General features: G+C 36.4%; 4 protein-coding genes, 1 non-coding gene and 1 pseudogene across 25 annotated transcripts; 4 read left to right on the plus strand and 2 right to left on the minus strand.

Annotated features, from left to right (window-relative positions):
- Positions 1-130,942: 130,942 nt before the first annotated feature.
- GRIA4 (glutamate ionotropic receptor AMPA type subunit 4) lies at positions 130,943-656,209 on the plus strand. Of its 17 annotated transcripts, none has more exons than XM_060303986.1 (17): positions 130,943-131,344; positions 131,798-131,971; positions 133,161-133,319; positions 299,803-300,042; positions 469,439-469,623; positions 514,418-514,471; positions 565,609-565,767; positions 570,191-570,358; positions 578,907-579,011; positions 584,368-584,478; positions 592,303-592,509; positions 597,768-598,138; positions 604,102-604,300; positions 610,046-610,293; positions 646,889-647,003; positions 649,198-649,467; positions 653,715-653,783. In XM_060303986.1, exons 2-16 carry the CDS (start codon positions 131,884-131,886, stop codon positions 649,441-649,443), a joined length of 2,655 nt encoding a protein of 884 aa, XP_060159969.1. In that variant the 5' UTR covers positions 130,943-131,344; positions 131,798-131,883; the 3' UTR covers positions 649,444-649,467; positions 653,715-653,783. The 17 variants fall into 17 exon arrangements, 14 of the variants coding, with proteins under 14 accessions (XP_060159969.1, XP_069902289.1, XP_060159971.1 ...); XR_009564951.1 differs by lacking the exon at positions 653,715-653,783 and adding an exon at positions 640,492-640,606 and having other exon boundaries at positions 130,944-131,344; positions 649,198-649,332; XM_070046188.1 differs by lacking the exon at positions 646,889-647,003 and adding an exon at positions 640,492-640,606 and having other exon boundaries at positions 130,944-131,344; positions 649,198-649,445; positions 653,715-653,852.
- Positions 191,439-191,510, plus strand: TRNAE-UUC (transfer RNA glutamic acid (anticodon UUC)). Its single transcript has one exon. It is a non-coding gene; the product is annotated as a tRNA-Glu (tRNA).
- LOC132597770 (60 kDa heat shock protein, mitochondrial pseudogene) lies at positions 242,645-244,064 on the plus strand (annotated as a pseudogene).
- Positions 656,210-671,231: 15,022 nt separating the features above from the next.
- MSANTD4 (Myb/SANT DNA binding domain containing 4 with coiled-coils) lies at positions 671,232-711,229 on the minus strand. Of its 4 annotated transcripts, XM_060303995.1 has the most exons (6): positions 711,086-711,229; positions 700,189-700,806; positions 698,062-699,834; positions 697,294-697,348; positions 696,228-696,374; positions 671,232-672,361 (listed from the first exon to the last, which is right to left on the minus strand). In XM_060303995.1, the coding sequence occupies exons 2-3, from the start codon at positions 700,648-700,650 to the stop codon at positions 699,259-699,261; spliced, it is 1,038 nt and encodes a 345-aa protein (XP_060159978.1). In that variant the 5' UTR covers positions 700,651-700,806; positions 711,086-711,229; the 3' UTR covers positions 671,232-672,361; positions 696,228-696,374; positions 697,294-697,348; positions 698,062-699,258. The 4 variants fall into 4 exon arrangements, with proteins under 4 accessions (XP_060159978.1, XP_030691797.1, XP_030691791.1 ...); XM_030835937.2 differs by having other exon boundaries at positions 697,294-699,834; XM_030835931.2 differs by lacking the exon at positions 711,086-711,229 and adding an exon at positions 710,677-711,079 and having other exon boundaries at positions 697,294-699,834.
- A 70,565-nt stretch (positions 711,230-781,794) lies between these two features.
- KBTBD3 (kelch repeat and BTB domain containing 3) lies at positions 781,795-840,738 on the minus strand. Of its 2 annotated transcripts, XM_030835959.3 has the most exons (4): positions 840,484-840,738; positions 797,332-797,476; positions 793,687-793,931; positions 781,795-789,541 (listed from the first exon to the last, which is right to left on the minus strand). In XM_030835959.3, exons 3-4 carry the CDS (start codon positions 793,917-793,919, stop codon positions 787,939-787,941), a joined length of 1,836 nt encoding a protein of 611 aa, XP_030691819.1. In that variant the 5' UTR covers positions 793,920-793,931; positions 797,332-797,476; positions 840,484-840,738; the 3' UTR covers positions 781,795-787,938. The 2 variants fall into 2 exon arrangements, with proteins under 2 accessions (XP_030691819.1, XP_030691824.1); XM_030835964.3 differs by lacking the exon at positions 797,332-797,476 and having other exon boundaries at positions 840,484-840,736.
- Positions 840,739-840,771: 33 nt separating this feature from the next.
- AASDHPPT (aminoadipate-semialdehyde dehydrogenase-phosphopantetheinyl transferase) lies at positions 840,772-872,197 on the plus strand. The gene is made up of 6 exons (XM_030835981.3): positions 840,772-841,058; positions 843,042-843,267; positions 854,504-854,625; positions 855,246-855,407; positions 868,262-868,333; positions 870,174-872,197. The coding sequence occupies exons 1-6, from the start codon at positions 840,876-840,878 to the stop codon at positions 870,336-870,338; spliced, it is 930 nt and encodes a 309-aa protein (XP_030691841.1). The 5' UTR covers positions 840,772-840,875; the 3' UTR covers positions 870,339-872,197.
- The last annotated feature ends 83,187 nt before the right edge of the window (positions 872,198-955,384 follow it).

The following is a 955,384-nucleotide window of genomic DNA, read 5'->3' on the forward strand; positions in this document are numbered from 1 at the left end:
TTAGTTTTTTAAGGAACTTCCATATTGTTCTCCATAGTGGCTGTATCAATTTACATTCCCACCAACAGTGCAAGAGTGTTCCCTTTCTTCCACACCCTCTCCAGCATTTATTGTTTCTAGATTTTTTGATAATGGCCATTTGGACCAGTGTGAGATGATATCTCATTGTAGTTTTGATTTGCATTTCTCTAATGATTAATGATGTTGAGCATTCTTTCATGTGTTTGTTGGCAGTCTGTATATCTTCTTTGGAGAAATGTCTATTTAGGGCTTCTTCCCATTTTTGGATTGGGTTGTTTGTTTTTTTGTTATTGAGCTGCATGAGCTGCTTATAAATTTTGGAGATTAATCCTTTGACAGTTGCTTCATTTGCAAATATTTTCTCCCATTCTGAGGGTTGTCTTTTTGTCTTGTTTAGGGTTTCCTTTGCTGTGCAAAAGCTTTGAAGTTTCATTAGGTCCCATTTGTTTATTTTGTTTTTTATTCCATTTCTCTAGAAGGTGGTCCAAAAGGTTCTTGCTGTGATTTATGTCATAGAGTGTTCTACCTATATTTTCCTCTAAGAGTTTGATAGTGTCTGGCCTTACATTAAGGTCTTTAATCCATTTTGAGCTTATTTTTGTGTATGGTGTTAGGGAGTGATCTAATTTCATACTTTTACATGTACATGTCCAGTTTTCCCATAACCACTTATTGAAGAGGCTGTCTTTTCTCCACTGTGTATTCTTGATTCCTTTATCAAAGATAAGGTGAACATATGTGCGTGGGTTTACCTCTGGGCTTTCTATCCTGTTCCATTGATCTATGTTTTTGTGCCACTATCATACTGTCTTGAATACTGTAGCTTTGTAGTATAGTCTGAAGTCAGGGAGCTTGATTCCTCCAGCTCCATTTTTCATTCTCAGATTGCTTTGGCTATTTGGGATTTTTGTGTTTCCATACACATTGTGAATTTTTTTGTTCTAGTTCTGTGAAAAATGCCAGTGGTAGTTTGATAGGGATTGCATTGAATCTGTAGATTGCTTTGGGTATTAGAGTCATTTTCACAATGTTGAGTCTTCTAATCCAAAAACATGGTATATCTCTCCGTCTATTTGTATCATCATTAATTTTTTTCATCAGTGTCTTATAATTTTCTGCATAGAAGTCTTTTGCTTCCTTAGGTAGGTTTATTCCTAGATACTTTATTCTTCTTGTTGCAATGGTAAATGGGAGTGTTTTTTAATTTCACTTTCAGATTTTTCTTCACTAGTCTATAAGAATGCCAGAGATTTCAGTGCATTAATTTTGTATCCTGCTACTTTACCAAATTCATTGATTAGCTCTAGTAGTTTTCTGGTAGCATCTTTAGGATTCTTTCTGTATAGTATCATGTCATCTGCAAACAGTGACAGCTTTACTTCTTCTTTTCTGATTTGGATTCCTTTTATTTCTTTTTCTTCTCTGATTGCTGTGGATACAACTTCCAAAACTATGTTGAATAATAGTGGTGAGAGTGGGCAACCTTGTCTTGTTCCTGATCATAGTGGGAATGGTTTCAGTTTTCACAATTGAGGACGATGTTGGCTGTGGATTTGTCATATATGGCCTATATTATATTGAGGCAAGTTTCCTCTATGCCTACATTCTGCAGGGTTTTTATCATAAATGGGTATTGAATTTTGTCAAAAGCTTTCTCTGCATCTATTGAGATGATCATATGGTTTTTCTCCTTCAATTTGTTAATATGGTGTATCACATTGATTGATTTGCATACATTGAGGAATCCTTGCATTCCTGGAATAAAACCCACTTGATCATGGTGTATGATCCTTTTAATGTGCTGTTGGATTCTGTTTGCTAGTATTTTGTTGAGGATTTTTGCATTTATGTTCATCAGTGATATTGCCCTGTAGTTTTCTTTCATTGTGACACCTTGTCTGGTTTTGGCATCAGGGTGATGGTGGCCTCATAGAATGTCTTTGGGACTGTTCCTCCCTCTGCAAAAATTTGGAAGAGTTTCAGAAGTATAGGTGTTAGCTCTTCCCTAAATGTTTGATAGAATTCGCCTTTGATGGCATCCGGTCCTGGGCTCTTGTTTGTTGGAAGATTTTTAATCACAGTTTCAATTTCAGTGCTTGTGATTGATCTGTTCATGTTTTCTATTTCTTCCTGATTCAGTCTTGGCAGCTTGTGCGTTTCTAAGAATTTGACCATTTCTTCCAGGTTGTCCATTTTATTGGCATAGAGTTGCTTGTAGTAATCTCTCATGATCTTTTGTATTTCTGCAATTTCAGTTGTTACTTCTCCTTTTTCATTTCTAATTCTATTGATTTGAATCTTCTCCCTTTTTTTCTTGATGAGTCTGGCTAATGGTTTATCAATTTTGTTTATCTTCTCAAAGAACCAGATCTTAGTTATATTGATCTTTGCTATTGTTTCCTTCATTTCTTTTTCATTTATTTCTGTTCTGATCTTTTAAATTTCTTTCCTTGTGGTAACTTTGGGATTTTTTTGTTCTTCTTTCTCTAATTGTTTTAGGTGCAAGGTTAGGTAGTTTATTTGAGACATTTCCTCTTTCTTAAGGTAGAATTTTATTGCTATAAATTTCCCACTTAGAACTGCTTTTGCTGCATTCCATAGGTTTTGGGTCGTCGTGTCTGCATTGTCATTTGTTTCTAGGTACTCTTTGATTTCCTCTTTGATTTCTTCAGTGATCACTTCATTACTAAGTAGTGTATTTTTTAGCCTACATGTGTTTGTATTTTTTACAAGTCTTTTCCTGAAATTGATATCTAATCTCATAGCACTGTAGTTGGAAATTATACTTGATCTGATTTCAATTTTCTTAAATTTACCAAGGCTAGATTTGTGACCCAAGATATGATCTATCCTGGAGACTGTTCCTTGAGCACTTGAGAAAAATGTGTATTCTTTTGTTTTTGGATGGAATGTGCTATAAATATCAATTAAGTCCATCTTTTTTAATGTATCATTTAAATCTTGTGTTTCCTTTTTTTTTCATTTTGGATGATCTGTCCATGGGTGAAAGTGGGGTGTTTAAGTCCCCTACTATGAATGTGTTACTGTCGATTTCCCCTTTAATGACTGTTAGTATTTGCCTTATGTATTGAGGTGCTCCTATGTTGGGTACATAATTATTTACAATTGTTATATCATCTTCTTGGATCGATCCTTTGATCCTCATGTAGTGTCCTTCTTTGTCTCTTGTAATAATCTGTATTTTAAAGTCTATTTTGTCTGATATGAGAATTGCTACTCCAGCTTTCTTCTGATTTCCATTTGCATGGACTATCTTTTTCCATCCCCTAACTTTCAGTCTGTATGTGTCCTTAGGTCTGAAGTGTGTGTCTTGTAAACAGCATATATATGGGTCTTGTTTTTGTATCCATTCAACCAGTCTGTGTCTTATGGTGGGAGCATTTAATCCATTTACTTTTAAGCTAATTATCAATTGTATGTTCCTATTCCCATTTTTAATTGTTTGGGGTTCGTTATTGTAGGTCTTTTCCTTCTCTTGTGTTTCTTGCCTAGAGAAGTTCCTTTAGTATTTGTTGTAAAGCTGGTTTGGTGGTGCTGAACTCTCTCAGCTTTTGCTTGTCTGTAAAGGTTTTAATTTCTCCATCAAATCTGAATGAGATCCTTGCTGCGTAGAGTAATCTTGGTTGTAGCTTTTTCTGCTTCATGACTTTAAAATGTGCTGCCAGTCCCTTCTGGCTTGCAGAGTTTCTGCTGAAAAATCACCTGTTAATCTTATGGGGATTCCCTTGTGTGTTATTTGTTGTTTTTCCCTTGCTGCTTTAATATGTTTTCTTTGCATTCAATTTTTGATAGTTTGATTAATATGTGTCTTGGCATTTTCTCCTTGGATTTATCCTGTATGGGACTCTCTGTGCTTCCTGGATTTGGTTAACTATTTCCTTTCACATATTAAGGAAGTTTTCAACTATAATCTCTTCAAATTTTTCTCAGTCTGTTTCTTTTATTCTTCGTCTTCTGGGACCCATATAATTCGAATGTTGGTGTGTTTAATGTTGTCCCAGAGGTCTCTGAGACTGTCCTCAGTTCTTTTCATTCTTTTTTCTTTATTCTGCTCTGCAGTACTTATTTCCCCAATTTTATCTTCCAGGTCACTTATCCATTCTTCTGCCTCAGTAATTCTGCTATTGATCCCTTCTAGAGAATTTTTAATTTCATTTCTTGTGTTGTTCATTATTTCTTGTTTCCTCTTTAGTTCTTCTAGGTCCTTGTTAAATGTTGCATTTTCTCTATTCTATTTCCAAGATTTTGGATCATCTTTACTATCATTATTCTGAATTATTTTTCAGGTAGTCTGCCTATTTCCTTATTTGTTATGTCTGTTGTGTTTGTACTTTGCTCCTTCATCTGCTGTGTGTTTTTCTGTCTTTTCATTTTGCTTAGATTACTGTGTTTGGGGTCTCCTTTTCACAGGCTACAGGTTCATTATTCCCATTGTTTATGGTACTGTCCCCTGTGGCTAAGGTTGGTCAGTGGGTTGTGTAGGTTATCTGGTGGAGAGGGCTAGTGCCTGTGTTCTGTTGGATGAGGCTGGATCTTGTCTTTATCATGGGCAAGTCCACATCTAAGGGTGTGTTTCAGGGTGTGTGTTGCCTTATTATGATTTTAGTCAGTCTCTCTGCTAATGGGTGGGGCTGTGTTCCTCTCTTGCTAGTTGTTTGGCATAGGGTGTCCAGCACTGTAGCTTGGTGGTCGTTGAGTGAAACTGTGTTTTTGTGTTGAGATGGAGATCTATGGGATATTTTTGTCATTTGATATTATGTGGAGCTGGGAGGTCTCTTGTGGACCAGTGTCCTGAAGTTGGCTCTCCTACCTCAGTGGCACAGCCCTGACGCCTGGCTGGAGCACCAAGAGACTGTCCTCCAAACAGCTCAGAATAAAGGGGAGAAAAAATACAGAGAAAGAAAGAGGAAAAAAATAAAATAAAGTAAGATAAAATAAAGTTATTACAGTAAAAAATAATTATTAAGAAAAATTTTTTTAAAGTAAAAAACAAACAAGCAAACAAAAAAACACAGACAGACAGAATCCTAGGACAAATGGTGAAAGCAAATCTATACAGACGAAATGTCACACAAAAGCATACACATACACACTCACAAAAAGAGGAAAAGGTGAAAAAATAATCTATCTTGCTCCCAAAGTCCACCACCTCAATTTGGGATGATTTGTTGTCTATTCAGGTATTCCACAGATGTAGGGTACATTAAGTTCATTGTGGAGCTTTAATGCACTGCTTCTGAGGCTGCTGGGAGAAATTTCCCTTTCTCTTCTTTGTTCCCACAGCTACCGGAGTTCTGCTTTGGATTTGGTCCCGCCTCTGTGTGTAAGTCGCCTTAGGGTGTCTCTTCTTCTGTCAGACAGGATGGGGTTAAAGGAGCCACTGATTCAGAGGCTCTGGCTCACTCAGGCCAGGGGGAGGAAGGGGTACAGAGTGCGGGGCAAGTCTGTGGCATCAGAGGCCAGCGTAATGTTGCACCAGCCTGAGGCATGCCATGCATTCTCCTGGGGAAGTTGTCCCTGGTTCACGGGACCCTGGCAGTGGCAGGCTGCACAGGCTCCAGGGAAGAGAGGTGGGGATAGTGAACTGTGCTCGCACACAGGCTTCTTGGTGCCTGCAGCTGCAGCCTTAGCATCTCATGCCCGTCTCTGGGGTCTACGCTGATAGTCGCAGCTCACACTCAACTCTGGAGCTCTTTTAAGCAACACTCTTAATCCCCTCCCCTCATGCTCCAGGCAGCAAGGAGCAAGAAAAAATCTCTTGTCTCTTCGGCAGCTCCAGACTTTTCCCGGACTCCCTCCCGGCTAGCCGTGTTGCACTAACCCCTTCAGGCTCTGTTCATGCCACCAATGCCAGTCTTCTCCCTGGGATCTACACTCCGAAGCCCGAGGCTCACCTCCCAGCCCCCACCCGTTCTTGTCGGTGTGCAGACAAGCCTCTCAGGCTGGTGAGTTCTGGTCGGCACTGTTTCTCTGTGCAGGAATCTCTCCACTTTGTGCTCTGAACCCCTGTTACTGTGCTCTCTTCTATGGCTCTGAAGCTTTCCCCCATCCGCCACCCACAGTCTCCTCCCACGAAGGGGCTTCTACTGTGTGGAAACCTTTCATCCTTCACAGCTCTCTACCACTGGTGAAGGTCCCATCCCTATTCTTTTGTCTCTGATTTTTCTTTTGCCCTACCCATGTATGTGGGGAGTTTCTTGCCTTTTGGGAGGTCTGAGGTCTTCTGCCAGCATTACGTGTGTGTTCTATATGAGCAGTTTCACGTGTAGATGTATTTCTCATATATCTGTGGAGAAGAAGGTGATCTCCGCACCCTATTCTTCTGCCATCTTCTCCTGTCTCCTATTTTTCTTTCTTTCTTTTTCTCCCTTTTCTTCTAAGCTGTGTCGATGACAGGGACTTGTTGCTCCAGCTGGGTGTCAGGCTTGAGCCTCTGAGTTGGAGAGCTGAGTTCAGGACTTTGGTCCACCAGAGGCCTCCCAGGTCCACATAATATCCAATGGTGAAAGTTCTCCCAGAGATCTCCACCTCAACGCTAAGACCCAGCTCCACTCAAACACCAGCAAGCTACACTGCTGGACACCGTATGCAAAACAACTAGCAATACAGGAACACAATGCCACCCATTAGAAGAAAGTCTGCCTAAAATCATAATAAGGTCACAGACACATCAAAACATACCACTGGACACAGTCCGGCCCACCAGAAAGACAAGACCCTGCTACATCCACCAGAAAACAGGCACCAGTACCTTCCACCAGAAAGCCTATACAACCCACTGAGCCAACCTTACCCACTGGGGGCAGACACCAAAAACAACAGGAACTATGAACCTGCAGCCAGCAAAAGGAGGCCCCAAACACAGTAAATTAAGCAAAATGAGAAGACAGAAAAACACACAGCAGATGAAGGAGCAAGGTAAAAATGCACCAGATGAAACAAATGAAGAGGAAACAGGTAGTCTACTTGAAAATCAATTCATAGTAATGATAGTAAAGATGATCCAAAACCTTGGAAATAGAATGGAGAAAATACAATAAATTTTTAACAAGGACCTAGAAGAACTAAAGAACAAGCAAACAAAGAAGAACAACACAATATTAAAAATTCTCTAGAAGGATTCAATAGCAGAATAACTCAGGCAGAAGGACGGATAAGTGACCTGGAAGATAAAATAGTGGGAATGACTACCACAGAGAAGAATAAAGAAAAAAGAATGAAAAGAATTGAGGACAGTCTCAGAGACCTCTGGGAAAACATTAAATGTGCCAACATTCAAATTATAGTGGTTACAGAAGAAAAAGAGAAAAAGAAATGGACTGAGAAAATATTTGAAGAGATTATAGTTGAAAACTCCCCTAATATGGGAAAGGAAATAGTCAGTAAAGTCCTGGAAGTCCAGAGAGTCCCATACAGGATAAATCCAAGGAGAAACATGGCAAGACACATAATAATCACACTATCAGAAATAAAAAACAAAGAAACAAATATTAAAAGCAGCAAGAGAAATGTACCAAATAACATACAATGGAATCTCCAAAAGGTTAACAGCTGATCTTTCAGCATAAACTCTGCAAGCCAGATGGGAGTGGCAGGACATATTTAAAGTGATGAAAGAGAAAAACCTACAACCAAGATTACTCTACCTAGCAAGGATCTCATTCAGATTCGACAGAGAACTTAAAACATTTACAGACAAGAAAAGCTAAGAGGAATCAGCACCACCAAACCAGCATTACAACAAATGCTAAAGGAATTTCTCTAGGCAGGAAACACAAGAAAAGGAAAAGACCTACAATAACAAACCCAAAACAATTAAGAAAATTGGAATAGGAACATATGTATTGACAACTATCATAAATGTAAATGGATTAAATGCTCCAACAAAAAGATGTGGACTGTGAATGGATACAAAAACAAGACCCATATATATGCTATCTACAAATGATGCACTTCAGACCTAGGGACACATACAGACAGAAAGTGAGGGGACAGCAAAAGTTATTCCATGCACATGGAAATCAAAAGAAAGCTGGATAAGCAATTCTCCTATCAGACAAAATAGACATTAAAATAAAGACTATTATAATAGACAAAGAAGGACACTACATAATGATCAAGGGATCAATCCAAGAAGAGGATATAAAAATTGTAAATAGTTTTTCACACAATATAGCAGGACCTCAATACATAAGGCAAATATTAATTGCCGTAAAAGGGGAAACTGACAGTAACACAATCATAGTAAGGGACTTTAACACCCCACTTATACCAAAGGACAGATCACTCAAAATGAAAATAAATAAATAAACAGAATCTTTAAATGGCACATTAAACAATGTGGACTTAAATGATATTTATAGGACATTCCTTCCAAAAACAACAGAATACGCTTCTCAAGTGCTCATGGAATATTCTCCAAGATAGATCATATCGTGGGTCACAAATCAAGCCTTGGTAAATTTTTAAAAAATTAAAATTGTATCAAGTAGCTTTTCTGACCAGAACGCTATGAGACTAGTTATAAATTACAGGAAATAAATTGCAAAAATGCAAACACTTGGAGGCTAAAAAATACACCACTAAAAAGCCAAGAGATCACTGAAGAAATCAAAGAGGAAATAAAAAAAATATATAGAAACAAATGACAATGAAAACACAACAAAACAAAACCTATGGGATGCAGTAAAAGCAATTCTAAGAGGGAAGTTTGTAGCAATACAATCCTACCTCAAGAAACATCTCAAATAAACAACCTAACTGTAGACCTAAAGCAATTAAAGAAAGAAGAACAAAAATAAACCTAAATTTAGGAAGGAAATAAACCATAAAGATCAAATCAGAAATAAATGAAAAATAAATGAAGGAAATGATAGCAAAGAACAATAAAGTTAAAAGCTGGTTCATTGAGAAGATAAACAAAATTGATAAACCATTAGACAGACAAGTGAAGGAAAAAAGGGAGAAGACTCAAATCAATAGAATTAGAAATGAAAAAGGAGAAGTAACAGCTGACACTGCAGGAATGAAAAGGATCATGAGAGATTACTACAAACAATTACATGCCAACAAAATGGACAACCTGGAAGAAATGGGCAAACTCTCAGAAAAGCACAACCTTCAGAGACTGAACCAGGAAGAAATAGAAAATATAAACAGCCCAATCACAAGCACTGAAATTAAAACTGTGATTAAAAAATCTTCCAACAAGCAAAAGCCCAGGACCAGGTGGTTTCACAGGTGAATTCTATTAAACATTTAAAGAAGAGCTAACAGCTATCCTCAAAGTCTTCCAAACTACAACAGAGGGGAACACTCCCAAACACATTCTATGAGGCTACCATCACCTTGAGACCAAAACCAAACAATGATGTCACACAAAAAAAGAAAACTACAGGCCAATATGACTGATGAACATAGATGCAAAAATCCTCAACAAAATACTAACAAACAGAATCCAACAGCACATTAGAAGGATCATATATCATGATCAAGTGGGGTTTATCCCAGGAATGCAAGGATTCTTCAATATATGCAAAACAATCAATGTGATAAACTATATACCAAATTGAAAGAGAACAACCATATGATCATCTCAATAGATACAGAAAAAGCTTTCGACAAAATTCAAAACCCATTTATGATAAAAAACCCTCCAGATAGAAGGCAGAGAGGGAATTTACCTCTACATAATAGAGGCCATATATGACAACTCATGGTCAACATCATTCTCAATGGTGAATAACTGAAAACATTTCCACTAAAATCCGGAACACGACAATGTTGCCCACTTCTACCACTATTATTCAACATAGTTTTGGTAGGTTTAGACACTGGAATCAGAAAATGAAAATAAATAAAAGGAATACAAATCAGAAAAGAAGAAGTAAAGCTGTCACTGTTTGCAGATGCCATGATACTATACATAAAGAATCCTAAGGATACTACTCGAAAGCTACTAAAGCTAATCAAAGAATTTGGTAAAGTAGCAGAATACAAAATTAATGCACAGAAGTCTCTTGCATTCCTATACAATAAAGATGAAAAGTCTGAAAGGGAAATTAAGGAAACTCTCCCATTTACCACTGCAACATAAAGAATAAAATACCTAGGAATAAACCAACCTAAGGAGACAAAAGACCTGTATGCAGAAAACTATAAGACTCTGATGAAAGAAATTAAATATGAAACAAACAGATGGAGAGATATACCATGTTGTTGGATAGGAAAAATCAACATTGTGAAAATGACTTTACTACCAAAAACCATCTACATATTCAATGCAATCCCTATCAAACTACCAATGGCATTTTTCACCACACTAGAATAAAAAGTTTCACAGTTTGTATTGAAACAAAAAAGACCCTGAATAACCAAAGCAATCTTGAGAAAGAAAAATGGAGCTGGAGTAATCAGGATCCCTGACTTCAGACTATACTACAAAGCTTCAGTATTGAAGACAGTATGGTACTGGCACAAAAACCGAAATGTAGATCAATGGAACAGGATAGAAAGCCCAGAGGTAAACCCACGCACATATGTTCACCTTATCTTTGATAAAGTAGACAGGGATATACAATGGAGAAAAGACAGCCTCTTCAATAAGTGGTGCTGGGAAAACTGCACAGCTACATGTAAAAGAATGAAATTAGAACACTCCCTAACACCATACACTAAAATAAACTCAAAATGTATTAAAGACCTAAATGTAAGGCCATACACTGTAAAACTCTTAGAGGAAAACCTAGGCAGAACACTCTATGACATAAATCACAGCAGGAATCTTTCTGACCCCCCTCATAGAGAAATGTAAATAAAAACAGAAATAAACAAATGGGAACTAATGAAACTTAAAATCTTTTTCACAGCAAAGGAAACCATAAACAAGACAAAAAGGCAACCCTCAGAATGGGAGAAAATATTTGCAAATGAAGCAACTGTCAAAGGATTAATCTCCAAACTTTACAAAGAGCTCATGCAGCTCAATGTCAATAAAAAACAAGCAACCTAGTCCAAAAATTGGCAGAAGATCTAAATAGGCATTTCTCCAAAGAAGATATACATATTGCCAACAAACACATGAAAGGATGCTCAACATCACTAATCATTAGAGAAATGCAAATCAAAACTACAACGAGGTATCACCTCACACTGGTCAGAATGGCCATCATCAAAAAATCTACAAGCAATAATTGCTGGAGAGGGTGTTGAGAAAAGGGAACCCTCTTGCACTGTTGGTGGGAATGTAATTTGATACAGTCATCTGGAGAACATTATGGATGTTCCTTAAAAAACTAAAAGTAAAAATACCATATGACTCAGCAATCCCACTACTGGACATGTACTCTGAGAAAACAATAGCTGAAAAACTGTCATGTACCACAATGTTCATTGCAGCTCTATTTATGATAGCCAGGACATGGAAATAACCTGTGCCCATCGATAGGTGAATGGATAAAGAAGATGTGGCCATATATACAATGGAATATTACTCTGATATAAAAAGAAACAAAATTCAGTTATTTGTAGTGAGGTGGATGGACCTAGAGACTGTCATAGAGTGAAGTAAGTCAGAAAGAGTAAAACATATACTGTATGCTAACACATATATAAGGAATCTAAAAAAAAACAAAAACAAAACATGGTTTTGAAGAAGCTAGGGGCAGGACAGGAATAAAGACACAGATGTAAAGAATGCAATATAGACACGGGGAGGGGAAAGGGTAAACTGGGATGAAGTGAGAGAGTGGCATGGACATATGCACATTAGCAAATGTAAAATAGATAGCTATTAGGAAGCAGCCACATAGCACAGGGAGAACAGCTCAGTGCTCTGTGTCCACCTAGCAGGGTGGGATAAGGAGGGTGAGAGAGAAACACAAGAGGGAGGGGATATGGGGAAATATGTATATATATAGCTGCTTCACTTTGTTTTAATGCAGAAACTAACACGCTATTGTAAAGCAATTATACTCCAGTAAAGTTGTTAAAAGAAAAAAAACCAGCATTCTCAAGATACAGGAAGAGTCAATATTTCAGTTCAAGTCTGAAGGCAGGAAAAAAAAAAAAAAAGCAAAAACAAAACCAATGTTCCAGCTCAAAGCAGCCAGGCAAAGTGAAATTTCCCTTTACTCACAGGAGGGTCAGCCTTTTTGTTCTATTTACACCTTTAGCTGATTGGGTGAGGCTCACCTACACTGGGAAGTGTAACCTACTTTGCTCAGTCAACCATTCCAAATGTTACTCTTATCCAGAAGCACCCCAAGACACACCTAGAAAAATAGTTGACTAAATATCTGGGCACCTATGGCCCAATCAAGTTGATACGTAAAATTAACCATCACAGGTTCATTTTTCATTTATTTAGGTTTGTGTTTTCTAATCATAGTTATGCAAGCCACCTTAATAGATCAAAGTAATTTTTTCCCTCTTCAACCTTATTTTATTTGTTTCTAATTTTCTTTATCAGCTCCTCTGCTTCTGCTTGTGGTGTAAATCAGTGTTCTTCCTGGACATTCTTTCCCAGGTAAACTCATTTTTCACATGGCTTCAACTTCTGTTCACTGATGTTTTAGTCATAACAAAATACAATAGATTTGGAAGAGTTCAACAATAGAAATGCATTTTCTCACAGTCAGTCTTGGAGACTGGAAGTGTGAGATCAATGGACAAACAAGGTCAGTTCCTGGAGAGACCTCTCTTCCTGGCTTGCTGATGACTGTATTCTTGCTGTGTCCTCACTTGGCAAAGAGAGCAAGTGAGCAGCCCATTTGGTGTGTCTTCTTATATGAGCATTAATTCTTGAGGAACACGTCTTGATGATCTTATCTAAACCTAATTACCTTCCAAAGGCCCCACCTCCAAATACCGTCGACTGGGAAGTAGGATTTCATTATACGAATTTTGGGTAGGATGCGTTCAGCCCATAGCAATTGGTAGCATCCAAGTCTATATTTTGGCCAGAATGACTATTATGATCTGAATTGTATTCCCCCCTTTAATTCGTATTTTGAAGTACTAACTTGCATTTGGAGATAGGGCCTTTAAAGTGGTTAAGATTTTAAGCTAAATTTAAAATAAGGCTGTTAGGGTGGGTACTAATGTAATCTAAACAGAAGAATTTCTTTGAAGGAGAGGTTATTTGGACACACGAAGAAATACCAAGGGCTCATGTTCACAGAGGGACATTTATGTGAGGACACAGCAAAAAGGTGACCATTGGCAAGACAAAGAAAGAGGACTCAGAAGAAGAAAGCCTGCTGGCATCTTGATCTTGGATTTCCAACTTCCAGAACTGTGAGAAAATGAATTTATGTTGTTTCAGCCACCCAGTCTGTGGTGTTTTGTTATGGCAGTACTGGAAACATGGTACATTGGTTTTCTAAAAACTTGTACCTGTATTTTAACTGACTATGGAATGTTATTGCTTAGATATTCTACCAGCAATTTTAAGTAAACCTGTCTCAAAATGAACTCATATTACTTCTTGTCTGCATCCAACTTTCAGCACACCACCTTCCCAGTAGACAGGGTATAAGGAAGCATGCCTTGGGCCTTGTGCTTTAAAGTTCTCCTCTCTTGTTACTCTCCAGCTGAACGGTTCTACTCAGGTTAAGAGATTGGCAGGACTAATGATGTACCCGCTTGTGGCTTGATCCTTACTTCTGCACCACACTTCTTGTTCCAGGACCTCTCAATTCCCTCTCTTGAGCCTGCATGGATTTCTTCCCAGGGGTTGTTCCCTTGAAAGCAGACCTCACCTACAGGTATACTGACCCTTGCACCTGAGGGGTGGGTGTTCAATGGATGTCTGTTTCCAAGGGATTTGGACATGCAGGCTGGGGTTTTCACATAAAGAACATAGGGTCATGGGTGGGAAGAGAGGGGAGGTGGGGACCAGCTATCTCTCTGTCACCATGTCCTAGTACAAAACTTTGGGAAGTTCAAGAGTTCTAAACCTAAAACTGGCCTTCCAGGTTATGTACGTGAGGGAGTAGAATACCTTTACTAAAGCATTTGTTGCTTGCTTCAGAACTTTCATATATGCAGACATATGTAAGAAGGGTTTATTTACACTTTTGTACTGGGTCCCACCCATGTTAAGGACAGGACAGCTCTTCACACATGGCTACCAAATCTTTTTCCTCTTATGTTCTATTCTCAGTGAATGCGACTAGCAGACACCTGCTTTAAGCTTATCATCATTTTTTTGGTGGGGGGGTATGTGGGCCTCTCACTGTTGTGACCTCTCTCATTGTGGAGCACAGGCTCCGGACACGTAGGCTCAGTGGCCATGGCTCACGGGCCTAGCCGCTCGGCGGCACGTGGGATCTTCCCGGACCGGAGCACGAACCCGTGTCCCCTGCATCAGCAGGCGGACTCTCAACCACTGTGCCACCAGGGAAGCCCTAAGCTTATCATCTTTGATTCCTTCTTTCTCCCATTCCTTATACTACATGAATCAGCTGCCTTGTCAATTATACCTTCCAGATACCCCTTACAACTTTCCACTTCTCTTTATCTTTACAAATACCACTGTAGTCCCAACGTACTCTCTTGCCTAGATCCCTATATTCAATCTTGTATCAATCTATTCATTTTCCCATATTGACGCTAAAGCAACATCACTAATTATTAGAGAAATGTAAATCAAAACTATAATGAGGTATTACCTCACACCGGTCAGAATGGCCATTATCAAAAAATCTAGAAACAAGAAATTCTGGAAAGGGTGTGGTGAAAAAGGAACCCTCCTGCACTATTGGTGGGAATGTAAACTGATAAAACCACTATGGAGAACAGTACAGAGGTTCCTTAAAAAACTAAAAATAGAACTACCATATGACCCAGCAATCTCACTACTTGGCATATACCCTGAGAAAACCATAATTCAAAAGGACACATGTACCACAATGTTCATTGCAGCTCTATTTACAATAGCCAGGACATGGAAGCAACATAAGTGTCCATCGACAGATGAATGGATAAAGAAGATGTAGCACATATATACAATGTAATATTACTCAGCCATAAAAAGTAACAAAATTGAGTTATTTGTAGTGAGGTGGATGGGCCTAGAGTCTGTCATACAGAGTGAAGTAAGCCAGAAAGAGAAAAACAAATACCGTATGCTAACACATATATATGGAATCTAAAAAAAAAAAAAAAAAAAAAAGGTACTGATGAACCTAATGGCACAGCAGGAATAAATATGTAGACATAGAAAATGGACTTGAGGACAGAGTGGTGGAGGGAGAAGCTGGGGTGAAGTGAGAGTAGCATTGACGTATATACACTACCGAATGTAAAATAGTTAGCTAGTGGGAAGGAGCAGCATGGCACAGGGAGATCAGCTTGGTGCTTTGCAATGACCTAGAGACTTGGGATGGGGAGGGTGGGAGGGATACACAAGAGGGAGGGGATATGAGGATATATGTATGCATATGGCTGATTCACTTTGTTGTACAACAGAAACTAACACAGTATTGTGAAGCAATTATATTCCAGTAAAGATCTATTAGAAAAAGAACAGAAGCTAAAGCAAACTTTAAAAACAAACAAATGAGCAAACAAATCTAATCTGATCTTGTATATGTCTATTAAAACTGTTCAATGGTTTGTTATTTTTTTCAGGCTCAAGTCTACACTGTTATCTTGTTACACAAGGACCCTCATGGTCCAAGCTTACTTTTCTGGGTTTAGCTCTGACACTCATATACTTACCCAAATTATATAGAATCATGAGTTTCTTTTAGTTCCTGGAATTTGTCTTATTCTCTCTAACTTTATAGTTTTCACAGGTTCCATTTGTCTGGCTAATTTCTATTTTTCTGCAGATCCCAACTTAAAATCACATCTCCAGGAAGATTTCCCTAAACTGTCAAACTTGCATCCATTGCCTCATAGGGACCTACATCTTATAATGTTTATTTTACACTAATTATCTATTTACCCCCAAGGCTGTTGAGGTTGTGACTGTCTTGTTCAATTTTATATCCACAGTGATTAACAGAGTGCACATAGCAGAAGCAATAGAAATAACAATTTATGAGACTGAAAACAGAATTTATATACATTTTGACATTGCTAAAGCTATGAAACATTGACATCATATAAAATTCACATGTATTCTATGTTTAAAATATACTTGAAATACTATTTTGACATTTCCGTTTTCTGTTCATAGGCAGTATAAATAATGTATAGTATTGAAGTGTTTATTGAAAAAGGTGTGCTTGTTTCCTTTGTGGAAAGCAGTATTGTCCTTAAAAATCCTGGCAGGAGAGGCCCCCACCAGTGGACCTCAACCCATGGCTAGGAGTTTACAGGGTCAACAGGTGGAAGCATATGGATTCTGAATTTCCCTTTGGCACAACATTCTGGGTAATTGGAATGCTTGTTTGAATGGCCCTAAGCTCCATCTTGAATCTGTTTGGAACACTTCCTGGTTTGTCTTCCTAAGAGTAGACTGCATAGCCACTGTACCCAAGCCTAAACTTACAGGAGGAGGGGACCAAGTGGTGACTCTTTAAGGAAACTGGTGGAACTGATTCATCTGTGCACACATGTGGATTTAAGACCTCTTGTAGTGAAAGATAAAGTCAGGGATAGGAAAAGAATTGAGGGGGTAGCAGAATCAGGGCCCTGGGAGCTGATTGAGCTAGTTCTCCCTGAATCAACATGTTGAAGATCATAACAAATTTATGTTTGTCAGGGCAGGAGTTTAAAGCATACTTTATATAATTAATTTTTTAAGATATTTTAGCAATTTGAAAAATTAATTTATAAATTTTAAATATTTTGACATATGGTTTGTGGACTCCATTTGTATTACTGTGACAGTCTCTGTACTCATTAGAGGTGATTCTAACAGAAAGTGACCAGACTTGTATGCATGCATATGTATGGTTTAGCATAATTTTTCTCTAATATCTGATGAGATCTCCAGGAAAGATCTCTAGAGCTAAGTTAATTTCATACATTTACTTCATTTACCTGAATGTAACTATTTACTCTCTTCCAAAGTTATACTATTCTTTAAAATGCATTTCACACTTCTTTGGGGCTTATGCTACTTTTACAGTTTTAGAATGTCAGAGGTATTTGTACATTTAGCCTTAGTATCATCTTAGTTATAAATTTATTTTATCATCTCAAGATCACTTTCTTTAATTAACAGAAGATAAAATGTCCCTCTCAAGAAAGAAGATTTACTCCTTTGAAATACATTTTTCTTGAGCTTGGCAAGCCAGAACTATTGCTCTATATTCTATATCTTAAATGATATCTTCAGCTATGTAAGCCTGTGTGTTGAAGAAAAAATGTAATAGATTAAACTTTCTGATAACAACAGCTAACACTAAAGCAAAATCTTGCAGTTATTCATGTCTTAGTTACACACACTAAAAAAATATCTCTCAGAAAAGTTAATATATGTAATGACTTATGTTTATAAAATATATAATAAGATTCTTCTCCATGCACAAAGCTGCCAAGAATTTACCAACATACTCTGTAGAATCAATTTTTCAAATATTTTACCTCATAATTTAAAGACAAAATATAGTAAGAATAAGAGTTCATGTAAATATATATGCTTAGGTTCAACATACATCTTTAATATTCATGAAAGCCATCTCTTTTAAATTAACCTAAACAGTAAAATATTTAAAGGAAAGAGGTACCCTGAAATGGTAAAGTCCTTTTGCAGAGCCCAAATGTAGATGAAACACAGTAATTTGAGTACTTGCTTTGTCTTTACATTTTTCACATTTTTTCAAAATGCACATGTCCTATGAAGAGCACTTCTTCTCTATTGTCACCTCAATGTAAAACTTCATTCATTTCACTACTTTACTCCGTTAATAAATATAGGAGTTTGAATAATTTTTAATAGCTTAGAAATAAAGGGATTGAAGATGAAATAATATGTTACTAAACAAGCAATGGATCACTGAAGAAGTCAAAGAGGAAATTAAAATGTACCTAGAGACAAATACTAATGAAAACATGATGATCCAAAACCTGTGGGATGCAACAAAAGCAGTTCTAAGAAGGGAGTTTATACCAATACAATCTTACCACATGAAAGAAGAAAAAATTCAAATAAACAACCAAACCTTACATTTAAAGCAACTAGAAAAGAAGAACAAACAAAACCTAAAGTAAAGAAATCATAAAGATCAGGGCAGAAATAAAAGAAATAGAGACAAAGAAAACAATAGCAAAGATCAATGAAACTAAAAGCTGGTTCTTTTCAAATATAAACAAAATTGATAAAACTTTAGCCAGACACATCAAGGAAAAAAGGGAGAAGAATTAAATCAATAAAATTGGAAATGGAAAAGGAGAAGTTACAACTGACACCACAGAAATACAAAGGATCATAAGAGACTACTACAAGCAACTTATATGCCAATAAAATGGACAACCTGGAAGAAATGGACAAATTCTTAGAAATGCACAAGCTGCCGAGACTGAATCAGGAAGAAATAGAAAACAGAAGTAGAAAATATGAACAGAACAATCATAAATACTGAAATTGAAACTGTGAAAAAAAAACTTCCAACAAACAAAAGTTGAGGACTGGATGGGGAATTCTACTGGGGAATTCTACTAAATGCAAAGAATTTATACCAATCCTTCTCAAACTCTTCCAAAAGATTAAAGAGGAAGGAAAACTCACAAATGCATTCTACGAAGCCACCATCAACCTGATACCAAAACCAAAGATACCACAAAAGAAAGAAAATCACAGGCCAATATCACTGATGAGTATAGACACAAAATACTCAAAAAAATGCTAGCAAACTGAAGTCCAACAACACATTAAAAGCATCACACACCATGATCAAGTGGGATTTATGCCAGGGATGAAAGGATTCTTACACACAAATCAATCAATGGGATACACCACATTATTAACCTGATGAATTAAAACCATATGATCATCTCAATAGATGCAGGAAAATTTTCTGACAAAATTCAACATCCATTTATGATAAAAACTCTCCAGAAAGTGAGCATAGAGTGAACCGACCTAGACATAAAAATGGCCATATACAACAAACCCACAGCAAACATCATTCTCAATGGTGAAAACCTGAAAGCATTTTCTCTAAGATCAGGAACATGACAAGGATGTCCACTCTCACTAATTTTATTCAACATAGTTTTGGAAGTCCTAGCCACAACAATCAGAGAACAAAAAGAAATAAAATTAACCCAAATTGGAAAAGAAGTAAATCTGTCACTCTGCAGATGACATGATAATATACATAGAAAATTCTAAGGATGCTACCAGAAAACTCCTAGAGCTCATCAATGAATTTGGTAAAGTTGCAGGATACAAAATTAATATGCAGAAATCTCTTGCACTTCCTATACACTAACAATGAAAGATCAGAAAGAGAAATTAAGGAACAATACCATTTACCATTTCATTGAAAAGAATAAAATATCTAGGAATAATCCTATTTAAGAGACAAAAGACCAGTACTCAGAAAACTATAAGATACTAATAAAAGAAATCAAAGATGACACAAACAGATGGAGAGTTACACTGTGTTCTTGGATTGGAAAAATCAGTATTGGCAAATGACTATAATATCCAAAGTAATCTACAGGTTCAATGCAATCCCTAACTAAATACATTTTTGACTGAATTAGAAGAAAACATTTTACAATTCGTATGGGAACACAAAAGACCCTGAATAGCCAAAGCAATTTGAGAAAGAAAAATGGAGCTGGAGGAATCAGGTTCCCTGACTTCAGACTATACTACAAAACTACAGTAACCAAAAGAGTATGGTACTGGCACAAAAACAGAAATATAGATCAATGTAACAGGATAGAAAGTCCAGAGATAAATACAAGCACATATGGTTACCTAATCTATGACAATGGAGGCAAGAATACACAATGGAGAAAAGACAGTCTCTTCATTAAGTGGTGCTGGGAAAACTGGACAGCTACATGTAAAAGAATGAAACTAGAACACTACCTAACATGATACACAAAAATACAGTCAAAATGGATTAAATATCTAAATATAAGGCTGGATACTATTAAAGTTTTAGAGAAAACCATAAGTAGAACCCTCTATGACATAAGCAGAACCCTCTATGACATAAATTGCAGCAAGATTTTTTTGATCAACATCCTAGAGTAATGAAAATAAAAACAAAAATTTAAAAATGGGGTAAACTTAAAAGCTCTTGAACAGCAGAGGAAACCACAAACAAAACAAAAAACAGCCCACAGAAAGGGAGAAAATATTTGCAAATTAAGTGACTGACAAGGGATTAAGTGACTGACAAGGGATTAATCTCCAAAATATACAAACAGCACATACAGCTCAATATCAAAAAAACAAACAAACAATGCAATCAAAAAATGGGCAGAAGATCTAAATAGACATTTCTCCAAAGAACACATACAGATGAACAAAAAGCACATGAAAAGATGTTAAACATCACTAATTATTAGAGAAATACAAGCCAAAACTACAATGACTATCAACTCACAAAAGTCATAATGGCCATCATCAAAAAATCTACAAACAATAAATGCTGGAGACGGTGTGGAGAAAAGGGAACTATTCTCACAGTGTTGTGGGAATGTAAATTGGTACAGCCACTATGGAGAACAGTATGGAAGTTCCTTAAAAAATGAAAAATAATGTTGTCATATGACCGAGAAATTCTACTCCTAGACATATGTCCAGACAAAAACACGGTTCAAAATGATACAGGCACCTCAATGTTCATTGCAGCACTGTTTACAGTAGCCAAGACATGGAAGCAATCTAAATGTTCACCAGCAGAGGAATGGATAAGGAAAATGTGGTACATATATATAATGGACTATTATTCTACCTTAAAAAGAATGAAATAATGCCATTTACAGCAACATGGATGGACCTAGAGTTTGTCATACAGAGTGAAGTTAAGTCAGACAAAGAAAGATAAATATCACATGACATCACTTATAGGTGGAATCTAAAAAAAATGGCACAGAGGGGAGACCTTCAAGATGACAGAAGAGTAAGACTTGGAGATCACCTTCCTCTCCACAAATACATCAACAACACATCGGCACAGGGAACAACTCCTACAGAACACCTACTGAATGCTGGCAGAAGACCTGACTTCACAAAAGGCAAGAAATTCCCCATGTGCCTGGGTAGGGCAAAAGAAAAAACAGAGACAAAAGAACAAGGATGGGACCGGCACCTCTGGGAGGGAGCTGTGAAGGAGGAAATGTTTCCACACACTAGGAAGCCCTTTACTAGCAGAGTTGGGTGGGAGGGATGGTGGTGGAGGGGAAGCTTTGGAGCCATGGAGGAGAGCACAGCAATAGGAGTGCTGAGAGCAATGTGGAGAGACTCCCACACAGAGGATTGGTGACAACCAGCACTCACAAGCCCAAGAGGCTTGTCTGCTCACCCTCCACCTGGGACGGGTGGGGCCTTGAAGGTGAGTCTCTGGATTCGCAGTACAGACCCAGGAAAAGGGATGGGGTTGGCTGCATGAACACAACCTGAAGAGGGCTAGTGTCACAGCTAGCCAGGAAGGAGTCCAGGAAAAAGTCTGAAACTGCCTAAGATGCAAGAGAACAATGTTTCAGGGTGTGCAAGGAGAAGGGATGCAGAGCACCACCTAAAAGAGCTACTGAGATGGGCATCAGCCATGGCTACCAGCGTGGACCACAGAGATGGGCATGAAAAGCTAAGGCTGCTGCTGCAGCCATCAAGAAGCCTATGTGCAAGTACAGGTCACTATCCACATATCACCTCCTGGGAGCCAGTGCAGCCCACCACAGCCAGGGTCCCATGATCCAGGGATAATTTCTCCAGGAGAACACATGTCATGCCTCAGGCTGTTGCAACATCATGCTGGCCTCTGCCACCACAGGCATTCCATACCCCTCCCTCCCCACAGCCTGAGTGAGCCAGAGCCCCCTAATCAGCTGCTACTTTAATCCCCTTCTGTCTGAGCAAAGAAAAGACATCCTCAGGCGACCTACACACAGAGGCAGGGCCAAATCCAAAGCTGAACCACAGGAGTTGTGCAAACAAAGAAGAGAAAGGGAAATATCATCCAGCAGCCACAGGAGCAGTGGATTAAATCTCCAGAGTCAACTTGCTGTACGCTGCATCTGTGGAATACCTGAATAGACAATGAATGGAGGAGGTGGACTTTGGGATCAATTATATATATATATATTTTTTCCCTTTTTCTCTTTTTGTGAGTGTGTAGTATATGCTTCTGTGTGTGCTTTTGTCTGTATATCTTTGCTTTTACCATTTGTCCTAGGGTTCTGTCTTTCCTTTTCTTTTTTTTTTTCTTAATTATAGATTTTAGCATGTTATCATTGGTGGATTGGATTTTTGGTTTGTTTGTTCTCTTCTTTTTTCTTTCCTTTTTTTAATTTTTAAATTATTTTTTAATATTTTTTTTTATTTTAATAATTTTATTTTACCTTTCTTTCTTTCTTTTCTTCTCCCTTTTATTCTGAGACATGTGGTTGACAGACTATTGGTGTTCCAGCCAGGCCCCAAGGCTCTGCTTCAGAGGTGGGAGAGCCAAGTTCAGGGTACTGGTACACCACAGACCTCCCAGCTCCACATAATATCACATGGCAAAAATCTCCCAGAGATATCCATTGCAATGTCAAGACCCAGCTCCATTCAACGACCAGAAAGCTACAGTGCTGGACACCCTATGTCAAACAACTAGCAAGACAGGGAGATAACTCCACCCATTAGCAGAGAGGCTGCCTAAAATCTTAATAAGGTACAAGATGCCCCAAAACACACCACCAGATGTGGACCTGACCACCAGAAAGACAAGATCCAGTCTCAGCCACCAGAACAGAGGCAGTAATCCCCTCCACCAGGAAGCCTACACAACCCACTGAAACAACTGTAGCCAGTGGGGGCAGAAACAAAAAACAACAGGAACTACAAACCTGAAGCCTGCAAAAAGGAGACCCCAAACCCAGTAAAATAAGCAAAATGAAAAGACAGAAAAACACACAAATGATGAAGGAACAAAGTAAAAACCCAGCAGACTTAACAAATGAAGAGGAAATAGGCAGTCTACCTGAAAAAGAATTCAGAATAATGATACTAAAGATGATAAAAAATATTGGAAATAGAATGGAGAAAATACAAGAAACAAGGACCTAAACAATGTTTAACAAGGACCTAGAAGAACTAAAGAGCAAACAAACAAACAGTGATGAACAACACAATAAATGAATTAAAAAATTCTCTAGAAGGGATCAAGAGCAGAATAACTGAGGCAGAAGAACAGATAAGTGACCAGGAAGATAAAATAGTGGAAATAACTACTGCAGAGCAGAATAAAGTAAAAAGAATGAAAAGATTTAAAGACAGTCTCAGAGACCACTGGAACAACATTACATGCAACAACATTAGAATTATAGGGCTGCAGAAGAAGAAGAGGAAAAGAAAAGGACTGAGAGAATATTTGAAGAGATTATTGTTGAAAACTTCCCTAATATGGGAAAGGAAATAGTTAATCAATTCGAGGAAGCACAGAGAGCCCCATACAGGATTAATCCAAGGAGAAACACACAAAGGCACACGTTAATCAAACTATCAAATATTAAATACAAAGAAAAAATATTAAAAGCAGCAAGGGAAAAACAACAAACAACACACATGGGAATCTCCATAATGTTGACAGCTGATCTTTCAGCAGAAACTCTGCAAGCCAGAAGGGAGTGGCAGGACATATTTAAGGTGTTGAAGGAGAAAAGCCTACAACCAAGATTACTCTAACCAGCAAGGATCTCATTCAGATTTGATGAAGAAATTAAAACTTTTACAGACAAGGAAAAGCTAAGAGAATTCACCACCACCAAACCAGCTTTATAACACATGCTAAAGGAACTTCTCTAGGCAAGAAACACAAGAGAAGGAAAAGACCTACAAAAACAAACCCAAAACAATTAAGAAAATGGTAATAGGAACATACATATCGATAATTACCTTAAATGTACATGGATTAAATGTTCCAACCAAAAGACGTAGACTGGCTGAATGGTTACAAAAACAAGACCCATATATATGCTGTCTACAAGAGACCCACTTCAGGCCTAGGGACACATACAGACTGAAAGTGAGGGGATGGAAAAAGATATAACATGTAAATGGAAATCAAAAGAAAGCTGGAGCAGCAATTCTCATATCAGACAAAATAGACTTTAAAACAAAGACTATTACAAGAGAAACAGAAAGGCACAACATAATGATCAACAGACCAATCCAAGAAGAAGATATAACAGTTGTAAATATTTATGCACCCAACATAGGAGCACCTCAATACATAAGGCAAATACTAACAGTCAAAAAGGGAAATTGACAGTAACACATTCTTAGTAGGGGACTTTATCACCCCAATTTCATGAATGGACAGATCATCCAAAATGAAAATAAATAAGGAAACACAAGCTTTAAATGATACATTAAACAAGATGGACTTAATTGATATTTATAAAACATTCCATCCATAAACAACAGAATACACTTCTAAAATGTGCATGAACATTCTCCAAGATAGATCATATCTTGGGTCACAAATCAAGCCTTGATAAATTTAAGAAAATTGAAATCTTATCAAATATCTTTATTGAACACAATGCTATGACACTAGATATCAATTTCAGGAAAAAATCTGGAAAAATACAAACACATACAAGCTAAACAATACACTACTTAATACCAAGAGATCACTGAATAAATCAAAGAGGAAATAAAAAAATACCTAGAAACAAATGACAATGAAAACCTATAGGATGCAGCAAAAGCCGTTCTAACAGGGAAGTTTATAGGAATACAATCCTACCTTAAGAAAGAAGAAACATCTCAAATAAACAACCTAACCTTACACCTTAAATAATTATAGAAGGAAGAACAAAAAACGCCCAAAATTAGCAAAAGGAAAGAAATCATAAAGATCAGATCAGAAATAAATGAAAAAGAAATGAAGGAAACAATAGCAAAGATCAATAAAACTAAAAGCTGGTTCTTTGAGAAGATAAACAAAATTGATAAACCATTAGCCACATTTATCAGAAAAAAAGGGACAGGACTCAAATCAATAGAATTAGAAATGAAAAAGAAGAAGTAACAATAGACACTGCAGAAGTACAAAGGATCATGAGAGATTACTCCAAGCAACTCTATGCCAATAAAAAGGACAACCTGGAAGAAATGGACAAATTCTAAGAAATGCACAACCTTCCTAGACTGAACCAGGGAGAAATAGAAAATATGAACAGACCAATCATAAGCAATGAAATTGAAACTGTGATTAAAAATCTTCCAAAAAACAGAAGCCCAGGACCAGATGGCTTCACAGGCGAATTCTATCAGACATTTAGAGAAGAGCTAACACCTATCTTTCTCAAACTCTTCCAAAATATAACAGAGGGAGGAACACTCCCAAACTCATTCTACGAGGCCACCATCACCGTGATACCAAAAGCAAAGATGTCACAAAGAAAGAAAACTACAAGCCAATATCACTGATTAATATAGATGCAAAAATCCTCAACAAAATACTAGCAAACAGAATCCAACAGCACATGAAAAGGATCATACACCATGATCAAGTGGGGTTTATCTCAGGAATGCAAGGATTCTTCAATATATGCAAATCAATCAATGTGATACACCATATTAACAAATTGAAGGAGGAAAAGCATATGATCATCTCAATAGATGCAGAGAAAGTTTTTGACAAATTTCAACATCCATTTTTGATGAAAACCCTCCAGAAAGTAGGCATAGAGGGAACTTACCTCAACATAATAAAGGCCATATATGACAAACCCACAGCCAACATAATAAAGGTCATATATGACAAACCCACAGCCAACATCATCCTCAATGGAGAAAAACATTAACCATTTCCACTAAAATCAGGAACAAGACAAGGTTGCCCACTCTCACCACTATTATTTACATAGTCTTTGAAGGTTCAGACATAGCAATCAGAAAAGAGAAATAAATAAAAGGAATACAAATCAGAAAAGAAGAAGTAAAGCTGTCATTGTTTGCAGATGACATGATACCATACATAGAAAATCCTAAAGATGCTACCAGAAAGCTTCTAGAGCTAATTAATGAATGTGGTAAAGTAGCAGGATACAAAATTAATGCACAGAAATCTCTTGCATTCCTATACACTAATGATGAAAAATCTGAAAGAGAAATTAAGGAAACACTCCCATTTACCATTGCAACAAAAAGAATAAAATGCCTAGGAATAAAACTACCTAAGGAGAAAAAAGACCTGTATGCAGAAAATTATAAGACACTGATGAAAGAAATTAAAGTGGATCCAAAGAGATGGAGAAATATACCATGTGGGTGGATTGGAAGAATCAACATTGTAAAAATGACTATGCTACCCAAAGTAATCTACAAATTCAATGCAATCCTTATGAAACTACCAATGGCATTTTTCTGAGAACTAGAACAAAACATTTCACAATTTGTATGGAAACACAAAAGACCCCGAATAGCCAAAGCTATGTTGAGAAAGAAAAACGGAGCTGGAGGAATCAGGCTCCCAGACTTCAGACTATACTAGAAATCTGCAGTAATCAAGATAGTATGGTACTGGCATAAAAACAGAAATATAGATCAATGGAAGAGGACAGAAAACCCAGAGATAAACCCACGCACATATGGTCACCTTATCTTTGATAAAGGAGACAAGAATATACAATGGAGAAAAGACAGCCTCTTCTATAAGTGGTGCCTGGAAAACTGGACAGCTACGTGTAAAAGAATTAAATTAGAACATTCTCTATCACCATACACAAAAATAAACTCAAATTGTATTAAAGACCTAAGTGTAAGTCCAGACACTAGAAAACTCTTACAGGAAAACTTAGGCAGAACACTCTATGACATATATCACAGGAAGATCCTTTTTGACCCACCTCCTACAGAAATGGAAATAAAACCAAAAATAAACAAATGGGACCTAATGAAACTTAAAAGCTTTTGCACAGCTAAGGAAACCATAAACAAGACCAAAAGACAACCTCAGAATGGGAGAAAATATTTGCCAACGAAGCAACTGACAAAGGATTAATCTCCAAAATTTACTAGAAGCTCAATATCAAAGAAACAAACAACCCAATCCAAAAATGAGCAGAAGACCTAAATAGACATTTCTTCAAAGAAGATATACAGATTGCCAGCAAATACATGAATGAATGCTCAACATCATTAATCATTAGAGAAATGCAAATCAAAACTACAGAGATATCTTTCAGTGGTCAGAATGGCCATCATCAAAAAATCTACAAACATTAAATTCTGGAGGGGGTGTGGAGAAAAGGGAACCCTCCTGCACTGTTGGTGGGAATGTAAATTGATACAGTCCCTATGGAGAACAGTATGGAGGTTTCTTAAAATACTAAAAATAACACTACCATATGACCCAGCAATCTCACTTCTGTACATATACACTGAGAAATCCATTATTCAAAAGGAGTCATGTACCACAGTGTTCACTGCAGCTCTATTTACAAGAGCCAGGACATGGAAGCAAGCTAAGTGTCCATCAGAGATGAATGGATAAAGAAGATGTGAGATATATATATATATATACAATGGAATATTACTCAGCCATAAAAAGAATGGAATATATATATATATATATATATATATATATATATATACAATGGAATATTACTCAGCCATAAGAAGAAATGAAATGAGTTATTTGTAGTGAGGTGGATGGACCAATTTTCTGTCATACAGAGTGAAGTAAGTCAGAAAGAGAAAAACAAATATAGTATGCTAACACATATATATGGAATCTAAAAAAAAAAAATCATGGAGAACCTAGGGGCAAGAGGGAATAAAGTCACAGACATACTAGAGAATTGACTTGAGGATATGGGGTGGGCAAAGGGTAAGCTGTGACAAAGTGAGAGAGTGGCATGGACATATATATACACTACCAAACTTAAAATGGATAGCTAGTGGGAAGCAGCCGCATAGCCCAGAGAGATCAGCTCTGTGCTTTGTGACCACCTAGAGGGGTGGGATAGGGAGAGTGGGAGCGAGGGAGATGCAAGAGGGAAGAAATATGGGGCCATATGTATAACTGATTCACTATCTTATAAAGCAGAAACTAACACACCATGGTAAAGCAATTATACTCCAATAAAGATGTTAAAAAAAAAGATAAGATTTTGATCTCTTATCCAACTTTGTATGTGTCTGTTATCTAAACATTTTCATTATCTTCAAATAAACAATATTTATAACTTAATAAACCTAATATACATTAGTTCTTCTCGGCCTAATAGCAAAATCCAGATAACTCAGAAATAGAAGCTTTTTTAAGTTGTAGAATTCTATAAGCTTTACAGGTAAAGTTCTATATAACGAACAGTATGAAACGAACCACCACAGAACTTCTGAGAAATAGAAGTAATACTATTCCTTCTAAATAATTGTAAGAATTATTGTAATCTAAGAAAGTTAAATTACTTTTCCATTTCTGGGAAACAAAACTGTCAGATAATATGCAAAACATTTTTTCCAGGAAATGTGATAACACACTTAAAGGTAATTTATTAACATAATTAAAGAATCCATTTCCAAAAGATATTCTAGGCAGGGTGAGTGGCAGTAGCAAAATCACTGAAATAGAAAAGTTTGGGCTTCAGAAATACTTGATCACTATCTTAGAGAACCTGTATGAAAGTAGTGGGTTTGGGGCTGATAGAAAATTAAAAGACCTTGATCTGGGGTAATGTATTGTTATCACTCATTAGATAATGAGTACCAATGAAGTTCTCAAACAAGAGAGTTCTTGAAAAAAATAATTTGGCAAAGAACTGTTGGGAAAAATTGAAGTTAGAAAAAAAAAAAGTGTGGGAATGCCATCAAGAAATATGCTAAGTGAAATCAGCCAAACACAAAAAGAAAAAAAAAAGAAACTGTATGATATATCTTATATTTTGTATCTAAAAAGTTGAATACCTAGAAGCAGAGAGTAGACTGGTGGTTACCAGGGGTGGGGAGGTGGGAAAAATTCGGTGATGTTTGTCAAAGTGTGTAAAGTTGAAGTTATGTAAGACGAATAAGTCTATAGGTTCAATGTACAGCATGATAACTCTAGTTAAAAATATTGCATAGCATACTGGAAATTAGCTAAGAGGGTAGATTTCATATGCTTTTATCACACATACAAAAAATGTTAACTATGTGAGGGCATGATATTTTAGCTTGAGTATGGTATTCATTTCACTATGTATGTGTATCATCATGTTCACCTTACATATAATTTTTATTATCAAAAGGAAGTATACATCTAGTTATGTAATTTTGTTAATTAAAACTTTACACTGCCTTTCCATTGCTCTTACGTACAAAATTTATTCATCTATCCATCTGTCCATCCATCCATTTATCTATACACTCAATTATTCAACAAGTATTTTAAAAGCAGAAGAAAGATGGATAGAAAGACAATACAATAAAAAGTATGTGGTCAGAGACATAAAGAGACCAGAGATTGGGTACAATAAAATCCTGGAGCAGAGAGAGTCTGGCTGAGGTTCTAATGAAAATTATTGCAGAGAGTTAGAGGAAATTGAGATAAAGAATGGAGCTTCCAATTTGGAGATTTTAAAGTCACATGAAGGCAGCCTTCAAATGATCACTGTTGTGAGAATGTAAGTGTAAAGTATAAAGCCAGAAGAAAAGTGAGTAAAGTATCAGTAGGTGGTAAGAAAATGGAAAAAGTGAGTATACAGTACTATTTTAAGAAATGAACTTTTAAATGGTTATAACACAGCTATGATCACTTTTATTGATCTTATACAGGTTCCTCAATGTTCTCCATCCCACTTCATAATCAATTATTGATTTATTTGCTTTAAAAATTTCCAGCTTTATTGAGGTATATTTGACATATAGATTTATATATGTTTAAGGTGTACAGCGTTATGTTTTGATTTATGTACATATTGTGAATTGATTACCACTATAATGTTAGTTAACACATCTGTTACCTCACATAGTTAACATTTGCGTGTGTGTGTGTGAACACTTAACAACTTTCAAGTATATCATACAGTATTTTTTACTATAGTCACCATGCTGTACATTAGCTCCCCAGAATTTATTCATCTTGTAACTAGAAATGTGTACCCTCTGATCAGCATCTGCTCATTTCCTCTACTTCATAGCCCTTGGCAAGCACCATTCTACACTCTGTTTTTATGAGTTAGATTTTTTTTTAAGATTCCACATATGATGAGATCATGCAGTATTTTTCTTTCTCTATCTGATTTATTTCACTTAGCATATTACCCCCAAGGTCCATTCATGTTGTTACAATAGCAGGATTTTATTTTTATGGCTAGATGGTATTCCACTGTAAATGTATACCACATTTTAAAAATGCATTCATCCTTCAGTGGATTCTTAGGCTGTTTCTACGTCTGGCTATTGTGAATATTACAGTAAACATGGGGGTGCACTAACTTTGAGATAGTTATTTTAATTCCTTCAGTTATATCCATAGAAGTTGGATTACTAGACCATATGGTAGTTCTATTTCTTTATGTTTTGAGGAACCTCCATACTCTTTTCCATAGTGACTGTACCAATCACAATCAACTCTTTGAAAGAGTGGGTCTAAAACAAGACTAATGCACAAGGTTTGCATGGAAGCCTTATGATCAGAAGCATTGTTATAGATTTGTTCTGTTCCTTGACAATGAATATGTTGAGGTACCTCCCAGTACCTCAGATTGTGGCCTTATTGGAACTAGAGTTACTGCAGTAGATTAGTTAAGATGAGGTCATACTGAAGTGGGCTAGACCCATAATCCAATAGGACTGGAGTCTTTATAAAAAGGTGAAATTTGGAAACAGATACACAGAAGAACTCCATGTAAACATGAATCACAAATTGTTACATCTACAGTTCAAGTAGTGCCAAAGACTGCTAAGAGAAAGGCATGGAACTGATTCTCTCTTACAACTTTCAGAAGGAACCAACTCTGCCAGCACCTTACCTTGATCTCAAACTTCTAGCCTCCAGAAATGTGAGACAATAAATTTCTATTGTTTAAGCCACTCAATTTTGTGATACTTTGTTATGGTAGTCTTAGCAAACTGCTATAGCAATCAAGGACTAAATCTATGGAAGCTGGATTCTATTTTCAAATATGACACCAAAATTGAATCAAAGTTAGACGATCTAGAGACCATGAAGTCAGTGAAACACATTGAGAAAAGGAGTACAGATATTAAAATTGAATATTTCATTGATTTCTGAAAAAATGGAGCTGTAGGTCACATGTGTGCCTGTGTGCCTGTTGGCTGTTTAAAGAAAGAGCTTGGCTAGACAGTTTCTTTGGGATTTCTGACTTTTCCTTTACCTATAACTATTTCCCATAGTTATTTATGAGTCATGGGCTCCTGTGCTTGACAAAATATATTAAAATAATCAAAGCAAAGATAATCTAGACCTAGAGTCAGTCACACTTGGGATTTTAGTTTGCTAAAATTTTACATCTACAGGCATCTTCCTGCCTTGACCATTTCTGCCTTCTCTTGCTATATTCCTACTTTTTGTGTTTTCAGCTTTCTCCAATTTAGTCAGAACTGAAATTGTGTAAGCTTCATTTCAAGAACTTGAGGTCCAGATCTCTGGCTGTTTATGACTTGCAGAAGTCCTTAACCCTTAGCCGGTTCATCTCAGCCTGAGCTACTGCCCAGTTTGACTGCTGACCAGCTTTATTCATCTGCTCTTCAAGTCTAGAATATAAAAGTGAGATTGGATTTTTATGCTTACATCAAACAATAGAAAAGTCTCCTGCTACTTCTGAATTCAGGTGAAGAATTTTTGAAGTCATTTCTTCTTGTAGTGCACAACTTGATATGTAGCACAGCTGGAGTAGCATAGATTTTGTTTATTGTCTGATGGCTGAGTCTACAAAGGTAAGTATGTTTTATAGTCAGTAAGCAAATTTATTTTTTACATAAAGTGTATGCAAAGGAGCATAAATTTTCACGATTCCTTAAAATCATATTTTGTAAGAAATGTGTAGGTGATGAGATGTTATTTTAAAGTAGGTTAAATTTTTTCTTGATATTTTAAGATTGTTCTGAGTTTTTAAATGATTTATTATCATTTGAAATCTTTGCTAATAAAATGTTACAAAGCTACAAGTTTTCTATGTCTAATGCTTTATACTATTTGAAGATACTCTGTATTAAAAATGAAGAACTACATTTATGAAATATCCCATTATAGCTAAGCATAAAAAATCCTCATTACCCTTGACCATACATTTTTTATATTCCTGGCTGTAACACCAAGACAGGTGTTTAGGGACAAGATCTTTCTCTCAGTGTTTACTCAGCATTTGTTTGCCCAGTAACCTCTCTGTGGCTCTTCATATACTTCTGCCCTCCATGACAATTCAGTTCATGTTAACATTTAATGAAACCTCTCTGCTTTCACTAAACTATAGGTGATTTTGCTTTCTTCCAATTTTGTTTTGATTGAGACATTTGTGTTGGGGATTTCCCATTCTTTCAAGTACCCTAAGTATTTCTGTACAGAGCAGATTTATTTTTGAATAGTTATTTAATAATACCATTTATATTGTAAAACTAAGAAGACATGAAATGAAAAAGATGGGAAAGAAAACTAAGAAAAGAGTAAAGGAGCAAAAAAGGAAGAATTAATCTGTAACAATATATAGCTATCTATTAGGACAGAAAACCAGTGTGGGAGACCAAAAAATAATGGTGTTGGAGAGTGATGCTTAGTTCCAACCCCTCGGCCTCTCATGAGGAAGGACTCTCTAGTGTAATCCTGACCTGTCTCCCTATGCCTTTTTGTCTCTACTCCCTGGGATAGAGGTATATTTAGGTGACTGATGAATTTGAGAAAATGAATTGTTTATTCTTGCCCATTGCCAACTGCATTTGCTTTGCGTTTACATGACATTAGTTTTAGAGGCACAGCTCTTTTGGAGAAACTCTGGAGTATTTCAGCATGGTTAATGACTAGATGGATAAACTTAATTCTGGAGTACAGCATTAAGAAGCCACTGTTGCCATAGAACTAAGCCAAGCTCTTCAAACAGTCTTACCTGTTATGAAGCTGGCATTTTGATTTCCATTTGTGTGATTCCTGCTTCTCTCTCTCCATTATTTCTATATTTGCCAAGAAAATAGGGAAGTTACTTATTGATTATAGAACTCCAAAAGTAAACAGTGGAGTGTATTATGGGGAGTTTTTGACTTCCATCTAAACTTTCTTAGTTGGATGGTAGAGCCTGTCAATGGGAACTGCCCAGTCCCACCGCTCCCCCCACCCCCAACAAACACCCTGTAAGTGAACTGTTCCATTCGGCCTTGTTGGAGAGACAGTGATTCCTATGCCATGTTTTGTATCACATTGTATAACCCCTTGACAACACACAACTAGACTGGTTTGGCTTTAATCTTGAAGCCAGGTTTGGGAATCTGCCCTGACATAGGCAATAGTCAACTATGAGAGGATATCTTTAAGAAGTTCTCTACTTTATAATAAACTAATATAGAACTAAAATAAAGTTCTAAATCCCAATTTTCATATTTATTATTTGCTCATTACACAACAGGTTTTACAAAATATATAATCCTCTAGAAATTACAAAGTTTATATAGGTTAAAAACACTGGCCTTCAAGATTTATAGAAATTCTTATAAGTTATATTAACAACTAATAAATATTGTTAATATTAGGCACTCATGATGTTTTATGAAAGAAACATTGCTCTTTAAAATATTGTTTTCTTTGTTTTTTTAAAGAGATGATGTTATGAATTTATACTTTTGTCCTCTTTGATCCAATCACACCATATGCCACAGTTTCATTTTATAAGCTCCTAGAATTTTGGATGTATTTCCAATAGAAAAATGGAATTTGGGATTAACTTCTGTTGTTACTGAGCACTGCTAATCTATCTAGAGTAAAGATGTTCAATTTTCATATGTAATAAAACAGATTGAAACTGTAGGAAAAAGAATGTTAGGAGACACAATTCATAATTTTAAGAATGAAGCATTAATGTAAAAGAAAAATAGCTATTGATTGACCCATTCACCAAATATTTATAAAGCAACTTTTACATGACAGTGTTAAGCCATCTGCTAGGCATAGAGCCATGAACATGATAGAAAAGGATGCTCTTCCTATTCCACTTTAGTGGCAAGATATAAAAGATGGATAAATACCTAACAATATTTTTTTAAAAATACCATCCAATAATATATACATATGGACACTCAGGTATGGAAATTAACTTGGTGACTACAGAGTCTTAAGGATAATTAATTCAAGAGAATACTTATTTGGCCTTAAAGTTTCAACTATTTGTCTTTAAAGCTGAAACCCAATGTTTAGATAGAAACCCTGAGACAGAGTTATGTCTATTAGAAGAATCAAGTACCATCTGGCTTTCTTTTAGGAGGGCCTCATCTTCTGCTACCCCATTTACCTTTCTGGTTATTGATTTAGTCATTCAGCCTATACTTTGCCATCTTACCCATTGGACTTTCTGTCCTTTCTGTAATATCTGCTGTTTAACTCTGGTTTTGACCCTGGACTCTGCCGTGGCCATGTCTGTATTTATTTGCTGCTGACTCAGTGCTGGTCTCCTGTGCCCTTGACTTCTGCCTTTCTGTGTTCACCTTCGAGCTTTTAAGTAATAATTACTATGGATAAGTTTTGGATATAACCACTATACCATCTTAATTTCAGCTCACTTCACCTGTGTCTTATCCCTTTAACAATAAATAAAGAAACTGTCACTTGTTTAGAACAAGACCTGAAAGCTATTAAATTGTTTAATGTTAGCTTATTGATATTGTAATTATGTGTAAATTTTAGGGAAATAATCTTTTGTGTTTGAGCTGCAATAGACTTTTGTTAACACAAAGCTCTCTTGACAACTTGAAGTTAAGAGTTTAAAGCAATGGATATTTGAGTTTGTTTGTTTGTTTTTTGAAAAATGACTTAAGTGAGATCAAAAGCCAGCTTCACTAAATACCCATAGATTATACCATATATATTTTAGAATATTTGGTTTGAGAAGTAGATGTTGAAATTGAATGATTTGCTGACTTAGCCCTACCTGCACTCCCGTTTGGATCATTTAGGATTTTCAGGGGTTTTTGTTTTGTTTTTTGTTGTTAGTTTTTTCAATTAAATTCCACAGCTATTCTTTCCAAAAAGAAATGTTGTAAATGTAAGGACTAAAGGAAAAAGAATATATTTTTTTCCAAGAAGATGGTTTTCACAAAACTTGACATCCTGAAAAACAGACTTTTATGTGTTGTTTATAAGATGTTGTTCTTTGGGCCAAAAAGTCAGATGCTAATAAATGAGCCAGATTGTCCCCAGTGCCCGAGTCACTCTGAAAACTCAGCATAGCCAGCTGGGTTCAGCCAGCCTTGATGAACACAGGAGGAGTCCCCTGTGGTGAAAGGGAGCAGGGAATTGAGAACAAAGAAGTGAAAGGTTGTTTTTCAGTCTTATGAGTCAAATCTCCTTGATACACTGGTGTCACTGAAGAGAAAAAATATGAATGAATAGTATAATTGCTCTTAACCAGTTATACTAATATCAGGACCACAGTAAACAAACAAAAAAGTGGATGCCTAAATTAGACAAGCAAATACAGTTTAAACAGAATTTAGAATTTGAAAGGAGGAAAAGAAAATGACAATAAAAAACTAAAACAAAGGGTAAAATGAAAGCTTTCCAACCTTCATATTTAATTCTTAAGGCAAGAGTTAACAAATCTAAATTGAACCAAGAAACATAAATATATTAACACCATGTCAAAACTAGGACTATTCTAACCTTTTATTTTTCTACAAGAATGCAAATGGGAGATAAGTTTAATCTTCCTTATTTTGGTAAACAAATCTGGGGAGAAAATAGATTAACTGAGAAAGTAAATGTTTGTGAACTCATGCGTCCATTAAAGTATATATAATGGGTAATTAGCACCCCTGAAGTGTTCTAAATGCCACTTATTTAGTGACTATTCTCTGACAAGATGAAATTCACACGGAAATGCTTTCTTCCTGTTGGAAAATAAAAAATGTAATCCATGCTCTTAACGGCCAGGCTAGGAATGGGGGGAGTGCTGAGTAGCAGAACCAGATTGAAAAACCTTGGATATTTCAAAGTAAAGCTAATGAAACACAATTCTGAGCTAAGCACACCTACAGGCTTGAATTTATAGCTTTGCACAAAAAGTGAATCTTTGTGAAGAAGCTAGCAACAATAAACTTACTTGCATTTTTTTCTCATGTTGGTCACAAAGTGATGACTGTAGCTGTTTGTTTGACAAGACTAATTAGTGCCTTTGATTCCACAGTTTGCCTGAAGTTTTGCTCCTAGTAGCTTTCCCTTTCATTTGATCCTGCTGTGATGGTAACATAGCAACTGTTAATTTTAAATATATTGCTCTCTATCAATGGATAGCACACTACATTTTCTTAAGTCTATTTCCGGCCTGACCATCCCCCTTACCTGCACACCACAGGCCACATCAGGGAAGTTCTGCAAAATTAAATTTCATACACAGAACTACATAGATGTAGCATAAATAAAATACTTAATAGAAAATAAAGTGATCAAATATCTAACAGACAGTGTTTTTATATGTTCTTTCCTGGTTTAAATCAGCAATTTTTATTATGTATCCACTGATGTAGAGGACTTTATGGGTTAGAGATCTCTTTAGAGATGAGAACTTTGTAATAAAGTAAAAGACATTTTACACCCTCAGAGAGTTTATTTTCTAACATGGCAATAGAATAATGATATTAACAGGAACTACAGAACATTTTCTCCTTGTGGGTATTTGGTATCTAAGTCCTTTCCCAGCCAACAGATTAATTGCTCTTCTTCAAGAAGGGAAAAAATGAGAATGATTAAATGTACAAGTAAATATGAGGGGCCGCATTAATGAAATGTTTCAGAGTAACTGCAGCCGAGTTGCTAATTTTCCCTTATCTTGGAAATAATGTGACAGCAAAATGACATTGATGACTACTGAAAAAAAGTCAGCTTAATATCAATATTATAGTTGTTCCATTATTGCAACAGCAAAGTCATGAGCTTTTTTCTCTATATCTCTGAACTTATAAAAATAATACCCTGGGGCTTCCTTGGTGGTGCAGTGGTTGAGGGTCCGCCTGCCGATGCAGGGGACACGGGTTTGTGCCCTGGTCCGGAAAGATCCCACATGCCGCGGAGAGGCTGGACCCATGAGCCATGGCGCTGAGCCTGCTCATCCAGAGCCTGTGCTCTGCAATGAGAGAGGCCACAACAATGAGAGGCCCACATAACACAAAAAATAAATAAATAATAATACCTTTTCAGAGGAGCTAAGATGGCAGAAGAGTAAGGCACAGAGATCACCTTCCTCCCCACAAATACATCAGAAATACATCTACATGTGGAATAACTCCTACAGAAAAACCTACTGAATGCTGGCAGAAGACCTCAGACCTCCCAAAAGGCAAGAAACTCCCCACATAGGGCAAATAATAATAATAATAATAATAAACAGAGACAAAAGAATAGGGATGGGAACTGCACCAGTGGGAGGGAGCCATGAAGCAGGAAAGGTTTCCACACACTAGGAAGCCCCTTCACGGGCAGAGACTGTGGGTGGCGGAGGGGGGGCGGGAAGCTTTGGTGCCACGGAGGAGAGCACAGCAACAGGGGTGTGGAGGGCAAAGCGGAGAGATTCCTGCACAGAGGACCAGTGCCGACCAGCACTCACCAGCCCTAGAGGCTTGGCTGCTCACCTGCCTGGGCGGGCAGGGCAGGGAGCTGAGGCTCAGGCTTCAGTCAGATCGCAGGAAGAGGACTGGGGTTGGCTATGTGAACACAGCCTGAAGGGGGCTAGTGTGCCACAGCTGGCCAAGAGGGAGTCCAGGAAAGTCTGGAGCTGCTGAAGAGACAAGAGACTTTTTCTTGGCTCTTTGTTTCCTGGTGCACGAGGAGAGGGGATTCAGAGTGCCGCTTAAAGGAGCTCCAGAGATGGGCGAAAGCCACAGCTATCAGCGCGGAACACAGAGATGGGCATGAGATGCTAAGGCTACTGCTGCCGCCACCAATAAACCTGTGTGCCAGCACAGGTCACTCTCCACACATCCCACCACTGCCAGGGTCCCATGATCCAGGGAACACTACCACGGGAGAATGCACGGTGCACCTCAGGCTGGTGCAACGTCACGCTGGCCTCTGCCACCGCAGGCTATCTCTGCATCCGTACCCCCCTTCCACCCAGCCTGAGTGAGCCAGAGCCCCCAAATCAGTTGCTCCTTTAACCCTGTCCTGTCTGAGCAATGAACAGATGCCCTCAGGCGACCTACACGCAGAGGCAGAGCCAAATGCAAAGCTGAAGCCTGGGAGCTCTGTGAACAAAGAGAAAGGGAACTTTCTCCCAGTAGCCTCAGGATCAGAGGATTAAATCATCACAATCAACTTGATATACGCTGCACCTGTGGAATACTTGAATAGACAAAAAATCATCCCAAATTGTAGAGGTGGACTTTGGGAGTAACGATATATATATATATATATATATATATATATTTTTCCCCCTTTTTCTCTTTCTGTTAGTGTGTATGTGTATGCTTCTGTGTGTGATATTGTCTGTATAGCTTTGCTTTTACCATTTGTCCTAGGGTTCATTTTGTCCACTTTTTTTTTTTTACTAAAATATTATTTTTCTTAATAATTATTTTTTATCTTAATAACTTTATTTTATTTTATCTTCTTCTTCCTTTCTTTCTTTTTTCTCCCTTTTATTCTGAGCTGCATGGAGGACAGGCTCTTGGTGCTACAGCCAGGCATCAGGGCTGTGCCACTGAGGAGGGAGAGCCAAGCTCAGGACACTGGTCCACAAGAGGCCTCCCAGCCCCATGTAATATCAAATGGAGAAAATCTCCCAGAGAACTCTTTCTCAACGCCTAGACCCAACTCAACTCAATGACCAGCAAGCTCGAGTGCTGGACACCCTATGCCAGACAGCTAGCAAAACAGGAACACAACCCCATCCACTAGCACAGAGGCTGCCTAAAATCATAATAAGGCCACAGACACCACAAAACACACCATCAGACTTGGACTTGCCCAAAGAAAGGCAAGTTCCATGCTCATCCACCAGAACACAGGCACTAGACCCCTCCACCAGGAAGCTTACACAACCCACTGAGCCAAACTTAGCTACTGGGGACAAACGCCAAAAACAATGGAACCTATGAACATGCAGCCTGAAAAAAGGAAACCAAAACACAGTAAGTTAAAAAAAATGCAAAGACAAACAAACACACAAAAGATTAAGGAGCAAGGTAAAAACCCACCAGACCTAACAAATGAAGAGGAAATAGGCACTCTATCTGAAAAAGAATTCAGAATAATGATACTAAAGATGATAAAAAATATTGGAAATAGAATGGAGAAAATACAAGAAACAAGGACTTAAACAATGTTTAACAAGGACCTAGAAGAACTAAAGAGCAAACAAACAAACAGTGATGAACAACACAATAAATGAATTAAAAAATTCTCTAGAAGGGATCAAGAGCAGAATAACTGAGGCAGAAGAACGGATAAGTGACCTGGAAGATAAAACAGTGGAAATAACTACTGCAGAGCAGAATAAAGAGAAAGGAAAGAAAAGAATTGAGGACAGTCTCAGAGACCACTGGGACAACATTATTCACATTATAGGGGTCCCAGAAGAAGAAGAGAAAAAGAATGAGACTGAGAAAATATTTGAAGAGATTATAGTTGAAAACGTCCCTAATACGGGAAAGGAAATAGTTAACCAATTCCAGGCAGCACAGAGAGTCCCATACAGGATAAATCCAAGGAGAAACACACCAAGACACATATTAATCAAGCTATCAAAAATTAAATACAAATAACTAATATTAAAAGCAGCAAGGGAAAACAACAAATAACACATAAGGGAATACCCATAAGATTAACAACTGATCTTTCAGCAGAAACTCTGCAAGCCAGAAGGGAGTGGCAGAACATATTTAAGGTAATGAAGGAGAAAAACCAACAACCAAGATTACTCTACTCAACAAGGATCTCATTCAGATTTGATGGAGAAATTAAAAGTTTACAGGCAAGCAAAAGCTAAGAGAATTCAGCACCACCAAACCAGCCTTACAACACATGCTAAAGGAACTTCTCTAGGCAAGAAACACAAGAGAAGGAAAAGACCTACAATAGTGAACCCAAAACAATTAAGAAAATGGTAAAAGGAGCATACATATCGATAATTACCTTAAATGTAAATGAATTAAATGCTCCAACCAAAAGACATAGATTGGCTGAATGGATACAAAAACCAGACCCATATATATGCTGTCTACAAGAGACCCAATTCAGACCTAGGGACACATACAGACTGAAAGTGAAAAGATGGAAAAAGATGTCCCATGCAAATGAAAATCACAAGAAAGCTGGAGTAGCAATTCTCATATCAGACAAAATAGAGTTTAAAACAAAGACAGTTACAAGAGACAAAGAGAGACACTACATAATGATCAAGGGAAAAATCCAAGAAGAAGATATAACAATTGTAAATATTTATGCACCAAACATAGGAGGACCTCAATACATAAGGAAAATACTAACAGCCATAAAAAAGGAAATCAACAGTAACACAATCATAGTAGGGGACTTTAACACTTCACTTCCACCAATGGACAGTTCATCCAAAATGAAAATAAATAAGGAAACACAAACTTTAAATGATACATTAAACATGATGGGCTTAATTGATATTTATAGGACATTCCATCCAAAACAACAGAATACACATTCTTCTCAAGTGGTCATGGAACCTTCTCCAGGATAGATCATATCTTGGGTCACAAATCAAGTCTTGATAAATTTAAGAAAATTGAAATTGTATCAAGTATCTTTTCTGACAACAATGCTATGAGACTAGACATCAATTACAGGAAAAAACCTGTAACAAATACAAACACATGGAGGCTAAACAACACATTACTTAATAACCAAGAGATCACTGAAGAAATCAAAAAGGAGTTCAAAAAATACCTAGAAACAAATGACAATGAAAACACAACAACACAAACACTATGGGATGTAACAAAAGCAGTTCTAAGAGGGAAGTACATAGCATTACAATCCTACCTTAAGAAACAAGGAACATCTCAAATAAACAACCAAACCTTACACCTTAAGCAATTAGAGAAAGAAGAACAAAAGAACCCCAAATTTAGCAAAGGAAAGAAATAATAAAGATCAGATCAGAAATAAATGAAAAAGAAATGAAGGAAACGATAGCAAAGATCAATAAAACTAAAAGCTAGTTCTTTGAGAAGATAAACAAAATTAATAAACCATTAGCCAGACTCATCAAGAAAAAAAGAGAGAAGACTCAAATCAATAGAATTAGAAATGAAAAAGGAGAAGTAACAACTGACACTGCAGAAATACAAAGGCTCATGAGAGATTACTACAAGCAACTCTATGCCAATAAAATGGACAACCTGGTAGAAATGGACAAATTCTTAGAAATGCACAATGTTCTGAGACTGAACCAGGCAGAAATAGAAAATATGAAAAGATCAGTAACAAGCACTGAAATTGAAACTGTGATTAAAAATCTTCCAACAAAAAAAAGTCCAGGACCAGATGGCTTCACAGGCAAATTCTATCAAGCATTTAGGAAAGAGCTAACACCTATCCTTCTCAAACTCTTCCAAAATTAGTAGAGGGAGGAACACTCCCAAACTCATTCTACAAGGCTGCCATCACTCTGATACCAAAACCAGACAAACACACCACAAAGAAAGAAAACTACAGGCCAATATCACTGATGAACATAGAAGCATAAATCCTCAAGAAAATACTAGCAAACAGAAACCAACAGCACATTAAAAGGATCACACACTATGATCAAGTGGGGTTTATCCCAGGAATGAAAGGATTCTTCAATATACACAAATTAATCAATGTGATACACCATATTAACCAACTGAAGGAGAAAAACCTTATGATCATCTCAATAGATGCAGAGAAAGCTTTTGACAAAATTCAACACCCATTTATGATAAAAACCCTCCAGAAGGTAGGCATAGAGGGAACTTTCCTCAACATAAAAAAGGCTATATATGACAAACCCTCAGCCAACATCATCCTCAATGGTGAAAAACTGAAACTATTTCCACTAAGATCAGGAACAAGACAAGGTTGCCCACTCTCACCACTCTTATTCAACATAGTTTTGGAAGTTTTACCCACAGCAGTTAGACAAGAAAAAGAAATAAAAGTAATCCAAATAGGAAAAAGAGAAGTAAAGCTGTCACTGTTTGCAAATGAGATGATGCTATACATAGAGAATCCTAAAGATGCTACCAGAAAACTACTAGAGATAATCAATGAATCTGGTAAAGTAAGAGGACACAAAATTAATGCACAGAAATCTCTTGCATTCCTATACAGTATTGATGAAAAATCTGAAAGTGAAATTAAGGAAACACTCCCACTTACCATTGCAACAAAAAGAATAAAATATCTAGGAATAAACCTACCTAAGGAGGCAAAAGACATGTATGCAGAAAATTATAAGACACTGGTGAAATAAATTAAAGATTAAACAAATAGATGGAGAGATATACCATATTATTGGATTAAAAGACTCAACATTTTGAAAATGACTATACTACCCAAAGCAATCTACAAATTCAATGCAATCCCTATGAAACTACCAATGGCAGTTTTCTGAGAACTAAAACAAAATATTTCACAATTTGTGTGGCAACACAAAAGACCCCGAATAGCCAAAGCAATCTTGAGAAAGAAAAATGGAGCTGGAGGAATCAGGCTCCATGACTTCAGACTATACTAAAAAGCTACAGTAATCAAGACAGTATGGTACTGGCACAAAAACAGAAAGATAGATCAATTGGACAGGATAGAAAGCCCAGAGACAAACCCACACAGAGATGGTCACTTTATCTTTGATAAAGGATGTCAGAATAAACAATGGAGAAAAGACAGTCTCTTCAATAAGTGTTGCTGGGAAAACTGGACAGCTACATGTAAAAGAATGAAATTAGGGTCTTCCCTGGTGGCGCAGTGGTTGAGAGTTTGCCTGCTGATGCAGGGGACATGGGTTCATGCCCAGTCCGGGAAGATCCCACATGCCATGGAGTTCCTGCGCCCATGAGCCATGACCGCTGAGCCTGTGTGTCTGGAGCCTGTGCTCCACAACGGGAGAGGCCACAACAGTGAGAGGCCAGCATACTGCAAAAAAAAAAAAAAAAAATGAAATTAGGATGCTCTCTAACACCATACACAAAAATAAACTCAAAATGGATTAAAGATCTAAATGTAAGGTCAGACACCATCAAACTCTTAGAGGAAAACATAGTCAGAACACTCTATGTCATAAATTCCAGCAAGTTTCTTTTTGAACCACCTCTTAGAGAAATGGAAATAAAAACAAAAATAAACAAATGATACCTAATGAAACATAAAAGTGTTTGCACATCAAAGGAATCATAAAGAAGATGAAAAGATACCCTCAGAATAGGAGAAAATATTTGCAGATGAAGCTACTGACAAAGGATTAATCTCCCAAACTACAAGCAACTCATGCAGCTCAATATCAAAAAAACAAAAACCCAATCCAAAAATGGTCAGAAAACCTAAATAGACATTTATCCAAAGAAGATATACAGATTGCCAACAAACACATGAAAGAATGCTCAACATCATTAATCATTAGAGAAATGCAAATCTAAACTACAATGAGATATCATCTCACTCTGGTCAGAATGGCCATCATCAAAAAATCTAGAAACAATAAATGCTGGAGAGGGTGTGGAGAAAAGGGAACACTCTTGCACTGTTAGTGGGGATGTAGATACAGCCACTAAGGAGAACAATATGGAGGTTCCTTAAAAAACTAAAAATAGAACTACCATACGACCCAGCAATCCCACTTCTGGGCATATACCCTCAGAAAACCATAATTCAACAAGAGTCATGTACCAAAATGTTCATTGCAGCTCTATTTACAGTAGCCAGTACATGGAATCAACCTAAGTGTCCATTAACAAATGAATGGATAAAGAAGATGTGGCACATATATATATAGTGGAATATTACCCAGCCATAAACAGGAACGAAACTGAGTTATTTGTAGTGAGGTGTATGGACCTAGAGACTGTCATACAGAGTGAAGTAAGTCAGAAGGAGAAAAACAAATACAGTATGCCAACACATATATATGGAATCTAAAAAACAGATAAAAAATGGTCAGAAAAACCTAGGGGCAAGACAGGAATAAAGATGTAGACCTACTAGAGAATGGACTTGAGGATACGGGGAGGGGGAAGGGTAACCTGGGACAAAGTGAGAGTGGCATGGACATATATACACGTTTAAACGTAAAATAGATAGCTGGTGGGAAGTAGTGCATAGCAGCGGAAGATCAGCTCGGTGCTTTTTGACCATGTAGAGGGGTGGGAGGGAGGGAGATGCAAGAAGGAAGAGATATGGAGACATATGTATATGTATAACTGATTCACTTTGTTATAAAGCAGAAACTCACACACCATTGTAAAGCAATTATACTCTAATAAAGATGTAAAAAATAATAATACCCTTTCCTTCAATTAAATTTTAAAGTATCCTTTCAATCCATGGTGATTATAAACAATGAACATGTAATATTATTTTTGAAGATAACTCTGGCACATAGTAATTACTAGAACATTTATTTTTTAAAATAGAATTCACATTTAAAATATTACACAGGTAGGGACCTTGAAGATGGCGGAAGAGTAAGATGCGGAGATCATCTCCCTCCCCACAGATACACCAGAAATACATCTACACGTGGAACAACTCCTACAGAACACCTACAGAAGGCTGGCAGAAGACCTCAGACCTCCCAAAAGGCAAGAAACTCCCCACGTACCTGGGTAGGGCAAAAGAAAAAAAAAAAGAAAAAACAGAGACAAAAGAATAGGGACGGCACCTGCACCAGTGGGAGGGAGCTGTGAAGGAGGAAAAGTTTCCACACACTAGGAAGCCCCTTCACGGGCGGAGACTGCGGGAGGCGGAGGGGGGAGCTTCGAAGCCGCGGAGGAGTGCACAGCAACGGGTGCGGAGAGCAAAGCGGGGAGATTCCCGCACAGAGGATTGGTGCCGACTGGCACTCACCAGCCCAAGAGGCTTGTCTGCTCACCCACCGGGGCGGGCGGGGCTGTGAGCTGAGGCTCTGAGGCTTGGGTTTCGGTTTCGGACGGAGCGCAGGGAGAGGACTGGGGTTGGCGGCTTGAACATAGCCTGAAGGGGTTAGTGCACCACGGCTAGCTGGGAGGGAGTCCGGGGAGAAGTCTGCACCTGCCGAAGAGGCAAGAGACTTTTTCTTCCCTCTTTGTTTCCTGGTGCGTGAGGAGAGGGGTTTAAGAACGCTGCTTAAAGGAACTCCAGAGACGGGCACGAGCCGCGGCTAAAAGCGCGGACCCTAGAGACGGGCAGGAGACGTTAAGGCTGCTGCTGCCGCCACCAAGGGGCCTGTGGGCGAGCACAGGTGACTCTCCACACCCCTCTTCCGCGGAGCCTGTGCAGCCCGCCACTGCCAGGTTCCCGGGATCCAGGGACAACTTCCGAGGGAGAACGCACAGCGGGCCTCAGGCTGGAGCAACGTCACGCCGGCCCTTGCCGCCGCAGGCCCGCCCCGCACGTCCCTCTCTCCCCCCACCCCCCGGCCTGAGTGCGCCAGAGCCCCCAATCAGCGGCTCCTTTAACCCCGTCCTGTGTGAGCAAAAAACAGACGCCCTCCAGCGACCTACACGCAGAGGCAGGGCCAAATCCAAAGCTGAGCCCCTGTGAGCTGTGAGAACAAAGAAGAGAAAGGGAAATCTCTCCCAGCAGCCTCAGAAGCAGCGGATTAAAGCTCCACAATCAACTTGATATACCCTGCATCTGTGGAATACCTGAATAGACAACCAATCATCCCAAATTAAGGAAGTGGACTTTGGGAGCAAGATCTATGAATTTTTTCCCTTTTCCTCTTTTTGTGAGTGTGTATATGTATGCTTCTGTGTGAGATCTTGTCTGTATAGTCTTGCTTCCACCATTTGTCCTAGGGTTCTATCCGTCCATGGTTTTCTTTTTTAAATTTTTTTCTTAATAATCAATTTTAATAACGTTATTATACTTTACCTTCGTTCTTTCTTTCTTTCTTTCCTTCCTTCCTTCCCTCCTTTAGACAACGAATCATCCCAAATTGAGGAGGTGGTCTCTGACAGCAAGACTTATGATTTTTCCCCCTTTACCTCTTTTAGTGAGGGTGTATGTGTATGCTTCTGTGTAAGATTTTGTCTGTATAGCTTTGCTTCCAACATTTGTCCTAAGGTTCTATCCGTCCCTTTTATTTTTCTAAATAAAAATTTTTTAATTCAATAACTTTATTATACTTTATGTTATTTTTACTGTATATTCTTTCTTTCTGTTTTTTTTCCTTCTTTCCCTCCTTCCTTCCTCCCTCCCTCCCTCATTTCTTTCCTTCTTGCCTTCTTTCCTTCTTTGCTTCTTTCTTTCTTTCTTTCTTCCATCCTTCCTTCCTTCCTTCCCTCCTTTCCTTCTTTCTTTCCTCATACTTCTACTAATTCCCTCTACTTTTTCTCCCTTTTATTCTGAGCCGTGTGGATGAAAGACTCTTGGTGCTCCAGCCAGGAGTCAGGGCTCTGCCTTTGACGTAGGAGAGCCAACTTCAGGACACTGGTCCACAAGAGACCTCCCAGCTACACATAATATCAAATGGCGAAAATCTCCCAGAGACCTCCATCTTAACACCAGCACCCAGCTTCACTCAACGACCAGCAAGCCACAGTGCTGGACAACCTATGCCAAACACCTAGCAAAAAAGGAACACAACCCCACCCATTAGCAGAGAGGCTGCCTAAAATCATAATAAGGCCACAGACACCCCAAAACACACCACCAGACGTGAACCTGCCCACTAGAGAGACAAGATCCAGCCTCATCCACCACAACACAGACACTAGTCCCCTCCACCAGGAAGCCTACACAACCCACTGAACCAACCTTAGCCACTGGAGACAGACATCAAAAACAGCGGGAACTACGAACCTGCAGTCTGCAAAAAGGAGACCCCAAACACAGTAAGATAAGCAAAATGAGAAGACAGAAAAACACACAGCAGATAAAGGAGCAAGATAAAAATGCACCAGACCTAACAAATGAAGAGGAAATAGGCAGTCTACGTGAAAAAGAATTCAGAATAATGATAGTAAGGATGATCCGAAATCTTGGAAACAGAATGGACAAAATGCAAGAAACAGTTAACAAGGACCGAGAAGAAATAAAGATGAAACAAGCAACGATGAACAACACAATAAATGAAATTAAAAGTACTCTAGATGGGATCAATAGCAGAATAACTGAGACAGAAGAACGGATAAGTGACCTGGAAGATAAAATAGTGGAAATAACTACTGCAGAGCAGAATAAAGAAAAAAGAATGAAAAGAACTGAGGACAGTCTCAGAGACCTCTGGGACAACATTAAACACACCAACATTCGAATTATAGGGGTTCCAGAAGAAGAAGAGAAAAAGAAAGGGACTGAGGAAATATTTGAAGAGATTATAGTTGAAAACTTCCCTAATATGGGAAAGGAAATAGTTAATCAAGTCCAGGAAGCACAGAGAGTCCCATACAGGATAAATCCAAGGAGAAATATGCCAAGACACATATTAACTAAACTGTTAATAATTAAATACAAACAAAGCTAATTAGAAAGCAGTAAGGGAAAACAAAACAAATAACACACAAGGGAATCCCCATAAGGTTAATAGCTGATCTCTCAGCAGAAACCCTACAAGCCAGAAGGGAGTGGCAGGACATACTGAAAGTGATGAAGGAGAAAAACCTGCAACCAAGACTACTCTACCCAGCAAGGATCTCATTCAGATTTGATGGAGAAATTAAAACCTTTACAGACAAGCAAAAGCTGAGAGAGTTCAGCACCACCAAACCAGCTTTACAACAAATGCTAAAGGATCTTCTCTAGGCAAGAAACACAAGAGAAGGAAAACACCTATAATAACGAACCCAAAGCAATTTAGAAAATGGGAATAGGAAAATACATATTGATAATCACCTAAATGTAAAAGATTAAATGCTCCCACCAAAAGACACAGATGAGCTGAATGGATACAAAAACAATACCCTTATATATGCTGTCTACAAGAGACCCACTTCAGACCTAGAGACACATACAGACTGAAAGTAAGGGGATGGAAAAAGATATTCCATGCAAATGGAAACCAAAAGAAAGCTGGAGTAGCAATTCTCATATCAGAAAAAATAAACTTTAAAATAAGGACTATTAAAAGAGACAAAGAAGGACACTACATAATGATCAAGGGATCGAACCAAGAAGAAGATATAACAATTGTTAATATTTATGCACCCAACATAGGAGCACCTCAATACATAAGGCAAATACTAACAGCCATAAAAGGGGAAATCGACAGTAACACATTCATAGTAGGGGACTTAAACACCCCACTTTCACCCATGGACAGATTATCCAAAATGAAAATAAATAAGGAAACACAAGCTTTAAATGATACATTAAACAAGATGGACTTAATTGATATTTATAGGACACTCCATCCAAAAACAACAGAATACACATTTTTCTCTAGTGCTTATGGAACCTTCTCCAGGATAGATGATATCTTGGGTCACAAATCAAGCCTTGGTCAATTTAAGAAAATTGAAATTGTATCAAGTATCTTTTCTGACCACAACGCCATGAGACTAGATATCAATTACAGGAAAAGATCTGTAAAAAATACAAACACATGGAGGCTAAACAATACACTACTTAATAATGAAGTGATCACTGAAGAAATCAAAGAGGAAATCAAAAGTACCTAGAAACAAATGATAATGGAGACACAACGACCCAAAACCTATGGGATGCAGCAAAAGCAGTTTTAAGGGGGAAGTTTATAGCAATACAAGCCCACCTTAAGAAGCAGGAAACATCTCGAATAAACAACCTAACCTTGCACCTCAAGCAATTAGAGAAAGAAGAACAAAAAAACACCAGAGCTAGCAGAAGGAAAGAAATCATAAAAATCAGATCAGAAATAAATGAAAAAGAAATGAAGGAAACAATAGCAAAGATCAATAAAACTAAAAGCTGGTTCTTTGAGAAGATAAACAAAATAGATGAACCACTAGCCAGACTCATCAAGAAAAAAAGGGAGAAGACTCAAATCAATAGAATTAGAAATGAAAAAGGAGAGGTAACAACTGACACTGCAGAAATAAAAAAGATCATGAGAGATTACTACAAGCAACTCTATGCCAATAAAATGGACAACCTGGAAGAAATGGACAAATTCTTAGAAATGCACAACCTGCCAAGACTGATCAGGAAGAAATAGAAAATATGAACAGACCAATCACAAGCACTGAAATTGAAACTGTGATTAAAAATCTTCCAACAAACAAGAGCCCAGGACCGGATGGCATCAAAGGCGAATTCTATCAAACATTTAGAGAAGAGTTAACACCTATCCTTCTCAACCTCTTCCAAAATATAGCAGAGGGAGGAACACTCCCAAACTCCTTCTACGAGGCCACCATCACCTTGATACCAAAACCAGACAAGGATGTCACAAAGAAAGAACTCTACAGGCCAATATCACTGATGAACATAGATGCAAAAATCCTCAACAAAATACTAGCAAACAGAATCCGACAGCACATTAAAAGGATCATACACCATGATCAAGTGGGGTTTATTCCAGGAATGCAAGGATTCTTCAATATACGCAAATCTATCAATGTGATAAACCATATTAACAAATTGAAGGAGAAAAACCATATGATCATCTCAATAGATGCAGAGAAAGCCTTTGACAATATTCAACACCCATTTATGATAAAAACCCTGCAGAAAGTAGGCGTAGAGGGAACTTTCCTCAACATAATAAAGGCCATATATGACAAGCTCACAGCAAACATCATCCTCAATGGTGAAAAACTGAAAGCATTTCCACTAAGATCAGGAACAAGACAAGGTTGCCCACTCTCACCACTCTTATTCAACAGAGTTTTGGAAGTTTTAGCCACAGCAATCAGAGAAGAAAAGGAAATAAAAGGAATCCAAATCGGAAAAGAAGAAGTAAAGCTGTCACTGTTTGCAGATGACATGATACTATACATAGAGAATCCTAAAGATGCTACCAGAAAACTACTAGAGCTAATCAATGAATTTGGTAAAGTGGCAGGATACAAAATTAATGCACAGAAATCTCTGGCATTCCTATATACTAATGATGAAAAATCTGAAAGTGAAATCAAGAAAACACTCCCATTTACCATTGCAACAAAAAGAATAAAATATCTAGGAATAAACCTACCTAAGGAGACAAAAGACCTGTATGCAGAAAATTATAAGACACTGATGAAAGAAATTAAAGATGATACAAATAGATGGAGAGATATACCATGTTCTTGGATTGGAAGAATCAACATTGTGAAAATGACTCTTCTACCCAAAGCAATCTATAGATTCAATGCAATCCCTATCAAACTACCACTGGCATTTTTCACAGAACTAGAACAAAAAATTTTGCAATTTGTATGGAAACACAGAAGACCCTGAATAGCCAAAGCAATCTTGAGAACGAAAAAAAGGAACTGGAGGAATCAGGCTCCCTGACTTCAGACTATACTACAAAGCTACAGTTATCAAGACGGTATGGTACTGGCACAAAAACAGAAAGATAGATCAATGGAACAGGAGAGAAAGCCCAGAGATAAACCCACGCACATATGGACACCTTATCTTTGATAAAGGTAGCAGGAATGTACAGTGGAGAAAGGATAGCCTCTTCAATAAGTGGTGCTTGGAAAACTGGACAGGTACATGTAAAATTATGAGATTGGATCACTCCCTAACACCATACACAAAAATAAGCTCAAAATGGATTAAAGACCTAAATGTAAGGCCAGAAACTATCAAACTCTTAGAGGAAAACATAGGCAGAACACTCTATGACATAAATCACAGCAAGATCCTTTTTGACCCACCTCCTCGAGAAATGGAAGTAAAAGCAAAATAAACAAATGATACCTAATGAAACTTCAAAGCTTTTGCACAGCAAAGGAAACCATAAACAAGACCAAAAGACAACCCTCAGAATGGGAGAAAATATTTGCAAATGAAGCAACCGACAAAGGATTAATCTCCAAAATTTACAAGCAGCTCATGCAGCTCAACAACAAAAAAACAAACAACCCAATCCAAAAATGGGCAGAAGACCTAAATAGACATTTCTCCAAAGAAGATATACAGACTGCCAACAAACACATGAAAGAATGCTCAACGTCATTAATCATTAGAGAAATGCAAATCAAAACTACAATGAGATATCATCTCACACCAGTCAGAATGGCCATCATCAAAAAATCTAGAAACAATAAATGCTGGAGAGGGTGTGGAGAAAAGGAAACAGTCTTGCACTGCTGGTGGGAATGTGAATTGGTACAGCCACTATGGAGAACAGTATGGAGGTTCTTTAAAAAACTACAAATAGAACTACCATATGACCCAGCAATCCCACTACTGGGCATATACCCTGAGAAAACCAAAATTCAAAAAGAGTTATGTATCAAAATGTTCATTGCATCTCTATTTACAATAGCCCGGAGATGGAAACAACCTAAGTGCCCATCATCGGATGAATGGATAAAGAAGATGTGGCACATATATACAATGGAATATTACTCAGCCATAAAAAGAAACGAAATTTAGCTATTTGTAATGAGGTGGATAGACCTAGAGTCTTTCATACAGAGTGAAGTAAGTCAGAAAGAGAAAGACAAATACCGTATGGTAACACATATATATGGAATTTAAGAAAAAAAATGTCATGAAGAACCTAGGGGTAAGGCAGGAATAAAGATGCAGACCTCCTAGAGAATGGACTTGAGATTATGGGGAGGGGGAAGGGTGAGCTGTGACAGGGCGCAAGAAAGTCATGGACATATACACACTAACAAACGTAGTAAGGTAGATAGCTAGTGGGAAGCAGCCGCATGGCACAGGGATATTGGCTCGGTGCTTTGTGACAGCCTGGAGGGGTGGGATAGGGAGGGTGGGAGGGAGGGAGACACAAGAGGGAAGACATATGGGAACATATGTTTATGTATGACTGATTCACTTTGTTATAAAGCAGAAACTAACACACCGTTGTAAAGCAATTATACCCCAATAAAGATGTTAAAAAAAATAAATAAAAAATAAATTAAAAAAAAATAAAATATTACACAGGTACTTATTTTTTCCCAGTATTTCTAAGGTCACAGAATTAATAATTTAAGAGCTACGTTTGTTTTGAACTCCTGATACATATCAAATGTTTCACATTTAAAAAAAAATTGTAACCCTCCACAGTAGTTCTTCAAGTCAATCTTATCCTTACTTTTCCCATGGATAAACTGAAGCCCAAACTTGTTAAATAATTAGCCCAAGGTCAACAGCTATTAAGTGACAAAATCATATTTTGACTCAAGAGCTCAAATTCTTGCCACTGCAGCATATTCCTTTCAGAGTTGTAGAATATGATATGTATTTGGAATTTAATTTGAACTTAATCTAAGTGCTACAAAACTTGTATTAGACATAATTATTTCACGGAGCTGCCCCTTCCATTGACCTAGGCTTTCTTCTGTTTTAATTCTATAGTTTCTTCCTAGACTAATTTAAGTAAAAATCCTCAATCATTTTTTTATTTTAAGTTTTCTTTTTTTTTTTAACATCTTTATTGGGGTATAATTGCTTAACAATGGTGTGTTAGTTTCTGTTTTATAACAAAGTGAATAAGTTATACATATACATATGTTCCCATATTTCTTCCCTCTTGCGTCTCCCTCCCTCCCACCCTCCTTATCCCACCCATGTAAGTGGTCACAACAGCGAGCTGATATCCCTGTGCCATGCAGCTGCTTCCTACTAGCTATCTGTTTTACGTTTGGTGGTGTATATATGTCCATGCCACTCTCTCACTTTGTCACAGCTTACGCTTCCCCCTACCCATATCGTCAAGTCCATTCTCTAATAGGTCTGTGTCTTTATTCATGTCTTACCCCTAGATTCTTCATGACATTTTTCCCCTTAAATTCCATATATATGTGTTAGCATATGGTATTTGTCTTTCTCTTTCTGACTTACTTCACTCTGTATGAAAGACTCTAGTTCCATCCTCCTCATTACAAATAGCTAAATTTCGTTTCCTTTTAAGGCTGAGTAATATTCCATTGTATATATGTGCCACATCTTCTTTATCCATTCATCCGATGATGGGCACTTAGGTTGTTTCCATCTCCGGGCTATTGTAAATAGAGCTGCAATGAACATTTTGGTACATGGCTCTTTTTGAATTATGGTTTTCTCAGGGTATATGCACAGTAGTGGGATTGCTGGGTCATACGGTAGTTCTATTTGTAGATTTTTAAGGAACCTCCATAGTGTTCTCCATAGTGGCTGTACCAATTCACATTCCCACCAGCAGTGCAAGACTGTTTCCTTTTCTCCACACCCTCTCCAGCATTTATTGTTTCTAGATTTTTTGATGATGGCCATTCTGACTGGTGTGAGATGATATCTCATTGTAATTTTGATTTGCATTTCTCTAATGATTAATGTTGTTGAACATTCTTCATGGGTTTGTTGGCAGTCTATATATCTTCTTTGGAGAAATGTCTATTTAGGTCTTCTGCCCATTTTTGGATTGGGTTGTTTGTTTTTTTGTTATCGAGCTGCATGAGCTGCTTGCAAATTCTGGAGATTAATCCTTTGTCAGTTGCTTCATTTGCAAATATTTTTTCCCTTTCTGAGAGTTTTCTTTTGGTCTTGTTTATGGTTTCCTTTGCTGTGCAAAAGCTTTTAAGTTTCAATAGGGCCCATTTGTTTATTTTTGTTTTTACTTCCATTTCTCTAGGAGGTGGATCAAAAAGGATCTTGCTGTGATTTATGTCATAGAGTGTTCTGCCTATGTTTTTATTTTATATGTGTTTCATTAATTTCCATTTCAGATTTTTCATCATTAGTGTATAGGAATGCAAGAGATTTCAGTGTATTAATTTTTTATTCTGCTACTTTACCAAATTCTTTGATTAGCTTTAGTAGCTCTCTGGTAGCATCCTTAGGATTCTTTATGTATAGTATCATGGCATCTGCAAACAGTGACAGCTTTACTTCTTCTTTTCCGATTTGGATTCCTTTATTTCCTTTTCTTCTCTGATTGCTGTGGCTAAGACTTCCAAAACTATGTTGAATAAGAATGGTGAGAGTAGGCAACCTTGTCTTGTTCCTGATCTTAGTGGAAATGTTTTCAGTTTTTCACCATTGAGGATCATGTTGGCTGTGGGTTTGTTATATATGGCCTTTATCATGTTGAGGAAAGTTCACTCTATGCCTACTTTCTATAGGGTTTTTTTATCATAAATGGGTATTGAATTCTGTTGAAAGCTGTCTCTGCATCTATTGTGAAGATCATATGTTTTTTCTCCTTTAATTTGTTAATATGGTGTATTACGTTGATTGATTTGCGTATATTGAAGAATCCTTGCATTCCTGGAATAAACCCCACTTGATCATGTCGTATGATCCTTTTAATGTGCTGTTGGATTCTGCTTGCTAGTATTCTGTTGAGGATTTTTGCATCTATGTTCATCAGTGATATTGGCCTGTAGTTTTCTTTCTTTGTGACATCCTTGTCCAGTTTGGATATCAGGGTGATGGTGGCCTCATAGAACGAGTTTGTGGGTGTTCCTCCCTCTGCTATATTTTGGAAGTGTTTGAGAAGGATAGGTGTTAACTCTTCTCTAAATGTTTGATAGAATTCGCCTGTGAGGCCACCTGCTCCTGGGCTTTTGTTTGTTGGAAGATTTTTAATCACAGTTTCAATTTCAGTGCTTGTGATTGATCTGTTCATATTTTCTATTTCTTCCTGTTTCAGTCTTGGCAAGTTGTGCATTTCTAAGAATTTGTCCATTTCTTCCAGGTTGTCCATTTTATTGGCATAGAGCTGCTTATAGTAATCTCTCATGATCTTTTTTATTTCTGCCGTGTCAGTTGTTACCTCTCCTTTTTCATTTCTAATTCTATTGATTTGAGTCTTCTCCCTTTTTTTCTTGATGAGTCTGGCTAGTGGTTCATCTATTTTGTTTATCTTCTCAAAGAACCAGCTTTTAGTTTTATTGATCTTTGCTATTGTTTCCTTCATTTCTTTTTCATTTATTTCTGATCTGATTTTTATGATTTCTTTCCTTCTGCTAGCTCTGGTGTTTTTTTGTTCTTCTTTCTCTAATTGCTTTAAGTGCAAGGTTAGGTTGTTTATTCGAGATGTTTCCTGCTTCTTAAGGTGGGCTTGTATTGCTATAAACTTCCCCCTTAAAACTGCTTTTGCTGCATCCCATAGGTTTTGGGTCGTTGTGTCTCCATTGTCATTTGTTTCTAGGTACTTTTGATTTCCTCTTTGATTTCTTCAGTGATCACTTCATTATTAAGTAGTGTATTGTTTAGCCTCCATGTGTTTGTATTTTTTACAGATCTTTTCCTGTAATTGATATCTATTCTCATAGGATTGTGTTTGCAAAAGATACTTGATACAATTTCAATTTTCTTAAATTGACCAAGGCTTGATTTGTGACCCAAGATATGATCTATCATGAAGAATGTTCCATGAGCACTTGAGAAAGATGTGTATTCTTTTTTTTTTTGTATGGAATGTTCAAATATAGGACATTTGGAATGTCCTATATATATCAATTAAGTTCATCTTGTTTAATGTATCATTTAAAGCTTGTGTTTCCTTATTTATTTTCATTTTGGATGATCTGTCCATTGGTGAAAGTGGAGTGTTAGGTCCCCTACTATGAATGTGTTACTGTTGATTTCCCCTTTTAAAACTGTTAGTATTTGCCTTTTGTATTGAGGTGTTTTTATGTTCAGTGCATAAATATTTACAATTGTTATATCTTCTTCTTGGATCGATCCCTTGATCATTGTGTACTGCCCTTCACGTCCATTGTAATAGTCTTTATTTTAAAGTGTATTGTGTCTGATATGAGAATTGCTACTCCAGCTTTCTTTTGATTTCCATTTGCCTGGTCTATCTTTTTCCATCCCCTCACTTTCAGTCTGTAAGTGTCCTTAGGTCTGAAGTGGGTCTCTTGTAAACAGCATATATATGGGTCTTGTTTTTGTATCCATTCAGCCAGTCTGTGTCTTTTGGTGGGAGCATTTAATCTTTTACATTCAAGGTGATTATCGATATGTATATTCCTATTTTCATTTTCTTAATTATTTTGTGTTCATTATTGTAGGTCTTTTCCTTCTCTTGTTTTTCTTGCAAGAGAAGTTTCTTTAGCATTTGTTGTAAAGCTGGTTTGGTGGTGCTGAACTCTTTCAGCTTTTGCTTGTCTGTAAATGTTTTAATTTCTCCATCAAATCTGAATGAGATCTTTGCCGGGTAGTGTAATCGTGGTCGTAGGTTTTTCTCCTTCATCACTTTCAGTATATCCTGCCACTCCCTTCTGGCTTGCAGAGTTTCTGCTGAAAGGTCAGCTCTTAACCTTATGGGGATTCCTTTGTGTGTTATTTGTTGTTTTTCCCTTGCTGCTTTTAATATGTTTTCTTTGTATTTAATTTTTGACATTTTGATTAATATATGTCTTGGCATACTTCTCCTTGGCTTTATCCTGTATGGGACTCTCTGGGCTTCCTGGACTTGATTAACTATTTCCTTTCCCATATTAGGGAAGTTTTCAACTATAATCTCTTCAAATATTTTCTCAGTCCCTTTCTTTTTCTCTTCTTCTTCTGGAACCCCTATAATTCGAATATTGGTGCATTTAATGTTGTCCCAGTGGTCTTTGAGACTGTCCTCAGTTCTTTTCATTCTGTTTTCTTTATTCTGCTCTGCAGTAGTTATTTCCACTATTTTATCTTCCAGGTCACTTATCCATTCTTCTGTCTCAGTTATTCTGCTATTGATCCCATCTAGAGTATTTTTAATTTCATTTATTGTGTTGTTCATCATTGTTTGTTTCATCTTTAGTTCTTCTAGGTCCTTGTTAAATGTTTCTTGTATTTTCTCTATTGTATTTCCAAGATTTTGGATCATCTTTACTATCATTATTCTGAATTCTTTTTCAGGTAGACTGCCTATTTCCTCTTCATTTGTTAGGTCTGTTGGGTTTTTATCTTGCTCCTTCATCTGCTGTGTGCTTTTCTGTCTTCTCATTTTGCTTGTATTACTGTGTTTGGGGTCTCCTTTTTGCAGGCTGCAGGTTGGTAGTTCCCGTTTTTTTTTAGTGTCTGTCCCCAGTGGCTAAGGTTGGTTCAGTGTGTTGTGTAGGCTTCCTGGTGGAGGGGACTAGGGCTTGTGTTCTGGTGGATGAGGCTGCATCTTGTCTTTCTGGTGGGCAGGTGCACATTTTGTGGTGTGCTTTGAGGTGTCTGTGGCCTTATTATGATTTTAGGCAGCCTCTCTGCTAATGGGTGGGGTTGTGTTCCTTTTTTGCTAGGTGTTTGGCATAGGTTGTCCAGCACTGTGGCTTGCTGGTCGTTGAGTGAAGCTGGGTGCTGGTGTTGAGATGGAGATCTCTGGGAAATTTTCAACATTTGATATTACATGGTGCTGGGAAGTCTCTTGTGGACCAGTGTCCTGAAGTTGACTCTCCCACCTCAGAGGCACAGCACTGACTCCTGGCTGCCGCACCAAAAGCCTTTCATCCTCACGGCTCAGAATAAAAGGTAGAAAATGTAGAAAGAAAGAAAGAAAGAAAGAAAGAAAGATAGAAAGAAAGAAAGAAAGAACGGAGGGAGGGAGGAAGGAAGGAAGGAAGGAAGGAGGGTAGGAAGGAATGAAAGAAAGAAAGAAAGAAAGAAAGAAAAGAGAAAAGAAAGAAAGAAGATAAAATAAGTTAGATAAAATAAAGTTATTATAATAAAAAATAATTATTAAGAATTTTTTTTTAAAGAGAAAAAGAAAACAAAAAATAGACCAATAGATCCTTAGGACAAATGGTGGAAGCAAAGCTATACAGACAAAATCTCACACAGAAGCATACACATACACTCTCACAAAAAGAGGAAAAGGGGAAAAAATAATAAATCTTGCTTTCAAAGTCCATCTCCTCAATTTGGGATGATCCTTTGTCTATTCATGTATTCCACAGATGCAGGGTACATCAAGTTGATTGTGGAGCTTTAATCCGCTGATTATGAGGCTGCTAGGAGAGACTTCTCTTTCTGTTTATTTGCACAGCTCCCAGGGCTCAGCTTTGGATTTGGCCCTGCTTCTGCGTGTAGGTTGCCGTAGGGCGTCTGTTTTTCACTCAGACTGGACGGGGTTAATAGTTCAGCTGCTTCGGGGACTCTGGCTCATTCAGGCTTGGGGGAGGGAGGGGTACGGATGCGGGGTGAGCCTGTGGCAGCAGAGGCATGTGGGACATCGCACCAGCCTGAGGTGCACCGTGTGTTCTCCCAGGGAAGTTGTCCCTGGACCCCGGGACCCTGGCCGTGGCGGCCTGCACAGGCTCCCCAGAAGAGGGGTGTGGATAGTGACCTGTGCTCGCACACAGGCTTCTTGGTGGCGGTGGCAGCAGCCTTAGCATCTCATGTATATCTCTGGGGTCTGCGCTGTTAGCTACGGCTCGCGCCCGTCTCTGGAACTCCTTTAAGCAGCACTCTTAATCCCCTCTCCTCGCGCACCAGGAAACAAAGAGGGAAGAAAAAGTCTCTTGCCTCTTCGGCAGGTCCAGACTTTTCCCCAGACTCCCTCCTGGCTAGCCGTGGTGCACTAACCCCCTGCAGGCTGTGTTCATGCTGCCAACCCCAATCCTCTCTCTGCGCTCTGATGGAAGCCCAAGCCTCAGCTCCCAGCCCCGCCCACCCCGGTGGGTGAGCAGACAAGCCTCTCGGGCTGCTTATTGCCGGTCTGCACCAATCCTCTGTGCCGGAATCTCTCTGCTTTTCCCTCCACACCCCTGTTGCTGCGCTCTCCTCCATGGTCCCAAAGCTTCACTCCTCTGCCACCCGCAGTCTCTGCCCGCGAAGGGGCTTCTAGTGTGTGGAAACTTTTCTTCCTTCACAGATCCCTCCCACTGGTGAAGGTCCCATCCCTATTCTTTTGTCTCTGTTTATTCTTTTTTCTTTTGCCCTACCCAGGTACATGGGGACTTTCTTGCCTTTTGGGTGATCTGAGGTCTTCTGCCAGCATTCAGTAGGTGTTCTATAGGAGTTGTTCCACGTGTAGATGTATTTCTGGTGTATCTGTGGGGAGGAAGGTGATCTCCGCATCTTACTCTTCTGCCATCTTCCCGATCGCCCTCAATCATTTTTTATATCTTACTTATTCCTAGATGTATATTTAAGGATGATATTTCTTCTGAATTTAAGATGTTAGATGTCTCCAGGTGACTGTAAACACCTCTTATCCAACTGGTCCAATTTCAATCTATTTCTTCCAAACCTGGTTAGTTTTTAGTTGCTTACTCAGCAAATAACACCATCATCCAACTACATTTTTAGGTCAAAATTTTAAAAGACCCTCTTGCTATCCACCTTCTTTCACCTACTATTTCTAATGCATCACCAATTTCAGTTTACTTAACATTTTAAATATTTCTCATACTGATCCATGCTTCTAAATCTCCTCTGCCACAAGCCTACTACGAGCTATCATCTTCTCTTACCTTGATTGCTGTAGAACCTAATTTACTGCCTATTTTTCACTTGGATCCACTTCCAATCCACTCATACTACATACAGCTAGAGAGGCATTCTCAAGACCCGCATCAGGTCATGTCATGTAAGCTAAAATCCTTCAATGGCTGACCATTGTTTTTAAGTTAAATTCACTGAGTCAGCCTATGAATCCCTGCATGATTTGCCTCCTAAGCCTCATTAAATACCCACTCCCTCACCCAGGAAATGTATCCAGCTCATAGTCCAGGAGGGATTTGCGGGTGCTGTACAATCCTCTTCATCAGATATGACATCCTACTCTAACAATCAGTGGACAAAAGACAGGTGATCTGCCCTGCCCTGAAGCAGGGATGGGCTGCAAACTTCAATGAAAGTCTCATTTGGGGAAGGGAAGGATGGGAAAGCGATAGTAATGACAAAATCCTATGGGACTGACTTTGTAACCACTCTCTGTCCTGGTAATAGAGAAAGTTACTTAAGTAGACTTTCTTCTCTGGGAACAAATCTTTTGTCCACTTCTTTTTTCTGTGGTCTATGGCAACATTTGTAATGAGCATTAGCGAGTATTCCTCCTTGGAGAATTCATATTCTGTAGCCAAATCCTGCAAGTACAAGTATTTTTAGGCCAAGCTTATGGTTTATTTGGCAATAAGTTCTTGAATAAATTAACCTTATCACCTCAGTCAGTACCACATATCTGTAACTATACTCAAGTTCTCTGCTAGATGTAATTATCTAGCATGATTTATTTATTTGAGTCTTACCTCCTTGATTTTCTTTCTTTCCCTCTGAAATTAATGACATATGATTTGAACCCTGTTAATCAGTCCTCCCCATTCTTAAACCTCTGCATACAAAGGCTAAGTCCTTTGTTCAACTAAAATATCTTTATCGGCCTTTCCCAGTTGGGGATGTAGAAGCAGTTGACTTTTTCAATCTGCAAGTCTCAGATTTTTTATTTCTTCTGGTTTGAATTCGTTTCTGCTCTCAAACTAACCAATTCTTCCTGAGGCTCATCTCTTTTTTGTTGTAATGCTTTGCTCTAAGAATCACTTTAAAAACATACTGATACTCAGCACACATAACTGATACTCTGCTGTGTAGCCCTTTTCCTCTGCAGCGATCCAGATTTTCAAAGGAAACAATTTTACAAAATATTTATCTTTCACCATAATATGCATTGGCAACTTTCCAGTGTTTGATAACAGCTTCCTCACTGACTGCCACCTGCTAACTAAGCTAAATGAGGTATGTTAATTTTTTATTTATTTTTATGATGTATAATTTCCATGTAGAGAAATGCATAGATCATCCTTAATAGTTTAGTATATTTTGAAAAATACATAAACTTGTGTAACAAATACTGCAATCAAGATTTAGAACTTTTTCACCATCCCAGAAAATGTCTTCATATCCCTTTCCAGTCAATGCCCCTATAGCAAGAGGCATCAGATTTGATTTTTATTATCACAAATTTGTTTTGTCTTTTCTTGGAGTTTAAATAAATCAAATCATATGATGTATTCTTTTGTATAAAGCTTCTTTTGTTTTAGGTACTGTTTTTATTTAATCCATTTTGTTGAATATATCAGTTGCTAACTAATTTTAATTGCAGAGTAGTGTTACATTGTATAAATATACATTTTAAATTACTCATCTATTTATAGACAACTGGAATGTTTCCAGTTTTTTGGAACTATTTGGGGCTTTGAACATTCTTGTACTAATTTTTTGTGGATATATGTTTCCATTTCTCTTGTAAAAAGAAATAGGAAATGGAATTATTAAGTCATAGGAAGGTGATACTGAACTTTATAAGAAACTATCAAATGATTTTCTAACTTGATTCCATTTCATATTTCCATTGTCAGTGAATGAAAGTTCTGACTGCCTCATATCCTCACTAATATTCATGTTTTCATTTCTTCTTTATATTTTTACTAAGTTAGTAGAGTGGTATCAAATAATTTTCTTTCTCTAATGACAGTTGGAGCACATTTTAATTTGCTTACTGTACACTTGTATATCCTCCTTTGTGAAATGTCCAAGTCTTTTGTTCACTATTTAATTGGGTTATTTGTTTTTTAATATTGGGTTTAGGAGCTTTTCACATCTTCATATGTGTCTTGTTAAACATTTGTATTGTGAATATTTTAACCTATGCTATAGCTTGTCTATTTTTTAATGATGACTTTTGACGAGCAGAAATTTTTCATTTTGAAAGAGACCAGCTTATTAATTTTCAATGGTTATACACTTGTGTGTGTGTGTGTGTGTGTTTGTGTTTGTGTTACTGTCAAAGATACCTTAGCAAACCACAAGGTCATAAAGATATTCCTTTATATGTTCTTTAAAAAAAAACAGCTTTATTGAGATATAATTTATATGCCAAAAGTTTACCTGTTCAGAGTGTAAAATGTATTAGTTTTTAGTATAAGTACCAATTTGTATAACCATTATCATAGAACATGTTCATCAACCCCAAAAGAACCCCACATCCATTAAGGGTCAATTCTTATTCTCCCTCTCTCCAATACCAGCTCTTGCTGATAGGAATCAAAAGCAAAAGGGGGAAATTTGAACTATAGAAGTGATAACAGAGGTTTTCTGGGAAAGTCATATTATCTAACCAATGGACAACAAAGATATGGTAATGAATTTATGTAGTTCTATACTTTTAGTAAACTAATAAGCATGATCATCACCATAAGAAAAGGAATGAAAGGGGAAGAAGGGAGTGCTAGAGTTTTAATGAGAGTAGAAGAAAGTATAAAATCATTGCCTAGAAAAGCAGATGTGACTGAATTAAGCAAATGTAGCATGATTGTTGGTTAACATGAAGGGCCCATTTGAGGTTAGTGATTGTAAATTTCAATTTTGACCAAAAACATTGTTGAAGTATTTTTCCAATGATGTTCTGGATGGCGATGTATGAAGTAGTCAGAGAACTGGAACTAAATGTGGTTGGGATTTTACCAGATGAGAATAGCAAAGCAAAAAATGATATGAAAGTTAGGGACTTTACTTACATAAGAAAGTGAAGATTATGATGGATCAAGGAATTTAAGCTGGATAAGGTGGGAACTAAGGACATGAGCAGTGAAAATATGGTAGGGTCAATGGATTATAACTACACGTGTTGTTGAATAATTGTTGCAGTGAAGGCATCAGAACATATCATAAACATTCATAAACATTTAGTCTCAATCCTGCAAGTGCCATGTTATACCAAATACAACTATTAATGGAGTCCATTATTTTCCAGTTCAACTATATCACACTCATATTGATCTAGGTTTTAAAATTCTCTCTTTCTCCTTTTTACCATTACCAAACACACTAACTATTGAGGTAGTAGAATGTTTGAAAATAAATAGTGCTGATATTTCTAACTAGATTTCTTCCCAGTACATGGTTTTATTCCTGGTTGCAAGAACAGAAATCCACTCAATCTAACTCAAATATATTTAGAAAATGGGAATTGTAATAATAATAAAACTTAGAAATAGTATAATAAATGAAGTAAAATTTAAAATGAAGTAAAGCCAGGTATCATGAAAACAGTGTTTAGGAAGACAGGAACTAAAGTCATATCCCCCATCTTTAAGGGTTGCCTAATCTCTCTCATCTATGCCTTTCTGTGACTCTTTCTTCTCTTGCCTGGGCTATACTGAATACTCTTGCAACTCTATGATTTCTAACTCTAGAATACTATGCTTGTTGTAAAACCCGTGACCATCTGACTAGCTTATGTGCATGGTATTTAAATGTGTTTAGGCTTACCCTTTGGATTGGGTCAGGTGTGCACTACTAGTCTGTTCAACTTTTTCCAGAGCAGGGAAGTGGAGATATGTGGCCATCCTTTCAGCAATTCAATTAAATTATGTCGGTTGAGAAAATAACCTCCAATTATTTGGCCATTCAACTTACATCCATCAATATGTAAAACTGGATTAGCTAGTATTTTCTCCAAATCAGTTTCCTATAGTTTTGTTACATGTACATCATTTCTTAGTTACCCAAAATAAAACCTTCCAAGTTATCCTTGAGTGCTCCATCACCTTTGCTTCTATTATCTAATTAGTTGTTTTCCCTCATAGTTGATCCTTTATATTCTGTTTCCATTACGTCCAGCTTAATTTAGGCCTTGTAATGGTTAGTTTTATTTTTTAAACAAGTCTATACTATAGTAGCCATCTCTGCAATCAAACGCTAACTTAGGCATTATGTAGATATTTTGTAGATGGTGCTTAATATCTGCAATCAGTTGATATTTAGTAAATGAAGGATTAACCAGTCAGTTGAAAGGCCTTTAACAGCAAAACAGGTTTCAATGAGGAAAAAGAAATTCTGCTGGTAGGTGGACTGAAGCATCAGCTTCTACCCTAGAGTTCATATTCCTGCCCGCCAAATACCTTTCTGTCTTATATATCATGATGATTATACATATACTACTGGTTCTGTTTGGTGGAACTCTAACTGATACAGATCCTTATCACCTTTTGCCAGAATTTAACTGGAGTAATATTTTGTTAAATATTGCTTTAATTTCTTGTTTATATTTCTCTATGCAAGATTTTATCTATAACTAGCTTGAGTTATCTGCATAAGTGAATAGATCGAAATGTTTATTAATTGGGATCATTTCAAAATTAATAAAGTCAGATAAAGTTAACAGTAAGCACTTGACAATTAACATAAGGTTATGTGTCAAAATACCAAGCTTTATCATTAGATTTGGAAAAGAAACAAAAGAATTTTCCAAAATCCTTTAAAATAATAATAACCAAGTCTAAAATCTTAGGTTACAGAATTTCTTCTATAAGTGTAGAGAAGAAATTCTTTCTGCCAATAGTAGTTATGAAGTTTTCTATTTAAGAGTAGTAACAATATATGGTAAAGGAAGAAAGATGCTTATGCACACCTTTTCATGTTTGGACCTCAAGTTCTCTACTTGGGAAATTACCAATGTTTTATAAATATTCAGTGAGGGATGGGTAGCTCAAGAATGTATGGAACTTGTCTCATGCTTCTCTCGGGACACTAGAAAGAGTCTGTAAGTTTCTGGGGATATCCCTAAAAGCATAAAATTTTAAGATGGTACAGACTCATTGATAGGAGGTATCCAAACAGGTGGTCCTAGAACAGAGGTCCTGGTTGTCCAAAGTTATTCCTGTCTGCCTTGAGAACAGAGGTATAAAGGCAGGAATATAGATTGGGATGAGAAGCTGTTGATGGTTTGGGCTTGAGGACCAGGAATAAATGATCAGGACCATGGCAGTGGGTAGTAGCCATAATATTTAATTTCCCAAAGGAGCCAGGTAGAACCATTTGCAGCTCATCAGTCACTGATTCAGTTTTCACCCAGACAAACTACTCAAATATTGTAACCTGTGTGGTTCCTGAAGAGCCCTGTGACTATGAGCATCATTTTTCCTGTAAATCCCCAAAGTTATTTCAACCCATACTTCCTCCACCATATAGTCAGTTACCATTTTATAAAGGAGCAGGAGGAGGGAGGGGAAATCTGAGAGAATATCTTTCCCAGACACGAAAATATAAATAACAACCATATAATAGTTATTTTTATAACCCCTGAATTATCCATCACAAAGTTTGACAGATAGCCATTGCTTAATTTGAATTGATGTTTAAGGGCAAAATTGGTCAGTGATACAACACAATAGCTCATCTTGGGTATGGCTCCTAATGTCAGGATTAGGGACTGTCCATGCTACGTGTAGGTGTTAAGTATCCTGGGATTGCCAGTTAAGGGCAAATTAAAATGAGATGACCCCAAGAGGGAATCAGATTTATTTTATTATGTGCTGATATTGAAGCATAGGACTGGATGTTCTACAAAAATCTCTAAATTTTAATGCTGTCCTTCAAAGTCTAGCTAAAGTGCTTTGAAGCTTCACTGGACAACATATACCTTATTTTCACTATTAATTTAACAGTTGTATAATATCTAATTACACATTTTGAACCAGTATTGCATTCCAATTTAACTCATTATTATTAATTGATTTTTCATTTGATGGAGCATTTCCTTCCAACCTAAATTATAAACTCCTTGAGGACCAAAAGTTGGCATCTCTTTGTATCCCTCTAAGGTCTTCTTAAAGTAGAAATTTCAAAATATTAGTTGGTTAATAAATAGCTTAATTTATGTCCCAGTGTCAGAGATATATCTAACTTCACAATTATTCTGAAACAATGCCCTAGAAAAAAGCAGGTCTTAATTTTATTTTGAAATTTATGAAAAGAAACAACCAGGAATTGCCTGAAATTTAGCAAATTACAAGAGAAAAAAAAATTTTAATGAAAGAACACAGCACAAATGCAGTTTGATATATGAAAAACATAAAAATATTGTAATTTCAGTATTTCTGAAGAATATCGTTTTGTGATTAATCCACATATTTAGAATTTCAGTGAAGGGATGCCAACATAATACCCTATTACAGATTACAAAAAATCAATGTTAATGACATGTTCTATCTTTGAAATTTCAGCCAAATCCATCATCTTCTGACTGGAATATAGAAATAGACAGAAGCTGAGTTAATTAGGAGACTCAGTTCAGTGCCAACACAACTCATGAGTCTTGTTGTGTAGAGAGAACAGAGGAGACACACAGAGAAATTAAGACTATTATTTAGATAAAAGGAAATAAGAAAATAGAACCTTTCACCTAAATCGCCAGTTTATAATGTCACTGAGAAAATCTGAAGATCAAGGACTTGCTTTGAATTCAGCTTGAGTTCTAAACTTGACAGCATATTAATAACTTCTAAATGGCTGAGGAAACAATCACCTGATGTGATTTTTGTTGACATTTTATGGATTAGTTCAGTAATTATTGAGGTGGCATGGTGAAATTACTAATTGAATATGACATTACTTATAAAATGCTATTAAAAATATTGCAGTGCCTACTGCCAGGTGAGTTGACGTGTCTTTTCTGCTATGTTAAATGATAAATTTAAAGGTAATACAAAATAACTTTGCCAATGAATTCAAAATTTTCAGGGTGGGATCATTTCACTGACAAAGAAAAATAAAAAAGGCATTATAATTTACTCATTTGGGTGTTCTCTATACTTTTAAATACAAATCAGTACTGAAAATATGCATTATAATAAAAAACTTCCTGTGAATAAATATGCCAGAAAATGTGTTTAATTTGAGAGAGAGCAAGTGTCTCCCTGTGTAAAAGGATCTCTTTATTACCTGCTAATTTGCTTAAATTGCATTATTAGAGCCATTCGTTTGGATTGGGATATGGGTTCCAGAAGATTGCAGTGAAAAGACAACTATGTTTTCTTAAACTATGTGTCCTGTGCTCTTACATAAGCATGAAAAAAATTTTTTTGTTGAAGTATAATCGATTTACCATATTATGTTCGTTTTAGATGTACAACATAGTAATTCAATATTTTTATAAATTATTCTCCATTTAAAGTTATTACAAAATAGGTGAGGGATCAAGGTGGTGGCAGAGTAGGAAACAGAGTTCAACTCCCTCCACGGAAACATTGAAAATACATCTACAAGTGGAACGATTTACACAGAACAGCTACTGAGCACTGACATAAGACCTCAGGTGTCCAAAAAGATTAAAAAACCTTCATGGGTAGGACAAAAGGAAAAGGAATCAGGATGGGGCTTATGCCCCAAAGAGGGAGCTGTGAAGGAGGAAAGGTTCCCTGCACCTTGGGAAGACTCCTCACCAGTGGAGAAATTAGACTGGACAGAGGGGGGAGTTTTGGAGCATAAAAGGGGAGAGCAGCAACCAGTTTGTGGAAGGCAAAAATGGAGAGTAACCTGCACAGCGGGTTGGAACCTTTACCCTGCTCTCCCCAACCTGAGATATTCCCCTGTTGGTGAAGGTAGGGTTTGGGTGCTGAAGCCCAGACACTGAAGCTCAGTCCCAGGGAGAGGACAAGGGTTTTGTGCAGAAGCAGCCTGAAAAGATCAGGCTGTGCCAACTGAGGGTGTACTAAGAAGAAGTCTGGGACCACCAGAGAGATAAGGCACCATTATTAGGAGAGGCACCAGGAGAGGAGCAGGACCACCATAAAAGCTTCTTTCCCTGTGAGCACCCCCAGGCAACAGGACTCTGCCTACAGGAGCTCAGTGGATGGACACCAAGTGCTGCTACCATCTTGGGCTCCAGAAATGGTCACTGCCTGCCCCTTCCATGCCTATGGGCAGACTCCAGACCCTGTCCCTGCTGACCTGGAAGGGTGCTGACAGCTCCTGAAATTATAAATTCCACCAGTGGGTAACAGGACCCACCCCTGCTGACCCAGAGGGGCTTAGAAGGATTCAACCACTGGGAATTCTGACAGTGGTCCCCAGGACCTGCTCTTGCTGCTCCTAAAGGGTGCAGATAGCTTCTATGACTGAGAAATCTGTCAGTGGGTGCTGGAACTCACCCTTCTGTCACACTGAAAGCTCTTGCTACTGGGAAATCTGCCAGTGGGTGACAGGCTCTGCCCTGATGTTCTGGGAGGATGCAGATAACTCTCCCCACTAGGAAATCTGTCAGCAGGTGCCAGGAGCTGCCCTGGTGTCCCAGGAGGGTGCAGATACCTCCTCCCCACTAGTAAATTTACCCAGAGGAGGGGCTGAAACCACAGCTGAGCCACGGGGTCTATGTGACTAAGGAAGAAGAGCTGAAATGTTTCCTCATGGCTGCATGAACTGAGGAGTTACACCTTGGCTGACAGCTTCCTAAGTTCAGTGCCTGTGAAATATCTGAAAAGACCCAAGTGCTTTTGCAGCTGGGATGGGTCTGACTTTAGCAGCTGTGGGCTCTCTGGGCATGTACTGTTGGGGTAGGGGTGTATCACAGTTTGAGCTGCCTCCATAGCTCCCACAGCAGGTTCAGGTGCACAACTACTGCAGTCCTGGGACCTGACCTCAGTGGACCTGTACCAGTGGCCAGGTGAAAACAATACTTGAGTGTCACCAGGACCAGTTTCTGGCATACTCACAGTTAAGGTGGGACCAAGAGCAGGACCAACGACAGTATACTTTGTGAGATGGTACAAAGGTGAAAGGAAACATGACAGAGCACATTCACAGGTGAACAGCTAAAGAGGAGGAATACTCAGTGGCTTCTCTCCCCATGGGAATGCTCCAATTCCACTTACCTCACACTGCAGATCAGAATCACAGCTAAGAATCAGATCTGGGAGTCTCTACTCCAACAACTAGGGAACAGAACCTCCTCCTGACAGGGCAGTGAAAACCACAGAGCAAAGGGGAAGCACCACTCAATACCTAGGGCAGGCGCAGATCACCAATCAAACCTCCTATCAAGATGATAATGGCATAAGCCTCTGGACCAAACTTACCCACCAGGGGACAGACACCAGAAGCAAGAGGATCTACAATCCTGCAGCCTGCAAAAAGGAGACCACAAACACAGTAAGTTTGACACAATGAGAAGATAAAGAAATTTGTTACAGAAGATGGAGGAAGGTAAAATCTCACAAGAACTAAATGAAGAGGAGATAGGCAATCTACATGAAAAAGAATTCAGAGTAATGATAGTAAAGATGATCCAAGATCTCAGAAAAAGACTGGAGGCACAGATCAAGGAGATACAAGAAAAGTTTAACAAAGACCTAGAAGAACTAAAGAACAAACAGAGATGAACAAGGCAATAACTGAAAGGAAAAATACACTAGAAGGAATCAATAGCAAAAATACTGAGGCAGAAGAAGGGATAAGTGACCTGGAAGACAGAATGGTGGAAATATTTACTGCAGAATAGAATAAAGAAAAAAGAATGAAAAGAAATGAGGACAGTATCAGAGACCTCTGGAACAATGTTAGACACACCAATATTTTAATTATAGGGTTCCAGAAGAAGAAGAAAAAGAGAAAGGGCCTGAGAAAATATTTGAAGAGATCATAGTAGAAAACTTCCCTAACATGGGAAAGGAAATAGTCACCCATGTCCAGGAAGCACTGAGTCCCATTAAGAATAAACAAAGCAGGAAGATGCTGAGACACATATTAATTAAACTAACAAAAATTAAGTACAAGGAAAAAATATTAAAAGCAACAAGGGAAAAGCAACAAATGACATACAAGGTAATCCCCATAAGGCTATCAGCTGATTTTTCAGCAGAGACTCTGAAGGCCAGAAGGGAGTGATAGGATATATTTAAAGTGATGAAAGGGAAAAACCTACAATCAAGAATACTCTACCCATCAAGGCTCTCACTGAGATTTGACAGAGAAGGAAAAGCTTAAGAGACAAGAAAAAGCTGAGAGAATTCACCACCACCAAACCAGCTTTACAACAAATGCTAAAAGAACTTATCTAGGCAAAAAAGACGACAGAAGAGAACAAAAGAGGAAGGGAAGAAAAAAGACCAACAAAAACAAACTGAAAACAATTAAGAAAATGGCAATAGAAACATACATGTAGATAACTAGCTTAAATGTAAATGGATTAAATACTCCAACCAAAAGGCAGAAACTGGCTGAACGGATACAAAACCAAGACCCATATATAATATATGCTGCCTACAAGAGACCCACTTCAAACCTAGGGACACATTCAGATTGAAAGTGAGGGGATGGAAAAAGATATTCCCTGCAAATTGAAATCAAGCTAAAGCAGGGGTAGCAATAGTCATATCAGACAAAATAGACTCTAAAACGAAGACTGTTACAAGAGACAAGGAAGGAGAATACATAATGATGAAGGGATCAATCCAAGAAGAAGATATAATGAATATAAATATATATGCACCCAACATAGGAGCACCTCAATATTTAAGAGAAATGCTAATAGCCATAAAAAGGGAAATCAAGAGTAACACATTAATACTGGAGGACTTTAACATCCCACTTACAACAGCCAGAAAATTAATAAGGAAACACAAGCCTTAAATGACACATTAGACCAGAAAGATTAATTACTCTTTATACGAGAGTCCATCTGAAAGCAGCAGAATACACTTTCTTCTCAAGTGCACATGGGATATTCTCCAAGATAGATCACATCTTGGGTCACAAATCAAGCCTCAGTAAATTTAAGAAAATTTAAATCATATCAAGCTTCTTATCCAACAACAATGCTATGATATTAGAAATCAATTACAGGAAAAAATGTAAAAAAATACAAACACCTGGAGGCTAAACAATATGTTACTAAATAACCAATGGACCACTAAATAAATCAAAGAGGAAATCAAAAAATACCTAGAAACAAATGACAACAAAAACATGACAATCCAAAACCTATGGGATGCAGCAAATGCAGTTCTAAGAGGGAAGATTATAGCAATACAATCTTAACTCAAGAAAAGAGAAAAATCTCAAATAAACAACATAACCTTACACCTAAAGCAACTAGAGAAACAAGAATAAACAAAAGCCAAAGTTAGTAGAAGGAAAGAAATCATAAAGATCAGAGCAGAAATGAGTGAAATAAAGAAAAGAATAGCAAAGATTAATGAAAATAAAAGTCAGTTCTTTGAAAAGATAAACAAAATTGATAAACATTTAACCAGACTTATCAAGAAAAAAAAGGAGAGGACTCAAATCAATAAAATTAGAAATGAAAAAGAAGTTATGGCTCACACCACAGAAATACAAAGGAGCATGAGAAACTAGTACAAGAAACTATATGCCAAAAAAATGGGCAACCTGGAAGAAATGGACGAATTCTTAGAAAGGTACAATCTTCCAAGACTGAACCAGGAAGAAACAGAAAATATAAACAGACCAATCACAAGTAATGAAATTGAAACTGTGATTTATAAACTTCCAACAAACAAAAGTCAAGGACCAGATGGCTTCACCAGTGAATTCTGGCAAACATTTAGAGAAGACCTAACCCCTATCCTTCTGAAAGTCTTCCAAAAAATTGCAGAGGAAGGAACACTCCAATGCTCATTCTACAAGGCCACTATCACCCTGATACCAAAACCAGACAAAGATATCCCAAAAAAGAAAACTACAGGACAATATCACCAATGAACATAGATGCAAAAATCCTCAGGAGAATACCAGTAAACAAATCCAATAACTCATTAAAAGGATCATACACAATGATCAAGTGATATTTATCCCAGGGATGCAAGAAGTTTTCTTTATATACAAATCAATCAATGGAATACACCATATTAACAAATTGAAGTATAAAAACAATATGATCATCTCAATTGATGCAGAAAATGCTTTTGACAAAATTCAACACCCATTTATGATAAAAACTCCAGAAAGTGGGCATTGAGGAAACTTAGCTTAAGATAATAAAGGCCATGATATGACAAACCCACAGCAAACATCATTCTTAATGGTGAAAAACAAAGAATTTTCTCTAAGATCAGGGACAAAACAAGGATGTCCACTCTCACCACTACTATTCAACATAATTTTGGAAGACCTAGCCACAGCAATCTGAAAAGAAAAAGAATAAAAGGAATCCAAATTGGAAAAGAAGAATTAAAACAGTCACTGTTTGCAGATCACATGACGCTATACGTAGAAAATCCTGTAGATGCTACCAGAAAACTACTAAGACTCCTCAATGAATTTGGTAAAGTTTCAGGATACAAAATTAATACACAGAAATCTCTTGCATTCCTATGCACCAATAATGAAAGATCAGAAAGAGAAATTAAGACAACAATCCCACTTCCCATATCAAGAAAAAGAATAAAATACTTAGGAATGAACCTATTTAAGGAGGCAAAAACCTGTATTCTGAAAACTATAAGGTACTGATGAAAGAATTCAAAGATGAAAAAAAACAGATGGAGAGATATATCATGTTCTTGGATTGGAAGAATCAATATTGTGAAAATGAGTATACTACTCAAAGCAACCTACAAATTCAATGCAATCCCTATCAAATTATCAATGGCATTTTTCACAGAATTAAAACAAAAATTTTACAATTTGTATGGAAACACAAAACACCCCAAATAGCCAAAGCAATCTTGAGAAAGAAAAATGGAGCTGGAGGAATCAGGAATCAGGAATGCTGACTTCAAACTATACTACAAAGCTACAGTAATGAAAACAGTATTGTACTGGGACAAAAACAAATATGCATCAGTGGGACAGGATAGAAAGCCCAGAGATAAACCCACACAACTATGATCATCTTATCTATGACAAAAGAGGCAAGAATACACAATGAAGAAAAGACAGTCTCTTCAATAAATGGTGCTGGGTAAACTGGACAGCTACATGTAAAAAAAAAAAAAAAGAAATTAGAACACTCCCTAATATGATGCACAAAAATCAACTCAAAATGGATTAAAGACCTAAACATAACCCCAGACACTATAAAACTCTTAGAGGAAAACATAGGCAGAACACTCTTTGACATAAATCACAGCAAGATCTTTTTGATCCACCTTCTAGAGTAATGAAAATAAAAACAAAAATAAGCAAATGGAATATAATTAAACTTAAAAGTTTTTGCACAATAAAGGAAACCATAAACAAAAGAAAAGACAACCCTCAGAATGGGAGAAAATACTTACAAACAATGAAATGGACAAGGGATTAATGTCCAAAATATACAAACAGCTCATGCAGCTCAATATCAAAAAAACAAGTAACCTAATCAAAAATAGGCAGAAGGTCTACATAGAAATTTCTCCAAAGAATACATACAGATGGCTAAAAAGCACATGAAAAGATGCTCAACCTCACTAATTATTAGAGAAATGAAAATCAAACTACAATAAGGCATCACCTCATACTGGTCAGAATAGCCATCATCAAAGAATCTAAAATCAGTCAGTACTGGAGAAGGTGTGGAGAAAATGGAACCCTCCTACACTGTTGGTGAGAATGTAAATTGGTACAGCCACTATGGAAAACAATGTGGATGTTCCTTAAGAAACTAAAAACAGGAATACCATGTTATCCAGCAATACTACTCCTGGGCATATATCTGGAGAAAACCATAATTTGAAAAGATACATGCACCTCAGTGTTCATTGCAGCACTATTTTAAAAAGCCAGGACATGGAAGCAACATAAATGTCCATCAATAGAGGAATGGATAAAGAAATTGTGGTATATACATACAATGTAATATTAGCCATACAAAAGAACAAAATAATGTCACTTGCAGCAATATGGATGGTCCTAGAGGTTGTAAAACTGAGTGGACTAAGTCAGACACAGAAAAATAAATATCATATGACATTTCTTACATGTGGAATCTAAAAAAAAAAAGGTATAAATGAACTTATTTACAAAACAGAAGTAGAGTTACGATGTAGAAAGCCAACTTATAGTTATGAAGGAATAAGGGAGAGAGGGATAAATTGGGAGATTGGGAATGACATATACACACTAGTATATATAAAATAGATAACTAATATGAATCTGCTGTATTGCACAGGTAACTCTCTTCAATACTTTGTAACGGACTGTATAGGAAAAGAATCTAAAAAAAAAGAAAGAAATGAGTGGATACTTGTATATGTATAACTGAATCACTGCTGTACACCTGAAACTAATACAACATTGTAAGTCAACTATACTCCAATAACAGGTTTTTTTAAAAAGTAAATTCATTGTAATTCTGGAGTTTTATTAGGAATCTCTTTGAGGTATCATTACAGGGAGTTTCAGAAAAGTTTTAAAATTTGTGGGAAATTATCATAAACTCCCCTGATATATGGCATATTCATTTAAATCAACTCAAATTATGGTTCATAATTTATATTTAACAGCTGTGGTTTTTTTCAAGAAAGATAAAAGGAAAGTTTGTGGGAAATTACTGCATTTATTCCAAAAATGGGTAATAAAATTGAGAGAAAATTACTTTTAAAAAAAGTATGTGGCTTCCCTCATCATGCAGTGGTTATGAATCTGCCTGCCAAAGCAGGGGATATGGGTTCGAACCCTGGTCTGGGAAGATTCCACATGCCATGGAGCAACTAAGCCCATGCACCACAACTAGCGAGCCTGTGCTCTAGAGCTCACGAACCACCACCACTGAGCCTGCGTGTCACAACTACTGGAGCCTGCCCACCTAGAGCCCATGCTCTGCAGCAAGAGAAGCAACTGCAATGAGAAGCCTACACACCACAACGAAGAGGAGCCCCTGCTTGCCACAACTAGAGAAAGTCCATGCACAGCAAAGAAGACCCAACACAGCCAAAAATAAATAAATTAAATAAAATTTTAAAAATAGTCTACCATTAAGAAAAGTATGAAATACTGAATATTTCTGATCAAAATCCTGTTGTTTCTATTTTTAATTAATTAGAATATTCTTGGACACAGTATTATAAACTCACATGACATTTCATCTCCTCTCATATTGTCCATAACATTAAAATATCCATGTTGTCTAATCAAGTAAATGAAAAAAAATAATTATTTTGACCTACTTACCAAAAGTGTCACTTTCAGAGAGACAGAAAACCAAATTATCTTTTGAGTTTGTATTTGATCTGTATTTCTGCACATTTGATAAGATTAACATTGGCTACCCAGTCAACCTTGTATTACCTGATATTACTCATTGTTTTTTAAATTACCAGTAGGGATATGTATAGAATAACTCCATCTAGGATGATTCTCTTTCTTTCAGCTTTGAAAGTTCTGCATATTGTACATGTCTACAAACATCAGCTTTATTGGCAGAGAATGCCACTGACATCACCCATCCTCTGATAAACTTCCACTTTTCTTTTAAAATTCAACTTAGAAAATCTCTCTTCTGGAAAATTCCCTTGTAATGTAATGTTCTCTCAACACATTTTATCACTTCCTCTCTTTACAGTCCTTGTATTACACATGAATCCAATGTTGTAGTCATCATACTGTGTTATATTTTATAATTTTATACATCTGTATCTTGCCTAAGAACACTGTAAGGAAAAGTACTATGTCATTTTTCCCTATGTATCTCAGGTTTAACATATATTTTAGAAGAATACTGGGCCTCACATTTTTCCACTAAGTAAGGGATCTCAGGATAAGAAATTGTAAATCAAAAGGTTCTTTGCTGATAAAAACAGAAAAGCTGGAGTCTCCTCAAGACAGACGTTTCTGTCATCCACAATCATCCAAGCTGGTCATCCAAAATCAGGCAATTTCTTTCTGAAGAGAGTTGAATAAACTGAGAAAATTACTCTATCTGGAAGGTCGTGATTTTCAAGACTTTTAGCAGATCCCCCCTCAAATCTAACAAATTATTATCTCTAGAATATATTTACAAGTTAACTTATGCATTTGTAGAGGTTCATTATCATGTTTCATTCTTTTTCTTTACATATAGCCATTGTATTAGTTTGAGAAACTCTGCTATCTAGATTAAACTAAGAAATACTTCAGTTTTCAGACTGAATTGCAAAATCACCTTTTTCTTAATGGAAGCTTGTTATCAAGTATAAACCTGGTATAAACTATCTGTTTATACTGTGACTTTTCCCCCTGATTGGTAGAGTAATGTTCACCTTAGGATGTTGCAAATGTCATAAAAATTTAAAGACTCAGAAAAAAATAAACACCTGTGGTCTCATCACTTGGACCAACTCTTTTGGCAATTTGACAATCTCTAATTCCTGTCTCTTTTTTCTTATGCACCTTATTTTTATTTGTGACCTATCAAATTATTCTTTTTTAAAAAATTAACATTATATCATAAACACTTTTTCATCATTAATGACTTTCATAAATATAATTTCAAAGACTTCATAATATTGACTTGAATTGATATATAATAATTTATGTATCCATTAAACATTTGGATGATTTTTTCCAATATTTTTTATCACAGATAAAACAGAAAAGCATTTCTGCACATAAGTTATATTGACTTCCAATTCTTTATCTACTATAAAAGAGAATGGGGATCATGAAAGGATAATAAATAATTGAATAATTAAGAAACCTATACTGGTTATATTCTCTCTTGTGATATATTTTTCTCATCATAAAATCACCAGTATTGAATATTAAATTTAAAAGATGTGCCAATTTTATGAGTATGAAAGCAACTTTATCAGTTTTATTTACATTTTTATCACTAGTGAAGTGAAACACTTTTATGTATGTATTTTATATACTCTTGTATTAATTATGTATATGTGCTATTGGGGTAATATGGTTTTCTTATATATAAGTTCTCTATATATTTCAGTTTCCTGTCCTAGAGCTTACAAATAGTTACCCCAGAGAAACTAGTTCTTAAAATAATTGCTCTATACATGATTAATTGATCTCATCTATATTATGCTCCTGATGAGGAAGAGGTTGATCTTCCAAAATTCATGCAACAATATTTCCTGAACATGTTTCCAAAATGAAATACCATTGTCAGGAAATGGATTATAGTATTCTAAGAACTAATTATAATAGACTCAATAAATATTTTGATTGATTTATTGAAACATGTAAATGATTCTCTTCACAATTTAAAGAAATTATATGCCTTCATCACAATCAGACTCTAAAACTGTCTTACATATATGGCATAAAAAAGTACCAAATTACTGCAGTATAGTTTCTTACAAACAACCTAAGTTTATAAATTACATTTTCCAATAAATTGAATTAGTCTAATGCCTATAAAGTAAGACATGAATAATAGGAGCAAGGTATTAGAATGACATAAATATAGTTTAGTTTACTATTAGTTTACTATTAGTGGGTCATAATTTTATTTTTTTATTTTACTTTTTATTGAGTAGAGTTGATGTACAATATTTTCTCAGTTTCAGGTACAATAGAGCGATTAAATATTTTATAGATTACACTCCATTTAAAGTTATTACAAAACAATGGCTACATTTCCCTGTTCTGTACAATATATCCTTGTAGTTTATCTATTTTATACAGGGTAGTTTGTACCTCTTAATCCCATACCTCTATTTCTTGCCCCTACCCTATTTCCTCTCCCCACTGGTAACCACTAGTTTGTTCTCTATATCTGTGAGTCTCTTTTTGTATTGTTTTATATCTGGGCCTTCTGTTCTGTTCCATTGATTTATGTGGCTGTTTTTGTACAAGTACCATGCTGTTTTTATTACTATAGATTTGTAATATACTCTGAAGTCAGGAAGCAGAATACCTCCAGCTTGGTTATTGTTTTTTTCTCAAAATTGCTTTGGCAATTCAGATCCTTTTGAGGTTCCATATAAATTTTAAGGTTGTTTGTTCTCGTTATGTGAAAAATGTCATGGTATTTTTGAGGCACTGCATTATACCTGTAGATTGCTTTGGGTAGTATGGAAGTCTTAACAATATAATTCTTCTAATCCAAGAACATGGGATATCTTTTCAATTCTTCCTATCATTTTCAAATTTCTTCATCAATGTTTTATAGTTTTCAGAGTAGCATATGACAACTTTAGCACATAGCCCATGCATACAAAATGTATAGACTATGCTTTTTCTAACCCTATACATAAATAGATTTTTAAATAATCAGTTTAGAAGTATTAGAGTTTGGAGTTTGGAGTTCTTCAATTATTTGAAAGAGATTGAGGATAATTGATATTAATTCTTCTTTAAAATTTTGATAGAATTTACCTATACAATCATCTTGTCCTGGACTTTTTTGGGGGGAAGTTTTTGATTACTGATTTAATCTCCTTGCTCATTTTTGGTCTGTTTAAATTTCCTATTACTTCTTGATTCAGTCTTGGTGAGTTGTGTGTTTTTAGGAATTTATTTCTTCTAAGTTATCTAATTTGTTGGCATATAATTGATCATAACAGTCTTCCATGATCCTTGGTATTTCTGTGGCATCAGTAATGTCTCCTCACATGTTTATAATTGTATTAATTTGAGAAATCTCCCTTTTTCTTAATTTAGCTAAAAGTTTGTCAGTTTTATTTATCTTTTTAAAAAACCAACTCAGTTTTGTTGATCTTTTCTATTGTCTTTCTTTGTTTCTATTTCTCTTACTTCAGCACTAATATTTATTATTTTCTTCCTTCTGCAAAATTTAGGCTTAGTTTGTTCTTCATTTTCTAGTTTCTTGAGGTGTAAAGACAGATTGTTTGAGATCTTTCTTTTTTCTTAATAAAGGCATTTATAAATTTCCTCCTACTTAGAACTGCTTTTGCTGAATCCCATAAGTTTTGGTATGCTGTGTTTCCATTTCTGTACAACTGAAGATTTTAAAATTTTCCTTTGTTTCCTTTTGGTGACACATTGCTTGTTCAGAAGTGTACTGTTTAATTTTCACATTATTTGTTAATTTGCCAGCTTTCTTCCCATTATCAATTTCTATTACATATCATTATGGTTGGAAAATCATATGCTTAATTTGGTCATATCAATCATATGCTTGATACTATTTCAATCATCTTAAATTTGTTAATACTTGTTTTGTGATCTAGATCTATCCTGGAGAATATGCACTTGAAAAAAATGTGTATTCTGCTATTGCTGGATGGAATATTCTGTATATGTCAGTTAAACACAATTGGTCTAAAGTGTAGTTCTGGTCAATTATTTCCTATTGATTTTCTGTCTGAATGATCTATCTGTTGTTGAGAGTGGAGTATTGAAACCCCCTACTATTATTTCATTGTTGTCTATTTTTGCCTTCTGATATAGCTCATTTTACAAGACCAACATTATCCTGATAGTGAAACCAGGTAAGGATAACACAAGAAAAGAAAATTACAGGCCAATATCCCTGATGAACATATATGCAAATATCCTTAATAAAATACTAGCAAACTGAATTTAGAAGCACATTAAGGGCTTCCCTGGTGGCACAGTGGTTGAGAGTCTGCCTGCTGATGCAGGGGACACGGGTTCATGTCCCGGTCTGGGAAGATCCCACATGCCACGGAGCGGCTGGGCCCATGAGTCATGGCTACTGAGCCTGCACGTCCGGAGCTTGTGCTCTGCAATGGGAGAGGCCACAACAGTGAGAGGCCCGTGTACCACACACACACACACAAAAGCACATTAAAAGGATTATACACCATAATGAAGTGGGATTTATCCCTGTGATGCAAGGATGGGTTAATATATGCAAATCAACCAATGTGATACACCACATTAACAAAATAAAGGATAAAAGTTATATGATCATCACAATAGATACAGAAAAAGCATTTGACAAAATACAGCACTGTTTCATGATTAAACACCCTCAACAAATTGGGTATAGAAAAAATGTACCTCAATATAATAAAGGTCATATATGACAAGTTCACAGCTAATATCAAACTCAGCAGTGAAAAGTTAAAAGCTTTTCCTCTAAGATCAGGAACAAGACAAGGATGTCCACCCTCACCATTTCTATTGAACATAGTACTGGAAGTCTGAGCCATAGCAGTCAGGCAAGAAAAAAAGGCATCCATCTTGGAAAGGAAGAAGTAAAATTATCTCTGTTTGCAGATTACAGATCTTATATACAGGAAATCCTAAAGAATGCACACACAAAAAAATAAAATAAAATAAACAAACAAAAAAAACTGTTGAACCTACTAAAAAATTCAGTAATGTTGTAGGTTACAAAATCAACATACAAATATCAGTTGTTCCTATATATTAACATTGAGCTATCTGGAAGAGAAATTAAGAAGGCAACAATCAAAGTGATGAAAGACCTGTACACTGAAAACCATAAGACATTGATCAAAGAAATTAAAGAAAATACACATAGCAGAGGAGAAATGGTGGAAGAGTAAGACGCGGAGATCACCTTCCTCACCACAGATACATCAGAAATACATCTACATGTGGAGCAACTCCTATAGAACACCTACTGAATGCTGGCAGAAGACCTCAGACCTCCCAAAAGGCAAGAAACTCCCCACGTACCTGGGTAGGGCAAAAGAAAAAAAGAAAAAACAGAGACAAAAGAATAGGGATGGTACCTGCACCAGTGGGAGGGAGCTGTGAAGGAGGAAAGGTTTCCACACACTAGAAAGCCCCTTTGCAGGCAGAGACAGTGGGAAGCGGAGGAGGGAGCTTCGGAGCCGCGGAGGAGAGCACAGCAACAGGGGTGCGGACGGCAAAGCAGAGAGATTCCCGTACAGATGATCGGTGCCGACAGGCACTCACCAGCCCGAGAGGCTTGTCTGCTCACCCGCTGGGGCAGGAGGGGCTGTGAGCTGAGGCTCGGGCTTTGGTTGGAGCAGAGGGAGAGGACTGGGTTTGGCTTTGTGAACAAAGCCTGAAGGGATTAGTGACCACGGCTAGCCGAGAGGGAGTCCGGGGAAAAGTCTGAACCTGCGGAAGAGTCAAGAGACTTTTTCTTCCCTCTTTGTTTCCTGGTGCGCGAGGAGAGGGTTTTAAGAGCGCTGCTTAAAGGAACTCCAGAGACGGGCGTGAGCCGTGGCTAAAAACGTGGACCCCAGAGACGGGCACGAGCCACGGCTAAAAGTGCAAACCCCAGAGACGGGCAGGAGACGCTAAGGCTGCTGCTGCTGCCACCAAGGGGCTTGTGTGTCCTCTTCCGGGGAGCCTGTGCAGCCCGCCACTGCCAGGTTCCGGAGATCCAGGGACAACTTCCCTGGGAGAACGCACAGCAGGCCTCAGGCTGGAGCAATGTCACGCTGGCATCTGCCGCCGCAGGCTCACCCCGCACACTGTGCCCCTCCCTCCCCCCCCACCCCCGGCCTGAGTGCGCTAGAGCTCCCGAATCAGCGGCTCCTTTAACCCCGTCCTGTCTGAGCAAAAAACAGACGCCCTCCAGCGACCTACATGCAGAGACAGGGCCAAATCCAAAGCTGAGCCCCTGTGAGCTGTGAGAACAAAGAAGAGAAAGGGAAATCTCTCCTAGCAGCCTCAGAAGCAGCTGATTAAAGCTCCACAATCAACTTGATGTACCCTGCATCTGTGGAATACGTGAATAGACAATGAATCAGCCCAAATTGAGGAGGTGGACTTCAAGAGCAAGATCTATGATTTTTTCCCCTGTTCCTCTTTTTGTGAGTATGTGTATGCTTCTGTGCGAGATTTTGTCTGTATAGCTTTGCTTCCACCATTTGTCCTAGGGTTTTATCCATCTGCTTTTTTCTAATTTTTTCTTAATAATTAATTTTAATTTGAATAACTATTATTCTTTCTTTCTTTCTTTCTTTCTTTCTTTCTTTCTTTCTTTCTTTCTTTCTTTCTTTCTTTCTTTCTTTCCTTCTTTCCTTCTTTCTTTCTTTCTTTCCTTCCCTCCTTAAGACAACAAATCATCCCAAATTGAGGAGGTGGACTTTGAGAGCAAGATTTATGATTTTTTTTCCCTTTACCTCTTTTTGTGAGGGTGTATGTGTATGCTTCTGTGTAAGGTGTCTGTATAGCTTTGCTTCCACCATTTGTCCTAAGGTTCTCTCTGTCCATTTTTTTTTCTAAATAAATATTTTTTAATCTAATAACTTTATTATACTTTATTTTATTTTACTGTATCTTCTTTCTTTCTTTTTTTGTCCTTCCTTCTCTCCTTCCTTCCTTCTTTTCTCCCTCCCTCCCTCCTTTCTTTCCTTCTTTTCTTCTTTCTTTCTTTCTTCCTTCCTTCCTTTCTTCCTTCCCTCCTTTCTTTCTTTCTTTCTTTCTCCTTTCTTTCTTTCTTTCTTTCTTTCTTTCTTTCTTTCTTTCTTTCTTTCTTTCTTTCTTTCTTTCTTTCTTTCTTTCTTTCTTTCTTTCTTCATACTTCTACTGATTCTTTCTCTCTACTTTTTCTCATTTTTATTCTGAGCCGTGTGGATGAAAGGCTCTTGGTGCTGCAGCCAGGAGTCAGTGCTGTGCCTCTGAGGTAGGAGAGCCAACTTCAGGACACTGGTCCACAAGAGACCTCCCAGCTCCACATAATATGAAATAGCAAAAATCTCCCAGAGATCTCCATCTCAACACCAGCACCCAGCTTCACTCAACGACCAGCAAACTACAGTGCTAGACAACCTATGTCAAAAAAACTAGCAAAACAAGAACACAACCCCACCCATTAGCAGAGAGGCTGCCTAAAATAATAATAAGTCCACAGACACCCCAAAACACACCACCAGACGTGGACCTGCCCACTAGAGAGACAAGATCCAGCCTCATCCACCAGAACACAAGCACTAGTCCCCTCCACCAGGAAGCCTACACAACCCATTGAATCACCTTAGCCACTGGGGACAGACATTAAAAACAACGGGAACTACCAATCTGCAGCCTGCAAAAAGGAGACCCCAAACACAGTAAGATAAGCAAAATGAGAAGACAGAAACACACAGCAGATGAAGGAGAAAGATAAAATGCACCAGACCTAACAAATGAAGAGGAAATAGGCAGTCTACCTGAAAATGAACTCAGAATAATGAAAGTAAAGAGGATCCAATATCTTGGAAATAGAATGGAAAAAATGCAAGAAACATTTAACAAGGCCCTAGAAGAACTAAAGATGAAACAAGCAAGGATGAACAACACAATAAATGAAATGAAAAAGACTCTAGATGGGAGCAATAGCAGAATAACTGAGACAGAAGAACGGATAAGTGACCTGGAAGATAAAATAGTGGAAATAACTACTACAGAGCAGAATAAAGAAAAAAGAATGAAAAGAACTGAGGACAGTCTCAGAGACCTCTGGGACAACATTAAATGCACCAACGTTCAAATTATAGGGGTTCCAGAAGAAAAAAAGAAAAAGAAAGGAACTGAGAAAATATTTGAAGAGATTATAGTTGAAAACTTCCCTAATATGGGAAAGGAAATAGTTAATCAAGTCCAGGAAGCACAGAGAGTCCCATACAGGATAAATCCAAGGAGAAATATGCCAAGACACATATTAACTAAACTGTCAATAATTAAATACAAACAAAGCTAATTAGAAAGCAGTAAGGGAAAACAAAACAAATAACACACAAGGGAATCCCCATAAGGTTAACAGCTGATCTCTCAGCAGAAACTCTGCAAGCCAGAAGGGAGTGGCAGGACATACTGAAACTGATGAAGAAGAAAAACCTGCAACCAAGATTACTCTACCCAGCAAGGGTCTCATTTAGATTTGATGGAGAAATTAAAACCTTTACAGACAAGCAAAAGCTGAGAGAGTTCAGCACCACCATACCAGCTTTACAACAAATCCTAAAGGAACTTCTTTAGACAAGAAACAGAAGAGAAGAAAAAGACCTATAATAATGAACCCAAAACAATTTAGAAAATGGGAATAGGAATATACATATTGATAATTACCTTAAATGAAAATGGACTAAACGCTCCCACCGAAAGACACAGATTGGCTGAGTGGATACAAAAACAAGACCCATATATATGCTGTCTACAAGAGACCCACTTCAGACCTAGAGAAACATACCGACTGAAAGTAAGGTTATGGAAAAAGATATTCCATGCAAATGGAAACCAAAAGAAAGCTGGAGCAGCAATTCTCATATCAGACAAAATAGACTTTAAAATAAAGACTATTAGAAGAGACAAAGAAGGACACTACATAATGATCAAGGGATCGATCCAAGAAGAAGATGTAACAATTGTAAATATTTATGCACCCAACATAGGAGCACCTCAATACATAAGGTAAATACTAACAGCCATAAAAGGGGAAACTGACAGTAACACATTCATAGTAGGGGACTTTAACACTCCACTTTCACCAATGCACAGATCATCCAAAATGAAAATAAATAAGGACACACAAGCTTTAATGATATATTAAACATGATGGGCTTAATTTATATTTATAGGGTATTCCATCCAAAACAACAGAATACACATTCTTCTCAAGTGGTCATGGAACCTCTTTAATAAGTGGTGCTTGGAAAACTGGACACGTACATATAAAAGTAGGAGATTAGATCACTCCCTAACACCATACACAAAAATAAGCTCAAAATGGATTAAAGACCTAAATGTAAGGCCAGAAACTATCAAACTCTTAGAGGAAAACATAGGCAGAACACTCTATGACATAAATCACAGCAAGATCCTTTTTGACCCACCTCCTCGAGAAATGGAAGTAAAAGCAAAATAAACAAATGATACCTAATGAAACTTCAAAGCTTTTGCACAGCAAAGGAAACCATAAACAAGACCAAAAGACAACCCTCAGAATGCGAGAAAATATTTGCAAATGAAGCAACTGACAAAGGATTAATTTCCAAAATTTACAAGCAGCTCATGCAGCTCAACAAGAAAAAAACAAACAACCCAGTCCAAAAATGGGCAGAAGACTTAAACAGACATTTCTCCAAAGAAGATATACAGACTGCCAACAAACACATGAAAGAATGCACAACATCATTAATCATTAGAGAAATGCAAATCAAAACTACAATGAGATATCATCTCACACCAGTCAGAATGGCCACCATTAAAAATCTAGAAACAATAAATACTGGAGAGGGTGTGGAGAAAAGGGAACACTCTTGCACTGATGGTGGGAATGTGAATTGGTTCAGCCACTATAGAGAACAGTATGGAGGTTCCTTAAAATACTACAAATAGAACTACCCTATGACCCAGCAATCCCACTACTGGGCATATACCCTGAGAAATCCATAATTCAAAAAGAGTCATGTATCAAAATATTCATTGCAGCTCTATTTTCAATAGCCCGGAGATGGAAACAACCTAAGTGCCCATTATCGGATGAATGGATAAAGAAGACGTGGCACATATATACAATGAAATATTACTCAGCCATAAAAAGAAACGAAATTTAGCTATTTGTAATGAGGTGGATAGACCTAGAGTCTGTCATACAGAGTGAAGTAAGTCAGAAATAGAAAGGCAAATACCATATGCTAACACTTATATATGGAATTTAAGAAAAAAAATATCATGAAGAACCTAGGGGTAAGACTGGAATAAAGACACAGACCTACTGGAGAACAGACTTGAGGATATGGGGCAGGGGAACGGTGAACTGTGACAGGGCAAGAGCCAGGTATGGACATATATACACTACCAAACGTAAGGTAGATAGCTAGTGGGAAGCAGCCTCATGGCACAGGGATATCGGCTCAGTGCTTTGTGACCGCCTGGAGGGGTGGGATAGAGAGGGTCGGAGGGAGGGAGATGCAAGAGGGAAATGATATGGGAACATATGTATATGTATAAACAATTCACTTTGTTATAAAGCAGAAACTAACACACCATTGTAAAGCAATTATACCCCAATAAATATGTTAAAAATAAATAAATAAACAAAAAACAAACAAACAAAAAAAGGAAATACACATAAATTGAAAGATGTCCCATTTTCTTATATTGGAAGAATTAGTATTGTGAAAATGTATATAGAACCCAAAGTGATCTACAGATTCAATGCAATCCTTATTCAAAATTCCAATGGCCTTTTTCCCAGAAATAGAAAAAAAAAACTATCCTAAAATGTGTATGGAAACACAAAAGACCCCAAATAGGCAAAGTAATCTTCAGAAAAAAATAACAAAGCTAGAGGCATCATACTTCCTGATTTTAAGATATATTACAAAGTTATAGTAATTGAAACAGTGTGTTATTGGCATAAAAATAGAAACATAGACCAGTGGAGCAGAAGAGAGCCTAGATATAAACTAATGTGTATACAGTCAATCTAATTTTGACAAGAATGCTAAGAACACACTATAGGAAAAGAATAATCTCTTCAATATATGGTGCTGGGAAAACTGGTGATTTACATAGAAAATAATAAAATTAAACCCCTATCTTACACTACTCACAAAAATTAACTTGAAGTGGATTAAGACTGAAATGTAAGAAGCCATAAAACTCCTAGAAGAGAACTTTGGGAAATAGCTCCATGACTTCGGTCTTGGCAAAGATTTCTTGGATAAGACACAAAACGTACAGGTAACAAAAGCTAAAGTAAACAAGTGGGACTACATCAAACTAAAAAGCTTCTGTACAGCAAAGGGAACAGTCAATAAATTGAAAAGGCAACCTATAGAATGGGAGAAAATATATGCAAACCATATGTCTTGATAAGGGGTTAAAATACTAAATAGATAAGGAACTTATATAAGTCAATAGCAAAAATGCAAATAATCCAATTAAAAGATGAATAAAGTACCAAAATACACATTTTCCCAAAGAAGACATGCAGTTAGCCAATAGGTATATGAAAAAGTGCTCAACATTATTAATCAGAAGGGAAATGCAAACCAAAACCACAATAAAATGTCATATCTCACCTGTTAGGATGGCTATTATCAAAAAGACAGATAACTAATGTTGGCAAGGACGTGGAGAAAGGGGATCCTTATACACTGTTTGTGGAATGTATATTGGTACAGCCATAAGGGAAAACAGTATAGCAGATCCTCAAAAATTTAAAAATAGAAATACCATATGACCCAGCAATCCCAATCCCGGGTACATATCTGAAGAAAATAAAATCATGATCTCAAGATATCTGCACACCCATATTCGCTGCAGCATTATGCACAGTAGCCAAGATATGGACTTAATTGTCTTTCAGTGGATGAATTCATAAAGAAAATGTGTTATATTTTTCAGCCATAAAATAGAAGGATATTCTGCCACTTGTGACAACGTGGATGAACTTGAAGGGTGTTATGCCAAGTGAAATAACACAAGTAGAGAAAGAAAAATACTGCATTGTAATCATTTACATGGAAAAAAGCTGGCTTTGTAGAAACATAGTATGCTGGTTTCCAGGAGCTGGGTAAAAGGGAAAATGAGGAGATACAGGTCAAACGGTACAAAGTTTCAATTATAAGAAAAATAAACTTAGAGGATCTAATACACAAATACACAGCATGGAGATTATTGTTAATAACACGGTGTTGTATACTTAAGGGCTTCCCTGGTGACCCAGTGGTTGAGAGTCCGCCTGCCGATACAGGGGACACGGGTTCGTGCCCCGAACCGGGAAGATCCCACATGCTGCGGAGCGGCTGGGACCTTGAGCTATGGACGCTGAGCCTGCGCGTCCGGAGCCTGTGCTCTGCAAGGGGAAAGGCCACAACAATGAGAGGCACGTGTACGGTAAATAAATAAATAAATAAATAAATAAATAAATAAATAAATAAATAAATAAATAACATGGTATTTTATACTTAAAAGCTGCTGAGAGTAGATCTTAAGCATTCTCACCAAAAAAAGAAAAATATAGTTAACTAAAGTGATAGATATGTTATCTTAATCTTGGTAATCATACATATTTATATATGAAAGGGAATATCTATATAATATCTATCTATTTAAATATAGATAAATGGTGAAATCATATGCATTAAAAGTATAAAATTGTATTTGTCAATTATTCCTTGATAAAGTTGGGAAAATAAAGTATACCATAAATAATAAATGCTTATATATGAACATTTAAAGTAATTATCTTAGGACTGGTTAAGTGGCTTATATTAGTGAGATAATCTCTCATGTTCATTCACTGTATCTCTTAGAACTTTAAAAGTATTAATCTTTATCATCAGCAGCTTCATTTCAGATGTCTTATTAAGCAGGGAAACATGAACTGGAGAAAATTGACATTCTAAACATTAATCTATTTCTACATCCAATTATACAAATATTTATTTCATTGAATCACTTTGTTTCAAAATGTCTGAAAATGAAATTCTAATCAAGAAGGTTGCCACTATCAACTTTTTTTTTTAACATCTTTATTGGGGTATAATTGCTTTACAATGGTGTGTTAGTCACTATCAACTTTTGAGTAACTAGATTGAAAGAAAGAATTTCACATTTCATGGGGAATCTGATCCTAATCATTCTTTAAAAATTTTTGAAATAAATCTTCTTTTGAAATAGTTTAATAACCTTCATGAAATGACCTTAACATTAATGAAACTTTTCAACTTGGATCAATTCTCAGTATTTGTTTTATTTTATTTACAAATTAAAACTTCACCTCAATTTACTTGCAAATGAGTTTTTAAATGAAATATGCATATATAGATATACCTAGCACTATAATGCATCCTGTATAGGTATAAAATTTTAATTATGAATATAATAATTGTCCTCAAAAATCTTAAAATTTTAATGAGTAGATAGCTCAGAGAAAATTTCAAAGATATTAATAAAGATAAAGCCAGCATCAGGAAACCAAACTTCAAAATATGGGAACTTTCCTCCAATATTTTAATTCTACTAAATCATTCTGACAAAATAATTATCCAGCCTATTTTCAAATATCTCAAATTACTGGAAGAACAATACTTTTCAAGATAGGACATTTTTTCTTCGGATGGCTCTGCATATAGAAATGAAGATTTCTGTATTCAGTGACCTTGTCTTCCTGAAGCATCTGGCACACTGATGTTTTCCTAGAACATAGTGGGGACATTCAATAAAATGTATCTTCCTCATGACAGCCCATCCAAATCATTTGCTGCTTCTCTTCAACAGTAATCACTTTTCTCAACTAAACTTCACTTAGTCTGCATCTGTTCCACTTTTGTTCCAATTTCTATCCTAATCACCATCTCAGTTGCTCTCTTATTAACACAGCAAGCTTATCTACATATTTCTTAAAATGTGGGGTCCAAAACTGGAAACAATATTTTCTGTAACACAACCACATAAGCTTTTACAGACCTCAGGCAAAATACTTGTTATGGACTGAATGTTTATATCCCTACCCCAAATTCATATGTTGAAGCCCAACCCCCAATGTGACTCTATTTGGAGATAGGGCCTTTATGGAGGCAATTAAGGTTAAATGAGGTCATAAGGATGAGACACCAATCCACTAGGATTAGTATCCTTGTGAGACCAAACAGGAGAAAGCTGTCTCTCTTACTCTCCTCCATGTGAGGACACAGCAAAGAAGCATATACCTGGAACCAAAATGACCTTGGCCAACACCTTGATCTTGGACTTTCCAATCTCCAGAACTGTGAAAAAAATAAATTTCTGTTGTTTAAGCCACCCTGTCTATGATGTTTTTTATAGCAGTCCGAGCAGATTAAAACAATACTCTATCTTGTATTTCACCTTAAGGTAGCCAAAGAATACACCAAATTTTTGGTAATCATATCATATAGTTATTTCTATCAAATTAACTACCACATAAAACCTTCAAGCCTGTTCCACACATACTACTACTAAACTGTGTATGCTCTATTCTAGATTGATATTTATTTATTTTCTATGGAAACATTTGTGAGTACTGACCTATCATCCTGCATTTTTCTATATTTCCTAGCTACATGTTTTCCACTGCTAAAGAGCATTCCTATGTTTCTTCATCCAAAACATTGGTAATAAACTTGAGAACAGAGCTTTCTAGAATACCAGTAAAAAGTTCCCATCAGGTAGGTATCAATTGATTAACCAACTTTTAAATTATAAGTATCAAGAAGATTTTCGTGGTCTACAGGACTTCAAAATTCTGCTTATTTTTAGCCAATTTTAATAGTGTCTTACCAGCGTACGTCATGGTAGGAAGTTGCTGTCACTGCTGCTACTATGGTAATTATTATCACTAATTTTAGAGTGTCCTTCTAAAATTTCTCTATGGGTGTTAAAATATCTAAATAATAAGACCATAATCTGTTAATTTCTAAATTTCCAGTGTCCAGAAAGTCCATGGCATGTAATGTATAATCATTAAGTATTTCTTAAACTAAAATATATGTTGGAATGTCCTAATGGTACTGCTATAGCAATCTAATTACAAGAGTCAGGATTTATTAGTAATAGGAATATGGTGGGGAGAGTAGTGGAAGTGTCAATCATTTGATAAGTATTTTGAATTACTACCTTTATTTTCCAGTTTAACTAACTAATATTTTAATAAGTATTCTATTTTACCTGCTACAATTTTATTGGAAATTCAATTAATTCATTAAAATTTTTAAATGTAATTTGTATCTCTTAGTTTTGCCATATATTATTTAAAAAATGATTAAGGTGGCTTACAAGAATTCAAAGAACTCAGGAAGCCATAATGTATGTTTAATATAAGTTAGAATAATGCTGCAAAGAAAAAATTTGCAAAAGCAAATGGAGAAAGTAATGAGGTCAGTACAAAAAATTCATGCCTTCAAGTCTTATGCACTTTTTGGAGCTGGGCCACAATTTGCCTTTAATATTGGAGCAATCAACAGAAACAGAAAAATGTGATTCACAGTAGTTTCTAACACTGAGACTTAAATGATGCATAGGACAAAACTTGCATAGGAATTACCTATGTTACCTCTGGTGCAGTCTTCATATCCAATCCATCACTCTGTCAGTGATTTTTACCTCCTAAATAATGTTTTATGAGATAGTACCCTCTCCTAAAAAATTACTTTTCACAAATGCAATAGCCTTACAACTGGTGTCCCCACACCCATGTTGATTCCCCAACTCTAACACATTTTTCACATTGCAACCACAGTGATTTTGTAAAATGCAAATAGGATTCTATGAAGTCTTTTCATAATGCCTTTTAGAAACCCTGTATTTCGCTGAGGATAAAGGCTCAGTATGGCATATAAAGTCTTATGTGATATGCCTTCCCAATACACAAGCCCAAATAATTTAACTACATTTTGTGTGGGTTTAGCTAAATGGGCTTTAGTTTAGTTCCACAAAGTTACCCTGATTCCTCCGAACTCAGGCCCTTTGCATTTGCTGTTCCCTCTGCTAGACTGTTTGTGTTTATTTTTTTATTGTACAAATTTTATACATTCAGTGTTGTCCAAAAACATTTCATGTAAGTAGATATCAGAACATTCCTCTGCAAATATACATTCAACTGAATATATGCTATATAACATATGTATCATATATAAAAACTTTTTAAATATATAGGATAGTTCTAATAAATATTGTATGAAAATGACTATATTGACTACATTGGTTAAATAGTGCTAACTTCTCAGGATTGTTAGATTAACTCTATACCATCAACTCAAAAATTTCTTTTTCCTTAGAGTAAACAAAATGAGTATTCTGCATTTAATATTATTTACTTAGCTCAATAAAAATGTTATGGTTATGTTTCACAAATATAAAATGTTGAACACTTAAAATAGTGTAGACTTTAAAAATACTAAGGATCAAAAAGTTGATCTGGAATATGAAGAAAACAAATCTGACATCCTATAAAAATAAAATTTATTTAACAATCAGCTTTCTACTGCTTATTCTATAGAGCTATAATTTAAATTTCCTATTTCACCTCTTCTTCTCATCTTTATGAAGTAATCATCCAAACATGCTTGTAGGGAGACAGACTACAAAATCTTTGAGCTTCCCATCAAATGATCCTATAAAGCCCAGGATAAATCTATTTCTAGTCACTGTGTTGAAAAGATGTATATGATACAAGGGTATTAATAACACATTTTGTTCTGTAGATAACATTGTGTTAATAATAATCATCCTTCTAAAATTATACTCCTTAAATTACTTTATAAAAATGTCATAGGAATAAACTATAATTTTTGTTACTCTTTCAGCAATTAAATAAAATGTTATGACAATATAACATGTTAAAGGCACACTGAAAGTAAGGAGGAAATGCCAACTTTGGAAACATTTTTTTCAAGAATAGAAAGATAATGACACTTAAATAAAAATCAAGTGTTAATACAGTGATTTTCTCTGGATTTAGCGGAGTTTTATTATGATATTTTATTCAAGAAGAGACTTTTCTTGAAAATTATATCCCTGTTGGATTTATGCAGTCTAAGTAATGTTAGATTGCATAAATCCACCAGAGCTATATTAAACAATACCAATTAAATTTACACTAGAAAATTATCGAAAGCATGAATAACTGTTGGAATTTGAAAGGTATGATTGTTGTATAAAAAGAATGAAGGAAAGTAAGAGAGGGAAATTAGCTACAGCTATCAATGCTCAAAGAAAGCAGTTTTATATGGTCTAAACACCACATCAAAGGCAATTACTTGATCGTGCTTATTGTGGTTATTGATACTGATGTGTGATAAATTTTCTGTATATGATCAGGAGTCACTATTGATCAAAATAAGAACACAGGCATTCATCTAATAGTAGAAATTGTATTTGCTTTTGGAAGTAATGGGTAAACATGGTAAGAACTAGAGTTATACACACACACAAACACACATGTATTCTTCCACTATCTCTACAAGCTCCTCCAAGGTTAGAGATCTCTAAAGTTACCACTTAAAATTTTTATTCATATGTTTTAATGAATCTTTATTGTATTTATTCTGTTACATTTTATTCTGTTTAGTTTCACTTCATCATCTCACTGATATTCGTTTTTTAGTATTGGTTGGAGAAAAACAATGCAAAAAAAGAGAGAAATTGCTCAGGATGGATATGTGAATATTGATCACATACTCAATTGGAAGGAAATAGTTTCCTAAGCCATTTCATTAGACAGAAAATGGTCCCTTTCATGTAAATCAGAGTTTGAGAATAGAATTGAATAAGAAGCTCTGGGCAGGCATACAATGCTGGCTTTCTGCTCTTATTTTTTAAAAAGCAGAAGTTCTTCTCTTTAGGATTCCATTATTTTGACCATGTTCAGTATGTATAACCAATACCAACCCAAAAAGAACTCCAGTAGAAACTCAAAATAATCATAGAAGAATATTTAAAAGTGACAACCATTACAATGATTGTAGTTACACAAACATATAGAGAAAAATTGAGTAGTATTTCTACATCATGATAGTAATATATGGGTGGCTCTTTTCCATTTCCAGAACAAAATATGATTACATCACAGTTTCACCATACATAAACAAAATAACTATACTAACCCATCTTTGTTCAGGTATTTATAAGGTTTTACAGGTTTATAGTATTTAGCTTAGACATCTCTGGCATCAAGGAATCAATAAGTATTGAATACTCAGCATCAGTATTTGGTGACTTCAAAGTTTAAAAATAGGAATTAGTAGATCACATATAAAAAGATAACCAAGCTGGGATAAAATGGAGAGGTTTTTAGTGCTTGGCATTTATTAACTCCTTGTCATTTTTATCCTTGATGCTTAGTGTTCTTTATTTTATGCTTTAAATCTATCTATTTCTTAATTATTAACTGCTTCACAGGGTCTCCAGTGAATCCTTGAATAATTGAAAACATTTATCTCCCCACTGGTTGAGCTTTGGTCACTCTGGGACTGCAAGAGCTCGGTAAACTGATCATTGTGTTCATGTAAAGATATCAGATTTTAAGATGGAATGATATAGCTTCAACTCTGTGGTTTCTTTTCATTTAGTTAATTACATCAAATCATTTTTATACTGCAGTGTTTCATATTCAAGTGCTAGTTATGATAGCACGGACATTAAAATCTAATATGGATCTGACCTGGTGTCATAGTTATAATTCTTTCTACCTCCTCAAATATAGAAAAACCATCATTTTAACCCTTTAAATAATATTATGCAATTAAAAAGGTGGAATATTTTGAAATATATTGTTGCCAATGATATGATCATGGAACAAAATTTTAAAGGAAACAGATGAAAAAGAAATATCAGTAAACAGAATCATAAGTCTAGTGATGGCATCTATATGTTAGGATTAAACACTACAACAGGAAAAAGTAGAGACTAGAACAAGACAGAAAAATAACGATTCATATTTTCATGTGCCCTTCTATTCTCAAAGCTAATGTTTTTGAGACTATAACAGAACTCTAAAATATTAGTTTACCTTATTTTCTCTATAAAATAAAGATTTATAAAATTGAAATATACTGTAAAATACAGAGTTGATTTGCTAATGGTAATGTACTTAAGCTATGTGGAATTATCTTACCTGTTTTAAACCTAAGCCAGAAAATATATATCACAATGCTACAATATCACCGAATGAACAGATGAATCCAAATAGAAGGTAAGTAGAAAGATTTAATTTAAAAAAATTTTAATCATAAAATATCTATTACAATAAAACATTAGCCATATAATCTAAAAGTTAAAAATATTGTCCATGATAATCAAAGAAATCAAATTACAATCCAAAATTTAATGGTATTCACTACAAATGGATTATAGTTTATATAGCTCATTATCTTTATGTTTAAAATTATATTTTAAAATTTATAAAGGAATTTTTGTAAAGAATTTACATAATAAAAGATATAAGAAAAAAGTTTAAAATCACCTAAAATTAGGCTATTACTGACATAATAATCAACACTTTGGTGAACATCCTTTCATAAACATCTTTATGAATTATACATATGAATTATATATAAACCCATACTTTTAAGTAACTATATATCATATGTACTGTTTTTATCATAGACAATTATATTTTATCCCCTTCCTCCCTCTTTCCCACATCCCCTACTTCCAACTTTCTACCCCAAGATAACAATGGTCAATAATCTGGTGTAAACCCTTCTATCTTCTCTCTAAATATGCACTCAATCATATATACATATATGTGTATGTGCATGCACAGTATATAATATATACATACATATAAATGTATATAAGTGTACATGTCTATATATACATGTATAGCACATATACACATGTAGGCCATTTTCAGAGTTTGTAATGCATAAATAGGATAATTATCTATAAATGCCTGTGAATCTTGCTTTTCTCACTTTACAAAACAGACTAGAAACCCCTCCACACCTTTCTTTCTTTCTAGTAATTACATGAAATTCCATGGTAGGGATATATCATAATTTATGAAACCATTCATTTTCTCCCTTCCTCCCTCCCTCCCTTCCTTCCTTCCTTCTTCCTCATTTTTTCCTTCTTTCCTTCCTTTCTTCCTCCCTTTTGTTACTACTAAAACTGCCACAATTGATATCTTCCTATATATAATCTTATGTATTGATGCACTTTTTCCTATGAGGTACATCCATAGGACTTGGACTGTTGCATCAAATTATACATGAACTTTTCACCATAATAGATGTGGCCAGATTGCTGTTGAAAATGGTTGTAGCAATACTTAATTTCACAATTAATATATAAGTGCCATATTTTTGTCAGTACAGTGTTAGTACTGTTTAGCTTTTGTAGTACAAAATGTTAGTATTCTTTAACTTTTGTGTTAATTTGCAAACTTGGAAGCTTCCTGGTGAAATCAGAAAGTGATCCCTGTACACCAAGGTCAAGGAAAGACCAAAGAGGCAGACCGCTCTAGATCGGTACACGGCAGATTTAATAAACAAGGGAATGTACTTACAAGCCTTATCTTGGGTGGCTGCATCTGAATCTGAAAAGTTTATATAGAGGCCTTAACTGGGTTCAGTCACGTATTTAGTCCAGGTGGTCTCTACAACACATTGCTCTCGGAAGTTTGTGTCCTTGAATATGTCTCCATCTGTGGGAACAGTGGGCAGAACTTACATTTCAAGGTCAGGGGAAGGTGTGAGAAGCCTCTAATTGCCTGGGTCCATCTTGCTTGTCAACCACCGGTCATGTCCTCTCTATTACCTTCTCCAACATTTTGTCAAACTACTAAGTGTAAATGTTATACTTTAATTGTCCTCGCTCTTCATTACTTTCATTTGTATTCCCTACAGAAGTGGAGCACCACACGATATTTCTTGGGCCATTTTGTTTACTCTTCTGTGTTGTCTATTCCTATCATTTCCTTGTTGCTCCATTAGAATTATCAGTTATAAGAACTTTCAAAATATTATGGCTATTAATCCTTTAAGTAACACAATAATTTTTCTCAAACTTATATAGTTTCACTTTGTTTATAGTATTTTGCTATCATAAACATTTAATGTATGTATAAACATACCCATCTTTTAAATATTAGCTTTAGCTCCATTGAAAGTTCTTTACAAACTATAGGTGGTAAAATAGATTATCATAAACTTCATTGTAATTTATCTGAATGCACTGATTATAGATGGAGAGTGTCAGAATAGATGTTTTTATAAAACACCCAACCACATGTTGTGTTGTCTATAAGAACCCACTTTAACTATAAAGACACTGATAAGTTAAAAGTGAAGGGATGGAGAGATATACCATGCTAATGCTGATAAAAAGAAAGCAGGGGTTGATATACTAATACCTGACAAATTTGACTTCAGAACAAGGAAGGTTATTGGGGTAATGAGGGACACAAAGTAATGATAAAGTGGGCAATTCTCCAAAAGACATAAAAGTTCTATCTGTGTAGGCACTTAACAGAGGATGAAAGTACATGAGGCAAAAATTTATAGAACTGCAAGAAGAAATAGACATTCACTATTATAGTTGGAGCCTTCAACACCTCTGTCAGTAACTGATAAATCCAGCAGGAAGACAATTAGGATAAAGTTGATCATGCACTATGGATCAATTGACCTAACTAGTATTTATAAAATACCCTATCCATCAGAGCAGAATGCACATTCTTCACAGAATCACATGGAACATAAACCAGGACAGACAAAAATGTACCATATTAGTGAAAGATGTTAATAGTAGAGAACTGGGTGTGGGAGTTATGGGAATTGTCTATACTATGTTTGTAATTTTCCTATTAATATAAAACTACTCTAAAGTAAAAATTATATTAAAAATATAGATATGTATTTAAAAAGTATATTTAGAGTTTTTAATATAATATTTAGATACATATGCATTGAAAAATCATAACTGCATTTAAAATTTCTAAAAAAATGTGCAAAACATTAAGTTAAAATTTTTAATTTGTTACATATTTAGGAAGAACTGTAATTAAATTTTAAGATATTAAAATTATTTTTCATATTAGCAAATTTGTATATGTTTAACTAGCAAAGCTCATGGTTTTGATTACATCATGTTGTTTACTCATATGAAATATATTTCAACATTTAATCTATTATTTATAAATGAAATAACTAATCTGAGAAAATATTTTTGTTTCATTTTTTAATTTTCTTTTGATGCTTTCCTGAACAGAAGGTTTTAAAGATTGATATCAACATTCATTAATAGTAACAGTCAGTTTCATGAGTATCAAATGCTACTACAAAGCATTATGAAGCATTTAACATTAACTATTAAAATGTATTCAACAAGAAAAAGATCATTGCATAAAATGTCACCTAACATTTCAATTTTTTTGCAAGCCATTAAGAAGCTAGTCAATAAACTATTTAATATAATGGTAATATAATTATTTCATGACAAAAGTCAGTGGTCTCCTGCTGACAACTGATAATATCATTGCAGCAAATCCTTAGAGCTACGTTCTAGGGAGTAAGGTGCACAGTCTTTCATGCAGAGAACATAAGTTAGGATTACGCTTCCATGAAAATAATTTAACACTTAATAATTTGGGACATTATTTTATCTTCTAGTACATGTATCTTCCTAGAATACTTTGAGTATGTGAATTATTAAAGAATCTCAATCTTTGCCTGCTCTTACAATCCGCTGCAAGAATTAAGAATTCTTTCATAGATCAGACTCATCTCATATTATTGTTATTCAAGGAGTATTACCAAATTAGTGAATATAATCAAAAGTTTTCCTGAATCAGAAAGAAATACAAATTATATTTTTATTTTTCAGGCATTGCTTTACTGTCATTTATCTTTCATAAACAAAAATGTTAGATTTTTGAAAATTTGCAAATTGCTTTGATATTGCTATGTAAAAGATGAAGAAACTGCCAAGTTTTAAAGACTTATGAGCTTATTACATATTTGAAATGATTTAACTCCTGCGGATATAGAATAATCACTCTCAATCAGTGCATTCTCACAGTGTTGTGTTCTTACCCTTATTGGGTTTACTGTACTCCATTTTGTACTACAGTTACTTGAGATATGTATGTCTCCAAGCAGAGCATTCTTATATATTTTGGAATCCTTCTTCAAAACACGGCATCTTGATGTTAAAAGTGGTTAATAATGATACAAACTTTTGTACCTCTCAACTATGTTTGACAGTGGCTATCACTCTTTATTCTTTAGGTTCTATTCTCTATAGAGAAGCTCCTGAATTCTGTAATGGACAGTGTGTGTTCTTAGAGCTGACTGCTATTTCCTTTCCATCTCTTTCCTTTCATTCTATGGATAAAACATTTTGCTATATGCTGTAGAGCAGAGCTTTCCAATAGCTCAATGGTGCACTGTAGAAGGCTTATAGGTATGTCATAAGATACTGACTTCAGTCCTTGGGATGAACAGTTGGAACTTAGAGCTTCCAGAGTCTTTTGCTGGTCACCTCCAAATTAAAGTGGACTTTTCCCTGGCTTTTGTGGGAGAGGTCTGGGTGAAATGGAGTCAATCCCTTCTATCTTGCAGGCATTGAGCATATTACAGATAATGAGCACTCACTGCTCCTATACCAGGTACAGAGGACAACCACAAAGGTGTTCGACCACATGAGGGTCTACCTCAGCAGCTAGCTACAGAACAGCTACTGTCTATTACAGAGGGGTGGGATTTTTGGAGGAATTCCTTTTCCCAGTGTCCATTTAGCTTTTCACTCAGCCCAAAGTACTGCCAATTGGGGCCTAGGGAACAAAAAAGTTGAACGAGGTTCCTGACAGATGACTATTCAGGTAGCCACTCCCAAATTTTGTCTTCACATATGCTGAATATTTCTGTCCCTTTGCAGTTGATGTTCATTGCACTGGCTTTACATTGGATGCCCAAGAATGTATGTGAATTCTATAAATCAAAGATAATTATTTTGAAATACTTAATATGAAAACTTTGATTATATCCATACCTATTGTTTCAAGAAAGTTCAATATAAAGTTATCAATTAAAGAAGATTTAAATTATTTAATCATTTTAACTCAGGAAAAGTGTTAAATTATTATTAAATAAAGGGTTAATATTTTTATCACCAAACTCTGAACAAAGTTTCTCATAGATGAAAACTCACAAACACATGAATAGATCACAACTAAAAAGTTATGAATTCACTTATCCATTCAAAGCATAAAACCTGATTTTAAAAGAAATTAATGTTCACAGGAAGCTCAAGTTTCTCCTTAGAAAGTGGAAAACATTACTTTAAAGTTGGATACGAATTCATAATTTAGTATTTTCCTTTTTACTTTGCAGTTAATTACTCATTATAATTATTCAATATATTGAAGAGTTAATTAGCCTTTTCACCAAGCCCCATAGAGATGCCTTCAAAAGGTGGGAGATCCTGCCTCAATGAAACAGGATCAGTCATAGATGCACCACTAGCTCTGAGGACCTTCACCTCTCACAAGTTACATGAACGTGAACTGAAATGTCTGCAATAAAGTATGACGCTAGTAGTACCTGGTGCTGTAGAAATGCAAACAATTGAGCAATTGTATTTAGCTGGAAAATCAGGAAAAGAATGAGGATTGGGGGAAAGAAATTAAGGAAAAACAAAGATACAAATGTAAAGGAAAAAGCTTGCTTTAGATAAAAAAAAATGGTTTGCTCAAAAACACAGAAGCGGTTGTCAACTTAGTTAATTTCCACTGATGTTCTTGCTGTCATTTCCTATTTTCCCTCAACCCGCTAAAACTGGGCTCTTTCACTGACTCATAAACTGAAATTGCTTTTGGACTTCTATCATCAGTTTTTCATTTCTAATGACCAATTTTCAGATTACAGTTTGTCTGCACATTATAGCGTGTGGCACAGTTATTATTCTCTCTTTTCACTTGAAATCTATGACACCATTTTTTCCTTGCAGTGTTCTTAGTATCACTTGTCTTCATCTTTCATGAAATTCTTTCCTTTGCCCACTCCATTTCTACAGGTTTCCTAGCTCCTCTTCTCTTCTCTCTATACACCATCTCCCTTAGTTTCCTTGTCACATCCAAGGTGTGAACTATCACATGTTTGATTCAGATCTCAGCTGAGCCTTGGATCCATATATTGTATTGCCAAGTAGAGGTCTCCATTATGTATCTTGAGGTAATCAACAAGCCACAAATACACTACATGTCTTACCTCAAATCTTTTCATTTTTTAATTCCTACATTGCATAACATAATCATCAACCCATTTACTCAAGCTGGAAATCAGCAACCATCTTTCTTTTTCTTGATCTCTAAATTCTATTCCCTTAGTCCAGCCTATCTTGTAGTCCTATTAATGCTCTCTTGGAAATCTGTATGTTTCTTTATGCCACTTCTCTATCTAAAAATGAGAAAAATACATTATATGAAGGGTTAATATATGGATTTACATAAGAGGGTAAGAACCCACCAGAGGGCCCAGGACCCAGCCCCACAGTCCAGTGCACAGACACTACCCCTGGGAGGCACCAGGATTCCATAGCCAGCCATCCAGACCCAGGCCCACATAACAGCTGGCCATATCAACTCTGGGAATCCTAGGCCCTGTAACCAGAGACACCAGGACCCAACCCACCCATCAACAGGCTGGCACCAGCCCCAGGACTCCCTGGACCTGCCCACCACCAAGCCAACACCAGCTCTGGGACAACTTGGAACTCTCAGCTAACTTCCTTGGGATACAATCCCACAACTAGTGTGCTGACACCAGTTCTGGGGCCAGCCAAGCCTACCAGACCACCCACAATAGTCAGCCCACCACAGCAGCTACATAGAAGGAACACTTAGAGCATATAGCTCTGGTGACCAGAGGGAAGTATGTTGCAGGGCCCCATAGGACATCTCCTATATAAAGCCACTTCTTCAAGTTTGGGGAAAGTAAGCAGCCTACCATATATAGAGAAATAAAAACAGAGAATTAGGCAAAATGAGACAACAAAGGGATCTATTCCAAATGAAGAAATGACATAAAACTCAAGAGGAAGAACTAAGTGAAGTGCAGATAAGAAATCTACTTGAAGAAGAGTTAAAGGTAATGATTGTAAAGGTGATCAAGAGTTTGAGATAAGAGGAACGCAATGAGAAGTCAGACATTTCTAACAAAGAGTTAGAAAATCTAAAGAAGAATCACATAGATATGAAGAATAAAATAACTAAAAGAAAAAATACACTAGAAGGAATCAACAAAAGATTAGACGATACAGAGGAATGAATCAGCAAACTGGAAGACAGAGTAGTGAAAATCGCTGAAGCTGAATAGAAAAAAAGATTTTAAAAATGACAACAGTTCAAGAGACCTCTGAGACAACAACAAGAGTACTAACATTCACATTATAGTGGTCCCAGGAGAAAAGAGAAAGAAGCAGAGAACACAGTTGAAGACATAAGACTGAAAATTTCCCTAACCTGAGAAAGAAAACATACATTCAGGTCAAGGAAGCACAGAGAGTCCCAAACAGGATCAAGCCAAATAGAACATACCAGATACATTGTAACTGAAATGCAAAAATTAAAGATAAACAGAATGTTAAAAGCACCCTGGGAAGAACAACAAGTTACAAGGGAACTCCCATAAGGTTATCAGCTGCTATTTCAGCAGAATCTCTGAAAGCCAGAAGTGAGTGGCATGGTATATTTAAAGTGATGAAAGAGAAAAACCTACAACAAAGAATATTCTACCTGACAAGGCTTTCATTCAAATTTGATGAAGAGATCAAAGGTTTACAGGCAAGAAAAATCTAAGAGTTCAGCATCACCAATCCATCTTTACAAGAAATGTTAAAGGAACTTCCCTAAAAGAAAAAGAAAGGGCAACAAATAGAAATATTATAATTATAAAAAGAAAAGTCTCATTGGTAAAGGCAAATATATGATAAAGGTAGTAAATCAACAATTATAAAGCTAGTATGAAGGTTAAAAGACAAAAGCAATAAATCACCTATATCCACAATAAGTAGTTAAGGAATATGCAAAACAAAAAGATATAAAACATGATGTCAAAAAGAGTAATCATTGCAGAAGTGTAGTAAAAATGCAGGGCTCTTAAAATGCATCTGAAATTAAGAGATCAGCAAATTAAAATAATTACATTTATATAGATTGCTGTATATAAATTTCATAGTAACTACAAATCAATAATCTATAATAGATACACAAACACAAAAAGACATGAATCTGACATAACACTAAAGTTAGTCATCAAATCACAAAGGAAAAGAGCAAAAGAAGAAATGAACAAGTGAGATTTACCCCAGGGATGCAAGAATAGTTCAGTATTCCCAAATCAATCAACTTTATACACTACAATAACAAAACAAATATATAAAAATCATACAATCAGGAGCGGTCAAGAGGTGGAATTTACCTCTTCCCACAGGGGCATCAAGAATACATCTACAGTAAGACCTTGTTGTTTATCCATCCTATATATAATAGTTCCATAATGGAAAAGAATATTAAAAAAAGAATGTCTATATGTGTATAACTGAGTCACTTTGCTGTACAGCAGAGGTGGGCACACCATTGTAAATAAACTATACTTCAATAAGAAAAAAAGAATACATCTACAAATGGAACAATTCTCACAGAGCACCTGCTGAACACTAGCAGGGGACCTCAGACACCTAAATGGACAAGGAAAGATCCCCATGTAACAAGGTAGGATGAAAGAGAGAAAAGGAAAAAAACGAAAAGTGGAAGTTGGACAGGACCTGTGCTCCTGATGGGGAGCCAAAGGAGAGGAGAGGTTCCCACACGCAAGAAGTCCCCTCACTAGCAGGGAGATCAGCAAAGTCAGAAGGGGAGATTCAGGGTCCAGAGGAGAGCGCAGCAACCAGTCTGTGGCAGGCAGGACAGAAAGAGACCCACACAGATGGTCCATGCCACAGCCCTGCATTCCCAGCCTGAAACATGTGTCCACTGGTGCTGATGGGAACTGGATGCTAGACTGTGGGGTTTGGAGAGGAAGCTGGGGAGAGGATGGCTGTTGGCTGTGTGGAGACAGCCTGAGGGGACAGGAGTGAGGAGCTCCACAAATGTGAATGCTCCTGGGGGAAGTCATTGAAGCACCACTGTTGAGTGATGCATGCAGGGCAGGGCTGCCATTACAGCCTCTCTCTCCATGCATCAGCCCCCACCCCCAGAAGGCATTAGGGGCTCCTTCTGGAGTGGGTTTGCACACTTCAGTCAGTGGCTGCCTCCTTCCCCACTCCTGGCAATCATGTGCACCCTTGTCAGTCACCACCTCCACCCCATCTCACCTGGGCAAGGAGCAGGTGACTGTGGGTGGCCCACATGCAGATGTGGGGCTGAAACCCAGGGGCTGTGGAACTCAGGAAGAAGAAGTGAAAGCAGAAAGCTGAAGAAAGCAGCTCCTTGCAGCTGCACAAACCATAGATTAACTCCCATGACATGCTTGATAAACTCAGCACCTGCAGGACATCTGAATGGACAATGAGTGCTCCCACCACTGAGATGGGTCTAGCTTTAGCCACTCTGGACTTTGTGGGCAGGTACACGTGGGGGTTGAACCAGGTCAGAGTCTGAGCTGCCCCCATGGTGCCCACAGTGGACACAGGTCTAGGATTACTGCAATCCTGAGACCTCACTTCAGTGGATCTACACTGGTGGCCTGGTGAAAACAATGCTTGAGAGACACCAGGGCCAATTGTCTGCATACTAACAGTTAAGGTGGGGCTGAGAGCAGTGCCAATAAGAGAGTAACTTGTGAGCTTTCACAATGGGTGAACAGTGACACAACAGAGCTCATTCACAGGCTAACAGCTCTGGAGGAGGAATACTCAGTGGTTACTCTCCCTGTGGGAATGCTCCAACCCCGGCTACCTCGCATTGTAGATCAGAAGCACAGCTACTAAACAGATGTGGAGGTATCTATTCCAACAAGTAGGGAGCTGGCCCTGCCCCAGAAAGGGGCAACCACAGACAACCTCAAAGCACAGGGCAGGCTCCACTCAATATCCAGAGCAAGCTCTGGTCACTACAACACCAGTCAAACCCCCTATCAAGGGGATAATGGACCAAGCCTCTGGACCAAACTCACCCACCTGGTGGCAGACCCCAGAAGCAAGAAGAACTACAATCCTGCAGCCTGTGGAAAGGAGACTAGAAACACTGTAAGTCAGACAAAATGAGACAACAGAGAAATTTGTTGCAAATGAAGGAGCAAGATAAAAACCTACAAGAACAATTAAATGAAAAGGAGATAAGCAATTTATCTGAAAAATAATTCAGAGTAATGATAGTAAAGATGATTCAAGATCTCAGTAAAAGAATGGAGGCATGTATCAAGAAGATACAAGAAAAGTTTAACAAAGGCCTAGAAGAACTATAGAAGAAACAGATGAATAGAGATATTATTGTCTTAATAACTGAAATGAAAAATACACTAGAAGGAATCAATAGTAGAATAACTGAGGCAGAAGAACAAATAAGTGACCTGGAAGACAGAATGGTGGAAATATCTTCCGAAAACAGAATAAAGAAAAAAGAATGAAAAGAAATGAGGACAGTCTCAGAGACCTCTAGGACAATATTACATGCACCAACATTTGAATTACAGGGGTCCCAGAAGAAGAAGATAAAAAGAATGGACCTGAGAAAATAGTTGAAGAAGTTATAGACGAAAATTTCCCTAACCTTGGAAAAGAAATATTCACCCAAGTCCAGGAAATGCAGAAAGTCCCACGCAGGATAAACCCAGGGAGGAACACATCGAGACACACAGTAATCAAATACACAAAAATTAAAGATAAACAAAAATATTAAAATCAACAAGGGAAAAATAACAAATAATGTACAAGGGAATACCCATAAGGTTATCAGCTAATTTCTCAACAGCAATTCTGAAAGCCAGAAGGGAATGGCACAATATATTTAAAGTAATGAAAGGGAAGAACCTACAACCAAAAATACTCTACCCAGGAAGGCTCTCACTCAGATTTGATGGAGAAATCTAAAGCTTTACAGACAAGCAAAAACTAAGAGACTTCAGCACCACCAAACCAGCTTTACAAGAAATGTTAAAATAAATTCTCTAGGCAGGGGGAAAAAAAGAGGCCACAACTAGAAACAAGAAAAACACAAATGGGAAAGCTCACTGGTAAAAACAAAAATACAGTAAAAGCAGGAAATCATCCACACACAAATATAATATCAAAACCAGCAGCCATGAGAAGAGGAGAGTACAAATGCAGGAAATGGGAATTGCATTTGAAATTAAGAGATCAGCAAATAACCACAAACTTGTGTGTGTATAAATATAAATATATATGTATATATATATATATTTATATAGACTGTTATATCAAAATCTCATGAGAAACACAAACAAAAAAAATTACAATACATACACACACAACAAAGGAAAAGCAACCCAAATACAACACTAAAGATGGTCACTAAACCACAAGAGAAGAGTACAGAAGAAGAAGGGAAGAAAAAAGACCTACAAAAACAAACCCAAAACAATTAAGAAAATGGCAAAAGGAACATACATATTGATAATTACCTTAAATATAAATGGATTAACCAAAGACATAGACTGGTTGAATGGATACAAAAACAAGACCCGTATATATGCAATCTATAAGAGATACATGTCAGACCTAGGGACACATACAGACTGAAAGTGAGGGGATGGGTAAAGATATTTGATGCAAATGGAAATAAAAAGAAAGGTGGAGTAGCAATACTCATCAGAAAAAATAGACTTTAAAATAAAGACTGTTACAAGAGACAAGGAAGAGCACTACATAATGATCAAGGAATCAATCCATGAAGAAGAAATAACAATTGTAAATATATATGCACACAACATAGGAGCACCTCAACATATAAGGCAAATGCTAACCACCAAAAAGAGGAAATTTACAGTAACACAATAATAGTGGGGGACTTTAATATCCCACTGACACCAATGGACACATCATCCAGACAGAAAATCAATGAGAAAACACAAGCTTTAAATGACAAAATAGACCAAATAGACTTAATTGATACTTATAAGTCAAAAAATGGGCAAAAGATCTAAATAGACATTTCTCCAAAAAAGACATACAGATGGCCAAGAGGCATATGAAAAGATGCTTAACATCACGAATTATTAGAGAAATGCAAATCAAAACTACAAAGAGGTATCACCTCACACCGGTCAGAATGGCCATCATGGAAAAATCTACAAACAATAAATAAATTTTGGAGAGGATGTGAAGAAAATGGAACCCTCTTGCACTGTTGGTGGGGATGTAAATCACCACTATGGAGAACAGGATGGAGGTTCCTTAAAAAACTAAAAATAAACTACCATATGACCAAGCAATACCACTACTGGGCATATATACAGAGAAAACTATAATTCAAGATGATGCATACACCCCAGTTGTCATTGCAGCACTATTTACAATAGCCAGGACATGGAAGCAACCTAAATGTCCATCAACAGATGAGTGGATAAAGAAGATGTGATACATACATATAATGGAATATTACTCAGCAATAAAAAAGAATGAAATAATGCCTTTTGCAGCAACATAGATGGACCTAGAGATTGTCATACTGAGTATAGTAAGTCTGACAAAGAAAAAAAATATCATATGACATTGCTTATATGTGGAAACTTAAAAAATGGTACAAATGAACTTATTTAAAAAACAGAGCTATAGAAAACAAACTTATGGTTACCAGAGGGAAAAGTGGGGGTGGGTAGGGAGGGATAAATTGGGTGATTGGGATAGACATATACACACTACTATATATAAAATAGATAACTAATAAGGACCTACTGTTTAGCACATGGAACTCTTCTCAGTACTCTGTAATGCCATACATGGGCAAAGAATTGAAAATAGAGTGGATATATGTATACGTATGCCTAATTCACTTTGCTGTACAGCAGAAACTAACTACCTTCTTAATTAACTATACTCTAGTAATTTTTTTTTTAAAAGACAAATCTTATGATAATCTCAAACTGATGCCAAAAACAGCTTTTGACGAAATTCAGCATCCATTTCTGATAAAAACTCAACAAAGTGAGTACAGAGGGAACATACCTCAACATAATAAAGGCCATATATGACACACACAGCTATCATATTTGACAGTGAAAAGCTGAAAACATTTCCTCTTAGATCAGGAGTAAAACAAGGATGCCTACTCTTGCCACATTTATTCAACATAGTTTGGAAAGTCCTAGCCCTAGCAATCAGAAAAGAGAAAGAAATAAAAACACTGTAAATTGGAAAGGAAGGAGCAGAACTATCACTTTTTGCACACGGCATAATACTATACATAGGAAATCCCAAAGACATCACCCAAAAGTTCCTAGGACTTATCAATGAATTTAGTAAAGCTTTAGTATTCAAAATTAATATATCTGCTGCATTTATATACCCTAACAACACAGTAGCAGATATAGAAATTAAGAGAAAAATCTCATTTACAATCATATCAAAAAGAATAAAATAACTGGGAATAAATCTCACTTAGAAGGTAAAAGACGTACACTCAGAAAACTTTGACATTGACAAAAGAAATTGAAAATGACAGAAACAGATGGAAAGATATACTGTGCTCCTGGATTGGAACAATCAGTATTTTTAAAAATCACCATACTTCCCAAGGTAATCTACAAATTTAATGCAGTCCATATCAAAATACCAATTACATTTTTCACAGAACTAGAACAAATAGTTCTAAAGTTTATATGGAAACACAAAAGACCCTGAATAACCAAAACAATCTTGAGAACAAAGAACAATGTTGGAGATATCATGCTTCCTGATTTCAAACTATACTACAAAGCTGCAATAATAAAAATAATATGATACTTGCACAAAAACAGGTCCATAGATCAATGGAACAGGAGCCCAGAAATGAACCCACACTTGTGTGGGCAATTAATCTATGTCAAAGGAGGCAAGAATACACAACAGGGAAAGACAGTCTCTTCAATAAATATTTCTGGAAAAAACTGGACAACTACATGCAAAACAATCTAAGTGGAGCACTCTCTGACACTATGCACACAAGTCAATTCAAAATGGATTAAAGACTTAAATGTAAGACCTGAAAACATAAAACTTCTAGAAGAAAACATAGGCAGTACACTTCTTTATAGCGGTCTTATTAATATTTTTGGTTGTGTCTCTCCAGGCAATGGAAACAAAACAAAAATAAATAAATGGGACTACATCAATTTAAAAAGGTTTTGTACAGTGTAAAAACTGTCAACAGAAAGGAAAGGCCACGTACTGAATGGGAAAAGATATTTGCAAACAATATATCCCATGAGGGGTTAATATCCAAACTATACAAAGCACTCATGGGCAGAAGACATTAACAGACATTTTTCAAAATAAGACATACAGATGGCAAAGAGGCATATGAAAAGACAGTCAACATCACTAATCATAAGGGAAATGCAAGTCAAAACCACAATGAGATATATCACCTCACACCTGGCAGAACTTCTATTATCAAAAAGACCACAAACAACTGGTGTCAGCAAGGATGTGGAGAAAATGCTACCCTAGTGCACTGTTGGTAGGAATGTATATTGGTGCAGCCACTGTGGAAAATATGGATGGAGATTATGCAAAAAGTTAAAAATAAAACTACCGTAAGATCCAGCAATTCTACTCCTTGGTATTTATCCAAAGAAAATGAAAACACTAGTTCAAAAAGATACATTAACCCTTAGGTTCATTGCAACATTATTTACAATAGCCAAGATACAGAGGCAACCTAAGTGCCCATCAATAGATGAATAGGTAAATAAGATGTTATATATATATATGATGTTATATATGTATAAGATTTTATACACACACACACACACACAAACACACACACAATGGAATACTACTTAGCCATAAAAAAATAATGAAATCTTGACATTTTCAACAACATGGATGGTCCCAGAGGGTATTATGTTTAGTGAAATAATTCAGACAGAGAAAGACAAGCACTAAATGATTTCACTTATATGTGAAATCTAAAAAGCAATACTATGGAAAAAATGTAACAAAACAGACAGACTCATAGATACATAGAACAAACAGATGGTGACCAAAAGGGAGGGGAAAGGGGAGAGGAAATAAATAGATGAGGAAGTTTAAGAGGTACAAACTTTCAATTGCAAAATAGATGAGTCATGGTTATGAAATGTACAGCATGAAGAATACAGTCAATAATCATGTAATATCTTTGTATGGTGACAGTTCATTACTAGGCTTATCATAACTAGATGGCCATTTTGAAATGTATAGAAATATCAAGTCACTATATTATGTACCAGGAACTGACATAGTTTTGTAGGTCAATTATACTGCAAAAACAAACAAACAAACAAACTCATAGAATAAGATCAGATTTGTGGTTACCAGGGAGGAGGGGGTTAAGGGGAGGGGGAGCTGAATGAAGGCAATAAAAAGTACAAGCTTCCAGTTTCAAGATAAATAAGTGCTAGAAATATAATGTACAACATGATAAGTATAATTAACACTGCTCTATGTTGTATGTCAAAGTTGCTAAAAGGATAAATCCTAAGAGTTCTCATCAAAAAAAAATAATAATAATTGAATACAAGGTTTCAACACATAGAGTTTGAATGATTAGTGGGTTGGATTGAAAAATAAATATGGTGACTGGATAACGCAATACAGTAAACCTGTTCCATTTGAACCTGTATATCTTTATGGCGCATTTTCAACTTTGATAGCCATTAAAACCAGTACTAAAACAAACCAAAATTATAACCAGATCTTCAAATGTCTGTATCATAAAGAATTAAAGCAAAGCTAATGAAGCACATTTGATCACACTTCTCTCTCACAAACTATTAATAAATAAAAACATACTGTAAAACAAAGAACATGATGTTATTAGATTTTATTAACAAATTATAAAAACAATATTTTAGGGAAAAATCAAAAGATTTTCCACTTATGGGAATAAAATGAAATTGAAATATTCTTTATTTCTACCTTTTAATGTCCGTATTTTCATGGTTTACCTAAGAATGAACATAAGTCTGCCATTAGAAAACATATAATCACTCTTCAACACATTTTTATAGCCTGACTGTTACTCAAATTTCTCTACCCATTTGATATGTTCCTTCTTGTCTTACCAGGGATTTCACTTATTTGATATGGATTCTACTCCAACCAAGATATTATACATGCTTTTATTCTTGTTCTAGAAGTATTTGGTTCATTTCATTATATACATTTTATTTCTTCCAGTTACAAAGGAAGCACAGCCACTTTTCTCTACCAATTGATTAATGTCCAAATGTAAACTAATAATATATTAAATTAATGTTCAAATATATGTTAGGGTGATAATAAATGCAAATTATTTATAAATACCACTAAAGATACATTACAATTATTTATTGATAGAAGGATGCAGAAAAATTTGGATACCACTATCATCTGTACACAATATTAAAAGCCTTTCATAACATAGCTGTTGATGCCATGTGACTCCTTTGCCTACCATCTATCTTACCTATGTTCTAGCTTTCTTTATGCATATAGAATAAACAGTCTAAGAATGGATACAAAATGTACAGAAATCTGTTGCATTTCTATACAGCAAAGTATCAAAAATAGAATGCAATCCCATTTATAATTACATTAAAAGAATAAAATATCTAGGAATTAATCTAAGGAGGTAGAAGAACTTTACTCAGAAAACTATAGGACACTGATAAAAGAAATTGAAGATGACACAAACAGCTGGAAAGATACAGCATGTTCATGGATTGGAAGAATTAATATTGTTAAAATGACCATACTACCCAAGGCAATCTACAAATCAATGCAATCCCTATCAAAATACCAATGACATTTTTCACAGAACTAGAACAAGTAAATCTAAAATTTGTATGGGAACACAAAAGACCCTGCATAACCAAAGCAATCTTTAGAAAGAACAGAGCTGTAGGTATCATGCTCTCTGACTTCAGACTATACTACAAAGCTACAGTAATCAAAACAACATGGTACTGGCAAAAAAAAAAAACAGACATGTAGATCAATAACACAGAATAGAGAGTCCAGAAATAAACTCATGCACCTGCACTTGCAGTCAATTAATCTATGACAAAGGAGGCAAGAATACACAATGGGGGATAGTCTCTTCAATAAGTGCTGCTGGGAAAACTGGACAGCTACACATAAAAGAAGGGAATTAGAACATTTTCTTGTACCATATACAAAAATAAACTCACAATGGATAAAAGACCTAAATGTAAGACCAGAAACCTTAAAACTCATGGAAGTAAAGATAGGCAGGACACTCTCTGACATAAATCATAGCAATATTTTTTGGATCTGTGTCCTAAGGCAAAAGAAACAAAAGCAAAATGAAAAATGGGACCTAATTTAACTTTAAAACTTTTGCACATCAAAGGAAACCATCAAAAACACATAAAGACAAACTACTGAGTGGAAGGAAATATTTTCAAATATTATTACCGGCAAGGGGTTATAATCCAAAATATATAAACAGTTCATATAACTCAAAATCAATAAAACAAACAACCCGATTAAAAAATGGAGGGAAGATCCCAATAGATATTTTTCCAAAGAAGACATGGAGACAGCCAACAGACATATGAAAATACACTCATCATCACTATTCATAAGGGAACTGCAAATCAAAAACACAATGAGATATCACCTCACACCAGTCAGAATGGCTATTACCTAGAATACCACAAATAACAAATGTTGGCGAGTATGTGGAGAAAAGGGAATCCTGTACACTATTGGTGGGAATATTAACTGGTATAGCCACTGTGGAAAACAGTGTACAAGATTCTCAAAAAAAACTAAAAATAAAACTACTATATAATTCAGCAATTCTACTCCTGGGTATATATCCAAATAAAATGAAACTCAGTGGAAAATATACATGCACCCCAAAATCCATTAGCAGCATTATTTCTATAAGCCAAGATATGGAAGTAACTTAAGTGTCCATCAACAAGTGATGGATGAAGAAAATGTGGTGGCTAACCTGGTGGCGCAGTGGTTGAGAGTCTGCCTGCCGATGCAGGGGACACGGATTCGTGCCCCAGTCTGGGAAGATCCCACATGCCATGGAGTGGCTAAGCCCATGAGCCAGGGTCACTGAGCCTGCGCGTCCGGAGCCTGTGCTCTGCAAAGGGAGAGGCCACAACAGTGAGAGGCCATGTACCGAAAATAAAGAAAGAAAGAAAAGAAAAGAAGATGTGGTGTGTGTGTGTATATATATATATGCAATAGACTATTACTCAGCTTTAAAAAAGAATGAAAATTTGCCATTTGAAGCAACATGGATGGACCTAGAAGGTATTAAGCTGAGTGAAATAAGTCAGACAGAGAAAGACAAATACTGTATGTTATGACTTATATGTTGAATCTAAAACATAAAATAAACAAATGAATTTAACAAAAGAGAAAAAGACTCACAGATATAGAGAAAAATCTAGTGGTTACCAGTGGGAAGTGGGAAGAGGGAAGGGTGGAGGGGGCAAGATATGGGTAGAGACTTAAGAGGTACTAACTACAAGGTATAAAATAAATAAGGAACAAGGATATATTGTACAACACTGGGAATCTAATCAATATTTTATAAAATTTTAAATGGAGTAAAATCTTCAAAAATATTGAATCACCATGTTGTATAACTGAAACTGATATAATATTGAAAATCAACTACACCTCAATAAATAAATAAAAATAAATGCAGGGCTTCCCTGGTGGCACAGTGGTTGAGAGTCCGCCTGCCAATGCAGGGGACGCGGGTTCGTGCCCCGGTCCAGGAAGATCCCACATGCTGCGGAGTGGCTGGGCCCGTGAACCATGGCCACAGAGCTTTCGTGTCTGGAGCCTGTGCTCTGCAGCGGGAGAGGCCACAGCAGTGAGAAGCCTGCGTACTTCAAAATAATAATAATAATAATAAATAAATGCAATAAAGACCAATTGAGAAAATTTTGAAAGTACGTAAAATATGTAAAAGAAAATTAAAATACATATGATCCCACATTCTCCAAATAACCACTAATAATATTTTCTTTGATGCACATCTGATTTACATGCAATATTCTATTACATATAATTATGTATAATTTATAAAAATATATTTTTGTATTCTTCTAATAAAGATATTGAAATAATCAGATTTTAAGAGTTTATCTGGGAAGGACGGAGGGGAAGATGGCAGAAGAGTAAGATGCAGAAATCACCTTCCTCCCCACAGATACAACAGAAATACATCTACACGTGGAACAACTCCTACAGAACACCTACTGAACGCTGGCAGAAGACCTCAGACCTCCCAAAAGGCAAGAAACTCCCCACGTACCTGGGTAGGGCAAAAGAAAAAAGAATAAACAGAGACAAAAGGATAGGGACGGGACCTGCGCCAGTGGGAGGGAGCTGTGAAGGAGGAAAGGTTTCCACACATTAGGAAGCTCCTTCGCAGGCAGAGACTGTGGGTGACGGAAGGGGAAAGCTTCAGAGCTGCGGAGGAGGGCGCAGCCACCACACTGAGGAGGGCAAAGCGGAGAGATTGCCACACAGAGGATCGGTGCCGACTGGCACTCAGCAGCCTGACAGGCTTGTCTGCTCACCCGCTGGGGCGGGCGGGGCTGGGAGCTGAGGCTCGGGCTTCAGTCGGAGCATAGGGAGAAGACTGGGGTTGGCAGCGTGAACACAGCCTGCAGGGGGTTAGTGCACCACAGCTAGCCGGGAGGGAGTCCGGGGAAAAGCCTGGACCTGCTGAAGAAGCAAGAGACTTTTTCTTCCCTCTTTGTTTCCTGGTGTGCCAGGGGAGGGGATTAAGAGCACTGCTTAAAGGAGCTCCAGAGACAGGCGCGAGCTGCGGCTAAAAGCGTGGACCCCAGAGACGGGCATAAGAAGCTAAGGCTGCTGCTGCCGCCACCAAGAAGCATGTATGTGAGCACAGGTCACTATCCACACCCCCCTTCCGGGGAGACTGTGCAGCCTGCCACTGCCAGGGTCCCGGGATCCAGGAACAACTTCCCCAGGAGAACGCACAGCACGCCTCAGGCTGGTGCAACGTCACGCCGGCCTCTGCCGCCGCAGGCTCGCCCTGCAATCCGTACCCCTCCCTCCCTGCGGCGTGAGTGAGCCAGAGTCCCCGAAGCAACTGCTCCTATAACCCTGTCCTGTCTGAGTGAAGAACAGATGCTCACCAGCGACCTACACGCACAGGCAGGGCCAAATCAAAAGCTGAGCCCCAGGAGTTGTGAGAACAAAGAGGAGAAAGGGAAATCTCTCCCAGCAGCCTCAGAAGCAGCGGATTAAAGCTCCACAATCAACTTGACGTACCATTCATCTGTGGAATACATGAATAGACAACAAATCATCCCAAATTGAGGAGGTGGACTTTGAGAGCAAGATTTATGATTTTTTCCCCTTATCCTCTTTCTATGAGTGTGTATGTTTCTGTGTGAGATTTTGCCTGTATAGTTTTGATTCCACCATTTGTCCTAGGGTTCTATCCACCTGCTTTTTTTTTGTTGTTGTTTTTTTCTTAATAATTATTTTTCACTTTAATAACTTTGTTTTATTTTATCGTATTTTATTTTAGTTTACTTTATCTTCTTTCTTCCCTTCCTTCCCTCCTTTAGATAACGAATCATCGCAAATTGAGGAGGTGGACTTTGAGAGCAAGATTTCTGATTTTTTCCCTTTTTCCTCTTTTTGTGAGCGTGTATGTTTACGCTTCTGTGTGAGATTTTGTCTGTATAGCTTTGCTTCCACCATTGTCTTAGGGTTCTATCTGTCCGTTTTTTAAATTTTTTTTTATATTTGTTAATAATTATTTTTTATTTTAATAACTTTATTTTATTTTACTTTATCTTATTTTTCTTTCCTTTTTCCTTTCTTCTCTCCTTCCTTCCTTCCTTCCTCCCTCCCTCCCTTGCTCTCTCACTCCTCTTTTCTTTTTTCTTTCTTTCTTTCTTTCTTTCTTTCTTTCTTTCTTTCTTTCTTTCATTCTTTCTTTCATCTTTCTTTCTTGTTTGCTTGCTTGCTTTCTACTTCTACTAATTCTTTCTTTCTACTTTTTTCTCCCTTTAATTCTGAACCGTGTGGATGAAAGGTTCTTGGTGCTGCAGCCAGGAGTAAGGGCTGTGCCTCTGAGGTGGGAGAGCCAACTTTAGGACACTGGTCCACAAGAGAACTCCAAGCTCCACGTAATATCAAATGATGAAAATCTCCAGAGATCTCCATCTCAATGTCAGCATGCAGGCTTCACTCAACGACCAGCAAACTACAGTGCTGGACAACGTATGCCAAACAACTAGCAAGACAGAAACACAACCACATCTATTAGCAGAGAGGCTGCCTAAAATCATAATAAGTCCACAGACACCCCAAAAGACACCAACAGACGTGGACCTGCCCACCAGAAAGACAAGATCCAGTCTCATCCACCAGAACACAGGCACTTGTCCCCTCCACCAGGAAGCCGACACAACCAACTGAACCAACTTTAGCCACTGGGGACAGACATCAAAAACAACGGGAACTAGGAACCTGCAGCTTGCAAAAAGGAGACCCCAAACACAGTAAGATAAGCAAAATCAGAAGACAGAAAAACACACAACAGATGAAGGAGAAAGATAAAAACCCATGAGACCTAACAAATAAAGAGGAAATAGGCAGTCTACCTGAAAAAGAATTCAGAATAATGATAGTAAAGGTGATCCAAAATTTTGGAAATAGAATAGACAAAATGCAAGAAACATTTAACAAGGACTTAGAAGAACTAAAGATGAAACAAGCAATGATGAACAACACAATAAATGAAATTAAAAATACTCTAGAAGGGATCAATAGCAGAATAACTGAGGCAGAAGAAGAGATAAGTGTCCTGGAAGATAAAATAGTGGAAATAACTACTGAATAGCAGAATAAAGAAAAAACAATGAAAAGAATTGAGGACAGTCTCAGAGACCACTGGGACAACACTAAATGCACCAACATTCGAACTATAGGGGTTCCGGAAGAAGAAGAGAAAAAGAAAGGGACTGAGAAAATATTTGAAGAGATTATAGTTGAAAACTTCCTTAATATGGGAAAGGAAATAGTTAATCAAGTCCAGGAAGCACAGAGAGTCCCATATAGGGTAAATCCAAGGAGAAATACGCCAAGACACATATTAATCAAACTGTCAAAAATTAAATACAAAGAAAACATATTAAAAGCAGCAAGGGAAAAACAACAAATAACACACAAGGGAATCCCCATAAGGTTAACAGCTGACCTTTCAGCCAAACTCTGCAAGCCAGAAGAGACTGGCAGGACATATTTAAGGTGATGAAAGAGAAATACCTGCAACCATGATTACTCTACCTAGCAAGGATCTCATTGAGATTTGTTGGAGAAATTAAAACTTTAACAGACAAGCAAAAGCTGAGAGATTTCATCATCACCAAACCAGCTTTACAACAAATGCTAAAGGAACTTCTCTAGGCAAGAAACACAAGAGAAGGAAACGACCTACAATAATGAACCCAAAACAATTAAGAAAATGGGAATAGGAATGTACATATCGATAATTAGCTTAAATGCAAATGGACTAAATGCTCCCACCAAAAGACACAGATTGGCTGAATGGATATAAAAACAAGACCCATATATATGCTGTCTACAAGAGACCCACTTCAGACCTAGAGAAACATACAGACTGAAAGTAAGTGGATGGAAAAATATTTTCCATGCAAATGGAAACCAAAAGAAAGCTGGGGTAGCAATTCTCATATCATATCTTTAAAATAAAGACTATTACAAGGGACAAAGAAGGACACTACATAATGATCAAGGGATCAATCCAAGAAGAAGATATAACAATTGTAAATATTTATGCACCCAACATAGGAGCACCGCAATACATAAGGCAAACACTAACAACCATAAAAGGGGAAATTGACAGTAACACATTCATAGTAGGGGACTTGAACACCCCACTTTCACCAATGCACAGATCATCCAAAATGAAAATAAATAAGGATATACAAGCTTTAAATGATACATTAACAAAGATGGACTTAATTGATATTTATAGGACATTCCATCGAAAAGCAGCAGAATACACATTCTTCTCAAGTGCTCATGGAACATTCTCCAGGATAGATCATATCTTGGGTCACAAATCAAGCCTTGGTACATTAAAGAAAATTGAAATTGTATCAAGTATCTTTTCCGACCACAATGCTATAAGACTGGATATCAATTACAGGAGAAGATATGTAAAAAACACAAACACAAGGAGGCTAAACAATACACTACTTAGTAACGAAGTGATCACTGAAGAAATCAAAGAGGAAATAAAAAAAATACCTAGAAACAAATGACAATGGAGACACGATGACCCAAAACCTATGGGATGCAGCAAAAGCAGTTCTAAGAGGGAAGTTTATAGCAATACAATCCTACCTTAAGAAACAGGAAACATCTCGAATAAACAACCTAACCTTGCACCTCAAGCAATTAGAGAAAGAAGAACAAAAAAAACCCAAAGTTAGCAGAAGGAAAGAAATCATAAAAATCAGATCAGAAATAAATGAAAAATAAATGAAGGAAACGATAGCAAAGACCAATAAAATGATAGCAAAGACCAATAAAACTAAAAGCCGGTTCTTTGAGAAGATAAACAAAATTGATAAACCTCATTGATAAATTGATAGACTCATCAAGAAAAAAAGGGAAAAGACTCAAATCAATAGAATTAGAAATGAAAAAGGAGAAGTAACAACTCACACTGCAGAAATACAAAAGATCATGAAAGATTTCTACAAGCAACTCTATGTCAATAAAATGGACAAAATGGAAGAAATGGACAAATTCTTAGAAATGCACAACCTGCCAAGACTGATTCAGGATGAAATAGAAAATATGAACAGACAAATCACAAGCACTGAAATTGAAACTGTGATTAAAAATCTTCCAACAAACAAAAGCCCAGGACCAGATGGCTTCACAGGCGAATTCTATCAAACATTTAGAGAAGAGCTAACACCTATCCTTCTCAACCTCTTCCAAAATGTAGTAGAGGGAGGAACACTCACAAACTCATTTTATGAGACCATGAACACCTTGATACCAAAACCAGACAAGGATGTCACAAAGAAAGAAAACTACAGACCAATATCACTTATGATCATAGATGCAAAATCCTCAACGACACATTAAAAGGATCATACGCCATGATCAAGTGGGGTTTATTCCAGGAATACAAGGATTCTTCAATATACGTAAATCAATCAACGTGATACACCATATTAACAAATTGAAGGAGACAAACCATATGATCATCACAATAGATGCAGAGACAACTTTTGACAAAATTCAATACCCATTTATGATAAAAACCCTGTAGAAAGTAGGCATAGAGGGAACTTTCCTCAACATTATAAAGGCCATATATGACAAACCCACAGCAAACATCGTCCTCAAGTGGTGAAAAACTGAAAGCTTTTCCACTAAGATCAGGAAGAAGACAAGGTTGCCCACTCTCACCACTCTTATTCAACATAGTTTTGGAAGTTTTAGCCACAGCAATCAGAGAAGAAAAGGAAATAAAAGTAATCCAAATCAGAAAAGAAGAAGTAAAGCTGTCACTGTTTGCAGATGACATGATACTATACATAGAGAATCCAAAAGATGCTACCAGAAAACTACTAGAGCTAATCAATGAATTTGGTAAAGTAGCAGGATACAAAATTAATGCACAGAAATCTCTGGCATTCCTATACACTAATGATGAAAAATGTGAAAGTGAAATCAAGAAAACACTCCCATTTACCACTGTAACCAAAATAATAAAATATCTAGGAATAAACCTACCTAAGGAGACAAAATACCTGTATGCAGAAAATTATAAGACACTGATGAAAGAAATTAAAGATCATACAAATAGATGGAGAGATATACCATATTCTTGGATTGGAAGAATCAACATAGTGAAAATGACTCTACTACCCAAAGTAATCTACGGATTCATTGCAGTCCTTATCAAACTACCACTGGCAGTTTTCACAGCACTAGAACAAAATATTTCACAATTTTTATGGAAACACAAAAGGCCCCGAATAGCCAAAGCAATCTTGAAAATGAAAAACGGAGCTGGAGGAATCAGGCTCCCTGAAGTCAGACTATACTACAAAGCTACAGTAATCAAGACAGTATGGTAGTGGCACAGAAACAGAAATATAGATCAATGGAATAGGATAGAAAGCCCAGAGGTAAATCCATGCATATATGGTCACCTTATCTTTGAAAAAGGAGGCAGGAATGTACAGTGGAGAAAGGACAGCCTCTTTAATAAGTGGTGCTTGGAAAACTGGACACGTACATGTAAAATTATGAGATTAGATCACTCCCTAACACCATACACAAAAATAAGCTCAAAATGGATTAAAGACCTAAATGTAAGGCCAGAAACTATCAAACTCTTAGAGGAAAACATAGGCAGAACACTCTATGACATAAATCACAGCAAGATCCTTTTTGACCCACCTCCTCGAGAAATGGAAGTAAAAGCAAAAATAAACAAATGGGACCTAATGAAACTTCAAAGCTTTTGCACAGCAAAGGAAACCATAAACAAGACCAAAAGACAACCCTCAGAATGAGAGAAAATATTTGCAAATGAAGCAACTGTCAAAGGATTAATCTCCAAAATTTATAAGCAGCTCATGCAGCTCAATAACAAAAAAACAAACAACCCAATCCAAAAATGGGCAGAAGACCTAAATAGACATTTCTCCAAAGAAGATATACAGACTGCCAACAAACACATGAAAGAATGCTCAACGTCATTAATCATTAGAGAAATGCAAATCAAAACTACAATGAGATATCATCTCACACCAGTCAGAATGGCCATCATCCAAAAATCTAGAAACAAAAAATGTTGTGGAGAAAAAGGAACCCTCTTGCACTGCTGTGGAGAAAAAGGAACCCTCTTGCACTGCTGGTGGGAATGTGAATTGGTACAGCCACTATGGAGAACAGTATGGAGTTTCCTTAAAAAGCTACAAATAGAACTACCATATGACCCAGCAGTCCCACTACTGGGCATATACCCTGAGAAATCCATAATTCAAAAAGAATCATGTACCAAAATGTTCATTGCAGCTCTATTTACAGTAGTCTGGAGATGGAAACAACCTAAGTGTCCGTCATCGGATGAATGGATAAAAACGGTGTGGCACATATATACAATGGAATATTACTCAGCCATAAAAAGAAATGAAATTGAGGTATTTGTAATGAGGTGGATAGACCTAGAGTCTGTCATACAGAGTGCAGTAAGTCAGAAAGAGAAAGACAAATACCGTATGCTAACACATATATATGGAATTTAAGAAGAAAAATGTCATGAAGAACCTAAGGGTAAGACAGGAATAAAGACACAGACCTACTAGGGAATGGACTTAAGGATATGGGGAGGGAAAAGGTTAAGCTGTGACAAAGCGAGAGAGAGGCATGGACATATATACACTACCAAACGTAAGGTGGATAGCCAGTGGGAAGCAGCTGCATAGCACAGGAGATCACCTCGGTACTTTGTGACCGCCTGGAGGGGTTGGATAGGGAGGGTGGAGGGAGGGAGACACAAGAGGGAAGAGATATGGGAACATATGTATATGTATAACTGATTCACTTTCTTATAAAGTAGAAGCTAACACACCAAAAACAATAATAAATAAATAAATAAAGTTATGACAAATAAATAAATAAATAGATCAATAGATATATAAATTAAAAATAAAGTTACCACCATAAAAATAAATAAATAAAAAGAATTTATCTGGGGATAGCAGTAATTGATCACTTTCATAAATAGCTTATCCATAATCTCTCCATTGGACTAAGAAGTATGTTGGCTGACAAACATTTTGCACAAGACTGTTTTGAACATTCAGGAAACCAGACAAGTTTGTGAGTAGAATCATCTTAGAAGTGAAGTCAGTATGGCTTCATGTTATTTTTGTTAAAAATGCTATGCAAAATATATTCAGTCACAGCCGAGGATATTTTCAAGGGAAAGAAGTTGGATATGGTGTGACTAAATACATACAACTCAAATTTTCTTAGGTGATAAAAAAAGGAGGAAAAAAATGGAATCAGAAAAATGTTTAGAACTTAAATGTAATAAACTGGGATGTATATGATTTATAATAGGGAGAGGTAACTCTATTATAGATCAACCATTTGAGTTGTTTCAAGTATCAGATGGTTATATAACTAGAGTGAGTATGCTTATTTCCCTTTCTTTAGATTTTTTCCTTCCTAACCAATCAAATATTTATATTTGTTAAACTGGAAGAAATAATTATTATTGATCTAACTTTGCTACCATGGCATTTGTGTTAAATGACTTACTCAGTACTTATATTTCTACAATATTAGAAAGTACATAATTTTTCTTTCATTAATGATGCATAAGCTTCAGCTTAAATCAGAGCCATGACAATTGATGCAAACAAAACACTTGGCTTTTCTTATAAATATATGTGGTATTTATGGAACTGAATATTTCTTTGAATCCTGCTGTATCATTACTAGCTATGTGACATTGGGCTTGTTACTTAAACACTCTATGCTTTAATCTTCTCATCTTTAAAAACAAGCCTAGTAGTAACTAAATTGAAAGATTGTTTCAAGAACTAAAAATTACATTCTTAAATCATTGTAGTTGCCTAATAAAGAACAATTATAGTCATCGCAATTAAACTGTCCAAAGTCAAATTAAATTTTAAAATACTAAACACATAATTTGTGAATGTGTTCAATGTAGTTGTTTAAACTGGAAAACACAATATAATATTCACTTTTTAAATCTGAAATATCATTTTGGAGGACTTTGATTATCAAAGTAATTTCATCACTTCTCCATCAACTGCCTGTATATGAATCAAGTTAAACAAACAATCCGTGACTCCATTATTAAAAGAAATACAATAGTATTTGTTAATAAACAAGGTAAAGGGGAAATGTATGTCTCAACACCCCATTTTGTAACATTTTCCAATTTGTTTACAAAATATTTATTTCATGTCTACATATGCCAAGCTCTTCAGAATCTGGCTTTTATTAAACTCCTGAGTCCTACTGGCTACTAATCCCCATCATGATTCCCATCTCTGGGCTACTCATTGCTCCTAGTGAGCACCCACTTCTTTCTTCTGTCTGAAATGCTCCTCCATTTCTCAACAAATGATAACCTTCCAGTTTTTTATAATCATGCTCAAATACTAACTTTCCCACGATACTTTACTTAGCTATTCCTATCCTTGAATAGGTATTAAGATGAGGAGCTAGTGCTGCTGTAGGGGTAGATTCATGTTTAATACAACATAATTCCCGCCTTGAAGGAGATCAATCACATCAGGTTTCTACCACTAATGTAAGGTTTACAACATATTTTTTTGTACTCACTTGGATATGTGTGTTTATGTATATGTGTCTGTATTTGGGATCTTTTAATTTTAAGGAACAAATGCCATAAAGGCTAAAAAACTTTTTCATTCCTTCATGATACCATGATCCATAGTAAATGTTCTATAAATAAATGGTGAATGAATGAGTGAATTAGTCTTACTTGGTGACCCCTTTCAATTGCAGTGACTCCAGAGAGGAATGAGGAACATAAAACAAGGAAAGTAATTTTTTTTGGTGTAATAAGGATTCTGTGGTTTTGAAAGAGAGACAACTTATCAGCATTTAAATCATGCACAGTGTCAATCAGTTTCATGGAGAGACCATGTGAGGTAGATAGATTGGAAAAAGATTAATCAAGCAACTGCTATAGGGCAAGATTAGTGTGCTGATTTCAAGCACGTTTAACAGATAGATAAAAAGGTACAGCAATGCACTCTATGAGGCACTAGGGTATTGTTCCTATTGCTGGAAAGTGATTGCATCAAACTATATGAAAATCAAAAAGTATCAGTTTAGTTGGGGAAAAATACATACATATTGAAAAATCTAGGCCCTGTCAAGAAATGATTTAGCTAATAAATACATAAATAAATTTATTTATTAAATTGTTGGTATTAGTCTGGATAATGCACCTGCCTCTTATAGGACAGAATGTCATAAACAATGTCATCCATTTATATTAATGTCTATAGAATTCAGTGTGTTCCAGGCATGCAGATAATCAACAATAGTATATATGGGTTTTCAGTAATCACCAGTGGATTAAAAAAAATATGGTATAAAAATTAAATTGTTTTGTAAAACTTAAATTTAGGTTTATATCATAAGTAAATGTATCTTACTTGATTGTTGGAACCAGGTTTCTCATAGTTGGAGAGAAATTATGAGTTGCTTTCCTAACATTATATAAAGGAGATTGATGAGACTGTTGTCTTTTTAAACTCATCATTATAATGTCATAGATTTAATATTGATATGTTATAATATATGGAAGATATCATTTCTTTTGATATCTAAGCAAGATAAGGAAGAATGGAAGCTAGAACAAACTCGGCAGTGCTGCATTTGAAGTGGAGAAATCAGTATGAACTCATATTTAGCTTAATACATATATAGATGGATAGCTAGAGAAATAATTTTTGATATGTATGTATACATAGGTTAGTATACAAGCTCTATCCTACATGGAAACCTGGAAACAATGACAACCCAGTAACAATGAGCAAACCCACTGTCCAGATTTTGCTTTTTACATATCATCTTCTAATAAGAGTAAGCAGGACTCCTTGAAGAAATGTACTATACTAAGGCTACAACAGAAAATATACAAGATGATCCTGGATTATCTTGTAATTACAATAAGCATGGAAGTGTTCAAAAAACAAAAGGATCGGGGAATAATTGTAGCTCCAAATGTCCAAAGCTGGAGTAAGTTAAGCAACAAAAATAATTAGTAAATACTTTAACATTGGATTATAACCCAAAGTATAAAATAAATATAAATCCATACTGATATAAACAAATGATTAAATTAAAAAATGAGGGAAGAAGAGACAGATTTTCCTTACAAAATTCCAAGTAATATATGTACATATTCTCTCACCCTAGAGAGTGAGCCATACTTCTTGACTCACTTCTATGGAATAGATTATGGAATGGAAAAATTGTAACTTTACAGTGGAGAAACCTTGAAAATACACTTTTACCAGTTGATGAAGGTTATCACTAGTGATGTCAATGGGAATATCATGGAAAGCCTGGCATGATGTGATACTCTATGGTATTCTTACCGAAAGTCCAAAACCTCAATTAGCATGAGAAAAACATCAGACAAATCCAAACTGGGGGACTTTCTACAAAACTCCTGATTAGTACTCATCCAACTGTCACGGTCATGAAAAACAAAGATGACAAAACTGTTGCAGAATAGAAGAGACCCAAACAGATATGACAACTAAATGCAATGAAGTATTCTGAATTGGGTTCTGGAACAGAATAAAACACTAATGGAAAAACTGATAAAATCCAAATAAAATCTGGAGTTTAGTTAACAGTAACATGCTACTGTCGGTTTCTTAATTTTGGTAAATGTGCCAGAGTAATGTAAGGTAACACTAAAGAAAAATGAAACTAGGTGAGGGGTATAGGGAAACTCTCTGTAATATCTCTCCAACTATTCTGTAAATCAAATATGCCAAAATGAAAAGTTTATGTTAAAATATTTATGAGTTGGTTTCCTAACTAACATAAAGGAGATTGATGAGGCTTCTATCTCTTTTCAAAATTATCACTATGATGCTGTGGATTTAACAGTGATGTGTTATAATACGTTGCAAGCATTATTCCTTTTGATATCTTCAGTCAATGGAAAGATCTTCCAGTTGGCTGCTGAAAACTCTTGACATGAACTCAGTAATTATAATAGCTTCATATCTTTTTGTTATGACACAATGTTCCAAGGGCATTTTGTACAGTTCCTTCCATAGACCTGGAATGAGTCCTTTCCCTAGGCTTGGAATGTCTTTTAGTAGGGTATAGTATTAGATATCACAAAATGAGTACAAGAAGTGTTGATTTTTAATAGGTTGGTCATTATTTCTATGCCAGTAGTGTATAGAACTAGAAAATACATATTTCATTGAAAATATAAAATAAATCATTAATCCATACTGAAACTTCCAATTCAAATTCAAAACTACCAGGTTTTTTACTTACCCTCTTTGATCTTAAACATGTATCACCTTTCTCTGATGCTTTTTCCAACAACACCAGCATAATAATTCATTGGTTTTATGCAACAATATATACAAAACATTCTCAGAACAGCAATATCAATACTAGCATCAACAATATGATTAGTGAAAACAGTGTAAGTTGCTTTTTGCAATTATTTTTGTCTTTAGGAGATATCCCACTACAGAGGATGCCAGAATTATCTGCTTTTAAATAAATTAAGATAATGTAACTCTGAGTATCTATGGAAGGTTTATTGCTTCTTTCTCTTTACTCTGATTTTCTGTCCCTAGAGAAAATACTCCTTCTTTTAGATAAATGCTAGTGTGCACGTACTCGTCTCTACCTTCGTTTTTCTCACATAACATATCCTTGAGATCACTCCACAGTGGTATATAGAGGCAATTCTATTTCACTGAATAACCCCAATGTTTAGATATACAATAGCTTGTAAGGTAGTCTCCTCTCAAAGAACATATGGGTTGTTTGGGGTTTTGCTGTGGTAAATAGTACTGTTATACATAGTTTTGTACATGGAACTTTTATAATTCTGCTAGTGTATAGAAACCTAAAAGTACAACTTCAAGTAAATTCGACTGTTATTAGCTTTGTTCACACAATCATTTTACACCTAGACTATTTCTACAGCTTTCAAATTTCTCCTGCCTCCAACCTCACTGTGTAGCATTTACTACACATTTCAAGATTTTGGATCTAAAATGAAAATCTTATCTTTTTACCCCTTTGCTGATAATGTTTTTTCTCTATGTCTATGAGATTCAGACATGAAATGTTCATATGAACTGAATGAAACAGTTCATAACCATCCCTTGCTTTGCTTTCCAACCTTACTTCCAGCACTCCCCCTAATACAACATTAAGTCCAGTTTTACCAAACTTCTAGTAGCTTACAGAAAGGCATATGCCCACTGATGTAATGCACATAATTTTTTCTCTTTACCTAATCCATAAAACACACCCATAAAAATTCAGTTCAAATTCTCTTTGTGAGTTCTTCCTGGGTTCCCTCGAAATCAGAATTAGACTTCCTATTTTGCTCACGTGGTACCCTGTGCCTCCCTCTATTGGAACCTTGATCACATTTTTGGCAACTCTTTATTAATAAGAACTGCCTATGATGTGCCAGAACTGTGCTGAAAATTTACATATGTTCTACCAGAATAGAAAGGTTAAGTAATGTATCCATGCTAATGTAACCAAGGCACTAGGGGTCTATAATCTGAACTCACTTATTTTACTGTAAAAACCTGAGGTCTTCGAAGACCATACTACTTTTCTAAATATTGTGGATTCTTCCAGTTTACTTTTTAATCTTCCAGACCCCTCTTTGCACCTTGAGCTCATTAACTCAGCAGGCTTTAATGAGGACAGCATGGTCTCTGAAATCAGACAGACCTGAGTTTTATCCCTAGCTCTTGGTTTTATCAGTTACTAAGAATATAAATTTATGTAAGAATTTTAACCTTTAGATGGGTTTCCTAATCAATTTAATGATATCTAAATTTTTCTGTAGATCAAATGATATATGAAAGGCCTTAGCAAAATAGTGAAGGTTCACAGATATTAGGAATCTTCCAGTAATAGCCAGAATTTTGTTTTGTTCACCACTATATCTCAAGCACTTAGACATGGTAGGTGCTCAAAATATAACTATCTGAGTGTGAATAATTTGATGAAAAGCCTATTTCCCAGCAAACTTGCCCTTTCTCCTAAATTTCTTTTCCCAATTGAAGATATCACCAACCTGCTGATTACCACAGCTTCTTTTTAGAACACTCAGGTTTCAAACTTGAGGTTACCTTTGATCCTAACTCTTAAATATATGGCACACCCATGATTCCCCACCAGGTGATGAGTGTGCCCTGTCAGTTTTATCTCAGCAATAACTTTCCTATTTCCCTTATCCTGTTGCTTTTCTATGGTTCTACTCCAGATCTTTGTCCCACCTCACATGATTTTCTGAAAGGCAGTCTATAAACTAGTCTCAGCTCCTGCCTTTCCTGGTCTACATCACCAAACCACCTCACTATCACCAATGTTCCCTTTCTCTGTATACACATACCAGATACCTCCTCACAGAATAAGGTTCAGTATCCCAAGCACTTCATTCAGTATGCTCCATTGACAGTCTAACCTAACTTTCTGTTCTTATCATCCTCTACGACCCCAAGTTTATACCCCAAAACAGCTCGGCAGCATGTGCTTTATATCATCAGGCCCTTGGACACCATTTTTCTACTTAGAGAGCTATACCTATCTATCAATATCTATCTCTTCTCACAGAAAATTCTCCACAAAGCCTTCCCTGCCACACCATGTGAATGTTTTGTGTATGAGGCTGTGGCATGTTCATCTGTGGATTGCCCACAGCATCGGGCCTTTCCCATAGCAGAACTGCCCAAATGCTGGCTGAATTTACTTCATAGGATCAGAGATTTGGGTAACTATAAGAAAGTTTAGAAACCTTCTAGTATGATACCTTCTTTTAATATATTAGTAAGTTGAATTTCAGAAAACTGTGAAAATATTTACTTAGAATAACACAAAAGCAATAAGATCAAACATATGTATCTTTGGTTTTCTCAGCTGGTAATAATCCTTCAAATTTTTTGCAGAGATATAGCAGGATCTTACCTCTGCCTTTACAAGTGCTCCAAAGAGAGTCTCAAGTAATTGTTTTCTATATGTAAATTCATACTTAGGATAATAAGAAGTGTATCATGAGTCATATTTATACATATGACTGGAGGATCAGAAACTCAAGATTAAAAGTGCAGGTGTTAGCTGTACCATTACTAGCTACATTTCTATTCTTCACTGTTTTGTCTTCAGTGTTGTTGATTATAATTTCTATTATATATGAATGCACAACGTCTGCCACAGCCTCCACTTGCCTTCCTTCCGAGTCAACTCTAAAACTTGTTCCATTTTGGTACATCTTAAAGACAAGCATGACATGAGGATATATCTATAAGTATATCCCTGTAGATATAGATATATAGAGAGATAAATAGAGATATCCTACAGAGAAAGATAATTTAGATGCATAAAGTAAAATGGAGGTTTTAATTAACTGAAAAATAGAAATTAAAAAAAACTAGATTACTATTTTGGAAAACTATAGTTGTGTCATCTGTGGTCATATTAGTCAAGGTGTCATTATCGTGGTTAGATGAAAAATAAAATGACCGTACTACATGTAGAAATTTAGATGAACAAGATAAGAATTGGTTAACCTTGATTAATACTCTATATGAAAGTAATGCCATTCCATTTAAATAAAAATTAGATTCTGTTAAAAAATAAAAACATAAAACTTGTCCTGCACCTATAGTGATGGTGGCATTACATTATTTGAAACCTCAAATCTTTTGATTTTGAGAAGAACAAAAGTTAATTATTGCCTCTGTGCATTAGGGGGAGCTAGACTAGTTGCCCAACTAGGTTATGAATTTAATGATTTGGTGGGTTTTGAAATTTTAATTTCAGTTAAATTCAACTTGAATTTTATGTGGCTTATTTTATTATCTTCTTATAAGAGAAACAGAATAATATTATTACAGCTTGGTTTTTACATTGACAGAAAAGACAAAAAGGAAAACATTTCAAATCCCACTTGACTTGTAAGACTAAAGCCTTATAAACTGAAATGACAAATGTATGATTTGTGGTATCCAATTACTCACAATTAAGATGTTTTTTGTCATAACAATCTGTTGTGAAATGTAACAGAAAAGTGGATAAATAACAGCAACAACAAAAAGATGTGACTTTAAAAGCAAAATTCAGAACTTAGAGAAGCACTCTGAAGAAAAGCACTCTGAAGATTTAACAGAGGATTAATTGAGGATTATTAAATGTCATCCTCAAATTCCAACTGTAGGCAATTAGTGATATCTAATGAAAGGAGACTTGAAGGAGTAAAGGCAGTACATATTTCAAGAAGTCTTTACCGGGTGGGCCACACTGATCAATTCTTTCTCCTCTTTTCCCAAATGTTACATCAGATAAGCATAGGCACTTACTATATTCTTTTGTAAAATGTAATGGAAGACAGTACTTTAGGTGTAGAAGACACTAATATGAAGGTATGATACCAGAAGATTTCTAAAATTTCTTACAGTTAACCTTTAAGGAGAATCCCTCCCTCTAATAATTCGTCAAAAGCTTGGCTTTAGCTGATGTGATCCAGCCTTCCAGGCTCTAAAATAATATGATTCAACCAATGGCACCCAAAGAACTGTAAAGATTTAAAACACATTTCCTCTTACATTTTAATGGAATTAGGGGATTAGATATACTGTCTAGGTCAGAAGACCTCAAACCATAAAGAGGAAATCAGAAACCTTTCATTCACTGCTACTGCAGTCACTCTCTCTGGGTGTGGTACAGACTCCATCCAATACAGCCAAGTGAAATGAAGTCTTAAAGGTGACCCTTGGAGAGGCAATGACACCATAGCTCTAAAACTTTCTAGAATAATAAATTTCTTCTACCCATTTAAAACAACTATTGACATCATCAAGGCAGTGCTTAAGTATTCTTGGAGTGACATGGAGTAGAGTGAGTATTCTGGAGCTCCAGCTAAGAAACTATGTGCATGTAAAATACCCCATTTTTCTATCAGGCACAAATACCAACTTGTGCCCACTGCTCCAAGCACTGCCCTTCCCATTCTTCTTCATCAGCCCCTGAACTATGTTCTTGCTACTCCTGAAGTGTGTCTAGCACAGAGGCGTGTCTCTTGAAAAGGTGACTGGAGAGAAAGAACTCTTTAATTACCTTTCCTACTCCTAGTTCCAAGCCTTTCAAAGAACAAGTAGACCCCCTATTCAGTTTTCACCTCTCAGTCTCTTCCCCACCCCGTTCATCACCCTATTTTGTTATTTAAATTAACTTTTTCTTCCTTCCTCTCTTTCCTAAAATGGTTTGACCTCTCTGTGTCTCTTCTCCAGCCTGAACTCCATCAATTCTTTCCTCCTTGGTTCCAGCTTCTTAAACCTGCCTTAGGCTGCCCTTTGCCCCCTTTTCTCATCCTCCTCTCTCTCTCTCGAGCCCCTTCATCTCGTCCATTCCCGTCTCAGGCTCTCCAGATTCCCGGGCTGTTTGCTGGTGAGAAATCTTTGCTGCAGCGAGGACCGGAGTCCCCGCGCGCAGCCCAGTGGCAGAAGAGGGCGAGGCTGAGAGAAAGGCTGAGCTGAAGGAGAGGGAGGCAGCCGATCCTCCCCGAGAGCCTGCAAGAATGCGGCAGGGGGCCGGGGGCATGGGGAAGTACTAACCCCCCGAGGCCCTGTTCGGGGCTTGAGGACCTGGCCCGCGGGTGAATTTCCTGCCAAGTGCAGCCGCGAAGCAGAGGCGCCCGGAAAGCAGAGAGGGACGCTGGGGGTGCCCATCCCCAGAGTAGGACCCACTGCGAACGCGGGAAGAAGAGAGGCGGGAGTCGTGAAAAGGAAAAACCTGTCTCCAGATTGGCTCTGGAGCGTCGAAGAGACTGAGGCGCTCGGGTGAGCACCCAAGGGATGAAGCCTGCCGAGTAGTGGGCGAGGGGCGTGCGGAGGGAGTGCTGCGCGCTCGCGGAGGGGGCGCGAGGCTCCGGGCTGGTGTAGGCTTTAGGTGGCTGTTGGCTGAAAGGAGCAGCAGAGCGCGTGCGGCGGCCGCGGCGCTAGTGTGTGTGTGTAGGTGAGAAAGCGAGGGCCGAGAGCTAGTGCGAGCTAGGCACAGAGAGAGCGCATGTCTCATCTCTGCGAGCAGCCAGTAGCCGCTCCACCACCATCTTTTGCATGTGTAACATTTGCAGCCGGACAGAAAACCTCTCCCAGGGCTATGGAGACTGCGGGAAAAATCTGGCAGCTCGGGATGGATTGCTAAAGGGAAATAGTCATAACCCCAAACCACCCAAACCTCTCTCCTCTGTTTTTTTTTTTTTTTTTTTCTTTTTTGGTTGTTTTTAATTTTAGCGCCATAGTCCTCAATGTCTCTCTGAACAGCCTTTAGGAAGAGTGCGAGAGAAAGAGAGAGCGCGCCAGGGAGAGGAGAAAAGAAGATGAGGATTATTTGCAGACAGATAGTCTTGTTATTTTCTGGATTTTGGGGACTCGCCATGGGAGCCTTTCCGAGCAGCGTGCAAATAGGTAAGCTTTGCTCCGGTGGGGTATGCGTGTGGGTGGCTGTAGCAGATATCCGAAAGTGAATCAAATGAGTTACTGATAAGCAATTTAGGGGAACCTTCGGCGGCTCCTTTCCCCTCTGCTTCCCTCTTCCTTTCTCCCCTTTATAAAAAGACTGCCTCTTTGGTGCAGGTTCAGTTAGAACAGCACAGAGCTGCCCACCCGTCCATCCTCAGTCTATACTCCTGTTTCCACCTTTGGATCATGTCGCTTAAGTAGGATTGCAATAAGTTGGGGGGAAAACACCTCCGTGGGGTTTGGTAGCATTTTATCTGATATTTCTTTTCATTTCTTTCTCTAAAGCATGAAGGGATGTAGAGTTTGTTTAAACAAAACAAAACAAAACACCCCCCCCCCTTCTTCCCGTGCTGTACGCAGCAGCTTTCTCTATTACAGAAAGACACTGTGCAAAAAAGCATTTACACCCACACCTCCTTGTCTTTGCTTGCTACCAGTTAACGGATTCCAAAGTTAGATCCCTTTCCCGGAACCTTTTCTTCTTTTGTTTTCCTCTTGAATCTTTTGCCCTTAATCCTCCCTCTCGACTCTATTTCCAGGGACCCTATCCGTCCTTCGCTTTTCTTGCTATTCTCTCCTGTCTTTTAATGGGACGCAGCAATTGAATTTCTTCCAGCTAAGCCCAGCCTCAGACTGCATCATTTCTCGTAGACAGTGCACAAAACGGTGCTAATTAGGCTGAGTCCAAGAGCTGCATAAAGACAAAGTTCATGTCTCCTTTCTGATTTCCCTCTAACCTGCACTTCACCACATCCCTTGATTTCTGTATTTTAATGCAAATTATCTTTTCTTCCCATCTGCATGCATCTTAGAAATGCCCTGGAGCTGGCTTCTGTAGCAGTGTGCTGAGAATCATGGGCAGTGCAAGAGAGAGAAAGGAAAGCACACTAAATGATCTGTCTCAGAGGTCACGGTGATCATGACAAATTGGGACAGGAAAAGGCTGAGCTGCCTTAAAGACTAAAATATTAAGCATACACCTTAGGGACAAAGGGCAGTCTCCCAAGATGTGGCAGGAATAGCTCCTTAATTGTATGTGTTGGTGAATGGCAGTGAATTTGACAGTTCTTGGGGTGGGTATAGTAACATTTACAAGAGGAGACACTGAATGTGCTTTTTCTGCTGTTTTTAATAGGTGGTCTCTTCATCCGAAACACAGATCAGGAATACACTGCTTTTCGCTTAGCAATTTTTCTTCATAACACCAGCCCCAATGCGTCAGAAGCTCCCTTTAATTTGGTACCTCATGTGGACAACATTGAGACAGCCAACAGTTTCGCTGTAACAAATGCTTGTAAGTAAAACATAAGTTGTAGGTAAATGAGAAGAGAATTAAAATGGGGCAATAGAGTCCCCTTCCTCTATATTATTATTATTACTATTATTATTATTATATTTTTAAGAAAGACATTCAAGACCTCCACAGTTTGCTGGTTACAGAGCAAATCAGTTAAAAGTAAGATTTAGTCTCAGGGATATTTAGCTGGTCTTTCTTTCTCTTCCTTCCTTCCTCCCTCCCTCCCTCTTTCTTTTCCACCTCCCTCACTCCCTTCTTCCATCTTTCTTTTTTCTTGAAATTAATTGAAGTTACTTTCTCCTTTAACATTTCAGTATTATTTCTACAACCTGAATATCAAGTTAGTGAAAATTGTACTCAATCTAGTTTTTGATTTCTGTTCCTTGGTTTTTATTTGCTTTTCACTTGAGTAAGCATATGTCTTGCTTTTAAAGAAGACACATGCTCTCTTACACTGGTAAAGGCAATGGAAGGTTTGCTAACAGTTAGAAAGAGGGGAGCGGTGGTGTGGAGGATATATATTTGAGTCGGTTGGCTGACGCTGCAGATGATCTGGTGATGTCACTTGAGACTGCCCTGCTCTTATATTCTGGGTTGTGAATGTCTCCTGCTATCAGGTAATGCATATATCCTGTGAATATAACTCCATGAATCTTTACCTTGGTGGCAAATCATGTTAGTCTCCAATCCACTGAATTTACAAACCAACCCAGCTGGATCTGTTATTTTATGCAATAAGATTGAGATTTGGTGATCTTACCTAACACTATAATTAAACAGTTGTACAGAGCTCCCCTGCCAAAATACTGTATAACAAAGTAAAAATATAATCAACTGTGTATTAATTTAAAAATCACTAAAATATGATCAGTCAATAGAACATTTAGATTGCATTTTCACTCTTGAGGAAAACATGTTTCACATACCTCCTTATTTTTACATGCTAATTTACTACTGCTCAAAATTTACATGTTAAGATAATGGTTATAGATTATGTAAGACATATAGGAATAGTTTCTATATAAAATTTTGCACAGCAGTAATAAAATATTCAATCTGCTTTGTATGATATTTTTATTATATCAAGTTGAGTATATTTTAATTTTGAAAGTCCTCTTTCTGAGTACAAGTGTATACTGAACAAACTACTGAAATTGAAAACAAGGAGTTTTTGTGTTAGGAGGATATCTGTTTCATTAATTATTTTAATTCATATATATTTGCCATTAATTCATCTAACAAGTGTCATGATTACGTTTCCTTTTTTTTGGCATCTAATTACTTTACTTTAGAACTTGATTTCATAAGGAGGTTAAAGATCTGACTTTTTTTTTAACTGCTACAATTGTATTAATTTTCAGGAATCCTCTAGCTCATTTGGGTACTACTTAATTAAAAAAATCATTTGTTGTATTTAGTAATAAAGTCAATATTCATTATAATGATAATTATATGGGAGTTATTTTTAAGCAGAAATGAACATAAATTAGAGCTAAGTTTGTGGATAGTCATTTTTGAAAATGTCTTAAGTTATTAATTTTTGTTCCAAGTTTTGATAGAGATGTTAACATTTCAAACAGTTCTAGGTATAAAATATTCTTAGTGTGTGATTATTATCTGTTGATTTAAAATTTTTTCTTGTGTCTCTCTTGAGATTCTGTCAACAAAACCATTTCTAAGTTTACAGATAATTCATGATTCAGATATATTTGAAGGTACTTTGTCTACAGTAAATTGCTATATAAGTATTCATTTTTATTATTTAGTTAATGAAAGACTGTCTTAAAAGTGGAGCTATATTCGTTTTATATTTTCTAACTAAGTGCTTCAGTATTTTAAAGTTTATGTTATGGCTTCCAGCTATATAAACTATAAAGTGATAGTTCTTTCTTCTTCCATATCATATGTTAATCTCATTCAGGAAAATTTTAATTAGTATTATATTATTTATGTAATAAAAATATTGTATAAAATAAAGTGTACTGGTAAAGAACCTGTAAACATAAGAAATTGCTAAGAATCTGTACACAGAATGAAAAAGTTTAAAAAAAGGTATAAAATATAGGTAATATGCTATTCTTTAACATGTTAGAATTGAGAAAATTAAAGCTAAGTAAACTAAGTCCGCTTATTTTGATTCCAAGTGTAAGGCAATGTTAGTGGTGTCATGTTTTTCATAATCACATATAACTGACTTTGCATACATGCTTAAAATATTTTTAAAAAACATAAATTGTAAATAAGGAAAAAACCCATTTTCTAGTGAAGAAAAGGAAAAAATTTTGACAAATGAGTATGCCAAATGTCCTTAAGGCAAATCTAAGCAGAATTTGGGAAAAATCAATGGTCAGAGAGCGTGGGTCAGGTGATTGGTGTTTGTTAAATGGACTGACCTAGAGCATGTAGACGCGTGATTTTCCAGTCTAATTAAAGGTGACACGTAAGCAATAAGTATGAGGCAAACTCATATATCAAGCTGTATGCCTTTGGGTACAAAAGGATAAAAATAGTGTTCTGTAGAATTAACATGGAACTTATTCCTCACAGTGATACAGGCTAGATTTAAAAATTTTTCATGTTGGATTAAATATACATATATTTTTTAAATATAAAAAAATATATGTGTCTGGCTAGGTTTATCTTAAATACGATTTTCCTGCAGTGTGCCCTTGTAAAACTTCATAATCTAGTGTCTTTGTGAATAAGGGCCACTAAACAGGATATGTTTAGTTTACGGAATGTATACTTAAAGACAAAAAAGACAGATTAAAGAATAAAGAGTATTATTGGTCATCTATTGGACAGATGTAATTTAACATTGGTTCTTCTGCCTCAAAATTAATTTAGCATTCTAAGAATACTTCAGACAATCTAAACATTCTGTGTATAGAGTTTACATACTGCATAAGTATAAATCCAATTAACTCAAATTTTTCACGTTTGGTATAAATCCCAAGTTGCTGAGAGAGGGTGGGGATAATTTTGGCTTATAGTTTCATTTTATTTTTTTTACAATATTTGTGTAAGATTAAATTAAAATATTGTTCTCATTTTAAACTATTCACATGGTTGAAAAATCACACTTTGCTAAGTATAAAACTGAAATTATAAGAAATACAGATAATATAGAATTATGACATATTTCAATAACAAAGTATAGGTGTAATAAATAGCCCAAGTAGTCAAATTTCAAAATGTAATTAAAGGTATACATTTCTTTGTTGTAATCTATTCAAAGTATGGTGTATGGCAAAATAAATTTATTTAAAAAATAAATTCAATACGGACTGTCCTTTAATAAATTAATTTAATAAAATATTAAATATTCAATATGGAATGTCCTCTAATAAAATATTATACAGTTGACCCAAAATAGCTATCCTTGCAAACAAACATGCTAGTTAAATTGAATATGTTCTTTACAAAACATTTGAGACAACTTGAAAAAGCAGGCTATGTTCTTATATTTTTCTAATAGTTAATTAATAAAGATACTTTGGTTTGGAGGATGATGTATCTTAAATTTTGCCAAAGAAGTAATAACCAAAATACTAAAATAATCTATCCCAAGCTTTCTAAAAGATAAAAAGATGAGACATTGCAATTATTAATTTAGTCCAGTTACGTTAGCTATCCTGTAAAAGAATCAGTCTTTAATAAGTAAGGCAGTCCCTTTACAATATAATCCACAGATGTTCAGTTTCTCAAATGATTCTTTTAATTTCATATGGGTAGTAGGAAAAACATAGTGAAATAGATCAAGTACTCATGTATTGTCCCTTAGGTGAAATAATAAGAGAATTTTGTGGAATATTCCCAACTTTTTAAACTTGGATAGGAAAGACCAACTGGTTAATATTTTTGTTTTATTTTTTACAAATAATGTGTTTATCTTACTCTCCTTTTCTGTCTAAAATCTGTCTATTCAGTAGTTTACAACATGATGGATAGGAAAGTTGTAAGTCAAAAATAGAATGCATATTATACCCTAGTAATGATGAGAAAGTTGTTCTTTTTAAGTTAAATATTAGTTCTATTTGTGATGGGTTTAGTTATCAACTCTAAATACCCAGTTGTGTGCCACTTGTAAAAGTAGGTTGGTATGTACAATATACTTGTTTAGTTAATCTAAATACATTGAAAATGTGACATTATATCCGGTAGGCTCTGCAGGCAGAGCTTATATAATAGGGACTTAATTCAAACTTGTTTAAGGGTACTAAATAATACAAACTTTTGGCTTTAATTCAACAATGTTTAAGTTTTGTACATTTTCCTTCTCAAGGACATGTAGTCCTAAAAAGACATTCTAAGAGTTTATATTGGACCGATATAATAATGTTAAAAATGCTAAAAATAAGTTCTGATGGTTTGACCTGCAAAGTTGTTCGCAGAAATACATTAAATACTATTTGACTTTTGATTATTTTTAGGAAAATGAGTGACTGTCATTAGATTTCCTTATTTTGAATTGATAGCAAGATTCTATGTTGATTTGAAATAATTCTTTAGTTTTATAATATTCTTTCCCTCTTTTTCTTAATTTTCCCCATGAGATTGATGACAAAGATGAGTCACATTTCTATGGCTTGTCCCTTTCTTAAATGATGCACAATTTGCATTGATGTATTTCAGAATTGTCACAGTACTAAGCTTTCTTAAAGCCATTTGAAAAACTCTCTAAACTGTTTTTTTTCTTGTGGATTCTCCCAAGGGTTTTTTATTTCTCAAAGAGGAAAAAAATTTTACTTTCTGACATTGGGAAATATGTATATGTCTTATTTACAGAATTTTACTATAGTTCAGGAATTTAAAATGAAGAATAAATACCATACACCTTACATTTTACTACAACACATAGTTTTTAAACTGCTTTTATGTACATGATTTTATTTGACCTCAAGCTAGTCTTTGAGTGAGACTGTCTGAGAAGATAGTCATTATTTTTTAGTTATTATTTTTTAGTTAAGCCAGCTTTGACTCAAAGAAGTTACTTGACTTGCCAAAGACCATGTAGCTAATAAGTTGCAGAGCCTGAGTTTGAACTCAGGTCTTCTAATTACTATCCTAGTACTTTAACCAGGAGACCGTAGGATGTGAAAACTACATCTGTATTGAGATTACTTGAACCAAGAAAGAAAAGAATTGTCATTTTTTTTCTAATTTAATTGTAACATTTTGAAGAAAATAGGGCAAGACATTTCTGGCAACTTATTCATTAATCAGATGGCAGTGAGTGATATAACAAAGACTGAAGCCATATTGTGTAGTGAATTTGTCCATTCATTCAGTAGATTAGATAATAAACATATCCATTTATTCATGAAACAGACTTATCAAGGGTAACTGTATTTAAGACACTATACTAGAAATGAGCATACAGAAACTTATAAGAGTAGTTGTTGCCCTCAAGAAGCTAATAGTCTAGGGGGAAAGATGTACAAGCCAGTTATCACAGTACAGTAAGACAAAGTATTATGACAGAGAAACAGTGCTATGACAGACATTAACACAGGAAGGAACATCAAACTTGGCATGGTATCCTAGGGGAAATGTTATCTGATCTGGGTGTTAAGACTCTAGTTGAGTTATTTGAAAAATAGAGAGGAAGGAAGGCACGCCTGGCCAAAGGAGCAGAACATGACAAGGCACCAAGGTGTGGCAGGGCCAGGTGTGATTGAGCCACTGGATATGGTTTAGTCTGGCTGTAGAGTATTGATTGTACTGGGAAGGAGAGGTGTGCTAAGGGGCAGGGCTTTGTAGATCCACACAGGATCTTGTAGCTCTTGTAAGGAGACTCTTCTGAATAAAAAGGGGGACCCATAAATGATTTAAAAACAACAGTGACATGATGAGATTTATGTTTTACAAAGAACAGGATGATTTCAAGAAAGAGAATGTATTAGAAGGGGGCAAAATGGGAAGAAAAAAACAGTTGAGTCTTGAAGTAATGCAATTTAGGATGATTAAGTGCTTGAATAAAAGTAGAAGCACTAAGGAGAGAGAAAAGTACATAGATCTAAGAATACAGAACTGTTGACAGAACTTAGTGATAGATTGGATGTCTGTGTGGGAGAATGGAAAGGAAGTATGGTAAGAATTAAAGATGATTTCTTCAATTTTTGGTCTGGAAAAATGATTAGATAGCAGTACCATCAACTAGGAAGGGACACACAGGAGCAGATTTGAATGGGGAAGATGAGTATGGTGTGGATGTACTGATTTTGAGGAGTTTGAGAGACATCCAAATGCAGTAGAGAGTTGGACATGTGTATCTGGGGCTCTTGGGCTCAGTTTGAACTAAAGAGAGACATTTGATAATGGCTGAAACCATGGATGTGGGCAAAATCATACAGAGAGAGCAAAAACATTGAACAGAATGTTGAGGACATAAATCCAGGAAATACAGTACTTGAGGGACAGAGAGAGAAAAAGAGACTGAAGGAAATGGGTCAGTGAGTTCAGATGAAAATGAGGCAAGAGTAATTTCACGGGAGCCAAGAAATGGGAAGAATTTCAAGTAAATAGTCATCAACCTTGTCACTGGCTGCAGAACTTTAATAATGAGTTGCATGGATAATTGATCTTTAACAAGTCTTTCCTTCCTTATTCTTTAGTGTTCTTTTGTATTTTGACCAGAAAAAACACAACCTTTATTAATCCCACATAAATTCTATTAATATATACTCTTTCATGTATGTTGGCCTAGAATAGTCTTATGTTTTATTTAGAGGTAGGGAGAGTCTTTTCTGGACTTTTGAGCCACATAGGCTTCAATTTACAACCTGATACTGGGTAAGTTACTTAACACTTTTGAGCCACAGTTTCTTCATTCATTAACATACAAAACACATGAATTTTATGAATATTAGAAAAGTGTTTGGAAAATATTTAGCCTATAACTCAATTAAATTTAGTCGTATTACATTCTTTGACATATAGAACATTTATTTCAAAACCAATGCTAAAACTTCGAGTTTATTTATATTTTCTGTTTATATTTTGAAAAAGCAATTTATATTTTGAATAAATATATTTTGTTGATATTTCATAGGAATTTTTTGACCTCTAACTGAATTGTTAATTTTAGTTTATATACACAAATCTAAATGCATATTTTTTAAAATTATTTCTAAGTCCTATGAGAGGGTAACTTTGTCTGGGATCTATGGACCATTTGGAGAGAGAACTGGTTCATGGATGGATTAAAGAGATTGATGAATTCTCGTAATTGCATGCAAAATTATGTGTTCATGAGCACGGTGTGTGTGTGTGTTTACAGAGAGACAGTCTAAACTTTTGAACAGCTTCTCAATGAATTCCAGTTACAAGAAAAAGAAAAAAAAAAGCCCACAGCCCTAAAGGAGCTACACATATATTAGATAAATGCACAGTACTTCATTCTCTACCTTCTTCATTTCAAAAAAAAAAAAAGAAGAAGAAGAAAGCCAGTTGGATTTTATCTTTGAAACTAACCTGGAATTTTCCCATAAACTCCATCTCCAGTAGCTTCTTCCTTGTCATAGAAAATAATCAGTGTGTCCTAGCTGGAAAAATGCTTGACTTGGTCCTCTGCCTCTTAAACTGTCATCATATTATTTTTATTCCTTCTCTTACTATCAAAAGTTCTACATATTCCACATCAGCTCCTTCTATTTTTATCACGATTTACCTTCTCCCTTAACCATCACCACTCCTGCAACAGTGTTCTTGAAGGTCATCAGTGACTTACAGAATAGTAAATCCCATTTTTCCTTAGTCATTGTCTTTTAATATTGTAGTTTGCAGGATTTGACATAGCTGATAACTCCCTGTTCTTTGAAACTCATTTCTCCTCGATAATAATAGCTACTGATTATGTGCCAAGTCTCTGTGTTAGTTACCTCAATTCTTACACAACTCTAGAAGCAGGCATCATTATTATTTTAATTATTTATGTGGAGAAACTGAAGATCTGTTGTTAAGAAAATTTGCCTAATGACAAGTATCCAGGGCATCAGATCTTGAAGTCAGTTTTGCCTGCCATTCACACTATAGTATCTTGGTTAGTACAGTATTCACAAGATAGCCATCACTCTGTGACAGTAGCTAGATAACTCCTAATTTAAATAGAAAGATGTTTTCTTCAAAGTTAGTTCTTTAACAATTTTCATTTACTCCAGTGAATATGTCCATTTTACACTGGACATCGAGTTTTCTATGTGATTTGTAATGCAGCACAGAAATTTGAGTATTCTAAATGATAATGCTCTCATTACTTTATATTTCCAAATTCATGTTATAAATACCACCAGGTGTAAAAATTAATAAGTGGGTCTTTATATGTTACACAAACAGTGTTGGATACTTCATTAGTTGGCCAACCTACATAAGTTTTATAGGAATGTTATTTGATTTCAGAATAACTACATCTATTCGAATCGAAACATATTTTCCCCAGTGCTTTAAAGATTTGCTTAGCTGTCAGGGATTTCATTTCAGTTTTCCTTTACACGTTTTTAGATTCCAATAAACATAGTGAGGATTGTCTTAAAGATCATCACCCTAAGTCAAATTTTCTGCAGTCTTCATAGCATCATCACTTGTCTCCAACTTAATAAAACTACTAGTGTCATAAATAAAAAGTTCAACATTATCTCAAAAATAAAGGGTAAAAAAATTGAGATGTAGTATTTTCTTTGAATAAGCCATTGTATTTCTCCAGTTACAGCAAAAATTACACCATAAGCTGTAATCATTGTTTGCTTACTTTTGTTACTTATCTGCTTTTTCTAAAATAGGCAGTTTCTCATCAGTAACTTTAAATATATTATACCCTGTGATCTTTCCATTTTTCATATTTTATCTTTTTAAACTGACACAAAAATTTCAAGTAATTTAGAAGTCTTAAATAGGCAAAATATTTTTGCAGTCTCACCACATAGAGATAATCACAGTAAATAGGGTTTATAGATCTTTCCAGACTTCTTTTCTTATCTGTATAGACCTAGGTAGAGAGATAAGAGTATTATAAACATAAGGTACTAATATATATCTATTGAATAAATGAAACTGTTTAATAAAAATGATATTAATTTATACCTATATTTTATTATTTTATTTCATTTATCATAAAATGTTTTCTGTCAGTTATATACTATACTTATATAGAGCTATCTTATTTTCTTTTATTGCTACATAATGTCATTGTGCAAAGTTACTATGATAAATGTACACTCTGGATCAACATTTAGGTTGTTTCCACATTTTTTATATTACAAACAGAATAGCAGTAAAACTACTTGAGTACCTGTGTGAATATTCCTGTAGGATTAATTCCTGGAAATGAAATTACTATATCAAATAATGTGGATTATTGCTTTTAGTACATATTGTCAGTGTCTTCTCCTCAAAAACAAAGTATTATTTAAATTTACAGCCACCTAAATGTGAGAATAATTGTTTTTCTATGACCTGCTAACACTAGTCATTATCAGTCTCTTGAATCTTCACTTGTCCTGATGGATAAAAATGACATCTAGTTGCTACTTTAATTTACATGTTTTTGATTAATAGTGTGGCTGAGAATATTTTCCTATATTTATAAGACCATGTATATCTTTCTGTGTGAACTGTTGTTCTTTTACTTTGCCAGTGTTTTCTATTTGAGGGAGTGTTTTACATGTTAAGAAATGAACCCTTTGTCATGTATGTTGCAAATTATTTTTCTACTGTGCCTTTGGCTTCCACCTTCATTTATGATGCCTTTTACTGTACAGATATTTTAAATTTTTATGTACTCAAATCTGTGAGTCATTTTCTTTATGGCTTCTAGGTTTCATGCTTTGCTTATAAAGGTATTCCTGTCCTTAAAACTATATAATATTATTCCACATTTTTCTAGTATACTTTATGGTTTAAAATTTTATATTTATAATGCTAACTCTTTTGGAATTTATTTTCTTATGTGTGTTAGGAATTGATCTTTATTTTTTTCTGCTCTAATTATTTGAATAAGCTATTCTTTTACAACTTCTTTGAACTGATATATTTGTGCAGATCTCCGTTATCATGACTGAATTTGAGCTTGAGCAGAAGTTCTGCATATTACCTCTTCTCAAGTTCTCCTATTTGCTTTTCTTCATCTACCTTTCCTGACAGTCCCTAGTGGTCATATTTCTAGTTTTGATATTTTTCTCATCTGCTTTCTTGCTCCATCTATTACTTTCCTAGGTTTTTTCCTGTTGTCATTTAACATCTGACCAGGTCCTCTTGCTCCTATCTCCAAAGTACATTACAAGTATTTCCACCTTTCTCCATTTCTATCCCACAGTTCTAGTCCAAGTTAATGGTACTTTTCTAATAATTTCATAGTTAATCTGCTTCTACCTTACCTCTCCCATCCACTTTACATACAGGAGCCAGTGGTTCCCTTCAGAATTGAAAGAAGAGACATTTTTCATTACTTAAAACCCTCCAATGGCTTTTCAGTCTCTTAGAGTAAAATTGCAACTCTTTAACAGGCTCTGATTATAAGCATGATCTGACTCCTGCCCATCTTTTTGCCTTGTTCTCCATGCTGAAGTTTTCTCATTCTTCTTTTTGTTTCCTGAACATCCTTTAACCCTTTCATTCTTTTTTCTATACGTTTGTACTTTCCATTACCTTTTTTTGGAGAGGGGCTGTTCCTCCAATCCAGTTATTGCTTGACTAGCTTTTTCTGAATCTTCAGGACTCAGGTCAAAGTCATCACCTAAAAGAAACCTTCCTTGCCAGCCTCTCTAGAGTAAGCTTTCCCACTCCCAAACTCCAATTACTTTATATTGCATTACCAACCATATGATAATCTTTGCATTTATTACAATCTGTAATTATTATTTTCATTTGTTTACATATTTATCATCTATAATTCCCCACTAGGAAATAAACTCCCAGAACCAAGGCCTTTATCTGCCTTGTTAAACAATATATCCTCATAGCCTTGCACAATACCTGGTACAAAGCAAGGATCAGTAAATATCTTTGAATATAAGAATGAACAATATGTGATGAGTTTTCTCTCCACTCATCCTTGGGGCATCCTTAAGATAGCTAAGACTTTTCATGTGTTATCTTAGAAAAAAATGAACAGAAGTAGTGGATCCAAAATGAACAATGAGGTAGTGGATCCAAAATAAATGTTATGTGTCTTCCTTATCTTAAGCATGTTTTTTTCTCATTTGTTTTCATTAGAGTCAATTGATGGGATGGGTTAAAAAAGGAGGAAAGTTAAGTCCTATAAAGAACAAAGTGGGACAGTTAATGCAAATTGATGTACATTGTGCTGGCCAGAGAGCACTTTGATAAATTTAAATCTGGTAGAAGAGAACTTCTAGGTACTTATAACATGTGGTGTCTGCTGACAAAAGAACTAGAAAATGCTGATACAATCTGCTTTCAGAATAGGAGAAAGCCCATGTGGGAAGCCCAGGTGTACCAGTAAGCATACCAGGTGTACTAGTAAGCATACTCAGGAGAACCATCTGTTCAGACATTGACTGCTTCCTTAGCACTTCTTAAAGTTCATGAAACTAAAAGATGTGAAAGAAGGCATCTGGAGTCAAACATACGATGAAAACCTGTCAATTCTTGATTATCCACATTGCATTTTCTATAGTAAATTTCACAATTTGCTTGTTTCTATAGCCCTTATCCCTCCCTCTTTTGAAATTAGTTTACCCTGTGTAAATTACTTAAATTTTAAACTATGTATATAATCTTACCTTGGCAAGTTTGAAAGATATTTCACTACTTCTCTGCTCCAAAGACTTAGAATCAAGATAAATATTTTTTTTCTGAAAAACATATGCATGCTTTCTTTTTTCTTAATGGAACACTTGTAAGTCCAAATGTTTCCCTTTTTCCTCTGATAACCAAGGAGCTCAATTTCACATTTACTGAGCAGTAACAACATTGATCCCATTAAAAATTAGCTTTGTTTTTATATTTGGATTTTTCTTAAATAATATATGTCAATAATATATGAGTACGATATAAACATTATGTTTATAAATATACCTTAAAAGACTATGCACATCATTTTAAGAAGGAAACACAAAGGTACAGCAGCTATAAATTAAAAGTATAAATGATATCCCTTTTAACAAAGATGTTGATCAGCTTTTGCTTGAATAGTTAACTTTCCTGTATAGTACTTTCTGTATATTGTGTATACCTTGGAAGATGATAGATAGATAGATAGATAATCTGTCAAATCCATTAGACTGCGAGTTCCTTGAGGACAAGGATGATACCTTATTAGTACCTCTATTTTGAGGGTCTTTCACTGTGCCAGGAACAATTATGTTCCATACTTAATAAATGTCTGCTGACTGATTATGAGAGGAGGAAAAGGAGGAAAGGAATCCATTTCTTGGTTGGGTATTATAACAACTAATTCTTAGCCAGAATTGAATAACATAACATAAATCAACTTCTTCTCTATATGACTCAAACACTTCACATTTTTGAAAACAGATAACACAAGTCCCCTTTGTACTTCCCCAAGCTAAATAACATTTCCTTGTATAACATAGTTTCTAAAACCATTAACAACCTAGTTCTGGCATTCTGAATATCCCATGGATTTATCATAATTTTATTAAAATATATTGACCTGAATTAACCCGATTCTCCTGTCATGATCTGTCTAGAATTAAACCACATTTTTGACACTCATGATTATGATCTGACATGATCTGTCCAGGTGAGAATGTTAATTCCGATTATTTAGGCATTTTGCATATAAAGTGTAGACCAAGATTATTTGAGTTTTAATTAGTTTGTTACATCACTCTGTTCTTGTTAAATTCATAGTCAATTAAAACTTAACACTTTGCCCTTTTTTCCACATGAATTGCTACAAATCAACTTCTCCATAGGCATTTTTTAAAATTCAAAATGAAAGATTTTACATGTACACTCTTAAATTTCAACTTGTTTGGAAACATCAAGACCATCTTGAGTCATAATTAAGTTAGCTATAAACTATTTTAAATTCCATGTGACTCTTCACTATATGATTATCCTTATTGATGATTAAAATTAAAAACAGGCTGTGATACCAGGTCATGAACCAATACTCTTTAGGTATGTGTGGTAGTTAAATGTGAATTATCCTATAATAATTGATCAAATTTTTCCATGTTGTTTATAAAGATTGTCATTTCATTGCACTTGTATTTTTTAAACATTAAAACAAACACAAAGGCCATCAAATTTAATTGAAAAAGAAAATTTCAAATTACTCAAGATGGCTGGGGCATTTAAAATTGATACAATGCTTTTGAAAATCAATTTGTCACAATGTATCAAAAACATTACAAATTGTAAATCATTTGAACTCAGGAATACAGGAAAATCTCTAGCCATGAAAATGCTCATTAAAGCATTACTTGGCAGTATTTAGTTGGAGGAATGGTTAAATTAATTAAAGTCTAGCCAGACTGTTTAAGGAAGAATGTCAGTCATGACAGTCCTCTATCTGACTTGTCCCAGCAGTTGAGTTCAGGAATTTGAGTTCAGCTTACTATCTCAACCATGTATCTTCAGACTGCAAACCAGGCCATTTATGATAATAGGCAGGTTGGAAAAGAGTTGGTGTCTGTGGGAGTTGGTATCTGTTGGGATCTGTGGGAGGGAAAAAAATGAACAAACAGGCATCATTAATAATGTGTTTAAAGGCAATTAAGTCTCCTTACAGATTGGTATAGATGGTTATAGAACACAGCATATACATTCCAGATTAAATTTCAGACTATTCTCCCTTTTTTTTAGTTATCGACCTTCGTAGAAGTGTATAATTTAATTTATTTGGCACAGATGAGCATCTGTACTAAAATTGTGATTTTTCACTCAATCACATATAGAGTATTAAGAACGGGTTTTAAAAAAGTAAGCTGAGCCTGGAGGGGTGGGATAGGGAGGGTGGGAGGGAGGGAGATGCAAGAGGGAAGAGATATGGGAACATATGTATATGTATAACTGATTCACTTTGTTATAAAGCAGAAATTAACACACCATTGTAAAGCAATTATACCCCAATAAAGATGTTAAAAAAAAAAGTAAGCTGAATAATTGTAAGACGAGAATAATAATTAGTACAGTTACAGATAACTTTGTAAGTAATTTTATATTGTTATGCATAGATATAAAAATATATAGCATATACATCACAATGTATTGTGTACATATATAATATATACATGCCTTTAGCATTTAATTCTTGTTATTTTCACAAAATTTGGTAATGACTGTATGTTATGAAACCATAAGTGGCTGTGAAAATAAGCCTCATTTTACAGAAGTGATAAAATCTCAGATTAGAAACCAAGTGTGAATATTTTATTGAGAAGGAAATCTTGTTAAAATTAAAAAAAAATAGCAATGTCTTTACCTCCTCTACACTTTATTTTATTTCAAAGGGTAATTTTGCATTTAGTGATAGTAATACTCTAGTGCTTTTAAATCAATAGACTGCAGCCAATGTGCCCTCTACTTGGCAGAATAGTATAACTGTTAATAATTTAGAGACACTTAATATATGGGAAATATAAAAGCTATAATGTCAGTGAAAAAATATAGACTGTCTTTTGATTCCAATTTCATAAGAACCATAATATATACAAGAGATTGAAAACTACCATACCAAAATTTGGTAGTGACTATTTTTCTTTAATGTTACTATGCAGAATTTTTATTTACATATTTCTGAGTTTTTTATATGTTTACAAAAAAGCATACATTTATAGTTTTCTGATTAACAATATTTAAATAAAGGAAAATGTTGTGATCTTACCAGTAAGTATTGTGTTTGTCTTGCTCTGTTCAAATGGGACAGATAACCTAAGGAGCTCTTTAGACATTTAAGCCAATATAGGTCTTGTTGTCAGAATATCATGTCCACTTAGCAGTTGCCATGTTTGATCTCTTTGTTTACACACGTTCATTATTTTAAAATGAAAAGATCAGCTTGAATTAATTAAAAGTATTAAATTAAGTCATTATGTTTACTTTAAAAGAGCCAAGAGAACTGTTGGTGATTACAAGCATTTTTCATTGCCAATTGAAATATATAACTTACTGAGTCTAACTGCATATATTATTTTCACTTCTGTAGAAAGCACAGTAGCTGCATGAGTGAGTTGATGGCTCTTGGATAACTGGTCACTGTCTCTGGGTAGTCTTTTCTGATCACCCTAGGCTGGTTTAGCTCCACTTTGCTATGATCCTTGTGGCATCCTGAGCTTCCCTTTTTACACTGTATTATTATTTAGCTGTACATTCTCCCCCTGGAATGTGAACTTCTGGATGACTGGGATGCTGTTGTATTTGTGAATGAATCCCTAGTGCTTGGCTCATGGCACAATGCCTGGCACATAACACTAAATTACTACCCATTGAGATTATGGATATGAGAATGGAGAGATTTGGGAGTTGATGTTTAGATACTAGTGTTTTAAATCAATTTTTTGAGCATCCAGTTCAGAATTGTGGCAGATTCTGTGTTAGTGACTGTTGAGACTATAAAAACATGAAAAACAATTCTTTATTGACATCCCCATATGAATAGATGACTGGTGAAGGATTTAAATATTATTACAATGATTATAATTGTATAAACACATTGCCTTCAGAATTTAGAGGCAAAGAGTTCTATAATTAGAGTCTCCATGTAAGAAGGGACAGTCTTACAAGTTGCCCTCCCTCTGTGTTCCTATGTCTCATGAGGATTGTTTCACCTGAATTATTGATACTGCCAGGATGCCTGCCCATGGACAGGGATGTCTCAGCTCTCCATTTAAAATTCTGATCCAAGCATCAATGGTTCATTCTCATTTCTACCCCAGACTTTTTTACACAGCATCCATAAAAATTTAGACTCCAAAAGATTCTCACATTTCTACCTGGTTTCCAAGACAACTTCCCATTGCGGAGCACAGGCTCCAGACGTGCAGGCTTAGCGGCCATGGCTCACAGGCCCAGCCGCTCCGCGGCATGTGGGATCTTCCCGGACTGGGGCACGAACCCGTGTCCCCTGCATCGGCAGGCGGACTCTCAACCACTGCGCCACCAGGGAAGCCCCCAAGACAACTTTTTGTGTGTCTAGTGTGCCAAACCATATTCCATTCTGGGGACACAGGCTCTTTGCTCCTAAGCAGCACACAATTTAGTGATGACTACTGAAAGTCTCAATGCAATGTGACAAATGCTATGATTACATTAGAAAGGAGGCAGCTAGCTCTGCCTGCCTTAGTGTTTTTATAATGTACTTTAAAAGCCATTTTCTCTTTTTTCTCCTCAAGGGGAGAAGACAGTTTGACTGTTTCTTATAGGGCCAAGATAATAGACTCAAGAAAAGGATTCTACATTATAAACACTAATTTGATTAATGAAGTAAGATTGGATTGATTTACTTAGATGCCAGAATTTATATGGAAAGAATAAAACCAAATTCTTTGTCAGCTCCAGATTTGACTCAACACCTATGAATCTGAACCACCCTATTGTCTCAGAGACATCAAGTTGCTTATCACTTCTATATTCTATATTCCTTAAGCATCTGTATGTGTTTGCTATTATGCCCCTGTTATATTATTATACCCCTGTTAATATGCAGCTTTTTAAGTGTTCAGTTGTCACTTTAGTTAATTGAATATTCATTTGGCAACTGTCTTGCTTCCTTCATTGTACCACACATTTTATTGAAAAGAAATACTAGATGTGATATTTTACCATAAAAGGCTTATAATCTGCTGGAAAAGTAGAAATAACTTAATGTGAAATAAGGGAATAAGAAGGTGTTAAATTAGAATACTGTTGTCTAATAATCACCAAAAAAAGAATATCAGAAGAAGCAAGACTTTATCAACATAAAACTTAATAAAGTGTAATTTAATCTTGTCATGAAAGTAACGGGAAGGGAAGGGAGACGCATAAAAGAGGGCTGAACAGAGTAAGCAAGCACGCTGACCTTGAAAAGGTGGTAGGACAGCCCAGGAAAATGTCTTGTTGGATCCAAGTAGAGTTACAGTGAAGGGAGTGAGATGATGGAGCCCATTGTAAATTCAGGACTTTCTAAAGGTTTGGGCAGGGGACTGGCATTATGAAAAGTGGAATTCAGGGACCATTGTTCTGGCATGATATGCAGTATCAACCAGAGAGAAAAGAGGATAGATGCAAGAACATAAAATGAACCAGGGCAAAGTCTCACTCATCTCTATCACCCTTCATTGTTCTGGGTTCCCTTCAATCTATAGGTTAAACTGACTTCTTCTCTCCTCATAAGGATCTACTCTAGACACGTCTGTTTACTTATACTTCTCAATTTCTAGCCTCTGCTCTCACTTCTACCCAGCTTCAAAGACAATAAATAGCACTGCCTTAAATGTATTTCCACTTTTGTTGCATATGTAGAAACATTTCCATCCTTCCAATCCCCGTGAAGGGAGAAAGCATAGGCTCTGGAGGCAAACATGGATTCAGTTCCCATCTTTGTTACTCACTAGCTGTGTGACTTTTTTTTTTAAAGAATTTAATATTTCTGAAAGTATCAAAGTCGTCATCAGCACATTGATGGACTTTGCCACATGTATTTTATTTCTTGATTGATTGATTTTTAAAATATTTATTTCTTTGGCTGTGCCGGGTCTTTATTGTGGCATGCAGGATCTTTGTTGTGCTGCTCATTGCAGCGCATGGGCTTCTCTCTAGTTGCAGTGTGAGGGTTTTCTCTTCTCTAGTTGTGGCACGTGAGCTCCAGAGCGCATGGGCTCTGTAGATGAGGCGCACAAGCTTAGTAGTTGTGACGCATGGGCTTGGTTGGCCTGCAACATGTGTGATCTTATTTCCCCGACCAGGGACCGAACCTGCGTCCCTTGCATTGGAAGGCAGATTCTTTACCACTGAACCACCAGGGAAACTGTGTGAATTTTTGACAGGTTAATCAACTTCTTTGAGTTTCAGGAATATAAATTATAAATTAAGGGAAATATTACTTTGTTTTTAATTGGAAACATAAAACAATGTGTATTAAAATATGTCACATGAAGTGTTAGGTATTGTCCTCTGAGGATTAGTGTACCTGCTGTAATCATTGAAATAATAATATGTATCACTCACTCAGCCTCATGTGAACAAAATAAAATGCAGACTTCAATGGCTGATGGAGGTGAAGGGGAAGGTGTCTCTAGGATCACGACTTAAAAGATAGTGGAGGGTATTGTTAAGTAGGATATGGAATGAAGTTAGAATAAAAAGGTCCTAAAGCAATTTATGCTTTCATTTTGGAGCTAATCCAATTAGGGATTTCTGTCTGCTTGAGGAGCTCTGAGGCAGTTGAGTATTCAAGTAGCTGTAGAAAGATCTGGGATGAAGATACGGGTTTTAGAATACTCTGCAGGTAGGTGACAGTTAAAACCATGAACAAGAAGCAGATTGCTGGAATATATCTAGTTAGCATTATAACAAAAAGGATCCTGGGGAAGAGCAACATCATGAGAAAGAAGATAGCAAACTGTCTTGTTTGGTTCACAAGAATTTAAAAATTTAATTTGTTGCAAACCTAAAAATCAGTGGATTGTACATAAAATTTTGGATTTCTGACTTCTCTGGAAAATTACAAAATCCTCATTACAATGTATCAGAATTTCCTAATGGCAACAATGATCTGGAGCTTAGTGAGTGGCCCCCATTTTAAAAAGGTCTGTTCTCTCTAGTTGGGTCTTAGAAACCCAGAGGGCCTACTTCCCATCTAGGCTTTATAGGCATTTGACTTTATGACCCCTGAGATAAAGAACAAATAAGCGAGAACAGTTTCTCAGAAGCCACAGAGAATTACAACCCTGGCATATGCCTTAGATAGGCATGGGAAGTAAAACTGAAATATCTGTGATTAGGAGAGACTTCTCTGCTTTAAGATCATTTAAGAAGGCAACCTCCCCAATACCTTGCAGTATTTAGAACAAATCAGAATATAAACATAGAAGCTCCTTAAAGGTAGTTACCCCATGGTGTTCTATGTTGTATTTTATATATTATCGGAAATATTAGTTCTGTAGGTGCTCAGTAATTCCTAAATGACCTTAACAAAATGTACAATTTAAATAGATGAACTTTATTCTTCCACATATGTGGATTTCTGTTTGAAAATTACCTTAAAGTCAAGGTTGATTTTTTTTGTCAGGAGTGGTTTTCACAACTGACAATATTGCCATTTCTTAGAAGATTTTTATATATGTCTATCTAAAGTATTTATTTTTCTGGTTGTCAGATTCAAAGAAACTGATTCCAAAGTACAAATTTACAAATTATGCACAAGTTGTAAATCTGATCAGTAGAGTAAGCTCCTCAGGGACAGAGTCTCCAGCTATGTTTCTGTTTTATCCCCTGAACTTAGAACATAGCACAGTGTATAAATTGTAATAAACTCTCAGGAAATATTTTTTAATGTAAATTTGCATTATTTTTCAAGCTGTTCAAGCTGTAAGTCCACAAATCAAGTGTAATTGCACTGGAGTTTTGAAGCCAAGTTTGGAAATCTCTTGCACCACAGAAATCCAGACTATATAGGTCAAAGGGCTGTATTCCAGACCTAGTTCAATAACAAAATCAGAATCCAAGACCTGGAAGATATCTTTTGAAATCACGTAAATAACAACTACATCATTTACAAAACCTTTCATACAGCTTATGTCATTTGGTTTTCAATACAACCCCGAGAAATAACTAGAAATATTAGTCTGGAACCTGAGACTCCTAGCACTAGCCTGGTGCTTAGTGCTCTTAGGTTGCAAATGGTTTCTGCCACTTCCTAGACATCATGACCTTAAGCAGATTATTGAAACTTTTTGAGTCTCAGTTTCCTGATGTGCAGAACAGGGAAAATAGTAGTAACTATTGATGGAGTAACTATTTGAGGGAGATTTTGCTTGTAAAGTGCCTAGCACAGTGCCTGCCACATGGATCAGTCCAACTGTGACTATGACTACTTTGCTACTTGCCCAAGGTCCCTCAGCCAGTAAGTGGACTCCAAACTGAAAGCTTTTGACTCCAGATTCCAGGCTGTGTTTCCTATTCCACAAAAGGCTACACAGGCTTGAAAGTTGCCACTCTTTAATATCTCAGACTCTGGCAGTCCCTGGATTTCCTAGGTTGCCTGTGTGAACTTATTATGTAATACAGTATATAGAAAATAATCTTCTGGACTGGCTGACTGATTGTGAAAATAAAACATTGTCGGATATTCTAGGTATACGTGAATGTTGGAAAAGTTTTCATAAATTCCATTGTAAAAAGTGCGCACTCTGTAGTCCATGCACCAATATTTTTATTAAATGATTTTAGGGTGTGTACTTTTGGGCTGAGACTTGAAGAATATGAATACTTTTGTATAGCTGTGATAATAATACCTCACACATGTATAGTATTCACAGTGTTTCAAAAATAAGGTATTTAGAAATTAGATGATATACAGAATTTCTGACAACAGTATTGTCAGTTAAAACTACAACTTGTGTCTTTTTCTTAAATATCTACAATCAAATACAGGAATCATATTTAAATATTCTCTAAAATAACACTATCAGAGACTTCAGAAATAATTTATCTCTAAGTTTCTTTGGAACACAAAATAGAACCAGGGAATTAACCTCTTTGTAGGAAATTAACTGCTGAAAGTAAAATAAAATGTCATTATTTGAATTATAGCCATACTAAGAAATATATAATTTGTGACTTAGGAGCCAAACCAGTATTTTAAGGGGAAAGACAATATAAAGAAGATTTGTGATAGTGCTGATAAATGATGGTTCCACAGTAAATGTCAAGCATAATAATATACGTTATAAATTTCTTTGGTTTTACTTTAGGAAAAGTGGCTAAGTAAAATTGAAATATGAATTGTGGAAATTATATTTTTGGCAAAGGAAAAACTTGAAGGACATTTTGTAACTTCTGTGGGACTCACAGAGGTGAGTCTTGTCCTGGATTCATGCCATTTCACAGGTCATAAGAGACATGAGAAGAGGCTGCTCTTTCTTGCCTGGCTGGGCTGTGACAGCATTCCACACAGAGCGTCCCAGCCAAACAATCTCCTCGAGTGACCCTCACCATCATTGCACTTGAAACTGTGTTAGTGGCTAACGGCCTTGAATACAGACCAATATGAACTATTTCTTACATTTTTAATGTACAATTTCAATATCACAGTAAACTCTAACCTTATTTATTTCAACTATTCACCATAAACTCAAATCCTAAAAAAAAAGCATATATACATTATTGTATATACTCAAGATGGTTTAGAAACAGGAAGGTATAGAAGATGATCTCTGTAGTCTGACATGGAATGCTACTGGAAGACCTGAGAGCTGAGTATTCCACATCAACCCAGAGACATCTCTGCCTCACATCTCTGTTACCATCCGTGTGTGTAATGCTAAACACTGACTCTTAATTATCGAGTATATTTGGAATCCGTTAAATGTGAAGCAGACAGTTTTGGAATACAAACTGAGCAGCTTCCAATACAGAGAAAGTAAAAGACAAATGCCTTCTTGCTTTCCATCATTTGTTTTTATTAGATGATTCCCCACATGGAATGTCTAACAGTATAAAATTTTCATGTTTATTAAAAGTAGATAGTGTTCATGAAATATATATTTTAAGGCAATGGTGAACAAAATTTGCAGAAGTGTAAATAGTATAATTTTCTATGTTTTTTTCTAATATCCTGCTCTCTTCATTTTATCCCTCAAGAATACTTTGCCATTTTTCATTTTTAAATTTCAAAGTGACTTTTTATTCAGAATCTTATTTACTTTCCTTACCCCGCCTGACCCACTTACCAAATCAGAACATCATATATTTTCATCCTTTTCCTTTCTTTATAGGTACAATAAGTAGCCTATACATTATCAAGGCTAACATGGAAAAGAGTGCCCCCTCCATTTTCCCTAGTGTTCCCAGGTTTTGGAAGTCCATGGTCTAAAGTCTACCCTCACTTAATGCACACTATATGGTAATGCTTCCCCACTGTTGTGACAATGTCATTGTAAACATATGCTTTGGAAAAAGGATGCTTATTTAATCCATGAACTCTTTGTAAAGAAAAATCCTAAAATGATGACATGGGATGACAGTATCTCTCAACAATGAATCATTTCAAATAAATCACAGAGACAGAGGTGCTCAGTTCTAACTGCACTTGGCTAGAATTGAATCAGTGCATTATCTGTCATGACCATCAAATCAACCAGGTCCCCTCAGTCTGATGTGTTTGAATCTTACCACATGATTGTTCAGTTTCTTGACTTTTCAGTTGGTATTAATAAAAAAATGACCTCAGCATGTACCAATACAAAACAATGGTGGGACTTCTTTTTGGCATCTAAAATATTAACTATAGAGACAGAAGAATTTGAACATTTATAAGATTAAAACTCTATGTAATGCTGTTTAACTTTGATATTTGTACTCCACGTTATTGTTGAGAATAATCAATCATTTGAAAATATTTCCCCGTGAAGTTAGATAATCTTAATGGTGTGAGGTTTGAATAGAAACTTTGTTGCCTTTAACACTAGAAATGGAAATATATAATTAAATTAATGCATTTCATGATATTAACAATAGAATTCTATGAGTTCTACGCCTGTCACATTTAAAAAATCCTTTTGCTTACAACAGCATTATATAAAATCTTATTCTAATATCATTGCCATTTTAAAAGTAATACTTTTAATTAGACTGAATATCTCTGGGGAATAGAATCTCTGGATTTTGTGCATACTATGTGATATGAATCATCTCAGATAAAACACTTACATTTGTTAAAACAAGTATTTATAAATATTTACTGAGTGTTTACCCAGTGCATCATACCCTACTAGACACTAGAGGATTCAAAGAAAAGCTTGACCTCCTGATTTTAAAGTCTAAAAGGAGAAATAAGACATGTAAATAGATGACCATCATACAAACTAGATAGTGGTAAATACCACAGTGTACTCTGCAGGTTCTAAGGAAGGACAGAAAAATTTTTAGCCAGGAAAATATGGCATTGTGTCTTAAAGCTAGGCATATTATGGGTAACTCATATTTTAGAGTCATTATAGCATACTGTTATTTTAGAAGCTAGGTAAAATAAAATGCATTTGAACATGAAAGTTTTTAAAAGCCAACCCAAGTGAGAATGATCGTGAAAGAAGAAAATGATTCACCAATGGAGTTCTAGTTCCAATTAACATGGATATTTGAGATCCTGAATTCTTATAAAGGTATATTTTTGTTACCAATATATACATCATATAACATTGAACTAATTTCACTGTCACGTGATAGATGATATAGGTTGCTTTTTCTGAAAGAAGTAGAGTAGCTCTTATGCCGAGTTCTTATGCAAGAGTGGAATTGTGAAGTACTTCTCCCAAGGAAATCCTGAAGTTGAAACACTAATTGAAACACTAATGGAAGCTGTGCAATATTGATGGTGATTGTTGTGAAACCAGAGCATCAGACAGATCATGCTGATATGAACAGGGAGGGATGTGGTGGAAGAGACGGTTCAGAAACATTGTGTTAACAGAGGCTATCAAGGCCTGGGGCATCCACAAACAATACCCAATAAGCAGAGTATAAATGCAGCTGTCTTGAATCTGCTGAACACCTGTTGCTCTAAATCTTATTATTTTATTCCATAAATAATATATAAATTCATTTTTAAACAAATGCCATAAGTACAAAGTGGTGATATTATCAAATAGTTTTTCTCTTCAGGAATCTGCACCTTAGGGGGTACTTTTTTTTCTCCATACTCATATAGAGAAAAAATATGATTACTCAGTAATCATACATATGATTAATTCATATTATTTGTACCCCTTTTTAAATAGTCTTCTATTATTCAGACTTTCTTTTTAGTAAAAACTCACTATTTTCATTTAATATTTCAAAGTCTCTTCATGGACCTTAGGTTTTCACACTTTAGCCTCCATTAGAAAACTTACTGTGAGCTACCATTTTCACTTTATCTCTCCTCCTTGAGGGAAGTGCTTTCTTTCTTTAGTCATCTTTCTTTGAATTATTTGAACTCACTTTCTCTAACTTTTTCAGGATAACATTCATTCTTCGTTTTTCTTCTCCATCATCTTTTACCTTTTTTATTAGTGAAGTTGTCCACATATCCTTTCCTAATATGTAGTCTCAGTTCTCAAATTAGGGTAGTACACATAATAGATAGTTAGAAAATATTTGCATAAACACTCAATATTTCACTAACATGCCTTCATTTTCCCTTAAAACAATAAAGCAACAAAGAAAGAAAACAAATCATCATAAATAAAGCAGCAAATACACCTTATCTCACACTTACTTGGAAAGGGAATATTTACTTAATCATATTAATTTTTAAGTTCACTGATTCACTTTTTTCCTTTATTAAAGTATTATTTACCTACAACACTGTGTTAGTGCCAGATGCACAACATAGTGATTCGATATTTCTATACATTACAAAATAATCACCATAAGTCTAGTTACCATTTGTCATCACACAAGGATATTACAATATTGTTGACTATATTCCCCATGCTGCACATTTCATCCCTGTTACTCATTTATTTTGTAACTGAAAGTTTGTATCTCTTAATCTTCCTCACCTATTCCATTCACCCCTGCTCCGACCTCCCACCCCTTGCCCCTCTGGCAGCCACTTGTTTGTTCTGTGTATCTATGAGTCTTCTTCTGTTTTATGTTTGTTCCATTGTTTTATATTTGAGGTTCCACATATAAGTGAAATCTTATGGTATTTGTCTTTCTCTGTCTTACTAATTTCACTTGATATGATACCATCTAGGTCCATCCATGTCGTCACAAATGGCAAGATTTCAAACATTTTTTATGGCTGAGTAGTATTCCATTGAATAGATATATATCCTTTGTCATAGATTAATTGACCATAAGTGTGTGGGTTTACTTCTGGGCTCTCTATTGTGTTTCATTGATCTATGTATCTTTTTGGTACCAGTACCATACTGTTTGATGACTGTAGCTTTGTACTATAGTATGATGTCAAGGCATATGATACCTCCAGCTTCTTTTTTCTCAAGATTACTTTGGCTATTTTGTGTCTTTTGTGGTTCAATATAATTTTTCAGATTATTTGTTCTAGTTCTGTGCAAAATGTCATGGTATTTTGATAGGAATTGCATTAAATCTGTAGATTGGTCACTTTAACAATATTAATCCTTCCAACCATGAACTTGGGATATCTTTCCATTTCTTTGTATCATCTTTAAATTTCTTCATTATTATTTCACAGATTTCAGAGTATAGGTCTTTCACCTCCTTGGTTAAGTTTATTTCTATGTATTTTATTATTTCTGGTGTAATTTTGAACAAGATTGTTTTCTTGCTTTCTCTTTCTGATAATTCATTATTAGTGTATAGAAAGTAACAGATTTCTGTATATTTATCTTGGATCCTGCAACTTTACCTAATTCATTTATGAGTTCTAATAGATTTTTGGTGGAGACTTTAGGGTTTTCTACATGTAATAACATGTTATCTGCAAATAGTGGCAGTTTTACTTCTACCCTTCCAATTTGAATGCCTTTTATTTCTTTTTATTTTCTGAATGCTGTGGCTAGGACTTCCAATACTATGTTATAAAGAAGTGGCAAGAGTGGGCATCCTTGTCTTGTCCTAATTTTAGAGGAAGAATTTTTCACTTTTCAACATTAAGTGTGATGTTAGCTGTGGGTTTTTCATAAGCCGCCTTTATTACGTTAAGATATTTTCCCTTTATAATAACTTTGATGAGAGTTTTTATAATGATCAGATGTTGAGTTTTGTCAAATGTTTTTCTGCATCAACTGAGATGATTTTTGTCCTTCTCTTTGTTAACGTGGTGTATCACATTGATTTGCAGATAGTGAACCATCATTTTATCCCTGGAATAAATCCCATTTGATCACCTGGTATGATCCTTTTTATATATTGTTGGACTCTGTTAATATTTTGCTGAGTATTTTTTGCATCTATATTTGTCAAAATATTGGCCTGTAATTTTCTTTTATTGTAGTGTCTTTGGTTTTGATATCAGGGTAATCATGGTCACATAGAATGAATTTGGGAGTGATGCTTTTCTTCAGATTTTTGGAATAGTTTGAGAAGATAAGTAATAGCTGTTCTTTATATATTTGGTAAAATTCCTCTGTGAAGCCATCTGGTCCTGGACTTTTGTTTGCTGGGAGTTTTTTGATTACTCTTTCAATTTCACTACTAGTGATAGGTCTGTTCAGATTGTATGTTTCTTCCTGAATCAGTCTTGGAAGGTTGCATGTTTCTAGAAATTTACCCATTTCTTCTAGGTTGTCCAGTTTGTTGGCATATAACTGTTCATAGTATTCTCCTATGACTTTTTGTATCTCTGTGATTATATCTCAGTTGTAATTTTGTATCTTTTTGTATCTCAGCTTTAATACCTCCTCTTTCATTTTTTTTGATTGTGTCTTTTCTCTCTCTCTTATTTTTTTTTTATGTTGATGAGCCAGCCTAGACACTTGTCAGTTTTGTTTATTATTTTAGAAAGATAGCTCTTGGTTTCACTGATTTTTTCTATTGATTTTGGGTCTCATTTATTTCCTTTCTGATCCTTAATATTTCCTTCCTTCTGCTGATTTGGGCTTTGTTCTTCTTTTTCTAATTCCTGGTGGTCAGGTTGTTTATTTGAGACTTTTCTTATTTCTTGAGGTAGATTTGTATTGCTATAAACTTCCCTCTTAGAACTGCTTTTCCTGCATCCCATAGATTTTGGAAAGTTTTGTTTTTATTTTCATTTTTGTCAAGGTATTTTTTAATTTCCTCTGTGATTTTTTCATTGATGCATTAGTTTTATAGTAGCTTGTTGTTTTGTCTCAATGTCTTTGTGTTTTTGGCATTTTTATTCCTGTAATTGACTTCTACTTTCATACTATTGTGTTTGGAAAAAATGCTTGATATAATTACTATCCTTTCAAATTTGTTGAGACTTGTTTTGTGGCATAGCATGTGATCTATCTTGGAGAACATTCCATGTGCACCTGAAAAGAATGTGTATTTAGATGTTTTTGGATGGAATGTCCTAGAGATATCTACTAGGTCCAAGTGGTCTCATGTGCCATTTAAGGTTAGTGTTTCCTTATGGATTTTCTGTCTCGATTATCAGTCCATTGATGTTAAATGGTGTGTTTAGGTCCCTTACTATTATTGTATTATTGTCAATTTCTCCCTTTATGTCTGTTAATATTTGCTTTATATATTTATGTGTCCCTATATTAGATGCATATAGGTTAAGGAATATTGTATCCTCTTCTTGTATTGATACTTTTATCATTATATAATGCCCTTTTTTGTCTTTAGTTATATAGATTTTTTTTAAAGTCCATTTTGTCTGATATGTGAATTTCTACCCCAGCTTTCTTTTTTTTTTTTTTTTTTTTTGCAGTACACTGGCCTCTCACTGTTGTGGCCTCTCCTGTTAAGGAGTACAGGCTCCGGACACGCAGGCTCAGTGACCATGGCTCATGGGCCCAGCCACTCCATGGCATGTGGGATCTTCCCGGACTGGGGCACGAACCCACATCCCCTGCATCAGCAGGCGGACTCTCAACCACTGTGCCACCAGGGAAGCCACCCCCCTCCCCAGCTTTTTTTATTCCCGTTGGTGTGGAATATCTTTTTTCATCCCCTATTTTCAGTTCATGTGTGTCTTTAGCTCTAAAATGAGTCTTTTTTAGGCAGCATATTGATGACTTTTGTTTTTTTACCCAATTAGCCATCCTATGTCTTTTGACTGGTCCATTGACATATAAAGTGATTATTGATAGGTATATGCTTATTGCCATTTTGTTACTTATATATATATTTTTTCTGGTATTTCTTCTCTGTTCTTTTCTTCTTCTTTTGCTTTCTCCCCTTGTAATTTGAGTGTTTTCTTTAGTGTTTTTCTTGTGTTCCTTTCTGTCTTGTTTTTGTGTATCTATTGCATGTTTTTGATTTGTCAGAATACCCCAGGGGAAGACATCACTCATGCTCACTTCAGATCCAGATCTGAATGTGTATGTTGACAAACAACTATATGGTGATCTATAAATATATCTACTTGTTACATTGACTTATAACTATGTGTTGGTCTATATTTACTTGTTTTAAATTGATAGTCATATAAGTTCAAACACATTCTAAAAGTTATACATTTTTTGCTCTCCTTCCCCACATTTTGTGTTTTTGACATTATATTTTACATCTTCATGTCTAACTCTTAACTATTTATTGCATTTACAGGTTATTTCACATTTTTTTGTCTTTTAATCATCATAGTAGCTGACTTAAGTGGTTGATCCACAGGCTTTATGATATATTTTTCTTTACTAGTGGGATTTTTCCTTTTCTGTAAATTCTTCTTGTTATAGCCTTTTCTTTTCCACTTAAAGAAGACCCTTTAATACTTCCTGTAAGGTCAGTTTAGTATTGATGAAATCTTTCAGTTTTTGCTTGTCTGATAAGTTCTTTATCTCTCCTCCAACTCTGAATGATAATCTTGGTGAGTAGAGTACTCTAGGTTACAGGTTTTTCCTCTCAGAACTTTGAATATATCATGCCACTCCCTTCTGACCTGCATAGTCTCTGTAGAAAAATCAGCTAATAGCCTTATGGGGGTCTTCTTGTATATGACTCTTTGTTTTCTCTTGCTGCCTTTAAAATTTTCCCTTTATCTTTAGATTTTGCCATTTTATTTATATGTCTTGGTATGGATCACTTTGGGTTTGCCTTGTTTGGGACTCTCTTTGCTTCCTATACCTGGAAATTTGTTTCCTTCTGCAGCTTTGGGAAATTTCAGCCATAATTTCATAAAATACATTTTTGACCCTTTCCTCTCTTTCTTCTTGGACCCCTATAATGAGAATGTTTGTATGTTTGATGTTGTCCAAACCATCCCTAAAATATACTCATTTTTAAAAATGTATTTTTCTTTTTGCTGTTCTGATTGGGTGACTTCTATTATTTTCTAGTTCTTTTATTCTAGTGTATTTTTCATTTCAGTTATTGTATTCTTCAGCTCTGATTGATTCTTTTTTATATTTCCTAGTTCCTTGTTAAAATTCTAACTGTGTTAGCATTCTTATTACTAAGTGCTTTGAACTCTTTATCTGGTAAATTATTATCCTTTTTCATTAGGGTTTTTTTCAGGGATTTTTCTTCTTCTTTCATTTGAACTGTATTTTCTGTCTTCTCATTTTTTAACTTTCCTTGTTTATGAAATAAGGTAAAACAGTTACCTATCTTGATCTTGTAGGGATATCTTTTTGTGTGGAGGCTCCTTCTCTGTCTGCATGTGCCCAGTGGCTGCGGTGGGAGATCTGGATCTGAAGTGAGGACAGGTCACATCTTCCCCCAGAGTGTTCTGACAGCTACCACTTTGTTGGGAGGCAGGGATGGAGAAGGAGGAGCTAGAGCCAGAGCAAGGTTTGAGCCAGGGCTTTTCCTATGCTCAGTAGCAATCACCGCCTTATCAGGGGAGGTGGCAGCACCCAAGGTGCTGGAGTAGAAACCCTGAAAGTCATGTCTGAGCTGGTTCTGTTTCCTCTAAATTGTGCACTCTCCTTGCTAATGGCAGCCTTCTTCTTAGTGGAGAGCTGTGCCTGAACAAGAGGGACTGGAGTGGATGCCTTATGCACACTGGGGTACAAGCTGTGATGGTCCTGGCAAGCCATTCAGAGTCCCAGGCAATTTCCAATCTACTGCCTCTATGCAAGCACTGCCAATGGCTGTGTTTGCCATATTCAGAGGCATGGTGTGGTCCAAGCCAGCTCCGTTCCTTCTAATTGTGCATTCTCCCATTGTCAATGGCAACTCTGCCCTAGTTGAGAGCAGTGCTGAAGCAAGAGGGGCTGGAGCATGTGCCTGGTGTGGGCTAAGGTTTGGACTGGAATGGTCCTGGCAAGCTGGTCAGAGCCCAGGCAGTTTTCAATCTACTGCCTCTACATTATTCCCAGGAATGAGCAAGTATGTGCACATGCAAGAGTATAGCCTTGGTTTCTTACAGCCCCTGGCCAGTTGTCACTTATTTTCAAACCAGTTAAGGAGAATCATTTTCCCTGTGTCAGACCCCAGGTCTGGGGTGCCCAATACGTGGTTTGAACCACTCACTCCCTGAGCACATCATATGCCCCTCCTCTTCTGTATCCCTTTCTAGGGGCATGGGTCCCAAGCTGATTGCTTCTCCTCCCTTCCAACCTGGTTTCGTGTGGCTCTTTCTTTACAGCCTTTGTTGTAGAAGAGCTTTTCTTATAGTCCCTAGGTTGTTTTCAGAGTTGCTCCACATGTAGATGTATTTTTGATGTGTTCATTGGGTGAGGTGAGCTCAGCATCCTCCTACTCCTCCATCTTGATCTCCTTTCCAATTGACAGATATTTTAAATTACAAAAGTAATGTGTCTGTTAGGCAATTTGAAAAATACAGTTATAATAACTAAACCAATTAAAATCACAGTAATTAGACTACCTAATAATAAATCTATGGATACTAGTTTTACTGTTTTAAAAACACTTATCTGTAAACTATGTTGTGCTTCTTTGAATTAACATTTTATTTTAGGCATTTTCTCAATAAATATTCAAAGATACTGTTTTAATGACCAACTAATAGTTTAGTCTATGGAAGTTAATAATGTACTTAACTAATGTTTTATTTTTAAATGTTTTTATTTTTTCCAGTATTAACGAATATAAATAACAATTTGACCGTATTTCTACTTATTTCCATTGGATATATTTCTAGAAGAACTACTGGATGAAGGAGCATACACATTTATAAGCTCTTGATACATACTGTGAAATTGCTTTCCAAATAGACAAACATGACCATCAACAGTGTATGATGATACCCTTTTCATCATAATGCATATTAATTTTTATTCATTTTTTAATTAGATGGATGACTGGTCATAGCTAATTATTTTTATTTTGTTTTGCTTTGTTTGTAATGTATTTTTAATTACATTTCTTTTGCTTAATTTTTCCTTTCATATAACATGTAAAAATAAACGTGTTTTTAAACCTCAAACAGAACATATTTTCTAGCATTGTTCTTATCCTAATTATCATTTTTATTGTAAATTACTATGTTTAAAATTATGCAACTTTGCTTTGTAAGTGCAATGAGCACTTACAAACGTTTATGTGTGTTTACTTATCCAGTATTTGTCATGATAATATTGAAGAAACTAAAAGTAAAATAAAATAGAACTTTGATTTATCATTTAAATCTAAAACTTTATTAGCATTTAATGAGTAAGTAACATAAAATAATTATTACTTCTTTTTTTAATACAATTCTGAAATTAGTAACTATATTAATTTTTAATCAGAATTTAATTTTTATGGAATTTAGATCTAGTGGTCATTTAACCTAAATTGCTGTATTACATTAGGCTTTTGCTCTCTACTCACCCTAGCCGTTATTGTCTCTTCTGAATTTGTTTCCCAGTTCAATCTGGTCACTAATGTTTATTTTAGCAGTTAAATGAGCAGAAAATTGAGAGGAATTTTTCTGCTTAATGGTTTAGCTGAGACTAGTAATGAGAGCAATTAAATGGCAACACACATGGCAGGTAAGAATCTCTGATATGGGAGGTTTTTTTTTTTTAATCTCCAAAGAATCCTTGAATACAACAAGAGAGAACATACATTAACAAACATATGGGCCAGCATATGATATCATTCTATGTCCACATGATTTTGATCATGTGGATCCTATGGGCCCTGTTGTGATGTCATTCACCAATTTCACTTCCAGTCCATAGAAAGTTAGCCACCTCTCTATCCTTCTGTACCTTATAGTAGGAAAAATGTTCTCCAGTGCGTGTTGTGTTACTGGTCCACAAAGCAGTGTTACCTGTATTCTATTTCTTGCAAGATACAAAATTGCCCTTTCCAACCCTTCTTTCACAGGAATCCACATTTGAGGGAGGAGGAGTGGGCAGCAGACAAGAACACACATTGCATCAAACAAAGTCATCCATCCATCCTGATGGAAACCAATTATTCATGAAACGAAATTGCACACTTTGACTGTGTTAACTATTATGGTGAAATTCTGTCCCTGCAGTTGGGTCACATCCAACAATCCTTGGAAAATTAAGGGGTGATCCTTGTTCCTAAGTAGGGCCCTCAACCTTGACAGTCATAAAAAAGCCTCAAAGGTATTAACCAGACTATATCATCAATATTCTCAATTTTTCTGCAAATACATAACTGGCAGCAGAAGTCCTCCCCACCTACTTTACCAGTTCCTAAAAAGTTCTGGAAAAGAACAGATGTGTCTAAATTGATCTAGACCACATGTCCTAGATCCTAGGTTTAGGTTATCAGACTTCTATTAATTCCAGATAAGTTTGTATTATATTGTTGAATCAGACATATCTAGCTTAAAATATTGTCTATTTTAATTCTGATGCAAAGTCACATCCTTCATATTCTATAAATATTTAGGTAATTTATTTAAATTAAAGTACAGCATTTTATATTTCTTCCTATGATTTTTGTTTTGAATACAGATCATAGTTCAATACAATATGTTTGATATATTTACCATTTTATCTGCTTCTTGCTTTCTGAAAATATTGTGATAAATATTCAAGGGAATGATAGTAATATCAATGTAGTATAGGAACATGAAAAAGATAAGATACTGTAAAATTTCTTTAAAAATTCTTCCCTTTAGGAAATGTTGATGTCTACCAATTGTCAACAGTCATTTAACCAGTTACAAAGCCCCTGTCTTTTCTATTGTGATCCCATGTTTCCTTATGATTTACTTAGAGATTTTAAAGAGATTCTACAATAAGCTCTGCTGAGGTACCAATAAACTAGGTGTACCTTGTTTCCCTGGTCTCCTTCAGTGGAACTGGTGGAGATCGTCCTTACTGTAGTAACATAGGTAATACTAGTAGTTATAGAATTAGAAGTAAGACTATTTCTAATATTGTGTTGCACACAGTTATTCCTGCTGCAGTTTAACTGAGTTACAAATATGATTGATGTCAGATATAAAAGTAAGTATGAGAAGAGTTCTGCTTATAAAGATTTTCAAAGGAAATTACTGAAAACCTTATTGCTTGTGCCAAAGCTGAAGAATGACAAAATCCAGATATGCTCCTTGGCAGAGAGTCAACTGTTTTGGAAAGAAAGTGGGAAGAAATAACAAATGCAGAATGCAGCTATCCATTGCCTCAGGCCCTGTTTACACCCTCTTTCAAGCAAGTGAATAACTAAAGCACCCAGTTCAAAGAATAAGGAGAAGATTCCAATAGCATCTGTTTAAACAGGGAAGGGAAATAAAAGACACTATTTGGGGGCAGTCAGCACTATTTTGGACAGTTAACAGGAATGGATGGAACTTCTCGAAGTCAGAAATAAAGTGTATAAAAACAACAAAAGCAACAAAGAATATCATGGTAACTCTAAAATTTCTGTTACATTGACAAAAGAGAATATAGCATGCAAAGGAAAAATGAGGAGTATTCAATTAAATGTATATCCTAAGAAATTAGAAGAAAATTAAAAAGCAGGTGTTTGAACGTTTAAGAAAATTTAAGAGACCATGAGATCTAAGAAAAGAATTATGAGTAAAGAAGGAATATACCTCAAGAGATGAAAGGGAGCTGGCAAAATTAAGTAAAGCATTTGATTAGAAAAGTAAAATCATCTCAAAACTTAAACCTACTTTAGCAACATCAATAAGTAGAATTAGCAATTTTAAAATAAGAAGGATACAGTGGAGAAAATATCACACACTGTAGAGCTACAGAACCAGAACCCAAGTAATGATAGATTACGAAGTAATGATAGATTAGCTATTGTAGCTATGGAAGATAATGTTGATCAAATATATAAATAATTGGAATTTTTGAAGACGGGGAAAAAAATCCAAGAAGGAGTACAAGGAAGTTCCAGATAATGCAACAACGTTCATCTGAAGTTCTGTGTAGAAAGAGCTTGTTATATCCTGTGAGATAAAGCTCACATTTTATGGTAAGACAAAAAATATTTAAACATAAAAAATTTTCTCAGGGGCTTCCCTGGTGGCGCAGTGGCTGAGGGTCTGCCTGCCGATGCAGGGGACGCAGGTTCGTGCCCCAGTCTGGGAGGATCCTACATGCCGTGGAGTGGCTGGGCCCGTGGGCCATGGCCGCTGGGCCTGCGCATCCAGAGCCTGTGCTCCACAATGGGAGAGGTCACAGCAGTGAGAGGCCCGCAAGCCACAAAAAAAAAAAATTTCTCTGCCCTTTGGCCTCCTCTCTCCCTCCTAATGTGAATTGTGTATCTTCTTATGCATTGACCAAATCTCTCCCATCAGCAGAAACACCTGCTCAACCATAAAGAGCAACATTCTCCTAGCATCAAAGGGCAACTCCTTAAAAGACAACATACATTCTTGATCTTGTAAGGGGCCACAATGATATTTAGATGTGGATCGTATCAACTGTCAATAATATTATATCCCATTTAGTATACAGCCCTCTGATATTGACAAATTGAAGGATAAAAACCATATGATAATCTCAATAGATGCAGAAAAAGATTTTGACAAAATTCAACATCGATTTATGATAAAAACCCTCCAGAAAGCAGGCATAGAGGAACTTACCTCAACATAATAAAGGCCATATATGACAAACCTACAGCCAACATCATCTTCAATGGTGAAAAACTGACACCCTTTCCACTAAGATCAGGAAAAAGACAAGGTTACACACTCTCACCACTATTATTCAACATAGTTTTGGAAGTTTTAGCCACAGCAATCAGAGAAGAAAAAGAAATTAAAGGAATTGAAATTGGAAAAGAAGAAGTAAAGCTGTCACTGTTTGCAGATGACATGATACTATACATAGAGAATCCAAAAGATGCTACCAGAAAACTACTAGAGCTAATCAATGAATTTGGTAAAGTAGCAAGGTACAAAATTAATGCACAGAAATCTTTTGCATTCCTATACACTAATGATGAAAAATCTGAAAGAGCAACTAAGGAAACACTCCAATTTACCATTGCAACCAAAAGAATAAAATACCTAGGAATAAACCTACCTAAGGAGACAAAAGACCTGTATGCAGAAAACTATGTGACACTGATGAAAGAAATTAAAGATGATACAAACAGATGGAGAGATACACCATGTTCTTGGACTGGAAGAATCAACATTGTGAAAGTGACTATACTACCCAAAGCAACCTACAGATTCAATGCAATCCTTATCAAACTACCAGTGGCATTTTTCACAGAACTAGAACAAAAAATTTCACAATTTGTATGGAAACACAAAACCCCGAATAACCAAAGCAATCTTGAGAAAGATAAACAGAGCTGGAGGAATCAGGCTCCCTGACTTCAGCCTATACTGCAAAGCTACAGTAATCAAGACAGCATGGTACTGGATCAAATACAGAAATATAGATCAATGGAACAGGATAGAAAGCCCAGAGATAGAGCCATGCACATATGGTCCTTTGATAAAGGAGGCAAGAATATACAATGGAGAAGAGACAGCCTGTTCAATAAATGGTGCTGAAAAACTGGACAGCTACCTGTAAAAGAATGAAATTAGATCACTCCCTAATACCATACACAAAAATAAACTCAAAATTGATTAAAGACCTAAATGTAAGGCCAGACACTATCAAACTCTTAGAGGAAAACATAGGAAGAACACTCTATGACATAAATTACAGCATAATCTTTTTTGACCCACCTCCTAGAGAAACGGAAATAAAATCAAAAATAAACAAATGGGACCTGATGAAATTTAAAAGCTTTTGCACAGCAAAGGAAACCCTAAACAAGACGAAAAGACAACCCTCAGAATGGGAGAAAATATTTGCAAATGAATCAACTGACAAAGGTTTAATCTCCAAAATTTACAAGCAGCTCATGCAGCTCAATATCAAAAAACAAACGAGCCATTCTAAAAATGGGCAGAAGACCTAAATACACATTTCCCCAAAGAAGATATACAGATTACCAGCAAACACATGAAAGGATGCTCAATGTCACTAATCATTAGAGAAATGGAAATCAAAACTACAATGAGGTATCACCTCACTCCGGTCAGAATGGCCATTATCAAAAAATCTACAAACAATGAATGCTGGAGAGGGTGTGAAGAAAAGGGAACCCTCTTCCACTGTTGTTGTGAATGTAAATTGATACATCCACTATGGAGAACAGTATGAAGGTTCCTTAAAAAACTAAAAATAGAACTACCATATGACCCAGCAATCCCATTACTGGGCATATACCCTGAGAAAACCATAATTTAAAAAGAGTCATGTACCAGAGTGTTCATTGCAGCTCTATTTACAATAGCCAGGACCTGGAAGCACTCTTAAGAGTGCATTGACAGATGAATGGATAAAGAAGATGTGGCACATATATACAATGGAGTATTACTTGGCCATAAAAAGAAATGAAATTGAGTTATTTGTAGTGAGGTGGATGGACCTAGATTCTGTCATACAGAGTGAAGTTAGTCAGAAAGAGAGAAACAAATACTGTATGCTAACACATATATATGGAGTTTAAAAAAAATAAAAAGGTTCTGGAGAACCTAGGGGCAGGACAGGAATAAAGATGCAGATGTAGAGAATGGACTTGAGGACAAGGGGAGGGGGGTAAACTGGGATGAAGTAAGAGAGTGGCACTGTGGCACTGACATATATACACTACCAAATGAAAAATAGATAGCTAGTGGGAAGCAGCTGCATAACACAGGGAGATCAACTTGGTGCTTTGTGTCCAACTAGAGGGGTGGGATAGGGAGGATGGGTGAGAGGCACGAGGGAGGGGATATGGGGATATATGTATACCTATAGCTGATTCACTTTGTTATACAGCAGAAACTAACACAACATTGTAAAGCAATTATACTCCAATAAAGATGTTAAAAATATATATATACAACTCTCTGTCTCAAAAAACTTACATAATTGTGCTTTGACTTCTAACTGGTGGAACAGTTCTTGGAGCTTTCTGAGGTGCTATTCCCAGGTTATAATCCTCAATTTGGCTTGAATTAAATTTTCTGTTTCTTTCTTAGATGGATTATTTTTTTGTTGTTGACAATTCTAAGGAAAATTATCAAAGATTGGCTGAGACATAGTCTGGTGTACTGTTTGAAATTAGGGTAAGGAAAGATTCCTACAAGGACTTCCCTGGTGGTTCAGTGGTTAAGAATCGTTCTTGCAATGCAGGGAACCCTGGTTCGATCCCTGAACAGGGAACTAAGATCCCACATGCCGTGGGGCAACTAAGCCCGCACACTGCAACTACAGAGCCAACAAACTCTGGAGCCCGTGTGCTCTGGAGCCCACGCTCCACAACTAGAGAGACGCCCAGGCACTGCAACTAAGAGCCCACGGGCCACAACGAAAGATCCCACATGCAGCAACTAAGATTGACGCAGCCAAACAATAAAGAAATTTAAAAACAAACAAACAAAAAACTAACACGATAAAAAAAGAAAGAAAGAAAGAAAGAAAGATTCCCACAAGCCATGAGGGGAAAAGAGGAAGATCACCTACAAGGTAAAAAAAAAAAAATCAGGCTCTTCTCAGACATCTTCTCACCATCATTAGCTGAGAGATGGCATTGTGATGTTATCTACAGGTATTGAGGGGAAAACTGTTAGTTAAGCATGTGTTACCAATTATATGGTTACTCAAATATAAAAGCAATATCAAAAATGCAATAAATCAGGACGTAAACCACCAATTTGCTCTTTCTAAAAATAATATTAGAGAATGTATTTCAATAAACAGAAAGTTTTATCAAATACTTAAACTTAGTAGGAAATTTATGGCGTTGTAGATCTGGAGGTAAGTATAATTATTTAAATAGTAATTAGTCATAAAACTCTAATAATTATTGTTGAAAACTGGAAACAGGTTTAATTCTTAAAACAAAGTATAAAAATAATGTTAAATTAAATATAATTCATTGTTACCAGAAAACGATATTTTTCAAAAGTGGACACTAGAAAGTAAATTTCAGAGTGAAGTGAGATATGATAACATACACTGTTAACAGTTAAAGTAAATACATTAGGAAATAAGCATATTATTTAGAATTATAAAGGTAACTACCAGTTACCCTCCAAAATAGATTAGGAAGAAAATATAAATACAATATTAATAATAGAGCATAATAGATCAGAGAGATAAGAAATAGAGCTATAATGGATTGAAAATATAATTAATTCTCCAGTTTACCTCAGCAAAATATCTCTGAGAATGTTTCAGCATTTTTACTTATAAGGTCTTTGAATACTTCAGTATAGGACTTAAATTCATTTAGAAAATAATGTTATTAAATTATTTCATCCATTCTTGGCCTTTAATTATATCTTTAAAATGTTGTTTATTATTGTATTGCTCTGACAGTTCTATCTGACAGACAAGATTTAAGGTAGAAAAATCAAGAACTTCGGCTTTTTTTTGTTATGTATTAGCATTGGCTTGTAAATGTGACCTTTTTCCTTGTCACATAAACTAAAAATCACCTATGCAAAAACAGCATGCCAATTCATAACAAATTAGAGAAATTCAAAGAAGGATAAAAGTTAAACTGTGTGAGATTTCATACATGGGGTTTATCATATACTTCTAGTGAAAGTTTAAATTGGTTTACTTATTCTTTTTTTTTAAGATTTGTTTTTTGATGTAGACCGTTTTTAAAGTCTTTATTGAATTTGTTACAATAGTGCTTCTGTTTTATGTTTTGATTTTTTGGCCCCAAGGCATGTGGGATCTTAGCTCCCCCACAAGGGATAGAACCTGCTCCACCTGCACTGGAAGGTGAAGTCTTAACCACAGAACCACCAGGGAAGTCCCTGATTTACTTATTCTGAAAAGCAATTTTATTATTATTTTTATTATTTAACAAGAACTTTTAAATACTCATCTGTTGACCTGTAAATTAATAAATATTTCAGCAACACAGAAGTAGATTTCAGCATTATATATAATATTGAAAATTCAAATACAAACTAAATGTACAAATACAAGGTAATGATTATTGAAATAATGTCACCTACACAGTCAACTCATATGAAGACATTAAAAGGATAATGCCAATAATTTTGAACTATCTGAGAAAATAGCTATGAAAGAAGATAGTATAAAATGTAGAACCTCAAAGACATGTATACTATATGATCTCAACGGTCCCCACTTACAATGGTTCGACTTAAGAGTTTTCCACTTTATGATGGTTCAAAAACCATACACACTCAGTAGAAACGGTACTTCAAATTTTAAATTTTGATCTTTTCCTGAGCTAGCGATATGCTGTATGGTGCTCTCTTGTGATGCTGGGCAGAAGCAGTCAGCCACAGCTCCCAGTCAACCATGTCATCATGAGGATAAACAACCAAGATAATATAACCCTCTTGTACCCACACAACCATTCTGTTTTTTACTTTCAGCACAGTATTCAACAAATTACATGAGATATTTGATGCTTTGCTATAAAATAGGCTTTGTGGTAGATGACTTTGTCCTACTGTAGGCTAATGAAATTGTTCCAAGCATGTTTAAGGTATGCTAAGCTAAGCTATGGTGTTTGGTATGTTAGATGTATTAAATACATTTTTCTTATGATATTTTCAACTAGCGATGGGTTGGGTTTATCTGGGTGTAACCCTATTGCAAGTGGAAGAAGATCTGTGTATAAAGAGAAGACATTTAGAAAAAAAAAAAGAAAAAAGAAAAAAAAGTGGCAAAATATTCACTGAGTCTTTCTGAGTGTTGGGAGAATAAATAAATGATGATTCATTAAACTGTTCTGCATTTACAAATGTTCCAAATTATAATTTGAAAATGGTGGGAATACTTCCTTTTATTTGTTTTGCAAGTCTCACCTATTTGGGGACTTTTCCATTCATCGTCTTCATAAGGGAAGCCTTGGAGTGTACAAATCTCTCAAAGAGTATTTTCTCAGAAGAGAGGGACTGCCAGATAAATAAAAGTTTGTCCTGTTTCCATGTAGTGGTAATCCCTAGCATTTACACAGCCCTTCAGGCTTCCTTATACTTAAAGCAGCTTCCTGAGAATGGAAAATAGGATACCAGTTATAATTACTTATAAGATTTAAATATTTTGTTGTATAACAACTAAAGAGTATGAAAGAATGTTTCCATTATTGAAAAAGACTACACCAACATGAAACTTTTAAACATCCAGACAAAGAAAAACTTTAGAATCTCTGAGTGGGGTGGAAAGGCACTTAAGAAAAAAAAGAATTCCTAGACTTAGCCTCTCAAATTTTGATTCAGTTGATCTAGAGTAGGGCACAGGAACTAGAATTTTTTTTATAATTTTTTTGATGTGGACCATTTTTAAAATCTTTATTGAATTTGTCACAATATTGCTTCTGGTTTTTTGGGGGTTTTTTTTATGTTTTTGTTTTTTGGCCCTGAGGCATGTGGGATCTTAGCTCCCCAACCAGGGATCACACCCACACCCACTGCATTGGAAGGTGAAATCTTAACCACTGGACTGCCAGGGAAGTCCCAGGAACTAAAATTTTTTATGAGGGTTCTCAGACTATTTATTCAGAAGGTCCATGAAGCACATTCATTTTATACATTTATTTATTTATTTATTTATGTCTGTGTTGGGTCTTCGTTGCTGTGTGTAGGCTTTTTCTAGCTGGGGCAAGGGGGGGCTACTCTTCGTTGTGGTGCGTGGGCTTCTCATTGCAGTGGCTTCTCTTGCTGCAGAGCACGGGCTCTAGGCGCACGGGCTTCAGTAGTTGTGGCGTGCGGGCTCAGTAGTTGTGGCTTACGGGTTCTAGAGCACAGCCTCAGTAGTTGTGGTGCCCGGGCTTAGTTGCTCCACGGCATGTGGGATCTTCCTGGACCAGGGCTCGAACCCGAGTCCCCTGCATTGGCAGGCGGATTCTTAAACACTGTGCCACCAGGGAAGCCCAGCACATTCATTTTAGACTTTCAAATGACAAGCTGGCTTTTCCTGTAGAAATCTCAGAAAGGAAGATTGTATATAAATATTCTCACTAAAAATTAGCAGTGTTTAAATAATATACAAATTATCTTCAATAGGTCCCTGTTATAGCAAAATCAGATCAGTCAGTAGGGTAGATCCAATCTTAAAGTAGTGGTTATTTGAGCAAACATTTTGCAGTGTAATCAGTTGAAATTGGACATTTATAAGGAAACCAAGTTTTGTAAATTCATGTTAAAAAATGAAATTTCAGGCAGATCAGTATTTCAGCATGGATTTTTCTTATGAATTTTCAAGCAATTGATTAAACAAGAAAAAATAATTCCACCTAACTTAGGTAAACATAAAAACTCACAAAATATGCATTTTCATGCCTAATTTATAGTTCATGAAAATACTATTCTGAAATGACAATCAGTATAAATATTATATTTCAAATGCTATTTTCCTCAAATAATGTTACAGTTTCATTTGGCATGCAGCGTCTTTGCAACATACAGCTACACTGAGTGAACTGAAGCAAACCTGCATCACAATTACCTGAGGTATTTATGAAAATGCACAGATATTCGTTAGACTCAAAAATTTTCCATATCACTGCAGTGTTTTCCTCTGCACACTTCCGTTTGGGGTTACATTAATTTGGCTCAATAGATAGTAACAATTATGTAGTCTGTTGTCATTTATCATTCCCACATCAGCTTTGCTGTAGTAGGAATTGCTTCAGTGCCAGAAGAATGAGTAATGCTCATCCCTGAGCTAATTAATGGAACTCTGTCACTTCACATCCAAGGTAGTAATTAAGTATTGCTGATGAAACAGGTTTAAATTTCACACACAAAGTAAGCCATTTTACATTCATTTTACATTTAACATATTTTGGAGCTTCCAGCAGTTAACTCCAGAATAAACAAATCTGTGCTAAGGAAATAATTATTGTTAACTGATGTAAGCTCAAGCTTTTCCCACCTTTTTTATGGGCAACAATCAAGCTTTTCAAAAGTTACTCATAGTATTCAAAAATATTTTACAAATATTGGAATAAATTTTTCTTTTCCTTAGTTAACAAAGGAAATAGCATGATTCTTAGATGTGTTATTGGTCTTCCATTGATTTACCCTTAGTATTATTGGTTGAGAACTGCTAACCTAATATTAAAAGTGATACCAAAATCTGAAGAATAGGTGCAGGGGCTGGTTTATAACCAGCTTAGTCATCTCTAAGCCTCTATAAGTTACTACAAAACTGTCTTTCCAGATCCCTTGGAAAATCTGCTCCAATGTGTCTCAGAGTATTCTGAATGCTGTAATACCTTTTAGGTTCAGGTTCATAATCAGCTACCTACTGATGGCATCCAGCAATGTTTCCAATTTTCATCTGCTCATGGTAGTATACTCAACTGTCAAGTTGCCTGAGACATAAACTACATGATTGTACACTGCTTATAAATTTGTCAAGTGGACACAGCAACCTGAAGTCAAATCAAAGGAACAGCACAAGGCTTTTTATTTGTAATGTAGCACTTTGAATTTAAAGGCCACTATAGTTAAAAAAAACTGAACTAAACTTAAAAAAAACAGAAGAGTGTTGTGCAAATAAATAGCAATAAATAGACTCATACTTTAAGGATGAAAACTTAAAAATGGATTCTGTTACCTAGGACATATCCAGTACATTTTCACTGTGGCTTTATTGGTATTGTCAATCAATTGACGTGACATATTTATTGTGAACTTGTAAGAGTCAACAGTCTTCACCCTTGACCTTGTCAATTTGCCTGACTAGGATGATACTTCAGAGTAAGTAGAATTGCATTCCATTGTTCCCTTCCACTTTCAAATATTGTTCATCTTCATAAGGATCTATTTGATACAACTTTGATATATTTTTGAGACTTTCTACTAAATAGTAATTCAGATTCTCAGAAAATTGGTTCATCTATTCTACTGAACAAGAGACTTAATTTTCATTGGAACAGTGGATGTTGTCACTCATGTAGCTCAATGGCTATGTGAACTGAGAACTGGAATTAAAAATGTATCTCATGTTCAGTACTGAGAAGACAGCTCTCTTCTTCAGGAAAGATAAAATTTTCCTTTGAATATATGTGCCCTTTTCAACACTCAGCAAGTTTCTTCTGGATTTATATCTGTATTTGGAGAGCAAAATATTTCCTTTATTTAGAGTTAGTAAATACTGATATCTCATCAATAGAGTTACTTTATAGTCATTCAGTTTTGTAAAATCTATGTTTAGAAGGTATGGAAAATTCTTGAAGAGTATATATATTGCATCATAAACATAACACTTCAGTGTGTCTTGGACAGCCACAAAGTAAAGACAAGTGACAAGCAAGAAGCAGTGGATTACAGGGCATAGAGAAAATGTGGACTCTATTCTTAGAAATATTAGAATCTGTTTATTATTTGCTGCCATAAAACTCTTCCTCTATATGGAAATTTCACCTTCAAAGGTTGTAACTTAAAGCAATGATTATGGGGTTAATGGTTTAAATAGTGACATGTATATTATGTGATAAGTGAACAACATATACAAAAATATACAACTGTGTATTGGACTTTCTGATTGAAGTTTGGCATGAATCTTGTATTTTATTTAGTAAGTACATTAATTTAAGAGTCTAAATCAAAGTTGTCTATTTAAAAGGAATGTGTTTTGTTGTTTATGCAAAATTAGATTAACTTAAATATGAAAAGGAAAAATAAGATTTATATATTTAAAGAAAGTACAGATGGAAGGCATTTTCTCTGTCATCAAAAATAACTTTAGATTTTTATTATATCTTTTAATTTAAATATTTGTGTTTACAATTATTTTATCATTAAATGCCTCATTTTAAATTTTATTTTAGAGAAACTATTAACTAGCATATTTCATAAATATAGGAAAATTTAAAAGTTGAAGACTATTCATATAAATGTCATATAGTCTCAACTTACAAAATGTTTGTGTGTCTGGTCTTTCTTAGTTTCCAAGTAATCAGCAGTATTACTTAAGTATGTATAGAAATTGACTATATATATATATTTCAACATTCAAGTTATGTGATGGACATTATCACCATGTACCTGAAAAGATTAAATTTATTAAACAATTTATATACTTATATACTTAAATTTTCAACTTAGTATTTACAGAGAGAAATAGTGATGAAAACATCCTTTACCTGTTTGAAGAAAATGGCAAAACTAATGTTATAAAGTACAAAGTGAGTTTCCTAATTTAAAAAGAGGTTTAACTTATTATTTATTTTTAGTGCTTACTTATGGGTATAGAAATGTTATACTTTCTGCTGTGAATGTATCTAGAAACCTGAAGCATTTATGCAGAGGTAAGATGCTGAGCTTGGACTAAATTGTCCTTTATCAAAAAGCATCATGATTTTTCATAGAGGAGTACCATTAATGCAGTAAATATTATAATAAATTACAAATATTTGGGCTGAATAAATATTTAAGTGCATCTCTTTTAGGTTTAAGTTGTCTCTAGATGAATATGCTACATGCCATGAGTTTATAGGATAAAGAATGAAAGAACTGAATTTTCATTTTTTATACTGAATAGATTTCTTCTTTTAAAACATGTAGTCTACATTGTAAAAATAAGGCTCAGAAAAATAAGTAACTGATCTTTAAACAGAGTGTTTTAAATGGCCTGGAATTCATAAAATGATCTATTGTATTACAAAGGAAAATCTGAAGTGTGTCTAGAAAAAGAAAAGAGAAAGTTCACTATTTTAGATAAAAAGATGTGGGATTAAGAGGGGTGATTTCTGTGGGAACAAACTGGTGGAGGTCTATGAATTCAATATGTGTAAATTAATGCAGAAAGAAATAAGGGTCTGAAGGGAAAATTATTGACAAATAAAACAACAGGTAGTAGAAATTATTTGGGCTGTGATATTTCATATTGTCAAGAAAAAATTTAGAAGGATATAGGATTCAAGTATGAAATGAACAACGACTTCCACAAATCTTTGTTGAATTTTTGAAGGAAGTTTCTAAGAGATGTTGTCTATGGAAAAGTAGCAGAATGTAATAAACTCATAATTTCCTCCTTAATTGTGACTTGAAAAGTAGGTTGATAATTAAAAATTTAAAAAATTTGAATTTTAAACTTTCAGGTCAAGATGATAGACTGAATTCGCACATTAATCTCTTCTTCCAAAACCCTAAAAATGATATTCAAATAATTAAAAGATATAAATCCACATTGATGGAGGTAGTGGGGAAAGGCCATCAGTAGATCCCCAAATGTTCACAGAAACAAAGCCAAAAAGGAACCAATGAATTTAGCCAAACTCCAAGGAGATTCATGAAACAAAAATACCTGGAAGTTCCATAATATTAGTTCGTTCCTCACCCCCATGTGACAGCTGCTTGGGTTATTAACCCAAATGTCACCTATGTCAACCCCCACAATTTCCCTTACTGGAAGAGATGGCTGTCACCATCAAAGGTAAAAGTGCCAAATACCCACTTTTGAAGAATCCCTTATATCTTGGTCACGAGCATTTGACCCAGCCCTGATAAGTTGGATGGGAGGAAGTCTTGAGAGACTTCTGGGAAGGTTTTTCTCACTAAAGTAAAGAGTGTTAGGAGAAAACATCTTTCTTCTTTATCATATTTGTCATGTCTACCTAGGATACCTGGAATTGCCACAGCCTTTTGGGACTAAGGGCTAAGCCTATGACCTCTTCCCTGAATAGCATCAATGAACTTATGAATTAACCCTGAAATAACCTACCTTCATATTTCTAGTTGTTCCACACTGTTTAAGGCATTTTATTTAATTATTGTGTTACTTCAGGCCAAAATTCTCCCAACATACAGCCTCAAATAAAACCTGTAATTGACAAACTCTTACCATGTCCAGAGTCCCAGTCAATTTTTTATTGCTTTATTCTAAAATATGAACAAATAGGCACCAGACTTTTGAGGAAAGCCTGTAACATAATATTAAAAGAATATCAGAAAAAAATACCACAAGAAAAAAATATAATTCAGTGAAAAGAACATAAATTTAAGACTAAAACCACTAATTATATCATCAGAACATTCCTTGTCCCTAGTAACTTCTGAAGTCACAAAAAAACTATATGTAATATGTAATATATGTATCCTGTTTAGATTCTGATTCAAACAGCCTTTTTAGGGAAAAAATCATTTTGAGATAAATAGGAAAATAAGAATATGGGCTGGATATTAGATGAAATCAAGGAATTAACTGTGTAGGTAAGATAAGGGCATCATATTAGATGGTGAAAATTTACGTACTTTTAAAGAAATTGAACCTTAATTCCTTGTACAGACTGATGTATAAAAATGATGAGATAACATTTTGTCTGGGCTTTGCTTTTAAATATAATCCAGCTGAGACAGGAGGAGCAAAAGAAGGGGAATATATAAGTAGTATGGTAAATTCTTGATGATTATGAAATTTGGGTGACAGGATATGGGGGTTAAGTAATATTTTTTGCAAGCATAGTTGCCCCTAGAGAAGACTTGGTTAAGGAAAGATGAGACAAGAGATTTTCTTGTCATTATAGGACTTTCTGTACCACTTGATTTTTCTGAAAATCATACTCATATATTTCAATAATAAAAAAAAACTTAATGAATTTATTCTAATAGAACCATTAAGGAACTGTAAATTTGAGGTGATAAGACTTTTAACTATGCAAAGTGTGTGTGCCTGTATGTGTGTGTGTGCACACCAAATGTATTTAAAAATATGAACTCAATAGTATTTGACAAGGTTAAAAGAATGTGATGTGGCAAATCAGGCAAGACTTAACAAAGCAGATGAGATTTTATTTGTCATAGAGTAATAATGGGTCATGTACATTTAAGCTACTCTATACACAATTAGAAATTTGGCAGTCCACCATATCATCTTATATAACCCTTATAAAATATCCATTTCATAGGGTGGATAGGATGGGAATTGAGAATGCTAATAGACCAAAGTGAGGAAGTTAAGTTATGAAGGAAAGGGGGATCAGTCAGATCAATAGGACTAAACCATAGTAAACAAGTCCATAGTAAAGTGAAAGTATTGAATTTTTAGAGAGAAAAATTTTACTCTATACTTATTCTGAAGTAGAATTTTGAGAAAGATGGAAAATACTACATGGCAAAGCAAATTCTACATAATAAAAAAGGGATTCATAGAAAGGTGAAAGTAAATGATGTAGGAAAAAGTTGAACATTTCAGAAAAGATAATGGTTGAAGTCAGAAAAAAAGAAGTTACAGGCTGAGGCTGAGATTTCCTCAGAGTCAGTGAAAAGAATGATGGAGGGACATATCTATGTTCTTGAAACTACAGATGGAGGTATCATTGTAGTGGCACTCACACTCTCTCTCACACTAAATCCTCTGCTGTTTACAGCTAGACACAGAAAGCAAAATACTACATAATAAAATAGTTTCTAGAAATTAGTGAACAAAAGCAATTTTGTCAAAAATGTTTACATAGCAGATAATACAAAGTGTCCTTATACCTTTATGAAGAAACATTGTTATCGAATACCAGTAATTATTATAAACATGTCTCTGAGAATGAAAAATCTTTAAAAGAATAATTGTCTTGAAAACCATAAATCCTTTATATCAAGTACATCAACTTACTCAACCAATTTTTCAATATGGAGAAGTTTATATATCTTAAGTGCATAAGATTTCTGATTCAAAAGTTACTTGGCTAAGAAAATTCATTATATTATAAAGCTCTCTTCAATACATAAATTCAACAAAAAGATCTCATTTTAGTAATAGAAATTGTCTAAATTCATCTATTTCTTCAACAAATATTCATTGCAAATCTATGTTCCAGGCATAAGAGTTATATAGATAAATAAGGCACAGTCATTACTCCCAAGGAACTCATAGTCACATGTGGAAAATCAACATGTAAATATGTTTTTTTTAATAAATTTATTTACTTAATTAATTTATTTATTTTGGCTGTGCTGGGTCTTCATTGCTATGCACAGGCTTTCCCTAGTTGTAGCGAGCAGGGGTTACTCTTTGTTGCAGTGCACAGGCTTCTCATTGCGGTGGCTTCTCTTTGTTGCAGAGCATGGGCTCTAGGCACATGGGCTTCAGTAGTTGTGGGACATGAGCTCAGTAGTTGTGGCTCATGGGCTCTAGACCACAGGCTCGGTAGTTGTGGTGCACGGGTTTCGTTGCTCCACGGCATGTGGGATCTTCCCGGACCAGGGCTCAAACCCCAGTCCTCTGCATTGGCAGGAGGATTCTTAACCACTGCACCACGAGGGAAGTCCCTGTAAATATGCTTTAAAGTGACAATTGCTTCAATAGACATCTGTATAATATGACATGAAAGTGGAGATGATAATAGTACTCACAGTGTTCAAGTTTTCATTCATCTTTGCTAGTAGGTTAGTGAAAAAATAAGAGTTCTGGAGCCAGACACACCAGATGGTGAATCTGGGCCCTTACTAGTTATAAATCATAATAATAATATTTACCTGGTAGGGTTGTTAGGAAGACTGAATGAAATGCTGTATGTATCACTAGCAGCACAGAGACTATCACATAGTAAGTGATTATTTCACTACTCAACAAATAATGTATTGAGTGTCTAGTGTACAGAGTGAACTAATCAAGATGTTGGGGATACCTTAGAGAAAAGGTAGCCAAGGTGTTGCTTCCATGGCTTGTAGATTCTAGTGATGGGAGTGGTTAGGAGAGGTCTCTCATTTGAAGTCCATTTTTAATTTTTTTATTTTTTTTTATTTATTTATTTATTTTTTTTTTGCGGTATGCGGGCCTCTCACTGTTGTGGCCTCTCCCGTTGCAGAGCACAGGCTCTGAACGCGCAGGCTCAGCGGCCATGGCTCACGGGCCCAGCCGCTCCGCGGCATGTGGGATCTTCCCGGACCGGGGCACGAACTCGTGTCCCCAGCATCGGCAGGGAGACTCTCAACCACTGTGCCACCAGGGAAGCCCTGAAGTCCATTTTTAACAAAGATGTGAATGACTCAGAGTCAGACAAGTGAAGATTAGGAAAAAGAAAGTCCAAACTAGGGGCCCTGTGATAAAAATGAGCTTGTTGGTTTTGAAACAGAAGGAAAACCAGTGTTTCCAGCATGAAGACAGAGTGGCAAGTAAGAAAGAAAATGGAACAGATGAGATCCAAGAGCTATGGGCATGTAAGGACTTTGAAAACCAGAATAAGGAGCTTTGATTTTTATCTCAAGTTGGAGTAAAGCAGGAAAGCAACATAATCTGATGTATATATTAAAATGATAACTCTAGCTATATTATATGTATTTTGTAGCTTTGATGCACATTGCCACAAATATTATCTGGCACTTCTGTGGCAGAACCAGTCGTCTTTTCTCTCTGTAAAATAACTTGCTAAAATAACCAATTAAAATCTTATTTTGTTAAACTAGTGTGATTTCATTACCCCTCTGTACAAGGCAGCAATATTCTGGTCTGTCTTCAGAGGATAAATCTTTGTGTGACCAAGTGGTTAAATCAGATAAGATGTCAAAGGGGACTCCAATCAAGATGGTGGAATAAGAGGGCATGGAGCTCACCTCCTCCCACAAATACATCAAAAATACATCTACATGTGGAACAGTTCTCACAGAATGCCTACTGAACACTGGCAGAAGATCTCAGACAGCCAAAATTGCAAGAAAGATCTCCACCTAACTAGGTAGGATGAAAGACAAGGAATAAAAAGAGGAATCTGGATGGGACCTGCACCCCTGGGAGAGAGCTATGAAAGATGAAAGGTTCCCACATCCAGGGAAGCCCCTTCACCAGTGGGGAGGTCAGCTGGGACAAAAACGTAACTTCAGAGACTCAGAGGAGAGTGCAGAAGCCAGTTTGCAGCAGGCAGTACCACACAGAAGGTCCCTGCTACCTCCCTGCACTCCCCAGTCCAAGACGTGCATCTGCTAGTGTGGGCAAAGGCTCAGTGCTGAAACTTGGGTTTCAGAGGACAGACCTAGGGAAAGGACTGGGATTGACTGTGTGGAGACAGCCTGAAGTGGCTGCAGTGTGATACAGGCTGCATCTAGGGGTGTACATGGAAGAAGACCAGGCCCATCAAGGAAGGGAAGCACCATTGTTAACAGGCGCATGAAGGGAAGGAAAGAGCCCCCCATAGTAGCCTTTTTCTCAGCACATTCTCAGCCAGCACAGCACCACCTATACAAGCTCTGGAATCCTGCACATGCCAGTGGGTTGCCCACATGCAGAGGCAGGGCTGAAATCTGAGCTGATTTCCAGGGACCATGTGACTTAGGAAGCAGGGATGAAATCTGAGCCCTCTCCCTGCAGGTGTGTGATCCACAGGTTTACAGCCTCTGGGGCTTTCTGCTGGACATCCCAGTGGTCTACAGGTACTCCTGTGGCTAAGGCAAGTCTAGCATTAGCAACCGTAGACTGAGTGGGCACGAATATGTGGAGGTCATGCCAGGGTCTGTGCTGCTTCCATAGCTCCCAAGGCAGGTCCAGGTGCATGACTGCTGTCGTGGTACCTGACTTCAGTGGAAATACACCTACAATCTCTGGTGGATTTGTAAACACAGCACCTGAGGGACACCAGGGCCGATTGCCTGCATTCCTATGGTTGAGGCAGGGCCAAGGGCAGTGCCAACAACAGTGCACTTTGTGAGCCTGTGCAATGGGTGACAGGCAACACCACAGAATGCAGTCCTCTGTGGAGAGCAGAGGATTACTCAGTGGCTCCTCTCACAAGAGGAGTGCTCCAATCCCACCTACGTCACACTGCAGCTCAGAAATGGATCTGGGGGCTTCTACTCCAACAACTAAGGAGCAGACCCTGCCTCTGGCAGGGCTGTGACAACAACAGAGCAAAGAGGAGACTCCATTTAGTATCCAGTACAGGCTTTGGTAACAACACCACCAGTCACACCCACGATCAAGGAGATAAAGGCCAGCATACACTGAGGAAAGATGCAGCAGGCATCCATACTAAAAACAGCCCTCACACCAAAAATATTAAAGCCACTCATGCTACACAGGGATGCTTGCACATAAAAGCAGCCCTCCAAGACCACAATGGATAACTGTTTCCCCCAAACTCATAGACTCAGTGAAATATAAGTAAAATGAAGAAGCAGAGGAACCACTCCCAATTAAAATATCAAGAAAATTCCCCTGAAAGAACAAACAATGAAAGAGACCTTTTCAGTCTAATAGATACCAAGTTCAAAAAGGAGAAAATGAAAATACTGAAGGAATTAAGAAAGGCTATTGATAGAAAAGCAGATTACTATAAAAAGGAATGAGAAACTATAAAGAGGAACCAAGAAAACTTAGGCAACTCATTTGCCAAGACAAAAGCCAAGCAAGGGCAATAAATAGCAAATTGAATAATGCAGAAGAATGATAAGTGATCTGGAAGATAGAATAATGGAAATCATCCAATCAGAACAGCAGACAGAAAGACAATGAAAGAAAAACAATACAAGAGAACTATGGGATAATATAACACTTGCCAATCTACACATAATAGGGATCCCAGAAGGAGAAGAAAGAGAAAGGGATATCAAAAATGTATTTGAAGAAATTATGACTGAAAACTTCCCAAATTGGAAGAAGAAAACAGATATCTGTGTATGGGAAGTACAGAGGGTCCTCCAAAAGATGAACCCAAACAGACCTATAACAAGACATATTGTAATTAAAATGGCAAAAGTTAAAGAGAGGATTTTAAAGGCAGCAAGAGAAAAAAAATAATTTCAAAGGAACCCCCAAAAGACTATCAGCTGATTTCTCTACAGACACAATGCAGGCCAGAAGAGAGTGCAAGATATATTCAAAGGCCTGAAAGGGAAAAACCTGCAACCTAGGATTCTCTACCCAGCAAGATTATCACTTAGAATAGAAGGATAGAAAAAGAATTTCTCAGACAAGCAAAAACTAAAAGAATACAGAAATACTAAACTTATTCTAAAAGAAACACTAAAAGGTCTTCTCTAAATGGAAAAGGAACAAAAATCTGTAGGAAAGAGAAAATCCCAAATGTAATGTAAATCACTTAAATAAGCCAGAACAAAGATTTTTTTAAAAAAATCAAAACATTTTTGTGAAAGAAATAACCACAATGAACAGCAAAAAAGATAAACATAAAGATGTAAAAGTGGACATCAAAAAATCATGAAATGTGGAGGGTAGATTTTTTTAAAATGTGTTTGAGCCTATATGACTATCAGTCTAAAGCAAGTAGATATAGGAAGGGTTTAACATACTTGAAAAACAGGGTAATGTGTTTTTATGTTACCCAATTCAAAAACACAATAATTTCACAAAAACACAAACATAATACAAAAGAAAACCATCAAACCACAAAATGAAAAAGAAAGGAACATAGAAAAAGAAATACAACTGGAAAACAAGGTTTAAAATGGCAATAAATATGTATCTATCAATAACTACCTTAAAAGTCAATAGACTAAATGTTCCGATCAAAAGACATAGAGTGGCAGATTGGATAATAAAATAAGAGTCTACAATATGCTGCCTACAAGAGACCCACTTTAGGATGAGGACACATATAGATTGAAAGTGAAAGAATGGAAAAAGATATTTCATGCAAGCAGAAATGTCAAAAAACTGGCGGTAGCAACACTCATATCAGACAAAACAGACTTTAAAAGACAGGCCATAAAGATAAAGAAAGACACTATATAATGATAAAAGTATCAATAAAAGAGGATATTACACTCGTTAATATATATGCACCAAATATAGAAGTACCCAAATATATAAAACAAATACTAACTGACATAAAGGGAGAAATTGTTGGGAATACAATCATAGTAGGAGATTTTAACACCCAACTCATATCAATGGACAGATACTCTAGACAGAAAATCAATAGAGATAACAGGACTTGCCTTTTAAGAGGAAACAGAGACCCTAAGTGATACAATAGAACAGTTAGACTTCATTGATATTTTCAGGATATTACATCCAATAAAACCAGAGTACACATTCTTTTCAGGTGCACATGGAAGATTCTCTAGGATTGACCACATGTTAGGAAACAAAATAAGCCTCAACAAATTTAAGAAGATAGAAATTATTTCAAGCATCTTTTCTAACCACAACAGCATGAAACTAGAAATCAACCACAGGAAAAGATATGAGAAAATTTAAAAAAAGAAACAGTTACATGGAGACTAAACAATATGCTACTGAAAAACCAGTGGGTTAGCAATGCAATCAAAGAGGAAATTAAAAAATACTTTGAGACAAATGACAATGAAAACACAATGATACAAAATCTATGGGATACAGGATAAGCAGTTCTTAGTGGGAAGTTCATAGTGATGCAGGCCTTCCTCAAAAAACAAAAAATCTCCAATAAACAACCTAAGCTACCACCTAAAGGGATTAGAAAAAAAAGAACAATCAAAAACTAAAGTCATCAGAAGGAAGGAAATAATAATCAGAGAGATAATAAATAAAATAGAGATTAAAAAACAATAGAAAAAAGTCAATAAAACCAAGAGCTGGTTCTTTGGAAGAGTAAACAAAATTAACAAAGAATATGATGAGCAATTATATGACAACAAATTGGACAACCTAGAAGAAATGGACAAGTTTCTAGAAATATACAGTTCACCAAAACTGAATCAAGAAGGAACAGATAATTTGAACAGATTGATCACTAGAAGTGAAATAGAATCTATTACATTATTACACTGTTTATTACATTATTAACACTCCCTACAAACAAAAGTCCAGGACCAGGTGGCTTCACTGGGGAATTCTACTAAATATACAAAGAAGAACTTATACCAATCCTTCTCAAACTCTTCCAAAAGATTGAAAAGGAAGGAACACTCCCAAAGTCATTCTGTGAAGCTGTCATCACCCTGATACCACAATCAGACAAAGACACTTACCAAGAAAGAAAATTACAGGCCAATATCTTTGATGAATATAGATGCAAAAATTCTCAACAAAATATTAGCAAAACAAATCCAACAACACATAAAAAAGATCATACACCATGACCAAGTTTGATTCATCCCAGGGTCAAGGATAGTTCAACATATGCATATCAATCAATGTGATAAACCACATCAAGAAAAGAAAAGGTAAAAACCACATGATCATCTCAATAGATGCAAAAAAAAAAAAAACATGTGATAAAATTCGACATCCATTCATGATAAAAACTCTTACCAAAGTGGGTACAGAGGGACCGTATCTCAACATAATCAAAGCTGTTCATGACAAACTCACAGCCAGCATAATACTCACTGATGGAAAGCTGAAAGCCTTCTTGCTAAAATCTGGAACAAGACAAGAATGCCCACTCTCACCACTTCTATTCAACATAGAATTGGAAGTCCTAGCCACAGCAATCAGACAAATAAAAGAAGTAAAAGTACCCAAATTGGAAGGAAAGAGGTAAAATTGTCATTATATGCAGATGACATGATATTCTATATAGAAAACCCTAAAGAATCCACACAAAAACTGCTAGAACTGAAAAATGAATTCAGAAAGGTAGCAGGATACAAGATTAACATACAGAAATCAGTTGCATTTCTTTACATTAACAATGATATATCAGAAAGGGAAAGTTAAAAAAAAATCCTTTTTAAAGTTGCATCCAAAAAAAATATTTAGGAATAAACCTGACCGAGTAGGTGAAAGACTTATATGCTGAGAACTGTAAAACATTGATACTGGAAACTGAAGATGATTCAAAGAAATGGAAATATATCCCATGCTCTCAGATTGGAAGAATTAATATTGTCAAAATGGCCCTACTACCCAAAGCAGTCTACCTATTTAATGTGATCCCTATCAAATTACCCTTGAGGTTTTTCACAGAACTAGAAAAAATAATCCTAAAATTTATATGGAAACATAAAAGACCCAGAATTGCCCAAGCAATCCTGAGGAAAAAGAACAAAGCAGGAGGCATAACCTTCCCCATCTTCAGACAATACTACAAAGCCACAGTAATCAAAACAGCATGGTATTGGCACAAAGACATATGGATCAATGGAACAGAATAGAGAGTCCATAAATAAACCCACACTCCTATGGTCAATTAATCTATGACAAAGGAGGCTATAATATACAGTGGAGAAAAGACAGTCTCTTCAGCACGTGGTGTTGGGAAAGCTGGACAGCCACATGTGAATCAGTGAAGTTAGAATACTCCCTCACACCACACACATAAATAAATTCAAAATGTCTTAAAGACTTAAATATAAGACATGACACCATAAAACTCCTAGAAGAGAACATAGGCAAAACATTCTCTGACATAAATTGTGACAATGTTTTCTTAGGTCAGTCTACCAATGCAATAGAAATAAAAGTAATAATAAACAAAGGGACCTAATCAAACTTACAAGTTTTGCATAGCAAAAGAAACTATAAACAAAACAAAAAGGCAACTCCATTTATTTGGACCTACCCATGCTGACTCTCACTTCAGGTTTTTAACCATTACTCTTTATTGTTGTAGCACTGTCCATGGAGAAAGGCATTGGCACAAGACCAGGTGGGATGCTGCAAGGAACTAGGGCATAATACAAGGTACTGGGAACTGGAAATGAAAGGAGGTCAGAAAGTAGGAAGCACAAGTGTGAAGTGATTTATCTGACTGTAGCATATAAACCAAGCTATTAATTAATTCTTGTTTTTTACAGAGCCAAAATAAAATATATAAAGCACTGCTAATTTCTCAACTCTTACTTGAATTCAAAAACTCTCCTTTGGGGAACAATTTATGTCAAAATGACTTCATAAGTATTCAGATGAAATTAGGAATATGTTAATACAGCACATCTATTTGTGAGACACTTCCTACAATGAATTTAATGCTGATAAAGTATTTTCACAGAAAAATAGTACACAAAGTTTGGTCTCCATGCCATTTTTTGAAGAACGTTTATGCTTACTTGCATGCAGGTATGTGATAGATGGATGCTTTTGGCCAAGCAGGATCCTAGTCATAGTTTTCACCTGAACATGGAATAACAACTAGGAATAATCAAGTGAAATTCAGTTATTTATCAAAACAAAGGGTCTTTCCACCTTTTTAAAAAACAATTTGCGTTATTTTAATGTTTTTCTGTTTAGAGGCAAAGTGAGGGCTGTGAATAGGTGAGACTCTGTACTTAAATACTTTAAACCACAACCTGAGAGTTCTTAAAATGTAGTTATTAATGACAGTGTGTTAATAACCATTGTTTTGCTCTCTCAAGGAACAAAAAATGAAAGAAACCATTTTATTTTATATAAATCTCAAAGAACAACTTATTTTAATTTCTTTGTACCCTATTTTTCACTGATCCATTCAAACAATATTTATTGAATATCTATTATGTGCTGTGTACTATGTTAGTGCTAATATATATTTCCATAAATGTTTATGATGTCCTTCCTAACTCTCTATGGAAAACTATGGGGGAAAGATGACAAGAAATAAACTATATTTTATCAAAGATTCATTCATGTAGATATTAACATGAAAGTACTCCTTCATGACTTCTGAATTAACTGGTTTAAGCAGATATTCTGGAAAACTTAATCTCTTTTTTAAAATATGAGATAATGATTATACCTAATTGAGTCAGTGTTTGGCATAGATGCTTATTGTTATTTTTGTTGGTATTATTCAAATTGTATGATTAAGTTACTGAAGAGAATCTTTAGTATCTGGTATGTGTTACTTTGATCATTTTTGAATTAGTTATTCATAAAAGAAAAGCTAAGTAGATGTTGTGGTTACCTTACCTAAATTATACTGGCTTTCTTTCTGTTTGGTTTTAACTTCTTAACCTGATCAGCATCTGCCTTATATGAAACATTATTTAATTTCTTCCTTTGTTTGCTTTTGCTTCTGAACACCCCTTTTGACTTAAAAAAAAAAGTCATGCTTCTTTTTGGTCAACCTTAAACTGTCAATTTCTTAAGCATCTTCCTGAATTGATTATCTACTCTCTCCACTGAGTATTGAAACACATGGTCTCAAGATTGCTCAGTCTCTTCAGTTGTTCAAGTGGAGCATGAAACAAAAGGCATTAAATACTTCCTACAAACAGGCCTCTCTAGCTATAGTGAAAATACTTTCAAAGCCACACAACGTAACTACCCATATTCAGAGCCATTTATGCACATATTGCAGGCAGGGTAATTCAACTTTCATACTTCTTTTTTTTTAATTAAGCAAAGGCCAAGTAGCTATGTACTTTGTGCTGGATTCTGTTTGCTTCCACCAAATAAAGCAGATTTGATGGCAAAGTACCTTGTATGAAAATACCCTACATTTATCTTCTCTGGATTTAATGTTTATTAGAGATTATGATATAAACTACTATGGTGATAAACATAGAGAATTGATAACTGCAAAAGGCAGTCAATGCCTAGAAATCAAAGTGGTGTAGAATGGAAATGAAAATGAGGGTGTCAAGGACTGGCATAACCCATATCATTAGACTGTTTTGAAAAATATCTCAGAAATAAATGACCTCTTGTTTTATTTGTTTGATTTTTACTATTTTTAATTGCACAAGTAATCCTTTGCCACACAGTAGAGATTATCATACTAAGTGAAGTAAGTCAAAGACAAATATCATATGATATCACTTATATGTGGAATCTAAAAAAAAAATTATACAAATGAACTTACCTACAAAACAGAAATAGACTCACAGAGATAAAAAACAAACTGATTATTACCAAAAGGGATAGTGGTAAAACAACAAGGACCTACTGTATAGCACAGGGAACTATATTAATATCTTGTAATAACCTATAATGAGAAAGAATCTGAAAAAGAATGTGTGTGTGTGTATATATATATATATATATATATATATATATGTCTATATATATATAACTGAATCACTTGCTGTACACTTGAAACTAATACAACATTGTGAATTAACTATACTTCAATTTGAAAAATCTGAAAATATTAAAGAACTAATAGTCTCCTTTGAGCTTGGTTTAAAAAGTGAATAAAGGGAATTCCCTGGTGGTCCTGTGGTTAGGACTCAGCACTTTCACTGCTGTGGCCCAGGTTCAATCCCTGGTCAGGGAACTAAAATCCCACAAGCCACACAGCATGGCCAAAAAAAAATTAAGTGAATAAAACCTGAATTCTTAATCCCAGTATCTTTCCTGAGCTTTGTTCATCTGTTTCTAACCTTCTTCTGCTGGACATTGCCAATTAGATGCCCCTGGCACAATGTCCAAGAAAAATTTACTCCTCCATCATTTGCTGCTTTTTTTAGAGTACATATATTTCAGTCACATACGCCAGAAAACTGGGAGTCATTTTTATGTCTCCCACACTTCCTACACATTAATCACCAAACCCATGATACCCCCAGAATTTCTCTTATTCTGTGTCTTTTCTTCCACTTTTATAGCCTCTGTTCTACTTTTGTCTTCTCGCTGAATTATTACAATAACCTTTTTCACATGTACCACGTTTACACTAATCTCTTTGGACTTCAGTCATTTTCCATACCAGAATAAAAACATCTAATTTTATATGTATAATATATATATATATAGCCATATACATATATATGTTGTTTATTCGTTTGTTTAAAACAAAAAACAATATCTTTGCCTTATGATCACCTTCAAAATTCTTTCCTTATTACCTTCAAATTCAGTTATACAGGATGTGCAGTCACTGTGCTTTTATTCATGCTGCTCTTTCTGACTGGGAATACTTTAACCAAACCCTTATACAAACAAATAAAATCTCACAATCTCTCACACAAGCCCAGCTTCACTTTTTCACCCAGAATGTAAAATGCTATGATTTATTTTCTCACAGATCTATTTTGATCCTTTATCACAGGATAATCACAATGCATTGCACTTCATGATTAACTTGTTGGTCTCCCCAACCCTATTCCTTTATCAAACTTAGAAATCAGAGACTTTAAATATATGTGTATATTTTCCTGTATATCAGGTACCCAGCAGAGTGTCTGCTGACATTAAGGAGGTTTGTGAGTGAGTGAACATCATGTGTTTCATATCCACATGATCTTATATTGTCAGTCTTTAGTCCTTCCCAAAGAACTCCCTTAAGTCCCCCTTAAGTGGGACCAAAGATGTACATTTTCCAGAATTGTTTCTACAGGCTGCTGATCCTATATGAGTACATCTGTTTTACATATTTTAAATAGATATCTGTGTTTCTAACCCCGTGAAAGAATTGTTCAGAAAACACTTTATGGACTCCCAAGCCACCACTTCTTCGCTTTAGATTCGATGGGCATAGTAAATACGAGGCATTATAAAAATTTAAGACAACCTCCAGAAAAAATGAGTTATTAAAGTATCATTTATTTAGTAAATTTACTTCTAGATTCTAGGAGCAACCAAGAAACTTAAGATCTATTGTGCCTATGTATTCAAGTATAGGACGCACAGAAAATCCTTCTGTTGTTTCCTTTTACATTGATTTATTTTGAGGTAATTTAATTCCCATGGATATTTTACTATAATATTTTCAAATATATTTTCAGGACATTTTAAAGTTCATCAGTTGGCTTTTTCGTAATTGCAAACAGAGACCCTAAGGATGATGGCCAGGCATTATCATATGGATTTTCCAGATAAAGAATGATGTACACAGAAAGGGGGACTGTTTGTCTAAGACAACCAGAGCTAAGAAGTGGTAAATGATCTAGATCAAATTTAAGATTATTTCTATTAATCTATTTCAGCATTTCAGCAGTTAAAAGTGTATGCAACAAAGATATTTTTGGTGATAGGCTTCAGTTCTAAATACCTTTGTGTGTTACATGCAATTGTGTATTTTGTAAACCTCTAACAACTTTAGCTAAAATTTGAAAACTAAATTGATAATAACTAGAATATCTTTTTCTCATGACAGATACCAGTCATACAGGTACTTGTATCCTAAATAAATAAACATAGCCAATGCCTTCTATATTCTATTTCTGCCAAAATAAATTACCATAAATTCAGTGGCTTAAAACAGCAATCTTTTTTTCTTATAATTCTGGAGATCAGAAGCCTGGTAGGCCTCTCACTTGGCTAAAAATAAATGTCAGGAGGGCTTCATCCTTTTCCAGCAGCCCAGGTCTGTTTTATTAGTTTCCTTGCCTTTTCCAGCTTCTAGAGGCCATCTGCATTCCTTGGCTCCTGGTCCCTTTCTTTCAGCTTAAAAAATAACAACAATGTATCTCTTTTTTCGAGGTGATTTTTTTTTAATTGAAGTATAGTTGAATTACAATTTTGTGTTAATTACTGCTGTATAGCAAAGTGACTCAGTTTTACATATATATGTATATATATATATATGTGTGTGTATATATATATATACATTCTTTTTAATATTCTTTTCCATTATGGTTTATCACAGGCTATTGGATATAGTTCATCACTAATTATTAGAGAAATGCAAATCAAAACTACAATGAGGTACCACTTCACACCAGTCAGAATGGCTGTGATAAAGTCTACAAATAACGAATGCTGGAGAAGGTGTGGAGAAAAGGGAACCCTCCTACACTGTTGGTGGTAATGTAAGTTGGTACAGTAACTATGGAAAACAGTATGGAGTTTCCTTAGAAAACTACAAATAGAATTACCATATGATCCAACAATCCCACTCCTGGGTATACATCCAGACAAAACTGTAATTCAAAAAGATACATACACCCCTATTTTCATAGCAGCACTATTCATAATAGCCAAGACGTGGAAACAACCTAAATGTCCATCAACAGATGAATGGAGAAAGAAGATGTGGTACATGTATACAATGGAATACTACTCAGCCATAAAAAAGAACGAAATAAAGCCATTTGCAACATGCAGATGCATCCTTATGCCTTTCTTCCATAGATACTTCTCCCTCTCTGACCACTTCTGGTAAAGCTCCTTTGCTTTCATTTGTTCATGTGATTAGATTAGGCCTACTTGGATAATACAAGATAATCTCATCTCAAAGTCTTTAACATTAATCATTTCTGCAAGGTCCCTTTAGTTCTGTAACCTGTATTCACAGGTTCCAGGGATCAAAACATGGATGTCTTTGTGGAACCATTTTTCTACCTACCATACCTTCTTTTCAAAATAGAGAATGGCTTGAGGAAGTATGAGAGGGAGTTAAAAGGACCATACAGAGGAGGTGTTTAACAGAAGTTTCATTTCTGATGTAGATAATAAATCAAATGAAGTTCAAAATAAGAATTTAAGTACTTATGGAATTAATTGTATGGTCAATATCATATTAGGGGAAGAAAAGTTAGATAATTATTATAATATCACCTACTCTTAAAGAAATATCTATTAATACTGGTAAAGTTCTATTCCATTATTACAACTGATATTTATAGATTCTGTTAAAATGTACATCACAGACTCCACCCACCACAGATGCTGACTCAGGAGGCCTTTGCTGAGGTGCAGAATTTTGCTTTTTAACAAGCATATCAGGTGATTTCTGATGACTGTGTCCATTTACTACCATCTTTCAATAAATGATGCTGTAGTTTTTATTTCTTTACCACTGGAGCTAGAACAGCTTAATTGCTCTAACTGGAATTTTGAACTGCTGACTCTGGAGAACATATATTATTCAAAAGTGACATTTAGTATGAAATAGAATAGCCCAGTAAAGAATTTTAAGTTAATGGAAAAAGAATGATTGGGGCTTATGAAAAATACAGCTTTTTAATCAGTTACTACAATTCTTTTATCATTTAAGGATTGTGTACAATTAAAATGAGTTGAATATCAAAATAAATTCATTGATCGGCCACTCTACACATAAATCTGGGCCAACTGCTCTGTGAGGATCAAAGGAGTATTCTCTGTAGTCACAACTTTAGAAAGCATATTTGATCTTACCCATTCTGTTTTAAAGCTAAAGAGAAAATAATTTCTCTAATGGAATGTTAATGGAAAAATAGAGTTACTGTAGCTCATAAATTACCAAAGAAAATATTAGTTTTACTATTACTGTATTTAGTTTACTATAAATATAATACAAATTGAAGAACACTTTCTAATACTAAAGCCCAACTATGGAACTTTCCCAGAAAGAGAAGTACAGTGGTCCAGCAGAAATAGATTGACATTTTAACATAAAATTGAGAACGACTTTCTGATGCAGAGCTTAATATTGCTTTGTAGTGACAATGATAATGGTATCCTCAGAGCCAAATAATTGGGTATAATTTTATTTTACTGAATTACCACCTGTTATTTAACCCAGAGATGCAGTCATCTCCATGAGTTAGTTAACCTATGAGTACTATAAGAAAAAATATACGTTAATTAAAGGATTATTAGAAAAATTTATTTTTCTAATTTCTGATTATTTTTACCAATCTAAAACTTGTTTTCTACTTTTATAGTTTTGTTATCAATTTTCATACATATTACAGATATTTATTAAATACCAGCATTCATTTAACAATTTATTTTTAGATTAGGTAGGTCACATATTTCCTTGTAGCTGAATTGAACTTTCCTAATTGAAAATCAGATTGGATAGTTCACCTAACTTTTCTAATTAACCTATTCTAATCTATCCCCTTTGCTCTTAGAATAACTCTAACCACCTGAAGGGGGCTGAAAAGGTCAACACCATCTGACTCCTACTCCCCTCTCCAGCCTAAAACTAGGTTCCTGGCTCCAAGTAGCTCACAAAATAATGGAAAAAAAAAAAACGAAGTCACCTTGAAAACACAGATTAAAGTGTTATATGGCAAGTGACATTAACATAGAACTATTCATATGTAAAATAGGGTGTACAAATCCAAATAAGTTTCCTGACCTTTGCACTGGAGTTGGCAAAATGTAAAAGTAGAAGGGATTGATAAATTGATACAAATAAAATAAATTGATACAAATTTATTTGTAAATTGATACAAATAAAATAAATGTTTTCTTCTATATGAAAAAGAAGCAGTTTTACTCTTTACTCCCCCTTTTGTTAGGACTTGGAAAGGGCTTTTATCCATTTGCTATGAATTTTATGAGCATGACAAGATGTCAGCTCACAATTTACCACTCTCATTTTTTCCACAATCATCGCTCATGAAATAACTCTATTGTATTTATTAGTCTTACTTAAAAATAAATATTGGACTATTAGTTAACATTGGTTTAATTAAAGACAAGAAAGTACTCAAAACAGGTGCATGAGTTATTTATTATTACATTCAGAAACTTTATGACTGATAAAACTATTTCTTAAAGTTATCTACATCGAATTATGAGATCAATTGAATATAGTTTTAAAGGCAAAAATTTTAAATAGCAGGGTATATCTAATGTTTTTTAAATGTAAGTGGATTTTCATGTGTTCCTAGATTTTTTTTTAATGTAGTGAGATTCAAGGAAAGGACTATTTAGCAACCACCTGCATATGTAATCCATTTAAAGTTACCTCTATATTTGAAGTATAATCTGTTACTTACCTGAATTACATATGAAGAATGAAGAATGTGAAAATATATGTGGAAATGGAGAAATAGTACTTGAAATATCTATTTCTTCTATGTAATAGTGAAATATTCTACCAATTTCTTGCAATCATGTTTATGTATGTATTTTGATAACCTGTATATTCCATGGTGTATTAGCATTTTACCATGCAAGTAAATCAGTTTTATAATTAATTTTAGTAATGTTGGATTAAGATGAGTTTAGCAAAGTAGACAATGTGTGTGAGTGTGTGGCAAGAGAATTGGGTAATCTTTAAATTTATTCAAAGAAGCCAAGTCCACATCTCTATAACTTGATACCTACTAGATGATTTAGAAACCCATTTGCCTAGGATGATTTTTGTTGAAAGAAAAAGGATGGAGTAGACTTCTGAAGATAGTAGTAACACTGTGGCCAAATACAGGCTACATTACAATTCAGTCATGGACAAAAATTATGAATTTCTATCTGGTGGACAACATGGCTTCAGTATGTCAGCAATTCTGAAATTGTCTGCATAAGTAGTGAACCCAGCTATTCCAGCATTTCCATTAAGATATGTATACTGCCTCTGAAGCCTATATATATATTGTATTATCGCATTTATTACTACTGGGAATTAAAAGTATGCATCAATAGAAAGCCTAGTTTCCAAGTTTAAAAAAGGAGTATTGAAAGAAGAAAATGAAGGGTTACTTTAGTATCCCTATCTGTAAATATGAAACAAATCTTCTATGCCATGAAAAATAAAACAAATGCTGATTCAGGTGAGAAGCTCAGTTATAAAATCAAAACCTCAGTAGCACTAGGCCATCATCTCAGATGAAAGTATTATCCTTCTCTTAATCTTCAGGGACTTGTAGAGAATTAAAGATATAAGTGCCTATGTAAAAAAGGAAATCTCTGCATGGAGAACATTTTTAAAGTACTAAATGGGCTCCTTGGGGATATGTTCTTACAGTAGCTGACAGGCAGAGAGTTATGTTCTTTTCAAGATTTTCACTATAGCTGAAACTCAGGAAAGCTAGTCAATTAATGGCACAGACTTTGAGTTGATTTCTGTTTTCAGGTAATTAGGTATGAATTGATGTCAACATACAAAAATTTCTATGGATAATTGCTTCCCCCTTGTGCTGATGCTCTCTTTGTAAATAGCTATCTGCCACTTATTTGTATGAAACTTTTTAAAAAATGCATGATATTTGTGACCCAGGGTAACTCTTAACTGAAATCTTCTGCACATTTTGAATTCCATAAGAATATAATTACTTGAGTCATCTGCTTATTGACATAATCAAAGAACAATAGTTTAATATTTAGGAGTCAAAGCACAGTTTATTGACCAGTAGATTTAATTAATGTTTAGAATTCCTCTCTTGCTTAATTTTTAATAGAAAACACTGAGGAATTTAAAGAAAGCATAACCTGACACTTAAAAACTCTATCTCAGGTGTCATACCCTTCCCCAATTGGAATTCAGTTTTAATTTTTGTTTTTGTTTTGCGGTACGCGGGCCTCTCACTGTTGTGGCCTCTCCCGTTGCAGAGCACAGGCTCCAGACGCGCAGGCTCAGCGGCCATGGTTCACGGGCCCAGCCGCTCCGTGGCATGTAGGATCTTCCCAGATCGGGGCACGAACCCGTGTCCCCTGCATCGGCAGGCGGACTCTCAACCACTGAGCCACCAGGGAAGCCCCAGTTTTAATTTTTGAACTGTTTTCTTAAGAACGAGGTCTATAAGGATCGTCAAACATTAGAGTTATTATCCAATTAATTTCAGTGTTTTTTATAATCTTGGACTCAGAAAATCTACTTCTCTGTAATATTTGATTTCCTATAATAGTGCTGTCTTATTTTCAGGATCCAAAAATCATTTTTTTAATTATGGAATCACAGGTTTTTGGCAAATGTGAGTATTTATATGTTCTGATATTTATACTATTTCAATTATCCAATTTAAAAAATATGATACGTATCTATATTCCAGATATATTTAGTCATTTTATTAATATTTGTTCCTAGACTAACTGTAGTGATTCTAAGAATACATGAAAGACATTATCAGTATGCCTTTGATCCTTTCACAGTAGTCTTCTCACATTTATAAATGTATTAATTTATTCAACAAGTATTTAATAAACACCCAATAACCAAAATATGTTAGGCACAGGGCATATGTTAATTAATAAAATAGAGAATGTTCTTTTTAAAATGTAGTATATAATAAGGATGTTAAGTATTGGAAAGAATAAGAGGAAGTAGGTGAGCACTTACACTACTGATAGATAAAAAATTGTTATAGCCACTGTGTAAGGAAATTTTGTAGTAAATAGCATTATTAAAAATAGGTGCATATTCTTTTGGAACCAGCTTTTGGTATCTGCTCTAGAAAAATACCTGCACAAGTATACAGAAGGCCATTTCATTATTTTACAGCAGAATTGTTTGCATTAGATAAACTAGAGAAACAAACCAATGTTCTTCCATCAGTAATAGCTAAATAAACTACATTGTAATACTATGCAAGAATTTGAGTGAATAGGACAAAAGTTTCTTTGGGTTTGTAGAACATATTCACTAGATATCTTATATTTTAAAATATCTATAAAAACAAATCAAGATATTTACAGGGGTATGTGTGTGTGTATAAATTCATAGTAAGAAGTCAGAAATGTATACATGAACTGATAATAGTAGCTCCTTGTGGGGAAAGAACTAGGTACGTGAGTGATGGTAAAAGTTAACTTCAGCATTATTTCTCATATCATAATATAACATTTGTAAAATTAAAAATAAATACCAAAAATAAAATTTAGTGTGATGCATGCTGTAGAGACATGCAGGAGTGAAGAACAGTAAGTGACTAATTTTAGGTGGCTCTAGAGCAGGGAAATAGTTCACATTACTGAGTTCAACAGACATTCACTGTATGTGTTACATTCCAAAGTGCATTTTACCAATTTATATCTTAAAGATTTCATGGAGGTATGATATAGGGTTTGTGCAGCTTTTCCTATGGCAAAACTTCCTACAGTGGCATTGGATATTGTTTACCCCAAAGTCTCACACTTAGGGCAGCTACTCCTCGCCCTCTCCACTGCCCACTCTGCACCCTATGCTGTTTCCTCTTTGGTGTTCTCCTTCCTGGTCCTATGAATCTCAGCAGCCCTCTCTTACCAAAATCTTCTAGATGTCACACATGACCCTCCCACCTCAGTGTACCTGTGGAATTAAAGTATCCTATTCTCTAGTCTGTTGCTTTTCTCATGAGGAAAAGCTCTCTCTGGAATTCTGGCTGCTGAAATGTTTCACCTTGTTATGAAGTGTATCTGCTAAACATTGCAGTGGGTGCTGTGCCTACCAAATGAGTTGGGTAAAATCCCATCTTCAAGAAGCTTCATTTCTAAGAGGGGAAAAAAAGACAGGTTGACCAAGAAGTGTGCTAACGTTGTGTAAATGTAGAGATAGAAGTATGTAAAGAGGACATTGATCATAAACGGTTAAATTTAAATGGAAAGGATGGAAAAAAGTTTCACAGAGAAGGTGAAAATTTAAGTGAACATTGAAAGAGCAAATGTTGCATTTTCTGGACCCTGAAGGATGAGCTTAATGATTCAGTTTAAGATAATATATTTTAATAACCACAGAAATGTTAAAATACTTTAGTATTGCTAGAGAAAAGAAGTCTTGGGGAGCAGAAATAGAGGGAGGTGAACAGTTCCCTTTGCACACCTGCTATTGAATACTTGGTAATTACATATGAATATAAGTATATTACATAGGTCACACGCTTTTAATAAGAAAAATGAGCAATTTTAAAAATTCAGTTATACTAAGTACAGAATTTGTAAAGCACAGAAGTAGCCCTATATAATGTTATTGTTAAATAAGTACATATATGTGAAAAGATCAGACTTAAAGATAAAATTATTATCTTCAGTATTTCCAGATTAGCGACAAACAAGTGATTCAATCTCTAATTTTTATTTATCTTTAGAATGAATAAATAAATAAAGATAATCATTAAGCTATAAAACCTTAAATATAAACTGCCTTTGAGCAATCATTGTAACTTTCTGGTGTGTCCTCTGGTGAAGTTAAGAGAAGGACAAAGTGATAACCACAGTTAAGCAACGCACTCTTGATGCATGTAATGTTAACTGAAGAAGAAGTTAACTGGGCAAAAATAAGTTGAGGTAGTTTTCTTCTGTTTTACTCAGCAGGAAACATTCCTAATGAACTGCATGATCAGTTAATAAAGTATCAACAAATTAAGAAGATGCCAAAAAACGGGAAATGGCCATGCAATACAGCTAGCAATTTTTTTGAAAAGGAATTTACAAATTCAAACAAAGAGTTTACCCTCCCTAAACAAAACAAAGCAAAACTTCAGTTCAGATCTTCAGAAAGTGCTGTATATTGTAACTATCTTTTTAATGTGTTTTAGACCACCACATCTCAGATTCCTTCTTGTCTTTCATACCTAGTATTCCCTAGTAGTCACTTAAAAAATAGCATAGCCGCACAACAATTTCAGTCTAGAAAGAAGATAATATTTGAGTTGAGACCTGAATGAGGGAACTAGCCAAGCAAATATCTACAAAAAGAATTGTAGGTTCAGGAAACAGCCATTGCAAAAGCCAATCTGGCTTGTGTGCATGAACAATGGAGGTATTCCTAAAAGGTGAGGTCACAGAGGCAGATAGACTAAATAAATATTTGTAAATTATGATAAGGAATCTGGATGTGTTGCACTGTAATCATCTATTTGTCTGCATCTTCCATAAGCCTGTTCAGAGACTAACTCCATCTCATCTCCCAGTGTATCACTGAGGTTCATACTGTGCCTGGCACTAAGTAGACAATATGTAGATATTTTTTGGATGAAATGATAGATGAACAACCTATTTTATTGGAATTTGGTACTTCCGTATATAACTTCTATTCAAGTATGTACTTTAAAAAATATTATAATTTATGTATTTGAAAGCCTGGGAGCAAGCTATATTTAAGCCAGGATTTGGGTCACTAACAATAATAAGAAAATTCTCTATGAGTAAATGTAAAGGTCATGTGGGGTCTCAATTATGTAGATGCTTTAAGCTAAATCTAGTTCAGCATTGATTATGATGTTTCCTTTCTCACGTAGAACTCTAATGAGCTTTACCCATTATCTTGATCATTAGTGAGCAAGCATGTCAGAAGATTAAAGACAGTGGTCAGAGCTGAAAATGGCTCTCACTTGTCTTATTCACTTTAATTCTATATTTAATTGGGGAAACTAATGCTTTTCTATTTCAGTTTTCTATTCATAATTGTTGCCTCATGAATGCAGTACGGCTTTTGACATTTCATGTAAGCCACACAGAATTTGTATTCTACGTTTATTTAAGCAACTCTAATAACCTGTTGCTTCATGAATAAGCTCTATGTTTAGCATCCAAAATACACCTCTGAATTTCAGCTTTTGAAATTAATTTCTGAGTGTTTATTCACAGAAGCTTCTCACTGAAATTGCCATTCAGACTGATGTCAGTGAAGCACATCAAGATATTATGAGATGAGACTCTGAATAAGTCATTCTAGATAATTTTTAAAATATATTTAAGCTAAAAGCATATTTAAAAAGCATAGTATTTGCAGAAGTAAATAAAATGAAGTGATATTTAATCATAGAGGGTGGGATGTGAGGTTTTTTGGGGGTAAAGGGGTAAGTTAGGAGAGAACTGTAGTTAATTTTCCCACTTGAAGAGATTTCAACCTTGAATTGTCAGAATGTCTTCGAGAATATTGTTTAATGAAAAGAAAAAGACAAGATTTGGAGATTCCACTAAGGAAATTGTGGTTTAGTGAATGATTAGTCAGGGTTCTCTAGAGAAATAGAACTGATAGAATGTGTATTTATATATGGAGAGTCAGAGAGATTTATTTTAAGGAATTGGCTCACATGATAATAATGGAGGCTGGCAAATCCAAAATCTGCAGGGTGTTTTGGCAGGCTGGAGACCCAGGGAAGAGCCATGGTGCAGTTCAAGTTCAAAGGCCCTCTCCTGGCAGAATTCCTTCTTGATTCGGGAAGGTCAGTTTTTGTTCTATTAAGGCCTCAACTGATTAGATGAGGCCCACTCACACACAGCAGAGGCCATCTGCTTTACTCAAAGTCTACCAATTTAAAGGTTAACCTCATTCAAAAAACACTGTCACAGAAATATCCAGAGTAATGTTTGACCCAATATCTGGGCAATTAGCTCAGCCAAGTTGACACATAAAATTAACCATTACAAACCTACCCCTTGTCACCTTGTCACCTATATGCATCTCCTAAATTATACTTAATCTCTCAATAAGGGCAATAATAAGGTCATAATTCTGCCTAATATGATACAACTAGCCTGCATACAACTGAAAATGGCTAACCCTTTTTCAAGTAAAGGATGCAAAGTCCTTGTGTGATGCTTACTCTTCTCCTTGACATCCTGTAACTTAAATATTATGATGTAAAATTAACAATACTTGAATACTATAATACAAAGTAAATGCATCTTCTGTTACATGATAAGAGGATAAGAGAGGACAGAAAACACATTTGTTTCAAATGTGTTTTCATATGTGAAAACACATTTGTAATAAAATAAAGAAAATATTCATGACAATTATAGTTCTGATTTCTATATGGTCATGTGGTCAGAGCAAGCATGTCAGCTGGTCATGGTTCATTACTTGGTGGGGAGACCCAAACCTTCATTCCTGAGACATAGATATTTGGATGTTGTATTATACAACCATTCAGGTTTTCTAGGAGCTTCTAACTGAAGACAAATTTATTTTTGACTTTCTTAAGTACTGTTTCCAAAATATTAAAAAGGAAATACCATTAATGGTGAAACAGTAAATATACTGAACCATTTCATCCCCCAACTCTCTTCAGGTTGGAATCCCTCAGTGGCCAAAGACAAGACATTTCTTTGAAATTTGTAATTTTAGCAACAAAGTGCATACAAAACTACTATTTAACTCCATCAACTTTTATTTGCTTTACAAACTAGTGCTTTTCAATGACTTTCTATCAAGTGAAATGAGCACTTCAAGGGTCGTACACTGCTCTTTTCATTGGAGACCAGTATAAGCAATGTGTTCAGAAGATATACTTAGGGTCTGTCTACTTAACAGTGGGATTTTAAACAGATAGCAAATAATGCACTTCTTGACTAGAGATGTGGTCAGACCTACTCTTACTTACAGTTCCAGCCATGGGCATTACTTAACCCTGTGTACCAAAAGCAGTCATGATCAGATTTGTGCTGTTTCACACTGTTTTTTTAACCCAGCGCTGCAGTTGGCTCAGATGATTAATTAAGCAACACTACAATTTAAAGAAGAGCAGAGTTTGGAACCCCAACACTAATCTCTAGGAAATGACAGTCACTTTCACAGTAATAAATGATTGGACAGCGACTATAGTTGTCTTTAGCAAAAACTGTATGCTTGAACTGATGATGCATATTCCTGGTGTGAAGAATGACAAAACCTTCACCCATCATATAAAAATATCCCATAATCTATCCCTTAATTTTGATAGGTCAAGTCCTCCCAGAGGGGAAAAAGATCTATCCTCTAATATTAATCGTACCTTTGAAATACATAACCTATTTATAATAATGGTAGGTCTTCGAGTTTTCTAGTCTTAGAACTCTAAGGAAATAAATTGACAAACTAAGGTTAAAACACTTAAGATAGAGTGGATGTATAAGAAATTTAAAAATCTATGTTTTTTCTCTGTATATTAAACATATATATTATTTTTTCAGGCATTTCATTCAATGATATTTAACGTTATATTTTAAGTTTGTATTGCACTTGATATTTTGCAAATGAATCATTGTATATGATGGCCCCTAAAATAATATGTCATTAACCAATATTAATTAGTTGTTTTTTATTTGCTCATACCCAGAATCAATCTGAAGCAGCAAATAACTAGTATCTTTGACACTTTTAAAAATCTACAGTTTGATTGGAAAATGTGTGATAACAGACAATATTTACTTAACTTGGAACTAAGCTTAAAACCAAGGCTTCTGAAGGCCAAAGGAATGTTTTTTTCCAGTATAAAATAATATATTACCAACTTTTTAGAAACTTCCTTAGATTTTAATTTATGACCCATTTATGCAATATTTCATCAAAGAGTATTTATATATAAAATATTTCACTTCATTTGTTACTCATGGAAATATTTGCTACTACTTTCTAACTCTTGTCTGGTATGAATAATAACATATAAAAAACCCCATCATCTTTATCAAATAATACACAATACATTGATTTGACTATTTGATCATAATATTTAGATAGTGCAGTGTTGTTCAGTATCATACAATTATGAAAAAAAGCAAGGAGGAGAAAAATGAAAGTCTTAAGAACCTAATGGAAAGAGTGAAAATGGGGAAAGCGGAAGATATAGAGGAAATGGAAATAAATGCATATTATTGGAGTGGGGGTGTGCCACACAGACTGTTTCAAGGGAACCTTAGTGTCAGTATGATAGATTTTGCGTCATCAGGATATTCTGAGCTTAAGAATTTCATGGATGACATTATACAAATAGGGAACACAGAGGTTGCATGATTTGTTCATCATTATACCATGTATCTGTTACAACTGTATGTAATCCTAATGCTCTGTGTCTCAGTCATTTGTTTGGATGAATGAGTTGCTTTTGTTTCAATAGCTAAAATAAAAATATATGAAGATTTTGTTGGCTTAGACTGACCACACTAAAACAAAAGAAAATAAAACAACCTTAGGTGATTTTCTTTTCTGAGGAAATATAGGGTAAATAATGTAACCTAAGGGGAAAAAAAATCAGTCCTGCTTAATCTTACTTCAGCAGAGAAGGAAAAGAATTTGGCTTACTTAAACTCTGTCTATTCTAAAGATGGACACTTTAGAAATAGTATTAACTTTACAAGAATTGTTAATATTGCTTAAGTTGATGCATCAGTATTTCTTAATACACTAGAAAATAGTAGACTAATGTTCTCATAAAGAAAGTATATTTTTTAAAAAATCCTTTATCTTAATTTCATTATAAAGATTACTCAGTATTTGGTGTATGCCTTGTTTCCCATAAGTCATGTAAAGATTTGGAATCTTGAATAACTATTTGCACTGATTTTTCTTGTGAATAAAAACAATATGACTAATCTCCTGGCTAAAAAAGAATATTCTTCATATGGGTTATAACATTTATTATTAGGTAACACATCTATTTATCGATTATTTGTCACCTGAATTCCTTTGAGTCTGTGGTTTTGTCACCAAAATCCTAGCTACAAAAACAGAGGGAGAGAGAGAAGGAAGGAAGGAGGGAAGGAAGGAAGGAAGGAAAGAAGGAAAGAAGGAAAAAGTGAGAGAAAGAGATAAAGAAAGAAAGGAAGGAAGGAAGGAAGGAAGAAAAGAAGGAAGGAATGAGAGAGGCCAGGAGGGACGGAGGGAAAGAGAAAGGAAGAAAGAAAGAAAGGAAGAAAGAAAAATTCTTCACACACCTATAAAACTGAAATACGCCCACTGGCTGTAGCCTATCTTCAGAAATGGATGTCACTTCATAAAAATGAGATTCTCAGCCAAAGCTCTAATTTTAAAATAAAACATGAGCTTTAAAAAATTTTGTGTTCAAACTTACTGGACTTGGCCCCTGGTTTGAAATCACTGCCAAATTGGCTCTGTGACAGCATGAAAATATAATGTTAAATCCTATGGATTTGCCATTTTAAATGTCAAAACTGACAAGTGTCAGCACTTTGATATAATTCAACCTAATAGAAGAGTAATAGTCACTACAGGATATGAGGAGACAATATATGTTTGTCTGCTAATAGTTCTTAATTACATAAGAGAAAGAAGTCAAGTATGAAAATTATGTTTTATATATGATCAGAAAAGTTTTAAAGTGGATTAGATTGGATTGAGAATGGAAGTAGGATGGAAGACATTCTAAGAGAAAAGAGAAATACCAACAAATATATGAAGGTAGGAAAATGTAGACTGTATTGGGAGAGTTATAACATAAAAAGTAGACTTCTATTGGATGCATGTGAAAGAATAGAGAGAGCCAAGAATCTAAGGGCCAACAGTGGCCAGATTTTAAAGATCTTTGACAGTTACATGAAAAATATATGAATCTAGTATATAATAGAAAAAGTAATAAAGGCTTTTCATTCAGAAAAGTCACATGAGCTGTCCTGAACTGTTTTAAGATGGGTAAGGCAATGGTGTGTATATTAGACAAAAGGTGTGTGAGCAGACCCTCAAAGCTGAGAAATAAAATTAAAACTATTTTAGCAATAATAATCTGGCAATAACGCTAGAACAAAATTGGCAGAAGAAATGGAAAACAAAATAGGGACTTGAGAAGCACTGTGAGGAGTTAATCTACATTCGTTACTCTCTTCTATGGACATGGTTAAATGCTATGAAATATCTAGATTGGTCTCCAAGGATCTTAGAGTGTAGTAAACAGTATAACAGATGCAATTCAGTGTCTATTATTAGTATTATTAAATTTTGTGGCCCTTCTACATGCCAGACTACTAACAGGTAGAAGGCAGAAAGTGATATTACTGGAGAGACAGTGCTAGGGAGTTCCTTCTGGGGAAGAGACAAGAAACGCATTGTGAAGAAGGGGAAATAGTATTTACATCTTCAAATATTTGTAGACTTTGGACACATCAGGATGACTTGGCAATTAATTCAACATGGAGGAGTTAGCAATTAAAAAAGAAGAATCAATGATAACTAGGTTTCCAAATCTGAATGACAGTGCTCTCTAGGGAAATAAAGATATTTTGATTGAAGGATGAGATAGTTCTCAGAGGAATGATGATGACTTCGTTTATAGCCAGGCTGAAGGTGAGAGATGCCAGTGCAAGTGCAGGGTTGTGAGTATTGAGAGAGCTGAGTTAGGCAGGAGACACTTGAAATACTAAGACCTTCTCAAAACTCCAGACACTCTATATCACTATATCATTTTCCCCTTAAAATGCAATAATGTATGGCTGATCCTTAATGTTTCTACATATGTTTATAAAATCAGTTTTTTAGTTCTCTGCATTTTTCTTCATTTTAATCATCAGCACCAACAGCTGCATTTGTTTATAAGAAATGAACTTCTTAATCACCATCAAAGAATGGTTTGATATGCAGCACTAAGCAGAGAGCAAGAAACTGGCCTTATGAAGAAATTAGGTTTACTTCCATCCAAAATCAGTCTCAGTCTGTGACTGTATGTCTCTGTCTCTGTCTCTGCCTTTCTCTCTTCTCTCCCTCTCTCTCTGTCTTTCTCAAATATCTGGTAACTGACACATTTTAGGGTCTTGGAAAATAGAAATGAGAAAAATATGATGAAAATAAGGTGGAATAGGAAACAAATCCATACTCTCAACAATATATATTAGCTACCAATATGCAACAGGATTGCATAGTGCTAGAGATACAATGTTTAATGGAATAGAGGGTCACGTTTTTATGGTACTTACAATCTATTCACCATGCCTTCAACACAGTTGCATTTCACACATCTGCTATGAGAAAGAAATTTTGGTAGCAGAGAGGTAGATAGTAATATACAGCTAATACACCATTAACAAAGATGGCTGTGCTAGAAAGAAAAAGTCTCAGATGCTATTTATATCAGGAGGATCTGACCTAGCCTAGTTGATCAGGGAAGGTATTTCCGATGAGGGGACATATAAAACAACAACTGAAGAGTGACTTATCCAGTATATTAATTGTGACAAACATATTCTAGACAGATGAATAGCAAGTGTGAGAGAGTGGTTTAGGTAAGGTAAGAGAGGATATATGTTTAGATTTTCTTTTATAAAAGAAATTAAACAAAATATAAGATTATTTGCTTTTTAAATCAATACATGTATTTTTATGATGAAGAGGTTTAATTATTCACGGCCATGGTTATTTGGAGGGGACACAAAGGAGAGGTGGTATTTGGTTAAATTGGAGACATTGTAAGTGGGCAAAAGGAATAATGTATTAGATTCGGAGACAAAACTTTTGCTATCATTTAAGAAACAATGAGGGCTTCCCTGGTGGTGCAATGGTTGAGAGTCCACCTGCCAATGCAGGGGACATGGGTTCGTGCCCCAGTCTGGGAAGATGCCACATGCTGCAGAGCGGCTGGGCCCGTGAGCCATTGCCGCTGAGCCTGTGCGTCTGGAGCCTGTGCTCCGCAACGGAAGAGGGCACAACAGTGAGAGGGCCACATACCACAAAAAAAAAAAAAAAAAAGGAAACAATGAAAGGCTCAATTGGCTTTCTCCAAACCCTTGCCTGCTCTTCGATGCCAAAATTTAAGGTATTGTGTTTGACTGAAAAGCACACTGTGAGTTGTATGCATCCTTCCTGATCCCTTTTATGACCCAGAACTTGTATTTCAGTTCTATTGTAAAACCAGACAACTGTGAATTAAACTGAATTTTGGATAAATTAAACCTGGTCATATACTTCTCCTTCTGTAAACAGGCCTCTAAAATTCACAGAGTATTTAATCCATTTTGAGTTTATTTTTTGTGTGGTGTTAGAGAATGTTCTAATTTCATTCTTTTACATGTATCTGTCCTGTTTTCCCAGCACCACTTATTGAAGAGACTGTCTTTTCTACAGTGTATATTCCTGCCTCCTTTGTCATAGATTAATTGACCATAAGTGCATGGGTTTATTTCTGGGCTTTCTATCCTGTTCCACTGATCTATGAGTCTGTTTTTGTGCCAGTACCATACTGTTTTGATTACTGTAGTTTTGTAGTATAATCTGAAGTCAGGGAGTATGATTCCTCCAGCTCTATTTTTCTTTCTCAAGATTGCTTTGGCTATTTTTTTTTCTCAAGATTGCTTTTGTGTTTCCATACAAATTTAAAGATTATTTGTCCTAGTTCTGTGAAAAATTCCATTAATATTTTAACAGAGATTGCATTGAATCTGTAGATTACCTTGAGTAGTATGGTCATTTTAATAATATTGATTCTTCCAATCCAAGAACATGGTATATCTTTCCATCTGTTTGTGTTGTCTTCAATTTCTTTCATCCATGTCTTATAGTTTTCAGAGTACAGGTCTTTTGCCTCTTTAGGTAGGTTAATTCCTAGGTATTGTATTATTTTAATGTGTTGGTAAATGGGATGGTTTCCTTAGTTTCTCTTTCTGAGAGTTCATTGTTAGTGTATAGAAATACAACAGATTTCTGTATATTAATTTTGTAGCCTGCAACTTTACCAAATTCGCTGTTGAACTCTAGTAGTTTTCCAATGGCATCTTTGGGATTTTCTATGTATAGTATCATGTCATCAGCAAACAGTGACAGTTTTACTTCTTCCTTTCCAATTTGGATTCCTTTGATTAAAGACCTAAATGTAAGACTGGATATTATAAAACTCCTTGGGGAAAACAGACAGAACACTATTTGACCTAACTTGCAACAATAGTTATTTGGATCCATCTCCTAAAGTAAAGGAAATAAAAGCAAAAATAAACAAATGGGACCTAATTTAACTTAAAAGCTTTTACACAGCAAAGAAAACCATTGACAAAATGAAAAGACAACCTACTGAATGGGAGAAAATAGTTGCAAATGATATGACCGTAAGAGATTAAAATCCAACATATATAAACAGCTCATAAAATTCAATATCAAAAACATACAAACAAACAACCCCATTAAAATATGAGCAAAAGAACTGAATAGACATCTTTCCAAAGAGGAAAGGCAGATGGCCAGCAGGCACATGAAAAGCTGCTCAGCACCACTAATCATCAGGGAAATGCAAATCGAAACCACAGTGAAATACCACCTCAAACCTCTAAGAATGGCTATCATCAAAAATAACAAGGGCCTCCCTGGTGGCGCAGTGGTTGAGGGTTCGCCTGCCGATTCAGGGGACACGGGTTCGTGCCCTGGTTCGGGAGGATCCCACATGCCGTGGAGCGGCTGGGCCCATGAGCCATGGCCACTGGGCCTGCGCGTCCGGAGCCTGTGCTCCACAACGGGAGAGGCCATAACAGTGAGAGGCCCACGTACCGCAAAAAAAAAAAAAAAAAAAAAAAAAAAACAAATGTTGGCAAGCATGTGGAGAAAAGCGAACAATTTTACACAGTTAGTGGGAATGTAAATTGGTGCAGCCACTGTGGAAAACAGTATGGAGGTTTCTCAAAAAACTAAAAATAGAACTACCATGTGACCCAGCAATTCCACTCCTGGGAAAAACACTAATTGGACCCCAGTGTTCACAGCAGCATTATTTACAATAGCCGAGATATGGAAACAACCTAAGTGTCCATCAACAGATGAATAGATATAGAAGATGTGAGAGAGATATATATATATATATATATATATATATATATGCCTCACATATATATAATGGAATGTTACCCAGCCATAAAACAGAATGAAATTTTGCCATTTGCAGCTACATGGATGGACATGGAGGGTATTATGCTAAGTGAAATAAGGCAGGAAGAGAAAGACAAATACTCTATGATACCACTTATATATGGAGTCTAAAAATATAACAAAAAAGAAGAAGACTCACCAATATAGATAACAAACTAGTGGTTACCAGTGGAGGGAGGCAATACAGGGGTGGGGGAGTGGGAGATATAAACTATCAGGTGTAAGATAGGCTCAAAGATGTATTTTACAACATGGGGAATATAGCCAATATTTTGTAATAATTGTGAATGGAAAGTAACCTTTCAAAATTGTATTAAAATTTTTTTCAATTAAAAAAATAAAATTATCAGAGTCATAATTATTTTCTTAAGCAGATTTAAAATTGTATTGCCAAAATATTGCCCTATAATTTACAGAAGTAAATCATAATTGATACCAAAAGAGTACCACCTTCAAGAGAAGGCTTTTCAAAACTTCAAGCAGAATACTTCATTTCTAATCAGTCTAGTTCACCTTTATTACAATTTTATTCTCTCTCTTTTACTTCAGTGTCAACAAGTCATGTGATAGAATCCCTCTCATGCAGTCAGCCCAGAACTTTGTGCTTCAAATTCCAATCTCTCTAGCAACTAGCTTTTTTGAAGTAGGACCTCAGGAGGTTGCAACAGAAGCACAATTATTTCTTAACTTTGAAACTTAGTCCATCTTTGCAGAAAAGCCTTCAAGTTCCTGCCAGCAGCTTCTGGTCTAATCCTTACACCTTAGCTATCCTTAATTAGTGCTTACACCTTAGGTAACCCCCTTTCCTAGAGCAGCCTTCTGCTACCCATGGCAGAAAAATCGTTTTACTTGCATTTTTCCCTGACACCTATCCTTATATTTTTTTTCTTCAAAATTAGAGAGTGGAAGTATGAGAGAGAAAAGAAATGCAGTGTTTCCATCCTTCTTGATCTAATGATTTTTCTGCCCTTTCAGAAAAGGAGTATAACTTGATTTCCATGGCAAACCCACTGCTCCGGCCTTTAGCAAGTTTATACTTAATTTTTCCTTATATTTAATAGAACTGACATTATTTTTCTTAACTGAGCTCATGTTCATTTGCTGACAGAAGCTGCTTTTTTTTAAAAGGATCTGACATTGTCATACTGAGTGAAGTAAATCAGACAGAGAAAGACATATCATGATATCATTTATATGTGGAATCTAAAAAAAAGGTACAAATGAACTTACCTACAAAACAGAAATAGAGTTACATATGTAGAAAATAAACTCATGGTTACCAGGGGGTAGGGTGAGGGAGGGATAAATTGGAAGTTTGGGTTTGACATATGCACACTACTATATATAAAATAGATAACTAATAAGGACCTACGGTATAGCACAGGAAACTCTACTCAGTACTCTGTACTGGCCTATATGAGAAAAGAATCTAAGAAAGAATGGATACATGTATATGTATAACAGATTCACTTTGCTGTATACCTGAAACTTACACAACATTATAGATCAACTATACCCCAATAAAAATTTTAAAAATAAATAAATAATAAACAAATAAAAGGATCTTACAGTTTGGGGGCAACTTTAACATTTGAACATTCTGCAATACTTATGTGGATAAATTTGCTCTGTGTAGGTTAATCAGTCACTTTTACCTTAGTGGACATAAACAAATTCTGATAGGTTTACTCTTAACAGAGTTAGGGGAGAGTAGGGTCTAAATAGGGCTGTTAACATAGAAAGGACATTCTTAAAATAAGTATTCGAAATGAAATGATTGGGAATTAACATAAAGTTTATTTCACAACTTCTGTGGTCAAGTTGTTTAAATAACAGAAATATGTATGTATTTTAAATAAAAAGATGTATGCATGCTCTATCTCAAAATTTTGAGAATATTCACCCACCCACCATGGTTAGTCATTTTCTTGCCAAGGCTGGAGATCCATCTAAGTGACCTTTTCTAGAGACTTTTTAAAAATCACATCTCAGATTCCACTCATATTTAATAAAGGCAAAGTTACTAAAGAATTACAATAATTTCAAGATTAAATATTTAAACTATGTGGATTAATTAATTTGTCCATGTCTTTTCTTTCTCTTTCTCTGTGTGTCTTTTATATTCAGTTTTTATTTCCTCATCTTTAAAATAAGAAGGTTGAACTTGTCATAAGAACCTGAGGTTTACATGGAGATTAGTTAGAACTGGGCTTTTATGATGCTCTGTGTGGTGTGTATGTGTGTGGGCTGTGTGTGTTTGTGTGTGCTTGCGTATGTGTGCACACATGTGGGGAAGGAATCCTTGTTACCATTCTCTTATATACAAATAAATGATTGTATCAGTTTTCTTTACTATTAAGGACTTTTAAAAATCTTGAAATAGAATATAGATGGGTACTTTTCTTGGGCGAAGCATGTCTTCCCCTTATGTTAGTACTTCATTTTAACAGCCAAGGGCAGAGAGTGGAAATCAAGAAGTGCGGTGATAGAACCCTGAGGTGAATAATCAAGATCAGATGCTTCCTGCATAGTTTGTACTGACTCAGAAGAAAATAATCACGGTGCTAAGACAAAGATGAGAGGAAAAATCACCTACTCCTTGTTAAGGGTTTTTATTTTTCTTGTTACTCAGTAGGTTAGTTAATTGGCTAGTTAATGAGTTAGTTCTTTAGCTTAAGACTAGCATGCTGAAAAGTGCATGCAGGTATGATTCCTTGGTACAGATTTTTGTAAGTAAGTTACAGCAGCCAAGTTAGACAGACTGACTGATGTGTGTCTGCTGAAGATGACAAGATTGAGCAATCAAAAGGAAATGTAAGCTTCCAGATTGTGTTGTTTAAATATAGAAAATAAAAGTGAGGAAATACAAACAATACAGAATAAGAAATTTCTTAGAAAGAAATACAGTCTATTTCCTTTGTAGAATTTAGCCAGAAGAAGTTAAATTTTCTTATGAAAATCAAACATGCACTCTATAAGAGTCTGAATAATACTTTGCTTAGCTTAATTAAAATTTAGTTTTAAACAACTGAGCCTCAGTTTCCACATCTATAAAATGAATATAATGATAGTAGTTACATCATAGGACTGTTCTGATGATTAAATGAATAATTTTATTGAAGAGTATTTTTAAATGCTATCACATAATATTAAATAATAGCTATAGAAATAATTGCTAGGTTCTAAAACCATACACCTAAGAGAATATCTAAAATCAACAAAAACTAAGTTACAAGTTAACCCCACGGTGCTGACCTATTTGAAAGATACGTGATCCCTAAGATGTACAGAATGCAGGGATTGTATAAATTTTATGGTATTGTGATGTTGATGATGACAAAGACGATGATGATGGTGAGAAAAAGAGTAATAATCACCATTTATTTTTTTTAATAAATTTATTCATTTTTTGGCTGCATTGGGTCCTCGTTGCTGCGCTCGGGCTTTCTCTAGTTGCGGCGAGCGGGGGCTACTGTTTGTTTTGGTTCACTGAATTCTCGTTGCGGTGGCTTCTCTTGTGGAGCACGGGCTCTAAGCACGCGGGCTTCAGTAGTTGTGGCTCACGGGCTCTACAGCACAGGCTCAGTCAGTAGCTGTGACACACGGGCTTAGCTTCTCTGCAGCGTGTGGGGTCTTTCCCGACCAGGGCTTGAAGCCGTGTCCCTTGCATTGGCAGGCGGATTCCTAACCAATGTGCCACCAGAGAAGACCTCACCATTTATTTAAGTACCTTCCATGGGTTAGATCTGTACTGGAAACATCGTATATGTAATTACTTATTTTTTTTAAGTTGGCATTTACTGAGTGATTTTTAGGACTAAAGCACCATAATAAACATTATTGGGAACACAAAGACTCCAATGGTGCCTCTGATCTCAAAGCACCCAGTGCTATTGGAGAGATATGATATGAACTAGGACAAATTAAATATCAGTGAAATATTTGCAATTGCTCCAAACTTCCATAGCTTCATTCCTTTGATTGGAAAGTAGTACTGTATTCAGTACTACTCAAATGTAAATAACTCATAAAATCAACTAGGGAAAAAAATTCATCTTAACATGTTCCCTTGAAATCCAAATCAAAAGGATAGACTATCATACCCATTTCACTGCTAAACTCAAAAGAGCTACTTGTCTAACTATGCTTTTACATAACTTTTTGGTAAGTTATTTCAGCTTTAAGTATGGAAGATATTTGAACTATCATAGAGAGATATAGAATTCTGAATTGTAATCATCGAAAACTACAATGATCTTATCTGTAACGTATCAATTGGGTAACTTTTCCTTTGGGGTTAATGCAGATAATTTAATATAAATTACTAAACTAATTTATAGTATTCTTTATTTCAGCTAAATGATGCAGATTTGAGCATTGCAAAATATAAATGGATATGAAATACGTAAAAGCAAATTACAGCACTTTTGGCATATATTGATTGTGCTTTTTGGAATAAAAAGTATGCTAGACTCTAGAGCCATAGTATTTTGCTGTTAAGTCACTTGGTCATCATCTGCCAGAGACTTCACTGAAGGCAGGGAGTTGAAAGCTTCAGCTATACCAATACGACTTTATGTTATTAATATTAATAGATTGTATTTTTAATATTTTCAATCACCCAAGATAAAAAGTCATAACTAAATAAAATAATGAGTCAAATCAAATCAAAGTTCAGAAAAAAGGAGTGAAAATATAACTAACAATAATGTCTGCTGTTTAGTCTCTTGCAAACTGAAATATTTGTGCATGTTATGAAAATAATTGTTATATATGACTCCATTCTTGCACCTGATAAATATGCAGTTTATCAGCAAACTGGCAAATGGCAACTGGTCAAGGGAAAAGGAAAAAATTGTTGGGGTTTAGGATTTCTAAAATTAGTTATTAAAAAAATCTCAATTGGTGTTTTTGATTTTTAAAAAAATAACTTTAAAAAATATTTGATTGTAGAGCAGTCTATATTTTTTTAAACTCTAGGATTTAAAAATGAGAGGATGTAAATATTCCTAGAGACGTGCTGCACCTAATGGCCAGAGGGAGAAATTGACATTTCTTCCTGTGTGTTCACACAGTGCAGTACTCTTTTTAGCGTGTTATTACACTCTTCTTTTTTATTATTTTTAGCTTACCTGTTTATTCATTGTAAACCCTTAAACTGTGCATAGTATTGATTTCGGACGCAGGTGGCAGTAAGCGGCAGGTGGCAGTAAGCGGCAGGTGGCAGTAATCGGCAGCTTGCAGCAAGCAGCAGCAAGCAGTAGCTGGAAGCAAAATCTCAGTTCCCTGACGGGGAATCAAACCCAGGTTGCCTGGATAGAAACCAGGATCTTAACCACTAGACCACAGGGTCAGCAGCCAGAACCTAAATCCCCAGTGCTTTGTATACCTTGAAATGAAGAATCTGACAAGGTGTTGGAAGGTATAGAAGAAAGTAAAGTATTTATTAGAAAAGCAGAGTATATGCGAAAAGATGCACAGGCAAACTCAGCGGGAGACTCGTGAGAGTTGTGCCTTTGGGAAGTTTATATCCTTTTTAAGGGGGCAGTCTTCTGGGTCTTTGTCTTCTTCTGGGCCAATCTTATTGTTTTGACCCCATGGCGAATTTGCCTCTGGACCCTCCCCTGGGTATGCACGCACTCCTCAGTCAAGATGGATTTCATCGCAAAGGCCTCTGGGAGGGAGATAGCAGGACTTACTATGGTCTGGCATCCCCTGCCTTTTTGACCCTGTGAACGTTTTTGCCCATGCGTAGTGTCTCCCTTGCCCGAAGGATGGGAAATGTATGACCTCTTGATCTTTTAACAGGGTTTAGGTCCTCTCTGTCCCTGCCATAAAAGTGTCCAAAGTCTGGTTATCTACCCTATTCCTATTGCTGTTTCTTATATTGAGGTGCACATCTCGAAATATAGAAAGGAGTCTGGTCATAAATATGTAGCCCTGGAGCCCGTTTGTTTCTTGCCTAGGGAAATGTAAACAGGGGGCTGGTAATGAATGTCCGGCCTGGAGTCCATCTTCTTCTCACCCCAGGAGGTGTGAACAGGAGGCCAGTTGTAAATGCTTAGCCTGGAGCCCATCTATCTCCTACCTCATTATTTTATATTTATTTTCTTATTTTCTTCCTTCCTTCCCTCCTCCTTTCCCTTCCTCTCTCCAAAAGTATGTTCTTACAGTCTACCTAGTCCAAACCTCTAATCTCTTGTTTCTGTGTGCTGTGTATACTCTGTGTTGTGCCTTCACTATTGTTAACCATCCGTTCCTGTGAGACTCCCAGTTTGCCTCTAACTCTAGGCTATTTCAATGTGTGAATGTAGTATCCTACAATATAAGAATCTAACTAAAATTTTACTGCCTGTGGAAATAACTTTCTTCAAAATATATTTATTTAAGGACAACTATGTGCCAGGTATTCTTTGAGGTACTAAAGATACAGCAATGAACAAAACAGAATCCTTGTCTCCTAAAGGTTATATTTTGCATAGAGGAGTCAAACTCTGAGTGAACTCTTGTTTGTATTGCCTGTGGTGTTTATTTCTGAATTCAATTTAGAACACTTTTTAAAATTATAAAGCATTTTTAAATTCTAGCACCCATTTACTTTGGAAACTTCTTTTATCTTTCTGTGTCATCAACTAAATTAATAAAACTGAGGAATTATATTAACCATGCCCTAAAGACACTATGTGTGTGTGTATGTTCAGTATATATATGTATATTTGTGTACGCATGTATACATTTCTCTCAGGAATTTTTTTTTTTTACTTCTAAGTATGTAAGGTTAGGTAAATTTTTTAATCTTTACTAAGTTTTTCTTATTTTGAACATGTAGATAATAGGGTCTATTTGACAGTGCTATTGTGATTATTAGAAATATTGTATGAAAATGGTCAATGAAGGGCCTCTTACTATGTCACAAAATCCTAAACAGATGTGGAATCTAGGGGTTAAAGTTAACAAAGTAATTTGCCCAAGGGTGTAACTTGCCCAAGTAAGTAGCAGATCTGAACTCAAGGTCTTGCCTCATTATCTTTTCTCCAACTTCATACTCAGAAAACTAGTTTATCTTTTACATGCTAAAGCATTGTCTACATGCTTGTTTAATTTGAACTAAAAATCTTTAGGAAAAATATTAACTACACGTTTCCCACTTGTGTATTAGCCTTGCAGAGCACTACATTTCTCATCTCAGGTTTTTTGGTTTTATTTTGTTTTGTTTTTGAAAAGCTCAGTCATATCTGCCATCTATTCCCAAGTGATTTTCTTCTCTGCTGTGATGGTGTCTGTCAGTCACTGTCAGTCTTTCTCAATCCATGGAATGGCTCCATAGTCAGTGTCACTGCTTCTCAGCGGCATTGCCTTCTTTCCTCTTATTTCCTCTTCTTCTTATGTTTTCATCCTGGGGAGAGGTGGAAGTGATGGGGGGAGAGGTCTTTTCTTGGTTCTCCCTTTTTTCTTACTTTAACTTGAAAAGAGTGGCCTTTCCTAAAAACACCAGTTAATCAGTGTTTCTTCCCTAACCTGTGTTTGTAGCACAGACTTAAAGTCCTTTATTCTTTATAGTCACATGTATTTGGTTTTGTCTGCTAAATAGCTATTTCTTTAACAGGAAATGAGAATTTAGTTTAGGGTTTTTTTCACTTATTTATTGACTAGGAGCCATTCCTTAATCTGAAGATTATGGAAAACAAATTCTAGAGGCCTGAAGTATTCAAACTAATTTTGCTCAGCTATTAACTTCTAAACGCTTTAAATGTTGAATAGCATTGCATTCTTGTCTCCAATTTGCATCTCCTTTTTTTCTTTTATAAGTCTTTAGTGGATCCCCATTGCCCTCTGAATAAGGGGCAAGCAAACTCTTTTAATAAAAGACAGAAACCTTTGGCATTTCAGTTCTCCTGAAAAAATCTTTAGTTCTCTGAAGGTGGCAACCTCCCTGGCAGTCTGGACTTTTTATGTTGGCTGCCCCTACTGCTGGTTCATTGATCTCACACCACCTCCTCCCCATCCCATCTCCCTTGGGAGATACTGGTCAAGACAGGAGTTACTTCCTCTTTGAAGCTTCCCCTAAGCTCCAAAGACTTGTTAGGCATTTGACCTTGGTTCTTATAGGGTCCTGGGTATGCCTTCAGAATAAGGCTTCTGCTACACTATAACCCCGAAGACAAGAGAGTGGTGTCTTATTCTCATTGTACTTCTAGTCTAGCATATACCATAGAGACCAACATAAAAGCAGGACCTCAGTAAGTATGTACTGAGTCAATTGAACTATCTTTAATGTGCAAATGAATTGCTGTTGTATATAGTCATTATATTATACTTGTGGGCTTCCTAAATGCATTCAGAATGTATTGAAATGAAGTGTTTATTAAAGGTGTTTAAAATTTAATAATAATAATTACTCAATAGTTTGCAAGATACTACTTCTTACTAAAATTTAATTAAATGTTTGTACCTGATAAGGATTTTTAAAGTGTATTTTATTCTGCATAAAATGCAGTTCCAAGAAATATAAGAATAACATTTTCCTGATAACATATTTTATATTCTAAACTAACTATAGTTCATATTTTCTAGCACACTTATTACTTTATTACTTTCTGGAAAATATTATTTTCTGGAAACAAGCACTTAGAACCCAGTGAGAGACATTTTGTTGATGTGTAAAGTCATTTAAGGGTAGTTCTTGTATTGGAACACAACATCCTTTTGAAGACTGATAAAAGCTATAGGCTCTCTCTTTCTCTCCAGAACAATGCCCAAATGCACATATCCTCAACAATTTTGCCTACAATTTTAAGATTCTTGTGTTTCATTCAAGAAAAATACGTTAAGAAATCCCAGACTAAAATCAACCTGAAAAGAACATGGACTCAGCCAAGAGGTGGGACAAAGGTAGAAGGACAAGAGTGTTAAAAATGGTCAAGAAGTATGTGCTTCAGAAAAAGCTGCACAATGGTGTATAAATCTGAAATACTTCCTAACTTGAATGCTACCTAAAAAGATGATTTCAATTGTTTGTAATCAAAAAAACTTGTACTCATTCACGCATCCACCCATTCAATTGGCCGCTGTGCTAGGAACTGAGAGAGTGAAGGGGAAGTGCAACTGTGGAAGAATAGTTATTATTTTAAACTAGGCAATTTCTCTGTGTTTCTCACATAAACTAGCATATCATGCTAGAGATAAGGAAAATGAATTCATTTGTTTGGAAGTTTCTGCTTACTATGACACTGATTTTATACCCAGTAGCCATTTTTCATTCCTAATTGATATTACGTGCAAATAAATGAAAATTTTAATGAATTCTAGAATCACAAAATATGATTTAATTATATTAATATTAAATGACTAGAATGAAAAGTATTAATGTGACATATAATCAATGCAGTAATATTGTAAGGTTATCGTTTTAAGCATCATAACAGTGCCCAAAATAGGATGAATATTTTTATAGAAATTTAATGGAAAACATGGCATCTTTTGATTACCCTGAAATTATTTACATGCAAAGGGATATCTCAAATTAACATAACAGTTTTTGTGGCTTCAGTCAAATTCAGGTGGGGTTAGAGGTAATTTTAATTCTCTGTGACATTCATTGAGACTCAGGCTTGGGTCTGTTTTCCTAGTAACATGGAACTGCTTTGCAATGAGACACCAAGGGAAACTTTGATCAAATCATTGAAGTAATTGTGGCCTCAAGTAAATTGCAGTGGAACCAAAGAAAACTTTTTGTATATAATCTGTCAGAAAACCAGAGAGAATGTGGGTAAACAATCACCTTGGAAAGGAGGGCATAGCACCACGTGTATATGATATTGTTATCCACCATACTTGATGACATATTATGATCCATGTGCGGGTGTGACTGAAAGACCTATTTGTGAACAATGGGCCTTTTCATGCTGCACATGCTAGGATGATTCTCTGGTTTTGCAGCTGCAGCTGCTATTTGCAAAGCATGCTGCTGTTTAAAAGGCATCCATTTAAATGTGAAGCCAATCCCAACTCTGCACAAAAGAGCCACCCAATTCCCGAATATACCATGACAGTTTGATCTGTCTGTGCTGAGTTACCTAACTTTCTACAGCTCCATCATATTGCTTTCCCCAAATACTCCTGTACTCTTTACTAATGCTGAAACTGACAAGAATTATGTTTTCATGAATATCATTTAAACTCTGGGCATTTGTTTTCTCTTCACTCATTTATCCATTCATTCAGAAAAGATTCTTGAAGACCTATCATGTCCCTATCTCCTTCCATGTGCTCTATGTGAAGAATAGAGCAGGAAGAAGACAAATACTTTCCCTGAACACTGTTTTTGGCTGTTCCAAACCTGCTACTTGATTTTTTTTTTTTTTTTGGTACGCGGGCCTCTCACTGTTGTGGCCTCTCCTGTTGCGGAGCACAGGCTCTGGACACGCAGGCTCAGCGGCCATGACTCACGGGCCCAGCCGCTCCGCGGCATGTGGGATCTTCCTGGACTGGGGCACGAACCCATGTCCCCTGCATTGGCAGACGGACTCTCAACCACTGTGCCACCAGGAAAGCCCCTGCTACTTAATTTTAAAGATGGCTTACAAATAAGGTTTATAGAATTACTCAAGAAACAAGTAGCCCTCTCTGGAACAAAATCATGTCACATGACAATACTGAAATTTGAACAGACCCATAACTTCAGGTATTGTTAACCTTCTGTGATGTTTGGATATGGATACAATGATACAAATGATGCAAATACATTTATGTCATTTGTTACTCCAGTTTTTAATCAGTGTTTTGTTTCCCAATCCATTCTGCCAGAAATAATACCATAACGTTTTCTTTATATTGACACCTTCTACTTTGTACTTTTTATCTTCTGCATTAAAGTATATGTTCCTTGGGGGCAAGGGCTTCTTTATCTTTGTTTCCTTTGTTAAACCTTGCATATAACCTGGCATATATATAGTTGGTGCACAATAAAACTTCTTATTGTTCCTTGACTACAGGAATATGTTCCTGCTTTGATTTTGCACAGCCTCTGCACTTACTATTCCCTCTGCCTGAAATACTCATCTCATGGATACCCACATGGTTCACTCCCTCAACCCTTCACTCTGTTTGAACATGATCTCATCAGAGAGGCTCACCATAACCAACCTACTTAAATTAGAAACTTCACAACCTCCTATTCCACCACTGCTCACACTTCCTATCCTATTCTCCTTACTCTGATTTATTGTTCTTCATAGCATTTATCACTATCTGTCACATTTGTTTATCATCTGTTTTCAACTACCAAAAGCTCTGTGAAGGTAGGAACTTTGTTCTATTCACTATTTTATTCCCAAGGCCTGGAACAATGCCTAGAACCTAATGTAATACTCAATAAACATTTGTTGAATAAATGAATGAATGAATGAATGATATAAATCCATGCATATCATATACTGCCTAACAAAGCATAGAGATATGATGGTTTATTGTATGACACTGGTAGTATGTGAAGAGTTCAGGTAGATGCTTCTGTAAAAGTTCCTCTGGGATGATGACATAACTCCCAGTAGCAAAAACCTTTTTGACAACGATTGACTTGATGTGATACAATAATTGCATAATTGCAGAAAGAGAAGAATGAGTCTGCTCATTTCTGGTATAACACTTGAACCATAGATAGGTGAATACATTTCCAGAATTCTACCATATCATCTTCCTCTTATTTAATTAGTGAAATGATTGCTTTGACAATTGCAAGCTTATGCCAGGCACATTTTGCTAAACTAGAGTAGATCATTTCTATTGGTAGTTTCAGTCCCATGTGGTCCTGTTACTTTCCCCCATATTTATGCCTCACTGTGAACAGAAGTGCTCAAATCCCATGTGATAATTAGTTAGATGCTGGCAAATTTTCAATGAATCTGTCTAATCCTGCACTGAATGTCTCTTTCCCTTTTCCGTTATTTGTCAGAAGATATCTATACACTTATGGTAGCTTACATTTACCCATATGCCCAGGCCAGAAGCTGGAGTAGCATCCTTGATCCCTCTTTCTTCTTCAGCCCCAAATCCAAGCATTAAAAATAGTAAGTCAGCTCTGTCTTGAAGCTGACCTCTTTTAATTCCCACTGACATTAAATTAGTGTAAGAAAACATCACCTCTTGGGAAGACTAATGCATTACCTTCTCCCTGGGTTTCCTGCCTCTGGTCTAGTTTCTCTCCAATGCATTCTCCTAACAGAATACAAGATAGTTTTTCAAAAATGCAAATCTATATTGGTTTCTCTTAATCTTCAGAATAAAGTCAAAATCTTCAGCTTGGCATGAAAGATAATTTATGAATAGACACCTGCCTCATTTTCCAGCTTCCCAACTACTCCTAATCCCTTTGAGCTCCAGTCCTTCTGAGTTATCTGCAAAATCTCTGAAAAAGTCATGTTTTTTCTTGACTCTGGACTTTGTACACATTATTCCTTATACTTGGTAAAACTTCTCTCCCATTTTTAGTGGGGTTTATTCCCCCTTCCTGATTTCAGTTTGGAGACTATCATATTCAGAGTTTTCTTGATCCTCTGAGACTGAGTTAGGTGTCTTTTATCTGTGCTTATTTGTCACTCTGTGATCACCCCTATCAAGATTGAAAACAAACGGTGCTGAAATTGCTTATTTACTTTCTTCCTTACCCACTAGCCTACAGGTATATCTTCTGTGTTCAGCACAGTGCTTGACACACAGTAAATGTTCAGCATTATTTGTTGAATAAGTTCTTAACTGCAATGAAAGTGTATTTATATTCATTGAGATGGTATGTTTCCATATTACATCTACGTAGAAGTCACTTTTGGAAGTTCACAGATCCTTCAAGACAATCAGAGGCTTTAGAATATATACAAATGTGATTTTAAATTAAAGCTTTTCTTTATTTCAAAGCAGAATGTATCCATTACATGTTGATCAAAAATTCACTTTGATTATTGGAGAGAGTACGTGTGTTCATATGAATATGAAACAAGGTTTATTTAAAGTATTGGCTAACACTTTCAGCAAGTGTAAGGCAAACATAATTTTTAACCTCCTTGAATGCAATTAAACAGTGTGGAAAAATCATTGATTAAGATTACACTTTATTTAGCCTCTTCTACCTGAAAAGTGTTAATTATTGGATTTGTGACAACACCAGAAAATGAGTAAGAGTAAATTAATAAGCATAATACACATTCAAACCTGATACTATCAAACTTTTTTTTTTTTTTTTTCAGTACGCGGGCCTTTCACTGTTGTGGCCTCTCCCGTTGTGGAGCACAGGCTACGGACGCACAGGCTCAGCGGCCATGGCTCACGGGCCATGGCTCCACAGCATGTGGGATCTTCCCGGACCGGGGCATGAACCCACGTCCCCTGCATCGGCAGGTGGAATCTCAAGCACTGCGCCACCAGGGAAGCCCTAATACTATCAAACTTTAAAGTGACTTCCCCTAAAGTTAGGTGTGTGACTTAAAACTGTAAATTTTTTTATTTCTACTTTGTGCTGTAGAAGAAATATTTGACCACAATAATATATATTAATTTTTTCTCAAGGCACTTTTATTCTTACACACTTTTTTCTAGTCATTGAAGAAAAGTTAGCTTATAGCTATCTACAGCTTCAAAGACAAAGCACAATAAGTTCAAATTAAATAAAAATAAAATAAAACAATTGAAAACAAAATTTAATATACAGATCATTCAGAAGATTCTGAAGTAATACAGGAAAATACAAAGGTAAACTGATGAATATAATTGTAAGATATTTAACCACATACACACACACACACACGTATATATATATAAAACTAAAAAAACAAATAAAATAAAAATAATAATAATAAAGATAATAGGAAAACCAAAGAATGGGAAACATATAACTAATGGCTGATGGAAACAGGAATAGAAAGAAATTCATATAATAAAAATATTTTTTAAAGTATTAACAAATCACAGTAATGATATTAACATGTATAGTTTCTTAAAATTTTTTATTGATATATCATTAACATATAGCATTATGTAAGTTTAAGGTGTACAATGTAATTTAATATATTTATATATTACAATATGATCACCACCATAGAATTAGCTAAAACCTGTATCATGTCTCATAATTATAATTTCTTTTTTGTAGTGGGAACAACTAAGATATAGCCTCTTAGCAACTCTGAAATTTATAATACAGTATTGTCTGTAATCACTATTCTGTGCATTACAGCTCCAGAACTTAATTATCTACTAGTTGCTAGTTTGTACCCTTAAATAACATCTTCCTAATTCTACCACCCTCCATCCTTTGTAACCATCATTCTACTCTCTGTTTTTATGAATTTAGTTTCTTAGATTCCTCATATAAGTGATATCATACAGTATTGTTTTTCTTTGTCTGACATCTCACTTAATGTAATGCCCTCAAGGTCCAACCATATTGTTGTGCAACTTGCAGGATTTCTTTCTTTTTCATGGCTGAATAATATTCCTCTGTGTGTGTGTGTGTGTGTGTGTGTGTGTGTGTGTGTGTGTGTAATACTAGCATATCTCATTTTATTGCTCTTCACTTAATTGCGCTTCATTGATATTGCATTTTTTTTTACAAATTGAATGTTTGTGGCAACCTTGTATAGAGCAAGTCTGTTAGCACCATTTTTTCAACATTTGCTCACTTTCTGTCTCCATGGTAAATCTCTCAATATTTCAAAATTCCGTTATATTGTATTTGTTAAGGGCATCTGTGATCATTGATCTTTGATGTTATAATTGCTTTGGGGCACTGTGAACCATGCCCATATAAGACAATGAATTTAATTGATAAACGTTGTGTGTGTTCTGACTTTTCCACTGACTGACTGGCCATTGCTCCATCTCTCTTCCTCTCCTCAGACCTCCATATTCTCTGTGACACAACAATGTTGGAATAAGTCAATTAATAACCCTACAATGGCCTCTAAGTGTTCAAGTGAAAGGAAGAGTCACATGCCTCTCACTTTAAATAAAAGGCTAAAAATGATTAAGCTTAGTGAAGAAGGCATGTTGAAAGTCTAAATAGGCAGAAAGCTAGGCCCCTTGCACCAAACAGGTAGCCAAGCCATGAATGCAAAGAAAAAGTTCTTGAAGGAAATTAAAAGTGCTACTCCAGTGAACACAGAAATGGTAAGAAAACAAAACAGCCTTATGTTTAATACAGAGAAAGTTTTACTGGTGTGTATAGACGATCAAACCAGCCACAATATTCCCTTGAGCCAAAGCCTAATCCAGAAAAAGGTCCTAACTCTCTTCAATCCTGTGAAGACTGAGAGAGATGAGGAAGCTACAGAAGAAAAATTTGAAGCTTAGCAGAGGTTGGTTCTTGAGGTTTAAGGAGATAAGTCATCTCCATAACATAAAAGTACAAGGTGAAGCAACAAGTTCTAATGTGGAAGCTGCCACAAGTTATCCAGAAAATCTAGCTAAAATAACTAATAAAGATAGCCACACTAAACAACAAATTTTCAATGTAGATGAAACAGCCTTATATTGGAAGGAGATGGCTTCTAAGACTTTCAAAGCTAGAGAAGCCTTTAAAGCTTTAAAGGACAGACTGATTCTCTTGTTAGAGGCTAACTTCAACTTTAAGTTGAAGCCAGTGCTCATTTATCATTTCCAAAATCCTAGGCCCCTTAAGAATTATGCTGAATCTACTCTGCCTATGCTCTATAAATGGAACAACAGAGCCTGGATGACAGCACATCAGTTTACAGCATGGTTTACTGAATAGTTTAAGCCCACTCTTGAGACCTACTGCCCAGGAAAATAATTCCTTTCAAAATATTACTGCTCATTGACAATGCATCTTGCCACCCAAAAGCTCTGATGGAGAGATACAGTGAGATTCATGTTGTTTTCATGCCTGCTAACATAGCATCTGTTCTGCAGCCCATGGATCAAGGTGTAATTTTGCCTTTCAAGTCTTATTATCGATAGTGATTCCTCTTATGGATCTGGGCAAAGTAAAGGAAAGGATTCACCATTTTAGATGCCATTAAGAACATTAATATTCATGGGAAGAGGTCAAAATATTAACATATATAGGAGTTTGGAAGAAGTTGATTCTAACCCTCATGGATGGCTTTGAGGGATTCAAGACTTCAGTGGAGGAAGTAACTGCATATGTGGTGGAAATAGCAAGAGAGCTAGAATTAGAAGTGGAGCCTGAAGACGTGACAGAAAGAATTGCTGCAATCTCATGATAAAACTTTAACAGATGAAGAGTTGCTTTTTATGGATGAGCAAAGAAAGTGATTTATTGAGATGGAATCTACTTTTGGTGAAGACACTGTGAAGATTGTTGAAATGATAACAAAGGGTTTAGAATATTACATAAACTTAGCTGATGAAATAGCAGGAGGATTTGAGAGGATTGACTCTAATTTTGAAAGTTCTATTGTGGGTAAAATGCTAGCAAACAGCATTGCATGCTACAGAGAAATTGTTTGTGAAAGGAATAGTCAATTGATACAGCAAACTTCAGTGTTGTTTTATTTTAAGGAAGTACCACAGCCACCCCAACCTTCAGCAACCACCACTGATCAGTTAGCAGCCATCAACATCAAGGCAAGATCCTCCACCAGCAAAAACATTAGCACTCGCTGGAGGCTCAGGTGATGGTTAGCACTTCTTAGCATTAAACCATTTTACATTGAGGTATGTGCATTGTTTTTTAGATATAATGCTGTTGCTCACTTAATAAACTACAGTATAGTGTAAAGATAACTTTTATCTGCACTCAGAAACCAAAAAATTTGCATGACTTTCTTTGTTGTGATATTCACTTTATTGCAGGGGTCTGGAACCGAACCAGAAATATCTCCAAGGTTTGCCTGTATATCCAGAAGTTGAATTGCTGGATCAAATGGTAGTTCTATTTTTAATTTCTTGAGGAACCTTCATACTGCTTTCCATAGTGGCTATACAAGTTACATTCCCACCAATAGTAAATATCTCCACATCCTCGCCAACACTTGTTATCTCTTGTCTACTTGTTGATAGCCATTTTAACAGATGTGCAGTGATACCTCATTGATTTTTTATTTGTATTCACCTGATGACTAGTGATGTCAAGTATCTTCTTATGTACATGTTGGCTATTTGGATGTCTTTTTTGGAGAATGTCTAGTTCCTCTGCTCATTTTTTAAACAGATTTTTTCATCAAATTATATGAGTTCATTATATATTTTTGGATGTTAACCCTAATCCAATATGGTTTGCAAATATTTTCTCCCATTCCACAGGTTTCTTTTTCATTTTGTTAATTGTTTCTTTTGCTGTGCAGAATCTTTTTAGTTTGATGTAGTCCCACTTGTTGATTTTTGGTTTTGTGCTTCCAGTGTCTTATCTAAAAAAATCTTTGCCAAGACCAATGTCAAGGAACTGTTCCCTATGTTTTCTTCTAGGAGTTTTATCATATTAGGTCTTATGTTTAAGTCTTTAATCCACTTTGAGTAAATTTTTCAGAGTGAGGTAAGAGAGGGGTCCAATTTCTTCTCCATGTGGTTATCAAGTTTTTACACCATTTGTTGGAGACTATTCTTTCCTCATTGAGTGTTCTTGGCTCCCTTGTCAAATATTAGTTGACTGAAAATGTGGGAGTTTGTTTCTGTGCTCTTGATTCTATTCCATTGGTCTACGTGTCTATTTTTATGGCAGTACCATACTGTTCTAATTTATTACTATAGGTGTGTAATACAGTATGAAATCAGAAAATGTGATGTCTCCAGCTTTGTTTTTCTTTTTCAAGATTGCTTTGGCTATTTGGAGTCTTTTGTGAATACATACAAATTTTAGGACAGTTCTTTTTCTATTTCTGTGAAAAATGTCACTGGAATTTTGACAGGGATTGCATTGAATCTATAGATGGCTTTGGGTAGTATGTACATTTTAATAATATTAATTCTTCAGATCCATGAACCCAGCCATCTTTCCATTTATGTGTGTCTTCTTCAGTTTCTTTCATCAAAGTCTTGTAGTTTTCATTGTACAAATCTTATACATCCTTAGTCAAATTTATTCCTAAGTATTTTATTGTTTTTGATGCTACTATGAATGTGATAGTTTTCTTTATTTACTTTTCAGCTGTTTTGTTGTTTGTGTATGGTTGTTAGTGCAACTGATTTCTGTATGTTGATTTTATACATGGTACTGATACATTTATACATTTATACTGATAGCCTAATGGAGGTTTCTTTGTAGGTTACAATCAATCCCTGGCTGCTTTTAGAATTTTTCTTTATCTTTGATTTTTGACAGTTTCCTTACAATGTGTCTTGGAGAAGGTCTTTTTGCATTGAAATAATAGGGTGAGCTATCAGCTTCATGAACTTGGATGTCCAATTCTCTCCCAGGTTTGGGAAGTTCTCAGCTATTATTTCTTTAAATAAACTTTCTATCCCCTTTGCCCTCTCTTCTCCTTCTGGACTCTGATTATTCTTTGTGCTTTTTATGGAATCCCATAGATCACATAGACTTTCTGTGTTCTTTTTCATTCTTTTTTCTCTTCTAAGTGAGTTATTTCAACATCTATGTCCTCTAACTCATTTATTACGTCTTCATTTGTCCTGCTCTACTGCAGATGCTCTTTATTGTATATTTTACTTCATTCATTGATTTTTTAAGCTTCAGAATTTCTGTTTAGTTCTTTTCATAAATATCTCAATTTGATCATGTATTTTTTTCATGATTTCATTGAAATGTCTTTCTGAGTTTTCTTGTAGCTTGTTGAGTTTCTTTAAAAACAGCTATTTTTAGTTATTTATGTATTAGATCATGAACCTCCATGACCTTGAGCTCAGTATTGGAGAATTATTTTTATCTTTTGATAATAACATTCCCTTGATTTTTTTTTTTTTTCGGTACACGGGCCTCTCACTGCTGTGGCCTCTCCCGTCGCGGAGCACAAACTCCAGACGCGCAGGCTCAGCGGTCACGGCTCACGGGCCCAGCCGCTCCGTGGCACGTGGAATCCTCCCAGACCAGGGCATGAACCCGTGTCCCCTGCATCGGGAGGCGGACTCTCAACCACTGCGCCACCAGGGAAGTCCCCATTCCCTTGATTTTTTTGATGTTCTTTGTAGTTTTACATTGCTGCTTTCATATTTGACATAGCAGACACCTTAAATCTTTGCTAGTTTCCTTCAGCTAGGTTATTCTATTCATTGCTGCTGTATCTTTTCCAATATGAGACCCCAAGAAAAAAAAAATCTGCGTTTTTCTCTGCCTTTGTATAGGTACATTCTACTCTTCTTGCTCCCTCTTGTGGCAGAATTCTTAAGCTTTGATGTCTATCTGGTTCTTACAACTCACCAGACTGCTACTGGAAGTCTTTCTTTTGTTTTTCAAAAGGTGGCACCATAGCTGAAATTTGTGGTTTCTCCCTTGCCCACAGACCCTGGTCTGTTTTCTGAGTGTATTTCCTGTCTGCTGTAGCTCAATCTTCCCTCTGCACTTTGGAACATGCACAAGAAGCTGCCTCAGTGTGGTGGGTGGTGTGTGTTTACCACTTGTGGCATTGGGGGTGCCTACAGACCTAGTAGGGAGATACTCAGGTAAGGTACTCCCAGAAACTCACAGGTGGGCTTCCTGATGAAGTCTGCAGTGCAGTCTGCAGGAACTGCATCCCTTTAATCCCTTTGATATCGTTATCTTCCTTTTTCTTGATCAGCTCCCTCTTCCCAGTCATGGAGATCTTGCCTCAGTACTCTGGGTGCTGCTGGAGAGAAATGGGTTTACTGCTGTCCTTTTCCTTTGCAAGAAAGGAGGCCACTGCTTGATAGGTCATCCCCATGTGGTGTTGCATGGGATGAGGGTGTGGGAGTGGTGACAGCACTGTTAAAATTCTTACCATCTTCACTGCATTCTATAACTCATATACATTTTTTTCTCCAACGGTGTGCTAGAATTTCCCCTTAAGAGGCTGGACTTCTACAGTTTCTCTCTCATTTGTAGGTATCTTACCAGGTCAGCACTCTCCAGGTTCTTTTCCTGACCTTGGCAACAGGGGTTGAGACAGGTTGGCTACTTTGCCAGTTCCACAGCCTGAACAGTCTGTCTGCCTGGTTTGGATGCACAAATGGGCAAGACTTCTCCTAGGTTCCTTGTCATGTAATGTTGGATCCCACAACTCCCAGAAAATGTGCTTTTGTTCATGGAAGGGTGTCTAATTCTTGGTTGAAAAGGGGACAAAAAGTAGAAACATCTCACGTCACCATGATGCTGATATCACTCATACATAGTGTTTGAGGTATGCCAGCCATTGTTCTAAACATTTTGCATATATTAATGCATTTAGTCCTATAAGATATGTGATATTATCGCCATTTAAAGTTAAGGAAACTGAAGAACAGATAGGATAAATGACTTGCCCGGTGTTGGCAGGGATTCTTATCCACATCTAATCATGTATTTAAAATAAGGACAATCAAATTACACATGTGAAGATGCAATAGAACAGAGAGACTTATGAATAAATATCAATTAAATAGTAATTTGTTATTGTTCTCTTGGAGAAGAATTTAATATTAAAACGAAATGATTTTATTCAACCTTCTGATTCATAATGCCATTTCTTATAATTTATTCCAAAGAAATAATTCAAAACTTAAGTAATTAAAAAGTTCTGTACAAAGACATTACAACATGTTTGCACAGGGAGCTGAGTAGGCAGGGCTATGTAGTTGCAGTAATTCCTAAAAAAAAAAAACCTCAAAAATTGATAAATTGTTAAAGAGATTGGAGATGTCATTATAATGAAACTTATATCTCCATTAAAATGATATGTTTCAGGGACTTCCCTGGAAGTCCAGTTGTAAAGGATCTGCCTTACAATGCAGGAGATGCAGGTTTGATCCCTGGTCAGGAGCTAAGATCCCTCACGCCGCAGGGCAACTAAGCCTGCGTGCCACAACTACTGAGCCCGTGTGCCTCAACTAGAGCCTGTGTGCCACAAACTACAAAGGCCATGTGCTCTGGAGCCTGCATGCCACAACTATAGAGCCCACGCACCCTTGAGCCCATGCACCACAACTAGAGAGAAGCCTGTGCACTACAACGAAGAGCCCACGTGCCACAACGAAAGATCCCACATGCGTCAAAGAAGATCCCGCGTGCCGCAGCTAAGACCCGATTCAGAGAAAAATAAAAATAAAATAAATAAATAATAAAGACAATTTAAAAATGATAGGTTTCAAAAATATAAAGCAGTACTGAGAAGTATTTGTGAAATAACATTAAGTGAAAGGACGAAATAGAATTTTTTTTGGAGTATAGTTGATTCATAATGTTGTGTTAGTTTCAGGTGTACAGCAAAGTGAATCTGTAATACATATACATATCCATTCTTTTTTTTTAGATTCTTTTCCCATATAGGCCATTACAGAGTGTTGAGTAGAGTTCCCTGTGCTATGCAGTAGTTCCTTATTAGTTATCTATTTTATATACAGTAGTGTGTATATATCAATCCCAATATTCCAATTTATCCCTCCCCCCACCCCCCCCTTATCACCTGGTAACCATATTGTGTTGTCTACATCTGTAACTCTATTTCTGTTTCGTAGATAATTTCATTTGTACCCTTTTTCTCAGATTCCACATATAAGCAATATCATATGATATTTGGCTTTCTCTGAATGACTTACTTCACTCAGAATAACAATCTCTAGGTCCATCCATATTGCTGCAAATGACATTATTTTGTTCTTTTTTATGGATGAGTAATATTCCATTGTATATATTACCACATTTTCTTTTTTTCTTTTTTAACATCTTTACTGGAGTATAATTGCTTTACAATGGTGTGTAGGTTTCTGCTTTATAACAAAGTGAATCAGTTATACATATACATATATCCCCATATCTCTTCCCCCTTGCGTCTCCCTCCCTCCCACCCACACCCCCTATCCCACCCCTATAGGTGGTCACAAAGCACCGAGCTGATCTCCCTGTGCTATGCGGATGCTTCCCACTAGCTATCTATTTTACATTTGGTAGTGTTTATATGTCCATGCCACTCTCTCACTTTGTCCCAGCTTACCCTTCACCCTCCCCATATCCTCAAGTCCATTCTTTAGTAGGTCTGTGGCTTTATTCCCGTCTTACCCAAAGGTTCTTCATGACCATTTTTTTTTAGATTCCATATATATTTGGGATTAGCATACGGTGTTTGTTTTTCTCTTTCTAATTTACTGCACTCTGTATGACAGACTCTAGGTCCATCCACCTCACTACAAATAACTCAATTTTGTTTTGTTTTATGGCTGAGTAATACCACATTTTCTTTATCCATTCCTCTGTTGATGGACATTTAGTTTGTGTCCATGTCCTGGCTATTGTAAATAGTTCTTCAGTGAACATTGGGGTGCATGTATCTTTTCGAATTATAGTTTTATTTGGATATATGCCCAGGAGTGGGATTGCTGGATCATACGGTAGCTCTATTTTTAGATCTTTAAGGAACTCCATAATGTTCTCCACAGTAGCTGTACTAGTTTACATTCCCAGCAACAGTGTAGGAGGGTTCCCTTTTCTGCACACCCTCTCCACCACTGATTGTTAGTAGATTTTTTGATGATGGCCATTCTGAAGGGGGTGAGGTGATACCTAATTGTGGTTTTGATTTGCATTTCTCTAATAATTAGTGACGTTGAGCATCTTTTCATGTACTTTTAACCATCTGTATGTCTTCTTCAGAGAAAAGTCTATTTAGATTATCTGCCTATTTTTTGACTTGCTTGTTTGTTTTTTTGATATTGAGATGCATAAGCTATTTGTATATTTTGGAGATCAATCCCTTGTTGGTCGCTTTGTTTGCAAATATTTTCTCCCATTCTGAGGGTTGTCTTTTCATTTTGTTTATGGTTTCCTTTGCTGTGCAAAAGCTTTCAAGTTTAATTAGGTCCCATTTGTTTATTTTTGTTTTTATTTTCATTACTCTAGGAGGTGGATCCTAAAAAGATCTTGTTGTGATTTATGTCAGAGAGTGTTCTGTGAATGTTTTCCTCTTAAATTTTTATAGTATCCAGTCTTACATTTAGGTCTTTAATCCATTTTGAGTTTATTTTTCTTTATGGTGTTAGGGAGTATTCTAATTTCACTCTTTTATATGAAACTGTCCAGTTTTCCCAGCACCACTTATCGGAGAGACAATTTTTTCTTCATTGTATATTCTTGCCTCCTTTGTCATAGATTAGGTGACCATATGTGCGTGGGTTTATCTCTGGACTTTCCTTTTCCATTGATCTATATTTCTGTTTTTGTGCCAGTACCATATTGTCTTGATTACTGTAGCTTTGTAGTATAGTCTGAAGTCAGGGAGCCTGATTCCTCCAGCTGTGTTTTTCTTTATCAATATTGTTTTGGCTATTCATGGACTTTTGTGTTTCCATACAAATTGTAAAATTTTTTTGTTCTAATTCTGTGAAAAATGCCATAGGTAATTTGATAGGGATTGCATTGAATCCGTAGACCACTTTAGGTAGTATAATCATTTACAATATTGATTCTTCCAATCCAAGAACGTGGTATATTTCTCTATCTGTTTGTGTCATCTTTTATTTCTTTCATCAGTATCTTACAGTTTTCTGAATACAGGTCTTTTGCCTCCTTAGGTAGGTTTATGCCTAGGTATTTTATTCTTTTTGTTGGGACAGTAAATGGGATTGTTTCCTTGATTCCTCTTTCTGATCTTTCATTGTTAGTGTATAGGAATACAAAAGATTTCTGTGTATTAATTTTGTGTACTGCAACTTTTCCAAATTCATTGATTAGCTCTAGTAGTGGCATCTTTAGGGTTTCCTATGTATATGTCATCTGCAAACAGTGACAGCTTTACATCTTCTTTTTCAATTTGGATTCATTTTATGTTTTTTTCTTCTCTGATTACCATGGCTAGGACTTCCAATACTATGCTGAATAACAGTGGTGAGAGTGGACATCCTTGTCTTGTTCCTGCTGTAGAGGAAATGCTTGCAGTTTTTCACCATTGAGAATGATGTTTGCTGTGGGTTTGCCATATATGGCCTTTATTATGTTAAGGAAGATTCCCTCTATGCCTTCTCTATGGAGAGTTTTTACCATAAATGTTGTTGAATTTGTCAAAACTTTTTCTGCATCTATTAAGATAATCATACGGTTTTCATTCTTCAATTTGTCGATGTAGTGTATCACACTGATTGATTTGCCAATATTGAAGAATTCTGTTATCCCTGGGATAAATCCCACTTGATCATGTTGTATGATCCTTTTAATGTGTTGTTGGAATCAGTTTGATAGTATTTTGTTGAGGATTTTTGCATCTATGTTCATTGGTGGTATTGGCCTGTGATTTTCTTTATTGTGATATCTTTGTCTGGTTTTGGGATCAGGGTGATGGTGGCCTTGTAGAATGATCTTGGGAGTGTTCCTTCCACTGCAATTTTTTTGGAAGAGTTTCAGGAGGATAGGTGTTAACTCTTCTCTAAATGTTTGATAGAATTTGCCTGTGAAGCCATCTGGTCCTGGACTTTTGTTTGTTGAAAGATTTTTAATCACAGTTTCAATTTCAGTAATTGTGAAATTATTGTATTTACAGTGATTGTGTTCATATATTCTATTTCTTCCTGGTTCAATCTTGGAAGGTTTTACCTTTCTCAGAATTTGTCCATTTCTTCTAGGTTGTCCATTATTTTGGCATATGGTTGCTTGTAGTAATGTCTTATAATCCTTGTACATCTGTGGTGCCAGTTATAACTCCTGCTTTTTCACTTCTAATCTTTGATTTGAGTCCTCTTCCTTTTTTTCCTTGATGAGTCTTAGTAAAGTTTTATTAGTTTGGTTTATCTTCTAAAAGAACCAGCTTTTAGTTTTATTGATATTTGCTCTTGTTTTTTTCTTCTCTATTTCATTTATTTCTGCTCTGATCTTTATGATTTCTTTCCTTCTACTAACTTTGTGTTTTGTTTGTTCTTCTTTCTCTAGTTGCTTTTAGGTGTAATGATAGGTTGTTTATTAGAGATTTTTCTTTTTTTTGAGGTAAGATTGTATTCTTATAAGCTTCCCTCTTAGAACTGCTTTTACTGTGTCACATAGGTTTTGGATCACTGGGGTTTTGTTACCATTTGTCTCTAGGTATTTTTTTTTATTTCCTCTTTGATTTCTTAAGTGATCAATTGATTATTTAGTAACATATTTTTTAGCCTCCATGTGTTTGTGCTTTTAACTCTTTTTTTTCCTGTAATAGATTTATAATCTCATAGTGTTGTGGTCAGAAAAGATGCTTGATATGATTTCCATTTTCTTAAATTTACCCAGGCTTGATTTGTGATCCAAGATGTGATTATCCTGGAGGATATTCCATGTGCACTTGAGAAGAAAGTTGTATTGTGTTGCTTTCGGATGGAATGTCTTATAAATATCAATTAAGTCTATCTGGTCTAATGTGTCATTTAAGGCTTCTGTTTCCTTATTAATTTTCTGTCTGGATGATCTGTCCATTGGTGTAAGTGAGGTGTTAAAGTTCCCCACTATTTTTCTGTTACTGTTGATTTCCCCTTTTATAACTGTTAGAATTTGCCTTTGTATTGAGGTGCTCACTATGTGGGGTGCATATATATTTACAATTGTTATATTTTCTTCTTGGATTGATCCCTTGATCATTATGTAGTGTCCTTCCTTGTCTCTTGTAATAGTCTTTATTTTAAAGACTATTTTATCTGATATGAGTATTGCATGGAGTATCTATTTCCATCCCCTCACTTTCAGTCTGTACGTGTCCCTAGGTCAGAAGTGGGTCTCTAGTAGATAGCATATATACGGGTCTTGTTTTTGTATCCCTTCAGCCAGTCTGTGTCTTGGTTGGAGCATTTAAACCATTTACATTTAAGATAGTCATCAATATGTATGTTCCTATTGACATTTTCTTAATTGTTTTGGGTTTGTTTCTGTAGATCTTTTTTCTTCCCTTCCTCTTTTGTTCTCTTCTCCTGTGTTTCTCACCTAAGGAAGTTCCTTTAGCACTTGTTTTAAAGCTGGTTTGGTGGTGCTGAATTCTCTTAGCTTTTGCTTGTCTCTGAAGCTTGTGATTTCTCTATCAAATCTGAATGAGAGCTTTGCTGTGTAAATTATTCTTGGTTGTAGGTTTTTCCTTTTCAATATATCCTGCCACTCCTTCTGGCCTGTAGAGTTTCTTCTTTAAAAACAGCTGTTAACTTTATGGGGATTCCCTTGTATCTTATTTGTTGCTTTTCCCTTGCTGCTTTTAATATTTTTCTTTGTATTTAATTTTTGTTAGTTTGATTAATTTGTGTCTCAGCATGTTCCTTGTTGGGTTTATCCTGTATGGGACTCTCTGCACTTCCTGGATGTAGATAACTATTTCCTTTCCCATGTTAGGGAAGTTTCCTAATATAATTCCTTCAAACATTCTCTCAGTCTCTTTCTCTTTCTCTTCTTCCTCTGGGACCCCTGTAATTCTAATGTTGGTGTGTTTTTCTTGTCCCAGAGGTCTCTGAGATTGTCCTCATTTCTTTTCATTCTTTTTTCTTTATTCTGTTCCATGGCAGTGATTTCCACCATTCTATCCTCCAGCTTACTTAGCCTTTCTTCTGCCTCAGTTATTCTGCTATTGATTCCTTCCAGTGTATTTTCATTTCAGTTATTGTATTGTTTATCACTGTTTGTTCTTTAGTTCTTCTAGGTCCTTGTTAAACATTTCTTGTATCTTCTGGATCCCTGCCTCCATTCTTTTTCAGAGATGTTGGATCATCTTTACTATCATTGCTCTGAATTCTTTTTCAGGTAGATTGCCTGTCTCCTCTTCATTTTCTTGGTCTTACAGGTTTTTACCTTGCTCCTTCTTCTGCAGCATATTTCTTTGTTGTCTTACTTTTTCTGCTGTGTTTGTGGTGTCCTTTCCACAGGCTGCAGGGTTGTAGTTCCTTTTGCTTCTGGTGTCTGCCCCTGGTGGGTGAGCTTGGTCCCAGGGATTGTGTAGGCCTCCTGGTGGGAGGGACTGGGGCCTGCCCTCTGATGGGTGGAGCTGAGCCTTGTCCCTCTGGTGATCAGGGCCATGTCAAGTGGTGTGTTTTGGTGTGTCTGTGAGCTTAGCATGACTTTAGCCAGCTTTTCTGCTGATGGGTTGGGCTGTGTTCCTGTGTTTCTGGTTGTTTGGCCTGAGGTGTTCTAGCACTGGAATTTGCAGGCAGTTGGTTGCAGCTGGGTCATAGTGCCAAGATGGGGACCTCCAGGAGAGCTCATGCTAATTAATATTCCCTGAGGCCGGGAATTCCCTAGCAGTACAGTGGCCAGGACTCGGTTCTCCCCCTTGGGAGTTCAGGTTCAGCCCCCAGCAGGGGAACCTAGACACCACAAGCTTTGTGGCACAGCCAAAACAAAACATTCAAACAGACAAACAAAAACCAAGACAAACAATAAAAACAAAAAACAACACAGAAACAAAGTAAACAATGAAACAAAAAAACCAGAAACCAAAACAAACAATAAAAACAAAACTAACAAAAACAAAAAACAGAAAAACCCAAACAAAAAAGCAAAGAAACAACAACAACCAAAAAACCTCCCCAAACCAAACCCCCCAAAAACAAAAAATAATATAAAAATAAAGAAATACAATATATATTAAAAAATGTAAGAAATAAAAATAATAAATGAATAAGTTAAAAACTTCCCTGGGTCCTCTGCTATCAGTGTCCTTGCCCCCACAGTGAGCCATAGCCAACCCCTGCCTCCCTTGAAGGCTCTCCAAGACCTCTTATTAGGTCTCTGGACACACTGTGGGCACTGTAGGGGCAGATCAGACTCTGACCTGGCCCTACTTTCATGTACACGTGCCCACAAAGTCTACAGTTGCTAAAGCTAGACCAGTCTCAGTTGTGGAAGCACCCCATTGTCCATTCAGATGTTCTGCAGGTGCTGGGTTTACCAAGCTGATCACAGTGGTTTAATCTGCAGCATGTGCAGGTGCAGTGAGAGATTTCAGCTCTTCTTCCTTAGTCACATAGCCCCTGGGGTTCAGCTTTGGTTTTGGTCCCACCTCTGTATGTGTGTCACCCTCAGGCATCTGCTCCCCACCCAGGAGAGATGAGGTGAAGGCAGGGACTGGGAGCAGGATGGCCCATTTTAGTGGGATGGGGCATGCAGCTACTGACTGGGTCACTCTTGCTTGCTTAGGTGGGGGGGCAAAAGGTGGTGACTGATTGGTGCATGAGTGCTTGCTTTGGTGGGAGTCCCTCTCATTACCCATGGAGCAGGGGCTGGTGTGTGAGGAGAGAGGCCTCAATGGTGGCCCTGCCCTTCGTGTGCCACTCAGCACTGATGCCTTCCATTGCAGTCCATGCTTCCTCCAGGAGCATTCCTGGCTGTGGAGCCCCTCGTTCCCATCCCCTCAGGCTGTCTCCATGCAGCCAATAGCAGTCCTCTACTTGGGTCTGCTCTCCAAACCCCATGTTTCAGCACCCAACCCCCGCCAGCACTGGCAGACCCCTGTCTCAGGCTGGGGTGCCCAAAACTGTGGCACAGACTGTCCTACCTGCCACAGGCCCGCTGCTACAATTTCCTCCGATAGCCCCCAAAGCTTCCCTCCATCTCAGCTGATGGAGCTGCCAGTGAGGGGGCCTCTCCAGTTATGTTAACCTCTCATCTCCTTCAGCTCCTCTGCAAGAGGAGGAGCTAATCCTGTTTCCTCTTTTCTTTTTCTTTCTTTTCTCTCTTTTGTCCTACCCAGTTACGCGAGGGTCTTTTCTTGTCCTTTTAGGTGTCTGAGGTCCTCTGCTAGTGCTCAGCAGGTGCTCAGTGTGAATTGTTCCACTTGTAGCTGCATTCTTGATATACTTGTGGGGATAAGTGAACCCCAGGTCCTCCTATTCTGCCTTCTTGACCCAAACTCTGCATGACTCTTCCAGAGTACCATTTTTAAGTGTACTCTTCTTAGAACTATTTTAAACCTATATGTACCAAAAAATAAATATTGGTAAGCAGAGACAGTAGTTATTCCATAATGGAGACAAAATGATAGATTCCTTTTAAATATTTTACATTTCTGAAAAAATAAATTCACTTTTTGATGCACTTACAAACATAAAAGAAAATTAAGACTACGGCTTTATTTTTAATTTACCAAATTATCAAACCTATTACCTTCTGCCTTTTCTGCATTAGATTCCAAAGCCTACTGGGATGTATAAAGAATGAGCAGTTTCTTGTGAATATTTATAGGATTAATCTATTATACTTCATCTAATATTTTAGTTATAGTACATTTAAGTGCTGACAATGCTTTTCTGTAAGAAATAAAATAAAATAAAATTACTAGTACTTAATTGATTTTGCACAAATACTCAAAAAAGTAAAGAAGAGGACCAAAAACTTCACTGATATTTTATAATTATAAATATATCTTTATCTAATTTATTTCAAAAGCTTACAGATATCTCCAGGTCTGTAAATATAATAAATACTTATTCAATACAACTTAACATGTAATACTTGTTTAAAAAGACACGTTTACTTTCTTCATTCAGTGAGTGTCTATAATACACAACACTCTCTGGCAACCACCAAAGAAATAATTCTTTCCCTGTAAGTTTTTATTAATCAATTTATAACCTAATTAACTATTTAATTACAACTGCAGGGAATGCTAATAAAAATTATAGGTTCTATGAGAGCTTGCAAAATGTTTGCTGAATTTAGGGATCAGGAAAGATATCCTCAAGATAGTAACTGATCTGAGTAATGAAAAGTGACTAAGAGGCCACTAGGTGAGTGAATAGTGGTTAAGTGCAGAGGAACATTTCAGGCTGAGGGAGTAGGTGGCAAAGGCCCCACAGAAAGAAAAATGGCCAGTGTGGTCAAAGTCCACAGAGAAGTGGCTGTATAGGCCAGAAGATGGAAGACTTGTTAAGCTTAGCTAAGAACTTGGTCTTCATCTTAATGTAGAAGCTTCTGAAGGACTTTGAAAGAAAATGAACAAATTTACATTTTTAAAAGATCACCCTGAATCTGGTGTAGAGAAAGGATTGAAGGAAGATATGGATGATTGCTGGGAGTTTCTTAAGTAGTCTAAGAAAGATATGAATGGGTAGAGAAAACCCCTTTAACAACTGCAGCAAAGAAGATTAAATATTTTGGAATAAGCTTAAAAAGAAATATGTGCTACCTCTATAAGGAAAACTTTAAAACATACCTGAAAGAAGTAAAAGTATACTTGAACAAGTAAAGAGACATCCCCTCTTCCTGTATGAGACTATTCAACATTATAAAGATGTCAGTTCTCCCTTAATTAACTTATAAAATTAGCTCAATCTTAATCAAAATATTAGCAGCCTTTTTTATGGTGTAGAAAATAATAATAAAGTTCATATGGAAAAACAAACATACAAGAAGAGGCAGGAAAACACTGAAAAAGAAAATCTATGAAAGGATATTAGCCCTGCTAGATAGAAAGCTATAAAGATATACTTCAAAGTAGCTGCAATTAAAATAGTGTGGTACTGGCACATGAATAGATAAAGAGAACAGAGGAACAGAATGGAAAACCCAGAAGTAGATTCAAATACATAAGGAAGCTTATTATATGATCAAGGTAATCTGTGGGGCATCAATGAGGCAAAGGTGGACTTTTTAATTAATGGTTGTAGAACAACTGGGTGGCCATTTGGAAAAAAATAAAATTTGATAAATATCACACACCATATACCAAAATAAACTCCAAATTGATCAGGAATGCAAATATAAAAAATGAAAACAAGAACTAGAAGAACACTGGTATGAATTTCTCTTTCTCCTCACAATAAGAAAATACTTTCTATTTCACAAACTCTAGAGGAAATGAAAGAAAACATTGATAAATTTGACTACGTGAAAGTGAAAGTTAAAAAAAAGAAGCTAAGACAATAACATGAGCAATATCACAGACAATTTATTAACTGGGAGAAAACATTTGCAATGTGTAACACAAGAGCCAATATCCCTAATACATAAAGAACTCTTAAAACTGAAGAAAAAGGAATCAAAAACCCAATGGCAAAATAAGAAAAAGACTTAAGCAGCCATTCACAGAGACAGAAAAAGCATATTTGTTAAAAATATTGCCAATGATACAAATAAAAAGACCATAGGCCCACCACCACTGCTGCCCTACTGATATACTCTATTACCAAAGATGGCTTAGAGAAGATTAGCAAAGGTGTTTAGCCGGTGGAAATCAGAAGAGGTGTAATGTTAGATATAGGTGCTGTAATTGCTGAACTTAGGACACAGTCTAAACTTGTACCAACCCTTTAAGAAATTGCTGATTGCTAAGATTTCTGCAAACAAAGAAATTGGCAATATAATTTCCAATGCAATGAAAAAGATTGGAATAAATGGTGTAGACATGTTAAAGGATAGAAAATCCCCGAATGATGAACTAGAAATTATAAATTATTAAGTTGAAGTTTATATTTCTTCATATTTTATATACATCAAAAGATCAGAAATGTGTATTTCAGGATGCCTGTGTTCTATTGACTGAAAAGAAAGTATCTAGTCTATTATACTGGCCCTTGAAATTGCCAATGTTCATTGTAGCCCTTGATACTAATTGCTGAAGATGTTGATGGAGAGGCTCTAAATACACTCCTTTTGAATAGGCTAAAAGTTGGTCTTCAGATTGTAGCAGTCAAAGCTCCAGGTGTTTGTGACAATAGAAAAAAACCTGTTTAAAAACATGGCAATAGCTAGTGGTGGTTCAGTGTTCAGAGAAGAGAGATTGACCCTAAATCATGATGATGATGATTTTCAGACTCATGACTTAGGAAAAGTTGGAGAGGTCATTATGACCAAAGATGAAGTTCTGCTCTTAAAAGGAAAAAGTTAGCAGTCTCAAATTGAAAAACATATTCAAGAAATCAATGAGCAGTCAGATATCATAATTAAAGAATGTGAAAAGGAAAAACTGAGTGGACTCTAGCAAAATTTTCAGTAGAATAGCTGTGCTGAAGGTTAATTAAACAAGTTATGCTGCAGTGAATGAAAAAATATTTACAGATGCCCTTGATGTTCCATGAGTTGCTGTTAAACAAAGCATTGTTCTGGGAGGGGGTTGTGTTCTGCTTTGCTACATTTCAGCCTTAGACTCACTAATTATAGCTAATGAAGATTTTTAAAAATGATACAGAAATTATTAAAAGAACACTCAAAATTCTTGTACTTATCATTGTTAAGAATGTAGATGTTGAAAAATTATTGATAATTGAGAAAATTATGCTAAATTCCTCAGAAGTTGGTTATGATGCTATGCTTGGAGCTTTTGTGAATATGGTGCAGAAGGGAATTACTGATCCAACTAAGTTTGTAAGAACTTCTTTATTGGATGCTAAAGAAGAGAAAGATCCTGGAAATCAGTGGAATGGATGGTATAGAGGGTGATAAGTTCTAATTCCTAGAACAGTGCTTCACCATTACTAATGAACTATGACAGGATGCTTGAGACAATGTTTCTCACCAATAATTTCAGAGAAGTCAATTGAAGAAAATGAAGAAAAGGCTGTCTGATATTTAAGAAACTCACTATAATCCTCAATTACTGGTTTCAGTTGACAATATATAATGATTTTCATTGTCCATGCTTATAGATCATTTATTTTGTATTTTTAAATAAAAAATCATTTGTACAATCATGAAAAAAAGGATATGTGAAAGAGTACCTATAGTATGCGATCCTTTATGTAAGAAAAAAGGGCAATGAATAAAACACATTTATCCACTAATCTCTTCAAAAGAAATATCAGAAAAATAAATCAGAAAATAATGAGATTGGTTACCAATATAATGTGGGTAGGAATGGAAATGAAAGAATGTAAAAGGGATGATACTTCTTTAAGTATACTTTTCTGTGTAGCACTGTCTTATAGGATGTACCCTCAAACAAAAATATATGACAAAACCAGGATGTAGGGGGAGCCCAAAATGGAATACAAAAAATAATAATACTACAAAAATACCTAACTATGTTACAAATGAATGGCATAACCATACTTGAAGGAGATAGAGGAAAAAATAATTCACTTAGTAATTTGCAGAAACAATATTTTGATTGTATACCATACACAAATATATACTACTGCTGGCTTAAAAAATATTCACGACCTAAAAGTTGAGAGTTATGTTCTATTTGGTGGGAATTTTTAGGACTTCAATCTTGGGAGGCAGCATCTCAAGTAACCCTGAGAGAACTGCTTCAAGGAGGCAAGGAGGGAAACCAGGTTATATATTATAAAAGTTTTGCAACAAAGGGCAGGTAGTCTGGATGTCAAAAGATTACTGTTAATTAAAGAAAACTAGATATCTCAAGTTAAGTAATTTAGCATTTTCCTATGTATGGGAAGATGCAAGAGTCTGGGCTCACTGAAATCATTCCTCATGATATGTATCTCAGCTACCTGGGACCACTATCCTGTATTTTCATGTCCTGAGTTTCCTCAGGGCTCACCAACTCACCGTTGGCAGTGGCTGCAATCGCTGATGACTGTGACATCCTTTGTTTACTGATATGGCAGTCAGTATGCCATTTATCAGCCACATTATTAAGCAAACATCAGTTTATTTATTTGAAGATCATAAATATCAATATAGTGAATCATTGCTAAAGCAGACAGATTATTGTCAAAGTATACACAATACACCTCTGACCTGTGTAACTCAAATTTATTCACCTAATTTAGTTCAAAACAACATTCTAAAAATAAAATTATGAAGAGAAGAAAAATTATTCCTTCATGTGTTACAGCATACTTGTGTTTTAGTCTGTCCAAACTTTTTCTCATTATATAGAACTTGATTTATATGGATTTCATCTATACATTCCCTTTGGGGAAAAAAACTGAAAATGAACAAAATAGCAGCCACTCTTTGAAAATATCAATAAAATACACTTCTTTAACTCGGAACACTATTTCTATGAGAGCGACTTTAAGAAGATATTACAGGGATGGCGATACAGGAAAGAGAGGTTATTTCATGAAATGAATATTGATTAAGCATGTTCCATACATTATAGGCAATTTTGTTGATATAATCTTTTTAAGATGAGGCATCAGTCCTTAAGGATTTGGAACTATATAGTCCTTGAGGCTTAATTCTATGCTGGCTCAGCACTTTACTAAAGCTGTACTATTGGACAAGTTTAAAACCTCTCTGAACTGCTGTTTCACCCTCGTAAAATGAGGATACCACAACACTTATTTTGAAAACTTGTGAGAATTAAATGTAAAATATTCTGAAAATAATTGGCTGGAAATAAATGTCAGTGTTTCTTTCCTTTACCCTTTATGACAGCATTTTTTGAGAAGATTCAGCTTTAAAATACATGGATGTTATAGGTTATAAATCATTATATATGTAAATAATTGTTATTACGAATAATTAGAAAAATGGCTTCAATTTACACTTATCAAGAAAGCCAGTCTCACCAAATGAATACACATATTGGTCGGTTCATCTCTGTGGCCAACATCTCATACTAGGACACTGGAAAGTATTGGTGGATTTTTTTCCCCTATAATAAAGAACTGGTGTATCTAATTCATGTTAAACTGTCCAAGAGATTTATATGTAGAATATCTAGATAGAAAAAGTAAAATCTTCAGATAACGAAGATAAACTAAAGGGAACTGTAAAGGTCTATAGGCATATTCCTATTCATGCTATGTCAACCATTTAATTCACTAAGTTTTTTTATCTTATTTGGAATGAGAAAATATCATAGAAATGGAAATGCAAACTTCCTCCCATAGACATAAAGATTTCAAAGTCAATTCATATTTGCTTCTCAATAAAAAGATTATTTCAACACTTCAAACAATCCTATTTTTGTGCATAATTTAAAAATCACATTACTTGTACCCTTTACCATACTTAGTGAATCTTTTTCATGTAGTTTTGTTGTTGTTGTTTTGTTTTTTTAAACACTGAAAAAGCTTTGAGTGAATTACCTATGAATAAATCATTGCAGTCCAGATTTAAAAGTACATTTGACCTCAGGCCATTCCTCATAACTAGTGAATGCTCAAAAAATATGAAAACAGTGTTTAAAAAAGGCACTGGAGAAATGATTTCATAAACAGAAGCCATATATTAAATTTAAATACAATTTAGAAAGGTAAATATTGCTCAATTTTTTTTGTATATGATGAGATGTTTAATTTCATAATGGAGATATAAAAATAGTGTTTATCATTAGAAATCTAAGCAAAACTCTTCTACTAAGTAACAGGTTACTATTGCAACATAGTACAGAAAAACATTCTGAATACATTTAATTGTGTACCTATGGACACATACTCAAAGGAAATTTATAAAATGAAATTATTTGTTAAAATGATAGGATTATGGGAAATTTCTAATTTTTCTCTAATGCTTTAATAACTTAAACCCATGCTTAATTTACAAAAACACCATCATGAATTATATATTCCAATATCAACTGCAAGTGTTTTTTCTTTCCTGAATGATCTGTGGGAACACAAGCTTTCAGTAAACTTTCAACTACCTGTTTCTCTATCTTGATGAGAAGCTTTTAAAATTGGGTTTGTTGTTAAATTACTCAGGGAAAATAGTTCAGGAATTATTAATTAATATATGCTAATTAAGAACATAAAATATTTTAAAGATGCACAAACAGAAACCAGAATGGAAATTTAAAGTAGCTCGTGACCATTAAAGTAACAAAAGGACAATTTAACAATTATTAGCAACTGACCCAGAGGACCAGTAGTAGGTACAGCTGTCAGTAAAACAATTAACTTGTGCAGTGGCAGGCTTTGGAACTTGTATGGTACTTAGTGAGCACAGCTATGCTAAGCTAATTTTCTTTGTTATAATGATAATACAGAAACCACTAAACTTAGAAAGGCCTTTAGACAAAGTCTACATGATTTAGGTTTTACAAAATATTTTTGAGCTTCTTTTATGTGAGAATTGTAGAAATTATATCTCAACTTCCAAATTCAAATTTACAGAAACATTATTTAGCGGCTATATTTGATAAACTAAAATTAAATATTTTTTTCTTTTTTAGGAATTCATTATCTCAATCTTATTTTTGTAATTTTTAAACTAAGAGTTACAAAAATTAGTTGTGAAATACTTTAAATTCTAAAAAACAAGAGAAACCAAATCAACATATAATTGAGACAAAGTAATTGGTGCAACTTCTATATATAAGATATTGTGCTGGAGAATATGTGTCACAAAATTAGACTGTGTTCAATTTCTTAACATTTTAATGATCTGATACCACTTCTACATAACCTTGTTGACATTTCCCTATAATAAATGATGGACAAGTCCCCATAGTAAAATAATGATATGTCACAAATTAACAATGGCCTCAATCAACAGTTGAGCCTGGCACCTAAATATTATTAGACCTAAGACTAGTATAATCTATTATAAAATAACATCAGTTGTCTTTCAAAATGTAATTGGTTCATATTTAGTAAACCCATCTTGATGGATGTATTTCCAAATAATTATTTTATTCAGATTCACCAGGAATCTGTATTGCTCAAACTAGACATGGCAATGCAGATATTTATTCAACTGCAATGATAATATCTGCTTTAGAATGTAATACAGTTACACTGCACAGAATGACTCTGTGATCTTAAGCAAGTTGGAACAGACCCAGAAATCTGTGTGTGTGTGTGCATGTTTGTGTATATTCTGACTGTTTCATCAGGTGTCTTTGAAAGCCTTCTATTAATAAACAGTCTAGATTAGGTTTCCTAATGTCCACAAAATGATAGCAGTCAAAGCATATGCTTTTCTGGTCTCAAATGCAATGGATTCACCATCAACCAACAACTCAGAACTTGCTGTCTTCGAGGTCAGACTTGATGACAATCACAATTGATAGCTGTTCAATTCTTTTTTTTTTTAATCTGGCATACAGATATTATATCTTATGGAGAATTACTAAACAATGTGTTGTCAAATAAGTATAAGACTGATCTTTGGATTGAGGCGGGAAAACATCAATTACTTGTTTACTATGTTTCACTTTGGCACCCTGCAGGGCTGCCAACCATGACAATCAAAAGATGCTATAACTTACAATACTATTGCATTTATTCATTACATTTGTTGCAGGCATGTTGTTGAGCGCATTTTCTATTATATATCACTGTCTTCCCTATATGAAGTTCCATGTTTGAAACATATTTTAGAATTTAACACTAGAGAAATCTTTCTTTCCATCCATGATTTGGCCCCACTGGAAGTAAGAATATGGAACTTATTCTGATTCGATGGCCAAGAAGCCTACAGGCAGATGTTTCGCTCTAATTAATAGTCAATAGATTAGTATAAGAAATCTGGTCAGGAAGATACGATTTACGTCAAGATAAAAGTAATAGGAAGGCTGCACAGAAGATAGTGAATTTGAGCCAGGTCTGAGAATATGGAATATAGTTGGATATTAAACAGGCATAAAGGCCTCAATATAGCTCTGTTCTGGCTAGAATATGATAGGTTGCTATAACAAAAAGACCCAAACATTTCAAGATGAAGACAAGAGAAGTCGTAACTCAATAGTGGGTTTTCAAGTTAACGGGAGAAGGGCTTTCCTCTATTTGGTGTTTGGGGACCTGGGATCCTTTCATTTTGTGGTGTTGGCATCCTATAAAGCCATCCCTGTCATCTGCCATCAGCTAGCAGGAAAAAGTACAAAGTACACATAAGAGGTGAAATGTGTCAAGCTTGAAAGTGGCTCATCATATCATTTCTACTTGATTTCCATTGGGAAAGTCTTACTTGCTCAGCCACCAGTAACTGCAAGCGAGACCCAGAAATGTAGTGTGACTGAGTGCCAGGAAGAAGTGAATAGATGCTAGTGGACTCTGCCACAAATATTAAAAATAATAACTTACATTTAAAATACAAAGTTAGGTGTAGTAACAAGCATAATTTTTTCTTAGACAATGTTTATAATTTCTCTGTAAATTTCTTATCCATTACAACTATTTCTTTTTCCATATGCAAAAATGTTAGCTATATTCTCAAAGGTTTTGGTTCTATAAGAAATCCTAGATTGATAGGACACCAGCCTATACTATAGCACATTTTATAGCTCTGATTAAATGTAGATTTCATTGAGAGCATAGAAGGAAGAACAGACTTCCATTTACATAAAGAAGTAAAATAATTTTCTTACTTCTACAGTACAATTTGATAATATATACATTTCAAATGATTTTCAGAAGTATTATTTATCACTGGACTCTCAACTACCTTAACTTTAATAATTTTTTTAACATCTTTATTGGGGTATAATTGCTTTACAATGGTGTGTTAGTTTCTGCTCTATTACAAAGTGAATCAGCTATACATATACATATATCACTATATCTCCTCCCTCTTGTGACTCCGTCCCACCCTCCCTATCCCACCTCTCTAGGTGGTCACAAAGCACCGAGCTGATCTCCCTGTGATATGTGGCTGCTTCCCACTAGCTATCTATTTTACATTTGGCAGGGTATATATGTCCATGCCACTCTTTCACTTCATCCCAGCTTACCCTTCACCCTCCCCATGTCCACAAATCCATTCTCTACGTCTGCGTCTTTATTCCTGTCCTGCCCCTAGGTTCTTCAGAAACATTTTTTTTTAATTCCATGTATATGTGTTAGCATGTAGTATTTGTTTTTCTCTTTCTGACTTACTTCACTCTGCATGATAGTCTCTAGATCCATCCACCGCACTACAAATAACTCAATTTCGTTTCTTTTTATGGCTGAGTAATAGTTCATTGTATACATGTGCCACATCTTATTTATCCATTCACCTGTCGATGGACACTTAGGTTGCTTCCATGTCCTGGCTATTGTAAATACAGCTGCAATGAACATTGTGGTACATGACTCTTTTTGAAATATGGTTTCCTCAGGGTATATGCCCAGTAGTGGGATTGCTGGGTCGTATGGTAGTTCTATTTTTAGTTTTTTAAGGAACCTCCATACTGTTCTCATTAGTGGCTGTATCAATTTACATTCCCACCAACAGTGCAAGAGGGTTCCCTTTTCTCAACATGCTCTCTAACATTTATTTTTTGATGATGGCCTTTCTGGCTGGTGTGAGGTGATACCTCATTGCAGTTTAGATTTGCATTTCTCTAATGATTAGTGATGTTCAGCATCCTTTCATGTGTTTGTTGGCAATCTGTATATCTTCTTTGGAGTAATGTTTATTTAGGTCTTCTGCCCATTTATGGATTGGGTTGTTTGTTTTCTTGATATTGAGCTGCATGAGCTGCTTGTAAATTTTGGAGGTTAATCCTTTGTCAGTTGCTTCATTTGCAAATATTTTCTCCCATTCTGAGGTTGTCTGTTCATCTTGTGTATGGTTTCCTTTGCTGTGCAAAAGCTTTTAAGTTACATTAGTCCCATTTGTTTATTTTTGTTTTTATTTCCATTTGTGTAAGAGGTGGGTCAAAAAGATCTTGCTGTGATTTATATCATAGAGTGTTCTGCCTATGTTTTCCTCTAGGAATTTTTTAGTGTGTAGCCTTATATTTAGGTCTTTAATCGATTTTGACTTTATTTTTGTATTTGGTGTTAAGGAGTGTTCTAATTTCATTCTTTTACATGTAGCTGTCCAGTTTTCCCAGCACCAATTATTAAAGAGGCTGTCTTTCCTCCATTGTATATTCTTGCCTCCTTTATCAAAGATAAGGTGACCATACCTACATGGGTTCATCTCTTGTCTTTCTATCCTGTTCCATTAATCTATAGTTCTGTTTCTGTGCCATTACCATACTGTCTTGATTACTGTAGTTTTGTAGTGTAGTCTGAAGTCTAGGAGCATGATTCTTTCAGCTCTGTTCTTCTTTCTCAAGATTGCTTTGGCTATTCAGGGTCTATTGTGTTTCCATACAAATTGTGAAATTTCATGTTCTAGTTCTATGAAAAATGCCATTGGTAGTTTGATAGGGATTGCACTGAATCTGTAGATTGCTTGGGTAGTATAGTCATTTTCACTATGTTGATTCCTCTGATCCAAGAACATGGTATATATCTCCATCTGTTTGTATCAACTTTAATTTCTGTCATCAGTGTCTTATAATTTTCTGCATACAGGTCTCTTGTCTCCTTAGGTAGGTTTATTCTTATGTATTTTATTCTTTTTGTTGCAATGGTAAATGAGAGTATCTCCTTAATTTCTATTTCAGATTTTTCATCATTAGTGTATAGGAATGCCAGATATTTCTGTGCATTAATTTTGTATCCTGCTACTTTACCAAATGCATTGATTACCTCTAGTAGTTTTCTGGTAGCACCTTTAGGATTTTCTATGTATAGTACCATGTCATCTACAAACAGTGACAGCTTTACTTCTTTTCTGATTTGGATTCCTTTTATTTCTTTATCTCCTCTAATTTCTGTGGCTAAAACTTCCAAAACTATGTTGAATAATAGTGCTGAGAGTGGACAACTTTGTCTTGTTCCTGATCTTAGAGGAAACTGTTTCAGTTTTTCACCACTGAGAATCATGTTGGCTGTGGGTTTGTCATATATGGCCTGTATAATGTTGAGGTAAGTTCCCTCTATGCATACTTTCTGGAGGGTTTTTATCATAAATGGGTGTTGAATTCTGTCAAAAGCTTTTTCTGCATCTACTGAGATGATCATATGGTTTTTCTCCTTCAATTTGTTAATATGATTTATCACATTGTTTGATTTGTGTATATTGAAGAATCCTTGCATTCCTGGGATAAATCCCACTTGATCATGGTGTATGATCCTTTTAATGTGCTGTTGGATTCTGTTTGCTAGTATTTGTTGAGGATTTTTGTTTCTATGTTCTTCAGTGATATTGGCCTGTAGTTTTCTTTCTTTGTGACTTTTTTGTCTGGTTTTGGCATCAGGGTGATGGTGGCCTCATAGAATGAGTTTGGGAGTGTTCCTCCCTCTGATATATTTTGAAAGAGTTTGAAAAGGATAGCTGTTTACTCTTCCTAAATGTTTGATAGAATTCACCTGTGAAGCCATCTGTTCCTGGGCTTTTATTTGTTGGAAGATTTTTATTCACAGTCTCAATTTCAGTGCTTGTGATTGGTCTGTTGATATTTTTTATTTCTTCCTGGTTTAGTCTCAGAAGGTTGTGCTTTTCAAAGAATTTGTCAATTTCTCCCAGGTTGTCCAATTTATTAGCATATAGTTGCTTGTAGTAATCTCTCATGATCCTTTGTATTTATGCAGTGTCAGTTTTTACTCCTCCTTTTTCATTTCTAATTCTGTTGATTTGAGTCTTCTCCCTTTTTTTCTTGATAAGTCTGGCTAATGTGCATGTGCATCTCTTAGCCAAGATGTATTCTAGCGAAGAGGCCTATGGATAGTTGACATCACTTACTATGGGGTGACACCCCTCCTTTTTCGACCTCCAAGGAATTTTTCTGCACATGTGTAATCAGGGAGGTCTCCTTGACTTTGAGAATGAGGAATATGTGGTCCTTTATCTCTTATCTGAGCAGGACCCAGCTTCCTCCATCATTCTGCTTTTATGGAGTTTCTGTCCACAGGGGACAAACTTCAGCTGTTTGGCCTGGTGCCCACATATCTCCTACCTCAAATTTCCCCTGAGAGACATAGAACACAAGAAATCTTTTTTGGGAGGATGAAGGGCAAAGGTCTGTCTTCCGTAGCTTCTTCAGGCTGGCAAGGGGCTTATTGACCTTACCTAGTTGGGTCACGGAGCTCTCGCTTGGTCTCTTTAAGGGGCCCAGGGTGACTTCTGTTGTTATTCCAGCAGGATCTGTTTCAAGGAGTGGCTGGAATCTCTGCCTAACTGTCATCTTGTCTGGGAAACTGTTGTGCCCTTAGAAAGAACAAGCTAGACAAGTAGATTAAGAAAGCATGGGTCAAAAATCAGTGAAAGAATTATTGTAAGCAGGGGCCAAGCAGGAGTAAGAACCAGGTTACATGTGATAGCAATTTTGATCTTGGTCCAGATAGAGTCAGTGCTTGGGTTATGCTGAACAAAGGAATGGAGCCATTTGGGATGGTCATATACATTTTTGATGTACTCTTCTATTAGCTCAGTATGATTGATATAGGTGTAACAGACCCAGTTAGATGTAGTTGGACAATTTGGACATTAGTAGACAAAATAGATCTTATTTCTTTTCAGGAGAATAAGGCTGAAACCCAGTCTGGGCCTGGCACTTTGGAGAGACTTGTAGCCAGGTAGCCAGTTGTCTAGTTTTATCTAAGCAGGTTTTAACTTTTAATGTGGTTATTAACACATAGATAACAAGTGCTATTGGTCATTATACATGTCCCTTCCTTTTGTTAATGTATGATCTGAAGTAATTTCATTGTGTAAAAAACGTAATAGTTCCAAGAGGAGAGCTTTAAAAAGTAAGGTTTTAGTCACCAGCCACCAACTGACATTGTTTTGAGAGTGGCTGGTGGTATCCCAAGTCTGACATAGCTCAGAAAACTCAAGTTCTTAGCAATACAAGAACTTGTCTGAAATCACACCCATAGTGTCCCTAGTTATTTCCTTGGATATCTAAACCATAGCTACTCCATTTTGACTTTTAGTTGTAATTTTCTCCTTAATAGTCAAAGCAGATGTCTCCATCAATGATGTTAGAGTTTCTCTAGGTATGAGAAGATGCAAGAATTGGGGCTTACAAAATCTTCTCCTGAAAGTATCTAACTATCTGAAGGCCTGTTCTGCAAGTTTTTCCCAGAGCACAGAGTGCCTCATTCCTGACCTCCACCCTGAAGTCCTTTCAGGGGGTGTTGAAAGTCAGCAGCTTCAATGGCCATGATTTAATCTTCATAGAGTTAAATAGCAAGTACCAGTTTCCAATTGGCAGGGTCCCTTCATGGTCATAAATTCGACCATGGTTTGGGGGGATATTTCATGACCATTTTGTCCCATGGTGCTAGGAATGCTCATTTCCAAGTCTGACAAAGATTTCACTGATAGGCGACTCAATGTGCTTTTACAGGACTAGGCCTTGCAAGTAGCAAAAATTCTCTGGGCCACCTGTCTTACTAGTCTCTTATGATCCAGGAAAATATTCCCTCTCGTTGCTCCTTTTCACATCTAGAGTTACAATATTACAATCATTGATCTCATATGGGACTATATATCATCATTTTATCAGAGGCTCAGTCATACATTTGGTAATTTAAGAAACAACAATTTTCTGAAACAGGCAATATAGAAAATAATATATCTAGCAGTATTAGTAAGTTCACAATTAAGAATTTAAGTCAAAACCTTCCATTAGGTGTAGCTCAGTATATCCTCAGGTCGTCTGATTAGTCTGTTCTGTACCAATCCTTATCATTAAGGGAAAATATATATTGGCACTGTCCATAAGGTACCCAGCTCACTTTCCTAGTGTTACTAGACTGATTAGCCTTAGAAGGATTTAATTGTTCCCAGCATAAAGGAGCCTCTAAACTTAAATTACCATACCCTGGTGTTAACTACATAAATCCATCCCAAAATTGTGGGAGGTTTTATTTATTGGCTGAAATTTTGCTTGTTGCTCTGATTGAGCTTGAGTAATAGAGGAAAATTCACATTCATGACCAGGGTCAGAGCAAATATTATTAATCAGCTAGGTGAGGGGATCCCACCTAGTAATAGCAGTAGTGGCCTGAATATGACTGTAATTCTCTCTTCTAGAAAAAATTCCCTAACAGCTGGCCAATAAGAGACTTGGAGTGGAGAAAACCACCAAGGTGACCCATAAGGCCTAGAAAGAGTAATTAGCCACAAACCCAACAATTGGATTGATTTTACAACTAACATGGGATCGTGTCCATGATAGGAAAACATTTGATTCATACACAAAGGTACAAAAATTCAAGAAAACATTAAGCAACTGGGAAAAGAAGAACAAAGAAAACCCAAAGTTAGTAGAAGGAAAGAAATCATAAGATGAGAGCAGAAATAAATGAAATAGAAGTGAAGAAAACAATGGAAAAGGTCAACAAAACTAAAAGTTTGTTCTTTAAGAAGATAAACAAAATTGATAAACCTTTAGCCAAACTCATCAAGAAAAAAAGGAGAAGACTCAAATCAATAAAATAGGGGTGAAAAGGGGAGATCACAAATGATGCCACAGAAATACAAAGGATCATAGACTACTATGAGCAACTATATGCCAATAAAATGGACAACCTGAAAGAAATGTATGAATTCTTGGAAAGGTACAACTTTCCAAGACTGAACCAGGAAGAATTAAAAAATATAAACAGACAAATCACAGGTAATGAAATTGAAACTGTAATTAAAAATCTTACAACAAATAAAAGTCCAGGAACAGATGGCTTCACAGGTGAATTTTGTCAAACATTTAGAGAAGAGTTAACAACTATCCTTCTAAAACTCTTCCAAAAAATTGCAGAGGGAGGAACACTCCCAAACTCGTTCTACAAGGCCACCATCACCCTGATACCAAAACCAGACAAAGATACTATAAAAAAAGAAAATTACAGGCCAATATCACTGATGAACATAGATGCAAAAATCCTCAACAAAATACTAGCAAACAGAATCCAATAACACACTAAAAAGATCATACATCATGATCAAGTGGGATTTGTCCTGGGATGCAAGGATTCTTCAGTATACTCAAAACAATCAATGTGATACACAATATTAACAAATTGAAGAATAAAAACCATATGATCATCTCAATAGATGCAGAAAAAGCTTTTGACAAAATTCAACACTCATTAATGATAAAAACTCTCCCAAAAGTGGGCATAGAGGGAACCTACCTCAACATAATAAAGGCCATATATGACAAAACCATAGCAAACATCATTCTCAATGGTGAAAAAGTGAAAGCATTTCCTTTAACATCAGGAGCAAGACAAGGATGACCAGTCTAGCCACTATTATTCAACATAGTTTTGGAAGTCCTAGCCACAACAATCAGAGAAGAAAAAGATATAAAAGGAATCCAAATTGAAAAAAAAGAAGTAAAACTGTTACTGTTTGCCAATGACATGATACTATACATAGGAAATCCTAAAGATGCCACCAGAAAACTACTAGAACTAATCAATGAATTTGGAAAGGTTGCAGGATACAAAATTAATGCACAGAAATCTCTTGCATTCCTGTACACTAACAATGAGGATCAGAAAAAGAAATTAAGGAAACAATTCCATTCACCACTGCAACACAAAGAATAAAATACCTAGAAAGAAACCTACCTGAGGAGGCAAAAGAACTGTACACAGAAAACTATAAAACACTGATGAAAGAAATCAAAGATGACACAGATGGAGGGATATACCATGCTCCTGAATTTGAAGAATCAATATTGTAAAAATGACTATACTACCCAAAGCAATCTACAGATTCAATGCAATCCCTATCAAATTACCTATGACATTTTTCATAGAATTAGAACAAAAAAATTTTACAATTTGTATGGAAACACAAAAGCCCCGATTAGCCAAAGCAATCTTGAGAAAGGAAAATCGTGCTGGAGGAATCAGGCTCCCGGACTTCAGACTATACTGCAAAGCTGCAGTAATCAAGACAGTATGGTACTGGCACAAAAACAGAATTATAGATCAATGGTACAGGACAGAAAACCCAGGGATAAACCCACACACCTATGGTCAACTAATCTATGACAAAGGAGGCAAGAATATACAATGCAGACAATACAACCCCTTCAATAAATGTGGCTGGGAAAACGGGACAACTACATGTAAAAGAATGAAATTAGAACACTACCTAACACCATACACAAAAATAAACTCAAAATGGACTAAAGATCTAAATGTAAGACAGGACACTTTAAAACTCTTAGAGGAAAGCATAGGACCAACACTCTTTGACATAAATCACAGAAGATCTTTTATGATCCACCTCCTAGAGTAATGAAAATAAAAACAAAAATAAGTGAATGCGACCTAATGAAACTTAAAAGCTTTTGCACAACAAAGGAAACCATAGAGAAGACGAAAGGGCAACTCACAGAATGGGAGAAAATATTGGCAAATGAAACAACAGGCAAGGGACTACTCTCCAAAATATACAAATAGCTCATGCAGCTCAATAGCAAAAAAAACAAGCAAACCAATTAAAAAATGAGCGGAAGAGCTAAATAGAAATTTCACCAAAGAAGACATACAGATGGCCAAGAGGCATATGAAAATATGCTCAACAGCGCTAATTATTAGAGAAATGCAAATCAAAACTACAATGAGTTATCACCTCACACTTGTCAGAATGATCATCATCAGAAAATCTACAAACAACAAATGTTGGAGAGGGTGTGGAGAAAAGGAAACCCTCCTGCACTGATGGTGGGTATGTAAATTGATACAGCCATGTGGAGGACAGTATGGAGGTTCCTTAAAAATCTAAAAATAGAACTACCATATGACCCAGCAATCCCACTACTGAGCATATACCCTGAGAAAACCATAATTCAAAAAGACACATGTACCCCTCTGTTCATTGCAGCACTATTTACAATAGCCAGACATGGAAACAACCTAAATGTCCATTGACAGATGAATGGATAAAGAAGATATGGTACATATATATAATGGAATATTACTCAGCCATAACAAGTAATTAAATTGGGTCATTTGTAAAGACGTGGATAGACCTAGAGTCCGTCATACAGAGTGAAGTATGTCAGAAAGAGAAAAACAAGTATTGTATATTAACGCATATATGTGGAAAATAGAAAAATGATACAGATGAACTTATTTGCAGGGCAGCAATAGAAAGGCAGATGTAGTGAACAGACATGTGGACACAGGGGTGGAAGGGGAGAGTGGGATGAATTGAGAGATTAGGTTTGACATAAATACACTACTATGTGTAAAACAGATAGCTAGTGGGAACCTGCTGTATAGCACAGGGAGCTCAGCTTGGTGCTCTGTTATGGCCTAGTTGGGTGTGATGTGGGGGAGAGGTCCAATAGGGAGGGGATGTGTGTATATGTATCGCTGATTCACTTTGCTGTGTGGCAGAAACTAACACAACATTGTAAAGCAACTATACTCCAACAACAACAAAAAAAGGAAACAAAATAAAACATTATAAATGATCGTACAAGTCAGGTCCAGGATCTTGGGCTAGCTGTCTACTTCTGGTGTCGTCTTCTTTTTGTCCTAGTGTGAGTGTAGTTTCTCCTCTGTTTGAGCTTTGTTTTAAGGTGAGTTTGAGGTCAGCAGTCCTCCCTATAGACCAGTCCAATTCAGGGGCCCTTTGTGAGTGGAAATTAATTCAAGAGTCAGTTCCCTTTAGTTTCACTGTGCATGAGCTAGTTAAGAGTACCTGATAAGGGTCCTTCCATCTAAGCTGGAGATAGTCCTTTAAATTATGTCTTTTCCAGTGTGCATAATCCACTGGTTTCAGGTTGTGGGGCATCTGACCTTCATTCAAAGGTAGATTACTGAGATAAGCTTCAGAAACAAACTTAGAGTGTCCTTTAAATAATTCAATTAAACTTTACATTAACATAACATAAAAGCAAGGAACTATCTGGGAGGTGTGTCTTAGTAAATACAGACCTCCATTAACAAAATTAGAATTTAATATTCACTGAAACATAATCTTTTTCTCTCTAAAGTTACCCTTGTTTTTACCAAACATAACCAAATTAAGAGTAATTTGTTTGCAAAATAGTCTGGTTTCAATAAACTTAGCCTACTATACTTGATCATACAGGTGTTTTGCTTGCTGAAACTTTTATAATGAGTCTCAGACTGGACTTTAAAAGACCTCTCAGTACTAGGAAATTCATGCCAAGGGCTTATCACAGATTTCGCCTAACAGATCTAGGTGAATTCATCCCTTTTCAAGGCTCAAAAATACCTGGAGATTTCTGTAACGGTTAGTGAGGTGTCCTTCCTAATTTATCTGATAAAGCTGCTGGGAACATAAGAGATTCCTATCTCTGGAGTGAGCAGATAGAGAAAAAAGATAAATGTTTCAATTCTGCTTATAAAAGTATAATTTACCAAATTACTGTAAGTCATAATAAGTTTGAGGGGAAGGTTTCCTTATACCTGGAAAACACAGATTCAAACTAGTAATTTTTCAGATAGAAGCCATAAAAATTATAACCATATTTACCAGTTCAATCAGTTCTTTTGTTAACTTTTTATGAAGCCATCAGGTTTTTCATTAGAATTCTTCAACTTCTTACACAGTTCAGCATTATGGTCTGAGAGTCAGAAACTTGTATTAATCAAAAAGTCTTTTTTATGAGTCTTCTTGAAGAGGAAGCATTTTTGCGAAGCATTAGAGTGAAACTGTGTCTGTAATGATAAAAGCCTTAAAAAGGCACGTTTAAAATCTGATTACAATGCAATTGAAAAAGAAACTTGGTTTCTGATGTGACATACAACAGTTTAAGATAATAACTAGAATTATGACTGATAACATTTTACCAGGGCATCTCAGAATTTTAGGAATTCCATATAATTACTAGAATATCTATATTAATAACATTTACCTTACAATATAACATAAGAATATTTATTATTCATTAGACAATGCTTCCCATGTAATTTAGCATGCCAAATGAACCTAAGTAGTTTAATATCGCTCTTTGGGATGTTTCAGGGGCCCTTTGAAGCATCCCAAAGTTATCTACAGGTCAAAAGGACTTCATTAGAAATTTTTGTTTTGAATTTAATTTTATTTATTTTTTTATACAGCAGGTTATTTTTAGTTATCTATTTTATAGTTATTAGTGTATATATGTCAATGCCAATCTCTGAATTCATCCCAACACCACCAACCCACCCTGGCTTTGCCCCCTTTGTGTCCATACATTTGTTCTCTACATCTGTGTCTCTATTTCTGCCTTACAAATCGGTTCATCTGTATCATTTTTCTAGATTCCACATATATGTATTAATATATGATATTTGTTTTTCTCTTTCTGACATACTTCAGTCTGTATGACAGTCTCTAGGTCCATCCACATCTCTACAAATGACCCAATTTCATTGCTTGTTATGGCTGAGTAATATTCCATTGTATATATACAACACATCTTCTTTATCCATTTGTCTGTCGATGGGTATTTAGGTTGCTTCCATGACCTAGCTATTGTAAATAGTGCTGCAATGAACATTGGGGTGCATGTGTCTTTTTGAATTATGGTTTTCTCTGGGTATATGCCCAGTAGTGGGATTGCTGGCTCATATGGTAGTACTATTTTTAGTTTTTTAAGGAACCTCCATACTGCCCTCCATAGTGGCTGTATCAATTTACATTCCCACCAACAGTGCAGGAGGGTTTCCTTTTCTCCACACCCTCTCCAACATTTGTTGTTTGTAGATTTTCTGATGATGATCATTCTGACCTGCGTGAGGTGATACCTCATTGTATTTTTGATTTGCATTTCTCTCATAATTAGCGCTGTTGAGCATCTTTTCATGTGCTTATTGGCCATCTGTATGTCTTCTTTGGAGAATTGTCTATTTAGGTCTTCTGCCCATTTTTTAATTGGGTTGTTTTGTTTTTTTAAATATTGAGTTGCTTGAGCTGTTTATATATTTCGGATATTAATCCTTTGTCCGTTGATTCATTTGCAAATATTTTCTCCCATTCTGAGGGTTGTCTTTTCGTCTTGTTTATGGTTTCCTTTGCTGGGCAAACTTTTAAGTTTCACTAGGTCCCATTTGTTTATTTTTGTTTTCACTTCCATTACTCTAGGAGGTGGGTCAAAAAAGATCTTGCTGTGATTTATGTCAAAGGGTGTTCTTCCTATGTTTTCCTCTAAGAGTTTTATAATGTCCAGTCTTACGTTTAGGTCTTTAATCCATTTGGAGTTTACTTTTGTGTATGGTGATAGGGAGTGTTGTAATTTCATTCCTTTACATGTAGCTGTCCAGTTTTCCTGTCACCACTTATTTAAGAGACTGTCTTTTCTCCATTGTATAACCTTGCCTCCTTTGTCATAGATTAGTTGACCATAGGTTCGTGGGTTTATCTCTGGCCTTTCTGTCCTGTCCCATTGATCTATATTTCTGTTTTTGTGCCAGTACCATATTGTTTTGATTACTGTAGCATTGTAGTATCATCTGAATTCAGGGAGTCTGATTCCTCTAGCTCTGTTTTTTTTTTCCTCAAGATTGCTTTGAGTATTTGGGGTCTTTCTTGTTTTCATACAAATTTTAAGATTTTTTATTCTAGTTCTGTAAAAATGCCATTGGTAATTTGATAGAGATTGCATTGAATTTGTAATCGCTTTGGGTAATATAGTCATTTTCACAATATTGATCCTTCCAATCCATAAACATGGTATATCTCTCCATGTGATGGTGTCATCCTTGATTTCTTTCATCAATGTTTTATAGTTTTCTGAGTACAGGTGTTTTACCTCCTTAGGTAGGTTTATTCCCAGGTATTTTATTCTTTTTGTTGCAATAGTGAATGGGATTGTTTCCTTAATTTCTCTTTCTGATCTTCATTGTTAGTGTATAGGACTGCAAGAGACTTCTGTGCATTAAGTTTGTATCTTGCAACTTTACCAAATTCATTGATTAGCTCTAGTAGTTTTCTGGTGGCATCTTTAGGATTTCCTATGTATAGTATCATGTCATCTGCAAACAGTAACAATTTTATTTCTTCTTTTCCAATTTGGATTCCTTTTATTTCTTTTTCTTCTCTGTTTGTTGTGGCTAGGACTTCCAAAGCTATGTTGAATAATAGTGGCAAGAGTGGACATCCTTGTCTTGTTCCTGATATTAGAGGGAATGCTTTCAGCTTTTCACCATTGAGAATGTTGTTTGCTGTTGGTTTCTTGTATATAACCTTTTTTATGTTGAGGTAGGTTCCATCTATGTCCACTTTCTGAAGAGTTTTTATCATAAATTGATGTTGAATTTTGTCAAAAGCTTTTTCTGCATCTATTGAGATGATGATATGTTTTTTATTATTCAATTTGTTAATATGGTGCATCACATTGATTGATTTGCAGATATTGAAGAATCCTTGCATCCTCAGGATAAATCCCATTTCATCATGGTGTATGATCATTTTAATGTGTTGTTGGATTCTGTTTGCTAGATTTTGTTGAGGGTTTTTTCATCTATATTCATCAGTGATATTGGTCTGTAATTTTCTTTTTTTGTAGTATCTTTGTCTGGTTTTGGTATCAGGGTGATGATGGCCTTGTAGAATGAATTTGGGAGTGGTCCCCTCCCTGCAATTGTTTGGAAGTGTTTGAGAAAGATGTATGTTAACTCTTATCTAAATGTTTGATGGAATTCACCTGTGAAGCCATCTGGTCCTGGAGTTTATTTGTTGGAAGACTTTTAATCACAGTTTCAATTTCATTATTGGTCTGTTCATATTTTCTCTTTCTTTCTGCTTTAGTCTTGGAAGGTTATACCTTTGTAAGAATTTGTCCATTATTTCCAGGTTGTCCATTTTATTGTCATAGAGTTGCTTGTATTAGTCTCTTATGATGCTTTGTATTTCTGCAGTGTCCATTGTAACTTCTCCTTTTGCATTTCTAATTTTATTGAGTCCCCTCTTTCTTTTTCTTGATGAGTCTCCCTAAAAGTTTATCAATTTTGTTATCTTCTCAAAGAACCAACTGTTAGTTTTATTGATTTTTTAAATTGTTTTCTTTGTTTCTATTTCATTTATTTCTGCTCTGATTTTTTTATTTCTTTCCTTCTACTAACTTTGGGTTTTGTTTGTTCTTCTTTCTCTAGTTCCCTTAGGTGTGAGGTTAGATTGTTTATTTGAGATTTTTTGTTTCTTGCGGTAGGATTGTACTGCTATAAACTTTTCTCTTAGAACTACTTTTGCTGCATCCCAGAGGTTTTGGATCATTGCGTTTTTGTTCTCATTTGTCTCTAGGTATTTTTTCATTTCCTCTTTGATTTCTTCAGTGATCTCTTGGTTATTTAGTAACGTATTGTTTATCCTTAATGTGTTTTTGTTTTTTATGTCTTTTTACCTGTAATTTATTTCTAATCTCATAGTTTTGCAGTCGGAAAAAATGCTTGATATTATTTCAATTTTCTTAAATTTACTGAGACTTGATTGTGAACCAAGATGTGATCTATCCTGGAGAATGTTCTGTGGGCACTTGAGAAAGTGTAATCTGCTGTTTTCAGATGGAATGCCCTATAAATATCAATTAAATCTCTCTGGTCTATTGTGTCATTTAAAGCTTGCATTTCCTTATTAATTTTCTATCTTGATGATTTGTCCTTTGGTGTAATGAGGTATTAAAGTCCCCCACTATTATTGTGTTACTGTCAATTTCCTCTTTTATAGCTGTTAGCATTTGCCTTACGTATTGAGATGCTCCTATGTTGGGTGCATATATATTTAGAAGTGTTATATCTTCTTCTTGGACTGATCCCTTGATCATTATATAGTGTCCATCCTTGTCTCTTGTAACATTCTTTATTTTAAAGTTTATTTTATCTGATATGAGTACTGCCACCCAGCTTTCTTGTGATTCCCATTTTCATGGAATATGTTTTTCCATCCCCTCACTTTCAGTCTGTATGTGTCCCTAGGTCGGAAGTACGTCTTCTGTAGACAGCATATATATGGGTCTTGTTTTTGTATCCATTCAGCTAGTCTATGTCTTTTGGTTGAAGTGTTTAATCCATTCACATTTAAGGTAATTATAGATATGTATGTTCCTATTACCTTTTTCTTAATTGTTTTGGGTTTGTTTTTGTAAGTCTTTTTCTTCTCTTGTGTTTGCCACTCAGAGAAGTTCCTTTTGCATTTGTTGTAGAGCTGGTTTGGTGGTGCTGAATTCTCTTAGCTTTTCCTTGTCAGTAAAGCTTTTGATTTTTCCATTGAATCTGAATGAGATCCTTACTGGGTAGAGTAATCTTGGTTGTAGGTTCTCCCCTTTCATCACTTTAAATATACTGTGCCATTCCCTTCTGGCTTGTAGAGTTTCTGCTGAGAAATCGGCTGTTGACCTTACGGGAGTTCCCTTGTATGTTATTAATCATTTTTCCCTTGTTGCTTTTAATAATTTTTCTTTGTCTTTAATTTTTGTCAGTTTAATTACTATGTGTCTCAGCATGTTTTTCCTTGGGTTTATCTTGCTGGGGCTCTCTGCACTTCCTGGACTTGGGTGGCTATTTCATTTCCCATGTTGGGGACAGTTTCAAGTATAATCTCTTCAAATATTTTCTCAGGCCCTTTCTCTCTCTCTTCTCCTTCTGTGACCCCTACAGTGTGAATGTTGTTGTGTTTAATGTTGTCCCAGAGGTCTCTTAGGCTGTCTTCATTTCTTTTCATTTCTTTTTCTTTATTGTGTTCCATGGCAGTGATTTCTGCCATTCTGCCTTCCAGGTCACTTATCCGTTCTTCTGCCTCATTTATTCTGCTATTGATTCCTTCTACTGTATTTTTCATTTCAGTTATTGTATTGTTCATCTCTGTTTGTTCTTTAATTCTTCTAGGTGTTTGTTCTTTAATTCTTCTAGGTCTTTGTTTAACATTTCTTGCATCTTCTCGATCTTTGCCTTCATTCTTTTTCTGAGGTCCTGGATCATCTTCACTATCATTTTTCTGAATTCTTTTTCTGGACAGTTGCCTATCTCCACTTCATTTAGTTGTTTTTCTAAGGTTTTATCTTGTTCTTTCATCTGGTACATAGTCCTCTGCCTTTTCATTTGGTCTATCTTTCTGTGAATGTGGTTTTTGTTCCACAGGCTGCAGGAATCTAGTTTTTCTTGCTTCTGCTGTCTGTGCTCTGGTGGATGAGGCTATCTAAGAGGCTTGTGGAAGCTTCCAGATGAGAGGTACTGCGGGTGGGTAGAGCTGGGTGTTGCTCTGGTGGACAGAGCTCAGTAAAACTTTAATCCTCTTGTCTGCTAATGGGTGGGGCTGAGTTCTCTCCCTGTTGGTTGTTTGGCCTGAGGTGACCCAGCACTGGAGCCTATGTGCTCTTTTGTGGTGCGAATGGCAGACTCCAGGAGGGCTCACACCAAGTAGTACTTCCCAGAACTTCTCTTGCCAGTGTCCTTGCCCCCGTGGTGAACCACAGCAACCCCTTGTCTCTGCATTTGACCCTCCAACACTAGCAGATAGGTCTGGTTCAGTCTACTAAGGGGTCACTACTCCTTCCCCCTGGGTCCTGATGCACACACTACTTTGTGTGTGCCCTCCAAAAGTGGTGTCTCTGTCTAGCCCAGTCCTATCGAAGTCATGCAATCAAATCCCACCAGCCTTCAATGTCTGATTATCTGGGAATTCCTCCTCTCATTGCCAGACCCCCAGGTTGGGAAGCCTGATGTGGGGCTCAGAACCTTCACTCCAGTGGGTGAACTTCTGTGGTATAATTGTTCTCCAGTTTGTGAGTTACCCACCCAGAGGTTATGGAATTTGATTTTATTGTGAATGCACCCCTCCTCCTGTCTCACTGAGGCTTCTCCTTTGTTTTTGGATGTGGGGTATTTAGTTTGGTTAGCTCCAGTGTCCTCCTGTCAATGATTGTTCAGCAGTTAGTTTTGATTCCGGTTCTCTCACAAGAGAGAGTGTGCGCACAGCCTTCTACTCCACCACCTAGAACCTATCTATCTCCCTCATTAGAATTTGATTTAGGAAGTTTTGTCAAAAATATCAAAAGGGTTTAGAACAGTCAGTCAGTTAGGATCATAGATCACTGTGAAACAAAAATTATTCACTTAGCCAAAGTAAGAATAAAGGATTTCAAAGGCTAATACAGAACAGATAACATAAAAGGTAAAAAAAACTTAAAATCTGTTATCAAAGGCAGTTCAACATTTTAATAAAACTTGTCCTCTTAACAGAGAGGAAAGCCAAATTCAAATTTTGCCCCAGCTTACTTTTAAAATTCATTTACTCAATTAAATTCATTCTAAACTTAGTCAATCCTGACCATGCACAAAACTCTTTTCTCAGGGTCCACTTTCCACAAATCTTTTTAACACTTTCTGTATTCATCACCATATTTTTCTATCCAAAAACAGCCACCTGTAAGTCAGACCTACTTCCTTTTCCCTTAATAAAATGCAATTTAATTCTTTATACCTTCTTTTGTGAAAACACACATCCTACTTTCTTTAAGCAACCACAAACTGTCCTTTATGTCAGCACTCTGTAGGTTGGTAAACATAAATCCAAATAATAATTCTTTGAAAAAAACGTGCTTTCTTATAGAAAATATCTCAGCGTGACACCAAACATAGTTATTAATAGTTCTAAACCTTTTGTTTCTCTGTAAAAGGAGGCCAATGTTCAGTAATTTATGTGTCAGTATTTATTTTATTCCTAAAAGTTCACTCAAAGTTTTTACCTCATTTGCATTTTATTTCCTTAAAGTTTCTTCATATTGAGTTACTTTCCTTGCTGACAGATTTGTAACAAATACAACAAGATTTTGTTTAACTTATATTAGACCTATGTGTAATAAAATATTATACTTAGTGTTGATGACTCTAAAGACATGTCTATATTAATTAGATTGACAAACTTATACATTAATACCAGATATTAATTTAATACTGAATTTTTCCCAGTTCACATGAACCTGAAATTTATTTAGCTTAATTTCTTTTGTATTTAGAATTGATTGATTTGTAAGCACTTACTTTTTTTAAGCCAATTAAATAGAGCTCATTTACAAATTAACCTCAGCAATATTATTCAAACACAGAGACACATACTGAGACATACATATATCCAGACAGACACGAGAGATCTAACTTCTTTTTCTAAACATAGTCATGAATCAGATGTCACAATATAAAACTCACTAGTTTATAAATAACAGTTGGAATAAGAAAAAATTTTAAAGGCTTCTTCCACTTTTGGTGTTTTTTTCCCCTCAGTCTCAAGAATTAGAGATCATCTAGGTGAGGTAAGTGTTTTTCAAGCCATTTTCAAGTCATTTTTCCATGCCCAACTTAAATAAAGGCCAGGCAAATGTTAGAGCAGAACCTAAGTTTTCCTTTTCTCAGCCCATCTGGCTTAACTGCACTCCTAGAAATGAAGTCCAGCATCCTGGAAACATTATTAGGAGACACCTGAAGGAGATTCAGAGTGTCCTCTGAATTTCCTTTGAATCCTGTGCTTGATGGGATTTTGAGCATACTCTACTCTCCCATGAACCCCTGATTAGACGTTTCTGATCAACCAGGCCCCTTGCACGAGGGGACCCCAATAGGGGACGTTTGGACCATTGCTAGTGCATTGCTAGGGCTGTCCTTGAGCATTGTCGTCTGCTTAAAAGTGGCCAGCCCAATAGGCTGTCCATTACAGTGTGTGGACTACCAAGGCCTGGAGTGAAGGGGGAACTCCTGGAGGAATTAGAGTTGGCCGCAATGGAAAATTCCATGGGGGTCAGGACCAGAGGGCCTGAGGGGTGGGACTGGAAAAGAAAGTGAAGCAGAGAGCAAGAGAAAGCGAGAAAAAGGGAAAGTCAGAGGTCTCAAGCCACAGCTGGGCGAAGCCCACAATTTACCTTGAAGTCCCAGGTTTCAGCACCAAATATGATCTCGGGTAGCCTCGGCCTAAAGCTGCTTGAAGCAGGGTTTCAGTTTCCAGCCAGAGATTGAGGTTGGGCAGCGGCAGTGAGAGCACTGAATCAGGACAAGGCCCTGGCCCGTTAGCTGTGTAGAAATGAATTTCTACATTGAGATCAAAGTAGTGAAGCAAATAAAGTGTTTATTAGGAGGAAAAAGAGTACAGTACCTGTGGATAGACACATGGGCAGGCTCAGAGAGAGAAAGTTGCGCCCTTGTGGTAGTTTGAATCATTTATATGGGGCATGTCTTCTGGGTTTCCTTTGACCAATCATCTGGTTTTGCCTGGTTTTGAGTCTGTATTTGGTATATCTCAGGGTCCTCCCATGTGTGCGTGCACATCTCCTAGCCAAGATGTATTCTAGGGAAAAGTCCTATGGGTAATTGACATCACTTACTATGGGGTGGCGCCCCCTCTCTTTTTGACCTCCAGGGAGTCTTTCTGTGCATGTGTAGTTGGGGAGGTCTTCTTGACTGCGAGGGTGAGGTATATGTGGTCTTTTATTTCTTATCTGGGCGGGGCCCAGCCTCCCCATTATCCTGCTTTTATGGAGAACGAACTTTGCTGTTTGGCCTGGGGCCCATCTATCTCCTACCTCATTTTTACGAGAGTCTGGAAGATCTCACAGGTTGTGATATGACAGAGTACTATTATTCATAAAGATTCATTGGTAGAATCTTCAGAGATAACATATTTGTCTCTCTGAGGGATTCTCAATTTAAAAATGTGTAGGCAACTCTCTTTATAAGAAAATTTGCATACTTTTTACTTCAGTGAGAGAGCAATTTATTAAAAGAAACTTGATAGCAGAGAGTTAAAAAGACCAGTCACCTAAAATAGAATTGATTATTTTCTTACCAAATGATATGCATATTCAAAGTCCTAAATGAGGTCTCTTTTTTGTGTTTGGTGGCAGTGATAACTTTTTTGCCTAGTAAACTAATGTCTCTTGAAAGGAGCTAAAATGGAAGCCTGAGTTTACTGTTAATGCAGGCACTGATGAAAGGAGAGGGAATGCCGTTCCATTCTATTGCTCCCTTGGCAGCTTATTCCTTTGAGCTATCAGTGTATTGAAATGGAAAAGATTTGTGCTTGCTGAAACTCCTAGAGCAGAATTCTTGTCAATTTCAATCAGTGGCCTACTTAGAAATTTGGAACCATAAACGGGACACAAGGTGAACACATGAATGAGCTTACATCACAGGTATGTCTGTTGAGCTCCATATTTGAGCCATTGACTGTGTTGCAGCCTTTATTCTTAAAAAATTTATCTCTCTTTCTCTCTATCTCTCTTACAGTCTCTCTCTCTCTCTCTCAACCTCTTGCTCTCTCTCTGTTTTTTGATATGAAGAATTGACTTTTTGAATTATTTTTAAATTTAAAAGAAAGTCGACTGATAACAGTTTAACTGTATGGCATTTATTTCTAGAACAGACAAGCTGAACCTCTTCAGACATTAGTACCTGGTCTTGGTACCCGATTTTTTAATTTTAAGTTTAGAAAGTGCTATAAAGAGTTTTCGTTTTGGGGCTTCCCTGGTGGCGCAGAGATTGAGAGTCCACCTGCCGATGCAGGGGACACGGGTTCGTGCCCCGGTCTGGGAAGATCCCATATGCCGCGGAGCAGCTAGGCCCGTGAGCCATGGCCGTTGAGCCTGCGAGTCCAGAGCCTGTGCTCCGCAACAGGAGCGGCCATAACAGTGAGAGGCCCACGTACTGCAAAAAAAAAAAAAAAGAAAAAAAAAGAGTCTGTTTTCACCCAAAGGGTAATAATGACTAACAGAATTCTCCATTTTCCCTGCCACTCATTGTGTTTGGTAGAGAGAATTGTGGTTGGTATTAGGAATTATCAAAACGATTAGGTAATTACAGTATAGTTTTCCCCTGAGTCACTATGTTTTGGGAGGTTACGATTCCTGATCTGTTGTGGACATACCTCTTACCAAACCATCGGTCCTTTGTGCACATGTATGCTTTTAAGTTTTGTAAATATTAGAAATAGGTCATTGGAGAATTCTGAGCAGGTAGAAACACATGTATAATTATGAACCACTTTAGAGCAGGAACCGAGTTTATGGAGTCCTCAGGACATGGCACCGTAGGCAGCAGACACATAATAGGCACTCAAAACAGAGTTTATTTTTAAAATAAACATGTATGATCAGTTTATTCTGAAAACTAATGAGGAAGCCCTCATCCCTCATGGGGCTTTTCTTCTTGAGGGCCCTGAGTACAGGGATGTAAATATATACCACAAAGTTTTTGTTTCAATTTTTTATTTTACACATAACTCAGATGGACTTTGGCTAAGTGGGAGGGAGAAAGTCATTGATGGAGAAAAGGAGCCTGACTTGGCATGGGTAATATTCCAAGCAATGACTATTGAAACTATAAATGTGAAGGGTTTCCTGTTCTATATTGTATTTTTCACAGCAAATAACATTCTTTAAAATTGCATTGCTCACATTATTGCCAATTAGTCTTTCACTAAGCATATTTCATCCTCAGATTCCTCATAAGCAGTACTAACTATTGAAATTTATTCTTTATTCTTTATGTGTTCATTTCTTTATTGTGGTAAAATTTACACATAGTGAAATGCACAGATCTTAAGTGTACAATTTAATGAATTTTGATAACTGTATTGATCTCTATACCCCCTATCATTCCAGAAAATTCCTTAATGATTCCTTCCAATCAATCCTCACCCCTACAGACAGCCACTGCTCTGATTTCTTTCACATTGATTATACTTACTTATTCTTAAATTTCATGTAAATGAGTCATATGAAATATACTTTCTATTGCTCAACATAATGTTTATGAGATTCATCCATGTTGTTGAATGTACCATAGCTCATTCTTTTAAATTGCTGAATAGTATTTATACCATGACTTTATTCTGTTGATGGGCATTTGGATTGTTTCCAGTTTGGGTGATTATTAATAAACCTACTACTTTTGTACAAATCTTTCAGTAGACATGTTCTTTCATTTGTCTAGGGGCTAGAATTGCTGGAATGCAGGGTAGGTGTATTTTTAACTTCATAAGGAACAAACAATTTTCTGAAGTGGTTGTACTATTTTACACTCCCATCAGCAATATATGAACATTTCAGTTGTTCCTTTACTTAATATATATGTCAATCAGAGAGGTCCCTAATTATTTTTTTTAAATATTTTTTATTTAGGTAACATTGATTTATAACATTATGTAAGTTTCACATATGCAACATTATATTTCTACTTCTGTGTACACTACAGTGTGCTTATCACCGACAACTTAGTTGTATTAGTCACCATACAATTGATCTCCTTTACCCATTTCACCCTCCCCCCCCTTCCCCTCAGATAACCACTACTCTGTTCTCTGTATCTATGTGTTTGTTTTTGTTTGGTTTGATTTGTTCATTTATTTTGTTTTTTGTTTGTATTTTTTTATATTTTACATACAAATGAAATCATATGTTATTTGTCTTTCTCTGTCTGACTTACCAAAATGAAAATACAACCTACTGAATGGAAGAAGATATTTGCAAATCATATATCTGATAAAGGATTAACATCCAAAATATATAAAGAGTTCACACAACGCAACAAGAAAAAAACAAACAACCCAATTAAAAAGATGGACAGAGGAGCTGAATAGACATTTTTCAAAAAATACATACAGATGGCCTACTGGCACATGAAAAGATGTTCAACATCACTAGTTATTGAATATCACTAGTTATTAGGGAAATGCAAATCAAAACCACAATGCGATAATACCCCATGGTATTCATGAATACCATGAATACCTCATGGTATATATGAGGTATATATTATGGTATGTATTATTAATGTTGCAAAGCACTGTAAAAAGTGCGGCAGATAGATCCCTGCAGAAGGTCTAGCCCTAGTGGGTTTTACAATCAAACAGAAAAGAAAAATGTAATTAAACAAGCAATTGCACAAATTATTTGTGCAATTATTAATCCTGACCTTCATAATTTTCTACCTTCTGCCTGGAGCATTTTGCCCTCAGCTATTCCCACAGCAAACTAAATATTATCCTCCCAATCATTAATATTGGACATGGAACACTAAAACAGCCCAAGATAAACTGCACTAGAAATGTTGGGGAAAGCTTTGGTCTTGAGCTCAAAGACCATTTACACTTTGAAGAAGAGCCAGTCATTATCTTCAAACATTCAAAATAAAGCTTTTTTTTCCTAATTATAAAAGTAATGAATGTTTTGTTTGTTTGTTTTTTGTTTTTGAAATTATTATTTTTTTTACATCTTTATTGGAGTATAATTGCTTTACAATGGTGTGTTAGTTTCTGCTTTACAACAAAAACGTAATGAATGTTGATCATAGTAAACTTGATATGAGCTCGAAATTATAAGAGAATATATAAAAATTTCATTTACTTTTCTCTCAAAGACAACTTTTCTTGATATCTTGGCACATATTTTCCTACTCTACCAATTTGAAATCATATTGTATATTCAACTGTGAAATTTTTCAATATTGGGAAATTAGGTAGTTTACAGTTTCCCTATACTGATGAAATCATATTACAACCAAACCAATATTATAATTTACACACTTAGAATTTGTCACTTCTATAAGTCAACTTATTTAAAAATACTATTTCTTCTTTTAAATGATTTTCACTTAATTAAATATTAAAACTGTTAGAGATATAATAGCTCAGTTTTAATTACCCCACAGTTCAATTCCAGGAAGAAAACAAATGGACACTCAAATGTGTCAATGAATAAGGTTGAAGAGATAGACTTTTACTTAAAAAAGAAAGAGGGGGAGAAAACCCTCCTAATTATGCACAAATATCTCAGCAGTGAGCAATCATGAGAAAGGAAATGCTGGAAAAGTACTTGACATTTAAATGTCATTTTAATCAAATTATGCAATTTTTAAAATGTAGTTGAGTGTAATGGGCTCTTTAAATTGTTTAAACCATGTTTTTTTCTAAAATGGTCCAAGAGCATTTAGTTGCCTAAACTGTGTTTCTAAATTATATCCTTAAAGAATGACTGACTGAACTACATCATTACACTTTTAAAATAAAAATATAAATTTAAATTTTACATTTCTCAAGAATAAAATATATCAACATATCTAGTAAACAATAATGATTTGTTAGCTTTTATGATAAATTAATAAGATGATTTTCCAAAGAACAAATTAGAGAGTTAGGATATGTAAATTCTAAGAAAAAATATTCACACTATGAGGAAGAAAGGATATCAGATTCTTACTTCCTACTAATTTTATTTACCTTGTTGTTAATAGCAATTAATCTTAACCTCAACTCCCTTATCCTCCCTAATCTGGACCATTCACTGGATAGAAAATTAATAATTATGTTAGATTTCCCAATATATCAATTTTTAGCAGAACTATGAGAAATGGGTAGAAAATGATCAGAAAATATCTCAAGGAAATGTTGACTCAGTTTGGCCCCCAAACTCAATAAAATTTGAGCTCTGGATTGAACACTAATGATACAGAGATAGCTTTTTCTCTCTAGCTTGACCATCAAATGTAATTCCTATGTTGTTTGGGAAAAATAAAACTCTGTGTTTGATCACACATTGTCGTCACAAAAATAATAAAGAGGATGTCTGTAGGTGCAATTAAGAGCACTAGATTTAGAAATCAATGTCACTTTGACTGTCAACTCTACTATTTATTTCTGTGAGTTTGGACAAATCTTTCCTCTCTGAACATTAGTTTCCTCATTTGTAAAATATGAATAATCGATACTTTATTGGATTTCTATGAGGATTAAATATGATAATACATATAAAGTAATTAGAACAGTGCTTGAACAATTTAAGTACTCAATAAATATTAGCTATTTCTAACAGTGTTCTTAGTAGCAAGCAATGGAAACTAATTCTAGCTCACTTAAGTCAAAAGCTAATTCATTAAAAATTTACTAAGTACTTCCCAGAATTGCCAGGAGGACTGGTTAACTAGATCCAAGAACAAGGCACGAACATTGCACAAATTGACCACAAAATGGTCCAGTGAGGACACGTGTATCATTGCCTGGCTTCAGCCCTGCACACAACATATAGCCTCTTGCACCAGGCTTAGGACATAAACCTGACTGCCACCACAGAAGGCATCCTGTGGTTGCTACTTCAGGATGCTTTGATTAGCAAAATACAGATCATGAGCTGTGTCAGAATCTCATCATGAGTTAGAAACCACATGATTTATTTGCTAGGGGTGGGGGGGTGGGGAATTAATGTAAAGAATCATTAGTAGAATGAAGTTAAGTACTAAAAGGCATGCAAGAGGACTCCAACATGTCCAAAATTAGCAAATGCAAAAGAATAGCTACAATCCTAGGCTGAGGAAGAGTGAACAATAAGAATTAAAGACTAGGAGAAGATTCCCTGTCAAGGGAAGAAATTCAGACTTCTGTGAAGAGAGTGTACCTACCATAGGAAATTACAGCCTGCAGGAGGCAAACCTGCAGGAAGTCTCAGGCCAATCCTGGTTTCTAGAAATGGCCAGAGAAGATCTGATGAGTAGAGGGTTCGAGCTCGCAGAATCAGATCTTCAGAAGCATTTGAAACTGTTATTGTTTGGAGGGTGTGATACCTACCAGGCCTTCCCCAATGAATAGAAATTGAATAGAGACCAGGTAAGAAATTCAGACAAGGCTTTATTGGGGCCCCTGTTGCAGCAGGGGGCAAGCTTGTTTCTTATATGGTGTAAGGGTAGAGGTGTGTCCAGGGGTCGGGCCAGAGAGGTGGCTTAGGTGTTTTGCCTACCCCTTAGGTGGTGTTGACTGCAGGGGGCATGCTCAGTACCTTGCTTTTGCTCCCAATACTTTGTTTTTGCTCCTGGCTCTTCAGAAGTGGCAGCAGTTTTTTGGTCTTTTGTATCTTTTTGTCCATAATTTGCCCCAACTGCACATGCACACAGTTATTTTTAGTCCCATATAGTTTCTTTGTATTTTGTTTGTCCAGGTGGAAGCATTGCAGCACTGCAACAAAGGGTCCTAGGTCCCAGCCTGTCTCACGTGTACAGGTTTATAGAACAGCTGTGTGTTGCTAGAGTATTCTAGTGGGCTGGAGAAGCTTGGAAGTCTCTGGTGAGGAGAGTGTGGCCTGGGGATGTTGCTGGAGCTCCTCAGAGGGAGCTGCTGTATTCCTGCATGGAAAAGTAATAATGGAGGACCAAACCCTAAAGCCAATATCTGCCTGCTACTACCACCTTGTGCCCTCTGTGATGAAGCCTCACATTCCACCAGCTGGCAATAGAAAATATTCGCATGATCTAGCACCAGTGCCCCGGTCCGGGAAGATCCCACATGCCGCGGAGTGGCTGGGCCCGTGAGCCATGGCTGCTGAGCCTGCGCGTCCGGAGCCTGTGCTCCGCAACGGGAGAGGCCACACCAGTGAGAGGCCCGCGTACCGAAAAAAAAAAAAAAAAAAAAAAACCACAAATCATAGTACTTTACTGTCCTACTTCCAAATAGGAGAGTGGCTTCCCATTGCACTTAGGATAAAGTCCAAAATCCACACTGTTCTTACACTGTTCTCCAAGACCTGGCTTTGTACTTGCTCTTCAGCCTTATAGCTTACCATTTCCCCACCCTCTGTAGGAGGGGAAACAAAATAGTCTTTCTTTAGTTTCTTTATAGCTCTTTGCAGTTTTCATTTGTTGTATCTGAAAAAGTTTTTCCTCACCTTATGACTGACATACTCCTAGTTAACACTCATTAAATATGCATCCTTTACTCCTCTCCTCTTTTAAAAGCATTTATTCCATTTGTCATCATTTGTTCAGTGTAAGAGTAGGGATCACATGTGAATTATTTAGCGGGGTGTCCCCCAGCACCTAGAACATTGTGAAACTCAAAATAGATGCTTAATACTGTTGAATGAATATTCTAGCCCTGATGGAATTAAATACTGTTACATAAATGTCTAATTTTGCATATTCTCAAAATTATAGAACATATTTTACTTATTTTTATTTTCCCAGCCCCTAATAGAGGACCTGAAACATAATATGCAAATCAATCATTATATGCTGAATTAATATATGGCTACCTCATCCACAAATTATTATTCAAAATAATTCACTTTTATATTTTCTAAATATAAAAAATATAACTTCTAAACGTAAAAAAATTATAAAACTTTTAATATAAAACGTCCTAAGAAATTTTACCCATGACATCTGCAAGCATTCTCAGAAAAGAAAAATCAAGTTGCAAAAACAAAAATCTGCCTAGGGCTTCCCTGGTGGCGCAGTGGTTGAGAGTCCGCCTGCCGATGCAGGGGACACGGGTTCGTGCTCCGGTCCGGGAGGATCGCACGTGCCGCGGAGCGGCTGGGCCCGTGAGCCACGGCCGCTGAGCCTGCGCGTCCGGAGCCTATGCTCTGCAACGGGAGAGGCCACAACAGTGAGAGGCCCGCGTATCGCAAAAAAAAAAAAAAAAAAAAAAAAAAAATCTGCCTAAAGACTCAATATAGTGCACTATGGCTTATATGTCTGTTTGCCTGTAAGTGAATAGAAGAAATAAGCAACTCATTTTGTCTTGATCAGCAGAAGAAAAAGAACAGTTTACACAAAATGAAGCACTGATTAAATATTTGAGTAATTAAAAGGTACTCAGACCCATAATGAAAATCTACAGAAGTATCTGGCAGACTCTCTGAGCTCAATGATTTCATGAAATATAGTTTAACACCATGACACAAGACAGTGTACACTTTCCTTTCTCGCAGAGCTCCCTGACTTACCAGTAACAAATAATACACTCTATAAAATTTAAATATCTATTAATTCATGTTAGCATCTTGTTACTGTTTCTCTCATTTGGATGGACTTTTGACTTGTACTGTTTGTCTAAGCTAAGGATGTCTGCTTTGCTTTGTCAGTGTCCAGAGGCCATAGGAAAGCAACTGTGTAACAGGAATTCACTTTCCTCCTTCACAAAGGAGATAGTTCATCAGGGTAGTCTCTAAGGTCTCTTCCAGTCACCAAATTCCATAATCTAGGAAAGATATTTTCTCTTTGGCGCTGGAAATATACACACTTAAATACTTATACATACTTTTTAATACTGACAATAAACAGCTCAAATTTAAGAGCACCAGGTTAAAAAACACTGTGAAGATCATAAAATTTAGTTTGGCAATATATTGTCAAACCTAAATGAACAGAGGACAGCAATAGTCCCAGAAAACTGTCAGTTCTAGGAATTATGCTGACCACAAATAAAAGTTGTCCTGACCCAGTCTACAATAAATAATGTTTCAATTGTTGGCCAACATTTAAAAACGAGCAGATTACTCACAAATATTCATATTTAAATATTTTGTCAAAAATTCTGAATTCCCAGCCACATTGAGCCATTAATCCCTCTTGCCACAATTACATGGAGATGAGAGTGGCTAGCCCCCTTAAATGGGCAAGTCCTCTCAAGTTCATTGCTGACGTCACCACACTTCCCTGTTTCACCCATCCACATTCCCCACCTAGCACCTGCAGTGGTTGAATTTTGCAGTTGTCATTTAGAGGACCTTAATGTTAGGTGAATAAACAGGTGGCTGGAGAGCCAAACTGAAAAAAACATTTATTATTGTGCACTTCTCTAAAAACATGGTTGGTTATGTTAGAAAACTATTGTGTCTGAAAAGTTCATGATTTTTCAGAAAACTGTGGATCTTAGTGTTATATAATTTCTGAAATCTCTTTTCTTTCGTAGCGTACCAAATAAGTTGTTTAGAAAAATTTTAGAATCTCCCTGTGTACTATATCTTACAGTATACATGTCTGTCAGTCTCTTCAACCCTTGACCTAAATTTCTTTATATACATAATGAAATCTCATATTGCATAATTTATTTTCCTTTGGATAGAATGAATAAACTTCTCTTCATTTTATTGGCTAAGAAACAGATGTACATAAATTTCAATTTTTTTCAAAAGTCTGTGTTCTAATATAAAGTCTGATTGTTTGGTCATGAGGGATTTTAACTATTCTAAGAATAGTTATTAGAAAAAATGTTATTTTAGTATAAAAGCAAGGAAATAAATATTCAAGCTTTAATGCTTTTAAAAGTATTGTGATTGTAGTGATTACTATACTAAGGCATATTCTAATTTCTCAAAACCCAAAAGTGTTTTCTATTTTCATTACACACACACTCAGACACACACACAAACACAGTCAAAGCAAATTGTAAATAATATTCTTTGAATAATAAATCATAGTTTAATATCATAGGGAATGAAATAGCATTTTTATTAGACACCATTCTGTTCTATAATATCCTAATAGCTTAGAGCAAAGCAGTAAAGTGCTTTATACATCAGAGTTTATTTAACTATGAAAACTTTGGAAATGGTTCTGAGAACTCAAAAAGCTTAAAAATATAACTTTGACTGAAAAAGTAACTAGAGTGGCTCATTGTTTCTATTTTGTGTTTTCCTTCTCAGTGTACAGTCCAGATGTTTGACAATTGTTCTTAAAATTTGATTATAGACAAAATAATGTATCACAACACACAATTAAACCAACCATTTTATGATATTTACTAACATCTGACTACTGGCTCTAATATTATATTCTAGAACGGGAAAAATATTTTAGTAGATGTTTTTATAGATGAACCAACTAAACCATGCAAATGTTTAGTATTTCCATCTAGTCATTGTTACTTGTAAATTCTCTTTCAGGATTTTGTGCAGGGTGTTTTAGAAATGCACAATTACAAAAAAAAATTGAAACAGTGGATACTGCAATCTTACTTGTCTGAGTTATGTATGTGTTTGTCCTTTTTAAATTGACAGCTAAAATTTGGTTTGCTTTAATAAGTGGCTTTTTAACACAACATCAGTTTTCCATAATCCTGTAAGACCTACTTCTTTTTCCATGAAGTATAAGTACATTTATCGTGCCTCTTCCAGTAGTATAGGGGTATAATGGCCAAAATCCCTTCAGCAGAGCAGAATGGAAGAAGTGCTTCACCAGCGATTTTCTTTTCAAGCAGTAGAGTAGAATAAGCATGAACTTTGGAATCAGACTTGGGTTAAAAATTGCTCTTTCCCCACTTAGATGTAAAATTGTATACAAGTTATATAACTTTACCTAATTTCATTTTTAAAAAAGGAAAAGAAAAATGAGAATAATGCATAACTTGCAGGGTTGTAGAAAGTTTGAATGAGATAATGAATATAAAATGACTATTATTACAGAGCCTGACACACAATAGTTTAATAATTGTCAAGTTGTCTTCCCTTTCCCTTCTTCAGCTAGCTGTCTGGATGGCTCCCTCATGCTTGGAACATGACATTAGAACATTTGTACATGTATCCTTAGCCTAAAGCACAGAGCAGGCAGTCCCATTAAAAGTATGTAAGCTGCGGGACTTCCCTGCTGGTCCAGTGGTTAAGACTTTGCCTTCCCATGCAGGGGGTACGGGTTCGATCCCAAGTCAGACAGCCACATGCCTCACGGCCAAAAAACCAAAACATAAAACAGAAGCAGTATTGTAACAAATTCAATACAGGCTTAAAAAAAAAAAGGTTCACATCAAAAAAAAAAAAAATCTTAAAAAATAGTATGTAAGCTGTGAGCTCCAAACAAGCTGTGTGTAAATTAACTTTGGTAAAATTGTGTCATCTTAAATACAATGAGGCATAATTATACTTTGTGCAAACACAATTTTACATGTTAGATTTGCTTGAAATGGCTGCTTGCTTCATTCAAAATATTAGTTAGGGCCAAATATCTTAATGAATCACAAATACCTTTCACACATAACCTCTTCTTTGTGTCCATTGATTTGGTTATTCATTCAGCAAATATTTGCTGACCACCAACTATGTGCCAAGAACTATGCTGGCTGCTGGAGGAAAAAAGGTGCCAGGATCCTTGCTGCCACAGAATTATGTCTAGTAGTACCAACAGACATTAAACAAATGTCACAAATTCTGCATCTAAAATAAGTGATGACATTTCAGTTATTCAGGAAGCATAATATTCATGAGAACAATTTCTAAAACCCACTCAAATATCTGGCAAATATTATTCCATTCCATTTTTAATTGATGTTATCCACCACTTCCATGATGTATTTAAATGCTTTTCAGGAAGACAGCTGTGTCTCCTCTGATGAAGAAAAGCTTTCAACGTATTATTTAAGATCCTTGAAAAAGTGTTTCTCCAGCATAAGAAGAATCTACTGAAATTATGCAACCGAGTTATATGGTATAAAATACAGATGATGAATCAAATTTTTCCATTAAGGAGCCACTTAAAGGTAAAAATATACTCCAGATCCTTGAATGCTAAACAGTAAATCACTGGTTGCCCTTCCTTCTACACTTTCTTCATGATTGGAAGTTGACAAATAAAGAACCAAACATACTTGCTATGATTTAGGTGCTTTTTAGAATTGGTTTCTTCCTCTCCTTTCACCTTCTTTCCTTCTAAAGGTTCACTTGTTGGAGTCCTTCAGTTATATATTAGTAGCGTAAAAGAAAGATATGATCTTCACACCACCCAAACTATTGCCAAGGAAGCTACCTTACACTGAATGGAATCTTGTTTCTCATGCTGAATATTGCAAATAGGCTTCTGCTTATTCCTTTATAGGCCTTGAAAGAAAAATGAGCCATGTGTTTCCATTACAATGGCCTGACTGCAGAAAGAAATGTGCAAACAAGTCTGTATGATTTTACTAAGCTTTCAATTAGTTTAATTTAGAATTTAAATCTTCTTTCTAGCTGAGACACCATAAAACTGAAGGGGAGCATGTACAGGGTTGTACAAGTGCAGCCCATGATTATATTTCATTGTGATCTTTGATGGCCTTGTGCAGAGCATCTTCAGAGAAGACATTTCTGAGAAAGTGAAAGAACTTAATTGTGGTATAATTAAGGTGAAATATTTTTGTGTAATTTGCATTTCAACTTGTCATTTATGGTGAAGAACTTCAGTAACTTTATGTACTGTAGCTACCCACCATTTAGACATCTAAGAAAATTAGCTTTTATATATTAATAACCTATAATAATGCCTTAAAGGCATAAATTAATGAATTCTGGGTCCAGCATGCACTACCTACCATCTGATTTAGCCTGTTCAAATTTGACTATGAGGAGCTTATCATTTTAACAGCAAATAATTGGAGAAAGAGGAAGATGCTTAATGAATACTTTCTGACTTTTTAAAGATTTCATATAAACTGTTAGTGTTTTAAGGGAAATTATTTTAAAGATCCAGATGGGTGATAATATTTCTTTTAGAAGAAAAATAAATGGCAGAATTCTAAAAATTAACAGGTAGAAATTAGATGAACTCATGGTGGAAAACAGTAGTCAGGAAAGTCTAGGACCAGGAGCTGTGCAGGATGAGGTTCAGAAGAGGTTGCAGGACCAGGAATTAATAGAATTTCACCAGCAGCTCCAGAATCTATGCTGCTGGGTGAACTCATAGCCTCATCATCTTCTAGGTAGTGAAAATTAAATGCATAAAAATGAAATTATAACATCGCTCTGATAAAAATATGAAATAAAAAAGTATGTTTTTTTCAATTGTGAAGGAGAGGATTGTCCTATTACTTGAATTTTAAATTGTTAAAAAATTAATATATAATTTTGACTACAATCGGTTTCCTTATATAGAATCATTAAATTTCTATGTCATAATAGCTGGCAGTTTTCAGAGACTAAAATTTAATTAAAAACTAAGAGTAAACTGGCACACAGTTGAAAGGGAAGAGAGAACACACACAAACATCGAAAGTAAATTGTCTAGCCTCACAGTAGAAATGAAAATTTTTAACTACTTAAGTCAACTCATCAACCTGAAAGTAGATTTTTGTGGCTTCCAGTCAGTCATTCCACCCTCTCCTAGTCTGTCTTATTTCCTTATTTCTTTTACTAGAGACCATGATTTCAAACATTTAGCAAATATTAATTGAGCACTTTCCATGTGCCAGTTTTAGAACCTGAGAATACATCAGTGAACAAGGAAGTCAAATTATCTGCTCTTGTAGATCCTTTATTCTGCTGGATAAAAGAGATGCATAAGCAAGCAAATAAATAAGATAATTTCAAATAGTGGTAAGGACTATACAAAAAATTTAAAAAGATCATGTGATAGAGAGTAACTGTAGCTGTGGGAGCCTCATTTCATAGAGGTGTCAGGGAGCTCCTCTCTGAGGAGTTGGAATCTTTGCTGAGACAAGAACAGGGAAAATTCCAGCCATAGGAAGGCCAGGAAGAGGGATCAGCTAAGGCAAAGGCCCTACCATGGGATGAAAAGGGAGTGTTTGGCTGAGTGTACTGAGAGAGGGGACAATGGTCAATGAGACTAGTGAAGGCAAGATCATTAGAAGTTTTTAAGACCACATGAATATTATTCTAAATATGATGAAAAGCCACTGAAATTTTAAGTAGGAATGAGATGCAATCTTACTTGCATTCTCTGCTGACTGTAGAGTAATTGGGGAGGAAGAAAACTGGAAGTAGGAAGTATAGTTAGTATACTTATAGACTTTTGTATTATACTGGGCAAGATAATGGCAGTGTAATGGGGATATAGAGAACTGAAGGGACTTAGATATTATTTTAGACATATTGGAGGTAAAACCATCAAGATTTGCTCACGACTTCAATATGGGGACAAAAAGAAGATAAAAATACAGAACATTTTGATAAATGGTCATGCTTTTAACTAGGATTGGGGAAAACAGGTACCACGTTCTGGAAAAAAATGAAATTCTTCTGTTTTGTCCCAGCTGGATTTTCAGTGCTGGATAGACAATCAAAGGGAGATGTCAAGCATTGATATTTGAGTCAGAAGCTCATCAGAGATGACAAAACAGATGATATTTATCAGGGATATATTGGTACATGGATGATATTTGAAATCATAAAAATAGATGAGATTATCTAAAGAAAGAGTATAGAAGAAGGGTTATGTCATTATTTCAAGATAAGTCATAGTGTCAATTATATCTCAGTAAAGCTGGAAAAGAAAGGAAAGGAAAGAAGGAAAAAGGGAAGGAAAGAAGAAGCGAAGGAAAGAAGGAAGGAAGGAAAGAAGAAAGGAAAGGAAGGAGGTCAGACAGGGAGATACAAGCAAGGAAACTGAGAATCAGTGTTCAGATAAGAGGAGACCCAAGAAAGTGTGCTGTTAAGTAAGCCAAGACAATAATGTGTTTCAAGAAAAAAGACAGTAATAAACTCCTAAACACCAACTCCTCTTTATTATTCCCTTTGATCACCATCCTTGTGTTGAGCCTGAAGAAAATCATGAATTTCTAAGTTGCTGCCACTTCCAACTCATATTTTCTGATCTTGTCTTTTGTCAGCATTCATTTAATCATACATATTGTTTTGTCATTCATTCAATAAGGTTTTATAGGGCACTTACTAAATGCCAGGTATTGTGTTAATATGTTGTGTTGGTTACAGTTGTGGATAAAATAGGCATGGTTCTTTAGCATCATGGAATTTATAAGCCATTTTATATGTTCTTGTTTTAGTTTCCTCTCCTACCCTCTGCAACCATTTGAAATGTGTGCCACTTACAAACACCTTTATCAAACCTCAGTGATACAACATTGTCTTTTATATCAGTGCAACTAGAAAACTATCAGCCCACATACATCTTATCTAATCTTTTCATCTGTGAAATCTATGGAAAGAGGTACCCTTCACACACTTGCACATCTCATTCAAGGCCAACCTTATACCCATCACTGACCCCAAACATTCTATTTTTCTGGGGCCTTACTTAATCACTGCCCCCTTTCTTTTCTATATCTCCCTCTCTACTGGCTCCATTTCCTCAACCTATAAACATGCTCAAATTTCTCCTGTCCTCCCTCAAGGAACACCCCCCGAATATATATATATATTACTACTTGATATTCTGAGAAGTCATATTCCTTTGAAGATAAATTCATCATTAGATCATTAATGAAGACAACATTTTATTGATATCTAATCCAATTGTTACTGGAATCATGAATCTGAAATGTATTATTAGGAACTCACTATTACTAGTATTGCTAATTAACTCCTAGAAGTTATGTATAGCAACTTTAACCAGGAGTTCCTGGATCAGAAGCCATGTTTCTCCTACAGTGACAAGAACCCCATCGACCAAACAGCATTCTCTGGCTTCTCCTTTGTGAACCCCAAATTCAAGAGGCTCCTGGAAAACTGAAGTTTCCAGACATACCCACCAGCCCACCCCAGTCAGGGAGCATGGGTCAGCCAGTACAACCTGCCCACTCAGCCCAGGCAGAGCAAGCTGGCTCCCCCACAATAAGCAACAGTGTGATAATTGTGATCTCTGCTGCTGCCAACGCCCCTCAACACCCAGAGAGGCCTCAGCTCTTGTCTGGTTGGGCTTTAATGGTACAGGATCTCTATAGTATGTATTTGCACAATGCAAAGATAAGAGTAACAATAATAGAATATCAATAATGATGAATGAGGTAATATATGTGAATGTTCTTTGTAAAATGTAAAAATCTATCTAAAGGAATAAGTTGTTATCTTTATTTTTTTAATCTTCTGCCGACACATTCTAACCCTTCTTGTAGCAGAAAAGGTTGGGGAAATTATTCAAGGCAATAGATTTTCACAAATGCTAACAGCATCAGCCAATTTGCCAAAGCCATCAGAGTGGGAGAATGTGTTTAATTCTTGGGTATCCACCAGTGTAATAATGACCATCAGGTAAAACAGGTGAAGTAACATATAAGCACAAAACACCTATTATGTTTACACTGACTAATCCATGAGAAGGGAGAAACAACAGATTTGCAGTACCAAGCCAATATCCCCAGCATAACAATGCCTTTTATTTTACAATCCTCACCTCACCTATATCTGGCTCACAAATTCTTCCCTAGTTCTATCTGCAAAATGTAATTACTACTTCATTTTTTGTTCTAATTGCCATTTTTAACATTATTTGCATTGGTAAAATATCATCAATATAAGGAGGAAGCTTATGACCATGACTGCTAGCAATGAGACCTGTGTAGTTCAATTTATCCTGAGACTCTTGTCCCACATAGCCTTGTTCCAACACATTCTTAAGTTACCTCACTGCTGTGATCATCGGAATGGAAATATCCTGTAGCCTCCTCTGTTTTAGCTTGCCTCCTTCTCCTCAATGTTTGCTTGATTATTCCTCTTCCCCTGAACTTACTGACTCAACACATTCCATTTCTGGTAAATAAAATTAATACATTCCCTTTCTCCAATATTAATAGATGTAATTTTTATTAATATTACCCAATTATTTCTGTAATATGTTTATAAACATTTATGCAATATGTGTACAACATGTAATGTCTAATCTTAATTGTATATACAAACCTAGTAGATAAGAGAGAAACAAGTAATTTTATTACAGTGTAATAATAGAGAGGAAGTAATAAAGTTTCTGAGAGAATAATATATCAGATTATATAAAATGATACGCTTCCTTAAAATATTATTGTACTTTATTTATTCACTTGTCCAGTCAACACAATATCAATTGGGGTATGTAAGGTGAATAAGACTCCCAGGAATCTCATGGCTATTGCTAGGGATGGACAATATCAAAAATAACTATATCAAATACAGCTAAGGAAGGTCAGTGTTTTAAGAAATGCACAGAGTATGAGGGCAGAAAAGAGAAGGGGCCTCTAATTCAGCCTAAGGGAATCAGGGAAGGTTTACAAGAAAAGGAAATTTCTGCATAATTAGGATTGATAATTCATAGAAACAGCAAAATATTTTAGAGGCTATGCCAAACATAAGTTTGGATGAAATTTCTACCTTAGATCACAACATCTGCATATACAGTAACACATGCAGCAAAGACTTTCAGTTACAGAATTATTACTGATTCTATAACATAAACATACTTTTTAAAAACAGTTATAGGGTTTCCCTGGTGGCACAGTGGTTGAGAGTTCGCCTGCCGATGCAGGGGACATGGATTCGTGCCCCGGTCCGGGAAGATCCCACATGCCATGGAGCAGCTAGGCCCGTGAGTCATGGCCGCTAAGCCTGCGCGTCCGGAGCCTGTGCTCCGCAACGGGAGAGGCCACAACAGTGAGAGGCCTGCATACCGCAAAAAAAAAAAAAAAAAAAAAAAAAAAAAATTTTTTAAATGTATGTTGAGTTTACAAGAAAATAAAAATGTATATATCCAAAGGACAGAACTGGGGAACTGAAAACAATAATAATTTAAAACCAAGAGTGGACACTGTGGCTTTCCCTTGAGGAGATTTGAACTAAATGTCTGAATGAGAACATAATCTTAAAGACATTGGACCAACAAGTAGCATGAAGTTGGAGCTAAGACTACCATACAAACCAGGCTATAGCTTTAGTGAGAGAGTGTAATTTTAGTGGCTTGCCAGGAGCTCTGTATACAAAAATAATCATAATGATGGTCTCTCATGAGAATTTTTACACATGGTCTGCTCTCATGTAAGTTTCCTGTACAAATTTATGCACTCTGCATTTTCCAAGAGACCATAAACTGAGATTTACAGGTATGTATGCACACACACACCAGCACTGCCACCACCACCACCACCACATATACAAATACACTGGGATGCTTGGCAAATGCAAAATCACTTTTGAGAAATGTTTATCCAAGCAGGTTTCTCTAAATTCTCACAGACAGACTTTGCTAAAATGAGCTCACAGTTCAAAGCTATGAAACTAACATGTTGACAATTCACCTGGAGTAAGAACTATAATCCACACAAAGAAGTGTTAAATTACCAAGGGTTTCAGTTAATAGTAACATTGGATAGAGGCTATGATATGTTTAAAATATTTAAACACATGTGGAACTACAATATTGAATAATAATAACATGTATGACAGGAGCACAATTTCTAGGTTAAAATGCTTAAATGTCCTTGTGTTATTCAGATGGAATGTGGAGATATTTAATAAATTTAGAATTTTATGACCAAGATGGCAGTGTAGGAGACCCAGGCTTCTGTTTTCCCACAAAGAACAACAGTTAGGAAGCTATCCACAAATGAAAATAGCTCAGAGCTCAGGAGTCCACTTACGAAGCTTCAGCAACACAATAGAGCAAAAATCTGAGAACAACCACACAGAAACGATAGGAAGAAAAGTTTCATTTTGCCTGCATCATCCCTTCCCCAAGACTGGCACTGTTTAGTGCCAAAAGGGAACTCCCAACCCAAGAGATTTCTCTTGGCCCAGAAAAGGAGAGGAGGGTGAGTGACCAGCTTCCCCAGTCTTTTAGGGAACTGCACAAAGTACCCACTGTGGTTTCACCCCATCCAGAGACCAGCAAAGCTGAGACATCTAGAGACATCTAGGAACAAGGAAGAAGGGAAGGGGCTACCAATAACAGCCATGTGCAGGAATGACCTTGGTTCCCAGTAGCCTTCTTGTCAGAGGATCCCAGTAGGCTTCACTACTAAGAATCTCAGAACCTTTAAAGATATTGCAGACTAGCACAGCTTTTATTACTGGACCCCAGCAGATTGGCCCACAAAGGACACAGGCAGATTTCTCTGCTGAAGAAACCAACAATCAAAACAACCATCACAGATCCCCTGTCTATTTCATGGCTGAAATTTTTGTCCTACAGATTTCCACATTCACAGATGCCAGTTGCCTGAATCCCTTCCTGTTCTCTTCCTTCCTCCTCCTGCCAGAACCCAAGATCAGTACTAGCAGCCAGTCCCAGGCTCTGCAGCTATGTGCATGCAAGATGCCAGCCTAGACCCCTGCAGCCAACTCCCACTTCTGTGTGCACACCCATTATTAGCCCCTGTAGCCACATCAGTGCCCACCAACAAACAAGGTCCCCACACCTGTTGTCGGCCTGGATCTGGCCCTGACCTTTTTCACTGGCCTGCCCTGCGGTTGGTTGCCTGCAGCTTGTCCTAGTAGTCAAGAACATGCACGATGCCTGCCCTGATTCCTATCACCAGCCCCTACCACCATACATGCATTTGCAGCTAGGCCATGCTGTTCCATGACTACATGCCAACAACCAGGGCTCCAGAAGCTGCTCGTGCTCCTGTAATTGGCTCTGACTCCTCTTGGTCCCAGCTCTCACCACTGTGTGTGTGTATGCAGTCAGCCAAGTGTATGCACACCACTGGTTCTGGCCACCACTGCCACCTTCCCCAGTCCCTAGCTGCTGGACCTGGAGGTGCTCTTGAGAACCCCACCATCAGCCTTAGTAGCCAATGTGAAACCCCCATAACTCTTGCCAAGGACCATGCAGTTTTCAATGTCACAGACCCCAGCTGCCTGAGCTGATGAGACACAATGCCCCCCCAAGACCTGGAGCACTCACACACACCCCTGCATTTGGCACTCTGTAGTATTAGACTAGGCTGGAGTCACAAAATGTTCCAGCATTCCCCAACTCACAGATAAAGAAGTCAGCCCATAAAGTCTGGAAAAGGAGATGTTTTCTTAAAATGTGCAGACACCTACCCAAGTTTACAGGGATCACAAAGAATCAGAAAAACATGACACCACCAAAGGAACACAGTAAATATCCAGTAATTGACCCTAAGGAAATGATGATCCATGAATTGCCTGACAAAGAATACAAAATAATTGTTCTAAAGGTTCTCAGAGAGCCACAAGAGAACACAGGTAAGCAATTTAAAGAAATCAAGGAAACAATACAAAAAAATGAGAAGTTCAACAAAGAGATAGAAAATATAAAAATAACCAAACAGGAATCTTGGAGCTCAAAAATATAATGACTGGCTGAAGGATTCAATAGAAAGCTTCAACATCAGACTCAACCAAACAAGAGAAAGAATCAATGAGTGTGAAGGCACCCAATTTGAAAATATCTAAGTTAGAGTAACATTAAAAAACAAAAAAAAAGAAAAGAAAATGAAGAAAACCTACAGGACTTATGAGACACCATTAAGATAAACAATCTATGAATTATGGGAGTTATAGAAGGAGAAGAGAAGAAGATAGGGACAGAAAGTTTGCTTAAAAAAATAATGGCTGAAAATTTCCCAGATCAGGGGCAAGATTTGTATATTTGAGATTATGGGGCTCACAGGTCACCATATTAAAGTCAAAGAGTTCTTATCCAAACACATTATAATAAAAGTAGCAAGAATTAAGAAGTTTGCCACTCATAAAAGATCCTCTAAGGTTATCAGTGAATTTCTCATCAGAAATATTATAGGCCAGGCGAGAGTGGGAAGATATATTCAATGTGCTGAAAGAAAAAAAAAAATTCAACCAAGAATACTTTATCTGGCAAAGTTGTCCATCAGAAATGAAGGAGAAGTAAAGGCTTTCCCAGACAAACAAAAGCTGAGGGAGTTCATCACCACTAGATCTGCCTCACAAGAAATACTGAAAAGAATTCTTCAAGCTAAAATGAAAGCATTCTAATTAATAACATGAAAATGTATGAAACTATAAGGCACACTGCTAAAAGTAACTATATAGGCAAATTCAGAAAACTCCAATGCTGTAATATGATGGTATGTTAATCACAATTCTAGTACAAAAGTTAAAGGACAGGGCTTCCCTGGTGGTGCAGTGGTTGAGAGTCCGCCTACCGATGCAGGGGACATGGGTTCGTGCCCCCGTATGGGAAGATCCCACATGCCTCGGAGCAGCTAGGCCCGTGAGCCATAGCCGCTGAGCCTGTACCTCTGGACCCTGTGCTCCACAATGGGAGAGGCCACAACAGTGAGAGGCCCACGTACGACCAAAAAAAAAAAAAAAAAAATTAAAGGACAAAAGTATTAAAAATAACCATAATGGATATATTATATAAAAAGATGGAAATTGTGACATCTAAAACATAAAATGGGGAGGAGTAAAAGGGTAGAGCTTTGTATGCTATTGAAGTTAAGCTGGCATTAGCTTAAAATAGACTGTTATATCTATAAGATGTTTTATGTAAGCCTTATTTTAACCATAAAGTAAAAACCCACAGTTGTTACACAAATCATAAAGAGAAGGGAATCAAAATCACTATGGAAAATGATTAATTCACAAAGACAGCAAGAGATGAAGAAAGGAGCAAAGGAATTACAAAACAGCCAGGAAACAATTCTTAAGATGGTATTAAGAAATGGATAAATTCCTAGAAACATACAATCTACCAAGACAAAATCATGAAGAAATATAAAATCTGAACAGATTGATAATAAGTAAAGATATTTAATCAGTAATCAAAAACTTCCCAGCAAAGAAAAGCCCAGAACCCGTGGCTTCATGGGTGAATATTTAAAGAAGCATTAATACCAATCCTTCTCAAACTCTTCCCAAAAATTGAAGAGAAAAGAACACTCTCAAATTCATTTTACAAGGCCAGCATTACCTGACACCAAAGCTAGATAAGGACATGAAAGAAAAGAAAACTACAGGTCAATATCCCAGAAAAATATAGATGCAAAAATTCTCAACAAAATACTAGCAAACTGAATGCAACTACACATTAAAAGGTTTATACACCAGGATCAAATAGGATTTATTTCAGGGATGAAAGGATAGTTCAACATCTGCAAATCAATAAATATTATAAACCATATTAATAGAATGAAAGATAAAAATCATGATTATGTCAATAGATGCAGAAAAAATATTTGACAGAATTCAACATCCTTTCATAATAAAAACTCTTAACAAAGAAAGCATAGAAAGAGTACCTTAACAAAATAAAAGTCATATATGATAAGCCCATAGCTAACATCATACTTAATGGTGAAAAGTTGAAAGATCAGGAACAAAATAAAGGTGCCCACTTTCACCACTCCTATTGAACCAAGTATTGGAAGTCCTACCTAGAGCAATTGGCAAGAAGAAGTAGTAACAGGCACCCAAATCAGAAAGGGAAAAGTAAAAAATGTCTCTGTTTTCAGATTATATGCTTTCATATATAGAAAATCCTAAAGACTCCACCAAAAAACTATTAGAACTAATAAATGAATCAGTAAAGTTTCAGGATATAAAATCACCATACCAAAATCGGTTGAGTTTCCATATACTAACAATGAACTCTCTGAAAAATAAATTTTTAAAAATTTACAATAGCTTAAGAAACAATAAAATGCTTAATAATAAACTTAACCGAGAAAGTGAAAGACCTGTACACCAAAAACTGTAAGATATTGATGAAAGAAATAAATGGAAAAATATACCGTGCTTAGGGATTGGAAGAATTAGTATTGTTAAAATGTCCCTCCACCAAGGAAATCTACAGATTTAATGCAATCCCTAGAAAAATACCCATGATATTTTTCACAGAACTAAGACAAATAATCCTAAAAATTTGTATGGAACCACAAAAGACCCCCAAACCAAAACAATCTTGAGAAAGAAAACCAAAGCTGGAGAAACCACACTTCCTGATTTCAAACTACATTACAAAGTATTGTAATTAAAACAGTATGATACTGGCATAAAAACAAATACATACAACAATGGAACAGAATCAAGAGCCCAGAAATAAACCCATATACTTAGAGTCAACTAATATTTGTCAAAGGAGCCAGGAACACTCAATGAAGAAAAATAGTCTCAATAAATGGTTTTGGAAAAACTTAATACTCACATGCAAAAGAATGAAATTGGACCCCAATCTTATGCCACTCACAAAAATTAATTCAAAATGGATAAAAGACTTAAACTGGTCATAGCATTGATATTTTTAGATATGGCACAAAAAGCACAGGCAATGAATGCAAAAATAAACATCAAACTAAAAAGTTTCTGGACAACAAAAGAAACAATCAACAATATGAAAAGACAGCCTACATAATGGGAGAAAATATTTGTAAATAATATACCTGATAAGGAGTTAATATTCAAAATATATAAAGAACTCATACAATTTAATAACAATCTGATTTAAAAAGGAGTAAAAGACCTGAATGACATTTCTTCAAAGAAGACCAACAGATACATGAAAAGATGCTCAACATCAGAGAAATCAATCAATCTGGGAAATGCAAATCAAAAGGACAATGAGATATCACTTCACACCTGTTAGAATGGCTATTATCAAAAAGACAAGTGATAACAAGTGTGCAAGGATGTGGAGAAAAGGGAACCTTCACAAACTGTGGGGAGAGAGGGATATAAATTGGTATAGCCACTATGAAAAACAGTATAGAGGTTCCTCAAAAAAATTAAAAAACGGGACTACCATATGATCCAGCAATGCCACTTTGGGTATATATCCAAAGGAAGTGAAATCACCACCTCAAAGAGATATCTGTATACCCATGTACATTTCAGCATCATTATACATCATTATTATATATTAATATACAGTAGCCAATGCATGGAAACAACCTAAGTGTTCACTGATGGATGAATGAATGAAGAAAAGATATAAATAAAATATATTTTTTATATAAAATTTTATGAATTTTATGAATTTATATGAAGTACAATATTTTTCAGCGCCAAACTGAAAGCCAGTATCTTAGATTTGAGTTCTAAAGCTCTTTAAAATTTTTTTCAGTAAAGTAAAATAAAAATTAATTGAACTAGATTATCTACTACATAAAGATGGAAAGTGGGTCCTTAACTTGCATGAAAATCAAAGGAACAAGAAAATATGAAATAAGAAAAGCACCGAGTAACTCCAGGTTATATGCCAAATGTATAGCACTTACATAAATATCTCCAAACTTTGGTGGAACATTCATGAGGTTAAGGTCCAATTCAGCAACTTGATTTATTCGGTCCCTTAAATCATAGAACTGAATTGAGTTTAAGCCTAAGATATTCATATGTTAAATTATGATGTTTCTCATAAGTTGCAGGAAAATTATAGCCAGTCACACTGTCAGAACAAGCTTTCCAGTTTGGTCAATCTACTCAGGTAATCAAATTCCAGTTTCTGGTGAGCATAGAATTAGAATTGGATGTACTTTCTTGATAGTATTTCTTTATTAAATATTCATGAAAATAACTGGTATTTGTTATAAGAATCTTAATAGTTGGTTGTGGATCAATTGTGGTATTTTACCCTCTAATCATTTTACTCTCTTATTAAATAATAAAAATACTAAACTTTATACATGCATGTAGAAAATTTGTGTTTATAAAATCTATCACTTACTAATTGCCTCGTATAGCCTCATAGGATAGCAGTTTTAGACACATTATCTCATATAATCCTTGGCATATTATATATTCAGAGTTGAGACAAGCAATTTTAAGGAATTTAGCCAAGGTTACCTGGCTAATAAGCAAAATCACAACAATTTGAACTTACTTGCAAAGTTTGCAGTCTTTCCCCTATATCTTTTTTTTTTAACATCTTTATTGAAGTATAATTGTTTTACAATGGTGTGTTAGTTTCTGCTGTATAACAAAGTGAATCAGCTATACGTATACATATATCCCCATATCTCCTCCCTCTTGCGTCTCCCTCCCACCGTCCCTATCCCCCCGCTCTAGGTGGTCACAAAGCACCAAACTGATCTCCCTGTGTTATGCGGCTGTTTCCCACTAGCTACCTATTTTACTTTGGAGAGTGCATATATGTCCATGCCACTCTCTCACTTCGTCCCAGCTTACCCTTCCCCCTCCACATGTGCTCAAGTCCTTCTCTATGTCTACATCTTTATTCCTGTCCTGCCCCTAAGTTCTTCAGAAACTTTTTTTTTTTTTTTTTAGATTCCATACATATGTGTTAGCATACGGTATTTGTTTTTCTCTTTCTGACTTACTTCACTCTATATAACACTCTCTAGGTCCATCCACCTCACTACAAAAAACTCAATTTCATTTCTTTCTATGGCTGAGTAATATTCTATTGTATATATGTGCCACATCTTCTTTATCCACTCATCAGTCAATGGACACTTATGTTGTTTCTCTCTCCTGGCTATCATAAATAGTGCCTCAAAGAACATTGTGGTACATGACTCTTTTTGAATTATTGTTTTCTCAGGGTATATGCCCAGTAGTGGGATTGTTGGGTCATATGGTAGTTCTACTTTTAGTATTCTAAGGAACCTCCATACTGTTCTCCATAGTGGCTGTATCATTTACATTCCCACCAACAGTGCAAGAGGTTTCCCTTTTCTCCACACCCTCTCCAGCATTTATTGTTTGTAGATTTTTTGATGATGGCCATTCTGTCTGGTGTGAGGTGATACCTCATTGTAGTTTTGATTTGCATTTCTCTAATGATTAGTGATGTTGAGCATCCTTTCATGTGTTTGTTGCCAATCTGTATATCTTCTTTGGAAAAATGTTTATTTAGGTCTTCTGCCCATTTTTGGATTGGATTGTTTGTTTTTTTGATATTGAGCTGCATGAGCTGGTTGCATATTTTGGAGATTAATCCTTTGTCAGTTGCTTCATTTGCAAATATTTTCTCCCATTATGAGGGTTTTCTTTTCATCTTGTTTATATTTTCCTTCACTGTGCAGAAGCTTTTAAGTTTCATTAGGTACCATTTGTTTATTTTTATTTCCATTTATGTAGGAGGTGGGTCAAAAAGGATCTTGCTGTAAGTTATGTCACAGAGTGTTCTGCCTATGTTTTCCTCTAAGAGTTTTATTGTGTCTGGCCTTACAATTAGATCTTTAATTCATTTTAAGTTTATTTTTGTGTATGTTGTTAGGGAGTGTTCTAATTTCATTATTTTACATGTAGCTGTCCAGTTTTCCCAACACCGCTTATTGAAGAGGCTGTCTTTTCTCCGTTGTTTATTCTTGCCCCCTTTATCAAAGATAAGGTGACTATATGTGTGCGGGTTGATCTCTGGGCTTCCTATCCTGTTCCATTGATCTATATTTCTGTTTTTGTGCCAGTAGCATACTGTCTTGATTACTGTAGCTTTGTAGTATATTTTGAAGTCAGGGAACCTGATGCCTCCAGTTCCGTTTTTCTTTCTCAAGATTTCTTTGGCTATTCAGGGTCTTCTATGTTTCCATATAAATTGTGAAATTTTTGTTCTAGTTCTGTGAAAAATGTCAGTGGTGCTTCGATAGGGATTGAATTGAATCAGTAGATTATTTTGGGTAGTGTAGTCATTTTCACAGTGTTCCTTCTTCCAATCCAAGAACATGGTATATCTCTTCATCTGTTTGTATGATCTTTAGTTTCTGTCATCAGTGTCTTATAGTTTTCTTCATACAGGTCTTTTGTCTCCTTAGGTAGGTTTATTCTTAGGTATTTTATTCTTTTTGTTGCAGTGGTAAATGGGAGTGTCTCCTTAATTTCTATTTCACATTTTTCATCATTAGTGTATAGGAATGCCAGATATTTCTGTGCATTAATTTTGTATCCTGCTACATTACCAAATTCATTGATTAGCTCTAGTAGTTTTCCAGTAGCATCTTTAGGATTCTCTATGTATAGTACCAGGTCATCTGCAAACAGTGACAGTTTTATTTCTTCCCTTCATATTTGGATTCCTTTTATTTCTTTTTCTTCTCTGATTGTTGTGACTAAAGCTTCCAAAACTGTGTTGAATAATAGTGATGAGAGTGGGCAACCTTGTCTTGTTTCTGATGTTAGTGAAAATAGCTTCACTTTTTCACCATTGAGGATGATGTTGGCTGTGGGTTTGTCATATATGTCCTTTATTATGTTGAGTTAAGTTCCCTCTATACCTACTTTTCGGAGAGTTTCTTTCATAAATGGGTGTTGAATTTTGTCAAATGCTTTTTCTGCATCTACTGAGATTATCATATGGTTTTTATCCTTCAATATGTTAATATGGTATATCACTTTGATTGACTTGTGTATACTGAAGAATCCTTGCATTCCTGGGATAAATCCCACTTCATCATGGTGTATGATCCTTTTCATGTGCTGTTGGATTTGGTTTGCTAGTATTTTGTTGAGGATTTTTGCATCTATATTCATCAGTGATATTGGCCTATAGTTTTCTCTTTTTGTGTTATCTTTGTCTGGTTTTGGTATCAGGGTGCTGGTGGCCTCCTAGAATGAGCTTGGATGTGTTCCTCCCTCTGCTGTATTTTGGAACAGTTTGAGAAGGATAGGTGTTAACTCTTCTCTAAATGTTTCATAGAATTCACCTCTGAAGCCATCTGTTTCTGGGCTTTTATTTGTTGGAAGATTCATAATCACAGTTTCAATTTCAGTGCTTCTGATTGGTCTGTTCATATTTTCTCTTTCTTCCTGGTTCAGTCTCGGAAGGTTGTGCTTTTCTAATAATTTGTCCACTTCTTCCAGGTTGTCCATTTTTGGGCCTATCTTTGCTTGTAGTAATCTCTCATGATACTATGTATTCCTGCAGTGTCAGTTGCTACTTCTCCTTTTTCATTTCTAATTCTATTGATTTGAGTTTTTCCCTTTTTTCTTGATGAGTCTGGTTAATGGTTTATCAATTTTGTTTATCTTCTCAAAGAACCAGCTTTTAGTTTTATTGATCTTTGCTATTGTTTCCTTCATATCTTTTTCATTTATTTCTGATCCGTTCTTTATGATTTCTTTCCTTCTGTTAACTTTGGGGGTTTTTTGTTCTTCTTTCTCTAATTGCTTTGATGTAAGATTAGGTTGTTCATTTGAGATGTTTTCGTTTCCTGAGTTAGGATTGTATTGCTATAAACTTCTCTCTTAAAACTGCTTTTGCTGCATCCCATAAGTTTTGGGTCGTAGTGTTTTCATTGTCATTTGTTTCCAGGTATTTTTTTAATTTCCTCTTTGATTTCTTCGGTGATTTCTTGATTATTTAGTAGTGTATTATTTAGCCTCCATGTGCTTGTACTTCTTACAGATATTTTCCTATAATTAATATCTAGCCTCATAGTGTGGTGGTCTGAAAAGATATTTGATGTGGTTTCAGTTTTCTTAAATTTACCAAGACTTGATTTGTGAACCAAGATATGATCTATCCTGGAGAATGTTCCATGATCACTTGAGAAGAAAGTGTATTCTGTTGTTTTTGGTTGGAATGTCCTATAAATACCAGTTAAGTCCATCTTGTTTAATGTATCATTTAAAGCTTGTGTTTCCTTATTTATTTTCATTTTGGATGATCTGTCCATTGCTGAAAGTGGGGTGTTAATTCCCCTACTATGACTCTGTTACTGTCAATTTCCCCTTTTATTGCTGTTAGAATTTGCCTTATATATTGAGGTGCTCCTATGTTGAGTGCATTAATATTTACAATTGTTATATCTTCTTCTTGGTTTCATCCCCTGATCATTATGTAGTGTCCTTCTTTGTCTCTTATAACATTCTTTATATTAAAGTCTATTTTGTCTGATATGAGAATTGCTACTCCAGCTTTCTTTTGATTTCCTTTTGCATGAAATATCTTTTTCCATCCCCTTACTTTCAGTCTGTATGTTTCCCTAGGTATGAAATGGGTCTCTTGTAGACAGCATACATACAGGTCTTGTTTTTGTATCCATTCAGCCAGTCTATGTCTTTTGATTGGAGCGTTTAATCTATTTACATTTAAGGTAATGATCAATATGTATGTTCCTATTACCATTTTCTTTATTGTTTTGGGTTTGTTATTGCAGGTCCACTCCTTCTCTTGTGTTTCCTGCCTAGAGAAGTTCCTTTACTGTTTGCTGTAAAGCTGGTTTGGTGGTGCTGAATTCTCTTAACTTTTGCTTTTCTGTAAAGTTTTAATTTCTCCATCGAACCTGAATCAGATCCTTACTGGGTAGAGTAATCTTAATTGTAGGTTTTTCCCTTTCATCACTTTAAATATGTCCTGCCACACCCTTCTGGCTTGCAGAATTTCTTCTGAGAATTCAGCTGTTAACCATATAGGGATTCCCTCGTATGTTATTTGTTGCTTTTCCCTTGCTGCTTTTAATATTTTTTTCTTTCAATTTAATTTTTGATAGTTTAATATGTGTCTTGCCATGTTTCTCCATGGATTTATCCTGTATGGGACTCTCTGTGCTTCCTGGACTTGATTGACTATTTCCTTTCCCATATTAGGGATGTTTTCAACTATAATCTCTTCAACTATTTTCTCAGTCCCTTTCTTTTTCAATTCTTCTTCTGGGACCCCTATAATTCGAAGATTGGTGGATTAAATGTTGTCCCAAAGGTCTCTGAGACTGTTCTCAAGTCTTTTCCTTCTTTTTTCTTTATTCTGCTCTGTTGTAGTTATTTCCACTATTTTATCTTACAGGTCACTTATCCATTCTTCTGCCTCAGTTATTCTGCTATTAATTCTTTCTAGAGTACTTTTACTTTCATCTATTGTGTTGTTCATCATTTTTTGTTTGCTCTTTAGTTCTTCTAGGTCCCTGTTAAACATTTCTTGTATTTTCTTCCTTCTATATCCAAGATTTTGGATCATCTTTACTATCATTATTCTGAATTCTTTTTCAGGTAGTCTGCCTATTTCCTCCTCATTTGTTTGGTCTGGTGTTTTTTTACCTTGCTCCTTCATCTGCTGTGTATTTCTCTGTCTTCTCATTCTGCTTAACTTACTGCATTTGGGGTCTCCTTTTCACAGGCTTCAGGTTCGTAGTTCTCATTGTTTTTGGTGTCTGCCCCCAGTGGCTAAGGTTGGTTCAGTGGGTTGTGTAGACTCCTGGTAGAGAGGACTGATGCCTGTGTTCTGGTGGATGAGGCTGGATCTTGTCTTCTGGTGGGCAGGACCATGTCTGGTGCTGTGTTTTGGGGTATCTGTGAATTTATTATGATTTTAGGCAGCCTCTCTGCTAATGGGTGGGGCTGTGTTCCTGTCTTGCTAGTTGTTTGGCATGAGTTGTGCAGCCATGTAGCTTGTTGGTCGTTGAGTGGAGCTGGGTCTTAGTGTTGATATGGAGATCTCTGGGAGTGTTTTCACCATTTGATATTATGTGGGGCCTGGAGGTCTCTGGTGAACCAATGTTTTGAACTTGGCTTTCCCACCTAAGGGGCTCAGGTCTGACACCCGGCCGGAGCACCAAGACTCTGTCAGCCACTTGGCTGCTAGTGCTCGAGGGTCTCCTGCAGATGGGAGGTGACTGTGGCTCACTGCAGGGACAAGGACACTGGCAGCAGAAGTTCTGGGAAGTACTACTTGTTGTGAGCCCTCCCAGTGTCTGCCATTATCCCCACCAAAGAGCCGGGTAAGCTCCCCCTATATCTTAATGTCAATTCTTAGTCTTTTTTTATGAATGTAAACTCTGGTCCCTTAATTGGACTTTAGTTTTTCCAGAACATGTGTGTATCTCTTACAGCACATCATCTAAAGAAAACCAGTAGCAATTTATTTTCTGTTAATTGTTACCCTCTTCTTATTTAATTAAATTTCTTAGGCTCTCTCTCCAGTTTCAAGAGGCACAATAAAAAAGAATAAACGAAATACCTCCAGATTTTATTAATTTATCTTATTTAATTATGCTTCATAATTTCCTAAAACCCAGATATAGAATATAGATATAAATGTTATCAGGACAGTTAATTTTTTTCAAGAAACTATAACTGCTTTAACAAAGAAAAATCTAATTTCTTTGTTTCACAAGGAACTACTCCTAAGATAAATACCTCTAGATTACCCAACACCCTAGGCTTCTTATGGTCACACTTAAAAGTCTCTAGCATAGGATTTGTCACATTATCGTGGAATGTTATATATTACTTCATTTTAGTCAAATTTTTCTTAATTCAAATTGGTCTCTTGAGAAAACCCCTTGTTATCTCATTTACTGCAGGGCTTTAGGACAAGCTTAACATTTCACTAATTGATTATACAAATAATTGCACACTTCACTTTTACTGTTTCCTTATATTATATTCCTGACATATCAATGACTCAGAGATTTTGTTTGTTTCATAAACTATAGATGTGGAGTCAACAGTTTTAGAGTGTGCTAATAGTTTATGGTTTTTTTTGTTTGTTTTTGTTTCAGTCTGTTCCCAGTATTCTAGAGGAGTATTTGCCATTTTTGGACTCTATGATAAGAGGTCAGTACATACCTTGACCTCATTCTGCAGCGCCTTACACATCTCCCTCATCACACCAAGTTTCCCTACTGAGGGGGAGAGCCAGTTTGTGCTGCAGCTAAGGCCTTCCTTACGAGGAGCACTCTTGAGTCTGCTGGATCACTATGAATGGAACTGTTTTGTCTTCCTGTATGACACAGACAGGGGTAAGTCGCAATTCCACATCTACATAAGTAAAACTCTAATTTGCTATCTGAAATGACTTTGTATCACTTGTGTGAGCAAAATATTTTGATCCCTAATGTGGCTAAAATCAGAAAATGGTCAATGTGTATTCTCAGTATTTTTATCTTGACTCTGGGGAAAAATTTTTAATTAAATGAACTTCAAATTCACAAGGTTACTTGAGCAAACCATGCTCTTTAGTTGAAATTAAAATAGATAATTTTTTTTTAATTTCCATGATGATATTTCAGGTGCAGTCATAAAATATGTATGTCCTTTACCTCAAATGCAAATTATTTCATGATTTGGAAGATTTTTAAATAGTATCAGGTTGAGGCATAGCATTGAGTTTGAAATATAAAATGTTAAATGAGTAATTGAAGGGTCATGATAATGAGAATAAAGATTTGGTGGTAAGGCTTCTGCTTGCTGGCAATCTTTCACTTTATCTTTACCTATCAGTCTTTAAAGATTAATAAGTGGTATGATCCATGTGTTGGAGAAACAAGGTGGATAACTAACACTAAATTATTGGCAATCCATACAGTTCTGTACAATGTTGATATACTTTGACTTTCGGTTGGAGACATAACTTAAGGAATTCCAATTTTTGTTCAGTTCTGCTTTTTATTTAGTGACCAGAATATAGCAACATATTATGTTTCAAAATAAACATCAGGGAATCACCTGTGGGGTTTTGTTTTCAGTTCTTTTTCCTTAAAGTGTAAGATTTAGGAGCAGACAAGAAGTTATAGTAAAAGTTCAAACAGGCAACATTTCAAGAACATGCTTAGTAAAATTCTACCTGTGAAGTGAGTAAAACAATAAATATAAAAACAATAAACAAAATAAATCATTTGAAGATATAATTATCTTCAAAATCCAAATATTCAGAATCCTATATTGAGACAAAAACTTATTAAATGAATTCATATTTCTCATTTATATTTACATATTTAATTAGATGGAAATGTAAGTCATATAAGATTTCACACCAATGATAGTCCTTTGTTTATATTGGCATTCTTGGTAAATTTTCCATTTGGAAACAAGCTCAGAAAATTTAATATCATCAGTGTATTTTCTTCATGGTTGTAGCATACTCTAATTCTCATTTTGAAATTTGGGAGCCTATCTATATCTCATGGTATCATTTTCCAATAGCTAACAATCCAAAGCATCCTAGAGAATGTATTACAGATTAGAGAGATTATCACTCTCCTCACTTCTAACTTTTGGAAATATTCTTAAGCTAGGGGACACTGAGAATTGAATCATAATGCAAATTAAAACAACAATGAGATACTACTACATGTCTATTAGAATGGAAAAAATTTAGATCACTGACAACATCAAATGGTGGTTAGGAAGTGGAGTAACAGGAACTTTCATTCATTGTTGGGGGGAATGTAAAATGGTACAGCCACTTTGTAAGACAATTTGGCAGTTTCTTACAAAACTAGATTTTCTCTTACTATATGATCCAGCAATCATGCTCCTTGGTGTTTTCACCCAAACCACACAGAAACCTTCACACAGATGTTTATAACAGCTTTATTCATAATAGTCAAAACTTAGAAGCAACCAAGATGTCCTTCAGTAGGTGAAGGGATGATTAAACAGTGATACATTTAGACAATTCAGAACTGAAAAGAAATGAGCTATCAAGACATAAAAAGACATGGAGGAAACTTAAATGCATATAACTAAGTGAAAGAAGACATTCTGAAAAGGATACAATACTGCATTATTCCAACCATATGACATTCTGGGAAAGGACAAACTATGAGACAATAAAAAGATCAGTGGTTTCCAGGAGTGAAGGGGAAGAAGGGATCAATAGGTGGAGCACAGAGGATTTTTAGGGCAGTGAAAGAGTTCTGTGTAATATTATAATGGTGGATGCATGTCACTATACATTTTTCCAAACCCATAGAATGTATAAAACCAAGAATGAACCCTAGTGTAAACTAGGACTTTGGGTAATAACGTACCAATGTAAGTTCATCAATTATATAATATGAGTGTCAAGTGAAAAAAAAATTCCACTTCAATAAAATTGATTTTAAGTGCTTAAAAAATTGAATCATAATGTCAAGAAATATATACTGGAATAGGGATGAGATGGTTCTTCCTGTGGCTTGTTATGACACAGCTTAGTTTGCCACTTTGGGCAGAAGATCCTTATCTTATGGCATCTTGGTCTCATTGAAATACCAGTGGGACCTGTCTCACTTTCCTCTGCCCTTGTGCAAACCAGTCTCTGGCAAGGAGAGGATTCTAGGCATTCATGCATCAGTCTCCCCACCAAACAGGGATTAAAATTAATGATTTGCTTTTGCACCAGTTTGTACTTTTTAGGATCCTCACTCCTGCATAACAAGTCAGATGATCCAAACTTGGTCCACCTCCCATTACTTTTTACCATGGGATCTCTCTAGTATAAGCAGACAATACTTGGTTATTTAGAGATTCTTTCTCCTGGTTAAATTTCTGCCTTCAAAGGCTTAAACTCATCATGGTACCAGCACTATTTCTTCTAATAAGGCATCCTGTAACTTTTAATCTACCTATTAACTTGCTGCACAAAAGCCTGCTTTCTCCTGTCATCACCCTAGAATTTAACTGGTTACTTTTAACCAGTTGATGTAAATCACTCTCTAGTATTTCTTAGTTCTCTCCAATACTTACTTTGGGATGAATAGCTAGTCCTTTGAATTGCCTTCTATTATAGTAATTCGATCCAACTTCAAAGTATACACCTTTAGGGACTTCCCTGGTGGTCCAGTGATAAAGAATCCACCTTCCAATGCAGGGGATGTGGGTTGATCCCTGGTCGGGGAACTAAGATCCCACCTGCTGCGAGGCAACTAAGTCCACGTGCCACAACTACTGAGCTCTCATTCTTCAACTAGAGAGCCCACTGCAAACTACAGAGCCCATGCTCTCTGGAGCCCACATGCCACAACTAGAGAAGAGAAAACCCACATGCCACAATGAAGAGCCCACGTCACAAAAAAGATCCTGCCTGCCTCAACAAAGATCCTGTGTGCCATAGTTAAGACCCGATGCAGACAAATAAATAAATTTTTAAAAAATCACAGAGTATACACCTTTATTCCAAGTGGTAATTGCATGAATGAAAAATAACATGTCAGGAAAATGGCTGTTTCTTATGTTCAGATGGCTCACTTTGCCATGATACTACCATTTTTCTCAATATTCTGGGTCTTACGTAAGTACTTGCAAAAGACGAGAATAATTTTCCCTCTTTGAAATTATTGTGCTCATTTTATGAATTTAGGATCACAAGCCCAATTTACCTCCTCTTAGATACAGTTTTTAAAATTATGTATCACTATCACCAACTGAGGTGTGAACCACAGTTATGAAAGTATGATTAACTTCTGTCATAAATATAGTTGTCTAAGAGTCATCCATATTTTCACATCATGAATAATTAAAAGAACACACATCAACATTAAAGATCAGAATATTTAAATATAATGCAAAAATGAAGTGTAAAGAAATAAGATAGTATGGTACATTTTAGTACTTTTCTCTAATCCTCTACTGTGATCATGAACTGCTCATCTAAACATTTTTCCTGTTCTAAGTAGCTGCCTTAATATGACCCTGAATTTCTCTATGAACTTGAGTGGAACCTGACTTTCTGATGCCTCATAAATTCTTATTTTGGAATAAATTATTTCATTGATCCACTCAATTATTTCTGAAATTGTAATCACTATAGTGATACAGTGATATCTTAAGATACAAGAGCTTCACTCTATTATAACTTTAAGTAGTGTTTTAAAATGTTGAATTGCAATCAATAAAAGGAATCATACTTTATTTCCTCTGATATAAAACCTGTGTTCTAGTGCTGGTCTGCTGTTGATGAGCTGTGTGAACCTGTCTATATTTTTGTCCACACCTGAAGAAAGGAAGGAAGGAAGGAAGAAGAAGGAAGGAAGGAAGGGAGGGAGGGAGGGTGGAAGGGAGGGAGAGAGGGAGAGAGGGAGGGAGAGACAGAGAAAGAAAGAAAGAAAGAAAGAAAGAAAGAAAGAAAGAAAGAAAGAAAGAAAGGAAGGAAGGAAGGAAGGAAGAAAGGAAGAAAGGAAGAGAAAGAAAGGAAGGAAGAAAGAAAGAGAAAGAAAGGGGACGCAGGGGCAGGAGGAAGGAAAGTTGAACTGCACTTTCTTTAAGGCTCATTCAAACTATCTTTAAGGTTTCTTGATATTTTATATTCCAAATATTCTATTCCTTCCCTGGAAATTGTGGGTGGAAAACAAAAGTAGTAGGTGGCATCAGTGATCTCTTTACCAGCAGATGACTTCCTGCTTCTGTGTGTTTGACTGACTCTCAAAGAAGAAAAAAAATGTGTTCATTTATTTATTCTTTCAATGTATCCATTTATCCATTTAACATTTAATAAAACTTTGTTCAGTTTTCATCAGGTACTTTGATAAATATTAATAATGCAATAATGAGCAAGCTACTACTGAAAATAAATTAACTCTCTTGCTATGACTTCATTAGAAAATAGTGCACAACACTCTACTTGACAACTGGAAACTTGTCTTTGATGCATAGCTTGATGTTTTTACAATTTTAATTTGGAACACAACTATTTTCCAAAAAGATCATTGCCTTTTTGGGAAAAACAATTATAAAACATCATTTAAACACAAACTTTGATAAGATTTTTGTGTTAATAAATATGATACTCTTGAATGATTTAAAATGTGACTTATGTATCTACCTGAGAAACTGAATTTTAAATTTTGCTTAACTTTAATTGATTAATTTAAATAACTACATTTGCCTAAAAACTACTGTATTGGACAACATAGCATATCTAACCACAGAGCTCATCTGCAATATTTCACTTTGAGTGAAATGTCCAAATCTCTTCTTGATTTATATTTTACTATGTAAGAAAAGAACTTAGAGAACATCCTGCACATAATCCTTTATATAGTAATTTTCATACTGCATTTTTTATACATTCACATATCTTTTCTTCCCTTAGAAATGTAAGTCCTTCTCCAGTTATTGTTTTATCTTTTTATATTTATACCTTTCATGTTTAGCATAGTAACCCCTGATAGGCATACTATCAGGGGTTACTATAAATATGAAATAAATGAATTAATCAAATGAAGTCATTGACAATAGTATCAAATAAATTTAGAGCTCTAATAACTAATCATGTAACTTATTTTTTATTAATGGCACCATATTTTAATGAACCAAATAGTTCATAGAGTAGTCAAAATGAAAAATTCTCCTGTAAGAATGGTACTTGAATTGAATGCAATTTTATTATGATGAAGAAATATGGAGAAGGCTGAAAAATAACATTCTTAATTTAGACATATTAAATTAAATATTTAGAAAAATTTAAATAATATTTTCAGTTATATAAAATCTTGAAATTTTTTTCAAATTTAATTAATATGTCATTTTCCTTGAGTGAAAAAGAGACATTAATTTAAATATTTATAAGTATGGTTGTTTTTCAATAAATCTTTTCAAAATAACATATTTTTTACCTGCGTCTGTTGCCCAGAATTTTAAGTATTTATGATGTGTTTAAGGCCATTTCTAACACCACTGATAACAAGGTGAATTTATGATCAAGGGAAAGATGAGACATAAACCTAACATTTTTTAAAATTCTAATGATCACTGTCGGTATTTTTCAAAACTGTTATGATGACCAGCAACTTAGACCTCGTGTCTAATGTAAGCAATGGCTGACACTGACCTTATTTTACTGAATCCTGGTTCTCTTTAACATTTACTGCTCAGTGTTTTACCTACATTAGTGCTTTCCAGGCTAATGATGTTTCACAGGTTGCTAAATATCTTGTGTCCATTATCTTAATAAATATTATAACATTATGTAAATTGTTTCTAGGAGAGATATATTTGGCAAAGCATAGAGGATAAAACTTTACTTTGGCTAGTTTGGCTTGTTTCCTTTGGTCATTTTTTTTCTTTTTAGCACTATTTTTTACAAAAATACGTTCTACACATTGCACAACATATTTTGAGAAGTCTAGGAAACAATGCTGTGGATGGCATAATATGTATATGCTGCTATCCCATGCTAAAGCCAGTGCAAGTGATGAGGGGATGGAAAGAGGAGTATGTTTGCATGGGGAGGGGAGAGATCTTCCTATTTTATTTCTGCTTTTTGGGTTTCAATGCATGCATACCTTTTATTTTAAAACTGCTTTAAATCCTTTTACAAAAAAGTTGAGATCTAAGTAATAGAAAAAGGAGTAAATGAAAAGGAAGAGGCATGAGACACCTTTTGATATCTCTTTTATTTCCCCAAAATTAAACCTGTATAAATCACTCCAGAAAACTCTCCTATCTTCCTTTTGGGTTCAGTTCCAATTCTCTTCTTTATTTTTTTCTCATACTGTTTCATTTTATTGCTCTTTCCCTCTTTCTCTGCCTTCCCTCAGAACCTAGAGAGAGAAGGCAAAGTGAATGATTTCAGGCACAATGGGAACCTTAACCTTTCTCTCATCCATTACCAGTTATGGACTCCTAGGATCCCTTTAAACTCAAGTTCATAATAATATAGAAGGATGACAGAGCAGATAACTCTAAGGAACAGAGCCTAATGACTTCAATTCACACCAAAGTAAAATTACTGATATCTGTTCCTTCTTTGAAATCCCTTTCAGATAGGGGTGGGATGGGGAAAATCAGGGGTAATTATACAACCTCTCAACTGGACTTGGAGTGCTTAGTGTCTACAGTGCTAATTACAAGCACCTGTTTTTCCTCATTCCCCTCATCTCCAATTCCTAATTACCACACATACTGATACTCTGCTAGCACACATCTACCATTAATTGTGCCACTTAAAATGCTCTGGACCATTTTTCTTATTAAAAACAAAATTACAAACACAATAGCAAAACAGAGTTAATTGACATATCAGTTCAGGAGAAGTAAGAATCTTTCAGGTTCTAACTGGGTATTATCCAAGAAAGGATGAGTAATTTATCTTTAATTCTTTACAACATTAAGCCCTATTTTCAACTTATTTTCTAATCCTGAAAAAAAAATCTTTAAGTCTAAAACCCTCACCAGGATGAAGAAGAGTTCCCTTTTTGTAAACCTACTGTGACAACTTTCAGGTAACTGTTTATAGTGAGCCCATTAGGATTTAGACTATATTTTATAGCTCATCCAAATTTATTTGCTTACTGACTTTTATTACATTTATGGTCAGTCTGACAATGCCAAATATTTATTTGTTGCCAGTTGCTAAGTGTGAGGAAAATACATTCCAACAGGAGGAAAACAACACTTAACTGTATCTTTCAAGTGTATCACTGTCTTCCTGCTGGATCCAGGCCAGTGGGAGAGCAAAGGAAAATACAGGTATAAAAATAACAGTGGAGCTTCCAACTTGTAATTGAGGAAGAAATAGTACAGTAGTCCCCCCTTATCCATGGAGAATATGTTTCAAGACACCCAGTGGATGCCTGAAACTATGGATAGTACTGAACACTTTATATGTTATGTTTTTACAGTGATAAAGTTTAATTTATAAATTAGACACAGGAAGAAATTAATAACAATAACTAATAATAAAATAGAAAATTATAAACATGTACTGATATTTACTCTAAAAATATCTTACTGTAAAAATTTAATGCCTTTTCTATCTTAACTGAGCACTTACCACACACTGTACCCATAACTTTTGCAGTTTGAGGTGCAACAGCAAAACTAGCATAAATTTCCATTTTCTTCTTCACACTTTCATGGATAGAAGATTCATTCTAACTGTGGACCTTAGTGACCTCAGCATACTATTTTTTTTCTTTTCTTAGTAAGTCGAGAACTTTCACCTTTTTACTTAAAGGAAGCACTTTATGGCTTCTCTTTGGTATATCTGGATTGCCAGAATCACTACCCTTGTGCTTTGGGGCCAAAATGAAGTAAAATAAGTGTGACTTGAACACAAGCACTGCTATACCACAAAGGTTGATCTGATAACCAAGCTGGCTACTAAGTGACTAAGGTGCAGGATGGCTGGACAAAGGGAGGATTCACATCTCAGGCAGAATGGAGCAGGAACAGTGGGAGATTCATCACGCATCTCAGAAGGGCACACAATTTAAAACATAAATTGTTTATTTCTGCACTTTTCCACTTAATATTATTGGACCATGGTTGACCAAATGTTACTGAAACCATGGAGAGTGAAGCCTTGGATAACAGGGACTACTGTAATCAGGAAGAGGTAAGGCATTCTCTGCTCCCTTCATAGCATCTCCATTGGTTGTCACTGCAATGTTTATTCCCTGCCCTTATTATCCCAGATTCTACAGGCTGTTACCACAATGGACTAGGAAGGGGAACAGTGTACTAAGGGGTGAGTGGATGGGATGAAGGACTATTGGTGGGTGTTTTTACAAAGAGGGTTTGTGTCTAATCCTTTTTCCCTAGTGAGAGAAGGAAAAGAGAGGTGCACATCTCTCTGTCACCTCCCACTTTCCCTGGTCATAGAATGAAAGATTTGAGGACAAATGCTGAAAGTTGTATGCCGAAAGAGTCGTGAAATCTAACAAGGAGAATGAATCAGAACAGGACTGCCAAACAAGGCAGAGATTAGCAAAGAACAATGACATGAAGCTAAAACAAGGGTAGTCAAAGAAGAGAGCAGAGTAAGGAGCAGCAAAATAAGCAGTGGGTTGACAGGATGGAGAAATTCTGTGATGAAATACAGAAGCCTACAGTTGCTTTTGTGGTGCCATCAGCCTCTCAAACATTCATTTGAAAGGTTAAAGAGGCCTGAGTGTGATGGCAGAGAAAATAAGTTTGCACCTTCCATGAATATTTGGGTCAATTTAGTTGCCACTTAGTAGGCACTAGACACATATTGTTGACTGACTGACAGATCACCTGTCTGGATGTTCTTCCTTTCTCACTTCTTTCCCACCATCAGTGTTCAGTCTCTAAATAAAAAAACTAAGAATATATCTGGGGGGAAGAGATCAAGGTGGCAGAGTAGGAGGACACAGAACTCACCTCCCCAAAGAGCACATCAAAAATACACCTACCGGGCTTCCCTGGTGGCGCAGTGGTTGAGTCCACCTGCCGATGCAGGGGACACGGGTTCGTGCCCTGGTCCAGGAAGATCCCACGTGTCACGGAGCAGCTGGTCCCGTGGGCCATGGCCGCTGAGCCTGTGTGTCCGGAGCCTGTGCTCCACAATGGGAGAGGCCACAACAGTGAGAGGTCCACGTACCACAAAAAAAAAATAAAATAAAAAAAATACTCCTACGTATGGAACAATTCTCACTGCACCTAACCGGAGACGGGCAGAAAGACTTCTGTACAAACAAGGTTGTAGGAAAGATCCACACAGAATCCAGTGGGAAGGGAAGAGAAGCAATCAGGTTGGGACTTGTACCCCCAAGAAGGGACACAGAAGGGGAGAGATCCTCCCTGGGGAGTGAGTGGTTCCAGCCACATATTGGACTCCCAGACCCAGGGTCTGACATGGGGAACGAGTCTGTTTGGCTTGTTGGAGGGCCAGTGGGACTAGCAGGAGGGCTGTGGGGAGCCTAGACTCCACTCCTGAGGAGCACACACACACTTGTTTATTCCTGAAGCAGGGCAGAGAGGGCAGATTGAAACTGCACCAGGTCACTGACCATTTTCCCGTGACAACCCCTGCATGTACTTCAGCCTAAGCCGGTTGCTTAGGACACAGCTCCCCATTAGGGTGAGGGCTGCTTCCGCTGAGGGGAGAGCTCAGCTGGAAGGGACAAAGGCAGCTTAGACCCTGAGCTGCATCTGAGCAGGGCAGGGGCAGCCATGATGGTGTTTACAGAGGCAGTGTATCAGAAGCATCCTGGGGTTCCAACTATGGTGGGACCACCATAGCCCATGTGCAGACCCAAGTGGACCACCCACACCAGCCCCTCTTGCCCGAGCACTGCTCCCCTCAGGGGTGAGGGTGCAGGTGCTAGAAGGTGGTAGAACACACACTTAAATGGAATGGAGCCAGCTCAGATTTAACCCTCAGGACCTATGTCTTAGCAACTTAGGACCCACTTGCACCTCAGATAGGGTAGTGAAGGCCACTGAGCTGAAGAGAAGCCCCAACTACATGTGACTCTGGCCTAGCCACTCCATCTCAAGCTCCACCTCCTTCCAAGGTGATAGCTACCAGCACACTCTGGGGAAGGTCATGTCTTGTGTTCACATCAGATCCAGCTCTACCAACAAAGTCATTGGGCACATGCAGACTGTATACAGACACACCCACACAAAGACGCCCTCCTTCAAGACTGCAGTAGGTAACTGTTTCACCTAATTTCATACAGAGAAAGTTAAGCAGAATGAGAAAACAGAGGAATTTGTTTCAACTGAAAGAGCAAGAAGAACCCATGAAAAATAAATAATAAAGCAGAAATAAATAATTTACCAGATGAAGAGCTCAAAGCATTAGTAATAAGGACGCTAACTGAATTAGGGAAAAGAATAGTAATAAGAATGTTAACTGAAATAGGGAAGTTTGTGAGAATTTTAACAAGAAACTAGAAAATATAAAAAAGAAGCCATCAGAACTGAGCAATGTGATAACTGAAATGAGAAACACATTAGAAGCTTTTTTCCTTTTGCACAACAAAGGAAACCATCAACAAAATAAAAAGACAAAACAAAAAGACAGCAGACTAGTTGATACAGAAGAATGCACAATTGATCTGGAAGGTAAACTAATGGAAATCACCCAATCAGGACAGCAAAAAGAAAAACAAATTTTTAAACTGAGAGCAATTTAAGGGACCTCTGGGACAGCATGAATTGTACCAACATTCACATTATAGGGTCCCCAGAAGGAGAAGAGAGAAAGAAGAGCCAGAAATGTATTTAGTGCAATTATGGCTGGAAACTTCTCAAACCTAAAGAAGGAACCAGATACCCAGGTACAGGAAGCACAGAGGGACCCAAACAAGATGAACTGAAATAGCTCACACCAAGACACAACATAATTAAAATGAGAAAAGTTAATGATAGAATTCTAAAAGGCAGCAAGAGAAAAATGAAGAGTCATAAACAAGGCAACCTTCATAAGACTATTAGCTGATATTTTTGCTGGAACTTTTCAGGCCATAAGGCAATTACATTATATATTCAAAGTCCTGAGAGGGAAAAACCTGCAACCTAGGATACTCTACCCAGCAAGATTATCATTTAGAATAGAAGTTTTTTCCCTAAAATCAGGAACAAGACAAAAAGCCCATTCTCACTCCTTCTATTTAATTAACGTAATATTGGAAGTCCTAGCCACAATGCTCAGAAAAGAAAAAGAAATAAAAGGCATCCAAATTGGATGGTAAGAAGTAAACTCTCACTATTTGCAGATGACATGATTCTATATAGAGAAAACCCTAAAGTCTCTGTCAAAAAACCATTAGAACTAATAAATTTGCAAGATACATGATTAATATACTATAATATCCATTACTTTTCCATACACTAATAAAGAACTACCAGAAATAGAAATTAGGGGGAAAATCGTATTTACAGTCAAATCAAAATTATAAAATATCTGGGAATAAAGTTAACCAAAGAGGTGAAAGACTTATACTTTGAAAACTATAAAACATTGATGAAGGAATTTGAAAATGATTCAAAGAAATGGAAAGATATCCTGTGTTCTTAGACTGGAAGAATTAATATTGTTAAAATGTCCATACTACCCAGAGAAATCTACAGATTTAATGCAATCCCTATAAAAATATCCATAGTTTTTGCAGAATTAGAACAAATAATCCTAAAATGTATATGGAACCACAAAAGACCCTAAATTGCCAAAGCAATCTTGAGAAAAAAGAACAAAGCTGGAGGTATCATGCTCCCTGACTTCAGACTATACTACAAAGCTACAGTAATCTAAACAACATTGTACTGGCACAAAAGTAGACACATAGGTCAGTGGAACAGAATAGCGAATCCAGAAATAAACTAACATGATCAATTAATCTACAAAAAAGGAGGCAAGAATATTAGTGGGAAAAGATTGTTTCATCAATAAGTGGTGCTGGGAAAACTGGACAGCTACATGTGAAAGAATGAAATTAGAACATTTTCTCACACAACATACAAAAATAAACTCAAATTGGATTAAAGACCAGAAACCATAAAGTTCCTAGAAGAATGCATAGGCAGAATACTTTTTTGACATAAATCTTAGCTATATTTTTTGGATCTGTCTCCTAAGGCAAAAGAAACAAAAGAAAAAATTTTAAAATGGGACCTAATTAAACTTAAAAGCTTTTGCACAGCAAAGGAAACCATCAACAAAACAAAAGGACAACCTACTGAATGGGAGAAAATATTTGCAAATGATATGACCAATACAGGGTCAACATCCAAAATATATAAACAGCTCATACAACTCAATATCAAAAAAGCAAACGATATAATTAAAAAATGGGCAGAAGACCTGAATATATATTTTTCCAAAGAAGACACACAGGTGGCCAACAGGCACATGAAAAAATGTTCCACATTGCTAATCATCAGAGAAATGCAAATCAAAACCATAAGAAGATACCACCTCACATGTGTCAGAAAGGCTTTCATCAAAAATTCCACTAATAACAAATGTTGGGGAGGATGTGGAGAAAAGGGAACCCTAGTACACTGTTAGTGGGAATATAAATTGGGGCACCATTATGGAAAACAGTATAAAGAGTCCTCAAAAAACTAAAAGTAGAGCTACCATATGATCTAACAATTCTACTGCTGCATATATGTCTGAAGAAAACAAAAATATTAATTTGAAAAATTACATGCACTCTAATGTTCACAGCAGAATTATTTACATTAACAGAAATATGGAAGCAACCTAAGTATCCAACAACAGATGAATGGATAAGGAAGATCTAATGGAATATTACTCAGCCATAAAAAAGGATGGAATTCTGCCATTTGCAACAACATGGATGGACCTAGAGGGTATTATGCTTAGTGAAATAAGTCAGATGAAGACAAATACTGAATGTTATCACTTATATATGGAAAACAAAAAGTGAAACAAACCAATGCATATAACAAAACAGAAATAGACTTGAAGATATAGAGAACAAAGTTGTGGTTACCAGTGGAGAGAGAGAAAGGGTGAGGGGTGAGATAGGGATACAAGGTTAAGAGATACAAACTACTATGTACAAGATAAATAAGCAACAAGGATATATGGTACAGCACAGGGAAATATAGCTATTATTTTGTAATAATTTTAAGAGGAATATAATCTATAAAAATATTGAATCACTATGTTGTACACCTGAAAATAATATTATAAATCAGGCATACTTCAATTAAATATATAAATAAGTAATGTATTAAAAGAACAGATCTGGATGAGACCTTTGGAGGCCCTACTCACTGGAAAGGTGATTATGCCCTGCCCAATGGAAATTCAAAATTCAAACAAACAAATTACAAAATAAATGTATGGGAGTCCAAGAGAGTTCTAATTTTCCCTCATGGTGACCATTTTAATGATTTTTTTGAAATATTAAAAAATTTTTAAAGCCTTTGCTGTGTCAGAGCCCTGAACAGATGCTGAATCTGTCAATAGAGTTATTCAGCCACATCTGAGGACCAAGGGTAGGGAACACGTTCCTTGAGAATCCTTAAATTGATGGAATGTGAGTATAATGTTTTAGCAATTTTTTTTTTTATCCTAAAAGGTCAAACTGCATAAGCTTTCTCATGATTCCACCTTTTCAGTGACCCACAACTTTCAAAAGCAGTAAGTCTGCAAATGACTTGCAATTTCCTGACTGCTTCTTTGTTTAAAAATAATATTGCTTATTTGAAGATCTGAGGGGAAAAGCTTTCTTTTAGAGCTCTGATTGAATACAGTGCCTCAAGATAATTTACATTGTCTCAATTAATTTTCATTCTATTATAAAAATGGAACAAAATGTGCATGTAGTGACAATGCACAATTAAGGTTAAAATCCTTACAGCATAAAACTTATGTCAGAGGTAAGGTTTACTCAATGGTGTTTTTAGAGTTCATTCACCATGTTATAATACATATGATATCAGGACTATGGAAAGCAGTAACTTACTATTTGAAGCAATGGAAAGGAGTTCTTAGATATAACTTCCTTAGTTTAATATATGATAGCCTTGACAATCTTTTGCATGTTTAAACAGAAATAGCTCCAGCATTCTTTCAGTTCTATAGCCCAGATTTTGTCCGTAGAGGACAGTCCTAAGACCATAGTGTTAAGTGCCTGAATTCAAATCTCAGATGTATTACTTATTAGGTGTTCCTTAACATAGTTAGATCTCAGTTTTCTAGTCTGAAAAATAGTATTAATAATCAAATCTACTGGGTCACTATGAGTTATACATGACGTGCTTATCAAATTCCTGGCATATAATAAACTATATAAGTTATAGCTATTATTTTGTTGTTGCTGTTGCTACTATATTTATTAGTAGTAGCAATTAGTGGTAGTAGTATACTAATACCATAATAATTTATGCTTAAACTCCAATAAATATTTATCATTTTTTAAACAGAGTTTTTAATTGTTTTTAATAAATTTATTTATTTATTTATTTATTTGTTTGTTTATTTATTTATGGCTGCATTGGGTCTTCGTTGTGCATGGGCTTTTCTCTAGTTACAGCGAGCGGGGGCTACTCTTCAGTGTGGTGTGCAGGCTTCTCACTGCAGGGGTTTCTCTTGTTGTGGAGCATGGGCTCTAGGCTCATGGGCTTCAGTAGTTGTGGCACATGGGATAAGTAGTTATGGCTTGCGGGCTCTAGAGCGCAGGCTCTGTAGTTGTGGCTGGAGCATGGGCTTAGTTGCTCCACGGCATGTGGGATCTTCCCAGACCAGGACTTGAACCCATGTCTCCTGCACTGGCAGGCGGATTCTTAACCATTGTACCACCAGGGAAGCCCTATTTATCATTTCAGTATTATTAATCACAAATCAAAGGTGTTTGGTTAATATTTTATATAATATTTTATATTATGAGACAATTTTTTATTATAAGATAATATTTTATGAGACATAAACCTTCATAATACATAAGACATTTCTGGGTATAAATGCTAAATTGATGAAGAAACAGACTGAAGCATAAGTTTGTGATTTCTTATTTTTCATCTCCTTTGTAGACTTCCTCTAACTTCTCCTAAAATGCTGACATTTCCCCCTGGGGTCTGTCCTCAGCAACTTTGCCTCTGTAAATTTCTTAAACACAAACCTGCATATACCCCATTCCTGATTAGAATTTATTTTATGACTTTTCATTACCCTTCTTATAATGTTCAAATTCCTTAAATGATGCTTTACAGTCCGTCTCTTGGTTGCTTCTCCCATATCATTATATAGTCCACTTCCCCTGAAACACCAAGCCCCAGTGAAAATGGCTTTTCTAAAGATTTTGAGCCCTAGGTTCTCTCTTGCCTTGACAGCTCTGCAAATGCCATTTCCTCAACCTCAAACATATATTGCATATCTCTGGAGTAATTCCTATTCATCCTTCAGGTCTGAGCATAACTTGCTTCAAGGAGTCTTTTTCTACACATTTACCCTCGAATGAGTTAACACCCCTTCTGTGTGCTTCCATAGCATTTTGTATTATCTCTATCAACCTGGTATTCCAACTCTTTAATTCTATGCGTTTGCCATTGGACTATTTAAGGTCTATAATAGCAGGAATTCTGTCCTACTCACTGAGTTTCCCTGAACAAGGACTGGACCAGTTATTTAGTCACACTCAGTAATTATGAATGAATGAATCTTATGGTCTCATACTCACTTGTATGACTCATTTACATAGTAACTATTGTGTCCCATTTGTATATGAAAACTCAGCATTTCAAGAATAAATCTATCACCTGCCCCCTCAAACTTGTTCCTTTTCATATATTCTCTATCCTAGAAGGTAGTGCTCTGCCTTGCATGCTAGGCTTGCTCCTTTTTCTTCAAACCAATCATCAGTCCTGCCAAATGTGTGCCACATAAAAATATGCCAAATTTATCCCTTCCTCCATGTAAGTGCACAGAAGATAAATTTGAGGAGGAGAGTAGTGAAGTCTTTGCTCAGGCCCTCTTCATTCTCCTGCATCAATCAACTTCTCTTCTTGGCTCCAGTACTGTCCTTCTTAAACTCATCTTCTGTTAACTTGCAAGGGTGAACTACTTGCAACACAAACCACAGATATGCCACTTTTGTGCTTTAAAATCTTCAGAAGCATTCAGAAATTGTACATTGTACTTACAAATACTTGCCAGGAAGACTCCCCTATATATTTGGAAAGAATAATTCATGAGACACTTGTGTGAAGTGTGATATTTCTAAGAAAAGTACAATGGAAAATTACTGCAAATTGTTTTCTATCTTGGTTTTGTATTAGATAGGAATAGTTTAGGCCACAAATAATAACAAATACAAAATAACAATATATGTATGCATACCCCTACGCATGCATAGATATGTATATATATATGAGGTACATATAGTATGGCACTACTATATAACTGCTATGGAAGTCCCATTATCTTCTGGCAATCAGACTTCTATTATTGTTGCTATGACATCCTCAACATGTGGCTTCACTTTAAGGTCCATGGTGGCTACTTAAGCTCCAATCATATATCTGTATTAAAGTTAACAGGAAGGAGTGGAGGGGAAATAAAACTACATCACCCCCTTTACGACACATGTCATTTTACACATGTAATTATAAATGGAATTTTGTAGCAAGATTTATATTAGCCTTCTAGAATATGTTGCAGAATATTATGTATTTTTATCTTTTCTGGATGTGTTTGTATAATGTTAAAATTAACTTTTCCTCAAAAGTTTGATAAAACTTGTCTTAAAATATTTGGGCATGAAGTTTGAAGAACCTTTTTAAACCATGCTTCAATTTCTTTCATGAGTCGGTAGCCTCATTCAGATGTTTCATTTGTCCTTGTGTCACATTTGTTAAGATATATAAAATTCATTTGTGTGAAGTGCTTAATGAATTCTAGCAGAAAATGTGTTCTCAATAATACTAATTCTTTGAAACTTCTTAGAATTTTCTTCGTGTTCCAGTACAAGTACAATTTTAATAATATTTCATGGAGAATTTTTCTATATAATCATTACACATTTTTATTCAAATCTTCTATGTTTTTATTAAATTTCTGACTGTTTAACCTAATTGAGAAATGTACATGGAAACCTCCCACTGTGGTCATAGATTTATCAATTTCTAACTGTATTCATATAGATTTTTGCTTTATATGTGATTGATATATCTTATATAAAATACTTTAGAATTTTTAGCATCTTCCTGGTAAATTGAACCTTTTTTAATGTATATTAGAGGGGTAATGAGCCCCTCTCTCCTCAATGATGCTTTTTGTCTTAAGGTTTATTTTTTCAATATTAACATAGCTACCCAAGTTTTCTTTTGGCCCATATTTGTCAAGTGTATCTTTTGCCATTGTTTTATTTTCTTTCCTGTATCCTTACATTTTAGGCATATTTTTGGGCTCCACAACTGTCATATGCACTAGGTTATTTGCTATGTATGTTATATATTTAATTCTCCCCAAACCCAAAAGATAAGTAGAATTATTATCCTGTTTTATTCCTGAGACAATTAAAACTTAGAGAGTTTAAATAATTTGCCCAAAGTCACAGAGCAGTCAAGAGAGAGCTAGGCCTCTTTAGTCGACAAACTCTTGCCTTTAACCATTATGTTATACTACGTACCAAAATAAAAGTTTACATTATGTTCATTATGCCTTACTTAATGAGGGAGAATGATCTATGCCAAGGGTCAGCAAACTTTTCCTATAAAGAGCCAGATAGCAGATACTTTAGGCTTTGCAGACAATTTGGTTTCTGTTACAGCTACTCAACTCTGATGTTGTATGAAAAAGTAGCCACTGATAATACTAATACATAATACATAAATGAATGAGAATATCTGTGCTCTAATAAAACTCTATTTATAGACACTGAAATTTGAATTTTATATAATTTTAATGTGTCACAAAAATTTATTTTTATTTTGTTTCACTCCCCTCCAAACATTTAAATATGTAAAAACCATTAATTCCTTATAGGCCATACCAAGACAATTGGGGGCCTGGTCCATGAACTGTAGTTTGCAAAATGTGTACAGATCTCCATTTTTAAAAAATATATAATTTTTAAGCATTGTGTTGTTGTTTAATAGGGTTAACTGTATTAAATTAAAAACTCATTAATGTGTTAGAAATGGTTCTCCAATTATATAGATAAATGGAGTGTTACTACACATGTATGAGCCTGCATACCTTCCCAAGATAGCTCTTACTCATACTCCTTTGGGATGTCTTGATATTTAAACTCTATAGGACATGAATCAGATACTCTTTGATAGATTTTTGTTTAGAGTCAAACTAATAATTTTTCTGACAATTATTTTCTTTGTGTTTTTTGTCTCTAATTGGTTAATGACTAGAATAAACTTCTGATCTCCAAAATTGAAATCCAGATCTCCAACTTATATGGTATTAGCTTGTTTGGGAAATATGTATCTGCCATAAATATTTTTGTTTGCTTTGAAGATTTTTTACATCATAGTTCATCTGTATACCAACAGATTACAGAATAACAAACAAAATGGCATAAAGAACTATTTGAGATCAATGTCAAGAGCAACTGTTGAATCAAATTTAAGGACCATGTTTCAGTGTGGTATATGCATGGTCCTATGCTAAGTTGAGCAGTGGGTAGAAATACAAAATAAAAAGAGGATATGGGTAAATACCAGGTTCAAAGTAATAGGAGATTCTAATATTCTTTTGGGGAGGACAAAAAGAGTCTGAAGAAATAGGATTTTCTAGAAGAAATAGGATTTTCTAGAAGAAATAGGAGTGAGAAAAGAGAGCACTCTAGGTACAGCAGGCAGCACAAACCAAGCCATGAAAGTGAAAAACTCATGGACTTTTGCAGATGCTAAGAAGTCTGGTTTGGTTAAAACCTTTGGCACACAGGGTTTACAGGGAGGTGCCAGTTGAGGCCAGCAAGGTGGTTGTGATGACTACGTTTCACTAAGAGTTCACTAAGATTATGCGTTGGCCCTGTGCCATTGTGCATTTACTAAAGCTACCTTTTAAAACTTCTGAGAGAGTTTGGAATGTAACTAGAATCATCAATTCATGGCAGAATAGATAAGATCTACTGGACAAACAGAATATACCAGAATATTTGGTATCTAAACACAGTAATGATTGTCATACAAAAGATTACATTCTACCTATTTTTCAAACTTTATTTTAGGGTTTTATTATGTTTTGATAGTTGCCAGATTAAGATCAATAACAAACAAGCATTCTTCCTCTACTAGAGGAAATTAGTATAAATACCCTCCTTTGTAATACTCTGCCACTTTAATTTGGAAAGTAGAGAAAAGAATTTTGTGAGGGACATTGCTCTCTGAAACTTTTACATTTTTGCTTACCATACCCTGTCAGAAAGGATTCTATGTCATAGGGTATTTTATATGAGTGCACATGTTACTCTCTTCCTCTCTCACTTCATTGAGAATCATTTAGCTCTTTTCATATGAATTTTAGAAAAGGATATCTAAAAGGTACCTTTCTATCAATTCAAATTTAGGGAAGATTTGAGCTACGACTCATTTAAAAAATTTGTGTGCTTGTATCTTAAAATACCCCCAAACACGACCTTAAAATGTCAATTCAGAAATAAACAATAAGTAGAGTATGAAATTAAAACTAACATTTGCCACTGATATATCCTGAAGAGATTATTTTTCTGTAGTTTTATATTAAACTTGATGATTTATGTTAATTCTTTTTTAAATTTTTACTTGAAATGTATGCTATTTAAAGCATTTCTGTTACTTCATTTTGTGAATTTTATATTATCTATTTACATTATCTAAGTTTTCACTCAGTTATTTAGGAAATAAATGATATATAGAATCAAAGAGTATGCATTCCTATTAAGTCTAAAAAATACCCTTCTAAATTTAATTTATATTAGAAAGAGTTTCTCCCTACCCCTACCCCAGCTCAAACCCCCTGAAAATCTGCACTGGTTTACATAGGAACTATGGATAGTGTATTAAGGAGTTAGCAGGTTTTAAATGACAAAATATCTGTTCAGCTAGAATGGCAAGTTTGAGAGTGAGCTGTCTTCTTAAATATTAAACATATGTTGGCTGCATATTACTGTAGTCAGGGAAAAGCAGGTTGTTTTTAAAAAGAAGAAGAGGAAAAAGAAGACTTAAAGAAAGGGAATTTTTATTTTCTTAAGAAACAGTCTTCTTAGTAGCACCTGAGCAGGAAATTATTGTTTCTTGTCAAAAACATGTAACAAGGTAGATCCTTACTAGATCCAAGAGGACTATTAAAGTCATGCATTTGTCAGAATAAGGCCAGGGCTACCCATTGGGCCAGATGTTACTACAGCCAAGCAGATCAGCCCCCAGAATTGTGTGACCAATGGTGTTTTCAGCTCTATGGCTGTATAGATTCTAAGATATGCCCTCAGCGGGAGAGGACCATTAAAGCAGTATAACCTTGAAAAGTGGATTGAAAGAGCATCCCAAGTTAGCAAAGGCTGTGATACAGCAGAACTCAATACAGATTAACATAGGGTTCAAAATGAAACAGATCATGAAATAGCTAAGATTTTTCTGATCTAACATAGAGAAATAATCCTATTCAGCACTGTATTTCTGTACACAGATGTTTAAATTTAAAATACAGAGTAATGTTTTTAAAACTAGCAAGAGTAGAATTGCATCAACAACAATGGCAAGAGTTAAGGTACTGAAAACTCATGTACATTAGACAAATCAGAATGAGTTTAAAGAAGCACTGGAGCTAACATATTGCTAATGAAATCACTGATGAGAAAATGAACTGCTTAGTGGAAATAAATTTGGAACGGATAATGCTGAAGAGCATAGACAGGACCAAGTCTGAAAATTGTGCCTTTGGGCATCCATAATAACTAGAATTTCCCAGTTACCACAAATCTTCATAGGTCTGAAACTTTTCACTCCTAACTTCTAGAACAGGACTGAGCAAACTACATCTGGAGGATCCATTCTGGCCAACAGCTTTTCTTTGCAAATAAAGTTGTATTGGAGCACAGCCACATACTCAGTTTTGTATAATCTGTGGCTGCTTTCTCACTACAATGGCAGAGCTGAGTAGTTGCAACAGAGACTGTATGACCTGCAAAGTCTAAAATATTTACTACCTGACCCTTTACAGAAGCTTGCTAACCCCTGACTTAGAATCTTCATTGAAAATTGATTATGTCAATAGAATCATCTTATATGAAAGAGTTTAAGTTTCTGTTTGTTCTGTGTATGCTTACGTTGCTAAGTAACCAAATTTGCATAATACAAAAATATCTTTTAAAAATTATTCATAAAAGTAACTCACTAAATATTTGAGCAGCTGATTTCAGGATTTATACAAGAGTGGAGTATGAGTACTATGGAAATAGTATTTATTATAAATCTATTATACCGTGAACATAGGTGTTTACACCTGATATATTGCATTCCTGACCTAACAAAGTTTTAGTTTTCATATCTTTCACAGTTGAACTATTCCTTTCAATTACTAGATAAATAGAACTCAAGTCTTTCTATTTAAATAATGATATTTCCTATTCTTCAGGATACCCTATAATCATAAACCTGATCAAAGCCTCTAATGTAAAATATCAAAATAGGGATTATTTGTTTGTTTACCTTTATGCATGAGATTTCTCTAGGAGGGGAAAAAAACTATTTCTCGAAGGCATCCAAGCGTATAGAAGTTTTTACTGTTTATGTATATATGGTAGATGAAGAAAAACAACATAAAATAATGTTGTCACTTATCCCAAGTCATATTTAGCGTTTTTTTGTTTTATGCTTATGTTTATACTTATGTTAAGTAATAGATATGGACTTTGGAAATTAACCTTGGAACCACTGTGATGTAGTACCAGCAATTTTAACTTTAGAATGCATTTACACATATTTCCAAAATCTTAATTGGGCCTGCATATAAGGCTTAGCTTTGTTTTATGACTTACATATTTAGTAATATTTAGTTACATATTTAGTAACTCAAATAAAAAATAGATCAAAGGCAGAGGCACCATCATATCTAAGCTGGATTGCTACCATAGCTTCTTTTTTGTTGTTGTTATCTGCTCTGCTCTTTACTATTCTGGCATTCTGTCTCTATTTTTTTGCTTTTTTAAAAAAATTTTATATTATATTGGAGCATAGTTGATTAACAATGTTGTGTTAATTTCAGGTGACTCAGTTATACATATACATGTATCAATTCTTTTACAAATTCTTTTCCCATTTAGGTTATTACAGAATATTGAGCAGCATTCCCTGTGCTATACAGTAGGTCCTTGTTGTGGATTGCTACCATAGCTTCTTAACTGATTTCTCTGCTCCCATCCTTACCCCAATCTGTGTCTTCATAATGCAATAACCAGAGTGAACCTTCTAAGATAGGCAGACCATAGCTCTCTGCCCAAAGCTATTCAGTGGCTTCCTACTCACTCAGTGTAAGATCAAAGTTCTTATGATGGCATGCCAGGTACATTGTACCCTCAGGGCCTTTGTACCTGCTCTTTGCTCTGCCTGGAATACTCTTTCTACAGAAGTAAAAAGACCTCTCTGCCTCTCCTTCAAGTCTTTTCTTAATGTCACCTTCTCAGTGAGATTCTCTCTGACCACCTCCATTCTCCATCCTGGTATTCCCCATTCTCCCTTCCTGCTTTATTTTTCTCTATATCACATTTCACCACTCTGCATTCTAAACATTTACTTACTTAACATAAGCTCCATTACAACAGGATGTTGTGTTTATTTATTCAGTGCTGCACTCTCAGGGTCTAGATTTGTACCTGGCACATAGAAGATACACCATACATATGTGTCAAATGAAATTTGACAAATGAATTAAGAATTGGCAAGTATAATGATTAAAAAAACAAAAGACTGGAGCATGTACCGTCATCTAATCGTTATTTCAGGAGATGGTGGTCTGGAGTTCCTGAGGCCCAGGAATGAATGACCAGGATTGCTTGGTTTCTAAGACAGACATGGGATTCATGGAGTTTCTGATATCTTATCACTTATTAAGTTATTTATACTTGAACTAGGAAAATATTTTTCTAATTTTAACACTTAACAATTTGTGACTGTATAAATAAGAAGTGGTATAGTACGTTCTTAAAATATTCTAAAACATGTGCGAGTCCCCCCACCAATGTGTTTTTGATGACTCATGCATTTTTTGATAAAAAAGAAGCATATGCTACAAAAATGCAAATGGAAAAAGAAAATTATGAACAAGGAAAAAGGCTAATCATAGGTATTAGAGGAATATTGCTTTCAAGTGGTGTCTGAGGTTCTTCGAAAATTTATAATCTAGTAATAATAGCAAGCACTTATATAGTGCATACAGTGTATAGGCATGATTCTAAAAGCTATACATATATAAACTCATTTCTTCATCACAGTATTCTGAGGTAGGTGATATTAATATTTCCATTTTACAGATCATAAAACTGAGGCCTACAGACAACAACTTGGACCTACAGTCCAACAACTTGGACAAGTTAAATAACTTGTCCAAGATAATACAGCAAGTCAGTTACAGATCCAGGCTTCAAATCTGGGCAGTTGGACTTCAAAATCTGTGCTCAACACACTACGTTATGATACTAATGAGGACCTCCACCTTTAATTTGAATCAGAGATAGGGAATTCCCTGGCAGTCCAGTGGTTAGGGCTTGGTGCTTTCACTGCCAGGGCCCGGGTTCGTTCCCTGGTTGGGGAACTAAGATCCCTCAAGCCTTGTGGCCCGGCCAAAAAAAAAAAAAAAAAAGAATCAAAGATAGCCAAAGAAGATAGCAGAGTAAGCAGGTCCTGGACACTTCATATGTAACACTATGCAGCACTGGGAAATCCCAACAATTCCTGAAAGGCTCAAAAGAAGAACCAGTTACAGATCCAAATATTTCAGCTTTAGAAATTTATTTCAGCATGGACATCTGAGTCCTGCAGCTGCTGTGTATGGGCTTTTGTGTGGTCACAGGTGTTGGCTGTACTACTAGAGCACATAATGGAGAATGACAAGGCAAGCATAGTGGCGACTGCCAGCCCCAAGAGATAATGTGCCAAGTTTAATACTGAAAGTCAAAGATATGCATGTGCCAGTTTTCTTCTAAATGCATTTTTACTTAATAAAAGCAAAGTTGTCTTCTAAAAGCATCATCTGTAGATGGATAAAGGATGATACTGGCATAAAAATAGTAACATTAGCAGGCTTTAAAAGTTAAAATTTTATTTAAAAACTGAAGATAACAGAGTAATGAAATCAGACAGTTACATCAAGGAATGACTACTTGAATATCAAGTGAACAATCAGAATCTACATATTTCTATTTTAGGAAGTCAAAGTATTGCTTACTTTTTCATGGAAAAAATATTTTAAAAAAAGAAAAGTGAATAAATAAACCATACCCAGACCTTTAAAAAAAAAAAAAAAAACCTGGTATTTTCTATAAATAGAGGCTTCAGACCATAATAAATGATGCTTTGGTGAAAATGGGCTAGAGCTTTCCTTATATGAGTTAAATCATCCAACTGAATTAAACAAATGTTTGTGGATGATTAGCCATGTGTACCATGCTACATGAATATATGCATAAACTATAGATTTTGATAGCAAAAAGAAAACAGAACACATGTCACTGTAATAGAAAGTACATTAAGAAAGTAACATAAAGGAGGGAGGGAGGGAGATGCAAGAGGGAGGGGATACGGGGATATATGTATACATATATATATATGATATACATATGTATATGATTCGCTTTGTTATACAGCAGAAACTAACACAACATTGTAAAGCAATTATACTCCAATAAAGATGTTAAAATAAATAAATACAATGGTGATCTAGCAAAAAAAAGAAAGTAACATAAGAAAGTTACAAAGAAAATGTTGGGATTCAAAGGAAGAAGACCCCCATATCAGATTTGAGACTAAGATGGGCCCTAAGTAGGAAGTAGAATTTGAATTGGTGCCTAAGAAGTTAATGCATGCTTTCAACTACAGGAAAGAGAAGGCATTCCAGGGAGAGGAAATTGAATGAATAAAGGCGTAGAGGTAGGAAGGTAAAGTTTCAACATGAATGGAGAGCTGTCCACATTTTCTGGGGCACAGGCTTAGTAACCTGGATAAGATTAGCATCTAATAAGAGAACTGTGAGCCAAAGGAGAAGTACTAGGTCTTGTTCAGACTCCCCAGACCTGTGGCTGATATATAACAGGTGTTTGGAATGTAGGTGAAATTAGATAACACGTAGGTGAAATGTTAAGTGCAACAATTTGTGTAATGGTATTTATGCAGATAACCATTATTTAATGTAAACCATGCTCTAATTGAGGCACATACAATACAAGACTGAGCACAGGTACACAGGAGCCAGATTAATTTGCCTAGACAGTCAAGAGGAGGCTTCAGAAAGGATGACATTTGAGCTAGGTAGATCTTAAAGACTGACTAAGAGATTTCCCGATGAAGTGAGGGAAGAATGGTGTTTCTTAGAGGCAACAGTATGATATGTTATGCAAATGGTAAGTAACTCAGTATGGCTCAATAAAAAAGGGAGTGGGAGATGACTGTCAGGGAGAATGGGGCTGACCGAGGATGTCTGGAACAGATGAGAACAGATAATGTCAGATTGTATACGCCCACCTGAGAATTTGGACTCTGTGCCCTAGGTAAAGGGGTGCCAATAGTTATTTTAAAGTAGAGTGTTGACATGATAAAAGGTTATGCTTCGAAAATAGAACACTAAAGCAATATAGACAATGAACTGAAGGTGGTAAGATTCTGCAGGGAAGAAAAAGCAACTAGGAAAATTAGAATGTGACACATAAACAAGTGAAAAAGAGCATAGTAAAACCTATATACATAAATGCTAAGAAGGTGTCAAGTACATGAATCATCAGAGTAGGCTGGCTTTAGTCAAAATTTATCATTAGGGATTTGGAGCCAGATTTTATTTTTAAAAAGTTTCCTCCATTTTAACTTTTAAGTTACTTTTAAGTAACAAAAACAAGGTATTACTTTAACTCATGGGTTCTTACATCAATTCTGTATTTCAATATGTACTAAAGATGCTAGTAACATCAATATATACATTTTCTTTATGTCATAATACATCATTTATATTACTATTTTGTGTATTTACATGATATACATATAGAATGTGGATGATAAAGTGCTCTAGTTTACTACAGCCTTGTAATGCACATAACATCCTGAAGCAAGGACAGTTTGACTGTGATGACACCTGAATACTTAAAATATTAAGTATTTTAATACATGACTTAACAGTATCCTCCAATTTAACACAATTTTTAAAATAAACCCAGTCATTCAGTCTTTTTCTATTTCTAGACTGCCAAGTAGTCCTGGAGAAAGACATAAAATGGGATCACTTTGTGCCATTACAGACTGACCAAGGCCCTCACTTTGGCTGAGCAATTTCTGCTCATCCTTAGTCAAAACCTTATTACTTTCCCCAAAGCTCTTATTTCAAAGTTTTACCAATTTTCACATATATCAAACTGGACTTTTTTCTACTCCCTTAGTTCTCTGGAGATCAGGGTACTTTTATTGAGGTCATTTAACATGAGTTCCTTCAATACTCTATCCACATCAAAATGATCTGAATACTCTATGTTCTTTCTGCCTTCAAGAAATAGTCTTTGCCTTCATTCAATGCTAACCCTCCAAATGTTTTCTCTCATATTTCCCTTCAGTTATCTACACAACCTCTTTGACCTTCAGTTTCTCTCTCTTTGTCTATATACAAGACCAAATTTCCCCAACGGTAAACAAGCACTCAACACCCTCTATAATTCGAGCTCTCCTGAACCACTATGCTAAGTCTCTCATCATCACATTCATTGAAACACAGTCTACAAAGTTCTTCCTCGTTTTCACTCTTTAGTCCTTTGCAATTTGGGTTCTACCTACCAGCTCTACAGAATTTAACCTCTTCAAAAATTAACCTTCAGCTCTCCAAATCCAAAGATGTTCCTGATATTTCATATTCTTAAGTGCTTCTTATTCTTTATCCTCTTAAATTGTTCTTTGGTATCTGACATTATTTTGCACTAACTTTTGAAACATTATGTTCCCATGATCATCTTCAGTACAGTCAGCCCTCCATATCCATAGGTTCCACATCTGAAGATTCAACAAACTGCATCAAAAATATTGGGAAAAAATTCCAGAAAGTTCCAAAAATCAAAACTATTTACATAGTATTTACATTGTGTTAGGTATTATAAGTAATCTAGAGATGATTTAAAGTATGTGGGAGGATGTGCTTAGGTTTCATGCAAATACTACATTTTATATAAGGGATTTGAGCAACTGTGGATTTTGGTATCCACAAGAGTCCTGGAACTGATACTCTGCAGATACTAACGGACAACCATGCTGCCTGTTCTCTGCCTTATGTTCCTGATCCTAACCATTAGTATTCTCCACATTCAGTTCTTACTGCTCAACTCTGCTCTCTCAACATTCCCTCTGGAGCCAATGCTGCTTTTACCATTGCTTAACTGTAATTTTGATCTGAATGATTCCAAAATCCCTGAAGCACTGAAATAATTAGGATTAAAGGGTCATGATGTATGCATTTTGTTTCAAAAAAAAAGTACGTATAAAAAAAAAGTACGTATAACCCATACAAGTGTCTGTGTGCACGTGTGTGTGTATATATATATATATATATATATATATATATATATTTGTGTGTGTAAAATGTTAACTATAGGTAAATTTTTATAAAAGGCGTATGGGTCTTTCTTGTATTATTTTTTATTTTTATTTTTTTTGCGGTACGCGGGCCTCTTACTGTTGTGGCCTCTCCCGTTGCGGAGCACAGGCTCCAGACACGCAGGCTCAGCGGCCATGGCTCACGGGCCCAGCCGCTCCGCGGCATGTGGGATATTCCCGGACCGGGGCACGAACCTGTGTTCCCTGCATCGGCAGGCGGACTCTCAACCACTGTGCCACCAGGGAGGCCCTCTTGTATTATTTTTATTCTTAAACTTTTCCATAAGTTAAAATTATTTCCAAATGTAAATTATAAAAATATGTGGGATGTAACTGAAGTTGTACTGAGAAGAAATTTCATATTTTTGAAGACATTTATCACAAAACAAGAAAATTGGATACAAATAAACTAAGCTTTCAACTCAAGAAGCTTAAAAAACAAAAAGACACACATTATATACCTAAGTTAAACATGCAGAAAAATAAATAATGCAGTCAAGGGCAGAAATTAATATATGTGATTAATAAAACTGAAAGAAAATTTCACCTACCTATTTATTGCTAAATAGTTCCCCATTCCCTCCCCGTAGAGATGAAACATTCTATTTAATATTCATACATCTTGCCTTACATTCTCATATTTTATTTAAATAAAATTCATATTCATCTGATTAAAATAAGTCCTTATTCATTTTATTGCATAATCATTCAGGAAAATCTTTAACGTTGTTTCAGTGGTGTCCCAAATAACACATTAATCAAATAGTGTCTTTTAAAAAATCTTTATGATTCCAAATACCATCAGGATGAAGCCTAAGTTCATGGAAATATAAAAGAAGGCCAGGAAAGTTCAGCTTCTAGAACCCATTTTACATATTAGAGTGACAGCCATTCATCTCAATAATTTTCATAGGAATAATTCAAGTACAATAACAGTCCCAAAGTACAATTTCATAGGAATAATTAAAGTACAATAACAGTCCCAAAACAGTCCCAAAAGTGTTACTTCTCGCAACCCCTCACTTGAAAGTAACAGAAAGTGATGACAGTGAGTGTGCATGGGTGCTTCATTGGTCCCAAAGTCAGGAATACAAAGAGGCCTCAGTAAGGGAAAGGGACGAAGAACTGAAAAATCACCAGGCCAGGCAGGAGGATTCACTTCTGCTTCAGGTTTTCAATCATAGTTCCTATATTTCAAAAATGGGTCAAAGATAGTCACTCCACAGATACTGATTCATGAGACTAAGCCAGACTGAACTAGGTTAGGTCCTCTTAGTTTTTATTCCAAATTTCTGTTAAAGGGAATTCTTGGTCCAGATTTGGTAAGGAATTCCGCTTGTCCAAATAACTAAAGAAAATGGTCTCCTCGTATGTAGTTTCCCTGATGCTTTTAAAAGCCTTCTAGTTTCTATTACTGAACATTATTTCATCATAAATTCAGGGAACCCATCTTATAGATTGTATGTTCAAAAAAGGGGATCATTTGTGCCATGTGGAAACCCCTAAATATATTTTTTGCAAAGATGCACACATCTTTTACAAATGCCTTTCTAGTTTTATTAAGTGAATGTAAATAAAATCTTTAAATCACTAAGTAAAAGGGGAGCTGTTTAAGACACAAACCAAACATAGGAAAACATTATTAAAAGTCCCATCAATGTTACAGAGTATAGATCTCAGCTCATACTCCATTTATATTATCATAGTAAGTTATCCAAGTAAGAATAATATCCACATTTATATTCAATAGCTCACATTTATGGACTTTGCATTTCAATTGAATAGCAGTTGTTTGAAAGCTATGGAATGTCTGTTTTCAATGGGGCATCAGTTGACTCAAGGGGTTACTTAAGAGAATAAAAGTATTAGGATAATGGAATTACAGAGCACTGATTAGTGCTCAAAGAGATGAGTGCCTCAAGTCTACCCTGACTGCCTGCTTACAGTGGTCTCCTCATGTGTAGCTTTCCCTCAGGCTTTAAAAGTCTTCTAGGTGTTAGACTCTGACAGGGACATCTTAGCTGTGGATCTCTAGTTCTTCTCCTATCGTTGTTCACCCATACAAACTCCCGTTCTTTTTTTTTAATATTTATTTATTTTCCTTTTTTTTTTTTGACTGAGTCGGGTCTTTGTTGCGGCGCACGGGCTTCTCTCTAGTTGTGGCACGCAGGCTTCAGAGAGCGTGGGCTCTGTAGTTTCTGCGGTAGATAGGCTCTCTCGTGGAGGCGCGTGAGCTCAGTAGTTGTGATGCATGGGCTTAGTTGCCCTGCGGCATGTAAGATCTTGGTTTCCCCGACCAGGGATCGAACCCGCATCCCCTGCATTGGAATGGGGATTCTTTACCATTGGACCACCAGGGAAGTCCCATTCCTGTTCTTTTTTAATTCCACCATTCAGAGTCTAATTTTTTAAATCAAAGATGAAGTTTCTAGATATATAAATTGCATAACTAATTTTTTTAAATTTTTGTTTCACAATTTTGGGGGTACGTTTCATTTTATATCAGTGATTATTTCATTACTCATGGAAAATAAAAATTAATGCTTCTGTATAGAATTAGATCCTACAGGAAAAAAGAACTGTTTTCTCACTGGTATTCTTTCAATTTATAGCTAGTTTAAATTCAACTCACAAGTCTTTTAAAAATCGCTTATAAACCTCATAGGAATCACCTAGTGCAATAATACACAGCGTAACTTCCGCTTACTTTTTTTTGAGGTTGACTATTTTTTTATTTGATTATGTGAATTTTTTTCTCTGGGGAACTTTCTTTATCCTCTATTTATATATATATATATATATATATATATATATATATTAAAGTGTATATTGCCCATTTGTATAACTTCTTTTATTTTATTTTTTATTGAAGTACAGTTGATTTACAATGTTGTGTTAGTTTCAGGTGTACAGCAAAATGATTCAATTATACATACATATATATTTATTTTTTTAGATTATTTTCTCTTATAGGTTATTACAAAACATTGAGTATAGTTCTCTGTGCTATAAAGTAGGTCCTTGTTAGTTATCTATTTTATACATAATAGTGTGTATATGTTAATCCCAAACTCCTAATTTATTCCCCCTCTTTCCCTTTTGGTAAACATAAGTTTGTTTTCTATGTCTGTGGGTCTATTTCTGTTTTGTATAAAAGTTCATTTGTATCACTTTTTTTTAGATTCCATATATAAGTGATATCATATATTTGTCTTTCTCTGTATGACTTGCTTCACTTAGTATGATAATCTCTAAGTCCATCCATATTGCTGCTAATGGCATTATTTCATTCTTTTTTTATAGATGAGTAATATTCCATTGTATGAATATACCACATCTTCTTTATCCATTCATCTGTCAGTGGACATTTAGGTTGTTTCCATGTTTTGGTTATTGTAAATAGTGCTGTAAGGAACATTGGAATGCATGTATCTTTTCAAATTATGATTTCCTCTGGATATATGCCCAGGAGTGGGATTGCAGGATCACATGATAGCTCTATTTTTAGTTTTTTACAACATACCCCACAGAAATACAAAGGACCATAAGAGACTACTACAAGCAACTATGTCAGTAAAATGGACAAGCTAGAAGAAATGCACAAATTCTTAGAAAGGTACAATCTCCAAGACTGTACCAGGAAGAAATAGACAATATGAACAGACCAATTACAAGTACTGAAATTGAATCTGTAATTTAAAAACTCCCAACAAATAAAAGTCCAGGACCATATGGCTTCACAGGTGAATTCTAACAAACATTTAGAGAAGAGTTAACACCTACCCTCCTAAATCTCTTCCAAAAAATTGCAGAGGAAGGAACACTCCCAAGATCATTCTAGGAGGCCATCATCACCTTGATACCAAAACCAGACAAAGATACTACAAAATAAGAAAATTACAGGCCAATATCATTGATGGACATAGATGCAAAAATCCTCAACAAAATACTAGCAAACCAAATCCAACAATACATTAAACGGATCATACACCATGATCAAATGGAATTTATCCCAGGGATGCAAAGATTTTTCAATATCTGCAAACCAATCAGTGTGATACACCACGTTAACAAATTAAACAATAAAAAGCCATATGATCATCTCAATACATGCAGAAAAAGCTTTTGATAAAATTCAACATCCATTTATAATAAAAACTCTCCAGAAAGTGGGCATAGAGGGAACATACTTCAACATAATAAAGGTCATATATGACAAATCCACAGCTAACATCATACTCAGTGGTGAAAAACTGAAAGCATTTCCTCTAAGATCAGGAAAAAGACAAGGATGTACACTTTTGCCACTTTTATTCAACATAGTTTTGGAAGTTCTAGCCACAGCAATCAGAGAAGAAAAAGAAATGAAGGAATCCAAATTGGGAAAGAAGAAGTAAAATTGTCACTATTTGCAGATGACTTGATTCTACACATAGAAAATCCTAAAGATGCTTACTTTTAAATTTCCAGCGCACGCAAGGGTAAATTATACCCAGGGGGCCTAGGAAAAAGTGGTTGGAAAAAGAATCTCTCCCCACCTCCAAAAAGAGAAGCATTTATTTCTTCACTGCAGATTTATTTTACAATTAACAAAAGGGTATTTGGCTCTTAAAGTAATGTTTGCTTAAAGATTCAGAGAAGGCGGTAGAATTTTGTTAATTGTAAAATAAACAAATCTGAAGCAGAAGCAGAAGATGATGCCTAAGATAAACTCATTGTATTTTCTAAATCATAAATATAATCTTGGGAACTGTTCCCCTTTCCTGAATTTAAGACCAGTTATGATCAGGTCACACATGGTGTATCTGGCCTGGGGCTAAGTTCTCTATCAGTTGTAGTATCAATAACCCTTCACCTGCACAGTTTAGACTTCTTTCCCACAGGGAAACATCTAGCTTTTGCCTCATCCCCTCAGGATAGTTCTAGATATTTACTAATTAATCTCACAAATTCATCAGCACTAATTTTTTAATGAATGATTCTGAATAAATATGCATCTTACCAAAATGTGTTTGATGTTAACATAGTTTCTTAAATTTATTTATTTTTATTTATTTATTATTTTTGGCTGTGTTGGGTCTTCATTGCTGTACATGGGCTTTCTCTAGTTGTGACAAGTGGGGGCTACTATTCATTGAGGTGTGCAGGCTTCGCATTGCAGTGGCTTCTCTTCTTGGGGAGCACGAGCTCTAGGCACGTGGGCTTCAGTAGTTGTGTCACACAGGCTTCAGTAGTTGTGGCTCGTGGGCTCTAGAGTGCAGGCTCAGTAGTTGTGGTGCACGAGCTTAGTTGCTCCACAGCATGTGGGATCTTCCCAGACCAGGGCTCGAACCCATGTCCCCTGCATTGTCAGGTGGATTCTTAACCACTGCACCACCAGGGAAGCCCTAACATAGTTTCTTAGAAACAAAATTCCACATCCCAAAGTTTTCATACTAAAAAATTCTCAAGTTTTTGAGACTTTTAAAATGTATGCTTTTATTTCAATAATAATAACAAAATTAGTGAAGGGTTATTGAATATCCTTTTATAACCAAGTGTGCATTATTTCAGTATTTCTATCAATGTGTGAAGTTTTACTCTCCATTACATGTCCTCAAACCATACAGCAAAGTTACAGGGTTCAGTTTTTAAGGTGGTGTTTCTCACATTAGGATTCACGGACTCCTAGAGGTCTGAAGATACTCTTTTGAGTCTGTGATTTCTCAAGTTTGAGAAGCGCTGCCTTAACTTGAAGACTGAATCAAATGGATAAGCAGCAGGATGGAGATTAAGCACTGTTGTAGGTAGATCTTTTTGTCCTTCTCAGATCATGCCAAGGAACTCCCCACTCTTCATCAACAAAAGCCCAGCTGACTTCATAAACAAGAAGAGAAATGCTAGTGTGCTATGGAAAGGTCAAGGACTTGAGGTTCAAACAGACCTGGCTCGGGTTTGGATTCTGGCTTCAGCATTTTCTGGCTGCTTATTCAACTTTCCAAACCTCCAGTGGGACTGAGGATAGAGTGAAATAATAAATGTAAAGTTATAGCAGTACTCAAATCAATACTTAGCCCATGAGTTGCTTAATAAAGGTTATTCCCACTTTACTCATAATTTTGTATAAAATTGAGATCTTCTGACACTGAATTCTATGGTTTTACCTTTATAACACTGTGCTGCCCTTGAAAAAATTCAAAATTAATATAATTCAGGGAGAAATGTCTTTTATTGTAGCTCTTTTTTTCCCCAAATATTTAACACTCTATGAAGAAAAGAAAATGTATGTATCAACTTTATCATTATAGTGGATTAAAAGGCATTTTCAACCCATCTAATATGAACAATTTAGTGTATGCAGTTCTCAAACACTTGGGAAAGTTTAAATCCAAAATTAAGGGAACACGAAGCCACACAATCTTTTCGCTTCCAGAGTCACTTTCAGTCTTAGCCCCACACAGCTGTTACACTGGGAATTATCCAATTGCACAGAGATAGATCTCTTTCCACTCATTTGCATAATTCTGAATTCCTTTCAGAGGATGCATAATGCCAGTGCAGAAGTATAAAGACTCAATAACGGTCATCCTAAGGAAGGATTCAACCAACTAGAACAGCTGCTCATCAGAAATGCTGCAAAGTTTCCTTTATTATCCATATGTTTCTTCCTGACAGTTGCAATTCCAAAATTATATTGAATACTATTTATTCAGGCATAGTATTAAAATATTTTCTCAATTGTGCTATTCAAAATATGGCAGACCTTCAAATAAGAAGAGATAAAATAGCTTCTAGTTTTGTGTGTGTGTGTGTGTGTGTGTATAAAAGAGAAAATATCTTACCAGTCTATTACATAATTGAAACAATAAAGTATAAGGTCAAGAGACAAAATTAATTTGAGAAAATGCACCAGCATTAAGCTTCATATTACTCAAATTTATGAAGTTGCATTGAAATAGATTAATCATTTACAAGCTGATTTAGATGTAGCAAAGTTATTACAGCATAATTGTCTTCAATGCAAGCCTACCTGTATTTACAAGCTGACTTTACCTCCTATATTTCTGTGAACTTTTTCACAGGTTTGCTTTTTCACAGGTTTCACAGGTTTGCTTATCTCTCTGTATCTCACCCTAACATGTCAAATGGAGACAATAATACTACCTTCCCCACACACTTGTTTTGGAAGATTGAGTGCATCTATGAAAAGTGCTTAGAACAGTGCCTGAATCATCATAAATACTATATAAGTTATAGTTTTCATTATTAGCATTATTTATTATCCCATAAATTTATCCCTATATTGGTTTAGCAAATTAATTGCAATATAATTTGGTGAACTTGTTATCAGATTTAATTTGGAAGACATTTAATTTGGAAGACAAAAAAACATTTTCTGTAGTCTGTTAGACATCTCTACATTTCTATAATTTACATAGAGGCTAGACAAATAGCTATTAAAAATTCACTACTGTTATTAAAATATTTAATTCAATATTAATTCTAGAACTGAACATATTGTTTAAATGGCATGACTACAGGAGTCTGTCCCCCTCTTACTCATCTTTGTAATCCTGGTAATTAGCACAGTACTGGGCATGTCTGAGCACTCAGTCAGTACATGTTGAATGAATAAAAGCTATTTAGTAAATAGTGGAGATTGACTTAGGCTTCTTGAAATTTCTTATTTTTTTGTACAAATCATATTTTCTACTGTACCACAATAAACTATCAATTTTCCATTTATAAATTATGTAAACTTTAAATTTTACAAGTATTTCTTGCAGTCAAAGATTTACCCATACACATTTTGCTGGCATAAATCACATCTGTGTTGTTAAAAAGAAAGGACCTGTTAAAACATAACCTCTTTTGAAAGGAAAAAATAATTTTTAAAAAAGGATTAGCATCACTTAATTGGAAAGACTATAGCTGTGATTCTCAGTAGAGATTCTGATTTAGTGGGTATGGGGTGGATTCCAGGAATCTGAAGAAATTCACCAATACATATATATGTAAAGTATGCATATATTAATTATTGCTATAATATTGATCAATTATATCAGTCTGAAAGGCAATAAATTTTGTTTCCAATATCAAATGGGGAATAAGCAAGACATTGCAAAAAGGACAGAATGAAAAAAAAATGTTTAACAAATAAAACATTAATTAGCAGGGCTTCCCTGGTGGCGCAGTGGTTGGGAGTCCGCCTGCCGGTGCAGGGGACACGTGTTCGTGCCCCAGTCTGGGAGGATCCCACGTGCCGTGGAGCGGCTGGGCCCGTGAGCCATGGCCGCTGGGCCTGCGCGTCCGGAGCCTGTGCTCTGCAACAGGAGAGGCCACAGTGGTGAGAGGCCCGCGTACCGCAAAAAAATATATTTACATTAATTAGCAGTGATTTAATTTACTGCTATAAAGTACCAAAGAGACACAAATTGTTTCTTGGGAAGTTATAACTAATCATCATCTTCAGACATTTCTAAAGCATGAACTAGGCATGTGTTGATATAGCTTGGACTTTTAATATTTTTTCAAATGATAGTACTTTCATAGGAAATTTACAATATAAATCAAGTTATGCTCACATCTTTAAAGTTATATAACATCAATTGTTACTTGTTTCAATTTAACATCTGATAGCTAATCTCTCCTAACTGCTGTATTCTGTTTTTAATCTAGTACTAAAAGCAAACAATTGAAACAAAAGAAAATAGTGGGGAACTCTTGCCAATGGTATCAGCTGACTGGGATAAAAGTATTCATGCCTAGAATGAAATGTCTGCTATTAATCAGCAGTTTATGACAATGTTTCATAAAATATTGCCCTTGTTACAGCCGTTAAGATCACATTGAGTTGAATCTCCTATTACAGTGGATTATCGCAATTCATGAGGGAAGTGAAGCAATAAATTGTTTCTTTTTATGATCATTCATTATAACAAATTTCAAAAATCATTTAAGCAGTGTAGATTTTACTTCTCCATATATTATTGATTTGTGAAACACTTATCTTTATAATGCTTTAATTTCTACTTATGTGAATTTTTTAGGTGAAAGATAGCATACTAAACAGAATCTAAGACTGGATTAATTAATTATGTTAATTAATTCACTGGTTAATTCATTTAACCAAAAATTTTCATGTGCTGATGTGGTATCATGTAGTGTGCTAAATTCTGGTGATTAAACGATAAATAAGGTATAGTACATATTAGTCTTTCTCTTCTAATTCAGTAGAGGGAAAAATCTTGCCCCATGGCAAGGTCTTTTATTAAATGAGGTTCTTTTGCTTTTTTTGTAAGGTAAGCTTAAAAATAATGTTACCATTACTCTGCAGGAGAAGCTCCATTTAAAGATTTAATCTACAAAACAGTGGTTTTAATCGAATCACTAGCAGTTCCACTGTGAATTAGACTGTAAACATGCTGTTAAGGTGCATCTTGGACTTTGAGAAAAGAGAAATGGACTCCCTCATGCAAAGGGAGAAATCTTCAGAGAGGAGGTAAAGGAAAAGCTATCAGAGCTGGCACTCACCCCCATGGAGATGAAGGTATTGTTCTCTGACTCTCCCAGCTTCTCCTCAGAAAACAGAGCTGAAACATTACAATGATTTCCATTCTTGACATTCTGGTGAAAAGACCAGAGAGAATCTATTCTGGTAGTTCTAGACAAAGACAATTTCAGAATCGTTCAAAATCTATTTTTCTGTGAATAAAGGAGTCAAAAGGCATTTGACTCTACTAGATTATACTCAAAACAATTAATAAACGATTATATAACTCTTTATAATGTAAATTTGAGCAGACATAGTGAATAAGCAATGGTGATTATTTTTCCCCAATCAATTAAAAGTACATGAAGCCCCATTGTTTGTGTAGAGTTGTATTAGATCCCCCTGAAGAAAACAAAAAAAACGTGAAATGTTGTCCATGTAGTCATGGAGTTTAGACAAATCTAAGACCAAGGAAACATTTTGTAAGCAACATTATACAGTCTGTTAGAGGTGAAGAATTCTATACATTGAGCTGTTCTCAAGTTCAGAAACAGAAAAGCTGATAAAGACTGGGAGAATCTTGCAAGTATTATTGATATCATACAAGTTTAATGTTTTTAAATGTTGTTTAAATACTGTTTGTAGTAAAATATAAAAAGTGAATTGCCAGTGTCCCTAGTTTGGAATTTTGTGTTTGTTTTGTCTTTGTTTTATTAGCATTAGCACTGAAAATATAATGTTTTTATAATAGTATACTTCTATTTAATGAATAGGAGTATACTGACTGTTCATTACAAAGAAGAAAAGCACACGGATTTACTCCCCTAAATCAAAGAAAGAAAAGCACATGGAATTACTCCATGTTTGATTAATAACACTAATATCAAAAACTATTGTTGATAATAAATTAACATTCAATAAAAATAAAATTGAATGATTATATGACAAAAATACCATTTTAGAAATTGCAATATGCTGTATGAAAATGGGATTAAAATATTCTAAACAAACCCATAAAACTCTATGTGATCATTCTAAAATTAATAGAATTAAGATGTTCTACCATATCGCTGTTACTTTCAATAAGCAACTGCAAATATCCATGCAAATAAATGGTAGGGGAAAAAAGTCTTTCCATCATTAGTCAATATCTTCAGGACTGGTTGGATTGAAAACTGGAAGTCAGGTATGAAATAAGGACAATCTATTAAAGCCCTTGAAAATTCTGATAATTAAAAATTCTGATAAAATATATTCATATAAAAACTAGACAGTGACATGAAGATTATGCTTAAAAATGTTGAATGATGAAATCTGGAATTCTCGAGTCAAAGGAAATTAGGGATCATGACTAAAATATCTACAGTCAAATGTGGGAATTAGACATTTCTAGCCACACACAGGTAGATGAAAGCATTTAATGGCTTCTACCCTCATTCTAAAGGTAAAATCGAACCAAGAGGTAAATAAGCACTTTTTGGAAAAAAAAGTCAAACTTTGTATAATTACAAGTATAACTGATAAAAGCCAAAAAGACATAAAAGTATGCAAGACAAATTAATATTTTAATTCCATGGTATGATGAAATATAGATCTATAAAAATAGTAATATATAGGCTTCTAGTCTGGTGAATTGCAACTATAAACGGCCATTGAGTTTAGAATCTTACCAATGGTTCAAGATCTCAAACTGCTGAGGAAGCTTCCATGACTACTAAAGCCCCCACCAATTTTTATTTTCTCTGAACTCATCTAGAACATGAAAAATCTAACACCAATTTTAGCAGGTATGTATGCCAAGTAAAATGAATATTTAAACAAATTTCCGGAGTATTCAGAGACAAGATGTGTGTGTCCTACTGGAGCCTCCTTTGTTCTTGCAACATAATCTGCCTCAGTGCTGGACCTGAAGGGCCCTTTACTTAACTTGCCCTGTGATGCTGACAGTTCTATCTCTTTGGCCCTTGTTTTTTTCAGTTGGGAAATAATTAGATTCAATCATACCCTCAGCTGATTACAGCACCAACAATTCAAATTGTTATCTTGTGTGTACATTACTTAAAAGAAAAACACAGAAGATAATATTCTGACCTGTTGAAGTGAAATTTAAGCTTATATAAACAGATTCTCTAAATGAATATCTTTAATTTCATTGTTGTTCAGGATGACTTTACTGACTAAAAGCAGCAGCACAAACACACAAAAATGCTGAGTGAAGTCATTGTGATATTCTTAACAGTACTAAATGTCAATTTGAACAATAGGCTGCTTCTTCTGAAGCACTCCTCTTTAAAACATAGTGGACAGCAACACTGATGGATGATCAAGGCAGTCTGAGTCACACAAGGGGACTTTATGCTTCTGCAAATGAAGAGAAAAATACAGAATTTTTTTTCTATCACTCTCACACAGCTATGAAATGCTGTTAGCTATTCAAAATGCAAAAACGACTACCAAAATCTGAGAGAAGATAATCTTTTCTTTCCTTCCACCTGCATGGATAATAACCACAGGCTGGGTGGGAACTTCTCCAAATTTCTTTATTCTGTCTCCTTTTCTACATTCTTTTACTATAAAAACTGTTTTCTCTAGCTAACCTGTCAAAGAGACATCTGTTACCTTTATAGAAGCCAACTCACATTGGTGTATGTCAGGCTTTGGTTATTCCATGCCAACATTCTGCAACAAATTTTACTAAGCTTCATCTGGAAGCTCTGTTTAGCTGTGTCAATCACTAGCAACACATGTGTTGCCCATCTTCAATTTCAGACACTGGTAGCAGGTGATCTGTGAGCTTATTTATCTTCTCCCATGCTGCAGAAATGACATGCTACCTCTATAACTCCCTTGCCAGTTTTTAAACTACACTGTCAAGCACAGAGAATAAAGATAAAATTGTGAAGCATCCCTAATATAACCTTAATGCCCTTGTATACCATTCTTCCATTACATTTCCCCTTTCTGTCTCAAGTCTGGGAACTAAAAGAATTAGATGTAATGCTATAAATTGAAAACTGTGACAGTCAGTGGAGGCCTTAGTAGAGGTTTGCAAGACACAGGAGTTTATTGTGTTACTCTTGGCACTTTAAATGTTTTGATTTATTTATTTATTTTTGCCAGTTAGTTTTATTTAGTGTGTTTGTTTTATTGAAGTATAGTTGATTGATAATGTTGTGTTAGTTTCAGGTGTACAGCAAAGTGATTCAGATATATATATACATATATATATATATATTTTTCAGATTCTTTTCCCTTACAGGTTGTTACAAAATATTGAGCATAGATCTCTGTGCTACACATTAAGTCCTTGTTGATTATCTATTTTAAATATAGTAGTATGTATATGTTAACCCCAAACTCCTAATTTATCCCTCCCCACCCTTTCCCCTTTGGTAATCATAAGCTTGTTTTCTATGTCTGTGGGTCCATTTCTGTTTTGTATATAAGTTCATTTGTATCATTTTTTTTAAGATTCCATATATAAGTGATATATGATATTTGTCTTTGTCTGGCTTACTTCACTTAGTATGATAATTTCTAGGTCCATTCATGTTGTAGCAAATGACATTATTTCACTCTATTTTATGGCTGAGTAATATTCCACTGTATATATACTGTTTCTTAGTGTATGAAATGAGGCTAGATAGTGCCTATTTCATAAAATTATTATCAAGATTAAATGAGTGGGCTTCCCTGGTGGCGCAGTGGTTGAGGGTCCGCCTGCCGATGCAGGGGACGCGAATTCGTGCCCCGGTCCGGGAGGATCCCACATGCCGCGGAGGGTCTGGGCCGGGGGGCCATGGCCGCTGAGCCAGCGCGTCCGCAGCCTGTGCTCTGCAATGGGAGAGGCCACAGCAGTGAGAGGCCCGCGTACCGAAAAAAAAAAAAAAATTAAATGAGCTATTGCACTTTAGATCCTTGGAACTGTGCCCAATCTACCAAGAACTGTGCCAACTGTGCCAAGAAACTCAGTATACAAGTGAGTTGCTACTGCTGCTTCTTTTGTAACTGTTATCACCATCTCCGTCTCCACCATCTTGGGTAGGTCAATTCTCTAAAACTCAGGGGTCAGCAAGTTATGCCCCTTTACCAATTTTTCATCAATAAAGTTTTATTAGGATGCAGCCACTCTCATTCCTTTTTATATAGATACCACACTTCTTTATCCATTCATCTGTCGATGGATATTTATGTTGCTTCCATGTCTGGGCTATTGTAAATAGTGCTGCAATGAATATTGGGGTGCATGTATCTTTTCAAATTATGTTTTTCTCTGTATATATGCCCAGGAGTGGGATTGCTGGATCATATGGCAACTCTATTTTTAGTTTTTGAAGAACCTCCATACTGTTTTCCATAGTGGCTGCATCAATTTACATTCTCTCTAACAGTATAGGAGCGTTCCTTTTCCTCCTCACCCTCTCTAGCATTTATTATTTGTAGACTTTTTGGTGATGGTCATTCTGACCGGTGTGAGCTGATACCTCATTGTGGTTTTGATTTGCATTTCTCTAACAATTAGCAATGTTGAGCATGTTTTCCTGTGCTTTTCGGCCATCTGTATGTCTTCTTTGGAGAAGTGTCTACTTAGATCTTCTGCCCATTTTTTTATTGGGTTGTTAGCTTTTTTGATATTGAGCTGTATGAACTGTTTGTATTTTTTTTAAAAAAAAGTTTTTTAGATCTGAAGAAGGTGGTGAGAAGAGCTAAGTCCTGAAGAGACAAACTAAAATGATGATTGTTGCATGTAGAATAATGTATATTTTCATTTACTTCTTATGTGACTTGATCATTTGCATGCTTTTCTGCCCTAAAGAACATTGGCTGTCCATTGAAAAACCTTTTCACATAGACAGCCTTCTACCCTATTTATCATCACCCAAAGTCTGTGTCAGCGGATCCAATGGTTTCTGTGAGTATTGCCTTCCCACTGGATGGGTGATAAGTTTGAGTGTTCCATCCCTTTAAGTGTTGAAGAATTTCACCCCACATGGCCTTCTTGCTGCTTATGCCTGAGGGTTGTTTTGTTTCCTTTTTTTCCCATCTAAGTTGGCTCATTTAATATAGGGTTTATCTGATGCAGTTTGGTCTCACCCAACAAAAAAAATAATACATTTGAATTATGAATTACAGTGCTGTTTTAAAAACTAAAGACAGTAAAGGTATTTTCCACAGTGTTAAAGAAAAAAAAAGTTGTGATATGCGCTTATGTGTATCAATAGTAACAGGTCCAAGTATACTCTATTTTGTTGCTTGGTCTCAAAAAGCAATGTGAATTTCATACACACAGTCCTTCTATAAAAGACATTGTAATTGTTTTTCTAATTCACTTTTTAAAGCTTAAAAATATTACATATTCAATATACACGTGGGGCTGCCATCTTCATTGTTAAGGGAGGGTGCCTCCATTTCATTCCTAAATTCTTAGTGGTTATTTTTCTTCACCAGTCACCAAATTCTGGCCCTGTCCTGTCTTATCAACTACATGTAACGTGTATCTACACAAAAAACTTGTTCCTAGTTATACTAGCCACTCAGTAATCCTTTCGTCTGTTCAAAAGGAATGACCTGGCCCAGCTTCTAGAGTTTATGTCATCATAGAGAGTATAGAAATATGATACACTCAGAGGTATAGAGATGCCATAGCAATATGAATTTTGCTATTAGTTGAATATCCACTTGAAATTAACATTAGAGATTTAATTCTAAAATGAATTACACTTCGGCAATGTCATCTGTGTTCTAAAACATTAAAGCTTAGTGAAAGGATTTCTCCCCATATGATCAATAGGTGATGTAGAAGGCTGAAAAGATTCTCATGGAGGGTCATGTAAGAAAGTTGGTTTACATGGAACCAAACTAATGTTAGCTGAATGAAAATAGACCGAAGAAGAACCATCACTTCCCCTTATAAGGGTAGCAGAATGCTTTTAAAATATTATTTATAAATGCCATATGTTAAAAAAATAGAAAAATATTTAGGAAGGCCATAGAGTAAAACTGCACTTGGTTCTTCTCATATGAAAAGCAGAAATAAAATACTATTTTATTGAACATCATATAACTATTAAGTCTGTAGGATGACAGTCAATGTCAGGCTGTGGAATTTGAAAAAGTAGATATAAAGTACAAGAAACAAACCAACATCAAAAGTAAGAACATAAATTATCTTTTATATATTTTAAATATATTCAGATATAAAAAGTAATTTGCAAGGGGAGTGGCCATAGTCAAATATGCAATTTTTTTGCCTAAGTTTAGTCAAGAGAGTTCCTATAAAAGAAAAATTTTTGCTACTAGTAGTGAAAACAAAGTCTTAACACCTTACAATTAAAAGTTTGGATATTTATATTTATATCATAATCCTTCTAAAGATTTTTTGCCAAGAATAAATTAGGTCCTTTTCATATGGAAAACCAACACAACTCTTAATCAAAACTTTGATGCTCAAACATGGTCAATCTCCCCAGTATAATTTTATATACATTAACTGTATTTTGACGATGTATGTTTTTTAAATTAAAGAACATCGGGCTTCCCTGGTGGCGCAGTGGTTGAGAGTCCACCTGCCGATGCAGGGGACATGGGTTCCTGCCCCGGTCCGGGAAGATCCCACAGGCCACGGAGCGGCTAGGCCCGTGAGCCATGGTCGCTGAGCCTGCGCATCCGGAGCCCGTGCTCCGCAACGGGAGAGGACACAACAGTGAGAGGCCCGCATACCGCAAAAAAAAATAAAATAAAATAATAAAGAACACATATTTTTAACATACCTGAAGATATTTCCTTAGTTCTTCCAATAATTATAAGTAAGAGGGAAGACACTTAATGATTATACATATCTTTTGAGGGGGATCTTTATCTAAACTGTTCATTTAAACATGCCTTCAAGTGGTTTATAGTCTAGAACTGGATATAGACACTGATAAAGTGATATTTTACATTTTTTTTCCAGTTTCATTGAGATATAATTGACATACAGCATTGTATAATTTAAGGTGCACAACAATTATTTGACTTTCATACATCATGAAATGTTTACCACTATAAGTTTAGTGAACATCCATCACCTAATATAGATACAAAATTAAAGAAATGGAAAAAATATATTTTCCTTGTGGTGAGAACTCAGGATTTGCTCTCAACAACTTTCATGTATAACATACATCAGTGTTCATTATATTTATCATGCTGTGCATTACATCCCTAGTACAGGAAGTCCCCTACATACAAACCTTCAAGCTGTAAACATTCAAAGGTGTGAACGTGCATTCGCATGTCCAGTTACATAAGTTAGTTTATGTGTCTGGTGTACATTGTCACGTGTGCATCCTCTATAAGTGGTTGTACTTGTGTGTACTTTACTGTACAGTACTGTATAGAGTACAGTAGTACAGTATCTATATTTCAAGCCCAGTATGTCTGGAAGCAAGCATAAAAGCAGCAGTGATGTAGCTGGTACTGTACTGTACTTTTCAAGGTACTGTTCTGTAAAATTAAAATGTTTAATTTATTTTTGGTGTTTATTTGCTTTTTATGTATTATTTGTGTGAAAAATATTATAAACCTATTACAGTACAGTACTATATAGCCGATTGTGTTAGTTGGGTACCTAGGCTAACTTTGTTGGACTACGAACAAATTAGACTTATGAACATGCTTTTGGAACAGAACTCATTTGTATATGGGGACTTAACTGTTCTCATTTATCTTATAATTGGAAGTTTGTACCTTTTGACTGCCTTCATTCAGTTGCCTCTTCCCCTGCCATCACTGCTGGTACACATAAATCTGATCTCTTTTTCTATGAGTATGTTTGCTTGTTTGCTGATTTTTGAAGTATAACTGATCTACAACACTCTTGTTAGTTTCTGGTACACAACATAGTGATTCAATATTTCTGTGCATTTCAAAATGATCACTACAATAACTCCAGTTACCATTTGTCACCATAAAAAGATATTACATAATTATTTATATTCCCCACACTGTACATTTTATACTCATGACACTTACTTGATTTGTACCTCTTAATCTCCCTCACTTATTCCTATCCTCTCCCTAACCCCCTCCTTCTGGCAACCATCTGTTTGTTTGTTCTTTGAATCTGTGACTCCATTTCTGTTTTGTTATGCTTATTCATTTGCTTTTTTGTTTAGATTCCACATAAGTCAAATCATATACTATTTATATACCTCGGTCTGACTTATTTCATTTAGCATAATACCCGCTATGCCAATCCATGTTGTCACAAAAGACAAGATTTCATTCGTTTTTATGGCTGAGTAATAAATCATTGTGTGTGTGTGTGTGTGTGTGTGTATATATATATATATATATATATATACAGCATCTTCTTTATCCATTCATCCATTGATGGGCACTTAGGTTCCTTCCCTATCTTGTATATTGTAAATTATGCTGAAATAAACGTAGGGATGTGTATATCTTTTTGAATTAGTATTTTCATTTTCTTCAGATAAATACCCAGGAGTGGAATTACTGGATCATATAGTAATTCTATTTAATTTTTTGAGGAATCTCCATAATATTTTCCATAGTGGTTGCATCAATTTACATTCCCATCAAAAGTGTGCATCCCTCTTCTCCACATCCTTGCCAGCACTTGTTATTTGTCATCCTTTTGCCATTCTGACAATTGTGAGGTGATATTTCATTGTGGTTTTGATTTACATTTCCCTGATTATTAGTGATGTTGAGTATCTTTTCATGTCCCTGTTGGCCATCTCTCTGTCTTCTTTGTAAAAATGTCTATTTAGGTCCTCTGCCCATTTTTTCATCTGGTTATTTGTTTTTTGATGTTGAATTATAAAAGTTCTTTGTATATTTTGGAAAGTAACCCCTTATGGCATCTGTCATTTGTAAATATCTTCTCCCATTAGTAGGCAATCTTTTCATTTTGCTGATAGCTTCCTTTGTTGTGCAAAAGCTTTTTAGTTTGATGTAATCCCATTTGTTTATTTTTGCTTTTGTTTCCCTTGCCTGAGGAGATATATCCATAAAATCATTGCTAAGACCAATATCAAAGAGCATACTGCCTATTTTTATTCTAGAAGGTTTAGTTTCAGGTCTTAAATTTAAGTCTTTAATCTATTTTGAGTTTATATTTGTATATGGTGTGAGAAAGTAGTCCAGTTTGATTATTTTGCATGTAGCTGTTCTGAACAACATTTATTTAAGAGGCTGTTTTTCCTCCATTGTATATTCTTGCCTCCTATGTCATAGATTAATTGACCACATAACTGTGGGCTCATTTCTAGGCTCTCTCTTCTGGTCCATTTATCCATGTGTCTGTTTTGTGCCAGTACCACACTGTTTTGATTACTGTAGCTTTGTAGTATAGTTTGAAATCCAGTAGCATAATGTCTCCAGATTTTTTTCTTTCTCAAGATTGTTTTGGCTATTTGAGGTCTTTTATGTTTCCAACAAATTTTAGAATTATTTGTTCTAGTTCTGTGAAAAATGCCATTGGGTTTTTGATAGGGATTGCATTAAATCTGCAGATTACCTTAGATGGTATGATCATTTTAACAAAAGTAATTCTTCCAGTCCATGAGCATGTTGTATCTTATCATCTGCTTGCATGGTTTTCAATTTCTTTCTTCTGTCTTATAGCTTTCCAAATACAGATCTTTTACCTCCTTAGTTACATTTATTACCAGGTATTTAATTTATTTTTTTGTTGTTGCAACTGGATTGTTTTCTTAATTTCTCTTTCTGATAGTTTGTTGTTAGTGTACAGAAATACAACAGATTTCTGCATATTAATTTTGTGTCCTGCAACTTTACCAAATTCATTTATTATTTCTAAATTTTTTTGGTGGTGTCTTTAGAATTTTCTATCTATGGTGTCATATCATCTACAAACAGTGACATTTTTATTTCTTCCTTTCCAATTTTAATGTCTTGTACTTATTTTTCTTGTCTGATTGCTATGGCTAGGACTTTCAATACTATGCTGAATAAAATATTGAGAGTGGGCATCCTTGTCTTGTTCCTGATATTACAAGGAAATGCTTTCAGCTTTTCACCATTGAGTATGATATTGACTGTAGATTTTTCATTTGGCCATTATTATATTGAGGTATGTTTCCTTGATATCCACGTTGTTCAGTGTTTTTATCATACATGGATGTTGGATTTTGTCAAAAGATTTTTCTTCATCTATTGAAATGATTATATGATTTTTATTCTTCAATTTGTTAACATGGTAATCACATTGATTGATTTGGGGATATTGAACCATGCTTACATCCCTGGAATAAATCCCACTTGATCATGTTGTATCATCCTTTTAATGGATCATTGAACTGGGTTTGCTAATACTTTATTGAGAATGTTTGCATGTATGTTCATCAGGGATATTGGTCTATAATTTTCTTTTTTGTGATATATTTGGTTTGGTGTCAGGGTGATGCTGGCCTCATGGAATGAGTTTGAAAGCATTCCTTCCTCTGCAATTTTTTGCATAATTTAAGAAATTTGGGTAGTAATGCTCCTCTAAGTGTTTACAAGAATTCATCTGTGATGCCATCTGGTTCTGGACTTGTTGTGAATTGTTTTTTAATTAATGATTCAATTTTATTATTGGTAATTGGTTTGTTTATATTTTCTATTTCTTCCTGATTCAGTCTTGGGACATTGGAAATATCTAGGAATTTGTCCATTTCTTCGAGTTTGTCAATTTTATTAGCATATAATTGTTCATAGTAATCTTTTATGATCTTTTGTATTTCTGTGGTATTAGTTGTAATGTCTCCTTTTTCACTTCTGATTTTATTAGTTTTGAAAGTCTTTTTTTTTCTTGGTGAGTCTGAATAAATGTTTATCAATTTGCTTATTTTTTAAAGAACTAACTCAGTTTCATTGATCTTTTTTATTGTTATTTTCCTCCCCATATCATTTATTTCTGCTCTGATATTTATGATTTTTTCCCTCTACTAACTGGATTTTGTTTCTTCTACTTTTTCTATTTTAATAAGATATGTAATTAGGTCATTTATTTGAGATTTTGTTGTTTCCTGAGGTAAGCTTCTATCACAGTAAACTTCCCACTTACAGCTAATTTGTTGCATTCCATAGATTTTGGATCATTGTGTTTTCATTTTCATTTCTCTCGAGGCATGGTTTGGTTTTCTCTTTGATTTCTTCAATGAACCACTGGTTGTTTAGTAGCATATTATTTAGCCTCCCTGTGTTTGTGATCTTTTGAATTTTTTTTTCCTTGTAGTTGATTTCCAGTCTCATAGCATTATGGTCAGAAAAGATACTTTGTGTGATTTTAATATTCTTATATTTATTGAGACATATTTTGTGGTCTGGCATGTGATCTATCCTAGAGAATGTTCCATGTGCACTTGATAAGAATGTGTATACTGCTGCTTTGGATGGAATATTCTATTATCATTTAAGTCCATCTGCTCTAATGTGTCATTTAAGGCCATTGTTTCCTTATTGACTTTCTGTCTGGATGATTTGTCCATTGATGTAAGTGAGGAGATAAAGCCCTCTACTATTATTGTGTTACTGTCAATATTTCACTTCATGTCTGTTAATATTTGCTTTATGTATTTAGGTGTTCCTATTTTGGGTGCATATATATTTAAAATGTTATATCTTTTTCTTAGATTGATCCCTTGATCATCTTATTACAGTTTTAGTTTTAATGTCTATTTTGTCTAAGTATTGGTACTCCAGCTTTATTTTCATTTCATTTGCATAGAATACCTTTTTCCATCTCACTTTCAGTCTATGTGTGTCTTTATATTTGAAGAGAAATTTTTGTAGGCAGCATCTATATGGGTTTTGTTTTTGTATCCATTCAGCCACCCTATGTCTTTTGATTGGAGCATTTAGTCCATTTACATTTAAAGTAATTATTGTTAGGTATGTACTTATTGCCATTTTGTTAATTGATTTTGGATTGTTGTTGTAGTTCTTTTTGGTCCTTTCTTCTTTTGCTATCTTCCCTTGTGATTTGATTACTGTCTTTAGTGATATATTCAGATGTCTTTCTCTTTTCTATAGGTGTATTTATATTATATATTTTTGGTTTGTGGTTGCCATGAGGTTTATATATATAGCATCCTATATATACATGATTATTTTAAGTTGCTAATCTCTTAAGTTCAAATGCATTTTAAAAACCCTGCATTTTTACAACCCACCCATATTTACTGTTATGACATCATATTTTACATCTTTTTGCTTTGTGTATCCCTTAATTACTTACTGTGGATATAGATGATATTACTACTTTTGTCTTTTAACCTTCCTACTAGCTTTATATGTGGTTAATTTACTAACTTTACTGTATATTTGCCTTTACCAATAAGATTTTTCCTTTAATCCATTTCATATTTCTAGTTGTGGCTTTTTCTTTTCTGCTTAGAGAAGGCCCTTCAACATTTCTTGTAAAGCTTGTTTCATGGTGCTGAACTCTTTGCTAGTCTGTGAAACTTTTGATCTCTCCTTCAAATCTGAATGAAAGCCTTGCCAGGTAGCCTTCTTGAATGAAAGCCTTCTTGGTTGTACATTTTTCCCTTTTGTCACTTTTAAATATATCATGCCATTCCCCTATGGCCAGCAAAGTTTCTGTTGAAAAGTGTGCTGATAGGCTTATGGGAGTTCCCTTGGGTGTAACTTGTTGCTTTTCCCTTGTTGACTTCAATAATCTCTCTTATCTTTAATATTTACCATTTTGATTACAATATGCCTTGGTGTGTTCCTCTTTCGTTTGATCCTGTTTGGGACTCTCTGTGATTCCTGGACCTGAATGTTTGTTTCCTTTCCCAGGCTAAGGAAGTCTCCAGCTATTTTGTTTTCAAATATGTTCTCTGCCTCTTCCCTCTCTCATCCCCTACTGGGACCCCTATAATGTGAATGTTAGTATGCTTTCTGTTGTTCCACAGGTCTCTTAAACTGTCCTCATTATTTTATTCTTTTTTCTTTCTTCTGTTCAGCTTCAGTGACTTCCATTTTTCTTCCAGTTCATGGATCTCTTCCTCTGTATCATCTAATCTATTGTTGATTCCTTATAGTATATTTTTTATTTTGATTATTGTATTCTTCAGCTCTGTTTGGATCTTCTTTATATTTTCTAACCCGTTGTTAAAGTTCTCACTGTGTTTGTCCATTCTTATCTCAAGTACTTTTGAGCATATTTATGATCATTATCTTGAACTCTTTTTTGAGTAGATTGCTTATCTCCACTTCACTTAGTTCTTCTTCTGGGGGTTTATCTTGTTCCTTCAACTGGAATATATTCTCTGTCCCCTCATCTTGCCTAATTTGCTGTTTTTATTTTTTGTTTTTGGTGTGTTGGTTATGTTCCCTGATCATGGAGAACTGGCCTTTTCCATGGACATCCTATTCATCCCAGCAATGCAGTCCTCTGTGCTCTAGGGGAGCCCCATATGTGAGCTGCATGGACCTTTCTGTTGTGGCAGGCTGACTACTGTGGGCGGTCTTGTAAGTGTGGCTTTCCAACAGTTTCGTTGGTTGCCAGGCCCTGCCTTATGCAGCAAATGCTGGCCATTGTGGTCATGGCCAGGTCTCAAGATGGCTGGCTGTGTAGCTTCAGGCTGTTCCTGGCCCACTAGCCCACTAGTGGGTGGCGCAGAGTCCTGGAATATCTGGTTGTGGCCAGGGTATCCCAGATTTAGTGTTGGCCTGCTGATGGTTGAGGCCAGTTCCTGACACAGCTGGCTACAGGGACCAGAGTGTTCCAAAGGAGGTGTTGCCCTGCTGGTGGGTGGTATCAGATCCCTGGGTGGCTAGATTAGGGACCCAATGTCTCTCAGACTGGGTGCAGCCTGCTGGTGAGAAGTGTTGGGGCTCAGTGGGGTGCTAAGGCTGGTGTCGGCCTGCTCATGAGTGGGACCAGGGCTCAGTGTATCTCAGGGTTAGTGCGTACCACTGGTGGATGAAGCCATTTCCTGGACCTATTGCCAGCCTACAGGTGGGTGATGTTGGTTCCTTGGATCTGTTGCTGCAGGGTACAGGGTTCTCAGAGCTGGTGTCAGTCCACTGTTGGGGGGGGGCAGGGGCCTAGAGATATCAGGGGCTAGTGCCAGCCCACTTGGGTATGGAGCTAGGATGTGGGGTCTCTGACTGCAGGGACCAAGGGTCCCTGAGCTGGTGATAGACTGCTGGTAGGAGGGGCTGGGTTCTGGCCCCTCTGATGGGTAGGGCTGGGTCCCAGAGCATCTGGGGACTCAGGGGTACCCTGAGGCAGCCACCCTGCTGGTGCATGGGGCTATTGTCCCACCCAGCTAGCTGCTTGGCCTGAGGCATCTCAGTACTGGTGCCATCAGGCTGTTGGGAGGGTTGAGTGTGAGTGTTAATAAGAGAGGATTCCAAAATGATGCTTGCCAGTACCAGTGTACTTGTGGCAGAAGAAGCTTCTAAAAATGGCTGCCTCCAGTGTCTGTGTCCCCAGGTTGAGGTTCATTTGCCTTTTGCCTCTCCAGATCTCAGCAGGTGCATCTGACCCAGGCTCCTTTCAAATCACTGCTTCTTCCCTGGGTCCTGAGACATGTGAGATTTTGTGTGCACCCTTTTAAGAGTTCAGTCTATTTCCTGCAGCCCTCTGGCTCTTCTGAAAGTAAGCCCCACTGACCTTCAAAGCCAAACATTCTGGGAGCGCATCTTCCTGGTTCATGATCCCCGGTCTGGGGAGCCTGATGTAGGACTTGGACCCATTCCTCCTTGGGGAGAACCTCTGCAATTGTAATTATCCTCCTGTTTGTGGGTCACCCATCCAGGGATATGGGTCTTGACTATACCTCATTTCTTCCCCTCCTACCCATTTCATTGTGGTTTCTTCTTTACATCTTTAGTTGTAGAAGATCTTTTCTGCTAGTCTTCAGGTCTCTCTCATCAACAGATGTTCTGTAAATAGTTGTAATTTTGTTGTGCTCATGGTGGGGGGTGAGCTCAGGGTCTTCCTCATCCACCAACTTCTTAAATTGATATTTAAAGTACCAATCAGGCATCTGGTCAAGGCTATGCCATTTTATCAACTGATTGATCCAAAATACAAAGTTAGGTGGCATATCATCCCTATTGTCTACCCATAAATTAAATTATTAAGATTTTAAAATAATACAGCCAAAATCATATCAGATTCTCACAGGTTCCTTTATTCTCTTATTTAAGGAAAATTGTGCATTATCAACAGAAAAACATTTTCTTGTGCCAGCAGGCTAGAAATCTCATAATTTTGTTAAAGTCATTTTGGTTCACTTCAGGAAACATTTCTAGCTAACTACTGCCCTTGCTGAGCACTGTGCTAACTCCTGGAGATATAAATAAAATAAGAGTGGGCTACCACTCCCTGGGATTTTAGGCTAGACAAAGTAGATGTAAGTGAGGTCTGACACATCCCTTGGGAGTATACCTGAAGCCAGCGCCACTTCCTATACTTTTAAAGATATAGACAGTAATAAGGATACTACACAGTCCCTATTCTACACCTCCTCGCAGGTAAATAGAGGATGAGGTATAATGCAGGTCAGGTATTAGGATCACAATATCTAGACACAATCCCTGCTGAGTCCCTGTCCTACAGGGAGATAGCCCATAGAATCCAACAGTAAGGAGCTCAAAAAGTGCATATAATGTCATTTGGAGTTTTGAGAGCCCCAAAATACAGGCATTCTGCTACCTCTCTTAAAATTGACCTTTAAACATTCTCAATAAAGGAAGAATGAATGTTCTCAGAGTTGAAAGGTTTTCATCCCCACAGGGAATTCAGAAGCAGTGCTTCAGTAGAGAGAGCAATGTGCCTGCTTTACTGAGGGCCTTGTAGTCTAGCAGAGACAGAGGGTCACATAATTTAAGGGAAGGCAAATGAGGTTATGAATACACAGGTGGATAATTTCACTCCTGTCTGTCAGCTGTTCAAAAATTGATATGCCCAAAGTACTACTTGAACACCAAGGAAGAATTCCAAACCAGAGTGGTGAAGCTATGTGGGGAGAATTGGAAAGAAATCTCCCCAGAGTAAGTGGTATCTCAGTCTTGAAAAGTTAGTAGTTAACCAAGAAGAGTAGGATCTCAAGGGAGAATTGCATAAGCTAGGACACGAAGATGTAGGAATTATGATTCTCTATCAAGAAACCCTAAATGAGCAGACAGTTATGAAAATGTATATTTTAAAGGGCAATAAGAATTTCTCTCCATTTTTAAATGATCTCTTTATTATCAGCCAATTAATTCAGAACTTCAATACCTGACTAGAAACTGCTATAGTAGCAGTTTGTAGGCACTTATTGATCTTAGAAGAGGTCAAAGCAAAAGAGGAACATTTGTTTCCAGAAACAATATGAGTGTCTATGATGTGCTTTCCTCTCCCACTAGAATGAAGTTTCCATAAGACAGAGTGTTTTTGTCTTATTATTCACAGCTCCATCTCCAACACCTAAAACAGAAAGTGTTATATATGTAGTTATATTATAGTTACTGCTATATGGTTATATAGTAAAAAAAATGGGGATTCAATGATAGACAAGACAGATCTGGTGCCTCTCCTTACTGAGTTGACCCACGTGTAGAGAGGTTTTAACCTAGGATAGCGAGAGAGGGGTTGTAAACTAGTATGGGGAAAAAAATTGACATCTTTATATTTCCTAACCTGTAACTGAAAATTAGCATTAAAGTTAATTATTAATATAGGCCACAAATCGCAGAGGTATTAGTATACCTGTGACTCTGTCACCATTAAAAATCAGAGATAACACTTTTCAGTGCTACAGATATCTGAAAGTATCATTTTTGCTCATCATAATTTTTAAGTTGTTTGCTATTGACATGCCACTAGGTTTTATTACTCAATGCAATAATTAAAAAGCAAATATATTAGTATATCAATATATATTGAAATTGTATTTCAATATCTTGAAATACAATTTTGATATCTTGAAATTTTATTTCAATATAACTGGTTTCTTTTGTTATCCTAAGTAATCTATCTTATGCCTTTAAAAAGACCTCACCAGAATACTAAATATGTTCATGATACCAAAAATTGTTAAGAACTCCAGGTCTAGGGGTATAAAATAAATTAATTTAAAAAGTAATTATTATTCAATGATATGGCAAGTATGCTGATAGGGGAAGAATATGATGCTATCATTGCACATACATAGGATAGATGGGGTGTCTTGCAAGGATTTCCAGAGAAGTCATGCCTCTGCTCCCTCTGAAGCATTAGTAGGAGAGTATACATGTTTGAGAAACTGAAGGAAGTTTACTGTGAAAGGAACCAGAGTGACTGTGTGAGTAAATGAGGTGGGTGTTTGGGGGGTAAGAGATAGAAGCTGGAGAGATACACTTAGGCTAAGTAAGATTTGCACTTTATTCTAAGGATAGTGGGAAGCTATTGATGAGTTTTAAAAACAGAGTAAAAGATTACTCTGGAGTGAATTGATTTGGGGAGGGGCAACCATTAAGCAGGGAGAGCAATTAAAATAGTTACAATAATTCAGGAAGATTGTCTGAGACCTGCATTGTCATTAGAAAAATACAGAAATAAAATTAACACAGTATTAGAACATCAATGCTTATTATGTTTTCATATTCAACTTTACTACAATTATTTTGTTATTAGTAGCATAAACCTTATTTCCCTTGCCTAATACAACCATTTACATTTCTTTTAGCGGTTAAAGGAAGTAAGGTAGGAGCTTCAGCAGGTGACAAAAGCCATTTTAGCTGTGAGTCCATGCAAGAAAGACTGCCAGCCAACTGCCTGAAGTGGAACCCATTTCTAATCATCATTCTAAGCTTCCAATCTTGACATAGTGATTTTTTGATAAGCTATATCATTTCAAAGCACATTTATATCAGTTGCTTCAATTTTAATTTTATCTTTAGCCAAATCCTCTCTTTCCTGTACTGTTAGTTCCCCAGGATGCAATTCAATATTTTCATTGATTCCATCCAACTAATCCGTTTTCCTAAAATCAAATGCAGTACACTGTTTGGCAAGGTTGTCCAAAATTTTGCTCTTTCTAGCACATTCTCATTTAGTTGGGTATTTTCTGTTGATTAAATGTTAAACATATTGTTTTCTTTCAAATCGATTGACACGTGATACAAATTTAATTTTGTTTATATATAATTATTTTATATATGATTTTTGTATATCATTTATATATGATTTTTAAAGTTATATATGTTGGACACAATGAGTGACCTCTGGAAACTATAAGATGGCCTCTTAAAGCATTTAGTTTCCAGTGTACCAAGTTTCATGAATATCAATGTTCATTGTAGTCATACATTTCCAATATTTGACAAATATTGTGTCATTACTTGATTTACCTTCAACCAATCTCATTGTATGAGGTGATTTCCATCAGTGTTCTGGTTCCTCCATCATCCTGTGAGGTACAGGACAAGACAAATAGGTACTAGATAGTTATCTAGAGTCTAAACACATGGGAAACTAAGAAAATAAGAAAGAAAAATCATCTTTATAAAGTGACTCTGTAAATAAATAAAATAGAATTTATTTTCCTCTGAACATTTTTTAAATAGTTGTACCAAACTTACACTGAGCAATAGATTAATACTTTCATAGCTACTGATGATTTGTCTTATAAAGAGTTCATAAAAGTTTTTGTCATTTTTCTTTTCCACACACTGTAAACCTTAATATCTTATTTTGGTAATAGAAGAAAGAAGCCCGAAGTAAATCAGAGACTGTACAGAAAGCACTACATTAGGAGCAATGACATATAAGAAATACTAAAGAATTTATGTTTAGATGAGAAAAAAGACATAAATAAAGCTCACTCTAAGTAAGGTTATAGAATGAAGGCTTAAAGGGTGGTGTGCACCTTTTAGAAGATAATTATGGTACATGCGTAACAAAGAAAAATTTAACTGTTTTGGTTCTACAAATATGAATAATCAGGAAACCTGGTTATACAGTGAGATTTGGGGTCTATTATTACACTTTAATTATCAATTTAACACTGCATGCTTCTGTATTTTTCTTGGAATACCATCACCAAATTAAAATTTATTCCCCGATTTCACTCTTAAGCCATTCTAATTAGTCAGGTTTCCAACATCCTTCCAATCTAACTCATGCTTTATCCTCATTATCTGGCTAAATATCACCCATCACTTAAATCAGCTTAATAACTACACCACCTTTTTGAAACCATAATGGATTCCTTTATATCTTATTCATTTCCCCTTCTTGGGACTTCTCATCAGTACTATATCATTAGCAATTAATTATAAGCCAATTTCTGCTACTTATTGTTGGCTTCATCTGTTCTCCAGAAAGAATGCAAACTCTATATCAGCATGTCTTCTAGTATACAGCATAGAGCTCAATGTATTTGTTTAGGTGACTGCTGACTACAATTTAAATAGAAATTACATGAATTTTTTGAACAAGATAAGCCTAGTTTGAATTCTTCCTCCTATGTATTCATTTATTTAGAAAATATATGTAGAAACAACTTTTTACTAAGAACTATCCTAGATTTAGCCATATAAGCAAGACAGATGAAATCACAATATGCATACACACAAAATCACACACACACACAGAGCCAGCAATACATGCTATACTCATGGAGCTTGTGTTGAAATAGAGAAAAGGCAAACAATAAAAAGATATGTTAGATGACACGTTGACAAAGAAAAAAATAAAGCTAGGGAAAGAGATATGAATTGTTAGTAGAAGGGTGGAGTCACCTGTGGAGGTAATTTTGAGGAAGATTTGAAAGAATTGAAGGTTTAGCCCTCAGAACATCTATGGGAGAGTTTTCAGGCAGGACAAACAATTGCAAAAACCTGAGCAAGAAAGCAGATTCCTTAGAGTGCTTGACGAATAGTGATAAAATGAAGTGGCTGGAAATACAGGAAGAGAAGGAGAAGAATAGGAAGTTAGCTCAGAGAAGTGATGGATGTTATATTACATGGGACCCTGCAGGATCTAGTTTTGAATGAAAAGAGAAATGACATAATATGACTTACATTTTTAACAGGATCTCTATGGTACCGACTGAGGATGGGAGTGGGCAGAAACACGAGACCATTTAGGAGACTGTTGCAATAATCCAGGCAAGAAATGCGTAGACTAGCACTGGGGGTGGTCACAAGTGGTTAAATTCAGGATATGTTTTGAAGAGAGTCAATAGAACTTGCTATTGTGGAGTGTGAGGGAAATGGAGGAAACAACATTGACATCAAGCGTTTAGGCTCTAGCAGCTAGAAATGCAATTATCATCACTGAGATGTGGACAGACAGAAGAACATTGGTGGGGAGTGAAGGAGAACTCAGGTTTTAACATGCTAATTTTGAGGTGTTCATTGTTCAATCTCCAAGTGGAAATGTTAAGTAGACATATATGTTGGTCTAGAATTTAGAGAGGAACAGGATTAAGATATAAATTTGGGAGTTATTAGTATAAGGTGGTATTTAAAGTCATCGCCATCACAAGAGAATGTCAGCACATAGACAGTGAGGGTAGAAAAATAAGAGAAATCCAAGTAATGAACTCTGCCCTGGGCACTGTGATCTATAGACATGGATGAGATGAAAAGGAACCAACAGAGACTGAGAAATGAATGGCTAGAAAGAAGGAAAGTGAGGTGAGTGTGGTAGTTCTAGATGCCAAGTATCAAGTGGTTTCAAGGAAAAGTGATCAACTGAGTAAAATGCTATTTATAAATTGAGTATGATTAGGTCTGAGAAATTCTCATTGTATTTAACAAAATTGTGGTCATTGATGATCCTCAAAAGAGCAGTTTCACCGGAGGGGGTGAAAACCTAATTTGTGTTCAAGAAAGAACAGAAGGAGAGAAATTGAAGACAGCAAAAGTAGATGACTCTTTCAAGGAGTTTTGCTGTAAAGAGAACGATAAAAATGAGGCAGTAGCTGGAGGGAAAATAAGATCAAGATATGGAAGAAATAATAGCATGTCTATACGCTGATAAATGATCTAGAGAGGAGAAAAATGGTGATGTTGGAGAGAAAGGAGATGTCCTTGAGTAAGTAAGGGCAGATGGAATCTAAGGTACACATAAAGGACTTGGTCTTAGCTAGGAACACAGATAATTCACTCATAGTAACAGAAGAGAAAGTAGAATATTTGCACACAGAGTCAGATGCATGGGCAGATATAGTGGTAGGAGCTTGTGGAAGTTCTTTTCTGAAAGCTTCAGTTTTTAGACAAAACAGGAGTTAAGGTCTGCTGAAACTGAGCATGTGAAAAAGTTTCATATTTGAGGAAAGAAAAGATATAATAATCATCTAAGATAGTAGGAAAGAGAATGAATTAGGTTTCCAGACACCATTAAAGACACTAGTTGGTATGACTGTGAGTTTTTATCCAGCCACATTCAGCTATATGGATGTAGGCTCAGTCTGATTAAGAATTGGACTTAATCTGGGTTAGAATTTTGCCAAATGAATATGATAAACTGGAGAGAGGTAAAGGAGTTGAGAGTGTATACAAGTGTAACTATGATTAACCATGAATTATAAGCGGTTTAGGAGACAAGAAAACACATAAGGACAATGAGGGATAGAACAAAAGCAGTAGGATCAATGTGCTGATGATTCTAATGGGGTCAAAGAATTGTTGGAGTATGGCTCTAGAGGGAATTAGTTGGAGGCATAGGAAGTGAAATTTAAAGGTTGTCCAATTGATTATGTAGCGATTGCAGTTTTTGTCAACGTCAAGATTATATCCATGGGAATGAGTGGCTACAGTGTGATTGGGTGAAATCAAGATCACTTGAAAAAAAGAAATAACAAAACCAAAATGGCATTTGTTCATATTGGGACCACAATCTACTAACTATAACTTTTTGCGTGTTACTTACATTTTCTGAACGGTGGCTTTTTGTTTCCACTATTATTATCCATGGGCAGAAATATCTTTTAATTGAAAACTTTGTGTTGTAAATAATAATAAACACTATGATTTATTGTATTCATTGCATAAACACTATGCTCATTTTTAAGCCAACCAGGGAAAAAACTATAGTGAGCTTGAATTTGACTCAAAATAAGAAAGAACTTTCTAACAAAATTATAATGAAAATGGAATTGAGTTCCTTAGAAGATACTGTGCTTCTGATCACTGGAGGTGTTCAAGAAAATATTTCATAATATCTAACTAAAATAGTCTCTAATGCTAAGAGTGTGATGCCTAGGTATGAGTCACAAAGGAAAGACATGAAGAAGAGCAGTATTATTAGACAAGGTTGAAGAAAATTGGCATCTGGCATGCCAATTCTAGCAGAAAAAGGCAGGCAATTAGTGGATATCTAAGATAGAGAATAACTTAACAAAGACTCAGATGGACAGGCGACCTGCTTAGGTCCAGATGGGAATATGCTTCCACTTCAAGGAGATTCATCTGTTTGGTCAATGACCAAAACAAACTTACAAACACAGGACATCTGAGTTCCAGAGACTGGCAGTGGGAAAATGGAGCATAAGAACAGAAATAGCCAAATGGAGGCTGGAATTCAAGAGCAAGAATCCATCTGCTGGTAGAACATCAAAAGCAAAGCCAGAATGGCAGTGCTAGACAAGATGCTGAAATAGAGCTTCTTCTATGCATTCCTATTTAAGACCTGAGTCAATGACTCTTAGATTTAGAACAATCTGAGATAAATAGGTACTTGCAGAATAAAGATGAGTAGGCATACATTAATATCAAATAAAATCCAAGGAGTTAGTTAACCTCATCAGTGACCCTGGCTGTCAAGATGTAGAAAGTATTAGCTAATTGAACTGTGGGCACAAAAAGAGAAAAATGGTTTGTGACACAACCAAGCCTATCAGTAAAGGTAATTATTTTTAATATTTCTGAGCCTATTACAATAGGTAAGATATTCCCTCTCTTCTCAGCATCAGTAAAGCTATTAAAAGTTTTCCTGGATATTGCTTATTTAATCAATCAGAAATTCTTACAAATAAAAATACTGGTAATTTCTTTAATGTTTACCAAGAATTGTTTTTCTTTTTTGTTTGTTTGTTTTTGTTTGTTTTTGAATTTTATTTTATTTTATTATACAGCAGGTTCTTATTAGTTATCTATTTTATACATATTAGTGTATATATATCAATCCCAATCTCCCAATTCATCACACCACCACCACCACCACCCACCCCCCTCTTTCCCCCCTTGGCGTCCATACGTTTGTTCTGTACATCTGTGTCTCTATTAAGAATTGTTTTTCTTTACAAGCATATTGAATATAATTTTTCTTACAAAAGCACATTCTATAACTTAATTAATTTCAAAGCTTATGTCCTTGAAGTATCATTTCTTTTTATCTTACTTCTTTCAAAAAGATTATTTATAGCTATATTTTATTAATTTATATTATTATAATATATTAATATATCAATTTATATTAAGAATGTAAATATTATACACACTATGTACCTGTATAGACACACTGCATATATACATAGGCATAAGCACACATACTAGAACCTCTTAATAATAGTATTCACTATATACTTTAAATTTTTTGAGACAGCATAACAAAAGAGCTGGGCTTTGCAGTTCAGATAGAAAAGAGAGATGAATCCTGGCACTATATACTAGCTGTACAACTTTTGAAAAGTTTCCTACCTTCACTAAAACTAACTTTACTTATATGTTGGAACTCCTACTTCACTGGATTGCTGTTAGGTTCAGTAGCTAATGTAGCATGTACAAAACGTGTCAATTTTAGGCTTTTTTTTTTCCCCTGAAAACCTATCTTGAGGTCTCAAGATTTGAATATATATCACCTTTCTGACCTAAGAGTCTGTCTTTTTTTTTTTTCCTGAATTGCTCTCTGTTTCTTATCCAAGTATATGAAAATATGTTCAAACCAGCTGTCTTCCTCTACTTCCTCTAGCTCCAGTCATTGCTGTTCTATTTTCTTTTTATCTTTTGACCCCCTTCATCCATTTTTCCCACCCCCTGCCTCTGGCAATAACCACCAATCTGTTCTCTGTATATACAAACTTGCTTTGTTTTGTTTTGTTTAGACTCCACATATAAGAAAGACCATACCATATTTGTCTTTCTCTGTGAATTATTTCACTTAGCATAATACCCTCTAAATCCATCCATGTTTTCATAAATGGCAAGATTTCATTCTTTTTTATGGCTAAGTAATATTCCATTGTGTTTGGGTGTGTGTGTGTGTGTGTGTGTGTGTGTGTGTGTGTATCATAACTTCTTTATTCATTTTTCCACTGCTGGATATCCATTTGTTGATCAATTCATCCATTAAGTTGCTTTCATATATTAACTATTGTATATAATGCAGCAATGAACATTGGAGTGAATATATCTTTTTCAAATCAGTGTTTTTGTTTCTTCAGGTAAATACCCAAAGGTTAAATTGCTGGATTGTATGGTAGTTCTATTTTTAAGTTTTTGAGGAATGTCTATATTGTTTTCCATAGTGGCTGCACCAATTTACATTCCCAACAACAGTGCACAATTGTTCCCTTTTCTCCACATCCTTGCCAACAATATTATTTGTTGTCTTTTTGAAGATAGCCATTCTGACAGATGTGAGATAATGTCTCATTGTTGTTTTGATTTGCATTTCACTGATGACTAGTAATATTGAGCATATTTTCATCTGCATATTGGCCATCTCTAGGTCTTCTTTGAGAAAATTTCTATTTAAATCCTCTGCCCATCTTTTCATCAGGTTGTTTTTTGGGTTTTTTTGACATCGAATCATATGAGTTCTTTGTATATTTTGGATATTAACCCCTTACAGCATATATTTGTAATGATATAATGATATATGATATATCATTTTTGTTTTGTTTCCTACACTGTGAAAAGCTCTTTAGTTTGATGTAATCCCATTTGTTTATCTTTGTTTTTGTTTCCGTTGCCTGAGGAGACATATCCAAAAGAATATTGCTAAGACTGAGGTCAAAGAGTGTATTGGGCATGTTTTCTTCTAGGGTTTTTAAGATTTCAGGTCTTACATTTAACTCTTTCATCCATTTTGAGTTTATTTTTGTATATGGTGTGAGAAAGTAGTCCAGTTTAATTCTTTTGCATGTAGTTGTCCAGTTTTCCCAATACCATTTATTGAAGAGGCTGTATTTTTTCCCATTGTATATTCTTACCTCCTTTGTCATAGATTAATTGATTATATAACTGTGGGTTCATTTCTCAGCTCTCTATTCTGTTCCATTGATCTATGTATCTGTTTTTTTATCTGTACCATACTGCTATAGTAACTGTAGCTTTGCAGTATATTTTGAAATCAGGGAACATTGTTCTTCCAGCTTTGTTCTCCTTTCTCAAGATTGTTTTGGCTGTTTGGGGTCTTTTGTGTTTCCAACAAATTTTAGAATTATTTGTTCTTGTTCTGTGAAAAATGCCTTTGGTATTTTGATGGGGATTGCATTGAATCTGTAGATTTGCCTTGGGGAGTATGGTCATTTTAACAATAATAATTCTTCCAATCCATGAGTATGGTATATCTTTTCATTTGTTTTGTCATCTTCAATTTCTTTCATCAATATCTTACAGTTAGATGAGTACAATTCTTTTACTTCCTTGGTTAGATTTATTCCTAAGTATTTTATACTTTTAGATCGGTTTGTTTTCTTAATTTCTATTTCCAATAGTTTGTTGTTAATGTATAGAAATGCAACAGATTTTTACATATTAAGTTTTATACTGCAACTTTATAAATTGAATATATGAATTGAATAAATGTATTTCATTTATTGCTTCTAATAGGTTTTTCTGGTGGCATCTTTAGGATTTTCTATGCATAGTATTATATCATCTGCAAACAGCAACACTTTACTTCTTCCTTTCCAATTTGTATTCCTTTTGTTTCTTTTTCTTGTCTGACTGTTGTGACTAGGACTTACAATATTCTGTTGAATAAAAGTGGCAAGTTTGGGCATCCTTGTCTTGTTCCTGATCTCAGAGGAAATTCTTTCAGCTTTTCACTGTTGAGTATAATGTTGGCTGTAGTTTTGTTATGTTTGGCCATTATTATGCTGAGGTATGTTCCCTCTATACCTAATTTGTTGAGAGTTTCTGTCATAATGAATGTTGAATATTGTCAAAAGAGTTTTCTGCATCTAATGAGATGACTATATGATTTTGATTCTTCATTTGTTAATGTGGTGTATCACACTGATAGGTTTACAGACTTTGAACCATCCTTACATCTGTGGAATGAATCCCACTTGATCATGGTGTATGATCCTTTTAATTAATCATTTAATTGGGTTTAATATTATTTCTATAATATAAAGAAGACTGGGGCTCTAGGATTTTGGATTATTGACACTTTGAAGTCTAGATTCTTTTTTAGAATTATACATTTATGTCTACCTATATAAATAAATACATCTTCAATATACATATAGAGATGTATACAGGCATTTATATATATATATATGACAGTCTTATGTATGATATTATGGCATCATAAAGCATAACAAAAGTTAGGTATTCATGTTAATGTGAACGCAAAGTTACACTGAAAAGTTAATTATTTGTTTTAACTGCTTTAAGGCATAATTGAGGTAATTAAATCCATAGATTTTTCTGAAAAATATTTCAGAGCAACATTCATGAACAGCTAAATAAATTGAGGTGTTATTTCCATCATAATTCTTAATTAGTTAAGCAATACACATTGTAAATCTTCCAGATAAAGAACACTTTATAAGCTCTTAATGAGGTTTGTTTTAGGCTTCAAAAATGTAGATATGGTGGTAGTCTCAAAGTAGGCTTACAATATATTTGGTAAGTTGAATAGATAAGTGATTCTACTTGGTGCTATACCAAAAAAAAAAAATTAAATATCAAGATATTGATATCTTGAAGTTTACGATTAAGACTGGCTCTCTCTTGTATGCTTCGTATTTCCTAGATCTGAAAAAGCTAAAGTTAAATTTCAGATAAGAAGATGAGGTATTTGATCATGGAAAATAAGCAAAGCTGTTCATTTGCTATATTTGGGAACTTTATTGTAGAATGTTTTGTTATTTACTTGTTTTTGATGTTACATTTATTTAAGTGTAAATTAGTAATCTAGTGAATCACTCTTACATTACACACATAGGACATGTTAAGTAAACATCCTAATTAATAAATTCGTATGATATTGTTACCAATCCTCAGCAGGTCAGTGACCCCTCAATGGGTCATTTTCCCTCTAGAGTCACAAATGTAAATCAAATGAAGCCAGGTTCAGTATAGCAAAGCAGAAACTTTTCCATTGACCAAGACATGAAGAAGGGAGAGCTCATGCTCTAAAAACACCTTCTTCCCAAAGGAAAGGGAGTGAGGGAAGTTTAAGAGGTAAGAAGCAGACATGTCATCAGGGCTCTAGGAAAGGGGCAGAGATTTGCCAGGGGAAGCTGGTCAGACGGGGCATGCACAGGCTTCCACATTACTTTGCACACAGCATGAATTGTGCCTAGTAGAGTATGAATCCACCCTTGTGCGGAGATCTTAGCATGGTAATGATGCAGAGGTAACTTTTGGACACCTCCAGGTCTAATCTGTGCAGGCATGTTTCTGTGGTCAAGTCAGAGCCAGTTCATGGCTATTGACCACTGCATATCTCTTAAAGCACGGCTGTGAAATATCTCTGTTAAATTCCGGAGGCTTTTGAAACAAACACAGAGATAAATCAAGGCAAGGATCCTTTAGTTTTCAGGGGCAGGTAGGGGTGACAAAATAACTTCTTAAAATAATTTCACCTACACTTTGAAAAATGTAAACCTGGGGGAGGTATAAATTGGGAGATTGAGATTGACATATACACACTACTATATATAAAATAGATAACTAATAAGGACCTACTGTACAGGATAGGGAACTCTACTCAATATTCTGTAATGACCTATATCGGAAAAGAATCTAAAAATGAGTGGATATATGTATATGTATAACTGATTATCTTTGCTATACAGAAGAAACTAACATAACATTGTAAATCAACTATACTTTAATAAAAATTTGAAGAAAAGAAAAATATAAACCTGATTATTAGAGTCATATTATGACTTAAAGCAATCTTTAGCTTCCCCTAATAAATAACAATTTTCTGAACATCAAGTGTTCTTGCTTCCATTTAATTGAAACATGCACACAAATCACACCACACACACCATTCTTAGGAAATGATACGTATTTTGAATTTAAAGGAAAAAACAGAATTACTTTCTAAACAGATTTTTTTTAACTATGAATTGTATCATAAAAGAGATAAAATGAATTCTGGTTGTGTACTCTTGCACAAAAAGAAAAATGACAGTAGACATGAGGAGGTTCTGATAAGGATTGTTAAAGTTGTCAAGAGGGTAACTAAGTACTGGCTAACTGTAGTTGGTTGGAATAAAGGAGAAAACTATTATAAAACTAAATAAATTTTCCATGGATGATTGCACAATTTAAAAATTCTGAGAGCATGGTAGTAGCAAGTGGTAAGTTAATGAATTTCTTTCTTTTTTTTTTTTTTTTTTTTTGTGGTACACAGGCCTCTCACTGTTGTGGCCTCTCCCGTTGCAGAGCACAGGCTCCAGACGCGCAGGCTCAGTGACCATGGCTCATGGGCCCAGCCGCTCCGCGGCCTGTGGTATCTTCCTGGACCGGGGCATGCACTCGTGTCCCCTGCGTTGGCAGTCAGGCTCTCAACCAGTGCACCACCAGGGAATCCCGAATTTCAGTTTTTTTGTTTTGTTTTGTTTTTGTTTGCCGTATGCGGGCCTCTCACTGTTGTGGCCTCTCCCATTGCGGAGCACAGGCTCTGGATGCACAGGCTCAGCGGCCATGGCTCACGGGCCTAGCCACTCCATGGCATGTGGGATCTTCCCAGACCAGGGCACGAACACGTGTGCCCTGCATCGGCAGGCAGACTCTCAACCACTGCGCCACCAGGGAAGCCCCGAATTTCCTTTTTTTAACCACTTTCCTTTTCTTAACATATGAAAAGTATGCTTTGCTTGAAAACTATTCTCATGTGAAAACCACTGGGGAAATGTACCAGATATGACCATTGTAAAGCTATTTTCAATTCAATGATTGGAACACAGTATTTTGCCTTTTTCCAAAGAGAACATTAAAATAACTCTATTTAAAAAATAATTACTTAATATGTGTGAGTACCTAGTAGAAAAATACACTTTAGAGGTTATCTTATCCTCATAAGTTAAAGGAACTGATTTCAAGGACTCTTCCCTTTCAGACATAGAATTCTTAAATTTAAAACAATTTTATATGGGATTGAGAATTTAGCTGCTAATATTTTAAATTAACACTTTGTTACATTGATTACTTTAAGCTGGTCTTTCCCATTCCATTTCTGCAATGTTGACATTGTAATATGAAGTTTATTTAGGAATGAGTAAGAGGGCGAACAAAGATTCAGAGTACTGTTTAATTAATATGACTCATCTGAGAACAATTGATCATGAACATAAAGCAGAAAGAGTGAAGAGATAATCCATGATTTAGTAAGGCAGCCCACTCATCAGTAATTGATGGTTAAGAGGGGAAACAAAACAATTAACCCTAAATTGGCTCTCAAGTTAATCAAAATTTTCAAAATGTCCAAGCAGTGTAAAGCTTAACCTTTACTTAAGTGAATAGGAAGAAATTACAAAACCAAAGGAAACACCTACAAAAAGATAAACCCATATCGGAAGCCAAAAACTGGAATAATAGGAGCAAAACCACTAGCCAAAGTCAAAGCATTGTCATAAAATTCATGACTTAATTAAGGTAATACAATATAAATGCCAAAACCAAAAAATTCTAGAATGTTAAAGGTCAGTATATGTGATCAAATACACTTCCCACTTTCTTCTCAAGTGCTCATGGAACATTCTCCAGGATAGATTATATCTTGGGTCACAAATCAAGCCTTGGTAAATTGAAGAAAACTGAAATATAACAAGTATCTTTTCTGACCACAATGCTATGAGATTGCATATCAATTACAGGAAAAAATCTGTAAAAACTACAAACACATGGAGACTAAATAATACACTACTAAATAACCAAGAGATCACTGAAGAAATCAAACAGAAAACTAAAAAATACCTAGAAACAATTGACAATGAAAACACAGCAACCCAAAACCTCTGGGATGCACCAAAAGCAGTTCTAAGCAGGAAGTTTATAGCAATAAAATGCTACCTCAGAAAACAAGAAACATCACAAATAACCAACCTAAGTTTACACCTAAAGCAATTAGAGAAAGAATAAGAACAACAACAAAAAAAAAACCCAAAGTTAGCAGAAGGAAAGAAATTATAAAGATCAGATCAGAAATAAATGAAAAAGAAAAGAAGGAAATGATAGCAAAGACCAATTAAACTAAAAGCTGGTCCTTGAGGAGGTAAATAAAATTAATAAACCATTAGCTAGACTCATCAAGTAAAAAAGGGAGAAGACTCAAATCAACAGAATAAGAAATGAAAAAGAAGAACAACTGACAATGCAGAAATACAAAGGATCATGAGAGATTATTACAAGCAACAATATGTTAATAAAATGGACAACCTAGAAGAAATGGACAAATTCTTAGAAAAGCATAAACTATAGAAAAGCATAAAATATAAACAGATGAATCACAAGCAGTGAAATTGAAACTGTGACTAAAAATCTTCCAATAAACGAAAGCCCAGGATGAGATGGCTTCACAGGCGAATTCCATCAAACAATTAAAGAAGAGCTAACACTTATCCTTCTCAAAATGTTCCAAAATATAGCAGAGGGAGGAACACTCCCAAACCCATTCTAGCAGGCCACCATAACCCTGATACCAAAGGCACAAAAAGATGTCACAAAAAAAGAAAACAACTGGCTAATATCACTGATGAACATAGATGCAAAAGTCCTCAACAAAATACTGGCAAACAGAATCTAACAGCACATTAAAAGGACCATGCACCATGATCAAATGGGATTTATCCCAGGAATGCAAGGATTCTTCAATAAATACAAATCAACCAGTGTGATACACCATATAAACAAAGTGAAGAATAAAAGCCATATGATAATCTCAGTAGATGCAGAAAAAACATTTGACAAACGTCAACAGCCATTTATAAGAGAAACTCTCCAGAAAGTACGCATAGAGGGAAATTACCTCAACATAACAAAGGCCATATATGACAAACCTACAGCCAACATCATTCTCAATGGTGAAAAACTGAAACCATTTCCACTAACATCAGGAACAAGACAAGGTTGCCCACTGTCACCACTATTATTCAACATAGTTTTGGAAGTTTTAGCTAGAGCAATCAGAGAAGAAAAAGAAATAAAATGAATCCAAATCTGAAAAGAAGAAGTAAAACTGTCACTGTTTGCAGATGACATGATACAATACATAGAGAATCCTAAAGATGCTACTGGAAAACTACTAGAGCTAATCAATGAATTTGGTAAAGTAGCAGGATACAAAATTAATGCACAGAAATATATGGCATTCCTATACACTAATGATGAAAAATGTGAAATAGAAATTAAGGAGACACTCCCATTTACCACTGCAACAAAAAGAATAAAATACCAAAGAATAAACCTACCTAAGGAGACAAAAGACCTGTATAAAGAAAACTATAAGACAATGATGAAAGAAATTGAAGATGATACAAACAGATGGAGAAATATACCATGTTCTTGGATTGGAAGAATCAACATTGTGAAAATGACTCTACTACCCAAAGCAGTCTACAGATTCAATGCAATCCCTATCAAACTACCAATGACATTTTTCACAGAACTAGAAAAAAATTTCACAATTTGTATGGAAACACAAAAGTCCCTGAACAGCCAAAGGAATCTTGAGAAAGAAAAACGGAGCTGGAGGAATCAGGCTCCCAGACTTCAGAGTATACTAAAGCTACAGTAATCAAGACAGTATGGTACTGGAACAAAAACAGAAATATAGATGAATGGAACAGGATAGAAAGCCCAGAGATCAACCCACGCACCTATGGTCACCTTATTTTTGATAAAGGAGGCAAGAATATACAATGGAGAAAAGATAGCCTCTTCAATAAGTGGTGCTGGGAAAACTGGATAGCCACATGTAAAAGAATGAAATTAGAACACTCCCTAACACCATACACAGAAATAAACTCAAAATGTATTAAAGACCTAAATGTAAGGCCAGGCACTATAAAACTCTTAGAGGAAAACATAGGCAGAACACTCTATGACATAATCCCAGCAAGATCCTTTTGACCCACCTCCTAGAGAAATGGAGATGAAAATAAACAAATGGGACCTAATGAAACTTAAAACCTTTTGCACAGCAACGGAAACCATAAACAAGATGAAAAGACAACCCTCAGAATGGGAGAAAATATTTGCAAATGAAGCAACTGACAAAGGATTAATCTCCAAAATTTACAAGCAACTCATGCAGCTCAATATCAAAAAAACAAACAACCGAATCCAAAAATGGGCAGAAGACCTAAATAGACATTTCTCCAAAGAAGATATACAGATTGCCAACAAACAAATGAAATCATGCTCAACATCAGTAATCATTAGAGAAATGCAAGTCAAAACTACAATGAGCTATCACCTCACACCAGTCAGAATGGCCATCATCAAAAAATGTACCAACAGTAAATGTTGGAGAGGGTGTGGAGAGAAGGGAACACTCTTGCACTGTTGGTGGGAAAGTAAAGTGATACAGCCACTATGGAGAATATTATGGAGGTTCCTTAAAAAACTAAAAATAGAACTACCATGCAACCCAGGAATCCCATTACTGGGCATATACCCTGAGAAAACCATAATTCAAAACGAGTCATGTACCACAATATTCATTGCAGCTCTATTTACAATAGTCAGGACATGGAAGCAACGTAAGTGTACATTGACAGATGAATGGATAAAGAAGATGTGGCACATATATACAATGGAATACTACTCAGCCATAAAAAGAAACAAAATTGAGTTATTTGTAGTGAGGTAGATGGACCTAAAGTCTGTTATACAGAGTGAAGTAAGTCAGAAAGAGAAAAACAAATACCGTATGCTAACACATATATATGGAATCTGAAAAAAAAAAAAAAACGTGGCTCTGAAGAACCTAGGGGCAGGACAGGAATAAAGATGCAGGCGTAGAGAATGGACTTGGGGACACAGGAAGGGGGAAGGGTAAGCTGGGATGAAGTGAGAGAGTGACATGGACATATATACACTACCAGATGTAAAATAGATAGCTAATGGGAAGCAACCACATAGCACAGGTAGATCAGGTTAGCGCTTTTTGTCCAACTAGAGGGGTGGGATAGGGAGGTTAGGAGGGAGACACAAGAGGGAGGATATATGGGGATATATGTATATGTATACCTGATACACTTTGTTATACAGCAGAAACTAACACACCATTGTAAAGCAATTATACTCCAATAAAGGTGTTAAAAAATAAAAAAAAACAAAAAAAGACCAAAACATAACAAAACAAGACACACCCACTAATTAAAAGAAATCAATATTATACATATAGTCAGTTTAACAAGACAACTAGTTCCAGAAGGCATGAAAAGAAAAAGATCTTTCCTTTCTAACCTCAGTTTTCATTCCTTAGAGGTAAGCACTTGTAACTCCTGACAGTTTTGGACTAGATCCTAAATATCTAAATACATAAATTCTAAATATCATACTTAAACTGCTATTTTCTTGGCCTTTTTTCAATGTTAAATATTATCTATTGGCTTCTTGCCATTAAAGATGAAGACTGAGCTATCTCCCTCCTCTTTAATACCCACCGATGTACCCTACCTCTATTCTCTTACTTCTAATAAAATTGCTATCCTTTGAAGTAAGATCAATGTACAGTGTTATTTTATTCCCAATTATTTGAATCAGTCCACTTTGTTACTCACTATGGAAGCTGTTAGAACCTATTCTTTTTTTCTCAGTGTTTTTAATTTATAGGATGAAGAAGCCTGAGTGTTTTCCCCCCATTACTTGTGCTGAACCATCTGTGGATCTCCTCATTTAGAAATTTTTATCCTTGAAGTATATGATATTTTCAGTTTTCTCCTTTAGAGATTCCTACTCTTTGGACATTGGGTGTCATGGTCTGATTATCAAATTTACTTGAATTTTTCACTCCTATTTTTCCTTTCTTTGTCTTTTGGTTGCACCTCTTAAGAGATTTTGCCAATTTTATACTTCAGTGTTGTACTTTTCTGTGTTTTGGGCGGTTGTTATCTTATTTTTACTTTTCAAGAGCTTTTTGTTGTTGTTCTCTGAATAGTCCTTTTTAATAGCTTCCTGCTCTTTTTTCATGCATACATAGCATTGTCTCATGTATTAACAAAAGTGTTTTGACATATTCTTTGGCTTCCTTATTGACGTCTTTTCACTTGAAACTTATTTACTTTGTTTTGTTTGGGTGAATAATTTTCCAGTTGGGGCATTTTTCAAATTTCCCATGGGGTGACTGCTAAGATGTGTAAGTAAGGCACTAAAAAACTAACTAGGAGAGGATTATGATTCAACATGCAGATTTTCATTTCACAGCCTATTTTCATCATGGCACGTCTTCCCTAAACTCAGCTTCTTGTCCTCAAGTCTAGAATACCTTTGCTTTATTCTCTTTATAAATTATTCATCTGGATTTGCATGGGTAGGAGATAGGCAAATGCAGTTAATTGACTTAGGAAAGAAGTGGGGTGTTCAAAAGTTTTTTAAAGTAGACTTTCAGCCAATGTACCTATTTCTAGCCCCAGAGGTATTCTCTTTTCAATGAAATTGGTGCCTTCATTCTTGAGCCTTTCTGCTGGGCTCTGTGCTTCTAATTGTCCCTCCTTAGGTCTTTCAGCTTCCTCCATTATGCTAAGTCAAATACTTAGAATCTCACTACTTTACAGATCCCCCAATTCATAGCTCCCCCATTCCCATTGTCTTGAATAAAGAAATAAGTTCAATTCTTATATAACTAGAAGTTTAAATGTTTTAACTTAAAATAAGAAAGGTAGATTATTTTTATTGCATTGAAAAATGATAGCTTGGACTTGTCTTTTGCAATTGCAACTTTCTTTGCTTCTGTTCTGTTTTAAGCCCTCTATAATCCTTAAATTTTCACTTTTACTTTATTTTTTCTTCTTGAGCCACAGCATGTTTTTTTTTTAATTTCTTAACATCTTTATTGGAGTATAACTTCTTTACAATGGTGTATTAGTTTCTGCTGTATAACAAAGGGAATTAGCTATACGTATACATATATCCACATATCTCCTCCCTCTTGCATCTCCCTCTCACTCTCTCTAACCCACCCCTCTAGTTGGACAGAAAGCACTAAGCTGACCTCCCTGTGCTATGTGGCTGCTTCCCACTAGCTATCTATTTTACATTTGGTAGTATATATATGTCCATGTCACTCTCTCACTTCATCCCAGCTTACCCTTCCCCCTTCCTGTGTCCCCAAGTCCATTCTCTATGTCTGCATCTTATTCCTGTCCTGCCCCTAGGTTTTCAAAACCATTTTTTCTTTTTTTTAGATTCCATATACCTGTGTAGGCATACGGTATTTGTTTATCTCTTTCTGACTTACTTCACTCTGTATGACAGACTCTAGGTCCATCCACCTCACTACAAATAACTCAATTTTGTTTCTTTTTATGGCTGAGTAGTATTCCATTGTATATATGTGCCACATCTTCTTTATCCATTCATCTGTCAATGTACACTTACGTTGCTTCCATGTCCTGACTATTGTAAATAGAGCTGCAATGAACATTGTGGTACATGACTCATTTTGAATTATGGTTTTCTCAGGGTATATGCCCAGTAATGGGATTCCTGGGTTGCATGGTAGTTCTATTTTTAGTTTTTTAAGGAACCTCCATAATATTCTCCATAGTGGCTGTATCACTTTACTTTCCCACCAACAGTGCAAGAGTGTTCCCTTCTCTCCACACCCTCTCCAACATTTACTGTTGGTACATTTTTTGATGATGGCCATTCTGACTGGTGTGAGGTGATAGCTCATTGTAGTTTTGACTTGCATTTCTCTAATGATTACTGATGTTGAGCATGATTTCATTTGTTTGTTGGCAATCTGTATATCTTCTTTGGAGAAATGTCTATTTAGGTCTTCTGCCCATTTTTGGATTCGGTTGTTTGTTTTTTTGATATTGAGCTGCATGAGTTGCTTGTAAATTTTGGAGATTAATCCTTTGTCAGTTGCTTCATTTGCAAATATTTTCTCCCATTCTGAGGGTTGTCTTTTCATCTTGTTTATGGTTTCCGTTGCTGTGCAAAAGGTTTTAAGTTTCATTAGGTCCCATTTGTTTATTTTCATCTCCATTTCTCTAGGAGGTGGGTCAAAAGGATCTTGCTGGGATTATGTCATAGAGTGTTCTGCCTATGTTTTCCTCTAAGAGTTTTATAGTGCCTGGCCTTACATTTAGGTCTTTAATACATTTTGAGTTTATTTCTGTGTATGGTGTTAGGGAGTGTTCTAATTTCATTCTTTTACATGTGGCTATCCAGTTTTCCCAGCACCACTTATTGAAGAGGCTATCTTTTCTCCATTGTATATTCTTGCCTCCTTTATCAAAAATAAGGTGACCATAGGTGCGTGGGTTGATCTCTGGGCTTTCTATCCTGTTCCATTCATCTATATTTCTGTTTTTGTTCCAGTACCATACTGTCTTGATTACTGTAGCTTTAGTATACTCTGAAGTCTGGGAGCCTGATTCCTCCAGCTCCGTTTTTCTTTCTCAAGATTCCTTTGGCTGTTCAGGGACTTTTGTGTTTCCATACAAATTGTGAAATTTTTTTCTAGTTCTGTGAAAAATGTCATTGGTAGTTTGATAGGGATTGCATTGAATCTGTAGACTGCTTTGGGTAGTAGAGTCATTTTCACAATGTTGATTCTTCCAATCCAAGAACATGGTATATTTCTCCATCTGTTTGTATCATCTTTAATTTCTTTCATCATTGTCTTATAATTATCTGCATACAGGTCTTTTGTCTCCTTAGGTAGGTTTATTCTTTGGTATTTTATTCTTTTTGTTGCAGTGGTAAATGGAAGTGTCTCCTTAATTTCTATTTCACATTTTTCATCATTAGTGTATAGGAATGCCATATATTTCTGTGCATTAATTTTGTATCCTGCTACTTTACCAAATTCATTGATTAGCTCTAGTAGTTTTCCAGTAGCATCTTTAGGATTCTCTATGTATTGTATCATGTCATCTGCAAACAGTGACAGTTTTACTTCTTCTTTTCAGATTTGGATTCATTTTATTTCTTTTTCTTCTCTGATTGCTCTAGCTAAAACTTCCAAAACTATGTTGAATAATAGTGGTGACAGTGAGCAACCTTGTCTTGTTCCTGATGTTAGTGGAAATGGTTTCAGTTTTTCACCATTGAGAATGATGTTGGCTGTAGGTTTGTCATATATGGCCTTTGTTATGTTGAGGTAATTTCCCTCTATGCCTACTTTCTGGAAGGTTTTTATCATAAATAGGTGTTGAGTTTTGTCAAAAGCTTTTTCAGTATCTTTGAGATAATCATATGGATTTCTCCTTCAATTTTTTAATATGATGTACAACTTGGATTGATTTGTATATAATGAAGAATCCTTGCATTCCTGGGATAAACCCCACTTGATCATGGTGTACGACCCTCTCAGTGTGCTGCTGGTCTTTGCCTGCCAGAACCCTGCTGAGAATTTTTGCATCCATGTTCACCAGTAACACTGACCTGCAGCCTTCCTTCCCGGTGATATTTTTGTCTGGACTTGGCCCCAGGGTGATCTTGGCCTTAGAGCATGAGCCTGCAAATGTTCCTCCCTCTGCCATACCCTGGAAGAGTTTGAGAAGGATAGGTGCCAGCTCCTCTCTAAATGTTTGATAGAATTCTCCTGTGAAGCCATCTGGTCCCAGGCTCTTGTTTGTTGGAAGGTTTTAATGACAGTCTCAATTTCAGTGCTTGTGATTTGTCTGTCCATATTTTCCATTCCTTCCTGGTTCACCCTCAGAAGGCCATGCTCTTCTAAGAATTTGTCCATTTCTTCCAGGTTGTCCATTCCACTGACATATAGTTGTCTGTAGCAATCTCCCATAATCCTCTGTATTTCTGCAGTGTCAGCTGTCACCTCTCCTTTTTCATTTCTAATTCCATTGATTTGAGTCTTCTCCCTTTTCCTCTCAATGAGTCTGGATAATGGTTCACCAGTTTTGTTTATCTTCTCAAAGAACCAGCTTCTAGTTTTATTGATCTCTGCCGTCATTTCCTTCACTTCCCTCTCATTTATCTCTGATCTGACCTTTATGATTTCTTATGTTCTGCCAACTTTGGGCTTCCTCTTCTCTTTCCTCTCCAATTGTTTTAGGTGTGAGGTTAGGTTGCCTACTTGAGATTTCTCTTGTTTCTTGAGGTAGGATTGCATCGCTATAAACTTCTCTCTTAGAACTGCCCCCACTGCATCCCGTAGGTTCTGGGCCATCGGGTCCTCATTGTCACCTATTTCTAGGTATTCTTTGATTTCATGTTTGATTTCTTCACTGATATCCAGGCTATTCATTAGTGTATTGTTTAGCCTCCATGCGTTTGCATTTCCTACATTTTTTTTCATGTAATTGATATCTAGTCTCATAGCATTGTGGTCAGAAAAGATCCTTGATACGATTTCAATTTTCTTAAATTTACCAAGGCTTGATTTGCAACCCAAAATATGATCTATCCTGGAGAATATTTCATGAGCACTTGAGAAGAAAGTGTATTCTGTTGTTTTTGGATGGAATGTTCTATAATATCAATTAAGTCTATCTTGTTTAATGTGTTATTCAAAGCCTGTGCCTCCCTATTCACTCTAATTTTGGACAATCTGTCCATTGGTGAAAGTGGGGTGCCAAAGTCCCCCACTATTATTGTGTTACAGTTGACCTCCCTTTTATGATTGCTAGCATATGCCTTATGTATTGAGGCATTCCTATGTTGGGTGCATAAGTATTTACAATTGTTATATCTTCTTCTTGGATTGATCCCTTGATCTTTATGGAGTGTCCTTCTCTGTGTCTTGCAACAGTCTATATTTTAAAATCTATTTTGCCTGATATGAAAATTGCCACTCCAGCCCCACTTTGATTTGGAATGGAATATCTTCTTGGATGGAATATCTGCATGGAATATCTGCATGGAATATCTTCTTCCATCCCCTCACTTTCAGTCTGTATGTGTCCCTACTTCTGAAGTGGGTCTCCTGCAGACAGCACATACATAGGTCTTGTTTCTGCATCCACTCAGCCAGTCCATGTCTCTTGCTTGGAGCATTTAATCCATTTACATTTAAGGTAATTATCAATATGTGTGTTCCTATTACCATTTTCTTAATTGTTTTAGGTCTGTTATTGCAGGTCCACTCCTTCTCTTGTGTTTCCTGCCTAGAGAAGTTCCTTTAGCATTTGTTGTAAAGCTGGTATGGTGGTGCTAAATTCTTTTAGCTTTTGCTTGTCTGTAAAGTTTTTAATTTCTCTGTCAATTCTGAATGAGATTCTTTCTGGGTAGAGTAGTCTTGGTTGTGATTCCCTTGTATATTATTTGTTGCTTTTCCCTTGCTGCTTTTAATATTTTTCTTTGTATTTAATTTTTGATAGTTTGATTAATATGTGTCTTGCCATGTTTCTCCTTGGATATATCCTGTATGGGACTCTCTGTGCTTCCTGGACTTGATTGACTATTTCCTTTCCCATATTAGGGAAGTTTTCAACTATAATCTCTTCAAATATATTCTCAGTCCCTTTCTTTTCTCTTCTTCTTCTGGGACCCCTATAATTCGAATGTTGATGCATTTAATGTTGTCCCAGAGGTCTCTGAATCTGTCCTCAATTCTTTTCAGTCTTTTTTCTTTATTCTGCTCTGTGGTAGTGATTTCCACTATTTTATCTTCCAGGTCACTTATCCGTTCTTCTGCCTGTTATTCTGCTATTGATTCCTTCTAGAGAATATTTAATTTCATTTATTGTGTTGTTCATCATTGTTTGTTTGCTCTTTAGTTCTTCTAGGTCCTTGTTAAATGTTTCTTGTATTTTTCTCTCTTATATTTCCATGATTTTGGATCATCTTTACTATCATTACTCTGAATTCTTTTTCAGGTAGACTGTCTATTTCCTCTTCATTTGCTTGGTCTGGTGAGTCTTTACCTTGCTCCTTCATCTGCTGTGTATGTCTCTGCCTTCTCATTTTCCTTAACTTACTGTGTTTGAGATCCCCTTTGCATGGGCTTCAGGTTTGTAGTTCCCATTGTTTTTGGTGTCTGCCCCCAGTGGGTAATGTTGGTTCAGTGTGTTGTGTGGGCTTCCTGGTAGAGGGGACTGGTGGCTGTGTTCTGGTGGTTAAATCTGGATCTTGTCTTTTTGGTGGGCAGGACCTTGTCTGGTGGCGTGTTTTGGTGTGTCTGTGAACTTACTATGATTTTAGGTATCCTCTCCACTAATGGGTGGGATTGATTTCCTGTCTTGCTAGTTGTTTGGCATGGGGTGTCCAGCAGTGGAGCTTGCTAGTTGTTGAGTGGTACTGGGTCTTAGCATTGAGACAGAGATCTCTGGGAGAGTCCTCTCCAGTTGATATTACTTGTGGCTCCGAGGTCTCTGGTGGACCAATGTCCTGAACTCAGCTCTCCCACCTCAGAGGCCAGGCCTGACACCTGGCTGGAACACCAAGATCCTGTCAGCCACATAGCTCAGAAGAAAAGAGAGAAAAGAAAGAAAGAAGAAAGAAAGAAAGAAAGAAAGAAAGAAAGAAGAAAGAGAAAGAAAAGAAAGTCATTAAAATAAAAAAATGTTATCAAAATTTTTTAAGTAATTAAAAAAAAAAAAGAGAGTAACCAAACCAAAAAACAAATCCACCAATGATAATAAAGTCTAAACACAAAACTAAGTCAAACACAAAACCAGAAACAAAACAAATCCACCAATGATAATAAATTCTAAACACCAAACTAAGTCAAACACAAAACCAGAAACAAATTAGATGCAGAAAGCAAACCCCCAAGTCCACAGTTGCTCCCAAAGTCCATGCCCTCAGTCCTGGGATGATTCACTCTCCACTCAGGTATTCCACAGATGCAGCACACATCAAGTTCACTGTGGAGATTCAATCTACTGGTCCCGAGGCCACCCAGAGAGACCTCCCCTTCTCCTCTCTGCTTGCACAACTGCCAAGGCTCAGCTCTGGACCTGACCCTGCCTCTGGATGCAGGTCACCTGAGAGTATCCATTCTTCACCCAGACAGGAGGGTTTTAAAGGAATGGCTGATTAGGGCGCTCTGACTCACTCAGGCTGGGGGGAGGGAGAGGTAAGTAATGGGAGGGGGAGGCAAGCCTGCGGCAGCAGAGGCCAGCATGACACTGCAACAACCTGAGGCATGCCATGTGTTCTGCCAGGGATTCTGGATCAAGGGACCCTGGCAGTGGAGGGCTGCAAAGGCTCCTGGGAGGGTAGGTGTGGATAGTGACCTGTGCTTGCATACAGGTTTCTTGGTGGCTACAGCAGCCGCATTAGTGTTTCATGCCCATCTCTCGTGTCTGTGCTGACAGCCACGGAATCCCCTCCCCTCGCACACCCCGAAACAATGGTCTCTTGACTCCTAGGCAATTCCAAACTTCTTCCCAGACTCTGCCCCAGCTAGCTGCAGCACACCAGCCCACCCCCGGCTGTGCCCACACAGCCAACCCCAGTCTTATCCCCGGGATCCAAACTCCAAAGCCCGAGCCTTAGCTCCCAGTCCTGACCCACCACGGTGGGTGAGCAGACAAGCCTCTCAGACTGGTGAGTGCTTATTGGCACCTATCCTCTGTGCAGAATCTCTCTGCTTTGCCCTCTGCAGTAGTGTGTGTGTTTTGATATTAATTACTACTTATTTGCTTTTTGTAGAGTTCAGTGAGATCCATAATATCTGATTTAAGTATCTTTCTCTGGTTCTGAAAAGTTGAAGGGGTTTTTTTTGTCCTACTCTATCACTGATTATATCTGTCCTTTATTTTCAAAGACTTTAGTTATTCATATAATAGCTCTCCATATCTCCTACTCTGATTATCTTTGCTCATATTTTTCTGGATTTTTTACTTGCCTCTTTCTTTTTCTGGATATTTCTCACAATTATCGTCTGTGTAACTTCAGATAATCTCTATTGCCTGTTACTTTTTATTGTTTACAAAATTAATTTTATTTGGTCTATTTCAGTTTTCATATCATGGTCCATTCTTTTGATCCTGTCTTGTTCTATTTAATAAAAATAGCTATTTCTAGCATTCATTTCTTTGAAATCTATTAAATCTAATTAAGGAGATATATCCTTTTCTACATTTTCACAGTGTTGTCCATTTTTTAATGTATGTGCTAAGAATGTTTTCCATGGATTTAATTACTATTTTCTATTTATTTATTCCTTGAGTTCAATTTGTTGATCTTTATTGTGGGCTCAATCAATCTTGAAGGGCTACTTAATATCTTACCCCCAGAGTCATGGTTGAAATAGAAAATCTTACCCAGGACTGGAGGGGAAAAATAATAAAGGGGAGGAAGCTTTTAATTATTTTTCTCATATGGCTCAGGAGCTCAGAATTCCTTCTCTCTGGATCCAAGATTAGAAGACAAACTGGGAAAAGATGAAAATAAAGATCCATTTCCACTGGAAAAACTTATGATAGTAAACCCTCTCAGGGTTTGTAACAGTCCCTGTCCTTTTCCATTGTTGTTGCTTGATCAAAAAAAAAAACGGTTTTGGGTTTTTTTTGCTATTTGATTTTTAAAATTTTTTATTGGAGTATAGTTGATTTACAGTGTTGTGTTAGTTTCAGGTGTACAGAAAAGTGAGTCAGTTATACATATACATATATCCACTCTTTATTTAGATTCTTTTCCCATAAAGGCCATTACAGATTATTGAGTAGAGGTCCCTATGCTATGCAGTAGATTCTTATTAGTTATCTATTTTATATATAGTAGTGTGTATATATGAATCTCAATCTCCCAATTTATCCCTCCCTACCCCTTATCCCCTGGTAACCATAAGTTCTTTCTCCACATCTGTGACTCTACTTCTATTTCATAAATAATTTCATTTGTACCCTTTTTCTAGATTCCACATATTAGCAATATCATATGATATTTGTCTTTCTGTGTATGACTTACTTACTGCACTCAGTATGATAATCTTAGGTCCATCCATGTTGCTGCAAATGGCATTATTTTGTTCTTTTTTATGGCTGAATAATATCCCATTGTATATATGTACCACATCTTCTTTATCTATTCCTCTGTTGATGGACATTTAGGTTTCTTCCATGCCCTGGCTATTGTAAAGAGTGCTGCAATGAACATTGTGGTACATGACTCATTTTGAATTATGGTTTTCTCAGGGTATATGCCCAGTAGTGGGATTTCTGGGTCATGTGATAGTTCTATTTTTAGTTTTTTAAGTAACCTCCATACTGTTCTCCATAGTGGCTGTAAAATTATTTTAATTATGATAAAGAAATTCAGGAATGGCAAGATCTTTTCTATTGCTTGTAATTCACTCCTGTCCCCAGAGATGATAAAACAAGATCACTGGCAGATCAACAGACAAACTTAAACTTAGCTGACAGAGACTTTTGATCAAAAATATAGTTAAGTACGTCTTTTCCCTAAATATGAATAAATGCCAGTATCTAGCCTGTCTCACAAGTAGTAAAATACAGATTCAATCTATATCCCCTGAAATTTAAAGTGACTAAGTTAAAAGTCTGTTAACTAATAAAAACTAAAATATGAATAACAAATGGGGAACAAAAAAATCTGCAGCTAATTCATAATGTAACAGCAAATGTAGAATTGAATGAATTCCAAAGAAAAACAAATAGCTCCATAAATTTATGGAATAAATGCATATATTTAATTTTTTATTCAGATAATAATCAAATAAAGGCAATGCTAAGCATCATTTTTAATAGTTTTTAAAGAGTTTTCAAAAACTTAAACTTGCTATCTGTTACAAGAAAGTGCAACTCATTGATTTCTGCTTTTTCTCAGTCTCTTCCAACGATCCATCACTGTTGACCTCTAAGGATAGGGATAGCTTTCATTTTGCTTTGCCTCACAGCTTTCATCTGTGGAGCCTGGAGTTTAGTTTGAGGCTTCCATGTTAGAACATTTCGTCTTCTTTGAATCAAAACAAATAATATTTATTTTCTACCTGAAACAGTAACAATGATAACCATGAATGTTCTAGGATGGGGATAAGATTCTTAAAAAAAGGTACATAATTAATATGAAGCACTGTATGATTGTCACTAATACACTTTAAAAAAAATATTAAACATAAAGACAGTTTAAGAGATACACTTTTATACAAAGGAACATATTCTATTTGTTACTACACTGTTGGCTAATGAATTAACTAACAGTCATATTATAGCAGCCTTGTTGTGGGGTGGCAGTTGCAGTCATATAACTTGGTTTTAGCTCTGGAAGACAGCTTGCCAATTGTTAACCTCTTTCTTTCCTCTGAGAGGAAGGGCAAGAGTGAGGGAGCTAGACCTCCACCTGACTGAAAGCCAGGATCTGCTGCTCTCACTAGCCATCTGGACACCTATTGAAGGTGATTTAAAGGACCCCAGGCAATGACACTTGCCAAGCAACTCAGTTTAGTGAACCTGTCACAGTAAAAGCCTATCTTTAAAAAGTTTATTCCATTAGGTCCTAGAGGAATCAGTCCTCAAGGGGGCTAAAATGGGTCACAACCCCTGTAAATCTTAATATAACCAAGGAGCATTTCTTGAGTATGGGTGGCCAAGGTGAGAAGGAAAAGCAATTCCTCAAGGAACTTTTCCAAAATATACCTGTCTCCAAACTTCTCCCCGAGGCCTAGCTGACTCTCTAAAGAAGAGGTTATATGTAAATGCTAAAGCTTGCCTGGATATTTGGGAAAACTTCCCTTACTATCTCCCTAGCATCTTTCAGAATTTCACCTGACACCTGAAAACAAGAGTAAGCAGACATTTTTGCGTAAGCTACAATATAAGAAAAGGCAAATGTTTGTTGGCCTCCTTCTTCAGAATTACTTTTATAAGAAAGTGCAATATTTGCAACTGTGTTTAAGCATTTTTAAAATGTTGATTACTGTTTGCTTTTTTTTTAAGCCTGCTATTTCTGAAGCTGTCTAGCATGCACTGCAATACTGATTGCAATGCTACAACTTTTAGCAAATTATATGCAAGATGAGATTTTGTATATTTGAGAAGAGAAGGGAGAGGGATGAGTTATTTGGAAGTGATGACTTGCATTTTTATTAGAGTGCAATCACCCCTTCTCCCAATTATAAAATTATCCATGCAGGGAGTCTTAAGTGGTAAGAGGAGAAAGGAAGCTGCCAGTATGACCCATGGTTGAGAGAACTGCAGAGAGTGAATGGCGAGGGAATTATATTAAAAACAAGTTGTGACTTTCAGATTTACCTCAACAGTCTTAGACTATAAAATGCAAATTCTTATGGCAACATATCTGGGAACCAGAGGCAGGGAGACCTTTAACCTGTCTCTTCAGTTCCTTTTTCTCTCACCCTATCTCCCACTTTCTTTTGGTGTGTCAAGTCCCAAACGTCAAGTCCCCAAAGGCAGCTTCTGGTGTCAGCGACTTCCAAGCCTCAGCCTGGCAGTAAACAAAGGGTTGACTGGAATTGTTCAGTCTCAGGAGGAATTTTTTTAATGCCCACTTTTGAATGAAACAGTGATATTATCTGTATGCTTTAGTGTCTTTAAAAAATGAAAGACTGGGCTGCCTGATGAAATACAGGATACCAAGTTAAATTTGAATTTCAGATAAACAATGAATTTTTTTTTGAAAATTATATTCTATACGCTGCATGGAAAATACTAAAAAATTAGTTGATGTTTATCTGAAATTCAAATTTAACTGAGCATCATGTATTTTTACTTACTGTATCTGGCAATCTTAGATCACATCACAAAGCTAGGCCATGACAAAGCAAGCAAGGACATTTATACTTTGTACTCACTCTCCTTAGTAAGTGCTTCTGCTGGGCTAGAATTCACAAAGATCAGCATCCTTGCAGTACTCATTAGTTCCCTTCTATCCCTACCATCCTTTGCTTTACCTTTCCCTCTCTTGCTTTTCAGAAAGGAAACCTGTGGACTCTGATTTCAGAGTAAGATGGTTCCATTAATGTACCCAGAACTGACACCTGGACAGGTGGGAAAATATTGAGGAGGAGAAAGGAAAGCACCTGAAGTAAACCTTGAATATCTCATTATTTTGCCAAGGATTATCTCTGTTATTTTATAATTTATTCATTTATTCACAAACGCTTTTGAGTTTCTACTGTGAACTGTCATTCCTTTGTTCTCTCCAGATTATTGCCCACTTGCTTTCTCTGCCCTTTCCTAAGTAGCATACAGGGATTCTTTCAGATTTATTTGATAAGCATTTATGGATAAACCAGGCTTCATGTAAATGTTGTGAATAATTGGCATGAAGAATTACGTTAAGTTTGATTTATTGGAACTTTTGGAGACCCTTTTCCAGCCATCTCATTCTCCAGATTAGAACACTGAGACCCAGGCAAGTTCTGACTTGACCTTTCCACTACCTGGTGCCATCTTCTAGTGTGATGTGAAGGATCACACCATACCCAGACTTTTGACTCAGTCACACCACAGTTTGAATCCCATCTCTGTCACCTACTATCACCTTTGTCCTTTTAGGAAATTTGTATAACCTTTACAAACCTATTTTCTCCTCTTTGAAACAGTGATAATAATAACCTAATTGGTGTTTGGAATAAATTAAATAAGAATATGAATATCAAGTAACTAATACAAAGTGAGAACTCAGTGTTCCTTTCTTTCCTCTCCTCTCCCTTATAGGATCTTGTCACAAATACATAATGTTATAACCCAAATTACAACTTCAGGCTTCTGATTCTTACCTTCTCTCCAAATCATTCTGCTCATAGACAGAGGTATGACAGGAAGATTAGGGAAAAGTGTTTTCATTCTTATTTAAAGGATGATTACAAGGAAATTAGGAATGACTAGCTGTTCTCTTCATCTAAGTTAAGAAGTAAGTACCAAAGTTACCCTGAAGAGTGAAACATGCCATTTTTTATAAGGGTAAGTTGGAAGGGAAGAAGGAGAAGGAATCATAAAACCACAGCTTATCTATTCATATTCAGATAATAGATTAATTGGAGAATTGGAGATCCTCAATAAGGAGAAATTCATCTATTATGTAATTTGTTTCACATTTAGCAATGTTATGTAGAGCTTGAAATATTTTCAGGAATTGAACAGCTGTAATAAAATTCATAGTGTGATCCTGAGTCACTAAAGTGCCAAGAATAGTTCTCCAAAATGAAGAAAAATTCTAGAAGGAGTTGAAGGCAGAAACATTCCTGCCTTATACTTTATAAATGACTGGGGAAAAATGGTATGGAGACACTGTTACTTAGTTCCAAATTTAATTAGGATCTAGGAAAACCCCAAACAAATAAGGACAGCAAGTGTACAGGCTCTGGAGTCAGGTAATAAGGCTGAATGTGGACTCTGACACTTAGTAGCTATGCAACATTTGGACATGACCTAATCCCACCTAACAACTCATTTCCTTATTAGTATAAACTAGGATTCTGATAGTGTCCTGTTCATAGGAGACTGTGAAAACAACCTTCTCTTCTAAAAGTGCTGAGTGCCTAGTATGTGTCTGCCTGTGCTCAAAGTACTCAGGAAACATGAACAATACAAGATAGACATTTACAGGTTATAAAAGGAAGGAAACAAATAAGAGGATGTGCAAGAGAGTAAGGGGTGGGGGTGAGGGGTTCCTTTAGATAAGTGGTCCTGGAAAGCCTCTTTTTCAGGTTGCATTTCAGCTGAGACCTGAAGGATAAGAGAGAATCAGCCCTGCAGAAAACAACAAAAAAAGGGCAAAAACTTTCCATAAGATGTAATAGCAAGTGCAAATGTGCTGAACTAAAAAAGAACTCAGTGTGTTGCAAAATTAGCAAGAGGACAAGGGGTATGATTTGAGGTTAGTGAGAGAAGCAGGGTCTTTTAACCCTTGTTAAGAAGTTTGGGTTTCCTTGTAAGAGCAAAATGAATCAATGAAGATTTTTAAACAGGTGATAGGGGATCTGATTTATTTGACTTATAGTTTAAAGAAATCATGCGGCTGCTACACAGAAAGTGAATTTTAGTGTCTGATACATACTTAATGTCCAATAAATGTTATCAATTAATATTTTATTATTACTTTATAAATAATACCTCTGCTAATCATTATTGTTGATATTACTCTAAATGTACAAGCAGAGTATTAGTGACAGTGTCATGTGCATGATGACCATTTACAGAAATTAAAACGATATGGTGTTAAGTAGGATAGATTATTTTGTACATATGTTGGTTTCTGTGTAGTCTTGAGCAAATTAATCTCGCTGGAAATTCAGTGTTTTGATTTGTAAAATGGTAATAATGGTAAGGCTGTTCGGATTCAAATGAAAAAACACAAAATGCCTAACAGAGAGGCAAATAGTAGGCAAATAACAAATGCTGCTCATTATTATTATTTTAAGTGTATACACAAAGGGGAAAACAAAACTGGATACATTTTCTGTCTCATATCTTTAAGAACACATGCAATATATACAGAAATAAATGCATAGCAATTCATGTGAACATCTATTGTCATATATTCCTGGCAGCTCTTCCTGTTATTCCTTTCACTATGGGATATCTCTACTAATTCATGGAGAACCCCTTCCAAGGATGGGGTAGATCTTACTTGCCATTAACCCCATTAACACATAACTCATGGTTGCCCAAATTATAATATCCTACCCCCAGCCAGAGTGGTTGGTTCAAAGATGGGCATGTGATCCAAGCTTTGCCAATCAGGGACTTTTCTGCCACAGCAATAAGAAAAATTTTTGTTGGAGTGAATAGGTAGATAAGTTGAGTCTGGGGCTACCAAGTCCTTTTTGCTCATTGAGAAATAAACTCCTGATGATAGTGTGTAAGTCTCTAAATCAAGCAATACAAAGCCAGCCTTTCCACTGGACATCTCCAGTTACATGAGTCAATAAACCCCCCTTTTTGCTTAAACCAGTGTCATGAATCAAAGATTCCTATCTAATAGACCAATGCAATTTAAGGTCACTTCTGGAAGTATATTCATCCATTTTGAACACAAAGCAAATCCTTTACTTGGTTTCAAAAAAGGGATTTAGAAATAGAGTCAGCTAAGACAAGAAATGTTGCTAAGATTCTTTCGCCTCACAGAGAAGTAAATGGGAATGTCCTTCCTTTTCCAGAGCCTTGCTGTTACTCCCACTATTCATCTGTACTCTTACCTGACTCCTGACCTCCCTCACCTGCCAGGTCACCCTCAATTCTGAGATCTCTCTGTGTCCTTTCTGTTACCTAGCCCATCTGTTATTGATGTTGCTCCAGCTACTACCGCTGAAGGCTGAGTAAGAAACTTTTAGATACACTGACAGTTACATATTTGAGTTTATATAATCAAAAAATGACAAAACAAAACAAAACTTGTACGAATGAGTCCTAACAGGATATCTTCTTTCTTACTTCCAAAGCATTAGCAGAGTTGATAGAGTTTGGAAATAATTTCTGCTACATCTAAATTTTAATAAATATTTTAGGAAGTCAGATAGCTTCAGGGAGTGTATAATTTTAATAGGAAAAGGTCATAATTTCTTATGAAATTTCTCAGTCACTTTAAGGTTGATTGAATTTACTAATGTTCCAAGATATTCATTCATTTTTCTAAATTTCCAGGAATTAATTAAGATGCAACTCCTCCTTGTTGTCCAGTAGCCCACCTGATGTCATATATACCACTCTGGGTGTGTGTGATACAACATGATGTAGCATAGCATAATGGAGAAAGCATAGGCTTTAGATTTCCTATGCCTGGGGTCTCTGCTCACTCATCCTAGGTCTATAACAAGCCACTTCTCTGAGCTTTAGTTTCCCTTTCAGTAAAATAATACCTACTTTGTAAGGTATTTTATGTTTTGAAATAGTACATGTATGATTTCTAATAGGGTCTTACATAATATAAGTGATAGACACTTGTAAATATTATGTGATTATTTTACTTTCTGCCCCATTCCAGTTTTCTTGCAAACAAAACAAATGCCCGTCAACTAATGAATGGATAAACAAAATATGGTCTGTTTATATAATGGAGTATTATTCAGAAATAAAAAGAAATGAAGTACTGATACATGCTACAACATGGATGAACCTTGAAAACATTATGTTAAGTGAAAGAAGCCAGAGACGAAAGGCCACATGCTGTATGACTCTATTTATAGTAAATGTTCAGAATAGGCAAATCTATAGAGACAAAAAGTAGATTAGTGGTTGGCAGGAGCTGTGAAGAAGAAGGAATTGGAGATGACCACTAAAGTGTATAAGGTTTCTTTATGGAGTGATGAAAATCTTCTGGAACTAGATAGTGGTAATAATTGTACAACATTGTGAATATACTAAAAACTACTAAGTTGTACACTTTAAAAGAGTAAATGTTATGGTATATGAATTACATTTTGATTCTTTTTTTATAAAGACAGCATATTCAAGAATAACACAACTCCAATGCTTGGATAACCAAAATCTTGTTGAATATCTATAGATTTTACTTTAAAAACATTTATCACATTCAAATCATATTTAAATATGGTGAAATAAAGTTAGCTACCTTACCTCTTGGATTTTTCCACAATAACAAATAAGAAAATTTAGAAACAATCATAAAGTCCATCATTGGTGAAACTAGAAACCTTAAAACAAACTAGAAACAGAAACCTTAAAACAAAACAAAACAATTATTTATTTAACTATAAAAAATTTACCCAAAGCACTATCAAGCAGAGTTGTGGTAGAAGGGCAACTTAGAAAAGACATCGAAGCCACAGATTTCAGAACTGGAAAATTATGTGTCTTAAAGTGAGAGGCACTACCTGAGATATAAAGCCTCAATTTCATATCTGTGACAGCGACAGATCATAGTGCCAGGAGCTTCCTTGGACTGTTTTGTTCCAAGAAGTAGAGGAGATATTGCTAAGTAAGAACTAACACAGACAATCTGTATTTGCAAGGAGATGAATCCCCATAGCTGGTAGAGGGAGTCTGGGGAGAAGAAAGGGTTTACATTGCCAGCAATCTAGCATCTGTCTTTCTCCACTGGATGGGGAGAAGTAAAAGTGAAGCAGACCCATTGGCAAAACCCTGGCTCAGAAAGAAAATTTGTCTCCTTAGAAAAGAGCTCCACCCATCCCTCCCCAATATATATTGTCTACAAATAGATACTTAAGGAAGAAAATGACCTCCTTCAAAGGTTAATAATCAAAAAGTATGTGGCGGGGGGGGGGGCAGGGAGGTGGGAAGGATGGAAATAAATGGAAAAAACAAACAACTAAAGAATATACACCAACAAATTGAATCCAGCAAAACTTGTAAACAAGTTTTTGGAACATTTATTTTTTAATTTATTTTCTTTTATTCTAATTGTATTGAGAGATAACTCACATAAAGCACTGTATAAGTTTAAGGTATGCAACATAATGATTTGACTTACATACATCATGAAATGATTATCACAATAAGTTTAGTTAACATCCATCATCCCATATAGATACAAAATAAAAGAAAAAGAAACAAATGTCTGTGAGGAGAACCCATAGGATTTTTTATCTTAACAACTTTCATGTATAACATACAGCAGTGTTAACTCTATGTATCATCGTTTACATTATATCTCTAGTACTTATTTATCTTAAAACTGGAAATTTGTAGTACATTTTGGCTGCCTTCATTCAATATCCCCTGTCCCCACACTGCCTCTGGTAACCACAAATCTAGTCTCTTTTACTATGAGTTTGTTTGTTTGTTTGCCAAACATTTCAATTTAATGATGCAAGCACTTAAATGAAGAAAGAACACAAAGCAGAGATAAAGATGCTCAGGAAAGTAAAGGAAAAAAAAAGAAAGAAAGGTGAAATTAGAAGGACAGGAGAGAATTAACATTGCTAAAAGTACAGTATGAGTCATCAAAAGTGAGCCAAATAAAGTGGTTTGCTAAAGACTTAAGAGATTAGATAGCAAATTGCAGTTATGGAAGACAGGCCCGGTAAATCCACTCAATGAATAATTATAGTCCCAAGAGTTTGTTAGGAAAAGGTGATGTTTGGTTTGGTGTCTAATGAGTTAGAAGTGCCCGTGCCACCCTCATATGGAGATGTCCCATAGAGAGTTGGAAGTACAGGTCTGTTACTCAGGAGAGAGGTGGATGCAAATTCACAACATTTTTTTTCACATTAAGAGAGTGGCCTGGGTAACCTATTGCACAGCAATAACTTGCATATATGGCTGTTGATAGTTCTACCCATTATTAATCACTGACGCTAATCTCCATCTTCCTTGCTTGTTATGCTATTTTTCTCCAAATATTTAGTTAATAATTTATTACACATAATAACAGTGACAGAGGTAGTTCAGATGGATGACATTCTTAGAATGGTCACAATCTTCCTCCAAGTGAAACTTCAGTCACCTTACAGCACAAAATGCCTGCTGAGAGCAATTTTGTGACAAATGCAACATTTAAAGGCTGACCTTTTCCCTTCACATGCATAGAAGAGAGCATAATGGGAACCAAATGGCCAAAGGGCAACAGCAGGACAGAAAATGCAGCCAAGAAGGGCTTCTGCTTAATAGCCATACATAAGTCACCTTTATTCCTTGATGCTGACATGCCTCTGAAAATTGCTACAATTTTGATATGGGATTTTAGAAGTCATATGTTTTAAACCTAAACACTTCCTCTGTCTTTAATCAAATTTTTATGATTGTATAAGAAAATCAAAGTATGTGAATTGTTAGATTTCATGACCATCCATTTTAGACAAGGAAATCAGGACAATGGAAGAAAATTTTTCCTTCATCTTTCTAAGGCACATGGATTAAGGACCTAAAAAAGCAGGCTTTCAAGTTTGGACACTGTCAGTTTATTTTAGTATATAATTTTTTCCCTTGAGGCATGTTTTTTTTATGAAACCATTTTATGGTTTCAGTAAGAACTAGGGCATCAAGGGTAGAAAAGTGGAAATGGATCTTTACTTATTTGTCTGCATGCTATTGCTGAGAGACATATGGAGCACAGTTCGAGAACCTGTGGTCTAATCATCATATCTGATTTTGGATCCTGGCTCTTCCTCTTACTATTTTATGTGACCTTCTGCAAGGCAGTTAACATCTCTGTACCTTACTTTTCCCATCTGTTAAAGTGAGAATGGTCATGAATTTATTTGGGTGACAATTATTTCATATAATTTCAGTGCTCAGCACATAACCTGCTCTCAAGTAATTTTGTATTTTATAACATGCATACATTATCATACACTATCATAGGTAAGCCTCTCAACAATACAATGAAATATGTAGACATTACAATGCCTCCAACTGATTGAATTGTGTCACCTTAAAAAAGACACATTGAAATCCCAACATCCAATACCTCAGAACATGACCTTATTTGGATATAGGCTCATTGCAGATGTATTTAAGATAAGGTCATACTGGAGTGGGGTGCTCTTAATCAAGTATTATTAGGGAATCCTGATAAGAAGACAACATGTGAAGCCAGAGACACAAAGGGAAAATGCCGTGTGACAACTAAAGCAGAGATTGAAGATATGCAGCTCCAAACCAAGGACAGCAAAAATTGTAAGCAAACCATCAGAAGCTAGGAAAAGGAAAAAGAAAGATTTCCCTACAGGCTTCAGAAGGAGTAGAGCCCTGTCCACACCTGGATTTTGGATTTCTAGCCTGCAGAAGTGTGAGACACTGAACTTCTGTTGTTTTAAGCTACCACATTTGTGGTATTTTGTTACAACAGCTCTAGGAAGCTAATACAATCCCAATTTCACAAATAAGGAAATTCAGGCCCAGAGAGTAAAAGATTTATCCAAGATCACATAATTAGTAGGTAAAGGAATCCACATGTTTTGGATTTAAGACCCAACTCCTTGTATCTTTCCATCATTCCTTTTTACACCTTCCACTCCAGCCATGCTCCTCAACTAATCCTTCCCCACTGCCAGGCATGCACTTTCTGTGTACTTGGTCAAAGGGAGGAAAATGTAATTATTGCCTGGTTCCTCCATGCCAGGCATCACACTGGGCAATTTTCATATGCAGTGTTCTCTCAACCTGAAATGTTTCCCTCCATTTTCCCTTCATGAAAATCCTTACCCTTCAAATTCTAAGTCAAACGCCCCCAAATCCATGTTTTTCATCTACCTAGTCAGAATTACTCCTTTTTTTTCCTGTTTATATCCACATCCTATCGTTATTCATTATTTCATTTAGCTCTCATTTCATTCAGTTGTGCTTGCAGGTGATTAGTAACCTGTAGTAGGCTGTCAACCTCATGAATTTTAAGTTCCTTATACTCAGGATCCGTAAACTAAGGCACTCACAACTTTTAAATGTAGGTTTTGCTGTGTATACTTATGCCATATGTAATCTCTGTCCAATTCTCCAATCCAGAAATTGATCAACAGGCAGTTAGGGACAGAGGGAAGACTTCCATGACAATTATGAAGCCTGGGCTTCCAGTAGTTTGTTGCTGATACTGTTGTGTATTAACTGGCTCTCCATTTACACCACTATTGACCCCTTTGCCTCTATTGTGTGCCTTCTGTTAAATTTTAAGTTTCACTGAATCTTTAGAAGACCCTGAACTAAGAGCTCACTTTACCTCAATACTCAAGAAAATGGTGAGATGAGAACTTAGACTCAAAAGTTGCATTTTAGAAATTGTTTTCAGAAAATAATATGTTAAAAAAAGGGAAAACTCAAAATCTGAATGATTTAATTAAAATTGTATTGAAGTAATTTAATTTTGTCAATACCACTCCTTCTGAAGAAATTTTCAAAGGATCTTACTAATTTGAATTCTGTAGTTTCTATTTCTTGTCCATAATTTCCCAAAAAATTATGTTAAAAAAACTCTACACACATACACACAGACACCACATTAGGCCAAAGGCTGACACAAACCATGACTTATCATATTAAGCATATTAGGCTGATTTCACTGCTGCTCTTAAGTACCACATAATGCAGCAGAACTATTACAACTGCAGATGAGCTAGTCTAAGCCTTCCTAGCCATAAAGGTTCCCAGAACTGAGAAAATCCTTGTGCTGTAGAACAATTTGCATTACAAAGAGACAGTAATACCAAAAGCTTAAGTGGAACTGAAAATGCTTAGCTTGAAGCCAAGCCATTCCTTTGGGTATATAATGTTATTTTAACTCCTGTAGCACATTTCATACTTCAAGGTAATAAGGCACTTGACAAATATATGGTTTCATGACTAGTATGCAATAATAACCAAGATAAAGTTTAAATGCCAGCCAGAAGACTTTGCTAGGAGTGCTGCCTGAAGCCTACCCCAAAGGAAAGCAGAAATTTTTTGAGAAAAAGAACCTGAGGTTTATTGACATTTCTGTTTTCTTTTGGTTGATTTTAGAGAATGATTTGTAAGTTTGGGAAAGTTAGATACCTACTATAAGTGTTTATGCAGGTTGATGTCACCAAGCAGATTTTAAACTCTTAGGAAAGAAACATGTTTTAAACACTTTTGCATGTATATAACATTTAGCATAATGTTGGCAAACAGTAGGGTGTTCAGGAAATGCATTGATTTTTTTCTACCCTGATTTTACTTTTACCATATTTGCTCACATTCTTATTCTATGTCCTTGTAAGCTTACTTAAATTTTGTTGTGTTTTGGTAATAGAGTAATTAATTAAAGTGTGATGAACTGGGATTTAATTAGCCTTGTCGACTGAAAAAAAATGTACAACCTAAAAGCTGAGAGTTATGATTTGTTTGGTAGACATTCTTAGGACTGCAAGCCTGGGAGACAGCATCTCAAATAACACTGAGAGACTGCTCTGAGGAGGCAAGGGGGGAGCCAGGATATAGAGGAGTTTTTGCAACAAAGGGTAGGTGGTCGGAACATCAAAAGATTATTGTTAATTAAAGAAAACCAGATATCTCAAGTTAAGGAATTTAGGGCTTTTCTATATATGGGGCATGTGGTAGCTTGGTGGCTGCAACACCCTTTGTTTACCTATATGGCTGGCAGCATTCTTAGTTCACAGCCTTATGATATGTCTTAATTATATATCTTCTTAACATAATAATAGTATAATGGCAGGAAAAAGAGCAAAAGTATCTGAAAAATAAGGTGCAGTTAATATGTCACAAAATTATATAACAAAAATGGATTTTTTTTTATGGGAGTGTATAATATTTGAGCATTACTTTGCAAGGTCTGGATACAATATATTTTGTTGGCCAATTCCTTTCTGCTACCTTTAGTACAATTGATGCTTTTGAACACCCCTAGTTTCATAATGTGCTAAATACTCAGTTCTTTTCAGTGTTTATAGGCTATTCCCAACGTTTTCTGTTCTTTTAGAATGACAGTGGTACTAAGCAATATATTAACTCTCTCTCAGTTCAATCTCATTTCATGTTTCGTCATTAATTTTGTTTAGTATTTCTGTCAAGATATTCTCAAATGCATTGTGATAAAGCAGGATTCTTATCACTGTTTACAAAAATTCATTTGGAATCACAATGTTTGTTGGCAGATGTCTCCCGAAGGATTTGCCAGAGTTGGTTTTGACTTATTATAGAATAGAGTTTGAATTACAGAACTAATTACAAACGATAGAGGTGAATTTCTTTTTCTTCTCGTCTTATCCAATTTCATCTAAGAATAGGCAAGAATTCTGTGGTTAGGTTCTTGTGGAGAAAAATAAGGTACTAAGCTAAAAAAGAGAAGAGGTCAAAAAATGGGGGAAAGAGGACAAAATAAACAAATTTGAAAAAACATAGATAAGTAGCTTGAAGAACTGCTTGTGTGAGCTCAAGAAAGCAGGTGATGGAAAGGGTATTTTGCAAGATTGAGTGGAAACAACTGACAAAATAGTAAGGGTGGCATTCTCCCAAGATATTGTGGTTACTGCTATCTTACTTGAAACATGATAAATGGATCTAAAATTAAATGTTACTTTTCAAGTCCTGACATATTTTATAAAGTATATTAATACCTATGGATATTGCTGTTAGAGCTAACAATGAAGTTCGAAACTCCAGATAACTATCAAGTGCTACATGGTTTAAATCTGAAGGATGTTTCTGAGATAGAATTTTTTTCAATTATTTTAATTAATGCATAAGTTATGGGCTGAAATTGCATTGCCCCCAAATTCATATATTAAAGCCCTACCCCCCAGAACCTCAATGTAACTATATTTGGAGCTAAGGCCTTTAAAGAAGTGATTAAATTAAAAGGAGAACTCTAGGATGGGCCCTAATCCATCTGAGTGGTGTCCTTATAAGAAGAGGAAATTTGGACACAGAGAGAGACACCAAGGATGCACAAGGAAAAGACCATATGAGGACACAGAGACAGGCAGCCATCTGCTAGCCAAGGAAGGAGTCCTCTGTTGACTAAAACATATTCACAACCTAAAATTGAGAGTTATGTTTTATTCGGTGGAAATTTTTAGGACTTCAAGCCCAGGAGGCAGCATCTCAAGTAACCCTGAGAGAACTGCTCCGAGGAGGCAAGGGGGAGGGGAAGCCAGGTTATACAAGAGTTTGCAACACAGGGCAGGTTGTCTGAATGTCAAAAGATTATTGTTAATTGAAGAAAACCAGATATCTCAAGTTAAGGAATTTAACGCTTTTCTATGTATGGGAAGATGCAAGAGTCTGGGCTCACTGAAATTATTCCTTTGATATGTACCTCAGCTATCCGGGACCAGTATTCTGTGTTTCCATATCCTGAGTTTTCTCAGAGGTCACCATAGGGAGTGGCTGAAGTCTGATGGCTGCTAGATGGCAGGTATTCCTTCCTTCCTGAGTTCCCTCAGGGCTCATGGTGGCTGCAATTGCTGATGGCTGTGACATCCTTTGTTTACTGATATGGCAGACAACATTCCATTTCTCACCTCAGAAAGAATCAAGCCCATCAGCATCTTGATCTTGGACTTCCAGCCTCCAGAAATATGAGAAATAATTTCTGTTGTTTAAGCCCCCCAGTACAGTATTTTGTTATGGCAGCCCTAGCAAACTAATACAGCATGCATATGGTTTTAAGAGTCAAACAGTTTAGTTAAGCTTAAAAACACCCTGTAGTTTCCTGCTCCACCCCCTGCTCATTCCAATTCCCACATTCCACTTCCCACTCCACAAAGTCAATTGCTACCAGGTCTTTTAGTTTTTCTTCCTGGTGTTATATACCTACATATTTTTAAATAGCACTTTACATTATTTCTTAAATTTTTCATTAAACAATATCTAATGACTCCCTACTAAGAAAGATGGGGATTTAGCTCTTCAGTGGCTTATTCTGCTGAAGAAACACAAAAACACATCTACATACACATTTCACTTCCCCCATCTTTACAATATAGATTCATCATAATATTTGATGTTTTCATTTCTGTGCTTATTGAAATATTATTCATAGTTGAGCCATGTAGAGCACCATGATTATAACTGGAATATATTTTGTTTTCCCTGGAGTTAATAATTACCTCACAGATTGTGCACAAATAACAACTCATTTAGCTCTCCAAGAAGATCTCCCAATAAACCAAGGGTGGCCTCATTTTGAAGAGATTGCCAGAGTCATCTGAAGGCTGCAAGATCTACTGCAGACATTTCCTTAAACACTTGGGGCCATTTATTTTATTCCCAGTCTGTTATGATGGATGTGTTGTCATTGCTAGCACAATGATGCATCCAGGAAGAAATGGTGGCACTCTGAGTGGTGCAGGCTCAATCAGCCCTTGATTCCAGTCTTATCAGAGAATGGACCCATTCCCATTAGTCACTGAGGCAAGTGAATGACTCAGTATAATCAGCAGTCACAATTTTTTCCCACAGTTTGTGGTCTCAAAGAGGAGATCACTAATCTGCCAATTTATAATTTTCCAAGTGTCAGGCCAAAAAGCTAAGGCCAGTGGCAATCACCCATGAGTCAGTAAAAATATAATGAGGTTTATGAAGGGAAGCATTAGCCAGAGCTATGAGAATGGACTTGAGTTCTGCCCACTAAACAAAGCAACCACATCCATTTTCAATTCTGTGTGTTTGGAAAAGCTGCAGTATTTCAGTGGATATCACTAGACTTCAGCCTAGCTGAATCATCAGTAACCATCAGTAAACTAGGCCCAGGCATTTAGAGAAATTGCTGTGAACTGGAGATAGCATTGAGCCAGAGATTTGGTTTAGGCAGTGCAATTTTTTACCTAATATTGATATGCTGCTGTGTCTAGGTCAGCTACATTCTTTAATACATCACAGCTGTCTAACAGTTGAGGCTTGCTGGGCCCTTTTACCTTATTAGGCATTGAGTGAAAGTTGACTTACCCCAAAATGGGAATGTCAGGTCAAAGTGTCAAAAAACTTCTATGCTTCAGACATTTGATTTCAGCAAGAACCTAGAAGCAAATTAATAGCTGCTTTATAAAAGGATGTACCTGGTAGCTGTGCTAAGGACACAAAGAGTCCCAAACCCCAAGGGTGTCTCTGGATAGATATTGCCTCCTTTTGCCAGAGGTTTCAATTGGCAAAATCATCAGTCACAGAGACATTTATCTCAAAGGGTCTTTAGGGTTGTGGGCAGATACTATCACCTCTCCAACTATAGCTCTTTTCATATGGGAACACCCCCTCTGGCATTTATGAACATTCATAGTACAGGCATGCATGCAATACCAATTATATATTCTACAGAGGAAGCCACAAAAATAATACATCAAATTAGCACAAAAAGCCTGACTCACAAGGTCATTTCAGCTCCGGTCCCCACTGTGAACTCTGTTCAAATCCTATCAGTTAAATGTGGGTGTCTTCTCTCCTGAGCAGGACAGACTGGGATAATGGGCACCTATATCCAACAGTGCTGTAAAAGTTTGAGTCCCTTCCCTCCTTGACATACTTAGACATGTGTATATAACCTTCAGTTCCCCTTGAGGAGATCTGACCCCACCATTAAACATCTTTCTCCTTAAAGCAGCTGATGTTGGGGTAGTTGGGAGGGAGGAGATGTGGAGACAGGAGAGGACTTGGAGGAAGAAAGCAGCTCTGTAGAAGCTGGGTGTTGCTTTTGCTTTCCATCTCAAGCTGTGTTACTGCTAGACTTTTAGACTTCTCTGTGTCAGTTTCTCATTCTGCAGTGTGTCAACTGCATCAGTGTTACAACCAGATCCAGGGCACTAAAAGCCCCCAAACTAGTCAATGTCTCATCTGTAGTTTCTGATTAGAGTTTATCTTTGGGGGAAATCTACCCCAAAGGGCCAAAGCTCCGTTTCAAAAACCAACACCCACTACAAAAACAAAAAACAACTCTTAGATATTTTGTTATTGTGTCTGAATGGATCAGAGTTTGTCAGCATAGACTGCAAGGGGGGTTAAGCCTAACGATGGCCTTGCTGTTGACATTATTCCTTAACAAGCATTATGTACCCCACCCCCATTTTCTAAGCAAACCAGACAAAATTGTAACAAATTTCTCTCCTTTCTCCCTCAGTGAGAGTGCACAACTCTGAAAGTATTATGTGAAAGGTGGGAAAACCTTCTTCCCACACAGAATGAGCAGTAGTAATGCTCATTACAATAGGGCAGACCTGAGACTGAATACCACACTGGCAAGGAAATTCCCTATCTGGAATAGAGTTAACAATAAATAGGGCACTATTTGGGCAGCTGTCTTTGAACCTACTTTCTGTTACTCAGTCAGCAACCACATCTTCAGTTCCTTCTCATTAACAGGCTATAAAGTGGAGGATAATTTACTGCCTTGTTTGACGATATAGTTTAGTCAACATTTTTGCTACTGATTCCTATGGATTTCCTTTAAAGCCTGTCAATCAGCCTGTGAGACACATACCCCTCTGCTCTCAGAAAGCCATTATCTCTCCACATCTCATCCTCATTGCCAAAACTGTCAAGAGTTGTAATGGGTCTGAAATTTTACCCTATCTGTAGGCTTAGTTATCCTGATACTGTTTTATGAATGCTGGAAGAAGACGAAAGTCTCCTGGATCAAAGATGAAGGACAGTTTATTACTCATAGCAATCATAGTAGCTAGAGTATCAATCATTTTTGTGTTCATTCCCCAAGCTCCAATTTTCAGAAGATGAAACGAAAAGGGACAGGTGACATCTGCATACACAGTACATTGCATCTAAGGAAAGGAACCCTGAGCTGAGGAATCTTTTTCATGGGCAGTAAGGATGCCTAACCCTATGCTCCAGAGGAGACACTATCTTCATCTTCCAGAGCTGTAAACAAACCTACTATTTGCCCCAGAAGTAAATGCTATCTCTATTTTCCAAGGTTGTTTGCTATACAAATATCTATGAAAAGATAGTCTGTAACAAAGGCAGTTCTCACAAGACATGCATAAATGTGAGAGGTCGTGAAGAATTGTCTCCCAATGTAGGTGTGAGACAAACATTTGTTCTTGAATTAATTGCTCTGAGTAAATTGTTTCCAAATTCTTGCCCTTCGCTTCTGGGAAACTTTCTTATTGTTTCTTTGGTAATTTCTTCTTCTCTGTGTTCTCTGTTTCCCTTTCTAAAACTCCTATTATTTAACTATAAGATTTTCTGGACTTATCTTCTAATTTTTTTATGTTTTCTCTCTTTTTTTGTTCTACTTTATGAGAGATTTTTCTTAACTTTTTCTTCCAACTCAGTTACTAAATTTTTCATTTCTGCTGTCATTTTTTTAGTTTCCAAATTTAAGATTTAAATTCCTTCTTTTAAGTTTCTGAATGTTTCTTTTCAAAAGCTTACACTTTTTTGTTTCATGGGTACAGTACTTTCTCTTAGTTCTCTGAGCATACTGATTATAATGTTTTTGTTTTGTTTTGTTTTGTTTTCTGAGTCTTCTTCTGCTCCCTGAATTGATGTGTTCCCTTTAAGTTCTTTTTTGTTTTGATCTCTGTCTTTAATCTTACAACTTTTTTTGAATGTGTGATGTTCCTTGCCTATTTACCCTTATTTAAGATTGAGAGAACAAAAAAAGCTGACTAGAAGCTCTGTAGCAATGGCTGGAGTTTGTCAAGTGATTGGCCTCATTATAGGATGACTGGGGAAGAACCTAGCCATTTCAACTCCCTAGGTCTTTCTTCTTGGACTAGTCAATATCCCCAGGAAGAATCATCAATCTCTTGCTTATTGTATGTAACCTTAGCAGCCACAATTCTTGGAAATGAGCTGGAGAAAGGGACTGAGATTCTTCACCTTTTAACATATAGACTTTCACATTATCCCCTCTGCTCAATACAGTACTCTTACCCTCATCTCTGCTGGTGTCCTCTCCAGGCAGTAAACTACTTGTTTCCTGCTAGGATTAAAGAGAGAATCTGGAAGACTAACCCACTCTATTTCTGTTATTTAGCCTTACTGATTTTCTAACCTTCAGAAGTAACTGACACCTCCAAATCCTGAGACATTGGTGTTTTGCAGCATTATTTGTCTTGATTCTTGCTTCCCTCACTGCAAACAAGTACCTTTCATCTGCCTCTGCTTGTCTAAATGTCACCACTTGTCCATCTGCTTTTCAGCTTCCAATATTTTGTTGACATCTCAAGTGTGTTCTTTCATATCTTCTCCAATTTTCTGTGTTTCTGTGGGTTTTTACCTTAGTTTTATCCCTTCGCAATGTCATTTTAGTTGGATTTAAGGAGGAAGAAAAAATATTCATTTGCATTCAGTCTGCCATATTTAACCAGAACAATGATAGATTTTTTTTTTTTAACATCTTTATTGGGGTATAATTGCTTTACAATGGTGTGTTAGTTTCTGCTTTATAACAAAGTGAATCAGTCATACATAAACATATGTTCCCATATGTCTTCCCTGTTGCGTCTCCCTCCCTCCCACCCTCCCCATCCCACCCCTCCAGGCTGTCACAAAGCACCGAGCCAATATCCCTGTGCCATGCGGCTGCTTCCCACTAGCTATCTACCTTACTGCGTTTGTTAGTGTGTATATGCCCATGACTCTCTCTCGCCCTGTCACAGCTCACCCTTCCCCCTCCCCATAACCTCAAGTCCGTTCTCTAAGAGGTCTGCGTCTTTATTCCTGCTTTACCCCTAGGTTCTTCATGACATTTTTTTCTTAAATTCCATATATATGTGTTAGCATACGGTATTTGTCTTTTTCTTTCTGACTTACTTCACTCTGTATGACAGACTCTAGGTCTATCCACCTCATTACAAATAGCTCAATTTCGTTTCTTTTTATGGCTGAGTAATATTCCATTGTATATATGTGCCACATCTTCTTTATCCATTCATCCGATGACGGGCACTTAGGTTGTTTCCATCTCTGGGCTATTGTAAATAGAGCTGCAATGAACATTTTGGTACATGACTCTTTTTGAATTTTGGTTTTCTCAGGGTATATGCCCAGTAGTGGGATTGCTGGGTCATATGGTAGTTCTATTTGTAGTTTTTTAAGGAACCTCCATACTGTTCTCCATAGTGGCTGAACCAATTCACATTCCCACCAGCAGTGCAAGAGTGTTCCCTTTTCTCCACACCCTCTCCAGCATTTATTGTTTCTAGATTTTTTGATGATGGCCATTCTGACTGGTGTGAGATGATATCTCATTGTAGTTTTGATTTGCATTTCTCTAATGATTAATGATGTTGAGCATTCTTTCATGTGTTTGTTGGCAGTCTGTATATCTTCTTTGGAGAAATGTCTATTTAGGTCTTCTGCCCATTTTTGGATTGGGTTGTTTGTTTTCTTGTTATTGAGCTGCATGAGCTGCTTGTAAATTTTGGAGATTAATCCTTTGTCGGTTGCTTCATTTGCAAATATTTTCTCCCATTCTGAGGGTTGTCTTTTGGTCTTGTTTACGGTTTCCTTTGCTGTGCAAAAGCTTTGAAGTTTCATTAGGTCCCATTTGTTTATTTTTGTTTTTATTCCCATTACTCTAGGAGGTGGGTCAGAAAGGATCTTGCTTTGATTTATGTCATAGAGTGTTCTGCCTATGTTTTCCTCTAAGAGTTTGATAGTTTCTGGCCTTACATTTAGGTCTTTAATCCATTTTGAGCTTATTTTTGTGTATGGTGTTAGGGAGTGATCTAATCTCATACTTTTACATGTACCTGTCCAGTTTTCCAAGCACCACTTATTGAAGAGGCTGTCCTTTCTCCATTGTACATTACTGCCACCTTTATCAAAGATAAGGTGTCCATATGTGCATGGGTTTATCTCTGGGCTTTCTATCCTGTTCCATTGATCTATCTTTCTGTTTTTGTGCCAGTACCATACCGTCTTGATGACTGTAGCTTTGTAGTATAGTCTGAAGTCAGGGAGCCTGATTCCTCCAGTTCCTTCTTTCGTTCTCAAGATTGCTTTGGCTATTCGGGGTCTTTTGTGTTTCCATACAAATTGTGAAAGTTTTTGTTCTAGTTCTGTGAAAAATGCCAGTGGTAGTTTGATAGGGATTGCATTGAATCTGTAGATTGCTTTGGGTAGTAGAGTCATTTTCACAATGTTGATTCTTCCAATCCAAGAACATGGTATATCTCTCCATCTATTTATATCATCTTTAATTTCTTTCATCAGTGTCTTATAATTTTCTGCATACAGGTCTTTTGTCTCCTTAGGTAGGTTTATTCCTAGATATTTTATTCTTTTTGTTGCAATGGTAAATGGGAGTGTTTTCTTGATTTCACTTTCAGATTTTTCATCATTATTATATAGGAATGCCAGAGATTTCTGTGCATTAATTTTGTATCCTGCCACTTTACCAAATTCATTGATTAGCTCTAGTAGTTTTCTGGTAGCATCTTTAGGGTTCTCTATGTATAGGATCATGTCATCTGCAAACAGTGACAGCTTTACTTCTTCTTTTCCAATTTGGATTCCTTTTATTTCCTTTTCTTCTCTGATTGCTGTGGCTAAAACTTCCAAAACAATGTTGAATAATAGTGGTGAGAGTGGGCAACCTTGTCTTGTTCCTGATCTTAGTGGAAATGCTTTCAGTTTTTCACCATTGAGGATGATGTTTGCTGTGGGCTTGTCATATATGGCCTTTATTATGTTGAGGAAAGTTCCCTCTATGCCTACTTTCTGCAGGGTTTTTATCATAAATGGGTGTTGAATTTTGTCAAAAGCTTTCTCTGCATCTATTGAGATGATCATATGGTTTTTCTCCTTCAATTTGTTAATATGGTTTATCACATTGATAGATTTGCGTATATTGAAGAATCCTTGCATTCCTGGAATAAACCCCACTTGATCATGGTGTATGATCCTTTTCATGTGCTGTTGGATTCTGTTTGCTAGTATTTTGTTGAGGATTTTTGCATCTATGTTCATCAGTGATATTGGCCTGTAGTTTTCTTTCTTTGTGACATCCTTGTCTGGTTTTGGTATCAAGGTGATGGTGGCCTCGTAGAAGGAGTTAGGGAGTGGTCCTCCCTCTGCTATATTTTGGAAGAGTTTGAGAAGGATAGGTGTTAGCTCTTCTCTAAATGTTTGATAGAATTCGCCTGTGAAGCCATCTGGTCCTGGGCTTTTCTTTGTTGGAAGATTTTTAATCACAGTTTCAATTTCAGTGCTTGTGATTGGTCTGTTCATATTTTCTATTTCTTCCTGATTCAGTCTTGGCGGGTTGTGCATTTCTAAGAATTTGTCCATTTCTTCCAGATTGTCCATTTTATTGGCATAGAGTTGCTTGTAGTAATCTCTCATGATCTCTTTTATCTCTGCAGTGTCAGTTGTTACCTCTCCTTTTTCATTTCTAATTCTATTGATTTGAGTCTTCTCCCTTTTTTTCTTGATGAGTCTGGCTAGTGGTTTATCTATTTTGTTTATCTTCTCAAAGAACCAGCTTTTAGTTTTATTGATCTTTGCTATTGTTTCCTTCATTTCTTTTTCATTTATTTCTGATCTGATTTTTATGATTTCTTTCCTTCTGCTAGCTTTGGGGTTTTTTTGTTCTTCTTTCTCTAATTGTTTGAGGTGCAAGGTTAGGTTGTTTATTCGAGATGTTTCCTGCTTCTTAAGGTGGGCTTGTATTGCTATAAACTTCCCCCTTAGAACTGCTTTTGCTGCATCCCACAGGTTTTGGGTCGTTGTGTCTCCATTGTCATTTGTTTCTAGGTATTTTTTGATTTCCTCTTTGATTTCTTCAGTGATCTCTTCATTATTAAGTAGTGTATTGTTTAGCCTCCATGTGTTTGTATTTTTTACAGATCTTTTCCTGTAATTGATATCTAGTCTCATGGCGTTGTGGTCAGAAAAGATACTTGATACAATTTCAATTTTCTTAAATTTACCAAGGCTTGATTTGTGACCTAAGATATGATCTATCCTGGAGAATGTTCCATGAGCACTTGAGAAAAATGTGTATTCTGTTGTTTTTGGATGGAGTGTCCTATAAATATCAATTAAGTCCATCTTGTTTAATGTATCATTTAAAGCTTGTGTTTCCTTATTTATTTTCATTTTGGATGATCTGTCCATGGGTGAAAGTGGGGTGTTTAAGTCCCCTACTATGAATGTGTTACTGTCGATTTCCCCTTTTATGGCTGTTAGTATTTGCCTTATGTATTGAGGTGCTCCTATGTTGGGTGCATAAATATTTACAATTGTTATATCTTCTTCTTGGATCGATCCCTTGATCATTATGTAGTGTCCTTCTTTGTCTCTTTTAATAGTCCTTATTTTAAAGTCTATTTTGTCTGATATGAGAATTGCTACTCCAGCTTTCTTTTGGCTTCCATTTGCATGGAATATCTTTTTCCATCCCCTTACTTTCAGTCTGTATGTGTCTCTAGGTCTGAAGTGGGTCTCTTGTAGACAGCATATATAAGGGTCTTGTTTTTGTATCCATTCAGCTAATCTGTGTCTTTTGGTGGGAGCATTTAGTCCATTTACATTTAAGGTAATTATCGATATGTATGTTCCTATTCCCATTTTCTAAATTGTTTTGGGTTCGTTATTATAGGTCTTTTCCTTCTCTTGTGTTTCTTGCCTAGAGAAGATCCTTTAGCATTTGTTGTAAAGCTGGTTTGGTGGTGCTGAACTCTCTCAGCTTTTGCTTGTCTGTAAAGGTGTTAATTTCTCCATCAAATCTGAATGAGATCCTTGCTGGGTAGAGTAGTCTTGGCTGCATGTTTTTCTCCTTCATCACTTTCAGTATGTCCTGCCACTCCCTTCTGGCTTGTAGGGTTTCTGCTGAGAGATCAGCTGTTAACCTTATGGGGATTCCCTTATGTGTTATTTCTTGTTTTTCCCTTGCTGCTTTTAATATGCTTTCTTTGTATTTAATTTTTGACAGTTTGATTAATATGTGTCTTGGCGTATTTCTCCTTGTATTTATCTTGTATGGGACTCTCTGTGCTTCCTGGACTTGATTAACTATTTCCTTTCCCATATTAGGGAAGTTTTCAACTATAATCTCTTCAAATATTTTCTCAGTCCCTTTCTTTTTCTCTTCTTCTTCTGGAACCCCTATAATTCGAATGTTGGTGCGTTTAATGTTGTCCCAGAGGTCTCTGAGACTGTCCTCAGTTCTTTTCATTCTTTTTTCTTTATTCTGCTCTGCAGTAGTTATTTCCACTATTTTATCTTCCAGGTCACTTATCCGTTCTTCTGCCTCAGTTATTCTGCTATTGATCCCATCTAGAGTACTTTTAATTTCATTTATTGTGTTGTTCATCGTTGCTTGTTTCATCTTTAGTTCTTCTAGGTCCTTGTTAACTGATTCTTGCATTTTGTCCAATCTATTGTCCATTCTATCTCCAAGATTTCGGATCAACCTTACTATCATTATTCTGAATTCTCTTTCAGGTAGACTGCCTATTTCCTCTTCATTTGTTAGGTCTGGTGCATTTTTATCTTGCTCCTTTATCTGCTGTGTGTTTTTCTGTCTTCTCATTTTGCTTATCTTACTGTGTTTGGGGTCTCCTTTTTGCAGGCTGCAGGTTTGTGGTTCCTCCTGTTTTTGATGTCTGTCTCTAGTGGCTAAGGTTGGTTCAGTGGGTTGTGTAGGCTTCCTGGTGGAGGGGGCTAGTGCCTGTGTTGTGGTGGATGAGACTGGATCTTGTCTCTCTAGTGGGCAGGTTCACGTCTGGTGGTGTGTTTGGGGGTGTCTGTGGCCTTATTATGATTTTAGGCAGCCTCTCTGCTAATGGGTGGGGTTGTGTTCCTGTTTTGCTAGTTGTTTGGCATAGGTTTTCCAGCACTGTGGCTTGCTGGTCGTTGAGTGAAGCTGGGTGCTGGTGTTAAGATGGAGGTCTCTGGGAGATTTTCGCCGTTTGATATTATGTGGAGCTGGGAGGTCTCTTGTTGACCAGTGTCCTGAAGTTGGCTGTCCTACCTCAGAGGCAGAGCCCTGCCTCCTGGCTGGAGCACCAAAAGCTTTTCATCCACAGGCTCAGGATAAAAGGGATAAAAAGTAGAGGGAATTAGTAGAAGTATGAGGAAAGAAAGAAGGAAAGGAGGGTAGGAAGGAAGGAAGAAAGAAAGAAAGAAGCAAAGAAGGAAAGAAGGCAAGAAGGAAAGAAGGGAGGGAGGGAGGGAGGAGGGAAGGAAGGAGGGAAAGAAGGAAAAAAGACAGAAAGAAAGAAGATACAGTAAAAATAAAATACAGTATAATAAAGTTATTGAATTAAAAACTTCTTATTTAGAAAAAAAAAAAAAGGGACGGAAAGAACCTAGGACAAATGTTGGCAGCAAAGCTATACAGACAAAATCTTACACAGAAGCATACACATACACCCTCACTAAAAGAGGTAAATGGGGAAAAATCCTAAATCTTGCTGTCAGAGACCACCTCCTCAATTTGGGATGATTCGTTGTCTAAAGGAGGGAAGGATAGACGGAAAGAAAGAAAGAAAGAACGAAGGTAAAGTATAATAAGGTTATTAAAATTAATTATTAAGAAAAAAAATTAAAAAAAAAACATGGACGGATAGAACCCTAGGACAAATGGTGGAAGCAAGACTATACAGACAAGATCTCACACAGAAGCATACACATACACGTTCGCAAAAAGAGGAAAGGGGAAAAAATCATAGATCTTGCTCCTAAAGTCCACTTCCTTAATTTGGGATGATTGGTTGTCTATTCAGGTATTCCACAGATGCAGGGTACATCAAGTTGATTGTGGAGCTTTAATCCGCTGCTTCTGAGGCTGCTGGGAGGGATTTCCCTTTCTCTTCTTTGTTCTCACAGCTCCCAGGGCTAAGCTTTGGATTTGGCCCTGCCACTGCGTGTAGATCGCTGGAGGGCGTCTGTTTTTTGCTCAGACAGGATGGGGTTAAAAGAGCCGCTGATTGGGGGCTCTGGCGCACTCAGGCCGGCGGGGCGGGAGGGGCACGGCGTGCGGGGCGGGCCTGCGGTGGCAAAGGCCGGCGTGACTTTGCACCAGCCTGAGGCGCGCTGTGCGCTCTCCCGGGGAAGTTGTCCCTGGATCCCGGGAACCCGGCAGTGGCGGGCTGCACAGCCTCCGCGGAAGAGGGGTGTGGAGAGTGACCTGTGCTCGCACACAGGCCCCTCGGTGGCGGCAGCAGCAGCCTTAACGTCTCCCGCCCGCCTCTGGGGTCCGCGCTTTTAGCCGCGGCTTGCGCCCGTCTCTGGATTCCGCGCTTTCAGCCGCGGCTCGCGCCCGTCTCCGGATTCCGCGCTTTCAGCCGCGGCTCGCGCCCGTCTCTGGATTCCGCGCTTTCAGCCGCGGCTCGCGCCCGTCTCTGGGGTCCGCGCTTTCAGCCGCGGCTCGCGCCCGTCTCTGGGGTTCGCGCTTTTAGCCGCGGCTCGCGCCCGTCTCTGGAGTTCCTTTAAGCAGCGTTCTTAAACCCCTCTCCTCACGCCCCAGGAAACAAAGAGGTAAGGAAAAGTCTCCTGCCTCTTCTGCAGGTGCAGGCTTTACCCCGGACTCCCTCCCGGCTAGCTGTGGTGCACTAACCCCTTCAGGCTATGTTCAAGCCGCCAACCCCAGTCCTCTCCCTGCGCTCCGGCCTCAGCTCTCAGCCCCGCCCGCCCCGGCGGGTGAGCAGACAAGCCTCTCGGGCTGGTGAGTGCCGGTCGGCACCGATCCTCCGTGCGGGAATCTCCCCGCTTTGCCCTCCGCACCCGTTGCTGTGCACTCCGCAGCTTCGAAGCTCCCCCCTCCGCCTCCCGCAGTCTCTGCCTGCGAAGGGGCTTCCTAGAGTGTGGAAACTTTTCCTCCTTCACAGCTCCCTCCCACTGGTGCAGGTGCCGTCCCTATTCTTTTGTCTCTGTTTTTTCTTTTGCCCTACCCAGGTACGTGGGGAGTTTCTTGCCTTTTGGGAGGTCTGAGGTCTTCTGCCAGCCTTCAGTAGGTGTTCTGTAGGAGTTGTTCCACGTGTAGATGTATTTCTGGTGTATCTGTGGGGAGGAAGGTGATCTCCGCGTCTTACTCTTCCGCCATCTTCCGCCTTCCCCCAATGATAGATTTTTAAGGAAGGGAAGGCCTATGGAGATACAAAGAAGCAAAATAGGAAAAGACTCTCACTTCCTATAGATGAAATGGAGCTTCTTCATATGTTAATTGAGCATCATTGTTTGCAAAGCTGCAAAGATGCCAAAATAGAAGTTTTTAAGCTCAGCAATTGCTTTCAAATGACCTAGCAGAATATCTGGGCTCCCACTTGAAAACATGAGATAAAAATAGTTTTCAAGCTTGTGTAATTCTAGTGTCTACTTGAAATCTGAACAGATTCCAAAAATATACATTTAAATCAAAAATTCATAAAATATTGCCATAGCAAAATAATATTTTGTTATATACAACTGTTAAGATGATTAAAGAAGACAATTTGCAAGCAAACTTTATTTAACACTTCCTAAAGCAGTCAGTCTCTCTTCCCAAGGTCCAGAGAACTGCAAAATGAGGCAGAAGGCAGGAAGCTTTTATAGGATAAAGAATAAGAAATAAGAAAGAGAAAAATAGAAAATGAATAAAGAACAAGGAAATATGTATAGAGCCGATAGTTGGCTTGGTGTTTGAAGACTGGCTGACTGGATATACTAAGTTTCTGGTTAAATAGAGCATTTACAGGGACACAGAAGTGTCGATGGAAAAAAGAATGCACAACCTAAAAGTTGAGAATTATGTTTTATTAAGCGTAATTGCTAAGGACTTAAGCCTGGGATGCAGCCTCTCAGATAGCTCTGAGAGACTGCTCCAAAGAGGTAAGGGAGGAGCCCAGGGTATATAGGAGTTTTTGCAAAAAAAGCAGGTAGTTGGAACATCAAAAAATTACTGTTAATTAAAGAAAACCAGACATCTCAAGTTAATGAATTTAGGGTTTTTCTATGTATGGGAAGATGCAAGAGTCTGAGCTTATTGAAATCATTCCTTTGATATGCATCTTAATGGTCTAGAGCCAGTACCCTCTTTTTCTCCATCCCTAATCCCTTCAGGGTACACAGTCAGGGGCAGCTGCAGTGGCTGATGGGTTGATGGCTGCAACATCCTTTGTTTACTAATATAGCAGGCGACATTTTTTCATTCACAAAAGTTATCTAAGTTTCAGTCTGCTGACATGGCCCCCCTGGCAGGACTGGCTCCATCTTGGGCCTAGTAATTTAATTCAGTACAAGATACCAATGTCAGTGACATTGTATTTGCTAAATTACATTGTTAATTGATTACTATTGTCAACTTAAAAAAATGCACAACTTGAGAGTTGCGGGTTAAGTTTTATTTGGGGCAAAATGAGGACGACAGCCCAGGAGACAGCATTTCAGATAGCTCTGAGAAACTGCTCCAAAGAGGTAGGGGGGAAGGTCAGTATATATGTGATTTTGGTGAAGGGGGAGTACATGCAATCAAGCACATATTTTTTGTAGAAGGTTTCTGCTAGTCTCATGAAGGTTATTGCTAGTCATTAGGAGCAGACATCATCATGAAGGATTTTAGTGTTTTTCTAGGTATGAGGAGCTACAAGAATTGGCCTCATAAAATTGGCTCCTGAAAATACCTAACTATCTGAAGACCTGTTCTGCACAGAGTTCCTCATTTCTGCTCTCCACGCTGAACTCTTTTCAGGGGGTGTTGAAAATCAGCATCTGCAGCAGCACATGATTTAATCTTTGTAGAGGTAGATAGCAAGTGCCAATGGCGAGTGCCAACTAAAGTTGACACTATGAAGCAAAATATAAAATATTTAGAAAAGAAACAGTAAACTGGAAAAATAACCTAAAGTTAAATTTCTATTTCAGAAAAATTTTTCACGTTAAAGCAACTTATCTTAAAATCAATCCCTTTCATCTCATGGGTTTACTAAAATATTGTATAATTTTATTTTATAGTTAGGGGATGAGAAGAGGATGGCATAGCTGTCCTGGTAACACTTTCAAAATGTCTTCAGGGCTTCCCTGGTGGCGTAGTGGTTGAGAGTCCGCCTGCCGATGCAGGGGACACAGGTTCGTGCCCTGGTCTGGGAAGATTCCACATGTCGCGGAGCGCCTGGGCCCATGAGCCATGGCTGCTGTGCCTGCGTGTCTGGAGCCCGTGCTCCACAACGGGAGAGGCCACAACAGTGAGAGGCCTGCTTACCGCAAAAAAAAAAAAAAAAAAAAGTCTTCAAAAAGTAAAAGATAATGAGAGCTAAAAATTTGTTGAAATTCTCTTCCAATCATCAGTGCTATAGAGCTAGAGAGGAAATAGAGCTATATGATATTACTACTGATTATTTTATAATTTTCATCATCAAAAGAACAGAGGAGAAACTAATGGGGATACCAAAGGGAAAATATGCATTTATTAGGTCTCCTCACATTTTTTTACACTGCATAAATATTTTAAAATCAATTTGCTTTCTTATATAAACAAGGATTAAACAATGTATCACAGGTTCTGCCAAACAACTTGGTATGTTTCTGGTATACAGAACTTTAGGGCTTCACTGGTGGCGCAGTGGTTGAGAGTCTGCCTGCCGATGCAGGGGACAAGGGTTCGTGCCCCGGTCCAGGAAAATCCCACAAAATGGCTGGGCCCGTGAGCCATGGCCTGCGTACTGAAAAAAAAAAAAAAAAAAAAAAAGAATTTTAGTACACATAAGAAAAGACCATTCAGCAAACACTTCCAATATGTTGTGCTTTCTTAAGATACCATCAGTGAAACAGGACTGCTTTTTTAGTTGGAATTTTTATTGCAACACTATTTTTAGCCATTAAAAATAGGTCCACAAGATTTTATTTCTACTTGACAATTGACATCACAAATGTAAATTAAATAATGTTAGTCATTTTAAAATATAAGTAAAGGGGAACAGCTATGGATATTTCAAACATACTATTGTTTCTCCTCCACAAAATTTAATTTATTTCTTAACTGAACAAGGGATTCTGGGCATTGTTGAGGGAAAGTAAAATCTCCCAAGCTGTTTTGCTCTATTTAAGAGCCACTGTATTCATGCTGAGTCTAGATACATTTTTAAAGTTGGACAAATGACATAGCCAGGCACGCATTTCTTACGCATGAGAAACTGGTTGACACAGTAGCCACCACTGACCTTGTATGTGGTATGTACCCAGATTATTCCATATGTTGGAAATGCAGCTAAGCACTGTTGCTAGTGCCTACCTGAGGTGGCCAATACAGGGTACGGAGGCTACTAAAATAGATGAAAATCATATTTAAGAAAGCTTGTACCTCCTGATCACAATTCAAAATAAGGAGAGATTTAAACATGACATTTTGCCGGTCAGCAGACTTCCTAGAGAATGAAAGACATGTGAGACAAATCTCAGTGTTTTCATAAAAAGAGTGTAAGGCTTTCAGATTTTCAGTTTTTGTGTACCCCATGATCTGACTTTTTATACATGGTGTAACAAAATTATCCAAGGGCCATAGCACAATTCTTGAGAAATGGTTTATCTGAAAACATATCTTTGGGGATTACCTCTTGTTCCATGCAGTGTCACAGATGTGATTTTTGACATGAGATTGCTTATATTCAGCTACTTAAAGTATTCCAAATGTATAGAGACAATTTTCAGATTTACCTCAGAGAATAGCTTGCTGACATTACAAATGAGAAACTGCTCCTCAGTGGGGAGGAAGACATAGAGTTCCCAGTATTCCCAGACAGACCTGCAATAGGGAAAAGAGTCATAGAATCACCTAATAATAATAGCTCTATTTACTGTGTGCTATGTCAGTAATGTTCACACATACACACACATGTACGCACAGACTGATAATTTCTAATTCTCAGAAGATACCATTATAACCCTTTTACAGACAAGAATATTGAAACTATTTAGTAACTTATGGAAAACCATCCAGCTTGCACGGAAGAGAGAGATTTGAACTGTGGACATGTCTAAATGAGGAATTGAAACATCAAGACCCTTCTAAGGTGAAGTCCAAATTTCTGGCAATGCAAGAGCAATAACTAACTCTTTAGCAGGAGCTACATGGAGTCAAGAAATATGTCCTAATATTTAATTTTCTTACTCAGTGAATCTGCTACAAACTGAGAAGACTTCAGAGGATGCCTATAGAATCATTTTAATTTACCAGTCTCATCTGCCAGTGACAAAAGTAGCAATGACTGCTGGCTTCTGGGAACAACCCCTGCAGTTGTCTTTGTGGAGAGTGAAGGGACTGTGCTAGGCAGTTTAAATTGAAACATGATCAACTACCCACAGAGAGTTAATCCTCATGCAAGAGAAACCACTTAAAATGTCCCAGTTATAAGATATATTCCCTACTTCATGTCAACATATACTAACAGAGGTGCTGATATTTGTTTGGGGAGGTGTTCAAAGGAAAGGGAAATATTTATCTGATCTATTGGGACTAGTTCCATTTTCTTTAGATGACAGAAATTGAAGGGAGAAAAGCAGAAAGCTTTTGTATCTATATGTAAATATAAACTTAAAGTTGTAGAGTCAAACAGAGATAAGTATAGGGAGGTCTGAGTTAGGGAAACGTGTGACTAGGAGTGTGAATTGGAGCATGAGACATGTGCAGATTAAAATGGAAAAAAGGATAAAAAAGAGACCCCAAAAAAATAGTTGCTATGAACTAAAACTAACAGGCTTCTTAAAATCAAGAGGAATTAATGAATCTGATATTGAAAGACATTTTCAAAATACTGCTTTGATTATTTTACTCCTGCCTGAAAAATCATTATACCTATTCCCTATTGAATAAAACCCAAGATCTCCCATCCCTGTTTTTCTTAACAATTACTCCATTCTGTGTGTTGAGAAATTCGATGTCACATTTCTAACTGGGCAGTAAAGTGACAGATTTGTGTTTTAAAAGATCACTGACAGCAGAATGGAGTATTAATGGAAGGAAATAGAAACTATAGGGTAATGATTTAGGAAACTAATGTAGTGGTTTAGTCTCAAAGATGAAAAGGCTATAAACTAAAATAGTGAAAGTGGAAATGGGAATTGCATTGGACTTGAATTTCAGAATGCTAAGACTTATCTAAGTTTTCTCAAAAGCAGAATGTTTTGTCTCAAGGCTGTTTAGACAAAATCTGGAGGATCTACATTAGATAAGGACTGGGAAGAGAGAAGCAAGCTCCTCCCTGCTGGTTCCTAGCTCCCATAGAGTTGATGATGGTACTAGTCCCATAGATGACAAGCTACATCTCAGCTGGTTTTCTGGTCTTATAGACAAGTCACCAGATGGTAGGGTCTCTATGTATGGAATTTAAAGGTGGAAGACATGTTTGAAACTCCTCAATCTTCACTTGCTTCACTTTTATTCATTTGCTTGAAGTTTTATCAACTCAGTTAGGCATAGATATGACATACAAAAGGATAACCAGAAGCTTAGATTATGAGACTCATTGTCTACATTCTCCACCCAGGATCAGGCCCTGTTCTCCTCATCACTGGGGCATTCTCTTCCTTTCTATTATTTATCCCATGGCCTTAACTGGTGGTTTTACTGAATATTGGAGAGAACTGTTTTGGAAACTGTTCCCACCAAAAGTATACATACCACTTTTAGCTAATGGCCTTTTGTGCCTTTACCTTAGGCTCCTTAAAGAGATGAATTAAATACACACTCATGTGTACACACACATACATATACTATCTTTCTTATCTATCCCTGGGTAACAAACCACCCCAAACTTAGTGAGTTAAAAGGAGCATTTATTATTCCTAATGACTTTTTGTGGTGACTTGCTCAGCTGGGCAATCCTGTGACAATGGATAGGGCTATAGTCATTTGGGGACTTGAGTGAGCGAGAACGTCCAAGATGGCTAATTGACATGACTGTCAAGTTGATACTATCTGTCAGTTGGGATCTCAGCTGGGTCTATTAACCAACATGTCTCTTTGTATATTTCTCAAACATGGTAGCTTGGTTCTAAAAAGTAGTGTTTCAGAAGGACAAGGACAAGGTTCACACACTCTGTTCAAGACTTGGCAAGCCTTCAGTTGCATCTCTTCTGTAATATCCCATAGACCAAGGATAGTCACAAGATCAACACAGATTCAAGGGAAGGGGAAATAAGCTCCACCTCTTGACGTGAGGAGCAGCATGTGCATACAGGGAGGGGGGATTTTTGAGGGTTATCTTTGTATACTTTCTACTAAACACATATACACACACATACACACCACATTCATCTGTATGTGGTATTAAAATATATATGTTTAAATTAATACAAAAACGTTCCTGCATTATCATTTTCACCTATAACAGTCCATACTGAGAATACTGTCTCTGACTTATTAACTAAAGATAAACTGTGATAAAGTGTCATGAATGTTTAAGTGGGGTCCTCCGATAAATTGAGAATTGTCCACAGACTTCTCTCTATTGTAGAAAATCAAGAAATAAATGACAATTGAGATAACGGAACAAGTTGGGGAGCTGTTGGGAGGACTGCCATGTTCAGTTGTGCAGGTTGTACACTGCACAACATTGGCTGCATTCACAGAGACTACTGTATGAATGGCATCCCTTAGAGTTATGCAGTGCAAAACTATCTACCACATCCTTGGTTCTATAATTTCAAAATTGAGAAACTGGGTAAACAGCAATGTAACCAACTGAGATAGAAAGCCCAGCAGAAGAGGTAAGTGTAGTAAGGAAGACAATGAATTCCATTTTGGACATTCTGGGTTTGAAGTGCCTATTCAACATCTATGTCTATGTGTATGATAGGAAGTGTTCATTTGGAGCAGAGTAAGGCAGGGGAACAGATGAGATCACCAAAGAACAAGAGGTTCGGATAGAAGAGGAAGAGTCTGGAATGTAAGAGACAGAATGATGGGAGCAGTGAAGCATTCTGAGAAAGAGCAGACATGACGTGACATGTATCGGCTAGTTGAGATAGATCAGTAAAAGCCATTTTCTTAAAACAAATGTAAAGATCTCTGCTTAAAACAGGGACAATTAACTTTCTATCACTGTCTTTACACTCACTCTCTGAGACAAGGTATTAATTCACGGTAAAGCTGCTTTTTCTTTCTGACTTTCTTCCTGCTGCAGAGTATCAAAAATAACCTTAAATAATGATAAGTTTGACTTGGGTAGTGCTTTACAGTTTACCAAGCATGTCACTTCCTTTATCTAATTTGTGATCTACCATCACCCTCAGAAGTACTCAAGGCAAGTATTAGTACCTTCATTTTACAGAGGAGCAAACTGAAGCAGAGAGAAGTGATTATTCCAAAGTGGAGCTCGGTCCTCTGACACCTAATTCAATTCTGTTCCCACTGAGCTGCTCTGTTACATTAAGGATCAAATCTTTGCTTCTCATTCATCTACGCAGGTGCCTGTATTATCCAAACTGAGAATTTCCTGCCTTAGAGTTAACAGCTCTGACAGGAAATGTGTGGCAGCAGCTGGGCTTCTAGGGTGGCTGGTACATGTCCTTCCATGGTTTTGTGGCTATGCATTCCACTCTTTCTCTTTCTGTGGTGTGAATTTCAGAGTATATGTTACTTCTTCCACATGATGAAGAAAGTTAATTGGTTGTCACTGCCTTTACAAATGCACTTGAACAAAGCTCACAACTAGGAAATCAAGCATGCCTTTTTTTTTTTTTTTTTTCCAGTACGCGTACCTCTCACTGTGTGGCCTCTCCCGTTGCGGAGCACAGGCTCCGGACACACAGGCTCAGCAGCCACGGCTCACGGGCCCAGCCGCTCCGTGGCATGTGGGATCATCCCGGACCGGGGCACGAACCCGTGTCCCCTGCATCGACAGGCGGACTCTCAACCACTGCGCCACCAGGGAAGCCCCAAGCATGCCTTTTTACTGATAGAAACATCTCTCATTATCTTTTCAGCCCCCAAATTCATAATTATATGAATTACATAATTATATGTAATTATAAAACATATTCATAATTACATAATTATATGTAATTATAAAACATATTCTTAAGAGTTTAACAGTACTATTTCTTTCAAATTCTTACATCTTTCACCACCCCCCTTTTTAGCACTCCCCTGTCAGAAGTTAATTATGAGGGTGTCCACTGCTTTACTTTGTATTTCTAAGCAGAGTTTCCTTTCTCATAGCTCATGCAACAAATATTTATTGAACACTTACTAGATGTTAGACATTGTATAAGATTCTTGAGTCAGAACAGAGTTATTACCCAAAAATAACAGGTGTCAATATTTGATGAACATTATTTCAACTATTTCTAGGTAGGTAGATAGACAGGTATATCTCCATAACCCTACTTCATATTTCAATCCTTCCATCTCTGTGTAATATCTAATTTAATTAAGATAATAATTATTGACCTTGTAAATTAACCTGTGATAATGTAATGGAAGATATACAAATATATGTAAAAGATAGGATGGAAATAATTTCACATAATTGACTTTGAGCAATAATGTAATTTTTATATATATAATAAATAATTATTCTACTTGAATTCATTAGAAGACAAGGAAAAAGCAATTGATAAACTTTAAATAAATTCCTTTATGACAAAAGATATTACTTCCCAAGAGATTATTTTAATTTTGAGAAAAAGACTGAAAAATATTAAGAGGCTGGAGTCATCATGGTCATTTTTGTTGTCTTAGAGACATGTGTTTATATTTTAAAAGTTTTTTATTGAAGTATAGTTGATTTAAATATTGTGTATTTCAGAGGTACAGCATAGTGATTCAGTTATTTTTTTCTGATTATATTCCATTATAAGTTATTACAAGATATTGAATATAATTCCCTGTGCTATATAATTCCCTGTGCAGTAAATACTTGTTGCTTATCTATTTTATATATAGTAGTTTGTATCTGTTAATCCTATACTCCTAATTTGTCCCTCCCTCCCTCTCTCTCCCCTTCGGTAACTGAAAGTTTGTTTTCTACGTCTCTGAGTCTGTTTCTGTTTTATATATAGATTTATTTATATTATTTTTTTAATTCCACATATAAGTGATATATAGTATTTGTCATTCTCTGTATGACTTACTTCACTAAGTATAATATTCTCTAGGTCCATACATGTTGCTGCAAATGGCAACATTTCATTCTTTTTTATGACTGAGTAATAATTCATTCCTCTTAAGCTGGTCTCCTGTTGATGGGCACTTGGGTTGTTTCCATATCTTGGCTATTGTAAGTAGTGTTGCTATGAACATTGTGGTGCATGTAACTTTTCTAATTAGAGTTTTCATGTTTTCTGAATATATACCCAGGAGTGGGACTGCTGGATCATATGGTAGCTCAAGTTTTAGTTTTTTAAAGAACTTCTAGACTGTTTTTCATAGTGGCTGCACCAATTTACATTCCCACCAACAGTGTAGGAGGGTTCCCTTTTCTCCACACCCTCTCCAGCATTTGTTATTTGTGTTATTTTTGATGATAGCCACTCTCACCAGTGTGAAGTGATACCTCATTGTGGTTTTGATTTGCATTTCTCTAATAATTAGCAATGTTGAGAATGTTTTCCTGTGCCTGTTGGCCATCTGTATGTCTTCTTTGGAAAAATGTCCATTTAGGTTTTTTGCCCATTTTTCAATTGGGTTGTTTGTTTCTGTGATATTGAGTTATATGAGCTGTTTGTATATTTGGATATTAACCCCTTGTCAGTTGCATCATTTCCAAATATTATCTCCTATTCCATAGGTTGTCTTTTCATTTTGTTGATGGTTTTCTTTGCTGTGCAAAAACTTTTAAGTTTAATTAGATCCCATAGGTTTATTTTCACTTTTATTTCTTTTGGATTGGGATACTGATCTACAAAAATATTGCTGTGATTTAAGTCACAGAATGTTTTGCCTATGTTCTCTTCCAGGAGTTTTATGATGTCATGTCTTGTATTTAAACCATTTGGGTCTTATTTTTGTATATGGTGTGAGGAAGTGTTCTAGTGTTCTAGTTTCATTGATTTGCATGTAGCTGTCCAGCTTTCCCAACACTACTTGTTGAAGAGGCTGTCTTTTCTCCATTGTGTATTCTTGTCTCCTTTGTTGTAGACTAATTGACTATAAGTGCGTGGGTTTATTTCTGGGCTCTCTATTCTGTTCCATTGATCTATGTCTGTTTTTTCTGCCATACCACAAACTTTTGATTACTGTAGCTTTGTAGTATAGCCTGAAGGCAAGAAGTGTTATACCTCCAGCTTTGATCTTTTTTTTTTTTTTTTTTGCGGTACGCGGGCCTCTCACTGCTGTGGCCTCCTGCTGTTGTGGCCTCTCGCGTCGCGGAGCACAGGCTCCGGACGTGCAGGCTCAGCGGCCATGGCCCACGGGCCCACGGGCCGAGCCGCTCCGCGGCATGTGGGATCTTCCTGGACCAGGGCACGAACCTGTGTCCACTGCATCGGCAGGCGGACTCTCAATCACTGCACCACCAGGGAAGCCCAGCTTTGATCTTTTTCCTCAGGATTGCTTTGGCAAGTCTGGGTCTTTTGTTATCCCATATAAATTTTAGGATTATTTGTTCTAGCTCTGTGAAAAATGTGATAGATATTTTGATAAAGTTGTATTAATCTGTAGATTGCTTCTGGCCATTTTAACAATACAAATTCTTTTGATCCAAGAGCACAAGCTATCTTTCCATTTCTTTGAATCATTTTCAAATTCCTTTATCAATGTTTTATAGTTTTCATCGTATAGGTCTTTCACCTCCTTGGCTAACTTTATTCCTAGGTGTGTTTTTTTTGACGTGATTTTAAATGGGATTTTTTTCTTTTTTTACTTTCTCTTTCTGATATTCCATTATTAGTGTAAAGAAATGCTACAGATCTCTGTATATTATTCTTATATCCTGTTAACTTGGTGAATTCATTTATTAATTCTAATAGTTTTTGTGTGGAGACTTTACAGTTTTCTATATAGAGTATCATGTCACTGCAAACAGTGACAGTTTTATCTCTTCCCTTCTAATTTGGATACATTTTATTATTTTTCTTGTCTGGTGGCTGTGTCTAAGACTTCCATACTATGTTGAATAGAAGTGGTGAGAGTGGGTATTTTGGTCTTGTCCCCAAATTTAGTGGGAAGGCTTTCAGCTTTTCACCATTGAATATTATGTTGGCTGCAGATTTGTCATAAATGGCCTTTATTATATTGAGGTATGTTCCCTCTATAGCCACTTTGGTGAGAGTTTTTATCATGAACAGATGTTAAATTTTGTCAAATATTAATACTTTTTCTGTGTTTGTTGCGATGATCATGTAGTTTTGTCATCCTTTTTGTTTATGTGGTGTATCACATTGATTGATTTGTATATGTTGAATCATCCTTGCAACTCTGAAATGAATCCAAGTTGATCACGTGTATGATCCTTCTTATATATTGCTGGAATCAGTTTGCTAACATTTTGTTGAAGATTTTTGCATCTATATTCATCAAAGATATTGGCCTATAATTTTCTCTTTTTATACTGTCTTTGTTTGATTTTGGTATCAGGGTGATAGTGGCCTTATAGAATGAATTTGGGGGTGTTCCCTCCTCTTCAATTTCTTGGAATAGTTTGAGAAGGATAGGTATAAGTTCTTATCTGTATATTTGGTAGAATTCCCCAGTGAAGCCATCTGGTCCTGGACTTTTGCTTGCAAGGATTTTTTTTTTTTTTTTATAGATTCTATTTCACTTCTAGTGATTTCTTTTCAAATTATCTGTTTCTTCTTGAGTCACTTTGGCAGGCTGCATGTTTCTAGAATCTTGTGCATTTCTTCTAGGTTGACCAATTTGTTGGCATATAACTGTTTATTGTATTCTCTTATGATTTTTTTTATATTTCTGTTGTATTGTTACTATTTCTTCCTCTTTCATTATTTATTTTGCTTATTTGGGTCCTCTCACTTTTCTTCTTGGTGAGCCTTGCTAGTGGTTTGTCGATTTTGTTTATCTTTTCATAAAATCAGATCATGGTTTTATTGATCCTTTTTATTATTTTTTTAGCTCTATTGTATTTGATTCCTCTCTGATCCTAATTATTTCCTTTTGCTGACTTTAGATTTTGTTTGTTTTTCTTTTTCTAATTCTTTTAGGTGTTAGGTTAGGTTGTTTATTTCAGATTTTTCTTGTTTCTGAGGAAGGCCTGTATCACTACAAACCTCCCTGTCAGAACTGCTTTTGCTGCATTTCATAGATTTTATAAATTCATGTTTTCATATTTGTTTTTCTCAAGGTATTTTCTGATTTCTTCTTTAATTTCATTGTTGACCCATTGGATTTTTAGTAGCATGTTGTTTAGTCTCGATGTGTTCATTCTTTTCTCATTTTTCTTTCTGTGGCTGATTTCTAGTTTCATACTGTTGTAATCAGAAAAGATGCTTAAAATAATTTCCATCCTCTTAAATTTGTTGAGGCTTGTTTTGTGACCTAGTATGTGGTCTATCCTAGATAACATTCCATTTGTGCTTGAAAAGAATGTGTATTCTGTTTTGGTGGGATATAGTGTCCTGTAGATGTCAATTAAGTCCAACTGGTCTATTGTGTCATTTATACTTCTGTTGCCTTGTTGATTTTCTATCTGGATCATCTGGCCATTGAAGTCAGTGGAGTGTTAAATTCTACTATCAGTGTATTATTGTCAATTTCTCCCTTTATGTCTGTTAGTATTTGTTTTATATATTTAGGTGCTCCTAGATTGGGTATGTATATGTTAATGAGTGTAATATCCTTGATTGATTGATTCTTTTATCATTATATGCCCTTCTTTGCCTTTCTTTATAATTTTTTGTTTTAAAGTCTATTTTGTTTGATATGAGTATAGCTACCTCCAATATCTTGTCATTTTCCATTTGCATGAAATATCTTTTTCAAGCCCCTCACTTTCAGTTTGTGTGTGCCTTTTGCACTGAAGTAAGTCTCTTGTAGGCAGCATATTTCATGCTCTTGTTTTATTTTTTAACCAATCTGCCACTCTATGTGTTTTGATTGACACATTTAGTGCATTGACATTTAAAGCAATTATTGATAGGTATGTATTTATTGTCATTTTAATCCTTCTTTTCCAGTTGTTTTTGTAGTTCTTTGTTCATTTTTTCTTCTTTGTTTTTCCTTTGTGGTTTGATAATTTTCTTTTGTAGTGTGCTTGAGTTCCTTTCTTTTTGGTTTTTGTGTATCTGTTGTATGTTTTTGATTTGTGGTCACCATGGAGTTCAGGTATGTTGATCCATACTTGCTTTAAACTGATAGTCATTCAATTTCAAACATATTCTAAAAGATCTACATTTTTATACTCCCCCAATATTGTGATTTTGATGTCCTATTTTATATCTTCATGCTTATCCTGTTACTGTTTATCATAGTTGTAATCACTTTTACAAATTTTTAAATGTTTTTTTAATCTATGTACTGATGTATTTAAGTGATCTTCAATCTTTTCATATATTTGCCTTTCCCACTGTAATTTTCCCATTCCTACAGATTCTTGCTTCTTTTCCATTTAGAGAAGAGTCATCAGCATTACTTTTAGGGTAGGAATAGTATGACTGAATTCTTTTAATTTTTGCTTTTCTGAGAAATTCTTTCTCTTTTCTTCTATTCTAAATGATAATCTTCCTGGGTTGAATATTCTATGTTGCAGACTTTTCCTTTTCATGACTTTGAAAATATCATGCCACTCCCTCCTGTCCTGCAGGGTTTCTGTGGAGAAATCAGCTGATAGCCTTATGGGAGTTCCCTTGTAACTGAGTTTTTGGTTTTCTCTTGCTGCCTTTAGAATCTTCTTTATCTTTAAATTTTGCCATTTTAATTACGGTATGTCTTGGTGTGGGTCTGTTTGGGTTTATCTTTTTGAGACCCTCTGTGCTTCCTATACCTGGATATCTGCTTTCTTCTTTAGATTTTGGAACTTTTCAGCCATAATTTCTTCAAATAGCTTTTGGATCCCCTCTTCTCCTAGGGGAACCTCTATTATCCATATGTTGGCAACCTTATATTATCCCATATATTTTATATGTTGCTTTTATTTTTTTCATTTGTCTTTCTGTCTGCTGCTCTGATTGGGTGATTTCCATTATTCCATCTTTCAGATCACTTATTCTTTCTTCTGTTTTATTTAATCAGCTATTCATTGCTTCTAGATTGGTTTTTATCTTGGCAACAGAATTATTTATTTTTGATTGGTTCATCTTTATAGTTTCTTGTTCCTTGTTACAGTGATCTGCATTTCTATAGATAATATTTCTTAATTCAGTTAGGATTTTATTACCATCTCTTTGAACTTGGGGTCTGGTAGATTGGTGAGTTCTTTTTCATTATCTGTTCTTTCAGGGGATTTCTCTTGTTCTTTTCATTGAGAGTAGTTCCTCTGTCTTTTCATTTTACTTAACTTTCTCTGTCTCTGTGCATTTTGGAGAAACAGTTGTCTACTGTGGTCTTGAAGGGGTGTTTTTCTGTGGGAGCATTCCTGTCTAGACTGTGTGTGTCTAATGTCTTTGTTGTGAGTGCTGGTTTTACTATGGATGCCAGACGCATCTTTCTTCAGTGTGTGCTGGCTATTATCCCTTTGACAGAGTATGTGGTTGGTGGTGGGGAATTTAAAGCTTGTTCAGGATGTGAGGTGAGACTTCCTCCCTGCTCCATGGCTGTTGCTGCACTGTCAGAGAAGGGGTCTGCTGAAACAAGTAAGGCTCATGCAGTCACAGAGGACCTATGCACTGCCTGTGGATGTGTCCTGGTTCTACTCAGAAGTAGTGCAAAATCTCGTCCCTTTCTCTGTTGTATTTATCCCAGACCTAGTGCAAGTCTGTGGTGGGGAGTGAGTGGGGCCAGTGTGTTTACCCCATTCAGATTGGGGGTTGTGGTGAGGTGGCAGCCACCAGTGCAAGACTCTCTCTGCCCTGATTGTTGGCAAAGCAGCTTGCAGGCACTCCTCACAAATACAGTTTCGGCTTCCCTAGACCTTTCCTCCATCCCAGTGGTTCTCCCAGCAGGCAAAGTTCTCATCTCCTCCATGCAGGACCCAGGACTGTGATGCCCAGGTTGTGGCTTGACCTGCTCACTCCCCGGGGCTCAGATCTGTCCATACATACTACTTCTTCATTACAGATCCCTCCCAGGGGCACAGGTCCCAATCTAATGCCTTTTTTTCCCCATCCTACCTTGTTTTGTGGAAATATTTCTTGCAGCTTTAGTTGTATAGGATTTCTTCTATACAGTTTTAGTTTTCAGTTTGTTTTCTGTGAGAATTGTTCTATATGTAGATGCATTTTTGATGTGTTTGTGGGGGAAGGTGAGTTCCATATCCTCCTACTCCACCTTTTTGGTCCCCTTATATGTTTTATTTAAAAGGTGCTGATTGGCTTTGTGCTATATAAGCCATGGTACATAGTACCCTTACATTTTCTCCTACCTATCTCCAACCATCTTCAAATTTTTTTGTTATGTTACTATTTTTACATGATTAATATTTATTACATTCATTTTGTGTTTCTATAAACATAATTCCTGGCTGTTAAGTCTCCATTTATAAAATACTTTATTTTAATTCATATGTTGATTAATTGACTAGTTCAATATAGTCAATGTAAAGAATAGTTATAATAAAGTATTGTAATTGTCCTGACTTGGGAAATACAGGATATTATGATGTGCCAGTAGGAATATCTGAGCATATCATAGTCAGAAAAAATTAGAGGAGGAACAGAAGAGCTGACACTGTTCCAGAGGTTGCTGTCTTTATGTTCATACACACACACACACACACACACACACTCCATCTTCCATATCTCAATTTTTCAATCTTTTCATAATATCTAAATTATCCAAGATAATAACTATTAACATGGTAAATTAATCTGTGCAAATGTAATGGAAGATCAATGGGAAAGTATTTAAGGACAGATGAGGGCTCAGAGCCCAAATTATCCCACATATGCTGTTTATACACATGGCCCTATCCATTACAAAGCTCTGACCATTCCATGTTAAAATCAGCACAGGCTTGAGTACAGAGTCTCTAAATGGAGAATGACATGGTAGCATGCTGTCCCCACTAATGAAATGTGTTTGGGGAGAGCAATGCTAATATTCTCTGTGGGAAGCATGCTAGCATTTTAAGGATAAGAAGATAGAAAAGATCTTAAGTGAATCAAAGAGTTATGGAAAATATGGTTTTCACCTAGAAATATGCAGTGAAATCTAAAGAGTTATTTAAATAAATTTGCAGATGTAAGTATTATAGTCCTGCTACATAAAGACCTTTTTTAGCTACCATGCTGTTTGACCTTAAGGGATAAGTTCAGTTTCCTGGGGGTTCAGGCAGACATGCAGTCCTTGAATATACCTGCATCAAGTTGATGTTCTAACAAACAGAAAACCTATTCAGGCTGATTGTTTAAATTTCAACTTGCTGCAAATAGTCTTCAATAAGTTTTAACATCATCCTAATAAATACATTAGTGTAGTGCATTTGATTCAAGAATTTCTGATCAATATATGTATGAAATTGGGGGATATTTAAGATTTCTAATTATTTATCTTTTATCATAAAATACAAAGTAATTCTTACTTTCTATTTCTAGAAATGTTAATATTAAACTGAAAATCCAAAGAGCTGAAATATGTTATTGTCTACTCCATGTATTTTATAATATATTTAAATTTTTTAAAAATATTTTTAACTTTATTATTAAACATTGTACTTAAAAATTTAAAAATTTGAGCAAAACAAATCAAAAAGATTTATTATGTTGACAAATTTTAAGTGGAGAATGTTCTTCATAAATTAAAATATCCCACAATCAGATTATAAAATTTGATTTACACATGAGGGATGCATTCATTACATGATATGGTTTTTACTAATACATTAGTAAATATTTGATTTGTAAATATTTACAAATTTATATATAATATACAAATAATACAAAAACTATTGTAAATTGTACAGTCTATTAAACACAGATGTATGTGATGTGATTTTTATTTAAATTATACTATACTATGATTTTGCATTCTCATCCTCCATTTTAATGAGTTAGAAATAAAGCTATGAATGCAACAGTGGGCAGAATCAAATGGTGATGAAATGTAACCAATTATGTCCAAATAATGATTGACAAATCCATGGGCTTTTATTAAATATCACACTAATACTTGTGATCAATTAACAGTTTGGCCAATGGATTCCCAGATGATACATATTAAACTGCATAATTCTTTTATAGCTTTTAATCAACATGAAGAAGAGTGAAAGTCATTTGATTTAGAAAAGCAGAGACCATTGTTGTTTGAGAGTGGTGTCTTTAAAGTGGGGGGGTAGAAATAAAGTGGGTTGCAAGAAAATGAGTTCAGCAGGTAAACACTAGGCATTTGAGAAGGTTGGTAATGAAAGAAAGAAGAAAAATAATACAGTAATTAATTAAGGTAAGAGGGGGGAAAGATAAACAGTTTATCAAAATGGAAGGGTCTCAGTATGTTTGAGGATAGAAGGTTAGAGCTGTTAAAAGGAGATTTTGAGTATCAGGGAGAAGAAGGGGATAAAAGTGATAACGAAAATATATTGTGAATTAATAGAATTTCAGCTCAATAATATTCTCTTAGCTTTTCTCAATAATAAAAAGTTAAGCTCCTAGGCTGGTAGAAAGGGAAAGTAATTAGTCATCGCAACATGGGACTCTTGAAGCAGCAATTTTTTTATATTCCTCTCCCCTCCTCCTTTTCACCAGACCCAGAGCATAAAAGAGAAAGGAGAAAGTACTGGATGCTGACTTGCTCTATTTGACTTACTTATCTTCTGAGCGGTGGGGGGAGGAGCTAATATTGGGACCACCTCACTTAATTTCAGTGAGAAGACTGTCCAAAGAGATGGAGTGGTGACTCAAAACTTTTAGCCATTGAACTGAAAGTAATCGTGAGGTTGTACAGTGATATCAAGAGCATGGACTAGATGATTGGTGGAGTTCCTATCCTCCCCATGAGGCCATTGCCCTATGTTTACTCTGGGTTCCTTGCTTTGGCAAATATTCCTTCATATTATGGACACTTTTCTTCACCTTAGGTTTCAACTTCAGAGCACTCATAGCTAATATTACCTTTGCCATCATATTAAGTCAATGACTCTCAAACTTTATTTTCCATAATAATCACATGGGGAGCTTATGAGTCCCACACCCCGAGGGTCTGATTCAGTAGGTCTGGTGTAGAGCCCAAGTATACTCTTTTTAACAAGCACACTGGGTAATATTGATGTAGATGATCTGAAAATAACATTTTGAGAAATAGTCTTAAGTGATATACAAGGATGAATTTATTATGTGTGTGCATTACTTTTAATACTGATAACTTTGATTTTATATTTTATATATGTGATAATCCATACTCCAAAAATATTTGCATAGTATTCTTGAACTAGCAGCAGGATGACTCAGATGACATAGTTAAAATTAGTGATTCCCACTAGCGAGGATGTTCCCAGAGACACCTTAGGACCATTTTGGATCTTCACATGCTATATCCAAGACCACAGCTGGCGTCATTGACATTAGAGAGAAGAAGGTGCACCTTCCAGTAATCCCTCCATTATTGAGGAAAGGGCAAGGAGCACAGTCTAGATTCACATGCTAGGGAGTGCTTAAAGGACATCCTTCCAGATGTCTTTCATATTCTCAGTCAGGTAGAACAGTAAGTCCAACTGCTGAAGGTGAGATTAATACAGGACAGAAAGAGACTAGATCTACAAATCAAAAGGGAAAAGAGAAGCATTCTGTGGAACTCAATCCAGAATCAATAAGTGCATTCCATACTGCCATGGAGTAGGTTCTCATGGTATGAAGTAATGTTTTCAATCAGGAATTCCTGAATTTTGCCTGATTTTTAAGGTCTAGTATGATATTTATTGTTACTATCTTTTAATTAAGTCAAAAATATTACAAATTAGAGTGTTAGCATATTATGATTTCCAAATAAGAGCTACATATCATTGTGAATTGCAGTGCTGAGTGAGAAAACAAGACAGAGTAATTCACTCTGTTTCTATTACAATCACTTATCTTCCCAGTACACTGAAGACAATTTATTTAGATTGTTTTCAAAATGATTGACCAATTTCTGGCAATTTTCAAAATCACACTAGGTTTTGATCATTAAAATAAATTAAACTTTGATTAAAATGCTCGCTAAAAGGTAAAGGTAAAAAAAATGAGTATTATTTTCTAATAAAGATAAAAATCACCTAACTAAATAATTACGGTTCTCTTTTTGTGAGTTAAAATGTTTTAAGTTTTAAATTAAAACCTGGAATTTCCATTTCTACAAATTAAGCAATAATATGAACCTTTTCTACATGATGATGTGGCATGTGTTAATAGGCACAGGCCTATTTCATTCTGTGTAAAATAATGCATTTTCTTCTGTTGTGGAGCTCACAAGCCCAGCCCACTACTTTATAGATACATACCTTATACTCCCCAGGTTCCCAGGTAAATGCTTGCCTGTGGAGTTCTGGTTCTGGCTATGCAGAATGATCTAAGGAGTATTGATTAAAAAGATACAGAAGAGTTGACCCTCATCTGACCCCTGAAACAGTCTCAAATCTACCTGAAGCAGAAGCACTGCTTCCTGTGTCAACTCAAAGAACTACTGCATTGAAGAAAATATTGCCTCTCTCCTGGGGACAGGATAGCGACTAATGACAGACCCCTGAAACATGACCATTCCATGAAATTGACATTCAGGTTCCTACTAGCACAGCTTTCTTCTTCGGGAACTTTTCTAGTTCTTGCTACTCAACTGTATTTCATATGCTTCTTCAGTGTCTCCCATGTCCCCATACCCATTTTGAGAGACAAGGCCCTCATCCTACCCCATCCATATACAGGCTTCCTCCAGCCTGCCATCTACTGCTATAGCTTAGTTTCCTTCCTTTCTGATGCTATAAAGATATACATATGGAAGATTCTACTCACTCTAGAAAAAGAAGTTATTGTTACTGAAATTTTACAGTAGTGTATCTAGAGCTCTCAAATTATATCTACTAATTTCAGCCTTGTAGGAAAGTTATTTATATACATGTCATCTTTCCTACTATAGAGGAGGATTCCTGCCCCTCCTGATACAGTGTGAACTGTTCATGGGCATGGGCCAGTTTTATTTCTCTTTATTTCTCAAGTCTAAATCACTATATCTAAATATAGAAAGGTGTTCAATAAATATTTATTGAAAGAATGGATACCGAAGAAACAAGATTCTCTCAATTCTTGTTTCTATTCTGATAATGGTTTCCCTTTTTATCTTTTTTCAAGTCATTTAATCTCTATCTCATTTTATTTGGCTATAAAACAGAAAAGATATCATTCTTCCTTGAAAATGTATCACATGTTTGTATGGGATACTGTGTCAAAATCTTATATAAGCACAGTCAATAATTTATAAGAATTAATGGATGAAAGATTGAAAATAAGGATCCCAAATTACACACTTAGCTTTATCTCTAGTTTGTTAATAATGGTTGATACATAATTCCTATAATCAACTTCTCTATTTGTGAAATGGGAATAATCATAACTCCCTCCATCCCCCGTATTCAAAGGTGTAATGATAAATGGGTGGGTATAAGTTAATATATTATTAGTTTCTTTTTTAAAATCTATCTTAAAAATATCAAGTATTGAAAGTCTAGTAAAAATAATGGAGGTAGACTTTTTTCTAATACATTCAAACTTCAATAATGTGAAATAATCATAAATTAGTGTTACAGAACATTTTAACAAAAATAAAATTTTATGTGAATCAAGCATATTCAATACCATGCTGTTGACCAACCGCTGTGAGCAAATAGAACTCCTCAGAGGTTTTCTATAATATACATAACCATTATTTATAATGATCATAACTATTGTCTTATACAGAAATGTTTATCTAATATAATTTTAATCAGAATATTATAATTTCCATAATCATCTTATAAAGAAATTTGTCTAAAATATATTTTTAACTATAATCAGCTTTAATTTATTATTTTATTTTAATAATATTATTTTCTTACAAAATTTCATTAATAGTTAAGGGAAATATAAACCTGGGCCTACCTTATCTGAACTTTTTACAAGTGCTAAATTAGCTAATGCTATATAAGTCTTTTTAGATTGTTTTGTTATTACTGTCAAAACAAAAGTTCTATGTTTTAAAACAATTTAACTAATATTTCACAAGTTATTATAGATAGATAACATTATGACATTTCAAATAATTCTTATTTACTTTGAATAGTAGATTAAAAACGCTGAAGACTTTTATTCATTTTTTCCTTTTTTTTTTTTTTTTTTTACTGAAGTATAGTTGATTTACAATATTAGGTTAGTTTTGGGTATACAGCAGAGAGGTTCAGTTATACATATATTTTTCAGATTATTTTCTATTATAGGCTATTATAAGATATTGAATATAGCTCTCTATGCCATATAGTAAATCCTATTTTATGTATAATAGTTTGTATCTGTTAATCCCATATTCCTAATTTATCCCTCTCTCCTTCCCTTTCCCCTTTGGTAACCATAAGTTTCTCTGTTTCTGTTTTGTATATAGATAAATTTGTATTACTTTTTAGATTCCACATATAAGTGATAACATATAATATTTTTCTCTGTCTGACATACTCCACTTAGTATGATATTCTCTAGATCCACCCACATTGCTGCAAATGGCAATATTTCATTCTTTTTTATGGTTGAGAGGTATTCCATGATAGATGGATAGATAGATAGATTGATAGATAGATTATAGATATAGATAGATATAGGTATAGATAGATATCACATCTCCTTAAACCAATCATCTGTTGATGGGGACTAAGGTTGTTTACATGTTTTGGATATTATAAATAATGTTGCTGCGAATATTGGGGTGCATGTATTTTTTTGAATTACACAAGTCAAAATAGCTATCATTAAAAAGTCTACAAATAATAAATATTGGAGAGGGCATGGAGAAAAGAGAACCCTCCTACACTATTGGTGGGAATATACATTGGTGCAGACCATATAGAAAACAATACCTACGTTTCTTAAAAACTTAAAAATAGAGCTACCGTGTGATCCAGTAATCCCGACTCCTGGGGATATATCTGGAAAAGATGAAAACTCTAATTCATTTTAAGTCAATAGATTTTTCTTTTCATAAATTAAACTAATGTTCTTTTTCCATTATAAACTCTTGAACACAAGCTTTTTGTCGCTGAAGCTGTTTAAAATATTTAATAACCAAATTATTACCCACAACAAAGTGCATCACCCTGTTATTGACACTAAAACATATGTATTCTTCCACAATGTATAAGCCACTAATAAATGGTCCATAAGTACATTATTATGTTTCAAGTTCTAGTACTGTCCCTCAAAATTGACAACATAACTCATGGGGGAACTTAATAAGCATAATATGATAGGTGAACATGAAATAATTTGTTTTGATAGAAATTTCCAAATATACCTGCAGCATATACCCACAGCATTTAGAATGCCTTATTAATACAGCATAATGGATCCTGATATGTTGTAGAATACTAGTGGTGATGTGCTGCGTTCACATGTATGTAGAAGGTTTGAACGATGCAGTTTCTTTACAATATTATAATATACCCCAAAATTGTTTCAAGGAAGCTCTCAACTTCAGTATATCATCTGTAAGTTTAACTTGTGACATCAAAAAGTACAAACATCTCACAGACTCAAAATATGGTGAAAACTGTGTATTAGTTAGAAAGCCAGTCTTATAAAGAAATTGAAATCTGAACTGCTCCTCCATTTTAATGTGCCTGTGGTTTCATACATTGTTCATTATCAATTATTAACCAAGAGGTTTGACCTTTTCTTACCTTTTAGACCTTTTCATAATTAAGCATCCTAAATCCTCAAAACATATACTGTTGCCCTCTATGTCTTATGGAAAGCTTTAAAAGCAAGCAAAGGAGTCAACCTGTGTAGAAATTACTGTTTATTTATTAAGAAGCCTTAAAAATTTGAATTTTGTTTTGGGCTTCTTAAGCTTCCAATCTGCTCCAAAGCAAAATTCAGATGATTAACATTCCTCCTATATGTTTTAATGGTTTCTCTTTAACTCTCATACTACACTGTCTGACATACTGTCTGACAGCAACATTATTTATAATATCCAAAACATGTAAACAACCTTAGTCCCCATCAACAGATGATTGGTTTAAGGAGATGTGATATCTATCTATACCTATATCTATCTATATCTATAATCTATCTATCTATCTATTGATTGATCTATCTATCTATCTATCCATCTATCATGGAATACCTCTCAACCATAAAAAAAATGAAATATTGCCATTTGCAGCAATGTGGGTGGACCTAGAGAATATCATACTAAGTGGAGTATGTCAGACAGTGGAGTATGAGAATTTCCCAAATTCTACCAGAATTCTACCAATTCTCTTTGGTAAAGTCAAATAAGTCAACATTCAGATACTTGAACTGCAAAAGGAATGCGGAATGGGCATTCCCAAGAAAAGTTTTCAAGTCTTAAAATTTTCACTCTTGTTCCTACATACAAAGAATGAGTATTCCCAAGAAAAGTCCTTAAGTCTTAAAATTTTCACTCTTGTTTTTATATACAACATCTTAACCCCAAAACCTTTTCTTAAACCCTTAGCTTTGTCTTTTAATAAAGTGAAGACACAGGCATTGTTCTGTCTTGCAGCCTTGTGGGCAGAGGGAACCTGCTCTGTCTGTGGATGGTTGGGACTCATTCACAGCAGGATTGCAAGTCTGGAGTCCAAAGTTCATGTCTCTTATGGATCCACCTACCATAGTGAGCACAGGAGACAAAATCAAGAGATTGTAGAGAGTTTCTGTGAAGCTAATTTTTTTAATTTGAAGAAACGTTCCTTATTCTAAAACTGTATCTTTCCTACTCTTTTAGAATTAAAATGTTTTCTCATATAAAATTGTGCAGATATAGATGGTAGTTATAAGGTTTTTGTGTATTTTTTATCATCCTGATTTGTTAAAATAAAAACAAATTCAAGTGGGTACCTGCATTTTCATTGTTGCTGTTGTTCCAAAGATTGTAGTCTTGATTCCGAAGTCACATGGAGATTTCACTCCAGTTCTGGATTTGAAACCGTCAAATCTACACATGTCATTTTATGCTCCCCAAGAGAAGCTAGAGACAAGAAGAGATGCTTAGTGCTGATAGTTGTGAATGTCACAGCTAATGGGGCACAAGTGATTGTCCTTCATTCACTGAATTAATATTTACGGAATGCCTACCACATACTAACCACTGGGGATATAGGTTTTACTTTTTAAACATTTTTTTAAATTTAATTTTTAAATGGGATGCTCAGGGAAGGTCTCACTGAGAAGGTATTATTTGAGTGAAACTTGAAAGAGATGAGGAAGCTGTGTGGCTTTCTGAGGGAAAAACATGGAAGGTAGAGGGAACGGCATGTGCAAAGCCTTGAAGAGAGAGTATGCCTTGTATAATTAAGGAATATAAATGAAGTCAGTTAACTAAAACAGAGTGAGCAAATTGTTGAGGAAAGGTAAAGAAGTCCAAGAGTGGGAGGAAAGTGCCATTGTAAAAACTTTATTTTTTAAAATTTCTACTTATTTTATGTATGTATGTATTTTATGTATGTACTCCCCGAGTGATATGGAAAGCTATCGGAGGACTTTGAGCAGAGATGTAGGATCAGAACAGGATCAATCTGACCACTGTGATGAGAATAGACTGGAAGGAGACCGGGACCAAAACAGTAAAAGCTGTTAGGAGGTTATTGCAATAACTTAGATGAGAGATTATGGTGATTTGGACCAGAGCAACAGTAGTGAATATGTTGAGAAGTGTCCACCTTAATTTTGAAGGCAGAACCGAGAGAATGCAGAGAGTACAGGATCTAGCAATATTAGATCATACTTTCCTGGAAGGTATGGATAAATGACTTCCTAGAGCATTCTACCAGCAAATACTTTAACTGTAAGTTTGCTTAAGTAGGCCATGAGACAATCACATGATAATTTTCAACCCATACTCTCTTGATCTCTTTCAAAGATGTGGCAGCCACTCCTCTTAAAGGAGAAATGAAAGCGGGAAAGCAATGAGATACAATGGAAAGTGGAGTTTCATGTCCACAGAGTCTGGAACCAACCAATCATTGAATGATTCAAGAATTCTTGATACAAATCTATTTCTAGAAAGACATGAAGCTGAGGAAAAAGAAAACTAAACCTTTGATAATCCTTAAGAGCCTTCTTAAAATATTTATTTTCATAGGAACTCAATAGGCACGTTATTTTGCTCTTTTTCCTCTTTTGCTTTATTCCGCCCAAAGCTAATGGAAGTCCAAATCCTTTTGAGGACTGCTGAGTTCTTTTTAGCTTTGCCTCATCCAGATTTCCCCAAGGACAAGGACAATGTTCTCAGAGACACAAGAAGGTTTTTTTTTTAGATCCTTCTCTGCCACCAATCAGCTTCCCATAACTTGCCCTTTGCCTTGGGCAAGTCATATAAGCACACTGGCTCAGCCTTTGTGTTCACATCAGAAGTTTGATTAAATTGCACTATAATTCCTCCCAGCTGTAAAATGCTTTGATTCAACATAGATTAGAATTGGAAGTGAAATTTGCTTGCCTGATAAAGTCACTTGATCTTCAAATTTACTAGTCTATGTTGTTTTGTTTAGAAAGGTACTATTATGTTTATTTGTTAACATCTTTAAATTGGTTTCAAAAGTATAAAATATAATATACAATAAACAAAGCTTCAATAAATAACGTATTAGGCCTATTTTTGAATTTTCTTATATGTGTAAAAGTTAATTTGGCTTTTCAGAAATAGAATCCATTGAATCCATTCTATTAACCCAAGTGCATCACCCTTTTAATATCTTTCCGAACTGAGAAAGCTTGAATTGCTTTCCATTGGGCCCAGAACTCTCTGATCTCAAACACTGGATCCTTATTCCAGATCCCCAGCTCTAGACACCTCACAGAATTTCTATTATCCTAAGTTTCTGAGATTTGAAAAAAAAAAAAGAGTGTTGATAGGTTCACATGTAAGTCCTCAGAGACATGGATTAATTAAACTTTAGCCAAGTAAGAACAAGAAAAACAATAAAGGAGACTCAGAGATTGCCTGGACAACTAAGACCACTTCACAGATAATACCTCTGGACTTTCACATGACCTCTCCCATTGATCATTTTTTTCTGTCAATGGTTTTGATCAGTTCTCAATTACAACATAAGAGAAATTCAAAAATTATGAGCTGCTTGCAATGCCTTATTTACCTCTGTTGTCCCCAGAACATAGGCTTACAGCTGACCCCTATATTTTGGTTTGACTGCAAAGTTCTGGTTTACACCTGACACCCTAGTGTAATATTAACAGTGCCCCCTTTTACTCTTGAAAATATCTCAGTTTGCATGATAAATTGTATAATCATTCTACCTATAAGCAAGGTTAAATATTGTTGGGCTAAGAAATGACCAATCCAGTCTGAATGAATTTGAGATGCAGATCCCTGTCAGCCATGCTTCAAAAAATTTCAGATTTTTCAACGGATGAATAGTCTATTACTAGTGATCAAGATGGCAAAGTAAGAAGATCCTGAGCTTAATCTCCTCCAAAGGACAAATCAAAACTACAACTACATATAAAATAATGATCTCTGAAAACAACCTGAAGACTAGCAGAGCAGCTTTTCTACAATTAAGGATGTAAAGAAAAAAACCTCACCAGGATGGCTAAGAGAAGAAGAAAATTGATCTAATCAGGATCCACAACCCCCAGCAGGCAACCCAAAAGAGAAAGGGGCTATCACAAACTCAGAGGTCCTCCCTAAGAATCAAGGGGCTCAAGCCCCACATTGGGCACCCCAACACCAGGGGCCATCACCGGAAAGATGAGCCTCATTAACTGGTTTTGAAAACCAGTTTACCACAGAGAGAGCCAGAGGGTTGTAGGAAACCAGACTTTGCTCTTGAAGGGCACAAACACAAATTTACTCTCTCCAAGTCCCAACACAGAGGCAGCAGACTGAAAAGCACCTGGTACTCTAGCCAGCCTGCCAAGTCCACCCTAGCACACCCGCAGCCCATATTTGGCTCCAACACCCCCTGCCAAAGCTGCAACTCCCATTGCACCCCAGGAGAGGGCCTATCCCATGCCAGGCTTCAGCTCTAGCTGCTCCAGCTCCAGCACCCCTACCAAGGCAGCAATCCTGGTGAGTCCCAGAAAAAGCCTCAGCCCACACTCATTTCAGCTATAGGCCTCCCACAAAAGCCACTGAGTATATGTGAGAATTAAGTAAGCACTCATGAACAATGGTTCATGCAGTTTCTTCTTAGAGGGAATGCTTTCATTTGTCAAAGAAAAGAAGAAAAATAATTGATCATTAACTAGTCATGATGTGTTTGTCTGTAAAATAAATGATAAGAATAAGTTCCTGATGACAATATTTAAATACTTTGGGAATCTACATATACATACTTCTTTTGTATATATAATGGTTCTTTGTTAATAATTCTAAAAATTAGGAAACTTGTATTTGGAATTTGGAAAACAAACCCCATTTTTAAATTACTGATTTTTCTAATGTCCATTGCATGTAAATTGTTTTGACATCTGCAGTTAGTTTTGAAGAAGAGAAGAAGAAATTATTTTTACATGTATTCATATGAAATTTCAGAAAGTGTTTTCATATCTATCATAACTTGATTCTTAACAAAATGGAACTGAGATGGTTTTAAAAGATAATGAAAACGTATATACATAATATACTATGGAATTCACATATATGCAATTACATATTTATGTAATTATACATATATGTATATATGCATTACATATATATCTGAATATCACACACACACATACATGTATATTATTTTAAAAGAAATAAAAGACAAAGGCATGAAAAAGAAGGAAAGAACAACTATGGAAACACAAGGGCTAATACAGTTATAATAATTGAATATAGCATTTGTCCTGAACTGCTTGGTAATCAGTGGGGACAAAAGGAAAAGTATTGATTGTGTAATCCCTGTTACCATAAAATATTGAGTTTACAAGTTCTCCAAGAAGGATCATCCTGATGATGAAGTCATAAAAATAGGTTAAATGTGAGACTTATTTGGAGGACATTGGGTAAAAAATATTTTCTTTAGAGATAGTTTACAACAAATGCAGAAATGGTCTAAATAGTGTTTCTCAATAAAAGTTGAGTATATAATATTATAGGATATTTGTTAACCCAATTCTGTAGGTGGGGCTAAGCAGGTACCATCCAGTAACCTATTTTGACACAGGCTATACTGTAAAATGTGTAAGCAACTAAAGGGTAAAACTAATCAACCTGTTTTTCTCTATCTGTACTTAATGAAAGGATAGCAGATTATTCAAGTATATTTAATGAGGTCCTAAAACACTGTTTTTTGTTTCTTATTACTGACTGAGACAGCATCCATATGTTTTGAGAATCAGATGATCAGGTGGCAGGATAAGATATTTTATTTTGAATGCCGAAAAATTACAGAAAAGGTATCCCTATCTCCCTGCAGAAAATAATTTGTAGACAAGGCTGGAATGTTTCCCACAAAGCATCTTTGTACCTGTCAAGTCAAACATTTGTATACTTGCTTGACTGTAACCCCAAAGTTCCAAATCATAAGGGAGAAATATTTAGATCTGGAAAACTTTAATAACAAGTATTAAAACTGATCCACTTGAGTCACTGAAAATCCCCTATTGAGGTCCCTATAGACTATCTGGCTATGAAGCACTTAATCATCTGGTGTGCCTGCCAGCCTGGGTGAACTAGAAAATATACTCAATGTAATTTAAAACTTGCTGGATGAAGTTTTGTAGAATTAAACAATTTAATTTTGGATAATGTCTAACAAATATAATTTTAATTTTGACAGATTTTTTTGGTCAAGTAAGCCAATCTTTGTGGCAGCAATTGGATAACAAAAACCTTTGTCTTTTCAAATCATATCTGTTTCATAAAAATGATATATCACTAACATAATGGAGAAGGTTTGCTTATTATTTATTATAAAATAGCCTTTGTCGAAAATGTAAAAGGAATACAAGATCATTAAGGTACAACCCAAAAATAAGGAGGGCCAGAATGCAGCTCTTTTTTATACTCTTTGAAATTATAAACTGTTGCATTAGATCTTCTTAATTTTTGAAGCAATATTAAAATGTAGCATATTTGGAAGTAGTGATATCTTGGATAAAGGGTTAGCTCACAGGCTTTTCTGACCACAGAAAGAAATAATCACACAGCTAAAGTAACGAACTGTCTTATGAAATTTTTGGAATTTATATTAAGGTGAGAAATGTAACAGGATAGGTAAAATAATCATACCTATAAATACCTTCTACGAAACTTGTATTTCTTTGGACTCAAACTACTTCAGTTAGTTGTGATCCTGGGAGGAAACAAACAGTGCACTGTAACTGGCTAATTGCTATGGTCTGAATGTTTGTGTTCCACCCCTTTCCAAAATTCATATGTTGTAATCTTTGGGGTTTTTTTGTTTGTTTGTTTGTGTGTTTTACATCTTTATTGGAGTATGACTGCTTTACAATGGTATGCTAGTTTCTGCTTCATAACAAAGTGACTCACTCACACACACACATATGTCCCCATATCCCTTCCCCCTCCTATCTCCCTCCCTCCCACCCTCCCTATCCCACCCCTCTAGGTGGTCAAAAAGCACAAAGCTGATCTCCCCATGCTATGCGGCTGCTTCCCAGTAGCTATCTATTTTACGTTTGGTAGTGTATATATGTCCATGCCACTCTCTCACTTTGTCACAGCTTACCCTTCCCCCTCCCCATATCCTCAAGTCCATTCTCTAGTAGGTCTGTGTCTTTATTCCTGTCTTACCCCTGGGTTCTTCATGACATTTTTTTTCTCTTAGATTCCATATATATATGTTAGCATACGGTATTTGTCTTTTTCTTTCTGACTTACTTCACTCTGTATGACAGACTCTAGGTCCATCCACCTCACTACAAATAACTTAATTTCGTTTCCTTTTATGGCTGAGTAATATTCCATTGTATATATGTGCCACATCTTCTTTATCCATTTATCCGATGATGGAGACTTAGGTTGTTTCCATCTTCTGGCTATTGTAAATAGAGCTGCAATGAACATTTTGGTACATGACTCTTTGAATTTTGGTTTTCTCAGGGTATATGCCCAGTAGTGGGATTGCTGGGTCATATGGTAGTTCTATTTGTAGTTTTTTAAGGAACCTCCATACTGTTCTCCATAGTGGCTGTACAAATTCACATTCCCACCAGCAGTGCAAGACTGTTTCCTTTTCTCCACACCCTCTCCAGCATTTATTGTTTCTAGATTTTTTGATGATGGCCATTCTGACTGGTGTGAGATGATATCTCATTGTAGTTTTGATTTGCATTTCTCTAATGATTAATGATGTTGAGCATTCTTTCATGTGTTTGTTGGCAGTCTGTATATCTTCTTTGGAGAAATGTCTATTTAGGTCTTCTGCCCATTTTTGGATTGGGTTGTTTGTTTTTTTGTTATTGAGCTGCATGAGCTGCTTGTAAAGTTTGGAGATTAATCCTGTGTCAGTTGTTTCATTTGCAAATATTTTCTCCCATTCTGAAGGTTGTCTTTTGGTCTTGTTTATGGTTTCCTTTGCTGTGCAAAAGCTTTTGAGTTTCATTAGGTCCCATTTGTTTCTTTACTTTTTTTGTTTCCAGTTCTCTAGGAGGTGGATCAAAAAGGATCTTGCTGTGATTTACGTCATAGAGTGTTCTAACTATGTTTTCCTCTAAGAGTTTGATAGTTTCTAGCATTACATTTAAGTCTTTAATCCATTTTGAGCTTATTTTTGTGTATGGTGTTAGGGAGTGATCCAATCTCATAATTTTACATGTACGTGTCCAGTTTTCCCAGCACCACTTATTGAAGAGGCTGTCCTTTCTCCACTGTATATTCCTGCCTCATTTATCAAAGATAAGGTGACCATATGTGCATGGGTTTATCTCTGGGTTTTCTATCCTGATCAATTGATCTATCTTTCTATTTGTGTGCCAGTACCATACTGTCTTGATTACTGTAGATTTGTAGTATAGTCTGAAGTCAGGGAGCCTGATTCCTCGAGCTCCGTTTTTCATTCTCAAGATTGCTTTGGCTATTCAGGGTCTTTTGTGTTTCCATACAAATTGCAAAATTTTTTGTTCTAGTTCTGTGAAAAACGTCAGTGGTAGTTTGATAGGGATTGCATTGAATCTGTACATTGCTTTGGGTGGTAGAGTCATTTTCACAGTGTTGATTCTTCCAATCCAAGAACATGGTATATCTCTCCATCTATTTCTATCATCTTTAATTAATTTAATCAGTGTCTTATAATTTTCTGTATACAGGTCTTTTGTCTCCTTAGGTAGGTTTATTCCTAGATATCTTATTCTTTTTGTTTCAATGGTAAATGGCAGTGTTTTCTTGATTTCACTTTCAGATTTTTCATCATTAGTGTATAGGAATGCCAGAGATTTCTGTACATGAATTTTGTATCCTGCTACGTTACCAAATTCATTGATTAGCTCTACTAGTTTTCTGGTAGCATCTTAGGATTCTCTATGCATCGTATCAGGTCATCTGCAAACAGTGACAGCTTTACTTCATCTTTTCCAATTTGGATTCCTTTTATTTCCTTATCTTCTCTGATTGTGGTGGCTAAAACGTCCAAAACTATGTTGAATAAGAGTGGTGAGAGTGGGCAACCTTGCCTTGTTCCTGATCTTAGTGGAAATGCTTTCAGTTTTTCACCATTGAGGATGATGTTGGCTGTGGTTTTGTCATATATGACCTTTATTATGTTGAGGAAAGTTCCCTCTATGCCTACTTTCTGCAGGGTTTTTATCATAAATGGGTGTTGAATTTTGTCAAAAGCTTTCTCTGCATCTATTGAGATGACCCTATGGTTTTTCTCCTTCAGTTTTTTAATATGGTGTATCACATTGATTGACTTGCATATATTGAAGAATCGTTGCATTCCTGGAATAAACCCCACTTGATCATGGTGTTTGATCCTTTTAATGTGCTGTTGGATTCTGTTTGCTAGTATTTTGTTGAGGATTTTTGCATCTATGTTCATCAGTGATATTGGTCTGTAATTTTCTTTCTTTGTGACATCCTTGTCTGGTTTTGGTATCAGGGTGATGGTGGCATTGTAGAATGCGTTTGGGAGTATTCCTCCCTCTGCTATATTTTAGAAGAGTTTGACAAGGATAGGTGTTAACTCTTCTCTAAATGTTTGATAGAATTCACCTGTGAAGCCATCTGGTCCTGGGCTTTTGTTTGTTGGAAGAAGAATTTTATTCACAGTTTCAATTACAGTGCTTGTGATTGGTCTGTTCATATTTTCTATTTCTTCGTGATTCAGTCTTGGCATGTTGTGCACTTCTAAGAATTTTTCCATTTCTTCCAGTTTGTCCATTTTATTGCCGTAGAGTTGCTTGTAGTAGTCTCTCATGATCTTTTGTATTTCTGCAGTGTCAGTTGTTACTTCTTCTTTTTCATTTCTAATTCTATTGATTTGAGTCTCCTCCCTTTTTTTCTTGATGAGTCTGGATAATGCTTTATCATTTTTGTTTATCTTCTCAAAGAACCAGCTTTTAGTTTTATTGATCTTTGCTATCATTTCCTTCATTTATTTTTCATTTATTTCTGATCTGATCTATATGTTTTATTTCCTTGTGCTAACTTTGGGTTTTTTTCTTCTTTCTCTAATTGCTTTAGGTGCAAGGTTAGGTTGTTTATTCGAGATGTTTCTTGCTTCTTAAGGTAGGATTGTATTGCTATAAAGTTCCCTCTTAGAACTGCTTTTGCTGCCTCCCATAGGTTTTGAGTCATCGTGTCTCCATTGTCATTTGTTTCTAGGTATTTTTTTATTTCCTTTTTGATTTCTTCAGTGATCACTTCATTATTAAGTATTGTATTGTTTAGCCTCCATGTGTTTGTATTTTTTACAGATCTTTCCCTGTAATTGATATCTAGTCTCACAGCATTGTGGTCAGAAAACATACTTGATACAATTTCAATTTTCTTAAATTTGCCAAGGCTTGATTTGTGACCCAAGATATGATCTGTCCTGGAGAATGTTCCATGAGCACTTGAGAAAAATGTGTATTCTGTTGTTTTTGGATGGAATGTCCTATAAATATCAATTAAATCCATCTTGTTGAATGTATCATTTATAGCTTGTGTTTCCTTATTTATTTTCATTTTGGATGATCTGTCCATGGGTGAAAGTGGGGTGTTAAAGTCCCCTAGTATGAATGTGTTTCTGTTGATTTCCCCTTTTATGGCTGTTAGTATTTGCCTTATGTATTGAGGTGCTCCTGTGTGGGGTGCATAAATATTTACAATTGTTATATGTGCTTCTAGGATCGATCCCTTGATCATTATTTGGTGTCCTTCTTTGTCTCTTCTCATAGTCTTTATTTTAAAGTCTATTTTGTCTGATATGAGAATTGCTACCTCAGCTTTCTCTTGGTTTCCGTATGCATGGAATATGTTTTTCACCCCCTAATTTTCAGTCTGTATGTGTCTCTAGGTCTGAAGTGGGTCTCTTGTAGACAGCATATATATTGGTCTTGCTTTAGTATCCATTCCGCCAGTCTGTATCTTTTGGTGGGAGCATTTAATCCATTTACATTTAAGGCAATTATCTATATGTATGTTCCTATTCCCATTTTCTAAATTGTTCTGGGTTTGTTATTGTAGGTCTTTTCCTTCTCTTGTGTTTCTTGCCTAGAGAAGTTCCTTAAGCATTTGTTGTAAATCTGGTTTTGTGGTGCTGAACTCTCTCAACTTTTGCTTGTCTGTAAAGATTTTAATTTCTCCATCAAATCTGAATGAGATCCTTGCTGGGTAGAGTAATCTTGGTTGTAGGTTTTTCTCCTTCACCACTTTAAATACGTCCTGCCAGTCCCTTCTGGCTTGCAGAGTTTCTGCTGAGAGATCAGCTGTTAACCTTATGGGGATTCCCTTGTGTGTCATTTGTTGTTTTTCCCTTGCTGCTTTTAATATGTTTCCTTTGTACTTAATTTTTGACAGTTTGATTAATATGTGTCTTGGCGTGTTTCTCCTTGGATTTATTCGGTATGGGGCTCTCTGTGCTTCCTGGAGTTGATTAACTATTTCCTTTCCCATATTAGGGAAGTTTTCAACTATAATCTCTTCAAATATTTTCTCAGTCCCTTTCTTTTTCTCTTCTTCTTCTGGAACCCCTATAATTCGAATGTTGGTGCGTTTAATGTTGTCCCAGAGGTCTCTGATACTGTTCTCAGTTCTTTTCATTCTTTTTTCTTTATTCCACTCTGCAATAGTTATTTCCACTATTTTATCTTCCAGGTCACTTATCCATTCTTCTGCCTCAGTTATTCTGCTATTGATCCCATCTAGAGTATTTTTAATTTCATTTATTGTGTTGTTCATCGTTGCTTGTTTCATCTTTAGTTCTTCTAGGTCCTTGTTAAATGTTTCTTGCATTTATTCTATTTCCAAGGTTTTGGACCATCTTTACTATCATTATTCTGAATTCTTTTTCAGGTAGACTGACTATTTCCTCTTCATTTGTTAGGTCTCATGGGTTTTTATCTTGCTCCTTCATCTGCTGTGTGTTTTTCTGTCTTCTCATTTTGCTTATCTTACTCTGTTTGGGGTCTCCTTTTCACAGGCTGCAGGTTCCTAGTTCCCATTGTTTTTGGTGTCTTTCCTCAGTGGCTGAAGTTGGTTCAGTGGGTTGTGTAGGCTTCCTGGTGCAGGGGACTAGTGCCTGTGTTCTGGTGGATGAGGCTGGATCTTGTCTTTCTGGTGAGCAGGTCCACGTTTGGTGGTGTGTTTTGGGGTGTCTGTGGATTTATTATGCTTTTAGGCAGCCTCTCTGCTAATGGGTGGGCTTGTGTTCCTGTCTTGCTAGTTGTTTGGCATAGAGTGTCCAGCACTGTGGCTTGCTGGTCTTTGAGTGAAGCTGGGTGTTGGTGGTGAGATGGAGATCTCTGGGAGATTTTGCACTGTTTGATATTACATGGAGCTGGGAGGTCTCTTGTGGACCAGTGTCTTGAAGTTGGCTCTCCTACCTCAGAGGCACAGCATTGACTCCTGGCTGCAGCACTGAGAGCCTTTCATCCACACAGCTCAGAATAAAAGGGAGAAAAATAGAGAGAAAGAAAGAAAGAAAGAAAGAAAGAAAGAAAGAAAGAAAGAAAGAAAGAAAGAAAGAAAGAAACAGGATAAAAGAAAATAATATAAAGTAAGATAAAATAAAATAAATTTATTAAAATAAAAAATAATTATTAAGAAAAAAGATTTTTTTAAGTAAAAACAAAAAAAAAAAGTAGGATAGAACCCTAGGACAAATGGTGAAAGCAAAGCTATACAGACAAAATCTCACACAGAAGCATACACATACACAGTAACAAAAAGAGGAAAAGGGGATAAAATCATAAATCTTGCTCTCAAAGTCCACCTCCTCAATTTGGGATGATTCTTTGTCTATTCAGGTATTCCACAGATGCAGGGTACATCAAGTTGATTGTGGAGCTTTAATCCGCTGCTTCTGAGCCTGCTAGGAGAGATTTCCCTTTCTCTTCTTTGTTTGCACTGCTCACGAGGTTCTGCTTTGGATTTGGCCCTGGCTCTGCGTGTAGGTCACCAGAGGGCGTCTGTTCTTCGCTCAGACAGGACAGGGTTAAAGGAGCCACTGATTTGGGGGCTCTGGCTCACTGAGGCCGGGGGGAGGGAGGGGTACGGATTGTGGGGCGAGCCTGTGGTGGCAGAGGCCGGCGTGACGTTGCACCAGCCTGAGGCGTGCCGTACGTTCTCTCAGGGACGTTGTCCCTGGATCCCGGGAGCCTGGCAGTGACGGGCTGCACAGACTCCCCAGAAGGCAGGTGTGGATAGTGACCTGTGCTCTCACACAGCCTTCTTGGTGGCGGCAGCAGCAGCCTTTGCCTCTCATGCTTGTCTCTGGGGTCCGCACTTTTGGCCGCGGCTCGCGCTTGTCTCTGGAGCTGCTTTAAGCAGCACTCTTAATCCCCTCTCCTTGCGCACCAGGAAACAAAGAGAGAAGAAAAAGTCTCTTGCCTCTTCGGCAGGTCCAGACTTTTCCCAGGACTCCCTCCTGGCTAGTCGTGTTGCACTAACCCCCTGCAGGCTGTGTACACGCCGTCAACCCCAGTCCTCTTCCTGCGCTCTGAGGGAAGCCCGAGCCTCAGCTCCCAGCACTGCCCACCCTGGCGGGTGAGCAGAAAAGCCTCTCGGGCTGGAGAGTGCCTGTCGGCACCCATCCTCTGTGCGGGAATCTCTCCGCTTTGCCCTCCACACCCCTTTGTTGTGCTCTCCTCCACAGGTCCGAAGCTTCCCCCCTCTGCCACACGCAGTCTCTGCCCGCGAAGGGGCTTCCTAGTGTGTGGAAACTTTCCTCCTTCACAGCTCCCTCCCACTGGTGCAGGTCCCGTCCCTATTCTTTTGTCTCTGTTTATTCTTTTTTCTTTTGCCCTATCCAGGTACGTGGGGAGTTTCTTGCCTTTTGGGAGGTCTGAGGTCTTCTGCCAGAGTTCAGTAGGTGTTCTGTAGGAGTTGTTCCACATGTAGATGTATTTCTGATGTATCTGTGGGGAGGAAGGTGATCTCCATGTCTTACTCTTTTGCCATCTTCCCCCTCTCCCATATGTTGAAACCTTAACTCCCAGTGTGAAGGTATTAAGAAGTGGAGCCTTTGGAAAGTGATTAGGTCCTGAGGGTGGAGCCCTCATGATTGGGATTAGTGCCTTTAAAAGAGATCCCAGAGAGCTAGCTTACTCTCCTTCTCCTCCTGCCATGTGAAGTTACAGTGAGGAAAGAGCTGTCAATGAGTAAGCTGGCCTGCACTGTGGGCCATGATCTAATATGTCCCAGTGCCATGGTCTTAAACTTCCCAGACTCCAGAACTGTGAGAAATAAATGTTTGTTGTTTAAAAGCCACTCAGTTTATGTTATTTTTGTTATAGCAGCCAGAGCAGACTGAAACAGTAATCAAGAACTGCTTGAAAAATTGTTGGCAGGGTTTAGGGACACCAACAAGAAAAAGGATTGTGCTATATCCTCAAGCTAGCAACAGCATGGAGACTTTACATCCATAAGTGTGACTGCACAAGTAAGTGGATGATATGTTTGTATGGAGAGTGTAGCTGTATGGAGAATGCTGAATGGCAGGTTATTTAATGGATGCGGTCACCCCACATTGACCTGGCAGGAAAGGAATCATGGAAAGAATAGCCTAACCTCACTCTTCTCCAGCTCTTTGGTATTCTTGCAACTGACTTCCTTTAATCAACTCAACTGGAAGTCAAATATCATAAATTCAGACCACATTGGTCAGGCTTCTCTTCCATCAACCCAAGGCAAGATGGGGAAAAATGAAAAGTGTATCTACTAACCCCAAACTCCCAATCCATCCCTCCCCCACACCCCCTCCCCCTTGGAAACCACAAGTCTGTTCTCTATGTCTGTGAGTCTGTTTCCGTTTTGTAGATAGGTTCATTTGTGTCATATTTTAGATTCCATGTATAAGTGATGTCATATGGTTAGCAGATAAAAACTATTATATATAGAATGGAAAAACAACAAGGTCCTATTTTATAGCACAGGGAACAATATTCAATATGCTGTGATAAACTATAATGGAAAAGAATATTAAAAAGAATGTATACATATGTATAACTGAATCACTTTGCTGTATAACAGAAACTAACATAACATTATAAGTAAACTATACTTCAATTTTTTAAAAAGTGTATCTGGATGGACAATCCAGCACAATTCCCAAAGAAACACTTAGCATAAAATCTGAGTACAGATAACTAGCAAGATAATAAGTCTATAGTTTTGAATTTACAAGCTTGCCTTTTTAAAAATGAATAGCTAATTGAGTATTGGAGTGGTTAATTTGGCAATGATGCTGAACTACCTGTTTAAACAAATCAGCAGCAGCAACACAGCCAAAGTAGTTTTAGTGTGAAGTGATGGATCAAATGATGTAGGACCAGTGTACATGCCTCAGATAAGGAGAGTCTAAGCTATATAAACTTGGAAGCAGTTGTTCTAGGACTAGTAATCTAAGATAAATAGAACCTCAAACAACAGTAGCGATCCCTTCCTTTCTGCAACCTCGACTACTAAAGATATGTTATGGATATAAATACCTCAAGATTTACATTCATAATTAGCCTTAAAAACAAACCCTAGGATTTCCTACTGGAATTTATCATTCTCAAAAAAATTTTAACAAAGTTTCTAAAAGGATTTGTACCTAATAAATCAGTGTATTTTCTGTGTTCTATATGTCTTATTGCCTTACTAAACTTTCCAGTTTTAGAGAGATGATAATGAATGTTTTCCCAAATAGAAAGCAAATAAAATGGTTTAACATTATGAATATCTATTGACACATAATACAGAACTACCTCTATGGAGTTGAAACAGTTGAAATGGAGCATTAGAAGCCATATATTGATTACAATATTGTTTACAAGAACAAAAAAGAGAACAATCTTAATAAGGATACAAATGAGCTTTAGAAAACCATCATGAAATAATATTAAGCAGCCTTTAAAATAGTGCTTGTTAGGTTTTTAATAGCAGAGATAAATAATTATTTTAGGAAACAAAAATATGCATACAACATTAGCATTCATGTTGGTGAGAATATAAATAAGAAGAACTAGAAGAAATTCAATAAATATTAAAAGATAGTTTGGATTGTGGATATATGGTTGACTTTTTAAAATTTTTATTGGAGTATAGTTGATTTATAATGTTCTGTTAGTTTTATGCATACAGCAAAATGAATCAATTATATATATACATATATTCACTCTTTTTTAGATTCTTTTCCCATATAGGTCATTACAGAGTATTGAGCAGATTTCCTGTGCTATACACTAGGTCCTTATTAGTTGTCCATTCTATATATAATAGAGTGTATATGTCAATCCCAATCTCCCAAATTATCTCACCCCCAGCCTTACCCTCTGATAATCATAAGTTTGCTTTCTACACCTGTAACTCTATTTCTCTTTTGTAAGTTCATTTGTAGCCATTTTTTAGATTCCACATGTAAGCAATATCACATATTTATCTTTTTCTGACTTATTTCACTCAATATGACAATCTCTAGGTCCATCCATGTTGCTGCAAATGGCATTATTTTGTTCATTTTTATAGCTGAGTAATATTCCATTGTATATATATGTACCACATCTTCTTAATTCATTCCTCTGTGGTTGGATATTAGGTTGCTTCCATGTCTTGGCTATTGTAAATAGCACTGCAATGAATATTGGGGTGCATGTATCTTTTGAATTATGGTTTTCTCAGGATAATGCCCAGAAGTGGGACTGCTGGATCATATGGTAGCTCTATTTTTAGTTTTTTAAGGAATCTCCATACTGTTTTCCATAGTGGCTCTACCAGTTGTCATTCCCACCAACAGTGTATGAGGGTTCCTTTTTCTCCACATTCTCTCCAGCATTTATTGTTTATAGATTTTTTGATGACGGCCATTCTGAAGGGTGTGAAGTGATACTCCATTGCAGTTTTGATTTGCTTTTGTCTAATAATTAGTGATGTTGAAGATCATTTCATGTGCTTTTTGGCCATCTGTATGTCTTCTTTGAAGAAATTTCTATTTAGATCTTCCACCCATTTTCTGACTGAGTTGTTTGTTTTATTGATATTGAGCTGCATGAGCTGTTTGTACATTTTGGAGATTAATCCCTTGTCAGTTACTTCATTTGCAAATGTTTTCCCCAATTCTGTAGGTTGTCTTTTTATTTTGTTTATTTTTTTTTTGCTGTGCAAAACCTTTTAAGTTTAATTAGGTCCCATTTGTTTATTTTTGCTTTTATTTTCATTACTCTAGGAAGTGGATCAAAAAAGATCTTCCTGTGATCTATGTCAGAGAGTGTTCTGCCTATGGTTTCCTCTAAGAGTTTTATAGTATCTGGCCTTACATTTAAATATTTAATCCATTTTGAGTTAATTATTTTTTGGTGTTAGGGTGTGTTCTAATTTCATTCTTTTGCATGTGGTTATCCAGTTTTCCCAGCACCACTTATTGAAGAGATGGCCTTTTCTCCACTGTATATTCTTGCCTCCTTTGTCATAGATTAGGTTATCATAGGTGTGTGGGTTTATCTCTGGGCTTTCTATCCTGTTCCATTTATCTACATTTCTGTTTTTGTAACAGTATAATACTGTTTGATTACTGTATCTCTGTAGTGTAGTCTAAAGTCAGGGAGCCTGGTTCCTCCAGCTGTGTTTTTCTCTCTCAATATAGCTTTGGCTATTCAGGGTCTTTTGTGTTTCCATACAGATTGTAAAATTTTTTGTTCTAATTCTGTGAAAAATGCCATTGGTAATTTGATAGGGATTACATTGAATCCGTAGATTGCTTTGGGTAGTATAGTCATTTTGACAATATTGATTCTCCAATCCAAAAACATGGTATATGTCTTCATCTGTTTGTGTCATCTGTTATTTCTTTCATCACTATCTTATAGTTTTCCGAGTACAGGTCTTTTGCCTCCTTAGGTAGTTTTATTCCTAGGTATTTTATTCTTTTTGATGGAACGATAAATGGGATTGTTTCCTTAACTTCTCTTTCTGATTTTTCATTGTTAGTGTGCAGGAATGCAAGAGAATTCTGTGTATTAATTTTGTATCCTGCAACTTTACCAAATTCATTGATGAGCTCTGATAGTTTTCTGGTAAGATCTTCAGGATTTTCTATGTATAGTATCATGTCATCTGTAAACAATCACAGTTTTACTTATTTTTCCAATTTGGATTCATTTTATTTCTTATTTTTCTCTGATTGCCAAGGTTAGGACTTCCAAAAATATGTTGAATAAAAGTGGTGAGACTGGACATTCTTGACTTGTTCCTGATCTTAGAGGAAATGCTTTCAGGTTTTCACCATTGAGAATGATGTTTGCTGTGGGTTGATTGTATATGGCCTTTATTATGTTGAGTTAAGTTCCCTCTATGCCCACTTTCTGCAGAGTTTTTATCATAAATGGTGTTGAATTTTGTCAAAAGCTTTTTCTGCATCTACTGAGATGATCATATGGTTTTTATTCTTCATTTTGGTAATGTGGTGTATCACATTGATTGATTTGCATATATTGAAGAGTGCTTACATCCCTGGGATAAATCCCACTTGATCATGGTGTATGATCCTTTTAATGTGTTGTTGGATTTGGTTTGCTAGTTTTTTGCTGAGGATTTTCGTGTCTGTGTTCATCAGTGATATTGACCCATAATTTTCTTTTTTTGTGATATCTTTGTTGGGTTTTGGGATCAAGGTGACGGTGGCCTCATAAAATGAGTTTGGGTGTGTTCCTTCCTCTTCAATTTTTTGCAAGAGCTTCTGAAGGGTAGGTGTTAACTCTTCACTAAATGTTTGATAGAATTTGCCTGTGAAGCCGCCTGTTCCTAGACTTTTGCTTGTTAGAAGATTTTTAATCACAGTTTCAATTTCATTACTTGTGATTGGTCTGTTCATATATTTTATTTCATCCTGGTTCAGTCTTGGAGGGTTGTACCTTTCTAAGAATTTGTCCATTTCTTCTATGTTGTCCATTTAATTGGCATATAGTTGCCTGTAGTAATTTCTTATGATTCTTTGTACTTCTGTGGTGTCCATTGTAACTTCTCCTTTTTCATTTCTAATTTTATTGATTTGAATCCCTCCCTTTTTTTCTTGATGAGTCTGGCTAAAGGTTTATCAATTTTGTTTATCTTTTCAAGGAACCAGCTCCTAGTTTTATTGATCTTTGCTATTGTTTTCTTTGTCTCTATTTCATTTATTTCTGCTCTGATTTTTATCTAACTTTTACTAACTTGAGGGTTTTTTTGCTCTTCTTTCTCTAGTTGCTTTAGGTGTAAGAATAGGTTGTTTATTTTAGTTTTTTCTTGTTTCTTGAGGTAAGATTGTATTGCTATAAACTTCCCTCTTCGAACTGCTTTTGCTGTGCTCCATAGGTTTTTGATCGTTGTGTTTTCGTTGTCATTTGTCTGTACGTATTTTATTTCCTCTCTGATTTCTTCAGTGATCCATTGGTTATTTAGTGTCTTTTGTGTTTATTTTGTTCCATGGCAGTGATTTCCACCACTCTGTCTCCCAGCTCTTTTATTCTCTCTTCTGCTTCAGTTATTCTGCCACTGCTTCCTTCTAGTGTATTTTTCATTTCAGTTATTGTGATGTCATCTCTGCTTGTTCTTCAGCTCTTCTAGGTCTTCGTTAAACACTTCTTGTATCTTGTTGATCCATGCCTCTATTCTTTTTCTGAGATCATCTTTACTATCATTATTCTGAATTATTTTTCTGGTACATTGCCTTTCTCCTTTTCATTTAGTTTTTCTTATAGGTTTTTATCTTTCTCCTAAGTCTGCAGAATATTTCTCTGTCATCTCATTTTGTCTAACTTACTGTGTTTGTGGTCTCCTTTCTGCAGGCTGCAGGATCTTAGTTCTTCTTGCTTCCAGTGACTGCCCCCTGGTGGATGAGTTTGGTCCAGAGGTTTGTGCCAGTATCCCTTTGATAGGGGGGTCAACTGGTGTTGTATTGACCAGAGCCTGCCCTGGATATTTAGTGGGACTTCCCCTTTGCTCTGTGGTTGTCAATGCCCTGTCAAGGGTGGGGTTTGCTCCCTAGTTACTGAAGTAGAGGCCCTAGGTCTGTTTCTTAGCTGTGTTTCCAATCTGCAGTGTGAGGTAGGTAAGAATGGAACACTCCAACCAGGAGAGAAGCCACTGAGTATTCCTCCTCTGGACATGTTCATGTGTGTATGTGCTCTGTTGTGTCCCCTTTCACCCACTGTGTGGGCTTACAAAGTACACTGTTGTTGGCTTTATTCTCAGTCCCACCTTAACTGTGGGTATGCCAGCAATTGGCCCTGCTAACCCTCAGATGTTGTTTTCACCAGGCCACTGTTGCAGATACACTGAGGTCAGGTCTCAGGACTGCCGTAGTCATTCACCTGGACCTGCTTGGGAGCTATGGAGGAAGCTCAGAAACTGGCCTGGCCCAACCCCCAGTGTCCATGCCCACAAAGCCCACAGCTGCTAAAGCCAGGCCCTTCTCAGCTGCAGGAGCACTTGTTGTACTTTTGGATATCCTGCAGGTGCTGAATTTAGGAAACCATCAGCAGAGGTGTAACTCTGCAGTTCATGTAGCTGTGAGGAGAGATTTCAGCTCTTCTTCCTTAGTCACAGAAGCTGACTGCAGCAGGAGCCCTTCCTAGTGCCCATAGAGTCATGGGTTGGTGCATGGGGAGAGAGATTGCAATGATGGCCCTGCCTCTTGCACATCACTCAACAATGGCACTTCACTACTTTGGTGGTCTGGGCTTCCTCCATGAGCATTCCTGGTTGTGGACCTACTCACTCCCATCCCCTCAGGCTGTCTCCTCATAGCCAACTGCAGTCCCCTCCTCAGGTCTGCTCTCCAAACCAGTACCCAGCCCCTGTGCACATCAGTGGACACCCAATCCAGGTTGTGGCACACAGGGCTGTGGCACGAACCATCTGTGTAGGTCTCACTCTGTCCTACCTGCCACAGACTGGTTGCTGGGTTCTCCTCTGAACCCCCAAATCTCTCCTTCTGTCCCAGCTGATCTCCCCAGTGGTGAGGTCTTCCCCAGATGTGGAAACCTCTCCTCACCTTCAGCTCCCTGCTGGGGACACAGGTCTTGTCCCATTCCTCTCCTCTTCCTTTTCCCTTGTCCTTTCTTTCATCCTACCCAGTTACATGTAGATCTTTCTTGTCCTTTTAGGTGTCTGAGTTTCTCTGCTAGTGTTCAGCAGGTGCTTTGTGAGAATTGTTCCATTTGTCGATGTATTCTTAATGTGTTTGTAAGTAGAGATGAATTCCACATCCTCCTACTCCTCTGCCATCTTGAGGATCTATATGGTTGATTTTTTAAATTTTGTTTTACTTTGTACATATCTCTTGCTATCTCTTTCTTTCTATCTCTCTCTCAACAGATAGTTAGACAGACAAATAGTTACATAGGTAGACAGAGATTTGGATGAATTACTTTTAGAAATAGGAAAACATTAAATAGCTACAGTTGATAAAAACCCATTGAAACCTTTAAAATTTTCTTCCAGTATCAGAAAGTTGCAAAGGTGTACCTACTTGAGCATAGTCTTTTTCTAAATTTTGTGCTGATTTGCCATCTGAGATATTTTTGAGTGACAGCAGAAACGTTTCGATCACCTGATCAAGGCTTATATTCAAGAAAGACCCAAGACAGTCCCTGTCATGGAAGAGAAGTTAACTCATCTCACACTTTACCTGCTCTCAGCTCTAACAGTGTGTTAAAACTGAGATTAGAGCATTTTGAGGCAAAAGAAAGACAAATACGCAAAAGCACATTTATTTTATATGATTAAATCTCTCAAATGGCACATTTGGTTTATTTTCAAGTTTAAGATATTCTTTGTTCATTTACATTTACATTATTTAGGAGCTTTTAAAGTTTTTAGACTGATGCTTGAATGTAAAGACCTAAGTAAATGTGTGCATGTGGACATATACAGAAGCACACAGCCACATGCAAAGAAAAGAGAAATCAGTTTGATTTTATGTGCAGTTTTAAATGTACATGGAAGGATTTTTGCCAGAAAGAGAATACTCCAATACTATTTGGTTTCTGTTTATAAAAGCCAAAAAGCTATATTGCAATTTAGTAATTACACATTTATTGAAAACAAAAATGATTTGTAACATTTTAGCCTGTTTTTTATTGCTCACCAATTTATTAATTAACATTGATTTGATCTGAGTTACATTTTAAAATGAAAAATTATGTTGTTGTTTATAATAAGAAAAAAAGTTGAAATAACCTAAATGTTAAATAAAATTTGACACACCATGCAATGGCATACTCTGTTACCATTAATAATCATGATATAGTTCTATGTTTTTGACCTGAAAAGATACAAATGATCTATTATTAAAGAAAAATGAGGGTTACAAAAAAAACATGTGCATAGAAATTATATTCTTCCCTCCAGGACCATGCTGCACCAGTGATCATTTTGAATGACCAGTATTACATGATTTGTTAAATATTTTGGATATCATGTCTATATGTACAGTAAATCATTTTGTAAAGTGAAATGTAATTAGTGTAAATAATCTTAAGTGTAGTAAGATGAAATGATTACTGAAGAAGGGAAGGAGGGTTAGATGGATGGGGAGAAACAGAAAGAAATAGAGGAGAAAGAGAATGAGAAGAATGGGAGAGAGAAAGAGAGACTTCTGGATCCTCATTATATGTGTAATATTTCATAGTCTCTAGTCTTCAGCTCCTGGTTTTGCCATTGACTTCTTAAGAGGTGTCTAGCATCTCCTCTACCTAAGACTCAGTTCCCTTATTTATAAAATGAGAGTTTTCTTCTCTCTTTAAAATTTTATGATTGCTAAATATGAAAATAGCGCTCAGCCGCATTCAGTAACTACTCAGCCATATTCAATAATTTTAAATTATTTTCCTACAGGCCTCCAACATTTACAAACACACCTTCCCATTCCCTACCTGGGCCACTTGTGATCATTAGTTTACATTTGGTAGCATAATAATAGTTGCTTTGCATTTAGTGCAATAATATTTGAAACATGGCATCATAATACAGTAGAAGTATACTCAGAGAAAGATATACCATGATTTTAGCGTTCAGTCTTATCTTTCTTGGATCCAAAGCAAAACAGGAGACATGTTTAGCTAAATTTTTATTCATACTGTTTTACAAAAGGATCTAGATTAGGAAGATCTAGATTCGGATCTTGATTTAGAGAGGCAAACTCTTTCTTCATTTGCATTATAAAAGGAATTTATCAAGGTTCTTTCTTCTACAAGGGTCATTAAGTATGCTTTATTACCTTGCAAAATATCTGATGCTGAGGTCCAAATAAATAAGTAGAATATAAAGATTCATATCTGATAATTAGATCGTTAGTGAATAGCATATTCTTTAGATCACTTTCTTCAAATAGTAACTGCTAGCTGGAATTTTGTAACAGGAATATGAGACAGTGATATGCAGGAAAGTATACTAATTTAGAAGTCAGGAGACCTCTGTTTTAGTGTCTACCATACCTAGCACTTACATCTTGGTAAGTCCTTTTTTTGGGGGGTGGGGGCCTTCATTCCCTCAAGTTCAAGAATTTGGACTACATTATCCCTAAAGTCTCTTTGGGTTGCAAATAGTCAATGAGATCTTAGATTTGCTAGGGGAGCAGAATTCCATTCCCAATTGCAAAGAGAGTCTATATACTTCATGTAAAATATATACAGATGGCAAAAATCAACATTCTGTTACAAAATTCAGAAATCCAACTTATACTCTCTTCTGGACCCAAGACCACCCCACATCTACAAAGAGGTGAGTCCCAGGAAAAAAATAAGTCTTTTTTGAACTCTAGAGTTTTTCAATTTGATTAAAAAAAAAAAAAATTTTTTCCCCAGATTGTACTGAAATAGTGCAATCTACAAACATTGCTAGAATTATCAAGGGGGTATCATAAAATGCAACCCATGTTTAAAGAAGTCAGCATTATTTGAGGAAATATTGCATATAGACTCATTTAATTCTAAGTATCTATCTGCAAATGGGCATAATTTCAGAAATGGACTATAATATATTTTCACAAATCCCAGCACTAAAAGCTTTTTAGAACAAAGACAATAGTTGAGTTCAAGTATTATCTTTCTTTTTTTCTTTTTTTTTTTTTTTTGGCTGTGTTAGGTCTTCTTTGCTGTGTGCAGGGATTCTCTAGTTGTGGCAAGCAGGGGCTACTCTTTGTTGCAGTGTGCAGGCTTCTCGTTGTGGTGGCTTCTCTTGCTGTGGAGCACAGGCTCTAGGTACACGGTCTTCAGTAGTTGAAGCATGCCACTCAGTAGTTGCAGCATGTGGGCCCCTAGAGTGCACGGGTTTCAGTAGTTGTGGCACTCAGACTCAGTAGTTGTGGCAAACGGGCTTAGTTGCTTTGTGGCATGTGGGTTCTTCCTGGACCAAGGATCGAACCTGTGTCCCCTGCATTGGCAGGCAGATTCTTAGCCACTGTGCCACCAGGGAAGTCCAAGTATTATAATTACATTCATAACATTATGAGCCTTGAGGGAACACTTGGTGTTTAAAATAGTCAGTATATAATATAATTCAAATTTTACATTTTAAAAGCACATAATGAAGAAATTTGTACCAACTTTATGAATTAATTCATCAGATGCTTTATAATAACTAAACTAATAAAAATCAAATTCACTAACACAACTAATTTGATAGTGACTTATTAGTTTCATCAGAATGAACCTTGAAATGAACCTTCAGTCAAGATGTCAGTGGTACATAGACAATCTATAGATTGTTGATTCAGAAACCAAAGCAGACACTGATTTACTGACTTACTGCCATATTGCAAATAGCTGATTGAAAAAAATGAATAGCTTGATCTGACTTTTCATCCTGACTATACAAACTTGGCTCAAATTTCTTACAATAATAAAAGTGTATACAATTGTTTCTAAATCCATTACAATTTTCAGGCAACCGTATTCTAATTAAAAATACTAGTACTTTTTGGTTTTACTATCTTAATACCTATTCAAATAAGTCGCCGACATTAATCCCTCCATCAGCAAAAGGCATCCCATACTGTGATTCAAGTATAACTTATGAAATATTGCTGTAGGGTTTTGTGACTCCTTCTAGAAGGGAAGAACTTGGGCAAGCATATAGATTGATCTAAATAGTAATTCAAAAGCTTTTCCACCAGGGTTTACCTAATTTTATGATTTAATGTTTGATATCCTTACAGAGAGAAAGCAGTTGATGGTATGTCCTGAGCAGTGCCAGGGACGACATCATTAACCAAACTTGACCACAGGACAGCATTCACAGGCTATTGTCAAAGAAGAAACTTTGTGTTATTGTAATCTTTTCAGTGGTTGTAACATTTGGATCAGATCTGCCAGAAATTGTTGGGGAGTCGGTACTGAAGGGAAGGTACTTCACTTCTCTGTGAACCTGGAATTAAAGCAGCAAGCATTTCCCCAGCATGAATAGAGGACACAGCACTCCTTGGAAATATCCATGCTACCTAAGAGTGCTTCACATTCAGGGATATTTCTGTGGCAGAAATTAATTCTTAATAAGGGGATAAAATTAACCCAAACAGAATAGAGTTGTTTCTTGTATTACAGACCATATCATAGAGGAGAATAAAAGGCAGACTTTAATATCAGACAGAATGAGGCTCTACCAATCAATAGCTAAGTAGTTTGGGCCAAGAATTTAACTTCTCTATCATCAGTTTTCTTTATACAAATTGAAGACAATAAAACTATCACCATGCTCATAAAACAATTACTACAGTCTATTATGGATTATGTAGACAGTCAATAATTGTTAGTTATTTTTATTATTATCTTTATTATTATTATGCTTGATCAAATGAGGGAGGGGTTATATAAAAAGGCAGGATTTTTACCCTGCCATTCAATTCAATATAACTCATACTGACCATATTCTTTCCTTTGTGTGGAAAAAAAAAAAAAAAAAACTAGAGAAACAAAAATGAATAAGAACTCATCTCATACTTAATGAGAGCTAGACAGGTAAACTAGAAATTGCAATTATTGTAATTCAAACCCTTGAGATAAATAACTGTGACTTACTGTATACTTAGTACTTTCAAAAGTAGCATATAGTGCTTACTTGATAAAAAATTTAATTAATTCAGTGAGACATGAGGTATAATTATTGTACAGATAGCTAGGGAAATATAAAGAAAAAAGACAACAACTCAATATAGGAAGGTCAGAGAAGTCTAAAATGGCCTAAAGCTAAAGCTAGACTTAAAGTAGGATTAGAAGTTGCAAATGAGGATAAAGAATACAGACTCTCTTAGCACAAGGAACTGCCATTGCAACGCATTAAGGCAAGAGAGAACCTGGTTTATTCAGCAAACTACCAATCTTTAGTATTACTTGAGTGATGCATACTTAAGAAAGATTGGTTTGGAAAGATAAGCACCCTTCCCACTGTCATCTCCAGTCATTTCTGTCCTGTTCTTCCTTCATTTTTCTTCAAAGTATTTACCATCTCTTGTCATTATACTATAAATGTATCTGTATATTTGTTTGTCTGGCTCAGCCACTGGAGTGTAAACTTCATGAAGGTAGGCATCTTTTACTGTTTTTATTATTTCAATACCTGCAGCCTCTAGAGCAATGGCCTGACATATAGTAGACCCTCAGTAAATATTCATTGAATGAAAAATGAAAGAATAAGTAGGGATTTGCTTATTAAAGACCTTAAATATAATATTTAGGAAGAAATATCAGGATTGACTTGGTATAAGGGTAGAGAAGAGTGCCAAGTCTGAGAGTATCTCCTGGGTTTCTGACTAAAGTGACTGAGTAAATGGCTAATAACCAAATATGGATTCAAGAGTAAGAGTTAAGTTTTTGTTTTCATTTTTGTGATGGTGTCGGATGTTGAGTCATACATTATGATTCTCCCAGAGTTGTAGTGAGGAATTCCCTCACCTATCAAGAATTCACAAAGTATTTCCCTCAAAGGTACAACAGCAGTCTACATTCATTCTACCATAAGGAATGAAGCTGATTTTTATTAACAGCTACAGAGCAAACTATTATAACTAATAAAACCCTACATTATCATCTTCATTGCACGGAAGTCAAAAGTGGACAATTGAGAAATTCAAATAACCTGCCTCAGAACCATATAGTTGAAATGAGAAAAACAAATTTTTGCAGTTGAACATAACTGAGTCTTCCACTGAACCCATCATTTGTCACCTGGCATGCTGTTGAAGAAGTTTCTCTTTATTTAGATGATAAACTCAGTATCATTTCCCTACTAAAGAAATTTAATAGTGAGTAATTAAATGTATTCATGCTCATGGTCCCTGCCATGAGTTTACAATTACTTCTTGGAACTGAGCTAGCCTCAGTGGGATATAAAAATTAGGTTAATCATATGGTGAATACTTACTTCATCCTGTGCTTGTCCCTACTAGAAACAGAAATTGTCTCACTAATTGTATGCAAATTCTTTCACCAGAATCATCACAGAAAATTATGCATTGCTACTCCTTTTCTAAAGAGAAGACAAAAGTAACATTTTAAAATATCACTTTCAAATCAACACAAATGAATTGTTTTGGCTTTGTGTGTAAAAGCCAGATCCAAATTAATATTATTTATAGTACACAATTTGGAATTTAAATCTAATAAACTGATATTTAATATGTTGTGAAACACTTCTGTATGTTTTGTTGCTAGTGATGTTTTCATGATTAATTAAGGAGATATATTGGCCTCAAACTTCAACATAGTGTATTGATGAATAAGTTAATTGCTGTTTTAAGAACCAGAATTCTATGTATAGCATTGGCTCTCCTGCATCCTTAACCAATGAACCAACTTTTCAGGGTTAGCTGAGGATCTGTTTTTATGAACCAAAAGTATGCCTGTTTTTATCATTCAGAATATAGTCCTTTCTAAAATGGATTTCACAATTTCTTTAATTCTACGTTTTTTGAGACTTATTTTAGCCTTTATTAATGACTCAAGAAGGTTGCTATGAAGACTGATCATGAAAACTTTAGAGCAATTTCCAGGGATAACCTAAGGACTTGCTGAGGTGTGCAGGGCTCTTGGCTCATACCACTCATGACCTCCCTCCGCCCCAGTTTGGGAGTTTTTGCATTTACTTGTCACATTCTTTTAGGATCTAACTATATAAACTAAGTCATTTTCATATCACTTTAATTCCACTGAACATTATTTATTATAGATTCAGAAATTAGATTGAACCATAAGACATTTGCCGAAATTTGAATATTTTAGACTAACAGGAATGACAACTTCTTATAGTTCCACCTGATATAATGAAAAATCTCCTGACTCTTACATAGATAAATACAGAATGAGGGAAAATGTATAGAATTTAGAGAAAAGCAAGCAACTGACATTCTCCTTTCTCTGTATTTTTTTCAGAACCTATCTAGATTAGAGGAGTTATTCCATTACACCTATATTAATTTTAGTAGCATCCTATTTGGACTATCTTTCTCTCTTCTCTTTCTACTGTATCCTTCATTTCCTCTAATACTATAAATTCTAATATACTGAAAGCATTTTTTTTTTTTTTTTTTGAGGTACGCGGGCCTCTCACTGCTGTGGCCTCTCACGTTGCGGAGCACAGGCTCCGGACGCGCAGGCTCAGCAGCCACGGCTCACGGGCCCAGCCGCTCAGCGGCATATGGGATCTTCCCAGACTGGGGCATGAACCCGTGTCGCCTGCATCGGCAGGCGGACTCTCAACCACTGCGCCACCAGGGAAGCCCCTGAAAGCAATTTTATAAATTTGTCTCCTCTCTGCTCCAAAATCTCCAGAGTTTCCCTGTTGACAATGGAGTAAAATTTAACTTTTAGTAGTTTATTATTCAGAAGTTTCACTGAGTGCTTTTTAGTTGCCAGGCACTCTTCTAGCACTGTGAACAAAACAAAATCTACCTTCATGAGCTTATATTCTAGTGCGGGAAATAGACAATAAACAAGGCTAACTGAAAAAAAATATATAGTATGTTAGATGGTGATGTTAGGGAAAAATAAAGCAAAAAAGGGCAATAGGAAATGTCAGGACAAAAGTTCGGAGAAAGTAGCCTAGGATGGGCCCACTGAAGAGAAAGCATTTGGGTAAAGACCTAGAGGAAATGAAAGAATAATCCTTGCAGACCCACATTGGAGAGAGCACACGAGGGCAAAAGCCTGAGTTAGAGTATCACCTGTCCGGTTATTGCAACTGCAAACAGGCAAGTTTGCTACTGACTTCTGAGAACGAGAGTAAATGAGGTCAGAGATGTGGGGCTATGCAGGCTACTGTAAAAAATCAGTGAGAAGCTTTGGGCTGTGAGTGATATGATCTGACTTGCTTGCTGTGACTAGTCTGAAGGAGGCAAAGGCCGAGCAAGGAGACTTGTAAGGAGATAATTGTAATAATCCAGACAAGAGGCAATGTGACTTGGACCTAGATGCTGGCAGTGGCTATAGGGAGAAATGGTCAGATTCTTGATATATTTTAAAGATAGCACTGACAGAATATGCTGAAATATGAGATGTGTTTGTGAACAAGAAGAGTTGATGATGACTGTTATTTAAAGGCCTTCACAACACAGCCTCAACCTTCCTGCCTAGTTTTATCTCCTGCTTTCCCTGTTCACTAAAGTGTGGTGGAAAAGTCCCTAAAATTAAAAATGGAAGGCCTGAGTTCAAACTGTGGCTCTGCCACTTATTAGGGTAATGATTTGACATAAATCACATAATCTATCTTTATGTCTATATCTTCACTTATATGGCGGGGATAATAATACCTACTTCACAAGGCTCTTAGGTGATTCAACTGTATTGTAAAATGATAATAAAGCATAATATAGTTTATGAATTGACTACTCTAGAAAACTAGTCTATTAACTATTAATAATTTATTAAGTATTCTTTTTTTGTTTGTTTGTTTTGTTTTGATTTTTGTGGTACGCGGGTCTCTCACTGTTGTGGCCTCTCTCATTGCGGAGCACAGGCTCCGGATGCGCAGGTTCAGCAGCCATGGCTCACAGGCCTAGCCGCTCCACAGCATGTGGAATCTTCTCAGACTGGGGCACGAAACTGTGTCCCCTACATCGGCTGGTTGACTCTCAACCACTGCGCCACCAGGGAAGCCCCTATTAAGTATTCTTTAAGCTTCCACCTCTCTGTCTTTGCCTTATGCTGCAGTAACTCCTTCCTCTTCACCATCTCCACCGATTAAACCCTCCCTGTCCTCTAAGGACCAAATCATAGTACAGGTCATTCTCTCTGCAGTGAAGTTCTCTCTGAGGGGCGCTATTCCTCCTCTCAATTCAACACTTTGCTTTCCCAAAGTGTTGGTATATAACTTTAATATGAAAATTAGGTCTTAATGTAAGGCCAGAAACTATCAAACTCCTAGAGGAAAACATAGGCAGAACACTCTATGACATAAATCACAGCAAGATCCTTTCTGACCCACCTCCTAGAGTAACGGAAATAAAAACAAAAATAATGGGACCTAATGAAACTTCAAAGCTTTTGCACAGCAAAGGAGACTATAAACAAGACCAAAAGACAACTCTCAGAATGGGAGAAAATATTTGCAAATGAAGCAACTGACAAAGGGTTAATCTCCAAAATTTACAAGCAGCTCATGCAGCTCAATAACAAAAAAACAAACAACCCAATCCAAAAATGGGCAGAAGACCTTAATAGACATTTCTCCAAAGAAGATATACAGACTGCCAACAAACACATGAAAGAATGCTCAACATCATTAATCATTAGAGAAATGCAAATCAAAACTACAATGAGATATCATCTCACACCGGTCAGAATGGCCATCATCAAAAAATCTAGAAACAATAAATGCTGGAGAGGGTGTGGAGAAAAGGGAACACTCTTGCACTGCTGTTGGGAATGTGAATTGGTTCAGCTGCTATGGAGAACAGTATGGAGGTTCCTTAAAAAACTACAAATAGAACTACCATATGACCCAGCAATCCCACTACTGGGCACATACCCTGAGAAAACCAAAATTCAAAAAGAGTCATGTACCAAAATGTTCATTGCAGCTCTATTTACAATAGCCCAGAGATGGAAACAACCTAAGTGCCCATCATCAGATGAATGGATAAAGAAGATGTGGCACATATATATAATGGAATATTACTCAGCCATAAAAAGAAATGAAATTGAGCTATTTATAATGAGGTGGATAGACCTAGAGTCTGTCATACAGAGTGAAGTAAGTCAGAAAGAGAGAGACAAATACCGTATGCTAACACATATATATGGAATTTAAGGAAAAAAATGTCATGAAGAACCTAGGGATAAGACAGGAATAAAGACGCAGACCTACCGGAGAACGGACTTGAGGTTATGGGGAGGGGGAAGGGTGAGCTGTGACAGGGCGAGAGAGAGTCATGGACATATACACACTAACAAACGTAAGGTAGATAGCTAATGGGAAGCAGCCGCATGGCACAGGGATATTGTCTCGGTGCTTTGTGACAGCCTGGAGGGGTGGGATAGGGAGGGTGGGAGGGAGGGAGATGCAAGAGGAAAGACATATGGGAACATACGTATATGTATAGCTGATTCACTTTGTTATAAAGCAGAAACTAACACACCATTGTAAAGCAATTATACCCCAATAAAGATGTTAAAAAAAAAAAGAAAATTAGGTCTTAAGTACTTTAAGTGTTTAATATGAAACAAACATTATTTGAGTGACTGTTAATTCATAAATCTATATTTTAATCTCCTTATGAAGATATAATGGTTGTATTTTATGCAAGTTTGAATTGTGAACTTTATATATTGTGATATTAAAAAATAGGTAAAATCAGAATTGTGAATTTTATGTAGTGTACTATAAAAAGTAGATAAAATCTCAATTGATGAGCAAAATAGTAACTATATAAATTATGCTAGATATCTATTTCTTTAGGAAATTGGTCTTCAGTCATTTGGCTTTAAAATTACACAAATTTTTCAAGAATGCTTTTCTTGCATAAAAAGAGATTCCCTTATATTATAAAAAGATATTGATAAATATCCATAGTGCTGAGGAGATAAAAAATGCTACAAACAAGCTTGAAAAAATATCCAATTATTCTTAGGGAATATTCAAAATCTACAGAGATGGTCTCTTGAAAAATTGATGTTTATAGCAAGAGAGAAAAGTGGGTTTCTCAAACCTGTCTCAGAATTTAGCATACTGCTTTGGGTGATGAGGGAGGTGACTGCAAAGACCATATCATTAGAAGTTACTTGACATCTGAAATCCAAATAGAAAAATATTCGTTTCTTCAGGAGATCAAAAAGACCTAAGAGTTTCTTCTGAAAACAAGTAAAATGAACACCAGAAGAACAGATTGTCATTATGCTCAAATCTTCCTTCTCCTTATTCCTTATGTTTCAACAATAACCAAGTTGATTTATTCTGCCACTTTAATCTAGAAATTACTCTCCTTCCTTATTATCTCTCACCTGGATTACTTCAATATGGCCTCCCAACTGGTTTTCCTGTTTTTTGTGTTACCTTCATCCATTGTATCCTTCACACCTTAGCTAAACAATCCCTCTAAAACACATGCAGTTCTGTCAGTCTCTTCTTAAAGTTCCTGAGGAGTAAAGGCCAAATTTTATAATATGGTAGAGAAGGCCCTTATGAGGTGTCCCTTTCTTGTTACCTCTCCAGCCTTTGAAGCTCTTCCCACAGTCCACACCAATTTTCCACACGCTCCTTGTTCTTCCAAACACACAACATAATCTGAAGCATTTGAAGTTCCTGAATGTGACCTGCCATGCTTCTTCTGATCCTCTTGACATCCTGATTCCTCTCTATGAAATTCCCATTAATTTATTTCTGTGTTCAGACAACTTTGCTGAGCATCTACTGAGAACCACTAGACTAAATACTGAGCACAGAAATACTCACCACTTTCATGGAGCCTACAGTATGGGAGTGGGGGGAGGAGAGGGAAGACACTAATCAGATCATCATTCAAAATATATGGTTAGAAACTGGTAAAAAAAAATCTCTGAAAGAAATGTACAGAAAGCTACAAGAGATTATATGAGGAGTAAGTGATCTAGTTAGAAGGTAAGTGATGTCTAAGGTGAGGTCTGAAAAATGAATAGAAGGCAAAAATGGAAGGAAATAGTCTTTTAAAGGGAACACTAACATGTGTAAAGGCAATGAGGTGGAGATGCATGCTACCTTTTAAAATATCTGAGAAGGACAATGCTGCTAGAGGTTAGAAAGCAAGAAGAATAATGGTACAAAATGAGACTAGAAAGAGAGGGAGGAGACAAGTATGACCAGATTTTGGTATGTAACATAAAAGAATAGGAAAACATTGAAAGCTTCATTCAAGGAAGTACCATAGACTTTCCAGACAGAAACAAACTAGACAAAGATTAGTCTAGTTGCCATGTAAACAAGTGAAATAAAATTCTCCAGTGGTCTAGTTCTAGAAAAGCCCAAGAGAAATAAGAAAATAACGCATGCCTGGGAGGAGGAGTTTAGTGCCTTGAACCTGTGGCAAATAGTTGAAAATATTTGCTATATGCCTGTATAAATAAAGATTAGGTTCAGTTGCAACTGACAGAAAACTTTAAAGTTTTAAAGTATCAAATTCCCCTGTATGATATCTCTGAATTAAATATGGACACTACAATGTAGTGGTCAAGAGACAATAAATGTTATTGTCAGAAAATACAAGAGGACTTAGGGAAAATCTAAGACCCAAAATAACCATCTTTGAAGAAGGATTTTCTATTTTTACTCTTGATTTTTTGTAGAAAAGGGAAAACTCAAGACATTCCATCTTACCTCAGGTTTATATGTATGGCTTCAAACTGTGTAAGTTGGCAGATCTTTGTTTATTTTCACTATGCCCTTCTTGAACTATGGCATAAATAAATGCTATAGTCACAGCTGCCGATAATTTTAACCAAGCTACAATGTTGGTTACTCCTTCTGTGTTCTGAGATCTTAGAGTTCAGACTGTAGCCTTTGAACATGTTATTTCAGTACCTAGGCTGCTTTGGAAAGAGTCCAAACCAAATGGTTACTAAATCGGCTCTGTAGTGCCATTATGATGGCGTTAAATGCCGTGAGGTTTACAGAATCGTATTCCTCTCATGACTGAGATTAAAATACAGTATAAAGTAGACTTTCAGATATACACACCTTTCTCTTGGAATATACTAGCTTTGGATGCCAGTAATTATGCCAGATCAGAGAAATTGGGTAGTAGTGGGTACCTGCATAGCAATCTATAAAATTAATGAAAGAGGCTTTAATTTGAGTAAGTACAAACTGCTGCTATATCCCTTTGTCACTTCTTTTTAAGCTCAACGATGCCACATGGGACAGACCCAGTCCTCTCCTTCCCAAATGAGTTCCCATGGCCTCAATTTTTCTCTATCTCATACTTATAGAGGCATATCCTTCATCTCATTAAATTAATTATTCTGATGATATTCCTCCCTAATTTCTACATTTTCACTTCTCATTTTCTCCTCAATTTCTTACTTCTCTGAAATATGACTCCTATATTCAGCATTCCATTGATGCTACTCCTGTTGTGTACACCAGTGACCTTCTAATTAAAAAGCACTTTTCTATCCTTATCAAAGAGAAGGGTTTTTAATAGCATACAGATAACTCTCTCCTTTTTGAAATTATATCCACTCTGACATAGATATTTCCTGACTCTCCTCCTGCCCCTCCATGTGCAGATAGTTGAATCAAATAACTCTTTCAAAAGAGAACATCAGATAAACAAGCCCAGTTTGTGTTGCTAGCAGCTGAATATCTGGATGGTACTACTCACCCAAAATAGGTCATTATTCATGGGTGATATAAAAAGTGTTGATGTGTAAGGATACAGTAGCTCAAGACTGCTTAAATCACTATGATTCTATTTAACATAATTAGTAATATCATTATATAATATAACATTTTAAAATATTTGTATGTGTAACTGATAGTGTTCTTTAATAACCATGAAAAAGCCTTTAATCATTTATTTTAATCCAACAATGTGATCTTCTCCATCATACATTTTCACTACTATTCTAATAAAATTATTTTGGGTCTTTTGAAGTTACTTACACAATACAGTGTAATTTGTATAATAGTTACTTAAATATCAGTTTTGCTAGATCCTGGTCAAGACAAGAATCATAACTTTGTTTATCCTGGCATATCTTAAAGAATCTCGGATGTCTTAGTTTTCAATAAATTATATTAGATTAAAATGTTAGACAGCTTTTAAATAAAAGCAAGACTTAAAAATTCTTTACAGTAGTGAACTCCTCATTACTCTTGTGATATTCACCTAAAACTGTAGTATTCATTTTCTGACCAACAATATTGCACTACAGATTTTCTAAGAACTAGGAGATACAAATCGTAGGCAGTTGTAGAATTAATATGACTTGACTTGTGATTTTCTAGTTTATATAACAGGTAAGTTACACAATCATAGATTCAACAGCAGTATTTTCTCTGAATTACAATGTATTCCCAACTATCTTGGCAAATAAATAAGACAGGTACATCTGAGTTACAATGAATATGATAGGATATTAAAATCAAACACAGCTTGTAAAAGAACTCAAATTTTCACCTGGGCTCTGAAACTATAACTGTGTGTCCTTTGCATTAAAAAGATGCCATTTATTTCTGACTATGATTAATGGTTCTTTTTAGGCAGCCAACTTTCTTTGCCCTTTAACAAAGATTGTGTCCTAGGGTTTTGTTTTGTTTCAATTCTAGTGTCACTTCTAAATCTGAAAACTCAGATAACAAAATGTTGAATTTGAATTATAATTTTGTTTTATTAGTGTGAATCTTTCAATATCTGTTATGCAACTGGGAACGTATATAAATTTCATCAGAAGATGTGTGGCTCTATATTCTGTGAAATTCCTGTAGGTAGGAAAATAACAGCCTAGCACTGACATATCCACATGACGTGATGATAACAAACAAAGGCAGTATCTAAAGAACTGTGCCAAGCTGTGAATTGGTCACAGGGATGATGTGTGTGGACATAGTTATTATTTTTACAACATGCAAGAAAATCAAACAAAAAGTTTTTTTTAATTATTTTGATACTACAGTAAATAAAAGGAGAAAACGGAAAATAAGATGTCAATTGGTATTTTTAAAAAGAGCATGTTCATAGGTGTCAAAAATGAATGAAAGAACATTAATTCACTATCAGAGAGCAAATCCCAGTAACAGCATAAATGAGGCATGAACGTGTACAGTGTACATTAATGTTGTTTAACCCAAGTTTGTGTGCTAGATGCATAGTGAGGCCAAACAAACAAAAACGTCGGAGTTTGGATCAGAGAAAGGTTTACTGATCTAGAGGGTGCTGCTCTCCAGAGAAGATGGGAGATGTAGGTTTGTCTCAGATCCATCTTGCTGGTTGGCCAGGGTGCAAGGGTTTTAAAAGCAAAAAGGGTAAAAGGGGAGGGGGCCTTGTAATTTCAGCTTCCCATAGATCTCAGTTGCAGACTTCCTGCCACCGTCTTATGATTTGATGTGTCATTGGTGATTTTGATTGATTGTTCCTACAAAGCAAATTAGTAAATCATGGTCTTATGATCCTTTAACTTCTTTCTAGGAGAGAGCAAAAACAATAGTTGAGACATTTTATTATTTACTTAGAGCATTATGTGATGGTCAAGAATTTCATTTCCCAGTTGGCCCCTGATGTTTTTTTCTGTTAAGACCTTTTGGGCTTTGTGTTTTCTCCAAGACCATTTGAGTTTGCTTCACCTTTGTTTGTGTGTTCCCTCACTTCCCTAATTAGTAACTGATGCTCTTTGGAACTCAAGGAAGGCCTAGAAGACTAAAGCCTTTCTCTAAAAACAAGAAACGCGGGACACTGAGGGACTTTTGAACCCAGGAGGACCCTCAGAGTCCTGCTTGATTTCATTAAGATAGGATGCAGACCATCATGTTACGTATGCATATAATAGGAAACAAGGGAAAGAGTACTGAATTTGGGGCAGGGATAGGGGGGATCTAGGTAAGATTTGAAGAGATAATTACAGGCATACATTACAAAAGGAAAGACTAAACAAAGCAATAGATATACTAGAATAATTATATAGTAATTAACATGCCCTCTTTCTTCCTCTTTAGGGAATTGTTTTCATTTTGATAAAAATTAATCCTGACTGCCACAGTATTTCATTTGGCAGGATATCAGGTAATTTATATTTCAAATATGACCTCATCATCAGTTCCATCTGTTGATATTAAATGAACATCCGTAATGTTTGAAACTCTGACTTGTAGAAAACATACCTAAAAATAAAAATCCTTGAACCTGAGAGACTCACATACCAAACAGAAAACTGAGTAAAGGGTGCTCTTATCTAGCAAATGCTTTGCATTCATTTTAAGTCTTCAGGTTTAATCCACCCAGCTCTCCACTCTAAGTCCAGGGACCAAGGGAGGGAGAAACTATAGGCAACTGCTGCCATAGAATGAGCTCAAATAAGTGTTAGACCTTCTTAAAGAGGACTAGCATATTTTTTTATGCTAAGCCACAAGGGGAAAAAATAACAGGCTCTGATCCAAAACAACCTTCGTTTAAATGTTATACATAGATTCAAAGAATCTTTTTTCCTTTTTTTCACATTCCAACTCAAAACTGAGAGCTCAAAAATTCAAGATTTCAAGACAATGTTGTCATGAAGAAATATTCTAAGTGCTGGGTTCATGAGTTTGCCCCTTCATCTTTAACCCAGACATTAAGACCCATGACTTCCCTTCCACATGCAGAGAGATCTGAATGAAGAACAGTGTAAAGACCATTCCATTCCCTCTGGAAGTCTGTTTCCCGCTAATAAATGCTCCTTTTTCAGCAATCTTAAAGGCACCTTTTAAACCTTCAAGACCCAGTTCAAGTTGTTTCTCCTCATGGCAGTTTTCCTGGTCCCATTAAGGCAGATTTTACCAAACTTTCCCTTGGGCCAACACTTTCCCTTGAGTACGGCTATCATTACACAGTTTTAAACTAAGTTTCATTTGTTTATTTGAATGTCTGTTTCCTCTACTAGATTATGAGTTTGAGTGCCCATTGCATCACCTAGTTTTCATTCAGTTCACCCCCAATCCACATCACTCCCCTACCAAGACAGGAAGAGTTAAATAATGCCTTCTCCATTTACAATAATGGGTCCTCAATAAATAGTGTTGCAATGTTTATTTTATGACACAGTTGAACCCAAAAATGTTGTTACTACTTTGCTCAAGGGGAAAATCAATACAGCTGTTCAAAATTAATTCTGTCTAGTGAGTAAAATTAGCAAAAAGTTTATGAAATTGTTCTTGACTACGGGTGGTACTAGATTTTGTTTTTGGTTTATCTCATCAAAAATATATCCAAAGCAATGTAATAGTCTTTGGTAGAGGGATTTTGAGAGCTTACTCAAGGTATGATGTTGCTACTTCATTCAAGCAATATTTTTAAGGAATGTTTTTGCCCTAAGTAAAGAAAGTAAAATTAAATGATTCAGAAATAACCACTCATGTTTTTAAATTTCTAATAATTCATTGTATGTTTTGGAATATAAAAATATTGATGTAGACTCAGTGCCTGCATGTTATTTAAGGGCATGTTTTTAGTAACCCCTCTGGATTTTTTTCCCCACTAGGATACTCGATACTTCAAGCTATCATGGAAAAAGCAGGACAAAATGGTTGGCATGTCAGCGCTATATGTGTGGAAAATTTTAATGATGTCAGCTATAGGCAACTTCTAGAAGAGCTTGATAGAAGACAAGAAAAGAAATTTGTAATAGACTGTGAGATAGAGAGGCTTCAAAACATATTAGAACAGGTAAGTACTGGACTTTATGTTACTATTAACCTAGACCTTCTACAAAAATATTTGACTTTTTTTGGCCCATCAATATCTTCTTCCAACAGTTTAGCCTGAAGTGTGGAGTTTGGGAGTTTTCATTCCATGATTTATTTATCTCCAAGACTAAATCATAATCTTTTATCACCAAAGGTCATTGTGGTTCTCAATGAAGTTAGAAGTACTTTTCCTCACACATTTTAAAGACATACGATAGAAAGGACTTTTTGTGACTCAAGAGCTCTTGACCTCCTATTTTCATAAGCATTAAGATTGAAGATTAATTCCATCTAAAATATTAGAAAATGTGACTCTGTACTTTTTATAACCTTTAGAGAAATAGCTCTGTGAGAAATATCAACATGAATTAATAAAGCAATGAAATAAAAGAAAATTAAGTGGCACAGTGCATATAGCATATTTTCTTCTAGATGTTGTAAGTAAATACATTACCACCACAGTGAAGATGGCTTTCAAATCTCCTCACAAGAAAGAATCATTTAATAAAGCTTTCAGTAAGTATCTGTTGATTTGATTTGAAGCATACAGGAAAAGATAAAATTGAGCTTTGACAGTGTGTTATATGAAAGAAAAATATCATCAAATAATGGATAACACTTGCCTTGCCCCTAATCCTGCATATCATGATAAAGCTTTAAAGGCTGTATTTGGCCAAAATTGCAGTGAATGAATGCCATCTAGTGGTTTTATAAATGTTTGCTCCTATTTATCTACAATATGTTAGGTTAGCTAGACAATAATGTAGCATGTTTTATTGGTTAGTTTGCTACATACAGTTTATTTGCATAACAATATGATTTGATTCACTTACCAATTTGGAGGTTTATTTATGAGAACAAGTTAAGTACTCAACTATACATATCAAAGCCAAGATATGTTTCAGAGATTTCTCCTTAATATCCAGGGACGCTGAACTAGATGCCATAAGTTTCCTTCTTCAACTATAATTAGCATTTGTAAATGTTAAAAGTAAAAAAGCATGTAGTGGGCTTCCCTGGTGGCGCAGTGGTTGAGAATCTGCCTGCCAATGGAGGGGACACGGGTTTGAGCCCTGGTCCGGGAAGATCCCACATGCCACGGAGCAACTGGGCCCGTGAGCCACAGTTACTGAGCCTGCGCGTCTGGAGCCTGTGCTCCGCAGCAAGACAGACTGCGATAGTGAGAGGCCTGCGCACCGCAATGAAGAGAGGCCCCCACTTGCCGCAACTAGAGAAAGCCCTCGCACAGAAACGAAGACCCAACACAGCCATAAATAAATAAAATTTTAAAAAAAAAGAAATAAACAAGGAGAGAATAAATAAGATTATTAAAAAAAAAAAAAGCATATAGTATTTCTTTTAAAGTTCTCATGAAGCCAGACTATACTGTAAGGAAAAATGAAAGAGTACTCTCCTCCTGTTACACTTTTATAAAAGAAGAAAAAAAAAAACATTTGATTGATGAATTGTGTTATTATTCTATTAGAAAATGTTTATTTTAACCTGTACATCACTCAGGTTTATTCCTCAGGGAGTCCAAGAAATCATTAAGGTTGTGATTATACGAGGTATATGAAACTTTTAGTGTGCATTTATGGAATCCAAGAAAAAACTCTCCTACTTTCTTAAGTAAGACCTGGTCACTTCAGCTCAAACTCCCATTCTCCCTCCCTCCCACTCTACCCCTATGTTGAGAGTTTGAGTTGTTTGACATGAACAACTGAAGCTTTGTAAATAACTCTTCATGAATCCCACAGAACAGTCAATTCTAACATCTTCCTGTCAGTGGGTAAGGCTCAGAAAGACCCTCTAGTTGCTAAAAGACTTGTGCTTAAAAGACCACAGCTGGAGAAGGCAATTGAGTGCCTAAAGCATATTGACCCATTTCAGAGGCTTAGCAGGTTTCTAAGAAGAAAATCAGTACACCCAGGTGCTATGGATAAACTTGTTGAATAAATAAACCTTAAATAAGCTCTCACTAAGGGAACCAAGCATCTAACTTTTGTTATGATTTCAAAGAAATTATTTTTTTTATTTTTTCCAGCTTTATTGAGATATGATTAATATGTAACATGTTATAAGTTTAAGGAATACAACATTATAATTTGATACACAAATATATTGTGAAATGATTACCACAGTAGGGCTAGCTAACACCTCCATCACGTCACATAATTACCATTTCTTCTTAGGGGTGGGAACATTTAAGGTCTACTCTCTTAGCAAGTTCTAAGTGTACAATACAGTACTGTTAAATATAGTCACCATGCTGTACATTAGATCCCCAGAGCTTAGAAAACTTGAGTGTTTACCATTACCATTTCTATTTTAATTTCTTCAGAATGCTAAAAGTTTTTTTTATCATGACTGCATAGTAATAATGAGACTATTAATAGATTTTTGTCTATTTAAAATGCGGCTCAAATATAAATATCATAAATTGTAACAAAGTCTACTCTACTGTAAGAATATATTGTGTTCTTAATTGTCCTATAAAATTTCTCCCCAAGAAAAACTGTTTCCTATTCTGAACATTTTTTAACTGTCTATATTTTAATTCCTGTAGCTCTAAGCAAAATCACTTTTAATGTTTCTTGACTCATCTAAAAACAAGAGCTAGTCCAAACTTTGTCAGGAACTTGTACATTTACTTCAATAACTCTGTGTTTCAATATCCTCCTTAATAAAATGAAATAACAATAGAAAACAATTTCAGAGACTCAAACAAAGCATTTTTTAAAAAGTAAAATGCTAAGTAATCTTGATCAGAAAAATGTCTCTAATTTTTTTTCTATTAAAGTATAGATGATTTTCAGGTGTACAACGTAGTGAATCAATATTTTCATAGATTATCTTCCATTTAGAGTTGTTATAAAGTATTGGCAATATTCCCTGTACTGTACAACATGTCATTGAATCTTTTTTATTCTATACATAGTATATTGTACCTCTTAATCCCCTACTCCTGTCTTGTCCCTCCCCCGTTGCCTCCTCCTGCTGGTAACCACTAGTTAGTGCTCTATATCTGTGAGACTGTTTCTGTTTTCTTATGTTAATTACTTATTTATTCTTTAAATTCCACGTATAAGTGATAACAAACAGTATTTGTCTTTCTCTGCCTGACTTATTTCACTAAGCATAATACTCTCCAGGTCCATCCATGTTGTTACAAATGGCAAAATTTTATTTCTTTATGGCTGAGTAATATTTCATGCTATATATATACACGTGTGTGTGTGTGTGTGTGTGTTTGTGTGTGTGTGTATATATCACAACTTCTTTATCCATTCATCTGTCAATGGACACTTTACTTCCATGTTTTAACTATTGTAAATAATGTGGCTGTGAACATTGGGGTGCATGTATCTTTCTGAATTAGTGTTTTTATTTTCTTCAGATATATATCCAGGAGTGGAATTCCTAAATCATATGGTAGTTCTATTGTTTAATTTTTTTAAAAACTTCCATACTATTTTGCATAGTGGCTGCACCAGTTTACATTCCCACCAAAAGTGTACTAGGGTTCCCTTTTCTCCATATTCTTGCCAGCATTTGTTATTTGTGGGCTTTTGACGATGATAACCCTTCTGACAAGTGTGAAGTGCTACCTTATTGTGATTTTGATTTGCATTTCTCTAACAAATAGAGATGTTGACCATCTTTTCTTGTGCCTTTTGACCATCTCTGTCTTTTTTGGGAAAATATCTGTTCAGGTCTTCTGCCCATTTTTTAATCAGGTTGTTTGTTTTTTTGATCTTGTGTGGACTGTTTATATATTTTGGATATTAATCCCTTATCAGTCATATCATTTGTAAGTAATTTTTCTCATTAACTAAGTTGTCTTTCTATTTGTCAATGGTTTCCTTTGCTGTGCAGAAGTTTAATTAAGTCCCATTTGTTTACCTTTGCTTTTGTTTCCTTTGCTTGAAGAGAATGATCCAAAATATATTGCTATGACTTATGTCAAATAATGTGTTCTGCAGATGTTTTCTTCTAGGAGTTTTATGGTTTCCAGTCTTACATTTAGGTCTTTCATCCATTTTGAGTGTTTTCTTTGTATATGGTCTGACAAAATGTTCTAATTTCATTCTTTTATGTGTAACTGTCCAGTTTTCCCAGAACCACTTATTGAAGGACTGTCTTTTCTCCATTGTATATTCTTGCCTCTTTATTGTAGATTAATTGACCATAGGTTCATGGGTTTATTTCTAGGCTCTCTATTCTGTTCCACTGATATATGTGTCTTTTTGGTGCCAGTACCATACTGTTTTGATGACTGTAGCTTTTTAGTATAGTCTGTTGTCAGGGAGTGTAAAACCTCCAGCTTTATTCTTTTTTTCTCAATCTTGCTTTGGCTATTCAGGGTCTTTTGTGGTTCCATATAATTTTTTGGATTATTTATTCTAGTTCTGTGAAAAATGTCCTTGTATTTTGATAGGGATTGCATTAAATCTGTACATTGCTTTGGGTAGTATGGACATTTTTAAAATGTTAATTCTTACAGTTCATAAACATGGGATACCTTTCAAGTCTTTGGGTCAGCTTCAAATTCCCTTCATCAATGTCTTATATTTTTCAAAGTATAGGTCTTTAACCTCCTTGATGCAATTGTAAATGGGATTGTTTTCTTGCTTTCTCTTTCCCATAGTTCATTATTAGTGTATAGAATAGCAACAGATTTCTGTATATAAATCTTGTATCCTGCAACTTTATTAAATTGTTTTATTAGTTCTAATTGTTTTTTAGTGGAAATTTTAGGGTTTTCTATATATACTAATATGTCATCTGCAAGTAGTGACAGTTTTACTTCTTCCCTTCCAATGTGGATGCCTTTTATTACTTTTTCTCATCTTATTTCTGTGGGTAGGACTTCCAATACTATGAAAATAGAAGTGACAAGGTTGGGCATCCTTGTCCTGTTCCTGATTTTAGAGGTAAAGCTTTCAGCTTTTCACTGTTGAATGTGATGTGACCCGTGAGTTTGTTATAATACTAAACCGACTCTACAAGAAGTGTTAAAATGGAAAAGAAAAGGTTACAAGAAGTGAGAATTTATAAGAAAGGAAAAATCTCAGTAGTAAAGATCAAGCGGGATCAGAGCAGACACCTGGAGCAGGCTCAGGCACACACTGTGACAGCCCTGGCCTGCCAGATAGAGCCCCAGGCCAATCCCAAACTGCCTCCTCTGCACTCAGTACACCCTGTTCAGGTGCAGGTCTAGGTCCCAGCCAGCACCATCATCTGCCTTCACCCTAGTGGAGAGTTGCAGCAGAGCAAGAGGGGCTGGAGCAGGCTGCCAGTGTGGGCTGGGGTGTGCTCTTGGGCGGCTACAGGAAACTGGTCAGAACCCCAGGGAGTTTTCAATCTGCTTCCCGCACCTTTTCCCAAAAGCAAGTGTGTGTGCACATTCTTCAAAAGTAAAGTGTCAATTTCTTACAGCCTCGTGTTAAGTCCAACTGGTTTACAAACCAGCTAAGGGGACTTGTCTTAGTGCAAGACCCCAGGTATGGGGTGCACAATATGTGGTTCGAACCCCTCACGGTTGAGGGAGAATGTCCAACCCCATGATATCCTCCTCCTTTTCTGTGTCCCCTGCTAGGGATGGAGGTTCTGACCTGATTTCTTCTCTTCCCTCTCTACCCATCCCTGTGTGGATCTTTCTTACAGTCTTGTTAGTGGAAGAGCTTTTCTGCCAGTTTCAGTTGTTTACAGCTAAAGTTGCTCCACATATAGATATATTTTTGATGTGTTTGTGGGGGGAAGTGAGCTTGATGTCCTCCTTCTCTGCCATCTTTATCTCCCGTCAAAAAATGCCTTTGACAAAAGGTAGCCCTTTCTCAGAAGATAGTGAAATTAGTACAATGAGGATAAGGGGATGTGTTAGTAAATTTCTAGAAGGATGGGCACACTTCATATTGTGGTGACATGCTGTCAATAATTACTTCATTGACACTTCAATTTGTATCAATTTTCAAAAACTTAATGGAAATAGCTCACAATTTTCTCTCAAAATATGTTAATGAACAACTGCTTCAAAAAGCACTTTATCTTCTGTACATGTTTTCCAAATTATTTTTATGCTATGAATTAATTAGTTCTTATAAATGTATTGTTAGTTAAAATAGCAGTTAACCACATAGTCATTCAAACATCTCAAAACATGAATTTCAAAACAAGTATTTGAAAATGTGTTTTAAAGTTATATTGACTTTTCCACCCTAAATTACACCACAGAAAAAAATGAAAGAATTTATGTAAATATCACTCACAGAGCTATTTAAGGCAATAGAAATATAGCAAAACCACCAAGTTAGATTTATTATATTGTTTGTTTCATGCTGCAATAAAACAAATTACATTTTGTCTCTCTAAATCCAATGGGCAATTTGGTTCAATCATCTGCAGGAAAAAACTATGAAAAGAAACTTAAAACTAAAGATACTTTTCGAGTATTTGTTGAATTTGTGATCAATTATTGATAGAAAGAGTTTCAATTTTTACTTAAAGTAATATACCATTTTGGACACTAACATTATTCATCTTACCTAGTTTTCTTCATCAATTATTTTATAGAGTAGCTCAAAATAGCTTAATATAGCTGGAAACAAATGAGTTGTTTTTATATCAAAATAAGTGCCCACTATAAAGTGGGAACCTTTTCATATATTATTTATTTTCACACATATACTTTGATTTTAAATTTTGATTGCTTGCAAAAAGTCCCTAATGATTTTATCTTATGCCTTATCAGTTGGACATTTAAGTGTCAGACTTTGATTCATGTGTATAACCCAGTATACCAAAAAGCAGCAACAAACTTGATCTTAACTGTCTTTCAGGCATTAAAGATTATTTGACCAAAATAGCACTTAAGGCTAATGGTTGCTCACATATTTTTAATACACCATGAAAAATACCCAAGAGTCATGCAGCTAGATTTCTTGTTCTATAGTCAGTGAAACCCTCCTTTTCTGGAATACAGTCTGGGCAGTGGGATGGCATGTACTTTCTTCTACCTCTTCCTTTGGTCAATTGACATATTCCCAAAATAATGATGTTTCCAAAAATGATTAATGTTTTTAGCTTTTGAGAGATGGGTAAGAAATCTTCAATTGTTAATTTTGAAAAAGTAAGTGGAGTAACTTAATGCCTATGACTCTTATTCTCCTTACTTTAAATAAGCATTGGGCTGAGATGATCTTGTAAAACGCTTCTCACTCTAAAAGTCAATAATGTTATTTCTAATGAAGACTTCCTGATGATTGCATTTGATCCTGAAGCAATAAATAATTTTACACATAGGCTATACGTTGAAAAGAAGCATGAAGTAATGGCCATTCAAGTGGCCACTTCTGTATATTCAATGGCCATATTCAATGGCCACTCAAGTGGCCATTTCTGTATATTCATTCATTCTACAAATATTTATTGAGTGTCCACTTTATTTAGGTCGGACATTATGCTCTGCTGAAGATAAATTTATGAGCAATTTCTGTTCTAGTTAGTAACTCTTATCTGGTTAACTAAGGCTCAAACCAAAAGCATTTCCTAAAATCCTACTAAAATATATTCTTTCTTTTAGAAATATAGTACATATAAAATGATCAAGCATCTCAGGAATTTTGCTATGAGTGCCAGTTCTTATTCAATACATGATGATATGAAAGGCATTAGATAGAGAACTGGAACTATATTGGCTCTAGGACAATTTATTTATTTGGCCGTAGGATGTATTTAAGGAGTCTAACCAAGTATTTATCAGGAGAAGATGGTATGGGTCAACCTTACAGTATGAAATAGATGTTTAACAAAAGAATGGGGAAAAATGGCTCTACAGGTGGCTCACAGTTATCTCAAACTACCTCTAATACATACTCAAATCGGTGCCCCTTTCAACAGTATTCTTGCTTTCACTATATGACAGGGAAACTCAGTGTCCCACTAGACACTCAGATAATTGGCAAACCCAGTGACCTTGTCATACTGTTTGAAAATTAATCAAAAAAGCCTAAAAGCCATGACTGACCTCTCAGAGGTTTGTTACATCACCAAAGGAAGCCAATAATTCTATCTCAGGGCATGATCAATTAGAAAAAGGAAAATTCCTTACAAACAGAAATATGGCTGTTTGCACATAAGTGGTGAAATGTGGACATAGCCCCCAGCTAACTTATTCTAAATCCAAGGCCACCTCCTTACCTAGTACTACTTAAATGAGATGTCAGATCCCAGACAGGATTTTTGGCAAGTTGTCAAATGCATGGCAACAGATAAGACTCTTTATTTAGAGCCTGCATTTACAAATTTTCAGAATTCTCTAACATAAAAAAATTGCATTAAATCTAGAACTCTACCCAATCCACCTCCACTTCCAAAAACATCTCTAGCTCTGAATAAAGTATCAAAAACAACCAAAGCCTTCAGTAGCCTGCCTCTTATGCCATAACTGGTTGTATCATTATCTAGAAGGAAATACACGTTTTATTTAGTTACTGGCTAATGACCATAAAGTCATTTTTTCACACTAAAATTTTTAAAGAAAACACAAAAACAAGTAAGGGATAGACGAGACAAAAGAAGCACAAAGAAAAGAGTAAAGCTACCTTCAGTTATAAGGAGTAGTCACTGAAGAAGAAATCTGATAATTGGAGATAATAGCTTTGATTATTTGAATCATCTATAGGATTAAACAGCACACATTCTAACAGTAGGAATGAGTCAACAGTAGTAGACTAGACAATTCTGCCCTTGATTCCTAATGTATTAATTCAACATCTATGTGCCAGACATCATTCCAGGCATTGCAGGGCTGTACAAAGACGAGCAAAACATGTTCCCTATACTGAGAATGCTTACACTCAAGCTGGGATATCAGAAACATGAATAAATAATTACAAAACAATTTGATTGGTTCAGAAACAGAAGTATTACAAAATATATCAGGAACCCAGAAGATGTGGTGACTGAATATAATCAAGACAGTCAGAAATGCTTCACAGAGAAAACAGACATTTAAATTGAAAATGCATTGTATTTTTCCAGGAACAGAAAAAAGTAAGGATATTCCAGACAGAAACAATTGTGAAAACAAGGAGGTCTGTAAAAGCTCAGAAGGCAGATACTGTTGTGGGAAAACCCAAACAAACTTCTTGACCAACCCATAGTTCTAGCTGATAAAAATCAGGCGGGAGCAAATGTAGAATTAGAGTGGCACAGTAATTTAAGATGAAGTGGTAAAGACCTGTAGTAGCAAGAAAATGAATTCTTTGTGTTGTATTAGTTTAGCTATCTGTCTTTGCTGTTGACATATCTCCATCAGAGCAGGGTCTATTCTAATTATTTACCAATATATTCCCAGTGATATGAAAGAGGATCAAAAAATTATTGTTAAATAAATGAAAGTCTGAATGAGCTTCACTTGAAGACACAGGCAAGAGATATTTCTTTTATGTGTTCAAGGGAAGAGCACCCAATAGCACCCGGAGTTTCTGAAGGTAAGCTCTCAGTTACCTGAGAAGCTTTCTTGTCCAGAATATATCACCCACCAAAGATGATAGGAAATTTGGGTTTTCTAGAGTTTTCTGTATAAGCTGAAAAAAGCATAAGAGTTTCATTTCCATATATTAAAGTAACAATGCATAAGGTGCAATGGGAACAAATCAGGCACTCAAATTACTACAGCAAAGAAATTATATCAGCAATTTCCTACACTACAGTACTGGCAGAGCTTGCTGCTTTTGCTTCATTATAAAGCTGCATTTGCAAATAGAGCTTTGCTCAGTCAGGAGCTGCAACAAAATAAGAGGAACTTAAAAGACATGAAGTTATGTCCAAAAAAAGTAAAATTTTACTTCTTTCATTTTATTTTTTGCCAAATTGATTTGAATGTACAAGCCCCATTACAATTTATGGGGTTTGTTGTTTTCATAGAAAATGAAAATACATTTACATATCTCAGTCAGACTAGTATAAATTTGTGGGAATTAGAAAGGGGTCTCTAATTGTCTCTTAGCTACTGTTGCCATGGATGGAGCTATTCCTAATTTTGTTCTAAAATTTTTTAAAAAGATAAATTGAAAAGTAAAGCAAGCAAAGAATATAAGTTTTTTTGAAAAAGAAAAATATAGTTTTTGTCTTAAAAGAATTGTGAATTCTAGGATTAAATTGTGTTCAACTAATTTGTTTTAGTTGATGCTGCAAGAACACTTATTAGAATAGTTTCCATTATTATTGTTGTCAGAAACATTCAAAAGCTCAGCTTTAAAAAAAAAGATAAAGAAAAATATTCTTGATAATTTTAGAAATATAAAATAAATTAGTTTTACTAGCCTTAAATAGAAAGCAGCTGCATAGAAGTATCTACTATGGTTTAGGGAAAGACAAGCACTATTTCTCTCTTTTTTTTTTTTCCCGGTACGCGGGCCTCTCACTGCTGTGGCCTCCCCCGTTGCGGAGCACAGGCTCCGGACACTCAGGCTAAACGGCCATGGCTCACGGGCCCAGCCGCTCCGCGGCATGTGGGATCTTCCCGGACCAGGGCACGAACCCGCGTCCCCTGCATCGGCAGGTGGACTCTCAACCACTGCGCCACCAGGGAAGCCCCTATTTCTCTTTAAATAGAAAAGAGAACTTCATAATTTATTTCAGTAGAATTTTGCATCTACTCTTCAAATGTTTAAAAGACAGTGAAATTAACAAAAAAGAAGTAAAACATTCAACAATACCTTTGAGGACACTTTTTCTGAATCTTGTAAACACTATAAATATATTTACTCTTTATAAATCCTAGAGTATATTAAATAGTTCAGTGATAAAGTATACTATCTGCCAGTAGATGAAGTGATTAATCTTTTTGATCACTTTGATTCAGTCAGAAAGGTAAAGGAACAAATTCACTCCTAATTCTCCCTTTAAGATCAACCATATAATCATTCAATACTCCCCTACTGATTTTCTGTGTTTTCTCTGAGCTCATATACAACCAATGCCAAGTTTAAAATCAGATTGTGGCAGAAAATTAAAGTGGTCTTGTTCTTACAAAAAGGAAAAAAGGAGGAAAGAAAGAAAAAGAGAAAGAGAGGGAGGGAAGAAGGGAGGAAGGAAGGAAGAAAATAAAGGTTCACATAATCACTGGCAAATGGAAGAAAGATCAAGATTAGATATAGGGAATTTATTTTCTATTTTTTAAGGTTTTTTTCAAGGTCACAAACCAAATGTTTGTTACATTTTTCCAAAGTCCAGGCTTAAATTGTATCTGTACTTGCCCTATGTCTTTCTCTTTAAAACCATAGAAACTATACTAGAAATATATATATTTGAATTCTATTTTTATAATTAACTTGTGTCTATTTCTGCTGATTGCTATCATAATGCAAACTTAAAATCAAATATTCTGTGTAAGATAATAATATATTACAAATATCTTGCAGCTAACAGAAGAGAAACAATTTTTCTTGTCTCTGCCCACCCCACACTATAATTTTGCTTTCTTAACATGTATACAACACTCATCTATTTGCTCATTTATTAAGCAAACATTTATCCAATACCTACTAATTTCCAAGCATTGTATACAAAGTTAATCAATTTCAATCCAGGGACCAGGACAAGGTGGCAGAGTAGGAAGATCCTCGACTCACTTCCTCCCACGAACACACCAAAATTACAACTATATGTAGAGAAACTATATCTGAGACCAACCTGAAGACTAATAGAAAGACTTCCACAACTAAATATAAAAAGAAAAAGCCACATTGAGATGGATAGGAGGGGCAGAGACATGCTCTAGCCAGAACCCACACTCCGTCACTGCAACTCATTGCTGGAAGGAATATCATAGGCTCAGAGGTCGTCCCTGAGGAATGAGGGCTCCAAACCCCATGTTGGGTTCCCTAGCCTGGGGAACCTGCATTGGGAATATGAGCCCCCATAATGTCTGACTTTGAAAAACAGCAGGGTTTATTTCCAGGAGAGCCAGAGGGCTATAGGAAACTGAGAATCCACTATTATAGGGTTCACACTTAAAAACTTACCCTCTCCCAATTCCCAGCACAGAGACAGTAGTTTGAAAAGCACCTCAGTCATACATGAAGGAGATTAATCAACTAATTTTAGAGCATATGCCTGAGGGGCAGGGATCTGTTGGAACTTTCTCTGGGAATGGAGGAAGTAGTGGATGCCAATTTGGGGGTGTGGGGGGTGGAGGTTGTGGCTCACTGTCCACCTTGCTGGCCTAGCACTATCAGGTGTCATTTCTGGTTCTCCCTATCTAATCAACACCACTCACTTTGCCTTGCATTCGACTTGCTTTGGACCAGATCCAACCAGCAATCCCCCAAAGCAGACCTGGCAGTCTCCCTCAGTAGGCACTGGAGCCCCTCCAAAGTGGCTCCCCACACCACCAGTACTGTCAGGCACCCATGGATTTCACTGATGCCCCCCAAAGTGGCTCCACAGAAGGGCCCAGCCCTGCACATAAAAGCTTTTGTAACAGTTGCAGCTGGGCCTTAGAGTCAGACTCACCAAAGGCCAGCCCCACATAGCAGCTCTCTCACAGTAAGCCACAACAAGAGGGCACACACACCCAACACAGAGGGTACTCCTGGAGGACCTGACTCTGATGACCAGGGAGACCATGCTGCTGAACCCCAAAGGATACCTTCTACACAAGGCCACTCTTTCAAGACAGGGAGATATAGTTGATCTACCTAATACATAGAAACAAACACAGAGAATTAGGCAAAATGAAGAGATAAAGGAATATGTTCCAAATGAAAGAACAAGACAAAACCTAAAAAAAAGAGCTAAGCAAAATGGAGATAAGCAATCTTCCAGATAAGAATTCAAAGTAATGGTCATAAAGATGCTCATTGAACTTAGAGGAAGAATGAAGAAACACAGTGAGAAATTTTTTTACAAAGATAACTATTTATGAAGCAATTATTGATGAGAAGGACCTGAAGACTAGCAGAAAAGATCTTTTACGACTAAAGATATAAAGAAGGAACCACAACAAGACTTATAGGAGGGGTGGAGACACAATATAGTCAAGTCCCATACCCCCAGTGGTTGAGCCACAAACAGGAGGATAATTACAATTGTGGCAGCAGTTTTGGGAAGCTCCTTCTACCACATGGACACTGGTGCTAGCAAATGCTATTTTGGAATCCTCCTTCCAGCTTATAGTGCCAGGACCTGGACTTGCCCACCAGCCTGTTGGCACCAATACTGGGATGTCTCAGGCCAAGCAGCTAACAAGGCAGGGACACAGCCCAATCCATCAGCAGGCTGACTGCCATAGCTTCCCCTGAGCCCCCAGCCACCCTAGGACCTGGACCTGCCCACCAGAAAGCCCAGGACAAAGACCCACCCACCAGTGTGCTGGCACTAGTCCCAGTATCCCTGGAGCCCTGCAGCCAGAGACCCCAGGACCTGACTCCACCCACCAGTGGGCTGACACTAGCCCTGGGACCAGCCTAACCCATCGCTGGGCAGGCCCCAGTCCCAAGGCCCCTGGGCCCTGGCTCTACCACCAGCCAGCTGAAACCAACTCCAGGACATCCAAGGCCCTGCATCCAGAGACCCTGGGACTCCACAGGACTCTGCTCTGCCAGCAATCACCTCTAGCCCCAGGCACCCCACTTCAAGGGGCCAACACCAACTCTGAGATCTCTGGAGTCCTGAGCCAGAGACCCCAGGACCCACCCACCAGCAGGTCAATACCAGCTTTGGGACACCATGCATGCCGTAGCCAGTTGTGTCAGGAACTGACCTTGCCCATCAGTGGACAGACACCAGCTCCAGGATCTCCAGGGTACTGTAGCCAGAGACTCTGGAACCAGACTCCATCCACCAGCAGGCCAGCACTAGCCCTAACGACCTCTGGGCCCCAGCCCTGGCAATCAGCAGGACAACACCAGCTTTGTGACACCTTGGGCTCCTCAACCACACACACTGGGACCCAGCCCCACTCACCCATAGGCCAGTGCCAACTTTGGGACATCCCAGATCCCACAGCCACCCATTTCAGGAGTTGACCTTTCCCACCAGGAGGCCAAAACTAGATCCAGGACACTTGGTCCCAAAACCACCCACCCAAGGACTTGAATCCACCCATCAGCACTAGCCCTGAGACCCCCCCCAACCAGGGCTCTACAGTTAGCCAACCCATGACCAGACCCCACCCACAAGCAGCTGGCAGCCTGTAAACAAGGGCAGAGCTTGACAACCAATTGGACCAGGTGCCAGCCATGCTAACCAGATCACCCATAGTAGTTAACCCACCACAACAGAAGAGCCCATGCAGCCCACAGAGGGGGAACCTCTAAATATATAGCTATTGTGGCCAGAGGGGAGTGTGCTGCTGGGATTCATAGGACATCTCTTAAAAAAGATCACTTCTCCAAGATTGGGAAATGTAATCAACCTACCAAATACATAGAATTAAAAACAGATAATTAGGCAAAATGAGGTTACAAAGGAATGCATTCCTAAAGAAGGAACAAGATAAAACCAGGGAAGAAGAACCTAGTGAAGTGGAGATAAGCAATCTACCCAATAAAGCATCTTAGGTAATAATCATAAGGATGCTCAAAGAACTCGGGACAAGAATGGATGAACACAGTAAGAATTTTAAAAAAGAGTTAGAATATATAAAAAGGAACTAACCAGAGTAAAGAATGCAAAAACTGAAATAAAAATACACTAAAAGGAGTCAACAATTAATTAGATGATACAGAAGAATGGACCAGAAATACAGAGTAGCAGCTATCACTGAAACTGAACATAATTTTTTTTTCTAAATGAGCACAGTTTAAGAGACCTCTAAGACAACATCAGACATACCAACATTCACATTATAGGAGTCCTAGAAGGAGAAGAGAGAAAGGGACATGGAACATATTTAAAGACAGAATAGCTGGAAATTTCCCTAACCTGGGAAAGGAAACAGACCTCCAGGTCCAGAAAGCACAGAGGTCCCAAATATGATCAACAAAAAGAGGACCACACTGAGACACACTGAAATTAAAGTGGCAAAACTTAAAAATAGAAAATATTAAAAGCAGCAAGAGAAAAGTAACAAATTATGAACAAGAGAACTCCCATAAGGCTATCAGCTGCTTTTCAGCAGAAACTCTGTAGGTCAGAAGAGAGTGGCACAATATATTTAAAGTGATGAAAGAATAAAACATGCAACCAAGGATACTCTACTGAGCAAGGCTTTCATTCAGATTTGAAGGAGAGATCAACAGTTTTAGATCACAAAATAGTCCACAAAATAAGTCTCAGTAAATTTCAGAAGATTGAAATTACATCAAACATTTTCTAAAATGATGTTATGAGACTAGAAGACAAGCAAAATCTAAAAGCGTTCAGCACCACAAAACCAGCTTTACAAAAAATGTTAAGAGACTTCTCTAAGCTGAAAAGGTCACAACTAGAAATATGAAAATTGTGAAAGGAAAATCTCATTAGTAAAGGTAAATACATAGTAAAGATAGAAAACCAACCATGTATAAAGCTAGTAGGAAGGTTAAATGAAAAAAGTGATAATATCATATATATCCACAGTAAACAATTAAGGAATACACAAAACAAAAAGATGTAAAATATGATGTCAAAAGCACTAAACATGGACAGGAGAGTAAAAATGCAGGGTTGTTAAAATGCATTTGTACTTAAGAGATTAGCAACTTAAAATAATCATATGTATCTATATGAATTGCTATATACAAACCTCCTGGTAACCACAAACTAGAGATATATAATAGATATACACATTAAAAAGAAAACAGAAAAGAGTTAAAGCATTACACTAAAGATAGTCATCGATCACAGTGCAAGAGAACAAAAGAAGAAGAAAGAAACCAAAAAAAAAAAAAAAAAAAAGAACTACACAAACAACACAAAGGCTGCTCCTTCTACAGTGTAGATTAGCCACTTAGTAGCTGCTTCTATACTCTTCCAAGTAACTAGGCTATTAACTTCCTTACTATTTGTAATAGTATATCCCCAACTTTCTGATCTAGCACTTAACCTAAACTCCTTAACTCTTCCTTGACCTGAGGAATACCATGCTAATCAGTTGTGTTACTTTGCATGTACCTGTGCTTAATAGCTAGAACAGTGAACCAGTACATGGGAGGGAGGAGGAAGAGTGCCTTAGTCACTCTGGGGGCAGTTTAGGTGCTGTGGAATTAAACCTGTTCTAAGTGTACTTGTATGCATTAATTGTATTGTAATATTATTTGTTGAATGTAGTAATTGCATATATATGAATTTATTGCTGTAATTTCTGACAACATCCAAAAAATAAAATCTTCCCAAATCATAAAAATACCCAAAGTCAATTAACAAAATGGTAATAGGTACATAGCTATCAATAATTACTTTAAATGTAAATGTACTAAATACTTCAATCTAAAGACATAAAGTGGCTGAATGGATACAAAAACAAGACCCATATATATGCTACCTATAAGAGACTCACTTCAGATCTAAAGGCACAGCCACACACAGACTGAAAGTGAAGGGATGAAAAAAGATATTTCATGCAAATGGAAATGAAAAGAAAGCCAGAGTAGCAGTACTTATTTCAGACAAAATAGACATTAAAACAAAAATTGTAACAAGAGAAAAAGAAGAACATTACATAGTGATCAAGGGATCAATCCCTTGAGAAGGTATAACAGTTGTAAATATATATGCATCCAACATAGGAACACCTAAATACATAAAGCAAATATTAACAGACATAAAAGGAGAAGTTGACAGTAATACAATAATGGTAAGGGACTTTAACACCTCACTAACATCAATGGACAGATAATTCAGAAAGAACAGAGAGAAAATTAATAAGAAAACAGTGACCTTAAATGACACATTAAACTAGCTGGACTTAATAGATATGTATAGAACATTCCATTCAAAAGCAGTATTCTATCCATTTTTTTCAAGGACACATAGAACATTCTCCAGGTTAGATAACATGCTAGGCCACAAAATAAATTTAAAATGTATTTTAAAGTAAATAAATTTAAGAAGTAAATTTAAGAAGATTGAAATTATATCAAACATATTTTCTAACACAATGCTATGAGACTAGAAGTCAATTACAGAAAAAAACTGCAAAAAACACAGAGAGTTAGAGGCTAAACAATATGCTACTAAACAACAAATGTATCACTGAGTCAATCAAAGAAGAAATAAAAACATATCTGAAGCCAAAGAAAAATGAAAACACAATGATCCAAAACCTAAGGGACAAAGTAAAAGAGGTTCTAAGAGGGAAGTTTATAGTGGTAAAAGCCTACCACAAGAAACAAGAAAAACCTCAAATAAACTACCTAATCTTACACCTAAAGGAACTAGAAAAAGAAGAACAACAAAACCCTAAGTTAGTAGAAGGGAATAAATCATAAAGTTCAGAGTAGAAATAAATGAAATAGAAACAAACAAAAAAACCACACAACACAATAGGAAAGATCAATGAAATGAGAAGCTGGTTCTTTGAAAACATAAACAAAATTGATAAAACTTTAGTGAGATTCATCAAGAAAAAAGAGTGGGTCAAAATCAATAAAATCAGAAATGAAAAAGGAGTACTTATATTCAACACCACAGAAATACAAAGGATCATAAGAGCTTACCACAAACAATTATACACCAATAAAATGAACAACCTAGCAGAAATGCACAAATTCCTAGAAATGTAGAATCTCCCAAGACTGAACGAGGAAGAAATAGAAAATATGAGCAGATCAATTACCAGTAATGAAATTAAATCAGTAATTTAAAAAAACTACCAACAATCAGACGTCCAGGAGCAGATGACTCCACCAAACATTTGGAGAAGAGTTAATACCTCTACTTCTCAAGCTTTTCCAAAAAAATTGTAGAGGAAAGAATGTTTCTGAACTTATTCTACAAAGCCAACATCACCCTGACACTATCCAGACAAAGATATCACAAAACAAAGAAAATTACAGGTCAATACTCCCAATAAATATAGGTGCAAAAATCCTCAATGACAAATAATTCCATGATACATTAAAAGTATTATACATCACGAAGTGGGATTTATCCCAGGGATTCAAAGATGGCTAAATATCCCCAAATCAATCAATTTAATACACGACAATAACAAAACAAAGGATAAAAATCGTATGATTAGCTCAATAGATGCAGAAAAAGCTTTTGAAAAAATTCAACATCCATTTATGATTAAAAAAAAACTCTCAATAAAGTTGTTATAAAGGGAATATACCTCAACTTAATAAGGCCATATATGTCAAGCCATCAGCTAACTTCATACTCAAGGGTGAAAAGCTGAAATCTTTTCCTCTAAGATCAGGAACAAGTCAAGGATGCCCACTCTCACCATTTTTATTTAACATAGTATAGGAAGGCCTAGCCACACTAATCAGACAAGAAAAGTAAATAAAAGGAATCCAAGTGGGAAAGGAAGAGTAAAACTGACACTGTTTGCCGGTGACATGACTATACATAGAAAATCCAAAAGACACCACCAAAAAATCCTAGAACTCATCAATGAATTGAGTAGAGTTGCAGGATTCAAAATTAATATACAGAAATCTGTTGCATTTCTATGCACTAACAATGAACTATCAGAAAGAGAAATTAAGAAAACAATCCAATTTACATCAGAAATAATAAAATACCTAGGAATAAATCTAATAAGGAAATAAAAGACCCATACTCTGACAACTTTAAAACATTGATGAAAGAAATTGAAGACAGTACAAATAAATGGAAAGATATATGGTGCTCATGGATTGAAAGATTTAATATTGTTAAAATGTCCATACTACCCAAAGTAATCTATATATTTAATGCAATCCTTATCAAAATACTCATGGCATTTTTCACAGAACTAGAACAAATAATCCTAAAAGTATGAAACCACAAAAGACCCTGAATAGGCAAAACAATCTTTAGAAAAAAAAGAACAAAGCTGGAGGTATCATGCTCCCATACTTCAAACTATACTACACAGCTATAGCAATCAAACTGTATGGCAGCAGTCCCCAAACTTCTTGGCACCACAGACTGGTTTCATGGAAGACAATTTTTCCATGGACCAGAGGGGAGAGGATGGTTTCAGGATGATTCAAGCACATTACATTTATTGTGCACTTTATTTCTATTATAATATATAATGAAATAATTATACAACTCACCATAATGCAGAATCAATGGTAGCCCTAAGCTTGTTTTCCTGCAACTAGATGGTCCTATCTGGGGGTGATGGGAGACAGTGACACACGAAATGTGTTGTTTATGTCCAGTCTACTCCATAATCTCTTTTTGGTTGCTGTCACTGCTGAAAACCCTGCTTCAAAATGATAGGATGTAGGAAATGAAAGCAGGATTTTCAGTGCTTTTGTGGCACTCTCAAGATATTCCACCTTGAATTTAATCCAGAACGTATGGAGATTTGAAGTTGTCTCAAACATACTTTTAAGGCCACCATCATTTGCAATCTCAAGCAGTTGATCTTCTTTTAGCAAGACAAAGTTGATTCACCTGGTTTATTCACAAATGGTCTTGGATCCATTCCTTCCCAGTTTGGGGGTCTTTTGTGGTTGGGAAGTAATGCTCAAACTCTGGAAACCTGAGATAGGTGATCATGCACCAGCTAGGAGAAAGAAGGCCCTGGCTCAGTCTCTTTCAAAATCTCTGCTAATGTTTGAAACATGTCAAAAATCCCAAAGTTCACTCATCGCCCCCGTAATTCTAGTTTGGCTTTGAATGCAGCCATTTGATCTGCCGACTGGAACACAGTTGTCTTTCTCCCCTGAAGTGACAGATTGAGTTTGTTGCACAAGTTGAATACGTCACACGAGTAAGCAAGTTTTGCAACCCATTCTATGTCACTGAAATGTACTGCCAGTGGTGACTGTTTTTCTGAAAGAAATCTCTGAGGTAGCCTTGTAACTCAAAAACTCTGGCTAGTGATCTACCTTTAGAATGCCATCTCACTTCTTTGTGTAAGAGAAGACATGTGTGCTCTGAGTCCATCTTCTCACAGAGCTGTGCAAACAGAAGTGAGTTAAGGACATGTACTTTTATGTGGTTGATAATTTTAATCACATCCTACAAAACGTTGTTAAGTTTAGGTGACATTTTTTGGCTAACCAGCATTTCTCTATGGATGACACAGTGCATAGAATCACATTCAGAAGCAATCTCTTTGACCCAAGTAGTGAAAGCAGAAAGTTGACCAGTCATGGCAGCTGCTCTGTCTGTGCATACACTGACACAAAATGACCAATTCAATTTTCCTGATATGTAATCATTCAAAGACTTGAATAGTTCTGCAGCTGTGCTGTTGGTTAAGTGCACATAACATATCCTCATGCACATCCTCCTAAAAAATATATCACACAAAAAGAAGTATTGTTGCCTTGTTGTCAACATCAGTAGACTCGTCAACCTGGATTGTGTGCCACGGTGACTCATTAATCTTCTCTAAAAATTGTACATCAATATCTCTGCTATTTCATCAGTTCATCCAGTTATGGTGCTAGCTGAAAGAGGAACACTCTTTTGAACTGAACCTTTTGAACTGCAGCCTCTCCTAAAAGCTCACAACAAATGTCCTTAGCAGCAGGCAGGATCAACTCTTCATGAATAGTAAAGGGCTTCTTAGCTTTAGCAATGTGGTTAGCCACTAAGAATGATGCTCTCAGGGCAGACACATTTGATGAAGTGGTGGCCTTCAATAATTGCTTCTGCTCTTAGTATTCATGCTTTTTTCTTTTGAAAAACTCCAAAGCCTTGTCTTTGAATGCAGGGTGCTTGGAGAATGTGAATCACCTGTTGCAATGAACCAATAATTTAAGTAGGACTCTTGCTATTTTCTTTTAAATGCAGCTTTCTTTTTGTTGGCAGTCTTAGAGTCTTCTGCTGTCTCATCATTGAGTCTTTCCCCCTTTTCAAAGAACCTCTCCAGCGACATTTGTTTTTAACTCATTTTGGCTAGGGTTAGCTTGTGGGCTTACCAAAACTGTGACTGAGACAAGTGTGCAGTGAGGGAAAGAGGTGCAGACAGAAGTGGTAAATAAAATAATGGATGGGCCATACACAGACTAAAATAAGTGTTGGATTCTGACTTAAACCCTGCCACCAGATGCAACTGTACAATTGAAGTACATCAACTCACTTGCCACTATAAATTCTTCCACCAGATGCAGCTTGTCACTTGCCACTCACTGTTAGGGTTTTTATTTTGGCTGCATTGGATCTTCATTGCTGCACATGGGCTTTCTGTAGTTGTGGAGAGCGGGGGCTACTCTTCATTGTGGTGCACAGGCTTCTCATTGTGGTGGCTTCTCTTTTTGTGGAGCATGGGCTCTAGGCATGAGGGCCTCAGTAGTGGTGGCACACAGGCTTAGTAGTTGTGGCTCGGGGGGTCTAGAATGCAGACTCAGTAGCTGTGGAGCATGGGCTTAGTTGCTCCATGGCATGTGGGATCTTCCCAGACCAGGGATCAAACCCTCGTCCCCTGCATTGGCAGGTGGATTGTTAACCACTGCACCACCAGATAAGTCCCTACTGATAGGGTTTTGATATGAGTCTACAAGCAATTGATTTGTTATGGTCTCTGTTCAGTCAAACCTCTCTACTAATGATAATCTGTATTTGCAGCCGCTCCCCAGTGCTAATATCACCACCTCAGCTCCACCTCAGATCATCAGGCATTAGATTCTCATAAGGAGTGTACAACCTAGATCCCTCACATGTGCAGTTCACAGTAGGGTTTGCGCTCCTATGAGAATCTAATACTACCACTGATCTGACAGGAGATGGAGCTCAGGCAGTAATGCGAGTGATGGGGAGCAGCTCTAAATACAGATGAAGCTTCATTTGTTCACCTACCACTCACCTCCTGCTGCACAGCCCAGTTCCTAACAGGCCACAGACCAGTATCTATGGCCCAGAGGTTGGGGACCCCTGCTGTATGGTACTGAACAAACAGACAAAGAGATCGATGGAACAGAATAGAGAGCCTAGAAATAAACCCACTCCATATGGTCAGTTAATCTCTGACAAAGGAGCAAGAATACACAATGGGAAAGACAGTTGCTTCATTAAATTGTGTTGGTAAAACTGGACAGCTATATTCAAAAGAGTGAAACTAGATAATTTTCTCACACCATATACAAAGTAAACTCAAAATGGATTGTAGACTTAAATGTAAGACCCAAAGCCATAAAACTTCTAGAAGAAAAATGGAACTAGGAACACCTTGCATGTATGTTCTTATTCAATTAAGCAATATGTTCATATAGATTATTTGAAGAAAAGGAACTGTGTCTTTGTTTCATCATGAGAAAGATGTTTTTTTCTCATAAACAAATTTTACATTCATCAAATATCTAATATGATTTAAAATGTCACTCACAAATATCTGTTTTATTCATTTTTCTCTTGCACAAGATAAATTAATATTGGCCAAAAATATATCATTTTTCTGAATTGCTTGGCCTAAGGAAGGCAACAGGGTGTAGTGAAAAATGTATGAAAATTCTAGTCAAAAGACCCAGGCTGGAGTCCTACCTACATCACTTAATAACTGTATTTATTCTGTGTTTCTATTTATGAAAGCAAAGAATTGCCTCCTCCACCTACATCTCATTAAAATTATTTTTTATATAGTTTCTTAAAAAAAGGCTGTTAATTAAAAGAGCATGCTCCTCACTGGTTCTTTCAATCTATAACGTGTATTTCAAATTCATAACCACAAATTCCACAGAATATTTTTTGCCTCTTTGCAAATATTTTAAATCACTAAATTAAAATGCAGTTAAAATGGATGTCTGCTAAGAGATGTTCATAGTTAACATGAATGAGAATCATTTTAGCCAAGCTTTGTGGGTATAGAATTTTAAAACCACCATAATAAACAGAGAGAAGGATATACTCTACAATGTGCATTTCTGAAGCTATTGGCAGTTACCATAGTGAGATGGAGTGTCATGGAGTGGAAATGAAACACCCACATATCAGCACTTGCTTTTCACTCATAGTTCTATGACCCTACTCAAATTATATTGCTTATAGGGCCCTGAATGAGAGAGAGGTGTATATAAAGTGATCTGTGATCTGAAAGGATGAAAGTGAAGAAATTTTTTAACATTTGCAATAAAGTCAAGGAAAGAAACAAAAACAAACCAGTACTAAGAATGGGTGTCCTTAAGGTATATAAGACAATATGAAGGAGGGAATCATGAGTCAGGAATATAAAGGTACTGGTTCATTCCTATTTCCCTATATAAGAGAATAAAGCTTTTTCACAAACTTTAGATATCTAAATAAAAGTATTTTATGAAACTTGAATCCTTGATTATACATACAGACTAGGGACACAGAGTATAATGTAGATGTGCTACACTACAGAGATGAAAAGTTTGGGACAATTTGCCAACAAAAAGTAAGTGTTTTTTACATTATTGATTTCACTACCACACTGGTAAGTTTTTTATTGGGAGACTGTCTTAGTTTGGTTTCCCCTAGAAACAGATCTTAAGACAAGGATGTATGTGTAATCAGTTGGTTTAGAAGGGGAAGAACACACTAAGAGCGGACTGGAGAAATGCAGTCAATAAAAGATGCCTTTATCTAGGAGATTATCATGTGAGTGACAGTGGCTTAATCTCATTTGAAATTAGCGTAAACTAATTAATAGAAGCTAGTGTAGAACATACATGTCAGAATCTTCTCACTTGTGAGGCAAGGAGTTGAGAGTATTTATGCACCAGCTTCTGTCAATCATTGTATGAGGGCTGCTGAGAAGGAATGTATTAATTCCCTGGCACTTCTAACCTGGTCTCCCCACCACCAAGGGCAAAGTGGGCTCTAGAGATCAGAGAAGACCCTGAGTCAAGGAAATTCAGGGGCTGGCAGTTAGAAGGTGAGCAATTATGCATTGAAATAGTAAGAGGAAAAACGTAGGTGGAGCATCAGTAGTGTTTATTACATTGACTAACAATACAGACATAGGAATTTAAGTTTGTACAGGATTCTAGAGCTCAAAGAAGGGTACTCAAAATCTTTTACTTGTAGTCAGTCAGTATCTGCTAGGAACTTCCAGTGAGAGAGAGATCACTACTTTAAGAGGCAGCCATCTTATTATGGACAACTCTCTTCCCCTCCCTTTCCCCTAAAAAGAGTTTGTCCTGATTAGAAACTTTTATAATTTTTAACATTTCCAAGTATAGAAGAAAATAAAATATTTATCTTTAAATATATGAAGAGAGTTCTCATTCCCTATTTTCTCCCTGAATCTCTTCTCACACTAAACAGCCTTAGTCCTTTTTGGTCAGGGATTCCTTCTTTTCCTCTCCCCATCTGTGCATCATACTGAGGGCCTGCTGTTATCTTACAAGTTGTAGTTTAAGTTTGCAGGTTGTTTGCAAAAGTCCTTTGCCTTATGTCTTACTTTGATGGAACTGAAGTGAACTAAACAAACTAAAGCTTTTGTTTTTATCAATAATAATATATTTTGAAACACCTTAAAAATCAACATTCAGGGAACATTTTGGACTTTGGAATGTCTATAAAAAAAAAGTATTAGTGACAGTGACTGCCTTCATGATAATGTTTCCAACATTTACCAGGCATCATGTCCCTATCACCACCAAATATGTTGTACTCTTTTCTCCTTGTCACTGAATTCTCTGGAACATAATAACAATTAACAATTCCTGGGAGAGGAATTTCCAGCTAACTTATGAAATTAAAAGGGAAACCAAAATCATTCATACTCAAGTGTGCCATTGCAGATCTTTAGCTTAAAAATAGTGCTCAATATAATCGTCATAGCTTTATAATAATAATTTGAGGTAATATAAGCTCTTATCTAGAAAGACATCTGAGTGCTTTATAAGTCATTGAAATATAAAGAATTAACACAAAATCAGATTGTGGATTGAAGGCTGAACTGTCATTCATTTGGGAGTCTTGAGTTCATCTTAATAAACTAGTGTTTGTGACATTTATATCCTCATTAACTTCTTTATATTTTAATCAATATTTATTATCGGTTCTCTCTTTAAAACTACCTATTCTCCTAACCAAGTGATACCACTTCTCCTTAAAACCCACAACACTCCCTTTACTCTGCTCTGCATTTCAGTCATTTCTATTTAAATATTATACCCTTACGAGAAAGTAAACACCCTTATAACAGCAGCACTGACTTACTTTATAGTCCTTGAATCCCCTTACCCTAAACTTGTACATAGGTAACAGCTATTGAATTAAATTTATCTAAGGGTGAGATCAAGATGGAACTGTCCTGGATCCATTTTCCCTAATTTTAATAAATTAATAAATATTTAGAAGTCACATTCATAAATATCAATTATGTCATAATTTGTTAATAAAACAATTGTTGGGATCTCATCTGGGGTTTACCATGGTAATATACCTAGGCTTAATTTTAGAACTGACTCATTTGACCAGCACCAAAGATACTTCTAAACAGCTGTTTGTTTCCTAAAAAACAAACAAGAAAAAGTAATTAAAGGAATCAATTAGTCACTTTCTGTAAGTATTTTATTCTTGTAAAGATGGACTCCTTTGAAAGAGAATGATCAATGTAACTTGTATAATCTTTCCTAACCTATTAGTTAGAATTCTAAACAGACACTTGATCATTATTCTTTGTCTAGTTGCATCCTCTGTGTCTTTCAAGAAGGTAAAAAGAATGGAGATGCAGATTTTCTACTCCTACCTTTTTCTGTCTCTATGAAAGGCCTTAATTAATTATTGCAACCAAGTCCTCACCCTAGGCATTGTTTTCTCTTAATGACTTGGCCAAACACACTGTATGAAGGTAATGCTATTTTTCTTTTTCTTTCTTTCTTCTTTGTTTTTGCTACTGTATTTTCTTAATGGTTTATTTTATTTATTTATTTTAACATCTTTATTGGAGTATAATTGCTTTACAATGGTGTATTAGTTTCTGCTTTATAACAAAGTGAATCAGCTATACATATCTTTCACATCAAGCTGTTTATTTTCCCTCTTTATAAAAGAATAACATCAGAAATACAGAGACACAATGTTTGATCTGCATGCAAAATTAAGTCACTCAGATTTGGTTGTTTTACGGGACAGTCTTCACTTTGGTTGTGATGATGAAAGTTATGAAAAACCATACTCATGACATTGTCAGTTTTACACAGACATAAAAAAAAAAACCTTAGACAAATGACCTTCTAGGTGTAGGACACTTTGCTACAGAGTATAAATTAGGGTTTTTTTCACAAAGAAATTTCCATCTAGTGGTGGATGCTTGGCAGAGGGACCAAAATCTGACCTTACACCATGGCCACACTAGGTTAGGGTGGTGAGTGTTTAAAAGCAATGAGACCTTTGCAACAGTTTGTCTAGCACATTTGTTTTTTCCCAGCCAGGATCTGGCTCAGCAAAAATGGTATTCTGTCTAGCATAACCAGCCAGGTAAATAAATCTTCAGACCTCTGGCCTTTGAGTTCTCAGTTTCCAGAATATTGATACATATCAAGCTGTGCAAGGCCTTTTCTGCCAGGATTTACATCACTTTCAGTTCTTTGTGGTTTTGTTAAATCCTCACCTCTTGAAAATGTATTACATAAGCTCTAGTTTATTATAGTTCTTTCTAGCAATCTAGAACCAAGAGTAGTTTCTTCATGGAGACACCTAGTGCAGAATTTCCATTGGTTCCATATCTTTTTAACATTTACAAGTGTTTATACTTTAAAATGAATTTAAAAGAAATCAGAGGTGATTGACTACAGACACACAGAAAATGCAAGCTGAGAAAGAAGAGGCAGGAGAAGTAAGGGGGTTAAAGAGAGTGCATAAAAGGCTTAAATAGCCACACCAGAGAAAAGTTATAGTGAATCAGCAAGAGATAAATAATGGATTGCCAAGTGGCAACAATCCTTGCTGAGATCAAATAGCAGGAATCTCTAGTAAGATTCAACAATAGAGTATGCAGTTTCCCAAATATGTACCAACCATCTTTGATAATTATCTTTGCAAAAGCTGTAACTGAGCTACCCAGAGAATAAGAGGGCTCCAGCCTGCTCAGCCCATGCTAAACCACTCAGGTTTGCATTACCCAATAACATGAGTAATTAAACTGCTTATTTACCAAACTTTCTTTATACTGCAATCTATTTATTGCTTGTCCTCATCTTTATGGTAAGATTGTCAAGGGGATTTCAGTTTTAGATAAATTATGGACTACATAAATCTGGCAATATAAAACATGTAGAATACTATGTAGAACATTACAAATGTATAGCTGAGCATCAAAGAAAGTAAAGAAAATCTTCAGGGGTCAAGAATGCAAGATGACTGTGCTGAAGGAAGTTGTCAGATTGTGTAGCCTGACTGGGGATTTAATGCTCACTCAAGAACAAGAACTTTGTGTTCAGTCAAGGCAATAAGTTAGATCTTGGATCCCACATAAAGCCAGACTATTGAAAGGAAACATCTCAATAAAGAGGAAGAGTAGAAAAAATCTACTTTTAAGTGTTTTCTGTCTTGGCCTGGGCTTAGTGTAGGGAGGGAGATATCTTCGGTGAGAATTTGTCATCACAGCCTTTGTTAGGCATATTGTAGTTTGAATTTATACCATACCCTGTGATCTGGGAATCTGGAAACTGGAAAATTATCATAAAGGTGGCCCTAAGGCCAGTGATACCAACATTGTAGTATCTGTTAGAAGCAAATAGAAAATATCTTTGAATGGATATGTTATGGGATATTGGCTGAGAATTGCCCAGAATTGTTGAAGTACAATCCTTATAGTCAGGAAGCACAAAAATGCTGAACAAAGTAAACAAAAATTAAAAAGTAAAAATCCAAACTCATTGTAATGAAACTGAAGAATCTTTAATACAAAGAAAATGTCTTAGATGTAATTGAAAAGAAAAGATTAGATGAACAGAAACTCCATTTCACCAAAAGCTATGTATGCAAAACTCTGTTTTCCAACACAATTCATATGTTCTGGGTTTAAAATAAAAGGGTTGAGAAGTCAAGATGTCAGAGGAGTAGCAGGATGTAGAGTTCAACTTTCTCCACAAATGCATCAAGAATACATCTACAAGTGGAACAATTCTCACAGAGAACCTGCTGCACACTAGCAGAGGACCTTGGACACCTAAAAAGACAAGAAAAATCCCTGCATAACCAGGTAAGATGAAAGAAAGAAGAAGGGGAAAAGGAGAGGAAGCGGGACAGGACCCATACCTCTGGTGGGAAGCTGAAGGAGAGAACATGTTCCTGCATCTGGGGAAGCCCCCTCACCAGCAGGGAGATCAGCTGGGACAGAAGGGGAGCTTTGGGAGCTCAGAGGAGAGTGCAGCAACCAGTCTGTAGCAGGCAGGACAGAGTGAGATCTACACAGAGGGTCCAAGTCACAGCTCTGCATACCCCAGCTTGAGACATGTGTCTGCCAGTGCAGACAGGACCTGGGTGCTGGAACTTGGGGTTTGGAGAGCAGACCTGGGGAGAGGACTGCTGTTGGATGTGAGGAGACAGCCTGAGGGGATGGGAAAGAGGAGCTCTACAGCCAGGAATGCTCCTGGAGGAAGCCCAGACCTCCATAGAAGTGAAGTGTCATTGTTGAGTGATGCACAAAGGGCAGGGCTGCCATTGCAGCCTCTCTCCCCATGCTCCAGCCCCTGCCTCCCCAGCACACTAGGAAGGGATCCTGCTGGGACTGGCTGTCTCGCACTTGCAGCCCCTGGCCACACCTCATGCCCCATCCCTGCTGTGACCAGCTCTCTTATGCCCTTGGCATCCTGCTCCCCCACGCAGAGGCGGAGCTGAAACCAGGGGCACTGCAACTAAGGAAGAAGAACTAAAATCTCTCCTCACAGATGCACAAACCACAGAATTACACCCCCATGACTGGCTTTGTAAACTCAGTGACTGCAGAATATCTGAGTGGTCAATGAGTGCTCCTGCAGCCAAGACAGGTCTAGCTTTAGCAGCTGCAGACTTTGTGAGCACATACACAGGTGATGGGCCAGGCCAGAGTCTGAGCTGCCCCCATAGAGCCCACAGTAGGTCCAGATCTATGATTACTGCAATCCTGGGAGCTGACTTCAGTGGATCTATGTTGGTGGACTGTTGAAAACAATGCCTGAGAGACACCGGGGCCAATTGCCAGCATACCCACAGTTAAGGTGGGGCCGAGAGCAGTGCCAACAACAAGAATAACTTGTAAGCTCACACAACGGGTGAAAGGTGATACAATGCAGCATGCTCACAGGTGAACTGCTCCAGAGGAGGAAGACTCAGTGGCTTCTTTCCCAGTGGGAGTGCTCCAATCTCACCTACCTCACTCCGTAGATCAGAAACAGCTATGAGACAAATCTGGGGGCCTCCATTCAAACAACTGGGAAGCAGACCCTGCCCTTGACAGGCATTGACAACCACAGAGTAAAGGGGAGACCCTGCTTACTATCCAGGGCAGGCCTGGTCACCACAAAACCACTCAAACACCCTATCAAGGGGATAATGACCAGCATACACTGAGGAAAGAGGTGGCAGACATTGATACTAAAAACAGCCCTCACACACACACACACACAAATTAAACATATGGAGGTTATATAGGGATGTTCCCATATAAAAATAAACCTCCAAGACAGTCTGAGCATCTGGCATCAGGAGGAAGAACCCCAAGAGCATTTAACCTTGAAGGTCAGCAGGGCTTGAGGACAGGAGCTCCACAGGGCTGGGGGAAACAGATACTTCACTCTTGGAAGGTGCACACAGGGTCTCACATGCACTGGGACTGAGCACAAAGCAGTACCTCCATAGGAACCTGGGTTATACCTACCTAGGGGTCTTGGAGGGTCTCCTGGGAGGGCAGGGGTTGGCTGTAGTTCACCATGGGGCAAGGAAACTAGTATCAGAGGTTCCAGGGAATATTAATCTGTGTGAGATCTCCAAGAGGTCCTCATTTGACACCAAGACCTGACCCCACCCAAAAGCCTGCAGGCTCCAGTGCTGGAATGCCTCAGGCCAAACAACCAACAAGACCGGGAAACAGCCCCACCCATCAGCAGACAGGCTGGCTAAAGTCATACTAAGCTGACAGACACCGCAAAATACACCACTTGACATGACCCTATCCACCAAAGGGACAAGAACCAACTCCACCCACCAGAGGGAAGGCATCAGTCCCCCCCTATCAGGAAGCCTGCACAAGCCCCAGGGCCAAATTCACAAACCAGGGGGCAGACACCAGAAGCAAGAGGAACTAACACCCTGTGGCCTGAAGAAAGGAGACCACAAACACAATAAGGCAGACAAAATGAAATGACAGATAAATATGTTGCAGAGGAAGGGGCAAGATAAAAACCTACAAGAAAAACTAAATGAAGAGGAGATAGACAATCTACCAGAAAAATAATTCAGAGTAATGATGATAAAGATGACCCAAGATCTTGGAAAAAGAATGGAAGCACAGATTGAGAAGATACAAGAAATGATTAACAACAACAACAACAACAACAACAAAAATAGAAGATTTAACAAACAGACAAACAGAAATGAACAACACAACAACCTAAAGGAAAAATACACTAAAGGAATCAATAGCAGAATAACTGAGGCAGAAAATGAGTAAATGAGCTGGAAGACAGAGTGGTGGAAATCACTGCTGTGTAACAGAATAAAGAAAAAAGAATAAAAAGAAATGAGGACAGTCTCAGAGACCACTGGGACAACATTAAGCACACAAACATTTGCATTTTATGGTTCCCAGAAAAAGGAGAGAAAGAGAAAGGGCCTGAAAAAAATATTTGAAGAGATTATAGTCCAAAACTTCCCTAACATGGAAAAGGAAATATTCACCCAACTCAAGGAAGCACAGAGAGTCCCATACAGGATAAACTCAAGGAGAGACATGCCAAGACATATATTAATCAAACTAACAAAAATTAAATACAAAGAAAAAATATTAAAAGCAACAAGGGAAAAGCAACAAATAACATACAAGGGAATTCCCATAATATTATCAGCTGATTTTTCAGCAGAAACTCTGCAGGCCAGAAGGGAGTAACATGATATATTTAAAGTGATGAAAGGGAAAAACCAACAACCAAGAATACTCTACCCAGCAAGATGCTTATTCAGATATGACATAAAAATCAACAACTTTACAGATAAGCAAAAGCTAAGAGAATTCAGCAGCACCAGAACAGCTTTACAACAAATCCTAAAGGAACCTCTCTGTTCAGGGATAAAAAAGAGGCCACAATGAGAAACAAGAAAATTACAAATGGGAAAGCTCACTGGTAAAGGAAATCATCCATACACAAATAGGATATTAAAACAAGCAACCATAAGAAGAGGAGGGTACAAATGCAGGAAATGGGAATGCATTTGAAATTAAGAGACCAGCAACCTAAAACAACTTTGTGTGTGTGTGTGTGTGTGTGTATATATATATATATATACTACTTTATCAAAACCAAACCGGAAATGGAAACCAAAAAAGTACAATAGGTACACATAAAAAAAGGAAAAAACAACCCAAACACAGAACTTATGATGGTGATCAAACCGCAAGAGAAGAGAACAAAAGAGGCATGGAAGGGACAAAAAAAAATACCCAAACAATGAAGAAAATGGCAATTGGAACTTACATATTGATACATATATATTGATAATTACCCTAAATATTAATGTATTAAGTGCTTCAACCAAAAGACATAGATTGGCTGAATGCATACAAAAACAAGACCCATAGGAAACTGCTGTATGGCACAGGGAGCTCAGCTTGGTGATGACCTACATAGGTGGGATGGTGGGTGGGAAGGAGGTCCAAGAGTGAGGGAATATATGTATACATATAGCTGATTCACAATGTTGTACAGCAGAAACTAACACAACATTGTAAAGCAATTATACTCCAATAAAAAAAAACACAAGACCCATACATATGCTGTCTACAAGAGACCCACTTCAGACCTAGGATGCATACAGACTGAAAATGAGGGGTTGGAAAAAGGTATTCCATGCACATGGAAATCAAAAGAAAGCTAGAGTAGCAATACTCATATCAGATAAAATAGACTTAAAGACTGTTACAAGAGACAAGGAAGGACACTACATAATGATCAAGTGATCAATACAAGAAGAAGATATAACATTTGTAAATATATATGCACCCAACATAGGAGCACCTTTATATAAAAGGCAAATGCTAACAGCCATAAAAGGAGAAATTGACAGAAACATAATAATAGTGGGGAACTTTAATACACCACTTTCGTCAATGAACAGATCATCCAGACAGAAAATCAGTAAGGAAACAAAAGCCTTAAATGACACATTAGAACAGGCAGACTATGATATTTATAGAACACTTCATCAGAAAGCAGCAGAATACGCTTTCTTCTCAACTGTGCATGGAACATTCTCATGGATAGATCACATCTTGGATCTCAAATCAAGCCTTGGTAAGTTTAAGAAAATTGAAATAATATCAAGCATATTTTCTGACAACCCTATGAGATTAGAAATTAATTACAGAAAAAATGTAAAAAACCAAACACATAGAAGCTAAATAATATGTTAATAAACAACCAGTGGATCACTGAAGAAATCAAAGATAAAAAAAAAAAAAAAGATCTAGGGACACAGCAATCCAAAACCTATGTGATGCAGCAAAAGCAGTTCTAAGATGGAAGGTTATACCACTAGAATCTTGCCTCAGAAGAATCTCAAATAAACATCCTAACTTTACACCTAAAGCAACTAGAGCAAGAAGAACAAACAAAACCCAGAATCAGTAGAAAGAAAGAAATCATAAAGATCAGAACAGAAATAAATGAAATAGAAATGAAGAAAACAATAGCAAAGATCAATGAAACTAAAAGCTGGTTCTTTGAGAAGATAAACAAAATCGATAAATCTTTAGCCAGACTCATCAGGAAAAAAAGGGAAAGGGCTCAAATCAAGAAAACTAAAAATGAAAAAGGAGAAGTTACAACTGACACTGCAGAAATACAAAGGATCATAAGAGACTACTATAAGCAACTCTATGCCAATAAAATAGACAACCTGGAAGAAATGGACAAATTCTTAGAAAGATACAACCTTCTAAGACTGAACCAGGAAGAATAGAAAATATGAACAAATCACAAATAATGAAATTGAAACTGTGATTAAAAATCTTCCAACAACAAAAATCCAGGACCAGATGGCTTCAAAGGTGAATTATACCAAGGATTTAGAGAAGAGTTAACACCTATCCTTCTCAAACTCTTCCCAAAAATTGCGGAGAGAGGAACAGTCCCAAGCTCATTCTACAAGGCCACAAACACCCTGATCCCAAAACCAGACAAAGATATCACAAAAAAAGAAAGTTGCAGGCCAATATCACTGATTAACATAGACACAAAACTCCTCAATAAAATACTATCAAACATAAACCACAACACATTAAAAGGATCATACACTGTGATCAAGTGGGATTTATCCCAGGGAGATAAGGGTTCTTCAGTACATGCAAATCAATCAATGTGATAAACCATATTAATAAATTGAAGAATAAAAACCATATGATCATCTCAATAGATGCAGCAAAAGCTTTTGACAAAATTCAACACCCATTTATGATAAAATCTTCCCAGAATGTGGGCACAGAGGGAGCTTACCTAACATAATAAAGGCTATATACAACAAACCCACAGCCAACATCATTCTCAATGGTGAAAAACTGAAAGCATTTCCTCTAAGATCAGGAACAATACAAGGGTGCCCACTCTCACCACTATTATTCAACATAGTTTTGGAAGTTTTAGCCATGGCAACCAGAGAAGAAAAAGAAAAGTAAAAGAAAACAGTAAAGTCACTGTTTGCAGATGACCTGATACTGTACATAGAAAACCCTAAACATGCCACCAGAAGACTACTGGAACTCATCAATGAATTTGGTAAAGTTGCAGGATATAAAATTAATATGCAGAAATCTCTTACATTCCTATACACTAACAATGAAAGATCAGAAACAGAAATTAAGGAAACAATACTATTTATCCTTGCATCAAAATGAATAAAATACTTAGGCATAAACCCACCTAAGGAGATACTCAGAAAACAATAAGATAATGATGAATGAAATCAAAGATGACACAAGCAGATCAGATGGAGAGATATACCATGTTCTTGGATTGGAAGAATTGTTATTATCAAAGTGACTATACTACCCAAAGCAATCTACAGATTCAATGCAATCCCTATCAAATTACCAATGGCATTTTTCACAGAACTAGAACAAAGAATTTTACAATTTGTATGGAAACACAAAAGACCCTGAATAGTCAAAGCTATATTGAGAAAGAAAAACACAGCTGGAAGAATCAGACTCCCAGACTTCAGACTATACTACAAAGTTACAGTAATCAAGACAGTATGGTATTGGTCCAAAAACAGAAATATAGATCAATGGAACAGGATAGAAAGTCCAGAGATAAACCCACACACTTATGATCAACTAATCTATGACAAAGGAAGCAAGAATATACAATGGAGAAAAGACAGTCTCTTCAATAACTGGTACTAGGAAAACTGGACAGCCACATGTAAAAGAATGAAATTAGAACACTCCCTAACACCATACCAAAAAAATCAAATCAAAACAGATTAAAGGTCTAATTGTAAGGTTGGATACTATAAAACTCTTGCAGGAAAACATAGACAGAACACTCTCTGACATAAATCACAGCAAGATCTTTTCAATCCACCTCCTACCGTAATAAAAATAAAAACAAAAATAAACAAATGGGACCTAATTAAACTTAAACCTTTTGCACAACAAAAGAAACCATAAACAAAATGAAAAGTCAACCGACAAAATGGGAGAAAATATTTGCAAATGAAGCAATTGACAAGGGATTAAACTCCAAAATATACAAACAGCTCATGCAGCTCAATATCAAAAAAACGAACAACCCAATCAAAAAACAAACTTGAGGGGAAAAAGGGGAGAGAGACAAATTGGGAGATTGGGAATGACATATACACACTACTATATATAAAATAGATAACTAGTATGGGCTTACTGTATAGCACAGGGAATTCTTCTCAGTACTCTGTAATGACCTATATGGGAAAAGAATCTAAAAATGAGTGGATACATGTATATGTATAACTGATTCCCTTTGCTGTACAGCAGAAATTAACACAACATTTTAAATCAACTATACTCCAATAAAAATTTAAAAAAACAAAAACTGGATTGGACCCCTTGGGAAAAATAGATTGGTAGAAGGGGAAGAGCAGGTGAGCATATAAAACGGGGGAGTTAACATGAGGCCAACTTGGCTCTGGTTAAAAACTAACCAAGGAGTGGAGTAGAATGTAAACAGTGACAGTTAGTGCATCTGTTGGCCTCCAGCTGTTTTCCTTTTCAGCTATAAATAAGATAGGTTGTTTCTGGTGCTGGGCAGCTTGCAAGGTGACAATATTGCTCAAATTAACTCCAATCTCTCAGGAATAAAATTTGCACCTGCATGAAAGTGTGGTTATGGGACATGAATAAGAATGGAAATGAGAACCCTATTGTAGCTCCCTAGTTCACAAATATTGTTTGGAATAAGCTGGTACTTACTAGCAGTAATTCTCACCGTGAATGTCTCTGACTGAAGTTCTGTTGAAACATTTCTGGGATTATCTAAACATTTCATTAAATTGAATTGTTTTATTAATTAAACATGTAATACTCATACGGCAACTTTTAAAATACTAGATATCACCAATGCTTTATTTGTGCAAAGCTATGCAAGCTTCAGAATAAAGCTGCTTCTGCTATCTTGAAAAAAATAATAATAAAATAAAATGGTTTTCCTGTGTTTCATACACAAGTCACTAATTTACAAAGAATTATTTTAGAAGATATTAAAATACCAAAAATAACTCAATTTTTTCTTTAATGAAAAAAGTATATATAGGGCTTCCCTGATGGCGCAGTGGTTGAGACCGCCTGCCGGTACAGGGGACACAGGTTCGTGCCCCGGTCTGGGAAGATCCCACATGCCGCGGAGCGGCTGGGCCCGTGATCCATGGCCACTGAACCTGCCTGTCCGGAGCCTGTGCTCCGCAACAGGAGAGGCCACAACAGTGAGAGACCTGCGTACCGCAAAAAAATAATAATAAAAGTATATGTAAATCTTATATTGTGTTGTTACCTTTGAGGACACCAATGAGGCTACAAAGCTGCTCATTAGTAACTGTCATTAGAGTTTCTCTAATTAAAGAAATTTTCAGTTTCACAAAATAAGAATTTTAATTTCTAGTACGGAAATAAAGTTGCACTTTTTAAAATATCTGATTACTTTTTCTAAACTTTCTTAGTTTCTAATTTTCTAAACATTTCTAAAAAACATTCATAGAAAAGATTAATGTAGCAGAAGGAAAAGTCTCTTGATGTTGTTTTGTCCTTATTCTTTTTTTTTTTTAACATCTTTATTGGGGTATAATTGCTTTACAATGGTGTGTTAGTTTCTGCTTTATAACAAAGTGAATCAGTTATACATATACATATGTTCCCATATCTCTTCCCTCTTGCGTCTCCCTCCCTCCCACCCTCCCTATCCCACCCCTCCAGGCTGTCACAAAGCACCAAGCCAATATCCCTGTGCCATGCGGCTGCTTCCAACTAGCTATCTACCTTACTACGTTTGTTAGTGTGTTTATGTCCATGACTCTCTCTCGCCCTGTCACAGCTCACCCTTCCCCCTCCCCATAACCTCAAGTCCGTTCTCTAGGAGGTCTGCATCTTTATTCCTGCCTTACCCCTAGGTTCTTCATGACATTTTTTTTCTTAAATTCCATATATATGTGTTAGCATACGGAATTTGTCTTTTCTTTCTGACTTACTTCACTCTGTATGACAGACTCTAGGTCTATCCACCTCATTACAAATAGCTCCATTTCGTTTCTTTTTATGGCTGAGTAATATTCCATTGTATATATGTGCCACATCTTCTTTATCCATTCATCCAATGATGGGCACTTAGGTTGTTTCCATCTCCGGGCTATTGTAAATAGAGCTGCAATGAACATTTTGGTACATGACTCTTTTTGAATTTCGGTTTTCTCAGGGTATATGCCCAGTAGTGGGATTGCTGGGTCATATGGTAGTTCTATTTGTAGCTTTTTAAGGAACCTCCATACTGTTCTCCATAGTGGCTGAACCAATTCACATTCCCATCAGCAGTGCAAGAGTGTTCCCTTTTCTCCACACCCTCTCCAGCATTTATTGTTTTTAGATTTTTTGATGATGGCCATTCTGACTGGTGTGAGATGACATCTCATTGTAATTTTGATTTGCATTTCTCTAATGATTAATGATGTTGAGCATTCTTTCATGTGTTTGTTGGCAGTCTGTATATCTTCTTTGGAGAAATGTCTATTTAGGTCTTCTGCCCATTTTTGGATTGGGTTGTTTGTTTTTTTGTTATTGAGCTGCATGAGCTGCTTGTAAATTTTGGAGATTAATCCTTTGTCGGTTGCTTCATTTGCAAATATTTTCTCCCATTCTGAGGGTTGTCTTTTGGTCTTGTTTATGGTTTCCTTTGCTGTGCAAAAGCTTTGAAGTTTCATTAGGTCCCATTTGTTTATTTTTGGTTTTATTTCCATTACTCCAGGAGGTGGGTCAGAAAGGATCTTGCTGTGATTTATGTCATAGAGTGTTCTGCCTATGTTTTCCTCTAAGAGTTTGATAGTTTCTGGCCTTACATTTAGGTCTTTAATCCATTTTGAGCTTATTTTTGTGTATGGTGTTAGGGAGTGATCTAATCTCATACTTTTAAAAGTACCTGTCCAGTTTTCCCAGCACCACTTATTGAAGAGGCTGTCCTTTCTCCACTGTACATTCCTGCCGCCTTTATCAAAGATAAGGTGTCCATATGTGCATGGGTTTATCTCTGGGCTTTCTCTCCTGTTCCATTGATCTATCTTTCTGTTTTTGTGCCAGTACCATACCATCTTGATAACTGTAGCTTTGTAGTATAGTCTGAAGTCAGGGAGCCTGATTCCTCCAGTTCCTTTTTTCGTTCCCAAGATTGCTTTGGCTATTCGGGGTCTTTTGTGTTTCCATACAAATTGTGAAATTTTTTGTTCTAGTTCTGTGAAAAATACCAGTGGTAGTTTGATAGGGATTGCATTGAATCTATAGATTGCTTTGGGTAGTAGAGTCATTTTCACAATGTTGATTCTTCCAATCCAAGAACATGGTATATCTCTCCATCTATTTGTATCATTTTTAATTTCTTTCATCAGTGTCTTATAATTTTCTGCATACAGGTCTTTTGTCTCCTTAGGTAGGTTTATTCCTAGATATTTTATTCTTTTTGTTGCAATGGTAAATGGGAGTGTTTTCTTGATTTCACTTTCAGATTTTTCATCATTAGTATATAGGAATGCCAGAGATTTCTGTGCATTAATTTTGTATCCTGCCACTTTACCAAATTCATTGATTAGCTCTAGTAGTTTTCCGGTAGCATCTTTAGGATTCTGTATGTATAGTATCATGTCATCTGCAAACAGTGACAGTTTTACTTCTTGTTTTCCGATTTGGATTCCTTTTATTTCCTTTTCTTCTCTGATTGCTGTGGCTAAAACTTCCAAAACTATGTTGAATAAGAGACGTGAGAGTGGGCAACCTTGTCTTGTTCCTGATCTTAGTGGAAATGCTTTCAGTTTTTCACCATTGAGGATGATGTTTGCTATGGGCTTGTCATATATGGCCTTTATTATGTTGAGGAAAGTTCCCTCTGTGCCTACTTTCTGCAGGGTTTTTATCATAAATGGGTGTTGAATTTTGTCAAAAGCTTTCTCTGCATCTATTGAGATGATCATGTGGTTTTTCTTCTTCAATTTGTTAATATGGTTTATCACATTGATAGATTTGCCTATATTGAAGAATCCTTGCATTCCTGGAATAAACCCCACTTGATCATGGTGTATGATCCTTTTAATGTGCTGTTGGATTCTGTTTGCTAGTATTTTGTTGAGGATTTTTGCATCTATGTTCATCAGTGATATTGGCCTGTAGTTTTCTTTCTTTGTGACATCCTTGTCTGGTTTTGGTATCAAGGTGATGGTGGCCTCGTAGAAGGAGTTTGGGAGTGTTCCTCCCTCTGCTATATTTTGGAAGAGTTTGAGAAGGATAGGTGTTAGCTCTTCTCTAAATGTTTGATAGAATTCGCCTGTGAAGCCATCTGGTCCTGGGCTTTTCTTTGTTGGAAGATTTTTAATCACAGTTTCAATTTCAGTGCTTGTGATTGGTCTGTTCATATTTTCTATTTCTTCCTGATTCAGTCTTGGCAGGTTGTGCATTTCTAAGAATTTGTCCATTTCTTCCAGATTGTCCATTTTATTGGCATAGAGTTGCTTGTAGTAATCTCTCATGATCTCTTTTATCTCTGCAGTGTCAGTTGTTACCTCTCCTTTTTCATTTCTAATTCTATTGATTTGAGTCTTCTCCCTTTTTTTCTTGATGAGTCTGGCTAGTGGTTTATCTATTTTGTTTATCTTCTCAGAGAACCAGCTTTTAGTTTTATTGATCTTTGCTATTGTTTCCTTCATTTCTTTTTCATTTATTTCTGATCTGATTTTTATGATTTCTTTCCTTCTGCTAGCTTTGGGGTTTTTTTGTTCTTCTTTCTCTAATTGCTTGAGGTGCAAGGTTAGGTTGTTTATTCGAGATGTTTCCTGCTTCTTAAGGTGGGCTTGTATTGCTATAAACTTCCCCCTTAGAACTGCTTTTGCTGCATCCCACAAGTTTTGGGTCGTTTTGTCTCCATTGTCATTTGTTTCTAGGTATTTTTTTATTTCCTCTTTGATTTCTTCAGTGATCACTTCATTATCAAGTAGTGTATTGTTTAGCCTCCATGTGTTTGTATTTTTTACAGATCTTTTCCTGTAATTGATATCTAGTCTCATGGCATTGTGGTCAGAAAAGATACTTGATACAATTTCAATTTTCTTAAATTTACCAAGGCTTGATTTGTGACCCAAGATATGATCTATCCTGGAGAATGTTCCATGAGCACTTGAGAAAAATGTGTATTCTGTTGTTTTTGGATGGAGTGTCCTATAAATATCAATTAAGTCCATCTCGTTTAATGTATCATTTAAAGTTTGTGTTTCCTTATTTATTTTCATTTTGGATGATCTGTCCATAGGTGAAAGTGGAGTGTTCAAGTCCCCTACTATGAATGTGTTACTGTCGATTTCCCCTATTATGGCTGTTAGTATTTGCCTTATGTATTGAGGTGCTCCTATTTTGGGTGCATAAATATTTACAATTGTTATATCTTCTTCTTGGATCGATCCCTTGATCATTATGTAGTGTCCTTCTTTGTCTCTTTTAATAGTCCTTATTTTAAAGTCTATTTTGTCTGATATGAGAATTGCTACTCCAGCTTTCTTTTGGTTTCCATTTGCATGGAATATCTTTTTCCATCCCCTTACTTTCAGTCTGTATGTGTCTCTAGGTCTGAAGTGGGTCTCTTGTAGACAGCATATATATGGGTCTTGTTTTTGTATCCATTCAGTTAATCTGTGTCTTTTGGTGGGAGCATTTAGTCCATTTACATTTAAGGTAATTATTGATATGTATGTTCCTATTCCCATTTTCTAAATTGTTTTGGGTTCGTTATTATAGGTCTTTTCCTTCTCTTGTGTTTCTTGCCTAGAGAAGATCCTTTAGCATTTGTTGTAAAGCTGGTTTGGTGGTGCTGAACTCTCTCAGCTTTTGCTTGTCTGTAAAGGTGTTAATTTCTCCATCAAATCTGAATGAGATCCTTGCTGGGTAGAGTAGTCTTGGCTGCAGGTTTTTCTCCTTCATCACTTTCAGTATGTCCTGCCACTCCCTTCTGGCTTGTAGGGTTTCTGCTGAGAGATCAGCTGTTAACCTTATGGGGATTCCCTTATGTGTCATTTGTTGTTTTTCCCTTGCTGCTTTTAATATGCTTTCTTTGTATTTAAGTTTTGACAGTTTGATTAATATGCGTCTTGGTGTATTTCTCCTTGTATTTATCCTGTATGGGACTCTCTGTGCTTCCTGGACTTGATTAACTATTTCCTTTCCCATATTAGGGAAGTTTTCAACTATAATCTCTTCAAATATCTTCTCAGTCCCTTTCTTTTTCTCTTCTTCTTCTGGAACCCCTATAATTCAAATGTTGGTGCATTTAATGTTGTCTCAGAGGTCTCTGAGACTGTCCTCAGTTCTTTTCATTCTTTTTTCTTTATTCTGCTCTGCAGTAGTTATTTCCACTATTTTATCTTCCAGGTCACTTATCCGTTCTTCTGCCTCAGTTATTCTGCTATTGATCCCATCTAGAGTACTTTTAATTTCATTTATTGTGTTGTTCATCGTTGCTTGTTTCATCTTTAGTTCTTCTAGGTCCTTGTTAACTGATTCTTGCATTTTGTCCATTCTATTGTCCATTCTATCTCCAAGATTTCGGATCATCCTTACTATCATTATTCTGAATTCTTTTTCAGGTAGACTGCCTATTTCCTCTTCATTTGTTAGGTCTGGTGCATTTTTATCTTGCTCCTTTATCTGCTGTGTGTTTTTCTGTCTTCTCATTTTGCTTATCTTACTGTGTTTGGGGTCTCCTTTTTGCAGGCTGCAGGTTCGTAGTTCCTGCTGTTTTTGATGTCTTTCCCCAGTGGCTAAGGTTGGTTCAGTGGGTTGTGTAGGTTTCCTGGTGGAGGGGACTAGTGCCTGTGTTGTGGTGGATGAGGCTGAATCTTGTCTCTCTAGTGGGCAGGTTCACGTCTGGTGGTGTGTTTGGGGTGTCTGTGGCCTTATTATTATTTTAGGCAGCCTCTCTGCTAATGGGTGGGGTTGTGTTCCTGTCTTGCTAGTTGTTTGGCATAGGTTGTCCAGCACTGTAGCTTGCTGGTCGTTGAGTGAAGCTGGGTGCTGGTGTTAAGATGGAGGTCTCTGGGAGATTTTCGCCGTTTGATATTATGTGGAGCTGGGAGGTCTCTTGTTGACCAGTGTCCTGAAGTTGGCTCTCCTACCTCAGAGGCAGAGCCCTGACTCCTGGCTGGAGCACCAAGAGCTTTTCATCCACACGGCTCAGAATAAAAGGGAGAAAAAGTAGAGGGAATTAGTAGAAGTATGAGGAAAGAAAGAAGGAAAGGAGGGAAGGAAGGAAGGAAGAAAGAAAGAAAGAAGCAAAGAAGGAAGGAAGGAAAGGAGGGAGGGAGGGAGGGAGGGAGGAAGGAAGGAGGGAAAGAAGGAAAAAACACAGAAAGAAAGAAGATACAGTAAAAATAAAATAAAGTATAATAAAATTATTGAATTAAAAAATTCTTATTTAGAAAAAAAAAAGGGACAGATAGAACCTTAGGACAAATGTTGGAAGCAAAGCTATACAGACAAAATCTTACACAGAAGCATACACATACACCCTCACTAAAAGAGGTAAATGGGGAAAAATCATAAATCTTGCTGTCAGAGACCACCTCCTCAATTTGGGATGATTCGTTGACTAAAGAAGGGAAGGAAGGAAGGAAAGAAAGAGAAAGAAAGAAAGAAAGAAAGAAAGAAAGAAAGAAAGAAAGAAAGAAAGAAAGAAAGAAAGAAAGAAAGAAAGAAGGTAAAGTATAATAACATTATTAAAATTAAAATTGATTATTAAGAAAAAACATTTTAAAAAAAAACCATGGACGGATAGAACCCTAGGACAAATGGTGGAAGCAAGACTATACAGACAAGATCTCACACAGAAGTATACACATATACATTCACAAAAAGAGGAAAAGGGAAAAAAATCATAGATCTTGCTCCTAAAGTCTACTTCCTTAATTTGGGATGATTGGTTGTCTATTCAGGTATTCCACAGATGCAGGGTATATCAAGTTGATTGTGGAGCTTTAATCCGCTGCTTCTGAGGCTGCTGGGAGAGATTTCCCTTTCTCTTCTTTGTTCTCACAGCTTCCAGGGGCTCAGCTTTGGATTTGGCCCTGCCACTGCGTGTAGGTCGCTGGAGGGCGTCTGTTTTTTGCTCAGACAGGGCGGGGTTAAAAGAGCCGCTGATTCGGGGGCTCTGGCGCACTCAGGCCGGCGGGGCGGGAGGGGCACGGCGTGCGGGGCGGGCCTGCGGCGGCAAAGGCCGGCGTGACTTTGCACCAGCCTGAGGCCCGCTGTGCGTTCTCCCGGGGAAGTTGTCCCTGGATCCCGGGAACCTGGCAGTGGCGGGCTGCACAGGATCCGCGGAAGAGCGGTGTGGAGAGTGACCTGTGCTCGCACACAAGCCCCTCGGTGGCGGCAGCAGCAGCCTTATCGTCTCCCGCCCGTCTCTGGGGTCCGCGCTTTCAGCCGCGGCTCGCGCCCGTCTCTGGATTCCGCGCTTTTAGCCGCGGCTCGCGCCCGTCTCTGGGGTTCGCGCTTTTAGCCGCGGCTCGCGCCCGTCTCTGGAGCTCCTTTAAGCAGCGTTCTTAAACCCCTCTCCTCACGCACCAGGAAACAAAGAGGGAAGAAAAAGTCTCTTGCCTCTTCGGCAGGTGCAGACTTTTCCCCGGACTCCCTCCCAGCTAGCCGTGGTGCACTAACCCCTTCAGGCTATGTTCAAGCCGCCAACCCCAGTCCTCTCCCTGCGCTCCAGCCTCAGCTCGCAGCCCCGCCCGCCCCGGCGGGTGAGCAAACAAGCCTTTCGGGCTGGTGAGTGCCGTTCGGCACCGATCCTCTGTGCGGGAATCTCCCCGCTTTGCCCTCCGCACCCATTGCTGTGCACTCCTCCGCGGCTCCGAAGCTCCCCCCTCCGCCCCCCGCAGTCTCCGCCCGCGAAGGGGCTTCCTAGTGTGGGGAAACTTTTCCTCCTTCACAGCTCCCTCCCACTGGTGCAGGTGCCGTCCCTATTCTTTTGTCTCTGTTTTTTCTTTTTTTTTCTTTTGCCCTACCCAGGTACGTGGGGAGTTTCTTGCCTTTTGGGAGGTCTGAGGTCTTCTGCCAGCGTTCAGTAGGTGTTCTGTAGGAGTTGTTCCACGTGTAGATGTATTTCTGGTGTATCTGTGGGGAGGAAGGTGATCTCCGCATCTTACTCTTCCGCCATCTTCAAGGTCCCCTGTCCTTATTCTTTTTATCATAATAAAATATTGCTATATCCATAGGAAAGTGAGAATTACCTAGGTATTCTGTGGTATCAGAGGTATCTAAAAACAGAGATTTTGCCTAGAAAAATCTTACCTGCTTTTCAGGACAACGATCCAATCTACTCATAGAAAATGATTCTCACCAGTTGAGGCACCTAACAGTCTATCATGAATTCTTATAAATCATCAATAAATTAAGTACATCTAAATTCTTTGAACCAAAATAATTTTCTTTCTTATGTTAAAGTATTCTTTTTTAGAAATATATGTAAACTATTGGTTTGTCTCATAACATTGTCATTCTCTTTGAGGGGATTATAGCATAGTAGTTTTCTGAACAAGATATAATGAAATGATTGGTCATTTATACAGTGGGATTGAAATTACAGGGTTTTTTTTTTTTTTTTTTTACTTCAACCACTTAATTTTTAGTGTGGCTTATGAATTTCTTATAATTAGGATAAATCACTTTCATAAGAGAAACGATATCATTTTCTCAACATGTTTCCACATGGCATTATGCTAGAATAGTTAAAATTCTGTTTTTAAAAATATGATCATTCAGTAAAGTTAAATTGGTTTTCTCATATTTCCTTATATCTTCACAGATTGTGAGTGTTGGAAAGCATGTTAAAGGCTACCATTATATCATTGCAAACTTGGTAAGAACTCTTTATTTTCTATTTTTCATAAGAATTGCTCAGACATTCAAGATTATGTTAACTGTGCCTTGAAATAGTGCTCTATTATTAAACTATATTACTTACTAAGCTTTTTATAACACATAGGATAGTACTCTTATGTGTCCACAAAAAAATTAATGGTCAATCTAAGAAAGAAATGGAAAATTTTATTTAGGCCTACCTGAGGATTATAACCTGCTAGTTAGTCTTTCAGAAAGCTCTGAGGACTGTTCTGCCCATTAGAGGTCAAAGCAACGAGATTTTCTGCACAACTTAGAGGTCAAAACATAATTTTTTGAGATAAAGGGTTATGAATCAAAGTAACATATTGACAGTTTACATAGTCCAACAAGGCAATAGTGGGTCATTGTGACCCCTTACAGGATTGAGAGAGGAATGTTATCTCCTAATCTCCTAAGTAGTTAGCTTGCTGGTGCCAGTAGGAAATTGCTTCTTTTTCTTTCTTTCTTTCTTTCTTTTTTTTTGTGAGTAGGCATTCCTGGGTCATCTAAGAGAATCTAGGTAATATATTAATGTATAATGCAGATGCACACTGCACACTAAAGGGGAGGAGGTGGTAGCTCAAATGGTGGAAAAATTTTGTTAAATTTTTCTTGTCTTTCCTTAAAAACAATTGTATTTCATTAATCACAGTGATCATATTTCTAATTCAATATATTTTGGTGCAGATAAGCTTGATATCTGCCATAGTGACCTTTAAAGCTAATTATAATGTTTGTTTTACTATGATATTACTTGGCAAATTAGATAATGGCCTTTTGTCTGTGTGAATGATAAATGTGCTACTCTATGGATGAAGATTGTCAATACTTAGATGTATTACAAGAATGATTAAAATTGATGACCCATGTTTTTTAATTTTATGAAAAACAAGTTTGAAATGGCTATTTAAGAAAGTCTTTTGTTGGGAGTAATCCAAATTATTTTAATACTGTCAACTTTTCACATATATATAGATGTTTATTGTTTGTACAACATACAGGCATTAGTATAAAATTCTTAAAGGTGTAAGTCAAGTCCTTTTAGATTTCTTGGCAAGGCTCAAGTATTTCTTGTTAACTTTGCAAGTGCGGGGGAAAACTGACCATGCAGAGGGCCATTCTCCTTGATTTATCAGAGTACCCTGATAAAAAGGGCAGTATCATATCTTCCCTAAGTGCTTGATCTCAAAAGTGGTTTATCCTAGAGAAGTTAAGAATGTGTTCTCCTTTTCCTCTTTTCCCACCACATATTTCTTTGGTGAGGATCTTGCACTCAAAGCATGGAAAGAACAAAATGCTACAAAACAGATTCATATTCATCCACTCTTTTCATGTGGCAAGTGGGCCATCATACTTTGAGACAGGAATTTTAAGTCTTTAGTGAACTAGGTTTCACTATGGAGTTGAGATATTAAAATACATCAGTAAACTCTAAAGTTTTATTGTATTGTGTTTCTTGAATAAAGTATAATTTTGTTAATATTATCATGAAAATACTGAGAAATTTTTACTTGTTTTTTCCATTGCTTTTAGTAGGCCTGTAGTCTGGATGTTTCAAAATATTTTATAAAACTATAAATCTTAAAGCAAATATATCCTGATATTAATCACCATAAGAGAAAAAGAGAGACATTTATTGATGTGACTTATAATGTCACAATGACATTATACAAGGAGACTCTAGCAAATAGAAGGTTTTAATACCATCTATTCTTTCCAAACAATGGAATTCAGAAGGAAAAAAAAAGACAATATGTTACAGATTATCATGCCAGAACGGAATTGCTGACATTGACAAACCAATACAAAATTAAAAGAATTAATAGTTATAATATCCTAATGGGTATAACAGCCTGTATTAAACAGCCCTAGTAGATGGCATCACATTCAAGTCATCTATATAACGACTAAGTAACAACATATGAAGTAGAAAAGACTTATTTAGTTGGAGGGATTATGATGGAGACAAGGGAAGCTCCTAAACTCCCTTCCTTCCACAGACACACATACAGAGCAATTCCTCTGAGAAAAATCCAGAAACTAGCTGAATGACTCCTACACATCAGGCAGCTGAGCAAACACCCACACAGAAATGGGTTGGAAAGGGTGAGGCACACTCTTTCCATAAACACTACTCCCAGCATAGTGCCATACAATTGGAAGGGAATCCCCAACCCTCAGCTTCTACATGAAGAGCAAAGGACTTGGACCACATGTTTAACACCTCAGTTTTTAAGGCTGCCACTCAAGAGAGAGCCCCTCAAAAACACCTAGGTCCAAAAGCCAATGGGACATGCATCCACATGACCACAGTGGTGTGAAACTAGAAATTAATTACAAGAAAAAAACTGGAGAATCTACAAATATGTGGAGATTAGCCAAAGGCTCCTGACAACCATTGGGTCAAAAGAAATCAAGAGTGAAATAAAAAAGTACCTTGAGACAAATGCAATTGGAAATGGAAACATACCATGCCAGAACATATGGAATACACCTAAAGCAGTTCTAAAAGGGAAGTTTATAGAAATAGATGCCAACATTAAATAAAAATAGAGAAATCAAATAAAGAACTTTATACCTCAAGGAACTAGAAAAATGAGAAAAAACTAAGCTCAAATTTAGGTGAGGGAAGGAAATAACAAAGATCAAAGTGGAGACAAATGAAATAGAGACTAAAAAGACAATAGAAAATATCGATGAAGGTAGTTTTAAAAGATAAACAAAATTGACAAATCTTTAACTAGACAAAGGAAAAAGAAAACTTTTAAAAATCATAAAGGTAAGAAGATCAATTGCAGCTAATACCACAGAAATACTAAAGATCATAAGAAACTACTATGAACAATAATACTGACAAATTATATACCCTAGAAGAAATGAATAAATACCTAGAAGCATAAAACATATCAAGCATGAATTATAATTAAAAGGAAAATCTGAACTAACCAATAACAAGAGAGTAGTTTGAATCAGTAACCAAATCACTCCTCCACAAAAAAGTCAAGGACCATATGGCTTCATGGATAATTTCTACCAAACCTTTAAACAAGAATAATTACCAAAACTTTTAAAATTATTCCAATAAATAGAAGCAGAGAGAACACTTCCAAATTTACTTTCAAGGCCAACATTACACTGATACCAAAGCCAGACAATGACACTACAAAAAAAGTAAATTTCAGACTGATTGTTGAACATAGATGCAAAATCCTCTACAAAATATTAACAAACCAAATTAAACAGTACATTAAAAGGATGGAACGAAGATCATATCAAGATCAAGAGGGATTTGCCCAGAGATGCAAGGATGGTTTGATATCAGCGAATTGACCAATGTGATGGCACCACATTACAAAAAGAATAAAAATCATATGATCATCTCAATAGAGGCAGAAAAAGCTTTTGACATAATTCACATCATTTCATGATAAAAAAATCTCAAGAACCTGAGTATAGAAGGAACATACTGCACTATAAAAAAGGCCATGTATGACAAGCCCACATCTAACATCATATCTAATGTTGAAAAGCTGAAAGCTTTTCATTTAACATGAGGATGTCTTCTCTCACCACTATTTTTCTTTTTTTATTTTTATATTTATTTAGTTATTTATTTATTTTTGAATTTTATTTTATTTTTTTATATAGCAGGTTCTTATTAGTTATCCATTTCATACATATTAGTGTATATATGTCAATCCCAATCTCCCAATTCATCACACTACAACCACCACCCACCCCCGCCACGTCCCCCCTTGATGTCTATACAGTTGTTCTCTACATCTGTGTCTCAATTTCTGCCCTGCAAACTGGTTGATCTGTACCATTTTTCTAGGTTCCACATATATGTGTTAATATACAATATTTGTTTTTCTCTTTCTGACACTTCACTCTGTATGACAGTCACTAGATCCATCCACATCTCTACAAATGACTCAATTTCATTCCTTTTTCTGGATGAGTAATATTCCATTGTATATATGTACCATATCTTCTTTATCCATTCATCTGTCAATGTGCATTTAGGTTGCTTCCATGTCCTGGCTATTGTAAATACTGCTGCAATGAACATTGGAGTATGTGTGTCTTTTTGAATTATGGTTTTCTCTGGGTATATGCCCAGTAGTGGGATTGCTGGTTCATATAGTAATTCTACTTTTAGTTATATTAAGGAACCTCCATAGAGTTCTCCATAGAGGCTGTATCAATTTACATTCCAACCAACAATACAAGGGGGTTCCCTTTTCTCCACACCCTCTCCAGAATTTAATGTTTGTAGATTTTCTAATGATGCCCATTCTAATTGGTGTGAGGTGATACCTCAGTGTAGTTTTGATTTGCATTACTATAATAATTAGTGATTTTGAGCAGCTTTTCATGTGCATCTTGGCCAACTATGTGTCTTCTTTGGAGAAATGTCTATTTAGGTCTTCTGCCCATTTTTCGATTGGGTTGTTTGTTTTATTAATATTGAGCTGCATGAGGTGTTTATATATTTTAGAGATTAATCCTTTGTCCATTGATTCATTTGCAAATATTTATCCCATTCTGAGGGCTGTCTTTTCATCTTGTTTGTACTTTCCTTTGCTGTGCAAAAGCCTTTAAGTTTCTATAGCTCCCATTTGTTCATTTTTCTTTTCATTTCCATTACTCTAGGATATGGATCAAAAAAGATCTTCCTGTGATTTATGTCAGAGTGTTCTTCCTAAGTTTTCCTCTAAGAGTTTAAGTGTCTGGTCTTACATTTAGGTCTCTAATGCATTTTGAGTTTATTTTTGTGTATGGTGTTAGGGAGTATTCTTTTTTTTTTTTTACATCTTTATTGAAGTATAATCGCTTTACAATGGTGTCTTAGTTTCTGCTTCATAACAAAGTGAATCAGTTATACATATACATATGTACCCATATCTCCTTCCTCTTGCATCTCCCTCCCTCCCAACTTCCCTATCCCACCCATCCAGGTGTTCAGAATGCACTGAGCTGATCTCCCTGTGCTATGTGTCTGCTTCCCACTAGCTATTTATTTTACGTTTGGTAGTGTATATATGTCCATGTCACTCTCTCACCTTGTCACAGCTTACCCTTTCTCCTCCCCATATCCTCAACTCCATTCTCTAGTAGGTCTGTGTCTTTATTCCCATCTTACCCCTAGATTCTTCATTACAATTTTTTTTCTTAGATTCCATATATATGTGTTAGCATATGGTATTTGTCTTTCTCTTTCTGATTTACTTCACTCTGTATGACAGACTCTAGGTCCATCCACCTCACTACAAATAAATCAATTTCACTTCTTTTTATGGCTGAGTAATGTTCCATTGTATATACGTGCCACATCTTCTTTATCCATTCATCCGATGATGGACACTTAGGTTGTTTCCATCTCCTGGCTGTTGTAAACAGAGCTGCAATGAACATTTTGGCACATGACTCTTTTTGAATTATGGTTTCCCCAGGGTATATGCCCAGTAGTGGGATTGCTGGGTCATATGGTAGTTCTATTTGTAGCTTTTTAAGGAACTTCCATACTGTTCTCCATAGAGACTGTACCAATTCACATTCCCATCAGCAGTGCAAGAGTGTTCCCTTTTCTGCACACCCTCTCCAGCATTTATTGTTTCTAGATTTTTTGATGATGGCCATTCTGACTAGTGTGACATAATATCTCATTGTAGTTTTGATTTGCATTTCTCTAATGATTAATGATGTTGAGCATTCTTTCATGTGTTTGTTGGCAATCTCTATATCTTCTCTCAGGAAATGTCTGTTTAGGTCTTCTGCCCATTTTTGGATTGGGTTTTTTGTTTTTTGTTATTGAGCTGCATGAAGTCTTGTAAATTTTGGAGATTAATCTTTTGTCAGTTGCTTCATTTGAAAATATTTTCTCCCATTCTGAGGGTTGTCTTTTGGTCTTGTTTATGTTGCCTTTGCTGTGCAAAAGCTTTGAAGTTTCATTAGGTCCCATTTGTTTATTTTTGTTTTTATTTCCATTTCTCTAGGAGGTGGATCAAAAAGGATCTTGCTGTGATTTATGTCATAGAGTGTTCTGCCTGTTTTCCTCTAAGAGTTTGAGAGTATCTGGCCTTATATTTAGGTCTTTAATCCATTTTGAGCTTATTTTTGTGTATGATGTTAAGGAGTGTTATAATCTCATACTTTTACATGTACCTGTCCAGTTTTCCCAACACCACTTATTGAAGAGGCTGTCCTTTCTCCACTGTATATTCCTGCCACCTTTATCAAAGATAAGGTGACCATATGTGCGTGGGTTGATCTCTGGGCTTTCTATCCTGTTCCATTGATCTATATTTTTGTTTTTGTTCCAGTACCATACTGTCTTGATTACTGTAGCTTTGTAGAATAGTCTGAAGACTGGGGGCCTGATTCTTCCAGCTCCGTTTTTCATTCTCAAGATTGCTTTGGTTATCAGGGTCTATTGTGTTTCCATACAAATTGTGAAATTTTTTGTTCTATTTCTGTGAAAAATGCCAGTGGTAGTTTGATAGGTATTGCATTGAATATGTAGATTGCTTTGGGTAGTAGAGTCATTTACACAATGTTGATTCTTCCAAGAATCCAAGAACATGGTATACCTCTCCATCTATTTGTATCATCTTTAATTTCTTTCATCAGTGTCTTATAATTTGCTGCATACAGGTCTTTTGTCTCCTTAGGTAGGTTTATTCCTAGATATTTTATTTTTGCTGCAGTGGTAAATGGGAGTGGTTTCTTGATTTCACTTTCAGATTTTTCATTATTAGTGTATAGAAATGCCAGAGATTTCTGTGCATTAATTTTTTATCCTGCTACTTTACCAAATCCATTGATAAGCTTTAGTAGTTTTCCGGTAGCATCTTTAGGATTCTGCATGTATAGTATCATGTCATCTGCAAACAGTGACAGTTTTACTTCCTGTTTTCCAATTTGGATTCCTTTTACTTCCTTTTCTTCTCTGAGTTCTGTGGCTAAAACTTCCAAAACTCTGTTGAATAAGAGTGGTGAGAGTGGGCAACCTTGTCTTGTTCCTGATCGTGGTGGAAATGCTTTCAGTTTTTCACCATTGAGGATGATGTTTGCTGTGGGTTTGTCATATATGGCCTTTATTATGTTGAGGAAAGTTCCCTCTATGCCTACTTTCTGCAGGGTTTTTATCATAAATAGGTGTTGAATTTTGTCAAAAGCTTTCTCTGCATCTGTTGAGATGATCATATGTTTTTTCTCCTTCAATTTGTTAATATGGTTTATCACATTGATAGATTTGCGTATATTGAAGAATCCTTGCATTCCTGGAATAAACCCCACTTGATCATGGTGTATGATCCTTTTAATGTGCTGTTGGATTCTGTTTGCTAGTATTTTGTTGAGGATTTTTGCATCTATGATCATCAGTGATATTGGCCTGTAGTTTTCTTTCTTTGTGACATCCTTGTCTGGTTTTGGTATCAAGGTGATGGTGGCCTCGTAGAAGGAGTTTGGGAGTGTTCCTTCCTCTGCTATATTTTGGAAGAGTTTGAGAAGGATAGGTGTTAGCTCTTCTCTAAATGTTTGATAGAATTCGCCTGTGAAGCCATCTGGTCCTGGGCTTTTCTTTGTTGGAAGATTTTTAATCACAGTTTCAATTTCAGTGCTTGTGATTGGTCTGTTCATATTTTCTATTTCTTCCTGATTCAGTCTTGGCAGGTTGTGCATTTCTAAGAATTTGTCCATTTCTTCCAGATTGTCCATTTTATTGGCATAGAGTTGCTTGTAGTAATCTCTCATGATCTCTTTTATTTCTGCAGTGTCAGTTGTTACCTCTCCTTTTTCATTTCTAATTCTATTGATTTGAGTCTTCTCCCTTTTTTTCTTGATGAGTCTGGCTACTGGTTTATCTATTTTGTTTATCTTCTCAGAGAACCAGCTTTTAGTTTTATTGATCTTTGCTATTGTTTCCTTCATTTCTTTTTCATTTATTTCTGATCTGATTTTTATGATTTCTTTCCTTCTGCTAGCTTTGGGGTTTTTTTGTTCTTCTTACTCTAATTGCTTGAGGTGCAAGGTTAGGTTGTTTATTTGAGATGTTTCCTGCTTCTTAAGGTGGGCTTGTATTGCTATAAACTTCCCCCTTAAAACTGCTTTTGCTGCATCCCATAGGTTTTGGGTCGTTTTGTCTCCATTGTCATTTGTTTCTAGGTATTTTTTTTATTTCCTCTTTGATTTCTTCAGTGGTCACTTCATTATCAAGTAGTGTATTGTTTAGCCTCCATGTGTTTGTATTTTTTACAGATCTTTTCCTGTAATTGATATCTAGTCTCATGGCATTGTGGTCAGAAAAGATACTTGATACAATTTCAATTTTCTTAAATTTACCAAGGCTTGATTTGTGACCCAAGATATGATCTATCCTGGAGAATGTTCCATGAGCACTTGAGAAAAATGTGTATTCTGTTGTTTTTGGATGGAGTGTCCTATAAATATCAATTAAGTCCATCTTGTTGAATGTATCAGTTAAAGCTTGTGTTTCCTTATTTATTTTCATTTTGGATGATCTGTCCATGGGTGAAAGTGGGGTGTTAAAGTCCCCTACTATGTATGTGTTACTGTCAATTTCTCCTTTTATGGCTGTTAGTTTTTGCCTTATGTATTGAGGTGCTCCTATTTTGGGTGTTTAAATATTTACAATTGTTATATCTTCTTCTTGGATCGATCCCTTGATCATTATTTGGTGTCCTTCTTTGTCTCTTCTCATAGGCTTTATTTTAAAGTCTATTTTGTCTGATATGAGATTTGCTCCTCCAGCTTTCCTTTGGTTTCCATGTGCATGGAATATCTTTTTCCACCCCCTTACTTTCAGTCTGTATGTATTTCTAGGTCTGAAGTGGGTCTCTTGTAGACAGCATATATATTGGTCTTGTTTTTGATCCATTCAGCCACTCTGTGTCTTTTGGTGGGAGCATTTAATCCATTTACATTTAAGGCAATTATCGATATGTATGTTCCTATTCCCATTTTCTTAATTGTTTTGGTTTGTCATTGTAGATCTTTTCCTTGTCTTGTGTTTCTTGACTAGAGAAGACCCTTTAACATTTGTTGTAAAGCTGTTTTTGTGGTGCTGAACTCTCTCAGCTTTTGCTTGTCTGTAAAGATTTTAATTTCTCCATCAAATCTGAATGAGATCCTTGCTGGGTAGAGTAATCTTGGTTGTAGATTTTTTCCTTCATCACTTTAAATATGTCCTGCCAGTCCCTTCTGGCTTGCAGAGTTTCTGCTGAAAGATCAGCTGTTAACCTTATGGGGATTCCCTTGTGAGTTATTTGTTGTTTTTCCCTTGCTGCTTTTAATATATTTTCTTTGTATTTAATTTTTGACAGTTTGATTAATATGTGTCTTGGCGTGTTTCTCCTTGGATTTATCCTGTATGGGACTCTCTGTGCTTCCTGCACTTGATTAACTATTTCCTTTCCCATATTAGGGAAGTTTTCAACTATAATCTCTTCAAATATTTTCTCAGTCCCTTTCTTTTTCTCTTCTTCTTCTGGAACCCCTATACTTCAAATATTGGTGCATTTAATATTGTCCCACAGTTCTCTGAGACTGTCCTCAATTATTTTCATTCTTTTTTCTTTATTCTGCTCTGCAGTAGTTATTTCTACTATTTTATCTTCCAGGTCACTTATCCGTTTTTCTGCCTCAGTTATTCTGCTATTGATCCCTTCTAGAGCATTTTAAATTTCTTTTATTGTCTTGTTCATCATTGCTTGTTTCATCTTTAGTTCTTTAGGTCCTTGTTAAATGTTTCTTACATTTTCTCTATTCTATTTCCAAGATTTTGGATCATCTTTACTATCATTATTCTGAATTCTTTTTCAAGTAGACTGCCTATTTCCTCTTCTTTTGTTAGGTCTGGTGGGTTTTTATCTTTCTCCTTCATCTGCTATGTGTTTTTCTGTCTTCTCATTTGCTTATCTTACTGTGTTTGGGGTCTCCTTTTTACAGGCTGCAGGTTCGTAGTTTCTGTTGTTTTTGATGTCTTTCCTCAGTGGCTAAAGTTTGTTCAGTGTGTTGTGTAGGTTTCCTGGTGGAGGGGACTAGTGCCTGTGTTGTGGTGGATGAGGCTGGATCTTGTCTTTCTGGTGGGCAGGTCCACATCTGGTGGTGTGTTTCGGGGTGTCTGTGGATTTATTATGTTTTTAGGCAGCCTCTCTGCTAATGGGTGGGGTTGTGTTCCTGTCTTGTTAGTTGTTTGGCATAGAGTGTCCAGCACTGTAGCTTGCTGGTCATTGAGTGAAGCTGGGTGTCAGTGTTGAGATGGAGATCTCTGGGAGATTTTCACCATTTGATATTACGTGGAGCTGGGAGTTGTCTTGTGGACCAGTGTCCTGAATTTGGCTCTCCCACCTCAGAGGCACAGCACAGACTCCTGGTTGCAACAACATGAGCCTTTCATCCACACGGCTCAGCATAAAAGGGAGAAAAAGTAGAAAGAAAGAAAAAAGGAAAGAGCATAAAAGAAAATAAAATAAAGTAAGATAAAATAAAATAAAGTTATTAAAATAAAAAATAATTATTAAGAAAAAATTTAAAAAAAAAACGGTAGGATAGAACCCTAGGGCAAATGGTGAAAGCAAAGTTTTACAGACAAAATCTCACACAGAAGCATACACATACACACTCACAAATAGAGGAAAAGGGGTAAAAATAATAAATCTTGCTCTCAAAGTCCACCTCTTCATTTTGGGATGATTCATTGTCTATTCATGTATTCCACAGATGCAGGGTACATCAAGTTGATTGTGGAGATTTAATCCACCGCTCCTGAGACTGCTGGGAGAGATCTCCCTTTCTCTTCTTTGTTCACACAGCTCCCCGGGCTCAGCTTTGGATTTGGCCCTGCCTGTGTATGTAGGTCACCAGAGGGTGTCTATTCTTTGCTCAGACAGGACAGGGTTAAAGGAGCAGCTGACTCGAGAGCTCTGGCTCACTCAAGTTGGGGGAAGGGAGGGGTTGTGGATGCAGGGCGATTCTGCTGCAACAGAGGCCAGCAGGACTTTGCACCAGCCTGAGGTGCGCCATGCGTTCTCCCAGGGAAGGTGTCCCTGGATCCCGGGACCCTGGCAGTGGCGAGCTGCACAGGCTCCCCTGAAGGGAGGTGTGGATAGTGACCTGTGCTCACACACAGGCTTCTTGGTGGTGGCAGCAGCAGCCTTAGCATCTCATGCCCGTCTCTGGGGTCCATGATGTTAGCTGTGGCTCACGCCCATCTCTGGAGCTCCTTTAAGCAGCGCTCTTAATCCCCTCTCCTCACACACCAGGAAACCAAGAAAGAAGAAAATGTCTCTTGCCTCTTCGGCAGGTCCAGACGTTTCCCCGGACTCCCTCCCGGCTAGCCGTGGTGCACTAACCCCCTGCAGGCTGTGTTCATGCTGCCAACCCCAGTCCTCTCCCTGTGCTCTGAGGGAAGCCTGAGCCTCAGCTCCCAGCCCCGCCTGCCCCAGTGGGTGAGCAGACAAGCCTCTTGGGCTGGTGAGTGCCGGTCGACACCGATCCTCTGTGCGGGAATCTCTCCACTTTGCCCTCCACACCCCTGTTGCTGTGCTCTCCTCCGCAGCTCTGAAGCTTCCCCCTCTGCCACCTGCAGTCTCCACCCATGAAGGGGCTTCCTAGTATGTGGAAAGCTTTCCTCCTTCACAGCTCCCTCCCACTGGTGCAGGTCCCGTCCCTATTCTTTTGTCTCTGTTTATTGTTTTTTTAATTTTTCCCTACCCAGCTGTATGGGGAATTTCTTCCCTTTTGGGAGGTCTGAGGCCTTCTGCCAGCGTTCAGTACATGTCCTGTAGGAGTTGTTCCACGTGTAGATGTATTTCTGGTGTATCTGTGGGTAGGATGGTGATCTCCGCATCTTACTCTTCCGCCATCTTCCCAGAAGTCCCTGTAGGGACTATTCTAACTTCATTCTTTTATATGTAGCTGTCCAGTTTTCCCAGCACCACTTATTGAAGACACTGTCTTTTCTCTATATCCTTACCTCTTTTGTCATAGATTAGTTGACCATAGGTTTGTGGGTTTACCTCTGGGCTTTCTATCCTGTTCCATTCATCTATATTTCTGTTTTTTGTGCCAGTACCATACTGTCTTAATTACTGTAGCTTTGTAATATAGTCTGAAGTCAGGGAGTCTGATTCCTCCAGCTCCGTTTTTTTTCATCAAGACCACTTTGGCTATTCAGGGTCTTTTGTGTCTCCATACAAATGTTAAGATTTTTTTGTTCTGGTTCTGTAAAAAATGCCATTGGTAATTTGATAAGGATTGCACTGAATCTGTAGATTGCTTTGGGTAGTATAGTCATTTGCACAGTGTTGATTATTCCAATCCAAGAACAAGATATATCTCTCCATCTGTTTGTATCATCTTTAATTTCTTTCATCCATGTCTTATAGTTTTCTGCATACTGGTCTTTTGTCTCCCTCGGTAGGTTTATTCCTAGGTATTTTATTCTTTTTGTTGCCGTGGTAAATGGGAGGGTTTCCTTAATTTTCCTTTCAGATATTTCATCATTAGTGTATAGGAATGCCAGAGATTTCTGTGCATTAATTTTGTATCCTGCAACATTACCAAATTCATTGATTAGCTCTAGTAACTTTCTGGTGCCATCTTTAGGATTCTTTATGTATAGTATCATGTAATCTGAAAAAAGTGACAGTTCTAATTCTTCTTTTCCAATTTGTATTCCTTTTAATCTTTTTCTTCTCTGATTGCCATGACTAGGACTTCCAGAATTATGTTGAATAATAGTGGTGAGAGTGGACATCCTTGTCTTTTTCCTGATCCTAGAGGAAATGCTTTCAGTTTTTCACCATTGAGAATGATGTTTGCTGTGGGTTTGTTCTGTATGACCTTTATTAGATTGAGGTAGGTTCCCCCTAATCCCACTTTCTGGAGAGTTTTTATCATAAATGGGTGTTAAATTTTGTCAAAAGCTTTCTCTGCATCTATTGAGATGATCATATATTTTTTCTTCTTCAATTTGTTAATATGCTGCATCACATTGATTGATTTGCATATATTGAAGAATCCTTGCACTCTTTGGTTAAATCTCACTTGATCATGGTGTATGATCCTTTTAATTTGTTGTTGGATTCTGTTTGCTAGCATTTGTTGAGGATGTTTGCATCTATATTCATCAGTGATATTGGTCTATAATTTTCTTTTTTTATAGTATCTTTGTCTGGTTTTGGTATCATGGTGATGGTGACCTCATAGAATGAGTTTGGGAGTGTTCCTTCCTCTGAAATTTTTTGGGAGACTTTGAGAAGGATGAGTGTTAGCTCGTCTCTAAATGTTTGATAGAATTCACCTGTGAAGCCATTTGGTCCTGGACTTTTGTTTGTTGGAAGATATTTAATCACAGTTTCAATTTCGTTACTTGCGATTGCTCTGTTCCTCCCTGGTTCAGTCTTGGAAGCTTATTCCTTTCTAAGAATGTGTCCATTTCTTCCAGGTTGTCCATTTTATTGGCATTCAGTTGCTTGTAGTAGTCTCTGAGGATGCTTTGTATTTCTGCAGTGTCTGTTGTAACTTCTCCTTTTCCTTTCTAATCTTATTGTTTTGAGTCCTCTTCCTCTTTTTCTTGATGAGTCTGGCTAATGATTTATCAATTTTGTTTTTCTTCTCAAAATACCAGCTTTTAGTTGGTTTTTTTTTCAGCCTTTAGTTTTATTGATCTTTGCTATTGTTTTCTTTGTTTCTATTTCATTTATTTCTGCTCTGATTTTATGATTTCTTTCCTTCTACTAACTTTGGGTTTTGTTTGTTCTTCTTTCTCTAGTTCTTTTCAGTGTAAAGTTAGATTGTTTATTTGAGTAGTTTGTTGTTTCTTGAAGTAGGATTGTATTGCTATAAACTTCCCTCTGAGAACTGCTTTTGCTGCACTCAATATGTTGTGGATTGTCTTGTTTTCCTTGTCATTTGTCTCTAGGTATGTTTTGGTTTCTTCTTTGATTTCCTCAGTGATCTCTTGGTTATTTATTAATGTATTCTTTAGCCTCCATGTGTTTGTGTTTTTTACTTGTTTTTCCCTGGAAGTGATTTCTAACTTCACAGCATTGTGGTCAGAAAAGATGCTTGATATGATTTCCATTTTCTTAAATTTACTGAGGCTTGATTTGTGACCCAAGATGTGATCTATCCTGAAGAATATTCCATGCGCATTTGAGAAGAAAGTGTAATCTGCTGTTTTGGGATGGAATGTCCTATAAATATTAATTAAATCTCTGGCCTATTGTGTCATTTAAAGCTTGTGTTTCCTTATTAATTTTCTGTTTGGATGATCTGCCCATTGGTGTAAGTGAGGTGTTAAAGTTCCCCACTATTATTGTGTCACTGTCAATTTCCTCTTTTATAGCTGTCAACATTTGCCTTATGTATCGAGGTGCTCCTATGGGGGGTGGAGATATGTTTATTACTATTATATCTTCTTGTTGGATTGATCCCTTGATCATTATGTAGTGTCCTTCCTTGTTTCTTGTAACATTCTTTATTTTCAAGTCTATTTATCTGATATGAGTATTACTACTCCAGCTTTCTTTTGATTTCCATTTGCATGGAATATCTTTTTCCATCCCCACACTTTCAGTCTGTATGTGTCCCTAGGTCTGAAGTGGGTTGCTTGTAGACAGCATATATATGGGTCTTGTTTTTGTATCCATTCAGTGAGCCTGTGTCTTTTGGTTGGAGCTTTTAATCCATTCACGTTTAAGGTAATTATTGATATGTACATTCCTATTACCATTTTCTTATTTATTTTCAGTTGTTTTTGTAGGCTCTTTTCTTCTCTTCTGCTTTGCACTTAGAGAAGTGCCTTTAGCATTCGTTTTAGAACTGGTTTGGTGGTGCTGAATTCTGTTAGCTTTTGTTTGTCTGTAAAGCTTTTGATTTCTCCATCAAATCTGAATGAGATCCTTGCTGGGTAGAGTAATCTTGGTTGTAGGTCCTTCCTTTTCCTCACTTTAAATATGGCATGCTACTCCCTCCTGGTTTGTAGAGTTTCTGCTGATAAATCAGTTGTTAGCTCTATGGGAGTTCTTCTTTATGGTATTTGTCATTTTTCCCTTGCTGCTTTTAATAATATTTCTTTGTCTTTAATTTTTTTCAATTTGATTACTATGTGTCTCGGTTCGTTTCTTCTTGGGTTTATCCTGTATGAGACTCTGTGCTTCCTGGACTTGGGTTGCTATTTCCTTTCCCAAGTTAGGGGATTTTTCAACTATAATCTATTCAAATATTTTCTCGGGTCCTTTCTCTCTCTCTTCTCCTTCTGGGACCCCTATAATGCAAATGTTGTTGCATTTAGTGTTGTCCCAGAGGTCTCTTAGGCTGTCTTCATTTCTTTTCATTCTTTTTTCTTTATTCTGTTCCACAGCAGTGAATTCCACCATTCTATCTTCCAGGTCACTTATCCATTCTTCTGCCTCAGTTATTCTCCTACTGATTCCTTCTAGTGTATTTTTCATTTCAGTTATTGTATTGTTCATCTCTGTTTGTTTGTTCTTTAATTCTCTAGGTGTTTGTTAGACATTTCTTGCATCTTCTCAACCTTTGCCTCTATTCTTTTTCTGAGGTCCTGGATCATCTTCACTATCATTATTCTGAATTCTTTTTCTGGTAGGTTGCCTATCTCAACTTCATTTAGTTGTTTTTCTGGGGTTTTATTTTGTTCCTTCATCTGGTACATAGCCCTCTGCCTTTTCTTCTTGTCTATCTTTCTGTGAATGTAGTTTTTGTTCCACAGGCTGCAGGATTGTAGTTCTTGTTTCTGCTGTCTGCCCTCTGGTGGATGAGGCTATCTAAGAGGCTTGTGCAAGTTTCCTGATGGGAGGGACTGGTGGTGGGTAGAGCTGGCTGTTTCTCTGGTGGGCAGAGCTCAGTAAAACCTTAATCTGCTTGTCTGCTGATGGGTGGGTCTGGGTTCCCTCCCTGTTGGTTGTTTGGCCTGAGGTGACCCAACAATGGAGCCTACCCAGGCTCTTTGGTGGGGCTAATGGTGGATGCCTGGAGGCCTCATGCCAAGGAGTACTTCCAGAACTTCTGCTACCAGTGTCTCTGTCCTCACAGTAAGACACAGCCACCCCTTGCCTCTGCAGGAGACCTCCCAAAACTAGCAGGCAGGTCCGGTTCAGTCTCCTATGGGGTCACTTCTCCTTCCCCTGGTCCCGATGTGCACAACACCCTGTGTTTGTCCTCCAAGAGTGGCATCTCTGTTTCTCCCAGCCTTGTCAAAGTCCTGCAATGAAATCCTGCCAGCTTTCAAAATCTGACTGTCTAGGAATTCCTCCTCCCATTGCCAGACCCCCAAGCTGGGAAGCCTGACATAGGGCTCAGCACCTTCACTCCAGTGGGTAACTTCTGTGGTTTAAATGTTCTCCAGTTTGTGAGTCACCCACCCGGCAGTTACAGGATTTGATTTTATTGTGATTGTGCCCCTTCTACCATCTCACTGTGGCCTCCCCTTTGTCTTTGGATGTGGGGTATCTTTTATGGTGAGTTCCAGTGTCCTCCTGTCAATGACTGCTCAGCAGTTAGTTGTGATTCTGGTGCTCTTGCAAGAGGGAGTGAGCACACGTCCTTCTAGTCTGTCATCTTGATTCAATCTCTCACCACAATTTTTCAATATAGTACTGAAGTCCTAGCCAGAGCAATGAGCCAAAAAATAAATAAATAAAAGGATTCAATTTAGAAAGGAAGAAGTAAAATTGTCTGTATATAGATGACATTATAGTATTGATAGAAAAAATCACCAAAAAAGATTCCAAAAAAAATTTTTAGAATAAATGACTTCAGTAAATTTGCAGGATACAGAATTAATATAGAACTCAGTTGTGTTTCTATACAATAACAGCAAACTCTCAGAAAGAAAAATTAAGAACAGCTGGAGGCATTACATTTCCTGATTTCAAACTCTATTACAAAGCTATAGTAATCAAATCAATATTGTATTGGAATAAAAACAGACACATAGATAAATGGAACAGAATATAGAGCTCAGGAATAAACCCCAGCATATATGGTCACTTAACTTTCAACAAAGGAGTGAAGAATATACAATAAGGAAAGGTTAGTCTCTTCAATAAATAATGTTGGGAAAACTGAATATGTACATTCAAAAGAATGAAAATGGACCTTTTTACTATATAAAATGGATTATTGAAAATAAGATCTGAAACTGTAAAACTCCTAGAAGAAAAGCTAGGGGATAATCCCCTTGACTTTGGTCCTGGCAATGAGTTTTTGGATCTGATACCTAAAGCACAAGCAAAAAAAAAAAAAAAAAAAAAAAAACCAAATAAGTGAGACTACATCAAATGAAAAAGCTTCTACACAGCAAAGGAAACCATCAACAAAATAAATAGACAATCTACTGAATGGGAGAAAATATTTGCAAACCACATATCAAATAAAGGGTTAATATTGAAAATATACTAGGAATTCCTACAACTTAATAACAAAACTCAAGTAATTTAAAAATGGACAAATGACCTAAGACATTTTTCCAAACAAGACAAATTATCAACAGATATGAAAAGATGCTCAACATAATTACTCATCACAGAAATGCAAATCAAAACCCCAATGAGATACCACCTCAAACCTCAAATTCGTTAGGGTGGCTATTATCTAAATGGATAAATATATATTATATATATATATAAAAACATGGTATAACATGGTCATTATAGTTATTAATACTATATTATTGAAATTTGCTAAGAGAGTAGAAATTTTGTTCTCATCAAAAAAAGAAATGTGAAGTGTTGGGTGTGTTAATTAAATCAATGGTGGGTATCTTTCACAGTGTGTACACATATCAAATCATCAATTGTACAGTTTGAATATATCGCAATTTTATTTGTCATGTATCCCTCAATACAGTTGAAAAAATACTGATTTAATGAGAATAGTAAGAACTGATTCCTAAAATAAAAATTCTTACTGGTTAGTGAAGGCTACAAATATTCTAGAAAGTTTCAAATATTCTGTAGTCATAAAGTTGAAAATCAAAACAGAAAGTATGAAGTCCAATTCATATTTAACAAAAAGAGAAGAATGAAACAAGGCAAACATCAATATGGGATGTTTAAAATTATATCATGAATTTACAAGCATATTATTTTTATAATTGAAGTATAGTTCATTTACAATATTGTGTTAATTTTAGGTGTACAGCATAGTGATTTAGGTGTGGGGTTTTTTGCAGATTATATTCCATTATAGGTTATTATGAATTATTGAATGTAATTCCCTGTGGTATACAGTAAATTCTTATTCCTTATCTATTTTATATATAGTAGATTTGTATTCATTAATCCCATACTCCTAATTTGTTTCTTCTCCTTCCCTCTACACTTTGGTAAACATAAGTTTCTTTTCTATGTCTGTGAGTCCATTTCTGTTTTCTATATAGATTCATTTGTATTCTTTTTTAGGTTCCTCATATAAGTGATATCATATAGTATATGTCTTTTTGCTGTCTGACTTACTTCACTAAGCATAATATTCTCTAGGTCCATCCATGTTGCTGCAAATGGCGTTATATCATTCTTTTTATGGTTTCGTAATATTCCATTGTGTGTGTTGTGTGTGTGTGTATATATATATATATATATATATATATATATATATATATATATATCCCATATATTTTAAGCCAGTTGTCTGTTGATGGACACATGGGTTGTTTCCATGTCTTGACTGTTGGAAATAGTGCTACTATGAACATTGGGCTGCATGTATCTTCTTGGATATGTGCCCAGGAGAGGGATTTCTATATCTTATGGTAGTTCTATTTTTAGTTTTTCAAGGAATATTTATTCTGTTTTCCATAGTGGCTGCACCAATTTACATTCCTACAAACAGTGTGCAAACTCTTTCTAGCAATTATTATTTGTAGATTTTTTTTTTTTTTTTTTTTGCTGTACTTGGGCCTCTCACTGTTATGGCCTCTCCCATTGTGGAGCACAGTCTCCGGATGCGCAGGCTCAGCAGCCATGGCTCACCGGCCCAGCCACTCCGTGGCATGTGGGATCCTCCCAGACTGGGGCATTTGCAGGCCGACTCTCAACCACTGAGCCACCAGGGAAGCCCTATTTGTAGATTTTTTGATGATAGCCTGTTGTGAGATGATACCTCAATGAGATTTTGGTTTGCATCTTTCTAATAATTAGTGATGTTGAGCATCTTTTCATGTGCCTATTGGTCATCTGTATGTCTTCTTTGGAAGAAATATCTATTTAGGTCTCTGTCCATTTTTTGATTGGGTTGTTTATTTTTCAGATATTAAGCTATATGAACTGTGGGTATATTCTGCATATTAACCTCTTGTCAGTTGCATCATTTGAAAATATTTTCTCCCATTCCATAGGTTGTCTTTTCATTTTGCTTATGGTTTCCTTTGCTTCACAAAAGCTTTTAAGTTTGATTAGGTCCAATTTGTTTATCTTTGCTTTTATACATTTTGCCTTTGGGAGACAGATCAAGGAAAATATTACTACGATTTATGTCAAAGACTGTTTTGCCTGTGTTCTCTTCTAGGAGCTTGTAGTGTCCTGTCTTACATTTAGGTCTTTAAACCGTTTTGAGATTATTTTTGTATATGGTATGAGAGAGTGTTCTAATTTCATTGAATTACATATAGCTATTCAGTTTTCCCAACAGCACTTGATGAAGAGACTGTCTTTTCTCCATAGTATATTCTTCACTTCTTTGTCATAGATTAATTTATAGTAGATGCATAGGTTTATTTCTAGGCTCTATATTCTGTTCCATTGCTTTATATGTCTGTTTTTGTGCCAATACCACACTCTATTGTTTACTGGAACTTTGCACTATAGTCTAAAGTGTGGAAGGGTTTTACTTCCAGCTTTAATCATTTTCCTCAGGATTGCTTTGTCAATTCTGGGTCTTTTGTGGTTCCATATAAACATCTTTATTGGAGTATAATTGCTTTACAATGTTGTGGTAATTTCTGCTGCATAACAAAGTTAATCAGCTATACGTGTACATATATCACCATATACCCTCTCTCTTGTACCTCCCTCCCACCCTTCCTATCCCACCCCTCTAGGTGGTCACAAAGCAGTGAGCTGATCTCCCTGTGCTATGCAGCTGCTTCCCACTAGCAATTTTACATTTGGTAGTGTATATATATCAATGTTACCCTTTCACTTTGTCCCAGCTTACCCTTCCCCCTCCCTGTGTCCTCAAGTCCATTCTCTACATCTGTGTCTTTATTCCTGTCCTGCCCCTAGGTTCTTCAGAGCATTTTTTTTTATTATTCCATATATATGTGTTAACATATGGTATTTGTTTTTCTCTTTCTGACTTACTTCACTCTGTATGACACACTAGGTCCATCCACCTCACTACAAATAACTCAATTTCATTTCTTTTTATGGCTGAGTTATACTCCATTGTATATATATGCCACATCTCTTTATCCATTTATCTGTTGATGGACACTTCGGTTAGTTCCATGTCCTGACTACTGTAAATAGTGCTGCAATGAACATTGTGGTGCATGTCTCATTTTGAATTATGGTTTTCTCAGGGTATATGCCCAGTAGTGGGAATGCTGGGTCATACTGTAGTTCTATTTTTAGTTTTTTAAGGAAAATCCATACTGTTCTCTATAGTGGCTGTATCAATTTACATTCCCACCAACAGTAAAATATGGTTCCTTTTTCTCCACGTCCACTCGAGCATTTATCATTTGTAGATTTTTTGATGATGGCCATTCTGACTGGTGTGACATGAAACCTCATTGTGGCTTTGATTTGCACTTCTCTAATCACTAGTGATGTTGAGCATCCTTTCATATGTTTGTTGGAAATCTGTATATCTTCTTTGGAAATATCTATTTAGGTCTTCCCCCTAGTTTTGGATTGGGTTTTTTGTTTTCTTGATATTGAGCTGCATGAACTGCTGTGTATTTTGGAGATTACTACTTAGTCAGTTGCTTCATTTGCAAATATTTTCTCCCATTCTGAAGGTTCTCTTTTCATCTTCTTTATGATTTCCATTGCTGTGCAAAGCTTTTAAGTTTCATTAGGTCCCATTTGTTTATTTTTGTTTCTATTTCCTTTTCTCTAGGAGGTGGGTCAAAAAGGATCTTGCTGTGATTCATGGCAGAAAGTGTTCTGTCTATGTTTTCCTCTCAGAGTTTTATAGTGTCTAGCCTTACCTTTAGGTCTTTAATCCGTTTTGAGTTTATTTTTGTGTATGGTGTTAGGGAGTGTTATAATTTCATACTTTTACATGTACCTGTCCAGTTTTCCCAGCACCACTTATTGAAGAGGCTGTCTTTTCTCCAATGTATATTCTTGCCTCCTTTATCAAAGATAAGGTGACTATATGTACATGGGTCTATCTCTGGGCTTTCTATCCTGTTCCATTGATCTATATTTCTGTTTTTGTGCTAGTACCATACTGCTTTGATTACTGTAGCTTTGTAGTATAGTCTGAAGTCAGGGAGCCTGATTCCTCCAGCTCCGTTTTTCTTTTTCAAGATTGCTTTGGCTATTTGGGGTCTATTGTGTTTCCATACAAATTGTGAAATTTTTTGTTCTAGTTCTGTGAAAAATGCCATTGGTAGTTTGATAGGGATTGCATTGAATCTGTAGATTGGGTAGTATATTCATTTCCACAATTTTGATTTTTCCCATCCAAGAACATGGTATATGTCTCCATCTGTTTGGATCATCTTTAATTTTTTTCGTCCGTGTCTTAACAGTTTTCTGCATACAGGTCATTTTTCTCCTTAGGTAGGTTTATTCCTCAGTATTTTATTCTTAATGTTGCAGTGGTAAATGGGAGTATTTCCTTAACCTCTCTATCATTTTTTTCATCATTAGTGTATAGGAATATAAGAGATTTCTGTGCATTAATTTTGTATCCTGCTACTTTATGAAATTATTGATTAGCTCTAGTAGTTTTCTGGTAACATTTTTAGGATACTCTATACATAGTATCATGTCATCTGCAAACAGTGAGAGTTTTATTTCTTCTTTTCCAATTAGGATTCCTTTTATTTCTGTATTATCTAATTTCTGTGGCTAAAACTTCCACAACTATGTTGAATAATAGTGGTGCGACTGGGCGACCTTGTCTTTTTCCTGATCTTAGTGGAAATGTTTTCAGTTTTTCACCTTTGAGAATGATGTGGGCTGTGGGTTTGTCATATATGGCCTTTATTATGTTGAGGTAATTTCTCTCTATGCCTACTTTCTGAATGGCTTTTATCATAAATGGGTGTTGAATTTTGTTGAAAGCTTTTTCTGCATTATTGGGATTATCATGTGGATTTTATCTTTAATTTGTTAATATGGTTTATCGCATTGATTGATTTATGTATATTGAAGAATGCTTGCATTCCTGGGATAAACCACACTTGATCATGGTGTATGATCATTTTCATGTGCTGTCGGATTCTGTTTGCTAGTATTTTGTGGAGGATTATTGCATCTATGTTCATTAGTTATATTGGCTTGTAGTTTTCGTTTTTTGTGACATCTTTGTCTGGTTTTGGTATCAGGGTGATGTTGGCCTCATAGAATGCATTTGGGAGAGATCCTTCCTCTGCAATATTTTGGAGGAGTTTGAGAGGGATAGGTATTAGCTTTTCCCTAAATGTTTAATAGAATTCACCTATGAAGCCATCTGGTCCTGGGCTTTTGTTTGTTGGAAGATATTTAGTCACAGTTTCAATTTCAGTGCTTGTGATTGGTCTGTTTTATTTTCGATTTCTTCCTGGTTGTCCAACTTATTGGCATATAGTTGCTTGTAGTAATCTCTCATAATCCTTTGTATTTCTGCAGTGTCAGTTGTTACTTCTATTTCATTTCTATTTCTGTTGATTTGAGTCTTCTCCCTTTTTTTATTGATGTGTCTGCCTAATGGTTTATCAGTTTTGTTTATCTTCTCAAAGAACCAGTTTTTAGTTTTATTGATCTTTGCTATCATTTCCTTCATTTCTTTTTCATTTATTTCCCATCTGATCTTTATGATTTCTTTCATTCTGCTAACTTTGGGGGTTTTGGGTCCTCTTTCTCTAATTGCTTTAGGTGTAAAATTAGGATGTTTATTTGAGATTTTTCTTGTTTCCTGAGGTAGCATTTTATTGCTCTAAAGTTCTCCCTTAGAACTGCTTTTGCTACATCCCATACATTTTGGGCTGTCGTGTTTTCATTGCCGTTTGTTTCTAGGTAGTTTTTGATTTCCTCTTTGATTTCTTTAGTGATCTCCTGGTTATTAAGTAGCATATTGTTTATCTTCCATGTGTTTTCATATTTTACAGTTTTTTCCTGTAATTGATATCTTATCTCATAGCATGTGGTTGGAAAAGATACTTGCTATGATTTCAATTTTCTTAAATTTATCAAGGCTTGATTTGTGACCCAAAATATGATCTATCCTAGATAATGTTCCATGGGCACTTGAGAAGAAACTGTATGCTGTTGTTTTAGGATGGAATGTCCTATAAATATCAATTAAGTCCACCTTGTTTAATGTGTCGTTGAAAGCTTGTGTTTCCTTATTTATTTTCATTGTGGATAATCTTCCATTGGTGAAAGTGGGGTGTTAATGTCCCCTACTATGATTGTGTTACTGTCGATTCCCCCTTTTATCACTGTTAATATTTGCCTTATGTATTGAGGTGCTCCTATGTTAGGTGCACAAATATTTACGATTGTTATATCTTCTTCTTACATTGATCCCTTGATCATTATGGAATGCCATTCATTGTCTCTTGTAATAGTCAATTTTGTCTGATATGAGAATTGCTACTCCAGCTTTCTTTTGATTTCCATTTGCATGGAACATCTGTTTCCATCCCATCACTTTCAGTATGTACGTGTCCCTAGATATTAAGTGGGTCTCTTGTAGACAGCATATATATGGGTATTTTTCTGTATCCATTCAGCCAGTCTATGTCTTTCAGGTGGAACATTTAATCCATTTACACTAAAGGTAGTTATCAATATGTATGTTCCTATTACCATATTCTTAATTGGTTTGGGTTTGTTATTGGAGGTCTTTTCCTCTCTTGTGTTTCCTGCCTAGAGAAGTTTCTTTAGCATTTGTTGTAAAGCTGGTTTGGTGGTGCTGAATTCAACTTGCTTTTGCTTGTCTGTAAAGGTTTTAATTTCTCTGTTAAATCTGAATGAGATCCTTGCTGGGTAGAGTGATCTTAGTTGTAGGTTTTTCCCTTTCATCACTTTAAATATGTCCTGCCACTCCCTTCTGGCTTGCAGAGTTTCTGATGAAAGATCAGCTGTTAACCTTATGGGGATTCCCTTGCTGCTTTTAATATTTTTTCTTTGTATTTAATTTTTGATAGTTTGATTAATATGTGTCTTGGCATGTTTCTCCTTGGATATATCCTGTATGGGACTCTCTGTGCTTCCTGGACTTGATTGACTATTTCCTTTCCCATATTAGGGAAGTTTTCAACTATATTCACTTCAAATATTTTCTCAGTCCCTTTCTTTTTCTCTTCTTCTGGGAACCCCTATAATTCGAATGTTGGTGCTTTTAATGTTGTCCCAGAGGTCCCTGAAACCGTCCTCAATTCTTTTTCCTTTATTCTGCTCTGTGGTAGTTATTTCCACTATTTTATCTTCCAAGTCACTTATCTGTTCTTCTATCTCAGTTATTCTACTATTGATTCCTTCTAGAGAATTTTTAATTTCATTTATTGTGCTGTTCATCATTGTTTGTTTGCTCTTTAATTCTTCTAGGTCCTTGTTAAACTTTCTTGTATTTTCTCCTTTCTATTTCCAAGATTTTGGATTGTCTTTACTACCATTATTCTGAATTCTTTTTCATGTAGACTGCCTATTTCCTCTTCATTTGTTTGGTCTGTTGGGTTTTTATCTTGTTCCTTCATCTGCTGCATATTTCTCTGTCTTATCATTTTGCTTAACTTATTGTGTTGGGGTCTCCTTTTCACAGGCTGCAGGTTCGTTTTTCCTGTTGTTTTATGTGTCTGCTCCCAGTTGGTAAGGTTGGTTCAGTGGGTTGTGTAGGCTTCCTGGTGGAGGAGACTGGTGCCTGTGTTCTGATGGATGAGGTGGGATCTTGTCTTCCTGTTGGGCAGAACCGCATCCAGTGATGTGTTTTGGGGTGTCTGTTAACTAATTATAATTTTAGGCAGCATCTCTTCTAATGGGTGGCATTGTGTTCCTGTCTTGCTAATTGTTTGTCATGGGATGTCCAGCATTGGAGCTTGCTGGTTGTTGAGTTGAGCTAGGTCTTAGTGTTGAGACGGAGATCTCTGGGGGAGCTTTCACCAGTTGATATTACATGCGGCCAGGAGGTTTCTCGTGGTCCAATGTCCTAACTCAGCTCTCCCACCTCAGAGGCTCAGGCCTGTCACCTAGTTGGAGCACCTGGACCCTGTCAGCCACACTGCACTATTTAAGTCTTCAGTTGTTCTTAGTCCAGGTGCTATGTCTGGATGCAGGGGTACTTTCTCCTCCTAGGCACATCGAAGGGTACTGCTTGCAGTTCCAAATCAAACTCCATGTGTCTCAAGGTTGCAGAACTTTGTCCGCTCTATTGGCCAGACCTCCTGTAACTAGGGTCATTTGGAGATTCAGAGACCAGGCTGGGAAACACAGCAGAAAGGAGGTGATGGGGTCTCTCTTGCCACTGTCTGGGGTCGAGACACAGCAGAGACTCAGCAGCGGGAGGCTGTTGGGGATGGGGTGGGCACAGGCGGCAGGCACATGTATGTTTTTGTAGTGCTTTTATTTATTTATTTATTTTTGTATATATACCCAGGAGTGGAATTGCTGGATAATATTGTATTTCTATTTTAGATTTTTGAGGAAATTCCATACTGTTTTCCATAGTGGCTATACCAATTTACATTCCTACCAACAGTGTATTAGGTTTCCCTTATCTCCATATCCTTGCCAACATTTGTCATTTGTGGTCTTTTTTACAACAGTCTTTCTGAGAGGCGTGAGGTAATATCTCATTGTGGTTTTGATTTTCATTTCTCTGATGATTAATGATGTTGAGCATGTTTACATGTGCCTGTTGACCATGTTTACATCTTGTTTTAAAACAACGTCTATTCAGGTCTTCTACCCATTTTTTTTTTTTTTTTTTTTTGCGGTATGCGGACCTCTCACTGTTGTGGCCTCTCCCGTTGTGGAGCACAGGCTCCGGACGTGCAGGCTCAGCGGCCATGGCTCACAGGCCCAGCCGCTCCGCGGCATGTGGGATCTTCCCAGACCAGGACACGAACCCGTGTCCCCTGCATCGTCAGATGGACTCTCAACCACTGCACCGCCAGGGAAGCCCTTCTACCCATTTTTTAAGTGGTTTGTTTGTTTTTTTAGTGTTGAGTTGTATCAGCTATCTGTATATTTTGAATATTAGCCATTTCTGGTCATAGCATTTGTAAGTATTTTCTCTCATTCAGAAGGTTGTCTTTTTGTTTTGTTGATGGTTTCCTTTGCTGTCAGAAGCTTTTAAGTTCAATTAGTCTGTATTTGTTTATTTTTGCTTTTGCTTACTTTGTCTTAGGAGATGGGCCCCCCAAAATATTGTTGTGATTTATGTCATAGAGTGGTCTGCCTGTATTTTCTTTCAGGAGTTGAATTCGTTTGCTAATATTTTGTTGAGGAATTTTGCATCTATATTCATCAAAGATATTGGCTGTAATTTTCTTTTTTTGTAGTAACTTTGTCTGGTTTGGGTATCAGTGTAATGGTGGCCTTGTAGAATGAATTTGGATGTACTTCCTACTCTTCAATTTTTTGGTTTTCAGTCTTTATGTCTTTAATCCATTTTGAGTTTATTTTCATATACAATGTGAGAAAATGTTCTAGTTTCATTATTTTATACATGTAACTGTGCAGTTTTCCCCAGCACCATTATTGAAGTGACTGTCTTTTTCCCATTTTATACTCTTGCTTCCTTTGTTGTACATTAATTGACCATAAGTTTGTGGAATTATTTCTGGGCCCTATTCTTATCCATTGATCTATGTGTCTATTTCTGTGCCAGTACCATACTGTTTTGATTACTTCATCTTTGTATTTTAGTCTGAAGTCAGGTAGTGTGATACTTTCAGGTTTCTTCTTTTTTCTCAAGGTGGCTTTGGTTATTCAGAGTCTTTCGTGGTTCCATATTAATTTAAGGATTATTTATTGTAGTTCTGTGAAAAATGTCATTATATTTTGATAGGGATTGCATTAAATTTGTTGATTGCATTGGGTAGTGTGTTCATTTTAACAATGGTAATTTTTCCAAGTCATGAATTTGTAATATCTTTTCATTTCTTTATATCACCTTCCATTTCCTTCATTAGCATCTTACAGTTTTCTGAGTATAGGTCTTTCACTTCCTGGTTAAGTTTATTCCTACATATTCTATTATTTTTGTTGCAATTTTAAATGGGATTATTTGCTTGTTTGTTTTCTGAAATTTAATTATTAGTGTAAAGAAATGGAACAGATTTCTGTATATTAATCTTGTATTCTACAACTTCCATGAATTCATTTATTAGTTCTAATAGCTTTTTAGTGGGAACTTTAGGGTTTTGTATATATAGTTTCATAGCATCTACATATAGTGACAATTTTACTTCTTCCCTTCCAATGTGGATGCCTTTTATTGATTGCTGTGGCTAGGACGTCCAACACTTTTAAATAGGAGTTGAGAGTAAGTATCTTTGTCCTATTCCAGATATTAGAGGAAAAGCTTTTACTTTTTCACCACTGAATATGATATTAGCTCTTGTATGATCATATATGGCCTTCATTATTTTCAGATAAATTACCTCCATAGCAAATTAATCATTAATGGATACCGAATTTCTCAAAAAAAATGTTCTGAGTCTATTGGGATGATCATGTGATTTTTATCCTTCCTTGTGTTAATATGGTAAATCATATCTATTGACCTGTGAATATTGAGCCATCCTTGCATCTCTGAAATAAATTCCACTTGATCATGTTATATGATCCTTTTTATATATTGTTGAATTCAGTTTGCTAATATTTTGTTGAGGAATTTTGTATCTATATTCATCAAAGATATTAGCTGTAATTTTCTTTTTTTGTAGTAACTTTGATTTGGGTATCAGTGTAATGTTGGCCTTGTAGAATGAGTTTGGATGTATTTCCTACTCTTCAATTTTTTGGAATAATTTGAGAAGGAAAGGTATTAGCTCTTCTTTTCATGTTTGGTAGAATTCCCCTGTGATGCAGTTTTGTCCTGGACTTTTTTGTTTCCTGGGAGTTTTTTGATTACTATTCAATTTCACTACTAGTGATTGGTCGGTTCATATTGTCTGTTTCCTCCTGATTCACTCTTGGATTATATGTATTTAGAAATTTATCCATATCTTCTAGGTTGTCCAATGTTGACATATAAATGTTCATAGTATTCTTTTATGATTCTTTTATCTCTATGATATTAGTTGTAATTTCTCCTCATTCTTTTTTGTTTATTTAGGTCCTGTCTTTTATTTTTTCTTGATAAGCCTGTCTAAATGCTTATCAATTTTGATTTTTTTTTCCAAAAAATATCTTTTCATTTTATTAATCTTTTTTATTGTTTCTTGGGTCTTTATTTTATTTGTTTTCTCTCTAATCTTTATTATTAGCACCCTCAGCTGACTTTGGGCTCTCTTTGTTCTTTTTCTAATTACTTTAGATAGTAGGTTAGGTTGTTAATTTGAGAGTTTTCTTGAAGTAAGCCTGTATTGTTATAAGCTTCCCTCTTAGAGTCATTAAACAAGGATTTATGGAGAGAGGTCAAGATGGCATGTTAGGAGGACCTGGGTTTCACCTCTCCCAACAAGTACATCAAGAATACATCTACAAGTGGAACAATTCTCACAGGACACCTGCTGAACACTAGCAGAGGACCTCAGATACCTAAAAGGGCAAGAAAAATTCCTCACATAACTGGGTAGGCTGAAGGAGAGAAAGGGGAGATAAAGAAAAGAGAAAACGGATAGGGCCCTCATCCCTGGGGGAGAGCTGAAGGAGAGGAGAGGTTACTGCACCCAGGGAGGCCCCCTTACCAGCAGCAAGATCAGCTGAAATGGTGAGGAGGTCTTCAGAGGTTATTGGATGAAAGTGCAGCAGCCAGTCTGTGAGAGGCAGGACAGAGCAAGACTTGCACGGACAGTCTGTGCCACAGCCCTGCAATCCCCAGCCTGAGGCAGGGTCTGAGTGCTGAAGTGTCAGATTAGGAGAGCGGACCTGTGGAGAGGACTGCTGTTGGCTGCATGGAGTCAGCCCAAAGGGACAAGAGTGAGGAGCTCTGCTGCGTGGAGACAGCCTGAGGGGACAGGAGTGAGGAGCTCCACAACTGGGAATGCTCCTGGAGGAAGCATGGACTGCCATTGAAGCAAGGCACCATTGTTGAGTGGTGTGCAAGGGGTGGGGCTGCCATCACGGCCTCTCTGCTCACATGCCAGCTCCTCCCTCCATAGGCACTGAGAGGGTCTTCCACCAGAGTGAACATTAATGCCTCAGTCATTGCTACCTTGCCTCCCTCGTGCCTGAGTTAGCATGTGTGCCCCACTCTGTCACCACCTCCTGCCAACCCCTGTGTCCACAGGCACTAGAGGGGGATCCCAGCAGAGTGAGCACACAATCCCTAGTCATTGCCACCTTATCCCTCACCCCCCTAAGCAAGCATGCTTGCCCCCATCAGTCACTGCCTCTTGCCCCTTCCTCCTAAGCAACCAAGAGTACCTCAGTCAGCTGTTTCCTTCGCCCCCTGTTGCCTGGGTGGGGAGCAGACACCTGAGGGTGGTCCACATGCAAAGGAGGGGCCAAAACCAAAGCTGAGCCCCAGGGCCTATGTGACTAAGGAAGAGGAACTGAAATCTCTCCATGCAGCTGCACAAGCTGCAGATTAAATACCTGTGATCAGCTTGGTAAACCCTGCATCTGTGGAATATCTGAATGGAAAACAAGTGCTCCCACAACTGAGACCAGTCTTGTTTTAGCAGCTGTGGACTTTGGGGGCATGTACACGTGGGAGCTGGAGCAAGTCAGAGTCTGAGCTGCCCCCACAGTACCCACAGCAGATCCAGAGATTTACTAAGAGGGCCTCATGGGGCGGTAGAGGTTGGCTGTGGCTCACAGTGGGGCAAATGACACTGATAATGGAGACACTAGGGAATTTGTTTTGTTTTGTTGTTTTATTTCTTTTTATTATTTTTTATTTTTAAAGAATTTTTAGTAAATTTTTTATTTTTCTATTTTTATTTTATTTTTTGTTTTGATTTTTGTTTGATGTTGCTTTGGTTTTTTGTTTCTTTATTGTTTCTATTTTTTTCTATTTTCCTTTGTTGTCTTTTTGTGTGTCTGGTTTTTGTTTTCTTTACTTTTTTGTTTCTTTTTTGTTTGTTTGTTTGGTTTGGTTTTTATTGTTTGTCTTATTTTCTGTTTGCTTGCTTTCTTTTCTTTTTTTTGCCATGTTGGATGGCTTGTGGGGTCTTGGTTCCCCAACCAGGGGTCGAACCTGAGCCCTGTGGTGGGGGTGCCAAGTCCTGGCTGCTGGATGCCCAGAGAATTCCTGGCCCCAGAGAATATTAATATGTGTGAGCTCTCCCAGCATTCCTCACCTTGGCACCAAGACCCACCTCCATGCAATAGCCTGCAAGTTACAGTGCTGGATCCCTCAGACCAAACAACCAGCAAGACAGGACAGAAACCCACCAATCAGCAGACAGACTGCCTAAAGTTATACTAAGCTCACAGACACGCCAAAACACACCCCTTGACACAGCCCTGCCAACCAGAGGGACAAGACCCATCTCCACCCACCAGAGCGCAGGCACCAGTCCCTCCCAAAAGGAAGCCTACACAAGGCTCTGGACCAAACTCACCCACCAGGGGACAGAAACAAGAGGAACTACAACCCTGCAAAGGAAACCACAAACACAGTAAGTTAAACAAAAAGAGACAACAAAGAAATATGTTGCAGACGAAGGAGCAATCCAAAAACTTACAAGAGCAACTAAATGAAGAGGAGACAGGCAATAAACATGAAAAAGAATTCAGAGTAATAATAGGAAAGATGACCCAAGATCTCAGAAAAAGAATGGAGGCATGGATCCAGAAGATACAAAAATGTTTAAGAAGGACATAGAAGAACTAAAGAACAAACAAACAGTGATGAACAATACAATAACTGAAATGAAAAATACATTAGAAGGAAGCAATGGCAGAATAACTGAGGCAGCAGAAAGAATAAGGAAGCTGGAAGACAGAATAGTGGAGAATAGTGGAAATCACTGACACAGAAGACAGTAAAGAAAAAGAATGAAAAGAAATGAGGACAGTATTAGAGACCTCTGGCACAACATCAAATGCACAAACATTCAAATTATAAACATCCCAGAAGAAGAAGAGAAAGTGTCTGAAAAAAACATTTGAAGAGATTATATTCAAAAACTTCCCTAACATGGGAAAGGAAATAGTCACCCAAGTCGAGGAAGTGCAGAGAATCCCATCTATGATAAGCCAAAGGAGAAACACACTGAGATACATATTAATCAAACTAACAAAAATTAAATACAAAGGAAAAAAACAAAAGCAGCAATGGAAAAGCAACAAATAACATACAAGGGAATCCCCATAAGGTTGACAGCTGATTATCCAGCAGAAACTCTGCAGGCCAGAAGGAGTGGCATGATATATTTAAAGTGATAAAAGAGAAAAACCTACAACCAAGAATACTCTAACTAGTAAGGCTCTCATTCAGATTCGATGGAGAAATAAAAAACTTTACAGACAAACGAAACTAATGAATTCAGCACTGCAAAACCAGCTTTACAACAAATGCTAAAGGAATTTCTCTAGGCAGAAAACACAAGAGAAGGAAATGACCAGCAAAAACAAACCCAAAACAATTAAGAAAATGGCAATAAGAACATACATAATGATAATTACCTTAAATGTAAATGGATTAAATGCTCCAACCAAAAGATGCACACTGGCTGAATGGATACAAAAACAAACCTGTATATATGCTGTCTACAAGAGACCCACTTCAGACCTAGGGACAAATACAGACTGAAAGTGAGAAGATGGAAAAAGACATTTCATGCAAATCAAAAGAAAACTGGAGTAGCAATAGTCATATCAGACAAAATAGACTTTAAAATAAAGACTGTTACAAGAGACAAGGAAAGACATCACGTCAAGGGAGCAATCCAAGAAGAAGACATGACAATTGTAAATATATATGTACCCAACATAGGACCACCTCAATATAAAGGCAAATGCTAACAGTCATAAAAGGGAAAATCAACAGTAACACAATAATCGTAAGGGACTTCAACACCCCACTTACACCCATGGATAGATCATTCAGACAGAAAATTAATAAACGGGGAGACATTCAAGATGGCAGAGGAGTAAGATGTGGAGATCATCTCCCTCTGCATAAATATATAAGAAATAGATCCACATCTGGAACAACTCCTATAGAACACCTACTGAATGCTGGCAGAAGACCTCTGACTTCCCAAAAGGCAAGAAACTTGCCATGTACCTGGGTAGGGCAAAAGGAGAAAGAAATAAACAGAGCCAAAAGAATAAGGATGGGAACTGCACTTCTGGGAGAAAGCTGTGAAGGAGGAAAAGTTTCCACACACTAGGAAGCCCCTTCACTGGCAGAGACAGGGGGTGGGCAGGGGCAAAGCTTCAGAGCCATGGAGGAGAATGCAGCAACAGGGGTGCACAGGGCAAAGTGGAGAGATTCCCACACAGAGGATCAGTGCTGACCAGCACTCACCAGCCTGAGAGGCTTGTCTGCTCACCCACCAGGGCGGGTGGGGGCTGGGAGCTGAGGCTTGGGTGTTGGAGGTCAGATCCCGGGGAGAGTACTGGGGTTGGCTGCATGAACACAGCCTGAGAGGAGCTAGTGCACCACAGCTAGCTGGAAGGGAGCCTGTGAAAATGTCTGGAACTGCCTAAGAGGCAAGAAACCATTGTTTTGGGGTGCACTAGGAGAGGGGATTCAGATGACCACCTAAACGAGCTCCAGAGATGTGCACGAGCCATGGCTATCAGCGCAGACACCAGACACAGGCATGAAATGTTAACTCTGTTGCCGCAGCCACCAGGAAGCCTGTGTGCAAGTACAGGTCATTATACACAGCTCCCCTCCTGGGAGCCTCTGCAGCCCACCACTGCCAGGGTCCCATGATCCAGGGACAACTTCCTCAGGAGAACACATAGCGCACCTCAGGCTGTTGCAACATCACACCGGCCTCTGCCACCTCAAGTTCACCTCGCATTCCATACCCCTCCCTCCCCCTGGCCTGATTAAGCCAGAGCCCCCTAATCAGCTGCTACCTTAATCCCATCCTGTCTAAGTGAAGAAGAGTCACCCTTAGGTGACCTCCATGGAGAGGTGGGGCCAAATCCAAAGCTGAACCCCAGGAGCTGTGCAAACAAAGACGAGAAAGGGAAATTTCTCCCAGCAGCCTAAGGGACAGCAGATTAAATCTCCACAATCAACTTGATGTACACTGCATCACTGGATACCTGAATAGACAATGAATCATCCCAAAATTGAGGTGGTGGACTTTGGGAGCAGCTGTAGATTTGGGGTTTGCATTCTGCATCTAATTAGTTTCTGGTTTTATGTTTATCGTAGTTTAGTATTTAGAGTTTATTATCATTGGTAGATTTGTTTATTGATTTGGTTGCTCTCTTCCTTTTTTTTTATATATAGATTTTTTTTCCTTTTCCTCTTTTTGTGAATGTGAATTTGTATGCTTCTCTGTGTGATTTTGTCTGTATAGCTTTGCTTTTACCATTTGTCCTAAGGTTCTGTCTGTCGGTTTCCTTTTTTGTTTTTTAGTATAATTTTTAGGGTTTGTTATCATTGGTGGATCTGTTTATTTGTTTAGTTGCTCTCTTCTTTCTTCTTTTTTATGCTTTTTTAACTTTTTAAATTAAAAAAATTATTTTAATAAATTTATTTTGTTTTATTTTTTTCCTTCTTTCTTTTTTCCTCCCTTTTCTTCTGAGCTGCATGGTTGACAGGGTCTTGGTGCTCCAGCTGGGTGTCAGGTCTGTGCCACTGATGTGGGAGAGCTGCATTTAGGACATTCATCCACCGGAGACCTCCCAGCTCCAAGTATTAGAAAATGGAGAAAGCTCTCCCAGAGATCTCCATCTCAAGGCTAGAGCCAGCTCCACTCAAGGAACAGCAAGCTACAGTGCTGGAGACCCCATGCCACACAACTAGCAAGAGAGGAACACAACCCCACCCATTAGCAAAGAGGCTGCCAAAAATCATAATAATGTCACAGACACACCAAAACACACCACCAGACGTGGTCCTGCCCACCAGAAAGACAAGATCCAGTCTCATCCACCAGAACACAGGCACCAGTTCCCCTCTAGCAGGCAACCACTGAAACAACCTTAGCCACTGGAGGCAGACACAAAAAACAATGGGAATTACAAACCTGCAGCCTGTGGAAAATGAGACCCCAAAGACAGTAAGTTAACCAAAATGAGAAGACAGAGAAACACACAACAGATGAAGGAGTAAGGAAAATCCCACCAGACCATACAAATGAAGAGGAAATAGGCAGTCTACCTGAAAAAGAATTCAGAGTAATGATAGTAAAGATGATACAAAATCTTGGAAATAGAATGGAGAACATACAAGAAATGTTTAACAAGGACCAAGAAGAATTAAAGAGCAAACAAACAATGATGAATGACACAATAAATGAAATTAAAAATTCTCTAGAAGGAATCAATAGCAGAATAACTGAGACAGAAGAACAGATAAGTGACTGGGAAGATAAAATAGTGGAAATAACTACCACAGAGCAGAATAAAGGAAAAAGAATTGAGGACAGTTTCAGAGACCTCTGGGACAACATTGAAAGCACCAACATTAAAATTATAGGGGTCTCAAAGAAGAGAAAAAGAAAGGGACTGAGAGAATATTTGAAGAGATTATACATGAAAACTTCCCTAATATGGGAAAGGAAACAGTTAATCAAGTCCAAAAAGCACAGAGAGTCCCATACAGGATAAATCCAAGGAGAAACACATCAAGACCCATATTAATCAAACTATCAAAAATTAAATACAGAGAAAAAATGTTAAAAGCAGCAAGGGGGCTTCCCTGGTGGCGCAGTAGTTGAGAGTCCACCTGCCAATGCAGGGGATGCATGTTTGTTCCCCCTTCTGGGAGGATCCCGCATGCCACGGAGCGGCTGGGCCTGTGAGCCATGGTCACTGAGCCTGCATGTCCGGAGCCTGTGCCCTGCAATGGGAGAAGCCACAACAGTGAGAGGCCCACGTAATGCAAAAAAAAAAAAAAAAAAAAAAGAAACATACAAGGGAATCCCCATAAAGTTAATAGCTGATCTTTCAGCACAAACTCTGCAAGCCAGAAGGAAGTGGCAGGACATACTTAAAGTGATGAAAGGGAAAAACCTACAACCAAGATCACTCTACCCAGCAAGGATCTCATTCAGATTCGATGGAGAAGTTTAAAACTTTACATACAAGCAAAAGCGATGAGAATTCAGCACCACCAAACCAGCTTTACAACAAATGCTAAAGGAACTTCACTAGGCAGGAAACACAAAAGAAGGAAAAGACCTACAATAACAGACCCAAAACAATTAAGAAAATGGGAATAGGAACATACATATCAATAACTACCTTAAATGTAAAAGGATTAAATGGTCCAATGAAAAGACATAGACTGGCTGAATGGATACAAAAACAAGACCCATATATATGCTGTCTACAACAGACCCACTTCATACCTAGGGACCCATACAGCCTGAAAGTGAGGGGATGGAAAAAGATATTCCATGCAAATGGAAATTAAAAGAAAGCTGGAGTAGCAATTCTCATATCAGACAAAATAGACTTTAAAATAAAGACTATTGGGCTTCCCTGGTGGCGCAGTTGTTGAGAGTCTGCCTGCCAATGCAGGGGACACAGGTTCGTGCCCTGGTCCGGGAAGATCCCACATGCCACGGAGCTGCTAGACCTGTGAGCCATGGCCGCTGAGCCTGCGCATCCGGAGCCTGTGCTCTGCAACGGGAGAGGCCACAACAGTGAGTGGCCCGCATACCGCAAAAAATATAAAATAAAATAAAATAAAATAAAATAAAATAAAATAAAGATTATTACAAGAGACAATGAAGGACATTACATAATGATCAAGGAATCAATCCAAGAAGAAGATAAAACAATTGTAAATATTTATGCACCCAATATAGGAGCACCTCAATACATAAGGCAAATGCTAAGAGCCATAAAAGGGGAAATCGACAGTAACACAATCAGAGTAGAGGACGTTAACACCCCACTTCCACAACTGGACCAATCATCCAAACTGAAAATAAATAAGGAAACACACGCTTTACATGACACATTAAACAAGATGGACTTAATTGATATTTATAAGACATTTCATCCACATAAAACAGAATACACATTTTTCTCAAGTGCTGATGGAACATTCTCCAGGATAGATCATATCTTGGGTCACAAATCAAGCCTTGGGAAATTTAAGAAAATTGAAATCATACAAAGTATCTTTCCTGATACAATGTTATGAGACTAGATATCAATTACAGGAAAAAATCTGTAAAAAATACAAACACAAGGAGACTAAACAATACACTACTAAGTAACCAAGAGATCACTGAAGAAATCAAAGAGGAAATCAAAAATACCTAGAAACAAATGAAAATGAAAACATGATGACACAAAACCTATAGGATGCAGCAAAAGCAGTTCTAAGAAGGAAGTTTATAGCAATACAATCCTACCTCAGGAAACAAGAAACATCTCAAATAAACAACCTAACCTTACACATAAATCAATTGGAGAAAGAAGAACAACAAAAAAAAAGCAGCCCAAAGTTCACAGAAGGAAAGAAATCATAAAGATCAGATCAGAAATAAATGAAAAAGAAATGAAGGAAACAATAGCAAAGATCAATAAAACTAAAAGGTGGTTGTTTGAGAAGATAAACAAAATTGATAAACCATTAGCCAGACTAATCAAGGAAAAAGGAGAAGACTCAAATCAATAGAATCAGAAATGAAAAAAAAAGAAGTAACAACTGACACAGCAGAAATACAAAGGATCGTGAGAGATTACTACAAGCAACTAAATGCCAATAAAATGGACAACCTGGAAGAAATGGACAAATTCTTAGAAAAGCACTACCTTCCAAGACTGAACCAGGAAGAAATAGAAAATATAACCAGGTCAATCACAAGCACTGAAATTGAGACTGTGATTAAAAATCTTCCAACAAGTCTTCCCTGGTGGCGCATTGGTTGAGAGTCCGCCTGCCAATGCAGGGGACACGGGTTCGTGCCCCGGTCCAGGAAGATCCCACATGCCATGGAGTGGCTGGGCCTGTGAGCCATGGCCACTGAGCCTGCGCGTTCAGAGCCTGTGCTCCGCAATGGGAGAGGGCACAACAGTGAGAGGCCCATGTACCGCAAAAAAAAAAAAAAAAAAAAAAAAATCTTCCAACAAGCAAAAGCCCAGGATGAATACTATCAAATATTTAGAGAGGAGATATCACCTATCTTCAAACTCTTCCAAAATATTGTAGAGGGAGGAACACTCCAAAACTCATTCTGATACCATCACCCTGATACCAAAATGAGACAAAGAGGTCACAAAGAAAGAATACTACAGGCGAATATCACTGATGAACATAGATACAAAAATCCTCAACAAAATGCTAGCAAACAGAATCCATCAACACATCAAAAAGATCATACACCATGATCAAGTGGGATTTAAATCAGGGATACAAGGATTTTTCAATATTCACATATCAATCCATGTGAAACACCACATCAACAAATTGAAGAATAAAAACCATATGATCAACTCAACAGATACAGAAAAAGCTTTCAACAAAATTCAAAACCCATTTATGATAAACATTCTCCAAAAAGTGGGCAGAGATGACCATATATGACAAACCCACAGCAAACATCATTCTCAATGGTGAAACACTGAAAGCATTTCCTCTAAGATCAGGAACAAGACAAGGATTTCCACTCTCACCACTTTTATTCAGTATATTTTTGGAAGTCCTAGCCATAGCAATCAGAGAAGAAAAAGAAATAAAAGGCATTCAAATTGGAAAAGAAATAGTAAAACTGTTATTGTTTGCAGAAAACATGATACTATTAATAGAAAAACTTAAAGATGCAACCAGGAATCTGCTAGGGCTCATCAATGAATTTGGTAAAGTTGCAGGATACAAAATTAATGCACAGATATCTCTTGTATCCCTATACACTAGCAACAAAAGTTCAGAAATAGAAAGTAAGGAAACAACCCCATTTACCATCACGTAAAAAAGAAAATACCTAGGAATAAACCTACCTAAGGAGGCAAAAGACCTGTACTCAGAAAACTATAAGATACTGATGAAAGAAATAAGAGATGGCACAAACAGATTGAGAGATATACCCTGTTCTTGAATGGAAGAATCAATATTTTCAAAATGACTATACTACCCAAAGCAATCTACAGATTCAATGCAATCCCTATCAAATTACCAATGGCATTTTTCACAGAACTAGAACAAAAAAATTTACAATCTGTATGGAAACACGAAAGACCTGGAATAGCCAAAGCAATCTTGAGAAAGAAAAACAGAGCTGAAGGAATCTGGCTCCCTGACTTCAGACTGTACTACAAACCAAAGTGATCAAGACAGTATGGTACTGGCACAAAAAAAGAAATATAGATCAATGGAACAGGATAAAAAGTCCAGAGATAAAAGCACACACTTATGGTCACCTAATCTATGACAAAAGAGGCAAGAATATACAGTGAAGAAAAGACAGCCTCTTCAATAAATGGTGCTGGGAAAACTGGACAGCCATAAAAGAATGAAATTAGAACACACCCTAACACCATACAAAAAAAAAAAACAACTGAAAATGGATTAAAGGCATATATGTTATGTAACATACTATAGAACTCTTAGAGGAAAACATAGGCAGAACACTCTTTGACATAAATCGCAGGAAGTTTTTTTTTTTGATCCACCTCCTATAGTAATGAAAACAAAAACAAAATAAACAAATGGGACCTAATAAAACTTAAACGTTTTGCACAGCAAAGAAACCATAAACAAAATGAAAAGACAACCCTCAGAATTGGAGAAAATATTTGTAAATGAAGCACCCAACAAGGGATTAATCTCCAAAATATACAAACAGCTCATATAGCTCAATATCAAAAAGACCAACAACCCAATCAAAAAATGATTGGGGGCTTCCCTGGTGGCGCAGTGGTTGAGAGTCCGCCTCCCGATGCGGCGGACGCGGGTTCGTGCCCCGGTTCGGGAGGATCCCGCGTGCCGCGGAGCGGCTGGGCCCGTGAGCCATGGCCGCTGGGCCTGCGCGTCCGGGGCCTGTGCTCCGCAACGGGAGAGGCCACGGCAGTGAGAGGCCCGTGTACCACAAAAAAAAAAAAAAAAAATGATTGGAAGATCTAAATAGACATTTAGAAATGTCTATTTCTAAATAGACATTTTCCCCCAAAGAAGACATACAGATGGTTAAAAAGCACATGAAAAGATGCTCAATATCATTAATTATTAGAGAAGGACAAATCAAAATCACAGTGAGGTATCACCTCACATCAGTCAGAATGGCCATCGTCAAAAAGTCTACAAACAATAAATTTGGAGAGGGTGTGGAGAAAAGGGAACCCTCCTACGCCATTGGTGGAAATGTAAACTGGTACAGCCACTATGGAAACAGTATGGAGGTTCCTTAAAAAACTAAAAATAGAGCTACCATATGATCCAGCAATCTCACTCCTTGGCCTATATCTGAAGAAAACCATAATTCAAAAAGTTAAATGCACCCCAGTGTTCATTGCAGTGCTATTTACAATAGCCAAGACATAGAAGCAACCTAAATGTCCACCAACAGAGGAATGGATTAAGATGATGTGGTACATATATACAGTGGAATATTACTCAGCTATATAAAAAGAACAAAATAATGCCATTTGCAGCATGTGGATGGACCTAGAGATTATCATTTTGAGTGAAGTAAGTCAGGCAGAGAAAGACAAATATCATATGATATCGTTTATATGTGGAATCTTAAAAAAAGCCTCTAAATGAACTTACCTACAAAACAGAAATAGAGTTACAGATATAGAAAATAAACTGATTTTTACCAGGGGGTAAAGGGGGGCAGGATAAATTGGAAGATTGGGATTGACATATACACACTACTATATATAAAATAGATGACTAATAAGGACCTACTGTACAGCACAGGGAACTCTACCCAATACTGTGTAATAGCCTATATGGGAAAAGATTCTACAACAGAGTGGATATGTGTATGTTATAACAGATTTACTTTACTGTACACCTGAAACTAACACAAGATTGTAAATCAACTATACCCCAGTAAAATTTTTAAAAAATAAAAATAATTTTAAATTAAAATTTAAAAAAATAAAAATTTTTAAAAAATAAAAATTAAAAAACATTAACAATTAAAAGAAACTTTCCTCTTAGAACTGCTTTCACTGCATCCCATTGTTTTTGGAAATTTGTATTTTTATTTTCATTTGTCTCAAGGTATTTTCTGGTTTCCTCTTTGAATTCTTCATTGACACATTTGTTTTTAGTAACATATTATTTATTCAACATTTGTTTGTGTCTTTTCCATTTTTCTTCCTGTAATTGATAACTAGTTTCATACTGCTATGGTCAGAAAAAATGCTTGATATAATTTCTATTCTTTTAAATTTGTTGAGGCTTGTTTTGTGGCCTAGCATGTCATCTATTCTGTAGAACATTCTGTGTACACTTGAGAAGAATGTGTATTCTTCTGCTTTGGTATGGAATGTCCTGTTGATATCTATTAAGTCCAACTTGTCTATCATTTATTTTACAATCTCTGTTGCACTAGTGATTTTCTGTCTGGATGACCTGTCTATTGATGTAAGTTGGGTGTTAAAGTTCCCTACTGTTTTTGTACTATTGTTGATTTCTTCCTTTATGCCTATTAGTAGTTGCTTTATATATTTAGGTGCTCCTATTTTAGGTGTGTGTATGTTAATGATTGCTATATCCTCTTCTTGTATCAATCCCTGTATCATTATATCATATCCTTCTTTGTCTTTTGGTATAGACTTTTTTGGAAACTCTGATTTGTCTGACATGAATATTGCTACTCCAGCTTTATTTGTCATTTCATGAATATATTTTCCATCCCCTCACTTTCAGTCTGTGTGTCTTTAGATCTGAAGTGTGTCTCTTATAGGCAGCATATAGATGGGTCTTGTTCTTTTATCAGCCATCCTAAGTCTTTTGATTGTAGTATTTTGTCCATTGACATTCAAAGTGAGTATTGATAGGTATGTACTTATTGCCATTTTGTTACTTGTTTTCTGCTTGTTTTGTAGTTCTCTGTTCTTTTCTTTTAGTTTCTTCCCTTGTGGTTTGATGATTTTCTTTTGTGGTATGCTAGTGTTTGGTTCTCTCTAGCTTTTGTGTATCTGTTGTAGATTTTTGATTTTTGGTTACCATCAAGTTCATAAATGCTGACCTCTAACTATATCTATTTGTTTTGAACTGATAGTCACTTATGTTCAAACATGTTATAAACCATCTACTTTTTTACTCCCCTCCCCCACATTTTGTGTTTTAGATGTCATATTTTACATCTTCATATCTATTTCTTCACTATTTGTTGTAGTTATAGTTGATTTTCCTTTTTTTTGTCTTTTAACCATTATACTAGCTTATTTAAGTGGTTAATCCACAGCGTTTACTATATATTTTTCTTTACTAGTGGGATTTTTTTTCCTATAAGTTCTTCTTGTTGTAGCCTTTTCTTTTCCACTTAGCTATGCCCCTTTAACACTTCCTGTAAGGTTGATTTGGTATTGATGAACTCTTTTAGTTCTTGCTTGTCTGATAACTTCTTTAGCTCTCTTTTAATTCTGAATGATAATCTTGCCAGTTCGAGTATCGTAGGCTGTAGGTTTTCCCCTATTTAGCACTTTAAATATATCATCATTCTGCCTTCCTGACTGCAAAGTTTCTGCAGAAAAATCAGCTGATAGCCTTTTGGAGGTTCCCTTTTATGTGACTGTTTGTTTTTCTCTTGATGCCTTTAAAGTTCTCTCTTTAGATTTTGCCATTTTAATTATAATATGTCCTTGTATGGTTCATCTTGTTTATGACGCTCTGTGCTTCCTGTACCTGGATATCTGTTTCCTTCTTCAGATTCGGGAAGTTTTCAGCCACAATATTATAAAATATATTTGCAATCATTTTCTCTCTCTCTTCTCCTTCTGGTTCCTTCTATTTTTCATTTCAGTTATTGTATTCTTCAGCTCTGAATGGTTCTTTTTTATATTTTTTAGTTCTTTGTTTAAATTCTCATTGTGTTCATCTATTCTTTTCCCATGTTCCATTACCATTTTTATCACTAATGCTTTGAACTCTTCATCTGGTAAATTATCTCTGTTCTATTAGTTGTTTTTTCAGGGTTTTTTCTTATTGTTCCATTTGGAACAAATTCCTCTTCCTTCTCATCTTGCTTAATTTTCTCTTTCTCTATAAAATTGGGTGACACAGCAACCCATCCTGATTTTCAAGGGGTGTCCTTGTGTGGGAACATCTCAGTGCAGTCTATATGTGCCCGGTGGCTTTTGTGGGAGGTCTGGATCTGAAGTGATCATGTTTCATGTTTTCCCCATGCCAGAATGTACTGGCAGCTATCACTTTGACAGGAGATGGTGCTGATGATGGAGAGACTTCATCCAGAGCCAAGTGTGATCTGGGGCTTCTCCGATGCTTAGTGGCTATCACTGCCCTATCATGGGTGGTGTTGGGTCCCAAGTTGCTGGAGCAGATGCCCCAAGGTTCGGGTCAGAGCTGGTTCCATTTCCTCTAAGTGTGTGCCCTCCTCACTCCAAATAATGGCACTTTTGCCCCAGAGGGGAGCAGTGCTGGAGAAGAGGGACCAGAATAGGTACCAGGTGGGGGCTGGCACATGTGTTGGGACAGCCTTGGCACACCAGTCAGAGTTCCATATTGCTCCTGATCTGCCACCTTCACAAACACCAGTAATGGCCACATTTACCCCTTTCAGATGCCATGCCAACTCCATCCCCACCAATTGTGCACTCTCCTCAGCTATGGTAGTCTTTGCCCTAGTTGTGAGCAGCTGGAGCAAGAGAGGCTGGAGGAGGTGTTCACTGTAGACCAGGGCACATGCTGGGGCAGTCATGGGTAACTGGCCAGAGTTCCAGGCTGTTTCAATTTGCTTCTTCTTCCTTGTTCCCACAGGTAAGCAAGTGTGTTTGTGTTCTTCATGAGCAGTCTATGTTTCTTACAGGCCTACTGTTAGTGCCACTGGTTTCCAAATCAGCTAAGGGGATTCATCTTCCCAGTGTTGGACCCCAGGGCTAGGGTGCCCAAAATATGTGGGTTTATGTATGTTTTATTTACACATCTAGAGGTACTGGTGAAAGCATATTGTATCTCAATCAATTAAGCTCTGTTCTAGAAATTTCAAAGAAAATTAGATACAGGAAAACTGTCTATCTGGTGGTTCAATGTAGTCTGTTTTTCAGATTTAAATAAGAAAATTACTTGCCTACTTTGCCCTTGCACTTTCTCTTTTCCAGTTTGTTCACTTTGCTCCCTGTTATTTTTCAAAGACATGTATGATTATTTCATTCCCCTGCTTAAATTATTTTCATTGGCTCCAGGCTGTAAATTCAGTAAAAGAATTCATGCTCTTCATAAAAGGGAAAGACCCCTTGGTCTTTCCAACTCTACCTGCTTCCATCTCATCCTGCCACTGACTTCTTGCATTTCTCTCAAAATGACATACTGCAATTGCACCCATTGTTACCATCTCCTATCAGAGTAAGCATTCTAAATCTAAGTACCACACTACTAAAATCCTTTAGGATAAAGTATTACACTACTTACCTTAATGTACAAAGCTCTTTAAGATTTATCCCTGCTTAACCCAAGAGCCTCTCTCCCACTCCACCCTATATGTGTCCCTTCCTAAAACCAAATTAATTCCCAGACCTAATGTTGCTTTTATGTTTGCAGCTTTAGCTTATGCTGTTTTCTACACCAGGAAGCACTTACCCCACCCAGTCTTAATTAACAGTTACTTCTTTTAGAAAGCTGTCCTTATATACCTAATCAGATAGCCACTCTTCTGGGTTCACAAATCACCCTGTACACTAATAGTACAGAATGCATTCATTGTTTTCCTTTATGAAATCATTTTTTATACTTCCTCTGTGCCAGGTATTGTCCAACTTCCTGTAGCCTAGCGGCAAATGAAACATTAGCACCTCACAAGATCATTAAGGGCAGGAACAATGTCTTTTTTGACCTTGTAAAAAGGGCCATTATCCTTACTCTTTATGTGTTGAATGGCTTTTTATCCTCCAGCACCCAGCTTATGTCACTGCATTTATTTTGTTACTATAATTTTTCAAATTAATCCTCAAAATAGATAAACATAGATCAGAAAATGGGGTTCAGTATAATTTACCCAAGATCACACACATCTAAGTCTCAAAATCAAGATTGAAGCTCTGTGCTGTCTAGTTGCAAAGAATAAATAAATTCAAATAAATAAATAAACTCAAGATTAGTAAATAAGTTATATAGCCACAAAGTGACCATTAATTTAAGCATTTCCTATACCACCCTTAAGGGGAAATTTGACCTTACAAACATTCTCTGTATTTATATTCAGAGCATTCTTCATCTCTCCTCCAGCAGTCAGATGATTTAAATATGGCCAACAGTAGCAATAAGGAACTGTTGATGTTTGTTCCAAGGCAATTTCCTTCAAGGCACATTCTTAAAATCTATCATTTAAAATTTACTATCACATCTAGGAAAACACCTGGCTCTGTCATAAAGTAGTATAAAATTATAGAATGTTCAGAATATATCATTAAAAATTAACAGAATCGATTCCTTACCTATTCCACACCACCACACACAGACACACACATGCACACACCATTCATGCTTCATTTAGAATGTAAGGAAATTAATATACAGAGAGGAAAGTGATGTCCACATTTAGGTGTCTGGTTAGTAAGAATGGAGACTAAAACTCAATTTTTGAAATTTGGAGTCTAGCAAGTTTTTACTCAAGTGCAATGACCCCAGTTAAAGATTCCATTAATTTGGAGACATTATTTTACTTTTTGCTTGGTGCTTCCTATATTTTTCAACTTTTCTGCATTGAGCATGTCTGACTCCACCATCTATCTACATGATCATCAAAACCGCATCCTTTAAGTCAATTTTTAACCTAATTTTTGTTTTTTTGTTTTTTTGTTTTTTTGCGGTATGTGGGCCTCTCACTGTTGTGGTCTCTCCCATTGCGGAGCAACAGGCTCCGGACGCTCAGGCTCAGCAGCCATGGCTCACGGGCGCAGCCGCTCTGCGGCGTGAGGGATCTCCCGGACTGCGACACGAACCCGTGTCCCCTGAATCGGCAGGCGGACTCTCAACCACTGCGCCACCAGGGAAGCCCCCCTAACCTAATTTTTAAAAGGTGTTAAGACAGAATCTTTCCCATTCTATTTAAGGTTCCTTCTTTTTAACTGCACCCGAGCTGTCTCAGTATGATTTAGTCAACCTGTGAACCTGAAATTCAAAACAGCAGAAATGTTATCTTAATTAGAAAAAACATAAAATAAGTATTTATAAAATACCTATGATGTGATGGATGTATATAGATTTACATCAGTAATCATCAAGATATCTGAAGTTCTATAATTTATTAATTTCACTTCCCCCCTTATTCCCAGAGGATGTATGAACTCTAAGTGAAAATTAAAAGGAAAACCAAATTGGAAATTAATATTTTATTAGGATGTCACTGACCATTGTGAAATGCAAGCATTGTTGAATAGCCCATTTCAACAAGCCGAAGGCCTCTACCCTGGTTTCCCCTCTGCCTGTGGGACATTATTTACTTAGTTACTTAGCCACTGACCACCTCCCCTCACTGCCCCAGGACTGTAGAGTTACAATTTTATTACAGTGTTTCTCAGAACTTTCAGTTCCACAATATTCTCTGGGTAAAAACTGAAATCTAAACAGTCACCAAAGTAACCGTTTCCAAGAAAACTGCTTCACAATCTAGATCCTATCAATTTGCTGTATAAAATTATTTTAAAATATATGAAGGAAAAAATATTGCCTGTACTCAGACATAGCTAAAATTAACTGAGCCACCCACCATTCTTTCAGATCATAACTAAAAGGAACTTGTAATCAGATGTGGTAATATTTTCACCTTTACCTTCAGCATAGCAGCAGAATGGAATCAGAGAGATGTGAACTGTTATTTATCAGTTAGACTTTACATCAGATGACTTTTCTGAAGGCTGCAGTTTTTTGCCTGTGTGTATTGCAGCTGTGGGATAACTCTATCAAAGAAAACTTGGCAGGCCTTTTATTTCAGCCACTGCTAAAATAAAATAAAATGTCATCAATTAGCAGCTAATGCAATAGTTGAATCACTGTGTCTTTTAGAAAATTGAAATTATTTTCCTGCCTCTGTCTGCCTTATCTTCTCATAGAAACAAACAAATGTTCAACTGACATTTTACTAGCTAGAAATTGACAAACAGTGTTTTTCCAATTTCAAAAACATGGATTTAATTTCTGGTGTCTAGTTTCTTTCCCAGTGAAATGAGAATATTACTGATGAACTGTCAAATTAGCTAGGATATAATAAGCATGCAATAAATATTTGTTGAATGAATTAATAATATCTATTATTTACTGAATTTAAACCAGATGCTAGCTGCTTTAGCATTATCATTCTTATTTTGCATGTGGGAAACCTAAGGTTAGAAAGTTACAGAAGTGGGATTCAAAGCCTGGGTTGTTTTCTACACTTTCTCCCTGCCTCTCCTATGGATATGATAAATACCAAAATTGAAAACTCATATTTGTGTAAGAATACACAAGACCATGGGGTTAAAAACACAAACTTAAGAGTCTTTTGGTTCTAATATGTATTTGCTGGGAGATCTTGAATAGATCTCCACTGATTCTCAGTTTCCTTTTTTGTAAGATAAGGCTAATAATAAGATCTATCTCATAAGTTTGTTATGAGAACTAAACTAGATTGATAATCTGTGAAATGTGCTTAGCACAGTGCCTGGTACCTAATAAGCCCAGCAGCAATATTAACTATGAATACACACTCCTGGGTCTTTCTATAGCAACCTTCCTTAGTTGCCAATAGACTGGTCTGTTTCTTTTTAGATAGCCAGAAAGTAACGTGCATATATTGGCTAGTAAGACAGTCTCCTTTGTTATTAAAATAAAACACAGAGAAGTTTCCAAAATCATGGCTGAGACATATGCAGGAGGATAGGTCTTCCTCTTCTCCCTGAATCTTACTATACTGTAGGGTCACTGCTGCATATTTTACTTTGACCAATAAATAAATAAATAAATAGATAGGTAGGTAGGTAGGTAGATAGATAGATAGATAGATAGATAGACAAAACACTTTCCCTTAGTTTTCTCAACATGACTGAATCAAATTCACATTTTCAAAAGAAAGTTTCCTAAATACTAAGAGGGAACAGAAAAGAAAGAAAGCACAGATCCTTCAAACTCGTGTGTGTGTGTGTGTGTGTGTGTGTGTGTGTGTGTGTGGTTTACTTTTCTCAGAGCTAATATATTTGGTTTTATGAATTCACTTCTGTAATACACTTTTTGCCTTCTTCCTGTAATTATTTGTTTACAAAATTGGGTGTGTATTTTTGTAATGTACCTTAAATTCTTAATGGAAAAGAGAGGGCCTGTTCTAAAATAAACTATATGGAAGATAGATGATAGTGAGATAGATAGATAGATGATAGAAAGATACAGTTAGAAAATAAATAACTTTCCAGAATTTTTTAAACTCAGATAACTACTTCTGGGCCAAGTGAGATGACACCCTTTCCTGCCACCTTCCTCACTCCACCTGGTGGGCCCCATATTTTTCCCTATCACACATGAATGGCCTATTTGCTCTCTTCTTGTCCACTGCCATTTCCCAGGACTACGAGGGTTGTAGTGACTGATGGAATCAAAGCTTTCACCCTCTCTAGTTCAAGTCGCCATCTCTGTCTGCTTTAAAACCACTTTGTAATTAAACTGAACCTCCCTAAAAAGTGTTACCCATTACAGACTCAGGGTACCATTATACCTTGATATAAGATGCATTTTCACATGAGACACATATCTGCTTATCTATATCAGAGGGCAATTATATTATCAACAGAAGACTTTTTGATGCTTTCATTCATCTCCTATATCCTCCTCCATGCTTCATAAAAGGCACTCAGAGCCATTTCAGAAATACTTGTTAAATTGAGTTGAACTGAACTAGAAATACTTATATCCTTTTCTCAGGTATTAGATTTTTTATTGAAATATAGTTGATTTGTAATATGTTAGTTTCATGTATAGAGCAAAGTGATTCAGTTATATACACACACACATATGTGTGTATATTTTTTTTCAGATTTTTTCCATTATAGATTATTACAAAATATTGAATAGAGTTCCCTGTGCTATATGGTAGGCTCTTGTTGTTTATCTATTTTATATGTAATAGTGTGTTTCTGTTAATACCAAACTCTTAATCTATCCCTCACACCCCTTCCCCTTTGGTAACCATAAGTTTGTTTTCTATGTCTGTTGAGTCTGTTTTGTAGATAAATTCATTTGTAGCATTTTTTCAGATTCCACATATAACTGATATAATATGATATTTGTCCTTCTCCATCTGACTTACTTCACTTAGTATGATAATCTCTGGGTCTATCCATGTTGCTGCATGCATTCATTCTTTTTATGGTTAAGTAATATTCCATAGTGTATATTTACCACATCTTCTTTATCCATTCATCTGTCGATGGACACTTAGGTTGCTTCCAGTCTTGGCTACTGTAAATAGAGCTATTATGAACACTGGGGTGCAAATGTCTTCAAATTAGAGTTTTCTCTAGGTATATGTCCCAGAGTAGAATTGCTGGATCATACGGTAACTCTATTTTTAGTTTTTAAGGAACCTCCATACTGTTCTCCATAGTGGCTACACCAATTTACATTCCCACCAACAGTGTAAGAGGGTTCCTTTTTCTCCACACCCTTTCCAGCATTTATTATTTGTACTTTTTGAAGATAGCCATTCTGATTTGTGTGAGGTGATACCTCATTGTGATTTTGATTTGCATTTCTCTAATAATTAAAAATGTTGAGCATTTTTTCATGTGCCTTTTGGCCATCTGTATATCTTCTTTGGAAACATGTCTATTATGTTTGTTTAGGTCTTCTGCCCATTTTTTGATTAGGTTGTTTGTGGTTTTTTTGCTATTAAGCTGTATGAGCTGTTTGTATATTTTGGAAATTAAGTCCTTGTTGGTTGCATCATTTGCAAATATTTTCTCCCATTCTGTAGGTTGTCTTTTCATCTTATTTATGATTTCCTTTACTGTGCAAAAGCTTTTAAGTTTGATTAGGTCCAATTTGTTTATTTTTGGTTTTATTTACTTTGCCTTGGGAGACCTATGAAACATTGTTCAATTTATGTCAGAGATTGTTTTGCTTATGTTCTCTTCTAGGAGTTTTATGGGATCATTTCTTATATTTAAGTCTTTAAGCCATTCGGAATTTATTTTTGTGTATGGTGTGTGGGGATATACTAACTTCATTGATTTATATGCAGCTGTCCAGCTTTTTCAAAACTACTTGCTGAAGAGACTCTTTTCTCCATTGTATATTCTTGCCTCCTTTGTCAAAGATTAACTGACTGTAGGTGTGTGGGTTTTTTTCTGGGCTCTCTATTATGTTCCATTGATCCATATGTCTGTTTTTGTGCCAAGACCATGCTGTTTTGGTTACTGTAGCTTTGTAGTACTGTCTGAAATCTGTGACGGTTATGCCTCCACCATTGTTCTTTTTCTTCAAGATTGCTTTTCAATTATGGGTCCTTTGTGGTTCCATATAAATTTTAGGATTATTCATTCTAGTTCTATGAAAAATGGCATGGCTAATTTGATAAGCATCACATTAAATCTGTATGTACTTTAGATAGTATGGTCATTTTAACAATGTTAATTCTTCCAATCCAAGAGCATGGGATATCCTTCCATTTCTTTGAATCATCTTCAATTTCCTTTATCATTGTTTTATAGTTCTTAGGATATAAGTCTTTCACCTCTGAGGTCAAGTTTATGCCTAGGTATTTTAAATTTTTTTGATGTGATTTTGAAAGTTTATTTTTTACACTTTTGCTTTCAGATATCTATTGTTAGTGTAAAGAAAGGCAACAGATTTCTGTATGTTAATCTTGCATCCTTCTACCTTGCTGAATCCTTTATCATATCTAGTAGTTTTTATGTGGAGTTTTTAGGATTTTTCTGTATATAGTATCATGTCATCTGCATATAATGACAATTTTACCTCTTCCCTACCAATTTGGATACACTTTATTTCTTTTTCTTCTCTGATTGCTGTGGCTAGGACTTCCAATACTATGTTAAATAGAAGTGGTGAGAGTGGGCATTCTTGTCTTGCTCCAGATTTTAGCAAGAAGGCTTTCAGCTTTTCACCATTGAGTATTATGTTGGCTGTGGGTTTGTCATAAATAGCTTTTATTATGTTGATATATGTATCCTCTATACCCACTTTGGTGAGAATTTTTATCATGAGTGGATGGTGAATTTTGTCAAATGCTTTCTCTGTATCTATTGAGATGATCATGTGACCTTTGTCTTTTCTTTTGTTGATGTTGTGTCATGTATTAAATTTTGAATGACAGAATTTAACAGCTAAATTGGATCTTCCATCTGTTTCTAGCCATCACTTTATTAGAAATCATATTGATTACCAATTTATGTTACCATTGAAGAGCCAAAATGTATAATAATAAATGTATATATAATAATAATGTATATAATAATAAATGTATATAATAAATAAATAATAAACAAACTGTCATATTGATTTTTATAGGGATTCAAGGATATTTCTCTTGAGAGGTTTATACATGGTGGAGCCAATGTTACAGGATTCCAGTTAGTAGATTTTAATACACCTATGGTAACCAAATTAATGGATCGCTGGAAGAAACTAGATCAGAGAGAATATCCAGGATCCGAGACACCTCCAAAGGTATTTGTTTGTTTTTATCTTATCTATTTTTAGAATTTTTAGTATTTTTTAAAATTTAAGGTAGAAAGCTCATTATGCAGTTTTCCTAGTAATATTTTGCCAGACACAATGTGGCATAGGGCAGAAATATTTTTTCACTATTTGTCACACAGCCCTTAATAACTTCTAAATTTCTATATTTAAGAGAGGAGTTGTTAGACATTAGTTCAAGTAGTTTACTATATTATATTATATATTATATTATATATATTATATTATGTTTTTATATTATTTTATGATTACTTTGTGTATGAATTTCCATGAAGAAATTGTATGCTTTTTAAAAAAATTTTGTTAACTAAATATTTCAAATGTGAACAACCACTGGTAGCTATTCCACCCAGATAAAAATATATTTGCAAAGTGATTTACAATGAGTAGGGAAATTGGGAAATTGGTAGAAATGTAAAATGTATAAGCTTCTGCAAAATTTCTCTTTCAAGTTAACAGTAAAATGTCAGATTTTTAAATTTTATGTGACAGACATTACAGAAGTATGTTATTGGTATCTACAAAGGAAGCTGGTAAATTTCTGATCATAAGCACATTTTTTTCTCTCCTGAAGAGATAGATGACTTCCTTAGATATCATGTAAATAATGGCATAATGTTTCTTAAACTCCAACTCCTACATGGTTTTGAATTCCTACATAAAAAGGAATCATCATTTCAACAACTTTTACTAATCTCTCACTGTGTATTCTAGTAAAAAGTTTTCAAATATAATTTGGAAATTCTAGCCTAGAAAACTATGATCTAGGGGTAGAGCAAGTCGGTTCTTCCATTTCCTAATTATAAAACTTTCTCTACTATCCATGTCAATTTCTTCTCTGTAATATAGAAATTTGGCTAGTCATAACATTTTCACTACTCTATAGAAGCATGGAATTTCAAAAGAAAGCATTTATTGAGTATCCACTATGCTCAAACACTGTAGTCCAACCCTCTGATTTTACAGATTAATAAATACAAGATATTAAATGGTATGTTAATTGGCTGTCCCTGAGTCAAGGACCAGGTTTGTGGAATGCCCAGGACCAAGTCATGGGTTCCCTGAGTCTTAGACAAGTGCATTGTCCACTATATTACACCACTTCTCATGCTTAGATAATACATATGAAAGCATATTAAAAAGCCAAAAAATTTTCAAGATGTAAACCACCTTCAGGATTAGAAGAAACTTGAGAAGTCTTTTAGTCTTTTTGCCTTCAAGCTGGTTCAGAGAAAAATCATCCCAAAAGCTCAATTATATCAAGTATTAATACACAAGGAGAAAAGTGTAAAGCTTCCTTCTAAACTCATTGGGACAGTTTGCTTTACAGATATTCCCCTCATTCTGTCATCAATGTATGTAGAGACTCCCTTGCCCTTCTCTTCTCTATTTGTATTTCTTCCTTCCTCACATTTTTTTCTCAGCCATATTTTATCTCAGCATTTTTTCTGTAAACCATCTCTTCAAGTTCTTTTTACCCTTACAGTTTTAGTATGTAGAATGGGCTTCAAACTTCTTGGCAGTGTTTTGCAGCACCTTGTGACTTTTTTCATTTCAGTGATAATATGTAATAATATGTGTCCACTGTGGTCCTCCTGTCTGGACACACTGGTGTCGTTTGTCCTTCCCTATCTTGCCTTTAGCCTATCACAAGGTTTACTATTTGATCATCTCCAACCAGACTTATCTATGTCAAAGCTTTGGGCACTTTGTTTTATATATAAATACATATAATTTTCTCATCTTTCAGAGTTTTCTTAGCGTAATAGTAGGCACCCAGTGGCCATTTAATAAATAGATATAGCCAGTTCTTATTGTTCATGGTAGTCCCATTCTATAAAGTTGCCATGAACACTGAATGAGTGAATACTGAACACTTACTCCTAGGGGAAATTACAAGGTTAGGTCACTACATTTTTGTCAAACAATCAACACATAACACTTTGTTTTATCTGTGTTTCTGTTTAAAGATATCTTATTTAAAACATTGTCAATAAATTAACATTGAATTCATGGCCAATAGCAGTATAACTCAAGCCTGAACAAAGCTTATCTAACATGTATTTTTTTCCATAAGACACATCACAGCTTTCTTGTACTGAGGAGCACTAGACAGCCATCTTTTGGGCCATCTTTGTAGTCTTCACCATTCCTAGCCAGTATCTAGCTCTCAGATATGCTATGAAATTCAATCCTCACAAGTACCACAGAAGATAGTCATTATTTTATTTGATTTTGTTCTGCTTCATAGCTGAAAAATGTACAACATATTCCCATAAAACTATGAGTAGCAGAATTAGAATTCACCTAGTTCTCAAAACCTAAATTCTTGCCACTGTGCTGTGATTCTGCCAAACTCTATATTTTTATATACAAATGTTGATAAACAGAATTCATCCCACCATTCTAATCACTGGTTAAAGCAGTGAATAGCTCTAGGTCAAGACTTAGTTTTACTCTCCTCCAAAATGAAGAGTATGTTTAATAAGAATTTCTAGATACCATCTAGAAATGCGTGCCCATAAATATGGTTTCTTGGACTTCAGCACAATAAGACACATGGAAAAGAATGAAATCCTTTAAAATGGTAAAACCAGTTTAAACTACTGCTTCTTTCCATCTATCAGCTCTATGACCCGTCAAAAGCTTTTGCCACTCTGGCTGAATGTCTGCTTTTCTCTGCTCCACTCTATACGATATCTGTTCTCTTTTCTAGTTCACTTGTTTCATAAAAATGAATGGACTTTTTAAAACACAGCAAGTGCTTTTGCTTTTTTGGAGTCATATCTCTCAGCTTCTTTCTTCCTATTAGAAAAGCAACAATAGTTTTCTTTTCTTCTCCTTGATCCTAAAATGCTAGCATTGCATATTTTCTCTTGCCCTTTATATCTTTGATAAGTTCTACTTTATTACTTGTTTTTATTTTCTTGCCATCCAGAAAGATGATTTGATGGCTTTCTCTACTCAAAGGTATGTTGCTCCAGGCAGTGGAGGAGGTATGTCCATTTTGGGCTGAGTACCTTGGTTAAGTACCTTAATTTCCTTCGACCATCCCATTCCAAATATGAAGGTGTATGCTTATCATTAAACCTATTTTGTCATGTCCTTGAAGAATATATAGCAAGGCTTATAATTTATAAGTCACACATAAATCTTTCTGATGAAGCTTTAATTAGATTCTCTGACATTGAAAGGTTCTTTGTTAGAATTTATATTCTTTATCTTATCCATGTTTTAGTCCTTCTCTTCCCAGGATCGCTGACTGCTATGCTTAGCAGGTATATTGCCTAAGTTTACTTTCTATGATTTAAATTTCAAACGATTTTTATTAATTTATAAGCAGCAATTCAGGATCATTTTCCACATTCCATAGCACAAAAGTACCTCTCGTATAGGCTTAGAATGTGTTAATCATATAGAATTGACCATATGGAATTCCTGAAAGAGATAATGTATTTTTTTCTTATGACTAGCAGTTGATGCTCTGCCACACAAGAGAATTGTTCCATATGTTTCATATGTTTAGGAATTTTCTAATCAAACTTTACAAATGTTCCCTGTTCTTTTTATTTTCAGCTTAAACAAATCACATTTTCTTCTCAGATTTTCCTCATTTCCTCTCCTAACCTTAATAATCTTTTCCTGAGAGTTTTGTCTTTTCTCAAAGAGAAGCATGGGACAATCATCAGAAAGCAGATGATCTATACTTCATTTCTCCACTGTATCCTAAGTTATGATAAAAACTTAGAGAAATGACTTAACCTTCCTGAGCACACTCAACAGGCATGGACATAACAATACTTGTGCTTATTTAACCATGTGTATACACACTTGTTAAATAAATAGATGTTATTTCTGGCATTCTATATCTGAGTAACAGTAAACATTCCCACTCATTCTTCTGAGAAACTGGACAGAGTTATATACTCCAAGTCAATAAACATATATTAAATCTCAGGGACTCCTGATGGGCATTTGGAGGAGGAAAGAGTGAGACATTCCAGCCCTCCAGGGGTTCAAACACAGCAAGAGATTACGGCATTTAGTCTTTTTTTTTTTATACTTTAGCTGTTTCACTTGGACACAACAAAAAGACCACACCTAGAGGCCTTGCTTCTCCCAACTGATGGAAAATTGTGCATTAGAATTTCTATTTTCAGAGTGTGTTTTCTCCTTTTAAAACCACAGTGTTAAGAATTGATATACAGTCTTTGTGATAAAGTAATAATAGAAATTTCTGAAGCTAGAGGCAATTAATTATCAGTAATTTAACTGCCCTTCTGGCAGCATGGTACTTTATGTCATAAACAAACAGAGTCCCCAGACTAGTCCCCAATTCCGGTGATTGATAAGAATTTAACATTTACCATTATAATTACTTTCATTTTGTTAGTATACATCTGCTCTGACTTATGATGGAGTCCTTGTGATGGCTGAAACATTCCGAAGTCTTAGGAGACAGAAAATTGATATTTCCAGGAGAGGAAATGCTGGAGATTGTCTGGCAAATCCTGCTGCTCCATGGGGCCAGGGGATTGACATGGAGAGGACGCTAAAACAGGTAACTCACAATTTTATTTACATTCAATTTATTTCACAGTCATTTTTTAATGGCATATTCAAGAAAACAGAATAATCTATCTGTGAATAAATATATATTACAATTGTCATTTTATTATATTGAACCATTTTCATTTCTGAGACTTTTCTAAATAGGATACTGGATAGAATACTGATGTTTATATGATATGTAGATGCTTAGCCAGGATAAGTTGGTTATGCCACAGTAATAAACAACCCCAAGTCTCAGTGGCTTAAAACATCAAAAGAGTATTTCTCACTCACAATCACCAGATTAGTAGGGGCACTTTGTTTATTATAATCACTCAGGGATCCAAGCTGACATAGCAGCTACCATCTTGAATGCTACAAAGGGCAAAGAGTTGTGGGCAGTTTTCTAATTGGCAATTAAATGCTCTGGCACTCATCACATCTGTTTACAACTCATTTGTCAGAAAGAGTCACATAGACCTAGCTAACCAAAAAGGGTGCAAGAAGTACAAGCCTACATTGGGCCAAGAATGAGGAAGAACCTCAAACATTGGCAAACACTATTAATCTACTAATCTACTGACTACGTCAGTAGATCTTTATTTACTTTTTTTAACATCTTTATTGGGGTATAATTGCTTTCCAATAGTGTGATAGTTTCTGCTTTATAACAAAGTGAATCAGCTATACATATACATATATCCCCATATCTCCTCCCTCTTGCATCTCCCTCCCATCCTCCCTATCCCACTGCTTCATGTGGTCACAAAGCACCAAGCTGATCTCCCTGTGCTATGCAGCTGTTTCCCACTAGCTATGTATTTTACATTTGATAGTGTATATATGTCCATGCCACTCTCTCACTTTGTTCCAGCTTACCCTTCCCCCTCCCTGTGTCCTCAAGTCCATTCTCTACGTCTACATCTTTATTCCTGTCCTACCCCTAGGTTCTTCAGAACCATTTGTTTTTTAGATTCCATATATATGCGTTAGCATATGGTACTTGTTATTCTCTTTCTGACTTACTTCACTCTGTATGACAGAATCTAGGTCCATCTACCTCACCACAAATAACTCAAATTCATTTCTTTTTATGGTTGAGTAATATTCCATTGTATATATGTGCCACATCTTCTTTATCCATTCATCTGTCGATGGACACTTAGGTTGCTTCCATGTCCTGGCTATTGTAAATAGTGCTGCAATAAACATTGTGGTACATCACTCTTTTTGAATTATGGTTTTCTCAGGGTATATGCCCAGTAATGGGATTCCTGGGTAGTATGGTAGTTCTATTTTTAGTTTTTTGAGGAAATTCCATACTGTTCTCCATAGTGGCTGTGTCAATTTACTGTCCCACCAACAGTGCAGGAGGGTTCCCTTTTCACCACACCTTCTTCACCATTTATTGTTTGTAGGTTTTTTGATGATGGCCATTCTGATCGGTGTGACATGATACCTCATTGTAGTTTTGATTTGCATTTCTCTAATGATAAGTGATGTTGAGCATCCTTTCATATGTTTGTTGGCAATCTGTATATCTTCTTTGGAGAAATGTCTATTTATGTCTTCTGCCCATTTTTGGATTGAGTTCTTTGTTTTTTTCATATTGAGCTGCATGAGCTGCTTGTAAATTTTGGAGATTAATCCTTTGTCAGTTGCTTCGTTTGCAAATATTTTCTCCCATTCTGAGAGTTGTCTTTTCATCTTGTTTGTGGTTTCCTTTGCTGTGCAAAAGTTTTTAAGTTTCATTAGGCCCCATTTGTTTATTTTTATTTCCCTTTCTCTAGGAGGTGGGTCAAAACGGATCTTTCTGTGATTTATGTCATAGAGTGTTCTGCCTATGTTTTCCTCTAAGAGTTTTATACTGTCTGGCCTTACATTTAGGTCTTTAATCCATTTTGAGTTTATTTTTGTGTATGATGTTAAGAAGTGTTCTAATTTCATTCTTTTACATGTAGCTGTCCAGTTTTCCCAGAACCACTTATTGAAGAGACTGTCTTTTCTCCATTATATATTCTTGCCTCCTTTATCGAAGATAAGGTGACCATATGTGCGTGGGTTTACCTCTGGGCTTCTATCCTGTTCCATTGATCTATATTTCTGTTTCTGTGCCATTACCATACTGTCTTGATTACTATAGCTTTGTAGTATAGTCTGAAGACCAGGAACATGATTCTTCCAGCTCTGTTCTTCTTTCTCAAGATTGCTTTGGTTATTCAGGGTCTTTTGTATTTCCATACAAATTGTGAAATTTTATGTTCTAGTTCTGTGACAAATGTCATTGGTACTTTGATAGGGATTACATTGAATCTGTAGATTACTTTGGGTAGTATAGCCACTTTCACAATGTTGATTCTTCCAGTCCAATAACAAGGTCTATCTCTCAATCTGTTTGCATCATTTTTAATTTCTTTCATCAGTGTCACATAGTTTTCTGCATACAGGTCTTTTGTCTCCCTAGGTAGGTTTATTCCTAGGTATTTTATTCTTTTTGTTGCAGTGGTAAATGACAGTATTTCCTTAATCTCTCTTTCAGACTTTTCATCATTAGTGTATAGGAATACAAGAGATTTCTGTGCATTAATTATTATTAATTAATTATTATTACTAGTAGTTTTCTGGTAGCATCTTTAGGATTCTCTATGTATAGTATCATGTTATCTGCAAACTGTGACAGCTTTATTTCTTCTTTTCCGATTTGGATTCCTTTTATTTCTTTATCTTCTCTGATTGCTGTGGCTAAAACTTCCAAAACTATGTTGAATAATAGGGGTGAGAGTGGACAACCTTGTCTTGTTCCTGATCTTAGAGGAAATGGTTTCAGTTTTTCACCATTGAGAACGATGTTGGCTGTGGGTTTGTCACATATGGCCTCTATTATGTTGAGGTAAGTTCCCTCTATGCCTACCTCCTGGAGAGTTTTTATCATAAATGGGTGTTGAATTTTGTCAAAAGTTTTTTCTGCATCTATTGAGATGATAATACGGTTTTTCTACTTCAATTTGTCAATACGGTATATCACATTGATTTATTTGTATATATTGAAGAATCCTTGCATTCCTAGACAAACCCCACTTGATCATGGTGTATGATCCTTTTCATGTGCTGTTGGATTCTGTTTGCTAGTATTTTGTTGAGGATTTTTGCATCTATGTTCATCAGTGATATTGGCCTGTAATTTTCTTTCTTTGTGATATCCTTGTCTGGTTTTGGTATCAGGGTGATGGTGGCCTCATAGAATGAGTTTGGGAGTATTCCTCCCTCTGCTATATTTTGGAAGAGTTTGAGAAGGATAGGTGTTAACTCTTCTCTAAATGTTTGATAGAATTCACCTGCGAAGCCATCTGGTCCTGGGCTTCTGTTTGTTGAAAGATTTTTAATCACAGTTTCAATTTCAGTGCTTGTGATAGGTCTGTTTATATTTTCTATTTCTTCCCAGTTCCATCTCGGAAGGTTGTGCTTTTCTAAGATTTGTTCATTTCTTCCAAGTTGTCCATTTTATTGGCATATAGTTGCTTGTAGTAATATCTCATGATCCTTTGTTTTCCTGTAGTGTCAGTTGTTACTTCTCCTTTTTCAATTCTAATTCTATGAATTTGTGTCTTCTCTCTTTTTTTCTTGATGAGTCTGGCTAATGGTTTATCAATTTTGTTTATCTTTTCAAACAACCAGCTTTTAGTTTTATTGATCTTTGCTATCGTTTCCTTCATTTCTTTTCCATTTATTTCTGATCTGTTCTTTATGATTTCTTTCCCTCTGCTAACTTTGTGGTTTGCTTTGTTCTTTTTTCTCTAATTGCTTTAGGTGTAAGTTTAGGTTGTTTATTTGAAATGTTTCTTGTTTCTTGAGGTAGGATTATATTGGTGTAAACTTCCCTCTTAGAACTGCTTTTGCTGCATCCCATAGGTTTTGGGTCGTTGTGTTTTCACTGTCATTTGTTTCTAGGTATTTTTTGATTCCCTCTTTGTTTTCTTCAGTTATCACTTGGTTGTTTAGTAGTGTATTGTTTAACCTCCATGTATTTTTATTTTTTACAGATTTTTTCCTGTAATTGATATCTAGTCTCATAGTGTTGTTTCGGGAAAGATACTTGGTATGATTTCAATTTTCTTAAATTTACCAAGGCTTGATTTGTGACTTAAGATATGATCTACCCTGGAGAATGTTCCATGACCACTTGAAGAGAAAATGTAATCTGCTGTTTTCAAATGGAGTGACCTATAAATATCAATTAAATCTAACTGGTCTATTTTGTCACTTAAAGCTTGTATTTCCTTATTAATTTTCTGTGTGGGTGATCTGTCCATTGGTGTAAATGAGGTGTTAAAGTCCCCTACTATTATTGTGTTACTGTCGATTTTCTGTTTTGTAGCTGTTAGCATTTGCCTTATGTATTGAGGTACTCCTATGGTGGGTGCATATATATTTCTAATTGTTATATCTTCTTGGATTAATCTCTTGCTCATTTTGTAGTGTCCTTCCTTGTCTCTTGTAACATTCTTTATTTTAAAGTCTATTTTATCTGATATGAGTATTGCTACTCCAGCTTTCTTTTGATTTCCATTTGCATGGAATATCTTTTTCCATCCCCTCACTTTCAGTCTGTATGTGTCCCTAGGTCTGAAGTGGGTCTCTTGTAGACAGCATATATATGGGTCTTGTTTTTGTATCCATTCAGCCAGCCTATGTCTTTTGGTTGGAGCTTTTAATCCATTTACATTTAAGGTAGTTATCCATATATATGTTCCTATTACCATTTTCTCAATTGTTTTGAGTTTGTTATTGTAGGTCTTTTCCTTCTTTTGTGTTTCCTGCCTAGAGAAGTTCCTTTAGCATTTGTTGCAGAGCTGATTTGGTGGTGCTAAATTTTCTTAGCTTTTACTGGTCTGTAAAGATTTTAATTTCTCCATCAAACCTGAATGAGATCTTTGCTAGATAGAGTGATCTTGGTTGTAGGTTTTTCCCTTTCATCACTTTAAATATGTCTTGCCACTCTCTCTGGCTTGAAGAGTTTCTGCTGAAAGATCAGCTGTTACCTTTATGGGGATTCCTTTGTATGTTATTTGTCATTTTTCACTTGCTGCTTGTAATATTTTTTCTTTGTATTTAATTTTTTATAGTTTGATTAATATGTGTCTTGGCTTTTTCTCCTTGGATTTATCCTGTATGGGACTCTCTCTGCTTCCTGGACTTGATTGACTATTTCCTTTCCCATATTAGGGATGTTTTCAACTATAATCTCTTCAACTATTTTCTCAGTCCCTTTCTTTTTCAATTCTTCTTCTGGGACCCCTATAATTCGAAGGTTGGTGCATTAAATGTTGTCCCAAAGGTCTCTGAGACAATTGTTGTCCTCATTTCTTTTCATTCTTTTTTCTTTATTCTGCTCTGCAATAGTTATTTCCACTATTTTATCTTCCAGGTCACTTATCTGTTCTTCAGCCTCAGTTATTCTGCTATTGTTTGCTTCTAGAGAATTTTTAATTTCATTTATTGTTTTGTTCATCATTGTTTGTTTGCTTTTTAGTTCTTCTAGGTCCTTGTTAAACGTTTCTTGTGTTTTCTCTCTTCTATTTCCAAGATTTTGGATCATCTTTACTATCATTATTCTGAATTCCTTTTCAGGTAGACTGCCTATTTCCTCTTCATTAGTTAGATCTGGTTGGTTTTTGCCTTGCTCCTTCATCTGCTGTGCTGTTTTCTGTCTTCTCATTTTGCTTAACTTACTGTGTTTGGGTTCTCCTTTTCACAGGCTGCAGGTTCATAGTTCCCATAGTTTTTGGTGTCCTTTCCCAGTGGGTGAGGTTGGTTCAGTGGGCTGTGTAGGCTTCCTGGTAGAGTGGACTGCTGCCTGTGTTCTGGTAGATGAGGTTGGATCTTGTCTTTCAGGTGGGCAAGTCTGCTTCCGGTTGTTTGTTGTAGGGTGTCTGTGACCTTATTATGATTTTAGGCAGCCTCTCTGCTAATAGGTGGTGTGGTGTTCCTGTCTTGCTACTTGTTTGGCATAGGGTGTCCAGCACTGTAGCTTGCTGGTCGTTGAGTGGAGCTGTGTCTTAGCATTGAGATGGAGATCTCTGGGAGAACTTTTGCTGTTTGATATTACATGGAGCTGGGAGGTCTCTGGTGGACCAATGTCCTGAATTCAGCTCTCCCATCTCAGAGCCACAGGCCTGACACCCAGCCAGAGCACAAATATCCTGTCAGCTATATGGCTCAGAAGAAAAGGGAGAAAAAAAGAAAGAAAGAAGGAAAAATATAAAATAATGTTATTAAAATAAAATTTAAAAATTATTAAAAATTCAAAAGTAATAATAAAGAAAGAGAGAGCAACCAAACCAAAAAACAAATCCACTAATTATAACAAATGCTAAAAACTGTACCAAAAAAAAAAAAAAAGGGACAGACAGAACCCTAGGACAAATGGTAAAATCAAAGCTCTACAGACAAAATCACACACAGAACCATACTCATACACACTCACAAAAAGAGAAAAAGGAAATATATATATATATATATATATATATATATATATATAAAAGAGGAAGAGAGCAACCATTAAAAAATAAGAGGAAGAGATCAACCAAATCAATAAACAAATCTACCAATGATAATAAACTCTAAATACTAAACTAAGATAAACAGAAGACCAGAAACAAATTAGATGCAGAAAGCAAACCCCAAGTCTGCAGTTGCTCCCAAAGTCCACCACCTCAATTTTGGGAATACTTGTTGTCTATTCAGGTATTCCAGAGATGCAGGGTACATCAAATTGATTATGGAGATATAATCCGCTGCTCCTGAGGCTGTTGGGTGAAATTTCCTTTTCTCTTCTTTGTTTGCACAGCTCCTGGGGTTCAGCTTTGGATTTGGCCCTGCCTCTGCGTGTAGGTCACCAGAGGGAGTCTGTTCTTTGCTCAGACAGGATGGGGTTAAAGAAGCAGCTGACTGGGGGCTCTGGCTCACTCAGGCTGGGTGGAGGGAGGGGTACGGAATGCAGGGCCAGCCTGCAGTGGCAGAGGCCGGCATGACAGTCTGAGGTGTGCCATGTGTTCTCCTGCGGAAGTTGTCCCTAGATCATGGGACCCCGGAATTGGTGAGCTGAACAGGCTCCAGGAGGGAAGATGTGGATAGTGACCTGTGCTTGCACACAGGCTTCTTGTTGGTTGCTGCAGAAGCCTTAGCATTTCATGCCCATCTCTGGTGTCTGCTCTGATAGCTGTGGCTCGCGCCCATCTCTGGAGCTTGTTTAGGCAGTGTTCTGAATCCCCTCTCCTTGTGCACCCTGAAACAATGTTCTCTTGCCTCTTAGGCAGTTCCAGACATTTTCCCAGACTCCCTCCAGCTAGCTGTGGTGCGCTAGCCCCCTTCAGGCTGTGTTCACGCAACCAACCCCAGTCCTCTCCCTGGGATCTGGCCTCCAAAGCCAGATCCTCAGCTCCCAGACCCCACCCGCCCTGGTAGGTGAGCAGACAGGCCTCTCAGGTTGGAGAGTGCTGGTCGGCACTGATCCTCTGTGTGGGAATCTCTCTGCTTTGCCCTCTGCACTCCTGTTGCTGTGCTCTCCTCCATGGCTCCGAAGTTTCCACCCAACCACCCACCATCTCCGACAGTGAAGGGGCTTCCTGGTGTGTGGAAAGTTTTCCTCCTTCACGGCTCCCTCCCAGAGGTGCAGGTCCTGTCCCTATTCTTTTGTCTCTGTTTTTTCCTTTTTCTTTTGTCCTACCCAGTTACATGGGGGAGTTTCTTGCCTTTGGGAAGTCTGAGGTCTTCTGCCAGCATTCAGTAGGTGTTCTGTAGGAGTTATTCCACATGTAGATGTATTTCTAATGTATTTGTGGGGAGAAAGTTGATCTCCACGTCTTACTCCTCCACCATCTTGAAGGTCTCTTCTCAGTAGATCTTTAAATTGCCTGTAACCTTGGATTGTTTGTTTACTTTAGTCTTTTATAGTTAATACTAACACCATTTTTCAAGTGATTAATGTGATATGTCTGTATTTTTAGTATTACATCTTAAATGTTCTGAAATGCCATGGATTCAGAACGTAAGTTAAGTATAAATGAATTAAAGGAAATTTGGAATAAAGTACACTTGAATATTTTCAAAAATATGTTTATTTTTCTGGATTTCTTATATCTTAATTTTAATATTAATGAGGAGAAATATGATCCGATGTGGTTATCAGGGCTATTTAATCTGTTATGTGTATATGCAGATAAAACAGAAAAGTAACTATAAAACAAACCATATTTCCATTCCTATAAACAATTTTGAGGGAGTATTCTGTTAGTTACAATGGGAACTTCATAATAAAAAATAAATAAATAAAACATGTTCATCTCCCAAACACATAACAGAATTGCTTATATATTACTTTGATATTCCTCTTTCAGATTCTATCCCAGTAGCTCAAATATCCCATGGTTTTTTAGTGAGTTGCTTATAATTTATAGTTCCATACCCATGTGTAGTCATAAGCCTAGCAGATGAAGTCAAGATTTCTGTAATTAAAATGGCAAGTGATTACATGTGTGGATTTTCTTTTTCATTCATAGGTTCAAATTCAAGGGCTGACAGGAAATGTTCAGTTTGACCACTATGGACGTAGGGTCAATTACACAATGGATGTGTTTGAGCTAAAGAGCACAGGACCTAGAAAGGTGAGCCACACTTCAACTGTTTTCTTAGTTTTCATTTGACATTTTTAAAGCCTTATAGGTGAAAGGTAGCTGGATAGTCTACATTTTTTAAAAATTGTGAATATGGTTGACCCTTGAACAAAGTGGGAGCTAGGGGCTCTGACCCTCCACACAGTCAAAAATCCAGGTCTAAATTTTAGTGGGCCCTCCATATATGTGGTTCCTCCATAGCTGCAGTTCCACATCCGAGGATTCAACCAACCACAGATTGTATAGTACTGTAGTATTTACTATGAAACGAATCCGTGTAAAAGTGGACCTGAGCAGTTCAAACCTGTGTTGATTAAGGGTCAACTACACTTACAAATAATACTTTCTTGATAATTCATGCTGAAATAAATTCTTGTGTCCTATGACTGATATTTAGTGGTGTACCAAAGCTGAAATGAACTAATTTACATGTTGTTTACATCCTTTATCCAAAATAGAAGCAATATTTTTAAAGGCTTAGCAAAAAAATCCCACAGAACCCATAATGTACTCTTCAGGAAAGCACACAATGTAGGTAAGAGACTTACTCACTTCCATGTAGTCATTTATGAAACTATTAGAGAGAGAACAAAGAAGACTACTTCTAAAGGGCATATTTAGAACAAGCTAAATGTTCCTGAAATAAGAAAGTAAACATTCAAATGAGCAAAGAAAAGAGGAGATGGAAGATAATATTGTTAAGATTATTGTTAGGTTGAAGAGGGAGAGAAACACCTAAGAACATCAACTGAGGAGCCAGGGAGGTTGTTTAGGAAGCTGATGATGAAAGACTTTTGGATTTCAGAAAGTAACTCTGCAAGTCTTCTTATGATGTGACTAAGCATAGTTTTCCCAATGTCCAAAAAGTACTTTATATAATGGAACAATATAATTCCACCACAGCAATTGGCTATAAACATTTTATACTTAACACATATAATTTTTTAACATTCTTTTCTCTAGCATTAGCTAGGATGCTCAAGGAAAGACATGCTCAATTTACATTATCTAAAAACTATTTGTTTCAACACTTGGCTGTTTAAAAAAACTTTCCCAAATATACTTTCCTTTGTTAGTATAATAATGATAGTTACAATTTATGAAATGCCTGCTATGTCCCAACCACTGGACTTGGTGTAATTTAATCCTCACAATAAGCCTGTAACAGAGTACAATTATCTCCTTTTTTCTAGTGAGAAAGTTACAGTGCAATAGGCTATGGTTACTTGTCTAAGGCCTACAAGTGAGAAAACAAAGATTTTTAATTCAGATATGTCTGACTCCAGAACCCTTCTACCTAGTACCCTGCCTGAGTAGACTCTGCTGTAAAGGAGTTTATTTTCTAGTAGCATAGAATATAGTAAGTTCCATACGACAGTTAAAAAGAAAGCATGTGGAAAGTCTAAAGAGGAAGAGATCACTTCCAGCTGGAGGAAAACAAATCAAAGAAGGCTGCATGGTGGAGATTTAAAGTTAGTCATGAAGTTAGTTTGGATAGGTAGAAATGGTAGAGGCAAGAACCTGAGGATAGGCTGGATGCAGGATAATTAAAGTCATACATGGAAGATGGCAAAGACTTTCCAAGCTGTGTTTTGCTCCAGTCTGTCATAGCATGTGCTTCTGCATATGTGTGAGGAGAGATTTGGAGCTGCCATGCAAACCATCTCTAGCTTTTCAGCCTTTTAGTGGCATCTCCTTTAGTGCAGGCTGCCAGCTAATATAGGGTAAGCAGGAGCTTATCTGATCCAGATCAAGTAAGGGCAAGAGATGGAATGACAGCTTGAAAGCCAAGCTGTATGATGGGCTCTTTTAAGGGTACTACCCGAAGAAAGGGACTGACATGCTCCCAAGAAGAAAGTTAGGAGGTTCCATGTAAACACCAATTTCACCCACTCTGTCAGCACGCAACGAGCAACAAGAAACAAAGAAGCCCATTTTAAGCAAAGTCCCTCTGCTAGCTGTGGAGCAGACAGAATATTCCATAAGTCCTTAAAATCATTAGCTAACTGGTGACCAGCCTGCCACAAACCAGACTCTGCAAAATTAGCCATTTAAGTAGAACCTTTCTAAAATGCAAAAGACAATTCCATATTTCACAAAACAGTAAGTACAAAAAGTAAAATGATCTCTTTATAAAAGAAAGAATAATGGAAAAAGGAAGCTGGTGGTAACTAGTGGTAACATCAAGTGGGCTACTTACGGCACTGAATCTTTTCATGGCCTATTGAAACATGATGGTAACAAAAATTAAGGTTTTTAGAGGAGAAAGTTAAAGAATAAGTTGGAAAAGTGAGGAACGGTACATCTTCACACTCAGCTGACATTTGTCTAAGACTCTTAAAAGAAATATGAAATGTGAAATGGTGTAGACTCATCCATCTTTGTTTTTCTTGGGCACTCTGTCAGGAATATTAAACTTAAAAATGAACTACCATGAGAAACACTCTGCTGGTGAGACTTGGCAATATGTCTGAAAAGCGAGCAACCATTCTTTTAAATTGAACACTTGCCAGTAAGAGAGCTATCTTTGAAAATAGATCAGAGAGTTAACCCATCAGTTTGTCTGACTTCCATAACAGGGAAAGTGAGTGAGAGTCTCATTAAGCAGAAGCCACAAAACTCTTTCTGAAGTCTCAGCTCCTAAGTATGGTGGAATCTTCTTGCTATTCCAGTGATCTCTCAAGAATGCTCTAAAACCAGGCTTGCGTGGTTTCAGGAATTCTTAATCATAAAAATTGTATTTACTGAGAGCAGGTTATACACCAGACACAGTAAAGGGAAACTGATGTGCATTTTAATATTTAATCCTTACAGCAACCTGAAAGTAACATGTATTTTTCTCATTTTATAGAAGAGAAAAGTAAGGCTCAGAGAAACTAAGTAACCTGCTCAGGGATGTTAAACTAGAAAGAGATGGAGCTGGGGTGGAGACTAAGGCTCATCTAGCTTCAAAGCTATTCTCGTAACTGTTACAAAATATCATCAGTCCCAGGGCCCATAACTTTTCCCTTGAGGGTTGGTATGAGAACTAAGCCATATCTTTCAGGACAGGTCTGGTCAAACCAGCTCTCCCAGGAACCAACTTTGAGTAGAACAGAGGCTTCTCATAGCCCCTCCATCTCTACATAATCCCTACATTGCAGGCAAAGTCCACCATAAATATGGAGATATTTACTCATATATTATATTATGGTTATATTTGTGCACAATTCACCTTTAGGAATCCAAAGAAGACAAATACTTCTCTGACATTTCCTGCCAGTTAGCAATTTAAATGCTTCCATGTTTTTGCTTTAACATTACAAAATTATTTTTCACCGAATTTCTGTCTCTAGGAAAAAAGTGCCTCTTTCCCTGTCTAATTAAATGAGATCAGGCATGGGAAGTGTCCCTAGTAAATTGTAAAATGTTGTGAAAAATTGGAGAGAAAAACTCTATCTCATATGAAGTTCTAGGTATAAACTTTAATATTCCTTTCTTTAAGAAGTGACCCTTATATCACTGTTCACCCCATACTGTCCTACTTCCCAAAAAGTCCATGACCCACATGAGATCTATGCACAAACCATGACTCCATACACAAACCATGGTTTTCTTTTTCACCAGAATTTCAAGCAGATATAAGGCAAATAGATACAGTTGGGTAAAATTTTGCCTATTATTTTAATTTGCCAGTACTTCTAAATCATTTATCTTTGGGTGGGGGGAGATAGTCATGAACACACAGGTTGTTCTTAACTGCAAAATGTCAAGGTCTTGTCAACATCCGAAGACTCTCCAGAATGTGTCCCAGATCTGTAGTTTTTCTGTTGTGGGAACTCAAAAATAAAGAAAAAATGCTTTCCCAGAAAATGGGCTGCTGAGATCTGGAAGGTGGCTGCATCGTAACGGAGTACTAACCTGTGAAACCTATTTTTATGTTGTATAACTGTCATGTGGAAAGGAAAACTAACAGGGAGCAACTATGTTTTTTAAGTTATTTTTTAAGTACATGTAGGATTTGAAGAGAGGATAGGTCTCAAAGTCATACTTGTTTTGCTTTAATTAAATTTTTCACTGACTCATTAAATAAATATTAGCTATAAATAAATTCAAATGGGCAATTGAAAATAATTGCTGAATTGATTTATACTCATAATTTTGGATCAAACTAAGCAATATAGCAAACCATATTAATGAAAATTCTTTTTTATGTCTATTCTGTTATTGAATATTTGTGAATAATATAGTGTCTCTTTCTGATATGCTAATGCTTACTTTATTTTAAAATGTTCACAAATACTAACATGAAAGTTAAGAACTTGGAGGAAGCAAGAGAGACTTTCAAAACATATTGGGACAAATAGTGATTACAGACCAGTGAGCAATTACATACATTTTATTGGAAATATGAGTTTTATCAACTGCAGCCAGAAATTCAAGAAAGAAGTTTGGCAAGCATTAAACGAACACCCATTTGGGGAGTTTATGTAGCATAATAGCAAAGTATATGGACTGGTAATTGCACCTACCTTTACATTTGCTATGTGTATAAACTTTAAGATGCATATATTTTTTAAACAGTATTCATTACAGTGTCTGCCAGAGAGCAAGCAGGCAAGAAGAGGTAGCCATTAGTATTACTTAGTGGTCTGCATGATAAAAAGAAACTTAAATTTCCTTTAGGACCCCATTTATTTACTTTGTAAAGTGTTTAACTAATTACTTCATATATTTTATGGAAAGGAGTTTGTTCCACATCTAAATGAGAAGTAATATAAGGATTTAAAGTGAAAAAATTAAAAAATTTCAAAAGTGAAAATGTTAAGTAATCATTAATATTAACATCTGATGTATTTAGCATTTAAAAATGGTGAGACTAGTGGCTAGGTTATGTGAAACCAAAAACTATTTCCATATTGCTTTAAAAATACACAAGTCTTTTTTCTTGAAAACATCTTGTATGTGTACCCTATGTAAATCTGACTCTTCCCTTTACCATAAAACCTGTAACATTATTGATAAAATCATGTAAATTAGTTACAGAAGGTGCCAATCAATCTTACTACAAGAGGATCAACACAAATGGTATTCCATCTGTATCCACCTTCTTTTTTGAACTCATCCATTCTCAATGTCTTGGCTACTCCATGATTGTAAATTGCAAATTTGCCAAATGTATAACTAGGCAGTATCATTAGCATCAGGAAAACTGGCTCATTATCAATTAAGAAAACTTCCAAACACATTACTGTGTGCTTTATAAATTTGTTTTGTTTGCTTACTTATTAATACCTCTCATTGCTCTGATAAGAACTAAAGAAAACTCTTCTAAAATGTGTTTTCAATAATTTTCTGTATTTGGCAGGTTGGGTACTGGAATGATATGGATAAATTAGTCTTAATTCAAGATATGCCCACTCTTGGCAATGACACAGCAGCTATTGAGAACAGAACAGTGGTTGTAACCACTATTATGGTAAGTTTTGGTCTGTGCTTTATGATGTTCCATTTTGTCCACAGGCAATTTTAATTCCCCAGCTACAGTGAACAGGGAGGATGAAAGCTGCATCTTAGTGATGGTGACATGGGTGTTCTGATCCACAAAAGTCTATCGAGGCTTTGAATAAGTTTGTCTCGAACTTTGAGTACATTTAGTACTTTTATTTGTATTATCTTTTGTTGCATTACTGTTCTTGGAAAAATGCTCAGGTGTTAAAAATTGAAGCTCTCTAGTTGGAAATGTATGAAATGCTAAGATTTCAAAGGACAAAAGAATAAACATGAAAAAGATCAACAACTAATCACATAAAAATATCCAGTAGTAAACATCATATCATTGTTGTTTATGTTTTTAAAACACCAATGTAATAATTGTTAATAGTGTTTAAAATTATAATTTTCAGGTACTTTATCCATTTAATAATGATTTGCATTGTCTGTTTATAATAGTGGAGGTATGAATGTGAAGATTTTAATGAGTATGCTTTACACAACTATGCTTTAGAAATAAATTTATTTTATATTTAATTTTAATGCAAAAAGGGGTTTTTATACCGATTATTTTTCTCATTGACCTGTGACAAATACACAATAAAATGTACTGGAATTCTCCTAGGAATTAAGAAAAATGATATTCATTCAGTCACATCATAAAATGAAAAATACTCTAAATTTTAAGGCTGCTTTTTCAAAGAGATTCTCGTGAACTTATCTTTTAAATAATATGATGCCTCATATTTTTCTCTTCTAAATTCAAACATGCTTTTTAGAGTCAATGCTAGTCAAAGGAGATCAACAATCGGTAACCTTTTCTATCTAATTTAAAGTTGTATATCCTCAGCTCACTGTCTCGTTAGGCAGAACACATTTTTGACTACTTTTGAAGCCCTTACTCTAAATAAAGTGGAAGTATTTTATGTAATTTAGTTTTTAGCTTGTGTAATTTTAATTTTATGCTTTTAGTAATGTCAAGTTATTTCCAAAATTTTGACATGGAGGTCAAAGCATGAAAATGCCAGAGAAAAGCTTTCATAATGTTGCAGTTAATTTTATCAGTGTTGCATCACCAGCTAGAAACTTAATGTTAATCTGCCAAGACTTAGTTGGAAGTTTATAATTTTAGAATGCAAACCAACCAACAGCAGTTTTTGTGTAAGGATGCAAAATATATATCTTCTAACTTAATTGTGTAATATTTGCATGGGACTTAAATATATATATATGTATGTATATATATATAATATACATATATATATACATTCCTAAAAAAGACAGTAATGGAAAGTCATACTTCAGTTCAGTCCTCCTCTTTTCAGCCTCTGATGAAGAATCCTATTTTAAGGAATTGATCAAGAAAGAAATGAGCTCCACGCTGTTCGACCATTCCTAACTAAAGCTCAAGTCTTTTTCTCCTGTGTAGTAAATTTAAGCTAATTTTTCATGTGGGATTCTTCTTGGATGACCAACTCTGGACAACCAGAAAAAAAAGTTTTTAAGTTCTGTGACTTTCCTGAGATACTAAAACAAAAGAAGAATTAATCCTCATCTTTTTCAAGAAAATAGATGTTGAAAAAGAGTCGCTTAATTCTGATGTATCCATTCCCATATCTGGAAATGAGGTCATTGTATGTAAATGATGGAATTATCATACTTCTAATTCCAAGCGTAGATTTTCTAAAAGTAAATATCTGTGAATTTGTGTCCTTCTTTTCTGAATACACGTAGTTGTTTTCTTTAAAGATTTTTTGAAATTTTGCCTGTTATATGTGAAATAAAGTGTTTTAATGTGCATTATAAACATAATGTAGAGAATCTCCTTTTTTTCTGTTATTAAAGGAGCTGGAGATATAATTCTTAAAACCAAAATATTGAATTAGTTTTACAAGCATGGCTGTTTTTCAGGAAGCATGCTGTCAAAAAATAAGTACAAATTACTGAAGAATCCAATTGTTTCCTATATACATAACGACTATTCTGTAAAGTTATCTGTTCTTTGACAGTGATATCACCAATATTTTTGCAATCAAAATAGTGCAATACTAGTATCTGTCTTTTGTATAAAAATGTAGTCTCCATATAAATAATGCCTCTGACCTTTGCAACTTCAATAATTCAAAAAAAAAAAAAACTAGAATCCTTCCTTATATTTGCTTTTGTTGAAAATGATATTCCAGGACCTATGACATCTCCATCATCTCATTCATTTTGAAAGAAATATTCTTCCTTATAAATGAATGAGATATGGGCACCAGTGTATAATAACCCCTCAAATTCAGTTGAAAACTTCCAACAGCAATGGAATTGGTTAGATATTAAACTATGTGCAAGACAGATATCTAGACACAAAAGAAGGCTGAGAGTGTTGTGGCACTGGAACTCACTCATTTTGATCGAAATTGATATGGCCTTGCTGTTCTCCCATTTGTTTTTCCTTTGTGTATATTGTTATTTACATGTTGATACACTGTAATAGTATATGATACTGTTAAATAAAGTTGATTGAGAAATTCATTTATTCATTCATAAATATTTATTAAGCGTCTGCTATTTGCTAGGCACAGTTATAAGCCCGGGGATATGTTAGCCAACAAAACAGACAAAAATCCTGCACTCTCAATTGAACTTTCATTCTAGTGAGAGAAAGCAGACAAGAAACATGATAAATAAGTATAGTAGATATCATTCTTAAATAAAAAGTGTCTTTAGCTTTTAGAATTTCTGAAATCTATTTGTTTTATATCTACATGTGATCTTCATTTTAATGACTAATGTATTCTTCCTGAATATAGTCATACTGAATATAACTTAACTAAATCTAAATAAAAGTAAAATTGACAATATCATCACATGAGAATCATGACTACAAAGTTGAAGGGTCTAAAGTTCTAGATTCAGATGCTCATCATTTTTTCTAAGTCTTAGTGACTAAAAATTTGCAAAATTTATGAGACTGTAACCATACAGTGGTTTAACATTTTACATTCAAAATAAACAACCTAAGGAAGCCAAATCTGTGCCATGTGGTTTGGGTAAGTGCAGCAATTGAGGAAAAGGCAGTTTGCAGTAGACGTCGTAGTGGTGATTTCGTCTGTAATCTCACTACTTTGGCTGAACTCTCTGGAAAAAGAGAGATGATGCAGTTATATTTCAGCCAAGCCCATTTTTCCCCAAATCTTTACCACTGAAGGTAAAGAGGTTGATGATGCATTACTAAAGTAAGAATGTACTTCTTGCCATCATAGGAACATAACAATCCTTTTGGAAATTTTTGCATAAAATCCAAATTTATTCACTGTAGACTCAGAATTACATTATAAACCTTAAAGCAATTTTACTTATACCACTTAGTCCTTCCAGGAATATTTTTTATACTTTTTATGTGTTGTTTGATATTTTATCTCTTCTATGTAGAATTTTGTAAATGCACTATACATAGATGCATGTGTGTATACAATACACACATGCATATTTATATACACATATATGTATATACCGATACAGAAAATACAGATATTTTTATTTTCTTCCTTGTACCAGAGGAATATTTTTTATACATTTTATGAGTTGTTTGATATTTTATCTCTTCTATGTAGAATTTTGTAAATGCAGTATACATAGATGCATGTGTGTATACAATATACACATGCATATTTATATACACATATATGTATATACCGATACAGAAAATACTTTTATTTTCTTCCTGTACCAGATATTAATCTTTCCCATACATACACCTGTCTCCAAAGAGCTTATAACTCAATGTTTTTAAATGTTATTTTTAATAAGTTTAAAACTGTGCCACCATTAAATTTACTCATTTTTTATGTATTGAATAATAACATTTTAATATTCACTTTTAAGAATTTTACACATGGGATAAATTATCTACATTGAGATCTTTGGAGAAAAACAAATATCCACATAGCAAATAACCTTTGTTGATGCTACTGATTTTATTATTTTAACTGTTTTCAAGTAGCAATTTTAATGATTATATTTGTGATGTTTAGAAAATCTTAAAGCTTTTCTAATAAATATATATATTTCAATAGTTTTACTTTTGCTAAATACAAACAAGAATTTCCTCAATAGGAAAATGATACTTTACTGATTGAAAATCATCTTAATTCATTTACACAAACATTTTCATAAGCAAACCCTAATGTAGTAGTTTTAAACGGAGATTGATTTCTTTCCTGAAATTGCAGAGCAGATGTAGAACACTATGCATTATGGAAATTGTGGTAATAAACTCATAGTCACTAAGAAGTAGTGCATTTCAAATAACTTCTAAGGAATTATTGTCCCACAGAACAAAGTAGTTGATAACAAAGATGGTAGGTTATATTCCATTTTTATTCACAGTTGAACACTTGGGGCTCCATAAGGTTGCGTAACAAAAACGGCCCACAAATACCCCTTAATGATTGGCTATAACTCGTTTTTTATTATATTGAAAAGATTTGGTATTTTCTTCACCTGTAGTAGCCCCCAAACTTTGTATTGAATCTCCTCAAGTATGCAGTGTTTGAAGGGCTACTTGGGGATAAATTATCAGATTCAAGATGGGGCAAATGAAGAGGTTGGGAAAGTGTTGAGGATTTGCTGCTAATTTGGATTTGATGTGGAAGAAAAGGAAAATGAGACACACTCAAAGAAATTGGGAAGAGTTGAGCAACTGTGAGAGGTTTCCTGCAAGAAATGCCTAGCAATTCTCTCCCTTTGTTCTTCCATCTTCCTGAGTGTGATCATCTTATTTCTCTTAATTTCCATGCACCAATATCTGAATATCAACAATTACGCATGCCCTTGTTTGTGCAAAAAGCCTAGCTAAATTTCTAATCAACATCTTCGGTAAGCTGAAGGTTTCTCTAGCCTTTATTGGTTCGTTTGTCAGGAAAACAAAGACCTGATGTGCCCCTGCTATCCAAAAAGGAAACTGAAAAAGATGAAAACACTAAATAAATTTGTATTTATATATACATGTACCTGTTTCAGAAGAGGTGACCTGGAACTTGTCAATATTTACTTTCCTTTTGAAGATCTGAATAAGAAGTTCCAATACAATTACTTTTCCATGATATTCTTACTTAGGAAGCACTGATAGACAAGGAGATCTTTATATTTATTGAATGCCTTATATTTATTGAGTACCAGACACAATGAGGAAATATGGAACGATTTTATCTACATTGTTTACTCAAGATTTCATATAGAGAATTTCATTCACTAAAAATATAGAAATTCATTTATCTAATCTTGTCACCTTGCTTGTTAAATCATATGAAATCTCAAATGGTTGCATATATTTTGACAGATGCAACAATAGCTTCAAAAATGTCCAGATATTTCAAAATATAGGTTCAACTCTCACTCCTGCTAGTTCTGTGAAATTGAGCAATTTGTTGAAACTAAGCTTAAATTTTCCATCTGCAAAATGGGAAATGCCTACCTCAAAATGGCAGTGTGAAAAGTAAATAAAAGAGCACAATTAAAGAACAATTAAGAACTTAGAACTCTGTAACTGACACAGAGTAAGCACTAAATAAGTGAGGGCTAATATTATTTTTTACTACTATATTTTATTATTGTCCCCTACCACTCTCACTCCTTTACCTTTATTAAAAAGAATTTAACCTTAATCACAAGAGGACGAAGGGGATATTTTATTTATTTGTGTACCCCTAGTTCCCAGAAAGCTGCCTGGCACACAGTGGGTGTTTAACAAATATTTAAGTAAATACTAAAAATGCAGCTTTGAATGATGCAAATTGTTCACTATATAAAGTACAGGGGATTTTGCAAATTAGATGATAATGCTAGCTAGAGAAACTTCTGTACACAAGCTAATATGGTAGTATACATATCTGAGGGCTAAAATTCATGTGTTCAAATATTTCAGACACTTTAGAATTTATCAACCTTAGTACCAAATGTGAACCTTAGCAATATTCCTTTTGAAAACCTCTCGTTTGTTATACTAACAGCCATTTCAATTAGAATGTTAAGCATTTTGCAAATGTGTGATTCTTGCTTTTTTATACATATTCTTCCATATTTTAACTAGCTATTTCAAGAAATAATGAAAGGATTAGTTCATTTTAACTACTAATATTCCACAGCATAGCTTAGAAGTTAACAATGTATTGCAACAACTCACCGATTTTCATAACCACATTCATAATTTGAAAAATGCTTCATATTCGGAGAATGTTTTCTGTAAGTTAACAAATAATTTTCATCCATCTAAAGAGACAATTAGCGGCCTTTATTTTGTTGGTGGAGAAACTTTCTTTACCCAAGTCCAGTGTTAGAATATTCATCAAATTCAAGGAAGAAGTGAGAGACTTCTGGGTCACTTGGCCGTGTCTACCTAAGGCAGGATTTAAGAAAACAATACAAGGAGCAATGCTATACAATTTCCCACAATAGAGTTATTTAGGCATCTCTATGAGCGAATCATATATCATGTAATGTACAGTTTTATTAAGTTTTTAGAAATAGTTTCTACATTTACAAAGTACTTAAAAACAAAATCAGAATTAGTGTAGACTGCCATGTAATACAAAGTAAATTACCTTCTAATCCAGAGTTTTAAGAGCAAGTTCAACTTTCCCAACTACAGATTTCTGGGAGAAAAGAAAAGATTTGTATTAAAATTACTAAATGTCTCAGTACAATTTTATAAAATATGAATCATTACTTCAATGACACTGTGGTCAAAAGTGGTCACTCCTTGTCTGCAAACGATTAAAAAATCTGAAGTGTGACCAGGAGTTCTGTAGGTACTGCGTGTTCGCCAGGCCTATCTTTGAGTTGGTGGCATTAGGTTTTATTTATAAAATCAAGTGCTTTTTTGCTAACATGTCTCTTTAGTTTCACAGACTTTAAATGGTTTGGTTTAGAGGTGTGTGTGTGTGTGTGTGTGTGTGTGTGTGTGTGTGTGTGTACTGAAAACTGTTCAGTTATTATTAGTTAACAGTAATCTTTTTCATTTTATAAGGATTTTCACAATAATTCTTCATGCTATTTTGTCTTACTTGCTTCAGAAACTAAATGGGAATATTACTTGAAGTGTGTGATTGTCACAACTGGGGAAAAATTATTAGTTTCCATTGGAAACATATTTTATAATAGAATAAAAATTCATGGAACACAGCCCTAATTAAAGCCAAAATATAGGACAATTTTAGGAAAGCCAATTTAATGTAAATTAGTATATAAAATTTTAAAAACTACTAATTCATTTCTTCTTTGAACTTGCTAATAATGCCTGCTCTGAGAAAGACATATTGCTAAATGCTAAAGAGCAAAGAATGATAGAGCTCTTTTCCTAAAGAAAGTCTCAGTTGAATGTGGCTAAATAAGATGCAGAATACGGAGAACTGTGACTTTGAATGAGTCTTTTATTACACGAAGCTGACTCCTAAATAGTCTTCAGGTCATGAGATACTTTGGAAATAGTAATTTCATTGCCATAAATGATAATTTATGCTTCTCTAGTCTATTATTAATGTATATTTTTCCTATCACAGTCACAGTGCTAGGTATGTAATAATCACTCAAGAGAAAATTATTTTAAAGATTTAATTTTTAGTATCCAATGTAAAGCAACTTAATATACTTCTAAGCACATTTATACATTCATCTGTTTTACTATCAATTTCTTGCCACACAAAATCAGTGTGTGTACTAATACTAAATATAATATTTTGTTAAATTCTGAAACTGAAAAGTTGCATGAAGTTTTTGAATGTTTTATAATTTCTCCCTTACAGTTCTACTTCTCTCATTATAGGAATCCCCATATGTTATGTACAAGAAAAATCATGAAATGTTTGAAGGAAATGACAAGTATGAAGGATACTGTGTAGATTTGGCATCTGAAATTGCAAAACATATTGGTATCAAGTATAAAATTGCCATTGTCCCTGATGGAAAATATGGAGCAAGGGATGCAGACACAAAAATCTGGAATGGGATGGTAGGGGAACTTGTTTATGGGGTAAGCAAATCAATCTATTGAAAATGTACTTACATAAACCTGAAGTTTTTTTTCATGTGGGCACATACCAATTTTTAAATGTCTACTGTTGTCTTTTAAATTTGCAGTTACATTCAAAGAAGCATATATGATGTCAAATGTTTCTCTATTTCATTAATAATGCAATTTCCAAACAATGGGAGAAACCAATACTTGATAATTTCAAAAAGATAAAAATTCAGAATACAATGTCCTATTTTATAAAAAATAACACTGACTTCAGTATCTGCCATGATTATTCTCTTAAGCCTGATGCTGTTATACAATAGACATGTTGTTTTGAGAACTATTTTGAGAGTTACTTATATCCCTGTTGGTTGTATTTACTGGTAAATATATTTTAAGTTATTGGTGAAGCAATCAGTAAACTATTTTAACATATATTAAAGTATTCACCAATAATGTGAAGTTCTTACAACTCTGCTGAACACAGTAAATTTAAACTTAATGCAACAACATCATTTTTTCCTACACAACAAAACACAAAAGCTAGAATTTATTCCATAATGGGCTTCATATGAAATCATGTCATGCCCTTCCCTTTGAGTTCACAAGATATTGAGTGTATATATCGAAAGCCAAGGGCAAATTCAATGTAGACATTCCTGCCTGAACCAGAACAAGATTGGTCTCTTCAGGTTCCACTGCAAAGTGTTAAAATCAAGCCAACAGTTATCAAATGCTAGTGAAGGTATGATATTTCCAAAGTCCAGAAAACAAACCTAGAGCTCACAGTAAGCTCTATTCATCAAGTAACCAATAAGTCACATACACTTGAAATGTATTCTGAAACTTTCTATAAGCTAATTCATATTTCACAAATTTCACCTTCAAAACACATTGTCTGATTAATTGTCACAAGACCCCTTTAAAAATAAAGAATTACACAAGAGTCATCCTTCACCAGGAAAGAATAAAGGTAGAACAAGTTAGAGCATAACTGAAATATATAGAGGGGTTCACTTTCCGAGCCAGAACTGCAATTCAATAGTTTTGTGATTCTGCATTCTGCTTTTCAGACCGTGAAGCAATGAACATTCTCCACACAGTCCAGTATGGTAGCTATAACCTCAGCAGCAAGAGGAAATTGTTTGACATTAAAGAGCAATTAGTTAATTTTATATTCATTTGAAAGAACTGCCGACTAGTTAGGTGCCCTAAGTGAGGAAAACTAAATTCGCACTTTTAAAAAATCAAAAAGTACTTTATCACAGGGCTCATCAACAGTTTGATATTGAGTTTTAAGTCCCAAAGAAAAAGGGTTCCTAAAGCATGTGTCCATTGGTAATATTTTAAACTTTTAGACTTTAAATGTGAACATTAACCTAAATGTTAGAACTACACTAATTCATATCCTTCAGAAGACACTATTGAGTATTTGATCTCAAAAACTCATTCTTGGATTACCAATTAATTATGGACCAGATAACTAACCAGAGTTACTTTCTAAGACATTTGTTACATATCTCTCCTCTGGAGTCCTTACCAATTTGGCAGCCCAGGCTCACCCCTTGGCAAGGGTTCTGACCACATTTTATTGGGAGAATATTGTTTAAATAATGAAAACAGGTGATATGAAGAGAGTAACGTAATTAACACCAAAAATTTGTATCAGTAGTACTCGTGTCACAGGCACAGAAAGTCCCAGGCAGTTCTCAGAGAGAGAAGATAACATAATGGTTATTAATGCTTATTCATTCATCAGCCAGCCTGCTAGGGTTTAAATAATCTGATCTTTGCCACTTGAGTTGTCCAGTTTTTTCCCAAAAGGAATCTTTTTCCATGTCTCATACACTTTCCACAGATTTGTTATTTTCCATTCTGGTGTCTGCAAAGTCTTTACTTGTTTCTCAACTACTTTTTTTTTCTTTTTACTGCTAATACTTACATGAAATCCCAGTTTGCAGGGCCCTAAATAAAACTCCATCTATATTCTTATACTCAACAAAGCCAGCAAAATGATTAACTTTGAATCCATTTTTTTTTACTTTACTCTTTGCAAACTTTGTTACTGTAATTTTTAGGGATAGATTATCTGTGAGACAGGCATATGTAATCTCAGCACACCACCAGATGGTTACCCCAAAGCTCAAAACCTCCATGACACTCTCAGGTCCATTCTGCCTGTCACACCTGCACACTGCAGCAAGTTCATTATATGATCTTCTGTGGTACACTGCTCCAGCGCCTTCTTCTGGGCCCCGCTGTACTTGTGTGTGTATAAACAACCCAAGGGATTGTTTTCTCAAAGCAAGTTCCATGGCCTTCCAACACCAGAATTACCTGTGGTGTGTGTTAAAATGCTGGTTCATGAGCCTTACTCCAGAGGTCTTTGAGAATCCAAATATTATCAGGTTCTTACAGGAGATATTTCTCACAATTTTGGAAGTCATTGAGAGGTAATGGAACAAGGCAAACACAGCATCTCCAATGTTAGCAGAGAAAACTCAGATGTATCCTCTGTTCACTGGCCTCTTTCAAATCACAAATTTCAGAACTTCAAATGTGTCCTCATTGAACATTGCTGTCACACTATCATCTAATGCTTGCTTTCCATTGCATCTAGTTTTATGTGTTGGAGACTCCTTTATTTCTCTTCATGCTTCTCTACTTTTAAGGCTTACTCTCATTAGTGGTAACTTGTATAAATAAAAAATTTCAGAAGATACTACACATAACATTGTAGTATGTGAAAGGTAGTATTTCAAATCAGTGAAAGAATGCATTATTCACTTATTCCTGCTGGGAAAGCAGGACAATTTTGTAATACATTATCATGCAAAATGCTAGATAAATTATAGAGGGAGCATAGGTACTAGAATAAAATATATGATTGAGATTAATCATGATATGAGAAGGATATTTCTAAGCATGAAACCAATGGCTGAAAACACAAAAAGATAATTTTATATGGCTACAACAAAATTTTAAAATGTATATAATGCAATAAAGTATCATGAACTAAGTAATGTAAACCAAAATTGATGACTGGGGGAATATTAAAAACATATATGAAAAATAATATTTTTAATATTTATTTTAAAACACATAAATTAGTAAGCAAAAAAATGAATACCCCATATGGAAATGGGGCAGATTATGACAAGTAATACATAAAAAGAGTAAAAGTGGCTATTTGTTTTACAAAAAAAAATTCAAATCAATACAATGAAATTAGCAAATTGGTGAAGATAGATGAGAATAAAGATACACGGGGTATCCAAGGTTCAAAGCCGAAGGTGCTTTCCCACAGTGCTATTTGCATGATCTTTCTGGAGAAAAGTTGGGCAAAACATGTAACGAACATTAAAAAGATTGTTATCATTTAGATCAGCAATCCCTTTCTAGAAATTTATTTTAAATAATAAAGATATGTGCGAAGATTTGTCTTCAAAGGTGTTCACATCACCATTATTATAAATTGTGTAAAACTGGAAACAATATAATAAATTGATAAAATAATAAATTGAGTAAATTTTGATGCTTTAACATGATAAAATATTTGCAATCATTAAAACTTATTTTTACTATATATGTTGAAATAACTCATTCTCTTGAGAAAAGGAATTATAAAATATAGTGTTATATATTATCCCATTTTAAAATAAGAAATTAATATTCATAAAACAATGTCTAGTAGGGCATATATAAAGAAAATAATAAGAGTAGGTGAAGGAAATGAAGATAAATTTTCCTAAATTTCTGGTTCTGTTTTTATATACTAATTTTTCTATATCTACTTCATATATCACTGTATAATGAAAATTATACAGATAATAATAACTATGGGGAAATAACCTCTCAGCAATGATTCTCTGGCTTTTGTATTATATGTGGGCATTTGTGATGTGAACTAAGTTTATTCCCACTTGAAAGTGTATGCAGTTAATCCTCAGTCACCCAGTGGAAAACGTGACAGCCAGAGTACATTCCCCATGCTAACCCTCCAGTTGCATTTGTATCAAGCTGCTGGCCATTGTATCAATCCAGGGCCTGAGGAGATATAGAGTGAATGTAAAAGTGGCAGCCACTATGTAAGAGCATATATGTCTGTGTTTCAGATTCCATTTCAATGCCAAATATTTTCCATTTAAAATAAATAATCAAAAAACCTTTTTTCATTTGTAGATCATGTAACAATTTACAGTTTTTTCACCACACTTTATTTCATTTGATCTTAGAGATGGCATGATTTAATAGAAGAAGTACAGTCTCAAATTGCAGAGCTGCTATGATGTGTAAAACTCATTTGTCTCAGTTTCATCATCTATAAAACAATGATAAACATAAGATTGTTTATCTCTTTAAGAAGGTTAAGTGAAAAGCAATTCCAAATATTTAAATCAGCATAGATACATAATCCCTCATTAAATGCTCACTATTGTTTTATTAAGGCTTATTTAACAGATAATTGCAATAACACAATGAGGTAAACAGGAAAGAAAATGTCTTCATTTTAGAGATATGGAAAAAGGCTCAGAAAAATTACTCAGAATCACAAAATGAAAATGGAAGCTGGTGTCTTATTAATAATAATATATGAGAATTGAATCCACTGTTTTCCAAAATCGTTTTTAGAAATTGAAAGTAGAAATCAAAGTATGTGAATAGGAAGAAATAAATGTCAGTTTCCAGATTTGTGTGTGTGTGCTGAGTCAAAAAATGTTGTCAAACAATAGGTTTCTTTTATCTCACAAACGCAGACTTTATGATAGGTTTACTCATAACTGGAAAGGAATAAAAAAGAAAAGGATGTTTGAACTTCATAATATTAAGGAATGGCCAAGTAATGAATCAGTGACAACATTCCAAATGAAACAGAAAACACTGCAAAATAGCAGCAATTCTGGCTAAGAAATTCAGAAATTCAGCCATATGGAAAAGCTATCGAATATCCTCCTCTGCGCCATCTCAGACCCTTAAAGACTAAGGCAGTTATTTGAATTCAAGTTATTTTTGCTTATGTCTACTCGTTTTCTCTTCCTCTCATCTAATTACTAGCACCAATAAAAATATTCTGTGCAATTAAAGTGACATAATATTTTATGAAAACAAATCTGTTCATCTTTGTATTTATTACTGGCCTTATTTATTGTTGGTATTCCCCAAAAAATGTAGAATAAATACATAACTGGTTAACTTTGAATGGATCAATCCAGTACTACTTGCTTCATGAAATCTATTAACCTACATGTTTTCATGTGTCTTTTCTTTTATAGAAAGCAGAGATTGCTATTGCCCCTCTGACAATCACTTTGGTCCGAGAGGAGGTCATTGACTTCTCTAAGCCCTTCATGAGTTTGGGCATATCTATTATGATCAAAAAGCCTCAGAAATCTAAACCAGGAGTGTTTTCCTTCTTGGATCCTCTGGCCTATGAGATTTGGATGTGCATAGTCTTTGCCTACATTGGTGTCAGCGTGGTCTTGTTCCTAGTTAGTAGGTTTAGTCCATATGAGTGGCACACAGAAGAGCCAGAAGATGGAAAGGAAGGACCCAGTGACCAGCCTCCCAATGAGTTTGGCATCTTTAACAGCCTCTGGTTTTCCTTGGGTGCTTTTATGCAGCAAGGATGTGACATTTCACCCAGGTTAGTTTCAAAACCCTTAAGTTCTTCACCAATTCCACAGTAATTCTAAATATTGTGCATAACATCTCTCTATATGTTCTTTTCCTGGAGGCAGAGCATTGCTTGAAACACAGAAAAACTTTGCAATCCCAAATTAATCTAAATATACTCATAACCGATTTTTCCAAATTAGCACAAAGTATGGATACATAATAAAGATTAATTTCCCAATGGAAAAGTAACATATGGAACCCATCAGAACGCTCAAAAATAACTTTGTATTAATATTTCTTTCAGTGATTACAGATGGAAACTAAATCTAAATTCTTAAGAATAGGAATTTATTTTTATGTTGTCTCCTTTTCAAAATCAAATGTTTTTATTGTTTTGTTCACTTTTGAAAATTAATTTTGAATTCGATTTACATCCCATGTAGCTTAATGGAGATTTCTACCATGGAGTTACCTAAAACCTGAGTTAATATAGTAGGTTCCAGATATACATTGTTCTATCTAATAATCATAAACAAGCTAAGCAGTAGGCGAAGAGTCAGCAACGTAAATACTATATTTGTTTTCCTTATCGGTGGAGTAACGGCTCATATCCATAAGGATGTGTTTCAGTTATGTTTGTCAAAAATGCAGCCAACCTCCTGTTGCAAGAAAAATACCAAATTTCTCTCAGAAAAATAGCTGAAGGCATGAGAAGCTAAGAATTGAATTTAAAGTGACTTATATTAGCATCACAAATATATGTATTTTTAAAGAAATGCTTTCTCAAAAAGAGACATTTTAGTTACAATGCAGTTTGCATTCCTTAAGAACCAGGAACACTATAAATGTGCTTAAATTCCAATAACATAGAAAGTTGAATCAATAATCCTCAAATAATGAAATGAAAAGAAATTAAAGCAAATCAAGTAATAGTTTTATGGGTTTTAAAAAATTTATTTATTTGTTTTTTATACAGCAGGTTCTTATTAGTTATCTATTTTATACATATTAGTGTACATATGTACACTAATCCAATCTCCCAATTCATCCTACCACCACCACCACACTACACACGCTTTCCCCCCTTGGTGTCCATATGTTTGTTCTCTACATCTGTGTCTCTATTTCTGCCTTGCAAACTGGTTCATCTGTACCATTCTTCTAGATTCCATATATATGTGTTAGCATACAGTATTTGTTTTTCTCGTTCTGACTTATTTTACTCTGTATGACAAACTCTAGGTCCATCCACCTCATTACAAATAACTCAATTTCGTTCCTTTTTATGGCTGAGTAATATTCCATTGTGTATATGTACCACATCTTCTTTATCCATTCATCTGTCTATGGGCATTTAGGTTGCTTCCATGACCTGGCTATTGTAAATAGTGCTGCAATGAACATTGGGGTGCATGTGTCTTTTTGAATTATGGTTTTTTTCTGGGCATATGCCCAGTAGTGGGATTGCTGAGTCATATGGTAATTCTACTTTGACTTTTTTAAGGAATCTCCATACTGTTCTCCATAGTGGCTATATCAATTTACATTCCCACCAACAGTGCAAGAGCGTTCCCTTTTCTCCACACCCTCGCCAGCCTTTGTTGTTTGTAGATTTTCTGATGAGGCCCATTCTAATCAGTGTGAGGTGATACCTCACTGTAGTTTTGATTTTCATTTCTCTAATAATTAGTGATGTTGAGCAGCTTTTCATGTGCCTCTTGGCCATCTGTATATCTTATTTGGAGAAATGTCTATTTAGGTCTTCTGCCCATTTTTTGATTGGATTCTTTGTTTTTTTAATACTGAGCTGCTTGAGCTGTTTATATATTTTGGAGATTAATCCTTTGTCCATTGATTCCTTTGCAAATATTTTCTCCCATCCTGAGGGTTGCATTTTCATCTTGTTTATGGTTTCCTTTGCTGTGCAAAAGCTTTGAAGTTTCATTAGGTCCCATTTGTTTATTTTTGTTGTTATTTCCATTACTCTAGGAGGTGGGTCAAAAAGGATCTTGCTGTGGTTTATCAAAAACCTTTTGATTTCTTCAGTGATCTCTTGGTTATTTAGTAATGTATTGTTTAGCCTCCATGTGTTTGTGTTTTTATGGGGGTTTTTCCTGTAATTTATTTCTACCCTCATAGTGTTGTGGTTAGAAAAGATGCTTGATATGATTTCAATTTTCTTAAATTTACCAGGGATTGATTTGTGACCCAAGATGTGATCTATCCTGGAGAATGTTCCATATGCACTTGAGAAGAAAGTGTAATCTGCTGTTTTCGGACGGAATGTCCTATAATATCAATTAAATCTATCTGGTCAATTGTGTCATTTAAAACTTGTTTCCTTATTAATTTTCTGTCTGGATGATCTGTCCATTGGTGTAAGTGAGGTGTTAAAGTCCCCCACTATTATTGTGTCACTGTCAATTTCCTCTTTTATAGCTGTAAACATTTGCCTTATGTTTTGAGGTGCTCCTATGGTGGGGGCATATATGTTTATAACTATTATATCTTCTTCTTGGATTGATCCCTTGATCATTATGTAGTGTCCTTCCTTGTCTCTTGTAACATTCTTTATTTTAAAGTTTATTTTATCTGATATGAGTATTGCTACTCCAGCTTTCTTTTGATTTCTGTTTGCATGGAATATCTTTCTCCATCCCCTCACTTTCAGTCTGTATGTGTCCCTAGGTCTGAAATGGGTCTCTTCTAGACAGCATATATATGAGTCTTGTTTTTGTATCCATTCAGCAAGACTGTGTCTTGTGGTTGGAGCATTTAATCCATTCACGTTTAGGTAATTATCAATATGTATGTTCCTATGACCATTTTCTTAATTGTTTTGGGTTTGTTTCTGTAGGTCCTTTTCTTGTGTTTCCCGCTTAGAGAAGTTCCTTTAGCATTTGTTGTAGAGCTGGTTTGTTGGTGCTGAATTCTTTTAACTTTTGCTTGGCTATAAAGCTTTTTTGTGTGTGTGGTATGCGGGCCTCTCACTGCTGTGGCCTCTCCCATTGCGGGGCACAGGCTCCAGATGCGCAGGCTCAGCGGCCATGGCTCACGGGCCCAGCCACTCCGCAGCATGTGGGATCCTCCTGGACCGGGGCATGAACCTGTGTCTCCTGCATCGGCAGGCGGACTCTCAACCACTGCACCACCAGGGAAGCCCACTGTAAAGCTTTTGATTTCTCCATCGAATCTGAGTGAGATCCTGCTGGGTAGAGTAATCTTGGTTGTAGGTTCTTCCCTTTTATCACTTTAAATATATTGTATCACTCCCTTCTGGCTTGTAGAGTTTTTGCTGAGAAATCAGCTGTTAACCTTATGGGAGTTCCCTTCCATGTTATTGGTCATTTTCCCCTTGTTGCTTTTAAAATTTTTTCTTTGTCTTTAATTCTTGTCAGTCTGGTTACTATGTGTCTCGGCATGTTTCTCCTTGGATTTATCCTGCCTGGGACTCTCTGTGCTTCCTGGACTTGGGTGGCTATTTCTTTTACCATGTTAGGGAAGTTTTCAAATAATCTCTTCAGATATTTTCTTGGGTCTTTTCTCTATCTCTTCTCCTTCTGGGACCCCTACAATGCAAATGTTGGTGTGTTTAATGTTGTCCCAGAGGTCTCTTAGGCTGTTTTCATTTCTTTTCATTCTTTTTTCTTTATTCTGTTCTGTGGCAGTGATTTCCACCTTTCTGTCTTCCAAGTCACTTATCCATTCTTCTGCCTCAGTTATTCTGCTATTGATTCATTCTAGTGTATTTTTCTTTTCAGTTATTGTATTGTTCATCTCTGTTTGTCCTTTAATTCTTCTGGGTGTTTGTTCCTTAATTCTTCTAGGTCTTTGTTAAACATTTCTTGCCTCTTCTCAGTCTTTGCCCCCATTCTTTTTCCAGGGTCTGGATCATCTTCAATATCATTATTCTGAATTCTTTTTCTGGAAGGTTGCCTATCTCCACTTAATTTAGTTGTTTTTCTGGGGTTTTATCTTGTTCCTTCATCTGGTACATAGCCCTCTGCCTTTTCATTTTATCTCTCTGTGAATGTGGTTTTCATTCTACAGGCTGCAGGATTGTAGTTCTTCTTTCTTCTGCTGTCTGTCCTCTATTGGATGAGGCTATCTAAGAGGCTTGTGCAAGGTTTCTGATGGGAGGGACTGGTGGTGGGTAGAGCTGGCTGTTGCTCTGGTGGGCAGAGCTCAGTAAAACCTTAATCTGCTTGTCTGCTGATGGGTGGGTCTGGGTTCCCTCCCTGTTGGTTGTTTGGCCTGAGGTGACCCAACAATGGAGCCTACAGTCTCTTTGGTGTGGCTAATGGTGGACTCTGGGAGAGCTCAAGGAGTACTTCCCAGAACTTCTGCTGCCAGTACCCTTGTCCCCGCTGTAAGCCACAGCCATTCCCCACCTCTGTAGGAGACCCTCCAACACTAGCAGGTAGGTCTGGTTCAGTCCCTTATGGGGTCACTGCTCTTTCATCCTGGGTCCTGACGCACACACTACTATGTGTGTGCCCTCCAAGAGTGGAGTCTCTGTTTCCCCCAGTCCTGTTGAAGAACTGCAATCAAATCTCGCTAGCCTTCAAAGTCTGATTCTCTGGGAATTCCTCCTCCCGTTGCCAGATTCCCTGGTTGGGAAGCCTGATGTGGGGCTCAGAACCTTCACTCCAGTGTGTGGACTTCTGTGGAATAATTGTTCTCCCATTTGTGAGTCACCCACCTTGTGGGTGTTTGATTTTATTATGATTGCGCCCCTCCTACTGTCTCATTGCAGCTTCTCCTTTGTCTTTGGATGTGGGGTAATTTTTTGGTGAGTTCCAGTGTCTCCTGTCAATGATTGTTCAGCAGTTAGTTGTGATTCCAGTGTTCTCACAAGAGGGAGTGAGCGCACATCCTTCTACTCCACAATCTTGAACAAATCCCCAGTTTTATGGTTTTAAAACCAGGATTAAGCAAATGTTAAGTTAAAACCAACAGGTGTCACTTATATAATAATGGTTAAGAAGGGAGCATTTTAAGCTAGAAATGCCATTGAAAATATGAAATCTTTCCTCATATTAAGAAAATGTTTAAAAATAATTTGTCACAGGAATTTAAAATAGTCTGATGGTCCTGTTGAATGAGATCAATTATGATTATGCTCTGAATTTTTATTCATTTCATTCTCACTTTTCTTCTGCTCACCCACACATCCCTGATAACCAGAGAAATGGTGAAGAGAAAATGTTCTTCTGAGCTCTAGCCTCAGTTTTCAGTGCCGTTACACTGCATATTAACAAGTCACATGCTTTGGTCTCAGGTTGGAAGTGGCAGAGAGAACATTTTTATAACAGTGTGTAAAGAACTTTAAGACATAGCTCATCCTCCATTCAGATAAGAAATGGAATATCAATCCAACCAACAAACAAACAAAACATTCTTAACTATGGTTACTTTGAGACCAATCCTAGATCTTCATGTGGTCCAGCCCCACCTTGGCATATGTCCCATCTATCTTGGCATAGCTCTGACTGAAGGTAAAAACAAGTTCTCTCAGAAGAGCATCTGCCATCTTGTATCAAATCTAAGAGCTCACCAATTGTTAAGATGTATTCCTATTTTATGTGCCACAGAGAGAGAAACAGTGCTGCCAATCAAACTATGGTACTGTGTTTTATCTCATCAAACATAGGTTGCATCTTAATTTCAGAGATGTTAAAGTGCAAAAGGGATCAATGAATTTAAGTAAGCATTCCTCTTCTGGACCTGAAGGAAAGGCTTTTGGTTCTACATTTCTGCCAAGTAAGCAATAAAAAGGAAAAGTATTCTAAATGTGGCATTTATACATTCAATATCGCAAAAAGGATGTCAGGTGATACAGAAATACTAGAACCATTCTGAGTAGACTATTCAGAACATAAAATGATACTTGTAATTATTATTAAACATACACGGTGAACTGGTGGTATTTCTTTTCTTTCTCTATGTTGATTATAGAAAGGAAAATGTTATTATCTTATCCATGTTTAGATCCCTCTCAGGTCGAATTGTTGGAGGTGTTTGGTGGTTCTTTACACTCATCATTATATCATCTTATACTGCTAACCTCGCTGCTTTCCTGACTGTCGAGAGAATGGTCTCCCCCATAGAAAGTGCAGAAGACCTGGCCAAACAAACAGAAATTGCCTATGGAACATTGGATTCAGGGTCAACAAAAGAATTTTTCAGAGTAAGTGGAGGGGAAAACTAAAAAGGAAATGTTCATAACTTTCAAATTCAGACAATTTTGCCAATTATTATATTATGGGCTCTAGCTATTATAAGTTTTGCAAACATAATGGTAACTGCTATGTTTAAACATAGCAATGCTATATACTTCTACTTGGATTTTATAATCACTTTAATATGAAAAAGCTAATTGATTTATTCACATTGCAAGAGGGACCCTTACTAAGGAAAAGTAACAATAAAAAGGTAAATAAAACAACTTTATAACATAATTTATCCCAAAGATTCCAATATTCATAATGCTATGAAGATACTTCATCTGGCAAGATTTGGATTTATCTATGCTTTGGAATTTAGAGCATAAAAATGAAAGCATGGCTTTTTTTTTTTTTCAAAGAATACATTTACCTTGCTGCATTTGAATCCCAAAACCTTAATTTCATGTTATAGTACCTATATGATGTTTATTATTTTATAATCTATTCTGTAACAATGGATTTCAAAGCAATATATTTGCTTTCTCACATGATAATGGGAACAAGAACTACTAAGTTCTAGCACCTTTGTAAAACATTGTATGATATTGCATTTTTGCTGATTTCTCTGCTTTTGCAGATAAAATTGTTCAAACTGATATAATTGCGTTTCACATATGGATATAATTCCTTTGGCTTGCCATCATGATGGCAGGTATTTTGGAGGTTTTGGGGTTTTTAGCTGTTTGTACCACTATAAGGATGAATTTTTTGATCTGTGAATCTCTTTCACTCTGCTTTTACTTAAATCCAGAAATTTCACAATGTGTGATCAGAGATAAGGGTTAATTTTGTGACTTTAGAACCAAAAAACTAAAAAGTGGTCAGGGTGAAATTTTCACAAATATTTCATTAGGTAATTGTGGCATCTTATATTTAACATCAATTGCTTAGAGACTAAATATTTAGTAATTTAGAAGACAAGATATGTTTCACTATTTCCTAAACTATTGTGTAAAATTAATGATAGCCCTTTAAAGTAAATTCACACTTATATACAGTACTTGGGAGATTACATTTTCATTTTAAATGTGTATATTTATTGTTTTCTCACTCAGCTTGGAAATTAAAAACAACAAAAGATACTACTCCTTAAGCCAGCCTTAACTTTCATGCACTTGAATTTCAATAATATTTCTTTTAAAAAAAATTCAATTATAGTATTCTTAGATATGACAGATGTTTATGTAACACTAAATCAGGAACAAATCACTCAAAAATTGTGCCAAACCCATCATTGCACATTGTTTTCAAAAAAACAGGCAGTGAACACCTTTGTCAACAATTTGGAGCATTACTAATAGATATAAAATTTGTAAATTATAAACTATTTGTAGATTTTTCTAAAACTGTGAATAATAGTCATGACAATATATTTTATTAACAATATTCTATGGATAAACTTAATTAGCCAAATTTTTTAACTTACTGAGTGCATTCCAGTCTCTAAAGCTTAATATAGTAACACATAATTCAGTACTTTTACACATAATTCAGCATAATTTCAGTACTTTTCTGGAAATCTGTGTTTCCACCCAAAAGAAACTAGGTAAAATTTAGTGACTTTGACTAAAAACCATTATGTATATGCATCAAAATAGAATACAAATTTGTGCTATCATTTACATTTTACTGAAAAATGATGACTGATTTTCATGTAAATAAAGCAGATATTTGTAGGTTCATCATTTTGCCTTGAGTGAGAAAGGGGAAAAGAAATATCATATTGATTCCCTGAAAATGTTTCAAAAATAACTCACTGTAGAGCTCTTTGGCATCAAATACATTGAGAATGTTATTTCTAATCTTTAGAGAGTTTTTAAAAACTGCTCAAGTTTGAAAAACTAATGAAGTAGGTAAGAGAATATATTGATTAGAAATATAGGAATAAGGAAAGCTGCTTCCTAGATACAGAGCCTCCCATATAAGTAGTGCAGTCACCATGCCCTGTTTCCTTTCTGTCCCACCCAATTATAGTTTTAAAATTGAAAGAGTGTTATATGTATAGGTATTTATGTTGCAGAATAGTTTGAACCCTAATAGGACAAGAAAATAATTTTCCCTGGAAGCATACTTCCAGGAATACATAAATTTGAGTTCTCTGATAAAAATCTCCTTCATTTCCTACCCTATGTTCTCCCTCCTCTCTCATACATGATCACCTGGTTTAAATAAATCATTTGTCTGATGGGTTGTTGAGGAAACAGAACGTGAAAGGTATTTTTGCCCTTGTCAAAAATGTTTTCTTATAGGAACACAGTAATGGTACATCTATCAGCTTCACTAAACTGCCTCAGGAAATGAATACTCAGCATTTCAAAAAATGTTGCAGTTGTTCTGGAAAAAGAATTAGGCCATGGGAGAAAATTACATCAGAATTCAACTGTTGCCTTGGTTTTGTACCATTATGAAACTTGATATGTTTCATGTTCTGTGCCACTTGTTAAGCATACACATAGAGGCATTTAAAGGAATTTTGTACTTGTCACTTAATGACAGGCTTTTTTAAGGTACTTTTACATTATTATAAACCTGATTTAAACACACTGATTTTCATTTCAGTGCAGATTTTATCCTGTACCTGTTTCAGTCATCAGTGAAATCATGAATGCATAAATGAGATGGATTAGTATTTCAGGGCTTATAATATTATCAAATAGTACATTGATAAGCTCTTACTGGAACATCAGTCTTGCTGTATAAGCTACTAAAAGCAGGAAATAATTTACCTGATAACAATGTAAATATCAACTATAGTGCATGACATTTTTACATATTTTCTATTAAAAGCAGAAATGGCAAAATACTTAATTTTGAAAAATTAAAAGGATGGCACATTTTTAAATCTCCAAGAATTATTATAAGTAATGAAATAATGCTTTAAATAGTTTCCCATGCATTGTGTTTCACAATAAAGATGAAACAAGTAAATCTGAGATCAATTTTATAATTTAAAAAAAATGACATATTATCTTTGCTTATTACCTTGAGCATATTCACTCCCCAAACCTGATCTTTAAGTAGATATCACAATTGAAGATAAAGATGTAAAAGTCCCACTATCACTACATTTATGAGCTTACTGGGTCTGCAAAAATCTCATTTTAGTCTGTCTCATCAAATTTATAAAAATTACCTTATCCTCATTCCTTAGCAAACACCCTCTTACAGTCACAAGTAAGGCACAGCGATATTATTTCCAGTCCTTTACCTCCTGAATTTCCCAACCTCACCCTCTCCACCATGTGGACTTGATTTTATCTAAACCATGCCCCTTTAAATCAGAATCAGAATTTCTAAACATTAACATAGTGACACACCATATAAATTTTTTTTCCAAAAAAGTTTCTTTCATCATTCCTCTATTTTCCACTGAGAGTGTGTATTTTATAATTTCTATTATACATAAGAAACTAAGCATAATTACACTACAGATTCCTCTTTCTTCTGGACTTCAAAGGAATTAATTTAACTTCTTTTGCACTTAAGGTATATGTAATTCAATATATTTAAACAAAAGCAGTAGTAATTTTCCTCACATTAATATTATGGGAATGGACATCTATAAAATATCAATGACCTAAAGGTATTTTATTCCTTTAAAAAAATCATTTGCTTTAATATTATGTTGCATTCTATATAGTTAAATTATCTTCATAATTACCAAGCCCTAAAAATACTCTTTTTCCATTTTGCTGCCTTAGTTTTGTTTAGCTGTTCTCTTTTCCTTTAATAAGATATAAAAAATAAGTAGAAAATTGCCAAGTAACTAGCATGATTCTCATATTCTTAAAATTTTTCAAAAGAAATTTAACTAAAATAATACTCAGATTTTATTTCCTCTGGTTTCAATGTAGTATACATAGTGAAACAAAAAATATATAGAGAACTCTGTACCTTTTGGGGTGTAACTCTGAAGTGAAGTTATCAATACATTAAAAAAAGTGATTATATGCCTAAATGATGTTGTTTAGCAACACATCTAAATTGAAATCATCAGGATAGATGTTTAAACACAATCAGTATCAAGTGATCCAGAGAGCTGATAATTTTCAGAAATTGGAACTCATTATAAAATGGAGTAGTTCATACTCTAGAAGAGAACTTCATTATCAGAGATGGAGTGAATGAGGCCTGGCAACATGGCCTCCCTAGTGGATCTCATGGTTAAGGGTTCTGAATCCAGATACTCTTCTGTCCTGGTACAATATAGAATCTTTGCAACTGAATTATATTTGGCATAGAATTTTCCTAATGTGAGGATTTCTGTAGCCAGAAGTAACCTGTCATTACCTAAACATGCATACACAAACATATCAGAATCTCTGAATCATGAGATATTTTCAAGTGTTAATAACATAAAAACATTTCAGAGGATACAGGATATCTATTTCCTATCTGATATTTATCACCATTTGAATATACATTAACATAAAATATCTGGGGTTTTTTGGTGTTTAGGTATGCAAATCTCTTATTGTGTGACTTATTATATAGATTTATTGATTACTAAATTTCCACCTTATGAAGCCAAAATTTTGAATACCACTTTTATCAGTTTCTTTGTTCACCTGAGTAATTTGCTTTTACCCAAAACATGTATTCTTAAATTTGCTATTTGGGTACCTTGTTGATTATTGAAGATTTGCTTCTTGTTGGATTCTATCTTCTGGTAAACAAAACAAGGTTGGTGTAAATAAGTATACATGCTACTCAGGATTTGGCCTCATGCTTAGATTTAGGTTTGACTGAAGTCTCCATTACTTTTAATTTGGATCCAGATGCAAAATTTCCACATCTTGCTATTGAACAAAATTAATTGCACCAGATAAAAGTCTGTGTGTATCATTGTATTGTCAAACACCAAACAGGATTTGGGCTTTTCTATTTTATTAAATATATCCTTTGGGGACATTTGAGTTCATTTGGATATATTTTCGTGTGAAAAAATGTGTGGATGAAAAAATCTAATATGAATGCAGATACCAACAAAATGAATTGGATAAATTAAGTCCTGCAAATAATGTAGATACAGCCCAAATAAACAAAAATATAAGTAAGTTTCTTGGCTGAAGTCAAGGGATTAGAAAAACTAACTCTCCAAAATATAAAGTGGGAAAACAAGAATTAGTTCTCTTTAAAGTTTAATATATGTTCTATTTGGAGATTTTGTTAAAAAAGGTCTAAAAATGTTTTGGTGAACCTAGTTTGATTCTTGTTTTATGGATATTTGGTTTGTAAACTAGGGCAGATTTCTCCTCCTCCTTTGGTGTTCAAATACTGACTTGATAGGGACTGCACATTTTGTATACATTTTTTTAGAATGGTTTACATTAAAACTTTGAGGCATGGAAAAATATGAAAATAAAACAATATAACAACTCTCCTTGTTTGTTATAATTCAGTACAACTCTCTCTATGGCTGTCTACATTTTATAATAATAATAAGTTGTTCTTTAAGCAGTTGAGTAAGGTAGTTATTATGACATGAGGTACCTTTTTCTCCAAATATCACTTTTAAATGTCTTTCATTTCAGTGATTTTCTTAAACAGTTGTAAAAAGCAGTTTTCTAATTGTAAAAGAATAATGTTATTATGGCAAATTGCAATTAGAGGGTAACGTAGAAGGTTTTATCCTTATCTCGGTTCAGTCAATATTAACATCTTGTTCCCTTCTTTCCTGTATTTAATTTTATTTTAATGTCCTCCAGAGATCAAAAATAGCAGTGTATGAAAAGATGTGGACCTACATGCGATCAGCAGAGCCATCAGTGTTCACTAGGACTACAGCTGAGGGAGTAGCTCGTGTCCGAAAATCCAAGGGCAAATTTGCCTTTCTCCTGGAGTCCACTATGAATGAATACATTGAGCAGCGAAAGCCATGTGACACAATGAAAGTGGGAGGAAATCTGGATTCGAAAGGCTATGGAGTAGCAACACCCAAGGGTTCTTCATTAAGGTGGGTGGAATAGTATAACAATATAACATGTGTTGTTATAGTATTCCACCTTCCCTGATGTCCCTGAGAGAATTATTTTGTTTTGTGTGTGAACATGGTATGTTTGTTTGTTTTTCTGTTTCTCCATTTCATATTTTTTCCTCAACAATCAGGTATTTTTTTTTAATTTTAGAATAATTAATCTTAATTGACATATATCTTTCAAGGCCATATAAAAACCAAACTGGTTGAACACTAGCTGCTTCCAGTGGGCCTAAAACATGGGTAGCATATGCTTCTATATCTCATCAACTTTTTTTGGTCACTGAAATCTACATTCTCATTGTGTCAGTAATAATTCTACATTTTTTCATTATTTTTAAAATTATGCCTGCCTGCTAGTTTCTAAGAAGAAATCAATATCTTCTAGAAAAACACTTTTTTTCCATTTCAATGTTTCATTTATTATGACATCATTATATTTTAGAAAATCCTGAGTTGTATCAATGCTAACTTTGTAAATCACATTTATTTATAAATGCAATTATGATCAGAGGGAAAACTGGGCTCTGATTTTATTGTGCTTACTCAAGTCACACTCTCTACTGTTGCAAAGGGAGTATGGGGTAAGTAAGATCTGTAAAATTAGACCCAGTAACAATTCAAAATTGTTCACACATAGACCCCTAAAATGTGACTTATGACCAAAGCATCACACATGTGGTTGGTAGTCCACATGTGTTAAAAGTGAGACTTTGTTTCTTAAGGAAATGTTGGTAAAATCTGCCCTTTTCACCCTTTTGGTCCTGGACATAGAAAATTCACATGTTTATGTCCAGGAGGCAGAGTTTCCTATTTTCCTTAAGTAACAAAGGCTGCTGTTGAATTGCTGGGGTTAGAGCAAAGCTGGGGTCAAAAGTGACGACTGATAAATTACTCTGGTCTCAGTGCTGCTTAGGAGAGATTCATACAAAGCACAGATTCAAGAAGAAATCAGAATCTTTGCCAAAGGAATTAACCAAGAACCTGGTCTTGAAAAATGATGCTTCTGGTAAGCCTTTGAAAAATGAAGGTAATGAGACCTGTACTGTTGCCTAGTAGGAGTGAAAACAATATAAAATTATATGATTGGTTTCAAAAAGGGAACTGCAATGTACTTTAGGTATATGTGCTGGGTGGGGGAGAGGTTGAGACAGATATAAGAAACAAATACTAGTACTGAAAAGTTTGTGTTAAAACAGTATTTTGTGTTTGCAAACAACACTGTAATAATTCAAGAGGGGTTCCATGGTATGTTCAAAAGGGACAATTTTTAAAGGAGATAGAACAAAATTAGCCAGCAAAGACATATTTGGGTGTAGACTTTGGCAATACTGAAGTCAGGTTTATTTGAACACACTTCGCATATGAAACTGGAGAAATGTGCACGGAGAAAGCCAAACAAATAAATTATCTATGATAAAATTCTACCCAAAAAGATTTCAGCCATTCAGAAACTAAAAGTGACATTAGAATATTTGGTCTTTAAGGGAATATATTGTTTGATGCAACATGAGAAATATGTAATTTCAATGAGGCCATGTGGCAAATAAATCTCTATCGAAATAGTAGTAAATAGAAAGGGAGACAGCAACAGAGGGTGATATGTAGATTACTGTTCACACTATTGATTACATTCACTGGATGTAGCATTTGCTCTTAATTAATTCTCTGTGGATGTAGCTGCCTTGTCCTCTGTCTTGTGTCTACTGATAAAGTCAAGTTCCAGGGACTGAATTTGGCCCTCAGATAAGGGTGCGCCTGACTCCCATTGATAGCAAGAGTGTTCCCTCTTAAATGTACCACTTTGTCAAATCCACACTACAGGGATTGTTTAGGGAGAAGCTGAAGGGCTTCATCTGTCTAGAACTGTATAATAATCAGCTATTGGCCTCCCCCTCTTTTCCTGTCTTTCCCTGGATCTTGTTAATGAGGCAATTGTTAAACTCAGCTTCCTGGGTTAAGAGTTTGTTTATGTGCTTTGCTTTATACATGCCACAATTTCCTGAGCAAGCTGGCCCCTGCATGCCAAAACCACAGTCATTTTGTCCTGTCTTTGAGAATACTGGAAGTGCACTGAAGGCTAACCACCATTCACCTTACCCACACCTCCTTACTCCCCCACACCCAGCCCAACTAAGCAGGAGGCTCATTAAGCTTAAATTCTCATTCTTATTCAACTAGTAACCTTCTGCTTCAAAAGAGGCAAACTAATATAGAGATGGACCAATAGGCACCTTCTGTATAAATGACGAAATTCAAAATAATTAGTCATCAGAGAAAGATCCAGAGGGCATACCTTCATCAAGAGTATCTTTGAAAACTTTCTGCCTCATTTGTTCAGTTGAGACTAAGTCTGTTTTCCCACAAGATCTATTTTTTTAACCAAGTTTTTAGGTTAATAGTTCTGGACACATTGAGATTGGTCTGTTTCACTGTCATTAATTATGGCTTTCTTCCAAACGCTGCTGTTTTGATTCATTGGGTAATATGAGACTTTATGAAAAGGAAAACAATCTTCCTTCTATATAAGTATAACCAGAGAATGCAGACAAATGACTAGCAATCTTCTGTTGATCTAGGGAGTTTTTTTATTTCCAGATCTTGCTGTTTGGTCAAAATGCTTCAAAATAAATGTCACAGAAAAGAGTAAGAGTAGGATATATAATCAGGATGGAAAATCAAGACTTGGGTCTTTAATGTAGGCTTTAAAACACAGGCAATCAGGATCATCACAGAGCATATATCTGTGACTAGGGTAACAAATATTAAACCAGTTATGACTGGCACCCATCTTTATGGCAGAGAATGATATTCAAAGCTCCCTATTGTTCAGAGAGACTTTATTTCAGGCTAGCGTTTGCTGGGCATACACATACGTAGCATTTCACAATGTTAAAACCATCAAGCTATCACTAACGGCTCTCAGTAACAGAAGGCCAGTAAGTATGCTCAGAAATTATCAGTATATTATGATTTGACATAGATTCTCCAATTTGTAGGTGATAGAATGATGCCAGGTATATTGATGTTGTTAAACTTAGAATCTATAAATTTTAAAATTGAAAAGGAAAGCAATTATAGGTAAGTGTACCTACAAGCTATAAATATCAGTGAGTCAAAAAACTTAAATCTTACTGGCATTACTATTTGTTTTTCTAAGTTACCTTCCAAAGAAAACTTTCAGGTCTTATTGTGAGATAAAAGGGTAAAATCTCTTATGTTTCACTATCTCCCTACTTTGATATTTCTCCTGAATCTTCTTTCCACATACACAATGCCATTTATTCTACATGAACTTCCTTCTCATCCCTTCTCCAGTACCCTTGGCAATCCAAAACTCTTGTAAAAGCCTTCACTGGTTGAGAAATTTTTAAAGGTTGTTTTAAAATAGACACTCTAGATGGCATAGCAATGTGATGTAAAGTTTAGATGAAAGAGGAAGTGTATTTTGACTATACTATCAATACTATCAACTTTACTATGCAACTTTAGTATAGATACGTACTATACTATAGTATTTATTATCTAGGAAAGTTGTATACTTTACTATCAAAAAGTAGTTTCTTTAGTGTATTATCTATATTACACTAGTTTCTAGACTCTCAACTTTACCATGCAATAAGTAAACTGATAAAGATTGTTTAGAGTAAATCATAATTTATTTAATACAGATTTACTGACTATTAAATAGTTGTTAAATGAGAAATACCCCTTTTAAAAATATTCATGGTATCTAGTATCTTCAAGTACTTCCAGGAAACAAAGAAGTGGATCATATCTTCAGAATTTTCCTGGCCTTTGTAAAGATTTTTATGCTTGACCCTAATGTTTGAAGCCACATTAAAAAAAACTAGTGTCCTGGGGATTCCATGGCAGTCCAGTGTTTAGGGCTCAGCACTTTCTCTGCTATGGTCCCGGGTTTGATTCCTGGTCGGGGAACTAAGTTCCCACAAGCCGTGGCACAGCCAAAAATTTAAAAATAAAACTAAAAAAGAAAAAAGCTAGTCTCCTATACTTCTATTATTCAATAGGGATAATTCCCATTCAAATTTTGCCTTCTCTAAAGATATTTGTGGAACTGTGCCTAATATAAGACAAATGATCTGTCGTTAAAAAAAAAAAAAGGTCTTTCAAGAGAAAGCAGTTCCAAAAGAACTTGATCAGTGGTTGAAATCTGGGGAAAAGTGAGGCCCATTTGGACTTGCTGATGCCCAGGTACAGGAACCTGTGGCAACAGGAGCTGCTCCTTTGAAACCAGGCACATCATGCTTAGTTTACAACAGGCAACTCAGAGCCCCCACAGCAATATCATGGCAGAGGAGAGGAAGTACTAAGAATGGGAATTAGAATAGCACATCTTCATTGGACTTTTTATTTCGGTATTTAACACAATCACTGACCTCATAAGACACTTGTCTCAAGTCTAAATCTGTATCAGGGTAAGTAGAGTTCTCTGTAGGCCAAATTATGTTTCTTCAACTTGGGAGTATTTTTTTAGGGCAGATGTATTAAATTTAATATTCAAATTCATGTGTGAAAAATATATTATCTTGAAGGAACCACTTTCCTACATAAAATTTCTGAGATATATTTAGTCATAAGTTCAGGTATACTTGGAAAGTTTAGAAAGAAGGAATTTGCTGGATGCTGTGTGTGACACTAAAGTTGTAGTCTGTTTTTGGTATTAGTAACAAGTCAATTGTTAGCACTTAATGTAGACACTAGTAAAACTTAAAAGTACAGAAATTTAAAGTGAGTACTTAATATTACTTAGCAGCACTTGGCCTCAAGTAAATATACTTTTAACTTATTTTCTGGAAATGAGTTGCAGCAGATTAGTACACAAGTATGGGTTTATTTTTAACTATTATGGAAAGGGAGAGATATGTTTTCATTTATGAATATCCCTCATTTTATTAGGTGGCATATTAAAAGATGCTACAGATAACTTAGTTTTTGAACTTAGTTTTTGTGATCCCATTATGTTTTGGAACATAGTCTGTTGGCCTAGGGATTAGAAAACACACTCATACAAAAATCATTTGCACCTCTCAGCATAAACGCACACAAACACATGCAAATCCCCCTGGTTGTGATATGCTTAAACACTTACTCAGTTTGCTATTAGAGATGTGGGTACCAAGTATTTTACATTCACAAACTGAGATGTCACATGGTAAAGGTATCAATGCTAAATGTGTCCCAGGGGAAAATAATCCCCTTTAGAATTCATGCATCCCATCTTTCTCTTGCTAGATACTGAGTACAGTAGGAAACATAACACTTTCTATTGCCATTTGAAATTTTAGATTTTTCATTTAGCTCTTTCCTGCAGTCAAAAGATGATTAAATTTACAGCTCCCCATGAAAAGGAAAAAAATCCTGCATTTTTCTGCATTTCTTTAAGATCACCAAGTATTATACATTTTCCATTCTCCCTGCTTGTAAAAAGAAAAAAATGCCAATATGATTTGCCTTCATTCATTTGCCAATTTATTCAACAGATGGTTGCTGGGTTCCACCTGAGAATTTACCAGAGAGTTTTCAAGTTGTTCATTCTGGGGATGTTTTGTGGCTGCCGTAGGTAACACCATCTGAAAGTTTAAATTCAGTGTTTACCTGTATATGCCTCCTCTCCATTACACTTAGAAGCTATATTTTAGTAACTTGCCTGAGAAACGTGGATAATTTGTGGCTGTTTTAGTTTATACCACTTCAAAGAGGATTAAATTTAATAAGATAAAACTGCTACAAAAGAAGTTTAACAGTTTAAGCCTTCACAACCTGATTTGACAAAAGATCTAAGTTTAGATCTCAATTTTGACAGTTCTGTGAAAAGCCAGAATTCCAAGCTGTTGTTCTTTAGTCCCACACAATTGTCTTATAAACAAATATATTAAGTGTAAAGAATCCCCCAAAAGAATATCTATATCCTATAAAATTCAAGTTAATTCAGTTGCAACACACAACTAATGTGAGTGTAGAACCTATAGCCAACCAAGTCAAGCAGCCTTGACCTACCCATGCCACGTGTATTTAGGAAACATATAGTTGTATCTAAGGATAAAGTTCATAATCTGATATGTAATAAACGTGCTGTAGATGAACTTATCCCTATATTAGTAGTGTATTTAAGTGTTTCCTCTTGATATATGTCTAATAGTTTGACAGGTTCCATATTATGTCACTCATCTTTACACATCATCTCACTACAAGGATTGGTTTCCAGAAGCAATTGCAGTGCTAGCGCTCAGGTTATAAAGGGGACACAAAGGAACAACAAAGCAAGTGAAAAGGGGTCTGTTTGGCCAAAACAATATCAGCCAAGATGGGGCTGGTTTATTATTCATATTTAAGAGAAGGAAGATAGAATAGTTTGGCAGTCATTTGGAATGAACTGGGAAATAGTAAAGACCCTAGTTTAGAATTATATTCTGCTTTAATTTAAGTAGGGATAAGAAACTGTAGGTCATTTATTTAAATATTTATTTCTCCCCAAAAATCAGTCCTATAATTCTTGTTTTCAGAATGAAATAACATACATTTGAAATAGCTTTGCCACAAACATAGTCATACACACCTGGCAACACCTGAATAGAAAAGTCACCATTCGAGTTTTTAAAATACCTAGCCTGGCCACAAGCCTTCTCAGAAATGGGCATTATATTGATTATGAGAACATTTTAAAAATAATAATCATAAAAACAGAAGTTAGAAATACTGTGAATATATTGTTTATCCTCCTTAATACCAGGAGTAGCTTTTTCATGATTAAAAGTAGTTTATTTTAAATGGACAGATTCCAAACTTTCTGAAAACCTAAAATTCATTGTTAGGACTCATTCACAGAATGAAATACACTTTCAGAAACTTCGTAAAGCCATTTCAATATGTTTCTTTACTGTCACACAACTCAACAATGAAAGAATCATTAAAGGCATAAAAATTTTCTTAGCATTAATTCTGCCTTTCAAAGTATACAATACCAAAATATGGAAGAAATCTATCACTGTAAATACTATTGACCAAACAAAGTCATGACATCATATTGAAATAATCTAGATTTTATTTATCTTAACTTTTTCTCTAGGGTACTCAATGAAGAAATTAATACACAAATATTTTTTACAGAAATGTTAAAAATTCAATCTGTTTTCTCTAAGTGTTAACTATTTGGGAGTTTGCCAAAATAAAAATCAAATTGGAGTCAATCAAACAAATGTGACACAAGCAACTCACTTTCAAAGACAACATAAGAGTATATGGACCCTCTCCATTGTTGCTTCACTACACAAAAGATTATATAAAAACTGTCAAGAACTACCTGCAAGGCCTCTGCTATTATAGAAGCCTAGTTGTTTCATATTTGGAGCTGACAGATTTGCAACTTCTGAACATCCTTTTAGATATAGTAACAGGCCAGAATCCTGTTAGTAACTAAGAGAAGACATCATCAGACACCCGGTCCCTAGTTTCCCCTCTTTTCAGGAATTTGCAACTAGGATCACAAAAAAAGTATTATCAATAAGTACAGCTGCTCTAAGTTGCTAACATCTTTAGCATGAAAAGTAAATTTAAAAGATAAAAAGAATGTGAAATAAAAAACTTAAAATTAAACCAAGTATCCAGAACCCTAAGTCAATGCCCTAACTTTTGGCTTATATTTGAGGCTAGGCTAATCAGAGGTAAATAGAAGTAAATGGGATCCAAGAAAAACTGACCTGATTGTCTTCCAGAGTAAAAATGAAGGTCATAGACTAAAAAAAAGAATTATTTACTATGAAATGATATAGGAATGATAATATCATATAATGCAAAGAATCAGTTAATCTATTATTTAATTAATGTGCTTTTTAATTTGTTCACTTTTAAGACATAATGTTTAAATTTAGCTTAACATAGAGTTCTAAAAATTGCTGAGCAATGTATTTCTAAAGTGAAACAATAATAGTAGCAGTACAGCATTATAGCTTTCAAACCACTTCCACATATATATATTTTTTACTTGCTCCTTTTAACCCTTTTATGATGTCATTTTGTTACAGAGGAAGACATTATAAATTAGAGACGTTACGTGACTTGCCCACAGTCTCACACAGCTGAGATTGGAACGGAGATCTTCTGACTCTCTCCAGTGCTCTTATAGGAAAAGAACAAAAAAAGAAAAAAAACTTATTAATATAAATATAGTTTACTTTGAAAACTTACTGAACAGGTTCTATGATTATTCCATGCTGCAGTTTCAGCAACACTGATAATTTCAAGGCATATTGCAAATAGCCATATAAGAGCTCAAGAAACTATAAAGTCTAATTAATATTAAAAACTAAATAAACTCTTGATAAGTTAAGGAAATTACACAGAGGTAGATTTTGGGTCAACACAAAGAAAGATTTTACAACAATTAAAACTGGTCCAAAAAATGGGGGGAAATTGGCTATGATTCTCGACATCAGAGTTGTTCAAACAGAAATAGAAGGGATTCTCACATCTCTTAGAGAGTACTGTGACAGTGACATCAAAATTCCCTTCTCACTTTGAGAGTCTGAGATTCTGAGTCATGCCCTGAACTGTCTTTAGCAAAACAACCAAAGAATTCTCTTATACCTCTTCGAAGTTGTGGACACCTAATAACACTGGGGGAAAATTCATCCCCAGAACATCAATAGAAATTCATCAGGTTTTGGAATTAAGTAAGTCACTAATTAAGTAAATAGCTGCTTTTATCACAGTCTGTCTACATTGTGAAATGGAAAAGTATTTAAGGAAAGAACTTCTCTGAGAGAACCACAGAGCTAGAGATAGACACAATTCTTTTATATTTATATATAGAGAGATTTAAAATTATATACTGACATCAAATTTTTGGCAACGTACAAATCTGACAAAATTCTTTGGATTATATTAAAGTGGGAATAAAACAGCTAAGGTGATACACATACATGTAGAAGGACTTACTTTGTTTTTTTAAGAATAAAACATATATATCCATATCTAGATATGATAAAAATTGATCTATGAAATGTGGTATCCCGTGGTGGTTCAATATGTAATACTTGAGAGGGTTGATTTTTAAGAGCACCATAATAGCTCCAACAACTTTAGTACTACTTAATTTCTTTTTTATTTTTCCCTTCATTATAAATAGCAATCAGTTTATGCCCTGAAGCATGAAGACTGTATAGCCACTGTAATTGCAACCAAGCCTGGCAGTGTACCTACAGTTGTTCTTATTCATAGATTCTCAGATCATTTCAGAATATAAAGATAATTCCATCAAAAACTCTATCAGATAAGTGGGTTCCATGGATGAAGTAGGTGTTTCATAAAATATAATTTACTCTTTTTTTCTATTTATAGCACAGCTTTATGATTTTTGAATATATCTGTTTCAGAAAAAAAGGAAAGTCTCTATTTCTGTATATATTCTTTAGAATTTATAGAGTATAGTGGATAAAGGCTGGTTTGTCAAAATAGCCATTCTTAGAATATTCATTAAATATATGAAGTTAAAGTTTCCAAGGAAGAACATGAGAAAAAACATGTATATTTGTAGTTGGAGGAGTTTTATTGTGCCATATTTATATCATGTAACGTTAAAGTGATTAAAGTTCATAGGATGAATCCAACATTAAATAAATGGTAACAGTAATAGATGTATAATATAGAATCTGCCATACAGTGTTTTTTCCCTGCACATTTTCATAATAGCCATTTGAGTAATGACTACAGCATCCTTCATTTTGACGTCTCTGGGATATACTGTGACAACCTGACGTTCCAAAAGTACATCCATTTTCTCACTTGATGTCATTTTACTTGATAAAGAATTTTAATAAGTTACCCAAAGTTAAATAACAATAGCACATGATCTTGTATGGGTTCAGGCTCATTCTTGGTCTCCACTTTCCTCCATGTCTCACAGAATTCAATCAATTGTCTGGTATTTGATTTTTTTTTTTTTTTATGGGAGCTGGTCACTATCTCTGAAATTACGCCAAGGGGTATATAGGAATTGATGCTAAGGTCAGTTAATTAGACATTGGTCTCTAAAGAGATAAAGTCATTCAAGTAAGAAAAGACCATATCATGTATAACAAACTTACTTTGCTGTACTGCAGAAACTAACACAACATTGTAAATCAACTATATTCCATATCAGAGACCATATAAATAAAAAGGAAATAAAATTTAATAACTACTGTACTACATACCAAGCACATGTATATGAATATATTTTCCGCCACAACCCCTTGACATTGGTTCTACTATCTTCATGTGGACAGATGATGTTGCTGAAATTCAAGTCAAAGAGCTGAGAAATGACAGAACTGCAATAGGAGCCCATTATTATATAATTCCAAAATCCATGCTTGTTTCACTATGCCGCATTGTTTCTCTCCAAAGACACTGAGAGTACTAGTTAGAGACACATTGAGAAAAAAAAAAAAAATCCCCTCTTTATCTAACCTATGATTCCCTGTTTTGAAAAAACTAAAGCACATAGTTTCTGATCATATCCATGTCTCAGACTTTTTCCAAATGTTTCCATCTAATGAGCTATTAGGGTTTTTTTTCACTTTCACAATAATTCTTGTTCATACTAGATTTAGTACTGCTTCAAACATGGTGTTGCTTGTAGCACTATCATTTTACCCTCAAAAGACATGAAGAACATCAGGGAAATGCATTGAAACATCACAGCATGCCTCTCTCTACTTGGGGAACTTTAGGTACTCCCCATGGTACACCCTTCATGATTCACTCCAGCTGATGAAAATTACCCAATCAATGCCCTTCCATAAATTACTCTGCTAAGTCAGTCTTCAGCTTATTGAAGCTCTAATAAAATAGACTGACTAAAGAGCAGACAGTTTTTGTCTCCCTTACACAGCTAATGTTCATTCCCCTTTGGCTTAATCTTTAAATGTATTTTAAGTTCAATTCAATGAATGCCCCAGTATATCAGATAGTTGGTAGTGTCTTGTGAGACCTGAGGAAGGGATCAACCAGAACTGAACTTGACTTTAATACAAGACCATGTTCTATTATTGTTTAACTTTGGGTATTTCTCCCCTAGGAGGAGGACAGAGGAGAACTAACCAGCTCCAGGACCAAGGTAAGAGGGGAGTTTTCTTTCAAAAGAATGGGTTCCATTTATTTGAAGGAAACCCCTCCCCCACCTATTTTTAATCCCTTTTTCTTTATACATTTATATTTTTTAACCCAACAGGATTAGGAAAGCAGCTTGCCACCTATGCATAATAGTTATTTGAATATCCACTTACAAATGAAATAGGAAAAAAATAAAAACCTTCACACAAGTCTTATCAGTTATATGTAAAGGTTTTCCATCATCATTAAATATCAGTGCCAGTTTTCCATTAAGGATTAGATTTTTACATAGGCCTTAGGAAATTGTCATCAGTTGTTAATTTCACTACATGTAAAATATGGTTAGTAACTGACAATCAAACCATAATGGATAATGAGGTTACAAAAATATTAAAAGTAAAATCCAAAGTGTTTCTATAGAAAATATATCATTAAGAAAAAATTTTATTAAAATAAGCAGCTGATATAATTTAAATGATACATAATTTGAAATATGGTCAGTTAGACTTTTGGTGTGAAGTAGTATAGGATTAATGAAATTTTTAAGATACCCTATGAAAACTGTGGTTAGAAAAATAAGATGAAAGGGAGGTAATATTGTCTTGAGCAGTACTTCTCCATGCTTATAGAAGCACTTCCCAGGCCTTTTACATTTTCTTTAATGGTTTCCAGTGTTACCTCTCACGTTTTACGTTGTTGTCAATGAACATCATCAGTATTCCCTGCCTTTGGTACTCTATTTCAAATTGGTCCTTCCATAGGGGAGAAATCCAAAGTGGAAACAAGTGAGAGAATTTACAAAGCATCCAGAATTTGAGATATTTGAAGAAATCATATGGATTATGGAGGGATCAGCTTCCAGATTCTATCCAGCAATAGCTTTTTGTTATTGTTGCTCTCCAAGGAGGCTACATCTTAATGTGACTCAAACAGATTTTAGGAAAGCTTTTAGGATCATGTAACTGAGACAGTTGGGGATCAAGAAGAAGGAAATTTTAGGAAGGAGAAGAAATGTGCCAAAAGAATGAGAATTCAGGCAATGAATTGTCAGTAAATAATCATCATCTTACAGAAACACAGTTTTTGCTTTGTTACAAATGTGTTTAGAATCTTGGCGTTATCTTAAAATTGGATTGTTGGGGTTTTTAATGAAAGAAATTCATTTCAGCAGGATATATTTTTGTTAGAGATTGCTATCTTCTGAGTAAGAGCCATAGTAGTCATGTGATTAGGAACATACATGAGAGCACACATACGAACTAGAAATTTGATTTTAATGCCAACGTATACTATTTATGTAGATAATGATATTGCAATGGTCACCAAATCCAGAAACCTAATAGAAACTAACTTCGAGTTTCTCAATGACTGACTCCTTTAGTGAAAGGTATAGGCTATATTGGAGGCACATTATTCATTCCTAAGCAAAGAAAAAAAAAGTCATAATATTTTTAGTGGGCTATTTATATGTTAAAATTGGACACCCACACAGATATTAGTTATGTCAGGCAGATCTGTTGTGTACTTTGAATTCTTATGAAATATATCATGGTAATCTAATTCCAAGAAAGAATTGTTTGGTGGTTCTGCAGTGACTTCAAGTTCTTTTGGATAACCTGAAATTGAGATAAAACATCATTTTTTCTTGTTTAGTCGCTCAGTAAAGTGAAAAGTATTGATCTCATATTAACTGCATTCCATTTATTAAATATATTAAAAATAATTAATGAAAGTGCCCAAACTGGTAGTTTAAAAAGTATCCAACCTGATGAGGAGCTAATAGCTAAAAGACTGTGTGATATGTTCTAGTATTAACCCCAATAGGAACAACTGTAGGCGAGACTTAATAATTTAAACTTTTTGTCGTTTCTTCCTATTTAAATTTTAATAAAAATAAATGAGAGAATATGTTTCTGTTTGAAATATGATTATGAGCCCTGTTGCTGTCAAAGATAAGAGCTTTATGTTTCACTTAGAATGGCATAAACTTAAAATATTTATAGACAAATATTTAGAATTCTTAGTCTTCAGCTATTGTCAGAGAATAACAGAAAAGTCACATGCTCTCCTAGTTTGTATGGCAAGTTCAGATAGCTTCCTTTCAAGATCCCATTAGCTTATAATCTCTATTTCTCTAAGACCTATTTTTATCAATCAATTTCCTTTTTCTGTTTGTGCCATTCTCCCACCTAACCAAAATCCAACCCAAAAGTTAAGGTAGATGAAACAAGATCAATTAAAAGACATTTTAAGTTATGTATTTTGAGTTATATTTAAAGACTATTCTATTACTAATGAACCTGCAACCTTAAATGAAAGAGAAAAATTAAAACTTTAATATTTTCTCTCAAGAACTTGATAGGAAATTTAAAGTATTTGTATATAAAGGTTAAGTAGATGTATTTAGTGAATTAAATACATTATTTATATATACAATAAAATAAATCTTAAGTTAAAACAAATACAGTTGACATTTAAAATCTGTTTATGATAAATGAAATTTTTAATTTCTAAAATGTGCTGAATTATATTGTTCTAAGCAGTAAAAAAATTTCTAAAGGTAGTATGTTTTATTTGCTACACTAAAATAGATTAAAACTGATCTATAAAATTGCCAGTATCTGTGATTTTTGTCTTTGGGTTTAGTTGGAAGTATCAGACTTCCCTTGATATTCACAAACAAACTTGTATATGATTTTATCTTTTAGTATTCTTTGGCTACACAAACTGAGCTGGTGATCTCTTTAACTATCTATAATATGGAATACCTTCTTAGATTATTTTGTTTATACAATGGACAAAATTGCTTGCCATTATTCATTAAGACGGCTAGTGTCAGTAATTTTTTATGTCCTCCTTGCCAATATTTAAAAGACAGTTTTGAAGCCTTTTGCTTTATTTTGTTTTATTTTATTTTTTTGTGTGTTTTAAAACACTCTTCATACCAGGTCTTCCCAAAATTCATTAGGTTCCATGGTTGATTCTCTTTTGTTGTCTAACACACTATACTCTCATTTTAGTAGGTTGCTTGAAAAGTAGCACCTTAAGTTAACTCACTGAGATATCAATTCTGCATTTAGTTATTGAATGCCTACTATATTTCTTGCCCTGCATTAGGACTGAGAATGGTATAAAGTACCATAAGACACAGCTGCTGTCCTCCAAGAAGGAGAAAAAATGGTACAGCTAACATTGTAAAGGAATGTATGACTCAGAGCAAATGTGAATGCTCCTGAAAATAAATAGATAATTTAAAGAAGCAAGAGATAATTAGAATCTAGAATATTTGGGAAAGACCTGATAAAATAGGTTCGGATGTAATAGTTGATAAATATTAATTGAATGAATAAGTCAATGAGTGATTACTGGAAAATGATAAGAATTTAGAAAAGCTAAGAGAAAAAAAAAAAGGAATTCCTGGTAAACTTTCTATCATGAGACTGGAATTGATTCTGCATAAAACATATTTGGGACTATAAGGAAACAAGACTGGCTGGAGGCAGAGAAGTTCTGTTTGGGAAACTAGGGGTGTTAAGAGGCTGGGCTACTGTGTTAGACAGACCCAGGTTTTACTTCCATCTTTGCCATTTACTAGCCATGTGGATTCAATGAGGATTCAGTGAGAATACAGAGAACTTGACACAGAGTCTAACTCAACAAAATATAATGAAATTATATTTTAAAGATATATGTAAACTGAATTGTTGGGAAGCCTTGAATACCAGAAAAACTAGAATAGAATAGTATCTTGGAGGCAATCGGGAATCACTGAAGGTTTTTGACAAAGCACTACAAACAAGCAGAGAAACAAGGTTATTCTGACTCTGAGGATCTGAGAATGGATCGAGAGTCAGTGGATCTTGTCTCAGGTGATAAAGACTTTGATAAGGCGATGCCAGTGTAATAGAAATGAAAATACAAATTTAAGAGACACTTTTCAGAAAAACAGTTCTTAATGGATAATTGGCTATAGGAAAGGAGGGGAAATGAGAATTCAAAGATGAGATTGAGTTTCTGTGACCTTCTAATTCACTATACTGAAGCTTTATTATGATACTGTTCTTGGAGATCCAAGATTAGGTATCCTAAACGATTATCACTTAAATCATTAAGAACCTTGTATGTATCAAAATAAACCTATCTTATTTTAACCATGAGAGAAAATAAATGTTACCATCTAATGAAATCAAGTCATCATTTAGGCTTTTAGTACTGTTTTTTAAAGGAAGTCATCTACTATACTTCCTTCTTGGATATTTGGGAAGGATCAATTCAGTTGACAAGATCACTTACCTTTGAAGATTTATCTCAGCTCAAGGAGTATTTAGCCAGAGAGAACAGGAGGTACCACCTTCCTAGTGCAGGGAATATGAGTCAAAGCTTAATCAAGGGGTAACCCCTACCAACCCTGAAAAACTTTTCAGGATAAAGAAAAGTTTCCTTAGATAGCCATAGGAGGAATGAGCAAATAGTTTAACTACACAAGAAAGGAAGACAGGAACAAAGATATCATAGTACTGTAGAAAAGAGCACTGGACTAGAAGGCAGAAGACCTGTGTCCCAGCTGGGCTTTGTTGAGCAAGTCACCTAACTTTCATTAGACCTCAGTGACCACATCTGTAAAATGAGAACGTTGGAGACAACCTCTAAACCACATTTTGACTCAAATATTGTAGGATTCTAGTTCTTTAAAGCAATCGATGGACATTTTTAAGACTCAGCAAAGGATGGAAAAAGGAAACATGGTCATGGTTCATGGAATGGTTTAGAATTCTGGAAATTGTATAAAAAGAATAAGGAGAATGGTCTAGGAGATGAAAGAATCTAAAGTCAGGGATGGGGCAGAGTGCACACAGCAAATGACAGTCCAGACAAAGCATCTTTGTGAAAGGCCTAGTATTTTTTAAATTTTATTTTAGAATGATGATAATCACAACTTAAATAGTGAATGATATCTAGAGATAACTTGAAGCACTTCACAATCTTGGTAGTTGTGACTTCACCTTGAAATAAAGCCCTTTTGTACAATTTGATAACAGATAATGATAATGGGGTGGCTTAGGGCAGGGACTTTATCCCATATAATCTCAAATAGCACACTCAAAGGCCACCACAAATAAAATAAAATTTAAATTATTTAATATGATTAATTTATATTTTCTAAATACTATGTAAGGGTAAATAATATCTTTTGACAGTTTTTTTTTAATTTTTATTGATTTAACAGACAGTCCTTTTAAAAAACCCATATATGGTGTGCTTGCAGAATGATCACAAATTGAGTTAATACCTTGGAAATTCTTTCTTGCCAAATCACAGTCTTAAAACCTCTTCTCTTGGGTTTCCCTGGTGATGCAGTGGTTGAGAGTCTGCCTGCTGATGCAGGGGACGCGGGTTTGTGCCCCAGTCCGGGCAGATCCCACATGCCACGGAGTGGCTGGGCCCACGAGCCATGGCTGCTGAGCCTGTGCATCCAGAGCCTGTGCTCCGCAACGGGAGAGGCCACAGCAGTGAGAGGCCCACGTACCGCAAAAAAAAAACAAAACTAAAAACCTCTTCTCTATTAAAATTCTGGAGCCACCATGGGTCATAGAAATATTTTTACTTCTCTTACCTTTAATAGGCATACATGAAAATCGTCATTAATTAATTTAAAAATAGATTTATTAGAATTGTCAGAGAGGGTTAGATACCCTTCCTCTACCCTGGCTGGTCTAAGAATTAAATTGATATGAGACAAATTAACAGGAGAAAAATCAAACAAAAGATTAATAACATGTATACATGGGAGAGACCCAGGAAAACTGACTAACTTGCCAAAATGGCCCAAGCCCTCACCTTAAAAACAATCTTCAGCTAAAGACAAAAGAGGATGTTGGAGGTAGTCGTTTGGGACCTCAAAGGGGGAGGAAGACAATTCACATAGAGATGGAAAAGCAAATATTTAGCAAACAAATGCTTGGGTCATGTGGAGACAGTGGTACACTGAGTGGCCTCTGATCTCTAAGGATACCCCCACCACACCTGGTCCATATTCTTTGCAGATTTCTCTGGTGATAGCTCTATTCCTATAACAGGCCCTCTATCTAAATTCTTAAGGCAGTTAGCAAGAAGGTCAAAGTTTCTTCCTGAGTCTTTTGGGCCTTGATTGTTTTCAGCTTGAAATAATTCACATGCCAGATATATTTTGGGGTGGCAGATTTTGTTCCCCTACAGTCTCACCTTTGAAACTTCAAGAAGTTTCACAGTCCAGAAGTTGAATAGATATATTGCTTTATATCTTATCCAATCAGTCTCATAGTCCTGACGATAAGTCAGTTCATTTCAGGAGGCTGTGATGCAGGTAGGCTCTCAAAGTTAGGCCTATAGGGTGCAAGCAATCAGATATTTAATAAGAGGTATTTGTGGGGAGACAAAAGAAAAACAAAGGTTAATTATTGGAGCAAATTCTAAACCCAGTGTCTGAGTCCTGAGAGCTACCAATCAAGATTTCTAGATATCAGGGTCAAAGCATCTTTTACAGTTTGAAATGTCTTCAGTGATGTCATTGGATGTTCAGGCAAACTTTCCAAGAAGCTTACACAGCAACAGTCAAGAGGTTTGTCTAAATATAGGCAATTATGGTGATCTCTCTAAAGTTTATAACAAGTTGTTCAGCTTCAGTGTGCAGGGCTTCAGGAAAAGGGCAGCTTTAGTTCTCAATGATTCCAAATGAAAAGGAGCAGCAGGAGAAAAATTGGAAACATTAGTTTGAAGAGCTGTAGCCAAATATTTGAGGAAACTATACGAATTCAGGATCAAGTCCAGTTTGCAGGACTGGATCTATATATATAGATTATAGTTTCTGCTGAAACACACATTTTTTTCTCTAAAAATTACCCTCACTTCTATCAAAGAAAACCAAATTAAGACTAATTTGTTCGCAAAATAAGTTTAGTGTCATTAAACTTGGCCTGATTATTTACCTAAGTCCAGCAAAAATAGTAATTGACCATATAATCTCTTTTAAATCTGCTTTGCTGGAATTATTCAAAGGAATCTCCAGATTGAACTTTTAAATGCCTCTCATACCATGAAGCCATGCCAAGGACTTGACATCAAATTTACCTGTAATATATATAGATTTGGTTGAATTCTTCTCTTCTTGATGTCCCGAAAATATCCTGAGGTTCTTGTGCCTTCCAGGCAATGACCTTCCTTACTCACCTGGTAAGGCTGCTGGGAACCCTGTAAGAAAGGTACCAGGCTGTTTTTCCAAAGGGCTTTATGGCTCCATAAAGTCAATCTTAGTTCCTTAAAGCTGTCTGGTCATATCTGATTCTATGCATATTCTCAAAGATGACATTCCAGTCAAAGCTTTGGTAATATAACCAATGTTTCCAATTGTGTTCTAATACAAGGAGAATAGATTTTTAGTGAACATGTGTAAATAAATATATTGTCATGAAAATAAGAATACTCACTAAGAGTTTCCAAATTCTGGAGGGATAAGGTAGGAAGAAAAAGTTATTTCAATTCTATTTACAAAGGTATAATTTACCGAATTGCTATAAGCTATAGTTAATATAAGAGGAAATATTTCTTTTTATCTGGAAAGCAAAGATTAAAAAGCCAGTATAATTTCAGACAAAAAGTCATAAAAATTATAACTCACATTCATCAGTTCATTCAGTCCCATATAATTATTCTTATTGACCTTGATCTTTTATTAGCAGTTTTATGAAGCCATTAGGTTTTTCATTAGAATTCTATAATTTCTTACTAGTTTAGTGGTATGATCTACAAGTTATCAGAAACTTATATTTGTCCAAAAATCCTTTCTATGAATCATCTTGAAGATCTTCATTTTGTAAAAGCATTTTAGTAAGACAATAACTGTCTATAAATGACAAAAGACAAATTAAAAATCTGATTGCAATGCGATTGACAAGGAAATTTGGCTATTTCTGTGACATACAACATTTTAAGATAATAACTAGAAAAATGGTAACATACCAGGACATATCTGAATTTTAGGAATTTCATATAACTTCTAGAACATTTATATTAATAAAATTTACCCATACAATATAACCTAAGAAGGTTTATCATTTCTCATTTGACAATGCTTCCCATGTAATTTGACATACCATGTTTGTTAGTTTAATATCTCTCTTCGAGCTTTTTCAGGGGCCCTCTGAAACATCCCAAAGTTAGCTAGAGGTCAAAAGGACTTTATTTAGAATTTTGATTTAGGAAAGTTTGTCAAAGATATCAAAAGGTTTTAAAACACTTGGTCAAATAGGATTATAGGTCACTGTGAAACAATACTTATTCACTTAATCAAAGTGACAATAAAAGATTTCAAAAGTAAATACAGAAAGTTACAACAGGTTACTTGAAAGGTAAGAAATTTTACAATCTGCTATCAAAGTAGATGAATATTCCAAGAAAACTTTGTCTTCCTAACAAGAGAGAAAACCAAATTCTAATTTTGCACCAGCTTACTTTTAACATTAAAATTAATTCACTCAATTAAATTTATTTTAATCTTAACCAGTCCTGACCAAGCACAAAACTCTTCGCAGGGCTCCTTTTCCACAAATCTTCTATAACTTCCTTTTTCACCTTCAGATTTCGTCCTGTGATTTCTCTTTTACTCTTTCCCTCTTTTTTTAACCCGTCTTTAGGACAAAATTACTTTTTTTCCTTAACAAAAAGCATTTCCACTCATACCTTTTTCTCCTTACATATGAAGATGTTTTCCTTATTAGTTTTAGTAGTTTTACTTATATAGATTAATTAGAATTTGTAACCCTTAGAAACCTTAATTTCTACTGAAAACTAAGCAACTGTAAACTGTTATACCAGTATTTTTTTTATTGGAAAATTTATAAATACATTTTATAATATCCAAAAACATACATTTCCTTATGGCATAATTTTTTTTCAATGTGATGCATGACATGTTTCTAATAAACCCAACATCTTTAGTTTTTCTGTAATAAGAAGACAAAAGTAGACTTAGAGTTGTTTAACAATTAATATTTCAGTATTTTATCTTCTCTAGAAATGATCTAGACAGTCAATGAATTCCCATCATTTAACTTAGCAAAACTCTAAAGCTTCAAGTTACCAATAAAATTTAAGGAAATTACTTTTAAGTAGATAGGCCATAAAACATAATTATTCTTAAAGAGTTCATCTAAAAACTCTTGTTTTATTTAAATTTATTTAATTACTTATGAAAATTTTATCATACAAAATTTATCCTTTTTGGTGACAAATTTTGTAACAGAGATAACTGAATATATTTAACTTGTGGTAAACCTGGTAGAATGTGTTTAATTTACATTTAATGCTGATAACTCTCAAGATAAGCCTGTTTAATTAAACCAACAAACTTAAACTTGCTTTTATTTATTAAAGATTAATCCTAGATCAGGTACACTTGAAAACTATTTGGATTCATTTCTGCTACATTTAGAAATGTTTAATTTGTAAGTGCTTACTTTTAAGTCAATTAAAAAGAGTTCTTTACAAATTAATTTTGGTTAATACCATTCAGAGATACAAAAATACCATATCTATAATGTACACACATAGACATAGACACAACCACAGATGTCATAGCTTTCATTGTAAAAGTTTAGTCATGAATTAGGTACAACACAAAACTCACTGGTTTATAAACAACAATTGGAATAAGTTTGTATCTGCTCAGATTGCTAAGGCTTTTTACTATGTGGAAAAGACTTTTAAGACTTGTATTTGTCCTTGATAAATCTTTAAGGAGGCTGTGGATTAGATTTTGTGTGAGGGAGCATTTCCAGCAGATTGTACTTTTTAAAAGATCTCTTTTTTTTCTTTGGTGTTTCAGGTTCTATCTGATTGAGTCAGCCAGGCTCAGTCTCAGGCCATTGTGAGCTGTATTTACATTTCTGATTTTGTAGAGATTTGCAAGACAAAGATGGTTGCTTTCCATTTCCCCTAAGAACTGGGCTGCTGCCGAAATAATATCAAAAGGCTGATCTGTTCATCCAACTACATTTTCTTTAATTTGCTTCTTTATATCACAAAGAAGATTTCCAACTAAAATGGAAACCAAAAGATTTCTATGTTCTAGAACTTTAGGATTCAAGGCATCGTGCCTTCAAAAAGTCTGCACAAAGCATTCAATAAATTCCCTCTTTCTGAGTGCACAAGGCCACCCCATACCAATTCACTCTAGGGGCAAAATCTTCCACTAGTGGTTCTTTTATCCCCTAAATATCAACCCCCAATTTCCTTCTCATATTATGCGGGCTCAGGCAACCCTATTGGCTTCCTTTAGCGTATTCAATTAACACTGCCTAAAGGGTGGATTTACCTGCCCTGTCTTACAATACCAGGCAAGGGAAGACAAAATGTCCATCCCCACAATGCAATCAGGCAAAAGAGATGCAACCATCTTACATAAAGCCCATTCAAATACACCAATTTCCTTATAAACTTTCATCTTAGTTCTATCAGTTCTTATAATTTTAACCTTAGTTTCCATTAGGACCAACAAGTCTGTCTTACAAGGAGTCCCAGAAACTTTTCCTTTTTTTCCCCCAGCCATTTTATTCATTCCTGTATAAAAGGCTTTGAGGACCCCAGTAAGGGGTTGAGCCAAGGGACCCAAGCCTTTTTGTCAATCTTTGATTTGATTAATTGGCCTAAATCTTGCCCCAAGCAATTGCTGGTCAGGTTTCTCAGTGTAATTTTTTCCTACCAGCTTTTAAAATTTATCCAAACTGGGGTAATTAGAGCAGATTTGTTTGGTGGCCTTGTCGGGGAGCACCAATGGGGGGTCCCTTTGGCTCACACAGTCCTAGGTAGTGCTGTATTAAAAACCTTTGTTTTGATCCCATCAATGTTCGTTTTATTTATCCCAACTCTTAATAACCATCTAAAGATTTCCATCTTGCTGTGGTGAGTTCCATGACTCTTCCCTTTCTGATTCCTCTTTATTCTACCACTTTCAATATTTGCTTTATTTATTTTATTTTTTAACAACCCTTTAAAAATTTCCATCTTGTTGGGAAGAGCCTCTTTCTCCTCAATTCTCTTATTAATTAATCTAATGTTTTTATTAGCATCTGTAAGACCCATTGAGGGGAAGCGGAGACCACAAATTTAATAAGGCTTCCTGAACAGGTTTTTTGTTTTTATTTTTAAAACTAAGAGAGTTCTTAAGGTTAGCTGTTATATATCATTATATCCACCTTTTAATTTGGTCTTTCCATAGGTACCAGTAAAATAGCTGTTTATGATGAGAGTTTTCTAAAAATTGACCAATTTATAAGTTTTTCCGATTCAAAGGATCCATCATCTGGCCATTGATGAGTAGGATCTTAATAGTGATTCAAACCAATAAGCCAATTTACGGAAAGACCCTGAGGTAACTTTCCAGACCATGGTACCACGGACCGAAGTGAGGGCATGGATGATGTAGTTCCCATCTTCCAAAGGCTCACTCCTAAAAATATTCTAAGAAAGTTTGAGAAGATAAAGGCCCCTTATGGACTGGACCCCTAATGACAAAACTCCTCTGAAAGCTGGCACAGCTGGACAAAGAGACTGCTCAGAATCCCAGTCTATTTAACTGGCTGCCAAATGCACACTGGTATGTGGACCTTTTGAATGGCAGAAACCAGAGAGATTTTTCTCATTAGTATATAAACTAAACTCTCAAGGCATAGAAGACAAAAAGAAAACTTGATCAGACCAATGGTTTTCTCCTTATAACAAATGACACAAAAGACAGAGACAAAGAAAAACAGTGACCATCCTTGGGAGAAAAAAGATCAACAAACCAAAAGTAGTACTCTACCAAATTTTAAACCAAGAGTCACGAAGTCCAGAGATATTTTGGGGTGGCAGATTTTGTTCCCCAGCAATTCCCTGAAATTGTATATCAATCTGGATTTTGTACATTTGTGCATTTTTCCTGAGAAAGTATCCATGCTTTCATTGACTTCTAAAAGAAGTCCATGACCAAAGGAGGATAGAAAATTCTACTCTGTGACCTAAAATTGACAAAAGTCAAGAAACTAGACTGCATGAAATATTTGTAAATATAACATTTAAAAAAAACTCAACAGTAAAAATACAATTAAATGTTTTATTTATCACAATCTCTAGCTAGTGTGCTGACTAAATTTACTGGCAGATATCCTCACAAATATCATAGTGATCCTTCTAAACATCACATTCTTCAGACCTAGTTCTCAAATAGGAATTAGTCATGCAAATTCCAAAGAACACAATTTAGAGACAGTTCTTGGAATCTAGCCTGGTATTAACTCAATTTGTTCAGTTCTTTTTGTTTCAATTGAAGTATGAAATACAAACATTTCTATAGACTAACTTAACTGCATATATGTCAGCCAAAATCCAAAATAAAGACAATAAATCCCTCATTATCAAAGTGGTTTTCAAATGCTCATTATAAATCCTGCTGGGTCTGAATTGTCTTTCCCCTTAAAAAAAAAATTTCCCTCTGAATTTTGATATTAAATTATTGATCAATAGTGCCATTTTATGCAAATCTTACCTGTCATTGCATAAGCAAACTGGAGTGAAAACTTAATAACTTTTCTAAAAATGTTTGCATGTATATATATATGGAGAGCAACTCAGCCCAAATTCTGCCTTTGGAAAAAAGTGCACAAATCCAATGAAGCAAAAAGAGCCTTGTGCTTGTTTACTGGAAGGAATAATTTGGGGAAAAAATTAATAGCATAGCTACAAGTTAAATTGAAAACAGTGGAGCATTGATAAATGCTGAGAATTAGTCTTCCAGGCCTAAACAGCTGATAAACGGTAGAACTGTGAAAGCAAATACCTTTCCTTAAATCAGATATATTTAGTTAACCTCTTATTATTTGACAGCCTATTGATTTTTATTCACTTTTTATATTTCCTTGAGTGATAAAATAGTTCTTTTTCTCAGCTAGTTATTAACTGACTATATACAAAGTTCTGGGATTTGTTGAAAATTCTGTTTTCCTGCTAATTTACTTTAGCTGCCTTTATGTGGGGATGGGAAGGGGATGGAGGGGGACATCATTAAACCACAAAAGTAAAATCCCATGTGATATTTGCTCATGTCTACCTATCTCATCTTGTATATGGGATGGACTTCCATGTATGCAACACTTGTTACAATACTGACAATATGGCCATCATTTAAATATCAGAATGAATAATCTATACAGAGTTAGTTATTATTTATTTTTCATGAAATTACTATTTTCTTATTAGAGTAGCCCTAGAAAAACTTCTGCATATGTTTACCAGCTACATAACAAAATTTAAATCAAATGAGTTTTCCGGTCTGGAATTTTAGTTTGATTTCAAAAAAAAGATAGCGTGAATATGTTATATGATGGAAGATTTGTTTTAATTGCCTTTTTAAAAATTACTGCAAAACATTGAAAAAGACTTTTTTCTTAGAGTGTCTAATACTTGTTTGGAAAAGAACAAAGCTGCCAGCCATGGAATCTCTTTTTCTAAAAACAGAGCTATATTTATATTTTTTTAATCACCCACGTAGCAGGACTCAAGTTTATTCACAATCACATTCATTTAATCCGGCCTAAGGGAAAAAACTCTCTTTGTCTATGTAAGTTCATGTGAAACAGCAAGGCTTCTCTCTAGGCCACTGAGAGTTTCATTAACCTCCTGCCTATACTATCTGATGGGTAGACTCATACCTCTCTTCCTGACCTGTTCCCCTCAAATAAGGTAGAACATTTGTAGAAGCCAAATGCATCACATTTTCTCCATTCAGCCTGTGACTAGAGACACAAAACAAAGTGAACCAAAGCAAACCACATTATCAGAACAATGAATGTTTTTTCTGAGATCCTTAAGAATAACTTCTAAATTCTAATTCTTCCTCAATTTTTCTTGATCCAAAATAGAATATATATTTTGATTTTCATGAAATAATTCTATTAGGCATTATATTATAAAATAATTAAGAGAGTGTTTTTGTTTGTTCTTTACTGATTATTAAAGTGTCACTTTTCATTGCAGAAAATTTGGGGTGAGTGCGGAAGCATAAAGAACAATATGCAGTCCAAATCAATCATAATCCCACTACCTACAGATAGCTATTTGTTGTATTTCTTACCAGTTTTTTTACATTAACATTTTAATATATATATATATACATATAAACATTATATATGTTTTTCTCAAATGAAGATCACAATGAATATACAAATTTTTTTCTTTTTTTTCACTCAACATTAAGCATTTCCCTGGTCATTAAAATCATGTAATGATTGTTAAACATTCAGTCATATGGATTATTGGTGCTTACCAATACTAACACCTCAAGAACTTTGCGAAAATGTAGATACACTGCCCTAATTCTGATACAGCAGAAGATTCTGATACAGCAAGTTTAGCCCTGAGCATCTGTATTTGTAATAAGTGGTTCTGACACTCAGATCAAGCTTGAAAACCACTGCTGTACACTAAAGTCTACTTACTTCTCCCTTTCTGTTGGGCATATAAATTGCTTTCAGCGTTTTGCTATATAAATATACTATAACATTTATTATGTTACTCTGTCAACATCACTGATTAATTTCTTAGGATTGATTCCTCATAGAGGAATTATTATCAATAATTTTCAATATTGTCAATAATTTTCAAGGGTAAGAATTGTTTTTTAGTTTTTGTTGTACAAAACCATATTATTTTCTTTCCTGGTTTAAATTCTATTTTCAGTGTATTAGGACATTAAATCCTTGACTGTATTGAATATTATCCTTACTTTTATCTTTGCCAATATGAATAGCAAAAAAATGAATTTGCATTTCTTTAATTCACATTAGTTTAATTCCAAGTAAGGTTGAATTATTTTTATATGATTTTGTACTTCTTCCTGCATAAATTATCTACCAATATCCTTTGCAGGTTTTAAAGGATTTTCTTATGTGTTTTACACAATTGCATGTTGATTCACATAATTTTTCAGTTTTTAAAAAATATATTAAAATGTATCAGGACTACAAAAAAACTTTCTAGCATCATTCAGGTAAATATTCTGGACATTTTAACACCTGATCTTTAAATTTTATAGAGAGTTTAGTATGAAGAGAACACTCAAGTTAAAAGAGTACAGGCCTAAAACTAAAGAGACTTTCTCATGTGTATATAATTAATGGATCCTTTTTTATAAGGATAATAAAGCATTAGCAAAATTACACAGTAGTTTAGACAAATAAAATCCATTAGGTCCATATATTATTGATATCAGGGACAATAATGAAGTGTTCAACCTACTAAGTGAAATGTAATTGAATTTGTTTTAACCAGACTAAATATAATATTGGAAACTATTTATTCTACAAATTATATATACCCTGAATATCTTGTGTGCAAACAATGACTAAGTCTAAGGCTTGTATATCAGTCCTTTACAATAATATTCTCAAATCCAGGAAATCATAAGAATACTTTACTAAACAAACTTTTAAAAATTTCTCTGTTTATATAGGTAAACATTTCATCAGATGTAAACTTTAATATCTCACCAACAGAAAAAATTATACTATAAGAATTATGGTCTAGAAGTAAATACAATGAGTGAGGCATAAAGTAAACATAAAAGCATATCTAAATCTATAGAATTTAATGATAAATTATTTACGGAAATGTAGAGAGTAAGAGATAAATATCTTAGCTTAAATTGAGCATGGTTTCAACAAGAAAATCTTAATTTGCACTAATTTACCCAAAATTAATAAATGGAAAAAGTTTAGGTCTGTTAATTTCCATTCTAAAGCTTTTGTTTAGTTAACAAAAATGGGTCCCAGATGCTAGGGCAAGGAGAGATGGATTTTCATAGTCTCAAACTCAACTGAATGATTGCAGGAGTAAAAACTCCTGGAATTTTTCCAGAGGTCCTGGAATTTGTCCAGGTGAGCATTTTTGTTCCAGGCCTGAATTAAGTTCTCCATCACCTCACCACTATGAAAAAAGCTATTTGGAGTGGGGTTTTTCTTACCTAGGATTCCCCTAAGTTATAAAAGGAAAAGGCAAATAAGTATGTTACCTGGGTCCTATTGCAGTCTATAAAAGGTCACTGTCAACATACCTGGGCTCTCAAATGTGGTTTATTTACACTTCCAGCAAAAATATGATCACTTATTGTTGTTTCTTCCTCTCTTTCCATTTTTAAATGAAAGCAATCCATTTCGATTGAGTTTATTCTGTAAAGCTGCATTTAATAGAATGAAAGGAATAATTAATGTAAAAAATAGCCCACAATATTTTTCTTCTTTCTTTTATCTGCTTGGCAGATTACTATTATGGCTTCTCTGATGCTTAATCAGGACAAGAATATCCTTATCATCAATATGAGTTTCTGACATAGATTTCAAAATCTATGTCTGAAATGTATGAAGGGGATTCCAAAGTAATAGTAAAATGTGCTGCAGCAAGGATCTGCTGTCTATGTGCCTTATTTACCTGACTCCTTATGACTTCCTTAGGCTTGCTTGTAATTATTCCTTCAGGGTTCCTTTTTCTTTTTGCCTGGATAAAAAATACTTTTTAAACTAGTCTAGAAAACTGAGTAAAGTAACTTTATGTACATTTTAAAAGTCAGTTGATGATTCTTATTAATAACATGTAAAAGTGATGCATTCTATAAAATAGAACAGATGTTCAAATAGTCCTTACAGATGTGGTTTATGCTGCATTTTAAATAGCAATCTAAGGATGCCTTTAGACTTAAACTGATTACATAGAGAAATTACATCTTTAGTCAGACAATTGTAGAAAATAGCAGGCACTTTTAATAGGCAAAGAAATTTTGAAATCCTAAAGACTGTCTCTAAATATTAATTACAAAGTGCCTTCATTTAAGAAAAGTAAAATTTTACTTCATTAAGTAAAAGTAAATTTTACATGTGATAGTATTATGTGAATTCTATTGAAGGACCACAGGAAAATGTGGATTGTGAACTGGGCGGTGACTTACCTACGGGTCAAGTATATTATATTAACCAAATATAGATACATACACACACATATATAAGGATAGCAGTGTGAAACTGAACTGTTTTTACATGGCCTATTAGATGTTGTTAGAAAGACAATGTCTTAGAATAACTTTGTAGAAAGCTTTATTCCAAACAGTTTTCTCAACATAAAGCTTTTTTTCCTTATCCATTTTTTAATTTTGCTTTTTTGTTTTCTATTGTGCTGTGAAACTGTCTTTAGATATGTTTATCTTTAGAAACTGTCTTTAGATATACTAGATGGCTAGTAACCATGTTAAATAACCCTCTCATGAAATGATTTTAGTTTTATCAAAGGAATGGTCTAAATCAACATATAAAATAATTGGGATACCACTTTATTGGAAAAAAATCTAATAGAAATGTTTAAGACTAAAGTGGATTATAAAACTAATTTTCTCCAAAATAGAAAACTTTAGTTGTTAGCTTCACTTCATTGAAAGACAAATATATTTAGCTTCTTATGGACGTAAAATAAATTAAAACAACCCTTTTCTCCCAACAGCATTTTAAAAAAATAGATGACTCTAGCTTCACTGAATATTCGTTCATCCCTAGATTTCAGTCTGGTCCTTTTGGTGATTAAACTGACAACTTGGTATTGTTCACTTCAGGAAGTATATTAATTATTTTACACCACTAACATGGGACTTACTTGGAAATGTGGGGACAGCTAATTATTTACTTAGCATTTAATAAATGGTAGTCTAACTTTTAAAAAGTGTTAATCCTGCGCTTCCCTGGTGGCGCAGTGGTTGAGAGTCCGCCTGCTGATGCAGGGGACACGGATTCGTGCCCCGGTCCGGGAAGATCCCACATGCCGCGGAGCAGCTGGGCCCGTGAGCCGTGGCCACTGAGCCTGAGCGTCCGGAGCCTGTGCTCCGGAACGGGAGAGGCCGCAACAGTGAGAGGCCCGCGTACCGCAAAAAAAAAAAAAAAAAAAAAAAAAGTGTTAATCCTCTCAAAGTGTGTGGTTTACTCATGGGAAATGTTTACTCTCCAAGTGGATCAGACCATTACAACACTGGAAAATGCACATCATTTACCTGAAATATTACAAAAACATTTTAAAAGAATAAATACATTAATAGGCTGATTTGTGGTGAAATGTGACATTTTTATTAATCAACTAAATGATATTTCACTTGCAAATCAATGTTCAAATGCTACTCATTAACATGAGGTTGCTTTGTTTTATGGGAGGCAAAACCCATGACACATTTTTTTAATCCTTTTAGAGAATAATTAGAATGTGCTACCCTTATTCCCCTAAAGAGATAAACATGGAGGAAATCTAATCTAGTGTTTGTTTGCGAAGTCCATATCAAATGCAGCATGACTTCCTGTGGTTTAATTACATAATTTAAACAGTCAAATTGGATATATGATCCTGGTTTCTAAATAGCATCTAGTGACTTTAAGAATCAACACGAAATTCAAATATAAGCTCCCTGAGAGCTGCTACTACATTTCTCTTGACTATTCTATGACTTCCAGCCCAGGAAACTGAACCAACACAAATAATAAAAGGAATAATAATTAAGCCATACTCTTTGTTGTCAGAAAATCTGTACACAAAAATTAGTGGCTGATTTGCTGATTTGTTTACGCAATTATGTTTTTCCTTCTGGGAATGAATTTTCATTTGTCTCTTACCGGTGGTTGACATTCTTAGAGGCAAAGGAATTCAAGACACAATTCTTTGTCAATTACTAGTAAATTCAAGTTTATTACTGTTTTGCAAAAAAAAAAAAAAAAAAATCCATGTAATTGGTTGATGTTGATGTCAGTTACTTGACAAGAAATGAACTGTGAAAGTGAACACCACCAAATGCTACAGGTTTAATACACTTTGAAGGAAACTACAATTGCCTGGTGGAAGGGGCTGCAGGATGACAAAATGAGAGGTTTATTTAGCGTCTGGGAGAAGCTTATAAAAGAGCTTAAATCCTCATTCCTTCTAACATCTTAACAGCTGTGCAGTTTCTTACAAAATATGTTTTATCGTTTCAAGAAATGCTGTTAACCTCGCAGTTTTAAAACTGAATGAACAAGGCCTCTTGGACAAATTGAAAAACAAATGGTGGTACGACAAAGGAGAATGTGGCAGCGGGGGAGGTGACTCCAAGGTTAGCCTCAATGTCACCAAAAGCGGGTAAACAGTATGTAAAGTAATAGGTGCATCTGCTGGGAGACATAATTTAGACCTACTAATACCACTGAAGTTGCTAGTCAAGTCCCTTCACAAACTTAAGTATGCAATTACTGTCAAAGCAAAAATATTTGCAAACAATATCAATTTGGGGACACACTAACAAACCTAACTAAAATAGTCACTGAAAATCTCTGGCTCTGAAGAAGTTATGGATCAGACATAGTCCTAGGAACCTTCGTTTTGGAAAGCAGGCTTTTGAAAGAGCAATTAGCGAAGAGGAGAGAGAATAGAGAAGTTCAGTCTGTCTTGTTTTCCTCACGAAAAGAGCTGCCACGAAATGTTTTTAAGTAATAACAATAATCTGACTCCACTAAATCAGGTACCTACCAGAAAGACATTTCTCCACTTAAAACTCTCAGGCTTCCATTAAATAGCAAGTTATATAACAAATCAAAGGTAATCATATGAACTAGACAGTTTTTGCCTTCCATAATGGGTCAAACTAAAGAAATATCTGGCTACAAAAATAAGACCAACTCAGTTTTATCTTTACTGCATCCCTGTCTTATTTCCAGCTTCATAAAATAATGTTTTGCTTTTATTTCTAAGCAGAAGTTATTAACTAGTGTTCCAGAACTCTTCTTCACTGTGGATAGACATAAAGAAAACCAATCCAGTGATGGGAATATTCTGACTGAATTTTCTTTCCTTACATATCTTCAACTGGTATGTAAGAACATTGAAAAATTTTAAATATACACTCTTTATTTTAAATTCTAGAGAATTGCCCAAAACAAGTAGTCCTGCTCATCTTCAGGTTCTTGGTTGGGCTACAAATTCTCTCACTTGCCTGGCCACCAAACCCAGAGAATTATGCTCTGTTTAAAAAGGGTATATCTGTCAAGGAGGCTGCAAACCTCAACCTCTTCCAATGCTGGTAACTTCCCCCTCGATCCTGATCTGAAAAGCCTTTCAAATTCAGCTTACTTGTATATTTCCATCTTATAGACAGCCCTGTTGCAGGAGAAGAAAAAATAAACTTTGCAAAATGAATATTCTGGCCGCAGAAGGAGGCATGAAAAAGGAGGAGACACAGAATTGTGTGGACCCAATTCTGATCATCCATCTCCTATCCTGAGGGAGAATCTGAGTCCCTGGAGAAAAAAAGCAGAGAAAAGCTAGAGAGAGTCATCAGGGATTCTTCTGAGATGGTTCCCATTTAAGACACCTCCATTCAAGACAGCAACCGTATGTTTTCTTCAGAAGTATTAACTCTTTTATATTTTGGAGCCCCAACTTACCTAGAATGTTCTGATCATTTCCATAAAAATATGAATACGTAAATAATATACACACATAAATAGAAAATTGCTCATTTACACTAATAATCTACTCCTCTATGCAAATTAGAAATGTAAGAAAATGTACTCTAATAAGACCAGAGAAAACAAAACTGAAGATATTCTATTCAATTAGAAAAACTTTGTTTGCAAATTTTTATTTTTATCACAAATATAAACAAAGTATAATATTGCTTAACAGATAAAATTTTCCACAAAAAATGAATAATGAATTCCTGTTTTAGTGTATATTAAAGACTCTTAGACTCTTTCCAGAGAAAAATAAGCAAGCAGAAGCAGAAATGTACACATAATGGAAAAATCTATGTAACAAAAGTCATTTTACTTTACTTAAATAAGGGATTGGACAACTCAATTGAATTTTAATCTGTTTGCATCCAACATTGGTACATAATGGACACCAAATAAATATATGAAGCTAACCTTGTAGTTTTCAAAAATCAAACTGCTTATTCCTGTACTTTCACCTGTTACTTTCACCAAACATGAACTATAAGATGACATTCTAAAATGTTATTTCATATTTTGAGTCATTTTCTAAAATGTTATAAAAATTAACATAAAATGTATGTTAATTACATATATAATTACAGTATGTTCTATTTTCCCTCAGGAATTTTGTTTTCACACTAGAAAAATATTTCTAGTCGGTTGTATATTGATATAATATTTATCACCAATAGAACAGGTAATAATAATAATACCCTACTCTGCATTTATTTTAAAAGGTGGTATTTTAAATGGCCTGACCTAACTTAGAATCAAAGTAAATTACCAGGAGATAGTTGCTGCTTTTAAATTTTTGTTCTGTAGCTCCTTTGGGTGACTGATTTTCTTTTTAAACTTACCCCTTCCATTTGGCCTGATCTTTATCGAAAGAGGTGAAAGGAGGAAAAGCGCTGAATTGGAGGAAGAGGCTGGCTCTTAAGCCTTTGCTAAGTATAAAGCCAACGCAGAAGAGAAAATTAAATACTGCCAGTTTATCTACAAGGCACATTGTGTGAAATGCACACTCAGTGATCTCAGCACAAGTATACAAATCATCTGGTGTGATCTTGACATAAAGAATCTTAGTAGGAAAAAATTAACTTTCCTAACAGTGATTCATCTGGCAAAGGGGGGAAAGCATGGAAAGCTGTACCACACATGAATATGTTCCAATGAGGGGCTAATTGACCCACCTGTCATTTACAGGATTATAACAAGGAAAGACATCTCCAGCCTTCCATACAGCAGCACATTATTAAAGTTCTGTTTTACCTGGGCTATGCACCAATATCTATGGGTAAAAGAAGAAATACCCACTGTTGATTGATTGATTTAATATAATCAACAACTGAATTATTTGGAGTCACAGTGGCAGCTTCCAGTTCACAAAATAATTAGCCTCCCCACTCAACTGATAGCCATTCCCAGAGCATGACCAAGGCAGCCCTAGGCCAGAGGCTCCACAGAAGAAATAAGGGAAAAGGTCTGGTATGTTAAATGAAATAAAGTGGAAAGGCATGATTTGAGAGGGGATGAATTTGTTTGAAAAATTACTCCTTTGAATGTTATTGTGCTGTGGCCTTTTTTATGGTCATAAGAAATTCATACTCATTCTTGTGAATAAGAGAAATTTACTAATTGGCAATGAACCAATTTAAAAGTTTCATTGCAAAGTCTAAAACTCATATCCCCTTTGATTAATCTGATATGATTTAGTCTGAGCACAAATGATACACAGAATTTTATGCCAATTTTTATGTGAGTTGTTTAATCCAGGTTCTAGTTGGAAATTTTGGCAATACTTGTAATCATCAATGACCCATAATGCTAATAATATCTACAAAATTATTGATTTTTTTCTGTTTGTTTTATACTTTATTCTCCTCCTATATATATAAAAATAGGCATACTCATGGATGTGGATATTCATATTTAAGTCATTTTGTAAATGTTGTTACCAAATAATGAGTTCTTTAGGAATTATAGTAAATCTCACAATACCCAGTTTTTAATTTGGCATTTTGAAGAATACAGTCCATTCCTGACTTTAAAATATGTTATACTTGCAAATGGCCTTCTCCCCAGCCATGGAAACCAATGCAATAATAAAGGGATTATTATGGAACATATGCATTCATAAGCAGGAAAAAATGTTGTAAACAAAGACCAGTAAGGGAAGCTAACCCTTGGAGAAGGACTCTCCTAGTAATGAATTTCTTGCTCAGTGCCTGACATTCCACCAGTTGACCATTAAGCTTGGTTGTTAATAAATATCTATTATTCAAAATTCCAATCTAATCTTATCCTCTAAAACCAGACTACTGGAGTGAACAGCAGAATGGACAAAGAGGCAAGGGGAAAATGAAGCAGGTAGGAGAAATGGTCCTTAAGAAGGAAGAAAGATAAGTCAAAGGCAGTCTTCATTTAATCCAGGGGTCCCCAACCCTGTCTGCAACCTCTTAGGAACCAGGCCACACAGCAGGAGGTGAGCATTGGGCGAGTGATAAGCTGCATCTGCCACTCCCCAGCATTACCACCTGAACCATCCCTCCCCCGACCCCTTGGAAAAATTGTCTTCCATGAAACTGTTCCCTGGTGCCAAAATGGTTGGGGACCGCTGATTTAATCCATATTTTTGGATTCAAAATAGCTGTCCCATCTATAAGAAACTTTAAGGAAACTGCTTTCATTTTCCTTCTCTTTTCAGCATTAAGTCCTCCTCCTCCCCGCACAACCCATGCAAGAAGTACAATATAGACTAATATAAGGTACTTTACACATGCGTTAAAAAGGCTTTGGTGAGCTAGCCTGGGGACCTAAAAACCCTTAGTATCAGTTAAACAAAAATGCTTGTTCTGGATTCAGAATAATTTAAATGTAATAATTTTACAGAGCCCCTACCCTGAGTCAGATATCCTTGTAAATATTTTACAAAGATGAATGAGATGTGGCTTCTATTCTCAAGGAGTTCACAGTTCACCAACCAACCCTCAGGTGTAGTTTTGTAACAATCATTTCATAAATGGAAGTGGGGGATGTAATGTGGGGGTGGGGAGGTTATAGACAGTAAAATCTAGATTAACTGGGGCTAACCAAGGACCCCAATTAACCATAATCCTCACCCCACACCCAAACTCAGGTTTTTAGTACAAAGCATTAAATCATGCTGACATTAGATTTTAATCCAAAAAACAATATAATATTTTATGAATGTGGCAAGTGCATATGCTTAAATTGAACAATAAACCTTGTAAGATCTTTGACATTGATACAAAAATTTAATTGAATTCAGAAACCAGATAAACAAAAACTTATATTTTAGAAACTTTTTTCAGAAAAACAGTACCAAAAAAAATGGATTTTAGTTTAACTGTTAATCAGAAAACTCAATTAACCAGAAACCCCTATTTCCTAAGTCTTCTGTTGTTAATATTTTCAATTACACAGACCATTACAAACCCTGATTCAGGTACTTCCTAGCTGACTAGATGAGTTAACCTCTCTGTGCTTTGGTTTCCTCATTTGTAAAATACAGGTGATAATAGTAACTAAACATGTAAAATATTTTTAATAGTCCCTGGTACATAGTGAGTGCTCAGTAAATGTTAGGAATCATCATCACCATAATTATTAATGCATTACCTAGTTGTGTAGATAGGTTCATAGAATTAATCCCTTGGTAACCAAATAAATGTATGCTGTGTTTCTCCAAATGCACTCAATATTTCCTAGAAGAAGTGAAGCATTAGGAGATACAGCCAGACAAAATGATTGTGGCAGCCTTAAAAATGTCAAGAGGAATGCAAGGAGTCTCTCTCCGAATGTAAAAGCAAAAAGAAACGAAAACCAAACAACCACAAAAACAGTAACAACAGAAGATCCTAGGCGTTACTGCTTCCCATCCATCTTTTTAGGCTTTATTCTACACACACAGAGGTTAACGTGGGAATGAAAGCCAGAAGAATTCTTAGGTTCCTCAGAACACTGACACTGACTGACAAGTGAAACTTTCCTCTCTGAGACTCCTTGTATAATATTTAGTATTGAAGGACTCAAAGACAGTAGAAAAGAAAAATGGAATTTTATAGTATGAGGAGTTTGTCTGTTTATAAAAATCTTGGTTACCCCTAACCTATCATGTATTTGTTCTAAGAATTTATAGAATATATTATAATTACTGCACTTTATACTTAGAATATATTCATATGGTAGACTCAAGATAGATGAAAATTATTTCTGGTGATATTATTTAAGTTAAATACTGCAATTCAGAAGGAAAATATCAGCATGGGCTTATACTTTAAACTAATGATTTACATATTTGTCTTATAAGGACTTTCCTCTGCATGAGGTGGCCCTTTGTCAGTAACACCTGACTCACCTTCCTCTTTCAATTAGGTCTTGGATGAGAGTGGCAAAGGAGTCAATTTAATGATGGATACTGTAGCCATACATTTAAGGCATAGAGTAAAATTCCACTAGCTGAATCATAATGCCGGCAAGAAATGAAACCAGTCCTACCTAGCTTCTATTTTAAGCCTGTCAACCTATAGCCACTTCCATTAATTTTGAAAGAAAAAAAGGAGCTTCTGGACTTTGAATGACTCCACGTTTATGGTGGGAAAACTGAAAATGCTCAAGAAACCCAATCCAGGCTAATAGTTTTGGATTCACAGTAATTGCATACATTTTATTTAAAAATCGTCCCTAGCAGTATGTGCCTGTTACCTAAAGCGATGGAGCAGGCCCCAGTTTTATGTCTGATTTGAAACCTGGGCCTACAGTACAAGACATAACACCTACTGTGGCCTCTGCTCTGTCACTTTGCCATGCGATTCTAATGTAGTTTTACTTGAATAACATAAAATAACATATATAATGTTATTTATGTTATTTTCCACGTGAAGAACTCCTGTAAACCTTGCCGTTTTGAAACTCAGTGAGGCAGGCGTCTTAGACAAGCTGAAAAACAAATGGTGGTACGATAAAGGTGAATGTGGACCCAAGGACTCTGGAAGCAAGGTCAGTCGCTGCAGTTCGGGGCCTCCTCTTGTGCTCACAAAGCAGTAAATGGGAGCAATTGTCAAGAGTATATGGAAACAGTAAAAACTAAATGTTTCTCTATACACTGCCTAAACTAGAAGCTAATGTCATAGATTTAAGCCAAAGGGAGTAGCTTCTCAGAAAATTGCAAACTGCTCCTCAATATTAAGGCTTTTAAATAAACAAATTAACTGTAAAAATATATAAAATAATAAAATTCCTATATTATTCTCAAATATACGTACCACTAATAAAAATAGTGCTTTTGGATTTGGTTTTTGTTTGTTTTGGAGGCAAAGACCATGAAATGTATTATTTCAAGAACTGATGTATTCTCAGAACAGGAAATGGGGAATTGATCAGCAGTCATCTACAGAAAGAATATTTTAAATATTAAATATATTTTATTCAGGAGTTCAGTCTTTTGTCACCATTTTGCCAAGCATTCCACTTTAGTTTGAAGATGACCTATTATATTTTTGTTCTGATAAACAGAGTAAACCTTCCAATTCTGTTCTAGCAAAATTATTTTAATAAATCAATGTTTACAAATAATATCTTCAGCTTCTAAGATCTCATTCATGAATTTTTTTTAGAACAATGCAGAAACCTATAGGCCTGATCATGTTGAGTACAAATGAAAATAGTGTTACAAACAGTTATATTTTCATTTAAAGAAAAAAATGTAACAATTTATCAGTGAATCTAAACACCTGCACAAATTAATAGGACATAATGCCTGAAAGGCATTGTTGAGGATTCTTTAAATCTTCATTTATTTTTTCCTGTATCTTCTTTTAGAAAGAAAAAAATTATTGGTTATTCTACGACATTAAATAAGTGACTTACATATATAAGAGAACCTCAGTTAATTTAAGAAAGCGACAAAGTAATGTTAACTGATCTCTATTCAGGCTTCTCCCCGTGTTTTAATCACTTTTGTCTGCCTTTGAACCAGAGTGGAATGAGAAAAGCTTGGCCAAATAATGAAATAGCTATTTCAAGCCCTTATGTAAAGTTAGAGAAGCAAAAGTACTTAATGAGTGATTATTTTTAAAATGAAGTTACCCTAAATTTTTGGTCCAATCAGTTGATGTTATGGCTAAGAGAACAGTGTACATAGTAATTTTTAAAATTAAACCTTCTCGTAATAAAACTATTTAAGCTTGCACAAAACACACTGCTGACCACGGGGCATCCTTCAGGTAGTCTACCCAAAATACTTATTCAAATAATGTTATATAACATATATTTACAATTTATTAAAAATTATGAATTCTTGTTACAATTTTAATTGCAATTATATGCTTCCATATTTCAGACTATTTCTGAATTTATTATGAAATAATATGTATTCTAAATCTCTGGAGAATAATATGTCTAAAATATTAACTGATCAAGCATTTTTAAGCGAAATGGAATCATATTTTAAAGTCAATAAAAATAGTTATAAATCTGTCCATAAATAATTTAGTTCTCAACTGACCGTGGAAACATTTGTATATTTTTAAAGTACCTTTTTAAAAAGTTTCCAATGTGTTGCATATATAGTTATTCCTAAATAGTATATAATATGTTAAAGTTGACACTTTCCAGGAGATTTCTTAAACAGATGTGACTAAAAGAACAAATAACATATACCCTAGCACACTATTTGCATGTATTTGGTAAAGTCATGATGAACAAAATGTGAAACTGCTAGCTTAAAGTCCCTTAGTTCTTTAAGTAGGAAGCATGCAGTTAAATTTATTCAAAAGAAATATCAAACATTAAAAATGTTTTAATGGAGGGAAAGCCAAAAGAGGTTTCCTTCACATGTAATTGGGTTTTTAAAATGTCATTTTCAAACTTAACAATAATAAGCCCGCTTCTGCCTATGCTTATATATGGCTAAGTATAGTGGTTTTCATTGTATATTTAGCAATGATAAATGTTATAGATTTTATTGAATGTAATTACACACAATTTATTGGTAATCATCATAACTTCACTTCTGCCAAGACCTATAAGCTTTATGTTTAAATCCATAAAGCTACACCAGTGACTTATACATGTTAAATAATTTCAGGTTAAATTAAGCATTTACTTTAATTAGCTGTTTGGATTTCATGTGTTCTTTCATCTTCTGGATGTGACTTTGCACAGTTAACTCAAGTGTCTTTATCCCCCCCAGGACAAGACGAGTGCCTTGAGCCTGAGCAACGTAGCAGGCGTCTTCTACATTCTGGTTGGCGGCTTGGGCTTGGCAATGCTGGTGGCTTTGATAGAGTTCTGTTACAAGTCCAGGGCAGAAGCGAAGAGAATGAAGGTGGCAAAGAGTGCACAGACTTTTAACCCAACTTCCTCGCAGAATACCCAGAATTTAGCAACCTATAGAGAAGGTTACAACGTATATGGAACCGAAAGTATTAAAATTTAGGGGTAGGACTTAGGGCCTACTACAGTGAGTGGGTGATGCATTCTGTAAATGCAGTGTTGTGACCTGTCTGTGGTGGTATTGCTTGCTTCTAATTTACAGCTTTACATTTTTGAAAACTTCAGTGCACTGTTCAGTTTTCTCTGGCTGCAGATGTACTGTTCGAAACTTTATGTTGCCAATAGATATCTGCATTGAAAGTGTTCAAAAGACTAAAACAAACTTCCAGAATTGCTCTGTAAAATGTTTTAAACAGTATATTCTACCTGAAAATTGGGAGAAATTTGAAATTAGATCTGGGTTTCCTTGTACACAGAACAGGCTAATCTTCTCTGGAACAAACTAGTTTTAAGGTAAATGCTAACAAAGTAAGCATAAAACCTGTTTCAAATGATCAAAGCCTAGACAGTTGCCTATTTTTAATAAGGTTGTGTTGTTTTCTGAGAAAATATATGTAAAATCTCCAAGGCACATAGTAAGCACTCAATGAATTTTAGCTCCTATTCTAATTTGTTTTATATACATTAGCCATCTTTCTATATTTTTAAAGAGTGAAACCCTGCTATTTGTTCATCTGGCAGTAGTCCTTGAGTCAGACCTTTAGGCAGGAGTGATCATCAGAATATTGACTACAATCCACATTTATTAGATGAAATTCAACTTTTATTTTCACAGCATCACTAAGGTGAACAGGCATTTTAGGCAATTTCTCCATCAAAGATGTCAGCAATATATGTTCATTAGGAGAGACACAGTAAAAATAAAAATTGCAGTGAGTATTTATTGACTTTTGTTTTCATTTCAATTGCTTTTAAGTAAGCCAGATCAGTCCCACTTACACCCTTTCATCATGTGACAATAAAAAATTATAAGCATTCAGTAAAATATAGGATGGAGGTCATTTTTTTTAAGACTAAATGTCTAGTACTTTTTCCCTCTGATAATAGAAAATCGTTTTAAAATAAGATCTGGAAGCATTTGTTGTTGCTTTTCTTAAAGTCGGGTATCTAAATTCCATTTTCTGAAATTATATATAATGGCCATTCTATTAACAATGATAAATGAAACTTTGAACTCCCAAGAGACACTTAGTGCTTGAGGCACCCTAGAGTCAAACCCAATATAATTTTTATAAGAATAAGATGTATACCTGAGGTTATGCCAGGTAAACATGCTTGATTTTGATATTTATTTGTAAAAAAAACTATTGAGGGAGTTCCCTGGTGGCCTAGTGGTTAGGATTACGGGCTTTCACAGCTGTGGCCCAGGTTCAGTCCCTGGTCAGGGAACTGAGATCTCACAAGCCTGGTGGCATGGCCAAAAAAAAAAGCTATTGAAATACTTGTTAGTCTCTTAAAGCAAAGAGCAAAAGCCATCCCTCTTTAACCAAGATCTAATTGCTTTTATCCATAATCTAGAAATCAGTGACTGAGTACAACTGTACATAGATAAGCCCAAAGTGGTTCTTTCCAAATTTTGTGAAAAAGAATTGAGAACAAAATCCTCAATTCACTCAGATCAGAATGTTTAGAGTATGTCTTCTAATAGCAGAACAACAAATTATGATGATGTCAAGCTTTCTTAGCCATTATAGTAATGCTTTCAACTTAATATTTATAGAATTGTGGAGAGATTTTTCCCGAACTGCAAAAAACAATATCTGAGAAGTTTTCAGAGACAATTATTTGGACTTCATTCTGTGATGAATTTCATAAGATATCGTTTAAAAGTTTTCTTTAGCATAGCAAATGCATTCTAGAAAAATTCTAGAAATACTCATGGATGCTAGTTCAATACAAAGTTCTGGGAAATTGCTAGAAAGAGATATGAATTCCCAGGTTATGTACATAAAATTCACATGTAATAAATGTTTTTGGAGTCAGAACCTAGTACTGCAGTTCATCACATGAATTGCCTTTAGAGCTGAACTTTTAAGACAATAAATTTCAAATAAAAATAAAGCATTCAGGCTCCCCTGGTGGTGCAGTGGTTGAGAGTCTGCCTGCCGATGCAGAGGACACGGGTTCGTGCCCCAGTCCGGGAAGATCCCACATGCGGCGGAGCGGCTGGGCCCGTGAGCCATGGCCGCTGAGCCTGCGTGTCCGGAGCCTGTGCTCCACAGCCGGAGAGGCCACAACAGTGAGAAGCCCGCGTACCGCATAAATAAATAAATAAATAAATAAATAAATAAATAAAGCATTCATATCCATATGACTTTTTAAAAGACTTAATGGCATTCAGAGCAAATGAAATGATCTGATTCTGTAGAGAAGACTTGAGAGCAAGCATTTTCCATTGTACTCCCATATTAAATGGATTTTTCCTTTCAAAAATTCTATTGACCATAATTATGAAAATGACTGATAATTTAGATAATATTGTATCAGAATTTCAAAAACAAAACCTGAATGTCTACTTTAAAAGTGATCATCCCTCAAGGGAACACCTAATTAAGGTCACAGCCATTGGCCATAACATCCAACCAGAACCAGAACCAGACTATAGGGTAAATTTATAAGAAAGTTTTCCAGTTTGAGTAGTCTCAGCAGGGTCACACAAAGATTAATAGAAACGACATTTTATGTAAGAAGCAGAAGATATAAGTATAGGAAATAAGAATGCAGAGAACTAAGAATACTAAGATTTAAAGAGAGAATAAGAAGTTGTCAAAGACTTATTAACACTCAGTTGCATTAATCCATAGAGAAGGAGAGATTACTTGAGAGTACATGGAATACTTCCTGTTTTGATATTTTCTTTTCCTCATAAAGGCAATCAAGAAAATAAAGGGGAAAAAATAGATTTTATGGCAAAAGCTTTCTGAAAAAATCACAATGCTCTTATTAATTATATTTTAATATTTCCTCTTCAAAAAACTTTAATAGATTTTTTAAAATAATTATTTTACTTAATATTAAATGTTGAAAGGGAATCTGAAGAAACAAAGTCAGACTGTCATCTTGGTTTGTTTTAATTTAGGGATGAGTAATTTCTATAGAGATTGTCTCCTGACTCCTGATTATAAAGATAAGTAAAATTTAATTTTTGAGACTGTTTACTAAAGGTGAACTATAATAATGACCTCAGGGTTTATCATACATACATCAGTAGCAATTTGACTTCAACTTTCTGAAGTTATCAGGGTAACTGATCTCAAAACCTTCTCATTATAACAGTTTCTAATCCAATTTTTATTTCATATTTAATACATCATTATTCTAATATTTAAGTTACAAGGCAGAATAAATACAGGGATGGAATTTCCTAAAGAATTAGGTAAACTTAAATTCACAACAGGGAATTAAGACACAATATGAGTTATGAGAAAGTTATGATAAGCCACAACAAACTTAGGGAATATCTCCTTTACCTTATTTCTTCTTGAGTTAACATTAAATTTCAGCTACTAGAAAGATTTTAACATTAAATTTCAGCTACTAGAAAGAATTTAAAGGCAATGAATGAACAGCAAGTAGATTTTCATAATAACACTGCCTGTTTCTCCTCAGTGTAGTATTGTTACCTTCTACCTAATATGACAGAACAAGAATATAATGAGACCTGACCCCATAACATCAATCCAGGAACTTCCCCAGTGATGACCGTTCAATGAGGCATTGAAACATGCCCCCTTTCAGTGCACTTCCCTTTAACCACTTAAAGCTTCTTAAAATATGAACTTTAACTTCCATAGTAGGCATAGAATGAACTTTATGTCACTAATTGTCCTATTCTGGGTCATATCTATAGCTGCTGTGAATGAATGAAAGTATCTGTGGATAGATCTGTGTTCTGAAGACAGGAATATCTGTCATAAATAGTCTATATATATATAGTTTGGTTAGACAATTCATCACAATTTTAAAAGTACAATCATTTAACTGTTAAGACATTTTATAACAAGAAAAAAAGATCCAAATAAAGAATGTTGTCAAACCTAAAGAAGCTTTTAAGTTGGACTAGAAATACCAGGGTGTAGAGTGCAGCAAGTTGAAAGATGTGTCCTGCCCAGATTTGCCAAACAAAATCTTGTTTTATGATTTTAGAATTAGTTCTTAAACAGATAGGACCACAAACTCTAGAGTGATTTATTCTTCCAGGTAGTTGAGCTTTTCTTTCCTGTGATAAGCAGTTTTCATATGACCAGAAGAATATGGAAAAAATGCAGATGTCTAATTATTGATATTTTGGTGTTTGTTGTGTCATATTTTGTTGAAAAGACAGAAATATTGTAACACTCCACATTCTTTCTGTTTCCTTTCCATGCAACCCAGCTGACCTTTTCTGAAGCCATAAGAAACAAAGCCAGATTATCCATCACTGGGAGTGTAGGTGAAAATGGCCGCGTCTTGACACCCGACTGCCCAAAGGCTGTACACACTGGAACTGCAATTAGACAAAGTTCAGGATTGGCTGTCATTGCATCAGACCTACCATAAAAACCAAAAAAATAATTGAGTGCCTTAATTAAACTGTGTTGGTGACTGATGGAAACGCAGCCCTGAGGGACATGCTAAGTGCAGGTCTTCGCAAACCAATCCTTTGGCTGAGAGCGGGAAGTACATCCTAAGGCGCTGAACATCAGCAGCAGCAACATGTGCATGAGCTCAGCTCGGAAACCCAAACTCAGATTTTATATCAGGAAAACTCAAAATTTAGAATTTTTTGGGGGGAGTGGGTGGTGGGAGCTGGGATGGGTGTATCAACAGCAACAGATTTCACTTGAGTGAACTTAAAAACTAATCAGACATGCGAGTTAGCACATTAAACTGTGAAGTTCTTGCTCAGAAAGGCCTCAGTCTTCACTCCAAGGGATAAAATAGTTACAGAAGTCAATGAATATGCTAACCTGTGTCTCCAGAACACCCATATATTCAATGGAAGACTATCCAGCCAAGAAAACAAAATCACTAAACTCTGATAAGAAAATAATAAACAAACATGTAAATCCTGTGAAAAAATTTAAAGGAAGTATTTACACTTACTTTGGAGAAAACAAATACTGAAACATGCTTGCTTTTTAACTGACGTAAATTCGGTAGAGGACAACACAATTCTTTTTTCTAACCATCTTAGGGAACAATACATTGCAATAATTGAAATAAATGCCACCACTGTAAGAAACTTTAGAGACTTTTTTAAAATAAAAGTTGTTGGTCATCTTCTTGTTTGCTGTAACCTTCACTCTGTCACATGAATCAGTGTCCACAGATTACATTTGTCTCACTACCAGGAACAAAAACAAAATGAAGACAACTTTAAAGTAAAATCATCAGTCCACAATGTAGACTCAGAAGAGACTACGGGTCACTCATATTATCTATATTATTTATAATCTTGTTCTGTGTACAAAATTGTGGTTTTTGTACCCACCAAAAAGAATAAACAACAGACATTCTTAAAATATTTACAGAGCTTAAAGTTTTTTCTTATCATTATAAAAGTTATTTGAGAAATTGTAAGACTATAGGTGGGATTGTAGAAGTAAATTGTGGGCCATATTTAAAAATGTAGCAAGCCCTTATTATTTTTGCATAGTAAGCTACTCTTTTTAACAGATCTTTGCTTCATTAGCAGTTAAATTGTCAAAGATGGAGTATTTAAATTGGGGAATGAATCATTGTCATAACAGCAACATACCTGGTAATTATGTACTGAAATTTTACTTGGCTGTATTTTGCTGCATAAAATAATGTGTCTCTTGGGCTTCTCTCCCCATTCCCATTGTTCCATTTAAATAATTTGAAGGCACTAATAATATTTTGTGGTAGACAACGTATGAAGAATTAGTCTTTGTTGAAAATTATACATGTTTATTTATAAAAATCACCTTAGTTATGTAGGGATTAAATTAACTTGGTTCAAAAGGAGGTTTAGATCATTTGAAATAATAAGTACCATAACACAGATAAACATACAATACTTAGAGATCTTGGCAGAAAGCACAAGATAGGATGATTTTGGAAGTCTGGCCTTGAAGGATGAGTTGAGTTTTCATAGGTGGAGTTTTTACAGGTGTTAAAAACCTTATAGGTGAGCAGTGACCCAAAGTTTGGCTTGTCAATGGATTGTTTAAGGAGTATATGAGCTGAAGAGAAATGGGTGTGATATCATGGAAGGTAAAATTGGAAAAGTTGAAAGACTGATCACCTTGCTTCAACTCTCAAGATTCTCGTCCCCCATTCAATTTCTGTGCTGCAGTAAGAGCAATCTTAAAAAGTGCAAATCTGATAGCTTACACACACACACACACACACACACACACACACACATAGAGTTCCCTCAGGAAAAATTGCAAGCTCTTGAGCAAAGCAAATGAATTGCTTTATAATCTGGCCCTTACTTATTTCTTCCATGAATTCTCTCCCCTCTACCCAACTTCTGCTGCCCATAAATGAACCTCAAAAGCAGGGACACTGCATTTTCTATTTCCTCAAACTATAACACTTCCCTATTTCCTCTTTACCTGATTCACTGGTACACATTCTTCAGTACTCAAATCATATTTTACCTGCCCCAGGAAGATTTCCATGACTATCTACCAGCCCCTGCCCATGAGACTGAGTTAGGTGTCCTTTTGATGTTTTGTCCCCATCACAGCACTTACCATACTGCATTGTAATTGCCTGTGTACTTGTCTGTTTAACTACTAGACTGTAAGCTCTTTGAGGGCAGGGACTGTCTATCTTGTTCACAGTTGTATCCCCAGCACCCAGCACAGTGCCTGGCATATTGTAGGTGCTTAATAAACATTTGTTGAATGAATGAATGAATTGAATTGAATTAATTTAATAGAAGCAAAAAAAGACAACATCTTTCATCATTAACAGTCTTTTCCTCATTAACAGTGTGTGTTAAGTATATAGTGAGTCAAAGTGAAGAGTGAAGGTTGGCTGATTTCATGGCATTGTCTACCACATTGTCTACAGCACTAAAAAAATATATATGATCTGATTAATTTTCTGATCAGATAAGAAGGTATTCCATGTAATTGTATCTAGCTATGAAGTAATTTGTTTAGCTAGAGAAACTATCATAAGGTGATTAAGGTTTTAGCCATGCTTCTAAAAATAGCTTTCATTTAAGTCACAGAGTGGATTAGTGATATAAATTTAAGAAGTTATATTTCTTATAGTTTTATTTCTATATTAGTAATACTATTATATGTTTAAATTTCTGTGTTCCTTATAGAATAATTTTGCCAAAAACAAAATTTTAAATTTGACTTTAGTAAAAAGTGATATCTATCTAATCTGAGGAAATGCTATAAAGCTAGGAAATGTGATTTTAAAACATGTATGTCTAAGTTAAAAACATTTAAGCTAAAAACCTTAGTTCCATAAAGTAAAGAACTTAATTATCAAGCAAGCATGATCACCATCCAGGGCAGAATTTCCTGAACATTTTAGGAAAAGCCAATTTTGAAACTATATCAGCTAGTACATGATGACCACATATGAAAGATATAAAGAGCCCTCAGGAGAACCACTTTGCTACACTCAATTCAATAGCAACTAATTGAAAATGCCACACTGTTACTACACTTGTTTCAGGCTTGCTTCAGGTTGCTCCCTGGTCTCCCACTTATCAACTGTCAACTCATTCCATTTCCCTAAGGCATAGCACATAGTGGGTGTTCAATATATTTGTCAGTGCATAAACACAACTTTATATAGTCAGTATCAGTGAAAAAAATGGTCTAATAGCTTTCCCAGAAAATAGACTATCCCAATTTTCAAAATCAATAAAGTGTTAATAAGAACTAAATGAAAAGTAACATCTAGGAGAGTTTCTGAAAAGACAAATTGAAATTGCACAGATTCATTTGCCTTATATTTATCAATATGATGCTGCATGAAAAGTGTGCTTTTTCATGCACATTCATAAACAGTTTTTAATTTCACATAGTCCAGCAGGCTAGAGTACTTAGCATTTGTAAAACCAAATGCAAATGTAATCAGTAGTATGTTTATATATTTTCTAAACAGCTAGTACCAGTAATATTTTCAAAAGAGAGCTGCTCTTTAAGAAAAGATTTTGATAAATTATGAAGAGCAAGAGATGAGATTTGGAAATTGTATCTCAAAAAACAAGAGAGAGATAAATTATTTTCCATGAAATAAGAATAACCCATTTATTTATCTTGCTTTAATTTCATTTTCTTTGGGTGAAAAAGTGGACTGAAGAATGAGGAAAAATAAAAGATTAGGGAAAAAGGAGACATTAAGGGAGCAGAAATTGGGTAAAAGGCCGATAGGATTGGGTGGCCAAAAGAGCTTACAGGAACAGGAATGTTTGGCATATGATTTTTCCATTGTAGGTATGCAATGTTTGATGTATTCCTTTTCCCATGACCTGCAGATTAAAATTTCCTACATGCCACAGACTGGTATTTGTGGTTGGATTAAAGGAGGGAGTCAAGGAGAAAATTCTAAATCCCATGTTTGGGTTGATGCCAGAAATAGCCCTAATAATATGTCTGCTTCCCACAAAAATGTGCAGAAATCTAGATTGAAACTTGTCCTTCCACATGGCAAAGAATGAAGGTTCATTTTACTTTTTTCTGGATTTGAAGAAGATGGCAGGTTAGGAAGACCTCCAGAATACATAAACTGTTTTTTAGCCACTTGTGCTGACTGCAAAGTGTCATGAACAACAAAATAAATCATAAAACATAGATCATTATTTAATTATATAATAAGATCATTAAGTAAATAATCTGTTAAATTATAATGTCTAATTCATGGCTTGAATGAAGTTATTTATGAGATTTGTAATCCTGTAATCCCAAACACAACGAGAATCTGCTTAAGTAGAAGATTATTATAACTTCCCCCTCAGAGTTCATACACTTGGCCAACACTTCTAAAGTTCCTAAACATTTAGTAATGGCTGAAAACTGTGTCATTGGCAATCAGTATTTCAATATATGATTGAATGAGCTGATTGACTAAATGAATAAAGGAACTAATGAGTGAAAACCAACTAAAGACGTTCGTGATCATTGCCTGTATAGAAATTTCTGTCAGCTCCCTGAGCTAATTTTCTGCATAAATGTGAATGCTTTTAACATTTTCTAACAAAGAAGGTATCTGAAACAATTTAGGCCATATCTGTATACATCTAGAGAATGACCTTAGTCACTGAAAACTGGTGCAATTCCAAACTTCTAAAATGTGGGGGTTGATTAATTCTACCTGCCTGAGACTTTCTCAGAGCCATACTTTACAACAATATTTTGTTTATAACTCTAAACACAATCAAAGTCTATTAGCATCATGAATCTTCTAAGACCACCATCAGAGCAGGTCAGAGCTTCCAGATCTTTGGGCCTCAGACCTGTACAGGAAATTCTGATACTTTGACTTGAGTTTCACTTGAAACTTTCAACCCATTAGGCCTACCTCCATGTCATCTTTGGTCACAGCCACACTTCGAAATTATCCCAATAATCTCTCTCTCTCATCCCACATTCTCCTCCCAACATTCTTCTGCACTTCTCATCTTTCTCCCCATTCATCTTCTCACTGCTTCCCTCTCTCCCTGACTTTGCCACCATTCTTCCTAGTGTCTTCATTATAAAGTTAGGAAACTCCTGATAGCCTCAGTCTCTCCCCAGAGCACTGTCCAATCTCCTAACAATATCACTCCACATACAGTAGTGGAATTTAGAAGGAAAAGGAATGGCAATCCTTACAATTATACATCTTCTTCCATGCATTAAAAAACCTCTCCTCTTTGAAGTGTATGTCATGTAAGCACACTGTCAAAATGGACTGCCTACTTGTCCATTTTGTCTGCTGACTTCTCTGTCATTGCCTCACATTCATCAAGGACTATGGCATTTGGCTTATTCATTCTTTCCAAGTTCTCTTATCGTATTGAACAACTTCAAGGTCAATGTAGGTGCTTCATGTAAGCCCTAGCCCTGCAGTTCTTTTACCCTATGTTATTTAAGTCACCCATACCAATAGACATGTAGCAGACCTTATGATTATTTACCTTCTTATCTTTCTCCAGATGATAACTCAATTCTCACCTTCCTTTCACACCCTAGTCACTAAAAAGAGTGGCCTTTTATCCCTTGTTTAACCCCTCTATTTGGCTCCATCACTTTACCAAAATGTCCATCCCAAGGTCACAAGTAAACATCCTATAGCTGTATTAACTAAAAATTTTTAATGTGGATCTAAACCAATTAATCTCTTTACTTTTCAGTTTTCCCCCTAATCTCCTGTTTATTCCTTCTCAGTCTATTTTATGTTCATTATTTCCTGCAACCAAACCTTGCATGTTGATATACCCAGGGTTGTATCCTCTTCCTCTTTCTCTTCTCAGGACATAAACCACCTGGTTGATCTCACCATCATTAAGATGTCTACAATCATCTATACATTATTAGCTCAGAAACCTTTATCTTCCATTCTAGTCTCACATATCCAGTTTTCTAGTGGTTATCTCTTTTTGACTTAATTGCAACTTGTCAAACTTTCACTATACATTCCTACCTCCTTTTATATTCCCTCAGTGAGTGGCACTAACATTTACCTAATCTCCCAAATTAGAAACATGAGAATCATTCCAGAACCACTTTTCTTCATCATTCTCACATATAATTAATCAACATCTTAAATTTCTTTTTTTTTTTTTTTTTTTGCGGTACGCAGGCCTCTCACTGTTGTGGCATTTCCCGTTGCGGAGCACAGGCTCCATACGCACAGGCTAAGCGGCCATGGCTCACGTGCCCAGCCACTCCGCAGCATGTGGGATCTTCCCGGACCGGGGCACGAACCCATGTCCCCTGCATCGGCAGGCGGACTCTCAACCACTGTGCCACCAGCGAAGCCCCTTAAATTTCTTGTATGTCCTGAATATCTCCTTATTCTGTCCCATGCTCTTCATCCATACAATGACTGACTTAATCAAGGACTCAATCTCTCACTGTAAGTACTACAGTTGTATCCTAATAGGTTTCCTTGCTTCTTTTCTCACTTATATCCCCCTCTAGTCCATTTCTACATGGCTGCCAGAGAGATTTTTCTAAAACACAAATATGATCCTGTCACCTTCCTGATTAAAATAATTCAACATCCATTATATGAGGCCTATCAACATCTCTAGTATGTTCCCTTACCCACTTTTCATTCCATTAATGCCAAATTACTATCACAGCTCTAGTTTTCAGAATGCTTCATGTTCTTTCCCTTCTAAGTCTTGCCAAATATTACCTCTACCTGAAATGTGTCTGTTTCAAAAATTATTCCTAACTATAACCAACAGAACTACTTTAGTCCAGTTAAGCAAAAAGTGAATTTATTAATGAATACTAGAGAATTCACAGAATCTCTGGAAAACACAGAGAGTCAGACATGAAGCCAAAGCAGCCAAGAACAATGCCTAAGTTATATCACTGATCTGCCCCTAACTATCAGTGGACATATATATCAGAGCAAGGACACTGAACAAGGGACACTGCTGTTAGGACTTCTGTTTCTACTGCCTCTGAAGGTGGGGTGCCTCCCAGCATACTCTGTCACCTTCTCAGGAAATGGGCTCCATGCATGGCCTCTTTCCAATCAAAACTGCAGGCATGAATTCTAACTGGTGGTTTTAGATGATAACTCAGTTCTCTCCTTCCTTTTGCACAAGGGAGACAGGGAAACCAAATACTGGCTTCCACTTTAGGGAAGCATACTGTGGAAAATATATGTAAGAAGATATTCAAAAGAAGCTGAGTGGGCACAAAGTGTGGCATATATCATCTGTCCCTTTGTGCCTAATTCCTACTCATCCAACAAGAAGCATTCTGGAAATCATATCTTTGGGTAGACATTCCTGATTCTCTCAGTTTGGAGATCCCTCTTTTTTGTTTCCCTAAGTACTGTGTGTGCCTCTATAACAGCATTTATACCACTGTTACATGGTTAGTTTTATAAACTTCTTCAGTTTATCTTTCTAGACTCTTTGGTTCCAGAGGCAACAATGAGTACCAGAATTAGCTTTAGAGTCAGACAGAACTAAGTATAAATCCTTTTTGGGGGCATTTACCCTCTAACCTCTGGAAAAAAGCCAGTTGTTTCATCTGTAAGATAGAAACAAGAATACCTAGCATTTGATGTTGCTGTGGAGAATGAATGTTCATAAATTGCTTATCACAGCATCTGGTAACAGGAGCTCAATAAAAAAAACTATATTTATTTTATCTCTATATCCTTCGACTTCTGCTTCTACCTAGGATAGAAAGCTGCAAAAATGTCACTTTCACCCTAACAAGAAAAAGCCAAATAATCAAAAAAATAAAATCATAACTTTTTTTGTGCAATTCAGGGAACTTCTCATGGCATCCAAGTAAACTGAATTTGGAAAAAGGACAAATCCCTTCAGGGAGTGATGGGATACAGAAACAGTTTCACACACTTAGTACAGCAGAGAGGAGGTGACACTGTTCTTACCAACACAAGTGGGTAAGAAGAATTCAGCTTAAATGTCAAGACATTCTTAAAGGCCAAGTATTGGCTAGTAGGTCAGTTTGAAATAGCTGAGGACCCTGAACCACGAGAATTCAAACTTACTTGCAATCTCTTTCTCATGACCCTTCACTGAGTGCTCAGAAGAAAGATTGAGGCCAAGGTGGAAGACTCCTTTGGTGAAGCAGGTATGCATGAGGTGAATAGCACCTACTGCGGGACACTTAACATGTCCCGCATGATTTCCCAGACCCTTTTGTTCTACAAATCAAAAGTCTCAAGCTACTGGAGGAGGATTAGCAAATCCTTTTCTCTCCATCAAACAAAGAATTATTGCTTTTGGAGAAATAATTGAATAACTGAACTAACTGAAGCCCCCCTGAGGAGGCATAGGAAACTGTCATGGGCCCAAGATTCTACACCAACACTCTGCAGACATCTACTGCTACTGGCAAGAGGCAGGAATTTCTCACCCAAAATAGACTACAGCTTTGATTCTAAGAGATGGAAGGATAGGAATACTGAGAAAGTCTCACTCTCAATGCCAAAGTAATGCCTGCCTATGACTGATGCTAGACAAGCATAACAGAAAATCCTAGTTTGCTCCCATGACAAGCCTAGTACTGATTAACAAGCAACAGCTGTCTGCTACTGAGCAGAGGGATAAGAGTGTGGAGAGAGGTCTCTACAGTGGTAAAAGTGTGAAGGAATGGCTGAAAGCTTATGGGAGGAACAGGAACACTGAGAAAAACTCTCTTGCACCTCAGTCTCCACATTAAGCACAGGGTAACAGCAGCCCATAACTAGACGACTTCGAAACCTATGGTATACTGAAGGTAATGCTAACGACAACAAAATCCAGCACAACTCCTAATTAGATTTACTCAACACCCCCAAAACAAAGTCCTGATCAAAAAAAAAGAAGTGTCATTTACACATGTAAATATTACTTACTTCAGTCTCTCCTGTTCTTCTGCCTACAACTTCCAGTATTTAATCAAAAATTACAAGGCACACACACAAATAAAGCCCATCATCAAGAAATAAACTAATAAACAGAACATACCCAGCTGCTGGAACTATAACACAGGGTCTTTAAATAAATGCATTAGGCAAAATTCTAAGATGGCCCCTAATGAGGCAAGCTCTTGTATAATCACAAGTGCAGGTCTTTGAATATGATACATTATATGGGAAAATGGATTTTTTTCAGATGTCATTAAGGTCCCTAACCAGTTGATTTCATCAAAAGGGAGTTTATTATGGGTGGGCCTGACCTAATAAAGTGAGTTCTTAAAAGGAGGCCTAGAGGTAAAAAAAGAAGAGAGATGCACTGCTGCTGGCCTGAAAGAATGCCATTTGTGAATAGCCATGTGGCAAGGAAATGAAGGGGCTTAAAATACATGAAAATGTAAAATTAATAACAATAATGACAAAGGAAGGGAGGGCAAAATTGAAAGTACACTATGTGAAGTTTCTTACACTGCACATGAAATACTATAATAGTATTTGAATGTAGATTTGATAAATTGAAGGCATATATTGTAAATCCTAGGTGAAACACTATGAAAAAAATTTACTTTTTAAAAAAATGTATAACTAATAAGCCATTACTGGAGCTGAAATTGAATTATAAAATATAATACAACAGAAGGCAGGAAAGGAAAATAAAAAGGAACAAAGAACCAATCAACAAATAGAAAACAGCTAGCAAGATGATAAATTTAAATATGACCATGCTAATATTTATAGCCAATGTGAATGGTCTAAATATATCCATTAAAGATAGAGAGAGATTGAGGATCAGAGGAAAAAGCAATACTCAGCATTATACTATCTATACACAGCTATATACAAGAAAACCACTTAAAATATAACCATAACCACAAATATAATAATTGACACATTAAAAATGCTGATTCAAATTACTGAGTGAATGAATGGAATTTATAATTGCCAGAAAAATATAGCATATGAAAAATAAAATGGTGAGTGAGTACAGAATCAGATCAACATCATGGACATGTACATATCTAAAAAAAGTTTGCCTAAAATTTAAGGTGGTTCACAAACACCCCTTGAAATCTATCTACATAAGCCCCTAGCTCTCCATGGATTTACAAGCTCAACAGTAATTTCAAAGTCTACTTCTTAGTTACAATAAATGAGATAAAGAACAAAGGCTCTCAATTCATTTATATAGTTTATTCTCTGTACTTGTGCTATGGATCAAAAATTCTAAAATTCTGTTATACAATAAATAGTAGAAAAATTATTTAAGCCTAATTTTTTATTTTTTAACTTTTTTTAAAAATTGAGGTATAGTTAATGCACAATATTGCATAAGTTTCAAATGTACAACAAAGTGATTCACAATTTTTAAAAATTGTATTCCATAGTTCCTATAAACTGTTGGCTATATTCCTGTGATATACAATATATCCTTCTGTTCTTTTTGATTACAGCCATTCTAACAGATATGAGGTGATATCTTATCATGGTTTTTATTTGCATTTCTCTGATGATTGATGATGTTGAGGATCTTTTCATGTGTCTTTTGGCCATCTGTGTGTCTTCTTTGGAAAAATGTCTACTCAGGTCTTCTACCCATCCTGTAATCAGGTTGTTTGGGTTTTTTTTGATGTGGAGTTTAAAGCCTTTTATATATTTTGGATATTAACCTCTTATTGGTCATTTCATTTGCAAATATTTTCTCCCATTCAGTATGTCTTTTTGTTTTCTCAATGGTTTCCTTTGCTGTGCAACAGCTTTTAAGTTTCATTAGGTCCCATTTGTTTATTTTTGCTTTTATTTCGTTGCTTTAGGGGACAGATCCAAAAATAATATTGCTACAATTTATGTCAAAGACAGTTCTGCCTGTGATTTCTTCTAGGAATTTTATGTTTTCTGATCTTACATTTAGGTCATTAATCCATTTTCAGTTTATTTTTGTGTATGGTGCTAGAGAATGTTCTAATTTCATTATGTTACACGTAGCTGTCCAGTTTTCCCAGCACCACTTATTGAAGAGACTGTCTCTCCATTGTATATTCTTGCCTCCATTGTCATAGATTAATTGACCATAACTGTGTGGGTTTATTTCTGGGCTTTCTATCCTGTTCCATTGATCTTTGTGTCTTTCTTTGTGCCAGTACCATACTATCTTGATTACTGTAGCTTTGTAGTTTAATCTGAAGTTAGGAGCATGATTCCTTCATCTCTGTTGTTCTTTCTCAAGATTGTTTTGGCTATCTGGGGTCTTTTGTGTTTCCACACAAATTTCAAAATTATTTGTTCTAGTTCTGTGAAAAATGCCATTGGTAACTTGATTGGGATTGCATTGAATCTGTAGATTGCGTTGGGTAGTATGGCTATTTTAACAATATTTATTCTTTCAACCCATGAACATATCTCCAATTTCTTCCATCAGTGTCTTATAGTTTTCAGAATACAGGTCTTCTACCTCCTGAGGCAAGTTTATTTCTAGGAATTTTCTTCTGTTTGATGTGATTGTAAATGGGATTGTTTCCTTAATTTCTCTTTCTGAGAGTTTGTTATTAGCATATAGAAATGCAACAGATTTCTGTATATTAATTTTGTGTCCTGCAACTTTACTGAATTCATTGATGAGCTCTAATAGTTTTCTGATGGTGTCTTCAGGATTTTCTATGTATAGAATCATGTCATCTGCAAAGAGTGACAGTTTTACATCTTTCTTTTTAATTTGTATATTTTTATATCTTTTTCTTGTCTGATTGCTATGGCTAAGACTCCCAAATCTATATTCAGTAAAAGTGTCAAGAGTGAGCATCTTTGTCTTGTTCCTGATCTTAGAGGAAATGCTTTCAGGTTTTCCCCATTGAGTATGATATTAGTTGTGAGCTTGTCATATATGACCTTTATTATGTTGAGGTATGTTCCCTCTATGCCCACTTTCTGGAGAGTTTTTATAAATGGATGTTGAATTTTGTCAAAAGCTTTTTCTGAATCTCTTGATATGATCATATGGTTTTTATTCTTCAATTTCTTAATGTGGTGTGTCACATTGATTTGCAGATATTAAGTCATTCTGGCATCTCTAGGTTAAATCTCCCTTAAGCATGGTGTATGATCCTTTAAATGTATTGTTGGATTCTGTTTGCTATATTTTGTTGAGGATTTTTGCATCTATGTTCATCAGTAAATTAGTGTGAAATTTTCTTTTTGTGTGTGTGATATCTTTGGTTTTGGTATCAAGGTGATGCTGGCCTCAGAATGAGTTGGGAAGCATTTTGGGGTAACAGTTTGAGAAGAATATGTGTTATCACTTCTCTAAATGTTTGGTAGAATTCACCTCTGAAGTTATCTGGTCCTGGACTTTTGTTCGTTAGGAGTTTTTTTTTTTTTTTTTTATTGCTGACTGAATTTCATTACTAGTAATTGGTCTTTGGAGTTTGTACATTTCTAGGAATTTTTCCATTTCTTCTAGCATTATTCATCTTATTGATATATAGTTGTTCATTGTAATCTCTTATGATCTGTTGTATTTCTTTGGTATCTGCTGTAACTACACCTTTCTCATTTGTAATTTTATTGATTTGGGCCCTCTCTCTTTTTTCTTGATGAGTCTGGCTTAAGGTTTATCAATTTTGTTTATCTTTTCAAAGAACCAATTCTTAGTTTCATTGATCTTTTCTTTTTTTTTTTAGTCTCTATTTCATTTACTATTGCTCTGATCTTTTTTTTTTTTTTTTTTTTTTTGTGGTACGCAGGCCTCTCACTGTTGTGGCCTCTCCCGTTGCAGAGCACAGGCTCCAGATGCGCAGGCTCAGCGGCCATGACTCACGGGTCTGGCATGTGGGATCCTCCCGAACCGGGGCACGAACCCGTGTCCCCTGAATCGGCAGGCAGACTCTCAACCACTGCGCCACCAGGGAAGCCCTCTGATCTTTATGATTCCTTTCCTTTTACCAACTTTGGGCCTTATTTTTTTCTAGTTCCTTTAGGTGTAAAGTTAAGTTGTTTATTTGAGTTTTTCTTGTTTCCTGGGGTAAGCTTGTATCTCTATAAACTTCCCTCTTAGAACTGCTTTTGCTGCATCCCATGGATTTTGGATCATGTTTTTGTTTTCATTTATATCTAGTTTTTTAAAATTTCCTCTTTGATGTCTTCAGTGATCTGTTGGTTGTTTTGTAGAATATTATTTAGCTTCCAAGAGTTTTGTGGGGTTTTTTTGCAGTTTTTTTCTTGTAGTTGATTTCTAGTTTGATATGATTTCAATTTTCTTAAATTTACCAAGGCTTGTTTTGTGATCTAGCATGTGATCTATACTGGAGAATGTTCCATATGCACTTGAGAAGAACATGTATTCTGCTCCTTTTGGATGGACTGTTCTATATGTATCTACTAAGTCCATTTGTCTAATGTGTCATTTAAAGCCAGTGTTTCCTTATTGATTTTCTCTCTGAATGATTCGTCCATTAATGTAAGTGGGGTGTTAAAGTCCCCTATAATTATTGTGTTACTGTCAATTTCTCGCTTTATGTCCATTAATATTTGCTTTATGTATTGAAGTGCTCATATGTTCGGTCCATATATATTTACAATTGTTATATCTTCTTCTTGTATCGATCCCATGATCATTATGTAATGTTCTTCTTTGTCTCTTATAACAGTCTTATTTTAACATCTATTTTGTCTGAGACAAGTATTGCTACTCCAGCATTCTTTTGATTTCCATTTGCATGGAATATCTTTTTCCACTTCCTTACTTTCAGTCTGTGTGTGTCTTTAGATCTGAAGTGAGTCTCTTGTAGGCAACACAGATATGAGTCTTGTTTTTATATCCATTCAATCACTCTGTCTTTTGATTGTAGCATTAAGTCCATTTACATTTAAAGTAATTATTGATATGTATGTTCTTATTGCCATTTTTTTAATTGTTTTGGGGGTTTTATAGGTCCTTTTTGTTTCTTCTTCTTGTATTCTCTTCTCTTGTGATTTCATGACTATCTTTAGTGTTATGTCTGGATTCCTTTTTCTTTTCTGTGTAGTATCTATTATAGATTTTTGGTTTGTGGTTACCATGAGGTTATATATAACTATATATATAACTATATAACTATATATATATATATGATTGTTTTAAGTTGCTTATCTCTTAATTTCAAAAGCATTTTTAACAACCCTGTCTTTGTACTCTTCTCCCCTAACATTTACTGTTTTTGATAGTGTGATTTACATCTAATTGTTTTGTATATCACTTAACTGCTTATTGTGAATACAGATGATTACTACTTTTAACCTTCCCACTAGATTTGTGCATGGATGTTTTCTTAACTTTACTGTATATTTGCTTTTACTGATGTGATTTTTCCTTTCATAATTTTCACGTTTCTAGTTGTGGTCTTTTCTTTTTCACTTAGACAAGTTCCTTTAACTTTTCTTGTAAAGTGGTTGTAGTGCTGAACTCTTTTAGCTTTTGCTTGTCTATAAAGCTTTTGATTTCTCCATGAAATCTGAAGGAGAGCCTTGCTGGGTAGAGTATTCTTGATTATACGTTTTTCCCTTTCATCACTTTAAATATTTCATGCCATTCTCTTCAGGCCTGCAGTTTCTGCTGAAAAATCAGCTGATAGCCTTATGGGAGTTCCCTTGTATGCTATTTGTTTCTTTTCCCTTGCTGCTTTTAATATTCTGTTTATCTTTAATTTTTGTCATTTTGATTACAATGTGTCTTGGTGTAGTTCTCTTTTGGTTAATCCTATATGGAACTCTCTGTGCTTCCTGGACTTGTATGACTGTTTCCTTTCCCAGTTTAGGGAAGTTTTCAGCTATTAAATATGTTCTCAGCCACTTTCTCTTTCTCTTCTCCTACTGGGACCCCTATAATTCAAATATTAGTGTGTTTGATGTTGTCCTAGAGGTGTCTTAAACTGTCCTCATTTCTTTTCATTCTTTTTTATTGTTTCTGTCTAGCATCAGTGGTTTCCACTACTCTGTCTTCTGTCTTGCTGATCTGCTCCTCTGTACCATTTAGTCTACTGTCCTTTTAGTGTATTTTAGTGTATTTTTCATTTCAGTTATTGTATTCTTCATCTCTGTTTTATTGTTATTTATATTTTCTCTTTGTTAAAAACTTCCAAATTCTCACTCTGTGCATCCATTCTCCTCCCAAGTTATCTGATCATCTTTTATAATCACTACTCTGAACTCTTTCTTTGGTAGATTGCTTATCTCCATTTCACTTAGTTCTTCTGGGGTTTTATCTTTTTCCTTTATTTGGAACATGTTCCTCTGTCACCTCATTTTGCCTAAGTTGCTGTTTTTCTTTTTATGTATCTGGTAGGTTGTTTACATTTCCCAACCTTGGAAAAGTGACTTTTTGTAGGAGACGTCCTATGCATCCTTATGCATCCGTCCACTCTCATCACTTGAGCTATATGCTCTAGGGATTCCTCCTATGAGAGCTGCATGTATCCTTCTGCTGGTTGTGGTGGGGAGCAGGTCCACAGACTGTGGAGCTGTTGTTTTCTTATGACTGGTATCTTCCCCCTGGTAGTTGAGGCTTGTCTAGAAGCTAGAGACTCTAGGGCTGTTGCTCACCCACTAATGGGAAAGCCATTTCCTGGGGCTAGTGCTGGCCTAGTGGCAGGCAGAGCTGGGTCCTGGAGTCTGATTGCAGCACCCAGGGATCCCTGAGTTGATGTTAGATCACTGGTGAGTAGGGCATGTTTCTGACACAGTTGGGTGTGGGTTCTGGTGTGTCCTGAAGCTTGTGGTGGCCTGCTAGTGTGTAGGGCCAGGGCCCAACCCATCTCAGTACAGGATCTGGCCTGCTGGTTGAAGGGAGGACAGGTCCAGAGACTGTGGAGCTGTTGTTTTCTCACAACTGGTGTCTGCCCCCTGGTAGGTGAGGCTTGTCTAGAAGCTAGTGCAGGCTCTCTGGAGGGCAGGGCTATGTATATAAGCCTGATTTTTACATAATGGTATGATATTGTGGTTTATAATAAATATATATTTTGTCATCATCCCCATTTCTAGCATGGGGCTCCTGAAACCCTTGTAATTTGCTGAGTGATAGGGGTGGCTTTTATTTTAATGAGGAGACTCTGTGTGGGCTCCTGGATGGCCATTCACCAGAAAGACCAAACCATTATTTGAAGCTTAGAATTTTCAGCCCCACCCCTTATTCTCTTGAGAAGGGAGAAGAGCTGAAAATGGAGTTAATAGTCCATCATGTCTGTGTGGTAACTCCTCCATAAAAATCCCAAAAGTATGGTGTTTGGAAAGCTTCCAGTTCTGTGAACATCCATTTACTGAGAGGGTGATGCACCTTCCACAAGGGCAGAAGCTTTTGTACTCAGGACCCTCCCAGACCTTGTCCTTTGTATCTCTTTATCTGGTTGTTCATCTGTATTCTTTATCATATCCTTTAATAAGCTGGTTAAGTGTTTCCCTGAGGTCTGTGAGCTGCTCAGCAAATTATTAAATCCAATGAGGAGCAGGTAATGGGAAGCTCTCATTTGTAGCCAAGTCTGACGGAAGTTGTGGGTAACTTGGGACTTCCCTGGTGACACAGTAGTTAAGAATCCACCTGCCAATGCAGGGGACATGGGATTGAGCCCTGGTCTGGGAAGATCTCACATGCCACAGAGTAACTAAGCCCATGCACCACAACTACTGAGCTTACGCTCTAGAGCCTGTGAGCCACAACTACTGAGCCCATGTGGCACAACTACTGAAGCCTGCATACCTAGAGCCCATGCTCTGCAACAAGAGAAGCCACCCCAATGAGAAGCCTGTACACTGCAACAAAGAGTAGCCCCCACTCACTGCAACTAGAGAAAGCCCACGTGCAGCAATGAAGACCCAATGGAGCCAAAAAAAAAAGAAGTTGTGAATAACTTGGGAACCTACTATTTGCCACTGGCATCTGAAGTGGGGTGGGAACAGTCTTACGGGACAGAGACATTAAATTACAATTTTGAATTAAATTATAGGACACCAGCTGGTGTTGTGTAGGATTGCTTGGTGTTGGGGAAAAAAATCCCCACATAGTTGGCGACCAGAAGTGTCAGAAGTGAAGTGTTCTGTGTGAGGAGTAAGAGGGACACATAGAAGGAAGACTGCTAAGTTTTTCTAACGCAATGGTTGTAAGCTTCAGTTAAGTATTACCAGTTTAAGTTCACTCATCAGAAAGCAATTTGTAGTGGGTATAAACAGTAAGAATATGTTACGTCTTTAAATGAATCTAACTCCTTTTCCAAGGCCAATATTACAGTGAGACCAGTGAGACAACTGCTTTAAGAGCAAAAATTAAGGGGAAATCAAATAACTCAGTAATCAAGTTAAATAATATTTTATTGCAATATTCTTTTAAAAATCAAAATTGCTACAAAACATTTTGATAAAACTTCAAAATTTTAAACAAAGATAATATTCAGAGAGCTCCATATCAAGCCATATGAGACTGTGAAGTAAAAGAAAAAATGTCCCTATATAAGTTTTTTGTTTGTAATGGTTAGCTTTTATTATAGAATATTAAGGTAGTTGAAAAAATATTGAAAATTTAAAAAATAGATGTATTAAACCAACAATATTATTTTAGGTTTAAATATTTTATTTATATCAAAATGTATTACCTTTTTTTTTTTTTTTTTTGCTGTACGTGGGCCTCTCACTGTTGTGGCCTCTCCTGTTGTGAAGCACAGGCTCCGGATGCGCAGGCTCAGCAGCCTTGGCTCACGGGCCCAGCCGCTCCGCGGCATGTGGGATCTTCCCAGACCAGGGCACAAACCTGTGTCCCCTGCATCAGCAGGTGGACTCCCAACCACTGCGCCACCAGGGAAGCCCCTGTATTACGTTTTTACTTTCTTGGCTTTAATCAAACAAACTCATAGTACTTTCAAAATTAACTTCTTTATCTTCTTTTCAATTGAGAGAATTGACATTTTTGACACTTTTTTAAAATAAGTAAACATCTTCAATAATTTTTAATTAACTTCAGCTTACTGAAACTTCTTTTGCAAGGTAGCAAGGTACCATTTGTTTTACTATGTCAATTTTTAAGTTTTCAAAATTTCATATTTTGTTTATCAAGAGTTTTGCATGAATTTTTAAAAATTATTTTTAAAATTAATTTATTTTATTTTTGGCTGTGTTGGGTCTTCATCACTGTGCGCAGGCTTTCTCTAGTTGTGGTGAGGGGGGGCTACTCTTCGTTGCGGTGCGTGGGCTTCTCATTGTGGTAGCTTCTCTTGTTGTGGAGCACAGGTTCTAGGCACACGGGCTTCAGTAGTTGCAGCACACGGGCTCAGTAGTTGTGGCTCTCAGGTTCTAGAGCACAGGCTCAGTAGTTGGGGCACATGGGCTTAGTTGCTTCACGGCATGTGGGATCTTCCCGGACCAGAGCTCAAACCTGTGTCCCCTGCATTGGCAGGCGGATTCTTAACCACTGTGCCACCAGGGAAGCCCTGCATGAATTAAAAAAAAAAAAATACTGCATTAAAATAAATTTATCTATTACTTAGTTTTTTGGTGTGCCATTAAATTTTGCACCATACCAAGTGCCACATCCCGTGCTCCAGCCATAGAAAATCACTTGTCCACACCTAAGCATGACAAGAGTTAATCTTCTGAGTCTTTGTCCATGCAGTACCCTCTGACTGAAAGCTCTACTCTGCTCTGTTTTTGCCTTTGGTAACAAAATCTACCTAGTACCCACTCCTTTTAGGAAACTTCCTGAATACCACTCTTAAGAAAAACTGATCACTCCCTTCCTCAGGCCCCACTAAATCTTGTACATGCTTCTATCAGGTTACTTATCATCTGTCTACTCCAAATGTATTCATTGCTACACATTCAAGGGTAGGAACTGTCTCATACAATTTTGTAACATTTGTGCCAGCACAGGTGCTCAGGAACACTTCATAAATATTGAATGGAGGGAAAGAAAAAGGGGGAGGAAATGAGGGAGAGAAGGGTGTAAGAGAAGAAAGTTGTCTAATAAATATGGGGATATATGTATACATACAGCTGATTCACTTTGTTGTACAGCAGAAACTAACACAACATTGTAAAGCATTTATACTCCAATAAAGATGTGAAAAAAAATATTGCATACTTGGTCCTGGGTTGATTTAAGGCTGAGGAAATATTGGTTTGTTATAGTTTGATAAAGGGAGTGGCTGGGGCATATAGACTCAAGATTGGTTGGTTTGCATATGAAATGCATGCTGCAGGCTATCTCTAAGAATTGGCTAGTCCTGAGAGGAGCAGTCTCTACCTAGTCAGAGAGGCCACAAATTGACCCTGCGATGAATGTATGCCAAATAGACAAATGCAGAATCTAGGAAAGCACAGAACAGGGAGAAATTTGCTGATTCATAAAATTGAAAATTCAGAATTAGCCTCAACATCAGGAGAGGTTTGATTCAACAGTTCAAGTGATCTCATCAAGGGCTCAACTTTACCGTCTCATTTATATCTTCCCTGATAAGCTCTATACAGAGACTTGCCAACTGTGCCACTCAATATAGCAAAATGGTTTTATACATTTCCAGATATCTCATCTCCATGGGAAGCTAAGATGTCAAGGGGAAGAGTGAACGTTTCTTTCTTAGAAGTTTCAACAAATACCTTCTTCTGTTTCATTGGCTCTGAATGAGTTATCTGCCTGTCTCTGAATCAACCTTGTAGCAAGAGAATGGAATATAGGGATAGGCTTGCACACATCATACCCCACTCCTAGAGCTTGTGGTCAAGTCAACCTTCCTTGGACTGTGAAGATGGGAAACGTAGTGATTTCTAGAAGAAAATCTATAAACCCAGGAAGAGGACATGAATTCTGACATACAAAACAAAAATGCCTGTTAGTCAGAATTTTTCATATTTCTGGTACCAGTACGTATATCACAGTAGCAAAAGATGCCAGATTCCTCTTTCTTTCAGGACAGAAAAGCATGACTTTACCTGGTAGTAACTCAAACTATCTGGGAATGTTTAGAAAACACACACACAATTTATTAATGTGTATTTTAACAAGTAGAGAAGACAGATATTACCAATACCATTTTGGTTAAACTGAAGCGTTACTCTTACTAAAGCAGTCTTTCACATCTTGGCCCACATCAAAAGTGCTAAAATTTTATCGAATTATGGTTTTCTCCAGACATATGCCCAGGAATGGGATTGCAGGAACATATGGTAGCTCTATTCTTTTTTTTTAAGGGACCTCCATACTGCTCTCCATAATAGCTGTACCAACAATGGGAATGTTTCCTTTTTCTCCACACCCTCTCCAGCATTTATTTGTAGACTTTTTGATGATGGCCATTCTGACCAGTGTGAGGTGATACCTCACTGTAGTTTCGATTTGTATTTCTCTAATAATTAGTGATGCTGAGCATGTTTTCATGTGCTTTTTGGCCATCTGTATGCCTTCTCTGAATAAATGTCTATTTAGATCTTCTGCCCATTTTTTGATTGAGTTGTTTTTTCAATATTGAGCTGTATAAGATGTTTGTATATTTTGGAGATTAATCCCTTGTCGGTCACATTGTTTTAAATATTTTCTCCCATTCTGTAGCTTGTCTTTTCATTTTGTTTATGGTTACCTTTGCTGTGCAAAAGCTTTTAAGTTTAATTAGGTCCCATTTGTTTATTTTTGTTTTTATTTCCATTACTCTAGGAAACAAATCCAAAAGAATATTGCTGTGATTTATGTCAAAGAGTATTCTGCCTACATTTTCCTCTAGGAGCTTTATAGTATCTGGCTTTACATTCAGGTCGTTAATCCATTTTGAGTTAAGTTTTGTTCATGATGCTAGAGAATGTTCTAATTTTATTCTTTTACATGTAGCTGTCCAGTTTTCCCAACACTACTTATTGAAGAGACTGTCTTTTCTCCATTGTATATTCTTGCCTCCTTTGTCATAGATTAGTTGACCATAGGTGTGTAGGTTTATTTCTGGGCTTTCTACCCTGTTGCATTTTTGTGCACCCAATGTTCATAGCAGCACTATTTACAATAGCCAAGACATGGAAGCAACGTAAGTGTCTATCAACAGATGAATGGATAAAGAAGATGTTGTATATATACAATGGAATATTACTCAGCCATAAAAAAGTGAAATAATGCTATATGCATTGACATGGATGGACTAAGAAATTATCATACTAAGTAAGCCAAAGATAAATATCATATTATATTGTTTATATGTGGAATCTAAAAAATATGATACAAATGAACTTATTTACAAAACAGAAATAGACTCACAGATATAGAAAACAAACTGATAGTTACCAAAGGGGAAAGGGAGGGAAGGATAAATTAGGAGTCTGTGATTAAAATATAAACACTACTATATATAAAATAGATAACCAACAAGGACCAATTGTATACACAGGGAACTATACTTAGTATCTTATAATAACTTATAATGAAAGGAACTATAAAAAGGGAATATATATATATATATATATGTATAATTGAATCACTTTGCTGTACACCTGAAACTAACACAACATTGTAAATCAATGATATTTCAATAAAAATTTTTTTAAGCACTAACATTTTAGCAGCCCACTTGGAGTAAACTGGAAGCTATTTAGAGGCATTTATGTGGGACTTGGTGAAAAACCTTAACTCTATTTTTTTCTATATTACATAATTGATAAGAAATAAGAATACAAAGCATTAGTGAATAAATCTGTCCATGCTTTCAAATCAGATATTTTCCAAATAAATTTACTGTGAAACATGAGCTTAGTTCTGTAGCCATACCTTTTGTTTTAAATCAGGTTGTATACTTAAATGCCTACCCACAATTCTCAACAAAGGAGAGACAACCTCTTTAAATCCTTAATGGTTGACATCAACCAGAAACGCTATTTGTACTAGTGATTTTTTAAAAAAGTTTAAACCATTTTTACAACCATTCAAACATTTACAACAAATAAAATTATATTTAAAGGATACAACAAATCTTCCCTTTCTTTTGTCAACAAATATAATGTTGAAAGTTCTTGATAAATGTGAATAGATTTGAATCCAATAAAACTTTTTGTATGAATTATTTTAAAATGATGAAATTTTGATGAATGCACATGCTTTATTGGAGCAGTCACCCTGAAGCTCACTTGGATGCCATTAAAGAGTATATGTGACACAAAGGGATGGAAGAATCTGCCAAATATATATAAGGACAGAGATTCTTTGCTGCTACAGCCAAGAGCTCTGCTTTGTAAAGTCTCTCTCCCTTCTCCACTTCCCACCCATAGATACCACGGCAAAACCTTGGGTGAGGTACAGTGACCCTTGAGCATGCCTCCTGCAGATTTAGGTGTCCCTTGTTCATAATGGGCAGTGGCACATTCTTCAGTTTGCTACTAAAATGGATATCCAGAGGACAATCCTTGGCCCCTTGGCCCTGCACTAGGGGCAGAGCAACAGGTACCAGGTAAATCAGAGGGAACTATGGGACTTGCTCTCAGAAGTGTCCCTGACAAGACAACTCCTAGTTTGAGGCCATTCACCACCATCCTCAGGGCTGAGGTACACCTGGAATCCATTCATGAATACCTATTAGGGACCTTGCCCTAAAAGTACAATTACAATGCCAAATGCTAAGAACAACCTACATTATATCTTCCTAAATCCTGCTAATAAATAAAATAGTAACACTGGGGGAGATGGTACTTACAGCAAAGATTGCTGTTCTTCCACATCATCTATTTTCTCCTTCAAGAATAACTGAACCTGAATTCTTGATTTTTATCTGGGCACAAAACTCATTTTCCAACTTCCCTCTGTGGCTATGATTTTGTCCCTTAACTTTCACTTAAAAAACTGGATGCCTCCTAAGGACATAGTTTCCTCTGAAGCCCTCTCAAAAGAAGTCTCTTTCTTTTCTCCTATTGGATCTGAAGGTGATACATGCTATCCTTGCTCCTTATTGCTGCTGCCAGATCATTATTCCTCTCTTCTTTCTAAAAACCCAGCTCCGTTGAAGGACTTGCCTTACATCTATTATTTCCATTTATTGCAGTCATCTACCATATTCCTGGTCATTTCTCATTCATTAGAGATTTTAGTCCCTGACTTTCTGCCCATCTCTTTACCTACATTCGTATCACTATTTTTGGTGATTTCAGTATGCACATAGAGAATTAATCTAAACCTTGGCCTCACTGGTCCTTGCACACATTGCCTCCATGGTCCTGTTTCCAACACATGAGGCAGCCACTAACAGTCATGCAGTCTGTGAAATACACATTAGTGAGGCTACAATAAACACTACATCCTACAATGAGACTACAGTAGTCCCCCGAGAGACAGACAGAAGTTGGTCCTTCATAATGCTGATGAACTGCCAAACTAAACAGCTCTGGAATCATCTAACCTTGGACTTTGTTTTGTGAAATCATAAATTCCCTTATAGTTTGAGCCATTTAGAGTTGGTCTTTTCTTTAACTGTACCCAAAGGTATCCTAAATAGTACAAGCACAGGTGTAACAGATGTATATCACCTATTATTAAGTAATGTCCAGATCTGCATCAAAACATCTACAAGGAGAATGAATGATTGGAAGGAGTAGTGCATTAATCCAAGTGAAACAGTGATGGGTTTGGGATAGTATGGTGACAGCAGAAATGGAAAGAAGGGAACAGAATGAAAAATTATTTAGAGGTAAAATCTATAAGACAACTGTGATTGATTGGACTTCTGTGTGAAAAACAGGGTTTACTCAAAGAAAAATGCCAAGTTTCTAGCTTGAACTCCTAGGAGGAGGGTGTTATTATTTGTTGACCTCTTGAACAGTTGAGGAAGACCAGGTTTGCAGTAGATCAAGAGTTCAATTTTAGATGCACTGAATTTGAGGTGTCTGTGAAACATCTGAACAGAACAGAGGAGAAATCTGGGCAAGAGATTGAACTTTGAGAGTCAGTATATATTCAATAGATAGTAATTGAAGATGTTGAAATGTCTGAGCATCTGGGTAGAAAATATAGACCTGTAGCTTCCAAACTTTACTGCACATGAGAATCACCTGAAGAACTTATTTAAAACACAGATTGCTGGACCCCACCCCAGAGGTCCTGATTCAGTGGGTGTGATGATTAGTTTTATATGTCAACTTGGCTAGGCTCTAGTACCTGTTATTTAATCAAACACTAATGTGGGGGTTTCTGTGAAGGTATTTTCTGGATGTTGTCAACATCTATAATCAGTTGACTTTAAGTAAGGGAAATAACCCTCAATAAAATGAGTGGGCCTCGTCCAATCAGTTGAAAGGCCTTAAGGGCAAAAACTGAGATTCCCCAGAGAAGAAATTCTATCTCAAGACTGACGCATCAATTCCTGCCTGAGTTTCTCACCTGCCCCTGCACTAGAAATTCTGGACTTGCCAGTCTCCACAATTGCATGAGCGAATTCTTTAAAAAAATACATACCCTGTTGGTCTTGGTTTCCTGGAGAACCCTGGTAAGTATAGTAGGTCTGAGTGCAGGGCCCCAGAATTTGTAAATATTTCTAACAGTTTCACAAGTAATATTGATGCTGCTGGCTCAGGGGCTACACTTTGAGAACCACTGATGTAGAATAAAAAGATCATAGTGCTGAGTCTTAAAAAATTTGACATTTAAAAGATGGGAAAAGATGCCAGGAACTGGCAAAAGACAGAGAAAAGCAATGGTCAGATATAGAACAGTGAATCAAGAGTGTGACCAGAGAAGCCAAATGAAGAATGGAAGAAAGGGGACTTCCCTGGTGGCACAGTGGTTAAGCATCTGCCTGCCAATGCAGGGGACGTGGGTTCTATCTCTGGTCTGGGAAGATCCCACATGCCACAGAGCAACTAAGCCCATGCTCCACAACTACTGAGCCTGTTCTCTAGAGCCCACGAGCCACAACTACTGAGGTGCATGTGCTTAGAGGCCATGCTCCACAACAAGAGAAGCCACCACAATGACAAGCCCATGCACTGCAACTAGAGAAAGCCTGCGCACAGCAACAAAGACCAAGTGCAGCCAAAAATAAATAAGTAAATATATAAGTTTATATTAAAAAAAAAGAATGTAAGAAAGGAGTGGTCACCTGGTTTGGATAATATTGAAAGCTCAAGTGAGATAAAGAATGGGGAGTTGAGTCAGGCAGAGTCAGAAAGGAAAAAGTCAGAAAGCTTTGGCTGTGAAAGGCATTGAGGGGAGATGGACATCTAGAAATTATTCATTTATTCAGTCACTTTTATGTATTAATTGTATTTATTTATTTATTTATTTATTTATTGTGGTACACGGGCCTCTCACTGTTGTGGCCTCTCACTGTTGTGGCCTCTCGCATTGCGGAGCACAGGCTCCGGACGCGCAGGCTCAGCGGCCATGGCTCACGGGCCCAGCCGCTCCATGGCATGTGGGATCTTCCTGAACCGGGGCACGAACCCGCGTCCCCTGCATCAGCAAGCAGACTCTCAACCTCTGCGCCACCAGGGAAGCCCATGTATTAATTTTAAATGGTAGAGAGTAGAGCACATTTATGTAATGATGCAAAGTAGCATATATAAAGACTGAGGTTGAAAATACAGGAAAAGAGATAGCTTGTGTGTGTCTGAAAAAGCGGAAGGAATGAGATCAACACCAAGAGGATACAAGAAAATATTCTCTTTTAATAAAAGTTCAGACTACCTCTGGACTGTTTATTGAAATGATATGCTGAACTATACAGAATTGCCAATATTTAAGCACTTTTTACTTATAAGTATAACAATTTCATAGGTTCAAGTGATAATTAAATATAATAACTGGCCTTTACTGAGTACTATATGACAGTTAATTCTGATATTTAGGATTTAATCTTTACAACAACCCTGTGAAGTATTAACCATTCTACATAAAAAGAATATGAGTCACTGAGAAATTAGATATTTTATCCAAAATTATAGAGTTGGCAACTGGAGAATCTAAATTTAAAATCAAATATTCTTATTACAGACCCTGGACCCTTAATCACTGCTTGATATATGATCATACTGTCCTTGTTCTAAAAGGAAGAAAATTAGGAAAAGAATAAGTGTAGATATGTAACTCTGGTGTCCAGAAGTTCAATAAGTTACTGTCTGGTGGCTTCTAATTCCTTAAAGTTAAGGTTATCCACTGAACATAAAGGGAGAGGCAAAGGAAGGTCCGAGCTTTCCTGTGGGAAACCTCTTGAAATCATGTGTATTAGTTTTCTAGGGCTGCTTTAACAAGTAATCACAAGCTGGTGACTTCATACAACAAAAATTTATTCTCTCACAATTCAGGAATCCAGAAGTCTGACATCAGGGTGTCAACAGGGCTACTTCTTTCTGGAGGTTGAAAGAGAATCTGTTCCATGCCTTTCTCCTAGCTTCTGATAGTTACCAACAAGGGTGTTCCTTGGTTTATAGCTGCATCACTCCACTCTCTGCCTCCATCGTCACATGTCTTTCCCTATGTGTATTCTCATCTCCAAATCTTGCACTCTCATAAAGACACCAGTCATTAGATTTAGGGTCCACCTTAATCCAATATAACCTCATCTTAACTTGATTACATCTGCAAACACTCTACTTCCCAAAAATGTTACATTCGCAAGTACCTGTCAGGACTTCAACATATCTTTTTGAGAGACACAGTTCAACCCACAGCACATGGTTTTGAAGAATGGAAGAGCGTGCATTCTAAAGAACCAAAGCAATATTGTCAAGTGCTGTTGAGAGCCAAGATGGGGCTGTGAATTTAAAGTAACACCAATCTGCCTGGGAACAAGAATGAAATGGTGGTCATAGAATATGAGCTGGGAAAGAACAGATGAGAGAGGAGAAATTGGAAAGGGCACTGGACTACAAGTCCTGAGAATGAAAAAGAACTTGCAGCAAGCTGGGAGGTTTTGGAATTGTACTCACTGAGCTGGTGTTTGAATTCATTATCATGGAGGAACAGGGTGGCTTAGCCCAGAAGAATATTGTGGGACAGAATGGGTGTTTGAGGTGAAGTGGAAGAGGTGGAACTGGTTATGAGGACACAGAACTCAGTGGTGAAAGCTTTCAGGGATTCTCCACCTAGACACCAAAGTTACCTGGAAAGTTCCTAGAACAATCAAGTGTAGAGAGAAAATGAGTCAGTGAATGTGACAGAGAAGAGTAATGAAAAGAGAACGACACTGGGTTTTGGTCAGTGGATTAGTTTCAAAGATGCATTTTTTTTTTTAATAAAAGAATGAAGAAGCAACGATCTGGAAAAAGCATGGGGAGCAAAGAGGACTCTAAATGAAACAACTGATCCCAAATCCCATAGGAGGGCACCAGAATACATAGCAAATATGTATGAATTGAAACATTTGTCATTCTGTCATTTGCAGAATCATTAAAAGAAACATTAGATCTGGGATCCTCCCTAGGTAGGATGAACCTCCTTGGCTGGTTTGAAAACCAAATCATCTTTAATGGGAAAGAGAATCATCCAAATGGTATGGTTACCTCAGCGAATGCAAGGCCAAGCCAAGTCCACTCCTACTGCAGTGTGTATTGTGCAGCCAAAGGAAAAGAATCACAGAACACACACTTGGCTACCAGGGCCCACACCTATGGTTTGGAAACAGTGCTCAAATTAGTGGGGAATGAATTATAAGCTGGGCAGATTGATGTTCATTTTATATTAACATTTTTATTCAAAAGGTACCCAGGAAGACTTTGGAAGACATAAAGATACTGATTTTCAATATCAATCAAGATGGCAGAGTAGGAAGACCCTGAGCTCACCTTCCTCTACAAACTCATCTAAATTACAATTACATATAGAGTAATTCTCTTTGAGAACGACCAGAGGACTAGCAGAATGGCTCTTCTACAACCAATGTTATAAAGAAAGAACCACACAGAGTATGGAAGGAAGGGAGGAGAAGAAATCTAGTCAGGACCCACACTCATGTTTGGTGACCCAGAAGAAGAGGGGGATATAATGGGCTCAGGGATCCTCCCTAGGTAGGATGAACCTCCTTGGCTGGTTTGAAAACCAGTGGGGCTTACCAGATGGTTGTAGGAAACCAAGACTCTGCTCTTGAAGAACATGCATACAGACTTGCTTGCTCTGAGTCCCAGCACAAAGGCAGCAGATTGGTGCTCTAGCCAGCCTGCCAGGACCACCCCAGCATGCCCCCAGCCCACACCAACCTACTACAGGCTGTCCTGCTGTGGCACTGCTTCCTGCCAAGGTGTAGACCACCATCACCCTGAGGAGAAGTGGAACTAGATCAGAACTATGGCTCCAGCCTCTTGGGCCCTGGCCTGCCCCCAGCCAAGTCAGAGACCACCACTGACCCTGAGAGAAGCCCCTGTTTGCACCAGACTTGAGCTCTAGCCCCTCAAACTGCAGACCTACCCTCCACCAAACCACTGGTTGCCAGTACACCCTGGGAAAGACAATCCATGCTTCAGATCCAAGTCTCTAACCAAAACCACTGGGCAGCTACAAACCACATGAGGATGCTCTCACACAAGGACATACCTTCTGGACCAGGATAGGTAACTGTTTTGCCTAATTTCATGGATAAAAATAGAGAAAGTCAAACAAAATGAGAGACAGAGGAATATGTTCCAAAGGAAAGAACAAGATAAAACCCTGGGGGTGGGAGGGAACATAATGAAATGGAGATAGGTAATTTACCTGATAAAGACTTCATAGCAGTAGTAACAAAAATGCTTACTGAATTTGGGAAAACAATAGAAGAACACAGTGAGAACTTCATCAAAGAACTAGAAAATATAAAAAAGAACCAATCATAACTGAAAAATACAAAAACTGAAAGTAAAAGTACACTAGAAGGAATTAACAGCAGATTAGGTGAAACAGAAGAACACGTAAGAAACCTGGGAGACAGAATAGTGGAAATCACCCAATCAGAATGGCATAGAGAAGACAAATTAATTAGGATAGTTTAAGGAACCTCTAGGACAGAATCAAGTTACAAATATTTGCATTATAGGGTACGCAGAAGGAGAAGAGAGAGAGAAAGGGGCAGAAAAGGTATTTGATGACATTATGGCTAAAAACTTTTCTAACCTGAAGAAGAAAACAGATATCCAAGGCCACAAAGCACAGAGAGTCCCAAACAACATGAATTCAAAGAGATCCACAAAAAGACATATCATAATTAAAAAGGCAAAAGTTAAAAATAAAGACAGAATTTAATGGCAGCAAGAGAAAAACAAAGAGTCACATACAAGGGAATTCCCATAAGGGTATCAGTTGATTTTTCAACAGAAACTTTGCAGGCCAGGAGGGAGAGGCATGACATATTTAAAGTGCTGAAAGGAAAAAAACCAAGGATACTCTACCAGGCAAGGTTATCATTCAGAATTGAAGGAGAGAGAAAGAGTTCCCAGAAAAGCAAAAAAAAAAAAAAGAGTTTATTATTACTAAGTCAGCCCTACAAGAATGTTAAAGGGTCTTCTTTACGTGAAAAAGAAAAGGCTATGAAACAAAAAAATAAGAAAATATATGAAGAAAAATCTCACTGATAAACGTCAATATATACGAAATTCAATGGATAAACCACTTAAGTTAGTATGAAGGTTAAAAGACAAAAATTGTAAAATCAACTATAACTGCAATCAGCAGCTAAAGGATACACATAAAATGTAAAATATTACACCAAAACCTAAAACATGGAGGGGTAAATAAAAAATATAGAGCTTTTAGAATGTGTTTGAACTTAAATGACTATCTATTTAAAACAAGTAGTTTTATAGATCAAAATATATGAACCCATGGTAACCACAAATCAAAAACCTACAATAGATACACAAAAACAAAGAGAAAGGAATCCAAACATACAACAAAAAAAAATCATCAAACCACAGGGAAAACACTAAAAGAAGAAGAAAAGAGAACTACAAAAACAACAAGAACACAAGTAACAAAATAGTAATAAGTACATACCTATCAATAATCACTTTAAATGTCAATGGACTAAATGCTCAATTCAAAAGACACAGGGTGACTGAATGGATTAAAAAACAAGACCCATCTATATGCTGGCTACAAGAGTCACTTCAAACTAAAGACACATACAGACTGAAAGCGAAAGGACAGAAAAAAAATGTTTCATGCAAAAGGAAATGAAAAGAAATCTGGGTAGTAATACTCATATTGGACAAAACAGACTTTTTTAAGTCTTAAAACAAAAGACAAAGAAGGGCATTATATAATGATAAAGGGGTCAATTCAAGAAGAGGATATAACATTCATAAACATATATGTACCTAATTTAGGAGCACCTAAATATAAAGAAAATATTAACAGACATAAATGGAGAAACTGACAGTAATACAAATATCCACCTACATCAATGGATAGATCATCCAAACAAAAATCAATATGGAAAGAGTGGCTTTAAATGATATTTTAGACTAGATGGACTTAATACATATCCATTGAACATTCCATCTGAAAACAGCAGAATACACATTCTTTTCAAACGCACATGGAACTTTCTCCAGAATAGATAATATGCTAGGCTACAAAGCAGTTGTCAATAAATTTAAGATGATTGAAATTTATACCAAGCCTTTTTTCCAACTACAATAATTAGAAACTAAAAATCAATAACAGGAAGAAACCTGGGGAAAAGACACAAACACATGGAGACTAAGCAACATGCTACTAAAAGACCAATGGGGCAACAAAAAAAAAACAAAATAAAACTTAAAAAAAATACCTTGAGAAAAATGAAAATAGAAACAAAACTTTACAAAATCTATGGGATACAGCAGAAGCAGTTCTAAGAGGGAAGTTTATACAAATACAGGCTCACTTCAACAAACAAGAAATATCTCAAATCCTTTCCATCTAATGGAATTAGAAAAGGAAGAAAGAAAGCCCAAAGTCAGCAGAAGAAAGGAAATATTAATAATAAGATAAGAATAAACAAATGAGACCTAATGAAATTTAAAAGCTTTTTGCACAGCAAAGGAAACCATAAACAAGATGAAAAGACAACCCTTAGAATGGGAGAAAATATTTGCAAATGAAGCAACTGACAAAGGATTAATTTCCAAAATATACAAGCAGCTCATGCAGCTCAATAACCAAAAAAGCAAACAACACAATCAAAAGTCCAAGTCTCTGGACTAACAGAGAACTTCAGGTCCCAGGGAATATTAATCAGTATGCAGACTCCCAAAAGTCCTCATCTCAATACCAAGACCCAGCTCCACCCAACTGCCTGCAAACTCCAATGCTGGATGCCTCAGGCCAAACATCCTGCAAGACAGGAACACATCCCCACTCATCCAAAAAAAAAAAAATGAGACCAAAGAAAAACATGTTACAGACAAAGCAGCAAAGTACAAACCTACATACAAAATAAATGAAGAGGAAATAGGCAACATACATGAAAAAGAATTCAGAGTAATGATACTAAAGATGATCCAGGATATGGGAAATAGAATGGAGGCACAGATTGAGAAAATACAAGAAATGTTTAACAAGGATGTAGAAAAACTAAAGAACAAACAGTGAGGAACAACACAATAAATGAAATGAAAAATACACTAGAAGAAATCAATAAAGGAATAACTGAGACAGAAAAACAAATAATGAGCCAGCAGACAGAATGATGGAAATAACTGTAAAAAGCAGAATAATGAAAAAAGAATGAAAAGATATGAGGACAGTCTTGGAGACCTCTGTGACAACATTAAATACAGCAACATTTGAATTATAGGGGTCCGAGAAGAAGAGGAGAAAGAGAAAGGGTCTGAGAAAATATTTGAAGAGTTTATAACTGAAATCTTCCCTAACATGGGAAAGGAAATAGTCACCCAAGTCCAGGAAGTGCAGAGAGTCCCATACAGGATAAACCCAAGGAGAAAAACACGAAGACACATACTTATCAAACTAACAAAAATTAAATTCAAAGAAAAAACCTTAAAAGCAGCAAGGGAAAACCAAAAAATAACATACAAGGGAATCCCAATAAGTTATCAGCTATTTTTTCAGCAGAAAGTCTTCAAGCCAGAAGGGAGGGGCAGGATATATTTAAAGTAATAAAAGGGAAGAACCTACAACAAAGACTACTCTACCCATCAAGGATCTCATTTGGATTTGATGGAGAAATCAAAAGCTTTACAGACAAGCAAAAGCTAAGAGAATTCAGCACCACCAAATCAGCTTTACAACAAATGCTAAAAGAACTTCTCTAGGCAGGAAACACAAGACAAGAAGAAGAAAAGGACCTACAAAACAGACCCCAAACAATAAAGAAAATGGCAATAGGAGCATACATATTGATAATTAACTTAAATATAAATGGATTAAATGCTCCAACCAAAACACACAGACTGGCTGAATGGATACAAAAAAAGACCCGGGGCTTCCCTGGTGGCGCAGTGGTTGAGAGTCCGCCTGCCGATGCAGAGGACATGGGTTTGTGCCCCGGTCCGGGAAGATGCCACATGCCGCGAAGCAGCTGGGCCCGTGAGCCAAGGCTGCTGAGCCTGCGCGTCCGGAGCCTGTGCTCCACAACGGGAGAGGCCCCAACAGTGAGAGGCCCACCTTCAGACCCAGAGAAACATACAAACTGAAAGTGAGGAGATGGAAAAAGATATTCCATGCAAATGGCAATCAAAAGAAAGCTGGAGTAGCAGTATTCATATCAGACAAAATAGACTTTCAAATAAAGACTATTACAAGAGATAAGGAAGGACACTATATAATAATCAAGGCATCAATCCAAGAAGACATAATAATTATAAATATTTATGCACCCAGCATACAAGCACTTCAATACATAAGGCAAATGTTAACAGCCATAAAAGGGGAAATTGACAGTAATGCAAAAATAGTGGGGGACTTTAACACCCCAATTACACCAATGGACAGATCATCTAGACAGAAAATAAGTAAGGAAACACAAGCTTTAAATGAAATAGACCAGATAGACTTAATAGATATTTATAGGACATTCCATCAGAAAGCAGCAGAATACACTTTCTTCTTAAGTACACACAGATCATTCTCCAGGATAGATCACATCTTGGGTAACAATTCAAGCCTCAGTAAATTTAAGAAAATTGAAATCGTATCAAGCATCTTTTCCAACCAAAACACTGAGATTAGAAATCAATTATAGGAAAAAAAAAAACTGTGAAAAACACAAACACATGGAGGCTAAACAATACGCTACTAAATAAACAAGAGGTCACTGAAGAAATCAAAGAGGAAATGAAAAAGTTCATAGAAACAAATGACAATGAAAACACGACAACCCAAAATCTATGGGATGCAGCAAAAGCAGTCCTAAGAGGGAAGTTTATAGCAATTAAATCCTACCTGAAGAAATAAGAAAAATCTCAAATAAACAAACTAACCTTACACCTAAAGCAACTAGAGAAAGAAGAACAAACAAAACCCAAAGTTAGTAGAAGAAAAGAAATCATAAATATCAGAGCAGAAATAAATGAAACAGAGACAAAGAAAACAATAGCAAACATCAATGAAACTAAAAGCTGGTTCTTTGGGAAAATAAACATAATTGATAAACCTTTAGTCAGACTCATCAAGAAAAAAAGGGAGAGCACTCAAATCAATAAAATTAGAAATGAAAAAGAAGTTACAACTGACACTACAGAAATACAAAAGGTGATAAGAGACTACTACAAGCAACTATATGCCAATAAAATTGACAACCTGGAAGAAATGGACAAATTCTTAGAAAAGTACAACCTTCCAAGACTGAACCAGGAAGAAATAGAAAATATAAATAGACCAATCACAAGTAATGAAATTGAAACTACAATTAAAAATCTTCCAACAAACAAAAGTCCTGGACCAGATGGCTTCACAGGTGAATTCTATCAAACATTTAGAGAAGAGCTAACACCTATCCTCCTCATACCCTTCCAAAACACTGCTGAGGAAAATGAGCTTGGGAGTGTTCCTTCCTCTGCAATTCCTCAACAAAAAATTCCTCAACAAAATACTAGGAAACAGAATCCAATAACACATTAAAAGGATCATACACCATGATCAAGTGGGATTTATCCCAGGGATGCAAGCATTCTTCAATATATACAAATCAATCAATGTGATATACCATATTAACAAATTAAAGAATAAAAACTGTATGATCATTTCGATAGATGCAGAAAAAGCTTTTGACAAAAGTCAACACCCATTTACGATAAAAAGAACTCTCCAGAAAATAGGCATAGAGGGAACCTACCTCAACATAATAAAGGCCATATACGACAAACCCACAGCAAACATCATTCTCAGTGTTGAAAAACTGAAAGCATTTCCTCTAAAATCAGGAATAAGACAAGGATGTCCACTCTTGCAACTATTATTCAACATAATTTTGGAAGTCCTGCTATGGCAAACAAAGAAGAAAAAGAAAAGGAATCCAAAGAAGATCCAAAGAAGTAAAACTTCTTTTCTTTGCAGATGACATGGTACATACATAGAGAATTCTAAAGATGCCATCGAAAACTACAAGAGCTAATCAATGAGTTTGGTAAAGTTGAAGGATACAAAATTAACGCAAAGAAGTCGATTGCATTCCTATACACTTACAGTGAAATATCAGAAAGAGAAATTAAGGAAACAATTCCATTTCCATTGCAACATAAAGAATAAAATACCTAGGAATAAACCCACCTAAGGAAGTAAAAGATCTGTACTCAGAAAACTATAAGACACTGATGAAAGAAATCAAAGATGACAGAAACAGATGGAGAGATATACCATGTTCTTGGACTGGAAGAATCAATATTGTGAAAATGACTATATTACCCAAAGCAATCTGCAGATTCAATGCAATCCTTATCAAATTACTAATGACATTTTTCACAGAAGTAGAACAAAAAATTCTACAACATGTATGGAAACACAAAAGACCCTGAATAGCCAAAGCAATCTTGAGAAAGAAAAACAGAGCTGGAGGAATCAGGTTCCCTGACTTCAGACTATACTACAAAGCTACAGTAATCAAGAGTATGGTACTGACACAAAAACAGAAATATAAATCAATGGAACAGGATAGAAAGCCCAGAGATAAACCCATGCACCGATGGTCACCTAATCTATGACAAAGGAGGCAAGGATATACAATGAAGAAAAGTCAGTCTCTTTAATAAGCGGTGCTGGGAAGACTGGACGCTACATGTAAAAGAATGAAATTAGAACATTCCCTAACATCATACACAAAAATAAACTCAAAATGGATTAAAGACCTAAATGTAAGACTGGACACTATAAAACTCTCAGAGGAAAATATAGGAAGAACACTCTTTGACATAAATCACAGCAAGTTCTTTTTTGACCCACCACCTAGAGTAATGAAAATAAAAACAAAAATAAACAAATGGGATCTATTAAACTTAAAAGCTTTTGCACAGCAAAGAAAAGCATAAATGAAATAAAAAGACAACCCTCAGAATGGGAGAAAATATTTGTAAATGAAGCAAGTGACAAAGGATTAATCTCCAAAATATACAAACAGCTCATGAAGCTCAATAATCAAAAAAGCAAACACAATAAAAAAGTGGGTGGAAGACCTAAACAGACATTTCTCCAATGAAGACACACAGATGGCCAAAGGTACATGAAAAGATGATGAACATCACTAATTATTAGAGAAATGCAGATCAAAACTACAATGAGGTATCACTTCACACCAGTCAGAATGGCCATCATCAAAAAATCTACAAACAATAAGCGCTGGAGAGGGAGTGGAGAAAAGGGAACCCTCTTGCACTGTTGGTGGGAATGTAAATTTATACAGTCATTATGGAGAACAGTATGGAGTTTCCTTAAAAAACTAAAAATAGAACTTCCATATGACCCAGCAATCCCACTACTGGGCATATACCCTGAGAAAACCATAATTCAAAAAGAGACATGTACCACAACGTTCACTGCTGCAATGTTTACAATAGCCAGGACATGGAACCAACTTAAATGTCCATCGACAGATGTATGGATAAAGAAGATGTGGCCCATATATACAATGGAATATTAGCCATAAAAAGGATCAAAACTGAGTTATTTGTAATGAGGTGGATGGACCTAGAGTCTGTCATACAGAATGAAGTAAGTCAGGAAGAAAAAAACAAATGTCGTATTTTAACGCATGTATGTGGAATCTAGAAAAATGGTACAGATGAACCTATTTGCAGGGCAGATATAGGGAATGGATGTGTGGACATGGGGGGAGGGGAGGATGAATTGGGAGATTGGGATTGACGTATGTGCACTGCCATGTATAAAACATATAGCTAGTGGGGACCTGCTGTATAGCGCAGGGAGCTCAGCTCGGTGCTCTGTGGTGACCTAGATGGATGGGATGGGGTGGGATTGGGAGAGAGTTCCCAGGAGGGTGGGGATATACGTATACATATAGTTGCTTCACTTCGTTGTACAACAGAAACTAACACAACATTGTAAAGCAACTATACCCCAATTAAAAAGAGAAAAAAATAAAACAAATAAACAGAAACAGACTCACAGATATAGAAAACGAACAGTGGTTACCAGAGGGGAGAGGGATGGGTGGAGGGGCAAAATAGGTGAGGGGCTTTAAGAGGTGCAAACTACTAGGTATAAAATAAATAAGTTACAAGGATGTAATATACAGAGCAAGGAATATAGTCAATATGTTATAATAACTCTGAATGGAGTATAGCCTATAAAAACATCAAATTACTATTATATACTATTACTATGTTGTATACCCAAAACTAAGATAATACTGTAAGTCAACTATACATCAACTTGTTAAAATGATACCAAATTTATATGATAAAATATTTCAATTTTATTCAGGGAAATTCATTTTTATATTTTTAATTATGGTAGAGAATGGTAGAAATGACTAAGTCCCCATATAGAAAAAAGCTTTTCTCTTCTGATTGTCACTCTAGGATAAAAACTGAAAAGTTCAAGTGTAAAAGCAACATGATCAAAGGAAAAGGGAAGAAAACTTCATGGAGTATTTGGAAAGAACATTGACAAACCTATTTATGTTGGTATGAGACAATCTTAGGGTAGGCAAAGAACATCTGAGGATATTACACTTGATTCAGAAGGAATCCTTGTTACAAGGAAGAAAAATGTGTAATGTCTTTAAGCTGATTTCTAAATTCTAACTGCATTCTCATATATTAATTTTATTAATATAAACACAGTGAGAGTTAGGGCATGATATTCAATGTAATAGAGATGAAGAACCATGACTAAGAAACACCAACTGCCCCACATCACTCAGCTGATAAAGTGGAGCTGAGACTGGACCTATGGTCTTTCCAGAGCTCTGCTCTTCTTCCACTAGTTCACGTCCTGTTAATTCTCAGGGCATAATGAACACAGTACTTTATGAAATCTATTCTGGAAGTATCATACAGGGAGGATTAAATAGAAGCAAACTGAGAATCAGGAGACTCCTGAGATACAGACTGCAAATGCCACGATGCCAAAGACTACATGTGAGATTGAAGGAGGTTGGAATGAGCCATCAAAAGAAGAAAATACAGGACTTAACAACATGAGCAGATTGAAAAAGGCAAAGGATTAGAAGACACCACTAAAATTTCCAACCAAACAATCTGGTACAAATAATACCAACTGCATAGGGAAGATAATTTACAGATATGAGAGAAGGGAGTTAATGAATTTGATTCTGGCATATACCATGTATTTCAGAAAACAGCAAACTATACATGGTGAAATGCCATATAACAATTGAAAATACAGGTTTATAGTTCAATTCAAATGTTGGAACTGGAAATTTAGATTCGAAAGGAATTGACACCAGAGTAGATGGATTTTATATTTCAACTTATTAAAATTTTTTAAAGATGAATGGGTCACATCAGAAAATAAATGGTAAATAATAAAGGGTTTTCCCTGATAAAATTCATATCAAGAAAGTTCTCAGAATATATTTATCAAAATTCAAATTTTATAATCATTGTCAATTTCTCATTTCTTCTGGTCTCAGTTCAATTCAGCATGGTCTCAATGCTTCTATCTACAGTGGTAAATTAATCTCCTGAGATTTAATCAACAACTCTTTTTTTTCCCCCAAGAAGATATGTTCTTTGGTTTTCTTCCCACTATGTTTAAGCTAAATCCTTTTTGATATGCATTGGGGAGAAATTTCAAAGTGATACCTTTGACAATTCTCATCTGGGTTTTAATTAAGGCACTGCACAAAATGCCACCTGATATGTATGTTCTAAAGGCTCAGCATGTGTCAAAAAGAAGTTAGAGGTCAAAAAATGAAACAGGTGTTTAATATTCTGGGAGCTTTAGAAGTTACAACTTCAGGTCTAAGGATAGCAACTAGAAAGCCTTGACAAAAGTTATATACAGTTGAACCTTCGAACTGCATAGGTTTGAGCTGTCCACTTATGTGCAAATTTTTTCAATAAATATACTGGAAAACTTTTTGGAGATTTGTGACAATTTGAAAAAACTCACAGATGAACTGCATAGCCTAGAAATATCAAAAACATAAGAAAAAGATATGTCATGAATGCATAAAATATACGTAGGTACTAGTCTATTTCATTATTTACTATCAAAATATACAAAAATCTATTATAAAAAATTACAATTTATCAAAACTTACACACACATAGACCATATATGGCACCATTCATAGTCCAAAGAAATGTAAACAAATGTAAAAATCCAGTATTAAATAACTGCATAAATTAACTGTAGTGTTTATTGTAACACTATAATAATTTCATAGCCACCTTTTGTTGCTATTGTGGTGAGCTCGTGTTGTATCAGCTTAAAATGCCATGTGATGCTAATCATCTCTGTATGAGCAGTTTACCTCTCCAGTAAATTGCATACCACAGTTAAAAGTGATCTCTCACAGTTCCTGTGTATTTTTTATCGTGTTTAGTGCAATACCATCAACTTTGAATAACACCATGGAACCCATACAAAATGCCACTAGTGATGCTGGAAATGCTCCCAAGAAGCAGAGAAAAGTCATAACTTTATAAGGAAAAGTTGAATTGCTTGATGTGAAGAGTAGATTAAGGTCTGCAGCTGCGATTGCCCACCATTTCAAGATAAATGAATTCCGCATAAGGACCATTGTAAAAAAGGAAAAGGAAATTCATGAAGCTGTCACTGCAGCTCCAGCAGCAGGTGTGAAAACCTTGCACTTTTGCAAAATACCTTTTTATCTCATATTGAAAATGCAGCTTTTATATGGGTTCAGGGTGGCTATAAGAAAGGCATACCTATAGGCTCTAATTTGATTCAAGAAAAAGCAAAGTCATTATATGATAATTTAAAACAAAAGGAAGGTGAAAGATCTAAAGCTGGAGAATTTAATGCCAGCACAGTTTGATAATTTTAGAAAGAGGTTTGGCTTTTTAAAAATGCCAATATAATAGGAGAAGCAGCTTCTGCTGACCAAGAGGCAGCAGACAAGTTCCCAGACACCATTAAGAAAATCATTGAGGAGAATGGATATCTGCCTGAACAGGTTTTTTATGAAGACAAAAGTGCCCTATTCTGGAAAAAAATTCCATGCAGGACATTTATTAGTAAGGAAGAGAAGTGAGCACCAGGATTTAAGGCAGGGAGGGACAGGCTAACTCTACTTTTTATGCAAATACAATTGGGTTTATAATCAGGACTGCTCTTATCTATAAAGCTGCTAACACCTGAGCCTTGAAAAGGAAAGATGAACACCAGCTGCCAGGCTTTTAGTTGTACAACAAGAAGGTCTGAACGATGAGAACCCTTTTTCTGGACTGGTTCCATAGATGCTTTGTCCCTGAAGTTAGAAAATATCTTGTCAGGAAGGGACTGTCTTTTAAAGTTATTTTGCTATTGGACAATGCCCCTGGCCACCCAGAACCCCATAAGTTCAACATCAAAGGCATCAAAGTGATCTACTTCCCCCAAAACACAACATCTCTAATTCAGCCTCTAGATCAGGGGGTCATAAGGACCTTTAAGGCTCATTACACATGGTACTCTATGGAAAGGACTATCAACACAATGGAAGAGAACCCTGACAGAACATCATGAAAGTTTGGAAGGATTACACCATTGAAGATGTCATGGTTATTTTAGAAAAAGCCGTGAAAGCCATTAAGCCTGGAACTGTAAATTCCTGTTGGAGAAAACTGTGTCCAGTTGTGTTACATGACATCACAGGACTTATGATAGAGCCAATCAAGGAAATCATAAAAGAGATTGTGGACATGACCAAAAAAGGTGGGGGGTGAGGGAAGGGTTTCAAGATATGGATCTTGGAGAGACTCAAGAGCTGATAGACACCACAACCAGAGGAATTAACAGAAGACCACTTGATGAAGATGAGTGCTTTCAAACCAGATGATGAGGAAGAGATATAACAGAAGCAGTGCCAGAAAACAAATTGACATTAGATAATCTGGTAGAAGTGTTCCAATTATGCAAGACTGCATTTGACTTCTTTTACAACATGGACCATTCTGATACGGGCACCAAAACTAAAGCAGATAGTGGAAGGTTTGGTACCATGTTAAAACATTTCTAGAGAAATGAAAAAGCAAAAAAGACAGAAATTACAATGTATTTCCATAAAGTTACACTGAGTGTGCCTGCCTCTCCTGTCTCTCCTTCTACCTCCTCCACCTCTTCTGCCTCTGCCACCACAAGATCAACTCCTTCTCTTCCTCCTCCTCCTCAGCCTACTCGAGGTGAAGACTATGAGGATGAAGGTCTTTATGATGATCCACTTCCACTTAATGAATAGTAAATAATCACTATGCTGTACTGTTAATAAACTTATCTGTTGTGTTTGTGTGTCTGCATGTGAAAATATAATAACTGTACAGCAAGAACTGTATGAGACGTTTTTGTGTCACAGTCATTATCACCTAAGTATTCACTGTGTAGAACATCATGTGCAAGACTTGTATATAAGTGGAAAGCCTATCCTTATATAGGAATAAGGTGAGTGATATTTAATATAAGATTAGTAATGTGTTAGTTTTCTTGCTATTTTATAACTTGTTTTCAAAGTATTACATTACTGTACAGTATGTCTCTCTCATAATTGGAGAAACAGTATCAGCCTATCATCACAATGATTTTTTTAAATGTAACAATGTTTCCAATACTCTATAATGAATATGACTGTATACTATATTTCATAAAAATTTTATAACGATTCATTCATTAGTGTATAGGCTAGGCTACCATAAATTAATTATATTGATTACACTAGGCTACCATAAAGCAATCATACTGCTGCTCCTTTATTATCAATGCATGAAGCATCATACCTGTAAATAAATGAATTTTTCATATTTTATTCATTTTTGATGTCTGGTGTAATACATATAACATCTACTGTGTTTTGTATCATATAACACAATATTGATGTAGATACTGCCAAGACAGACAATTCATCTTGTAAACAGACACTGTTTATGGCACTGTAAATGTGTTTTCTCTTTCTCATGATTTTCTTAATAACATTTTCTTTTCTCTAGCTTACTCCGTTGTAAGAATACAGAATGTAATACATATGCAAAATATGTGTTAACTGTTTATGTTATCAGTAAGGCTTCCAGTCAAGAATAGGTTATTAGTAGTTAAGTTTTCAGGGAGTCAAAAGTTACATGCAGATTTTCAACTGCATAGGGGGGTCAGTGCCCCTAACCCCCACATTGTTCAATGGGTCACCTGTATTTAAAAAATTAATTTATTTGGGGGGAAGTATAATGTTAAAACAAATGTAGAGCAACCCAGTGAAAACAATTTTGATTTCAAAACAAAAAAAAAGTTAAGGAGAGGTAGGAAAGGTAGCTACCAATTTAAAACAAAATATTCTGGAAGCACTATGATCTGTTTTTATTTTCAGGATATAAGTGACAAAGCATGAAGAGGTAGAAAAATGAAAAGAGGAAGCAAAGTAATAAAAAATGGACAAATTAGGTAGAAAAAAGAAGTTAAGCAAAAATTCTCTTCAATCACAAAGACTATAGTGTTTATAAACAAATTTATGGCCCCTTTCTTCTTCTAAATCAGCATCCTTACAAAAGGGATGAAGGTGTTCCTCATGATCAGGATGACAATATAATTTAATGCCCATATTGGGGTATTTCTACCTAGGACAAATGCTAAACCAGATAAGCTACCAATACCACTGGTATAATCAGGAGTATCCCAGGCAAACCAAAATGACTGTGTAGTAGATTATGAGAATGAACACAATTCCTCACCCCTCTCTGTATCCCCATTTTTTGCAAAGACTTTACAGCTCCTCATATCAAGAGGTGGACTCGATTCCCCACCTGTCAACTCTGGTCTGACCCGATGATTTGTTTTTGGCCAGTATCGTGCAGCAGAAGTGAAGTGCCAGTCCTGAGCCTTGACCTCAAGACACTTTGAGAATCACTTCTTTCGCTCTTGAACTCCTGCCATCGCCATTAAAACAAATCCTGTTAAAGGATTAAACACCATCAGGAGAGCTAAGACAACCCTCCACCCCAAACCAATATCCAGTTAACACCCCCAGAAGCTGAACAGCCTAGCTAACCTGCAGCTGACCATGAGAACCCAGCCAAGATCAGAACCACCCAACTGAGCTCAGCCTAATTGCCTCTAAAATCATAAGCAACATGAGCCACTGTTTTGGAGTGGTTTGTTACACAGAAATAACCAAAATGACTCACTCCCAGTGTGCCTACCACTTCAGAAATGCAGCAATGAAGTTTCCTACTATAGTGACCCAACCCAATCCATCTATACCTGGGGCAGGGTTAAGAAACCCAAGGCTCCTCAACCAAAGCCCTGGAAGATATTAAGCTGATGCTTTTTTTTTAAGTCTCTTACTTATAGTAACCAAGAATGCTCCATCCATAAATAATATTGGCTATCTTCAATGCTTACTTCTAGGAAATTAACATCTATTGATCTTAAATGTAACATTAATATCAACTTGCCTTTAAAATAGCCAATTTTAAAATAGCCTATAGTTTCAATACCATTTTATTAACAAAAAAAGAACTATGAAGCATAGGCAGAGCAGATATCATTACACTCATTTTACACATGAGGAGATCAAATCACAGAGTAAATTAAATGACTTTCACAAGTAGCAAGTGACCAAGCTACAATACTTATAATTACACCTACAAACTTTCAATACTCCTTCTCCTTAGAGCTCTTATGCTAAAATCTTGGGTCAGTATTGGCATATCATTTTTCAAGTATTCTGAGGCACTATTTCCTTTCTTATAAAAGTAGGGCTAACATGACTTAGCTCAGGATTGTTTTGAGAAACAAATAAAATAATGTATAAAAAAGCACATAGCACAATGTCTAACACAAATGTTTAGGCCCCTTTCCCCCACTCACCATGATAAAGCTCTTTTCCAGGCTTCACAACCTCAACCCTCATCACTGAGCATCACTTGAAATGATAAACGTTCACATAGTTAGTATAGGCAAATTTTATTTTTATGGTAGAAGCATTTATTTCAGTTATAGAAAAATAACACTATTTCAAAGTCAAGGTAACTAAGAAGAAGTATATTTTTTCCTTATATACCCATACTCAAATGTCACATATGGTTTCAAGACATTCTTAAATTAACAAGGACCAAATGCAGAATCAAGGTAGTACCTGTCAATAGAAGAGATATACTAAGGCTACATATCAGCTCTGGAAATGGGAAAATACAAAGTGATCTCGTGCAGTGATTCTCAACTTTAGTGTGCATTAGAATCACCTGGATTGTGGAAGAAGTACCTTCAGGGGACTGAAGGCAAATCACCAAATTAAGCAAGCCCTTGGTCTCAGAATAAACACCAAAGGAACTAAAGATACATACTTTGTTGCACAGGGAGGAGCAAAGACAAAATACATCATGATATATGAAATTAGCCATTTACACACTGTATGACTTCTAAGTCTCAGATTCAGGAATAATAATAGATACTACTCTCAGTTTTCTACAGATTAGGTCAGGTAGTGTGCAGTGATTCCCTAATTCAAAACACACAGCTACTATCATTATTTCATCACCATCATCATTACTATTGGATACAAGGACATTCTCCCCCCACCCCCACTCCCAGTTCCAAATAGCTATTATCTATTTTAAAAATCAAATTACCACTTACCGAGTTCAAGCTCATTGACTACGGGTACCGTTTTTAAATTGGTAACATTTTTACTAGCTTCAACCACTTACATTAAGATTTCAGTACATGTCTGAAATGAAAATTTTTGTCTAAACTAAGACAATGAAGTCAAAGAAGAAAGGGTAACTAACTAAAGCTTAAAAAGTGTGCGTGGTATCTAAAGCATCAATAGCTAGACGAATTAACTGCTTTTCAAAGTGACCCACTTTAGACAATCTCTGATGTTCCCTACATTGTTTTCTGACTCACGTTATTTACAGATGGAAACATATGAATAAAATACCTATAATCTTCATAACTTTCTATATTCAATATACTACACAGTAATGTTTCATAGTTAAAGTTCTGGGCCATTTAAGTAACTCCCACATAAATATCTGAGGTTTTAATATTCTGAAACTGAAACAAAGCTGAAGAGGTGCTCAGTCAGGCTAGGACAGGGTTTCTCAACCTCAGCAATGTTGACATTTTGGGTTGGATCATTCTTTTTTGTGGGGGGCTGTCCTGTGCATTGCACGATGTAGGCATCCCTGGTCTCTCCTTATTACATGCCAGTAGCAACATGCCCCACTGCCCAGTTTTGACAACCAAAAATGTCTCCAGACACTGCCAAGTATCTTTTGGGAGCCAAAGTCACCCCCAGTTGAGAACTATTGAGCTAGAATTTTACAGACATAATTGTAAACTCTGAGTGCACAGATTAGACAAGACTATGTAATTTTACTAATTTAAAGAGTATAGCACAATAGTTTTTGCTATACTGTTTATGCAAGGGTACATAGTTTTTATACAATATACTACTTAAGCATATAATTACCCACAAATAACTATCTTTTTCCTATTGAAAACACCAATTTTTTTTTTTTTTTTTTGCGGTACGCAGGCCTCTCACTGTTGTGGCCTCTCCCGTTGTGGAGCACAGGCTCCGGACGCGCAGGATCAGCGGCCATGGCTCACGGGCCCAGCCGCTCCGCAGCATGTGGGATCTTCCCGGACCGGGGCACAAACCCGTGTCCCCTGCATCGGCAGGTGGACTCTCAACCACTGCGCCACCAGGGAAGCCCTGAAAATACTAATACTAAACAGGAAAAAAAAAATACAGCTAATCCTGCTACCGTTTTTATATTATCTAAGCCTATGGTTTACAAACGATTGATAAATGGAGATCTAGATAGATCACTGCAAGTGTCCTTCCTTCTGCATTCGTAGTCTCTCTTTCTCTACTTGTAAGCGCTCCTTTTCAATCTGCAGCTTCTCTGATTCAAATTTTAAAAACTGCAGCCTATCTTTTTCTAGTTGCAAGCGTTCTCTCTCAAGTTTTAACTTCTCTGTTTCTATATCCTGTGGTTGATATACGGACTTTTCTCCTTGACCAAGTTCATTTTCCAAAGATGGTTTCTCTGAGGTGACTATCTGTAACCTCAACCTCTCTCTTTCAATCTGCAGCCGCTCCTTCTCCAGCTGAAGCCGCTCATGCTCCATGTCTAACTGTCGCAGCCTCTCTTTCTCAATCTGTAGGCGTTCCTTCTCTACCTGCAGTCTTTCAGCCTCAATATCAAGCCGTCGTTTTTCCAATTCTAGTTTCTGTTTCTCTATGTTTACAAGCAAATGGGGCTCATCATATGCAGACCTAGATGGTGTTGAATTCAGAGTAAAAAACTCATCAATGTGGGGGAAATCAGGAAGTTCACTTTCCCTCCTGGAATCCGGTATGACTGATGACAACATTTCTTCTTCCTCTTCAATCTCAAACTAAAAGAGAAAAGTAGTTCTCAGTATTTATTTATACTTCATGGTTGTTAATTTGTCTAAGAATTTCTTAAAAGCTTTCTGTATTGTTTGAGCACACAAAACCATTTACTTTGAATTTTGAAAAATATTTACTATTACCTGACATCATTAATATATATAATTAAGAGAAGTATATTTAGGTGAAAAGAAAGAGATTGATGATATTAAGATGGAAAAAAATGGAATGACTTTGTTATGTACTATTTTTAAGTTAGCTTGAAAATCTGGGAATTTCTTAACTGTTCCTGGTCTATAATAAACTTTCATATCAGAAATGGAGAAATAAAAAGAGGGTTCACACAGGCTAATACTTACTTCAGGACTCTGTGGATCTCTTTCTTCCTCTTCCACTTTGACCTCAGTTAAGGATCCACCTGCATCCCTGAAATCTGCCACATTTTGCCAATCAAAATTTGTATCATTTCGGAATCCAATCTTTTCATCTATCTCTTCAGTGAGAGAATCATCTAAATCGGATGTGGGAAGGGGAAACCCCGAACCAACTAGCTTAATGTTCGCCTTCATCCTCTTTCTCTTCATAAGTGCTCGCCAGTCAAGGTACCTCCTTTTCACTTCTGTCCCTGTTCTCTGTTCTCCTTCTCCTACAGCATTCACACACTGTGCAATCTCCTCCCAAGCCATTCGCTTCATCACATTAATTGTTGTATTGAGCTGCTTGGAAAAAATGACTTCTTTCCTTTTTGTAATTTCTTTCAAAAGGGTCTGAGTTTCTTGTACACTGAAATTGCTTTTCCTTTTCCTTTTCAATTGCTTCATTTTCTAACTTAAATGCAGTTTTTACAGTAAGAAAAGATGTAAAAAGAATTCTGAGGAATGCTACGAAGTACAGAAATCAAGGACAATTCCTTGTTAGTACTTTGTTTAAATCAGAGTTTTCCATTCATCCAATAGCACAGGCAGGATGGATGATTCCTAAAGAGAAAAAAGTAAAAATCAATCAACCTGCAACTTCTGCAATGTACTTCAACCCAATAAGCTATATAATTAAAAAAACAAAAGACCTCTAAACATGGCTCAAAACTGACTATATTTGTGTCTCTGCCAGCATTACCACAGTCCAAGATACCGTTTTCTCTCACCTAGGCTGCTGTAATGGTTCCGAACTAATTGACAGTATTCACTCTTGACTTGCTCCCTACTTCTACTCTACTCTCCCAAATTCATCCTTTCTACTCTAACTACAAAGGCCTCTTTCAGTCACCCATTCTTGTCAGTCCCTTTCCCAGTTTAGGGCTTCTGCACACGCTGTTCCCTCTGCCTAGGAAATGGATTGTTCCCTGCCTAGCCTACTTAATTCCTCCTCATCCTTCAACTTGCAGATTAGACATCTGCTCCTCAGTGATGCCTTTGCTGACAAGTCAAATTACTCCTTGTCTTCATCTAAATGTTACACTTGTGCTAACATACAACTAAGAATGTCTCTCCTATTTCAACAGAAGTTTCATGAGGACAGCAACATTTCTACTCACCATCACGTCCCCAGAGTCTAGCAGAGATCCTGGCATATGGCAGGCATACTTTTTGAATGAATAAATGAGTCAACCTGCCAAAATGACCATTAGTTTGGGATGTCAAAAAGCAAAAAAATTTAGACTCTGAAAGAGGGTGTACCTGAAACTTGCTAGAAAGGTAAACTTTTCAGGCCCCACCCCAGACCATTTGAATAAGGAACTCTGGGGGCAAGATCCAGCAATGTGTGTTTCAGTAAGTCTTCCAGATGATTCTAATACATGCTAAAGTTTGAAAACCATGGGGCTGACTCACACCAGTGAAACAAATGCTTCACACACCTGATTCTCTTACAGACTCTGATTTTGAGTCTTATAAATAGTGCATCTGTTTGGTGGAATCTAAAGCACATCCAAATCCTCAATACAATAGCTGAGAAATGTAGTTTTTCTGCTATCTAGCCTTTGCATTATGGCAAGGCACACTAGCAAACTGGAAAAGATGTTGAATGGGTCTTTTTCTTGGAAAAGAGATTTTTAAAAGTATGTAATGGGGACAAGGGCTCAGAAAGAGTAAGGGATATATAAACAAACCATGGTTTATGACTTCTAATTCACATACTGATCACTGCTACAGAGCCGATTTTTTTCCCTTGCTTACAAAATGAGAGGGTTGGGATGAGGCTGTTAAGGTCCACATTTCCTACCAATACAAAGAAAAAAATACCAAATATCCATTAAGTTCCATGTCCTGTCATTTAATCCCCACCACAGCACTGAATGCGAGATACCATCATTTGCATTTGTATTTACACGACAAGATTCAGGCAAACTGAATAATTTGCATATTACATGGCTAGTTAAATGACCGAACTTGGATATAAATTCAGGCTCCCTTAGGCCACATCTCCTTCCACTTTATTAGCAGCTTGTGATAGCTAAATCTTAGAAATGTGTTGCTAAGTTTTGAGATGCCTTTTAGTAGAAAATTTTCAAAAAGAACAGATCCTTATCTATGTGGAAGGTTGGGATAAAGTTCTGTATATAGGCAGAAAAACCCTCCGAAGTTTCAACCAGTTATGTTTCACTCTACCATGGTTTCTTCTCTTAAAAACTTTAATATCTGCCAGTTTAAAATTTTTATTAGAGTGAAAAATTTTTCCCTTGTAATTAAAAATATAAATAGTATTTTCTACTGACGCAAAAATACAGCAACTGAGTAAGGCTAACTAAATTTAATCAGAAAATGCACTAATCTTTTCTATCACTGTTTGAGCCTCTTCTCTCTAGGACTTAAAAGTGGATGCAAATCCCTTATTTCTAAACTCTAATAAAAAGGTAATTTTTATTAAGATTTCACTAAACTTCTATGCATTTCTTCCTTTTCAAGTTTCCAGTAATCTTTTTCAACTGTGTATCTAATAACATCACCAAAAACATACCCACCACTATGTCATTTTGTTTCTGACCTCTGATGTAGAATAACCATCTCCTGAACTGCCACTTGCTGCTGAAATGGAGACTAGAGAGAACTAAAAGTTCAAAAGAGTAGAAAATAAACTCTCAAGAAATCATCGTCAATTTCATACATCCACAAAAAGGGCAAAGCATGCAAAAACAAAAAAAGATTGCAGCAAACTATGCCTAAAGCAGACTTCCAAAATTTCTTGAGACATTTAATAATAAAATTGAAATCCACTAAATAAGAATGTATCATCAGTGGCAGCACTTTCGATCTTGCCCTAGGCAAATCCTGCCTTTATAGTCAAATATAAGCCTCTTGTCACTAGAATATAAGGAAACATATTCATACAAAAACCATAATTCAAAAAGAGACATGTACCACAATGTTCACTGCAGCACTATTTACAATAACCAGGACATGGAAGCAACGTAAGTGTCCATCAACAGATAAATGGATAAAGAAGATGTGGCACATATATACAATAGAATATTACTCAGCCATAAAAAGAAACAAAATTGAGTTATTTGTAGTGAGGTGGATGGACCTAGAGTCCGTCATACAGAGTGAAGTAAGTCAGAAAGAGAAAAACAAATACCGTATGCTAACACATATCTGTGGAATCTAAAAAAAAAAAAAAAAAAAAATAGTACTGATGAACCTAGTGGCAGGGCGGGAATAAAAACACAGACATAGAGAATGGACTTGAGGACATGGGGCAGGAGGGGGAAGCTGGGGTGAAGTGAGAGTAGCATCGACATATATACACTACCGAATGTAAAATAGTTAGCTAGTGGGAAGCAGCAGCATAGCACAGGGAGATCAGCTCAGTGCTTTGCAATGACCTAGAGGGGTGGGTGGGATAGGGAGGATGGGAGGGAGGCTCAAGAGGGAGGGGATATGGGGACATATGTACACATATGGCTGATTCACTTTGTTGTACAACAGAAACTAACACAGTATTGTGAAGCAATTATACTCCAATAAAGATCTATTAAAAAAATATATCATCAAAAGAGGTAGTGTAGTGTAATGGTTATGAGCACACGTTCTGCAGTCAGACTGCCTGGGTTAGAATCCTGACTCTGCCACTTCCTAGCTGTGTGGCCTAATTTAAATTCCCTATGTGCAATTCCACTTGTAAAATAATATTATTACTTCATAGAGATACTGTAAGGATTAAAGGTTTTAGTAAAATATGGAATAGTTCCTGGAACACAGTTAACAAATTAGGTTTACTACTATTGCACGAAAGGCAAATCTTTAAATAATTTTGACATAGGAAACAGAAAGGCCACAATAATATTGGTATTGTTCTAGTTCGTAGGTCAAGTGGTAGGTCTGTGGGTCTTTATCATTATGCTTTATAACATTAGTGGTATATTGGAGCCTGCTGATGTGAGCTGGCAAAGGTCATTGTGCACATCTCTTCCCAACTCCACATTCAGTAATGTCATATTTGGAAATAGAAACTGGCCAAGATGGCAGTATTTATAACATAGAACTGGATAAATGTTACAAACTAGAACATTTTTCTTTTGAGTGGTCAGGGAGTTAGTTTACTAGCACACTTAAAGCTACATGATTTTTGCATATTTCAAATATTACCTAATAAAAATTAAGAAAATGCAATGTTTTAACATCTGATCCCACAACAGTTTAGTGAACATTCTAGAAGACTTGTAATTTTAGAGGATCACATTTAATTAGCACTGACCTAACATTCCTTATGTAATGCAAGTTATCAATTGGGCTGGGCAAGTATTCTGCTTTTCTCTAGAGGCAACTGAAGAATACTCATGAAATACTATATTTATAAGCAACACAAAAAAGGAACTGAACCTAACTGATTTACACATTATTAAACCAGCCCAAATATACTTCTCTTTAGTACCTATGTTGTGGTTGTGGCATATTTCAAGGAATTACTGCAGTCAAACTTGACTTTCTCCTTCCTCTACCATTTGCTCCACCCCTATGAGGAGCTGGAAGATGGTAGCCCACCTGCTCCAAAGGCAGTATCCTGAACACATAACACTGTGCCTAACAAACAGAAGGAGGTAAAAATACAACTTAAAATAAGGCAGTGATTGAGGGATGGGAAAGAGAGCAGAAAATGAAATGGAAAATAACTCAAGTAAGGTCAGCTAGCAAAACTGAAACTGCTATGGGCAAAGCATTATGTTTAAAAGGAAAAGGCAGCTCAAGTCAATATAGGCAAGAAGCAGTTTGTGAGATTAAGTGAAGACTTTAGATAAACTACCTACCCTATAACTATGCCAAAGAATATAACAGTTAACAAGTTATACAAAATTCTGAAAGGAAATTTTAAATAAATAGGCTATGTTACTACTTAGGCAGCATGAACCAATGATGAGCAGGTTATCAAAGACATATTTAAAAAATGAAATCAGCAGGTTAGATGTCCTTAAAAATAGAACAGATTGCTAAAGTTACATCAAATTCCATATCAAATTACTTACAATGCATTAAGGAAGACTTTTTGTTTCCAAAAGATACAGAATGTTTCAGACCATTTAAATAGCTTCTTGAACCATTTAAAAAGCACTGTCATATTTAAAAGGTAGAAGCATGGTAAAAATATAAATATTCATCAATAAGGGATTAGATGAATAAGCTATACTACAGCTACATAATGGAATATGATGCCCAATTAAAGTATGAATATGGCTTAGCACAACATTTTACTATGTTAATGCAAGCCAACAAAACCAGAAAAGGAATGTGTACATATGTCTATGTGTGTGTACATACTCACAGAAGCTCAGTTTTCAACTTAGGAACATTTATAGACAGAACATGCTATGCTCTACAACAGGTTCACTCACTCTGTCCACCACCAACCACCAGTTCTAGGGATCATGTATACAGTCGTTTGTCTCAATCACAGAGCTGTTTGTTTGCCTAGAGCACATCTGTTTCATTTTACTTTGAGGTGATTAACATTATATTAAAAATATATTTATGAGGAATTTTTATTACAGAAAAATATACTTTTTAAAGTTCCATAAACCCAATACCCACAAATCTCTGTTGACTTAAAAAAAAAAAAAAAACAGTAAAATACATAGGTATGGTTAGAGAACCTAAATAAAGCAACAAAATTAAGTGAAAATCTCTCTCCACCACCAGTGTAATTGATATTAATAATTTCTTGAGATGTTTTCCAGAAAATCATATGAATATAAAAGTACAGATGTATTTATGAAACATTATATATTACACATATTACATGAATGCATATTAATTCCATTCATTAATTTAAAAAGCAGTGACTGGGCTTCCCTGGTGGCGCAGTGGTTGAGAGTCCGCCTGCCGATGCAGGGGACACGGGTTCATGCCCCGGTCCAGGAAGATCCCACATGCCACAGAGCGGCTGGGCCCATGAGCCATGGCCACTGAGCCTGAGCATCCGGAGCCCGTGCTCCGCAACGCAAGAGGCCACAACAGTGAGAGGCCTGCGTACCACCAAAAAAAAAAAGAAAAGCAGTGACTGTTGAAGATGTTAAATTATAAGAAAATGAAAGGAAAATTGAAAACAGAAAAATGAGATGTATATGAATGATTCTAAAGGACAAATGAAGAGACAAAGAGGAAATCATGAATGTAAAAACTTACCACCCTCTACAATGAAAAATAATCAACAAAAAATGAAGAAAAATTATGAAACTGAAAAAATTCTAAAGATGTTGTCTCTCAAACCTTACGTATTTGAATCATCTGGAGCGCTTATTAAAATGAGATTCTGATTCAGTAGGTCTGGAGTGGGACCAGTGATTCTACATTTCTGACAGATTCCCAAATGATGCCGATGTTGCTGGTCCTTGGACTACACCAACAGAAATAGGGATCCACACATGTAATTTAAAATCTTCTAGTGGCCTCAGAAAAGCAAAAATGAAACAAAACCAAAAAAATTGTAGAATTAATTTTAACATATTTAACCCCGTAAGTTCAATATATTATCTTTCCAATATATGGTCGATGTAAAAATGATTAATGAGGGAGTTTCCATTCTTGTTTTGCTACTAAGTCTTTGAATCCAGTGTATATTTTACAATTAGAGCACATCTCATTTTGTACTAAACACATTCTAAGAACTCAATAGCATATATTAGTACAGATCTACAGCACATCAAAATCACCTAGGGAGCTTTTAAAAAATACTTATAACCAGTCCCTATCTCTGAGCAATTAAAACAATCTTAAAATACTGCTAGGCATTGGGAGTTTAAAAAGTGCTCTAGCAGATATTAAGCATTCTCAACACATACACACACACAGAGTTAACTATGTGAGATGATGGATGTGTTAATTATCTCTATCTTGGTAATCATTCCATAATGTATTATGTATATCGATCATCATGCTGTATATTTTAAACATATACAATTATATTTACCAATTATTCTTCAATAAAGTTAAAAAAATCTTCTCCAGGTGATTCTCATTTGCAGCCAGGATTGAGAAGCACCCCGCTAGAGAATCAGTGTTAAAAGTCGACTTGCTCAAATGTGTACTGAGAGGCAAGATGGAGTGCAAATGTTGTAGCTGCTAAGAAATTTCCCTTCAGAGATCATTAAGGCTTCATCTGCCACAAGACTTGCAACAACAGACAAAGCTGGACTCTTTTTGGAAAAATATGCCCAGGAGAAAGTCATGTTAGGTGGAAGAGGAATATGTCTAATTGTAAGAACCAATTCACACTCCTATGTGTTGGGAATACATCAAAGGAATACAAGCTAAGTCAATTTAGACTTAAGTAGAAATGGACTGCTCTCGTTAGAGAACCAAACTTTCTTTTAAGTCTTTAGACAGCTACCATATCTTTATTAGAATTAGCATTGAACTAGGAGTATACATTGGAAACATCCATTAAGACTGAGCGATTAAGACACAATGCTTCATTCAACAAATATGTATTGAGTGCTTAAAACCTTTCAAAGGCTTTGTACACATTTCGGAGGTAAATTTACTCTCCCTAGTCTTTCTCTCTCTCTCCCTATTACAAACCCTGAGTCCTACCTATATATATTCGTATCTACCTTTGCCAATTTTATCACCTCCAATACTAACCCCAAACATACTTTCCCAACCCACCCTCTCCAATACACGTCAGTATGGGCACACACAGTAATGTCATTCTGAAATTCCTCTAAATTCTAGACCAGTGCTGTCCCATACAAATATGACAGTCACATATATAATTTTAAATCCTCTAGTAGCCACATTAAAAAAAGTAAAGAAAAACAGGTAAAAATTAATTACGATATATTTTATTTAAACTAATATACCAAAATATTATTACTTCAATATTTAAACAATATAAAAACAATCGAGACATTTTACATTCTTTTTTTCTACTAAGTCTTCAAAATCCAGTGAGTATTTTGGACTAGCCATACTTCAAGTGCTCAATAGCAATATATGCCTATTGGCTACTGTATTGGACAGCCCAGTTCTAGCTTTCATGATCCCTACCTTAGGACTATCGTACATGTATTCCTTTGGCACATGCTCCCAATTCCCATGGTCTTTGCTCTTTTATCTGGCCAGTGACTATTCACCCTCAGCACCTTCATTGTTCCATTAATCTAAATCTAATGTCCCTGCTACATGCTTCCACTATCAGGCTATATTATAATCACTTACTTTACATTAGGCGCAATAAGGGATCAAAGATGAATATATTATTTCTATCAAATAATTTATAATTTAGTAAAACATATACGCATAAAATTTACATGAAAAAATTTTAATGGAGACTGTAAATGTCAAGTTTGAATACGGACTACCTAGGCTTATATATTAATTCCACCACTTAGAAACTCTGTGATCTTAAGCAAATTACTTAACCTTTTAAACTTATTTCCTAATTTATAAATGGGAAAAATAGAATAATACTCACGATGTTTTGAGGATTAAATGAGATAATCCAGTCAAGAAGCTTATAATATGTAGGATATAATAAGCCCTTAACAAATACCAGCTATTATCCATTTCCTAGTATAGTCTAGACATAGTAAGTGAATATTTCTTTACTCAATGAATAATGTAAATGTAAGAAAAGTGCAACAAGAGAAGTTATTAACAAAATACCCTGGGTGTTCAGAAGGAGAAATCTTTGGTGGGATCAAGGGAGGTTGTGAAAAGGAATTAGCACTTGATTTGGGTCTTAAAAAACAAATATAATAATGAGGGGCAGTAATAAATGGCAGAAGTATCAGGAATCAAAGTTGGATAGCTAGGCTGGGGCCAAATGTCAGCAAATCTTTAATGTTGGCTTGTAAGAACTTATTCTTTGCTAAAAAACTTACTATAAGAGGCAAATATATCAGTGAAAATTCACATATTTTTGAAATTCAAGCAACATACCTTTTATATGGAGGCAATGTTACTGTAATAATATACAAACTATAACATGCAAAATACAAGTGCATAATAATAAACAATGACTGCAGTTGTCAAGAGAATCCTAATTTAGGCAGAAACCCATAATCAGATTTTGCTGCTCTTAGAGTCTGAGATCAATTTTGTAATGATAAAAATAACAATCCTTCTAAAACTATGCTTGAGTCAATACACTCTTAAAATTTTGGCAGCAGTTGCTTTTATGTGCATATCCTGTTTCCACCCCCCAACAATTTGTAACTCCATATCTCTATCCTACAAAAGTGGTATCCCTTTGTCCCTGACTGTTCTATGCTAAACTGATGAACTATTTCATTGACAAAGTGCACTTTATTTTTTAATTTTTTTAAATGTTTGGCCGGGAGGCACGGCTTGCGGAGTTCCCTGACCAGGGAATCTTGGGTCACAGCAGTAAAAGCGCGGAACCCTAACCACTAGACTATCAGGGAACTCAACAAAATGCACTTTAACACACATTTTTTAGCTCACTGAAATTGACAACAATATGTATCTTAGATTTCCAGTCAGTCATGGCTTAAGTGTGTGAAAATCTTTGACATCTGATTAGTGTTAAGACAGTACCCAAATCAAAGCAAACGAGTTGAAATTTGGTAGCTATGCTTGCATGAAAAGAAACTAAGCTATGTTTCCAGGAATTTCTTTTTTCTCTCTTCTCCTTTACATTTTGGTACTCATGTAACAGCTTAGATTTTCATCATCCATTACCCAATAATTTACTCAAATATTTATCAAACTCCTACTATGTAGCAGGCACATATTCTTGGTGCTGGGGCTAAACACCTCACAAAATATGAAAAGATGCCATTTTAGATGTCAAACACTATCCCTTTCATATTGGTTTTCTTCCCTATCTTTACAAAAGGGAATTTAGTAGTTGCAACCTCTAAAAATTCTTAGTTCTTCCATGCCCAATCACAGAGAACAGCCATTTTCCTGAAATCCCATTTCACAATAATTCTTTCCTGGTTGGAAATAGGTATAAGTAGTTCACTTAGGTAATCCTTGTGAAGATGGTGTACCACCAATGGCATATTATACCTGGGCAATTTTTTTCAAGGACTAATACTTAAGAATGAAGTTCCTAAATATTGCATGATAAGACAGAAGTAAGAGGTCTGAGTTAAATCAGGCAGTAAATTCTGGGTCCAAAATTTTTTTTTGGTAAACTCATTAGGCTGTTCAAGAAGAAAAACATCACAAAATCTACAAACTTCCCCCAACCCCCACCCCAATCCTCTTGGAAGTGTGCTCCCCACCTCCCACCAACCCCGCACCCCACAGTCGCCACCATATTCTTAGAGGAAATTAACCTTCCTGCCGAATAGGACGCTCTTCTCTATAAGCTGTGATAGGTAAATGATTAAAGTTTACTTAAGTGTCGCCGGTTATCATATTAATAAAATACCTCTCACTCCCCACCTCTTCCTTTGGAGCAGCTCCCATTGGGAGAATCCAGGAAGGCTGAATTCCTGGGAGGTCAGTCAGTAGTAGGGGGCGCGCCCATGACTCTGCCACAGAGCAATGGCTGCACCTGGTAGGATGTGGGGCAAACTGGAAGAGTCCCCGCTCCGCGTATTAAATTAGAGTCGCGACTGGGCGGCCGAAAAACCTTCGCAGCCTTGTTTCAGCGGCTTGGGCCCTCCCTACCCTCCCAGGTCAGGCGGCAGCTGCGACTGGTATTTCTCCTGAACGTCGTAGTCTGCTACGCCGCAGGGCCAGGTCCAGAGCCGGCAGCGGGGGGGCAGCTACCTGACGCTGCCACGCTAGCAACCACCGGCCGCGGAGCCTCCACTTCCCTAGCAACCTCCTCCACAACGCAACAGCTCACCTACGACGCTGGCGGAACCTCCCCACGCTCGCCTCTGGGGTGTGTGGGGGTGGGGTGGCAAAAAGACGCTTCATTAATTCCCCGCCCACTGACTTCGCCCGCCTCCTGCCGCTAAGCCATTGGCTGGCGCGGCTGCCGCTCGTTTAACGAGGTTCGTCCATTGGCCCGGAGGATACTGCCATTCTGGCAGAGGGCCCGCCCTAGGTGTTCCTCACAAAGGAACGCGAGTCCAAACCGTTCCGGGTTAGTGCCCTGGAATTCCGCCCCCTTGTGAGTCATGGCCTCCCGTTCAAGCTCAATCTTTGGCGCACGGCTCTGTCAATCAAGAGCTCTAGGAAAGGATTGGCCCCTAGCAATCAGCCCGCAGCCTGTTCAACAAGATTGGGACACAGGTTGCTCCGTCCCCAAACTCTACTCCTATCCTGACCCTTACCTGTTAAAAGGGCAAAGAGGAAGTGGGATCCTTGCGTTGCCCCAGCTGGTTCCTAGTCCAGCATCACCTTCTGCTCAGACAACTGTGACCTAGTTTGGCCTCAAAATCATTCCTCTGAGACTGCCCCTGGCAAAGCTCACTGGTGATTGTCTTACGGCTAAATCTAGGCATCACATCTCTGTCCTTATCTTACCTCCTCAAAAAATATTTGATTTGTTGACCTTTCTTCATTTGATTTACATAATGCTTCTCCTGGTTTTCCTCTCAGTCCTCTTCTCTATCCCCTTTGCAGTTGCCTCTTTCGCTGCCATCTCAGGTTACGGTGTTACTAATGGGTCCGTCTTTCCATTGCCTTTGTTCAGGCCTCTATTGAAATCCTGAATTACATCAGTAGCATTCTTACTGGTCTGTCAGTTATCCTGCCAGTACGACTGTAGTCCATTGTTCACACTGTAGCCAAGACAGGCTGCTTAAAGTTCTTTAGTGGAACCGCACTCATCTTATGATAAAGTATAAACTCTTTAAAAGAGTTTCTTCTGTTTTTCTCTCAGGCATATCTTTCATCAACATTCCTCCTCTTTCGTTTTCCTTCTTCCTTACTCCAATTACTTCCCTTCTGTCAGTTCCTAGATTTGACAGTGGCCTTGGGACTTAGTTTGCATTGCATTGTTTCCCCCTGGAATGATTTCTCCCTGCCTATTCCCTGCTATGCCCAGAATTTGTTTTTAAAGTTGCTTTCTGAAGGAAGCCTTCCTTTCTCTCCATTCACACTACCTCCACTTCCAAGTTGTCCCTCTAATGTAGGTTTGCCAGATAAAAGACAGGATACTCAACTAAGTTTGAAGTTCAGATAAATAACAAATAATTTTTAGTATAACTATGTCCCATTTAATATCTGACATCCTGTATTTTCATTTGCTAAATCTGGCAACCTACTCCAGCATGCTCCTATCATAGTACCTTTCCTCTGACAGCTCTTACCACACATTCTGTGCGGGCAGGTGTTTCTTGTTCACCGCTGAAATTTCTTTGCCTAGCGCAGTGCCTAAAATATAATAGTCGCTCAAAAAAGATTTGGTAAATAAATAATGGAATATTCTAGGTGAATCGTGAATACTTGCTCAATATTCCTGGAGGAACTCTCTTCCATAAAATAGAAGTACTTATGAAATAATCCTCTTTGAAATGTAACAATTAGTTTAGTCTTTCATATTTTTACCTATGACTTTGTGAAAGAAGCATGTCTATAACTTTGCCTAAGTAGAACAAAAAAATTTTTTTGCTTTTGGAAAAATATAAGAACTTGTATTTTATGTTTTGGGGTTTCGTTTATAGTGGATGTTTTTTGGGTGAGTGTAGTGAGAAGGCAAGAGAACTATCCATCCTTATTATGACCAGACTCTTTCTCTCTGACCCTTTCAGAATCTGTCTACTACTTGAATCTATTTATTTACTTCAGTAACAGGGTTAAGGCCTAGTAAGTCAGTATTAGGAACGTTCTGCTTTTATATCATGAACTCTTAAGCTTCCTCCAATTAACCTCATTCTCCTTGTTGGTTGCAAGATCTTTTCCAGATACCCTCACTATTTTTTCTCATCTGTATTTTGTCTGGGTAGACATGGACCAACAAGGGAGAGGTGAAAGGTAATCCAAAATGCCTAATATTAGTACCTCATTACCAACCTGATAGTCTGCTTACTGATTTGATTTTTGTAATAGTAATTTCAGACTAGAGATTTGACCTAACATTTATTCTAGAACTGGGTTGTTCAACTGCAGTAGCCACTTGAACAAGCCTGATGAGCCCTTGAAATGTGGCTACGACAACTGAATAACTGAATTTTAGTTGTGTTTAATTTTAAATTTAAAAACTGATATTCAATTCAGTTACTACATAATGTCTATATATGTTTGGGAAACTTGAGCTTTGTGAATCTACTTTTTCAACTATAAATTTTTTGAAATCTAAGTACAGATTGAATATTTCTGATAAAATTAACATGTGAATTGAGATGTGCTGTAAGTGTGAAGTATATACAGGATTTCAAAGATTTAATATAAAAATGTAAAATGCCTCATTGATCTTTTTCATATTGATTATATTGATAAGTTGAAATTATAATATTTTGCATAATTGGATCAAGGAAAATATATTATTAAAATTAATTTTACCTGTGAATTTTTTACTTTTTAAAATGAGACTAATAGGAAATTTAAACATATATGTGGTTGGCATTATATTTCTATTAGACAATGCTGTTCTAGACTGTGCCTGGCCACAATAAGAATATAATTGTTAACAAAAATCTTTCTATTTCATGGCTTATTATTTAACCACAGGGAAAGAAAAAAATCACTTTTTCTTTCTTCCAGACACAGTTTAGTTAAGAAAAAAATAACCCAGTGAACACGTTATAACCTTTATTATATACCAACAGTTGCACTTAACTGTATCAATGCTGTTTTCAGTCTCCATTTTTGCCTTTGCACATGCTGTTTCTTCTTCCTTTGCACAGGTACTGCTTCCTCCTTGTCCTTACGACACACTCTTATTCCCCTTTAAAACCAACTCTTCCTTGACAATGTTAGAACAGATCTTTTCCTTTTTCATATGAGTTTTACACCTATACATGTTCTATTTAGATATCATTCAGTATTGCTATTACCTTTTACCTTTTTATCTTCAGCACATAGCACATTACCTGGCACTTAGTCTGACAAAATTATATTTGATGAATTGACCTGAAAACTGACAAAAGAAAACTCACTCTGTTTTTTCCTCTGTGATAATATTGCTTGCAATTTTCATCATCCATCAGGTAAGTTATAATGGTTTGTAAAATAACACTGAAAACTTTTCACCAGCAAATTTCATGTTTCTAAAAAATTTACATTGAATGGAAAGCCCATTTGTTTCCTGTAGAATTGTTTCAATTAATTTCCTTTAGATTTTGATTTTGTTATAACTGGGAAAAATAGGAAGTGTTAGAACACAAGCTATTTTTAAATGGTAATCATTATAGCAAGAGGTAGGGATGGAAAATTTTAGTTTCAAAGATCAGTTTGGTCAAATCTTGAGAAGTCAAATGGTTTCTGGCATTCCAACCAGCATCAGCTGTGGTTAGGTTGCCATTTTTATTTATGGTGGGAGGTTTGGTTTCTACTAGAATAGCCTATGAAATACTATAGGTCAATGGTTATTAGAAGAATCATTAAAAAATATATTTTTTAAAATATCATTCTGGGGCTTCCCTGGTGGCTCAGTGGTTAAGAATCCACCTGCCAATGCAGGGGACACAGATTCGAGCCCTGGTCCGGGAAGCTCCCACATGCCGCGGAGCAACTAAGCCCGTGCACCACAACTACTGAGCCTGCACTCTAGAGCCCGCGAGCCACAACTACTGAAGCCCGTGTGCCTAGAGCCCATGCTGCACAACAAGAGAAGCCACTGCAATGAGAGGCCTACGCACCGCAATGAAGAGTAGCCCCTGCTCTCTGCAACTAGAGAAAAGCCCGCATGCAGCAACGAAGACCCAACAAAGCCAAAAATAAAATAAATAATAAAATAAATAAATTTTAAAAAAAGAAAAGGAAGAAAGTGTAGAATTTAAAACATACACACACACACATATATGTATATATCTCATTCTGTTCTTCATTCCAGTACACCTATACATGGAGTTGCCCATGAAAGAATCAGATCAGTTGCAAATCTATTCTTATAATTTGGAATATGTGCCCTGGTGACTATCTATTTGGAGCTCATTTTTAAAAATCACTTTTGGTTTATCTCTCCTGTTTAACAGTCAGAGGCTTCTTGTTGAATAACAATTTTAGCACTTTTGTAGGATGACCACCTGTTTCTTTGAGTCCCCTGCAGAATGAGTTTTATTTATGCCAGATAGCCTATATTTTAACTACCCATCCCAAATACACCCTTAATATTTAGTGAAAATTGATCTAGCCTTTTTTACATCATGTATCAACAGAAAAACATATGCATAAATTTCATTTTAATAGTAAAGATTGATCATACTGTTTTCTCAGTTTGAGAAATTATTGTGACTTTTTATAACCTCTTGGTTGTGCTTATGTATGTGCATTCTTTATTTCCTTTTATAAGAATTTCAGAGATTTTTGTAGTTGGGAGCTCCAAACTCCAAGAATCACTGGCCAGTTCTCTTTCCTCAACTCATTTAAAAAATAAGTTTTGAAGACTGTTCTGTGCTAAGCACTGATCTAAGGGCTTCATTTACATTAATCTATTGGACTATTATGATAACCCTAAGGAGGAAGTCTACTGGTATTCCTCACATTTTTTAGATGAGGAAACTGAGGCAAAATGATGTTAAATATCTTTCCAAGTTTGCAGAATTAGTAAGTGGCAGAGCTGAAATTTAAACCCAGTTAGCCTACATTTAAACCCCATGCTATAACATCACTCAAAATGGATGTGTATTCTTGAGTTCCTTTTATAAGAATCTCACAGATTTTTGGAGTTGGGAGCTCCAAACTCCAAAAATCACTGGCCAGTTCTCTTTCCTCAACTCATTTAAAAAATGTCTCCTTGCACTACTTGCAAGGAGATTGTTTTAAAGATGCCAAAACGTTTGAAAAGATTTTAGTGAAGTAGAGGGATAACAAAAGTGTCCCCACAAAACACTTTCTTCTAACATTTGTTGGGCTCTATTGTAAGCTCCTCAACGGCAGGGATCATGTCTTTCTTTTGCCCCTAGCACCTAGCAAAGACCTTGAATTCACAGTTTATTCCCAAACAAATTTAGATTTCAGGTTGTAGGATGGACAACGGTCATATAATTCCTCTGAACAGTAGCCTTAGTCAATGAATCTATCATTGGTTAGCAGCTGTCTGAAAGGTTTTTTAAAACTTTTTATTGGCGCATAGTTGATATACAATGTTGTATTAGTTTCAGGTGTACAGCAAAGTGAGTCAGTTATACATATACATACATCCACTCTTTTCTAGATTCTTTTCCCATATAGGCCATTACAGAGTACTAGGTAGAGTTCGCTGTGCTACACAGTGGGTCCTTATTAGTTATCTATTTTATATAAGCTTTTCTATACTACATTTCCCATTGCTTTTACTTCACTTCTTCACCAGTTTCCATGGAATGCCTTCTGCTAAACACCACAGCCTGTATTGTCTGTGAGAAAAGTTTGTTCTCGGTTCTTTTTCCTATTCACATTGTTTATTGGGAGTAATAGTGGCTGTGATCAATATGCAGTAACAATAATACAAATGTAAATAGGAACCTAAGTTGGAACTTGCCTTTGGTTACTCAACTTATTTAAATTTTTAAAGACAAGAGTAGTGGTTCCTGACAAGACTTTTTGGGGAAAATGCATTTCACAAGATCCAGAAATAAGCAGTGCCTCAAATTTTAACTTATCCCGCATTCACAAGCATACAACACTGTCTTTATACTATTTAACACATTACACCATACATATATATGCAAGTACAAGATATGAAAATACATATTTAAACCATAGTTAATAAGGTAGATAGGGGGATCCTAGTGATAAATCATTTTTCAAAATAACTTTTAACTTCATGAAAAGATCAATTAAAAGACTATTTTATTATCATGTTTTTATTTATAGTGTGTATCCTTTTATTTCTGTTCTCAAGATGTTATCTTTTAATCTCCATTTTCCAAAAGAGAAAGCATGTCCAGAGTTATTTGTGGCTTATCTAATAACTAATTAGTAGCTAATCTGAGACCACATCAGAAGTCTGCCAGCTCCTCCTCTAGGTTATTTCCACTCTATTGTGTTCTACTTCAGAGTCATGTTCTGCCTGTTCAAATAGCATGTTCTTCTATATCAAATTATTTGGTTTCTCGAAAACTTCATGATTTGAGAATCAAAGACAAAAAACATAAAACAAAATAGACCCATGTTATGTCCTTTCTGAATTCCTTCCATTTCCATAATTCCCAGCTATAAAATGTAACAACTACTACAATTGCTGGACACTAACTAAATACTAGACACTATTAAGTACTTCACATGTATTATCTCTTTAAAGGGGTTTATAGTTAGGGAAAATGAGTCATAGAGTCTAGTTTAGTTTATATTGAGCTGTGTAGCTCTTTGTATATTTTGGAAATTAATGCCTTGTTGGTCACATCATTTGCAAATAGTTTCTCCCACTCTGTAGGTTGTCTTTTCATTTTGTTTATGGTTTCCTTTGCTGGGCAAAAGATTTTACATTTAATTAGGTCCCATTTGTTTATATTTGTTTTTATTTCCATCACTCTAGGAGACAGATACAAAAAGGTATCGCTGCAATTTGTATCAAACACTGTTCTGCCTATGTTTTCCTATAGAAGTTTTATAGTATCCGGTCTTTCTTAGCTTTTGAATCCATTTTGAGTTTATTTTTTTATATGGTATTAGAGAATATTTCAATTTCATTCTTTTACTCATAGCTGTCCAGTTTTCCCAGCTCATTTATTGAAGACACTGTCTTTTCTCCATTGTATATACTTGCCTCCTTTGTCATAGATTAATAGAACATAGGTGTGTGGGTTTATTTCTGGGATTTCTATCCTGTTCCATTGATCTATGTGCCTGTTTTTCTGCCAGTAACATAATGCCTTGATTACTGTAGCTTTGTTGTATAGTCTGAAGTCAGGAAACGTGATTCCTCCAGCTCCATTCTTCTTTCTCAAAATTGTTTTGGCTATTCAGGGTCTTTTGTGTCTCCATACAGATTAAAAATTTTTTTGTTCTAGTTCTGTGAGAAACGCCATTGGTAATTTGATAGGGATTGCATTGAATCTGTACATTGCCTTTGGGTAGTATATTTAACAATATTGATTCTTTCAATCCAAGAACATGGTATATCTTTCCATTTGTTTGTGTCATCCTCAATTTCGTTCATCAGCATCTTATAGTTTTCAGAATACAGAAACTTCTGCCTCATTAGGTAGGTTTACTCCTAGGTATTTTATATTTTTGATGCAATGGTAAATGGAATTCTTTCCTTAATTTCCCTTTCTGATAGTTTGTTTTTAGCATATAGAAATGCACAGATTTCTGTATATTAATTTTGTATCCTGCAACTTTACCAAATTCATTGATGAGCTCTAATAGCAATAGTTTTCTGGTGGCATCTTCAGAATTTTCTATGCATAGTATCATGTCATCTACAAACAGTGACACTTTTTTTCTTCATATCTTTAAAGTTTTTTTTTAAAAGAAATAAATACATTTAAATTTTCTTCACAGTTCTGCTTACAGAATCACTTCACAACCAATTATTCCCCTTCCCCTCCCTGAATCCTCAATTTGCTCACATTCACAATGCCTTCCGAAAATACTAAACATTTAGCATAAAGCTTGGAGGAGACATGAAATGGAATGAACAATGAAGGCTGGGGGAATGGGGAATTAAGGATTATCTACACACCTACCTACTAATTTGCCTGTCTCCCCACCCTCCTTTGTTTTTTTTGAATTTTTATTGGAGTATAGTTGATTTACAATGTTGTGTTAGTTTCAGGTGTACAGCAAAGTAAATCTGTTATATATATACATATATCCACTCAATTTTAGGTTCTTTTCCCATATAGGCCATTATAGAGTATTAAGTAGAGTTCCCTATGCTATACAGTAGGTCCTTATTAGTTATCTATTCAATATTTCATATATAGTAGTGTGTATATATCAATCCCAATCTCCCAATTTATCCCTCCCCTTCTTTCCCCCACTGGTAACCATAAGTTTGTTCTCTACATCTGTGACTCTGTTTCTAATTTGTAAATAATTCATTTGTACCATTGTGATATCATATGATATTTGCCCTTCACTGTCTGAATTACTTCACTCAGTATGACAATCTCTAGGTCCACCCATGTTGCTGCAAATGGCATTATTTCGTTCTTTTTCATGGCTGAGTAATAGTCCATTGTATATATGTACCACATCTTCTTTATCACATTATTTGTGATAAAGAATGGACATTTAGGTTGCTTCCACATCGTCGATGTCGATGGACATTTAGGTTGCTTTCACATCGTGGCTATTGTAAATAGTGCTGCAATGAAACTGGGGTGCATGTACGTTTTTGAATTATGGTTTTCTCCAGATATATGCCCAGGAGTGGGATTGCTGGATGATATGGTACCTCTGTTTTCAGTTTTTAAAAGAACCTCCATACTGTCCTCCATAGTGGCTGTACCAGTTTACATTCCAAACAACAGTTTAGGAGGGTTCCCTTTTCTCCACACCCTCATCAGCATTTATCATTTGTAGACATTTTTTGGGGGGGGGCGGGTATGCGAGCCTCACTGTTGTGGCCTCTCCCGTTGCGGAGCACAGGCTCCGGACGTGCAGGCTCAGCAGCCATGGCTCACGGGCCCAGCCGCTTCACGGCATGTGGGATCTTACCAGACCGGGGCATGAACCCGTGTCCCCTGCATTGGCAGGCGGACTCTCAACCACTGCGCCACCAGGGAAGCCCCATTTGTAGACATTTTGATGATAGCTGTTTTAAACAGTGTGAGGTGATACCGCATTGTAGTTTTTATTTGCATTTCTCTAGTAATTAGCGATATTGAGTAACTTATCATGTGCTTTTTAAGCCATCTGTTTGTCTTCTTTGGAAAAATGTCTATTTAGATCTTCCATCCATTTTTTGATTGGGTTGTTGTTTTTTTTGATATTGAGCTGCATGAGCTGTTTGCATATTTTGAAAATTAATCCATTGTCAGTTGCTTCATTTGCAAATATTTTCTCCCATTCTGTGGGCTGTGGTTTTCTTTTGTTTGTGGTTTCCTTTGCTGTATAAAGGCTTTTAGGTTTAATTAGGTCTCCTTTGTTTATTTATGTTTTGATTTTTATTTCCCCAGGGGGCGGATCATGAAAGATCTTGCTGCGATTTATGTCAAAGAGTGTTCTGCCTATGATTTCCTTTAAGAGTTTTATAGTACCCAGGCTTACAGTTAGGTTTTTAATCCATTTTGAGTTTGTTTTTGTATATGGTATTAGAGAATGTTCTAATTTCATTCTTTTACATTTAGCTGTCCAGTTTTCCCAGTACTGCTTATTGAAGAGACTGTCTTTTCTCCATTGTATATTCTTGCCTCCTTCGTCATTGATTAGGTGTCCATTGGTGCATGGATTTATCTCTAGGATTTCTATCCTGTTCCACTGATCTATATTCCTGGTTTTGTGCCAGTACCATACCGTTTTGATTACTGTACCTTTGTATTATAGTCTGAAGTCAGGGAGCCTGATTCCTCCATGTCTGTTTTCCTTTCTCAAGATCGCTTTGGCTATTTGTGGTCTTCTGTGTTTCCATGCAAACTGTAAAGTTTTTTGCTCTAACCATGATAGTTTTACTTCTTCCTTTCCAATATGAATTCCTTTTATTTGTTCTTCCTCTCCGATTACTGTAGCTAGGACTTCCAGATCTATGTTGAATAAAAGTGACGAGGGTGGACATCTTTGTCTTGTTCCTTATCTTAGAGGGAATGCTTTCAGCTTTTCATCCCTGAGTATGATGTTAGCTGTGGGTTTGTCATATATGACCTTTATTACGTTGAGGTATGTTCCCTCTATGCCCATTTTCTGGAGTTCATATCATAAATGGATGTTGAATTTTATCAAAACCTTTTTCTGCATCTATCTAGATGATCAAATTGTTTTTATCTTTCAATTTGTTAATGTGGTGTATTAATTTTCAGATATTGAAAAATCCTTGCACCCCTGGGATAAATCCCACTGGATCATGGTGGGTGATCCTTTTAATGTATTGTTGGATTTGATTTGCTAGTAATTTGGAATTTTCTATTTTGTGTTTTATCTTTGTCTAGTTTTGGTATCAAGGTGATGGGGGCCTCATGGAATGAGTTCAGATGTGTTCCTTCATGTGTATTTTTTTTTTTTTTTGGAATATTGTCAGAAGGATAGGTTTTAACTCTTCTCTAAATGTTTGGTAGAATTCACCTGTGAAGCCATCTGGTCCTGGACTTTTGTTTGTTGGGAGTTTCTAAATTACTGATTCAATTTCAGTACTGGCAATTGGTCTGTTCATATTTTCTATCTTCCTGTTTCAGCCTTAAGAGATTGTACCTTTCTAAGAATTTGTCCATTTCTTCTTGGTTGTCCTTTTTACTGGTGTATAGTTGCTCATAGTAGTCTTACGATCCCTTGTATTTCCATGGTGTCGGTTGTCCCTTCTCCTTTTTCATTTCTGATTTTATTCATCTGGACCCTCTCCCTTTTTTTCTTGATGTGTCTGCCCTATGGTTTATCAATTTTGTTTATCTTTTCAAAGAGCCAGGTTTTAGTTTCATTGATCTTTTCTATTGTTGTCTTAGTCTCTATTTCATTTATTATATCTCTGATCTTTATGATTTCTTTTCTTCTGCTAACTATGGGTTTTGTTTGTTTTTTCTCTAGTTGCTTTAGGTGTAAGTTTAGGTTGTTTATTTGAGATTTTTCTAGTTTCCTGAGGTAAGCTTGTATCTCTATAAACTTCCCTCTCAGAACTGCTTTTGCTGCATCCCATAGGTTTTGGATTGTCTTGTTTTTGTTTCATTTGTCTCTAGGTATTTTTTGAGTTCTTCTTTGATTTCTTCAGTGATCCATTGGTTGTTTAGTAGCGTATTGTTTAGCCTCCACGTGTTTGTATTTTTTGCAGTTTTTTTTCTTGTAGTTGGTTTCTAGCCTCATAGTGTTAAGGTCGGAAAAGGTGCTTGATATGACTTCAATTTTCTTAAATTTCCTGAGGCTTGCTTAGTGGTCCAGCATGTGGTCTATCTGTGAGAATGTTCCATGTGCACTTGAAAAGAATGTGTATTCTGCTGCTTCCAGATGGAATGCTCTATAAATATCAATTAAGTCCATCTGGTTTAAAGTTTGAATTCAGGCCTGTGTTTCCTTATTGATTTTCTGTCTGGATGACCTGTCCATTGATGTAAGTGGAGTGATGAAATACCCAACTATTATTGTGTTACTGTCGATTTCTCCTTTATGTCTGTTAACATTTGCCTTATATATGGGGGTGCTCCTATGTTGCATGCATATTTACAATTGTTATATTTTTTTCTTGGGTTGATCCTTTACTCATTATGTAGTGTCCTTCTTTGTGTCTTGTAACAGTCTGTATTTTAAAGTCTATTTTGTTTGATATAAATATTGCTACTCTGGCCTTCTTTTGATTTCCATTTGCACGAATAACTTTTTCCAACCCCTCACTTTCATTCTCTGTTTGTCTCTAGATCTGAAGTCATTCTCTTGTAGGCAACATATATACAGGTCTTGTTTTTGTATCCAGTCAACCTGTGTATGTCTTTTGGTTGAAGCATTTAGTCCATTTACATTTAACTACTGATATGTGTGTTCTTATCACCATTTTGTTAATTGTTTTGGATTTGTTTTTGTAGGTCTTTTGTTCATCTTTCTACTTTTGTTCTCTTTTCTTCTGATTTGATGACTATCTTTAGTGTTATATCTGGATTCCTTTTTCTTTTTTGTGTGTATATCTACCATAGATATTTGTCTTGTGGTTACCATGAGGTTTCAGTATAAGAGTCTCTCTCTCTCTCTATATATATATATATACACATATTATATATGCACACATATATGTATACACACATACGTGATTGTGTTAAGTTGCTGATCTCTTAATTTCAAATGCATTTAAAATATACTCCGTTTGTACTCTCCTCCACTCATGATTACTGTTTTTGATATCATATTTACATCTAATTATTTTGTATACTATATCTAATTATATCCCTTAGCTACCTATTGTGTATACAGATGAGTTTACTACTTTTGTCTTTTAAGCTCCCTGCTAATTTGTGTGTGGATGATTCCCTACCTTTACTGTATGTTTGCCTTTACTGGTGAGCTTTTTCATTCCATAATTTTCTTGTTTCTAGTTGTGACCTTTTCTTTTTCACCTTGAAAATTTCCTTTAATATTTTTTGTAAAGGTGGTTTAGTGGTGCTGAAATCGTTTAGCTTTTGCTTGTCTGTAAAGCTTTTGATTTCTCCATCAAATTTGAAGGAGAGCCTTGCTGGATAGAGTATTCTTGGTTGTAGGTTTTCCCTTTCATCTCTTTAAATATACTATGCCATTCTCTTCTGGCCTGCAGAGTTTCTGCTGAAAAGTCAGCTGATAGCCTTATGGAGTTCCCTTGTATATTATTTGTTGCTTTTCCCTTGTTGCATTTAATAGTCTCTCTTTATCTTTAATTTTCATCATTTTGATTATAAGGTGACTTGGGATGTCTTTGAATTAATCCTGTATGGGATTCTCTGCACTTCCCAGACTTGGGTGACTGTTTCCTTTCCCATGTTAGGGACATTTTCAGCTATTATCTATTCAAATATTTTCCCAGGCCCTTTCTCTCTCTCTTCTCTTTCTGGGACCCCTATAATGCAAATATTAGTGTGCTTGATGTTGTCCCAGAGGTCTCTTAAACTGTCCTCATTTCTTTCATTCATTTTTCTTTTCTCTGTTCTGCAGTAGTGATTTCCACTACTCTGTCTTCCAGCTCAATGATCCATTCTTCTGCATCATTTAGTCTATTACTGATTCCTTCTTGTGTATTTTTCATTCCAGTTGTTGTATTCTTCAACTCTGTTTGGTTGCTCCTTATATTTTCTATCTCATTGTTAAAAACTTCTAACTTCCCACTCTGTCCATCCATTCTTCTCCTGAGTTCTTTGATCATCTTTGTGATCATTATGCTTTCTTGGGTAGACACTTAGTTATTCTTCTGGGGTTTTATCTTGCTCTTTCATCTGGAACATAGTCCTCTGCCACCTCATGTTATCCAAGTTGCTGTTTGTATTTTTATGTATGTGGTAGGTTAGTTACATTTCTCAACCTTGGAGAAGTTGTTCTTTGTAGGAGATCCTATGTGTCCCCGCAGTACACTCCCTTGTTTTCACACATGGGCCAGGGACGAGCTCTTTCCAGGGTAGGTTCTGGCCTGCTTTGTGTTCTGCAGGCTGTGGGATTGTACATTTATTACTTCTGGTGTCTGCCCCCTGGTGGGCAGGGCTGTTCTAGATGCTTGTGCATGATTCCTGGTTAGAGGGGGTCAGTGCCTGCCCACTGGTGGATGGAGTTTGGCCTTGGCCCTCTGGTGGGCAGGGCTGTGTCTAAGGTCATGTCCTGAGGTGGCTGTTGGCTCAGAATGTCTTTAGGCAGCCTGTCTGCTGATGGGTGTAGTTGTGTCCCCACCCAGATAGTTGTTTTGCCTGAGGCATCCCAGCACTGGAGACTACAGGCTGTTGGATGTGGCTCGGTTTTGGTACTAATGACCCAGTATGTCAGCCACCAGGAGGTTTCACACAGATAAATACTCCCTAATATGTCCCTCACCAGTGTCTATGTCCCCAGGGTGAGCCACAGACTCCCCAGGAGACCCTCCAACGGTAGCAGGTAGCTCTGATCCAGGCTCCCACCAAATTACTGCTTTTGCTCTTGGTTCCTGTGTAGGTGAGATTTCGTGGGCATTCTTTAAGAATGAAGTCTCTATTTCCCTCAGTCCCTTGGAGTGCCTCCAATTAAGCCCCACTGGCCTTCAAAGCCATATGGGGTCTCCTCTTCCTGGTGCTGGACTCTCAAGATGGGGAGCCTGATATGGGCCTAAGAACTCTTATTCCTATGGGAGAACATCTGCAATATAACTGTTCTCCAATCTGTGGGTTGCCTACCTGGGGTTTATGGGATTTGATCATATCACAAGTCCACACCTCCTACCTGTTTCATTGTTCTTTCTTTATGTCTTTAGTTGTAGATCTTTACTGGTAAGTTTCAGTCTCTTTCATTGATGGTTGTTCTGCACCTTTTTGTGATCTTGGTATACTCATGGGAGGAGGCGAGCTCAGGGTCTTTCTACTCCACCTTCTTTGCTGCTCACTCCTCAGACCAAATGTTTTGTTGACATCTTCAACTTTTCTTGTTCACACCCTATGTCCCATCCATCAGGAATTCTTGTAGGCTCTCCCTTCAGAAAATAACCAGAATTACCACTTCTTCTGCTTCTACCTCGGCCACAATCATATCCAATATGGATTATTGTAATAGCCTCTTGATTATTCTCTCTGCTTCTACTCTTCCACCCCTGCAATCTGTTCCCAGTACAACATCTAGAGTGACATCATTAAGATAAATATAGATCAGATCATCTCATTTTCCTGCTCAAAACCTTCCAATCGCTCCAAATTTCTCTAAGAAAACCAAAGCCCATACAGTGGACCTGTTCCCTCTTATCTTTCTGACCTCCTCTCTTACTATTCTCCCCTTCACTCACTCACCAAAGGTAGTTCCTCCTGAGGGCTTTTACACTGGCTGTTTCCTTTGGTTGGAATATTCTTCCCCAAGCTTTCTGTATGGCTATATCCCTCTCCACCTTCAAAGCTAAGTTCAAATGTCACCTTCTCAATAACACTTATTCTAATACTCTGTTTAAACCTACAAACATCCCACTTCCCCTAAAGCCTCCAACCCCTCACACTCTGCTCTTCCTTTACCCATGGCACTGCTCAACTTCTAACATACTATATAGTTATATTTTATATCTCCCTCTAATATGCTTTAATTTCTGTTAAGGCCAGGGTTCTTTGTCTATTGTTTCACTGATATATCTCAAGTACTTAATACCTGGTACATCATGGGTGCCTAATAGATATTTTTTGAATAACTAAATGAAGTTTTAGAAACTGCATATTTTACCTGTATCGCTGTCAGAACCAATGCCAAAATAAATTTAAATACATTATAGAACAGTTTGATAATCAACATTAACTGTTCCAGGTGACAAATTAATTTTCTGAAGGTAAATCATATCTTAACACCAGTTCCAGGTCAAATTGTCAAGAAAGATTAATTACCCTTTCTCCCTCTACTAGTCTTCCCTCCTTATCTTATTTTTCTTACCTATATCCCATTTTGAAAGAAATCTGCTACATAAACTAACTCCTTCTAGCATATTAGTCCATAAAGGCTTGAAGTAGGTACTTCATCAGGAAAATGCCTGTAATTTCTTTATTTTCAAAATTCATAGTTTTCTTAAACAAATGTTTTTTGTCTTATACATTTAGTTGTCTTGTGTTTGTGAATATTTGAGAGATTTAAACATCAATTTTGCAATGTGGAATTATTTTTATTTGAACAAGTCATTCCTCTTTCACTCTTAATTCCCTTCACTAGGAATGTGGTTTAGGGAGCCAGAGGGCTCAATCACTAAGCTATTTAGCATCTTAGTGGCTCAGTTTCTTCCTCTGAAAGATACAAATATTAGTAGTGTCATCATCACAGGATCATTGTGAGAATTCAGTGTGTTAACATATATAGAACCCATTGAATAGTGCTAGGCCTATAATAGCACCATATGAGGGTTAGTTTTTATTATTGATACCCCAATTTTGAAATTTAAGTTGTATATTTATTTATAAATATAATTCTGTGGATTTTTAGCTTAGGGTATGGATTTAAAGTTAAAGAGAACAGGATGACATAACACAATTTTAAAATGGTAGCTTTGCTCAGTGATCTAACAAGTAAATTACTTAATATTACATAAATCAATATATACTATACTTAATGCTTACCTGCTTCTTTCCTTATTTCATCCTAAAGTTTCTGAGGGCTAGAATGGGAGAAAATATTTGCAAATGAAGTAATTGACAAAAGATTAATCTCCAAAATATACAAGCAGCTCATGCAGGTCAATATCAAAAAAACAAACAGCCCAGTCAAAAAATGGGTGGAAGACCTAAATAGATATTTCTCCAAAGAAGACATACAGATGGCCAGCAAACACATGAAAGGATGCTCAACATCATTAATTATTAGAGAAATGAAAATCAAAACTACAATAAGGTATCACCTCACACTGTTCAGAATGGCCATCATCAAAAAATCTAGAAAGAATAAATTCTGGAGAGGGTGTGGAGAAAAGGGAACCCTCTTACACTGTTGGTGGGAATGTAAATTGATATAGCCATTATGGAGAACAGTATGGACATTCCTTAAAAAAACCTAAAAATAGAACTACCATATGACCCAGCAATCCCACTCCTGGACATATACCCAGAGAAAATCATAATTCAGAAAGACACATGCACCCTAATGTGCATTGCAACACTATTTACAATCACCAGGACATGGAAGCCACATAAATGTCCATTGACAAAGGAATGGATAAAGAAGATGTGGTACATATATACAATGGAATATTACTCAGCCATTAAACGGAATGAAATTGTGCCATTTGCAGAGACACGGATGGACCTCATAAAGAGTGAAGTAAGTCAGAAAGAGAAAAACATATATATGTATATATATGTATAATATTGCTTATAATATATATGTTTATAATATTGCTTATAATATATATTGCTTATAATATATGTGTATAACATTGCTTATATGTAGAATCTAGAAAAATGATACAGATGAACTTATTTGCAAGGCAGAAATAGAGACACAGACGTAGAGAACAAACATGGATTCCAAGGGCGGGGAAGAAGGGGGATGAACTGGGAGATTGGGATTGACATATATACACTATTATATATAAAATAGATAATTAATGAGAACCTGCTGTATGGCACAGAGAACTCTACTCAGTACTCTGTGGTCACCTAAATGGGAAGGAAATCCAAAAAAATATAGGGGATATATATATATATATATATATATATATATAGCCAATTCACTTTGCCATACAGCAGAAACTAACACAACATTGTAAAGCAACTATACTCCAATAAAAATTAATTAAAAAATAAAGTTTCTGAGGACAAGAACTGCTCTAATTAAAATTACAGGGGTCCCAAAGTACCTAACAGAATACAGTCCATCCTGTGGGTGCTTATTAAACATTTAATGATAATATTTCAGGATTCTCAAAAACACTATTTAATGTTTTGTTCTGATATTTTGGTAAAGTAACTTGCACTTTTGACCATCATGTCTTTCTAGTAGTAGAGACTGCATATACAAATGGTATTTGCAAGGTTAAATCTATTTAAAACCAAGGACTCACTCATCTTTCCTCTGAATATTTTATCCCTTAACAACTAAATGAAAAGACAACATAGATGTGTAGCTCTGCTGTTTCAAAGCTTAGTGGATTTTTGTTTGATTACTATATTGATCTAATTTTTTAATGAAAATTTGTGTGGCCTGCTTGCTGAAATATTTTTCATAAATGGAATAAACTCAGTGCACTGTTTTCTTTCTTTCCCTTTTTATTCTCGTTCCTTTTAAACCATGTTAGAAAGGCAAATCAAAGAAGAAACTTCTTATTCAGTCCCTTAGGCTGTATAAGGCCTTAAGCACAGCCATATAATACTCTCAAGGCAAGCCCAGTTCTATAACTTGATATAGTAGATGATTCTCTAGTTGGAGTAGCAAGTGCTAAAAGAGGAATTGCCATACAGAAAACCATCTACAGGCAGTCAGAAACCTTTAAATGTGATGTCCCTAAGGCTTTAGGAGAAAGATTGTATCTACTGGAAATTTCAGAATGAAGAGGGGTAAGTCATGGGGAGTCCTTTTCCTTGCACCTATAGACTGTGGGACTGTCAAATAGACACTAAAATTAAAAGTCTCAAATAAATATGTTGTGTGTTTGTGGGGTGGAGTAGAGGGAAACAACAACGGCTGCCCTAACCTCTGGGAGCTCTTCTGGCACTGTGACTGACTGTGGGCAGGATTCAAGTTTCCACTAACCAAGCTCAAGGGAAACTTATATAGAAAAAAAGGACTATAAGAAAAGTTAAAATATGAGGTTATCCTTTTCAGGACCCTCTGGTAAAGAGAGGGTCTGCCTCTGACCCATCATGAGCAATAACAAGTAGTGGGAGTAAAGGGTGATAGCAGTAGTTATAGAAGTGACAAGGCTGATATTAGTGATATAGGCAGCAAAATGCCCAGTCCTCCCTCCAAGATAGATATCAAACAGCAGATTCCAATGAAAACTTCTAGACATAAAGAATAATAATAGGTACTCTATATACATTTCTTATTCATCACACTCTAATCATATAGATATCATAATCTTCATTTTATGAGTTAAAAGGTGAGTAAACTGAGGTGTAGACAGTTGTATACTTTGTCTGAAGACACACAACTAGTAAGATGAGCAGCTCAGGATAGGACCTAGAACTATTTTTTTGAAAACACACTGCCTCTCTATAAAAGTTTTTATTAATCAGATTATTAAATTGACTAGAACACTTAATTCCAAGACACCATAGTTGGAAGTAGCATAGTTGTGAAACTTTATTTGATCAATGTTTCTACTTTATTACTAGAAAAAATTTAATCTTTGTTCAACATTATAAGGTTATTATCCATCTGAATTATTGAAAAGTGAGCCCTTCTGTCATTAACTAAAGTGTCTCAAAGTTTGAGAATGATTGAAATACACTATTGACCAACTCTACAGAATGAGTCACTCAGCTGACTATAAATTAGAAATATCCTTGCTCTATAGAAAGAAAAACAGTCAATACAATTTTATTGCTACTTTGATTTCTCATTTGCTTTTCTATTATTCAGAGAAGCACAATTGATTTTTATTTCCTCTTTCAAATTACCTTAGTCAAGAAACAATGAACCATAGAATTCCTTTAAGGCTTTGTGACTCGGTCAAACAATTAGAAAATTATTTTGATAACTTAAAAATGTAGTATGCTTTCTAATCATATAGAACAAAAATGTATATTTGGAATGAAAAATGCTAATATTGCTTAAAAGATTGTTATTAAAATAACATAGGATAATTTCTATGTTTAATAAAAGATATTCCACCTAAATTGAAAGCTACCACAAAGGGAATACAGTGACCAAATCTCAAATATCTCAGCTTATAATTGGAAAGAACAATCATGAGGTAATGAAAACATATATACATGGGCAAACACAAACTAGTAATATAGACACATAGACATTGTTCATGGAACAATAATAATATCTTGCCTCCTCAACACTTTCACCTATTTATCTTCTTTTAACATCAAGGCAAGTATATGAGGTAGATAGACAAGGATTGGTATTCCCATCTTCTAGAGGTGGACCTCTTCATTCACTGGATTACTAAAAGACAAATGGAATAAGACCCTATTTTGTTTATCTATTGCTATGTAACAAAACATCCCCAAATTTACCGGTTTAGAACCACCATTGCATCTGCCACTCCCCTCCCATTTTGTGGATGAGGAATTTCAGAAGTGTTTGGCTTGTGGTTTGTTTCTGATCTGTGAAGCATCAGCTGGGCCAGCAGGTGAGGGTTCAACTTCCAAAATGGTTTCTTCATATACATGTCTGCCACCTCAGTGCTTCATGGTGTCTTTCCATCTCCACATCACATTTTATCCTCCAGGACCTCTCTAGGTATAGACTTCTCACACACTTAGTAGTATCAGGGTGGTCACACTTCTTATATAGTGGCTGCCTTGCAAGAGGCAGAAGTGGAAGCTGCAATGCCAGTTAAGGGTTATGGCTAGAACTGGCATGATAACACTGCTTCTGCTGGTTTTCTTATTGTTGTGGTTGGAGATTTTTGTTTGTTTTGGTTTTGGTCAAGGTAGTCACAGGACCTGCCCAGATTCAAGGAGGAGGACAAATAGACTCCCTCTCTTAATGGGTAGTGGTAAAGTCACATTGTAGAAGAATGTGGAGGGTGGGAGATATTGTTGTGGTCATCTCTGGAACATATAATCTTCCATAAACTCAGATTCTCTTAATCTCTATCCAGTGATGTCTCCACCACATCAAACTGCTCCATAGGAAAACAACAAAACAGATTCAATAAATGTATATGGTTTTAAACTTGCATTATAATGACTTTTAAATATATCCATCTAGTAAATTTCTAATACCACCATGGATTGTACAGTATTTTGCACCAAGCTGATTTAATTATTCTTAGAGAAATGGCTCAAGACTACTTTTAACCTCTTACAGCCTCTACTGTAAATCCTTGTGTTGCTGTGATACTGACACCTACCAGCCACCAGAGCTCCAACTCTGCCTGCTGTTCTTTCCCCATTTCTCACTTAAACCCCTCCTCTGTATTGTCACTGAAGACTTTTTTCTTGTCAGGCATACTTTACTGTCCTGTCTAATCTTCTCACCAACTTTCAATGCTTGTCCAAGATACTGTCGATGAAAACTTAAATAATAGTCAACCTAAAAAAGAAATAAAGAATTTTATTGTAGTCAACCTGAGGATTATAATTCAGCAGACAGTCTTTCAGAAAGCTCTTAGGACTGTTCTATCCACTAGAGTTCAAAGCAACAGTTACATATATTTTGAGAAAAGGATTATACATCAAAGTAACATACTGACAGTTTACATAGTCCAGATCTACACATACAAGGCGAGTAGTGGGGTCATTGTGACCCTTTACAGGATTGAGAAAGGAATGTTATCTCCTAAGGAGCTACCTTGCTGGTGCCAGGAGAAAAATTGCTCTTTTCAGTAGAGCAGGCATTCCTGTGTCTTCTAAGGTCTGGTTAATGAATAATGCGCATGTACAGTGCTCACTAAAGAGGAGGGACGAGGCCCAAATGGGCTGAGAGAAAATTTTATGTTTAAATTTTTCTTGTCTTGCCATAAAATATGAATTTTGTTTTATTAATACTATTACCTACCTTCCTACTAAAAAGACAGGAATCCACATATTCATTAGAATGTAGCACAGCCTAAAAACACATAGACTCCTCACCTTCCCTCACCCCCTTTTTTTCCCCTAGGCAAACAATACAAAGAGACAAAAATCCCCACATGTATAAAATCCCAGATAAGAGAGAGAGGCAGGGTAAAGAGCTTGTTAGTGATAAGAAAACAAAATAAAAATTACCTTGTAAAAACTCAGAAGTTATAAATGAGATGTTGGTATAAAAAAGAACAATAGGGAGCAGGATGAGGGGTAGAGATTTTTTTGCGGTACGCGGGCCTCTCACTGCTGTGGCCTCTCCTGTTGCGGAGCACAGGCTCCGGACGCGCAGGCTCAGCGGCCATGGCTCACGGGCCTAGCCGCTCCGCGGCACATGGGATCTTCCCGGACCAGGGCACAAACCCGCGTCGCCTGCATCGGCAGGCTGACTCCCAACCACTGCGCCACCAGGGAAGCCCAGGAGGGTAGAGATTTTTTGAGGAAGAGAGTAGCAAGATGGGATCTATGCTTCAAGATAAGAATCTTGATAGCAGTGAACAAGATGGATTGGTGCAGGGGGATTATTAAGGAGACCATATTTTCTATAGGCAAAAGATGTTGAGAACCACAACACAGAGGAGATAGAATGAAACAGTTTTGAAAAAGACACTGAAGAAAGAAAATCAAAAAGACTTATTAGTTTTGCTGGTGAAGGAGAAATACAGCCAGTCATGTTAGAATGTTCCCTTCCTTTGTTAGCTGTGAGAAACTCCTGGTGGATTAGTGTATGTTGAATCAAATGACCTTAGGGAGTCTTGCTTTCCAGCAAAAGTAGTGACTCATGTTTTCGAAAAGTGCCTTGAAATAAGTTATTACTTTAGTCAGTGATGCTTCAAAATCATTTTGTTTTCTGCATGAAACAAAAAGCATGTTCAGCTTTCTTTATGGCATAATTAAAAATAATGTTTAAAGTCCACATGCATGAATGAAAACAAGTGTAATCCAATAGCCAACATAGAGAATACTGGGTGATGTGCTTCTTAATAATTGCCCTCAGTAGTGTTCTGCTGTTCATTTTGGCAATTAACTACAAAGTAATGCTTAGCTTCCTGTATTTATGCATAATTTCTTTTTCTTTTCATCATTCTCAAAGTGCTGAGGTTGTATCTTTTGTTTTTTTGTTGTTGCTTAGTTTTCTAAGATACTTCACTATTCTGCTTTTTCTCACTTGAGATTATAATTTTCAAGAAGGAAAGGAAATAGTAAATAATTTTAAGTTAAATGATAAGTGTAAAAAGTGAATAAAAATATTTTCATTTAAAGATCTGTTTATTGTGAAAGAATGGCAACTCTTACACATGGTAAGCTATGAAAACTTGAAGAAAATTTTCTGAACAGAGCAGAAGCAAACATCTCATGGACAAGCAGTGGCTTAAAAGTGGTGTGAAGCTGGCAGGAACCTGGATGGATAGATTTAAAATAAATTCAAAATGAATTTAGGACTTATACATTTACAACGTCATATAGTGTAAACTCAATGAGAGCAGGGATTTTTTTATTGTTTTGTTCACATAGTAGATTCCCAATACATTTTTGTTGAATGAATAAATATGGCAATCAAAATAAACAGCAGGTCAATGTAATATTAGCCTTCATTAATAAGGAAAATTATGGTTTGATCTGCTATGGGGAGATCCCATTTTATATCTAGAATATTGCATATCACATTTAAAAAAAGAATACTAGAAGTATTCTAAAGGACCAAGGTGTGACGAGGCTTGAAATCCTGTTTTGAAAATTACTTAAAGGAATTGGGATTGTTTTGGTAGAAAGTTCTTAGTGGTGCTGGGTAGATGAGATTCAAACATTTATTAAATTATTTGAAGCTGGTCACCTGTAGAGACCCTTTCACTCTTGTGATTCAGTGGCTCCCATCTTAATATCTGGAACATCTGCTATCAGTTTTCTATGGAGATTTTTGAAAATATAGCAACCAAATTATTTTTGTCTGGTAGGGTAACTCTAATACCTGGATTAAACTGTAACAATTGTTAATTGTTAAACCTAGATTAAGTTGTGATAACATCATATCCCTTATATTCTAGATATACATTATGAAACATGAATAGATGAATGAAAAATAAAAGTTTAAACCAAAGTGTTCCAAGAAAAAGAATCAATTTATAATGACTTACATAATGAATGGGATCATCTCTCAAAATTTGAAATTATTTTCTTTCACCTTCTTTCAACCCCTCTTCACAGTTCCTTATCTTATGCACACAATAAGTATTTCCTCTCTAATACGTTATACAAAAGTTGCAGGAAGAATTGTCAAAGTTTGATCTCCTACTGTTTGTCTTAGAATGTTCCAAATCAAGGGCTGATTTTTCGTTCTTAAGGGTCCATTTCAAAAGCCCTATTCATATGGATAAGGACTAATTTTCATATGGATAAGGGCTAATTCCAAGTAGGCTACCTAGTATGTTATTAAGGGTTAATAAAATTTGATGCTCATAAACTAAAACTACCACATAATGAGTTCAGTGAGAGTCTGACTTCACATAGTTCTTGACAACATTGCAAACTTCCTCTTTGGGTATGGGCACATGCAGATCATTGGAATCCCCAAAGTTTTCTGGAAGGAAAATTGTTATTGAATTATCTGTGTTGGTTTAATCTGGTTGTGGATTTTGACTGCTGTTAATATATTCATAAAATTTTTACTTTTGCTGATTTTTTGTCTTTTAATGATGGCTATTTCTCATTTTTATTGTTACTTTGTACATTTTCAGTATGATTAGAGTTCTTTTGCTCACTGGGAAGTAAGGATAGCTGTAGTGGGTGAAGGAAAAGTTTTTAAATGGAATTTAAGTGGGCCAAATCAAAAGCATTTCAAAACCACTGCTCTCTGAGAGCTCATTTCCTTTATGTAGATGTGGAAGTTGCACTAATTTCCTGTTGCTGCTTTAATAAGAACACAAACTTGGTGGCTTAAAACAACATAAATTTATTCTCTTATAGTTCTGGATGTCAGAATTCCAAATAGCAGTCACTGGGTTAAATTCATTTCCTTGCCTTTTCCATCTTCTAGAGGCTGCCCACATTCCTTGGTTCATGATTCCTTACTCCCTCTTCAAAGCCAGCAATGTCTTGTTAAGTCTTCTCACACTGCATCACTATGATACTCTCATCCTCCCTTTTACTTATCAGTACACTTTGTGATTAAATTGGGCCCACCAAGATAATATAGAATAATTTCCCCATCTCAAGATCCTTAATCACATGTGGAAAATCCATTCTGCCATGTGACATATTTATATGTTCTGGGAGTTAGGATGTGGACATCTTTCATGGGAAATTACCCTGCCTACTACAGAAGTATAGTTAGTCAGCACATTACTGATACCTAAGAATGTTTTCTGTTGCCAGAACTACCATTATTTGCTGGTGGAGACAACCTCCTGAAATGACAATGAAAGTTAATTTTGAACAATTGAAACAATTTTACAAATGGGTTAGAAATTATGGAAGTGGGACTATTATTTTTATAGCTCAGGCACATTTGGCATTACATGTATTTTTGCTGGTCAGTGCAGAAACTTAACTACCATTTCACACATTGCTTCTGTAGAATAAATGCATCTTGATTTCCCAACAACCACCTCCAAAATTAACCTTTAAATACCAGTCATTTCTAAAGTTGACTTTGAGAAAGTGACCTATTGGGCCATTACTGTCTATTTACATGTAACTTTGGATTTGGTGTTTCAGTCACCTAGTGGATCTTAGAAAACTAAAAAAAGGGTATCATTTGATGGAAGCTCATTCATTCAATTCATATTTATTGTGCCCTACTATGAGTCAGGCATTATACTAGGAATTGCATTTTCTAAAACAAATATCTATTTATTTATTTTACTGGTTACTTTTTGTTTGTTTGTTTTTAACCATTTTTAAAGGTTATACTCCATTTACAGTTTTATAAAATATTGGCTATATTCCCTGTGTTGTACAATATACCCTTGTAGCTTATTTTATACCTAATAGTTTGTACCTCTTATTCCCTTACCCCTATCTTGTCACTTCCCTCTTCCTTCTCTCCACTAGTAACCACTAGTTTGTTCTCTATATCTGTGAGTCTTCTTCTTTTTTGTTGTTATATTCAGTAATTTGTTATTTTTTCAGATTCCACATATAAGTGCTAACATAGAGTATTTGTCTTTCTCTGTCTGACTTACTTCACTTAGCATAATGCCCTCCAAGTCCATCCACGTTGCTGCAAATGGCAAAATTTCATTCTTTTTTTTATGGCTGAATATTGTATACATATACATTTAACTGTTGATGGACACTTAGGTTGCTTCCATATCTTGGCAATTGTAAATAAAGATGCTATGAACATTGGGGTACATGTATCTTTTTGAATTAGTGTTTTTGGCTTTTTTGAGGGGGTATATACGCAGGAGTGGAATTGCTGGGTCATATGGGAGTTCTATTTTTAGTTTTTGGAGAAACCTGCATAGTGTTTCCCACAGTGGCTGTACCAATTTACATTCCTACCAACAGTGTACAAGGGTTCCCTTTTCTCTACATCCTTGCCAGTATTTGTTATTTGTGTTCTTCATGATGATAGCCATTCTGACATGTGTGGAGTGATATCTCAAAGTAGTTTTGATTTGCATTTCTCTAATAATTAGTGATGTTGAGCATCTTTTCATGTGTCTCTGGCCATCTGTATTTCCTCTTTGGAAAAATGTCTATTCAGATCTGTTTCCTAAAACAAAGGAAATAAAAGCAAAAATAAACAAATGGGACCTAATTAAACTTAAAAGCGTTTGCACAGCAAAGGAAATCATTGACAAAATGAAAAGACAACCTACTGAATGAGAGAAAATATTTGCAAATTATATGACCAATTTGGGGTTAAAATCCAGCATGTATAAACAGCTCATACAACTCAACATCAAAAATACAAACAACCCGGGCTTCCCTGGTGGCGCAGTGGTTGAGAGTCCGCCTGCCGATGCAGGGGACGTGGGTTCATGCCCCAGTCCGGGAGGATCCCGCATGCTGCGGAGCGTCTGGGCCCGTAAGCCATGGCCACTGAGCCTGCGTGTCTAGAGCCTGTGCTGCGCAACGGGAGAGGCCACAGCAGTGAGAGGCCCGCGTACCGCAAAAACAAACAAACAAACAAAAAACAACCTGATTTTAAAAAAGGAACTGCATTTTCAATGGTAAGAGTGAGCACTGCCCTCCCTAGCTTTAGTCTAGTGGAAATAATTATGGGAAGAGGTAGAGAAAGGTACAAATTGGGGTCACTAGGAAGCTGTGGGATGGGGAGGGCCTTGATGAGTTCCTATAATGAGAATGTTTTGTCAGCAGAGGCTGCTGAAAGGAAAAGGAAAAGATAGTCAAAGGGGCTAAAATAAATTGTTGCTTGCTTTAATGATTTTGCCTCAGGTTCAGCTGTCTGGCATGCATGTGCTGTCCTCAGGTGCTACTGCTTAAAAACTCCTCCATTTCAAGGTGGCAGAATTCCCTATTTTCATGAGCTCAGAAAAAAATCATTTGAAATAGCATGAAATGACAATACAGACATGCCTTAGACTCCATGCTTCAATTTCTCTGACTGCAAATAGAAAAGATACTTATTTGAACAGAAATGGTTATTTCTATTTCCCCTGTAGGCTTTTTGTGGACTCTGGCTTCTTATTAAATAATGCATAGTGAAACAAATTGCTTTCATCTCTTGAAGAGCTTCTCTCTGTCTTTCATCATTTTGACTTTTTCTCCCCTTTTGGAGCATTCATATAGATAAGCATATTTTAAAAATGGAACCAGAACATAGCAGTAAACATACTTGGTAAGGCAACTGATTGTCACTATGGCAACAGTGAATCTGTTTGACATTTAGTCTTTCCATTACTCTCTGTTGCTATAGTAATGTAATCTTGGATTCTGACACCATTTCCAAATTCTATTAAAATAAAGCCCCTTTCACCCCTCAAGAAGAAGGAAAGGCCAGTACCATTAATGCACAAGAAGTATGAGGATGTTTTCTAGCACTAGGACATGGACAACATGAGACACACTTTGCTACATTTTTTTTTTTTTGGTTGTTGTTGAAATTCAAATAAATATTTCTTTAACATAGAGATTTTATTTCTTATTTTTGAATTTTATTTTATTTTTTACACAGCAGGTTCTTATTAGTTGTCTATTTTATACATATTAGTGTATATATGTCAATCCCAGTCTCCCAATTCATCCCACGACCTCTCCACCCACCCCACCTTCCCTGCTTGGTGTCCATATGTTTGTTCTCTACATCTGTGTCTCTATTTCTACCTTGAAAACCGGTTTACCACTACCATTTTTCTAGATTCCACATATATGCATTAATATACGGTATTTGTTTTTCTTTCTGACTTACTTCACTCTGTATGACAATCTCTATGTCCATCCACATCTCTACAAATGACCCAATTTCATCCTTTTTATGGCTGAGTAATATTCCATTGTATATATGTACCACATCTTCTTTATCTATTCATCTGTCGATGGGCATTTAGGTTGTTTCCATGACCTGGCTATTGTAAAATAGTGCTGCAATGAATATTGGGGTGCATGTTTTTTTTGAATTATGGTTTGCTCTGGGTGTATGCCCAGTAGTGGGATTGCTGGGTTGTATGGTAACTCTACTTTTAGTTCTTTTAAGGAACCTCCATACTGTTCTCCATAGTGGCTGTATCAATTTACATTCCCAACAGTGCAAGAGGGTTCCTTTGTTCACCACATCCACTCCATCATTTGTTTTTTGAAGATTTTCTGATGATGCCGATTCTAACTGGTGTGAGGTGATACCTAATTGTAGTTTTGATTTGCATTTCTCTAATAATTAGTGATGTTCAGCAGCTTTTCATGTGCTTCTTGGCCATCTGTATGTCTTCTTTGGAGAAATGTCTGTTTAGGTCTTCCACCCATTTTTTGATTGGGTTGTTTGTTTTTTTAAATATTGAGGTGCATGAGCTGTTTATATATTTTGGAGATTAATCCTTTGTCCATTGACTGGTTTGCAAATATTTTCTCCCATTCTGAGGGTTGTCTTTTAGTCTTGTTTATAGTTTCCTTTGCCGTGCAAAAGCTTTTAAGTTTCATTATGTCCCATTTGTTTATTTTTGCTTTTATTTCCATTACTCTGGAAAGTGGGTCAAAAAAAATCTTGCTGTGATTTATGTCAAGTGTTCTTCCTATGTTTTTCTCTAAAAGTTTTATAGTGTCTGGTCTTACATTTAGGTCTCTAATCCATTTGGAGCTTATTTATTGTGTATGGCATTAGGAAGTGTTCTAATTTCATTATTTTACATGTAGCTGTCCAGTTTTCCCAGCACCACTTGTTGAAAGACTGTTTTTTCTCCACTGTATACCCTTGCCTCCTTTGTCATAGATTAGTTGACCATAGGTGTGTAGGTTTATCTCTGGGCTTTCTATCCTGTTCCATTGATTTATATTTCTGTTTTCTGCACCAGTACCATGTTCTCTTGATTAAGTAACTTCGTAGTATAGTCTAAAGTCAGGGAATCTGATCCCTCCAGCTCCATTCCTTTCCCTCAAGATTGTTTTGGCTACTCAGGGTCTTTTGAGTCTCCATACAAATTTTAAGATTTTTTGTTCTAGTTCTGTAAAACATGCCAATGGTAATATGATAGGGATTGCACTGAATCTGTAGATTGCTTTGGGTAATACAGTCATTTTCATAATATTGATTCTTCCAAACCAAGGACATGGTATATCTCTCCATCTGTTTGTGTAATCTTTGATTTCTTTCATCAGTGTCTTATAGTTTTCTGAGTACAGGTCTTTTACCTCCTTAGGTAGGTTTATTCCTCGGCATGTTTTTTCTTTTGTTTCAGTGGTGAATGGGACTGTTCCATTAATTTCTCTTTCTGATCTTTTGTTGTAAGTGTATAGGAATGCAAGAGATTTCTGTGCATTAATTTTGTATCCTGCTACTTTACCAAATTCATTGATTAGCTCTAGTAGTTTTCTGATGGCATCTTTAGGATTATCTATGTATAGTATCATGTCATCTGCAAACAGTGACAGTTTTAATTCTTTTCCACTCTGGATTACTTTTATTTCTTTTACTTCTCTGATTGCCATGTCTAGAGCCTCCATACTATGTTGAATAATAGTGGTGAGAGTGGACATCCTTGTCTTGGTCCTGATTGTAGAGGAAATGCTTTCAGTTTTTCACCATTGAGAATGATGTTTGCTATGGGTTTGTCGTATATGGCCTTTATTATGTTGAGGTAGTTTCCCTCTCTGCCCACTTTCTAGAGAGTTTTTATCATAAATGGGTGTTGAATTTTGTCAAAAGCTTTTTCTGCATCAATTGAGATTATCATATGGTTTTTTATTCTCCAATTTGTTAATATGGTATATCACATTGATTGATTTACATATATTGAAGAATGCTTGCATCCTTGGGATTAATCTCACTCGATCATGGTATATGATCCTTTTAATGTGTTGTTGGATTCTGTTTGCTAGTATGTTGTTGAGGATTTTTGCATGTATATTCATCAGTGATATTGGTCTGTAATTTTCTTGTTTTGTAGTACCGTTGTCTGGTTTTGGTGTCAGAGTGACAGGGGCTTCATAGAATGAGTTTGGGAGTGTTCCTTCCTTTGAAATTTTCTGGAAGAGTTTGAGAAGAATGCCTGTTAGCTTTTCTCTAAATGTTTAATAGAATTCACCTGTGAAGCCATTTGGTCCTGGAGATATTTTGTTGGAAGATTTTTAATCAGTTTCATTTCATTACTTGTGATTTGTCTGTCCATATTTTCTATTTTTTCCTGGTTCAGTCTTGAAAGGTTATACTTTTCTAAGAATTTGTTCATTTCTTCCAGGTTATCCATTTTATTGGCATAGAGTTGCTTGTAATAGTTTCTTATGATGCTTTGTATTTCTTCAATGTCTGTTGTAACTTCTCATTTTTCATTTCTAATTTTATTAATTTGAGTTCTCTCCCTCTTTTTCTTGATGAGTTTAGCTAAATATTTATCAATCTTTTTATCTTCTCAAAGAACCAGTTTTTAGTTTTATTGATTTTTGCTATTATTCTCTTTGTTTCTATTTCATTTATTTCTTCTCTGATCTTTATGATTTCTTTCCCTCTACTAACTTTCGGTTTTGTTTGTTATTCTTTCTCTAGTTTCTTTAGGTGTAAGGTTAGACTGTTTACTTGAGATATTTCATGTTTCTTGAGGTATTGCTATAAACATCCCTCTTAGAACTGCTTTTGCTGCATCCCATAGGTTTTGGATTGTCGCAGTTCTGTTCTCATTTGTCTTTAGGTATTTTTTGATTTCCTCTTTGAGTTCTTCGTTGATCTCTCGGTTATTTAATAATGTATTGTTTAGCCTCCATGTGTTTTATTTTTAGGTTTTTTTCCCTGTAATTTATTTCTAATCTCATAGCATTGTGTTCTGAAAAGATGCTTGATATTATTTCAATTTTCTTAAATTTCTCAAGGCTTAGTTTGGTGACCAAAGATGTTATCTATCCTGCAGACTGTTCTGTGTGCACTTGAGAAGAAAGTGTAATCTGCTGTTTTCGGGTGGAATGTCCTATAAATATCAATTAAATCTATCTGGTCTATTGTGTCATTTAATGCTTGTGTTTCCTTTTTAATTTTCTGTCTGGATGTGTAAGTGAGGTGTTAAAATCCCCCACTATTATTTCCTCTTTTATAGCTGTTAGCCTTTGCCTTATGTATTGCTGTGCTCCTATGTTGGGTGCATATATATTTATAATTGTTACATCTTCTTCTTGGATCGATCCCTTGATCACTATGTAGTGTCTTTCCTTGTCTCTTGCAACATTTTTTATTTTAAAATCTATTTTATCTGATATGAGTTTGCTACTCCTGCTGTCCTGTGATTTCCATTTGCATGGAATATCTTTTTCCATCCCCTGACTTTCAGTCTGTATGTGTCCCTAGATCTGAAATGGGTCTCTTGTAGACAGCATATATATGGGTCTTGTTTTTGTATCCATTCAACAAGCCTGTGTCTTTTGGTTGGAGCATTTAATCCATTCACATTTAAGGTAATTATTGATATGTTTGTTCCGATTACCATTTTCTTAATTGTTTTGGGTTTGTGCTTGTAGGTCCTTTTCTTCTCTTGTGTTTCCCACTTAGAGGCATTCCTTTAGAATTTGTTGTAGAGCTGGTTTTGTGGTGCTGAATTCTCTTGGCTTGTGCTTGCCTGTAAATCTTTTGATTTCTCCATCAAACCGGAATGCGATCCTTGCCGAGTAGAGTAATCTTGGTTGTGGGTTCTTCCCTTTCATCACTTTAAATATATCCTGCCACTCCGTCTGGCTTGTAGAGTTTCTGCTGAAAGATCAGCTGTTAACTTTATGGGGATTCACTTGTATGTATTTGTCGTTTATCCTTTGTTGCTTTTAATAATTTTTCTTTGTCTTTAATCCTTGTCAACTTGATTACTATTTGATTGCATGTCTTGGCGTGTTTCTCCTTGGGTTTACCCTGCCCTGGTGCTCTCTGCACTTCCTGGAATTGGGTGTCTATTTCCTTTCCCATGTTAAGGAAGTTTTCAACTATAATCTCTTCAAATATTTTCTCGGGTCCTTTCTCTCTCTCCTCCTTCTGGAACCCCTATAATGTGAATTTTGGTGCTTTTAATGTTGTCCCAGAGGTTTCTTAGGCTGTCTTCATTTCTTTTCATTCTTTTGTCATTATTCTGTTCTGCAGCAGTGAATTCCACCATTCTTTCTTCCAGGTCACTTATCGATTCTTCTGCCTCAGTTATTCTGCTATTGATTCCTTCTAGTGTACGTTTTATTTCAGTTATTGTATTGTTCATCTCTGTTTGTTTGTTCTTTAATTAATTCTTCTGGGGGTTTGTTCTTTAATTCCTCTAGGTCTTTTGTTAAGCATTTCTTGCATCTTCTCAATCTTTGCCTCCATTCTTTTTCTGAGGTACTGGATCATCTTCATTATCATTATTCTGTATTCTTTTTCTGGAAGGTTACCTATCTCCACTTCATTTAGTTGTTTCTCTGAGGTTTTATCTTGTTCCTTCATCTGGTACATAGTCCTCTGCCTTTTCATTTTGTCTATCTTTCTGTGAATGTGGTTTTCATTCCACAGGCTGCAGGATTGTAGTACTTCTTGCTTCTGCCGTCTGTCCTCTGGTGGATGAGGCTATCTAAGTTCTTGTGCAAGCTTCCTGGTGGGGGAGACTGGTGGTGGGTAGAGCTGGGTGTTGCTCTGGTGGGCAGAGCTCAGTAAAACTTTAATCCCTTTGTCTGCTAATGGGTGGGGCTGAGTTCCCTCCCTGTTGGTTGTTTGGCCTGAGGCAACCCAGCACTGGAGGCTACAGGCTCTCTGGTGGGGCTAATGGTGGACTCTGGGATGGCTTATGCCAAGGAGTACTTCCCAGAACTTCTGCTGCCAGTGTCCTTGTCCCCACAGTGAGCCACAGCCACCCCTGCCTCTGCAGGAAACCCTCCCACTCAAGCAAGTAGGTCTGATTCAGTCTCCTATGGGGTTACTGCTCCTTCCACCTGGGTCCTGATGTGCACACTACTTTGTGTATTCCCTCCAAGAGTGGAGTCTCTGTTTCCCCCAGTCCTGTCAAACTCCTGCAATCAAATCTCGCTAGCCTTCAAAGTCTGATTCTCTGGGAATTCCTCCTCTTGTTGCCAGACTCCGAGGTTGGGAAGCCTGGCATTGGGCTCAGAACCTTCACTCCAGTGGGTGGACTTATGTCGTGTGATTGTTCTCCAGTTTGTGAATCATCCACCTAGCTGTTATGGGATTTGATTTTATTGTGATAGAACCCCTCCTACCATCTCATTGTGGCTTCTCCTTTGTCTTTGGCTGTGGGGTATCTTTTTTGGTGAGTTCCAGTGTCTTCCTGTCGATGACTGTTCAGCAGTTAGTTGTGATTCCAGTGCTCTCACAAGAGGAAGTGAGAGCACGTCCTTCTACTCTGCCATCTTGAACCAATCTCCTGCTACATGTTAATCAAACTTAAAAACATGCTTAAATATAGAAAAATATCTAGCAGGAAACTACGAGAGTAGAACAATAGTAAAGCAATCTTTTTGTTATTAAGAATAAGCCTTTTACATTAAAACTGTACAAAAACAGCTTTAATTTATGAAATGTTACATTTAAATCAAATATTAATAGGTAAAGGAGAATATTTTTGCCTGTTTTTCAGTGAAATAAGTAGGAGATTAATGGCAATTAAGGGCCACAAAAGTTAGTAAGGAAATTCCCTGCGGTTTTCAGGGGCTTTTTGTGTTAAAATATATATATATATATATATATAAAATTATATGGAGAGTGGCCAAGATGGCAGAGTAGAAAGACCCTGAGCTCACAGCCTCTCACAAGCACACCAAAATCACAATTAACCACATAACAACCACTGATGGAAAAAATTGTTACCTACCAGAAAAGATCTTCTACAGCAAAAGACATAAAAAGAAACCTCAGTGAGATGGGGAAGAAGGGCACATTCAGAATATAATCAAAACCCATACCCTCCAGTAGGGTAACCAACAAGTGGAGAATAATTATATTGCTGTGGTTCTCCCATAGGACTGAGAATTCTGAGCCCCACATCAGACTCTGCAGCTTGGGCAGCTGGAACTGGGAAGACAGGCCTCCAGAGCATTTGGATGTGAAGGCAAGTGGGGAATAATTGCAGGAGCCCCACAGAACTGGGGGAAATAGAGACTTCACTCTTGAAGGAGGCAAACAAAATCTCACACACACTGGAACCCAGGGCAAAATACATAATTTGATAGGAGCCTAGGCCAGACGTACCAGCTGGTCTTGGAGAGTTTCCTGCAGAGGCAGGGAGGGGGGAGTGTGGCTTATCCTGGGGACACAGACACTGGTGTCAGACATATTGTGGAACATTCAGTGCCATGAACACTGCTGCTGTAAGCAGCTGCCATTTTCATTCATATTTGCCAAAGCTAGCACCACCCAACAGCTTGGAGATGCCAGTGCTGGGAACCCTCAGGCCAAACAACTAACTGGGTGGGGACACAACCCCACCCATAAGTAGACTGGTTGACTAACAACTAAAGAGCCCACAACTGCCTCTGGACACACCACTAGACAAGGTCCAGCCAGCCCACCAGAGGTATAAGACCCAGCACCACCCACCACTGGACAGGCACTGGCCCTTCCCACCAGGAAGCCTGAACAAGCCTCTAGACCAGCCTCACCTACCAGGAGGCAACCAGAAGCAAGAAAATCACAATTCCACAATACAGGGCAGTCTCTACTCTGGGACCAGCTGGGCCCTGGTCTTGCCCACTAGCAGACCAATGCCACCTCCAGGACACCCTGCACCCCCTACTTAACTGTGTCAGGAATTGGCACCCCCTCCAACAATGATCTGAAACAAGGTCTGCGATCCCAGGACTCTGCATCCAAATTCCAGGAACTAGTTCTGTCGGCCAGCGGTCTTAAAATAACCCCCAAATCTGGCTTTACCTGGCAGTGGGTCGGCAACAGCTCCAGAGCCTTTGAGACCCTGACTCCACCCAGCAGTGAGCCAACACTATCCCTGAGGACACCACGGATTCTGCAACCAGCCAACGTGTGACCAGGCAGCCCAAAGCATAAGCAAAAGTCAGGGACTCAACAAAGCCTACTAGACCACCCACAATGTCAGCCTGCAACAATAGAAAGACCCATGAAGCCCTCTTAGAAGGAACCTCTTGAGCATATAGCTTGGATGATGAGAGGGGAGTGCACTGTTGTGACATATAGGATGACTCCAACAGAGGGCCATTGCTCCAAGGTTGAGAAATGTAACTAAGCTACCACATACATAAAAATACAAGCAGCAACTTAGACAATATGAGGTGGCAAGGACTATGTTCCAGATGAAAGAGCAAGATAAAACCCCAGAAGAATAACTAAGTGAACTGTCTACCCAAGAAAGCATAATGATCACAAACATAATCAAAAAAATCGGGAGGAAGGATGCACAGAGCGAGAAGTTAGAGGTTTTTAACAATGAGCTAGAAAATATAAGGAGCAACCAAAGAGAGTTGAAGAATACAATAACTGGAATGAAAAATACACTAGAAGGAATCAGTAATAGACTAAAAGATGCAGAAGAACAGATCATGGAACTGGAAGACAGAGTAGTGGAAATCACTACTGCAGAGCAGAAAAAAGAAAAACAAATGAAAGAAATGAGGACAGTTTAAGAGATCTCTGGGACAACATCAAGCACACTAATATTTGCATTATAGGGGTCCCAGAAAGAGAAGAGAGAGAGAAAGGGCCTGGGAAAATATTTGAATAGATAATAGCTGAAAACCTCCCTAATATGGGAAATGAAATAGTCACCCAAGTCCGGGAAGTGCAGAGAATTCCATACAAGGTTAATTCAAAGAGGGACATCCCAAGGCACCTTATAACCAAAATGATGAAAATTAAAGATAAAGAGAGACTATTAAACGCAACAAGGGAAAAGCAACAAATAACATACAAGGGAACTCCATAAGGCTATCAGCTGACTTTTCAGCAGAAACTCTGCAGGCCAGAAGAGAATGGCATAGTATATTTAAAGAGATGAAAGGGAAGACCTACAACAAAGAATACTCTACCCAGCAAGGCTCTCCTTCAGATTTGATGGAGAAATCAAAAGCTTTACAGACAAGCAAAAGCTAAACGATTTCAGCACCACTAAACCACCTTTATAAAAAATATTAAAGGAAATTTTCAAGGTGAAAAAGAAAAGGGCACAACTAGAAAGAAGAAAATTATGAAATGAAAAAGCTCACCAGTAAAGGCAAACATAGAGTAAAAGTAGGGAATCATCCACACACAAACTAGTAGGGAGCTTAAAAGAAAAAAGTAGCAAACTCATCTGTATCCACAATAAGTAGTTAAGGGATACACAAAATAATTAGATGTAAGTATGATATCAAAAACAGTATTTGTGAGTGGAAGAGAGTACAAAGTGTGTATATTTAAAATGCATTTGAAATTAGGAGATCAGCAACTTAACACAATCATGTATGTGTGTGCATATATGTGTACATATATATATATATAGATAGAGAGAGACTCATACTGAAACCTCATGGCAATTGCAAGCCAAATAACTATGGTAGATATACACAGAAAAAAGGAAAAGGAATCCAGACATAACACTAAAGATAGTCACCAAATCACAAGAAAAGAGAACAAAAGTAGAAAGGGGAACAAAAGACCTACAAAAACAAATCCAAAATAATTAACAAAATGGCAATAAAAACACACATATCAATAATTAAATGTAAATGGACAAAATGCTTCAACCAAAAGACATAGACAGGTTGACTGGATACAAAAACAAGACCTGTATATATGTTGCCTACAAGAGACTGACTTCAGATCTAGAGACACATACAGAATGAAAGTGAGGGGTTGGAAAAAGTTATTCCATGCAAATGGACATCAAAAGAAGGCCAGATTAGCAATAATTATATGAAACAAAATAGACTTTAAAATACAGACTGTTACAAGACACAAAGAAGAACACTACATAATGAGCAAAGGATCAATCCAAGAAGAAGATATAACAGTTGTAAATATACATGTGTGCAACATAGGAGCACCCTCATATATAAGGCAAATGTTAACAGACAAAAGGAGAAATTGACTGTAACACAATAATAGTGGGGTATTTTAACACTCCACTTACATCAATGGACAGGTCATCCAGACAGAAAATCAATAAGGAAACACAGGCCTTAAATGACACTTTAGACTAGATGGACTTAATTGATATTTATAGAACATTCTATCTCAAAGCAGCAGAACACACATCCTTTTCAAGTGCACATAGAACATTCCCCTGGATACATCATGTGTGGGGCCACAGAGCAAGCCTTGGTAAATTTAAGAAAATTGAAGTCATATCAAGCATCCTTTCCAACAACAATGCTATGAGGCTAGAAACTAACTACAAGAAAAAACTGCAAAAAATACAAACACGTGGAGGCTAAACAATACGCTACTAAACAACCAACGGATCACTGTAGAAATCAAAGAAGAACTCAAAACATGCCTAAAGACAAATGAAAACAAAAATAAGACAATCCAAAACCTATGGGATGCAGCAAAAGCAGTTCTGAGAGGGAAATTTATAGAGATACAAGTTTACCTCAGGAAACTAGAAAAATCTCAAATAAACAACCTAAACTTACACCTAAAGCAACTAGAGAAAAAACAAACAAAACCCATAGTTAGTAGAAGAAAAGAAATCATAAAGATCAGAGATATAATAAATGAAATAGAGACTAAGACAACAATAGAAAAGATCAATGAAACTAAAACCTGGCTCTTTGAAAAGATAAACAAAATTGATAAACCATAGGGCAGACACATCAAGAAAAAAAGGGAGAGGGTCCAGATGAATAAAATCAGAAATGAAAAAGGAGAAGGGACAACCGACACCATGGAAATACAAGGGATCGTAAGACTACTATGAGCAACTATACACCAGTAAAAAGGACAACCAAGAAGAAATGGACAAATTCTTAGAAAGGTACAATCTCTTAAGGCTGAAACAGGAAGAAATAGAAAATATGAACAGACCAATTGCCAGTACTGAAATTGAATCAGTAATTTAGAAACTCCCAACAAACAAAAGTCCAGGACCAGAGGCTTCACAGGTGAATTCTACCAAACATTTAGAGAAGAGTTAAAACCTATCCTTCTGACAATATTCCCAAAAAAAGTACACATGAAGGAACACATCTGAACTCATTCCATGAGGCCCCCATCACCTCGATACCAAAACTAGACAAAGATAAAACACAAAATAGAAAATTCCAGGCCAATTGATACAAAAATCCTCAACAAAATACTAGCAAATCAAACCCAACAATACATTAAAAGAATCATACACCATGATCCAGTGGGATTTATCCCAGGGATGCAAAGATTTTTCAATATCTGAAAATTAATACACCACATTAACAAATTGAAGGATAAAAATAATTTGATCATCTAGATAGATGCAGAAAAAGGTTTTGATAAAATTCAACATCCACTTATGATAAGAACTCCAGAAAATGGGCATAGAGGGAACATACCTCAACGTAATAAAGGTCATCTATGACAAACCCACAGCTAACATCATACTCAGGGATGAAAAGCTGAAAGCATTCCCTCTAAGATCAGGAACAAGACAAAGATGCCCACCCTCGCCACTTTTATTCAACATAGATTCAGAAGTCCTAGCCACAGTGATCAGAGAAGAAGAACAAATAAAAGGAATCCATATTGGAAAGGAAGAAGTAAAACTATCACTGTTAGAACAAAAAATTTTACAACTTGCATGGAAACACAGAAGACCACACATAGCCAGAGAAATCCTGAGAAACGAAAACAGCCCTGGAGGAATCAAGCTCTCTGACTGTAGTACAAACCTACAGCAATCAAAATGGTATAGTACTGGCACGAAAACAGAAATATGGATCAATGGAACTGGATAGAAAGCCCAGAGATAAACGCACGCACTGTTGGTCACCTAATCTATGAAAAAGGAGGCAGGGAATTACAATGGTGAAAAGAGCTACATGTAAAAGAATGAAATTAGAACATTCTCTAATACCATATACAAAAACAAACTCAAAGTGGATTAAAAATCTGAATGTAAGGCTGGGTGCTATAAAACTCTTAGAGGAAAACATAGGCAGAACACTCTTTGACATAAATCGCAGTAAGATCATTCATGATCCACCTCCTGGGGAAATGAAAATAAAAACAAAAATAAACAAATGGGATCTATTATACTTAAAAGCTTTTGCACAGCAAAAAAAGCATAAATGAAATAAAAAGACAACCTGTACAATGGGAGAAAATATTTGCAAATGAAGCAACTGACAAGGGATTAATCTCCAAAATATACAAACACCTTATGTGGCTCAATATCAAGAAAACAAACAACCCAATCCAAAAATGGGTGGAGGATCTAATAGACATTTTTCCAAAGAAGACATACAGATGGCTAAAAGCACATGAAAAGCTGCTCAATATCACTAATTATTAGAGAAATGCAAATCAAAACTACCATCAGTTTTCACCTCACACCAGTCAGAATGGCCATCGTCAAAAAGTCTACAAATAATAAAAGTTGAGAGCGTGTGGAGGAAAGGGAGCCACCATACACTGTTGGTGGGAATGTAAACCACTAAGGAGAACAGTATGGTGTAGCCTCTAAGGAGAACAATACAGAGGGTCCTTAAAAAACTAAAAATAGAGTTACCACATGATCCAGAAATCCTTCTCCTGGCATATCTGTAGAAAACTCTAATTCAAAAAATACATGCAGCTTAGGGAACCTTCAAGATGGCAGAGGAGTAAGACGTGGAGATCACCTTCCTCCCCACTAATATGTCAAAAATACATCTATATGTGGAACAACTCCTACAGAACACCTACTGAATGCTGGCAGAATACCTCAGACTTCCCAACTGGCAAGAAAATCCCCACATACCCAGGTAAGGCAAAAGAAAAAAGAAAAAACAGAGACAAAAGAATAGGGATGGGACCCGTACCTCTGGGAGGGAGCTATGAAGGAGGAAAAGTTTCTGCACACTAGGAAGACCCTTCACTGGCGCAGATGGGGGGATGGGAGGGGGGAAGCTTCAGAGCCATGGAGGAGAGTGCAGCAACAGGGGTGCAGAGGGCAAAACAGAGAGATTCACGCACAGAGGATTGGTGCTGACCAGAACTCACCAGTCTCAGAGACTTGTCTGCTCACCTGCTGGTGTGCGTTGGGGCTGGGAGCTGAGGTTCAGGCTTTGGAGGTCAGATCCCAGGGAGAGGACTGGGGTTAGCTGCGTGAACACAGCCTGAAGGGGGCTAGTGTGCCACAGCTAGATGGGAGGGAGTCCGGAAGAAAGTCTGGACCTGCCTAAGAGGCCATTGTTTTGGGGTGCATGAGGAGAGGGGATTCCTTCTCTGTCTGTGCATGGAAGGCAGAGCAAACGCCTAAACGAGCTCCAGAGATGGACACAAGCCAGAGCTATCAGCTTGGACCCCAGAGACGATGTGAAATGCTAACGTTGCTTCTGCTGCCACCAAGAGTCCTGTGTGCAAGCACAAGTCACTATCCACACCCCCCGTGGAAGCAGCCTGTGCAGCACACCACAGCAAGAGTCCCATGATCCAGAGACAAGTACCCCAGGAGAACAAATGGTGCACCTCAGGCATTTGCAATGTCAGGCGGCCTCTGCCACTGCAGACTCACCCTGCATTACAAATATAACTACCATACCCCTCCCTCCCCCAACCTGAATGAGCAAGAGCCCCTAATCAGCCGCTGCTTTAGCCCCATCCTCTCTGGGAAGAACAGATTCTTGAGGGCGACCTATAGGCAGAGATGGGTCCAAAACCAAATGTGAACCCAAGGAGCTGTGCGAACAAAGAACAGAAAGGGAAATTTCTACATGCAGCCTCAGGAGAATTGGATTACAACTCCACAGTCAACTTGATGTACCCTGCATCTAGGGAATACCTGAACAGACAATGAATCATCACAAAATTGAGGCAGTGGACTGTGGGAGCAACTGTAGACTTGGGGTTTGCTGTCTGTGACTGATTTGTTTCTGATTTTATGTTTATCTTAGATTAGTTTTTAGCACTTGTAATAATTGGTGGATTTGTGTATTGTTTGGTTGCTCTCTTTTATATTATTATTACTGTTTTCTTATTTTAATAAAATTTTAATTTATTATTATTTTCTTTTTTCTCCCTTTTGTTCTGAGCCTTGTGGCTGACAGGGTCTTGATGCTCCTGCCTGGTGTCAGGTCTGAGTTTCTGATGTGGGAGAGCCAAGTTCAGGACATTGGACCACCAGAGACCTCCCAGCCCTAAGGCATTGAATCAGGGAGAGCTCTCCCAGAGCTCTCCATTGCAACACTAAGACCCAGGTCCATGCAACGGCCAGAAGCTCCAGTGCTGAATGCCCCATGCCAAACAACTAGCAAGACAGGAACACAACACAACCCATTAGCAGAGAGGCTGCCTAAAATCATAATAAGTTCACAGACACCCCAAAACACACCACCAGACATGGTTCTGCCCACCAGAAAGACAAGATGCAGCCTCATCCACCAGAACACAGGCACCAGTTCCCTCCACCAGGAAGTCTACACAACCCACTGAATCATCCTTACCCACTGGGGGCAGACACCAAAAATAACGTGAAATACGAACCTGCATCCTGCAAAAAGAGACCCCAAACACAGTAAGTTAAGCAAAATGAGAAGATAGACAAATACGCAGCAGATGAAGGAGCAAAGTAAAAACCCACCAGACCAAACAAATGAAGAGGAAATAGGCAGTCTACCAGAAAAAGAATTCAGAGTAATATACTAAAGATGATCCAAAATCTTGGAAATAGAATGGAGAAAATACAAGAAACATTTAACAAGGACCTAGAAGAACTAAGGAGCAAACACACAATGATGAACAACACAATAAATGAAATTAAAATTTTTCTAGAAGAAATCAACAGCAGAATAACTGAGGCAGAGAAACGGATAAGTGACCTGGAAGATAAAATAGTGTAAATAACCACTACAGATCAGAATAAAGAAAAAAGAATGAAAAGAATTGAGGGCAGCCTCAGAGACATCTGGGACAACATTAAATGCACCAACATTAGAATTATAGTGGTTCCAGAGAAGAAGAGAAAAAGAAAGGGACTGAGAAAATATTTGAAGAGATTAGGGTTGAAAACTACCCTAATATGGGAAAGGAAATAGTCAAGTCCAGCAAACACAGAGAGTCCCATACATGATAAATCCAAGGAGAAACATGCCAAGACACATATTAATCAAACTATCAAAAAATAAATACAAATAAAAAATATTAAAAGTAGCAAGGGAAAAGCACACATAACATACAAGGGAATCCCCAAATGGTTTACAGCTGATCTTTCAGCAGAAACACTACAAGCCAGAAGGGGGTGGCAGGACATATTTAAAGTGATGAAATGGAAAAACCTACAACAAAGATTACTCTACCTGCAGGATCTCATTCAGATTCAACAGAAAAATTAAAACTTTTACAGACAAGCACAAGCTAAGAGAATTCAGCACCACCAAACGAGCTTTAAAACAAATGCTAAAGGAAATTCTCTAGGCAGGAAACAGAAGAGAATGAAAAGACCTAAAAAAGCAAACCCAAAACAATTAAGAAAATGGTAATAGGAACATACATATCGATAATTACCTTAAATGTAAATGGATTAAATGCTCCAACCAAAAGATATAGACTAGCTGAATGGATACAAAACAACACCTGTATATATGCTATCTACAAGAGTCCACTTCAGACTTAGGGATGCATACAGACTGAAAGTGAAGGGATGGGAAAAGTTATTCCATGCAAATGGAAATCAAAAGATAGCTGGAGTAGCAATTCCCATATCAGACAAAATAGACTTTAAAATAAAGACTATTACAAGACAGAAAGAAGGACACTACATAATGATCACGGGATCAATCCAAGAAGGAGATATAAAAATAGTAAATATCTATGCACTAACATAGAAGTAACTTAATACATAAGGCAAATGCTAACTGCCATAACAGGTCAAATCGACAGGAACACAATAATAGTAGGGGACTTTAACACCTCACTTTCACCAATGTAAAGACCATCCAAAATGAAGATAAATAAGAGCACACAAGCTTTAAATGATACATTAAACAAGATGGACTTAATTGATATTTACAGGACATTCCATCCAAAAACAACAGAATACTCTTTCTACTCAAGTGCTCACGGAACATTCTCCAGGATAGATCATATCTTGGTTCACAAATCAAACCTTGGTAAATTTAAGAAAATTGAAATCATATCAAGTATCTTTTCTGACCACAAAGCTATGAGACTAGATATCAATTACAGGAAAAAACCCAAGAAATGCAAACACATGGAGGCTGTACAATACACTACTAAATAACCAAGAGATCACTGAAGAAATCAAAGAGGAAATAAAAAAATACCTACATACAAATGACAATGAAAACACGATGACATAAAATCTATGGGATGCAGCAAAAACAGTTCCAAGTGGGAAGTTTATAGCAATACAATCCAACCTCAGGAAACAAGAATAATCTTAAAAAACACAACCTAAACTTACACCTAAAGCAATTAGAGAAAAGAAGAACAACAAAAAAACGCCAAAGTTAGCAGAAGGAAGGAAATCATAAAGATCAAATCAGAAAAAAATGAAAAAGACATGAAGAAAACAATAACAAAGATCAATAAAACTAAAAGATTTTTCTTTGAGAAGATAAACAAAATTGATAAAACCATTAGCCAGATTCATCAAGAAAAAAAGGGAGAAGACTCAAATTAACAGAATTAGAAATGATAAACAAGTAACACCTGACACGGCACAAATACAAAGGATCATGAGAGATTATGACAAGCAACTATATGCCAATAAAATGGACAGTCTGGAAGAAATGGACAAATTCTTAAAAATGCACAACCTTCTGAGACTAAACCAGAAAAAAATAGAAAATATAAACAGACGAATCACAGGCACTGAAATTGAAACTGTTATTTAAAAGCTTCCAACAAACAAAAGCCCAGGACCAGATGGCTTCACAGCGAATTCTATCAAACATTTAGAGAAGAGCTAACACCCATCCTTCTCAAACTCTTGCAAAATATAGCAGAGGAAGGAACTCCCCCAAACTCATTTCACGAGGCCACTATCACCCTGATACCAAAACCAGACAAAGGTGTTACAAAAAAGGAAAACTACAGGCCAATATCACTGACTAATATAGATACAAAAATCCTCAATAAAATACTAACAAACAAAATCCAGCGGCACATTAAAAGGATCATACACCATGATCAAGTGGGGTGTATCACAGGAATGCAAGGATTCTTCAATATACACAAATCAATCAATGTGATACATCAGGTTGACAAATTGAAGGATAAAAATCATATGATATTCTCAATAAATGCAGAAAAAGCTTTTGACAATATTCAACACCCATTTATGATAAAAACTCTGCAGAAAGTAGGCAGAGGGAAACTACCTCAACATTATAAATGACACACCCACAGCCAACATTGTTCTCAATGGTGAAAAGCTGAAACCATTTCCTCTAAGATCAGGAACAAAACAAGGTTGTCCACTCTCACCACAATTATTCAACATAGTTTTGGAAGTTTTAGCCACAGCAATCAGAGAAGAAAAAGAAATAAAAGGTATCCAAATCAGAAAAGAATAAAATTGTTACTGTTTGCAGATGACATGATACTATACATAGAGGTCCCTAAAGATGCTACCAGAAAACTACTAGAACTAATCAATGAATTTGGCAGGATACAAAATTACTGCACAGAAATCTCTTGCATTCTTATACATTAATGATTAAAAATCTGAAAGGGAAATTAAAGAATAACTCCCACTTACCACTGCAACAAAAAGAATAAGATACCTAAGAATAAACCTACCTAAGGAGACAAAAGACCTGTATGCAGAAAACTATAAGACACTGATGAAAGAAATTAAAGACTATACAAACAGTTGGAGGGATATACCATGTTCTTGGATTGGAAGAATCAACATTGTTAAAATTATTATACTACCCAAAGCAATCTACAGATTCAGTGCAATCCCTATCAAACTACCAATGACACTTTTCAGATAACTAGAGCAAAAACTTTCACAATTTTTATGGAAACACAAAAGACCCCGAATAGCCAAAGCAATTTCAAGAAAGAAAAATGGAGCTGGAGGAATCAGGCTCCCTGACTTTGGACTATACTACAAAGCTACAGTAATCAAGGCAGTATGGTACAAGCACAAAAAAAGAAATATAGATAATTAGAACAGGATAGAAAGCCCAGAGATCAACCCACGCACATATGGTCACCTTATTTTTGATAACGGAGGCAAGAATATACAATGGAGAAAAGACAGCCTCTTCAATAAGTGGTTCTGGGAAAACTGAACAGCTACATGTAACACAATGAAATTAGAACACTCCATAACACTGTGTACAAAAATAAACTCAAAATGGATTAAAGACCTAAATGTAAGGCCAGACACTGTAAAACTCTTAGAGGAAAAGATAGGCAGAACACTATGACATACATCACAGCAAGATCCTTTTTGACTCACTTCCTAGAGAAATGGAAATAAAAATAAACAAATGGGTCCTAATGAAACTTAAAGGCTTTTTTCACAACAAAGGAAACCATAAAGAAGATGAAAAGACAACCCTCAGAATGGGGGAAAATATTTGCAAATGAAGCAACTGACAAAGGATTAATCTCCAAAATATACAAACAGCTCAATATCAAAAAAACAAACAACCCAATCCAAAAATGGGAAGAAGACCTAAATAGACATTTCTCCAAAAGAAGATATAGAGATTGCCAACAAACACATGAAAGGATGCTCAACATCACTAATTATTAGAGAAATGCAAATCAAAACTACAATATCGTATCACCTCACACCAGTCAGAGTAGTCATCATCAAAAAATCTACAAACAATAAATGCAGGAGATGGTGTGGAGAAAAGGGAACCCTCTTGCAGTGTTGGTGGGAATGTAAATTGATACGGCCACTATGGAGAACAGTATGGAGGTTCCTCAAAAAACTAAAAATATAACTACCATATGACCCAGCAATGCCACTACTGGCCATAAACCCTATGAAAACCATAAATCAAAAACAGCCATGTACCACAATATTCATTGCAACACTATTTACAACAGCCCAGACATGGACGCAACCTAAGTGTCCATCACAGGATGAATGGATAAAGAAGATGTGGCACATATATACAATGGAATATTACTCAGCCATAAAAAGAAATGAAATTGAGTTATTTGTAGTGAGGTGGATGGACCAAGAGTCTGTCATACAGAGTGAAGTAAGTCAGAAAGAGAAAAACCAATGTCATCTGCTAACACATATATATGGAATCTAAAAAAAGAAAAAAAAATGGTTCTGACGAACCTAGGGGCAGGACAGGAATAAAGACGGAGATATAGAGAATGGACTTGAGGACATGGGGATGGGGAAGGGTAAGCTGGGACGAAGTGAGAGAGTGGCATGGACATATATACACTATCAAATGTAAAATAGATAGCTAGTGGGAAGCAGCTGCATAGCACAGGGAGATCAGCTTTGTGCTTTGTGACCACCTAGAGGGGTGGAGTACGGTGTTTGGGAGGGAGATGAAAGGGGGAGTGATATGCTGATATATGTACACATAGCTGATTCACTTTGTTATATAGCAGAAACTAACACAACACTGTAAAGCATTTATACTCCAATCAAGATGTCAAAAAATAAAGGATGCATACAGAAAGAACATAAAGATTTGGAATCAGAATATGGAGGTGTGGGAAGATGCAGAGTTCACTTCTCCCCACAATTAGTGTGCCTGCCAGATGTTGGTGGGTGACCTTGATGCCCAAGGACATGGGAGGAACCCCCAAGTGAACTGGTAGGACGTGAGGGGATTCAGGAGTGATGAGAAGTAGAAGCCAGACAGGGCCAGTGTCCCTGAGGGTTCTCTGGCAGGGGTAAGTGGTGCCCACGCCTGGAGGGACCCTTGGGAGCTTGGATCATGGGGGAGTGCACCAAGCGTTTCCCCTGACCAACTGGCTTGGGAAGCCTGCCCGGCTTTTGGGCCAGGTCGTACAACCTGAGAGACCCCCTCCAGACTATGTTGGTCCTGGGGGCATAGGAGGGAGGTTGGGGAAGAACAGGAGAGGCAGGTGGGAGGGGCCTTGCAGGACCATAGGAGAGGAGAAGAGTGGAGGACATTTGCCCTGCCCACTCAGCAGGGAAACCTGCTGGGCTCCCAGGTCGGAGCCTCCCTCCAAAGCCTCCTACAGGCCACATGGTTCTGGGGGTGTAAGAGGGAGGTTGGGGGAGAACAAGAGAGGCAGGTGGGAGGGGTTCCCCAGGACCAGAGGAGTGGGAGAGGAGTGGAGCACATTTGCCCTGCCCACTCGGGCCTAGGAAGCCAGCTGGGATCCCAGGTCACGTCCCCAGCCCTCTGAGACCAGAGGCACAACTGGGTCCCTTGTGTTCTGTTGAGCCTAAGCCCCCCCACACACACTGCCCCACCCAGGGCCTTTTACAGCCCTGTGGGTCCTAAGCATAGGCCCCGCCCATGGCATAAACCCACCCCTGCCTAAGCCCCGCCCCCCACAGCCAAGGCCTTTTCCGCACTTTTTTTCTTCTCCTCTTTTTTACTCTTATTGTTCTGTTTTAACTTCCAGTTGTTGTTTCATCTATATTTTTATTTTTATATTCTTTCTAACATATCTGTTAGTTTCCTAGTCTAATTTTGTTTTTTACACTTTGTTATTGTTCTCCTTTTTTTTTTTTTTTGCACCCCATCTGGCTTGCAGGATCTTGGTTCATGAGCCAGGTGTCGGGCCAAAGCTCCTGTCATGAGAGCTCCAAGTCTGAACCACTGGACTAACAGAGAACTTCAGACCTCATGGAATATTCATCAAAGGGAGATCTCCCAAACGTCCTTATCTTGGCACCAAGACCCACTCTACCCAACAGCCTACAAACTCCAGTGTTGGAAGCCTCACTCCAAACAACCAGTAAGACAGGAAAAAAATCCCAGCCATAAAAAAAAAAAGAGAGACGGCAAAAAAGTAAGTAGGAAGGTAAAAACCCAGAAGACCAAATAAATGAAGAGGATATAGCAATGTACCTGTAAAAGAATTCAGAGTAGTGATAGTAAAGATGATTCAGAATCTGGGAAATAGAATGCAGGCACAGATTGAGAAAATAAAAGAAATGTTGTATAAAGATCTAGAAGAACTAAAGAACAAAAAAACACAGATGAACAATACAATAGCTGAAATGAAAAATACACTAGAAGGAATAGATAACAGAATAACTGAGGCAGAAGAACGAATAAGTGAGCTGGAAGACAGAATGATAGATATAATTGCCACGGAGCAGAAAAAAGAATGAAAAGAATTGAAGACAATCTCAGAGACTTCTGGGACAACAGTAAACACACCAATATTTGAATTATAAGGGTCCCAGAAGCAGAAGAGAAAAAGAAAGAGTCTGAGAAAATATTTGTAGAGAAATAACTGAGGACATGGAAGGAGACGTGACCCATGAGCTCTCCCCCCAGCAAGCTGGGTGCGTGAGAAAAAGCCAGAACTGCAAACAGTCCTGGCTACTTTGGGCACTGATCCATGAAATGTCCTCAGTATAATCAGAATAATGGGAACACAAGGAAATGTCCTTGTGCTGCTTTTGCATTCAAGGACGAAACACAGCATGTTCTTAAGAAAGCCCATTGTATTGTATAATCAGTAAAAGCATATCTGGCTGCTTTGGTATTTCTGGAATGTTAAGTAAACAAGTCTTAAGATGTAAACTTAGATAATGCTTAAATAAAAGTCACCACAGCAGGATGAGACGGGGCTGTTATTGCCTGAGAGAGCAGCAGCCCTCTACTGTCGTGTTTCTGCACAATTCATCTTGTGTGATGAGCTTACTCTCAGCCCTGACATAAGAAACTGCAACAATATTTGAAGAGATTATAGTGGAAAACTGCCCTAACATGGGAAAAGAAATAGTCACCCAAGTCCAGGAAGTGCAGAGAGTTCCATACAGGATAAACCCTAGGAGAAACACACCAAGGCATATTAATCAAACTAACAAAAATTAAATACAAAGGAAATATATTAAAAGCAGCAAGGGAAAAGCAAAAAATAACATACAAAGGAATCCCCATAAGGTTATCAGCTGATTTTTCAGCAGAAACTCTGCAGGCCATAAGGGAGTAGCAGGATATATTTAAGTGAAGAAAGAGAAAAAGCTACAACCAAGATTACTCTATCCAGCAAAGGTCTCATTTAGATTCGATGGAGAAATCAAAGGCTTTTAAGAGAAGCAAAAGCTAAGAGAATTCAGCACCACCAAACCAGCTTTAAAACAAATGCTAAAGAAACTTCTGTAGGTGGGAAACACAAGAGAAGAAAAAGACCCCCCAAAACAAGCCAAAAACAATTAAGAGAATGGTAATAGGAACACACATATTGATAATAACCTTGTATGTAAGTGGATTAAATGCCCTAATCAAAGACACAGACTGGCTGAATGGATACAAAAACAAGACCCATATACATGCTGTCTACAAGAGACCCACTTCAGACCTAGGGACACATAAAGACTGAAAGTGAGGGGATGGAAAAAGATTTTCCATGCAAATGGGAATCTAAAGAAAGCTGGAGTAGCAATTCTCATATAAGACAAAATAGACTTTAAAATAAAGAATTTTATAAGAGACAAAGATGGACACTACACAATGATCAAGGGAGTAGTTCAAGAAGAAGATATAACAATTATAAATGTTTATGTACCCAGCATAGGAGTACCTCAATACAAAAGGCAAATGCTAACAACCAAAAAAGGGAAAACTGACAGTAACACAATCATAGTAAGGGATTTTAACACCCCATTTACACCAATGGAGAGATCATCCAAACAAAATAAATAGGGAAACACAAGCTTTAAATGACACAATAGAACAGATGGATTTAAGTGATATTTATAGAACATTCCACGTGAAACTGTCAGAATACATTTCCTTCTCAAGTGCATGCAGAACATTCTCCAGGATAGATCACATCTTGGGTCACAAATCAACACTCAGAAAATTTAAGAAAATTGAAATTATATCAAGCATCTTTTCCGACCACAATGCTATGAGATTGGAAATCAATTACAGGAAAAACAACTGTAAGAAAACACAAATACATGGAGGCTAAACACTGCACTGCCAAATAACCAGGAGATCAGTGAAGAAATCAAAGAAGAAATCAAAAACTACATAGAAACAAATGGCAATGACAACACAATGACTCAAAACCTATGGGATGCAGCAAAAGCAGTTCTACGAGGGAAGTTTATAGCAATTCAATCTCACCTCAAGAAACAAGAAAAATCTCAAATAAACAGTCTAACCCTATACCTAAAGCAATGAGAGAAAAAGAAAAAAAAAAACTCAGTCAGTAGAAGGAAAGAAATCATAAAGATCAGCGCAGAAATAAATGAAATAGAAATGAAGGAAACAATAGCAAAGGTCAATAAAATTAAAAGTTGGTTTTTTGAGAAGATAAACAAAATTGATAAACCCTTAGCTAGACCCATCAAGAAAAAAAGGGAGAGGACACAGATTAATAAAATTAGAAATGAAAAAGGAGAAATCACAACTGACACCACAGAAATACAAAGGATTATAAGAGACTACTACAAACAACTATATGCCAATAAAATGGACAACCACAAAGAAATGGCCAAATTCTTGGAAAAGTACAATTTTCCCAGACTGAACCAGGAAGAATTAGAAAATATAAAGAGATATCACAAGCAATGAAATTGAAACTGTAATTAAAATTTTTCCAACAAACAAAAGTCCAGGACCAGATGGCTTCACAGGCAAATTCTAACAAACATTTAGAGAAGAGCTAACACTGATCCTTCTCAAACTTTTCCAAAAAATTGCAGAGGGAGGAACACTCTCAAATTCATTCGATGAAGCCACCATCACCCTGATACCAAAACCAGACAAAGATATAACACAAAAATGAAAATTACAGACCAATATTATTGATGAGCATAGATGCAAAAATCCTGAACAAAATACTAGCAAACAGAATCTAACAATGTAATAAAAGGATCATTGACCATGAGCAAGTGAGATTTATCCCAGGAATGCAAGGATTCTTCAATATATGCAAATCAATTAATGTGATACACCATATTAACAAATTAAGGAATAAAAACCATATGATCATCTCAATAGATGCAGAAAAAGATTTTGACAAAATTCAACTCCCATTTATGATAAAAACTCTCCAGAAAGTGGGCATAGAGGGAACCTACCTCAACATAATAAAGGCCATATATGACAAACCCATAGCAAATATCATACTCAATGGTGAAAAACTGAAAGCATTTCCACTAAGATCAAGAGCAAGACAAGGTTGCCTACTCTCATCACTCTTACTCAACATAGTTTTGGAAATCCTAGCCATGGCAATCAGAGAAGATAAAGAAATAAAAGGAATACAAATTGGAAACGAAGTAAAACTGTCACTGTTTGCAGATAACATGAATGATACTATACATAGAATATCCTAAAGATGCCACCAGAAAACTACTAGAACTAATCAATGAATTTGGTAAAGTAGCAGGATACAAAATTAATGCACATAAATCTCTGGCATTCCTATACATTAACAAAAAAAATCAGAAAGAGAAATTAAGGAAACAATCCCACTTACCATTGCAACAAAAATAATAAAATACCTAGGAATAAACCTACCTAAGGAGGTGAAAACTTGCACTCAGAAAACTATAAAACACTGAAGAAAGAAATCAAAGATGACATAAACAGATGGAGAAATATACCATGTTCTTGGATTGGAAGAATCAATATTGTGAAAATGATGATACTACCCAAAGCAATCTACAGATTCAATGCAATCCCTATCAAACTACCAATGTTATTCCTCACAGAATTAGAAGAAAAATTTTACAATTTGTATGGAAACACAAAAGACCCCGAATAGCTAAAGCAATCTTGAGAAAGAAAAATGGAGCCGGAGGAATCAGGCTCCCTGACTTCAAACTACACTACAAAGCTACAGTAATCAAGACAGAATGGTACTGACACAAAAAAAGAAACATAGATCAATGGTACAGGATAGAAAGCCCAGAGATAAACCCTCACACATATGGTCACCTAATTTACCACAAAGGTAACATACAATGGAGAACATACAATGGAGAAAAGACAGCCTCTTCAATAAGTGGTGCTGGGAAAACTGAACAGCTACATGTAAAAGAATGAAATTAGAGCACCACCTAACACCATATACAAAAATAAACACCAAACACAAAAATAAACACCAAATGGATTAAAGACCTAAATGTAACACTGGACACTACAGAGGAAAACATAGGAAAACCACTCTTTGACATAAACCACAGCAAGATCTTTTCTGACCCACTTCTCAGAGTAATGAAAATAAACAAATGAGACCTAATTAAAATTAAAAGCTTTTGCACAGCAAAAGAAACCATAAACAAGACGAAAAGACAGCCCTCAGAATGGGAGAAAATATTTGCAAATGAAACAACAGACAAAGGATTAATCTCCAAAATATACAAACAGCTCATGGAGCTTAATATCAAAAAAGCAAACAACCCCATTAAAATATGGGCAGAAGATCTAAATAGACATTTCACCAAAGAAGACATAGAGATGGCCAAGGGGCACATGAAAAGATGCTCAACATCACTAATTAGTAGAGAAATGCAAATCAAAACTACAGTGAGGTACCACCTCACACTGGTCAGAATGGCCATTATCAAAAAATCTAGAAACAGTTAATGTTGGAGAGGGTGTGGTGAAAAGGGAAACTTCCTGTACTCTTGGTGGCAATGTAAATTGATACAACAACTATGAAGAACAGTATGGAGGTTCCTTAAAAAATAAAAATTGAACTACCATATGAACCAGCAATCCCACTACTGGGCATATACCCTGAGAAGACCATAATTCAAAAAGAGACATGTACCACAATGTTCACTGCTGCACTATTTACAATGACAGGTGAATGGATAAAGAAGATGTGGCATGTATATACAATGGAATATTACTCAGCCATAAAAAAGAATGAAACTGAGTCATTTGTAGAGATGTGGATGGATTTAGAGACTGTCATACAGAGTGAATTAAGTCAGGAAGAGAAAAACAAATATCCTATATTAATGCATATATGTGGAATCTAGAAAAATGGTACAGATGAACCTATTTGCAGGGCAGGAATAAGGATGCAGACATAGAGAATGGACTTGAGGACATGGGTGGTGGGTGGGAAGCTGGGATAATGTGAGAGTAGCATCGACATATATACCCTACCAAATGTAAAAGAGATAGCTGGTGAGAAGCAGCAGCATAGCACAGGGCAATCAGCTTGGTGCTTTGCGACTACCTAGAGGGGTGGGATAGGGAGGGTGAGCAGGAGGCTCAAGAGAGAGGGAATATGGGGATATATTTATGCATATGGCTGATTCACTTTGTTGTACAACAGAAACTAACACAGCATTGCGAAGCAATTACGTTCCAATAAAGATTTTTTAAAAAAAATTGGATACATGCACCCCAGTGTTCATTTTAGCACTATTTACAATAGCCAAGACATGGAAGCAACCTAAATGTCCTTCAACAAAGGAATGGATAAAGAAGATGTGGTATATATACATATATATAGATATAGATATAGATATATACACACACACACATATATGTGTGTATATATATATATATATAGAGAGAGAGAGAATGGAATATTACTCAGCCATAAAAAGGAATGAAACAATGCCATTTGCAGCAACATGGATCGACCTAGAGATTATCATACTAAGTGAAGTAAGTCAGACACAGAGAGACAAATATCATATGATATCACTTATATGAGGAATCCAAAAAATTGATACAAATGAACATTTTTACAAAACAGAAATAGACTCACAAACACAGAAAACGATGGTTACCAAAGGGGAACGCAGGTGAGGGATATATTAGGTAGTTAGGATGAACAGATACACACTACTATATATAAAATACATAAACATCAAGGACCTACTCAGGGAACTATGTTCAATATCATATAATAAGCTATAATTGAAGAGAATATGAAAAAGAATATATATATTCTTTCATATATATATATATATATTTATTTATTTATCTCCTCTCACCTTCTGAGATGGCCTACACTCTGTGGAGTGTGTTTCTCTCTAAATAAATCCACTTTTTACCTACACTTTATCTCTCACTTAATTTTTTCTGTGATTAGACATAAATAACCTGAGCTTCATTAAGTCCTGAGACAGTGTGTGATCTCAATTAAAAGAGAGTGGGTTCTGGCTGGGTTCTAGTCCCTGCACGTGGGTTAAAGTCCAATCTGAGGTGCACGGTTTCAGCTGACATGTTAGAATGGACACTGAGCCAGCTGTACCAGGGAGGCTGCTCTGCCAATGTTTGCCTATGTTTGTCAGGCTGGTCAACCCCAAATGTTTTGGGACTCTGATCGGGAACCTAGGTCCAGACCAGGGGAATGATGGCAACTGGCATGGTTTGCTATAGAAAGATGGTGTGGAATGGCTATGCTTATGCACATACAACAGCAGGACCAGGACAGAATTGTTGTTGCAGGATTTGATAATCTATACTCATCTTGACTCTGAGGTTTTTCTCCTACATTCTATATTCATGTCTGTACCATTTCTTTCTTTCTTTCTTTCTTTTCTAAACCCCAGAAGCCCTGTGTGGCTGCCAAGATGTACTTTTTATTGATAAGTGCTGACCTTTTATTTCCCACTTATAGCTAGACCAACTCCTACTCATTGTCAATCCTGTTGGGGCCACCTTCTATACATTTGTTTGCATCAACTTTTGGGGCACTATCACCTGGTTGGGAGACTACTTTGGAAGGGATAGCATCTAAAATCCTAAGTGCCAATCTTGACCAAATTTCCTGGTGGGTTTTGTCATGAAAGTGGAATTTTGGATAGCATGGGATTTAGAGACATCACCTCAGGCTTGGGTCTGAAATGGATCATGTTGCATCATTCCCAACCAATACCCCCCTGGGCCACACATTCCAAGATTGAGAAAAATTCTGACAACAGGAATTAAAAAGGAAAAAACTTATTAGGTTATGTAATCAGGTTTGGCCACAATCTGAGCTAGGAAATTTAAATGGAGTGAGGTACCATATGTTCAAATTTTCATGGCCTTGTATTTAGGCAATGGACCCCCCTAAAAACTAAGTCATGTGTAGCTCAGAGGAATAACTCTAGGAAAGACACAGAGGACATTTTAACAGACCCACCCTATGGGGCCATGCAGTACACCAGGTGGGGAACAACACTGTCCCAAGTTGAACTCACAATGGAATTACCAGGTGAATTCTATTGATAGGTATAGACAGGACCATATGATCACCTGTTTAATAGAGCTTATGAAGAAACTTACAGTAAAACATGTTAATTATGAAAAAGCAAAAGAGGTCCAACAGGGACAGGATGAAAATCCTGCAGTCTTCCAAGGGAGACTAATGGAGGCCTTTAGGAAGTACACAAATGTGGATCCCTCCTCCCCAGAGGGACAGGCCCTTTTGGCTATGCATTTCATAGCCCAGTGTACCCCAGACATCAGGCACAAAATTCAGAAAGCAACTACTGCTCCTCAGACTCTGATGAATAATTTGCTCCAATTGGCTTATTTGGTTTTCAATAATAGGAATATGACCAAAAAGACTGAACGCACCCAGAGAAATATGCAAAAGGCCCAAATGATTGCAGTGGCTTTGTCCTCTCAGAGACCACCAGTGGCGGGGGTGGGGGTCAGCTTTTCTGGGCCAATCTGGCCCTGGTGGACCACTAGACCCATGGGTACCCAGACAGGACCAGTGTACCCTGTGTGGACAAAAGGGGCAATGGAGGAAGGATTGTGATCAATGCACCCTTTGCAAACAGCTAGGGCATTAAAAGAGGGAATGCCCCAGATGCCAGAGAGCAATGGGGGTCCCTTGGCCATTGATAGTTTTACAATCAGAAGACTGAAGTGGCCAGAGCCCAAAAATGACTCTGTCTAGAAATACTATCTACATAACTAATGTCGAGCTTTGGGTGGTCATTGATGTGGTGGTCCACTTGATAAAATTTTTTATATATGCTATTGCAACCTTTCCAGTCTTAATCAAAAAGACTGGAAACCTTAGCAATCATAAGGAGTATATAATGGGGGTATCAGGGAAGAGGCAGGGGCACACTTTCCTGGAACCCCTTTTGTGCAACATCAATGGCCAGTTGTTTTTACATTCCTTTCTGTTTGTGCCTGATTGTCCCATCCTTTTAATGGGAAGAGATTTGTTACCTAAGCTAGGGGCCACTCTGTTTCTCTAGGGGCAAGGTAACCACCTTCATCACCAAATGATTCTAACAGAAAGTGGAAAGGAACAGATTGAATCTGGAGCTGAAATAGAAGACTTAGTAGACCCTGGAGTGTGGAATATAGAGGTTCTGGGCTTGGCCAAAGATATCCAGTTGGTGGTTATTAAGTTAAAAAGGGTTATAGAGTGTCTACATATAAGGCACAAATTTCTTTAACCAGGAAGATCCTTGAAAGGGTTTGTAAATAGATTACTAAAATGGGAAGCCACTGGTCTAACTAAACTATCCATAGATGATATTCAGAGCCTGATAGGAATTTTGAGGGAAAGTAAAACCTTACAACATCGGTGAAATGGGTGTGTCAGTCTTTTGATATCATTGAGGTGGCTACCCAATTCTTTGAGAAAGAAGAAAAAGAAGAAAAAATATTTTTCTGGCCTCAAGGGAACAAAGTCATCCTAGGAGGAATTTGCTTGTGCCTTTGAGATGCAAATGTTCTACCTGGTCATCTCTAGTAACCCTTACGTCCACCATCTTTTTAAAATGCAAAATTTGAAAAAATGGGTAAAGTAATTTAGTATTTGGATAAATAGAAATCCTAAGTGTCTTTTTATAAACATTAGTAAAAAGTGTTTAGCCATCTAGACATGTAACCTTGATTTGCTCCATTTGCCAGAAGACCAATTTGAATCCAACCCCTTGTAACTGATGGATTTTATGTTGTTGTGCCTGATTCATGGCTGAAATTCTGAAATGCGAACTATGAGGTCTCTGTTTGCTTGTGTGTTTTTATGTATCTGTATGTGTGTTGCAGAGGTATGATATTGCCAAAATTAATTCATAAAAGAGCTCTATTTGGGCTTCCCTGGTGGCGCAGTGGTTGAGAGTCCGCCTGCCGATGCAGGGGCCGCGGGTTCGTGAAGATCCCACATGCCGCGGAGCAGCTGGGCCCATGAGCCATGGCCGCTGAGCCTGCGCGTCCGGAGCCTGTGCTCCGCAATGGGAGAGGCCACAACAGTGAGAGGCCCGCGTACGGCAAAAAAAAAAAAAAAAAAAAGAGCTCTATTTAATTGGCTTAAAGGAACTTAAGTGCTCATACAAATATCATAAATATGAAGATCACCAGCCAAAATGAATTTTGGGTTCAAGTGGTCTAGGAAATATTCAACATTAAATTAATATCTGCTATTAAAGCTGGCTTAAGCTTGTTGGTTTGATTAATACAGACATATCTTTAGAGTTATCAGTGTTAAATATAATACTTCTGTAGTACCTAGGTTTACTGAAGTTCAAGTTTATGTTATTCCTGTTACAGAGTTTATCAGCAGGAAGAAAAATACTAAATTAACTAGGATTATTTGGTATGTTAATGTAGTCATTTGTAATTTTGGTTATTGTAAACAAGTTCATCAATTACACTATAATCAGATGTTTAACAGTGCCTTTTAAGTCTTTTGTCATTTATAGATAGTTATCTTTTACTCTGATGCGTTACAAAAAGTGCTTCATCATCAAGAAGATTCATAGGAAGGCCAAGGAAACAATTACAACAGTTCCACATCAAGATGATGGCTATGAGAGGGCTCCAGCCCATACCAACTTAAAACAAATCGCTCTCCTGCCCCTGGGACACCTAGGTCAGGCATCCAGAGATTTTTACTCCCTGACAGGCAGGGTCAACACCCCTACTCAGCTGTTACAGAAGATGGACCTTTGCCCCTCTGCTTCCCATAAGATTATGGGAGTAAAATCTCTAAGGGAAGGATGAAACAGGAGGAAAGGAGGCAGGGCACAACCTTTAAAAGAATGACATAGCCATAGGACATTACAGAAACTGGTTAGAACCAACTAGGTCGAAGATGGTGAAAGATTTCACTTCCAGTAGACCTTGAGCCTCATTATATGTTCATTGTAATACATTAACATGCTAAATGACACACCCACAGGTGCCATGACAGTTCAGAGGCTAACCATAAAAGGCCAAAAAGTGGGCGGTGGCCCAATTCCTGGAAATCCATGCCCTTCCCCCAAATTATTGAAATAGTCCTCCTACTCATTAGCCTATGAAATTACCCAACTCATAAAAACTAACCATATGCTGTCTACAAGAGACCCACTTCAGACCTAGAGACACATACAGACTGAAAGTAAGGGGATGGAAAAAGATATTCCATGCAAATGGAAACCAAAAGAAAGCTGGAGTAGCAATTCTCATATCAGACAAAATAGACTTTAAAATAAAAACTATGAGAAGAGACAAAGAAGGACACTACATAATGATCAAGGGATCGATCCAAGAAGAAGATATAACAATTGTAAATATTTATGCACCCAACATAGGAGCACCTCAATACATAAGGCAAATACTAACAGCCATAAAAGGGGAAATCGACAGTAACATATTCATAGTAGGGGACTTAAACACCCCACTTTCACCAATGGACAGATCATCCAAAATGAAAATAAATAAGGAAAAACAAGCTTTAAATGATACATTAAACAAGATGGACTTAATTGATATTTATAGGACACTCCATCCAAAAACAACAGAATACACATTTTCCTCAAGTGCTCATGGAACATTCTCCAGGATAGATCATATCTTGGGTCACAAATCAAGCCTTGGTAAATTTAAGAAAATTGAAATTATATCAAGTATCTTTTCCAACCACAACGCCATGAGACTAGATATCAATTACAGGAAAAGATCTGTAAAAACTACAAACACATGGAGGCTAAACAATACACTACTTAATAACGAAGTGATCACTGAAGAAATCAAAGAGGGAATCAAAAAATACCTAGAAACAAATGACAATGGAGACACAACGACCCAAAACCTATAGGATGCAGCAAAAGCAGTTCTAAGGGGGAAGTTTATAGCAATACAAGCCCACCTTAAGAAGCAGGAAACATCTAGAATAAACAACCTAACCTTGCACCTCAAGCAATTAGAGAAAGAAGAACAAAAAAACCCCAAAGCTAGCAGAAGGAAAGAAATCATAAAAATCAGACCAGAAATAAATGAAAAAGAAATGAAGGAAACAATAGCAAAGGTCAATAAAACTAAAAGCTGGTTCTTTGAGAAGATAAACAAAATAGATAAACCACTAGCCAGACTCATCAAGAAAAAAAGGGAGAAGACTCAAATCAATAGAATTAGAAATGAAAAAGGAGAGGTAACAACTGACACTGCAGAAATACAAAAGATCATGAGAGATTACTACAAGCAACTCTATGCCAATAAAATGGACAATCTGGAAGAAATGGACAAATTCTTAGAAATGCACAACCTGCCAAGACTGAATCAGGAAGAAACAGAAAATATGAACAGACCAATCACAAGCACTGAAATTGAAACTGTGATTAAAAATCTTCCAACAAAGAAAAGCCCAGAACCAGATGGCTTCACAGGCGAATTCTATCAAACATTTAGAGAAGAGCTAACACCTATCCTTCTCAAACTCTTCCAAAATATGGCAGAGGGAGGAACACTCCCAAATCCCTTCTACGAGGCCACCATCACCTTGATAACAAAACCAGACAAGGATGTCACAAAGAAAGAAAACTACAGGCCAATATCACTGATGATCATAGATGCAAAAATCCTCAACAAAATACTAGCAAACAGAATCCAACAGCACATTAAAAGGATCATACACCATGATCAAGTGGGGTTTATTCCAGGAATGCAAGGATTCTTCAACATACGCAAATCTATCAATGTGATAAACCTTATTAACAAATTGAAGGAGAAAAACCATATGATCATCTCAATAGATGCAGAGAAAGCTTTCGACAAAATTCAACACCCATTTATGATAAAAACCCTGCAGAAAGTAGGCATAGAGGGAACTTTCCTCAACATAATAAAGCCCATATTTGACAAGCCCACAGCAAACATCATCCTCAATGGTGAAAAACTGAAAGCATTTCTACTAAGATCAGGAACAAGACAAGGTTGCCCACTCTCACCACTCTTATTCAACATAGTTTTGGAAGTTTTAGCCACAGCAATCAGAGAAGAAAAGGAAATAAAAGGAATCCAAATCGGAAAACAAGAAGTAAAGCTGTCACTGTTTGCAGATGACATGATCCTATACATAGAGAATCCTAAAGATGCTACCAGAAAACTACTAGAGCTAATCAATGAATTTGGTAAAGTGGCAGGATACAAAATTAATGCACAGAAATCTCTGGCATTCCTATATACTAATGATGAAAAATCTGAAAGTGAAATCAAGAAAACACTCCCATTTACCATTGCAACAAAAAGAATAAAATATCTAGGAATAAACCTACCTAAGGAGAAAAAAGACCTGTATGCAGAAAATTATAAGACACTGATGAAAGAAATTAAAGATGATACAAATAGATGGAGAGACATACCATGTTCTTGGATTGGAAGAATCAACATTGTGAAAGTGACTCTACTACCCAAAGCAATCTATAGATTCAATGCAATCCCTATCAAACTACCAATGGCATTTTACACAGAACTAGAACAAAAAATTTTGCAATTTGTATGGAAACACAAAAGACCCCGAATAGCCAAAGCAATCTTGAGAACGAAAAAAGGAGTGGAGGAATCAGGCTCCCTGACTTCAGACTATACTACAAAGCTACAGTAATCAAGACAGTATGGTACTGGCACAAAAACAGAAAGATAGATCAATGGAACAGGATAGAAAGCCCAGAGATAAACCCACGCACATATGGACACCTTATCTTTGATAAAGGTGGCAGGAATGTACAGTGGAGAAAGGACAGCCTCTTCAATAAGTGGTGCTGGGAAAACTGGACAGGTACTTTTAAAAGTATGAGATTAGATCACTCCCTAACACCATACACAAAAATAAGCTCAAAATGGATTAAAGACCTAAATGTAAGGCCAGAAACTATCAAACTCTTAGAGGAAAACATAGGCAGAACACTCTATGACATAAATCACAGCAAGATCCTTTCTGACCCACCTCCTAGAGTAATGGAAATAAAAACAAAAATAAACAAATGGGACCTAATGAAACTTCAAAGCTTTTGCACAGCAAAGGAAACCATAAACAAGACCAAAAGACAACCCTCAGAATGGGAGAAAATATTTGCAAATGAAGCAACCGACAAAGGATTAATCTCCAAAATTTACAAGCAGCTCATGCAGCTCAATAACAAAAAAACAAACAACCCAATCCAAAAATGGGCAGAAGACCTAAATAGACATTTCTCCAAAGAAGATATACAGACTGCCAACAAACACATGAAAGAATGCTCAACATCATTAATCATTAGAGAAATGCAGATCAAAACTACAATGAGATATCATCTCACAGTAGTCAGAATAACTATCGTCAAAAAATCTAGAAACAATAAATGCTGGAGAGAGTGTGGAGAAAAGGGAACACTCTTGCACTGCTGTTGGGAATGTGAATTGGTTCAGCCACTGTGGAGAACAGTATGGAGGTTCCTTAAAAAACTACAAATAGAACTACCATATGACCCAGCAATCCCACTACTGGGCATATACCCTGAGAAAACCAAAATTCAAAAAGAGTAATGTACCAAAATGTTCATTGCAGTTCTATTTACAATAGCCCAGAGATGGAAACAACCTAAGTGCCCATCATCGGATGAATGGATAAAGAAGATGTGGCACATATATACAATAGAATATTACTCAGCCATAAAAAGAAACAAAATGGAGCTATTTGTAATGAGGTGGATAGACCTAGAGTCTGTCATACAGAGCGAAGTAAGTCAGAAATAGAAAGACAAATACCGTATGCTAACACATATATATGGAATTTAAGAAAAAAAAAATGTCATGAAGAACCTAGGGGTAAGGCAGGAAGAAAGACGCAGACCTCCTAGAGAACGGACTTGAGGTTATGGGGAGGGGGAAGGGTGAGCTGTGACAGGGCGAGAGAGAGTCATGGGCATATACACACTAACAAACGTAGTAAGGTAGATAGCTAGTGGGAAGCAGCCGCATGGCACAGGGATATTGGCTTGGTGCTTTGTGACAGCCTGGAGGGGTGGGATAGGGAGGGTGGGAGGGAGGGAAACGCAAGAGGGAAGACATATGGGAACATATGTATATGTATAACTGATTCACTTTGTTATAAAGCAGAAACTAACACACCATTGTAAAGCAATTATACCCCAATAAAGATGTTAAACAAAACAAAACAAAACAAACAAACAAAAAACTAACCATGCCTCTCACCTTCTGAGATGGTTCACACTGTCTGTGGAGTGTGTTTCTCTCTAAATAAATCCAATTCTTACCTAAACACAACAAACAAACAAAAACAACAAACAAGCAAAAAATATTTGTAACTGAATCACTTTTTTGTACACCTGAAACTAACACAATCAAGTATACTTGAAGTAAAAAAGGAAAAAAGAAATAAAAGAAAAAACAACAAAAAACTTTGTCCTGAGGAAATAGGGTAGAGATGCCATTACAGAGCTGTAAGAGAGTATAGTAGTTTAGTTTTGGAAACCTTAAGGTTTTGGTGAATATTGTATATTTTGCTGATATATACAAAATATATTGTATATTTTGCTGATAGTTTGCTCAGCCATAAAAAAGAACGAAATTGGGTCATTTGTTGAGACGTGGATGTATCTAGAGACTGTCATACAGAGTGAAGTAAGTCAGAAAGAGAAAAAACAAATATCGTATATTAACACATGTATGTATAATAACACATATTAACCTAGAAAAATGGTACAGATGAACCGGTTTGCAGGGCAGAAGTTGAGACACAGATGTAGAGAACAAACGTATGGGCAACAAGGGGGGAAAGCTGCGGGGCGGTGGGGATGGTGGTGTGCTGAATTGGGCAATTGGGATTGACATGTATACACTGATGTGTATAAAATTGATGACTAATATGAACCTGCTGTATAAAAAAATAAATAAAATAAAATTTTTAAAAAAAGAGATAGTTTGTAGGAATTTTGAGATACATGTCGATTAGAACTATACATTTGGAAGTCATCAACAAATGTGTAACCAAGCAGGAACCTTTGGGCCCTTTCTGGTACAGACCTCCCCTGCCCCCATGTCCTCTTCCTGCCTCTCATTTGTAGAAAACCTTTAGTCTCCCAGGTCTCCTCTGAATCACAAAAGGCTGGTTCAAGAATTTCTGATTGAAAGATTGTGAATGTGTAATAACAAAAAATGGCAGTTGGGCCAGGAGAACTGGTAACAACTTAAACAATAGATCAGCCATATAACTGAGTCACAGAATCTTTATTTTCTCCCTGAAGGACATAGATAACAGAGTCTGATGCACATTCCCAAGTTGTTTTCCAGATAATGAACCCCCTACCAGATGAATAAAAGCTAACTGCATGATCTCCACCAGCATATAGCCTCCAGACCAGCTGAATCTGAGGATTAATGATGTTAACCCCTATGACAGAACACTGTGACTTCACCATCAACCAGTTAAAGAACTGTGCATGAGCTGATCATGTACCCTGCGACTCTCTCCCTCACCTTGTCTTTAAAAACGCTTCCCTGGGGCTTCCCTGGTGGCGCAGTGGTTGAGAGTCTGCCTGCCTGATGCAGGGGATATGGGTTCGTGCCCCGGTCCAGAAAGATCCCACGTGTCACGGAGCGGCTAGGCCTGTGAGCCATGGACACTGAGCCTGCGCGTCCGGAGCCTGTTGCTCCGCAACGGGAGAGGCCACAACAGTGAGAGGCCCGCGTACCACAAAAAACAAAAAACAAAAAAAAAAAACGCTTCCCTGAAATCCATTGGGATGTTCAGATCTTTTGAGTATGAGCATCCCATACTCCTTGCTTGGTCCTTGCAATATACCTTTCTGCTCCAAACATTTCAGTTTGTTTGGCATCACTGTGTGTTGTGCATAGGAACTTGGATTTGACAACAAAATGGATAGAATTTAAGTCCTTGCTGTTGGATAGGATTGCCCAGGGAGTTAGTGTAGATGGAAAAGAAAAGAAGTCTTAAGAGCTGATCTCTGGGGCGCTCTAACATTAGGAGATGTGGGAGAAGAGAAGGAAGAAGCATAGGAGACTGAGGTGGAGTTAGGCAAAAAGAAAGCCAGAACAGGGTGGAATTCTGGAAGCCCCATGAGCAAAGTATATCGAGGAGGAGGGAGTGATGAACTGGATAAAACGCTGCTGATAATTCAGGTATCAAGAAGTATCATGCGGCCACTGATGGCCTTAACAAAAGCAGCTTTGGTGAAATGATTGGCAAAATCCTCAGAGAAGAAAGATGAAAAAATGGATGCAGTTGAAATGGGGCAGTTGCTGGAAGGTATATGGAATCAACATGTTTGTATGCTGGTGGAAATGATGCATGAAAATGGGGATGCTGAAGGAGAAAGGGGGAAGAATTGTTGAAGTGAGAGGGGATTTGATCTACTCACAAGCAGGGAGTGTCCACAAGGACAGTTCATCTATTGTAAAGAGGGGGAATACTGAGTATATGAACAAAGATGCCAGGAGGTGGGTAGATGTGGTTGGTGGTGGGAATTTATAGAAGTTCTCATCAGATCACTTCAGTTTTGATTTTGTGCAGTAAGTATGACAAAGCAAGAGAGGGGCAAAGGATTTGAGCATGCCGTGTAAGCATGGCAGTGATCATAAACTTTGACAATGGAATTTAAGCAATTTTTACCGTATGATGTAATTTTATCTTGCAATGGTAAGGGAGAAAGAGAGGATATAGAAGCAGAGGTCTGAGAGAATACGGCTGCCAAAAATAGTGCGGAGAATGTGAGTAAAGAGAGAAGAGGCTCAAAAGAGTCCAGATTCTGACCTGTGAGTACTTCCTAGAGAGAACTCAGAATTGGATTTGATATGTTGGTAGATTGTTAGAAATGACACGCAATAAATCATACCTCTTTGTTTCTGTACCCTTTACAATATGTCTTTGCTATGTGCTATGGAGTCTATTTCCCACCTCTTAAATCTGTGTTGTTTTGTGAATTGCCCTGACCAATAGAATATAGAAGTGGTGTCTGGGACGTCTGAGCCCATGTCTTGAGGCTCTGTAGCTATGCTGTCATAGCTAGGTTAGAGAGAAGCCAGGTACCACAGAAAGAAGTTCAGGCTATCCTGCTGGAGCCACATGGAGAGAAAGGCCCTAGAGCAGTGCTTTCTAACAGAAATTTCTGCTATGATGGAAATACTCTATATTGTCCAATGTGGCATCCACTAGCCACACATAACTACTGAGTACTTGAAGTGTGACTTGTAATTCAGAAACTACATTTTTAATTTTAAAACATTTTGATTAATATAATTTTTGATGTAAATAGCCACATGTGGATAGTGCTTACCATATTAGACAGTGCAGCCCTAGAGGAAAGAGACTACACAAAGAGAGAAGCCCCAGGGAAGAGAACTGAGCTGTCCCATTGACTGCTAGCACAAAGGTACCAGATGTGTGAGGCCTCCATCCCTATGTGAATTTATCCAGCCCATGTAGAACAAAGATAAGATGCCCCTTCTGAGCCCTGCCCAAATTCCTGACCTATAGAATCATTGAGCAATAGGATTGTTTAAGCCATTAGATTTGAGGTAGTTTGTTATGTAGCAATAGGTAACTGATATAGACATGGTGGCAAAAAAGTCCTGCCATCCTATGAGGACCTGTCTGGGGTAGCCAGCTGGCCTTTTTTTTTTGCGGTACGCGGGCCTCTCACTGCTGTGGCCTCTCCCATTGCAGAGCACAGGATCCGGACGCGCAGGCTCAGCGGCCACGGCTGACAGGCCCAGCCACTCCGCGGCATGTGGGATCTTCCCGGACCGGGGCACAAACCCGTGTCCCCTGCATCGGCAGGCGGACTCTCAACCACTGCGCCACCAGGGAAGCCCCAGCTGGCCTTTTTTATGTGACACCTTAATGCCATGTGCTTTTCCATTCAAACTATGACACTGTTATTCTGCAGAAGTGTGGACTGCACCTAGGCCCAGCTAAATAAATTGAGGCACTCAAAGTAGAAAGAACCATTTTCATTTATTAAGCATTAGGGTCTTCATGTGCAAGCTTCTCACCCCTGTCCAGAGAGATCTCTATGATACAACGGAAGTTTATAACAAGGAAATCTGGGCCCCAGCCACAGGATTTGAGTGTCTATTCTTTGGACTCAACAAAACTTGTAAGTCCAGACCCCTCTTACTTCCCATAATATATCCTTCTGCCTTTTTTCCCCCACTCAAAGACATAGATTGTCATAATTCCTGGCCATATGTAAGTGTAGCCCACTTAAGGCTAGAGATGTTGGCTGAGCAGAACAGGGTTGAGGAATGACAACTTACAGCAGCTGCTGATCGAACTCTTCTTATACAATCACTAGTTTCTATCCTTCAGCCCTCCCCTTACTACTGAGGTCCTGACTGCATTTTATCATCAGTATTCCTGGTCACATGGAATTTATACTACTTGCCTCTGCTTTCGTTTACTCCCCTGATGCTGCATTAATTACATTTGCAAGATCGAGGTGGACTCAAATTATTAATGAGAGGGATCATTATACATAAGTGCAATTTTTCATGACTGACCATCCTCATTTTATATTTCTAAATATCAATAAGCTGACCTCTGCACATTTTCTTAAGTCTGTGTTATTTCGGTGAGGGGGAAACTGAATGCTTGGGGAACTGGTGAGAAATGGTAATCTTAATTTACCAGGTGAAAAAATATTAAAATAGTACTCTGCATGATATATGAGAGTCTGTCAACATGACATGTTACATAGGGCTGAATACATATACCAGGGTGGGAAACGAATGAGAAAAAGCTTTTTGAATTGTGTTCAAAGATTTATACATTCTTCTACATTTCAGTTTGTGAAAATAAAACATTCAATAGATTTGAAATTCCTTGTAGACTTCTAAGAGCTCTCACCCATTTTATGACTGCTTTAGGTTCTGTAATCTGGTTGTCTGACCCTCTGCTCATGTGTATACAGGAGATCTGGGCTTCATTCTCCATCTGGCATCAGCCACAGGAGCCACTGTTGAACTTGAGAGATGTGGGCCAAGGAGAAAAGGGGAATTCTCATCTGGGCAGAGCAGATGTGGAAGCCAAAGAACTTACTAAGGCACAAGGCCCTGAAAGAGAGAGTGGAAAACAAAAATGGGGCCAAACTGAAAGTGTTTGTTATCAATAGAGATCAGGCAAAACAAATCTGGAGGGACTTGCAGAAGCAGCAGAATACTTAGTGAGTCCAAGGAGAATAGGGAACACATCTGATTTTCTTGCTATTGTACCCTCAAGCCTAGTATACTGATGACACACATTAGGAACTCAAGAAATGGTTGTTAAATGAATAAATTAATAAATGAGATAACCATGGTTGAGCCTAAGAGGGAATGGTTAGGGCCAAGTCAAAGCTAAACTGTGTATTAGGCAAAGTTTTACTTTGTCCCATCAATTCCCTCTGCCAAGGTAGATTTGGGTACTTTTCAGATTTAAAATTTTATCTCTAATTGTAGAATGTAAGGCTGTGGTAGCATGTTGGAGAGTTAGGGGAAGATGGCTTCTGCTGAAATCAAACATGAAAAAAGAGAGGAGACAAAAGACATTTATCGAACATCTCCTATTGCCAAGCATGTCACCTGCATTATTTGATCTAATTCTCACAACAACATTTTGTGGGAGGTACAACTATTATCTCAATTTTGCCAATAAAAAACCTGGGGTCACAGAATGTTTAAGTAACTTGCTCAAGCTTATACAGCTTTTAAACCACTCTGTGGTGGATCTGAGATATAAACCCAGACCTGCCTGACTTGAGAGCTGGGCTCTCAATCTCTACCCCAGTATGTTTCCAGGCCTGCTTACTGATAAGAATATTTTGCAGTGCTTGTTAAAAATATTAGTTCCTAGGACCCGAATCTATTAGACTTACTAACTGAAAATCCCTACGAGTAAGGTCCTGGATTCGGTATTTTTAACAGACTCCCAGATATGTTTTTCGAAGCAAGTTTAAGCAATACTGCCTGACACATATATTCCTGGGTAGACATCCCATAAAAATAATTATTGGTTAGAGCTTCAATACTTCATTTATCAAGGGAAGAAATTTAGATGCTTTGAACTACCGAATAATTCTCTTTGTGAAAATTCCTAGAAACAAGAGTGCTCATTAATTTGTGCTTGTAAGAGAAGTGTGAATTGCATTTAAATGGAAGAATATTGTGGTATATTTTATTCCTTCAGGAATAGATACAAGGTGAATACTATTTGTAAAAGAAAAAATTTACTGATTTGTTGAAAGTTTGTTTAAAAAAGAGCAATAGCTTGAATTCCAATTAATGTTTCATAGCATAAAAGTGTGGTTAATCTCTAAAAGGAAAAAATTAAGCTAATTGGATTTTTAAATCTGAAAAGGCCCCAGAGAAAGGCTTTTCTTGATTGAAAATTTTAAACTAATTTTGCACCATATGTTTTGGTCAAGGTTAGGTAAGGGTAAATAACTTCCCATGTAAGATTCATTAATGACTACTAGAGCAAAATCAGTTTAAACAAGCCCTGAACTTGGAAGAAATGCAAAAATATTTATCAGGTCCAGTGATATCTAACACTGTAAATACTAGGATGATCTGTTCAATATTTATGCTTAAATTCTATTTTAAGATAGGTCCCACAAATTTCTTAAGTTTTTCATGAATTTTAAGTTTGCTATCTTGGGATTAGTTTCATTAAGCTTTATAGAAGTCTTTAGAATTGCAAAATTTAATAAGTGCAAAAAAACTTTATCCTGGAAACATGGGTTTTATAAACATAAATAAAAATAATTAAAATAACCTGAAGTTTGATTAATTAATGTTCATTAGGTAGATTGGTTTAGTGCCACATTGCCTAAAAATTCGATATTTTGTAGTTTCAAAAACCTCAAAACACTTTATAAACATTATTTTGAAACTCCATATTCATAGTGAAAAGAATAATTACTTTTTAGGATTATTATTTTCTTTGAAAAATACACATATAAATCTATTAAAATCTGTATATTGGCTAAATTGCTACAAATAGTTTGTGGCCTCTTCCGTTGTGGAGCACAGCCTCCGGACGCACAGGCTCAGTGGCCATGGCTCACGGGCCTAGCCGTTCCGTGGCATGTGGGATCTTCCCGGACCGGGGCACGAACCTATGTCCCCTGCATCGGTAGGCAGACTCTCAACCACTGCGCCACCAGGGAAGCCCTACAAATAGTTTTTGACAAAACATATTTGTAACATACTGTAACTGCATAAGAGCCTGTAGCACAATATTAACTCTTAGTTACTTAGTGGTTGGAAAGGGGACAAACTGCTAGTTTAAATGGGTTTTGCAACTTATTTTCTGTGAATATGGAGATTAAATTTTGTCATTAAGGGGCTTTTCTCCTGTAGTGGAGAGAAAGGGACAAATTCAGGCAGTTCAGAATTTAGGGAAAGAACTTCAAATGCCAATGCATCAGACCGAGATTATTAACATTTCTGTTTAATTGACTTGAGAGGAAAGCTAGCAAGTGTTAAAATGTTCACCAAGAGAGGAGACTTCTCCTTTGAGGGGAGCATCCCCAACAACCTGGTAACAGGTAAATTCCCTACAATATCCTTACATTTTAAATTAACTTTGTTAAAGGCTTCTGTCTAGGGGGATTAAAGAGAAGGTGATGAGTCAATATTTGATGGCAAAGTAAACTACAGAAATCTGAAGCACATGGAGAATTGGAGGTAATAAAGGTTAAGTCTGGAGCAATAAGGTGGGACCAAGGATTTGCTAAGAGAGCCTAAGAAATTCAGAGAAAGTAACTAGGTTTATGCAAGCATGTGGGATAGGGATAGTTGATTTTTTTAAGGGTTGGGTTTTCAAAGATGAACTCTGTTTCAACCTGAGCAGTAGTCCAGAAGAGGGCTTGGGCTCCAAGTTTGTTTAGTAAATCACAACTCATTGCATAGGAAAACCAGAAACATGATAGCAAGTGGGCCTGTCCAGAAAGAGGAAAAATTATACGAACTGGAATTAAGAGAGCAAACGTCCAACGTAAACATTTTAAAAGTCTTTTTATGGTACGGCTTAGTCTCTCAGACTCTGGACCCCTTCACTAGCTTCCCCCGAGCATTTGGACACATGAGGTAGGAACAAGGCTTATACCCTGGCAGCTGGCTGATTCTTGTGAGGCTGATGTCCAGTGAAGCAGGGTTGGACAGTGCCTGACCCTGTACCTTCAGCTAGCTTCTACTGCTTTCATTTGTGGCTCATGGACATTTAGTCTGTTCTTTGTTAGTTCAGTCAGAACCTCGAGGTCTCTCCCCACCTATGACTCATTTGAGATCTAGCTGTATTCTATTTGTTCAGACCAGGATGTCCACCTTGAAGTCTATGTTGCTGGATATGTCATCATAGCTACAGAGCCCCTTCTGACAGTAACCCGCCACCACCACTACTCTCTCAGGAATTCTGAGACTCATTAGAGCTACTCAGAGCATCTGGGGAAGGGGGTGGCAAGAAAATGAAAGCTTTAGCATCCACCTTTTTCTACCTTTTTTATTTCTAATAACAATAAATACAAACAGAATATATATATTCTTTTCTGAGATACACTTTAATACATTAATAATTATTTTATATAATTGAAATGTTTTACTACATGTTAATATGGTTAACATGGACCTGCAAAAATGCTGATTTTATGTCTCACAGCATATGGCAAAAGCCCATATTCTACTAACAGGAAATGAAGTAAATCACTTAAGTATGCAATGTAAGTAGCTTTGAACAGTCTCCCCAAGTGGGAAAAAAGTCACTAGAGCTATTATGCTCTTGTAGGAGAAATGGGTGTTGCATGTTTACTAATGAAACTTTCAGTCATTGTCTTATCTATTATTGCATTTGGAAGGAAACACAGAATTAAATACTATAATTAAAATTCAGAGAATAATCTCAAGCACTAAAAAATTAAGGAAATAAATTATTTTAAAGTATAATTTCACTTTCAAGAACCAAATATACATATACTATACGACTATACAACCAACTATACATGTTCTCCAAATGAGGGCAATGTGCTGTGTAATGCAATTTCATTCTCAAATAAAAAATACTTCATTATTAACTTTTCCATATACTAACAAAAATTAATATACAACATATACTAACAAAAAGTTGTATAAATTACCTAGCCCAGACTTTGAACATGAGCAAGATATCAAACACTACAAAAAGAATTAACACATACATTAGTAGATAACTAAAGTACAATGTGAAGAATTCTTAAATGTAAAATCCTAATGTAAATTAATTTCTTTTGTACATGAAAATAAATTGCAAAATGTACATTTATATCGAATCCATTCAATAACAATATAACTATAATAAATTTTGCTTCATATATTGGCTTAATAGAATGTTAGTTTATTAAATGCCTTATTATATGCAAGCACTGTGCTAATTGCTAGGTCCAGAAATGATAAATATATGTCCCTATTCCTAAGAGTTTCCAATTAAGTAAGGAAGTCAGACATGTAAAGAAATATTTACACCACAATGTGATACTCAGAGAATGTACTCGGAGTTATTCCAGCAACCTTGTTACCCTTGGAACCAATAGCATAATTTGTTGAGCTAGTTAGATATGACTGAGAGTGTTGTCAAAGTTAATGAGATGAATAAAGCTAACTGACCTATAGAGTTATTTAATAATGGCATTGTTTTATGGAATTATCATGCTCTATCCAACTGAACAATCAGCACAGATGAATCTCCAAACTTAGATTGTTATCATAATGTTTTTTTCATTTGTGAGCAAATTGTTTTTATTCATTTGTGAGCAAATTGTCCCTTCATTAACTACGAAGGATGTGACTGCTTTGGTTTCTATTTTTTGTATACTTTTTAGGGTCTCTTTTAGAAACGCTTTTAAAATTCTGAAAACCATATCCAATGACAAATGATCAAAAGACACTAAAATTTGGCTTTAGAATTCCTCTCTCAGAAAGTATATGTTTGTGATTATGTTGACAGGGGGTAGAAGGAGAGAGATACAGCAAGGCTCTAGCCGATATTGGATTTATAAGAGCTAGAGAACTGGTTAAGGGAATGAGATGATTGCATTATCAAGAGATTCTGCAATGCTGGTTATGCTCAACACACCAAAAAAGCAATAGAGCTAGGATAGATTCTCTGAGGCAACTGTACAAGGTGAAGGCATGTAATCCTGGCCATTGTGGCAAGTTTTAAAGTGTTAAGCATTTGAACAAGAAGGAAAGTGAGGACTTGATTTTAGAGGAATGGAAGACATGCTGTTTCCAATACTTGGAGACAGCAACCTAGGACCAGGGATTGAAAGTTATTACAGGTAGGCAGAGTTGCTTTCAATGGTAGGAAGAACTTTCTAACAGAACTGTTCAAAAATGGAGGTAGTGAGCTCTTTACCCTGAAAGAACTGAATTAGATTTTGAAAAAAAAATCATCTGTCAAGGGTATTTTAGAATTTAGAGGGGCTTTCTATACAAGGTTGGAAACTGTATTAGATTCTAAGGTTATTTTCAAGTTTGAATATGAATCTATGATTTAGAAAAGTTATCTTTTGATTAGTGTGTAATATCATACTGTGATTAAATTCCCTATTTACAGATTAAATTTGATTAAGCATCATAGTGCCATCAAATATAATTTATAAACATATATAGATTTTTAAGATGTAAAGATATTCTTTCAAATCACATAATCTTTAATTAGAATCATTACATTTAGCTATATAGCTCCATTTGCAGTGAAATAAGAACAATTCAGGAGAAATTTAGGTACTGGTCTTTCAGCTTCTATTCACTATAAAACAAATGTGCACTTACAGTAGACAGAAGGAAAAATCCCTATTAGCAGCTCACTATAAATGTCAGCACCCTTTACAGACTTCTTCCTGAGTGACTAAAAAAAAAGAACAAGTTTCCTTCAACAAGAATGCTCCTAAAATGATGTAATTTTAAGATTCATGTCTTATTGAAATCTTGAGTATGCAGAATCATTGAAATCAAGTTACTCAGAATGCCTAAACGCTAAATAAACTGAAGGAGGAAGAAATTAGTCAAGAGTCAGAAAACTATTAAGATCAAAATGTGTAAATAGAATGTAGAAATCTTTGGTTGTATACTCCTGTGTAGGAATTTATTTGGGCTAATCATCTATCTGCCATATGCCACAGTCTTTGATAACTAGTCTTATTCTAAATATGGCTTTACAAAGTGGAGTAAAATTGTTTCTTATGTTGAACAGAAATCTCCTTCCTTATAAATTTCAGCTTTTGTTTTTAGGTTGCTCTCAAGAGCTGCCCATTGGAAGACATTTTTGAGTCTTAACACATTTAATTCTAGACATACGAGTTTCCAAACATTGGATCCAATTAAACTGAGAATGATGATCTAAAAGTAATATCATGTATTCAACAATATGTTTAATCATTACATTTATTGCTTCCAAATCTCAAAAGGTAAACAGATGTCTCCCTCTATACTTGACTCTGATTTTCAAATCATATGCCTTGAGCTAGGTACCCTGTACATGTATTCAATTGCTCTTCTTGGTATCTGGGAAAAATTGAATCATGTTACAGGATGTGGTTGCTCTCAAATAATATTCTAGCTTTCAAGGGTAACATATAATGAATACTGCTGTGATAAAGACCTCTTTCCCTCCCCACACCAGAGTTGAGTGTTATGGGAATGCAGTAAATTTTGATTAGGCAAATATTCTTCATACTGCTTAGTCTCACAGGCAATAGATGAACAAAAGGTGCTCCACATTGTAAATCAAGTTTGAAGATTGCTCTAAAAATGTTCATTAACTTTGATCTCGTATAAATGTTGAATTTAACCTTTTTTATATTAAATAGTGACACATACCTACTTTCAATTTTAGAAGACATTACAATATTGGAAATTTTTTGCATGCATAAGCCAAATGTAGTGGACCCAGACAAATGATAAAGGATTTAGAAATGTTAATTAGAATTTTTCCACAAGAATGAAAGCAATCTGGATAATGAGCATAATTATTTTGTATCTTACACTGCAGCACTGGCTGAAGGATGATAATGAAAGGGAAGCAGACTTTAAAGAAAAAAAAAAAAAAAGACTAAGGGAAGAAGTCATAAAGGGATATTATTTCCTAACCTTACAGACAGGAAAGACGGCTCCTTCTGGGTACTGAGAATAGACTTGAGAGAGCACTGAGATTTGCATGTCAGAAATCCAGAATGGAGGGTAAGGCCAGAATAATATATATGGTTCTTAGTGAAGCTGCAGTGATTGGCAAGATCGGAAAGATATCAATAATACCAGTTCAGTCACTGACAATGTGTGTATGTGATTCGGTTCCTTGAGGATTTTGAACACCCAGAACCATTTTCAACAACCATTTGATAGATCAAATGAAACTGTTACCTTTACCAGATGATGCAAAATTAGAGAGAACAAGATCAATTATTAACAGAGCCAAGCCCAGCACAGATTGCTATGGTGCCAAGGAAAAAGAACAGTAAGTAAAGGAAGAGTTTGGGGTTTTATGACTAGACAGACTACTTTTCTTGCAGTTATAACTGATGAAGAGCACTCAGGTACAGATGTAAAGCGATGGCAATAAGTGAAAGTGATTAACAAGTAACCTGCAGCAATTGTAGAAACTAAAGCAGAAAGCCTTGTGCGTTAGAAAGTGTATTAAATCAAATACAGAGGGAGTCACCTAGGCCTTGATAACAAGCATATTTCTAGTAACATCAGAAATCAATGGCCAATGACAAGAATGGTAGAAATCAAGATAAAATTAATGAAACAAGATCAGGAATGGATTCTATTTTGCTTTAGTTCTCCCTTTCTGGAAATATTTGTTTATATGTGCTTAAGTTAACAATTTAGTCCCCACTGTGTTATGGTCTTTCTCAAATAACTTGTTTCCAGAATGCCACGTAACACGTAAAAGAAAGCCTCCATTGAATTTTCTTTTTTTCTTACACACACAATACACACACAGAGGAAAGGGCAGAGCCAACTAAGGTAGGAAACCACCAATTCTACAGAATACTTTTTATGCAACTGTCATCTGATTACAGACAATCCCTGATTTTGGACTTGCACGATAATTCAGTCTAATATTCTGTTCTATTTTAAAAAATATATTTGAAACTTATGATTGCAAAAATTTATATAGTAAAATAAAAGGACCTTCATTTAAGTATATTTCCACTTCTAAAGAATATGTACAACAGATTAACATTTACTACAGTGTGTGGGAATCTACATTTGATTCCACAGAAATACAACCTGCACATTACCTGAGATATAAGTCAGGTATCTTAAAACCTAAAATACCTATATCTGTAAAACTGATAAAGAAACATATCCTCTTACAAGGCAGAATCATCTTAGCTGAAAACAAGGATGAGTAACACTCTTTCATTGTTTGGGTTAAAGATGATTAAACATCTAACAAGACGCAAGTTTCAAATACTACTATCAATACCAAAAGCCTAGTCATATTTTTAAATTTAGAAAATAATTCACTGTGAATAATTTACTGAAGTAGTAAACATACACAGCACTTTACAGCTGGTATATATCATCACAGAAAACTGATATGGTACTAATTTAAACGCTGAAATTTCTTATTGTAACTCAAATTTGTACATGTAAAAGTTTAAGAAATGCCAACAATAGTGGTCCACTTATCTAGAGGTCAGATTTTCTACATCCTCACTTACATTGGAAACTGGCAATGATACAGAAAAAGTATTTTAGGACTACGATCCCAGAAACCAAGAACTTCACTAAATGGGTTACATGTCAAGATAAACTCAGGTCAGGTATAACTTAGAACTGATTATTTAAATCAAAAATGTTAATTTACTGAGCTTGAGCCAGAAAATAAGGTATAATACTGCTAAAAACTGAAACCAACTAACACTGAAAACTAATAGAATCAGCAAATTTTAAGACATTTCAGTAACTGCCAATGGCATTAGGGCAATACAGCACAGTACATTATGCTCTTAACGAAGAGTCGAATCATGAAAAGAGTTAAACCATGTTTAGTGTACAGTTTAGAAGGCTGGGGAAATACACTGCATTTCAGAAAATGTTCTGACTAAAAAATGGTGAAAGAAAAGAAAGGGCTTAAAAGCAGCTAACCAGTGATCAGAAAAAATAGGAATTCGACAACTCTTATACCTGTAGTAACAAGATAGGATTCTCGACTCTAATTTATTTTTCACTTCATATAATACAGTGTAAATAAATAATTTTTACCTAGAGAGATTTCTCCCATCTTAACTGTACAATTCTGTGAAGTTTGATTTGTTTTTAACTAGTGTTTCATGGATAAAGTACTTTAAAAATCAAAACATCAAAGCCTGAATTTTATTTACATATGAAAATAGTAATATTCTAGACTCTCCAAGATTAAATTAAATACAATATAATTTTTGGTAAAATTTATTTTGTATTTTAAGTTTCTGGGAACTGCTAATTCATATATGGTATACATTCATAGTAATTCTCTCATAGAAGGTGCATTTTATGTTATTAAGCTGTAAAGACGGTTTTACCAATAATTAAGGTTAATAAATTTACTGCAGGTTTCTAAAACTGCAATAGTTTTAGAATATCTAATCACACACTACTTTTAGAAATGATTAGAAAACCATGGGTCCCTGTATTTATTAAACTGAATCACCTGGCAGTAAAATTCAGTTAAGGCTCTTGGCATTGGTGAAACTTCTTCCCACTCAGACCTGCTGCTGTGGTAGACCTGCACTTCATCTGTGATTTCATCTGGTGCATAATCACCACCTAATATATAAATTTTATCTTCAATTCCAACTGCACCTGCGTTGAAGCCTGCACATTCAAAAGACCCTTCACCCTTCCAAACACAAGTATCTGGACAAAAACTATAAACCTTATAAGTGGAAAGGTCACATATATACAGTGTGCAGTTTACTGGGACAGCTTTAATTAGTGTTGCATGAAAAAACTGCCCAAACTCTGCTACTAGTTCAGACCACTGATCAGTTGTAGCATTGTATTTAAAAAAGCAATCAAGTGATGGGTTAAAAGCATCTGTAATCTCTACCTCTGATCCAAGAACATAAATTACATTTTGGCATGCACTTGCTTCAGGATAGTATATGCCCCTGGGTAATGGGCTAACAGATATCCATTCTTTGGAAAGAGGGTTGTAAGATTCAACATCTAAGAGACTTCTAATGTCCTGGGATCCTCTAGTCTTTCCACCTATGACAAATAATCTGTTGAGAGCCATAACTGATGTATGCATGGTTCTTGGTGTTTTCATAGCTGATACCAGGAAAAAATCATTTTTGACCGGACAGTAGCACCAGGTTTGATCAGTGGCATCATGATATGACTCTGCAATATGAAGCCGAACTGTTCTACAACACGGCCCTTTGCAACCGCCTGTCAAGAATATTTTCTCCCCATAACTAGACAGACTAGATCCTGGCAAATCAATCAGGTGTGATTGTGGCAGTATCTTCCATGAATCACTTTTAATATTATAGCAAAATGTATATTGATCTTCTCCATTTTCCTCAGTTTTGTGAACAAATATGTATTTTTCAGTTGTGGATGGTCGAGCATCAGGGAAAAGTCCACCAGAACCTTGCACACACTTAATTGCATCTATGATTATGTCAAAACAGTTTGTGCTTTTGAGTAAACACTCTTCATTGAGTAAACAATCTTGAAGTGTCTCCTCAGATAACTGATATAATCTTACTTTTTTAATCAAATAAGGCAGATGCTTTTGCCTTGATTCTAAGTTATGTTTAGTCCAACTAAGGACAACTTTCAGTACAGTTTCTTCTTCAGGAACATTTAATTCATCTGATTCCAGACATTTTTGCAGTACTCCAAAATTCATCTCTAAGAAATCACTGGATTTAAATAATAAAGAAAAGTGATGTTGTACAAAGTATAAAGCATGATCAAACAAACGGGCAGAACCATAGCTATCTGATATAGATAATAACTGTAAACAATTCACAAGATTAATACTTTTTATTAAAAAGTCACTGCAAGCTTTGGACAAGAAGGAAACTTGAAGAAATGATGACAACTGGAAGAACATTTCCACATTATCATCTGTTATCTTTGTTTTTCCAGTATAGGCATAATCAAGAAATGCTTTTACTGCTTTGGAGGACAAATTAGTAATGGTAACACTTCCACCATCTCTTTCTTTCATGTTTACTTCAAACATAGCCCTGCAAAAATGAAGAACACAGGAGAACAAATAAACAGGAATATTTTATTCCACGATAATTTTCAATATTACCTTAAAGAGGTTTCCTTTACTCTTAGGTTGATGTAAAATACACTTACAAAATATATTTTTAAAGCATCCTAATAAATTAATTTAATATCTATAATAGTTAGAGACCATATGATTTATCTGTAAAATATACGTATTACATAACTCCCATATTGCAAAATATACACATTATAGCTGACCCACAGCAATGGATCCAAAGGCTACAAAAAGATTCAAATTTTGCATCTGATTCGATGTTCTTATATATTATTCATAAAATTAGGGTAAAATCTCTCTAATGGCTGAATTTATTTACTTATGGGTTAATTTAGTATCAACTCTGCAGGTGATAACTAAAATTACTTAAAATATATAAAAGCTTCTGGGTTTAGGATTTAGAAGTCTTTTTCAAAATAATTTTCAATTTGGCAGCAGTGAAATATGTAAAAGATGGAATACAGTGAGATATCAGATGTTTCCAATGACTCTGTCTGTGTGGGGAAATCCACCAAATAAGATAAACTTGAATACATGTCTAAAAACACATTTCATACAGCACTTTAGGAAAAAGGGAATATGATTTTATGAAACTAAACAACAGTGTACCACACCAAACTAAAAAGGCTAAAAATAAGTTTTTTGTAGAAATAGCCACTGAGAGATGGAGACGGGTCTCCAGATCTGAATAATTAGACCAGCTTGAAAGTTCTTCATAATAAGTTCTAATTTATCCCCATCTGGTAAAGCTGATAGACTCTAAGGAAATAGGAAATTTTTTGGCTCAGTTTAAGCAAAAATATAAATTATTCAGAAATATTTAGGCAGGAGACTAAGATATATTTTACATTTGGCTTTGGTAAGATCAATATTGCTGTCCATCCTTATATTAATTTCATATCCAGAGTTATTCATTTTTACACTTTAAACAAACCCATTATGATGGTTTTCAGTAGAACTGCAAATAAAGATAAAGAGGAAAGAGCTACAACAAAGAACTAAAGACTGCCAGTTGAACATTCATTAAGACTAAAGATCATCTGATTTTGGTCCTGGTTTAATACTGGTTTGTATTTGTTCCAGTACTGTCCAGGACACCTTTGTGAGTAGTGCTCAGGCGCCCAAGTACTCTGGGGGAAAACCAAACTTCATTATTAAAGTCTACTATAGAGAGTAGCTAAAGTTACTACAGCACAAGTGTCCAACTGAAAAATATGAGGAGCCTTCCAAATACAGAATACTCCTTAGGAAAAGGATGCTAACGCCCCTTTCTACTAGGAGTATTCAATACTTTTTAACACAATAACGAATAAATAGAGTTACAAAAATTTATACATGTTACACATTATGCAGGATATTTCAATAATGTATATCAACTTAGAAACATTAACCTGTGGTTATAATTAGATTATTAAGATATCTATAGTCAGTTTAGGGTAATAATAAGAGCATGGCCTCTAGAACAGGACTGCCTGGGTGGGTATCTAGCCTATACCACTTATTAACTGTGTGACCTTGGGGAGGTTAACAACTTGATTGTGCTTCAAATTCTTCATCTGAAAATGGGGATACTAGTAGTACCTATTTCACTGAGCTGTGAGAGAAATAACTAAGTTAATTGATGCAAACTATTATTAATATCATTTTAAGAAAAAAAGTTTTCTAAAATTGTATGTATTTCTAATTTACCACCAACTTCCACATTTTCTTTGAGAAAACACAAGTAATATATTTCTATATTTCATCCTACTCATCTTTAAAGTATCCAGTTAACTTCTATCTCAAATTTACCATGTTATCATAAAGTGTTTACACAATACGTGTGATTCCTTTTGAATCTTGTCTCCAGTGACTTTACACTCAATCATAATTTTAATTTTCCAAAAATATTTTAAAGGGCATTTACCATGCACTATGTAATTTTCTATTTTAATTTTATATACCCCAATATTTCTGTGAGTTTATATCTCAATACTCCAGTGAGTTTGATCATAACACAAAATTATGAATTAGTGGCCTTATCATACAAGAGTGTAAATAATGTAGACTTTCTATCTACATTTGTACATATTTTTATGTGAACTATATACTCATTTAGTAAAATACTATATATAATAAAGGATCTAGGTCATTATAAAACTGTCATTTGTTTTACTTCAAAACAGATGCGAATTTTGAAAAACATGTTGTTTTAACAATCATTTTTAAAAATTGAAAGTAGATCCCTAAAAAGCTAGGAGTAGGCTGAACAAAGTACTATGGACAAATATATGTGCAAATACATTTAATTAATAAATAACTTCAACATAAAGAGTAGAGGACTGCCAGTTCAAATGCTTATACGAATTTCTTACTTTGTTAACATGAAAACATTATGGAGAAATAAGACTGTGTGTTCATACCAAATTATTTCCATTTTTTGGCTAGGTTTGGAAATAATAATAATTGCAGCTAACATTAATTGAATGTAGTGGGCACTGACATAATCATTAATATACATTATTTTGGGCTTCCCTGGTGGCGCAGTGGTTGAGAGTCCGCCTGCCGATGCAGGGGACACGGGTTCGTGCCCCGCTCCAGGAGGATCCCACATGCCGCGGAGCGGTTAGGCCCGCGGGCCGTGGCCACTGGGCCTGCGCATCCGGAGCCTGTGCTCCGCAGCGGGAGAGGTCACAACAATGAGAAGCCCGCATACCGCAAAAAATATATATATACACAATATTTCATTCAACACTCATTATGAGTTAGGTCCTATTTTTATTATCTTAAATTTTTACAAATAAGGAAACTGAAGCCTGAAGAGGTTGTGTAACTTACCTAAGGTCACAAGCCTAGTAAGTGGTGGAGCTGGGATTTAGATTTAGGGCATGTGCATTAAGAGGCCAAGTACTTAACCATTATACTGTACAGCTTCCTCTGATGAAGAGGTGATATGAAAGATAAGGGAGCAAGAAAGTTACTTGGAAGAAAAAGTGGATTAGAAGAGAGGTGGGAAGAAACTAGCGGAACCTGAGAGTGGGAGAACATAAGAACAGTTAGGGCCCCAGTAGAGTCTGAAGAAGAATAACTTAGGATACATGAGAGATGAAATGAAAAGAATACATGAAGACATATAGTCTAGTTAGGAAACAGGCTAGTAAAAGTTGTAGCCCCCCTTGTCCCCAGTAAACTGTGATGCAGCAGTGAGCCACTGCTCCCAAATTCAAAGCAGGAAACCCTACAGAAACAGGTGTTTTGTTAAGAGATTTAACCCCTGCTTACTTAGAATAAAAATTGTTTCTAAAACTGAACATAATGCAAAATACTGCAATTAGGATTTGAGTTTATTGCAGTATGACTAGGAGGGCTGAAGGTCAAGATGTCAGCAAGAGAGGTTTGTCTGTCTGATGAATAGGCCTCACAGGTATTACCTTGATACAGTTACCACAGTACTAAGGTCATGACCCTTAATCACTGTTAAGAATCAGAAACCCACTGTCATCACAGTGGATTCTTACAGTGTCATGACTAGGATATTCCTTGTAGGACGATCTACATGGGGAACCAAATTATATTCAGAATTAGAATCAGAAAAAGTTGGGTGCTCTCCAGAAATGGTTCTGGAAGTACTTTTCCCTACTGTAGGACTATCTTGGCTAAAGTGAAGAGAAATTCTCTGCATTAGAGTCCCTCTCTCCTGGACAATCCATGGGATATAATACATGACTGAAATGTATTTTCTTCTCAGACTCCTCATTTTCTTTGAACTTGGCTTCCATTTTTGCTCAATCTGTCCTTTCCTCTTTTCCCAAATTATACAGTGCAGGGATCCCCCAAACAAAACTGACCCCAGATCAAAACAATATTTTTCCAGAACAATTCAAGGGACTAATGTTCCACAGAACTTCCCAATCCTAGCCTGGGAAGACTTGAACTTTAAAAAAGGTACTCTTATATTTTCATATTCAAAAATCATTAGTTAATCTAGGTTCTAATTATTTTTTTTTAAGTATTAAAGATTACTGTTTCATGTTCTGTGGGGGGAAATTGAGTACAGCCGTAAAAAATAACTTAATTAGTGGTATCATAAAATCTGAGGGATAAACAGACAAGGTAAAGTACCTGAAAAAGTCACTGCATGCTGCTAACACACAACGATGACATGGGATTATTTCATCTTTCACGATTATTTTGAAATCATAAAAGACATTTTGTTCTCGAAAATTCTGTAGTATACTTAAGATTTTCTGTCCATGATCTTCTGACACGAGGAAGTTGTTTTTCTTCTCAGATGGAATTCCATTACATGAGCCTTGTTGATTGAAATCATATGAATTATCCATCGCCACTTCCATCTGTTCTTAGAACTGGAATGAAAAAAACAAATCACTGATGTAACAGAGTCCTAATGAAATTTTCAGATCCAAAATTTGCCCTCTTAGTGTCAATCACAAAAAAATGCTCACTAAGAACAATCATAATAGTAAATTGTGTCCTAAACACTTGTTTTCCTGACATTTAGCAATAAATTCCTTTTAAATTTTTATAAATATTGAGCTCACTGGAATAAAAAGTACATTATTAAGGGATAAAGTTCAAGGCTATATAACTGTGTTAAATAGCACAATTTATAAGTTGTATAAATAACTTATATAGGATCTGAGTATATGACTAGTCTGTTATATGTAAGAGGTATTGCTTATATAGCAGGTATCATTTGAATATTTACCCAACACATCCCTCTCCCTCCCATCCATTTTCTTCTGGTAGCAAAGTAGAGATTAAAATGTTAATATTGAAGCATAGGTATTTGTCTTCTGGGATTAGACTTTTAAAAGACAATTGATCGGGGCTTCCCTGGTGGCGCAGTGGTTGACAGTCTGCCTGCAAATGCAGGGGACGCGGGCTCATGTCCCGGTCTGGGAAGATCCCACATGCCGTGGAGCGGCTAGGGCCGTGAGCCATGGCCGCTGAGCCTGCGCGTCCGGAGCCTGTGCTCTGCAACGGGAGAGGCCACAACAGTGAGAAGCCCGCATACCGCAAAAAAAAAAAAAAAAAAAAAAAGACAACTGATTGAAAAAGATCAGGGTATTAGATTGTATTAACTGGTTATGGCCTTTACTAAGGAAGTAAAAGGCAAACATTGGTCCAACTTGGCCTATCTGAAAGCAGGAAAGCCTTTTAAATATGAGGTCAAAAAGCCAAGATACTTGAAGGCCAGATAACTGTGACTTTCCCAAACTGCTAATTTAGTTCTAAGCATAAAAGTTTATACCACAAAAAGCAAGAAAGTAGAAAACAGAAAGAAAAGAAGATTGGGATCTAGGGGAGCCAGAAAAATAGGAAGCCTTGATTCCTTAGCATACTTCTGTTCTGGTTATTTATTGCCTTGCAAATCACCCCAAAACTGAGTGGCTTAAGACAACAATTTATTATCTCTCATGGTTCTGCAGGTTTAGATGGAACTTCTTGCTTGTGAGTTTTCATTGAGTCAGGTGGCAGCTCTGGCTGAAGTCACCTGAAGGCCTGATTGGGTTAGAGGTCCAATACAGTTTCTTCATTCACATTTCCTTCAAATGGGATGGATGGCTAGAACAGATAGGGCTTTCTCTCCCTCTCTTGATATACTCTCTCCATGTGACTAGCTTAATACTTCCTCATAGCATGGCAGTCTCAGGGTAGTTGGACTTTTTACATGGTGGCTGTGTTCTCCCAGAGGAGGTGTTTCAAGCCCAGGTGGAAGCCAGATACTGGAGAAGTAGTCTGAATGGTCCTGCAGCATCAGTCAAAGCTTCATTCTAGGACTGAGACAATCTACCACTGTGTTGTCCAAAATAGTAACTGCGAATGAGATATCATCTCACACCAGTCAGAATGGCCATCATCAAAAAATCTAGAAACAATAAATGCTGGAGAGGGTGTGGAGAAAAGGGAACCCTCTTACACTGTTGGTGGGAATGTAAATTGATACAGTCACTGTGGAGAACAGTATGGAGGTTCCTTAAAAAACTACAAATAGAACTACCATATGACCCAGCAATCCCACTACTGGGCATATACCCTGAGAAAAACATAATTCAAAAAGAGTCATGTACCAAAATGTTCATTGCAGCTCTTTTTACAATAGCCCAGAGATGGAAACAACCTAAGTGTCCATCATCGGATGAATGGATAAAGAAGATGTGGCACATATATACAATAGAATATTACTCAGCCATAAAAAGAAACGAAATTGAGCTATTTGTAATGAGGTGGATAGACCTAGAGTCTGTCATACAGAGTGAAGTAAGTCAGAAAGAGAGAGAAAAATACCGTATGCTAACACATATATATGGAATTTAAGGAAAAAAATGTCATGAAAAACCTAGGAGTGAAACAGGAATAAAGACACAGACTTACTAGAGAATGGACTTGAGGCTATGGAGAGGGGGAAGGGTAAATGGTGACAAAGCGAGAGAGAGGCATGGACATATATACACTACCAAACGTTAAGGTAGATAGCTAGTGGGAAGCAGCCGCATAGCACAGGGATATTGGCTCGGTGCTTTGTGACAGCCTGGAGGGGTGGGATAGGGAGGGTGGGAGGGAGGGAGACGCAAGCGGGAAGAGATATGGGAACATATATAAAAAAACAAAACAAAACAAAACAAAAAAACAAAATAGTAACTGTGAGCCATGTATACCTATTTACATTTAAATTACTTAAAATTAAATAAAAATTAGAAATTTAGTTCCTTGGTTGGTCTAGCCATATTTTAAGCGGTCAGTAGCCATATGTAATATGATGGTTACTTTTATGTGTCAACTTGCTGGGCCACAGGGTACCCAGACACTTGGCTAAACATTATTTCTAGGTGTGTCTGTGATGGTTTTTTTGGATGAGCTTAACATTTGAATCAGTAGACTGAGGAAAGCAGATTGTTTTCCTTAATGTGAGTGGGACTCATTGAATCCACTGAAGGCCTGAATAGAACAAAAGGCCCAGTAAGATAGAATTCTTTCTCTCTGCCACTGTCTTTGAGATGGAATATCAGACTTCTGCCTTTGGACTAAAATTTGGATTGCAACTTTATTATTGGCTTTCCTGGACCAGTTTTCCGACTGCGGATCTTAGGACTGCTTAGCTTCCATAATAACATAAGCCAACTCCACACAGTAAATCAATCTCCCTATCTATCTATCTATCTATCTATCTATCTATCTATCTATCTATCTATCTCTCCTTCCAATTGGCTCTGTTTCTCTGGAGAATGCTAATACATGTGGCTAATGGCTATTATATTGTATACCACAAACATAGAATATTTTCATTATCACAGAAAGTTACTGACTAGCTGATGTACTATATGAAGAATAATGTGCCTGTATAAGAGTGTGTGCATGCACACGCAGGGGCCATTAATAGGATGTAATTCACAGTAGTATTGGAAAAATAAGTTACCTGCAGTAATTTTGTGAGCAGTGTTCTGAGTAACTGTAAGTAAACAGACATATTAAGAATGAGAGTGGGTGTCGTGGAGGGAAAAAAGGTAATGAGAGGCTTGGGAGCATTTGTGAAGAAAAGTAAGGCAGAAAACAGTTGTATTAGAGTTCTTTAGAGAAACAGAACCAATGAACCAGTACGCTATATATTTGGCTATAAGCCTATTTGTTATATATATAACTACTGGTATATGTGTGATGTGTGTGTGGTGTGTGTGTATGTATGTATATGTGTGCATATATAAATATATTATATATGTATATACATATAAATAATTGGCTCACAAAATTATGGAGGTCCCAAGATACGTGGCTGGCAAGTCAAAGACTCAGAACAACCAACGATGTAGTTTCAGTCTGAATCCAAAGGCCTGAGAACCAGGACAGCTGATGGTATAAGTTCTAGTCTGAAAGCTGGCAGGCTGGAGACCTAGGAAGAGATGATTTTTCAGTTCCAGTCCAAAGGCAGGAAATGATAATGTTCCAGCTCCAGCAGTCAGGTAGGTGAAGTTTCTTCTTACTCAGCCTTTTTGTTCTCTTCAGGTCTTCAATTGATTGGATAAGACCCACCCACATTAGAGTGGGCAATAATTTACTCAGTCTATCTACTCAAATGTTAATCTCATCCAGAAACAGCCTCACAGACACACCCAGAAAAATGTTTGACCAAATGTCTGGGCACCCTGTGGCCTAGTCATCACAACAGTGCAAATCTTACGTAAGAATGTTAATAACATCTGATCTAGGATGAAAAGAATATTCTAAGTTAGAGTGGGGTACAAAGATAATCATCACAACAGTGCAAATCTTTACTTAAGAATGTTGAGGGAATTCCCTGGTGCTCCAGTGGTTAGGACTCTGTACTTTCACTGCTGGGGCCTGGGTTTGATTCCTGGTAGGGGAACTAAGATCCTGCAAGATGTGTGGCACGGCCAAACAAAACAACAACAACAACAACAAAAGAATGTTGATAACATCTGACCTAGGATGAAAAGGAATATCCCAGTAATTCCTCACCTCACAAGGCATACTTCTTAAGTCACCTGTAAAACTGTTTATAAAATTACATGTTTTTCCTCCTTTTCTAATAACTATAAAATCATATATCTTCCCAGGGGTATGATGTAATATGAAACAGAAGAAGGAGTAGGGCTTTAGAAGAGGATAAGACTTGAGTTCCAATGCTGGCTCAGCAATATACTTGTGATACATTTGAGGCAAGTAACTTCTGATCTTTGATTCTCATTTTCTTCATTTGTAAAATAAGGATAAACTTTACCTATCTAGTTGTGTTATTGAGAAGATTAAAAATAATAAATAGTTTAGCATTTACTATGTGCTAAATAAATGAAAGTTAGTACTTATTTTCTATTAGAAAGTTAACATAAAAGCCAAAGAAATCATTTAAATGACATTAATCAAAATGTTTACATTTAAAAGGTGGTAGGGGGAGGGACAGCAGAAACAGTTCTCTAATAATTCCTAGGGCTTAAGAGGAAAGCTGAACATAAGAGCTATCATTGCAAAGTAGTTTTATATGGAGTATCAGGATCAATAAAAAGAAGAGACAACTGGTGGAGACTTGAGCCAGCCTCCTCTTTCTGACTCCATAATGATAGAAAGGAATACTTAAAGGGACTAGCCAGGGAGTATTTATACTACACAAGGGGTAGTATAACAGAGCAGGTAACCAGCGTGATATACACTAGATAGACATGAGTTAGTGCTGTGAAAAGGATCAAAGCATCTTCTCAACAACACAATGAGGCCAGGGTGTTACTCCTGGTCTATTTCTCAAGTCTAGCAATGGGCTACAGCATCAATAATCTGTAACAGCAATATAGGGTCTCTCCATGGCCTGCCTCAAAGAATCACAGAATTGGTTGAAAGACTCAGTCCTTATCACCTACACACCCATTGGAACTGCTCCGAATTCTCATCCATTTAAAGATACGTATTTAAATCCTTCTTTATTAGAGGAAGTTAGATACTGAAGATGGAAAAATAAATTTATCTCCTATAAGCTTAGATTCGTCTGGGTTTTTAAAAGTTCCCTCAAAGTTTAGGATTACAGGTGTTGACAAGGATTTTTGATCCACAGGGGACAATCTACAGCAGAAATTACTACCCTGACTTCTAAGCCGTCTAATCAGGGAGAGATGAAGGAAACGATTTGGGTAGATACTGAATACTTGTTTCATAATACTTTCATTCTGTATGTGATTGATTACGTATGTGTGTGTATACATAAAATTTTTTTCTACAACTTAATTTTAAAATACATTCTTATTGGACATTTAAGGGTACCTCTACTTTCCAATTCTTTAATGTGGTCATAATTACCACTGGAAACTACCAAAATTTAAGTAATATCATGTTGGTTTTCCCCCGCCATAATTCTATTATTTTTCTATTTCTCATCTAGATGAACGGCCACTACACTTCCCAAGCTGGACACTTGGAAGCCGTCTTTCACCAACCATATACATCCATTTTAAAACCACTTCTCTTCATCCCTACTGCTATTCTTTTAGTTTAAGCTCTCATCATTCTCACTTGAATTGCCCCAACAGCCTTAACACTGATCTTTCTTATTCTATAAACTTTTATTTAAAATCTTCTGGGTTTCAAACCTGTGCATACATTTGGGAATATAAAGATAAATGAGGCACAGAATCCCTGCTCTTACAGGTTTATAGGCTAGTGGGGAAAGAAATAAGTAAACTGTATAAGGGTCATAATAGAGATATGAGCAGTGTTATGGAAGCATAGAGGAAGGACAACATTCAGACTTGCTTTCAGGGGTGGAAAGGACAAAACAGAGAGGGGAGGAGGAGGATTGAGGAAGCCATCCTGATGAGTACAGTACTTGAGCTGTTAAAAAAGAAAAAAGAAAAAAAAGGAAAATGGTTACCAAAGGTGAGAAAGACATTTCCAAGAGAAAAAATTAATTTATAAATGCAAAGGCATGGATAAGAGTTATTACGGCCCCTTTGGAGAAATACAAAGTTGAGGACAGGGGATAGGGTAAAAAAAGCTTAAGTAGTAAATAGGGAATGGCTCATGCAAAGTCTTACATACCATGCAAGGGGGCTTGGGTTTCATTCTATTGGTAATGAGGAATATTTAGAAAACTTTTAAGGAGTGGCATTATACCACTGGATTTACAGTTTAGAAATATCATTCTGCTAAGAATATAGCAGTGAGTAACAAAGATGTGGCTCCTATCCTCATGGAGCTTACTATCTAATGGGACAGATATGCATGTTCACTGGCACTGGTAATGAGAATATCAACTTTAAAAAATCCAAACACTTTTTCTTAATGAAAAACAAATTTAATTTTGTTAAGCCACTGAGATGTAGCTATTACAACAAATAGGATTATCTTAATTGATGAATATTAATTTTAATCCCAGCAACTCAATAAACACATTTATTAATCTAAATATTTATCTGTTGATTCTCTCGTGTTTTCTGCATAAAAATTACATATTTGTAAATACTAAGGTTGCTTTTCTTTCCTATTTTTTACCAATTTTATTTCTTTTTTTGTACTACAGTAGTAGCTAAGACCTCCTGTACAACGTTGAATAAAAGCAACATGGTTTGCAATACGTTTAAATATCACTGTATGTGTATATATAATTTATACCTAATTATTTATACCAAGTTATAATACATACATAAATAATTTGGACCTTGGATTAAGTCAGTTACTGAGGCTCATAGTTCACAGATAAGAAGTGAAACCAACGATAAATGTACATTGTAATTTTTATTTCTATAACTAGTAATGTAAGTAAAATGGCTTTATTTGAAATTTTCAAGTATCAACTAATACATCAGCATTACACACAGGTATTCACTTTTGTAAAGTGGTTAAAAGTTAAAGCCCTCCATGTTTACTCTATGTAGAATGGTCAAGCAGAGAAGCTGAAATGTCCTATTTTGTCAATTTGGCTTGAGTGAATTTCTACATGGAGACTTTACTTAATCAACGATTATAAGCACAATCAAAGAGAAAGGGCGTGTTAGTTTCTGCTTTATAACAAAGTGAATCAGTTGGAACAGTTCTCAGACCTTTCTGAGATGCTCTTCCCAGGTTATAATCCTCAAATTTGGCTCAAATAAAATTTTGCATTTCTTTCTTAAAAAAAAAAAAAAAGAGAAAGGGCACTGGAAAATATATGAAAGGGGAAGAGGGATATGATCCACAAGATAACTAAAGCCATTGAAATTAATAAAAATCAATCAAGGAAAGTAAGTAGAATTAGCAGAGAAGAGGGCCAAGGATGGAACACCAAGGATAACTAATCTTAAGGGATAGACAATTTAAGTTGAAGAATTATTTATGCAGCATCTGCTACATACCAGGTGATGGTCTACACAAACTGAAAATATAATGGAAAATACAATCTGTAGTAGATACAGGTGAAAAAGTTCTACAGCTGAGAAAAAACTCACAAAGAACAGGAAGAGAAATGCAAGAAAATTAGGAAAGATGGTGGAAGCCAAAGGAAGAGAATTTCAAGAATGAAGCAGTTCCCATATTATCAAAAGCTGAGAGAGATTAGGTAAGGTAAGGACTGAAGTCACCGATGATTTGAGGGTGGGGTGGGGAGAGGCCAGATTACAGTGGTTTTAAGAGGGAATAATGAACAAATTTGTATAAATTTTTCTTTTAAGTTCAGTGAGGTTGGGACTAGAGGTGCAATTCTAAGAAATATTGTTTTGCTTTAGATGGGAGAAATTTGAGCATGTTAATACACTGACAAAAAAGGGGAGATATGGAGGGAAATTTTTGATAATGATTACAACAATCTAAATTAAGCACTTACATCCCTATCAAAGCGAATCATTTTGGACCTTTAAAGCAACAAATCAGAGAACAATACTATATGGCAAAACTTTCATTTCTGTTAACAGGTAAACACTGATAAGCAAATGAATGGTTAGAGACTCAATTTTCATAGTTTATCTGTGATATAACAAACCTGAAAATATTAGAATTTATAAGTAATTTATAAAGCTATTTCATTCAATGCTCATAATCCTTTAAGATTAGTATTAATAATGACTTTTTCAAAATGGGAAATTGAGGCTGAGATTAAACAATAAGGTGTAAGACACAAAACTAACAGAAACATGCTTGTTTCACTCAAAGTCCATGCTCTTTTCAATACTATTCTGACCCTGGATTTTAATATCAAATGAAAGCTCAGAAAGTAATTTTAGTGCTCAAAAGATCCAACCATAAATGTACTGGTCAAAACTTACCATGACAATTTAAGATCATTCTGAATAAGAAAGACATATATGACAAAAATAAGAGCTAACATTTATAGAGCCAGTACCATGTGTTAGGTACTGGGCCATGGGTCTCACACAGCATTTAATTTAATTCTTATAAATATTACTCCTATAAAAAATGAGACCTCTGCTTTAGTAAAGTAGAGTAGACATACTTTTCCCTGTATCTCCTGCTAAGCACAACTAAAAACCCTGGACATATATAAAAATATATCTCACAAACATACAGAGCCTGTGAGAAGTGGAGAGAAACAGGCAGGCTGGCTAGTGAACTTCAGACCCAAGGAACAAGACAGTGATGAGTTCCTTGGGTTTTATTTTTGCCTAATATATCATAGATAGTGAAGAAGCTGACAACACTGAACACCAATGGGCACACACATAAAGAGATCCAAGAAAAACATGATCTCTTTAGGCAAAGGACCAGGAAAAAGAGCAACCTAGCAAGACAAAAGTTTTGACAAACACCACAAAAAAACTGGGGCTCTATACCACCAATGTCAGCAAAAGTGGAATGGAGAGCCAAGAATTCCACCCTTGCCAGACTGTAATGAGGTGCCTCAGCTCTCCTCCTCCCATTCCCCCAAAGGAATGCTGTTGGTGAAGGCTGAGTGGGGAGTCAGGACATTAATCATTTCTGGGTGGTAACAAGTGGCCACCAACAACCCCCCCAATCAGTGGCAATCATGTGGCATGTGGGGAGCCTGACCTTCTACCCCCACCTGGCAGTAACATGGCATTCCACCCCCTCCTGGCTGGAGTAGAGTCAGAGGCCAAGTAAAGAATCAGGACTTCCACTACCGATTAGCAGCAACAAGGCCATCCCCAATGATGTCACTGGAGACCACGTGAGGAGCAATAACAAGGTGCCTCTTGTTATCAGCGGATAATATGAGGCTGAGATTGGTATCAGAGGATGCAGAGAGGGGAGCCTAAACTTCTAATTCTGTCCAGCAGTAGAAAGGAGCCCTTCCTCTCCTAGGTATCAACAGAGGTATAGTGGAAAGTCTGGACTTCCTTCTCAACCTGGCAGCAATGAGGTGGTAACCTAAACCGAAAAGAGCAGTGTTAAAAAAAAACCCCACTAAAATACAAGATTTAAATAAGATCTAGAGTCTTATATAATACTCAGTAGAGCTAAGAACCAGGAATATATCAAATTAAATAAGAAAAAACAATCAACAGACATCAACAGTGAGATGACACTGATGTCAGAATTATGTGCCAAGAATTTTAAGCAGCCATCACAGAAAAACCTCAGTGAGCAATTACAAAGTATATATTATATACATGCACATATATATATTATATACAGTTGTCCCTTGGTAACCACAGGGGATCGGTTCCAGGACACTCCTCCCCATCCAATACCAAACCCCTCAGATGCTTAACTCCCTTATATTAAATGGCTGGCATAGTACGCTCAGTCCTCTGAATGTGCAGATGTGGAACCTACAGATATGGAGGGCTGAATGTATACATGTACATATGTAAGTGATGTAATCCTAGAACAATCTCTAAAGCATCTATACAAAGAGATACACCCAGAATCATTATAACAGAATGAAAACGGAAAATGGAATCCTAAAAAAGGTTCAAGTAACCCAAAGGAGGCAGAAAAAAGAAAAAAGAGAAATTAAAAACAGAATAAACAGGGCTTCCCTGGTGTCGCAGTGGTTGAGAGTCCACCTGCCAATGCAGGGGACACGGGTTCGTGCCCCGGTCTGGGAAGATCCCACATGCCACGGAGCGGCTGGGCCCATGAGCCATGGCCGCTGAGCCTGTGAGTCTGGAGCCTGTGCTCTGCAACAGGAGAGGCCACAGCAGTGAGAGGCCCGCATACCGCAAAAAAACCCCCAAAAAACAAAAAACCAGAATAAACAGAAAACAAACAACCAAAAAGCAAACTTCAGTACTAACATATTCAATAACTGTACTAAATGTAAATGGTACACACACACACACACACACACACACACACATACATACACACGTACCAATTAAAAGACAGAGATCAGCAGAATAGATTTAAAAAAAAAATAACCCCAACTTTATACTTCTTAAAAGTAACTCACTTCAAACAGAATGATATAAGTAGGTTGGAAGTCAAAAGATAGAGAAAGATATACTATATAAGCATGAATTAAAAGAAAACAGGTGTGGCTATATTAATATCAGGTAAAGTAGACATCAACAAAGAAAAGTATCAGGGACAAAGAGATATATCACATAATGTCAATCCAGCAAGAAGACATAGCAAACCTAAATGTGTACATATCAAACAAAAGAGGTGCAGTAATGGGAAGCAAAAACTGATAGACCTGAAAAGAAAAACAGACAAATGCATTTATTATAGCTATAATGCTAGAGACCTGAATGTCCTCTCTAAAATTAATAGAACAAGAACACAATAAATCAGCAATGATACACAAGAACTCAATAACACCAGCAACCAACAGAATCTAATCAACAGAATACACATGATTTTCAAGTGCCTATGAAACATATAGCAAAAGTGACCATATCCTGACCTACCCTTAAATGATTTAAAAGAATTGAAGGCACACAGATTATGTTATGTGGCCACAATGAAATGAGACTAGAAATCAATTAAGAGAAAGGTTAACACTAAAATCTGAGGGGGCAGAGTCAAGATAGCAAAATAGGAGGACACAGAGTTCACATCTCCTTACAACTAGGGCAACTACCAGGCACTTGTGAGGGGCCACGGACACCGAAGGGGATGGGAAGAACCCCCAAGTAACCAGGTAGGACGTGGCGTGGGGGAGAAGAAATGGAGGCAGGATGGGATGGATGCCCCTGTGGGGCGGCTGGGGGAGGGGTTCCCACATCTAGAGTGGCCCACCCACAGTGAGGAGAGCAACGGGGATGCAGAGAGACCCTTGGGAGATTGGAGGATCAGAAAGGAACAAAGCCAGTGTTTCCCCCGCCCACCTGGGCCATACGGAGCCGGCTGAGGTCTTGGGCCTGATCCTCTGCACTCCAAGGCCACCACTGGCTGTGCAGAGCCCAAACCCTGCCCCTGCACTCTAATCCACGCTCTGAGGCCCCCTCCAGCCATGTTGTCCTTTCCGGCTGTGCAGGTCCTGAGCCTAGGGGCCTGCCCCCACCTTAAACCCCCACCACCACCTAAGGTCCTTGACCCAAGCCAAGGCTTTTTCCAGCCCCTTTTTCTTTTCTTCATTTTTTTCTTTTTTTTTTTTTAAACGTTGTGGTTCTGTTTACCTTGTGATGGTATCATTTATATTTTTATTTTTTCTATTAAGTCTTTCATTTTTCTAATTTTATTTTATCTTTTACTCTTTGTGATTGTTCTGCTCCTTTTGGTTTCTTCCCTGCCTCTTTTTTTTTTTTTTCCTGTTTTGGTTCTGTTTTACCTTGTTGTTGTTGTTTCACTTATATTTCTAGTTTTTCCAATATATTTTTTATTTTTCACTTTATTTTTTATTCTTCGATATCATACTTTTTTTTTCTTCTTTTTTTTGCCACGCCACACGGCTTGCAGAATCTTGTTTCCCAGGCTGAGGGTCGGGCCTGAGCTGCTGAGGTGGGGATAACAAGTCCAAACCGCTGGACTAACAGAGAACCTCAGACACCAGGAAATATTAATCAGAGTGAGATCTCCCGGAGATCCTCACTTCGGCACCAAGACCTCACTCTACCCAACTGCCTGCAAACTCCAGTGCTGGACACCTCAGGCCAAACAACCAGTAAGACAGGAACAAAGCCCCACACATTAAAAAAAATGAGTTGACAAAAAAATGTGTTACAGATGAAGGACCAAAGTAAAAACCTACAACACCAAATAAATGAAGAGAAAATAGGCAACCTACCTGAAAAGAAATTCAGAGTAATGATACTAATAAAGATGATACAAAATCTCAGAAATAGAATGAAGGCATGGATTGAGAAAATACAAGAAATGTTTAAAAAAGACCTAGAAGAACTAAAAAACATAAAACTGTGATGAACAACACAATAACTGAAGCAAAAAAATACACTAGAAGGAATCAACAGCAGAATGAGAAAGAAGAACAAATAATGAGCTGGAAGATAGAATGGTGGAAATAACTGCTGAGGAGCAGAATAAAGAAAAAAGAATGAAAAGAATTGAGGACAGTGTCAGAGGCCTCTGGGACAACATTAAACACACAACATTCGAATTATAGGGGTTCCAGAAGAAAAAGAGAAAGAATCTGAGAAAATATGTGAAGAGATTATAGTTGAAAACTTCCCTAACATGGGAAAGGAAATAGCCACCAAAGTGCAGAAACTGCAGAGAGTCCCATACAAGATAAACCCTAGGAGAAACCACCAAGACACATATTAATCAAACTAACAAAAATTAAACACAAAGAAAAGATATTAAAAGTAGCAAGGGAAAAGCAACAAATAACGTAAAAGGGAATCCCCATAAAGTTATCAGCTGTTTTTTCAGCAGAAACTCTGCAGGCCAGAAGGGAGGGTCAGGATATTTTTAAAGTAATAAAAGAGAAAAACCTACAACAAAGATTACTCTAACCATCAAGGATCTCATTCGGATTTGATGGAGAAATCGAAAGCTTTAGGGATAAGCAAAAGCTAAGAGAATTGAGCACCACCAAATCAGCTTTACAACAAATGCTAAAAGAACTTCTCTAGGCAGGAAACACAAGAGAAAAAGAAGAAAAGGACCTACAAAAACAAACCCAAAACAATAAAGAGAAAGGTAATAGGAACATATATATCTATAATTACCTTGAATGAAAATGGATTAAATGCTCCAACCAAAAGACATAGACTGGCTGAATGGATACAAAAATAAGACTTGTATATATGCTGTCTATAAGAGATCCACTTCAGACCTAGGGACACATACAGATGGAAAGTGAGGGGATGGAAAAAAGGTATTCCATGCAAATGGAAACCAAAAGAAAGCTAAAGGAGCAATACTCATATAGACAAAATAGGCTTAAAAGTAAAGAATGTTCCAAGAGAAAAGAAAGGACACTATGTAATGATCAAGGGATCAATCCAAGAAGAAGACGGAATAATTATAAATGTTTATGCACCCAACATAGGAGCACCTCAATACCTAAGGCAAATACTAACAGCCATAAAAGGGGAAAATGACAGTAACGCAATAACAGTGGGAGACCTCAACACTCCACTTACACCAATGGACAGATCATCCAGACAGAAAATAAGGAAACACAAGCTTTAAATGACACAATAGACCAGATAGATTTAATTGATACTTATAGGACATTCCAGGTGAAAGCAACAGAATACACTTTCTTCTGAAGTGCACACAGAACATTTTCCAGGATAGATCACACCCTGGGTCACAAATCAAGCTTTGGAAAATTTAAGAAAATTGAAATCGTATCAAGCATCTTTTCTGACACCAATACTATGAGATTAGAAATCAATTATAGGAAAACAACTGTAAAAAACACAAACTCATGGAGGCTAAACACTGCACTGATAAATAACCAAGAGATCACTGAAGAAATCAAAGAAGAAATAAAAGAATACCTAGAAACAAATGATAATGAAAGCACAATGAACCAAAACCTATGCGATGCAGCAAAAGCAGTTCTAAGAGGGAAGTTTATAGCAATTCAATCTCACCTCAAGAAACAAGAAAAATCTCAAATAAACAATCTAACCTTACACATAAAGCAACTAGAGAAAGAAGAAGAAAGAAAACCCAAAGTTAGCAGAAGGAAAGAAATCATAAAGATGAGAGTAGAAATAAAAGAAATAGAAATTAAAAAAATAACAGCAAAGATCAATAAAACTAAAAGTTGGTGCATTGAGAAGGTAAACAAAATTGATAAACCGTTAACCAGACTCATCAAGAAAAAAAGAGAGAGGACTCAAATCAATAAAATTGCAAAAGGAGAAGTTACAACTGACACCACAGAAATACAAAGGATGATACGAGACTACTATAAGCAACTATATGCCAATAAAATGGACAACCTGGAAGAAATGGACAAATTCTTGGAAAAGTACAACTTTCCAAGACTGAACCAGGAAGAAATAGAAAATATGACCAGACCAATCACAACTAACGAAACTGAAACTGTGATTAAAAGTCTTCTAACAAACAAAAGTCCAGGACCAGATGGCTTCACAGGCGAATTCTACCAAATATTTAGAGAACAGCTAACACCAATCCTTCTCAAACTCTTCCAAAAGACTGCAGAGTGAGGAACACTCTCAAACTCGTTCTACAAGGCCATCATCACCCTAATACCAAAACCAAAGATATCACACACACAGAAAAATTACAGGCCAATATCACTGATAAACATAGATGCAAAAATCCTGAACAAATAAATACTAGCAAACAGAATTCAACAGCACATTAAAAGGATCATACACCAGGATCAAGTGGGATTTATCCCAGGGATGCAAGGATTCTTCAATATACACATATCAATCAATGTGATACACCATATTAACAAACTGAAGAATAAAAACCATATGATCATTTCGATAGATGCAGAAAAAGCTTTTGACAAAATTCTACACCCATTTATGATAAAAAAATTTCCAGAAAGTGGGCATAAAGGGAACCTACCTCAACATAATAAAAGCCAAATATGACAAACCCACAGTCAACATCATTCTCAATGGTGAAAAACTGAAAGCATTTCTTCTAAGATCAGGAACAAGACAAGGTTGCCCACTTTTGCCACACTTATTCAACATAGTTTTGGAAGTCCTAGCCATGGCAATCGGAGAAAAAAAAGAAATAAAAGAAAGCAAAATTGGGAAAGAAGTAAAACTGTCACTATTTGCAGATGACATGATACTATACATAGGAAATCCTAAAGATGCCACCAGAAAACTACTAGAACTCATAAATGAATTTGGTAAAGTTGCAGGATACAAAATTAATGTACAGAAACCTCTTGCATTCCTGTATACTAACAACAAAAGATCAGAAAGAGAAATTAAAGAAACAATCCCATTTACCACTGCAACAAAAATAATAAAATATCTAGGAATAAACCTACCTAAAGAGACAAAAGACCTGCACTCAAAAAACTATAAAACACTGATGAAAGCAATCAAAGATGACAAAAACAGATGGAGAGATATACCATGTTCTTGGATTGGAAGAATCAATATTATGAAAATGACTATACTACCCAAAGCAATCTACAGATTCAATGCAATCCCTATCAATTACCAATGGTATTTTTCACAGAATTAGAGCAAAAAATTTTACAATTTGTATGGAAACACAAATGACTCTGAACAGCCAAAGCAATCTCGAGAAAGAAAAGTGGAGCTGGAGGACTTCAGACTATATTAAAAGCTACAGTAATCAAGACAGTATGGCACTGGCACAAAAACAGAAATATGCATCAAAGGTATAGGATAGAAATCCCAGAGATGAACCCACGCACCTATGGTCACCTAATCTATGACAAAGGAGGCAAGAATATACAATGGAGAAAGACAATCTGTTCAATAAGTGGTGCTGGGGAAACTGTACAGCTACATGTAAAAGAATGAAATTAGAACACTCCCTAACACCATACACAAAAATAAACTCAAAATGTATTAAAGACTTAAAGGTAAGACCAGACACTATAAAACTCTTAGAGGAAAACATAGGAAAAACACTCTTTGACACAAATCACAGCAAGATCTTTTCTGACCCACCTCCTGGAGTAATGAAAATAATAACAAAAATAAACAAATGGGACCTAATGGAACTTAAAAGCTTTTGCACAGTAAAGGAAGCCATCAACAAAATGAAAAGACAACCCTCAGAATGTCAGAAAATATTTGCAAAGGAAGCAACGGACAAAGGATCAATCTCCAAAATATACAAACAGCTCAATAACAGAATAACAAACAACCCAATCAATAAATGAGAGGAAGACCTAAATAGACATTTTTCCAAAGAAGACATACAGATGGCCAACAAACACCTGAAAAGTTGCTCCACATCACTAATTATTAGAGAAATGCAGAACAAAACTACAATGAAGTATCACCTCAGACCAGTCAGAATGGCCATCATCAAAAAATCTACAAACAATAAATGCTGGAGAGGATATGGAGAAAAGGGAACCCTTTTGCACTGCTGGTGGGAATGAAAATTGATACAGTCACTGTGGAGAACAGTATGGAGGTTCCTCAGAAAACTAAAACTAGAACTACCATATGACCCAGCAATCCCACTACTGGGCATATAACCTGAGAAAACCATAATTCAAAAAGATACAAGTACCCCAATGGTCACTGCAGCTGTATTTACAATAGCCAGTATGTGGAAACAACCTAAATGTTAATCGACAGATGAATGGATAAAGAAGATGTGGTACATATATATGTAATGGAATATTACTCAGCCATAAAAAGGAACGAAATTGGGCCATTTGTAGAGACGTGGATGGACCCAGAGTCTGTCATACAGAGTGAAGTAAGTCAGAGTAAAACAAATATCGTATATTAACGCATATATATATGGAATCTAGAAAAATGGTACACACGAACCTATTTGTAAGGCAGGAATACAGATGCAGACGTAGAGAATGGAAATGTGGACGGGGGAGAAGGGGAGGGTGGGATGAACTGGGAGATTAGGTGTGACATAAAAACATTACAATGTGAAAAACAGATAGCTGGTGGGAACCTGCTGCATAGTACAGGGAGCTCACCCTAGTGCTCTGTGATGACCTAGACAGGTGGGACTGGGGAATGGGGAGGGGGTCCAAGAGGAAGGGGATATATTTATACACACAGCTGATTCACTTTATTGTACAGCAGAAATGAACACAACATTGTAAAGCAATTATACTCCAACCAAAAAAAATTTAAATAAATAAAAATTAAAATCTCCACGCACCTGGAAATGAAGTAACACATTTGTTAACAATTCATGAGGCAAGGAGAAAGTCTCAAGGGAAATTTTTAAAAAATACATTGAATTGAATGAAAACGAAAACACAACATACTTAAATGTGTGGGATGTAGCTAAAACAATGCTGAGAGAAAACTTTATCTCAGGAAATGATTACATTATGCAAGTATAAAGGTCTCAAATCAATCACCTAAGCTCCTGCCTCAAGAAAACTAGAAAAAGAAGAGCAAAATAAACTCAATGTAGTCAAGAGAGAGAAAATGATACATAGCAAATTATCTATGAAATTAAAATTTTTAAAATGCAGAGAAAATCAATGAAACAAAGAGCTTATTCTTTGAAAAGTTCAATAAAGTAGACAAACCTCTAGCAAGACTGACAAAGAATAAAAGAGAGAAAACACAAATTATTAATATCAGGAGTGAAACAAGAGAATTACTACAGACCTTGAAAACATCAAAAGGATAAAGGAATACTATAAACAACTCTATACATAACAATTTGATAGTTCAGATGGAATAGACTAATTCCACAAAAAACACATTACCACAACTCACTCAAGATAAAATATAAAATTTGAATAGTCATGTTACTATTAAATAAATTAAATTTACCAAATGTTTAAAGTATGAATATCAATCTATACAATTTCATCCACAATATAAAACAGGAGGGAATACTTCCCAACTAATTTTATTAAGTGAGTTTTACTGTAGCACCCCAAAGACACTACTACAAAAATAAAAAAGACAAATATGATGTAAAAATTATTTCAAAAATTATCAAAAATAGTTCAGCAATAAATAAAAGAAATTATATACTACAACCATATCCAGGGATGTAAGAGTAGTTCAATATTCAAATATCAATATAAACCACCATGAAGGATGCTATGAAAGAAAAAATCATATGATCACATAAACACAGAAAAAGCATTTAAAAATCCAACACGTATTAACAAGAAAAACTCTCAGCCAACAATGAATAGAGAAGAGCTTCCTCAACTTGATAAGGAACATCTACAATAAAACCTATTGCTAACACTACACTAAATGGTAAGAGACTGAATACCTTCACTCTAAGATGAGAAAAATGACAAGGATATCCACTCTTACCACTGCTTTTCATCACAGTACTGGAAGCTCTAGCCAGCACACCAAGGCAAGAAAATCCTGTACAAAGCATACATATTGGAAAGAAAGAAATAAACTGTCTCTATTTATAGGCTATAAAATTGTCTATGAAAAATCCCAGATAATCCATAAATATATATATATAGTAAGTTCAACAATGCCACAGGATATAATATTAACATACAAAAATCAATTGTTTTTCTATAAAATAGCCTTGAACACATGGAAACCACAATTTAAACAATAATACCACTTACAATAGCAAGGGAGGGAGAGAGAGAAAGAGAGACAGAAAAATTCACAGGTATAAATCTGACAAAAATGTACAGGACTCGTACACTGCAAACTACAAAATGCTGATATAAGAAATCAAAGAAACCTAAATACATGGAGAGATATGCTACATTCATGAATTAGAAAAATCAACATAGTAAGTATGTCAATTCTCCCCATATTGATTATAGTAGTTTAATACAATTCCTATGAAAATTCCATAAAAAATTGTTTTGAGATAGAGATGTTTACTCTAAAACATATATGGGATGATAAGGAAAACAGAATAGCTGACGCAATTTTGAAAAATAATAATAATGTGAGAAGAATCAGTCTACCTGACTTAAAGGTTTACATAGCTACAGTAATCAAGACTGCCTGATACTGGTGAAAAGACTAATACATAGATCTGTGGAACAGAGAATATAACTAAGAAGTAGCTCCACTCAAGTAAAGTCAACTGATTTTTGACCAAAGTTCAAAGCAATTCAATGAATAGTACTAAAGCAAATGATATTGAAGCAAATGGACATCCACAGGCAAAAAAAATGAAAAAAGAACCTTGATCTAATGATCACACTTCATAAAAAAATTAACTCAAAATACATCATAAATTTAAATATAAAATGTAAAACTATAAAACTTTTAGAAGGAAGAAATTATAGGAGAAAATCTTTGTGACTAGGAGTCAGTCAATGAGTTCTTAGATATGACAGGAAAAGTATAATCCATGAAATAGAGAAAAAAATTGGTAGGTTGAATTTTACCAAAACTAAAAACTTTTCCTTTGTGAAAGACCATGTTAAGATAATGAAAAGACAAGATATGGGCTGGGAGAAAATATCTGTAAATGAAATCTGATAAAAGATTCATATCTAGAATATATAAAGAACTCTCAAAACTCAACAGTACAAAAACCCAAACAATCAATTAAGAAATAGGAAAAGGGCATGAAGAAATATTTCACCAATGAGAACATACAGATGGCAAATAAGCACATTAAGAGATGTTCAATATCATTAGTCATTAAAGGCATACTTCATTTTATTGCACCTCACAGATATTGTACTTTTGATGATTTGTGGCAACCCTGTGATGTCAGATGGCTGTTAGTATTTTTTAGAAATAAAGTATTTTAAAATTAAGGCATGTACATTGCTTTTTTAGACATAGTGCTATTGCATATTTAATAGACAATAATACAGTATAAACATAACTTTTATATGCACTGGAAAAACAAAAACTCCATATAACTTGCTGTACTGCAATATTTGCTTCATTGCAGAGGTCTGGACCAAACCCCCTATATCTCCGAGGATTCCACTATGAAAATGTAAAATTAAGTCCACAGGGAACTATTACTATTAGAATTGCTAATATAATATTAAAAATAATCACACCAAAAGCTTGAAAGGATTCAAAGACACTGGACCATTCATACATTGCTAGTGGAAATTATTTGGCAGTTTCTTAAAAAGCTGTTTAGTTTGTGTTTTCAAGACAGTGATCTCATTTGGCCAGGGAACTCAATGTGCAATTCTGCCTGATGTGAGGCCCAAACCATGAGCTTGCTGGCTTTTTTTTTTAATATCTTTATTGGAGTACAATTGTTTTACAAGGTTGTGCTAGTTTCTGTTGTACAACAAAGTGAATCAGCTATAAGTATACATATATTCCCATAACCCCTCCCTCTGGGGCTCCCTCCCATCCTCCCCGTCCTACCTCTCTAGGTCATCACAAAGCATCAAGCTGATCTCCCTGTGCTATAAAGCAGCTTCCCACTAGCCTTCCATTCTACATTTGGTAGTGTATATATGTCAAAGCTACTATCTCACTTTGTCCCAGCTTCCCCTTCACCCCTCTGTGTCCTCAAGTCCGTTCTCTACGTCTGCGTCTTTATTCCTGCCATGTCACTAGGTTCATCAGTACCATATTTTTAGGTTCCACATATGTGCGTTAGCATATGGTATCTGCTTCTCTCTTTATGACTTACTTCACTCTGTATGACAGTCTCTAGGTCCATCCACCTCATTACAAATAACTCAATATCCTTCTTTTTCATGGCTGAGTAATATCCCATTGTATACATGTGCCACATCTTCTTTATCCATTCATCTGTTGATGGACATTTAGGCTGCTTCCATGTCCTGGCTACTGTAAATAGTGCTACAATGAACATTCTGGTACATGTATCTTTCCGAATTAAGGTTTTCTCAGGGTATATGCCCAGTAGTGGGATTGCTGGGTCATGTGGTAGTTCTATTTTTTTAGCTTTCTAAGGAAGCCTCACACTCTTCTCCACAGTGGCTTTATCAATTTACATTCCCACCAACAGTGCAAGATGGTTCCCTTTTCTCCACACCCTGTCCAGCATTGTTTGTAGATTTTCTGATGATGCCCATTCTAACTGGTGTGAGGTGATACCTCTATTGTAGTTTTGATTTGCATTTCTCTAATAATTAGTGATGTTGAGCAGCTTTCATGAGTTTGTTGGCCATCTGTATGTCTTCTTTGGAGAAATGGCTATTTAGGTCTTCTGCCCATTTTTGGATTGGGTTGTTTGTTTTCTTGATATTGAGCTGCATGAGCTGCTTGTATATTTTGGACATTAATCCTTTGTCAGTTGCTGTGTTTGCAAATATTTTCTCCCATTCTGAGGGCTGTCTTTTCATTTTGTTTATGGCTTCCTTTGCTGTGAAAAAGCTTTTAAGTTTCATTAAGTCCCATTTGTTTTTTTTATTTTTTATTTTCAATACTGTAGGAAGTGGGTCAAAATAGATCTTGCTGTGATTTATGTCAAAGAGTGTTCTGCCTATGCTTTCCTCTAAGAGTTTTATAGTGTCTGGCCTTACATTTAGATCTTTAACCCATTTTGAGTTTATTTTTGTGTATAGTGATAAGAAGTGTTCTAATTTCATTCTTTTACATGTAGCTTTCCAGTTTTCCAGCTCCACTTACTGAAGAGGCTGTCTTTTCTCCATTGTCTGTTCTTGCCTCCTTTGTCAAAGATAAGGTGACCATATGTGTGTGAGTTTATTGCTGGGCTTTCTATCCTGTTCCATTGATCTATATTTGTTTTTGTGCCAGTACCATACTGTCTTGATTACTGTAGCTTTCTAGTATGGTCTGAAGTCAGGGATCCTGAGTCCTCCAGCTCCGTTTTTCTTTCTCAAGATTGTTTTGGCTATTCAGGGTCTTTTGTGTTTCCATACAAATTGTACAGTTTTTTGTTCTGGTTTTGTGAAAAATGCCATTGGTAATTTGATAGGGATTGCATTGAATCTGTAGATTGCTTTGGGTAGTATAGTCATTTTCACAATGTTGATTCTGCCAATCTAGGAACATGGTATATCATTTTTGATTTCTTTCATCAGTGTTTTATAGTTTTCTGCATATAGGTCTTTTGCCTCCTTAGGTAGGTTTATTCCTAGGTATACTATTCTTTTTGTTGCAGTGGTAAATGGGAGTGTTTCCTTGACTTCTCTTTCTGAATTTTTGTTGTTAGTGTATAGGAATGCAAGAAATTTCTGTGCGTGAATTTTGTATCCTGCTACTTTACCAAATTCATTGATTAGCTCTAGTAGTTTTCTGGTAGCATCTTTAGGATTTCCTATGTATAATATCATGTCATCTGCAAACAGTGACAGTTTTACTTCTTCTTTTCCAATTTGGATTCCTTTTATTTCTTTTTCTTCTCTGATTGCCATGGCTAAAACTTCCAAAACTATGTTGAATAATAGTGGTGAGAGTGGGCACCCTTGTCTTGTTCCTGATCTTAGTGGAAATGCTTTCAGTTTTTCACCATTGAGAATGACCTTGGTTGTGAGTTTTGTCATATATGGCTTTTATTATGTTGAGGTATGTTCCCTCTATGCCCACTTTCTGGAGAGTTTTAATCATAAATGGGTGTTGAATTTTGTCAGAAGCTTTTTCTGCATCTATTGAGAGTATCATATGGTTTTTATCCTTTAGTTCGTTAATATGGTGTATCACATTGATTGATTTGCATATACTGAAGAATCCTTCCATTCCTGGGGTAAACCTCACTTGATCATGGTGTATGATCCTTTTAATATGCTGTTGGATTCTGTTTGCTAGTATTTTGTTGAGGATTTTTGCATCTACGTTCATTAGTGATATTGGTCTGTAATTTTCTTTTTTTCTGAACATCTTTGTCTGGTTTTGGTATCAGGGTGAGGGTGGCCTCATAGAATGAGTTTGGGAGTGTTCCTCCCTCTGTTGTATTTTGGAAGAGTTTGAGAAGGATGGGTGTTAGCTCTTCTCTAAATGTCTGATAGAATTCACCTGTGAAGCCTCTGCCCCTGGGCGTTTTTGTTGTTGGTAGATTTTTAATCACAGTTTCAATTTCAGTGCTTGTGATTGGTCTGTTCATGTTTTCTATTTCTTCCTTGTTCAGTCTTGGAAGGTTGTACCTGTCAAAGAATTTGTCCATTTCTTCCAGGTTGCCCACTTTATTGGCATATAGTTGCTTGTAGTAGTCTCTCATGATCCTCTGTATTTCTGTGGTGTCAGTTGTTACTTCTCCTTTTTCATTTCTAATTCTGTTGATATGTCTTCTCCCTTTTTTCCTGATGAGTCTGGCTAAAGGTTTATCAATTTTGTTTATCTTCTCAAAGAACCAGCTTTTAGTTTTATGGATCTTTGCTATTGTTTCCTTCCTTTTTCATTTATTTCTTACCTGATCTTTACAATTCCTTTCCTCTGCTAACTTTGGGTTTTTCTTATTCTTCTTTCTCTAATTGCTGTAGGTTTAAGGTTAGGTTGTTTATTTGAGATTTTTCTGGTTTCTTGAGGTAGGATTGTATTGCTATAAACTTCCCTCTTAGAACTGCTTTTGCTGCACCATATAGGTTTTGGGTTGTTGTGTTTTCATTGTCATTTGTTCCTAGGTATTTTTTGATTTCCTCTTTGATTTCTTCAGTGATCTCTTGGTTGTTTAGTAGCATATTGTTTAGCCTCCATGTGTCTGTACTTTTTACATTATTTTCCTTTAATCGATATCTAGTCTCATAGCAATGTGGTCGGAAACGATGCTTGATACAATTTCAGTTTTCTCAATGCTTGATATGATTTCAATTTTCTCAAATTTACCAAGGTTTGATTTGTGACCCACGATGTGATCTATCCTAGAGAATGTTCTGTGTGCACTTGAGAAGAAAGTGTATTCTGTTGTTTTTGGATGGAATGTCTTATAAATATCATTTAAGTCCATCTGGTCTAATGTGTCTTTTAAAGCTTGTGTTTCCTTATTTATTTTCTGTTTGGATGATCTGTCCATTGGTGTAAGTGGGGTGGTTAAAGTCCCCTACTATTATTGTGTTACTGTCAATTTCCCCTTTTATGACCGTTAGCATTTGTCTTATGTATTGAGGTGCACCTATGTTAGGTACATAAATGTTTATAATTGTTACATCTTCTTCTTGGATTGATCCCTTGATCATTACATAATGTCCTTCCTTGTCTCTTGTAACAGTATTTTAAAGTCTGTTTGTCTGACATGGGTGTTTTTACTTCAGCTTTCTGTTGATTTCCATTTGCATGGAATATCTTTTTCCATCCCCTTACTTTCAGTCTGTATGTGTCCCTAGGTCTGAAGTGGGTCTCTTGTAGAAAGCATATATACAGGTCTTGTTTTTGTATTGATTCAGCCAGTCTGTGTCTTTTGGTTGCAGCATTTAATCCATTTACATTCAGGGTAATTATAAATATGTATGTTCCTATTAACATTTTAATTCTTTTGGGTTTGTTTTTGTAAGTCCTTTCCTTCTCTTTGTTTCCCGCCTAGAGAAGTTCCTTTATCAATTGTTGTAAAGCTGGTTTGATGGTGCTGAATTCTCTTAAGTTTTGCTTGTCTGTAAAGCTTTTGATTTCTCCATCGAATCTGAATGAGATCCTTGATGGGTAGAGTAATCTTGGTTGTAGGTTTTTCCCTTTCATCACTTTATATCTTGCCACTCCCTTCTGACCTGCAGTTTCCGCTGAAAGATCAGCTGTTAACCTTATGGGGATTCCATTGTATGTTATTTGATGGTTTTCCCTTGCTGCTTTTAATACTTTTTCTTTGTGTTTTTGTTAGTTTGATTAATATGTGTCTTGGCATGTTCCTCCTCGGGTTTATCTTGTATGGGACTCTCTGCACTTTCTGGACTTTACTATTTCCTTTCTCATGTTGGGAAAGTTTTCAACTATAATCTCTTCAAATATTTTCTCAGACCCTTTCGTTTTTTCATTTTCTTTTGGGACGCCTATAATTCGAATGCTGGTGCACTTAATGTTGTCCCAGACGTCTCTGAGACTGTCCTCCATTCTCTTCATTCTTTTTTCTTTATTCTGCTCTGTGGCAGTTATTTCCACCATTCTATCTTCCAGCTGTCTTATCCACTCTTCTGCCTCATTCTGCTATTGATTCCTTCTAGAGTATTTTTCATTTCAGTTACTGAGTTCTTCTAGGTCCTTGTTGAACATTTCTTGTATTTTCTCTATTCTATTTCCAAGTTTTCAGATATCTTCACTATCATTACTCTGATTTCTTTTTCAGGTAATCTGCCTATTTCCTCTTCATTTATTTGGTCTTGTGGGTTTTTACCTTGCTCTTTTGCCTATATTTCTGTCTTCTCATTTTGTTTAATTTACAGTATTTGAAGTCTCCTTTCCCTAGGCTGCAGGGTCATAATTCCTCTTGCTTCTGTTCTCTGCACCCATGGTAGGGTTGGTCCACTTTCTTGTGTAGGGTTTCTGATGGGAGGGACTGATGCCTGCATTCTGGTGGGTGGAGCTGAGTCTTTTCCCTCTGATGAGTAGGGCCATGTTGGTGTGTTTTGGGGTGTCTGTGAACTTAGTATGACTTTGGGTCATCTGTGTGCTGATGGGTGGGTTTGTGTTCCTGTCTTGTTTGTTGTTTGGTATGAGGCATCCAGGACTGGGAGCTGCTGGCAGTTGGGTGGAGCTGGGTCTTGGATTCAGATAGAGGCCTTTGTGAGAGCTCTCGGTGTTGAATCTTCCCTGGGGCTGGGAATTCTCTAGTGGTCCAGCATCCTGGAGTTGGTGCTCCCACTCCAGAGCCTCAGGTCCGACTTCTGGTCAAGGGATCAAGACCCCGCAAGTGGCTCATCCCAGCAATAAACTGGATTAAAAAAAAAAAAAAAACGAACAAAACCCCAGACAAATGGTAGAAAATAAAAGAAGCAGAAACAGAAACAAGGAAACACACACACACAGAAAAGAAACAAAAACAGAACCAAATGAATCAAATAGCAAGAGAACAACCAGACAAACAAAAGAACCCAAGAACGAAATCAAACAATTAAGAAGAAAGCTGACAAAAACCCAAATCCAAAAATCAAAACCAAAACAGAGTGCCAACTGAAGAATGAAGCAGAAAACAATACAAACTGACCAAAACAGTATTTAAAAAAAAGAGAAAGACGACAGAACAACAAAAAAGCAATGTAGAAACAGAAATATATTTAAAAAATAGAAAATATATTAAAGAAAAAAAAAAGACACAGAAAACCCCAAAGAAATGGTAAAAACAGAAACAAGGAAAAAAAAAACACGTAGACGCGGAGATCACGTTCCTCCCCACAGATACACCAGAAATACATCTACGCGTGGAACAACTCCTACAGAGCATCTACTGAACGCTGGCAGAAGACCTCAGACCTCCCAAAAGGCAAGAAACCCCCCACGTACCTGGGTAGGGCAAAAGAAAAAACTAAACAGAGACAAAAGGATAGGGACGGGTCCTGCACCAGCGGGAGAGAGCTGTGAAGGAGGAAAAGTGTCCACACACTAGGAAGCCCCTTCGCGGGTGGAGACTTCGGGAGGCGGAGTGGGGGAGCTTGGGAGCCGCGGAGGAGAGCACAGCAACAGGGGTGCGGAAGGCAAAGCGGATAGATTCCAGCGCAGAGGATCGGGCCGACCGGAACTCGCCAGCCGAGAGGCTTGTCTGCTCGCCCGCCGGGGCGGGCAGGACTGGGAGCTGAGGCTCCGGCTTTTGTCGGAGCGCCGGGAGAGGACTGAGGTTGGCGGCGTGAACACAGCCTGCAGGGCGTTAGTGCACCGCGGCTAGCCGGGAGAGAGTCCGGGGAGAAGTCTGGAACTGCCGAAGAGGCAAGAGACTTTTACGTCCCTCTTTGTTTCCTGGTGCACGAGGAGAGGGGATTAAGAGCGCCGCTTAAAGGAGCTCCAGAGACGGGCGCAAGCCGCGGCTAAAAGTGCGGAGCCCAGAGACAGACATGAGACACTAGGGCCGCTGCTGCCGCCACCGGGAGGCCTGTGTGCGAACACGGGTCGCTGGCCACACGCCCTTCCGGGGAGCCTGTGCGGCCCGCCACTGCCAGGGTCCCGGGATCCAGGGACAACTCCCCCGGGAGAACGCACAGGCGCGCCTCAGGCTGCAACGTCTCGCCGGCCTCTGCCGCCGCAGGCCCGCCCCACACTCCGTGCCCCTCCCTACCCCCGGGCCTGAGTGAGCCAGAGCCTCCGAATCAGCGGCTCCTTTAACCCCGTCCTGTCTGAGCAAAGAACAGACGCCCTCCGGCGACCTACACGCACAGGCGGGGCTAAATCCAAAGCTGAGCCCCTGGGAACTGTGAGAACAAAGAAGAGAAAGGGAAATCTCTCCCAGCAGCCTCAGAAGCAGCGGATTAAAGCTCCACAATCAACTTGATATACCCTGCATCTGTGGAATACCTGAATAGACAACGAATCATCCCAAATTAAGGAGCCCTGTGGATGAAAGGCTCTTGGTGCTGCAGCCAGGAGTCAGTGCTGTGCCTCTGAGGTGGGAGAGCCAACTTCAGGACACTGATCCACAAGAGACCTCCCAGCTGCACATAATATCAAACAGCAAAAATTTCCGAGAGATCTCCATCTCAACGCCAGCACACAGCTTCACTCAACGACCAGCAAGCTACAGTGCTGGACATCCTATGCCAAACAACTAGCAAGACAGGAACACAACCCCACCCATTAGCAGAGAGGCGGCCCAAAATCATAATAAGTCTACAGACACCCCAAAACACACCACCAGACGTGGACCTGCCCACCAGAAAGACAAGATCTAGCCTCATCCACCAGAACACAGGCACTAGTACCCTCCACCAGGAAGCCTACACAACCCACTGAACCAACCTTAGCCACTGGGGACAGACACAAAAAACAACAGGAACTACGAACCTTCAGCCTGCAAAAAAGGAGACCCCAAACACAGTAAGATAAGCAAAATGAAAAGACAGAAAAACACACCGCAGATGAAGGAGCAAGATAAAAACCCATCAGACCTAACAAATGAAGAGGAAATAGGCAGTCTACCTGAAAAAGAATTCAGAATAATGATAGTAAGGTTGATCCGAAATCTTGGAGATAGAATGGACAATAGAATGGACAAAATGCAAGAATCAGTTAACAAGGACCTAGAAGAACTAAAGATGAAACAAGCAACGATGAACAACACAATAAATGAAATTAAAAGTACTCTAGATGGGATCAATAGCAGAATAACTGAGGCAGAAGAACGGATAAGTGACCTGGAAGATAAAATAGTGGAAATAACTACTGCAGAGCAGAATAAAGAAAAAAGAATGAAAAGAACTGAGGACAGTCTCAGAGACCTCTGGGACAACATTAAACGTACCAACATTCGAATTATAGGGGTTCCAGAAGAAGAAGAGAAAAAGAAAGGGACTGAGAAAATATTTGAAGAGATTATAGTTGAAAACTTCCCTAATATGGGAAAGGAAATAGTTAATCAAGTCCAGGAAGCACAGAGAGTCCCATACAGGATAAATCCAAGGAGAAATACACCAAGACACATATTAATCAAACTGTCAAAAATTAAATACAAAGAAAACATATTAAAAGCAGCAAGGGAAAAACAACAAATAACACACAAGGGAATCCCCATAAGGTTAACAGCTGATCTTTCAGCAGAAACTCTGCAAGCCAGAAGGGAGTGGCAGGACATATTGAAAGTGTTGAAGGAGAAAAACCTGCAACCAAGATTACTCTACCCATCAAGGATCTCATTCAGATTTGATGGAGAAATTAAAACCTTTAGAGACAAGCAAAAGCTGAGAGAGTTCAGCACCACCAAACCAGCTCTACAACAACTGCTAAAGGAACTTCTCTAGGCAAGAAACACAAAAGAAGGAAAAGACCTACAATAACAAACCCAAAACAATTAAGAAAATGGGAATGGGAACATACATATCGATAATTACCTTAAATGTAAATGGACTAAATGCTCCCACCAAAAGACACAGATTGGCTGAATGGATACAAAAACAAGACCCATATATTTGCTGTCTACAAGAGACCCACTTCAGACCTAGAGACACATACAGACTGAAAGTAAGGGGATGGAAAAAGGTATTTCATGCAAATGGAAACCAAAAGAAAGCTGGAGTAGCAATTCTCATATCAGACAAAATAGATTTTAAAACAAAGACTATTAGAAGAGACAAAGAAGGACACTACATAATGATCAAGGGATCGATCCAAGAAGAAGATATAACAATTGTAAATATTTATGCACCCAACATAGGTGCACCTCAATACATAAGGCAAATACTGACAACCATAAAAGGGGAAATCGACAGTAACACATTCATAGTAGGGGACTTTAACACCCCACTTTCACCAATGGACAGATCATCCAAAATGAAAATAAATAAGGAAACACAAGCTTTAAAAAAAAAAAAAACACGTAAAAGAAACAAAAACAGAGCCAAATCAAACAAAAAGCAAGAGAACAATGAAACAAATAGAAGAAATCAAAAATGGAATCAAACAATTAGGACTGAAACTAACAAAACCACATAACCGAAAAACAAAACCAAAGCAGTGTGCCAAGTGAAGAATAAAGCAAGGAAACAGAACTGATAAATATGATTTAAAATAATAATAATAAAATAAAATTTTAAAAAAAGGGAAACAACCCAGGACAACAGAAAGACAAAGTATAAATGGAAATGTTAAAAATATATATTAAAGAAAAAGAGAAAGAGAAAATAAAGGAAAAGAACACAGAAGAGAAAAGTAAAAACAAAAATGTATAAAAAAATATATAAAGATATGTTATAGAACACAGAGATCCCAAAAGACTAAAACAAAAAAAAGGAAACCAAAAAAAAAAAGCTAAAACCAACAACAGAATGAATCAAGACATAATAAAGTTAATAGTAATAATTATGTTTCCCTGGGGTCTCCAGTGTAAGTGTCCTTGCACACACCGTGAGCCACAGCCCACCTCTGCCTCCCCAAGAGGCTCCCCCTGCTTCTGGGCTGGTCTCTGGACCTGCTGAAGGCCCTGTGGGGACCACTCAGACTCTGATCTGGCCCAATTCCTGCGTGTGCTTGCCCCCAGAATCCACAGCTGCCAGAGCTAGACCGTTTTCATTTGTGGGAACACTCATTGTCTACTTAGATATTCCATAGATGCAAGGTCTACATAGTTGATCCTAGGGATTTAATCTGTAGCTTATACAGCCAATAGAAAGATTTTCGATATTCTTCCTTAGTCACCCCATCCCTGGGGTTCAGCTTTGGTTTTATCCCCACCTCAGCATGTGGTCCACCCACAGGAGTCTGGTCCTGAGGCTGCCTTGGAACTCTTGGGTCTGCCCCTGTGAGGACCAGGTGTAGAGGTGGTATGACTGCTTGGATTGCAGGAGCCCCAGCGGGACCAAATGCACAGGGAAGCTGGCGGCCAAGGGTGCAAGAGATATGGCCCTACTGAGGGTCTTTTCTGGCACCTGGCGTAAGGCACATGGGGGCCAGCCCTGGCCAGGGTTTTTCTGGCACCTGGCAGCAGGCGTGCGATGGCCAGCCCTGAGAGGGCTTTTTATTATTGTCCTGCAGCCGGCGCCTGAGGGCCAGCTCTAAGGGGTTTTTTTTTATTGCTTGGCAGCCGGCAAGCAAGAGACAGCCTTAAACACGCTTCTTTTATTGTCCGTTGGCAGGCATCAGCATGTGGGGAGAGAGAGGTTACAATAGTGGCTCCTTCCCCTGCGTATGACTCAGCAATAGCGCCCTGCTTCCATGGCAGTTCAGTCTTCTTCCACAGGCATTCCCTGCTGCAGATTTCCCCTCTCTCATTCCCTCAGTCCATCTCCCCACAGACAACAGCAGTTCTCGCTCTGGGCCTGTTATCCAATCCCCACGCAGCAGCTCCCAGCCCCCTTGCACACCTGTGAACACATGTTCCAGTCCGGGGCATGTAGGGCTGAGGTTCGGACCACCTGTGTATTTCTCACTCTGTCCCGTCTGCCACAGACTGGCTGCTTCACCCTCTTCCAACAGCCTCAAATGCTTCCCTTCCGTCCCAATCAACTTCTCCGTTGGAGAGAGGGTTTCCCCAAATTCAGGACTCTCTCCTCTGCTTCAGCTCCCCCACCCCAGGGTTCAGGTCCCGTCTGCTTCCTCTCCTCCTCCTTCTCTCTACTTTTTTTCCATCCTACCCAGTTATGCAGGAATCTTTATAGTCATTTCTGGTGTCCAAGGTCTTCTGCTAGTTTTCAGCCAGTGTTCTGAGAATTGTTGCACCTATAGATGTATTCCTGATGCATCCTGTGGAAAGAGATGAACTCCAGGTCCACCTACTCCTCTGCCACCTTAAATCTCCACCTTGCTGGCTTTGATGCCCGCTTTGCTGCTGCTGCTGGCCCAAGCAGGGAAGCTAATTCCTAGCTCTACCTATTACTGAGCACAATCCCAGCCCCACTTACTTGGAAACCTGGCCAGAGCATCCAGGAAACAGAGCAGTTCAGCAGCACTTGCAGAGCGCCAAGCCAGTGACTCTGTTCATCTGCAGAGCCCAGCTAGTGAACCTGTCTGACCAAGGAACTTTGTGCACAGTTTTGCCTGATTCAGGTCCTTGGCCAGCAAGCCATACCAGCTGTGAATTCTGTTACACAGCCCCCAAGTTGGGAAGCAAACTGAAAGCCTGGCCTAGGGCTGAATACAGCTTCCATGCCTGCCCAACCAGAAAAACTAATCAGAACTCTCAGGACACTGCGCAGCCCAACCTACTGCCTTGCTTACAACAGCAATGGAGCAGAGAGCTGAGCCAACATGGCACCATCAAAGGAAAGTAATAAAGCTCCAATAACTGACCCTAAAGTAATGGAGATCTCTGAATTGTGTGCAAAGATTTCAGAATAATCCCTTCAAAGAAGTTTAGTGAGCTTTACAGACAATTAAACAAAATGAGAAAAATAGTGCATGAGCAAAATAAGAAGTTCAACCAAAACATAAATGCTATTAAAGAAAACCCAGAAATCCTAGAGTTGAAGAACACAATGACTGATCTGAAGAATTCAATGGAGAGCCTTAATATCAGACTTGGTCAAGAAGAAGAAGGAATCAATGAACTAGAAAATAAGGCATTTAAAATTATCTAGTCGGAGGAGAAAAAAATGCAAAAGAGTGAAAAAAGCTTATGAGAGCCACAGGACACCATCAAAAGAATAATATTTGCATTATGAGAATCCTAGAAGAAAAGAGAAAAGGACAGAAAATATTTTTAAAGCAAGAATGGCTGAAAACTGTACAAACCTGGGGAGAGAAATGGACATCCACAGTTACGAGACCGAAAGGAGACCAAACAGATTGTACCCCAAAAGAGCTACAGAGACACATTGTAATTACATTGTCAAAAGTCAGACAAGAAAGAATTTAAACAGGAGCAGAAGAGCAACACATCATATACAAAGGACCACCCCCATAGACTACAGGCAGATTTCTCAACAGAAACTTTGTAGCCCTGGAGAGAATGGGGTGATGTATTCAAAATATTGAAAGAAAAAAAGCCTGTCAATTAAGAATACTGTAACTGGCAAAGCAGTCTTTCAGAAATGAATGAGATAAAGACTTTCCCCAACAAAAACTGAGGGAGTTCATCACCACTAGATCTGCCTTAAATGAAATACTAAACGGAGTTCTTCAAGCATAAATGAAAGGATGCTAATTCACATCATAAAAAAACACGAATGTAAGTGTAAAGCTAACTAGCAATGGTAAATATACAGTGACATTCTCTAATACTGTAATGGTGGTACATAATTCACTTATAACTCTAAAAGTTAAAAAATAGGGCTTCCCTGGCGTCTCAGTGGTTGAGAGTCCACCTGCCAATGCAGGGGACACGGGTTTGTGCCCTGGTCCAGGAAGATCCCATATGCCGCGGATCAGCTAGGCCCGTGAGCCATGGCCACTAAGCCTGTGCGTCCAGAGCCTATGCTCCGCAATGGGAGAGATCGCAACAGTGAGAGGCCCGCGTACCACAAAAAAAAAAAAAAAAAGTTAAAACATAAAGAAGTAATAACTACAATAATGTATCTGATGCACAATATAAAATATATTAACTAAAACATCAATAACTTAAAATGGAAAAGGGGGAGAAGTAAAAATGTAAAGTTTATGTATGCTATCAAAATGATGTTATCAGATTAAAATAGGATGTTAAAAACATGAGAAATTTTATGTAAGCCTCATGGCACCCAGAAAGAAAAAAAACTATAGCAGTTATACAAACAATTATGATAAAGGAGTCAAAGAATACCACTACAAAAAGTCATCAAGTCACAAAGAAGACAGAAAGGTAAAAAACGAAGTCAGAACACATTTTGTTAATACTGTTAATGTGATGTGTGTTAATACTGTTAATAAAGGCCATATATGACAAGCCCACAGCTAACAGTATTAACAGAAAGGTAAAAAACGAAGTCAGAACACATTTTGTTAATCAAAATGCCAATAAAAGTCTTTACTATTAGTAATTACTTTAAATGTGAATGGATTAAATTTATCAATCAAAAGACACAGAATGAATGAATGGATTTAAAAAACAAAAATCCAACCGTAAGCTGACTACAAAAGATTCACTTTAGTTTTAAAGACACACATAAACTGAGAGTGAAGCAACGGGTAAAGCTATTTTAAGCAAGTGGTAATCAAAAGAAAGCAGGAGTAGCTATATTTGTATCAGACAAAAGAGATGTTCAGCTAAAAATGGTCAAAAGAGACAAAGGGCATTATATAATGAAATTGGGGTCAATCCATCAAGAAGATATAACAGTTGTAAATATTTATGCAACCAACATCAGAGTATCTAAATATATATTTAAAAAAATACTAACAGAACTAACAGGAGAAATAAATAGGAATACAGTAATAGTTGGGGACTTTAACACCCACACTCAACAATGGACACATCACCCAGAAAATCAATAAGGAAACAGCATATTTGAACAACATTATAGACCAAATGAACCTAATAGACATATACAAACACTCCATCCAGCAACAGCAGAATACTCATTCTTACCAAGTTCACACAGAACATCTTCTAGGCTAGAATATATTTTAGACCACAAAATAAGTCTCAGCAAATTTAAGAAGACTGAAATCACACCAACTATGTTTCCTGGCTACAATCATATGAAACTATAAATCAGTATCAGGAGAAAACCTTGATAATATATGGAATATTAAACAACACAAATATATGGAAAAATATATGGAATTTATATATATGGATATATTATATATATTATATATATATAATATATATGGGAAAATATATGGAAATTAAACAACACACTTCTGAACAACCAATGTATCAGAGAAAAAATTAAAAAGAAAATTTAAAAAGTATCTTGAGACAAGTGAAAATGGAAATACAACATACCAAACCTTATGGAGTGGAGCAAAAACAGTTCTAAGAGGGAAGTTTACAGCAATATATACATATATCAAGAAAAAAGAAAGACTTCAAATAAACAACCTAATTTTATATTTCAAGGAACTAGAAAAATAAAATAAGCCCAAAGTTAGCAGAAGTAAGGAAATAATAAAGATAACAGAAATGAATAAATAGAAAACAGGATGACAAAACTAAGAGTTGGTTCTTTGAAAAAAAATACAAAATTGCCAAGACTTTACCTTGACTAATCCAGGGGGAGGGGAGAGACAGAGGGAGAGACAGAGACAGAAAGAGACAAAGAGATTGAGAACCTAAATAAATAAAAGTATAAGTAAAAGAGGAGACATTACAACTGATACCACAGAAATACAAAGGATCATAAGAAATTACCATTAATAATTATATGCCAACTAACTGGACAACCCAGAAGAAATGGATAAATTCCTGGAAACATTCACCTACCAAGTCTGAATCATGAAAAAACAGAAAATCTGAATAGTCCAATTTCTCTAAGAATAAATCAGTAATCAAAAGAAAATCCCCAATGAAGAAAAGTCCAGAACCAGATGGATTCACTGGTGAAAGTTACCAAATACTTGAAGAAGAATTAAAGCCAATTCTTCTCAAACTCTTCCAAAAAAAGTGAACAGGAGGGAATACTCCTGAACACATTTTACGAGACCAAGATGACTGTGGTAACAAAGCCAAATAAGACCACTACAAAAAAACCCCAAAAAACTATAGACCAACATCCCTGATGAATACAGATGCAAAAATTCTCAACAAAATACTAGCAAACCAAATTCAACAGCACAATAAAAAGATCATATCCCATGATTCATCCCTGGGATGCAAGAACGGTTCAACATATGCAAATCTATAAATGTGATTCATCACATTAACAGTCAGATAAAAATCATATGATCATCTCAGCAGATACAGAAAACGCATTTGAAAAATTAACACCCATTCACGATAAATATTCTCAATGAACTGGGCATAGAAGAAAAGTACCTCAACATAATAAAGGCCATATATGACAAGCCCACAGCTAACAGTATACTCAGTGGTGAAAGGCTGAAAAGCTTTTCCTCTAATGTCACTACCAGGATAAGGATACCCACTCTCACATAGTACTGGAAGTTCTAGCCAGAGTAATCAGGCAAGAAAAACAAATAAAAGGCATCAGATTCAGAAAGGAAGAAGTAAAATTGTCTTTGTTTGCAGATGACATGATTTTATATATAGAAAATTCTAAAGACTCCACCAAGAAATGTTAGCACTAATTAATTCAGTAAAGTTACAGGACACAACATCAACATACAAAAATCAGATTTCTACATGCTAACAACAAATTAACTAAGAAGTAAATAAAGAAAACAACCCATTTACAATAGCATCAATAACAATAAAATACTTTGGAGTCAATTTAACCAAGTAGGTGAAAAACTTACACACTAAAAACTACGAGACACTAATGAAAGAAATTGAAGACACAAATAAATGGAAAGACATCCCACGTTTGTGGATTGGAAGAATTAATATTATTAAAATGTCTGTTCTACACAAAGCCATCTATAGATTCAATACAATCCCTATCAAGATTCCCAAGGCATTTCTCACAAAAATAGAAAAAAAAAAATCCTACAATTCATATGGAACTACCATAGATGCCAAATAGTCAAAACAATCCTGTGAAAGAACAAAGCTTCCTGATTTTAAACTCTATTACAAAGCTATAGTAATCAAAACAGTTTTGTACTGGTACAAAAACAGACACATAGACTAGTGGGAAAGAAACAAGAGCCCAAAAGTAGATTCACACACATATATGTTCAACTAATGTTTGACAAGGAAGCCACAAACTCAATGGTAAAAAGACAGTTTCTTCAATAAATGGTGTTTGCAAAAATGTATATTCACGTGCAAAAGAATGAAACTAGATCCCTATTTCACAATATCCACAAAAATTAACTCAAAATTGATTAAAGACTTAAATGTAAAACCTGATACCATAAAACTCCCAAAAGAAAAATAGAGAATAAGCTCCTTGACATTGGTAATAGCAATGATTGTTTTGGATATGACACCTAAAACATAAGCAACAAAAACAAAAATAAGTGGGATTACAGCAAACTAATAAGCTTCTGTACAGTAAATGAAACAATCAACAAAATGAAAAGGCAACCTATAGAATGGGAGAAAATACTCTGAAACCACTCATCTGATAAAGTACCAATTTCCAAAATGTATAACAAACTCATACAACTCAATAGCAAAAAAACTCCAAATAACACAATTAAAAGTGGGCAAAGGACTCAAACAGACATATTTTCAAAAGAAATATTCAAATGGCCAACTGGTACATGAAAAAGTACTCAACACCACTAATCAACAGGGAAATGCTAATCAAAACCCCAATATATCACCTCACAATTGTCAGCATGGCTACTATCAAAAAGACAAGCAATAACAAGTGCTGTTGGGGATGTGGAGAAAAGAAACCTTTGTATACATTTGTTGTGAATGTAAACTGGTATAGACAATACAGAAAATAGTACGCAGGTTCCTCAAAAACTTAAAGGTAGAAGTACCATATGATCCAGCAATTCAACTTCTGGGTATACATCCAACAGAAATCAAATCACTGTCCTGAACAGATATCTGTACCCCCATTTCACTGCAGCATTACTTACAATAGCCAAGACATGGAAACAACTTAAACGTCCATGGGTAAATGAATGGATAAAGAAAATATGATACACACAACACACACACACAGAGGAAAATTATTTAGCCATAAAAAATAAGGAATCTTGCCAGTTGTGACAACATGTATTGACCTTGAGGGCGTTATGTTAAGTCAGACAGAAAGACAAATACTGTAAGATGTTAACTTATATGTGGGATCTAAAAACCCAAAGTCATAGAAACATAGAACAAATTGGTGTTAGCCAGAGGTGGGGGTGTGTGTGTGGAGGGAGAACTGGGTAAATGGGGTCAAAATGTACAAATTTCCAGTTATAAGATAAATAAGTTCTGTAAATGTAACATTCAGCATGATGACTATAGTTAACAATATTGTATTGAATATTTGAAAGCTGCTAAGAGAGTAGACCTTACAAGTTCAAATCAGAAAAAACTGTAACTGTAGGTGATGGATGTTAACTAAACTTATTGTGGTAATCATTCAGCAATACATACATATATCAAGTCATGTACACCAAAAATACAATGTTATATATCAATTATATCTCAAAAAAACTGGAGGGTGGGGAGCTAAACATATAACATACTACCCAATAATCATAGACCTGGGTATTTATCCTAGAGAAACAAAAACTTATGTGGGCTTAAAAACCTGTACATAACTTTTCATAGCAGCTTTATTTATATAGTCAAAAACTGGAAACAGCCAAAATGTTGCTCAATAAATGAATGAGTATACAGACTGTGGAACATTCTTACCATGAAGTATAACTCACCATTAAAAAGGAACAAACTACTATATACACAACAGCTTGGATGGATTACAAGGACATTATCATGAGTGAAAAAACTCAATCTCAAAAGGTCACATATTGTTTGATTCCATTTCTATAATATTCTTGAAATGACAAAATTATAGGCATGAAAAAGCAAGTAGTGGTTTCCAGGGATTAAGGACTTTGTTGTGGGGGGTTGGGGGAGGTGGATATGCACAAAGGAGACTTGACTATGGCAACAGTTACAGTACTCTACACAGGTGATAAAATGACATGGAACTATACACACACTGTATCAATGTTAAATTCCTGGTTTTGAATTTGGACAATAATTATGTAAGATATAACCACTGGGGACATTGGGTGAAGGATACATGTGATCTCTCTGTACTATTTTTGTAACTTCCTGTATATCTGTAATTATTTCAAAATAAAAATTAAAAGAAAAAGACAATGATATATAAATTCAAATCAGAAACTACTTTGACATTACAGTTTTGTTCTTGTTCAAAACACTTAGAACATTCAAAGAAAATTTCCTTTTATTTTTGGTGGTTCCTCAGTTTTTAAAAATAAGTTGAATGTAAAACAAAACAGCTAAAAGGTATCCAAACCTGAGACTTTCAAAAGGATAAAAACTATATTTCTTCATAGTGGCATAGGTCTTGAGAACATCAACTTAAAAAACTCAACCACAAATTTTTTATATTAAGTTCATTGTCATTAAAAATATGAATGTAATTTGGATCTGTGTTGAATTAAGTCAATTATTCAGTCTCACTGTTCATGAATAAGAATTAAACACAATGATATAAGTATAAAGAAATTCTTACTTCTACAAAGATAGTCACAAAAAGCAAACTTTACTAGAAATTTTCAAGTATTCTCAAATATATTAGGATCATACACAGCTATTCACTTTTATAAATGTTGTTAAAAGATAAAGCCTGCCATGTATACTCTACACAGAATGACAAATCCAAGAAGCTGAAGCTTTCATTTCTTAAATTAGGTTTGAGTAAGTCTGTACTTATATATTTTGCAAATGGCAAAGAACCTGGGATTGAGAGCTGAAGGAACAGGGTCTTACATGATCCATCACTTAGTAGTGACCCCTATTGAGGCTCTTTAAGGCTTTGGCTTCCTCATCTGCAAAGTGGACACGCCAATTACATTGTACTGTTGTGATGCTTAAATGATACTGATGTTAAACTAACGTTGTCAAATGGTATATAAAATATTAATGTTTAAAATCAGTAATAACATATACTTTGACAATAACATTATTAATTGTTAAACAATTCTTAAATCTTGGTAAAATATCTGTAAGGCAATTTTTTTCCTCCAAAATATTCTGTAAATTCAACATTATATTTCACTAATTTTAAGACATTCTTTCACACTTAACATATCTGAAATTGACAGATAGGTATCTTATAATCACTTTAGTTAAATAACACTCATATTTGTCATTACATATGTATGTGCATCAAAATATGAAGGATGTGTATCAGTGTCTTTGAAGAAAACCCTAAAGATAAAAATGGACACTCATTTAAGAAATGATACATCATTAATGCTCCTGATAACAGAGAACAACATTATGTAGAAAAACATGGACACTGAGATGCTGAGGCGAAGGTGAATTAGAAGAGTTAGATTCTGAATGTGAGCATCTCAGCTAATTGATTTTGCTTACTTTTTTTTAATGTGTGTACAAGGTTGATATGATTTTTTTTAAAAGGGCTTTCCATAAGTACGAAAAATTCCAAGTCATGGAAAGCTGTGTCATAGTTTAAATGGCACTTTTCTTCTTTCTTAGTAGCACAAAAAACAGTCTTGTATTTTATAAGAATGCATCTCAGCTTCAACGAAATACCTTCCTGCCGAAAACATTGAATCAATTTTCAAAACTATTCTCTTGTTTTTACTTTTAATGTGTTCCATTAAAATTTGATTTAAAAAATTATTCAATAAAAGTACAAGAATCAAGTCTAAGAACCAAGCCTTTGATATTAAGTAACGACAGAAGAGCATATGCAGGGCTTCCCTAGTGGCGCAGTGGTTGAGAGTCTACCTGCCAATGCAGGGGACACGGGTTTGTGCCCCGGTCCGGGAAGATCCCACATGCCGCGGAGCGGCTGGGCCCGTGAGCCATGGCCACTGAGCCTGCGCGTCCAGAGCCTGTGCTCTGCAACGGGAGAGGCCACAACAGTGAGAGGCCCGCGTACCGCAAAAACAAAAAAAAAAGAAGAAAAAGAGCATATGCAACTTGATAGAAGTGGAATATTAAACTAAAGTTGTGCTGTGACTGATGTGGGCTTTGATTTCATTGGGCCTTCCACTGATATTAGTTTGGTCACTGATGTTTCAACATAGAGCATTTTGCTGGCCTATTCTATTCAATATTTATTACAGAGTGCTAACTATATACCAGGTACTGTATTAGGCACTAGAGAGAGCATGGAGAATAAAGGCAGACATGATCCCTCCTTTCCTGATGTTTAGTATCTAGAAAAGAAGACTGTCAAATTATAAACTGCAATAAATACTGTGAAGAAACAACTGGGAAATAGATATAAAAATGAACAGCGGGTGGTATTCAACTTCAGATAATGACAATGTTAACAGTGAACACTTACGTAGTGCTTACTCTGTGCCAGGCTCTGTACCACATGCTTTACACACTCTTTAATTTTCAAAACAACTACTATAAAATAGATAATACTATTGTCCCTATTTTATATACAGGGAAAATGAGGCTTAAGATATCTGAAATTGATAAATAGATACCTTACAATCACTTTTGACAGGCAGCAATCATGACATATTTGTCATTACATGTGTATGTGAATTAAAATGTGAAGAATGGGTTTTCAGTATCTTGGAACAAAACCCTAAAGATAATAATAGATAGCAAGTAAGCAAGGAGATGGGATGTAAACCCAGGCACTCTGGCTCCAGAGCCCATGCTCTCATCCACTACAATATTAGGAAGAGCCTTTCTGAGAAGGTGTCATTTAAGCTGACACCCGAATAATGACAAGGTAAGGGGTTGGTGAGAGAAATCATGTATAAAGCCCTAGAATGGGAAAGGGTCCTTCAGTTTTAGGATATGAACTAAGGCCAGCATTGCTGGAGTATAGTTAATGAGAGCAAGAATGTTGGGGAGATAGGGTTACAGAAGGCTGGTGCTACCTCATGCAGGATCCTATAGGCCACAAGGAACTGGAATTTTGTTCTAAGTGCAACTGGAATTATGGAAGACTGAACTAGACAGCGACATGATTAGATTTATTTTTTTCTGGCTGATGTGTGAATGATGAATTGAGAGAAGGTAAGATAAATAGAGTCCAAGTCATTCATTTATTCAACAAATAATAGAAAATTTATGAAGTAACTATTATTGTAGTAAGCACTATTCCAGATATTGGGCATACAGTCAAAAACAATAGAGACAAGGTCCTCCACTCTGGAGTACACTTTAGAGTGGTGAACACACAAACTCCTATATCCACAATTTCTATCACTCTATTGAACATTTTCGATCAATGTACAAATTTTAGTATCTCCCATCTTTAAACAAATATCAAACAAAAATCTATCCTTTGATCTTTTACCCTCCTCTAGCTACCATCCTATTTCTTTACTCCCAGAAAAACTTCTTTAAAGAACTGTCTGCAGTAACTTTGCCACCAGTTATCATCGCAACCCACTACAATCAAGTTCCTCTTTTTCACTCTATTCAAGTTGCTCATATCACTGGAACAAAATTTTTTTAAATTTGCATGGAATACAAAAGACCCCAAATAGCCAAAACAATCTTGAGAAAGAAGAACAGGGCTGGAGGAATCACGCTCCCTGACTTCAGACTCTATTACAAAGCTACAGTAATCAAAACAGTATTGTACTGGCACAAAAACAGACACATAGATAAATGAGACAGGTTAGAAAGCCCAGAAATAAACCCATACACTTACAGTCAATCAATCTACGATGAAGGAGGCAAGAATACACAGTGGAGAAAAGACAGTCTCTTCAATAAGTGGTGCTAAGAAAACTGTACAGCTACATGTAAAAGAATAAAATTAGAACATTCTCTAACACGATATGCAAAAATAAACTCAAAATGGATTAAAGACCTAAATGTAAAACCAGATACCTAAATGTAAAACTCCTAGAGGAAAACATAGGCAGAACACTCTTTGACATAATTCACAGAAATATTTTTTTGGATCTCTCCCATAGAGTAATGGAAACAGAAGCAAAAATAAACAAATGGGATCTAATTAAACTTAAAAGCTTTTGCACAGCAAAAGAAACCATTAAAAAAAACCAAAAAGACAACCTACAGAATGGGAGAAAATATTTGTAAATGATGCAAACAAACAAGGGCTTAATTTCCAAAATATACAAACAGCTTATACAACACAATATCAAAAAAAAAAACAAACATAAGATGGGCAGAAAACCTAAATAGACATTTCCCCAAGGAAGACATATAGATAGCCAATAGGCACATGAAAAGATGTTCAACATTGCTAGTTATTAGAGAAATGCAAATCAAAACACCTGTCAGAATGGCCATCATCAAAAAATCTACAAATAATAAATGCTAGAGAGGGTGTGGAGAAAAGGGAATCCTTCTATACTGTTGGTGGCAACCTAAACTGGTGCAGCCACTATGGAGAACGGTGTGAAGGTTCCTTAAAACACTAAAAATAGAATCACCATATGATCCCACTCCTGGGCATATATCCAGGAAAGACAAAAACTCTAATTAGAAGAGATACAGGGGTTTCCCTGGTGGCTCAGTGGTTGAGAGTCCACCTGCCGATGCAGGGTACACGGGTTCATGCCCTGGTCTGGGAGGATCCCACATGCTGCAGAGCGGCTAGGCCCGCAAGCCATGGCTGCTGAGCCTGCGCATCCGGAGCCTGTGCTCTGCAATGGAAGAGGCCACAGCAGTGAGAGGCCTGTGTACCACAAAAAAAAAAAAAAAAAAAGAAGAGATACATGCACCCTTATGTTCACAGCAGCACTATTTACAATAGCCAAGACATGGAAGCAACCTAACTGTCCATTGGCAGATGAATGGATAAAGAAGATGTAGTGTGTGTGTGTGTGTGTGTGTGTGTGTGTATGTATATATAATGGAATATTACTCAGCCATAAAAAAGAATGAAATAATGCCATTTGCAGCAACATGGATGGACCTAGAGATTATCATCTAAGTGAAGTAAGTCAGACACAGAAAGATAAATATCATATGATATCACTTATATGTGGAATCTAAAAAATGATATAAATGAACTTATTTAAAAAACAGAAATAGGCTCACAGACATGGAAAACAAACTGATGGTTACCAAAAGGGAAAGGGGGGAGAGATAAATTGATAATTTGGGATTAAAATATACATACTGCTATATATACAATAAACAACAAGGACTTACCATATAGCACAGGGAGTTGTATTCAATGTCTTGTTTGGAAAAGAATATATATATATTATATATATATATTATATATTATATAAAATTTATATATATTTATTTGTATATTTATATAAATATATTATTTATTATATATATTTATTATATTCATATATATTATACATACAATTTATATATAATTTATGTACATTTATATAATTTATATATTATATATACACATATATTTATATATATTTATATAACATATATAGTATATATTTTTATATTATATATATATTATATATATATTATATATATATTATATTATATATATAATATATATATAACTGAATCACTTTGCTGTACACCTGAAACTTTATAAATCAACTATACTTCAATAAAATAAATGAATAAAATAATCAAAGAAAAATGAAAATAAAATAAATAAAATTGCTCATATCTATGTCACCACACTACCATCTTGTAGTCAAATGCTAACTTCACTCCCCTCATCTTATTAACCTCTCAGAAGTATTCACACTGTTAACTAGTTCCCCATTCTTTTCTGTGCCACAACACTTTTCAAGTTTCTTATCTCCTTCTCAGTCTAATTAAGGAGGCCTATAGCACTGTGATTAAGAGCATGGACTTCTAGACTTAGCTCTGAAGACAGGTTGTTTCAGGAGTGCTTATGGCATGGAGGACAGACATAGCAAGAGAATGTTTCCCTTTCTTGAGCAAGATAGAAAACTAATCAGTATTTCAGGTGAGAAATATGGTGGTTTAGACTAGAGACTGGAGATGGAGGGAAATAGATTTTAGCTCTATTTTAGTAGTAGAACCAATAAAACTTTGCGATAGAACAGATACAGGAATTAAAGGAAAAGGGGAAATCAAGGTTTTGCAATAGAATAAAAAGCTAATGAACATTACCTAAAAAAATCACCAAATCTTAGAGATGATCTAATTTAATGCTTTTCCATTGAAACTGATACCTGGGAGAGGTTATGTGATTTACCCAAAGTCACATAGATAATTGGTGATAGAACTGAAACTGGAACACAAGTCTCTCAGAATCCTAAGAAGCCACAGATCAGGATCTGGTAAGATGACTACTACAAGCTTGCTGAGCTATCACTTTAGTCCTTTTTCCCCCTAACCAATGCAATAAAAAATACTATAATACATTTTTGGGTTTACTGAATATAGTTAGGCAAGCTATTAACTGCACACTTTATACTGCCTTAAGAAAAAAGGGAAGGAAGCAGACAGAATATAAATATCAGTATTAGCTCATGAAGAGTAAAATCTATTCTAAAAGTTCATCAAAAACATTTGCTGAAGTATACTATTTGTAAAAGGCAAGGTACACATGAACTTCCCCTCGGGCAGTTACATTCTAATTTGCAAGATAACACACATATAAATAATTCAGGCCAATAAGGCAGTACTAGATTAATTGCCAAATTAATTATATAGACAATATATATATTTTTTTAAGTACTCTGTAGTAGTCCTTTAGGAAAAGTAAGGCTTGAGCTAAGCCCTGATGGACAAGTAAGAATTTAAAAAGTAGATAGGGAATGGGATTAAACAAACCTATAAAGAGTGTCCACTAGGGTACTAGGCTCAGGGCTGGGGGATAGGGAGTGGGAAGAGTGAGCTTTTTATACGTGTCTGTGGAGACATTCTCTTTCGTATGACATTTGAGCTGAGTCCTGAATGACAAAGAGGAACAAGGAATGTGCTGATGGGAGGAGAAGAGAACATTCTGAGAAAACAAGTACAAAAAACCACTACATTACCTACCTTTATTAGGCTCTATAGATTGAATACACAAAGCTTAGCTGAAAGGTAAAAGAGTGGACCATACGTTCCTAAACCTGAGTTTAAATAATTCCACAAATTATCTTTCTCATCTGTTTCTCCAACGGTAAAAATTACTGCATAGACGAGCATGGGATATAATGGACATAGAAGTGTTTTTAGAAATAGAAAAGTAAATATACCAAAATTGTAATAGTTCAAAAAGACAAGAATGGAAAAGTGTTAATATGGTGCTTAGATACATAAAGTTAAAAGTGGACAAATGACTTAAAATCATTGCTGGTATGGGTAACAGTACTTTATACTTTACATATCTTTACATTTTATCTTACTGTAGCTTTTTGTACATGTCTTATCTTCTTTGCCAGATTGTAAGCAGATATAGCACCTGACACATAGTATTAGCTAAACTGATGTATGAAGCCAGTACTTCATTTTACAGCCCTTTGAGGATTTGTGTTTGTGTATGTTCAAGATCTCATTTACTTGCAAATGATTGGAGGGGAATGATGATATCACGAAAAGTTAACAGAAACAAATATAGATGAAAACAGAATAAAACCTATCTTAAAGAGGATGGAAATAAGCCGCAAGTAACTGTTAATTACTACTGCTGGCTTTTAGTTGACATTCCCTGGCAGCCAAAGGAAGAAGGGAGTCGGCTGAATCCCAGTGTCGCATTTAATCTACCACAAAGTTAGGCATTTAAATTCATCTACACAGATCAACTTTTCCCTGGACCAAAACCGCAAGGATCTTTGATCACAAGCAAATAACTGATCAAAGGCACAGAGTTAATTATGAAGGGCTCCTGAAATTATGCAACTTGGTTCTGTTGCTTTCAGAGCAAAGACCTCTGATAACAATGGGACCACCCACCGGTGCCTCAACAACAGAATCCTCAGTTTTCTCCCTAGGGCTCTGGCCCAGGCTTGGCAGCCACAAAAACCGCACCTGGGTCACTTTATGGCCTCAACACAGTTAGCTGCTTGGTAGCAGCCTTGGATTCAGGCAGGGTCCGCGCCCTACACTGGAGGCAATGCAGAGTCTTTGCCCCAGCCTTAGAAGGCAGGTTTCAGGGAGGGCTGCTAGGGTTGGAGTGTCTAGATGAGTTTCGGCCTAAGGGGACAGGGGAGGAAGGCAACTCAGGGCCGCGGGAAACACAACTCTTGGGGGCACCATGCAGTCCCCTTCCTGCCACAGAAACCTCTCCCGCCCTGGAACACGAAGGAGCGGCACTGGTAGCCTAAGCCAAGAAAATTCTCTTCTCTGTGGTTAATAGGGGCCGATCCTGGTCCCCAGGAATAAGACGCTACCATCCCACTCCTCTCTCACAGCTCAGAAATCACCCACCTGGAACTGCAGTCTCCGAAGTCTCCACCCCAGTCTCTGCCTCCACAGGCCTGATTGCGATTGGCTTGCACCTCTGTCCCGTTATCTCTTCTCCAAGTGTGAGTGGCGTTCTATACGCTCTTGGCCTTTGTCCCTCCCTTCGCTCGCCTCCGAAGCCCCGCCCCACGTGACGGTCACGCGTTGCCGCAAAGCGCAGAGGAGGGTCTCCACTTCCGCTCCCGGGGGAGGAGGTGGCAGAGTAGGCGGCGTGGAAGTGAGGGCTCTCGGTGAGCAACGTGCAGTTGACGTAGCGCGACGCTCCGCCCCCTCCGCCCGAGCGCCGGGAGGAAGTGGGTGGGGCACTTTTAGCGTCCGCGCCATCAAGCCCGAGGTGGCGGTGAGGTTTTCAGTGTATGGTTTTCCCCGCTAAGCGATTCTGCTTGGTGCCAGCAATGGAGGGCGTGCGCTGGGCCTTTTCCTGTGGCGCTTGGCTGCCGAGCCGAGCCGAATGGCTGCTCGCGGTGCGATCGATCCAGCCCGAGGAGAAGGAGCGCATTGGCCAGTTCGTCTTTGCACGCGACGCTAAGGCAGCTTTGGTACTACAGGTCTTTCGTATTGAGGGCCGAGGAAGCAGATGTTGGGGATGGTGGGCCGGGCTGTAGAGACTCCCCCCTCCCACGCTAGCGTCGGCGCCAGTTTGTGGCCGCCCCAGGGCGAGAGTGGTAGGTGCTGCTGACTCTACCGTGTGTGCGCGCGGCCTGGTCTCCACCGTCTTTGTAGTCTCCTCGGAGGCCTCGTCCGCTGTAAATATTAGCCCCTCCCCCGTTGTAATTGAAAATAGAGATCGTGCTAAACCCTAAAATAGGTGTTGAGAAGGCCTACAAAGTAGTTCTTTTTACCCACAATGTTTTTTTTTCTTATTTTTAAGTTATCAAAATTTATTTTTCCTTGCTTGGGCCCATAGCACATTCTTAGCCTGTTAAGTATCCTACCATTCTCCTGCACGTGATAGGCCCTAAGAAATATTGACAGTTATGATTTACTTTAGCCTTGCACGCCGTGGAACTGGAAGAGTCCAGCCTCCTTTTACCAGGGAAACTTAAGTCAAGGAAGGATGCAGTCCTAGGCATACCTTTCTGACTAAATAGTTTGGGAAACAGTACTTTAGATATAATTGTTTATTTTACTTACGTATTTTTAGCAACAAATGGAAACGGGTTTCAAAACAACTTCTGTGTATATAGCGCAGTTTGAAACAGCTTCTAATTACCATCAAAGACTGTTACCTTGAAAATGTTCCTCTGTCAAAGCACTTTTTCTTTTGAAATGTGGGCTGATTGATTTTTGAAGGCATATTGGTGAATATTTTTATACTTTCTGTAATTTGTAAGAAATTGTCAAATTCAAACTCGTGCAGTATTTAAAAGTCATTGTTTAGAACTGAAGGGAAAAAAACTTGGAAGATTTTTCAAAATATTATATGCCTTGTTATACCCTTAGGTATTTTTGTGTGATTTTAGTCATTTCTTTTTTAAAATATACATATATTTTTAAAATTTATTTAATTTATTTCTTTTTGGCCGCGTTGGGTCTTCGTTGCTGCACACGGGCTTTCTCTAGTTGCGGCGGGGGGTGGGGTGGGGGGGCTACTCTTCATTGCCGTGTGCGGGCTTCTCATTGCAGTGGCTTCTGTTGGTGCAGAGCACAGGCTCTAGGTGCGCGGGCTTCAGTAGTTGTGGCACGTGGGTTCAGTAGTAGTGGCTCGTGGGCTCTAGAGCGCTGGCTCAGTATTTGTGGCACACAGGCTTAAGTTACTCTGTGGCATGTGGGATCTTCCCAGACCAGGGCTCGAACCCGTGTCCTCTGCGTTGGCAGGTAGATTCTCAACCACTGTGCCACCAGGGAAGCCCCATTTCTTTCTTAATAATTAATGGAGGGAGAGAGTGGATGGGGTATATGTGAAAAAAGATAGGTCATGCATTGCTAATTGTTGAGCCCAGTGATAAGTATATATGATCTAGAAATACATGCACATATGCACAGAGATGTAAGTACAACAAGGTTGCTCAATGGGGAATTTTTTTTATAATAGTAAAACTAGAGCCAGCCTAAAATATCCAACAATAGGGGATAGTCAAGTTGTGGTACCTTGATAGTATGAAATGCACAGGCCAGATGGTTATATACAAACATAAAATAATCCCCAACACTTAGAAATTTAAAAGATTATACATGGTAGAATAGTACATATAGTAGGATTTCATATAAATGGATAGATAGTAAAAGCAAATGAACATATTTTGGGTACTTAGAGAAAAGACTGAAGGGATGAATACTTGATAACATTGGTTGGTTACTTGTTAAGGGGAGGGAGGGAATTGCTAAAGAGGGACTTTAAGTTGTCTGTCTTCATAAGCATTTCTTAAATCTTAAAGCAGGTATTTAATACTTAGGTACTTTTTAAAAGCTTTAAGAAATGAATATTTTAGAAACCACAAAAATAGACTTTGTATGTTATAGGCAGTGTTACCTAAATCTTTAGTACAGACATCAATACTTAACAAATGTTTTATTAACAGGCTGGTCGTCTGATGATGAGGAAATTAGTTGCAGAGAAATTGAATATACCTTGGAATAATATTCGTTTGCAAAGAACTGCAAAAGGAAAACCAATCCTTGCGAAAGACTCATTGAATCCTTACCCCAATTTCAACTTTAACATCTCTCATCAAGGAGACTATGCTGTACTTGCTGCGGAGTCTGAGCTACAAGTTGGAATTGATATAATGAAGACTAGTTTTCCAGGTAATGTTGCATTTTTGTAGTACAAGAGTTATTAAGTGTCTTCTCTTAGTTCTTACCTGTTGAATAATATCAGACAAGGAGATGTAGATATTTAAGTTTAGGAAAAATGTGCTCGTACTCAAGGGTAGTATATCTGAGAGAGCAGGGTATTGTCGACTGAAAAAAATGCACAACCCAAAACTTGAGAATTATTCTGCAGACTTTCTGAGGACTCAAGTCCGGGAAGCAGCCTCTCAAATAGCTCTGAGAGACTGCTCCAAAGAGATAAGGGAGGAACCAGGATATATAGGAGTTTTTTGCAACAAAAACCCGGTAGTCAGAACATAAAAAGATTACTGTTAATTAAAGAAAACCAAACATTTCATTAATGAATTTAGCACTTTTCTATGTATGGGAAGATGCAAGAGTTTGGGCTTACTGAAATTATTCCTTTGATATGCACCTTAACTGTCTAGGGCCAGTATCCTGCTTTTCTCCATCCTGAATCCCCTCAGGGTGCACAGTTGGGGGTGGCTGTTGGCTTGAGGGCCCCAACATCCTTTGTTTACTATATATTTTCTTGAATGTTAACAGACTTCTACATAAAAGATAGATTCTTCGTTACTGGGGATTCGTATAATACTTTGCCTAGAGGCAAAGTGAAAACAAAGGTTTTCTTTTTGAATTATACCTCAGCTTGTTAAGTAAGACTAAATTTGAAACTATTCTCAAAGACTGTTAAATTTTCTAAAGAACAGTTTTTCCATAGCTCAATATTTTTTATTTAAGTAGTAGATGTTCAATCAAATTGAACTCAACAGGGAGTCAATTTTGAGTATCATTCTATTAAAAAAATAGTAATTATATGTATTGTAAGAACTTGGTTTCATTTAAGTCTTTCCCAGAATTAACCAATTAGTTGTTGGTTTGTTTAAAAAAGAATAATCTCAGTGGTAAAGTATATTGTAGTCCTTAAGTAGAGATAACATGTATTTGTACTGTATCTAAATATAGCTCTTTGTAGCACATTTATATAAATGGAAATGAAGAGCAAGCAATTATTAAAATATTTTAAGTTGTTTATATTTTGCCTTAGAAATTTGTAATTGGTGGCTGTAGGAACTGCTAACATTTATTGTGGTGTTGACTATACCTAGGTAATTTTACTAGAACACAAGTTCTCTCAACTACTCTATAACTTTCATCATCACTAACATTAGTGTGCACTTACTGTGTGCCATGGCATTTTCCTAAGTGCCTTACGTATATTATGGGGTGGGTGGGACACAGCATACTATCATTTTTATCAGAAGATAAGTAACAGGATAAGAAGAAAGCTGTTAAAATAAGAGAACCAACATTTTCCTAATTTCATAGTGCAGTTCCCTAATCTCCACACTGTGTCTACCACAGGATCTTTGCTTATGTTTCCCTTGGACTGGAATATTTGTAATAACTTTACCCCCACCCCCATTTCTGCATAGGTAAATTATTTACTGGTTAGCTTTCACTTTAGTCTTACTTTAGGGAAGCCTTTGTGGACCTTCAATCTAAGCCAGGTTCTTTTGTTCTAGGCTCTCATAAAGTATATTTCCTTCATTCCAATAATATATTTCATTTTATAATTATTTTTCAGGATGTTGATTTTCTTCCCACTGGTCCTTACAAGCTGTATGAGAGCAGGAACTATGTTAGCTACTTCTGATAGTAGCTATATCTGCTATCACGTCTGGCACCCTACCTAGTTCAAAATAATGTGCAATAAATATTTGTCAAATGAATGAATAAGCACTTTGTGCTGCAGTAGTTAGGCCTCAGGGTATTGCTGTGAATCTCCTCTCTCATCTTTATTGTCAGTGTCTTTGCTTTGAATTTTCCCACCAACAGCTTTTTCTCTGACCTGCTCATAAATCTATTAAACCTCTATTCTTAACTTTGTTCAGAAGGAGGCTATACTAATGATAGCAGGGGTTCTTGACCCTGGATAAGCATCAAGTCATTTTTTTTTTAACCTCCTGAAATTGTTTGCTACATTTTGTATGCACAGGTACATTTTTCTGAGAGAGGATCTGGTTTTTTGCAGGGTCATAGAAGGCTTATTGTGAACCTTATCAACGAACCACTGTTACAGAGGATTCAGAGTGAGCATGCAAATGAGCCCATAAACTTCATAGCTTTCTGTGGTCCTTATGTGACCTTTCCCTAAAAATCAGAAATTATTGGAGAGACCATTGCTCCTTAGAATGCAGTCAGTACAATTACACAGTAATGGTTGGCTCATCAGGTTGATATCTGCTTAGAAATAATGCCTGTGAGACACAGATTTAATTACAGTTGGCTTAATGGGCAATGTTGGCTTATGGTCAATACCAGATAAACAAGTAAGTACTAATTGAAACTTAATAAATGATAGGAAGGTAATTGAGCAAAAAGTGAAGATTCTGTTAATTATATTTTATTAGACTTTTTTTATCCACCATCTTTTTTCATTGCTCTTGTTTGACTAATCACAGTATCCAGGCCTTTTCCTATTTGGCTCTTTCATTGCCAAAAAGCTATTGATATATCCAGTAATGCATTGGGGAAGAGCTGTTTTCCAGTTGCCATTAGTATTGTTACTGTGTCACTAGTGTCTGAAAGATTAATGGACACAGCATCATTTCTCAGGAAAGTAGACACTGGTTTACTTCACTGGCGATTCATTTGAAATGCTCTGCTTATCAGAGTAAGTGAGGAAATTGAGCAGGGAAGGTTTCCAAGAGTTGCTAAATGGTGGAGGGTAAAACAGTATAGGAGCAAGGGAAGTATTGTACTTTGTTTCGGGCATTGTTATTAGATTATCAACTCTCAAGATGGAGTTAGACTTTGGGGACATCGTGAGTATATTGTAAGACTCAGTTCTATTACTCCCATTTTGTCTGCAGGTCAACATCATGTAGGAACTTGTGGAGTCTTTCCTTATCACATTAGACATTTCTGCTAGGTGCAGATCATTTCCCGCCATCTCCCAGTTCTCCCATTGCTGCTATGGCAGGGCAGGAGAGAATATATTGATGGATGTAAGAAGTTTTGGGTTTCTCCCTTCTAGCCAGATGCTAGAAGGACCCTATTGTAACCACCACGTTATTCTCTACTTAATGGAGAGAGGAAACTTATACAGAAGTAACTGGTGCATACTTGGCACTCAGTAAATAATTGTTTAATGGATATCCAGAGAAGAGGGATTATAAGATATTGGGGGCCCTAGTATAGATAAATTGCCAGTGCAATACAATCCCAACCCTGTGGTCAGGAGTGGGGTGAGGTGTTTTGTGGGTCATCTTTATAATTTGCTGTACCCAATTGAGAAATATTGGTTGTTTTTCCTTCATTTTCTAATTTTTATCTACCACTAAAGGCTTTTGCAGTTAGAAGTATAAAAGTAAGGATTGTATAAAGTATAAAAGTATGAATTGTTCAGTTTGGTTCCCATGTTTACAAGGCAAGATAAGAGATACAGTATAAAAATTATTAAAATTTGGGAAAAGACTGAAAATATTTTTCCCCACAGGTTTATACTTTCAAGTTCACATTTTTGTTATAAACTTTGCTGGATATTAATTGGCAGGACAAAATGACTCAATATTTTGAGATTTAATACTAATTTAATAACTTTGAAATGACTGTATCATAGAACTACTCCTCTTGAACAGTTGTTATGTAAATTACGTACAGTAAGTATAAAGTAAGTGGTGATATTATATGGTAGCTATGGTAGAGCCTATTTGTTGTCTCTTTCCACCATACTATTTATAGCACTATTTTAATAGCTTCCTGTTTGGTTCCCCCTCTTCACTTCTGTTCTCTCTCAGTACATTCTTGGTACAGAGTTAGAGTGGTCTTTAAAAATTTCCTTAAAGCAATTTTCTTAAAACTTTTAGGTTGGTTCATAATAAAATTCAGTCCCTTTAACATGATTTTATCGTCTTATTCTCATTTATCTCTCCATTTGCATTTTTAGCTGCTCTCTGCTCACTATTTTCTGTCCATACTCATCTTTTATTACCTTGAATGTAGTAGACTTTTTCCTGTTCAGGTCATTTCAGAAAAGCTGATCGCTCTGCCTGTTCTTCTCCCCACTCTTTCGTGAGTACCTTAGACATGAAGGATGAGAAGTAGCCAGTACCAGTACCTCCTCAGAAAGGACTTTCCTGACCACCTGATCTTGTTTTCCTTCATGGCCTTTCTCATTTGTAATTATAACTTAGCTATTTGATTATTATCTGTTCTCCTTCATTAAATAAGTTCAGGAGCTATGCTTGTTTTGTTTTTGCCACAGTATACCTAGTACTTAGCAGCATGTCTAGCACATAGCAGGTGCTCAGTAAATATTTATTGAATGTACAAATAATAGGAGTTCTCAGTTTCACACAAAATATTCCTAAAATTTGTTGAAAAATTAAAAAGTGGTTATGCAACTACAGTGAAAAATGATATTCATATCAGATTCTAGTTGGAATATAAACTGTTCTCATCAGTGAGTTGTGATTTAAAATAGTTCTTCCTTCGAGTCTTCTTCCTCACCCTGCATTTATCTCCCTAGCTTCTTCTCTCCTGCATTTGCATCCATCAGATTCGGTTTCCAACTTTGTTGCTGCTACAGTCTATAGTGTCCAACTTAAAATTTTTCAACTTTATGATGGTTTAAAAGCAATTCAGTAGAAGCCATACTTTGAATTTTGAATTTTGACATTTTCCTGTGCTAGCCATATGCCATTCCATACTCATAATGCTGGGCAGCAGCAGTGAGCCATAGCTCCCAGTCAGCCACACAATCACGAGGGTAAAACAACTAGTACAACCATTCTGTTTTTCACTTTCAGTACAGTATTCAGTACATTTCATGAGGTATTCAACACTTTATTATAAAATAGTCTTTGTGTTAGATGATTTTGCCCACCTGTAGGCTAATGTAAGTGCTCTGAGCACATTTAAAGTAAGCTAGCCTAAGCTGTGATGTTCCATAGGTTAGGGGTATTAAATGCATTTTTGACCTAAACTATTTTCAACTGAGTAATGCGTTTATCGGGACGTAACCTTATCGTAAGTCAAGGAAGATCTGTATTCCACTATTGTTTGTGATCTACATTCTTTTTGGATCTGCATTTTGCAGGATGTGCAAACTGTTGTTTTTTGTTTTTTGTTTTTTTTTAACTTGGAGATTTACAGCCAGCAAGCAGCTTAAATAAGTCACACTTCTCTTTGTGCTCTGAACTTGCTGGAAAACCAGGTCTTTACTGGCAGGTAGTTTTCCCCCTTTCCAAGTTACAGGATGGGTCTTTTCCACTGTGCAGAGGATTTGAGTGGGATCACAACATAGAACTAGTATTTATTGAACAACTTCTCTGTGTTAAATGCCTTCTATGCATTATCTTATTTCACCCTCTTAAGCCTAAGTTATAAGTTATTGTTATTTTATGGAGTATGTTAAGACATTTGCCCAAGGCAACCAAGCTGAAAAGTAGCATATCATGGATTTGAACCCATACCTCAAAGCCTATATTTTTAGACACTGCATTCTATAATATATGACCTCTCAATACTAGATTTTATTGATACCTGTTTAAGGATTTGCAAGTACAAAATCTGAAAAATTCCATGGAACTGGGTTAAATGAATTTAAAGTTTTTGTGAAGGAACTGATATCTAAGAAGAGTATACAAAGTTTAGTGAGAGGGAACTTGCCTTAACAATTTTTTATATTAGGCATTGTAAACAAAAGAGTGTGGTGTTAGCAAAAGAATAGACAGCTAGGAGGGTTAAAGGTTAGTGCCCAGTATTTATACATAATATTTCAATTCAGCGGTTAAAGATTATTTATTAAATGGTGCATTACACTAATCACTAGGGTAGCTTGTTAGCTACTTGAATTTGCTCTTCTGTGAACTACTTATTAATCTTTTCTAATCCATGTATAAAAGCTCTTTATGTATTATGGATATTGACACTTCATTGACCAAATCTGTTACAACTATTTTCCCACTCTATTATTTGTTTATCTTTTGAATTTGGTTGTATTTTTTGCCATATGAATTTTGTCTTTTATTTAATTAATATATCTAACTTTTCCTTGATAAATTCTGAACTCTGTCTCATTTAAAAAAAAAATAAGTTGGTAAAAGATTTACTCCAACTGTAGGTTATAGAGTCTCCTAGATTTTGTTCTAAAATTGCACTTTTTTTTTTTTTAACATTTAAATCTTTAATTCCCCTAAAACTTGTGTGTATATGTTTTACATACTGATGGCTCAACAGTCATACCACCACTAGCATTGGCTAGATTGGGAATAAACATGTAAAGTGCCTGGAATTATTAAGTACTTAATAAGTAAATGTTAGCTCTAAGGTGGTTGTGATAGTTATTACTGTTATATGTATAGAATGGTGTTTCTGAAATGGTGGCCAGGATATTAAAATCAGCCAGGATGCCTGTTAAAAATGCAGGTTCCTTGAAAAAAATGCAGGTTCATTGAAACCCTCCCAGACCTCTTCAACTAGAATTTCTTAGATACAACCAAGGATTCTATATTCAGACAATTTCTCAGGTGATTGTTAGACCTATTAGCGTTTGGGAAACACTATATTAGATGTAATTTATAGAGCCAACAAAAAGAAAGATTGTAACCCATCAACTTTTTTTTTCATGAGTAAAATTGTCTGAAAGCCATTAGATCCTTGTTACACAGTGTACAACAGAATTAATTAGAATTAAATTTTAATAACAATTACTAGAACACAATAGAATTGTATATTTGGCCAGATTTCTGAAAGAAGGATGCCTTTTAAACTTACAAAGATAAGAAGAACGGGCAAAGTTAGCATATGTAATTGATTTTATATTAAATCTCTTCTCGCAAACTGGGGCAAATAAGACAGACAGAGGTTAATATTGTTAATATTTAAAATACTTGTAAGTATTGATAGAAAAGTCACTTAAGACTTACCTAATGGGCACAGTGGTTAAAAATCCGCCTGCCAATGCAGGGGACATGGGTTCGAGCCCTGGTCCAGGAAGATCCCACATGCCACGGAGCAACTAAGCCCGTGTGCCACAACTACCGAGCCTGTGCTCTAGAGCCCACATGCCACAACTACTGAAGCCCGTGCTCCGCAACAAGAGAAGCCACTGCAATGAGAAGCCCGCGCACATCAACTAGAGAAAGCCGGCACGTAGCAACAAAGACCCAACACAGCCAAAAATAAATAATAAATTAATTTTTAAAAAATACATTAGGGCTTCCCTGGTGGCGCAGTGGTTGAGAGTCCGCCTGCCGATGCAGGGGACACGGGTTCGTGCCCCGGTCCGGGAAGATCCCACATGCCGCGGAGTGGCTGGGCCCGTGAGCCAAGGCTGCCGAGCCTGCGCGTCCGGAGCCTGTGCTCAGCAACGGGAGAAGCCACAACAGTGAGAGGCCCACGTACCGCAAAAAAAAAAAAAAAAAAAATACATTAAAAAAAGAAAGACTTACGTAATGAATGGACAAAGACTTGATAAAACATTTCACAAAAGAGGATATATATATAAAACAACTACCACAATAGCCTTAGAGCTAACATTTATTTGGTACTTAATAGCTCCAGGCCCTTTATATGTTTATTTCTTAAACTATCCAGCTCTTTTTCCCTATTTTATAGCTTAAGAAACAGCCATAGTGAAGTTAAATAAATAATAGTAAAGAAGTGTTAGAGCCAGGATTTGAACATTTGACTCCAGGGGTATAACACTAAAGCTAAGAGTATATGAGTGTGTCTGTATAAATGAATTAAATTGTGTGCATGAATGTATTAGTTTCCTAGGGCTCCTAACAAAGTACCAAAAACTTGGTGTCTTAAAAAAACAGAAATTTATTCTCTGACAGTTCTGAAGGCCAGAAGTCAAAGTGTTGACAGGGCCATGTTACCTCTGTAGATTCCAGGAAAGAATTCTTTGCTTCTTCCTAGTGTCCTGGCAATCTTTGGCATTCCTTGAGTTGTAGCTATATCAGTTTACTTTCTACCTTCATTGTTATGTTGCCTTTTTCCCTGTATTCTCTCTTCGTGTCTAAATGTTTCTCCTTATAAGGACACCAGTCATTGGATATAGGACCCACCTTAATCCATCCTAATTTGATTGCACCTGCAAAGACTGTATTTCCAAATAAGGTCACATTTTTAGTTTCTGTGTGGGCATGAGTTTTGGAAGACATGGACCCTCACAGTTCAAACCCGCCTTGTTCAAGGCTCAACTCTATAAATTATTTTGTTGTAGGTTACTACTCTGTTTAATAAACTTTCTAGTTGCTCTGTGACCTTGGTTAGTTGATCATTGCAGAACACTTAGTTAATATCTAGTGCTGCTTTCCCTAAAGATTAAGCTATAAGATGAGGGATCTGGCTTTTCTAAACCTGGTTAGTGGTTCTATGTAAGTTTCTCAGTTATTTTATCTTTATCTTTTTTTAACTTAAGTTCTTATATGTCTATTAAATCAAATATTGTAATAGACATGAATATGTGTTGGTATTATTAGGAGGCTTTGCCAACTTATGTGTCTAATAATTGTGCTGTCTCAGCTAGTTTGAGGGGCAAACGTACTATTCTGGTATTTCCTACTGATTTTTTTTTAATTCCAATTTCCTAGATAAACTAAGTCCTTAACAGAGTACTCATTCACTGTGTATTTTCACCATAATGCCACAATGTGGCGCTGTTGTCTTTGGCTGAATATTTACAAAGTCATCTTTTTCTGTTGCTGTCAATCTCTTATTTTGTGGGATATGATGCTCTCAAAAGTATATGAAAACGCACTCATATCGGATATTTTTAAGCTGTACATGATCAGTTATGATTCTTTTCCAGTGGTTGTGCTAGATTGCTTTTTATGTTAAATGAGTTTTTTTTAATTAGTGTGAATATTTAAATTTTTTCTTCGATTGCCCCATCATATTTATGTAAAAATCAGGGGGTTTCTTGAAGGTTATGGAATTATAACTTGAAGAAACCAACAAACATAATGACACTATAGATGACAACAGGCATATCTTTTTAAATTTTAGGCTTTTTGGATAGTATTCTGTTAAAACTACAATTCCACTCAAAATATATAATGCTGTCTTCCAAAATCCAAGGTAGCTGTTCTTCTCATTGTTCTTATTTACACTATTTGTACCCGAATCTATTCAAGAGGAAACAGTTTACAATTTATGTAGGTATAGTGCTCCCAGTGTTTAAAATCTCCAGATTTACTTTTATAACTTTTGCAAGCTTGCTTTCTTTACTTTCTTTAGTGTTTTATCTGTCAAGCCAGTATGTACTAGTGATGCATTGCATTTTAATAAGACAGTCTTTATTTAAGGGGCTTGAGGAATAAGCACCAGACTATCAAAGGGGGTTCATAGACCCAAAAGGGTAAGAATCTCCTGCCCTGCCCTGGAACTCCTAAGGTCCCAGTTTAATATTTCAGTGCTATTGCGTGAAATGACTTTACAGCTTTGCAGGGCTTTTAGGAAATAATAGCCTTTTAACATTAATATGAACAGATACAAACAATAAGCATTAGTTGATTAATAAAAATGGATTGTAAAGTTATCTTTCTTACGAATAGTAGAGGACTAAAGAGTAGACAGATTAATTAAATGAGTCTGTTGAACTTGAAAACAAACAAGGAAGTGAAGAAGTGAAGTGAAGAACCACATATCACTGGAATGTCATTAGAAATATTTCCTAGGTAAACAAGAGGAGACTGTTTTGACCATTTTGAAGTAGGGATGGTGGGGGAATTGTAGACGATTTTGTGGGAGAGCTCGTTTTTAATATTTTCTACCCTTGAGGTAACTATGGAAAAGGTACTTGGTTACTGTAGGAGAAACTTTAAACTCTCTATGAACATAAGGACCCATGTCTGTTTTGATTATCATGATATTCCTGGCATCGAGCACTTGGGTATTTTTAGAGTGAATGATATAGTTGTCGTTCTAAATGTTGAATCCTCATGGGGTTAGTTAGTTGTTAAATGCCAGTAAAGCATTAAGTAGGGGAATTGACATATTTCTTCTTTCCAGACATGCTATGGTTGCAGCCAGTTGGGAATGTCAGATTTTGGAGTTGAGTATTTTAGAAATGGGAGTTGCGGAGTAGACAAGCTATGTTAACAGAATCTGCAGAGGGACTACTTTCAAGAGGCTTACTGGAAGTAATGCAATCATGAACTAAGGATACAGGGCAATAGAGCATTTAGGAGTAATTTACCACATAATAGTTAATGTACATTTATTCATATAGTAAACATTTGTGATTCACCTACCTTGTTGCCAGACTTTCTGATTGACCAATTAGGCTGTAATTGTGTGAGGCTAAGAACCATGACTGATTTGTTTTTAACCATTAGGTCAATTCATATTGGTATAGTATTTGTACACATTCTACATACTTGTACAATAAGTAAGTGAATGATGATAGAAGGTTTCTGTTTAGTAGTAAAGATAGACAAACACATAATTATAATATTTTGAAAAAATATATGAAAGACATACCATATATTTTAATTTGTGTCTTAGTTCTGGGAGTCAGATCCTTTGAGTTCTATTCATTTTTAGGATGCTATGTAAAATTTTATTGTCTATGGAACAGTGGAGCTAAGGATATACTTGAGATTTTTTAAAAAATGAGCCAATAGAACAGAAATTAAAATCTGTTTTTGTTTGGAAAAGTCATATTAGAAAACATGTTTAAAAACAGTTATTGTGAAGGAAGTAAGTGTATATTAACTTTCCAGTCATGTTAATAACTTAGGATAAAAGAACACTCCTTAGCTTTCTACCAGTTCCCCCAAAATTATAGTAAAGAAATTGTTCCCTGATTTTCCTGTGAAATGGCAAAGCAAAATTTTAAACCCCAGCATACTATTGCTCTATTTTAAGAGTACTTGTTTTGGATTTCTGATATTCTCTCATATATAGGAAATTTCCCCTAGTTATTTAAGATTTATAATAGCTTGGCTGCTAAATTTTATCAAATTTTTGGTGAGCATCTATATAGAACCATATGTTTTTTTCTCCTTAATTATTTAATAATTCACAGAATTTCACTGTTCTATTAAGCTACCCTTCTCTCAGCTTATTTTGATTTGCTGATATTTTGTTTAGGGTTATTGTGACTGTATTCAAAAGTAAAGTTGGACTATAGTTTTCTTTTATGCGCTGTCTAATAATTTTGGTAATTCTCTGTTTCCTCAATTGACAGGTCGTGGTTCAATTCCAGAATTTTTTCATATTATGAAAAGAAAGTTTACCAACAAAGAATGGGAAACAATCAGAAGCTTTAAGGATGAATGGACTCAGCTGGATATGTTTTATAGGAATTGGGTATAATTTCTTTCTAGTTTTGAGAGTAAGCCCCTGTGTTGATTCCATTATCTTTGCTAAAAACAGGAGCAAAAGTCCTGTGGTAAACCTGTAGTTCATACAGTGTTTGAAGTAAATAAGTCATTACTTGGGAACTTCATGATTTTTATGTACACATTATTATATTCTAATGACATTTAAGAAAATTTAACATATATTTAATGCTCAACTAGAAGATACTCTTAAAGCTAAAAACAAGACAGTTTATCAGTATTTATAAATAAGGTTTTCTGTCTTAAAGGATCTCGTACACATGAGACCTTATTTAACATATAATATTTATTATGTGCCAGAAAACATTATTGTAAGCCCTTCATAAGTTAGTTAATTATCATAACAACCCCACTAGTAAGGTACTACTATTATTACATGTTATACATGAGGGAATGGAGGCAAAGGGAGCTTAAATGATTTGTCTTAAGTTCTCACAACTGGTTTGTTTCCATGCTACTATAAGGGTAAAAATAAATAGCTTATAGCTGTAAAGTAGTAAAGAATTAAAAATCCATATGTTTTGGGGACAGTAGATTTTATGAACAATTTACTAAAGCTCTAAGAGAAAATGTCTGTCTGTATCTTAGGCACTGAAAGAAAGCTTCATAAAAGCAATAGGTGTTGGATTAGGATTTGAATTGCAGCGGCTTGAATTTGATATATCCCCATTAAACCTGGATATAGGCCAAGTTTATAAAGAAACACGTTTGTTTCTGGATGGGGAAGAAGAAAAAGAATGGGCATTTGAGGTAAGAGATTTATCAGAATTGCTATAACTATAAGCATTTTCTTATTTTGTGCATATGAGCATACGCTTAACTTGGGGAGGCTAGTCGTTGAAACTAGACACATTTGGAATCCAGTCTTTGTGCTCTGAAGGTAAAGTCAGGGATACTCTGAGCACAATAACATTTAAGCTGATACTTGAAAGATAAGTCATATTGCATTAAGTAAAAGAGAAGGGAAAAGAGGCCCTGGAATAAAACAGCTTTGTGTGTATGAACAACTAAAGGATGCCATTTTGCCAGTGTACTGTGTTGAGGGGATTTGAGAGAGATGCTATGTTAGGCTGATGATATCATGTAGGGCATTATGGGTTGGTTAATATTTTGGTCTCTTTCTTTATTTGGTTTTTGTCACTAGGAATTCTTGGTTGCTAGTGAGAAAAACCTAACACAAATTCATTTTAGCCAAAAAGACATTATTGTAGGTTACTAGAGTAATTCATATAACCAGGTTTCAGAATTGGCTAGAATTAGGGACTGGAAAACTCAGAACTCATTTTATCTTTTACTTTTGCCTTCCTGGCTTTAGTTTTCTCCCACCCACATTTCTCATTCTGTACACCAGCTTTCTTAACTTTATCTGGTCTGTGTGGCAGGAAACATGACTGCCTACCACTCTTATGTGTAACAGTTTGTAGTTTAAAAACCCTAAGAGATTGGTGAACTCCCTTTCTGTTCAAGCCCTATAAGCCCTGGAGAAAGGCTTAGGTTGGGTGTTAGGTGCTTATCTCTTGACCAATCATTGTAGCCAACGAAGTGTGTTACAACTTGTATCAAGTGTCCAGAGCCCAGCAAATGGATTGTATTATAATATGGTTGTTCCCATAGTCATCAGAATTGTGTACAGAGAAAGTCAGTATCCAGAATAAAGAATTCATGATGAATGGATAAAATAGAAGGTGTTTACTAATTTTCTCAAGGGAATTTAACAAGGTTTAAATAGAGAGTGGTAAGATCAGAATTGTATTTTAAAACCATGTTCCGTCTATGATGGTATATGGAGGTTAAGGAAGTGAGGTGATAAAGATGTTATGATCAATTCTGTGACTTATATGACCATCTGTTGAGATACTGAATACTAGAGAACAAGTGGGATTTAAGTTTGAGATACCATAAAAACATCTAAGTGAAGTTGTCAAGCAGGCGAATAGAATGAAAGGCTGGGCTAAAGGGAAAAAATCATAATCATTAACACGTGGATGGTAGTTGAAGCCATGGGATTTACAGTTGCGGCAATGAGATTACCTAAGGTAGAATTGAGAAAGACCAAGGACAGAGTCCTGAGAATACTTTTTAAAGGTGGAGTGGGGAGGAGAATAAGAAAGAATGACCAAAATGGTAAGAAGTAAAATACGAAAGTACTGTTAGGAGGATCCAAGGGCAGAAAGTATCTTGAGAAAGAGAGTTGTGTCAAAACTGCTAACATACCATGTAAGGTAGGGATTCTATGAATTAAAAAGTAAATTATATTATATTAGGATACTGTATTTTTTAATACATTTGTTTAAAAAAATAATTCATACTGAAAGGGGCAAACGTCAGCCATTTCATTCATGGGGAAATCCTTTGTGGTGCCAGATGGAGTAGGCCTAGTAGCAGGGTGAGGAGGGAAGAGTCAGTGATTGGGCCAGCTGTGCTTAAACGTTTTGGGTGACAAAGATGTCTGAGCTCCTGTGGACCAAAATAGATGCTGTGGAAAATGGGCCTGAAGTGTCTTGAAAGGACCCTACCCAAGAGGAATTCCAAAAAGAGGCATTGTGCATTCTACTGTGTATTAATTGATGAGGGTAAGAATTACAAGAAGTCAGCCGTTAAATGCACTGCTAGTTCCAGGCAGTGGTACGGGACAAAGGAACTGGAAGTAGTTCTCTGAAAATTCCTCAGATGCTCACTAAGCCAGCATTTGGGTACTTGATATGACCCAGAGTTCTAAAAACTAGATTACAACATCATTGATCATTACTTTGCCTGTTTCCTCCATCCCTTTCCTCTCTGCCACCTTACCTTAAGGAAACCAGAGCAGAAGAGCAAGGTGAGGCCAAGGAGAAGAATGTGTTCTAAGAATTGAAATGGGATTTTTTTTTTAAGCTGAAAGTGACTGAAGAGCTATGGGGTTTGTCTAAGGGCTTGTTCAGAAGGTGGGAAGGGAGATCCAGCAGGGCATATTTGAAGACATCTATGGAAGAAAAATTAAATTCTTTACTGAATGTACCTGGGTGTTTTACCCATTCAGTGTACCAGTTAGAAAAATATAAAAATAATATATGTTAGATGCATATATTTAAGTGTGGATTATTTTTATACTATAAACAGGCCTGGAAGGGGAGAGTGAACTTAACAGGATGAATCTGGTGGTATGGATAGCCAGAAGCCAGGGTTTGAGGGGAGAATGATGAACGTAGAGCCAGGGGAGGCATACCTAGAGTCAAGAAACAGACGGGAGGTTCCTGTCTGGGCATCTCCAAGTACCCCCACAAGATAAAGAACCAGTCTTTAGGTATGCAGCTGAGGAAGGGCTATGATTTCAGTGTACAACCGTGGCGTGAATGATCTTCACTGTCCTTTCCTCCCTTTTATTCAGTCTTTTCCTTTCTCACTCATACACACTAAATTCACCCACACTAGAAGAACTAGAGGTGGCAGCATAGTGAATGAGGGAGCATCTGCAGTTAGGAAGAGAGGAAATCACTTCCTTTCCCTATTGGAGACTTCCAACCCTGAATTAGGTTTGAGCTAGGATAGTGGGAGGAAGAATTTCTTATGAAATTAGAATAAAATTTAATTTGGATCAAACATTTTTCAGAGAAAATTTGATACTGAGAATGACCAGAAATGTCATTTATGAGATCTGATCAAGATTTCATCCAGGGAAAGAGAAAAATGAATTGTCAGAACTTGTTTAAAGGGAAATGGTGAGAGAGAATAAGTTGCCTTCTGTTCCTACTCTGTAGAGTCCAGCTGCTTTAGTAAACTGAAAACAAGGTAGGAAGAAGTTTCAACCCTTCCCTACTTTTCATGGGTAACTCCAAATGAAACCTCTGCACAGGACAACTTTGTAGCCATCTTGCTCTTCTCTCCTTTCTGTACTGTGTAGACACAACTTCTTGAAACAGAGTCATAGCCAAACATGATTAGCCCCATGGCTTGGTTTTTTCTCCATAAGTATTTGATGACTAAATGTAAGCACACAGGGTATTTTAGAAAGTACCTTTAAAGGTATTTTAGAAAGTACTGTTACCTGGGTTGGAGATGGGAGAAATACGTATTTGATGACTAAATGTAAGCACACAGGGTATTTTAGAAAGTACCTTTAAAGGTATTTTAGAAAGTACTGTTACCTGGGTTGGAGGTGGGACAAATACCTAGAAATAGTACATGTCAGAGACTGTAGTTTTCATTAATTAATGCATATAGCCAGTGAATAACTGAACTACTTCAGACTCATAGATTCTCTTCCTAGTGTGAGAATTGATAAGCTAAGTGGAAAAAATAGCCCTGTTCCTGCAGGCAGCATTAAAAGAATGCCTGCAGGATACCAGAAATAGGGTCTAGACTGCACGTGTGGATATGTGGTATCTACTGGCACACAAATTAATGGTGCAGAAGGCTAAGGATACTATCCTCATTTAAGCAGAACTAAAGGACAGTGCCATCATAGGACATATGGTAAAATTCTGCATCCTGGGAGAAAAAGGAGTGTTTATTTACTTGGAGACTCAAAAGAAGAATATGAAATGAAAATTATAAAGCAAATGAGTATTTTTTTAAAAATCTGCTTAGTGTTTTGAATAACATTCAAGATGAGAGTTTAGCTATGAAATAGAAGCTGAGAGCTTTAAGGAAAGAATAGGCTTGTCATTAAACGAGAGCTGTTAGTGGAAGGTAGTCTGTGAAACCATCTAGAAGTATATAGAAAAGAAGACAACAGACTGAACCCTAAAACTCTTATATTTAAGAAGTACATTTCATTGCTACCTTCTAATTATAGACATTTTCCCAGGCATCTACTGTTTTCATGAATCCACTCTCACAATTAGCAGTTTCAAGCACACTACCTTTCTGCATATGACTACCAAACCTTTAACTCAGTTTCTTTCACTCTTCAGACTCCTATTTCTCACTGCTATGTACTTCTCCTTGAACACTACACAGACACCACAAATTCTGCAGATAAGTCAAAATAATAATTGCCCTTCAAGTTATTTTCTTTTTCTAACTTTACTTTTTTTGATGGTACCACCATCCAGTCATCCAGGATTAAGAAAGCCCAGACCCATTTTAAGTTCCCCTCCTCCTCCCCTTGTTATACCAAACCCTCTAATTAACAGTGACATGCTCCCCTCTGAAAACGCTTAGTGTGGGCACTGTTTACATCCAACTTAGACTAATGCAGTAGCCTCCTAACTGGGTTCCTCTTCCATTATTTTGCTTCATCCTTCTTCATTTTTGGCCATCGTTTCCCTATATACACTCCACATTGCAGCCAAATCACAACCTGCTATCTGATATTCTTTAAATATCTCCAACCCTCTTGTATTTATATTTGTTTCAATTCTTCTGTGTCCTCACCACCACCCACCCATCCACCCTGCCGCAATCTCCACCTTGCCTTCTCCTTGAACAATTTAAATCCATTTCAGGAGCCTTTTCTTTATTTCATTTAAGACCAAGCTTTTTTTTTCTTTCTTACAACATACCACATTTTGCCTCATAATCTTTGTACTTCTCTACTTGCTTTACTTTCCCAGGGCTCCCTGAAGGCAGGGGCAGTATCTTACTTAGCATTGTATCTGTTGTAGACCTAAAATGCTAGCGTGGACATCATCAAGAATCCATTATTTATTACAACAAATCCTCCAAAGGATTTTCCACTTACCTGAGTATTGTATCTCACACCTGGAAAATTAATACTCTAGAAGAAATATGAATTCTTATGCCAAGAGGAATCTCATGATTTCATAGGCTCTCAATTTTCGTAACTGGTTTCTCTTAGGAAAGTTAAATTTACCACCAAAAAGTTTCAAATGATGAAATTAGATGAAACAGAAATTCTTTGCTTTTGAAAGGAAGTGCTTTAAAAAGTAGAAATATTGAATGTTGTCCTAGTGTCTTCATACCAGGAGGCCCGGGATTGCAGGAAAAGGGTCTTTTTTGTCTTCATTCACTTTCCTCCCTCAGTTTCTGAAATGATTCTGCAGAATTTCTTCTCATAAAAAAGCCGTGTGGATGAAAGGCTCTCGGTGCTGCAGCCAGGAGTCAGTGCTGTGCCTCTGAGGTGGAAGAGCCAACTTCAGGACACTGGTCCACAAGAGATCTCCCAGCTCCACGTAATATCAAACGGCGAAAATCTCCCAGGGATCTCCATCTCAACACCAACACCCAGCTTCACTCAATGACCAGCAAGCTACAGTGCTGGAAACCCTATGCCAGACAACTAGCAGGACAGGAACACAGCCCCACCCATTAGCAGAGAGGCTGACTAAAATCATAATAAGTCCACAAACACCCCAAAACATGCAGCCAGCCGTGGACCTGCCCACCAGAAAGACAAGATCCAGCCTCATCCACCAGAACACAGGCACAAGTCCCCTCCACCAGGAAGCCTACACAACCCACTGAACCAACCTTAGCCACTGGGGACAGACACCAAAAACAATGGGAACTACGAACCTGCAGCCTGCAAAAAGGAGACCCCAAACACAGTAAGATAAGCAAAATCAGAAGACAGAAAAACACACGGCAGATGAAGGAGCAAGATAAAAACCCACCAGACCTAACAAATGAAGAGGAAATAGCCAGTCTACCTGACAAATAATTCAGAATAATGATAGTAAAGATGATCCAAAATCTTGGAAATAGAATAGAGAAAATGCAAGAAACATTTAACAAGGACATAGAAGAATTAAAGATGAAACAAGCAACGATGACCAACACAATAAATGAAATTAAAAATACTCTAGAAGGGATCAATAGCAGAATAACTGAGGCAGAAGAACGGATAAGTGACCTGGAAGATAAAATAGTAGAAATAACTACTGCAGAGCAGAATAAAGAAAAAGAATGAAAAGAACTGAGGACAGTCTCAGAGACCTCTGGGACAACATTAAACGCACCAACGTTCGAATTATAGGGGTTCCAGAAGAAGAAGAGAAAAAGGGACTGAAAAAATATTTGAAGAGATTATAGTTGAAAACTTCCCTAATATGGGAAAGGAAATAGTTAAGTCCAGGAAGCACAGAGAGTCCCATACAGGGTAAATCCAAGGAGAAACACACCAAGACACATATTAATCAAACTGTCAAAAATTAAATACAAAGAAGACATATTAAAAGCAGCAAGGGAAAAACAACAAATAACACACAAGGGAATCCACATCAGGTTAACAGCTGATCTTTCAGCAGAAACTCTGCAAGCCAGAAGGGACTGGCAGGACATATTTAAAGTGATGAAGGAGAACAACCTGCAGCCAAGATTACTCTACCCAGCAAGGATCTCATTCAGATATGATGGAGAAATTAACACCCTTACAGACAAGCAAAAGCTGAGAGAGTTCAGCACCACCAAACCACCTTTACAACAAATCCTAAAGGACCTTCTCTAGGCAAGAAACACAAGAGAAGGAAAAGATCTACAATAACAAACCCAGAACAATTAAGAAAATGGGAATAGGAACATACATATCGATAATTACCTTAAATGTAAATGGATTAAATGCTCCCACCAAAAGACACAGACTGGCTGAATGGATACAAAAACAAGACCCATATATATGCTGTCTACAAGAGACCCACTTCAGACCTAGAGATACATACAGACTGAAAGTGAGGGGATGGAAAAAGATATTCCATGCAAATGGAAATCAAAAGAAAGCTGGAGTAGCAATACTCATATCAGACAAAATAGACTTTAACATAAAGACTAATAGAAGGCGCAAAGAAGGACACTACATAATGATCAAGGGATCGATCCAAGAAGAAGATATAACAATTGTAAATATTTATGCACCCAACATAGGAGCACCACAATACCTAAGGCAAATACTAACAGCCATAAAAGGGGAAATTGACAGTAACACATTCATAGTAGGGAATTTTAACACCCCACTTTCACCAATGGACAGATCATCCAAAATGAAAATAAATAAGGAAACCACAAGCTTTAAATGATACATTAAACAAGATGGACTTAATTGATACTTATAGGACATTCCATCCAAAAACAACAGAATACACATTTTTCTCAAGTGCTCATGGAACATTCTCCAGGATAGATCATATCTTGGGTCACAAATCAAACGTTGGTAAATTTAAGAAAATTGAAATTGTATCAAGTATCTTTTCCGACCACAGTGCTCTGAGACTAGATATAAATTACAGGAAAAGAGCTGTAAAAAATACAAACACATGGAAGCTACACAAAACACTACTTAATAACGAAGTGATCACTGAAATCAAAGAGGAAATAAAAAAAATACCTAGAAACAAATGACAATGGAGACACAACTACCCAAAACCTATGGGATGCAGCAAAAGCATTTCTGAGAGGGAAGTTTATAGCAATACAATCCTACCTTAAGAAACAGGAAACATCTCGATAAACAACCTAACCTTGCACCTAAAGCAATTAGAGAAAGAAGAACAAAAAAATCCCAATGTTAGCAGAAGGAAAGAAATCACAAAGATCAGATCAGATATAAATGAAAAATAAATGAAGGAAACGATAACAAAGATCAAGAAAACTAAAAACTGGTTCTTTGAGAAGATAAACAAAATAGATAAACCACTAGCCAGACTCATCAAGAAAAAAAGGGAGAAGACCCAAATCAATAGAATTAGAAATGAAAAGGAGAAGTAACAACTGACACTGCAGAAATACAAAAGATCATGAAGGATTACCACAAGCAACTCTATGCCAATAAAATGGACAACCTGGAAGAAATGGACATTCTTAGAAATGCACAACCTGCCAACACTGAATCAGGAAGAAATAGAAAATATGAACAGACCAATCACAAGCACTGAAATTGAAACTGTGATTAAAAATCTTCCAACAAACAAAAGCCCAGGACCAGATGGCTTCACAGGCGAATTCTATCAAACATTTAGAGAAGAGCTAACACCTATCCTTCTCAAACTCTTCCAAAATATAGCAGAGGGAGGAACACTCCCAAACTCATTCTACAAGGCCACCATCACCCTGATACCTAAACCAGACAAGGATGTCACAAAGAAAGAAAACTACAGGCCAATATCACTGATGATCATAGATGCAAAAATCCTCAACAAAATACTAGCAAACAGAATCCAACAGCACATTAAGAGGATCATACACCATGATCAGTTGGGGTTTATTCCAGGAATGCAAGGATTCTTCAATATATGCAAATCAATCAATGTGATACACCATATTAACAAATTGAAGGAAAACCATATGGTCATCTCAATAGATGCAGAGAAAGCTTTCGACAAAATTCAGCACCCATTGATGATAAAAACCCTGCAGAAAGTAGGCATAGAGTGAACTTTCCTCAACATAATAAAGGCCATATATGACAAACCCACAGCCAACATCATCCTCAATGGTGAAAAACTGAAACCATTTCTTCTAAGATCAGGAACAAGACAAGGTTGCCCACTCTCACCACTCTTATTCAACATAATTTTGGAAATTTTAGCCAGAGCAATCAGAGAAGAAAAGGAAATAAAAGGAATCCAAATTGGAAAAGAAGATGTAAAGCTGTGACTGTTTGCAGATAACATGATCCTATACATAGAGAATCCTAAAGATGCTACCAGAAAACTACTAGAGCTAATCAATGAATTTGGTAAAGTAGCAGGATACAAATTTAATGCACAGAAATCTCTTGCATTCCTATACACTAATGATGAAAAATCTGAAAGTGAAATCAAGAAAACACTCCCATTTACCATTGCAACAAAAAGAATAAAATATCTAGGAATAAACCTACCTAAGGAGACGAAAGACCTGTATGCAGAAAATTATAAGACACTGACAAAAGAAGTTAAAGATGATACAAATAGATGGAGAGATATACCATGTTCTTGGATTGGAAGAATCAACATTGTGAAAATGACTCTACTACCCAAAGCAATATACAGATTCGATGCAATCCCTATCAAACTACCACTGGCATTTTTCACAGAACTAGAACCAAAAATTTCACAATTTGTATGGAAACACAAAAGACCCCGAATAGCCAAAGCAATCTTGAGAACGAAAAACGGAGCTGGAGGAGTCAGGCTCCCTGACTTCAGACTATACTGAAAGCTACAGTAATCAAGACAGTATGGTACTGGCACAAAAACAAAAATATAGATCAATGGAACAGGATAGAAAGCCCAGAGATAAACCCATATGCATATGGTCACCTTTATTTGATAAAGGAGGCAGGAATATACAGTGGAGAAAGGACAGCCTCTTCAATAAGTGGTGCTGGGAAAACTGGACAGGTACATGTGAAAGTATGAGATTAGAACACTCTCTAACACCATGCACAGAAATAAGCTCAAAATGGATTAAAGACCTAAATGTAAGGTCAGAAGCTATCAAACTCTTAGAGGAAAACATAGGCAGAACACTGACATAAATCACAGCAAGATCCTTTTTGACCCACCTTCTAGAGAAATGGAAATAAAAATAAACAAATGGGACCTAATGAAACTTCAAAGCTTTTGCACAGCAAAGGAAACCATAAACAAGACCAAAAGACAGCCCTCAGAATGGGAGAAAATATTTGCAAATGAAGCAACCGACAAAGGATTAATCTCCAGAATTTACAAGCAGCTCATACAGCTCAATAACAAAAAAACAAACAACCCAATCCAAAAATGGGCAGAAGACCTAAATAGACATTTCTCCAAAGAAGATATACAGACTGCCAACAAACACATGAAAGAATGCTCAACATCATTAATCATTAGAGAAATGCAGATCAAAACTACAATAAGATATCATCTCACGGTAGTCAGAATAACTATCATCAAAAAATCTAGAAACAATAAATGCTGGAGAGGGTGTGGAGAAAAGGGAACACTCTTACACTGCTGGTGGGAATATGAATTTGTACAGCCACTATGGAGAACAGTATGGAGGTTCCTTAAAAAGCTACAAATGGAACTACCATATGACCCAGCAATCCCACTACTGGGCATATACCCTGAGAAAACCAAAATTCAAAAACAGTCATGTTCCAAAATGTTCATTGCCGCTCTATTTACAATATCCAGAAGATGGAAACAACCTAAGTGTCCATCATCGGATGAATGGATAAAGAAGATGTGGCACATATATACAATGGAATATTACTCAGCCATAAATATAAATGAAATTGAGTTATTTTTTTAGTGAGGTGGATGGACCTAGAGTCTGTCATACAGAGTGAAGTAAGTCAGAAGGAGAAAGACAAATACCATATTCTAACACATATATATGGAATTTAAGAAAAAAATGTCATGAAGAACCTAGGGGCAAGACAGGAATAAGGACACAGACCTACTAGAGAATGGACTTGAGGATGTGGGGAGGGGGAAGGGTAAGCTGTGACAAAGTGCGAGAGTATCATGGGCATGTATACACTACGAATCGTAAAATAGATAGCTAGTGGGAAGCAGCCGCATAGCACAGGGAGATCAACTCGGTGCTTTGTGGCCACCTAGAGGGGTGGGATAGGGAGGGTGGGAGGGAGGGAGACGAAAGAGGGAAGAGATTTGGGGACATACGTCTGTATAACTGATTCACTTTGTTATCAAGCAGAAACTAACACACCATTGTAAAGCAATTATACTCCAATAAAGATGTAAAAAAAAAAGATATATTAACATTTATGAGATTTTCTTTAGTACTTTACCATTGGGAAAACATTGTAAAAGTTGAATGATTTAAGTTATACCTTAAACTGTTATTTTACTTTGTTTATAAGGTGAAAATACATACTAAGAAAATGACATAAAATTTGACTAAAGCAGGTTAATCTTTGTAATCTAATGCTAAACTATCTCCTGAAAAAGTAAAATATTCTTGCTCCCTTTGGGTTTGTTGGAGATTTTAAGGAAATTTTGTTATTCACAATAGTTTTATGGATAAAAAAACTATAAGCTTAGGAAACTTTTGAAAATTTATAAAGTCTTAAAATTAAGTCAAGTTCAGTAGCATTGAATGTACTAGCTTAACTAGCTAGCTAGCTTGCTGGGTTCATTTCTTTTTTCAACTAATATTTATTATAGATGTACTAGGCAGAAAGGATTTAGGGAAAGGTGATCACCTCATAGAACTTTTATTCTAGTGAAACATCGAATATTAATGTTTGATAAACTGGAGTCATTGTAAAATAACTTCCCTAGTTTTGCTGTTTTCAAGTTTCATATTTATGTGATGTTGATGAGGTCCGAGTAGATATGGTGAATATTTTGAAATCAGTCTCATTGAATTTTAGCTTATAATGAGGTAAGTAAACAAATTGAGCATTTAAGTGGCATTTTAGTGGACAGGCTGGATGAAAACTAGTTATTGCCCACGGTTACCTCTTAATATTCCGCCTTACAGACACTACAAAAACTGCTGATCTAAGTTGTTTTCCAAAAATAATTATAGCCAAAACATCTCTGTATGTTAGTGTTTATATTATTGATACATTCAGTGTAAAGAATGGGAGAACCATGTTCAAAAAGAATAGTTTTGTTTACGGTAACAAACTTTGACCTATTAAATGTTTTCTCATACTTAGCTAGTTATTTTTTCTTCTCTTGAAGTGTTTTCCTAAATTTATCTCTTTTGAATTTCTTTTATTTATTTATTTATTTATTGCTAATTTGGATATCTTAACATATGAAGATATGAGGAAGAGGATGAAGGATGAAAAGTCCCTAAGTAATACTATTTCTGATTGTAGTTTCCTATTTCAACTCATGTCTTATGGAAGACTGCCTTAGTAAAGTGGCTTTTTGGTGAAATTTTGTTTAGTTTTTAACAGTTGTTCATACTTTTCTCTGGTAACTGCCTCAATGTCTATTATATTTTAAAGCCCCCTCCCCCTTTGTCTCATACATAGGGGAAAATAGGAAATTACATATTTTTTAAGTCTTACCTATGAATTTCCACCATGATTTTCCATCGGCTGTAGTATGTAGTTAACTAAATGCTTATAAACCAGTGCTGCAATCTAATTTTTTTAAATGTACACTTTAAGCATATACAAAACTAACATCACCAGTGAGGGCAGATGGCTATCTAGATGTGCCTCTAGATAGGATACTTTATCTATGTAGTATTCTTACTAAGAATGTATAATATAAGTGTAATCATTAAGAACCATCAGACTGAAAATAGCCAACGTTTATTAGTAAAAAGTGGGGGATGGGGCTTGTATTTTAAAATACTAACATCTTAAAAGACAAAAGAAAAGCTAGGAAGACAGTGACAACTGAATGTAATACTTGACCCTAGACTGCCTCCTGTACTGGAGGTGGGGAAATGATATAAAAGGACATTACTGGATTAATTCACAAAAGTTGGAGTACAGATAGTAGATTTAAGTATTATTTTAATGTTAAATTTACCAAAGTTATTAACTACAGTGGTTATGTGAGAGAATGTCCCTATTAGGAAATATATATATTGAAATATTACAGAGTAAAGGGCCAAAATATATGTGACTATTCCTTCAAGTCAGGGGGAGTGGAGATATATATGTATGTATGTGTATATATGGTTGGGGGGAGTGAAATTTTTTAAATGTAAATAGAAATATATCTATGTTTCTATATTTAGTATTTTCTATTTACTTATGTTTTATTTTTCAGGAAAGCAAAATAGATGAGCACCATTTTGTTGCAGTAGCTCTTAGGAAACCCAATGGATCTAGACATCAGGATGTAAGATTTTAAGATTTCTCTGATTTTTTTCTAAAAAGCATGTATTAAAGTTGAATTTGTTATTTATTGATGGAAACAATCATTTGGTTTATATCAGGTTAGAGGTTTGGGCATTTTTTTTTTTTAATTATAGACTTTAGAAGTGTTCATTATCTAATCCTTAAGATCATCTGGGATTTCACAGAAATGTTTTAAAAGTATGTTACTTGCTTCTTCACATTCAAATACACTTAAATATGACAAAAAATTTTGGTGGTACTGTCCTAGTATTCATATATTCAGTAGATATTCAAGATAATCACTGTCTTGGTCATCTTAACAGTGGTTTATTTCCTGGTGAATTGGGGCTGTCTTTGAATGTTAAGGGTACCAAGTTGAGGGATAGTGAGTAATGGAATTATCTGTCAAATTGAACTCCTTCCCCTTTTTATAATACTCTCCTAAATTATTTCCAAAGTGTCAAAAATGTGAGAGATCTTGTGATATATTCTAGCATAACATCAATTCTTCCAATCAAAATCGATTTTTACTTTCTTCTGCTATTTAATTGGTAAGTTGAGAAATTTTTTAAAAAAGAAACCTTAGGGTCTTGACTCTCAGCCTACATATAGCTGTGATTCTGTGGAAGTATTTATTTAAGGAATACTGATAATGTCACAATAATTGAAACTATATGCTTATTACTATTTTTAGGGAATCTGCATGAGAGAATGTAGTGTGATCAATATGTATGCATCATTACTTTTAGAAAAAAAGCTCAGTCTACAGATCATGCCTTTGACAGATTAAAAAGATTAAAATTCTTCATAGATTATTTTCTTTTAAAAGAATGACATGTTAAAATTGACCCCTGTAATCTGAAGATGTTCCAACCCAGGTTACCTGTCCTTGTGTGCTGAAGTCTCAGCATTACCCTTTCTGCTAATACCTTATGATTCCATAGAGCTTTATATTTTTTGTAATGTCTGCACATGGCAGTACGTTCTTTTTATTTCCCTGGAGACAGCCTATTTAGGCAGCACTGGCATAGTGAGAAAAGGGTGAGGGTACTATTCAGAAGACCTGGCTGAGTTTCAGGCTCAGGTCTACCATTTAACCTGTGTTGTAAGCTTGTATAAATTGATTGATCTTACTGAGCCTCAATTTCCCCATCTATAGAGTTGAGGTAACAACCATATCAGCACAGTTATGAGAATTACATCATATAAAATAGATATTAACCTTGTAAAAGCACTGTAGAAGACCCAAGTACTATCTTTAGTAGAATGTATAGAATGTTAAAGACAGTCCACACTGGGCTGAGTTGTGAACAAGGGCTCTATCACGGAGTATAAGATATAGTTTAAATTTAGTGTTGAATGAGTCATTTCCTAATGAAGTGTTGCATCTCTGTGTGGTTATGGGTATTTTATCAGACGCACCCTCTAGAGTATTTCTCAAAAGTTTGCCTGGTGGTCCCTCTCTATCAGAATAACCCACCTGCTTGTTAAAGTTATATATTTTGGGATCCTTTTTGACTCATCTACTGAATCAGAATTTTTGGATGTGTGGCTCAGTAAATCTACATTTTAAACAAATACCACAGGTTATTTTTATCTACAAAAAGTTTGAGAATCAGGTTATTTCATATTTTTCTTGATTTGTTATATTGGCAACACTAATATAAGGAGTAGAAGCAATTATCTAGAAATGCTACTGTGTTGTAATTTAATGTTATTGAAGTATAATTTAATATTGCTGAAATGTGATTACTGATTTCTTATTTTCCTAATTACAAAATTGACCATAAGATTAATATGCAGTATAACATTGAGGTAATCTAATTTTTTTACCCTTTTAGGTTTCATTTCAAGGTGATTCTAAACCAACCCAGAGGCAGTTTACTATTCTCACCTTTAATGATTTAATATCATCTGCTGTTCCTATGACCCCTGAAGATCCTTCATTTTGGGACTGTTTTTGCTTCACAGAAGAAATTTCAATACGAAATGGTACAAAGTCATGATATGATTTTCTAAGTAAAAAGGGAAATGAAAACTGTAATCTTCTGTATTCACTAAAAAATAAATGCCTGAGAGTATCAAATTTTATTTCACAAAACAGTTTAAAAAAGAAGAAACAACTTTTCCTATTAAAAAGGCAGACTCCCAGTTCAGGATAGCTCACTAGAATGCATGTTTACCTCTTCTTCCTCCCCAAAATCGCATTGGATTTACTGAAGAAGTAGAAACTGGTGGGAGAATCTTAAAGTGATATATGTTCATTTTAGAAAGCAACAGAAAATGTGAATTCACAAGAAGGGAACATTCGAATTCCTATCTTTCAGAGATAACTATTTCAGAGGTAACTATCTTCCCAGACCTTTTTCTTGGCAAACGATTCCATATTAACATAGTTACTCTTTTTTTAAATGGGAACATACTATTTTTAATTTTTTTTTCTCTGAACTGTACATCTACTGTTCATAAATAGACTGCTGTAGCGTAACTTTTAGTGACTCTAAAGTATTGTGTTGTACGGTTTCTATCAGGATGCTATTGACCAGAGGTAATAATGTTCAAATATAATCGACTTAAATAACCAAGGACATTTATTGTCTCACATAAACAGTTCAGAGGTGTCATTAAGGACGCTTTTTTTTGCCTAGCCTCAGCTTATTGGTTTTGCCTTAGGCTTGTCTCCCTCGTGGTTGTAAGAGCTGCTGCTGTAACTTCCAGCTTCACATCTTCATAAAAATTGTATCTAAAAGGCAGGAAAGGCTGTTTTTCCTCTCACATCTCAGTTTTGTCAGTGAGGAAGATTTTTTCCTCTTAAGAGCCCCCAGAAAATTTCCACAAAGTTTCTGTTGACTCAGATCAGGTCACTGAGAAAGTTGACCTCTGACACTTTTGGGTTGGGTAAGGAAGAAGCTAAGGCAAAGTCTGGGGGAATGACATCTAGGGGAAGCCCAGTGTCTGCCATAATGGAGGTGTGCCACAATTTACTCATTCTTTCTTCTGTGTTAGACATTTTGAATGTCTGCAGTTTTTACTATAAGCAGTGATTTGTTGAATATCCTTGTAACCACATTTTGAGGTACATGTTTAATTATGTCCTTAAGAAAGTAAATTTCTAGAAATGGAATGATTGGTTCAAAGGAATTAAATAAACATTTTTAGAGCTTCTATACGTATTGCCACATCGTTCTCTAAAAAGGCTGTACAACTTATACTTCTAGTTATTGTTATATGTGTGACCACTCTCTCACCCCCCACCTACATACTCTCTGGTCATCTGTAGATAGGATCTTTTTTTAAAAAAATTAATCTATGCCAAAATAGGTGAAAAATGGTACCTTATTTTTTAAATTTGTGTTTCTTTCATTACAAATGAGGTTGGTATGTCAGTGTTGTTATTCGCTGTTCGTATTCTTTTTTTATAAACGTCCTGTTCATTATCTTAGCCTGTTTCTATTTTGGTAAATAAGACTTAATTTAAAGTGGAAACATTATATATAAGATGCCAAGACCATCATATTGATGACAGAATCTATTTTGTGGTTGTAGTGCATGTCTTGGGGAGTTAAAGTCTTATAATTGTTGAATGTCAAGAAGTGAAATAGTTTCATTGGTTAAAAGTTGTGTGTAAATTGTATAAAATTAGATACTTTGCTTAAGTAAAAAAAAAAATTTGGAATGTTTTATAATTTTTTATTTCATTAAGCATGCCCATATATTCCAAGCATAGTAAATAACATGTTTTAAAAAGATCAAATAGCATTTATAGTAGAGGAAGCATTGTTATCCCTAGCATGAGTGTAATGGTGATGTGAAAAATTGTCATCTTTCTTGTCATTATAATAATAAAATAATTAACATTATTGAATTTTTATGAGTCAGGTACCATGCTAGATTTCTGGGGGTGTGGGGGTGGGGGGTTCTGTTATTTCTTAAAGTTTCACATAGAGTCAAATGGATTCACATAGTTTAGAATCAAATAGATCTATAAAAAATTCTTTTTCTAAATGAAAAATACCACTCCCTTGACCTTCCTCTCCTATTTCCTGTCCCCAGAGCAAGCTGTTTCACTGGTTTTATTTTGTTGTTATTTATTACCATATCTTCAGGTAACATGCTTATATTGCTTTTACTTGTTTTCAGTTTGAGGTATTTCTTTAATTCCTGATACAAAGCTTTGTTCTTCTGCTTCCCAACCATTGCACTTACCCTTCCTGCTCCCCTTTTCCCAGCATATGTAATTCAGTGTTTACATTATTGACTGTGATTAAGAATGTTTACATCATTAAGATTACTGTAACACTGTACAGCTAAGTGATGTGTTATTCTTACCCTGTACTGCATTTTTATTTCCTTGACTTAATAATTTATTTTGTTTACATAGGTTTCTATATACTTATTGCTAATTAAATCCAAAACTCTATGTTCAGACATACCAATTGTTTTATCAGTTTCATCCATCTTGAAGAAATTGCTTCTGGAGCAATAATCTGTTTTGTCCAGTCTGGACTTTTTACCTTCTGTGACTGGTGCACAGCTGTCATCTTGGAATCTCTTTTCACCATCATCCTAGGAATTGCTTGTGTCTCCCCTATATTGGATTCCCTGATTTCCCATTTCCTATATCTCATGTCTGTCTTAGATTTACTCCTTCATTTGTGTGGATCATATCCTCAAGTAGCTTCCTGAGAACAAATGGGGCACAGGAGATACATTTTTTTGCAGAGTGGTATAGGAGATCTAACTACAGATGGCATTCACCATATCAACACTACCCTTTGCTGCCGTCCACACTCGCACTATTCCTGAGCTCATTTTGGACAGTTTTAGTTTCTTTGTACAGTAAACATAATTCAGCTCTGGCCAAAAAAATGGTTTCTGTTAATAGTTTCCTGCATAGGAACTCTGATGGATCTATGTGTGGATCTATGTGTGTACGTATGCACATACACATATTCACATACCCCTTGCTATTCAAACTCAGGAACTGAATAGATTTGGATATATTTTTCAATTAAAGTATTCACCATCCTTACTACTAAGTATCTGAACCTCAGAAACTAATTAGATTTGGGTAACTAAATAGCCTCGCTGGCTGAAGGACTGCCAACTGAACTTGAACAACTAAACAGATTTATACATACATGTATATACATACATCTTTGATCAAAACTATGCCTAAAAACAGTTCCATCTCCTAGTACTAGATCATATTAAAAGGGATGTGAAGAGAGCTAATAATTATTTCATTTTATGGGGAAAATATGCCATCAGTGTTTGTGAATTTGGGATTGGCAGAAGTCTTTGGACATATCTCCAATTAATATTCTTTGTCTGAGAGTGTTTATAGTAGAATACCTGTCTTCCTTTGTAAGTGCTTCACATGTATCAAGCTCTTCAATCCTTATAACCTTATAGGGTAAGTCCTATTATCCTCAGTATACTGGTGGGAAAAATAAGGTACTGAGATGTTAAGCAACTTACTAAATAAAGATCATACCACCATTATACAGTGGACTCCATATTTGAACCAGATAGCCTAGATCCAGAGTCTGAACTGTGCTCTACTAAATTCAGTGATTTGCTGTAAATGAATGTAAGCAATCCTGGGGCAGGAATGCTTGGGCCTGGGAGCCTTTATTTGTAGTTTTTGCTGATTTCATGAAATAATGCCAGGTGTGTCACCAACAACTAGTTTAACACTATTTTGCCATATCTGCGTCAAATTTTTTATCCCAAAGATACTGCTAAATAGCTCTCACCCCTGAAACCAAGCAGGACTCTGTAGGGCTCTTGGGCATGGAAGCCTTTCTGTGTTCCCTCTTTCTTGTTTGTAGGGAATAGGCAATAGGCTTGTCTCCATGACCTTCCCTGAGTTGCAAAGGGCAGATTCAAACAGCTGCTAATCAGGTGAGGGAGGGGATGCAGAGACAAGGGAGGAGCAGTCAAACAATAGTGCAGGGTCCTAGTTCTGCCTCAAGGGATACACATAACAATATCTTTGAGCTCTTCTGCAGAACTAAAACCCCCAACAAATGGAAGTTATTAACTACTTGATGAAGCATTCTTTATTCCAGAGAGAAGGTCACAGTTGGATAACATCCAGGACCACAAGAAGCTCATCAGGAGAACACCTGAGGCCATATTAAAGGAATGCAGGCCCTGCACACACCCTGATCTTTATCAGCAACCTCACCCTTGAACCATTGTTGTAAAACTCCTCACCAAATCCTTCCAGGTTGGGACACAGTTTTGAGGGCATTAGCCCACTGTGTCCCCCTTTGCCCGGCAAAGCAATAAAGTTCTTTTCTACTTCACACAAAACTCTGTCTCCAAGATTCAATTCAGCGCCAGTGCACAGAGGCTAAGTTTCGGCATCACCCCCAGTCCTATTCCTTTTTCCCTCTCCAGAGGTAACTTGTATCACTTGTAGTTTTATGCACTTAACTACTTGTGTATGCATCCATAGTCTGTGCATAGTGTTATGTACTTATATCCTGTATTTTCCTATTAGAATGGAAACATCAGGATTGGATGTCTTAAAAGTGACAACAGTGTAAGAATAATCAGCTCACTTAAGCAGAAATTTAAAGGACATTATACATACCCTTAGGGGTTAGCAGTCACCCTTAGGAGTTACAATAGGACACCTGGAGGCATTCATTTTAATCTAAATTTTCAGAAAGAATATGATGAAAGCAATACAGATAATAGTAAAATAGAATGCAAACTTGCCCAAGTTTTAAGACAAGTTGCAGGGGACTGCAAAGGAATTTTCCTGCCTAGGAATATGCAGTCACTGTTCTTTTAGGATCATTCTTCAGTGGAAAAGTTAGAAAGGAACCAACATTAGGGAACCAACATTAGGGGGATGAAAAGTGCAATTTGTTGAATACTTAATCAGAAGTAGAGCCTAACGCTTGGCATAGTGCACACCTTTGCAGGTCACCTCTGAGAAAGCACCGGCCTAGACCTTAAGCAGTAGGCTAGTAGAAGCCCAGAAGTTTGGTGGTCCTAACAGTACCATGTTATTTCTGTTGATACTTAGCACTCTTTCTGTGCTCTTCCTAGTACTGCCTTAGCAGGAAGCCTGCTAAACTGGCTCTCCCCCCTCTAAATCTACTCTACCCTTCACCCTGCTCAGTACCCTGGGAAGTTGACTTCTATGCACAATATTAACCAGAATCCCTTTTCCTTGGTTGAGTGTTGCAAATGGGAGAAACCATTAGGAGAAGACTGGGTGGGAAGGGAAAGAGGTCAGGGAGTGTATTTTCTTGCCTTCCTCCCATGCAGTGGTTTGGAAATAGCTGTATTCCTCTACATCACAGCTCCTGACATAGCCCAGAAGTAGATCTCATAGGTTCAGCAACCAGTTTTCCTTGCCTTTTCTTCTTTTGAGTAGAAACATCTTGCTCTTGCTTAGCCCAGGCTGCTTCACCATCTCTTGTAATTTCCTTTATCCTTGCCTACACTCTGCTCACTCAATTTGGGTGTGCCATCTGTTTCCTGCTGCAGACCTGTATAATATAGTAATTTGTACCATGAGTAGCTCCTAGAAACACAGCCTCAAAGTAGGATTCTGGAATTGCATGCATTTGGTGGATATACAAATACCTTCCTTGTCAGGGGAAATGGATACTTGTGGCAAGAGGTGATTTCACATTTACTCACATTATCACTAGTGGTGGTGTGAGGTGTTGGAAGACAGGAAAATCAAGTGGATGTGGCATTTTGTCACTATGGCCATGATGGGGATTACAGAGGCTGTTGTGAGGGCTAGTAGTTCTGTTTTGTTTCTTTTGTTTCTTTTTTGATTTTTGGCCACACGACACAGCATGTGGGATCTTAGTTCCCCAACCAGGGATCGAACCCATGCCCCCAGAGTGCCAAGGAAGTCACGGGCTAGTCATTTTGGATGTCCAGGATGTACACACAGGAAAAAAGATAAATTGAAAGCAAGCGTGAAACATCAGAAAACTTATTATGGCAGCTTTAGGGGAATATCTTGTCTTTTGTAGCTGACAGAAGCAACCCCTTCTGTCTGAGGGAAACAGTCTTACCCCAACTGCCATACACCCAAGAAAAAAAGCTTTCAGTGACTTCACCTAAGAAAATTCTTTCATAAGGGGATATCAGGATCCACACCTACTATCCATCTTTACACTCTGGAAAATAATCAATTAGATGCCAGCATATCCCAGACGAGTACAAGATTAGGCCCAAGAGAAGGCACCTGTACAGGATATTATCACATTGCACTGGTAGGAGTCTGGGGAACAAGTATGGGAGTAGATTCTAAGGGTATTAAACCAAAAAGGATGACATAAGATACGCCAGGCATATTGATATTGGTGTATTCACACAGGAAACGTGATTTAACGTATTGGCTTGAGAACCTGGAAATGATGGTAACATTGACACAATAGCTGCCTACAGTCAACTAGTTGGAAATGTCAGAACTTTCCCAGAGTACTATAAAGGGAAGAGTCCAGAGTCTTAGGGAGAGGGGAATGTGGATCTATTCTGTGTGAACTTGCTCATTACCACAAACATGGTTGCTTACAAGAATGGAAATGTATTCTCTCACAGTTCTGGAGGCTAGAAGTCTAAAATTAGTTTCACTGGGCTGAGATTAAGGTGTCAGCAGGGCCATACTCCCTCTGGAGGCTCTAGAGCTCCAGGGGAGAATCTATTCCTTGCCTGTTAGCTTCTGGTGGCTGCCAACATCCCTAGGTTTGTGTTCATGTCACTCAATTCTTTGTCTCCATGAACATATGGCCTCCTCTTCAGCATGTGTCAAATCTCCCTCTGTCTCTCTCTTTTAAGGATGGTTGTGATTGAATTTAGGGCCACTCAGATAATCCAGGATTCAAGTTTCCTAACCAAATCACATTTATTTCCCATATAAATAATATTTGCAGGTTCCTGAGATTAGGACTTGACATTTTTGGGGACCATTATCCAGTCTACTATTATGTAGTAAATTGTTAAATTACGGTAGATCTATACCATGGGATACTAACTCAGCAATAAAAGGGAATGAACTATTGAAACACTTTACAACCTGGATGAGTGGCCAAAGAATTATGCTGAGTGAAAAAAATAGCCAATTATGAAAGCATACATAGTGTATGATTCTATTTATACAACATTCTTTAAATGACAAAATTATAGAAATGGAGAGCTGATTAGTGACTGCCAGGGTTTAAAGAGGTGGTGGAGGCAGGAAGGAGGTAGGTATGGCTGTAGTAGGACATGAGGGATCCTTGTTGAGATGTTAATGTTATGTATTTTGATTGTCAATATCAAAATGCTGATTGTAATATTGTTCTACAATTTTGCGTGCAAAGAGTACACAGGATATCTCTAGTATTTTACAGCTACATGTAAATTTACAATTATGTCAAAATAAAATGCTTAATTTAAAAAGTGCTACTCAACAAGAAAAAAAACAACCCAATCAAAAAATGGGCAGAAGACCTAAAAAAAAGGGTACAGGGGCTTCCCTGGTGGTGCAGTGGTTAAGAATCGGCCTGCCAAAATGCAGGGGACACAGATTCGAGCCCTGGTCCAGGAAGATCCCACATGCCCCGGAGCAACTAAGCCCGTGCACCACAGCTGCTGAGCCTGTGCTCTAGAGCCCACGAGCCACAACTACTGAGCCCATGCACCTAGAGTCCATGCTCCGCAGCAAGAGAAACCACTGCAATGAGAAGCCCACGCACTGCGATGAAGACCCAACGCAGCCAAAAATAAAATTAATTAATTTTTAAAAAAATTTGTAAAAGGGTACCAATGAACTTAATAACTTTTGTTATTTACAAAACAGAAATAGAGTCACAGATGTCGAAAACAATCTTATGGTTACCAGGGGTGGGGGGTAGCGGGGAGGGATAAATTGGGAGATTGGGATTGACATATACACTACTATATAAAAAATAGATTAATAAGGACCTATTGTATAGCACAGGGAACTTTACTCAACACTCTGTAATGTCCTATATGGGAAAAGAATCTTAAAAAGGGTGGATATATGTATATGTATAACTGATTCACTTCACTGACAGCAGAAAGTAACATAACATGTAAATCAACTATACTCCAATAAATTAAAAAAAAAAAAAACTTTGGGAAAGCAAAATAAATAAATAAGAGGGGAGGGGAAAGCAGCCATGTCAATGGCAAAGAGAGAGGCAGTAGTTACTAAAAAACCTAGCCTAGGATCCCTGGCAGCAATGAAAAAGAAAGATTTTTGGTACTTTGAGATAAAGCTCTCTCATCTAGCATTTATATAGAGAACACTGAATGCTAACAGCACTTTCTATGTTTTAACTCATTTAGGAGTACTCTGTAAATTATAAAACACTATAAGAAGATAAAATGATAATAAACTATTCTGTATATATTCTAGACATGCAAATAAATCTACAATCCTCCGACCAAAAAATAACCATGTATAATTTCTGCATAATCATCAGCTGTATATAGAGTATATAGAGTTTGAGCTTCCTCTCTTACCCTGATATTTCTAGTCTCTCATTAAAAGTGTCAAGTGTCATTAAGCCAATAAACTCAAACTTTATAGCTAGTTAATTTATACTTGCTCTTCCATTTCAGGTCATTTAATCATTAGTCAAATATTTGGGTGAAGTTTTGTATTTGATAATATTTTAGGGAGCACTGCCACCTGCCAAAGAGTTGCTAATCATGCCCATGATTTCTTTGGATTATCAAATAAATACTTTATTCAATAAGAGTTTTGTCTATTACTCTTACCATCATAAAACCAGAACTGTACTTAACTTCTCAAATCCTTTCCTCCTCAGCCATGGAAGGTACTCAAGGCTCAGCCCAAGGAGCGTGCTCAGAGTTATCTTCTTTGCACAGGACTTAGTCTGAGCCATCACTTGGACTTCTCAGGCTTATTTTTATATCCTCCTGTTTTGCATTTTATATAAGAATTTCATTTTGCAGCTACATTTTGTTAAGTAGTTTAAGCTATGCTTGGCATTATGAGCAAAGAATCCAGCATAGGAGAAATGCCTTTTGAATTGTTTCTCATAGAATTTCTGTATATGGAGACAATGAACACTAGACAAAGAAAACACTCTCAAACTCATTTTACTAGCTTTTAAAACAATGTTGTATAAAAATAAACCAAAGAAATGAGTATAATACAAATCAGATGAAACATCAATACACTTGGTTGTATCTAATTTTACAGGATCTTAATAGTTTATATTGGGTTTTTCAATGCTCAAGACAAAATAAATAAATAAAAAGTCCTGCAGTTTGAGCACTAATGTATAACCAGTGCTTTTCTACATTCTTTGCTGTTATGAGTAGAGAATGCATAAAGCTGAGCTGGATTCATTGTTTGGATTAAAATTAATCTTTGGGCAGCCAGATGGTTTTTATTTTCACACATTTTATTTAAATTTTTCTCATCTCTGAAGTCAGTCTCAAGATTTATGAGTTTTGTAAATACTTATAAAGGTTTCTGTTTGTTTGTTTTAATTGAGCCACAGAGGTGCCCTATGGGACATTCAATCCCAGGTTTGGGGAAAACAGTAAACAGGTAACTTGGTCATTTCCATATAACCTGACAAAGAGAGGGTTGCTTTATCAATGAATAAATTCATCTTCTTTTTTAGACATCAGCTATTTTTTTAGTTCACCGATCTGTGTATGACAAGTCCATCAGAAGGATTAAGCATCTGGTTTAACTTTTCCATTAAACGTCCCTTTTTGACTTTTAGTAGATTTAGGCAAAGCTTGCGGGAAGACTTTTAAGTAACAATACTGCTCTTAAAGAGTTAAGAATTACCATCAAAGTAATTTACTGCTTAAAATCCTTCCAATGGCTTCCAATAATCTATAGAATAAAATTCAAATCCATTAGCCTGTTACATTATTGATGACCACCACCCTCCCTACCACTCACATCTAATTGTAGCCCTCCTTGCAGCCAACTTGTGAACCTTAGAAGCTAATTATTATTCCACCTAATTCACCCCTACCCAACACTGACAGTCAATGTTCCAAGCTGTTTTCTATCTCTCTACATTTGCTGCTACTTCACACTGCCTTCCCCACCTATTAGCTGAACAAATAATTCTTTTAAGAATCAGACCAATTGGACAATCTAGAAAAAATGAATAAATTCCTGGAAAAATACAACCTATCAATCATGAAGAAATAGAAAATATGAACAAAACAGTGAGTAAGGAAATTGAAGTGGTAGTCAAAAACTTCCCAAAAAAGAAAATCCTGGGACCGATGTCTTCACTGGTAAATTCTACCAAACATTTAAAGAAGAACTAATACCAATTCTTCCAAAAAAAGTTGAAGAGAAGAAAACACTCTCAAACTCATTTTACAAGGCCAGGATTACTCTCATACCAAAGCCAGACAAGGTCACTACAAGAAAAGAAAATTACAGGCCAAATGTCCTTGATGAACATAGAGGCAAAAATTCTGATTAAAATACTAGCAAACTGAATTGAACAGCACATTAGAAGAAACACACACCATGATCAAGTGGAGATTTATCCCTAGGATGCAAGGATGTATTAACATACACAAATCAAGGGGAAGAGGAGGGGAAAAATAAGTGAAGAGAATTAAGAGGAACAAACTACCAGTTATAAAATAAATAACAGGGATGTAATGTATAGCACAGGGAATATAGTCAGTATTTTGTAAAAACTTTGTAATCTATAAAAATAGAGTCCCTATGTTATATACCTGAAACAAATACAATATTGTAAGTCAACTATTCTTTAATTTTAAAAAAAAATCTGAACCTCAACCCCTTTGCCGCAAGTTAGGACAACATTGAAAGATGATCCTAGCTCCAGAGCTCCCGCCTAAGGTCATCTGAGGCCTTTATGGAAACCACATCACAGTTCAACTCCTCCCTCTGCCCAGTTCCCACTTCCTGGACTTGCCTATATGTGTTGATTTTGACACTCCTCAATAAACTTTCTGCATGAAAAAAAAATCCAAGAAAAACAAAAAATTACACAAATCAATAAATGAAATAAACCATGTTAACAAAATGAAGGATAAAATATCACATGGTCATCTTAATAGATGCAAAAAAATTTTAACAAAATTCAACATCTTTAAATGAAAAAAATCCCTCAGCAAATTGGATATAGAAGGAATGTAACTCATAATAAAGGCCCTATGACAAGCCCACAGCTAACATCATACTCAATAGTAAAAGCTAAAAGCTTTTGCTGTAAGATCAGTGGCAAAACACCATTTCTATTCAACATAGTACTGGAAGTCCTGCCAGAGCAATCAGGCAAGAAAAAGAAATAAAAGGCTTCCAAATCAGAAGGGAAGAAGTGAAAGTATCTGTTTGCAGATGACATGATATTTTATATTGGAAACCTAGAAGATTCCCACCTAAACACTGATAGAACTAATCAATGACTTCAGTAAAGTTGCAGGATACAAAATCAAAATACACAAATAAGCTGCATTTCTATATGCTAACAATGAACTACCAAAAAAAGAAATAAAGAAATCAATCCCACTCACAATAGCATTAAAAACAAGAAAATACTTAGGAATAAGTTTTGTTGGTCTGTAAACTGGCCCCCATACACTGAGGGTAAAGGAAAGACCAAAGAAAGAGGCAGACTAGATTGGTGGATGGCAGGTTTAATAAACAAGGGAACTTTCATTAAAGGCTTGTCTTGGATGGCCACAAGATGAGATTTCTGCACCCACACTCCAGAATCTTAAAAGTTTATATAGAGGCATTTACTGGGTTCAGTCACATAAACCATCCAGATGGTCTCTACAACAACTTTATTCTGTCAAGTTTACATCCTTGAAACAGCTCCTAGTGTGGGTGGGTGGAATGTATACTCCAAGGACAGGGGAGGGGCTCAGGATCTTCTGATTGTCTGGGTCCAGCTCACAGGTCAACCAACTGTTGCATCTTCTCTATGACCTCCTCCCACATTCTACACTCATGATTGGCTCTTACAGTCTTACATGCCCCCCCCTTTTCCACAATGTGCCCTGAGTGGTCAGCAAAGGGTTTTACTAGCATGGAGGTGGCTCATTTTATAGCTATCTGGCTGCTCTGGAAGCAAATACCACAGCAACAACATAGGCACATGCAAGAGAAAATGCAGGTTAAGATAATGATTCCCAAAATAAGTAATTTTTTTTCCACCAAGAGCCCACGACCCAAACCAATGATTTATTAAGGCCAACAGAATCACTCAGGGCTTCCCTGGTGGCTCAGTGGTTAAGAATCCGCCTGCCAATGAAGGGGACACGAGTAAAAGCCCTCGTCCGGGAAGATCCCACATGCCGTGGAGCAGCTAAGCCCATGCGCCACAATTACTGAGCCTGTGCTCTAGAGCCCATGAGCAACAACAACTGAGCCTGCGTGCCACAACTACTGAAGCCCGTGCACCTAGAGTCTGGGATCTACAACAAGAGAAGCCACTACAATGAGAAGCCCACGCACTGCAACGAAGACCCAACACAGCCAAAAATAAATTAAAAAAAAAAAAAGAATCACTCAGAACTTTCTCTTGTTTCCTCATGTGATTTAATAAAGATGATACATTAGCAGATCATCAGGTATGAACACAAAACATTCTGTTTGGATAATAACACAAGTACCCCCTTGCAAGGCAGTAATAATATCCAAAGCCATCCTATTTTGAAGCACAGGTTTTCTCATTAGAGGCTTTTTAGAGTTCAGTAAAGACAGGATTTATTGACTATCATTTAAAGTTTGCTAGGTGAATTTAGTAAGGGCTTCTGTGTGTGCCATAACCTCCTCCAAGGCAATTGAGGGAAAAAAGATAGCAGCCAAATTATCATCTGTTCTCTCAGTGGAGAACAGAATGTACCCACCTGGCCTTGAGGAGAGAGAAGTTGTCAGCTTAAGGAACTTGACCTGGTTGTGCATACTACACACGTTGACCAGGGCTGGGGGTGGGCAGAACTGTCAGGTGTGAGGAGATGAATGGGGGCAGGACACTCCAGACCAGAACCCCCGCCTTCTCTCCTCTTTCAGTGAGGCATGTTCCATTCCAGCATAGTGTGTTTCAATAGATCTGGCTTGCAGCAGGACAATGGGATCCCAGTGGTGACTGAGTAGTTTCCCCTCGCACAAGGGTTTGAAGTAACTCACTCATCCCAGTGGGATGCCCCACTGTAAACTGCAGTAGATAATGCCTTTCCCAGGCATGATAGGACTCGGTGTCCTCAGTGGAATAGCACATTGATCCACGGCGAGAGTAGGGGCAATGGCCATCATCCAAGAATTCCATACCTTTACAATGTTGGGTATCTCATCAGGGGACCCCAGTCTGGAAAACAGGGCAACAGGCCCTAGTTTTTGATCTTTCAAATGTATTAAAGCCTATGAAAGTACTTTGACCTACCAGCTAGGGTGGTTTTATCTGTTCATAATTTTATCTGTCACTTTAATACTCCATTTTTCCTTTCTACCAACCTTGCTGCTAGTAGGTTATAGAGGAGATGGAACCTCTATTTGATATTGTATTCTTTTGCATAGTCTTTCTCCTTTGAAATGTGATCCTTGATCTGTCTATTCATCAAGGGTATTTGTACTTTGTACTCAGCTTCTCTAATGTCCCAACGGTGGCAGGCTGGTTTATGCACCAAGAGGGGAAAGCTTAGGTTAGGCCAGATGTAGGGTCCACAAAAATCACGGCATATTTAGAACCCTTACTCAGAGGGAGGGGGCGAATATAATCAATTTGCCAATTCCTCACTGGTTGGGAACTTCAGAAGATGGCCCCAGACTCCTTGGCCAGTTGCCTTGGACATTGTTGAGAATACACAGAACATGCTGTCCTTGACCAGAACTTAAACAAATCACTGTATCTCAAGGGCAATCCAACAGCCTTAGCAATGTGCCATCCCACCTGGGTGCTACAGGGGCCACTCTTCCTATGCACTCAATCTCTCATATCTGCTGAGGGATCAGTTGCTAGTGTTCATACCCAGGTTAGGACATCAGTTTCCTGATTGCCAGGGGATGTCAATGCCTTATGAACTGGCATATGGAAAACAGTGAGGACTACCTCAGGCTCTTTCAGGCAAACCCAAATGTCTTTCCACATATTTTGCCCCCCACAATTGCTTATTTATGATCATCCCATTGATCACAATTGGCTTCCCATTGTCCAAGCTATAGAATTAATCCCTTTAGAACAGTCCAGCTGTCAGTACAAAGAATCAATGGCCAGGGCTCATGAGTGATTGGACAAACTGCTCTGAATTCATCAAACTGGCTGCTGTCATTTGTTCCTGTTTGCATCCAGGTGATGTCAGTGTTGGGCTGAATAGCGACTGCAGTCTATTTGGGCAGATTGCCCTGACTAGACCTATCTGTACACAAGGCGTCAGCAGGAATTTCCCCAATTCCCTCTCTAAAGGGCACAAAAGAGAGGGGCAAAGAAATAGGGACAGGGGCAATTGGAGAATCTACATATTCTACAGGGCCTAGTAGCACCCATATTTCTAGAGACAGCAGGCTGTACACTGAAAATTACAAAACTTTGATGAAAGAAATTGAAGAAGAAAAAAACAAGTGAAAAGATATTCTTTGTTCATGGATCAGAAGAATTAATATTGTTAAAAGTGTCCATATTACCCAAAGCCATCTATAGATCAATGCAATCTCAAGATTCCAAAGGCATTTTCACAGAAATAGAGAAAAACAGTCCTAAAGTTTGTGTGGAACCATAAAAGACCTGGAATAGCCAAAGTTATCTTGAGAAAGAAGAACAAAGCTGGAGGCGTCACATGTCTTGATTTTGAACTATATTACAAAGCTATAAAAAGACAGTATGGTATGGGCATAAAAACAGACAGACCAATGGGACAGAATAGAAAGCCCAGAAATAAACCCATGCATATACAGTGAACTAAAGTTTGACAGGGGAACCAAGGATACTCAATGGGGAAAAAAATAGTCTTTTCAATAAATGGTGCTGGGAAAACTGAATAACCACATTGTAGAGGAATAAAATTGGACTTCTATCACAACATTCACAAAAGCTAGTACAACTCAGTGGCCAAAAAAAATCACAAATAATCCAATTTTAAAATGAGCAAAAGACCTGAAAAAACATTTTTTTCCAAAGGTTTTTCCCAAAGAAGATATACAAATGACCTACAGGTGCATGAAAAAGTGTTCAACATCCCTGATCATGAGGGAAATTCAAATCAAAACCACAATGAGATATCACCTCATACCTGTTAGGATGCCTATTATCAAAAAGGCAAGCAATAACAAATGTTGGCAAAGATGTAGAGCAAAAGGAACTTTTGTGTGCTGTTGGTAGGAATGTAAATTAGTATAGCCATTATGGAAAACAATATGGAGGTTCCTCAAATAAGATAGCAGCTTATCACAGCTGTAAAGATTCTCTGAGGGTGGAAGAACCCACTCCCCAGCATGATGCTTAGAGAAGAGGCCAGGGCCCTGAGGATCAATGCTTTTTAATTCCCTCACCTATGCATATTCATAAGACATAAGGCAGCCCCAGAGTGGCAAGGTCAAGTCAGTTTGCAGAGTGCCAGTCACCTTAGGAGCTAGTGACTATGGAGTTCCAGCTGTGAGGTGAAGCTTTTCAGAAATAATAGCAAGAACTGAAGAGAGGACTGTAGGGGACAGCACTTCTGCAAGGGAAACTCTCCAGAGGCTTTTTGAGGGAGTTATAGGTTCAGTTGAGATGACATCCTCCCTCATGTATCCCAAGTTTTTGAGGCTTTCCTGAGCCCGTTTTTGGTTCACCTGCCCAGTTGCTTCCTAAAGAACAAGTTGGCTGAGTCAGGATCACTTCCACGGTTTGCTGCATCATGGAAGCAGAACCACTCTCCTTGCTCCTCGCCACAACTCAAAGCCATTTCTAGTTCAGTCTCTATGACAATAAAAACAGTCAACTTTTTCTATCATCCCAGTCCACCAGAATATCAAATTGTAACTCAGTTACTTCCCCACCACCACCGGAATGCCCACATACTCCTCTATGCAAATGTATCCAATCCTTTTCAAGAACACTCTGTCTCCAACACTAAGAGGGGTTGGTTTCCATATGTCAAATGAAAGTATCTATTGATATTTATCTTTTCTGCAGACTTACTTAACAGTGAACTTCTATCTCTAAGCTGCAAAACACTGTGCTTGAAAATACAGACTTTAAAGCCATATTCTCTGAGTTTGAAATATCCCTGCTCCACCACTTACTACCTGTGTAATTTTAAACTTTGTTAACTCATCAGTAAAATAGATGTTACAATAGCTCAGCCATCATAGGGTTTTTATTCTACCTGTAATTAATACAGGTAAAGCGTTTAGATCAGAGTAAGCACAACATAGGTGTTAGTGATTATTATTATTTTTATAAAAAACAACTAGAAGCTGCTTTCATAAGAGAGAAAAATCTCCCTGGTAGAATGCTGTACTACAGATGGAAGATAACAATTTGCTAAACAAACAACATTCAAGACATCTCAGAAAAAAGATTAATAAAGCCTCATGAAGAGTTAATAAAACTATGAAGGTATTCAATCTTTCAACAAATACATATTGAACCTCTGATCAAATCAACAGGGATATAGCCATTAACAGAACAGACTACAATCTCTGCCCTCATGGAGTTAATATTTAATGGGGATGTAGACAGAAAAAAAAAAGCACCACCCAAAAGTTGAGAGTTATGTTTTATTAGGTGGACAAAATTGACTTAAGCCCAGGACACAGCATCTCAGATAGCTCTGAGAGACTGCTCCAAAGAGGCAAGGGAGCAGCCAGGGTATAGAGGAGTTTTTGCAACAAAGACCAGGTAGTCAGGACATCAAAAGATTACTGTTAATTAAAGAAAACCAGATATCTCAAGTTAAGGAATTTAGCGCTTTTCTGTGTATGGGGAGATGCAAGAGTCTGGGCTCACTGAAATGACTCCTTTGATACGCATCTCAGATATTTGGGGCCAGTATCCTGTGCTTCCCACCCTGAGTTTCCTCGGGGTGCTCTGTTGGGAGTCTGTGTGGTGGCCACAGTGTCTGATGATTTGATGATGGGCATTATGCTTCTTTCCTGAGTTCCCTCAGGGCTCACTGTCAGGGTGGTTGTAATGTGATGGCTTGAAGGCTGCAACATCCTTTGTTTACTGATATGGCAGGCAATATTTTTCATTCACTGGGGATAAGGAGACAAATAATATACCAGAAACCTGAGCAAAATGATATATAGATTATAATGAGTAAAATGAAAAAATAAATGGGTATGGAAAATTAGGAAAGAAGGCGTAATTTTAGTTAGGGGGTGAGAGAAGGCTTTCTTGACAATATTTTCATAAGAGCCAAAGGGAGGTAAGGGGGTAATCCATGTTTATACCTGGGGAAATTTTTTCCAAGTTTCTTGAAAAGTTTCTGAGGTAGAAGCTTGCTTGGTGTATTTGAAGAACAGCAAGGAGGTCAATATAGGTGGAGCAGAGCAAGAGAGGGAGAGAATATAGAAGATAAGGTCAAAGAAGTAGTAAGGGTAGAGGCAGTTAATATAAAGTCTCATCAGCCATGATAATAACTTTGGTCTTTAGTCTGAGAAAGTTGGAAGACCATGTGGAGTTTTGAGCGAAAGAGGCATATAATCATACTTAAGTTTTAAAAGGACCATTTTGGCTTCTTGTTAAAAAGTAAAATCTTGAGTAAAATAAGCAAAAAACAAGAATACAACAAGGGTGGTAATTTTGGAGATAATGAAAAGTGGTCTGATTTACATATATTTTAAAGGTATGGCCAACAGTACTTGCTGAAAGACTGGAAATATATGTGGGGTATAAGAGAAAGTGAGAAGTTAATGGAACTCCAAGATTTTTAACCCAAACATTTTAAAAAGTAGAATTTATATCTACTATGGAGAGATAACTGTGGAATGAGAAAACTTTTAAAGAGATAAAGATTTTAGTTTTGAACATAATGTGTTTTTGTGTTAGACATACAAGCGAGGATGTCAAGTTGAGAAATATAAGCTGGGAGTTCAGGGGAGAGGTCTGGCCTAGAGATTTAGGTTTGGAAATCATCAGTGTATTTAAAGAGAGTGGTAATAGAAAGAGAAGAGGTGAGATCCGAGGACCTGGGAGCCTCTAAAACTTAGGGTTTGGGGAGATGAAAAGAATCAGCAAAGGAGTCTAAGAAAAATTGACTGATTAGAAGGAGGGGGAAAACTTGATTGACATTATCTCCTGGAAGCCAAGAGAAGAAACTGTATCAAAGAGAGAGTGCCTTAGTTCTGGCTACTATTGACAGAATACATAGAAAAGGTGGCTTATAAACAACACATTTCTCACAGTTCTGGAGTCTGGAAGTCTCACTCTAGGATGCAGGCATGGACAAATTTTGGTGAGAGCCCTCTTCTGGATTGCAGATTTCTCATTGTATCCTAATATGACAGAAGCAGAGAAAGGAAGCAAGCTCTCTCATGATTTTTATAAGGACATTGATCCCATCCATAAGGACATCACCCTCATGAGCTCACCTAATTCTAATCGCTAATCGCCTAATTCCAAATGCCCCACTTCCTAATACCATCATATTGGAAGGCATAGTTTCAACATATGGGGGTGGGGCACACAAAAATCCAGCCCTTAACACAGAGCATTTGCATTGAGTTAAATATTCCTGATAGGTCAAGTAAGATGAGCACTGAGAATGAAGACTGAACACTACTACTGCCCAAGGACTTAGCAATATGATGGTCTTTGGTGACCTTGAAACAAAAAACAAAACAAAACAAACAAACAAAAACCTTTAGTGGTAGAGTAGAGCAAAAGCCTCATTTGAGTGAGTTCTAGAGTTAATGGATGAGAAAAATTGGAGATAATGAAAGTATCTCAAGTTTTTGCAGAAAAGGGGAACAGAAACATGGGACAGTATCTAAGGGTAAGGGATGGGATCAAGAGAGGATTGTGTGTGTGTGTGTGTGTGTGTGTGTGTGTGTGTGTGTGTGTGTGTGTGTGTTTGTAGTGGGAAAAGCAATGACATGTTTCTATGTTTTGGTGAATGATGCAGTCAAGATGGGGAAATGTGTGTGCCAAAGAGGTGGCAATTGCTCAAGTAACATCTTAAATAAGAGAGAAGGAATTGAATCTAATGTACAGACAAAGGGACTAAACTTAGGCAGGAACATAGACACTTTCTCTCTAGTAGCAGGAGGGAAGGCAGAGTGAAGGGGACAGATGCATCCAGGTGGGTGGATGTGATAAAGGGAGCTTCTGAATGATTCTGCTGTTTTCAGTGGTATAGGGAACAAGGTAATCAGATGAGAATAAGGATGGAGAATAATGCATTAGAGGTTGGAGGAGAGAAGGAAAGGTATGGAATAGTCACCTGGGTGAGTGAATCAGAAAGTGCAGTAGGATTGCAACCAATTTAATATTAGTGCTCATGAATTTAAATCAGCTGGAAAAGGCAGGGACAGAAAAGGCAGAGAATGAATGGTCTGAGGGTTTGGAGAGCAATGAGGAGCAGTTGTAACTAAAGGGTAATGTGGCAGAATAAGTAGAGAAATGAAAATCTGGAGGATTTTGTGATAGAGGGTTGTAAGCTATATTAAGGATATTATACTTGCCCCTACAAGATAAAAAGGAATCCTGCTTTTCAATCAGGGCAATGCATATATAATTTGGTTTTCCAGAGAGACAATTCTGGTAGGCATGAACATGATGGGCTGAAAATTTATTAGTTAATATATGGATGTGAAGTATCTAAAACTCCTTCTTATAACCAAAAAGTATAGTTTATGAAACTAAACTGGTCAGTAAAAGATTTCCAAACAGAATGTTGTTGGAAAATATGAACGCATTATGACACCTCGTTGAGTTTTTTATCTTAGTGCCTTTCTTAATTTTTCCAGATACCTCATATTATTTTTTTATTGAAGTATACTTGATTTACAATGTTGTGTTAATTTCTGCTATACAGCAAAATGATTCAGTTGAACATATATATGCATTCTTTTTTAATATTCTTTTCCATTATGGTTTATCACAGGATATTGAATATAGTGCCCTGTGCTATACAGTCTGTTAGTCTGTTTCTGTTTCATAGATAAGTTCATTTTTGTCATATTTTAGATTCCACATATATCTGATATCATATGGTATTTTTCTTTCTCTTTCTGACTTACTTCACTTAGTATGATCATCTCTAGTTCCATCCATGTTGTGGCCAATGACATTATTTCATTCTTTTTTATGGCTGAGTAGTATTCCAATGTATATATGTACCACATCTTCTTTATCCTGAAAAATACTATTTTTAATGATAATTCTAAATATAAATATGATTAAGCTTCAGGAAGAGCTAAACATTTTTCTCTAGTAAATAATCATGCCCAAAGTTGAAAGAATGTCAGTTTTGCAGAAGGTAGTTTCAACAGACAATGTATTTGATATTTGAACCATGATTTCTGTGAAAGATCAGTAAGGCTGTGTCTTTAACCCAAAATCACATGCCATTTTTTGGTAACCCCAGAAACCCTCTTCCATATGATGATTGTTATCCAAGAACTGTACTTCTTTTTACTGATGAAAAAGAATGTTCCAACCACCTTTATCAAGACTCTAGGATCTGGTTTTTCTTGTCTAGCTCAGTTCTAAAATGGTTTTAATTAATTTGCTTCCCGGTTACTTAGCTTAATCCTGAATATCCAAATTAAAAAGATAGACCTCAAAATAATTCTTTGATTATTAAAGAAAATAGTTTCCAACAATGATACAAACCAAACTTTATTAGACAGTTTGCTTATCTCTTCCAAGTTACTAAAACATTAATATTTTCATTTAACTTAATTGTTAACTGTACTCATTTACATATCTGAGGTTCCCACAGAAACAACAGAAATTTGCGCTTGCAGATTCAGGATATTTCCTCATTTTAATTCCCATTATTCATTGTAAGTATTTTATTGTCTGCCAGTTTATTTTAGACATATTTAAGTCCCTAAATTAATAGCAGATTTCAAATGCATTGATTATTATCTAATCATTCACAGTATATATTTGCTTTAAACAAAATTAAGTTTGTTTGGATGAAATGGTCTAGTCTTTTATTTTTAGGAGCTACACATACACAGAAAGAGAAAATTAATGAACAGCTTCCTCATACACAGCTCAAGAGCACCCTGATGCCAATTTAAAAGTGACCATCAAGTGGCCACTTGATCAATATCAATAAACTCAAAGCAGTGGTTTAAAGATGCAAAATGTGGGCTTCCCTGGTGGCGCAGTGGTTGAGAGTCCACTCTGCCAATGCAGGGGACACGGGTTCGTGTCCTGGTCCGGGAAGATCCCACGGAGCGGCTGGGCCCATGAGCTATGGCCGCTGAGCCTGCGCGTCTGGAGCCTGTACTCCGCAACGGGAGAGGCCACAACAGTGAGAGGCCCACGTACTGCAAAAAATAATAATTAATTAATTAATTAATTAAATTTTAAAAAGAAAAATGCAAAATGAAAATGAGTTAAACAAGTATAAGTAGTCACACTATGATCTATAGTATTTATGTCTACATAACAAAATTAAAAGTATTGACAGCTATTTTCCTGTCAATTTCATGATTGCACAACTCATATCCAGTGAAATTAAAATTTTCAATGCACACATGTAGTATTTGTTTAAAGCAAAGCTCATTCTAAAATATAAAATACATGAATAAAAATATTAATTTCTATTTTAAACAATCAGCTACACACAAAGGGAGAATGAAATTCTCCTAAATATAAATAACTGGCTTTCAAAGCCTACAGTAGTTTTTCACCAATAGAACTCTGGTGTGTCATCAAGAACATATGTTAAGCTCATAAGAAAAGCAATGACCTTTTCCTCTGTATTTTAGACTAAAATAACAGCTATTGCCTTGACATTATGAATTCATTGTGCACTTCTGACACTTTAATAAGGAAACAAACTTTCTTAATACTCTTATTTGCTAAATATTATAATGGGAAGAATAAATTTAGATGATCATTAAAGACAACAGAAACTGCAGCAGTAAAAAAATATAGATATGAGATTCAAATTCAAACTGTGGATATAATTATTCAGATTCTAAACTTAATTTCATTTCCTGAAATGTGACACCTGCTTCAAAGATGGTTTTGCTTACAAAAAAGGGAGAAGTATGGATTTCACCATTCATCTTGATGACAGTTGTGGTAGAAGAAAGAAAATGGGCTTTTGAGTCCATCAGAACTAAATTAAAATCAGAACAACACTGTTTACTAGTACTGGGACTTTAGAAACACTACCTAGGGCTTCCCTGGTGGCGCAGTGGTTGAGAGTCCGTCTGCCGATGCTAGGGGACATGGGTTCGTGCCCTGGTCTGGGAAGATGGAGCGGTTGGGCCCGTGAACCATGGCCACTGAGCCTGCGTCCGGAGCCTGTGCTCCGCAACGGGAGAGGCCACAACAGTGAGAGGCGCGTGTACCACAAAAAAAAAAAAAAAAAAAAGAAACACTACCTAATCTCCTTTGAGTCTCAGATTGTACATATTTTAAAAAACTTTTTCTTGGAGTATAGTTGATTTACAATGTTGTATTAGTTTCAGGTGTACAGCAAACTGAATCAGTTATACATATACATATATCTACTCTTTTTGTATTCCTTCCCCATATAGGACATCACAGAGTATTAAGTACAGTTTCCTGTGCTGTAGACTAGGTCCTTATTAGTTATCTGTTTTATATATAGTAGTGTGTATATGTTAATTCCAATCTCCCAATTTATCCCTACCCTTCTTCCCCCCACCCACCCCCCATAACCATAAGTTTGTTTTCTACATCCGTGACTCTATTTCTGTTTTGTAAATAACTTCATTTGTACCATTATTTTTAGATTCCATATATAAGCAATATCATATGATATTTGCCCTTCTTTGTCTGACTTACTTCACTCAGTATGACAATCTCTAGGTCAATCCATGTTGTTGCAAATGGAATTATTTTATTCTTTTTTATGGTTGAGTATTAGTTCATTGTATATATGTACCACATCTTCTTCATTCATTCCTCTGTCTGTGGACATTTAGGTTGCTACCATGTCCTGGTTATTGTAAATAGTGCTGCAATGAACATTGGGGTGCATGTATCCTTTTGAATTATTTTCTCTTGGTATAGCCCAAGAGTGGGATTGCGGGGTCATATGGTAGTTCTATTTTTAGTTTTTTGAGGAACCTCCATACTGCTTTCCATAGTAGCTGCACCAATTTACATTCTCACCAACAGTGTAGGAGGGTTCCCTTTTCTCCACACCCTCTCCAGCATTTATTGTTTCTAGATTTTTTGATGATGGTCATTCTGACTGGTGTGAAGTGATACCTCATTGTAGTTTTGATTTGCATTTCTCTGAAAATTAGCTCTCCTGAGCATCTTTTCACGTGCTTTTTGGCCATCCGTATGCCTTCTTTGGAGAAACGTCTATTTAAATCTTTTGCCCATTTTTAGATTGGGTTGTTTGTTTTTTTAATATTGAGCTGCATGTGCTGTTTGTATCTTTTGGAGATTAATCTCTTGTCAGTTGCTTCATTTACAAATATTTTCTCCCATTCTGAGGGTTGTCTTTCCATTTTGTTTATGGTTTCCTTTGCTGTGCAAAAGCTTTTAAGTTTAGCTAGGTCCCATTTGCTTATTTTTGTTTTTATTTTCATCACTCTAGGAGGTGGGTCAAAAAAGATCTTGCTGTGATTTATGTCAAAGAGTGTTTTTCCTATGTTTTCCTCTAAGAGTTTTATAGTGTGCGATCTTACGTTTAGGTCTTTGATCCATTTTGAGTTTATTTTTGTGTATGGTGTTAAGAAGTGTTCTAATTTCATTCTTTTACATGTAACTGTCCAGTTTTCCCAGCACCACTTATTGAAGAGGGTGTCTTTTCTCCATGGTATATTCTTGCCTCCTTTGTCATAATTAGGTGACCATCAATGTGTGGGTTTATCTCTCTGCACTTTCTATCCTGTTCCATTGATCTATATTTTTGTTTTGTGCCAGGACCATACTGCCTTGATTACTGTAGCTTTGTAGTATAGTTTGAAGTCAGGGAGACTGATTCCTCCAGCTTTGTTTTTCTTTCTCAAGATTGCTTTGGCTATTCGGAGTTTTTTGTGTTACCATACAAATTGTAAAATTTTTCGTTCTAACTCTGTGAAAAATGCCATTGGTAATTAGATAGGGATTGCACTGAATCTATATAGTCATTTTCACAATATTGATTTTTGCAATCCAAGAACATAATATATCTCTCCATCTGTTTTTGTCATCTTTGATTTCTTTCATCAGTATCTTACAGTTTTCTGAGTACAGGTCTTATGCCTCCTTAGGTAGGTTTATTGCTAGGTATTTTATTCTTCTTGATGCAAGGGTAAATGGGATTGTTTCCTTAATTTCTCTTTCTGATCTTTCATTGTTAGTGCATAGGAATGCAAGAGATTTCTGTGCATTAATTTTGTATCCTGCTATTTTACTGAAGTCATTGATGAGCTCTAGAAGTTTTCTGGTAGCATCCTTAGGATTTTCTATGTATAGTATCATGTCATCTGCAAACAGTGATGGTTTTACTTCTTCTTTTCCAATTTGGATTCCTTTCATTTCTTTTTCTTCTCTGTTTGCTGTGGCTAGGACTTCCAAAAGTATGTTGAATAAAACTGGTGATAGTGGATGTCTGTGTCTTGTTCCTGATCTTAGATCAAATGCTCTCAGTTTTTCACTGTTGAGAATCATATTTACTATGGGTTTGTCATATATGACCTTTATTATTTGAGGCAGGTTTCCTCTATGCCCACTTTCTGGAGAGTTATTATCATAAATCAGTGTTGAATTTTGTCAGAAGCTTTTTCTGCATATGTTGAGATGATCATATGGTTTTTATTCTTCAGTTTTTAATGTGGTGTATAACACTGATTGATTTGCGGATATTGAAGAATGTTTGCATCCCTGGGATAAATCCCAGTTGATCGTGGTGCATGATCCTTTTAATGTGTTGTTCGATTCTGTTTACTAGTATTTTGTTGAGGATTTTTGCATCTATGTTCATCAATAATATTGGCCTGTAATTTTCTTTTTTTTGTGATATCTTTGGTTTTGCTATCAGGGTGATAGTGGCCTTATAGAATGAGCTTGGGGATGTTCCTGCCTCAACAATTTTCTGGAAGAAATTCAGAAGGATAAGTGTTAAGTCTTCTCTAAATGTTTGATGGGATTCGCCTATGAGGTCATCTGGTACTGGACTTTTGTTTGTTGGGAGTTCTTTAATCACAGTTTCAATTTCAGTACTTGTGATTGGTCTGTTCATATTTTCTATTTCTTCCTGGTTCAGTCTTGGAAGGTTGTACCTTTCTAAGAATTTGTCCCTTTCTTCTAGGTTGTCCATTTTATTGGCATATAGTTGCTTGTAGTACTCTCTTAGGATCCCTTGTATTTCTGTCATGTCAGTTGTAACTTCTTTTTCATTTCTAATTTTATTTATTTGAGACATCTCCTTTTTCTTGATTAGTATGGCTATGTTTTTGAGTGTTTGCTTAGAAAATATAATTGAGTAATATATATTTGTTCAGCTTTCTATCTTTGTTCCATTAAACAAAACGTTTTGCATATATTTATAAGTGACAAGTTTTGCATGAAAATTTGCTTTGTTGGTATTCAGAGACTCTCCTGTGCCTCCCTAATAGCCAGCCACCAAAGGTGAAGTCAACCAGTTGGCAGATATATTAAGATTTTTTCAGTATTAAGTGTCAGAAACGTAACTCTATCTAGTTTATGCAAAGAGGGGAAAATTGCCTCATATATCTGGAAGATGTGGGAAAAATCAGTGCATATATCTGGGAAGATGATATGTTTTGTACCAACTGTGTGTCAAGCAAGAGCCTCTCTAAAATCAAATGGCCTGGGTACAGGTTCAGGATTGTGACTTCCTAGCTTTATGACTTTGGTTAAGTTCCTGTCACTTTATGTCTCAGTTTTCTTATTTATGAAAGGAAGATAATCATAGTACATACCTCATAATGTTGTTGCAAGGATTAGTGAAGTAATAAGTGTAAAGTGCTTAGAACAATGTTATAATTTCATCATCTTGACAACACTCCAATGAGGAAGGTATCATTTTACAAAGGAATGAATGGGGGAGAGGGGGCAGATGGTGGAAGAGTAAGACGGGGAGATCACCTTCCTCCCCACAGATAAATCAGAAATACATCTACACGTGGAACAGCTCCTACAGAACACCAACTGAACGCTGGCAGAAGACCTCAGATCTCCCAAAAGGCAAGAAACTCCCCATGTACCTGGGTAGGGCAAGAGAAAAAAGAATAGACAGAGACAAAAGAATAGGGACAGGACCTGCACCAGTGGGAGGGAGCTGTGAAGGAGGAAAGGTTTCCACAAACTAGGAAGCCCCTTCACGGGCAGAGACTGCAGGTGGTGGAGGGGGGAAGCTTCGGAGCCATGGAGGAGAGCACAGCAACAGGGGTGTGGAGGGCAAAGCGGAGAGATTCCCGCACAGAGGATTGGTGCTGACCAGCACTCACCAGCCCTAGTGGCTTGTCTGCTCACCTGCCGGGGTGGGTGGGGCTGAGAGCTGAGGCTTGGGTTTCGGTAGGAGCGCAGGGAGAGGACTGGGGTTGGCGGCATGAACACAGCCTGCAGGGGGTTAGTGCACCACGGCTACCCGGGAGGGAGTCCGGGGAAAAGTCTGGACCTGGCCAAGAGACAAGAGAATTTTTCTTCTCTCTTTGTTTCCTGGTGCGCGAGGAGAGGGGATTAAGAGCACTGCTTAAAGGAACTCCAGAGACGGGAGCGAGCCACAGCTAACAGCGTGGACCACAGAGAAGGGCATGAGACGCAAAGACTGCTGCTGCCACCTCCAAGGGTCCTATGTGCGAGCACAGGTCACTATCCACACCTCCCCTCCAGGGAGCCTCTGCAGCCCACCACTGCCAGGGTCCCGGGATCCAGGGACAACTTCCCCAGGAGAACGCACAGCGCGCCTCAGACTGGTGCAATGTCCCGCTGGCCTCTGCCACTGCAGGCTCGCGCCGCATCATGCCCCTCCCTTCCCCCGGCCTGAGTGAGCCAGAGCCCCGAATCAGCTGCTCCTTTAACATCGTCCCATCTGAGCGAAGAACAGACGCCCTCCGGTGACCTACACGCAGAGGCAGGGCCAAATCTAAAGCTGAGCCCCGGGAACAAAGAAGAGAAAAGGAAATCTCTCCCAGCAGCCTCAGGAACAGCAGATTAAATCTCCACAATCAACTTGATGTACACTGCATTTGTGGAATAACTGAATAGACAACGAATCATCCAAAATTGAGGAGGTGGACTTTGAGAACAAGATTTATGATTTTTTCCCCTTTTCCTCTTTTTGTGAGTGTGTATGTGTATGCTTCTGTGTGAGATTTTCTCTGTATAGCTTTGCTATCACCATTTGTTGAAGGGTTCTGTACATTCATTTTTTGTTTGTTTTTTATTTATTTTTTTAAAAAAATTTTTCTTAATAATTTTTTATTTTAATAACTTTATTTTATCTTACTTTATTTTATTTTATCCTCTTTCTTTATAACTTTCTATTTTTCTCCCTTTTATTCTGAGCCATGTGGATGAAAGGCTGTTGGTGCTAGACCAAGGAGTCAGTGCTGTGCCTCTGAGGTGAGAGAGACAACCTCAGGACACTGGTCCACAAGAGACCTTCCAGCTCCACGTAATAACAAATGGTGAAAGTCTCCCAGAAATTTCCATCTCAACACCAACACCCAGCTTCACTCAATGACCAGCAAGCTACAGTGCTGGAAACCCTATACCAAACAACTAGCAAGACAGGAACACAGCACCACCCATTAGCACAGAGACTGCCTAAAATCATAATAAGGGCACAGACACCCCAAAACATACCACCAGAACTGGACCTGCCACAAGAAAGACAAGATCCAGCCTCATCCACCAGAACACAGGCACTAGTCCCCTCCACCAGGAAGCCTACACAACCCACTGAACCAAATTTAGCCACTGGGGACAGACACCAAAAACAACGGGAACTATGAACCAGCAGCCTGCAAAAAGGAGACCCCAAACACAGTAAGATAAACAAAATGAGAAAACAGAAAAACACACAGCAGATGAAGGAGCAAGATAAAAACCCACCAGACCTAACAAATGAAGAGGAAATAGCCAGTCTACCTGACAAATAATTCAGAATAATGATAGTAAAGATGATCCAAAATCTTGGAAATAGAATAGAGAAAATGCAAGAAACATTTAACAAGGACATAGAAGAGCTAAAGATGAAACAAGCAATGATGAACAACACAATAAATGGAATTTAAAATACTCTAGATGGGATCAATAGCAGAATAACTGAGGCAGAAGAATGGATAAGTGACCTGGAAGATAAAATAGTGGAAATAACTACTGCAGAGCAGAATAAAGAAAAAGAATGAAAAGAACTGAGGACAGTCTCAGAGACTTCTGGGACAACATTAAACGCACCAACGTTCGAATTATAGGGGTTCCAGAAGAAGAGAAAAAGAAAGGGACTGAGAAAATATTTGAAGAGATTATAGTTGAAAACTTCCCTAATATGGGAAAGGAAATAGTTAATCAAGTCCAGGAAGTACAGAGAGTCCCATACAGGAAAAATCCAAGGAGAAATATGCCAAGACACATATTAATCAAACTGTCAAAAACTAAATACAAAGAAAACATATTAAAAGCAGCAAGGGAAAAACAACAAATAACACACAAGGGAATCCACATAAGGTTAACAGCTGATCTTTCAGCAGAAACTCTGCAAGCCAGAAGGGACTGGCAGGACATATTTAAAGTGATGAAAGAGAAAAACATACAACTAAGATGACTCTACCCAGCAAGGATCTCATTCAGATATGATGGAGAAATTAAAACCTTTACAGACAAGTAAAAGCTCAGAGAATTCGTCACCACAAAACCAGCTTTACAAAAAATGTTAAAGGATCTTCTCTAGACAAGAAACACAAGAGAAGGAAAAGACCTACAATAACAAACCCAAAACAATTGAGAAAATGGGAATAGGAACATACATATCAATAATTACCTTAAATGTGAATGGACTAAATGTTCCCATCAAAAGACACAGACTGGCTGAATGGATACAAAATCAAGACCCATATATATGCTGTCTACAAGAGACCCACTTCAGACCTAGAGACACATACAGACTGAAAGTGAGGGGATGGAAAAAGATATTCCAAGCAAATGGAAACAAAAAGAAAGCTGGAGTAGCAATTCTCATATCAGACAAAATAGACTTTAAAATAAAAACTATGAGAAGAGACAAAGAAGGACACTACATAATGATCAAAGGATCAATCCAAGAATAAGATATAAAATTGTAAATATTTATGCACCCAACATAAGAGCACCTCAATACATAAGACAAATACTAACAGCCATAAAAGAGGAAATCAATACATAAGACAAATACTAACAGCCATAAAAGAGGAAATCAACAGTAACACATTCATAGTAGGGGATTTTAACACCCCACTTTCACCAATGGACAGATCATCCAAAATGAAAATAAATAAGGAAACCACAAGCTTTAAATGATACATTAAACAAGATGGACTTAATTGATACTTATAGGACATTCCATCCAAAAACAACAGAATACACATTCTTCTCAAGTGTTCATGGAACATTCTCCAGGATAGATCATATCTTGGGTCACAAATCAAGCCTTGGTAAATTTAAGAAAATTGAAATTGTATCAAGTTTCTATTCCAACCACAATGCTAGGAGACTAGATATCAATTACAGGAAAAGATCTGTAAAATATAGAAATATATGGAGGCTAAACAATACACTATTTAATAACGAAATGATCACTGAAGACATCAAAGAGGAAATCAAAAACTACATAGAAACAAATGACAGTGGAGACAGGATGACCCAAAACCTATAGGATGCAGCAAAAGCAGTTCTAAGAGGGAAGTTTATAGCAATACAATCCTACCTTAAGAAACAGGAAACATCTAGAATAAAAAACCTAAGCTTGCACCTAAAGCAATTAGAAAAGAAGAACAGAACCCCCCAAAGTTAGTAGAAGGAAAGAAATCATAAAGATCAAATCAGAAATAAATGAAAAAGAAATGAAGGAAACAATAGCAAAGATCAATAAAACTAAAAGCTGGTTCTTTGAAAAAAGAAACACAATTGATAAACCATTAGCCAGACTCATCAAGAAAAAAAGGAAGAAGACCCAAATCATTAGAATTAGAAATGAAAAAGGAGAAGTAACAACTGACACTGCAGAAATACAAAAGATCATGAGAGATTACTACAAGCAACTCTATGCCAATAAAATGGACAACCTGGAAGAAATGGACAAATTCTTAGGAATGCACAACCTGCCAAGACTGAATCAGGAAGAAATAGAAAATATGAACAGACCAATCACAAGCACTGAAATTGAAACTGTGATTAAAAATCTTCCAACAAAGAAAAGCCCAGGACCAGATGGCTTCACAGGCGAATTCTATCAAACATTTAAAGAAGAGCTAACACCTATCCTTCTCAAACACTTACAAAATATAGCAGAGGGAAGGACACTCTCAAACCCATTCTACGAGGTCACCATCACCCTGATACCAAAACCAGACAAGGATGTCACAAAGAAAGAAAACTACAGGCCAATACCACTGATGATCATAGATGCAAAAATCCTCAACAAAATACCAGCAAACAGATTCCAACAGCACATTAAAAGTATTATACAACATGATCAAGTGTGGTTTATTCCAGGAATGCAAGGATTCTTCAATATATGCAAATCAATCAATGTGATAAACCATATTAACAAACGGAAGGAGAAAAACCATATGGTCACCTCAGTAGATACAGAGAAAGCTTTCGACAAAATTCAGCACCCATTGATGATAAAAGCCCTGCAGAAAGTAGGCATAGAGGGAACTTTCCTCAACATAATAAAGGCCATATATGACAAACCCACAGCCAACATCATCCTCAATGGTGAAAAACTGAAACCATTTCCACTAAGATCAGGAACAAGACAAGGTTGCCCACTCTCACCACTCTTATTCAACATAATTTTGGAAGTTTTAGCCAGAGCAATCAGAGAAGAAAAGGAAATAAAAGGAATCCAAATTGGAAAAGAAGATGTAAAGCTGTGACTATCTGCAGATAACATGATACTGTACATAGAGAATCCTAAAGATACTACCAGAAGACTACGAGAGCTAATCAAAGAATTTGGTAAAGTAGCAGGATACAAAATTAATGCACAGAAATCTCTTGCATTCCTATACACTAATGATGAAAAATATGAAAGTGAAATCAAGAAAACACTCCCATTTACCATTGCAACAAAAAGAATAAAATATCTAGGAATAAACCTACCTAAGGAGACGAAAGACCTGTATGCAGAAAATTATAAGACACTGATGAAAGAAGTTAAAGATGATACAAATAGACGGAGAGACATACCATGTTCTTGGATTGGAAGAATCAACATTGTGAAAATGACTCTACGACCCAAAGCAATCTACAGATTCAATGCAATCCCTATCAAACTACCACTGGCATTTTTCACAGAACTAGAAGCAAAAATTTCACAATTTGTATGGAAACACAAAAGACTCCGAATAGCCAAAGCAATCTTGAGAACGAAAAACGGAGCTGGAGGAATCAGGCTCCCTGACCTCAGAGTATGCTACAAAGCTACAGTAATCAAGACAGTATGGTACTGGCACAAAAACAGAAAGATAGATCAATGGAACAGGATAGAATGCCCAGATATAAACCCACGCACATATTGTCACCTTTATTTGATAAAGGAGGCAGGAATGTACATTGGAGAAAGGACGGCCTCTTCAATAAGTGGTGCTGGGAAAACTGGACAGGTACATGTAAAAGTATGAGATTAGATCACTCCCTAATACCATACACAAAAATAAGCTCAAAATGGTAAAGACCTAAATGTAAGGCCAGAAACTATCAAACTCTTAGAGGAAAACAGGCAGAACACTCTATGACATAAATCACAGCAAGATCCTTTTTGACCCACTTCCTAGAGAAATAGAAATAAAAATAAACAAATGGGACCTAATGAAACTTCAGAGCTTTTGCACAGCAAAGGAAACCATAAACAAGACCAAAATACACCTCAGAATGGGAGAAAATATTTGCAAATGAAGCAACTGACAAAGGATTATTTTCCAAAATTTACAAGCAGCTCATGCAGCTCAATAACAAAAAAACAAACAACCCAATCCAAAAATGGGCAGAAGACCTAAATAGACATTTCTCCAAAGAAGATATACAGAATACCAACAAACACATGAAAGAATACTCAACATGATTAATCATTAGAGAAATGCAAATCAAAACTACAATGAGATATCATCTCACACCAGTCAGAATGGCCATCATCAAAAAATCTAAGAACAATAAATGCTGGAGAGGGTGTGATGAAAAGGGAACACTCTTGCACTGCTGGAGGGAATGTGAATTGGTACAGCCACTATGGAGAACAATATGGAGGTTCCTTACAAAACTACAAATAGAACTACCATATGACCCAGAAACCCCACTATTGGGCATATACCCTGAGAAAACCATAATTCAAAAGAGTCATGTACCAAAATGTTCATTGCAGCTCTATTTACAATAGCCCAGAGATGTAAACAACCTAAGTGCCCATCATCTGATGAATAGATAAAGAAGATGTGGCACATATATACAATGGAATATTACTCAGCCACAAAAAGAAATGAAATTGAGCTATTTGTAATGAAGTGGATAGACCTTGAGTCTGTCATACAGAGTGAAGTAAGTCAGAAATAGAAAGACCAATACCGTATGCTAACACATATATATGGAATTTAAGAAAAAAAAATGTCATGAAGAACCTAGGGGTAAGACAGGAATAAAGATACAGACCTAGTAGAGAACGGACTTGAGGATATGGGGAGGGGGAAGGGTGAGCTGTGACAAAGTGAGAGAGAGACCTGGACATTTATACACTCCCAAACATAAGGTAGATAGCTAGTGGGAAGCAGCCGCATAGCACAGGGAGATCAACTCGGTGCTTTGTGACCGCCTGGATGGGTGGGATAGGGAGGGTGGGAGAGATGGAGACGCAAGAGGGAAGAGATATGGGAACATATGTATATGTATAACTGATTCACTTTGTTATAAAGCAGAAACTAACACACCATTGTAAAGCAATTAGACCCCAATAAAGTTGTTTAAAAAAAAAAGGAACAAACAATACCCAATGTTAATAGAAGGAAAGAAATCATAATGATCAGAGCAGAAATAAATGAAATACAGATGAAGAAAATAACAATGATCAATGAAACCAAAAGCTGGTTCTTTGCAAAGATAAGCAAAATTGATAAATCTTTAGGCAGATTTAACAAGAAAAAAAAGGGAGAGGATGCAAGTAAACAAAATTAGAAATGAAAAAGAATTTACAATGGACACCACAGTATATGAAGAATCAGAACAGAATACTACAAGCAACTATATGCTAATAAAATGGACAAACTAGAAAAAATGAACAAATTCTTAGAAAGATACAACCTTCCAAGACTGAACCAGGAAGAAATAGAAAATATAAACAGACCAATCACAAGTACTGAAATTGAAACTGTGATTTAAAAACTCCCAACAAGGAGTGAAGGACCAGATGGCTTCACACGTGAATTCTATCAAATATTTAGAGAGGAGTTAACACCTTCACTCTGAAACTCTTCAAAAAAATTAGAGGAAGGAATACTCCCAAAGACATTCTATGAGGCCACCATCACCCTGACACCAAAACCAGACAAAGATATCACAAAAAAAGAAAACTACAGGTCAATAATACTGATGAACATAGATGCAAAATTCCTCAGCAAAATACTAGCAAACAGAATCCAACAACACATTAAAAGGATCATACACCATGATCAAGTGGGATTTATCCCAGGGATGCAAGGATTCTTCAATATATGCAAATCAATCAATGTGATACACCATATTAACAAATTGAAGAATAAAAACCCTATGATCATCTCAATAGATGCAGAAAAATCTTTTGACAAAATTCAACACCCATTTATGATAAACACTCTCCAGAAAGTGGGCTTAGAGGGAATCTACCTAAACATAATAAAGGCCATACACAACAAACCTACAGCTAACATCATACTCAAAGGTGAAAAGCTGAAGCATTTCCTCTAAGATCAGGAACAGGATGTCCACTCATGCAACTTTTATTCAGCAGAGTTTTGGAAGTCCTAGCCACGGCTATTAGAGAAGAAAAAGAAATAAAAAGAATCCAAATTGGAAAAGAAGAAGTAAAACTGTCACTGTTTGCAGATGACATGAAAATCCTAAAGATGATACCAGAAAACTAATAGAGCTCCTCAATGAATTTACAGGATACAAAGTTAATACTCAGAAATCTCTTGCATTCCTAAACACTGACAATGAAATATCAGAAAGGGAGATTAAGGAAACAATCCCATTGACCATGGCACCAAAAAGAATAAAATACCTAGGAATAAATCTACCTAAGGAGGCAAAAGACCTGTACTTTGAAAACTATAAGACACTGATGAAAGAAATCAAAGATGACACAAACAGTTGGAAAAATATACCATGTTCTTGGATTGGAAGAATCAATATTGTGAAAATGGCTATACTACCCAAAGCCATCTACAGATTTAATGCAATCCCTCTTAAATTACCAACGGCATTTTTCACAGAATTAGAACAAAAAAATTTACACTTTGTATGAAATCAGAAAAGACCCAAAATAACCAAAGCAATCTTGAGAAAGAAAAACAGAATTGGAGGATTCAGGCCCCTTGACTTCCGACTATACTACAAAGCTACAGTCATCAACACATTATGGTACTGGCACAAATACAGAAATATAGGTCAATGGAACAGGATGGAAAGTCCAGAGATAAACCCATGCACCTATAGTCACCTAATCTATGACAAAGGAGGCAGGAATATACAATGGGGAAAAGACAGTCTCTTCAATAAGTGGTGCTGGAAAAACTGGAGAGCTACATGTAAAAGAATGAAATTAGAACACTGCTTAACACCATACACAAAAATAAACTCAAAATGGATTAAAGACCTAAATGTATGGCCAGGCACTATCAAACTCTTAGAGGAAAACATAGGCAGAACACTCTCTGACATAAATCACAACAAGATCTTTTTTGACCTATCTCCTAGAGTAATGGAAAAAAAAACAAAAATAAATAACTGGGACCTAATGAAACTTAAAACTTTTGCACAGCAAAGGAAACCATAAACAAAATGAAAAGTCAACCCTCAGAATGGGAGAAAATATTTGGAAACAAAACAACTGACAAGGAATTAATCTCCAAAATATACAAACAGCTCATGCAGCTCAATATCAAAAAAACAAACAACTCAATCAAAAAATGGGCAGAAGATCTAAATAGATATTTCTCCAAAGACATACAGATGGTTAAAAAGCACATGAAGAGATGCTCAACATTACTAATTATTAGAGAAATGCAAATCAAATCTACAATGAGGTATTACCTCACACTAGCCAGAATGGCCATCATCAAAAAATCTACAAACAATAAATGCTGCAGAGGGTGTGGAGAAAAGGGAACATTCCTACAGTGTTTGTGGGAATGTAAATTGATACAGCCATTATGGAGAACAGTATGGAGGTTCCTTAAAAAACTAACAATGGAGCTGCCATATGACCCAGCAATTCCTCTCCTAGGCATATATCTGGAGAAAACCAGAATTTGAAAGGATGCATGCACCCTGATGTTCATTGCAGCACTATTTTCAATAGCCAGAACATGGAAGGAACCTAATTGTCCATTGACAGAGGAATGGATAAAGATGTGTTACATATATACAATGGATTATTACTCAGCCATAAAAAGGAACGAAATAGTGTCATTTACAGAGAGGTGGATGGACCTTGAGATTGTCATGCAGAGCAAAATAAGTCAGAAAGAGAAAAACAAATATCATATAATATCGCTTATACGTGGAATCTAGAAAAATGGTACAGATGAACTTATTTGCAAAGCAGAAATAGTCACAGATGTAGGGAACTAACATAGTTACCAAGGGGGGAAGTGTGGGTGGGATAAATTGGGAGCTTATGATTGGCATATAAACAGTACTATGTATTTATAAAATAGATAACTATTAAGAACCTACTGTATAGCACAGGGAACTCTACTCAGTGTTCTGTGGTGACCTAAATGGGAAGGAAATCTAAAAAAGAGTGGATATATGTATACATATAACTGATTCACTTTGCTGCACAGCAGAAACTAAGACAACATTGTAAAGCAACTATACTCCAATAAAAATTAAAACAACAACATAAAGAAACACAAATGCTAGATTTAAGAGTTTATGGGGGAAAAAGCATATATTACACACAAAATATGACTTCCCTTGAGAAAAAGCACAGTCACACACAAAAATTTTTTGCTATTCTTTTGGTAAAAAAGAAAGTCTTCTGGCAACTATGGGAGACTCTGCTTTGTATGCGTGTTGAAGAGGCCTTTACTTATATTCTCAGTTTGGTTCCTGTTTTTATTTATAAAGGACTCAAGGTAGCCTACAGAAACATAGGTGTTACGTGTCTTTGAAATGAAGCACTACCTGCATCTGCCACCTGGATTAAGTTCCATCCACTGAAAGAACACTGTGCATAAAAGTTCTTTGTTTCATCCAGTTTGTGAGAAACACATAATTTAATGAATGGGAACTAAGCCTTTCTATGGAATCTGTATGGTCTCAACTAAATGTTAGAAATGGTATGTTTGCAGGTTTCTTAAGCATTTCACTTTCTATTCCAAATCCTTGGTATATATTCTGTACACTGAAAGAAAAATCTGTATAAATCTTTCACCTTGCTTGTTAGAAACACATACTCTTTTAATATGGGAAACAGGCCTTTTCCTGCAGTATTAAAATCTTTCACTCCTATTTACCTTTAGAACACAGTTTAGCACATCTTATTATATTTACCTCTAGTGGGAACAGTATTATGGACCTGTTGAACAATATACTACATGCATTACACTTCAAATATATTTTACTCAATGAATTAATATAGTGCATATTTGTTCTTGTGGCAAGAAGCAATTTAAATATGTTGTCTGAAAGGCTTACCTTCCAATTGCATGAGCACATTTAGTTCATCTCAGTATCACATAAGTATTACAAAAGCTTGCTTTACAAGGTTATGGAACAAATTTCTACTTGTATCACAAACAATTTTATTACTTCCCTTCATTGAAAGAACACTGAGAAAAACGGTGTGTTGGTAACTTGGTAAAATGGCCTTCTGGTTACTATAGGAAACTCTTCATTGTATGCAGGTTAATAAGGCCTTTGCATATATTATCAATTTGTTGCCTGTTTTGAGAAAAGAGTCAAAGTAGTCTTTAGAAACACTAGTTTTGCAAGTCTATAAAATAAGGCACTAACTGCTTCAGCCACTTGTGTTAAATTCCACACACTGAAAGAACACTGCATAAAATTCTTTCACCTTGTTTTGGATACACACATCTATTTACTAAATTGGAAAAAAAGACTTTATGTGTAGTCTGAAAGGCTTTTTCTCTTATTTAGTCTTTGAACTCAGAACATCACACAGCTTTAATGAAATGATAAATTGTAGGTTTGCAGGTCTCTCAAACATTTCACTAGCTACTCTAAATCCTGGTTTCAAATTCCATACTCTGCGAGAACAATCTTTATAAAACTTTATACTTCTAGATTGTAAGAAACACATTCGTCTTCTATATGGAAACAAGTCTTTTCCTGCGGTGTAAAAGACCTTCACTCCCATTTGTTTTCAGAACACAGAGCTTTGTGCAGCTTTGTAGAGTACCTATAGGAAAAGCAGTATTACAGATCTCTGAAAAAATATACTACATGCATCACACTACAAATATATCTTCCATTCAGTGAAAGAACACAGTTTATCGTAGTTGGTTTTTTATGGTAGTAAACAATTATCTACATTCCTAATATGGTAAATACATTTAACTATGCCATGTGAAAGTCTTTTCCTTCCAATCGCATTGAGCATAGTCAGTTTAACTCAACATCACATAAGAATTACAAATGGTCAATTTATATGTTTATGGAACAACTAACTACATATATCACCCTCAAGGTGTAACTTTCTTTTACTGATAAAACACTATTAGAAAAACCTTGTGCTGGTTGTTTGGTATTTAAAATGGTCTTCTGTTTACTATAGAATCTCTTTATTGTATCTGTATTGGAAAGACCTTTCTTATGTTCTTATTTAAGTACTTGTTTGATGAAAGATATATTTCACATATAATGAAAGGAGAGGATTTTTTCTTGCTATGCTCTGCATTCTGTCATTGAAAGGAAGATATACTTGAAGTGTGACACATGTAGTTTGTTCTCTCAGAGATCTGTAAAAGTGCCATTTCTACAGATCTTTTAAAATTGTGCCAAGCTATCTGTTTTAAAGTCTAATAGGATGAAGAAAGCCTATTAGACTGCATGGAAACACTTGTTTCCAATACAGTCAAGTACGTGTTTTTGCCAGTTTAGATGAATGTAACTTAATACTCAGTGTTATGTCAATGCATGGAACTTGTACTCCAAATTTGGAGTATGTAAGGAAACTCTTGAGAGTCCTGTAGACCTTCACTTTCTAAAGTTTCTTTTACAGCTAGGCTAAGTTCTGTGTTCTAAAGGCAAATAGGAGTTAAAGCCTTTCATACTACATGAGAAGGCTGGTTTCTTATAGAGGAAATATATGTGTCTTTTATTCAACTAGTCGAAGGAAAGTTTATGCACAGTGTTCTTTCAGTATATGGAACTTAACCCAAGTAGCTAAATCAGAGTGTATTATTCCACAGACTTGGAATGCTAGTGTTTCTAGAGGCTACTTTCAGTCTTGCCTCAATACAGGTACCTAACTGAGAAGATAAGCAAAGGTCTTTTCAGCTCACATAAAATGAAGAGTTTCCCATAGTCCCTACAAGACCTTTTTCAGACTACCTGAAAGAAGTTTTTCTGACAGTGTTCTTGCACCGAAGGGTAGCTATACTTAGGCTGTGATACAAGTAAGCGATTTGTTTCAAAAACTTGTAAAGTTAATCAAAGTATGCTCAAGGTGAAAGGAAAGTAAAGCTTTTTAGATGACATCGTTTAACATGTGTCTCATATAATGAGTGGAGGGGATGCTTTTTTGCTATGGGAAAGAAATACTATGCACTGTGTTCTCTCATTGAGTGGAAGATATTTTTGAATTGTGATGCATGTAGTGCATTTTTTCAGAAACATGTAAAACTGCTATTTTGGCAGGTCTTTTATTTTTTATTTTAAGATTTTTTCTTGATGTGGACAGTTTTTAAAGTCTTTATTGAATTTGTTGCCACATTGCTTCCATTTTATGTTTTGATTTTTTGGCTGCGAGGCATGTGGGATCTTAGCCCCCTGACCAGCTATCGAGCCTATACCCCCTGCATTGGAAGGAGAAGTCTTAACCACTGGACCACCAGGGAAGTCCCCAGGTCTTTTCTTTTTATCATTCTATTTTGAGATTTTATTATTTTATTTTAATTTTTTATTTTTTTAAACTTTTAATTTTATATTGGAGTATAGTTGACTAACAATGTTATGATAGTTTGAGATGTACAGCAAAGTCATTCAGTTATACATGTATCTATTCTTTTTCAAAATCTGTTCCCATTTATGTTGTTTTATAATATTGAGCAGAGTTCCCTATGTCATACAGTAGGTCCTTGTTGGTTATCCATTTTAAATATAGCCATGTGTACATGTCAATTTTAACTGTCCCTTCCCCCTCCCTTCCCCCCTGGTAACCATAAGTTCATTCTCTAAGTCTGTGAGTCTGTTTCTGTTTTGTAAATAAGACCATTTGTATCATTTCTTTTTAGATTCCAGCATATAAGCAATATCATACAATATATTTCTCTTTCTCTGTCTGACTTACTTCACTCAGTATGGCAATCTCTAGGTCCATCCATGTTGTTGCAAACGACATTATGTCATTCTTTTTAATGGCTGAGTAATATTCCACTGTGACAGGTCTTTTATAATTGGACTTATCTCTCTCTTTGATTGGTCAATAGGAGTGAAGAAAGCCTTTCAGGCTGTATGGAAAGACTTGTTTCCCATACAAAGTATGTGTTTTTTACACATTAGAGTAAATAAATTTTTATACACAGTGTTATTTCAATACACAGAATGTGTACTTTGAATTTTGAGAATGTACGGAAACTTTTGAGATTCTCAAAAAGCCTAAATTTTCTAAAGTTTATTTTAAAGCCATGCTAATCTCTGTGTTCTAAGGGCAAATAGGAGTGAAATCTTTCAGACTGCCATGAAGAGCTGCTTTCCCAAATGGGAAATGTATGTATCTTTCATAATGTAGATGAAAGTTGTTTTATGCACAGTGTTTTTTCAGTATATGGAAATTAACCCACATGGCTATAGCAGGTAGTGTACTATTTCACTGACTTGTAACACTAGTGTTTCTATAGGTACCTAACTGAAAATATAAGACCTCCTCAACTATCCTAAAGTGAAGTTTCCCATAGTCAGGTGAAGATCATTTTACCCAGATACCTCTAAGAAGTTTTCATATAGTGTCATTTCAGTGAAGGGAAATTATTTTGAGTGTGATATATGTAGTGATTTATTTCAAAAACTTGTAAATCTAGCCTTTCTAAATTCTTGTATGATGTTGATGTAAGCTACCTGTGCTCACGGCAAATGGAAGATAAAGTATTTCAGATGGCATGTTTAAAAATGTTTCATATAAAGAATGTAGAAGGTTGTACTTACTATGCAAAAGAAATACACTGTATTCTGTCTTTAAGTAAAAAATGAATGCATGTAGTGTATTTTTTAAAGAGATCTTTAATAGTGCTATTTCTACTGGTCTTTCAAATCTGCACTAAAGTTCTCTTATAAAGTCAAATAGGAATGAAAAGCTTTCAGATAGCATGGAATGTCTTGTTTCCTATATAATGTGTTTTTACAATGTATGTGTTTTTTACAAGCTAGGCATTAGAAATTTTATTCATGGTGATCTTTCATTATAGGGTGTTGCACCCAATATTTGGGGTATGTAGTGAAAGTTTGAGAAATCTGTAATTCTACAGTTTTTACAGGTTAATTGAAAGCTTGCTGATCTTTTTGTTCTAGAGGCATATTGGAGTGAAATCCTTTCTGACTGCATGCAATAGTGATAGTATCTGTTTTTCACAAACTTGATGAAAGAAATTTTATACACAATTTTTTGAAATTATAGACATTGTATTTTATTTTTCAAAAAAATTTTTAAATTTTATATAAATTTTAAATATTACTTTCCTTTTATAGTTATTACAAAATATTGGCGATATTTGTGTGTTATAGAACACATCCTTCAGCTTATCTTACACTCAATATTTTGTGCCTCTCACTACCCCACTTCAAAGTCCCCCCCTCCCAACTGGTAACCACTAGTTTGTTCTTTTTATCTGTGAGTCTGCTTATTTTTGTTATATTCACTAGTTTGTTGATTTTTTTTTAGACTTGACATATAAGTGATATCATACAGTATTTGTCTTTATCTGTATATATCATGTCATTTAGCATAATGCCCTCCAAGTCCATACATGTTACTGCAAATCACAAAATTTTGTTCTTTTTTATGGCTGAGTAGTATTCCATTGTATAAATATGTAGCACATCTTCATCCATTCATGTCTTGATTGACACTTAGGTGGTTTCCATATCTTGGCAATTGTAAATAATTATTCTATGAACATTGGGATGCATGTATCTTTTTGAATTACTATTTTTTAAATTTGGATATATACTTAGGACTGGAATTGCTGGGTCATATGGTACTTCTATTTTGAGTTTTTGAGAAACCTCTACACTGTTTTCCACAGCAGCTATACCACTTTACATTCCCACCAACAGTGTAAGAGTGTTTCCTTTTCTCCACAACCTTGCCAACATTTGTTATTTTTGTTTTTTAGTGATAGCCATTCTGATAAGTGTGAGGTAATATCTCATTGTTGTCTCTTGCATTTCCCTGATGATTACCAATGTTGAGCATCTTTTGATGTGCCTGTTTACCTTTTGCATTTCCTCTTTGGAAAAACATCAGTTCTGTCCATTTTTAAATTGGGTTTTTGTTTTTTTGATGTTGAGTTGTATGAGCTGTATATGTATATTGGATATTAATCCCTTATCAATCATATATTTTGCAAATATATTCTTCCATTCAGCCAGTTATATTTTTGTTTTGTAGATGGTTTCCTTTCCTGTGCAAAGGCTTTTAAGTTTAATTAGGTCCCATTTGTTTATTTTTGCTTTTATTTCCTTTACTTTTGGAGATAGATCCAAATAAATATTGCTGTGATTTATGTTAAAGTGTGTTCTGCCTGTTTTCCTCCAGGAGTTTTATAGTATCTGGTCTTACATTTAGGTCTTTAATCCATTTTTTAGTTTATTTTTGTATATGGTGTTAGAGAATGGTCTAATTTCATTCTTTTGGACATGTAGCTGTCCAATTTTCCCAGCACCACTTATTGAAAACTGTAATTTCTCCATTGTATATTCTTGCCTCATTTGTTGGAGATTAAGTGCATGGGTTTATTTCTGAGTTCTCTATCCTGTTCCATTGATCTATGTGTCTGTTTCTGTGCCAGCACCATACTGTTTTGATTACTGTAGCTTTGTAGTATAATCTGAAAGCAGAGACCATGATTTGTCTTACCTACTTTGTTTTTCTTTCTCAATATTGTTTTGGTTATTCAGGTTTTTCTGTGTTTCCATACAAATTAAAAAATTTTTTGTTCTAGTTTTGTGAAAAACACCATTGGTAATCTGATAGGGGTTGCATTGAATGTGTAGATTACCTTGGGTAATATGGTCATTTTAACAAAATTGATTCTTCCAATCCAAGAGTACAGTATATCTTTCCATCTGTTTGTGTCATCTTCAGTTTTTTTCATCAGTGTCATAGTTTTCAGAATACAAGTCTTTTACTTCCTTGAGTAGTCTTTCCCCGAAGTATTTTTATTTGATGCAATGGTAACTGAGATTGTTTCCTTACTTTCTCTCTCTGATAGTTTGTTGTTAGCATATAGAAATGCAAGAGATTTCTGTATATTTATTTTGTATCCTGCATGTTTCTGATTTTATTGATGAGCTCCAGTAGTTTTCTGGTGGCATCTTTAGGATTTTCTATGTAGAATATTATGCCACCTACAAACAGTGACAGCTTATTTCTTCCTTTCCAATTTGGACTCCTTTTTTACTTTTTCTTCTCTAATTGCTGTGGTTAGGACTTCCAAAACTATATTGAATAAAATGGCAAGAGTAGGTATCCTTGTCTTTTTCCTGCTCTTAGAGGAAATGCTTTCAGCTTTTCACCATTGAGTATAATATTAGCTGTGGGTTTGTCATATGTGGCCTTTATTATGTCGAGGTATACTCCCTCTATGCCCACTTTAAGGATAGGTTTTAATCATAAATGGATTTTGAATTTTATCAAAAACCTTCTCTGTGTCTATTGAGATGATCATATTATTTTTATTCTTCAATTTGTTAATGTGGTGTATCACATTGATTGATTTGGGTATCCTGAAAATCCTTGCATCCCTGGGATAAATCCCACTTGGTTATGGTGTATGATCCTTATAATGTATCGTTGGATTTGGTTTGCTTGTATTTTGCTGAGGATTTTTGCAACTATGATCACTAGTGTATCAGGCTTGTAATTTTCTCTTTTTGTGATATCTTTGCCTGGTTTTGGTATCAGGGTGACGCTGGCCTCATAGAATAAGTTTAAAAGTGTTCCTTCCTCCGCAACTTTTTAAAAAAATAGTTTCAGAAGCATAGGTGTTAACTCTTCTCTAAATGTTTGATATAATTCACCTGTGAAGACATCTGGAATTTGTTTACTGGGTGTTTCTAGATTACTGGTTCAATTTCATTACTAGTAATTGGTCTTGTTCATATTTTCAATTTCTTCCTGGTTCAATCTTTGGAAACTGTACATTTCTAAGAATTTGTCCATTTCTTCTTGGTTGTCCATTTTTATTGGCATATAGTTGTTTGTAGTAATCTCATGATTCTTTGTATTTCTGTGGTGTCAGTTGTAACTTCTCATTTTTCATTTTTGATTTTATTGATTTGGGCCTTCTCCATTTTTTTCTTGATGAGTTTGGTTAAAGATTATTAATTTTCATTATCTTCTCAAAGAACCAGCTTTTAGTTTCATTGATCTTTGCTATTGTTTTCTTTGTTTCTATTTCATTTGTTTCTGCTCTGATCTTTATGATTTCTTTCCTTCTACTAACTTTGGGTGTTGTTTGTTCTTCTTTCTCTAGTTGCTTTAGGTGTAAGATTAGGTTGTTTATTTGAGATTTTTCTTGTTTCCTGAGTTAAGATTTTATTTCTATAAACTTCCTTCTTAGAATGCTTTTCTTCATCCCATAGGTTTTGGATCATTGTGCTTTCATTTTCATTTTTCTCTGGGTATTTTTTAATTTCCTCTTTAATTTCTTCAGTTAGCATTTGTTGTTTAGTAGCATATTGTTTAACCTCCACGTGTTTGTGGCTTTTTTGTTTTGCTTTGTTTTTGCAGTTGATATCTTAGTCTCATAGCATTGTGTTTTGAAAAGATGCTTGGTATAATTTCAATTATCTTAAATTTACCAAGGCTTATTTTGTGGCCAAGCATGTGATCTATCCTGGAGAATATTCTACGTACACTTGAAAAGAATGTGTATTCTGCTGTTTTCAGATGGAATGCTGTATATACATCAATTATGTCTATTTGGTCTAATGTGTTATTTAAGGCCTTTGTTTCCTGATTTTCTGTCTGGATGATCTGTCCACTGATGTGAGTGGGGTGTTAAAGTTCCCTAAAATAATTATGTTACTGTCGATCTCTCCTTTTATGTTGGTTAATATTTGCCTTACATATTGAGGTGCTCCTATGTTGGGTGCATAAATATTTACAATTGCTATATCTTCTTCTTGGATTGATCCCTTGATCATTATGTAGTGTCCTTCTTTGTCTCTTGTAATAGTCTTTATTTGAAAGTCTATTCTGTCTGATACAAGTATTGCTACTCCAGCTTTCTTTTGATTTCCATTTGCATGGAGTAGCTTTTTCCATCCCCTCACTTTCAGTCTGTATGTGTCTCTAGATATGAAGTGGTCTCTTGTAGTTAGTCTTGTTTTTGTATCGGTTCAGCCACTCTATGTTTTTTGGTTGGAGTCTTTAGTCCATTTAACATTTAAGGTAATTATCAATATGTATCTTCTTATTGCCATTTTGTTAATTGTTTTGGATTTGTTTTTGTAGGTCTTTTTTCCCCCTTTCTTTTTTGTTCCCATCTCTTTTGATGACTATCTTTAGTTTATGTTTGGATTCCTTTTCCTTTCATTGTGTAAATCTATTATAGCTTTTTGGTTTACAGTTACCATGAGGTATAACATCTATAAGTGATTGTTTTAAGTTGCATATTTCTTAATTTCAAATGTATTTTTAAAAACCCTTATATTTGTACTCTCCTCCCTTCATGATTACTGTTTTGTATATCATATTTTATATTTAATTGTTTCATGTATCCCTTAACTGCTTATTGTGGATATAGATGATTTTATTACTCTTGTATTTTAACCTCCATACTAGCTTTGCATGTGAATGATTTCCTACATTTACTGTATGTTTTGCCTTTACCAGTGAGTTTTCTCATTTTGTAATTTTCTTATTTCCAGTTCTGACTTTATTTTTCACCTTCTGTTAACTCACTACTAGCATGAAATTTTGGTTTATGTTCACTTCTGGAAAAGAACTCTGTTCCAGGTAATATGAAACTAGGTAACAAGTCTCCAATTTCAGAATGAAATATTTCACTTATATGCATCTCTAGAACTGTGTGACGAATGCCTCTTCATAGCAGCTTTGAGAAGAATTATCATTTCAGGACTGGTAAAGAGTTCAATACAAGCATTACATACTGGGAATATAATCCATTCATTCAAACAATACTGTCTAGAAACTGTCTTGTAGGTAGATTGTTAAAAAACATTGAAATTGATAATATTGGAAATGCATCACTTTATGAGAGTAGAAATGCTGCCCCTTATATTTACTGATAGAAGCCTGAGAGCATACAGATTCCAAGTAAGTAGAAGAATCACAGGTTTAATAGCCTGTCAAACAAATTATTACAAGCATGATAGTCTCAGTATAAGTTCAATTAGGAATACTGTGTCAAGTAATATTCTCATAAACCCTCTTAAAAACATCTATATTATTTATATGGAAAATAAGTCTTCATGTTCATATGAAAACATTTCACTTATATGCACTGCTAGAACTATGTGATGATGCATCATCATAGTTGCTTTTAGAAATGTGTTACAGGACAGTTAAACAATGCTATACAAGAGGGTCAAACTGGGAATAAGTTCCATTCATTGAAATAAAACTGTACCTAAACCATCCTATATGTAGCTTGATATGAACATTGACATTGATAATGTTTTTAAAAAGTTACTACAAGCATCAAATTCAGAGTTTAAGTTCCACTCAGGAAGAGACCACTGTGCCAATTACATCTATCATATAGCGTCTTACAAACATTTATATTGCAAATATAAAAAAAAGTCTCCACATGAAGAAATAAAAGTTTCACTTAATATGCACTGGAAGAACACAGGAAAAATTCATTGACATAGTAGCTTGTAGAAACACTCATATTAAAGGACTGTTAAACAAATGAATATAAGCATGACATATTCAGAACATGTTGCATTCATGGAAATAATACTGTCCTGAAAATGTTTTGTAATTAGCTTGTTGTAAACATTGATATTGATAGAATGAGAAATGCTTCACTGTAACTGGATTGAAAAAGCTATCCCTTACATTCACTGATTGAAGTCAGAGCTGAGTGCAGCTTACAAATAGTTAGTAGAATAACTACTTTAACAGGCCTGTTAGACAATGCACTGCAAGCATGAATTTCTGGGTATAAGTTTAACTCAGGGAAAAAACCCATTGTGCCTATTAATATTATTAAAGAAGAAGCTTCTTGCAAACAAATATATTGCTAATGTAGGAAACGACTCTCCACATGCATACTTAAAGGTTTCACTTAATATGCACTGCAAGAAAACTGTGATGAATATATGCTCACAGTAGTTTTTAGAAAGAATAGATTTACATTACTGATAAACAATGCAGCACAAGCATAACGTACGGGGAATCTGTTCCATTCACTAATATAACAGTGTCCCAAACAGTCTGGTAATTAACTTGTTAAAAACATTGATATTGATAGCATGGAAAATGTTTCACTGTATGCGGGTCGGGTTCCCTTATAATCAATGATAGAAGATTTTTTTTTAACACCTTTATTGGGGTATACTTGCTTTACAATGGTGTGTTAGTTTCTGCTTTATAACAAAGTGAATCAGTTATACATATACATATGTTCCCATATCTCTTCCTCTTGCATCTCCCTCCCTCCCACCCTCCCTATCCCACCCCTCCAGGCGGTCACAAAGCACTGGGCAGATATCCCTGTGCTATGCGGCTGCTTCCCACTAGATATCTACCTTACGTATGGTAGTGTATATATGTCTATGCCGCTCTCTCGCTTTGTCACAGCTCACCCTTCCCCCTCCCCATATTCTCAAGTCCATACTCCAGTAGGTCTGTGTCTTTATTCCTGTCTTACCCCTAGGTTCTTCATGACATTTTTTTCTTAAATTCCATATATATGTGTTAGCATACAGTATTTGTCTTTCTCTTTCCGACTTACATCACTCTGTATGACAGACTCAAGGTCTATCCACCTCATTACAAATAGCTCAATTTCGTTTCTTTTTATGGCTGAGTAATATTCCATTGTATATATGTGCCACATCTTCTTTATCTATTCATCCGATGATGGGCACTTAGGTTGTTTCCATCTCCAGGCTGTTGTAAATAGAGCTGCAGTGAACACTTTGGTACATGACTCTTTTGAATTATGGTTTTCTCAGGGTATATGCCCAGTAGTGAGATTGCTGGGTCATATGGTAGTTCTATTTGTAGTTTTCTAAGGAACCTCCATACTGTTCTCCACAGTGGCTGTACCAATTCACATTCCCACCAGCAGTGCAAGAGTGTTCCCTTTTCATCACACCCTCTCCAGCATTTATTGTTTCTAGATTTTTTGATGATGGCCATTCTGACTGGTGTGAGATGATATCTCATTGTATTTTTGACTTGCATTTCTGTAATGATTAATGATGTTGAGCATTCTTTCACGTGTTTGTTGGCAATCTGTATATCTTCTTTGGAGAAATGTCTATTTAGGTCTTCTGCCCATTTTTGGATTGGGTTGTTTGTTTTTTTGTTATTGAGCTGCATGAGCTGCTTGTAAATTTTGGAAAATAATCCTTTGTCAGTTGCTTCATTTGCAAATATTTTCTCCCATTCTGAGGTGTATTTTGGTCTTGTTTATGGTTTCCTTTGCTGTGCAAAAGCTTTGAAGTTTCACTAGGTCCCATTTGTTTATTATTATTTTTATTTCCATTTCTCTAGGAGGTGGGTCAAAAAGGATCTTGCTGTGATTTATGTCATAGAGTGTTCTGCCTATGTTGTCCTCTAAGAGTTTGATAGTGTCTGGCCTTACATTTGGGTCTTTAATCCATTTTGAGCTTATTTTTGTGTATGGTGTTAGGGAGTGATCTAATCTCATACTTTTACATGTACCTGTCCAGTTTTCACACCACGACTTACTGAAAAGGCTGTCCTTTCTCCACTGTACATTCTTGCCTCCTTTATCAAAGATAAGGTGACCATATGTGTGTGGGTTTATCTCAGACTTTCTATCCTGTTCCACTGATCTATATTTCCGTTTTTCTGCCAGTACCATACTGTCTTGATTACTGTAGCTTTGTAGGATAGTCTGAAGTAAGGGAGCCTGATTCCTCCAGCTCTGTTTTTCGTTCTCAAGGTTGCTTTGGCTATTCGGAGTCTTTTGTGTTTCCATACAAATTGTGAAATTTTTGGTTCTAGTTCTGTGAAAAATGCCAGTGGTAGTTTGACAGGGATTGCATCGAATCTGTAGATTGCTTTAGGTAGTAGATTCATTTTCACAATGTTGATTCTTCCAATCCAAGAACATGGTATACCTCTCCATCTATTTGTATCATCTTTAATTTCTTTCATCAGTGTCTTATAATTTTCTGCATACAGTTCTTTTTTCTCCTTACGTAGGTTTATTCCTAGATACTTTATTCTTTTTGTTGCAATGGTAAATGGGAGTGTTTTCTTGATTTCACTTTCAGATTTTTCATCATTAGCGTACAGGAATGCAAGATTTCTGTGCATAAATTTTGTATCCTGCTACTTTACCAAATTCATTGATTAGCTCTAGTAGTTTTCTGGTAGCATCTTTAGGATTCTCTATGAATAGTATCATGTCATCTGCAAACAGTGACAGCTTTACTTCTTCTTTTCTGATTTGGATTCCGTTTATTTCCTTTTCTTCTCTGATTGCTGTGGCTAAAACTTCCAAAACTATGTTGAATAAGAGTGGTGAGAGTGGGCAACCTTGGCTTGTTCCTGATCTTAGTGGAAATATTTTCAGTTTTTCACCATTGAGGATGATGTTGGCTGTGGGTTTGTCATATATGGCCTTTATTATGTTGAGGAAACTTCCCTCTATGCCTACTTTCTGCAGGGCTTTTATCATAAATGGGTGTTGAATTTTGTCGAAAGCTTTCTCTGCATCTATTGAGATGACCATATGGTTTTTCTCCTTCAATTTATTAATATGGTTTATCACATTGATTGATTTGCGTATATTGAAGAATCCTTGCATTCCTGGAATAAACCCCACTTGATCATGGTGTATGACCCTTTTAATGTGCTGTTGGATTGTGTTTACTAGTGTTTTGTTGAGGATTTTTGCATCTATGATCATCAGTGATATTGACCAGTAGTTTTCTTTCTTTGTGACATCCTTGTCTGGTTTTGGTATCAAGGTGATGGTGGCCTCGTAGAAGAAGTTTGGGAGTGTTCCTCCCTCTGCTATATTTTGGAAGAGTTTGAGAAGGATAGGTGTTAGCTCTTCTCTAAATGTTTGATAGAATTCGTCTGTGAAGCCATCTGGTCCTGGACTTTTGTTTGTTGGAAGATTTTTAATCACAGTTTCAATTTCAGTGCTTGTGATTGGTCTGTTCATATTTTCTATTTCTTCCTGATTCAGTCTTGGCAGGTTGTGCATTCCTAAGAATTTGTCCATTTCTTCCAGGTTGTCCATTTTATTGGCATAGAGTTGCTTGTAGTAATCTCTCATGATCTTTTGTATTTCTGCAGTGTCAGTTGTTACCTCTCCTTTTTCATTTCTAATTCTATTGATTTGAGTCTTCTCCCATTTTTTCTTGATGACTTGGCTAATGGTTTATCTATTTTGTTTATCTTCTCAAAGAACCAGCTTTTAGTTTTATTGATCTTTGCTATTGTTTCCTTCATTTCTTTTTCATTTATTTCTGATCTGATTTTTATGATTTCTTTCCTTCTGCTAGCTTTGGGGTTTTTTTGTTCTTCTTTCTCTAATTGCTTGAGGTGCAAGGTTAGGTTTCTTATTCTAGATGTTTCCTGTTTCTTAAGGTAGGATTGTATTGCTATAAACTTCCCCCTTAGAACTGCTTTTGCTGCATCCCACAAGTTTTGGGTCGTTGTGTCTCCATTGTCATTTGTTTCTAGGTATTTTTTGATTTCCTCTTTGATTTCTTCAGTGATCACTTCATTATCAAGTAGTGTATTGTTTAGCCTCCATGTGTTTGTATTTTTTTACAGGTCTTTTCCTGTAATTGATATCTAGTCTCATGGCGTTGTGGTTGGAAAAGATACTTGATATAATTTCAATTTTCTTAAATTTACCAAGGCTTGATTTGTGACCCAAGATATGATCTATCCTGGAGAATGTTCCATGAGCACTTGCCAAAAATATGTATTCTGTTGTTTTTGGATGGAGTGTCCTATAAATATCAATTAAGTCCTTCTTGTTGAATGTATCATTTAAAGATTGTGTTTCCTTATTTAATTTCATTTTGGATTATCTGTCCATTGGTGAAAGTGGGGTGTTAAAGTCCCCTACTATGAATGTGTTACTGTCGATTTCCCCTTTTATGGCTGTTAGTATTTGCCTTATGTATTGAGGTGCTCCTATGTTGGGTGCATAAATATTTACAATTGTTGTATCTTCTTGCATCGATCCCTTGATCATTATGTAGTGTCCTTCTTTGTCTCTTCTAATAGTCTTTATTTTAAAGTCTATTTTGTCTGATATGAGAATTGCTACTCCAGCTTTCTTTTGATTTCCATTTGCATGGAAAATCTTTTTCCATCCCCTCACTTTCAGTCTGTATGTATCTCTAGGTCTGAAGTGGGTCTCTTGTAGATCGCATATATATGGGTCTTGTTTTTGTATCCATTCAGCTAATCTGTGTCTTTTGGTGGGAGCATTTGATCCATTTACATTTAAGGTAATTATCGATATGTATGTTCCTATTCCCATTTTCTTAATTGTTTTGGGTTCGTTATTGTAGGTCTTTTCCTTCTCTTGTGTTTCTTGCCTAGAGAAGTTCCTTTAGCATTTGTTGTAAAGCTGGTTTGGTGGTGCTGAACCCTCTGTTTTTGCTTGTCTGTAAAGGTTTTAATTTCTCCATCATATCTGAATGAGGTCCTTGCTGGGTAGAGTAATCTTGGCTGCAGGTTTTTCTCCTTCATCACTTTAAATATATCCTGCCACTTCCTTCTGGCTTGCAGAGTTCCTGCTGAGAGATCAGCTGTTAACCTTATGTGGATTCCCTTGTGTGTTATTTGTTGTTTTTCACTTGCTGCTTTTAATATGCTTTCTTTGTATTTAATTTTTGACAGTTTGATTAATATGTGTCTTGGCGTATTTCTCCTTGGATTTATCCTGTATGGGACTCTCTGTGCTTCCTGAACTTGATTAACTATTTCCTTTCTAATATTAGGGAAGTTTTCAACTATAATCTCTTCAAATATTTTCTCATTCCCTTTCTTTTTCTCTTCTTCTTCTGGAACCCCTATAATTCGAATGTTGGTGCGTTTAATGTTGTCCCAGAGGTCTCTGAGACTGTCCTCAGTTCTTTTCATTCTTTTTCTTTATTCTGCTCTGAACTAGTTATTTCCACTATTTTATCTTCCAGGTCACTTATCCATTCTTCTGCCTCAGTTATTCTGCTATTGATCCCTTCTAGAGTATTTTTAATTTCATTTATTGTGTTTTTTGTCATGTGTTTTTCACCTTTAGTTCTTCTACGTCCTTGTTAAATGTTTCTTGCATTTTCCCTATTCTACTTCCAAGATTTTGGATCATCTTTACTATCATTATTCTGAATTATTTTTCAGGTAGACTGCCTATTTCCTCTTCATTTGTTAGGTCTGGTGCATTTTTATCTTGCTCCTTCATCTGCTGTGTGTTTTTCTGTTTTCTCATTTTGCTTATCTTACTGTGTTTCGGGTCTCCTTTTTGCAGGCTGCAGGTTTGTAGTTCCCGTTGTTTTTGATGTCTGTCCCCAGTGGCTAAGGTTGGTTCAGTGGGTTGTGTAGGCTTCCTGGTGGAGGGGACCAGTGCCTGTGTTCTGGTGTTAGAGGCTGGATCTTGTCTCTCTGGTGGGCAGGTCCACGTCTGGTGGTGTGTTTTGGGGTGTCTGTGGACTTATTATGATTTTAGGCAGCCTCTCTGCTAATGGGTGGGATTGTGTTCCTGTTTTGTTAGTTGTTTGCCATAGGGTGTCCAGCACTGTAGCTTTCTGGTTGTTGAGTAAGCTGGGTGTTGGTGTTGAGATGGAGATCTCTGGGAGATTTTCGCCATTTGATATTATGTGGAGCTGGGACGTCTCTTGTTGACCAGTGTTCTGAAGTTGGCTCTTCCACCTCAGAGGCACAGCACTGACTCCTGGCTGCAGCACCAAAAGCGTTTCATCCACACGGCTCAGAATAAAAGGGAGAAAAAGTAGACAGAAAGAATTAGTAGAAGCATGAAGAAAGAAAGAAAGAAAGATAGAAGAAAGAAAGAAAGAAAGAAGGAAGGAAGGAAGGAAAGAAGCAAGGAAGGAAGGAAGAAGGAAAGAAAGAAAGGAGGGAGGGAGGGAGGGATGGAGGGATGGAGGGATAGTGGTTGGAAAGAAGGAAGGAAGGAAGGAGGGAAGGAAGGAAAAAAGAAAGAAAGAAAGAAGATAAAGTAAAATATAATAAAGTCATTAAATTCAAAAACAATTATTAAGAAAAAATAATTAAAAACAAACAAACAAAAAACTGATGGATAGAACCTTAGGACAAATGGTGGAAGCAAAGCTATACAGACAAAATCTCACACAGAAGCATACACATACACACTCACAAAATGAGGAAAAGGGGAAAAAATCATAAATCTTGCTCTCAAAGACCACCTCCTCAATTTGGGATGATCCGTTGTCTAAAGGAGGGAAGGAAAGAAAGAAAGAAAGAGAGAAAGAAAGAAAGAAAGACAGGAAGAAGGAAAGAAAGAAAGAAGGAAAGAAAGGAAGGAAGGAAGGAAGAAAGAAAGAAAGAAAGAAAGGAAGGAAGGAAGGAAGAGAAAAAGAAAGAAAATAAAGTAAAATAAAATAAAGTTATTAAAATTAATTATTAAGAAAAAAATTTTTTTTTAATTTGAAAAAAACAAAACAAAAAAATGGACGGATAGAACCCTAGGACAAATGGTGGAAGCAAAGCTATACAGACAAAATCTCACACAGAAGCATACACATACACACTCACAAAAAGAGGAAAAGGGGAAAAGAATCATAAATGTTGATCTCAAAGTCCACCTCCTCAATTTGGGATGATTTGTTGTCTATTCATGTATTCCACAGATGCAGGGTACATCAAGTTGATTGTGGAGCTTTAATCCGCTGCTTCTGAGGCTGCTGGGAGAGACTTCCCTTTCTCTTTTTATTTTCACAGCTCCCAGGGGCTCAGCTTTGGATTTGGCCCCACGTCTGCATGTAGGTCACTGGAGGGCGTCTGTTTTTTGCTCAGACAGGACGGGGTTAAAGGAGCCGCTGATTCGGGGGCTCTGGCTTACTCAGGCCGGGGGGTGGGAGGGGCGCGGAGTGTGGGGCGAGCCTGCAGCGGCAGAAGCCGGCGTGACGTTGCACCAGCCTGAGGCCCGCCGTGCGTTCTCCCTGAGAAGTTGTCCCTGGATCCTGGGAACCTGGCAGTGGCGGGCTGCCCAGGCTCCCCGGAAGGGGGGTGTGGATAGTGACCTGTGCTCGCACACAGGCCCCTTGGTGGCGGCAGCAGCAGCCTTAGCGTCTCCCGCCAGTCTCTAGGGTCCGCGCTTTTAGCTGCGGCTCGTGCCCGTCTCTGGAGTTCCTTCAAGCAGCCCTCTTAATCCTCTCTCCTCGCGCACCAGGAAACAAAGAGGGAAGGAAAAGTCTCTTGCCTCTTCGGCAGCTCCAAACCTTTTCCCGGACTCCCTCCCGGCTAGCCGTGGTGCACTAACCCCTTCAGGCTGTGTTCACGCAGCCAACCCCAGTCCTCTCCCTGCGCTCCGACCAAAGCCCAAGCCTCAGCTCGCAGGCCCGCCCGCCCTGGCGGGTGAGCAGACAAGCCTCTCGGGCTGGTGAGTGCCGGTTGGCACTGATACTCTGTGCAGGAATCTCCCCACTTTGCCCTCCGTACCCCTGTTGCTGTGCTCTCCTCCGTGGCACTGAAGCTCCCCCCTCCGCACCCGCAGTCTCCGCCCGTGAAGGTGTTTCCTAGTGTGTGGAAACATTTCCTCCTTCACAGCTCCCTCCCACTGGTGCAGGTCCCGTCCCTATTCTTTTGTCTGTGTTTTTTCTTTTGCCCTACCCAGGTACGTGGGGAGTTTCTTGCCTTTTGGGAGGCCTGAGGTCTTCTGCCAGCATTCAGTAGGTGTTCTGTAGGAGTTGTTCCATGTGTAGATGTATTTCTGGTGTATATATGGGAAGGAAGGTGATCTCCGCCTCTTACTCTTCCGCCATCTTCCCCTCCGGCCTCGCCATCTTCCCCTCCGGCCAATCACTGATAGAAGTTTAGTTTAGCTAAGCACAGCTTGCTAATAGATAGAGAATCACAGGTTTAACAAGCCAATTAAATAACTCACTACAATTATGAAATAATGAGTATAAGTTAAATTCAAAAAAAGAACACTGTGCCAAGTAATACTATCAAACAGCATCTTACAAACATATATTATTAGTATTAAAAAAGTCTTTGCATGTAGACACAAAGGTTTCTCTTGTATACACTGCTATAATACTGTGATAAATCATCATCATAATAGTTTTTAGGAGCAACTCACTACAAGCATAAATTTATGGGTACAAAGTCAATTCAGGTAAAGAACACAATGCCAAGCAATAGGACCATGAGCTCCTTACAAGCATCTATATTGCTAATAAAGGAAGAAATCTCCACAAGCAGATACAAAGTGTTCTTTGTATCTGCACTACTGTAACACTGTTAGGTGTGCATCGCCCTTATATCTTGTGCGATCTTATTTTGGCCAAACTGCTAATAGCACAATAGAGGCATGAATTACTGAGAACATATTCCTTTCATTGAGAGAACACTGTCTGAAATCATCTTATATGTAGCAGTTAAACACATTGAGGTTGATAGTATGGGTATTGCTTCACTGTATGTGTGTCAAGAAAGCTTTCCCTCACATTCATTGACAAAAGTCTGAGCTGAGGGCAACTTCAAAGGCCAGTTTAGAAAAATAAATAAAAATATGAAATCCTGGGTAGAAGTTCAATTCAGGAAGAAGACACATGCCATACAGAGCTATGATGTGGCTTTTTTAAATTGTTTTTTATTAAGATTTTTAAACTTTTTATTTTATATTGGAGTAGAGTTGATTAACAATGTTGTGTTAGTTTCAGATGTACAGCAAAGTGATTCAATTATACGTATGCATTTATCCACTCTTTTTCAAATTCTATTCCCATTTAGGTTGTTACATAATATTGAGCAGAATTCCCTGTGCTATACAGTAGGTATACAGTAGGTCCTTGTTGGTTATCCATTTTAAATATAGCAGTGTGTACATCTCAATCTCAAACTCCTAACTATCCTTTCTCTCCACTCTTCCCCCATGGTAAACATAAGTTCATTCTCTAAGTCTGTGAGTCTGTTTCTGTTTTGTAAAAAAGTTCATTTGGATCATTTCTTTCTAGATTCTGCATATAACTGATATCATACGATATTTCTCTTAGTCTGACTTACTTCACTCATTATGACAATCTCTAGGTCCATCCATGTTGCTGCAAATGGTATTATTTCACTTTTTTAAATGGCTGAGTAATATTCCATTGTGTACATGTACCACATCTTCTTTATCCATTCCTCTGTTGATGGACATTTAGGTTGCTTCCATGTCTTTGCTATTGTAAATAGTGCTGCAATGAACACTGGGGTGCATTTATCCTTTCGGACCATGTTTTTATCCAGATATATGCCCAGTAGTGGGACTACAGGAACTTATGGTAGCTCTATTTTTAGTTTTTTAAGGAAACTCCATATTATTCTCCTTAGTGGCTGTACCAATTTACAGTCCCACCAAGAGTGTAGGAGGGTTTGCTTCTCTCCACACTCTCTCCAGCATTTATTGTTTGTGGACTTTTTGATGATAGCCATTTTGACTAGTATAAGGTGATATCTCACCATAGTTTTGATTTGCATTTCTCTAATAATTAGTGATGTTGAACATCTTTTCATGTGTTTGTTGGCCATCTGTATGTCTTCTTTGGAGAAATGTCTATTTAGGTTTTTTGCCCATCTTTTGATTAGGTATTTTTGTTTTGATGATATAAAGTCACATGAGCTGTTTGTAAATTTTGTAAACTAATCCCTGTCAGTCACATCATTTGCAAATATTTTCTCCCATTGTGTGGGTTGTTTTTTCATTTTGGTTATGGTTTGTTTGCTGTGCAAAAGCTTTTGAGTTTAATTAGATCCCATTTGTTTATTTTTGTTTTAATTTCCATTAGTCTGGCATACAGATAAAAAAAGATATTGCTGTGATTTATGTCAGAGAGTGTTTTTCCTATGTTTTCCTCTAAGAGTTTTATAGTGTCCAGTCTCACATTTAGGTCTTTCATCCATTTTGAGCTTACTTTTGTGTATGGTCTTAAAGAGTGTTCTAATTTCATTCTTTTTACATGTAGCTGTCCAGTTTTCCCAGCACCATTTATTTAGTCTTGCCTCCTTTGTCATAGATTAATTAACTATAGGTGCACGGGTTTATTTCTGGGCTTTCTATCCTGTTCCATTGATTCATATTTCTATTTTTGTGCCAGGATCATACTGTTTTGATTAATATAGCTTTGTAGTATAGTCTGAGTCAGGGAGCTTGGCTCTTCCAGTTCCATTTTTCTTTCTCAAGATTTCTTTGGCTATTCGGAGTCTTTTGTGTCTCCATACAAATTTTAAGTATTTTGCTCTAGTTCTGTGAAAAATGCCACTGGTAATTTGACAGGGATTGCATTAAATCTGTAGATTGCCCTGGGTAGTATGGTTATTTTGACAATACTGATTCTTCCAATCCAAGAACATGGTATATCTTTCCATCTGTTTGTGTCATCTTCGAGTTCTTTCATCAGTGTCTTATAGCTTTTGGAGTGCAGGTCTTTTGTCTACTTAGGTAAGTTTATTCCTAGGTATTTTATTCTTTTTGATGCGATGGTAAATGGGATAGTTTCTTGAATTTCTCTTTCAGATCTTTCATTGTCAGTGTATAGACTTCTGTGTATCAATTTTGTACCCTGCAACTTTACCAAATTCATTGATGAGCTCTAGTAGTTTTCTGGTAGCATCTTTAGGATTTTCTATGTATAGTATCATGTCATGTGCAAACACTGACCGTTTTACTTCCTATTTTCTAATTTGGATTTCTTTTCCTTCTCTGATTGCCATAGCTAAGACTTCCAAAAGTATGTTGAATAAAAGTGGATAGAGTGGACATACATGTCTTTTTCCTCATCTTAAAGGAAATGCTTTCAGCTTTTCACCATGGACTCTCACGTTTGTTGTATATGGTCTTTATTATGTTGAGGAAGGTTCCCTCTCTGCCCACTTTTTGGAAGGTTTTTTATTATTATTATTATCATAAATCAGTGTTGAATTTTGTCAGCTTTTTCTGCATCTATTGAGATGATCATACGGTTTTTATTCTCCAGTTTGTTAATGTGGTGTCTCATACTGATTGATTTGCAGAATTCCTACTCCAGCTTTATTTTGATCTCCATTTGCATGGAATAACTTCTTCCATCCCCTCACCTTCTGTCTGTATGTGTCCCTAGGTCTGAAGTGGGTCTCCTGTAGACAGCATACATACAGGTCTTATTTTTGTATCCATTCAGCCAGTCTATGTATTTCAGTTGGATCATTTAATCCATTTACACTTAAGGTAATTATCAATATGCATGTTCCTATTGCCATTTTCTTAATTGATTTGGATTTGTTTTTGTAGGTCTTTTTTCTTCCCTTCCTCTTTTGTTCTCTCCTCTTGTGGTTTGAAGACCATTTTTAGTGGTGTGTTTGGGTTTTTTTTTCTTTTTTGTGTGTGTATCCATTGTAGTTTTTGGGTTTGCTGTTCTCATGAGGTTTAGGTATGGCAGTCTATATGCGTACAAAGTTGTTTTGAGTTGCTGGTCTCTTTCCCGCCTAGAGAAGTTTCTTTAGCATTTGTTGCAATGCTGATCTGGTGGTGCTGAATTCTTTTAGCTTTTGCTTGTCTGTAAAGCTTTTGATTTCTCCATCAAACCTGAATGACACCTTGCTGGATAGAGCATTCTTGATTGTAGGTTCTTCCCTTTCATCACTTTAAATATATTGTGCCAATCCCTTCTGGCTGCAGTTTCTGCTAGAAATCAGCTGATAACCTTATGGGAGTTCCCTTGTATGCTATTTGTTATTTTCCCCTTGTTGCTTTTAATATTTTTTCTTTGTCTTTAATTCTTGTCAATTTGATTACCATTTGTCTTGGCATGTTCCTTTTTGGGTTTATCTTGCCTGGGATTCTGCACTTCCTGGACTTGGGTGATTGTTTTCTTTCCCATGTTAGGGAAGTTTTCCGCCATTATCTCTTCATATGTTTTCTCAGGTCCTTTCTCTCCCTCTTCTCCTTCTGAGACTCCTATAATGTGAATGTTGGTGCATTTAATGTTGTCCCAGAGTTATCTTAGACCATCTTCATTTCTTTTCATTCTTTTTTCTTTATTCTATTCCATGGCAGTGATTTCCACCATTCTGCCTCTAGGCCACTTATCCATTCTTCTGCCTCAGTTATTCTGCTATTGATTTCTTCTACTGTATTTTTCATTTCAGTTACTGTATTGTTTATCTGTATTTATTTGTTCTTTAGTTCTTCTAGGTCTTTGTTAAACATTTCTTGCATCTTCTTGAACCTTGCCTCCACTCTTTTTCTGAGATCCTGGATCATCTTCACTATCATTTTTCTGAATTATTTTTCTAGAAGGTCTCCTATCTCCACTTCACTTAGTTGTTTTTCTGGGGTTTTATCTTGTTCCCTCATCTGGGACATAATCCTCTGCCATTTCATTTTATCTAACTTTCTGTGATTGTGGTTTCTGTTCTTCAAGCTGCAGGATTGTAGTTTTTCTTGCTTCTGCTGTCTGACCTCTGGTGGATGAGTCTATCTAAGAGTCCCCTTGTGCAAGGGACCGGTGATGGGTAGAGATGGGTCTTGTCCCTCTAGTGGGCAGGGCTTTGCTCAGTAAAACTATAATCCACTTCTCTTCTGATGGGTGAGGCTGTGTTCCTTTCCTGTTGGTTGTTTGGCCTGAGTCAATCCAGCTCTGGAGCCTACAGGTTGTTTGGTGGTGCTGGTGGTGGCCTCCTCGAGGGCTTACACCAATGAGTACTTCCCAGAACTGCTGCTGCCCGTATCTTTGTCCCTGCAGTGAGCCACAGCTACCCCTCCCCACCTCTGCAGGACACCCTCCAATACTAGCAGGTAAGGCTGGCCCTGTCTCTTATGGGGCCACTGCTTTTTTCCCCTGGGTCCTGGTGTGCAAAAGAATCTGTGTGTGCCCTCCAATAGTGGAGTTTCTGTTTCCCCCAGTCATTTGGATGTACTGCCAGATTCTCTGGGGACTCCTCCTCTTGTTGCTAGACCCCCAGGCTGGGAAGCCTGAGGTGGGGTTCAGAACTTTCCCTCCAGTGAGAGAACTTCTATGGTATAATTGTTTTCCAGTTTGTGGATTGCCCATCCGATGGCTATGGGGTTTGATTTTGTCACACTTGTGCCCCTCCTACCATCTCATTGTGGCTTCTTCTTTGTCTTTGGATGTAGGGTATCTTTTTTGGTAGGTTCCAGCATTTTTTTGTCAATGGTTTTTCAACAGTTAGTTGTGATTCCAGTGTTCTTATAAGAAGGGGTGAGTGCATGTCCTTCTACCCCACCATCTTGAGCTCATCTCTATGCTGTAACTTTTCCCATACATCTTTATTGCTGATATGGGAAACAATTCTCCATATGCAGATGCAAATATTTCCCTTATATGCACTAGAGTACACTGATGAGTGCATAATCTTTGCAGTTTTTAGAAACATTAATTTGAAGAGACCAGTCAAGGTGGTGGAGTAGAAAGACTCTGAGCTTACCTCCTCTCATAAGCACACCAAAATCATAACTACCTACAGAACAACCATCAGTGAAAAAGATTGGAGCCTACAAGAAAATATCTACTACAACTGAAGACATAAAGAAGAAACCACAATGAGATGAGTAAGAGAGTTGTATTTATATTATAATCAAATCCCTTACCCCCCAGTAGGTGACCCACAAACTGGAGAATAATTATATTGCAGAGGTTCTCCCAAAGGAGTGAGAGTTCTGAGCCCCATGTTGGGTTCTCCAACCCAGAGGTCCTGCACTGAGAAGATGAATCCCCAGAGCATTTAGCTTTGAAGGACAGCAGGGCTTAATTTGGGGATCCCCTGGGGGAAATAGAAAATTCACTCTTAAAGGGCATGGACAAAATCTCATGTGCACTGAGACCCAGGGCAAAAGCAGTAACTTGATTAGCCTGAGCAGGCCTACCTCCTGGTCTTGGAGAGTCTATTGAAGAGTTGGGGGGGTGGGCAGTGGCTCACCCTGGAGGCATAAACACTGGTGGCTGCCATATTTGGGAACATTCTACCTTGTGAACACTGCTGCTAGTGGCTGCCAACTTGGCTTATTAATTCCAAGACCTGGCCCCACCAAACAGCCTGTAGGCACCAGTGCTGGGACTCCTCAGGCCAAACAACTAACTTGGTGGGAACACAGCCACAGACATGCTGCCTAAAGTCTTCCTGAGCCAACAACCACATCTAGACATGCCCTTTGACATGGCCCTGCCCACCAGTCAAGACCCAGTTCCACCTAGCAGTGGGCAGACACCAACCCTTCCCTTCAGGAAACCTGCACTAACCTTTAGACCAGCCTCACCTACCAGGGAGCAGACAACAGATGCAAGAAAACTACAATCCCTCAGCTTGTAGACCCATCCTGCCCACAGCTGGGTTGTGTCCCTGTCCACTTGCTTATCAGAAACACGTCCATTTGCTAAATGGCAAACAAGGCTTTCTATGAAGTCTTAAAGGATTTCTCTCTTATTTGCCCTTTGAACACAGAACTTCATGCAGCTTTCAATGAAATATCTGGAGTCTTAGATGTTCTTGTAAGAATTGAAAGTAAATCAGTTTGCTTTTGTGTAAGTTTTTCTTCCAGTCAGAAATGTTTGCTCTTATCCTTTCTGTTTTTTAACACCTATCCCATCTTTAAGACCAAACTCAAGTTTTATCTTTTCGTGAGGCCATCCTAGGACACAATCTACTGAGATTTAATTTTTCTGATTTGTATTTGCAAAGTAAACTTAATATATGATTATGTCATATTTTTTACTTAAAAGTAGTAATTTATTTTAAAAATTGAGGTATTGTTGATTTATAATATTATATTTGTCTCATGTGTATAACATATTGATTCAATATTTTTTATGTTGTACTTCATTTATAGTTATACCTGCTTCAGGCACTTGGGTAAAATTCCATATGCTGAAGGAACTCTGTGCATAAAGCTTCTTTCACTGAAGTATGAGAAGAAAACCTTTCCAAGAAAGAGTTTAGTGCAGCTTTAAAAGACGTGTAGAAATAGCAGTGTTACAGATCTCTTAAAAAATACACTACATTCATCACATGTCAGGTGTATCTTCTGCTCGGTGAGAGAACACAGTGCATACCATTCCTTTTCCATAGCAAAAACACATCATCTCCATTCATGATATGAGACACTTCTTAAACCATGCCCTCTGAAAAACTTTACCTTGTTTTGCTTAAGCACACTTTGCTTAGCTCAATGGAATTTAGAAAGGCTAGATTTTCCGGTGTTTAAAATAAATCTCTTCATGTATCACAGTGTAGGTACATCTTACTTTCAGTTAAAGAACACTGTCAGGAAAACTTCTTGGGGGTTGCTTGGTAAATATGTCCTGTGGAGACTATGGGAAACCCTTTATTGAATGTGGGTTCAAAAGGTTTTTGCTTCTAATCTAAGTTAGGAATCTCTATTGAGGTAAGAGTCAAAGTAACCTATAGAAACACTAGTATTACAAGTTTTTGGAGTAATACCAAACTTGCTTCAGCCACAAGAGTTAAGTTCCATATACTCAAAGACCATAATGGAAGCAAGCATTTCCATGCAGTCTGAGAGTCTTTCACTTTTTTCTTCCTTTCCAAGAGGGAGCTTAGCCCAGTTTTAGAAGACACATAGAAATAGCAGTTTTACAAGTCTCTTAAACAATATATTACATGCATCACACCTCAAGTATATTTTCCATTCAATGAGTGAACCCCGTGCATACTATTTCTTTCCCATATCAGTAACCATCCACTAAATTCATTATATGAGACATGTTGGTATAACTTCTCTTCACTGAAAGTACACTGTCAAGAAAACTTCTTGTATGCGGCTGTTTAAAATACCTGTATGGGAAACTCTTCCTTGTATCTGGGTTTAAAAGGTCTTTGCTTATATTCTAAGTTAGATACATTTATTGAGGAAAGTCTCAAAGTAGACTGTGGAAGCACTAGTGTTACAAGTCTGTGAAATAAAACACTGCCTGATTCAGCCACTTGGGTTAAGTTCCATTTACTGAAAGAATACTGTGCTAAAAAACTTCTTTCATCTATGTTATAAAATACACATACATTTCTTATATGGGAAACCAGCACTTGAATGCAGTCTGAAAGTCTTTCATTCCTACTCACCCTTAGAACACAAAGCCTAGTATAGCTTTAAAATAAACTTTAGAAACTCTATGTGCCCAGGTCTTTCAAACTTTTTACTACATACTCCAAATTCGGGGTACAAGTTCCATATACTGAAAGAACACTGTGCATAAAATTTTTTTCATCTAGCTTGCAAAAAACACATATGCTGATTATACAGGAAGAAAGCCTTTTCATGTAGTCTGAAAGACTTTCACTTCTATCCGCCTTTCCAAGAGAGATGTTAGCGCACCTATAAAAGACCTGTAGAATTAGCAGTATTACAGGTTTAAACTAAATACTACATACGTCACACTGCAAGTATATCTCCTCACAATGAGAGAACAGGGTATAGTATTTCTTCACCATAGAGAGAAACCATCCACTACGTTCAGTATATGAGAGATGTTGAAGCATGCTATCTGAAAGTCTTTAACTTCACTTTGCTTTGCTCAACAACCTGCACAAATTAAGCAAGGCTAGATTTACAAGTTTTTGAAACAAATCACTACATGTATCACAGCCTAGGTATAACTTCCCTTCACTGAAAGAGCACTGTGAGGCAAACTTCTTGGGAGTGGCTTGATAACAAGGTCCGGTTGAGGCTATGGGAAACTCTTCATTCTATGCAGGTTGAAAAGGACTTTGCTTATATCTCAGTTAAGAACCTGTATTGAGGAAAGTCTCACAGCAGCCTATAGAAATACTAGTGTGTCAAGTCTTTGAGATAATACCCTTTCTGAGTCAGCCACTTTCTTTAAATTCCAAATAATGAAAGAACACTGTGCATAAAATTTTCATCTAGCTCTAAAATATAAATACATTTTCTATATGGGAATCCAGGTTTTTCATGCTGTCTGTATGGCTTTCATGCCTATTGGACTTTCCAAGGGAGAGCTTAGTGCACCTTTAAAAGATCTGTAGAAATAGCAGTTTTACAGGTCTGAAACAATACAAGACATCCATCACGCTTCAAATATCTTTCACTCAATGAGAGAAGCCAGTGCGTAGTATTTCTTTCCCATAGCAAGAAACCATATCATCCCATTAATTTTTTCAGACTCATGTTGTACAGTTTCACCTCAAAGATTTTTCCTTCCTTTCACCTTGAGCACTTTGCTTAGCTCAACGTACAGGAATTTAGAAACGCTAGATATTCAAGTTTTGTAACGAATCAGGACACCTATCCCACAGTGAGTATAACTTTTTTCATTGAAAAAACAGTCATAAAACTTTTTGCTTATAGTTTGGTAAATGGTTTTTTGTGTCTATAAGAAACTCTTCATTGTATCTGTGTTGAAAAAGCTTTTGCTTTTATTCTCAGTTATGTTCCTGTATTGAGGAAAGACTCAAAGTAGCCTATAGCAACACTAGTGTTACAAGTCTGTGAAATAAAACGTTACCTGGTTCAGCCACTTCGGTTAAGTGCCAGTTACTGAAAGAACACTGCATAAAAACTTCTTTCACTAACTTATAAAGTACACATATGTTTCCTTATATAGCAAACGATCACTTGCATGTGATCTGAAAGTCTATCACTCTTATATGCCGTTAGAACACAGAGCTTAGCATAGCTTTCTAATAAGCTCTGGATAGTATAGGTTTGCTGGTCTCTCAAAACGTTTCACTACTTCCTCCAAATTTTGTGTACAAGTTCCAAATACTGAAAGAACATGGTGAATAAAATTTCTTTAAAGTAGCTGGTGAAAAACACATACATTAACTATACGCAGGTTTTTCCATGCAGTCTGAAAGGCTTTCACTCCTATTGAGCGTTCCAAGAAAGCTGTTAGTGCAGATTTAAAAGACCTGTAAAAATAGCAGTATTACAGGAATCTTAAACTATACACTAAATGCATCAAACTTCAAGTTTATCTTCATCTCAATAAGTAAATATAGTGTAGCATTACTTTCCCACAGCAAGAAATCATCCACTATATTCATTATTGAGATATCTGTTAAATAATGTGGTCTGAAAAATCTTTACCTTCTTTCGACATCAGCACACTTTGCTTATCTCAACAATTTACAGGAATTTGGAAACAAATCACTATGTGCATCACAGGCTAGGTATAACTTCCATTCACTGAAAGAATATAGGCAAACTTCTTGTAGGTAGCTTGGTAAAAAAATCTTGAAGTGACTATGGGAAATTGTTCATTGTATTCAGGTTATAAAGGGCTTTGCTTTTTTTTTTAACGTCTTTTTTTTGTGTGTGTGTGTGATACGCGGGCCTCTCACTGCTTTGGCCTCTCCCATTGCGGAGCACAGGCTCTGGACGCGCAGGCTCAGCGGCCATGGCACACGGGCCCAGCCGCTCCATGGCATGTGGGATCCTCCCGGACCGGGGCACGAACCTGTGTACCCGGCATCGGCAGGCAGACTCTCAACCACTGCGCCACCAGGGAAGCCCTAACATCTTTATTGTAGTATAATTGCTTTACAATGGTGTGTTAGTTTCTGCTTTATAACAAAGTGAATCAGTTATACATATGCATATGTTTCCATATCTCTACCCGCTTGCATCTCCTTCCCTCCCACCCTCCCTACCCCACCCCTCTAGGTGGTCACAAAGCACGGAGCTGATCTCCCTGTGCTATGCGGCTGCTTACCACTAGCTATCTATTTTACGTTTGGTAGTGTATATATGTCCATGCCACTCTCTCACTTTGTCACAGCTTACCCTTCCCCCTCCCCATATCCTCAAGTCCATTCTCTAGTAGGTCTGTGTCCTAATACCCGTCTTGCCCCTAGGTTCTTAATTACCTTTTTTCTTTTTCTTAGCATACGGTATTTGTTTTTCTCTTTCTGACTTATTTCACTCTGTATGAGAGACTCTAGATCCATCCACCTCACTACAAATAACTCAATTTCGTTTCTCTTTATGGCTGAGTAATATTCCATTGTATATATGTGCCACATCTTCTTTATGCATTCATCCAATGATGGGCACATAGGTTGTTTCCATGTCCTGGCTATTGTAAATAGAGCTACAGTGAACATTTTGGTACATGACTCTTTTTGAATTATGATTTTCTCAGGGTATATGCCCAGTAGTGGGATTGCTGTGTTGTATGGTAGTTCTATTTGTAGTTTTTTAAGGAACCTCCATACTGTTCTCCATAGCGGCTGTATCAACTTATATTCCCACCAACAGTGCAAGAGGATTCCCTTTTCTCCACACCCTCTCCAGCATTTATTGTTTCTAAATTTTTTGATGATGGCCATTCTGACCAGTGTGAGATGATATCTCACTGTAGTTTTGATTTGCATTTCTCTAATGATTAATGATGTTGAGCATTCTTTCATGTGTTTGTTGGCAATCTGTATATATTCTTTGGAGAAATGTCTGTTTAGGTCTTCTGCCCATTTTTGGATTGGGTTGTTTGTTTTTTGATATTAAGCTGCATGAACTGCTTGTAAATGTTGAGGATTAACCCTTTGTCAGTTGCTTCATTTGCAAATATTTTCTCCCAGTCTGAGCGTTGTCTTTTGGTCTTGTTTATGGTTTCCTTTGCTGTGCAAAAGCTATTAGGTTTCATTAGGTCCCATTTGTTTATTTTTGTTTTTATTTCCATTTCTGTAGGAGGTGGGTCAAAAAGGATCTTGCTGTGATTTATGTCATAGAGTGTTCTGCCTATGTTTTCCTCTAAGAGTTTAATAGTGTCTGGCCTTACATTTAGGTCTTTAATCTATTTTGAATTTATTTTTGTGTATGATGTTAGGGAGTGTTCTAATTTCATAATTTTACATGTAGCTGTCCAGTTTTCCCAGCACCACTTATTGAAGAGTCTGTCTTTTCTCCGCTGTATATTCTTGCCTTCTTATCAAAGATAAGGTGGCCATATGTGAGTGGGTTTATCTCTGGGCTTTCTATCCTATTCCATTGATCTATATTTCTGTTTTTGTGCCAGTACCATATTGTCTTGATTAATGTAGCTGTGTAGTATAGTCTGAAATCATGGAACCTGATTCCACCACTCCGTTTTTCTTTCTCAAGATTGCTTTTGCTATTCAGGGTCCTTTGTGCTTCCATACAAATTGTGAAATTTTTTGTTCTAGTTCTGTGAAAAATGCCAGTGGTAGTTTGATAGGGATTGCATTGAATCTATAGATTGCTTTGGGTTGTAGAGTCATTTTCACAATGTTGATTCTTCCAGTCCAAGAACATGGTATATCTCTCCATCTATTTGTAACATCTTTAATTTATTTCATCAGTGTCTTAAAATTTTCTGCATACAGGTCTTTTGTCTCTTTAGGTAGGTTTATTCCTAGATGTTTTATTTTTTTTGTTGCAGTGGTAAATAGGAGTGTTTTCTTAATTTCACTTTCAGATTTTCATCATTAGTGTATAGGAATGCTAGAGATTTCTGTGCATTAATTTTGTATCCTGCTACCTTACCAAATTCATTGATTAGCTGTAGTAGTTTTTGTAAGGTCGGATCTTAACAAACGGCACCGCGAAACAGAGGAAAGCTTCAAGTGAGCTTTATTAGAGAGTGCTCCCGGGCGAGGTTCACTGGTCCGAGAGAAAGGGGCCAGAGAAGTCGCACCTGGGCGAGGGTTGGGCAAGATTTTATAAGGGAAGAAAGGAAAGGGGTGTGGTGAATCTGGGAGGGCACAGGGTATTCCTTATTTGGTGGTCTTTTCGGGTATCCTGGGGGACCATTAGTCCCGCCCCTCGAAAGGCGGGAAGGCTGGGCAGGGTGCAAAGTCCCCAGGTCAGTTCCTGGAACTGGGTGGTCCGGAATGCCTCCAGGGCAGTTTCTGGAACTGGGTGGTCCGGAGAATTTCGGTCTGATGCAACCTGTGAATCTGATTGTGCTCCCCTGCCTCGGGCTAGTTGGCCTTACAGTTTTCTGGTAGCATCTTTAGGATTCTCTATGTATAGTATCATGTCTTCTGCAAACAGTGACAGCTTTACTTCTCCTTTTCCAATTTGGATTCCTTTCATTTCTTTTTCTTCTCTGATTGATGTGGATAAAACTTCCAAAACTATGTTGAATAAGAGTGGTGAGAATGGGCAACCTTGTCTTGTTCCTGATCTTAGTGGAAATGGTTTCAGTTTTTCACCATTGAGGATGATGTTGGCTGTGGGTTTGTCATATATGGCCTTTATTATGTTGAGGAAAGTTCCCTCTATGCCTACTTTCTGCAGGGTTTTTATCATAAATGGGTTTTGAATTTTGTCAAAAGCTTTCTCTGCATCAATTGAGATGATCATATGGTTTTTCTCCTTCAGTTGGTTAATATGGTGTATCACATTGATTGATTTGCATATATTGAAGAATCCCTGTATTCCTGTGATAAACCCCACTTGATCATGGTGTACAATCCTTTTACTGTGTTGTTGGATTCTGTTTGCTAGTATTTTGTTGAGGATTTTTGCATGTATGTTCATCAGTGATATTGGCCTGTAGTTTTCTTTATTTGTGACATCTTTGTCTGGTTTTGGTATCAGGGTGATGGTGGACTCGTAGAATGAGTTTAGCAGTGTTCCTCCCTCTGCTATATTTTGGTAGATTTTGAGAAGGATAGGTGTAGCTCTTCTCTAAATGTTTGATAGAATTCATCTGTGAAGCATCTGGTCCTGGGCTTTCGTTTGTTGGAAGATTTCTAATCACAGTTTCAATTTCAGTGCTTGTGATTGGTCTGTTCATATTTTCTATTTCTTCCTGGTTCAGTCTCGGAAGGTTGTGCTTTTCTAATAATTTGTCCACTTCTTCCAAGTTGTCAATTTTATTGGCATAGAGAAAAATCCCAGTGGTAGTTTGATAGGGATTGCATTGAATCTGTTGATTGCTTTGGGTAGTAGAGTCATTTTCACAATGTTGATTCTTCCAATCCAAGAACATGGTATATCTCTCCATCTGCTTGTAACATCTTTATTTCATCAGTGTCTTATAGTTTTTTGCATACAGGTCTTTTGTCTCCTTAGGTAGGTTTATTCCTAGGTATTTTATTCTTTTTGTTTCAGTGGTAAATGGGAGTGTTTCCTTAATTTCTCTTTCAGATTTTTCAACATTAGTGTATAGGAAGGTGAGAGATTTCTGTGCATTAATTTTGTATACTGCTACTTTACCAAATTCATTGATTAGCTCTAGTAGTTTTCTGGGAGCATCTTTAGGATTCTCCATCTATGATATCATGTCATCTGCAAACAGTGACAGTTTTACTTCTTTTCTGATCTGGATTCCTTTTATTTCTTTTTCATCTCTGATTGCTGTGGCTAAAACTTCCAAAGCTATGTTGAATTATAGTGGTGAGAGTGGGTAACCTTGTCTTGTTCCTGATCTTAGTGGAAATGGTTTCAGTTTTTCACCATTGAGAATGATGTTGGCTGTGTGTTTTTCATATATGGCCTTTATCATGTTGAGGTAAGTTCCCTCTATGCCTACTTTCTGCAGGGTTTTTATCATAAATGGGTGTTGAATTTTGTCGAAAGCTTTTTTTTTTTGCATCTATTGAAATGATCATATGGCTTCTCCCCTTCAATTTTAATATGGTTTATCACATTGATTGATTTGCCTATATTGAAGAATCCTTGCATTCCTGGGATAATCCCCGCTTGATCATGATGTGTGATCCTTTTAATGTGCTGTTGGATTCTGTTTGCTAGTATTTGTTGAGGATTTTTGCATCTATGTTTATCAATGATATTGGCCTGTAGTTTTCTTTTTTTGTGGCATCTTTGACCGGTTTTTGTATCAGGGTGATGGTGGTCTCATAGAATGAGTTTGGGAGTGTTCCTCCCTCTGCTCTATTTTGGAAGAGTTTGAGAAGGCTACGTGTTAGATCTTCTGTGATGCAATTCGCCCGTGAAGCCTTCTGGTCCTGGGTTTTTGTTTCTTGGAAGACTTTTTCTTTTTTTTTTGCAGTATGCGGGCCTCTCACTGTTTTGGCCTCTCCCGTTGCGTAGCACAGGCTCTGAACGTGCAGGCTCAGCAGCCATGGCTCACCGGCTCAGCCGCTCCGTGGCATGTGGGATCCTCCCGGACCAGGGCACAAACCCATGTCCCCTGCATCAGCAGGCAGACTCTCAACCACTCTGCCACCAGGGAAGCCCTGGAAGACTTTTATAACAGTTTCAATTTCAGTACTTTTGATTGGTCTGTTTATATTTTCTATTTCTTCCTGGTTCAGTCTCAGAAGTTTGTGCTTTTCTAAGAATTTGTCTATTTCTTCCAGGTTGTCCATTTTATTGGCATACAGTTGCTTGTAGCAATCTCTCATGATCCTTTGTATTTCTGCAGTGTAAGTTGTTACTTCTTTTTCATTTCTCATTCTATAGATTTGAGTCTTCTCCCCTTTTTTCTTGATGAGCCCGGCTAATGGTTTACCAATTTTGTTTATCTCTCAAAGAACCAGCTTTTATTTTTGTTGATCTTTGCTATCATTTCCTCATTTCTTTTTCATTTATTTCTGAACAGATCTTTATGATTTCTTTCCTTCTGCTAACTTTGGGGTTTTTGTTTTTGTTCTTCTTTCTCTAATTTCTTTAGATGTCAGGTTAGGTTGTTTATTTGAGATGTTTTTTGTTTCTTGAGGTAGGATTGTATTGCTATAAACTTCCCTCTTAGAACTGCTTTGGCTGCATCCCATAGGTTTTGGATCGTCTTGTTTTCATTGTCATATTTTTCTGGGTATTTTTTGATTTCCTCTTTGATTTCTTCAATGATCTCTTGGTTATTTAGTAGTGTATTGTTTAGCCTCCATGTGTTTGTATTTTTTACAGATTTTTTCATGTAATTGATATCTAGCCTCATAGTGTTGTTGTCAGAAAAGATACTTGATACGATTTCAATTTTCTTAAATTTACCAAGTCTTGATTTGTGACCCAAGGTATGATCTATCCTGGAGAATGTTCCATGAGCACTTGAGAAGAGTCTTATCTCCTGTTTTTGTATGGAATGTCCTATAAGTATCAATTAATTCCATCTTGTTTAATGTATCATTTAAAGCTTGTGTTTCCTTATTTATTTTCAATTTGGATGATCTGTCCATTGATGAAAGTTGGGTGTTAAAGTCCCCTACTATTACTGTGTTACTGTAAATTTCCCCTTTTATAGCTGTTAGGATGTGCCTCATGTATAGAGGTGCTCCTATGTTGGGTGCATTAGTATTTTCAATTGTCATAACTTCTTCTTGGATTGATTCCTTGATCATTATGTAGTGTCCTTCTTTGTCTCTTATAACATTCTTTATTTTAAAGTCTATTTTGTCTTATATGAGAATTGCTACTCCAGCCTTCTTTAGATTCCCATTTGCATGGGATATCTTCTTCCATTCCCTCACTTTCACTCTGTATGTGTCCCTTGGTCTGAAGTGTGTCTGTTGTAGACAGCATATGTATGGTCTTGTTTTTGTATCCATTCAGCCAGTCTATGTCTTTTGGTTGGAGCATTTAAACCATTGACATTTAAGGTAGTTATTGTTATGTATGTTCCTTTTACTATTTTCTTAATTGATTTGGGATTTTATTGTAAGTCTTTTCCTTCTCTTGTGTTTCCTGACTAGAGAAGTTTCTTTAGCATTTGTTGTAGAGCTCATTTGGTGGTGCTGAATTCTCTTAGTTTTGCTTATCTGTAAAGTTTTAATTTCTCTTTCAAATGTGAATGAGATCATAGTGGGTACAGTAATCTTGGTTGTAGGTTTTTCTCCTTCATCACTTTAAGTATGTCCTGCCACTCCCTTCTGGCTTGCAGAGATTCTGTTGAAAGGTCAGCTGTTAACTTTATGGGGATTCTTTTGTATGCTATTTGTTGTTTTCCCTTGCTGCTTTTTTTTTTTTTTTTTTGCAGTGTTTGGGCCTCTCACTGCTGTGGCCTCTCCCGTTGCAGAGCACAGGCTCTGGAGCACAGGCTCAGCAGCCATGGCTCACGGGTCCAGCCACTCCACAATGTGTTGGATCTTCCTGGACAGGGGCATGAACCCATGTCCCCTGCATTGGCAGGCGGACTCTCAACCACTGCGCCACCAGGGAAGCCCCTCCCTTGCTGCTTTTAATATTTTTTCTTTGTATTTAATTTTTGATAGTTTGATTAATATATTTCTCAGTGTGTTTCTCCTTGGATTTATCCTCTATGGGACTCTCTGAACTTCCTGTACTTGACTATTTCCTTTCCCATATTAGGGAAGTTTTCAACTATAATCTCTTCAAATATTTTCTCAGTCCCTTTTTTTTCTCTTCTTCTTCTGGGACCCCTGTAATTTGAATGTTGGTGTGTTTAATGTTGTCCTAGAAATCTCTGAGACTGTCCTCAATTCTTTTCATTCTTTTTTTCTTTCTGCTCTGTGGTAGTTATCTACTGTTATATCTTCCAGGCCACTTATCCGTTCTTCTGCCTCAGTTATTCTACTATTGATTCCTTCCATAGAATTTTTTTTTTTTTTTTGCGGTATGTGGGCCTCTCACTGCTGTGGCCTCTCCCATTGCAGAGCTCAAGGTCCGGATGCGCAGGCTCAGTGGCCATGGCTCATGGGCCCAGCCATTCCACAGCATGTGGGATCTTCCCGGACCGGGGCACGAACCCATGTTCCCTGCATCAGCAGGCGGACTCTCAACCACTGCTCCACCAGGGAAGCCCCCATAGAATTTTTAATTTCATTTATTGTTTTGTTCATCATTGTTTGTTTGCTCTTTAGTTCTTCTAGATCCTTGTTGAAGGTTTCTTGTATTTTCTCCATTCTATTTCCAAGATTTTGGATCATCTTTACTGTCATTACTCTGAATTCTTTTTCAGGTAGACTGCCTGTTTTGTTTTCAGTTGTTTGATCTGGTGGGGTTTTACCTTGCTCTTTCATCTACTGTGTATTTCTCTGTCTTCTCGTTTTGCTTAACTTACTATGTTTGGTGTGTCCATTTTGCCGGCTGCAGGTTCATAACTCCTGTTGTTTTGGGTGTCTGCTCCCAGTGGTTAAGGTTAGTTCAGTGGGTTGTGTGGGTTTCCTGGTGGAGGGGACTGGTGCCTGTGTTCTGTTGGATGAGACTGGATTTTGTCTTTCTGGTAGGCAGGACCGAATCCGGTGGTGTGTTTGGGAGTGTCTGTGAACTTATGATTTTAGGCAGCCTCTCCGTTAATGGGTGGGTTTGTGTTCCTGTCTTGCTAGTTGTTTGGCATAGGGTGTCCAGCACTGTAGCTTGCTGGTCATTGAGTGGAGCTGGGTCTTAGGGTTGAGATGGAGGTCTCTGGGAGAGCTTTCACCATTTGCTATTATGTGGGGCTGGCAGGTCTGGTGGACCAATGTCATGAACTTGGCTCTCCCACCTCAGAGGCTCAGGCCTGACAGCCGACCAGAGCATCAAGACCATTTTGGGAAGTCTGAGGTCTTCTGTTAGCGTTCAATAGGTGTTCCATAGGAGTTACTCCATATATAGATGTAGTCTTCATGTATTTGTTGGGAGGAGAGTGATCTCCACGTCTTACTCCTCCAGCATCTTAAAGGTGCCCCTCTCCTATATGTTTTGAATTGTTGTGTTTTTATTCATCTTCAGTTATTTTATATCTCCTTTTTGATTTCTTCAGTGACCTGTTTGTTGTTTAGTAGCATATTGTTTAACCTCCACATGTTTGTGTTTTTTGCATTTTTTTTCTCTTGGTTGATTTCTAGGCTCATAGAGTTGTTGTCAGAAAAGATACTTTATATGATTCCAGAGTTCCTAAATTTACCAAGGCTTGTTTTGTGGCCTAGCATGTGATCTATCCTGGAGAATGTTCCATGTCCACTTGAAAAAATGTTTATTCTGCAGCTTTTGAACAGAATATATACATATATATATGTGTGCGTGTGTGTGTGTGTGTGTGTGTGTGTGTATGTATATGTATATATGAAGTCCATTTGGTTTAATGTGTCATTTAAGGCAGTGTATCCTCATTGATTGATTTTATATCTGGATGATCTGTCCATTAATGTAAGTGGCAAGTGAGAATCCCCTACAATTATTGCCTTATCATCAATTTCTCCCATTATGTCTGTTAAGATATGCTTTATGTATTTAGGTGCTCTTATGTTGGTTGCATACATATTTACAATAGTTATACCTTCTTCTTGGACTGATCCCTTGATCATTATGTAACGACATTCTTTCTTTCTTTTTACAAAGTTCTTTGTTAGAAAATGTATTTTTTTTCTGTTATAAGAATTGCTACCCTGGCTTTCTTTTGATTTCCATTTGCATGGAATACTTTTCTCCATCCCCTTGCTTTCAGTCTGTGTGTGTCTTTAGATCTTCAGTGAGTTTCTTGTAGGAATTATATATATGGGTCTTGTTTTGTATTTATTCAGCTGCTCTATGTCTTTTGATTTGAGCATGTAGTCCATTTACATTTGAAGTAATTATTGAAAGGTACGTATTTATTGCCATTTTGTTCATTGTATCTGGGTTGTTTTTGTGGGTTTTTTTTTCTTTTTCTTTTTTTGTTTCTCTTCCCATGTCATTTGATGACTATCTTTAGTGTTATGTTTGTATTCTTTTCTCTTTTTTGTGTGTATCTAGTATAGATTTTTGGTTTGTGGCTACCATGAGGTTTATATATAGCAATCTATATCTAAACATGATTACTTTAATTTACTTATCTTAATTTCACATGCATTTTATAAATTTATTTATTTATTTACTTATTTATTTATCTTTTTAAAAAGTTTGGCTGCATTGGGTGTTCATTGCTGTGCTTGGGCTTTCTCTAGTTGCAGCTAGCAGGGGCTACTCTTTGTTGCAGTGCATGAGCAACTCATTGTGGTGGCTTCTCTAGTTGCACAGCATGGGCTCTAGGTGCATGGGCTTCAGTAATTGTGACATGCAGACTCAGTAATTGTGGCTCCTGGGCTCTAGGGTACAGACTCAGTAGTTGTAGTGCATGGGCTTAGTTGCGAGCAGGAGCTACTCATTGTTGCGGTGCATAGGCTTCTCACTGCGATTGCTTCTCTTGTTGTGGAGCATAGGCTCTAGGTGCTCAGGCTTCAGTAGTTGTAGCACGCAGGCCCAGTAGTTGTGGCTCACATGCTAAGAGTGTAGGCTCAGTAGTTGTGGCACATGGGCTTAGTTGCTCCGTGGCATGTGGGATCTTCCCAGACCAGGGCTTGAACCCATGTCTCCTGCATTGGCAGTGGATTCTTAACAACTGCGCCACCAGGGAAGTCCAATTTCACATGCATTTTAAAACCTCTGCATTTCTACTCCCTTCCTCTTCCAATTATTGTTTTTGACATTATGTTTTATATGTGTTTGTTTTGTGTATCCCTTAAATACTGTGGATATAGATGGTTTTACTCCTTTTGTCTTTTAACCTTCCTACTAGGGTTACATGTGGTTGATTTGCTACCTTTATTGTATGTCTGCCTTTATCTATGAGATTTTTCCTTTCATAATTTTCATGTTTCTAGTTGTGGCCCTTTCTTTTTCACTTAGAGAAGTCCCTTTAACATTTCTTGCAAAGCTTGTTTTGTGGTGTTGAACACTTTTAGCTTTTGCTTGTCTGTAAAGCTTTTGATCTTTCAGTCAAATGTGAAAGCCTTGCCAGGTAGAGAATCTTGGCTGTAAGTTTTTCCCTTTCATCACTTTACATATATAGTGCAACTTCCTTCTGGCTTTTATGATTTTTGCTGAAAAGCCTTATGGGAATTCCCTTCTATGTAACTTGTTGCTTTTCCTTTGTTGTTTTTAATATTCTATTTTTATCTTTAATTTTTCCCATTTAATTACAATGTGTCTTGGTGTGATCATGTCTGTGATTCTCTGTGATTCCTGGACCTGGATATTTGTTTTCTTTCCCAGGTTAAGGAATTTTTCAGCTCTTATGTCTTCAAACATGTTCTCCGCCACTTCTCTCTTTCTTCTCATTCTGGGATCCATGTAATGCAAATGTTAGTACACTTGATGTTGTCTCAGAAGTCTCTTAGATCATCCTCATTTCTTTTTATTCTTTTTCCTTTTTCTATTTATCTTCACTGATTTCCACTACTCTGTCTTCTAGCTTGCTGATCTGTTCCTCTGATCACTTAATCTATTGTTGAGTCTTTCTAGTATATTTTTCATTTCAGTTATTGTATTATTCATCTGTTTACTTTTTCTTTGTATTTTCTAAATCTTTTTGAAAAACTTACAACTTTTCACTCTGTTCACCTAATCTACTCCTTAGTTCTTTGAACATCTTTATGATCAATCCCTTGAATTCTTTATTGGGTAGATTTCTTATCTTCACTTCACTTAGTTATTCTTCTGGGATTTTATCTTGTTTCTTCATTTGGAACATAATTTTCTGTCACCTTATTTTTCCTAATTTGTTGTTTTCATTTTTATGTATTTGATGATGGTTTTATTTCCCAACATTACAGAATTGACCTTTTGTAGGAGACAGCCTATACATCACAGCAGCACACTCCTTTCTGGTCACTAAAGCTATATACTTTAGGGGTGCCTCCTATGTGGGCTGTATAGGTTCTTCAGTTGTGGTGGGATGACTACTGTGGGTGGTCTTGTAGATGTGACTGGCCCTCATTCAGTTGGTTGTTAGGCCCTGCCTTGTGTGGAGGCTTCCAGATGCTCATGGGTGGGGCTGGGTCATGAGGTTGATGGCTGCAGAGTGCAGGGGGCTCCTGGTGCTACTGCTGGCCCACTGTTGGGCAGAACCTAGTTCTGGGTGGGAGGTTCATGGGCTTGGGTTCTGAATCTATTGTCTACCTGCTGATCAGCTGGACTGGTTCCCTACACAGCTGGTTGGGGTCTTAGGATGTCCCAAATCTGGCTTCAACATTCTGGTGAGTGTAGCTGGGGCCCAGAGAACATAGAGGCTGGTGCTGGCCTACTTGTTGGGTGAGCTGGATCCTGGCACTGCAGGCTGCAGGGTTGTGTTTGTCTTGGGAATGGTGTCACCCAGTGGTGAGTGAGGCTGGGCCCTGAGGCTAGTGCCAGTCCACAGGTGGGTGGTACTTGGTCTTAAGAGTTTCTATCTGCAGGACCTGGTGGTCTGTAGCTGGTATTGGTATGTTGGTGAGTGAGACTATGGCCCTGGGTGTTCAGTCACTTGTGCTGGCCTGCTGGTTGGTGAGATGTGTCTTGATATGGCAGGTAGTGGGGCTACTGTGGTACTTGGGTTGGTGTCTGCCCAATGGTGAATGAGGCTGGGTCCTGGCGTGTTTGTCTCCAGGGCCTGGTAGTCCTGGAGCTGGTGTCATCTTGTTTGTAGGTGGGGCTAGAGCCTGTGGGGTCCTGGTGATGATGCCTGCTTACTGGTGTGTTATGCTGGTCCTGGGGTTAGTGCTGGCCCACTGTTGGGTGGAACCAAGTATCACAGTCTCTGGCTGTGGATCTTGGGGGTTCCTGGAGCTGGTGTTGACCTTCTGGTGGGCCAAGCTGGTCTGGCGGTCTCTGGATGCAGTGCTCTGAGGGTCCCAGGTTTATTGTCTGGGCATTGGTGAGCAGGGTTGGGTCCTGGGCACTCTGGTGGACAGAGATATGTCCCAGGGCAGCTATGATGTGTGTGTGTTTTAAGACAGTTGGCCTGGTGATGGGTGGGGTTATTTCCCTGCCCAGCTAGCTGCTTGGCTTGACTTGAGGCATCCCAGTACTGGTGCCAACAGGCTGGTGGGCAGGGCTGTGTACTGACACTAATAAGCTAGAAGAAAGTTTCCAAAATGGCACCTGCAAGCACCAGTGTCCACGTGGTAGAACGAGCTTCCCAAAATGGTTGCCACCAGTGTCTTTGTCCCCAGGGTGAACTCCAGTTGCCTACTGTCTCTCTGGAAGGCTCTCTGAGATCAGCAGGTGGCTCTGTCCTAGGCTCCTTTCAAATTACTCCTTCTGTCCTGGGTCCTGGAGCATGTGAGATTTTGTGTGCACCCTTTAAGAGTAGAGTCTCTATTTCCCCCACCCCTCAACTTCTCTGGAAAGGAAGCCCCACTGGCCTTCAAATGTTCTGGGAGCTCATCTTCCTGGTGCAGTATCCACAGCTGGGTAGTCCAGTGTGGGACTCAGAGCCCTCATTCTTTGGGGAAAATCTCTGCAATTGTATTTATCCTTCCATTAATATGCCAGCCATCCATGGATATGAGTCTTGACTATACTGCACTTCAGCCCTCCTACCCATCTCGTTGTTGTTCCTTCTTTGTATCTTAAGTAGTAGAAGATAGTTTTTGCTAGATTTGGTCTTTCTCATAAATAGTTGCTCTGTAAATAATTGTAACTCCGTTTTGCCTGTGGGAGGACATAAGCTCAATGTCTTCCTACTCTGCCATCTTGGCCATGAGGGAAATTTCTTTATAAAAGAACTTCATCTACTGATTGTACAGGAATAATAATATTTGACATCACCATTTTATGAGCACTAGTAAAATAATAAGTCTTGACAATGATCATCAGCAGATACTAAAACTAGTAAATAGATGGGGACCCTGGTAATGGATGAATTCATGGTGACAACACTTGAGTCCACTTATCAATCTTACCTCTAGGAAAAGTGAAACAACTATAATGTGCTTCAAGATGTGATACTATAGGAAGTAGAGACAAGTATTTTTGTAAAAAAAGAAACTTGATCTTGAATCTAATCAAATCTCTAAATCTAACCACTAGTTTATTAAAAATAAAAGATAAGGAATCATGTTAAAATAAATTTTAAAATAATATGCAATAAGCTAAACACAGAATGTGGGGTATTTTAAAATAAAAAGGGCCCATGTCATAGGATCTTGTTTCTCCCTGTGCTCACAGGTAACAGGGCACCACCTACATGAGCTCCAGGGGCAGGCAAAAGCCACGGCTGCCATCTTGGACTCCAGAGGCGGGTGTGGACCTCTGCAGCTGCTGTCACCACTGAGGATCCTGTGGGTGCATGTCATTGCCCCCGCCTTCCCGGGATCCTGTGCAGCCCACCACTGCTTAGGGTCCCATGATCAGGGGCTAACATCCCCAGGAACGTGCATGGACCACTGCTGCTACCAAGGGCCCTACAATCCAGTGCCAACCACTGCCCCATCTCCTCTGGGGCGCAAAACTGGCTACCACTTCTGCTGCCACCTAGGGTTCTATGATCTGGGGCCAACTTCCCCGGGGGGACGTGACCTGCTGCTGCTGCTGTGGAGGGACCTGTGACCTGGAGCTAACCTCTGTCCCTGGCTGCCTAGGACCCTGCATAAGTCATGCACCTGTGCACCTGCACAGCCCCTATCAAGGGGACAAGAGCCAGCACACACTGGGGAAAGAGACAGCAAACATACAAACCAAAAACAGCCCTTACACCAAAAAAATATTAAACCCACACAAGCTACACAGGGATGCTCCCACTTATAAATGGCTCTCCAAGACTATAGTAGATAACTGTTTCTCCTAAACACCAGACTAAGGGAAATATAAGCAAAACAAAGAAGCAGAGGAACCACACTCAGTTCAAAGATCAAGAAAATTCCCCTGAAGGAACAAAAAAATGAAACAGACCTCTTCAGTCTAATAGACATTGAGTTCAAAAAGGAGGTAATGAAAATACTGAAGGAATTAAGAAAATCTGTCAACAGAAATGCAGATTACTGTAAAAAGGAACTAGAAACTATAAGGAGGAGCCAAGAAAAATTAGAAAATTCATTCGTCAAGACAAAAGCTGAGTTAAAGGCAATGAATAGCAGAATGAAAAATGAAGGAGAAAGAATAAGTAATCTGGAAGGTAGAATAATGGAAATTACCCAATCAGAACAGCAAACAGAAAGCAAAATTAAAAAATGAAAGCAATATAAGAGACCTATGGGATAATATAAAATGAGCCAATCTACTCATAATAGGGTTTGCTGAAGGAGAAGAAAGAGAAAAGGGGATTGAAAATGTATTTGAAGAAATTATGGCTGAAAATTTCCCTAAATTAAATTTCCCTAAAACTAAAGAAGGAAACAGATATTCAGATACAGGAAGCACAGAGAGTCCCAAACAAGATGAACCCAAACAGAATATACACCAAGACATATTATAATAAAAGTGGCAAAGTTGATAAAGAGAGGGTTCTAAAGGCAGCAAGAGAAAAACAAAGAGTTCTTTACAAGGGAACCCCCATAAGGCTATCAGCTAATTTCTCTACCAAAACACTGCAGGCCAGAAGGGAGTGGCAAAATGTATTCAAAGTCTTGAAAGAGAAAAATCTGCAACCTAGAATACTCTACCCAGCAAGATTATCATTTAGAATAGGAGGAGAAATAAAGAATTTCTCAGACAAGAAAAACTAAAAGAATACAGCAATATTACATCTATCCTAAAAGAAATATTGAAATGTCATTTCTAAATAGAAAAGAAGCAAGAAAAAATAGGAAGGAGGAAATCACAATTGGAAAGCAAATCACTTAAATTAGCCAGTATACAGATCAAAAATGAAAAAAAAATCTATTTGTGAAAGCAATGATAAACACAAGCAATAGCAAAAGGATAGGGCTTCCCTGGTGGCGCGGTGGTTGAGAGTCCGCCTGCCGATGCAGGGGACGCAGGTTCGTGCCCCGGTCCGGGAAGATCCCACATGCCGTGGAGCGGCTGGGCCCGTGAGCCATGGCCACTGGGCCTGCGCGTCCGGAGCCTGTGCTCCGCAGCGGGAGAGGCCGCAGCGGTGAGGGGCCCGCGTACCGCAAAAAAAAAAAAAAATAGCAAAAGGATAAATATGAAGATGTAAAAAGGGACATCAAAATCATAAAATGTGGGGGAGGAGAGTAAGAAAATGCATATTCTTTCTCTTTTTTTAAGAATATATTTGAGACTATATGACTATCAGTCTAAAGCAAGCAGATATAGGAAGAGGTTATCATACTTGAAAAACAGGGCAACCACAAATCAAAAGCATACAATAGATTTACAAAAACCTAAAAGAAGAGAACATTCTTCTTTTTAAAAGGAAATCATTAAACCACAAAAAGAAAAACAGAAAGAAAAAGAAAGGAACAAAGAAGAAAAAAGAATCAACTGGGAAACACAGTTTGAAATGGAAATAAATACATATGTGTCAATAATTACCTTAAATGTCAATGGACTGAATGCTCCAATCAAAAGACATAGAGTGGCAGACTGGATAAAAAAAACAAGAGCCTACAATATGCTGCCTACAAGAGACCCACCTTAAGGCAAAGGACACACATAGATTGAAAGTGAGGGGATGGAAAAAGATATTTCATGCAAACAGAAATGACAATAAAGTGGGAGTTGTAATACCCACATCAGACAAAATAGACTTTAAAGCAAAGGCTATAAAGAAAGATAAAGAAGGACACTATATAATGATAAAAGGATCAATACAAGAAGAGGATTTTACACTCATCAACACATATGCACCTAATATAGGAGCACCCAAATACATAGAAACAAATACTAACAGACAAAAGGGAGAAGTCAATAGGAATACAAGAATAGTAGGAGACTTTAACACCCCAGTCACATGAATGGACAGATCTTCCAGACAGAGAATCAATAAGGCAACAGAGGTTCTAAATGATACAATAGAATGGTTAGATTTAATTGATACTTTCAGGACACTACATCCAAAAAATCCCCCCATAATATACATTCTTTTCAAATGTACATGGAACATTCTCTAGGACTGACCACATCCTAGGGCACAAAACTAACCTCAACAAATTTAAGAGTATAGAAATTATTTCAGGCATCTTCTCTGACCACAATGGCATGAAACTAGAAATCAACCACAGGAAAAGAAATGAGAAAAAAACTATTCCATGGAGACTAAATAACATGCTACAGAAAAACAAATGGGTCAATGTGGAAATCAAAATGGAAATTTAAAAATATCTTGAAACGAATGACAATGAAAACAAAACCATACAAAATCTATGGGACACGACAAAAGCAGTTCTTAGAGGGAAGTTCATAGCAATACAGGCCTTCATCAAAAAACAAGAAAAATGTCAAGTAAACAACCTAACCTACCACCTAAACAATTAGAAAAATAAAAAACAAAACCTTAAGTCAGCAGAAGGAAGGACATAATACAGATCAGAGAGGAAATAAATAAAATATAAATTTAAAAAACAATAGAAAAAAATCAACAAAGCCAAGAGCTGGTTCTTTGAAAGGGTAAACAAAATTGATAAACCTCTGTCCAGGCTCACCAAGAAGAAAAAAGAGAGAATCCAAATAAACAAAATAAGAAATGTAAAAGGAGAACTCTCAACTGATATTGCAGAAATACAAAAAACCATAGGAGAATACTATGAACAATTATATGCCAAAAATTTGACAACCTAGAAGAGGTGGACAACTCTCTAGAAACATACAGCCCACCAAAATTGAATCAAGAAGAAATAGGTAATTTGAACAGACTGATCACTAGAAGTGAAATAGAATCTATTAAACAAACAAACAAACAAACAAACAAATTTCCTCCAAACAAAAGTCCATGACCAGATGGCTTCACAGGAGAATTCTACCAAACATACAAAGAAGAACTTATAGCGATTCTTCTCAAACTCTTCCAAAAGACTGAAGAGGAGGGAACATTCCCAAAGTCATTCTATGAAGCCACCTTCACCCTGATATCAAAACCAGACAAAGACACTAACAAAAAAGAAAATTACAGGCCAATATATTTGATGAATATAGATGCAAAAATTCTCAACAAAATACTAGCAAACTGAATCCAACGACACATAACAAAGATCATACACCATGACCAAGTAGGATTCAACCCAGTTTCACAAGGATGGTTGAACATACAAAACTCAATGTAATATACCACATTAACAAAAGAAAAGACAAAAACAACACGATCATCTCAATAAATGCAGAAAAAACATTTGACAAAATTCAACATCCAGTCACAGTAAAACTCTTACCAAAGTGGGAATGGAGGGAACATATCTCAACATAAAAGAAGCCATTTATGACAAACTCACAGCCAGTGTAATACTCAATGGTGAAAACCTGAAAGCCTTTCCGCTAAAATTTGGAACAAGACAAGAATGCCCACTCTCATCCCTTCTCTTCAACATAGTATTGGAAGTCCTACCTACATCAGCCAGACAAGAAAAAGAAATAAAAGTTATCCAAATTGGAAGAGAAGAGGTAAAATTAACACTATATGCAGGTGACATGATACTATATATAGAAAACCCTAAGGACTCCACACAAAAACTACTAGATCTAATAAATGAATTCAGCAAAGTAGCAGGATACAAGATTAACGTTCAGAAATTGGTTGCATTCATTTACACTAACAATAAAATATCAGAACAGGAATGTAAAAAAACAATACCTTTTAAGATTGCACCAAAAAAAAAAAAAAAAAAAGAAAACCTAGGAATAAACCTGACCAAGGAGGTGAAAGACTTATACACTGAGAATTATAAAACATTAGTAAAGGAAATAAAAGAGGACTCAAAGAAATAGAAAGATATCCCATGCTCTTGGATTGGAAGAATTAATATTGTTAAAATGGCAATACTACCCAAAGCAATCTACAGATTTAATGTGATTCTTATTAAACTAAAATATACAAGGGATTCTTGGAGAATGGGCTGATTTCAAGGCGTAGGCAGAGAAATGACATGATGAGCCTAGGTCATCTTCTTATACTAGAAAGTAAGGAAGCACTCAAAGAAAATGGAGGTATGTGGAAATGTCACAAAAACCAGCTTGGGGCTCTCACTGGCCAAACTGGGGCATCAAAATAAATTCTGATAATAATGTATTATTATCCCACTGAATAAAATTATGAATCTACTGAATAGAGATAGAAATCATGAGTCTATACTAATAAAAATGCATAATTTGGAAGTTTGATAATAAATTAGCATAGTTTCTATTGGGCTGCCCCCTGCAGGCCTGCAAGCCCTGTAATTACCCAGCCTCAAGACCAAGGAAAGAGCCCGAAGTCAGTGACAAAGACATCAATGGTTTAATGGATAGAGGATCTTACAAAAGCAAAAGTGTCTTGGAGGGACACCCCACCATGGAAGGCAGATGGCAGACAGTATATGGGAGCAAACTTTGCTACCTGGGGAAGAAGGTGTTATCAGTTATAGGGGGAATTGACCTCAGCTTGGCTCATTGATTACCAGGGAAACCAGCAGAGGAGCACACCTCTCACCACCCCTTTGATAAACTATCATAGTGGAAATAGTTCTGATCTAAAGATTAGAATAATCACTAGCTAGGGTGGAGGTAAGTATGTAGGCATTTAATGATTAGGATCTAAGATTAATTGGGAAGTAGGGTGAGTAGGGTGTAGGTGAGGCAGGGACTGGTTGAACTGGGGATGTACAGAGAGCAAGAGAACAGCCATTTGGGGTGACCTGATCATGTAGTTTCAAAGAACTGTCTGAAAAATACTTATTAATTACAAAGGGAAAAGGAGTAACTTTATAGTAGAGAAGTTTGGCAGAAGCCACTTTATTTAAATGATCAGGGTTAACATCACTAGTAATAGAACAAATGGAAATTCTGTGTTACCTGATAGGATACAATGAGAACACAGTCATACTTCTGTGATAGTTTTCTCCAAGATGCTTAACCTAAGTCTAACCACAAAGAAACCTCAGACAAATCTAAGCTGAGTGTCATTCTATAACAAAACTGTTCTGGAATCTTCATGACTCTTCCACGGTTAGTTGTGGTCATGTAACC

The sequence above is a fragment of the Globicephala melas genome, chromosome 8 (assembly GCF_963455315.2).
Source record: "Globicephala melas chromosome 8, mGloMel1.2, whole genome shotgun sequence".
In the NCBI taxonomy this organism is placed as follows: Eukaryota; Metazoa; Chordata; class Mammalia; order Artiodactyla; family Delphinidae; genus Globicephala; species Globicephala melas.

Coding starts and splice junctions, on each gene's coding strand:
- KBTBD3 (XM_030835959.3), bottom strand. CDS start 793,919: ATGGAAGTGGCGATGGATAATTCATATGATTTCAATCAACAAGGCTCA. Junction 789,542..793,686: donor GCATGCAGTGACTTTTTCAG/GTACTTTACCTT, acceptor TCATTTTTGCAG/GGCTATGTTTGAAGTAAACA.
- MSANTD4 (XM_060303995.1), bottom strand. CDS start 700,650: ATGAAGCAATTGAAAAGGAAAAGGAAAAGCAATTTCAGTGTACAAGAA. Junction 699,835..700,188: donor GAGATCCACAGAGTCCTGAA/GTAAGTATTAGC, acceptor TTTCTCTTTTAG/TTTGAGATTGAAGAGGAAGA.
- AASDHPPT (XM_030835981.3), top strand. CDS start 840,876: ATGGTTTTCCCCGCTAAGCGATTCTGCTTGGTGCCAGCAATGGAGGGC. Junction 854,626..855,245: donor ATATGTTTTATAGGAATTGG/GTATAATTTCTT, acceptor TCTGTATCTTAG/GCACTGAAAGAAAGCTTCAT. Junction 868,334..870,173: donor ATGGATCTAGACATCAGGAT/GTAAGATTTTAA, acceptor TTACCCTTTTAG/GTTTCATTTCAAGGTGATTC.
- GRIA4 (XM_060303982.1), top strand. CDS start 131,884: ATGAGGATTATTTGCAGACAGATAGTCTTGTTATTTTCTGGATTTTGG. Junction 604,301..610,045: donor CAACAAAAGAATTTTTCAGA/GTAAGTGGAGGG, acceptor AATGTCCTCCAG/AGATCAAAAATAGCAGTGTA. Junction 640,607..649,197: donor GCGGGGGAGGTGACTCCAAG/GTTAGCCTCAAT, acceptor TATCCCCCCCAG/GACAAGACGAGTGCCTTGAG.